This window comes from Microcaecilia unicolor, chromosome 4, assembly GCF_901765095.1.
Source record: "Microcaecilia unicolor chromosome 4, aMicUni1.1, whole genome shotgun sequence".
Lineage (NCBI taxonomy): Eukaryota > Metazoa > Chordata > Amphibia > Gymnophiona > Siphonopidae > Microcaecilia > Microcaecilia unicolor.
Window position 1 is genome coordinate 183,035,583 of NC_044034.1, and position 919,914 is coordinate 183,955,496.

The 919,914-nt window shown below is 44.5% G+C and overlaps 3 protein-coding genes across 7 annotated transcripts; 2 read left to right on the forward strand and 1 right to left on the reverse strand.

Annotated features, from left to right (window-relative positions):
* Positions 1 to 23,192: 23,192 nt before the first annotated feature.
* On the forward strand, positions 23,193 to 592,225 carry PDE3B (phosphodiesterase 3B). The gene is made up of 16 exons (XM_030201042.1): positions 23,193 to 24,323; positions 413,834 to 413,884; positions 430,285 to 430,527; positions 440,365 to 440,507; positions 516,206 to 516,312; positions 517,205 to 517,415; positions 517,629 to 517,717; positions 524,059 to 524,210; positions 527,240 to 527,377; positions 534,586 to 534,697; positions 547,622 to 547,717; positions 558,077 to 558,276; positions 570,375 to 570,578; positions 577,038 to 577,199; positions 581,925 to 582,165; positions 591,750 to 592,225. The coding sequence occupies exons 1-16, from the start codon at positions 23,424 to 23,426 to the stop codon at positions 591,977 to 591,979; spliced, it is 3,279 nt and encodes a 1,092-aa protein (XP_030056902.1). The 5' UTR covers positions 23,193 to 23,423; the 3' UTR covers positions 591,980 to 592,225.
* A 176,225-nt stretch (positions 592,226 to 768,450) lies between these two features.
* LOC115468906 (vitamin D 25-hydroxylase) lies at positions 768,451 to 800,581 on the reverse strand. Of its 5 annotated transcripts, none has more exons than XM_030201045.1 (5): positions 800,512 to 800,581; positions 791,618 to 791,759; positions 780,679 to 781,311; positions 776,456 to 776,785; positions 768,451 to 769,214 (listed from the first exon to the last, which is right to left on the reverse strand). In XM_030201045.1, exons 1-5 carry the CDS (start codon positions 800,518 to 800,520, stop codon positions 769,012 to 769,014), a joined length of 1,317 nt encoding a protein of 438 aa, XP_030056905.1. In that variant the 5' UTR covers positions 800,521 to 800,581; the 3' UTR covers positions 768,451 to 769,011. The 5 variants fall into 5 exon arrangements, with proteins under 5 accessions (XP_030056905.1, XP_030056907.1, XP_030056903.1 ...); XM_030201047.1 differs by lacking the exon at positions 800,512 to 800,581 and adding an exon at positions 799,967 to 800,030; XM_030201043.1 differs by lacking the exon at positions 800,512 to 800,581 and adding an exon at positions 799,662 to 799,876.
* A 30,035-nt stretch (positions 800,582 to 830,616) lies between these two features.
* Positions 830,617 to 833,569, forward strand: CALCA (calcitonin related polypeptide alpha). Its single transcript, XM_030199507.1, has 4 exons — positions 830,617 to 830,721; positions 831,428 to 831,523; positions 831,861 to 831,992; positions 832,996 to 833,569. The coding sequence occupies exons 2-4, from the start codon at positions 831,438 to 831,440 to the stop codon at positions 833,192 to 833,194; spliced, it is 417 nt and encodes a 138-aa protein (XP_030055367.1). The 5' UTR covers positions 830,617 to 830,721; positions 831,428 to 831,437; the 3' UTR covers positions 833,195 to 833,569.
* Positions 833,570 to 919,914: the final 86,345 nt, after the last annotated feature.

A 919,914-nucleotide genomic window follows, 5' to 3' on the forward strand; every position in this document is an offset into this window, starting at 1 on the left:
CACCCTAATCAACCTGCCGCCTAGGAACTCTCACAAATCAGCTCGTTTGTACTTAAATCTCCATTATCCAATATTTTGTGGCCTCAAGTATAAGTTGTGAAGGGGAGGATAAGGGTTTTGCACAGATGGAAGTGGAGGAGGGAGAAGGAAGGAGGCTCAAGAGCCGAGGGAGACAGAGCAGAGCCCTACCTTTAATCATTCCTCAGAGAGAGAGAGAGAGAGAAGGAAAAAGGTAGTGCCCCCTAGAAAATGGAGGTGGGAGAAGGACTACATTTCCCAGCATCCCTGGGGAAAACCCTGGTATAGGGATTATTGGCCCCAGCATTCCCCGGGAGAAGGCTCTGACAAGGCAAGGGAGGGGCACCTGGAACATAATCAAGTAAGAGAGGAACAGCAGACCAGGGTGGAGGAGAATGAGTCCATGGACTGGCAAGCTGCTGGAGAGCAGGAGCAAGAGGCAGGCTCTGGGGAACCTATGGACCTTTCTGCCTGGGCTCATGCCTTGAAAACTAAACTGAAAAACCAGGTGAACTCTTGGTGTCAAAGCTGGGCTGAAAGTGGAAAGGGGAAGGTTCATGCAGGAGGAGGGTCAGTGAAGTAATAGAGTGACCCTGAATGGGGGCGATCTTTTCCTCTTTCCCAAAAGAGTTCAGGCTGTGTTCTTTGAAGAGACTGTGTGTCTGAACTGAGCGCTAAGGCATTAAGCACTGTGGATTTTGAACGGTTGGGAAAACAAACCTTTTGTGTGGGGGAGGGGAAAGTAAGTTGCATTGTTTTTTTTTTCCTTTTTTGTGGGCTGAGGCCCACAGAACTGTGTGTTTTAGACTGTTTGCAGAAACCCCGTGGGGGTGGACAAGATACAGGGATTCTTTTTGGAGTGGGAAGTTGGACCACAGAGGAACCTATCTGTGGGGACTGTTAGCTGGGCTCCAACTGATTTGTGCAGCTGTTGGAAGGGAACTTGTTTTGTGTTTCTCCTGTACCTGGGCCCTGAGAGGAAAACAGGAGCAATTGTTTTGAAGGGCTGCAGGATTCCTTTTGAAAGTTACTGAACTGTGAATCCCTGACAATAAAGGAGCTTGGTGACTTTTACCTTTTTGAAGTTTATTTTCTTTGAGCCCTGCCCAGTGGACTGCAGTGGGCCGGGAAGCTGAGTGGCCAGGGCGGAGGCAAGATCCCGAAGACCCTCGTGCGGAGGGCAGGATCTTTCACAAAGTCCACCTTCTCCTATATTAGCACTCAATTGTGGAATGGGCTGCCTCACTTGGTCAAACTTACTCGTGATCACCTGACCTTCAAGAAGTGCCTCAAGACCTTTCTTTTTGGAAAAGCTTACGCTCCAAACCCACCTGGCACCTCTTACTTCTGAATTACAACTGTCGTAGTGACATACTGCTCATCGCTACTCTTTCCCCTTTTCCCTCCTTAGCTATTAACATCTCTCTGTTACGCTCTTATGACATTGTATGTTTGTTTGCTGAATTGTTGTATGCTTTTGTAGACTGCTGTATGCCACATTGGGCTTGCCCAGGGGTGGGAATATTGTGGGATATAAATGCTATAAATAAATAAATTATTAAATTGGACTTGAGGAAAATCCACTATTTCTGGGATAAGCAGTATAAAATGTTTTGTACTTTTTGGGGATCTTGCCAGGTATTTGTGACCTGGATTAGCCACTGTTGGAAACAGGATGCTGGGTTTGATAGACCTTTGGTCTGTCCCAGTATGGCAATACTTATGTACATAAGCCTTTAGAGCATTCCAGATCACCTGGAGCTCCTGTAGATTGATATGAAGATTCATTTACTGGGTGGACCAAACAACTTGGGTGTGAAGCCCACCTACATGACCCCCCCCCCCCCCCCAGCACAGGAGAGATGCATCCATCGTCAGCAGCTTTGGTGGCTGAGGAATTTGGAATGGAAGTCCCAGAGTCAAATTGGATTGAATGGTCCACCACCGAAGGGAGTGTATGAGCTCTGGGGACACTTGGATGGCATCTTCCAGGCTCCCCATGGCTTGACACCACTGAGAAGCCATGGTCCATTGGGCAGATCTCATGTGAAGGCATGTCATGGGTGTAACGTACACTGTGGAAGCCATGTGGCCCAACAATATCAACATCTGCCAAGCTATGACCTGCTGAGAGGCTTGAACCCTTGAAGCAACTGCAACAAGAGTGTCCGCTCTCATCTCTGGAAGGTAGGCTCTAACCTTCTGTGTGTTGAGCAGGGCTCCTATAAACTCCAATTGCTGGGCAGGGCGAAGATGGGACTTGGGGTAGTTTAAAATGAACTCTAGTAGCTTGAGCACCTGAATAGTCCTCCACATGGACTCCTGAGAGTCCTCGGAGTTGCTCTTTACCAGCCAATCATCAAGATATGGGAACACATTTATTTATCCCACATTTTCCCACCTATTTGCAGGCTCAATGTGGCTTACAGAGTTTTGTTATGACATTATCATTCCAGGATATCAGATACAATTAGTACTGTACAAAGATTGAGTAAGGGAAGAAAGAAGGAAAGTGTTAGGTGGGTAAGTATAGAAGGTGGACTTTCATAACTGGGGTGGGTTGGTGAGGTAGTTTAGTAAGGCTATGGGTTTTCTTTGTAGGCCTTGTTGAAGAGATATGTCTTCAGAGATTTGGGAAAGTTAGATATTTCGTCAATAATTTTTAGGGCTGTAGGTAGTGCATTCTACAACTTCGTGCTCATGTAAGAGAAGGTAGTAGCATGTATCAGCTTGTATTTTAGTCCTTTACAGCTGGGGAAGTGTAGATTGAGAAATTTGCGGGATGATCTTATTGCGTTTCTGGGAGGCAAGTCCACGAGGTTTAGCATGTAGGTTGGGGCGTCTGCGTGAATGATTTTGTGTACAATCATGCAGATCTTGAACGTGATGCATTCCTTAAGTGGAAGCCAGTGAAGTTTCTCTCTTAGGGGTTTTGCACTTTCATATTTAGTTTTTCCAAATATGAGTCTGGCGGCGGTATTCTGTGCTGTTTGGAGTTTTTTGATAGTCTGTTCTTTGCAGCCAGCGTAGAGTGCGTTCCAGTAGTTCAGATGACTTATTACCATTGACTGTACCAGTGTACGGAAGATGTATCTTGGGATGAAAGGTTTTACTCTTTTGAGTTTCCACATGGAGTGGAATATCTTTTTCGTCGTATTCTTCATGTGGGCATCGAGTGTGAGGTTTCGATCAATGGTAACTCCAAGAATTTTCAGATTTTGTGAGACGGGAAGAGAACAGTATGGTGTGGTTATGGTGGAGAAGTTGTTTGTGTTATGTTGTCAGGTGAGTACAAGACATTGTGTTTTTTCTGTGTTAAGTTTTAGCTGGAATGCATCCACCCAGGAGTGCATGATTTGGAGGCTTTGGTTGATCTCGTTGGTGATTTCATTTAGATCATGTTTGAACGGGATGTAGATCGTGACATCATCTGCATATATGTAGGGGTTGAAGTTTTGATTGGCTAGAAGTTTGGCTCAAGGTATCATCATTAGGTTAAAGAGGGTTGGTGAGAGGGGGGATCCTTGGGGGACTCCACATTCAGCGCTCTAGAAATGTTAAGTAGTAGTAGTAGTATCCATGGGGGTGATATGTCCGCGTTCGTTGTTACTTGGTATGATCTTGTGGTCAGGAATCCTTTGAACCATTTGAGAACTGTACCTCCTACTCCGAAGTATTCTAGTATATGTAATAGTATTCTATGATTAACCATGTTGAAGGCACTGGACATGTCGAATTGTAGGAGGAGTATGTTATTACCAGTTGCAATTGCTTGTTTGAATGAATTCATTGCAGACACTAGAACAGTTTCGGTGCTGTGATGGATTCCCAGTCTGTATATGGATTCCCAGTCTGTATATGGATTCCCAGTCTGTATAGCGACACTGCAACTACCGCTAGACATTTTGTGAAGACTCTGGGAACTGATGAGAGGCCAAAAGGCAACATTCTATAACAATGTGCTAACTTAAAGTGATGTGTCTCATTGCCATATAAGGTAGTGACGGCAGCTGGCCTTGCTGAGTTTAAAGGGGGTCTGGACAGATTTCTGAAGGAAAAGTCCATTGATCGTTATTAAATTTGCGTTTTTTTGCCAGGTTCCTGGGGCCTAGATTGGCCGCTGTCGGAGACGGAGTGCTGGGCTTGATGGAGCTTTGGTCTTTTCCCAGCGTGGCAGTGCTTATGTGCTTATGTTCCCAGTCAAAACCGAAGATACTTCAGGGGGCTGGAAATATTGGGATGTGAGTATATGCATCCTTTGTCCAGAGAGCATAGCTAATCTTTTTCCTGAATCATTGGGAGAAGGGTGCCCAGGGAAACCATCCTGAACTTCTCTTGGACTAGAAATTTGTTCAGGGCCCTTAGGTCTAGGATGGGACGCATCCCCCTGTATTCTTTTGCACAAGGAAGTACCTGGAATAGAATCCCTACCCTTCCTCCCCTGGTGGAAAAGGCTCGACTGCATGGGCCTTCAGAAGGGATGAGAGTTCATCTGCAAGTACCTGCCTGTGCTGAAAGCTAAATGAGTGAGCTCTTGGTGTGCAATTTGGAGGATTCTGATACCAGTTGAAGTCGTACCCAACATGGACTATTTGAAGAACCCACCGGTTGAGGTGATAAGGGGACACCATTCTTGAAAACATTTCAGCCTTTCCACAACCAGCAAGTCATCTGGGACAGACCCCAACCAGCAAGTCATCTGGGACAGACACATTTACTGCAGCTATGCTCTGCTAGATCCAGTCAAAACTCATCCCTTGCTTTGCCAGGGGAGCAGCAGGGGCCTTAGGTGCACGCTGTTGATGTGCACTGGGTCTGAGCCTGAGCAGGCTGGCAAGCTGAGGGGTTGTACTTATGTCTTTCATAGTAATAGGGACTCCTCCTTGTTATGCCAAAAGTCCTCCTAGCTGATGAGATAAATGCAGAAGGCACCCGGCGGGAGAGAGAAGAGATGGTATCTGTATGTTTCTTGATTTGGTCTGCGACCTCCTAAACCTTTCTCTCCAAAAAAAAGTTATCCCCCTTGGCATAGGCATTTGCCAACCGCTGTTGAACAGAATGTTCCAAGTCAGAAACATGCAGCCATGAGAGTCTGCGTATTGCTATATTCTGGGCAGAGATCCTGGATGCCACATGAAAAGTGTCATAAGTGCCCCTGGCCAAGTATTTTCGACACACCTTCAGCTGCTTGACCAACTGGCAAAATGACTGAGCCTGCTTTGGAGGGAGCATCTCAGCCAGGTCCATCAACTTGTGCACTGAGCTTTGCAAGTAGACAATCATGAAAAGCTGGTAAGATTGCATTCGGGAGATGAACATTGAGGCCTGGAACATCTTTCTCCCAAAAGAATCCAAGGTTCTAGCTTCTCTACCTGGAGGCGCTAAGGCATAGTCCCTGGAACTCCTGGCTCTTTTGAGAGCAGATTCCACCAACATGGAATTGTGAGTCAACTGAGGCTTATCAAATCCAGGTGTGCAGTACCAGGACCAACAGAGGGGACTCTCAATTCCTAACGAGGACTTCCTGGAGTACCTTGTGGAGAGGAACAGTCACAGCCTCCCTAGGAGGAGACATGTAGTCCAGGACCTCAAGCATCTTGGCCCTGGGCTTATCCTAAAGGAAATGGAATGGCGTCAGTCATTTCCTTTACAAAAGATGGAAATGAAAGGCTCTCCAGGGGAAACTTTCTCCTTTCAGGTGGAGGGGAGGGTTCAGAGGGCATCCCATAGAACTCATCTGAGGAAAAGTACCTGGGATCTTCCTCTGGCTCCCATGAAGGCTCCTCATTGGTGTCAGACAAAACCTCTCTATAGGAGGGTCGAGACCAAGCCTGCCTTGATACAGAGGAGCCAAGCATGACATTGAGGAGTTGGTTCCCATCTCAACTCCAGCGCAGCTTCTTCCACTGACATCGAGGGAGTCCCGGCTTGGGTGGCAGTTGACGTTGGAGGCCGCACCGCAATAGAACAGGGGTACTCAAAAGAGTTCACAGGCCTGTTGTGTTTTTAGGATATCCCTAATGAATATGCATGAGAGACTTGCATATAATGGAGGTGACAAGCATGCTAATCTCTGTTATGTGGAGGAGAAATTAAAAATTCAGATGTAAGAAGAAGATGAACAGTCTTTAAAATCCATAGTAGGGTTACCATATGTCTGGATTTACCCGGACATGTCCTCTTTTTGAGGACATGTCCAGGCAACCGGGCGGGTTTTGCCAATATGCCCATTTGTCCAGATTTCTGGACAAACGGGCAGGCTGGTGGGGGGACAAATGGGCAAACTGAGACACTTGCATAAGAAATTAAAACCATATCTCATTTGGAGATAATTCCTTAACTGTATAAATAAATGACCACATGAAAAAATAGGATAACTAAAAACTATACATAAATAAATGTAACAGTTAAAAAGTAGCTTAACCCCTCCAAAGGGACACCACCTTGTAGTGGTGGAGGGGCTCCTGTGTTTCAATGACTCAGAGGGCTATGCTGAAGGGTTACCCATATCAGACAGACCTCTGAGGAAAAACCAGACAAAGAGTGTCCCAACTAGGGAGAGTGGAAAGATGGCGACCTGAAGCTTGTACACTCAAGCCCAGCTGACCTCTGAAGTTCTGTCTTTGTTTACTTGAAATTTCTTCTCTGCAATTGCAGTTACCTTAACTGAGAGGAAGGGGACAATCGGGGGTCAGCCGCCGATGGCCAGCGTTTTGTCCCCTGTGCAGCAAGTGTGGGACCGCTGCGTGACGAGCTGTCCACAGATGACTGGGTTGGTGAGTCCTTTGATTAGCGCCGGCGAAGGAGAGTCAACGCTCTTGGACCTGGAAACAACTTCATTGCTCCCGAATCATTTAACCACCATGTCCAAAGGAGTGGAGGAGTGAGTTAGGAGTGTATGCTGAAACGGAAGTCGTTTACAGCTGAACCCATGTCGGCGGTGCCACTCCTAAACCCGCAAGAGATATCAGCTTGGAGTTTTTGGCTCGCGTGGAGGTTACATTGAATATCATCTGGAAGGCGCTCCAGGACCTAACGGTGGTAGTAAATAAGTTTGCTTCCGATATAATCTTATTAGTGAGCCACATGAATAATCTAATCGAATCCTTTGAGAATGAAAAATTGATACGGCAAATTAAGTTCTACATGAGTAGGAAATGGTTAAGATTTTGAAGAAGATAATAGACCAGAAAAATTTGAACAAAATGAATATTATTACAGATGATTAATATCGAGATTGTTGTTTTCCCAGAGTTCCGGGTATGACTCCTAAAGTTTTTTCCTCTGAAATGATTCCTCTTAGTATATTTATTCAAAGGGAGTGAAGCCTGTGAAACTGGGATTACCTTAATCAGTGGGAATTGGATTAGAGACTCAAGTGTTTGTATTGTTAAATAATTTCTGGTTTTAAAAGAGAAAACAATGAAATCAGATGTATTATTTCCACTAATATTGGACAATAAGTATGTTTCCAATGAAATAAATTGACTATACACTGTTTTGGGTTTGAAGAAGCCAACCAGACGATCAATGTGGAATAATGATTCAGATAAATAATAACTGGGGATAATCAGGTTAATACCACGTTTTCTTTGTTTACTGTTTAATTGATCTCCTTGTCTTGTTTCACTCTCCCTATTTTGTGGTCTAAGGAAGAGTATAGAATTACCTGATTGAAATAATTCTTGTATTATTTTGTCTGTATTTCTGGCAAGTTATTTTAGTGCTTGTAAAATTAAATTGTTATAAATAAAATACAGCCCATTCACTTTGAAGGGGCTGTGTTGGCATTGCTGCATGGCAGCCACTAGCGCAGCTTAATAAACAGGAGGGTTAGCCCCTGATGCAGCCGTTTCAAGGTGAAACATGGCCATGTCAGGCACAGATGTGTAAATCTCTGGGAGCCTTTGGATTTTAAATAAAGACTATTTACCTTTTTCTTACGTCTGCCTTTTGCTTTTATCCTCCATGGTTTTCAGTATCATCTTTATGCTGATGACTCCCAGATCTACCTCTCCACACCAGAAATCTCAGCTGAAATCCAGGCCAAAGTATCAGCCTGCCAGTCTGACATTGCTGCCTGGATGTCTCAGCGCCATCCGAAACTAAACATGACCAAGACTGAGCTTCTTATCTTTCCCCCTAAACCAACCTCTCCTCCCCCCCCCCCCCCCATTCTCTATTTCTATGGATAACACTCTCACAGTGGAATACCAAGCGGGGGGAGGGGGGGGCGGTCTGCCTCGGGTGCAAGCCGTTGGGGGGGGTGCCGCGGGCCTGTTGGCCGAGTCCGCTCATTCCCTCCCTGCTGCTCCCTCTGCGCAGAACAGGTTACTTCCTATTCCGGGGCAGAGGGAGCAGCAGGGAACGAGCGGACTTGGAGCCGACAGGTGCGCGGCATCCCCCCCAGCAGGTAAAAATGCACCCGGAGGGGGGGTCGCGCTGCACCCAGGGGGGGGGGGTGTAATTTCACCGGGGGGGGGGGGGGGCGCATCGCCGAGCCACCCCGGGTGTCAGCCAGCCTAGGAACACCACTGCACTCTCATCCTTTCTGTCTCATCAGCTCATAACCTTGGGGTCATCTTCGACTCCTCCCTCTCCTTCTCTGCACATATTCAGCAGACTGCTAAAACCTATCGTTTCTTTCTCTATAATATCACCAAAATTCACCCTTTCCTTTCTGAGCACACTACCAGAACCCTCATCCACACTCTTATCACCTCTCGCTTAGACTATTGCAACTTGCTTCTCACAGGTCTCCCACTTAGCCATCTCTCTCCTCTTCAATCTGTTCAAAATTCTGCTGCACGACTAATATTCCGCCAGTGTCGTTATGCTCATATTAGCCCTCTCCTCAATTCACTTCACTGGCTTCCTATCCGTTTCTGCATACAGTTCAAACTCCTCTTATTGATCTATAAGTGCATTCACTCTGTAGCTCCTCAGTACCTCTCCACTCTCATCTCTCCCTACATTTTTCCCCGGGAACTCCATTCACTGGGTAAATCTCTCTTATCTGCACCCTTCTCCTCCACTGCTAACTCCAGACTCCGTTCCTTTTATCTTGCTGCACCATATGCCTGGAATAGACTTCCTGAGCTAGTACATCAAGCTCAATCTCTGGTCGTCTTCAAATCTAAGCTAAAAGCCCACCTTTTTGATGCTGCTTTTAACTCCTAACCCTTATTCACTTGTTCAGAACCCTTATTTTATCATCCTCACTTTAATATTCCCTTATCTCTTGTTTGTCCTGTTTGTCCTAATTAGATTGTAAGCTCTGTCGAGCAGGGACTGTCTCTTCATGTTCAAGTGTACAGCGCTGCGTATGTTTAGTAGCGCTTTAGAAATTATAAGTAGTAGTAGTAGTAGTATGCTGACAGAGACCATCTTCAATCAATGGACAGCCAAAAAGATACTGCATAATTTTCTTGCCATATTAAGATCTGGAGTCTGTTACAGTTCCCTCATTTTGCCAGGTTGACTCTTGGAGATCCTAAGCATTTTATCTGTATTATTTATATGTCTAAGATAAGGAAACAGATATTTCTCTCACTATATGCATAATGTCATATGTTTTTCTTTATTGTAAATGTTTGAGAAGAGACCTTTAATTTTTCAGTGGTGGGGGTCCAAAATCCTTAATCTGGCACTGCAGGAGACACTGCTTCAGCAGCATCCGTTTTTACTCCCCAAATCTGGATCTCCTTTGAGGCATCCTAAGTTTTGCACTTTTAAAACTTTGTTGCCCTTGGGGAAACAAGACTAAAACAAGGTTTGTTCCTTTTACTCTAATGTATAAAACTTCAGAAAGTTCCTAGCACCTTAATTTATTTTGAAAACATGCTTAAATGTTTCCAAATATTATTAAAACAGTTTAAAGAGGATGTGCTGCATTCCTGTAGGAGAATACAGTGTTAGTTAAAAGCAACAAAACCACTGTGGCCTGCTAACTTACTGGTTAGACTATAATCTATAACATGCACAAAATCCTCCTTATCCTAATCATCTGCTTCCGCTTTAAGCACTAGAATAGTTCTGAACTACTTTTGCAGTCTGGCAATTTAATTATTAACAAGTTAACATATGAATCTCTAGTTTAAAAGGTGTAATGCCGACAGAGTCTCTACCCATAGTATCCATCCTGCCTGGCCGTTAAAATAATTTTCCAAAATTAGTCACAAGATTTGATCAGGGGTAACTTAAAATATTGTTTTAGCAGTAGTCTGGACACATTAAGGGGATCCTTTTATAAAAAAGACACCAGTGTGAAAAGCCAAGTTCACTTTAATTTGATATATTGCCTATTAGATAACACAACTATTTGATAAGGACAACATAGGAGCCCATGTGCCATTTTATAAAACAGGCACCCGAAGCCAGCCTAAATAGTGTGCATTCATGTACACAAATGTACATCTACTCTGAAAATGGTATAAGTGCATACATTCTGTATGCATACATACAAATTTTATAAAATACACAAGTATGTCACAATTCCACCTATGCTCCGTCCACACTGTGCCCCTGGTAATACTTATGCACAGTGCTTGTAAAAGTACGCATGAACTTTTGGCACACTTATTTACATACAGATAGCCCCAGATTTTATAAGACCCATTTTCCCTGTGTAAAACATTGTGAAGAAACAGTGTGTTTTAAGCCTGTAAAATGTATTAGATATTTTCCTGTTTTAATTATGTCATGAAGTCTATTTCTCCAATTTGGCCAACAGGTGGTGTTTCTTTGCTGTAAAGCTGTTTCAGGGAACTGAATGTTCTTTTTCTTTAACATAAGCAGGAAGCAAGCAGCAGTATACTTTTAAAACTTGTTGACTGGGCTCTGATAAGCCATGAGTTTGAAAAGTACTGGCTGCTGCTTCAGTCTTAGCCCGGGATAAAAGAGAGACAGATCTCTTTGCGGAGTTTCAGTGAATTATATGTCCTGATTTTTCCAGGTACTATTTAGACAGTATGCAAATGTTTAGTTAATATTATAATTGATCCATATTTCAGTTACCTGTTATTGTTTGCTATTTGCACTATTTTGTTCCAGTGTTTAATATTTTAAAGAGAATAAATAATTGTTTGTTCACCCTGTTTGTCTGGAATCCTGGTAGTTTGTGTGTTGAGTCTGTGAGTGCTTTCTGGGAACTGTGGGACCACTGAAAGTGTGGCCCCAGTAACCTAAATATCACTGGGGATAACTTGAGGGTGGGAGACTCGCCTAGAGGTGGTTGTGACCTAGTCATTGGGAGGAGGGTGCTAGTGTAGAGCACAAGCAGCAGGTGCAGGCAGACCTGAGCTGTGCTGGAGATAGACCCTCTAAGTGGCTGTGGAGTAACCCCAGGTGGGTGGCTAGTCGTTTCATGACAAACATGCTTTATATGTTGAAAATGCTTTATACATTTTTTCTCTAAATGGTTAAACTAATCCTAGAGGACTGTATAAATGGACTGGTGGAAAATGAAAGATAATCAAAATGGGTCCAACTTTTCCTAATAGAGTGAGGCAAGAAAACTAAGTCTTGTGCATCGGTAACTAATTCTGAAGTACTATCAGGTAAGTCCCTTCATAACCTCACCTATCTAGAATATAACTCTACCAGTATAGTTGGCACTGTACTAGTCATTGTATGCACTAATAAGTGAGGAGGGCATGTGGAGCATTGCTCATTGAATTGTTTACAAATCCTCTATTTATGTTTCTGTGTTGTGTTATTCAGTGGCATAGCCAGGAATCTTTTACAGGGGGTGCATCTCCCTCCACCCCCTGCACCACCCCCATACTTTAAAATCATGTTGCTGCAGTTTTTACCCGGGCAGTGGCACTCATAGGCTGCCTGCGACTTGCAGTTGGACTTCCTCTCTGAGCTGTCCTGCCCTTTACAAAACAGGAAGCTGTGTCAGAAGGGGCAGGATGGTTTACAGAGGAAGTCCCGGTGCAGGTCACAGGCAGCCTATCATTGCCGCTACCCAGGTGAAGATGGCAGCAGAGAGGATTTTAAGGTGGGGGCAGGTGGAGAGGGGCTGGGCCTGACAGAGAGTGTGTACACAATAGATACATCTAATTTAAATATGCCACTGGTCTTATGCATGTATTTGACCTGCAGACATAGGCGCCCAGTATAAGAGGCTTGGAGCGGCTAAGCCTCCCCCTGCTGCAGCAGAATGGATCAGCTGTGGAATCCAGCTGCTCTGAGGGGATTAAATTGTTGATTTACCTCCATCCTCACACCAGGAGCTGCAGTGAAAGCCCTCTAGCAGTTGTAGAAATTGGTTTATGGTTTGTTTACCTTACTGCTGGGAAAGCAGGGGGGGTTGGCTGGAGGTGTCCTGGGTTGCCAGGGAGATATATAAGGAGGATGACTTCCTGACCTGCACTGAGGACGGATAGCAGCAGAACGGATACTGGGCCAGCATGATCAGAAAAAGTCACCAGACAACAAAGGTAGAAAAGATCATTTTATTTTCATTATAGTGTTTGGAATATGTCCACTTTGAGAATCAGGTGCTCAACATTAAAGTTTATATTTATTTACTTATTTATGGCATTTTATCCCACATTAAACATGAATTAGGGTGTTTTGTGGCTCTACATGAGAATTGTGATGATATGATCCCTTGTTCATATTGTTGACGGTCTGCATTTTCCGTATGGGTGGTATATTGGTGTATTAGGTCTGCCCAGTATAATATTTATGGTACAGTAAGGTTCTGAGTGTGTTTTTGGACAAAGTAGTGCATAGTGTTTTGCAGTTGAGCGATTGTGATTAGAATATGCTTTGAGCATATTTATTCTTTGACATATGATACATATCTAATATCTAAATTTAATAAAAGGTATTAATTGTGACTTTTATTTTTATTTATTTATGTTTTCTGCGTGTTATCAGACAATTATGGATTTAAGCTCCACTCCTGGCCCCACCCCTAACCCCGCCTCCTTTAGCCTCCCCAAACAGTTGGGCCACCGACCGCCTATGTGGTACAGTAAGGTTCTGAGTGTGTTTTTGGACAAAGTTGTGCATAGTGTTTTGCAGTTGAGCGATTGTGGTTAGAATATGCTTTGAGCAACCACTTTATTCTTTGACATATGATACATACCTAATTTTAATAAAAGGTATTAATTGTGACTTTTATTTGTATTTATTTATTTTTTCTGCGTGTTATCAGACAATTATGGATTTAAGCTCCAACACTGGCCCCACCCCTAACCCCGCCCCCTTTAGCCTCCCCAAACAGTTGGGCCACCGACCGCCTATGCCTGCAGAGGAAAAGTGAGGAGCAGTTAGAATAGAGCAATGCCCAAGCATTCCATTGGTTTTGAAAGAAGAATAAAATAACACAAAACATGACAACATATGTAACCTCTAGATGTCCCTGTCGACAGATTTCAAAAGATGCATTTACAGTTTAACCATGGGATGCCACTGGCCCACATCAACAGGTATTAGTTGGCAGTACATATTGCAACCATTAAGAATGGTTCAGTCACTAGGTTTCATTAAGAGGGAGCCCATCATGGATAGGAGTGCATAGTGGTGAGATCATGGGGAGCATGCCTTATGGAATTATTTCCAATCCCTTTGTGTGTGTGTGTGTTTTTTTTTAATCTATCTGTATTTTTATGTGTGCCTGAGATTGAGTTGAAAAGAGGGGAAAAGCAGTTTGAAAGGTGCAGTTCCCTTACTGTTGTGTTTCAGTGTTTCAGTCAAATTTCTATGCTGCAGGAGCTGGAACTGCTTCTCCCATAGAAAAGCACTGGGTGATATTTTCGGGGAGCTTATTTCTCTGTAACATCCCGTCCAATCTGGCCCATTTTCAAGTTGGATGTAACTTTCCACTGGTTCCTCCTTCCACCTCCCCCACACATACACCAAATTTAGTTCTGTTATGTTATATTGTTGGAGAGTTATTTAACCCCAGGCAGACAGACATTCTCGACCCCATGTGTATAATTTCTTTATAAGATCCATTCGGTTGTAAATAACAAGAAGTGGAGAAAGCATGCAGAGAATGGTTCATGGAATTCTTTCCAACCTTTCTGCCTGTAAATGTGTGTGTGTATGTGTTGGGGGAGGGGTTGGTGTTTGTGTGCTTGTTGGTATATGTCTATGTATGTGCTTTCTTTGTGTCTATGATCAGGAGAGGAGTTTAGAGGGGAAGGCAACTGGAAAGATGCAATTCCTTAATCATTATGGAGTGGAGGAGTGGCCTAGTGGTTAGGGTGGTGGACTTTGGTCCTGGGGAACTGAGGAACTGAGTTCAATTCCCACGTCAGGCACAAGCAGCTCCTTGTGACTCTGGGCAAGTCACTTAACCCTCCATTGCCCCATGTAAGCCGCATTGAGCCTGCCATGAGTGGGAAAGCGCGGGGTACAAATGTAACAAAAATAAATAAATAAAAATTATGTTTAAATTAATCAGTGTATGTATACTGTAGCTATTGGAACTGCATCTCTCATAGACAAGTATTGAAGCATTTTTGGAGGGGGTTAATTTCTATTCCACCCACCCCCACTGCTTTCCCATTGGCTGGATTCCTACCTACAGTCTTAGAAGCTACTTAAAATGGAAGCAGACAGGGCAAGCTCATTCACTCAGAGGATAGAGTAGGGTGGGTGAAACTAGAGAACTGCAGATGCAAGTTTTAAACTCAGCAAAATGTCAGACATATCACCATCCTTCTGGACATTAATGTGAAATAATGCTGACTTCTGAAAAAAGTCATACAGTTAGCAATCTCAAACTCTGGAATCCTAAGTACATCTCAAAGGGCCCACCTAAACATGTGCAAATAGCATATGTGAAAAGTTTGCCAATGGCTTAATCTGGCCCTGGCCACAGCATGTAGGGGTAGTTGTAGGGGGCTAGTCTTAGAGGTAGGACAATTTGTTGGATGATGGGACAGTTTCATGGAGGTAGTTTTTTGGGCTGGGGCAATTTGTAGGTATTGTATCTATTCCAAGTAGGGTAGTTTTTAGGAATGTAATATTTTGCGGGGTGAAGGAGCAATTGTGGAGGGTTTGTCTTTATTGTGGGGAGGGGCTGTGGTTAGGGACATATAAATATGGCCCTTGCCCTAGGACCCCATGCCAGAAAACGTACCAAGTTTGCCCAAAACTACAGGCAGCACAGCCTGCTTGCAGGCTTTGAGGCCCCTTTGCAAATTTCTGCCCTGGGCCCCAGAATATTTAACAGGATATTATTCCCACCCAGGGCTGATATTTTATTCTTTCCAACCCATCAGAATTTGGAAAGAATTATACAGAAAGGGTAGAGGAGGTTTATCTGAGGGCAAAATAGCACTCTGAAAATTTAACAGAATGGAATGAAACTTAGCATGAGGGGAAAAACAGTAAGAAAACATAAGTTTAAAAAAATGGGTCATATCAGACTGGGGGTTCCAGAGAGGGGGAGGTGTTCCAGTTTCTTTACTATTACTACTATAAATCATTTCTATAGCGCTACCAGTTGTACACAGAGGGAAATGTAGCAGTTAGAGAACAAGCCAAAGGCAGTTTATGAAGTGGAATGCCCCTACCATTTTGGAAATGTTCCCCACAGCCCAAAAACTACTCTCCTCATAACTGCCACATCACCCACAGGTTGTCCCATCCCAAAAACTATCCCTTTGCAAATTCTCCACAATTTCACAAATTGCCCTATTCCTAAAAACTGTGTCCTACAACTAACCCATAGCCAAAAACTACTCCCTGTAACAGCAACACCACCCCACATATTGCTCCCACACCCCAAAAAATATCCTGTACATAAGAACATAAGAGTAGCCATACTGGGTCAGACCAATGGTCCATCTAGCACAGTATCCTGTTTTCCAAACAGTGGCCAAGCCAGGTCACAAGTACCTGACAGAAACCCAAATCATGGCAACACTCTAGACTACAAACCCCGGGGCAAACAGTTGCTTCCCATGTCTGTCTCAATAGCAGACTATGGAGGTTTCATCCAGAAATTTGTCCAAACCTTTTTTAAACCCAGATATGCTAACCACTGTTACCACCTCCTCCGGCAAAGAATTCCAGAGCTTAGCTATTCGTTGAGTGAAAAAATATTTCCTAATATTTGTTTTAAAAGTATTTCCATGTAACTTCCTCGAGTATCCCCTAGCCTTTGTACTTTTGGAACGAGTAAAAAAATCGATTTACTTATACTCGTTCTACACCACTCAGGATTTTGTAGACCTCAATCATATCTCCCCTCAGCTGTCTCTTTTCCAAGCTGAAGAGCCCTAACCTCTTTAGCCTTTCCTCATATGAGAAATCAAACAAAATAAAACATGTTTGATTTCTATTGATAACCTTTAAGAGTGGACTAACACGACTAGCACACCTCTCTACTCATATGAGAGGAGTTCCATCCCTTTATTTTAGTTGCTCTTCTTTGAACATTTTCTAATTACACCATCAGGCTCATTTTCGAAAGAGAAGGACGCCCATCTTTTGACACAAATCGGAAGATGGGCATCCTTCTCACAGGGTCGCCCAAATCGGCATAATCGAAAGCCGATTTTGGGCGTCCCCAACTGCTTTCCATCTTGGGGATGACCAAAGTTCACAGGGGCGTGTCAGAGGCATAGCGAAGGCATACCTAACACATGGGCATCCTCGACCCATAATGGAAAAAAAAGGGCGTCCCTGACGAGCACTTGGACGACTTTACCTGGTCCTGTTTTTCTTACGACCAAGCCACAAAAAGGTGCCTGAACTGACCAGATGACCACTGGAGAGAATCGGGGATCACCTCCCCTTACTCCCCCAGTGGTCACTAACTCCTTCCCACCCTCAAAAAAACATCTTAAAAAATATTTTGTGCCAGCCTCAAATGTCACTCAGGTCCATCACAGCAGTATGCAGGTCCCTGGAGCAGTTTTAGTGGGTGCAGTGCACTTCAGGCAGGTGGACCCAGGCCCATCCCCCCTACCTGTTACACATGGTGGTAAATGTGAGCCCTCCAAAACCCACCAGAAACCCACTGTACCCACATCTAGGTGCCCCTCTTCACCTGTAAGGGCTTTGGTAGTGGTGTACAGTTGTAGGTAGTGGGTTTTGGGGGGGGGGGGGTGGTTGAGGGGCTCAGCACACAAGGTAAGGGAGCTATGTACCTGGGAGCAATTTATGAAGTCCACTGCAGTGCCCCCTAGGGTGCCCGGTTGGTGTCCTGGCATGTCAGGGGGACCAGTGCACTACAAATGTTGGCTCCTCCCATGACCAAAGGGCTTGCATTTGGTCGTTTCTGAGATGGGCGTCCTTGGTTTCCATTATCGCCGAAAATCAGAAACGACCAAGTCTAGGGACGACCATCTCTAAGGACGACCTAAATTTCAAGATTTGGGCGTCCCCGACCGTATTATCGAAACAAAAGATGGATGTCCATCTTGTTTCGATAATACGGGTTTCCCCACCCCTCCACCAGGACGTTTTGCAAGGACGTCCTCAGCAAAACTTGGGCGTCCCTTTCGATTATGCCCCTCCACATCTTTTTTGAGATATGGTGACCAGAACTGAACGCAATATTCAAGATGTGGACGTACCATGGAGCGATACAAAGGCATTACAGTATTTTCGGTCTTATTCACCATCCCTTTCCTAATAATTCCTAGCATCCTGTTTGGTTTTTTGGCTGCCATTGCACAATAAACATAAGATTGCAGCGTATTATCTACAACGACACCCAGATCTTTTTCTTGAGTGCTGAGCCCCCCCCCCCCCGCCAAGGTGGACCCTAGCATCAGGAAACTGTGATTCAGATTATTCTTTCCAATGTGCATCACCTTACATTTGTCCACATTAAATTTCATCTGCCATTTGGACGCCCAGTCTTCCAATTTCCTATGGTATTCCTGCAATATTTCACAGTACGCATGTGTTTTAACATCCTTGAATAGTTTTGTATCATTTATTTATTTAGATAATTTATACCCCGCCTACTACCACATAAAGCAGCCCCTAAGTGGCTTACAATGAACTAATGGAGCAGTTACAATGATAGTAGATAGAGACCGGAGGAAGAAGGGAAGGGAAGGGAATATTAATACAATATTTAATCAAATAAGTAGGCAAGGAATAGAAAACAAAAAGAAGAGAAAGTAGGAGTCCAAATCAGATCTTGACTCGCTGAGACACTCAAGGCAGGAAATTAGATCCTGCGAACAGGACAGGAATGCGGGCAGTAGCCAACGGCTGGAATCGGCGAACCAGGAGCAAACAGGGCCCCTTCGATGTGCAAATTTGATCACCTCACTCATCATTCCGATTTCCATATCATTTATAAATATGTTAAATTAAATAGTTCCGGTCCCAGCACAGATCCCTGTGGTACTCCACTGTTCACTCTCCTCCACTGAGAGAAATGACCATTTAATCCTACCCTCTGTTTTCTGTCCAATAACCAATTCCTAATCTACACCAGAACCTTGCCTCCTATCCCATGACTCTTTAATTTTCTCAGGAGTCTCTCATGAGGAACTTTATCTAAAGCTTTCTGAAAATCTAGACACACTACATCAACAGGCTCACCTTTATCCACATGTTTATTCACACCTTCAAAGAAATGAAGCAAATTGGTGAGGCAAGACTTCCCTCGGCTGAACCCATGCTGACTCTGCCCCATTAAACCATGTTTGTCTACGTGTTCTATAGTTTTATTCTTTATAATAGTTTCCACTATTTTGCCCGGCACCGACATCAGGCTTACCGGTCTATAATTTCTGATCACCCCTAGGACCCTTTTTAAACATCAGCGTCACACTGGCCACCCTCCAATCTTCAGATATTACAGATGATTTTAATGACAGGTTACATATTATTTAATTTTTATTTAACACATTTATACCCCACATTTTCCCACCTAGTTGCAGGCTCAATGTGGCTTACATAACATCGTAAAGGCAAGCTCTGGTTTGGTAAGATACAAATACACAAAATAGTAGTAAACCTATAAATAACATGAGTATAAGGCAACAAAGATTTGATAAGAAGTCCAATATGGTCCATAGTTTTGCTGTATCACAGGAAGTAGAAATCAGCAGTTTCATGCTTGAGTTCTTTGAGTATGCTTGGATGTATGCCATCCGGTCCAGGTGATTTTGCTACTCTTTAATTTGTCAATTTGGCTCAGTACATCTTTTAGTTACAACTGCCTTTCTAGCAAACTGCCCCAGCCCTTAAAACTACCCCCTGCAAACTGGCACAGTCCAAAATCTACTCCTTCCTATAAATCTATTCACCACTAAATTGTTGTGCCACCAAAAAATTGCCCTCTGCAATTACCCTTACATAAGCTTTTATTTATATAGCAAATGCAAAACCATTAAACTAAAGTTACATACTTCTTATATACTGAGTTCAGTTCCCTTCAATTCAGGGCCTGCCCAAAGGTATCTGATGCCCTAGGTAGACCTTCAGCTATGCATCTACCCCCAGGACTGATCAAGGCATTCCCCCTTCCCATGTCCAGCATATATCCCTTCCCTACCCACTGTCTCCAGCATATTCCTTTCTCTTTCCTACCCCCCCTCAACTGTTCAGAATTAGGAATGTACATTAATTAGAAATGATATGGCAAATGTTTTCACCACAAAACAACAGGAAAAAAGAAAACCTAAATGCGCACTCTTTATAAAGACGGTGTATACTAGTGGGAAATAGTGTGCACTCTTTATGAAGATGACATTGCCTCTGAAAAAAACAAAAAAAACAAATGTAAATAAAACCAAATTGTCTTGTGAATGACACAGGAAACTATAAACAAAAAATTATAGTCTGCTCATTCCTACCCAGCATCTCCCCTTTCCTCCCGTATAACCCAAATGTCCAGCATTACCCCTTCTCTACACCCCAGGTGTTCTTCATCATCTCTGCTTCCTTTTCCTTCCCTCAAGTATCCAGCATCACCCTTTTCCTTCCCTACTCCCCCCCCCCAATTGTCCAGCATTGCTCCTTCTTTCCCAGGTATCCAGCATCTCTCTTCTTCCATTCCTACCTGTGCCATTGCTGCTGCTGTCACCTTTGGTCCTCCATCAGGCGATCTCTGAAGTAAAGTGAGAGCAGTTAGTGTGAAACCTTGAGTATTTATGCATTTTTTACTTGGAAGATCCAACACACATGAAGAAGCTGAACACTATTCCAACCCACCTCCCAGATTATTCATGAATACACACTGTTTTTCAACAAAGGTTACACATGCATACCTGGATTCCAGGCAATTTTATATAAACAGCTAGAAAGCAGTATGGAAGAAAAGTAGAGGGTGCCGGACTTAACAAACACCTGGGCTAATCCTACATAATAATTCTCACCTCCAACGTTCTAAAGTAGCTGCCTGTGTCTGTGGCTCCTGGAGTTGCTAAGCTAGGCTCCGTAGCCAGGCTGACATCACTCACAGCTGATTCCCAGGCAGGGGGAGGAGTAAGGCAACTTGCTCCACGTGTTTCCCTATGCCTCCCCCTGCCTGGGAATCAGCTGTGAGTACGCCGCTCAAACACCCCCTCCGCGCATCACCCAAGCCCCCCCGGCACATCAAACACCCCCCCTCCCTCCCCGGCACATCAACACCCCCCCGAAAGCACATCAACCCCCTCGCCACCCGCAGCTGTCACTGGTAACGCTGTCCGGCCGCTGCTGCTTCTCCTGTTGAGCAGCAGTGGTCGCCACAAAAAGAAAAAAAAACATAAATGTTTTTAAACCTGAAACGCGGCACCGTAGACAGCCATCAGGCAATGGCTGTCGGCTCTGCAGCCGCTCCTCCTCTCGCCTCCACATCACTGCCCCTGGAGTAAGACCCCGGAGGAGCGCAGCGACGTGAGAGGCGAGAGGAGGAGCGGCTGCAGAGCCGACAGCCAATGCCTGATGGCTGTCTACAGTGCCGCGTTTCAGGTTTAAAAACATGTATTCCTTTTTTTCTTTTGTAGCGGCCGCTGCTGCTCAACAGGAGAAGCAGCGGCAGCAGCCGGACAGCGTTAACAGTGGCAGCTGCAGGTGGTGAGGGGGTTTGATGCCCGGGGGGGGGGGGGGGGGTCGCTGGACATGGGTGGCTGCAGGGGGGACAGGGGAAGAGGAGGATCGCTGGACATGGATGGCTGGAGGAGGGGGGCAGGGGAGAGGGAGGTGGGGAGGGGGTCCTGAGACCAGAGAGGTGGGGGTGGGGTTGGGGACCCTGCGAGGGGGGGTGGGGGCACACACTCACTCACTTTCTCTCACATACACTCTCTGACACACTCTCTGTCTATCACACTCTATATCTGTCACACACACACAGTCTCACACACACAGACACTCTGTCTCTCACACACTCTCTCTCTCAAACATACACACTCCAAGGAAAACCTTGCTAGCGTCCGTTTCATTTGTGTCAGAAACGGGCCTTTTTTTACTAGTGTCTTATAAGTCATACAGTTCTACTGCATGTCAGTTTCTGATCACCTATGTATCTCAACTCCTTTTTGCCCCTTTAGACTATCACTGTAATGCTTTTTATGGTTCACATATTTTCCAGTATTGCTATCTTTTGCTCATTCTGTCCTGACCTGAGGAGTGGGATTTTACATTAATAATCGACTATCTATATAATATCATACTAACTCCCCAGGTGCTACCTCAGTCTTCCCCTCTATACTTCGCCCCTCTCTATTTCATTACCCCAAAAATGCCTGGGTGAACAAAATAGTCTTAAGATTCTAACTATACACTAACAAATCCCTTTCCACCTGTATCCCAGTTGGCAACTCATTCTACTACTGAGGCCTAGTTATGGAAAAGGCATTACTCCTAATCACTTTTGTTTTTGAGGAAGGAAGGGGGAGATGCCAAACCGTAGCTGGGAGGGGGGAGGGAGTTGGGAGAGAAAGAGAGAGTGTGAATGGAGAGATGCTGGATGGGGGGGGGGGGGGGGGGGCTGGGGGCAGCATCTCATCCCTCACCTCAGGTAGCAGGTTGCCTTGGGCCACCACTGGAACAAGAGTAAGTTTCCAGCACAACTATTAGAGAACACTACTCTGCTACTTTCTCCTCTCTCCATCCTTTAGCTGTATTGAAAAAAAAAAATCAGTATTGGAACCAGTTCTGTGGGTGCTGAGCACCTATGTTCTCTCTAATTTTTGCTGGCCCATGTGCATAGCCGCCGAGAGGGGGGGGGGGGGCATGGGGGCAAAATTCCACGGGCTGGGGCGCGCCAGGGTCTCTCTTTCTCTCTCCTGCTCCTGACAGAACCCGAGTGATCGCGTCCTGACAGGAGCAGGAGAGAGAAAACTGTGGCACTGCGGATGGCCCCCCTTTGAGGCTGGAGAGGACACAGTCCAGAAGAGCACCTCCAGCGCTGGTCTTCTGCCCAGCTGAGTGGATACTTTTGCAGCCACTGGGGCAGGTAATTGACAGAATAGCAGCGCTGGGGGAACACATTTTCTGCTGGCGGGGCCTTGGGATCCCCACCAGCAAAGGTAATTGGATTGTGTGGGGCGGGCAACAGCAATCCGGGTTGCAGCAATCCAGGGGGTGGCGGCTCTGCCCATGTGCACATGAAAACATTTGACTCTATATGTACAGTATAGTCTATGTTCACAATAAAGTCAGCAAAACTTTGGTACCAGCAGTTGGTAAGTGTGTGTGGTTCCTTTCTGAGCACTGTGTGTATATGCACATGTACACAGCTTAAAGGGAACACTGCTGAGTACCCCTAATATTTACCAAGATCTTTTACTGTGTCCAGGGAGGGGTAATTTGTATTATGTTATTATTAGGAGCCCCCAGTATTGAGCAAGACCCTTCACTGTGTCCAGGGAGGGGATAACTTGTGTTATATTTGGCACCCCCAATGATTTTAAAAACACTCGTGCCTATCATTGCCCAAGCCACAGACATTAAAAAAAACCCGTAGGGGGGGGGGGGGTCAAAATTATTATAGCTTCCTATGCATGGCCCCAGATCTAGAAGCAAAAACCACCACCCACAGCGACAAAAACTGAAACACCGTCCAACCTCGGGCGCCGAAGCAAGCGCGTGAACCAAAGAAGCGGGGTTCGGAGCTGCTGTGCGTGCGAGTGCACGTGTGCCGAGGACCCCGTGACGGCTGTGAGGTGCGCGCGCTCTGGCGCGCTCGTGTGTGTCTCTCTGAGACTCTCACTCTGACCAATTTAACTGTTAGTAGTAACTGCTGCAGCTGCTGGGAGGCGGCAGAGAGTTTCGAGTTCTGAAAGAAAGACAACAATAAAAGAAAAGGAGAAAGAAAGAGAGGAAGAAGAGAAGAAAAATACGGGCTCACGAATTCACTTTCTTTTTCCGCTTTGCGAGTATGTTCGGCCGCGTTCGGTGACCATGGACCCCGGCTCCCCGAGCAGGTCGGGGGAAAGGGCATGAAAGGATCATGAGAGGCGGAGGGCCGGCTTGAAATCATGGCTCTGCGGGAAGAGCGCGAGGCTCCACATCGGAAAATGAAAGCGTCGGATGGGGTCAGTAGCGCAGGCGGCGCGGAGAGTTTCAGGAACGGTTATGTCAAAAGCTGCGTCACCCCTCTCCGGCAGGACCACAGACTGGGCATGCTGCTCCACCTCTGCAGGCTCTGCAACGTGGACCTCAGCGCGCCCGGGAGTATCCGCTCCTCCGCGCTCTGTGTCGGGGCGTTTGTAGTTGTTCTCATCTCGGTGCTGATCTCCCGGCGCCTGGAAAGTGGAGTGAGTTTGCTGCTTGTGCGGACTTTGCAGGCTTTTCTTCTGGGCTTTTCGCATTCAGTCATCCCTTTATTTAGCATAGGCTGTGCTTTCTTCTTCTTAACCTTTTGTTTGACAAGAACCAAGAGAGAAAATAACACTCTTTGGCTGACCGCTCTGCCGATATGCTGCTATTTGGGAGACTTTTTGGCCGTGCAGTTATTACAATGGGAAGAAGAGCACCACCAGATGCAAATGGTGGGCAGATTACTGTTCGCCTTGAGCTGCGTGGGTTTGCTGACATTAGTGCACACTTTAAAACTTAAATACAGCGTTTTGATTTTAATTTTTGCTAGTATTGTCTGGTTGGTTTCTTTCACTAGTCTCAGCGCTTTGCCCCGTACCATCAGACCACTTTTTGCCTGCCTGGTTGGTGTTGCCGGTTCCCTCTTCGCTCACGGGTTTGATCATTTTTTTAATATAAGGGAAAGTCACCCTAGGATTCCGATTGCGGAGGAGAAAGTGCCTGTGATCAGACCCAGGAGAAGATCCAGCTGCGTGTCTTTAGGAGAAACTTCAAGCAGTTACTACGGCAATATTAAAATGCCAAGGAGACCTTCTTTACCTTGTATATCCCGAGAACAGGTACGTCCTAAAGAGGGGGGAACTATTTCAAACTACTATCTGGTTGCCCATGGTGATTATTTGTTGATCTTTACTTGTGCAATTATAGACCATTGTGGAATACATATAGCAGTTTTAGACCTTTACAAAGTAGCTTAAAGTAAACTTCTAATGTGATACGAGCGACCTCTGGATGGAAGCCTGCTATCTGCATTGTTCTCATAACGAAAATGTGATTTAATTAGAAAAATAAAGTGAGCCAGAAGTAAGTAGTGTAAATTGCCATTCTTTATGGTAAGATTATTTCTGTTTTTAAATGGCCTTTACTATGCTGCACTTCACATCAGAGCTAACCGTCTCCCTAAGGTGGTGTAAGTAGAAATTGGAAGAGCATAAGATTTACAGCGTTGAAGGATTTCAGTTGATTTTCTTTATTATTGATATGGCAAGTTGATTGTAGAGTGCTGGATGCTTACAAAGAAAAAAAAAAAAACCCGACAGAAAGTAGCAGCAGCCGTTTTATGTGTTACTGTTTAATTTGGAAAGAGGATCATGAATAGGTTCTTTAAAAGTAATCACTGAAGCCGGTTTTAAGTATCCCCCAAACCTTAATTTAGAAATTGAACTTTTAAGGCTAAGATTGTGGTCCCTCTCAGATCTTGAAACTGGCTGGAAGTGTAACGCAGCTAAATGCTTCTTATCCCCAAGACATATTTCTACTTTGCATTCCTACTGTGCGAGGGGGGAAATAACAAAAGCTGGTGGTGTTATTAGCTTGCGCAATAATACCTGCTTGCAGTTTAAAGCTACATGTGCACGTCTGATCTTCTACGTCTGAAGTTCGCAACATAATACTTAGTAAGCGATTTGTGCAGGATTGTGTGGACCTGCAGGAACATCCAGGAAGAAGTTTCGTGGGAAAAATACAAACTTATTATTTTTTCTTTTTTTCAGAGTGGCCTTGAATTTGTTTTGTACTTTTATCTTGTATCGTCATTTGTTCCTGGAGCTGCTTTTTTTCACCACTGCATCTCTACTGTAACCAGCTTAAGTACTTTGTATAACCGCATTATTATATATGTAAAAATATTTTAAATTTACTTATAAATTGATAAAATTGCTTTTGTCCCTGCCCCCCCCAACAGCTGTGTAATGTCTTTATATTTTCCTCTCCCATCTTATGGAGAAAGGGGTTTAACTGGTTATTACATTAAAACAGTCAGGTTTTCTCCTGTAAATTCTACATTATTTTTACACATGAAATATTACATATACATTCTCCTGTAAATACCATGTTATTTGTACACATGAAATATTAAATATACAACTGAGTAGGCAACAAAAACTCTTGTGTCAAATGGCTTCTTATAGTTTTTGATATAAAATACATGTATGCAGTTTCTAGGAGTTGGGCCATGTTTTGGTTTTCACTGCATAATTCTTTTTAACATACTGTTAAGGCGGCTAGATAGCTAGTAACACTCAGATTTTTTTTTTTAAGTTACTGTGTGCGTGTTTGAAAATCTGCTTGCTTTTCTTGTTTATCATGTAACATAGTAACATCTAGATTTGTGATAGTTGCCACAGATATGTGTATGTATATGTATATATATATGTATATATATATATACACATACACACATATACTATATATATATATATACTATACTATATATATATAGTGTATGTATGTGTATATATATAATATAACAAAAGAATTATAGGGGCAGAATTTCTGAAGTAGGCTGTGAAAACTGTATGGCTATTCAGCTATTCTGCATGCAGTTCTGGGGGTCTTTTGCTAAGTCATGGTAGGTTTTTAGCTCACGGTAGAATTCAGCTAGTGTTAAATGTAAGATGCACATAGGAGTATAATGGGTGTCTCAGCATTTACCATGTGCTGAAAACACTAAAGTGACTTAGTAAAAGCCTCTGTTCTTTAATTTGTCAGTTTGTATTTTGTATTTCTTATCTTTCATTACTTTTTATTCTTTTGTTTGGGGTTATATTTTGATTAAAATTTGTAATCACGATTAATAGTGTGGTTTAAAGGCATGTTATTTATTTTTTCCCCTACTGCAGCTCCTTGTGACTTGGGGCAAGTCACTTAACCCTCCATTGCCCAGAGTCTTAAGGAGCTGCAGTAGGGGGAAAAAAACAAAACAAATAACCTTTAATTGTAATTACAGTTTTAATCAAAATGCAGTATGTATATATGTGTGTGTATGTATATATATATATATATATATATATATATATATATATATAAAAGTCACTAAGTCACTTTAGTGTAGTGTATATATAAACACTAAGTCACTTTAGTGTTTTCCGCACACGGTAAATGCTGAGACACCCATTATACTCCTATGGGCATCTTACATTTAACACTAGCTGAATTCTACCGTGAGCTAAAAACCTACCATGACTTAGCAAAAGACCCCCAGAACTGCATGCATATACATACATACACACACACACACATTTCTAAAATGTGATGTTTAGGTAGTATGTGGGTTGTTAAATTATGAGCACGAATGTTAAACTAAAATCTAGCAAGTGGCCAGGAATATCAAAATGATTTTTTTTTGCATGTGTGTTTATATGGAATAGGAAAATTTAAGTTTAAGACATTGTAGTCCTTTTTAAAGCTATATACTTGGCCTCCTTGTACACTGCTCCAAATAAAGATCCATAAAGCAGTAACTTGGTTAACAGTAAAGAACATACCTTAGTTGTGAATGTAGTGTAATTGCAATTTATTAATATTTGATATACTGCCTAGCCTATGTGGATTCAGGCAGTTTATAATAAAATATGGCATTATTTAATTAATTTAATGTGATATATATTTAGTGGAAATTCTAATCTCCTAGGGTGCAGTGGCTACAGTCTGTGTTAAATCACTTTGGGGCCCTTATACTAAGCTGCACTAAAAGGGGCCATGTCCTATGATTAGCACGTGGGTTTCCCCATGCACTGAGGTCACTTAGCAAGGCAGTAAAATGGCTGCATTTCCATTTGTTTCCATTAATGGCCATGCGCTAATGTGAGCCCTTACCAACATCTATTTAGTAGGCGTAAAAAGGGCTCAAATACTAACCATGCGCTAATCTATTGGCATGCAGCAATGTAGCTGCGCCATCCGATTAGCACTGGGCATACCTACATCCTCTTTCCCACCCCCAGAAAAAAAAATGCCCTGGTTCTGGGAAAGTATGTGCAGATGCCTGAACTACTGCTAGGTGCCTGAGCACGCCCCACAGTAGTGACCGTCGCTTAGTAAAAGGACCCATCAATGACTAGCACTTTCATTTCTGGGTGTTTATAAATTTATAAATATAGGTGTATATTTTTTAGATAATTACTTTTCTTTGGGAGGGTACAAGAACACCTATTTTAATTTTGTTTACATCGGGAGAGAGGGTGTTCTATAGTTGCATGCCAGTCAAAACCTAAAATCTGAAGCCTGTTATAACCATCCACAGAATAGACTGAATAAAATTCATTTTATGCACTCTTTACTTGGTGAGCTGATTTGTAAAACTGTGAATCAAATAACTGTCATGCTCAACAACAACATATATGATCCTTTGCTATTCTGGACTAGGTATTATTGCTTGTAAACATTAATACAGCTTATTTAAACATTTTAAGGTTATGCATGGTGTAGTCTCATGAAACTGAGTAGCTGCATTAAAAAAAGTTTTCTTATGTTCCTCAGCTTTATGAAAGGTCTTAAAATGTGCTTGGAGTTTAAAGTGGAATTGTAGTTATTGCAGTCTCAATTCTGCTTAGTTTGATTAATAAATCCATTAAAGATGTTGCATTCCATTGTTATGTTTAGCTAACTGCTGGAAAAATTATATTTAGAATATACAGGAGAAAGTGTCTTAGGTACTGTTGATTCATTTTAGTTAACTACCCTTAAAATGGTATAGTAATCTTCACTATTTGTAATAATAGCAATACATTTTTCAGCCACTGAATTTTATAGTAGCAATGTCTGGATTTGTTGGATAGTATAATTTGATATAATCTTGCTAAAATACCAGTATTGATAGATTTTAAACCAAGCACAAACAGACCTGGTGTTGGAAATCTTCATTTGGTTGAACTCCCATCTTCATATTTAATATGACTGGGAGTGAGTCACTTAGAAGTTTTGAGAAGGAGACCAGTTCCATAGAGGATGTACTCTGTAACCTTGTGATTTATTTGGAACTCTATTGAGAGAGTACTAATATATCTTAATATGGATAGAAAGTTGGTGTTCTGTCCAGCAACAGATCCGAGGAGATGAAGGCTAAACAGCCCTCACAACAAAATAGTAATGTTATTATAGAACTAATCATATAGAAAGTTAAGTGGTTAGCAACATAGAATGAAAAAACCATGGATCAGTAACCTTTCATAATAGGTTGTTTTACTTGGCCATAACAATACACTCAGGTGTATTGGGAGCTAAAGTTAAAGTCTTTATGACCCAGGAAGTGCTATGATAAGCAGGTAAGCATAACCTACAGTACTTTCATGTTAAAATGACTGGGAATATTCTTTGATGCCACATCAGTGCTGCTAACTTTGTCTGTGTAATATTGCTTTTACAGTTGGTTTCAGTAATGTTTCTCTCATGCTCAGACTATAGAATAGCAGTGTGGAGTAACTGCATTTGGATTCTTTTTTTTCAGTGTGCTGATTGGGTCTGGTGGTGGTGATGTGCATGAACTTTGACCTGTGTGTATATGTTGGGGAGGGGGGATGCAAAATGTTTCCCATTATAGTTGCAAAGCCTGTTGACCTGCAACTGAGAAAATGTCTTTTAGGAGGTGCCCATCCCTACCTTTGGGCATACACTGTTTGGGAGAAGGGGGTAGGAGAGAGAGAATAGCTGAGCAGAGCTGCGGTGCTTCACAGAAAAGGGCAGGAGAGGCAGTTTTATGTGGGGAGTTGCAATTGACCACTTTTCCAGGTCTCGATGAAGTCTGCACGTATGCAGGTACAGCCTCTGCAAGATTTTTTTCCGGGGGACAGAACCTAAATCAGCCTTGCAAGAGTGGATCTCTGAATTGTCCCCTTAGTTCGTACTGCTTTTACACAAGGTTTTTCTTATGCAGTAGGCACAGGGGTTTCAGGCTTGTCCAGGGCTTGTGGAGTAGTCTAGAGTTTTGGAGGCTCCTTCTCAGGCTAAGGCTGCTAAGAGGCTGCAAATGGCAGTAACTGAGGACAATGAATCCAATTTGATGGCATCTAGAGTTATAGGTTTTGTTCAGTGGTATGGGTAAATAGTCTTTTTTGGCAGACCCTTTGAAAGAAGGTGAACTGTGTGGCTGAAGGTGACGACTCTATAGTAACCTGTCTCTTCAGGTGAGAGGAGCTCATGGGGATATTGGAACCACTAGACAGCACTAAGTATTGCAGAACAGAAGCCTAGAGCTTTTGAAGGTACTATTCTAGAAAGTATTCATAAGCCTACCAGGGCCTTCCTTGGTACAACATGTGATTTCAGGCACTCTGAGTAGGATTCTCCAGAAGCTGGATTTGGGTTGTAAGAGCCATGGGAAAGCTTTACCACTTAGTTTCTGAAGAGAAATAGAGATTGAAGTTACTGCCAAACGGTGAGTGCTTTTGGTGATGAGTCACTAAGAAGATGCCATACCAATGGAAGACAATACCACTATGCGGGACATACAGAATTATAAGCTCAAGTCATTGCTTATGCAGGCTTTTAAGGGGGTGGCTTTTGGCTTCCAGGGAGCAGTGTGCGTGCAGTGTCTGTATGTCTAGGGTATGTTTGTGCTGGATTCAGTGTGCAGAACAGGAAGATTGCCTGTAATCTTGCATGGCATATGTAGCAGATGCCTTATTAATTTCTTTCAACATACCACAACCGGTTCCCAATATCTAGTTCTTATATTGTCCCAGTTCATTAATCAGTTCACTTCAACAATGCTTTCTCTATTTCTTAGTGACCTTAGCAGTGCTCATTGCCAACCATCTTTCATGGCAATGGATCTAGCACCCACCTCTTCATCTGCTCACTATATGTGTATATAGTATTTGCTATAGCCTGCTTGTTCTTATACTTTTAATTGATTCTTTTACATCAAATACTCATCTTTTTTAGATGTGTCAGACCGGGGGGTTGTTGTCCGACATGCATGTTTCACCCATGCCCAGGGCTGTCTCAAGGACTGGCCCCCTCAGCCGTCTTCAGCTTCAGCTTTGCTCTATAATTAAAGGGTTGTTTCCCCACGGGACATTCAATGAAATTACGTGGAAATACTTTCAAAACAAATAGGAGGAAATATTTTTTCACTCCAAAAAAATAGTTAAGCTCTGGAACTCGTGGCCGGAGGATGTGGTAACAGTGCATCTGCGTTTAAAAAAGGTTTGAACAAGTTCCTGGAGGAAAAGTCCATAGTCTGCTATTGAGACTATTTTTCTCACAAAAATGCCCAAATAGGTATTTTCAAAACCAGTTTTTAGACGTTTTTCTATTAAGTCCGTCAGAAGTGCACTCATCACAAGGGGGGCGTGTTGAGGGTGGAATTTGGGCATTCCTAACACTTGGACGTTTTTCAGCCATAATGGAACAGAACAAAACTGTCCAAGACTAACACTGAGACGTTTTGAGCTAGACCTGTTTTTATAATAATGAATAAGGCACAAAAGGGTGCCCTAAATGACCAGATGACCACTGGAGGGAATCAGGGGTGACTTTCCTTTACTCCCCCAGTGGTCAGTAACCCCATCCCACCCCCCCAAAATGTGATTAAAAACATTACTTGCCAGCCTGCATGCCAACCTCAGATGTTATACTCTGGTCCATTAGAACAGCATGCAGGTCCCTGGAGTAGTCCAGTGGTGGGTGCAGTGCACTGCAGACAAGTGGACCCGGGCTCATACCTCTCCCTACCTGTTACAGTTGTGAAGGAAACTGTGAGCCCTCCAAAAACCACTGTACCCACATGTAGGTGCCCCCTTCACCTGGAAGGGCTATGGTAATGGTGTACAGTTGGGGGTAGTGGGTTTTGGGGTCTCAGCAGACAAGATAAAGGAGCAATAGTGAGGTGTGTACCTTGTGGTCTTGTGTGTGTATATATGTATATATATATATATATATGCGCACACACACAAGACCACAATACACTTTTACAATATCAAAGTTGTCATCCTAGGTCTGTTAAGAACAGCTTGCCTTTTTTCCACAGTTTTTAAGGTTTCGCAGGATTTGTACTGAAAGATCACGATTTTAAAACACAAGCCAATGTTTTGGCAACAGATCTTGAAAGACATGGATATTGCAGGAAAATTCTGAAAGAGGCCTACATGACACCAAAGTGTAACGATTGAGCTCTGTTGCTGATCCCTAGAACTAATAGTGTAGAGAATGATGCATGTAAAACATGTGTGTTAAGTTTTTGGGTGGGGAAATGGTGGCTGGAATTATTAGAAAAAACTGTGACATCATACAGTTTCATCCTGTTTTCAAACACAGAGGCTTTGAGTAGCCTTCGCTAAGGGATGAAATTTTATAAGAACTTTTAAATCCCTCAGGGGATCCCTCCTCTTCTCTGCTCTTCTCTTGCGCCCTATGGAATGCCCGCTCTATCTGTAACAAACTCCCCTATATCCAGGACCTCTTTATCTCGCGTCACCTCCATCAGCTCACCATAACGGAAACCTGGCTCTGCCCTGATGACTCTGCTTCAGTCGCAGCCCTCTGCCATGGCGGTTATCTTTTTTCACATACTCCTCGCCCTGCTGGTTGCGGGGGCGGTGTTGGACTACTTCTCTCTCCCTCTTCCAGATTTCAGCCCCTTCTTCCACCTCAATCTCACTGTTTTTCCTCCTTTGAAGTCCACTCTATCTGCCTTTTCTCTCCTCTGTCTCTTCGAATAGCAGTCATTTATCGTCCCCCTGATAAGTCCCTTTCATCCTTTCTCAGTGACTTTGATGCCTGGCTTGCCTTCTTCCATGATCCTTCCTCCCCCTCTCTCATCCTTGGTGACTTTAATATTCCTGCTAATGATCCTTCCAACTCTTATATTTCCAAGTTACTCGCTTTAACATCCTCCTTTAATCTCCAACTATGCTCCACCTCCCCCACTCATCAAAGTGGTCACTGTCTTGATCTCTTCTTCTCCTCCAACTGTTCACTCTCTAGTTTCCTTGCTTCTGACCTTCCCCTCTCTGATCACCATCTTATAACTTTCACACTTAAATCTCCTCCCTCCCAGTCCCGTCCTATCTTATCTAATTTATCTAGGAATCTTCACGATATTGACCCTTCATCTCTATCCTCCCATGTTTCAAACTTCCTCTCTACTGTGGCACCATTCATGTCTGTCAACGAGGCTGTTTCTTCTTACAACAATACTCTATCCTGTGCCTTAGACACACTTACACCTTTGATGACCCGCCCTATAAGGCGTACAAAACCCCAACCTTGGCTGACTTCTAATATCTGCTACCTACGTTCCTGTACCCGCTCCGCCGAACGCCTCTGACGGAAATCTCGGGCCCTTGCTGATTTCTTACACTTCAAGTTCATGCTGACCTCCTTCCACTCTGCTCTTTTACGTGCCAAACAGGATTATTATATCCAACTGACCAACTCTCTTGGCTCTAACCCTCGACTTCTCTTCACCACATTGAACTCTCTCCTCAAGGTGCCCCCTCCCCCAACTCCCCCTTCATTATCTCCTCAGACCCTTGCTGAATTCTTTCATGACAAGGTTCAAAAGATAAACCTTGAATTCTCTACCTCGCCACCTCTCCCTCCACTAGTCGGTTCCCCTCTCTCTCCTTCCCCTCATTCCTTTTCCTCCTTTTCTGAAATTACTATAGAGGAAACTACACTTCTCCTTTCTTCCTCAAAATGTACCACCTGTTTCTCTGATGCCATTCCCACCCACCTTCTTAATGCCATCTCACCTGCTCTTATTCCTTTTATCTGTCACATTCTCAACCTCTCACTTTCCACTGCAACTGTCCCTACTGCCTTTAAACATGCTATGGTCACACATTTCCTTAAGAAGCCTTCACTCGACCCTACTTGTCCCTTTAATTACCGACCCTCCTCCCTTTTCTCTCCAAATTACTTGAGCGTGCTGTTCACCACCGCTGCCTTGATTTTCTCTCCTCACATGCTATTCTTGACCCACTACAATCTGGTTTTTGCCCTCTCCACTCAACCGAAACTGCGCTTACTAAAGTCTCCAATGACCTATTACTGGCCAAATCCAGAGGTCAATATTCGATCCTCATTCTTCTTGATCTTTTCGCTGCTTTTGACACTGTTGATCACAGCATACGTCTCGATACCCTGTCCTCACTTGGATTCCAGGGCTCTGTCCTTTCCTGGTTCTCTTCCTACCGCTCCCTACCTCTCCCTCCGCACCTTTAGTGTTCACTCTGGTGGATCCTCTTCTACTTCTATCCCTCTGCCTGTCGGCGTACCTCAGGGTTCTGTTCTTGGTCCCCTCCTCTTTTCTATCTACACTTCTTCCCTTGGTTCATTAATCTCATCCCATGGCTTTTCCTACCATCTCTGTGCTGATGACTCCCAAATCTACCTTTCTACCCCTGATATCTCACCTTGCATCCAATCCAAAGTTTCAGCGTGCTTGTCTGACATTGCTGTCTGGATGTCTCAACGCCATCTGAAATTAAACATGACCAAAACCAAGCTTCTCATTTTTCCCCCCAAACCCACCTCCCCACTCCCCCCGTTTTCTATTTCTGTTGATGGCTCTCTCATTCTCCCTGTCTCCTCAGCTCGAAACCTTGGGGTCATCTTTGACTCTTCTCTCTCCTTCTTTGCTCATATCCAGCAGATCGCCAAGACCTGTCGTTTCTTTCTTTACAACATCCGTAAAATCCGCCCCTTTCTTTCCGAGCACTCTACCAAAACCCTCATCCACACTCTTGTCACCTCTCATTTAGACTACTGCAATCTGCTTCTTGCTGGCCTCCCACTTACTCACCTCTCCCCTCTCCAATCGGTACAAAACTCTGCTGCCCGTCTCGTCTTCCGCCAGGGTCGCTTTACTTATACTACCCCTCTCCTCAAGTCGCTTCACTGGCTCCCTATCCGTTTTCGCATCCTGTTCAAACTTCTTCTACTAACCTATAAATGTACTCACTCTGCTGCTCCCCAGTATCTCTCCACACTCGTCCTTCCCTACACCCCTTCCCATGCACTCCGCTCCATGGATAAATCCTTCTTCTGTTCCCTTCTCCACTACTGCCAACTCCAGACTTCGCGCCTTCTGTCTCGCTGCACCCTACGCCTGGAATAAACTTCCTGAGCCCATATGTCTTGCCCCATCCTTGACCACCTTTAAATCTAGACTGAAAGCCCACCTCTTTAACATTGCTTTTGACTCGTAACCACTTGTGACCACTCGCCTCCACCTACCCTCCTCTCCTCCTTCCTGTACACAATTGATTTGATTTGCTTACTTTATGTTTTGTCTATTAGATTGTAAGCTCTTTGAGCAGGGACTGTCTTTCTTCTATGTTTGTGCAGCGCTGCGTACGCCTTGTAGCGCTATAGAAATGCTAAATAGTAGTAGTTAAATCCAGCTAGTCTCCCGAAAAAGAACTTCCATGGCGTCCCACAGATCAATCCAGAGACTTGTGGGTTGTGTCCCTCTACCAGCAGGTGGAGATAGACAGAACCTCCGAGGTTTGCTATATGTGGACCTGTGTAGCCAGCTGAACCTCAGTATTCTCTCTATCTAGCAGGTGGAGGGAAATCTCTGTGCAGCTCTGGTTTGATTTGGCTACTGGTGTCCTTTGGGCCTATTTTAGCCCAGACAGGGGTTGAGTGGCTGTTAGCAACTTGCGGTGTACACCTGGTAGTGCCAGGTCCCCCTACCTTTCCTCCGTCACCCGGGGCTGTTGGCCTGATCGGGTGTTTCCTTTCTCTCCTGACTTTGTTTTTGTTTAATCATACAGAGGAACTAGATGTTCTGCCGAGTCAGTTTTGGGGTCGGCATTTGTGGAGCATGTCAGTGCCTTCTGAGGCGGTTAAGCACTGCTCCCGGTGTGGGGGCCGGAGAGCAGCATCGGGGGAGTGTGAGTCCTGCCGCCATCAGCCCGCAGCGGGTGTTCAGCGCGACGGGGGTTCCCCTGAGGCGTCCGGTGAGTTGGAAGCGCAGGGGATAGTTTTGGCGGTTTCCTTGGGGCAGTTAGTGCAGCGTTCATTGGTGGGCACCATTTTTTCTTCTCAGGCGTGACCCGCTTCGCATGTGGCGGTTGATAGACAAGAGGCACAGCGCGCTTCTGTGGCACAGGCTCCGATGGAGGGAAGCGATGTACAGGGAGCAGGGGAGTCCCTTGCAGTTCCTTTTTCCACGGATTTTGTTTTATTAATGCATAATGCCTTTCTTTTGAAGAAGTCAGGAGTTTCTCTTCAGGCAGCCCTGTCTCTTCCTTAGCAAACTTTGGTTACTGCAGCCTCTCAGTCTTTCCTGCCAAAACGTCCCCAGGTGACACAGTTCGCCCGGTTTTGTCTCTGGGCTCTCCCTCAGAATCTTTGGATTTTGCATTTGAGGTCACCCTGCCCTGTGAGGAGGGGAATGATCCGACGGCTGCCTGCCTTTTTTGCAGGGAAGAGCTTCCCTCCCTGATAGGGCTTTTGAGGTTTTGGCCATTTCCCCCCTGAATCGTCAGGGGGAACAGGTCCGGTACCCTCTATTATGTCTGGCATGAAATGCCCACCTCGTTCCTTTCATGAGCATGAAGCCATGAAGATCCAGTGGGATATGCCGGACAGTGGGCTTAAGGTTGCTTAGAGCTATGTCGTGTCTTTACGTGCTACCTGCTCCTGACTTAGACTTGCTGAAGGTCCCTATGGTGGATTCCTTAATCACAGCAGTCACTAAGAAAACCACTCTCCCTGTGGAGGGTGGCACGGTGCTCAAGGACCCTCAGGATCTTTAGTTGGAGACTTTCTTGAAGCTGCCCTTTGACGTAGCAGCCCTTTCCCTGCAGCCCTCAGTTTGTGACTCCTATGCGGCGCGCGCATGCTTATTGTGGGTACAGAAAGCCTCCTCTCTGGAAGATCTTGTGGCTGCTTTGCCGGCCTTGGAGTCCAGTTTAGCCTTCCTTGCGGATCTTCTTTATGATCTTTTGAGGGCTTTGCCGAAGGAGGTTTCCCTAGCGGGCATTGTGCTTCACTGGCTGTGGTTGCAGCATTGGGCTGCAGATGTGGCTAAGTCACATTTAGCAAGTATTCCTTTTAGAGGAAGAGTCAGGTCCATCCCTATCTAGATGACTGGCTTGTGCGGGCGTCTTCTTTCGAGGAGAGGCGGCGGGCAACTGACAAAGTAGTCGGGTTGCTTCAGTCGCTTGGTTGGGTGATCAGCTTCCCGAAGTGCAGCCTAACGCCTTCCCAAATGCTGGAATACTGGGGGTGTGCTTCAATACCCGAACAGGGATAGTTTCTCTTCCTTCAGCTCGAGCACAGCAGTTACAGGCTCAGTTTCGAGCGCTGTTTCAAACTCCGAACCCGCGGGCTTGGGACTATGTACAAGTTCTAGGTTCCATGGCCTCCACCTTGGATGTGGTAAAGTGGGCCAGAGCTCACATGCGCCCCCTCCAGTGGCACCTTCTGAGCCGTTGGTCTCCGCTCTTGGAGGATTATGAGGTTCGGGTGTCATGTTCGGCCTGTCTTCACACAATCATACACTGGTGGTTCATTCAAAAGAATCTGGTGTCAGGCATTCCTCTGACAACCCCGGACTGGAAGATAGTGACTACGGATGTGTCACTGTCTGGCTGGGGGGCTCATTGCCTGCAATAGACAGCCCAGGGCGTTTGGATTTCGACGGAGGCATCATGGTCCATCAACTGCTTGGAGTTACGGGCGATTCATCTGGCCCTTTGGGAATTTGTCTCTTCTCCACGGTTGCCCAGTTTGAGTTCTTTCAGGCAATGCGATGGCAGTCGCCTACGTAAACTGTCACCCCTAGCGTGCGAGGCGGCTCTGATCTGCTGTTGGGCAGAGACTCATCTCTCTTTCTTGACAGTGGCTCATATAGCAGGGTCACAGAATGTGCAAGCGAACTTTCTCAGTCGCTACCAGTTGGAGCCGGGGGAGTGGACGCTGTCCCCTCTGGCCTTCGATCAGATAACTGCCTGTTGGGGGATGCCAGAGATGAGTTCTCTTAATGTGCAGTTGGCAGCTCTGGCATGTCTTAGAGGCCGGCTTCAGGGGTGTCCATTGCCTCCCACCCAGATGTGGTTCATTTCTTGAGGGGTGTAAATTGTTTACGCCCTCCTCACGTGCAAGTTCTGCCATCCTGGAACCTTAATCTAGTTCTCAAAGCACTTCAGCGTCCTCCTTTCGAACCCTTATTGGGAATTACAATTAAGGATCTCACCTTGAAGGCGATTTTCCTAGTAACCATTACTTCAGCTCAGAGAATTTCAGAGTTGCAGGCCCTTTCTTGCAGAGACTCCTTCCTGCGTTTTACTGAGGTGCGGGTATCAATTAGGACAGTTCCTTCGTTTTTGCCCAAGGTGGTTTATCGTTTCCACTTGGACCAGCCCCTGCATTTGCCGGCCTTCCACCTTGAAGATTACCCTGAGCAATTCCAGGCTCTTCGCTGCCTCAATGTGGGACGGGCTCTTCTCAGGTATTTGGAGGTGACGAATGAATTTAGTCTTTCTGACCATCTCTTCGTCCTTTTTGGAGGCAGTAAGAAGGGTCATATGGCGTCCAAGGACACCATAGCCCGTTGGTTGCAGGAGGCCTTCTCTTCGGCATACGTGGCATTGGGTAAGCAAGCCCCTTTGCAAGTTCGTGCTCATTCTACGTAAGCTCAAGCTTCCTCCTATGCAGAGTCCCGTTTTGTTTTCTCTGGAAGGTATCTGCAGAGCAGCTACATGGGCTTCGGTCCAAACATTCACTCGTCATTATCGGGTGGATGTGGCAGCTCATCAAGATGCAGTGTTTGGGTCATCTGTGATTTCTGCTGGATTGGGGTTGTCCCGCCCTACTTGAGGACTGGGTACATCCCACAAGTCTCTGGATTGATCTGTGGGACGCCATGGCAGGAAAAATTAATTCTTACCTGATAATTTTCTTTCCATTAGTCCCAACAGATCAATCCAGAGGCCCCCCTGGGTTTACTATCTGCGATTTTGTTGCGATTGGTTAGTTTTTGTTTTCGGGTTCCATTCTGAATGTTCCTTCGTTTGATTAAAAATAAATAAATATAGAAGTGGTGAAAGTATGTTGGGCAATTGGTCTGACAATGTCAGGAGAGTTTTCTATTGTTTCCATTCCACTGCTTTGTTATCGTTCATACTGAGGTTCAGTTGGCTGCACAGGTCCACATATAGCAAACCTCAGAGGTTCTCTCTATCTCCACCTGTTGGTAGAGGGACACAACCCACAAGTCTCTGGATTGATCTGTTGGGACTAATGGAAAGAAAATTATCAGGTAAAAATTAAATTTTCCATTGAAAATATCCCATTGGATCAAATAGGACATCATAAGTGTGGAAACCTTAGATTTTGCTCAATTAAGCAAGAATGTTGTAGTATTAATGATTTCGATAGTACAGTATATAAATTGAAAAAAAAAAAAAATTGCCATTCAGATCATATGGTATACGTGTTAAAATGTCCTTGTAGATGTTTTTACATCGGGGGGAAAAACTATCAGTATGGTTAAGTGAACATTGTTCCTGTATATCCCACAACAAGAATGGGGCCCTTCTTGTGGTGCACTATTTTTTTTCACCATACATTTGACCAGCTGCATTGTTTTCTGATTATGTGCAAAAAAATATCTATGCATAGATCATGGTAGGAAGCTTTGCAATCCGAGCAATGTTGGATTATTAGACTGAAATCTTATGAACCCTATGGTCTGAATGCTGCAACTGAATGTCCAGCATTTTTGTAATTTTTGAAGATCGCCTCCTGGCTGACTTACTGCTTTCTCATTGGCTGAAAGCATGTCGGCATCCTTGAAAAATGTATTTAGTGTAAGGCCCTGCTGCCTTCAATTGAGACTTCTTAAAATTTTTGTCTGCTTCGTAGTTCCCCAGGATGAACATTAGAAACTGTGGTGAGAAAGGTATGATAAATAAAATCCAAGCAGGGGCGTAGCTACGGGTGGGCCTGGATGGGCCCAGGCCCGCCCACCCAGTGTCCATCCCCGTCCGTCCGTATCTTCGAATCCTCGCCCGCAGCGATGAACTGGCGGGCAGGGCGCCACTCTCCAGTAGTAAAAGCAGCAAGCTGGCAGGTTCGAGTCCTTCCTTCGCTTCCCCGCCCTCTCTGCGTCCCGCCGCCTGAAAGGAAATGACATCACAGGAAGGCAGGACGCAGAGAGGGCAGGGAAGCGAAGGACGGACTTGAACCTGCCAGCTTGCTGCTTTTACTACTGGAGAGTAGCGCCCCGCCCGCCAGTTTGCCGCTGCAACCTCAGGAGTGGAGTGCAAGTGAGCGAGCCTATGAAGTCCACTGTAAGGAAGCCATTTGGTAAATTTCTGTTCCTTGTCATCAAGCAGATGAAGCCATTATGTATGGGTTGTGTCCATCAACCAGCAGGGGGAGATAGAGAGCACTCAACTTTTCACAGTGCCTCATGGCCAGCTAGCTCCACTGTCTCTTCAGTATTCTCTATCTCCACAAGCAGGGTGGTTGCAGCTTCTTCGAGCTCCATCAAAAATCTGCCTGGGGGTGGCTCCTGGCTTGCCAGTTGTTAGCCGGGGTGTTAGAGGTTATAGCAGCTTCACTTTGAAGGCTCATAGGTCAGCCTTTTCCCTGCCTTACCCATGCCCCCTTGGATGTGGACATATTAGCTTGCTTTTCCCTGTCCTTTCCCTCTCAGTGGATGCAGGTACATTGGTTCAACCTTTCCCTGCCTTTCCCATTTATCTGAGCCTCCGGAGTGAATTTATTTACCTCTTTTGCCTCTGCTTTCCTCACAGCGTTAAAAAAAAAAAATAAAAAAGTCGCGTCGCACTTTAGCGCAGCGATCTTGGAAAATAGGTTTTTCTTGAGATTCTTCTGCAGGACCGGAGCTGTAGTGCTCCTGCGGATTTGGCTGCATCCAGGAGAAGTGGTGCTCATCGCCCCGGATTGGCCCAGGAGGCCTTGGTATGCGGACCTCCGACAGATGCTGTTGGAGGCTCCCTTTCCGTTACCTCTGGTTCCGCACCTGTTGTCACAGGGGCCGGTGGCCATGGAGGACGCCTGCCGCTTTGGTCTTATGGCATGGCGATTGAGAGGGCACAATTGAGAGATGAAGGCTACTCAAATAAGGTAATTTCCACTCTCCTGCAGGCCCGTAAGCACTCCACTTCCGTGGCTTATGCCAGGATTTGGCGCCACTTTGAAGTCTGGTGTGTTTCAAGAGCGCTTTCTCCGTTGCGGGCTCCTGTCTTGCCGATTCTGGACTTTTTGCAGGATGGTGTACACAAAGGCTTGGCCTTTAATTCCCTGCGGGTGCAAGTGGCAGCATTGGCCTCCCTGCATGGCAAGGTTGAAGGCGTGTCCTTAGCTGCTCATCCAGATGTGGCACGGTTTCTTGGGTGGTTCGGGTCCGTCCTCCCGTGCGGGCACCTTGTCCAGCTTTGAACCTGGGGTTAGTATTGAAGGCCCTTCAGGGGGCTCCCTTTGAACCGCTTCGGCGTGCTTCAGAGAAAGATTTGACACTGAAGGCCGTCTTTTTAGTGGCCATTACCTCGGCGAGACAGGTGTCAGAGCTCCAGGCGCTGTCCTGTAGAGACCCTTTTCTGCAATTCTCAGAGTCAGGGGTCACGGTTCGGACCGTGCCTTCCTTCATGCCTAAGGTGGGTTCAGCGTTTCACCTAAACCAGCCTGTTTTTCTTCCCTCCTTTGTTGAGGAGGAGTTTCCAGATTCATTTGGGCAGTTGCAACTTTTGGATGTGTGCAAGGCTCTGTTGCAGTATCTGCGAATTACAAATTCTTTCAGGACCTCTGATCATCTTTTTGTGCTGTTTGCAGGTCCTCACAGAGGGTCTTCAGCGTCTAAAGCCACTATTGCCCATTGGCTCAAAGATGCTATCTTTTCAGCATATCTGCTGTCTGGCCGGGCTCCGCCTGAAGCCTTTAAGGCACATTCCACAAGAGCGATTTCCTCTTCCTGGGCGGAAACTGGAGCACTATCTCTGCAGGAGATTTGCAGTGCTGCAACATGGGCTTCTAAGCTCTCTTTTGCCCGACATTACAGGCTGAATGTGGCTGCCATGAGGGATGCGCGTTTTGGAGCACAGGTGCTAGCGCGTGGTGTGACTTGTTCCCACCCTATTTAGGGATTGCTTTGTTACATCCCATACGTAATGGCTTCATCTGCTTGATGACAAGGAAGGGAAAATTAGGTTCTTACCTTGGTAATTTTCTTTCCTTTAGTCATAGCAGATGAAGCCATGAGTCCTCCCTGTATGATTGTCTGTATTGCATTGATTCTGATTTCAGGTGCTGCTGTTGTTTTCTGAAGTTATATTCCTTCCTTGGGGAGTCGGAAAACAGTCTTCAGGATTCTTGTTACAGTTATATTCCCTTCATTTATACAAAGTGGAGGACGAGTTTATTCCCTCCAGGAGGATGAGTTCATTCCCTCCTTTTTTGAGTTCATGCCCTTAAGGGGCCATCGTTCGCTGTGAGGAAAGTTCATGTTATTCCCATTGCGGTTTGCCATATTGCTTTGGAAGCTTCAAATACTGAAGAGGCAGTGGAGCTAGCTGGCCATGAGGCACTGTGAAAAGTTGAGTGCTCTCTATCTCCCCCTGCTGGTTGATGGACACAACCCATACGTAATGGCTTCATCTGCTATGACTAAAGGAAAGAAAATTACCAAGGTAAGAACCTAATTTTCCCTTTCCACTCCCCCGCGCAGCAGTCGTGTCGCCATTCATTCAAAACACAGCAAGCAAACCTGTGAGCTGCTGCATCCACATTGTCGTTCTTTGCCAAGAGAGATGCTGCGAAGGGGGAGGGGGGGATGGAAAGAAACAGGATGGGTGGGGGAAATTCTGGCCACACTGGTCACTGGAGAGGGGGGCAAGATGAAAGAGAGAAGTGACAGGAAGGTGCTGGGAGGGGGTGAAGGGTGGGGAGAAGAGAGGGAGCAGATGCTGGGCTAGAAGGGTGAAGGGAGAGAGACACTGGGAAAGGTGGAACCATGTGGGAGAGGCCAAGGGGGTGGCAAGGAAATAAACGTGAGGAGGATGGTGATTACAGGGGAAAGAAATATGGTAATGGGGAATAGATTGAAGATGGAAGGGAATGGATGGCTGGGGAAGTAGAGAGATGGGGAATAGGAGAACTGGTGTTTGAAAAGGAAATGGAAATCTGACAGGTATCTGAAAGTAAAACAAAGGAATGGGGTTAGGATAAAATTTGGGTGGACAGAGAAAAGAAAAAAAAAAAAGAAGAAAGAGCTAAAATGGAAAGGTCAATATGTCAGAGGCAAGTGAAGTGTGGGAATGGAACAAGAGAGGAGAAAAAGACAAATGGACAGCAGCTGCTTGAAGGAGAAATAGCAGAAAGATTGGAAAGTTCAAAAGAGAAACTGGATCAACATGATGGAAAAAGAAAATGACCAGACAACAAAGGTAGAAAAGGCATTTTATTTTGAATCTTAACTGAAATATGATAGCTTGAGAAATGTGCATAGCGGATGTCACTTTCCTCATGAGCTAAAGTGTTTCTGATTCTATTTTGAGTTGGGAGGTGCTGGGGGAGAGGTGGAGAATAGGGGGAGGAAGGGGGCGGAGCAGAGAATTTTGTGCCCACCCACTTCGGGCTCAGGCCCACCCAAAATTAGCTGTCTGGCTACGCCACTGAAGCCAAGTAAATCTTTGACAGATCATTTTGCATCTGTGAAGGGTATTGAGTTGTAAAGAATAGAGCCTTCTCCATGATGCCCAAGATGGAGTTTTGCTGTAATTGATGTACTATAAATTTTGTAAATGAATGATGAGTGCTTCTTGACCTCTGCATGGCAAGGAAAGGGACTGAGAAGGGTGATGGATGATAGCTGCTGCCTCATGACTCCTCTGTTTTTGTTCATGTGTTGTACAGTTGTTTCATTTTATCACTCATTAATTCTTTCAACTGCTGCTCAATGCAGTATTCTCTATCCTGTTTTTTGTTAGTGTTTTTCTCAATCCCCTTTTCTGTTCTGAAAAAAGGCTTTTTTTTCTCCCCCCCCCCCAAAAAAAAGTTTAAATTTGACCTTGTAAACTACATCTTTATTTTAAAGCGTTATATTCTACCCTTCTGTCACATTTGTGTTTGGAGCATGTCACAGTGTAACATAAGGTTAAATTAACATAGACAGAAAACAAAAACAGTAATATTGGGAGGGGGGGGGGGGAAGATAATTTCTTTTGAAAATCCAAATATCTAGATAGGAGAGAATTCCAAAATTTAGTTCCAGCAACTGAGAGCCCGATCCCACATAGCAGAAGTGGAGCACAGTTCATAGCCGGAACTTTCATAAGATTAGTGTCTGTCGGATCTAAGAGAGAGAACCAAATCTACAAAATTCAAATGGTCTTTCTAATAACCAGGACCAGATTTCAGGACTTCAAAGATTAAAATAACAATTTTAGATAGTGATGACCTTTCAGAGACAGCATAATAGGCTCAAAAGGACCAGATAATAATAACCAGACAGCTGAGTTTTGACCTATTTTAAGAACCTGTTTTAGACACATAGGTGCTCAAAAATAACAAATCACATTAGTCTAAATTTAACACCAAACCTTGGAGAACAGTTTTATAACAATCTTATTGCAATAAAGAGCATAATCAAAGAACAAGCCTATACAGTAACACAGTAAATGATGGCAAAGACCTGCGTAGTCTATCCAGTGTGCCTAACAAGGTGGCCACAGCATTGCCTGCCATTCTCTAAGGCCTCTAGTCACCCATGCTTAAACAACCTATGGAGTGGAGGAGTGGCCTAGTGGTTTGAGCACTGGTCTTGCAATCCAGAGGTGGCCGATTCAGATCCCACTGTTGCTGCTTGTGACCTTGGGCAGGTCATTTAATCCTCCAAACCCTCCATTGCCTCAGGTACAAACTTAGATTGTGAGCCTTCCTGGGACAGAGAAATATCCAGAGTACCTGAATGTAACTCATCTTGAGCTACTACTGAAAAAGGTGTGAGCCAAATATAAATAAATAATAATATGCCTAAAAAAGCCTTGCAACAGCTATCATATGGCTCCTCAATACTAATGAAAGGTCTAAAATAAATCCAAAATTCTTAATTTTGGCTCAGACTGGAATAGATGGTTCATTGTCAAACAACCCATAAAATTCTCTCTTTACTGTATTCAGCAGAAGCATATACAGTTTTTTTTGTACTAGAAGTAATCTAGAGTGTGCTCTAGATTGAACCATTTTTAAGGATAAAAAACAGTAGTTGGATATGAGTATAAAATAAAAATGTTATTCTTAGCTCATGCAATAAAGAACCTAGTGGTTGAAGATGTTAAAAAACAACAACACATTGTTGACAAAACAGAGCTCTTGGGCACTCCCATCCACATCGCCACATTGAGGCATTGTCACCACTTCTGACTTGTTGCATCCTCTCTCACAAATAGAAAGTAAACCACTGAAGCGCTATGTTAGTTTATGTTAGGACTTTCAAACATTACAACAGAAGGTTCAAAAGCTGTAGAGATTTCTTGAAAAGACCATGAACAATTTTTCTCATTATTGTGGTGACGTAAGGAGTCCAGAACAGACAATGTTTCTGTTCTGTACCCCATATAGAAACTGCATTGATGGGATCCAGTACAGCAAATCATCTAAAATATTGTTGCACTGTAAAAGTAGCATTTTCCCCAAAGTTGAAAGCAGTGGCGCGGTCATAACTGATATTTTGGGTAGGCCCACAGTTAACATGGGCCCTTCTAATCCCACCACATATGCAAATAAAAATAGAGAGATGAAGAAAAAAATTTAACTGGGAATCTCAAGAAGTCAAGCTTTTCCAAGCATGGCAGTACTGGAGAAATAAAAACAGAAATGTATTTTTTCATCTGCAATGCATATTTCCCAAAGCTAATGCATCCAGTGAATAAGTTCAAACTAAAACACTTTTTTTTCTCTTTGTTGTCTGGACATTTTATTTGTTCGCCATTTTGGTGCCAGTTTTTCTTTTTTGTTATATTTTCTAACTCTTTTCAGGGTCTGCTGTTCATTTGTAATTTCTTATCTCTCCTTCTGTCTTCCATCCCTCCCTATATCTGTTTCTGACATATTAATGTTTCCCTTGTAGCTCTTTCCTCCCTTTTTTCTTTTCTGCCTCTGTCCATTCCAAATTTCACCCTCTTTCTCATCCAGTCCTTCATTTCCTTTTTTATTTTTCATTTACATATCCACTTCATATCTCCTTCTCACCCCTAGCTCTCCCATATCCATTCTCACTCCTTCCCTTGCTGCCTATTCTTGTCTGTCATCTACTCCCCTTTACCACATTTCTACCCTCACTATTCTCCTCTCGCTCTTCTCTGACAACTGCCCATGGCCTCTCCAACATGGTTCCACTATTCCCTCTCTTTCTCCCCCCCCCCCCACCCTTGTAGCCTGACATTTCCCTGTACCTTCCCCCATATTTCTTCACTCCTTTCCCATCTCTTACTGGGTCCAGAATCAATCAATCCCTCTCTCCCCCCACCTTTGGATCCAAAATTACTCCTCTTCTTCACCTCAGCTCCTGGGTCCAGCATCTCTGTATTTTTCATCCCTTCCTTTGTCCTGCATTTCCATCTTCCTCCCCTCTGCCCTGGATCCAACTTGGCCCCTCTCCCACCCATGGCTTGGCAGCTTCCCCTATCTCTGAAACCTAATCCCTCCTTCTACTTTAGAATACATTCTACCATTTAGTGGTTGTCGCTGGTGACAGCAGCAACTCATTCACACTTGGTGCCGGCCGTACAGGCTTCTCTCTCTTCCACATCCTGCCCTCACTGTTGTCATTGGTACTTATCAGAAGTACTGTCACTGATTGGAACTGGGCCACAATATCCCAGACTGCTCTGCCAGGATCTTATCAAGGAGACAAACAGGTGCATGGAGATACAGAGCCTTCAAGATGAAACACCTGCAGTCCTCTTCTAGCCTCTGTGCCTCGGAGAAAGCACAAGGCAAAGAAAAGTGAGAGAAACACCATGGAGGGAGAAAGATGTTTAGCCCAGTGGAGTTTACCTTGCTAAAGGGCACAGAGAAGTAGCCTGCCAAAGAAAACATTATTCAAATGATGCTAACTCTTCTAAAAAGAGGAAGTGAAATACTACAATGCTATAAGTCTACTCTTGGCATATCTAAAGTTGGTAGTGCAGAAACGTAGTTGACTTACAGCACAGACACTTGTGTGGAAGGACCCAGAACAGAGGTCTCAAGTTGTTTTTATGTTTTGCTAACTGCTTTCATTATTAAAATTATTTAGAATTTTCAAACTTCCATCACGGACAACCATGAACTGAAGTGAAGATACTGAGTATGAATTAAACAATCTGATGTGCATGCTTCCATAAATAACTCAAGACAGCATGCTTGTGCAGTGAAATTCTGTTCATCGTGTTGGAAAGCAGTATGAGGCTGAAGGCTGAGTGCCTCCAGTTTTTTACAGAGAACTGTTATAACACAACTGCTTGTTTTATGTTCTGGAGTGCCTAAGCAACGTTTTCTTCTATTTTCTTGTATAAGTGAATAGAGTTGTAGTGTGCAGGATGAGGAAAGAAGAAACTGAGCTAAAAGAGCATTTTCCCTGCTTGAGGAGCTTTTGTACTTTAGCCAGGTGGCTCATCTGCATCCTGTTAATCTACATTACCCCAGAGACCTATTGTGAGGGAGTCTATAGGAAGCTACCACCCCCCCTTAATGACACTCACAGTTATAGAGCCACATTAAGAAACATACTACACAGGCGGAAGGGGATGACTTAGCAACAGCAGAGTAGGGAAGGTATGGTTCAAGCAGGATAAAAGCCCTTAGCCTAGCTGTCATGGAGGCCCAGAGTGGAGAATAGAACCCGTTCAGCGTACTTCTATCACATAAGTGTAAACTACAGAAGCTCCACTTGGGTAAGCCAAGTTCATCTTGGAACCTTGTTGAAACTGTAACGTTGGAAACTAGGACCCAGCCTGGCCTAATTGTGCTGATCACTGAAAGATCATTAACTCGGGAACCCCAGGCTAGAGACAAGCTGTTTGGGCTGCCTTTTGAGGGACAGTTCTAGTACATGCTATTGTCCTGCAGGAGCACACCATACATAGGAGAGAACTCTTAAGTCCAAGAACTGGTTTTGTGACTTATTTTTTTCCCACCTGTACAAAAAAGTCACCCCTTTCTCTGTACAATAAATAAATTGTTTTTTTTTCTTTAACTTTACAACTGCTGTCTGACTGTAGTTTGTCGAGGCTCTGGATCTGCCTTCAACATTCTGATATGCCTATTAATGAAAAATTGATTTTTGTGTTTAGTGTTAACGGTATAGCTGCCTTTGCAGTTTCTCAAGATGGTATAAACCGTGGTGAGAAGGGTATGATAAATAAAATGGCATAAAATGATACTGACTTGCTTAATGTGTAATGTGACATGAGCTAGTATGATTCATACATGTGTGTGAATTTCTATGACTCCTCTTGCCAGTATGAGGAGGTTACAGAGGAGCATATTCAGAATTTATTTATTTTGTGCATTTTTAAAAAAAACCCAGTTCAGTGTCGGGTCACCAGGACAGATCTGAAGAGAGTTCCAAATAGTTCTGCCTATATGCCATAGCAAAATCACATCTATTCCGTTTACACTAGAAAGTCAGTTGCTACCCCCTTTGCACAGACACTGTCAGACTTTTTTTGTTTTTCTGAGAAAATTAGCACCCTATTGGGCTCATTTTTGAAAGAGAAGGATGCCCATCTTTCGACATAAATCGGAAGATGGACGTCCTTCTCACAGGGTCGTCCAAATTGGCATAATAGCCGATTTTGGACGTTCCCAACTGCTTTCTGTCGCAGGGATGGCCAAAGTTCAAGGGGGCGTATGAGAGGCGGGACATGGGTGTGCCTTAACACTAGGACATCCTCGACCCATAATCGAAAGAAACAAGGATGTCCCTGATGGATGACTTTACCTGGTTGTGTTTTTCTTACGACCAAGGCACAAAAAGGTGCCCGAAATGACCAGATGACCACCGGAGAGAATCGGGGATGATCTCCCCTTACTCCCCCAGTGGTCACTAACCCCCTCCCACCCTCAAAAAACATCTTTAAAAAAATTGATTGCCAACCTCAGATGTCATACTCAGCTCCATCATAGCAGTATGCAGGTCCCTGGAGCAGTTGTAGTGGGTGCAGTGCACTTCAGGCAGGCGGACCCAGGCCCATCCCCCCCACCTGTTACGTTTGTGGGGGAAACAGCGAACCCTCCAAAACCCACCAGAGACCCACTGTACCCACATCTAGGTGCCCCCCTTCACCCATAAGGGCTATGGTAATGGTGTACAGTTGTGGGTTTTGGGGGGGGCTCAGCATACAAGGTAAAGGAGCTATGTTCCTGGGAGCAAAGTCCATTGCAGTGCCCCTAGGGTGCCCGTTTGGTGTCCTGGCATGTCAGGGGTACCAGTGCACTAGAAATGCTGGCTCCTCACATGACCAGAGGGCTTGCATTTGGTTGTTTCTGAGATGGACGTTCTTGGTTTCCATTATCGCCGAAAATCAGAAACGACTAAGTCTAGGGCCGACCATCTCTAAGGATGACCACATTTCAGGATTTGGGCGTCCCTGACCGCGTTATCGAAACGAAAGATGGACATCCATATTGTTTTGAAAATATGGGTTTCCCCGTCCCTGGGTGGGGACGTTTTGCGAGGACGTCCTCATCAAAACTTGGACGTCTCTTTCGATTATGCCCCTCCACGTGATTTATTTCTCCATAATCCACAACATTTAATCTCTACTTCCATAGCGTCTCACAGATCAATCCAGAGACGAGTGGGTTATGTCCCCCTACCAGCAGGTGGAGATAGAGAGAACTTCAGAGTCTTGGTATATGTAGACCCGTGCAGCCATCTTAGTCTCAGTATTCTCTCTATCTCAGCAGGTGGATAGACATATCCTGTGCAGCTCTCTGGATTGAGATGTGGTCCTAGCTTGTTCCCTCAGAATTAGTTGAGCTAGGGGTTCGTGGCCATTTTGAGCCAGTAAAGGGTACACCTGGTGGTGCCAGGTCCCTCCCCTACCCCCTTCCTGTCACTAGGCTTGGTGACACTCCTTGGCACTCAGCTTCTGATTCTCTCTGCAACTCCTGCCTTGAAGAAAAAAAAAAGAGATGAAAAAGAAATAAAGCAGAGCAGAAGGGGATAATGACTTTCAGCTCTTAACACCACGGTGATTAGTAATTTCATTCCTTTTGGGCTCTGGTTTCTCCTTACTATTGAGGTGAGTGTCATTTTCTTCTTTGCCGTTGGAGCGGTTTGTCAGTTTTATGGAGGGGAAACTTGCCTTCGCGTGAACCTCGGCACGGCTGTGTTTTATTTTTCTGTTTGGGCGCTGGCAGGGGAGCATGTTCTTAGGGCTCTGATGCACGGCCATACTGGGCTGTAGTATTGGCGGGATCTCGCCAGCGCAGGCGCCATTTTGTGCTGGGGTTTACTGTTCAGCGCGAGGCATTTGGGCTCCTCTCAGTTCGCGGTTCTTATTTCTTTAGCACGTTTAGGGGCGGGGCGGTAGGATCTTTACTGGCCTGACTTTTCTCGTCGGCTGTTCCTGTTTAAGGGAGGGGAACTGTGAGGCCTTGCTGCCATGGGGTGCTTTGGCGGTGAGAGAGGGCTGACCCTCGTTTCCCTCTTGGGATGGCTTGTGGCGCTGGTAACTTTCCTGAGGCTTTTTGCCTTTTGGGCAGCATGGTGTAGCCGCAAGGGAACTTTATTCGTGGTCCTTCTCTTCTGTTGGGAGGTTTATTTCGACTGTCTGGATTTGCCTGCTCTAGATTATTTGGTATCGGCAGGTGACCGTCCTTTCTTACAGGGTGGTATATGACACCTTTTGCTTGCTTTCATCCGCATGTTTTTTTTGGAGGGGGTGAGGTTTTAATTCCCTCAGCTTTCCTCTCTGGCTAGCATTGCTAGCTGTCATGACTATGACTGTTTTCCTGGTTTGTGCTCCCCTCGCCCTCTGGTGGCCAGTACCAGTGACTGCTATAGACTAGCTGTTGCTGTTTCCCAAGCCTGTGTCAGAGGCCGGTCCGGGCCGGATCTTCCTGTCTGCCAGAATTGCTTGCCTTGTTTGTCCATAAGCAGCACCTGTACTTGTCTTGGGATTCCTGCAGCTTGAGCCTCAGCAGGTGATGGTCTTTATTAAGCACCTGTGGGCTTTGCTACTTTGCCTTTGCATTGCCGAAGGTCTCTGGGTGAGTTGGTGTGCTCTGTTGCACTTCTGCCTAGTTTAGCTTCTTGTCTGAATTCCTTGTCTGGTTCTTGTTCAGTCTGTGTTGGTTAGCTTAAGTTTTATTACTTCCTAGTCTTGTTTCTTGTCTGTTTTTGTCTTGCCTGGTTCCTGTTCAGTCTGTGTGTAGTTTAGCTTTTAGCATATTGATTGTATCTCTCCTAGTGGCTGCTTGACAGCTATCCTCTTTCCTTAGAGTTCTCCTGCTGGCTATGGTGTTCATGGTTGAAATGAGCACATTTCATTTCTCATCTCTCTCTGCTGATTCTGCTTCTTAGTCCTATGTGGGTTGGTATCCCTTTTTTCGATGTTTATGGAACCCTGCTCTTCTCCAGGCACCTAGCCCTTCTAGGTCTCTTTGGCTTTCAGGCTGTTTTGGTGTGGGCTTGTTCAGCCTACGGATGTTATGTTCTGTTCTGTTTCTTTCAGCCTTCTCACTTTTGTGGTGTTCGGTCACTCCAGCCAATTCTTGTCGCTATCTGGTAGTAGTTATCATTGGCATAGGCATCAGATCACAGATGTGGCTTCCAAGTACGTTTGCCTTCCTGCCTTTTTTAGTATTCTTGGCACTGTAGGAGATCTAGGGCAGTTGGGTTTAGACCTGAGAGGCTTCCGAGTTTAGGAGATTGCCAGGGACTGATTGTTACTCCGCTTGGTTTTGTCTTAGGTTTTGGGGACCAGGAAATCCACTTGTCCAAGCGATTTGTCCAGTTCCTCTTTCGGAGCAGAAGCGGGGTCGCTATTCCATTTATTTTGTGGTCCCAAAGAAAGAAGGCTCTTTTAGTCCGATTTTAGATCTCAAAGCTGTCAATCGGGCTCTCAAGGTCACAAGCTTTCGCATGGAGACCCTTCGCTCCGTCATAGTGGCAGTTCGCAAAGGGGAGTATTTAACAGCATTAGATCTCACAGAGGCTTATTTACATATTCCGATATGTCCGGCTCACAAGTTCTTGCGCTTTGCGATCCTAGGACAGCATTACCAGTTTCGTGCTCTGCCCTTTGGTCTCACGACGGCTCCACGCACGTTTACCAAGGTTATGGTTGTGGTGGCAGCGGCTCTCAGGAAAGAGGGAATCCTCGTTCATCCTTACCTAGACGACTGGTTGATCAGAGCAAAGTCTTATCAGGAAAGTTGCCAGGTCACACAGCGAGTGGTAGCATTCTTGCAGTCCCTAGGTTGGGTAGTGAATCTAGCCAAGAGCCGGTTGGTTCCCTCTCAGTCACTAGAGTATTTGGGAGTCACCTTCGATACAGAGAAGGGTCGAGTTTTTCTCCCGCAGGGAAGGGTCTTAAAGCTCCGATCTCAGATTCGGGGGTTACTTCAACAGAAAGCTCCGTCCGCTCGGGATTATCTGCAGGTTCTCTGTTCTATGGCAGCAACAGAGGTAGTGCCCTGGGCCAGGTTTCACATGAGGTCTCTTCAGTGGTCTCTTCTATCCCGGTGGTCTTCTCAGAGGAATCCTCTAACGATGAGGTTGTTTCTCCACCATCCGGAATGCAGCTCTCTATGCTGGTGGCTACGGATGAAGAATCTCTTGGCAGGAATGCCGTTGGAGTCTCCTCGGTGGATACCGTTAACGACAGATGACAGTCTCCGAGGCTGGGGAGCTCATTGCCTAGACAAATGGACCCAGGGTCTCTGGTCTCCGCTGGAAGCGGCTCAATCCATCAACTTCTTGGAGACCAGGGCAATTTGGTTAGCCCTGCAGCACTTCGGTCATCTCCTGATGGGCAAAGCGGTGCGAGTTCTCTCAGACAACGCCTCGGCAGTGGCTTATATCAACCGCCAGGGAGGAACGAGGTGTTCTCTTGTATCAAGAAGCGGAGAGTCTCCTAGCGTGGGCGGAGATTCACCTCTCAGCCATATCAGCCTCATGTAGCAGGAGTAGAAAATGTGCAGGCAGATTATCTCAGTCGCCACACTCTCGATCCCGGGGAATGGGCTCTCAGTGATCGGGCCTTCCAATTCTAGAGCTGTTCACCTCCAATCTCAACTCCAAGGTCCGTCGCTTCTTTAGTTGCCGAAGAGATGCCAGAGCGGCAGGGGTAGACGCCCTGTTGCAGCAGTGGCCCTCCGGCCTTCTTTACGTGTTTCCTCCATGGCCACTAATAGGTCGTCTCCTACACAGGATCGAGGAGCACGGGGGGCTGGTTATTTTGGTGGCTCCAGACGGGCCTCAACGTCCTTGGTACGCGGATCTACAACGTCTGTCGTGGCGGCTCCTCTTTGCCTTCCGGTGCACAAGGCCTTGTTGGTACAAGGGCCAGTACCACATCCAGATCCGGCTTGATTTTGTCTTATGGCTTGGCTCTTGAACGAGCCCGTTTAGCTAAGAGGGGTTTTTCAGCACCAGTGATTTCCACCATGCTTCGGTCTCGTTGTCGTTCCACCTCTCTGAGCTGTAGTCGTACTTGGAGAATTTTTGAGGCTTGGTGTGGAGATGCTGGCATTGTTCCTTTGCGGGCAACTGTGGCTCAGATGTTAGATTTTCTGCAACGAGGTTTTAATAAAGGCCTTTCTCTTTCTTCACTCAAAGTGCAGACGGCAGCTCTCTCCTGTTTCAGAGGTTGGATTCGGGGTAAGTCTGTGGCTAGTCTTCCCGATGTAGTCCGTTTTTTGAAGGGGGTGAGTCTTCTTCGTCCTCCGGTCAGAGCGGTCTTTCCATCTTGGGACCTCAATCTGGTTCTTTCAACTCTAACGAAACCTCCTTTTGAGCCATTACAAGCCTGTTCTTTGAAGGATTTGACGCTTAAGGCAGTGTTCTTGGTGGCTATCGCATCAGCTAGGAGAGTCTCGGAGTTGCAAGCTTTTTCCTGTAGATTTCCATTCCTGGAATTTTCTAAAGAGCGAGTGGTCCTTCGGCCAATCCTTCTTTTTTGCCTAAGGTACTATCTCGTTTTCATCTGTCCCAGTTGGGTTTTCTCCCTGTTCTGGGATCGGCCTCAGGAACACAGGAGCAGCAGAAGTTGCGTACTCTGGATGTTAAGAGAGTCCTTAAACGGTACCTCGTGGTTACTGAAGACTTCCGTCGCTTGGACCATCTCTTTCTTCTTTTTGCTGGTCACCGCAAAGGCTTGGCAGCTTTTAAGCCCACGTTGTCTCGCTGGATCAAGGAGATGATAGCGTCTGCTTATCTTTTGTCCGGCAGACCAGTTCCGGAGGCTGTTAAAGCTCATTCTACACAAGGGCAGGCAGCCTCATAAGTACATAAGTAATGCCATACTGGAAAAAGACCAAGGGTCCATCGAGCCCAGCATCCTGTCCACGACAGCGGCCAATCCAGGTCAAGGGCACCTGGCAAGCTTCCCAAACGTACAAACATTCTATACATGTTATTCCTGGAATTTTGGAGTTTTCCAAGTCCGTTTAGTAGCGGTTTATGGACTTGTCCTTTAGGAAACCGTCCAACCCCTTTTTAAACTCTGCTAAGCTAACCGCCTTCACCACTTTCTCCGGCAACGAATTCCAGAGTTTAATTACACGTTGGGTGAAGAAAAATTTTCTCCGATTTGTTTTAAATTTACTACACTGTAGTTTCATCGCATGCCCCCTAGTCCTCGTATTTTTGGAAAGCGTGAACAGACGCTTCACATCCACCTGTTCCACTCCACTCATTGTTTTATATACCTCTATCATGTCTCCCCTCAGCCGTCTCTTCTCCAAGCTGTATAGCCCTAGCCTCCTTAGTATAGCCTCGTGGGCAGAGTGCTCCTTGGTACCTCCAGCGGAGATCTGTAAGGTGGCGACATGGTCTTCTCTCCATTCTTTCTCTAAGCATTACAGGCTGGATGTTCAGTGTCGTCAGGAGGCCATCTTCGCATCAAGAGTACTCACAGCTGGTTTGCTGGGGTCCCTCCCTTAGGACTACTGCTTTGTTACGTCCCATCAGTCCAATCCTGGGCCAGTCTGGAGGGATGCTAAGGAAGGAGAAATTAGACCTTATCTGCTAATTTGCTTTTCTTTAATCCCTCCGGACTGGCCCAGTCCCCGCCCGTGTTATCGTTCAGACTCTATTCAATATTACTGTGTACAGATATTCAACTGTCGGCTGCAGACCTCTTCTGTATGTTAGACAGTTTTAAGGAAAACTTAAATGTTCTGCAGGTTACAAGGTTATAACTTAAATATTCTGCAAGTTCTAAGGTTAAATCTTATGAAAATAAAACAAATACATAAATCTGTACATAGTTGGCCATACCTTAGCTCTGAAGCGAGTTGTTGGTGAGCCCAGTGTCACGGCTAAGCCGTAGTATAAGCACCTTTTTGTGGTGCTTTCTGGCTGTTTGTATTTCTCACGGCACAGAGTATAGGTCTGTCTTTTCCTTTCTGCTTTGTTATTCAAATACTAGAGTCAGAGTTTTTTTCTCAGTCTCCACCTGCTGTTAGGCGTGCACAACCCATCAGTCCAATCCTGGGCCGGTCCGGAGGGATTAAAGGAAAGCAAATTAGCAGGTAAGGTCTAATTTCTCCTTCAGTGCGGTGGTTAGACCGAAGTCCTGATTGAGAGTCATGAAGTATTGAAAATTTGTTTAAGTAGTTGGTGAGTTGTTTGGTCACTATACCTTCTGTTAGTTTGGTTGTCAGAGATATAGATGCTACTGGGTGGGTAGTTGGTTAAGTCGCTTGTACTTTTCTTTGCATCTTTTGGTATAGGGGTGAGTAGAATCTTTCCTTTATCCTTTGGGAAGAGTCCATTTTGTAGCATATAGTTCACGTGTTTCATGAGGTCTGATATGAATTGTTGAGGGGCAGACTTTATAAGGTTGTTAGGGCATATGTCTAATTTGCAATAGGACTTGGTGAACCTTTTGAGCGTTTGGGAGATCGTGTTGTCCGATAGTGTGTCGAACTTGGTCCAGGTTCTGTCCGCTGGGTATTCACCAGGGTTTGGGTCTAGACAATCAAGGAGTTTTGCGTAGTCGATGGTATTGACAGGTATCATGAGTCGTAATTTTATGATTTTCTCATTAAAGTATTTCGCAAGTTTGTCTGCTGCTGGTGTGTCAGTGCTGTTAGAGGTCGCTTGGTGTAGTGTCTAGTAATTTGTACACGAGTTGGAAAAGTTTATGTGTATCCTTGTAATCTGGTCCAATTTTAGTTTTGTAATATGATCTTTTAGTTTGTTTAATGGTGTATTTGTATTTTCTTTGTAGTTGCTTCCAAGCATTGAGTGTGGAATCATCTTTCTTTTTATTCCATGCTCGTTCTAACCTAACTTGTGTTTTTAGTTTTTCAGTTCTTCATTGAACCATGGTATTGAGTTCCTTCTGTGTGAGATTCTGGTTTGAAGTGGTGCTATGTTGTCTAGTATGCTTCTGCATCTATTGTCCTACTCTTGGAGAAATTGGTTTGAATCTGTCATTGTAGTCCATTCATTATTGTAAAACTGTTGCCAGAATACTAACGGATCTATTTTGCCTCTCGTGGTATAGGTTTTTCGTTTTTGTTTCTGGGGTGAATCGTTTCATTCGCCATTGGAGGGAGAGGTTTGCTTTGTAGTGGTCGGACCACGGTATGGGTGTCCATTTTGTGTCTGTAAATACAAGATTTAAGTCAGGGGAGAATTTGTGTGTAATGATGTCTAGTGTGTGTCCTTTAATATGGGTTGGTTGCGTATTTGGTCTATGAAGATCCCATAGTTCGAGGAATTCTTTGCATTCTTGGGCATTTATTGAGTTAGGATCTTCAAGGTGCAGGTTGATGTCCCCTACTATAAGAAGATTGGAGATGGAGACATGTGTTCGATATAAAGTCCATAAAGTGTGTTTGACAGTCTTGCTAGTTACCTGGCGGTCTGTAGAGCAGGACTACGTTAAGGTGATCTTGCAGGGTTGGATGATTGATTCTAACTGAGGCAATTTCAAGTTGGGGCATAATGGATTCGGCTGTGGTTGTAATGGTGAACTGGGATTTGTAGATTATGGCTATTCCTCCTCCTCTTCTTCCATTCCTTGTCCAGTGGGTAATTCTGTAACCTAGGGGGCATAGATCTAAAATTATGGGGTCTTTAAGGTCATGAATCCAGGTCTTCGTAATGAATAAGAGATCAAGATTGTCTGTAGTGATCCAGTCTGTTGTTGTTATTGTTTTGTTAACTACTGATCTGGCATTTATATAACCTAGTTGGATTGGTTGGTAGGGTTCAGTTTGGGATGAAGATGTGTTAATTTTTATTAGTTGTCTATCCTCTTGGTAACTGCTTTTGTTGTGTCCTTTCTTCCCTTTCTGTTGTTTCCATGTGTGGTTGCTTTTCCTTTTAATTGGTTATTATTCTTTTGGCCTGGTGTATTGGAGTTGAGTTGTCTGTAGGGTTTGTGTGCTGTGGGTAGGTTGTTGTCTGTATGAGGGGTTGTCCATGCGTGGTAGATTAGGGGGAGAAAGTAGATTATTAAAAGCAGATTGTTAATGTTCATATTGGCATTGGTTGGTATAGGGGCTCATTTTCAAAGCACTTAGCCTTCCAAAGTTCCATAGAAACCTATGGAACTTTGGAAGGCTAAGTGCTTTGAAAATATGCCTGATAGTATAGTAAGCTAATTAAAGTTAGTGGCCGGCAGTGCAGAGTGGTGTTGGTTGATGAACTTTTACAATCAGTAGTGCAATATGGTGATGGCAGATGAAATTTTATAGTGGAGGAGTGGCCTAGTGGTTAGGGTGGTGGACTTTGGTCTTGGGGAACTGAGGAACTGAGTTCGATTCCCGGCACAGGCAGCTCCATGTGACTCTGGGCAAGTCACTTAACCCTCCATTGCCCCGTGTAAGCCGCATTGAGCCTGCCATGAGTGGGAAAGCGCAGGGTACAAATGTAACAAAAAAAATAATAAATAGTCAGTAGTGCAATATGGTGTCGTGTAGTAAGGTGCATTTAGAGTGGTCGTTAGTAAGAAGTCATCGGTATAAGTTAGTATTACAATTCAGAATGATTCAATACTACAAATACAGAACAATACAGAAAAAAGCTATAGGATTTGGTACAAGCATTAGAGGTCAGGAGTCGACAAAATAATTTGGACTTTGGTTAGTCTCTGTTTCCACTCTCCTGCGTTGTCGTCAGATCTCTAGTTCAGTTCCTTAGGAGGAGTTCTTTTTTGATTTCATGCAGGTGGTTTACTCACATTTAGATGTGCAGTGGTGTTCTTCTATTCATTAATACTGAGACCTCCTTTTCGTCTGTAGATCTGAATTCAAAGTTTAAGCCCAATAAGTCAATGTTCAGAGATGTTGTTCCAGGGCTCTTTAATTCTGAGGACTGTGCCGTGGTCTGATCTCCGGTGAGGTTGCTGCAGTCCTTAGTTTAGGGAGCGACTTATCAGATTGATAAGGCTTCTGTTCCCTACACCCCAGATCTGGTAGCCCTTTTTTCTGACCTAGACCTCACACAACACGTGACTAGACCAACACATAACACAGGACATACGCTTGACCTTGTCTTCTCCATTTCTTCATTACCACAGCAACCATATTCATTTACATCATCAACATTACCATGGACAGACCATTCACTTATAGCTTTCTCATTTACCCACATAACCAATGCTGACAAGCATTCTACATGTAATATTGAAACTAGAGACTTGAGTAAACTGATTCCCCAAGCCAAAGTAGCTATTTCTTCATTAGATCACAATAAATTTCATCATCTTCAAATCACAGAACAGGTAAGAACATGGAATAAATCTCTCCATACTGCATACAAAACCTTAGCAACTTTAAAGGCAAACGTACTCGGTGACCACAAGCAGCATAGAGAACAATGGTATTCACAATAGCTTCATATACAGAAACATCAATTAAGACAGGCAGAACGTATTTGGAGAATCAATTGCACCTTGCCTATTCTCACCGTTTACAAAGATACAGCACACTCTTATAAATTGGCCGTCCAAGCAGCAAAGAAAACCTAGCTAAAGCACCTAATACAGCCATACTGTACCAGACTTTAAAAACCTTGATAATGCCCCGCCCTCCCCAAGTTGACCATGCGGGGCATTTTCGAAAGAAACGTCTAAATCAGAATTTGGACGTTTTGCAAAGATGTCCAAATTTTGAACAGGAAAGGTCATTTTCGAAAAAGATAGATGTCTATCTTTTGTGTTCGAAAATACTATGGACGTCCTGTGATTTGGATGTTTTGGGATTTGGACTTCCTTTTTTTTTTTTTTGGTCCATTTTCGAACAAAAGACGTCTAAAACAGAGGCGGAGTGGCTTAATTGTTAGTGCAGGGTTTTGATCCTGGCAACATGGGTTCAATTCCCACTGCCGCTCCTGGGGACTTTGGGCAAGTCAAATGCAGAAGGAGCATTTTTGGATAGGACATCTAAGTCTGAATTTGGATGTTTGTTTGTAAAACGTCCAAAATCAGAACAGGAAAGGTCATTTTCTAAAAAAAAAAAAAAAAAAAGTATATCTTTTCCTTTTGAAAATGCTGTTTGGAAAAGTGATTTGGATGTTTTATTTTTTGGTCCACTTTCAAACAAATACATCCAAATGCAAAACGTACAAAATACACAAGAAAATCCATAGTAGTGTTAAACCATTCACATGTTCTAAGTGTGGTAAAAGCTTTGGTTGTAATGTAAATCTCAAAGTGCATCAGAAAGTCCACACGGGACAGAAACCATTTGCATGTACACTACTACTACTACTTATAATTTCTAAAGCGCTACTAGATGTACGCAGCACTGTACACTTGAATATGAAGAGACAGTCCCTGCTCGACAGAGCTTACAATCTAATTAGGACAGACAAACAGGACAAACAAGAGATAAGGGAATATTAAAGTGAGGAGGATAAAATAAGGGTTCTGAACAAGTGGATAAGGGTTAGGAGTTAAAAGCAGCACCAAAAAGGTGGGCTTTTAGCTTAGATTTGAAGATGGCAAGAGATGGAGCTTGACGTACCGGCTCAGGAACTCTATTCCAGGCATAAGTAATGCCACACTTGGAAAAGACCAAGGGTCCATCGAGCCCAGCATCCTGTCCACGACAGTGGCCAATCCAGGCCAAGGCGAAGGGTACCTGGCAAGCTTCCCAAACATACAAACATTTTATACATGTGATTCCTGGAATTGTGGATTTTTCCCAAGTCCATTTAGTAGTGGTTTATGGACTTGGCCATTAGGAAACTGTCTAACCCCTTTTTAAACACTCCCAAGCTAACCGCCTTCACCACGTTCTCCGGCAATGAATTCCAGAGTTTAATTATGCGTTGGGTGAAGAAACATTTTCTCCGATTTGTTTTAATTTTATTACACTGTAGTTTCATCGCATGCCCCCTAGTCCTAGTATTTTTGGAAAGCGTGAACAGACGCTTCACATCCACCTGTTCCACTCCACTCATTATTTTATATACCTCTATCATGTCTCCCCTCAGCCATCTTCTCTCCAAGCTGAAAAGCCCTAGCCTCCTTAGTCTTTCTTCATAGGGAAGTCGTCCCATCCCCGCTATCATTTTAGTCGCCCTTTGCTGTACCTTTTCCAATTCTACTCTATCTTTCTTGAGATGTGGCGACCAGAATTGGACCAATACTCCAGGTGCTGTCGCACCATGGAGCGATACAACGGCATTATAACATCCTCACACCTGTTTTCCATACTTTTCCTAATAATACCCAACATTCTATTCGCTTTCCTAGCCGCAGCAGCACACTGAGCAGAGGGTTTCAGTGTATTATCGACGACGACACCCAGATCCCTTTCTTGGAGGCAGATGCACTAAAGCTTAATGAGCCTTTAATGACCCTCCAACGAGGAAATTTTGATCTGTTGCATGCATCAAAGGGCTTTTACCGAGGAAGCTAGCAGCTAATGAAAACGGAATGGAGATGAGCAATTAGTGTAAAAACCCCATTGAAACGAGATGCACTAACCTTTTCCGATTGCCTTTACGCAGGAAAAGGCAGGAAATCTAACAAGAGGTCTGTATCTCTCGTTAGGGCTGTCAGCTAGAAGTTTAAAAGTGAAATGTATTAAAAAAAATAACTAGGGAGGCGAAAACGCGCGTTAGGGGCGTCCTTTATTGACGCCCCAGGTCGCTGCTGCTCCCCTCTCCCTCAGCACCAAAAGAAAAAAAAAATCGGGAGGGGGCAAAGGCGCTTGTGAGGAGTGTCCTGTATGGCCGTCCTTGCCCCCCCCGCCCGAGGTCGCCGTTTCCCCCCCCCGCACGAAAAAACTCAAATTTTAGCAGCCTCAGCTCTGGGCCGGCCCTCCTCCCTTCCTGTGTCTTCTCCCACACTAGCTCCGCCTCCTGCCATGCTCCGGTCCCGTGACCCGCCCCCGCCGCCCCCCCTTTGGTCGTGGCTGCCGCTCCCCCCCTCCAACGACCCCCCCCTTTGCCTTACCGGCCCGTGTAGCGCCTTTCACCTCTGCTGCATGGACAAGAACAGCTGATCGGCGAGTCAGAGGGCCTCCTCAGACGTCCCTTCTTTCTTCCTCGCCCTCCTCTGACGTAGGTAAATCTCGTAAGGCCCGTCTGTAATTTTTCACAATCCTGTCGCGAATTAACGACTTTGAATAACTTTGTGTCAATAGCAAATTTAATTACCTCGCTAGTTACTCCCGTCCCTAAATCATTTATAAATATATTAAAAAGCAGCGGTCCTAGCACTGACCCCTGAGGAACCCCACTAACTACCCTTCTCCATTTTGAATACTGCCCATTTAACCCCACTCTCTGTTTCCTAACCTTCAACCAGTTTTTAATCCACAATAGGACATTTCCTCCTATCCCATGACCCTCCAATTTCCTCTGTAGCCTTTCATGAGGTACCTTGTCAAACGCCTTTTGAAAATCCAGATACACAATATCAACCGGCTCCCCTTTGTCCACATGTTTGTTTACTCCAAAGAATTGAAGTAAATTGGTCAGGCAAGATTTCCCCACACAAAAGCCGTGCTGACTTGGTCTCATTAATCCATGTCCTTGGATGTGCTCTACATATACCCTTACATATACGCAGATGACGTCACAATCTACATCCTGTTCAAACATGATCTAAATGAAATCACCAACGAGATCAACCAAAGCCTCCAAATAACGCACACTTGGGCAGATGCATTCCAACTAAACATAGAAAAAAAACACAAAAAACTTCTTCACCATAATCACACCATACTGTTCTCTTCCTGTCTCTCAAAACTTGAAAATTCTTGGAGTCACCATTGATCGAAACCTCACTCTTGATACCCAAGTGAAAAACACGATGAAAAAGATGTTCCACTCCGTGGAAACTCAAGAGTAAAATCTTTCTTCTCGAGATCTTCCGTATCCTGGTACAATCAATGGTTATAAGTCATCTGGACTAGTGCAACGCACTATACACGGGCTGCAAAGAATAGACTATCAAAAAACTCCAATCTGCCCAGAATACTGCCGCCAGACTCGTATTTGGAAAAACTAAATATGAAAGTGCAAAACCCTTAAGAGAGAAACTCCACTGGCTCCCACTTAAGGAACGCATTGCGTTCAAGATCTGCATGATTGTACACAAAATCATTCACGCAGATGCCCCAATCTACATGCTAAACCTCGTGGACCTACCTCCAAGAAACGCCACAAGATCATCCCGCAAATTTCTCAACCTACACTTAGCCAGCTGTAAAGGACTAAAATACAAGCTGATGCATGCCACTACCTTCTCGTACATAAGCACGCAATTATGGAATGCATTACCTACAGACCTGAAAACAATCAACGAAACAACTATCTTTCGCAAATCTCTGAAGACATATCTTTTCAACAAGGCCTACAATGAGAACCTATAGCCACACTAATCCTCCTCACCAACCCACTCAGTTAAGAAAGCCCACCTCCTATTATTACCCTAATAACTCCCTTCCTTCTTCTTTTTTTCCCTTACTTAATCTCTGCACAATACTAAATGTATCTGTTATCCTGTAATGACAATGTTAACAAACCTATGTAAGCTACATTGAGCCTGCAAATAGGTGGGAAAATGTGGGATACAAATGCAATAAATAAAATAAAATAAATAAAATAATTTTTATTTTTGATAATAGCCTAGATTAAAAGCATATGGTGTCTAGATTAAAGCTAGATTAAAAGCACCGCAATGAACTAAATGTAAAATAATTTAAGCTTATTGAAGTGTAGATTAGAACTAAAGATTGTTATAATAGTGCAGTAAAAAGGTGAGGTTTAAGAATAATCCTCAGAAAGATGACTATGAAGTTGTAAAATGGGTCAATTTGTATTTAAAGTAGTCTGGCTTGTACTACTGTAATGTAACTCTCTCTTTCAACTCAGTGGGTACACCAGTGGAAGTAGTACAGCAGAGCCGCTCACAAAACAGTGAAGTCTCTATTCATAATACAGTACATACTGTTTCTTATTGGTAAACAAGAAAAGTTATCATGAATTAGATAATAAAAAGTGATGGTAAAAGGACAGGTATAATGTGAGAGAGGGACAGTAAATACTGGGTGGTTTTATGACCAAGGCAGACAGAGAGATCAAGTGGGTTAGCAAAGACAACGATGGCTGGTCACAATTCTGTACATTATATATTAAATCCTGTGGCTGATGAGTTCATGTGGGTTTATGTTCAGGAAGTGTTTCAGCATTGTAGAAGCCAGAATATGAGTTTCTCAATTATAAACATAGTTTTTTACCCTAATCTCGGTTTCCAGGCCTGTATCAATATTTTCTTTTTTTATTCATCTTTGGCTCTTCAGATATCTGAGACTTTTGGGCTGAATGTATGTATTGTCATCTTGTTTATTTTGATGCTGTGTATCCAACAGAAAGAGAATACTGTTATGTACATTACAGGACTCCAATTAAAAAAAAAAAAAAAGAATACAATCACAAACTTACTCTTAATAGTCTGAAAGGCTGTTCTGTATGATAAGCTGTGCAGAGATTTAGAGGTATGGAGAATGTGGCCTGCAGGTACAATCTAGGGAGGAGATTGTCCCATATGTACCTTCCAATTAGTATATTTTTTAAAAAATTTAAGTTTATATTAATACAATTGCAACAAAATATAATTACAAGATTAACCAGTTCACATCATGAGTATCAGAGAGAAAACACTAAAAGAAATGTCTAAACTAAATATAGGATACTAATATTTATCCATAACAATGAATTATTGACCTTGCTTTTTTCTATCTTTTCCTTTTCTTTAACCAAAAGAGAGGATTCTAATTGAGAAGGGTCAGATAGGCATATCTCTGCATTTACCTTTCAACTAGTTCCGGGGAGGGGGATCTCCCCTTTTCCCCATGGATGCCCATTTGCTTTTGGGGACCCATATTTTGAATTCAGCCTTGCACCCAGTTTCAGATAGTGATGACTTTCAGGTACATATATGAATCAATGACCTTGAGCTTGAAATGATTTTTAACTTTTTGTCAGTGTCCTCAGCCAGACAGTAGTTCTGTTCACACAATTTGACAGTAATAGGAAAGGAAGTGGTACAGACCACCAAACCTATTGTGTTCCTGAGGACCTAGCCAAACTAAAGCAGCGGGGCCTGATGAGACCCAAACTACAACCCATGGGCTAGACGTGACCCTTGGAACAAGTGTTTTTGGCTACGTTAGCTAAAAATGTAAGTGGGTAACAGCTTACGTACAGTTTCTTGTAAAACATAAAATCAATACCAGTAAATAAAAGAAGTCATCACTGGACATGGACAATAAAACCATAAGATAAAACTGAGTTAAAAACAATGATGTGCAATTAGAAAAATTGTCATATTAGCTTAAGAAATAGTTTTTTAAAGATTTATTACACTACCTTATCTGCTCGTAAATGGAACAGAATTCAGGGCTAGACTATTACTTATACCAAAATATTAAGGGAAGGCTTGTGTGAACATAGCAATGTGACTCGCTGATGGCATTTCACATAGTTGGACCTATTACTAGAGGTGATCATCAGTGGCGTACCTAGCATCTGGGGCTGACCTTTTTTTTAACACCCTCATGAAAAAATTATTTTTAACAATAATCTTTAAATGAGATAAATGGTCAGAAAAGAAACAGACAGTGAACATTTTCTTTTATTGAAACTTGCATATGTAGTCATCATGCGAGACCAGTAAAAACAAACATAAAATAAATATAAAAATACAAAAACGGAAAAAAGTAATACTTTTTAATTACATTAATGTATTTTTTTGAAAAAAGATGGGAAAAATCCCATACCTACACATTGGTCTGTTGCAGTAACGAATAATAACGTGTTAGTTCTGTTTTTGAGCCTTAACTTCTGCAAATTTGTCAATGACTTCATCAAAATTGATCATCTTTGCATATTCATGTTCCGTGGACAATATAGCCAGATTTGTCAATCTATCTTCACTCATAGTTGATCGAAGTACATTTTTTTATTTAATTTTGAAAAGTTTCTTTCACATGAAGCAACAGATATACAAATACGAAAAGTCTTAAACATAAGGATAAGTTTGGCACAGATTCATTAAATCCCATTTCACAATGAATTCTAGGAATTGCAATACTGTCTATGTCTTTGTTCGGGTTTGATTCCAACAGCTTTTAAATACCTCCGCAGTTGAAAAATTTCTACTAAAATTTCTTCACCAGAAAAATCATCTTAAATTTCAACTATATTGGGTAAAGATTTCTGAAGTTTTTCATCATCTGCAAAAATCAGAGAGAATGGCTGAATGATAGTTAACACTGACATTATTTGATCCATTGCTTTAGAACGAGTCTCCAATTCTTGGTGAAAACGATCAAGGCATTCAAGCATAGCCCTTTTGATTTCTTCTTACAATGTAACACCAGCATTTTTTGTTTTTATCTCCAGGCATTCTTCAAAATTTGACTCTTTTTTTTTTTTTTTTCTATGGCAGTGTCCATTTCCTTACACTTGTTGCATAGTTAATGGCCTTCTCCACAATTTTCACTGTACATTGTTCAAGGCTGATTCCGGCTGTTTGCAATTATTTTTGTGTGATTAACCTCATCTAAAACGTCACACCAGAAAAAAAGATATCTCAGAAAAGAAAAATCACACATAGGGAGCACAATCTGAGCTGATCCTCTTGTATCCACATTTTCTTTTGGATCACACAGTACTTCAAAGGTAAAGATTAACTTTTCAAAAATGTGTCTTTCCCAGACAAGATGGGGAGTGTTTATTATGAAGCTGCATGTGCAGTAAAGGCTTTTTACTGTTATGCATATGTTGTGCATCATTTCCCATTAATGAATTGAGACTGAAAAGAATAAATTTTCCAAAGTTCCAAAAATTTTCTCACATGAAGAAACACTTCCAACAAAGTGAACTGCAAAGGTTGAGAATGATTTGCACAAGGCACAGATAAAGACTTGAGATTAATTTCTTTGCTTTTTGCCTGAACAACACTGTGAATACCAGCCATAGTTGCAGCGTTGTCATATCTTTGACCACGGCAGAGGTTTATGTCCAGTCCTTCACTATCCAGTTGTTTCAAGATCTGTTCTGTGAGTTCAGCAGCAGTCTTCCTGGAAATAGGAAAGAAGTCCAAGAATGATTCCTTTAATTCGACTTTACCATCTTCAATATGGACATATCTGATCACTTCACACATTTGATCAGTGTCGGGCTCATTTTCGAAAGAGAAGAACGCCCATCTTTCGACACAAATCGGAAGATGGACGTCCTCACAGAAACGTCCAAATCGGTATAATCAAAAGCTGATTTTGGACGTCCCCAACTGCACTCCATTGCAGGGACGGCCAAAGTTCAAGGGGGCGTGTTGGAGGTGTAGCGAAGGCGTACTTGGGCGTGCCTTAACACTTGGATGTCCTTCACCCATAATGGAAAAAAAGAAGGATGTCCCTGACGAGCACTTGGACATTTTCACCTGGCCCTGTTTTTCTTACGACTAAGGCACAAAAAGGTGCCCGAAATGACTAGATGACCTCCCGTTACTCCCCCAATGGTCACTAACCCCCTCCTACTCTCAAAAACATCATTAAAAACATTTTGTGCCAGCCTCTATGCCAGCTTCAGATGTCATACTCAGTTCTGTGACAGCAGTATGCAGGTCCCTGGAGCAGTTTTAGTGGGTGCAGTGTACTTCAGGTGGACCAGCCCCATCCCCCCCACCTGTTACATTTGTGGAGGAAACAGCGAGCCCTACAAATCCCACCAGAAACCCACTGTATCCACATCTAGGTGCCCCCTTCACCCGTAAGGGCTATGGTAGTGGTGTACAAATGTGGGTAGTGGGTTTTGGGGTGCTCAGCTCACAAGGTAAGGGAGCTATGTTCCTGGGAGCAATTTCTGAAGTCCACTGCAGTGCCCCCTAGGGTGCCCGTTTGGTGTCCTGGCATTTGAGGGGGACCAGTGCACTACAAATGCTGGCTCCTCCCACGACCAAATGGTCGTTTCTGAGATGGATGTCCTTGGTTTCGAAAATCTCCGAAAATCGGAAATGTACATGTCTAGGGATGACCAAATTTAAAGATTTGGAAGTCCCTGACAGTATTTTCAAAACGAAAGATGGACGCCCATCTTGTTTTGAAAATACGGGTTTCCCCGTCCCTGGATCCGGGACGTTTTGTGAGGACGTCCAAATCAAAACTTGGACGTCCGTTTCAAAAATGGCCCTCCACATGAAACATCAGGAGTGCTATCAATAAGAATTCCAAAGTATTTTGCTTTCTTAATATCTGCCACTATTTTTTCTTTGACATAATTTCCCAGAAGATGAATGAATGAATGAAAATTTTGGAGATAAGTTCCTTTCAGAAGGAACAGTATGATTGATTTGTACAAAATGTTCCTTCAAAATTGGGTCATAATTTTGAGTCATTCTATCGGCTCCAAAAAATGTCCTTTGTTTGCTGATGACATATTCTCTCTCTGACCATGGAAAAGACAGTATAAAATGTCTCTCCAGTTTTTTCTCTCTGTATCCATTTCCACTTGATGAATTTTATCAGTAGCTTTTTGGAGCTGCAGTCCCATTGCCAAGGGGCTTCCATTTTTCTAAACAGGAGAGATATTGCTCAGATATCTCATGTTCAGAGACTTATTTAACTTCCACCAGTTTTTAAAGCCAGTTATAAAAACAGATGTTCCAACTTTTCTCATCTGCAAACAGTCTACAACAAAAACAAAAAACCCCAATTTTAAACATTTTGACTAAACCGTCCACGTTTTCAACACTTGCTATCAAGTCCTTTCTTTTCCTCATTATCAGTGCTTATAGATGATGGTGATGATGATTCATTGTCATCTTTCAGCCCTGTGCCATCTGAATTATCATATGTTGTTTCTAGTATAGATGCTTTGGATGCGCCACCTTGCACTTCTGAATTTTTATTACCTATATGTGATTGTTGAAGGTATTACATATTTCAATATAGATCCAGACATTGCTTCAATTACCTCCTCTTTTGCTTTTTCTTTGTTGTGCTCCACTGAGTCAGTCGTTTCTTGTTGGTATCCCACCTCAAATTTTAAGAAATTCAGAATAAATATCAACCAGTTACTGGTTTCACAATAATGCAGCACTGTAACAGAAATCCTGAGGTTTATTTATGAATCACTACTAGCTTTTCTAGCAGCTTAAAATAGAAATGGAGATTTCTAACCATCTTTTGCTTTCTTATAATTACAAAGATTTTAGAAAGTCTTTATAAAAACTTTACTTTTTCGAAGCTACGTGTTACTTGAATTGTACGTTTCCCCTTTTTAATTTAATGTGTATTTTATGTAATTCTTAGATATATATTCTAGCTTTATTTGTTAACTGCTTAGAAGTGTGAGGTGGCAGTGGTATTTAAGAGTAGCTGTTATGTGTTTTAAGTTAAATTGTAAGCGCTCCAGGAGACAGGAAAATATAGTGTACCAAAATCCAAAATGTAAAATCCAGTACTAGGCCTACTGTCAATTAATACAAAACACAACAAATGTAACACATGACCTATAGAGCAATTCTACCATACCATAAACACTAGAAACTTCTACAAGTCACACAACAAGGATGTACCTAGGAAAAGGCAGCATCTTAAACATTGCAGTGAACAATGTGAAGTTAAACCAGCTAGAATAGTACAGATCGTCGATCCTGCATAGTCAATGCCAACATGTGGATAAAGGTGAGCTGGTTGTATTGTGTATTTTCAAAAGGCATTTGACAAAGTACCTCATAAAAGACTCCAGAGGAAATTGGAGAGTCATGGGATAGGAGTTACTGTCCTATTGTGAACTAAAAACTGGTTAAAAGATAGAAACAGAGAGTAGGGTTAAATGGTCAGTATTTTCAATGGAGAAGGCTAGATAGTAGGGTTCCCCAGGGGTCTGTGCTGGGACCGCTGCTTTTTAACATATTTACAAATGACCTAGAGATGGGAGTAACTAGTGAGGTAATTACATTTGCTGATGACACAAAGTTATTCAAAGTTGAAAAATTACAAGAGGACCTCACGAGACTGGGTGTCTAAATGACAGATGACATTTAATATGAGCAAGTGCAAAGTGATGCATGTGGGAAAGAGGAACCCGAATTATAGCTACGTAATGCAAGGTTCCACGTTGGGAGTCACGACTAAGAAAGGGATCAAGGCTTCGTCGTTGATGATACATTGAACCCTCTGCTCAGTGTGCTGCTGCGGTTAAGAAAGCAAATAGTATGTTAGGTATTATTAGGAAAGGAATGGGAAAACAAAATGAGGATGTTATAATGCCCTTGTATTGCTCCATGGTGCGACCGCACCTCGAATATTGTGTTGCATTCTGGTCGCTGCATCTCAGAAAAGATAATTAGAAATGGTACAGAGAAGGCTCAAGCGGCTAGGGCTCGAAAGCTTGGAGAAAAGATAGCTGAGGGGAGATATGATAGAGGTCTATAAAATAATGAGTGGAGTGGAATGGGTAGACGTGAATCGTTTACTCTTTCCAAAAATACTAGGACTAGGGGGCATGCGATGAAGCTACAAAGTAGTAAATTTAAAATGAATCGCAAAAAATGTTTCTTCATTCATCATGTAAATAAACTCTGGAATTCCTTGCCAGAGAGTGTGGTAAAGGCAGTTAGCTTAGTGGGGTTTAAAAAAGGTTTGGACGGCTTCCTAAAGGAAAATTCCATAGACCTTTATTAAAATGACTTGGGGAAAATCCACTGCTTATTTCTGGGATAAGCAGCTTAAAATGTATTGGACTTTTTTGGGGTCTTGTGAACAACCTTCCTGAGCCCTTACGCCAAGCCCCCTCCCTGCCCGTCTTCAAGTCTTTGCTTAAAGCCCACCTCTTCAATGCTGCGTTCGGCACCTAACCCTTACCGTTCAGTGAATCCAGACTGCCCCAATTTGACTGCCCCTATCGGACCAACCGTTCACTTGTCTATTAGATTGTAAGCTCTTTGAGCAGGGACTGTCTCTCTTTGTTAAATTGTACAGCGCTGCGTAACCCTAGTAGTGCTCTAGAAATGTTAAGTAGTAGTAGTATTTGAGACCTGGATTGGCCACTGTTGGAAACAGGATGCTGGGCTTGATGGACCTTTTGGTCTGTCCCAGTGTGGTCTCCAAAACTTAGTCATAATGTATTAAAATTAGTCTAATAAAAAGATTACCTTATTTCCATTTTCTATTTATAAATGTTTATTAACACAGCTACAATACTCCTTTATTATAAAGTAAAAAAAGAAAAATGAAGTTTTATCTCCCTTTGTTGTCTCGGGTTTCTGCTTTCGTCATCTGCTCTTCACTCTGTCCTTTCCATCCAGCGTCTGCCCCTTTCCATCTAGAATGTGCCCCCTCTTTCTGACCCTTTCCATCCATCTGTGTGTGTGCATCTGCTCTTTGCCTCCCTTCCATCCAGCTTACGCCTCCTCTCTCTCTCTGCTCCTTTCCATCCATCGTCTGCACCCTCTCTCTGCCCATTTCCATCCAGCTGCACGTTTGTGTCTGCCTTTTCTCTCCCTTTCCATCCATGTCTGCCCCCCTCTCTCTGCCTCTTTCCATCCAATGTCTTCCCCTCTCTCTGGCCCTTTTCATCCAGCCACGCGTATATCTGCCCTTTCTCTCCCATTCAGCGTATGCCCCCTCTGCCCCTTTCCATCCAGCGTCTGCACCCTCTTTCCATCTAGCTTCTGCCTCCTCTTGCTCTGCCCCTTTCCATCCAGCACCTGGTCTGCCCTTTCTCTCCCATCAGCGCCATCCGTTCCTCTCTCTATCCTATCCATCCAGCATGCCCTTTTTCTCTCCCATCCAGTGTTCTTGGCTCCCCCCTCAGTTCTTTCCACGTTTTATGACCTCCCCCCCCCCTGCTGCTCCTGCCAAACTAGCAGCAGCAAATGCAATAAAATGTAAAAAAAAAAAAACCCCAATAAAAAAAACGCCAAGGCCACATAATTTAAATAAATATTAAGATTGCACCACAGGGCCTAATTACCTGGCTCTGGTAGTCTGTTCGGGAGCTCGAATGGAAGTGACCTCTAACAAAGGCTCAAAGGGGAGGGGTCGGCACTGCAGCCTTGGGGCAGAGACGGTCGATGATGCGATCCAATCTACCCCCACCCCCCCCCAATAGATTCACTGTTTGCTGCATGCCACCAATGCTACTGGTGGCCCGGTGGGGGTGGAGTGCAGGAAGTGGAAGGCGCAGGCTGACAGCTACACTGAAGATGGTGTTCGTGTGAGCCGGGACAAGCCAGCCACCCAGAGGAGGAGATGTCATGCAGGCTATGCAGCGACAGGATGGAGTACTGGCGCAGGGTGCTGTAGGGGCTGAAGCCAGGAGAAAGACGTTGAGGGAGGGGAGTTACGGGACGGAGAGAGAGAGAAGCCGCTGGGAGGAGACTCATTGTGCGGTGGAGGTGTAGGAAGGCATGCTTCGCTGAACACGTTTTGAAGATGAAGACGGACAAGATATTTATTTAGGGGAAGGCGGGGATGGACGGAGCAGAATACATCCCTCTTTGATTTGCACCCGAGACGGTACGCCACTTGTGATCATACTTGACAAACTTCAGCTGGCTAAGCAAGTTGATAAAGCAGCAGCAAAAACTAGGAGGCTGCTGGAATGCATAGGGAGAAGAATAGCTAGCAGGAAAGGGGAGGTGGTACTGCTCTGTATAAACTATATTGTGTTTACTTCTGGAGATTCCATCTTTTAAAGAATATAAACTGGATAGAGTTGCTCCTGAGGACAGCTATAAAAACAGTCAGCTCTCCTCACCATAAAGCACGTAAGGACAGACTTAAAGATCTAAACATACATATGCCTGAGGAATGGAGGAAAAAGAGAAAGGATAGTGATATTCAGATACCTCCAAGGAATGCATATGTGTTAGGCCCTTTAACTTGCTGTTTATGTTCTTATAATCAATATAGAAGCTCATTTTCAAAGCACATAGACCTACAAAGTTTCATAGGTTACTATCGGGCTCATTTTCAAAAGAGAAAAACGTTTGCATTTGGACGTTTTTTCAGAAAAACGTCCAAATCATTTTCAAAACCTATTTTTAGACGTTTTTCTATGAAGTCAGTCAGTCAGTCAAGTTCGTCCAAATCTCAAGTGGACGTGTTCAGGGCGGGACTTGGGTGTTCCTAAGACTTAATTTTGCAGCCATAATGGAACAAAACAAAAACGTCCAGGACTAAAACTTAGACGTTATGAGCTAGACCTATTTTTATTATGAATAAGGCAGAAAAATGTGCCCTAAATGACCAGATGACCACTGGAGGAAATCAGGAATGCTACTGCTACTACTACTTAACATTTCTAAAGCGCTGCTAGGGTTACGCAGCGCTGTACAGTTTAACATAGAAGGACAGTCCCTGCTGAAGGAGCTTACGACCTCCCCTTATTCTCCCAGTGGTCCCTATCACCCTCCCACCCCCCAAAAGTGTGATGAAAAATATTACTTGCCAGCCTCTGTGCCACCCTTAGATGTTATACTCAGGACCATCAGAATAGCATGCAGGTCCCTGGAGTAGTCTAGTAGTGGGTGCAGTGCACTGCAGACAGGTGAACCCAGCCTCCTACCTCTCCCTACCTGTTAAAATTGTGGAGGAAACTGCGAGCCCTCCAAAATTCACCAGAAACCTACTGTACCCACATATAGGTGCCCCTTTCATCTGTAAGGGCTATGGTAGTGGTGTACAGTTGGGGTAGTGGGTTTTGGGGGGGTCTCAGCAGACAAAGTAAGGGAGCAATGGTCAGATGTGTACCTGTGTGCATTTTATGAAGCCCACTGCAGTACCCCCTAGGGTGCCCTATTGCTGTGCTGGAATGTTAGGGGGACCAGTCTACTAAAAAATGCCGGCTCCTCCTACATCCCAATAGCTTGATTTTGTACGCTTTGCACTTGGACGTTTTTTTTCCAAAATGGACCCAGAAAGAAAAAATCCGTCCAAAAAACAAAACGTCCATGGTATTTTCGAAAAATAGCCGTTTTTCTTTTTTGAAAATGACCTTGCTTTTCAGAATTTGGACATTTTGTGTAAAACGTCCAAATTCAGATTTAGACGTCATATCGAAAATGCCCCTCCATGTAACTTTGTGAGTCTCTTAAGTTCTTTGAAAATACACCTCAATGTAACTTTGGAAGTTTGCGCTTTGTAAATGAGCACCATACCCTAGATCAACTTAGTGAATGTTGGCTGTGATGTCACAACTGACATTATTAAGGACTAGATTTTCCTAAGAACATAAGAGTAGCCATACTGGGTCAGAGCAATGGTCCATTTAGCCCAGTATCCTGTTTTCCAAACAGTGGCCAAGCCAGGTCACAACTACCTGGCAGAAACCCAAATCGTGGCAACACTCCATACTACAAATCCCAGGGCAAGCAGTTGCTTCCCATGTCTGTCTTAATAGTAGACTATGGACTTTTCCTCCAGGAATTTGTCCAAACCTTTTTTAAAAGCAGTTACACTAACTGCTGTTGTTACATCCTCTGGCAAAGAGTTCCAGATCATAACTGTTCGTTGAGGGAAAAAATATTTCCTCCTATTGGTTATAAAAATATTTCTATGTAACTTCCTTGAGTGTTCCCTAGTCTTTGTATTTTTGGAACGAGTAAAAAATCAATTTACATCTACTCGTTCTACACCACTCATGATTTTGTAGACCTTGGTCATATCTCCCCTCATCATCTCTTTTCCAAGCTGAAGAGCCCTAAGCTCTTTAGCCTTTCCTCATATGAGAGGAGTTCCATCCCCTTTATCATTTTGATCGCTCTTCTTTGAACCTTTTCTAATTCCGCTATATATTTGTTTGAGATATGGCAGCCAGAACTGAACACAATACTCAAGGCGCAACACACCATGAAGCGATACACATGCATTAGCAAACAGTATTCACCACAGGTTTCGTTTTATGCAACAGGATCTATTTATTAGCAATGCAAGTTAAAAAGGTAGCACTGTTTAGGGACATCTAGCCCAGTATCCCAGTATTGCAGGAAGACCTTAGGAAATTGGAAGGCTGGGTGTCCAAATGGCAGATGAAATTTAATGTGGACAAATGTAAGGTGATGCACATTGGAAAGAATAATCCGAATCATAATTACCTAATGCTAGGGTCCACCTTGGGGGTCTGCACTCAAGAAAAAGATCTGGGTATTGTTGCAGATAATACGCTGAAATCTTCTGCTCAGTGTGCTACAGCGGCCAAAAAAGCAAATAGTATGCTAGGAATTATTAGGAAAGGGATGGTGAATAAAACCGAAAACACTATAATGCCTTTTTGTGTGTTAGACCACGTCATTAAATCTAACCCTAAAATTGTTTAGGTAGATGTGAAACTATGTTTGTGACTTTTGCCAGCCTGACTTTTTTTTCTTGGAGGGTTGAGGAAGCAGAGATTTAATTTTAACAGACTTTAAAATCTTAATCAATGCTGAAAAATAATCAGTTCACAGCAGACAATTAACATATAGATCCTAATAGCAAAAAATATAATCAGGTTTGATAGTTTTCTCAGAAGTATATTAATATGATATCTGATTAAATGTGCTTAAAATATTGGAGTGAATGAAGGTTTTTCCCATGTTGGGCAATTTTTGTTTCTATATTAGACCAATGAACAACATTGTTCATTGTGTTTACAATTTCTGTTTCTATATATATGTATTAAATGATACAAATGATTTAATAGCAGGGTAAGATGTGTTAATAGCAGGTGCACATGAGTTATATAGCTCAGGGAATTAAGTAAGTATTGCCATACTGGGAATACTTATTACTCAATTATGTGGTTGCAGAATTTTGATAAGAATTTTACACATAATTAGGAAAGACCTGTGTGGAAGATAGCCATTGTAGCAACAAATATGCTGGAAGAATTTGCCCAGCATATAAAATTTACCTGAAAGGAGGAGGTAAGTCTAGGCGGGTAAAAAGTTCAGTTTTCTTCTGCAGTATGTCTCTCTCTCAGTATGTGAATCTCATGATGCAAGTCCTATGCTGTTTTTGCAAGACCTTTTTGAGAACAGGATTGAATTTCAGACACTGACAGAGTTATGCAGGACAAGGGGTATATGTGCTGGAAGGAGAAGTGCTTGCAAGTTCAGGTGATGGGGAAAGACAGAGCAAGGGAGATGGTCTGCTGGGAGAAACTGAGGCGAGACACCTAGCTGGGGATTTGCTGGAGGAGAGAGAGAACATTGAATGGTGGATGGGAAAGAAACAGCCAGACACTGGGGAAGGGCAGAAGGATTTGGGGGGAGGGGTTGTAGATAAATATAAAAAAAAAACATTAAAGGTTATACAAATAAAGGTTAATTTTATAATACGGAAGTAAGTATCTACTTAGGCTTTAATTTATAAAAAAACATGGAGTCACGTGGTGCTATGAGCTAGGCAGCAGTCGGTTGCGCGAGCTCCGGAACCCTCACCCGCAATTTGAGCAAATTAGAGATTGCCGCTGGAATATTTTCTAGCAGCAAAGCGTGTGAACCCCGCATGGATAGATACCTCCGAAGCTCGCCGGCGATAAAAGCACCGAAGCCCAGCAAAAAAGAAAAACTAAAACTGCTGTCGGCGAAAACAAAATGGCGGAAGGCGCACACGAGACCCTGATGGTGTTTTTGGAGGCCCAGCTGAACAACTCACCTCCGCGATGACAAAAGCGTGGGAGCCGAAATGGATGGCACTTGATCGAAAACTGGAAGGGATCCAGACCACGTTGGCAGGTCTACAAACTCGCGTGAGCGATGCGGAGGTGCTTGTGGCGGCAGTAGAGGATGATATACGCGCGTATGGCACGGATATAACCTGCCTGCAGCAGCAGTTGAAGACACATGCCTCCAGGTTGGAAGATCTGGAGAATTATTCCCGTTGGAACAATATACGTCTGGTGGGACTCCCTGAATCGCTCCCGGAGCGTAACTTGGAGGTATGGTTGGAGACGTGGCTATCGAAAGAGCTGGCACTAACAGACTCAATGGGGCCAGTGGTGGTAGAGTGGGCCCACCGAGTGGGGAGAAAAATGGAGGCGCAAGGCAGGCCCCGAGTTGTGGTAGCCAAGCTGTTAAACTATAGACATAAGCAAGAAATCCTGCAAGGTTTTCGCCTGAAGAGGGAGACCTTTAAATACAACGGGAGGAATATCTTAATTTTTCAAGATTTCTCAACAGAGGTGCAAGCAAGGCGTAAACAGTTCCACCCATTGTGCACAACTTTAATCAATAAAAAAATCCGCTTTACATAGTAGTAGATGACGGCAGAAAAAGACCTGCACGGTCCATCCAGTCTGCCCAAGATAAACTCATGTGTATACCTTACTTTGATTTGTACCTGTCTTTCTCAGGGCACAGACCGTATAAGTCTGCCCAGCAGTTTTTCCTGCCTCCTAACCACCTGTCCCGCCTTCCATCACCGGCTCTGGCACAGACCGTATAAAAGTCTGCCCTCCCCTATCCTCGCCTCCCAACCACCAACCCCTCTTCCCCCCACCTGCTCTGCCACCCAATTGTAGCTAAGCTTCTGAAGATCCATTCCTTCTGCACAGGATTCCTTTATGCACATCCCATGCATGTTTGAATTCCGTTACTGTTTTCATCGCCACCACCTCCCGCGGGATGGCATTCCAAGCATCCACCACCCTCTCCGTGAAAAAATACTTCCTGACATCTTTTCTGAGTCTGCCCCCCTTCAATCTCATTTCATGTCCTCTCGTTCTACCGCCTTCCCATCTCCGGAAAAGATTTGTTTGCGGATTAATACCTTTCAAATATTTGAACGTCTGTATCATATCACCCCTGTTCCTCCTTTCCTCCAGGGTATACATGTTCAGGTCAGCAAGTCTCTCTTCATATGTTTTGGAACGCAAATCCCATACCATCCTCGTAGCTTTTCTTTGCACCGCTTCCATTTTTTTGACATCCTTCGCAAGGTACGGCCTCCAAAACTGAACACAGTACTCCAGGTGGGGCCTCACCAACGTCTTATACAGGGGCATTAAAACCTCCCTTCTTCTGCTGGTCACACCTCTCCCTATACAGCCTAGCAATCTTCTAGCTACGGCCACCGCCTTGTCACACTGTTTTGTCGCCTTCAGGTCCTCGGATACTATCACCCCAAGATCCCTCTCCCCGTCCGTGCCAATCAGACTCTCCCCGCCTAACACATACGTCTCCCTTGGATTTCTACTCCCTAAGTGCATCACTTTGCATTTCTTCGCATTGAATTTTAATTGCCAAACGTTAGACCATTCTTCTAGCTTCTTCAGATCTTTTTTCATGTTTTCCACTCCTTCCGGGGTGTCCACTCTGTTGCAAATCTTGGTGTCATCCGCAAAAAGGCAAACTTTACCTCGTAACCCTTTGGCAATGTCACTCACAAATATATTGAACAGAATGGGCCCCAGCACCGATCCCTGAGGCACTCCACTACTCATTGCAATATCCAGCACAACTGAAGGTACTGATGCAGGACCAATGGCACACATTCCACACTGTGGTGGCTGCACAGAAGTATTTCCAGGACAATAACTTTTACGGTCCAGGACAAGAGTAAGACAGCAGACCTTAACATAAAGGGGACATAGAGATTGGACTGTACGTGAGTAAAAGACTAGGGCAATTCACACACATCTGAGTTTTGCGGGTGGGGGTCCAAGCCTGATTGCGTGATTCAGTTCCATAACCAGGTTGGGCCTGGGGGCATGGAAAGGGTAGTAGATAAAGGGAGGTATGTGGGGGTGGTTTTGGGAGGGGAGGTTTCTAGCTGGAGTGAGGGATTACTAAATATCACCAGACTAAGTGCGGAGAAAAGATGGAGTTACACGAAACTAGTTGGTAGCGGTGCACAAGAGGGAGGTAAGCCGCTTATGGAGGGAAGCCAAGTAGCCGGAAAAGGAGATCAAGGGTTGGTCACGGAGGCGGCTGTAGAAGCACTATGCCAGCACGGATAATATCATGGAACGTGGGGGGGATTAGTACCCCCATGAAACGTTATAAGATCTTACAGGCGTTACAAAGGCACAAAGCAGACATTGCGTGCCTGCAGGAAACATGGTTGAGTGACCAGGAACATGCTAAATTGAACAAGACCTGGGTGGGAGAGTGTCATGCAGTGGCAGCACAGGGACGGAAAGGGGGTTTAGCGATCTTGATCCGGAAAGGGTTCTCATGCAAAGTTAATTTATTGGCACAGGGAGGGCAGGGGAGGTATCTTATTTTGAAGATTTGGTTACAGGGAGTAGAGTTCATATTGGTAAATGTATATGGCCCTAACGGATATGTGCCTGGCTTTTATACGGCTTTGGTTAATGCCTGTTTGCAGTACAAAACAGCAAAATTGATAGTCTTGGGGGATTTTAATATGGCCTCAGATCCTGAACTAGATACATCGAGCCCCACCTCCCCACATTACCAAGGAAGAAGGGGTAAAGATTTCTGTGCCTTCCGAAGAATGTTGGGGTTGGTGGATGCCTGGAGAATTTTGCACCCTGGGGATAGGGAGTACACTCACAGATCACGGGCACATGGTACATTGGCTCGTCTAGACTATATATTGGTAGAGTCCACCGTGTTCCTCTGGGTGCAATCCGCAGAAGTGGGTCCTGAGGAAATCTCAGATCACGCCCTTATATGGCTGGATATCACTATCCCGGTGGATAGGGAAAGGGGGAAGGGGATGGCGGTTCCCGGCTTATTTACAGGGAGATGTGCACTTTCAGACATACCTGCGCAAAACGTGGGAAGCATATATCACTCACAGTGGGGTGCACGTAGAGACGCAACCGGTGTTGTGTTGGAACGCGTCCAAGGCAGTGCTAAGGGGAGATATTATTGCATACTGTAGTTCCCGGCGTAAGCGCCAACTAGCTAGTATTTTACATTTAGAGAAGCAATATCAGAAGGCAAGGCGCACACACATGCGTAAATCAACTCCAGAGTCCTTGGAAGCATTGAGGGTGTTTCAGGTAGCGCTGAATACCCTTCTGCATGAACGGGAGACACGGTCTTCCCTATATTACATATACAAATTAAGTAGATTTGGGAGTAAAGCAGGTCCCTTGTTGGTGAGAGTGATTAAGAATTGGGGGGGAGGGGGGGACCCGGGCCATTGTAGTGTTGAAAAATCAGGCTGGGTCATTGGTTAATTCTAGAGAAGAGATTGCGTAGATATTTGACAGGTACTATACCAAGCTATATGCAGCTGGATCAGCAGGAGAAGTACAAATAACGGGGAATTATCTGCGGAAAGCTGGTTTGGATAGGCTGACCGAGGAAGAGAGAGAGGGATTAAATGCTCCTTTAACCTTGGAGGAGTTGAAGGGGGTGATTAAAGGATTAAAGCTCCGTTCGGCCCTGGATCCAGATGGTTACACGGGGGAGTACTATAAAATGCTGTTCCCAGAGGCACTAGTTTCCCTGTTGGAATATTACGAGGGTGTAATAGACGCAGGCCAGTTTCCTCCATACGCAAACCAGGCACTGATCACATTAATTCCTAAACCTGGCAGGTCACCAGACAGGGCAGATGCTTATAGGCCAATATCACTTCTCAATGTAGATACTAAGATACTAGCCAAGGTGATGGCCGAGAGATTGGCAGACTGCCTGCCCCGATTAATAGGTAAAGAGCAGATAGGGTTTGTGAGAGGCCGGCAAACTACCCAAACCGTTTGCAGGTTACTTTTGGCAATGGCAGTTTGCATAGAAAAGGCTGAGCCGGCCTGGGTACTCAGCTTAGACGCTGAAAAAGCGTTTGGTCGGGTGCAATGGGGTTACCTGTTTCAGACGCTTGAGCACATGGGCTTTAATGGCAGGTTCTTGAATATAATTAAGGTCCTTTACTGCCACCCCACGGCGAGAGTGTTGGTAAATGGCCTGCGGGGTAGTGAATTTGAAATAGAGCGGGGCACTAGGCAGGGCTGCCCCCTCTCTCCCTTGCTGTTTATCCTGGCGTTGGAGCCTCTGTTGCGCACATTGAAAGCAGAAAAAAGTGTTGAGGGGGTCCGGGTGGGGGGGACAGTTAACAAAAGTGCTGGCATATGCTGACGATTTGCTGTTAACGGTGACCAACCCACAAAGATCTACTGAGATTATGTTAGAGCACATTAGGCAATATGGGCACATATCAGGGTTTCAGTTAAACCTGTCAAAATTGGTGGCATTACAGATAGGACACGTGGGGGGGGGGGGGGGGATCTGGGGGAGGGCAGATACCTTTCCAGATAGCCCAGGGCATATTCAAATACTTAGGAGTCCTGGTTTCAGCAGAGATGGAGTTATATGATCTTAACATACAGAGATTGTTAACGGACATTAGAAACAGCCTACAAGCATGGATGAAAGTGCCCCTCACTCTGTTGGGCCGAATAGCCTTATACAATATGATTATTGCCCCAAAGTGGTTATACGTCCTGCAGACTTTACCATTGTATCTGAATAAGAAGGATGAGAAAGAGTTGGATAGAACAATACAAAAATATCTTTGGTGTGGTAAAAGAGCTCGACTGCCTGTGAAGGTACTATGTACGCCAGTGGAATATGGAGGCTTAGGACTGCTGTGTGTGAGGTACTTTAACGTGGCCAGTGGAATGAGAAATGTGAATGATTGGTTACGAGGAACAAGTGACTTTTCAGATACCTCTGTGGAACTGGGCCTTACCTTGGGGACTCATTTCAGCAATTACTTGCACTCGACTGGCGCGCCCATTCCGCAGGTCTCACGGCAATCCCTGATCATGGGAACAGCGGTGGCGACTTGGAAATGGGTTTGTAAGATGCATCATTTTTCCACAAAGGTTTCGCCATACTTGCCCATCTGTGACAACATGGCCTTTGAACCGGGCCGTATGTACGGGACATTTAGGAGATGGAAAAAGTGTGGATTAGAGTACCTGCTGCAGGTGTTGACCCGGGAGGGGCGCATGAAATCATTCGAGGTTTTGAAAAAAGAGTATGGCCTTCTCGATGGAGAACGGTTTTATTACGAGCAATTAAAACATTATGTAGCATCCCTGCCCTGGGAGCACCTGGCGGAGGATACTCAGGAGGAACTTGTGTTGGCTTTCTCCTTAGAGGCCCAGCAAAAAGTGCCACTCTCCCACCATCACAGGCACATAAAAGATACCATGTCGGAACTGGATTATGCAACCTTATCTCAGCAGTGGACAACAGACCTGAGGACAGATATTGCGCCAACATTGATACAGTCTCATGTACTATCACTTCGGCGAGTGACATACCAATCCACACATTGGGAGTTACAGTATAAATTTGTTTTTCGAATGCACATACCCCCTAGAAGAGTGTTTTATATGGGTCTGTCATCTTGGGGGGAGTGCCCGAAGTGTGGAGCAGAGGGTGCCACCTTAGGGCACATGTTTTGGACATGCAAACCCATAGAAGGAATCTGGAAGGCCATCATAAGCTATATCAATACAATCTGGTGCCAGCGTTGGAGTTACAGTCCGGCTCTACTGTTTGGCCAACCCCAGCTGCAGCAGCCTTTGGCGAAAGGCTTTACGGCTTTCGTTGCCAGAGCCGTGATAGTTGGCAAGCAAATTATACTAGTGGAGTGGCTGTCGCCTAACGCTCCCACCCTCCAACAGTGGCGGTCGAGAATGTTGTTAATGATGCGGATAGAGAGGGTGGGGATTGTTGACTTTGAATCACAGGCAGGGGGAAAATTTCAGCAACTGTGGACACCTTTTTGGAATATGTTAACTCCATCGGCACGAAGTCATTTATTGAATTTATAAATAATGTGATGTTAGTAATAGGAAAAATGGGGGAAGGGGGAGGAGGGGTAAAAATTTAAAAATTTTACCTGTTACATGAGCAGTTTTGTTATTGTTGTATTGTTTGAATAAAAATGATTTAAACATAAAAAACATATCGGTGCCTCTATTGTGCAAGGATGCACCTAAATTACTGTATAAGAACAGTAGAAGTGACCAACACAACAGAAGTAGTCCACACCAAAGTTGCTGCAAGATCTTTATCGATCTTTAATAGGCTTGACACAAATCATGTTTCGGCCACAACGGCCCTGCATCTTTATTGATGTTGTGATTCTGATTACTAGTAAGATTGTTACTCTCTTGTGGTAGTGGTCATGTTACACAGAAGAAATAATCCTGCTTGAAATCTCCCAGTGCCTCCAGATTCTTCTTTTTGTACTTTCACTTGCAATTCACAGCGGCCAAGGTCATGCACCAGGATTCTGGCAAGAATTCTAGAGATTTTTGTCCAGGATAGTGGCACAGAGAGAGCCTCTACCATTTTTTTCTTAGGACACCAGAAGAATTTGGAGGCACTGTAGAAGTCCACCCAGTACTGTCTCTTCATGTCCAGTGTACAGTGCTGCGTAATTCTAGTAGTGCTATAGAAAGGATATGTAGTCGTAGTAGTATTACTGGAATTGCCATCTAAGCACCGACAGGTTTTTTTTAAAATTTATTTTGATTCTATCCTTCTTCCGTATAAGGGTCGTATGTTTTTTTTTTTTTTAATTATGTCACTGTTTACGTCTCCACCACTTCCCGTGGGAGGGCATTCCAGGCATCTACCACCCTTTCACTGAAAAAGTACTTCCAGATGTTGCTCCTAAGTCTACTACCCTGTAATCTCAATCCATGTCCTGTAGTTCTACCGCTTCTCCATCTCTGGAAAAAAAATGTGTATGCATACCTTTCAAATATTTAAACATCTGCATCATCTCCCCTATCTTGCTCTCTTTTATGGTGTACATATTCACATCCTCAGATCTCTTCTCGAACTGCTTTTGTCCAAACTCCATACCATTTCAGTCACTTATGTCCTTAGCTTGCTAAACTGCCATTCACATTTGGTACAGAATTTTCACTCAGTGCAACACAAGATTTTATTCTTGTGTTTCAGTGATAGGGTTGAAGGCACCATGTGAGGGCTGATCAGAGTATAAGTGGCCTAAGGTGCACCCAGAAATATTTGGAATTATATAAGCTTTACTAAACTTTTTAAAATATCTGTACATTTTGAAAAATATTGAAATACTGGTCTATTTAATATATTGAAAAGTCAATTATAGCAATTGTTTTTGCTTATTTTTTTGTAAATTATTTCCTGGGGTGTAGCAAATGATGTAAAACAAAGAAATCTGAGTACAATAAATCTTTTTTTGTTTTGAGCTATGTAATAGTTTTCTTAACAACCAGAAGCACAACTCTGTTCTCCTATCATTCTTTTACCAGTCCCTTCTTCCTCTTCCTCCCTTGTCCAGCAGCTCTCCAGCCCCTTCCTCCTCTCCCTCCCATGTCCAGCAGCTCTCAGCCACTTTCCCTCTAGGCCTGCCGATCCAACATCCTTCGCTCGCTGTATTTTCTCCTGCAGCTCTGGGTACGGCCGTCCGGGAGGCAGCGTTCAGTATTGCCTGCCTGCCTGCCCTGAAATAATTCTTCTCCCTAGGCTCCGCTGCATCGGTCCCTGCATTATCTTTTTCGCCCATCGCACAGCGCTGCCATTCACACAAGCAGCTCCGCTCCCCTTTGCCGCGTCCATCTGGCCCTACTTAAACAGGCAGTGCATCAGAGAGGGCCAGATGGACGCGGCAAAGGGGAGTGGAGCTGCCTGTGTGAATGGCTGCGCTGTGCGACGGGCGAAAAAGAGAATGCAGGGACGGATGCAGTGGAGCCTGGGGAGAAGAATTATTTCAGGGCAGGCAGGCAACGCTGAACGCTGCCTCCCAGATGGCTGTACCCGTAGCGGTGGGAGAAAAGACAGCGAGCAAAGGATGTTGGATCGGTGGGCCTGTAGGGAAAGTGGCTGGGCCTGAGCCCGTCCAGGCCCGCATGTGGCTACGCCCCTGCCATATACTAGATTAAGCTTGGGGCGATATACAGCAAATTATTACATCATCATAGGGACTAGGAACATAATACAGTTCTGATCTAATTGTTCATTCATATTCTGTAGATGATGGTAGGTAGACTGAAAGGGACTATACAACAAGGTGGCTAGAGTTGGATCTAGCACTCTGCACAGGTTCCACTTCTTGATTAAATTGCTGCATCAGAAAAAAATATAACATTGAGCGCAGTAGTAATTAAGTAAAAAAATTATAAATGCTAACTAAAATTGACTATATTTTTGACCAGGGCATTGTAAATGCTTCACTACTAAAATACTACAATGTGTAGCCATTTCTGATTGACAGATAATTAAGTCAGTAACTGAACCTTCCTTGTCATCTATACCAGACCAGTCCAGACTAATGGGTTATGTCCATCTACCAGCAGAAGGAGACATAGTTCCAATTAAACCACCCCTTAAGGGTATCGTGCAGCCTGGAATGTTCTGTATTTTCTCTGTCTCCTAGCGGATGGTGGACGGATCATGCAGCTGCTCTGGATTGCTGGCTGGTAGTTCCTGTCCCAGATTCTTCTGGTGACAGTGGAGCCAGGAGTGTGCTGGTAGCCGTGTTGGGGCCAATTTTAGATGATACTCAGTGGTCCTGAGTTCCTCATCTGCCAGCTAGGATGATATCCAGTGACCCTGGTTCCCTCTCCTCCCTTACCTCCCATGGCTGTCTTTCAAGCAAGGGTGATGGTTGATTGTAGCATGGAGTAACTTGTCTCCCCTGTGGGGTTCTTCTCTTCTGTGGTGGTAGGTATATCTGAATTTCTGCCTCTGAGATAAGCCTTTATTAAAGAAAAAAAGGAAACTTTGTTTTTTCCCTCCTTTTCTGCATCTGAGGTAAACCTATATTTCTTGTCATCAGCAGCAGATGAATCCATTAACTGATGGATTGTATCCGCCTACCAGCAGGTGGAGATAGAGAACATTGAAAGACCATAGTGCCTCTAGGACAGCTAGCCCCAACTGCCTTCAGTATTTCTCTATCTTCCAGCAGGTGTGGACGTAGCTTGATCAGCTCCTGGATTTCAGACTGCCTGGGGTGGCTCCTGTGCTTTGCCAGTTAAGCAGGGGTGTTGTGGCTGGTGGTGCCTACTTTAAAGGCATCCCTTTCCCTGCCTTACCCATTCCCCCCCCCCCCCCCCCCCCCGCCTCCCGGAGTCCCTTTGTTGCTGTCTGCCTCCAACTTTCCTCACAGTGTTAAAAAAAAAAAAAAAAAAAAAAGCGCGCTTTTACGGTGTGGCTGTTCTGAGGCTTTTTCCAGGGATCCTGATTCTGTGCAGCTTGACCGGAGCTCGTTGACTCGGTCTTCTGAGGTGAGTGGTGCCCAGCTCCTCTGGGGGAGGTCCCGCGGACGCCGTTCCGATAAGGGTAAGTTTTGGCGCAGAGCCGCCATTTTATTGCTATATTCCTGTCCTGTGAAAAAAACGGACGATGGCTGCTGAAGGAGTTAAGCGCTGCTCCTGTTGTGGTAAACGCAGATCAGCAGCGGGGCTGTGTAAAAACGTGCTCCTTAGACGCTCACTCTAGTTTGAGCATGCCGAACGATGTTTCTTCCTGTTCGATGGAGCTGGCAGCGGGCGCCATTTTGGAAGCGCCGCATGCCTTGACCCTCGCGGTTGTGGAGGAGTCTGAGTGCAGGGGGACGCCTTGTTTAGAGGCTGCCAGAGGAGCTCCTACATCCGTTTCTCCTAATTCGGAGGCGGAGGGTCAGGGTGAGTTTTTTCTCCCCTGAGTTTGTGCTTTTAATGCATAAGGCTTTTATGCTGAAAAGAGCTCTGCTGCAGTTGTCTGACACTGCGTTGCTTCCTGGCTTCCCTCCGGGTGTTGATGCCACGGGGATGACTTCAGAGGTTATTTCCTCCCCCGAGCGTTGGAAACACTGAAAGTGGTGCATATCCCTCCCCCCCCCCCCGTGGTCGGGCTGTGGAGAGTCTGAGGGATCTGGCAGACCCTCAGGGACGGATGATCCAGAGGAGGGTGCCTGTTTGCCACTGGATTTGGATGATCCCATTGCGGTCTGGATTTTCCACCGCGACGAGCTGCCAGCTCTCATTATTGACGCCTTGCAGGCTCTCATGATTGATGATCCTGCTGAAGGCGACGCCTCCTCTGTTAATCTTAGGATGGTGAGTACCAAGAAGCCTACTCGGGCCTTTCCTGTGCATGACTCCATCCAAGAGCTTATTTCTGCTCAATGGTCTGACCCCGATGGGCCTTTCCTGTGCATGACTCCATCCAAGAGCTTATTTCTGCTCAATGGTCTGACCCCGATGGGCCTTTGAAAGTGGCCAGGGCTATGGGTCAGCTTTACCCTTTGTGTGAAGAGCACTTGGCCCCTTTGGGGATGCATAAAGTGGATGCATTGGTCACGGCGGTGACAAAAAAAAAAGACCACTCTCCCAGTAGAGGGAGGAGTCGCTTTGAAAGACATGCAGGACCGGCGGCTGGAGTCCGCGCTGAAGCGGTCCTTTGAAATTGCGGGCCTTGCCTTGAGGGCGTCTATTTGCAGTTCCTATGCAGCACGGGCATGTCTTTCCTGGTTACAGCAGGCGGTGGAACAGCCTGCCGATGGTGCAGACCCCCTTTCGGAGGTTGCCCCGCGGATGGAGTCGGCCCTGTCATTTTTGGCTGACGCCCTGTATGATCTGCTTCAGCTAAACCGATGTCTGTGGCGTTGTCCGTCCGCCCGCCGCCTCCTTTGACTGCGGCATTGGGTGGCTGACATGGCTTCTAAGCAAAGACTGGTGAGGCTACCCTTTCGGGGCCTCCTGTTATTTGGAGAGGAATTGGAGAAGATTGTGAAAGACCTGGGGGAATCTAAACCCCAGAGGTTACCTGAGGATAGACCGAGGCCTTCTTCCAAGGGTTCTGTGTTTCCCTCCTCTTCCAGACCTTGCTTCCGTGAAGCTCGAAGGTATCGCCTGGGGCGCTGTGCTGGGTTTTCTCAACGTGCCCGTTTTCAACAGAGGAACTCTGCAGGGGCCGATTCAAGGCCAGGAGTTCAGGGGCGTCCTCCACAATGATGGGACGCCGGTCCACTCTTCCTTGCCTGCTATAGGAGGATGTCTTTCCCTCTTTCTAGAGGCGTGGACCAAGATTACCTCAGATCAGTGGGTCCTGGACCTGATCGGAGAAGGTTACTGACTGGAATTTGGTGCCCCGGTGAGAGACGTGTTTGTGGAGTCCCGATGCTGCACTGCCGTAAAACGGGCGGCGGTAGAGGAGACCTTATAAGTCTTGCTGCACTTCGGAGTGGTGATCCCCTATTCCATTAATTTTGTCATGCCTCGAAAAGGCGGGTCTTTCAGGCCGATCTTCGACTTACGAAGAGTAAGCGAGGCTCTCAGATTACGACATTTTCGCATGGAAACCCTGCGCTCCGTCATTGCGGCGGTTCAGCCAGGAGAGTTTCTCACGTCTCTGGACCTAAAAGAAGCTTATTTGCACATTCCTATCTGGCCTCCGCACCAGTGGTTCCTCCGCTTTGCAGTGTTGGGAAAGCATTTCCAGTTTCAGGCCTTGCCTTTCTGCCTAGCCACAGCTCCCCGTACCTTTTCCAAGGCAATAGTGGTAGTAGCTGCCTGTTTCAGGCGAGATGATATCAGAGTTCACCCTTATCTCGACGACTGGATCATCAGAGCGGACTCGGCAGCCGAGAGTCGTCTTGCCACAGCCAGAGTGGTGGCGGTCCGGCAGGCACTAGGCTGGGTGGTCAATATACCCAAAAGTCACCTGACCCCCTCTGTCTCTGGAGTATTTGGGGGTCCGGTTCGACACGGCATCGGGGTTGGTCTTCCTCCCCGACCAAAGGCGGTGCAAGCTTCAGAATCAGGTTTGTCTGCTCCTGCGGATGCCTCGCCCTCGAGCTTGGGACTTTGTCCAGCTGCTGGGGTCAATGACGGCCACCTTGGAGGTGGTGCCTTGGGCAAGAGCGCGTATGAGGCCTCTGCAGATTGCCCTGCTTCAACAATGGTCTCCGATGTCCCAGGAATATCAACGCAGACTAACGTAGCCCGGCTCAGTATGGAGTGGTGGCTCTCCGACAGGATGCTGCGCCAAGGAATGCCTCTGGCGCTTCTTCCTGGTGCCTGGTGATAACAGATGCCAGCCTTCTAGGCTGGGGAGCGCATTGCCAAGGAAGCTGTGCTCAGGGTCTGTGGACACCCGTGGAAGCGGGGTGGTCCATCAATCGCTTGGAACTGAGAGCGATATTCCAGGCTCATGGCCTTTCAAAAGACTGAAGGGGCTTGCTGTCCGTGTTCTGTCAGACAACACGACAGCGGTGGCCTACATAAATTGTCAGGGCGGCACTCAGTGCAGGGCCCTGGCCACGAAGGCCGCTCAGATTTGCCACTGGGCCAAGCTCCACCTGCAGCTTCTGTCGGCTGCTCACATAGCAGGTCAGAGCAACGTGCAAGCCGATTTTCTCAGCAGGCATTAAATCGACCCAGCGGAATGGGAACTGGCAGAAGAAGCTTTTCTTCAGATTTGTGTCAAATGGGGGACACCCGGAATGGATCTAATGGCGTCAAGTGCAAACGCCAAAGTACCTCGCTTTTTCAGCAGAAGGAGAGATCCTCACTTGGCGGGGTTGGATGCTCTGGCTCAACCCTGGCCCTCGGACCTCCTGTATGTGTTCCCTCCTTGGCCCTTGATAGAGCGAGTCCTACTGCGGATTCGACAGCACCGAGGTCTGGTGATTCTCATAGCTCCAGATTGGCCAAGGCGTCCGTGGTATGTGGATCTCCGCCAGATGTTGGTGGATGCGCCGGTGCATTTGCCCCTGGTGCCGAACCTGTTGGTTCAGGGTCCGGTGACTATGAAGGATCCCTGCCAATTTGGTCTTACGGCCTGGCTATTGAGAGGGCGCAATTGAGAGACAAGGGCTACTCTAATAAGGTCATCTCCACTCTCCACTCTCTTGCAGGTCCGCAAGCGGTCCACCTCGGCAGCTTATGCTCGGATCTGGCACAAATTTGAGGCGTGGGGTGTTTCAAAGGCGATCACACCCACAGGAGCTACAGTCTCAACATTGCCAGATTTCTCAGAGGGGTGCTTAGGCTCCGTCCTCCTGTCCGGCCTGGAACCTGGGGTTAGTGTTGAAGGCTCTTCAGTGTTCGCCCTTCGAGCCGCTTAGGCGAGCTTTGGAGAAGGATGTGACTCTTAAGACAGTCTTTTGGTGGCTATCACATCGGCTAGACGCGTGTCTGAGCTGCAGGCGATGTCCTGTGAGGACCCTTTTCTGCAGTTCTCGGAGTCCGGAGTAACGGTACGTACAGTGTCTTCCTTCCTGCCTAAGGTGGTTTCCACGGTTCACCTGAACCAGCCCATTTTTCTTCCTTCCTATTCTAGGGAAGAGTTCCCGGACTCCTTTGGGCAGTTACATCTTCTGGATGTCCGCAGGGTGCTGTTGCAGTATTTTCAGATGTCAAATGACTTCAAGACTTCTGATTACCTTTTTGTCTTGTTGTCAGGTCCTCGGCGGGGAGGTCCAGTGTCTAAGGCCACTATAGCCCGTTGGCTCAAGGAAGTCATTTTTGCTGTGTATCTGCTTTCAGGTTGGTCTCCGCCTGAAGCGTTTAAGGCGCATTCCACGAGAGCCATCTCCTCCTCATGGGCTGAAACGGGTGCACTCTCTTGTGAAGAGATCTGTAGTGCGGCTACTTGGGCTTCTCATCTCTCTTTTGTCTGGCATTACAGGCTGGATGTTGCAGCGAAGCAGGACGCTGTTTTTGGAGCTCAGGTATTGGCTCGTGGTGTGGCCTGTTCCCACCCTAAGTAGGGAGTGCTTTTCTACATCCCATCAGTTCATGGATTCATCTGCTGCTGATGACAAGGAAGGGAAAATTAGGTTCTTACCTTGGTAATTTTCTTTCCTTTAGTCACAGCAGATGAATCCATGATCTCTCCCTGTCTGACTTTGTGTTTTGTTCAGATTTTCATGCTGATATAAATCTCATTGGGAGAAGTTGGAAAACAGTTATCAGAATTTATACATGATGTTCTACTACAGGAGGTTGAGATCGTCCCTCCTTTGATGCTCCTGTTCTGGGGCGATTGCTCGCTGTGAGGAAAGTTTGTTACTATACCTTTATGGTTCACTCTGCTTTGGAAATCTCAAATACTGAAGGTAGTTGGGGCTAGCCGTCCTAGAGGCACTATGGTCTTTCAGTGTTCTCTATCTCCACCTGCTGGTAGGCGGATACAACCCATCAGTTAATGGATTCATCTGCTGTGACTAAAGGAAAGAAAATTACCAAGGTAAGAACCTAATTTTCCCTTAATTTCTGTCACTAGTGAAGAAGGTTGTCTATAAAAGAAAAAAAAGGAAACTTTGTTTTTTCCCTCTTTTTCTCCCTCTGAGGTAAACCTTTTTTAATTCATGTTACCTGATTTATTTTCCTGCCTTTGGCAATGTATTCTAGGGGGCCGCTTGCTTAGTTTCTTTGAATTTTACTGGCCGGCATCTGATTCTGATCTTGGATCCTTCTGAGCTGGTACCAGTTGCTTTGATTTTTTTTGTGGGTCATGGCTCATGTCTGGATCACGAAACTCAGTTGTTTTTTTTCCTCTTCACGGTCCTAGATGACGGCTGGTTCAGAGAGTGGCCACATTGCTGGAACTTGTACCTTTGCAGTTCGGAGGTCTTAGTCTGCCATTTCTAAAGTGGGGGAAGTTTCTCACTGGCTACGTTTGGCTGCAGGCTCAGTCTTTTTAGTCCAGGGCTATTTTTTCATTCCTGTCAGCCTTATGCGGCTGTTGGTCAGTTCTTTTTCAGACCGTCTGGTCTCTGCTGCTTCTGGCATATTGCTTGAGACGCCCCTGCTATTTGATTCTTGTTTTGGCAGCAGTTTTTCTTCCCTTCCGTAGGGAGGTTCTGGTTTCTCTTGGCCCCGTGGATCCCTCCTGTGTGCTCTAGTTTGTCTGCAGGGTACTTTCCTTCTGGTAGGGTTCCGAGTTGCCCTTGGCATGTAACTGCTAGCTGAAGTCCCTCTTCTGAGTACCCTCGGGAGCGCCATTCTTGCCAGTCTTTTGCTTGGACTCAGTTCAGTGTCTCTTTACGGGAATGTGCCTTTTTAGGACTAGTTTGCCACAGCTCTTCCTTGCTTCCCTTGCTTTCGGGCAGGAGTTTTAGCCTGGCACAGGTGGATTTTGCCTTTTTTAGTTTCAGGCGCCTCTCTCCTGGCACATTTGGCACTCCTTCCTTTTTCTGTAAGGGATGCAGTCCTTTCCTGCTTAGCAGATCTATTGCTGTGCATCTGGATTATCACCTCTTAGCTGTGCGCTTTTCTCTACTTTTCTGCAGGGAAGTGGATCTCTTCTAGGTCTGGAGTTTGACTCTCCCTTTAGCTGTTTTTTCCTCAGTTTGGTGTTAGTTGCCAGCTTCCTCTTTGTTCCTGGCCTGGCGAGAGTTGTTTCTTCCTCACTGCCTTACGGCTGCATTTTGCTCCCTATGGTCTCAGGATTCCAGCTCCGTGATGCTTACCTCCCTCTTGGCGGGAGTTCTTTCTCTACGTTGACTGCTGCTCCATATCGGTTGCCTAGGAGGGTGGTCATTGTGGCTCAGAGACCACTTGAGGGCCGTGAGTGTCTCTTGGAGCATGGGGCTTTTTCTTCTTGTAGTTTTAGTCCCTCTGGACTAGGGGAGTGCAGCGCTGGTTCTGCATTTCCACAAGTTGTGCTCCTTTCCTGTTAGCCTCCTGGCAGCACCTTCTTCTCTGGCTGTTCCCCGGGACTCCATCTGTGCATTTTGCGTGTTGAGCGCGGCTCCATCGCTGCGTGTTGAGTGCGGCTCCATTATTCTATGCAGTTCCACCGTTCCATGTTGGGCACGGCAACATCCGCTGCATTCTGGGCACAGTTCCGCAGTTCCAGGTTAGCTTTAGCTCCATCGCTGTATGTTGAGGACAGCTCTATCATGGCATGTTGAGTGAAGTTCCTTCGCTGCTTATTCTGCAACCTTTCATCTCTGCATGTCGAACGCAGCTCCATTCTCACGTGTTGAGTGTAGTTCTTTCTCTGCAGGTCTCAGTGTGGGGCACAGTCCTGTGTCTGCGTTTAGAACACAGCTCTGTGTCTGCCTATGGAACGCAGCTCCTTGTCTGTGTGTGGCATGCAGCTCTCTCTTTGCGTATGGAACGCAGCTCCCTGTCTGCGTGCAGAGCGCAGCTCCACCACCTGTTGAGTGTAGCTCCATCTCTGTATGTTTAGCACAACTCTTCTCTGCAAATTGGATTAAGTGGAGCACAGCTCTGTGACTGCTGGTGCTACACAGCTTCATGTCTGCGTAGGAAGCATAGCTCGTTGCCAGTGTGTGGAGCGCAGCTCGTTGCCGGTGTGTGGAGCGCAACTCCTTGCCTGCGTTATATACACAGTTCCATCACTACCGCAGCTTCAGTTCTGCAGGTACCTCTAACATCCAGCTCTTTCAGTGGGGCAGTGCTCATCTTCTGTTTGTTACTCTGCTTGTTCAGTGCATTTCTATCTTTGCTAGAGGTGTGCAGCTCTTTCTCTGCCCATGGTGTGTGGCTTAGTTTGTGTGCATTGAGTGCAAATCCGTTTGTTCTCGTTGAGCACGGATCATACTCTGCCTGATGAGCGCAGCTTCTTTTCTGTCCCTTGAGCACAGTTCAGTCTCTGACTGTGGAGCATATTTTCAACTTTGCCTGTTGGGCACTGTTTCACCTTGTCAGTCAACCCCAGCTTTTTTTCTGTGGGTTGGATACAGTAACTTCTCAGCAGCTGTGGCATACCACAGTTTAGACTGCTAGACAAGGCTGTCTTGTCTCCTGTTAGCCACCATTCCTGTGGCACCTTTTCTTGCCGTAGCCTCTTGGTGGCTGGCGAGAAGCTTCTCCATTGCTGGAGTTTGAATTAGTCTCTGCTCCTTTTGTGGCTTCTTGGCACCTTGGGGGTCTTTTCTCCACAGTGTGGCTTTCGACTCTCTTTTTTTTGTCTCCTTTTGTTCTCTTGGCTCTGTTCTTTCATTCCTAAGTCCAGAGCGAGCTGGTTGAGGAGTACTCTTTCTACGGTTGTACCCTGGTATGCTGCCGCCCTTTTTCTTCATGGTTCTGGAGAGACTAGCACTCCAGTTAGTTGGTTCTCTCCACTCTGGAGTCTCTTCTTGTTCTGTGGAGTTTGATTCTCTCACTTAAGCACGGGTCTGGGTGGTTCCTGGGCCTTCCTTTCTTCTATGAAGTGTGGCGCACTGTTTGGGGTTTTGTACTCCTAGTACTTGTTAGGGTTGCTTCATTTGACCATCTTGCACTCAAGGCAGACCGACAGGTTTGGGAGTTAGTCTTTGTCCTGCCAGGGTTCGGAGAAGTGGATCCTGGTCTAGGAGAGACAGTTCTTCTCCTTGTTGCTCTGATACGACTGTTGCCTTCCTTCCAAAGGGGGTCCTTTAGCATGAGTATCTTTTGCTGCTTCTTTTACTACTCTTGGGACAGGGGTATGTAATTTTTCTTTTGCTCAGGACATTTGTTTTACGTCCTACGACTTCAGTTCCTTTTCTAGTATCTAACTCTGATCCATTTTGGTAGCCTGGTGGTTTGGATATTCGAATCCTTTTCTGATCAGGTTTTTTTTTTTTTTTTTGCTGTGTGTATAGCTTTGTTGATTTTTCAACCTTCTGCATTCTTCTTTTCTCCCCCCCCCCCCCCCTTTAGGAAACTGCCTTGCTACATCCCATTAGTCTGGACTGGTCTGGTATAGATGACAAGGAAGGAAAACTGATGTTCTTACCTGATAATTTTCTTTCATTTAATCATACCAGACCAGTCCAGATGCCCTCCCTGGCTAAAGTCTTTCAGAGTGTTGTTTCCTTTAGGTATCCCTGGCTGTTCCACGACGCTTCAATACAGTGGGATGTCCTACAGCACTGCCTACTTCATCTTCTCTATTCAGTCTCCTGCCACTTGTGGTTGTGCCAGCTCTGTATGACTCCTGTTACTTGGCATCACGGAGTTCTTTCCCCGGATTCAGGGGTAGATCTCTATGTGCTTGAGCAAGCTCAGTATGAACCATTCCCTCCCGCTTACTTTACTTAAATTTGCCTTTGGCCAAGCAGGAACAGTGAGATTCTGCATATTGGCTCCAAGAGTTTGCCTGTTTGGTATTAACAGTATTTTCTTCTAGACTTCAGAGCACCATTGCTTGGCTATTCGAAATACTAACATTCCAGGCTGCACCCTTAAGGGGCGATTTACTTGGAACTATTTTCTCTGTCTCCTTCCGCTGGTAGATGGACATAACCCATTAGTCTGGACTGGTCTGGTATGATTCAAGGAAAAAAAATTATCAGGTAAGAACATAATTTTTCCTTCTCACAGAGCTAGCAATCTGGCTGTTTCATACTTGCTCAAGTCACACTTACACACTTCCATACAATATTTTTCAGATATATGCGCTGTATTTTTACTTTGGATGTTAAAATGACTGAACTTTCTGAAACCTGATAGCCATTTGGTACTCATCTCATGTAATGAAATTTAGCAACTAAACAAGCTATCCAACACTAGTCTGAATGTTAAAATCAGATATGATAAATCTGTATGAGAGAATTTGTGTAAGAACTTATTTTAAGGCACATAACCGCCTACCTTTATAAAAACAAATGCCATTGTGGATGTCTCACCACATTATAGGCACCCCATTATAAAACTAGCCTCCACATGATTCAAATACCTTAGATCCCCACACCATATGCAAAATTACAAGGAAACCATGAAATAGGGGAGGATTCTACTTGCTTTGTTTGATTTACCTGCTGCTTAAATGAAACAAGAACTGCTATAAAGTACTGTTGCTTTAAGGGCAAATAATCAGACATTTTTCCATGTGCAGGACCATGTTCACCTAAAGAAAAAAAATTGGTCTAATGATTGATCCCCCCTTCCCCCCATAGCTAATGCTAAAAAGTGCAAGCATGTTTTCTGGGAAAAAAAGAGTTGTGCACCATAAAATAATTTACCCTAAATCAATATTTGTCAAATTACAAAGTACTAATAAACATTTTTGCCTAAGTTTGGGTTTTAGATATAATTACTTTTAATTTTTTTATTCCCAGTTTTCATATGTATTCATGCATATAAACACACATAACTGGTTTAGATTCATACACATACAGCGGTCTAAGAGATTTTTATATTATTGCCACACTAGTAAAAAAATGCCCGTTTCTGTGAGAAATGAAACGGGCGCTAGCAAGGTTTTGCTGTCCAGCGACTCTCCTCTCCCCCGGCCCCCCCGCAGCGACCCTGCTCTCCCCCTGCCCCCCCTGTGGCCACCCATGTCGTGCGACCGTCCTCTCTCCCTGCCCCCTTACATCCACCCATGTCCTGCAACCCTCCTATCCCCCTGCCCCCTTGCAGGCACCTATGTGTAGTGGCGAGTCTCCTCTCCCCCTGCCCCGTTGCAGCCACCTATGTGCAGCGACGACCCTCATCTCCCCCTGTCCTCCCCTGTAGCCACCCATGCCAGCGACCCTGCTCTTGCCCTGCCCCCGCAGCAGACACCCATGTCTAGCGACCCTGCTGTCTCACCTGCCCCTCCATCCACTGGTTGTTTTTTAGGAAATGTTCGTGGCAGGCAGGAAAGATCCACGTTCCTGCCTGGCCGCGGCTGGTGCTCCGTGATGCCGGTTGCCTGTTGAAAATGGCCGCCGAGGGGCAGGGGGAGATCGCGATTCGTTGAGTGTCATTGCTCCACCCTCGACATCATCACGTTGTGACGCGAGGGCGGGGCAGACACTCATGGGGAAACCGGATATCTGGACAGCTTCAAACTTCCGGCTGAGGCTTCATTAGAACGTTGGAGGTGCCTTTTATATATAGAGATGATTTAAAAATGAACAACTTTAAGGGCTTTGCTTTAATATTTTAAGAACACGTGTGTTCATAATTGGCTTTGTTACCTGATTGTTGCAGTTGTCTGGGTCTTGCCATATCTGAGTAAGTGGGACCGATATTTCAACCTTTCTTCTGAAGAAAGCCACAGCACGATGACTGAACATCGGTTCCACTTAGACATAGCAAGACCCAGACAACCATAACAATCATGATGCCAACCGTGGAAGCATAAGAGAACATAAAACCCAGCTTGTACATATTTGTCAAAGTTTACACATGTGTAATTCTTTCATTTTTATTTCCTTATCCTGCTTGAGCAGTCCAGACCTACGTGTTATATCCTCCTATAAGTAGATGGAAGCAGAGATATGAAAATTCAGATGACATCAGTATAACAGATGGAACATTCCAGTATTTTCTCTATTTCAAGCAGATGGTGCAGGTAGCCTAGTACAACCGTTTTCTTTTGTCGTTTTTCAGATTTTGGGCCAGAATCCCTGGGCATTAGGCTGCGGCCCTTGGTTTGTGTTTGGAGTTTTGCTGGGGGGCTCTCAGGGATCTGAGCCACAGCTAGACCAGTGGTTGAGGTAGAAGAGGAATGTTAACTCCTCCTTGGTGGCCCATAGGTTCAACTTAGGGCCTTTGTTCTTTGTCTGGGCTGCGTTGGGGCCTGTAGGGCCATGCAACCTGCGTAAGTAAATGACTGCAGATAAATACCTGCAATGTCCATCCAGTCTGCCGAACAAGGCAGCCAGAGCTGCGCCCACCATTCTGTAGGGCCCCAGTCACCCATTCTTAAATGCTGGTCATCAATCTCCATCATGCCAACCATATAGGTAGCCAAACATGATGGAGTCTTGGTTATAACTACATATTATCCCTAAGTATTGCTGGCAGTAGTCAACTTGCCAGTCAAGATATCTTCTTCCCCCCCCCCCCCCCCCCCCCCCAAAGCTGCACAGCACCATCACTTTTTTTTAGGTTTAAACAGTTTTTATTGAACGTGCAATAAAACATTACAACCAGCACCATCACTTTTAGCATGTGACAGTAAGTGATCTACAACACTGGAGTTGCCATTTGTGGGACATAGACTGTAGAAGCTTGGCATTGACCTTGGTTTCCCCATGCTGGACTTGACTAACCTTCTTTAAGTCTTCCCTCCCCCACCCCAAGGTGTTTGGGAAAAAAAAAAGCATTTATGGTTGATGCTGTTTCTTCCCTGACAGTTAAAAAAAAAAAAATAAAAATAAAAAAATTGGTGATGGGAGGGGGAGGGGTGCAGAATGGTAGGCTGAGGCACAGCAGACGTTCCCAGCTGCGTTCCTGGAACAGTTGTAGTTGGACCTAGGACAGCCAATTCTGCTTCTTTGGGGGCTGGGGGAGGGCTGAGCCTGTACAGAGCTGCTGCAGCTTCTGTCATGCTGGCTGGTGCCACGGGGCTTGTGGGTCCACAGCTCACAAGCACAACGGCTGGTTCCTTTTTGCCTCATGTCTAATGGGGATGGCAGTGCATTGTATGGGGAAGCTACAGGGTGCACCCAGGGTTCTAGAGTCCAAAGTTGTTACATTTCCTGAGGTGGCAGGAACTGTTGGCCAATTCAGAATGTTACTATCATCCTTAGTAGAGGATGTTTGGAGGGCGGATAACTTTTCCCATGATGAGTTCTTCTCTGGGGGGAAGGTTCTCTTCAGAGTCTGGCAAAGTCTCTCCAGATGAGGACTCTGCATCCTCATAGACTAGGTATTGGCGGTCCTTGCAATTCCCTTGGTGGTGGTACAATTTGATTCAGAGGGAGACCTAATTCTGGAGGGCCTGAAGGGGCCTCCATAAGGCTCTGTAGAGGCTGGTGCTGGTAGTGGGAGGTTCCAGACCTGGTTTTTGAGGGGATGAGATTGATGAACACGCTTTATCCCCTTTGAGAGATTGTTCTAAGTCCCTAAGGTGGATGCTGTGGTGATGACATCACCAAGAAGATCACAATTCCAGAGGAGTGTGCTAAGACCCTTAAGGAAGCTCATAACCATAAGCTTGTTGCTTCTTTATTATCTCTTCACCTCTTTGGCATTCAAGGTACAGTGGCGGTCATGTGGCCCAGATGGTTTTACATTGGATTCAGTGGCTCCGCCCCCCCCATCACCAGATGTTGTATGATCTTATTTGTATGATCTATTCATGTTTCCTAGCCTTGAGTGTGGTAGCTTGTAGACGGCTGTGTTCTTAGAAATTGGTTGGCTATTGTTGCCTCTAAGGTATGCCTTAGTAAACTCTCACTCCATGGCCATCTGATCTTTGAGGATCTGGAGCACATTAAGAACCTGTGGAAAGCCAGACCTCGGTGACATTTGGAGAACGGGGTGCAGTTTTCTAGTGTGTCTACGGGAGGACTCAGCCTAGAGACTTGTACTATCCCTGTTCCAGTAAGAAGAGTTTCATTCATGCCTTGTCAGATGTTCATAAAGGCCAGATAGCATGGGCTTGTTCCCTGTGTGAGCGCTGGAGAGCTCAACGCCACTCAGTGAGATTCAGAGGAGTCCATCTGTGGTAGAAGGTTTTTTGGAGGTGGTTCAGTTGGGCTATGTGTTCAAATGTGCAGAACTCATTTTGGAACACATACCACTCTAGGACCCACTACAGAAGACAGAAAATTTGTAAATTCCTGGGTCCTAGGTCTGCCACCAAATACATATATGGATGAAGCATCAAGCAGTTTCTTTTGTATGAACTGAATTTGAAGCAAAGCTCTAAAGAAGAAAAAGTTTGCCATTTTGTGGATGACACAAGATTTTCAACAGAGTGGGTACCCCAGAGGGATTAGACAACTTGAGAAATGATATACAAAAATTATAAGCATAGGCTAAATCTAGGCAATTAAGTTTAATGCAAAGAAATGCAGAGTGACATATTTTGGGTGTAGAAATCCAAACAAGCTGTATATGATTAGTACATAAGTATTGCCGTAGTGGGACAGACCAAAGGTCCATCAAGCCCAGCATGTTGTTTTCAACGGTGGCCAGTCCAGGTCACAAATACCTGGCAAGATCCCAAAAAAGTACAAAGCACTTTATTTTGCTTATCCCAGAAATAAGCAGTGGATTTTCTCCAAGTCCATTTTAATAATGGTCTATAGACATTTCCTTTAGGAAGCCGTCCAAACCTTTTTAAAACTCTGCTAAGCTGCCTTTACCACATCCTCTGGCAATGAATTCCAGAGCTTAATTACACATTGAGTGAAGAAACATTTTCTCCGATTAATTTTAAATTTACTATTTTGTAGCTAGTCCTAGTATTTTTGGAAAGAGTAAACAGATGAGATGCTTCACGTCTACCCGTTCCACTCCACTCATTATTTTATAGACCTCCATCATATCTCCCTTCAGCTATGTTTTCTCCATGCTGAAGAGCCCTAGCCGCTTTAACCTTTCCTCATAGGGAAGTCGTCCCATCCCCTTTATCATTTTTGTTGTTCTTCTCTGTACCTTTTCTAATTCCACCGTATCTTTTTTTTTTTTTTTTTTGAGATGTGGTGACCAGAACTGCACACAGTATTTGAGGTGCGGTCTACAGCTTTTAAGAAACAAACCCCAAGTCCATATGCCGGGATAGCTCGATACAAGAAGCCTCACACCACTTTATTAAAAGCTTTTTCAGCATCAGAGCTAATAAGCGTGGGGGTTTTCCTGGACCGAGCAGATTCCAAAGCTGCCAATATTTTCCTCACTAGTGATAACTTGGCCACTCACAAACCCAACCTGCGGCTCTCTGATTAAAGAAGGTAACACTCGGGAGAGATGGTTAGCCAAAATCTTAGCCAACAATTTAGCTTCATAATTTAACAAAGAAATTGGCCGATAGGATTCCTTCTTTTAAGGGTTTTTCCTGTCTTCAAAAGAACAATAATTGTGCTGTTAAGCATAGCAGGCAAGGAGCCCGGGTCAGTGATAACATTGAAGACAGAGGTCAAGGTAGGCACTACATTGTCCTTCAAGAGTTTGCAAAATTCCCCTCAGAACCCATCTGGACCTGAAGCCTTCCCCAAAGGACTCTGTCTAATCACCCACTCCACCTCCTTAGGGCTAATATGGGCATTCAATATTTTGGCACCAGACTCTGAAGCCCAGGGCAAGTCCTGGCTAGACAGATAAATTTTGCTATCCATAGGTGGGTCCACAGGCTCAGAGTTCAGGACAGAGAAGAGTGACATCTATAGAGTATGCCAGGGTGTGGTGCACCTTTGAACCGTGGTGTGCATGCCAGGCATGAGATCCCTTATGGACCTCCTTGAGTCAGTTGTTTGTTTTTTTCTAGAGGACAGTCTTCAGAAGGGCTAGACCTACAATTTGCTCTGGGTTTAGGGAACAGCTCTTTCCTGTTATCGAGGGTGAGTGGTGGGCTCTTTTCTGGCAGCCTATCCGGATGTAGTGCATGTCTTAAAGGGGATGAATCATCTTCAGCCTCCACTTACACGCCCATGTTTGGACTGGAGCCTTAATCTAGTTCTTAAAGCTCTGCAGTGCAAGCTGTTTGAGCTGTTGCATGGGACTTCTGAAAAAATCTTACACTGAAGGCGGCGTTTCTCATCTTGATGGTGTCTGTCCGCCGGGTCTTGGAGATTCAGGCGTTGTCCTGCAGAGACCTGTTCCTTCAGTGTTCTGACAGGTGTGACTATCTGTATAGTCCCTTCTTTATTTACCTAAGGTTGTTTCGGCCTTTTCATTTTAATCAGCTGCTTTTCCTGCCATCTTGTCAGTGGGAGGACTATCCGGCAGGCTTTGCCAGCTTGAGTTCCTTGGATGTATGGAGGATGCTCCTCCGGTATCTTCAGATGACTAATGACTTCCACAGGACAGGCCATCTTTGTCCTTATGCGTACAAATAGGGGCACTGTGGCGTCCAAAGCGACCATTGCTTGATGGATTAAGGAGGCAATTTCATCCCCCTACCTGTTGGCAGGGCATGCACTTCCGTCGGCTTTGTGGGCTCATTCTACTCAGGCTCAGGCAACCTCATGGGCAGAGACGTGTTTTTGCTGGAAATCTGTCAAATGGCTACATGGGCCTCCTGTCATACTTTTTCACAATATTAATGGTTAGATGTGGCTGTTTTTTTCCAGGGGAGCAGTGGCGGCAGCTTCCCACCTATATAGGGAGCACTTTTTCATATTCCACAGTTTCTGGATTCGTCTGCTGCAGAGGCTAAGGAAGGAAAAATAATATTCTTACCTGATAAGTTTTATTTCCTTTAGTCGCAGCAGACTAATCTAGAATTCCGCCCTAGCATTGTGCTCCCGGGTGTGCTCGTGGATGAGGGTCTTTGTTGTGGGGGATTCTGCATTGTGCTTCTCTTTTTCTTTAGGCACATGATCTTTCCTTCGTGGGATAGGTTACTTTCTCATAGGCATGTTTGACTGGCGTTGAACGCCAGAAGGGTTTGCCTAGTTCTGATTTGTCTGACTTGTGAAAAAGGTTCTTCTGTGTTTTCGTTTTTCTTCTGCTTTGTGATGAGACATACTGACTGACTAAGGAACTGGCTGTCCGATGTCACTGTTTTGAGTACAGTAATCTGTCTCTGCCTGCTGGTAGATGGACACAACCCACCAATTTCTGGATTCATCTACTTCAACTAAAGGAAAGAAAATGATCAGGTAAGATTTTTCCATATAAAGCACATACAGCCAATACAGTCTGCCCATCCACACCAACATATAGGATTTTTAGTCCTTCCTTTCCCTCAGAGGATCTCTGTGCTTGTCTCATGCTTCTTTGAATTTGGATACCATCCTTATCTTCACCACTTCCACTGGGAGGCTGTTCCACATATCCACCACTATTCCTTAAAGAAATATTTCCTTAGGTTACTTCAGAATCTACTCTTTCACTGTTTCTATGACCCCTCATTCCAGAGCTTCATTTCAATTGAATGAAGCCTGCCTTCAGTTCATTTATATCATGGAAGTGTTTAAATATGTTTACAATATCTTCTCTGCTCTTGCCTTTCTTCCAAAGTATACTGTTTAGGCCTATCCCAACTTGCTTTATGATGATGGCCACCCTCTTAACTAAGCTTGTCCAGGTTCTGTACTCAAAGGCCACAAATAAGCCAGGTTTTCAGGATATCCCTATTAAAAGCCTACTCTAGACTAATTCCAACCTATTTTATATCCTTTTGAAGTTGAAATCTCCAGCATTGCACATGGTACTCCAAGTAAGGTCTTACCAGAGACTTATACAAAGACATTATCATCTCCTTTTCCCTGCTGGTTGTTTCTCTGTCTGTGCACTCATTCTGGCTTTTGCAGTTACTTTTCTACTTGGCTGGTCAACTTTAAAATAATCAGATATGATCCTCTCCAGATTTCATTAGTCCTTCATAGACAGAATTACTCAATCTTATATACAGTGCCGCTTCTTTTTAAAAGTTTTTTTTTGCATATGCATTACCCTACATTTTTAGCATTAAATCTTATCTTCAAAATTAATCTTTCCTCATGTTCACACTTTGATGTCTACCCTGTTGCGTATTTTTGTATCTTTCAAAAAGAGACAAGCCTTTCCTGAGAGCTCTTTTTTGCAATATCATTTACAAAAACATTGGAAGGAAATGGGCCAAGGACCAATCCTCCTCAGAGTGAACTTTTGTTTACTACCACCCTTTTATTGCCTCCCACTTGACCAGTTTCTTACTTGTCAGCCACTTTAGGGCCCATATCAGTGATACTTCGTTAATTTATGTTACATATGCAAAACTGGTTCAAAACCCTTACTGAAATCTAATCATACCACATCTAGTGCTCTCCTCTAATCCAACCTTTTGATGACCCAGTTAAAGAACTTGATCAGGCTTGTCTGATAAGACCTACCTCTAATAGAACCATACTGTGTCAGATCCTGCAGTTTATTCTATCCTCTGTTTTAGCAGCATTCCCATTAATTTATTCACCACAGAGGTCAGATTGATGATTTTATAGTTCTCATCTTCCTCCCTACTTCTGCTTTTGTGGAGAGAAACCATATCCACCTGTGTCCAGTCCTCAAGCACCACTCTAGACTAAATCATTGAAAAGCTGGAGTCTGTCCAAGATGGCTGCATGCTCAGATTAAGATGGGGGAGCTTTGATTTGAAATTTTCGTTGTTGCCTATTTCCTATGACATGCCTACATGGAAGGGGAAAGTGTGAGGGCTTCAGCTGAAGACTTCAACCCTCATAATGACCTGCCAGTTGTTCATTCAAGGGTTCATCCAGACCTCACTAACCATGGATGTATTCATTGAAGTGGAGATAGGAGGGACTGCAGCCACTGCCTCCTGGGGAGGAAGGAATTCCATTTCGGGGTTCAATAGAGCATAGCCATGGAGCTTTGCTGTGTGATGCAGAGACTTCAGTCATGAGAATTTAGCAGTGCAAGATTTGGAATGGAGTACCTCCATAGGAGAGTATAGGAGTGGAGAGGCATATCAGCAGTACTGCAAGTGGAGGAGCTGCAGGGTTTAGCTAGGGGACTGGGGCTGGTTCCCTATACTCTTTGTGTTTGTAACCATTATCAGCTTTCCTGATGTCGGCAGGTACTGGATGTCATTACTCTAGAGACCATCTGTTCTGACAATGTTTGTCCATCAGGCTCTTCTGTTGCAAATGTACCTTCACACTTAGTGATTAGAGTAAAATCCCATTGGGAAAATTCTCTTCCACACATCTTGAAGCTGGGGAAGCTATCTGCCTGAGTGTATTTAGTCTCCAAAGTTCACTTAACATTGGTTCAGGATGGTGACTGGCAGGAAAGTGAAGAACTCTGAGACTTACATTAAAGACCTTAACTTATGGCTGCTAAATTTTCCACAGGTTAATATGTTCCAACCTTAGTTTATTTAGAATTCACTTAGGGGGAGGTGTTGAAGGTGCCCGGAATATTCCATGTTCCACTGGTTAACAAAGTTGACTTCCTGACTTCAAGAGGATTGGACCTGACAGCCTTTTGAGACCAATCTGGAGGGCAAGTAGGTAAGTGTGCTACTTTGCTGGTCAAGTTTGCATTTAAGTATGATTAAGACACCATTTTGTACTTACGTTTTCATTATCATAATGTTTTGTTTATGGGGAAGCATTTTTTAGGAAAAGCCACTAGCATAGGAAACAATTTCTGATTATATGAGTGGAGGTGTTTGGCTCTTGGAGAGTCGATATCCATATAAATTCATTCAATATCCATATAAATTCATTGTTTAAAATACTGAATTATATATCGCTGAACCTTCCTGATTGAAAAGAAAATGGGTGGTGGAGCAGACTTCAGTGTAGTAGTGGGTTTGGTGCATGTTGGATTATGGTAAGGGTACTTGTCTCAGCATGGTTTATGTTCTCCTCTTTTTTTTATTTTTATTTTTTATTATTCCTTATTCCTTATATTTTGGGTTCTTGGATTTCTCTACTAAATTATGGGCTGTATTAGAGATGGAGGTATTGTTTTCTTTATATGTAGTATGTTTAACTGGTTTTCATTTTGTCCTCATTCCTTATACCAAGTGTCAAGTTTCACTTGATATTAGGGTTGCATATTTAAAATGTTAAATTTTGTAATGTAATTAATGGCAGGTCTCGCTCCCCCCCCCACCCGCAACCATCTAGCATTGCTTTGTCTCCCTCCCACCCATATCCTGCTTTTCCCCATCCTTTCCCCTCTCCCTCCCACAGGCTCTTTCATTTACCTGGTCTCCTGCTCCTCTGCCGGGCACACTGCTTCTCCGGGTATGAACAATGACTGTGACATCAGTGGCAAGCAGAAGGTAGGCCTGGGGACATTCCCCTGTGTGTGCTGCCATTGAATCTGTTGGACCCAGAAACAGGAAGTGACTTTATGTTCATGCCATTCCCAATTCCAAAATGGTGGCACAACATCCCGTGTCAGTCTTGTGAGGTTGCTGCTACCATTTTCAGATGCAGCCAACAGGGGCAGGAGCAACTCAAGAAGCTTCTGCCCCAAAGAGGCCACTAGGGCTTTTAGGGCCTATGAAGGGGGAAAGAGGGCAGAATTAATAGGCAGCGGGGGGGGGGGGGGGGGGCTGGCTCAGGGGGATGGGCTTGTGGCAGTAGTGGGGGGTTGGGCCATGATTTTGGTTTCTGGTGAAAATACATAGGCATTTTCAGCTGTAACCTGAACCTGGATTTTGGGTCTGTTTTGGTGCCCAAACCAGAATTCAGTCAGCCTCTAATAGGGTCTCCTGTGTTTGTTCCCCTATCTGTGCCTGTTGTCCCCTCAGACTTCCTCCCCTGAGTGCCCTTATTCCCCTTCTCATCTGGAAGTTGGGCTCCAAAAAAAAAAACCAAAACCCAAAACTAGCAGTGGTGTAACTTAAAGGGAGTTGCAATGTAATATCTATATTCAGTACCTCAGCTTCTGAACATGAAACGTTCAGAGACATAATCTTTTTTTTTTTATTTTATTTTATTTTATTCAATTTAATCAAATTTACAAGAAACATCTTGGTTGGAAAAGTATCATAGAAATAAAAATACAACAAAAGAAATCATCTTTCAATTAGGTAAACAATGATACTCAAGTCCATAAATTGGGGATCCAAAATTCAGGAATTCAAGGGGAGCAAAAAAATAAGGAAAATAATAACAGACTCTACTGAGAAGAGTTAATTATTCCATTAGCGCTTATCCTTTTTCACGGAGGCTATAAGAGCAGACATATGAATTGGTTCTGTAAATACATATTTCTTCTCATCAAGTCTCACTATGCACTTGCAGGGGTATCTTAAAAAAAAAGGTACCCCCCAGTGCAATATTTCTGGCTTAAGGAGCAAAAATTGTTTCCTCCGTCTACGTGTCTCCTTAGAGACATCAGGAAATAGCAAAATTTTATAACCTAAAAAGGGTTTATCTTTATTACGGAAAAATAGGCGGAAGATCCAATCTTTATCTGGCAGAAGTGCAACGGTCGCAACCAAGGTTGCGGCCGTTGCTAATTTGGAGTCAGAAGTTTCAAGCAAAAGAGATACATCCAATGGACTTTCAAACTTTTGATATGATTCTTTTCCTGGGACATAATAAGCCAAAGTAAACGGTGGTAAATTCTGCTCTGGTATGTTCAAAATATCTCGCAGATAGCGTTTTAACATATCAAGAGGAGCAACAGTCTTTATCATAGGAAAGTTAACAAATCTTAGATTATGATTTTTCGTGTAATTGTCAAACATTTCCATTTTTTTTCTAAGATTTGTCAAATCATTTGTCATTAAGGGTTGAATCGTTTCCAATTTCACCATTCTTTGATCCATTTTTTCAATTTTGTCATCCACAATTTTAATCTTTTCCTCTGTTTTTTGTAAGTCATTCTCTAATGTGTCTATTTTAGGTGCCATTTCATTAGTCTGTTTCAAAAAGATTTGACCAAGGGTAGAAACTAAGTCCCATAGCTTGTCCAATGTGACCTCCCTTGGTTTAACTAGTAACTCCTTAGGTAATTCAAACCTTTCAGAAGCCTTCATCTGTTTGCTCTGCCCCTCGGCTCCTCTCCCCTCAGTGCACGGCGGCGTCTCTCCCTTCTCAGATGGAAAAGAGACCTCATCTCAACGTTCTTCCGGGTCCACAATACCCTCGAAGGGAGACCCTGTCGGATCAACGAGAAAGGAGCTTGCGCCTACCGGCTGGGGGGGTGCAGTGCACATGGCGGGGCTTAAGGTGACATCGAGGCCAGGGGAGCCCGATTCTCCCAAATCGCCGGGTCTTCCTACTGGCTGCATTCCGCTAGCATGAGAAACTCCCTGCGGTCTCCAAAGACGTTCAAGTGGACTAGGTAAAGAGGGGGTTGGCGGTGAGGTCCTAACCGCTAACTTCCCTCGTCGTTTAGGCATCGTACTAACAGGATCGAGACTCGCAGCGTCTCAGTAGAGTACGGCCATATTGGATCCTCCCAAAGGTGAGAGACATAATCTTTCTATCTATCTTTGGTCTGTGAGCTTTGGAATGTCTTGCTCATTTGGACTGTTGTGCCAGGATCTGAGAGGCCCTTATGTAGCTTCCTGTGAGTGGATTTATGAAGACAGTTAATGGAGTCTGGTAGAGTGGGTGGATATGTTCCTGCAGTGTCTTATGCTGCTAGCTTAGAACTATTTAACAGTGTGTTATAGTGGCCTTGTAAGGCTATAAGGTGGGGTGGTGCTCTATCACTCTGCTTTAAGGCTGAGCTATGGTGCTGTGTCCTGCATTGCACTTTGAGACTTTGCTGGTGTGCTGTGCCTTGGTGCTGGGCTTTAGAGACTTCATCTGCAAATGGTAAAGGCTGCACTCAAGACTGTGATAATACTGCACTTTAGGCTGCATAGTAGTAGCATTGCATCTCAAGTTGATATTGAGACACTGCTGTGTGGTGATGCTGCATGTCCAGGAGGTGCAGCTATGTTACATGGTAAAGTTTTCTAAGTCTGCTCTTCAGGTGCTTGCTTTGTCACTACACATTGAGCTGGACCATGTTGTGATGCCTTTGACCTGGGCTGTGATGGGGCTTATAGACCAGTGTGGTAGACGCAGCTGAAATGTAACACAGTTTCCAAGGCTAGACTATTTTGTATCACATTACTCTAGATTCTTGTGCTCTTTCATTGAGAGATACCTTTCCTTGTACTCTGGCATCGACTTACTACTGTTCAGGTGTTAAAGATCTGCTTTGTCAGTAGTATACTGGCAAGTTCCAGGGCTGCACTGCACCTTATACACAGATGACATCGCTGATTTGTCTGTGTTCTCTGCCTCCATCTGCTGGTATGGGACATAACTCAATTGGCTGGATTGGTATAGCAGGACTCAAGGAAAGGAAATTATCAGGTAAGACCAAATTTCACCATTTTTGATATATATCCCAAACTACAGACAATGAAATGACGTCATATTCTTAGTAAGTCTTGTAAGTAGTGAACCCTACATTATATCTGTAGTTGTCTTAAAGTGGTAGGCATGTTTACGAAGTAAGGATTTGGTGTTGTCTTATAGTCTTTTGTCGTTGAATCACATCACTCGGGTGAACTGGTGTCTTGCTGTCCTCAGAGAACACCTATGACAGATAAGCAACTTAATTTTATTTTGCGAGACCTTTTATTGGCAGACTTCTGGAAACATATTTGTTCTCGGAGGACAAGCAAGCTGAGTAGTATCACTGATGGGTTGTCGTCCGCCCAGGAGACCGGAGCTTAAAAAGCTTAAAAAACTTCTAGAAGAAGTGCGACGCGAGTGACTTCCTGCCCGCGCGCTTCCCTCAGTTCTCTTTTTTCCGCGATCGAGAGAGTTGGATTTTTTCCTGTGCTCTTCGTCGTCCAGGAGACTGTGAGTCACGTTTACGCGTTTTTTATTTTTCTTTTTTCTTTTATTCGATCTTTTATTTACAATAATAATAAAAAAACCCTACCTCCTTTAGTTTCTTATTTTTGTCCCTTTTTCAAGTTTCCTTTCTTTTTCGCTTGCAGCCGCCCTTAGGCTGCTCGGCTGCGTTTCCTTTTCCTTTTTGTGCCTTTTTTCAGTAGGCACCGTCCATGTCCTTGAGGCCTCCCAACGGCTTCAAGCGCTGTTCTCGCTGTAACCGGGCCATCTCGTGTACTGACCCTCATGCATGGTGTATCCAGTGCCTGGGCCCGATCATCTTCCAACTGCTTGCAAGTTGTGTAAGTTGATGAAGAAAAGGACCCAGGTGGCTCGAGAGGCTCAGCACGAGAAGCTTTTCTCAGATCGGCCCGGTCCTTCGGCATCGGTACCGAGGGCGTCGACATCGAGGGAAACAGCATCGAGAGATAAGGTAATGGCTGCCGAAAGACCTTCTACAGCTGGGAGCAGTGAGGCATCGAGCGAGTCTCTGCCCGTCTCGAGACCTCCTGCTAGGCAGGTCCCCCGGGTCCACCCTTTGTTGGACTCGGCCCTGAGGAGGCGTGAGTGTCAGGTTCTCAGGTTCAGAGCCCGCGGGGCTGGGCTCTGGAGCAAACGTGAGCCCTTGGGCTGCTGACGAGGAGCGACAGCAGCAGGCAAAACCCACCAACCAACACTGGGTAAGCACACCGGCAGGGACTGCAGGCACTGCCCAGCGATCCGGAACACATGGACTGGAATCCCCCGGACTGGAGGACACAGGACTGGAACACTGGACTGCAATCCCCCGGACTGGAGCACACACCGGACCGGAACACACTGGACTGGAGTGCACCAGACTGGAACACACACCGGACCGGAACACACTGGACTGGAGCACCCCAGACTGGAACACACACCGGACCGGAACACACTGGACTGGAGCACACTGGACTGGTCCCCCGGACTGGAGGACACAGGACTGGAACACGGGACTGGAGCACACTGGACTGGTCCACACAGCTTCACCTGCACTTAGCTACTAAGCCCCCCAGGAGTTGAGCTCATGGGTTCGAGTAGCCGGCCGGACTTACTGGACGACACAGGGACCAGGACTAGAACAAGCTGTAACTGAAGTGCACCTAACTCCTAAAGTGACCAAAAGTGTTCCTAAGCCCAGCACCAACAGAAAAGCTCCTAAGCTCTCCACTAACAGCAGTGCTTCTAACAGAAGCTAACAGGGGTGCCCCTACGCCCTACACTAACAGAAGTGCAGGGAAACCACAAGGGAAAAGGAAGGGAAGACAAATGCCAGACCTAACACTGGTACTTCCTAAGCACCAAGCTGCAGCAGCTAAACATGGGTTCACACCCTGGTGCTTCCTAAGCACCCAGCTACAGCAGCTAAACACAGGTCACGAGGAAAAGTGGGGAAAGCACAAGAAAACAAGCAGGAAAGCCAAATACCCAAACAACAAAAGGTGCTTCCTAAGCACTATTCTGGCAAGCAACCAGAAGAGCTCCTAGCACTAAAAGGGAAGACAGGGGAGCCACAAGGAAAAAGCAGGGAAGCTAACACATAAGCCAAAAGTGATTCTAAACACCAAACACCAACAGCAAAGACTGCAATGCTCCCAAAAGCACAAACACCAGAAGTACTTCTAACAGCAAACTCTGCAGTGTTCCTTACAACATCGAACCCTGAAGTACTTCTATCAACAACAGAGCTTCCAAAGCCCTACACACAGCAATGCTTCCAAAACCAAAAGGGAAAAGCAGGAAAGCTAAACACACAAGTCACAAGTGCACACTGCACTAAACTAACCTGGACCTAAAGCAAGTAGCCAGAAGCAAACGTTGCGAAGGCCCTGAAGGAAAGAACCCACTTCCTTATCAAGGCCCTCCCAGATGATGTCACACTCCCTAGACCCAGGCAACAGCACACTAACCCAGAGAGCACACTGAAAACCATAGAGGCTCAACCCACACTAATGCAACACCGTGAAACACTTGAAGCTAGTACACCCAAAGAGAGTTAGAGCAACTGAGACTACCCACACAGGTGCAGTATAGTGAAACAATTAGAGCCCTGCTGCTGGAAGCTGCCAGCACAGAGAGACAGAGCCAGCTCAGAAAGGACAGAGAAAGAAACAGAAGCCAGCTAAGAAGCTGACTCCCAGAAAAGAGGTAAGTTTGAGAGGGGTTCAGACCCCAATCATAACAGTGAGGATTCCATGTCCTCCTCATCGGTACTGAGGAGTGTCGGCGATGCTTCTTCGCCTTCGCTCGACGCCCGTCATCATCGATCTCCTTCAAGACATGGTACCGAGAGCTCCAGGGAGCCGAGGGAGTCGGCACCCGAGCAGCGTCGGCGCCGGGAGGATCGCTCACCCTCCATTCAGGAGGTGCCAATACGTAGGTCGTCAGGCAGCCCGTTACCGGCTCTTGAGCCCCAACGACTCCTGTACTGACTCCACAACCTTTCCCAATGGAAGCTATCGATGAACGTCTCCGGGCCCTTCTTCCAGATCTTCTGGATGAATGGCTCCGTCGTTCTGCTTCGGTGCCTGAGGTGCTTGCGCCTCCCGTGCCTACTGCTGAGATGTTGCCTGGACCATCCCCTGTGAGGAGGTCCCCACCCTCGGTACCGCTTGCGGCACCAGAGCAGGCTACCACCCGGGTTGACTCCCCCTTGACGTCGGTGGAGGAAGCTTCGCCGGAGTCCAGGCAGGGGTTGACTCCTCAACACCCCCCACGAGGACGTCGATCCTCCAAGTCGAGACAGGATCGGGTTCGGGCTGCTCTTCGTGAGCTTCTGTCCAACACCAAGGAGGAACGGCCATGGGAAGAGGAGGAAGACCCCAGGTATTTTTCGGAGGAAGATTCCCAGGGGCTTCCTTCTGATCCTACTCCGCCTATTGAAGTCAGACAATCTCAACCTGAGAGTCTTACTTTTTCATCTTTTGTGCGGGAAATGTCTAAGGACATTCCATTTCCCATGGAGGCTGTGGATGAGCCCAGGGCTGAGATGTTCAAGGTCCTGGACTATCCTTCTCCACCTACAGAGGTTACAATGGCCCCCCTGCACAATACACTCAAGGAAGTGATGTTGCGGAATTGGTCTCATCCTCTCTCTAAGTTGTCAACAAGAAGTCCGAGTCCCAGTACAGAGTCCATGGTGAGCCTGTGATGGTGAAGGGCCAGCTTCCTCACGATTCTATGGTGGTCGACTCTGCTCTCAGAAGATCCAAGAGTACTAGGGGACTATGCTTCGGCGCCCCCTGGCAGAGAGTCTAGGACCTTGGATTCTTTTGGGAGGCATATGTATCAGGCTGCAATGCTCGCCGCCAAAATTCAGACATACCAGCTCTACACGAGCATTCATTTACGGAACTCGGTGAAGCAACTGTCCAGTTTAGTTGACGCTCTTCCTCCTTAGCTTGCTGAACCTTTTCACAAGGTGGTCAGGCTGCAGAAGGCGTGTCACAAATTCTTGGCCAGGGGAGCTTACGATACTTTTGATGCCGCATCCCGACTAGCTGCTCAGGGTATCGTGATGCGCAGGCTCTCATGGCTGCGTTTCTCTGACCTGGATCAGAAGACCCAGCAGCGAATGGCGGATGTTCCGTGCTGGGGGGATAACCTTTTTGGAGAGAAGGTTGAGGATATGGTTGATACCTTCAAGAAGCATCACGATGCTATGGATTCTCTCTCCCGCCGGACGCCTTCTGCTACTACCTCCTCCTCTAGGAGGTATTTTGGAGGGAGGAGGAGTGCTCCCTATTCCTATAACAGGCGTAGGTACATTCCTACCTCTCGACAGCCTGTTCAGGCTTGTTCCCAGCAGGTCCGCTCCCATCAGCAGCGTGCACCGAAGGCCCCCCCGGCTCCCCAGCAAAAACTGGGGACGCATTTTTTACTGGCTCCAGAGCAGCATAGCCAAGGTAAAAGTACTTGTGCCGGACGATCTACCTGTTGGGGGGAGGTAAATATTTTTTCGCCACTCATAACATCCGACAGGTGGGTTCTTCAAATAGTCCGGTTTGGGTACGCTCTCAATCTGGAATCAAAACCTCCAAATTGCCCACCGGGAGCTCAGTCCCACAGCTTCCAGCACAGGCAGGTACTTGCAGAGGAACTCTCTGCTCTTCTCAGCGCCAATGCGGTTGAGCCCGTACCACCCGGGCAAAAAGGGCTGGGATTCTATTCTAGGTACTTCCTTGTGGAAAAGAAAATGGGGGATGCGTCCCATCCTAGACCTCAGGGCCCTGAACAAATACCTGGTTCGAGAAAAGTTCAGGATGCTTTCCCTTGGCACCCTTATTCCAATGATTCAGGAAAACGATTGGCTGTGCTCTCTGGATTTAAAGGACGCCTATACTCACATCTCGGTGCTTCCAGCTCACAGGAAGTACCTTCGATTCCGTCTGGGGACCCAGCACTTTCAGTACTGCGTACTGCCCTTTGGGCTAGCATCTGCGCTCAGGGTCTTTACAAAGTGCTTGGCAGTTGTCGCAGCATCGCTATGCAGACTGGGAGTGCATGTGTTTCCTTATTTCGACGATTGGCTGATGAACACCTCAGAGGCAAGTGCTTTACAGTCCATGTGCATGACTATTCACCTGCTCGAGCTACTGGGGTTTGTAATAAATTATCCCAAGTCCCATCTTGTCCCAATGCAGAAACTGGAATTCATAGGAGCTCTGTTGGACACAAGGATGGCTCGAGCTTATCTTCCCCAGGCAAGGGCAGACAATCTTCTGTCACTAGTCACCTCTGCTCGAACATCTCAACGGATCACAGCTCGGCAGATGTTGAGACTTCTCGGTTACATGGCTTCCACAGTTCTTGTGATTCCCATGGCATGCCTACACATGAGATCAGCTCAATGGACCCTAGCTTCCCAGTGGTGTCAGGCTACGGGGGATCTAGAGGATGTCATTCATCTTTCCACTGATTTTTGCAATTCTCTACAATGGTGGACCATTCGCACCAATCTGACCTTGGGACGTCGATTCCAAATTCCTCAGCCACAAAAAGTGCTGACGACAGATGCATCCCTCCTTGGGTGGGGAGCTCATGTAGATGGGCTGCATACTCAAGGAGCTTGGTCCATCCAGGAATCAGGTCTTCAGATCAACCTTCTGGAGTTACGAGCGATCTGGAATGTTCTAAAGACTTTCAGAGACCAGCTATCCAATCAGATTATCCAAATTCAGACAGACAATCAGGTTGCAATGTATTACACTAACAAGCAGGGGGACACAGGATCTTGCCCTCTGTGTCAGGAAGCCGTCAGGACGTGGCTTTGGGCACAGCAGCACGGCAGGTTTCTCCAAGCCACGTATCTAGCAGGCGTAAACAACAGTCTGGCAGACAGATTGAGCAGGATCATGCAACCTCACGAGTGGTCTCTGAACATGGATGTTGTCCGCAAGATCTTCTGAGAGTGGGGCACCCCCTCGGTGGATCTTTTTGCCACTCAAATCAATCACAAGGTCCCTCAGTTCTGCTCCAGACTTCAGGCCCATGACAGACTAGCATTGGATGCTTTTCTCCTGCATTGGGGAACAGGTCTTCTGTATGCGTATCCTCCCATACCCTTAGTAGGAAAGGCTTGAGTTTCAGCAGAGTCTTTCCTACTAAGGGTATGGGAGGATACGCATAGTGGAACCATGATTCTGATAGTGCCTTTCTGGCCCTGTCAGATATGGTTCCCTCTTCTTCTGGACTTGTCCTCCGAAGAACCGTGGAGATTGGAGTGTTTTCCGACCCTCATCACTCAGAACGAGGGGTCTCTTCTACATCCCAATCTCCAGTCTCTGGCTCTCAGGGCCTGGATGTTGAGAACTTAGAAGTTGTCTCTTTTTCCCCACCCTCCTAGGCCCATTTCTATTCTGTTCCAGGGTTTGGGCAGTCGGTGTTACAGAATCTGTTTGGGGATTAGAATCCAACTCCACCCTCCTAGGCCCATTTCTATTCTGTTCCAGGCTGCACTCTCACTTAGTTGTGTTTGTTTTCAGGTAAATCTCAGTTATGTGGCTATTGCGAGGCCCAATTGACCAGTGTTCATTGTTTTGAGAGAGCCTGGGTGCTAGGGATACCCCATCAGTGATACTACTCAGCCTGCTTGTCCTCGGAGAAAATGAAGATACATACCTGTAGCAGGTATTCTCCGAGGACAGCAGGCTGAGTAGTATCACAACCCACTCTTTTCCCTGTAGGAGTTATTTTCTTGTTTGCTTTTTATATAACTGAGGGAAGCGCGCTGGCGTCGCAGGCGGGAAGTCACTCGTGCATGCATGGTGCGTTGTCCCCGTGCGCGTTGCGCTCCTTATAGAAGTTTTTTGAGCTTTTTAAGCTCCGGCCTCCTGGGCCGTCACGGACGACGACCCATCAGTGATACTACTCAGCCTGCTGTCCTCGGAGAATACCTGCTACAGGTATGTATCTTCATTTTATGCTTGCAGATAACATCAGGTGAACATTAAATTTAATTTGGGGAGCCCAAAGGAGGGGTGACTCTTTAACGATATTAACAGTAGACGCAGAAAAGGCTTTCGACAGGGTTGAGTTGGATTATCTGTGGGAAGTTATGGAGGAAATGGGGTTTGGAAGAGCGTTTGGAAGATGGGTGCAAGGGCTATATAAACTACCGATAGCAAGGATAAAGGTGAACGGGAGCTGTTCTGAACAATTAAGCATCCAAAGGGGGACAAGACAGGGATATGCCCACTGTCGCCTTTATTTTTTGCCATTTCAATCGAACCACTGGCGCAGAGAATTCGTTCCTTTGCAGAAATCAAAGGGGTTAGGATGGGAGGAGGAGAACACAAAGTGGCATTCTTTGCTGATGATATTTTGTTCTATGTGGCGTCCCCGATAAGGACATTACCTGTAATTATTAAGGAACTGAGGGGGTTTGGGGAATTATCAGGTTTTAAAATAAATATAGATAAATCAGAACTGATGGGGGTTACAGCCACGGAGCTAGAGAATCAGCAAATGGGGGAGAGATTTGGGTTTAAGAAGGCCCCTAAAAAATTTCACTACCTGGGGATCCGGATCCCTTTGGCATTAGAGAACCTATATTTATTGAATTATGTGCAATTATTCAAAGCAATACGTAGGGATATGAATAGTTGGAAGAAAGGATGGCTGTCATGGTGGGGGAGGATTGCTGCAGTTAAAATGAACATACTGCCCAGGCTGCTGTTCTTATGGAGTGGAGGAGTGGCCTAGTGGTTAGGGTGGTGGACTTTGGTCCTGGGGAACTGAGGAACTGAGTTCGATTCCCACTTCAGGCACAGGCAGCTCCTTGTGACTCTGGGCAAGTCACTTAACCCTCCATTGCCCCATGTAAGCCGCATTGAGCCTGCCATGAGTGGGAAAGCGCGGGGTACAAATGTAACAAAAAAAAAAACAAAAAAAATTTCAGACTCTGCCCATACCGGTCCCCAAAAGGGAATTGCTTAAGATACAGTCCGAGTTGGGGGGGGGTGGGGGGTTCGTGTGGGAGAGACACCCAGCGTGACTATTGCGGAAGATTATGTGGAGCGCGGTGGAACAAGGGGGAAGAAGTATGCCTAACGTGCTATGGTACTACTGGGCAGCTCAACTAAAACAGATTGGAGAATGGAGCAAGGTGGATCTATCCCCAGTGACACGGCTAGAACAGATTTTTGTACAAGAGGGAAAATTAGATGGGCTATTGTGGGCTTCAATTTCAGTGGATAGCTACAGGAGATTAACATTAAATCCCTTTGTAATGCACCTGTTGGAACTCTGGGAAAATCTCAAAGGGAAACCAAGGAAATCTCAGAAAAGATCAACATATGCTTGGATTACCCAGGAGCCCGGGTTTCCAGCGGGTGGAGAGGGTAAGGTGTTTAAGGAGTGGGCACAGAAAGGACTGATTTGCTTTCGGGTATTAATGGGGGAGGGGGGACTTAAGGAATTTGAAGAGCTTCAGAAAGAATATAATTTGCCAGAGGCGGACCGATTTGCTTACCTTCAGATCAAGCATTATATAATAAAAGAGCAATGGATAAAAGAAAACCCATTAGAAGGGGAGAAATTTGAGAATCTATGGTGGTTGGTAGATGTTGAAGGGAAAGCGATTTCTAGGTTGTATGGGCACTTTAGAGGGGAGGAGTTGATTAAGCTTCCCTTCATGATAGCATGGGGACGGGATTTAGGAACAGCACTTAGTATCTCTGATTGGAAGAGAGTGTGCGTGGAGGTTAAAAAGGCATCAGTATGCGTGTTAATAAAGGAGAACGCTTATAAGATTCTAAGTCGATGGTATTATACCCAGGGGTGTGCTGGTAAATTTTTAACAACAGGCTCTTTCTCCGGACGTAGCCAGCTCTGCAGTTGGAAGGGCCGGGGGGGGGGGGGGGGGGGGGGAGCAACACTTACCTCTCTCTCCTTCCTCCCTTCGTGTGGGCACACTAGGCATACCTTTGCTGGCAGCCAATAAATGGACAGCCACCACTCCCAACATCTTGCTCTGAGCAGCATGCTGAAACTTCTCACACATGCTGGAGAAGTCTCAGCCTGCTGCTCAGAGCTGGAAACAAGGAGCGGGGAGCAGCAGCAGTCTATTTACTTGGCTGGCAGGGCTCAGCATCCCCACCAGCAAAGTAAAAGAGAATTCAGCAGGGGGCCCAAGCCCACATTTTGGGAGCCAGTTGTTAAACTAGCCATGGAGGGCCCTACTTTAACAACCGGCTCCCAAAATTCTTAAAAACTTAACAACTGGCTCTTGCGAGCCTGTGAGAGCCTGCTCCAGCACACCACTGATTATACCCCAGACAGATTAAAAGTAATGTATCCTGAAGCTTCTGATAAATGCTGGAGATGTGAAAAGGCAGTAGGTACATACTAACATATATGATGGGAATGCACACTGTTGCAGAGATTCTGGGGGGAGGTGACATGCTTACTCACTAAGGCATTGGGGGTATTGTTCCCCTGTGACCCCAAGTGGTGCTTATTAGGTTGGGGCAATAGACAGGGGAAGAGATGGCAATGTAGAATTAAACGGATGAGGCTTTCGGCGGCAAAAACTATCATAGCTTTAAATTGGAAACAGAAAGAGGGCCCCACCATACACAATTGGATAATGAAACTAAGAGTGATATCCTCAATGGAAAAGCTGACAGATCGCTGTTGGGGAAAATATAATTCGACAGCAGATGAATGGGCACATCTGAATGTAATCCTGAATCAGTGAAACTAAATAGAGGCTGGGAATGTTAGGAAGGAGTGAGAGGGGGGGGGGGGGGGGATTAGGGGGAAGGGGAGGGGCGGGGGGGGAGGGGGGTTCTACATAAATGTAAAAATATTGATGGAGTGAAGCGTTAAATGTTTATATCTTTGTTATAAGACTGAATGGAGGGGAAGCTGAAATTTTGTTATATTGTTGGTAAAGTTGAATCATCAATAAAAAAAATACAATAAAAAAAAAAAGAAGTGGTTTTATCTCCTCTTGGTTCTTCTTGATAGAAGTTTTAAACTTGTCTGGCAGTAGTTGCAGCCTTGATTGCATTTTAATACAGTGCTTGACTTTTCTATGTGACTATTGGACTTTGAGAAGGTTTTATCTTCTCTTGGCTGTTCTTGAGAATGGTAGTTTTAAACTGTCTGGCGATAGTTACAGCTGGCCTTGGTTGCATTTTAATACAGTACTTGACTTTTCTGTGATGACTATTGAACTTTGAGAAGGTTTTGAGAGAGTACTAACAAGATACTATAATAACAAACTAGCAAAACCTGGCAGTATCCTTGTGATTTTGTTTTCTCCTGAACAGTAAGTTCAGTGTGGTGACGCATTCTTTTGTATTTCTTTTGAAACTTTATGATTAAATATGTGAACTGTAAGTCAATGTAGCACAACTGGTCAGCACACCAGATAATAAGGGAAATGGGACTTGATATATGCCTTTCTATGGTTTTTGCAACTACATTCAAAGTGGTTTACATGTATATACAGGTACTTATTTGTACCTGGGGCAGTGGAGGGTTAAGTGACTTGCCCAGAGTCACAAGGAGCTGCAGTGGGAATTGAACCCAGTTCCCCAGGATCAAGGCCTGCTGCACTAACCACAACCAAATAGAAAAAATGTGCACTACAGTACCAAGTGACAAAGGTAGCAAAGTAAACTATACAGACTAGAATGTATCCTCAAGTACGATATCCCCAGTTTACCTGCTCTTTATCACTTCTTTAGATCCCCCCTCCCACCTTGTAAATGGAGGCAGAGAAGCCAATCTTTCCAGTGATGACATAAGGAGTAGTGCAGTCTGGAAGCTGTCAACATTTCTTTGCCTCCAGTAGATGGTGTGGCAAGATTCTTCTGGCAGGCCTGAATCCTCTGGATGCAGTCTATCACCTATGGCCCAGTGGTGGAGTGCCATGGTCGGTGTCCGCTCCCATGGATCAGACCATGGACCCTTGCCCCTGGTTGAGCTTGGAGGGGCTACTGCCCCTCCATTGTCCCCAAGCCTTAGCCTCTGGGCTTCGCTCAGTGTAACTAGGCTGGCAGAGGTCCCATGTAGAGAATGACACAGGGACCCGCGGTAACTGTGGGGATGTGGACAGAACCTGAGGGACGTGGGGACAGAGCCTGTGAGGATGAGGAAAGCGTGTCAATGAACTGGACTGTTATTTATGTTTGAGTGATGCAGACAACGATATTTTGTGAGTTTTGTTTTTTTTTGGGGGGGGGGGGGGGCGAGCAAACATGCTGGCTACAAGTAGCGAAATTTGCATGGGTGATCCTGTACATTCCTACTAGCAGCACATCTTCTGAGAAGATATCTTCTATTCTCCGAGGACAAGCAGGCTGAATATTATCACTGATGGGTCATCTGTGACGGCCCAGGAGACTGAAACTTATTAAAAAACAAGAAGAAATTTCGAGAATGCGGCTTCACGTGGGACAAGACGCATTGCGCATGTGTGAGCAGGTTCCCGCCCGCAACGTGAGCATGTCATCTTTAGTTCTTTTCAATCCACGACTGAGAAAGTTGTTTTTTCCTCAAGTCCAGCTTTTTTGGCTCAGGAGAACCGTTTTTTGGCGTTTTTAGCCCAATTTATCCCTTTTTTTTCTTTCTCTTTCATCTCGCTTAGTCAAAAATAAAAAAAACCCAAAACAAAACCATTTTTTCCTCTATTTTATTCGTTTTTTTTCTTCCCCTTTAAAGTTTCCTTATTTTTTCGACGCAGCCGCCTTTAGGCTGCTCATTCAGGCTATTATTTCTTTTTTTTTGTGCCTTTCTATTTGGCACCATCGAGCCATTTAATTTCGCTGCCACCATTTTCCCCTCCATGTCATCGAGGACACCCAGCGGCTTCAAGCGTTGTACTCGGTGCAACTGGACCATTTCTGGGACCGACCCCCACGCGTTGGTGTCTTAAGTGCCTGGGACCTGACCACCTACCAGCTGCCTGTAAGCTGTGTAATTTAATGAAAAAACAGACCCAGGTGGCTCGGGAGGCTCAACGCGAGAAACTTTTTCCAGATTGGTCCGGTCCTTTGACATCGGTATCGACATCGGGAGTTCGGTTAATGGCTGCCAAAAGACCACAACGCGCTGGGAGCAGCGAGGCATCGAGCGGGTCTCCACCTGTCTCGAGGCCTATTGCTATGCAGGCCCCCCGGGACTGACCTTCGTCGGACCCGGCCCCGAGGAGGCGTGAGGATTTCACGTCCTCGGTACCGAGGAGTCTCGATGACTGGTGTCGAGCGAAGGCGAAGAAGCACCGTCATCGATCTCCTTCCATTTACGGTACCGAGAGCTCCGGGGAGCCGAGGGTGTCAGCACCCGAGAAGCGTCGGCGCCGGGAGGACCGTTCACCCTCCATACAAGAAGTGCCGATGCGTCAGTCATCTGGCAGCCTGTTTACCGGCTCTCGAGCCCTCTCTGCTTCTGGCACCGACTCCTGCATTGGTCCCCCAGACTTTTCTGATGGAAGCTCTCGACGAGCACATCCGGGCCTTTCTTCCAGAACTCCTGGAGGGGGTGCTTGCGCCTTCCGTACCGACTGCGAGGCGGCATCTGGGCCATCACCTGTGAGGAGGTCCCCAGGCGTCGGCTGCCACCCGGGTCGATTCCCCCATGACATCGGTGGAGGAAGCTTCGCCAGAGTCCAGGCAGGAGTCTACTTCTCAATACCCCCCCCCCCCACGAGATCGTCGTTCCTCGACGTCGAGACAGGCTCGGTTTCAGGCTGCTCTTAGGGAGCTTTTGTCCGATACCGATGAGCGCTCATGGGAAGAGGAGGAAGACCCCAGATACTTTTCAGAGGAAGAGTCATGTGGGGTTTCCTCTGATCCTACTCCGCCAGTTGAGAGTAGAATGTGTCCACCTGAGAGTCTCTCTTTTTCATCTTTTCTTCGGGAAATGTCTAAGGACATTCCATTCCCTATGGAGGTTGTGGATGAGCCCAGGGCCGAGATGTTCGAGGTCTTGGATTATCCTTCTCCACCTGCTGAGGTTGCTATGGCCCCCTTGCATAATACACTGAGGGAAGTGCTTATGCGAAAGTGGTCGTGCCCTCTTTCTAACCCAGTGGTCCCCAAAAAATCTGAGTCCCAGTACGGAGTCCACGGAGAGCCTGTAATGGTGAAGACCCAACTTCCTCACGATTCCATGGTGGTGGACTCTGCTCTCAGAAGAGCCAAGAGTACTAGAGACTATGCCTCGGCGCCCCCAGGCAGAGAGTCTAGGACCTTGGATTCTTTTGGGAGGAGGACGTATTGGGCCACTATGCTCACCGCCAACTTAACAGCTCTACACGAGCATCCACTTGCGGAACTCAGTGAGGCAACTGTCCAGTTTAGTTGAAGCACTTCCTCCATAGCTTGCTGAACTTTTTCACCAGGTGGTCAGGCAGCAAAAGGCGTGTTGCAATTTCCTGGTAAGGGGGTCTTACGACACTTTTGATATGGCATCCCGAGTAGCTGCTCAAGGTATAGTAATGCATACTCTCATGGCTGTATGTCTCTGACCTGGATCAGAAGACCCAGCAGTGAATGGTGGATGTTTCTTGCTGGGGGGATAATCTTTTTGGAGAAAAAGTAGAGGACACGGTCAATCAGATCAAAAAGCATCATGATGCCATGGATTCTCTCTCCCACTGGATGTCTTCTGCTACCGCCTCCACTTCTAGGAGATTTTTTGGCGGGAAGAGAAGTGCTCCCTATTCCTATAACAGGCATAGGTACACTCCTGCTTCTCGGCAGCCGCTTCAGGCTCAGTCCCAGCATGCACATTCCCGTCAATGCCGTGCGCCTAAGGCCCCTAGGGCTCTCCAGCAAAAGCAAGGGACGGGCTTTTGACTGGCTCCAGTGCAGCATAGCCTCTGAAAAAGTGTCCGTGCCGGACGGCTTGCTGGGTGCGGGGGGGGGGGGGGGGGGGGGAGGAAGGGGAGGTTCATATTTTTTTTCACCAAAGGTGGCCTCATATAACCTCCAACCGGTGGGTTCTTCAAATAGTCCGGTTAGGATACACTCTCAATCTGGTGTCCAAGCCTCCAAATTGCCCACCGGGAGCGCAGACCTTCAGCTCCCAGCACAAGCAGGTACTTGCAGAGGAACTCTCCGCCCTTCTAAAGGCCAATGCAGTCGAACTCGTTCCACCAGGGGAAGAAGGGATGGGATTCTATTCCAGGTACTTCCTTGTGCAAAAGAAAATGGGGGATGCGTCCTATCCTAGACATAAGGGCCCTGAACAAATTCCTAGTCTGAGAAAAGTTCAGGATGGTTTCCCTCGGCACCCTTCTTCCCATGATTCAGGAAAATGATTGGCTATGCTCTCTGGACTTAAAGGATGCCTATACTCACATCTCGATACTCCCAACTCACAGGAAGTATCTTCGATTTCGATTGGGAACTCGGCACTTTCAGTACTGCCCTTTGGCCTTGCATCTACGCCCAGAGTCTTCACAAAGTGTCTGGCAGTTGTCGCAGCATCGCTACACAGACTTGGGAGTGCATGTGTTCCCTTATCTCAACGATTGGCTGCTGAAGAGCACCTCAGAGGCAGGAGCTCTACAGTCCATGTGGTTGACTATTCAACTGCTGGAGCTACTGGGGTTTGTAATCAATTATCCCAAGTCCAATCTTGTCTCGGTTCAGAAATTGGAGTTCATTGGAGCTCTGTTGGACACATGCACATCTCAAGCTTATCTTCCCCAGGCAAGGGCAGACAGTCTCCTGGTCCTAGTGTCCTCAGCTCGAGCGTGCCAACAGATGACAGCTCGGCAGATGTTGAGACTTTTAGGCCACATGGCCTCCACGGTTCATGTGACTCCCATGGCACGCCACATATGAGATTAGCTCAATGGACCCTAGCTTCCCAGTGGCGCCAGGTCACAGGGTGTCTAGAGGATGTAATCCATCTCTCCACCGCGTTTTGCAGATCCCTTCAGTGGTGGACCATACTACTACTACTACTATTTAGCATTTCTATAGCGCTACAAGGCATACGCAGCGCTGTACAAACATAGAAGAAAGACAGTCCCTGCTCAAAGAGCTTACAATCTAATTTGACCTTGGGATGTCCATTTCAAATTCTTCAGCCACAGAAAGTGCTGACGACGGACGATGCATCCCTCCTAGGGTGGGGAGCTCATATAGATGGACTTCACACTCAAGGAGTTTGGTCTTTTCAGGAAAAGCATCTTCAGATCAACCTCCTGGAATTACGAGCGATCTGGAATGCTCTCAAGGCTTTCAGAGATCGGCTGTCCAATCAAATCATTTCAATTCAGACAGACAACCAGGTTGCGATGTATTACACCAACAAGCAGGGGGGCACCGGATATCGCCTTCTGTGTCAGGAAGCTGTCCGGATGTGGCTTTGGGGTCACCACCACGGCATGGTTCTCAGCAGTCTGGCCGACAGACTGAGCAGGATAATGCAACCTCACGAGTGGTTTCTAATCATGGATGTTGTCTGCAAGATCTTCCGAGCGTGAGGCACCCCTTCGGTGGATCTTTTTGCCACTCAAATCAATCTCAAGGTCCCTCAGTTCTGTTCCAGACTTCAGGCCCACGACAGGCTAATCAGATGCTTTTCTCCTACATTGGGGGACAGACCTTCTGTATGCGTATCCTCCCATACCTCTAGTAGGGAAAACTCTGCTGAAACTCAAGCAAGACCGTGGAACCATGATTCTGATTGCACCTTTTTTGGCCCCGTCAGATCTGGTTCCCTTTTCTTCTGGACTTGTCCTCCGAAGAACCGTGGAGATTGGAGTGTTTTCCGACCCTCATTACCCAGAACGAGGGGTCACTTCTACTTCCCAACCTCCCGTCTCTGGCTCTCACTGCCTGGATGTTGAGAACTTAGAAGTTGTCTCTTTAGGCCTTTCAGAGGGTGTTTCCCGAATCTTGCTTGCTTCAAGGAAAGATTCCACGAAAAAGTGTTATTCTTTCAAATGGAGGAGGTTTGCCGTCTGGTGTGACAGCAAGGCCCTAGATCCTTTTTCTTGTCCTACACGGACCCTGCTTGAATACCTTCTACACTTTTCAGAGTCTGGTCTCAAGACCAACTCCTTAAGGGTTCACCCTAGTGCGATTAGTGCTTATCATCAGCGTGTAGAGGGTCAGCCTATCTCTGGACAGCCTTTAGTTGTTGTTTCATGAGAGGTTTGCTTTTGTGAAAGGCCCCTGTCAAACCTCCACCAGTGTCATGGGATCTCAACATCGTTCTCACCCAGCTGATGAAAGCTCCTTTTGAGCCACTGAATTCCTGCCATCTGAAGTACTTGACCTGGAAGGTCATTTTCTTGGTGGCTGTTACTTCAGCTCGTAGAGTCAGTGAGCTCCAAGCCCTGGTAGTGCATGCACCTTATATCAAGTTTCACCGTAACAGAGTAGTCCTCCGCACTCACCTTAAGTTCTTGCCGAAGGTGGTGTCGGAGTTCCATCTGAGCCAGTCAGTTGTCTTGCCAACATTTTTTCCCCATCCACATACCCGTCCTGGTGAGGACAAGTTGCACACCTTGGACTGCAAGAGAGCATTGGCCTTTTATGTGGAGCGGGCTAAGCCCTACAGACAGTCTACCCAATTGTTTGTTTCTTTTGATGCCAACAGGAGGGGAGTCGCCATCGGAAAACGCACCATCTCCTATTGGCTACCAGATTGCATTTCCTTCACTTATGCCCAAGCTGGGCTGACTCTAGAGGGCCATGTCACAGCTCATAATGGCTGTGTCAGTGGCTCACTTGAAATCGGCCTCTATTGAAGAGATTTGCAAGGCTGCAACGTGGTCATCAGTCCAGACATTCACATCTCACTACTGCCTTCAGCAGGATACCCGACGCGACAGTTGGTTTGGGCAGTCGGTGCTGCAGAATCTGTTCGGGGTTTAGAATCCAACTCCACCCTCCTAGGCTCATTTCTGTTCTGTTCCAGGCTGCACTCTCACTTAGTTGTGTTTCTTTTTAGGTCAATCTAAGATATATCCTCGCTGTTGCAAGGCCCAATTGACCAACGTTCATTGTTTTGAGTGAGCCTGGGGACTAGGGATACCCCATCAGTGATAATATTCAGCCTGCTTGTCCTCGGAGAAAATGAAGACAAATATATGTTGCAGGTACTCTCCGAGGACAGCAGGCTGAATATTATCACAACCCACCCTCTTCCCCTTTTGGAATTGTTCCTGTTCTATATTTTGCTCTTTATTAAACTAAAGGTGACAGGCTTGCGTTGCGGGTGGGAACCTGCTTGCGCATGCGGGGTGCGTCTTGTCCTGCGCGCTGCATTCGCAAAAGTTCTTTGTTTTTTTAATAGGTTCTGGTCTCCTGGGCCGTTGCGGACGACAACCCATCAGTGATAATATTCAGTCTGCTGTCCTCAGAGAATACCTGCTACAGATATGTATCTTCATTTTGCAGGAAGGACTGTTGAAGACAGGAGATCTAGACTGAATCCTGAGATTGTTGATGACTTATTCATCCACAGATTGAAAAAACACATAACAGTGCTTCATAAAGCATATTTCTCCCCCACTAGGGCGTACAAAGCAGGTTGTATTTTGTACCCCTGGACATTTTAACAAGGTGAATTAGAATTCCATGGTGTCTGCTATTGTTGGGGTTGGGAGGGTAGGGGGTGGTGGTGGAGGGGAGGTTGTTATAGTTGCTTGTTGTTATTCTATTTGTGATTTAAAAGCAACAGCTGCACAGCATATTGTTCCTTTTTATACTTTGCTAAAAAGATTTAAATATGAAATCATAAGTGTTCGAGGCTTCAGCAGATGAGGACAGAGTCGACGGGACAGGGACAAATTTTTTCCCCGTGTCATTCTCTAGTCCCTTGGGCCCTTTGCTATGGTGGGGGAGTGATTTTTGAAGTTCGTCTCTTTCCCTCCTTCCCCCTGCTTTTCTTTTTTCCCCTTAGGTGCCTTCTGCATTAACCGCCATCCCCACTTTCCCCAAAAAATCCAAAAAATAAAAAAGATAAATAAAAGAAGTCTCAGAAGAAAGACTGGTTGGTGCAGGGGCTGTCTGCAGAGCGGGGCAGAGGCAGGGGTACTCCTTGGTAAGTGTGCTGGCATTAAGGATTGTTTTTTTTTTGGGGGGGGGGGGGGCACAGACCATAAGGTAAGGTCTTGATGCCAGGTGCAGACACTACATGATATGTGGGAGCCAGCTCCTGCTGCTATGAATGTGATGGATTGGAGGTTTCTGACTCTGAAAAATTAATTGTTTTTCAATTGGTGCAGTGTTCAGAAGGGTCTGAGATGACGGAGGTGATCGGGTTGTTAGTGGGACTTCCCACAGGAGAGCTAGTTTCAGTGAGAATGAAGGCTATTTTGATGTTAGCCTGCCAGGGGATATGGCATTTTTAATGGAAGGGCTACCAGTTATAATCAAAATTAATTTTGGTATGTTGCCAGTATTCGTTTTTTAAAATTTTCAAATCCGGATTTAATTTTGTTCTGTTTTATATTGGACATTGAGATTTTTAATTGTGAACAGTTTATCTATCTATCTATCTATCTATCTATCTATCTATCTATCTATCTATCTATCTATCTATCTATCTATCTATCTATCTATCTATCTATCTATCTATCTATCTATCTATCTATCTATCTATCTATCTATCTATCTATCTATCTATCTATCTATTTTTGCACTACTGCAGCCTATTGAATTTTCCATAGAGCAGTGCCATAGACTCCCCTTGTTTTGAAGGTTAGTGGGACTCATTTTTAATATTGATTTTATGTTAAGTTCGTTAGCTGTTTGTTTTAATTTTATTGCTATATATAACTTTTAATTGTTGCTTCTTTCATAAGTAAGTATCTGTATATACTATGTAAACCTCTTTGAATGTAGTTTCAAAAACCACAGAAAGGTGGTGTATCGAGTCCCCTTACAGTAATATTGCAAAGGGCTCTGTATTCTGTATGAAGTGGTATTCTTTGAAAGGTAAATACATATTCACTTTCCCTGTGTTTGTATTATGTTCTTATGGTTTTAGTTAACTGCTTCTCTGATTAGTTTTCTTTGCTTAAAATTTTGTTTAGGTTATATTGGTTGTGTGTATGTTTTGTTTTTTTGTTTGCTTTATAGGTGGATATATTATCTGACTCACACAATTAATATATGATTTGCCCCTGATGCAGGTGCTATAGTCACCAAAATGTGTAGGGTTAAGTTATATGTTTTTGTGGAAGCCTGGATAATTTATACCTGGTACCTCCTTTTTATTCTGATAAATTTGAATAAAACACTATTTGAGCCTTTTTAGGCTTCTGCTGGACCCACATGGGGGTGGGGACAATTTTCCACATGTTTAGTGCTGGGGAGGCTCTGATTGTCATTGCTGCTGATTTGAGGAGTTGAGGAGCCCACTATAGTTCTGGGGAGATTTTTGCATGCCCATTCGGATGTCGAGCAGTTTTTTGCAAGGAGTCAAACATATTAAACTCCCAGTGTGAGCAGTGGTTCTGCAGTGGGATTTTAATGTTATTTTGAGGGCTTTACCTCCCTTTGAACTGTTGCAATGTGCATCAATGAAATGTTTCTTTGAAGGCACTGTTTCTGGTAATGATTTGTTCAGCCAGGTCTCAGAATTGCAGGCCCTGTTGTGTTTGGATCCCTAGTTGTCCTTTTCAGTGGATTTGTGGGTACCCACTTTCTTATTAAGGTGATCTCTGATTTTCACTTAAATCAGTCTATCTCCTGACATTTTCCAGGTGAACAAAGAGGAATTCACAAGCTGGACATTCACAGAAAGTTTAATCCATTATCTGGAGAACGTTCTGTAAGTCTTTTTTTTTTTTTAGTTTATTTCGAAGGGAAGATGGTGTCAAAGGGCCTCCTTGGCATGCTGGATTAAGGCTGTGATTGAGTTAGTATACATTTTTAACTGGAGAGTGGTGCCAGAAGGGCTTGGGGCACATTCCAGAAGGGCTCAAGCAGCTACCTGGCCCCAGAAGATAATTTGTAAAACAGATGTATGGTTATCACTACATTTTAATTTTTTTAAATTTGGTTAAGCACTACAAGATTTGATTTCTCGGCCAGAGCTGATAGTGTTTTTGGCAGAGCACTGTTTGAGTGAGCCTCGTCTTCCTTGCACCCTGAAGGATTTGGGACATCCCCTCAATGTGTACTAGTCTAGCAGTGTGAAAAGCAAGATGAAATTTGTTCTTATTTTCTTTCTTCTGTTCCTGCTAGATAGTCCAGTTCCCCACCCTGGAAGTCTATGTGGCATTCTCTCTTGGTGTCTACCTTGCTCATTGATGACTAGGGGCCCAATGTACAAAGTTTACTGTGTAGTTAACATTTGCTTTAGACTGGTGGTTGTAACCAGTCTAAAACGAATGTTTAATCAGTAATGCACAAAGTGGTTTTCCATGGCTCTATTGTGTGCCATTAGCAGCTACCGAAAACCCTATGCAAATGCATTGCAAAAAGCTCAGTATTAAAATGAGCATGCCAAATAATGCACAGACTTTTCTTTGCATGGAGAGCCTACCTTTAAGATGCAAAATTTTATGGCAGGTTGACGTCGTTATGGGTAGCAGTCTGCTTGCACTGTATAGTAGTGCAAGCAGACTGCTCCCCCACCCATAAGGTAGGCACTCAAGTGCACGGACCCCCAAACCCCCCTGAACCTTTTGGCATCTCTGGTGGTCCAGTGGACCCCGATCCCCCTCTTCACCTCCTTCTGGCTCCTCCCCATGTCTCTCTGCACAGCAAAAAAAAAAAAGTCCTTGCTGGTCCCAGTGGACTCTGACCCACCTGCCGCACCCCTCCCAACCTCCTCAAGCAAGAATCGCAAACCATGAACCCCCTCCCGCCCCCTTCCCATCACCTCCCTCCAAAAAGCAACAGTGGTCTTTGTGGTCTAGTGACTCCCTCCCCTCCACTCAGACCCCCAAAACTAGAAAAAGATGGAGACAGGAGAGCGAGATCAACACCTTCCAACCCCTGCACAAAATGGCGGTGCCTAGCCCTGCCCGGTGCATCTTGGGATGCACTGGGCAGGGCTAAGTGCCATATAGGGAAGAAAACTCCTTATCTGGTGCTTAGCCACACCCAGTGCATCTCGGCTGAGCGCTGTCATTTTGTGCAGGACAGGTCTGAAGCAGGAGAGTGGAAGGTGTTGCTTCCATCTTTTTCCAGTTACTGGGAGGGTTTGAGAGGAGGGGAGAGAGTCACTAGACCACTAGCAGGCTCATTTTCGAAAGAGAAGGACGTCCATCTTCCGACCTAAATCGGAAGATGGCCGCCCTTTTCTCGTGGGCGCCCAAGCCGATTTTGGGCGCCCCCAACTGCAGTCCATCGCAAGGACGAACAAAGTTCCCGGGGGCATGTCAGAAGTGTAGCGAAGGCGGGACAGGAGCGTGCTGGGGTGTGCTTAAAAGACGGGCGCCCTCTGCCGATAATGGAAAAAAGAAGGGCGGCCCTCGCGAGAATTTGATCCGTTTTTGTGGACCTTTTTTTTTTTTTTTTTTTTTTTTTAGTTCCAAGTCCCAAAAAAGTGCCCAAACTGCCCAGTTGACCACCGGAGGGAATCGGGGATGACCTCCCCTGACTCCCCCAGTGGTCACTAACCCCCTCCCACCAAAAAAAACGAACTTTAAAAACGTTTTTTTGCCAGCCTCTGTGCCAGCCTGAAATGTCATACCCAGTTCCATGACAGCAGTATGCAGGTCTCTGGAGCAGTTTTTAGTGGGTGCAGGCAGGTGGACCCATGCCCATCCCCCTCCTACCTGTTCCACTTGTGCTGGTAAATGGGAGCCCTCCAACCCCCCCCCCCAAACCACTGCACCCATATCTAGGTGCCCCCCTTCACCCATAAGTGCTATGGTAATGGTGTAGAGTTGTGGGAGTGCGTTTTTTTTTGGGGGGGGGGATTTGGGGGGGCTCAGCACCCAAGGTAAGGGAGCTATGCACCTGGGAAGTATTTTAATGTTTTTAAAAAATTTTTAAAGTTCTCCCTAGGGTGCCCGGTTGGTATCCTGGCCCCTCCCACGACCAAAGGGCTTTGGATTTGCTCGTTTTTGAGATGGCCAGCTTGGGTTTCCATTATCGCCGACCATCTCAAATCCGCCCAAATCCTAGGCATTTGGCCAGCACCAACCGTATTATCGAAACAAAAGATGGCTGCCCACCTTTTTCGATAATACAGTTTGTCCTGCCCCTTCATGCCCCCGTCCTCGGAGATGGGCGTCCCCGTTCGATTATCCCCCTATAGGCCATTGTTGCTTTTTTGAGGGGGGGGGGCAGGGAGCTCAGGGTTACTAGGCCACCATGGCCATTCTTGTCTTGGGGGGGGGGGGTTGGGAGGGGGCTAACCCCACACTACTGTATTACCCCCAACAATGGACTAAAAAAAGATATTAAATAGGGGAAACTCCGCAGGTCTAGGAGCCAACATCTCCAAACCATCAGTTACAGAAAACGTATGACCTGAAAGAAAATGATAAATCAGGTCAATACCATACCAGTAAGGCCTATTTGCCGTAATTGATCCAACAACAAACAATGATCCACAATGTCAAAAGCTGATGCAAGACCAATAGATATCAAAAAAAACAAAATCTCCACCATCCAGAATACATCTCATTAACAAACTCTATCAAAGTTGTCTCTGTACTGTGGCCCAAATGGAAAGCTGACAGCCAAGGATGCAACAAGGCATTATCCTCTAAAAATACCACCAATTGCCTCAAAACAAGCTGATCGACCAACTTTGCTAAAAAAAAAAAAACTCCACAAATTCAAAATTGGCCTATAATGCTCTAGTTTAAGAGGATCCAACATTAAGATTTTTCAAAATTGGCTGCGCTATCACTTGCTTCCACTCTAATGGAATCATGTCCAAGCTTAAACTGATTCATCATCAAAAGAACAAGGGGCAAAAAAAACAAAACGTTGGCAACAACAACCAAACGGGGAATTGAGTCCAAGGGCTCAAACCTTTTTTTTACCTGCTGCACAACCTTCAGTGGTACTAACTTGCCAAAATTCATCCCAAATAGCACCACCAGTTGTACATACCATATCAACAAAGGTACATTGGTCCCAGACGTCATTGCTATGGTCTGATGTAAATGAACAACATTTTCCTCAAAGTGTGCAAGACACTCCACGTGGCTGTATGGAGGACTATACACAATCGTGTTACTACTTTCATCAGCTTTTGAGCTGGGCAATCTACTTTTCCAATCAAGGCCTTAAAATAATCCTGCTTGGCCTTTTTAATCTCTTGCATATAATAATGCTGCACAGTTCTATTTTGTAAATGGTATGCTTCAGTCCTGTACTTCCGCCACAACCACGCAAAGTGCAGTAGAAATCTTTTCAATAAATGCAAACCAGCATGGTACCAGCACAGGCGATTGTTTACCACCACCCCTTTCTGCTGCAGTGGAGCCATAGGCGTAGTTTGACTGTTTCATTTGGGGGGGCAAAGGATGGGGCGGAGCATATTAGCATATTCATTTGCATATATACATATGCAAATTATATGCTAATATGGAGGAAGGAAAGAAGGGAAAAAGAGCTGGCTTTTTTGGGGAATAACCATAATGAATATGTATGAGATATCAAGCTAGCTCTTTCTCCTTTCCTTCCTTCTTTCCTCCTTACCCAGCACTCCCTCTTCCACTCCAGTAGTATTTCCCCACCCCCTTTCCCATACCATGCCAGTGTTGACCTTAGAAATGCATAAGCTCTATATGTAGATCCTTCAAGAGGTAGTGTGTCATGATTTAGGCTCTACACCCTTTCTGATGTTTTGCTGCCACCTCAGTAAAGCCAACACACAATCTCTCCACTGCAATACACTATACACAAACTTGTGCAAAAACACACTCATAACCTTACTAAACCATAACAGCACTAATTCCAAGGACAGGACGAGCTGCAACCTTATGCGTGAAAAGGCAGAACTGTAATTACACCAGGCTCTAAAACACCAATACACTACCTCGTGAAAAACACATGACACAAGGAACTAGAAAGCAAAAAATATGAAGGCAAAATACTGAACTGGAAAGTTAACTAAAGAAGTCAGACTCAGCATGCAGCAATACCAGAAAAATTGAAACTTACATGCAAAATTTCACAGATACACATTTCAAAAAGCTGACATATTCCAATTAATAAATTCTGAATAAAATACTTTTTTCTACCTTTGTTGTCTGATCATTTAGTTTTTCTATTCGCTTTGGTCCCAGTGTCTTCTGTTTTATGCAGTGTCTTCTTTCCATTTGATATTCCATTTAATAGATTCAAAATAAAATACTTTTTTGTACCTTTGTTGTCTGGACATTTTACTGTTCCATCATGCTGGTTCCAGTTTCCTTTTTTCCTGTCTTTCTGCTAATTCTCCTTCAACTGCTTGCTGTCCATTTGTATTTTCTCTTCTCTCCTGTCTTATTCCATTCCTTCACTACACCTACCTTTGACACATTATTTCTTTTTTAGCTGTTTCCTCTGTTTTTTTTTCTTTGCTGCCTCTCTGTTCACTTAAATTTCACCCTCGTCCTCATCCTTCTCCTTTTTAGTTTTCAGCTATCAAATTCCATTTCCTTCTCTCACCCACTAGCTGCCCCATTCCTCTTCTCAGTCCTTCCTCCAACCTTCCATTTCCTTTCATCTTTAATCAACTCTCCATTACCACATTTCTGCCCCCCCCCCCCATCACTATCATCCTCTCATTTGTTTCCTTCCCACCTCCCCTTTGGCCTCTCCCAAATAGTTCCACCATTTGCAGCATCTTCCTCCCTCCAACCTTCTAGCCCAGCACGCCTGCTCCCTTTCTCCCCTTGTAGCCTAATATCTCCCTGTCCCTTCCACACACACATCCACACCCCAGTATCTTCCAGCCCCCCCCTCCCTGTGGTCCAGTATTTCTTCCTCTCTCTCTCCCCTCCCTCCAATTGTCCAGCATTTCTCCCTCACTCCCTTCTGTCCCTGGATCCACAATCTCCCTCTTTTTCTCTTTCCCCTCTAATGTATATCTATCCCTCCCTCTCATCCATCCCCATGTACAACCTCTCTTCCCTCCTTCTTCTCTCCCACTGCCCACATCACTCTCAGTATCTCCCTTCCTTGCACCCTGGGCCCAACATCTATCTCTTTCGTTCTCTTCCTTCCCCTTTTAGCATCCCTCCCATCCCCATACAGCATCTCTCTCTGTCTCCCTCCCTCCCATGTGCCAACATTTCCCCTTTTCTCTTGCTGTCCCTCCCTCCTCCTCCACATCCAGCATTATTTCTCCCTCTCTCCCCCCCCCCCAATGCATCTCCCCCCACCAACATTCCCCACCTCTCTCGCTCACCTCTACCTAGCATTACCCCATCACCCCAACAGTGCTCCTGTGACTGTCTCTCCCTGTCTCCCTGCCACCAGCCAGCATGCTGCCTCGGTTTTCCCCGCCGGTGCTGCCTCGGTCCCTGACTCCCTGCAGCATTTTTGTCTTCACCCGTCCTGTACCCGTCGCCGTCAGCGCTGCCATTCATTCTCTCACAGGCAGCCTCGTTCCCGCTCCCCTTTGCCGCATCCTCCGGCTCTCTCTGATGCACTTCCTGTTAAACAGGAAGTGCATCAGAGAGAGCCGGAGGAGTGGACGCGGCAAAGGGGAGCGGGAACGAGGCTGCCTGTGAGAGAATGAATGGCAGCGCTGACGGTGACGGGTACAGGACGGGTGAAGACAAAAATGCAGGGAGTCAGGGACCGAGGCAGCGCCAGCGGGGAAGACACAATTAAGCCTCGCCAGTTCGCCGGTGCGACTTGTTTGGGGGGGGGCAATGCCCCCCCCAATCTACGCCCATGAGTGGAGCCACATGATCCAGCCCATCTCCCAGAGTCTTATTCCACAAGAAAGCTTTATCCTCCAACTAACAATCTACAAAATTGTTAGGAAAGCACTGAAACAATGGGGGGACAGTTAATGGAGCCACAGCCTTCCAAAATCATGAATAAACGTACCCCAATTGAGACCTCGCCATAATGTTCTGCCCTCTTTCAACAGAAAATAGAAGAGTCCTATGGTTCGTCCAAGAAAGAGCAACAACAGAATCAACAACTGAAAGGTCATACAAACAAAAAAAAAATTAAATCCAAAATATGCCTCCCTAAATGCGTGGATAAATATATCCACTGAATCAAATCCAAATTTTGCAATAATGAATACAAGGTCTTAGAGCGCTGAAAGTTAAATCATCCATAGGGACTTTAAAATCCCTAAAGAATATAATATGGTGTTAAGCTATAGACAAATCAGCAATTGTTTGCAAAACAGCATCCCAATCAGACACAGAAAGATTAGGAGGACAGTAAAAAAGAGCAATGTGGAGAGAATAATCTCCGAGTAAGCGCATAGCAAGAAGCTTCTTGTAAGGAAGCCTATCAACCAACAACTCTACAAATGGACAATTACTTAAAAAACAAAACCCAGCCTACACCTCTACAAGTAACACGCATACTCATAGTGAACGTATAACCTGGAGGCACATATTGTGCCAAATACAGCTCCTCTCCAAGGCATAGCCATGTCTCAGTCATGCAAACCACCCAAGCTTCAAAGTCTCCTGTTAAGACCAATAAAAATTCTGTTGTATTTTTAGCAGATCTGCAATTCAAAAGCAGAAATTTTAACAGTAATTCTTGGGATGATAAAGGAGTGGACCATCTTCGAGGATGCACCAGCGCTAAATAATTATCCACATTACAACCCTGGACAGACAAAAAAAAGGTTACCTATTGCTCTGAACAACTGGAATTTGAGAGCCAGAAATCAAATGTCCTGGCAAGCCATTAGCATCCAAGTTCACTGAAAACCAACCACCACCCACAAAAACAAAATTAAAAAAAAAAAAAAAAAAAAAGCAAAATTGTACCTGGTAACCTTACTAGTGGCGAGCCCCTGTCGCTTGCCCCAAAGAGTAAGCCCAAGGAGCACAACCTGCTCCTTCCGCATATGCTGCCGTAGTGCAGATGCCACTAGTGTCTTTACTTTTAAAGGTCCCAGGCTTACTTTATGGCGGTCATGTTACCACGCTGTCACAGTTCTTATTACTAGGTCCAAAAGAGTAGGGAAGGGGACATAGGACAGCCAATCCAGGCAAGACTTCAGATGCAGAAAGTAATAAAGAATATATTTATTAAAAAAAAAAAAAAAAAAAACCCAACCCCCCCCCCCCCCCAAAAAAAAAAAAAAAAAAACGTATACAATAAACCTTTGTATCTGTGGGTGTATTTTTAGAAAATATGTTCCTTATTCGAGTCTTGCAAGAATTGGTTGTCCTATGTTCCTTTCCTACTCCTTTAGACACTCAGATTCTTCATAGGGAACCCTTCATTGAGCCGTCAATGGTTCCTATTACTTGCAGAATAGGAACATCTTTCCTGAAATTAATATGCGAGGTATAAAAAAAGGTGGTAGTGATTTTAATTCAAAACATGGGTTAGAAAAAAAAATGTGTGTATGTATATATGTGTTAATTTTTAATCTACATTTCGATTGACATGTATTGAGAAAGTAGGAAGCAACAATTTTCCAGTTTTATTTAATTCTAATCCGTATTTTCTGTTTCTCCGAGGACAAGCAGGCTGCTTGTTCTGACATGTGGATCGGTGTCCACGGCGACCCCAGGAATGGAGATTTTCAGCAAAATCTTCAAGGTGTGTGCGCGACAGTCCGTAGAACGCGGGGCGGACGCACTTGCGTGGCCATCTTCCCGCCCGCGCGCGTCCGTTCCCGCCTCATTTTTTTCTTTTCTGTGGTAGAGAGAGGCTGCGTGTCGGTCGCTCTCTCGCAAGTCCCAGGGAAAACCTAGGCGCCCTTTCACAGCGTTAATCACCTTTTTTGTTTTAGGTTGCTCTTTTTCTTCCTTTTCTTCTTTTTCCAGTTATCTTGAAAACAAACAAACTGTTTTTTTCTTAGTTTTTGCCTGGTAAGTTTACTTTCACTTTCCGTGGCGGCCCTTTTGGCCGCCTGTCCGCGGTTCCCTTTTTTGTGCCCGCTGTTGGCAAGATCGAGCCGCTTGGTTTCGCCACCGCGATTTTTCCGCTGATGTCCTCGAAGCCTCCCAGCGGCTTCAAGAACTGTGCTCGGTGCCAACGGTCGATCTCGAGCACTGACCCGCACTCCTGGTGTGTACAGTGACTTGGGCCCGACCATCGCCCAGACGCCTGCAAATTGTGTCTTAGTTTGAAAAAGTGGATGCGGGTATCGAGAAGAGCTGTTCGGGACCATCTTTTTGGAGTTCCGACTGGTTCCTCGGCGTTGACATCGACAACGGTACCGAGGTTGGCGTCGTCGATATTGGCACTGGGGATGGCATCGACATCGGGAGCGCAGGTAACGGCTGTCCGATATTCACTTTTAGCTGGGAGTAGTGAGCCGTCGAGTGGACCCTCCACCTGTCTCGAAGGCTCCTACTGGGCAGGCCCCCCGGGACTGACCCATGTCAGACCCCATTCCGAGGAGGCATGTGGATTCCACGTCCTCGTCGGTACCGAGGAGTTCCGGTGACATGCTTCGAGTGAAGGCGAAGAAGCATCAGCACCGGTCTCCTTCGAGACACGGTACCGGGAGCTCTGGGGCGTCGAGGGATTCAGCACCCGGAAAGTGTCGACGCCAGGAGGACCGCTCACTCTCCATCCAGGAGGTGTCGATGCGTTGATCTCCGGACAGCACGGTACCGCCTCCCAGACCTTCGCAGATTCTGACATCGACTCCGGCCTCCCAGCCTTCCTCGACAGCGACTCTGGAGGAGAGCATCCATGCCATTCTTCCAGGGCTTCTGGAAGGGCTGATGCAGCGCTCGGTTCTGGTACCGGAGGTGCTTGCGCCCTTAGTACCGTCGATCGAAGCGACGGCTGGCTTTGTGCCTGTGGTGAGGTCCCCGACGACGGTACCGCTTGCGGCATCGGCCTCGGCTGCCACCCAGGTTGACTCCCCGTCGACGTCAATGGAGGGAGCTTCATCGCCGCCAGCATGGGAGTCGACCTCTCAACATCGCCATTGAGGACATGGTTCCTCGGCGTCGAGACGGGCCCGGTTTCGGACTGTAGTTCATGAACTCTTGTCCAATACCGAGGAGGACGCCTCCTGGGATGAAGGGGAAGACCCCAGATATTTCTCTTCCGAGGAGTCTTGTGGTCTTCCTTCTGATCCCACTCCTTCACCTGAGAGGAAGCTTTCTCCGCCGGAGAGTCTGTCCTTTTCCTCCTTTGTCCGGGAAATGTCTGTGGGTATTCCCTTCCCCGAGGTAAATGAGGATGAGCCCAGGACTGATATGCTCACGGTTCTGGACTATCCTTCGCCACCTAAAGAGTCATCCACTGCCCCTCTGCATAATGTCCCTAAGGAGACATTGCTGAGGAACTGGATGAAACCTTTATCTAATCCCACTATTCCCAAGAAAGCAGAGTCCCAATATCGGATCCATGGGGAACCCGAGTTGATGAGGTCTCAGTTACCTCACGACTCTGCAGTTGTGGATTCCGCTCTCAAGAGAGCCAGAAGTACTAGAGATTTCGCCTCGGCACCCCCGGGGCGAGAGGCTAGGACTTTAGACTCTTTTGGGAGGAAGGCCTACCAGTCTTCTATGCTCGTGTCCAAAATTCAGTCTTACCAGCTCTACATGAGCATCCACATGCGGAACAATGTTAAGCAACTGGCGGACCTGATTGATAAGCTCCCTCCGGAGCACGCCAGGCCTTTTCAGGAGGTGGTCAGGCAGCTGAAAGCATGTCGTAAATTCATGTCCAGAGGTGCTTATGACACTTTTGATGTTGCATCCAGAGCCGCTGATCAAGGTGTAGTGATGCGCAGACTCTCATGGCTGTGTGTCTCTGACCTGGTCGGACCCTGCAGCGGCTTGTGGATGTCCCTTGCCGGGGGAATAATATTTTTGGTGAGAAGGTTGAGCAGGTGGTAGAGCAACTCCACCAGCCGGGAAACCGCTCTTGACAAGCTGTCCCACCGGGCTCCTTCAGCATCTACCTCAACAGGTAGACGATTTTTCAGGGGAAGGAGGCCTGCTCCCTATGCTTACAGTAAGCGTAGGTACAGTCCACCTTTCCAACAGCCTTCTCAGGCTCAGCCCCAGCGTGCTCATTTGTGTCAACAGCATGCGCCCAGACAGGCCCCTTCAGCTCCCCAGCAAAAGCAAGGGACGGGCTTTTGACTGGCTCAGGTTGAGCATAGCTGCCATCAATGTATCTGTATCGGACGATCTGCCGGCCGCGGGGAGGTTAAAATTTTTTCATCAAAGGTGGCCTCTCATAACCTCCGATCGGTGGGTTCTTCAAATAGTCCGGTCCGGGTACTCCCTCAATTTGATCTTCAAACCTCCAAATTGTCCACCGGGAACTCAGTCCTTCAGCTTCCAACACAGGCAGGTACTTGCAGAGGAACTCTCCGCCCTTCTCATCGCCACCAGGGCAAGAAGGGCTGGGATTCCATTCCAGGTACTTCCTTGTGAAAAAGAAAACAGGGGGGATGCGTCCCATCCTAGACCTAAGGGCCCTGAACAAATATCTGGTTCAGGAAAAAGATTGGCTATGCTCTCTCGACTTAAAGGATGCTTACACTCACATTCCGATACTTCCAGCTCACAGGCAGTATCTTCGATTCCGTCTGGGAACACAGCACTTTCAGTATTGTGTGCTACCCTTTGGTCTCGCATCTGCGCCCAGGGTTTTTACAAAGTGCCTGGCAGTAGTTGCAGCGTCGCTACACAGACTGAGAATGCATGTAACCCTCCATTGCCCCAGGTACAAATAAGGTACCTGTATATGTAAGCCGCATTGAGCCTGCCATAAGTGGGAAAGCGCGGGGTACAAATGTAAAAAAAAAATGTGTTCCCTTATCTCGACGATTGGCTGGTGAAGAACACCTCAGAGGCAGGAGCTCTACAGTCCATGCAGATGACTCTACAACTCCTGGAGCTACTCGGGTTTGTCATAAATTACCCAATGTCCCATCTCCTTCCAGTTCAACAACTAGAATTCATAGGAGCTCTGCTGGATTCACAGACGGCTTGGGCCTATCTCCCCAAGGCGTGAGCAGACAACCTTTTGTCTCTTGTTTCTCTGGCCAGAGCGTCACCGCAGATCACAGCTCGGCAGCTGTTGAGATTGCTAGGCCATATGTCCTCCACAGTTCATGTGACGCCCATGGCACGCCTGCACATGAGATCTGCTCAGTGGACCCTAGCTTCCCAGTGGTATCAAGCTGTGGGGAGTCTGGAAGATGTGATCCAGCTGTCCACCGACTTTCACAATTCCCTTCACTGGTGGACAATTCGATCCAGTTTGACCTTGCGACGTCCTTTCCAAATCCCTCAGCCTCAAAAAGTGCTGACCACGGATGCATCTCTCCTGGGGTAGGGAGCTCATGTGGATGGGTTCCACACTCAGGGAGCTTGGTCCCTTCAGGAATCAGGTCTCCAGATCAATCTCCTGGAGTTGCGAGCGATCTGGAACGCTCTGATGGCTTTCAGAGATCGGCTGCCCAGTCAAATTATCCAAATTCAGACAGACAACCAGGTTGCCATGTACTATGTCAACAAGCAGGGGGGGCACCGGATCTCGCCCCCTGTGTCAGGAAGCCGTCCAGATGTGGCTTTGGGCTCGCCGTCACGGCATGTTTCTCCAGGCCACGTATCTGGCAGGTGTAAACAGTCTGGCCGACAGATTGAGCAGGATCATGCAACCTCAAGAGTGGTCGCTCAACTCGAGCGTGGTTCGCAAGATCTTCTGAGCGTGGGGCACCCCCTCGGTGGATCTTTTTGCCACTCAGCTCAATCACAAGGTCCCTCAGTTCTGTTCCAGACTTCAGGCTCACGACAGACTATTGTCAGATGTCTTTCTCCTGCATTGGGGGACAGGCCTTCTGTATGCATATCCTCCCATACCACTGGTGGGGAAGACTTTGCTGAAACTCAGGCAAGACCGAGGAACCATGATTCTGATTGCACCCTTTTGGCCATGTCAGATTTGATTTCCCCTTCTTCTGGAGTTGTCCTCCGAAGAACCGTGGAGATTGGAGTGTTTTCCAACCTTCATCACTCAGAACGAAGGGGCGCTTCTGCATCTCAGCCTCCAGTCTCTGGCTCTCACAGCCTGGATGTTGAGAGTGTAGACTTCGCCTCCTTAGGTCTTTCTGAGGGTGTCTCCCGAGTCTTGCTTGCTTCCAGGAAAGATTCCACAAAGAGGTGTTACTCTTTTAAATGGAGGAGGTGTGCCGTCTGGTGTGACAGCAAGGCCCTAGATCCTCGTTCTTGTCCTACACAGACCCTGCTTGAATACCTTCTATACTTGTCAGAGTCTGGTCTCAAGACCAACTCAGTAAGAGTTCATCATAGCGCAATTAGTGCTTTCCATTATCGTGTAGACGGTAAGCCTATCTCAGGACAGCCTTTAGTTGTTCGATTTATGAGAGGTTTGCTTTTGTGAAAGTCCCCTGTCAAACCTCCACCAGTGTCATGGGATCTCAACGTTGTCCTCACCCAGCTGATGAAAGCTCCTTTTGAGCCACTGAATTCCTGCCATTTGAAGTACTTGACGTGGAAGGTCATTTTCTTGGTGACGGTTACTTCAGCTCGTAGGGTCAGTGAGCTCCAAGCCCTGGTAGTGCACGCTCCTTATTTAAAATTTCATCATAAAAGAGTAGTCCTCTGCACTCACCCTAAGTTCCTGCCGAAGGTGGTGTCGGAGTTCCATCTGAACCAGTCAATTGTCTTGCCAGCATTTTTTTCCCTGTCCTCATACCCACCCTGCTGAACGTCAGTTGCATATATTGGACTGCAAGAGAGCATTGGCCTTCTATGTGAAGCAGAGAACCCCCTTCAGACAGTCCGCCCGAATGTTTGTTTCTTTTGAGCCCAACAGGAAGGGAGTCGCTGTCGGGAAACGCACCATTTCAAATTGGCTAGCAGATTGCATTTCCTTCACTTATGCCCAAGCTGGACTGACTCTTGAGGGTCATGTCACGGCTCATAGTGTTAGAGCCATGGCATTGTCGGTGGCTCACTTGAAGTCAGCCACTATTGAAGAGATTTGCAAGGCTGCAACGTGGTCATCAGTCGACACATTCACATATCATTACTGCCTTCAGCAGGATACCCGACGTGACAGTCGGTTCGGGCAGTCGGTGCTGCTGAATCTGTTTGGGGTCTAGAATCCAACTCCACCCCCCTAGGCCCATTTTTGTTCTGTTCCAGGCTGCACTCTCAGTTAGCTGTTGCTTTGTAGGTCAATTTCAGTTATGTCCTCGCCGTTGCGAGGCCCAATTGACCTTCTTTGTTGTTTTGAGTGAGCCAGGGGGCTAGGGATACCCCACATGTGAGAACAAGCAGCCTGCTTGTCCTCTGAGAAAGTGAAGATACTTACCTGTAGCAGTTATTCTCCGAAGACAGCAGGCTGATTGTTCTCACCATCCCGCCCTCCTCCCCTTTGGAGTTGTTTTGTTCATTTAACTGAGGCGGGAACGGACGCGCGCGGGAAGATGGCTGCGCATGCGCAGTGTGTCCGCCTCGCGTTCTATGGACTGTCGCAAACACCTTGAAGATTTTGCTGGAAAATCTACGTTCCTGGGGCCGCCGTGGACGCCGACCCACATGTGAGAACAATCAGCCTGCTGTCCTCAGAGAATACCTGCTATATTTTTCTTTATTTTTAGAAAGGCTAGTACTGAGCCTATATTGTAGAAAGGTATTGCAGCTTAATTTAGGCGAAGGAGGTTCGAAAGACAGACTACTGTTTTGTATTTAGGCTATTTTTGTTTAAATCCTAAGGTTACCATTTCAGGATGGTGCTTCGGCAATGACTTAAGCATAATGAAGAACTAGAAGCTTGTCACAGAAAGGCAGTACTTTGACCTTTTATAATTGTTCTGTGACAAACAAATCCTATTACATAGAAAAGTATTACTGTGTTACATGATGCACATTTTCTAATGCCAAAAAGTAATTTTTAAATTAGCCAGTAAGAATATTTGCACAACATTATGAATGTCCTTAGGTGCAAGAATAAACTACAAATATGATTTTTTTGAAAGATATTTTAATGTCTACATGTCAGACCTCATAGACTTACCAACCAGGAACACAAAAAGGTCAGCACGCACATTCCTGAATCTCCACTACCCTAGCTGCAAAGGACTAAAATATAAATCAACATATGCTTCCAGCTTCTCCTACATAAGCACACAACTATGGAATACACTACCAAATACCATAAAAACAATGCACAACCTAACAAACTTCCGAAAATCACTAAAAACCAACCTGTTCAATAGGGCATACCATAATGATCAATCTTAAATACCAGACAACGGAACTTATTAATTACATTTTTTACACGTAGAACATGCATTTGTAATACATTGCAAAACCTGATCAATAAACAAAATAATCATAGTATTATAAATTTCCAAGTACATTCCTCCAAACCAGGTAAGAACAGGCTGTACAATTAATTAGACCACTATTCCAGCAGTAGGGGGGAGTGATTTAGATAATAGGAGATCTCAATAAAGAAAAAAGAAACTAGACTTATATGGCCTGGCCTTATCTACCCATTACATCTATTGATAATCAGATAACATCCATTACTCTGCAGGTTTTATGGCCAATTTTTTCATCTCTAGAAACACTTTAAGATGTTCCGGTTCAAGAAAAGTATATTTTACACCCAAATATTTAACCAGACATTTACATGGGTAGGCAAGTAAATACATTGCCCCCAAGGCTCGGGTCTCTATATGAAAGAAATATCTTTCTCCTATCTTGGGTTGTCTTGCAAACATCCGGATATATCCACACTCTTTGACCATAAAAACGTTTTAAGGCATTTTTAAAGTATAACTTCAGCACAGCATTCAAATCCTGCTAAAAAACAAAGGATATCAACAGAGTTCTACGTTGCTCAATTTCAGATAAAGATGACTCTAATATTAATGAAATGTTCAACTGTGCTTGAGAGTCCAAAGGTGTCTTCACAGAATTAGTTTTCTTACCACTATCACCTCATTCAGCTTGCGAGGAAATAGGCAAATAATATATTCGATTTAAAGGAGGAATAGCTGAATCTGGATACAGTAGAATTTCTTTTAAGTATTTCTTGAACAATTCAATAGGACCCAGTTCTACTGTCCATGGAAAATTTAATATTCTAAGGTTCAACCTTCTACTAAAGTTTTCAAACTGTTCAATTTTCCTATGCGTTACCATTTTGTCTGTTACCAAAGATTCCGTCACAGATTTTAAGGACTTTACTTCTTGCCGAAGTGTTAGACAAGTGTTATACCAGAACTGGACAAAACCAAACTCTCTATACTGGACTGCTTCATTTACTTTGTCACTAATGAACTCTAACACAATACCACTTTGTTTCCCATTCCGGAAATTAATTCTTCATACTTGACTGCTTAATTCACTCTGTCACTTATGAACCTAATGCAATACCACTTTATATTTCTCATTCCGGAAATGGTGATCGCCGTTACGGAATAATGTAAGCCTCATTGAGCCTGCAAATAGGTGGGAAAATGTGGGATACAAATGCAACAAATAAAATGTAAGGATTTAATGGCTGTTAAAACAATGCATGAGTTACATAAGTAATGCTAAGTAATATAGCTGTAATCATGCATGTGATAACATTTTATTTTCTTAAACTATAAATGATGAAGAATGTTTCTTGATGATAGAGTGCATGCACCTCGTAAATGTACTAATTGAAGTGTCAGAATGGGACTGTTATTCCCTGGAGTAGGATAATTAGGGGAAAAGAAGGCATGTTTTAGGAATACTTGACTATAATCAGTATGTAATTGTTAGAAAATATGTCCCATGTAGTACTAGTACAGAAGAAAAACAGTTTCTGGTATCGTCTGTATCAGATCTGTGTGTTCAGATTTCATTTTGGAAATATTTAAAACAACCTGCCATGTACTGAATTGTGGTCATTATTCAGTCTATGTGAAGAGAACAGAACATAAGAATAGCCATACTGGGTCAGACCAATGGTCCATGTAGCCCAGTATCCTGTTTCTAACCGTGTCTAAGCAAAGGTCACAATTAAAATATCAGCCTGTTTGCATGTTTGTAATATATTTGTGTGTGTGTGCTTTATGTGTAAGCCTTTAATGAACAGATCCTAGGCTTATATATGAGCTTTGCTTTATGTACACACTGTTCAGTATTTCAAAAGTTTGTTTAAGTATTTCAAAAGTTCACATTGCAAACTGTAAAACATACTTTCTAATTTTATTAATAAAAATATTTCTTTTTAATTCTATTAGACTAGCCCACACTGATGGGTTGTTGCCCTACCAGCAGATATAGGCAGAGAAAGCTGAAAGCTTCTTCTTTTATCACTGATATAAGGAATGGTGTAGCCTGGATTTTGTCAGCAGGCAGATGGTTCTAGTTGGATTGGTGCAGCAGGCGTGAATCCCCAGGGTGCAGTTCATGGCTTGTACCCCTTGAAGTAGAACCTTTGGCCAGTGTTCACTCTCGGGGATCAAGCCACAAACCTTCCCCTGGTGGAGCACATAGGAATCTGATCATCTATAACCCTGAGCTTTAGTCCATGGGCCCTAGCTTGGTGAGGCTGGCTGGCAGGGGTTCCTTAGGCCTCTGCTGGGTGTGTGTGTGTGACTTCTGTTCTTTTTGTCTCCCTTTTGCCTTACTTCCCACCCTGCAGACTATATATAAAAAGATTTCTGCCTTGGCTTGTCTGTCTAATAAAATTTTGAAAGGTTTAATAGCACTGTTGAGGCAGCAGCTGAGGAGCAGGTCTGAACTGACTAGTCTTTAGTGAGTCATTGGGGTGGTATGTGTGAGAGAGCAGTGGGGGTTTCTGTCTTAATTGGAGGGGGCTCAGTTATATCTAGTGATAGGTCCTACAGGGCATGCAGGAGTCAGCATGTCATTAGTGTGCCGGTTACTGCTGCTCTGTATGCAATGAAGCTGTTCTAATTTCAGAATTAGGACGTCCAGGGTGCTTCCAGGGCCAGTGTTGGACGTCTCCTCAGAGTTTAAACTGGGTTTTGCTTCCTGTCCCAACCACTGTAGAGCATGTTTTGGTGGGAACGGTGGTCATTTTGCCACTAGACTTCCAAAATTCCATGCTGCCTGAGGTGAGATGCCAGCTGATGAGAGGGAATTTGGAAGAGGGGCTGATGCGGGCTCCTCAGGGATCGTAGGGCCCTAGTTGTAGCAGGCACTCTGTGTCTGAAGAAGGCACTGAAAGAGTTTTGAGGTTGAGTCTCTGAGCAGTTAGGGTGACTTCAGAGGCACAGCACATGCTGGGAACCCTGGGGCCTTCCCAGGCCTTGCCCAGGTCAGGCTGCCGAGTGTGGGTTCTGACAGAGACGGGATCCAAATTCTGTCCTTGTCCTTGGAGGAAGTTTGAGGGAGGTTGACTTGGAAGAGGAAGGCTCCCTCCTGTAGTTTGCACCCCTGGACTGAGGTGGGTGCTCTCTGTATGAGGAGGATTCTCTGGTAGTCAGTTATTTCACAGAAGAGTACCTTTTCGGGTACAGGCTTCTGTGTTGCTTTCTACCTGCCAGTTACTTTTCTCAGATTCTTTATGGTAGAGGAGAGGGAACTTGGGAGCTCTACCTGGGGTGGAGGGGGGGGGGGGGAAGCCCACTGATCCTGCCCTAGTGTGGGCAGTTCCTAAAGGGGTATTCCTTGGTTTTATCAAGGCCCTTAACAGTTTTCTTATTTTTCCCTCTATTTCCGCACCTCTAGCCTCGTCTCGTGTTCGGATGGCAGATACTAGGCAGTCGCCTACCTCCTTTCATGAATCCAAGGTGATGCAGGACAGTTTTAAGAGGTCACCCCAGGTGTTACTCTATGGGTTGCAGGGTGAGGTCATAGCCTTACCTATTGCCTGTGGTGAGTTTGGCTTTTCCTTTGAGTTCTACAGTTCATAACCTGCTGTTCCCTTGTGTGGGAGCCAGCAAACGACCTTGAGGCTGGTCACCTTGGGTGGTAGGTCCTATGCTGAGGCCTCTTTCACGGGCCCCTATTTTTCTTCCTTTCCGTTAGAGATCTTTGAGTCCCCTCCGTGTTTGACTGCAGGTCATTATTTAAAAAAACACACTGGCAGTTTCTCTCTCCTTTGGTAATTTCTTTCTTACTGCCCTTGGCAGTGCAGGGGTATCTGGAAGATTGCCGGTGTTCGACCTGTGGGTCACAGATTCCGGACTGGATTGTGCGTGATATTGGACACTGTGGAACTCATTTCTGTTTTCCCCTGGGGTACGGTTTACTTCACCCAGGTTGTTGCTTGGGGGGGAGGCAGTTTCCTTTGCCCTACTGGGTTACAGTTACTTATGTGGCTTTTCCATAGTGCCTCTATTATCTGGTTTTGTTCTCTGACACTAGTCAACACTTTTGCATACAGGCTTCTGCCACCATTGTATCAGCAGCACCTCTAGCTATATCTCGTCATGTTCTTAAATGCTTTTATGTCGGGATTATTATTATTATTTTTTTTTTTTTTTTGCCCCTTTTCCTTGTATATGGCAATTAGCAATTTTACGGAGCTGCTTCTAGCTGAAGGATTAGCTTAATGGTTCAAGCATCCAGTTGAGAGTGTCTCCATGGATCCTGCAGCCACACTAATTATCTCCATTTCACAGACAGTGCCTGCCAGTTATAGTGCACAGCCACACCCACCACTTTTGGATGCTCAACAAGCAGATGTCTTTGGCTTAGGCATTGGGCAGCTGCTGGGGCTTCTAGGTCCCATTTCGCAAGATGCCTTTTACTGGTAGCCTTTGATTTTAGAGCTGATCTTGGGCAGTTGATGCCAGACCTTGGAGTATCCCCAGTCTCCGATTGTAAGGGGATAAGCCTAGGATTCTTTTAAATCCTCTCAACCTCATCTTTGTTTTGGTGTGGCCACTAGTTGTAGACGAGACACTCTACTTTCCAGGTTCACACTTCTGCATTTCAAGCCGCCTTTCATGATGATACTGGACCTCTTGTTCAGTTCTTGTTTTGCCAGTGTCTTCTGCACCACTAATGGGGTTTTGGTTCTCTCCGCGGGTTACCTATTAGCAGCACAGTTATCAAGGTTCTGTGGGGAGTGGACCAGTGTTACCTTGACATCGTAAGGCACGGTTTCGATCTGGAGTTCTCCTTTTCCTTTTTTTGAAAGTATCTTTATTGAATCAAAGGCAGATACTAAATATCACAGTGTGCCACTCACCAAAGACAGAACTGAACAGTGCAACAACCAAATGTGAAGGAACACAACAATAAAGGGGACAACTCCCAAAAGGATACACTGCCTCTGGTCTTTTTTTGTTTTCATATAACCCTTAAACAAATCCCCCAAACAAAACCCCTCCCTCCCCAGGTCTCCACATTCTGTCCAGTAATAGATACCATCCTTCGTTCTAACATGCTCCCCAGGATCTAGCGTATCTTTTCCAAATGTCTCGATAAGGGTGTTGCCTCAATGACGTGGATAAGGTAAATTGGAGAGACAACCATCCTGCTATCTCTTTCATAAGGCTATGCCAGACCACTATAGAGGGTGGATTGGGGGATACCTAGGACTGCAGTATGCACTTTTTAGCCAGTAATGCAGCCAAAAGCACAAACTGACATTGTGCCTCTGTCAGGCCATCACTACGCATTTGATCCCCACTGCCAAGGAGCAAACAATGTAGGATCACTCAAATGTACACTGCAAAACCAGCTCGGGACCCTAGAACCTGTGTTCACAGAGAGGTCAATGCAGGGCATTCCAGAAATGAATAGAGAAGGGAACAGGGGGCAGCCTTGCACATTAAACAAGTATCATCCTCCCAAAGTCCCATGACCTTGCCCCTCTGCCTTGAAATATAACCTCTATGCAAGATTTTATATTGAATATCCTGCAGTGCAGCATTCACAGTGATCCCACAGAGATTTTCAAACACACCCTGCAGGAGCTTCCCCGAAACCTCCTCCCCCAAGTCCTTAGTCCAGCCCTGAATTAATAAATCTAGGTGGAGTGCTTTCCTAGCATCCCTAGCTAGTTGGTACCATTGGGAAAGTGTATTCAGAACAAGCGGTAGCTGGGAAAATAAGAGTCTAGTTTGGTGAATTTTAGAGGAGAACCCAGGCGACGCTCCAGAGAAGTAACATAGTGCTTCACCTGAAAAAAGTGAAAAAGATATGTATTAGGAATGTTCCATGCTCGCTTGACTTGATTAAAAGAAGGGAAATGGTTACCACTTAGCTCACTCCATTGACCCAGATATCTGCAGTCGCCTTTTTGCCACCGTATAAAATCTCCCTGACCCACTCCCGGTGAAAAATCCGGATTATCCAGTAGGGGCGCGAAGAGATTTGTCCCCGGGCTTCTCTGAGAACAACCCGCCACCAACGCCAGGGCTTCCTGAAAGCAATCTGAAAGTTGTTTTTGCCCACGGCTCCCATCCTTTGGCTGGCACGAGGGTACAGAGCAAAGAAGACATTGTATGGGGCACACAAACTTTGCCAAAAGTCTGCAGGGGCAAAATGAGTGGAGTTAGTATGCAATTCATGAACCCATCTCATCAAGGAAACCACATTATAAAAGCAGAGGTTTGGTAATCAATCTTCCCCTTGTTCTTTAATATGGGTCAATTTAGAGAATGTGATGCATGGTCTTTTAGAATGCCATATAAAAGAGCTCACAATGTTGCGATATAATCCCTCCTCTCTCTGTGCCACCTACAAGGGTAACATTTGCAGTGGGTAAAGAAGTTTTGGAAGAATAACCATTTTAATAAGGGCCACTCTGCCTAAAAGGTTCACGGGCAAATCTTTCCAGTGCACACAAAGCTTCTGCACCACGGCCAATTTCTCCATCACACTTTTCGTGTAAAGCCAGTTGTAGTCAGCACTCAAACTCCCAGGTACTTAATCCCAGTTTTTGCCCACGAAAGAGGGAAATCCCTTAATGGCTACATATTCACAAGGGTTCATGATGGGGAGAGCCTCTGATTTCCCAGAGTTAATCCTCATACCAGCAAAAGCACCAAAATCCTGGATGAGTCTCATAATGACTGGAAACGTAGATGTAATACCAAATGTTGAAGACTCCAAAACAAATACTGCCATAATACTTTATCAAATGCCTTCTCTGCAATCAGACTCGCCAGAATCACATCCCCTGACCTACACGCACCCTCCCTGAGTATCCGGCAGGCCTTTAAAATATTGACTGAGGCATATCTGCCAGGCACAAAACCTACTTGATCAGGATGAATAAGCTGAGGGAGGACCCTGCCCAGCTGAGACGCAAGCATCGCTGCCAAAATCTTAAGGTCCTGGTTCAAGAGAGAGAGAGGTCTATAAGACCCAACCAGCTCCAGATCCTTTTCTGGCTTCGGGAGAACTGTTATGTAAACATGATTCAAGGTGGGACCTATAAATTGAGTCTCCTGGATCGAGTCGCACATACTTATTAAAGGGGATATAATGCTATCCTGAAGGATTTTATAAAATTCTGTTCCCACACCATCCAGCCTTAGGGTCTTAGCCAACTTTAGATTCTTAATGACACCCTGAATCTCATTTCCTGTGAATGAGGCATTAAGGACCTGTAACTGTTCAGCAGCGAGCTGTGACAATTTCAGAGAATGAAAAAATTCTGAACAATGAGGTTCAATGAAAGAGCCACTATCATACAGGGATGTATAAAAATGCATGAATTCCCGCTGGATTTCAGGGATTGTAACACAAGGGCTCCCTGTAGCACTCTAAACTTTGTTATAAAACTTTTAGTGGATTGGGGCTTTACCAGGGAAGTTAATAACTTGCCTGTCTTATTACCCCACTGATGTAGTCTGTATCTGTACAGCTTTATATTGTATAGTTCTCTTGAATCCAACAAGACTTGCATTTGCTTCTTAACTTTGAAATGTATAGCCCGATTCTGTTCAGATGGCTGAGCAAGTAAGAGGCGCCTCATCTCCCTCAACCTAGATGCCATTGCTTTCATGTCTCGCTCCCTCTTCTTGTGAAGCATTATTGTAAAAGCAGTGATTTTACTGTGGAGAACCACTTTGGCTGCCTCCAAATAAATTCTAGGCCCCACATCGTCCATTCTGTTATCAGCCATGTAATTCAACCAGGCCTGACACAAGAACGCTCTAAATCTTTAGCCTGGTATATATAGGGTCTGATTCATCAGCCACCACTGGGATCGAGGGAGCTCCCCCCCAAGTAAATTCCACCCTCAGGGCGTGGTTAGAAACATCCGCCATGCCTATGGAGGTGTCCACCACTGAGCGAAACAGGGTTTGAGAAATCAAAATATAGTCCAGGCATGCATAGACCCCATGAGGGTGAGAGAAAAAAAAGTGTAGTCCTGTTCCTCTACATGGCTCTAAATGGAACAATCGCCAAATGTCCATAAGCTCCACTCTCTATTCAAGTAATTGACCCCTTTACGTTCATGTTCCCCCAGTGGTTTTCTGGGTGGCTTGCAGTCTATCAAGGGATCAATGGTGATGTTAACATAGTAACATAGTAGATGACGGCAGAAAAAGACCTGCACGGTCCATCTAGTCTGGCCACGATAAACTCGTATGTGTATACCTTACCTTGATTTGTACCTGTCTTTTTCAGGGCACAGACCGTATAAGTCTGTCCAGCAGTATTTCCCGCCTCCCAACCACCAGTCCCGCCTCCCATCACCGGCTCTGGCACAGACCCCGTATAAGTCTGCCCTCCCCTATCCTAGCCTCTCAACCACCAACCCCTCTTCCCCCCACCACCCAATTTCAGCTAAGCTTCTGTGGATCCATTCCTTCTGCACAGGATTCCTTTATGCCTATCCCACGCATGTTTGAATTCCGTTACCGTTTTCATGTCCACCACCTCCCGCGGGAGGGCATTCCAAGCGTTCACCACCCTTTCTGTGAAGAAATACTTCCTGACATCTTTCCTGAGTCTGCCCCCCTTCAATCTCATTTCATGTCCTCTCGTTCTACCGCCTTCCCATCTCCGAAAAAGATTCGTTTGCGGATTAATTACTTTCAAATATTTGAACGTCTGTATCATATCACCCCTGTTCCTCCTTTCCTCCAGAGTATACATGTTCAGGTCAGCAAGTCTCTCTTCATACGTCTTGGAACACAACTCCCATACCATCCTCGTAGCTTTTCTTTGTACCGCTTCCATTTTTTTAACATCCTTCGCAAGGTACGGCCTCCAAAACTGAACACAATACTCCAGGTGGGGCCTCACCAACGTCTTATACAGGGGCATTAAAACCTCTTTTCTTCTGCTGGTCACACCTCTTTCTATACAGCCTAGCAACCTTCTCGCTACGGCCACCGCCTTGTCGCACTGTTTCATCGCCTTCAGGGCCTCAGATACTATCACCCCAAGATCCCTCTCCCCGTCCGTGTCTATCAGGCTCTCCCCACCTAACACATACGCCTCCCTTGGATTTCTACTCCCTAAGTGCATCACTTTGCATTTCTTTGCATTGAATTTTAATTGCCAAATGTTAGACCATTCTTCCAGCTTCTTCAGATCTTTTTTCATGTTTTCCACTTCCTCCGGGGTGTCCACTCTGTTGCAAATCTTGGTGTCATCCGCAAAAAGGCAAACTTTACCTTGTAACCCTTCGGCAATGTCACTCACAAATATATTGAACAGAATGGGCCCCAACACCGATCCCTGAGGCACTCCACTACTCACCTTTCCCTCCTCCGAGCGAACTCCATTTACCACCACCCTCTGGCGTCTGCCCGTCAACCAGTTCCTAATCAAGTTCACCACTTCGGGTCCTATCTTCAGCCCTTCTAGTTTATTCAAGAGCCTCCTGTGGGGAACCGTGTCAAAAACCTTGCTGAAATCTAAGTAGATGACTTCTATAGCACGTCCTTGATTTAATTCTCCTGTCACCCAGTCAAAGAATTCAATGAGATTCGTTTGGCACGATTTCCCTTTGGTGAAACCATGTTGTCTCGGATCTTGCAACTTATTTGCTTCCAGGAAATTCACTATCCTTTCCTTCAGCATGGCTTCCATTACTTTTCCAATAACCGAAGTGAGGCTTACTGGCCTGTAGTTTCCAGCTTCTTCCTTATCACCACTTTTGTGAAGAGGGACCACCTCCACCGTTCTCCAATCCCTCGGAACCTCTCACGTCTCCAAGGATTTATTAAACAAATCTTTAAGAGGACCCGCCAGAACCTCTCTGAGCTCCCTCAGTATTCTGGGGTGGATCCCGTCCGGCCCCATGGCTTTGTCCACCTTTAGCTTTCCAAGTTGTTCATATACACTCTCTTCCGTGAACGGTGCTCTATCCACTTCATTCTCAGGTGTACTTTTGCCAGTCCCTCTCTGTCCTTCCCCAGGATTTTCTTCAGTGAAAACAGAACAAAAGTATCTATTTAGCAAATTGGCTTTTTCTTCATCATTTTCTACATAGCGTTTTGCTGTATCTTTTAGTCTCACAATCCCCTTTTTAGTCTTTCTCCTTTCACTAATATACCTGAAGAAGTTTTTGTCTCCCCTCCGTACATTTCTAGCCATTTGTTCTTCCGCTTGCGCCTTCGCCAGACGTACCTCTCTCTTGGCTTCTTTCAGTTTCATCCGGTATTCCTCCCCGTGTTCCTCTACTTGAGATTTTTTGTATTTCTGGAATGCTAAATCTTTAGCCTTTATTTTCTCAGCCACTTGCTTTGAAAACCATATTGGTTTCCTTTTTCTCTTGCTTTTATTTACTCTCCTTACATAAAGGTCTGTGGCCCTGTTTATTACTTCTTTCAGCTTGGACCACTGTCCTTCCACATGTTGTGCGTTCTCGCAGCCCATCAGCTCCTTCCTCAGGTATTCCCCCATTTTGTTAAAGTCAGTTCGCTTGAAGTCCAGGACTTTGAGTTTAGAGTGGCTGCTAACCATATGAGCCGTTATATCAAAACAAGCCATTTGATGGTCACTGCTTCCCAGGTGCGCAGCCACTCGGACATTTGACACACTATCTCCATTCGTTTGCACCAGATCCAGCGTCGCTCCCTCCCTTGTGGGTTCCGTCACCATTTGTCTGAGCAGAGCACTTTGGAAAGCATTCACAATCTCTCTACTTCTTTCCGATTTCGCAGAAGGAACCTTCCAATCTACATCCGGCAGATTAAAATCTCCCAACAACAGCACCTCTCTTTTCTTCCCCAACTTATGAATATCAGCGATCAGATCTTTATCCAGTTCCTCCAATTGTGTTGGGGGTCTGTAGACAACACCCACGTGGACCAAGGTTCTATCCTCTCTTGTTAAGGTGATATCGCTTCTTCCTTTCCCCACTTCCCTGTCATTTCAGTTGCTGCGATATCATTTTTCACATACAGAGCTACTCCTCCACCTTTACGTCCCTCTCTATCTTTCCTAAAAAGATTATAGCCTGGTATGTTTACATCCCATAGAATAAGTGGGTAATCATCAAGCATGCCTAGCCAAGCCCGTAGTTGGGGGAAAAACTTATGAGAATATGTATTGGGGGCATAGATGCTACACAGAGCAACACGTATGCCCTGCAAAGCGCCTACTGCAATAACAAATTTTCCCTCTGTGTCATGATAAAGTTTGTGTAGAGAGAACGCAAAAGTCTCTTTAATTTAAAATAGCCCCCCCCCCCCCCATTGTCGATTTATTAAAGGCTGTATAGCAGGGGCGTAGCCAAACTTCGGCGGGAGGGGGGTTCAGAGCCCCAGGTGAGGGGGAACATTTTAGCCCCCCCCACCCCCCCACCATTGCCGACTCCCCCTCCAGCCGCCAACCTGCCGTCGCCCCCTCCCGCCGTTTCCTACCTTTGCTGGCGGGGGACCCCAACCCCCACCAGCCGAGGTCCTCTTCTTTCCGGAAAAGGCTTCCTTCTGTTTCTGACATCCTGCACGGGGGCTCAGGCCCCCGTCCAGGCCCTATGTAGCTGTATAGTAAATCTCCCTGATTCAATCCCCTTCTAACTTCAAATGCACAAATTTATTTAAATGGGTTTCTTGCAGCATTGCTACATCAGTGCGAAATCTCTTCAATGCTTGCAAGAACGTAGTCTTCTTAATAGGGTAATGCATACTCTCCACATTGAGAGACAAAAAACTTTAGACTAGCCATTACTATGGTATTCAGGTATACACTGAAAGGAAAAGATTGTCAGCAAACAGCAAGTCCCAGCCAAGCTCCCCCAACTCCCTGGAATTCTGTGGCTGGAGCCAAGGCATAAGAGCAGTAAGTACCAAAGCCAGACAACGGGCCCAGCACCTGCTAGACCCAGAAATCAAACTCGAGTAAAGCACACGGGGACCCAGGACACCCACATCTGCAAAGAAATAGATACAATCCCCAGAGCAACCAAATGCATATAGCATACCCTTGCCACACCACACTTAACCCTTTCCTGCCCCCCTCCTCAGCACCCTTTGCCTCTTATCACCCCCACCTCCCACTGTAAACTTCACGTTGGCAACCGAAGTAGACAGTAATAGTCTAACAGTATCATCCTGAAAGAAAAAAAGGAAAAACTAGAAAAAAACAGATAAAAATAAAACCAGTAACTGGGAATCAGTGTTCAGTCAACACTGCACAAACACAGGGCTTCGAGCAATCAGTGCATGGTGGCATCAGACCTGGACCTTAATTGGATGTATGTCCCCCCAGGGACCAGGATAACCTTAGGTGTGCCGAAATCAAGGAACGTTACCCATAGGGCAGTTCTCATACTGGTTCTGGTCATGGAGCACAAAAATCCAAAGTCTCGGAGCTCTCTGAAGAGGTGTCCGATACACAGACTTGATTTTATTCCACAACCATGTATATCACAGCAGTGCCAGTACTCATGACACCAGGTCCAAGCTTCCAAGTATGGCCCTAGCAAGTCACTGCAGCTTCTCCACAAATGTTCCGAGATCATTAGCATCAGTAAAAAAAAAAAAAAAAAAAAATGTTGTTGTGTATAATTTATACTTTCGCCAGGCAAAGGAGCGCAAAATGTACCCCCTTTTCAAAATGTTGTTTACAATTCTGGCCCATCCGTTTGCGTTGGTCAGCTATGTATGCCGAATAGTCTTGAAATAGAAGCACTTTAGAACCTTTATATTTCACTTTGCGCCGAGCGCGGTAAGCCTTCATAAGCCGGTCTTTGTCAGCATAGTTTAGCACACATGCCATGACTGGCCTCGGGTGTTTGTCCCCTTATTGGAGGGTGCCCAAATGATGAATCAATTCCACGCACTTGATGGAGTCAGGTAGTGATAAGCCCAAGTGTGCTGGAAGCCATTTTTCGATAAAGTCCCATAATTCTCTAGCTTGCACTGTTTCAGCCAGGCCAGTAATTCAGATATTATTTTGTCTGTCCCTATTCTCCTGATCATTCAACTGAATTAACTGTTGGCACTGGGTCTCCACAGCTGCCAGACGGGCCTCCGTGGAGTCAGAACGATCTTCCTGGCAGGCTATATGCTCCTCCGCCTACTGTAGCTGCATACCTTGGTGCTCTAGATTTTCTTTTATATCATCAGCAGAAACCTGAAGTTTAGAGAGTCGCTCATCAAGAACTGCAGTAAGCTGCTTGGTAATCTCCTGAACTGCCTCTGCCTGCAGGGTGACCACCGGTATGTTAGTTTGAGATGCCATCTTAGGGCTTGCAGTCTTCACTCATTCCCTGGCAGTCCTATGGGTTCTCACTGGCATACCACACTGCAATTAACAAAAGGCTTGGTGAACTACCCTCAGGTTGCCTATGCTGTTAGCATCCAAGCAGTAAACCCCCCCCCCCCCCCCCAAAACTATGGGGAGTTGGAAACATCGATAATATTGCAGAATATCGTGCACTTAGAGTGGAGCAGAGCTGACTGATGTCCGTTCAGCTAGGAAGCATCACGTGACCCCCCGGAGTTCTCCCATTCTTTTGCAGATTTTCTTTGGATTCACTTGCTAGCTCCAGCTCAATTATTAAGCTCTTACTGCCACCTTGCAGGCGTTTCTTCCTCTTCTCACAGGAAAGCCCATACCCAGTGGTGCTTGGAGAACGGTCAGTTATTCTGTTTCCTTCGTAGTTCTGCACATGGAAGATTCCTTCCTCCTGGGATTGAACTTCCAGAGAGTCTGTGTGGTCAAGGTTCAGCATTTCACTGTGGGAACATTAAAGTCTGTACTGGTTGCAGTCCAGCAAGGAGAGCGTCTAACCTCCTTGAAGCTCAAGGAAGCGATTTTTCATGTTCCCAGTGAACATCAGAACATAGGCTTAGCCATCCTGGGTCAGTCCTGTGGTCCATCTGGTCCAGTAGCCTACGTCCAGCAGTGCCCAATCCTGGTCATGGGTTCCCTTTTAGTAGCATCATTCATTGCTACCAATCCTGGGGCAAAGGTGGATTTCCTCATGTACATCTCTGTAGCAGATTGTGGTCCTTTCCTCCAGGATAAGAACATAAAAATAGCCATTGGTCCTCCCTACAGAAGACTTCTGTGATTTGCTATCCTGGGGGCATGTTGTCTCTTGCTGACCATGCTATTCAGCCTTTCCGCCTTGCTGCATCTCCAAGGACATTGTCTTTTTCCAAGATCATTTGGGGGGGGGGGGGGGAAGAGGGTAGTGGCGGCCTTCCTTTGATGGTTTGGGTGGCAGGTTCCTCCCTATGTCGAAGCTTGGATTATTTGTGCCTCTTCCTATCAAGAGAGTCTGTAGGCTTCATCACACCTTGCTACTCTTCTTCAGTCCTTGGCATTGGCGTTTAATTTCACCATGAGTCAGTTGTTTCTAACACAAATCTTGGAGTAGCTGGAAGTGATATTCGGCAAGGGCTTTGAGAAGACAGATGATTCACATTCAAGGTTGCATCTCCTTTTCCTTCCATATCCACGGGTCTGGGTGTCTGTTCACGTTCGAGCACAGTGGCATCTATTTTGCATGTTCATCCTTGGGCCAGTTTCCACATCAAACCATTTCAGTGGTCCCTGCTAAGCTGTTTACCTCCACTTCTTTTAGACCCTCCAATCCTTACACAGACTGTACTGGTGGCTTCGCCGCAGTCTTTGTCTTTACAGAAATGTTTTCTCTCTGTGTGGGTAGCTATCTGCTGCTTGTATGCTGCTTGAACACGCCTTAGTTTAGTTCAACAGATTTTGGTTTTCTTCCTGGAGTCCGACAGTCAGCCTCCTGAGTTGCTGCATGTGGAAACAGGGCTGGCATATTGGGGTGGATTCCTTGTGTAACTTGCTTTGGGCATTAGCCAAGCAGATGTCTTTGGCAGTTGCAGCCCATTGTTTCCTGTGCTTGCACCACTGGGTGGCACATGCAGCTTGCCACAGCAGCTGGTTTGGCTCCCATTTAGAGGCAAGCTGTCATTTGGTGAGGTCTTCATGGTGCTGGGGAACGATCTGGATGTCTCATAGACTCGGCGTTTTTCTGGGACAGGTATAACTGTTCTTTCCAATTTGGTGAGGCTTGCTCTTATCTTCATGATACTTGATGCTATCGTCTGGGACGGCCAAGTTTTCCTTGGAGCTCCAGGTATCAGCCTAAACAAGCTTGCGAATCTCCAGGCTTTGTTCTGTTGAGATTCTTCGGGTTTTTCTCCTGCCGGGGTGACAATTTGCACAGTCCCGTTTTTGCTTCCTAAGTTTGCTTTTACAGGTCTTCTCTACCAGTCTTTGTTTCTCACCACTTGCTTGGTGTTCGTCATGTGTTACTGTGCTGTTTTGATGGGACCACTGTGTTTGGTCAGCTTTTGCTTTGTGCTTTCTTGGGACCTCTGGAAGGTACTGCGGCTTCTGGAACCACACTTTTTCACTGGGTAGAGGAGGGTATCACATCTGCTTATTTATAGCAGGTTTCCTCTTTTGGCCAGATTCCAAGTGATTCTACTCAAGCTGTCTTGACTTCCTGCACAGAAGTCCATCTGTTTGTCCCTGGAAGGCATGTCGGGTGGCAGCATGTCTTCCTTGCATACCTTGTCTGCAACTACTGTTTCTATATCTACACTCCGTAGGTTACATCTTTTGGCAGTGTCAGTGCTGTCCATGGAGGCTTCAGGTTGCCCCCCTCCCCCAACTTAAGGACTGCTTTGCTACATCCCACAAGTTTCTGGATTCACCTGTTTCTGATGCAAGGAATGAAAAATTTTCTTAGCTGATACTTTTCTTGCCTTTACTTACAGCAGATGAATCCAGAAACTTATGAGTTGTGTCCATCTACCAGCAGGTGGAGATAGAATGAGCAGTGAGCACTGAACTGAGCTATCTCCACCTGCTGATTGATGAACACAACCCTGAAATTTCTCAATTAATTTGCTGCGACTAAAGGAAAGAAAGTTATGAGGTAAGACACAATTTCCCCCCCTTTTTTTGGGGTGGTGAGAGGTAAAGTTGGCTTATATTTGGGTGGGCTTATATTCGAGTATATATGGTGTATTGACTGGTCAAAATTATATTTTCCACACTTGAATATAAATTGATCAGGCACCACAGTAGATGACTGAAACACTTTTGTAAACATTGTTGGATAGAATGCGGATGAATTCAGAGGAGCAGCCTGAAAGACTATACAATTTATTTAGGACCCTATTTACCAAATGGGTTATATGGAGGGCCATAATCGAACGGGGACAGCCATCTGTAACGTCAGCCCTGTCAAGCGGCGTACCTGACTGTATTAACGAAACAAGATGGCCGGCCATCTTTCATTTTGATAATACGGTCGGGGCGGCCAAATCTCAACATTTGGCTTGCCCTTAGAGCTCGGCGGCATTAGAGATGGCCGCCATTGGTTTTCGCCGATAATGGAAACTAATGGCGACCATCTCAAATCCGGCCAAATCCAAGGCATTTGGTCATGGGAGGAGCCAGCATTTGTAGTGCACTGGTCCCCCTCACATGCCAGGACACCAACTGGGCACTCTAGGAGGCACTGCAGTGGACTTCACAAATTGATCCCAGGTACATAGCTCCCTTATCTTGTGTGTTGAGCCCCCCAAATCCCCCCCAAAACCCACTCCCCACAACTGTACACCACTACCATAGCCCTTAGGGATGAAGATGGGCACCTACATGTGGGTATGGTGGGTTTGGAGGGCTCCCATTTACCACCACAAGTGTAACAGGTAGGGGGGGATGGGCCTGGATCTGCCTGTCTGAAGTGCACTGCAGTACCCACTAAAACTGCTCCAGGGACCTGCCTAGTGCTGTCATGGAGCTGGGTATGACAATTGAGGCTGGCAAAAAAAATGTTTTTTTAATTTTTTTATTTTTTTGAGTGGGAGGGGGTTGGTGACCACTGGGGCAGTAAAGGGAGGTCATCCTCCATTCCCTCCGGTGGTCATCTGGTCAGTTGGGGCACTTTTTTGAGGCTTGGTCGTGAACAAAAAGGGACCAAGTAAAGTTTGCCAAATGCTCGTCAGGGCCGGCTTTCTTTTTCCACTATCAGCCGAAGCCGGCCTTCTCTTAACCACACTCCCGTCCCGCCTTTGGTACACTGCCAACACGCCCCCTTGAACTTTCACCGGCTCTGCGACGGAAAGCAGTTGAAGCCGGCCAAAATCGGCTTTCGATTATACCATTTTGGCCGGCCTCATTCGAAAATAAGCAGGATGATTGCTCAGTAGCAAACATTTTCTTTCAATTGTTTCTGGAAGAGATAAAAGCCTGCACAAATATCACAAGAAAAATGAAGGGGCAAAATGCACAGTACAGAATGCTAGAGTACGCCCTCTTTGAATGGGGAAGAAGTAAAATCTATTTGGAAAATTTATTTTTGTTGTATAAGACTTGTGATTTTATTATAAATCTCCTCATACTCCCTGCTTGAGATGGCTGATGTTAAAACATTAACTGCTATAGGAGAATACAAACTCTATAGAAAATATGCCAACTTAACAAAAGGAGTTTGATAAATATGTATGTAAAGATAGTTTGGAGGTGTCCCTTTAAATTGGTGGAAAACAAATACTTTCACCCCATATATAATTTAAATCTTAACAAATGGAACCTCAAACCTCCTAACAGGGAACAATACCAAAGTACTACCAATCCCTTGTATAAACAGGAGTAGGTTAATATCATAGGTTCCTATTTAAGGAAGAAAAAGAGAAAAAAAACCCCACGCAAAAACTCATGCTACATGAGAAAACCGTGTGGGATAAAAAACTCTCTTTCCCTCTTAAAGAATATATACAAATTATATTAAACGGACACCAAAAAACCAAACTACCCAAAACTGACCCCAGCCAGTAAAAGACTACCTAAAGAAGCCCCCCAGGGAGGAAAAGAACCTGAAGTTCAATTAAAGGTAAGAAAAAGCCTCAAATATATACTTAAAGGAACCTTCTCTATCCTACCGAAATACATAGCAAACCAAGTTTACTTAACTTAATCCAGGCGTAACAGCTTCAGGAATATTCCAATCAAAAATCCCCCCAAAAGACTCCGGAGCCATACAAATTTTCTGCAACGGCGAAAAAACGCCGACCCGTTGCAGAAAATTTGTAAGGCTCCGGAGTCTTTTGGGGGGATTTTTGATTGGAATATTCCTGAAGCTGTTACGCCTGGATTAAGTTAAGTAAACTTGGTTTGCTATGTATTTCGGTATTTCGGTAGGATAGAGAAGGTTCCTTTAAGTATATATTTGAGGCTTTTTCTTACCTTTAATTGAACTTCAGGTTCTTTTCCTCCCTGGGGGGCTTCTTTAGGTAGTCTTTTACTGGCTGGGGTCAGTTTTGGGTAGTTTGGTTTTTTGGTGTCCGTTTAATATAATTTGTATATATTCTTTAAGAGGGAAAGAGAGTTTTTTATCCCACACGGTTTTCTCATGTAGCATGAGTTTTTGCGTGGGGTTTTTTTTCTCTTTTTCTTCCTTAAATAGGAACCTATGATATTAACCTACTCCTGTTTATACAAGGGATTGGTAGTACTTTGGTATTGTTCCCTGTTAGGAGGTTTGAGGTTCCATTTGTTAAGATTTAAATTATATATGGGGTGAAAGCATTTGTTTTCCACCAATTTAAAGGGACACCTCCAAACTATCTTTACATACATATTTATCAAACTCCTTTTGTTAAGTTGATGTTAAAACATGTCAGCTTCATAGTAGTGTGAAAATCATACTCCTTGCTTGAGATGGCTAATGTTAAAACATGTTGTCAACTTCATAGTAGTGTGAAAACCAACAAAGACCGGATCTCATAACTGATATGAGGAGCCAGTCCATAAAACAAAGGCACTCTTTCTCCAAAAATAAATTTTAAAAAATCTAATTTTTTTAAGCCCCACTTTCAAGAGCCCAAAGCAATATATTATGAACTAGTTTTACTTAGATTTATGAGATGTATTAAAAATTCATACTTTTGTCCACTGATACAGCATTTTCATTTGAACATGTCCTTTGTTGGGGTTGTTCTGCTTGAGGATATCATTTTTTTTATACTTCAGTATTTTCTTCATTTTGATGATACTATGTACAACTCTTAAGGCAAACCTGTTATTGGTTTCTGAGATTCCTGTCTATAAAAAGCTATTAAATTAAATAAAATAAAATATTCATGCAAAGTATGGCCTTCATTGGGACTGTTCTTTATAAAGACAGCTTTGGTTTTGCTTGATTGAATTGTGTATTTGTAAAGAGATGATTGCATTTGGAATCGGGGAGTAATGCATTTGTTTGATGTTCAAACTATTTATGATTTGCAGATTGAAGTACGTTTGATATAGGGGCCCTTGTACTAAAGCTTAGCTTGTGTTAACAGAACTAATGCATGCTAAATGCTAAGAAGCCCATAGGTATAACATAGGCTTCTTAGCAGCGAACGCTAATTCTGGTATGCACTAAGCTTTTTAATAAAAGGTCCCTATAGTGTTTTTGTTTAATAATAAAATTACAATACCTTTTGTGTGTGTGTTTTTAAAAGTTATACATATACATACATATATATATATATATATATATATTTTTTTTTTTTAACTTTGATTCTTTTTCCACTTTCCGTTAAGGGTAAAAGGCTTTTATTGCCCATATGCAGGTTTTTTTTGCTGGTTGATGTGGAGGGGCATAATCGAACGGGGCACCCAAGTTTTCATGAGGGCGTCCTCGCAGGACAGCCCCATAAAGGGGCGGGGCAACCCGTATTATCGAAACAAGATGGGCGTCCATCTTTTGTTTTGATAATACGGTTGGGAACGCCCAAATCATGAAAGTTAGGTCGACCTTACCTCACAACATAATACAAACAATTTCACTACCATAAACACTCCAAAATTATCCCTTCCCGTCTCGGATACCCTGAAAATTCTTGGAGTCACCATCGACCGACATCTTACTCTCGAAACGCATGCGAAAAATACAACGAAGAAGATGTTCTACTCAATGTGGAAACTAAAAAGAGTACGACCTTTCTTCCCAAGAACCATCTTTCGCAAACTGGTACAGTCTACAGTGCTTAGTCACTTAGATTACTGCAATGCACTCTATGCTGGGTGTAAAGAACAAGTCATCAAGAAACTTCAAACCGCCCAGAACACCGCAGCAAGACTCATATTCGGAAAAACAAGATATGAAAGCGCTAAACCCCTAAGGGAAAAATTACACTGGCTACCACTTAAAGAACGCATCGCGTTGAAGGTATGCTCTATAGTTCATAAAATCATTTATGGAGATGCCCCGGCCTGCATGTTAGACCTGTTAGACCTACCACCCAGGAACGCTAAAAGGTCATCCCGCACCTTCCTTAATCTTCATTTCCCCAATTGTAAAGGCCTAAAATACAAACTAACGCACGCATCAAACTTTTCTTACATAAGCACACAGTTATGGACCGCACTGCCCTGCAACATAAAAACTAGTTACGAACCAACTAACTTTCGCAAATCCCTGAAGACTCACCTCTTCAACAAGGTATATGAACTAGATCAGCAACTATAAATGTATTATCTCACCACCTTATCTACTATCTGCACTGTTATTGCTTATATCTGCCTATCTAACTCTCGCTTACGATATTCTTTATGACATTCCCAAATACCTATTATAAGCACTGTTTATTACTTATACCTATTTGTTCTATTTTGATTAAGCTATGCTATATACAACACTAACTGTTTTTCTCTCAATCCATTCTCTACCAATAACGACACATTGTAAGCCACATTGAGCCTGCAAAGAGGTGGGAAAGTGTGGGATACAAATGCAATAAATAAATAAATATACTAAACGTTGATCAAATAAAGTCCCTAAATATCGATGAAGTGACCTCCAAAATGCTTGGATGCCACTGCATTGCCAAAAGGCATGAAAAAAGGAATTGTCACCCCGCTGACATTTGGGACATTGACCAAGAGGCACCGAATCTGTTCTTGCTGCCTGACATTGGGATATATAGACCCTGTGGAGCACTCAATATTGACTCTCCTGCAATTCAGCATTCCCAACCTGCTTTGGGATAGCTTTAATCAATTTTAAAAAGTTCCTTTCAGTTCATATCCAAGATCTGTACTCTGTCTCCTGAAGTGAACCATACTCCCTTGAGGGGGGGGGGGGGGGGGGGGGGGGGGTTGGAAGAGTAACCAAAGCTCTATGTAAACCTGATATGGAAACCTGACCAAAAAATCTCCTTGTAGAAAATCTCAAATTTTGTGGTCTAGCCTTATTTCCAGAGCCTCATGATATAAACTGGAATAATAGTGATGCAACTGTTGATAAGCAAAATAGTAATTATGAGCTACGGAAAGCCTCTGTTGTAGGTCCTGAAAGGGATTACAAGATATCTTCCTCATTGCAAAGCTGTTCAATTACAGTGATACCCATGTTCGACCATCTTTTAAACAGACTGGATTCCAACCCTGGTGGAAAATCAGCATTACCCCTACACGGCAGTGAGTCACTAACATTCGAGTTCTAATGCCAACACTTCAAAAGAACCTTCTAAAGCCTTTCAATGATTGCAGCAGAACACTCCTATGGCAAAAATGAGGCAAGTGTTTGGTTTGGGCATGCAAGAGAGAGTTCAGATGCCAAGGTTCAAACAAAACCCTTTCCCACCATGTAGGAGTAAACTGCTCTGTTCCAAACAACCAATCCCTAAGGTGCCGCATGAGGCAAGCCTGATTATAATGCATAAGACAAGGTAAACCTAAACCTCCCTGCAGCCAGGAATCATAAAGATATTCTAGATGCATTTTCAATTTTCTTCTCCCTACCCCCCCCCCCCCCCCCCCCACAAAAATTGCCTATACAACCTATTTAACAATTGTAAGTCCTTCTGCAAGAGGCGCAATGAATGGTAAAACTTGGAGACCATAGAACCACCGCAGAAAAATAATCATTTTATTTTATTTTTTTTACATTTGTACCCCGCACTTTCCCACTCATGGCAGGCTCAATGCGGCTTACATGGGGCAATGGAGGGTTAAGTGACTTGCCCAGAGTCACAAGAAACTGCCTGTGCCTGAAGTGGGAATCGAACTCAGTTCCTCAGTTCCCCAGGACCAAAGCCCACCACCCTAACCACTAGGCCACTCCTCCACTCTGAGGATTTTAAATAGGTTTATCCTTCCCATCAAAGAAATAGATAAGTGACTCCATTTCTCAAAGTGAAGCTTTGTATCCAGCCTATCAACATTCAAACAATACAGTCGAAGTCTCCATAATTAGCAACGCCCCCAGATAATGAAAAGATTCACCTGCCCATCTTACTGGATAGAGTGTTTGGCAGCCCCTCTCGCTGCAATGCCTCTGATTTATTAAGATGTAACTTAAAACCTGAGAAATCCCCAAATTCAACCATAGATTCTAACAAAGCTTGGCACCCTTGGCACCCTTGGATACTGAGCCTCACCAGCCAAATAAATGGACTGCTGCTGACTCCCGCTATTTGTTTCTGGCTCCGAGCAGCATGCCAGGACTTCTTGCGCAAGTATGCATTTATTCAGCACCTCAAAATCATTTGGAAAAGTTGGCTCCTATGGTTGCTGGGTGGGCAATAGAGTAACATGTATAGGGCAGCAGGAGTAATTTAAGTGGTGTGGATAAGGGTGAAGCAAATTTGTGTTGACTCAGGCAGAATCAAGCTTCAAGGGCTGTAGATCCTTCTCCAGCATGATTGGCAATCAGTTCTGTTAGATTCCCTACTTTTCACCAGCCGAAGATCAATCAGCCCCAGTGCTCTGGCTGCCCACATCTCCTCCAGGGGATCCTGAACTTTCCTAGTTTGATCAAGAAATTTTAGTTTGCTGCATGAATTGCTAGATCTATGGTCAAACACTGGAAAACTTTGTGTTGATATCAAATCAGCTAAGTTAGGCCCCCCTGAAAACTGGTGAAGGGATAACCAGAAGCAATAGAGGAAATCCCTTTTGAACAAGCAGGTCCAATAATCTTACTTCCTCTTTTAGTTTCCTGTGTGGATCAGAAGGTAGGCCAGTCCACAGTTATAAGCAGGTGAAGAAGTTTAGTTAGCTCACATGCTTGAAAAAAGGAGGAGGAACAGTTAACTGTCTGCCCAAAGGGAGAGAGCTGGAATTAACTGGTGTGTGTGTGTGGGGGGGGGGGGGGGGGGGGCATTTAGGGTACTGAAGTCCAAGAAGCAGAAAGGAGGTGGTTACTATGTTGGATCTGGAAAGGAAGGATGGGATTAAGACAGAAATAGTACACTAGAGTGTATGAAAGTGTGAAGGAGTATACAGGAGTGGTCCTTAGTCATCTTGAGAGACACAGTAACCCCTATCCACCTGAACAGGCGCATAGCTGGGGAGCCAAGAAACTAAGCCAAGCCCCAGCCTTTAAAACAAAGCCCAGAGAATATGTACACATGATTTATGTATAGTACTGATGTTGTGCTGTCTCAGGCCTGCAAGGGTAAGTGAGGCACTGTTTATGTTCTCCTGTTTGAAATAAAGCCTTCTTGTGTTCTGAATCTGGGCTTAGCATGTCTGCTGTCTCAAAGTACTCACCACAGGCCCACAACCCCAGTCTGCCCTGCCCACTAAAGCCATCATTTATAAATAGAGGTTTTTTTTTTTGGGGGGGGGGCTGGGGGGAGCATGAACATGTGTACTCCTCTCCCTTCCATTCATTTGCTCACTAATCTATGACAACCTCAAAGTGATCAGAAATAAAAAGTTCCCATGCATGGCTACTATAGTAGACTTGCCCCTTCCAGCCCTTATTAATCTCCACCTGTAGCATCAGTATCATAGATGGACTGAAAACAAAATGTATTTCATTTTATTACCCATGCTAAACAAAGTAACAGAAATAGTACTTAGCTGCTGCATTCCTTGTCTTGCAAAACATTCCTGACTCCAACTTACAGTAAATCCTCGCCTTACAACTAAACACTACCAATTTTTCCTCTGTTTTGTTTTCTAGCCATTTTGCCTTAAGATATTTGCCTTAAAGGTTCTGAAATTGTAAATTTCTTATCAGTGTTTTAAAAATATTAAATCACGACTTCTGGTGGAGCTGATGGCCAAGATGTCTGCTATTCGATGAACTCCAGCAGCCCCAGATTGTAGACCCCACATTTGGCTCTGAAGACATCCCCCCACGGCACTGCTCTGGCTGTTATCCTTGGTCAGATCAAAACCGCCGGGAACAGACTGAGCGCGCTCCTGCCCATCCTTCAGGAGTGCTGAACGTTGCCCTTCGAGGAGAGTACCCGACTCTTCCTCCATCGGGATAACAGCGACAACCCAGATGGGGGGCCCGGTAAAGGAGTACGGCGAGTCGTGGAGGCCAGCCGAGGTGTCTTTGGGGGAAGCTGCGGCATGGAAGAACTTCCTGGCAGCACTTAACTCGAGGAACGTGCAGGAGAAGCTGTGCGGGAGCATCTGACAGTTTGAAGCAGGTTGAGCTTGGAGACGTGTTCAGGCAGAGAGAGGGGAGATCGGCGGCGATATTGAGCCTGCAACCCTCTGGAGATCTGCTCCATGCTTTTGGATTACAACAACAGCCAGGGCCATTGAAAAGATTTTTTTCCTCTCATCTCCCTCTGCCTTCTGGTAGTGTTGGTTTGCTACTCTTTTAGCAGAAAGGCACTGAGGTATTGGACTTCTCTGGAGAGCGCAGTGTTTCTGCATGGCTGCCCGTGGATTCCGGAAGGACTCGGAGAAGAATCGTGGAGGTGGGTTGAAGATGACGGAGAGAAGCGCCACTCTCTCACCTACGGTAGGATCTGCCTGGGTGTCAGAAATAGTTGCTGAGGTCTGCCAAGCAGTAGAACAGGCCATAGGCATGCAGTTGCAACAGATTATTGACAAACTGGATGGCATGGAACACTTCTTTAATACTGTTACCAAATATTTTCAAGAGGTCCAACAGAGAGTTGGAGAGGTGGAAACCTCAACCCAAGCATTTTCTTTGTTAATCAAGAGCCTTCAGGCTAAGGTTGCGTCCTTGGAGGAGAAGGTTGATGACTTGGAAAATTGCTTTCGCAGGAACAATCTGAGGCTGGTTGAATTGCCGGAATCGGTACTTACGCAGAATTACGCAGTTTCCTGGAAGCATGGTTCCCGAGATTCTTGCAACATCAAAGCACAGCTGGCCCTTTGCATATAGAACATACACATCAGCTGGGCCCCTAACAATCAACTATGGACCGCCCCAGGGCAGTCATTATCAGACTACTTCACTATCATCATAAGATGGAGATATTGGCTGCTCTTCGCAGCAGTAAAACCTTGGAATATGAAGGACATAAGATCTTATGTTTTCAGGATTATTCTTCCAGAGTCTCTTCAGTGGACATAGTTCTCCCTGCTTTGTAACCGTTTACACAAGTTGCACTTTCCATTATTATGACCCATTACAGGTGGCCCAGGCCTATGTGGATCAGTTGGAAAGAGAAAGGCCAAGCACTTCTAAATGACTCTTGAGACTCTCAATATTATGTCTGAGACTTTTCTGACTGTGGTTGGAAGGCGGGGGGGGGGGGGGGGGGGGCATTTAAATACCGAGTTTGTGGTCCCCCCCCCCCCCAAAAAAAAAAATTTACAGGTTGAATCTCTGACTCCCACGCTGTAGTATTTGGTGGGGGGAGGAATGGGAACCACTTGCCTTTATCAATCTTAGTTTACGAATGGGGGCCTTAAGCCTGGGTACAGAAGTTGAGCACCTTATGGTGCCCTTTAGGAGAGGAGGAGAGGGGTGGGGAGGTAGGGGAGGTGGGGTTAGGATTATGAGGGTAAGAAGGTTGGATGTACGTAAGGAACTCCAGATTGTTAACTGGAAGGACAAGCACCAGAAGATAGTCATGTTGGAGAGATGGGGGCACTGGCTGGGATGCCCTGATCACCTTTTTAAAATGGTTATTAACTTGTTATATCATTGGTAGCCTTCTCTCCTGTAATGCCATTTAAGACAGTGACCTGGAATGTGGGAGATATCTGTTCCCCAATTAAGCATCAAAAAATACTTCATGCCTTAAACCGACAAAAGGTATCTATCGCCTTTCTTCAAGAAACACACTTAGATGCTAAGGAGCACCAAAAGCTATGCCGACGGTGAGTAGGTTCCTATTTTGAATCCCCGTCACGGGCCAAAAAGGCTGGTGTCCTTATACTAGTTCGGAAAGGGATCTAGCTAGTTACTCATAAAATTATTCATGGTGATGCTGGGTGATTTTGCTGGTTCATGTCACTATTGAGTGCAAATCATTGCTCCTTTGTAATGTTTATGCACCAAATACATATTGTAAAGCCTTCTATAAGCAGCTGCATCATCATCTTCAGAATTTTGAAGGGGTTCCTTTTCTGATACGAGATTTTAATGAAGTGGGAGACCCGAGGTTAGACAGATCTCGTGGGACGGGGGGCAGCTCGTATCGTGAGGCTCGGGGAATTCTAATGGTGTGTGAAGTCATGGACTTGGTGGATGTGTGGTGTACCTTGCACCCAGTTGAAAGGGACTATACTCATTTGTCTCGGGCATACGCCACCATGTTCAGAATTGATTAATTTTTATTGCTCGATGTCTGTTTACAACAGTACAGGGCGCGGAGATTGGCCTTATTAAGATCTCTGATCATGTTATGGTCTCCGCTAGATTGGAGTTCCCTGGGTCATCTTTACGACATCACCAGTGGAAGTTCCCCATACATCTTGTTTTTAATTAGGTTGTACAGACCCATGAAGACCCTCGCTGGTAAGCTGGCAAACTGGCAAACTAGCCATTCACCAGAGAGGTTCCTCTCAAGGCTGTTGTCTATAAAGCGCCTGCGCTTATCTGACTCGCTTCTAATGTCCATGGACATATGTGTATTCTTATTAACCATTTTATCTCTAGATATTTCATAGAAAGGAGTGAGAGAAGTTATAAGGATAATTACCTTTATTATAGCTTACCACAATAATATAACGGGATCAGGAATACAAGCAGATGGGAGGACAGTTGGACAGCACTTTGTGCAGCAAGCCAAAAGGTCTTCTGACATGCCCTAAATCTCCCTGTCTTATATACTTTCCCAGTCTCATTCTAACTAATGGGACCCATTAGTTCCATTGTTATAGTTGTTTACTAAAAACTAGCTAACCACAACAGAAAGTTGCCACCCGTTCTTTCTCAATCATTTCCTTTGCACCTGCAGATACTTCAGAAAAACAATTTTTTCTAACTCAGATACAGACACCAGGGAAACCATTTTGTAGCTCAGTTTCCATTTTGATTTCAGCTCTCTTGACCAAACTATTCCAATTCAGGTCATTCAGGCCTTAGTCCGGGCCAAAAACTAGGCCATGCTTTTCCAGCAAGCTCCTAGCCATACTAGCCATCAGATTTTTGACTTGGCCAGAGTTTCTAACAGCTTGAGCTCCAAGATTTGACTTCTCACCCTTCTGGTGGAGGGGGGGCTCCTAGCTGTACCATAATTATACATTCCCCACTTGTCACTACTTCTGTTGGGGTGACACAAACTCGTTGAGCTTGTCATCATCCATTCCAGAAGGTGGCAAACTATCAAATGAGAGGGCGTGTTTTGATCTTAGGACTTATCGGTACAAAATAGGAAACTTCAGTCTCGGGTGTTGATATATTATTCAGACAATACTCAAAACTCTGGCTAAATTGAAAAATACTATAGATATCAAAAATCAAATAGTTCAAAGCTGTTCAAATGATATCCAGTCAGCAATGTATATTCAAATCAATTCAAGTCGATTGCTTAAATAGACTGCTGTTCTAGTCAGCAGAGGATTCAAAATGTTATTTTTATTAAATCTTATTTTTTATTTCTTTTTTCTATATATATGACCTCAGCGATGTTCGCTGCCAACAAACTATTATATTTTTACAAAACATCTTTTTTTATTAAAACTATTAAATAGTTCACTTCTCTATCGGACCCAGGGGGTAGATGTCTCTATGGGATTCATCATAATGTACAGGTTAAGACCCAGCTCCTAGAGTTGCAGCAAACTCTAAACGAATACATCATGGTACCCAAAAATCACGCAGTTATATTCAGTACCAACTGTATAAACATGCAAATAAGAGTGGTAGGCTGCTAGTCCGCTTGGCTCAACCCCATCAAGGTCCCTTTAAGATTGACGCTCTTTACTCCTCTGCTGGGGTTTTGGAAAATGAATACTATGCCCAGTTGTATTCCTCCCCTGACCCTCCTCTATTGGAGAGCTATATTTAAATCTTTTTTATTGACTGAAAGTTCAATACATATAAACCAAAAACATCAACTTGAACACTAATCTAGTACAAGAACATCAGTCAGCACTTCACAGTCAATGAAATTTCTTTTTATCCCCAGACACCCCAACCCCGTTTCTTATCCCTCTGCTTTAAATCTGTTTATATTTAACTCGTTGTAGTTGATATTAACAGAGACCACACATACTATTTCAGAACGTATAGTAATAAACAATCTTATATCGTGGAATTATCAAGTTTCGCTTCACTTTCCACCATGAACCATAGTGTAACTCTTTAATCCGTAGTTAACCCCTTTCTCCTGCCTTTCCTAGTTATCAAACCCTCCCTCCCTACCCTCCCTTCCCTTCAAAATCTAGGATATTTTCAGACAGTCTGAATACAAGCTGTTGTCACTAGAAGTTCAACAGGTAACTCTTTGAAGCATGTGGTAATGTCTGTATAAATGGGTTCCATTTCTTTAAGAATTGCTGCAAGTCTGATTCTGGCTTGCCTTGACATATCTGTCTTTCCAAACGCATTAAAGCCACCATTTTCATTCTCCACACCTGTACTGAGGGACCATCTGGAGAAAGCCAATCTACAAGAATTGATGCCTTCGCTATGACTATGGCCCGGTTTATGAATGCAATGCAGCCTCCCGGAACCGGGGCTGTCACCTCAGGATTACCAAATAGCAGCAACGGGGAATATCGCCAATCTATAGCCCACAATTTAGAGACTTGTCTCAAAATGATCTTCCAAAATTCCTCCACCTGTGCACAACGCCAGAACATATGCCCCAAAGTCGCTCCCTCCTTCCCACACTTGGGGCATTCTCCATCTGGGGAGGCTCCCATGTGAAACGCTCGCCGTGGGGGAATGTGTAGTCTGAGGGCAAATCGATATTGCATCTCCCAATGTGCTGATAGTAAGGAGGATCGATGGATTGTCAGGACATGTCTTTTGAACATGTCAGACGTTACTGTAATATTCAAGTCAATCTCCCATTCCCCAGCGTATTTATCATAGTCCAATTCCAGTTTATGATCTTTGATGTGTCTGTGATGGTATTTCAAAGGTACTTTCTGTTGAGAGTTGAATGAGAATGCCTCCGCCACTTCCACTTGGACATCTTCTGTTAGGTCTTCCCATTCCAGGCTAGACACATAATGTTGTAACTGCCAATAGTGAAAATAATCTTTCGGAGTTATCAGCTTTGACTTTTGAAGATCTGTAGATGATTTTAGTTTCCCTTCCTCTGTTAGTATTTGTTGAAGATAAATTATTCCTTGGTCTTCCCAGCGTTTAAACATCGTGTATAAATCTCCTGGAGGGAAGTCTGGATTCCCCTTCAATGTCAAGTATGGAGTTGTTTTATAAGAGAATTGATGCATTCTGCAAATCCACTTCCAGGTTTTTTGCGCAGTCTGTAGAATGTTAGTGGCCGTCAAAACTGGGAATGCTCTCTTACCCAAACCATGAAGGGCACTACTAAAGTGAAGGGGTTTTAATAAGTTTTTCTCCATTTGAGTCGCTGAAAAATCTGATGTGTTACGGAACCAGTCATTGATGTGTCTCATTGCACAGGCCACCGTCATATGCCGCATGCTCAGCACTCCCATTCCCCCATATTCTTTTGGTATCTCCATCACTGTCTGAGGCAGTCGCGGTCTTCTCCCCTGCCAGAGGTATTTTCTTAACATTGCATTCAACTGCTTTTCATCTTTACTAGAAAGGTACAATGGCAAAACTTGAAAGATATACAGCCAGCGTGGGACTATCATCATGTTATACAACGCTATGCGTCCTGCGAGAGAGAGAGGTAGCCCCTGCCAATGACCCAGCCTTGTTGCTGTTTCAGTCAGCAGTTTTTGAATATTCAGATTATAGAGTTGGGACAAGTCGCTCGGGATCTGCACCCCCAGATATTTGATGGTTCCTGCCGCTCTGCGTAATGGGAATTTAAATCTCTGCATATCATCGGGGCTGGTCTGGATGTGCATAACACTAGATTTCTCTAGATTGACTTTAAAGCCTGATAGCTTACCAAATTGGGAGACCCTGCTTATCAGCACACTCAGTGACGTTGTTGGATTAGAGGTCATTATCAATAAGTCGTCTGCAAACGCTAACGCTTTCACAGTCTCTCCCCCTACCACTACCCCAGCTATCTCCCTTTCTCGTTTCAGGCTCCTCAGCAGGGGTTCTATCGAAAGGAGGAAGAGGGCCGGAGATAATGGACAGCCCTGCCTCGTGCCCCTTGCTATAGAAAATTGAGTTGTTCTTAAACCATTGATCAGTACTGCAGCTGTGGGGCCCGAGTATAATGATTGAATCGCCTGATATGCCCATCCCTTGACACCTATGTGTTGTAGCACTGCAAACATGTACTCCCATTCCACTCTGTCGAACGCCTTCTCAGCATCCAGACTCACCAAGATTGCCTTTGTTTCTGTACAACTGCATTGTCCCATTGCCATGAGTAGGCGCCTCACATTTACTGCGGAGTGCCTATTTCGTACAAAACCCACTTGCTCTGGTTCTATTAATGTCGGTAACACTCTCTGAATTCTGTTCGCTAGAAGCTTGGCCATGATTTTTGTATCCACATTGATTAGTGATATGGGCCTATAGGAGTCTGCCTGAGTTTCTTTTCTTCCTGGCTTTAAAAGTAATGTGATTAACGCTTCATTAGCATAAATTGGGAATTCTCCCAGTTCCACCACCTCTTCATAATATGAGAGAAGAGGTCTTATTATTTGCTGGTTTAACATTTGGTAGAATGCACTAGAGAACCCATCAGGCCCCGGAGCCGAATGTTTAGGCAACGTTTTAATTATATCCTGTAGTTCCTTCCCTGTTATTGGTGAATTAAGTTCCTCTAACTCTATCTCTCCTAGCTTGGTTAGCCCTGCCCGCTCTAGATATTGATTAATAGAGTCTGTAGAGTGGGGCATTGGCGTAGAGTATAAGTCTTGATAAAAATCTCGAAACACCTTCGCTACCTTGTCTCTTTGGTTTTGAATATGGCCCTCCTTGTCCTTGACCGCCATTATTACTCTGCTTCCTCCCCAAGTTTTTATTACGCGTGCTAACATGCCTCCCGATTTGTTCCAAAAGCGTTGTAACCGATATTTCCTACGTATTAATGCCCTAGAGGCTCGGTCCTGTAGGAGGGAATCTAACGCTATTCTTGCTGACTGCATTTGCTCTTTGAAGAATGTATTGGGATTATTAATGTACCTACGCTTTGCTTTTTGGAGTCTTTTTTCTAGGTTGGTGATTGCTCTAGTGGTTCGCCTTTCTCTTTTAGCTATGAAGGCTATAATTGCCCCTCTTAATACTGCTTTAGCTGCTTGCCAAAACAAGGATGGCTGGCTTTTGTGGGCTGCATTAAATTTTTCATATTCCTCCCAGCTATCTTGTATATATCGTTTAAATTCAGTGTCTGCGGCTAAGTATGTTGGAAAGCGCCAACCCGCCCCGACTCCAGATAATTCTGGATCTGTCAAGTCTATCCATGTCATCGCGTGATCTGAGACCTCTTCTGACCCTATTACTGCGTCTGCTACCATATGAAACATGTTTTGATCTACAAGAATGTAATCTATCCTTGACCAGCTGCCATGTGCCCGTGACAAGTGAGTATAGTCTCGTGAGTCTGGATGAAGAGTCCGCCACGTATCCACCAAATTTAGTGATTGCATGAATTGTGGAAGGGCTCTCGATCTCATACCTCCCCTGTTGGCCCGTCTAGGTGCTGAGCAATCTAATGTTGGATCTGCTACGAGGTTAAAGTCTCCCATTATAATTAGGGGGATAGCTCTGCGAATGAGACATCGCTGAGCCACCCGCTCATAGAATGATTTGTCAAATAGATTTGGCCCATACAGTGCTACCAGCATATATTCTCGATGTTGAATCCATAGATGAATCATCAGATATCTCCCCTGAGAATCTCTTTCTATAACTTCCGATTTGGCCACTAATCCCTTGCGGATCAGAATAGCTATTCCTTTACTCCTCCCCTCAGCTGGAATCTCATGGACTACTCCTACCCACGCCTGCTTCAGTTTCTGATGTTCTTCTGTATTGAGACGGGTTTCCTGCAAGCAGGCTACATCTGCTCTATGTTTTTTAAGGGCTGCTAGAATTTTTGTTCTTTTGATTGGGGATGAAATACCTCCCACATTCCAAGTGAGGAACCTAACTAAATTGTGCTTAGTCATTACTATGTCCAGTTGTCGTGTAGCGGTGAAATTTTTTTTTTAGTAAGGAACCGCGGGGCCCAGCTCCACCCGTGTTCCTTCCTATCTAACCACATGGCTCCAGTGATCTGTTCTGTTACCCTTCCCCTTTCTATGTGTCCAACAGCGTGTTGTTCTCTATTTGTGTCCCAGAAAGTCTTGCACTTTACTTTCCTTCCCATCCCCCCCTCCCCCCCCCTGTCCCCCTTGACTCCAACCTTGCACTCCCCTCTCTTATCTTAGATCAGGTGTGCTGAGTCAACGATGGTAGGGTCTCCTCCCTCCCCCCTCCACACTTGCCATATATAGTAGCTCACATTTCAAACTTGTTCATCTCTCTCTGCAGGAAAAACACAGCGTTGTAAATTACTTCATATAGTACTTACTATTCAACATTTAGCTATTCAACCAACATTCTGGCGTCCAACTTAGACTTAACTTTAAATTACTGAGTTTCTAGCTCTCAAAGAGTTATGTTATGTTCTTCAACTGTTGTTTCCCCCCTGTTCAGAGTTTTTATGATCCTGGAATTGTAGTGCTTCTTGAGCTTCTTTTGGAGAGCCAAAGGATCTCCAAGTGCCGTCCATGTTGATTTTTAATTGCGCTGGATATAGTATCAAAAACCTTTGGTTCCTCTCTGCAAGTTGTCTGCAAATCGGGGTAAAAGCTTTCCTGCGTTCCTGTAACGCCTGAGAGTAGTCTTGGAACACTTTAATACTGACTCCATCCAGATTTAAGGAATCCCATTTTAATCGTGCTCCCCTTAGAATTTCTTCTTTATGTACAAAATTATGTACTTTAACAATCACTGCTCTTGGTCGAGTTCCATTATTAAGTCTTTTCCCCAATCTGTGAGCTCTTTCCAGGCAGAGTGGGCCCATGCTGTCAGAAAGGGCAAATTCTGATTTTAGCCAGCGTTCTAATTGTTCCGCCAGAGACCGATCCGGTATCGACTCCGGGCTACCTATTAGTCTCAAGTTGGATCTTCGAGACCTATTTTCAAGATCATCCATTTTCATTGCCTGTGCTTTCAATTCTTTTTGTATCTCTTGCAACGACGCCACAGCGCTAACTGCGGCGTCCTCCGCTTCCGACACACGTGCTTCGAGTTCGCCCGTTCTTTTTGCTGTTTCACCAAGTTTCGTTTCTACGCTTGTTAGCCTTTCAGCAATCTGGGTTAGTTGCGGTTCCAAAGCGGACTTTACCGCTTCTGTGAGCTGTTCGAGTTGAGCCTGGTGGAACCTTGGCGTCGAGTCTGACGCAGGGCTCGGCGCCATCTTGTTTTCGCCGACCCCTCGCTGCTTCTCTGGCTCTTTTTTTGTTGTTTTCCCCGTCATCGCTCTAGTTTCGCGGATGATATAAGAGTCCATGTGTCTTAATTTTGTTTCCGATTACGTTCCTTCGTTTTTCAGCAAGTCAATCCCGTTTGTGGAGGGTTCGAGGGAGGGAGAACCCGAGAGTGAAAAGGAATGCGACCTCTTCCCTCAGCCCATCACGTGACTCCCCCTATTGGAGAGCTATATGTATCTCTCTGGTTTGGATCTCTCACAGTTGGTGCCAGACAGTCTGGCAATACTAAATGCTCCTTTTACGATAGAGGAGGTATCTTGAGCTATACAGCGGGGACTTCTTGGGAAGACTCCTTGACCTGATGGCTACAAAGGGGAATTTTATAAGAAGCTGAGGGAGGAGACTGTACTTCCGCTGAATTCTATGTTTAATTCTATAGTGGGAGAGGGACAACTGCCAGAATCCATGAGGCTCACCCAGATAATTGTCTTGCCAAAACCGGGTCAAGACCAACAAAAAACAGAATCCTAGCGACCAATATCATTGTTCAATTATGAAACTAAATTGTTTGCAAAAGTCTTGGTGAACCGTTTCTCTCATGTACTTCCTGATTTACTTGAAGATTTTCAAGTGAGTTTTGTGCAAGGCTGTAACATCACAAAGAATGTGAGAAAGATTCTTAATACTCGAGCTAGCAGTGGGTCAGGATGTTTCTTCGGTACTGATCGGTTTTGATGCGGAAAAGGTGTTTGATAAGGTGGTGTGGGATTTCTTATTTGGCTGTTGGATGCCTATGGAATAAGTGGGCTTTTTCAGGAAGCGATTAGGGCTTTGTATTTTCATCCTCAAGCTCAAGTATTGGCAAATGGACTGCTTTCTTCCCCATTTTCAATATATTGAGGTACTAGATAGGGTTGCCTGCTCTCACTGCTTTTGTTTATTCTAATGTTGGATCCCTTAATACGAGATATTCAGAGGAATCCCGATATATAAGGTTTTCTATTAGGAGCAGATACTTTTAAGATAGCAGCATTTGCTGATGACTTATGACCAACCCCCAAGCTCTTCACTCATTATTCAGTACCTGTCTTTGAAATAGTAGTAATAAAAAAGGCAAGTACATTTTTATAATGTACCACTGCAATCCACAAAACAAAAGGAGCAAGTTCCCACATGTTATCTTTTTCTTTTGATGTAGGCACAGGAAAAAAAGATGTTAAGGCTCCCAGGTTTCAATCTAATAGTTTTTTTTTCTTTTAATTGTACTTATAAATGGTAAGTTGGATTGTTAAGTACCTGATTCTCATGTTTTGCTGTTAACATTAATTTTTTTTTAAACAGTGCTAGTATATGACAGCGGGAACAGGCTGCTTCAGCCAATCCCAGGAGTCTTCCTTCAGCCTGTCCCACCCCCAAGGCCTGAAGGAAGGCCCCCGGAATTGGCTGAAGCAGCCTGTTCCTGCTGTCATATACTAGCACTGCTTAAAAAAAAATTAATCACTGCAAGAAGAAGCAGCAAGTACTGGTGCAGGGGGAGGAAAAAGAGCAAGTGTAGAGGAGAGCCAGAGAGGTGCTGTATGGGAGGGGGGGGGGGGGGGGAGGCGGGCAGTGGGGAGAGAAGATGCACAAGCAAGCCACAGGGGGAGGAGGACAATGATGCCAAGAGGAGACCCGAGCCCAAATGTTGGGAGCTGGTTGTTAAAGTAGGTACTATGCCAGCAACTGCAAGACATGTGTGTGTATATATATATATATATATATATATATATATATATATATATATATATATATATATATTATATAATCACTTGGCACTCCTGTAGCATGTATGTGATAGAATTATAAAATACATTCCTTCATTTTTTTTATTTATTAGGATTTATTTACAGCCTTTTTGAAGGATTTCACTCAAGGTGGTGTACAGTAAGAATAGATCAAACATGAGCAATAGGCAATTACAGCAGTAAAATATTCAAATAATACAAAGTATGGCATAGTAAACTACTTATAATTTCAGCACAATACGTAATAGAACATTTTAATTGATAGTGAAAGGTAAAGCAAAGATGGAACCTATAGATTGGTTAAGAGAGTAAAAAGTGTTAGAAAGTAAGTTGACTAATTTAAGAAAGTTGCACATGAGGTCAGAGAGATGGCTAAATATTATCTCAACTAGGGTAGGAGTGGATAAACATGTCCTGCTGCAGTATGTGCAGCCCTTGTCACTCCTTTTCTATTAAAGGCATGGTTGAAGAGCCAAGCTTTCACCTGCTTCCTGAAGTAGAGATAGGTTCGCTTAACGCAAGACTTTCAGGCAGTGCATTCCAGAGTGTGGGGGCTACTCTGGAGAAGGCTCGCGCTGGTGGGTATCACATCGTGTAATGTCTTTTGGAGAGGATGTGTCCTTGATAGGATCTTAGTGTCCTTGGCAGTGTGTAGAGGATCATCCTGTTCTTCAAGCACTCTGTGCCATTTCCTTTAAGGGCCTTGAAGATCAGACATAAAGTTTGCTGGTAGCCAATTAAGTTTTTGAAAAAATGGCATGATGTGGTCACATCGCTTGCAAACTTCTATGAGTCTTGCTCCCGCATTCTGAATCAACTGGAGCTGGTGCTGGCCCTTTGTAGTTGGATCATTGTATAGTGCATTGCAGTAATCCAGTCTTGATGATATCATGGTATGCACAACTGGGATAAGATTTACCTTCTCGATGTAAGGAGCGAGGCAGCGTAGCTGTTGCAGATAGTAGAAGCAGCTCTTGAAGTTTGCTTGGATTTGGGGAATCAGAGTAAGTGTTGAATCTAACTGTATTCCATGGTTCCTGACTTGTGATTTGAGGGGGAGTTTGTACTTCCCAAAAGGGATTTTGGTGTCAGGTGTGTATCCACCCAGAGAATCTTGGTTTTACTTGGGTTCAGGCAAAGTTTAATTTTAATGACAATGGTGGCTCTAGAGTAATATGTTAAGGAAATGAGGATAACCAAATATGGCAGAGGCCAGGGAATGCCTTACTCAGGGCTATAGTGAGGTTTCTTAAATTGAAGGGCAAAATGTAAGCTAGTGTTTCTCTTGGAGCTTCTTTTTACAATAGAATGTTAAAAGTAGGGATTACAGCCCTCATCCACTCCTTGCAAAGCAATCTATTTCTCTCCAAAACTCTAGTGTAAGAGGAGGCTTTTTTCTTCCTTTATTTATTTGGCACTTCTAGCCTGCTTAAAACTAAGTGGGTAACATGAAATACACACAGTAAAAGCAACAAAAAAACTGTACAATAAAATAACATACTGAATCTCAGCTGTCCATCCCTTTTTTAGCTACCTAATATTAAGCTGTGCTGATCTTCTTCCCCTCCCTCCCATTTTCCCAAATGTACCAAGCAGATGGATTCTTCTTTCACGCCATCACCCAGCCATGGCTTCTCCTCTCCACAGGAATGATGTGTTTTACTATTCATACCAGCCCCCTTGCCTCACTCAGTTTGACATTACTCACCCTCCACCCATGCAACATCCCCAATGTAGAGAGGTGGGTCGATGGAGAGTGGATTAATGAGTGGATTATTAAATAAGTGAGGAGGTTAATTATTTGATGATTGGGGAAGATAGGTTTGAAAGGTGGGTGGGGGATTATGAGATTCAGGCTGCCTGATGTGGAGGTCCTTGAATCAGGACCCTTGGACAATCAGTCAGGTGCTTCTGGGTCTTTGGGCTTCCAACTTAGGAATCTAAAGTCTTTTTTGGTAATTATTGATGTCCCATTGAAATTAACTCTAAGTTGAAAACTTAAATTACAGTTTAAGTGCTTCATTAGATGTAAAAAAAAAAAAAAGAAAGAAAAGAAAGTATTCTAACACCTAGCATACTTTCCTGCATTATAAATCTATATGAAGATTAGCTTGTGAAGTATGTTAACATTGCCTCAGACCTTTATTTCCTGTTTATTACATTGAAAATAATTGTAGCTAAAATAGAAGCAATAAGCTGTGCTAAACCTAATGCCCTCTGTATCTCTCTCTCTCTCTCTAGATATATATAGATATATAATGTGTGTGTTTATGGGGAAGGGGGTAGGTATTGAAAAGAAGAAAATTCAAGTCATCTTGAGACACTGAGCCATAATTGCTGCTGGTTTAATGACTATTTATTAAACATATTTAATGGTCCATGGATTTTGAAGCCTTTAATAAAGACAGAAAAACAGACAAAGTATATCATTGGGTTTGGTTAAAATGGGTGGTGGTGGTGGGGAGGTGTCAGCAGCAAGGTATGAAGCTTTTTTGAGGGTCTCAGAGTTTGGGTAGTGGATTGAGTCTAAATAAGTTGATGAAATCCTGCTGAAGAGGACATTTAAATCAATGTCGGCACTGGTTTGAGTCATTGCCTCTTTTGAAAACAAATATTAGTTATTGCAAGCAAAGAATAGCACAACAATCACACTGTGAACAAATTATCCCTGCTCCTATTCCCTTTGATATGCCTGTCTGAGGAGACATCTAGAGGGTCTCTCTACTTGGGTTAATTTTGTTCATACTATGGCAGTGATGACCCCTCTCTTAAGGCAAGGTACATGAGAAAATAAGAATGTCCAGTGGTCCATCTAGCCCAGTTGTTTTCAACAGTGGCCAATCCAGGTTGCAAGTATTTGGCAGAATCCCAAATAGTAGCAACATTCCATGCTACCAATCCCAGGGCAAGCGATGGCTTCCCCATGTCTGTCTCAGTAGCAGGCTTTGGACTGTTCCTCCATGAAGTTGTCCAAACTTTTTTTTTTTTCTAAACCCAGGTATGGCTGTTACCACATCCTTTGGCAACGAGTTCCAGAAGTTAACTATTCATTGAGTGAAAAAATATTTCCTCCTATTTGTTTTAAAAATATTTCCATGTAACTTCATTGTGTCTTTGTACTTTTTGAAAGCATAAAAAAGCGATTCACTTTTTCTCGTTGTACACCACTCAGGATTTTGTAGACCTCAATCTTATCTCCCCTCAGCGATCTCTTTTTCCAAGCTGTTCCTCATATGAGAGGAGTTCATCCCCTTGGTCACTCTTCTTTGAACCTTTTCTAATTCCACTATATCTTTTTTTTGAGATATGGCGACCAGAACTGAACACAATATTCAAAGTGAGATTGCATCATGGAGTGATAGAGGCATTATAGTTTTCTTGATCTTATTACTATCTCTTTCCTAATTATTTCTAGCATTCTGTTTGCGTTTTGGCCACTGCCGCCACACACTGGGCAGAAGATTTCAGCATATTGTGCACAATGACACCTAAATCTTTTCTTGTGTGCTGACCCCTCAAGTTGGATACTAGCATCAGGTAACTATGATACGGGTTGTTCTTCCCAATGTGCATCACTTTGCATTTGTCCACATTAAATTTCATCTTCCATTTAGATGCCCAGTCTTCTAGATTCCTAAGGTGTCTGCAGTTTTTCACAACCTGTATGTGTTTGATCTAATTTTCTTAAATTTACTGTTAATGCTTGCTGTAGTACTTGCTTTGTACCAAAGAGAGCTTTCTTTTGGATTCATAGAAGTGAAATAAATCTATGGGTAGTATGTCTCACATTCAGGTAAGTCTTAGGTCTTAAATTATAAGACGAGGTCAGGGCCCTTAGACCTATTTTGCCATCTCATCTGCCCGCAACCTCGGAGTCATCTTCGACTCCTCCCTCTCTGCCCATATCCAGCAGACAGCCAAGACCTGTCGCTTCTTTCTCTATAACATCAGCAAAATTTGCCCTTTCCTCTCTGAGCACACCACCCAAACTCTCATCCACTCTCTCATCACCTCTCGCCTTGACTACTGCAACCTACTCCTCACTGGCCTCCCACTTAATCATCTATCCCCCCTTCAATCCGTTCAGAACTCTGCTGCGCGTCTTATCTTCCGCCTAGACCGATATGCTCATATCACCCCTCTCTTCAAGTCACTTCACTGGCTTCCGATCAGGTACCGCATACAGTTCAAGCTTCTCCTACTAATCTACAAATGCACTCAATCTGCAGCCTACTACTTCTACTACTATTTAGCATTTCTATAGCGCTACAAGGTGTACGCAGCGCTGCACAAACATAGAAGAAAGACAGTCCCTGCTCAAAGAGCTTACAATCTAATAGACAAAAAATAAAGAAAGGTGGAGGCGAGTGGTTACAAGTGGTTACGAGTCAAAAGCAATGTTAAAGAGGTGGGCTTTCAGTTTAGATTTAAAGGTGGCCAAGGATGGGGCAAGACGTAGGGGCTCAGGAAGTTTATTCCAGGCGTAGGGTGCAGCGAGACAGAAGGCGCGAAGTCTGGAGTTGGCAGTAGTGGAGAAGGGAACAGATAAGAAGGATTTATCCATGGAGCGGAGTGCACGGGAAGGGGTGTAGGGAAGGACGAGTGTGGAGAGATACTGGGGAGCAGCAGAGTGAGTACATTTATAGGTTAGTAGAAGAAGTTTGAACAGGATACAAAAACGGATAGGGAGCCAGCCCCTCATTACCTCTCTACCCTCATCTCCCCTTACGCTCCTACCCGTAACCTCCGCTCACAGGACAAATCCCTCCTCTCAGTATCCTTTTCCACCACCGCCAACTCCAGACTCTGCCCTTTCTGCCTCGCCTAACCCTATGCTTGGAATAAACTCCCTGAACCCATACGCCAAGCCCCCTCCCTGCCCATCTTCAAATCCTTGCTCAAAGCCCACCTCTTCAATGTCGCTTTCGGCACCTAACCATTGTACCTCTATCCAGGAAATCTAGACTGCCCTCAATTTGATTGACTGCACCTTTTTTGTCCTTTAGATTGTAAGCTCCTTTGAGCAGGGACTGTCCTTCTTTGTTAGATTGTACAGCGCTGCGTAACCCTGGTAGCACTTTAGAAATGTTAAATAGTAGTAGTAGTAGTCTTAACTTGAAAACTGACTGAAAAGGAGCTACATTTTCCTTTCCAGATTTGCATGATTTTCTTTAAACTTAGCCTGTATATACACTTTACACTTATAACCAAAAGCAGAATGCAGGAGAGTCCTAATTATCCAACATAACGGGGACTGACAGGTTCTCAGATAACCAAAAATGTTGGATAATCTGGACATGTCAGGGCACCACTGCTGCATTTCTGAACAGTAGCAGCTGTATATCCTGGAATCCCCCCCTTCCACAAGTGACTCCTCTCCCTCCCACCCATGGTCCCCATCTGGGTGTAACTTATAATCACTGGTGGTCTAACAGAAAAGTCGGGACAGGAGCAGTCCCCAGTGGGAGCTCCACTTTCAAAATGCTGGCTGCAACATTCAGCTGTAGTTTTCGTGAGACTGCTGCCAGAGGCCATGGCTGCCATTTTGAGATTGGAGCTGGTATAGGCAGAAGTGACTGGGGATTGCTGCTGTTCAGACTTCACTGCTACACCACCAGTGATTGTAAAGTAGGTCGGGGGAGGGCCACTATGGGTGGGTGAGAAAGGAGGCATTTGGAGGGTGGTCTGGAATGTGTGTAGCTGCTACATCTATTTGGATAGGGCAGGGAAGGAGGCACTTTGTGGGGGAAGTTCCAGAATACGTGGCTGCTAACTGTTTGGGGGACGAGGGGATGCAGTGAGTATGTCCATGGTCAGGAAGGAGAGAGATCGCTGAGCCCAGGTATCCAACAGTTGGATAATCCAAAATATCTGTTAACTAATGTCAGTTAATCAGTATTCTACTGTAGTGGGTATAGAGGAAAGAGAAGAGGAAAGGAAGGTCAAAAGAGGCATAAGGACAGGGATTTTAGCTGTACTGCGGTTTTGTTGTAAAGAGTTTTTTAATTTCTGTATTAGTGGTGAGAATTTCAGCTGTTTCCTATAACATTGTGACTTTTTTTATTAAATCATTTAAATATGTAGACAATTTGCAGATGTTGCTTCTTTATCAGACTAAAGAGGGTAGTTACTTGAGTGAGTTAATATAATAACACTTTCTTTGCCATTTAGCTCAAACAGCAGTAACGTGTGTGATATTATAGTAACACATAGATTAGGTTTCTGCAGCAAACTTAATAAGGAGATGTAAAGCTTGCAAATACATGCAAAACACCTTATTATTATGTAAATCAAATATTATAGCTTGTGACAAAAGCTGACATTATTCCTTGTCATCAAGCAGATGAAGCCATTACGTATGGGTTGTGTCCATCAACCAGCAGGGGGAGATAGAGAGCACTCAGTTTTTCACAGTGCCTCATGGCCAGCTAGCTCCACTGCCTCTTCAGTATTCTCTATCTCCCCAAGCAGGGTGGTTGCAGCTTCTTCGAGCTCCATCAAAAATCTGCCTGGGGGTGGCTGCTGGCTTGCCAGTTGTTAGCCGGGGTGTTAGAGACTATAGCAGCTTCACTTTGAAGGCACATAGGTCAGTCCTTTCCCTGCCTTACCCATGCCCCCATGGATGTGGACATATTAGCTTGCTTTTCCCTGTCCTTTCCCACTGAGTGGATGCAGGCACATTGGTTTGCCTTTCCCTGCCTTTCCCACTTATCCGAGCCTCCGGAGTGTTTTTATTTACCTCTTTTACCTCTGCTTTCCTCACAGCGGTAAAAAAATAAATAAATATTTAACGTCGTGTCGCGCTTTAGCGCAGCGATCTTGGAAAAGAGGTTTTTTTCTTGAGATTCTTCTGCAGGACCGGAGCTGTGATACTTGGTCTAGTGAGGTAAGAGTGTTTTCTGACTCCTCCGGGGTGGGCCCGCGATCGGGACGTTTTTGGCGCGAATCGCCATTTTTGAATTTTACCGCCGTTTTCGGCGATGGCTGCGGAGACTGTAAAGTGCTGTTCTAAATGTGGCAAGCACAAATCAGCAGTGGGACTCTGTAATTCGTGCTGTACAGACGGTAGAGCCGGCCCGAGCATGGCGAGCGTCTATCTTTTGCGCTCTTAGCTGGCAGCAGACGCCATTTTGGATTTTCCACATGGCGTGGCCTCCGTTGCGAAGGAGAGCCCTGAATCTGTGGGAGGGGGTCCTCTGAGTGAGGCTAATGATATAGCTGATAGCCCTGGGCAGGATCCGGCGGTCAGGGAGCGGTTTTCTCCCCTGATTTTGTTTTAATGCTGCATAGGGCGTACATGCTTAAAAGAGCTCTTCCACAGGGTTCTTCGGAACCTCTGCCTGCCCCCCCGGTGGATCCTGGCCTTTTGGAGTTGGCTTTGCCGGTTTCTTATCCTCCTGATAAACGCAGAAGGGCTAATTCCCCTTCTGAGTGTGGCGCACCCCCCTTTTCCCCCCCGTGGTCGGGCTATGAGCATTCTGAGGGGTCTGGCAGAACTTCTTGGCTGAGGAGCCAGAGTCGGGTGCAGAATTGCCACAGGAGCTTGATGATCCGTCTGCGGTGAGGATTTTCCACTGCGAGGAGCTGCCGGTGCTTATTTCATATGCCTTACAAGCCCTCTCGATTGAAGATCCTGGGAGTGGCACAGCCTCCTCTGTTAATCCAAGGTTGGCTAGTACCAGAAAGCCTGCTCGAGCCTTTCCTTTGCATGACTTCATCCAAGAGTTTATTTCGGCTCAATGGGCTGACCCCAAGGGACCTTTGAAGGTTGCCAGGGCTATGGGGCAATTATACCCTCTGAGTGAGGAACATTTGGCTCGCAATGCAATACCTAAAGTGGATGCCCTGGTCACGGCTGTGACAAAGAGAACTACCCTCCCTGTTGGTGTTGCCCTGAAGGATATTCAAGACCGCAGGCTTGATTCAGCTCTGAAGCGGTCCTTTGATTTGGCAGGTCTCACTGTTCGGGCGTCTGCATGCAGTTGTTATGCTGCTAGAGTAACATAGTAAGATAGTAGATGACGGCAGAAAAAGACCTGCACGGTCCATCCAGTCTGCCCAACAAGATAACTCATATGTGCTACTTTTTGTGTATACCCTACTTTGATTTGTACCTGTGCTCTTCAGGGCACAGACCGTATACAGTGGTGGAAATAAGTATTTGATCCCTTGCTGATTTTGTAAGTTTGCCCACTGACAAAGACATGAGCAGCCCATAATTGAAGGGTAGGTTATTGGTAACAGTGAGAGATAGCACATCACAAATTAAATCCGGAAAATCACATTGTGGAAAGTATATGAATTTATTTGCATTCTGCAGAGGGAAATAAGTATTTGATCCCCCACCAACCAGTAAGAGATCTGGCCCCTACAGACCAGGTAGATGCTCCAAATCAACTCGTTACCTGCATGACAGACAGCTGTCGGCAATGGTCACCTGTATGAAAGACACCTGTCCACAGACTCAGTGAATCAGTCAGACTCTAACCTCTACAAAATGGCCAAGAGCAAGGAGCTGTCTAAGGATGTCAGGGACAAGATCATACACCTGCACAAGGCTGGAATGGGCTACAAAACCATCAGTAAGACGCTGGGCGAGAAGGAGACAACTGTTGGTGCCATAGTAAGAAAATGGAAGAAGTACAAAATGACTGTCAATCGACAAAGATCTGGGGCTCCACGCAAAATCTCACCTCGTGGGGTATCCTTGATCATGAGGAAGGTTAGAAATCAGCCTACAACTACAAGGGGGGAACTTGTCAATGATCTCAAGGCAGCTGGGACCACTGTCACCACGAAAACCATTGGTAACACATTACGACATAACGGATTGCAATCCTGCAGTGCCCGCAAGGTCCCCCTGCTCCAGAAGGCACATGTGACGGCCCGTCTGAAGTTTGCCAGTGAACACCTGGATGATGCCGAGAGTGATTGGGAGAAGGTGCTGTGGTCAGATGAGACAAAAATTGAGCTCTTTGGCATGAACTCAACTCGCCGTGTTTGGAGGAAGAGAAATGCTGCCTATGACCCAAAGAACACCGTCCCCACTGTCAAGCATGGAGGTGGAAATGTTATGTTTTGGGGGTGTTTCTCTGCTAAGGGCACAGGACTACTTCACCGCATCAATGGGAGAATGGATGGGGCCATGTACCGTACAATTCTGAGTGACAACCTCCTTCCCTCCGCCAGGGCCTTAAAAATGGGTCGTGGCTGGGTCTTCCAGCACGACAATGACCCAAAACATACAGCCAAGGCAACAAAGGAGTGGCTCAGGAAGAAGCACATTAGGGTCATGGAGTGGCCTAGCCAGTCACCAGACCTTAATCCCATTGAAAACTTATGGAGGGAGCTGAAGCTGCGAGTTGCCAAGCGACAGCCCAGAACTCTTAATGATTTAGAGATGATCTGCAAAGAGGAGTGGACCAAAATTCCTCCTGACATGTGTGCAAACCTCTTCATCAACTACAGAAGACGTCTGACCGCTGTGCTTGCCAACAAGGGTTTTGCCACCAAGTATTAGGTCTTGTTTGCCAGAGGGATTAAATACTTATTTCCCTCTGCAGAATGCAAATAAATTCATATACTTTTCACAATGTGATTTTCCGGATTTAATTTGTGATGTGCTATCTCTCACTGTTACCAATAACCTACCCTTCAATTATGGGCTGCTCATGTCTTTGTCAGTGGGCAAACTTACAAAATCAGCAAGGGATCAAATACTTATTTCCACCACTGTAAGTCTGCCCAGCACTATCCCCGCCTCCCAACCACCGGCCCCGCCTCCCAACCACCAGCCCCTCCTTCCAACCACTGGCTCTGGCACAGACCGTACAAGTCTGCCCAGCACTATCCCCGCCTCCCAACCACCAGTCCCGCTTCCCACCACCGGCTCTGGCAGAGACCGTATAAGTCTTCCCAGCACTATCCCTGCCTCCCGATCTTGACTAAGCTCCTGAGGATCCATTCCTGCCTGGCTTGGTTACAGCAGGCAGTGGAACAGCCCGATGATGGAGCGGAGACCTTATCTGAAGGGGCTCTGCGGATGGAGTCGGCCTTGTCTTTTTTGGCTGACGCCCTTTATGATATGGTCAGAGCTTCGGCTAAACAAATGGCTGTAGCAGTGGCTGCTCGCCGCACTCTTCGGCTACGACATTGGGCAGCGAACATGGCCTCTAAGCAAAGGTTGGTGAAGTTGCCCTTTCAAGGCCTTCTCCTGTTTGGTGAGGAGCTGGAAAACATTGTTAAAGGCCTGGGGGATTCCAAACCTCAGCGCTTGCCCAAAGATAGGCTGAAGCCTTCCTCTAAGGGTCAGGCGGTCCCGCTCCTCTTACAGACCTCGCTTCCGTGAAGCTAGAAGGTACCGCCCGGGGCGTGCTGCTGGGTTCACTTCGCGTGCCCGCTTTCAGCAGAGAAACTCCTTTCGCTCGGACAAACGTTCCGCAGCTGCTGGTTCAAGGCCTGGAGTTCAGGGGCGACCCTCTCAATGATGGTGCGCCGGCCCCCTCCTCGTTTCCTGTCATCGGAGGAAGACTTTCCCTCTTTTTCGAGGAGTGGGCCAAAATCTCTGCAGATCAGTGGGTCTTGGACCTGATCAGAGACGGATACCGAATAGAATTCGATGCCCCGGTGAGAGATGTGTTTGTGGAGTCCCGATGCGGTTCTGCCGCCAAACGGGCGGCGGTAGAGGAGACTTTGCACAGTCTGTGCTGGATAGGGGCTGTGACCCCGGTGCCTCCCGCCGAAGAAGGTCTAGGCCGCTACTCCATTTACTTTGTGGTGCCACGAAAAGGCGGGTCTTTTCGCCCGATCCTGGACTTAAAAGAGCTGAACAAGTCCTTAAGCGTGCGGCATTGTCACATGGAAACCCAGCGCTCCGTCATTGCTGCGGTACAGCCAGGAGAGTTTCTCACGTCTCTGGACCTGAAAGAAGCTTACTTGCACATACCAATTTGGCCCCCGCACCAGACATTTCTGTGGTTTGCGGTGTTGGGAAAACATTTCCAGTTTCGGGCCTTGCCTTTTGGCCTCACCACAGCTCCCCGAACCTTCTCCAAGGTAATGGTGGTAGTAGCTGCCTTTCTCAGGCGAGAGGGTATCCGGGTTCACCCGTACCTAGACGACTGGCTCATCAGAGCAGACTCAGAAAAAGAGTCATCTAGCTACAGCTAGAGTGGTTTCAGTCCTTCAATATCTGGGCTGGGTCGTCAATATGGCCAAAGGTTACCTGACCCCCTCGCAATCTCTAGAATATTTGGGGGCCAGGTTCGACACAGCCTCGGGCTATGTGTTTCTTCCCGAGCAAAGGCGGTGCAAGCTTCAGAATCGGGTCCGTCTGCTCCTGAGGATGCCCCGCCCGCGAGCTTGGGACATTGTCCAGCTGTTGGGATCGATGACGGCCACCTTGGAAGTGGTGCCATGGGCGAGAGCACACCTGAGACCTTTACAGTATTCTCTACTTCAACAATGGTCTCCAGTATCTCAGAATTATCAGTGCAGACTTTCTTGGCTCCCTGCGGCCCGCCTCAGTATGGAGTGGTGGCTCGTGGACAGCACGTTGCGGCGGGGAATGCCGCTGGTGCTCCCCGATTGGTGCCTAGTGGTGACAGATGCCAGCCTGAAGGGCTGGGGCGCACATTGCCAGGGGAAGCATGCCCAGGGTCTGTGGACGCCCGACGAGTCGGAGTGGTCTATCAACCGCCTAGAGTTGAAAGCGGTGTTTCTGGCTCTTCTGGCCTTTCAAGTGACCCTGGAAGGATTGGCTGTCCGAGTGATGTCGGACAACACGACAGCAGTGGCCTACATAAATCGACAAGGCGGCACTCAGTGCAGAGCTCTAGCTGCACAGGCCGAACAAATTTGCCACTGGGCCGAGCTGCATCTACAGTCCCTGTCAGCAGCTTACATTGCAGGTCAGAGCAACATGCAAGCTGACTATCTAAGCAGGCATCAGATCGATCCAGCGGAGTGGGAACTAGCAGACGATGTATTCCTGCAGATATGTGCCAAATGGGGCAAGCCAATGATGGATCTTATGGCGACCAGTTCCAATGCCAAAGTCCCATGCTTCTTCAGCAGACGGAGGGATCCTCGCTCTGCCGGGTTGAATGCCTTGGCTCAACCCTGGCCCCTAGGCTTGCTGTATGTCTTCCCTCCGTGGGCCCTTGATAGGGCGAGTGCTCCTGCGGATTCGGCTGCATCCAGGAGAAGTGGTGCTCATCGCCCCGGATTGGCCCAGGAGGCCTTGGTATGTGGACCTTTTGTGTGTGGAAATCTTGCCTGACCAATTTACTTCAATTCTTTGAAGGAGTGAACAAACACGTGGACAAAGGGGAGTCGGTTGATATTGTGTATCTGGATTTTCAAAAGGCGTTTGATAAGGTACCTCATGAAAGGCTACAGAGGAAATTGGAGGGTCATGGGATAGGAGGAAATGTCCTATTGTGGATTAAAAACTGGTTGAAGGATAGGAAACAGAGAGTGGGGTTAAATGGGCAGTATTCACAATGGAGAAGGGTAGTTAGTGGGGTTCCTCAGGGGTCTGTGCTAGGACCGCTGCTTTTTAATATATTTATAAATGATTTAGAGATGGGAGTAACTAGCGAGGTAATTAAATTTGCTGATGACACAAAGTTATTCAAAGTCGTTAAATCGCAACAGGATTGTGAAAAATTACAAGAGGACCTTACGAGACTGGGAGACTGGGGCGGCTAAAATGGCAGATGATGTTTAATGTGAGCAAGTGCAAGGTGATGCATGTGGGAAAAAAGAACCCGAATTATAGCTACGTCATGCAAGGTTCCACGTTAGGAGTTACGGACCAAGAAAGGGATCTGGGTGTCGTCGTCGATAACACACTGAAACCTTCTGCTCAGTGTGCTGCTGCGGCTAAGAAAGCGAATAGAATGTTGGGTATTATCAGGAAAGGTATGGAAAACAGGTATGAGGATGTTATAATGCCGTTGTATCGCTCCATGGTGCGACCGCACCTTGAGTATTGTGTTCAATTCTGGTCGCCGCATCTTAAGAAAGATATAGTAGAATTGGAAAAGGTGCAGCGAAGGGCGACTAAAATGATAGCGGGGATGGGACGACTTCCCTATGAAGAAAGACTAAGGAGGCTAGGGCTATACAGCTTGGAGAAGAGACGGCTGAGGGGAGACATGATAGAGGTATATAAAATAATGAGTGGAGTGGAACAGGTGGATGTGAAGCGTCTGTTCACGCTTTCCAAAAATACTAGGACTAGGGGGCATGCGATGAAACTACAGTGTAGTAAATTTAAAACAAATCGGAGAAAATTGTTCTTCACCCAACGTGTAATTAAACTCTGGAATTCGTTGCCGGAGAAAGTGGTGAAGGCGGTTAGCTTAGCAGAGTTTAAAAAGGGGTGGACGGTTTCCTAAAGGACAAGTCCATAAACCGCTACTAAACGGACTTGGAAAACTCCAAAATTCCAGGAATAACATGTTTGTACGTTTGGGAAGCTTGCCAGGTGCCCTTGGCCTGGATTGGCCGCTGTCATGAACAGGATGCTGGGCTCGATGGACCCTTGGTCTTTTCCCAGTATGGCATTACTTATGTACTTATGACCTCCGACAGATGCTGTTGGAGCCTCCCTTTCCGTTACCTCTGGTTCCACACCTGTTGTCACAGAGTCCGTTGGCCATGGAGGACGCCTGCCGCTTTGGTCTTATGGCATGGCGATTGAGAGGGCGCAATTGAGAGAGGCTACTCAAATAAGGTAATTTCCACTCTCCTGCAGGCCCGTAAGCGCTCCACTTCCGTGGCTTATGCCAGGATGTGGCGCCAGTTTGGCACACAGTTTTGGTGTGTTTTCAAGAGCGCTTTCCTCCGTTGCGGCTCCTTTCTAGCCGATTCTGGACTTTTTGCAGGATGGTGTACACAAAGGCTTGGCCTATAATTCCCTGCGGGTGCAAGTGGCAGCATTGGCCTCCCTGCATGGCAAGGTTGAAGGCGTGTCCTTAGCTGCTCATCCAGATGTGGCACGGTTTCTTAGAGGGGTGGTTCGGGCCCGTCCTCCCGTGCGGGCACCTTGTCCAGCTTGGAACCTGGGGTTAGTATTGAAGGCCCTTTGAACCGCTTCGGTGTGCTTCAGAGAAAGATTTGACACTGAAGGCCGTCTTTTTAGTGGCCATTACCTCGGCGAGATGGGTGTCAGAGCTCCAGGCGCTGTCCTGTAGAGACCCTTTTCTGCAATTCTCAGAGTCAGGGGTCACGGTCCGGACTGTGCCTTCCTTCATGCCTAAGGTGATTTCAGCGTTTCACCTAAACCAGCCTGTTTTCTTCCCTCCTTTGTTGAGGAGGAGTTTCCAGATTCATTTGGGCAGTTGCACCTTTTGGATGTGCGCAGGACTCTGTTGCAGTATCTGCGAATTACAAATTCTTTCAGGACCTCTGATCATCTTTTTGTGCTGTTTGCAGGTCCTCACAGAGGGTTTCAGCGTCTAAAGCCACTATTGCCCGTTGGCTCAAAGAAGCTATCTTTTCAGCATATCTGCTGTCTGGCCGGGATCCGCCTGAAGCCTTTAAGGCACATTCCACAAGAGCGATTTCCTCTTCCTGGGCGGAAACTGGAGCACTATCTCTTCATGAGATTTGCAGTGCTGCAACATGGACTTCTAAGCTCTCTTTCGCCCGACATTACAGGCTGGATGTGGCTGCTAGGAGGGTTGCGCGTTTTGGAGCACAGGTGCTAGTGCGTGGTGTGGCTTGTTCCCACCCTATTTAGGGATTGCTTTGTTACATTCCATACGTAATGGCTTCATCTGCTTGATGACAAGGAAGGGAAAATTAGGTTCTTACCATGATAATTTTCTTTCCTTTAGTCATAGCAGATGAAGCCATGAGCCCTCCCTGTATGATTGTCTGTATTGCAGTGATTCTGATTTTAGGTGCTGTTCTTGTTTCCTGAAGTTATATTCCTTCCTTGGGGAGTCGGAAAACAGTGTTCAGGATTCTTGTTACAGTTATAGGAGGATGAGTTCATTCCCTCCAGTTCATGTTTTGGGAGGATGAGTTTATTCCCTCCAGGAGGATGCAAGTATTCCCTCCGTTTATACAAAGTGGAGGACGAGTTTATTCCCTCCTTTTTTGGAGTTTATGCCCTTGTTAAGGGGCCATCGTTCGCTGTGAGGAAAGTTCATGTTATTCTCATTACGGTTTGCCATACTGCTTTGGAAGCTTCAAATACTGAAGAGGCAGTGGAGCTAGCTGGCCATGAGGCACTGTGAAAAATTGAGTGCTCTGTATCTCCCCCTGCTGGTTGATGGACACAACCCATACGTAATGGCTTCATCTGCTATGACTAAAGGAAAGAAAATTATCATGGTAAGAACCTAATTTTCCCTTTTCCTGCTCTGGAGTATCAGGCCCCTAACCCACAGCCTGATGCTCCCTGTAGCATTGTAAAGGGGCTAGAGCTGAATTCTGCTTCTCCCACCTCCTTCTGAAGACAGTCTTCATAGAGAGACTCCTTGAAAGCCCTCCCCCTCCCATTGGCCACTCCCTTCAGCTTGCCTTTTCTTCTTCTTGGTGATTTAGGGGATTCTGAGGCAGGAGCAATCCCCAGTTGCTTCTGCTGGTGCTGGGTTCAAAATGACACTGTTGATCTCTAATGGTAGTCCCACTGTCATATAAGGACAAAAGCCCTTATGTGGCACTTGACCCTAGTGATGCTACTGTCAGACGTCTGCTAGGGGTCACTGGTGCCATTTTGAACCCAGCATTGGCAGGGGTAAGTGGAGATCGCTCCTGCACCAGAACTCTCTAGACAATCAAGGGTTGGAAGAGGAAGGTCTGAGGGTAAGGGGCTGTTGGGGAGGGGACCTTCATTCCCTTTAAGAATGCTCCCTGGGGGCATCGGGCCATGGGCTAATGATCTGATGTTCCTGGGAAGAATGAATAATCCATTTGAGGTATTGTAGGTTAGTGACTTGTGCAGTAAAAGGCTAACTTCTACTGCACCTTAGTAACTACCCCTCCCTAACCTGTTTGTGACTTATTTATTTTTATTTATTTGTTACATTTGTATCCCACATTTTCCCACCTATTTGCAGGCTCAGTGTGGCTTACATAGTACTGTAGTGGTGTTCGCTAGTTCCGGAATGAACAAAACAGGTGTTATTGTAGTAAAATAGGTTAATGTAAAGTAGGTATATTAGGGAACTTAGGAAGGAAGAGGGAAGTTGGGGTGTGTCCATTACGATGTTTGGTTTTGCTGTGTTGCAGATGCTCAGGCTTTTGTGTTGGGTTCGTGGGATATGCCTTTCTGAACAGGTTTGTTTTTAGTTCTTTCCAGAAATTTAGGTGGTCGTACGTTTTTACTATTTTTGGCAGTGTTCCATAGTTGTGCGCTTAAATAGGAAAAGCTGGATGCATACGTTAATTTGTATTTGAGACCTTTGCTGCTTGGGTAGTGAAGATTTAGGTATGTTCTTGCTGATCTTGTTGCATTTCTGGTTGGCAGGTCTATGAGGTCTGTCATGTATCCCGGGGCTGCGCCGTAGATAATTTTATGAACCAGGGTGCAGATTTTAAAAGCAATACATTCTTTGATTGGGAGCCAGTGCAGTTTTTCTTGGAGGGGTTTGGTGCTTTCAAAACGTGTTTTTCCAAATATAAGCCTGACTGCTGTGTTTTGAGCGGTTTGAAGTTTCTTTATAATTTGTTCTTTGCAGCCTGCATAGATTCCGTTGCAGTAGTCTACATGGCTCAGTACCATTGATTGTATCAAGTTGCGGAATATTTCCCTCGGGAAGAATGGTTTCACACGTTTAAGTTTCCACATTGAGTATAACATTTTCTTTATGGTAGATTTCGCTTGGTTCACTAGTGAGAGGTTCCAGTCGATTATTACTCCGAGAATTTTCAGGCTGTCTGCGATAGGAAGGGTATAACCAGGGGTGTTTAGGTTTGTGGGCTTGTATGTGTTGTATTGGGATGAGATGATGAGACTGTGTGTTTTTTCTGTGGTTGTTTTAATTGGAATGGCGTTGCCCATGATTCCATGATGTTCAGACTGAGCTTGATTTCGTTGGTGATTTCTGCCAGATCGTGTTTGTAGGGATTATATATTGTGATGTCATCAGCATATATGAATGGGTTGTCAAAGCCAATGCAGAATAATCTTTATTAGATTTATTAATTTTGGATTAAAAAATGTATTGGAGTAGGAAGGAAAAAACATACATTAGTTGCAAGATACTGTGTATCAACTAAGAACAGTGGAACCTATTTCACATTATCCATTTTTCATTAAATAATAAATCAGGATTGAGAAAGAGAACTACGTGCTCTTAAAGGGAAAGAATTCCAAATGGGTGACCATATTTTCTGAAATATTTTGTCTAGTTGGTCTGTTCTCAGAGTATGTATTCAGTTTTAAATTTAAGTCATAAACAGATTTACTGTGAAATGGGAGTTCCAGGTATGCCAGGTTTTCTGGGTCTCCCAGTGATGCAGAACACTTTTAGTCCCAATTGGCTGGTATACCTAAGCAAAAATGTAATTTTGCCCGCTCACCATTTAGGAATTTTAGGGCAAATCATATGAATGCTTTCTATTTTCTTAATTTCAACACTGAATTCTTTATTGCTATAATCCAAAATCAATATTTGTTTTACTTATGAGAGCTGTACTAATTTCAATTTATTAGGTTTCTTTCAAAACTGATCTAAAATTTATTTAACTTTTTGTTTGTAGGAGCAGAGATAAAGAACTCCTGATATACAAAGGCCTTTCTGTTGGCATATAGCTTAGCTTTAGTCTCTGCTGCTGTAAAACCCCTTTACTATCCACAAGCATTTTCAAAATTTGCAGAACTGCACTTTCTGCCTGTGGTGATTTCACAAGAACTTTGACAGCAGTTCTTCCAAGGCATGGCAACACTGCTAATATGTTGCCTTTTTTAGGCACTTGGCCAAAAACGATTGCCAATTCATGTGACCTGGCAGTGTAATATACACCATGCGTGAACACCAATGTGCTGAAAAATGTGCAACATGGACCTTTTGCATTCTGCTTGTTAGAAATGAGATGAACTGTTGTAGTACTGATTATAGAGAAAACTAACTTGTGTAATATATGTCATCCATGCATATCTGAAGAAGCTAGAAGAATGGTCTAATGTTTGGCAATTAAAATTCAATGCAAAGAAATGCAAAGTGATGCACTTAGGGAGTAGAAATCCAAGGGAGACGTATGTGTTAGGCGGAGAGAGTCTGATAGGCACGGACGGGGAGAGGGATCTTGGGGTGATAGTATCTGAGGACCTGAAGGCGACGAAACAGTGCGACAAGGCGGTGGCGGTAGCTAGAAGATTGCTAGGCTGTATAGAGAGAGGAGTGATCAGCAGAAGAAAGGAGGTTTTAATGCCCCTGTATAAGACGTTGGTGAGGCCCCACCTGGAGTATTGTGTTCAGTTTGGAGGCCGTATCTTGCGAAGGATATTAACAAAATGGAAGCGGTGCAAAGGAAAGCTACGAGGATGGTATGGGATTTACGTTCCAAGACTTATGAAGAGAGGCTTGCCGACCTGAACATGTACACCCTGGAGGAAAGGAGGAACAGGGTGATATGATACAGACGTTCAAATATTTGAAAGGTATTAATCCGCAAACGAATCTTTTCCGGAGATGGGAAGGCGGTAGAACGAGAGGGACATGAAATAGATTGAAGGGGGCAGACTCAGGAAAGATGTCAGGAAGTATTTTTTCACGGAGAGGGTGGTGGACGCTTGGAATGCCCTCCCGCGGGAGGTGGTGGAGATGAAAACGGTAACGGAGTTCAAACATGCGTGGATATGCATAGAGGAATCCTGTGCAGAAGGAATGGATCCTCAGAAGCTTAGCTGAAATTGGTGGTGGAGCAGTTGGGGGGAAGAGGGGGGTGGTTGGGAGGCGAGGATAGGGGAGGGCAGACTTATACAGTCTGTACCAGAGCCGGTGATGGGAGGCGGGGACTGGTGGTTGGGAGGCGGGTATACTGCTGGGCAGACTTATATGGTCTGTGCCCTGAAAAGGACAGGTACAAATTCAAGGTAATGTATACACATATGAGTTTGTCTTGGGCAGACTGGAATGGACCATGCAAGGTCTTTTTCTGCCGTCATCTACTAGTTACCTGCCTCATATTTGAATGGCTTTTATGCTAAACTATTATATAGGACTGATCGAAGGCCCTACAGAATACAGCAGGGTGAGAAGTCTTACACATGTGAAGTAGATTTTTCTGCAGCTAACTAAGGTATGCTGTGTTGATGCCTTCGAATGACATTGATATTACTTGTGTGACTCATTATCTTGTCCACCGAGAGAACTCATTATAGGTAAACAACTTATTTCGAGAGGTGTGTGAAATAGCTTTTCTCAGTGTGTTGTAAGAATTAGTGAAAATGACTTTAAAGCATGGGTTGCTAGAACACTTTTAAAATGAGAATGTATAGTACTATAGTAGATGAAGGCAGAAAAGGAATAAATGGATCAGCCATTGTGTCCGGTTATTCCTACTTGAACTGTCAGCTTCCTCATTTGTACTCTACCATCTCCGGCAAATAAGTCAGGAGTGTCACTCAGCAGTTGAACCATTCCCCTCATTTCCTCCCTCTTGTATTATATGTAGAATTTGTGGCTGCCTTCCATAATTGCTCTTTTCTTCCCCTTTCCCTTTTCATCTAGGATGTATTAAACCTCATTGCTGCAACTGACCAAAAGGTGTATAGCAAATCTATCAATAAACTAAACCCCTTACTTAATTCAACTCCCAGCACCCCTCCCTTCCTATGCCTAATCAAGTCCTTCAACAATTCAAATAACCACCATACTAGTTTGCTTACTGCCTGAATATTAGGTCCCTCATGTAGTCTGACAGGTTTGGCTATGTGAGAGCCTAGGGCTTCAAGTTCTGCTGCATGTGCAGCCTGCTAGACAGACTCGGCTTCTTGTAATTCTATCATTACATCACATATATTGCATAGACATGGATGGCTGTCGTTGCTTGAGTTTCCTCTAGGTACATTTTTATTTTCTTTTAGTTCTTTGGTGAGTTTTTGACTGTTTAGAGTGAAGTTATTTTTTAGGTGTAATTTTATTTAAATATATTTGTTTCATGTTTTCTGAATCTGGGAGGATGTATATTTAGCATATGCATAAGGCAGAGTTGTTTCTGTGGGAAATGCTATCTAGCAGCAAGGGCCGGCTTAATCTATGGACCACGGTCCATGGCGCTGGTTCTAACGGGTGCCAAACACCCGAACCCTTGATTTCACTGGCCCACAGGTTAAGTTTAGTTTTTACTAGGGAATCATGTTAATCGTGATTTACGTGGCAATTATTAATCGCAGGGCCGAATATTTTACTGAAGGTGGAAAAAGGTAAACCGGGGTGGGGGAGGGAAGAAAGAGCTGTTGGGAGAGGAAGGAGAGAGAGAGATTGAATCTAACACAGACACCACATCAGAAACTATAGTGTTAACCAGGGTGATACCTCTATAGGACAGCATTTTTGCCAGACCAGAGCACTGCACTAATGGCTTTATGGTGAAAATACTAAAAGAAAGGACAATCACAGAGAGGAGGAATGCAGAAACAGGGAAGTAACATGATCAACACTTCCAAATAACCAAGGAGACGGAGAGTGAAAAAGTGCTTTTTAATGGTAGATGAGACTCGATATGGCACCGTGTTTCGGCAAAGAATGCCTGCCTCAGGATTCTGAAGATTAAATAAAATAAACACATAGATGTAAATGCATGAATTATATAAAATGTATGCGTACATCAGGGGTGTATCTGGACTCTGGCGGTAGGGGGGGCCAGAGCCAGAGAGAGGGGGCACATTTTAGCCCCCCCCCCAATGACCCCCCCCCCCGCCGCCACTGCGTCTATTGCCAGAACCTCCCCACCAACGACTCTCCACCCTCCCCCCCGCCGTCAACCCTCCCCCGCTGCCGTTGTTTACCTTTACTGGCGGGGGACCCCAACCCCCCGCCAGCCAAGGTCCGCTTGCCGCCTTTAAAGATATTTCTTCAGCTGGCGGGGGACCCCAACCCCCGCCAGCCGATCCGACATCTTTAAAGTTCTTCTTCGGCCTACGTGGCCGTGCTGTAGTTAACTTGTTCAATCCAGTTCGGAGTCTGACGTCCCAGCACGTTGTCCTGCACGTACAACGTGCTGGGATGTCAGACTCCGAACTGGATTGAACAGTTAACTATAGCACGGCCACGGAGGCCAAAGAAGAACTCAAAGATGTCGGGTCGGCTGGGGTTGGGGTCCCCCGCCAGCTGAAGAAATATCTTTAAAGGCGGCAAGCGGACCTCGGCTGGCGTGGGGGTTGGGGTCCCCCGCCAGCAAAGGTAAACAACCGGCAGCGGGGAGGGTGATGGCGGTAGGGGGGTCCAGAGCAAAATCTGCGGGGGCCCCGGCCCCTGTGGCCCCATGCAGATACGCCCTGGCGTACATAAATACAAAAGTATAAAATGTAAGATATATATAAAATCAGTACAAACATAGATAAAGTAGCACAGAACATCCCAGAATAGCATATCGAGCTGTGGCATGTTGAATACAAACATATTATTATAAGCAAGATATCACATGATGCTGTTGCTGACCTGTATGTGATAATCACTGCAGGTGAAATTGAAGTGCGAGCAAAACCAAATCAAGCCTAGAATGAGTAGGATGCAGCATTTATGTGTAAAGAGAAACTGAACATATAAATAAATAAAAATAAGAAAATAATGATTAGAAAGCATAAAGAGGGGGAATGCAAAGAAATATTTCTCAATCAGAGGGAGTTGTAAGAATGATTTATTGAGAGAAAAAAATCCAAAAGGTGTAGCGCTGCGTACGTCTAGTAGCGGCTTTAGAAATAAGTAGTAGTAGTGTACAAGATACACTGCAAAAAGTACATACCTTTAAAAAGACTGATGATTGATTGGTACGCATATAGGATTTGACTGCAAGAGCAGAAAGCTGCGGAGACAAGGATATAGAGGTCGGGGAAAGCTGAGAAAAGACATGTCATAATGATTATGAAAAACGGAAATGGGTACATGTGTATAATAGTGCACTCGACCTTACACAGGTTTCCTAACACATAAACTTACAATTATACTGGTTTGTCACCCTCCAATCACCCATCCATCTCCTCCTTTATACATTGTTACCCTACCTTTTCCCTTAGAGAATTTTCAGGTAATCAAAACTCGTAAAAAAGGCCCGTTTCTGACACAAATGAAACGGGCGCTAGCAAGGGTTTTTCCTCGGAGTGTGTATGTTTGAGAGGAGTGTATGTCAGAGTGAGTGTGTGAGAGAGAGTGAATGTGCGAGTGTGTGTGTGACAGAGAGTGAGACAGTGTGGGAGTGTGTGTGTTGTGGTTTGGCCATGGGTGTGTGGCAGTGCTATGGCAAGTTTATGGGGTACACCTGTATACTTTCGATATTCACCCCAGTCCCCTCCCCCAACCGTTCTGTTCTCCCTTGCTTTTGCAGCTGCCTGACCTTCCTCAGAAATTTGAGTTATTACCAAAAGAAAAGAAAGCAATACTGGGCCTTGCTGTGGTGGACTTTCAGTTTCTCAGTGCGTGTACCTTTGTGGGAGAGTGAGCCGGTTGCAGCTTCTGCCTCTTTGCCTTTGCTCCTTCCGTGGTTATATATATTTTTTTGTTTCCCTTCTTTCTCCAATTGCAGCGTCCACTTTTTGTTGTTTTTTTAATGGTGGCAGAATGGTAAAGCATTGCTGTCGCTGTGGGAGGTGGAGAACAGCGTCTGATCTTTGTTTCTCAGTGTGTGTTACCTTTGAGGGGAGTGAGCCGGCTGCAGCTTCGCCTGTTTGCCTTTGCTCCTTCCGTGGTTATATATTTTTTTGTTTCCGTTCTTACTCCGTTGCAGCGTCCGTTTTTTTTTAATGGTGGCAGAATTGGTAAAGCATTGTTGCCGCTGTGGGAGGTGGAGAACAGCGTCTGATCTTTGTCGTGGAGGGTGTTGGAGGCCTGATGTACGTGATGTTGCTGGTGGAGAGGTTGAGGCTGTGTGTTGAAGGACGCAGGAATTGCGCTGTGCACCGATTTCGGAGGAGCTGGCAGCCATGTTGGATGCATCCTCCGCAGTTAGCACACAGTGATGTCGACACCTCGGTTCTCTGAGCCTGTGACTTGTCCCACTGTGCCTGAGGGTGATGTCAGTCGTGGGGGGCTGCTCCTGGCATGGCGTTCCGTTCGTCTGCCTCCTCTGTCGGGTGAGCGATGCGATTGGATGAGTGTCAGTGCTCCGCCCTCGACGTCATAACGTTGTGACGCAAGGGCGGGGCACACACTCATGGGCAAACCGGATATCTATGCCACCTCAAGTTTCCGGCTGAGGCTTCATTAGAACGTTGGAGGTGCGTTTTATATTTAGAGATGTGGTTAAAATACTGGTATAATCTCTGGTTTGTATTATTAGATTGTAACCTCTGTTGAGCAGGGACTGTCTTTTCATGTTCAAGTGTACAGCGCTGCGTACGTAGCTCTATAGAAATAAGTAGTAAATACAGTAAAATGTATTTTTTTACATGTCTATGTCACTTAACCAGCTCTCACTGCCCTAAGAGATATACAGCATTTTAAAATTAAAATTACAATACAACTATGTAAGACATTGTTCTTCCTTATATAAATACCTTTCTGAGGTATCCAGCAACATAGCGCAATCTAACAACATTCCTTAAAATCTTAACTTCCATTTTCCGGTGTTCATTTATATTAATCCTTAGCCCCTACTAATATCTCAGTCTTCAAGTGCAAATTAAGAGCCATGTCTTAAAGGCCTTCCTAAAAACAGTTCTCTAGGAAGCGAATTCCATTTCTCGGCAACCATTGAAAACACTCTTTTATGGTTCTAATGAACTTAACCTCTGCCAGAGAGGATATTTTAAGATATTCCACCTGAGTAAGTCTCTGCCAGATATGCTGGACAGAGCATTCTGACCTTTACAGATTTTAAGAGTTTGTTTGATTCAGAAAGTTACTAGGAGCCAGTGTAATATTTTCAAAGTAGAAGAAATATGATCCCTTGATAGGTCATTTTCAAACAATCCTGAAGCAGCATTCCACACACACTGAAGCTTTCACATGTGCCTCTGATGTAGCTCCACATAGAGAGTGTTGCAGTATTCTATGTGGAAGACAGGACCTGAATTTTAATAATGCTAAATCTTGAATTCTTTAAATAAGTCTGAGTTTTCTTATTATCCTAAGGCTTCCATGATGCTATCTGTGCCTTCATTGGAAGCTTCATGGAGTATAGCTATGTACCTGAATCTCACCTATCACATTACTCCCCAGGGTATGTTCTATTTAATCATCTGAGGGTTCTGATCCACTTAGCCATTAGGGAAGTAGATCTAGTTTGTTTGTTTAAAAACTTGCTATACCACTAATTCTGGCTTGCAGGTCTAAGCGGTTTACAATCTAAATACAATATGCAAATATAAGCAAAGGAATGTCATTTATTAAAAGGACAGGGAGACTCCAGGCACACAAGAACACATACAGTCTGACCAATGCGTCAGTTCTACTGCTTCAACATAGTACTCAGATGGCCCATCCACCTACTGCCCCACTGGTCCCACTAAGGAAAGGGGCAAGGGGGCCAGGGAGAAATGCCATCACAGTGGGACATCCTATATAATAATTCTCACCTCCAACGTTCTAATGTGCCTGGACTGTGGCTCCCTCAGAGGTGGTCTGCTAGGCAGTTTAGAACGTTCAGACGTGAGTGACATCACTGACAGCTGATTCCAAGGCAATGGGAGGAGCTAGGGAAACACGCTCCACGTGTTTCCCTACTCCTCCCCCTGCCTGGGAACAGCTGTCAATGCCCCCCCCCCCCCCTTGGCACACCACCCCAAGCCCCTGCTCTGCAAAACCGCAAGCCAGGCAGGGGGAGGAGTAGGGAAACACGCAGAGCATGTTCCCTACTCCTCCCCGTGCCTACCAATCAGCTCTCAGTGCCACCCCCCCAGGCGCATCACCCAAGACCCTCCCCCCGGTGCATCACCAAAGCCCCCTACCCCCCTCTCTTGGGCACATCAACCCCCTAGCCACCGTAGCGCCAATACAACGCTGTCCGGCCCATGCTGCTTCTCCTGTGAGCAGCAGCGGCCGGTACAAAAAGAAAAAAAGCCAAAAAAAAATTTTTAACCTGAAATGCGGCTCGTAGACAGCCATCTGGCATTGGCTGTCATCTCTGCAGCCACTCCTCCACTCCCCTCCCGTCACTGCCCTGCAGGAAGACCGCGGAGGAGCGCAGCAATGTCAGAGAGGAGAGGAGGAGCGGCTGCAGAGACGACAGCCAATGCCAGATGGCTGTCTACGGAGCCGCATTTCAGGTTATAAATCTTTTTTTGGCTTTTTTCTTTTTGTACCGGCCGCTGCTGCTCAACAGGAGACGCAGCAGCGATAGGACAGCGTTAGTATTGGCGGCTGCGGGTGGCGAGGGGGTTGATGTGCCTGAGGGAGGGGTAGGGGCTTGGGTGATGCGCCGAGGGGGGAGGGGAGAGTCGCTGGACATAGGTAGCTGGAGGGGGCAGGGGGAGGGGAGGGTCGCTGGACATAGGTGGCTGCAGGGGGAGAGGAGGGTCACTGGATATGGATGGCTGCAGGGGGAGAGGAGGGTCACTGAACATGAGTGGCTGCAGGGGGGGCAGGGGAGAGAGGTGGGTCCACTGGACATGGGGTGGCTGCAGGGGGAGAGGAGGGTCACTGGACATGGATGGCTGCGGGGGGGGGGGGCAGGGAAAGAGGGAGGGGAGAGGGGGTCCTGAGACCAGATGGGTGGCTGCAGGGAAGACAGAAGGGACGCTGCAGGGGGGGGGAGGGAGGAGGGTCACTGAACATGAGTGGCTACAGGGGGCAAGGGGGAAAGGAGAGGAGGGTCGTTGGACATGGGTGGCTGCAGGGTGAGAGGAGGGTTGCTGGACATGGGTGGCTGCAGGGGGGGGCAGGGGAGAGAGGAGGGCCGCTGCACATGCGTGGCTGCAGGAGCAGAGGAGGGTTGGTGGGGGAGGGGGTCTTGAGACCAGATGGGTGTCTGCAGGGGGGCAGGGGAGACAGAAGGGACACTGCAGGGGGGGGGGATTACCTGCTAGCACCTTTTATACTAGTTAAAATAATGTTTTAAAAGAGCTTTGAACTAACAGTTGGCTAAAGTTTTGCCAGACTTGCTTGATGATTCTCAGGTTGGCTTTGTTCGAGGTTGTACGGCATCCAGGAATATTAGAGCGATCCTTGCTTCCTTGGAATATGTCCAAACTCATAATTGTCTTCTGTGCTCATTAGTTTTGATGCAAAGATGATTTGGGTCTCCTGGGACTTTTTGTTTACAGTCTTGAACACTTATGGTGTACATGGGTTTTTTTGTAGATGCTATATACGTGTTATATTCCAATCCCCAAGCCTTTACTTTTGCTAATAGGGTCTGCTCTGATCATTTTCCTATATGTAGGGGTACCCGACAGGGCTGCCCCTTGTCCTCCCCCTCTTATTTGTTCTTACCCTGAATTCCCTGATTAGAGATATAAGAACTCACCCTGAGGTGGAGGGAGTGCAAATTGTTGCATCTGTTTTTAAGATCTCAGCTTTTGCCGGCTATTGGCCCATATTGTTAACCCTTGGGTCTCCTTGCCGGTTCTGATGGAAAGTTTTGTAGAATATGGAGATTATTCTAGTTTCAAACTGAACTTAACTAAATATTTGGCATTAGCTTCTCTGGAGAACGTTCAAACACAGTGGCAAGGCAATTTCCCCCTCCAGTGGGCAACACACTCTTTCCCATACCTAGGTGTCCAGCTAGTCACGAGATTTGAGCAACTCTGCAGATTAAATGTGGACTATTTGCTGCACAATGCCTCTCAGATGTTGATGAGTTGGAAAAATCTTCCCCTTAGTTTGCATGGCAGGATTGACTTATTTAGGATGACAGTTTTCAAGCTGGATGTACACCATGCAGATGTTACCTTTAAAAGTTTTACAAAAAGATGTTTGGAGCCTACATAAATTGATCTCTAAGTTTTGCTGGGGAGGGGGGATCTAAACCTAAATTGCCCTCGGTATGAAGGGGGACTTGGTTTGTCAGACATTAAAAAATACAATGAAGCGTGCTTGCTCCATCATCTTGGGGACTGGCTCTTGGATCAGCAGGTCTACACACCTTAACACTAGAAAAAACATTTTTTTTTAGTCCTTGGCACCTGCGTTTTTTTACTTCATGCCACCCGTTGGTACACTGCCCTCGGTGGTGAAGCAGAGTATTTCACTTCATCCCTTATATTTCCTTTGGAGGGATATGATGGGACACTGAAAAATTCCTGCTGATGTTTCTGATATGTTACCCCTTCAGCAGAATTCTTTGTTTATTCCAGAGATGGAGAATGATATTTTTTGCATATGGGGTCGCCAAGGTATTTGTCACAGGTTTTGGGGCCTACTGGTACCTTGAAGCCCTTAGCCTCTTTGGGACGTAGTACTTTATCGGGTGTGCGAGATGTTTTCATACTGACAACTATCGCATTATGTCGTCTATTTAGATCTTGCCGCACTAAAGGCTCAACACTCTGTGTAACTTCAGAATTGGGGGGGGGGGGGGGGGGGGGCGGGGGAGGGGGCTGAGGAATATACTCTGGCTCTCTTTTACATAAACAATTATTACAAATTTGTCCAGTCAGCGACTTGCTGGTTTTAACACATAGATGGTGAACAGATTTACATAGGGCTCCAGACACATTGGGCATTTATCTTTGCTTAAGTGAATTCCTAGTTTGACCATAAATGCAGACCTCTGAGAATAAATTCTGTTTCCTTGTCATCAGCAGCAGATGAATCCATTACGAATGGGTTGTGTCCACCTACCAGCAGGGGGAGATAGAGAACACTACAAAACCATAGTGCCTCCTGGACGTCTAGCTCCATCTGCCTCTCTGTATTCTCTATCTCCCAGCAGGGTTGGACACAGCTTATTCAGCTCCTTAAAGAATCTGCCTGGGGTGGCTCCTGTGCTTTTCCCAGTTGTAGCAGGGGTGTTGTGGCTATTACAGCTCCACTTTAAAGGCACATAGGTTCGCCCTGTCTCTGCCTTTCCCACTCTCTTCTATGTGGATGCAGGCACATTGGTTTGTCCTTTCCCTGCCTTTCCCACTTTTCTGGACCTCCGGAGTGCCTCTGTAGCTGTTGCCTCTAACTTTCCTCACAGCGTAAAAAACAAAACAAAACCGCAACGCGCTTGTTAGCGCTGCGATTCTGAGGCTATCTTCTGTTTGTGCAGTGTGACTGGAGCTCTGGGACTCGGTCTGTTGAGGTAAGAGCGTCTTGTAGCTCCTCCGGGGAGGGCCTGCGATCGTGGCGTTTTTGGCGTGAATCCGCCATTTTGAAATTTTCTGCCGTTTTCGGCGATGGCTGCGGAGGTAGTTAAGCGCTGTTCACGTTGTGGCAAGCGCAGATCAGCAGCGGGGCTCTGTAAATCGTGCTCTTCAGACGTCAGGGCCGGCACGAGCATGGCGAGCGATGTCTCTTCCCGCTCGGTGGAGCTGGCAGTGGGCGCCATCTTGGATGCACCGCATGGTCCGACCCCCGCAGAAGCGGAGGGGTCTGAGGCCGGAGGGGAGTCTCGGATGGAGGCTACCAGAGGAGCTGCTTGCCCCGGATTGGAACCGGGAGACCAGGGTGAGCCTTTCACCCCTGAGTTTGTGTTGCTTTTACATAAAGCATTCATGTTAAAGAGGGCTCTGCCGCAGGTGTCTGACTCTGCATTGCTACCTGGTTCCCCTCTGGTGGAGGGCGGCCCGGGATTGCCGTCAGGCATTTTTTCCCCAGGAGTTGGCCACAGGACAAGCGTAGAAGGGTAAATTCCCCTTCAGAGAGTGGTGCACCTCCCTTTCCCCCCCGTGGTCAGGCTGTGGGGATTCTGAGGGGTCTGGCAGGACTTCGTGGTCTGAGGAGCCAGAGGAAGGTGCCGGATTGCCACCGGATCCAGATGATCCCACCGCGGTTAGGATTTTCCACCGCGAGGAACTGCCAGTGCTTATTTCTGACGCCTTGCAGGCCCTCTGTATTTAAGATCCTGCGCTTGGCGAGGCCTCCTCTGGTAATCCGAGGATGGCAATACTAAGAAGCCTGCTCGAGCCTTTCCTTTGCATGACTCCATCCAAGAGCTTATATTGGCTCAATGGGCTGACCCTGAGGAGCCTTTGAAAGTTGCCAGGGCAATGGGGTACTTATACCCTCTTAGTGAGAAGCACTTGGCACGCTTGGCCGTGACTAAAGTAGATGCCCTAGTCCTGGCTGTGACGAAGAAGACTACCCTGCCAGTAGAGGGAGGGGTCGCCCTGAAGGACATGCAGGACCGACGGCTGGAATCAGCAATGAAAGGGTCCTTTGAAATTTCAGGCATAGCCTTATGAGCATCTGTGTTCAGTTGTTATGCTGCTCGAGCCTGCCTCGCTTGGTTGCAACAGGCAGTGGAACAGCCCGGGGATGGAGCGGAGCCCCTTGTGGAGGTGGCACCGTGGATGGAGTTGGTCTTGTCATTTTTGGCTGACGCCCTTTATGATCTGGTCAGAGCCTCGGCTAAACAGATGTCTGTGGCGGTGGCCGCTCGCTGCCTTCTATGGCTATAGCATTGGGCGGCTGACATGACCTCTAAGCAAAGGTTGGTGAAGTTGCCCTTCCAGGGCCTTCTCCTATTTGGTGAGGAGTTGGAGAAAATTGTCAAGGGCCTGGGGGATGCTAAACCCCAGCGCTTACCCAACGATAGGCCGCGGCCTTCTTCCAAGGGTCAGGCGGTTCCCTCCTCTTCCAGACCTCGCTTCCGTGAAGCTAGAAGGTACCGCCCGGGGCGTTCTGCTGGGTTTACTTCACGTGCCCCTTTTCAGCAGAGGAGCTCCTTTCACTCGGACAAACGCTCCGCAGTGGCCGGTTCAAGGCCTGGAGTTCATGGGCGACTCTCTCAATGATGGTGCGCTGGCCCACTTCTTGATTCCCGCAGTTGGAGGGCGTCTTTCCCTCTTTCTCGAAGAGTGGGTCAAGGTTACCTCAGATCAGTGGGTTTTGGACCTGATCAGAGACGGCTACAGATTGGAATTTACTGCCCCGTTGAGAGGCGTGTTTGTGGAGTCCCGATGCGGCACTGCCATCAAACGGGCGGTGGTAGAGGAGACCTTGCAAGGCTTGTTGCACCAGGGAGCGGTGATCCCCGTGCCTCCTGCTGAACGCGGCTGCGGTCGTTACTCCATTTATTTTGTGGTGCTGCGGAAAGGCGAGTCTTTTCGGCCCATTCTCGACTTGAAGAAAGTCAACGAGTCACTCAAAGTGCGGCATTTCCACATGGAAACCCTGCTCTCCGTCATTGCGGCGGTTCAGCCAGGAGAGTTTCTCACGTCTCTGGACCTGAAAGAAGCTTACTTGCACATCCCTATTTGGCCCCCGCACCAACGGTTTCTCCGGTTTGCGGTGTCGGGAAAACACTTTCAGTTTCGGGCCTTGCCTTTTGGCCTCGCCACAGCTCCCCGAACCTCTTCCAAGGTAATGGTGGTAGTAGCTGCCTTTCTCAGGCGAGAGGGTATCCGGGTTCACCCGTACCTCGACGACTGGTTCATCAGAGCGGACTCTGCGGAAGAGAGTCGTCATGTAACAGCCAGAGTGGTCTCAGTACTGCATTCTCTGGGCTGGGTCGTCAATATACCCAAAAGTCACCTGACCCCCTTTCAATCTCTAGAGTATTTGGGGGTTCGGTTCGACACAGCCTCGGGGGTTGTTGTTTTTTTTACCCGAGCAAAGGAGGTGCAAGCTTCAGACCCAGGTCCGTCTGCTCCTGAGGATGCCTCGCCTGCGAACTTGGGACATTGTCCAGCTCTTGGGGTCGATGACGGCTACCCTAGAAGTGGTGCCTTGGGCGAGAGCGCACATGAGACCGCTGCAGTGTTCCCTGCTACAACGTGTCCCATTTCTCAGGATTATCAGTGCAGATTCAGTTGGCTCCCTGCGGCTTGACTCAGCATGGAGTGGTGGCTCTCAGACAGCAAGCTGCGGTGAGGAATGCCGTTAGCACTCCCCAATTGGTGCCTGGTGGTAACCGATGCCAGCCTGAAGGGCTGGGGAGCTCATTGCCAGGAGAGGCATGCCCAGGGTCTGTGGACACTCGAAGAATCGAAGTGGTCCATCAATCACTTGGAGTTAAAAGCAATTTTCCAGGTGTTGCTGGCCTTTCAATCGACCTTGGAGGGTTTGCCTGTCAGAGTACTGTCGGACAATATGACGGCAGTGGCCTACATAAATCATCAAGGCGGAATGCAGTGCAGAGCACTGGCCGCGCAGGTTGCTCAGATTTGCCACTGGGCCGAGCTGCATTTACAGTTCCTGTCAGCAGCTCATATTGCAGGTCAGAGCAACGTGCAAGCCGATTATCTAAGCAGACACCACATCGACCCAGCAGAGTGGGAGTTGGCAGACGAAGTGTTCCTTCAACTCTGTGCCAAATGGGGAACGCCCGCAGCAGATCTGATGGCGTCAAGCACAAATGCCAAAGTCCCATGTTTTTACAGCAGACGGAGAGATCCTCGCTCGGTGGAATTGGATGCCCTTGGCTCAACCCTGGCCTCTGGGCCTCCTATATGTGTTCCCGCCTTGGCCCTTGATAGGGCGAGTACTCCTGCGAATTCGGCTGCACCAGGGAGTTGTGATTCTGATTACCCCGGATTGGCCCAGGCGGCCCTGGTATTCGGACCTCTGGCGGATGCTGGTGGAGGCTCCTCTTCCTTTGCCTCTGGTACCGAACCTGTTGACGCAGGGCCCGGTAACCATGGAGGATCCCTGCCGCTTTGGTCTTACGGCATGGCTATTGAGAGGGCGCAATTGAGAGACAAGGGCTATTCTAACATGGTCATCTCCACTCTCTTGCAGGCCTGCAAGCGTTCCACTTCCGTTGCCTATGCCCGGATTTCGCGCCAGTTTGAGGCCTGGTGTGTTCTAAAGGCGATCACACCCATGCGGGCTTCTGTCTCGCTGATTCTTGACTTTTTGCAGGATGGTGTACAAAAAGGCTTGGCCTATAATTCCCTGCGGGTGCAAGTGGCAGCATTGTCATGCTTTCGAGGGAAAGCCTTAGCTGCGCATCCAGACATTGCACGGTTTCTTAGAGGGGTGCTTCGGCTCCATCCTCCCGTGCGGGCACCTTGTCCGGCTTGGAAACTGGGGCTGGTATTAAAGGCTCTTCAGTGTTCGCCCTTTGAGCCGCTGCGGCGGGCTTCGGAGAAGGATATGACTTTAAAGGCAATCTTCTTGGTGGCCATTACATTGGTGAGACGATTGTCTGAGCTCCAGGTGTTGTCCTGTCGAGACCCATTTCTGCAATTTTTGGACTCCTGTAGTAACGGTACATACTGTGCCTTCCTTCCTGCCTAAGGTGGTTTCAGCGTTTCACCTAAACCAGCCTATTTTTCTGCCCTCCTTTTCTAGGTTGGAGTTTCCCGAATCCTTTGGGCAGTTGCACCTTTTGGATGTGCGCAGGACTCTGTTGCAGTACCTGCGAATGACTAATGTTTTCAGGACCTCTGATCATCTTTTTGCATTGTTGTCAGGTCCTCGCCGAGGGTCTCCAGTGTCTAAAGCCACTATAGCCCGTTGGCTTAAGGAAGCCATTTTTTCTGCATATCTGCTATTTGGCCGGCCTCAGCCTGACGCCTTTGAGGCACATTCCACAAGAGCGATTTCTTCCTCTTGGGCTGAGACGGGAGCACTCTCTCTTCAAGAGATATGTAGTGCAGCTACTTGGGCTTCTAAGCTCTCTTTTGCCTGTCATTACAGGCTGGATGTGGCTGCCAGGAGGGCCGCGCATTTTGGAGCACAAGTGCTTGCGCGTGGTGTGGCTTGTTCCCGCCCTATCTAAGGATTGCTTTGATACATCCTATTCATAATGGATTCATCTGCTGCTGATGACAAGGAAGGGAAAATTAGGTTCTTACCTTGGTGATTTTCTTTCCTTTAGTCACAGCAGATGAATCCATGATCCCTCCCTGATTGACTCTGTTTTGTGTTCAGTTTTTCCTGCAGACATGTTCTCTCATTGGGAGAAGTTGGAAAACAGTCTTTAGGATTTCTGTTGTACTACAGGAGGTTGAGTTCGTCCCTCCTTTGTATTGTTGCTCCTATTCTGGGGCGTTCGTTCGCTGTGAGGAAAGTTCATGTTATGCTACTTTGCGGTTTAACACTGCTTTGGAAGCTTCAAATACTGAGAGGCAGATGAAGCTAGCCGTCCAGGAGGCACTATGGTTTTCAGTGTTCTCTATCTCCCCTTGCTGGTAGGTGGACACAACCCATTCGTAATGGATTCATCTGCTGTGACTAAAGGAAAGAAATTACCAAGGTAAGAACCTAATTTTCCCTTATTATACTGGGCTATTCTCACACGAGAACAATTGTTCAAGTAGACTCCCCCCCCCTGTCAGAAATGTCACTTAGGCATTTTTTTCATGCATTTTAGATCTGCCTTATAATCCAAAATTTTTGGAGATCTGTAATTAGATATATAGAAACTGTTTTACATTTACTGGTTTCATTTACACCGGTAGGAATACTCTTGGACAGGTTTGAGGTTTTTGTGCTGCAGAATAAGGGCGGCCGACAATTTATCAGGAAAGTGGGCCTTGTTGGTAAAAAGATAATATTGGGAGTTTGGACGGTTCCTTAGGCACCTTCTTTTTGGGCTTGACGTAATAAACTCCACTCCTTGATGTTAATGGAAAGAAGTATGGCCTGATCTTCTGTCAATTGTAAAACACTTTTCATCAATTTAGGAGCCCTATATGCAAACTCTGACAATTCATAGTGGCATTCTCAATTCTCTTTGAGGCCCTGTGATCCTAGTGTGGAATATTTCATTTATTTTTATTTTCCTCCCTTTCCTCTTCCTCATATGTAGCTGCTTGGGGGGGGGGGGGGGGGGTCATAAGAGCACAGGCCTTCTGAGAGTCTTGTTCTGTTACTTTTGTTAAGGTTGCATTTTATTCTTGTGGGGAATCGTTTGGGGAGATGGGGGTGGTTTTTGTGGAAAAAATGGATGACTCTTGAATGCTGTTTTATTCCATGCTTGTAATCGGCTCTTTGTTATCAATAAACATGACTTAACACTAAAAGAGCTTTTGGCAAAAGACTGTTCAGAGCAAATGTTAGGTGAAGGATCATTAAAAGAATGCAGAATGATGAGTAGATTCATAATGAGCAGACTTTGGATTAGGCAGAACAAGACTGTTTAAATCAAGTGAGCACAGATGACTGGAGGGTGTGTATGGGTATAGTGAGAGAAGATAGATAAAATGGTTGCCCTAAATGAAGAGCTTTATGGGTTAAGATAAGAATTTTAAATTTAACACAATAGTTAATGGGTAGCCAGTGCAAATGAATATGAAAAGGAGTGATGTGATCTGACTTTTTGTTACTTTGCAAACAGCAGTCAGATTAGTTTGCAATTGCGTAAGCTGAGAGTTAGAGATGTCTGCATACACTGAATTATAGTAGTGTAGCTTAGAAATAAGAAATGCACGTCAAACTGTGTGCAAAGTTTGAAAATCCAAGAAATTATGGAGAAAGCGAAGAGTACGGAGAGTGCCAAAGAAACAGCTCAGAAATTTCTTTCATAAAGATCAATTGACTATCAAACCAGATACCTAAATACTTAAGTAGTGATGGGGCAATAGGCCGACCAAAAAGAACCAAACCAGAGTTGGAGAAAAGAGTGCACTGGAAACCCTACAGGTGATAGTTTTTATCAGAATGCAAGACAAGTTTGTTAGATGAAAGCGAGAGGTTCAAGATCAATATTAATAGGAGAGGTTGGGAACCAGGGTAGAATGTCATCTACATAGAAGAAGAACTTAATGTTATACTCTTGTGTAAGTGTTGCCAGGGAACCAATGAAGGTATTGAAGAGTAGGGGAGACAGAATTGAGCCCTGAGGTACACCACAGGTAAGGGAGAAGGACTGAGAGCAACCACTATTGGTGTGTACAGAGAAAGACTGAGATGACAGGAAAAAAAGGGAAACCAATTATGAACAGTACTAGATAACACAATATCTGCAAGATGTGGTTAAAAATGAATGATCAGTAAGGTCAAAATCCACAGATAAATCTAAAGACACCACAAGTGCAATGTTACCCTTATCCAAAATTGTGTGAAAATCACTAAGAAAAGTAGTTATGGCAGTCTCTGTACTATGAGCCATATGCAGTGGCGTAGCCAGACAGTGTTTTGGATGGGCCCAGAGTTAACTTAGGGCCAGATGCACTAAACTTAACAAGCCATTAACGAGCAAGTAGTAAATCTAGGCATGCACTAAAGACTTTTTCCGACGACGGTAGCAGCTAATGAAAACGGAATGCAGATGAGCAAATTGTGTAGAAACCCTATTGTAATGAGATGCATTAACCTTTTCCGTTTGCCTTAACGCTGGAAAATCTAACGAGAGGTCTGTACCTCTCGTTGGGCCTGCACGGTATTGAAAAACTGCTACAAAAGTAACAAAAAAAAATAGCACTCTGCTTTAAAAAAGACATCTATTTTGGCCATCACCCCCCCCCCCCCCCAAGACGCCGTGCCACTCACCCTCTCTGATGCGGCTCGACAATGCAGTTGAGGACGCCCATCTAAAAAAAAACCAAAAACGTCCATTTTGGTCATCATTCTCCCCCCGCAATAATAAAAATGTCTTTTTTGGCAGTGCTTCACTCAGCTGAGAGACCTGGAAGTCCCTGAGCCAATCACAACGCGTTTAGCTGAGCTAAGCGCGCTATGATTGGCTCAGAGACTTCCAGGTCTCTCGGCTGAGTGAAGCACTGCCAAAAAAGACATTTTTATTATTGCGGGGGGGGGGGGGGGGGGGGGGGGAATGACAGCCAAAATGGACGTTTTTTTGGGGGGGATAGGCGTCCTCAACTGCACTGTCCTCTGGATCGAGCCGTATCAGAGGGGAGGGAGTGAGCAGCACGGTGTCTTCGGGGGGGGGGGGGGGGGGAATGCCGGCCAAAATGGACTTTTTTTTTTTTTTTAAATGGGCATCCTCAACTGCACTGTCGAGCCGCATCGGAGGGGTTGAGCAGCGCGGCATCTTCGGGCGGCACAGGGAAGCGTATTTGGCATGCGCAGAGCAGCCAGCATAACGCTTGGCTGCTCTGCGCATGCTCAACCGGCTGATTGGCCGACTGTTTAACTATGGAATAGAGAATGCAAGTGAGCTACAACGAGCAGCTCATTTGCATTTCCTTTCCTTATTGCATGCCTGTTCCTTACCGATTCGCTAAGGAAATCGGTAAGGGAAGGGCTCTAACGATTGTTTAGTGCATCTGGCCCTTAGACAGGTCCTTCTGCACCATGCCACACCCTCCCCCCATAGATCTAAAAAACTGTAGGTTTTTTTTTTCCATCTATGTCGTCAACATCTCTCCTCCTGCACGGCATCGTGGGCATCTGCCTGCCTGTCTCTGAACCCCGTCTTTCCCTGGTGTACCTTACAGGTGTCACCGGTGCCTGCAGTGATCCATTATTGCTGCCTGCGCTGGCCCCGCGGTGTCTCAGCATCTGCCCATGCGTCGTTGATTCCCACCCCTCCCTGGTGTACCCTACAGGCATCCCCGGTGCCTGCAGTGATCCATTATTGCTGCCTGCGCCGGCCCCACAGGCTTCCATCAGCTGGATCCGGTCAGACAGGAAGCAGGAAATGACATTGGCAAGGGCGAGACCCAGCCGATGGAAGCCTGCAGGGCCAGCGCAGGCAGCAATAATGGATTACTTCAGGTGCTGGGGATGCCTATAATGTAAACTGGGGAGGGATGAGGTTCAGCTTCGGTCAGGCAGATGCTGGGGTGCCACGGAGGAGGAGAGATGTTGATGTGGAGTTCTGCCGCTGGGTGGGCCTGAGCCAAGAATGGGTGGGCCTGTGCCCACCCAGGCCCACCTGTAGCTACGCCACTGGTCGTATGAAAGCCTGTCTGGCGGGAATGTAGAACCAATGCTTGATTAGTATTTCAAAGGAATTGAGAATAGACTACCTTCTCAGTAATCTTGGAGAGAAAAGGAAGATTGGAGACTGGATGAAATTTATATGGAATAGAAGAGCCAAGATTCAAAAGTAGGTGAACAATGGCAGAGAGGGCAGTGGTGAGAGTTCTCATCATGACCATCTTTCAGCTGTGGCAGCAGTGGAAAGAAGCAGCTGGAAGAAGCAGGATTGAAGCCATACTGTAGTATCTGGGGACTGGTGATTTGAAGAAGTGACTGTTGCTTCCTCATCCTGTATTGCACCTATCCTGGCTAGCTAGAAGGAAGAGGGCAGAGACATTGTAATGCCTTGTGTTGTGCTTTCCTTATTTTCTGCCCAGGTCTGTTGCGTCACTCTTTAAATTATATAGTGCTATGGTATCCAATGTGATTAGAAAGCCTGACACAGTGGGGATGGTCTATAGAGGAGTGGCTGGAGTCACTGCACTGCTACTGTTGGTGTTATAATAAGGAAGGAGGAAAGCATGAGTGAGTAAGTAGGGGGTGGGGGCAAGAGAGGGAATTGGAGGGAATGTGGGGGTGTAGTATAGCGATTGAATGAAGTAGAGAGAGATATGGGGGGAAGAAGGAATATGGCAAGATAGGAAGATAGAGAGTGGGAGGGCAAGAGTGAAGGGATGGAGGTTGCTGGGAGAGGACTGGAAGTGCAGCAGGGTGGATGAGAGTGAGTGAGGGATATCAGAGGTGCTATGGGGTATGAGTGAAGGGATTGGAGGGACTGTGGAGAATGAATGGATCATTCCTCCTGATCCCATATCTCCTTGCCCAGTTATCCTCTTTTTCCTCATTTCCTATCACTTTCCTCCTTTTACCGCTTTGCCTGAGGTCCCTTCCTCTGCAGTTGTTTTTTTTCCATCCTCCGGATGTCTTTCCCTCTCTCCCAAGATGTCTAAATATACAAAATTAAAAACATATAGAAATGTATTGTTGTCCATAAAAATCAATACATTTATATACTCAATAACAACCAATAAAAATGATGTATATATTCTAAAAGCAACATATATAAATTAATGTAGAAATTTTTATATACAATTTTTATAGAATCTTAATAATACGTAAGGCAACCAAAACTAAATTATAAAATATAAATTGTCGCATAAAAAACAACAACGAAATATAGATATCCCACATAAAGAACGAAATAATGACATGTTAATATGATACATTGTTCTCATGAATAATGTTTGTTTCATTTAGTCAACCTGATATTGAATCACATTGTTTTTTGGCTCATTCTTCTGGTATTATAAAAGATCAATTAATTTATATATGTTGCTTTTAGAATATATCATTTTTATTGGTTGTTATTGAGTATATAAATCATTGATTTTTATGGACATCAATACATTTCTATATGTTTTTAATTTTATATATTTAGACACATCTTGTTTGTGATTATACAGGTTTTTAAATGTCATGTCATTTGTTTTGTAGCCCCTGACGCAGCCCTGCTGGGTGAAACACGGCCAGTGTCGGGCTGATTCTGAATATATTTGTCATATTTTTCTCTCTTATCAATCTGCTCTTTTGTTTTTCCATTTTGGAGTTTGCATACCGGTTGCCCTGTTGTTTTCTTGGATTTTCCCTCTCCCCCTACCACCCTCTCCTGCCTTTCCAATACTAATCACTGATATCCCTATCCCCCTTCATCCCCAGAGAAGACCAATATAATTAACTGGGCACAAAAAAGCATTAGAAATGACTTCATTTGTGTATAGAATAGAATAAAAATGTATATACAATTTTAATATGCAAATTTCCCTTAATTTTGGATGTTGAAAATTATTTTAACTTCTCTGCCCTAGATGAGCAAAAGTTTTAAAATGCAACATCTGTAATAGTTTATCACTTCTAAATTGAGCCTATGTGTGTCTGACACTCCCCCATTCACACCCATATCTCGGTCTTTATTAAGTAAGTGTGATTGTTTTGACTGAAAACATTTAACTGATTTTGTAAAAAGTAATTATGAGGCTTGTAGCAAAGCTCAGGACAGTCATAAATGTGTTTATGAATTAGGACATTATAATTTTATACTGTCTCAATTTCACATTACAAATAGATTTCATGGATATTATCCTACAATAGTAAATGCAAAATGTAGATTCTACAACAGTTGCTTGTTATCTTATATGCCCAGAGGGATTCATAGGAAATAAGGGTGCTCACCACAAAAGAATATCTTGTTTCTGTATAACTCAAATATATTTACATTATTTTGAATGCTTTTATGCTTAACTTGTTTGCAATCCCATTCAAATGTGTAAAGAAAGCTGTTTAGCAACTTCAGAATTTTAAGGTTGAAAATTTCTGAAGATGCCTGAGAAGAGTTAAACTGTATTCTGCAGTCAGTATGTTTCATTGGTTGCTGATTGGAACAGGATGCAGTGACTACATTGTCAGACTGTTGGTGTGAGTGCAAACAGATGAGGAAATGCTGGAGCAGACACTCCAGAACTTTGACTGTTGCCTAGACAACGGTTTGCGTCATGCTCGCCAGCAATTAGCTTACAGCTCTTTATTTTTGAAGATAGCAATGCAGGCTGAACTTGACTGTAGCGAAAGAAAAAAAAAAAAAAAAAAAGCCCTACCCAAGTTCAGGCTGTGGTTCATCAGTGAACGCATGCAAAAATGCTTTTTGGGGTAAAGGAGCTTTGCAAGTTCATACTCTTTTTAACTTCTTTATAAAAAAATAGTAATGCAGAAGAAGCTGATACTGAATAAATACAGTTTTAAATGTTTTTAAAAATTTGCACAAATTACTAGTTTTAACATTTTATTTACATTTTATAATTTTGAGGCTACAGTACAAAGCCGTTTGGTGGTGGTGTTTTTTTTAAAATGCATGTTCTTTTAGCAACAAATTGTATGTACAATTCAGTGACTTATGTAAGGAAAAACAGTTATATGCTGTGTTCACAACCATCTTTATGAATTAATATGTCAAAAAACTGAAAAATATTTCATGGTAAGTCATTTACATAAAGCAGTCTCTTATGGCTTAGTTTTCAAAATGCTTTTTGAAGAGTGTTCATTTTTCTAAATAAAAAGAATGCCAGGATTAGACAAGCTGATATCAGGTTGATTTCCCTTAGAGGTATTCTGAAGGCCTCATTAAATCATTGCATGTTTTCTTGTCATATGAAGGTATTGCTTTATAGTGAATAATTTGCATCAGAGTAGATTATTATTATTCATGTCCCATTAAACATTATAGATAACTAAGTCATCTCCTGTTGCTAAATTTGGTTTCATAAACTGTTTTGGGGTTTTTTGAGAGTTTGCTGTCATTGCTGTTTATGTATTTATGGGATACCAGATTTTTTTTTTTAGCATGCACAAACAAAAGAAATATGACTTTTTAAAAAAGCAGTTAGTAAGAACCAAAGAATGTAACTGACAGATATAATAGAATAACACATTAATTTCAGTAGTGGAGTGCTTGCCCTGTGCCATTTTTCTCTGTAATCTTCAGATCTGAAAAGTGATTCTCTCCAAATATTTTGAAATGTTCAAGTTTAACAGCTTGAATGTGCAAAAAAGGCACATTAACTCTGAAAACTGGGCTCATACACATACCTAAGAATTTGAGCTACTACATTTAAAAAGTTTACCTTGCCCTGTTCCTCATATATTGTATGACTCATAAAACCAGAGCATATAAATCTGGCAATTGGCAAACACAGGTTTTCTACTCAGTTCACACTGCATGTCTGAATTGTCGTTAGTACATAGAAAGATCTGTTGAGGAGCCAGTATTAAGCAAATATACATAGCTACATGCAGACAATTTTGTTGCTCATATATGAAAATTTCAATAAGGAATTCAGCTGATGCACATATACAGTATTAAATAGGCAGGTGGGACAGAGTATAGTGTTTCATATATTTGTATATTGTATGACTGTTTCTATTACATAATTTTTAAAAAAATTAAATCTGATTAGTAAATGGTTGTAGATTACACAAAATTAGCTGCATTCAAAAATTACACACTCCAAACTGTATTTGGCAATGGAGCATAGGTGAAGAGGCCCCTGGAGCAACTTAATCTTGAGGCTAGTACAGAGCTACAGAAGTTACTATTTTTAGTTAAAGGAAATTAACAACTTTAAAGAGAAAAGAAGTATGTTTGTGGAAGCATTCACTTTGTTTTAGACAGCACTGCTGACTTCACAGGTTATTATATTACTAGTAAAATCAGTGCAAGGATAACATAGTCCATAAAAATGTGAACTAGCTCTGGATTGAAGTTTTTTTGGGAAATAAGACCTTTTGTTTCCTCCCTTGATTTATGTTTGGTGCTTCAGTTTTGTTAATAATGTATTCATTTCAGTTTAGTATTCAAAAATTATAGAGAGTTATTGTGAATCCCATCTGTTGGCTTTTTTTTTTTTTGGTCCATTATTTTGTAGTGTGAGTGACACACCCAAAGAAGTGTTCTTTAAAAAAAATGTAATAGTGGAGGAGTGGCCTAGTGGTTAGAACACTGGTCTTGCAATCCAGAGGTGGCCAGTTCAAATCCCACTGCTGCTCCTTGTGATCTTGGGCAAGTCACTTAACCCCCCCCCCCCCCCCCCCCCCCCCCATTGCCTCAGGTACAAACTAAGATTGTGAGCCCTTCTGGGACAGAGAAATATCCAGAGTACCTGAATGTAACTCACCTTGAGCAACTACTGAAAAAGGTGTGAGCAAAATCTAAATATGTAATTTAGTATTCTATATTAGTTGGTTCTGAGCTGCTTTGAGCATTTGTAGCCATTAAAAAAAATTATACACACACACACACACATCCACACCCACTTACTTGCCTTACTTTCAGTCTTTTAGGTTGTAGATATATCTATTTTCAAAGCCTTTTGGGCTTCATTTGTTGCCTATTTGGCTTTACCAGTTGCACAGAAGTTACTTCCTTTCTTTCCTGCTTTATGTTAATACTGAATCTTACTATAGCTAGCTATGGCTCTTATTGGCTCTCATGAGAGCCAGAATTCTTACACTCCACCTGCTGGAAGGAGTGCACAACCCATCAGTATTTTGTTCTGGGCCACTTCGGAGGGACTAAAGGAAAGCGAATTAGCAGGTAAGATCTAATTTCTCCTTTGATACTTCCTACCAGTCATGCTGGGCCGGTCCGGAGGGACAATAAGGAAGGAGAAATTAGGTCCTACCTGCTAATATGCTTTCCTTTAGTCCCTCCGGACAGGCCCAGCTCCCTTCTGTGCAGCTGTTGTTTGTGTCGATGGGATTTTTAGGAGGTTGGTTCCTTGTCCTTGTCTCTGTGGAAACAGATTTTCTAATTGAAGAATAAAAAAGATTTTAAAAATTATTTTCTATATGTCTCTATATATGCATATATAACTACACAGTTAGTGTTGGACATAGCCAGCGTGCATTTGCACTGTCAGTGTCTGTGGCTGTACAGTCCAGTGGTGTACAGATGCTCGGTTTATTTCTTCTTGCTTTGTTACTGATGTACTGAGGCTTGAAGGGGCTGAGCTGTGCTCATATTGACTCTCAAGTTTGTGTTCTCAGTCTCCACCTGCTGGAAGGCATGCACAACCCACCAGTCATGCTGGGCAGGTCCAGAGATACTAAAGGAAAGCAAATTAGCAGGTGGGACCTAATTTCTCCTTTGTAGCTCCCACCAAGGGATTCTTGGAGCATGAGGAGGCTTTAGTCTAAGGTCCTAATGTGTCTTCCTTCTTTAAAGGGGGATGACTCGTGTGTGTTTAGATTATTTTGAAAAGATAATCTTACATTTTTTTATTAGCTAGGTCTCGTTGCTTCCCATTGTTTCACGCTGTTACATAGAGAGCCTCCTAGGTGTAAATGTTGCCAGTTTTCAGCACTAAGAAAGAAATTGCATCCCCTTTCCCAGAGAGAAGAGGTTAAGTTGTTTTCATAAGTCCCAACTCTAGTGGTGGGAAGCACAGCCAATCGGGGGTCTTCTAACAGGGGGATGATCTTTGAATCAGGTTTTCCCATTTATCCAATCTCTCTCTCCAGGTCATGGTGTGCAGTGGCTGCATGACTTGAGACCTGTTATATTGGGTGCAGCAACCACAGGGCCACCTTTTTGGGTAGTAGTATGGCTTGACTTTTATGTGTGGGGGACTGACTCCTAAATGGAGCCATGCCAGGTGAATTTGACAAAGTGGAGATAAGTGATACTGAGGAGCTCCTTTCATCAGAGGTCTCGATGAGCCATGAAGATTATGACCAAAGCTCTTGGGAGCTCTCCTGAGCTCAGCCTTGTTGAGCAGTTCCCCTCCAAGTCTAGAGGTATTGGCTTTCTGGGAAAATCCTGGACATCTTAGGCTGTGAATTTTCTGACCAGGTAAACCCCACCCTTCTCTCAGGAAGATGAGCCATGAGAGCTGATTCACTTGTGTTAGCATGCTCCTTGTTGTGGGTGGCTGAGTGTTGGATACTTTTTCTTTCAGGATAATGCCAGGGTCCTTTATTACTGAGTTACCGAGTTATATGACGCTTATGGATGCTTCTCTGTTACTCAAAAGGTTGGTCACAGCAGTGATGGCATTCGAATAATTCAGGTGCAGGTTTGAAACCCTTTTTCTCTTTCAGAACGGGTTCAGAGACATATTACTGTAAAGAAGGGGAAAAATGTGTCACAGACACTAGACGGCGAGCCCTTGGACCACAGCTGGACCTGCGACAGACAAGTCCCCCAGGCTGGCACTAGGTAGGAGTCACAAGGCAAGGTGAATCAGGGTAGGAACTGAGGCTAGACAGAAACCATGGCAGGAGCTGAAGCAAGGCTAGAACTATCTCAGGGATAAGACTAGGCCAGACAGAACTAGATGGGGCAAGGCAGACATGACTAAGCAGTACAAGAGGACAAGGCAAGACAAGAACCAGATCAGGCTAGGCAGGACAAGAAAGGCGAGGCAAGAGCAAGAAAGGCTAGGCAGTACAACTCAGGACAGGAAACTGGATTCAGACAAGGCAAGGGAAAGCAAGGAAACAGGGTTAGAACTGGACCCAGACAGGACAAGGCTAGGCAGGGCAAGAACTGGATCTGGACACGACAAAGCACAACACAAGACAAAGCAGGACTGGAGCTTGGCAGGAACTCACAGTCAAGGCAGGAGCTTGCCAAGGCAGGAACTCGGGGACAAGGCAGGGCTGGAGCTTGACAAGGCAAGGTTGGAGTTTGGCAGGAACTTGGGGACAAGGCATGGTTGGAGCTTGGCAGGAACTCAGAGATGAGGCAGGGTTGGAACAAGGCAAGACAAGGTTCAAGGCTAGGCAGGAATGGCGGGAAGACCTTGCAAGGCAGGAGACCTTGGAAGCAAGGCCCAAGAGGACCCATTCTGAAGGCCCTGAAACACAATCCCGGGGGGGGGGGGGGAGTAGGAGTCAGGAAAGGGCACGATCTGGGCCTAGGCCCCCAGAGCTTTGGCGATGTGCAGTTTTTTGCGCATGCACAGTAGGCACCTAGAGCTCCAGTAGGCCTCATTTGAAGCTGGGATCTTTGATATTCTTGCTTACCCAAAGCCACAGGCAGCCACCTGCATTGGAGGGGGTTGCTCTGGAACATACTGGAGGACAGAGGCAGCCTGAAGAGCATCTTTGAGACCAGAGGTCCCCTTGGTCTCAGATTTTAATTATTTTAATTTTTATGGGCACTTTTATGGGCTAGTATTCACAAGGTTAATTTTTAAACATTCTTTTTGTTTTTGGGGCTCTCCAGGTGTAATCTTTAGATGGATCATGGGGGTCTGATGGCATAACATCAATTTCTAGTGGGTAAATTTGATGGCTTGACTGTGGACAGAAAATAGTGCTCAGTGGCTCATTTGATGGCATGGTCACTTGTGTAAGTCTCAGGGGCTGTGCTTGCTTTTTCTGGAAGGATGTGTTATGGTTTTCAAAATGGAGATTTACAGTAAATGTTTGAGTTCCATGCTTTAGAAAAGCCCTGCAAGTTCCATAGATTTGGGGGGGTAGGGGCATGTGATGCAAGCTTAGTCCTCCTTGGCATTGCAGTGGCTTGAGAACAGTGAGGCAGAGAAGCAGAAGTTCAGAAAGAATGCAGATGTGTGTGAGAGTGGCTCCATGGTAAAAGGGAAAATGTGCAGGATAAAAGTTGTTTGGAAGTGTGAGCATTTTGAAGACAGCATATTTAACAGTACTATGTGACTGAATGACAGTTTGAGGAAAAACTTTTTTTCTAGATCTTAAATTCAAAATTTGCCAGTCTGAGAAGCTACTACTAATACTTTGATTCTGGTTGGTCAGGGCCGGTCTTAGCAAGTGCGGGGCCCTATGCAGACCAATTTGATGGGGCCCCACCCTAGCCCTGCCCCCACCTAACTCCGCCCCCACCTAGCTCCACCCCCACCCTAGCTCCAGGGCCGGCTACCCCTCCCTCCGAGCTCCCGGGCTGCTCCCTCTGAGCTCCAAGGCCCCCAGCTCCAGGGCTTCCCCCACTAGGGCTCCCAGCTCCAAGGCCCCCCTCCCTCCCGGTCATTTTTTAACACCCCCTCCAAAATCCAGTACTAGGTATGCCGAGAATACAAAACACTCAGGACCTATTGAGCAATTCTACCATACCATAAGCAGTCATTTCTACTAGTCACACAAGGAAAAGGAAAGCATCTTAAACACTACAGTGAGCACTAGAACATCAATTCACCTATTGTAAAATAAAACCAGACAGAATAGTACAGATCGTCGATCCTGCACAGTCAATGCCAACTGAAAGCCATGTCTTTTTCACAAACACAGATACACCCTAATCCACTATAGAATAAGTAATCATAAACTTTCTATTTAGACAAGAATTAAACTGAACCCCCAAGATGCCAGACTCTGCATACAATTCAACAATACAGAAACAGAAAATGACCCCTAGTACTGTGCAAAATATAAAGACAGCAGATGTAAATTTGAAAAAACTAACAAATACCAATCACCACTTTACAAATTAACAAATAGAAATAAAACAAATACAGAAAATAAAATACCATTTTATTGGACTAATACATTTGGCTTCCAGAGGCCAAAATCTCCTTCCTCAGGTCAATACAGTATAGTACTGTTACAGTATCCTATCTTGACCTGAGGAAGGGGGTTTTCTTCTCTGAAAGTTAAGTCGAAATGTATTAAAATTAGTCCAATAAAAAGATTACCTTATTTACATGTTCTATTTATAAACATTTATTAACACAGCTACAATACTATATCCTAAAGCAAAAAAATAAAAATATATATTTTATTTACAGTTTGTTGTCTCTGGTTTCTGCTTTCCTCATCTTCTTTTCACTGTCTTCCTTCCATCCAGCATCTGTCATCCAATGTCTGCCCTCTCTGCTGTTCCCTCCATCCAATGTCTGCCCTCTCTCCCTGCGCCTTCCATCCACATCTGCCCTCTATCTCTGCTCCTTCCATGATACATCCACCATCTGCCCCTGTCTACCCTCTCTCTCTCCCCCATCCATTCACTGTCTGCCCTTTCTATCCTTGCCATCCAATGTCTGCCCTTTCTCTTTGCCCCTTCAATCCACAATTTGACCTCCCTCTCCCATCCATCCAGGGTTTGCCCTCCCTCTCGCTACCCCATCCAGGATCTGCCCCTCTCTCCACAACTTTTTCAGTCCCCAGTTCCAGCCCCACTATCCCACCAGTCCCCCATTTCAGCCCCAGCCCTTTTCTCCCACCAGTCCTGAGCTTCAGCCCCCCAGCCACTTCTCCCTATCCCGTTTTCAGCCTCCAGTCCCAGTACTAGCCCCCTTATCCCACCTACCTTCCTTTTCAGCCCCCAGTTCCAGTCCCCTTCATCCACATGCCTTGTATTAGGGCCCCCTTTCCAGAACCATTCTCCCACCTGACCCACGCATGCCCCATTTTCCCACCAGCCCCAGGCATGGCCCCCATTTTCCCATATGGCCCCTTCTCAGACCCCAGTGCCTGCCCCCTTCTCCCATCCGAGAACCCCCTCCCCAGTCCCCTTCTCCTATCCAAGAACACCAGTCCCCTCCCCACCCGTCCCCTTTAACCATCCAAGAACCCCCTCCCCACGCCCTTCTCCCATCTGTGAACCCCCTCCCCACCTCGGTCCCCTTCTCCCATCCAAGAACCCCAGTCCCCTCCCCACCCGTCCCCTTCTCACATCCGAGAACTCCCTCCTCAGTCCCCTTCTCCCATCCAAGAACCCCAGTCCCCTCCCCACCCGTCCCCTTCAACCATCCAAGAACCCCCTCCCCAGTCCCCTTATCCCATCCAAGAACACCAGTCCCCTCCCCACCCGTCCCCTTATCCCATCCAAGAACACCAGTCCCCTCCCCACCCGTCCCCTTTAACCATCCAAGAACCCCCTCCCCACCCCTTCTCCCATCCGTGAACCCCCTCCCCACCTCGGTCCCCTTCTCCCATCCAAGAACCCCAGTCCCCTCCCCACCCGTCCCCTTCTCACATCCGAGAACTCCCTCCTCAGTCCCCTTCTCCCATCCAAGAACTCCAGTCCCCTCCCCCCATCCAAGAACTCCAGTCCCCTCCCCACCCGTCCCCTTCAACCATCCAAGAACCCCCTCCCCACCCCCTTCTCCCATCCGTGAACCCCCTCCCCACCTCAGCTTTAGAAATGTTAAGTAGTAGTCTCCTTCCCATTTGAGAACCCCCTCCCCACCCTTCCCCCACCCCACACACCCTTCTCCCATCTGAGTCCCCCCCCCCCCAACCTACCTACTAGCTTTGTTCTCCTGCCGCCCACCACCCTCACTGGCTTTAAAAAAAGAATTTGGAAGCGCCAGAGGGACAGGCAGTGCCTCGTGTCTGGCCTCCCTGCTACTAAAAATGTCTTCGATGTCGTCATTGGGCCTTCTCACATTGAGTCCCGCCCACCCTCGCAGTAATTGGAAGTTACCTCAGAGAAGGGCGGGACTCAATGTGAGAAGGCCCAACGACGACGTTGAAGACATTTTTAGTAGCAGGGCAGACGGGAGGCGCTGCCTGTCACTCCGGCGCTACCAAATTTTTACGGTCGCTCTGTGCCTCAGGAGAGAGCCCTTGCAATTTATCGTCTTTCTTGTTCTCTCGTTTTTTCGCGAGTCCACTCGCTTGTTCGTCTTAAAAAAAAAAAGTTAGACGACTTCACCTTCCTCTTCTAGTTTGTCGGAAGTTTTTTTTTTTCATTTCGTGTGCGGCCCTGTTGGCCACCCCTACGGGGTTTTGTTTTTTTCCCCTTTTTTGGCGCCATCACGTCTTTTGTTTTCGCCGCCGCCGCAATTTTTCCGTCAATGTCATTGAAGATCACCAGCGGCTTCAAGAAGTGCACTCGGTGCAGCCGGGCAATCTCAGTCACAGATCCACACTCTTCGTGTATTCAGTGTCTTGGGGCGACTCATCGCACCAACGCTTGTACTTTGTGTCATGACCTTAAAAAGTGGACACAAGCATTGAGATTAGCTCAGTGGGAGCGCCTGTTTCACGCTTTACCCGGCTCTTTGGTGTTGGCGGTGTCGATGTCGGCACCGGAGAGTGAATCGACATCTGGAGCGCAGGTAATGGCTGTCCAGAGACCATCTCACGCTGGCAGCAGTGGGCCATCGAGTGGGTCTCCACCTGCCTCGAGGGCTCCTGCGGTGCAGGCCCATCGAGACCGACCATCTTCAGACCTGACCCCGAGAAGACGTTTGGATTCAATGTCTTCCTCGTCGGTACCGGGGGGGGGGGGGGGGGGGTACCGTGCTTTGAGTGAAGGCAAAGAAGCACCGTCATCGGTCGCCCTTCACGGTACCGAGAGCTCTGGGATGCTGAAGGATTCGGCACCCGTGAAGCGTTGACGCCAGGAGGACCGCTCACCCTCCATACAGGAGGTGTCGATGCGCACTTCTCCGGACAGCCCGGTACCGCCTCCGCCTCCTCAGCAGATTCGGGCTTCGACTCCTGCACCAACTCCCCAGATTTTCTCGTCAGCCGCTCTTGACGAGCGCCTCAAAGCCATTCTTCCAGGGATCCTGGAAAGGTTGCTGCGACCATCTGCTCCGGTACCGGGGGTGCTTGCGCCTACGGTACCATTGACAGATGTGGCAGCTGGCTCCCCGTCCATGGTGAGGCTCTCGGCGTCGGTACCGCTTGCGGTGTCGGCGCCGGCTGCCACCCAAGTGGATTCCCCATCGACGTCGGTGGAGGGAGCTTCATCGCTGTCGGCACGGGAGTCCACTTCTCGACACCGTCATCGAGGGCATCGCTCCTCGGCGTTGAGACGGGCCCGGCTTCAGACTGCGGTCAGAGAGATTGTGTCTGATACCGAGGGAGAGGCCTCGTGGGAGGCAGAGGAAGACCCAAGATATTTCTCGGATGAGGAGTCTTGTGGTCTTCTTTCTGATCCTACTCCTTCGCCAGAGAGAAAGCTTTCTCTCCCCGAGAGTTTGACTTTCTCGTCTTTTGTCCGGGAAATGTCTATGGCCATTCCCTTCCCAGTGGTCACTGAGGATGAGCCCAGGGCTGAGATGTTCGAGGTCCTGGACTATCCTTCACCACCTAAGGAGTCATCCACTGTTCCCCTACATAATGTACTTAAGCAGACATTGATGGCGAACTGGATGAAACCATTAACTAATCCCTAAAAAAGCTGAGTCCCAGTATCAGATTCACGGGGGCCCAGAGTTGATGAAGACCCAGTTGCCTCATGACTCTGTGGTTGTGGATTCTGCTGTCAAGAGGGCCAAGAGTTCTAGGGATTACACCTCACTGCCCCTGGGGCGGGAGTCTAGAACTCTGGACTCTTTTGGGAGGAAGGCCTATCATTCCGCTATGCTTGTGGCCAAGATTGTCCTACCAGCTCTACATGAGCATCCATATGCGTAATAATGTGAAGCAACTGGTGGACTTGGTCGATCAGCTCCCTTCGGAGCAGGCCAAGCCTTTTCAGGAGGTGGTCAGGCAGCTGAAGGCGTGTCGTAAATTCCTGTCCAGGGGTGCTTATGACACTTTTGATGTTGCGTCTAGGGCCACTGCTCAAGGTATAGTGATGCGCAGACTCTCATGTCTGCGTGCCTCTGATCTGGAGAATCGAGTCCAGCAGCGGATTGCAGACGCTCCTTACCGGGGGGATAATATTTCTGGTGAGAAGGTTGAGCAGGTGGTAGAACAGCTCCATCAGCAGGAAACCGCACTCGACAAACTCTCCCACCGGACGCCTTCAGCATCTGCCTCTTCAGGTAGACGTTTTTACGGGGGTCGGAAGAATTCTCCCTATGCTTACAATAAGCGCAGGTACAATCCTCGTTCCTGCCAGCCTGCTTAGGCTAAACCCCAGCGCGCTCGTTCACGTCAACAGCGTGTGCCTCAACAGGCCCCTGCAGCTCCCCAGCAAAAGCAAGGGACGGGCTTTTGACTGGCTCCAGGCGAGCATAGCCAACATAAAAGTATCTGTGCCGGATGATCTACCGGTCGGAGGGAGGTTAAATTTTTTTCACCAGTGGTGGCCTCTTGTAACCTCCGATCAGTGGGTTCTCCAAATAGGTCGGCTAGGATACTCCATCAATTTGATGCCCAAACCTCCAAATTGTCCACCGGGAGCTCAGTCCTTCAGCTTTCAGCACAGGCAGGTACTTGCAGAGGAACTCTCCGCCCTTCTCAGTGCCAGTGCGGTGGAGCCCGTTCCACCGGGGCAAAGAAGGGCTGTGACTCTATTCCAGGTAGTTCCTTGTGCAAAAGCAAACAGGAGGGATGCGTCCCATCCTAGACCTAAGGGCCCTGAACAAATATCTGTTCGAGAAAAGTTCAGGATGCTTTCCCTGAGCACCCTTCTTCCCATGATTCAGGAAAACGATTGGCTATGCTTGCTGGACTTGAAGGATGCTTATACATACATCCTGATACTGCCAGCTCACAGGCAGTATCTTCGATTCCGTCTGGGGACACAGCATTTTCAGTATTGTGTACTGCCCTTTGGGCTCGCCTCCGCGTCCCGGGTGTTCACCAAATGCCGGGCGGTAGTGGCAGCATCTATTCTCTACGCAGGCTGGGAGTGCATGTCTTCCCTTATCTTGACGATTGGCTGGTGAAGAGCACTTCTGAGGCAGGAGCTCAGCAGTCCATGCAGATGACTATTCAACTCCTGGAGCTACTTGGGTTTGTCATAAATTACCCAAAGTCCCACCTTCTTCCAGTTCAACAACTAGAATTCATAGGAGCTCTGCTGAACTCAGACTGTTCAGGCCTACCTCCCCGAAGGAAGGGCAGACAATCTTCTGTCCCTTGTTTCTTGGGTCAGAGCGTCTCAGCAGATCGGCAGATGTTGAGATTGCTGGGCCATATGGCCTCTACAGTTCATGTGACTCCCATGGCCCGTCTTCACATGAGATCAGCTCAATGGACCCTAGCTTCCCAGTGGTATCAAGCTGCGGGGGATCTAGAGGATGTTATCCAGCTGTCCACAGTGTTTCTCAATTCTCCCTCTATTGGTGGACAGTTCGATCCAATTTGACCATGGGACGTCCCTTTCAAATTCCTCAGCCACAAAAGGTGCTGACGATGGATGCGTCTCTTGTGGGGTGGGGAGCTCATGTCGATGGGCTCCACACTCAAGGAGTTTGGTCCCTCCAGGAAACCGGTCTTCAGATCAACCTCCTGGAGTTGAGAGTAGTCTGGAATGCGCTAAATGCTTTCAGAGATCGGCTGTCCAATCAAATTATTCAAATTCAGACAGACAATCAGGTTGCCATGTACTACATCAACAAGCAGGGGGGCACTGGATCCCGCCTCCTGTGTCAGGAAGCCGTTCAGATGTGGCTGTGGGCTCGCCGGCACGGCATGTTTCTCCAAGCCACCTATCTGGCAGGCGTAAACAACAGTCTGGCCGACAGGTTGAGCAGGATAATGCAACCTCACGAGTGGTTGCTCAGCTCGGGCGTGGTACGCAAGATCTTCCGAGCATGGATCTTTTTGCCACACAGACCAATCACAAGTTCCCTCAGTTCTGTTCCAGACTTTAGGCCCACAGCAGGCTAGCATCGGATGCCTTTCTCCTACATTGGGGCAAGGGCCTCCTGTATGCATATCCTCCCATACCTTTGGTGGGTAAGACTTTGCTGAAACTCAAGCAGGATCATGGAACCATGATTCTGATCGCTCCCTTCTGGCTGCGTCAAATTTGGTTCCCACATCTTCTGGAGTTGTCCTCCGGAGAACCGTGGAGATTGGAGTGTTTTCCAACCCTCATTACTCAGAACGAGGGGGCGCTTCTGCATCCCAACCTCCGGTCCCTGGCTCTCACGGCCTGGATGTTGAGAGCGTAGACTTTGCCTCCTTGGGTCTGTCGGAGGGTGTCTCCCGGGTCTTGCTTGCTTCCAGCAAAGATTCCACTAAAAATAGTTACTCTTTTAAATGAAGGAGGTTTGCCGTCTGGTGTGATAGCAAGGCTCTAGACCATCGCTCTTGTTCTACACAGACCCTGCTTGAATACCTTCTGCACTTGTCAGAGTCTGGTCTTGACTAACTCCGTAAGAGTTCAACTTAGTGCAATTAGTGCTTATCATTATCGTGTAGAAGGTAAGCCTATCTCTGGACAGCCTTTAGTTCGCTTCATGAGAGGTTTGCTTTTGTCAAAGCCCCCTGCCAAACCTCCGCCAGTGTCATGGGATCTCAACGTCGTTCTCACCCTGCTGATGAAACCTCCTTTTGAGCCACTGAATCCCTGCCATCTGAAGTACTTGACATGGAAGGTCATTTTCTTGGTGGCTGTTACTTCAGCTCGTAGAGTCAGTGAGCTCCAAGCCTTGGTAGCCCATGCTCCATATACTAAATTTCATCACTCACCCTAAGTTTTTGCCTAAGGTGGTGTCAGAATTCCATCTTAACCAGTCAATTGTCTTGCCAATCTTTTTTCCCCGTCCTCATACCCGCCCTGCTGAACGTCAGTTGCACACATTGGACTGCAAAAGAGCATTGGCCTTCTATCTGGAGCGGACAAGCCCATTCAGACAGTCCGCCCAAATGTTTGTTTCTTTTGATCCCAACAGAAGGGGAACTGCTGTCGAGAAACGCACCATTTCAAATTGGCCAGCAGATTGCATATCCTTCACTTACGCCCAAGCTGGGCTGACTCTTGAGGGTCATGTCATGGCTCATAGTGTTCGAGCCATGGCAGCGTCAGTGGCCCACTTGAAGTCAGCCACTATAGCAGGATACCCGACGCAACAATCGGTTTGGGCAGTCGGTGCTGCAGAATCTGTTTTGGGTCTAGAATCCAACTCCACCTCCCTCCCCCCCCCCCCCCCCCGGGCCCATTTTGTTCTGTTCCAGGCTGTTAGTTCTTTATGTTTTCAGGTCAATCTATGTTATGTTCTTGCCGTTGCGAGGCCCAATTGACCCTGTTTGTTGTTTTGAGTGAGCCTGGGGGCTAGGGATACCCCATCAGTGAGAACAAGCAGCCTGCTTGTCCTCGGAGAAAGCGAAAGATACATACCTGTAGCAGGTATTCTCCGAGGATAGCAGGCTGATTGTTCTCACCAACCCGCCCACCTCCCCTTTGGAGTTGTCTCTTTCCTTGTCTTGCTTTGTAAGTTGACTGAGGGACACATTCACGCGACGGGCGGGAAGACAGTTGCGCATGCGCGGTGTGCGCACTCGTGTGCATGAGGGCTCTAGCAAGCTTTGTTGCTAGGAAGATTTCCGGACCTGGGACTGCTGTCAGACGTCAACCCATCAGTGAGAACAATCAGCCTGCTGTCCTCAGAGAATACCTGCTACAGGTATGTATCTTTCACTTTCTCTGTAAACCTTGAGAATGTAATGGGGCAGTTCTACGAACTGAAGAGTAGCAAATCTCCTGGACCGGCTGGTATTCATCCCAGAGTACTGATAGAACTGAAAAATGAGCTTTCGGAGCTATTGTTAGTAATATGTAATTTATCTTTAAAATCGAGCGTGGTACCGGAAGATTGGAGGGTGGCCAATGTAACGTCGATTTTTTAAAAAAGGTTCCAGAGGAGATCCGGGAAATTATAGACCGGTGAGTCTGACGTTGGTGCCGGGCTAAATGGTAGATACTATTATTAAGAACAAAATTACAGAGCATATTCAAAAGCATGGATTAATGAGACAAAGTCAATATGGATTTAGTGAAGGGAAATCTTTACTCACCAATCTACTACATTTCTTGATCAAAAGCTGCAGACCCAGTCAAAACGCATCAGTAATATTGCAACTTGGCCTGATTTGAAGGAACTTTTTATCAGACTGAACAATCCGCTTCCTGCTAATGCAGTTGTTGAACACCTTTTTAGCTGTGCTGGATTAATGACTCACAAGTGCACTCATATGAGTGACAGTTATTTTGGATTAATAACTCACAGATGTAGTCACATGAGTGACAGTTATTTTCAAAAATTTAATTTTACTAAAAGCAAAGTGGATTTAATTGTAGAGCAAGAAAGCTGTTGAAATAAAAATGTTAACAATCGTTGCTTCCATTGTAGTTGTGGTATTTTTACTTTTTACTCAAAAAGAATTACATTAGGCAATACTATTTACTTTCACTTGTTATTTTTTTTGAATGTGTTCACTGGAGCTCTCTTGACACCTAGAGCAGGAGCGGAGGCTGCTGGCTCATCTCCTCCCCCACCAAATTGACCACATATCCTGCATATTTTTCTTGCAAGAAACAAGTAATAAAGTTTCCTTCCCTTTTGCTGTCCTTATTGGCTTGGATTGGTGAATGTTTTGAGTATTTTGCTTTTGCAGTGTCATTGAGATTGACTTGCAGGGCTTCAGAGAAATCACAAGGAGCTGAAGCTAAGATGGTGACTCAATCCGCCCTGCTGAGTCCTGCAGAATGTTCTGAATGATCTAAGGTTTAAAGAGATTGTATCAGAAGTGCGGGCTACTGTGGAAACTGCGTTGGATGCCCAACTTCAGGAGCTGCATGTCAGAATCACGGCTGCTCATGAACATTTGGATAGTATGGACTTGTTTGATGCTGAGCAATATCGCATGGGAACACTGAAAGCTGGGGCGATATGGATCAGCTTCGCCTCAGCATCTAGCAGATGGAGTACAAGATGGACGATATGGAGGGCAGAGCTTGACACAATAACCTGCGCCTGGTGGGCTTTTCTGAGTCTTTGAAAGATGAAGACTTGGTGAAGCCCCTGGAGACTTGGCTACCCCAATCTTTGCACTTGGCATCTCTAAGATCCTTTTAAAATGGAATGGGCCTGTTGGCCAGGCTCTGGGACAGGTGGTCATTCTTGTCCTAGGTAGTTGTTTTTCATATTTTGTATCTGGCGTACAAGCAAGCTATCCTGCAAGCCTTACAAGGTTGGCAGTGTTTGGATTATGATGATAGTAAATTCTTATGTTTCGAGGATTAAGCTTTTACTCCCCCTTTGTACTTGAATTTTGTAAGATTTTGTGTGCCTTACTTTACTCAACGCAACTTCAGATTCTGTATGATGGTCATATCATTTCGTTCTGTTTGGGCCATTTGTTCTTTGCTTTGTTTGGTGTATTTTGCCAGAACACCTTAGGACTTTTATATTGGATTTTACTCATGTTTCTTGTGTAAGCTTGTTTTAGTTTGATCAAGATATATGGTTCAGTATTTTATTTTTATGGTTATTGGGTTGGTCATGGTAAGATGAGGGTGGGCAGGGGTGTTTACATGTCAGATCCTATGATTTATTGGACAGTGTTTTTCTTGGGATTGGAAGGGGGGGGGGTTTGGGAGGTTAGGGGGAAAATGGAAATCTGGGATGAATGGAAATCAAAAACAAATTTTGTGTATGGTTTCACTGATTTTGGTTGTATATACTTTTTCTTGCTTGCTGAATTTATCATTAATAGAAATAAGTTTTAAAAAAGTGTTCACTGTATGTTTACTTAAATACTTTGACCTAGGTCCTTGAATAACACGACCTGTGGGCCTTCTGCGCACTTCTCTCCATCTGTACTGAATATCTAATATCTTCGTTACCAAGGGATTTAAATGTGGTTTGCATACACTTAGCTTATGGGCGGAAATCCTTTACATTGTGCGCCCCCAAAATTATGCACTAATGCCAAGGTAACGAGTGTGCAAAGCCTAGCACACCTTAATGCATTAACCTCTGAAACTCACAATGGTATATTTGAAGAATATCCACATTACAAAATAAGAGTTTCATTTTGGTACTTCTTTCTTAGCCTTTTTAAAATACGTAGAACAGTGGCTCCCAAACCTGATCCTAGAGGCATCCCAACCAGTCAGGTTTTTGGGATATCCACAATGAATATTCATGAGAGATCTGCATGCAGTGGAGGCAGTACTTGTAAATATCTCTCATGAATATTCATTGTGGATATCCCAAAAACCTGACTGGCTGGGGTGCCTCCAGGACCAGGTTTGGGAACCACTGACGTAGAACATTGCTATGTAGTCATTTTATATTTAGAAACCTCGTGTTCTATCCTTGCTTCTGTCCTAAAAGTGGCTGACTTCATCAATATAAAATGCTGCTGTGAGAACCTTGAAGAGTTAAATATATATAAAGGAGAAATGATTTGAAAAATTTTAATTGGGTTCTTAATATTTTTCTCAAAGATATAGGTTTAACATTGTTTAATGGAAAAGTAGTCTATTGGTTAAAGCAGCAGGTTGACAACCAGAGATGCTATGGTTTAAATCTAGTCAGTTGCCTAGTGACCTTGGGCAAGTCCATTTACTCTCTGTTCCCTTGGGTTCAAATTTAGATATAGATTTACTAAGTTGCATTAATGCACTTTATGTGCTTAGCAAATAGGCTCCACTGAGAATAATGGGGCTTGTATTAAATAATTGTGTTAAAATTGCAGTACCACACACAAATCTAGCCTTGAAACTTTAAAATCTGTGAGGGTAGGGAAAAACCCACTGTACTTGAATGTAAAGTGCTTTGAGCAACCAATGAAAAGGTGTGAGCTAAATCCAAAGTAAATATAACAAAATTAGTCTTCTAATAAAGATGTAGTTCTGTTCTTCTAAAGAATGTGGTTGGCAAGGATGGCTGACATTTATAGAAGCTTTACAGAGGATGGTTGGAAGGTTTAACTTACAGCTTTATCTTCTGACACTTAGAACATGAAGCATTGTGCAGCAATGTGTTCTGTTTTTTGTCATGACCTCTGGAAAGTAAACACTCAAGACCAAAGTGTGTTTTCTAAATTCAAGTTAAACTGAATGCACAGTGATGCAGTTTGCAAACATTAAAGTAACCCATTCTGAGCTTATATATGTTCTTGCTGCTGTGAAGGCGGGCATGATGCTGGACCTGGTACTTAGAAATAGTTTAAGTGTTTCTAATATAGTTAGAATCCAAACTATATAGAGAGAAAAGGGTCCCACTTAACTTTTTCTGAGAAGTTCTGAGAGAAGAGGACATTTCTCTGGGTAAATGACATTATGTTGCTCTGTGCTTTGTAACTTAAAGATTGAGTTTAAAAGAGGAATTGTAGGTTGATAAACATAGAATTAAAAAAAACTTTATTAACTAGTCTCTATACCCGTTTCCTCATAGTTTAAAACTTGAATTTTCTGCCATAGCATTAACAGATATACTCTAGAAGGCACAGCAGGGCCTAGTTTAGTCCCCAGCTTCCACTCACCCACCCACCCACTCACTCACCGTCCCCAGGTCCTACCCACTCCTAGCTCAACTCTTCATTTATAGTTAATTATTCTAATTAGGACAACAAAAGTTTTCATTGAGTTTTAATTACATTTAATTAGTTTCTGAGAAGCTAAATAAATTATAGAGAGGAATCCTACAGGGATGTTGTAGAGAAGTCCCACCTCCAGTCTGGCAGCCCCTGTGCTGCCTTGGAAGATGGAGGCCTTATAAAAGTAGACCATGAACTGGAAGTAATCATGTAACCAGGACTAGCCCACCAGGGAATGCAATATCTTTTCACACCGAGGATGTCTCCAGGAGCTCCTGCCCAGGAAGGAAGAGTTAGGATGGTTGTTGTAGCTGGCAGTTTGATTATTAGGCATGTCGATAGCTAGATGGCTGGTGGACGTGAGGATCGCCTGGTGACTTGCCTGCCTGGTGTGGAGGTGGCAGACCTCACATGTCACCTAGATAGGGTTTTAGATGGTGCATGGGTACCCATGACATAGGAAAATGTGGGAGAGAGGTTCTGGAAGCCAAATTTAGGCTCTTAGGTAGAAAGCTCAAATTCAGAACCTCTAAGGTATCATTTTCAGAAGTGCTGTCCATTCCACGTGCAGGGCTGAAGAGACAGGCAGAGCTCCGGAGTCTCAGTGCATGGATGAGGTGATGCTGCAGAGAGGAAGGTTTTAGGTTTGTAAGGAACTGGGCAACATTCTGGGGAAGGGGGAGCCTATTCCGGAATGATGGGTTCCACCTTAACCAGGATGGGACCAGGCCGCTTGCGTTGGCATTTTAAAAGGAGAGAGAGCAACTTTTAAACTAGAAACTAGGGGAAGGCTGGCAGTCCTTGAAAAGCACATGGTTCAGAACAAGGTATCTTTCAAAGATATTGCCAAAACAGGGAAGATAGGGTATCCCGATAGCAAGGTTGCAATAGAGACCATAGTAGACTGGGTGTCTTTAAATAAAAGAAATGAAACAAAAAAGTGAGGAGAATGAATGAGGATACCAAAAAAGGTTTTACTCACATAAAAAATGACCCGACACGGCCGTGTTTTGGCCCAAAGGCCTGCCTCAGGGGTCTTTATAACCTAAACAAAACAATAGAACAAATAAAACAAGGTATTAAAAATAATTAAAACTAATGATAATAGTAATTATATTGTGTATAATAAAATGACACAATCGTTGAGAGCTTAATGTTACATCATAAATAAATATGGAATTGTCAGCAACATAATCTGAAACATGACTTGAATATTAAGTTATTTAAAAGGTATATTAAAATTATATAGGAACAAGTATTTTTTAATTTAACCAGTGTAAATTGTTAAAACGCATGGATTGTACAATAGATAATACATGAATATATATAGAAAAACAAACATTATCGTTTAATTCGAATTAAAAACAAAGAATAATTGAAAGTTAAGAAATAAATAGTAATATATGTAAGGATATACATACATCCATAATTGTCGTATATCAGAGTATGAACCATAAAGATGAAGTATTAAATAATCAATTTCAATGAACCATATCCTTATGTATACTTGTCACTAAAAACTTAATTGCCTATATTACTGATTGCTACATGAACATGGTGACTTAACCAACCATGAGTAAAAATTGTACATGACTCATAATATAAATAAGAATCTAATGAATAAATTTTAATTTTGAAATACCTTGGGTGATTTGATGTGAACGGTGCACTCTGAGAAAAATAATATAGCAGAACCCTCTTGAGTCTATGTATATGATGGGAGTAAACATAAAAAACAGAAACTGTTAAAAATAACCAATGAATGAGTGAAATGCTGAAAGCAAGTGGAAAATCTATTGAAATTCTTGTGTGATATTAATATAGCATAAAGATAATGCATCGATGATGATGCGATATAGAACTGAGCGCTAATTGAAAATGATTGAGTAATTGAGAAATGAGTACTGACGACTCTATACTATAAACGAAATGTAATAAGGAATATATATGTATAAAATCTTATGTGAAGAAATAATAATAATGTTGTATGAAGATATATTTGTGTTGAACCGTATTCAAAAAATAAACTATTGTAAGCCCCCAGGGGTGCTCTCCGATGTGCAGTGGCCCTCTAGTGGCTCCTGCCCAGCCTCACCAGCCCTTTGCTTCAGGGAACCACCTTGAGACCAGTGTTCTCTCTGTCTCCGTTGACTCGGGCCTCTATGTTTGGTCCTCCCCTTTACCTCAGGGTGACCTCTTCATTAACCTGCAGTCCTGGCCCAGCCCCCCCTCTGTATCTCCTGGAAACCGACCCACCTTACCAGTTCTTCTGGTGGGGCCCCCGGGTCACCCTTCTCTGTAAGGTAGCACAGCTTCCTCTGCTTGCAAAAATATGCAAATTAGCTGGTTGCATGTAAATTCAGTTTATTAGAGCTTGGTTACAATCTTTTGGGAACCTGGCTTTCCAACTCTTATTCTTGGACGGCGATTCACCCCCCCTGAGACCATTTACTGGGGGGGACATCTGGGTCTCAGGGTATAACAGCCACCTCCCCTGGATAGGACACACTTTATTCACCTTAACCTTACGGTCCTATCCTCCACCCCACGGCTGTTTGTTCTTTTTAAACTCTTCACAGTTCCAACCACAATATTTTGGGGACTTCTAACCCCAGGCTTTGCAGCCTGCTTTACCTTCTCGGACACACAGTCCTTCCTCCTCAGCCCCGGGACACACAGTTCCGGCCTCCAGGCTCCCATCTCCTCTCCCTCGGGCAAAACTCCTTCCTCTGCTGAGAGGAAGCTATTTATGAGGTGTCCAATAAACCTCCCCCACCTCTTGAGACCTCGCCCCTCTGGTTCCAGAAAGATCTGGCCTAGAAGTCTCGTCTCACTCCCCCAGCTATCTCTCTGGAGCTCCCCCTACTGGCCCATACATGCCAATACTCAGCTAGATCCCCGGAGCTCCCAGTTTCCATGGGAGAGCGCCCTCTGGCGGCCTCCTCAAGTAAGGGCAGACACTGTGGTTTATCACACTATGTAGAATTAAAACTAGCTTACCTCCTCTCTTCTGAAGAAAATTTTTTGTAATGACCAGGAACAAGCCTGTTATACTGCAACAAAGTGAAGAAAAAGTAAAGAAAAAAGGAGAAAAATTTAACGAGAAAAAAATAATAATAAATAAAGCTACTGGTGAAAATAAAGTGCGTCGATATTAAATACGCGTCCTAAGAAAGTTTTTGTGCACGCTTATGAAAAGGCGACTGGCCGAAGTTTTGTGAATTGGATAAGATAAGATTATAGCTATTACTAATTTTATAGTCGCTTAAATATATTAAAACAATATCTACTCTCCAGAAAAAGTTTTTTGAACCCACTACTGGGTGTGTACCTCTATATAAACTTGGTGTTTTATATATATATATATATATATATATATATATATATATATATATATATATATATATATATATATATCTACCCCTTTGGAACCAAGGTTACCGAAGGAAATACCTGTGCTGAACGAACAGAGATGTGCAAACTGAATCAATGAAACGTATATGTGATAGTTAAATGCTGTGAAACAAAGGTTATACTTTGATTCTTGATGCTTACCTTCTCTCATAAGAGATGTTTGTGATTACAAAATGGTATAAAAAATGGCGGTGGCAACAGTGCCACTTAAGTAAATAGAATGAAGGAAATGATGTTTTTTGAAAAATGGAGGGAAGAAACTAACGGCTAAATGTCAAATGATGACAGCTAATTGGAAGACGGAAATTGAAATAGCCCTAAAACAAAACTAATTGTGTAATGTGTGTGAAAGATAAAATATGCGATAAGCCACACCGTATCTGATTAACAAATAAAGAGCTTGCGTTGCATGAACATTACAAAATATTTTTCTCAATAAGCAAATGATGATAAATAAAGTAAACGTAATTTAAAATAAAACACTATCATTATTTAAAAGCAAAAGATGATTTGAACAAAAACGAGTAGACATGATAAATAGATTATGTTTAAGGAGATGGGATATCAAAAATTTCTAATTGAGTAATAGATTGTTGAACTGAGAATTGTCTATTTGAATCAACCTCAAGTGCTTGATGAAATAAGAATTTAACCACAAATCTGAAGATGGTGATGAGCATAAATATTCTTTGAGTTTCGAGAGGAAAATGGAACAGCCCTAAACTAAACTAATTATGTGATGTGTGTGAAGGGAAAATATGCGATAAGGCGCAACTTATCTGATTAGCAAATCAAAAACTTGCATTGATTGAACATTATCTAATGTTTTATCTCAATGGACAAATAATGATAAGTAAAGTGAGCGTGATTTAAAATAAGACACTATCATTATTTAAAAGTAAGAGGTAATTTTAACCGCCATTAAATTTAAATGAAAACGAATAGACATGATGAATGGATTATGTTTGAAGAGATAGAATATCAGAAATTTCTAATTATTGAGTAATAAATTGATGGACTAAGAATTGTATATTTAAATCAACCTCAGATACTTGATGAAATCTGAATTTAACCACAAATCAAAAGATTGTGATGAGCATAAATATTCTTTGAGTACCAAGAAAAATATATATGTTAAATGAGAAGGTGAAGTGATTTAATATTATGTAAACTAGCGCTGTGCTTTGCTGTAACTACGTAGCAAAGTATGTCAAGAGCTCCCAAATAACTCTGCTTGAGAGTAGCGGTAAATAAAAAAAACCTGAACGGAAACCAAACGATAAACTGGAAAAATGGTATTTTGACATGTGAAGAGATGTGATTGCGATCAGATACATAAGTGAAAGAGAGTGTGCTGAAAAGTAATTATTGTTAAATCAACGGTATTATCGTGATGTGTGAAACGATATTATTAAACCAATATGCTCAAAAAGGTGAAAATAAGGAGCGATGAACACGTATATTGCAAATATGATTTGAATGTGTGAAGTGTAAAAGATATGGCCAGAATGCCAAAGGTTCTAAATAAGACGTGCCTAATGGGTGGTGATAGTTTTAATGAGTGTAAAAAATATGTCTATGTCTGTGATTGAGGTGAAGAGTCTTGTTCTGCAAAAATATTGCAGAATATAAAAGTGCAGTTTGTAAAGATTATAGTATGTATTTATGTAATGTATAATTTATGTTGGAATAAAATACGTTAATAAACTAATATTAATAGAAAAAACGTTATTTTAAAATGCAGATGGTATGAGTAATGAATAAATGATTTAAGGATTAGAGTTGAAATGGATGAATGAAAAAAAGCATTATCTAGAGAAATATATGTAAACATGTGGCAAAGCCAAGAATGCAAATATTACAGCAATTATTTGAATAGAGTATTTGTAGAATGAACTGTCACTTATAAAAAGCTGACAAATATTTCAAATTATCACTGTCAACTGCTGAGCAAGATGTAAATAGGAACAACAAAAATAGTTTGAAATGTCTATATGCGAATGCCAGAAGCCAACGAAATAAGATGGTAGAGTTAGAATATATTGCATTAAATGGAAAAATTAGATTTAATAGGCATCTCCGAGACCTAATGGAGGAGGGATAACCAGTGGGACACTGTCATACCAGGGTATAAATTATATCGTAATGATAGAGTGGATCAAATTGGTGTAGGGGTAGCATTATATGTTAAGGAGGGCCTTGAATCAAATAGATTGAAAATTCTGCAGGAAACAAAACACATCAGGACAACAAAACATATTTTGGAATCCCTTTGGATTGAAATTCCATGTGTAAAGGGAAAATGGATAGTGATAGGCGTGTACTACCGTCCACCTGGCCAGGGTGAACAGATAGATGTAAAAATGTTATCAGAAATAGGGATATTGAATGGATAAATTTAACATCAGGTCATGCTAGGGAGGTAAAATTCCTCAATGAAGTCAAGGACTGCTTTATGGAGCAGCTGGTTCAGGAGCCAATAGGAGGAGGAAAAGTTCTAGACCTAGTGAATCGCATGATCTGGTTTAGGAGGCAATGGTGCAGGGCCGCTTGATAAAAGTGATCATAACATGATCAGATTTGATATCAGCTCTGGAGTATGTACGTTGGCATTTAACTTTCAAAAAGGAGACTATGATAAAATGAGAAGAATGGTGAAAAAAAAAAAACTTAGAGGAGCAGCTGTGAATGTCAAAAATTTATATCGGGCGTGGATGCTGTTCAAAAATACCATCCTAGAAGCCCAGGCCAGTTATAGTCCATGTATTAAAAAAAAAGGAGGAAGGAAGACCGAACGACAGCCGGCATTGTTAAAAAGCGAGGTGAAGGAAGCTATTAGAGCTAAAAGAAAATCCTTCACTGGACTTGGACACTGTTTCCAATTGGCAAGGGAGAGGTACAACTTAAGAAATGTGGGCTAGATGTAGCATTTACTCCTCTGAGCACAGTCTGTGTATGGCCCTCTAATGCCCTTCACTTCTCTGAAGCTGTCGTGTTACACTGTTTCTTCACTGCCTCCTCATTTTTTGCTGTCTTACCTCTCCTCTACCCACAACTGCCTTCCTTGAAGGACTTTCTCGTTTGTTGACGATTCTGTATGACTTTTGCCCCCCTTTTCTTCAGTGTCTCACCCTTTAACTCCTCCTTTGACTTTTTATTTCTGTTATTATCTTGGTCTTTCCCAGTATAACTCCACCTGTACTGCTTTTCTCAGTCACACACTAAACTTGGTGTTCATTGAATCTCACGGACTTTTACTTCTTCCAGTATCTCTACTCTCCCCTTGCCTGGACCAATTATTGCCTTGTTCTGTTGCCTCCCCACACCCGGTCAGATCCTATTGCCTTGAAAGAGATCTGTGCAGTATTGACTTGGACAAATTAGGTCAGCATGTAGCCAACTTCCCTCCCCGTCTGTCATGCCCCTCAGCTGTTCTCTGTGGTCTCCAGCAGCATTCCATTCCAAGAAGGATCTGTTTACTTATTGGAAACCAAGCTCTTCCTTTATAGCTCTGCAAGAGGACGCTGGCTGATGTCATCACGTCCTGTTTAGTAGTATTTAAGGAACTTGCTGTCTCACAGGCAGTGCCTTTGCAACAGGTCTCCTAGAGTTGTCTGGTGTGTGTGTTGTAGTCTTGTTCCAGTTTGTCTCATCTTCCTGCCTGTGTCTTTTTCTAGCCCTGCTGCCATGCTCCAGCCCTGTCTTCCAGATTCAGCCTTGCCCAGGTGTCTTGCTAGCCACCAGTCAGGGCCTAACCAGCCCTCGGGTTGGCTGCAGCCCAAGGGCTTACCCCGAGTTGTGACACCATCCTTAGAATCCTCCTTTGATCACAATGTCACTTCCCTTTTTGCATCTGATTTCTGCTCTGAAGAAGCTTGCACCATTGCAAAAGATCTGTGTCTCATCTACACAGTACTCACCCTATTTCCACTCAGACCTTAAACTTTTAAAGAGCCAAGTCCAGCATGTAGAGTGCTTCTGGCTCAAAATTAAATCTGTCCTTTCCTAAACTCCTTACAAAGTAAACATGAGGAATATAGAAAGGAATTTAGGAAAGCAAAAAACTGTATTACTTTAGTCATTTGGCCTGCATCCAATAGACCTAGAACAGGGGTGAGCAACCTTGGTCCTTAAGGACCAGAACTCAGTCGAGTTTTCAGGTTTTCATCATTAAATATGTTTGAGATCTGTTTTCATGCTTTTCTTGTGGAAATTCTGAAAACATCAGATGGTTGCAGCCTTTGAGGTCCAAGTTTTCCCACATTTGCTCTAGAAACTCTGATATTCAATATTATCTTCCTTTCTGAATGTGCTACTGTCATGAAATGCCTAGGCACCTGCCTGGGACTACCTTGCAACCACATAGAGTGTCTATTCCCAGCATAGCTCAGGTCCGCCTGCACCTGTCACTTGTGCTCTAAACTAGCACCCTCCTCCCACCGGCTAGGTCCCAACCGCCTCTGGACGAGTCCTCTGCGCTCAAATTATCCTCAGTGATTTCTGGGTTAATGGGGCCTCACTCACAGTGCTCCCACAGTTCCTAGAAAGCACTCACAGACCCAACACACAAACCTCCAGGACTCTTAATCAGTCCAGACAAGCAGAGTCAATAAACTGTGACGGGGGGGGGGGGGGGGGGGGGGGGTCATCCTTTTCCTCAGAGTTTGTGCTTCTTATGCACAGTGCTTTTTTTGTTAAAATCGTCAGCTTCGGAGGCTCCGTTGCCTGGTCCTCAGAGTCCCCAGCCTGTCATGCCCCAGTCTTCCTAAGAGACCTCGTTTGGAGCTTCCTCTCATGGAAGAGGATTTTTCTGGTCCTTCGGATCCAGAGGAGGGCCAGCTCTCGGGAGACTCCCTGGTAGCTACCCTAAGGGGCTAGAGGAGGGGAGCTGCCGCCGGGTGAAGGAGATGACCCTACGGCGGTTCGGCTATTCCGCAAGGAGGAACTTCCTGCTTTTATAGTGCAGGCTCTAGAAGTGTTAAACATCTCTCCGCCGGTTTCTGCGCCTACTGCGGTCGCTACCCCTTCCATTATGACGGGTACCAGAGGTCCGTCTAAGGCATTTCATATCCACGAGGCCATGAGAGTGCTCATTGCGGCACAGTGGGATACCCCGGAGTCAAGCCTACGGGTGGTGCGGGCCATGTCACGGCTTTTTCTGCTGCACTCGGAGGACTTGGACTCCCTGCATATGCCGATGGTGGATTCCTTAATCAATGCAGTCACGAAAAGACCAACTTACCGGTGGAAGGAGGAATGGCTCTTTGAGACCCCCAGGACCGGAAGCTGGAAGTGGCCCTGAGGTCAGCCTTTGAAGTAGCTTCTTTGGCCCTGCAGTCGTCTGTCTGTGTTTCTTACGCGGCACGGGCTTGTCTGTCCTGGGTCCAGAAGGCTTCCTCTTCGGAGGAACTCATTGATAGCCTACCTGGTAGAGTGTTTCTTCCAGAAGCCCGCAGGCTTCAGTTGCAGAATCAGCTGTCCTCCTTGCTTCAGGCTCCTGCTCCTGCTCCTTGGGATTATGTGCAGGTTCTGGGATCAATGGCAGCAACGTTGGACGTAGTTCCTTGGGCCAGGAGCCATATGCATCCTCTGTAGTGGTCCCTGCTCAGCCAGGTGGTCGCCCCTATCCGAGGATTATGTGATTCGAATCCCGTGGTCTCCAAGGGCACACTTTGCGATGCGCTGGTGGGTGCGACCACAGAGTCTACTAAGGGGAATGCCCCTTGCGACACCGGAGTGGATCGTGGTAACCACAGATGCCAGTCTAATGGGTTGGGGTGCCCATTGTCTTGGCCGACAGCCCAGGATACCTGGTCATCGGTGGAAGTGACACTGACAATCAATCTGGAATTACGGGCCATCTGCCTGGCTCTTCAGGAATTCGAGGCTGTCCTATGGGGGCAGTCGGTCAGGGTGTTATCCGACAATGCGACAGCGGTAGCATATGTCAACAGGCAGTGGGGCACCAGGAGTACCCAGCTGACAAGGGAGGCCTCCTCCCTTTGTCTGTGGGCAGAATCATCTCTCGGTCCTGCTGGCGGTGCACATCGCGGGGGTGTTGAATCTGGAAGTGGACTTCCTCAGCCGGAATCAGCTGGATCCGGGGGAGTGGGAAATCTCCCAACGAGCGTTCGATCAGATTACGTCACTTTGGGGAGTTCCGCTGATCGTTCTGATGGCACGTTCTTCGAATGCTAAAGTTCCATGCTTCAGCAGGGGCAGAGAGGCCTGCTCCGAGGGCATAGACGCGCTTCTCCAGCCATGGCCGGAGGATCTCCTGTACACGTTTCCACTGTGGCCCATGATAGGGCGCGTGATCGGACAGATAGCTCGCTATCCGGGACTGGTAATTCTGGTCGCGCTGGACTGGCCCAGGTGGCCATGGTATGCGGACCTCTTTCGACTGCTTGCTGACAGTCCTCTGTGACTGACAGAACACAGCAATCTTATGGAGCAGGGTCCAATAATGGAGAATCCCGCCCCCTTTGGGCTTACGGTGTGGCTATTGAACAGTTGCTCCTCAGGTGCAAGAGTTATCCCAACAATGTAATTGCCACAATGTTGCAGGCACGGAAATGATCTACGTCTTCAGCTTACGTTAGAGTGTGGCGCACCTTTCTGTCTTGGTGTTCTTTGGCGGGCACTTTGGCAGAGTTGGCGCCGCTGTCGTCTATTCTGGCATTTTTGCAGGAAGGTCTGGATAAGGCACTTTCTTTGAGCACCCTTAAAGTGCAAGTGGCGGCTCTGGCCTGTTTTAGGGGTCGCTTGGGTGGTCGGTCAATATTGGCTCATCCGGACGTGGTACGTTTTTGCGGTGTGTCAACCATATTAGGTCTCCGATGGGGCCGGTGCTTCCAGAATGGAATCTGAACCTGGTTCTCCAAGCAACGCAATGACCTCCTTTTGAGCCCCTGGGTCAGGTTTCCCTGAAGGACCTCACGATGAAGGCTGTGGTTTTTGTGGCTATGGCCTCGGCAAGACGGGTGTCAGAGCTCCAGGCGTTGTCATGCAGGGATCCCTTCCTCCGTTTTACGGAGGCGCGGTTGTGCATTTGGACTGTTCCTTTCTTCTTCCCTAAAGTAGTGTCTCGCTTTCATCTGGGTCAGGACTTGGTGTTGCCAGCTTTTCAATGGGAAGAGTACCCAAGTGAGTTCCGGGCCTTGCATTGTTTAGATGTGTGGCACATTCTTCTACGCTATTGGGAGGCCACAAACTTCTTTCATCGTTCGGATCATCTGTTTGTGCTGTTTGCAGGGCGCAATTTAGGGGCGATGGCTTCTAAGGCCACGGGAAGCGATTAGTTCGGCCTATTTAGCCATGGGAAAGATTCCTCCTCTTCGGGTGAGAGCGCATTCTATTAGGGCTCAAGCTACATCCTTCGCGGAGGCTCGTCTTATGCCTTTGGAAGACATTTGCAGAGCGGATACCTGGGCGTCGGTACATACATTCTCAAAGCATTAACGGTTGGATGTGGCAGCGCATCAGGACGCAGCCTTCGGGGCATCGGTGTTGACCTCGGGGGTGCGTGGAGCCCACCCTACTTGAGGACTGCTTTGGTACATCCCACAAGTCTCTGGATTGATCTGGGGATGCAATGGAAGGTAAAATTAGTCCTTACCTGATAATATTTTTTCCTTTAGTCCCTACAGATCAATCCAGAGGCCCTCCCTGGATTTATTATTTTCTGATTTTATAGTTCTGGTTCTGGAAGTTCTGTTTTGATTGCGTTCAGTTCTTCTGTTGAGTCTATGGGACACTTTTAAAAGAAAAAAATTTTTTTTTCTGCAGGATAGCAGTACAGTGGTTTCTCTCTGAAGATGTTCTCCAGGGAGAGGCAGGAGAGTGTGTTGTGTTGGTTGAAGGGATTCCTTTTACTGCTTTGGGATTGATCATACTGAGATTGAACTGGCTGCACAGGACCACATATAGCAATCTCGGAGTTATCTCTTTCTTCATCTGCTGGTTGAGGAACATAACCCACAAGTCTCTGGATTGATCTGTAGGGACTAACGAAAAGAAAATTATCAGATCAGAACTAATTTTACTGTATTTTACCCTAGGAAGGCAAGCATTCTCTATGACCTTAGTACTGAATCCCTCCTTGGAAGCGTGATTAATGAAATCAGAACTGCCTTAGATCAATATATTTCTATCATGGTACCCTTAGATCTGTTAGCAGCCTTTGACTTAGTGAATTACACCCTTCTGCTCTGTTGACTGCAAAATCGCTACCCTATGCTCCTTCTAGCCATCTACTAGGTGACATGTGCCTGACAGCTCACATAATATATGTCCACAGATTAGTATTTTCCCTTATCCTTTTATTTCCTATGGCTCCATTGCACTTTCTCTTCCTGATGCTCAATCTTCCCAGTCTTATTCCCCATCCCAAACTACTACATATACCTCAAGACCACACTGCTTATTTTCTGCTTTCATTGCCTCGCCGGCCATTTTGTCTTCCACATTCTTTGCTCATAAGCTTCAACATTTTCTTCTTTTCATTCAGCCATCTCCATTCGGTGTGATCACATCTCATCTTTGCACTGTTCATCAGCTGTACACTTCTCCACCATCACCAACTCTAGATTCCATTCTTTCTATCTTGCTACACCATGTGTCTGGAATACGCTTCATGAGTCAGTATGTTATTCTCTAATGCTGGTCCTGTTCAAACACAGGCTAAGTGCCCACCTTTTTGAGGCTGCTTTTAATTCTTAACCTTTTATTTACCTGTTCAATATTTATGTTTTCATCATTCCCATAATAAAAGTAGCTTCCTAATCCCTTATTTGTCCTGTTTGCATGTCTGTCTTGAATAGATTGTAAATTCTGTTAAGCCAGTTCTGTTTGTATACAGTGCTGCATATGTCTAGTAGAACTATAGAAATACGTAGCAGTAGTAGTAATCCTGGGTGATGGATTAGGGTAGTGCAGAAGGTTTGGGGGATTGTGGCCCTTCCCAGTTAGGGTCAATGGTCTCTCTCCCCAGTGGTGCAAATGGGGGTCTTGGACATAATCTGACAGGGCTGTGCCTTAATTTAAAGCACAATTGCTTATATCGGCTTTAGAGCTGATGTAAATGAGTGTGTCTGCAATTTGCAAATGCACATGAACATTTTTTTATATGTACCCTTGCAAACTATGCACAGAAAATTCAAAATTATGCACAAAGTCCAAAAACTTTGCAAAAGTCATCACTATAATTTTTTAGACACAAAGCATTTTTTTTAAACTTATCTCAATTTGTAAATAACAACATTTACAAGAGTAGATAGGATACATATATGAGTAATGCCTTTCCAACAGCTGCTGTTTACAAGAGATGGCTATTAAGTTGAGAAATCAAACATGTTTTGGTAGTGGTTCGAGTGTGCCAAAAAAAAGTATATGTTTATTTCCCATCTTCCAATGGGATTACTTATATATGTAAACAAATTTACTGATCAGGGTCTGCACCATAGAACATTAAAAACTGCTCATCTAGGTCAGGGCTCTACATGATAGATAAATCCCTCCTCTCAGTACCCTTCTCCACCACCGCCAACTCCAGGCTCCGCTCATTCTGCCTCGCCTCACCCTATGCTTGGAACAACCTTCCTGAACCCTTACGCCAAGCCCCCTCCCTGCCCGTCTTCAAGTCTTTGCTTAAAGCCCACCTCTTCAATGCTGCGTTCGGCACCTAACCCTTACCGTTCAGTGAATCCAGAATGCCCCAATTTGACTGCCCCTATCGGACCGACCGTTCACTTGTCTATTAGATTGTAAGCTCTTTGAACAGGGACTGTCTCTTTGTTAAATTGTACAGCGCTGCGTAACCCTAGTAGCGCTCTAGAAATGTTAAGTAGTAGTAGTAGATCGATCTTAATCCCCCAATTTTAAAAATTTTGCCTCACATGTTTAAAAATACACCTTGACTTCTTTGAACGTGTATTGCCAACATTTTGGGGTTAATTCTATAACCAACCATCTAGTTTTAGGTGCCAAGAGTACAAGTAAATGGTGGGATTTGAATCATTTACATGTACAAGGGCCACTTACCCACATAAATGATCTCTTACATAATACCGACCAACATAAAAGTGTGCATGTTAGCATAGTGCATACTTTCAGTGTGAAGATGCACATGGGCAGAATTTGGGCAAGTACGCACGCTGATTATATAAAGATTTAAGCTTTTCTTTATTTTACTGCACCAGCATTGTGTTCTATTGCTCCTTTTGTGTTATACTATGACACAGCTGCCTCATGGGTTTTGAGGGTTTTGGAAATTGGATATGGAGAACTTCCTCTCTTTGTTTTTGCATGTCAAATTATTAAAAAAAGATCTGAAACTTCTAAACTGAAAGGCTAGGATTTTTATTTTTATGGTTTCCAGTTAGTGAAACACACTCCTGCAATGTATGGTTGGTTGTTTTTTTTTTTTCCCCCTTAAAGAACTGAAACATTCCTTGTTTTTTCTCAAGAAAACCTATTCAGGTAGTAAGGGCATACCGAATGAAAACTAAATCTATACTTATTTCTTCATCATTCTCTGAAAAGGATTTATTTATAACTGTGTTCTTTAAAAATCTAGTGATGTATTTATAAGATAGCTGTGAGTATTTTGTAATCTTTCCCTGAATCCCGAGTTAGGTCCTGCATACTGTCATTCTGTTTCAATAGAAAACACTCTGTGGCAGTTCCACCATCACTGCTTTTGCACTAAATGCTGTTACTAAGTGACTGCTGACGTCATTCGGTTCTGCACAAGAAGCTTTGTGTTTATCTGCCTAATGCATGATTTTGCAAAGGGTGAAAAGTATGAGGCTTTATTAATTACTACCATGGAAATCCAAACTTTAGAGGTTTTTGTTAATTGAGTACACAGGCAAGTCCTTTGCCAAGTTTTTTTGTTTTTATTTTATTTGTATTTTTATTTTATGCCACTGCTTTGCAAATAGCACATTTTTTATGTTAAAGGAAAGAGAAATAAAATAGAGAACCCTTCTTCAGTGGCAGTAGCTCATTTAGAGCAATATAAAATGTAAAGGCGTTTTTAGATAGAAATTACATATTGGGAATGCTTCTGATTTGTTTTTGGAAAATTTAATATATACAGTGGGGGAAATAAGTATTTGATCCCTTGCTGATTTTGTAAGTTTGCCCACTGACAAAGACATGAGCAGCCCATAATTGAAGGGTAGGTTATTGGTAACAGTGAGAGATAGCACATCACAAATTAAATCCGGAAAATCACATTGTGGAAAGTATATGAATTTATTTGCATTCTGCAGAGGGAAATAAGTATTTGATCCCTCTGGCAAACAAGACCTAATACTTGGTGGCAAAACCCTTGTTGGCAAGCACAGCGGTCAGACGTCTTCTGTAGTTGATGATGAGGTTTGCACACATGTCAGGAGGAATTTTGGTCCACTCCTCTTTGCAGATCATCTCTAAATCATTAAGAGTTCTGGGCTGTCGCTTGGCAACTCGCAGCTTCAGCTCCCTCCATAAGTTTTCAATGGGATTAAGGTCTGGTGACTGGCTAGGCCACTCCATGACCCTAATGTGCTTCTTCCTGAGCCACTCCTTTGTTGCCTTGGCTGTATGTTTTGGGTCATTGTCGTGCTGGAAGACCCAGCCACGACCCATTTTTAAGGCCCTGGCGGAGGGAAGGAGGTTGTCACTCAGAATTGTACGGTACATGGCCCCATCCATTCTCCCATTGATGCGGTGAAGTAGTCCTGTGCCCTTAGCAGAGAAACACCCCCAAAACATAACATTTCCACCTCCATGCTTGACAGTGGGGACGGTGTTCTTTGGGTCATAGGCAGCATTTCTCTTCCTCCAAACACGGCGAGTTGAGTTCATGCCAAAGAGCTCAATTTTTGTCTCATCTGACCACAGCACCTTCTCCCAATCACTCACGGCATCATCCAGGTGTTCACTGGCAAACTTCAGACGGGCCGTCACATGTGCCTTCCGGAGCAGGGGGACCTTGCGGGCACTGCAGGATTGCAATCCGTTATGTCGTAATGTGTTACCAATGGTTTTCGTGGTGACAGTGGTCCCAGCTGCCTTGAGATCATTGACAAGTTCCCCCCTAGGCTGATTTCTAACCTTCCTCATGATCAAGGATACCCCACGAGGTGAGATTTTGCGTGGAGCCCCAGATCTTTGTCGATTGACAGTCATTTTGTACTTCTTCCATTTTCTTACTATGGCACCAACAGTTGTCTCCTTCTCGCCCAGCGTCTTACTGATGGTTTTGTAGCCCATTCCAGCCTTGTGCAGGTGTATGATCTTGTCCCTGACATCCTTAGACAGCTCCTTGCTCTTGGCCATTTTGTAGAGGTTAGAGTCTGACTGATTCACTGAGTCTGTGGACAGGTGTCTTTCATACAGGTGACCATTGCCGACAGCTGTCTGTCATGCAGGTAACGAGTTGATTTGGAGCATCTACCTGGTCTGTAGGGGCCAGATCTCTTACTGGTTGGTGGGGGATCAAATACTTATTTCCCTCTGCAGAATGCAAATAAATTCATATACTTTCCACAATGTGATTTTCCGGATTTAATTTGTGATGTGCTATCTCTCACTGTTACCAATAACCTACCCTTCAATTATGGGCTGCTCATGTCTTTGTCAGTGGGCAAACTTACAAAATCAGCAAGGGATCAAATACTTATTTCCCCCACTGTAAGTAGACACTAATGTTGTAGGAGATAATAAAAACCCACATGTTTTCTAAGGATTCAGAGTTTGTAGTTTAATGTAATCTAGTCGTGTTTGCTGCCTTAGTTCTAAACATTTTTGCAAGTGTACATAAAACCCATTTTCAATGGGGAAACGTGATCAAGAAAATCAAGTGTTAAGTTTGGCTTTTGCATACTGTGTGGGATCTGTACATTAGTCTGATAATTTGAATCTGATTAAAATGCGCCTGAATTTAGTTATTTTAAATGAGAACTGTTTATTGAGAAGACGTTTATATCACATTGTCCTTATGTTTTTATACAGGCCTTTCCAAGTATATATTTGTAGCACAGATTTATAATTTTTAGATGTTGCATAGTGTGTAAATAATTAACTTATTTTTTTCCTTTGCAGAAGTGTGAGGCTCTCATTTTATTTAATGAGAGATCGTACTTATTACATTCTAGTATTTTTGAAAACATAGATGCAGAGTAGTTGGTGGATAAAATAGCACTCTGCAAATACTTGATTGGTACCCTTATTCCGTTTTGGATTATTCACATGCTTGCAGACTTGAAATTGACTTAAAAGGAATCTGGTATGGTGGTCTTGACTGTTGCCCATTTTGCCCACCCGTGTGTTATTCCTATACCGTAGGCTCATAAAATGCTATTAGATAAATTTATTAAAACGAACTAAGCTTCCTGGTAATGATGACAGTGTCGTGGTTCCCTTGCCGTTTTCCTGCCATGATGAAAAGAAATAGGAAGATTTGTGTTGTTCTTTTTCTACATAGTCATGTGTCAGTAGTGGGTCCAATAGATCAATTCATTGTGCACAATGATCCAGCAGCAGTTTATTCAGGTTCAGAGATATTAAAATAGGCAGTACGGGAAGGTGAGCCACTTCTTTCTTTGGCATTGGTGTCATTGTTAAGCCTGGAGGAGTGCAGCGTTCCCAGAGACTTGGCTGAGGAGAACTGCAAGTTTGCACAGAGCTACAGTCTCATACTGATGATACCAGCTAGAAAGAGGGAGAGCAGGAGGTGCTGTCCAGCATGGTTGGAGAGACTGCATTCAGTGCAGCAATTTTTATTCTTCCTGATCGTCAAATGTGAACTTGGGGTAGTCTGACAGAGCACTCATCTCATGGGCAAGTACCTTCAGCTTATTTTGCTCTTGAGGGCATTAATAGGTCCCTGTCTTGACACATGTTACAAATTTCACAATAGGGTTTAAAGCAGAGAGTTCCTGAATGTGATAGGTAGTATTTTAAATGTAGCATCAAAGTTCCATTACGCTCATTCCCACTATTCCAGGACAGGTGGGTAGTTATGTCCATTGACCAGCAGGTGGAGATAGAGAATACAGAACTGAGCACCTCTACATACCTCCCTGCTAGCAGCTGAGCTCCTCAGTAGCTTCAATTTCCAGCAGGTGGATGGACAGACTTCCTCTGTCTCTGATTCTGAGGCCTTGCTCCTGATCCAGTTGGTTAATTGGTTCCCAGTTGAGCAGACATACCTGGTGGTGCTGGGTTCCTGTCATGTTTTCCCCCTGGAGTGTTCTGCTCCTTTTTCCTGTCTTCCCTCTGTTGCTCAGCAACCAGTGTGCTTAAGAAGATAAGAAACAGTTGCAGGCAGCGCAGTGAGTTTGGCAGGCCGGTGGTGCTGTGCCAGAGGGGTGGCTGTGTCCACTGGGCGCATGAACCTGGGATGATGTAGTCTTCCTGCTGTGCTTTGGGCCTTGGGATGTCCTTGGGAGCGATGTGTGTCTGAGCTATTAAAAAAACAAAAAGCTTTTTTGTTTGATTTGTGCTGCGCTCCAGTTTTAAAAAAAAGAGGAAGGAAAAAAAGCAATTGTGTAGCTCGGTGTGCCACGTGTTTTCCTGTGCTGCGGCAATCTCCAGACATGGCAGCCCCTGCTGGGAGTGCGTAAGGCTGCCCATCTCGCAGCGGGCTGTATTTTTCCTCAGACTGCTGCACGGTGTGCAGCCAATTTCCTGAGTGGAGGGGCTGGTTTGGGGCTCACGCACACAGGGTGCCCTTAGTTGCAGCAGCGCATTTCTCCCGGCTCTGGTCCCCAGTGCAGCGGTCTGGGTTGGTACTCCACCTTTTTTTGGGGTTCCCAGGACAAAGAGACCAGTTTGACCCATTGTGGATCTCAAGGGGTCAACAGGTTTCCGTTTTCAGTTGGCGACCCTGAGGTCTATGTTCGCCTCCATTCGGGAGAGAGAGTTTCTCTCCACTCTCGATCTCAGGGAGGTGTACTTATCTTTCCCGCTGCAGGCTGCCTTGGCAGTTCATTTCCAGTTCCGGATCCTGCCATTTGGTCCTGTCTTTGACCCGAGGACCCTTTTCGAGGTCATGCTCGTAGTAGCGGTCTTTCTGCGGAGACAGAGGTTTCGTGTTCTCCTGTACCTGGACGACTGACTGATTTGGGCCTCTTCTGGCCTAGCCTGAGTGGAGACCCCTTCAGCAATGGTTCACCTCCAGTTTTTGTATGGTTTGGATGTTCAATCTCAACAGAAGCAGGCTGGTGCCAGCTCGCCAACTTTTGTTTCCCAGTGAGCTTGAGTGTTTCTACAGAGGGATTGCGCTTTAAGTTAGCTTGCCAGATTCTTGCTTCTGGTTTGTCCCCAGCCGCAGGCCTGGGATTTTGTTCAGGTCCTTAAATCTATGGTAGCGGCCATGGAAGAGGTTCCTTCTCCACTCATCTGCCGCTTCGGGGGACTCTTAGCTGCTGGTCTCAAGTTTCAGAGGGTGGCGGCATACGGCTCTTTTGCTCTCTGGCGGTCAGACAGAGCATGAGGGAGTTGCTGCTTCCCCAGTCATTGACCCTGGGAAGGTCCTCCCCGAGCCTACTTTGGGAGATGGTGTCTATGGATGCTAGTTTCTCGGGCTGGGGGGGCCCATTGCTGGGGTTTCATGGCACAGGGCTCTTGGGCTACTGAAGGATCTTTTGGACATTGCTGCGGCAGTTGCCCTTTTTCACCTAGCTAGGGGGGACTGTTTGTAATCTGCTAGCATTGGAGTCCAGCTTGTTAATGGCCGGGGCAGAGAGACTTTGGTTGGGCCTTTCGGCTGTTCTTGCGGAGTCCCTCAACGTGAAGGCCAACTTTCTCAGCCGGCATGCTCTGGATTCCAACCAATGGGAGCGGTGGGTCAAGCCATTTCAGCTGGTGGCCTAGTCCTATGTCTAGGTTCTTCGGTGCTTCAGCCATCGCCGGGCATGGGACTGTAGGGATCTGGTCACCCTGCTGCACTTGTGACTGAGCAAGAGTCCTCCATACGGTTTCCTCTGTGCTGATGTTAGCCTGGGTGTGGGGGAGAGTGGCAGACCTTCGGGGCAGGGTGATCCTGGTCTCCAGCCTGGCCACGGCTCTGTGGTATGCAGATCTCGTGAGGTTCCTGGTTGGGGAACTGCTGCGATTCCCTCTGGATCGAGGTCCTTCTGTTGGGGCCTAGTGGCAATGGAGAATTCCTTTACCCTTTCCTTTCGTCTTGTGGCCTGGCCCTGGAGAGGGCTCGGCTGAGGAAGAAGGGTTATTCGGATTCCATCGTGGCTTCCCATCTTTGGGCTGGGAAGCTCTCTTATTTCTCGGCGTCTGCCAGAGTGTGTTTCTAAGGCTGGCGTGCTGGGAGGTTTTGGGACTCCTTTGCTTCCTTTCTGGGCCACTTGCTGGTTTCTTTGCAGGAGGGTTTATCATGGGGATAATGCTGGGTTCCTTGTAGTTCCAGTGGCAGCCCTAGCTTTCAGGAGTCTTCTTTAGCAGCTGTTCCATTTTTTGATTCGTCTTCTGAGAGGTGTGGGTTGACTTTAGCTACCCTTTCGGGTGCCCCTTCCGGAATGAGTTCTTATTCTGGTCCTTTGGGTGTTGCAGCACTTCCCGTTTGTACCCGTTGCTAGGTGAACCTAGTTCTCTCATTGTCCACGGTGCTCTTTGGGGTGTTTCTGTCAACCCATTGCTTCTCACAACTTCAGGCTCTCTCTCTTGGAAGTACCCTTTATCCAATTTTCGTAGGTGGGGGGGGGGGGGGGGAGTTCTCACTTGGGGCAGTACCATGCTTCTTGCCCAAGTGTTGTTGGTCTTTTTCCTTAGTCAGCGGTCTGTTTTTCGGAGGCTTCTGGTTTTAGCAGGGCCCTCTTGTGTTTTTGCGGTTCCCGATGTTCTACGCCATTTGTTTGGACCTCTTGGGCTGTTTGCTAAGCAGCAGGGGGGCCTCATAGCGGCCAAGACTTCCTTTGCCTGATGGGTGAAAGTGGCTGTGGTTTCAGCCTGTATCCTGGGAGGTGCTTCTTCTCCTCAGGTTTGAAGGCTCTCTCTCCTGGATGTGTGACTTCGTCTTGGGTGGAGGCTTTGTCGCCTTCTCTGATGGCTGTTTGTAGGTCAGCAGCATGGGCTTTGCTGTGTATCTTCAGTAAGTATGGTAGAATGGCTGGTGCTGCACAGGCAGCAGCTGCATTTGGGGTGTCGATTCTGCGTGTGGCAGATTCGGCTTCCCACCCTCATAAGGATAGCTTTTGAACATCCCACTTGTCCTGGAATATTGGGAATGAACATAATTGAAGGTGGAATTAGGACTTACCTGATAATTTTCTTTCCATTAGTTCTTCACACTATTCCAGGAGACCTCTTGTGGTTTGACGCCCTGGTTGGTGCTCTATGCACTGTCTTTGTATCCTGTTTTCCCGGGGCCTTATCTTTGAATGGTTCCTGGGGATGGATAGGTTGGTTGCTGACCATGCTCCTGGTGGGCGTGTTTCCTTCCTTGCTTTGAGGACTGATACTGAGGAGCTGAGCTGTTAGCAGGGAGCTATGTAGTGGTGCTCAGTTCTGTATTCTCTATCTCCACCTGCTGGTCGATGGACATAACTACCCACTTGTCCTGGAATAGTGTGAAGAACTAATGGAAAGAAAATTATCCTAATTTCTCCTTTTAACCATGGAGGCTACGACTGTAGAAATTTTAAAATTTCTTAATAGTGAAAGATAATTTCAATATATATTGCTAAATTGGTGAATCTGGAGAATATAGTCAGACAAAGGGTTGTGAAGGTAATAACTTTCTTAAGCCCAATAGAACTCTCCAATGTAAATGTAAAAAAAAAAAATCTTGTGGCTATATTTAAAATTTCTCAAGAGTCTGTTATATACCAGGTCCTAAAAAAGGAGAATTGTAAGATATATTTTCTGATAACCTGGGCTTGATTGCTTTTCTTAACAGCACTGGGATGGGGCAAGTTTACTCTTGCAAACTCAATAGCTAATTTGTTTTAGGTCCTGATAAATCCTATTTGTTTTTTGAATATAGATAAGAGCTTAGTCAGATTTTTTGCTGATATGTAGGTAGAGGCAAATATTGCTTCTGCCTCCTAGGGTATTACAAATTGGTGCTTGGTTGTTTCTGAAGCATACATGAAAGTGTCAAATATTTAAGTGCTAAATGTTTATTTTTGAACCTCTCTGAATGATATGCAAATTCCCTCAATCTGTTGGCAGAGTCACTATATATTTCCCTTGAGTGGTCCATGACTATTAATCCTTAATATGTAAGAGATGCTTTCTAATGGGCTAGGATTTGCACTATTATTTTCCCTTATTGGTTTTTAGTTTTGTGACTAAGTCCATTTACTGTGAAGATGTTTTGCTTGACTTCTCTCATTGTAAATTTAATTTAAAAAAATTAAAAATCTAACACACAAAACAAAATTCATTATTGTGCATGCCATGCCAGGCTGAACGGTTTGGTTTAATACATAAGTGTTGCTATACTGGGACAGACCGAAGGTCCATCAAGCCTAGTATCCTGTTTCCAACAGTGGCCAATCCAAGTTACAAATACCTGGCAAGATCCCTCAGAAATAAGCAGTGGATTTTTCCAAGTCCATTTTTAAACCCCGCTAAGCTAACTGCTTTTACCACATTCTCTGGCAACAAATGTGGTAAAGCAAATGGAGGTAAAGATACCAATTTCTTCTAGTAATTTCACTGGTAATATAGGCTGGTGGTGCTCCTTTGAATGCTCCAGTATTTTCTCTACATCCAGCAGATGGTGTGGTTTTCATCCTGGTGCATCAGGTCCCAGGCCTAGTTCTCCCTTGCGCAGGCTAAGGCCACACTTTGAGGCTGAACCTAAGGGCATTGCCCTGGGGCTTGGGGAGAGGACATGATGAAACACGAAGCACTTGAAGATCTGCAGTAGCCCTCCAGAATGGGGTCCTCATCCACAGGCTCCTCCCGCACAGAAACAGAAATGTGGAGAGCCAAGGGAGACCAGATCACTTAAAGAAGCAATTTCCTCCTTATGGGAAAGCTTCACCACTGGGAATCTTCTGCCTTATTTTGGATACAACTTTGTCCTGTCCAGGGAAACCCCTTGTAGAAGGGAATCCCTATCATCTACATCCTCCTTGCCCAACATGTCCTCCACAGAAGCAGGATTAGATCCTGCTCAGCATGTGAACCAGTACTATGAAGATCTTGAGAATCAGAGTCCAATCCTTGAACTCTTCCAGAGCTCTCTTAAAGCAGTCTGTGCGTGCTTGATACATATGGGTCTTCAGGCACCAAATTGGCAACTCTTTGATTTCCCCCAACTGGTGGAGGGTTGGGGAGGGAGCCCTCGTATTCGTTTTAAAAGTATTACCATGTAAATTCATTGAGTGTCCCCTGTATTTTTTGAAAGAGTAAAAAGATTGATTCACTTTTACACATTCTACACCACTCAGGATTTTGTAGACCTCTATAATATCCCCCTCAGCTGTCTCTTCTCCAAGCTGAAGAGCCCTAATATCTTTTAGCTTTTCCTCATATGAGAGGAGTTCATCCTTCTTTATCATTTTGGCTGCCCTTCTTTTAACCTTTATTTATTTATCTATTACATTTATATCCCACTTTTATCCAAGGTAGGTAACAATATTCACATACATAATTTCACATAGATGTCACATACATAGTCTTCAACAGTCGTCACATACATAGTTTTAGCTGGGTGGCAGTTACAACTATATGGAGAGGACACCTAATTGCCTGTGTCATATATATAGTCTTCACTTATATGGACTTGTAGTCACAGATATAGTCTTCAACGGGTTGCAGTTGTAATTATGTGGCGAGGAAACATGATCAGTAGAATGGGTTTTGGTTGAAAAGAAACACAAAACTAGGAATGGAGTTAAACAGATTCTAATTCTGTTATATCTCTTTTGAGGTACAGTGACCAGAATTGCATGCAATACTGAAGGTGAGGTCACACCATGGAGCGATACAGAGGCATTATAATTTTCTTCATTTTATTTTCCATCCCTTTCCTAGCATCCTGTTTGCTCTTTTGGCAACTGTTGTACACTGGGCAGACGATAAGAGCGTATTTTCTGCAATGATACCTAGATCTTTTTCTTGGGTGTTGACTCCTAAGGTGGACCCTAGCATCAAGTAACTATGATTTGGATTATTCTTCCCAATATGCATCACTTTGCATATGTCCACATTGAATTTCATCTGCCATTTGGATGTCCAATCTTCCAATTTCCTAAGATCTTTATGCAATTTTTCAGAGTCTGCATGTGTTTTAAGAACTTTTTTTGTGTCATCTGCGTAGCCTGCTCAATTTATTTATTGGGATTTATTAACCACCTTTATGAAGGGATTCACCCAAGGCAGTGCATAGCAGTTAGCTTAAGCTGGGGAAATCCCCATTAAAATTACCAGGGCTACTCTTTTTAAGTTTAATCAGGCAGAATGCTGACAGAAGAAGAAGAAGAAGAAGAAAAAAAGACAAAAGAATTGAGGGATTTAGGTGTCTTAAGCCTGAAGGGGGAAAACCTGGGGATAAGAATGGGGAGGGGGGAGGGACGGAAGCTATTTCACCCCCACTGGATGAGGCCTCTTAGAGGTCAAAACCAGATAGCCTCACAAGGGAAGCCCATTAGTTAGATCTTGGGTCCTAGAGGGACAGACACTTCTGAGTTTAGCCATAGGAAGGTCTATGGTGTACAGTCCCTGAAAGCAACACCTAAGCCTAAGACCCTGGAGACAGTCCTATTCAGAAGAAATAGTCTGCAGCAGCAGTCAAACTTGTACCATCTGCTTGAGGCAGAGAAATTTTGGAATGTCCTTAGCTGTACCAGTTGTTTATACTGACATTGATCAAGTCTTTCTATTGATGAAAGCAGTATATCAAATGAATAACTGAAATGAAATCAAAAGCAGAAAGCAGAGCCTCTCTGGAAAATCATCTAAAAAGGAACATAATCCCTGTAGAGAGGGCAGAAAGGAGGGATGCAAGGCAACACTGGTACAACATCATCTGATTACAGCCACTCTTTCCATGTTAAAATTCTCCTATCCTGGAGGAGGTATGTTTTGGCAGCAGTACTAGTAAGTGTGAGCGACTGTGAGGTAGATGGAACAAGCTTTCCCCATTATTCCAACAGGCAGAAGTTGTGACACTGTGATGTCACAAAACTCTTGTAATTCTGGGGCCTTTATAGGACTGCTAACAATGCAACACATGGCCCGAAGGAGCATGCCCCTACAGAGCCCCAGCTCCGTTCCAGGCAATCCAGAGAGGAGAAATAATAAGGACTATTGAGTGTTTGCTTTGTTATAATTTCCATTGGTTTAATGTGAAGAACTGTAGGGTGATGCATTTCAGTTGCATAAATTCAAAGAAGCTATAGATAATAGGAAGTGAGAGGCTGATGTGCACATCCCAGGGAACGAGACTTTGGGATGACAGTGCCTGAGGATTTCAAGGTGATGAAATAATGAGACAAGTTGGTGGCGGTCAAGGTCAGAAGGATATTTGGCTGTATTGAGAGAAGCATAATCTGCAGAAATAAAGGAGGTAATAACACCCCTGTACAAGTTGTCAGCAAGACCTAATTTGGAGTACTATATTCTGTTTTGGAGGTCCTATCTAGCTAGGGACATAAAAAAATCTTGAAGTCGTTCAGAGAGAGTGACCAAAATATGCACAAGAAGATGTATGAGAAGAGATGACACTTGAACACGTATTCCCTGGAGGAGAGAAGGGACAGGGGAAATATGATACAAACATTTAAATTCTTGAAAAGATAATAAGGAGCAAAAAAACTATCCAGAAACAGAAAGGCTATAGAACTAGAGGACATGAAATGAAGTGGCAAGGAGGTAAATTTAAAAGCAACATCAGGAAATAGTTTTTCATAGAGATGGTCATAAACACCTTCTCTCCCTCTTGCTTAGCATACCTTACTAGAAACCTGCAAAGAGGTAATTTTATTCCTATGTTTGTAATAGGCTACTTCCTGTTATGCACCGAAGTATGCTATAAGCCTTCTGAACTGTTTTTGTCACGTACTACAATATGGTATCAGAGGTGTCAACTCCCATGTCTGCCTCTTTTTTGGTGACTGCTAGCTTTTCCCTTGCATTTATAAATCCCCAGTGCATGGTTTTATATTTTATCTTCTTTAATATCTTACCAGCTGCCACTGAATCCATTTAAGGTCAAAAAGTGTATCAGGATTACTGCTCTGGCATAAAAAGTGATGGTATAGGCCACCACTGAATTCAGCTCCTACAGTTGTATAGCTTAAAGATAATCATCTGTGATGCATTAGAATACATCGCTTGTCAATTGTGAAATCTAAATCCTTGTCTGCATTATGTTCAGAGTATGACAAAGGGTCATATGAGACTCCTTGAGATAAATAGCTACCTGTGATATATCTGTAATACCATCCTGATGTCTACAAACCTCGGCCAGTAGAGCTTACTGATTTTATTAGTTTGAAAAGGAAATAGCTTGCACATGTTTCCTAAGTCAGATTTAAGGTGCAAATATAATGTAATAGGTAATAATAATATGTAATAAAACGGGAATGAACTAATATATTTGAATTATTAACCTGCACTGTAAGGTTTAAGGACATGTGCTCTGAACATAAAGACCATATATTTTAACTTTAAAATGTTTATTTACAATACAGGTAATACAATAATGTTAAGAAGAGGCAGTTTTTAGGGATCTTTCACAAGGGAAATGTGCTTTTCATGACAGAAAGTCTGAATTATAAATTAGGCTGGATTAATGGTAACTCACTTTGATGGAGGCTGCTGGTTGGAGTGATGGTCCTTGCTGGAAAAGAAGTCTTTTTGTTGCAGAGTTGTTGCTGGAGCATGGAGAGAGTCTTATCTTGGATGCGTGTGAAGTCCAGCGAGGTCCTTGGAGGTGCAGATCAGGAAGCAGCAGAGAGGCAAGAGGCAGAGCGAAGAGAGCGAACTGAAAATGTTCCAGGCTTTTTATAATTTCTTGTTGGACCATAGTCTGAAGTCAGGTGGGGTGTATTCGATCCAATGAAAACTCAGGGATAGCTGAAAACTAGTTTTCAGATGGAGCATGGTAACTGGTCACATGTTTTAATGACATCATAAGAGTTTCCGTCTGGACATCTGCTGGTAGATACACATCCATATTTGACAGGATTAAAAGAGTCTGGCATAGATGGGTTTCTTTTGTCAGATTAGGTGGGTAGATGGGCTTTCAGTCTCAAAGTCTAGTCTTTTTGATTGCTCTCAATAAATATTCAGATTTTTGTCTTTGGAAATGTGTTGATTGACTTTAAGTATCCACCTGGCTAGCTTTTGTTATCAGTAGTTTCCAGGGGGGGGGGGAGGAGAAAGCCAGATTAGTTTATCTGATACTGTTGTAATAAGTCTTTGCAGCTGTATATTTCATATTCCACAAGATGGCCGCTGACTAGAAGGTCACGGGAGCAGCTAGCTCCAAAGACCCAGGTTGGAAACCAGCTGAGGACGGGACCGTTCGACCCACACACGGACACGGAGGTCAGCAGGCTGACAGTTGCTGCCTGGTCCACAGGGCCGGTCTTAGCAAGTGCGGGGCCCTATGCAGACCAATTTGACGGGGCCCCACCCTAGCCCCGCCCACCCTAGCTCCGCCCCCACCCTAGCTCCAGAGCCGGCCACCCCTCCCTCCGAGCTCCAAGGCCCCCAGCTCCAGGGCTTGTCGATCCTGCACAGTCAATGCCAACTGAAAACCATGTCTTTTTCACAAACACAGATACACCCTAATCCACTATAGAATAAGTAGTAATATTTAAACTTTCTATTTAGACAAAATTTAAACTGAACCCCCAAGATGCCAGACTCTGCATACAATACAACACCACAGAAACAGAAAATGTCCCCTAGTACTGTGCAAAATATAAAGACAACAGATGTAAATTTGAAAAAAAACTAACAAATACCAATCACCACTTTACAAATTAACAAATAGAAATAAAACAAATATAGAAAATAAAATAATACCATTTTATTGGACTAATACATTTAGCTTTCAGAGGCCAAAACCTCCATCCTCAGGTCAATACAGTATAGAGCTGTTACAGTATCCTATCCTGACCTGAGGAAGGGGGCTTTGTTCTCCGAAAGTTTGTCAAAATATATTAAAATTAGTCCAATAAAAAGATTACCTTATTTACATGTTCTATTATAAACATTTATTAACACAGCTACAATACTATATCTTAAAGCAAAAAAATAAAAATATATATTTTATTTACAGTTTGTCGTCTCTGGTTTCTGCTTTCCTCATCTTCTTTTCACTGTCTTCCTTCCATCCAGCATCTGTCTTCGCTCTCTCTCTGCCATCCAGTGTCTGCCCTCTCTGCTGTCCCCTCCATCCAATGTCTGCCCTCTCTCCCTGCCCCTTTCGTGCACATCTGCCCTCTATCTCTGCCCCTTCCATTCACTGTCTGCCCTTTCTATCCCTTCCATCCACTGTCTGCCCTTTCTCTCTGCCCCTTCAATCCACCATTTGCCCTCCCTCTCCCATCCATCCGGGTCTGCCCTCCCTCTCGCTCCCCCTTCCATCCAGGATCTGCCCCTCTCTCTGCCCCTTTTTTTCAGCCCCCAGTTCCAGCCCCACTATCCCACCAGTCCCCCGTTTCAGCCCCAGCCCTTTTCTCCCACCAGTCCCGAGCTTCAGCCCCCCAGCCACTCCTCCCTGTCCCCTTTTCAGCCCCCAGTTTCAACCCCAGTCCCCAGCCCTTTTCTCTCACCAGTCCCAAGCTTCAGCCCCAGCCACTTCTCCCTATCTCCTTTTCAGCCCCCAGTACCCACAGTTTCAGCCCCTGCCCCTTTTCAGCCTCCAGTCCCAGTACTAGCCCCCTTATCCCACCTACCCTCCTTTTCAGCCCCCAGTTCCAGCCCCCTTCATCCACATGCCTTGTATTAGAGCCCCCCTTTTCAGCCCCAGAACCATTCTCCCACCTGACCCACGCATGCCCTATTTTCCCACCAGCCCCATGCATGGCCCCCATTTCCCCTTATGGCCCCTTCTCAAACCCCAGTTCCAGACCCCTTCTCCCATCTGAGAACCCCCATCTCACACCCTTCTCCCATCTGAGTCCCCCTTACCCCCTCCCCCCATCTGAGCACCCACCCTGCAACCATCTCCCATCTGAGTCCCCCTTACCCCTCCCCCATCTGAGAACCCCCACCCTGCAACCTTCTCCCATCTGAGTCCCCCTTACCCCCTCCCCCCAACTGAGAACCCCCATCCCACACCCTTCTCCCATCTGAGTCCCCCTTACCCCCTTCCCCCAACTGAGAACCCCCATCCCACACCGTTCTCCCATCTGAGTCCCCCCCCCCGACCCGACCCACCTACCGACTCCTGCTGCACCCACTAACTTAAAAAAAAAAATTGAGAATTGCTGAGTAGCAGGCAGCGACTCGCGTCTGCCCTGCTAGTAAAAATCTCCTGCACGTCGTCGGGCTGGCCTTCCCGCATTAAGTCCCGCCCTCCTCTGAGGTAATAGCCTCAGCACCTGTCTGCACCTCTGGCATCACTGGCCAGGCAGCGGCGCCCCCAGCCTCCACTGCACACTGAGAGGAGCGCCGACTGACCCCCGAAGCTGCAAAGAGAGGAAGAAAGCAGAGAGCGCTGCACACACAGGTGCAGAGCCGGGGGAGGGCAGACGAGAGGAGCAACTTTCGGCAGCAGCGTTCGAGGCGCGACACGGGGGACCTGAGCAGCTTGTGGCCAATCAGCACTGTCCCACACCGCACACGCCAACTGCAGTTTAGGGAGCAGCCCACGTCCACCAACAGAAAGGGAACTGTGAGTAAATTTCTTGTTTATCCAATAAAGGAAAGTGCAGAGAATGAAGAGACTTTAGGTGTCTGCTGGTGCACCAAGGTAATACTTCAAGATATTGAGACTTTACAGTTAGAGTCTCAAGAGGCCAGACAGCAAAAAAAACAAAGTAAAAACTAAATAGTTACTGAAGGAGATGAAGGCATTTTCAGCAGGAGAAGCATGCCTTTAAAAGAGCCTTCTGCACTGCATTTCATCAAACCACAAAAGTTAAACTTGTGAAGAGGTACATTTGTGTTGGGTTAACTAAACCAGAAAGGAAAAGTGAATCAAGTAACTCTGCTTGTATCATTTGGGATGTTAACTGGTCTGCACACAGGCAAGCTTTTTAGCTAAGAAAAGCAGTGTTTGGGACGGTTAAGTGCATTTATTAGAAGAGCTTTCTGTGAAAAAGCATAGGATTTAGTGGAAGTTTAAAACCAGTGTTTAAGTGCTAGCATTCCGCGATGACCACATTCCAAAGAGCAATTGAGTCAAGTACCTTTCCCTGATCTAGAGCAACCCCAACTTCTGGGTCGACTTTTTAGTAACCAAAGACAGCCAGAGAAATCAGGAGGAGAAACTGTTTTTGTATTGGCAAATCTGTGAACACTTTAACATCTTAAGCAAACATAAGAAAGATTAAGAAATGAAATTAGCTTAAAGCGACTGTTGCAGAATTGATAGTAACATAGTAGTAGATGGCAGAAAAAGACTTGCATGGTCCATCCAGTCTGCCCAACAAGATAGTCATATGTGCTACTTTTTGTGTATACCCTACTTTGATTTGTACCTGTCCTCTTCAGGGCACAGACCATATAAGTCTGCTCAGCACTATCCCCGCCTCCCAACCACCAGCCCCGCCACCCAATCTTGGCTAAGCTCCTGAGGATCCATTCCTTCTGAACAGGATTCCTTTATGTTTATCCCACGCATGTTTGAATTCCGTTACCGTTTTCATTTCCACCACCTCCCATGGGAGGGCATTCCAAGCATCCACTACTCTCTCTGTGAAAAAATACTTCCTGACATTTTTCTTGAGTCTGCCCCCCTTCAACCTCATTTCATGTCCTCTCGTTCTACCGCCTTCGCATCTCCGGAAAAGGTTCGTTTGCGGATTAATACCTTTCAAATATTTGAACGTCTGTATCCTATCACCCCTGTTTCTCCTTTCCTCCAGAGTATACATGTTTAGGTCCGCAAGTCTCTCATACATCTTGTAACGCAACTCCCATACCATTCTCGTAGCTTTTCTTTGCACCGCTTCAATTCTTTTTACATCCTTAGCCAGATACGGCCCCCAAAACTGAACACAATACTCCAGGTGGGGCCTCACCAACGACTTATACAGGGGCATCAACACTCCCTTTCTTCTGCTGGTCACACCTCTCTCTATACAGCCTAACAACCTTCTAGCTACGGCCACCGCCTTGTCACACTGTTTCGTCGCCTTCAAATCCTCAGATACTATCATCTTGGGGTGATAGTATCTGAGGATTTGAAGGCGACGAAACAGTGTGACAAGGCGGTGGCCGTAGCTAGACATACGCCTAACACATACGTCTCCCGTTGATTTCTATTCCCTAAGTGCATCACTTTGCATTTCTTCGCATTGAATTTTAAATTCCAAACCTTAGGCCATTCTTCTAGCTACCTCAGATCCTTTTTCATGTTTTCCACTCCCTCCTGGGTGTCCACTCAGAAACTCTGAAGCAGGATATCAGAGTGAGAAGGAAACTTCCAACCTGAGTTCCTTGTGCTGCATGTATGACACCTCCCTGCTAATTACCTTGAAGGTGCTCTGAAGTAGGAATCTTCCAACTTGAGCTCTCTGTGTTGCATGTGTGATACCTCCCTGCTAATTACCTTGAAGGTGTTCTGAAGTTCCCCCTCCTCCCCTCTGCCTCCAGCCAAAACCAGAAACAGGAGCCCTGAAGATTCTCTGGGCAAGGAGGGAGGGAAGCAATTAGTTGCTAAGAGACCGATTAAAGGAGGACCCTGACTCAGAGCCACCCTTCTCCCCCATCTCTTCTGTTCATTAACCTATCACTGAAACCTAATCCAGCACTGACCTCAACAGCTTGAAAGGCAAGCTGAAATAACACACAAGACCAGAACACCAGACCCCACTCCAAAGAACAAAGTTTTATCACACATCCAGTTATCAGGACACGGTCTTATTAGTAGCCCACAGTGAATAGAAACCAAAATGAATACCTTCAAACTACTCCTAATAATCTACTTCTTAACACTGATCCAATTAACACCAACCACCCCTCTTGCAGAAAGTAACATACGCATACTACGTAATCATCAATGATTGATCAGATACACCACACCTCAACAAACTGACAACAACTTAAAGGAAGACCACCAACATGCGGACAACCACGACAGAATGCAAGAAGGGTCCAAACAAACTCACCTCAACAAAGAAACGACAGCTAATAAAAGTCCACACAACACCAAACATAGAAGACCCATTCCAAACAATCCAAGTGGGCTACATCAATGCCAGATCCGCAGTAAACAAAACAGCAATACTAATAGACTGGATCATGGCAGAATACCTTGACCTACTCTTCATCAATGAAACCTGGATCCATGACCAAAAGGACCCGATAATCACACATTGGACCAGAAAGGAAAAGGGAGGCGGAAGCATAGCACTAATCTATCAATCCCACTTTACCACTGAAACCACTGCTGAGTCCATGACACTTTAACTTGAAATGGCCTCAATCGGAATCCACAATAAAACCCTTCGCGATCATTTGAATTGTGTCTTGTTTTACAGACCTTCAGGTAATTGGAATGAAAGCCAGACTAATTTCATGGACTTCATTTTCCAACACATGTGTAATCAACTCCAATGTACTAGAAATAGGAGACATCAACCTGCACCTAGAAGACACAAACTCTACTAACGCACGAGAATGCAAGGAATTCCTCCAATTATGGGATCTCAAATGGCCAAAAATCCAAGCAACCCACATCAAAGGGCACACACTTTGATCTCATCTCGCACAAGCTTTCAACAGACCAGAACTTAATAATAACAGATATTAAATGGACAGAAACACCCTGGACTGATCACTACAAACTAAACTTATCCCTACACTGGTGGAAGAAGGGAGTACACCAAATACAAGAACACACATCCTACAGAATAAGAGGTCAAGTAGACACGAAAACATTCTGGCAACAGATATATAACAATGAATGGACAGCACAAACAGACTCCATATACTACCTTATGGAATGGGATAAAAGATGCAAATGCACACTAGATGAAATAGCACCCTTAAGAACAAGATCTTCACGTAAGCATAACTTGATACCATGGTTAAACGATGAACTGAAAAAGCTAAAAACACAATCCAGAAAACTCAAACGAGCATGGAAAAAACAAAAGATGAACACACACTCAACACATGGAAACAATCACAAAAAAGGTACAAATACACTATAAGACAGACCAAAAGATCATACTATAAAACTAAAAGAGGGGCAGACTATAAAGACACGAATAAACTATACCAACTCGTGAACAAACTCCTAGACACCAACCTGGTCACGACATCGAATACAGACATCCCATCTGCAGATAAACTTGGTAAGTATTTCAGTGAAAAAATTGTAAACCTACGCAATATGCTACCTCAGGACAACACTGACATCGAAAACTTCCTTAATGAGTTGGACCCAACCACTGAATACCCGTCTGACCGAACCTAGTTAAATTTTGCCCTCCTGCCCCAACTACCTAATGAAATCCACCCCTTACCGCTTCATAGTAGACCTTGCATCCCACCTAACTTACATGCTACAGCAAGGTCTCTTCCCTAAGGAAAATGGCAATATCCTACTCACCCCGATACCAAAAGATACAAAGAAAAAAACAAATTAAATCACCAACTACCGTCCAGTATCATCCATCCCGTTGTCAGTCAAACTGATGGAAAGCATGGTAGCCAAACATCTTACAGATTATATAAACAAATTCTCAATATTACACGAATCACAGTCAGGTTTTTGCCCCCTCAACAGCACGGAAACAGTACTACTCACTCTCCTAGCCAAATTCAAGCAGGAAATAGCAATAGGCAAAAACATTCTCCTCCTCCAATTCGACATGTCTAGTGCATTCGACATGGTAAACCACAATATATTAATAACATTACTAGATAAGTTCGGGATTTGTGGCAACATACTTAGGTGGATCAAGGGTTTCCTAGCCACAAGAACATATCAAGTAAAATCAAACTCAAACATATCATCACCATGGAAAGCAGACTGTGGAGTACTACTACTACTATCTTTTCTATAGCGCTACTGGACGTACGCAGTGCTGTACACTATCACCGATCCTTTTCAACCTAATGATGACCCCACTAGCCAAGTCCTTATCCAACCAAGACCTTAACCCCTTCATCTATGCAAACGATGTCATAATTTACATTCCTTAGAAATCTAAACTGACAGAAATCACCAACGAAATCAAGATCAGCTTGAACATCATGGACTCTTGGGCAAATGCATTTCAACTGAAACTCAACAAAGAAAAAACACACTGTCCTATCCTCTCATCCCAATACAGCGCGGATAGCCCCACAATTAGCAACACCCCAGATTACACCCTCCCTATCTCAGACAGCCTGAAAATCCTCGGCGTTACATTGGACCACAACCTAACACTAGAGAGCCAAGTGGCATCCACAACAAAGAAAATGTTCCACTCAATGTGGAAACTCAAACGCGTGAAACAATTCTTCTCGAGGGAAACATTTTGCAACCTGATACAATCAATGGTACTAAGCCATGTAGACTACTGCAATGGAATTTATGCAGGATGCAAAGAACAAACATTAAAGAAACTTCAGACCTCTCAAAACACTGCAGCTAGGCTTATCTTCGGAAAAATGCGATTTGAAAGCGCAAAACCCCTCCACGAAAAACTACATTGGCTCCCAATCAAAGAACGCATTGCTTTCAAAATCTGCACTGTGGTTCACAAAATTATCTACGGTGAAGCCCCGGGATACATGACAGACCTACCAACTAGAAACACATTAGAATCAACACGAACATACCTAAATCTGCACTACCCAAGCTGCAAAGGACTCAAATACAAATCAACTTACACATCCAGTCTCTCCTATGTAAGCACACAACTGTGGAACGCATTACCAAAAGCCTTGAAAACTCTGTACGACCACCTAAACTTCCAGAAAAAAACTAAAAACTAACCTGTTTAAAAAGGCATACCCTACCAATCCAACATAAATGCCTGATCTCTGCAACACAACAAAACTCAAGTACGTAATGGACATAACGCAGCTCTCCCATTGTACGATTCCCTAATGTGGCTGTGCCACATGAACTTTATCTTACCACAACATCACTTTGTATTTGTTTACACCAGAGTCTCCAAACGCGTCTCCGGTACTATGTAAGCCACATTGAGCCTACAAATTTAATGAGTTGTGATATATAATGTTTGTAATAAGTACATAAGTATTGCCATACTGGGACAGACCAAAGGTCCATCAAGCCTAGTATCTTGTTTCCAACGGTGGCTAATCCAGGTCACAAATACCTGGCAAGATCCCAAAAAAGTACAAAACATTTTATGCTGCATATCCCAGAAATAGTGGATTTTCCCCAAGTCAAATTTAATAATGGTCTATGGACTTTTCCTTTAGGAAGCCGTCCAAACCTTTTTAAAACTCTGCTAAGCTAACCACCTTTACCACATTCTGTGGCAACGAATTCCAGAGTTTAATTACACGTTGAGTGAAGAAACATTTTCTCTGATTCGTTTTAAATTTACTACTTTGTAGCTTCATCGAATGCCCCCCTAATCCTAGTATTTTTGGAAAGCGTAAACAGATGCTTCACATCTACCCGTTCAACTCCAATCATTATTTTATAGACCTCTAAATAAATGTCCCCTCAGCCATCTTTTCTCCAAGCTGAAGAGCCCTAGCAGCTTTAGCCTTTCCTCATAGGGAAATCAGCCCACCCCCTTTATCATTTTCGTTGCCCTTCTCTGCACCTTTTCTAATTCCACTATATCTTTTTTGAGTTTCGGCAACCAGAATTGAACACAATATTCGAGGTGCGGTCACACCATGGAACGATACAAAGGCATTATAATGCCCTCATTTTTGTATTCTATTCTTTTCCTAATAATACCTAACATTCTATTTGCTTTCTTAGCTGCAGCAGCTCAGTGTGCAGAAGGTTTCAACGTATCATCAATGATGACTCCTAGATCCGTTTCTTGGTCGGTGATTCCTGACGTGGAACCTTGCATGACGTAGCTATAATTCTGGTTCCTCTTTCTCATCAATAAACAAGCTTTTTAAGATTCTTGTCTCCAGGATTTGTATTTCCGTGGTCAAACACCCCACTCTCACTTATATTCCTCTTTCCTACATGCATCACTTCTTGCTTACATTAAACATCATGGACTATTTAGATGCCCAGTCTCCCAATCTCGTAAGGTCTTCTTGTAATTTTTCACAATCCTCCCGCAATGTAACGACCTTGAATAACTTTGTGTCATCAGCAAATACCTCACTAGTTACTCCCATCTCTAGGTCATTTATAAATAAATATGTTAAAAAGCAGCGGTCTCAGCACAGATCCCTGGGGAACCCCACTAACTACCCTTCTCCATTGAGAATACCAGGACTTAATGGAGCAGACAGAAAGGCAGGCTTTAGTATGCATGTTCCCAGGGCATGGGAACTATTTTCAGACTACCCTCCTTACCAGGCTATATATAGAGGGAAGATGTCTGAGAGCTACAAATGGTCGTCTGCATTCTGAATGGGCAGATGACTTCATGGTAGGTGTATGCTGAAGTGGGGTAGCTCTGGGAAAACTATAGCTACAGAAGGATAAGAGCCCCCCTCCTATTGCATAGCTCCTTTGTAGAGTGGAAATCATAAGAGGTCACAGAGGATGATAAATATGTCATATTGTAGTTAGGGCTAAGAAAAGGTTTCTTTCTTTCTCTTTTTTTTTTTTTTAACTCCTTAAGCTAAGTCCTTACTGCAACATCTATCAACTGGAATTTTGCATTCCAAGACAGACCATTCTGCTTCAATGAATGCTGGACTATGGAACTTGGGAATCCTTGTTTCTGGAAAGGCATCATGGGGGAATAAATGAAGAAAGAACAACTGCAGGTTGTTGAAATTGAAGCGGTTGTTGTAAAATTGAGAAATTCACTTGCACTGGATCCAAGCCCTTCGCCTGTTGGGTGCTTCGGTGCGGTTCTACAGCTCCTGATACCTGCCCTGCACTTGGGAGTTAGGCCCGACTTTGTGGGGAACATCGGACCTCGGACGGATCGGAGTGGCTGCGGGGATCGATCCGAGTTTGTATGAACTGTGATGGATGCTTCCACCCATTGCAATGCCTGGGATGATGATCCACCCACGAGAATAAGCACGAACTGAAACCGATCAGCTGACTCATGAGTTAACGACAACATCCCATCCAGGCCTAAGATATCGGCCATCCTGTTTGAATGCACCATATCCTAAGATGACATCCTAAGATTGAGGTAGTGCTGTACACCTCTTATACCATTGATTCTAAATGTGGTCCCGTTGAGAGGCTCACTGTGGGATGCTGTTGAGTTTATTCTGCCTTCGTTCAAATGTCGCTGATTGGAATAACGGGGAGGAGCCGCAGTGAGTACCCACTACCGCGTTGCAGATGTGCCAGCCAGATGACCTTCTAATAGTTTCCCTGCCTTGAAAGCAAAAAATCAGCTGCTACTTGACTCTTACACTGCCGATTTTGCCTCCATGAACCAGGCCTTGCTGCCATGTGGTAACCTTTCTTTCTAAGTTGAAGCAAAGCTGTGGCTTTATTTCCAAGTGGTATCTTTTCTTCCTAAAGAAGTTGAAGCCTACAACTATAATCTGGACTATAGAACTAAAGATGCTGTTTTTTTTACAACTTATGGAAACTCGTGGAAACTTTCCAGTCTAAAGGTACTGTAATCCAAAACTATAAATTGAAATAAGCAAAGGCCCACTTACTCCTCACTTATATCGCTACTAACTCTAACAGCCTCCCATGAACTGAAGCCAATTTAGCCTAAATCTACAGCTTGAAATAAAGTTGTTGCTCTTTAACACTTACTTAGCTTTCTGACAATTACTTCCCAGTCTCTCAAGAACTGAAGTCGAGCTAGCACATTGGCACTGGTCGTACAGCAACTATATTGCTTAAAATACCACAGCATATTTTGATGTTATACTACACTATATTTCAATATACTGATGTATATCTGTATGTATTTATATTGATGCTATATTACACAGCCGATTGTCTCTTTATAATAAGTATACTATAATGTGCAGAGTTTGAAGTTATATTGCACAGTCTAATGATCACATATGTTATGTAGGCTGCTGAATTGTTTATATCTTGATACAGTTCCCAACCAGACCAATCAACAACATTGTACTTGAATCTCAGAACTCTAAAACAAGTCATAACTTCTGTTTCGGACGGCGAGTTTATTAATAATTTCCAATTGACACCAAAATGAATATAGTCAAATTTCTCCTAGTAATGTACTTCCCATCTTTGCTTCACCTCACATTTTCCACTCCTTCCACAATTAATATCATACCTATCCTATTGAATAACCAAAGACAGATTAAATACTTCACAGTTCACCTACCTAACAATCACCAAACTAAAGGAAGATGTACCACATGGGGGCCTCATCAACATACTGGAAAGAAAAATCATAACAAACATACATATACTAGGGAGCGACAATTAATGGATATCCACATATCTCCAACTACAGAATCCCAATATCAAAATATCTAAGTGGGTTATATAAATACAAGATCAGTAGTAAACAAAACAACATCTATTACAGACTGGATCACCTCCGGAAATCTAGATTTACTTTTTATCAGCGAAACCTGGATCCATGATCAAAAAGGTCCTATAATCCTTGATCTATGCCCCCCGGGATACAAAATTACTCACTGGACCAGGAATGAGAGGAGAGGGGGAGGTATAGCACTCATATACTGATCCAACTTCACCACCGAAATTATTACCGAATCAATAACAACCCAATTAGAAATTGCTTCAATCAGGATTTACAACAAATCCCTGCACAACCATCTGAACTGTGTCCTGTTCTATAGACCACCCGGTAACTGGATTGAATGCCAATCAAATTTAATGGACTTCATTTCAAACATTAGTATAACCAACTCAAATGTATTAATATTGGGTGATAAAAATCTCCACTTAGAAGACCCAAACTCCGCTCATACACGTGACTTTGTGGAATTCCTACATTCATGTGATCTCATGTGGCCACTAATTTATTTATTTTATTTATTTTATTACATTTGTACCCCGCGCTTTCCCACTCATGGCAGGCTCTATGCAGCGGGCAATGGAAGGTTAAGTGACTTGCCCAGAGTCACAAGGAGCTGCCTGTGCCGGGAATCGAACTCAGTTCCTCAGTTCCCCAGGACCAAAGTCCACCACCCTAACCACTAGGCCACTCCAACCTACCCACATTAAAGGTCATGCACTGGATCTCTTTTCCTACAAATTATCCACAGAAAATAACATATCAGTCACAAACACCAAATGGTCAGAGATTCCATGGTCTGATCACTACCGATTAAACATATCCATGACCTGGAGGAAGAAGGAATCACACCATACATATGAAACTATAACTTACAGCACTAGAGGCCAAATAGACCCAGAAGTATTCTGGCTACAGATATATGACCAGGAGTGGAAGCCACAAATGGACTCCATTCATTTCCTCTATGACTGGGACGTCAGATGCAAACGCGTACTAGATGAAATGGCACCCTTAAGATTAAGAGTAACAAGAAGACAAAATTCGATCCCATGGTTTAATGATGAATTAAAAAAACTCAAAACACAAACCAGGAAAATGGAACGAGCATAGAGAAAACTAAAGGATGAGAACTCACTCAACGCTTGGAAACAAGTACATAAAAAATATAAATATGCAATAAGACAATCCAAAAGATCTTATTACAAATCCAAAATAGGTCCAGGGTACAATGATTCAAAGAAACTATTTCAACTCGTGAATATGCTCTTAAATACCACTCCAATTATAGCCAACAATTCAAACACCCCATCTGCAGATAGTCTCGCTAAATACTTATGTGACAAAATAATAAAATTACGCAATACACTTCCCCAACATAGCAACGACATTGAAAATTTCATCAGTGATATGGAGTCAAACTATGGCTCATGCCCAGCTGACCATATTTGGTTAAAATTTTCTTCTCTCACAATCGACTCAGTAACTGTAGCTCTTCTCAGATTCTCCAACAAACACTGCAAATTGGACACTTGCCCTAGCTACCTTCTCAAATCTGCTCCCAATCGCTTCTTAGTAGACCTCTCATTGTACTTAAACTACATGCTCAAACAAGGCCATTTTCCTGACGAATATGGCAACATATTACTCACCCCTATACCGAAGGACACAAAGGAAAAAAAACAAATGACATCACCAATTATCGCCCAGTTGCATTTATCCCACTTGTAGGCAAATTGATGGAGAGTTTAGCGACCAAGCAGCTCACTGACTATTTGGACAAATTCTCTTTACTACATGAATCTCAGTCTGGTTTCCACCCTTCCCACAGTACCGAAACTGTGCTGGTCACCCTACTGGCCAAATTCAAGAATGAAATCGCCTTAGGAAATAACATACTCCTGCTCCAATTCGACATGTCGAGTGCATTCGATATGGTCAACCATGGTATACTTCTTTGACTTTTAGACCACTTTGGAATTGGTGGAAATATACGTGATTGTTTCAGAGGCTTTCTGACTACCAGGTCATACCAAGTTAAATCTAACACAAATATATCATCAACTTGGAAATCAGACTGTGGAGTTCCTCAGGGTTCGCCTCTATCACCAGTACTATTCAACATGTTAATGATCCCATTGGCCAAGTCCCTATCAGATAATGGTCTCCACCCGTTCATCTATGCTGATGATGTTACAGTCTATATCCCTTTTAAACATGATTTATCAGAAATCTTCAATGCTATCAAAAGTGGATTGAACATTATGCACTCATGGGCAAACTCATTTCAACTGAAGCTGAACACCGATAAAACACATTGCCTTATCCTCTCATCCCAGTTCAACAATTATAAACCCACAACCTTATTAACTCCAGAGCATTCCCTTCCCATCTCTGATAGTCTCAAAATACTAAGTGTTACTATTGATCGAAATCTTACCCTTGAGTCCCAAGTCAATTCCACCGTAAATAAAATGTTTCATTCAATGTGGAAACTCAAGCGTTTGAAACCATTCTTCCCAAGAGATGTTTTCTGTAATTTAATTCAATCAATGGTATTAAGCCACGTTGATTACTGCAATGGAATCTATGCGGGATGTAAGGAACAACTCACAAGGAAACTCCAGACGGCACAAAACACAGCAGCCAGATTGATCTTTGGTAAGACACGATTCCAAAGCGCCACACCACTTTGTGAAAAATTGCACTGGCTTCCTATCAAAGAATGCATCTCTTTCAAAATCTGCACCTTAGTCCACAAGATTATCTATGGTGAAGTCCCAGGTTACATGATCGACCTAATCGATCTCCCAATCGGAAATAGCACCAGTTCATCACGATCTTACCTGAATCTCCACTACCTAAATTGCAAGGGACTAAAGTACAGGACAACCCATGCGTCCAACTTCTCTTACATAGGCACGCGCCTGTGGAACGCATTGCCACAAATGATGAAAACAACTTATGATCACCTAAAATTCAGAAAATTATTACTCACCTATTCAGAAAAGCATATCCGAATGACCCAACTTAAGTGACTCAACCCTGCAACAGTTCATTATCAAGATTGTATTGGACATTGACAAACTCGTTTACCTCAACCCAACTTGATTGAATCTTACCTTCCCTATCCCAATACAACATTTTGTACTAATCCCGTACCGGAATTGGCGAATGCTTTAACGGTATTATGTAAGCCAGATTGAGCCTGCAAATGTGTGGGAAAATGTGGGATACAAATGTAACAAATAAATAAAACATTTCTTTTTTGTGCTACTGTAATGTGAAAAGCCAGGAAAAGAGACAGACATGTTAGAAACAACTTTCTTCTGGGATGTGGTGTTCATGCTTGAAATGTTCTATTGTGGGATAATATTCATTTCTGACGTGCTACATCTGACCTTCCTTCGCTTGGGGCATTTTAGTTTTTTCCGTAAACACGTGTCTGTCATTACGCTGCCCTTTTTTTTAATTTCAGGCAGCTTGCCAAGGAAAGAAATGCATAGCACAAAATCTGGCCTGACATTATTACAGAAAATGAAAAATATTGGTTGTGTTTATTTTACTCTAAGATTTATTTAACATTTGGATAAGCTTTGGGTGACTGTGAAGCTGTTTATTTCCATAGTAAATAAGTTATCACTTTGTCAGAGATGTTTTTAAATTAAAACTGGCTTGATACTATTCTTGCTTATATAATTTCTTATGTCTGTTTATAAAAATGCTGAAGATATTGCAACTTGTATGATTATTTTAATACTTTCAGTGGTTGAAATTAAATCTAATGATTTTTTGCTTAAATAATATATGGGGCCCTTTTACTAAGCCACATAAGCGCTTACGTGCACCCAAAGCATGGCAATTCCAAGTCCGTCCGTCCCCCCCCATCCCCCCACGGCTACCGAGTGGCCCATGCTGTAATTTTGTTTTTTACATACGCCGGAAAATATTTTTATTTTTTGGTGTGCGGGTGATAATCAGCATTTTATGTGTGTAGACCATTACTTCCCGGTTACCACGTGAGACCTTACCGCTAGGTCAATGTCAGACCCAAAATGGACACGCAGCAATTTTCATTTTGCTTCACGTCCATTTTTGGCAAAAATTTAAAAAAGACATTTTTTTACAGGTAAACTGAAAAATGGATCTGCGTGTGCCCAAAACACACGTCTACACCACCGCAGTCCATTTTTCAGCACACCTTAGTAAAAGGGCCCCTATATGTTCTCAGCAAAGGGAAGACTTTTACATTTGTCTCGGGTATGAACTCAGATTATGAGCCTTCCAGGGTTAGAAAAATGCTTACAAAATACTTACAGTACCTGAATGCACACCACTTTGTTAGCTTTTGGGCTTACAGGCAGTTTCTAAGAAAAGTAAATCTATAATTTTATTTGAGCTTACTCTCATTGACATTGAACAGATTTGTATCTGTGAATAAGACTTTGATTTTCTATTTGTAAGAAATGTGCCATGCTAAAAAATAAATATAAGAAAATTATAGTAGATGTGTAAAACTTTTAGGGGCTTATTTTCAAAAGCTCTTACATCTGAGGTTCTCAATCTAATCCTCTGGGCATACCCAGCCAGATGGGGTTTTCAGGATATCCTTGAGGACTGGGTTGAAAACCTCTGCCTTATATGAATAGAACTACTTGCTAGATGCATAAGGCAGTAGTACCCAAACCCCATTTTAGCAGGTTAAAAAATGGTTTATTGAATTTGATATACCACTTTTCTTGATCCACACAGCAAAGAGGTTTACGTAAGTTAATGAGAAAAGGTGAAAGAAAGGCAATAAATGATAGGAAAGGGACTGAATAATAAAGAGGTCAAGGAGACCTTTACACAAGATTGGGTGGACAGGAGGTGGATACACAGACCTTTGAAGATCATGCCTCAGTGCACTGTGGACTAATAGATTGACTGGGGTAGGCCTGTTTAAAAAGATGTCTTAAGTGCTACTTTAAATTTAGAAAGGGAGGGCTCCAATTGAAAATCCCTAAAGAGTGCACCCTATAAAGGTGGTGTGACAAAGTGAAAAGCAGACTGTGGAGTAAAATCAAGACAAGAATGTGAAATGGGAGGAATAAATAGATGGCTGTCATACAGTGAGTGCAAGGCCCTAGCAAGGTATGAAGAACAACCAAAGAAGAAAGGGAGAAATCCCATTATGTAATATTGTATACGTATAAGCATTTTAAATTAGATTCTGTATTGTATTGGAAGCCAGTGTACTGAACACAGAATCTTTATTGTAGTGTTCTCAATGGGTTTTAATTGCTTTAGTAAATAAACAGGAAGTCCAGAATAAATGGTGTTGCAATAATCTAAGCACAGTGCTGTCAAAGTATATGAAACAATCTGTTGAGATAAGAGCATAGCATAAGCATTGACATACTGAGTCAGACCGAAGGCCCATCAAGCCCGGTATCCTGTTTCCAACAGTGGCCAATTCAGGTAACAAGTGCCTGGCAAGATCCCAAAAGAGTAAAAATGGATTTTATGCTGCTTATCCCAGGACTAAGCAGTAGATTTTTCCAAGTCAATTGTAATAATGGTTTATGGACTTTTCTTGTAGGAACTTGTCGAAACCTTTTTTAAAAATCCTGCTATGTTAACTTCTTTTACCACATTTTCTGGCAGTGAATTCCAGAGTTTAATTACATGTTGAGTGAAAAATATTTTCTATGATTTGTTTTAAATTTACTACTTAGTAGCTTGATTGTTTGCCCACCTAGTCCTTTTATTTTTGGAAAGAGTAAATATGCGATTCACATTTACCTATTCTACTCCACTCAGTATTTTATAGACCTTTGTCATATCTCCTCTTGGCCATCTCTTCTTCAAGCTAAAGAGCCCTAGCCTCATTAGCCTTTTCTCATAGGGAAGTCATCCCATCCCCTTTATAATTTTCATTAACCTTCTCTGTACCTTTTCTATTTCTGCGATATCTTTTTTTTTTTTGAGATATGTTGACCGGAATTGCAATAAATTACAGTACAATACAAAGCATATTTACCAGTTCCATAGCGTCCCACAGATCAGTCCAGAGAAGAGTGGTTATGGCCCTCTACCAGCAGGTGGAGATAGAGAGAACGCCAGAGCTCTGCCACAAAGGATATTGTGCAGTGGCCTCTCCTTCAGTATTTTCTCTCTCAGCAGGTGGATGGACATCTCCTGTGCCGCTCTGGTTTGGTGCTTTCTCCTAGCCTGTTCCCTCAGATTTAGTCGAGCTGGGGGCGTTGGCGTGGATATGCCAGTGTCTTGGGGCACACTTGGTGGTGCCAGGTCCCTCCCCCCCCCCATTACCCTTTATCTAGGGTCAGGCCTGTGCTGTTTCATCTGCCTCAAGGTTCCTATCCTCCTGCCTCTGAAAAAAAATGCGCCATTTCCTCTCACTCTCTCTGTTATCTGTGCATTTCACCGGATTGGCAGTTCAGGTCAGTATGGCTGTGTCCTATTTTGTTTCTTTCCTTCTGATGGCAGCTCTGCCCTTCATTTAAAAAAACCCAAACAAACAAAAAAAAAACAGAAAAGAGGGCTGATATCCGAGCGCTTGGTTTTTTATTGCAGTGTCTTCAGGCTCCCCTTTCTCTGTTCCGGCGCAGGGCCTTTCCTGTGATGTGCGTCGGTCCACGCTGCTGGGTCTGTTCTTTTTGGTGGGCTCCGCTCTGGTCACTCGCTATTGGCCTCCATTTTGGAACAGAGCCTATGATAGCCTGCACTTACTGCCGGTTCACTTTCCCGGCACTCCTGAGTCCCTCCTGCATGGTTCTTTCAGTGCTGCGCTAGTCATTATCCTGGCTCCCCTTGCTCCTTGGCGGCTGTTCCGAATCCTGGCTGTGCATGGGGGTTTCTGTTTCAGGTGATTCGCGTTTTTTTCCTCCCGTTGGCGGGAGTTCTTTCCTTTGGGAATCCCAGCCTGACAGGTTCTTGACAGTGTTTCATATGGCGGGAAAGCCGTCATCTGTTTTTTTTTTTAGTGTTTTGAAGAAAAAAAAAAAAAAAAAAAGAAAGTAAACAGCACTAACTTCTATGGAGACTCCAGCTTTACCTTGTTTTAATGTGCATTTCCAGCAATTCTGGGCTGATGGATGTTTAGGGGGAGTTTATTGCTGAGTTGTTTTCACTTTCCTGTGTTCAAGGAACAGTGTGGCTTCCTCCTTTAAGTTGAGGGGGGTCTTTCTATTATTCTGGTCCCTTGTGGCTATTTGAGCCTCCTTAAGTTTGGAGTCCTTTGCAGGGTTGGCCTGTTCCTGATTGGCAACAAGTGAGGTGGCCTTCTCTTTGTTCCTCCCAGGACAGAAGGGTAAGAGCATGATTTCAGGGGAACATTTTTTCTTTCTGGGATCATGCTAGTGAGCCTCTTTGAGTCTGTGGAGGTTCTTCCTTAGCTGGGAATTTACAGCGCTGATCTTACTTTTCGTTGCTAGGTTGAGGTGATGCTGATTATATGGAGCGCATAAACCCTTCTGTTCATCTTCCGGTACTTTTCTCTGGAAGATTGCTAGGGTCCTCAGGGCAGTGGCCCTTGCAGCATATGTTCATTTGAGTTTCCCAGGATTTCTCAGTTGGTTTTAACTCTTGGGCTGCATAGCAGTATGTTCTCTTTGGGCAGACATGTCTCAGTGATACGATATTGTCTTTGGTGGTTTCACTTTGCATCAGTCGTTGGATTGTATGTTTTGGACTTTTCAATTTCTTTGGACTGCAGAATTTTCCTTTTTGATACCCTGCTTCTGGCATGGTGCCTTATCACTCTTGCTCTCTCAGGTTTGCTGAACATCAGTACTGTGGTAGGTTACAGCGTCTTTTGGGTTGTGAACACCAGTTTCTTGCGGAATAGGGTCTAGAGATACCCTTTACGCTATGTTCTGGGTGTCACGTCTGTGGTCGTGACCCCTCTCAGGCTTACCTTATTTCTGGCGTTCAGCTTCTAAGCTGGCTTCTGTCTGGTCTTTCTGAGTTAGTTCTGTCTCTGTCTCTGTGTGCTGGCTGCTTCCAGCATGGTTCTGATGACCCTACTATACTGCATCTGTGTGTGTTAAGCCTCTCTGTGTTTCAGTATGCTTTCTGCCTGTGTTTTGGTTTGTGTTCCTCTTGCCCTCTGGTGGCCAGACCTGGTGGCTGCATTGGATTGTCTGTGTGCTGTTTCCCGTTCCAGACTTCAGCCCAGTCCAGTCCGGATCTTCCGGCCTGCCAGACTTGCTTGTCTTGTTTGAGCCTGCACAGCACCTGTAGCTGCCTGGTGATTGCTGCATCTGAATCTCAGCTGCTGCTGGGCTTATTAGCCATTTGGAAACTCTCTGCTTTGCCTTTGCATCGCCTAAGGCCCTGGTTTGTTGGTGCTTGCTGCACTTCTGCCTAGTCCAGTTTATAGTCTGTATTCTTGCCTGATTCTAGTTTAGTCTTTGTGTACCTTCTTGTACTGTATTGCTTGTTTCCCAGTCTTGTTTCTTGTTTGTATGTCTTTGTGTAGTTCTTAGGTTGTCTATGTTTCTTGTTCAGTGGCTGCCTGGCAGCTTCCAGTTCTGTCTCCTGTCTATCCCCATCACCATCTCTCCTACTGTCACCCCCCCCCCCATCTGTCATATCCTTAACCTCTCTCTCTCTCCACTGCAACCTACCCTTCGTCTCCAAGATACTTGAAGCGCCGTTCACAGCCGCTGCCTTGATTTTCTCTCCTGTCATGCCATCCTCGATCCGCTTCAATCCGGTTTTCGCCCTCTACACTCGACAGAAACGGAACTCACTAAAGTCTGTAATGACCTGTTCCTTGCCAAATCCAAAGGTCACTACTCCATCCTCATCCTCCTCAACCTATCCGCCGTTTTTGACACTGTCAATCATAATTTACTTCTTGCTACACTATCCTCATTTGGGTTCCAGGGCTCTGTCCTCTCCTGGTTCTCCTCTTATCTCTCCCACCGTACCTTCAGAGTACATTCTCATGGATCTTCCTCCACCCCCATCCCGCTCTCTGTTGGAGTTCCTCAGGGATCTGTCCTTGGACCCCTTCTTTTTTCAATCTACACCTCTTCCCTGGGCTCGCTGATCTTATCTCATGGTTTCCATTATCATCTTTATGCTGATGACACCCAGCTTTATCTCTCCACACCAAACATCACTGCGGAAACCTAGGCCAAAGTATTGGCCTGCTTATCCGACATTGCTGCCTGGATGTCCAACCGCCACCTGAAACTGAACATGGCCAAGACTGAGCTCATTGTCTTTCCACCCAAACCCACTTCTCCTCTCCCTCCACTTTCTATTTCAGTCGATAACACCCTCATCCTCCCCGTCTCATCTGCTCGCAACCTCTGAGTCATCTTCGACTCCTCCCTCTCCTTCTCTGCCCATATCCAGCAGACAGCCAAGACCTGTCGCTTCTTTCTCTATAACATCAGCAAAATTCGCCCTTTCCTCTCTGAGCACACCACCCGAACTCTCATCCACTCTCTCATTACCTCCTGCCTTGACTACTGCAACCTACTCCTCACTGGCCTCCCACTTAGCCATCTATCCCCCCTTCAATCCGTTCAGAACTCTGCTGCGCGTCTTATCTTCCGCCTAGACCGATATGCTCATATCACCCCTCTCTTCAAGTCACTTCACTGGCTTCCGATCAGGTACCGCATACAGTTCAAGTTTCTCCTACTAACCTACAAATGCACTCAATCTGCAGCCCCTCACTACCTCTCTACCCTCATCTCCCCTTATGCTCCTACCCGTAACCTCCGCTCACAGGACAAATCCCTCCTCTCAGTACCCTTCTCCACCACCGCCAACTCCATACTCCGCCCTTTCTGTCTCACCTCACCCTATGCTTGGAATAAACTCCCTGAACCCATAAGCCAAGCCCCCTCCCTTTCCATCTTCAAATCCTTGCTCAAAGGCCACCTCTTCAATGTCGCTTTCGGCACCTAACCATTGTACCTCTATCCAGGAAATCTAGACTGCCTCAATCTTGATTGACTGCACTTTTTGTCCTTTAGATTGTAAGCTCCTTTGAGCATGGACTGCCCTTCTTTGTTAATTGTACAGCGCTGCGCAACCCTGGTAGCGCTTTAGAAATGTTAAATAGTAGTAGTAGTAGTATTTCTGTCTGTTTTTGTCCACGTTTACTTAAAAAAAAGGATTTCTATTATTCCTTTAATTCTTTATTCTGTGCAATTGTGTTTAAAAAGAAAAACAGGTTTCTAAGCAGGCTGAGGCCCGCGGGGGTTCTCTTACTGCCTCGGGGGTGTCACACGCAGATGGCCGGGTCCTTCCCCCAGAACTACCTCCCGACTTTGGATTTTAGTGCATTTTAATATTAATTGGGAAGGGCTTCGGTGCTGAGTAGAAAAAAAACACTGCCAAACGAACAAAGCTGCTCACTTTCTGCCTTTGCTGCATCTACTTCGGCTGGTGTTTGTCTCCTGCTTTTTAGGGAGCTCTTTCCTCAGCCGCTTTTATAAAAAAGAAAAAGCAAGCAGACACAGCATGGCTGAAAAGTTGCGGTGTTGCATGCTTTGTCAGTGCAGGGGCCTCATGGCGTCCGGTAGTTGTAAATATTATACAGCCAAAGAGGGCTTCGGTGCTTAGTTCTGACTTGGGTGTGATTCGTGCGCTCTGCTTTCTTCTCCCAAGCAGTCAGCTGTTTTACCTCAAGTGTTGCTTTCAGTGGGAAGTGCCGCCATTAGGCAGTCACAGCCTACTACATCAGAGCTCGGTTCTTTGGCTCCAGAAAAGTCCCCGGAGGTTTCTTTCTTGCCTGGGTCATTGCGGGGTGAGAACTTCAAGGGGGTTTGCCTCCTGAATTTGTGGTGCAAATGTACAGGGCATTTATAATGCATAAGTTGGATCCCTCTAATCAGTGCTTCCTTCTGAAGGGTCAGGGGATCTCGGATCTTCTCCTAGGAAAAGCAGGTTGTATTATACTCACAACTGTCTTAGTCCGCGATGGCCCAGGAGACCGGGAAAAATTTTGCCAAGCAAAAAGAGAGAGACTTCTAGAACGCTGCGTCGCACGGGCCGAACACACCACGCATGTGTGAAAGACTTCCCGCCCGTGACACGAGCGTGCCTTCCTTCAGTTCTTTTGATCCGTGATTGAAGATAGACGTCTTAGTTGGACTGTTTTTCTTTTTTGCTCAGGAGACTCGGGTAAGCGTTTACCGCTTCCCCTTTTTTCTTTTTCTCCTTTAAACTTTTGATCTCTTCAAAATTAAAAAAAAAAAAAAAAAGAAGCCCTTTTTTCCTTTAATTATTAGGTTTTCTTCACCTTTTTAAGTTTTCTTATTTTTCCGTTGCGTCCACCCTTTAGGCTGCTCGGTCGGGTTATTTTTTCCTTTTTTGTGCCTTTTTGTTTGGCACGATCGAGTCGTTTAATTTCGCAGTCGCTGTTTTCCCGTCCATGTCATCGAGGACTCCCAGCGGCTTCAAGCGTTGTACTCGCTGCAACCGGACCATCTCGGGTACCGACCCCCACGCGTGGTGTCTCCAGTGCCTTGCGGTATTGGCGTCGGCTACCACCCGGGTCGATTTCCTCTCGACGTCGGTGGAGGCAGCTTCGCAGGAGTCCAGGCAGGGGACGACATCTTGACACCCCCCCCCCCCACGAGGTCGTTGATCCTCGACATCGAGACAGGCTCGGGTTCGGGCTGCTCTTAGGGAGCTTTTGTCCGATACCGATGAGGAGTGCTCGTGGGAAGAGGAGGAAGACCCCAGATACTTTTCAAAGGAAGAGTCGTGGGATTCCCTCTGATCCTACTCCGCCAATTGAGAGTAGAATGTCTCCACCTGAGAGTCTCTCTTTTTCATCTTTTGTTTGGGAAATGTCTAAGGACATTCCATTCCCTATAGAGGTTGTGGATGAGCCCAGGGCCAAGATGCCTGAGGTCTTGGATTATCCCTCTCCATCTGCTGAGGTTGCAACGGCCCCCTTGCATAATATGCTCAGAGAAGTACTTATGTGAAATTGGTCGTGCCCTCTTTCTAACCCAGTGGTCCCCAAAAAATCCGAGTCCCAATACAGAGTCCATGGAGAGCCTGTAATGGTGAAGGCCCAACTTCCTCACGATTCCATGGTGGTGAACTCTGCTCTCAGAAGAGCCAAGAGTACTAGAGATTATGCCTTGGCACCCTCAGGCAGAGAGTCTAGCACCTTGGATTCTTTTGGGAGGAGAACGTATCAGGCCGCTGTGCTCGCCGCCAAGATCCAAACTTACCAGCTCTACACGAACATCCACTTGCGGAACTCGGTGAGGCAGCTGTCTAGTTTGGTTGAAGCACTTCCTCCGGAGCTCACCGAACCTTTTCACCAGGTAGTCAGGCAGCAGAAGGCGTGTCGCAAATTCCTGGCCAGGGGAACTTACGACACTTTTGATGTAGCATCCCGAGTAGCTGTTCAGGGTATAGTGATGCTCAGACTCTCATGGCTGCGTGTCTCTGACCTGGATCAGAAGACCCAGCAGCGAATGGCGGATGTTCCTTGCCTGGGGGATAATCTTTTTGGAGAGAAAGTAGAGGACATGGTCGATTAGATCAAAAAGCACTATGATGCTATGGATTCTCTCTCCCGCCGGGCATCTTCTGCTACCACCTCCTCATCCAGTAGGTTTTTTGGAGGGAGGAGGAGTGCTCCCTATTCCTATAATAGGCGTAGGTACACTCCTGTATCTCGGCAGCCGGTTCAGGCTCAGTCCCAGCATGGGCGTTCCCTTTAGCGCCGTGCGCCTAAGGCCCCTAGGGCTCCCCAGCAAAAGCAAAGGACAGGCTTTTGACTGGCTCCAGTGCAGCATACCCTCGGAAAAAAAGTCTGTGCTGGACAGCTTGCCGGTCGGGGGGAGGTTGATATTTTTTCATCAAAGGTGGCCTCTTATAACCTCCAACAGGTGGGTTCTTCTAATAGTCCGGTTAGGATACACTCTCAATCTGGTATCCAAGCCTCCAAATTGCCCACCGGGAGCTCAGTCCTTCAGCTCCCTGCACAAGCAGGTACTTGCAGAGGAACTCTCCGCCCTTCTGAAGGCCAATGCGGTCAAACCCGTTACACCAGGGGAAGAAGGGCTGGGATTCTATTCCAGGTACTTCCTTGTGCAAAAGAAAACGGGGGGGGGGGGGGGGGGGGGGATGCGTCCCATCCTAGACCTAAGGGCCCTGAACAAATTCCTAGTCCAAGAAAAGTTCAGGATGGTTTCCCTCGGCACCCTTCTTCCCATGATTCAGGAAAACGATTGGCTATGCTGTCTTGACTTAAAGGATGCCTATACTCACATCTCGATACTCCTAGCTCACAGGAAGTATCTTCGATTTTGGTTGCGAACTCAGCACTTTAAGTACTGTGTACTGCCCTTTGGTCTCGCATCTGCGCCCAGGGTCTTCACAAAGTGTCTGGCAGTTGTCGCAGGGTCACTACACAGACTGGGAGTGCATGTGTTCCATTATCTCAACGATTGGCTGGTGAAGAGCACCTCGGAGGCAGGGGCTCTACAGTTCATGCGGATGACTATTCGACTGCTGGAGCTACTGGGGTTTGTAATCAATTATCCCAATTCCCACCTTGTCCCAGTACAAAGATTGGAGTTCATTGGAGCTCTGTTGGTACACATACGTCTCGAGCTTATCTTCCCCAGGCAAGGGCAGACAATCTCCTGGCCCTAGTGTCCTTGGCTCGAGGGTCTCAACAGATCACAGCTCGGCAGATGTTGAGACTTTTAGGGCACATGACTTCCACAGTTCATATAACTCCCATGGCACGCTTACATATGAGATTAGCTCAGTGGACCCTAGCTTCTCAGTGGTGACAGGCCATAGGGGATCTAGAGGATGTAATCCATTTCTCCACTGAGTTTTACAGATCCCTTCAGTGGTGGACAATTCGATTCAATCTGACCTTGGGACGTCCATTCCAAATTCCTCAGCCGCAGAAAGTGTTGATGACAGATGCATCCTTCCTAGGATGGGGAGCTCATGTAGATGGACTTCACACTCAAGGAGCTTGGTCCTTTCAGGAAAAAGATCTTCAGATGAACCTCCTGGAATTATGAATGATCTGGAACGCTCTCAAGGCTTTCAGAGATTGGTTGTCCAACCAAATCATTCTAATTCAGACAAACAATCAGGTTGCTATGTATTACACCAACAAGCAGGGGGGCACCGGATCTCGCCCTCTGTGTTAGGAAGTTGTCAGGATGTGTCTTTAGGCGCATCATCATGGCAAGCTTCTCCAGGCCATGTATCTGGCAGGCGTAAAAAACAGTCTAGCTGACAGGTTGAGCAGGATCATGCAACCTCACGAGTGGTCTCTGAACATGAATGTTGTCCACAAGATCTTCCGAGAGTGGAGCACCCCCTCGGAGGATCTTTTTGCAACTCAGATCAATCACAAAGTCCCTCAATTCTGTTCCAGACTTTAGGCCCACGACAGACTAGCGTCAGATGCTTTTCTCCTACATTTGGCGATAGGCCTTCTGTATGCGTATCCTCCAACACCTGTAGTAGGGAAGACTTTGCTGAAACTCAAGCAAGACCAGGGAACAGTGATGCTGGTTGCTCCTTTTTGGCCTCATCAGATCTGGTTCCCTCTTCTTCTGGAGTTGTCCTCCGAAGAACCTTGGACATTGGAGTGTTTTCCGACCCTCATCACCCAGAACGAGGGGTCACTTATACATCCCAACCTCCATTCTCTGGCTCTCTCAGCCTGGATGTTAAGAGCTTAGAAGTTGCCTCCTTGGGTCTTTCAGAGGGTATCTCCCGAGTGTTGCTTGCTTCCAGAAAAGATTCCACAAAAAAGTGTTACTCTTTCAAATGGAGGAGGTTTGCCGTCTGGTGTGACAGCAGGGCCCTAGATCCTTTTTCTTGTCCTACACGGACCCTGGTTGAATTCCTTCTGCACTTATCAGAGTCTGGTCTCAAGACCAACTCCGTAAGATTTCACCTTAGTGCAATTAGTGCTTATCATCAACGTGTAGAAGGTCAGCCTATCTGTGGACAGCCTTTAGTAGTTTGATTCATGAGGGGTTTGCTTTTGTCAAAGCCCCCAGTTAGACCTCCACCAGTGTCATAGGATCTCAATGTCCTTCTCACCCAGCTGATGAAAGCTCCTTTTGAGCCACTGAATTCCTGCCATCTGAAGTACTTGACCTGGAAGGTCATTTTCTTGGTGGCTGTTACTTCAGCTCGTAGAGTCAGTGAGCTCCAAGCCCTGGTAGTGCATGCACCTTATATCAATTTTCATCATAACAGAGTAGTCCTCCGCACTTACTCTAAGTTCTTGCCGAAGGAGGTGTCGGAGTTCCATCTGAACCAGTCAATTGTCTTCCAACATTTTTTCCCCGTCCTCATGCCCGCCCTGATGAAGACAAGTTGCACACCTTGGACTGTAAGAGAGCATTGGCCTTTTGCGTGGAGCGGACAAAGCCCTATCGACAGTCCGCCCAGCTGTTTGTTTCTTTTAATCCCAAAAGGAGGGGAGTCGCCATCGGAAAACGCACCATCTCCAATTGGCTAACAGATTGCATTTCCTTACGCCCAAGCTGGGCTGATTCTGGAGGGCCATGTCACAGCTCATAATGTTAGAGCCATGGCTGCGTCAGTGGCTCACTTAAAGTCAGCCTCCATTGAGGAGATTTGCAAGGCTGCAACGTGGTCATCAGTCCACAATTCACATCTCACTACTGCCTTCAGCAGGATACCCGACGCAACAGTCAGTTTGGGCAGTCGGTGCTGCAGAATCTGTTCGGGGTTTAGAATCCAACTCCACCCTCCTAGGCCCATTTCTCTTTTGTTCCAGGCTGCACTCTTATCTAGTTGTGTTTCTTTTCAGGTCAATCTCTGTTATGTCCTCACCGTTGTGAGGCCCAATTGACCAATGTTTTTTGTTGTGAGTGAGCCTGGTTGCTAGGGATACCCCAGTTGTGATTATAATACAGCCTGCTTGTCCTCGGAGAAGATGAAGATACATACCTGTAGCAGGTTTTCTCTTAGGTTCAGGCTGATTATTCTCACAAACCCACCCTCCTCCCCTTTGGATTTGTTTCAGTTCTTTTTGCTTTTTATTCAACTGAAGGAAGGTATGCTCGTGTCGCGGGTGGGAAGCCGTTCGCGTATGCGTGATGTTTCGCCCATGCAGTGTTCTAGAAGTCTCTCTCTTTTTGCTTGGCAAACTTTTTCCCGGTCTCCTGGGCCGTCGCGGACGACAACCCAGTTGTGAGAATAATCAACCTGCTATCCTTGGAGAATACCTGCTACAGGTATGTATCTTCATTTTCTCTCAAAAGACCTGGGGTTTGGAGGCAGATATCCTCAGATATCCTTTCCTTCAGGCCGATCTTGGGATAGGAGAATCAGATTTTTCTTAGGAAGCTATTCCTGCTGATTCGTTATCACGCTCCCTCCTGGGGAAGATCCTTCTGTAGTATGGATTTTTCAAAAGGAGGACTTACACGAGTTCATAGGTTTATTCTCTTCTACATTAAATTTTGAAGACAATTCAGTAATCGTTCAGGAGCTCAAGGTGGATCTTTTGGTTAAAGATATTAGGAAAGCTTGTAAGTCCTTTCCTTTTCATGGCCTCTATGATATACACTATGCATCAAGATACCAGAGATATCCAAGCACAGTATGATATGCCAGATGCTCCATTTTGTATCTCAAGGGCTATGGTTCGACTTTACCCCTTTCCTAATGCAGACAAGGCTATTCTTAAACGTCCAGTAGTTTAATCGGTGTTTTCTGCTGTTACCAAGCGCAATACCGTTTCCGTGGATTGAGGCATAGCACTAAAAGATGTATAAATCAGCAGATGGAATCTTTTTTGACGTCTTCTTTCGATGTCTCTGTTTTGGCAGTCAAGGTAGCTATCTGTGGTTCTCTGGTAGACAGGGATTGTTTTAGATGGTCCGAGCGAGTATTGGATAGGTCTGCAGATTTTACTTCTCTTTAGTGGAGTGAAGTGGCTAAGATAGAGATGGGTTCTGTTTTTTTAGCTGATACCATGTATGATTTATTGCGGGCATCTTCCAAGTCTATGGCCTTAAGCTGTGGCCCATTCTCATTGGCTTCGAGGCTGGTCTGCTGATGCAGCTTCTAAGTTTAAACGTAGTAAGTTTCCCTTTAGAGGATTTTTTCTTTTTGGTGATGAGCTGGATAAATTAGTTAAAAGTTTAGGGGATACTAAAGTTCCTCATTGTCCCAGGCCTGCTGGTTGTGGATCCCTTTCCAGCAGGGGACATGGCAGAGATTTTTGTCAGTTTCGGCCGGGCAGAATGCCTTCCGTCCAAATGTTTCGCTATTTTCAACTGTTCCAGTCCTTTTAAAGTGCCAGTCACGGAAGTAGAGATGCAGGTCCTGCCTTCTAGTCCTCTGCTCATCCAGCACAATGAAGGTTTCTGGACCGAATTTCTGCTTCCAGTTTTATGGGAGGTGGGCCCAAATTACCGCCGATCATTGGGTTCTCGAGGTTATTTGAGATGAGTACACCTTAGAGCTTGCACGGCCGCTGCCAGATGCCTTCCTATAGTCTCCTTGTCATTCTTGTCTAAAAACGGGGACAGTCGGGGTCACTCTGGAAAGGCTTCTCACTTTACAAGCTGTCTGCCCTGTTCCTCCTTCAGAAATAAGAACAGGGCATTATTCCATTTACTTTGTAGTCCCCAAAAAAGAGGGTTCTTTCACCCAATTTTGGATCTCAAGGCAGTCAACCTTACGCTCAAGGTCACCAGTTTTTGTATGGAAACTCTGTGTTCCGTCATTGTTGCAGTTTATTCAGGGGAGTTTCTCACAGCTCTAGATTTGACAGAGGCTTACCTGCATATTCCAATTTGTCCTTTGCATCAGAGGTTTTTACATTTTTGTGCCAGCATTTTCAGTTTCAAGCTCTTCTTTTCGGGCTTGTTATGGTGCCTCGTACCTTTACAAAGGTCATGGTGCTAGTGGCAGCTGCTCTCAGAAAAGAGGGCATTCTAGTCCATCCTTAGTGGAGGAGTAGCCTAGTGGTTAGTGCAGTGGACTTTGATCCTGGGGAACTGAGTTCAGTTCCCACTGCAGGTCCTTGTGACTCTGGGCAAGTCACTTAACCCTCCATTGCCCCTGGTACAAAATAAGTACCTGAATATATGTAAACTGCTTTGAATGTAGTTGCAAAAACCTCAAAGGCAGTATATCAAGTCCCATTTCCCTTTCCCTTATCTGGATGATTGGTTGATAAGAGCAAAATCGTATTGAGAGAGTGTACAAGCCATGGAGTGAGTTGTTCAGTTTCTTCAATGGCATGGTTGGGTAGTAAACCCACTCAAGAGTTGTCTGTTGCTGTCTCAGACTCAAACGTATGTAGTAGTTTCCTTCAACACCCTGCAAGGTTGATTATTTTTGCCTCAGAACATGATTGTCAAACTTCAGGATCCGGTCCTTTCTTTGCAAGCCGGTATCTTGTGCGAGAGATTATCTTCAAGTGTTAGGATCCATGGTGGTGACAATCAAGGTAGTTCCTTAGACCAGAGCATACATGAGACCTCGTCAGAAGTCTCTTTTATCCCTTTGGTCTCTGCAGACAGATTCTTTGACGGTCAAACTGATTCTCAGAACTTGAGAGAGGGAGGCTCTGTTGATGGCTCTGGGCACAAAATCTGGTCAAGGGAGTTCTTTTAGATCCTCCTCAGTGAATCATACTAACAACCAAAGCCAGTCTCAAGGTCTGGGGAGCTCACTGTCTGGGTCAGGTTGCTCAGGGTCTTTGGTCTCAGGAGGAGACAATCTACTTCATCATTCTTTTGGAAACGAGCAATTTGTCTGGCTCTACAGGCATTCTCTCATCTACTCTCACACAGACCCGTGTGAGTTCTATCAGACAATGCGATGGCAGTGGCATACATCAGTCAAGGGGGAAGAAGCGTTCTTCTAGAGCAGGAAGCAGCTCTTCTCATGTCTTGGGCAGAGCTCCACCTCTCCGACCTGTCGGCCTCTCATATAGCAGGGTCTTTGAATATCCAGATGGACTTCCTCAGTCATTCCTTGGACCCGGGAGAATGGGAGCTCAGTGTGCTAGCTTTTCTGGCAATTCTCAGTCAATGAGGATTGCCAGTCATGGATCTGATGGCCACAGCGCACATCTTCAAAGTGCCCCGATTCTTTAGTTGTCGGCAAGATCTCAAAGGGAATAGATGCACTTTTTCAGGTGTGACCAACAGAGCTGCTTTATGTGTTTCCTCCGTGGCCCCTTTTGGGGGCATCTCATTCAAAGGATCGGGAGACACCGAGGTCTATTTGCAGACTATGGAGGATTTCAGACAATCGGATCAACTTTTTCTGCTCATTGAAGGTGCCTGCAAGGGATGGGTGGCCTCTAAGCCTACAATTTCAAGATGGTTAAAAGAAATGATTGCTTCTGCTTACTCTCTATGGTGGGAAACCTATTCCAGAAGGGGTAAGAGCTTATTCTACTAGAGGACAAGTAGCATCATGGGCTGAGTGCTTCTTAGTGCCACTTTCGGATATATGTAAGGCAACAACATGGTCTTCCTTGCATTCTTTTTCTAACCATTATAGATTGGATGTACAATGTTATCAGGATGCAGTTTTTGATGCAAGAGTCCTTACAGTGGGATTACTTGGGTCCCTCCCTTAGGTGTACTGCTTTACTTCCCATCAGTGTCTTTCTGGACTTGTCTGGAGGGACACTAAGGAAGGAAAAAATTTGCTTCCTTTAGTCCCTTTGGACTGGCCCAGAAAGACACTGATGGGTTGTGCACTTCTTCCAGCAGGTGGAGACTGAGAATTCTGAGTCTTGTGAGAGCCAATATGAGTCCTGGGTAGTTATAGTAAGATCCAGTATTAACATAACAGAGCAGGAAAGAAAGGAATTAAGCTCTGTGCAACTGGTAAAGCCAAATAGGCAACAGGTTTAAACAGATATATACATATAGAAATATGCGGGTCTCTTTTTATTTATTTATTTATTTATTGAATAAACAAAGCTGAGGAGCATGTGGATTCATAGTGGGCAGAGTCTGGTGAAGAGAGAGTCAAGTGGTTTGCATCTAGAGACCTGAGATTACGGTTGGGAGTGTAAGGAATGAAAGATAGAGGTAGACCTAGATGAAGAGCTTTATGGGCAAGACATAAATAAAAGGAGTAACAGCTCAGCCCTCATTCTGTCAGAGGAGTGGGTTCAACCACCTCTAATTTCAGCAAGTGCTGTAAGGTAAGTGTAACTGCCCATCGCTTTAGCTCTAAGCCACAAGGGTACACCATGAGGGTGTCTGACATGATGTGAGTGAACTCCAAGTGATATCCATTTCTGACCACCTCCAGAATCCACTGATCCGAGGTGATGTGGGCCCACTCGTGGTGGGAGAGAGCCTGCCCTCTAATTGCACCGCCGAAGAGCCTGGTGTACCCTCATTGGACAAGAGGAGCCTGAGTCACTGGCTTGCTTGGGCCCACGAAAAGGAGCTTGACTTTGAAAGGTGTAGACTAACCTGAAGCCAAGGGCCTCGACTGATAACCCTTCCCTGATTCATGCCCTTTTCCTTTAAATGTATCCCCCATTCTCTGTTGCACCATCACTCTCTGAGAGTGGCAGCCTTGCAGACAGAAATAAAAAACAAGAAGAAGACTTAGAAAACATTTATGGTACAGAAGGCAACTGACTTTGAGGTATGGCTTTCAGGAAAATGATTACTATTACGCTCTGCCTGCCTGCATCACCACTTTAGATAGTAAACCATTACAACGTAAGATGTTTGAAGCAAGGTGAAACTGAATTAAATGTAATACATTTTGAATCATACATTACTGTAAAATAAAGTTCATCTTCAAACATTTCAATTTTCAGTGGGTTCTGTTAGTAATGAGTAGAAATGAAGGTGCAGGCCCTCACAGTAGTGCATATTGTGGGCAAGGATAATATGTAAGTGGACTTCCTCAGTTGTGCTGTCCTGGAGCATTAATAAAAATAAAATTATAAACTTAATATCTAACTGTTTTAACTACTTAAAAAATGATAACTTAGTAAAAAAATATATATTTTTGTTCACAAAAATTGAAGTAGTAATTTCTAGAAGCCACCCAAAAGCTATGGACGGGGAAGACTGGCAGTCCTCGAGAAAAAATACAATACAATGTAAATATTTATCAAATTTATATCATGCTTATCCAATATATTCTAATTACTATGCTAATACATCTGTGTCCATTTATTTCTAGGCTTTTCTGAAAATAAGCACAACCCAGTATTTTTCTCTTTTTGTTTTTTTTCTATTTGATTCACTACTGGAGTACACTTTTGTGACGAGTAATATTTGTTCTTTCTAGTTCATATTTAGCTTTGGTTTGAATTTTTATTAAATGGTTTTGAATTGTCAAATTCTAGTTATCCTTACTATTTTTATCTGTTTTCAAGTGGTTTGTGTTTGGAATTGTAATTTGCAAAACTATAAAAAAAAATGTAAAATTGTTATGGAAAATACAATTTCGGACCCCCCCCCCCCCCCCCCCCCCCCCAGTTTGTTAAGCCACACGGCAATGCCGACCTAGCCCATTCAAAGTGAAACAAGAAGTTCTTGAAAACTGAAGTAGAAAAATGATCTCCCATATAGGACTGATAACAGCTAGGTCCTTGCCATCATGGATCCCAAATGTACTAAATGTACATTAAAAAAAAATCTTGATTTAAAATTGATCAGATGCATCAGGTGCTGATTTCAGCAGTGACTGGTAGAAGACTTTTGCCCATAATTGCAGATAAGATCATGATTCTATAGTGTACAGAGAGAAGACTTTTTATAATTGAATTTTTTTTTTTTTAATGATTATGCCTCTTCTTTATAGAAACAGTGGCAAAGTTCATTGAAGTGAGCATCTTCTTAAACAGTATGGTATTGCTAAGTCTTGTTGTATTCTGCAAACCTTAAGATCTTGGTTATTGTTATATTATCTTAATTTTATTGATTATTAGACTGTTGGGGGAGGGGGCAAGATGGTGGTACATAATTGAAGTGTGGCTGGGACTCTTGCTTGTTGCTTTCGGTTACTTTTTTCCTCTGTCACAATGCCCTGTAAGAGGAAAGCCATCGTTTGGGGCCTTTCTGCAGTCTCCTGTCCCATGCTAGGTCAGCTTCAGATTACTGGCTTCCTTTGAGCATCATCCCAAGTTGAGTCCTTCAGTGGCGCTCTGGCTGCTGCCCTGATAACTGTAGACTTGGTGCTACTTAGAGAATGGGTTTCTTTGTCCCCCTTTTAAGGTGCTAAGGGGGTTGCTGGACTTGTAGCACTGGTACAGAGGTGGTGTGCTGTGATGAGCTAGCTTCACCAGATGTGCTGAGAAGGGTAATGCTGGAAAGTATAATGAACTGGAAGAATTCTGCAATGGTACCTCTTCGAGTAGAAGGAGGTTCTTTGGAGCAGAATGAAGGGGCCTGGAGGATGAAAAGGCAAGAACTGAGGTTCCATGTAGCACAACTACTTCCATAGGCGCCCGGTATAAGAGGCTTGGAGAGGCTAAGCCTCCCCCCTGCTGCAGCAGAATGGATCAGCTGTGGAGTCCAGCTGCTCTGAAGGGATTAAATTGTTGATTTACCTCCATCCTCACAGCAGGAGCTGCAGTGAAAGCCCTCTAGAAGTTGTAGAAATTGGTTTATGGTTTGTTTACCTTACTGCTGGGAAAGCAGGGGGGGGGGGGGTTGGCTGGAGGTGTCCTGGGTTGCCAGGGAGATATTTAAGGAGGACAGATAGCAGCAGAACGGATACTGGGCCAGCATGATCAGAAAAAGTCACCAGACAACAAAGGTAGAAAAGATCATTTTATTTTCATTATAGTGTTTGGAATATATCCACTTTGAGAATCAGGTGCTCAACATTAAAAGTTTATATTTATTTACTTATTTATGGCATTTTATCCCACATTAAATAGGGTGTTTTGTGGCTCTACATGAGAATTGTGATGATATGATCCCTTGTTTCATATTGTTGACGGTGTGCAATTTCCGTATGGGTGGTATATTGGTGTATTAGGTCTGCCCAGTGTAATATTTATGGTACAGTAAGGTTCTGAGTGTGTTTTTGGACAAAGTTGTGCATAGTGTTTTGCAGTTGAGCGATTGTGGTTAGAATATGCTTTGAGCTACCACTTTATTCTTTGACATATGATACATATCTAATATCTAAATTTAATAAAAGGTATTGTGACTTTTTATTTTTTTCTGCGTGTTCTCAGACAATTATGGATTTAAGCTCCACCCCTGGTCCCTCCCCTAACCCCACCCCCTTTAGCCTCCCCAAACAGTTGGGCCACCGACCGCCTATGACTACCTTCTCTGGTCCATTTGGACTGCACTGCAGTGATTGAGTGTGTGTCTAAATCTTTCTGTTAAGGATACTGCTTTCCATGTAAGGCATGGAAAAGCACTCTTTGGCAGAGGAGAGATTTTATGCAATATTAGAAGACTTGAGATATTTGAACTAACTGTAGAGGAGACTAAAAAAGTTCAAGCAGTACTATTAAAGGATAAATTGGTGATCCATCATTGACTGACTGGAACAATGGGAGAACAACTGCTTGAATCTGCATTAAAAAAAAAAGAATCCAACCAGGGTCTGAGAGCTTTATGCAAGTGAGTTCCTCCAGAGCAGTTCCTTTTACAGCTTTTCAAAAGAAGGCCCCTTTCTTTGAATCTACTTAATTTCTCTTCCGTTTCCTGAAACTGAGTTTACCAGGGAAAGTCTATAACTCAGTCTTGAGGCAATAAAGTTACCCAATTCCCTGCTTCCCAAACCATCTCATTACATAAAAATGCTAGTGCAAACAAAAACTATTTCCCATCTTCTGTTAGGCCCCTTTTATAAGCCTAGGGCTTAAACTGCTAGCAGATCCTTCGCACAATCGTTCATAATAAAGAAGGCCTGACATCTATTATGCCCTCCCTTCATCTGCTAAGCAAGCAACTGGATTAATTAGCAACTTATCAATTGTCCAGGAGCAATACAGGGGCCCAATAGTTGGATACAATGCACAAGCCTTTTAGGGGTCAGTTTTCTATTTCCATTTCTTCACATTCTTAAGATGTTATAATGACTGAGCTCTCAATCTCCGTGAGCTCCTCTCTTATTTCATATGGAGTATTAGTGGCTTCAACTTCCATGGGTTCAGGGAAATGTTTCTCCTCCTCCCCCTCCCAGTCTCAAGTTCTAGGATTTTTGAAGCCCTCCCACTTTTCTAGAGGTTCTCTCTCAACTTGTCTGGGTAACCAGTATCTTTCCTGAACCACCTTCACCTTTTCTTGGATGCCTGGCAACCTTTGACTAGAAGAGCCTGGTCGCCCTCTGTTGGCTGCAAGTTTACTTGCAGGTGGTTTTCTTATGTTATCTTTATTCTATAAAGGAGTAGAAAAGCACTGAGCTTCACAGGGCTATTACAGTCTTTCCTCCTTCTTCATCATACCTTATGAGAAGAGGATAACTATCAAAGTCTTATCAAAGATACCTTGATATTGGACTAACTTAATGTATCACTTCCATCTTCCATGCAAGGTTCCACGTTAGGAGTCACTGACCAAGAAAGGGATCTAGGTGTCATCGTTGATACATGGAAACCTTCCACTCAGTGTGCTGCTGCATCTAAGAAAGCAAATAGAATGTTAGGTATTATTAGGAAAGGAAAACAAAAATGAGGACGTTATAATGCCTTTGTATCGCTCCATGGTGCGACCGCACCTCGAATATTGTTTTCAATTCTGGTCGCCGCATCTCAAAAAAGATATAGTGGAATTAGAAAAGGTACAGAGAAGGGCGACGAAAATGATAAAGGGGATGGGACGACTTCCCTATGAGGAAAGGCTAAAGTGGCTAGGGCTCTTCAGCTTGGAAAAAAGGAGGCTGAGGGGAGATATGATAGAGGGCTATAAAATAATGAGTGGAGTTGAACGGGTAGACGTTAAGCGTTTCTTTACACTTTCCAAAAATACTTTTACTAGGGGGCATACAATGAAGCTACAGAGTTGTAAATTTAAAATGAATCTGAGAAATTTTTTCTTCACTCAGCTTGGAATTAAATTCTGGAATTTGTTGCCGGAGAATGTGGTAAAGGCGGTTAGCAGAATTTAAAGAAGGCTTGGACAGCTTTCTAAAGGAAAAGTCCATAGACCATTATTAAATTGGACTTGGGGAAAATCCACTATTTCTGGGATAAGCAGTATAAAATGTTTTGTACTTTTTTGTGATCTTGGTATGTATTTGTGACCTGGATTGGCCACTGTTGGAAACAGGATGCTAGGCTTGATGGAACTTTGGTCTGTCCCAGTATATCAGTACTTATGTACATCTTGGTTGTTGACTAATATTTCCAGAAAACTCTGGAAAAAGGCCATTCATTGTGATGTGATATTGAAATCCTCCTTATATGTGAGGATTTTTCAGAATACAGCTTTTTGAGATCAGCATTTTGCTTTTAATTTAGATAGCTGTAGGTAGGAAGGAGAGGAAGGGGGAGGAGGTATGTGAAGAGAAGAAATCTAGGAAGGCTGAGTATCATAAGTGAGCTCAAACTGTCCATTCAGTGTCAGATAACTCAATGGACACAGAACTATCCGCAAGCAAAATATTCTGTTCTCTCTCTAGGGGAAGGGGGAAAACCTTGGCTATGGCCCTACATGCCACTATTTTGGTCAGAGAGAGAGCTGAGAAATCAGGCTGATATATATATTAGCTTTATTATGGATAATATAAAAAAAGATATACAAAATAGAAATTTGGCAAAGCTTTGGATGAACAAAAATACTGGCAGTAATTCTTACAACTATATTCTCACACTACACACATTTCTTACTGGTTGCTAGGTAAACTTGCACAACTGATTAGAATGCAATAACTATGTTACGAGGTAGTATGGTAATTAGCAGCTTCTTTCCTGACCAAGGTTATGACTAACACCAGCCTTATGCTCAGGTAATCACCACTCACTAACCCAGACTAATAGGAGATAGATCACTGTCCAGCTTATAATCGAACGAGAAAAACGCCCAAGTTCCGACCTAAATCGGGAGATGGGCGTTTATCTCACAAAAACGAATAACGCGGTATAATCAAAAGCCGAATTTGGGACGCTTTCAACTGCACTCCGTCGCGGATGCGGACAAAGTTGACGGGGGCGTGTCGAAGGCGTGTCGAAGGCGGAACTGGGGCGTGGTTATCGGGCGAACAGAGATGGGCGCCCTTTCGCCGATAATGGAAGAAAAATATGCGATTTTAGCGAGAATTTAGGGCACTTTTCCTGGACCCTGTTTTTCCACGAATAAGGCCCCAAAAAGTGCCCTAAATGACCAGATGACCACTGGAGGGAATCGGGGATGACCTCCCCTGACTTCCCCAGTGGTCACAAACCCCCTCCCAGCACAAAATATGACGTTTCACAACTTCTTCTTTTCACCCTCAAATGTCATACCCACCTCCCTGGCAGCAGTATGCAGGTTACTGGAGCACTTATTAGGGGGTGCAGTGGACTTCAGGCAGGTGGACCCAGGCCCATCCCCCCCCTACCTGTTACAATTGTGCTGCTTAATGCGTTAGTCGTCCAACCCCCCCAAACCCACTGTACCCACATGTAGGTGCCCCCCCTTCACCCCTTAGGGCTATAGTAATGGTGTAGACTTGTGGGCAGTGGGTTTTGAGGGGGATTTGGGAGGCTCAACACACAAGGGAAGGGTGCTATGCACCTGGGAGCTCTTTTACCTTTTTTTTTTGTTTTGTAAAAGTGCCCCCTAGGGTGCCCGGTTGGTGTTCTGGCATGTGAGGGGGATTAGTGCACTACGAATCATGGCCCCTCCCACGAACAAATGCCTTGGATGTATTCGTTTTTGAGCTGGGCGCTTTCATTTTCCATTATCACTGAATAACAAAAACGCCCAGCTCACAAAGTAGCGAATAACATATGGGCGTCTATTTTTTTCGAAAATACGGTTGGCTCCGCCCCTTCACGGACCCGTTCTCGGAGATAAACGCCCATGGAGATAGGCGTTTCTGTTCGATTATGCCCCTCCGTGTCTCTCACCAGGCAACCTCCGGGGACGCCTCTCAGGAGTAGCACAGGTTACTTCCCAGACTCAAGCTGAGAGATCAGCGAGTCTTCGTCAGAGCCACGACAGGCACTCTGCAGCAGTCAGCAAAGACACAGGTCACACCTTGTAGATAGCTGAATCACACGGTACTCTTCCAGATACACAGTTCATCAGTTGGTGGACCTTCTTAGGTCACTGGTCTTCTTTCCACCTCCACCTTCTTCCAAGAATTCCGACTCACTAACTCCCCAACTCTTCCCGCTCTTCCAGCGCCTCTCGGTCAGGTGATACCAATTATCCTCTTGTACCATCCTGTGCATGGGCAAGAAGAGTTCTTGTTTTTTTCTTAGTGACCTTGGAAATGGTAACTTCTGGTGCCATGCCTGCCTCCCTTCTCATCATCTCCGAGATAGAAGGGGAATAATTGGAGCACAGAGTGTCTTTGGCTTCAGCAAGCCTGTCAGTGATTTTCCACAAACTGAAGCTGACTCTGACATAGAGATGTGCAGGTCAGAGGTTTGCAGCAGCCATCTTCTAGTAACAAGATGTCATAGGCTTGTATAGGCCAAGACCAGCAAGGGAGACACAGGGACATACCCCTACACTACTACTACTACTTATCATTTCTATAGCTCCCATACGCCAGCCAAAGATGGAGTTTGGGATCGCCCACGGGGTTATACACCCCTTTTCTTCTCTCCTCCTTCCCAGTGGGGTGCCAGTGCATGGCAGGAAGGCTCCCTAGCTACCCTCTTTTGTGCAGGCTCGTTTCATGCACGGATCCATGTTGAAAACGGCACCATGCACCTGAGGGGCACTATGCCTTGGTTATAACACACAGCTGTGACTTGCTTCCTGGTTCTCCATTCCAAGGTGACCATTCCACCTGGAGAGTGACAGTGTACAGCGCTGCGTAACCCTAGTAGCGCTCTAGAAATGTTAAGTAGTAGTAGGTTTCTGCCACTTGCCAGTAAATCTCAGGGGATTTTTTTTTTTTGCAAGTGAAATAACCATTGGTATTGTCGCCTAATTGACAAATATAGCTGATGGATTTACTTATAGCCAGGAAACATAGGCCTCACAAACGGATAAGGTCAAGGAGGTAAATCGCGATACAACCTCAGACCCCCAGTCAAGGCCCACAACTCACTTCTGCCTCTGCCATTTATATCAATGCCAGGTCTGTGGAGAACAAGGCTCGCTTACTAAGGGATCTGCTAGAATCTTCAGATCTGGGCTATCTCAGAAACATGGCTCAAGAAGCTGATAGTCCAATATTGCTGCACGTCTATTATTATTTATTTATTTTACAGTGCTTATATCCCACAATTTCCCACCTCTGGTAGGCTCAATGTGGCTTACAACATTTGAATAAAAAATAGACAGGGTACAGCAAATGGAATGGGTAAGTAGGGCAGAGAGGTAAGAATAAAGAAATGGGTCCATAAATACAGCGTCAGAGCGCAATGGCAGCGTCCTGAGGTTGGTGAGGTTGGCCTGGATCTTTGGGGTATCCAGTTATGGTATTCTTCACTTTTCAAGGCAGGCTAAAAAAGACAACAGACTTTATCTTATATTTAAGAGTTTTTTCCGCATGTTTTTAGTTGCTTCTGGGGTTTTCCCTGAAGGGGAACACATGCTGTGCAAATTCTGTGATGATTCAAAAGAGGCAAATCAAATCACCCTACTCATTTATCATCCTCTGGGAGCTTGGCCCAAGGCAGATTCTCTATTTGTAGAGATTACTTCATCTACCATGTCCCAATTTTCTAGGATTATCTTCCTGGGAGGCTTAAACCTACACTTGGAAAATGATGTGGACACCAATGTCCACAACTTCAAATCATTCCTGAAGGACTGCGAACTAACTACATTCTCCGAGGGTTCTACTCATGAACAAGGCCATATGCTAGACTTCATGACTTCCTATACTGATAGCTTGATCAGTTCATTCAAATGGAAGCCAGAACCATGGTCTGACCACTTCCAACTGGATTTCACCACACCATTGACATCTGTATGTCAAGCTTAACCAGGTACATCTACACCAGAGGTAAAATCAACAAGGTCACTTCAGAAAGCTAACAGATTCCCTCACTACCTCATCTCCAATACATGATTCGATCGATCAAATCCCGCTGGGATACCAAGGTGAAAGCTATACTAGACAAAATTGCATTAAAGGTCAAGATATCCAGATATTCGCCATGGTTTACAGAGGAACTATCCATCCTAAAAAGGGAATGTCGATGCCTTGAAAAGCAACGGAAAAAGAACAAAGATACTATTGATAAATCCAAATGGAAGTCAGCCTTCCGACGCTACAAAAAGAAGGTAGCTGATTCAAAATGTCAGTAATATAGCAGCCTAATGCATCAAGATGATCTTGACACACAAAACTTTTCTCCTTAGTTAAAAAACTAGTTTCCACTATTGAAGGTAAACATTCACAGAAAATATGTCCCAGTGCCCAAGACCTGGCTGATCATTTCACCAATGAGATCTCCAAATTAGGTCTGAACTGTCTAAAGCTGCTCCAACAGAGGAAAATAGTCCAACCCATAGTTCAGCTTCAATCGCCGGAGATCCTACAGTCCAAGGACTCAAAACTGGGAATTTTTTCAACCACTAACAGTTGAGGATGTAAAGTCGCTGCTGTTGAAATGCTCCAAAGCCAACTTCTCCCTGGATCAGTGCCCAAAATACCTACTCAAATCCATCCCTATGGAAGCAGTAAACTGGTTACTTGATCTCAATGAGCTGTTAAAAACTGGCTTTCTTCCTCCTGATATGGGCAAAATTGTTCTCATTCCGCTGTTGAAGGGATCTGGGCTAGATGTAACATCGCCTGCAAACTACCGTCCAGTGGCAAGCATACCTGTTTTTTCTAAAGTATTAGAAACCTACATTAGTAAACAACTCTTTTTATATCTGGAAAAATCTAATATAATAATTTGCTCCTCCAACATTCCAGTGTGTCTCACTGGGATCATAACCACCTGCTGACATCACTCCTCCAACGTTCTCCTCAAACATTCCAATGTGTGTCACTGGGATTGTAACCACTTGCTGACGTCACTCCTCCAACGTCCTCCGTCCCCCCTCCCTCCCAGTTCCATGGGACCCTGAAACTGGGAGGGAGGGGACGGAGGGACAGAGGGAGGGGGACACTGGAACTCGGAGGGGGGCCTGGAACTCGGAGGGAGGTGGAGGGGCAGGGGAGAGATGCTGCACATGGATGGATGGATGGAGGGGGCAGGGCACAGAGGACATTGCCTGCATATGGATCAATGCAGGGGAGGGAGGGGACCCTGAAACTCAGAGGGAGGCAGGGAGGGGACGACCCTGGAACTCGGAGGGAGGGGGACAACAACCTTGGAACTTTGAGGGAGGGGGGGATGACCCTGGAACTCAGAGGGCGGGAGGGAGTGGGGACCCTGGAACTGGGAGGGAGGGCGTGGCCCTGGCACACACTCTCATGCTCAAACACACTCTCTCACAGACACACACACACCCAATCTCACTCTCTCTCTCTGTCACACACACTCGCACATTCACTCTCTGTCACACAGTCACTCTCATACACACTCTCTCAAACATACACACTCCGAGGAAAACCTTACTAGCGCCCGTTTCATTTGTGTCAGAAACGGCTAGTTTTCTATATTACACTGATCACAATTTGGCTTCAGATCGTCACATAGTGCCATGTATCCATCATCCTGCACTGTTCTCACAGTGAGTGGTGCAAAAGTATAGGCTGAAACTGACAGCTACATTGCACTGTAGAGAGGTAGGCATGTTGGAGAGGTGAGAGCATGAGAAATGGGGAAAGGGGTAGGGTGAGTGGTTGATGGAAGGTGACAGATGAATAATGGGAGCTGGGAAAGGGGCAGTGGTAAGTGTGAGCAGTGATGACTAAGTAAGTGGGGTGAGAGAATAAGCAATTGAAGTTTAGTATTTTCCTTCTAGTGAGTCCCAGAAAGAAATTGTTTCTTCTATTCAGGTCCTATGGAAAAGGAAAAACTTGAAAATCACAGATTTTAGATAGTTTTGCTCTATCATGATTTGATGTCGGATTTCTTTTTCCCAAAAGAGGATTTCCCACAATTTGGATGCTTGAATCAAGTTGTTATAGTATTAGTATCATTGTTTGCCTAATTCTGTGCTGGGTTGCTGGGGAAATGTTTATTTGTTCAACTAATGCCTAAGGGTGTCAAACAGATGCTACTGGCAACTGAGAATCATTTCCATTTGATCAATTCAAGACCTTGGATAAACAACAGGAGTAAAGATTCAGTTCAGAACAGCCTATAATAACTGTTCATGTGAATGGGTTTTGAGTTATACACAGTCATGTGAATGGGTTTTGATTATACACAGGTGAAATATTTTTCTCATTTTTATGTATATTTCTCTATTATAATAGTGTTTCGGAGAGAACTGATGTTAGGAAGAACATTTTATTTAATAAAAATTAATTTTTATTTTGGTGGTGTTAGTTGAGAGCCCTTTCAAATGAATGCTATATATGTTTGAAGAATATACAATATTGGTATTATTTGTATAGTACATAATAGATATATGCCATTTTTCCTTTATAACATAGCCTTCCCAAAAGCTCCTGCACAAAGTTGCATGTGCTCTGAGACAGGTATGAGGTTCTGCATATATGTGCCATTATATATGGGTGAATGTGTGCATTTTTTAAAAATATACACAAGTGTTGATCTCACCCTGCTCCACTACTATTCATATTATTATTATTAGCATTTGTATAGCGCTACCAGATGCACGCAGCGCTGAACACCTGACACAAAGAGACAGTCCCTGCTCAAAAGAGCTTACATTCTAAATAATATAAGTACATAAGTACATAAGTAGTGCCATACTGGGAAAGACCAAAGGTCCATCTAGCCCAGCATCCTGTCACCGACAGTGGCCAATCCAGGTCAAGGGCACCTGGCACGCTCCCCAAACGTAAAAACATTCCAGACAAGTTATACCTAAAAATGCGGAATTTTTCCAAGTCCATTTAATAGCGGTCTATGGACTTGTCCTTTAGGAATCTATCTAACCCCTTTTTAAACTCCGTCAAGCTAACCGCCCGTACCACGTTCTCCGGCAACGAATTCCAGAGTCTAATTACACGTTGGGTGAAGAAAAATTTTCTCCGATTCGTTTTAAATTTACCACACTGTAGCTTCAACTCATGCCCTCTAGTCCTAGTATTTTTGGATAGCGTGAACAGTCGCTTCACATCCACCCGATCCATTCCACTCATTATTTTATACACTTCTATCATATCTCCCCTCAGCCGTCTCTTCTCCAAGCTGAAAAGCCCTAGCCTTCTCAGCCTCTCTTCGTAGGAAAGTCGTCCCATCCCCACTATCATTTTCGTCGCCCTTCGCTGTACCTTTTCTAATTCTACTATATCTTTTTTGAGATACGGAGACCAGTACTGAACACAATACTCCAGGTGCGGTCGCACCATGGAGCGATACAACGGCATTATAACATCCGCACACCTGGACTCCATACCCTTCCTAATAACACCCAACATTCTATTCGCTTTCCTAGCCGCAGCAGCACACTGAGCAGAAGGTTTCAGCGTATCATCGACGACGACACCCAGATCCCTTTCTTGATCCGTAACTCCTAACGCGGAACCTTGCAAGACGTAGCTATAATTCGGGTTCCTCTTACCCACATGCATCACTTTGCACTTGTCAACATTGAACTTCATCTGCCACTTGCACGCCCATTCTCCCAGTCTCGCAAGGTCCTCCTGTAATCGTTCACATTCCTCCTGCGACTTGACGACCCTGAATAATTTTGTGTCATCGGCGAATTTAATTACCTCACTAGTTATTCCCATCTCTAGGTCATTTATAAATACATTAAAAAGCAACGGACCCAGCACAGACCCCTGCGGGACCCCACTAACTACCCTCCTCCACTGAGAATACTGGCCACGCAATGCTACTCTCTGCTTCCTATCTTTCAACCAGTTCTTAATCCATAATAATACCCTACCTCCGATTCCATGACTCTGCAATTTCTTCAGGAGTCTTTCGTGCGGCACTTTGTCAAACGCCTTCTGAAAATCCAGATATACAATATCAACCGGCTCCCCATTGTCCACATGTTTGCTTACCCCCTCAAAAAAATGCATTAGATTGGTGAGGCAAGACTTCCCTTCACTAAATCCGTGCTGACTTTGTCTCATCAGTCCATGTTTTTGTATATGCTCTGCAATTTTATTCTTAATAATAGCCTCCACCATCTTGCCCGGCACCGACGTCAGACTCACCGGTCTATAATTTCCCGGATCTCCTCTGGAACCCTTCTTAAAAATCGGAGTAACATTGGCTACCCTCCAGTCTTCCGGTACTACACTCGATTTTAGGGACAGATTGCATATTTCTAACAGTAGCTCCGCAAGTTCATTTTTTAGTTCTATTAATACTCTGGGATGAATACCATCAGGTCCCGGTGATTTACTACTCTTCAGCTTGCTGAACTGACCCATTACATCCTCCAAGGTTACAGAGAATTTGTTTAGTTTCTCCGACTCCCCCGCTTCAAATATTCTTTCCGGGTGAGTGAAGTACAGGGTGAGAAGGAAGGAAGGGACAAGGGAAGGGCAATGGAGTAGTGGCTAGGAGGTAAAAGCAGCAGTGAAAAGGTGGGTTTTCAGCAAAGATTTGAAAACAGGTAGAGATGGAGCTAGACGTATAGGTCAAGGAAGTCATATGTCACATAAAAGGAGGTGCTATGTTTTTGGAACATCTATTTTTATGCATATATACTACATGGGGCAAGCCCTTCCTTGACCATTTAAATTGTCTTCTACATGCTCAAGTCAGTTGTAAAATTACTCCCAGTCATGTGCTAGAGATTCAAGCTATAGCCCATGAAATATTATAAAACATATGAATTAACCAAAAATATCTTCAGTAAATAGTGCCAACTCTAATAATGTAAGAACTTGTGATTTGTGATTTCATCACTCATTCAACACCACTAAAGCAAGTTTCTAATTGTTAATGGAGAAAATATTTGTAACAAGGACCTCAAAACACGCTACATGATCACACTGTCATACCAGCAGCATGGCTGTTTTGTATATACCATGCGCTAATCAATCATCTGTCCAAAAAGCTATTACTTTTTATTTAAATCTTTATCACATATTTTTCTTCTTTAATTTTTTATTTTTATGATCATAAAAGTTTCTTACCTTCATTGCCAACTTTGACTATACACCTACATTAAAAATTATTCCTCTTGGATCTCTTGAAAATTTTATGAAAATCCTTAAAATTCTATTGTTTCTGTGTTGCTAACATTTCTGGCAGAAGCTTAAGCCTTGCGTCAGTTGATACTTATCTCAATCTTAAGAAGATCCTGACAGGCACCCGTTTCACTTGACCAGTTTCATCAGAGGATCTCCCATGGAATTCTGCAACAAAAAATAGTTGTTAAGCTTCTTAGATGTTGGAAAGTTAAACATAAAAGTGCAATATCAATACTACTCACTTCAAAGACACTACACATTTTCACAGCATATAGTGCAAGCCGGTACAAAAATCTAAAATAACGCTGTTGTTGAAAGAGATCACCAAATCATCCACACCCAATCACCATGCAGAGTGGATACGTCAGGGTACTATTGGATCAGACATCACCACATCAGCAAATCGGAATGTAAACAGTCAAAGGTTTTACAAAAAACAGACATATTTAAACCTGTTTGTTCCAGCGATTTCAATCTGTAAATCCTGCGCTGTCCACACTGTAGCAATCTCTGGTCTCTGTCTCCAATCACAAAACATTGAAAGGAATCAAAACCATGCTGTGTCTGTGTGCAATGATTTACTAGAGGTGCCCCAAGTTTCAACCTATGTACACAGTAACTGTATCGAATCATTCAAGCATGTATGTTTCTGGAAGTTTTACCCATATATATCTTGACACTGTAGGACATATACCACAAATTCTTGTCCACAGGATTTAGTAAACATCTGTTTCTTTAGTTATTGAACACGTTCTACACATGCCACATTTTTTATGACCACCCACACTATTTATATCCTTAATTTGTGGAAGTAACGCAGGACTCAATAATTCCTTAAGATCTTTACCTCTGGAGAAAGCTACCCCGAGACTATGTTGTGAAAAAGCCAGTTGTGTTTTCAAAATATCAAAATTAGTCCTAATACTGGTGTCTAGTGTACTGCAGGGGTACTACTTTCCTTGGAAGTAGTGCAGTGTGCCTTTTGCCTCTCTCAACACCCCCATTAACCCCCCCCCCCCAAAAAAAAAAAAATGATGGCCCAGTTGCTCCCTTGAAATCCCTTCCATCCAACAAAAAAATGCCTTAGTGGCCCAGGTAACCCCCCTTTCACCTCCTCTGCTCTCCTCGCCCCCCAGTGAAAAAAAAATCTTTAGTGTCCTAAGTGCCCTTACTGATTGATACCTCTGTACTTCCTGACCCCCTGCCCCATCAATCTCTGAAGATAGGAGTAATGCTGAGTTTTTCCTGCCTCTGGTGATCCTCCCACCTCAGACACTCCCATGCACCTCTTTATGAATTTTCCACTTGTTTTTCCTCATTTTCTGTTCTTGTGTAAATCCAAATAATTGTCAATTAATTAATTATATTGCATGCGCATCTTGGGATCATTTGCAGACTTTGACATAGAATCTGATGGAAAATATTTAAACAGTTTTTCATGAGGCAAATGATTAGAACCTGCTGAAAATGAACTTTTCAGCATGACTGTAGATCTAAGCATTTATGCTTTTTTTTTTTAATTAAAAAGTTCTTGTCTGTTTAATGTAGATGATAGGGGAGGGGTTGATAAAAGATTTTAATATATACCTGTAGATATGAAAAGGGTTACAGTTGTTCTGACTTCATGCTTTCTTAGTTTATCTGTGACAGCATTATACTAAATGTACACGGATGTTAATGAATAACTGACCATCTTGGGTGCATTAAGTAAGAGAGTGATTCTTTTTTTCTATAGTACCAAGTGTAAGAGAACTTGGAAATAACAGTTTCACCTGACTGCTATGAAAGGGTGTGAAAAGATACAAAGAGAATGACTTAACCAGTATGTATAGATAAGTTGTCTCCTTTGTGGACGGCATTGTGAGCTACCATTGCCCATAAAGTAGTACTTCCATAAAAAGTTCACCTGTAGAATTATAGATGAGCCTGAGCATGGTTGTAGTGTCTTGTCTTGGTGGCAAATCTTTAATTCCTGTAATTTAAATCCTTTGAATAAATAACTACTGCATAAAGTGTAGTATTAATGAAGTGGATGACTTCAGAGATGTGTTACATAGACTATACTGATCTTTATCTTCCATCATTTACTATCTTCCTTGTCATCAGCAGCAGATGAATCCATTATGAATGGGTTGTGTCCACCTACCAGCACGGGGAGATAGAGAACACTGAAAACCATAGTGCCTCTAGGACGGCTAGCTCCATCTGCCTCTCAGTATTTCTCTATCTCCCAGCAGGGTAGGACGCAGCTTGTTCAGCTCCTTGAAAATTTCTGCCTGGGGAGGCTCCTGTGCTTGGCCAGTTGAGCTGGGGTGTTGTGGCTGGTGGTGCCCACTTTTAAGGCACATAGGTTCGCCCTTTCCCTGCCTTACCCATTGTGGATGCAGGCACATAGGTTCGCCCTGTCCCTGCCTTTCCCACACTCTACTGCCTCCGGAGTACCTCTGTAGCTGTTTGCCTCCCACTTTCCTCACAGCATAAACAACAAAAAAACCGAGCTTTTTATGCGTTGCTATTCTGAGGCTTTTATTGACATGCAGCGTGACCGGAGCTCTTAGACTTGGTCCTTTGAGGTAAGTGCAGTACTCAGCTCCTCCATGGAGCGCCCACAGACGGCGTTCCGATCGGGGTGATTTTGGCACGAAGCCGCCATTTTATATTTTATTCCGCCGTTTTTTCGGTGATGACTGCTGAGGGAGTTAAGCGCTGTTCCTGTTGTGGCAAGCGCAGATCAGCAGTGGGGCTCTGTAAAACGTGCTGTATAGACGGTAGAGCCAGTATGAGCATGGCGAGCGATGAGTCTTCCTGCTCAATGGAGCTGGCAGCGGGCGCCATCTTGGAAGCGCCGCATGGCTCGACCCTCGTGGTTGCGGAGGAGTCTGTGAGCAGAGGGGCGCCTCGGGCCGAGGCTACCAGAGGAGCTCCGTTCCCCATAGCTCCTAATTCGGAGACGGGAGGTCAGGCTGAGTTTTTCTCCCCTGAGTTTGTGCTTATTATACATAAAGCCTTCATGCTGAAAAGAGCTCTGCCGCAGGTGTCTGACACTGCATTGCTACATGGTCTCCCGCCGACTGATGATGGCCCGGATGATGGCCTGGGGCAGATGTCAGAGGTGGATGCCCCTGAGCGTTGGATGCACGCCAAACATAGACGGGTAAATTCCCCGTCGGAGAGTGGCGCACCTCCCTTCCCCCCCCCCCCCCCCCCGTGGTTGGGCTGTGGGGACTCTGAGGGATCTGTCAGGCCTTCGTGGTCTGAGGAGCCAGAGGAAGGTGCTGGTTTGCCAATGGATCTGGATGATCCCACTGCGGTTCGGATTTTCCACCGGGATGAGCTGCCAGCTCTTATCTCTGATGCCTTACAGACCCTCTCTATTGATGATCCTGTTCAAGGCGAGGCCTCCTCTGGTAATCCGAGGATGGCGAGTACTAAGAAGCCTGCTCGAGCCTTTTCGGCCCATTCTCGACTTGAAGGAAGTCAACAAGTCTCTGAGAGTGCGGCATTTTTCCATGGAAACTATGCGCTCCGTCATTGCGGCGGTACAGCCAGGAGAGTTCCTCACATCTCTGGACCTAAAAGAAGCTTACTTGCACATACCTATTTGGCCCCCGCACCAACGGTTCCTCCGATTTGCGGTGTTGGGAAGACATTTCCATTTTCGGGCCTTGCCTTTTGTCCTCGCCACAGCTCCCCAAACCTTTTCCAAGGTAATGGTGGTAGTAGCTGCCTTTCTCAGGCAAGAGGGTATCCGGGTTCACCCTTACCTCAGTGGCGTAGCCACAGGTGGGCCGGGGCCCATCCACTTAGAGCTCAGGCCCACCCAACAGCAGCACGTATTTAGTGCTAGCTAGTGGGGATCCCAAGCTCCACCAGCTGAAGACCTCCGCCTGATGGTGCTGAAAACACTGCTCTCCACTTCAGTAGTCTAAGCTTCCTAAGCTGCTGATACTGGCCTCATCGCATTGGGGGGGAGGGGGGGGAGGAGAACACTTGGTGCCCACCCACTTCTTGACTAGGGCCACCCAAAATCTGCTGTCTGGCAATGCCCCTGCCGTACCTAGACGACTGGCTCATCAGAGCGGACTCCGCAAAAGAGAATCATCATGTCACAGCCAGAGTGGTCTCAGTACTGCAATCTCTGGGCTGGGTCGTCAATATACCCAAAAGTCATCTGACCCCCTCTCAATCTCTAGAATATTTGGGGGTCCGGTTCGACACGGCCTCGGGGTTTGTTTATCTACCCGACCAAAGGCGGTGCAAGCTTCAGAATCAGGTCCGTCTGCTCCTGAGGATGCCTCGCCCGCGAGCTTGGGACTTTGTCCAACTGTTGGGGTTGATGATAGCCACCTTGGAAGTGGTGCCATGGGCGAGAGCGCATATGAAACCTCTGCAGATTGCCCTGCTTCAACGATGGTCTCCGATGTCCCAGGATTATCAACGCAGAGTCACGTGGCTCCCTGCGGCCCGACTCAGTATGGAGTGGTGGCTCTCAGACAGCATGCTGCGGCGAGGAATGCCGCTGGCGCTTCCCGATTGGTGCCTGGTGGTAACGGATGCCAGCCTGAAGGGCTGGGGAGCACATTACCAGGGAAGCTAAGCCCAGGGTCTATGGACACCCAAGGAAACGGGGTGGTCCATCAATCGCTTAGAACTGAGAGCGATATTTCAGGCGCTGCTGGCGTTTCACAAAACCCTGGAGGGACTGGCTGTCAGAGTTCTGTCAGACAACATGACAGCAGTGGCCTACATAAATCGACAAGGCGGCACTCAGTGCAGAGCACTGGCTGCGGAGGCCGCTCTAATTTGCCACTGGACCGAGCTATATCTGCAGCTTCTGTCAGCAGCTCACATAGGTCAGAGCAACGTGCAAGCCGATTTTCTAAGCAGGTATCAAATTGACCCAGCAGGAGTGGGAACTGGCAGACGAAGTGTTCCTTCAGATCTGTGCCAAATGGGGAAAGCTCGTAATGGATCTTATGGTGTCAAGCACAAATGCCAAAGTCCCATCCTTTCTCAGCAGACGGAGAGATCCTCGCTCTGCGGGGTTGGATGCCTTGGCTCAACCCTGGCCTCCGGGCCTCCTGTATGTGTTCCCTCCTTGGCCCTTAATAGGGCGGCTCCTCCTGCGAATTTGGCTACATCAAGGAGTGGTGATCCTCATTGCCCTGGATTGGCCCAGGCGGCCGTGGTATGCGGACCTCCAGCGGATGCTGGTGGAGGCTCCCCTTCCTTTGCCTCTGGTTCCGAACCTATTGACGCAGGGCCCGGTGACCATGGAGGATCCATGGCGCTTTGGTCTTACATCATGGCTATTGAGAGGGCGCAATTGAGAGACAAGAGCTATTCTAACAAGGTCATCTCCACTCTCTTGCAGGCCCGCAAACGTTACACTTCCGTTGCCTAGGCTTGGTGTGCTTCTAAAGCGATCACACCCATGCGGGCTTCTGTCTCGCCGATACTTGACTTTCTGCAGGATGGTTTACAAAAAGGCTTGGCCTATAATTCCCTGCGTGTTCAAGTGGCAGCATTGTCATGCTTTCGGGGGAAGGTCACTGGCCTCTCCCTGGCTTCACATCTAGACATTGCACGGTTTCTGAGAGGGGTGCTTCGGCTCCGGCCTCCCGTGCGGGCCACTTGCCCGGCCTGGAACCTGGGGCTAGTATTAAAGGCTCTTCAGTGTTCGCCCTTTGAGCCGGTGAAGTGAGCTTCAGAGAAGGATGTGACTCTAAAGACAGTCTTTTTGGTGGCCATTGCATCGGTGAGACGGGTATCTAAGCTCCAGGTGCTGTCCTGTCGAGACCCTTTTCTGCAATTCTCAGAGTCCAGAGTAACGGTACGTACTGTGCCTTCCTTCATGCCTAAGGTGGTTTCAGCGTTTCACCTAAACCAGCCTATCTATTTGCCCTCCTTTACTAGGGAGGAGTTTCCAGAATCCTTTGGGCAGTTGCACCTCCTGGATGTGCGCAGGGCTCTGTTGCAGTATCTGCAGATGTCAAATGCTTTCAGGACCTCTGATCACCTTTTTGTATTGTTGTCATGTCCTCACAGAGGGTCTCCAGCGTCTAAAGCCACTATAGCCCGTTGGCTTAAGGAAGCCATTTTTTCTGCATATCTGCTGTCTGGACGGCCTCCGCCTGACGCCTTTAAGGCTCATTCCACAAGAGCGATTTCTTCCTCTTGGGCTGAAACTGGAGCACTCTCTCTTCAAGAGATATGTAGTGCAGCAACTTGGGCTTCTAAGCTTTTTTTTGCCCGACATTACAGGCTGGATGTGGCTGCCAGGAGGGACGCGCTTTTTGGAGCACAAGTGCTTGCGCGTGGTGTGGCTTGTTCCCGCCCTATCTAGGGATTGCTTTGATACATCCCATTCGTAATGGATTCATCTGCTGCTGATGACAAGGAAGGGAAAATTAGGTTCTTACCTTGGTGATTTTCTTTTCTTTAGTCACAGCAGATGAATCCATGATCCCTCCCTGATTGACTCTGTTTTGTGTTCAGTTATTCCTGCAGACATGTTCCCTCATTGGGAGAAGTTGGAAAACAGTCATCAGGGTTTCTGTTCTTCTACAGGAGGTTGAGTTCGTCCCTCCTTTGTGTTATTGCTCCTGTTCTGGGGCGTTAGTTCGCTGTGAGGAAAGTTCATATTATGCTACTTTGCGGTTTAACACTGCTTTGGAAGCTTCAAAATACTGAGAGGCAGATGGAGCTAGCCGTCCAGGAGGCACTATGGTTTTCAGTGTTCTCTATCTCCCCCTGCTGGTAGATGGCCACAACCCATTCGTAATGAATTCATCTGCTGTGACTGAAGGAAAGAAAATTACCAAGGTAAGAACCTAATTTTCCCTTGTCTGCTCTGTAAGGTGTCTAGATTTGTATCTGCTGCTCTGTGCAAGTTACTGCCTTTTTTGAGGTATGAAAGGCATTAAAGTTTTGCCTTGATCTTGCAATATAGGGTTTCTCTGTGCTTATCCCATTCCTTTTTGAATTGTCACTTTTTTTTCTTTGTCTCCATCACCTCTGCTGGAAAGAAGGGCCACTTAGAGATAAAGCCAGGCCTGGGTCAAACAACATTAAGGGACCCACTGCCAACACCCCTTCCCCCGCTGCCACAGCCCTGGTCCTCTACTTTCCTGGAGTCATGGCAGGCAACAGCAAGAGAGGGATGCAAGATACTCCTGGGCCTGGCCTCTAAGGAGGGCCCAGTGCTGGCAGCCCAGGTGAGATCTAGTATCTTTCCCTCCCTTCTAACCCCACGTCCTCTACTTGCCTAGAGTCACTGAATGGCAGGCGGCAGTGATTGAGAGAGACTGCTCTGCAAGCCACAGGTTCTCCTTCCTACCACACATCCTTCCTATGTAGAAACAGGTTATCAATAGAAATCAAACAAAATAAAACATGGAAAAGAAAATAAGATGATACCTTTTTTATTGGACATAACTTAATACATTTCTTGATTAGCTTTTGAAGGTTGCCCTTCTTCGTCAGATCGGAAATAAGCAAATGTGTTAGCAGATAGTATATATAAGAGAAACATCAAAGCATTACTTTGACAGTCTGACAGAGTGGGAGGGTGGGAGTATGCATTGGGACATCAAAGCATTTCATTGATATTCTAACAGGATGGGTGTTGGTAGGTGAGAGGAGGGTAATAAACAGAGAAATACAGCTTTATGGTTTATAAAGGGTTAGAAAACCCAGATCCTTATTAAGTCCTGTTTGTTGGGTGTCAAAATATTCAATCATTCTTATTTCAAAGGTCTTACGTTTCTGTATTGTTTTAAAATTACCTTTCAATATTCTTACTGTGAAATCACTGATGCAGTGTTCTGGTCTTGTGAAGTGTTGGCCCACAGGGGTGGGGGTTTGACTGGCACGGGCTATTTTCATGTGATGTCTGTGCAGATTGAATCTTGTCTTAAGCATCTGGCCTGTTTCTCCAATATAGCATCCTTCGTTACATTTTTTACACTGAATGATATATACCACATTGGAAGATGAGCATGTAAAATAGTCCTTTATGTTGAATATTTTTCCTTTGTGAATGACTGTGGGGTCTTGTGAAATGTTTTGGCATAGTTTGCAGCTGGCTGTGTTACAGGGAAACGTGCCCTTTTCTTTTTCCGTCTGTGTTGGAAGTTTACTTCTGATCAGCTTGTGTTTTAAATTTGGTGGCTGTCGGAAGGCCAGCACTGGTGGGGATGGGAATATCTCTTTCAGTAATTCATCTTCCTGGAGTAGTGGCTGTAGGTCTCTTATGATTTTCCTCAGTTTCTCCAGCTCTGGGTTGTATGTCACTACAAGGGGAATTCTGTCTGTGGCTTTTTTTTCTTTGTACTGTAGCAGATTTTCCCTGGGTGTTTTGAGGGAGGAGGCATCCTGTTAGAATATCAATGAAATGCTTTGATGTCCCCATGCATACCCCCACCCTCCCACTCTGTCAGACAGTCAAAGTAATGCTTTGATGTTTCTCTTATATATACTATCTGCTAACACATTTGCTTATTTCCGATCTGACGAAGAAGGGCAACCTTCGAAAGCTAATCAAGAAATGTATTAAGTTATGTCCAATAAAAAAAGGTATCATCTTATTTTCTTTTCCATGTTTTATTTTGTTTGATTTCTATTGATAACCTTTAAGAGTGGACTAACACGGCTACCACACCTCTCTATGTAGAAACAGAAAGTTACTTCAAAGGTGGCAGGATACAGCAGGAAGAAGGACCTGTGGCTGGCAAAGCAGTCTCTCTCCGTCACTGTTGATTTCCATTCAATGACTCTAGTCAAGTAGAGGGTGGGGTGTTTGGAAGGGTGAGAAAGACACTGGATCTGTCTGCTGTGTCTGGGCCTGGGGGAATCTCCCCCCTGCTGGCCTTGCTGGGAAGGCATTCCAGGCATCCACCATCCTTTCCATTAAAACATATTTCATGGTGTTGCTCTTAAGTTTACTTTCTTGCTGCTTCATTTCATGCTGTCTAGTTGTATGGCTTCCCCATCTTTAAAAGACATTTTATTTATTGGGATTTATTAACTGTTTTTATGAACAGATTCACCCAAGACAGTGAAGATGTTTATTCATTAATACTTGTCAAGTATTTAAACATCGGTATGTTATGTTCTTGCATATAATGTACCTGTATAATACATGTAAACTACTTTGGTCGTACAACAGAAAAGTGGTATATCAAATGCTTGACCTTTTATCCTTTTGCCCTTTCCTCTAGGGTATACATAGTCCAGTCTTTAAGTCTCTTCTTGTGATTCTGGCACAGACCCCAATGGCATTTTTGTTTCTCTCCTCTGATATACTTCGTCTTTTAATATCCTTAATGAGATAAGACCTCCCAAACTGAACACGGTGCTCCATTTGGTGCATTAACATTCAGTAGCAGATAGTGTCTAGCAGGGGAGGAGGGTCGAATTTGGGAACAGCTAAGTAGTTTGTTTAGAAAAGAAGCAGTAGCAGATAGGGTCGTTACAGGCAGTGTAGGATATAATTTAGTCAGGCATTACTGAGACCTGGTGGAAGGAGGATAACCAGTGGGACACTGTCATACCGGGGTACAAAGTATATTGTAGTTATAGGCTGGACCGGACTGGTGGAGGGGTTGCATTGTATATTAACGAGAGCCTTGACTCAGATTACAAATTCAGCAGGACACAAATCACACCTTTGAATCATTGTTGGTTGAAATTCCATGTATAAAAGGGAAAAGGACGGTGATAGGAGTGTACTACCGTCCACCTTGCCAGGATGAGCAGATAGACACAGAATTGATACAAGAAATCAGAGACGCAAACAAAATGGGCAATGCGATAATAATGGGTGACTTCAATTACCCAAATATAGACTGGGTAAATGTAACATCGGGACACGCTAGAGAGGTACAATTCCTTGATGAAATCAAGGACAGCTTTATGGAGCAGCTGGTGCAGGAGCCGACGAGAGAAGGAAAAATTCTAGACTTGGTCCTTAGTGGAGTGCATGATCTAGTGAGGGATGTTATGGTACTTGGGCCGCTTGATAACAGTGATCATAATATGATCAGTTTTGATATCAACCTTGAAGTAACTATACATAGGAAGTCAAATACGTTAGCGTTTAACTTTAAAAAAGGAGACTATGATAGAATGAGAAGAACGGTAAAAAAAAAAAAAGAGGGGCAACTGAGAGGGTAAAAACTGTACAACAGGCATGGATGCTGTTCAAAAGTACCATCCTAGAGGCCCAGGCCAAACATATTCCGCGAATTAGAAAAGAAAGACGGAAGTCCAAAAGCAGCCGGCGTAGTTGAAAAGTGAGGTGAAGGAAGCTATTAGGGCTAAAAGAAACGCCTTCAGAAAATGGAAGAAGGAACTGTCTGAAAATAACAAGAAGCAACATGAGTGTCAAAGCAAATGCAAGGCACAGATAAGGCCAAGAGGGATTACGAAAAAAAGATAGCATTAGAGGCAAAAAAACATAGTAAAACATTTTTTAGGTATATTAAAAGCAGGAAGCCGGCAAGAGAATCGGTTGGGCCGCTGGACGACTGAGGGGTAAAAGGGGCGATCAAGGATGACAAACACGTAGCGGAGAGATTGAATGAATTCTTTGCTTTGGTCTTCACCGAGGAAGATTTTGGTGGGATACCGGTGTCGGAAATGGTATTTCAAGCGGACGAGTCAGAGAAACTTACTGAATTCACTGTAAACCTGGAGGACATAATGGGGCAGTTCAGCAAACTGAAGAGTAGCAAATCTCCTGGGCAGATGGTATATATCCTAAAGTACTGATAGAACTGAAAAATGAACTTGTGGAGCTACTGTTAATGATATGCAGTTTATCCTTAAAATTGGGCGTGGTATCGGAAGATTGGAGGGTGGCCAATGTAACGCTCATTTTTAAAAAATGTTCCTGGGGAGATCTGGGAAATTAGAGACCTGTGAGCCTGACATCGGTGCCGGGGAAAATGGTAGAGGCTGCTATTAAAAACAAAATTACAGAGCATATCCAAGGACATGGATTACTCAGACCAAGTCAGCACGTCTTTAGTTTGGGGAAATCTTGCCTGACCAATTTACTTCAATTCTTGTGGACAAAGGGGAGCCGGTTGATATTGTGTATCTGGATATTGTGTATCTGATATTGTGTATCTGGATTTTCAAAAGGCGTTTGACAAGGTACCTCATGAAAGGCTACAGAGGAAATTGGAGGGTCATGGGATAGGAGGAAATGTCCTATTGTGGATTAAATACTGGTTTAGGAATAGGAAACAGAGAGTGGGGTTAAATGGGCAGTATTCACAATGGAGAAGGGTAGTTAGTGGGGTTCCTCAGGGGTCAGTGCTAGGACCGCTGCTTTTTAATATATTTATAAATGATTTAGAGATGGGAGTAACCAGCGAGGTAATTAAATTTGCTGATGACACAAAGTTACTCAAAGTCGTTAACTCGCGACAGGATTGTAAAAAGTTACAGAAGGACCTTACAAGACTGGGAGACTGGGCGGCTAAATGGCAGATGACTTTTAATGTGAACAAGTGCAAGGTGATGCATGTGGGAAAAAAGAACCCGAATTATAGCTACGTCATGCAAGGTTCCACGTTAGGAGTTAAGGACCATGAAAGGGATCTGGGTGTCGTCGTTGATAATACACTGAAACCTTCTGCTCAGTGTGCTGCTGCGGCTAGAAGCAAATAGAATGTTGGGTATAATTAGGAAAGGTATGGAGAACAGGTGTGAAGATGTTATAATGCCATTGTATCGCTCCATGGTGCGACCGCACCTTGAGTATTGTGTTCAGTTTTGGTCGCCGCATCTCAAGAAACATATAGTAGAACTGGAAAAGGTGCAGCGAAGGGTGACTAAAATGATAGCGGGGATGGGACGACTTCCCTATGAAGAAAGACTAAGGGGGCTAGGGCTTTTCAACTTGGAGAAAAGGCGGTTGAGGGAAGTTATGATAGAGGAACCACTGCTCTAACCAATGGTTATCGTTTTCATCCACAGCCCACCCTTTTAAGTAACAATCCCGCTAGATTTTTAATCTATTGGGCTCTAGTTTCAACCAAGTGAAGAAATGCTCACTTTCCACTTTTTCATTCCCTAATATTATTTTCATTTTTGATTTTCCATCTATTTTCCATTTTTCATTTCATATTTCTATTTTTCCTTTAGTTACAAAAGGTTGGAATAACAACGTACACCATCTAATTTGTTGGGTGTAGATCACAATATAGGTACGTGTCCTGTTTCTGCTGCTTATAATGACTAAAGTAAACAAAAATGTTCATGCATAGTTTCTGTTCCTCCTTGTTTGTTCAGCATATCTCTATGTAAATTTACATATTCCATGTTTCCATGGTTTACATGGTTTACATATTTTTTATTCAAATGGTTTGTTCAGATTTTATATATATTTTTGGATTGTCCACTGTTTGATTTTATTACCTACATGTCATGGTTTCCTTTTTTAATTATTAATTTTTGAATTTATTATTTACTACTACTACTACTACTACTTAACATTTCTAAAGCGCTACTAGGGTTACGCAGTGCTGTACAATTTAACATGGAAGGACAGTCCCTGCTCAAGGAGCTTACAATCTAAAAGACAGGTGTACAATCTAAAAGACAGGTGTAAATCTAGAGACAAGTGTACAATCTAAAAGACAAGTGTAGAGTCGATCTGATAGGGCTTACTATATTTCTCGAAAGGTTAGGTGCCGAAAGCAGCATTGAAGAGGTGAGTTTTAAGCAGAGATTTGAAGATGGGTAGGGAGGGGGCTTGGCGTAGGGGTTGAGGGAGATTGTTCCAGGCATAGGGTGAGGCAAGGCAGAATGAGTGGAGCCTGGAGTTGGCAGTGGTGGAGAAGGGTACGGAGAGGAGGGATTTGTCCTGTGAGCGGAGGTTACGGGTGGGAACATAGGAGGAGATTTTATTATTTATACATGTATTGCTTTTATCTTTTTATCTATAGTGTTAATTTTTGATTGCTTGCTTATTTATTTATTTATTTATTTTTATCCCCCTGACACAGCCCGTTTAGGCGAAACATGGCCTGTGTCGGGCATTTTATCTGATTGTGATACAACAATAAAGTATGTTTTGGACTGCTCACTGATCATCTTGTTGTTTTTCCACATTGGAGTTTGCGGAACGTCTGCCTTGTTGCTTCCTGGGATTCACTCTGCATTTCTTCATGTTAAAACTTAACTGCCAAACATTATCCCATGCTTCTGATTTTTGTAGATCACATTCTCATGTGTTCCACTCCCTCCAGGGAGTGCAGTCTGTTGTAAATTTTCATGTTATCTCCAAAAAGGCAAACTTTAGCTTCTAGCCCTTTGGCAATATTGCTCATAAAGATACTGAACAATATCTGTCCCAGGATCGATCCCTGAGGCACTCCACTCATTCTTCCTAACTCAGTGAATTCTATTTGCCACCTCCTTCTGTCATTTGTCACTCAACCAGTTTCTAATCCAGTTGACCACCTTGGGATCTCTCACCAGACAGCTGTGTTCATGAATCTCATATGTGGAACTGCATCAAATAAATTGCTGAAAGGTCCTTGATTTAGTGCTCTCGTCTTCTAGTCAATTAATCAGATTTGTTTGGCATGATCTTCTTTTGGTAAAAGCATTTTACCTTGGATCTTACCCCATTGGATTCTAGAAAGTTCACTATCCTTTCCTTCAGTAGCTTACTGCTTGTAGTTTCCCATCTGTTCTCGGCTACTATGTTTTTAATGGAAATGATCCTGTATGATGTGCTGTATAGCTTTTAGGGACACCAGGGCAAGACAAAGTGAGCTTGAGAGATATTGTTGAAGGGTTAGAAGGAAAGGTTTGCCACTTTGCCAATGACACGAAGATAGCCAATAGAGTGGATACCCTGCAGGTAGTAGAAAACATGAGAAGCGATCTCCAAAAATTGGAAGAATGGTCAGTGGTCTGGCAGTTAAAATTTAATGCGAAGAAGTACAGAAATCCAAAGGAGATGTACAGGATATGAGGAGAGCGATTGATAAGCACAGCTCAGGTGAGGGACCTTGATGAAATAATGCGACATGGCAGTGGCCATGGCCAGAAGGATGCTGCTAGGCTGCATGGAGAAGAGTATAACCAGCAGAAGAAAGGAGGTGTTTATGTCCCTGTACAAGTCATTAGTGAGGCCCCACTTGGAGTATTGTGTTCAGTTTTGGAGTCTGCATCTGGCTAAGAATGTAAAAAGACTTGAAGTGATTAAAAAAAAAAGCAACACAAATGGTATGAGGTTTGTGCCACAAGACATATGAGGAGAGACTTGATGACCTGAAGATATATACCCTGGAGGAAAGGAGAGACGGGTGGTATGATACAGACTTTCAAATATTTGAAAGGTATTAATATACAACAAACCTTTTCTAGAGACTGGAAGGTGGTATAACTAGAGGACATGAATTTAGACTGCAAGGGCACTGACTTGGGAATAACATCAGGAAGTGCTTTTTCACGGAGAGAGTGGTAGTTGCCTGGAATGTCCTCCCACGGGAGGTGGTGGAGATGAAAAATAGTAATTGAATTAAAAAATGTTTGGGATAAACACAAAGGAATCCTGTATGGAAGGCTTGAAACCAAACAAGCTTAGTGGTGATCAGATGGCAACGTCAGTAATTGAAAAGCAAAGCCACTGCTGGGCAGACTTCTACAGTCTGTGCCCTGATCTTGACCAGACAGACTTGGATGGGCTGCAGTAGGGCTTCGATGGCATCTTCAGTATTTGAACAAGGCCAGTGCCGGGCAGATTTCTATGGTCTATGACCTGAAAATGGCAAGGACAAATCAAGATCATGTATGCATCCATATGTTGATAAGGTCAGGAGGTCAGCTCTTTATATACAGAAAGGGAAAAAGATTGTCATGAATATCATAATGATACTGAAAATACATTGTGATTCTAAACAGGGTAGTCTAACAAGGCACATAGTAGAGTTTTAAACTTTTTCAAGATGTGTAGGTGCTCAGAGGTATGGTGTTAAGGTGGAAAGATCTATTTGCATTCACTACATTAATTGCATGCTAATAGATCTCATACATAATCATTGTGGAAATCCTATAAACCAGGCTGGGTTGTGGACCTTGAGGACTTGATTTGAAGACCCCTGATCTAGATTATGGTTATTTTTGCTTATTTTTATTTACTGAATTTGAAGAGTTATCTTTTGGCATTAAAATCTTATTAATTCTGAATTTGGGTGAATGGAGTGGTTTTTAAGTGCTGACATTTCTAAATAGATTAAAAGCTTTAAAGTATCTTTTCACTGAAAGGAAAAACAAAATTTGTGCCAATTGTAATGACTAAAAGTTGTCTCCCTATCTTTTATTATCAACACTAAATAATAGTTTTCCTGTTACGTCTTCCTTTGTTCTGGTTTGTATTCAGTCCAAGACACAAAAAACAATATTAATTAGGTACAGATTGTTTATGGAAACATAGAAAATGACAGAAGATAAAGACCACAAGTCTGCCCACTCCTGATGCAGTGCATAAAACCTGCCTGATCTTACTTTTTTTTTATTCTTGTTTCTTCACATTTAAGAATTCTCTGTGCCAGTCCCATATACCACCTTGAATTTTCTTATTGTTTTGACCATCACCACCACCATTTCATATATCTACCACCCTTTCTGTAAAACAGTATTTCTTTGTCTACCACTTAGTTTGGTATGATGGTGTTTTTATACTGCAGAACATTACTTAATTTTCTTTCCAGCCAAAATAAATACATTAAAATAGAAACTCTGGAATTAAATTAAATAGATACATGACTCGTTTGTTAGTCCTCTTCCTATATTAACTGCATAACTTTGAAAACAGGATTATACTTTAATATTCTATTATCATAGCACCTTAGTCAGGGCATACAAATATTTGTTTTAATTTTGTTTATAAACTTTGAAGATTATTATCTTGAGTGCTTTTTTCCCCCATGTGGACAAAAAGGGGGTCAAACCATTATCTTCGTATATGAAGCATCACTGGTTCACACCTAAAATAATTGTGTTCTTTTTCTGGCATCAACTTTGTTTGTTTTGCAGACTAATGTTTATGATTTGTTTCAGTTGGCTTCCAAATAGATTTACATATAAGCTGCCGTCAGAATATCAAAGCATGGAATGAGTGTCCCAGCAATATTTTTAAATTTTTCATTAATTAATGTCAATATATTTGACTCCCTTAGTATATTAATGGTTTTTGTGCTTGCCTTTCTCTGTATGACAGGAGTACCTCAAAGAAGTATGTGTGCTACATGCATTTCTACATCTCCATGTGCCATGATAAAAATATATATATTTTACAATCAAATACAATTACTTGCAACAAAAGTTTAGGAGATAGCTAAAAAGATAAAAGCAGAAACCAATGAAGCCTGTTTTTCCCATGGTCATACCACCCCATTACTAACTGGAGAGATACATGGCTGTCAAAGCTGATATTCAGCAGTGCAGGAGCTTTTCCTCCCCAGTTAAATAGCACTATATATTGACCCCTTAATTTCTTTTAAGTTTGCTGCAGCCCCTGTCATCAAGATTTTTTATAGTGTGGAGTATTTACTTGTAGATGGGAGAATTTTCTAGCTGGATGGGAGTTTTTCCACAGTTTGGGTAATATTGCTCCTTACTAGACCACTGCTTTCCTTGTCTCACGCAGCTTTCTCTGAGTGCTAATATTTGCATATATCTGCCACTGGAAAGCAAAGCAACCTTTGTTGAATTATTGAATTGTACTCAGTCAGAGGCGTAAAAAGTTCTTCTTGTAATTGGATGCATTTCTTTTTGTCCAAAGGTTAAGATGGCCCTCTAGTGAAAAAAATGATGCTGTGGTCTATTCTGATAGTAAATTATTTTCTCTTTTAAACAAATCTGAACATTTTTATTGCTTTGGCTCCCTTGTATTCCAATTTTGTTCTATAAAAACATGTTAGTCTATGGATTCATTTTCTCAAGGCTAAAAGTGGTCTAGAAGATTAAGTTTTCTAATTCAAGGCAGCTTTGTTTTAAGTGAAAATCCTAACAGAACGGAAATAAGATTTTGGTAGGGTCAGGGTTTATTTCAGTTCGTTATGTGTAGGAGTGCCTGTAGTATGCACTCTACTAGAAACATTGGCATCCCTATAGACTTGCAAGATGAGAATGTGTAAGTGTTTTTCAGATGCTCTCCAGAAGTGGTGTCTTCAGATAAGTAGTAGTAAATAAACAGCATGAGCCCATGTCAGCTCATGTTACTTATAAGGCCCAAGATTGGGGGTTACAAAGGGATGGTAAGCCATTTTTGGTGGGTGGCATTTTCCACTCCTATGTACACACCCAGAAGTTACATAGTAATACTTTTAAAACAGGAGAAAATGTTTTGGGTTTTTTTTTTTTCACTCAATGCATAGTTAATCTCTGGAGCTCATTGACATAGTATGTGGTAGAAGCAGTGTTGTTGGGTTTAAAAAAGATTTGGATAAATTCTTGGAGATAAAGTCCATTAACTGTTAAGGTAGACCCGGGGAAAAGCCATTGCTTATCCCTGAGGGGTGGTGCATGGAATCTTGCTACTTTTGGGGATTCTGCCAGGTACTTGTACCCTGGCTTATCCACTGTTGAAAGCAAGATCCTGGACTAGACGAATCTTTGGACTGACCTAGTATGGTAATTTATATTCTTATGTACAAGCCTACGGTTTTGAAAAACTTTACTTCCCCTCCTCCCTGCCCTGGTTAGGGAAGAATCCAGGGAACATGGGGTGCCTGGTTAGTTCAATCACCTGAAATGCCCCTGCATCAGACTAGAGGGTAGAGCAAGGCTTAAATATTTCAAAGCTACCCAGGGTGCCTTACTAAAAGTATATAAATGCTGTGATAAAATCAGTTATTAATAAAGATAGATCAAGCCAAATATTTTAAAATATATGTTTTGTTTTGACCTATGAGGATTGAGAAGAAGCTATGTTGAGTGAGGCTCTAACTTATTTCCTTCTAGGTTCAGAGCTGTTCCTAGCAAAACTTCCTCCCAAAACCACAACTTTCGGTCGTATATCTTTTCATGGTTCTGAGGTGGGGGGAACCACCAGCTTTTCCTGCACCATCTTTCGGGGTGATTGGAGGCACGTAGCAAAGGGGTTTGCACACCTCTGGATTGAAAGATATTTCCCAAGCCACCCTGGTCTAGGTCACAAATTGGGGGTTGAAGAGGTCAGTCTTCCTCTTAATCTTAAATTGAGAAGAGAGCAGTACTCGCAAAGGGCATGTAAGAAGTAAGACCTTTGAATATGTTCTTGCTACACCCACATTTGTTGCTGTTCTTTGTGTTTCTTGACAGGAATAGTTTTTACTACTGGTGTAGCCCTCATGGATTGGTTTATCAAGCCAAAACAGCAACAGAAAGACGATATTGTACTTCCAAGAATGCATGGACCAACAGTTACCACCCTAACTATCTTATTAGGAAGACTTTTATATGCATCATCGACTGTTAATTAAAACTAGTTGGGTAATTTAATAAAATTTTGACAGATCTATATTTCAGGTCAGTTATTTTATATCTCATAAATATTTTGCTAGTTAAGGAAAAATTATTAAATTAGATCACTGGTTAAATTATAAAGAAAATATACAAATTGAAATTTAATATGTTCTTATATTAATACCATAAATCTTGTTTTTTTTAAAAAGTTTTTCCATTTGCTCCTAAACCAAAACAATGAATATTGAAGTTCTTGAAAAGATTCTATTATAAAGGAGGAAAAAAAAAACCCTTATAAAACTGTGGCAGCCTCTCAATGGATATCATGAACTACCTTTTTTGAGTGTTCACTTTTGATAACAGTAATCATAGGTCAAAAACGTCCTGCAAATGAAATAGTATCCCAAAAAAGGCTTCTACAAAAAGTGTCATTCAAATCATCTTCAAATAATTTTTACCAATTCAAAAGCAACACTTACCTTGTTATCACCAGTCAGTGTCATGTCCACCATCAGAAAAATGGAGTTACCTCCCCACTATCTCGTGGCTCTTGTGGTAATTTCATTTTGGCGCGCATCTAAAAAATATTTTCTGTTTTGAGCCTGTTAATCTATTTCTATAGAGAGACTGCAGAATTGATATAGTGGAACCATTTTTGTGTAGGCAGTACTCTTTTATTGAAGGTTTTTCACAGCCAGTGATGAAGAGAGGATCAGTTAGATCCGATTAAGCTGTATAGATACAAGATATCCATGAGCTCTTTGAGGCCATTTTCCTTCTGTAGAAATTCCAGCAGGAGGTATCTGAGATCCTACCATCACTTAGTGGACATCAGGATATATCCAGAACTTTTTCACATAAAACAAAGAATTCATATTCCTAAAATAAATCTCATTAATGAATTCAAGTCCTGTTCATAAACAAATGATATCAGTAGTATAGCTCTTTTGGACTCCTCTGACAATGATGTCTCCAAAACTGCAGAAATATTTACATTTTCCACGTTTTGATCCAAATTCTTCACCCCATTCGATCACCACCCTCTTTAATCAAAGTAGGAATATAATAAATTTTATTTAAATGAGGAATACTTTGAGGGGAATGTTATTTATTTCTAGCATTTGATATACTGCAGACAATCCAATCATTAGTCACTAAGTGGTTAACAACCCAATAAACATCAGTACCCTGTACCGGTAGGGGGAGCAAGAGCAAACATGTTAAGAAGGCTATAAAGAGAGGAAGAGAATAAAAATGTTTTTGAGAGGGTTTTGAAAGTTTGGACAGAGGAGGCCTGTCTAAGGAAGGATGGAAAGAGTTCTATAGGGAGTGACGTAGGTAACCGAATGCAGTTTCATGATAGAGTGAGAGCCTGAAGGGGAGGACACTAAAAAGAGCTAGAGGGAGAGCCTGAAGTGGGGAATGGGACATTAAAAAGAGCTAGAGGAAGAATGAAGGACACGGGAAGGAGAATAGGGGAGCAGACATTTAAGGTAAGCTGGAACAGAAGGGGGGGGGGGGTGACATTTGAAGATTAGCAACAGAATTTTGTAGTTAATGTGGGAGGAGATGAGGAGCTAATATTCAAGATGGAGAAGAGGAATAAGAAAAAGATGTGTACAGTGAATAAGTTTGACTGCAGTAGATTGTATGATTTGAAGACGCTTCAGGGAAGAAAGAGGCAGACCAGAATAAGGAGAGTTGCAGTAATCAATACTTAAGTATTTGCACCAAATATCTCTTGAAGATAGCCAGAAAGGGGATTCCTGTGGATTTTGGAAATGTGAAAATCTTAAGATTGAGCCTCCTGTTATAGTTTTCAATCTGCTCTATTTTATTGTGTGGTACCATCATATCCTTAACTATAGCAGAAGTAAGATCTTGACGAGATTTAACATCATTCTGAATTTCCTTAATTTGAACAGAAAAATCCTTTTTCACAATGTCCAAACTCTGGGATACCAAGAGACATATTTTCAAAGCACTTTGGGAGGCTAAGTTCCATAGGTTTCTATGGAACTTTGGGAGGCTAAGTGCTTTGAAAATGAGCCTGATAGTCAACCTTACTCATGAGTATTGAGAGCTCTTGAGCTGACTTATTGACTGTAGAGTCCATCTTCTGGAGAGCTAACCATATACTCTCCAGTAAAACCACCACAGGTGCTTTAACCTGAGCTGAAAGTTCAAAACAAGCTCCAACGCTGTTAATATCACTGATGAGAATACCAGCATCAACGCCTCTGATTGAGGCACTTCGAACCACTGCTTCCGGCTTGTGTTGCACCTCTGCGGCAACCAGGGTCGAAGGGCATGGTGGGGGGTTGATGACTGGAGGAGATAGGGTGACTTCAAGCCCCCAAGTTTAAATAGATTTACAAAGGCAGATTCGAAGCCCAAGAGGGAGCATATATAAAATTAAAACATGGGACTGAGAAGGAAAAAGAATAGTTTTATAGGAAACCCAAAAAAAAAATGATTTCTAGTTTGCACAAGTTACCCCAATTGGTACCGTGCGAGCCACACCCTTATAAAGTTTACACGGACCACAGACATATGGTGTAGGAGTCGGTAGAGCATCAGAAAGGAGGGCAGGGAGGATTCTTGTGGCAGAAAAGGGGGAATTCAGACAGAGTGCAAAGACACACACAAAGATGCAAAAGGAAAAAGGACGGAATAAGAGATACTACGCAGTTATTCATGCTGCACTATGAGAAAGAGCCAAGGAAAGTGTGGACAGGAGGGGGGCTGTGGGCTGAGTGGTTAGAGAGAAAGCATAGTTCAGAAGACTGAAAGAATACTTAGAGAGATAAAGGGGAAAAACAGCAGTTGGACGACGGCAATCAGCTACAAAGCTGAACACCGTAATTACTGTTTCCAATAGGAAAAAAAAATGAGGAGGAATAGTAAAAGGGACAGTCCCGAGACGTGAAAAGAATCTCGTGGATAACTTGTTACAGCACAAGATACACAGAGTGAAGGCAATAGTAGAGTGATTATAAGGACAGAGAAACCAGAAGGATTTTAAGGGAAAGCAATCTTAAAGCGTGCTGTTCTCCTAGAGTATAGGAAATTCCCCCGATACGGAAACATCAAAGAAACAGTACAGAAAAGAGAAGAGCAGGACTAATAGGGAGAGGTAGGTAAAAGAAGTTAGGATGAAGGAGAACAGGAAAAGGGATTGGGGAGGTCGACAGAAGAAGAAAGAACAGAATACATGATAAGAACAGGGGAACAGGGATTTGAAAAGGAGGGATTAAGACAGAACACAGGGTGGGATTGGAAGCAGAAAATGCGCAATCTCTGAGGATTGTTAAGCGAGAATTGCTAGCATAAAGACCAATCCAAAGATTTTGAACATTGAAATAAGCTTACAGCAAACCCCAAATCGCAGTCGCCTGGATTCGATGGTATGCATCATTCACACCACAAGCACACTCTTGCGCACATCACGCAAATCAAAGAGATGGACAGGATAGGAGAAAGAAAAGAGGGTGAGAAAAAACAGAACAGAATATTGAAAGATAGAAACGCAAATATTTAGTTCAGCGCAGGGCAGTAAGACATTCAGAGAAGAAAATAAAAAGACAGAAGAATAGAAGAGCATTTAAAGTAGGGGGGGAAAACGGACAGAACATTGGTGCCCAATACCCCTCTAATGGGCAATGTCCGTGTGAGGCAGAAGGACAGAAAGTAGCGGTAGGGAGAGGCAGGTGAGTATGAGAGAAAAAAGAGAGAAGGAAAATAAAGTGACAGAGAGAAACAGAGAACATTTGAACGCACAAAATTAAGTATCCCCTCTTGCGTTTAAATGAAGGACAGCGAGTAAGAGCAGCGTTCGGGGTCACCACTGTTTTTAATTGCCTCTTCTAGACCTCTTTCTGACTCTGTCATACGGGGGACTAAAGGTACTTATTTCATATAACAGATTCTGTATAGTTTCTCTGACCTCCATTGTCACCCAATCCCATGGGGATTGAAAACTAATTCCCATAAATACTGCTTTCTGTTCTTCTGGATCTAGGTATACTCTGGGCCATTTATGTTCCCACATAAATCTTATTAAACATCTGTCTAAGTTTCTGCAAAGACTGAGTGTCACTTGTATATGATCTACCTTGTAGGCTAAATGTAAGGTAAAGAGAAGATAGAATCAATAATAATAAAGACAGGGATAGGTTTAGATAGATAGATACATTTTATTTCTTACCCAAACACAAGTCTTCAAGTTGATACAAATACAGACATCAGATTCTGGTTTCAACCGCACAGGGCTTCGCCGTCTGACAGCTTTGGAGAAAAGACTCTCAAACTAAGCCAAAATTTCCCCTCTTTTATACTCTATCTTCTCCATAGAAGTGAATGGTGAGATACCTAGCTCCTAATATTTCTCAACTTCCTGAGATCATACTTTCCCATGCGATCTGCTATCTGATGTACCCACCTCCTTTGGTTCTCAGCTACTGCTAATTATCAACATGTTTTGGGAAGCGTTGAGATAACAGTTTCACATCTTCCGGCTGCAATACGTCTCATACCTTTCTCATGAACTCTGTATTACCTCTGTATCATTGTATACCAAAACTAATAAGCTCCATTTTATTCATCTGATCTTTCATTACAAGTGCTATATTGGATTTAAAAATTGTACCAATTTTGTATCAGGACTCATTGTTCAGACCTGCTTTTTGCAGATTCTCAAATATTAAATCACTTGCTTGCTGTTTGGCCTAGTCAGTATTTTTTTCCAGTTGTTCTAGGCTGCATAGCTCTGGCCATCACTATTCCAGTGGTAGCCTTAAAGCTAGGCCATATATTAACACTTCCAACATCTGTTGTATGAGGGATGATATCAAGGCCATCAGAGGAGCAGTCTTAACAACCCCCTTCTGCTTGGTGTGGGGCATTTTCACTCCAAGGAAAAGAAGAGAAAAACAGCAACGAAGAGACCTGGAGCTGCATGGGAATCATGCTGCCATCTTGGCCACTTCCTTCATGTTCGGCAGCCGCCTTTTATTTCTAAAGTTTCAGAGAAGCAGATTGCCTGTGAACTGTGCTCCTATCTTGAGTCAGTCAGTGCATTACTTCTTACCTACAAATGCACTCAGTCTGCTGCCCCTCACTATCTTTCTACCCTCATCTCCCCTTACGTTCCCGCCCGTAACCTCCGTTCACAGGATAAATCCCTCCTCTCAGTACCCTTCTCCACCACCGCCAACTCCAGGCTCCGCTCATTCTGCCTCGCCTCACCCTATGCTTGGAACAACCTTCCTGAACCCTTACGCCAAGCCCCCTCCCTGCCCGTCTTCAAGTCTTTGCTTAAAGCCCACCTCTTCAATGCTACGTTCGGCACCTAACCCTTACCGTTCAGTGAATCCAGACTGCCCCAATTTTACTGCCCCTATCGGACCGACCGTTCACTTGTCTATTAGATTGTAAGCTCTTTGAGCAGGGACTGTCTCTCTTTGTTAAATTGTACAGCGCTGCGTAACCCTAGTAGCGCTCTAGAAATGTTAAGTAGTAGTAGTAGTAGGCATACTGGATTTTGCACTTATTAGAGCACTAAATCTACTTTTCTCGCACTGACTTCATTAGGTTAAAGTTTGACAAAGGGAAGGATGATGTTTTTTTTTTTCCTTAGACATGTTTGAAATTTTTGATCTGGTCAATTATTCCATTCTCTTTCAACATCTCAACAATCTTCACATTTCTGGAACAGTCCTCTCTTGGTTTAAGTTGTATTTGTCTGATCTTTCCTTTCAGGTCCATTGGTATAGTTCTGTTCCCCCTTTTCCTTCTTTTCTGTTGCATTGGTGCATCCTCATTCTTGGTCCTTTCCTGTTCAATGTTTTTCCTAGCTCCCTTGTTTTTTCTTAATCAATCCCTTGGTTTCATATTCATTATTTATGCTGACAACATCCAGCTTGTTCTTCAGGTTGTCTCACTGCCATCTACATTTATCTCAGATGTTCTTCCAGCCTAAATAAGTTGAATGAATTCCAGTGGGTTAAAATTAAGCACTTCTAAATACCATTGTGTTTTTTTTCTCTTTGCAGTAGTCCCCTTAAAACGTTTGTCTTCTTCCTATATGTGGTATCCCTATTCTTTTATTTATATATTTTGATTTAGCTCATGCCTTTTCAGTAGTAGCTCAAGGTGAGGTTTTTCCCATTCCCCGGAGGACGTATGATCTAAATTTGTACCTGAGGCAATGGAAGGTTAAGTGTCTTGCCCAGGATCACAAAGAGCAGCACTGGGGTAGGAACCAGGTGTACAATAAACGTAGAGTATACAGATTTATTCACTGTGGATATCCTGAAAACTTTACTGACTATGTGTTCACTGAGGACTGGTGTGAGAATGTTGCAGGAATGGATGCATGAATTACCCCTATTGTTAGCAGAATCTGTGGTACTTCAGGAGTCAAGCAGCACACACCAGAATGAGGGAGAAATCTTCTTTATTTGCCAGCAAACAAAGCAGGACATCAGTTCTAGCTCTCTTCTCTCTCTCTCAGCTCTCTGGATGTTATGGCTTCTGTCTCAGCTTCTTCTCTTCTGCTGTCTGTTCCTTCTTCTCTCCTTCTGACGTAAACTGCTTCTACTCCCACTTAAATACAGTGCTATCCCCCTCTCTAGCCCCCCTTACTTTCCAGATGGTAAAGAATAGATTGGTTACCTTGCCTCAGCCAATCATTACTTTAAAAATATCAGTTACATAGGTTTAATATTTCTCAAACTGACCTATGACCTGGGGCCTCTCACGCTAGACAATTTGGCACCAGTCTCTTACATTTTATTATTATTAAATTCTCATATTCCTAGTCAACTCCATACTAACTGCTAACTGAACTCTGGCATTCATTAAGGGGTCAAAGGCCAGTCTTACTTAATAGCATACAGCTATAGTTTGTTATTACTTTCAAGACCATTCCTATACTTAGCTAATCAATCAAGGAGAAGAGAGCTGACTTCTCTGACCTCTTTCACTTATTAGCTTCATACATTGAACCAGCCAGAACTGCAGAAAACTCAAACCATATGCTGACCTTTTCACTGCAGCCCTACTCAGAACGTAAGGCAAAGAGTTGAACAAACATTAGATTTAAAAAGGTATTCTACATATTAACTACACAGAATAAACATATTCTAAAATACACAGAACTCAGAATTCCTTATAACAAAATCTACATATTCTAAATATCAAGAACTTCTAAAATTATTTAACCAGCTTTAAACTACAGTATGTCTGGCTCATGCCTTGTTCATTCATAATAGTATACAGATGTGCCAGCATTTAGCAATCCATCAATCACAAGGGGTGAAAGAAGTTTCTGTCTTTGACCTTTTTAACCTTTAGCTTAGCTAAAGCTAGACTTTCAAAATAATCTGAACCATCTGGCATTCCTTCACTTTACTGTACAGAACTGAGAATTTAACCACCAAACTTTTAAACCCTAAACAGAATTAACACTTAATATAATTTCTTATATATAATTATGCCCATGCTGTCTCAAGAACACCTGTTTTAGGAAATACCTTATTTACACTGATTACAAGAAGACTGGATGGAAAATAACATGGCCTGCAACATTCTCCAACTACATTCTAAATTCTTATACTTCACTTCATAGAATGACTTACTGTGGAGTGGATATGGGGCCAGGGGGTGGAGTTGGGAGGCATTTCTGTGTGCAAGAAAATCTCCTCCTCAAAATTGTCTCCCCCTTGGTGTCATTGGTTTAACTGAAACCTGTTTGAGAGAAGGGGACACTGACCCCTTGGTGCAAACTTGCTCTCCAAGTTATCAGTCATTAATATCAGCTGGACTGCCCCCAATTTCCAACATGGTGGTGGCGGTGAAGTGAGTATGTCATCCTGTGCTTCCCTGGGATCATCTAAGAATTACTGATCCACTAGGAGGATGTAGTTGGTGGTGGAAGCATGGTAACTTTATGTTCAAGAGGTGCCCTCTCTCCTTGGTTGCAGGAAATCCCTGTCAGGTGATTCAGGGGAATGGAGTCTCTGGACCAGAGAGCCTCCATTTTAGCTTCAGTGTTAAAACAGACATTAGCTGTACTTCCTTTTTTAATGCTGAATTGAAAATGATTTTAACACAATATGTATGGGTTAGCATTTTACATCAGAAATAAAGCAAACTTGCCCAAATCTCAAGGAGCCTCACTGGGAAATGTGGGACTTTTACTTTTTGTAAATTCATAGTACCTTATCTACTTGATAACCTCTGCTCTGTAAAAATTATTTTCTCTTTTTTTTTGTGTTCTCATTGTCTTGTACTCACCTGTCACTTTTCTGCAATGATTTTGTCACATAATTTGTTTCTCATTACTATTAGCATATATAGTTATTTTCTGAACTAACCGTTCATAAAGTAACACTTCCCCCTTAATTTGTTGCATATGCTAGTGGAACAGTAACTGAACTGCACATCCAGTACAGTAAAAGGTGTCTGGCTGAGGGCCAAGAGAAGTAGGGGGGGGGGGGGGTTAGAGAAGAGGAAAGGTTACAGCAGATGCTATGTACAGCATATCATTTTCTTTCAAAGTAAAATGAGGAGTATTTTCTTGTTTTTCATATCCAGCAATTCATTTTTTAAATTTAGCATGCACTCAATTTTGAACAAGTTGCAAAGTGTATACTTTATAATGTGTCAAAATGGCATATTCCCACTTCCTCTGATTGCAAACTCAGTCATGTCCTTTCAGGGATATAAAAAAAACATAGTAAAATGTGTCTTGTTAGGGTGACAGGGGATGTATGAGGTGTGTACACCTTTGTATTTTTGTCTTAGCGTGTATGGAGCCTCTCCAATAGGTTCTGTCACTTGGGTGAAATGTGCCTAAAAAGGATGGACGAATGTTTATAGAAATTGATTGTTCTTACAGTGATTGTATGTGCTGTTTGTTTCTACTTTAATTCTGGTTTGTGACAATGTGGCTTGAAAAATTCCTTTTCAATTATTATTATTATTCTCTTCTTGAGTCAGTTGGCACATACAGTGGGGGAAATAAGTATTTGATCCCTTGCTGATTTTGTAAGTTTACCCACTGACAAAGACATGAGCAGCCCATAATTGAAGGGTAGGTTATTGGTAACAGTGAGAGATAGCACATCACAAATTAAATCCGGAAAATCACATTGTGGAAAGTATATGAATTTATTTGCATTCTGCAGAGGGAAATAAGTATTTAATCCCTCTGGCAAACAAGACCTAATACTTGGTGGCAAAACCCTTGTTGGCAAGCACAGCGGTCAGACGTCTTCTGTAGTTGATGATGAGGTTTGCACACATGTCAGGAGGAATTTTGGTCCACTCCTCTTTGCAGATCATCTCTAAATCATTAAGAGTTCTGGGCTGTCGCTTGGCAACTCGCAGCTTCAGCTCCCTCCATAAGTTTTCAATGGGATTAAGGTCTGGTGACTGGCTAGGCCACTCCATGACCCTAATGTGCTTCTTCCTGAGCCACTCCTTTGTTGCCTTGGCTGTATGTTTTGGGTCATTGTCGTGCTGGAAGACCCAGCCACGACCCATTTTTAAGGCCCTGGCGGAGGGAAGGAGGTTGTCACTCAGAATTGTACGGTACATGGCCCCATCCATTCTCCCATTGATGCGGTGAAGTAGTCCTGTGCCCTTAGCAGAGAAACACCCCCAAAACATAACATTTCCACCTCCATGCTTGACAGTGGGGACGGTGTTCTTTGGGTCATAGGCAGCATTTCTCTTCCTCCAAACACGGCGAGTTGAGTTCATGCCAAAGAGCTCAATTTTTGTCTCATCTGACCACAGCACCTTCTCCCAATCACTCTCGGCATCATCCAGGTGTTCACTGGCAAACTTCAGACGGGCCGTCACATGTGCCTTCCGGAGCAGGGGGACCTTGCGGGCACTGCAGGATTGCAATCCGTTATGTCGTAATGTGTTACCAATGGTTTTCGTGGTGACAATGGTCCCAGCTGCCTTGAGATCATTGACAAGTTCCCCCCTTGTAGTTGTAGGCTGATTTCTAACCTTCCTCATGATCAAGGATACCCCACGAGGTGAGATTTTGCGTGGAGCCCCAGATCTTTGTCGATTGACAGTCATTTTGTACTTCTTCCATTTTCTTACTATGGCACCAACAGTTGTCTCCTTCTCGCCCAGCGTCTTACTGATGGTTTTGTAGCCCATTCCAGCCTTGTGCAGGTGTATGATCTTGTCCCTGACATCCTTAGACAGCTCCTTGCTCTTGGCCATTTTGTAGAGGTTAGAGTCTGACTGATTCACTGAGTCTGTGGACAGGTGTCTTTCATACAGGTGACCATTGCCGACAGCTGTCTGTCATGCAGGTAACGAGTTGATTTGGAGCATCTACCTGGTCTGTAGGGGCCAGATCTCTTACTGGTTGGTGGGGGATCAAATACTTATTTCCCTCTGCAGAATGCAAATAAATTCATATACTTTCCACAATGTGATTTTCCGGATTTAATTTGTGATGTGCTATCTCTCACTGTTACCAATAACCTACCCTTCAATTATGGGCTGCTCATGTCTTTGTCAGTGGGCAAACTTACAAAATCAGCAAGGGATCAAATACTTATTTCCCCCACTGTAAGGCAGATGCATCTTCTACACTTGTTGGTCTTGAGTTTTGTCAACTGCTTCTGAACAGTTGATATCCAGCTCAGTGAGGTCAACTGGTTGATGCCATGGCTTCGCTGCCTTTTCCTTTCTGGTTTCCAGTTCATGGCTTTCCTTTGTATGCATTGTACATAGATGGTTTGGGCACTTACAAATGTAAGTCGCCATTGCTTAGTATCCTACTAACTGCAAGCTGTTTAATTTTCTGGTTTATCAGTTTGGTTTTAACCTTATCTTGCCACTTAACGTGTAGGATTCTTGTTAAGCTGTGTGAATCAAAACTGTCTGGCCTATTTTGAAGTGTTTTTGTTACTGCCTAGGTTTCTGCACTATCTAAGAGAGTGGGTATGACAGTACTGTTATATACATGTATCTTCATTTGAGGAGTTAGTTGCTTATTGTCCCAGATTTTACCCAATCTGTTCATGACTGTTGCCGCTTTACCAGTTCTAATTTTTTTCAGTGTTTTCTTTTACCAAACAACCTTGCTTGACTCCAGTTACAATTTTAAATCAATTTGTGTAATCATCTTCCACAGCATTCATTGTTTTCATACAGGGTTTTCATAACTCTGATGAACTTGGCATGTATTCCATATCATTTAATGATACTCAGGCTATCTCTGTTGATGCTATCAAATGCTTTTTCAAAATCCACATAATATATAACTACTGAGTTTTTATACTCAAGAATTTTTTTCCAATACTCTGTACAGTGTGAATATTTGGTCTGCCCAGGATCTGTTAAGCTTGATCTATACTTGTTGTTCTCATAGTAAATTGACCCTTGAGATTTAAACTGGCTAAGAATCATTCAACTTCTTGAGGTGCAGATAACAGAACAATTCCTCTCCAATTACTTTAGTCCTATAAATCTCCTTTCTTTGGCAACTTTACAATTATACCTTTCTTCCAGTCATCTGCTGTCTCCCCCCCCCCCCCCATTTTTGCATTACACATTGATTTGATCCTTTCTTCAAGAGTTACTACTACTACTACTTAACATTTCTAAAGCGCTACTAGGGTTACGCAGCGCTGTACAATTTAACATGGAAGGACAGTCCCTGCTCGAAGAGCTTACAATCTAAAAGACAAATGTACAGATAATCTGAAAGGTCAGACAGGTTGGGGCAACCTATATGTTCGAAAGGTTAGGTTCCGAATGCAGCATTGAAGAGGTGAGCTTTAAGCATGGATTTGAAGATGGGTAGGGAGGGGGCTTGGCGTTGAGATTCAGGAAGATTGTTCCAAACATAGGGTGAGGCAAGGCAAAATGAGCGGAGCCTGGAGTTGGCAATGGTGGAGAAGGGTACTGAGAGGAGGGATTTGTCGTGTGAGCGGAGGTTACGGGCAGGAACGTAGGGGGAGATGAGGGTAGAGAGGTAGTGAGGAGCAGCAGACCGGGTGCACTTGTAAGTAAGGAGGAGAAGCTTGAATTGGATGCGGTATCTGATTGGAAGCCAGTGAAGTGACTTGAGGAGAGGGGTGATATGTGTACATCGGTTCTGGCGGAATATAAGACGTGCGGCAGAGTTCTGAATGGATTGAAGGGGGGATAGATGGCTGAGTGGGAGGCCAGTGAGGAGCAAGTTGCAGTAGTCGAGGCAAAAGGTAATGAGAGCGTGGACGAGAGTTCGGGTGGTGTGCTCAGTGAGGAAAGGGCGAATTTTGTTGATGTTGAAAAGGAAGAAGCGACAGGTTTTGGCAGTCTGCTGGATATGCGCAGAGAAGGAGAGGGAGGAGTCGAAGATGACCCCGAGGTTGCGGGCAGATGAGACGGGGAGGATGAGGGTGCCATCAACTGAGATAGAGAGTGGGGGAAGAGGAGAAGTGGGCTTAGGTGGAAAGACGAGGAGCTCGGTCTTGGACATGTTCAGCTTCAGGTGGCAGTTGGACATCCAGGCAGCAATGTTGGATAGGCAGGCCGATACCTTGGCCTGGGTCTCTGAGGTGATGTCTGGTGTGGAGAGATAGAGCTGGGTGTCATCAGCGTAGAGATGATACTGGAAGCCATGAGATGAGATCAGTGAGCCTAGGGAAGAGGTGTAGATAGAGAAGAGAAGGAGTCCAAGGACAGATCCCTGGGGAACACCAACAGGTAGCGGGATGGGAGTGGAGGAAGATCCATGAGAGTGCACCCTGAATGTGCCGTGGGAGAGATAGGAGGAGAACCAGGAGAGGACAGAGCCCTGGAACCCAAATGAGGCCAGAGTGGTGAGAAGTAGATTGTGATTGACAGTGTCAAAAGCGGCAGAGAGATCGAGGAGGATGAGGATGGAGTAGTGGCCTCTAGATTTGGCCAGGAGCAGGTCATTGCATACTTTAGAGAGTGCTGTTTCTGTCGAGTGGAGAGGGCGGAAGCCGGATTGGAGTGGGTCGAGGATGGCATGAGAGGAGAGAAAATCAAGACAACGGCTATGAACGGCACGTTCAAGTATTTTGGAGAGGAAGGGTAGGAGAGAGATGGGGCGATAGTTGGAGGGGCAGGTAGGGTCAAGTGATGGTTTTTTGAGGAGAGGTGTGACTAGGGCGTGCTTGAAGGTATCAGGGACAGTTGCAGTGGAGAGAGAGAGGTTAAGGATGCGACAGATGGAGGGGTTGACAGTATGGGCGATGGTGTTAAGTAGGTTGGTGGGGATGGGATCAGAGGAGCAGGTGGTGCATTTCGAGGAGGAAAGAAGGCGGGAGGTTTCATCCTCAGTGATCTCTGGAAAGGAGGAGAAGGAGGCCTGGGTTGGTTGGTTGAGGGAGAGGGTTAATGGGTGAAGAGGGGGGGGGGGGTGGGGGGGTGATGGCTTGGTAGTGAACTCAAGGTTGATCTTTTGCACTTTGTCGTGGAAGTAATCAGCCAGTGATTGAGGAGAGAGTGAGGGGGGAGTGGGAGCGGGGGGCACCTTGAGGAGAGAGTTAAGGGTGGCGAAGAGACGACGGGGGTTGGAGCTGAGGAAATTGGTCAATTGGGTATAATAGTCCTGTTTTGCAAGGAATAGGGAGGAGTGGAAGGAGGATAGCATGAATTTATAGTGAAGGAAGTCTGGATGAGTACGAGATTTCCTCCAGAGGCGTTCAGCAGATCGTGCGCAGGAGCGAAGGTAGCGGATGCAAGGGGTCAGCCAAGGCTGGGGATTAGTACGCTTTGTGGGACGGGTGGTGGAAGGTGCGAGGGTGTCAAGGGCAGAGGAGAGAGCGGCATTGTAAGTGGAGACCGCTTTGTCGACAGTCTCGGAGGACATGACGGATGGGAGGAGATTAGAGATACTAGCGGATAAGGTGAGGGGGTCAATGGCCTGGAGATTCCTGGATGTGGTGGTTAAGGTTGGGCGGGGGGGGGGGGGGGTGGAGAAGTGTGAATGTGATCAGGTGGTGATCGGAGAGAGGAAGAGCTGAAGCTTGGAAATTGGAGAGTGAGCCGGATGAGGAGAGGACGAGGTCGAGACAATGGCCGTCACGGTGAGTAGGGGTGGTAGAGCACAGCTGGAGGTTGAAGGAGGATGTTAGGGTGAGGAACTTAGAAGCGTGAGGGTCGGATGGGTCATCAGCATGTATAATGAAGTCTCCGAGAATGAGAGACGGAGATGAGGGTTCAAGAAAAACAGAGAGCCAAGCATCGAAGTCGGTAAGGAAGGAAGAGAAGGATTTATTAGGGGGGCGGTAGATGACTGCCACTCTGAGTGGTAGCGGGTAGAATAGCCGGATGGAGTGGGCTTCAAAGGATGAGAAACAGGAGACTGCGGTAGGAGGAGGGGTTGGAAACTACAGGAGGGCGAGAGTAGTAACCCAACACCTCCACCGCGGCCAACTGGGCGGGGAGTGTGAGAGAAGAGGTAACCACCATGGCAAAGGGCTGCGGCTGAGGTAGAGTCATCCGGGGAGATCCAGGTTTCGGTTAGGGCGAGCAGTTGAAGGGAGTGGGAGATGAAGAGATCGTGGGTGAAGGGCAGTTTGTTGCAAACTGAGTGGGCCATTCCACAAGGCGCAAGAAAAGGGGAGGGAAGAAGGGGGGAGTAGGGGAATAGAGACAAGATTGGAGACGTCTCGGGATCGTCCGCGTGGATAGGACGGGGACAGATGAGGGGGGCCTGGATTAGGGTTAATGTCTCCTGCGGATAGCAGGAGGAGGAGCAGGAGAGAGCGGAGGAGGGAGGGGGAGGATGGGCGATGAAGACGACGAAGACGGGGTGCACTTAGGAGGAATGGGGATGGGTTAATAGCAGGAAGGAAGTGTTGAAGGTTGAGAGCTAGGATGGAGGAGGGGGACGAGGGATGGTGAGGTGGTGAGAAGGGTATTGCCGTGGCGGGCCAGGCGGGAGGGCAACGAGTTCCAATGGTGGACAGTGGGGGTGGGGAGGAGAAGAGATTAGGAAGGGACAGGGCAAGGAAGAGAATGTGGATAGGAGCCATACGTAGTGACTGAGGTGTAGCAGGTGACTAAGGTGTTAGGCAGATAGATAGAGTGGAGAGCTGGATTGGGGGTTTGGAATTGATGGACTGGTAAGTGAGTAGTTGACAAGCTAGCAGCAGGCAGGCCGGTAGGTCAATGGATGAGAGGCTCGCAGGTAGGCAGGCGAGCAGGTAAGTCAATGGTTGACAAGGTAGCAGCAGGCAGGTAGGTAAGTCAATGGATGAGAGGCTTGCAGCGGGTTAGGCGGACTGGAGCACGCTGGAGCAGATGTAATGGAGCAGGCTGGAACAGATGGACAGGCACAAGCTGGAGCAGATGGACTGGAACACGCTGGAAGTAGATGGACTGGAGCAAGTTGGAGCAGACAGCGGCGCAGACAGCGGCGCAGCAGGACTGGAAACGCTGGGACAGACGGACTGGAACAAGCCGGAGCAGAAGACTGCGAAGCAGCAGGACCGGAATAAGCTGGAACAGATGGACTGGAGCCAGTTGGAGCAGAAGACAGCGGCGCAACAGGACTGGAACACGCTGGGACAGACGGACTGGAACAAGGTGGTGCAGGAGACAGTGGAGCGGCAGGACTGGAATAAGCTGGAGCAGACGGATTGGGAGAAGCAGGAGCAGAGGCCGAAGAGAGTGGAGCAACGGACTGATACAAGTCGGATTGGAACAGGCTGGGGCCGCAGGACCAGAGCAAGGCAGATGGACAGGGCGGCAGGGAGGCAAGGGCAGAGCCCACAAGGGTATGGGATATGAAAAGTGGGCCTGGGGAGAGGATCAACACGAGGGCCTAGGGGTCACCTGGCTCCAGGTCACCTGGCTCCCCGAGCTCCCCAGAAGGATCAACACCAGGGCCAGGGGTCAGCTACCCAGGTCTCCTAGCTCTCCACGCCAGAAGGAACGGTGCTGCGATCGGGGAGACAGCCAGCAGCACTCCAGGCACCGACTTCCATGCAGATGGACCCGCTGCCCTGCCACCCTACCTCAATCTCCCACGCTGCACCTGTTTCCTGGCAGCGGAACAAAGAGAGATTGGCTGCCACGTGGATGTGCGGTCCCAGGCCGCACAGCCTCTCGTTGCTCGTACCGCTACCGCTGCTCGCGATCTCCCATCCGCACCTCTCGCCTCTCCGCCCGGTACAACCTCTGTCGACCGAACTGGCCGAGTCCACTGCCTTCAGCCAGCTGATCCGGCCAGTGACACGAAGTAGGAGGCGCCGGGAGCGCCGATCCAGGCCAGTGTCCAGCCGAGACCGATGGAGGGGTCGCGGTTGGACGCCGTCGGACACCGCTCCGACAACGATCCGATGCCCAGAGCTTCCCACAATGCGTGGACGGATGAAGTCGGCAGTGGGACCGGCAGGGAAGGGATCCAGACGGACGGGCTCACGGAGCTGATCACAAAGCAGCCAGTTCGTCGGCCATCTTGTACAGATGTCTAATCTGAGGATTTTCTGTTCCCTAGCCCCTTAACATTCTCATCCATTGTGAGTGATCTGGTGTCCTCCTACAGCTCTGCTGATGTTTCAGTAATCAGCTGGTCTAATGGTGGTTCATTTTCTTTAGCCCATATTCTGTTATCTGTTTCACATGTTATTTTTTAACTTCTTTAGCTTGCTGACTCTTGCTGTAATATAGTTGTTTCTTTTCAGTATCTTCTTGTGATGCAGTTAGTGGCTTAATTTCTTTTTGCTTCCTTAAACATTTCCAAAATCTGCTTTTTTTTTTCCTTTCTTACCTTGCCCAGTGTATTCAGGCAGATGTCACATATTTCCTCTTTGAACAATTTCTATATATTTTCAGCATTTGGTTTTCTGTCTGAATATTTTCTGCTAAAGCTTTGAGCATTATAAATCAAACTTCTTTATCATGTATTTCTCTCACTGGTAAGCATATACAGATGGAAGACACTGCTAGGTATCCCACTGAATGTATCAAAAGTGACTTCATGGCTCTTGGATAGAGAGTGAAGCAGTTAAGTGCACAGGTGATGGTCTCATCAATCCTTCCTGTTAAGGGTAAAGGCGAAATGAGGAAAGCTTGCATCCTGGAGCTGAATGTGTGGCTGCATGTATGGTGTCAGTTGGAGCATTTTGGTTTCCTAGACCATGGGATGATTTTACAAGAACTACTGAGCAGAGATGGTGTCATCTATCAAAATAGGAATGAAGTGTCTTCTGTAATAGACTGGATCATGGGCTGATTTTACAAGAACTACTGAGCAGCGATGGTATCCATCTTAAAGATTTGTTTAATAAATCCTTGGAGACGAGAGATGTTCCGTGGGATTGGAGAAGAGCGGATGTGGTCCCTCTTCACAAAAGTGGTGATAGGGAAGAAGCTGGAAACTACATAACTTCTCACCACTGCCTCAGAGAATAAAACCACAAAGTAACAGATGGCTCACAGTAGGCTCAGGCAGAATTCGTCATGTGACACAGAAGCATCCACCTGCACAAGTGTTGCCACTACAAAATTCTTTTGCTCCACTACAGCACTGTGATGTTTCTGAAACTAAAATTGAAGCAGAAAAAAAAGAAAAAGCAAAGAAGAGGGAACAAAAAGAGGAGAAGGTACCCAAAGACAAAAGACACTCACAAATCACTAAACCCAAAACACATACTAGGAAATGTAGTTGGAAAGCAATGACCACAAATGCTCACAGTCTAAGCAATAAAATTCATGACCTTCAAGCCCTGATGTTGGAGACTGACTTGGACATAGTTGCAGTCACAGAGACATGGCTCCATGGTTCCCATGAATGGGATGTAAACATACCAGGCTATAATCTTTTTAGGAAGGATAGAGAGGGACGTAAAGGTGGAGGAGTAGCTCTGTATGTGAGAGATGATATCGCAGCAACTGAAATGACAGGGAAGTGGGGAAAGGAAGAAGCAATATGGATCACCTTAAAAAGAAAGGATAGAACCTTGGTCCACGTGGGTGTTGTCTATAGACCCCCGACACAATTGGAAGAACTAGATAAAGATCTGATCACTGATATTCAAAAGTTGGGGAAGAAAAGAGAGGTGCTGCTGTTGGGAGATTTTAATCTGCCGGATGTAGATTGGAAGGTTCCGTCTGCAAAATCGGAAAGAAGTAGAGAGATTGTGGATGCTTTCCAAAGTGCTCTGCTCAGACAAATGGTGAACGAACCCACGAGGGAGGGAGCCACGTTGGATCTGGTGCTCACGAATGGGGATAGTGTGTCAAATGTCCGAGTGGCTGCACACCTGGGAAACAGTGACCATCAAACGGTTTGTTTTGATGTAACAGCTCATGTGGATGGCAGCCACTCCAAACTCAAAGTCCTGGATTTCAAGCGAGCTGACTTTAACAAAATGGAAGAATACCTGAGGAAGGAGCTGATGGGCTGGGAGGACATACGAGAAGTGGAAGGACAGTGGTCCAGGCTAAAAGAAGTAATAAACAGGGCCACAGACCTTTATGTAAGGAGGGTAAATAAAAGCAAGAGAAAAAGGAAACCGATATGGTTTTCAAAGCAAGTGGCTGAGAAAATAAAGGCTAAAGAGTTAGCGTTCCAGAAATACAAAAAATCTAAAGTAGAGGAACACGGGGAGGAATACCGGATGAAACTGAAAGAAGCCAAGAGAGAGGTACGTCTGGCGAAGGCGCAAGCGGAAGAACAAATGGCTAGAAATGTACGGAGGGGAGACAAAAACTTCTTCAGGTATATTAGTGAAAGGAGAAAGACTAAAAAGGGGATTGTGAGACTAAAAGATACAGCAAAACGCTATGTAGAAAATGATGAAGAAAAAGCCAAGTTGCTAAATAGATACTTTTGTTCTGTTTTTACTGAAGAAAATCCTGGGGAAGGACCGAGAGGGACTGGCAAAAGTACACCTGAAAACGAAGTGGATAGAGCACCGTTCACGGAAGAGAGTGTATATGAACAACTTGGAAAGCTAAAGGTGGACAAAGCCATGGGGCCGGACGGGATCCACCCCAGAATACTGAGGGAGCTCAGAGAGGTTCTGGCGGGTCCTCTTAAAGATTTGTTTAATAAATCCTTGGAGACAGGAGAGGTTCCGAGGGATTGGAGAATGGCGGAGGTGGTCCCTCTTCACAAAAGTGGGGATAGGGAAGAAGCTGGAAACTACAGGCCGGTAAGCCTCACTTCGGTTATTGGAAAAGTAATGGAAGCCATGCTGAAGGAAAGGATAGTGAATTTCCTGGAAGCCAATAAGTTGCAAGATCCGAGACAACATGGTTTCACCAAAGGGAAGTCGTGCCAAACGAATCTCATTGAATTCTTTGACTGGGTGACGGGAGAATTAAATCAAGGACGTGCTATGGACGTCATCTACTTAGATTTCAGCAAGGCTTTTGACACGGTTCCCCACAGGAGGCTCTTGAATAAACTAGAAGGGCTGAAGATAGGACCCGAAGTGGTGAACTGGATTAGGAACTGGTTGACGGGCAGACGCCAGAGGGTGGTAGTGAATGGAGTTCGCTCGGAGGAGGGAAAGGTGAGTAGTGGAGTGCCTCAGGGATCGGTGCTGGGGCCCATTCTGTTCAATATATTTGTGAGTGACATTGCCGAAGGGTTACAAGGTAAAGTTTGCCTTTTTGCGGATGACACCAAGATTTCCAACAGAGTGGACACCCCGGAGGGAGTGGAAAACATGAAAAAAGATCTGAAGAAGCTGGAAAAATGGTCTCACGTTTGGCAATTAAAATTCAATGCGAAGAAATGCAAAGTGATGCACTTAGGGAGTAGAAATCCAAGGGAGGCGTATGTGTTAGGTGGAGAGAGCCTGATAGTCACGGACGGGGAGAGGGATCTTGGGGTGATAGTATCTGAGGACCTAAAGGCTATGAAACAGTGCGACAAGGCGGTGGCCGTAGCGAGAAGGATGCTAGGCTGTATAGAGAGAGGTGTGACCAGCAGAAGAAAGGAGGTTTTAATGCCCCTGTATAAGACGTTGGTGAGGCCCCACCTGGAGTATTGTGTTCAGTTTTGGAGGCCATACCTTGCGAAGGATGTTAAAAAAAATGGAAGCGGTACAAAGAAAAGCTACGAGGATGATATGGGAGTTGCGTTCCAAGACGTATGAAGAGAGACTTGCTGACCTGAACATGTATACTCTGGAGGAAAGGAGGAATAGGGGTGATATGATACAGACATTCAAATATTTGAAAGGTATTAATCCGCAAACAAATCTTTTCCGGAGAGGGGAAGGCGGTAGAACGAGAGGACATGAAATGAGATTGAAGGGGGGCAGACTCAGGAAAGATGTCAGGAAGTATTTCTTCACGGAGAGGGTGGTGGATACTTGTAATGCCCTCCTTCGGGAGGTGGTAGAGATGAAAACGGTAACGGAATTCAAAAATGCGTGGGATAAACATAAAGGAATCCTGTTCAGAAGGAATGGATCCTCAGAAGCTTAGCAGAGATTGAGTAGCAGCACCGGTGGTTTTGAGGCGAGGCTAGTGCTGGGCAGACTTCTACGGTCTGTGCCCTGAAAATGGTAGATACAAATCAAGGCCTGGTATGCATATAAAGTAGTGCATATGACTTTATCTTGTTTGGCAGACTGGATGGACCGTACAAGTCTTTTTCTGCCGTCACCTACTATGTTACTGTGGTGCTCATTTTCAAAGCACATAGACTTACAAAGTTACATAGCAAGTTATGTAATTTTGTAAGTCTATGTGGTTTGAAAATGGGCCTCCATGTAATTATATTTCTTTTAATAAGCTATGCAGAACTGGAGCATTATATTTTGGGTTATGCTTCTTCCCAAAGAGATCCAGGGTCTGAGACACTTGTCTAGGAGACACCAAGTCATGGATTTTTAAATATTTGACACACTTTAGGGTAGACTGACTACCACACTTTGGTTTAGTAACTGAATTTATTGAATCATTCTATTTCTTGGACATGATACGTTGTGTTGTCATCTTAGCAAATGAAAGTATAATTTATGGGGTCCTCTGTATCTTCTTCCTAGAAGAGTGTTTGAATGGACATTTCCACTGGGCTCCTTAAGGATAGCCAGTTATTTGAAGAAGCAGAATAATAGTGCTGCGGGATTGCCTTCAACCTGCAACTCAAAATGGATGGGCTTAGCTATTATTTCACCAAAGTTATATAAGAAAATATCTTCAGATGCAGACCTAGTTTTGGCCTGTGGCAAAAAGAGCCCTGATGAATGATCAATTGAATATTCCTGTTTGGAACAATACCTTCTAGCAGTTTCCTGAGTCCCAGGATGCCTTAGACTATGACTCAGGTAAAAGTGAATGATAGCTTGAGAATGCATTGACCTTGGAGTCAAAGAAATCTGAGGGTAAAATAGGCTTCCTACTCTTAAAGCCATTTCACTATCTTGATAAAGGTAGCACTGAGTCAGGTACACAGTGCTGGACCTTTGTCAGCATTGACAGGATTGGCATTGAAGAAGCACAACAGAATCACTTGACTCACAAGATAAGTCATTGTATTAAATGATAGGAGCTCAATGCAACTGATCTATCGTGAATATTTCAGTGATGATCTTGTCTAGCTATGCCTAAAGAGTGCTGTTACCAGCCTTATAGGGGAATGAATGTTCCTTGTCATCAAGCAGATGAAGCCATTACGTATCGGTTGTGTCCATCAACCAGCAGGGGGAGATAGCACTCAACTTTTCACAGTGCCTCATGGCCAGCCAGCTCAACTGCCTCTTCAGTATTCTCTATCTCCCCAAGCAGGGTGGCTGCAGCTTCTTCAAGCTCCATCAAAAATCTGCCTGGGGTGACTCCTGGCTTGCCAGTTGTTAGCCAGGGTGTTAGAGGCTATAGCAGCTTCACTTTGAAGGCACAGAAGTTAGCCCTTGTCCCTGCCTTACCCATGCCCCCGTGGATGTGGACATATTAGCTTGCTTTTCCCTGTCCTTTCCCACTCAGTGGATGCAGACACATTGGTTCGCCTTTCCCTGCCTTTCCCACTCATCTGAGCCTCCGGAGTTCTTATTACCTCTGCTTTCCTCACAGCGTAAAAAAAAAAAAAAAAAGGAACAGAGGTTTTCCTTTGATTCTTCTATGGGACCAGAGCTGTGATACTCGGTCCGGTGAGGTAAGAGTGTTTTCTAACTCCTCCGGGGTGGGCCCGCGATCGGGGCGTTTTTGGCGTGAAACCGCCATTTTGAATTTTCCTGCTGTTTTCGGCGATGGCTGCAGAGAATGTTTAGCGCTGTTCCCGGTGTGGCAAGTGCAAATCAGCAGCGGGGCTCTGTAAATTGTGCTGTACAGGTGTAAGAGCTGGCCAGAGCATGGCGAGCGATGATTCTTCCTGCTCAGAGCTGGCAGCAGATGCCATTTTGAATTCTCCGCATGGCGCGGCCTCCGTAGAGACGGAGAGCCCTGAGCCCGGGGGGGGGGGGGGGGGGGGAGACCTTGAATTGAGGCTATTCAGGGAGCGGCTAGCCCCGGACGGAATCTGGGTGCCCAGGGCGAGTTTTTGTCCCCTGATTTTGTGTTATTGCATAAAGCATACATGCTGAAAAGAGCTGTCCCTCAAGGGTTGTCTGAGGCCCCTTCTATTGTCCCCCTCGGTGGATTCCTGCCCGCTGAGGCTATTTTCCCTGATAATTGGCATAAAGAAAAGTGTAGAAGGGCTAATTCCCCTTCAGATTGTGGTGCACCTCCTTCCCCCCCCCCCCCCGTGGTCGGGCTGTGAGGATTCGGAGAGTTGTGGCAGGCCTTCGTGGTCTGAGGAGCCAGAGTCAGGTGCAGAATTACCACAGGATCTGGATGATCCCTCCACGGTGAGGATTTTCCACCGTGACGAGCTGCCAGCACTTATTTCAGATGCCCTACAGGTCCTTTCTATTGAAGAGCCTGACAGTGGCACGGCCTCCTCTGTGAATCCTAGGATGGCTAGTACCAATTATTTCCACTCAGTGGGCTGACCCCGAGGGACCTTTGAAAGTTTCCAGGGCTATGGGGCAATTATACCCTCTGCGTGAGGAGCATTTGGCTCGCTTTGCAATGCCTAAAGTAGATGCCCTAGTCACTGCAGTGACAAAGAGAACTACCCTCCCTGTGGAAGGAGGAGTTGCCCTGAAGGATATACAAGATCGTAAGCTGGAAGCAGCACTTAAACGGTCCGTTGAAATTGCAGGTCTTACTGTTCGGGCGTCTGCATGCAGTTGTTATGCTGCTAGAGCCTGCCTGGCCTGGTTGCAACAGGCAGTGGCAAAAAACAAAACAAAGCAAATAAAACAAATAAAAACACAAAAAATAAAAACACAAAAAAATATAGGGCGTCAATACTGGTTGTTGAAATTCAAAAATAAACTTTATTTGTCAATGGATAGCAAGGAGAAAGGGACTCGACACAGCTGTGTTTTGGCCATACAGGCCTGCGTCAGGAGTCTATACAAATAAAAACACATATATGATTTAGAATGAATAAATCCTATAGATATTGAAGCATGTAATGTTAACATCAAGAGACATTACAAATGGCTAAAGTTTCTATGACAATAGAAATTATCAAACAAAAACAATTTTTCGTAACAAAAGCTGCCAAACTCTGAAACGTATACATAAAGATAAAATATGAAAAAGCTGATCACATATTAATATAACATATCAAAACACCAAAAGCATCCTGTTAAACAAACAAAAGGTTATATATGTATATGTAAATCTCATGGTAATCAAACCCACTGGACGATAACCATCGTACAATGTACTGGTTAGGAACTAACAAAAATAAAATGGAACAGCCCGGAGATGGAGCGGAGCCCTTCTCGGATGTGGCTCCGCGGCTGGAGTTGGCCTTGTCCTTTTTGGCTGATGCCCTTTATGATATTGTCAGAGCTTCGGCTAAACAAATGGCAGTAGCAGTGGCGGCTCGCCGTCTTATTTGGCTACGACATTGGGCAGCGGACATGGCCTCTAAGCAAAGGTTGGTGAAGTTGCTCTTTCAAGGCCTTCTCCTATTTGGTGAGGAGTTAAAAAAAAAAATTGTTAAAGGCCTGGGAGATCCTAAACCCCAACGCTTGCCCGAAGATAGGCCGAGGCCTTCCTCCAAGGGCCAGGCGGTCCACTCCTCTTATAGACCTCGCTTCCGTGAAGCTAGAAGGTACCGCCCGGGGCGTTCTGCTGGGTTCACTTCTCATGCCTGTTCTTCAGCAGAGGAACTCCTTTCGCTCGGACAAGCGTTCCGCAGCCACCGGCTCTAGGCCTGGAGTTCAGGGGCGACCCTCTCAATGATGGTGCGCTGGCCCCCTCCTCGCTTCCTGTCATCGGAGGACGTCTTCCCCTCTTTGTCGAGGAGTGGGCCAATATTTCCTCAGATCAGTGACCTGATCAGAGATGGCTACAGAATAAAATTCAACGCCCCAGTAAGAGACGTGTTTGTGGATTCCCGATACGGTTCTGCCGCCAAACGGGCAAGGTCTGATTCAGTTAGGGGCCGTATCCCCGGTACCTCCCGCTGAACACGGCTACGGCCGATACTCCATCTACTTTGTGGTGCCGCGAAAAGGTGGGTCTTTTTGCCCTATTCTGGACTTAAAAGAATTAAACAAGTCCCTGAGAGTGGGACATTTCCACATAGAAACCCTGCGCTCCGTCATTGCTGCGGTACAGCCAGGAGAGTTTCTCACGTCTCTAGACCTGAAAGAAGCTTACTTGCACATACCAATTTGGCCCCCGCACCAGAAGTTTCTGAGGTTTGCGGTGTTGGGAAAACATTTCCAGTTCTGGGCCTTGCCTTTTGGCCTCGCCACAGCTCCCCGCACCTTTTGGAAGGTAATGGTGGTAGTAGCTGCTTTGCTCAGGCGAGAAGGTATCAGGGTTCACCCGTACCTAGATGACTGGCTCATCAGAGCAGACTCTGTAACAGAGCTATCAAGCTACAGCCAGAGTGGTCTCAGTACTTCAATCTCTAGGCTGGGTCATCAATATGGCCAAAAGTCACCTGACTCCCTCGCAATCTCTAGCATATTTGGGGGCCAGGTTCGACACAGACTCGGGCTATGCATACCTACCCGAGCTAAGGTGGTGCAAGCTTCAGAATCAGGTCCGTCTGCTCCTGAGGATGCCCCGCCCGCGAGCTTGGGACATAGTCCAGCTGCTGGGTTCGATGACAGCCACATTGGAAGTGGTGCCCTGGGCGAGAGCGCACCTGAGACCTCTACAGTATTCCCTACTTCAAAGATGGTCTCCAGTTTCTCAGGATTATCAATGCAGATTTTCTTGGCTCCCTGCGGCCCGACTCAGCATGGAGTGGTGGCTCTCAGACAGCATGCTGCGGCGAGGAATGTCGCTGGTGCTCCCCGATTGGTGTCTAGTAGTGACAGATGCAAGCCTGAAGGGCTGGGGCGCACATTGCAAGGGGAAGCATGCCCAGGGTCTATGGACACCCGAGGAGTCGGAGTGGTCCATCAACCGCCTAGAGTTGAAAGCGGTGTTTCAGGCGCTTCTGGCCTTTCAAGTGACCCTGGAAGGATTGGCTGTCAGTGATGTCGGACAACACGACAGCAGTGGCCTACATAAATCGAGAAGGCGGCACTCAGTGCAGAGCACTGGCCGCGCAGGCCGAACAAATTTGCCACTGGGCCGAGCTGCATCTTCAGTTTCTGTCGGCAGCTCACATTGCAGGTCAGAGCAACGTGCAAGCTGATTATCTAAGCAGGCAGCAGATCGATCCAGCAGAATGGGAACTAGCAGACGAAGTATTCCTGCAGATATGTGCCAAATGGGGCAAGCCTGTGATGGATCTTATGGCGACAAGTTCAAATGCCAAAGTCCCGTGCTTCTTCAGCAGATGGAGAGATCCTCACTCGGCAGGGTTGGATGCCTTGACTCAGCCCTGGCCTCCGAGCCTACTATATGTGTTCCCTCCGTGGCCCTTGATAGGGTGCGTGCTCCTGCGGATTCGGCTGCACCCAGGAGAAGTGGTCCTCATTGCCCCGGAGTGGCCCAGAAGGCCTTGGTATGCGGACCTCCGACAGATGCTAGTGGAGGCTCCCCTTCCTTTACCTCTGGTACCGAACCTGTTGTCACAGGGCCCGGTAGCCATGGAGGACGCCTGCCGCTTTGGTCTTATGGCATGGCGATTGAGAGGGCGCAATTGAGGGACAAAGGCTATTCAAACACAGTCATTTCCACTCTCCTGCAGGCCCGCAAGCGTTCCACTTCCGTGGCTTATGCCAGGATTTGGCACCAGTTTGAGTCTTGGTGTGCTTCAAAAGCGATCATACCCATCCGGGCTCCTGTCTCGCCGATTCTGGACTTTTTGCAGGATGGTGTACAAATAGGCTTGGCCTATAATTCCCTGCGGGTGCAAGTGGCAGCGTTGGCCTCCCTTTGTGGTAAGGTTGAAGACGTGTCTTTAGCTGCTTATCCAGATGTGGCACGGTTTCTTAGTGGGGTGCTTCGGCTCCGGCCTTCCGTGCGAGCACCCTGACCAGCTTGGAACCGGGGACTAGTTTTGAAGGCCCTGGAGGCTTCTCCTTTTGAGCCGCTTCGGCGAGCATCGGAGAAAGATTTGACACTAAAGGCCGTTTTTCTTGTGGCCATTACTTCGGCAAGACTGGTGTCAGAGCTCCAGGCGCTGTCCTGTAGAGACCCATTTCTGCAATTCTCAGAGTCCGGGGTCACGGTTCGGACCGTGCCTTCCTTCATGCCTAAGGTGGTTTCAGCGTTTCACCTAAACCAGCCTATTTTCTTGCCCTCCTTTGATAAGGAGGAGTTTCCAGAATCTTTTGGGCAGTTGCACCTGTTGGATGTGCGCAGGACTCTGCTGCAGTATCTGCGAGTTACTATCTCTTTCAGGATCTATGATCATCTGTTTGTTTTGTTATCAGGTCCTCGCAGAGGGTCTCCAGCGTCTAAAGCCACTATTGCCCGCTGGCTCAGAAAATATCTTTTCAGCTTATCTGCTTGCCCGCCGGTCTCCGCCTGTAGCCTTTAAGGCGCATTCTACCAGAGCGATTTCTTCCTCTTGGGCTGAAACTGGAGCACTCTCTCGTCAAGAGATATGCAGTGCAGCAACATGGGCTTCTAAGCTCTCTTTTGCCCGACATTACAGGCTGGATGTGGCTGCTAGAAGGGATGCGCGTTTTGGAGCACAAGTGCTAGCGCGTGGTGTGAACTGTTCCCTCCCTATATAGGGATTGCTTTGTTACATCCCATACGTAATGGCTTCATCTGCTTGATGACAAGGAAGGGAAAATTAGGTTCTTACCTTGGTAATTTTCTTTCCTTTAGTCATAGCAGATGAAGCCATGAGCCCTCCCTGTATGATTGTGTGTATGCTGTGAATCTGTTTCAGGTTCTGTTCTTGTTTCCTGAAGTTCCTTCCTTGGGAGAAAGTTGGAAAACAGTCTTCAGGATTCATGTTCACTTATAGAAGGATGAGTCCATTCCCTCCAGTTTATGTTTTGGAGGATGAGTTTATTCCCTCCAGGAGGTTATGTGTATCTCCTCCAGTTATACAATAAGGAGGACGAGTTCATTCCCTCCTTTTGAGTTCATGCCCTTGTTAAGGGGCCAACGTTCGCTGTGAGGAAAGTTCATGTTATTCCCATTGCGGTTTGCCATACTGCTTTGGAAGCTTCAAATACTGAAGAGGCAGTGGAGCTGGCTGGCCATGAGGCACTGTGGAAAGTTGAGTGCTCTCTATCTCCCCCTGCTGGTGGTTGGACACAACCCATACGTAATGGCTTCATCTGCTATGACTAAAGGAAAGAAAATTACCAAGGTAAGAACCTAATTTTCCCTTCTCCATGGGTCTCTTAATGCCACTACTGAAGACTTCAAACTGAACCTCTGCTATTTTTTCTCTTGTGTTATATATTTTTGCTATTACCTTTCTTAATGAAAATACTCAGTCTCTTAAAATGTATGACACTATCTTTGAGAAAGAGAGTTCCATTTCCAGACATGACTGTGTCAAGTGATGTAAAACAGTGTACATTTTGTGTCTTTCAGTGCCTTGCATTGAAAAAATGCATCAGTGTCTTGATATTTTCACCCCAGGCATGATGCTGATTCTGTTTGGCTTCTTATTTCAGCACTTAAGAGCCCTGATTTCAGTTCAAGTGAGATTTCTCTGGGGTCACGTGACGGCTGCGACGTGAGTGGATGCCTAGCATCTCCTCTAGTTTACCTCGCTAAATCTTCTCTATTACCTGCATTTTTGAACCATGCTGTTTGCCAGTGTGGTCTAATTGACACCTCTAAGTGTGAACTATCAGCGGGCGCATTTATGTTCGTGGACTGCTATGTGGGGTATGCTCTCCAAGACTCTGCGGCCTGCCAGAGAGTGTGGGGGCAGCCATGCGGCCAATATGGCATTGGAGAGCGGATCACCTAAGGGAGCTCGGGACCCACTTGAGATGGCACTGCAGGAGGCTACAATAAAAGAAATAACAAGGAACATGGCCGGTATCTTGGATGTTACACTTTCTATGTTGCATGTGACTATGGACAGACTTAAGGAAAATATGGATGCACCACAGCGTGCATTCAGCAGGTGGAGCACAGGGTATCCCGGCAAGAGGATATCGCCTCTGAGATGGCTTCCAAACTGACCACCCTGGAGAGCCGCTGCAAGCTGTTAGAGGAGCGGGTTGAGGACCAGGAAAACCAGAGCTTTTTCATTTATATCTGCATTATTGGACTGCCTGAGGGTGTAAAAGGAGCAAGAGTTTTGGAATCTGGTAGTCTTAGCTTTGTTGAGAGCTTGGCTTGGATTTGGAGGGTTAGAGGATGCAGATCGAGTGGGTCCATCATGTTGGTGTGCTTCTTGATCAGATTGTTCAACCATGCCCAGTTGTTGCCCGCATCCTCAATTATGCAGAGAAGGCCCAGCTTCTGCAAAAGTACTGTCAATGCAAGGAGGTGATGATCCAGGGTTCAAGGCTTCTGTTGTTCTAGGGCTTTTCTCCATGAGTATCGGAGCTGCGTAAGCGTCTTTCTTCCCAGCTATTTGATAAAGGGATTACATTTTCCTTGCTGTATCCTGCATGGGTACGTATAGTGCATGACAATAAGACCTTGTTTATAGAGATGCCAGAGGCGCTAAAGCCCTTCCTGGAATGGCAGCCTTGAATGGTCCAGGATAGGCTGTCTAGTCTGTCTACATATGTTTACCAGACACACTTGCTCACTCTCTACTGGAGTGTTGGACCCTGTATTGTTCTTTCCTCGGGTCACTTCCATTACTGGAGCCAGGATGCAAGATGCGTTTGGATGGATGCTGAGGGCCTGAGATTTGGATTCCCTTTTGGAAGCACTCTTCATATCTACCTGGCCCAGGGGGATGGTGTGCCATGGTGTTTCACCTCGGAGCTTCTCCTTCCTCTACTTATCCATTTCCATCTCAGGATAGCGAGACTGGAGCTCACTGTAGGTTCAGAGATAGGATGGATCCTGTTTTCACTCTGTTTTTGTTGTCACTTCCTTGCCTGGTTGTTTTTGCTATTTTTGTATACTGGTTTTGTTCACTTGGGGGGGGGGAGCGGAGGGGAGGGGATGATACAGAGTGTGGGTTGAAGCACTAGATGTTTCTTGGGGCATTCTTGGGGCACATTAGGATCCTCTAGTGTGTGGGTCAGTAGTGTGGAGATGGTTGACTGGTTTTTGGCTGTATGTGTGTTGTTTTATGTATGAGTGTCTTTGTGGGATGGTCAGGACAAGGGGTGGTTGGGTAGGGAGTGGGGAGGCTGAGCTGGGGCGGGTTTTCAGGATGCCTGGGAATTTGCTATGCTTTTGCTTGTACGCCTTGTGTTCTGAGGGGTCTAGTGCAGGTGGTGTGGTTGGGACGCTGCCCTCACCAGTTTTATGCGCTGATCATTTTTTTGGATTGGCTTGGCCTGTTGACTAATGGTAGTCTGAGGTATACATCACTGAAGATGGCATCCATTCCCACGATTAAGTGCATGAAAGTTGTATCTTATTGTTCCATAATGAATGTAGATGTCCTGTTCTTTCAGGAGACCCATCTATCCAATATGGGGCTTTTGAAGTTGTGTTGCACTTGGGTGGATGAGTTGGCCTACTCATCCTTTAATGAAAGACAGAGGGATCTGGCCATTCCGATCCATAAAAAAAATATGGTGGAGCTGCGTAAGCTATTTAGGCGGAAAGATTGCAAGGATCCGGGTAGCTTTGTGTTTTATATATTCTCCCAATGTTTATTCTTATCCTTTTTTTCTCTTCTTTGCTAGCCCAGTTAGCGTCTATGGTTGGGTATCAACTTATTGTTGGAGGGGGATTTTAATATCACAGTAGATCCCTTGATAGATTGCCACCCTCCAAAGCCGCAACCTCTGATCGGGACAGTAAGGGATCCAGTGTTATAATGCATGAGCTTGGGTTGTTGGGTATCTGGTGTGTTCAGCACCCCGAGGACCATGACTATACTTTTTTATTCGCATGTGCACATTATGTGCTTGTGGGCCCATCCTTTCTTCTCAGGTGAAAGCTGCTGGCATTGATGATGGGGCACTTTCAGATCATTGTTTAGTGTAGGTAAACATTAGATGGCACCCTAGTGATAGAGCAGAAGAGTGGCATATGAACCCTACTGTCTATTTGGATTGTCAGTTTTGAGCCTTCCTGCATCAGGCTTGGGATCGTTATTTACTTAACAATGATCCTATAACTTGCTGGGAATCAAGCAAGGTGATGTTGAGAGGGGAAATTTTAGCTTATGCAGCATATGTACGTAGGGACCGGGACATTCGTCTGTTATCTCTGACTGCACAACTGCAGAGGGTGCGTGGTGTTCATATTTTGACTCGGGATGCAGCAGTGAGGCAGGAATATATTAATCTTCGCAGGCAGATCAATGCCCTTCTGAATAGTAGAGTTGCTCAGGACATCCATTTGTATAAGTACAATCTTCATAAATGGGGGAAATAAGGCTGGGAAGTTGCTTTCTGTATTGTTTGGCCACAGGGGGCGGGGGACAGGTGGTAACTCAGGTGCGCGCACTGGTGGGGCACCCGGTTACTATTACGCGAGAGGTGCAGGATGCATTTATGGATTTTTACAAAGCTCTTTATGATAGAGGTGACAATGACCACGCACAGTGGGACTCCTTTTTTTTTCAGGAAATGGGGCTGCCTCAGTTGACCCAGCTTCAAAACGCTCCTATTGAGGCCCTGGAGATATCCCAAACTATTAAACGCCTTAAGCTGGTGAAGGCTCCGGGCCCTGATGGACTCAGAGCTGAGTTTTACAAAATTTTGGGTGGGAAAATTGCACCCCACCTTCCAGGCTCTGTGTTACCACCTTTGCACTACTGGGAAGGCGGGTGTCTGGTTGACTCACGCTCATATTGTAGTGCTACCCAAGCCAGGTAGGGATTAAGAGCAGCTTGGGTCATATCGTCCCATTTCGCTTTTGAAACAAGATATTAAGTTGTTTGTTAATATTATGGCCCAGTGGCTGTGCAGGGTATTGCCCGGCTTAGTGCTTGCAGATCAGGCTGGATTTGTACCTAGTCAATATACCTCCACCAGTATCTTGTGAGCCTTGGCAGGTTTGCAGGCTCGGGGCAGTTATCCTGGAGATGAGATTGTAACTAGTTTAAACACATAGAAATCATTTGACAAGGTCCGCTGTGATTATCTTTTCTGGGTCCTTCCTCAATTTGGCATCCTGGGTAAAATTTTAGGGGGCTGCGGGCGCTGTATAGCCATGCGACAGCCTTGATTAATTGTCAGTTAACTTTGGAGTTTGCTTTGGAACGTGAGACAAGGCAGGGCTGCCCCCTTTCGCCTATGCTATTTGTGCTTTCTTTGGAACTATTGGCTGCCAAAATCAGGCATACTCTTGAGATACGGGGTCTTCTGGTGGGGTCCCAAGAGTACAAGATTAATCTGTTCGCTGCTGATATACTTAGATATTTAGATCAGGCCACTGATATAGTGCCCAGGTTGGTTTCTTTCTATCATGCAGTTTGATTCTTGTTCAGGACTAAAAATTAATTTTGAGAGATTGGAGGCTTTACCCATCTCCTCCCTCTGTGCCTGTCAGCAGCTGTTGACCTTCTCCCTGTCTTGGTCCTCGGGTACCCTGAAATATTTAAGTACATAGGTATTGCCATACTGGGACAGACCAAACGTCCATCAAGCCCAGCATCCTGTTTCCAACAGTGGCCAAACCAGGTCACAAGTACCTAGCAAGATCCCAAAACAGTACAATACATTTTATGCAGCTTTTCCTAGAAATAAGCAGTGGATTGGGGGTTTATCTTCACAGAGACATGTCAGTAGTTTATTGCAAAAATATCTGGGATAAATTGGAGGCATAAAGGCGCTCTGATGCCGTTGGCAAGATCTACCCCTTTGTTAGGACGGGTGGCCGTGGTTAAAATGGTGATGCTCCCTAAAGTGTTACACCCCTTATGAATGCTGCCCCTTTGGATATCCAAGAAAGAGGAGGTTTTCTATAAAGGGATTGCGAGCTCTTTTATTTGGAAGGGGTGCAGTGTGTGGATAAGCTCACTCTTGCCCGGGTGCAGGGTGGGCTCAACTGTGGTGGCTCTGGTCCACTGGATTCATGAACTTCATACCGAGGTTTGTAAGTATGCGCCCAGATATATTTGAGAGGCTTGCTTGCATCCTTATTCAGTTTTTAACCTCCTACAATTGCCTCTGCATGGGGGGGGGGGTGCCTTTTTTGCTCTGTTCCCTCCGCCATACATGGGTGTGGTGGCAATCTCACCTTGGGGGAGCTTCTGGCTCTTCCCCTTTTCTGGAAGTAGTCAATAATCCAAATATTTTGGGCAAGAAAAGGTAGGTAGGTCGCATTTTTGTGTATGGGCAGAATGGAGGCGCTGCTATGTTGGGCAGTTTCTGGACCCTGAGGAGGATGTTTTCCCTTCCTTCGTGCAAATGCAAACTCGGTGGTGGCTCCCTTATTCTGATTTTTTTGTCCTTCCTGAAATTGTGGCACTATTGTGTCTCCCTCACTTCCTCAGGTGTGCATGGTCCATCTTTTACCTTGTTGGACAAGCTTTTCTGTCAGTTACCTTCTCATGTTAATAAATTGGTGACTTGGTATGCCCTAGGATGGGAACAGTGCCCCTGTCTCTCTTCTGCTCACTTAGCCTCCTGGTGGGCTGCATTGCAGGGAGAGGACCTGTCCACAGAGGATCTGGCTGCTTGTTATATAGTAGCTCTTAAGGTCACTCCCAGTGCTGGCCTACATGAGATGCAGTTTAAATTGTTACCAGGGGTGTACATTACATGGTCTAGAGGGAAGCAGATGAGGCTGTGGGTGGATGACACTTGTTCATCAATTTCTGGAATGTGTGCAGTTGTGGGACTTTTGGGCTGGAGTGATTGTATCCTTGGAACAAGTGACAAATCTGTCTCTTGAATGGTCCTACCGAGTGCTGTTGTTGGGGATGGGGCTGCTTTGAGTGTGCAAAGAGTTCATGACTATCAGAGTCAATTTATCAGCTTGGCTTTAGTGTTTGCCAGCAAAACCATGTTAGCTCATTGGATTGCAGAAAGCCTGCTTCCTTTACGGCACTGGCATCTGAGTATGCTTCAGATGGCTCATTGGGAGCAGGAACGGTTTCAGTATACCCAAAAGCTGATGCGACGAGCATACTGTTCACTCTGGCATCATTATGCTGCTTTATTCCAAGGGATTTGGGGAGACTTCTGGATGGTGGGGAGGGGGGATGTAGTGGGAAATTTGTATACTGAAACCATTCCTGCTACCAATGAGCCATCTGAAGCATACCCGCATGCCAGTGCCATAGAGGTGGCAGGCTTTCTGAAACTCAATTAACTAAAATGGTTTTTCTGGCAAACACTAAAGCCAAGCTGATGATTTTTTTTTTTTGTTACATTTGTACCCCGTACTTTCCCACTCATGGCAGGCTCAATGCGGCCCTAATAGTCATGAACTCCTTGTACACTCAAAGCAGCCCCAACCCCAACAACAGCACTCGGTAGGACCATTCAAGAGACAGATTTGTAACTTGTTCCAAAGATGTTCAGCTCGTACAGGATGTTCAGTTGGTGTTTCTTTGGGTTATATTATCTTAATTGCTGCTGCTGGTCAGTTCTCTTTCTTCTTTGCATTGTGCCTTAGATTTGCACCATGTTGTTGTATGGATATTCTGTACGCCAATAAAGATATTTTTAAAAAAGTGGAATTTCTTACAACTCCTGAACTTCATGGATCAAGGAGCCAAAGAGGTTATGAGCTTCTTTGGTGTGGCCTGGGTCCAGTAGTTTGCATGGCTCTGTGTTCCTCATGTCGAGTGTAAAATGCCAGACTGAAGGAGCAGGACGTCTTAGCTCACAGACAAGGAAGGCTCAAAGCCTGAACTACTCTGGATAGCATCTTTGCTAAGATGAATGTCACCACTTGTCATTGTGGCTTTGTTTCAGATGCTTGTGGTAAATCTAGTGGTAGTACATAGTAGACATCACCTATATGCATTTGACATTTAAGCTGTTGGCCTAGCTCTCAGATCTTGTAAAATAAAATTGTACAAGGTGGCATCAAACATTTTTCTTTTGATAGGAGACACTTTAAAGTGAAGAAAAAAAAACTAGGTGGAGGGCTTCTTGATTATCTACTGTAACGTTTAGGGAAATATTAAAAATCCAGGTGTTTCCATCTCAAAGTATACTTTGGGATTATGGTAATTTTGGATTCATCTGTGGAGTGTTTAGCTTTTGTGGGTGTGATAAATTGGGGGGAATTGGCGCATTATTTTTGAAAACCTGATGATCTGTTGGAGATATCTGTTATTGGGATTTTGGGGGGGGGGGAGGGAGGTGTTGGTAATGGGGAATAAATTAGATATATAATAGATCTTATTCTCTACTGTTGAAAGTATTCAGTAGTTTTTATGGTTTATGTATTCTCACATTTATTTTGCATGTATTTTATTATACCACTAGTAAAAAAAGCCCCGTTTCTGATGCAAATGAAACGGGGGCTAGCAATGTTTTCTTCTGTGTGCATGTGGGAGTGTGTGTGTCCCTGCCCTCTGGCCTCTCTCCCCTCCCCCCTCTGAGTCCTTCACTGTTACAGAGCCAGCGATTTGATTTCGTGCTCTGCTGTTTTCCTTCACTGACTGTGTTACAGAGAGGGCGGGGCAGACACTCATAGGGAAACCGGATATCTCGCCCCCTTCACACTTCCGGCTGGAGGCTTCATAGAACGTTGGTTTTGCCTTTTATATAGAGAGATGTTAAGATTTGTTTTTATTGTTGACTTTTTGACTGCTGGTTTAAGAAGCAGTCTTAAAAAAAAAACCCTTTAAAAATAAAAAGACCCTGTTGAAGAGTGGTGATGCTGCAACAGTGTTGAAGAAAGGGAAATGGGACTTGATATACCACCTTTCTGAGGTTTTTGCAACAACATTCAAAGCGGTTTACATATATTCAGGTACTTATTTTGTACCAGGGTCAATGGAGGGTTAAGTGACTTGCTCAGAATCACAAGGAGCTGCAGTGGGAATTGAACCCAGTTCCCCAGGATCAAAGTCCACTGCACTAACCACTAGGCTACTCCTCCAAGAAGAGTGCCAAAAGTGCTGAGAAACCTAATTAAAGCAAAAACTATGGGGGTTAGAAAGAACTTTTCTTCAGCAAGCTTTATGAGGTCACAGCACAGAAAGACCAATCTCAGTTTTAGTAGTAAAAGGGGACAGAAGGGAGCTGTGGGTTCTAGAATGTGGACACTACATGAATCAGACACATTAAAATACACGAGTGAAATATTTTTGCCTTTCCAGAGAGCGGTTTATGAATTTGTCTACTCACCAAGCCCAGTTGTGTGACACATTTATTGATACTACTGAACTGATTGAAGATGCAATTTTGTGATCTTGAAAAAAAATATTCTTACTGTTTGTGGGTAAATAGCAGTATTGATTTTGTTGGTTATCTAACATCTAATTAAGAAGGCATTAAAGCTATGCTAGCAGCAGCATGTAATAGTTTTAAGAAAGATGGGGGATGTTTGGAAAAGGTTTTTTCAAATTAAATTGTTTTATAGAACAGACAGGTTAGAATAGCAAAGTATTGACTAAAAAAAAATATCTAGAGAGGCATCACATTAATCCTTATAAGGCACATTTGTACTCAAGTACAAATGTTCTTTACTGAACGTTCTAGTTATTCTTATGTGCCTAAAAATAATAGTTGTGTGTCGGAATGCAGTATTCCAGCAAAATGCATCAGTAGTATCATATATCCAACTTCATGTATTTTTTTGTGTTTCTTTTTTTCCTGCAGAAGTAAGAGTAAAACAAGTTCAATTGCTTGACGTAATCAGCCCTGATACCATCTTCAGATTGTGCTACTGACGTTTTTCTGTGGTTTTGATGGTTTGGTAACACTGCAGGACATGCAGACTTGCAATTGTATTATACCCGAAACTTCAAATAAATTGTTGCTATAAGCAATGCAACATATTTTCTGTTTTTACTTTAATTTATCACATTAGTCATTGTAGGTTTGTCTTGACTTTCTAAAGTTAAAGCCAGTTTTTAATTTCTGTCTGTAGTTAATCCATCAGGAAAACATTTTTACTTCATTGGTTTGTGATGAGAGGACCAAGTAAAACATTTGAACAACTAAAGCAAAAAAAAAAAACCATTTTAAATAACATTTTAGGTTTTTATTTTCCTGAAATTGGTGGCATGTGCTTCACAGTTGATAGTTCTTTGAGAGGATTTGGAAAATCATCTTTGAACTCCCAAAAGCTATTCTGCACATGCACATTTTGACAACCTGATACCGCTCATGAACATACATATTTAATTTTTTTAAACTTTTGTTTTTTGAAAGGGAGAGGTTATAGTGCTTTTTGGGTAACCATTCATAGTGTTGTTTTTAATATTCAAATTTTTTCCCAGTGTAAGTCTAGGGGGAGTGGGGGGGGGGGGGGGCTCACTGTCTAGTTGTACAGGGGCATTGGTCTCTGCAGGAAGCTGCCTGGAATATCAGTCATCTGGAGGCCACAGCCATTTCCTTAGCACTCCAGTATTTGCCACTTCTATAAGGGATTGTCTCTCTTTGTTAAATTGTACAGCGCTTGTAACCCTAAGTAGTAGTAGTAGTATAAGGAAAGGCAGTGTGATGATGGTGGCATACCTCAATAAGTAAGGCAGGGACAGGAGTGCAGAGTGGCACTGGAGGTCAGCTGGAGTTGCTTCTGTGGTGGAATTTTTTCTGATAGTATTATTGCTGACCTACATGGAGGGGCATAATCGAACGGGGCGCCCAAGTTTTCCTGGGGCCGTCCTCGCAGGATGGCTCTGTGAAGGGGCGGGGAAACCCGTATTACCGGAACAAGATGGGCGTCCATCTTTCTTTTCGATAATATGGTTGGGGACACCCAAATCTCAACATTTAGGTCAACCTTAGAGATTGTCGTCCTTAGGTTCTCCTTAGAGATGGTCGTCCCTGGTTTCCAGTGATAATAGAAACCGAGGACACCCATCTCAGAAACGACCAAATCCAAGCCATTTGGTCATGGGAGGAGCCAGCATTCGTAGTGCACTTGTCCCCGTCACATGCCAGGACACGAACCGGGCACCCTAGTGGGCACTGCAGTGGACTTCAGAAATTGCTCCCAGATGCATAGCTCCCTTACCTTGTGTACTGAGCCCCCCAAGCCCCCCCAAAAAACCTACTACCCACAACTGTATACCACTACCTTAGCCCTAAGGGGTGAAGGGGGGCGCACCTACATGTGGGTACAGTGGGTTTGTGGTGGGTTTTGAAGGGCTCACATTTACCACCACAAGTGTAACAGGTAGGGGGGGATGGGCCTGGGTCCGCCTGCCTGAAGTGCACTGCACCCGCTAAAACTGCTCCAGGGACCTGTATACTGCTGTGAAGGAGCTGGGTATGACATTTGAGGCTGGCAAAAAAAACTTTTAAGTTTTTTTTTTTTTTTTTAAGGGTGGGAGGGGGTTGGTGACCACTGGGGGGAGTAAGGGGAGGTCATCCCCGATTCCCTCCGGTGGTCATCTGGTCAGTTTGGGCACCTTTTTGAGGCTTGGTCGCAAGAAAAAAATGGACCAAGAAAAGTTGCCCAAGTGCTCGTCAGGGATGCCCTTCTTTTTTCCATTACCGGCCGAGGACGCCCATCTCTTAAGCACACCCCAGTCCCTCCTTCGCTACGCTGCCGACACGCTCCCGTGAACTTTGGTCGTCCCTGCGACGAAAAGCAGTTGAGGTCACCCAAAATTGGCTTTCGATTATGCCGATTTAGGCGACTCTGAGAGAAGGACGCCCATCTCCCGATTTGTGTCGAAAGATGGGTGCCCTTCTCTTTCGAAAATAAGCCTGATAGTGAGATTAGACAGTATTCAAGTGGATTTTCTTAGCAAGCAGTCCTGGATTCTGGGAGTGGTGGGTTGAGTCCCTTGGCCTTTCAGATCCTAGTGGATAGCTGGGGGCTTCCTTGTTTGCACCTCATGGCATCCAGCCAAAATGGAAGTTCCCATACTTCTCAGCTGTAGGAAGACATGAGATTCGGTTGGGTTTGGGCCCTTCTGCCCTAATTGGTGGTGGAACCTCTGGATTCAGTGTACATGTTTTTCTGTAGTAACTCAAGAGCAGGTACATATAGGTATACTAGGTATTTCCTGATTCCCAGAGGACTTACAATCGAAGTTTGTACCTGAATCAGTGCGGGTTAAGTGACTTGCCCAAGATCACATGAAGGAATGGCAGGATTTGAACTGACTTTCCCTGGTTGTCAGCCCAGCGCACTAGACTACTATTCTCTCTGTGACATGTGATTGGGGAGATCCTTTGGAAAATGACAAAATATTCATTTCTTGTGATGCTGGTAACATTGGAGTGGGCTCATTATGTAGACCTGGCTCAATTGTTGACAGGATCTCCAGTTCTGCTTCCAAGAAACCTTGGGCTGCTGCAGCAGGGGGCAGTGCTCATGGAGGATCCAGATCCCTTTTGGCTTTTACAGCTTGGCCCATGAGAAACAGTGCCTGACGAGGGACTACTAGCTGTCCGTTGTTAACAACCTTGCTGTGGGCTCGTTGATCTTCCACATATCCGGACTGGGATTCCTGATTACTTGTCTAGCCTTACAATACCTTACTGTCCAAATTGAGCTTTTCAATCTCTTAATGACCACCATCTTGTGGTTCCAAATCCAAAAGCTGCCCATTATGATTCCACCCGATGTACAGCTTTTTATTTCCTGGCTCCTTTTACTTGGAACAATCTACCACTTTCTCTACGTGCGGATTCATCAATTGAAGGTTTTAAGGCTGATCTCTAAACATGGCTATTCAAAGTGTTTAGTGTTCCCTGATTGACTTCTAGGACTGTACGACACTGACCCATTAGACTCATTTCTCCTGTCTCGTTATCAACTTTTGTACTATACCCTGATTTATTTCCATGGTTGTGTTTATATTTCTTTACTATAATTTATAGAGTTCCTTTCTTGCTGTATATTAGATTTGTAAACTACTTTGATCTGATTTCAGTTTCAGCAGCATAGTAAATTTTAATAAACTATATCTGGTGTATGTCCACATCTGGCAGTAAAGCTGTTGTGCAGATGGGGAGCTATCTCTGTGGCATACAGATTTGCCCTTGATAATGGCCTTTTTGCAATGTGATCTTGAGCAGGGCCTAGCTCTTAATTCCCTGAAGGCTGAACTGGTGGCACTCTCTTAGAGGTAGGATTGACAGATTCACTCTGGCTGTATAACCAGATTTGTGATGATCTTTGTGACCGGTCAAGCAAATTTGGCCCACATTGTGATAGGTCATATCTCGTTGGGATTTGAATTTGTTCCTGTGGTCATTTTCTAAGCACCTTTTGAGCCTTTAAAGCATCATTTACTGAAGATTTGTCATTGAAGAATGTCATTTAAAGTAGCCTTCTATTTGGCCAAGAGGGTAGTTGAATTTTGCAGGGATCCTTTCATGGCTTACTGTTCTTTCATGATGGTGCTTTTTTTTTTCTTCTGAAAGTGGTGTTCCCATTTCATCTAAATCAGGTGGTCTCACTTTTGGCATTCTTAGAAAAAGACAAATTGGGTTCCATCCGAAACCTTCATAAGTTGGATGTCCACAGAGTCCTCTTGTGGTACTTGGAAGTCTTTGATTGCTGCTGGATAAAGGAGGTAATAGGAACAAGTTACCTCCTGAATCAGAAGAAAGCCCCGGAGGGCTTGAGAACTCACTTGACTAGAGCTCAGGTGACTTCCTGTGTAGAAGCTTGGTCAGTCAGCCCAGAGAAATATGTGCAGAATGGTAACTTTGTCCTCACTACATTTTTTTTGAAACATTACAAGATTGATATCTAGGTCCAAAAGAAAATGCTGTCATTGAGAGAGCCGTGTTCAGTGGTGTGCTGGTAAATGCTTAACAACAGGCTCTCTCCCCGGCCACCTCTGCGCCCCTCGTCCACCTCTGCGCCCCCCCCCCTAAATTCCAAAGCTGGCTATATCTGGGGAGGGAGCCTGGGGGGGGGGGAGGGGCAATGCATTACTCCAGGAAAAAAAAATTAAATGATCCCAGGTTCCAATCTAATTTATGTTTAATGTGGGATAAAATGCCATAAATAAGTAAATAAATATGAACTTTTAATGTTGAGCACCTGATTCTCAAAGTGGATATATTCCAAACACTATAATGAAAATTAAATGATTTTTTCTACCTTTGTTGTCTGGTGACTGTTTTTCTAATCATGCTTGCTCAGTAGCCGATTCTGCTGCTATCTGTCCTCTTAACTCCGTTTCCAGGGCTTCCTTTCCATTTATTTCTTTACTTTCCACCTTTCTTCTTCATTTCTTGCCCTACATCCATAAGTAAAAGCTGGGTCCTCCGCAGACTTGACTGTCTAGTGGATCCAGCTTCTGCATAATTTCTTCATCCATGTGCAGTTTTTCTCCTCTCTTCCTTTCCCCTCATCTCATCTCCTTCCTCACTCTTACTAGTACTACTACTACTACTACTACTTAGCATTTCTATAGCGCTACTAGGGTTACGCAGCGCTGTACAAGTTAAGACATGGGGAAGGACAGTCCCTGCTCAAGAGAGCTTACAATCTAAAGGTAACAAACTATGTAGTCAGTGTAGTCATCCATGTCCAGCATTTCTTCTCTCTCCCTTCCCTCTCCTCCATTCATGTCCAGCAACCCTCCTCTCCCCTGCCCTCCCCTCCATCCACCCATGTCCAGCAACCCTCCTCTCCCCCCCTGCCATCCCCTCCATCCACCCATGTCCAGCAACTCTTCTCTCCCCCCTGCCCTCCCCAATCCACCCATGTCCAGCAACCCTCCTCTCCCCCTGCCTTCCCCTCCAGCCACTCATGTCCAGCAACTTTCCTCTCCCCTCCCTCCACCCATGTCCACCAACTCTCCATTCCCCTTCCCTCCCTCCATCCATCCATATCAGCGATTCTCTTCTCTCCCCTGCCCCCCTCCAGCCATCCATACCCAGCGATTCTCTTTTCTCCCCTGCCCCCCCCCCCAGCCATCCATACCCAGCGATTCTCGCTCCCCTGATTACCTCCGTCAAAGCGGCCACGTTATTGAAAGCCCTGCCCGTCTATAGCCTTCCCTTCGAGTTCGTTCCTTCAGAGTCCCGCCCTCGCGGAAAGAGGAAATGACATCAGAATGCGGGGCTCTGAGGGAATGAACTTGATTGGAAGGCTAGAGACGGGCAGGGCTTTCAATAACGCGGCCGCTTCGACGGAGGTAATCAGGGGAGCGAGGAGAATTGCTGGGCATGGGTGGCTGGAGGAGGGCAGGGGAGCGAGGAGAATTGCTGGGTATGGGTGGCTGGAGGGGGGGGGGCAGGGGAGCGAGGAGAATCGCTGGATGGCACAGGCAAGCGAGGCCAGTGTTGGGAGGTGAGGTAAATGGGGTAAGCATGGCTTGTGGCGCCCTCCTGCCATGCTTACCTTGTTTATCGGAGCCGGCTCGCCCTGCAGAACAACGGGCTTGCAAGATGTTAAAAAATTTAACAACCGGCTCTTGCGAGCTGGTGCGAACCAGCTCCAGCACATCACTGGCCGTGTTGCAGGGAGCTTTGGTATATCCCATCAGTCTGTACTCATTAAACAGGGTGATAGAAAAAAATGAAATGTACCTTCACCTGATAATTTCATTTTCTTGCCAAGTCCAGGACCCCACCCAGGAAGATGGCTGAATTCTGGTAGGCTATAGTTTTGAGATGGTCATACCTGTATATTATTTATACATTTCTTTAAGGTTCTGAGGGTTCCACAATTGATAATGGGTTCCACCTGAATATATAGGTTTTATAAGTACATAAGTATTGCCACATTGGGACAGACCAAAAGTCCATCAAGCTCAGTTTCCTGTTTCCAACAGTGGCCAATCCAGGTCACAAGTCACAAATACCTGGCAAGATCCCTAAAACGTTCAACACATTTTATGTTGCTTATCCCAGAAATAAGCAGTGGATTTTCTCCAATTCATTTTAATAATGGTCTATGGACTTTTCCTTTCGGAAGCTGTCCAAACCTTTTTTAAACCCTGCTAAGCTAACCGCCTTTACCACATTCTCTGGCAAGAAATTCCAGAGTTTAATTACAAATTTGAGTGAAGAAACATTTTCTCAGATTCGTTTTAAATTTACTACTTTGTAGCTTCATTGATTGCCCCATAGTCCTATATTTTTGGAAAGAGTGAACAAAGGATTCACGTCTACCTGTTTCACTCCACTCATTATTTTATAAGACCTCTACCGGTATCATATCTCCCCACAAACGTCTTTTCTGCAAGCTGAAGAGCCCAAACCACTTTAGCCTTTCCTCATAGGGAAGTCGTCCCATCCCCTTTATCATTTTCGTCACCCTTCTCTGTACCGTTTCTGATTCCACTATATCTTTTTTGAGATGCGGTGACCAGAGTTTAACACAATATTCGAGGTGCGTTCGCACCATGGACCGATACAAAGGCATTATAATGTCCTCATTTTTGTTTCCATTCCTTTCCTAATTATAGCTAACATTCTGTTTGCTTTCTTAGCCGCCGCCGCTGCACACTGAGCAGAGGGTTTCAATGTATCATCAAAGACACCTAGATCCCTTTCCTGGTCGGTGACTCCTAATGTGGAACTTTGCATTACGCAGCTATAATTTGTTTTCCTCTTTCCCACATGCATCACGTTGCACTTGCTCACATTAAACATCATCTGCCATTTAGAAACCCAGTCTCGTAAGGTCCTCTTGTAATTTTTCACAATCCCCTTGCGATTTAACAACTTTGAATATTTTATTTATTTATTTAGATTTTGCTCACACCTTTTTCAGTAGTAACTCAAGGTGAGTTACATTCAGGTACTCTGGATATTTCTCTGTCCCAGGAGGGCTCACAATTTAAGTTTGTACCTGAGGCAATGGAAGGTTAAGTGACTTGCCCAAGATCACAAGGTGCAGCAGTGGCATTTGAACCAGCCACCTCTGGATTGCAAGACCGGTGCTCTAACCACTAGGCCACTCCTCCACTCCTCCTAACTTTGTGTCGTTATCAAATTTAATTACCTCACTAGTTACTCCCATCTTGAAAGCTGCAGTCCCAGCACAGGCCCCTGAGGAACTCTACTATCTACCCTTCTCCATTGACAACACTGACCATTTAACCCTACTCTCTGTTTTCTGTCTTTTAACCAGTTTTTAATACACAATAGGACACTACCTCCTATCCCATGACTCTCCAATTTCTTCTGGAGTCTTTCATGAGGTACTTTGTCAAATGCCTTTATGAAAATCCAGATACACAATATCAACTGACTCACCTTTATCCACATGTTTGTTCACTCCTTCAAAGAAATGTAAATAGATTGGTGAGGCAAGATTTCCTTTCACTAAATCCATGTTGGCTTTGTCTCATTAATCCATGCTTTTGAATATGCTCTGTAATTTTGTTCTTTATAATAGTCTGTACCATTTTGCCCGGCACCGACATGAGGCTCACCGATCTGTAATTTTCTGGATCTCCTCTGGAGCCTTTAAAAAAATATCAGTTTTACATTGGCCATCCTCCAATCTTCCGGTAGCACGTGCGATTTTAAAGATAAATTACATAGTATCAAAAATAGTTCCGCATGTTCATTTTTCAATTCTATCAGTACTCTGGGATGAATACCATCCGATCCAGGAAATTTGCTACTCTTCAGTTCGTCAAATTACGCCATTACATCCTCCAGGTTTATAGAGATTTCATTCAGTTTCTCTGACTCATCAGCTTTGAATAGCATTTCTGGCACCAGTATCTCTCCCAAATCTTCCTCGGTGAAGACCAAAGCAAAAAATGTATTTAATCTCTCCGCTATGGCCTTGTCTTCCCCCATTGCAAGATTTACCCCTATGTCATCTAGCGGTCCAGCCAGTTCTTTTGCTGTCTTCTTGATTTTAATATACCAAAAACATTTTTTACTAATATATGTGTGTTTGCCTCCAACACAATCTTTTTTTCAGAGTCTGTCTTTGCCTTCCTTATCAGCGCTATCTCCCGCACCAGATCATGCGCTTCACTAAGGACTAGGTCTAGAATTTTTCCTTCTCTTGTCTGCTCGTGTACCAGCTTCTCCATAAAGCAGTCCTTGATTTCATCAAGGAATTTTACCTCCCTAGCATGCCCTGATGTTACATTTACCCAGTGAATATCAAGGTAATTGAAATCACCCATTATTATTGTGTTGCCCAGTTTGTTAGCCTCCCTGATTTCTGATAACATTTCTGCATCCATCTGTTCATCCTGGCCTGGCAGACAGTAGTACACTCCTATCACTATCCTTTTCCCCTTTACACATGGAATTTCAATCCATAGGGATTCCAAGATGTGATTTGTTTCCTGCTGAATTTTCAGTCTATTTGATTCAAGGCCCTCCTTAACATACAATGCTACCCCTCCACCAATTTGATCCACCCTATCACTACAATATAATTTGTACCCTGGTATGACAGTGTCCCACTAGTTATCCTCCTTCCACCAGGTCTCAGACAATATATTCTAACATAGTAACATAGTAGATGTCGGCAGAAAAAGACCTGCACAGTCCATCCAGTCTGCTCAACAAGATAACTCATATTTGCTGCTTTTTGTGTATACCCTACTTTGATTTGTACCTGTGCTCTTCAGGACACAGACCGTATAAGTCTGCCCAGCACTATCCCCGCCTCCCAACCACCTGCCCCTCCTCCCAACCACCGGCTCTGGCACAGACCGTATAAGTCTGCCCAGCACTATCCTCACCTCCCAACCACCAGCCCCGCCTCCCAACCACCGGCTCTGGCACAGACCGTACAAGTCTGCCCAGCACTATCCCCGCCTCCCAACCACCAGTCCCGCTGCCCACCACCGGCTCTGGCACAGACCGTATAAGTCTGCCCAGCACTACCCCCACCTCCCAACCACCAGCCCCGCCTCCCGATCTTGACTAAGCTCCTGAAGATCCATTCCTTCGGCACAGGATTCCTTTATGCTTATCCCACGCATGTTTGAATTCCGTTACAGTTTTCATTTCCACCACCTCCTGCGGGAGGGCATTCCAAGCATCCACTACTCTCTCCGTGAAAAAATACTTCCTGACATTTTTCTTGAGTCTGCCCCCCTTCAATCTCATTTCATGTCCTCTCGTTCTACCACCTTCCCATCTCTGGAAAAGGCTCGTTTGCAGATTAATACCTTTCAAATATTTGAACGTCTGTATCATATCACCCCTGTTTCTCCTTTTCTCCAGAGTATACATGTTTAGTTCAGCAAGTCTCTCCTCATACGTCTTGTAACGCAAATCCCATACCATTCTCGTAGCTTTTCTTTGCACCGCTTCAATTCTTTTTACATCCTTCACAAGATACGGCCTCCAAAACTGAACACAATACTCCAGGTGGGGCCTCACCAACGACTTATACAGGGGCATCAACACCCCCTTTCTTCTGCTGGTCACACCTCTCTCTATACAGCCTAACAACCTTCTAGCTACGGCCACCGCCTTGTCACACTGTTTCGTCGCCTTCAAATCCTCAGATACTATCACCCCAAGATCCCTCTCTCCGCCCGTACCTTTCAGACTCTCCCCGCCTAACACATACGTCTCCCGTGGATTTCTATTCCCTAAATGCATCACTTTGCATTTCTTCACATTGAATTTTAATTGCCAAACCTTAGACCATTCTTCTAGCTTCCTCAGATCATTTTTCATGTTTTTCCACTCCCTCCCGGGTGTCCACTCTGTTACAGATCTTAGTATCATCCGCAAATAGGCAAACTTTACCTTCTAACCCTTCGGCAATGTCACTCACAAATATATTGAACAGAATCGGCCCCAGCACCGATCCCTGAGGCACTCCACTACTCACCTTTCCTTTCTCCGAGCGAATTCTATTCACCACCACCCTCTGGCGTCTGTCCGTCAACCAGTTCCTAATCCAGTTCACCACTTCAGGTCCTATCTTCAGCCCCTCCAGTTTATTTAAGAGCCTCCTGTGGGGAATCGTGTCAAAAGCTTTGCTGAAATCTAAGTAGTCCATAGCTCGTCCCTGATTCAATTCTCCTGTCACCCAATCAAAGAACTCAATGAGATTCGTTTGGCACGATTTCCCTTTCACATATAGACATTTCAAACTGTTTGTTCTTATTTACATCATGCTCAGTACTTGACAGTATTAATTTGCAATCTTTTGTCTGATTTTTATTTAAGGACACCTGATCTACTATGGTCTCTTTTGCAACTTCACTATTGGGATAACCTATCTTCCCTGTTTTGGTGATATCTTTGAAAGATACTTTATTCCGAACCATGCGCTTTTGAGTGATTGCCATTCATCCCCCAGCTGCTCTGTCTCCTTTTTAAATGCCGATGCCAGCAGCCTGGTCTTACCCTGGTTACGGTGGAGCCCATCCTTTCAGAATAGCACCCCCTTCCCTAGAATGTTGCCCATTTCCTAACAAATCTAAAACCCTCCTCCCTTCTCCATCGTCTCATCCACGCATTGAGACTCTGGAGCTCTGCCTGTCTCGTGGGCCTTTCACATGGAATGGGTAGCACTTCAGAAAATGCTACCTTAGAGGTTCTGAATTTGAGCTTTCTACCTAAGAGCCTAAATTTCTCTTCCAGAACCTCTCTCCCACATTTTCCTATGTCATTGGTAGCCACATGTACCAAGACAGCCCGCTCCTCCCCAGCACTTTCTAAAATCCTATCTAGGTGATGCGTGAGCTCTGTCACCTTTGTACCAGGCAGGCAAATGACTAGTCTATCCTCACATCCACCAGCCACCCAGCTATCTACGTGCCTAATAATGGAATCACCAGCTACAACAGCCGTACTAACCCTTCCCACTTGGGCAGTAGCTTTTGGAGAGACATCCTCGTTTCGGGAGGATATTGCATTCCCTGGTGTGCTGGTCTTGTCTACAAGATTACTTTCAGTTGCACCAGGGTGATGCTGTCCTTTTAGAAGACACCCCTCCTCCAAGGCAGCACAAGGGGGGGCTGCTAAATTGGAGGTGGGACTTCTCTATAACGTCCCTGTAGGCCTTCTCTATGTACATAGAGCCTTGCATGAGTGGGAAAGCGCGGGGTACAAATGTAACAAAAATAAATAAAATACCTTTTTGTCTCTCTCAGCTTCTCCATGTCTGCTACTCTAGCGTCAAGAGAACAGACTCGTTCTCTGAGAGCTAGGAGCTCTTTGCATCGAGCACACACATATGACATCTTACCAACTGGGAGATAATCATACATGCATACTTAATGCAAAAGAGTGGATAGCATCCCTCTCGCTGCTGGACTACTGTCTGCATATTAGTATTATAGGGTTATTTAATTAAAACGTTTTAAGGTACTAGGGATATCAGATGAATATAATGATCTTTTTGACTGGTGTAAATTGTAATTTATTTAGGGTTTGCTTTTTAGAAACTACATGTAATTAAAACTCTAATGAAAATGGAAAATTCCCCTCTTGTTGTCTTAATTAGAATAATTAACTATAAATGAAGAGTTGAACTAGGGGTAGGTGGGAATGAGGACTGAACTGGGCCCTTCTGTGCCTTCTAGATACTATCTGTTAATACTGTGGCAGAAACTTCGAGTTTTAATACTATGGGGAAAAGGAAACTAGCTAATAAAGTTTGCTTGCCTTTTTTTTTTTTTTTTTAAAGTTCTGACTGTGTTTATCAATATTGTACAATTCCTCTTTTAAACCCTAATCTTTAAGCTATGAATCTTCAAGTTTTAAAACTATGGGGAAAAGTGTGTGGAGACAAGCTAATAGTTTTCTTGCTTTTTTTTTTTTTTAATTCTAACTGTGTTTATCAGTATCCTACAATTCGTCTTTTAAACCCTAATCTTTAAGTTACCAAGCTCAGAATAAAATGATGTCACACCCACAGAGATGTCCTCTCCTCTCAGAACTTGAGAATGAACTTCTTTAGTTAATTCTTGGGTTTTTTTTTATTTATAACAGTTTTACAATTATAATCAAGCATAACTTGTTTGAAAAGCGATACATTTCCCACTTTAAATTTTAGGAATACAATATTAATAAAGAAAAAAATGAAAATCTCACTCAAGTCCACATAAATAGTGCAAGATGTTAAGAAATGGAATATGTATTCATTACAACAATTTTTGAAGTTTGAGCTGAGAGGATTTACAGGTCACATTATACAGTATTATTATTTATCTAATTTACAGGGAAGATAATAATTTATGCCCCCCTATTCTGCCTAGATGCTAGAAATACTGTTAATTGAGCTGGGTCAGTATCTCAAGTAGAAAGTAGCTCCCAACTGAGGGACCCCAGATTTCATCAGCAGAAATTGTTTTCGATGCTTTTGCGAATCTCTAGAAATATCCAGAAATACTTGAATTTTTTGACCAAGAAACAATTTATCTTTATTTTTAAAATACATAGACATTAACCAAGACTTGTCTGGAGCCAATGTGACTGTAACTATTAATGTTGTTAAAGTAACAGGATCAGTATCTGATGATTCAAGTAATTCAGAAATATTTAAAGCTTGTTCTCGTTCCTGCTTTTTTTTGGTCACTCTGGTCTGAAAATGGTAGATAGTAAACCTGAGTAAAGGGCGAAATAATTTCTTCCTTTACTCCAAAAACCTCAATAAGATATTTCTTTAACTTTTCCCTGGGGGGATTTAGTAAGCTTCTTGGGAAAGTTCAGAAAACGAAGATTATTGCTTCTAGCCGAGTTCTGAAGAATTTCAGTTTTTCTTCTCAATGAAACCAAGTCTTTTATCATAATTTCCTGTTGAGTTTGCATTTTTTTTCATTTCCAGTTCCATTTTTACATCTGACTGCTCTAGTTTTTCTACTTTAAGGTCCAAAGTTTTTATATTCTGTTCATGAATCATCATATCTTGATTCAATTTCTGTATTTGTGGAAAAAGTGGTTTCCCTAGGCCCACTATTAGGGTCCAGAGAGAGTCTAATGTCACTTCAGCTGGTTTATTCATATCAAGAAAAAATTGAGCAGGTAGTACCTCTTTTTCCGTTGTTGTCTCCCCGTTCAGAATAGCAGTAGCTCCCACCTTAGTTGTAACTGGTGTTGACGTTCCCATCGAGGCTTCTGGGTCACCAACAGGCTGATCTAATGCCTCCCATCTCTGTTCACTTGCACCACTCTTGGGAAACAAGTTTAGAAGCGAGTCAGCGAGGACGGCGGGAACTACCGGATATTAGACCAACCATTGAACCCAACGAAAGGAACGGCAAAGATGAACAACGTTGCCCAGGGTTAAGAAAAGCAACTAGACCCTTTCCCTCGCTGAGGCCAATGGAAGCTGCAGAGTAACATCAAAGCGAGACGACCAACTCCCCTGTCTCCCAGACAAGATGCCGAAGGTGCTAGATAACACAGTGGGCCAGCTGCTGATCAACGACCGACAACCACATGAGGCCAGACCCTCACGAATGAAAGCAGACAACGGACAAAAATACAACTTGAATGGACGCTGTCCCCCCATGTGCTATCCGATTTTCTCTCCTTAGTAGCACTGCAGCTCGTGAACAAGACCAAAGCAGAGAGGAAGTGCATGCTCCACAGTGGACTTCCGGTACACATATATAAGGATAAGTAACTTTTTGAAATAATGCCCTAGTTGTTTTCTTGTTTAGTTAAGCAGGATATCATCCTAACTTCATGGAGAGGATGCTTTAGCTAGTATCTTGCATAGTCAGGCAGGATAATATCTTAAAGTCATTAAACAGCACTCTAGCCAGTATTATTGTTATGACCTGGTGAATGTGAGCCCTTGTGCCCCGACTGAGCACGGCGAAGATGAAGTGGCACCGCACTCGATCAGGCAGCCAGACAACCCCTAGCTTCACCTGGAGAGCGACCACCGTTCCCTGGGAGTTGAGCCCCCAGGTGCAGGCGGTCACCAGGACTTCTGGAACCGGCGGGGTTGCACAAACGCTGACCAGGCTGGCAGGCCTACATCCAAATATGGGCTTCCTTCCTGATCTCGTTACTCCAAGATGGCTGCCCCCTTCTGAGCTAACCAAGATTGCTGCTGTCCATGATCCAACCCGGATGACGGCTGCTAGGTTAGGAAACAGAAACCAACCCATCCTGGAGAAGTGTAGCAGAGCGTAAAAATTATATCTAGTTGAGTAGGATAACATATGTATAGTTAGCCAGGATAATATTTTAAAGTCAATGTATCATTCTATTGTCTAATGACCTAGTCCTCTAATGCTTCTGAATGCTTTCTATCCTACTATACTACACCATTGACACGCATAACTGAACAATAACTCACACACGATCCCACTGCACTATATAAACTAATACTAACATGAACACCAGCAAATTACTGCTCATCATCTACTGGCTATCACTAATCCATCATGCACTCACATCCCCTCTCACAGACAGTAATATTCCCACACTATAAAAACCTTACACACAACCCAACCACAACACACTTACCCAAAAAATCAAAACGTGGCACGGAAAATCCACTACTCATGGACACTACCAACAGAAAGGAAAGAAGGGACCCAACAAACCCACACACCAAGAAGACAGACAATTGATAGAGATCATTACAACCTCGAACCCAATGGAACCCCACCAACTAATTCAAATGGGCTATATAAATACCAGATCGGTAGTCAACAAAACCATGACAATAACCGACTGGATCACAACTGACAATCTTGATTTCCTACTTATTAACGAAACCTGGATCCACGACACCAAAGATCCCATAATCTTAGAGCTATGCCGTCCAGGATACAAAATTACCCACTGGACTAGGAACGGAAAAAGAGGAGGAGGGATAGCTGTAATATATAACTCCCAATTCACAGTCACAACAACAGCCGAATCCATTCTTCCCCAACTTGAAATAGCCTCAGTCAGAATCAATCACCCAACCCTTTATGACCACCTAGACCTTATCCTGTTTTACAGACCTCCAAACAACTGGCAAGAATCCCAAACGCATTTTATGGATTTCATATCAAATACCTGTGTTTCCACCCAAAACCTTCTCATAGCAGGCGACATCAACCTTCACCTTGAAGACACCAACCTTAGCAACGTATGCGAGTGCAAGGACTTCCTTCAACTATGGGAACTCCACTGGCCAAATATGCAGCCCACCCACAATAAAGGGCACACGCTAGATATCATCACCCACAAATTCTCATCAGAACCAAATCTCACTCTAATAGACACAAAATGGACAGCCACACCATGGTCTGATCACTACAGAGCAAACCTCTCCCTTCACTGGAAAACAAAAAATACTCAACAAAAACACAAACAAACTTATACTACAAGAGGCAAAATAGACCCACCAACATTTTGGCAACAATTCTACAACGACGAATGGACAGTGCTAACAGACTCACCCCTATTTCTTAGCGAATGGGACAATAGCTGCAGAACAGTACTAGACAATATTGCACCGATTAAAACCAGAACCTCGTGCAGAAATAACTCTATACCATGCTTTAACGAAGAATTGAAAGAACTAAAAACACAGGTCAGAAGACTAGAACGAGCGTGGAACAAGAAAAAAGACGAATCCGCACTCAAAGACTGGAAACAACTACACAGAAAATACAAATATACCATCAGAAAAAATAAAAGAACAGTTTACAAAACCAAAATTGGACCAAACTACAAGGATACACACAAACTCTTCTCACTCGTAAACAAACTACTAAACACTACACCGGTTACTTCCAACAGCATAGACACCCCATCTGCTACTAATCTAGCAAACTAAAGAAAAAATTATAAAGTTGCGACTCTTGTTACCCACCAACCCAACCGACTACTCAAACCTCCTTGAATGTTTAGACCCAATACCTGGGGAACACCCAGCAGACCGATCATGGACTAACTTTGAAACGCTCTCACCCAACGACATCTCACAATCGCTTGGAAAATATGCCAAATCCCAATGCAAATTAGACATCTGCCCCGCCAGCCTTATCAGATCTGCGCCTCAACAACTCACAACAGATCTCATGAATCACCTAAACTACATGCTAAAAAATGGACTATTCCCCATGGATAAAGGAAACATTCTACTTACCCTGCTACCTAAAGATGCTAAGAAAAATACAATGGACGTAACCAATTATCGCCCAGTAGCATCCATTCCGCTTATAACCAAACTCATGGAGGGCTTAGTGACGAAACAACTCACCGACTACCTAGATGAACACTCAATTCTACATGAGTCTCAATCAGGATTCCGGTCGAATCACAGCACAGAAACGGTACTAGTGTCTGTAATGAACTCATTCAAACAATCAATTGCAACTGGCAGCAACATACTCCTCTTACAATTTGACATGTCCAGTGCCTTCATGGTCAATCATGAAATACTACTACACATACTAGAATACTTCAGAGTTGGAGGTAACGTTCTGAGCTGGTTCAAAGGATTCCTGACCACAAGATCATACCAAGTAACAACGAACGTGGACGACACAGCCCCATGGACACCCGAATGTGGAGTCCCCCAAGGATCCCCCCTTTCACCCACCCTCTTCAACCTGATGATGATACCCTTAGCTAAATTACTAGCTAATCAAATCCTCAACCCCTACATATATGCAGATGATGTCACGATCTATATCCCGTTTAAACATGATCTAAACGAAATCACCAACAAGATCGACCAAAGCCTCCAAATCATGCTCTCATGGGCGGATGCATTCTAATTAAAACTGAATGCAGAAAAAACACAATGTCTTGTACTCACCTCACAGCATAATACAAACAACTTCACCACCATAACCACTCCAAACTTTTCTCTTCCTGTCTCAAACAATCTGAAAATTCTTGGAGTCACCATAGACCGAAACCTCACACTCGAAACTCATGTGAAGAACACTACGAAAAAGATGTTCCACTCCATGTGGAAACTCAAAAGAGTAAAACCTTTCTTCCAGAGATCCATCTTTCGTATCCTGATACAATCAATGGTACTAAGTCATCTAGATTACTGCAACGCACTGTATGTTGGCTGTAAAGAACAGACCATCAAGAAACTCCAAACAGCCCAAAACACCGCCGCCAGACTCATATTTGGAAAACCAAAATATGGAAGTGCAAAACCCTTAAGAGAGAAACTCCACTGGCTCCCACTTAAGGAAAGGACCACGTTCAAAATCTGCACGATCATACACAAAATCATCTATGGAGACGCCCCGACCTACATGCAAAACCTCGTGGACCTGCCGCCCAGAAATGCCAAAAGATCATCCCGAAAATTTCTTAATCTACACTTCCCCAGCTGTAAAGGTCTAAAATACAAACTTGTACACGTGACCTCCTTCTCCTACATGGGTACGCAGCTGTGGAACGCACTACCAGCTAACCTGAAAACAATCGACGAAATATCCAACTTTCGTAAATCCCTGAAGACGTACCTCTTCAATAAGGCCTACAAAGAGGACCCATAGCTTAACTATACCACCTCAACAATCCACTAGAATCCGTAAATCATCTTTCTATACCTACTTCCTTAACACTTCATTCCATCCTCAATCTCTTTGCATCAACAATTGTATCTGACATCCTGGAATGGCAATGCCATAACAGACCTCTGTAAGCCACATTGAGCCTGCAAATAGGTGGGAAAATGTGGGATACAAATGCGATACATAAATAAATAAATAAATAAAATATATATATATATATTATATATATATACTAGTAAAAAAGGCCCGTTTCTGACATAAATGAAACGGGCGCTAGCAAGGTTTTCCTCGGAGTGTGTATGTTTCGGAGAGTGTATGTGAGAGTGACTGTGTGAGAGACAGTGAAAGTGTGAGTGTGTGTGTGTGAGAGAGAGAGTGTGTTTGTGAGAGAGTGTGTGTGTGAGAATGAGAGTGTGTGCAAGTGTGTATGTGAGACACAATGTGAGAGAGAGTGTGTGTGTGTGTGCGAGAGAGAGAGTGTGTGTGAGGCACAGATTCTCTGTGAGAGTGAGTGTATGAGACCAAGCGAGTGTGTGAGTGACTGTGTGGCACATAGAGAGTGAATGTGATACAGTGTGAGACAGAGTGTGTGAGAGTGAGAGTTAGAAAGACATTGTATATGAGACAGAGAGTGTGAGCCCTGCCCTCCCAATCCATGCCCATCTGTCCCCTGCCCCCTCCATTCATCCTTTTCCAGCAATTCCCCTCTCTCCCTGAGCCCTGCCCTCCCAATCCATGCCCATCCATGCTCCTCTGTCACCTGCCCCCTCCATTCATCCCTATCCAGCAATTCCCCTCTCTCCCTGAGCCCTGCCCTGCAATCCATATCCATCCATGCCCATCTGTCCCCTCCATTCATCCTTATCCAGCAATTCCCCTCTCTCCCTGAGCCCTGCCCTCCCAATCCATGCCCATCCATGCTTCTCTGTCACCTGCCCCCTCCATTCATCCCTTTCCAGCAATTCCCCTCTCTCCCTGAGCCCCTGCCCTGCAATCCATATCCATCCATGCCCATCTGTCCCCTCCATTCATCCCTATCCAGCAATTCCCCTCTCTCCCTGAGCCCTGCCCTCCCAATCCATGCCCATCCATGCTCCTCTGTCCCCTGCCCCCTCCATTCATCCCTTTCCAGCAATTCCCCTCTCTCCCTGAGCCCTGCCCTCCCAATCCATGCCCATCCATGCTCCTCTGTTCCCTGCCCCCTCCATTCATCCCTTTCCAGCAATTCTCCTCTCTCCCTGAGCCCTGCCCTCCCAATCCATGCCCATCCATGCTCCTCTGTCCCCTGCCCCCTCCATTCATCCCTTTCCAGCAATTCCCTCTCTCCCTGAGCCCTGCCCTCCCAATCCATGCCCATCCATGCTCCTCTGTCCCCTGCCCCCTCCATTCATCCCTTTCCAGCAATTCCCCTCTCTCCCTGAGCCCTGCCCTCCCAATCCATGCCCATCCATGCTCCTCTGTCCCCTGCCCCCTCCATTCATCCCTTTCCAGCAATTCTCCTCTCTCCCTGAGCCCTGCCCTCCCAATCCATGCCCATCCATGCTCCTCTGTCCCCTGCCCCCTCCATTCATCCCTTTCCAGCAATTCCCCTCTCTCCCTGAGCCCTGTCCTCCCAATCCATGCCCATCCATGCTCCTCTGTCCCCTGCCCCCTCCATTCATCCCTATCCAGCAATTCCCCTCTCTCCCCCCGAGCCCTGCCCTCCCAATCCATGCCCATCCATGCTCCTCTGTCCCCTGCCCCCTCCATTCATCCCTATCCAGCAATTCCCCTCTCTCCCTGAGCCCTGTCCTCCCAATCCATGCCCATCCATGCACCTCTGTCCCCTGCCTCCTCCATTCATCCCTATCCAGCAATTCCCCTCTCTCCCTGAGCCCTGCCCTCCCAATCCATGCCCATCCATGCTCCTCTGTCCCCTGCCCCCTCCAGTCATCCTTTTCCAGCAATTCCCCTCTCTCCCTTCCATGACCCCCCCCTCGCATCCATGCTCCTCTCTCTCCCATGTCCCAGCCTGGCCCGCCCTCTTCTCCCCCCCCTTCGCATCCATGCTGTCGTTTCTCCCCTCCCCTCCCGCTCCCGTTGTTCAACTTTACTGCCCACCCTCTTTTCTCCCCCCAACATCCCTTTTCTTTTTTTTTTTTCTTTTTAAATTTACCTCCGTGGCGGTTCCGGCAGCGCAGCGTCAGGGAAGGAGGTGGCGCTCCCGACGTCTAGCCTTCCCTGCGCTGTGTTCCGCCTTTTTCTGACGTCATCCTTGACGTCAGAAGAAGGCGGAACACAGCGAAGGGAAGGCTAGAGACGTCGGGAGCGCCGCCTCCTTCCCTGACACTGCGCTGCCGGAACCGCCACCACGGAGGTAAATCTAATATAATAAAACGCACCGTGCGTGGGTGCGATCCGTTTATTCGTTTTTTTTTTCCCGCCCTCGACGTCATGACGTTTGACGCGAGGGCGGGGCAGAGACGGCTGGCTGGCTTCACACCATGAATCCACGAACCCTTCAGGGAGTGTTTGAGTGACTTCAGAACGTTGTCTTCAGAATGTTCACGGTGCGTTTTATTATATTAGATATGTATAAGAAATATTAAAGTGCAGAACTGCAGGACTTAAGAGGTAAGGAGCACTATAGAAAGCATGGGACTTCTGCATATACTGATGTAATTATATGGACTTCCTTTACAGGCAGAAGAATTGGTTAGAGATTTAATGGGAGGCATTTAAAAAAAAGTTGCTGTTAAAGGGGCAGTTCTATTGTTAGAATCGATTAGGACTACAATTTAATTAGAGTAAGAGTAATTTCACTGACCTTAAGAATAACAGAAGGAAAAGGCATTGCAAAACTACCCCCCACCCCAAGACTTCCACTTCCTAAATAGCTTTCCTTTATACACTACTTATCACAAATTAACTCCACCCAAATACAAATCTCTCTGCCTGTGTGGCTGAAGAGTAAAGTAAATCTTGCATACTATTAACCCCATCATAGCATACCTATTCATACCCAATAAATCAGGATGACTCTTATTCTCTGTAATAATTGTGGTGCTTTAGTTTCAAGGCCAATCATCTGGGCACTACAAGCTTGTCCTATATGTTATCAGCTCGCTAGTTTAAAACAGGAGCTCAGTAAACTAAAGGAGGAATTAGATGCACTTAAACCAGCTTCAAAGACTCCACAAAATAATACTGCACAGAATCAAACCAAATTCACACCACTGCCTCAAAGGATAAAACCACCAAAAAATAGATGGTTCACAGTAGGCTCAGGCAGACTTCGTTATGTGACATACAAGCATCCGCCCTCACAAGTGTTGCCCCTATAGAATTCTTTTCCGCCATTACAGCACTGTGATATTCCTGAAAATAGAACGGATGCAGAAGAAAAAGGAATGAAGGTGGAATAAAAAGATAGGAAGGTACCCAAAGGGTTAAGACACCCCCAAATCACTAATGTTAAAACACATACCAGGAAATGTTGATGGAATGCGATGACCACAAATGCTCGCAGTCTAAGCAATAAAGTTCATGACCCTCAAGCCCTGATGGTGGAGGCAGACTTAGACGTTGTTGCAATCACAGAGACGTGGCTAAATGGTTCCCATGAATGGGGTGCAAACATACCAGGCTATAATCTATTTAGGAAGGATAGAGAGGGTCGAAAAGGTGGAGGAGTAGCTCTGTATGTGAGAAATGATATCACAGCGTCTGAAATGACAGGGACCTGGGGAAAAGAAGAAGCGATATGGATCACCTTAAAAAGAGATGATAGAACCTCAGTCCACGTGGGTGTTGTCTACAGACCCCCGACACAACTGGAGGAACTAGATAGGGATCTGATCGCGGATATTCAAAAGTTAGGAAAGAAGAGAGAGGTGCTGTTGCTGGGAGATTTCAATCTGCCAGATGTAGATTGGAAGGTTCCGTTGGCGGAATCGGAGAGAAGTAGAGAGATCGTAGATACTTTCCAAAGTATTTTGCTCAGACAAATGGTGACGGAACCCACGAGGGAGAGAGCGACACTGGATCTGGTGCTCACAAATGGAGATAGCGTGTCAAATATCTGAGTGGGTGCCCACCTGGGCAGCAGTGACCATCAAACGGTTTGGTTAGATATAACGGCTGTAGTGGAGAGCGGCCACTCAAAACTCTCCTGGATTTCAAGCGTGCTGACTTTACTAAAATGGGGGAATACCTGAGGAAGGAGATGATGGGCTGGGAGGAAGTACAAGAAGGTCAAGGCTGAAAGAAGCTATATATGTGGCCACGAACCTTTATGTAAGGAAAGTGAATAAAAGCAAGTGAAAAAGGAAACCGATATGGTTCTCCAAACAAGTGGCTGAGAAAATAAAGGCTAAAGAGTTGGCGTTCCAGAAATACACAAAAACTCAAGAACAGGAACACGGGGAGGAATACAGGATGAAACTGAAAGAAGCCAAGAGAGAGATACGTCTGGCGAAAGCACAAGCGGAAGAACAAATGGCTAGAAATGTAAGGAGGGGTGACAAAAATTTCTTCAGGTTTATTAGTGAAAGGAGAATGACTAAAAAGGGAATTGTGAGACTAAAAGATACTGCAAACCGCTATGTAGATAGTGTTGAAGAAAAAGCAAATTTGCTAAATAGATACTTTTGTTCTGTTTTCACTGAAGAAAATCCTGGAGCAGGACCGTGATGGACTGCAAAAAAAGTACAAATGAAAATGGAGCGAATACAGCATCATTTACAGAAGAGAGTGTGTATGAACAACTTGTAAAGCTAAAGGTGGACAAAGCCATGGGACCGGATGGGATCCACCCCAGGATATTGAGGGAGCTCAGAGAGGTTCTGGCGGGTCCTCTTAAAGATTTGTTTAATAAATCCTTGGAGACGGGAGAGGTTCCGTGGGATTGGAGAACGGCAGAGATGGTCCCTCTTCACAAAAGTGGTGATAGGGAAGAAGCTGGAAACTACAGGCCGGTAAGCCTCACTTTGATTATTGGAAAAGTAATGGAAGCGATGCTGAAGGAAAGGATAGTGAATTTCCTGGAAGCCAATAAGTTGCAAGATACGAGACAACATGGTTTTTACCAAAGGGAAAAAGGGAAATCGTGCCAAACGAATCTCATTGAATTCTTTGGGTGACAGGAGAATTGAATCAGGGACGAGCTATGGACGTAATCTACTTAGATTTCAGCAAACCTTTTGACACGGTTCCCCACAGGAGGCTCATAAATAAACTGGATGGGCTGAAGATAGGACCCGAAGTGGTGAACTGGACTAGGAACTGATTGACGGACAGAAGCCAGAGGGTGGTGGTGAATGGAGTTCGCTCGGAGGAGGGAAAGGTGAATAGTGGAGTGCCTCAAGGATCGGAGCTGGGGCCGATTCTGTTCAATATATTTGTGAGTGACCTTGCCGAAGGGTTAGAAGGTAAAGTTTGCCTATTTGCGGATGATAATAAGATCGGTAACAGAGTGGACACCCCGGAGGGAGTGGAAAACATGAAAAAGGATCTGAAGAAGCTAGAAGAATAGTCTAAGGTTTGGCAATTAAAATTCAATGCGAAGAAATGCAAAGTGATGCACTTAGGGAATAGAAATCCACGGGAGATGTATGTGTTAGGCGGCGAGAGTCTGATAGGTACGGACGGGGAGAGAGATCTTGGGGTGATAGTATCTGAGAATTTGAAGGCGACGAAACAGTGTGACAAGGCGGTGGCTGTATCTAGAAGGTTGTTAGGCTGTATAGAGAGAGGTGTGACCAGCAGAAGAAAGGGAGTGTTGATGCCCCTGTATAAGTCATTGGTGAGGCCCCATCTGGAGTATTGTGTTCAGTTTTGGAGGCCGTATCTTGCTAAGGATGTAAAAAGAATCGAAGCGGAGTAAAGAAAAGCTACGAGAATGGTATGGGATTTGCGTTACAAGACGTACGAGGAGAGACTGGCTGACCTAAACATGTATACTCTGGAGGAAAGAAGAAACAGGATTGATATGATACAGACGTTCAAATATTAGAAAGGTATTAATCCACAAAGGAACCTTTTCCAGAGATACGAAGGCGGTAGAACGAGAGGACATGAAATGAGATTGAAGTGGGGCAGACTCAAGAAAAATGTCAGGAAGTATTTTTTTTTTTAATTTATCATTTTACTTAATTACATTTACATTTATCACCTAAATGTAAGGAAATACAGAAATTAATATAAAAAAGAAAACATTTTCTCTCAACAATATATATTTACATAATTGTCCACAATTGGAAGATCCAAGATCAGGAAAACAATCTTAAAGAAAATAAGAAAAACTCAAAATGGTTAATCTTACACTTCACATTTTCTGAGGGAGGAAGGTTAATCGGTTATTGCAGCCAGTACAGGGGTAACTGAAGGAAGTTGCTGCAGAGGATTCTTCATCTGTTTCCACAAACTCTTATAATTTCTTAGGTTCAAACAAATAAGTAATAAGGAACTAAAACACAAGGAATCGCGCTAGGAAGGTCCCACCTAGGGTAATGATTCCTGGCTTAAAAGCCAAAACCTCACACCTCCCAGTCTGCGATTCCCTTGATGTGTCAGGAAATATATGCATCTTTGAACCCAAAAAACTATCAACCATGTATCGGAAATACAATTTCAAAACATTGTTCCTATCTAAATCAAAGACGAAAGTCACTAATAATAACTCTATCTATAACTTCTGAATTTTCCAAAATGTCAGTTAAACTTACATCTCTTTTCCATGATAAAGAAGAGGAGGGAGGAGGAAGTATTTTTTCACGGAGAGAGTGGTGGATGCTTGGAATGCCCTCCCGCGGGAGGTGGTGGAGATGAAAACGGTAACGGAATTCAAACATGCGTGGGATAAACATAAAGGAATCCTATTCAGAAGAAATGGATCCTCAGGAGCTTAGCCGAAATTGGATAACAGAGCCGGTAGTGGGAGGCGGGGCTGGTGGTTGGGAGGCGGGGATAGTGCTGAGCAGACTTATATGGTCTGTGCCCTGAAAAAGACAGGTACAAATCAAGGTAAGGTATACACAAAAAAGTGGCACATTTCTTGGGCAGACTGGATGGACCGTGCAGGTCTTTTTCTGCCGTCATCTACTATGTTACTATGTTACCCACCCACAGCAACTCTGTTTAGATGTAATCTGGTAATGGCTATCTAGTTAACTACAGGAAAGACATCATTCATAATCTCACAAGGTTTATCTAAAGACACAATTTCAAATTAATTGTCATAATACAGTGCAATCAGCTTAAGTGCAAGGGTCTGGGACCAAAGAAATACATGCAGTTAACTGGAGCGTGCACTTAACCGTTGTTACCCAAAGAAGCTTGACATCTGATAAACATATGTACAGTACTGTTATACATACAGTATACAGTCTCCGTTAACTGACATTATACAGCAGTGGCGTAGCAAGGAGGGCTGCCACCTTGGGCGATTTGCCATTGCACCCCCCCCCCGGGTGCAGCACGATGACACCCCCCCTCAGCGCATCAATAGCCCCTCCCCCCGACCCAGTGCCTACCCTCATCAGCTCCCTCCAACCAGCTAAGCACCCTACCTTTAAAGAAATTTCGGAAGCTGTGTAGAGGCTTGGCGCAGCGCCTCGCGCCTGCAAGTAAAAGAAGTGTGGATTGTCATCCTCATGCTGTCTGTCCTGCCCTTGTGGAAATAGGAAGTTGCGTCAGCGGTGGGCGGGACAGACAACTTGAGGGAAGGCCCGATGACATTCTACGCTTCTTTTACTTGCAGGCGCGAGGCGCTGCGCCTCGCCTCTACACAGCTTCCGAAATTTCTTTAAAGGTAGGGTGCTTAGCTGGTTGGAGGGAGCTGAGGAGGGTAGGCACTGGGTCGGGGGGGGGGCTATTGATGCGCTGAGGGGGGGGTGTCATTGTGCTGCACCCGGGGGGGGGGGGGTGCAATGGCAAACCGCCCAAGGTGGCAGCCCTCCTTGCTACGCCACTGCTGTATAATGTCAGTTAACGGAGACTGTATACTGTATGTATAACAGTACTGTACATATGTTTATCAGATGTCAAGCTTCTTTGGGTAACAACGGTTAAGTGCAGGCTCCAGTTAACTGCATGTATTTCTTTGGTCCCAGACCCTTGCACTTAAGCAGATTGCACTGTATTATGACAATTAATTTGAAATTGTGTCTTTAGATAAACCTTGTGAGATTATGAATGATGTTTTTCCTGTAGTTAACTAGATAGCCATTATCAGATTACATCTAGGGTGCTCAGCTGGTTGGAGAGAGCTGAGGAGGGTAGGCACTGGGTCGGGGGGGGGGGGGGTATCATCGTGCTGCAACCGGGGGGGGGGGGGGCTGGCAGGGAGCACCCCCCCCCCCCCCGAGCTGACACCCAGGGTGGACCGCCCCTCCCGCCCCCCCCTTGCTACGCCACTGTTATACAGTCTCCGTTAACTGATGTTAGGCTTACTTGAAGTAATCAGTCATAGTCTTCTGTACACTCTTGTGTCTGTGAGTTCCATAGACTACGTCTGCCAGACGGTAAAAACTGTCATAGCACTGACATACGTGTGCCAGACGGTAAAAACTGTCATAGCACTGACATCCAGTGGCCTCCAGATAGGCCTGCACGGTGTTGAGACTCTCTAGCACTCTTGCAAGTGTGACAGGAGGTTGTTGAATTTTGTCAGCACGTGTCTCGCTGCTCATTTCATCATCTGTTTCATCTGCACAATGTAATCCATAACCAATCTGTAACAAATTGTATTTCCAACATTTAACTCATATTGTAAGCCACACTGAACCCGCAAAAAGGTGGGAAAATGTGGAATACAAATGCAATAAATAAATAAAAAATAAAAAATCTGTTTCATCATCAGCCGTTGCCTGTGTGTAAGTGCATATCTGGACATCAGTGCTATCGTCAGCTGTTTGTAGATAGTAATCAACAGCTACGTAGTGATGAAACTCCTCTTCAGTAACACTGGCTGAAATGTCAATAGCCTGTTTATCTGACGCGTTTGCAACAGCTGCATCCGTTTTGCCCCTCTCCACATCCCTAACAAAGGTTTCCCGCTTGTAGCAGTTCACAGTGGTTGCCTGTGTAACATGATTCCAGGCTTCTTTCTGCATATGTAGGGAATCCAACAGTGATAGATTACGAGCCAGTTCAACAGCACTTTTATCCTTGCCAGTCTGGTCATCCATAACGCTCATCAGATGACGTAGCACAAGAGCCCGATAATGTTGTTTGAAATTGGCTGTTATGCCCTGATCCATAGGTTGGAGCAGAGAGGTAGTGTTTGGTGGCAGGAAGACCACCTTGACGTTAGACAGCCTGACACCATCAGGAATCGCTCGCCAGTAGAGACCGTTTTCGTCAGCATTGAAAATGTCATGAGGTGCAAACTCGTTCAAGATGGTAGGAAGAACTGAAACAACCCAATTTTCAGCACCAAAGTCATCAGTGTCTTGTTTTTCACCATGCTGTTTCTTGAATTTTATGTTGTTCCCCTCCTTCCATCTTTCCAACCATCCAACAGTGACTTTGAATTCAGTTAAACCAAGACGTTCAGCTAGCTGATTAGCTTTTTCCATAAGCAGTGGACTACTGACAGGAAACTGTCTGCTCCTGACGTGAGAAAACCACTGAAGAAGAACATCTTCTACCTCCTCAGCTTTTCTCGCCCGTTTTCGTTTCCGGTGTGGATTTGTATTGTTTTGCCAGTCTTCCAGAAGCTGGTCTTTCTGCTTCAAGATACATGAAATTTGACTGGGATTGACACCATATTCTTTAGCAATAGATGCTTGACTTTGTTGTCTAATTTTTTAAGAACTTCTATTCGTTTAGCCAGTGTTAAAGTCTTACAGTTGCGCGATGATGACTACTCCAGTGTAGACAATAACAACATTCTTTCGCTTATTCTGCCTATGGCAGTTAACCAACGAGATTTCAAATTTACCGCTGCTTTGTCACGCGCCAGTCGGCTTCCATATTCCGCGTGTTCGCTTATGCAGAGTCTTTCCTGCAGAGGAGCGGTCTTAAACCATGCATATAAGCGAATCTTGCATTATCAGTGGTGCGCTAAACCGAAGTTTGTCCCCATAGAAATTGATGGTGCCAAATACGGGACCAAAGTACGGCATGCAGTTAAACAGAGCATGTGCTTATCCGACGTGCACTTAAATGGAGTGCATTGTAATAATAAATGACAGTATATATTTGATAATGGCTATAAGTGGATGTTTAAAATCTTTGAAAAGAACTGGTGACACGAGAAGACCCTGGCAGACAATGCAGGGGGAGGGTCCATGTACTTGACTTTTAGTTAGCAGTCTTAGGCTGTGTGATCTTTCTTGAATTCAAATAGTGTCTTTCTCCACCATTGCCTACAGAAGGCTATGCCTTGCATCCTCCACTCTTTCTGAAAAGAAATGTCATTAGGTTATTCTTGAGTCTACCCTCTTTCACACTCATCCTATAATCCCTTGTTCTAGAGCTTCATTTCCTCTGAAGAGGTCTCACCTGTTTTTATTTGATTGGCAGTGCAGCACATCACACAGCGCCATGGCTGAGTTATTTTTATTTATTGCATTTGTATCCCACCTCTTTGCAGGCTCAATGTGGCTTACAATACATCATGAGAAGTGGAAATATATTAGAAAATAGACATTTAGTGTTACAGAAGGATCTTGGGCAACATGATAATGATAAAACATGATAGTAGTATAACAAGCAGATATTATAAGACAGTTCTAAATACAAGTGGAGGAGTTGTGTATCATCACATGGGTTGATCTTTGTGGTATGCTTTGTTAAAGAGATGAGTCTTCAGTAGTTTGCGGATATTCGTTAGTTCGTAGGACGTTTTTAAGTTGTGTGGCAGTGCATTCCATAACTGTGTGCTCAGGTATGGAATGCACTGCCCCGCACCTTAAAAACGACCTACGACAAACCTGAATTAAATTTATTTTACCTTACTGTTTAGGGATATAATGTTGTACTGGTAACTTCCATAAAGAAGATAACTACTGTACGTGTGAGTCTATGTGTACCACAATGAATATATGCTTTCTAAACTTTCTCATAGACCTAGAATGACGGAAAAATCTTTGTAAGTCTTCTTTTTATGTAAAGCACAATTCATTAAAATTTGCAGTCTTATTGATTGACAATTCTATATTATTATTGGATCTTATCAACTAGCAATACTGTACACAGACTGCTGTTTTTAGCTTCTGGAAATGACGCACCAGTTTAAATAGCATGAATCAGATGTTTTGGGAGTTCATTAATTTTGTTTTAATAGTTTTTTTTACTAGAAAATGTTTAATAATGTATTATTTGTCATCAGTATTTTTGTTAAATTTATTGTCTGCTTAATTAACAACAACTTAGACATCAATTAATGATTGTAATGTCTATCATAGTAAAAGTATTTGCCGTCCAAATTCTCATACCCATTAACTGTCTCGTATGTATAAATGCACCCTGGTTGCAGCTTGCGGGTTAGGACCCAAAAGCCTATGAAGAGATTTGTAAGTGGGTGTAAAGCTCTCACATCATTACAAAAATCAACAGTGAAGTAGTTAATTACACTTTGCTATGTTTTCTCAACCATAATTTTGCATTCTTAACTCCAGCTGTAGTTTGTGAAACCTGAAGAGTTAAACTTCTCCAACATTGTTAGTATAATTGTAGGAAGAAAACCATTATGCTCGGCAGTGATTTTATTGTGTTTGTTCTTTAGTGGATCTCAGGTGGGTTGAAAACCTGTGATTGATTATACCAGTGATGCTCAACCCAGTCCTCAGTAATTGATTAACTAGTCTAGTTTTCAGGATATCAACGTTAACTATTTATGAGATATATTTGCATAGAGTAAATTGTAAAGGGTATAAAAATGTTAAATTAAATGTGGCCTTCTTTCCGGGGCTTACCTGAACTTCTGAGTGGTCACTGAGGTCTTCAGGCCATGTTGGGGCTGCTCCGGGGTCTGTCTGCCTCTTTGAGGCTCTTCCTGGTACGCCTACAACATTTTTGTGACCCTTTTGGGGTCTGGTGGTTCTTGGGGCCGTTTTTAATTGGTGGCCAGTGTTTTGGAGCTGGCCTGTGCTGGCTGCATGTTTCTTGTGTCCTGTTTCAGGACTGGAGTGAGTTCTGGGGCTAGTGGGGGCTGAAGCTGCTGTAATTGCGGCAGTCATGAGTGGCGCACCACTGCAAATGAGAGGAAAGCAGAGCCAGTGAGAAAATGGCTGGCTCTGGGCCTGGTCCATGTATGTGTACTGTGTCTGGCGGATCTGGTGCATGTGCGTATTAAGTCCGGAAGCTTGGATTGGCTGCATTTGAAGCTGGGGGCCTCAATTTTTGAGACTCCCCGGCAGGCTTCTGCAGCCTATCTCACCAACATACCGCTGGTGCTGGGTGTCTACCGGGACCCCGAAGAAGAATATAGACTATCAGGTAGACGTCTGGGGACTAAGGTACGAGGCCTTTGGACCTTGGATTAATTTAATTTAATTTAGTCTTATTTTAGTTTTTTTTGGAATTTTATTTTTTGAGCCTCCCGTGTTGGTTTTAAAATTTTTCTTTGTGATTTTTGGGAGGGGGGTCTGGAGGGTCCCTTAAGGTGGGCTGGGTCATTGAAAAATTTAATATTAATTTTTAATAGCTATTTTGGGGAATTCTGGTGTGGAGCTCCTTACGCTACTCTGAATGCAGATTTTTGAGATCCGTCGGTGGTGTATGCAAGCATATATTTAATGTAACCTGTGTGGAGAATTTGGTAATGTTTTGTTGAATTTTAGTGGTGATTTTAGGGCAATGTTGTGTAGGCTGGTGACTTTAAATGAGTTTTAAAATTTAAAACGATGATTGGATTCTGTTTGGAGTGACCTGGATAATGATATGGTTTTTATGTAAATACTGTGCAACTTAGGCTGTATTTTGGAAAAATGGGTTTCAAAATGGAGACTGGCATCACATTCCAAACTGTAAAAAAAAAATTAGCATTCTCAGAGGATGTGCCTGATTGGTGGTAACAAGTCAAGTGACCGAAGCTAAAGCTTCGTTGCCTGGGTAATGGAGATTGATAAAGTTAGCAGAGGAACCCAGGACAGCAGTGTGGTTGGTTGTGTGCTGGAGTGTCTAAGACACATGGAGAAAAACAAATGACAGTTTTGTTATTATTATTTGTAGCATTTGTGTCCCACATTTTCCCACCAATTTGCAGGCTCAATGTGACTTACGTTTGCCCTAGTGGCGGATGCCATTTCCGGGTAACAGAATTACAAATGGTAATGCGTTAATGTGCATACATATTTTTTATTATTTTTTTTTATTTTTTGTTTCATTTGTACCCCGCGCTTTCCCACTCATGGCAGGCTCAATGCGGCTTACATATTGTATACAGGTACTTATTTGTACCTGGGGCAGTGGAGGGTTAAGTTACTTGCCCAGAGTCACAAGGAGCTGCCTGTGCCTGAAGTGGGAATCAAACTCAGTTCCTCAGTTCCCCAGGACCAAAGTCCACCACCCTAACCACTAGGCCACTCCTTCACTCCCATGTATGTTACATACATGGTAACATACATGAAACAGAATTACAAATGGTAATGCGTTAATGTGCATACATACATGGTAACATACATGGATCATAGCATATGTGGTACAGATTATGGTGTGTGTGTGTATATATATATATATACACCATGTGCATACATATATTTTAGAGAAGAATGCATTATGATATAGCATGAAGGTTCCTGATTTATACATTGGATTGTAATGTACTCTAGGTTATCGACTAAGGAGAGGCCATGTTCGACATAAGGATAGAAGTGATGTTATTTGTTCATTAGTATCAAAGAGGTTGATCAGTCAAGTGATAAGATTTTGAATTTGTCTAGTTCGTGTGTGGTCTTATTATTTAATGTTTAAGATGGATGTTTGTGATATGCCTTCTTGAACAGATCTGTTTTCAGTAGTTTTCGGAAGATGGTTAGATCTTGCGTTGTTTTTATGGTCTTCGGTAGTGCATTCCATAATTGCGTGCAAATGTATGAGAAACCGGTCGCGTATATGGATTTATATTTTAGTCCTTTACAAGTAGGGTAACGGAGATTGAGGAATGTGTGTGCTGGTCTTTTTGCGTTCCTAGTAGGCAAGTCTATAAGGTCTGACATATAGATCGGGGCTTCTCCGTGAATAATTTTGTGGACCAAGGTGCAGACTTTGAATGCAATTCGTTCTTTTAGTGGGAGCCAGTGTAGTTTTTTTCTTAGGGGTTTGGCGCTTTCGTATTTCGCTTTCCCAAATACGAGTCTGGCTGCTGTGTTTTGAGCGGTTTGAAGCTTTTTAATGATTTGTTCTTTGCATCCGGCATAGATGGCATTGCAGTAATCTAGATGACTTAATACCATTGATTGTACTAGGCTACGGAATACTTCTCTTGGGAAGAAAGGTTGGATCCTTTTAAGTTTTCACATTGAGTAGAACATTTTCTTTGCTGTATTTTTTGCATGATCTTCGAGTGTGAGATTTCGGTCAATTGTTACTCCCAGAATTTTCAGGGTGTCTGAGACCGGAAGGCTGTAATCTGGGGTGTTTATGGGTTTATTTGTGTTGTATTGTGAGGACAAAATGAGACATTGTGTTTTAAAATTTGGTGAAGAAGTGTTTGAAATATTCTGAAATGTGAAAGGGAGCAGTATTATTCTTGAAAAGAAACGTTTTTGTGAGATTTTATATATGTATGCCAGGTATTATCTGGTTGTGCCCAGACACCTATTTAAACTAGGTTATCTCATAACTAAGGAACCACTAAGAAGCAGCGTGAGGCTGGGATAAAAGCATTGCTCTCTTAAAGTAGAAATAAAGCCTGGTTTCATAACTGAAGAACTGGGATTAGTAAACAAACATGTGTTATGGTTAAAAGAAAGAGTGGACCGGAACATCACAACAGCCTGGCTCCTATAGAATAGGGCAACAGTGAAGAATAGGGGACTTCCCAGGGGAAAATAATTAATTTCATTTATTGTTAGTTAAATAGCCACAATAATACTCTGTCCAAGATTTAAGGGGGGAAAAAGTGCAATAGTGTGAGGGAGAAAAGGTATCTCTCCTTTGGAGTTTGTATTAGAGACAGGTGACAAGCGGCAGGGATATGCCCTGAAGACTCCGCCATGGGCCCCTACGCAAGCGAGGTTTTACAAAACTGTTGCAGATAAGTGAACCAAATCACCAACTACACTTTGAGAGTTACATATTTGGATAGTACTAAAAAAATATATATATCCTTTCCTGAGAGGATTAAAAAAATAGTCCTGGTGAATGACAACCTGAAAAATACAAATTAAACACAAAGAATCAATTCTTATGGAGGGGGAAATTGGAAATAACTAAAAAAAAAATGAAAAGTTAATTTAAAGTGTTAAATATAAGAAAAAGTAAATACTTATCTGAACAAGTGGTGTTGAAGAAAACAAATCCTGAGTAAGGAATTGCTTGGTTCTGTTAAAACTTGTGTTATTGAAAATTGAGTGAAATTTAATTTTACACTTAGAAAGCATTGCACTTTAAATTTGTTGTGCTCTTTAAAAACAGTACTTTAAACAGATTTTTAATGTAGGTACGAGTTTTTAAAACCAAATTTTAAAGTTTTAACAGTACTTTAAACAGATTTTTAATGTAGGTACGAGTTTTTAAAACCAAATTTTAAAGTTTTAATATGTTTATATTTTACTTATTTTTTATTACATTTGTACCCCGTGCTTTCCCACTCATGGCAGGCTCACTGCGGCTTACATGGGGCAATGGAGAGTTAAGTGACTTGCCCAGAGTCACAAGGAGCTGCCTGTGCCTGAAGTGAGAATTGAACTCAGTTCCTCAGTTCCCCAGGACCAAAGTCCACCACCCTAACCACTAGGCCACTCCTCCATTTTTATATTTTAAATCACAAACATTTTAAAATAAATTTATTGAATTTTCCTGTGCAATAAAATTTATTATTGTGACTCTTTGTATTGTTTACTGATTTGAAGCTGTGAAAGGTTTAGTTAAATGTTCAACACACTAAACACCTTCTTTGTGTCACCCTTCGGTGGTTGTTGAAAAGAGGAAACCCAACTGTGACTAGAAAATAATTTTAGTAGTAATTACATCCTGCCACCACTGGGGGGGGGTCTACAAAGCATTAATTCATTATGGATATCTTGACAGCTGGGTTGAGTATAACCGTTCCATTTCATTTGCTGTACACCTTTAGTATGACCATTTCGGTATTAAACTGGATGCTTAAATAACCTTTTTTTTTTTTCTTTTTTTTTTTAACATAAGTTAACATTTTTGTAAGTGAAAAATTCAAATTTTAGCATGAGGACACATCGGAATACCCAACTATAATAAAACTAATATGCAAAATACAACATTGTTTGTACTTGAGCCTCCTTGCACACTGTTCAGCTCAACAGAATTAGCAAAATACAATGCCTGAAGTCTAAAAAGCTAAAAAAAAAAGTAAAAATACAACTTACAAAAGCAAAATGTAAAATAATAGCTCTTTGAAACTTTAGTTGTAGTAAGCTAATGTGTCACATATGTAAGATAACGAGAGATTTGACATACACAGAAGCACTGTAGAGTAAATGTACATAATGATGCAGCACCACCCACTGGTATGGGATACTGACAGTGTTACTCTCTGATTTTTATACATTCAAAGTAGGGTGTACTCACTAAATCTTATGTAAAGGTAGGCATGTTTTCTTATGTACAAATATGGGGTGTAAAAAAGCAGTAGAATAGAAGCAAGAACATCATTTTACCTATATTGCTGTCTCTCTCTTAGGCTGTACATGGAATATGATGCACAATTTTAATTCTAGAGAAAAAATTGGCAGCTGGAAGTGATAGTGTAGGACTACTAAAGCAATATAAGTAGTTGACATTGTAATGGATAATAATTGGAGTTAGTTATTGCAAAAGAGATTAAAGAATGGTAAAACATCTAGGCAGATACATAAAAAAAAATAGCCTGATGCATGGACCTCTCACCATCATTACACAAGATGGTTTCTCATCCTGATTTGAAAATGATAAAGCTTGTCTCCATCATATAAAAATTGCAGCTTAATACCAAATTTATGCAGTGTAAATCTTGTGGCTTGATCTGTTTAACAAATTAGTGGTTACCAGCTGCCATTAAGACATACTGTGGGATCTTGCTAGGTATTTGTGACCTGGATTGGCCACTGTTGGAAACAGGATGCTGAGTTTGATGGACCTTTGGTCTGTTTAAGTATGGCAATACTTATCTACTATAATAAAACTCACCCTCAAGGTTCTGAAGACAACGTTCTGAAGTCACTCAGTCACTCACTGAAGGGTTCATGGATTCATGGTGGTGAAGCCACAACACTGACCATGTCTCTCTGCCCCGCCCTCACATGATGGACCAATCAGAAAAAACACCCTCAACATTCTGAAACACAAAGGACCATCACAACACCATTCCCAGGCAACACTAGGCAACGTAAGACGGACCAATCAGAGGAAACTACGTGACAATAAGGGAGGAGCATTCTCCAGCAGAATGGCTCGTTATCTGTGCAGCACGGAGAGCACAGAATCACCGCAAGAACAAGAGAAGAATATTCCTGCTGTGGGTATGTGCAAAAATAGACCGGGGGAGGGGGAGGGAGAAATTTTTAAATGCCTAATGCCAGTACTGAAGAGTGCCAGAGGGCCTATAGCACAGACTATATTTGGGATAGCTTGACATGGAGTCAGAGGAGCCGGAAAACAACGTATCCGTCACCATCTGGGACGTGGGCGAACAGGACAAGCTGCGGCCCAGCTGGAAGGATTACCCGCGACCCAGCCAGCAGCAAACAGCGACCAAGGAAGGGGGAGGAGTACTCCTTCCCTGCCTAGGAATCGCTGGAGACTGGCTGCCAAACTAACGAAACAACCGCACACCGACGCACCACCTCCATCATTCGAAAGGCATCCACTCTTTCTTCAACAGAAATGCAAACTAAAAATACAAAACAAACAAAGAATACATGGTTTCTCAGGCGGCTGCAGGTAACTCCCCACCCCCTTCCTCTTCCCCTATTGCCGAAGCGGCCAAGGACGTGCCCAACCATCCCCAGCCTCAGGCAAGCTGTCTCCCACCTCGGGGATTCCCCAAGCACCCGGAAAAAGACGGCGCTGATTCCTGCAGCGCATAAATGTTCCAGCATTCCCCTGCAGCCGGCCTGAAATGGACCAAACATACCGGATCACCCCCCGACGGCCCGAGACCGTGCTCTTCTCCCTTCCGCCAACTTAAAACAACCATCCCCGTCCTCAGGCAAGCCGTCACCCACCTCCAGGATGCCCAGAACCCCAGCCCAATGGAAAAAGATGGCGCTGCTTCCAACAGCACATTTCGCTTCCAGCATTCCCCTACAGCAGCCCTGAAACGGCCAAAAAATACCGACAAAGAACGTGCTCCTCTACCTTCCGAAATATAGAACAGGAAAAGTTCTCTACGATGACGAATCACAGAAGGCAAAAGTAGAGACTAATAGACGATTCACCACTGGAGACGTGAGTCCAACAGTCTTTATACCTCTACCTTCCGCCCATCTAAAACAACACTGCTGCCTCAGCACAACACAAAAAAAAAACATGGAAAAAAAAAACACTCAACAAAGGCTGACCCCCCTACAACCACATTTACATTTCACCAACAGAAAGACCCCCCTCCACAAACCTCCTTGACAGACAAAACCACACACACACAATACAACAGAAACACACCCTCAAAGCCACACACCAATCCAACCCACTTTGCCAGCACAGCACATCCCCCAACCCCCAAGCAAAAAACAAAACAAAAAAAGACACACATCAACAACCTGCACACACACCGCACCCTCACACACACACACACACACACACACACACAAAATAACTCTGTGACACATACACACACACAAAAACCACATGCTAGCGCCCGTTTCATTGGTTTCGGAAACGGGCCTTTTTTACTAGTGTACTTATGTGCAGTGGCTGTTTTAATGCCAGATTTGGTTTCTAGTTTATTTAGCAAATATGTTCTCCACACATAGGAGCCAACTTTTCAAAATGGACGGGGGTGCTTAATTTTTTTTTTTTTTTTTACAGGTGGTGCATTTCTCCCCCCTCGCCTCCCTCTCCTCAGATTTCCAGGCCCCCCCCTCTCCTCAGAGTTCCAGGCCCCCCCTCTCCTCGAGTTCCAGGCCCCCCTCCCTCTCCTCAGAGTTCCAGACCCCAATCCCTCTCTCCCTCTGAGTTCCAGCCCCTCCCTCCCTCCGACTCGAGTTCTAGCTCGACCTCTTCTCCCACTCCCACAACAGTCCTTCGCCTGGCCCTCGCCTTCCTACATGCTGACCATAACCTAAGTCATCTTACCGGGGTCCTGGTGGCAGCAGTAGTGAAAGGCGACCACGAGCAGGCTCGGCGAGTCGGCACTAAGTTCAGCCTGCCTTCCCTTCTCGTTGCTCTCAGCTTTGTCTCTGGTCCCGCCCTCATTTCCTTTTTCCGCAAGGGCAGGACCAGAGGTAGAGCTGAGAGCAAGGAGAAGGGAAGGCAGGCTGAAGCGCCGAGCCTGCTCGTGTTCACCTTTCCCTACTGCTGTCTCCAGGACCCCAGTAAGATGACTTTTAAGTTATGGGCGGCATGCAGGAAGGTGAGGGGCAGGCGAAGGACTGTTGTGGGAGTGGGAGAAGAGGTCGGGCAGCGGGCTGGCTCTTGGGGAACTTCCGGTTCTGGCGGGGAAATATTAGGGGTGCTCGAGCACCCACGGAGTCGACGCTAATGTTGCAAAAAAACAAAGGCTAAATTTCCAGTAGGGCAAAGTTTAACAGTAATTTCAAACACAAGGTGTCCTCCTAAATTTAATTTGAAAATTAGGCAATTATACAGTTTAACAAATGCACATACAGTTGGACAATGGAAAACAGAGGTGTAAAGTTAAGTGCATTAACCATCAAAAAGCTTACCTTTTGAAAATGTAAGGTATGCATGTATATTTAATAAATGCCCCAAAATGCTGCCTTTTTATGTGAACATGTTTTGCATGTTATGAAAATGTGCATCTTTCAGGTGGTTGAAAATCCACTTACCTGTTCATGACTAACTTATGTGTATTAGCTCTATTTTTACCTGCATAAAAGGGCCCTTTTTATTGAGATGCAGAAAAGTTTAGCACCTACTGTGCAGTAAGTGCCCCAATTATCACACAAAGTGCAAAGCCTGTGCACTAAGGTCCTGATGATCAAAACTCCAGCACTGTTCCAAACAGTGCTGGAAAAATACCACCCAGTCAGCGAGTCTGAATACTCCCTTGTGCTCAACATTAACGAAGTACACATATAGACAAGTTCATATTGTTGAGCATGAGGGAGTTGTTTGGAAGTTAGGGGCAGGATGCTGCCTGGTGAATACACTCAAGAGTTGTTCATTAAGCACATCTGTTCAGCGCATGCCCAGAATGCCAGAGGAGAGGAGGAGAAGTAAGAGATGCTGGTTAAGGGAGCCCTGCATGGCCAGGGGAAGGAGGCACCATGCTTTGCTTTCCTTCCCATCTGGCACTGGTAAAGTTGCTGCTATTTTATCATTAAAAACATAATTATATATATATATATCTGAACACAGAACGGGATGGAGGGAGGCTCTCTCTCTCAAAATTCAGCTGGATGCCTAATCCCTCTCTTGTATGGTCTGTTTTGTTTGGGGGGGTTCCCCCCCTCAGAAATCCTGCTGTGAATTACGGCTTTCTCAGACACCTAATGCCAGCTCTGAGCTGCTGTTAGGTTCCCAGCGGTAAGGGTGCCCTTATTTAGGGCGCTCTTTGTCTCACATCAGAGGGAATAGGAAATCAGCTAATTTAAATTTCATTAGCATGCAATTTGTAGTTTCCTTGGGTGCACTCATTTTTCACTGTGCTAAAGTCCTATGTGCATTTTGTGGTAGCTAATCCGATGCTATTGGCCTCTAGCGCCCGCATTTGTTTCTGAGCTTCGGGGCCTAACTGGAGAAAGCATTCCCAGTATGGTCCCATACAGTTATTTATTTATTTAGATTTTGCTTTTTCAGTAATAGCTCAAGGTGAGTTACATTCAGGTACACTAGCTATTTCTCTGTCCCAGGAGAGCTCACAATCTAAGTTTGCACCCGAGGCAATGGAGGGTTAAGTGACTTGCCTGAGATCACAAGAAGCAGCAGTGGGATTTGAACCGGCCACCTCTGGATTGCAAGACCGGTGCTCTAACCTCTAGGCCACTCCACTCCAGAAAATACACACAGAGAAATACTTTACCATGTGGTAAAAGTTCTTAGGAGGTGCTAAGTATATCTGTGCTATCTGCACCAGTGACAGTATAGACTAAAGTACTGTGGGCTAATGCAAGCACAAGCCCTGGTTTGGAGTGCCCAATACAGGGAGACCTTTTATCAGAGAGCTTGTGATAGTCCTGTGGACTATTAATACTTAGTTGGTTCTTGGAAGCCAATCCAACAGTGTTCTCTTCCTGACACTGCCATCTTGCAATAAGATGGTACCTGATTTCCTAGTGATGCATATGGTCTGCAAGATAAGAGAAGCTCCCTCTTATATGGCAGACTGACCCCTACCAGCACATAAAGATGCACCACTAATGGTCAGGCACTGCCATTTTGGAAGATAGTGGCAGAACAAAGAGAATGCTGCTGGAGGCATTCCCAGGAACTGGTAACTGTTACTGAGATGCTGCAACACTGGAGGCTATTTGATTGAGAGTCTCCCTATGCCGGCTGCCTTGATTCGAGTACACAGGCTAGGGGTGCTCTGGGGCCAGATGGTCCTGGAGGGAGTCATTTTTTTCGCCCACTTAAGACCTAGGGAGCTGGGGAGAGTCAGATGTCCAGGCCAGACAGGGTCATCCAAGGTGAAATGCCACACTTCACCTCAAATGACTCTGTGCACATTTTGGCACCTTTATAGTGCTGAATTTTACGCCAACTCAGGGCTGAAGCAAAGCTACAATGCAGAAGCACAATTTTTTTTTTTTACATCAGAAGTAATTACGGGTTCAACCTTTTATATACTCTTTTCTTGGTTCTGCCCTTCAAGAGGATGAACTCTCACTCTCACTGTGAGCCTGTATTCCCATCAGAACTGCTGAGCTCCCACTCTCACTGTGAGCCTGCACTTACTTTAGAACTGTTAAACTTCCACTTTTATAGCAGTTTACACCCTTATTAGAGCTGCTGAGCTCCAACCTTTATTGTAGCCTGCTCTTGGGGAAGGCTTTCCTCAGCCATCATCTTTCACAACATAATTTCAAACCAGGCAGACGGTTGGTGATACCAGAAAGCACCTCCCACAATAGGCAGTTTGCTTCTGAGGCTCTACTTCTATCAGAACTGCTGAACTCTCATTCGCACTGTGAGCCTGTATTCCCATCAGAACTGCTGAGCTCCCACTCTCACTGTAAGGCTGACTTATAAGTGTCTAGAACTTCACCCGAGCATCTGACTGTGAGTAACCTATATATCCTAAATTGACACCAAAATGAACACAATCAAAATACTTCTGGTAATCTACTCCCTTTCACTGACCAATGTAGCACTATCCATCCCACTCATAGAACATTACTTCATACCCACCCTACAAAATCACCAAAGACTGATCAAACATTCCACACTCCACCAAACTGACTCTCATCACACTAAAGGAAAACTATCTAAACATGGACATCACCAACAAAATGAGAGGAAAGACCACAACATACACACATACACACATCACCCAAGGAACGACAACTAACAAAAATCCACATAACACCAAACCTAGAAGCCCCATACCAAAACATCCAGGTAGGCTATATCAATGCTAGATCCGTAATCAACAAAACAATAACAATATCAGATTGGATCACCTCAGAAAACCTCGATCTCATCTTTATCAATGAAACATGGATTCACAACCAAAACGACCCCATAATCCTTGAACTGTGCTCGCCAGGTTATAAAATCACTCACCGAACCAGATTGGAAAAGAGAGGTGGAGGCATAGCACTAATATACCGAGAAAGATTTCCGCCTCCATAACACCCCAACTAGAAATTGCCTCATTTAGAATCCATAACAACTCCCTGACCGATCACCTGAATTGCGTATTATTCTACAGACCACCCGGCAACTGGAAGGAAAGTCAGCCCACCTTCTTGGACTTCATATCAAACAACTGTGTAAATAACAACAACATACTGCTACTAGGCGACATTAACCTTCACCTAGAAGACCCCAACTCCATAAACGCACTTGAATGTAAAGACTTCCTACAGTCCTGGGATTTTAATGGCCCCACATGCAAACTACCCATATCAAAGGACATACATTGGACCTCCTATCACATAAACTACCTACAGACAATAATCTATTATTCCTTGTCATCAAGCAGATGCAGCCATTACAATGGGTTGTGCCCATCAACCAGCAGAGGGAGATAGAGAGCACACTTTTTTCAGTGCCTCATACCAGCTTGCTCCACTGCCTCTCTTCAGTATTCTCTATCTCCCCTAGCAGAGTGGCTGCAGCTTCTTCGAGCTCCATCTAAAATCTGCCTGGAGGTTGCTCCTGTGCTTTTGCCAGTTGTTAGCAGGGGTGTTGGAGGCTATAGCAGCTTCACTTTAAAGGCACATAGGTTCGCCCTTTTCCTGCCTTACCCATACCTCCGTGGATGTGGACACATTGCTTAGCTTTCCCTGTCCTTCCCCACCAACAGTGGATGCAGGCACATAATCCCTGCCTTTCCCACTCACCTGAGCCTCCAGAGGTCTATTTACCTCTGCTTTCCTCACAGCGTTAAAAAAAAAAAAAAAAACCCTTGCCTTTTTCTGTGGGACCGGAGCTGTGATACTCTGTCCAGTGAGGTAAGAGTGTTTTCTGACTCCTCCGGGGTGGGCCCGTGATCAGGGCGATTTTGGCGCGAACCGCCATTTTGAATTTTACCGCCATTTTTGGCGATGGCTGCGGAGACAGTAAAGCGCTGTTCCAAGTGTGGCAAGTGCAGATCAGCAGCGGGGCTCTGTAAATCGTGCTGTACAGACGTTAGAGCCGGCCCGAGCATGGCGAGCGACGATTCTTCGTGCTCTGAGCTGGCAGCGGGCGCCATTTTGAATTTACCACATGGTGCGACCTCCGCTGAGACGGAGAGTCCTGAGCCCGGGGGGAGGCCTCGGAGTGAGGCTGATATGGGAGCTACTAGCCCCGGCAGAGATCCGGGTGCCCAGGGTGAGTTTTTTTCTCCCCTGATTTTGTCTTATTAATGCATAAAGCATACATGCTTAAAAGAGCTCTCCCACAAAGCCGGCATGGGCCTCTTCTAATGCCCCCCCCCCCCCCCGGTGGATTCTAGCCTGTGTATGCCCTCTGAGGCGTTATTCCCTGATAATTGGCAGAATATGAAGCGCAGAAGGGCTCATTCCCCTTCAGAGAGTGCTGCGCCTCCATTCCCCCCCCCCCCCCCCGTGGTCGGGCTGCGAGGATTCGGAGGACTCTGGCAGGCCTTCATGGTCTGAGGAGCCAGAGTCTGGTGCAGAAGTGACTCAGGATCTGGACGAGCCCTCCGCGGTGAGGATTTTCCACCGTGCTGAGCTGCCAGCGCTTATTTCTGATGCCCTGCAGGCTCTCTCTATTGAGGACCCTGCCAGTGGCACAGCCTCCTCTGTGAATCCTAGGATGGCTAGTACCAAAAAGCCTGCTCGAGCCTTTCCTTTGCATGACTCCATCCAAGAGCTTATTTCGGCTCAATGGGCTGACCCTGAGGGACCTTTGAAAGTTTCCAGGGCTATGGGGCAATTATACCCCTGAGTGAGGAGCATATGGCTTGCTTTGCTATGCCTAAAGTGGATGCCCTAGTCACAGCTGTGACAAAGAGAACTACCCTCCCTGTTGAAGGAGGTGTTGCCCTGAAGGATATTCAAGACCGTAGACTGGAATCAGCACTTAAACGGTCATTTGAAATTGCAGGTCTCACTATTCGGGCGTCTGCATGCAGTTGTTATGCTGCTAGAGCCTGCCTGGCTTGGTTGCAACAGGCAGTGGAACAGGCCGGTGATGGAGCAGAGCCCTTTTCAGATGTGGCTCCGCGGATGGAGTCAGCCTTGTCCTTTCTTTCTGACGCCCTTTATGATATTGTCAGAGCTTCGGCTAAACACATGGCAGTAGCAGTGGCGGCTCGCCGTCTTCTTTGGCTACTACATTGGGCGGCAGACATGGCCTCTAAGCAAAGGTTGGTGAAGTTGCCCTTTCAAGGCCTTCTCCTGTTTGGTGAGGAGTTGGAGAAAATTGTGAAGGGCCTGGGTGAGGCTAAACCCCAGCGCTTGCCCGAAGATAGGCTTCGGCCTTCCTCTAAGGGTGCGGCGGTCCACTCCTCTTACAGACCTGGCTTCCGTGAAGCTCGAAGGTACCGCCCGGGGCGTTCTGCTGGGTTCACTTCTCGTGTCCGTTTTCAGCAGAGGAACTCCTTTCGCTCGGACAAACGTTCCACAGCCACTGGCTCAAGGCCTGGAGTTCAGGGGCGACCCTCTCAATGATGGTGCGCCGGCCCTCTCCTCGAGTCCTGACATCGGAGGATGTCTTTCCCTCTTTGCCGAGGAGTGGGCCAACATTTCCTCAGATCAGTGGGTCTTGGACCTGATCAGAGACGGTTACAGAATAGAATTTGACGCCCCTGTAAGAGACGTGTTTGTGGAGTCCCGATGCAGTTCTGCCGCCAAATGGGTGGCGGTAGAGGAGACTTTACAAGGTCTGATTTAGATAGGGGCCGTGTACCCGGTACCTCCCGCCGAATACGACTGCGGCCGCTATTCCATCTACTTTGTGGTGCTGCGAATAGGAGGGTCTTTTCGCCCTATTCTAGACTTAAAAGAATTAAACAAGTCCCTGAGAGTGCGACATTTTCACATGGAAACCCTGCGCTTTGTCATTGCAGCGGTACAGCCAGGAGAGTTTCTCACGTCTCTGGACCTGAAAGAAGCTTACTTGCACATTCCAATTTGGCCCCCGCACCAGAAGTTTCTGAGGTTTGCGGTGATGGGAAAGCATTTCCAGTTCCGGGCCTTGCCTTTTGGCCTCGCCACAGCTCCCCACACCTTTTCGAAGGTAGCTGCCTTTCTAAGGCGAGAGGGTATTCGGGTTCACCCGTACCTGGACGACTGGCTCATTTGAGCAAATTCTGCTGCAGAGAGTCAGCATGTAACAGCCAGAGTGGTCTCAGTACTTCAATCTCTGGGCTGGGTCGTCAATTTGGCCAAAAGTCACCTGACCCCCTCGCAGTCTCTAGAATATTTTGGGGGCCAGGTTCGACACAGCTTCGAGGGGTATGTGTACCTATCTGAGCAAAGGCGGTGTAAGCTTCAGAATCAAGTCCGTCTGCTCCTTTGGATGCCCCGCCCGCGAGCTTGGGACATTGTCCAGCTGCTTGGATCGATGACCGCCACCATGGAACTGGTGCCCTGGGCGAGAGCACACTTGAGACCTCTACAGTATGTTCTACTCCAAAGATGGTCTCCAGTATCTCAGGATTACCAATGCAGATTCTCTTGGCTCCCTGCGGCCCGACTCAGCATGGAGTGGTGGCTCTCAGACAGCGTGCTGCGGCGAGGAATGCCGCTGGCGCTCCCCGATTGGTGCCTAGTGGTGACAGATGCCAGTCTGAAAGGCTGGGGTACACATTGCAAGGGGAAACATGCCCAGGGTCTATGGACACCCGAGGAGTCGGAGTGGTCCATCAACCGCCTAGAGTTGAAAGCGGTGTTTCAGGTGCTTCTGACCTTTCAAGTGACCCTGGAAGGATTGGCTGTCAGAGTGATGTCGGACAACACGACAGCAGTGGCCTACATAAATCGACAAGGCAGCACTCAGTGCAGAGCTCTAGCCGCGCAGGCCGAACAAATTTGCCACTGGGCTGAGCTGCATCTACAGTTTCTGTCAGCAGCTCACATTGCAGGGCAGAGCAACGTGCAAGCCGATTATCTAAGCAGGCATCAGATCAATCCAGCGGAGTGGGAACTTGCAGACGAAGTGTTCCTGCAGATATGTGCCAAGTGGGGCAAGCCCGTGATGGATCTAATGGCGACAAGCACCAATGCCAAAGTCCTGTGCTTCTTCAGCAGACGGAGAGATCCTCACGTGGCGGGGTTGGATGCCTTGGCTCAACCCTGGCCTCCGGGCCTACTGTATGTGTTCCCTTCGTGGCCCTTGATAGGGCGAGTGCTCCTGCGGATTCGGCTGCATCCAGGAGAAGTGGTTCTCGTCGCCCCGGATTGGCCCAGGAGGCCTTGGTATGCGGACCTCCGACAGATGCTTGTAGAGGATCCCCTTCAGTTACCTCTGGTTCCCAACCTGTTGTCACAGGGTTCGGTGACCATGGAGGACGCCGGCCGATTTGGTCTTATGGCCTGGCGATTGAGAGGGCGCAATTGAGAGGCAGAGGCTATTCCAATAAAGTAATTACCACTCTCCTGCAAGCCCGCAAGCGTTCCACTTCTGTGGCTTATGCCAGGATTTGGCGCCAGTTTGAAGTCTGGTGTGCTTCCAGAGAGATCACACCCCTGCGGGCTCCTGTCTCGCCGATTCTGGACTTTTTGCAGGATGGTGTACAAAAAGGCTTGGCCTATAATTCCCTGCGGGTGCAAGTGGCAAGGTTGAAGGCGTGTCTTTAGCTGCTCATCCAGATGTGGCACGGTTTCTTAGAGGGGTGCTTCGGCTCCGTCCTCCCGTGCGTGTACCTTGTCCAGCTTGGAACCTGGGGCTAGTGCTGAAGGCCCTTCAGGATGCTCCCTTTGAACCGCTTCGACGTGCTTCAGAGAAAGATTTGACACTGAAGGCCGTCTTGTTAGTGGCCATTACTTCGGCGAGACGGGTGTCAGAGCTCCAGGCGCTGTCCTGTAGAGACCCTTTTCTGCAGTTTTCAGAGTCCCGGGTCACGGTTCAGACCGTGCCTTCCTTCTTGCCTAAGGTGGTTTCAGCGTTTCACCTAAACAAACCTATTTTCTTGCCCTCCTTTGTCGATGAGGAGTTTCCAGAATCTTTTGGGCAATTGCACCTGTTGGACGTGCGCAGGACTCTGCTGCAGTATCTGCAAGTTACTAACTCTTTCAGGACCTCTGATCATCTGTTTGTTTTGCTATCAGGTCCTCACAGAGGGTCTCCAGCGTCTAAAGCCACTATTGCCCGCTGGCTTAAAGAATCTATCTTTTCAGCTTATTTGCTTGCCGGCCGGCCGGCCGGCCTCCGCCTGATGCCTTTAAGGCGCATTCCACTAGAGGAATTTCCTCTTCTTGGGCTGAAACTGGAGCACTCTCTCTTCAAGAGATTTGTAGTGCAGCAATATGGGTTTCTAAGCTCTCCTTTGCCCGACATTACAGGCTGGATGTGGCTGCCAGGAGGGACGCACATTTTGGAGCGCAAGTGCTAGCGCGTGGTGTGGCTAGTTCCCACCCTATCTAGGGATTGCTTTGATACATCCCATCTGTAATGGCTGCATCTGCTTGATGACAAGAAAGGGAAAATTAGGTTCTTACCGTGATAATTTTCTTTCCTTTAGTCATAGCAGATGCAGCCATGATCCCTCCCTATCTGATGCTATCTGCTGTAAATCTATTTCAGGTTCTGTTCGTGTTTCCTGGAGATTCCGTCCTTGGGAGAAAGTCGGAAAACAGTCTTCAGGATTCTTGTTCAATTAAAGGAGGATGACTTAATTCCCTCCAGTTTCATGTTTTGGAGGATGAGTTTATTCCCTCCGGGAGGATGAGTTTATTCCCTCCAGTTATGTCTCAGTGGAGGATGAGTTTATGCCCTCCGGGAGGATGTTTCATTCCCTCCATTCTGAGTTAATGCCCTTTGTTGTAGGGCCATCGTTCGCTGTGAGGAAAGCTCATGTTATTCCCATTGCGGTTTGCCATACTGCTTTGGAAGCTTCAAATACTGAAGAGAGGCAGTGGAGCAAGCTGGTATGAGGCACTGAAAAAAGTGTGCTCTCTATCTCCCTCTGCTGGTTGATGGACACAACCTATCTGTAATGGCTACATCTGCTATGACTAAAGGAAAGAAAATTATCACGGTAAGAACCTAATTTTCCCATAACAGACATCAAATGAACAGCAATACCTTGGACTGACCATTACAAACTGAACCCAACTCTAAACTGGCGGAAGAAGGGCTCAATCAGTACACCAGAACCTACTACTTACACTACAAGAGGGCAAATCGATCCACAAATATTCTGGCAACAAATATACGACAACGAATGGACAACACTCACTGATTCCATACTTTATCTCTACCACTGGGATGGCAGTTGCAACAGCATACTAAACAAAATAGCACCCTTAAAAACAAAAATACCAAAAAGACAAAGCACTATACCTTGGTTCAATGACGAACTAAAAAAAACTCAAAACACAATCTTGAAAACTTGAACAAGTATGGAGAAAGACAAAAGATGAACACACACTCAACGCTTGGAAACAAATACATAGAAAATACAAAAACGCAATAAAACAAACCAAAAGGTCCTACTACAAACCAAATTAGGACCGGACTACAAAGATATGAAGAAACTGTTCCAACACCACCCCTATCACCACAACCAACACAGACATCCCACCCGCAGACAAACTTGCTAACTACTTTAACGAAAAAATAATAAAACTACGCAGCACATTTCCTCATCACAATACTGACATTGAAATCTTCTTCAACGATCTGGACCCATCCTCTGAAGGATACCCAATTGACCGCATTTGGACAACATTTAATCTCCTCAGCACCGAATCAGTTACACAAGTGACTCACAGGTTCGCTAAGACCCACTGCAAACTGGATACATGTCCCAGTTATCTACTCAAGTCTGCCCCAGACTGCTTCATAGCAGACCTTACATCCCATCTAAACTTCATGTTACAACAAGGTCTCTTCTGTATGTTCTGAGGAAGATGGCAACATCCTACTCACCCCAATACCAAAAGACTCCAAGAAAAGCACAAACGATATCACCAATTATATCGCCCAGTTGCGTCTATCCCATTAGTAGTAAAAATGATGGAGAGCTTCGTGACTAAACAGTTTACAGAATACTTGGACAAGTTCTCAATACTACAAAATTCACAATCAGGATTCCGATCCCACCATAGCACCGAAACTGTCCTAGTCACCCTCCTGGCCATATTCAAGCAGGAGATTGCCACAGGCAAAAGCATACTCCTCCTCCAGTTCGACATGTCGAGCGCATTCGACATGGTAAACCACAACATACTACTAAGAATACTAGGCCACTTCTGGATTGAAGGAAACATACTTAACTGGATCAAAGGCTTTCTAACTACCAGAACTTATCAAGTAAAATCAAAGTCAAACATATCACCACCGTGGAAAGCAGTCTGCGGAGTACCTCAAGGATCACCATTATCACCAATACTCTTCAACATGATGATGGTTCCCATGGCACAGTCCTTATCCAATCAAGGACTTAACCCATTCATATACGCAGATGATGTTAATATTTACATCCCCTTCAGACATGATCTGACAGAAATAACCAACAAAATCAACGATAGTCTGAACATCATGGACTCCTGGGCAAACTCATTCCAACTGAAACTGAACAACGAAAAAACACATTGCCTCATCCTCTCCTCTCCATATAACAAATACAAACCCACAACCATAAATACTCCAGGACATACCCTCCCTGCCTCAGACAGTTTGAAAATACTGGGTGTCACACTCGATTGCAACCTTACCCTCGAGAGCCAAGTAAACTCTGTAACAAAGAAAATGTTCTATTCAATGTGGAAGCTCAAACGATTGAAACCTTTCTTCCCAAGAGCAACTTTTCGATACGTAATACAATCAATGGCCCTAAGCCATTCAGATTTTTGCAACGGAATCTACGCGGGCTGCAAAGAACAACTCAAAAAAAACTCCAGACCGCCCAAAATACAGCAGCCAGGCTGATATTCAGCAAAACACGCTTCGAAAGTGCCAAGCCCCTCCGATAAAGTTGCGTTGGCTTCCAACCAAAGAATGGATCATCTTCAAAATCTGCACCTTAGTCCACAAAATCATGTACGGCGTAGTCCCAGGATACATGAAAGACCTTATAGACTTACCAATAAGAAACAAAGTCAGATCGTCAAGATCCTACTGAAACCTGCACCCAAATTGCAAAGGACTGAAATACAAAACAACTTACGCAGCCGGCTTCTCCTACATAAGCGCACAACTATGGAATGGGCTCCTAAAAGCTGTGAAAACAATCCACGACCACTTGAACTTCAGGAAATCACTAAAACCCTACCTCTTCAAAAAGGCCTACCCCAACGACCCCACGTAACCCTCTTCATCAGGCCCGTGCCAAGGGTCTAAGCTGCCCCCCCGCAGACGAACTGTTGGCGCCCCCCCCCGCAGAAGACCAGTTGGCGCGCGCCCCTCTCCCCCCCGTGAAGATGATCGCTGCGCACCCTGGGGGCCTTTAAATCTTTTACTTGCAGTCGCAGCAGCGTCTGTGAAAGCGGAGCGCTGCCGACGTCTCCCTTCCCTTCGCGCTCTTGGTTCCCTCAGTGTCCGCCTTCTTCTGACGTCAGAAGAAGGCGGGACACTGAGGGAACCAACGAGTGCAAGGGAAGGGAGACGTCGGCAGCGCTCCGTTTTCACAGACGCTGCTGCGACTGCAAGTAAAAGATTTAAAGGCCTCGGCGGCGCGGGGCGAGGGTAAGCACTGCGGCGTCACCCTCCAGAGGTGGGCGCCCTCCTGCGGTGCTTACCCCGCTTACAGCATCGGCACGGCCCTGCTCTTCACCTACCAACACAGCATGACTATGATCGAACAGTACATCACTCAATCTTCATCCATTACGACCCTCCACTTATACCTTATACGATCACTATACAACTTTGTATTTGTTATCCACCAACTGGGCAAACGCCTTTGACGGTTCTATGTAAACCACATTGAGCCTGCAAATAGGTGGGAAAATGTGGGGTACAAATGTAACAAATAAATAAATAAAAATAATTACAATAAAACACAATAGCAAACAGGTCCGTAAAACAGAATAAATGTATCAAAATCTTGAGAGAACAAATAGCATTTTAAGGCCTTTCTGAACCTATGAAGAGATGTTATATTTTGTATATTATCAGGCAAGCCATTCTACCTCTCTACAGGAAACTGTCTAAAAGCCTTTCCCCTTCACAATTGTTTTCTAAGAAGAAACTTATCTGGAACCTTCAATAACCTTCTCCATGAGGAATGAAGGGCCCGTCCTGGCACATGCACTATATAGGTGAGCATAGTAATTGAGGAACCCGAAGTGTTAAAATTTTAAAAGTCAAGACCGAAATTAAAAAAAAAAAAATCCCGTGCTCCTTTGTAGGAAGCCAATGTAATTGAGCTATAATAACCAGGATTGCCTTGTAATACTTTGCCATGCGTTTTGTATGCCAGCTGTGTTATCCTTTAGCATGGTGGTTTTGCTTTTGATTTATCTGTACTAAAAAAATTCTTACTACATCATGAGTAAGATTACCACAGGAAAATCAGAAATAAACTGCTGTGCTAAAGGATAGCACAAATTATCATAGTGGCATCTCAGTGATTGGAAATATATTTCCCTTGGAAAGTTCTGGAACCATTGCATTAATGATTAGAGGAACACTAGGAAAGTCCTTTGGAATGCTGTTTCTGCAGTGTCTTTTAGGTATTACTTGATGCATTAAACTTTTTGCATGTCTGAAGAATATTTTAACATGTATGTGCATTGTACAGTATTACAGAGTACTAAATTCTGATGTTTTTTTTTCTTTTGCAAAAATAAAGCATCAGGTCTTGGTACTGTAACCATAATCCTATTTACATTGTTCTCTTCTGAGTTAAAACATTTCAATCTAAGATGTAATTTTCAGGAACCCAATGGGTTTTAAGTCTGAAGACTTACTATATAGATCAAAAAGTTATTTTTATTGAAAGAAACAGAGTGGCTTTCTTCAGTTCTACTCCATTTTCTCTCCTTTCTGCCTCCACTTCTACTTTTTTAATTGACTAGTGAATGAAAGGGAGGTATGTAAGAATTCTGAACTTTTAAATGCCAGACCTAAATCTACTGATGGGGAACTGCATAATACCACATTATCTTCCTTTACCAAGTGGTTTTGAATGTATGACCTTTAAGTGTACCTTAACCATGCCAGTCCCAAATCTTCTGACTGGTAGCATATGGTATTGCCATCAATTCACAGGACCAGCTTCACAGCTTACAATTAGGATGTTGTTTCAGTATTGAATTTGAGAAGTATGATACTCACCGCTTGTTTTTTTTTTTTGTTTTTTTTTTTTTAGAATGCATGATTTTTTAACAATTTTTATTTATTTATTTAAGACAGACTAAAATACATCTAGGTCTGGTTAACTGTCATCTGTTGCTCTTTATTTTCTTTTGCAGATGATTCTTTGGGATTGGGACGTGAAGCAGTGGTACAAACCCCAGTATCAGGTAAGTAGCTGGTTAGAGTACACACACACATTTATACCTTCTTTGGAACAAGTGTACATTTGTGCATCAACATTTGCATACTGCTGATTCTGGATCTGGGAGCCTATTTTAACAAAGGCATATAGGTGCCTATTTTGCATTTATAAAATATGCTAAAATAGGTGCCTTTTCAGACTACTCACATAAGCAGCCTATAATAAAAAGCAAACTAAGCCCTATCTAGAATATAGAAACATTAGAAAACATAGGCAGATAAAGACCATATGGCCTATACAGTGTGCCTGTCCATGAAGAAAAAAGAAGAGGTTCACACCTTCCACAAAATCACCAAGGAGAACGAATGCAGAGTGGAAGAAAATCCAATCCAAGAAACCAGTCAAAACTCACAAAATGAAAACTCCAAGTAGACTTTATTAGGACCCTACACGGTCCGTGTTTCAGCTATAGAGTCTTCATCAGGGGTCTAGAGTCTTCATCAGGGGTCTAGTGTATGTACATAATTCAAAGATATCCTAAATTTATAAGGCGGCAAATGGATATTTTATATGGCTAATGTTACATTTTTTAAATATCAGTTTTTATTTTGTTTGAAATATTGTTTCCTATGTCATGTGTAATATACTCTTGTTTAAAGACATTTTTCTCTGTTGTGTTTAATATGATTTAAATTTTTAAATTTTTAATTCTTAATTTTTGATTTTTAATATATATATTATTCTTACTTTGTATGTTATGTTTTTAGACCCCTGATGAAGGCTCTATAGCCGAAACACAGACCATGTAGGGTCCTAATAAAGTCTACTTGGAGTTTTCATTTTGTGAGTTTTGACTGGTTTCTTGGATTGGATTTTCTTCCACTCTGCATTTGTTCTCCTGTCTGCCAGTCCATGCCATCTACTTTCACTATTACACTCCCTTAGGATCCTGTGTACTTGTCCCAAGCTCTTTTGAATTCAGTTACTGTTTTCCTCTCTACCACTTTCACCAGGAGCCGATTCCACAAGTTTACTACCTTTTCCATGAAGAAGTATTTCCTCAGGCTATTTCTGAGTCTATCTCTTTTCACCTTCATCCTATACCTCCTTGTTCCAGAGCTTCCTTTCAATTGAAAAATACTCGTCTCCTGTGCATTTATGCCGCATAGCTGTTTAAATGTGTCTCTCATATCTTCCCTCTCCTGCCTTTCTTCCAAAGTACAGATATCGAGATCTTTAAGTCTGTCTCCATATGCTTTATGACAAAGACCTCTGACTGTTTTAGTAGCCACCCTCTGGACCGACACAATCCTGTTTATCTTTTTGAAAGGGCGGTCTCCAGAATTGTACACATTATTCTAAACTAGTAAAAAAGGCCCGTTTCTGAGACAAATGAAACGGGCGCTAGCAAGGTTTTCCTCAGAGTGTGTGTGTTGGAGAGAGTGTGTGCGAGAGTGACTGTGTGAGAGAGAGAGACAGAGTGAATGTGCGAGTGTGTGTGTGTGTGACATAGAGTGAGACTGTGTGAGAGTGTGTATGTGAGAATGAGAGTGTGTCCTTCCCTACACCCCTTCCCGTGCACTCCACTCCATGGATAAATCCTTCTTATCTGTTCCCTTCTCCACTACTGCCAACTCCAGACTTCGCGCCTTCTGTCTCGCTGCACCCTACGCCTGGAATAAACTTCCTGAGCCCCTACGTCTTGCCCCATCCTTGGCCACCTTTAAATCTAGACTGAAAGCCCACCTCTTTAACATTGCTTTTGACTCGTAACCACTTGTAACCACTCGCCTCCACCTACCCTCCTCTCTTCCTTCCCGTTCACATTAATTGATTTGATTTGCTTACTTTATTTATTTTTTGTCTATTAGATTGTAAGCTCTTTGAGCAGGGACTGTCTTTTTTCTATGTTTGTGCAGCGCTGCGTATGCCTTGTAGCGCTATAGAAATGCTAAATAGTAGTAGTAGTAGTAGTGTGTGTGTGAGAAAGAATGAGTGTGCGCCGCAGGGGCCCCCCCCTCTGTCTCCCGCCCTCCTTCCCCCTCTCCCGTCTTCCCTCCCTCCTTCCTTCCCCTCCCCCCTCCCAGCTTCAGGGTCATGGCCCCCCTCCCTCCGCCTTTCAGGGTCGTGGCCCCCCTCCCTCCCACGTTCATGGTCCCTCCCTCCTACTCCCACGTTCAGGCTGGTTGGCTCCCTCCCACCCTCCCACGTTCAGTTTGCCTGCCTGCCTGGCTCCCTCCCTCCCAAGTTCAGGCTGTCTCCCTCCCTCCCTCCCACGTTCAGGCTGCTTTCCTCCCTCACTTCCTCCCAGTTTCAGTGAAACGTTCCTGTTCGCCATGCACTCTTACCCGGGTTCTTCTATTGTTCGCGAAGCTCTGTTTTTCTTTGAAGCTGCGCCTCTGCCCCTGTGCCCGTACCCGTGTTGTTGTATTGGTCGCGATGCTCTGTTTTTCTGTGTAGCTCCGCCTCCACTCCTGTGCCTTGTCCCTTTCGCCACTCCTCGCACCTCCAGCGTTGTAATGAAGCTTTCAGTGAGTGTCAGTGCTCCGCCCTCGACGTCATCACGTTGTGACGCGAGGGCGGGGCAGACACTCATGGGGAAAAAGTGATCTACACAACTACATCTTCCTGTTTCAGGCGTCCTTCTGGCTTCATTAGAACGTTGGAGGTACGTTTTATATAGAGAGATGAGGTCTCACCAGAGTCTTATACAGGGGCATCATCACCTCCTTTTTCCTAGTGGCCATTCCTCTCCCTATGCAGCCAAGCATCTTTCTAGCTTTTGCTGTCACCTTTTCTACCTGTTCGGCCACCTTAAGATCATCATATGCGATGGTCCTCAAGTCCCACTTGTCTTTCGTACACAAAAGTTCTTCACCCCCTAAACTGTATACCGTTCTCTTGGGTCTTTGTAGCCCAAATTCATGACTCCGCATTTCTTAGCATTAAATCTTAGCTGCCAAATTCCAGACTATTCCTCTAGGTTTGCTAAGTCCTTCTTCATGTTATCTATACCATCAGGGGTGTCTACCTTATTATATAAGTTTGACCTATATATTCAACTTACACAAATACGTTGGCAAGAAAAGCACAAAGATTTCTGGATATCTTTATATGGTGTCTAGCCCACTGAATGTTGATTGCCTTAAGTCTAAAACACTGGGAAATTTCAACTTTCAAGTGAATAAATGCCTCTTTAAATCACCCTATGGAATTTGTTAGGCCAAGGCTTTCCCAATCTGTCCTGAGAACTCCACAGCCAATTGAGTTTTCAGAATATCTATAAGTTTTATCTTTAGATAAATTTACTTAAACTGCAGACTTAGTATCTTCAAACTTATCTCACACAGATTTATTGTGATATTCTGAAAATGTATCTGGCTGTGAGGTTTCTGAGATGGGATTGTGAAGGCCTGAATTAGACAAAAACAGTGCTTTTAAATTAATATCAGTTTTTAAAATAGAAAAAGTCACTGGTGGATGTTTCTAAAGATCTGTTATGGGATTTGTGCTCAGGGTTGGTACAAGGGCATTAGGTGTCACGATTGTGGTCATGACCCCTCTCAGGCTCACCTTATTTCCGGCGGTCAGCTTCTGAGCTGGCTTCTGTCTGTTCTTCCTGAGTTAGTTCTGTCTCTGTGTGCTGGCTGCTTCCAGCATGGCTCTGATTACTCCACTATACTGCACCTGTGTGTGTGTTAAGCCTCTCTGTGCTTCAGTATGCTTTCTGCCTGTGTTTTGGTTTGTGTTCCTCTTGCCCTCTGGTGGCTGCATTGGATTGTCTGTGTGCTGTTTCCCATTCCAGACTTCAGTCCAGTCCGAATCTTCCAGCCTGCCAGACTTGCTTGTCTTGTTTGAGCCTGCACTGCACCCGTAACTGCCTGGTGATTGCTGCATCTGAATCTCAGCTGCTGCTGGGCTTATTAGCCATTTGGAAACTCTCTGCTTTGTACATAAGTACATAAGTACATAAGTAGTGCCATACTGGGAAAGACCAAAGGTCCATCTAGCCCAGCATCCTGTCACCGACAGTGGCCAATCCAGGTCAAGGGCACCTGGCACGCTCCCCAAACGTAAAAACATTCCAGACAAGTTATACCTAAAAATGAGGAATTTTTCCAGTCCATTTAATAGCGGTCTATGGACTTGTCCTTTAGGAATCTATCTAACCCCTTTTTAAACTCCGTCAAGCTAACCGCCCGTACCACGTTCTCCGGCAATGAATTCCAGAGTCTAATTACACGTTGGGTGAAGAAAAATTTTCTCCGATTCGTTTTAAATTTACCACACTGTAGCTTCAACTCATGCCCTCTAGTCCTAGTATTTTTGGATAGCGTGAACAGTCGCTTCACATCCACCCGATCCATTCCACTCATTATTTTATACACTTCTATCATATCTCCCCTCAGCCGTCTCTTCTCCAAGCTGAAAAGCCCTAGCCTTCTCAGCCTCTCTTCATAGGAAAGTCGTCCCATCCCCACTATCATTTTCGTCGCCCTTCGCTGTACCTTTTCCAATTCTACTATATCTTTTTTGAGATACGGAGACCAGTACTGAACACAATACTCCAGGTGCGGTCGCACCATGGAGCGATACAACGGCATTATAACATCCGCACACCTGGACTCCATACCCTTCTTAATAACACCCAACATTCTATTCGCTTTCCTAGCCGCAGCAGCACACTGAGCAGAAGGTTTCAGCGTATCATCGACGACGACACCCAGATCCCTTTCTTGATCCGTAACTCCTAACGCGGAACCTTGCAAGACGTAGCTATAATTCGGGTTCCTCTTACCCACATGCATCACTTTGCACTTGTCAACATTGAACTTCATCTGCCACTTGCACGCCCATTCTCCCAGTCTCGCAAGGTCCTCCTGTAATCGTTCACATTCCTCCTGCGACTTGACGACCCTGAATAATTTTGTGTCATCGGCGAATTTAATTACCTCACTAGTTATTCCCATCTCTAGGTCATTTATAAATACATTAAAAAGCAACGGACCCAGGACATTGCCTTTGCATCGTCTAATGTCCCTGGTATGTTGGGGTGCGCTGTGCACTTCTGCCTAGTCCAGTTCTAGTCTGAGTTTCTTGCTTGTATTCTAGTTAGCTTGTGTGTAGCTTAATTCTAGTTAGTCTGTGTGTAGCTAGTTTTGGTTCTATTGCTTATTTCCTAGTCTTGCCTCTGGTCTGTATTCCTGGTTTGGGTTTCTTTCTTAGTGGCTGCTTGGCAGCTTTCAGTATTGCTCTGCTCCCTGCCTGTATTTCTCAGGTACTGGAGCTCCAGCCATAGCCCTGCTCTCTGCCTGTATTTCTCAGCTACTGGAGCTCCAGCCATAGCCCTGCTCCTTGCCTGTATTTCTCAGCTACTGGAGCCTCTACTACTATTAAACATTTCTATAGCGCTACTAGACTTACGCAGCGCTGTACAAATTAACATGAAAAAGACAGTCTCTGCTCAACAGAGCTTACAATCTAAATTGGACAGACGAACAGACAGCTAGGGGTGGGGAAATTGCAGTGGTAGGGGTGATAAGTGAGGGTGTTGAGTAAGAGAGTCATGGTTAGGAGTCGAAAGCAGTAGCAAAGAGGTGGGCTTTAAGCCTAGACTTGAAGACAACCAGAGACTGAGCCCTGCTCTCTGCCTGTATTTCTCAGCTACTGGAGCTCCAGCCATAGCCCTGCTCCCTGCCTATATTTCTAGCTGCTGGAGCTTCAGCCGTAGCCCTGCTCCCTGCCTGTATTTCTAGCTGCTGGAGCTTCAGCCATAGTCCTGTCCTCTGCCTGTATTTCTCAGCTACTGGAGCTCCAACCATAGCCCTGCTCCCTGCCTGTATTTTTAGCTGCTGGAGTTTCAGCCATAGTCCTGTCCTCTGCCTGTATTTCTCAGCTACTGGAGCTCCAGCCATAGCCCGGCTCCCTGCCTGTATTTCTAGCTACTGGAGCTTCAGCCATAGTCCTGGTCTCTGCCTGTACTTCTCTGCTACTGGAGCTCCAGCCATAGCCCTGCACCCCTGTCTTGATTCCAACCCTGTCTGCTTCTACCTAGTGTGGTATTTGTTTGAGGGTCCTAGTCTAGTATTCTGGCTAGCCTCCCTTGGGTATTCTAGATCCCGTGGGTTTCCTGTTGGTATCCAGTTCCTGCCCTGTCCTGAAAGTCCTGCCGGCCGCCAGCACCTGGGGGCTCAACTCCCGGGGAACGGCGGTCAAGCGCAGGTGAAGTCTAGCTGTTTCTGCTCTGACTGTTCTAGCTTGTTTGCCTCTGCTGCGACTCCAGTCCGGGGTTCCAGTCCTGTTTTGCCTTGTCTCTGGTTTGGAGGTGATTTTGCCAGCCAGTTCCGCTGCACAGCAGAGGTCCAAGGGCTCACAACCTAGTGCTTCCGGGAGCAGCCTTGAATCATCAGCCTTGACCTCCTTTCCCCTCTCAATGACATTTGAGGCCCCTAAATGCCTTCTACCTCTCTGAAAGTTTGATAAACTCAGCAAAACTACCCCTCTCAGAACAACCAGTAAAAACACATAATTGGACATCATACATATTAAATGTAGCTTTGTAGTATTCATATACACCCTGATAATGAAGTTAGTTTCCATAAACCTTTTATCAGGATAAATGGGCTATTTGAGACTTGTTAATCCTTCTTGTACTTTAAAGCAATGTTTCCCAAGTTGGTCCTGGTGTACCCCCTTGCCAGTCAGGTTTTCAGGATATCCGTAATGAATATACATGAAAAGATTTGCATACAATGGAGCAAATCAATCTCGTGCATATCCATGACCTGGAGGAAAAAGGTATCACACCATACACGAGAAACCACAACTTACAGCACAAGAGGCCAAATAGACCCAGAAGCATTCTGGCTACAGATATACAAACAGGAGTGGAAACTACAAACAGACTCCATTCATTTCCTCCATGATTGGGATGTCAGCTGCAAACACGTACTAGATGAAATGGCACCCTTAAGATTAAGAGTAACAAGAAGACACAATTTAGATCCCTTGGTTTAATAATGAACTAAAAAAACTCAAAACACAAACTAGGAAATTGGAACGAGCATGGAGAAAACTAAAGGATGAGATCTCACTCAACGCTTGGAAACTAGCACATAAGAAATATAAATATGCAATAAGACAATCCAAAATAGGCCCAGGATACAATGATTCGAAGAAACTATTTCAACTTGTGAATAAGCTATTAGGTACCACTCCAATTATCGCCAACAATTCAGACACCCCATCTGCAGACAGTCTCGCTAAATACTTCTGTGATAAAATAATAAAATTACGCAATACACTTCCCCAACATAGCAATGACATAGAAAATTTCATCAATGAAATGGACTCTAACTCTGGCTCATGCCCAACTGACCGTAGCTGGACCAAATTTTCTCCTCTCACCACCTACTCAGTAACTCTAGCTCTTCTCAAATTCTCCAACAAACATTGCAAATTGGACACTTGCCCCAGCTACCTTCTCAAATCTGCTCCCAATCAATTCTTAAATGACCTCTCATCGTACTTAAACTGCATTCTTCAACAAGGTCATTTTCCTGAAGAATATGGCAATATCTTACTCACCCCTAAACCGAAGGATGCAAAGAAAAAAAACAAATGACATCACAAACTATCGACCAGTTGCATCTCTCCCACTTGTAGTTAAATTGATGGAGAGTTTAGTGACCAAACAACTTGGACAAATTCTCTTTATTACATGAATCTCAATCTGGTTTCCACCCTTCCCACAGTACCGAAACTGTGCTGGTCTCCCTACTGGCCAAATTCAATAATGAAATAGCCTTAGGAAATAGCATACTCCTACTTCAATTCGACATGTTGAGTGCATTCGATATGGTCAACCACAGCATACTTCTTCGACTTTTAGATCATTTTGGAATTGGTGGAAATGTACTTGACTGGTTTAAAGGCTTTCTGACCACCAGGTCATACCAAGTTAAATCTAATACAAATATATAATCATCATGGAAATCAGACTGTGGAGTTCCCCAAGGTTCACCTCTATCACCAATACTCTTCAACATTTTAATGATCCCATTGGCCAAGTCCCTATCGAATAATGGTCTCCATCCATTCATCTATGCTGATGATGTTAGAATCTATATCCCTTTTAAACATGATTTAACAGAAATCTTCAACGATATAAAAAATGGATTGAACATCATGCACTCTTGGGCCAACTCATTTCAATTGAAGCTGAACACCGATAAAATGCATTGCCTTATCCTCTCATCCCAGTACAACAATTATAAACCCACAACCTTATTCACTCCAGAGCATTCCCTTCCCATCTCTGATAGTCTCAAAATACTAGGTGTCATTATTGATAGAAATCTTACACTTGAGTCCCAAGTCAACTCCACCGTAAAGAAAATGTTTCATTCAATGTGGAAATTCAAGCGTTTAAAACCTTTCTTCCCAAGAGATGTTTTCCGCAATCTAATTCAATCAGTGGTATTAAGCCACGTTGATTACTGTAATGGAATCTATGCAGGATATAAGGAACAACTCACAAGGAAACTTCAAACGGCACAAAGCACAGCAGCCAGATTGATTTTTGGTAAGACACGATTCCAAAGTGCCACACCACTCCGTGAACAATTGCACTGGCTTCCTATCAAAGAACGCATCTCTTTCAAAATCTGCCATCTTAATCCATAAGATTATCAGAAGACGTCCTCCCATCATCAGCCACCACCGAAGGGCACATTCACGAACACCAGGCTCATCTGTGAGTCGGAAAGCGGCGAGTCTCTGCGGGAATCCTGTCTGTAAGGTGAGCAAACGAGCGGACGATTTACAGGGTGAGTGGGCGGACGAAGGAGTGAGGCGGAAGACGATCCTCCCAGCGAGCACACGTTTAGACGGCTCCATCCAGCCCAAAGAAGTGCATGCGACTGGGGAGTGAGAGCGCTGGACGCAGCACCGTCAACCTTGCGAACATCGCCAAGAGCCAAACTAGCCCCACGGAATATGGGAGATGCTAGCTGGACGAAGGCAAGGCAGAGAGAGAGAGAGCAACGCTGTGAGAAGTGCTGCATATGCGACTGCGGAATAAGAACGCCGAACGAAGGGCTGGACAGGGCTCACCATTCCTCCCCAATGATCTGCAAACCCTAACGCCAGCTTGGAGCTGGCTTAGGGTTTGCCACTGCCAGCGACCCAAATTTTGGCGCGCTGGCTGCTGATCATTGGCAATGAATGCGCTGAGCCCTGTTTAGCATGCATTAGCATATTACTTGCGCAAAGAGCCCTCGAGCGCGTTGTTTCACGCGCTCGAGGGCTGTAATCATGGGGCGGTAGCAAACACCAGTGCTAGTATGGCGCTAACAGCCTCTAGCGCTGGCATTTGCTTTTGATCATGAGGGTATGGATTTGGGAGGATAGAATGGAGAAAAAGGTATGGAATTGAAAAGGGAGAACTCAGAATTGGGGAGGTAGAAGACACCAGGTGGGTAAGAAGAGAAGGGAGAGGAATTGGAGCCCCAAGAATACTTTCTTTATTACAGGTCCTGGTGGCTCCAAATTCAAACCAAGGAGCAGAGCAGATAGCTTTGAAGCACCAAAGGCAGCTACAAACTGAAGACTCAAAGTGGCAGCTTCCTGGCACATGTTGCAGCTTCAGTTGTTTTGCTGCTGTTGACAGTGGCGTAGCCAGAAGTCAATTTTTGGGTGGGCCAACAGGTTGGATGGGTGGGCACTAGACAGTGGTGTGCTGGTAAATGTTTAACAACAGGCTCTCTCCCCGGTCCACCTCTGCGCCCGTCCACCTCCCCTCAAAATTGCAGAGCTGGCTATAGCCGGGGAGAGAGCCTGGGGTGGGGGGGGGGGGGGGGGGGGGCAATGCATTACTGTCTCCAGGGAAAAAAAATTAAATGATCCCAGGTTCCAATTTAATTCATGTTTAATGTGGGATAAAATGCCATAAATAAGTAAATAAATATAAACTTTTAATGTTGAGCACCTGATTCTCAAAGTGGACATATTCCAAACACTATAATGAAAATAAAATGATTTTTTTCTACCTTTGTTGTCTGGTGACTGTTTTTCTGATCATGCTGGCCCAGTATCCGATTCTGCTGCTATCTGTCCTCTTAACTCCGTTTTCAGGGCTTCCTTTCCATTTATTTCTTTACTTTCCTCCTTTCTTCTTCATTTCTTGCTCTATATTCATAAGTAAAAGCTGGGTCCTCTGCAGACTTGACTGTCTAGTGGATCCAGCTTCTGCCTATTTTCTTCATCCATGTGCAGTTTTTCTCCTCTCTTCCTTTTCCCTCATCTCATCTCCTTCCTCATTCTTCCATCCCCTCCATCCATGTCCAGCATTTCTTCTCTCTCCCTTCCCTCTCTTCCATCCATGTCCAGCAACCCTCCTCTCCCCTTCTTCCACCATATCCAGCAACCCTCCTCTCCCCTTCCCTCCATCCAGCAACCCTCCTCTCCCCTGCCCTCTCCTCTCCCCTTCTTCCACCATGTCCAGCAACCCTCCTCTCCCCTTCCCTCCATCCAGCAACCCTCCTCTCCTCTTCTTCCACCATGTGCAGCAACCCTCCTCTCCCCTTCTTCCACCATGTCCAGCAACCCTCCTCTCCCCTTCCCTCCATCTAGCAACCCTCCTCTCCCCTTTTTCCACCATATCCAGCAACCCTCCTCTCCCCTTCCCTTCATCCAGCAACCCTCCTCTCCCCTGCCCTCTCCTCTTCTTCCACCATGTCCAGCAACCCTCCTCTCCCCTTCCCTCCATCCAGCAACCCTCCTCTCCCCTTCTTCCACCATGTCCAGCAACCCTCCTCTCCCCTTCCCTCCATCTAGCAACCCTCCTATCCCCTTTTTCCACCATATCCAGCAACCCTCCTCTCCCCTTCCCTCCATCCAGCAACCCTCCTCTCCCCTGCCCTCTCCTCTCCCCTTCTTCCACCATGTCCAGCAACCCTCCTCTCCCCTTCCCTCCATCCAGCAACCCTCCTCTCTCCTGCCCTCTCCTCTCCCCTTCTTCCACCATGTCCAGCAACCCTCCTCTCCCCTTCTTCCACCATGTCCAGCAACCCTCCTCTCCCCTTCTTCCACCATATCCAGCAACCCTCCTCTCCCCTTCTTCCACCATGTCCAGCAACCCTCCTCTCCCCTGCCCTCTCCTCTCCCCTTCTTCCACCATGTCCAGCAACCCTCCTCTCCCCTTCCCTCCATCCAGCAACCCTCCTCTCTCCTGCCCTCTCCTCTCCCCTTCTTCCACCATGTCCAGCAACCCTCCTCTCCCCTTCTTCCACCATGTCCAGCAACCCTCCTCTTCCCTCCATCCAGCAACCCTCCTCTCCCCTTCTTCCACCATGTCCAGCAACCCTCCTCTTCCCTCCATCCAGCAACCCTCCTCTCCCCTTCTTCCACCATGTCCAGCAACCCTCCTCTTCCCTCCATCCAGCAACCCTCCTCTCCCCTTCTTCCACCATGTCCAGCAACCCTCCTCTTCCCTCCATCCAGCAACCTTCCTCTCCCCTTCTTCCACCATGTCCAGCAACCCTCCTCTTCCCTCCATCCAGCAACCCTCCTCTCCCCTTCTTCCACCATGTCCAGCAACCCTCCTCTTCCCTCCATCCAGCAACCCTCCTCTCCCCTTCTTCCACCATGTGCAACAACCCTCCTCTCCCGTCTGCCCTGTTTCCTTCCTGCCCCCCCACCGTACCTTTAAATATTATAGTTTTGCTGGAGTCGCGGGCAGCCGGCATTGAAGACATCGGCAGGCTTACGCCGGTTCCAGCAGCCTTCCCTTTCCCTTCCCTCGTTGCAAGTCGGATGATGGCTCCGCCCTCGTAGAAACAGGAAATACGTCAGAAGAGGGCGGAGCCATCATCCGACTTGCAACGAGGGAAGGGAAAGGGAAGGCTGCTGGAACCGGCGTAAGCCTGCCGATGTCTTCAATGCCGGCTGCCCGCGACTCCAGCAAAACTGTAATATTTAAAGGTACGGCGGGCGGCGGCGGGGGGCGGGGCAGTGGCGGGCTGGGGAGGCAGATGCGGAATCGGAGCTCAGCCTGCTCCCTCCGCTCCGCTGCCTCCACTGCTGGGTGGTCCTGAACCAAAACTGGGTGGGCCTGGGCCCACCCAGGCCCACCCGTGGCTACGCCCCTGGCTGTTGAGTCACTTTTTGGCTATGTCAAATGAGCAGCACTAACTACTCCTTTTCTCCCTTACATATAGCTGTGACTGACAGAGTAGGAGAGCAAATCAGCATCACTGACTCCTCCCATGCCAGTGCTGCTGATTGGCTGTTTTGTTCTGTTAGTACAACTGCTTCTCCTCCCATGAATTTGTAGATCCTGTTCCTGATCTTCCTCTTCTGTGGTGTAGCGATGCTAGCTCTATCAAGTGTCACTCTCATGCCATGATTTATCTGTTTTTTGTCTCTTCCTCTTTTTCCCCTTGCACGTTTGCTGCAACTCCATTTTCTGCAGGACTAAAGGTAAAACCTATACAAGTCTGTGCTAATTCTGCATTATGCAGTTGCATAGAATGCTTCCAGAAGTAAAAGGTTCTTAAAACAGCAGAGGACTATGAGGAGTTGCAGAAGAATCTTGTGATTCAAGGAAACTAGGCAGTTGAAATTTTAATGTGGAGAAGTGCTCTTAAGGAAAAATAATCCCAACTACTAGTACAAAATATGGGTTCTGAGTTAGAAGTTACAACTCAAGAGAATGATCTAAACGTTATTGTGGACAGTTGTTGAAATTTTCAGCCCAGTGTTATGCAGCTACCAAAAAAATTAAAACAGAATATTAGGAATTATTCAAAAACAAATGAGGAACAAGACAGAGAATTTTATGCCTCTGTATAGGCCCATGGTTCAATTGCACTTTAAATATTGTGTGCAGTTCTGGTTGTCCCCTTTTAGCTCAGATAGTGGAACTGGAAAAGGTTCAGGAAAGGCATAAAAAATGATAAAGGTGATTAAACCCCTCACTTATGAAAGGGAAGGGGAAATGGGACTTGATATACCGCCTTTCTGAGGTTTTTGCAACTACACTCAAAGCGGTTTACATATATTCAGGTACTTATTTTGTACCAGGGACAATGGAGGGTTAAGTAACTTGCCCAGAGTCACAAGGAGCTGCAGTGGGAATCAAACTCAGTTCCCCAGGATCAAAGTCCGCTACACTAGGTTACGGATCTTCTGCTTAGAAAAGATATGACTAAGAGGTAATATGATAGATGTTTATAAAATCATGAATGGAATGGTTAAATAGGGAAGAGTTGCAACACATAAGGAAACTATGAAACTAATGACAAGCAGATTGAAAACAAATTGTAGAAAGCATGTTTTCATACAGTTCATAATTAAGCTGTGTTATCTGTTAGACATGGTCAAGATGATTTAACATAGCACAATTTAAAAGGGGTTTGTGTAAAGTCTCCAAAAAATTATTAGCCAGGTAGACTTTGGAAAGCCATTCGCCATATCCCTGGAAATGAACTATGGAATATAGATCTGCTTCTGTTATCTGTCAGGTACTTGCAACCTGGACTGGCCACCATCAGAAACACAAAAGTATTGCCATACTGGAGCAAACCGAAGGTCAGTGAAGCCCAGCATCCTGTTTCCAGCAGTGGCCAATCCAGGTTACAAGTACCCGGCAAGATCCCAAAACAGTACAATACAATACATTTTATGCTGCTTATCCTAGAAATAAGCAATGTATTTTCACCAAGTCTATTTTAATAATGGCTTATGGACTTTTCTTTTAGGAAGCTATCCAAACCTTTTTTAAACCCCACTAAGCTAACTGCTTTTACTACATTCTTTGGCAACAAATTCCAGAGTTTAATTACACGTTGAGTGAAGAAATATTTTCTACAATTTATTTACTGCTTTGTAGCTTCATTGTGTACCCCCTAGTCCTAGTATTTTTGGAAAGAGTAAACAAGCAATTCACATCTACCTGTTCCACTCCACTCATTATTTAAAGACCTCTATCATATCTTCCCTTGGTGTAATTCAACATGACTTGTGTATGTCCTTACTCACGATCTGCTAAAAAATACAATTCAAAATGCATTGAAAGTAAGAATTTGCTTCACTGATCTACACAACATAGTTCATTGAGTAGTGCAGCTGAATTTTGAATATTTTGTTGTGGAGAAAAATGGTTTTGCAAGATACTTGAGAGTAGACTGTTATATTCTGTGGGAAGTAATGACACCAGGCGAGCATTTTAGTAACATGCTCAGAAAGTAAGGGATTGATGTTAGGTATCTTGAAAAGGAAGAAACTACTTACTTTAGCAGCAGTGCATATACATGGGTGGGCCGGGGCTCACCCACTTTGTACTCTGGCAGATCAGCAGCAGTACATCCTTACTCTGGTTTATGAAGATCACCAAGCCCTGCCAGCTAAAGACCACCTTCAGTCCTGTGAAGGTACCTAGTGGCCCACAATGCCATGCTGCCAAGTCCTGTAGCAGTGTTCCTGAGCTGGCATGTAGCACACACTCCTCGCTCATGCTCAAAAACTGAGCATGCATGAGGTGCCATTGTCATATGCCAGAACCTTAAACATGCTCAGATTTTTGCATGTGCATAAGAAATGAGCATGTTAGGTGCCGGTTGAACTCAAGAATTCTGCTACCAAGCCAACTGTGGAGCTTGACAGCATGGCATTCTAGGCTGCTGGCACCTTCAGAGGACTGGAGGAGATTTTCAGCTGGTGGGGCATAAGGATCCCCACCAGCTCAAGTATTTATATTGTAAGTCAGGAAGTAGAGACAAAGAGGACATTTTATGCACACCTATTTTTCCCCTAGGCCCATACGAACTTTGCTATCTGGATGTGTTACTGCATACCAGTATTTTGATTGCGCGTAGAGCATCCCCCCCCCCCCCCCCCGAGTTTATAAAGAGAGGGATTTAGTAGGAGTTCTGTTTAGAGCGACAGAAAAAAATAAGGGAAGGGTAAAGTGGGGAAAGTTAAGGAGTTCCATCTTGCTATGATTAGTTTAATGTGAAAATGGGGCATCCAGGCAGAGTTGTTTGACAAGGCTGAGATTTCAGAGTAGATTCTTGATTAAATTTCTGACATGGAGAGGTAGATCTGAGAAACATCAGCATAAGAGGTACTGAACACTGTGTAAGGTTATTAGAGCACCAAGGGAACAAGAATAGAGAGAGAAGAGAGCCAAGGAGTGAGCCATAATGTACTCCATGAAAACCCCCATATATTTCTCTCACCGAGAAGAAATCCCACATCCCACCCCCCTCCACAACGAAGACCACATAAGAGCTTATTCTATAGAGGAACATAGTTGCCTATGTTCCTTCATAGAGTTTTAGCATAATAGCAAAAATACGTGTCTGAAAGGTGTATACACCTATGCCAGCCATATAGCTGCTGTAAGTGTTCATGCCTAAGTGCCAGAGATACCTTTGTAAACATATAGGCCCCGATGATCAAAGGTAAATGTGGGCGCTAGAAGACACTAGTGCCCGCATTTACCTGCACTTCTATGATCATCGGGCAAACAGCGCCCCAGTGTTGCTGTCCCGGGGGGGGGGGGGGGGCTGCACTTTTCTGGGATGATCATTGCTAATTACGCGTTTAAATTTGTATGTTATTAGCGTTGATCTTTGAGGAGTTAGCACCAGAACAGCACGAGGAATTATGTTTAGTGTGCTGTTTCGGAACAGCATGGGGAATTGATCATTGGGGCCATAGTGTTTTGTAAGTGCGAGTACTGCCCTTGCTTCACCCTGACTTGGTTTCTGTGTACATCTACCATATTTTTACACATTTTATCCATTCTTCAATTATTGCATTGGTTGCCTGTGATTTACCAGATTAAATTCAAAGTGTTAATGCTGACAACTAAAGCATTATATCATGATGCAGCATACTACTATTTGTCTACCATTTTGAAGATTTACAAACCACATAGGGCTTTACACTCAGAAGGCATGCACTAGGTTTAAAACCTAGGCCCCAAATTTGCAGCAGTAAATTATCATGTTTAAGTTTGGATAAGAGACACACATACTTCTAGTGTGACTGTTCTTTTTGTCGATCCTTATATATGTTATTTTGTGATTTGTTTTTAATTATGAATGTTACTTTTGTAATCCACTTAGTGTAGGCAGGCTATAATTATGCAAATAAATACACGCTAATATACACATATATTTGCAGAATAGTGGTTAGACAGAATTTTAGTGATTATGCATATATATTCACTTCTGCCTATATATGCCATTATATTCTAATGAAATATGGTTATAATTGGCACATTACTATTAGCATTTTGCCCAGCAAATGCGAACATGTCTTGGTATGTACTGCATAAGCATCCATGCTTTCTTGAATGGTGAGAAGAATCTCATAGTTTAAACTGTTAATCCTGTGTGATTTTATTTTATTTTCTAGAATGCTGGGAGTGGAAATGATCTTTCTGTTATAAATGAAGCTCGCAACTTGGTATCTGATCTCCTCATCGATCCATCTCTTCCCCCACAAGTGGTTTCTTCACTTCGTAGCATTAACAGCTTGATGGGTGCTTTCTCAGGTTCATGTAAACCCAAAGTAAACCCATTTACACCATTTCCAGGCTTTTATCCTTGTGCTGAAATGGAGGACCCAATAGAAAGAGGAGACAGAAAATCACACAAGGTTAGCCAGAATGCTTATAAACATTTACTGCTGTTCTTCAAATGTGCATTTCTATTTAATAAAAAATTACTTAACGCCAAAGAAAACATTTCCTTTATGTAGTGAGGAATCTTCCCCTAGAAAGATGCAGACATGGTTTTCACTTACTAAATTTACTTACTAAAATTTTTTTGAAAAGTATTCCACATGTATTTTTCTTTCCTTTATATGCTAAGGGATCACACAGTACCACATTATTTTTGACAACTTTTAGTGGGCATTTTGAGTTTGTTTGTTTTTTGTTTTTTTTTGCTGTGTTTATAAATAAGCCTGACATCTGTCTTCAAATTGTAATGTATAATTTCTTATCTTGCTAGACCAGTCCACACCTCTGAGTTATGTCTCCTTAACAGCAGATGGAGGCGCACTGTCAAGATTCCAGTGATGACATTGATGTAAGGTGTGGTGTAGCTAGGAACCTGTCAGTATTTCTCTTCCTCCAGCAGATGGTTCAGGTGGACTGGTTCAGTGGGATTTTTTTTTGTTTGTTTGTTTGTTTGTTTTTATTTTCTATAGGCCTGATTCCCCAGACCTCATACTATAGCCTGTGGTACTGTGGTGCACCAGGGAAATACCTTCCAGACTCTTGAGTGATGACTTGTTTCCTGCTTGAGGTTGGAGGGGTTCCCCACTGCACCCCCATAGCCCAGAGCATCACCATACAGGCTGTGTTGCCATGAGGCTTGCTGTAATGGGACCTGGTTAGCTGGAGTACTCCACCCTGCAGGTCTAACTCTAGAGGGTCATGCCACAGCTCATAAGGTCAGAGCTGTGGTGATTTTGGTAGTCCATTTGAGGTTGGCCTCCATAGAAGTGATTTGCAGGGCTGCAACTTGCTCTTTAGTCCATACATTCACTTCTTACTACAGCCTAGAGTAGAATTCCAGATGTGACAGTAAATTTAGCCAGATGGCCCACTAGAATTTATTTTGGGTTAGAATCCAGCTCCAGCCCCTAGGCCCCTTTCTTTCATTTATTTATTTGTTACATTTGTACCCCACATTTTCCCACCTATTTGCAGGCTCAGTGTGGCTTACATAGCGCCGTGAGGCGAAAGCCTCCTCCGGTTAGGAACAAATATAGATGCTATTATAAATGAAATAGATATGTGCAGACACATTAGGGAACATAGAGAGGGAGGTTATGTAAAGTTCATTAAGTTCATAGCAAGCTTGGGTTTATCTGAGTTGTTGGTCTCAGGCAATTAAGTTGGATCATTAGGATATGCTTTTTCGAACAAGTAAGTCTTTAGTGATTTCCGGAAGTTGAGGTGGTCGTACGTAGTTTTCACGGCCTTTGGGAGTGTATTCCAAAGTTGTGTACTTATATATGAGAAGCTGGATCCATGAACTGATTTGTATTTGAGTCCTTTGCAACTAGGGTGGTAGAGACTTAAATAAGAGCATGATGATCTGATTGAGTTTCTGGTTGATAGGTCTATGAGGTCAGACATATATGCTGGGGCATCACCGTATATAATTTTATGGACCAGGGTACAAATTTTAAAAGTAATACGTTCTCTGATTGTTAACCAGTGTAATTTTTTACGAAGGGGTTTGGCCCTATCAAATCGTGGTCTTCCAAATACAAGTCTGGCTGCCGTATTTTGAGCAGTCTGAAGCTTCTTTATAAGATTTTCTTTGCATCCGGTATAAATTCCGTTAGAGTAGTCGGCATGGCTAAGGACCATTGATTTTACCAGATTGCAAAATATTGCCCTCGGGAAGAACGGTTTCACGCTTTTCATTGTCCACATTGAGTGAAACATTTTCTTGATTGTAGAATTAACTTTGCTTTCAAATGTGAGGTTCCTGTCAATAATAACACAGAGTATTTTCAAATTATCTGAAATAGGAATAGTATAGTCTGGGGTGATTTGATTCGAGGGAATATTCGAGTTGTAGCAGGATGAGAGGATGAGGCAGTGAGTTTTTTCTGCATTTAGTTTGAGCTTGAATGCATTTGCCCATGAGTTCATGGTATGCAAGCCGAGGTTAGTTTTGTTGGTGATTTCTGACAAATCATGTTTGAAGGGGATGAATATTGTAACATCATCAGCATAGATGAAGGGGTTGAGGCCCTGGATGGATAAGGTCTTGGCCAGTGGAGTCATCATTAGGTTGAAAAGGGTTGGTGACAATGGCGATCCTTGAGGTACTCCACAATCTGCTCTCCACGGGGATGATAGATTAGAATTTAATTTCACTTGTTAAGATCTGGTGGTTAGGAAACCCTTGATCCAATTGACTACATTACCACCAATCCCGAAGTAATCCAGGAGTCTTAGTAATATGTTATGATCAACCATGTCAAATGCACTAAACATATCGAATTGGAGAAGAAGTACGTTGTTGCCAATTGCTATTTCCTGTCTGAATCTGGCCTGGAGGGTGGTTAACAATGTTTCGATGCTATGGCGGGGGCGAAATCCTGATTGTGATTCATGTAACATAGAGAATTTGTATATGTAATCGGTAAGCTGTTTGGTTACCATACTTTCCATGAACTTTACTACTGGAATAGATGCTACAGGACGGTAGTTGGTGAGATCACTAGTTTGTTTGTTTTTTAATGTTTTTATTGAGTGGAGAAACACAATACCAAGAGAAAAACAAAGGAAATACAGATTGCCAAGAATTGCAGGCAACAAACTTACCATACATAATATATGTACAAACATGCGTCACTCAAGGCCATGAAGCCTGATCCATTAACTTAACATTGCTAGTATATACTATTCACTTCCTCTGTATTTTGTATATGTAGTAGTAAGTCAACATTTTACTTAAGCAGGTTGTTTCTCTTCCTTTTTTTTCCCCATCCTTCCAATTTGTCCACTCCCCTCTACCCACCTCCCCCCCTCCCCTCCCCACCTCTCCTTCGGAACTGGTGTTAAGCCATTGATGGTGTGCTAATTCCCTCCCTCAGTTGTGAGAGCTTGCAGAATGGCCACCTATGTGACCATTGCCTGCCAATTCCTCCACAGGCCTCTGTATGTGGCGTCTTTTTTACTCAGTGTGTTTATTTCCCCCTGTTCCCACTCCGCCATCTGTGTCATGCTGGCCTGCCATTTGGCCAAGGGAGGCGGCGCTTTATCAATCCAGTGATGCAGGATAACTCTCTTTGCTGACACTAAAGCTAAAAGAACAAATTTACATTGTTGATCGGAGAGCACCTGATCAGCATCAGAGCCTAACAGTAATATGCTATAGGACCATTCTAGTTTAACTTGAAGAACTCTTTCCAACTTCCCAATAACTCCCGTCCAAAATTCCCTCAGCACCCAGCATTCTAAAAAGTGATGTATTATTTTGCCTTTGCCCTGTTGGCACTTCTCGCATCCATCTGATTCCCATAGATCCCACAACTTTCCCTTACATCTAGTGACATAGGCAATATGAAGTATTTTAAATTGAATTTCATGTAGCCCCACATTGGGGGTGATCTTAAAGGCCAAGAAGGAACATCTGGGGAGTTCCTGCTCTGATATCTCCTTCCCTATGAGTGAGCTCCATTGTTCGAGCTGTGCAAAGAATGGCAGTGTGCGCCAAGCCAATCCCAATTTATACCAGTAGGACAACCTATTATGATCTGGTGCCAGTTGCATAAAGGTATTATCAAGTTTAGTAAATGTTGGGTATTTGTTACCTGGTCCTTTCAAAGATTGCAAGTAGTGCGCGAGCTGCAAATAAGAAAAGGAGAGCTTCTGTGGCAATTGCCACTTAGATTGACACATTGCAAAGGACGGGAGTCTGCCTCCTCCTACTTCCATCAACTGCCCTACGTACCGACAACCCATTTGTGCCTATGTTTGCAGATGCGATCTCCCTGCCCCGCAAGAAACTTAGGAATATTCCTCACCTCTACAAATGGGGAAATTCCTCCCGCCCCCCCTCCCCCGCCACCATTGCCAAGCTAAGCTCAGCAGGCGCAGTAGCGGGGACAGCTTAACTGGCGGTCCTGAGTTATGAAGGGCCAAAAATAGTGAAAACGGCTCAGCCTCAGTCTCCCACATATCTACAGGAGCGAACACCCTCGACCCCGTATGTAGTTCATGTATCCATCTTAGTGCTGCTGCAGCATTATATAATCTCAAATCCGGTAGCTTACCCCACCCTCTGTCCTGTCTCTTGCCAACTTATATAGCCAATATGCGCCCTCTGGTTACCCCAAATAAAGGAAGAAATTACTCCCCTAAATGCTTTTTCGTCCCTACCTGTTACCCATATAGGCATCATATGAAGCAGATATAAAACCTTGGGGAATAATACCATCTTCACCAGGGCCACTCTGCCCAAAAAGGAGATGGGATACTCCTTCCATCTACCACAAAGGCCTCGGATGGCCTCCAGCTTCTCGTTGACATTCTTTTTGTACATTACAGTGAAATCCAGGTGCAAGTACACGCCCAGATACTTCAATGTACCTTTTGACCAAGACAAGGGGAAATTCGGAAGCTGCCTGCAAACACAAGTCGGAAGACAGCGCCAATGCCTCTCTGACTTCTCAAAATTAATCTTGAGTCCCGAAAAAGACCCAAATTGCTGAATTAAATCAATAATTAGGGGGATTCCCCTGGATGCGCAACCCAGGAAAATTAACATGTCATCTGCAAATAGGTTGACCTTGTACTCCTGCCTTCTCACTTGTGTCCCCTGAAGCTCTGCCAGCTGACGTATTTTGCAGGCCAGTGGTTCAATGGCTAAAACGAAGAGCAGAGGTGACAAAGAGCAACCCTATCTCGTTCCCCTTTCTAATGCGAATGCATTGGACAGTGTTCCATTTATCAAAATCTGGGCTGTAGGTTTATTGTACAGAGCACGCACCCCTGACAAAAGCTCCCCATATAAACCAAATTGCGGTAAGATCCAAAACAGATGGTCTCAAAGTATTTTGTCAAAGGCTTTTTCCGCGTCTAAGCTAGCAATAATCGCATCCCCCGGCTTTCCCCCCTTGGCTTTCATAGTGCTCAGAGCCTTCAAAATATTTGTAGAGGCATATCTGCCTGGAACAAAGCCAGTCTGATCACCAGGAACCAACGAGGGAAGAACTCGCCCCAACCTAGTGGCCAATATGCTAGCAAACATCTTGATGTCTTGGTTTAATAGGGAAATCAGTCTGTACGAGCCCAATTGCTCCTTGTTTCTTCCTGGCTTTGGCAGCACTACTATGGTAGCATGAGTCAAATGGCCCACTGCCTGACCCGGGGAGAGCAACGCCTGCCCCAGCTCACTAAATGGATCTATCATGTGTGCCCCCAGAAGCTTGTAAAACTCGGGCCCCAGCCCATCCGGTCCAGGCGCCTTCGCTAGTTTAAGTCTTTTGAGGGCAGCCTGTATTTCCTCCCCTGAATAGGCGCATTTAACACCTCCAGCTGTGCTGGGGCCAGTGTCGGGACTTGGAGTCCTTGAAAGAAATTGGTACGCTTCTCCACATCGCAATGCCCTGCGTCATATAGCGTTTGATAGAAATCCACGAACGCTGCCTGAATTTCTGATTCCATCTCACACATCTTTCCTGATCTCATTTTGTTGCGGAAAATCACCTGTTTCACCGGCCTGTTACGTACTAATCTCGCTAACAGTCTCCCCGCCTTATTTCCCCATCTATGGAGTCTGTGTTTGTACAATTGGATATCCCTCAGAGCTCTCTGATTTAAAATGTCATTAACTCTGTCCATAGGTGGTCGGTGGCCCAACTGTTTGGGGAGGCTAAAGGGGGCGGGATTAGGGGTGGGGCCAGGGGTGGAGCTTACATCCATAATTGACAACACAGAAAAAAAATAAGTAAAAATAAAATAGTTACAGTTAATACCTTTTATTACATTTAGATATTAGATATGTATCATATGTCAAAGAATAAAGTGGTTGTTCAAAGCATATACTAACCACAATCGCAACCTTTTTTTTTTTACTTCCACTACTCTAGGCTATTACGATAGTGTACAGTGTGGATTGGATGATATTTTAGATAAAATGAAGCAAATGTAGTGTAATGTAGGCATTGATTAGTAAAAAGAAAACAAAAAAAGGCAATAGTCTACTTGCTATATAAAAATCTATTATAAGAAGTAGACCGATACACACATATAAAACCAAAAAAATTATTTATTCAAATGTCGGGTACTGTTTTTATCTTGGTTTGAATAAATAATTTCTTTGTTTTTATATATATGTATTGGCAATAATTAGTAATACCGCAATCTTGCTACTCATTATAATTCTAAATGGCATAAGAGGAGAACTTGTTTATCTAAAACTCTATAAACTTATACAAAAGGTAATTTGTTTTGTAACAGGTTCTTGTGTCTTGCAAGGCGCAACTGTTAAAGACGCTTGCTCACTTTGCATATATAAATATTTAAATTTAATACTTAAAGCCATAAATCAAAACATTGTATACTGCCAGTATCTGAAAATTTGTTACTATAATATTTCAAAAGCTACCACTGAACAAAGATTAATTTATTTTCTACACAGTAAAACTTGTAGGCGAACCCTTTTACATGCAGCGTGATTCACTAAAACTCGTTTGTGAAGTACTGGGAGCAGAAAATGGAAATTCACCTCATCAGCTTTCCAGAAAGCATTTTCTTCTTGTTTGAATCTTTTTAACTGATTCCTAAATTGTGGAACAATAAAATCCTGCCAGAAAACATTTTCTTTTAAATACACATGTAAATAAAAATTTAAAAATCTTTTCTGGCAGGATTTTATTGTTCCACAATTTAGGAATCAGTTAAAAAGATTCAAACAAGAAGAAAATGCTTTCTGGAAAGCTGATGAGGTGAATTTCCATTCTCTGCTCCCAGTACTTCACAAACGAGTTTTAGTGAATCACTGTCACCTACAAGTTTTACTGTGTAGAAGATAAATTAACAAAATAAAGGAAAGGAATGCCATAACAAAATAGGCTTCCTTACCCTTTGCCCCCTCTCCCCCTTCCACACACCAAGCAAGCAAACTACACCGATGCTTCCCAATCATTTCATAAGTCATGATTTTTATGGAGAGCTTCAACAAAATAGCGAATCACATTTATCAATGTCATAATTATTACCGTCTCACAGTCAGTGCTCGGTACTTGTTACAGATAGGAATTCACAAGGAAACAAAACTATTTGAGTCTCTCCCCTGTCTCTCTCTCTCTCTCTCTCTCTGCTTGTATTTCCTCTTCCCTCTACCGGAACTTCAGTGGCTGCTGCAGGCACGTCTTCTGACTCTGCTGCTCTTAGTCGCTGGGAGAGGAAATGACGTTCAGGAGAGGGAGAGGCTGGCAAAGTCAGCAGATGCGTGAATGCAGGATGCGAGTGTGACCCCGCGGCTCTCTTTTACTATTATTCGTCAGTTGTACTTCTAATCCGGCAGCAGTGGCAGTCAGAGTTAGCAATGGGAGGAAGGTAGAAGTCGTCATGGTTGGGGCAGAATCAGATACTGGGCCAGCATGATCAGAAAAACAAATTCACCAGACAAAGGTAGAAAAAAAATCATTTTATTTTCATTATAGTGTTTGGAATAGGTCCACTTTGAGAATCAGGTGCTCATCATTAAAAGTTTATATTTATTTATTTTAATATTTATGGCATTTTATCCCACATTAAACATGAATTAGATTGGAACCTGGGATCATTTAATTTTTTTTTCCTGTAGTAATGCATTGCCCCCCCCCCCCCAGGCTCTCTCCCCGGCTATAGCCAGCTCTGCAATTTGGGGGGTGCGCAGAGGTGGACCGGGGAGAGAGCCTGTTGTTAAACATTTACCAGCACACCACTGGGTATAACCAGCAGAAGAAAGGAGATGTTGATTAAGGCTGTACTGAAAATTTGCATTGAATTTGATTCGGCCCTGAATAGTGCCCTGAATACATTATTCGTATTCGGCCGAATAGTGATTTAAATTTGAATATGAATAATCCGGGGCTGTGCTAAATCCTATTGAAATAAATACTTGATCTGAGTTCATGTTGCTTCTTTTATTATTTATGTTAAAGCTCCAATGCCCATTATTTGTATTCATATTTGGCTGGATGATAATTTTCATTTTTCGTATTCGGCCGAATAGTAAAATATGCTGTTTGGTACATCTCTAGTGTTAATGCCACTGTACAAGTTGTTGCTGAGGCCCCATTTGGAATATTATGTTCAGTTTTGGAGGCCTATCTTGCTGAGGACATAAAATGACTTGAAACAGTTCAGAGAAAAGCAGCAAAAATGGTATGGGGTTTGTGCCTCAAGATATATGAGGAGAAACTTGATGACCCGAAGATGTATACCTTAGAGAAAAGGAGAAATGGGGTGATATGATAAAGATATTCAAATATTTGAATGGTATTAATATACACATAAACCTTTTCCAGAGACAGGAAGGTGGTAGAACTAGAGGGGACATGAATTTAGGTTGGGAGGGGGAAGGATCGGGAATAACATCAGGCAGTACTTTTTCACAGAAAGGGTGGTAGAAATCTGGAATTCCCCCCCCCTCCCACAGAAGTGGTAGAGAGGTAACAGAATTTAAAAATGCGTGGGATAAGCACCAAGGAATCCTGTATGAATGGAACCAAACAAACTTAGCATTGCTTAGGTGGCCACTCCAGCAATTGGGAAGCAAAGCCATTGCCGAGCATATTTCTACAGTCTGTGCCCTGATTGTGGTTGGACAGATTTGGATGGGGCTGGTGGGGCTTTGATGACAGATTTCAGGAGTTGGTGAACACGGCCAGTTCCGAACACACTTCTATGGTCTGTGCCCTAAAAATGGCAAGGATAAATCAAGATCAATTATACATATGTAGTATTGTATCATATTTTATGCTATGAGTTTTTTAATCTTGTTGAATAGACTTGACAGACCATACAGATTTTATCTGCTATCATCTACTATGTTACTAGAATAGTTCATGAAAGAGGAGAAAATAACAACAAAAAAAGAGCTCACTTCCTTTAATAGAAATCCCATGGTAGTGCTTTTTATTACACATATACCTTCCTTTCAGTGAAAACCAAATTTCTATCTCCCAGACAGCCTCAAAATTGACCTATAATCTACTCATAGTATAGATCTTTGTTAACAAGATTTGAAAACATTGGAAATAACACCTTTTTTTTGGTTGTTTACAGATTGGTCTTCCCTTACTTTCTTTTTGATTACAAACAAATTCTCAGTTCAAGGGTAGAAAACAACTTTATTGATCACTCTTGTTTTTTGCAAGAGTAAACGACAAATTTATTGGTCATGCCTGATACAGATCTGCATTTCAGCGCAAAAGTGCCTGCCTCAGGAGTTGTCAAATCGATCCAGACAAGTATGAATGTCAGTAACCACAACCTGATGTATACAGTGTGCAAAATGCATATGTAAATTGCATACTGGGTAATACAGATATCAGTGAGTTGAATATTATGTACTGCAGCTGATTTGTAGTTAAAACAGCAAAGTACTGGGAATCACTGTGTTGGAATTTGATTGATCTTCATTACTTTCTTTTTTGGATTTGAGTTAGTCTGTAGGGTGGTTTTTTTTTAATTGTACCTGACATCAAATGGACTTCTTTTTCATATTTGGGGGAAAAATCTTTTTTTTTTGGTGATAGATGTTTATAAATTCCTTAAATGTTTACTGTGTCTAGCTGTTTCTTTTATATCATGACTTTGTAAAAGATGATGGTTTACCACTACCAGAATTAGTTTGCTTTTGGTTTCATTCTGTTAAAACATGGGGTTTTTTCCCCAGTAAAATATAATATGAATTAGAATTGTTTATGGCCATTAAAGCAAATTGCCCACTGTTGATTATTTTACAGGGATTAAACAGCAGAAGTAGTTTGCCAACACCCCAGTTAAGACGAAGCTCAGGGGCCTCAGGTCTGCCACCACTAGATCCTTTGCCTTCAAGATGGGATCGTAATAATGGCAAAAGATCTCACCAAGAATATAATGCTGCAAGGTAAAACAAAACTAAATGGCAATGGCTCCTTGAACAGCTCAAATGTTTCATGCATTGACTTGCCTCTCACCATGCCCATGTCATAATGAAATAAGCCTACGAAGAAAAAAAAATAACACTTTTGCCTAGTTTCTTACAGATAGATTATCTTACAGTTATCTTACAGCTAAAATCTATGGGCCCAGTATTCAGCTGGCGATGCTCAGCATTTTGCTGACCGCCACCTGCGTTAAACCTGGAAATTCAGTGTCTTGCCATGTCTGGGCTTCCGGGCTTCGGCATTGAATTTCCAGTTTGCAGAGCTGGCTAACACAGTGTGATATTCAGCACTTAACTTGCTATGGGTTACTGCATAAAGATAGGACTAACTTTAATGCTATTTATGTGGTTAACCTGGCCGGTTAAGTTCTGAATATAATTAGCTAGTCAAGTGTTGACTGTGCCCCCAAAAGTCCCCAAAATAGCCGGTTTTGACTTTGGCGCTAACTGGTTATTTTCAATTATATTAACCAGTTTAGTGCCACTGAAGGTTAGTGGTTAGCCCCAAACAGGCAATTTAACTGGCCAGGAGCCATTTCTGACCAGTTAAATTACTTTGAATATCAACCTGATTGTGTCTGTTTCTCACCTCCTCACCCCAAACCAATAACCTTTTTGAACCATTCATATATTTTCATGTATATAATACAGGTCTCGTAACCCTTGGCTCACCCTTTGCATTTGCCTTCAACACTCATAGAATCCATACATATTTTGTTTCAAATACGAAAATAGGCCATCCAGTTCAGTTTTAAGTCGCTGAATATTTTGAAAGCTGCTCTGTCCATTGCTTACTGTCTGTGGCCAAATAAGGAAAGAAAGTATCATGAGATGTTATTTAAATAATTGTAATCTAGGACTCTGTTGTCTGTTACTTAGCTCTTCTTTTTCTTGAAGTGTGCAACTCCTTTACAGACTCAACAGCAGGTTGCTGCACTACTGGGGAAGGAACAGGAATTTCTTAGGTATGCACTAGAGAGTGACACGGGAACGGGGATCAGCAGTAAAGTGCAGTAATCTGAGGTAAATCTGCGGTTGGCGCAGCAAAATCTTTTACCGCCCTCGGGAGCAGTAAAAAGCTTTGCTCCTGCAGTAAAAAAAAAAAAGCAGTTGTAGTTACTGTTTCTAGTCTGACATCTCTGTGCCTGCCTCCATTCCTCCCTCCCTCCCTCCATAGCTCTATCTTATGCAGCCAGGCAGTGGTGTGCTGGAACTGGCTCGCACAAGCCGTTTGTTAATTTTTTAAGAATTTTGGGAGTTGTTAAATAACAACCGGCTTTCAAAATTTGGGCTCAGATCCCTTCTCGGCATCGTTGTCCTCCCCCTCCTCCTCTATGGTTTGTTCCAGTGGTGTAGCTACAGGGGGCCCAGGCCCTCCCCAACAATAGTGGCCAGCCAGGCAGTTTTTTGCTTCCTCAGGCTCCCTGTTGCCACAGTCAAGCAGCTGAGCTCTCCCTCCTTTCCTTCGTGTCCGGCCGGCTATCTCCTCCCTGTTTCCAGCAGTGAGCTACAGCATGGGCAGCGCTGAAGATAGCTGCTTCCAGCTGCCCTGGTCCCGTTGCTGCTTCATCCTGCTTTTTAACTTCCTGTGAGTGGGACGAAGCAGTGAGATGAACCAGGGCAGCCAAAAGCAGCTGTCTTCAGTGCTGCCCGTGCTGTGGCTCACTGGTGGAGAGAGAGCCAGCTGGACCCAAAGGAAGGGAGGGAGAGTTCTGATACCTCACTGCGGGGACAGGGAGCAGGGACCCTCAAAACAAAGCAACCAAACCATGTTCTCATTCTTTATTGTTAGTACCATTTTTATTTGATCCCACTTATATTTTGAAACATGTCGGCTTGTGCAGCATACGGATGTACACACAGAGGAAGTATAATAACAGAATAGTGGTAATTTGCTGTAAATCGTAATCAGTTCGTCATTTGCAGGGACTAGTTATAGGGACTCACAGAGAGGGGGCACAGGAAATGCAGGAGGTGATTGCTAGAGTGGATCTACAGAAAGGGAGGGGGCTGCTGGACCCAAAGGGGGAGCTGGAGAGAAGGGAGAAAGGCGCTGGACCATTGGGGAGAGGGAGGGCTGGCTGGAGAGGAGAGAGAGGTTCTGGACCCATGGAGGGGTAGGGCTGGAGGGAAGGGAGAGAGGTGCTGAACCTGCAGGGGAGGAAGGGAGGGGAAGGGACACAGAGGGGTAATGCCAGACATGGGAGGAAGGGTATATGGACACAGAGGGAAGATGCTAGACATCAGGGAGAATAGGAATGCAGAAGGAAGATGCAGGACTTATGGGGAGGGCATAGGGACACAGAGGAGTGATGCTGGACATAGGTGGAAGGGATAAGCATAGAGCTGTCTTTGGCTGGAGGCAGATGTCCTAGTTGCACCCCCCACCCCCACCCCCCCAACACCATCTCTGGCATGTGTGATCTTTATATTTTACACCGTATAGGAGGAAATGGATATTTTTCTATTTCTGTGGTGTGTCTTCTTGTGGTTTTAGGTTAATATATGTTTATAATTTTTGGTCAGTAATTATGTAGTTGGCATTTGTGCTTTGTGTGTGTGTGACCAAGGTATTCGTTAGCATGAATTTTCTGTGTAGCATTCTGTAGTAATTTGGCTTGATAAGTTTTCCAGATAATGGAGGGGATATTTGTGAAGGGAGACAGGCATTTTGTTGACCCTTGTTCTGTACTGTTTGTGATTTATAAAAAGACAGTTGTACAGAATATTGTTTCTTTTTATGCTTTAATAAAATGATTTAAATATAAAATGAAAACAAGACTTGTGCAGATGGGATCTGACAAGAGTTCGCAGCGATGGGGACAGAGCTCGTAGGGATGGGGCGGGGACGAGGACAGAGCTCGTGGGAACAGGGCAGGGATGGGAACAAATTTTGTCCCTGCGTCATTCTGTAGCTTGTACCTTATCCCATATAACAGGGAGACTAAGGCGTCCATGTTCAGCAACAGTTATTTGTTGCATTTGTATCCCACATTTTCCCATCTATTTGCAGGCTCAATGTGGCTTACATTGTTCCGTAATGGCGATCGCCAGTTCCGGAATGAGAAATACAAAGTGGTATTGCATTAAAGTTCATAGTGACATAGTAGATTAAGCAATCAAGAATAGAGAATTCATTTTCGTAGTGAGAGATAAAGGGGTAATTACGTTAAAGTTCATTAGTGACAGAGTAATTTGAGCAGTCAGGTATAGAGTTCGGTTTTCTCCAATTCTGGTATAGGTTTTGTTGTCTGGTATTTAGGATGGATCATTGTGGTATGCCTTTTTGAACAGGTTGGTTTTTAGTATTTTTCGGAATTTAGTTATGTCTTGTAGTGTTTTTGTGGCTTTTGGTAGTGCATTCCACAGTTGCGTGCCTATGTAGGAGAAGCTGGATGCATATGTTGTTTTATATTTTAGACCTTTGCAGCTGGGGTAGTGGAGATTCAGGAATGTATGTGCTGATCTTTTGGTATTCCTGGTTGGTAAGTCTATGAGGTCTGACATGTAGACCGGAGCCTCACCGTGGATGATTTTATGAACCACACTGCAGATTTTGAACGTAATACGTTCTTTCAATGGGAGCCAGTGTAATTATTCTCTTAGGAGTTTGGCGCTTTCGTATTTCGTTTTTCCAAATATGAGTCTGGCTGCTGTGTTTTGGGTGGTTTGGAGTTTCTTGATGATTTATTCTTTACATCCGGCGTAGATTGCATTGCAATAATCTAGTTAACTTAGCACCATTGATTGTACCAGGCTGCGGAATATTTCCCTTGGGAAGAAAGGTTTTATTCTTTTGAGTTTCCACATTGAAAATGGAACATTTTCTTTGTTGTATTTTTCGCATGGCTTTCTAATGTGAGATTTTGGTCAAGTATAACTCCTAGAATTTTCAGGCTATCTGAAACAGGAAGGGTAATGTTTGGGGTGCTTATACTGGTGGGTTTGTTCGTGTTGTATTGTGATGAAAGGATGAGACATTGTGTTTTTTTCTGCGTTGAGTTTTAGTTGGAATGTGTCCGCCCATTAATTCATGATTTGGTGGTTGTGATTGATTTCATTTGTAATTTCTGTTGGATCATGTTTGAACAGGATGTAGATCGTGACATCATCTGCTTAGATGAAGGGATTAAGGCCTTGGTTGGATAGCGCTTTGGTTAGAGATGTCATTAGGTTGAAAAAGATCGGTGAAAGCGGTGATCCTTGGGGTACTCCACATTCTTGTTTCCATGGGGATGATATATTCAAATTTGATATCACTTGGTATGTTCTTGGTGTTAGGAAGCCTTTGATCCAATTAAGTACGTTTCCTCCAATCCTGAAATATTATAGGATGTTTAATAGTATACTATGGTTTACCATGTCGAACGCACTGGACATGTCAAAATTGTAGGAGAAGTATACTATTGCCAGTTGCAATTGCTTGCTTGAATTTGGTTAGGAGAGTGAATAGTACTGTTTCGGTGCTGTGGCTGGATCGAAATCCTGATTGCGATTCATGTAATATTGGGAATTTGTTTAAGTAATCGGTAAGCTGCTTGGTTACCATGCTTTCCATTAGTTTGACTGACAGAGGGATAGATGCTACTGGGTGGTAGTTAGTTATGTCATTTGCTTTTTTCTTTGTGTCTTTAGTTAATTGGTGTAAGTAGTATGTTTCCTTTATCCTTAGGGAAGAGTCCTTGTTGTAACATGTAGTTTAGGTTTGTCATAAGGTCTGTTATGAAGCGTTGAGGGGCGGATTTTATTAGTTTGTTGGGGCATATGTCCAATTTGCAGTGGGATTTGGAGAACCTGTTGATCGCTTGGGTGACGGTTTCATCATTAAGTAGGTCGAAGTTTGTTCAGATTCTGTCTGCTGGATATTCATCAGGGATTGGGTCCAGATAGTCAATGAATTTTTCGTGGGCGGTGGTATTAAGTGATAACTTGAATCGTAGCTTTACTATTTTCTCGTTGAAGTATTTAGCAAGGTTGTCTGCTGATGGGGTGTCTGTGTTGGTTGTAGTAACTGGTGTGGTATCTAATAGTTTGCTCACAAGTAAGAAAAGTTTATGCGTGTCTTTGTAGTCTGGCCCTATTTTGGTTTTGTAGTATGATCTTTTGGTTTGTCTTATTGCATATTTGTATTTTCTTTGAACTTGTTTCCAGGCATTAAGTGTGTATTCTTTTGTTTTATTCCATGTTCGTTCAGGCCTCTTAACTTGTATTTTTCGTTTTTTTCAGCTCTTCGTTAAACCATGGTATCGAGTTGTGTCTTCGTGAGGTTCTTGTTTGTAGTGGTGCTATGTTGTTTAATATGCTTCTACATCTGTCATCCCAATCTAGGAGATAGTGTTTCGAGTCTGTTTGTGCTGTCCATTCATTCTTGTAAAACTGTTGCCAGAATATTACAGGGTCTATCTGGCTTCTCGTGGTGTAGGTTGTGCATTCTTGAGTGTGGTATGTGCCTTTTTTTCGCCATTGTAGGGATAGGTTTAGTTTGTGGTGGTCTGACCAAGGTATGTCTGTCCACGTTGTATCTATTAGTATTAGGTTTAAATCTGAGGACAGTTTGTGTGTGGTGAGGTCAAGTGTGTGTCCTTTGACGTGGGTTGCTTGCATATTTGGCTAGTTGAGGCCCCATAGTTGAAGGAAATCCTTACATTCGCGTGCATTGGTTGAGTTAGGGTCTTCTAGATGTAGATTTATGTCCCCTACTATAAGTAGGTTGGAGTTAGATACACATGCGTTGGATATGAAATCCATGAGGTGTGGTTGGCATTCATGCCAGTTACCTGGTGGTCTATAAAACAGGACGGTGTTAAGGTGGTCAAGCAAGGTTGTATGGTGGATTCTAACTGAGGCGATTTCAAGTTGGGGTGTTATGGACTCGGCAATTATTGTTATGGTGAAGTGGGATCTTTGGATTACTGCTATGCCGCCTCCTCTTTTTTCTTTCCTTTTCCAGTGAGTGATTTTGTACCCTGGGGGGGGGGGGGGGCACAGCTCTAGAATCATGGAGTCATTATGATTGTGGATCCAGGTTTCACTGATCAATAGAAGGTCGAGGTTGTCTGTCGTGATCCAGTCTGTTGTTATTGTTGTTTTGTTGACTACTGACCTAGCGTTTATGTATCCCACTTGAATTGTTTGGTAGAGGTCAGTTAGGTTCGAAGTTGTGTTGATTTTTTTTAGTTGTCTGTTCTCTTGCTGTCTGATTAAATGTGACCCCTACCTTAAGTGCTAATGATTTTCAGTGGCATTTTCTGAATAATGCAGCTGAAAATATTTATTGACCAGTCAGCCACTATCTGAATAGTTTCAGGTCAGAGTCAGAAATTATCAGAGTATCATTGATTTTCAGTACTGGTACCTAAATAACTATCTGGTTAAGTTAGAATAGCAGATATTTCCTTAGCATCCCTCCGGACCGGACCAGGATTGGACTGATGGGTTGTGCTCACCTACCAGCAGGTGGAGACTGAGAAAAAACTCTGACTCTAGAGAGCCAATAGGAGCCCTGGCCATGTGACCTTAGCCTCAATATTTTCTCAGTCTCCCAGCAGGTAGGAAGTGAGCCCATTAGTCTCTCTCCTTTTCTCTTTAGATATTACAGATATTTGTGATAATTCTTCTGTGCCTGGAATCTTATTTAGAGGCTTGACAGGGTTTCCTTTCTCTTCTTTCTTTGACAGCCTCGGGGGTGTTAAACTCGGGTGTCTCGAGTCCACCCCCCTTCCTCCCCATCTCCCTGGCTTAGCAGGGAAGGGCCGTCCCTTTCTCTGGAAAGGTGTACCGTCTTTGGGAGAGGCAGCCACTTTTAACAGGTAGCTGCTTTAAAAGAATTAAATCAAATAAAAGTAAATTCAAAGAAGCAGCCTTTCTTTCCCCAGACTTCTAACGAGCAGGCAGCTCCAGTGTTTTATTATGATTGAGGGGTTATAAAAAAAAACAAAAAAACAGAAGAAAATAATTCAGTATCTGTGACTTTAAACAGCGATTTTTCTCGTCAGATTTAATTTCCTCCATTTTCTTGCGTTTTGGCGGCGGCAGTTTAAACAAATGAAAAAAAAAAAAAAAAGAAAGGTGCGAACCGCGTAAGCGCGGCCACCTGTTTTTTCCGATATGGCTTAAAAGTTCAAACAGCTGCTGTCGGTCAGCGTCGCGCAGTTCACGCAGCCGGAACATGTAAATTTTGCTCTCCCTTCAAGGTTTCTTCGGGTCCGGTGCTGCCTCCAGTTTTTTCGGGGCCTTTTTCGCCGGCTGTTGTTTCTTCGCCGTTCCACTGGGCTCTGCTTGTTCGGAGGTGTCGGGCGCGCTGTCGACGATCGCCACAGGGCCAGTGGAGCGAACGGCGGCCATTTTGTTTCTCCCTCCATCTTATCAGTCGGGGATCTCTCTGCTGAAGGTAAGGCTGCAGTTCATAGAGCAGTTCGGCTCCAAGATGTGTACACTTTTGTATGTGCTGAACGGCGTATTCTAAAATGCTCTTCACATCAGCAGGCAATATTTGGTTGAAAGGGGGCTCCTTTCATATATGGATATATAACAAGCTTTTCTTCTTTTAAATTTCTATGTATCACGGGGCTGTTAACACCAGTTTTTTCTGGTGCTCAGTCATTTTTCATTGCCTGGTGGAAAATCTGCATCTTATCATAATATCATAATTCATTTCAAGCATTTTCCTCAATAGCTGTAGTATTATACAGTGTTTTAAGAACTTTAGAAACTTTCTCTATAGGCATAGAGTAAATTTCTGTCTTTCTCATTCCCTGGTGAATAGGACTACATTGTCTAAGAGTCAATTGATTGGTACTTTGCAATTCTGACCATAATATCTTAGTTCCTTTCAAGCATTTTACTCCATGCGTATGATGTTATATAGTGTTTTAAGAACTTAACAGACACTCTCAATGGCTGTAGTGTTATACAGTGTTTTCTTTTTCCGACTTTAAGAAGCCTTCTCTAGAGGCATACAGTATATTGTTCAGATGCCATGGGGATATATCAGCTCTTTCATATTCTCTGAGGGACAGTCCTGTCTACCAAGCTCCCAGTCACTCAGCTGCCTTAGCAGGCATGCTTTATTCATGTCTTCCCTTCTTTTCCAACTGCCTTGAAGCCTCTCATTTTTCATTTTAGCTTTCTTCTGGTTTTTACAGGACATATGGTCACTTAGAGAATAAAGTCATCCTTTCACTTAAAGATAGTGGACGGTCCTCAAACCATCTACTCGTGTTTGTCTCTACTCTATCAGTTCAGCATTGGCAGATTATAAACATCCTGGTTTGGTCCAGTATGCCTATACATACCATCTGCTATGTCTTCCTCTTCCTTAGAGACCTGATGTTATATCAAGCTTTCTTGAATTCAGATACAGTCTTGTCTACACTGCCTTCACCAAGTGGCTGTGGCACAACTTCACTTTTTTCGTTACAGGTAATTTCCAAGTTTGTCCTTTTTCATTTTCATTCTATGCGCCTTCACTCCAGAGTGTTCTTTCAATTGGAAGGGGATTCACTCACTTCCTGTGTATTTATACCATAGGTACATAAGTATGGTTATGCTGGGTAAGGCCTAAAGTCCATCAAGTCCAGCATTCATATCTAATGGGCATAGGTACATAAGTTTTGCCATTCTGGGGAAGCTCAAATGTCCACCTTTCTACAGCCAGAACAGCATTAAAGAAAAGAAAAAAAAAAAAAAAAAAAAAAAACCTCTCACGAGAGTATCGAACAGAAATCTCTGCTCCAAAAGCAAGGCTTTGCAGTAATTCTGCAAACTAACGCATACAATATTTGCCATGGCTGTTCACCACTAGGAACACCGGGGACCCTGGGCCTAGGTTCGGTGTTTTAACCTGAAACAAGCTCAACATTCATATCTAATGGGTGTGAGTCTGGTACTACTACTACTACTTAACATTTCTAGAGCGCTACTAGGGTTACGCAGTGCTGTACAAATTAACAAAGAAGGACGTTCCCTGCTCAAAGGAGCTTACAATCTACCTCTCAGTGAGGGAGGACGCATGACCGTGGTACGTGGATTAGTGGTATGTGGATTAGGGAGATCCAAGAAATTACAGGCCGGTGAATCAGACGTTCATACTGGGACAATTTTTTTCTGTCTGGAGCGTACTACCATAGCTGGTGGACTTCTATATTCAGAACTTTCTATATTCAGAACTTACCCAACTATGGAACGCCATAGAGATAGGGTTGGAGTTTGTAGCCCTATTTAACTGGTGTCCTTGGTCACCCTTCCTCTTCTCCTCAGGATCCAGAGAATGGCTAGTTTTTTGCTTATGCATTAACCGGTCATTTTCAGCAGTACTCTCTCTTCCGTTCTTTTATAGATCTAAGAGGATGTTCATTGCGCTCTTAGGGTCATTTCATTCTTACCTAGACGACTGCCTAATTGGAGAAAGTCTTATCAGCAGAGTTCTCAGGTCACGCACCGGGTGTTGCATTTCTTACAGTCTCTAGGTTGGGTGGTGATTGTAGCCAGGCCTCTCATTTGATCTCTCATTTGATCTCTCATCAGATATCTCTGATTTTCTCTTTGTTTAGTCAGGTTGGCGCACAGTCTTTTGTCTCCTCTGCAAACATCCCAGTTTATATTTTTCTTGGTGACCTTGGGCCTTCGGCCATTTCCTCGCTCTATTCTGCAGAATGCAATTTTACTTTCTAATGCCCAAGAAGGAATTTTCCTTCATCCTATTGCGAATCTCAGGGTCATCAATCGCACTATTTAAGTGTCATCTAGTTATCTCAGGAACCTTAGTTCTGTCATTGGGATGCTTCGTGCAGTACACTTTTTGGCAGAAGCTTGTTTGTATATATTTTTTTTCTGGGGGACCTCAGCAATTCGTTTTACCTTCGGGTGAATTTTGTTTTCCCTACTGACAAACAAGGCGGAGAGAGCTATGTTGGTCCTTGCCATGGCAATGGGTTATGTCATCCGCCAAGGAGGAGTTAAGAGTATACTCTTGAGTTTGTACTCATTTTTTCTTAGTTGTGTCACCCTGCATTTAGGTGAATGGACTCTCATTTTTTCAGCCTTACTTCCTCACTGCGACACTTCAGGGCTATCTCTTTTTGCCTTCAGGCTCACGAACATTTCTTGCTTCTTCCGTTCAGCAACAGTCTTGACGGAGACAGGGACAGATGCCAACGTCCAGCAGGGGTTTTTCAGCCTTCTTTATGCGTTTCTTCCATCATCTCACTAGGTGTTTACGCAGAACCAAGGCACCCTTCTACATCAGGACCCCCAGTCACTCAAACTTATGGCGTGGTTACTGGGTCTGCAACATCTTTGATATTTTCGCAGGAAGTACTTCAAGTTTTAATTGCTTCCAGACAGAAATCTACATTAAAGTCCTATGAATCAAAGTGGCGACGGTTCACTCTGTGGTACTCCTCTCGCCACTTCATTCCACAAACAGTATCCATTTTGCATGTTTTGGAATATCTTCTGCATCTTGCAAAATCTTGTCTGTCTTACTCATCCATTAGAGTTCATTTGGCAGCTCTATCAGTGATGCATGATACTGTTGACAACCGCACGCTTATGCAGCATCCACTGTCAAAGCGGTTTCTTAAAGGAGTCCTGCACCTGTACCTCCCGCTTCGTCCACCAGCTAGGTGAACTAGGTGAACAGACTCTTAAAGTTCTGTTTTCTAGTAGCCATAACTTTTTCTATAAAGTTTTTCTCTTCAAGCAGTGTTTCCCAGTAGCCATTGCAGCAAGTAGATCTATGTGTGGAATACTTCTACGGTTGGTAACTTCTTTTCGGTCTGCTGTAGTTTAAAGTTTTCACCTTTCCCAATCGATTTTTTCTTATTGGTTTTGTCCTTCTAGCCAGTAGGCGTAAAAGTTTTTCATTGTTTCTAACCCGCTATATCGCGAAGGATCAAGGAAATGAGAATGTCTATTTCTCTTCTCGCTGAGAGGGCAGTTCCACAGCGTATTACAACATATTCCACAACTTCAGAAGCGGGCTCTATTCTTACTATGGCGATTTTTGGTGCTCTCGGTGCACATTGGTAAGTTGGCAACTTAGTCCTAGTTTCATTTTATTTTGCTCATTGGGACACACTACATGTTAGTTGTCGCCAGGTGGCCTATGCAGCATGAACATTTCTCTGCAGTTTTCATAGGGTTCCTCCCTTCAGATTACTGCTTTGGTACTTCCCATCAGTCCAATCCTGGTCCGGTCCGGAGGGATGCTAAGGAAGGAGAAATTAGATCTTACCTGCTAATTTGCTTTCCTTTAGTCCCTCCGGACCGGACCAGGCCCCTCCCATGTTCTCTCTACTCTTTAGCTTCTTTTATTAAGTAGGAAGTGTATTCAGTAGGAAGTGTATTCATTCCTTTACGATTCGTGGAACAATACTATATATATATACAGAACTTTACGTGGTCTATACCACTTCTCTGGTGGTTGCTGGTGAGCTCAATTGCTGGAATCTATCTATAAAACCTTAAATACGCCATACCACTTCTCTGGTGAGAGTTGTGGCTGAGCTCAGTTGCTGGAATATCTATAAAACCTTAAATATGATTTACCACTTTTCTGGTGAGAGTTGCTGGTAAGCTCAGTTGATGGAATATATATAAAATCTTAAGTGGGCCATACCACTTCTCTGGTGAGAGTTGCTGGTGAGCTATAAGACAAGTGAGCCATACCACTTCTCTGGTGAGAGTTGCGGGTGAGCTATATTATACGTGAGCCATACCACTTCTCTGGGGAGAGTTGCTGGTGAGCTATATTACATGTGAGCCATATCGCTTCTCTGGTGAGAGTTGCTGGTGAGCTATAGTACAAGTGAGCCATACCACTTCTCTAGTGAGAGTTGCTGGTGAGCTGTAATACATATTGGGCCATACCACTTCTCTGGTGAGAGTTGCTGGTGAGCTCTGATACTTGGCATTGCCGAGTGCTTTGTGGCTGCTAGGATTCCATACGGCACAGAAGGTCTTTCTTTCTTTCCTGCTTTGTTATTCAAATACTGAGGCTAAGGTCACATGGCCAGGGCTCCTATTGGCTCTCTAGAGTCAGAGTTTTTTCTCAGTCTCCACCTGCTGGTAGGCGAGCACAACCCATCAGTCCAATCCTGGTCCGGTCCGGAGGGACTAAAGGAAAGCAAATTAGCAGGTAAGATCTAATTTCTCCTTCCCTGGTTGAGCCTGGAGGGGCCTGAACCTCCATAACCCTGAGATTTAGCCCATGGACTGCTGCTTGGTGAGTTTTTAGCTGGCAGTGGTCCCACGGGGCCCCTCTCCCCAGGGCACCCCTGCAAGTCCAAAGAATACAGTTCATTAAAATACAAACAGACACAGGAGGCAGAGCTTAGAGGAGCAAACAGTCTGGACTTGCCCAGCACTGCTAGTAGGTCATTGGGGGTGATTTTCTCTGTACTGGCACTTGTCAGGGGAGGCTGGAGGAAGGAAGCATGTGGAGTGGCAGATGCAGAGCATGTGAGAGCCAGTGAGTGAGTAGCACCGCTATGGTGGAGGAGGTGAGGGAGGGGGCAAAGAAAAAAATTTGTGCCCGCCCACCCATAATTGACTCTTTTGGCTATGTTACTGCTTAGTAGTGGTTGTCTGCAGGTGTCTTCTGCTTTAACACTGTTCAACAGACTCCTCTTCCAAGTTTTATTTGAGTGAACTTGTTCAGGGATGATTTTGATAAGCTGATTCAGAATCCTTGGGGAGGTGAGGCTGCAGTGGCTCCTGGAGGATAAGGCAAAGACAGCAGGATGCGGTTTGGGAGACAGATCTTGGGCCAAGGATTGGGACCATTACCGTGAAGGCAAGCGGCCTCCATGTGTCTTTTCATCATCAAGAGGGCAGAACGGGCAGAACTTTGTGGAACTATATCAAGAGTTGTTGGTATATCTTCCTCTCCTCTGAGGCTAAGGTGCCCCATTGAAGTTCAGTGATCCCCCTCTTGAGGAAGACACAGGGTGGAGGTTTCTTCAGCCTGATTGATTAGGAGTAGTCTCTCATTACATTTGACCAATTGGTGTTGGATGTGGTTTTGTATGTTTATGCCTTGGAAGGAGCGAGGATGTGGCTGCTATTCCATATAATTTGTGATTCCCAAGAAAGGAGCTATGTTCAGGCCCATTCTGGATTTAAAGGGAGTCAATGTTGCCCTTCAAACCTGCACTGTCACATGGGAACGTTGAGGTTGGTAATATCTTCAGTCAGGCCAGGGAAGTTTTTGACATCTCTGGACCTTATACAGGACTATTTTTAAATTGTAGTGAAGGCCAATTACAAGTGCTTCCTCCATTTTTTGTGTTTTGGGCAAGCATTATCAGTTAAAGGTGCTGCTCTTTGGTCTAGCAATCGTGCCCAGGAGCTTTTCCAAGATGATAGTCACAGCTGACTTCACAAGCAGGGGATCAGAGTTCATCAATATCTGGATGATTGGCTAATCCAAGCAAATACAAAGGAGGATTCATGGGAGGATTCCTTGGAATGCCTAGCTTGGGTAGAGAACTATGCCAGAGTCATCTGGTTCTTTCACAGGTGCTGAGTACCTTTATTGCAAGGAGACAAAATCATGTAGATTACAAAAGAGGAGTTGCATGTCATAGCATTCTGTAGCTTGTAGTGTCTCCCTGTAATAGGGTTAATCTACATGCCATATTGGTCTCACAAAAATTACAAGTCCTACAAGCTGCATGATCCAGAAATATGCAGGCAAGCAAAAATAAACCATTTGGGAGAGAATTGCTGGTAACTCTGAGCTAGAGGAGCAAGATGGAGGAGATGGACTGTTGGTGTTTTGAACCGAGCTCCTCCTAGGCCCAGTAAACTCAGACCAATCACATGTGGCCCTTAGCTCTCTGACTCCACCACTCTGAGACTGCTGTATTACCATGCTGAGATATGTGGCATCCGGGATACCATGTCCAGCAGATACCATGCTGCTAAGCCATTTGCTGCCAGCTCTGTGCAGTAGCTGTGCTGCGCTTTCCTATTTTGCACCATGTTCTACAATCATATACCATATAAATTTATTTAAAATAAGATATCATAAAGTCTTTATTGCAAAAGTTTCCACACCCTTTTCATAACAAATTAGCTCCATGTCCAAAAATAGCTTTACTTATAATCCTGCAGTCCAGCTTTGCCCATGGTGGCTCACCATGAAAACATACACAATCGGTAAATACAAAAACGTAATAAAAGCAAATAATAAATTGAAATAAAGTTAAATAACACCCACTTATATCCAGGCAGAGCAGCTGAGTTGATTTGAATACTCCTAAATCACTGCTTCTCAATCTTTCTGTAGCTGTGACCCCATTCATACTGGCACAGTAAGCTTGCAACCCCTCAGGTGGAGTGGACCAATAGTGCCATATGGAGTGGGCCAATAATGTAATAGGGAGAGCCCACCCAGGTCATGACCCCAAACACAGGGGGGTAAAGATTCAAGGTATATTTGTCGGATAAAGTTGAATTTGAAGTAAAGATCTAAACATTCTGAAAATGGAACTGCCAAAAGAACACCAGGCTTAAGTTCTTCAAAGATATAAATAGGGGGAATATTAAAAGAAACTTTCAGTGTGTTTGAGTATTCCTTTACACCAACCTCTCTAAAATGAATAGCTGTGGCTCACAGAAACTGCTGAGGGAGGTCACTTAAGTCCTAAATTACTTTAAAAGATCTACAGAGGTCTCTGGCTAAGACTAAGGAAAATATTGATTGTTCAACAGTTTCAAGATTACTTCGCAAACATGGCCTATATGTGAGGATGGAGCGAAGGAAGCTACTGCTGAAGAAAAGCCGTACGATATGCCAAATAGTGCTTACAGAGAGACACTTAGGGGACATTGTATTCTTATGGGAGAAGGTTGTTGTGGTCTGATGAGACCGAAGTGGTGCCTTATTTTTCTAAGCTTAGTGATATATGGTATGTATCATTACTTTCTAACACAATCCGTGGCATTACATTGTGGGACTTTGCAGCAGTAGAGTGTGGGAAAGATGGATAGTGCAAAGTACAGGCAGATTCTGGAAGAAAACCTGTTCCCCTGTAACATAGACCTGAAACTAGGGAGAAGATTTCACCTTTCAGCAGAACAATGATCCTAAGCAAAAAGCAAAAACAATAATGAAGTGACTCAGCAAGAAGAAATTCAATATTCTTGAGTGGCCTAATGAAAGTCCAGATCTGAATCTATCTAATAGAAAATATATGACAAAACTTGAAATGCTGTCTTCAGATAATCCCCAGTGTGCTTGAAAGAGCCTGAGCTATTCTGCCGATAACAATGGGCAAAACCTGCATATCCCACTGTTTGTATATGGTTTTCCTAAATAACTTATGGCTGTTATTGCTACAAAAAGAGTTCCCACCAAGGATTGAATAAGAGGTTGTAAAGACTTATGCAACCAAAAATTTTGGGGTTCTTATTCTTAATTACTTTTCAAATATTTCTATAATTGTTCTATTATCTTAAAAGTGTAGTGTGTCTTGGGTGGGTCACTGAAACAAACTCTTACTTTGAAACAATTTGAATTGTGTTTTTAAAACAGCCGGATGTGAAAAAATATACAAATGTGTGAAGTTTTAAGTTTCTCTTTATTATACCACTCAAAGTCAAACCATCCAATTGGTTTACAATGTCTAGCAATAATAAAAGAAATACGCAAGGAAAAGAAATTTAATCAAAACATTGCAGAAAAGAAAGAAAAAACAAAGAAACCATACTGCTTCTGCAGTTGTAGCCACTACATCCCTGACTTCCTTGTCATCAAGCAGATGAATCCATTACGAGTGGGTTGTGTCCACTGAAAAAACCAGAGTGCCTCTTGGCCAGCTAGCTCCATCTGCCTCTTCAGTATTCTCTATCTCCCCAGCAGGGTGGTTGCAGCTTGTTCAAGCTCCTTCAAAAAATCTGCCTGGGGTGGATCCTGTGCTTTTGCCAGTTGTAGCAGGGGTGTTGTGGCTGATGGTGCCCACTTTAAAGGCAAATAGGTTAGCCCTGTCCCTGTCTTTGCCCAGGCTGTGGATGCAGGCACATAGGTTCGCCCTTTCCCACGCTACTGATCCTCTGGAGTTGGAAATTTGCCTCTTTCGCTGTTGCCTCAAACTTTCCTCACAGTGTTAAAAAAAAAAAAAAAAAGAGGTTTTCTTCTGATTGTGCAACGTGACCGGAGCTCGGTGACTCATTCTGGTGAGGTAAGAGCATTTTGTAGCTCCTCCGGGGAGGGCCCGCGATCGGGACGATTTTGGCGCTAATCTGCCATTTTGAATTTCCGCCGCTTTCGGCGATGGCTGCTGAGAAAGTAAAGCGCTGTTCCGTTTGTGGCAAGTGCAAATCTGCAGCAGGGCTCTGTAAAGCGCGCTTTTCAGACGGTAGAGCCGGCACGAGCATGGTGAGCGATGTTCCTTCCCGTTCCGTGGAGCTGGCAGTGGGCGCCATTTTGGAACAGCATGGCGCAACCTCTGCTGAGGCGCAGGGGTTTGAGCCTGGAGGGGCGCCTCGTGTAGAGGCTAATAAAAGAGCTGTTTGCCCCGGACTGGAACCGGGAGGCCAGGGTGAGCCATTTTCCCCTGAATTTGTTTTATTACTGCATAATGCTTACATGTTAAAAAGAGCTCTTCCGCAGGGGTCCTCTGCGGCCCTGCTTTCTGTATCCCCTCCGGTGGAGTCTGGCCTTGGATTACCGTCGGGCATGTTTTCCCCTCACAGATGTGGTCGGGATGTGAGGAATCTGAGGGGTCTGGAGAGCCAGAAGATGGTGCAGGATTGCCATCGGATCCAGATGATCCGTCCGCGGTGAGGATTTTCTACCGCGTGAGCTGCAAACGCTTATTACTGATGCCTTGCATGTCCTCTCTATAGAAGACCCTGGGAGTACTGAGACCTCCTCTGGTAATCCGAGGATGGCAAGTACTAAGAAGCCTGCTCGAGCCTTTCCTTTGCATGACTCCATCCAAGAGCTTATCACGGCTCAATGGGCTGACCCCGAGGGGCCTTTGAAAGTCGCCAGGGCTATGGGGCAATTATACCCTTTAAGTGAGGAGCATTTGACGTGCCTAGCAGTGCCTAAAGTAGATGCCCTAGTCACGGCTGTGACAAAGAAAACTACCCTCCCAGTGGAAGGAGGAGTTGCCCTGAAGGACATGCAGGACCGACGCCTCGAGGCAGCTATGAAACGGCCCTTTGAAATTTCAGGCCTATCCTTACGGGCGTCTGCATGCAGCTGCTATGCTGCCCGAGCCTGCCTCGCTTGGTTACAACAGGCAGTGGAACAACCCGGAGATGGAGCGGAGCCCCTTACGGAGGTGGCACCGTGGATGGAGTCGGCCTTGTCATTTTTGGCTGACGCCCTTTATGATCTGGTCAGAGCTTTGGCTAAACAGATGGCTGTAGCGGTGGCGGCTCGCCGTCTTCTGTGGCTACAGCATTGGGCAGCTGACATGGACTCTAAGCAAAGGTTGGTGAAGTAGCCCTTTCAAGACCTTCTCCTGTTTGGTGAGGAGTTGGAGAAAATTGTGAAAAGCCTGGGGGATGCCAAACCCCAGCGCTTACCCGAGGATAGGCCGCGGCCTTCTTCCAAGGGTCAGGCGGTTCCCTCCTCTTCCAGACCTCGCTTCCGTGAAGCTAGAAGGTACCGCCCGGGGCGGTCTGCTGGGTTCAATTCGCGTGCCCGTTTTCAGCAGAGGAACTTCTTTCGCTCGGACAAACGTTCCGCAGCAGCAGGCTCAAGACCTGGAGTTCAAGGGCGACCCTCTCAATGATGGTGCGCCGGCCCCCTCCTCGATTCCTGTGATAGGAAGACGACTTTCCCTCTTTCTCGAGGAGTGGGCCAAAGTTCGATTCCCACTTCAGGCACAGGCAGCTCCTTGTGACTCTGGGCAAGTCACTTAACCCTCCATTGCCCCATGTAAGCCGCATTGAGCCTGCCATGAGTGGGAAAGCGCGGGGTACACATGTAACAAAAAAAAAAAAAAAAAAAAGATTACCTCAGATCTTGGACCTGATCAGAGAAGGCTACAGAATAGAATTCAATGCCCCGATAAGAGACGTGTTTGTGGAGTCCCGATGCGGTTCTGCCGCCAAACGGGCGGCAGTGGAGACCTTGCAAGGCTTGATTCACATTGGGGCGGTTTCACCCGTGCCTCCTGCCGAATGCAGCTCTGGACGTTACTCCATTTACTTCGTGGTGCAGCGAAAAGGAGGGTCTTTTCGGCCTATCCTAGACTTAAAACAAGTCAACAAGTCTCTGAACGTGCGGCATTTTCACATGGAAACCCTGCGCTCCGTCTTAGCAGCGGTACAGCCAGGAGAGTTTCTCACGTCTCTGGACCTGAAAGAAGCTTACTTGCACATACCAATTTGGCCCCCGCACCAGAGGTTTCTGCATTTTGCGGTGATGGGAAAACATTTCCAGTTTCGGGCCTTGCCTTTTGCCCTCGCCACAGCTCCCCAAACCTTTTCCAAGGTAATGGTGGTAGTAGCTGCTTTTCTCAGGTGAGAGGGTATCCGGGTTCACCCGTACCTAGACGACTGGCTCATCAGAGCAGACTCTGCAGAAGAGAGTCATCAGGTTACATCCAGAGTGGTCTCAGTACTGCAATCTCTGGGCTGGGTCGTCAATAGAGCCAAAAGTCACCTGACCCCCCTCTCAATCTCCAGAATATTTGGGGGTCCGGTTCGACACAGCCTCGGGGATGGTCTTCCTACCCGAGCAAAGGCTGTGCAAGCTTCAGAACCAGGTCCGTCTGCTCCTGAGGATGCCTCGCCCGCGAGCTTGGGACATAGTGCAGCTGTTGGGGTTGATGACGGGTACTTTGGAAGTGATGCCTTGGGCGAGAGCGCACCTGAGACCTCTGCAGTTTTCCCTGCTTCAATGATGGTCTCCAATATCTCAGGATTATCAATGCAGACTCACGTGGCTCCCTGCGGCCCGACTCAGTATGGAGTGGTGGCTCTCAGACAGCATGCTGCGGCGAGGAATGCCGCTAGTGCTCCCCATTGGTGCCTAGTGGTAACAGATGCCAGCCTGAAGGGCTGGGGTGCACATTGCCGGGGAAGGCATGCCCAGGGTCTTTCGACACCCGAGGAGTCGGAGTGGCCCATCAATTGCTTGGAGTTGAAAGCGATTTTCTAGGCGCTTCTGGCCTTTTCAATTGACCCTGGAAGGATTGGCTGTCAGTCGGACAACACGACAGCAGTGGCCTACATAAATCGCCAAGGAGGCACTCAGTGCATAGCAGTGCAGGCCGCGCAGATTTGCCACTGGGCCAAGCTTCATCTGCAGTTTTGTGTCAGCAGCTCATATTGCAGGTCAGAGCAACGTGCAAGCCGATTATCTGAGCAGAAATCAGATCGACCCAGCGGAGTGGGAACTTGCAGACGAAGTATTCCTGCAGATATGTGCCAAATGGGGAAAGCCCGTAATGGATCTTATGGCGTCAAGCACAAATGCCAAAGTCTCGTACTTCTACAGCATACGGAGAGATCCTTGCTCGGCAGAGTTGGATGCCTTGGCTCAACCCTGGCCTCAGGACCTCCTGTATGTGTTCCCTCCGTGGCCCTTGATAGGGCGAGTACTCCTGCGGATTCAGCTCCACCAAGGAGAGGTGGTTCTCATTGCCCCGGATTGGCCCAGGAGGCCATGGTATGCGGACCTCCGGCAGATGCTGGTAGAGGATCCCCTGCCGGTACCTCTGGTACCAAACCTGTTGTCACAGGGCCCGGTGACCATGGAGGACGCCTGCCGCTTTGGTCTTATAGTATGACTATTGAGAGGGTGCAATTGAGAGACAAGAGATATTCCAGTAAAGTAATTTCCACTCTCCTACAGGCCTGCAAGCATTCCACTTCCGTGGCTTATGCCAGGATTTGGTGCCAGGTTGAGGCTTGGTGTGCTTCAAAAGCGATTCCACCCATGCGGGCTTCTGTCTCGCCGATACTTGACTTTTTGCAGGATGGTTTACAAAAAGGCTTGGCCTAAAATTCCCTGCGTGTTCAAGGTCGCTGGCCTCTCTCTGGCTGCTTGCCCGGATGTGACATGGTTTCTTAGAGGGGTGCTTCGGCTCCGTCCTCCCGTGCGGGCTCCGTGTCCGGCCTGGAACCTGGGGTTAGTTTTAAAGGCCCTTTAGTGTTCGCCCTTCAAGCCTCTCAGGCGAGCTTCGGAGAAGGATGTGACCTTAAAGACGGTCTTTTTGATGGCCGTGACATCGGCGAGATGGGTATCTGAGCGCCAGGCGCTGTCCTGTCGAGACCCATTTCTGCAATTCTCAGAGTCCGGAGTAATGGTACGTACGGTGCCTTCCTTCATGCCTAAGGTGGTTTCAGCGTTTCACCTAAACCAGCCTATTTTCCTGCCCTCCTTTTCTAAAGAGGAGTTTCCAGAAGCCTACTACTACTACTTAACACTTCTAAAGCGCTAGTAGGGTTATGCAGCGCTGTACAGTTTAACAAAGAAGGACAGTCCCTGCTCACAGGAGCTTACAATCTAATGGACAAAATGTGCGGTCAATCAAATTGGGGCAGTCTAAATTTCCTGAATAGAGGTAAAATGGTTAGGTGCCAAAGGCGACATTGAAGAGGTGGGCTTTGAGCAAGGATTTGAAGATGGGCAGGGAGGGGGCTTGGCGTATGGGCTCAGGAAGTTTATTCCAAGCATAGGGAGAGGCGAGGCAGAAAGGGCGGAGCCTGGAGTTGGCGGTGGTGGTGGGTCGGCCCACACGACGGAACTTTTGGGAAGGTTCCAGAGCTTTGAAAGGTTTCTTCCGTCTCCTGGGCCGTCGCGGACGACAACCCACATGTAAGAATATTGAGCCTGCTGTCCTCGGAGAATACCTGCTGCAGGTGTGTATCTTCATTTTATCTAATATTCAATCCAAGTGTAGTATATTTGAGCAAAGACCTAGAAAATATCTTTAAGCAGCCAAATTTCCATGGCTAGCAGCTAGGATATATCCTTATAATGTAAAATGGAATAAACAGATTAGGGTCACTTGGTCCTTCTCTCTCATAATTTCCTGTGTTATGATTTCCTAACATTAAATAAATCATTGTTTCATGTTTATACTGAATGTTACTTAATATTTCCCTATTTATAACAGTAGATGGCAGACTTGAGCAATGTTTTTTTTGTTTGTTTTTTAACCAGAGACAATAACAGGACACAGGAAAAATGTATTCATAGCCTAAAGTGAAACTGCTTATTCTGTAAATTCAGTGTGCAATGTAATAACTTGATCATTAATCATATATTATAAATTAGACATGTGGTAAAGGCTCAGCCATTCATTGAATGATAAAAACTCAGGGCAATGTGGTAGTTTGGAAGTATAAATATGCCTTTTTAGATTGTAAACTAGTTTGGATGCAGCTTGTGTGAAAGGTGCTATTTCAAATTTACATAGGTAAAGAGGAAGATCTGTCAGAAGCCTGCTGAAGTCTGACTAATGTAGTGACCCCCTCAGTAGTTGGGACTGAGTGTCATCTCTGATGTGGATACATAAATTAATCTTTCCCTTTCAGCACTTAAACCAGGGTGCACAGACTGTAAAGTTAGTGAGCTGACATCAGTAATTGTAAAGAGTTATACACTGAAAAATATCAAAAGTAAAACAATAGTTATATAGTAATACTTTTTAAATGAATAGGAGGTTAAGCTCTTGAACTTATTGCCAGAGGATGTGATTACAGCGGTTAGCATATATTATCTGGGTTTAAAAAAAGGTTTGGATAAGTTCTTAGAGGAAAAGTCCGTATTCTGATATTGAGATAGACATGGGGGAAGCCACTGCTGTCCTTGGGATTGGTAGCCTGTGATATTGCTTCTATTTGGGATTCCGGAATCTTTCTACTATTTGGGATTCTGCCAGGTACTTGTGACTTGGATTGCCCACTGTTGACAGCAGGATACTGGGCTAGATGGACTACTGGTCTGATCCAGTATGGCTGTTCTTAGGTTCTTATGTTCTAACATTGGAGACAAGAGTGGCTTTAAAATTAAAAGGAAGAAAGGTTAGGTGGGTTTAGGGATTTGGGGTTTTTCAGGAGGGCATTGGATATGTTTTAATTGAGGTAAACTAGGAGGTCTGGCGGGTTTGTATGAGTAGTTATTATTGATGCTATGGTCCTTCATATTGCAATATTTAACATTGGTAGGCTAAACAGCCCCGTCAAGCGTAAGTGGGTGACGAAAGTTATCGCTGTGAGTGTATGAGAAGTGAAGAAGGGCTGGTGTGGAGAAGTGATAATTTTTCTGTTTATTCAACTAGGAAATGTGGGGTGGCTTTTTTTTTATTACATTAAAACCTTCAGTTTGTGAACTATGTGAGAGACATGATAAAGAGGGAAGAGTGGCATGGTTCACAGGAAGAGTGGATCAAAATGAGATTAGTGTGTTCAACCTCTGTGCCCTGAATAGTGGTAAAAGGGCAGTACTTTCTGGAGTGGTTCAGGGTATTTGATAGGGTAGCAAAAGGGTAGTAAATAGTAGGGGGTGGTCTGGATAGATCTGGAGCTACAGGGAAAGACTGGCAGAGGGAAAGGCGGGAACTACCAAGGTATGGAGGCTTATCTGGTGGGTATTTGGAGGACATAGAATCTGAGCTGTAGGGAATACGCATGTTTTTCTCAGGAATTTCAATCTCGCTCCGATTGATTACCTCTTCTTTGCAAGGCCTTCTATTAAAAAGGTACAGGATATGAAAATCTTCCCAGTTTACCTATTGGACCATCCTTTGATTAAGATGAATATATAGAGCTGGGGTCTAGAGGGGTGGTGAGTCTTAAGCCGTGGAGAGTTATGCGAGGCTGCTTTAGAGGAAAGAGGTGTAAGAACAGATGAAAGATAAGTTTTTATAGAATGGAATGGTAAAAGGGATACATTGGCTAAAGTATTGTGGGATGCTGGGAAAGCTTACATGCAAAGGGTTATATTGCAACTTGGGACTCAAAGAAAAAGGCAGAGGGAACAGAATCTTCAGTGGTGGCAACCAGAACATCAGTCCAGAGGTAGGAGAGTGGCATGCTAACAAATAATGGAGGTGAGGTGGAAAATAGGTATTGGAAGTAGAAAAGATGGCGTTCTTGCCGAAAATGTTTAAAAGCATGTTTTGGAGCATGGAGATCAGGCTGGCAGACTATTAGTCTGGCAGTTAAAAAGAAAGAAAAATGCTTGGTTGGTTTGAAAAAAGGGAAGATGGGCTGAGAGTAACAGACGTTGCAGAGGAGTTACAGAAATATTATAAGGAATTATACTCCTCAGAGGGGGGATAAGGGGGAGATGCATAGAAGGGGTGAATTTGCCTAAGGTTGGGGAGGTTTACAGATTGACTTTAAGTAGGCCAGTTAGTATATTGGAGATTGAGGAGGCCATTAATAAACGGACAAGGGGGAAAGCTGCAAGTGATGATGGTTTTCCCGTGGAATACTATTGAGAGATGGTGGGATGGGTGGAAGGGCTGTGGCCAGGAAAATGAACAAGACACTTAAAAGAGAGGGACTCCCAGAAACTGTGTACAAGGCTAATATAGTTGTGTTACTTGAGGAGAGGAAACTGATGGAAAAGTGTGAGAGTTATAGACTCATCGCCCTGTTGAATTGTGATGCAAAGATAGTAGCCAAAGTCTTAGCTGTGAGATTAGAAAGTGTGCTTCCCAAGATATTCCACCCTGATGGGCTTTATGAAGGGATGACTCATTATGGATAATGTGCGGTGGGTGCTTATTTTGATACATTGAGTATAGAAAAAGAGGAATTCTACTCTGTGTGGCTTCAAATGTGCAAAAAAACTTTTGCAGGTTGGAAAGGTGGTTCTTTCATACTCCTGGAATATTTGAGACCTTGCTCATGTCTAGTAGTTAATAGAATTCGGTCAGAAGAATTTGTTCGGATTTGGGATACTAACCAGGGATGGCCATTGTCACCTATATTATTTGGATTGTGCGGGTAATAAATATAGAGCAACTGGTAGCATACATTCAAAAGTATGTGAACATTGAGCCAGCTTGGGTGGGACAGACTTTACATAAATTTATATTATACGCAGATGATACATTGATAGTTGGGCGTAATCTGGGGCGGTCCATCCTTTCCTTGCTTAAAGAGTTTATTTATTTATTTATTACATTTGTACCCCACACTTTCCCACACGTGGCAGGCTCAGTGCGGCTTACGTAGCAACAATATAAATAATTACAAAGTCGTAAGAAGAATATACAGTTTGTGGTAAGTGCAAAACTAATGGGGATAACGGAAAGTAAGTTAAACATAGAAGGAATTAGGTTCAAAAGGAAATGAGCTTTGGGAGGTAGGCGTAGAAAGATGGAAAGGAATGGATATGGGGTAGCAAAAAGGATAATGGGGAACATGGTCAGAATATAACTATTGTCAATAAGAATCATATGGGCAAGTTTTGGTTAGGTTGAATCGTTAGGGTAGGCTATTGTGAAGAGATGGGTCTTTAGTGCTTTTCTGAAGGGCAGAAGGCCATTAGTGGTGCGTATAGATCTTGGCAAAGCTGGCTACCTAAAAAGGAAAAATTGGATGCGTAGAAGGATTTGCAGAGCATATACAAAAACATGGACTGATGAGACAAAGTCAGCACGGATTTAGTGAAGGGAAGTCTTGCCTCACCAATCTAATGCATTTTTTTGAGGGGGTAAGCAAACATGTGGACAATGGGGAGCCGGTTGATATTGTATATCTGGATTTTCAGAAGGCGTTTGACAAAGTGCCGCACGAAAGACTCCTGAAGAAATTGCAGAGTCATGGAATCGGAGGTAGGGTATTATTATGGATTAAGAACTGGTTGAAAGATAGGAAGCAGAGAGTAGGATTGCGTGGCCAGTATTCTCAGTGGAGGAGGGTAGTTAGTGGGGTCCCGCAGGGGTCTGTGCTGGGTCCGTTGCTTTTTAATGTATTTATAAATGACCTAGAGATGGGAATAACTAGTGAGGTAATTAAATTCGCCGATGACACAAAATTATTCAGGGTCGTCAAGTCGCAGGAGGAATGTGAACGATTACAGGAGGACCTTGCGAGACTGGGAGAATGGGCGTGCAAGTGGCAGATGAAGTTCAATGTTGACAAGTGCAAAGTGATGCATGTGGGTAAGAGGAACCCGAATTATAGCTACGTCTTGCAAGGTTCCGCGTTAGGAGTTACGGATCAAGAAAGGGATCTGGGTGTCGTCGTCGATGATACGCTGAAACCTTCTGCTCAGTGTGCTGCTGCGGCTAGGAAAGCGAATAGAATGTTGGGTGTTATTAGGAAGGGTATGGAGTCCAGGTGTGCGGATGTTATAATGCCGTTGTATCGCTCCATGGTGCGACCGCACCTGGAGTATTGTGTTCAGTACTGGTCTCCGTATCTCAAAAAAGATATAGTAGAATTGGAAAAGGTACAGCGAAGGGCGACGAAAATGATAGTGGGGATGGGACGACTTTCCTATGAAGAGAGGCTGAGAAGGCTAGGGCTTTTCAGCTTGGAGAAGAGACGGCTGAGGGGAGATATGATAGAAGTGTATAAAATAATGAGTGGAATGGATCGGGTGGATGTGAAGCGACTGTTCACGCTATCCAAAAATACTAGGACTAGAGGGCATGAGTTGAAGCTACAGTGTGGTAAATTTAAAACGAATCGGAGAAAATGTTTCTTCACCCAACGTGTAATTAGACTCTGGAATTCGTTGCCGGAGAACGTGGTACGGGCGGTTAGCTTGACGGAGTTTAAAAAGGGGTTAGATAGATTCCTAAAGGACAAGTCCATAGACCGCTATTAAATGGACTTGGAAAAATTCCGCATTTTTAGGTATAACTTGTCTGGAATGTTTTTACGTTTGGGGAGCGTGCCAGGTGCCCTTGACCTGGATTGGCCACTGTCGGTGACAGGATGCTGGGCTAGATGGACCTTTGGTCTTTCCCAGTATGGCACTACTTATGTACTTATGTACTTATGTACTTAATACCTTTGCAGTTGTGAGAAAGACTAAAGTTACGGGAATGGATATGAGGCAGAAAGATTAAGTGGGAGAGTTACTATTTAAATGGGTGCAGGGGATTTCCAGTATTTGGACATAATGATCTCTAGTGTGCTTTGTGATTTATTGAAATTGAACTATGTTCCCTGGATTATAAAAAAAAATCAGTGACGAAATGAGGAGTTGGACCTCAGTGTTATGAAACTGGTGAGGAAGAGCCTGTAAAATGAAAAATTAACTTTTTGTTTACAAAGCTTCCCATTCACATTCTGGTGATGCATTTGAATCTTTGGCAAAGAAGTTTACAAAGGTTTGTTTGGGTAGGAGGTAGGGCCTGAATTAGTCATCTACAGGAGAAGACTGAGAGAAGAGAGGTTAAGTTTTCCAGTGTTGCAGAGGGCAACAGTCCTAAAGGCATTAATGTATTATTATGATCAGAAAGTATCATAAATTGTATGTGTGTTGTAGTTAAAGTTGTAGTTTTATGTTTTAATAATAATATTTTTTATTATATATGTATTGTAAATCTGACTAGAATGCAGGATAGAGTGGTATACAAATAATGGATATAAATAAAAAATAAATAAAGATCAGCTTGAGAGGATTCACTAGATGGGGATAAAGAGGAAGGTTATAAGATGTTACTCACTTTTTAGGTAACAGGGGAGAAAAATAGGATGGAGGATATAGGAGAAGAAATAAGACACCCCCTATTGGGAAAATTGATCGCAGTGGGCAACTCTTAAAAGATGGAGTAATGATCTCAAAAAGGTGGGTAGAAGAGAAGGTGAAGGTCCTTTCCCATTTAGTGCCTTTTTGTGGACGAACAATATTTTCCTGGAAGAGAGAAGAGGTGTTTTAGGATAGGATAGGATTAGAAACAATCCTATTTAAAGGGAAAACTTATAAGAAGTTGTTATTGCATATTTATAGGGCAGTGAGAGACTAGGGGACCAGAGAAGAATACCCTCCTGAAGTGCAGAGGAATAAAAATTGAGCAATACCCCTACGTATGAGTGAATGAGAGGAGGTTTGTCAGCCTCTGTGCCCTGAATGGCGCAGTGCCTGTGTTGGTGTTAGCATATGCATAAGCCAATGCATTTACAGCTATTGCAGCTTAGTAAATAGGCTCCTTTGTATTGTGGTTAAGGAAAACGACTCTTAGGCCTATAATATATTGCAAGGGTAAAAGACATGTCTTTATAAACAGAAAATGATGTAGTGATGTACTTACTAAAGAGAGTTGGTGCTCGGCCTTTGTCATTTAATTAGCCTCATAAACATTGAGCTAAATCATAAAGCACCACATTGAATGAACTTTAAGTCCATTCCAAGATATGCTCTATAAAAATATCTGTGTGGTAGAAGAGCTATATGTTAACAATATACATGAACACATGTACAAAATGCTCCTACTTAAAAAATAAAAATAAAAAAAAAAAGAAGAAGAAATAGCATAAGGAATGGCAAGTCAAATGCAAAGCGCTGATAAGGAGGGCAAAGAGAGAAATGGGACTTGATATACCGCCTTTCTGTGGTTTTTGCAACTACAATCAAAGCAATCTACATAGTATATACAGGTACTTATTTGTACCCAGGGCAATGGAGGGTTAAGTGATTTGCCCAGAGAGACAAAGAGCTGCAGAGGAAATCAAACCCAGTTCCCTATGATCAAAGTTCACTGCACTAACCACTAGGCTATTCCTCCTCCTTTGGAAAAAAAAAAAGATTGTGTTGGAGTGTAATTAAACTCTGGAATTCGTTGCCAGAGAATGTGGTAAAGGCAGTTAGCTTAGCAGAGTTTAAAAAAGGTTTGAACAGCTTCTAAAGGAAAAGTCCATAGACCATTATTAAAATGGACTTGGGGAAAATCCTCTGCTTATTTCTAGGATGAGCAGCATAAAATGTATTGTATTGTTTTGGGAACTTGCCAGGTACTTGTAACCTGGTTTGGCCACTGTTGGAAACAGGATGCCCGGCTTGATGGACCTTCAGTCTGTCCCAGTATGGCAATACTTATGTACTTATAATTAAAAATTTTAATTAAAAAAACAGCCCTAGTTAACAGCTTCAAATTGCTTTCCTTGATGTTTGAATACATTGACAATTTGTGAGCTGTTCTAATGATCTCTCTCCACTGACTCTCATTCAGTTCCCTTTTCCAAGTCTTTTCCCCAGTCAATCATATGTTTAAACTTCAGAAATTTGGTCTGGCCCAACTCCCAATACATTATCAATATTAAACCTCTAAATTTCTTTTTCCTTATCCTTAACTACTGTTCTAAAGGATGAATCTCCTTTTTTAATATCTTTATAAAGGTATGTACGGAGACAGTGTACTTACCTGAAGATATGAGAAGAAATCCAAAGATTATAAATTACACTCCTGTTTTAGTTGTTCAGAGGGTAAGAGACACCCTTCCTTGATCAACTGCCAAAACCTTTGTAACTCACTTTTGCCCAACACCCAAACCTACTTCCTTGCTCCTTTTGCTACTGATCCATTACTGAAGTGTTCTTTTAGGCCTACAGTCACTAAACAGATTATGCCATATCTTAGCTATAATCACAATACACAAACTTTAAAGTCATTCTTATTTATCTAGTTAAATTCTTGGCAGAAGGCATTAGAATGTGACAGAGAAAATGTTTCAGGGATTTACATAATACTAAGGTTAGGTAAACACCAAATTCTCATTCTCCTTTGAAGCAATTGCAAAATGTCGTCTTCTAAAGTGTGTTAATCATGCTTCTATGGCTCTATTATTTTCACCGTGAAGGCAATTAACATAAGTACTGCCATATTTGGACAGCTAAGGTCCATCAAGCTCAACATCCTGTTTCCAACAGTGGCCAATCCAGGTTACAAGTACCTGGCAAGATGTCAAAACAGTACAATACATTATATAATGCTTATCCTAGAAATAAGCGGTGGAGTTTCCCCAATTCCATTTTAATAATGGCTTATGGACTTTTCTTTTAGGAAGCTATCCAAACCTCTTTTAAACCCAGCTAAGCTAACTGCTTTTACAATATTCTCTGGCAAAGAATTCCAAAATTTAATTTCACATTGAGTGAAGAAATATTTTCTCCAATATGTTTTAAATTTACTACTTTGTAGCTTCATTGCATGCCCCCTAGTCCTAGTATTTTTGGAAAGAGTAAACATGCAATTCACATCTACCTATTCCACTCCACTCATTATTTTATAGACATCTTTCATATCTCCCCTTAGCCGTCTTTTCTCCAAGCTGAAGAGCCTTATCCGCTTTAGCCTTTACTCATAGGGAAGTCGTCCCACCTGCATCACTTTGCACTTGTTCACATTAAACGTCCTCTGCCATTTGGATGCCCAGTCTCGTAAGGTCCTCTTGTAATTTTTCACAATGCTCTTGCGATCTAACAACTTTGAATAACTTTGTGTCATCAGCAAATTTAATTACCTCACTAGTTACTTCCATCTCTAGGTCATTTATAAATATGTTAAAAAGCAGCAGTCCCAGCACAGACCCCTGGAGAACTCCACTAACTACCCTTCTCCATTAAGAATACTGACCATTTAACCCTACTCTCTGTTTTCTGTCTTTTAACCAGTTTTTAATCCACAATAGCACACTACCTCCTATCCCATGACTGTCCAATTTCCTCTAGAGTCTTTCATGAGGTACTTTGTCAAACGCCTTCTCAAAATCCAGATACACAATATCAACCGGCTCACCTTTATCCACATGTTTGTTCACCCCTTTAAAAAAATGTAGTAGATTGGTGAGGCAAGATTTCCCTTCACTAAATCCATGTTGACGTGTTTGTCTCATTAATCCATGCTTTTGAATATGCTCTGTAATTTTGTTCTTTCCTTGTCATCAAGCAGATGAATCCATTACGAATGGGTTGTGTCCACCTACCAGCAGGGGGAGATAGCACTGAAAACTATAGTGCCTCTTGGCCAGCTAGCTCCATCTGCCTCTCAGTATTCTCTGTCTCCCCAGCAGGGTTGGACACAGCTTATTCAGCTCCTTCAGAAATCTGCCTGGGGTGGCTCCTGTGCTTTTGCCAGTTGTAGCAGGGGTGTTGTGGCTGGTGGTGCCCACTTTAAAGGCACATAGGTTCACCCTTTCCCTGCCTTACCTGGCCCCTGATGTGGATGCAGGCATATAGGTTGCCCTATCCCTGCCTTTCCCACACTTTTCTCTGTGGATGCAGGCATATTGGTTCGTCCTTTCCCTGCCTTTCCCACTCTCCTGAACCTCTGGGGTGCCTCTGTAGCTGTTGCCTCTAACTTTCCTCACAGTGTAACCGGAGCTCTGGGACTCGGTCTGGTGAGGTAAGAGAGTCTTGTAGCTCCTCCGGGGAGGGCCCGCGATCGGGATGTTGTTTTGGCGCAAATTCGCCATTTTGAATTTTCCACGGAGGTTGTTAACTGCTGTTCACATTGTGGCAAGCGCAGATCCGCTGCGGGGCTCTGTAAATCGTGCTCCTCATACATCAGGGCTGGCCCGAGCATGGCGAGCGATGTTTCTTCCCGCTCGGTGGAGCTGGCAGCAGGCGCCATCTTGGATGCGCCGCATGGCTCGACCCCCGCAGGTGTGGAGGGGTCTGAGGCCGGAGGAGAGCCTCGGATGGAGGCTACCAGAGGAGCTGCTTACCCCGGATTGGAACCGGGAGGCCAGGGTGAGCCTTTCTCCCCTGAGTTTGTGTTGCTTTTACATAAAGCCCCAGTTGGCTGCAAGACAATTGCAGAAGGGTCGATTCCACTTCAGAAAGTGGCGCACCCCCTCCCCCCCCCCCCCCCCCCCCCCCCCCCCCCCCCCGTGGTCAGGCTGTGGGGATTCTCAGGGGTCTGGCAGGCCTTCGTGGTCTGAAGAGCCAGAGGAAGGTGTCAGATTGCCACTGGATCCAGATGATCCTACTGCGGTTAGGATTTTCCACCGCAAGGAGCTGTCAGCGCTTATTTCTGATGCCCTGCAGGCCCTCTCTATTGAAGATCCTGTGATTGGTGAAGCCTCCTCCGATAATCCGAGGATGGCAAGTACTAAGAAGCCTGCTCGAGCCTTTCCTTTGCATGACTCCATCCAAGAGCTTATTTCGGCACAATGGGCTGACCCTGAGGGGCCTTTGAAAGTTGCCAGGGCAATGGGGCACTTATACCCTCTTAGTGAGGAGCACTTGGCAAGCTTGGCCGTGCCTAAAGTGGATGCCCTAGTCACGGCTGTGACGAAGAAGACTACCCTCCCAGTAGAGGAAGGGGTCGCCCTGAAGGACATGCAGGACCGGCGTCTGGAATCAGCAATGAAGCGGTCCTTTGAGATTTCAGGCCTAGCCTTACGGGCATCTGTGTGCAGTTGTTATGCTGCTCGAGCCTGCCTCACTTGGTTGCAACAGGCAGTGGAACAGCCCAGAGATGGAGCGGAGCCCCTTGCGGATGTGGCACCGCAGATGGAGTCGGCCTTCTCATTTTTGGCTGACGCCCTCTATGATCTGGTCAGAGCTTCGGCTAAACAGATGGCTGTGGCAGTGGCCACTCGCCGCCTTCTATGGCTATGGCATTGGGTGGCTGACATGGACTCTAAGCAAAGGTTGGTGAAGTTGCGAGACTGGGAGATTGGGCGTGCAAGTGGCAGATGAAGTTCAATGTTGACAAGTGCAAAGTGATGCATGTGGGTAAGAGGAACCCGAATTATAGCTACGTCTTGCAAGGTTCCGCGTTAGGAGTTACGGATCAAGAAAGGGATCTGGGTGTCGTCGTCGATGATACGCTGAAACCTTCTGCTCAGTGTGCTGCTGCGGCTAGGAAAGCGAATAGAATGTTGGGTGTTATTAGGAAGGGTATGGAGTCCAGGTGTGCGGATGTTATAATGCCGTTGTATCGCTCCATGGTGCGACCGCACCTGGAGTATTGTGTTCAGTACTGGTCTCCGTATCTCAAAAAAGATATAGTAGAATTGGAAAAGGTACAGCGAAGGGCAACGAAAATGATAGTGGGGATGGGACGACTTTCCTATGAAGAGAGGCTGAGAAGGCTAGGGCTTTTTAGCTTGGAGAAGAGACGGCTGAGGGGAGATATGATAGAAGTGTATAAAATAATGAGTGGAATGGATCGGGTGGATGTGAAGCGATTGTTCACGCTATCCAAAAATACTAGGACTAGAGGGCATGAGTTGAAGCTACAGTGTGGTAAATTTAAAACGAATCGGAGAAAATTTTTCTTCACCCAACGTGTAATTAGACTCTGGAATTCGTTGCCGGAGAACGTGGTACGGGCGGTTAGCTTGACGGAGTTTAAAAAGGGGTTAGATAGATTCCTAAAGGACAAGTCCATAGACCGCTATTAAATGGACTTGGAAAAATTCCGCATTTTTAGGTATAACTTGTCTGGAATGTTTTTACGTTTGGGGAGCGTGCCAGGTGCCCTTGACCTGGATTGGCCACTGTCGGTGACAGGATGCTGGGCTAGATGGACCTTTGGTCTTTCCCAGTATGGCACTACTTATGTACTTATGTACTTATGTACTTATGCCCTTCCAGGGACTTCTCCTATTTGGTGAGGAGTTGGAGAAAATTGTCAAGGGCCTGGGGGATGCTAAACCCCAGCGCTTACCCGAGGATAGGCCGCGGCCTTCTTCCAAGGGTCAGGCGGTTCCCTCCTCTTCCAGACCCCGCTTCCGTGAAGCTCGAAGGTATCGCCCGGGGCGTTCTGCTGGGTTTACTTCACGTACCCGCTTTCAGCAGAGGAACTTCTTTCGCTCGGATAAACATTCCGCAGCGGCTGGCTCAAAGCCTGGAGTTCATGGGCGACCCTCCCAGTGATGGTACGCCAGGCCACTCCTTGATTCCTGCAGTTGGAGGACGTCTTTCCCTCTTTCTCGAGGAATGGGTCAAGATTACCTCAGATCAGTGGGTTTTGGACCTGATCAGAGTTGGCTACAGATTAGAATTCAATGCCCCGGTGAGAGACGTGTTTGTGGAGTCCCGATGCGGCTCTGCCGTCAAATGGGCGGCGGTAGAGGAGACCTTGCAAGGCTTGTTGCACCTCGGGGTGGTGGTCCCTGTGCCTCCCGCCGAGCTCGGCTACGGTCGTTACTCCATTTACTTTGTGGTGCCGCGAAAAGGAGGGTCTTTTCGGCCCATACTCGACTTAAAGGAAGTCAACAAGTCACTGAGAGTGCGTCATTTTTGCATGGAAACCCTGCACTCCGTCATTGCGGCGGTACAGACAGGAGAGTTTCTCACGTCTCTGGACCTGAAAGAAGCCTACTTGCACATTCCTATTTGGCCCCCGCACCAACGGTTTCTCCGGTTTGCGGTGTTTGGAAAACATTTCCAGTTTCGGGCTTTGCCTTTTGGCCTCGCCACAGCTTCCCAAACCTTTTCCAAGGTAATGGTGGTAGTAGCTGCTTTTCTCAGGCGAGAGGGTATCCGGTTTCACCCGTACCTTGACGACTGGCTCATCAGAGCGGACTCTGCAGAAGAGAGTCATCATGTAACAGCCAGAGTGGTCTCAGTACTTCAATCTCTGGGCTGGGTCATCAATATACCCAAAGGTCACCTGACCTCCTCTCAATCTCTAGAATATTTGGGGGTCCGGTTCGACACAGCCTCGGGATTTGCCTTTCTACCTGAGCAAAGGCGGTGCAATCTTCAGAACCAGGTCCATCTGCTCCTGAGGATGCCTCGCCCGCGAGCTTGGGACTTAGTCCAGCTGTTGGGGTCGATGACGGCCACCTTTGAAGTGGTGCAATGGGCGAGAGCGGACCTGAGACCTCTGCAGTGTTCCCTGCTTCAACGATGGTCTCCAATTTCTCAGGATTACCAGCGCAGATTCACGTGGCTCCCTGCGGCCCGACTCAGTATGGAGTGGTGGCTCTCAGCATGCTGCGGTGAGGAATGCTGCTAGCGCTCCCCGATTGGTGCCTGGTGGTAACAGATGCCAGCCTGAAGGGCTGGGGAGCACATTGCCAGGGAAGGCATGCCCAGGGTCTCTGCACATCCGAGGAGTCGGAGTGGTCCATCAATCGCTTGGAGTTAAAAGCGATATTCCAGGCGCTTCTGGCCTTTCACACGACCCTGGAGGGACTGGCTGTCAGAGTTCTGTCGGACAACACGACAGCGGTGGCCTACATAAATCAATAAGGCGGCACTCAGTGTCAAGCACTGGCCGCAGAGGCCGCTCAGATGTGCCACTGGGCCGAGCTACATCTGCAGTTTCTGTCGGCAGCTCACATTGCAGGTCAGAGCAACGTGCAAGCCGATTATCTAAGCAGGCATCAAATCGACCCAGCGGAGTGGGAACTGGCAGACGAAGTGTTCCTTCAGATCTGTACCAAATGGGGGACGCCCCTAGCGGATCTTATGGCGTCAAACGCAAATGCCAAAGTCCCATGCTTTTACTGCAGACGGAGAGATCCTCGCTCGGCGGGGTTGGATACCTTGGCTCAACCCTGGCCTCCGGGCCTCTTGTATGTGTTCCCTCCTTGGCCCTTGATAGGGCGAGTACTCCTGCAGATTCGGCTTCATCAAAGAGAGGTGGTTCTCATTGCCCTGGATTGGCCCAGACGGCCATGGTATGTGGACTCCGGTGGATGCTGGTGGAGGTTCCCCTTCCTTTGCCTCTGCTACCGAACCTGTTGTCACAGGGGCCGGTAACCATGGAGGACGCCTGCAGCTTTGGTCTTATGGCATGGCTATTGAGAGGGCGCAATTGAGAGACAAGGGCTATTCCAACAAGATCATCTCCACTCTCCTTCAGGCTCGCAAGCGTTCCACTTCCGTTGCCTATGCTCGGATTTGGCGCCAGTTTGAGGCTTGGTGTGCTGCTAAAGCGATTACACCCATGCGGGCTTCTGTCTCGCAGATACTTGACTTTTTGCAGGATGGTTTACAAAAAGGCTTGGCCTATATTTCCCTGCATGTTCAAGTGGCAGCCTTGGCATGTTTTCGGGGGAAGGTGGCTGGCCTCTCCCTGGCTGCTTATCTGGAGGTGGCAAGGTTTCTTAGAGGGGTGCTTCGGCTCCGTCCTCCCGTGCAGGCTCCGCGTCCGGCCTGGAACCTGGGGTTAGTTTTAAAGTCCCTTCAGTGTTCGCCCTTCGAGCCGCTTAGGCGAGCTTCGGAGAAGGATGTGACCCTAAAGACGGTCTTTTTGGTGGCCATTACATCGGCGAGACAGGTTTCTGAGCTCCAGGCGCTGTCCTGTCGAGACCCATTTCTGCAATTCTCAGAGTCCGGAGTTATGGTATGTATGGTGCCTTCCTTTCTGCTTAAGGTGGTTTCAACGTTTCACCTAAACCAGCCTATTTTCCTGCCCTCCTTTTCTAGAGAGGAGTTTCCGGAATCTTTTGGGCAATTGCACATTCTAGATGTGCGAAGGGCTCTGTTGCAATATCTGCGCATGTCAAATGCTTTCAGGACCTCTGATCACCTTTTTGTTTTGTTGTCAGGTCCTCGCAGAGGGTCTCCAGCGTCTAAAGCCACTATAGCCCGTTGGCTCAAAGAAGCTATTTTTTCAGCATATCTGCTGTCTGGCCGGCCTCCGCCTGAAGCCTTTAAGGCACATTCCACAAGAGCGATTTCCTCTTCTTGGGCTGAAACTGGAGCAGTCACTCTTCAAGAGATATGCAGTGCAGTGACATGAGCGTCTAAGCTCTCATTTGCCCGACATTACAGGCTGGATGTGGCTGCCAGGGGGGATGCGCATTTTGGAGCACAAGTGCTGGCACGTGGTGTGGCCTGTTCCCACCCTATCTAGGGATTGCTTTGATACATCCCATTCGTAATGGATTCATCTGCTTGATGACAAGGAAGGGAAAATTAGGTTCTTACCTTGGTAATTTTCTTTCCTTTAGTCATAGTAGATGAATCCATGAGCCCGCCCTGATTGATTGATTGATTGATTGATTGATTGTTTGAGTGATTAATGCTGTTTTGGGTTCAGTTTTTCCTGTAGATATGTTCCCTCATTGGGAGAAGTTGGAAAACAGTCTTCAGGATTCCTGTTCAACTACAGGAGGTTGAGTTCATCCCTCCTTTGTGTTATTGCTCCTGTTCTGGGGCGTTCGTTTGCTGTGAGAAAAGTTCATGTTATTCTGCTTTGCGGTGTAGCACTACTTTGGAAGCTTCAAATACTGAGAGGCAGATGGAGCTAGCTGGCCAAGAGGCACTATGGTTTTCAGTGCTATCTCCCCCTGCTGGTAGGTGGACACAACCCAATCGTAGTGGATTCATCTGCTATGACTAAAGGAAAGAAAATTACCAAGGTAAGAACTTAATTTTCCCTTATAATAGTCTTTACCATTTTGCCTGGCACCGACGTCAGACTCACCAGTGTATAATTTACCGGATCTCCCCTGGAACCTTTTTAAAAAATCGGCGTAACACTTGTCTGAGCAAACAATCATATGAACTTATTAACCAGAATTAAAGACAGAATACAGTCTATAACTCCAACCCTTCTATTAGCAATCAAAAATGTTGTTAACTATGCGGGCTGAAAATCCGTTAAATATGTTTTGTATGTTTAACAATATATTTACAAGGGCTGCTAACCGAAGAACCCCAGGTCGCATCAATAGAAATTCTCTTCTTTTTTGAGTCTCTCATCAGAACAGAGTATATTCTTATTTTATAGCTCAAAAACATTATGTCCCTTTGCTTGAACCTACTGAAGGAGCCAATATCTGACCTCAAAGCAAAATTTACAGTTTAAATTGATGAAGTCATTAACTCAGAGGCAGGTGTTTCCAATTCAGCAGATGTATCTTCAGATCTTCTCTTCAGTGCTGGCAAAAAAATATGCTTGCACTATGGGTGGCATTGTTTCTGATTGTATTTTCAGTACTTCAGATATGTGGTTCACCACTAACTCATGAGAGGATCTCATTAGTACCTTTGGAAAATTAATCATGTGTAAATTCAAAACTCTTTCTTGATTTCCTAAGGCTTCAGTCTTTAATTTCATATTAATATTATCCTTAAATAAAGCAGTGCTGCAATATTAGTTTTATAATTTTCCACTATAGTTTGTGAACTCTTAACCTGCAGCTTCACAGCAGTAATTTTTAAATTATGTTCCTGCAAACTTTTGATTAAGAGCATTAATTGCTGAACACAGTGCTTGTTTCAAGTGTTGTTACGACAGGCCAAAGTGGGGGGGGGGCATGGGAGAGAAGAGAATTGCTGGATATGGATGGATGGAGGGAGGGCAGGGGAGAGGAGAGGAGAGTTGCTGGACATGGGTGGATGGAGGGGAGAAGAGAGTTGCTGGACATGGGTGGATGGAGGGGAGGGCAGGGGGGAGAGGAGGGTTGCTGGACATGGGTGGATGGAGGGGAGGGCAGGGGAGAGGAGGGTTGCTGGACATGGATGGAAGAGAGGGAAGGGAGAGAGAAGAAATGCTGGAAATGGATGGAGGGGAGGTAAGAGTGAGGAAGGAGATGAGGGAAAAGGAGGAGAGGAGAAAAACTGCACATGGATGAAGAAAATAGGCAGAAGCTGGATGCACTGGACAGTCAAGTCTGCGGAGGACCCAGCTTTTACTTACGGATGTAGGGCAAGAAATGAAGAAAGGCGAAAAGTAAAGAAATAAATAGAAAGGAAGCCCTGGAAACGGAGTTAAGAGGACAGATAGCAGCAGAATCAGATACTGGGCCAGCATGATCAGAAAAACAAAGTCACCAGACAACAAAGGTAGAAAAAATAATTTTATTTTCATTATAGTGTTTGGAATATGTCCACTTTGAGACTCAGGTGCTCAGCATGGTGAAGTCCCTGACTACATGATTGACCTAATCAGCCTGCCACCGAGGAATGCATTAAGACTATCCCGTTCATACCTTAACCTTCATTATCCAACCTGCAACGGGGTTAAGTATAAATCCACATATGCTTCATCCTTCTTCTTCATCAGCTCACAATTATGGAATTCCTTGCCAAAAGTTATAAAAACCATTCACAACCATCTAAATTTCAGAAAATCTCTAAAGACTTTGTTATTTGGAAAAGCTTACCCCAAGGACTCAACATATCTCCACTACTTGGTTCATAACAATATAATGACAATTTTGGACACATCCACCCTTCCCTTCCCTTCCCTTCTCTCCCCTGATTTCCCTGTTCCTTTCATTTCATCCCCATCCTCTCCTTTATTTCTTATGTAGGTTTCATGATGTATTAGCTTAATTTACTGCATTGGCGTCCGCCTTTGCAGTGTGTTGTAAGCCACATTTGGCCTGACACAGTTGGGAAAATGTGGGGTATAAATGAGATAATAAATAAATAAAGTTTATATTTATTTACTTATTTGTGGCATTTTATCCCACATTAAACATGAATTAGATTGGAACCTGGGATCATTAAATTTTTTTCCTGGAGAGAGTAATGCATTGCCCCCCCCCCCCCCCCCAGGCTCTCTCCCCGGCTATAGCCAGCTCTGCAGTTGGGGGGGGGGGGGGGGGCGCAGAGGTGGACGGGGGGGCACAGAGGTGGACCATGGAGAGAGCCTGTTGTTAAACATTTACCAGCACACCTCTGGGCCAAACTGACTCTAAAATAAATTGTTCAGGTCTCTGAGGTTGAAATTTAAACTGTGAAAGAACAGACAACTCATCTTTGCCAAAAGTATCTATTCCAAAGTGCAGCAATGAGGATTGCAGTCGAAGAGAAGTAATTCCCAAAGGTTCATCTGTTATAGCTTCCTCACTTGGAAGGCATGATTTACAAGGTCTCCCTCACAAAAGAAGCCAATTTGGGTTCCTCTCTTTGGCTCTGAGCAATGTCAATCACTTTGGTAGTTGATTGCTCTGGTCTCAGACCATTCATAGGGAAAGTTCAAGGATGCCATGGTGGTATTTATTAAGTAGTAGTAGTAGTATTTGCAAAACTGGGCTCAGTTGTTTCAAGCTCTAAAGAGTTCACTGGAGCACCTGATTCTGGTGAAATTCTCAGTGGTGCATTTCCACTGGCTTTCTTAAGCTGCTACCTGTGTGTTACAAAAGTATCCACTGGACTGAGCAACAGAGCTGTGGGGGGCATCTGAGGGATAGACCCTTGCCTTTCCTTTATGTTTACCCATATGAGAACCAAAAGTAAGGAAACACAACAGAATGCCATGATTAGCCTGCCGCTATCTTATCTCCACAGCTGCTCCCCCAAAACATGGTAATGCCCACTTGTACAGCTCATTGAAAAAGAGTTGAAACCTTATTTTTAACTTGAATATAAGGCTACATCCTGAATTATGTTTATTATATATAAGGGATGTTATGAGTGAGGTACTGAGTTTTAAAAGACTATATATATCTGTCTTTCAGGCACAGGCAGCTCCTTGTGACTCTGGGCAAGTCACTTAACCCTCCATTGCCCCATGTAAGCCGCATTGAGCCTGCCATGAGTGGGAAAGTGCGGGGTACAAATGTAACAAAAAAAAAAAAATTTGTGGCAGCGTGCACGTAAATCGTATACCATTGGAAGAACAATGCCCTGCTGGTCTTGACTAAAGGTTGTTGTTTTCATGGACAGAATTATGACCATCCGTGGAAACAGACTGAAAAAGTTTGAAAAAAAAATATGACATATGGTCCAGGAATGAGTGGAAGGTGGGGAGGAATTTGGGTCACGTGTTCATGGTGGTATTTAGAGTTATTTCCTGTTCTTTAAAGCAACTGTGTTGCCATTTCAGCAAACAGTTGTAATGTCTGTAGCTCATAGTTTTAGACTGAATGTATTATGCTATTGAAATTTAATAAAAAATAAAGGAAAAAAACAAAACATGCCTTTGAGAAGAAAATGGATGTGGTAGCTGTTAGTACACAATAACTAGGCCCTGATTTGCTATAATGCATTCTTTGAAGACAAGCAGGCTCAATATTCTCATGTATGGGTCGTTGTCTGCGACGGCCCAGGAGTCTGGAACTTTGAAAACAAAAAGACCTCTCCAGAGCGCGCCATCGCGCGAACCAAATGCACTGCGTATGTGTGAACGGCTTCCCGCGACGTGAGCGTGCCTCAATCAGTTCTTTTTTATCCGCGACTGGGAAAGCTGTTTTTCGCCTCGTTCCCTTCTCGGCTCAGGAGAACCATATTCTGGTGTTTATCGCCTAATTTTCTTCTTCTTCTTCTTTAATTTTCTCTCTGGTTTGTCAAAAAAAAAGAAAAATCTCTTTTCCTTTATTTTCTTAGGTTTCTTCTTCCTCTTTAAAGTTTCCTTATTTTTTTGACACGGCCGTCCTTTAGGCTGCTCGGCAGGGCTGTTTTCCTCTTTTTTGTGCCCTTTTTCTTGGCACCGTTGAGCCTTTTGATTTCACGACCGCCGTTTTTCCCTCCATGTCATCGAGGACACCCAGCGGCTTCAAGCGTTGTACTTGGTGCAGCCGGACCATTTCAAGTACTGACCCCCAAGCATGGTGTCTCCAGTGTCTTGGGCCCGACCATCTCCCAGCTTCGTGTAAGCTGTGTAAGTTGATGAAAAAGCAGACCCAGGTGGCTGGAGAGGCTCAGCGTGAGAAACGTTTTCCAGATTGGTCCGGTCCTTCGACGTCGGCATCGACATCAGTACCGAGGTCGGTGGCATCGAAATAGGCATCGAGGGAAGCATCGACATCGAGAGTTCAGGTAATGGCTGCCAAAAGACCACAACACGCTGGGAGCAGCGAGGCATCGAGCGGGTCTCCACCTGTCTCGAGGCCTACTGACTAGCGTCGGACCCGGCCCTGAAGGAGGCATGAGGATTCCACATCCTCCTCTTCGGTACCAAGGAGTGTCGATGACGGGCGAAGGCGAAGAAGCACCGTCATCAATCTTCTTCCATGCACGGTACCGAGTGCTCCGGGGAGCCGAGGGAGTCGGCACCCGAGAAGCGTCTGCGCCCGGAGGACCACTCACCCTCCATTCAGGAGGTGCCGATGCGTCGGTCATCTGCAGCCTGGTACAGGCTCTCGAGCCCCCTCAGATTCTGCAACCGACTCCTCCACCGGCCCCCCAACCTTTTCCGGTGGCAGCACTTGATGAGCGCATCCAGGCCCTTCTTCCAGATCTCCTGGAAGGGTTGCTGCGCCAATCTGCCTCGGTGTCGGGGGTGCTTGCGCCTTCCGTACCAACTGCAGAAGTGCCATCTGGGCCATCGCCTGTGAGAAGGTCCCCGTCCTCCGGCGTCGGCTGCCACCTGGGTCGATACCCCCTCGACATCGGTGGGGGAAGCTTCGCCGGAGTCTAGGCAGCGGTCAACTCAGCAGCGGTCAACTTCTCGACACCCCCCATGAGGTCATCAATCCTCGACATCGAGACAGGCTCGGGTTTGGGCTGCTCTTAGGCAGCTTTTGTCCGACACCGATGAGTAGCGCTCGTGGGAAGAGGAGGAAGACCCTAGATACTTTTCGGAGAAAGAGTCATGTCGGGTTCCCTCTGATCCTACTCCACCAATTGAGAGTAGAATGTCTCCATCTGAGAGTCTTTCTTTTTCATCTTTTGTTCGGGAAATGTCTAAGGACATTCCATTCCCTATGGAGGTTGTGGATGAGCCCAGGGCTGAGATGCTTGAGGTCTTGGACTATCCTCTGCCTGCTGAGGTTGCTATGGCCCCCTTGCATAATACACTGAGGGAAGTGCTTATGCGAAATTGGTCGTGTCCTCTTTCTAATCCAGTTGTCCTCAAAAAATCCCAGTAAAGAGTCCATGGAGAGCCTGTAATGGTGAAGGCTCAACTTCCTCACGATTCCATGGTGGTGGACTCTGCTCTCAGAAGAGCCCAGAGTACTAGAGACTATGCCTCGGCGCCCCCAGGCAGAGAGTCTAGGACCTTGGATTCTTTTGGGAGGAGAATGTATCAGGCCGATATGCTCGCCGCAAAGATCCAGACGTACCAGCTCTACACGAGCATCCACTTGCAGAACTCGGTGAGGCAACTGTCCAGTTTGTTGAAGCACTTCCTCAGGAGCTTGCTGAACCTTTTCACCAGGAGATCAGGCAGCAGAAGGCGTGTCGCAAATTCCTGGTCAGGGGGTCTTACTACACTTTTGATGTGGCATCCCGACTAGCTGCTCAAGGTATAGTGATACGCAGACTCTCATGGCAGCGTGTCTCTGACCTGGATCAGAAGACCCAGCAGTGAATGGCGGATGTTCCTTGCCGGGGGGGGGGGATAATCTTTTTGGAGAAAAAGTAGAGAGCATGGTCAATCAGATAAAAAAAAAGCATCATGACACCATCGATTCTTTCTCCCGTCGGACATCTTCTGCTACTGCCTCCTCTTCTAGGAGGTTTTTTGGAAGGAAGAGGAGTGCTCCCTATTCCTATAACAGGCCTAGGTACACTCCTGCTTGTCGCCAGCCTGTTCAGGCTCAGTCCCAGCATGTGCGTGCCCGTCAACGCCGTGCGCCTAAGGCCCCTAGGGCTCCCCATCAAAAGCAAGGAATGGGCTTTTGACTGGCTCCACTGCAGCATAACCTCAGAAAAAGTGTCCGTGCCGGGCTGCTTGCCTGTCGGAGGGAGGTTGATATTTTTTCACCAAAGGTGGCCTCTTATAACCTCCGACCGGTGGGTTCTTCAAATAGTCCAGTTAGGATACACTCTCAACCTGGTATCCAAGCCTCCAAATTGCCCACCGGAAGCTCAGTCCTTCAGCTCCCAGCACAAGCAGGTACTTGAAGAGGGAACTCTCCACCCTTCTAAAGACCAATGCGGTTGAACCTGTTGCTCCAGGGGAAGAAGGGCTGGGATTCTATTCCAGGTACTTGCTTGTGCAAAAGAAAACAGGGGGGATGCGTCCCATCCTAGACCTAAGGGCCCTGAACAAATTCCTTCTCCAAGAGGAGTTCAGGATGGTTTCCCTGGGCACCCTTCTTCCCATGATTCAGAAAAGTGAATGGCTATGCTCTCTGGACTTAAAGGATGCCTATACTCACATTTCGATACTTCCAGCTCACAGGAAGTATCTTCGATTTCAGTTGGGAACTCAGCATTTTCAGTATTGTGTACTGCGCTTTGGTCTCGCATCTGTATCCAGGGTATTCACAAAGTGCTTGGCAGTTGTCGCAGCATCGCTATGCAGACTGGGAGTTCATGATTTGCTGGTGAAGAGCACCTCGGAGGCAGGAACTCTACAGTCCATGCGGATGACTATTCAACTGCTGGAGCTACTAGGGTTTGTAATCAATTATACCAAGTCCCACCTTGTCCTGGTTCAGAAATTGGAGTTTATTGGAGCTCTGTTGGATACAAGGACGTCTCGAGCTTATCTTCCCCAAGCAAGGGCAGACAATCTCCTGGCCCTAGTGTCCTTGGCTCGAGCGTCTCAACAGATCACAGCTCGGCAGATGTTGAGACTTTTAGGACACATGGCTTCCACAGTTCATGTGACTCCCATGGCATGCATTCATATGAGATCAGCTCAGTGGACCTTAGCTTCCCAGTGGTGCCAGTCCACAGGGGATCTAGAGGATGTAATCCATCTCTCCACCAAGTTTTGCAGTTCCCTTCAGTGGTGGACCATTCGATCCAATCTGACCTTGGGACGTCCATTTCAAATTCCTCAGCCTCAAAAAGTGCTGTCGATGGATGCATCTCTCCTGGGGTGGGGAGCTCATGTAGATGGGCTTCACACTCAGGGAGCTTGGAGGATCTTCAGATCAACTTCCTGGAATTACGAGCGATCTGGTATGCTCTCAAGGCTTTCAGAGATCGGCTGTCCAATCAAGTCATTCTAATTCAGACAGACAATCAGGTTGCTATGTATTACACCAACAAGCAGGGGGGCACCGGATCTCGCACTCTGTGTCAGAACGCCGTCCAGATGTGGCTTTGGGTACGCTGTCACGGCTTGTTTCTCCAAGCCACTTATCTGCCAGGCATAAACAACAGTCTGGCCGACAGACTGAGCAGGATAATGCAATCTCACGAGTGGTCACTCAACATGGACATTGTCCGCAAGATCTTCCGAGTGTGGGGCACCCCCCTGGTGGATCTTTTTGCCACTCAAATCAATTGCAAGGTCCCTCAGTTCTGTTCCAGACTTCAGGCCCACAACAGACTAGCGTCAGATGCTTTTCTCCTTCATTGGGGGACAGGCCTTCTTTAGGCATATCCTCCCATACCTCTAGTAGGGAAGACTTTGCTGAAACTCAAGCAAGACCGTGGAACCATGATTCTGATTGCACCTTTTTGGACCCGTCAGATCTGGTTCCCTCTTCTTCTGGAGTTGTCCTCCAAAGAACCGTGGAGATTGGACTGTTTTCCGACCCTCATCACTCAGAACGAGGGGTCGCTTCTACATCCAAACCTTCAGTCTCTGGCTCTCACGGCCTGGATGTTGAGAACTTAGTTCCTTCTTTAGGCCTGTTGGAGGGTGTCTCCCGAGTCTTGATTCCAGGAAAGATTCCATGAAAAAGTGTTATTCTTTCAAATGGAGGAGGTTTGCCGTCTGTGACAGCAAAGCCCTAGATCCCTTTTCTTGTCCTACACGGACCCTGCTTGTATACCTTCTACACTTATCAGAGTCTGGTCTCAAGACCAACTCCGTAAGGTTTCACCTTAGTGCAATTAGTGCTTATCAGCGTGTAGAGGGTCAGCCTATCTCTGGACAGCCTTTAGTTGTTTGTTTTATGAGAGGTTTGCTTTTGTCTAAGCCCCCTGTCAAACCTCCACCAGTGTCGTGGGATCTCAACATCGTTCTCACCCAGCTGATGAAAGCTCCTTTTGAGCTACTGAATTCCTACCATCTGAAGTACTTGACCTGGAAGGTCATTTTCTTGGTGGCTGTTACTTCAGGTTGTAGAGTCAGTGAGCTCCAAGCCCTGGTATTGCATGCACCTTATATTAAATTTCATCACAACAGGGTAGCCCTCCACACTCACCCTAAGTTCTTGCTAAAGGTGGTATCGGAGTTCCATCTGAACCAGTCAATTGTCTTGCCAACATTTTTTCCCCGTCCTGGTGAGTACAAGTTGCACACCCTGGACTGTTACAGAGCATTGGCCTTTTACGTGGAGCGGACAAAGCCCTATCGACAGTCCGCCCAGCTGTTTGTTTCTTTTAATCCCAACAGGATGGGAGTTGCCATCGGAAAACGCACAGTCTCCAATTGGCTAGCAGATTGCATTTCCTTCACTTATGCCCAAGCTGGGCTGACTTTAGAGGGCCATGTCACGGCTCATAATGTTAGAGCCATGGCTGCGTCAGTGGCTCACTTAAAGTCAGCCTCCATTGAGGAGATTTGCAAGGCTGCAACGTGGTCATCAGTCCACACATTCACATCTCACTACTGCCTTCAGCAGGATACCCGATGTGACATTTGGTTTGGGCAGTCGGTGCTGCAGAATCTGTTCGGGGTTTAGAATCCAACTCCACCCTCCTAGGCCCATTTGTGTTTTATTCCAGGCTGCACTTTCACCTACTTTAATTTATTTTCAGGCCAGTCTCTGTTACGTCCTTGCCATTGTGAGGCCCAATTGAGTGAGCCTGGGGGCTAGGGGTACCCCATACATAAGAATATTGAGCCTGCTTGTCCTCGGAGAAAATGAAGATACATACCTGTAGCAGATATTCTCCGAGGACAGCAGGCTCAATATTCTCACAAACCTTACTCCTCCCTGTTGGAGTTGTTACAGTTCTATACTTTGCTTTTTACTATCTGATTGGGGCACGCTCGCGTCGTGGGCGGGAAGCCATTCGCACATGCGCAATGCGTTCGGTCCGCGCGATGGCGCTTTCTAGAGAGTTCCGGACTCCTGGGCCGTCGCGGACGACGATCCATACGTGAGAATATCGAGCCTGCTGTCCTCAGAGAATACCTGCTACAGGTATGTATCTTCATTTTGTTGTAAGGTCTTGCAGTTATCTTGCAGAAACTACAAAAATTAACATACAGTAACCGCAAAATCACTGTGATGTGTTGGGAACATTTTCAGTAGTTTTGGGAGGACTGCCATGCCAGTTAATGCATGGCAGTGACTTTCTCTGTATTAACATGGCAATTAAAGTACGGTGCAGATAGCTTTATTTTTATAGGCTTGTGTTAATTGCTGTGAGACAACATCCAGACTATGACATATACAATTTTAGATGTCACCAATTAGCTGGACAACCATAGACAAAAACTTAACCTGTCTAAATCACTCTCAGAATTTCCCAGCAGGCTATGGGGCTCATTTTCATAGCACTTAGATTTAAAAGTTCTATAGGTTCCAATGTAACTTTGTAAGTCTAAGTGCTTTTAAAATAGGCCTTTATATAACTTTGTAAGTCCAAGCGCTTTGAAAATGCACTTCTGTATCTCCAGTCATCTGTTCTTTTATGTTGGACAATCTGCTAGCCCTCTGGGACACAATTCACTCTCTGGGAGTCTGCCTGGGTGCACAGTAGAGAATGATACTTGGACTGGGACCTGCGGTAACTATGGGGACCCCGTGCCACTTTCTACTTTGAAGCCTGTCAATGAACTGGACTTTATTTATTTGTTACATTTTTATCCCACATTTTCCCACCTATTTGCAGGCTCAATGTGGCTTACATAGTACCGGAAAGGCGTTTGCAGATTCTGGTGTGAACAAATACAATGTGATGATGTGGAAAGATGAAGTTTTTATGGCAGAGCCACAATAAGAATCGTAGAGTGGAGGAGTAGAATTGTGTTAATTACGTGCTTTACTTTTCTTATGTAGCCGAGGTCAGGCATTTAGGTTGGATTGGGAGGGGGTATACCTTTTTAAACAGGGTGGTTTTTAGTATTTTCTGGAAGTTTAGGTGGTCGTACGTCAGGGACTGTCTTTCTTCTATGTTTGTGCAGCGCTGCATACGCCTTGTAGCGCTATAGAAATGCTAAATAGTAGTAGTAGTACGTCATTTTCAAGGCTTTTGGTAGCGAGTTCCACAGTTGTGTGCTTTATGTAGGAAAAGCTGGATGCATAGGTAGATTTGTATTTAAGACCTTTACAGCTGATGGTAACTACAGCTTGGGTAGTGTAGATTTAGATATGTTCGTGTTAACTCAGATGCGTTTCTGGTTGGTAAGTCAATTAAGTCTGTCATGTATCCAGGCGCTTCGCAGTAGAAAACTTTGTGAACCATGGTGCAGATTTTAAAGGCAATGTGTTCTTTGATTGGGAGCCAGTATAGTTTTTTGTGGAGGGGTTTTGCACTTTCAATTCACGTTTTTCCAAATATAAGCCTAGCTGCTGTGTTTTGAGCTGTCTGACGGTTCTTTAAGGTTTGTTCTTTGCATCCTGCATAGATTCCATTGCAGTAATCTAGGTGGCTTATTACCATTGATTGTATCAGGTTGCAAAATATTTCCCTCGGGAAGAATTGTTTCACGCATTTGAATTTCCACATTGAGTGGAACATTTTCTTTGTAGTGAATTTTACTTGGCTCGCCAGTGTTAGGTTATGGTCCATTATAACGCCGAGGATTTTCAGGCTGTCTGAAATAGGGAGGGTGTGATCTGGGGTGTCGATGCTTGTGGGGTTGTCCGTGCTGTGCTGGGATGAGAGGATAAGATTGTGTTTTTTATTTATTGAGTTTTAGTTGAAATGCATTAGCCCATGAGTCCATGATGTTGAAGCTTAGCTTGATTTCATTGGTGATTTCTGTCAGTTTGGTTTTGTAAAGAATGTATATTATGACATTGTCTACGTAGATGAAAGGGATAAGGACTTGGCTAGTGGGGCCATCATTAGCTTGAAGAGGGTCGGTGATAGAGGTGATCCTTGTGGTACTCCACAGTCTGCTTTCCACGGTGATGATATGTTTCAGTTTGGCTTTACTTCATATGTTCTTGTGGTTAGGAAACCCTTGATCCAACTGAGTATGTTTCCACTAATCCCGAACTTGTCTAGTAGTCTTATTAATATATTGTGGTTTACCATGTCGAAAGCACTCGACATGTCGAATTGGAGGAGGAGGATGCATTTGCTTATTCCTATTTCTTGTTTGAGTTTGGCTAGGAGAGTGAGTAGTACTGTTTCGTTGCTATGGAGGGGGTGAAATCCTGACTGTGATTCGTGTAATATTGATAATTTGCTTATATAGTCTGTAAGTTGTTTGGTTACCATCAGTTTGACTACCAATGGAATGGACGCCACTGGTCGGTAGTTGGTGATATCATCTGTTTTTTTCTTGGAATCTTTTGGTATTGGGGTGAGTAGAATATTGCCTTTTTCCTTGGGGAAGAGACCTTGTTGTAGCATGTAATTTAGGTGGGATGTGAGGTCTGTTATGAAGCGATCCGGGGTGGATTTCAGTAGGTAGCTGGGACAGGTATCTAGTTTGCAGTGTGAGTTGGAGAACTTCCTGATCGCCTGGGTAACTGTTTCGGTGGTCAGGAGGGCAAAGTTCGACCAGGTTCGGTCAGCCGGGTATTCACCAGAGGTTGTGTCCAGCTCGTTAAGGAAGTTTTCGATGTCAGTATTAACTTGAGTTGGCATGTTGCGTAGGTTTATGATTTTTTTCATTAAAATATTTGGCGAGTTTATCTGCAGGTGAGATGTCTGTATTCGTTGTAGCGACCAAGTTGGTATCTAGGAGTTTATTCACGAGTTGGTATAGTTTTTTCGTATCTTTGTGATCAGTCCCTATTTTGGGTTTATAGTATAATCTTCTGGTCCGTCTTATTGCGTATTTGTATTTTCTTTGTATTTGTTTCCAAGCGTTGCGTGTAAGATCATCATTTGTTTTTTTCCATGCTCGTTTGAGTTTCCTGTATTGTGTTTTAAGTTTTTTCAGTTCTTTGTTGAACCATGGTATCACGTTGTGTTTGTGCGAGGTTCTTGTTTGTAAGTGTGCTATTTCATCTAATATTCTTTTGCATCTTCTATCCCAATCTATGAGGTAGTATATGCAGTCCGTTTGTGCTGTCCATTTTTTATTGTACATCATTTGCCAAAATGTTTTCATGTCTATTTGACCTCTTGTGCTGTAGGATGTGTGTTCTTGTATTTGTTGTAGTCCTTTCTTCTGTAGGGATAAGTTTAGTTTGTAATGGTCGGTCCAGGGTGTTTCTGTCCAATTAATGTCTGTTATTCGGTTCTGGACTGTTGAGAGTTTGTGTAAGATGAGATCGAGTGTGTGTCCTTTGATGTGGGTCACTTGCATTTGTGGCCAGTTGAGTTCCCATAGGTGGAGGAATTCCTTACATTCTCGTGCGTTAGTAGAGTTTGTGTCTTCTAGGTGCAGGTTGATGTCTCCTAATACTAATATGTTGGAGTTAGTTACACATGTGTTTGAAATGAAATCCTTGAAGTTTGTCTGGCTTACGTTCCAATTACCTGGAGGTCTGTAAAACAAGACACAATTCAAATGATCGCTTAGGGTTTTGTTGTGGATTCTGATTGAGGCAATTTCAAGTTGAGGTGTTATGGACTTGGCAGTGGTTTTGGTGGGAAAGTGGGATCGATAGATTAGTGCTGTGCCACCACCTTTCTTTTCCTTTCTGGTCCAGTGCGTGATTTTATATCCCGGTGGGCACAGGTCTAGAATTATGGGGTCCTTTGGTCATGGATCCAGGTTTCGGTGATGAAGAGTAGGTCAAGGTTTTCTGACATGATCCAGTCTGTGAGTATTTCTGTTTTATTTACAGCGGATCTGGCGTTAATGTAGCCCACTTGGATTGTTTGGAATGGGTCTTCTGTGTTTGGTGTGGTATGGACTTTTATTAGTTGTCTTGTCTTTGTTAAGGTGGGTTTGTTAGGACCTTTCCTTTCTGTTGTGTTTGTCCGCATGTTGGTGTTCTTCGTTTGTTAGAGCTGTTGTCGGTATGATGAGGTGAGGTGTATCTAGTCAAACTTTGATGATTGTGTAATATTGGTATAATGTTGCTTTCTGATAATGGGGTGGTTGCTATTAGGTGGATCAGTGTTAAGGAGTAGACTGTTAGGAGTAGTTTTAGGGTATTCATATTGGTTTCTGCTCACTGTGACCTACTGATAGGACCGTGTTGTGGTGATTGGGTGCGTGTTAGATCTTAGGATGAATATTAAGATGGATATTAAGAAGAACATGGGAAAATCCGCTGCTAGTATCTGGGATAGTCAACATAAAATCTGTTTTACTCCCTTAAGGTGTTGTCATGTATTCGTGGCCTGGATTGGCCACTACTGGAAGCAGGATCCTGGCCTCGATCTTCAATGGGACTACAGTCTATCCCATTGTGGCCATTCTTATGTTTAAAGTTTTGGGTTTTTTTTTCCTTTTCAATCCCGACTCTTTTAATCAGATTCTCTTCAATTGGGTGGACAATGTCGCAGGAGAGGTTAGATCTGGTTCACAGCTCCTCCGGTTTTAGACAGATACAGTGCAGGAGGCTATAGCTTTAAGGCATGCTTCTCCTGCCGAGAAAGCCCCCGTCTCCCTCGCGTATTACCCAGTCCTAACCTGGTGCTCCGTTGTCTGGTCTCTCGTGGCGCCTCAGCTGCGAGGTCCTAGTCTCCTGGGGTCCCACCCGCAGTTTCTCAACTCTCCGCCGAAGGACAGGCACTGGCGATCCGCTCACAGTTCACCTCCTGTCCGTGGATTTGGGCGGGCTGCTTCCAGCACGGCCGCTGGTTCGTGTGGAGGGGAAGAGGTCTGACTGGGCCCAATCCTCTCGGTCCCTCGCGGCGTGGTTTGAGCGTTGCGGCTGAGGGCTCACCTGCTCTCCACCGTCTCTGCCGCCGCATGCACGGCACTCACTGCGTTTTTCATTTCCTCACAGCTTGGGTGGGCAGCCGACCGACCGGTGATCCTCTCAGCATACAGCGGAGGTCAGAGCCGCTGCTACCTGTCCAGCGATGAACCGAGGTAGGGATGGATGCCGCCGGTGTTTCCACGATGTGCTGCAGGGTTTGGGGGCACCGCTGCCTGTTCGGCAATGCCAAGGGGAGTGCGGGTGAAGTGGTCCTATTCCAGGGCTAGGGCAATGCTATGGACGTGAGGCAGCAGGAGGCCGTGGTCGGCTCTCAGGGGTGGTCCGGCCCGGACTGTTATTTATGTTTGAGTGATGCATACAACGGTATTTTGATTTTTTGGAAAAACAAGAAAACATGTTGGCCACAACTAGCAAAATTTGCATTGAAGATTCTGTACATCCTGCTACCTTCACATCTTCTAAGGTGACATCTTCTATTGCAGGAAGGACTGTGGAAGACAGCTTGACTGAATCCTGAGTTTGTTGATGATTTCTTATTCATTCATAGACTAAAAAATCATAGCAGTGCTTCATAGGGCATATTTCTCCCTTCCATGCCAAGAAACAGCAAGACAAACGATCCGCAAACTCCAAGATGGGAACCAGAAAAGCAGATCAGTAGTAGATATATATGAACGTTATTGGTGGTGTTTCATACAAGAATATTGCCTGACACAGGCCGTGTTTCGCCCAGCAGGGCTGCATCAGGGGCTATAAACTAATAAAACTCATAAAATAACAAATATAAGGAATTGATATATAAAATGATATAAAAGAAACTAGTCGTAACAGCTAAAAGAACTATGATATAGAACTTAAAATATTAAATATACCCGCAATGTACTATATCAAGAAAATATATATATATATATATATATATATATATATATATATATATATATATAATATAATAAAACGCACCCTCAACGTTCTGAGGACAACGTTCTGAAGCCATCTGACGTCACTCCCAGGCTGAAGGGTTCGTGGATTCATGGTGTGAAGCCTTCAAGCCAGCCAGCCGTCTCTGCCCCGCCCTCGCGTCAAACGTCATGACGTCGAGGGCGGAAAAAAAACCAAACAATTCTGGCAGCGTCAGGGAAGGAGGCGGCGCTCCCAACGTCTCTAGCCTTCCCTTCGCTGTGTTCCACCTTCTTCTGACGTCAAGGATGATGTCAGAAGAAGGCGGAACACAGCGAAGGGAAGGCTAGACGTCGGAAGCGCCACCTCCTTCCCTGACGCTGCACTGCCGGAACCGCTACGGAGGTAAATTTAAAAAGAAGAAAAAAAAAAAAAGTTGGGGGGAGAGAAGAGGGTGGCCAGTAAACTTGAACAATGGGAGCGGAAGGGCAGGGGAGAAACGACAGCATGGATGCGAAGGGGGGGGGAGAAGAGGGCGGGCCAGGCTGGGACATGGGAGAGAGAGGAGAATGGATGCGAGGGGGGTCATGGAAGGGAGAGAGGGGACTTGCTGGAAAAGGTTGAATGGAGGCGGCAGGGGACAGAGGAGCATGGATGGGCATGGATTGGGAGGGCAGGGCTCAGGGAGAGAGTGGAATTGCTGGAAAGGGATGAATGGAGGGGGCAGGGGACAGAGGAGCATGGATGGGCATGGATTGGGAGGGCAGGGCTCAGGGAGAGAGGGGAATTGCTGGAAAGGGATGAATGGAGGGGGCAGGGGACAGAGGAGCATGGATGGGCATGGATTGGGAGGGCAGGGCTCAGGGAGAGAGGGGAATTGCTGGAAAGGGATGAATGGAGGGGGCAGGGGACAGAGGAGCATGGATTGGGAGGGCAGGGCTCAGGGAGAGAGGGGAATTGCTGGAGAGGGATGAATGGAGGGGGCAGGGGACAGAGGAGCATGGATGGGTATGGATTGGGAGGGCAGGGCTCAGGAAGAGAGGGGAATTGCTGGAAAGGGATGAATGGAGGCGGCAGGGGACAGAGGAGCATGGATGGGCATGGATTGGGAGGGCAGGGCTCAGGGAGAGAGGGGAATTGCTGGAAAGAGATGAATGGAGGGGGCAGGGGACAGAGGAGCATGGATTGGGAGGGCAGGGCTCAGGGAGAGAGGGGAATTGCTGGATAGGGATGAATGGAGGGGACAGATGGGCATGGATGGATATGGATTGCAGGGCTCAGGGAGAGAGGGGAATTGCTGGATAGGGATGAATGGAGGGGGCAGGTGACAGAGGAGCATGGATGGGCATGGATTGGGAGGGCAGGGCTCAGGGAGAGAGGGGAATTGCTGAAAAGGATGAATGGAGGGGGCAGGGGACAGATGGGCATGGATTGGGAGGGCAGGGCTCACACTCTCTCTCTCATATACAATGTCTTTCTGACTCTCACTCTCACACACTCTGTCTCACACTGTATCACATTCACTCTCTATGTGCCACACAGTCACTCACACACTCGCTTGGTCTCATACACTCACTCTCACAGAGAATCTGTCTCACACACACTCTCTCTCTCGCCCACACACACACACACACTCTCTCTCACACTGTGTCTCACATACACACTTGCACACACTCTCATTCTCACAAACACACTCACACCCAGACTCACTCTCTCTCTCACACACACACACACACACACTTTCACTCTGACTCTCAAACAGCCACTCTCACATACACTCTCCCAAACATACACACTCCGAGGAAAACCTTGCTAGCGCCCGTTTCATTTGTGTCAGAAACGGGCCTTTTTTACTAGTGTATATATACCGTATTTTTCGGACTATAAGACGCACTTTTTTCCCCAAAAATTTGGGAGGAAAATGGGGGGTGCGTCTTATAGTCCGAAGGTAGCGTTTTTGGACCGCCGTCCCGTACTTACACGATTCCATGTTCCCTGGTGGTCTAGTGACGTCGGGGCAGGAAAGAGCCCCCTCTTTCCTGCCCATCGCGCTGCTCTCCGTGCTCCTCACTGCTTTTCTGACGGTCTCGGCGAGATTCAAAATGGCCGCGAGAATCTCGGCGGCCATTTTGAATATCGCCGAGACCGTCAGAAAGCAGTGAGGAGCACGGAGAGCAGCGCGATGGGCAGGAAAGAGGGGGCTCTTTCCTGCCCCGACGTCACTAGACCACCAGGGAACATGGAATTGTGTAAGTACGGGACGGCGGTCCAAAACTCCGTCAAGACGCACCGGAGCACCTAGGTTTTAGAGGAGGGAAAAAGGAAATTTTTTTTTTTCCTATTTCCCTCCTCTAAAACCTAGGTGCGTCTTATGGTCCGGTGCGTCTTATAGTCCGAAAAATACGGTATATATATATATATATATATATATATATATATATATATATATGTGTGTGTGTATATATACACACACACACATATAAAAGCGAATAAACAAGTCTATAATAAATTATTATTAGTAATAAATAATTATTGAGACACATAAACCAAAACAATATATTTGAACGATACACGTTTAAAAGTTACAAAAACCCTTATGTATAACACAGGTAAAGTTGCATAACCATATAGAAACAACATCCATAAATATCAACAGTAAAGATATAATTAGCAAATATCCAACATATACATAATAAAATAAGGTAATATATTTAAACCGAAATAATTAGACAAAAATAGATGAATCAATTGATGCGTCTATATTACAAACATAAAAAATAAAAAAACATGCATAGACTAAAAACGTTTTCTAAATATATGGAAGATAATACAAATAGGACACATACCTATTGAATGAACTGTATTATAGGATGCTTGTGAAAAAGTTGTTGTATATTCCAGCAATTGATGCTATGTGTCAAAAACAAAATTGAAAATGAAATAAAATCAATACAGCATGACAAATGACACGTCTAAGATTGAAAGGGTAGAGGGTAGTGATGGGGGAGGATTATTATAGCTGCTTGTTGTTGTTATTGTTTTCTATTTGTAATTTATACACAACAGTTGCACAGCATATGGTTCCTTTTTATACTTTAATAAAAAGATTTAAATGTAAAATCATAAGTTTTTGAGGCTTCTGTAGATGGGGACAGAGACAGAACCCATGGAAACAGGGAGACATTCTCTGTTGCATAGTCCACATTCTGTGCTCAAACTTCAGCCAAAGGTAGGTCTTCCTTTATGCACTGTAACAAATTGCTCAATCAAATCAGTTCTTGAACTGAAGGACCTTTGACTCCTTGTCCACATTCTCATGAGTAGGCTGGATTAAACACAGTGGCCTTACCCTGATTTCCTTTGAGTACCTCCAACTCATCCAAAATATGCAGTCTACTTGCTTTATAATGCCCAATGAGCTAATCGTGTTGCCCCCCTTCTGGATGAACAACAATGGCTTTCCAAATTATTGAGTCAAATTTACAGTTCATATCCTACCAGCTTTCTAGTTAGTTTAACAGGTGTATTTACTTTCTATTCTTCACTGTCATTGCCAAATTCAACGCTCATTAGTCATTAGTCATTGCTAGTCATCCCTCCTCCATTCAGACTTCACATGGAGGTTACGTGTTTGCTTATATTGCCCCTCTCTTATGGCACACACTACCCTATGACCTCCGGAACATAACATCCAATTCAAAATGTAAGTCTAGTCTTAAAACTTCCAATTAAGATAGCTTGAGTTGACCCTTTAACCTTTGGGTTTGAAGACTGTCAGGTTTTACTGTTGTTTCTTGGAATTAATGGTCCCCTGCCACCCATATGCTTGTGTTTCTTTTTTCTTGTTATATTGTGTTTTTTTTAATCCTCCTGTTTCTCCTTAGATGCTTTTTTCTTTATTAGCACTGTGAACTGTTTTGTTGTCTGTGATGAAAAGCAGTTAACATGTGAAATAACATACATGACATATTAATGACCATGTTAACTGTAAGGTGCAGTCTACCTCTCCCCCCCCCCCCTTAAACCCTTTACCCCAATACAAATTGGTTATTTTCAAACTGTGCTGTTAGCACATGTTAATTCCCACGTCCTTTAACTGTAGCTAAGATAGCATTGATGAAGCTGATAGACTAAAACCGTTGTTCCCAAACCTGATCCCACTGGGATGGGGACAAAGTCCATGGTAGGCACCTTGGCCAGTCAGGTTTTCAGGATATCCACAATGAATATTCATGAAATAGTTTTGCATGCAGTGGAGGCTGTGCATGCAAATCTGTCATGAATATTCAGTGTGGATATCCTGAAAACCTGACTGGCTTGGGTGCCTCCAGGACCAGGTTTGGGAACTACTGGACTAAAAGTTGTTACTGTTTTGTTTTGTTTTTTTGTTTTCTATTTTGTGTCTATGAAGAAAATACTTAGTACTTAAGCCCTTATTTAGTATCTTCACTGATAACTCTTGGGCAGGTTAGCAATAGAAAGGGATAATATTGGGGAGATAGTTGTATGTCATTCCATGCTGCATACGTTTCATGTATAGGATAAACATATTCATTGTTCTAGTATTTATTTTGGTTATTGTAAACCGCCTTGATCATCTTTATGAAAGGCAGTCTATCAAATAATGAGTATTTAAAATAAATGTGCAGAGAAATTTTTATGAGGTGGAATTAGTTAACCTTTCAGTTGCTGGTTTGAGCTTAATCATTACAGCTTTTCGTAATAATGCTGCTCAAGCCACACAGCTCATAAATAACTCATACATTGTTTAGATGTCATTCCTAGTTTGATAGTTCACAGCATGCATTGCAAAACAGTATTTTTGAAAAATATCATAACGTCCTCATTACAAGATTCAGAAGAGCATAGTTTAATTTCTTCATATAATAAATATGCTTACTCAGCAAATTAAATTCCATGTTGCTTCACTTTTGTTAAAATTATCTGGTTTTGAAGGACTTTCTCCCATTTTTACTGCTAGTAGGAAAGCTTGTGTAATGTTTCCAGACCTACTGTTCCATATTCTAAATTGACTAATCTAGACCATAAAACACCATACACTGATGAAAATTTAGGTTTGAATTGTCATAGAATCTGTCCCTAGCCACAGAATTATGGGAATTAAACTGCCCCCCCCCAAAAAAAAAAAAAAAAAAGTTGCCAGCTTAAACTATGCTACCTGTTTTTGTTTACTGTCAACCTTTACATACATAGGTACCAACTTGATTCCATATTCCAGTATGGCATCACTCCTCTGAGTGCCCTGCAGTCTCAGATCAGTAGCCTGTGTAACTTGACTCCGTTTCTGCTGTGAGAACTGTATAGCCCTGGCCATACTTCTCAAATAACCATGTGTGTGTTTAGTGGAACCTGAAAATTTGTTCTTTGTCCTGTTTGTTTGCCTCCCTCTCTCCTCCCAAACAAGAGTTGCCCCTCCTTCTGGCTTACACTGTACCTCTAGGTCCCCCTGGGCCTATCTTACAATCCCTGGTGGTCTAGGAGTGTAGTTGGGGCAGGAGTTGTTACAGTTACTCCTTCCCATTCTGGCTTTGCTCTCAAAATGGTTACTGTGACTGGCTTGACTGCACCACTAGACCACCAAGCATTCAAAGGTAGTCCTGAAGGGGGCTACTCTTAGTATTCTTTTTCTTTTTTTGTACTGCAGTTACGATCTTGCTCAGTAGTTTGTCAGTGGTTCCCAAACCAGGTCCTGTAGGCACCTCATCCAGTCAAGTTTTCAGGATCTTCGCAATGAATATTCTCCACTGCATATTCATTGTGAATATCCTGAAAACCTGACTGGCTGGGTTGCCTCCAGGACCAGGTTTGGGAACCATTGGTTTATTTAGTAAATAGAGTGCTCCTTATAAATACTTTTGATACAAAATTTTTGCAGGAATTTAAGTCCTGCTAAATTTAATTTAAATTGGGATGATAGGAATTAGCCTCTCTGTGGTGATATTGCATCAGCTGTCACTCTAAATGTGGCACCAAGTCAGCCACTGTAAAAGCCCCATGATTTTTAGTTTGTTTTTATTAGTTGTGGTCCATGTGTGTGGAGGCTATTTTGCTTGATGATAAAATAAAATAGCCAATCTGCGGCACAGTCTTTCAACTGTACCCACACCTGTATATTGTATAGACAATGGATTTGACTTCTCCCTCACAGCTTCTTATAGGATTCTACGTAGTACTATGACTCAGTTTGCTGAGCAATCAAGCAGCTGAACACTACAGCCTATTTAACTGACCCAATCCCTTCAAGCATTTTAAAATGCACTGTAGAGTCATTACTTCCCTTCATTCAATCTCTGATTTCTCTTAGCCTCTCTTTAGGTTCCATTCCAGATTACTGGAAAGCTGCCATCTTAAGATCTCAAATCAAAGATCTGACTACCTCGGGCATGGATCATAAGTACATAAGTATTGCCATACTGGGACAGACCAAAGGTCCATCAAGCCCAGCATCCTGTTTCCAATAGTGGCCAGTCCAGGTTACAAGTTCCTGGCAAGATCCCAAAACAGTACAAAACATTTTATGCTGCTTATCCTAGAAATAAAAAGCGGATTTTCCCCAAATCTATTTAAGACTGGCTTATGGACTTTTCTTTTAGAAAGCTTTCCAAACCTTTTTTTAAACCCAGCTAAGTTAACTGCTTTTACTACATACTCTGGCAAAGAATTCCGGTTTAATTACACGTTGAGTGAAGAAATGTTTTCTCCGATTCATTTTAAATTTACTACTTTCTAGATTCATTGCGTGCTCTCTATTCTTAGTATTTTTGGAAAGAGTAAACAAGCGATTCACGTTTACCTATTTCACTCCCCTCATTATTTTATAGACCTCTACCATATCTTCCCTCAGCTGTCTTTTCTCCAAGCTTAAGAGCCCTAGCCGCTTTAGCCTTTCCTCATAGGGAAGTTGTCCCATTCCCTTTATCATTTACATTTCCCTTCTCTGTATCTTTTCTAATTCCACTATAATCTTTTTTAAGATGCGGTGACCAGAATTGCACACAATCATCTGAGTATTGGATGTAATCTAGCATTTAGACTAGCAGGTTGAAGAACAGTGTTCAAATCCCATTGAAGCTCCTTGTGGCCTTGGGCAAGTCACTTTACTCTCCATTTCCTCAAATACAAACTTGGGGCCCTGTTTACTAACATAAATATTTAATGGGAAACACTATTATCACTAATAATTTCCCTCATAAACATATACCATAAATTAGAAAATACAGTTCACAATAAAATGGTATTTTCTATCCAAACTTTATTCTGTTATCAAAACCCCTGGTATTGTAAAGTATCTCAAACATTTTCTGGGCTATTATTGATGAAAGTGAAAAATGTTATTCACTCTTGAATGCACAGATTAATATTTTCAAAATCTCACTTATCTTATTTAAAATGTTCTTCAGCAATCTTTCCTTAGTAAATCTCAAGTCCATTATCAAAATCCTGTGCCTGTACTTGGCCTAGGGAAACCTTTATATATCACTTTATGCTCAATCCAAATGTGCTCGATCCATCAGTCAAATGAATGAGAAATCTATCAAGTAATGTTCAATCAGTAAATCAGATATTGAATCTACAGCTTGAGAAATCCATGAAATAATGTTCAAACAGTGACTAATCTTCAGTTTATAGCTCGACACAGTGTTGTGTTTCATTTTACAGCATCAACAGGAGCTGGATATCATGCCACAATGTTGCATTTCACAGCACATCACAAGCTGGATGTCTAAACAAAATGAAACTTAACCAAGACTTGCCACAACATTATTTACATCTCACAAATTTTAAATCTAAATATTCTTATTTTAATCATACGTCAAATCATTATATCATACTTTTAAGAAAAGTATAGTGGGTACTGCCTCGGGAACTCTCCCGCTTCTGAATGAAGTGACAATGACACACGCACAGTTATATCAACCATAATACTTGCGCCCTACATCATAATTCATGCCATCCAATATTTTTATGCAGGCCCAACAGGTGGACAGTTTACAAGGATTAAATCATTCTCTGTTCACACATTAATATACTTTGTGATTATATTACCTCTACTAAGATGAATTTGTTTCAGCACGACAAATCTTAAATCTTCTACAGTATGTTGGAACTCCATCCAATGGTGCTTCAGTTTTGTGCAGGTGAATATTACTTAAATGTTCTCCTGTATGCAATTTGATTTTTCTGGTAGATATGCCCTATATACTGTGGGGATATATTAGAAGGATAAACTCCTAATATATAATCGTAGGTACTTTTTATTTATTTATTAGGATTTATTTACCGCCTTTTTGAAGGAATTCACTCAAGGCAGTGTACAGTAAGAATAGATCAAGCATGAGCAATAGGCAATTACAGCAGTCAAAATATTCAAATAACAATACAAAGTATGGCGCAAGAGGGGCATTTTCGAAAGGTTGTCCAAATCTGAATTTGGACGCCGTCACGAAGTCGGCCAAAATCAGACAGGTATAATGGAAGAATAGTATGGACGTCCTTAGACATTCCATTATCGCAGTTGAAAATGCCCAAATCAGGGACGCCCAAAGTATAGGAAAAAGGGCGCCCTTAGACATTCCATTATCGCAGTTGAAAACGCCCAAATCAGGGATGCCCACAAAGTATAGGAAAAATACTGCAAAGACATCCTTAGTACAGGAATAAGGACACGTTTGTCACAGAACTGCCGAACGATGTCCATCTAACTAGGCCGACCTAAGGACGGCGGCCCTGTAACAGGGATGTCCTTCTGCAGTTCTGTGACAAACGTGTCCTCGTTACTGTGCTTCACACTTCTCAATGTTCCTTATATTTTTCCTGTACCTGCATATCCGCAACTATATGCACTGTACTTCCGGAACATGCAGCTATGGGAAATATAAGGAACATACATATTTTATTGTGTGTATATGAATTTCGCACACTTCATAATGATCCATATAAGGAGGGCTCCGCACATAGGCCCCACACGCGTGATGACAGTCCATGAACGTCCATGCGTCACGGCCATCCATGTGTGGAGCCATTATAGATGCCAAGATGTGCACGTACTGACCTGTCCATATATGGGATGGTCATCCATATATGGAGCTGTGCATGTAAGGATGCCCATCATGCATGGGCGTCCATATAAGGCGATGCATGGTTTCCAACAAGTTATTCACTGAGAAACATGACACTCCGTAGAGAACCAAATTTTAGTGAGCAGGAGACTCTGTGCCTAGTGCACCTGTGCTTAAAGCACAGAAGAATTATTTTTCGTCACCACCACCTGCCCTCCAGGACTCTCTCCATCGAAGCCTGGGGTGAGATAAGGGACAGGTTGGAGAGGTAAGTGTTTGCTCACCCCCCCCCCCCCCCCCGGGCTATCAGCGCCCCCTCCTGTAGCTACACATATAAGAGCTCCCTCAGCAATGTAAGCACAAACTGTAGTCTGCATTCAAGGATAATCAGTGATATGTGCACATGCACATTCATTAATAGAATCTATGTACTAGAAAGCAAAAACATTCCCACATCCCTACAATACTGCACACAAACGGTACTCTCTCTCCACCTCAATGACATCATCTGTACCAATGTAATGTCCCCCCCCCACCCCACCCCAATCAGTGTTGTAAGTCTCTCCTATTTGATTTCCAAATGAATTTGTGTACTGAAGGCAAGAAGGGCCATCCCCTGACTTCTGTTGTGCAAACTTATATCTTGCAGAAGATTTGGCATTCGGAGGGACCTCGAGTCCCTCCGGCGGAGGTTCCGAAGAACCAAGAGGGAGAGCCCTGACATAATCAGGGCAGTGAGACGGCGCCTCAGGGCCCGACGTAAGTATTATAAACAGAGCACCTGTACTCATTTGTAAATATATTTATTTAATAATGCAAATGTCCTGTACAATATCAGTTTCCATGTAGCTAATAGGCAACTAGTAAGTCATAACACCTCTGTCCCAGATCAAGGCCTGAGGTTGCAGCTACCCTCCCATGAGTGTGGCTGCAACTTCCAACTAACCTCTGAAATGAATGAGATGACATGCCTCACTTCTATATCCCCCTTTCTGGAGTGGATACTATTTCATGGTATTCCTGCCTTAGGTCCTACTGTTAGTGGATGTCATTGCCTCATATTAAAGTTATGTGCTTCCCCCCCCAAAAAAAACAAAACAAAACCCCAAAATGATCAGCCAACCATAGTCACAAATCATAAAGCAAACATGCTGCTGAGCAATGAGTGTGGTCTGCCTGTGTACTCTGTGTCAGACCAGCATCCAGAGTTCCCTTTCATGTTATGTCATGCATCTCGCACCCCATGGGTATAGCCCAGGGCTCACCACACCTTTCCCCATCTCACGCCTCAGGCCAGCCAGCTCCTGCACTATGCAAGCCATATTGGATGTGCTGATCTCAAAGACAATCCTGTTACATACACAGGGCGGCAGCGGCGGCAGGAGGAGGCCGAGGCGTGGGAAGATATGCCTCCTCTGGAGGAGGAGGAGCACCCACCAGCCCCAGCAACACCAGCAGCTCCACCCACAGCAGCAGCTCCAGACTACAGTGCCGCAGTACTGCAACTCCTGCAGCAACTGGTTACTGTAGTCAACCAGTTGCTGCAGGAGGTGGCAGCACTGCAGCACTCTGTGGGGGAGCGGCAGGAGACACACAGCAGGCTCGTGCTGCTGATTATTGAGCTGCTATGACACCATTTGCAGAGGAGGAGGGATAGGGGAGGGGAGATTGATTTTTTTTTTGGGGGGGGGGGAATTGTAAATAGTTTTTAATTGTATATAGTTTCAATACAATTTGACACTTTTGGCACTGACCAGGGTCTGTGTGTGTACTTTGTGCACTACATATGTATTATTATCAAATGCTGGGGTTGATGTGAGAGGAGGCAGCAATCTGGGTTGCATGATAGGTGAACTATGACAGAGAGACTTTGGTACATGTGGCCATACAGAAGGCCACCTGTTCCTTCCAAACTGCATGGCTGTATGGTAAGTGGGGGGTGGGGGAAGCTGGGTGGGCAATTCTGTTGAGGAACACAGATGCCCATCCAGCCTCTCCCCCCTTACCATAGAGCCCCACAGCACAGAGTTGTGTAAATAATAGGTATGTTGTCTAGCACTAGTGATCTGCCAAGTAGAAACTTGCAGATAACCATAGGTAGCGCATAGACGATGTTTGCTCTCTGATCGCCAGACACCCTTACCCACAAACAAACCTCATTGGTGAGGGCCAGGAAGGAGTAGTAGCAATGGTATATTGTGCCGAGGAGAAAAGGCAAAACAAGAGTAAAAGCTTTAGATGGATGTTTACTTCATCACAGTTGCAATATAATACATCAGGTACAGAAGGGCACAGGCTAGGGGAATTATATAGGCACCAGGCTGTAGCCACCTGCAGGTAATTTAGAATAGGAACTGTAACCAGAACCCCTCTCCCTCACCATGACTTAAGGGCTCAAGGCCGTGGTAGGCACGCACCTGTGGCCACCTTGAAAATAGTTTGCAGGATAGAATTTAGAAATGTTGTTCCATAGCTATGGAGGATTGTAGGAGTGTGTTGAATAATGTGGAAAAGACATTCAATGCATATATGCTTCCCCCCTGCCCACCCCCAACAACCTTGAGAGTGGGTGGGCACTTCATAAAAGGAGACTGGGATTCACCACATAAAGAAGGATGGAACCTAACGGGGAGACGCATGATGTGCAAAGCGGGAGAAAAACTACCTTCTGTGGATACCCATGAACCTGTTGAAAATAGACATAAGATTTGAATGCAAAGAACAGAGACAGAATGGGGAGCCCTTGACCATGAGGGATGCACACATCCATTCTCAGGGCCTCTTCCCCTCCCGCACCCCACAGGCAGCCACAACTGAGTGTGTCCAATAGAGAACAAGACATCTGTACAGTGAATTGGGTAGAAACAATCATGGCTCTTTGAGTCCAGTGTATTACAGTCCACTGCTGCCTCTTGCAGTCCTCTTGACCAGCTGTCCTGCAAGATGCAATAAGTGTTTGTTTAGCACCTACATAGCAGAAAGGGAAGAGGTGGCTGAGAGGTATGAGCTTACCTTGAACTTGTGGTGCAAGAATCTGTTGGCTCCAAGGGACCAGAGGCTGCCTGCTTCAACAAAGGAGAGAGAGAGAATGGGGGGCAATGAGGGAGCACATCACACACAGCAAGGAGCTCCTGGAGGGTAGAGAATGGAGAGTTGGTCACATGTAGAAAATGCAGAGTATATGCTAAAAGAAACCCACAAACAAACAGGTGTACAAAAGCATACAGTGGCAAAAACAAGGGTTACTATAACTGGAGCTAAAACGCTTTGAAATACCACCCCATTAAAAAAAAAAACTTCTACACTGCAAGCACAGACAAAGCCATTTTAAAGAGGCGCCAATAAAGGAAATGCAAACTTCCAAATGGGAAGAGCAGCTGCGGACATTTATCATTATCACCCCTTAATCGAAATGAGGACACCCGAAACACAGTGCAGCTGGGACGCCCATAGTTCCCTACCTATAATAGAAATTAGGACACACAAATCGGCAAAGCAGCTGGAGACGTTCAGGGATTTTATCGATAATCAAAATTAGGGCACCCATCTCAGGGACACCCATCTCATTCTCACATGGGCATTCCTGAGAGCGTATTTAAGCGCCCTTCTCTGTATTTTCGATACTTTGCATCGCATTGATACAATGGCACCAAAGCAACCACCCACCCGCAAGGGTAATTTCACCGACGCAGAAGTTGAACTGCTGGTTCAAGAAATACAGAGGAGGCACATGCATCTCTTTGCTCCGACGGGCCAGAGGCTAGCTGCTACAACGAAGCAGCGAGAATGGGAAGCAGTAAGGGACCGGCTCAACGCGGTCTTCCACTGTGGCAGGGATGTGGAAGACTGCAAACGAAAGTGGCGCCGGCTGAGGCGTGATGTCAGGAGGAAGGCTGGTGCCAACCCCCCAGCAGATGACACCGCTAACTTTACTCCCATCGAGCGCATCATTCATGGGCTCTTGCCCCAGGAGGGGATCCATGGCATTGGGTTCCTTGACACATCAGCACAGCCTAAGGGCTCAGGTAGGTTGACCATTAGGAAGCTGGGGTTTCTGTTGTGCTGTACTACACTCTGTTTTACACAAGTGGGGGACAGTGTGGTGGTCCTAAGTAGGGAAAGGGGGGAAAACACCACATGCAATGCAAATCACTTTTCATTACAGATCGTGACACAGGGAGTAGCAGGGGGTAGGGTTTCCAGCAATGTATATATTATATGTAAATAATATATTTAAAATATAAAATATGAAAAATAAATAAAATGTGTGTAGGTTACCACTGTTTCACAGCTTTGGGGGCCTTCCCCATCACCAAACTCTGCATATCTCCTTCCCAAATCTCTGTGCTGTAGCCCCTGTGTCCTCTGCACTTCTTCCACAGTTCTATGACTACCCACTTGCCTGTGTGGCTCTCTTCCACATCAGTCTCTGTAGTACACTGCGCTCCTTGTCTCCAGCTCTGTACCATCTGTGGCTTGCCTGCCAATCCCATTCCTCACCATCTCTTTGCTGGGTCTTTGCCTGTGGGGCTATGTATATGAATGCTGAAAAACAAAAGTGGGTTATTTTGACTAACACACTTCCTCCCCTTTTGCTATGCAGGTGATGAGCCAGTCGGAGGAAGAAGTTGGCCCTAGTGGCCACCAGCCCCAGCACACAGAGCACCAAAACAGTGAGCCTGGACAAGAAGCCACACAGGACCATGGGGTGGAACCACATGACCCAGCAGCAGCAGTGCCGGCTCTCTCTCCACCACCCGCAGCAGAGGCTCTTCCTCCACCACCCTCAGCCTTTGCTGATGATAGCATTGAAGAAGAAACAGAAGATATAGAAGGGGGACACCTCCCTCAGCAGAGGCCATCCAGCCAGAGGGGGCAGCTACTGTGCCTCGCCACACAATTGCTGGCCCAGAATGTGCACATGGAAGACTACCGGCGCCAGAAATTGGATCTGCACTGGGAAGCACTCCAGGCCCAACAGGAAGCGGTACAGGTGCACTGGGAAGCTCTCCAGGCCCAATGTGAAGCGGTACAGGTGCAACGGGAAGCGGTACAGGCCCAACGTGATGTGATACAGCAGCTCCAACTACTGGAGCACAGCATTGAGGGTCTACACCGTAATCTGAGAGCACCTAATACAGCCCTGATGCAGCAACAACTGGCGTCGACTTCCACCACTGCACAGCAACCACCTGCTAAGAAGTGGAGCTTGAGAAGATCCTCAGCCTCCCCAGCCACTGGTCCAGCAGCCACCACACCAGCTCCCCTTCTGGGTCCTGTGCCCAGGTTGCAGGGCAAGCTACAGAGCACAAGGTGGCTGGACTTCCACAGGGCAGCCGAGGCAGCAGGTGCCTTGTGGACACAGAGGAGGAGAGTGGGAGCTCATCAGAGAACTCTCTACAGAGTTCCCCTGCAGCACCAGCTGCAAAGGAACACGGTGGGAGTGGTAGGAGGGGACGGGTACGGGGCCAGGGGAGGGGGCGAGGAAAGTGATGGGACATGCTGGGGGGTGAGGGTTGGAGAGGGGAATATACACAGAGAGGGTGATGGTGGTGAGAGAGGAGGTGGTGGTGGTGTGTAAATACTGTGTGTGATATAAATAAATGTCAACTTACTCTCACATAAAACTTGTCTCAATCAATCTTTGCCTGGTTCTGAGCCTCAGCTGGTGTGCACTCTGCTCTGCTCTGTGGGAGAGAGGTGGAGGGGGCTCCTCATCCTGTTCCTCTGGGGCCTGCTGCTGTGGTGGCTGTGGCTGTTCTGGGAGGGCCTGTCCTCTGCGCATTGCCAAATTATGTAGCATGCAGCAGGCCAGGAATATCTTTGCCACCTTTTGGGGGCTGTACAGGAGCTCCCCTCCAGAACGGTCCAGACATTGGAACCTGCTCTTCAGTTGTCCAAAGGTGTGCTCGATTATGCCATGGGTGGTCCGATGTCTAATGTTGTAGTTCTCCTCTGACCCTATTTGTGGGTGCACTATGGGGGTCATGAGCCAGCTTCACTGTGGGTAGCCTCTCTCACCTTTGGAGAGAAGCAGGATGAGAAAGATGAGTGTGTATTGTTTGGAGCAGGTACCTTGTGGAGGTGGTGGGGGGAATAGTGGGTTGTGGAGTGAGCTGGAGGGAGACAGTGCTGAGGGCTGCCTGTTGGAGTAGGTATAGTTTGGGCAGATCCATGCTGCACTTACCTAGTTGCCATCCGCCGGTGATCTCCCCTTGGTCAAACCTGCGGAAGATTCCTGAGTGCTGCAATATATAGGCATCATGGGTGGAACCTGGGTATCGGGCACACATGTCTAGAATCTCCCCCTGGGTGTCACACACAACTTGCATATTCATGGAGTAGAATGCTTTCTTGTTCCTATAAGTGGCCTCTCGTGCCCGGGGGGGGGGGGGGGGGGGGGGTTTGAGTGCGACATGTGTGCAGTCAGTGGCGCCTATGACCGAGGGGAAGCGAGCTACGGCGTAGAAGCCAGCCATTTTGTTCTGCAGGGCCTTGGGGGGAGGGTGGGGAAGGTGATGTACTCAGAGGTGTGGGTAAGGAAGGCATCAAGGAACTGGGTGAGGCAGTTAGAAATGGAAGGCTGGGTGAGACCCATGTTCACTTCTAGGACAGACTGGAAACTCCCAGTGGCCAGAAGAGAGAGAGAAGCAGTGATCTTTAGGTGCACAGGGATGGGGTTGTTCCTACAGGTCCTGGGCTGCAGGAGGGGTTGGAGCTGGTCTCAAAGGTGCTGAATGGCAGCCCTAACAAAGTGGTACCTAGTGAGACACTGCAGGTCAGTGAGGTCTAGGAAACTGCTACGGGGCCTGAAAACTCTGGGGCGTGCGTACCTCCTGCGGTGCTTTCCCTCTTCCTCCAACATGTAAACCAACTGTGCATTTTGTGCCTCCATTTCCCCACACTAGAGGTGCAATGCAGTGCCACCAGTGCTCACCTCTCCCTACCAACTTGGTGAAACACAGCAGGAACAAATAGAAGCTGCCACTCACTCTCCCACCACCGACAAACAATGCGGTCACACACAGCAGACAAACAAACAAAAAAAAAAGCAACACTGGGCCTTCAAGACTGTCCCAGTCTTGAAGGCCCAGTGTTGCTTTTTTTGTTTGTATGCTTTCTGTGTATGCTGTATACCCTCTCTTTTTGTTCTGTCACACATAGCAGAGCCACACTGAAAGCACTCCTGCCACACCCTCTAGCCACTCACTCTCCAAGCAGCAAACGACAGTCTTCACAAACACACTGCAGCAGTACACAGGACAAAGAGACAAACAGAGACTACAAACAGGTAAGGGAATGAAATATGAACTTGGGGAGGGAATGCAGAGGGGGAGGGTATGGGGGCGATAGAGGAAGGAATAGTGGTATCTGAGTTTGGGGGCTAGAAGGGGTAGGGAAAGCTGAAAATGTAAAACACAAATGAGGCAGGTGAGGGTGAAAACGTTCTGACTAGGGGACACAGACAAAGGTAACAGGTACTGAACTCAGCTTTCTCTGCAAACAACGATTCAGCTTTCTCTCCCAACAACTCTCTCGCCACTCTCCAACTGCACAAAATCACTAATGGGTCTAAAGACAACTTCCCCCTTACTCTGGTCGCTTTTATTTCAGTTCTAATTAAGAACGCTCATGTTCTGACCCATGTGAAACCATTTTGCAAGCCGTTATACGCTGGGGGCGCACATCACGTAACACCTCCCATAACACGCCCCCTGTGGGGACGACCATAGATGGCGAGACGCCCTTACGGCCCGGTTTTGATTATTGCATTTGGGTGACTTTCTTTCACAGGGACGCCCATGTACCTTTTGTGTCACTTTTTGGGTAACCAAAGATGGAGCATATAGATAGGTGGGGGGAAAGGGAAATGGGACTTGATATACCGCCTTTCTGAGGTTTTTGCAACTACATTCAAAGTGGTTTACATATATTCACAGGGCCGTGCCAACACGGTAAGCGAGGTAAGCATGGCAGGGGGGCGCTTCCCTCTGGGGGGCGCCGCCGCACCATGCTCACCTCGCTCCCATTGTTCAACTGCCCACCCTCTTCTCCCCCCCCCCCCCCCCAACATCCCTTTTCTTTTTTTTTTCCTTTTTAAATTTACCTCCGTGGCGGTTCCGGCAGCGCAGCGTCAGTGAAGGAGGCGGCGCTTCCGACATCTCTAGCCTTCCCTTCGCTGTGTTCCGCCTTCTTCTGACGTCACGGAGGTAAATTTAAAAAGAAAAAAAAAGAAAAGGGATGTTGGGGGGAGAGAAGAGGGCGGGCAGTTGAACAATGGGAGCGGGAGGGCAGGGGAGAGACGAGAGCATGGATGCGAGGGGGGGTCATGGAAGGGAGAGAGGGGAATTGCTGGAATAGGATGAATGGAGGGGGCAGGGGACAGAGGAGCATGGATGGGCATGGATTGGGAGGGCAGGGCTCAGGGAGAGAGGGGAATTGCTGGAAAAGGATGAATGGAGGGGGCAGAGGAGCATGGATTGGGAGGGCAGGGCTCAGGGAGAGAGGGGAATTGCTGGAAAAGGATGAATGGAGGGGGCAGGGGACAGAGGAGCATGGATTGGGAGGGCAGGGCTTAGGGAGGGAGGGGAATTGCTGGAAAAGGATGAATGGAGGGGGCAGGGGACAGAGGAGCATGGATGGGCATGGATTGGGAGGGCAGGGCTCAGGGAGAGAGGGGAATTGCTGGAAAGGGATGAATGGAGGGGGCAGGGGACAGAGGAGCATGGATTGGGAGGGCAGGGCTTAGGGAGGGAGGGGAATTGCTGGAAAAGGATGAATGGAGGGGGCAGGGGACAGAGGAGCATGGATGGGCATGGATTGGGAGGGCAGGGCTCAGGGAGAGAGGGGAATTGCTGGAAAGGGATGAATGGAGGGGGCAGGGGACAGAGGAGCATGGATGGGCATGGATTGGGAGGGCAGGGCTTAGGGAGAGAGGGGAATTGCTGGAAAAGGAATGGAGGGGGCAGGGGACAGAGGAGCATGGATTGGGAGGGCAGGACTCAGGGAGAGAGGGGAATTGCTGGAAAAGGATGAATGGAGGGGGCAGGGGACAGAGGAGCATGGATTGGGAGGACAGGGCTCAGGGAGAGAGGGGAATTGCTGGAAAAGGATGAATGGAGGGGGCAGGGGACAGAGGAGCATGGATTGGGAGGGCAGGGCTCAGGGAGAGAGGGGAATTGCTGGAAAAGGATGAATGGAGGGGGCAGGGGACAGAGGAGCATGGATGGGCATGGATTGGGAGGGCAGGGCTCAGGGAGAGAGGAGAAATTGCTGGACATAGAGGGGAGGGAAGAAAGATGAAGGAGATGAAATGAGGGAAAAGGAAGAGAGGAGAAAAACTGCACATGGATGAAGAAAATAGGCAGAAGCTGAGGACCAGAAATGAAGAAGAAAGGAGGAAAGGAAAGAAATAAATGGAAAGGAAGCCCTGGAAACGGAGTTAAGAGGACAGATAGCAGCAGAATCAGATACTGGGCCAGCATGATCAGAAAAAGAAAGTCACCAGACAACAAAGGTAGAAAAAAATCATTTTATTTTCATTTTAGTGTTTGGAATATGTCCATTTTGAGAATTTACGTCTGCTATCTTATTTTGCAATGTATAGCAATTTGTTTCTAAGAATATTGCTGACAATTCCTGTCAGTGTGGCAAGTGGTGAGCGATCATTTTCACGGGGGGGGGGGGGGGGGGCGGCGCTGCCGCCGCTGCCAACTGATAGTCTGCAGGGGGGCGCCAGAGACCCTAGGCACGGCTCTGTATATTCAGGTACTTATTTTGTACCAGGGGCAATGGAGGGTTAAGTGACTTGCCCAGAGTCACAAGGAGCTGCAATGGGAATTGACCTCAGTTCCCCAGGATCAAAGTCTACTGCACTAACCACTAGGCTACTCCTCCGTAGGTGACTGGTTTAGAGAAAGTTGCACATGAGGTCAGAGAGATGGTTAAATATTATCTCAGCTAGAGTAGGAGTGGATTAACATGTCCTGCTGTAGTATGTGCAGCCCATGTCATTCATTGTGTGTGTGAGTGAGACTAACACTTTAGTTACTTCTTCCATTAAAGGCCTGGTTGAACAGCCAAGCTTTCACCTGCTTCCTGAAATAGAGATAGTCTTGTGTTAAGCAGAGCCTTTCAGACAGCGCATTCCAGAGTGTGGGGGCTACTCCAGAGAACGCTCGCTTGTGGGTATCACATCGTGTAATGTGTTTTGGAGAGGGTGTGGTTAGTGATAATCCTTGGGAGGACCTTAGTGTCCTTGGCTGTGTGTGGAGGATCATCCTATTCTTCAGGCACTCAGGGCCATTTCCTTTCAGATCAGACATAAAGTTTTAAATTTAGTCCTGTACTTTACTGGTAGCCAATGAAGTTTTGGCATTGCTCCACAGCATCTATGATTTCAACTGGTTTATACTCCGAAAACATTTCTGCCAGATTTCTACGTCTTCTTTAAGCAAATTTATGTACCTGTTCAAATATCGAATGAATTTTCAAAATGTCTCGATGTTTTATACTTGCTTTCTGCAAATTCATTGCCTGAGTAGAATATGGAAAAACACAAACTGTCCTCTCTAATATATTTACTATCTTGAAGTAACCATTCTCTAAGTGCATTTTTAGCTCATTTATAAGCTTTATATATTGCTTTAGAAGGGTAGTTCCACTGAGAAAAATGATTTTTTATCAAAGATTCTTGAAAATTAAAATCTTCTCTTTTAGAACATAATCTCTTAATCCTCAAAAATATACTATTCCTTAAATGTTTTGGATGATAGAATAATCTAATAAGGAGTTACGGTCCATTTCTTTTCTATACATTGAAGTTTCAAATCTACCTTTATCCAATGTCATAGAAATATGCAAAAAATATGAGTTGAATCAAACTGCATAGTAAATTTGATATTTGAATCACAATTATTGATACATTGTTAAAATTGCCTTAACATTTGAATACCTCCAAACCACACTAAAAAAAACCATCATCTATAAATCTTTTCCAGATGACAATATGCTACTCATAGAGCGATCCATAAACAAATTTAGATGCAAATTGAGCCATATAAAGGCATGCTACAGTGGAGGCTATCGTGGCTTCCATTGCAACACTCTTGACTTACAAATTATACTTATCTTTAAATTGAAAGTAATTGAGCTATCTTATTCATCAAGTTAATATGTGAATCAAACAATTGTGTTTGTGAAAGATAATCTATATAATAATTTGTACCTCAGCTTCTCTGGATGGCTGGCTGTCTGGGTTCGTAACATGCTCACATCAGCTCGCCTCCAGTGTTCCCTTCCCTTTCAGTGTCCCACCCTCGTGTAAAAACGAAATGAGGAGGAGGGCGGGACACTGAGACGGAAGGCAAGGGAACGCTGGAGGCGATGCGAGCCCAGCCTGCGTGCCGCCGCTCCGACCTGAGGTAAGATGGACGGCTTACAGGGAGGGTGGCAGGAAGGACAGAGTCACTGGCCATGAATGGGAGGGAAGAGTCGCTGGAGATGGATAGGATGGGAGGGCAATGCACAGGACAATTGCTGCACATGGGTGGCATGGAAGGGCAGAAGCGAATCGCTGGATATCGATGGGATGGGAGGCGAGGGGAGAATTGCAGGACACAGATGGGAGGGGAGGGCAGAGCAGAGGAGAATCGCTGGACATGGAGGAGAGGCCAAAATCGTGGGACACGGAGGGCAGGGCAGAGGAGAATCACTGGACATAGATGAGATGGGCGGGGAGGGAAGAATCACTGGACATGCAGGGGAGGGCAGGGGAGAGAAGAGAAGCAGAGGGGACACTCCAACGTACTGTACATCATTCGCTGGACATGGATGGGATGGGAGGGCAGAGCACAGGAGAATCACTGCACATGGATGGGATTGGAGGGCAGGTCAGAAGCGAATCGCTGGATATCGATGGGGTGGGAGGCAAGAGGAGAATCATGGGACACAGATGGGAGGGCAGGGCAGAGGACAATCACTGCACATGGAGGGGAGGGCAAAATCATAGGACGTGGAGGGAAGGGCAGGGCACAGGAGAATCGCTGGAGATAGATGGGAGGGGAGGTAAGAATCGCTGGACATGGGAGGGCAGGAGAGAGGAGAAACTGAAGTACACTCTAACGTACTATACATCTGAAGCGATGGGAGGGCAGGGCACAGGCGAATCGCACTGTACATCACAAGCAATGGGAAGGCAGGGCAGAGGCAAATTGCTGGATATGTATGGCATGGGAGGCGAGGGCAGAATCGCGGGACACGGATGGGAGGGTAGGACAGGGCAGAAGAGAAATCGGTGGATATGGATGGGGTGTGAAGCGAGGGGAGAATTGCGGTTCACTTAAAAACCGTGATAGCCTTGCTAGTGCCCGTTTCATTTTTTAGCGAAATGGGCTTTTTTTTTTTTTTTTTTTGCTTGTAATCAATAAGTTCCTTAGCTTCCTTTTATGAAACATTGGTATACAATGGATTTACATCCATGGTTACTAATACTATAAATTCCATATTAAGCTGTTCCATTTCTTGTAAAGCTTGGATCAAATTAATAGATTCCCTTACATATGATCTTATCTGAGGCACAAAATCTTGTAAATAAAAATTCACATATTCACATAGTGGTTCAAGCAAGAACCCTGTACCCAAGACTATAGGGCATCCTTGGGGGAGGTCGGAACTTAAGATTTATGTATTTTAGGTATGAAATAAATAATAGGGACTTTCAGAAAAAGGTTATGAAGACATCTATATTCCTTATGAATAATGGTTCCATCAGTGTTTGCTTGAGATAACAATTCTGTCACTAATTAGTGTTCCTATGGGTGACTTAGCATTTAGTGTGTCCTAATCATTAGCACTGCTTAGTAAACAGGGCCCTTGGATTGTAAATTCACTGAGGATAAGGAAATATCCAGTGTACCTGAATGTTCCTTTCTTGAGCTAGCAATGAAAAGGCAGGAGAAGAAAAGCAATGCAGTAATCAAAACAGTAAAGTCAAGAAGATGAGATGAAATGTCAGCAATACCAAGGGCTACTCTGTGGTATGAAATGCATTCATCTTGCTCAAATTCATATATTTGTTTTTGAAGGGTAGAAAACTGCTGGTAGAGGTTATGGAGACAAAAATAGTAATGGAACTCAAAAATGTATCAGTTAAGCATATAGGATCCATACATAGAAAGAGAATGAAACTGAATCAAAACAAAATTGAAATGATCTTATGGCTGGATTGAGCTTCAACAGCAACTCCAGTAGTTGGGAAATAAAGCCAGTGCCATTCGGACTTCTACAGTCTGTGTCCTAAAAATAACAGAGACAGAACAGGATGAAGTATGTGTATTTTATATCACATTTGTATCATATGCTATGGTTGTACTTACTGAGGCATATTTTCAAAGCACTTTGTAAGTTTAAGTTCCATAGGTTACTTTGGAGCTCATTTTCAAAAGAGAAAAACGTCCAAAAACTGGCATCTGCATTTGGACATTTTTCTCACAAAAATGTTCAAATTGGTATTTCAGCCATAATGGAACAAAACAAAACCGTCCAGGACTAAAACTAAGATGTTTTGAGCTAGACCTGTTTTCATAATGAATAAGGCACAAAAAGGCGCCCTGAATTACCAGGTGACCACTGGAGGGAATCAGGGATGACCTCTCCTTACTCCCCTAGTGTTCACTAACCCCTTCCCACCCCCACCTCCAAAATGTGATTTTAAAACATTACTTTGCCTGCCTCAGATGTAATACTCAGGTCCATTAGAGTGGCATGCAGGTCCCTGGAGTAGTGTAGTGGTTGGTGCAGTGCACTGCACACAGGTGGACCCAGGCCCATACCTCCCCCTACCTGCTACCCTTTTAGAGGAAACTGTGAGCCCTCCAAAACTCAGCAGAAACCCACTGTACCCACATATAGGTGCCCCCTTCACCTGTAAGGGCTATAGTAGTGGTGTACAGTTGGGGGTAATGGATTTTGGATGGGTTTGAGGGGACTCAGCAGACAAGGGAGCAATGGTGAGATGTGTGCCTGGTACCATTTTATGAAGTCCACTTAAGTGCCCCCTAGGGTGCCCTATTGCTTTCCTGGGATGCCAGGGGGACCAGTGTACTAAAAATGCTGGCTCCTCTTACATCCCAATGGCTTGATGTTGTTTGTTTTGCACTTGGACTTTTTTTTTTTTTTAAATGGACCAAAAAACAAAACATCCAAATCACAAAACCTTGTTCTAAACAGTATTTTTTGAAAAAAAAAAAGAAGACATTTTTCTTTTTTGAAAACAACCTTCTTTCCTTTTCAGATTTTGAACATTTTTTGCAAAATAACGCCCAAAGTCGGACTTAGACATCATATCGAAAATGCCCCTCCACATACGTTTGTAAGTCTAAGTGCTTTGAAAATGAGCCCCACAGTATCTCATGGGAGGGGAAGACATCTTAAGGTTGAAATTAACAGGTGAAGTATTATTAGCAGTGTTGTTGGATTAATCATGTATTGACATATGTATGTGACTATGATGCAGCCATAATAATAAAGAACAACAAAAGAGAGTCCAAAACTCCCACAAAAAAACACAAAAACAACAAATCAAGTGGAAGAAATCCAGAAAGACCAGACTGAAACCACAGATAGTAAGAGCACCAAGGAAATTTTATTGGGACCCTACACGGTCTGTGTCTATGCTCCGTTCAGACAGCACCAGCGATTGTCTCATTTTGTGATTATTTTGGAGGAACATCCGTATACGTCAATTTGAAGACCGCTGAAGAAGGCTTTTTTGGCCGAAACACGGACCTTGTAGGGTCCCAATAAAATTTCCTTGGTGCTCTTACTATCTGTGGTTTCAGTCTGGTCTTTCTGGATTTCTTCCACTTGATTTGCTGTTTTTGCCATAATAATAAAACCACTTTTTGGACTATTGATATGCTGGTGTGGTATTATGTTCCAAGATTGCATCATATATAACCGCTTATATGGGGTTGGTATGGGTATTTTGCTGACTGCTGTGTTTGTGATTCCATGTTTAATCAGTAAAGCCACGCTTCATGTAGAAAAAACTATTATAATGATTGTTTAGTTTTCATTCAATTTTTGTCTATTCTTTTATTTCATTTTATGGTGTAGCCAAGGATCATATCCAAATGGACCTTTCAGTTCAAACCTTCTGACAATTCCAAAGCAAAGGTCATCTTCTGTGACCCTCACCCATCATATGGGCTCTAGACGAACAGGTAAAATGATATTTTGTATCTAGTCAAGACACATCTGAATGTATTTCTGCATGGCTTCAGTATGCACACATTTTAAATTGGGCAGATATAATCTATTTGTCCTAGAGTCACTGCATTAGTAATTGAGTCAACTAACACTGTTTACTTAATTTATCCAGACTGTATATACCGAAGGTGCATTACTTTGTGAATTATATGATTGTTGATTTTGGTTGGTATGTTCTTTGTTTTGCATTTATTATCTCTTGTTTTTATAGAACTTGCTTACTGGGACAAGGTCAGCGTAGCCTGACTTTGAGGCCCCCAATCACTTTGCAGTGTGAACAAGCATCCTATTGTCAAGTTAACATTTTAAACTCAGTTTTAGGGAATGTTAGACCATTGTAGTTAATCTAGTTATGCTGAGTACACTTAGACAACTGCAAAAAAGCTTATTCTTAAACAGGTATAATGGCAAGAAAAGATGGAAGTTATAGTTTAATGTCACCAGTAGCTAATGGGATATTTCAGAGAGCAGCTGGTTCTGTATTAGGTGGTTTACATATATAGGTGTAGAAGTCTGCTTTATCTATCATAATACATGTTTTTTTAAAATTTCATTAATGGTATAAAAGAGCAAATATTCCTGCGTAACTAATTCATGAATAATTGGTTACCTAATGTCTAGATAGAACTTTCAGATCCATTTGTATTAAGAGCATCTTCATACTAAAATTTGTTTTAACCTCCTTAGGAAGATTACAGTTTACTCCAGCTATTGTATAAATAAAATTACAAAAGTGCAGGCTAACTAAAATGGAAAAGGAACAGCCACAGTCTGGCATCTCTCTTCATTATTTTTTTTTAATCTGGCGTCTGTCTTCATAACTGTTTTTTTATGTTTCCATTGTAGGTATGTCTCCTACCCTGAGTCCTATGAACTCTGCCAGTTATGTGCCTAATATTAGTAGTACTCTAGTCAACCGTTCACCTGTAGAATTTCCTGACACTGCTGATTTCCTAACCAAGCCAAGTGTGACCTTACATAAACCTCTGGGATATGCATTTAATTCTCCAGATTTTCAGCAGCCACTCAGAACTTCTACAGGTCATGTTTGTAACAGGTAAACATATGCCTAACAATTTTTTATTTCATTAATTTTAACTTCTACTCCAATTACAAAATGGCATGCATGTGACAAAAATACCTTTTAATTTTGGTTTGCTATCATTACATTTTGTACTTTATTAGCATAGTCATTTTAGAAATGACATAGCAGTCTGTATAAAGAAGCATGAGAAATATTCTAATTTTGTGCCTTAACTTTTACTTAAAGCTGTGGACGTTCAATTTTCAAGCCTTTTCCAGTCTCGGAAACAATAGAGAATGTACAACCAGGTTTAGAATATCAAGGCAAAAAATCAGGTGGGTTTAATATACACTTAACATTTTTGCACTGCTCTTAATTATAATGCTTCAGTTTCTTATCAATATTTTTAGTCTCAGTTAAAATGTTTTAAGGTCCATTTTACATAGAATGTGATGATCAGAATTGAGACATGCATGTCAAGGCATTCTCGGTTCTGGTGGTATTTTAGAAAGTGGTGAATGTGGAGCATTTTGTAAAATACATGAAAGGATGTGTATGAATGCCCATATATTTGCTTGCATGCGCAGGTGAAACTGCCATTTTACAAATATATATATTGAAAAAGTGAACAGCACAAATCTAATAGCTTCTGTGTAGAAGTGGCGATTTGTAACTTCTGTGTGTAAGTGGCACTGTCCTATTTCACAAACTTAGACATGTAAGTACTGCCAATTAAGTAGTGAGGCTGCTTTTTTATATTTTTCTTCTTTATGGAGGCGAAAGTAAACAATTGGGGGATTAAGAAAAATTACTGAATCCCTCGTGTAAAACTTGATACGGAAAATTTTTTTCCCCAAATCCCTTTGTAAAAAGGGGAATATGCATGTAGTTTTTTGTACTGCCTAAGACATGCCAACCAACACCCTCTTGAAATCTCTGTAATGTGAATCTCCACATAATAATTATGGTTTCTGAAATTTCCATTTACATATGTATACAATCTACATGTGTAAATTCCACAATTTATGGAGATTTTTTAAAAAAGAACTTCCTTTGTATATTTATACTTTATGCTTATTTAGTATTCCACAATTTTAAATTATTTGGATATCATGTACTAGTTTGGCTAAACATTCTAAGTGACCCCTTTACTAAGCTGCATTAGGTGCTAATGTGCACCCAACACAACTTAAAATGGCACACTGCAGGACACGCTCAGGTATCCTGCAGTAATTGTCAAATGAGTATGTGCTAACCATGCACTAAAAATATTTTTTGAGGTGGCATGTCAGTGGGCTAAGATTGGGTATTCTTTTTTTTTTTTCTTTCTTCTCTTTTATTTTATTTGAGAATATTTTATAATAGCATCACTTCAATACATCCATGAGTATAAATAAGGAAAAAGAACAATTGATTTCTAAGAAGAAATGGCAAAAACTCATATGCAGCATTCGTCTACAATATTAAGGAAAAAAGATCCCAAGATTAAAGGTAGAAAACAATTCATAAAAAAAAGGAAAATATATTTTACCCCATCCCTCACATCAGCCCAAACCTGACACAAACCTCTTTAGCTTGTAGAAATTCCAAAAGTTGTTTTGGGTCAAAAAACAAAAAAGGCTTATTCTGTAATAAAAACCACACATTGACAAGGTAATTTCAATTTGAAATTCACCCCCAGAGCTACAACTTTGGGGCAGAGGGCCAAGAATTCTTGGTGCCTCTTCTGAGAAATTCTAGACAAATCAGGAAAAATATGAATTTTAGACCCCAAAAAACAGCAATATGTTTAAGATAAAGCCATAGTACATTATTGCAGGCCATCTCAAGGGTAAAGATGACGATCATGGTATTCCTTTGAGTCACAACTTCCAATTAAGATTCCAAAAAGCCAGTAAGATAGGCTGGCCCAAGTATTTATGACCAGCAGATCCCTCTGCCCCTTGAAGAACTAACACCTACTTTCACAAAACTGCATGGCAGTGCCAACACAGCCCATCCACTTTGGACTGTGTTGGCATTACTGCACTGGTAGCGCAGTTTTATAAAAGAGGAGGTAAATGATGCTCAAACAATAGGTGGCAAAGACTCTGGTGGCAATTTCAACACTTCCATAAGATACTTCTTTACCGTGTCTCCTGGAGTGATTAAAGGAGACATAGGAAAGTTTTTAAAAAAAGGCAAATTACTACGTCTCACCAGATTTTCCATGTATTCAACTGTTCTTTGTAAATACATATTATCTCTCACCAAAGTTTAAGATAATTGATTGAACTCTTGAACTTTAGTCTCTACCTTGTCCATTCTGGCATTGTTCTTCTTCAAACCTTAAGAAAGTTCCACAACATTCTAAGAAACAAGCCTAACTTCATGCTGTTTAACAAAAAGTTCCTACACAGATGACTTCAAGTCATGGAAAGAGTCCCCTTACTAGGGTCTTCAGAACAGCACCTGAAGACTCTTGTTCCCCAACAGAGCCCACAATCTCCTCCATAGCTGGTTGTCCTGAAGTGGCTCCCTCCACTTCCTTGTATGCTGGCTCTGTCCTCAGCGTGGAAACTGCCAGCAGCAAGCTCCCCAGCAGAGGCCCTGATCCATTCTCAGGTTGCTATTCTAATGTCATGGCTCCACTTCCAGGTTGGCGAGGCGCAATCCAAAGATCAGGGCTAAACAAAGCCTTGTCCTTGCTACTGCTGGAGTGTAGTGATTCCGGCTGAGCAGAAGATATCAGGGGACAGTGTCCAACTGGTGCCCGAAAATTTACCAATTTTGTCTGGCAAAGTGGTAGTGGTATCCCAGACCTTACAAGAGCTGCCCAGGGTGCACCCTTCCTTTTCACCATCTTCCGGGTAGGAATACAATGTCAAACGCAGAGGTAAGCAAAGAGCATCCAGAAGCAACACCCACTACAGCACCATCTTGGGATCTCCCTTTTGATGTACTGGGCGTTCTGGTGCTAATCAGCACAACTACATTACTACAAGCAATATGCAGTGATAGTGTGTGAGCCCTTAACACCAACAAAATAGGTGGCAGTAAGTACTCATGTGGTAAATTTCTTTTTAATGTCTGCACACTAATGGCTAAAATCAAAATGTGAACCAAACGTTCTTAAAACATTAGGAGGTAAAATGTGGTGGAAGCCTCAGAATGCTGCAATATGCTCAAAAACTGAAAATGTTTCAATATTAGCAATTTTGTGGACACATCCATTAGATTGTAAGCTCTTTTGAGCAGGGACTGTCCTTTTTGTTAAACTGTACAGCGCTGCATAACCCTAGTAGCGCTCTAGAAATGTTAAGTAGTAGTATCTCAATCATTGACCAAAAAAACCTCCAACATCCACCGTTTTGACATGCTGTGTCTTCAGTAGCCAAAAAATCATTTATCTTTGCAGTCAAATCTCAATGGGGACCCGTTTCACCCAAACTTCTGGAGACTGCCTTGTAGCGCTATAGAAATGCTAAATAGTAGTAGTAGTAGACTGAACTGTGTTTGGCAATATTCAACAGCTACACAGTGAAAAACTTCCCTTAATGGTGTGTTTACCTACAAAAGAATAAAAAACAGTGAAAAACAAAATATAAACCCACTGACAAGTTACCTAAGAATGCAACCCATAGGGACTTGCAGCATATCAAAGCAGGCTTCACTTAAGCCACAGTCATCTGTATACAAAATGGCGGCTGAAAAAAAGATGCTAATATTGCAGAGCCAGTCGAGGCCAGGTTTGTGCCATCAAGGGCGGTGTCAAAATGACAAATCACAAAAATGCTGCCCACTCAGTTGAGGAGTTCAAACCAAATGGTTCACAAGTTTTTAATCGGAAAATCCACTAATGTTTTCTTTGAAGCAGTTTCTCATCCATGTCACCACCTCGTTTTGTACTCTCCACTTGATTCCCATTGAGACTTGACTGCAAAGTTAAGTGATTTTTTGGTTACTGAAGATACAGCATATTATGAGCGTTTCATTGAAATGCTTTTTGCATATTGACTGTACATTGATTGCATATAGTTTGCACACATTGAAATTGTGGAGGCTGGAGGTTTTTTGCCAGTGATTTAGATGTGTGCAGGATTGGTAACGCTGAAAAATATTTTCAGTTTTTGAGCATATTGCAGTGTTCTGAGCCTTTTTCTTCCAAATTTTACCTCCTAATATTGTATCTGTTGTAAGAACATTTGGTTCACTTTTTAATGTAGTGTGAACTTAGTCCTTTTGTAATTTTTAGTGATTAGCACATTAGTGGCGACATTAACGCATGGCCATTAATACCAAAAATACAAAAAGGCCATTTTTACTTAGCTTAGTAAAAGTGCCCTAAATAGCTAAGCAGCATCTTCTTCTATTGTAGATTTCACAATGAGAAGTTTAATATAATTATTTCTTTTTAATTATCTCAGATGTGGAAGGTCAGGAGTATTGCCAGAGGCAGAACTGAAGCTTATATATGTGTCATACTTTCAGTTTGTTATTAAATAAAGGTGAAGTACAGATTGCAAGGGATAAACAGCCATACCATTCTAAGGTTAAATGAGTTCCTTTTACAGCTGTTTTTGTTGACTGAATAAGTTAATCAGAGCAGACAGCAAAGAGGTGAAGAGAGATGCTGTACTATATTATTGAATAAGATTTGGAAATTAAAAATCTCTAATAAAAGTAGTGATGTTTTGGTTTTGACACATTGAATTATTCTTATTTTGGTTACTTTATCACATTCTTATATGAGTATATACACTGGGTATTCTTAAAGTCAGTTTCTTATATATGAATATAAGTAAAAATCAGAAACTCCAATTTTAACTCAAAATTTAAGTATACAAACAATGAAGAGATTAAAACATTTTTTATGATATGTGCTCAGTTTTAGGTGTATACACTTAAACTCAGGAACTGAGATGTTATAGCACCTTTCCATACATCATAGCACACCCTGCCTCCTCCTGATAAGTTATAACTCAATCAAATCTTCAAAGTAAACAAAAAAATTTTTTTGTTAATACAGATTATGTAGCACTGTTACTTAGCTTAATCAGTGGGTTTGATGCAGTCAGTGGTGTGTATAAATCGTTTCATACAGATTCCTGGTTAGTGTATAACTTTTTTTATATATAGTGCAAAACTTCTTCATTCAAAACAACACAACTTCCCAGGTTCCCTACATGGGCCATGTTTCGCCAGTCAAATGGCGTCTTCAGGGGAACTCAAGATACAGCAACTTCAGAAGGAAAACACGTTGTCATAATTGAACGTTTTTCACTACCCTTGATTTCAAAACCTGAAATGTATTGATTACCGATTTTCTTCTAATTTACTGTGTATTCTTTATACTCGTAACTGGAACATTACACTCTATTTCTTATTCCGGAAATGGCGATCGCCACTACGGTATTTGTAAGCCACATTGAGCCTGCAAAGAGGTGGGAAAATGTGGGATATAAATGCAGAAAATAAATAAATAAGACATAAAGGATTCAAGAGCATGAGATCTTTAGCAGATGGCATTTTGAAAAATTGTGTTTTCTTACCTTCTTTTATGACTGACTCATCATCATTATCATTCATTTATCATTTATTCATTTTATATACCGTTTCTTATTGCTATTGCAAAACAGAACGGTTTACATTAAAAAAGAGATACTTCTCATACATACATACAAACGAACAAACAAATAAGAACTCCAATCATTGATAGAAAAGCACAGCAACCCAAAAAGACAAAGAAATACATTTCTAGTAAAATCTAATACTCCAAAAAAAAAAAAAAAAAAAGAAACACAATTACCTGTAATAAATATAATTTAACCAATACTTCTACACCTTCTACTCAACTTTCCATGGAAGAATAAGATGGCTGGACTTTATCAAAACAAGGTCCCTACTTGCTATTCAACCTCTTTCAAGGTAGTATTAACTTGTGTGGCTAAGGTTCTGAATATCAACATGTTACAGATAACTGTTGTGTCTGCCCTTTCCTTACCCATGTACCACCCTGGCACAATCCTGGGTAGTGCCAAGTTGGTCTGTAAGGATTTTCAGCAGTGCTATCCATATACAGCTGCTGAAATGGCCAGCACTGTCTAAGTCACTTATCCAGATAATGGTGGCCGTTATCTGGGTAAATTGCTTGAGTATCAACATGAAGATTTTGCCTTTTCTGTTTTGACTTTCTTCTCATTCATAGTGGCCCTGTTTTGGGCTATGGCTTCATAAATCTTCATTTGTAATTGCCTGAAGGTTTTCCAGTTTTTAACCTTCACCCCACCCTTTTCCATCTATCAGGCCATTGGAACAGCACCTCTCAGTGATGACTCTATTTAGAACATTATATGCCTGTACCTGGAGTTTGGCCACAAGGTATTGACAGTGTATGAGGACAGACCCATTCCTGCCTTTCCTATTCCTGTGGAGCATGAAGAATCTCCTGCACTAGGCGGCTGAAGGAACAGGATGGCTAAAATAATATAAAATAATATCTTTAAATGTTCATCATAAATGCTACATTTGTGGTGTTGTATTTTTATGCTAATGTCTTGTAATGTGCATTATGAATGAGTTGCTCCGTTGAAAGGCATGTCCAAATTGATGTTAAATACATTGGCTATTGGAATCTGAAAGAAAATCAAGTTTTAAATGCATAACATATTATAACCTATATTTTTGTTTATAAAAGGGGACGATGGAAGCATTTGTGTTTTGAAACAATCAGTCTGCCTAGCAGAGAAACAGCTAAACAAAAGAACAGAAAACAAAAACAGCAGAGACAAGTTAACAGAAAATGATGACCATCATGCAGATTGGGTAGACAATAAGCAAGACACTGGGGTGAGAGCTTTGGCTTTAACATCATCTACTTGAGCTGTGATTCAGTCCTCTTTGTCCATGTATTTTCCTGTAAATGGGCTTTAAATACCGTGCAGACAGTAGGACAATGCGTAATAAGTTAACCGGGCTTGGGATGGAGCAGCCTAATGGTTAGTTCAGTGGATTGTGGACCTGGGGAACTGGATTCGATTCCCGCTGCTGTCTGATGGTCAGCACTGGGTTGAGATTCTGGGGAACCATGTTCAATTCCTTCTGCAGATATGTGGGACCCTGTAGCCCACCATTGCTCCAGTTACAAATATGTAGCTTAGCTTAGATTGTGAGCCCATTAGGGACAGTACAAAAGTACCTGTAATAGAAATTGTAAACCGCATAGTCACCTCAGGGATCACTTGCAGTATATAAAGTGCTGAAAATAAATAAATAGTTGTCTCTCTTGACTTTGATCAGTTCTGTTGTGCATTAGTTCTATTTCTGTTAATATACTTCAAAGAAAAGAAGCATAATTCCTTGCTTTATGCTTCTATTTTTGTTGAAAAGAAGGGTCACAGTCTTAAATTTTTGCAGAATTTTTAAGAATAGAAACCAAAAGGAGCGAGGGGAGTCAAAGAAAAAAAATAAGAGGAATCAATTTGAGGAGTTATTAGATACAAAATGTTTAATCCAACAGAAGATACACTAAATCATTGCATAAATAACAAAACAAATTAAAATGATAAAAATATATGACCTAAAATGGCTATATTTTGGCTAATCACCTGCATTAAGGGTCCACTTAAAATTGTACAGAATATATAATATCCAAATATATAGATAATCCTTCTTGAAAACAAGCAGGCTGATATTCAGCAGGAGATAACCAGTTAGGAGGGCTTCCAACCAATTTTCTCTTACTGACCCAGTGATTTGAGGATTTTCAACAGCACATAACCACATAATGCTGCTGAAAATCCAGGGAGACTACCACATCACTATCTGCTTAATGCTGGGGTGGTCTAGTGGTAGTCAGGGCAGAGCCAGAGTTTGTCCAGTTAGCAATCCTATTCCGACCGCTAGCGGATAAAGTTAGGGCAGCAAAAAGGCCGTTCTAACTTTATCCGGTTTGTTATCCGAGCACCTGTCTGAATATCAGTTGGCACCTGGATAACTTCCAGCGGTCATGAAATACCTGGATATTCAGTCTAGTACCTAGATTAGGTCAGACATTGAATATCTAGGTCACGTTCTGCCCATGGTGGTCAGGTACATGACAGTTGCTGACCACCGTGGGCTGAATATCAGCCCCAAAGTAGAAACATTTATTAAAAACATGTATAATCAAAATAACTTAAATAAACTGAAAAAGATTTTTTTTAATAGGCTTGTCACATTTCAATTCTGTTTTTAGGGAGGATTGTTTATCTGTATTTTTGAACGTTACATATTCCACATAGTTTTTAATACACTATTTGGCACAAGTAATTAGCCAAAAGATGGCCATTTTGTGTCTTATGACTATATATGTAACCTGCTGAGCGTAAAGGTACTAAAATTGGGATTACAAATAACAGATGCTATAAAAGTTTGGAGGGGCAACTTTCAAAATTTTGTGTACTATAGTGTCAATAGAATGTGGGATTATGCAATTTTTTTTCACAACTTGATGATTTCTGTGTTCTACAGCCTAAATCCTGCAGGTACCCAAAGTGAGGTATGTGATTTCTGGGGTTAATTACTTTTTTACTGATAAAACTTTCTCAGTTTTTAAAGACGTAATTAGTCCATATCTGAGGCTAAAATTTGATGGGATTATGCAATTGATATCCCTCTGTGACTGTGAAAAAAGAAAAACAAACGTATCCAAGGATTCTTTAACAAGAAATAACAAAATAGATTCAGCTCTAATGCACTCCTTAAGAGGTGGAACTAATTGAAATTTACATGCAAAATTTAAAAAAAAAAAAGAAAGAGAAAAAAGAAATGGAGTACTATATTTTTCAGGCTTCATATACTATAAGAGAGATTTTTAACACCAAGTGTGGAGGACAACATATATTTTTATCATTTATTTTTGGTGTTGATGCAGGTTTTTTTTTTTTTTAGAGTCCTTTTACTAAGCTGCAGTAAGCACTAGCGTGTGCTTACCACAACTTAAAAGAACTTACTGTGGGAGGTCCTTCAGTAAGTCTGAGATTAGTGTGCACAAACTGCACACTAAAAATGTTTTTTTTTTATGGCAGAGGGGGAGTGTCATGGGGGTGGAGGGTGGGCGTGCCAGTGCTGATCAGTTGGTGCATGATTACTACTTGAGAGCCCTCACTGCCTTCAAAATTGGTGTCGATAAATGATCACGAGCAAATTTTGTTTCAATGATCGCTCCTGCCCATGCCAGTTCCAATCTCAAAATGACTGCTAGGACCTCCCGTGGCCCCCACTCTCTCTGCTGGGGGGGGGGGGGGAGGGGGTTGAGGGTGGCAGCCCAGATGTACCCGCTCTCTACCATGGAGGAGGTGCCATTTGCGGTTTCATCTGACATCAAGCAGTAAATTTTGGCTGCTGATTCAGTTTTGGTTAAAACTGAGAACCCCGGATTTGGTCGTTCTGTACTTCTTATATATTTAGGGTCCTGTTTACTAATCCATGCTATAAGCATGCTAGTGTTTTTAGTGCGTGCTAAAAGCGCTAGCGCACCTTAGTAAACAGGGTTCTTAATTGCCTCTCTCAGGTTTTTTGACACTTCTCCTTAGCCATTCCTACCATTATGAATCTAATTAATTTGAGAATCCCTTTTTGGGCTGATGTAATGAAAGGTACACATATTTTATGTGGCAAAGGTATTAATAGCTAAAACATTTGGGCAAAAGGAGACCTTGAAATATAACTAAACATGAATGAAGTAAGGGCAAAACATAGGAAAACTGATATTTTGAAAATCTAGATAGCATTGTTGCTTTAGGTGTCTATTGTTTATTGTTGACAATTTGAAATGGATTGGCATGCCTAATTTGTAACTTATTAAATTACAATTAAACTGTCTCATTGCCACACAGGTAGAAGATGATTCTACATTGGAGCTTATGCTAATAGAAGATCACGATTCATTAATGGCAAAATTGGACAATTGGAATTTTCCAATTTTTGATCTCATGGAAAAAACAGGTGGCAAATGTGGGAGGATCCTTAGCCAGGTTTGTTTACACTTGCTATTCACCAGGAGGAGCACATAGACCTTTTTTCTAAATTTATTATTTATAAGTTGTTACAAATTAACTTTCAAGAAACATTTCTTGAAGGAAGGGAAATAGCAGAGGATCAAAAGAAACCCCAAAACAAACTTTAGTATAGTTGATATTCATCTTCTAATTTGTCTCCCAAGAAATAAAAAGAGCCCACTAGGAAAATAAGAGGAAAACTAAATATGTTATAGATAAAGAATCTTATTGAAATATGTCTTAATTTACAGTTATTTATTCCCAGTAACCATTGTACAAATATAATTGCTTGGTGGATTGAAATCTTATGTTTCTGGAAAAGCCATTGTTCATAGCACTGAATATAGATGTCTTGAAAATAGACCGATAGCTTAAAAAGTTTCTTCTATTTGTACGGTAGTTATGGTAGTTATATATTCATAGTAAACATAGTAGATGATGGCAGAAAAAGACCTGCACGGTCCATCCAGTCTGCCCAAGAAGATAAATTCATATGTGCTACTTTTTTATTTGTACTGTCCTCTTCAGGGCACAGACCGTATAAGTCTGGCCAGCCCTATCCCCGCCTCCCAACCACCAACCCCGCCTCCCACCACCAGCTCTGGCACAGACTGTATAAGTCTGCCCAGCACTATCCCCGCCTCTCACCACCGGCTCTGGCACAGACCGTATAGGTCTGCCCAGCACTATCCCCGCCGCCCAAACACTAGCCCCGGCACAGACCGTATAAGTCTGCCCAGCACTAGTCCCGCCTCCCAACAACCAGCCCCGGCACAGACCGTATAAGTCTGCCCAGCACTAGTCCCGCCTCCCAACCACCAGCCCCGGCACAGACCATATAAGTCTGCCCAGCACTAGCCCCACCTCCCAACCACCAGCTCTGTAGTGCTGTTGCAGCCATTGCACCTAGCATACAATGATTTTTGCTGTTAGAGCATGTTAACTGAAAAGAATTAACACATTTTTAGTAAAAGACCCCACAGGTTAAAAATGTTTTAGAAACTATTACATATTGAGGGGCATTTTTGATATGACATCTAAGTCTGACTTTGGACATTTTGCTCAATACGACCAGAATCCGAATAGCGAATATAGCAGTTTTTGAAACAGCTAAACATCTTATCTTTTTTTTTTTTTTTAAATGGCCACTTTCTAGATGTTTTTGTGCTCTGTGTTTCTTTTTGGTACATTTTCTAAAAAATATATAAAACGTCCAGGTGAAAAACACACAAAATCAAGTTATTGGGATATAGGAGGAGCCAGTTTCTTAGTAGATTGGCCACACAGATATCCCAGGAGAGCAGTGGGCCACCCTAGGAAGCAATGCAGTGGACTTCACATAAAAACTCCCAGGTAAAAATCTGTTATCCCTTTATATTGTTTGGGGAACCCTCCAAACCCCAACAAAAACCTACTGTACCCAACTATAGACCACTACAATAGCATTTATGGCTGCAGATGTCACCTATACAGTGGGTTTGGGGGGAGCTGACACTTCCTACCACAAGTGTAACAGTGGATTATGCACCAACAACTAGGCTACTCCAGGGACCTGCTTGCTGCTCTAATAGGACTGTCCATAACATCTGAGGCAGTCATAGAGGCTGGTATATACTGCCTCTGTGGGCATGTCTTTCACATCTCTGGGGGGTGGGAGGGGGTCAGGACCACTGGGGTAATAAAGTGGTCATGCCTTTTTCTCCAGTGGTCATCTGGTCATTTAGGGCACTTTTTTTGAGGCTTTTGTCATTATTAAAACACTAGTGAAAAAAGGCCCGTTTCTGAAACGAATGAAATGGGCACTAGCAAGGTTTTCCTCGGAGTGCGTATGTTTGAGAGAGAGTTTGTGTGAGAGTGACTGTGTGAGAGAGAGAGAGTGAATGTGCAAATGTGTGTGTGACGGAGAGAGAGTGAGACTGGGTGTGAGTGTGTCTGTGAGAGAGAGTGTGTGTGTGTGAATGAGTGTGTGTGCCAGGGGTCCCCACCCCCCTTCCGCCCTCCGAGTTTCAGGGTCCCCTCCCTCCCTCTGAGTTTCAGGGTCCTCCATCCCCCCCACCCTCTGAGTTTCAGGATCCACCCCCCCCCCCCTTCTGAGTTTCAGGGTCCCCTCCCCCCTTCCGCCCTCTGAGTTTCAGGGTTCCCTCCCTCCGAGTTTCAGGGTCCTCCCTCCCTCCCTCCCTCTGAGTTTCAGGGTCCCCTCCCACCCTACCACAGTGCTTCTCCCATCCACCAGCTAAGTCCTGGCCTGACCCACAGCCTGACCCACAGCCAGCAGGAGCTCCCTCATACCATCTCACTCACACACATTGAGAGGCAACGGCGGGGCTGACGCAGCCACGGGCACGCGGCAGGATAAAGTTCACCTCCCAGTCTTGTCTCCGCTTATGCAGCTGTCAGATATTTCCATGCGGCTTTCACCGCCACACCGCCTTTCTTGTTTGCCGATTTCTTCGCTCGCTGCTCAGCTGCCAAAAACCAACGAACGACTACCGCGAGACACAGAGAGGGTAGGCAGTTCGTAGGCGCGCTTACAACTACTTTCGTTGGTTGCCTTGCCTCTCACTGTTCCACCCTCGATGTCATCATGTTTTGACGTGAGAGCGGGACAAAGGTAGATGGTGACAGACTGACGAACCTTACGAACCCTTCACTTCAGTGAAGCCACGGAGTCAGCTTCAGAACGTTGGAGGTGGAAATTATTATAGTAGATGCTTATCTCAAAATGTCTTAGTTTTAGTTCTGGAGGTTTTGGTTTTGTTCCATTATGGCAGAAAAACATCCAAGTGTTAGGAATGCCCTAATTCCACCCCCCCCAAAACGCCCCCTTGTCATTGGGACGTACTGCAGATTGAATGCATAGATAAACATCTGCAAAATAGGTTTCAAAAATAGTGATTTGAACGTTTTGGCAAGCAAAATGTCCAAGTGCTGCTTTTATGCCACTTTTTAGACCTTTTTCTCTTTCGAAAATGAGCCCCGTAGTAATATAAAGTAAATAAAAAATACTCTGACACTTCATCCTGCAGGTGAAAACAAATCATATGATTGCATAATTTGACTTGATCTCAAGCTAATTTCACGTGTTTACCTTTATAAAATAACCATTAGTTTTGAAAGTTTTAGAGAACTCGTAATTTATGAAAAAGAAAATCTCTCATTCTGCTTTTTCAGTAGAGTCTTATAAAGCAAAGGGAACGTCGTGTCCTTGGCATTACAGAAGTCTAGTAATCTTATTGAACCCAGTCGATAACTGGATTTTTTTTATACTGGCCATAATTTTATGATGACACAGGGTTAATTCGTAAATAATGTCCATGGTGTTTTGAGACCATGTACATCACATCTTCATAAACTTATGTGGAAAAATAATCATTACGTTTTTAATTGAATTAATGTAAGAATTATGTGACTGTAAAATAATTGTTTCCTTGTATTTAGATTGTAAGCTCTTTTGAGCAGGGACTGTCTTTCTTCATGTTCAATTGTAAAGCGCTGCGTACGACTGGTAGCGCTATAGAAGTGATTTATAGTAGTAGTTTTTGTAAGGTTGCCTGTGATCAATGCTTTTTATTAAAAAAAAAGTTTTTATATTCTTTCATGGGTCAACAGTGTGGAAAATGACATTTCGTTGCCATCTAATATAATAAATCGCACCCTCAACGTTCTGAGGACATCGTTCTGAAGTCACTCAGACTCCCAGAACGGTTCGTAAGTTCGTGGTGGTGAAGCCACTGAACGACTTGCTGCCCCGCCCTCGCGTCAAACGTCATGACATTGAGGGCGGAAAACGAACAGAAAAATGAAAGAAGGGACCGCATCAAGGAAGGGGGAGGAGTAGGGAAACACGCGGAGCGTGTTTCCCTACTCCTCCCCCTGCCAAGGAAACGCTGGCTACCAACCTAGAAAACCACCCAAAAGCTACATAGATAAAATGGAGCCCCGCCAACAGAATGACCGAGGTCCAACACCCCCTGCCCCCCTCGCGCAATGCCCCCCCCCCCCAAAACAACCAACAAACCTCAACAGAAGAAAACAAATCCCACAAAAAACAGAAGGTGCAACACCCCCCCCCCCCCCCAAGCCACCCACCGTCGCGTACCTTTGCTGGCGGGGGACACGAAACCCCGCCAGCATAAGTCCTGTCTTCAGACTCCGGCGTGATCTTCAGCATTACTAGCCTCTGCAGGCAGGGCTTCTGTGCGTCTGACGTCATGCACGTACAGGACGTCAGACGCACATAACCCCGCCCAGCAGAGGCTAGCAATGCTGAAGAACATGCTGAGTCAGCAGACAACACAGGACTTCTGCTGGCGGGATTTTGGGTCCCCCGCCAGCAAAACTACGCAACGGTGGGTGGGATGGCGGCGGCAGCGGGACTATCGTGGTGGGTGGGATGGCGGCGGCGGGGGAACATCGCGCGGAGGAGGCAGTGACGGCAAAAAACAAACCCCTGCAATCTAGCAGCGCTTCCTTCACTCATCTTCAAAGCACCGCTTCCAGAAACCCCTGCCCCCACACACACACTCACTCACTCACTCATCTGGCAGCGCTACCAGACCCCCCCCCCCACACCCCTCTTCATCCAAGTTGAACACCACAACACACCCCCCACAACCCTCCAACACACACACTCTCTCTCTAAAAGTCTCATCTGCCAGCGCATCCTGAACCCCCCCCCCCCCCCCCCCCCACACACACACTCTGTCTCATATGGCAGCGCTTCCACAAACCACGTACACACACACACATATACACACACACACACACTCACTCTCATCTGGAAGCGCTTCCTAAAACCCCTGCCACACCCACACACAGTCACTCACTAATCTGGCAGCTGTTGCTAAACCCCCCCCCCCCCCCACACACACACACTCACTCACTCACTCTCATTTAGCCACACTTCCTGAACCACCCCACCACCACCACACACACACACTCACTCTCATCTGGCAGCGCTTCCTAAAACCCCTGCTACACCCACACACAGTCACTCACTAATCTGGCAGCTGTTCCTGAACCCCCCCCCCCCCCCCCACACACACACACACAAACACTCACTCACTCACTCTCATTTAGCCACACTTCCTGAACTACCCCACCACCACTACACACACACACACTCTCTCTCTCATCTGGCAGCGCTACCTGAACCCTCCCCCCCCCCACACACAAACTCACTCTCATCTGCAAACGCTTGATAAACCACCACCCCCACACTCATCTGGCAGCGCTTCCAGACCCCCCACACACCCCTCTTCTTCCAAACTGAACCACCCAACACACCCCCCACACCCCTCCAACATACACACTCTCACAAAATCTCATCTGCCAACGCTTCCTGAACCCCCCCTCCACGCACCCCACCCCCACACAATCACTCTGTCTCATCTGGCAGTGCTTCCTGAAACCCCTGCCACCCCCCCCCCCCCCCCCCCACACACAGTCACTCACTAATCTGGCAGCCGTACCTGAAACCCCCCCCCCAACACACACACACACTTACTCACTCTCATTTAGCCCCGCTTCCTGAACCCCCCCCCCCTACACACACACTCAATCACTCTCTCATCTGCCAGTGCTTCCTGAACCACCCACACCCCTCTTTTTCCAAGCTGAACCCCCCCCAACACACCCCCCACACCCCCAAAACACACACACCCCAAACACTCACTATCATCTGGCAAAACTTGAAAAACCGGCCCCCCCCCCCCCCCACACACACACACACTCACTCACTCATCTGGCAGCGCTTCCTGAACCACCCACACCCCTCTTTTTCCAAGCTGAACCCCCCCAACACACCCCCCACACCCCCAAAACACACACACCCACACTCTCATCTGGCAGCGCTTCCAGAAACCCCATACACACACGCACTCACTCTATCTCTCATCTGGCAGCGCTACCTGAACCCCCCCTACCCCCCCCCCCCCCCACACACACACACACTCACTCTCTCTCAACTAGCAGCGCTTCATGAAACCCCATACACACACACTCACTCTCTCATCTGGCAGCGCTTCCTGTACTCCCTGCCCCCCCCCCCCCACACACACACACTCCCTCACTCTGTCATCTGCCATTGCTTCCTGAACCCCCCCCCCCCCCCACACACACACACACACTCACTCTCTCACTTTCATCTGGCAGCGCATCCTGAATCACCCACACCCCTCTTCTTCCTAGCTGAACCCCTCCAACACATCCCCCCCACCCCCCCCCACACACTCTCTCTCTCTCTCTTCCTCTCCTCCAGCACACCAATTGCTTAGGTGCAGTGGCAGCAATCTCAGACACCAGAGAAAGAGGGGGGCCTGACACCATAGAGAGAGAGGGAGGGAGGTATCTCTGTCACACACACACACTCTCTCTCTCTCTCTCACACTCTCTCTCTCACACACTCTCTCTCTCTCTCTCACAGACAATGTGTTTCTGTCTCTCACTCTCATACACTCTATGTCTCACAGTGTATCACATTCACTCTCTATGTGTCACAGTCACTTACATACTCGCTTGGTCTCATACACTCAGTCTCACAGACAATCTGTGCCTCACACACACTCTCATTCTCGCACACACTGTATCTGTGTGAAACACACTCTCTCTCTCTCTATCACACTGTGTCTCCCATACGCAATTGCACACACTCTCATTCTCACACACACACTCTCTCACAGACACACTCACACCCAGACTCACTCTCTCTCTCTCACACACACACACACACTCGCACTTTCACTCTCTCTATCACACACAGTCACTCTCACATACACTCTCCAAAACATACACACTATGAGGAAAACCTTGCTAGCGCCCGTTTTATATGTGTCAGAAACGGGCCTTTTTTACTAGTATATAAATAAAAGATTAGTTATTAAAAAGGAATAATGATAATGGATCTGAAAGGCTTCTTCGTTCAGTGGAGAAGTTTCTGTCCTTTGGTTTCAGAGTGGTAGTAAACAATGTTTCTGATTTGGTAGAAAGTGTTCCAGTAATTTGTAATGAAAACTACATTATCTCAGAGTTGTTTTTAATGGAACATAAGATAAATTTAATAATTTATATACTCTTTCATAAAATGTTTAGACTATACAGCAAAGCATAAATGCCCAGACTTGTTAAACAATGACTCAGGTTTTCTTCCAGTCTTTAAATGGAAAATGCTTTCCAAATGTCTTTAGGTCACATATACCTTGTTTCACGATGCTGGTTTAATGGAAATCTTCAAAATCCCATCTCGAGAATTTATGAACTACTTTCGAGCACTAGAAAATGGCTACCGAGACATTCCATGTAAGTATAATACTATCCATGCAATCATTTCTTCATTTTAACTTGCATGTTTTATTGTTTACATAAATATTTGTTAGATGTTTAACCTAAGGTGTGGATGTCTGTAAGATTTTCCAGATGAACACATATATAGCATTATCAGCTCAACTATTTTAATAGGATGAAATACATTCTTGTGAGGAGCATGATAGTTGGACATCTGCATGTCCTTTGTTGCATTTTGAAAAGAAATCATGAAAGAAAACCTAGAACAGATTCATTTTAGGCTGTAATAATAATTTTCACTGTGATGGAGTTTCTGGTGCAAACTATATAGATGGTAGAGTTGCTAAAAAATAGTGATTATCAGTAAAGTTCATATAATAGTTAAGGGGATAACAACAGGGAAAACACCTGCAAGTAGCACATACCTTTAAAAATGTGTGTGGGGGGGTATGATAAACAGCAGAAATTACTAATACTAAGAAGAGTGATTGCAAAGGTTAAACATTGCCAGGCTGCTTGGTGCTGTTTTAAAACTATTGTGGAGAACTCGGACTATATGCATTAGAAAAGTTAGAAAGATTATTATGTTTAAATGGTGAGGTGAAAGAGGCAACTAAAGCCAAAAGGACATCTGCCAAAGAAATGGAAAGTGGATCACAATGAAGAAAATAGAAAAAGACATACGCAGTGGAAAGTTAATATAAAACTTAACAGCGGGCCAAACGAGAATTTGAAATGGTAGATGCCCGAAAGACAAAAAAATCAAAATTAATTCTTTCCATCGACAAGATTAAGCTATGCACATAAGCTGGTGACATCATCTGACAGCATTGGGGCAGAACTATTTTCCCAGAACATGTATAAAGTTTTGTGCATCTGTGGTCCTACCTGAGTGCTGTGATGTCTTTATTTTTCTGTTCTGCCAAAAAGATATAAAAACAGTTCCTCCGTGATCAAAATTCTTTGCCTCTGTGTGTTTCCAGTATTCATTTTTGTCAGCTCTTTATATACAACGTTTTGTTTTGCTTTTCTTTTTTGATCAAAATGTCCCAGATGAAGCCAGGGTTCCATTTTTCCTCATAGTGTGGGGAAAGCTTGAGAACTTCAATACTTAAAACAAAAATCCTGTGAACACCAATTTAACCTTTGGAGACTCACACAATTTCACTGTTCAATACTTCACTCTCCAATTTCTTAGTTTACAATTTTTTGTCTTATAATTCTCTAATTTTTAATTCTTGATTATTCTTTAAAGGAGGGGAAAAGCCTCAGCAGTCACAGGTTAATGCTGTGGAAACTAGGCATTGTCCATTTTACCCAGTCACTCTCAACATAATAACCACAGCTACCTACTGACTTGGACCAATCATCGGCAAAAATTTAAATGTGCTTTATCCTTGACCTGATCGGGATTGGGTTGAGGCTAAAGCACGTTTAACTTAAGTGCTGTTTTTTTGCTGTGTAATTAGATATCATATACATGAGTTTACTATATGTTTGCTGCAAGGATTGTGAAGAAATTGAAAAAGAAATTTTAAAAGACTATTGTGAGTTTATTGTCAATGATTGTTTCTAGTTAGTAGGTAGCTGTGGTTCTAATGTTGAGATTGACTGGGTAAAATGGACAATGCCTAGTTTCTACAGCATTAACCTGAGACTGCTGAGGCTTTTTACCTCCCTTTTAGAATAATCAATAGTTAGAGAATTGTAAGGCAACAAATTGTATATTAAGAAATTGGAGAGTGAAGAATTGAACAGTGAAATTGTGAGAGTCTTCAAAGGTTAAATTGGTGTCCACAGGATTTTTGTTTTAAGTTGAGCTTTTTTTGGTGGAATCGTTGAGGTTTTTTTTTGTTTAGAACTTCAACACTTGAAATGCTTACTTTGTCTGGGCTCAGACTTTAAACAGTTTGATTTCAAGATGAAGAGCACTTTTCCAAAACTCAGTCCGTTGTTTGTCACTTTTGAGCTCTGTGATTAATTAGTTCATCAAGGCAAGATTTATTTACTGTAGTTTATTCCTGTGCCAAAACTCACTATAGTTCAAAACTTGGAAATGAAATGGACTGATTGAATTTTGGAAAAGTGCTTTTCAGTTGTAGAAGACAGTATCTCCAGTAATCGAGAAGTTAAGCCAGTGCCGGGCAGATTTTTACAATCTGTGTCCCGAAAATGATAGATCCGGATCAAGCACGTCTATTTTTATCTCATTCATATTTGCTATGAGTTCAGGTGCTCCACAATCATCATTAAATGGAGAATAGACTCCCGTTTACTGAAAGATGAGAGAGAGCAGTTGCCTTTGCTGAGATTGGCAAGTTTTGCACATTTTAGCAGGTCCTTCTTGGTGGAACTTGCCTCCAAATCCCTGTACAGTGTCTTTGATACTTCAGCAAAAAAGGAGCCACACTAGGTTTCTCTCAGATCGGCACAGAACTTCTTGGAGGTTTCCATGCCCATAGTGCAGTTGTCTTCTGAACACTCGTACAGGTCGGAAAGGAATTGCATCATCTAAAGTTCCTTCCAAAGTACTGGAAAAGTCCAGACATGTTAGTGCCGACCTCTCTTAAGGTGCTTCTCCTAAGTACAGACCTATGCAGTGGTCCCCTTCAGAAGATTCTTTTTGCACTGACAGCATAGGTCCAGTGCAGATATCATCTTTCTTCAATCATCCTCTGCACAACAGTGATCTGTGTAGCCTCATGTAGCATCAAATCTGGTACTTGTCACAATAGCTGATAAATCTTGTTTCATCTATTTTATAGCCCCTTTTAGAGCAACCTGTTTATTCCTGCAAAAAATGTTCAACAGATTAGTTAAGTGCTGCTCTAAGGATTCTTGCCATCTGTTAAATTACAGCTGCTCAATGTAATGCCATATCAGTCCATTGGCATTGCTCTTGCGCATAGAGACAATTGTTCATTTCAAAATCTGATAGTCCCTTTAACTGTCTGCTTCTGACTCTGAATCACAAGAGGGCAATTCTCTACCCCCTACTCACTGTGCTCAGAGCTCTCCTTAATAACTTTAGAAGACTACCCATTCCCAGATTTTCTTCAATCCTCCATAGAAGCAGTAGACATGATAAGTGTCGCGTCTCTCGCGCTTGCCGCGCTCTCGAGGACCTTGGCATACCTTCAGGCTTCTTCCCCGGAAGCGCGGGGTTTGTGAGTCCTTTAGGCAAAATCACCTTCCAGGTAGAGAGGAGATAAGACTGGACCGGAACTCCGGACTGGAGTTCTACACCGGAACACTCGGAACTGGAACGCACCGGACGGGTGCGCACTGGAGTGGGGCCCACTGGACTGGACACACTGGAGTGGCCCCACTGGACTGAAACATACAGGGGTGAAACCCGCTGGACTGGAACACACTGGAGCGGAACCCGCGGAACTGGAACACCCTGGACCTAGGCTTCACCTACACTTGACTGCCTTCCCCCTCGGGTTGAGCCCTCAGGTTCTGGCAGCCGGTAGGACTTACAGGAACAGCAGGAATGAAGGTCCAGGGGTGCCCCCTGGCCCCTAGGCGAAGGCAAGGCAGACAAGCAGGGTCTGTCCGGGTTCTGGCAGTCGGCAGGATTCAACACTGTCTCTGGAGGTGGCTAGCAGGACGGCTAGCTGAAGTCACTGTCTCCGCAGGAGGGCTAGCAGGACGGCTAGCAGGAGATGCAACACTGTCTCTGGAGGTGGCTAGCAGGACGGCTAGCTTGAAGTCACTGTCTCCGCAGGAGGGCTAGCAGGAGATGCAACACTGTCTCTGGAGGTGGCTAGCAGGACGGCTAGCTTGAAGTCACTGTCTCCGCAGGACGGCTAGCAGGAGATGCAACACTGTCTCTGGAGGTGGCTAGCAGGACGGCTAGCTGAAGTCACTGTCTCCGCAGGAGGGCTAGCAGGACGGCTAGCAGGAGATGCAACACTGTCTCTGGAGGTGGCTAGCAGGACGGCTAGCTGAAGTCACTGTCTCCGCAGGAGGGCTAGCAGGAGATGCAACACTGTCTCTGGAGGTGGCTAGCAGGACGGCTAGCTGAAGTCACTGTCTCCGCAGGAGGGCTAGCAGGACGGCTAGCTGAACGGAACACAGTCTTGGGATAGTGGCTAGCAAGGGCGGCTAGTCTAACACTAGGAACAAACACAGTGAACTAGCAGAGCTATGCACAGGCTACAAGCCACACGGTGCCTAAGCTGGCTAGTCTATCACTGGAAACAAACACAGAGAACTAGCAGAGCTATGCACAGGCTACAAGCCAGACGGTGCCTAAGCTGGCTAGTCTACACTAGGAGCAAACACAGAGAACTAGCAGAGCTATGCACAGGCTACGAGCCAGACGGTGCCTAAGCTGGCTAGTCTACACTAGGAACAAACACAGAGAACTAGCAGAGCTATGCACAGGCTACAAGCCAGACGGTGCCTAAGCTAGCTAGTCAAACACTGGAAACAAACACAGAGAACTAGCAGAGCTATGCACAGGCTACAAGCCAGACGGTGCCTAAGCTAGCTAGTCAAACACTGGAAACAAACACAGCGAACTAGCAGAGCTATGCACAGGCTACAAGCCAGACGGTGCCTAAGCTAGCTAGTCAAACACTGGAAACAAACACAGAGAACTAGCAGAGCTATGCACAGGCTACAAGCCAGACAGTGCCTAAGCTAGCTAGTCTGGACAAACATAGAACACTAGCAAAGCTATACACAGGCTACAAGCCACACGGTGCCTAAGCTAGCTAGTCTGGACAAACATAGAACACTAGCAAAGCTATACACAGGCTACAAGCCACACGGTGCCTAAGCTAGCTAGTATACACAAACATAGAAACTCACTCAGAGCAAACACTGAAACTGTGTACAGGGCACTCTATACACCAGGACCTTTAGATGAGATGAGATGCAAAGGCCAGGACTGTAGTCTCCAAGTGACTAATAAAGCCCATCAACACCAGGGCCACAGCTGCAGCAATCACCTTGTGACCAAACAGAGGCTTGACACTCAGAGCAGGCATCCCATAGGAAGGAACAGCGGGAGCCATCTTGGATACTGGCAAAGAGGAGGAGGCGGCAGCCATCTTGGAAGAGGCAAAGCCCACACAGGTGAGGTTCAGTAAGGCAATCAGCACACAGAGCCAGAGAGAACCTAAGACAGACACAGACACAGAGACAAGCAGAAGCCAGCACAGACACTGACTCCCAGAAACAGGGTAAGTCTGAGGGTTGGCACGGCCACACACGGGACAGTATCCCCTCCTCAAGACCCCCCTCTCGGTCTCCCGGAGACGGTCAGGTATCCAGGGGTAACTATGGTGAAACTTCCTGATAGGTCTCAAAAGCCAGACATAGATCACTGGGCTGGAAGTCACAATGAAGTTCAAAACTGGCAGACAAACGTAGAACTTGTGACCAGGAAGCTCCTTCGAGTCACCACGGGACAACCTCAGGAACATGGATGCATCAAGAGGAACACAATTCAAAAGTAACCCTCCCCTGAGGGAACCCACAATGTCCTGAACCTCTTGGCAAATCCATAAAATGACAGGAACAGGGCTGGAGTCAGTACCCCAGCTGACATCAGAAGCTGGGCTGAGGCTCGAAGTGGCATTCCCATCTTGACAGGAGCTAGAAGTCTGAACAGAAATGGATCTGGAACTAGCCCCCGGGTTGGCATCCAACACGCAGCCGAGATAGGGACCCGGACTGGCCTCAACCCCTTGACTGGAACGGGAACTCAGCATACGGTCCGCCTCCTGACGGACACTGGAACTTAGGGCGACCTCAACCTCTTGGTCGGACCCGGAACTGGACACGGACTCAGCCTCCTGGCTGGAACTGGAACTCGGAACAGACTCAGCATCTTGGTTAGAACTGGAACTTGGAAAAGATTCAGCTGCAGGGCTGGACACACCCCTCTGGCCGGACTGGGACGTCTCTCTAACATTAGCTTCAGGCAGCGTCTGCCGAGCAGGGTTCAAGAGGAGACGGCCCTGGGATCCCCAGAGCATGCTAGCAGGCTGAAATGCAGAAAATGGGTTTCTCCGGGCCCCAAGCCGGTGAACATATCTTCTCTCAGCTCTTGCTTCGGAGGTCTTCTCCCAGGCTGAATCAAAACAAGGTCTATCACAGTCCTCTTGGAACGTCATCTCATCCTCAAGAGCAGACTCAATATCTTGGCTGACCTCTGCACTCGGTGCAGATTCAGCATCTTGACTGGAACTACAACTTGATCCAGACTCAGCATCTTGACTGGACTTGCAACTCGATCCAGACTCAGCATCTTGACTGGACTTGCAACTCGATCCAGACTCAGCATCTTGACTGGAATTGCAACTCGGTCCAGACTCAGCATCTTGACTGGACTTGCAACTCGCGACGCCCTCTGCCTCCTGGCAGGGACGGAACTTTAACTGAGGCTTGGCAGAACACACCCTTTGGACAGGGATCGGCGGCTCGATCTGAAGTGCCCCTCGAACTGGTCTTCGGAGCTTGATTGGAGGTGCCCTCAGGACTGGAAGCGGAGGTGCCACCTGAACCACCCTGTGGACTGGCACCGGAGACTTGGTGAGAAGCCCCCCTCGAACTGGACTCAGTGGCTTGACTGGACGGGTCACTTGAACAAGAACCGGAGACTTGACCCGAAGCGCCACTTGCACAGGAATCTGAGGCTCCATCGAAGGCTTCCCTCGGGCTAGACTCGGAGACTTCAGAGGGCGTACCATTTGGACGAGGACTGGAGGCTCGACCTGGAGCGCCACTTGCATAGGAATCCGAGGCTCCATCAAACGCCTTCCTCGGACTGGCCTCGGAGACTTCAAAGGGCGCACCACTTGGACGAGGACTGGAGGCTCGACCTGGAGCGCCACTTGCATAGGAATCCGAGGCTCCATCAAACGCCTTCCTCGGACTGGCCTCGGAGACTTAAGCTTCCTCATTACTTGGACTGGAATTGGAGGTTCAGTATGAAGCATCCCCTGGACTGGACTCAGGCGCTTAGGAGGCAGCGCTACTTGACCTGAGGTCAGGGGCTTGGTCCGACGCCTCCCTCGGCCCGACCTCAGCGGCTTGGCTGGAGGCTTCACTCGGAAAGGCTTCCAAGGCTCCACCGGAAACCCTCCTCGAACCGGACTCAGCATCGGTGGACTAGGATCCCGACGAAGAGCTACCCCACCATGGTACGGCCGGCTACTCGGCTGAGATGGTCGAAAAGACCCGGGCGGAGAACGTTCCCGGCGTCTTCTTTCGATCTCAGCCTCCGGAGTATCCCACAGAGCTGGGTCTTCCCGAAGTCTGAGGCGGTACTCACGGAGCGTGATGGCCGAATTCATGTCAGAAACTGGGTTATAGTGGTCAGAAACTGGGTTATAGTGGCCCAGACTCCGGTAGACACGCTTTCTCTCCGCTGCTGCTTCAGGAGTAGCCGTAAAGGCTGGATTCGACAGAAGTTCCTCTCGGTATTCCCACAGGCTTAAATAGGGATCCAAAATAGAAACTAGACTGTCCTTGGAATCAAAAAAAAAAATAATCAGAATTTCCCCTCGGATTGTCCATCGGGCACGGACATGGGCATGAAGCCCACCTGGACTGATGATCTCGCCGAACTCATGGCCTTTGCATCCTGTCGCGTCTCTCGCGCTTGCCGCGCTCTCGAGGACCTTGGCATACCTTCAGGCTTCTTCCCCGGAAGCGCGGGGTTTGTGAGTCCTTTAGGCAAAATCACCTTCCAGGTAGAGAGGAGATAAGACTGGACCGGAACTCCGGACTGGAGTTCTACACCGGAACACTCGGAACTGGAACGCACCGGACGGGTGCGCACTGGAGTGGGGCCCACTGGACTGGACACACTGGAGTGGCCCCACTGGACTGAAACATACAGGGGTGAAACCCGCTGGACTGGAACACACTGGAGCGGAACCCGCGGAACTGGAACACCCTGGACCTAGGCTTCACCTACACTTGACTGCCTTCCCCCTCGGGTTGAGCCCTCAGGTTCTGGCAGCCGGTAGGACTTACAGGAACAGCAGGAATGAAGGTCCAGGGGTGCCCCCTGGCCCCTAGGCGAAGGCAAGGCAGACAAGCAGGGTCTGTCCGGGTTCTGGCAGTCGGCAGGATTCAACACTGTCTCTGGAGGTGGCTAGCAGGACGGCTAGCTGAAGTCACTGTCTCCGCAGGAGGGCTAGCAGGAGATGCAACACTGTCTCTGGAGGTGGCTAGCAGGACGGCTAGCTGAAGTCACTGTCTCCGCAGGAGGGCTAGCAGGACGGCTAGCAGGAGATGCAACACTGTCTCTGGAGGTGGCTAGCAGGACGGCTAGCTGAAGTCACTGTCTCCGCAGGAGGGCTAGCAGGACGGCTAGCAGGAGATGCAACACTGTCTCTGGAGGTGGCTAGCAGGACGGCTAGCTGAAGTCACTGTCTCCGCAGGAGGGCTAGCAGGACGGCTAGCTGAACAGAACACAGTCTTGGGATAGTGGCTAGCAAGGGCGGCTAGTCTAACACTAGGAACAAACACAGTGAACTAGCAGAGCTATGCACAGGCTACAAGCCACACGGTGCCTAAGCTGGCTAGTCTATCACTGGAAACAAACACAGAGAACTAGCAGAGCTATGCACAGGCTACAAGCCAGACGGTGCCTAAGCTGGCTAGTCTACACTAGGAGCAAACACAGAGAACTAGCAGAGCTATGCACAGGCTACGAGCCAGACGGTGCCTAAGCTGGCTAGTCTACACTAGGAACAAACACAGAGAACTAGCAGAGCTATGCACAGGCTACAAGCCAGACGGTGCCTAAGCTAATTAGTCATGCACTGGAAACAAACACAGAGAACTAGCAGAGCTATGCACAGGCTACAAGCCAGACGGTGCCTAAGCTAGCTAGTCAAACACTGGAAACAAACACAGCGAACTAGCAGAGCTATGCACAGGCTACAAGCCAGACGGTGCCTAAGCTAGCTAGTCAAACACTGGAAACAAACACAGAGAACTAGCAGAGCTATGCACAGGCTACAAGCCAGACGGTGCCTAAGCTAGCTAGTCTGGACAAACATAGAACAATAGCAAAGCTATACACAGGCTACAAGCCACACGGTGCCTAAGCTAGCTAGTCTGGACAAACATAGAACACTAGCAAAGCTATACACAGGCTACAAGCCACACGGTGCCTAAGCTAGCTAGTATACACAAACATAGAAACTCACTCAGAGCAAACACTGAAACTGTGTACAGGGCACTCTATACACCAGGACCTTTAGATGAGATGAGATGCAAAGGCCAGGACTGTAGTCTCCAAGTGACTAATAAAGCCCATCAACACCAGGGCCACAGCTGCAGCAATCACCTTGTGACCAAACAGAGGCTTGACACTCAGAGCAGGCATCCCATAGGAAGGAACAGCGGGAGCCATCTTGGATACTGGCAAAGAGGAGGAGGCGGCAGCCATCTTGGAAGAGGCAAAGCCCACACAGGTGAGGTTCAGTAAGGCAATCAGCACACAGAGCCAGAGAGAACCTAAGACAGACACAGACACAGAGACAAGCAGAAGCCAGCACAGACACTGACTCCCAGAAACAGGGTAAGTCTGAGGGTTGGCACGGCCACAGACGGGACAATAAGTAGTAGTAGTAGTAGTAGAAGAGTTCAGTACTAGAATTCCTTGTGGCCCTTCTTTTCCTCTTGTGAAAATTATTTCTTGTTGAAGATTCATTCAGCACGTGGCCAGGGAGATCCCCATCCTCCTACTACAGGAAGCAGAACTGTATTCAAATGTTTTTAGGATCATGAAGAACCTGCTTAGATTTTTGGATAATGTGGCCCAAAAATGCAAATAACTAGAGGACCTCAGATCACTATAGCTATATTAATCCTTGGCCCTCTACAAGAGTAACAGCTTCATATGTGGCAGTCCCCACTTACCACTCAGCCTGTTTCAAGAAAATATACATAAAGCATTATATTCAATCAGTACCTTGTTTCAATAAAGCCCAGCCATCTCGTTCTTCAGTGCTAGCTGATCCAGCAACGAAGAAATCAATAAAATGTAGAGTTTTTTCAAAATGCTAGCTGATAAAGACCCTTGGTTGTTGGATAATTTGGACAAGAAAGTATTCCACAGTGCAGTGCTTTCAGCCTGCATTGCAGCTCATCAGCTTTATATTATGCAACATATGCATATCATTTTTTGGAAAGTACAAGATTTTCTATCCAGCCTGTTTCCACTGTCCTATTCTGAACTGGCAGCTATCCTAACCAAAGCAGATGAGTGTAGAACTCATCTTATCTGCTCAGTGTATATGATGTCTTTGATACATTGTCTACAATTTCAGCTTTCACCAGTCTTGCATGGGTGCATGTGTCCAGCCTTCAAGAAGACATTCATACAAGACTATCAGATGCTCCCCTGTAAGAGAGGTTCTCTGTTTAGTAACAAAGTAAAGCAGACTGTGGATATCATTAAGTTCCACTTACCTTGTTTATAATACCTCTCAACACCTCTACATTGTCTTATAGATGAACAAGCGCATCCCAGTACCACAGAATTTCCTACTGCAGTATAAGAGATTTTGTTCCTTTTGCCAGTCAACCACAACAAACTCAGTATCCCAGTTTTCATTAAGCCTCATCAAGGAGGAGGGCAAATTAAGCAAGCCATGCCTGCACAACTAAAGCAGCCGCCTTCTTTTTGAGTGCCCTGTACAGTCACACAGTGTCTTCCAGAATAAACATACTGCCCTATTTGTAGTAAGGTGAGTACATTTCTTTCTTTGGTACTGGGAACAGATTACAAAAGATTTCTAGTAACATCATAAAAGTGGGCTGCTATTCCTTCTGATTTCGATTTCTGCCATCAGATCAATCTTTGGCATGATCACATATGCTTCAAGCCCATTCCCATCCGCTGCAGGAAGAAGTAACTCTTCTCCTACAGTTCAAAGAAGTAGAACCCATTCCTGTTCAAGAAAGGAAATCAGAACTCCTATTCCATGTACTTCCTGATCCCCAAGAAGACAAGGAGTTTGTGCCCTGTATTAGATATTTAGGATGTCAACCGATTCCTTTACATGTAAAAGCTCAAGATGAACATTCTTCACTCCACCTACTTAAACAAGAGATACTGACTCTGTTGAATGGATCTCAGAAATGCTTATACACATATCCCTGTCCATCCATACTGCAATTCATTCTGCACATAATCACTAGCAGTAATAAAGAGCTTCCTTTTGGTCTCCCCCCCCCCCCCCAGTGTCTGAAGAACCAGGCTCCACAAAAATGCAATGCACAGGCAAGGAGCAGAGACAGCAAAGAAAAGAGAGAGATTCTGAATTCAAGGATCCATCAGTTGGGATAAGCCAAAATTTTATTAAATAAAATTGCTCATTTATCTGTGTCTACTGACCTGCCCAGCCCCTATATTTTGGCGAATGTGCTTGCATCAGGGATCCAAAGGATCTATCAACATGTAGACATAGATAAAAACATAAATATACATAAATATATTAAATTAATGTATTATAAAAATAATCTTTAAAATGTATACGCTCACTAAAAAGTATACCATAATTTGTTAAATACCATACACAAACAATTTGGTCAATTAGTAATTAGACATTGTAAATGAAAGTAATGTGTATAAACAAAATAATTTACAAAGGACAACACAAATATTTATCAGTTGTATTTCATATATTAAAAAAGCATACACCAATATTGAATGGTACCAGGGTTGCCCCAATTCTTGTATAAAATGGGTGGCCTATAAAAACTGCAGTTTTCTTATCTAAATAAAAAAAAATGTCCGTATCAAGCATACACAGTATGGTAGTGTCAGTTATGCTATACTAAACCCTATATGTGGAAATGTAAACATATCTCATAAAATAAAATTATTTTAGCTAAATTAAGAGTGGGTAAGCAAGTTCTGCTACAGTATATGCAGCTGGTGTTAGTCCTTGTGTGTGTGACTAGCTAGCTATTTGCTTCTTCCATTAAAAGCTTGGGAGAAAAGCCAAGCTTTTACTTGTTTCCAGAAGTAGAGATAGGCTTAGCTTTATATAAGACTTTCTGGGAGTGTGTTCCAATGTGTGGGTATTAGAACAGAGGAGGCTTGTTGTCCGGCATCACATCATGTGATTGCATTTGAAGAGTGTGCTGTTATAGAAATTCCTTGGGGAGGACAAATGTGTAGAGGAAAATCCTATTGTTTAAGCACTCTGGCCTATTTTCTTAGACACAGAGTTTTAAATTTAGTGCTGTATTGTACTGGTAGCTAGTGAGGTTTTTGCAGGAACGGTGTGATATGATCACATTGCATTCATCCTTCTAGCAGTTGTGCTACAGCATTCTAAGTCTTTTGGAGCTGGTGCAAACTCTTTGTAGAAAGACCATTGCAGAGTGCATTACAGTAATCCAGCTTTGATTTTATCATGGAATGAATGCAATCATACTTTAATCTAAATGTAATCATACTTTAGTCTAAAAAATGAAACATTGTGCTGTGGGGATGCAAAAATCTAAGGGCCAAATGCATTTTTAGAGGGTTGATCTAACACTCAACAAACTGGAGAAAGAACAATATCATTCAAATATCTGCCAGGCTTTAATAACAGACATTATCAAAGAGTAGCATTTTTCATATAATCAGAAGGTCAAGGACAAGGAGTAGAGCTTGAAGCTCCATAGAAATGCAAAATACTACTTTTTAACTTCATTTTTTTAATGAGAGAGTAGTGGGGCACCTAGTCTAAAGGAGGTGATTAGGAGTCAGAGCAATGGCAGAATTCAGATATCCATGGAGTAGAAACAAAGGTACTTCTTACAGGGAGGAAAACCATCTCAGACTTGAGACTAAGGCCTGTGATAGTACATGAGAGAGGCATAAATGGACAAATAATATTTTGTGTGTAAGCCTTTATAGAACCTTATGTAATAATATGCATTTCATGTAAACTTTGATTTTAGATCACAATCGTACACATGCCACAGATGTCCTTCATGCGGTATGGTATCTGACAACACGGCCTATTCCTGGATTTCAACAAGTCCACAGTGATACAGGTGTGGATCTGTACCTTTTCCTCCCTCTATTTGTAAATACACAATTTTATTGCAATATTGCTAGAAAATATTTTTCTGGAATGTATTTAAATTTTAAATAGCCAAGAACGCACAATTAGGAAACTGCACGTGGAAGCTTACAGTTCATAGGCATTGGATCAGTATGGGGATCACCCTGGCCCCACAAAAACATATCTTTGATGTATTAGTTCCCCACCTCCACAGTCTGACATCTCCCTTCCTTCCCTTCCCTGTGGTCCAGCTTCTCTCACTGTCCTCCCCCACGACCCTCCAAACTTGCCTTTGGTGAACAGCAGCAGTGCTAAAGACATGTTGTCTCCAGCAAGCCTGGGGTATTTCCTTTGTCATGTCCTGCCACCTCTGACACACATTCCTGTTTCTGGTAGGGCGGGAGGAAGGCTCCAAGCCCACTAGAGAAAGGGTGTATTTAGCTGCTACTGCTGGCCACAAAAAAACAAGCTTCAAGGACCACCCAGAGGAGTAGAAAGGAGAGAGAGGAGAAGGATGCCAGGACCTGCTATAGAACTAGGAGGAGGGAGAGATAATGAACCTGCAAGAGGTGTAACAGAAGGGAAGAAAGAGAGGGGGAAACTTACTGGATCCTCGGGGACAGGAGCAGGAGAAAGGGAAGAGAGGGGAGAGATGCTGGCTTGGGAAGGAAGGAGGGGACCAGGAGGAAAGGATAAGAAATGGTGAGATGATGACCCAGGGGATGAGGGACAGAAGGGAAGAAAAGGGAGATGGAGTGATGCTTGTCCTGGGGAGGGGAGAGACAAGAGGGAAGAATCAGAGATGCTGGCCCCAAGAGGGAGGAAGGGAAGAGTGAAGGGAAAAACTAGTTATGTGGAGGGGGAGAGATAGGGACACAGAGGGCAATCCTGGAGACTTTTGGGGGGAAGAATAGAGACACAGGGGGGGAAAGCTGAACATGAGGAATTGCCATATTAGGTCAGACAAAAGATTCATCCAGCTCCATATCTTGTTTTTATCAATGGCCAACCCAAGTCATAAGTACCTGGCATAATCCCAGGGATGCAAGGGTAAGGTAACAAATGGGAGGTACTGTCAGATGGGAGAGAGAGGAGAAGGAGCCTGATGCTAGGGCAGAGAGAAAGGAGCTCAGGTTACAAAGGGACTGAGGATAGGGGTTGGAAAAGGAACTTAATGCTGGAGCTAGGGATGGGGTTGGGGCAGAGCTGAGGGTAAGGGCAAAGCTTTGCCCCTCCCCCCCCCCCCCAAACAAAAAGGCTTTCAGCTGCCCTTTGCACAGTTTTAAGGCAGAGCTGCATATATTGGCCTCCAATTTCAATACTTAGCCCTTTTTGGAACAACAATTAATGGTTCCATTTGTTTGGTAAGTAGGTATTACTATATAAGATTAGTACTCAATTCATTTTTGGGTCAGTAAGTTTAACTTCAGTTGCACCAACTAGGGTATGAAGAAAGAACTTGAGCTAGATAGAAATCTAGTTCTTCTGTTTGAGAGTAGGTCATCTGTATTTTGTCACCTACATTGTTATCCAAGTGAAGAGTTGCAATAACTGCTTGATTATTTATTTAAGAAAATTGACTACCTACATTGTGAGTGAACAAAAGGATGATAAGCACATTAGAAAGTAAAGGGAATGGAAGTCATAAAGTCTCATTCTTTAGTATCCTTTGTCTTGGAGCCAGACAAGATCTTGGTAATGAGATTATTTTTTAGGCCAGAAGATGGAGATATTTCTTCATACTTATTTCCCATTTGAGATTCAATAAAGATCATTTTGAGGAAGATGAAATAAGGTGCTGTCTTTGCGGGATGCCTTCAGTTTGTGCTTTCCAGATGGCCAAAAGAGAAAACAGAATGTTAGGAATTATTAGGAAAGAAATAGAAAATAAAGCAAAGGATAGCATTATGCCTCTATCACTCCATGGTGCAACTGCGCCTTGAGAATTAATGTTAATTTAATATATTTGCACATTTATATTCCGCTTAACCAAAAGTATTGATTAAAGGTGGATTACAGTCATTTTAATATTGAAGTCTTATAATAATAGACTGTAAGGGGGAAGTTATCAAGCTCTGCGTTAGGTCTTTAAATCATGTTATTTGCCCCTTAACATAATTCAAAGGGCCCTAATGCAATTTGACTTATTTACCATGGTGATATTTAAGTTGCAACGGGTTACATAGTAATGAGATGCCAAATTTTAAAATGCACATGAAGCAGCTCATTACTATCAGGCTTATTTTCAAAAGAGAAGGGCGCCCATCTTTCGACACAAATCGGGAGATGGGCGTCCTTCTCCCAGGTTTGTCCAAGTCGGCATAATCGAAAGCCGATTTAGGGCATTCCCAACTGCTTTCCGTCATGGGGACGATCAAAGTTCCCAGGGGCGTGTCGGAAGCATAGTGAAGGCGGGACTGGGGCGTGCTTAACACATGGGCGTCATCGGCCGATAATGGAAAAAAGGCGGGAGGGGGCCAGAGCCCGAGGTTGGGGGCATATTTTGAGTGCCACCCCGCCGCCAACCCCCCCCCCCCCCCACCACCACTCCTTGCTTCGCTTTGCTTCACCCCACCACCGCCTCAGGCCTTCTCGCCTCACCTTCTCCCCCCACCGCCTCACACCTTCTTGCACCCCCCTAGCCTCGCAAATACTGAGAAGGAGCGTCAGCGTGCACAGGACAGGAGGAAGAAGAAGAGCAGGGCAGGAACGCGGCTGCGCCGGAGAGGGCGCTGCAGAAGGCTTCGGCTGGTGGGAGTTGGGGACCCCTGCCAGCCAAACCAGGGGCCCAGACATAATTTGCAGGGGCCCAGGCCCCCATGGCCCCCCGTAGCTATACCCCTGCCTCCCGGTCTTCAGAGCTATAGCCTTCCTCACCAGTAAAAAACAAAAACAAAAAAAACAAGAGAACTCCTTTGCCTTCATTCGGTGTTAAAAAAACAAACAAACCAAAAAAACCAAACCAGAAGATTTCTGACAGGACCAGTACAGGGTTTCCCTGTCTTAGTGCTGTGCTTTCAGTCTGTGTGCTGGTTAGGCAGCAGACTGCTGCGTCGGTGGGACTCTGTTTCTCTTCTGGAAACACCTGCTGTTCGGTGAGTCCCTGCCTTTCTCTTTTTGATGCAGGGGTACCGTGCTTTAGTGTGGGCGATGCTGGCATTTGAAAGCTGTCCCCACTGCGGTAGCAGGTGCTCCGCAGCGGGCCTTTGTGTGGTGGCGTGTTTGAATGCTGGGGAGGGAAGTGCTGAAGGTCCCCTTTCCAAGCAGCCTTTTCCCGAGCTAAAATGGCAGGAATGACTGCCTTTTTGCCGGTGCGGCCCCCTCTTTTCTCCTGATATCGGCTCTGATACTTTCCTGCCCTGCGGCCTTGATGGCGGCGGGGGGGGGGGGGGGGGGGTCGGCTTCTCCTAAAGGACCTTGTGTTCCATTAGAGACTGCTGCCTTTGGTTTCCTTTACCAAAATCACTGTTGTCAGAAACTGTTTGCATGTAGCTGGGGCAGTGGCACAAATTCTTCTTAAACTGTCCCCACTATGCAAGGGGATCCAAGGGAAGGACAGAACTACTTTAAGCTGTTTCTATATCTTCTGAGCAGGATCTCCTCTGCTCTGGGACCCTTAATTTGAACCTTTCTTCTTAAGAGAGCTTGGCCTCAGTAGCCCTTTTCGTGATTGGGGAAGTTTTTATGCCCATCTCAGGCAGATGGGTTCTAGATGGCTAAGTTTTCCAGAAGGAATCTGGTGCGCCTGGGTTTTTTTTTTTTTTTTTTGTCAGGATACACATCAGCCACTCTGGGGGCTTCTGACCTTCCCCTGAACTCATTCTACTGCTCTGTATGCCTATATGTTGCAGAAGTCTGGTAGGGGAACTGACAGTTCCCTTTTAGTTCAGCCTTTGGAGTTTTCTGGCTTGTTCCCTGTCTCAGACCCTGCCCTGAAGAGGGGATGTTTTCTCTCCAGCTCAGCAGTAAGGTACATTGCTCCCCTGTCTTCTTTTCTGATGGAGTATTTTTAGGGCAGTCCCTTTCTGCACAAAGGCAGCAAGTATCACCTGAGCTGGAAAGCCATGTTTGCCAAAGTGGGTACATTGATAGCAATAGGCATCATTGTCTGTGGTGAGTTTAGATTTTCTTATAGTTCCTTTGTTGGCTAAGGCTGTTCCTGGTGTGGGAAACAGTGAACAGCATCGGAGCAGGGCTCCTTGTATGTTGGGCCTCTGAAAAGGCCTAGTTAGTATTTTTATTTACAGACTTTTTTGTCCCCTCAGTTTTTCTCTGAGGGCAGTTGCTTGAACAGCTTGGAGGTTTCCTTCCTTCCTTTGTGAAACTCTTTTTATACTGGCAGTACAGGCATTGCCTATGAGCACACCACCCTGATCTCTGATCTTGGAAGCTCAGCAGGGTTGGGCCTGGCTGGTTTCTACCTGGATGGGAGACTGCCTGGGAATACCAGCATCCTCATGATCAAAAGCAAACACCGGTGCTAGAGGCTGTTAGCGCCGTACTAGCGCCAGTGTTTGCTACCGCCTCATGATTAGAGCCCTCGAGTGTGTGAAACAACGCGTTTGAGGGCTCTTTGCGCAAGTAGCATACTAATGCATGCTAAACAGGGCTTAGCGCATTCATCCCCAATGATCAGCAGCCAGCGCACCAAAATTTGGGTCGCTGGCCGCGGAAAACCCTTTGCCAGCTCCAAGCTGGCGTTAGGGTTTGCCGATCTTTGGGGAGGAATGGTGAGCCCTGTCCAGCATGCTGGCAGGCCCCCATTCCCCCTCCCCCCCCCAAAGCAAACTGCAAACGGGGTTGGAGGACCGGTGGACCTCTGGTCCCCCCGATGATCCCACACCCCCCCCCCCCCAGGTTCAGGGAGGGCTGGAGATCCGGTGGGTCTCCAGCCCCCCCCTCCCCAAACCCCCCGAAAAAATGGTCCCTGGTGGTCTAGTGGCCGTCGGCCAAACCCCCTCCCTCACAACGAGTGACAGGGGGGGCTGGAGGTCCGGCGGACTTCCAGCCCACCCCAACTCCCCCACCCAGCGTTGTCTTCAGTGGTGGTCTAGCGTACAAAAAGAAACCCCCTCCCAGCCCCCCTACCTTGGTTGGAGGAGGGAGATAGCCTGCCTCCCTCCTCTTCCTTGAGTCGACGAAGAAACCCCCTCCCAGCCCCCCTACCTTGGTTGGAAGAGGTTGATAGCCTGCCTCCCTCCTCTTCCTTGAGTCGCCGATGACAAAATGGCGGCGACCAGCCCCGCCCAATGCATCCTGGGATGCGCTAGGTGGGGCTACAGACCATATAAGGGACCGATTCCTTTATATGGTCTGTAGCCGCATTGGGCGGGGTTGGGCGCTGCCATTTTGTCGTCGTCGACTCAAAGAAGAGGAGGGAGGCAGGCTATCAACCTCCTCCAACCAAGGTAGGGAGGCTGGGAGGGGGTTTCTTCGTCGACTCAAGGAAGAGGAGGGAGGCAGGCTACCTGCCTCCGCCAGCCAATGTAGGGGGGCTGGGAGGGGGTTTCTTTTTGTACGCTGGACCACCACTGAAGACAACGCTGGGTGGAGGGGGATTGAGGTGGGCTGGAGGTCCGGCGGACCTCCAGCCCCCACCCCCCCCCGTCGCTCGTTGGGAGGGAGGGTGGGAGGGGGTTTGGCCGGCGGCCATTAGACCACCAAGGACCATTTTTTCAGGAGGGGGGGTTAGGGGGGCTGGAGACCCACCTGATCTCCAGCCCTCCCTGAACCTGGGGGGGGCGGGTTAGATCGTCGGGGGGACCGGAGGTCCACTGGACCTCCAGACCCCGTTTTTCCTTACTCGGGGCAGGGGTAGTCAGGGCCTGGTGGTCCCATGGACCTCCAGCCCCTGTGTTTGACAGTTTTGGGCTTTTGACAACCCAGACCTGACAAACAATTCACCCGCACTTCTATCCCAAGATCAGAGATAATTGCGCTGCTTACGTTTGCATGCATTATCTCTGATCATCCGTGTGGTAAAGCCCCGCGCTGTTCCAGCGCTATTCCAGAGCTATTTTTAGAACACTGTTAGGAACAGCGCAGGGCTTTTGATCATCTGCCTGCAGGTGCTTTAGGTTTTCTTTTTTTTCTGCACCTTACAGGGAGTTTCTAGGCTTATAGTATAGTGCCTTTGGCTCCAGTTTCTGTGTGAAATGTTACATATTGTTATTTTCTGGGGCTAGTGCTCTGGTCTCCCTGGTAACCATGTCACCTCAGTGCTGCCATGGGGGCTTTATCTCCAGGTGCGGTAGTTTCAAACAAAATAGTTTTATTTTTCTGGAAGATAGTTGGCTTTCAGCCTGAAGGTCACAGGTTTAAGGCTGGTTTGTGCATCATATTAGAAGCTGTGGCTCTCGGCTCCTTTTCTGTGGAGCATATTTTACTTCCCTTTCTCATATTGCTTGCCTTGACAAGCAGTTCTTTGCATAGCTGAGACAGTTTACACTATGCTACAGGTCCAAAGGTTAGCTGTGGTGCAGCAGCTCTGTTCTTCTAGTTTTGCTGTCTGACACTGATCCGACTATTGCATACCAGCTCCAGCTTCCACTGTATCTGTGGCACCTCTAGCTAGCTGTTTGTTGCAGTGTCTCTAAGGCTTTTATTGCACTTTTGCACTTTTTATTTATATTGGACAGCAAGGTATATTCAGAGCTACTTCAATTTAGCATTCTTCCCTGCATTTCTCCTTTAGGAAGCGTTTTTTCTCTTTCCTCTTTATCCCCCTCATTTGCGGTTTCTCTGTTTGGTCGTTCTGGGCCCTCATGTTCAGTTCCAGGCTTTGCCTTTTGACATGGCTATGGCTTCTTTCACCTTTTCCTAGGTTTGAAAGTTTTGCGGACAGCATCAGAGTGCACCTCGCTCTAGACGAGATCCGAGAGTCTATCTTCCCGGGTCTTTTCAGAATCCTTAGGCTGGGTGGTCACCATTCAAATGAGCCACCTCATCCCATTCCAGACAGTTCTGGTACGATTTATTTTCATGACCAAGGACTGGAGGATCTAGATTCAGACTTGAGTGTGCAGTCTGCCCAGGGCGCTGAGTCATCGGGCCTGGCTATGCATTCATGTCTTGGCTCTATGGCGGACACTTTGGAGGTAGTGCCATGGGCAGTGCTTATAGACAACTTCTACAGCTATTGCTTCTCGATGGGTGGTCTCTTGTGTTCCAGGAGTGTCAGCAGTGTCTTCCGTGGCTGTTCTCGGTACAGCTGCGCATGAACTGGTGGCTCCGCAATTCCTCCCTGTGGAAGGGATGCCTTGGCACCTTCGCATGGAGGGTGGTGGTCACGGATGTGAGTCTCTCGGACTGGAGAGAGACTCTACTGTCCTTCTACTGTCTCCGGGGCGGTGGATGGCACAGGGGACGGTGTAGGCGATCTCCTGCCTGGACCTGCATTTGGTGCTGTTCGTCTTCTAGCCTTTTAGGACACATTGCAGGCCAGGCGGTGCTTGTGCCGTCTCCCCCACCTGGACCTGCTTTTGGTTCTGTTTGTCTTCTAGCACTTCAGGACACATTGCAGGCTAGGCGGTGCTTCTGCCGTCGGAGAAGATGAGGCGGTGGCTGCTTCTTAAACAGAGTGGGACTCGGAGTCAGACTGTGGCCATATAAAGGCGTGTGTCCCCCATGGAGTGGGCAGAGGACCTCGTGTTCCATTTCTACGCGGCCCACTTTAAGGGCTTTTTCTACAGTGAGTTCTCTTTTCTGCCATCTTCTGGTCTCGGCTGAATGGTTATTCCACACCAGTGCTTCTCCAGCTTGGCCTCAGGTTGAGAGCTCTGGAGGTAGATCTGATGGGGTCCCGGCTGGACACCCAGATGCCTGCTTTCTTCTGTCATCGGAGTGATTCGGCAGGGCTGGTTGTTCAGTTGCTTCCTTAGCCGGAGGACGTTCTTCAATAGTGTTTCCTCTGTGGCCTCTCTGCGGCCGAGTTTATTTTGGATAGCTCACCACCAGGGTTGAGTCATTTTGGTAGATCCAGATTAACCACGGCACCCTTGGTATGCAGATATGGTGCAGCTCCTGGTGGCACCTTGGTTTTGGATCCCGCTTGACTTCGGGCACTTCCTTCTGGGTACATTCCTGAGTGGATGATCCCTCTCGCTTTGGTCTTATGGCCTGGTTTTTTGAGAGGCCAACTCTAAGGAACAGAGTTCTTTGGACGTAGTGGTTACTGTTGTGATCTTGTATGTGGTCCACGGTCCAGTTCAACCGCATATCTCGGATGTTGAGGATTTTTTGAGGCTGGTTGCGGCCCATTCTTGGTCTTGATTGCGGCCATCTGTTCCTCAGTGATTGAGTTCTTTCTGCAGGATGGGTTGCAGAAGGGCCTGGCCTGGAGGTGGTGCATTTCTTACAGAGTGCTTTGCTCCTCCGCTGCTGCGACCTTTTTCACCCTGAAACCTCATTCGTATTCTCCGAGACTAGCTTGGGGCTCCCTGTCTACCGAGCATTGCTTCGGACTCCTTTTGTTCCTTTGCAGAATGCTTTGCTTAGGAACTTACAAGCAGTGTTCTTGGTTGCCAATTCTTTGGCACGCAGAGTGTCTGAATTTTTACCGTAGCCATGCCGAGCTGTTTTTTCTGGAATTTGCTGAGTCTGGAGTGACCTTGCTTTCAATTCCTTCTTTCCTTTCTGGCTGTGGTTTGGCTTTTCTTTTTCAGCCTCTCTTTCTTCCCTCCTTTTGGGAGGGCGATTTTCACGCTGAGTACACGGCGCTTCGTCTTCTGGATGTTCAGAGTGTTCTCCAGTATTCACAGATGTTGCATGTTTTTCAGCGTTCAGATCTTCTTTGTCTTTGTTGCTGGTTCTTGCGGTGGGATGGCAGCCTCTGGTCTGATCTGATTTTTTTCTCGTTAGATTGCAGATACTTTGTGGATTTTTTGGAAAGGTTGCGTCCCACCGGTGGCATTTCAGGCTTGTTTCACAAGATTGCTATCTACTTCTTGGCCAGAACGGGTTTGCTTTCAGTATTCAGATGCTGCCTTTGCAGCGGCGGTTCTGTCTCGGGGAGCGGCGACTTCCCACCCTACTTAGGGATTGCTTTGGTACAGCCCACCAGTTCTTGGATTCATCTGCTGCATACGCTAAGGAAGGTAAAATTATGCCTTACGTGCTGATAATTTTCTTTCCTTTAGTAGCAGCAGATGAAGCTAGGATCCCTCCCTTTGTCAGCCGCGCTTATTTTACCTGTCTGTTCTTATCCTGGTCTTTAGTCTCCAAAAAGAAAAGAGGAAAGAGAACAGAAACTACTGAAGAGGACTCCATCGCAGTCATGGTTTCTCTTGTCAGACTGACGAGTTTCTGTTTTGTATGGTTGCCAAGGAAGGCTTCCTGATTTCTTGTCTGATTCTGCTTGGTGATGAGACATGTACTGAAGTGAAGGAGGAGCTGGCCGTCTGGTATCACTGCCTTCAGCTTTGTAATCTCTATCTCCACCTGCTGGTAGATGGACACAATTCACCAGTTCTTGGATTTATCTGCTTCTGCTAAAGGAAAGAAAATTATAAGCAGGTAAGGCATAATTTTACCTTCTTATGTCTCCTAAGAACATGAGAACAGCCATACTGGGTCAGACCAATGGTTCATCTAGCCCAGTTTTCTGCTTCCAACAGTGGCCAAACCTGGCCACAAGTCCCTGGCAGAAACTTTTGATTTTAGGGCATAAGCTATAGTTTTTGTTTGTTTTAAGAATATAAGGAGAATCATGCTGAGTGACACACAAGGTCCATTGAGTGCAGCATTTGGTCTCTGAAAGTAGCCAGTCTGGGTCACAATAAATTTATTTATTTATTTATTGCATTTGTATCCCACATTTTCCCACCTTTTTGCGGGCTCAGTGTGGCTTACAATACATTATGAATGATGGAAATACAGTTTGTTACAATTCGGTTATGGATTACATTGTGAAGAGTTATACGAGACAAAATCAAAGTATCGTTAAGGAATATATCAATGGAAAAGAACATTGAAACATTGGAAGGAAAACAACGGGAAACTAGAGGGTCTGAGGACAATATATAATAACGAAAAACATATGGTATACATTTTCTGTGATTAAAGGTATGAGTGTGGTGAGATTTCAGGATTGAGAATTCATAAGTGGATGTATGTATAACTGAACAGTGAGTGTGGATTTTATATGTTTTGGTTCTTTCCGTAGATTTTATCAAAAAGATGTATTAAAATGTGCTCTAGAATTGTAGTGTTACAGTATATTAACTTTGACCCTGAAATAGACTGGATACGAGGAGCAATGAAAATGTTTTGGTGATGGTTGAATGCTTGAATATTAACTGTTGAATATTTACTGCATTTTAAGTTTTTAACACTTGTTCATTTTTCCTAGATTCAGATAGTGGAATCTCTCCGGGTCAAGTTGCTTATATTTGTTCTAAGAGCTGCAGTATTATTGATGAAAGCTATGGTTGTCTGTCATCAAACATCCCTGCATTAGAATTGATGGCTCTGTATGTAGCTGCTGCTATGCATGATTATGATCATCCAGGACGTACAAATGCATTTCTAGTGGCAACAAATGCACCTCAGGTAGGTATTGCTTTTACCTAGAAAATGAATGCAGGAATGGGGTTTTGCTTGAGTAATAGCTTACTAAGAATTAACTTTATTCTTAAGTTTACAAAGAAAGTAATGTTGTACAGTTTCTGGTAATTAGTTATTAAAATACTAAATCTACAGTTACCACCAACATGCTTGAAGAAGAAAAATTTACTAGGGTTTTTAAAGGCTTCAGTACCAGTTTTATTTTTACAGGTGACAGGACACAGTGTTACAGTAACTACTTCTAGTTAATTCGGTATTAAATGTTTTGTGCATGGCTAAGATTCAACCATGAGAATTCCTGACATTTTACCCACCTGCTGTTTGTTTTCTTTAGATTTAAATGAACAGTTTTGTGTGTATTATGTATAGGGCTTCTATTATTGGATGCTCATAAATTCTAAATTTAGGTGTCCATTTTGTAACTAATTTAGAGGGTCTGTGAGGCTAGAAAAATTGGTGTATGTTGGTGTTTTCTGCCACAAGTACCATTGCTTGGACCCGTTTTTTTTTTGTTTTTTTTTTTGTAGAATCAAATAGGAATGTTTCTGTCACTTAGGAGTCATCAGAACCCGAGTAGAGGGTGCAAGATAAGCCAGGGAAGGGATGAGAGACTTCTAGGGTGGAGTGGAGGAATGGCCTAGTGGTTAGAGTACCGATCTAGCAGTCCAGAGGTGACCTGCAGTCCAGAAGTGGTCAGTTCAAATCCCACTGCTGCTCCTTGTGACCTTGGGCAAGTCACTTAACCCTCCATTGCCTCAGGTACAAACTTAGATTGTGAGCCCTCCTGGGACAGAGAAATATCCAGTGTACCTGAATGTAACTCACCTTGAGCTACTACTGAAAAAGGTGTGAGCAAAATCTAAATAAATAAATAGGGAGAAGTAGTAGTGGTCTGGTGTTTATCTATAAATACCTATTTTAATTTTTTTTTTGCATCATTGTTTTATGGTTAAAATCTAAAATCAAAAGCTCTAATTATGTGTTGATTATTTTTATTTCCTATATTATAAACCACTTAGAATGATAAATAGGTGGTATATCATTATTTAAAATTAATGATAAAGCAAAGGAGTCCCACTAATCGGGCTTATTTCTTCATATAGTGGTAGTCTGTGTTTTCCATAACTATTTTGCTATATTTTTCCTCTAATAAAAATTCCTGCTACAGACTGACCTTCATCCTCCATCTGTTTTTGGGTAACTGAGAAGAAGAAAGAGGGAATATTGGCCTGACATTCTGACAGCACTTCAGAAGTCATACTACTTCCTTGCTGTACTGGATATAGTACAGACTATAAGTATTTAAATTAAAATCTGTTTAGGTCACGTGGTGTGATGCAGGAGTGAAGTCACGTTGGAACTGAGCTCCTGCGATTCCCCCATCATCTAACGCTATTATCAGCCTCAAAGGGGAAAAATGAAGTTTTGTATCGCCAGCCTAACAACTTGGAGACCGGGTGGCATTTGCCCGCTAGCCTTGAGAAGAAGAATGGCGGCGAAAATGCTTAGAAAAGATAAAGATAAAGGCAAGATCCAAGATGGCGCCCGGACAGCAATCGCCGAATTCGAACGTTTGCTCGGTATGGACGGCAGAAATTACTGCGGAGGTGACAGCTGCGGTAGAGGCGGCCCTCGATAAAAAATTGCAAGCGTTGTTTGACTGCGCAGAATCTGCCCATGAACGGCTCAACGGGTTCCACCTCGACCTGGACCACATGCAACAGCGGATCAGTGACCTGGAAGACCGAGCAGTGACATCCGAACAACCTGTGGAGGCCCTACAGAAGAAAATCGCAGAGCTAGAAAACAAACTAGACGACCTAGAGAACAGGTCTCGTCGTAATAATCTACAACTAATTGGGCTCCCGGAACAAATAAAGGACTCAGAGCTGGGAAGTTTTCTAGAAACCTGGCTTCAGAGTACATTAAAACTGAATAATCTACCGGGCCCGCTGCGCATCGAGAGAGCACATCGGCTGGGGCCGAGGCGCCAAGGCGCGGCGAGACTGCGGGCGGTGATAATGAAGATTCTTCACTACGGCCACAAACAGGCGATATTGCAGGCTGTGAGGGCCGGAGGAGAGCTTCGTTGTGAAGGCCAATGGATCCTTTGCTTCCAGGACTATTCAGCACGTGTAGCCGCGGCGCGAAAGGAGTTTGCGCCCGTGTGCGCGGCCTTACATGGGAAAAAAATCAGGTTTGCACTGATTTATCCTGCCAAACTGAAGGTGCAGTACGAGGGAGGAGAGAAACTCTTTGAAGAGGTGTCTGCAGCTAAAGAATTCCTTAAGAGCATTGCACAGGAACCTGCAACCTGATGTCGAAAAGATGGCGTTTAACAGAAGAAAGTCTTTGACGGGACAAGTGAGTTGATAGAGACTTTGAGACATGGGACTGGAAGACTGCTAAGTATGAATAGAGACTAAATCTCCATACCTAAACCTTTGTCCCAAGGGAGTAATTGGACAGGGGGGTACAAGGTAAACACCCGGTCTCAATAAATGGAGACAGGCATAAGTTCTACATGATGGGGTATTCCCCATGGAGCAGATGGCTAACTGAAATAGAGGGGGAAAGGACACTATACGTGATGAGTTCCCTGTTGGAACTCAAGGGATTAAAGATTGGAGGGGGGGGGGAGGTTAGGGGAGTGGGGGAATAGGGGAGGGGGTGGGGAGAAGGTCTGTTCGAACATGGCATGTAAATGGGGTAGGAGAAGACAATTAGGAAGTGCCGAGAGTAAACAAAGAAGCAGAGAGAGGTGTAGGCTGGGACACCTCTCTCTTTACTATAGGTTTAACAACATATGTGAGCCAATTTGGACAGGTTATGCTTAAGCTCATATCTTGGAATGTGGGGGGTATTTCCTCCCCAATCAAAAGAAGTAAGATTTTACAGACTTTAAATAGACAAAAGGCACAGATAGCAATGCTACAGGAGACACACTTAACAGCAATAGAACACAAGAAGTTATGTAAATGGTGGGTGGGAGACTATGTGGAAAGCCCGTCACCAAATAGAAAGGCGGGAGTTATTATTTTATTCCGCAAAGGTCTTCATATCACTAAAAAACGAGTAATTGCGGATCCGCTAGGAAGATATGTTTTCTTAGAAGCCCATGTGAATAATCACCCTTTCTTACTAATTAATGTATATGCACCGAACCAATATGACAAGAGGTTTTACCAGACCCTGGTGAGACATGTGCACTCCTTTGACCAGATGCCTATAATTATGGGGGGGGACTTTAATTCAGTCTATGACCCGTTATTGGATAGCACTGGAGCCTCCAGAATAGGGCCTGTGAATTTGACAAAAGGAGTCCCACGGCTGTGCTCTATGTTAGATCTAGTAGACGCATGGCGCCTGTACCACCCGGGAGAGAGGGACTATACCCACTTATCTAGGGCACATGACACACTATCTCGAATTGACTATATCCTGGTTTCGGCAAATAGGACTCCTTGGCTACAACAGGCAGAGATAGGGCCGACACAGGTATCAGACCACGCTTTTGTGTGGATTACAATTGGGTGTGGAGGGGATAGAACCCAGAGGCCTAGGTGGCGATTTCCCAAAGAACTGTTTTACGACCCACAATTTGCCTCCTATATACAATCCCAATGGAAAGAATACTCAGAGTTTAATGAGAATAGCTATCATTTAGACCCGATACTATTTTGGGAAGCGGCCAAGGCCGTGCTGAGAGGAGCCATAATTTCATATCATTCCTATAAGAAAAGATCCAGAGAGGCAGAGATAGACAGGATGGGGAAGGTAGTGGGGCAGGCATGCCAGAGATTTGGAACTAACCCAACGCCCTTAAATAAATCAAGGCTATTAGAGGCTCAGTCATCTTTGAACCAGTTAATACATGCCAAAGCTAAAAAAATCAAATTTTTATTATCGTTATCAGTTATACAAATAAGCAAATAAGCAAGGGAAATTGATGACACGACTGTTGAAGCAAGCGGGTGGCTCAAGATATGTGTCACAAATCAGAGATACACAGGGGGGTATTCAGCATACTCTGGAGGGTGTGAATGAAGTATTCCGGCAGTTTTATGAGACTTTATATTCCCCTCCAGAGGATCAGGGGCTTCAAGCAGAGTGTTATTTAGCAGGACAGTCATTTCCCCAGATCACAGAGATGTAACAAAGCAGCCTTAATAGATTAATAACAGAAGACGAGGTGAGCTGGGGTATACGTGCCAGCCCATTGCACAAATCTCCAGGAGTGGATGGACTCTCCTCTGAGTTTTATAAGCTCCTTAGCTCGGATATTGTACCTTGCCTGACAGAGGTTTTCAATAAATGTATAGAGATGGGGGGACTACCAGAGTCTTTAAGGAAGGCACAAATCATAGTCTTGTTAAAACCAGGCCGCGACCCACTTCTAGCCAAAACAAAATTACTGGCAAAGATTCTGGCAAACAGACTGGCACGGATCTTGCCGGAGATAGTGGAGGAGTCTCAGGTGGGCTTCGTACGAGAAAGATCAGTAGCTTGCAATATGAGACAGATTTTGGGAGCATTGGAAAGCCTACATGAATCATCAACCCCGGCCTTAATAATTAGTTTTGATGCCGAAAAGGCATTTGATCGGGTTAATTGGGATTTTATGTTTGCCTCCCTGAGGGCATTTGGGATGGAAGGGTTTTTCCTACATGCCATAGAAACTCTGTACCAAGGACCTACTGCGGAGGTATGGGTAAACGGGTAGGCTTCGGAAACATTCAGGATTGCCAGGGGTACCCGACAGGGATGTCCCCTCTCGCCCCTTCTTTTTGTGTTGGTGCTTGACCCTCTTATTAGAGATATCCAGAGTATGGAGGAGGTGAGAGGGGTACAGATACAGCAAACTTCCTTTAAGATCTCGGCTTTCGCTGATGACCTCTTAACTATAATACAGGACCCCCAGGTGTCCTTGCCGTCCCTACTGGACATTTTTGCTGAATTTGGGGATTACTCTGGCTTTCGTCTCAATCTAGACAAATCTGAGATTATGACACTTCACATGAGAGAGGAACAATGGGAAAGTTTGTTGTCCACTTAAAAGAGTGGGGGGTACGTTTATATATTTAAATCTTTTTATTAATAGTAACAGCGCTAATACAGAGTATGCTATGAAAAGAGACCATTACAAATTATCAATGTCATAACTCCAGTCACTATACAAATTTTTCCATTTTTATCCCTCCCCTCCCCCCTCCCTCCCCCCACCCACCCCTCCCCCCCCTAATTACTTTTCAACAAATGTTATTGATGATGTAACAAAGAATGCTTCCCCCAAGTTCAATATACAATGGATCGAAAACCTTAAACCAAGCAGACTAAGCAAAAGCTGACATTAACCACATTGATAAACTTTGTGACGTGCAGGAACAGTCCCTCCCCCCTCCCCCTCCCAATACTTTAATAGCTCAAGGAGCACACAGATTATGATCTATAACCTAATTCTCCTGGCCTTATACACTATAAGACCGCATACCCCTATCGCAAAAAAAAAAAAAACTGGTAGAGGGCCCGTATGAGAAATGTAGAACAAATGAGAGGATTTTGTCTTATCACCTCCCATTCTTCGAGTGGGGGGTACGTTTAAATACCTAGGGATCCAGCTTACCAAAGACCCCAAGCAGCTATATAGTGCTAATGTAGAATACTTGCTAGAAGACACCAAGAGAACATTGGGAAGATGGGCAGGACTACCGATATCGTTGGTGGGCCGCATCTCCTTGTTTAATATGGTGCTTTTCCCTAAGTGGTTATACTTTTTACAGACTATCCCATTGTACCTCAAACACCAGGAAGTGAGATCTTTACAAAAACTGCTCTCCAAATTTTTGTGGGCTGGGAAAAGACCCCAGATAAGATATTCACAATTGGTGAGGCCTTGGAGAAGTGTGGGGGGGGGGGGGGGGGGATGGGAGTGCCGGACATTAAACGCTATAACATAGCATGTTTATTGCGCCATTTAGGGGACTGGTATCTGCAGAGGGAGGATTATACCCCGTTAGAGATAGAAAAAGCGAGGTGTAGCCCCTTAAACCTGATGTATGTCTTACATGGGGCACTGAAGGACCTGCCTACAAGGTTGCGGACTAGTGTTTTGGTGTGGCCCTTAAAAGCCATATGGCAGGACCTGGCTAGGCTGTGGTCCTTCGATCCTAGATGTAGTAGATTACTACCCCTCCAAGGGAATGAGGCGTTTCGCCCAGGAGATGAAAATCCTATATTGAGATCCTGGGGAGAGGGGGGTGATATACTTTTACACTATTGGTTGGAGCCCAGTGGGAACCTTAAAACAATGGCCGAGTTACAGCTAGACGCAACAGATTGGGGGGTATGTTTTGCATACGAGCAGCTTAGACACTATATAGCTTCACTCCCCCGAGCAGCACTTGGTGTTGATCTGACCACTAAGATGGAGGAACTATTCGAGATAGTATCAGAGGATCCTATTTCGATATCCATACTACATAAAAGGCTGTTACTGGCTCGGCCACAGGGAGATCTCACACGAGTGGCAGCAAAGTGGACAGCAGACACACAAAGAGGGATCACCCCGAGAGATTTGTTGAAGGATTGGAGAGGAGTCTTGAAATGGATGCAAAACGCAAACCTTTGAGAATGCCAGGTCAGAATGATATATAGGGCATACACCTCTCAGTCTCGACTGTGTCAAATGGGGTATATAGAATCGGCCCAATGTAGATGTTGTGGTGCGCCAGACAATAACTTCTACCATGCTTTCTGGAAGTGCTCAGCTATAACAGCTTTTTGGACTAGGATAGTTAAGTATTTAGAAAGGATAGGAGGGAAGACGGTTAATCAGCAGCCTACGAGTATTCTGTTGGGCTGCCACGCTCCAGTGGAGGGGGGTACGAGATACCAGAATGTAATGGCCCATAAGGCTTTTTTGGTGGGCATGAAGTGCATACTTGTTAATTGGACACAAGAATGGAGGAATCGCTTACATGACTTACTTATGATGGAGCTCCAGGACTCTCTGCTTAACCTTAAGACACAAAGCAACTTTTTCCTTACCTGGGAAGGATATATTAACACATTGTCTCACAGGGCGAGGAGTCATATTATTAATAAACTTGGAGCATTGTCTAAGCTTCCCTCGGCAACTAATGGAAACTGAATGGGAATAGAGACTTTTCCTACTACCTTTTAGGAATTGGGAAAGAACAGTAGAGTAGACCTAGGAGGGGGGAGGGAGGGTTTAGGAGGGGAGGTAGTAGGGGGGGGAAGTCCATTTGGAGTTATATTAGCCCTTTTCCAGTCTGTTACAGACATCTTCCGGGGAGGGGTAGGAGGGCCATCAGAACACAGGCCCCCTGGCTCTCTCGCGGAGGGGAGTAAGTTCACACATTTTTGTTTGATTTTAATTCAGTGCTTTCGATTGTGAATGTAAAGCTGACACCTGAAAGTGGTTATATTTCGGGGGTTAATGCATTTGAACATATGATGTCAATTGGTAGAAGGGAAGAGATGGGGGGGAAAGGGTTGTTGAAAAATTGCTGTTAATAGATCCTGTTGAATAAATGTTAGCTATTAGTACATAAAAGGGGGGGGGGGGGGATAAAGTTAAAAGATTAATGGAGATGAGTAATATCGCACAATTACCGTACTTAATGTGTGTTGATTGATTGTAGTGATACTTACATTATGTAAACACCATTTTTGTGCTTCATTAATAAAAACTGTTGAAACCTTAAATTAAAATCTGTTTTCAGTTTGCGGACACTACCATGGGTAACGTCACATCCAGTCCTTTGAGAGACAGTACTTATTCCAGCTAGTGCCATGGAATATTGAGACTACGGCTGCTTGGGGTTGACACAAGATGGATTGCCCCATGGAAGGCCTAGAACAGAGCAGGGCAGGTGGCCAGCACTAGTTGCAGCCATAATACTGAACCCCAAGGCCTTTCAGTTCATCTCTTGCTACCTCACTGGCCACCAGAGAAGCATCTTCCTTTTTTTTTTTTTTTTATCTTGTTAAGGATGTAAAAAGAATTGAAGCGGTGCAAAGAAAAGCTACGAGAATGGTATGGGATTTGCATTACAAGACGTATGAGGAGAGACTTGCTGAACTAAACATGTATACTCTGGAGGAAAGGAGAAACAGGGGTGATATGATACAGACGTTCAAATATTTGAAAGGTATTAATCCGCAAACGAACCTTTTCTGGAGATAGGAAGATGGTAGGACGAGAGGACATGAAGTGAGATTGAAGGGGGGCAGACTCAAGAAAAATGTCAGGAAGTATTTTTTCACGGAGAGAGTAGTGGATGCTTGGAATGCCCTCCCTCGGGAGGTGGTGGAAATGAAAACGGTAACGGAATTCAAACATACGTGGGATAAGCATAAAGGAATCCTGTGCCGAAGGAATAGATCCTCAGGAGCTTAGTCAGGATCGGGAGGCGGGGCTGGTGGTTGGGAGGCGGGGATAGTGCTGGACAGACTTGTACGGTCTGTGCCGGAGCCGGGGTTGGGAGGCGGGGCTGGTGGTTGGGAGGTGGGGATGGTGCTGGGCAGACTTGTGCGGTCTGTGCCGGAGCCGGTGGTTGGGAGGAGGGGCGGGTGGTTGGGAGGTGGGGATAGTGCTGGGCAGACTTATACGGTCTGTGCCCTGAAGAGCACAGGTACAAATCAAAGTAGGGTATACACAAAAAGCAGCAAATATGAGTTATCTTGTTGGGCAGACTGGATGGACTGTGCAGGTCTTTTTCTGCCGTCATCTACTATGTTACTATGTTACTTCCTGAGAAGCATCCTGTATATCACTGGTATATGCCCATCTTACAGCTGTAGCAATGGTCACGTCACACAGGAGTCCTGACAATTATTATTTATTTGGATTTTGCTCACAGCTTTTTCAGTAGAAGCTCAAGGTGAGTTACATTCAGGTACACTGGATATTTCTCTGTCCCAGGTGGGCTCACAATCTAAGCTTGTACCTGAGGCAATGGAGGGTTAAGTGACTTTCCCAAGATCACAAGGAGCAGTAGTGGGATTTGAACCAGCCACCTCTGGAGTTCAAGACCGATACTCTAACCACTAGGCCGCTCCTCCACTGTTAACATCTCTCTCAAAACTCAGCATAGGGTGGGGAGGGGGCTACACCTTCTCGCCAGCAGAGGATCTGAATATGTGATGCATGGTGTCGGGATAGGGACCTGGCCACTGACAAAGATTGAAGTGTCAAGTACTCGATCGTATGAACTGTGGTCAGTTAATCCACTCATGCTTGTGAGGCACTTCTGGAGTGGTATAAAGTAAGAAGTGTAGGTACCATAGTTTGAGGAACCTCTTTGTAACCAGAATCCCCTTCAGTGAAGAGAAACCATGTGCTACATTAAACCAAAAATGAGCCTACTAGTTGGCCTCACCAGGTAAGCAATAGGGCAACATTCACCTGCTACGGCCAGAATCCAGTGAGAAGCAGGGCAATGAAGCCAAGCCATTTAAGGCTGAACAAAGGAAATGGAGGTCCTATCTGCAGATCTTAGATTGGAAAAAAAATTGGAAATCCGACAAACATCGACTACTGGAAATGTGCATGCAGAGTACCATCCTGTTTCCAAAAGAATACGCCACAGCTGTCAACTGCCACCGAGATGCTAGGAGCATGGACATGCCAGCAGCCTCTTTTAACTATCTAGAGGCAGTTGTAGAGAGACCTGAAAGGAGCAAACAGGTATGTTGCAGCTTCTTCCTCACATAGATAATGGACATGCAAAATTTGGGGCAGAATAAGACAGGAGTGGTTTTCACATTTGGTTATATTTGGGGGGGGGGGGGGGAGTGCTAGAGGGGAGACTAATGAGTATATGCTCGTGCAAAATTGCTAAATGGAGTTGGAAGCATAATTCAGAAGTCAAAGCCCCCCAGAGATGGAAAGATCAGCAGAAGAGAGCAACCTGATTCATCCTGGACCAGTCAGTCCCATTGGCAAGTGAATTTGATCTTGCTTACCCTTACATGGAAAAAGACCACCCTTCCTTTTTAAGACTACAATGCATGCAGGACTGTTATATGTTTGGGCTCATGACCCAAAGCAGTCCGACAAGGACACAATCTAACCCTGGTGTCCTACCCCGAGAGTGCATAGTAATGATTAATATGCTCTTTCCTAATAATCATTGTGAAGTACAGGCATCTCAGCCTCACAAAAGGTGGCCCGAGTATTTCTATATTACTCTGTGTAGACTATGATAACTAAAAGAAAGAAAGACAGTTGAAGTTGCTGAACTGGATCCACTGCCTTTGCTGAATGGAGTCTGTTCTTCAGTTCAGAGCCGTCTTGACTATAAGACTGGGAGATCTTCAACACTGGTGTAATGATAATAACGCCATCGGAATTGGCAGCAAGTTAGAGGCAGGCTGAAGGAAAGGCTTAAAGCATAACGATGTAGATATTCTCCTAGGACACAATGGGAGGAGATCTGCTCAGTGTGCCCGAGGCCAGAGAGAGAGCCAGCAGAACAGCAAATAATATAATATGATCATGCACCTAGAGTGGGCCAGAGTAGAAGCAGAACTGCAAGTATATGTCTTCCCCCATGGTATACTAGCGGTATTCAGCAAGGATAGACCCAGAAAGTATAAGCCTGGGATGGACCTGGGGGAGGGGGGAAAGAACTGGGAGACACCAGTACAGGATCCTCCATCAATGTCCAGTGGTCTGTGGAGTGACAGAAAAGATCTCACTGTTCTGAACAAGGCCCTTGAAAACACCCCAGATGAAGGAGCAGCTCCATACATGAAACATAGTGGCACAACAGTTCTGGTCAGCATAAACTGCAGCCACCCACCCTATCACATGGGAAGAAACCTCACACCCTGGCACGATGACACACTCCAGCCATGCCACCAACAAGGTGAATCTACATAAAGTCCCAAAATCAGAGAAAACATGCATGCGCAAGACAGTGCCAACAGAAGCCAAAAGCAGAGATCCCCTTCGTGTACAAGAAAGAAGGCCATGGGGGGGGGGGGGGGGGGGGGGGGGATGGCCATCAACACATACCGGGATGTGCTACCTGCCTAATCCAAACTGATCCCCTCCCTTAAAGAGGAACAACAGATGACAACACACCACACAATGCCAGCATCCTGAGGACGATTGCTGCTGAGATGTCCAACTCCCGCATTCTCGAAACCGACATAACACATACATACACACAGATGCTTATCCCAAGACAAAAGCAATGTTAAGCCACCTGGCATGCAGAGCAATCCTGTCTCTGCCAGCCTCACGGAAGGCAAGGGAAAAGCAATCAGGAGCGCAAGAATGAAAGCATCAGTGAAAATGGAAAAGAGAGGGACTGGTGTTGATAACTGGTCTCTCTATGCCGGGGTCCTTGGCTACAATTCTAAGTCCGTCCCCTCTCCCCAGAATCTACCAACCAGCACGGGCATCCCCCTGTCATCATCACAGTGGCCTGAGCAATGCTGCACACTGTGGCAGGCCAGGAAGGCACAAGTGGGGGCGGAGTGAGTTGCGAGCACTGAGCATGGCCGCCATTTATGTTATTGTCCTGTTTTAACTTTCTTCATCAAACAAGTTTGCAACAGGTTTAAAACTTTCAAGTACATGTTTTTTTACATAGTTTACATAGTTTCAAAATACTTTGCAATTGTTTAAACATTTAGTATGATCTTTGAAAATACATTAGTGTAATGGGAGATTTTCTTAGTTAATTCATAATTTGTGATCAAAATGTTCTTCAACCTTGACACATTCACAGAGTCTTTGACGCTACTGAGCTGTTGGCTCAATGAATTGTGGGGTTTCATTATTTAAGAGCTCAAAAGTTTTGTGAGCTCAATGCACTGGAGTGTCATTCTGTTGAAAAATAAAGTACTCATAAATGTCTTGAATTTCAGGCAGATGTTTTGGGGTTATTTGGTCCTGTTTTTGCAGGAGTTTACACACACATTCGAAACAGGTTTGAAATGTATATGGGTGAAATAGTAACGAATATTGTACAGAAATTGTATGTGTTGAGGAATCCTTTTGAATTCAATCACTATATGGTTCTCTTGTGTATTTATTTTCTTTATAGGCTGTCCTTTATAATGACCGATCTGTCCTGGAAAATCATCATGCGGCTTCTGCATGGAACCTCTTCCTGTCCCAGGCAGAATATAACTTTCTCAGTCATTTGGATCATGTTGAATTCAAACGATTTAGATTTTTAGTAATTGAAGCCATCCTTGCCACAGATCTCAAGAAGCATTTTGATTTTCTTGCTGAGTTTAATGCCAAGGTTTGTTTATCTAGTTAATAAATACTGTTTTTTGGTTTTTAATATTGGTTTAGTAGTTTTCACCAGCCCTTTTTGGCCTTCCAGACTAGATCCTGGTGCCAGGAATCTTCATTCACAATTACTAGATATTTTTTTTTCTCTGTTACATCCTCTACATCCTCTCCAACTTCACTCTGCAGTCATTATGTGACAATTATTGTGCACCAGGACTCCATCATGAACCTTGTAATCATGAGCTTAATGTTCAGCCACTAGGTGTCACCCTTGTGCAGTGACTGGGTTCCGTTCCCCCCCCCCCCCCCCCCCCCCCCCCCCCCCCCCCCCGAACACTTCTCCAACAATATCCTCAACCCATACAGCTTGGGGAATGGAAGACCTAAGCTAGGAATCAAATCCGCTTTACATAGCAGTACACAACACTTCCCCTCAGAGCCACCAGGCCAGTGCTGTCTTTTTTTAGAAATTAAATAGTTAAATTTGAAGAATATGTTGCCTTTGATATGTTATATTTAATTAATTTGATTATCTCAGCATTCAGTAGGTCCAGACAATTTGTTTTTAAATATATTCTATGGTAAATAATCCAGAGATACTGTAACCCGTTAAGATAATTTTTTAAAATCTTACTTTAGGCCCAAGTTTTGAGATTTGAACTTCTGTACTTTATACTTATTTAACACCAATACCATTTTCTTGGACAAGAACCATTCAAAACATTTTGCAGCTAAAACACTACATGTAAGCATAAAACCACATCAGCAATCAAAACCCTGATAAAACCATTACTTAAATTAAGCTTATTAACATCAGTGTACATAGGCAATATAAACGGGCTTCTCCATTCCAGAATTGTAACAGTAAAGGCAGGGGCGTAGCCAGGCAGCAGGTTTTGGATGGGCCTAGGCAAGAAGTGGGTGGGCACCAAGTGTTCTCCCTCCCCCCACACTACCACCAAAAAAAATATCCCATCTAGCGGGAAAACCTTCTTTCCACCTTGGCAGTCTACAGCAGGCATGTGCTGAAAACTGAGCATGCACAGGTGCCAGTATCGTGGAGAGTAGTGTTTTCGCTACCATCAGGGGGAAGTCTTCAGCTGATGGAGCATGGGATCCCCACCAGCTACCGCTAAACGTGTACTACTGTTGGGTGGACCTGAGCCCTAAGTGGGTGGCCTCTGGCCCACCTGTGGCTACGCCACTGAGTAAAGGTCCTTCCAGTCCATCACATCTGGTCCATTGGGTAGAAGCAACTCCGCCAAGGAGTAAAATCCTAAAAGTATGACCTGAATGGATTAATATGATTTTCTATGGGGAGCTCGATATCTTTGTTTTGTATCATTATGGCATCACAAAATGCATAGTTCTGTTTACAATGAAAATCTAATACATGGCAATATAAGTTTTGTTAGTTTATTAGGTATTGAGTTTTTAAATCATATTTAATAGCATTAATTTTTATGAAAAAATTATTAAATGATTTGGCCAGATTGCAAGTAAATTACTGTTTTCAAATTTTTGTTAACTTGGCCTCAAACAAATTAATTACATGTTGACTATAGTTTTTAAATAGTTTTAAGGAGTAAGCAATGAAGCAGAACTTGTTTCTAGAAAACTACCTATGTAATGGTTAAAATTTACTACAGTGCAAAATTAGATTGCTGATGGTATTTACCATTATAACACAAGATCTCCTGAGAATAATTAAAATTGCATGGGGCACATAATATTGAGCCTTTCTGAAAGTGAGCAATAAGCATTATTGCTTCTGAACTTGGACTATTGATTAGTGAACATGTTGCCACATCATTATTTCAACTTCATATTTTTATGGGTATAATCTAATAGATTACTATTTACCATTCAAAACTGTTAGAGGTGGGATATTGTCCTGAGTTCTTGCATAGAAGATAGGCCTCAGTTGAAAGGAAAGTCTGAAACGAGGGGGCACAGGATGAAGTTGAAAGGGGCTAGACTCTGGAGTAAGCTAAATAAATATTTCTTTATTGAATGGGTGGAGGATACATGGCATAGCCTCTTACTGGCGGCGGTGGAAATAAGGACCGTTGAATTCAGGAACACATGGCACATGCACAGAGGATCTCTTAAGGAGAGGACAGGGTTGTAGAGCATATTAGTTTCTATAGATGGGTGGTGTGGATAAATCATTATTTTCTCCATTTCTATATGCTCTTAACTGCTTTGTATCGCCTTGATGGGGGTTATTGGGGCCATTCAAAGAACAGTTTGGGGTTTTTTTTATAAACTCAGAAGAGGAATTCCAATCATTGCTATGGATGGAACTTATGGTCCTGATGTGTTTCAAAGTCCATATATATGGGACAAGTAACTGTTTAAAATTAATTGCTGCTTTAAACGATGAGGGCACAGTAAATCCTTTGGAAATTGACCCCCCCCCCCCCCCCCCCCAAACACTTAATCTGTTAAAAGGGGTGGTGCCAGGAGCAGGTTGACAGATAGGAAAATGGCAAAGTACACTAAAGGATTTGATTTTGAGATCTGTGCACCTGCTTTGTCTTGCAGCACCAACCTGCCACCATATTTTGGAAAGAAAGCTACATGGGGAGTTTTCCTTTAAAAATTGGCTTCCAAGTAATGCAAGGTGTTCGAAAATTGAATTTCCTAGATAATAGTAATTGCATCAATTTTGCACTAATTCAACATAGTTAATTTTGGAGGTCAACCATCTTTGAAGTGTTGCCTTTAATGAAAGAACCAACTAGCTAGCTGGTCAATACATAAGGACTAACACCAACTGCACATAGTGTAGCAGAACTTGTTGGTCCACTCCTACTCTAGCTGAGATCATTTTCATGTACCTTTTCTGACTCTGTGTAAAATATTTTTTTTAAGTTAGTCACCCTTATTTTCTGTCTAACTCCTGTTATTCTTTATCTGTCTGTGTGGAGGAGTAGCCTAGTGCTTAGTGCAGTGGACTTTGATCCTGGGGAACTGAGTTTGATTCCCAATACAGCTCCTTGTGACTGTGGACAAGTCACTTAACCCTCCATTTCCCCTGGTACAAAATAAGTACCTGAATATATGTAAACCGCTTTGAATGTAGTTGCAAAAACCTCAGAAAGGCGTTATATCAAGTCCCATTTCCCTTCCATCTCTATTTATACCCTATCCTATGCTATATATTAAGATGTTTTAATATGTATTGTGTTGACATTATAAGTAGTATACTATCTCATAATGTGTACTGTTCGAATATTTTTACTGCTGTAATTGTCTATTGGTTATGCCTGGCTTATACTTGGTCTACACTACTTTGGGTGAATTTCTTCAAATAGGCAGTAAATGCATAAAATACAAGTTTAAAGATTTCAATTTAACATAGTAACTTAGTAGATGACGGCACACCTGCACGGTCCACCCAGTCTGGCCAACAAGATAAACTCACATGTGCCATTTTTTGTGTATACCTTACCTTGATTTGTACCTGTCTTTTTCAGGGCACAGACCGTATAAGTCTGCCCAGCACTATCCCCGCCTCCCAACCACCAGCCCTGCCTCCCACCACCGGCTAAGCTTCTGGGGTTCCCTTCCTTCTGAGCAGGATTCCTTTATGTTTATCCCATGCATGTTTGAATTCCGTTACCGTTTTCCTCTCCACCACCTCCTGCGGGATGGCATTCCAAGCATCCACCACTCTCTCCATGAAAAAATACTTCCTGACATTTTTCTTGAGTCTGCCCCCCTTCAATCTCATTTCATGTCCTTTCGTTCTACCGCCTTTCCATCTCCGGAAAAGGTTCATTTGCGGATTCATATCTTTCAAATATTTGAACGTCTGTATCATATCACCCCTGTTTCTCCTTTCCTCCAGGGTATACATGTTCAGGTCAACAAGTCTCTCCTCATACGTCTTGTAACGCAAATCCCATACCATTCTCGTAGCTTTTCTTTGCACCGCTTCCATTTTTTTAACATCCTTCACAAGGTACGGCCTCCAAAACTGAACACAATACTCCAGGTGGGGCCAACGTCTTATACAGGGGTATTAAAACCTCTTTTCTTCTGCTGGACACACCTCTCTCTATACAGCCTAGCAATCTTCTAGCTACGGCCACCGCCTTGTCACACTGTTTCGTTGCCTTCAGGTCCTCAGATACTATCACCCCAAGATCCCTCTCCCCGTCCGTACCTATCAGACTCTCACCGCCTAACACATACATCTCCCGTGGATTTATATTCCCTAAGTACATCACTTTACATTTCTTCGCATTGAATTTTAATTGCCAAACGTTAGACCATTCTTCTAGCTTCCGCAGATCTTTTTTCATGCTTTCCACTCCCTCCAGAGGGTCCACTCTGTTGCAAATCTTGATGTCATCCACAAAAAGGCAAACTTTACCTTCTAACCCTTCGGCAATATCACTCACAAATATATTGACTAGAATCGGCCCCAGCACCGATCCCTGAGGCACTCCACTACTCACCTTTCTCTCCGAGCGAACTCCATTTACCACCACCCTCTGGCGTCTGCCCGTCAACCAGTTCCTAATCCAGTTCACCACTTTGGGTCCTATCTTCAGCCCGTCTAGTTTATTCAAGAGCCTCCTGTGGGGAACCGTGTCAAAAGCTTTACTGAAATCTAAGTAGATTACGTCCATAGCACGTCCTTGATTTAATTCTCCGGTCACCCAGTCAAAGAATTCAATGAGATTCGTTTGGCACGATTTCCTTTTGGTACGATTTCCCTTTGGTAAAACCATGTTGTGGATCTTGCAACTTATTTGCTTCCAAGAAATTCACTATCCTTTCCTTCAGCATCGCTTCCATTACTTTTCCAGTAATTGAAGTGAGGCTTACCGGCCTGTAGTTTCCATCTTCTTCCCTATCACCACTTTTGTGAAGAGGGACCACCTCCACCGTTCTCCAATCCCACGGAACCTCTCTCATCTGCAAGGATTTATTAAACAAATCTTTAAGAGGACCCGCCAGAACCTTTCTGAGCTCCCTCAATATCCTGGGGTGGATCCCATCCGGTCCCACTGCTTTGTCCATCTTTAGATTTTTAAGTTGTTCATACACACTCTGTTCCATGAACGGTGCTATATCCACTCCATTCTCACATGTACTTTTGCCAGTCCATTGCGGTCCTGCTCCAGGATTTTCTTCTGTGAAAACAGAACAAAAGTATCTATTTAGCAAATTGGCTTTTTCCTCATCATTATCTATATAGTGGTTCTCAGCATCTTTCAGTCTCACAATTCCCTTTTTAGTCTTCCTCCTTTCACTAATATACCTGAAGAAAGTTTTGTCACCCCTCCTTACATTTCTAGCCATTTGTTCTTCCGCTTGCGCTTTCGCCAGATGTATCTCTCTTGGCTTCTTTCAGTTTCCTCTGGTATTCCTCCCTGTGTTCCTCTTCTTGAGTCTTTCTGTATTTCAGGAACGCCAACTGTTTAGCCTTTATTTTCTCAGCCACTTTTTTAGAGAACCATATCGGTTTCCTTTTTCTCTTGCTTTTATTTACTCTCTTTACATAAAGGTTTGTGGCCCTATTTATAGCTTCTTTCAGCTTGGACCACTGTCCTTCCACTTCTCGTTCATCCTCCCATCCCATCAGCTCCTTCCTCAGGTATTCCCCCATTTTACTAAAGTCAGCACGCTTGAAATCCAGGACTTTGATTTTTGAGTGGCCGCCCTCCACTTCGGCCGTCATATCAAACCAAACTGTTTGATGGTCACTGCCGCCCAGGTGGGCACCCACTCGAACATTTGACACACTATCCCCATTTGTGAGCACCAGATCCAGCGTCGCTCCCTCCATCATGGGTTCTGTCACCATTTGTCTGAGCAGAGCACTTTGAAAAGCATCCATGATCTCTCTACTTCTTTCCGATTCTGCAGACGGAACTTTCCAATCTACATCCGGCAGATTGAAATCTCCCAGCAACAGCACCTCTCTCTTCTTTCCCAACTTATGGATATCTGCGACCAGATCTTTATCTAGATCCTCCAATTGCGTCGGAGGTCTGTAGACAACACCGACGTGTATAGAGGTTTTATCATCTCTTTTTAAGGTGATCCATATCGCTTCTTCCTTTCCCCAGGTCCTTGACATTTCAGTTGCCTCGATGTCATTTCTCACATACAGAGCTACTCCTCCACCTTTTTTCGACCCTCTCTATCCTTCCTAAATAGATTATAGCCCAGTATGTTTGCATCCCATTCATGGGAACCATTTAGCCACGTCTCCGTGATTGCAACAATGTCTAAGTCTGCCTCCAACATCAGGGCTTGAAGGTCATGAACTTTATTGCTTAGACTGCGAGCATTTGTGGTCATCGCTTTCCATGTACATTTTCTGGTATGTGTTTCAACATTTGTGATTTAGATAGAAGATATTGCAGTGTGCATGTCTTTGTTGAGGTATTCAACTCGTAAGTCTTAAGAATGTAGCATATAACATTTCAACTCTTCTCAACAGGTTAGTGGTGTAAATGGTCATGGCATTGACTGGAGCAATGAGAATGATCGTCTTCTGGTATGCCAAGTATGTATTAAGCTGGCAGATATCAATGGTCCAGCAAAATGTAGAGATTTGCACTTGAAGTGGACAGAAGGCATTGTTAATGAATTTTATGAACAGGTATGTGCATCATAGAAGATGTGATTTAACATTTTTTCTTTTTTTTTTCTTGGGCTTCCAAGATCTCTCCAGTCCTGTTTGTTTCAAACGTATTCATCAATTTTAGAGCCTGTGAAAGGAACAACCAGCACTGGCTAACAGTATAAGCATCCCAGTTCATATTACCCTTTATAGTTCTGATTATTCATATCTTGGACAAAGGTGATCCATATCATTATGGATTATATAGGAACTGCAAATTTAATTGGCTGATTAAGGAACTGTTCTCCAAAACTCAAATTTTTGCTAGACAGGTGAACATAATTCCATCCTCAAGCTCTTTTCCTAAGCCCCAACCCAAATGAAATGTTAGCACATGGTTATGTGTGTATAAGCAGCTATAAATGCTGATGGTAGATTTTCTGAGATATACATGTATTGCCATTCTAAAATACAGAAAACACATAGTAACATAGTAGATGACGGCAGAAAAAGACCTGCACGGTCCATCTAGTCTGCCCACGATAAACTCATATGTGTATACCTTACCTTGATTTGTACCTGTCTTTTTCAGGGCACAGACCGTATAAGTCTGTCCAGCAGTATTTCCCGCCTCCCAACCACCAGTCCCGCCTCCCATCACCGGCTCTGGCACAGACCCCGTATAAGTCTGCCCTCCCCTATCCTAGCCTCTCAACCACCAACCCCTCTTCCCCCCTCCACCCAATTTCAGCTAAGCTTCTGTGGATCCATTCCTTCTGCACAGGATTCCTTTATGCCTATCCCACGCATGTTTGAATTCCGTTACCGTTTTCATGTCCACCACCTCCCGCGGGAGGGCATTCCAAGCGTTCACCACCCTCTCCATGAAGAAATACTTCCTGACATCTTTCCTGAGTCTGCCCCCCTTCAATCTCATTTCATGTCCTCTCGTTCTACCGCCTTCCCATCTCCGAAAAAGATTTGTTTGCGGATTAATACCTTTCAAATATTTGAACGTCTGTATCATATCACCCCTGTTCCTCCTTTCCTCCAGAGTATACATGTTCAGGTCAGCAAGTCTCTCTTCATACGTCTTGGAACGCAACTCCCATACCATCCTCGTAGCTTTTCTTTGCACCGCTTCCATTTTTTTAACATCCTTCGCAAGGTATGGCCTCCAAAACTGAACACAATACTCCAGGTGGGGCCTCACCAACGTCTTATACAGGGGCATTAAAACCTCCTTTCTTCTGCTGATCACACCTCTCTCTATACAGCCTAGCAACCTTCTCGCTACGGCCACCGCCTTGTCGCACTGTTTCATCGCCTTCAGGTCCTCAGATACTATCACCCCAAGATCCCTCTCCCCGTCCGAGTCTATCAGGCTCTCCACACCTAACACATACACCTCCCTTGGATTTCTACTCCCTAAGTACATCACTTTGCATTTCTTCGCATTGAATTTTAATTGCCAAATGTTAGACCATTCTTCCAGCTTCTTCAGATCTTTTTTCATGTTTTCCACTCCCTCCGGAGTGTCCACTCTGTTGCAAATCTTGGTGTCATCCGCAAAAAGGCAAACTTTACCTTGTAACCCTTCGGCAATGTCACTCACAAATATATTGAACAGAATCAGCCCCAGCACCGATCCCTGAGGCACTCCACTACTCACCTTTCCCTCCGAGTGAACTCCATTTACTACCACCCTCTGGCGTCTGCCCGTCAACCAGTTCCTAATCCAGTTCACCACTTCGGGTCCTATCTTCAGCCCTTCTAGTTTATTCAAGAGCCTCCTGTGGGGAACCGTGTCAAAAGCCTTGCTGAAATCTAAATAGATGACGTCCATAGCATGTTCTTGATTTAATTCTCCTGTCACCCAGTCAAAGAATTCAATGAGATTCGTTTGGCACGATTTCCGTCTGGTGAAACCATGTTGTCTCGGATTTTGCAACTTATTGGCTTCCAGGAAATTCACTATCCTTTCCTTCAGCATGGCTTCCATTACTTTTCCAATAACCGAAGTGAGGCTTACCGGCCTGTAGTTTCCATCTTCTTCCCTATCACCACTTTTGTGAAGAGGGACCACCTCCGCCGTTCTCCAATCCCTCGGAACCTCTCCCGTCTCCAAGGATTTATTAAATCTTTGAGAGGACCCGCCAGAACCTCTCTGAGCTCCCTCAGTATTCTGGGGTGGATCCCGTCCGGCCCCATGGCTTTGTCCACCTTTAGCTTTCCAAGTTGTTCATATACACTCTCTTCCGTGAACGGTGCTCTGTCCACTTCATTCTCAGGTGTACTTTTGCCAGTCCCTCTCGGTCCTTCCCCAGGATTTTCTTCAGTGAAAACAGAACAAAAGTATCTATTTAGCAAATTGGCTTTTTCCTCATCATTTTCTACATAGCGTTTTGCTGTATCTTTTAGTCTCACAATCCCCTTTTTAGTCTTTCTCCTTTCACTAATATACCTGAAGAAGTTTTTGTCTCCCTTCCGTACATTTCTAGCCATTTGTTCTTCCGCTTGCGCCTTCGCCAGACGTACCTCTCTCTTGGCTTCTTTCAGTTTCATCCAGTATTCCTCCCCGTGTTCCTCTACTTGAGTTTTTTTGTATTTCTGGAACACATATATGTTGAAGAGCTACTCAGAACATGGCTCTGTCAAATCTGTGCATGCCATCAGCCTATAGATGTAAGTAGCAGCTTTTCTAAAATTACTTAGGGTATGGTAATTTACATATGCAAATGTTCTTTTTACACATATAATAGGTGCATAACTATTCTGAAATCAACTCCAAGATGTGTCATACTGAGTTAGACCAAGAGGCTATCAGCTATCTTCAACAGCGTTTGATCCAATCACACATAGCAGGACCCTAAAAAAGTATTCCTTACTTTTTATACTTAGAGATAAGTGGTGACTTTCCCAAGCCTACATAATTAATAATGGTTTATAGACTTTTCCTACAGGAATTTGTCTAAACCCCTTTTAAACCCAGCTAAGCTAACTGCCTCGACTACAAATTGCAACAACAAATTTCACAGCTTAATTGTATGTTGATGAAAAAAGAATTCAAATTTGTTTTAAATGAGCTACATATCCATTCATAGTGTCCTTTCATCCATTCTCTATTTATTTATTTATTTATTTATTTATTTATTTATCCATTCCATCCCACAGCTGTCTTTTCTCCAAGTTGAAGAATCCAACCTGTTTAGCCTTCTTCAGTAGTGAAGCCTTTTTATGTACCTTTTCTAGTTCCGCTATATGTTTTTTGTGTTTTAGATGGGACCACCAAAACTGTACATAATAGTCAAAGTGCAGTTGCATTATAGATTGTGACAGAAATGTTATTATATAATCACTACTTGATCCTCCATCTCTTTCTGAACAATTCCAGATCCAATGACCAGATCCTCATATTATACTTTGTTTGTCATTTTTGTATTGCTACTGGTTGTATGCCCTAAAGAATTTACAGTGTAAGTGGGTACTTGCCTGAGGCCATAAGGAGTAGTGTTAGCAGAAGCAGGATTTGAGCCATGGCTTACCTGGATTTCAGTTCATTGTCTTACCACTAAACTAACTAAATTACTACTACTTCCTCGGGGGCAACTCCTAATATGGAGTCTAACAAACCTCCCCCCCCCCACACCACAACAGCTCATAATCTGCTCATGATTTAACAATTTTAAACAATTTTGTATCACCTGCAGATTTATTAACCACACTCCTCATTCCTTTTTCAGGACATTGATAAATATATTTCAAAGGCCTTTTCATGGAGCATGCCACCATTTACTTTTTCCACAAAGAAAACTGACAGTTTGCTTCTGTTCTCTTGTTTCCCAGTCCACAGTAGATCATTACCTCCTGTCTCTGAGGGGTCTCTTATGTGAGGGGCTTTGTCAAATGCTAACTAAAAATCTAGCTGGATAGTATTGACCAGCTCACCCTTACCCTATGTTTATTAACACCTTAAAAAAAAACTAAAATGAATAAAATAAGACTTCTCTTTGCTAATCCCATGTTGGCTGTGTTCCATTAAACCATGCCTATCCACATAGCCGGTGATTTAGTTTTTCAAAATAGTTTCTACCATTTAATTTTATGCTGACATTAGGCTTGTTGGATTTTTTTTCCCAGATCACTTTTGAAGCCCTTTTTAAACATTGGCATTACGTTGTCCACCTTCTAAGCCTCAGTTACCGTAGCTGGTTTTAATGGTAGATTACAAATTCATATTTGAGTTCTTTCAGAGTTCTGATTTGTTACCCTGTACATCTTTCAAGCTCACAGTGATGTGCTTTGGTTTTTCTAAGCCACCATCATCAAATGTCTGGCATGGGTATCTGCTTGATATCCTCTTCAGTAAAAACCAAAGCAAAGATTAACTTCAATTTATTTATTTATTTTGCTATAGCTTTGCCCTCCCTGAGTGTCCCTCATATCTCAGTGATCTAACAGTCTAGCCAAGTCCTCTTACATACTTTTTGCTTCAAATATACTTGAAAAAGTACTTCATAGGGGTTTTTTTTCCCCCCATTGCCTTTATGAAATGCTTGTTTAGGAAAGGGAGATGATGACTTTGAAACTCGTCTAAAAGGATGCAACAGAGAACTGGGTTCTTAAAGTCTTTACTAATTTTAATGTTTTAAGTTACTAGATTGTTCTGAATTAAAGTACAATAGAAATGCTGCCATTTAGTTTCATTCTGGAGCCATAAGTTGGCATGATTTCAATTTTACGTTTTCTTTAAAACATTTGAAGGGAGATGAAGAAGCAAATCTTGGCTTACCTATAAGCCCTTTCATGGATCGTTCTTCTCCTCAACTGGCAAAACTGCAAGAGTCTTTTATTACTCACATAGTGGGTCCCCTGTGTAATTCCTATGATGCAGCTGGTTTGCTTCCGGGTCGTTGGGTTGATGAAGATGAGAATGTTGAAAGTGAAGATGATGGAGAAGAGCTAGACACAGAAGATGAAGAAATGGATGATGACCTGGGTCCAAGTAAGAACACGTTTTTGAAAGAATTATTACATTCAAATGCTTCATGTGTTAAGAAAGAAACTTGAGTTATAAAATGTCAAATTATGAATAATAGTGTTCCAAAACAATTTTTATGTTTTGAAAAGATACTGAAAATAAATCTGTTTTTAGTCATTAAATAAGTGTAGCACTGACTTCTCCGTTGTTCCTTGCACTGCTTGTTGATATATTTTATTAGAGGGATCACCTCTGTCAGTTTTTTTCATTTCACAGACAGGTACTCTCTTGTCTGTAGTTGCTTCTGAATTAAACTATAAGAATAGCCATACTGGGTCAGACCAATGGTCCATCTAGTCCAGTATCCTGTTTCCAACAGTGTCCAATCCAGGTCACAAGTACCTGGCAGAAACCCAAATAGTAGCAACATTCCATGCTACCCAATCCCAGGGCAAGCAGTGACTTCCCCATATCCGTTTCAATAGCAGACTATGGACTTCTTCTCCAGGAGCTTGTCCAAACGTTTTTAAAACCCAGATACGCTAACTGCTGTTACCACATTCTCTGGGAAAAAGTTCCAGAGCTTAACAATTTGTTGAGTGAAAAAATATTTCCTCCTATTTATTTTAAAATCATTTCCATGTAACTTCATTAAGTGTACCCTAGTCTTTTTACTTTTGGAATGAGTAAAAAAATAAATTCACTTCTACTCATTCTACACCACTCAGAATTTTGTAGACCTCAATCTGAAGAGCCCTAACCTCTTTACCTTTCCTCATATGAGAGGAGTTTCATCCCCTGTATCATTTTGGTCGCTCTTTGAAACTTTTCTAATTACTCTATATCTTCTTTTTTTTTTTTTTTTAAATACAGCGACCAGAACTGAAAGCAAAACTCCTAGGTGAGTTCTCACCATGAAGCAATACAGAGGCATTATATTATTCTCAGTCTTATTTTGCATCCCTTTTCTAATAATTCCTAGCATCCCGTTTACTTTTTTGGCCTCCACCACACACTAGGCAGAAGATTTCAGCATATTATCTTGAACGACACCTAGATCTTTTTCTTGGTGCTGTCCCCCAAGGTGGATCCTAGCATCAGGTAACTATGATTCGGTTTGTTGTTCCCAATATGCATCAATCTGCATTTGACCACATTAAATTTCATCTTCCATTTGGATGCCCAGTCTTCCAATTTCCTAAGGTCTTCCTGCAATTTTTCACAGTCAGCATGCGTTTTAACAACCTTGAATAGTTTTGTACCATCTGCAAATTTAATCACCTCACTTGTCATTCCAATTTCCAGATCATTTATAAATGCTAAATAGCACCGGTCCCAGTACAGATCCCCTGTGGCACTCCACCATTGAGAGAAACGGCCATTTTTTTTTAATTTGCCATTTATATACCACTCTAATACAGAGTGGAGCACAAATACAAACACATAATAAAAAGCACATCAATCACAAACATATACAAATACAATCAGTCTTATCACTACACTGTGTCCTTACAATACTGAAGTTGGATCCTAGCCCACATCAAAAAATGCTGTTTTAGCAGTTTCTTAAAAAGTCAATCCTACCCTGTTTTCTGTCAAATAATCAGTTCCTAATCCACAGTAGAACATTGCCTCCTATCCCATGACTTTTTAAAATTTTATCAGGAGAATCTCACGAGGAACTTTGTCAAAAGGTTTCTGAAAATCTAGATACACTACATCAACCGGCTCACCTTTATTGACATGTTTATTCATGCCTTCAAAGAAATGAAGCAAATTGGTGAGGCAAGACTTCCCTTGGCTGAAACCATGTGGATTGTGTCCCATTAAACCATGTTTGTCTATGGGGCTTATTTTCAAAGCACTTAGCCTCCCAAAGTTCCATAGAAACGTATGGAACTTTGGGAGGCTAAGTGCTTTGAAAATATGCCTCTTAGTGTTCCATAATTTTATTTTTTATAATAGTTTCCACTATTTTACCCAGCACTGACGTCAGGCTTACGGTCTGTAATTTTCTGGATCACCCCTGGAATATAAACTCTTTTTAAAAATCGGGGTTATATTCGCCACCCTCCAGTCTTCAGGTACTTTGGACAATTTTAATGATAGGTTATAGATTACTAACAGATCTGCAGTTAAATGTTTGAGTTCTTTCAATATCCCTGGATGCATGCTTTTCAGTCCAGTTGATTTACTACTCTTTAATTTGTTGATTTGGCTCTGTACATCTTCCAAGTTCTCCGAGATTTTTTTTGAGTTCCTCCGCATCATCACACCTGAAAATCATTTCTGGTACAGTTAGATTTCTTACTTCTTCTTCCGTAAATATCGAAGTAAAGAATTCTCTGATGGCAAGTAGCTCCAGTAAGCTACACTGATGAGTCAGGTGATGCTTTTTCAGCGTTTTCTTCACTATCTGCAGACCTGTTATCAGATTTTCAAAGGGGAATTCTCTGTTGGTTTTCATTTTGAAAATTTCATGATAGCTGATGCTGGTAGGGATATTTTCTACACCTGTGTATTCCTGAGGTACAAACTCAGTTTGGGGGAGGTCCCTTTTTAAAATTAGCTTGCAAGCCCATTGGTACAAAGCTTTGAGACACAGAAGTACTGAAAATTGGCACCAGGGGAAGTAATTTTCTCCGAGGACAAGCAGGCTGCTTGTTCTCACATGTGGGTCAACATCCACGGCGGCCCAGGAATCGGAAATTTTGCCAGCAAAATAAACAAAAAGTTTTGCCAGAGAGTTCTGGCACGCGAATCGCACTCACCACGCATGCGCAGATGACTTCCTGCCCGCCGCGCAAGCATGCTACCTCAGTTCTTTTTTCTCTGTGGCAAGGTGCGGCAGTGTTTCCTCTGTGCTCCGTTCAGGCCCAGGAAGAGAACTACTCTACGCGATTTGGTTTCGCTTTATTTCTTCTTTTTACCAATAAATAAATAAATAATAATAATTTGAGTAGTTTCCTTGTTACTTTTTGTCCATCTTTAAAGTTTCCTTTCTTTTTTTATGCGGCCGGCCTTTGATCCGTGCTTTTATTCCCTTTTTGTGCCTCTTCTTTTTGGCACAATCGCATCGTTTGATTTCGCCGAGGATGTTTTTCTTTCCATGTCATCGAAGACACTCAGCAGCTTCAAACGTTGTACTCGGTGCAACCAGACCATCTCAAGTACTGATACCCACACTTGGTGTATCCAGTGCCTCTCGACCATAACCCAGCCGCTTGTAGTCTGTGTCTTCGTATGAAGAAACGGACCCAAGCATCTCGAGAGGCCCAACTAGAAAGACTTTTTGGGGTTCTGTCCGATCCTTCGACATCGACATCAGTACTGAGGTCAGCGGTGTCGACATTGACAGGAGCATCGATGTCGGGAGCAAAGGTAATGGCTGCTCAGAGACCAGTTCGTGCTGGGAGCAGTGAGGCGTCGAGCAGGTCTCCACCTGTCTTGAGGACTCCTGTTATGCAGGCCCCCTGGGACCGGCCTTCGTCAGACCCAGCCCCTAGGAGGTGTGACGATTCCACGTCCTCATCAATACCGAGGAGTCTCGATGACGGGCGTCGAGCAAAGGCAAAGAAGCACCGTCATCGTTGTCCCTCGACACATGGTACCGGGAGCTCTGGGGATCGAGAGATTCGGCATCCGAGAAGCATCGGCGCCGAGAGGATCGCTCCCCCTCGATACAGGAGGTTCCGATGCGTCGGTCTCCTAGCAGCCCGGTACCTGCTCCCGTACCTCCTCAGATTCTGACACCGCCTGTTCCACCGACCCTGCAGCCTTCTCCAATGGTGGCTCTTTACGAGAGCATCCGGGCCTTGTTTCCAGAGCTTCTGGAGAGACTGCTACGTCAATCAGCTTCGGTGTCGGGGGTGCTTGCACCTTCTGTACCATCTGCTGCAGCGGTCTCGGGCCCATCTCCTGTGGTGAGGTCTCCGATTGCGGTGCCGCCTGCGGCATCGGCATCGGCTGCCACCCAGGTCGACCCCCTTTGACGTTGGTGGAGGGAGCTTCGCCACAGTCGGACAGGGCATCAGCCTCTCAATATCGCCATAGAGGACATCGTTCCTCGGCGTTGAGGCAGGTCCAGTGTCAAAGCACCTTAACTCAGGTTTTATCCGACACTGAGCAGGAGCGTTCTTGGGAGTCAGATGAGGATCCCAGGTACTTCTCTTCTGATGAGTCGTTTGGGATTCCATCTGATCCTTCTCCTCCACTAGAAAGGAGACTGTCTTCACCACAGAGTCTGTCCTTTTCCTCTTTTGTCCGGGAAATGGCTATGGCTATTCCCTTTCCTGTGGAGGTTGAGGATGAGCCCAGGACTGAGATGCTCGAGGTTTTGGATTATTCTTCTCCACCTAAAGAGGCTGTGACAGTTCCTCTGCGTAAGGTACTGAAGGAAGTCCTTATGCAAAACTGGTCAGCCCCTCTGTCTGGCCCTGTGGTCCTGAAAAAAGTTGAATCCCCAGTATCAGATCCATGGTGAACATGGGTTGATGAGGTCTCAGTTACCCCACAATTCTATGGTGGTGGACTCCACCCTCAAGAGAGCCAGGAGTATTCAAGACTATGCTTCGGCGCCCCCAGGCAGAGAAGCTAGGACTCTTGATTCTTTTGGGGGGAAGACGTATCAAGCCGCTATGCTCGCTGCCAAGATCCAGTCATACCAGCTCTTCATGAGCATACACTTGTGAGACTCGATACATCAACTGTCCAGCTTGGTTGATGCACTCCCTAAGGAGCTGGCCGAGCCTTTTCGCCAGGTTGTCAGGCAGCAGAAGGCGTGTCGCAAGTTCCTGGCCAGGGGTACTTTTGATGTGGCATCCAGAATCGCTGCTCAAGGTATAGTGATGCTCAGACTCTCATGGCTGCGTGTCTCTGACCTGGATCATTCTGTCCAGCAGCAGATGGCGGATATTCCTTGCCGGGGGGACAATCTTTTTGGAGAAAAAGTAGAGGATCTGGTTGATCAAATCAAGAAGCATGTTATGGATTCTCTCTCCCACCAGGCATCTTTTGCTACTGCTTCCTCATCTAGGAGGTTTTTTGGAGGGAGGAGGAGTGCCCTCTATACCTACTCTAGGCATAGGTACACTCCTGCTTCTCGGCAGCCTGCCAAGGCTCAACCCCAGCATGCTTGTTCTCGTCAACAGCGTGTGACTAAGGCCCATTCTGCTCCCCAGCAAAAGCAAGGGACGGGATTTTGACTGGCTGCAGTTCAGCATAGCCTCAGTAAAAGTGTCCATTCCAGACGACTTGCTGGTAGGGGGGAGGTTGATGTTTTTTGACCAAAGGTGGCCTCTCATAACCTCCGACCGGTGGGTTCTTCAAATAGTCCGGTTAGGATACACTCTCAATCTGGAATCCAAACCTCCAAATTGTCCACCGGGAACTCAATCTTACAGTTCCCAGCACAAGCAGGTACTTGCAGAGGAACTGTGCGCCCTTCTGAAGGCCAGTGCGGTCGAACCCGTTCCTCCAGGGGAAGAAGGGCTGGGATTCTATTTCAGGTACTTCCTTGTGCAAAAGGAAACAGGGTGGATGCATCCCATCCTAGACCTAAGGGGCCTGAACACATTTCTGGTTTGAGAAAATTCAGGATGGTGTCCATAGCTCGAGCGCCTCAACAAGTCATTGCTTGGCAGATGTTGAGGCTTCTGGGCCACATGGCCTCCACAGTTCATGTGACTCCCATGGCATGCCTACACATGAGATAGGCTCATTGGACCCTAGCTTCCCAGTGGTACCAAGTTGCGGGGAGTCTAGAGGATGTAATTCAACTGTCCACCGACTTTCGGAATTCTCTGCAGTGGTGGACGATTCGATCCAATTTGACCTTGGGAGGTCCATTCCAAATTGCTCGGCCACAAAAAGTGCAGACGATGGATGCATCCCTCCTGGGGTGGGGAGCTCATGTAGATGGGCTTCACACTCAAGGAGCCTGGTCCTTTTAGGAAAAAGGTCTTCAGATCAATCTCCTGGAATTGCCAGCAATCTGGAACGCTCTAAAGGCTTTCAGAGACCAGCTGTCCAACCAAATCATATTGATTCAGACAGACAATCAGGTTGCCATGTATTACACCAACAACCAGGGGGGCACCGGATCTCGCCCTCTGTGTCAGGAAGCCGTCCAGATGTGGCTTTGGGCGCGCCGTCATGGCATGTTTCTGCAAGCCACTTATCTAGCAGGCATAAACGACAGTCTGGCCGACAGGCTGAGCAGCATAATGCAACCTCACGAGTGGTCACTGAATATGGGAGCCGCAAGATCTTCTGAGCATGGGGCACCCCCTCGGTGGATCTTTTTGCCACTCAGATCAATCACAAGGTCCCTCAGTTCTGCTGTAGACTTCAGGCCCACGACAGACTAGTGTCAGATGCTTTTCTCCTCCATTGGGGAACGGTCCTTCTGTATACATATCTTCCCATACCTCTAGTAGGAAGTCTTTGCTGAAACTCAAGCAGGACTGCGGGACCATGATTCTGATTGCACCCTTCTGGCCGCATCAGGTTTGGTTCCCTCTTCTTCTGCAGTTGTCCTCTGAGGAACCGTGGAGATTGTGGAGTGTTTTCCAACCCTCATCACGCAGAACGAGGGGTTGCTTCTACATCCCAACTTTGAGCCTCACGGCCTGGATGTTGAGAGCTTAGAATTCGCCTCCTTGGGTCTTTCAGGGGGTGTCTCCCGAGTCTTGCTTGCTTCCAGAAAAGATTCCACGAAGAGGTGTTACTCTTTCAAATGGAGGAGGTTTGCCATCTGGTGTGACAGCAAGGCCCTAGATCCTCTTTCTTGTCCTACATAGACCCTGCTTGAATACCTTCTACACTTTTCTCAAGACCAACTCCGTACGAATTCATCCTAGTGCAATTAGTGCTTTTCATCGCCGTGTAGAGGGTAAGCCTATCTCTGGACAGCCTTTAGTTGTTCCCTTTATGAGAGGTTTGCTTTTGTCAAAGTACCCTTTCAAACCTCCACCAGTGTCATGGGATCTCAATGTCGTTCTCACTCAGCTGATGAAAGCTCCTTTTGAGCCACTGAATTCCTGCCATCTGAAGTATTTGACCTGGAAGGTCATTTTCTTGGTGTCTGTTCTTCATCTCGTAGGGTTAGTGAGCTTCAGGCCCTGGTAGTGCATGCACCTTGTATCAAGTTTCATCACAACAGAGTAGTCCTCCACACGCACCCTTAATTCCTGCCTAAGGTGGTGTCAGAGTTCCATCTGAACCAGTCAATTGTCTTGCCAACGTTCTTTCCCCGTCCTCATACCCGCCCTGGTGAAAGCAGTTTGCATACCTTGGACTGCAAGAGAGCATTGGCCTTTTATGTGGAGCGGACAAAGCCCTTCAGACAGTCCGCCCAGTTGTTTGTTTCTTTCGATCCCAACAGGAGGGGAGTCGCCATCGGAAAATGCACAATCTCCAATTGGCTGGCAGATTGCATTTCCTTCACTTATGCCCAAGCTGGGCTGACTCTAGAGGGCCATGTCACGGCTCATAATGTTAGAACCATGGCTGCGTTGGTGGCTCACTTAAAGTCACTCTCCATTGAGGAGATTTGCAAGGCTGCAACATGGTCATCACACATTCACATCTCACAACTGCCTTCAACAGGTTCCCCAATGCGACAGTTGGTTTGGGCAGTCGGTGCTGTAGAATCTGTTCGGGGTTTAGGATCCAACTCCACACCCCTAGACCCATTTTTGTTCTGTTCCAGGCTTCACTCTGTTAGTTGTTTATGGTTTCAGGTCAATCTATGTTATGTCCTCGTTGTTGCGAGGCCCAGTTGTCCAATGTTCATTGTTTTGAGTGAGCCTTGTTGCTAGGGATACCCCACATGTGAGAACAAGCAGCCTGCTTGGCCTCGGAGAAAGCGAAGATACTTACCTGTAGCAGGTATTCTCCGAGGACAGCAGGCTGATTGTTCTCACAACCCCCTCCCCCCCTTTGGAGTTGTTGTTGTTTGTTTGCTTTTTGATTAAACTGAGGTAGCACGCTCGCCCAGTGGGCGGGAAGTTGACCGCGCATGCATGGTGAGCGCGATTTGTGAGCCAGAACTCCCTGGCAAAACCTTTTGTTTATTCTGCTTGCAAAATTTCCGATTCCTGGGCCGCCGTGGATGTCGACCCACATGTGAGAACAATCAGCCTGCTGTCCTCGGAGAATACCTGCTATATGTAAGTATCTTCGCTTTATAACAGGTCACCTATGAATGAAGGCAATATAGGCACTTATTTTATAGATATATATCTGCCTGTGGATCCTTACAAAATACTAAAGGTAAAATGTCAGAAATTGTGGCTAGATTGACACCATAGACATTTACTCCTGCTCAGAAGCAGGTGTAAAGTACATGTGTAAACTGCAACACCGCCCACACTTCATCCCAGAAACCCCTACATGCGGGTCACATAAAGGTATGTGACTTCTTGTCACCATGTGTACTTTACAAGCAGAGCCCCAGAGTAATTTTATGAAATTCCTTTTACACGCATAAAAAAGCCTTTATGCAGTTGTCATTTATCACCAAGTAGAAGGTAAACCCATCTCTGCTCGGCCTTTAGTTCACTTTATGCAATGCTTCTGTTAAAGCCTCCCATCAAGCCTCCCTGTAAGTGCCATGGGATCTCAATGTCATTTTAATCCAACTGATGAAAGCTCCTTTGAGCCACTAGATACCTGTCACCTGAAGTACTTGACCTAGAAGGTCCTGTTTATGGTAGCAGTCAGTTTAGCCCACATGATCAGTGAGTTCCAGACCCTAGTAGCTAATTCACCTTACATAAAGTTTTTCAACAGTAGAAGGCCTATGTAAACATCCTAAGTTCTTTCCTAAGGTAGTATCAGAATTCCATCTTAACTAGTCAATTGTTCTACCAACATTTTTTCTAGAACTTATGCCCATAAAAGTGAAAGTGCTGTGCATCATTTGGACTGTAAGAGAGCCTTGACCTTCTATCTGAAGTGGACTAAAGCTCGTAGATGACATTAGGTTCAGAACTTTTAGTACAAGAAGAGTGCTGGGCAGACTTATACGGTCTGTGCCCTGAGCATGGTAGAACAAATCAAACTCGGGTATACATAAAAAGTATCGCATATCAAGTAAAATGAGTCTATCTTGTTGGGCAGACTGGATGGACCGTACAGGTCTTTATCTGCCGTCACTTACTATGTTACTATGTTACTATTTTGAATCTATCTTAAAAAGATCCACAGGTGCCTATACGTATTTTTAAAGTAGCCTCATAAAACCTGCCTAATTGTAGCTACAGTGCAGTCTTCATGGGTGAAGTATGCATGTAGGTCACATAAAAATGAATGCTGCCTTGTCACCATGCATATTCCTGTGTAACCCATGGGGTACTTTTGCATGTGTAAAACAGGATTTCCTTTATAAAATTTCCTCCTGTTTCCAAGAAAGGAAGAGATGACTTGGGGAAATACTGTATTGAAATTTCAGAGGTGCTAAAATGTATCTTTTTTTTTTTTTTTGTAGTGTTTTCCTTTCTTTTTCTTTTTACCTATTATATTAGGTCTAATAGCCTAAAATGAGCAGTAATCCTTGAGGGCTTATCAAATCATACTAACACTAGGTTTTATAATTTATATTACAGAAGCCCAGAGAAGGAAAGATAGACAGATGTTTTGCTTGATACTGCATCACCTGAGTGAAAATCATAAAGTATGGAAGAAGGCGATAGAGGAAGAAGAGAAAAGTAAAGCAGAGGCAAGTAAGCAGCAGTCAGAGAACTCATCCTTATCTCAATCAACAGATGAAATTCAGGTCATTGAAGAAGCTGATGAAGAAGAGGAAAGACAGCCAGCAGAGGAAAGAATATGCTGAAAAGGTGTTCTCACTGTTTTGACTTCAGACTGAAATAATAGCTATACTGTAATGCTGAAAGGCCTTAATACTGTGAGAGGATTCTTGCTGCCTTAGTGGTATCCCATTATATGCACTTTCATCATATGGGATCTATAAACTCAGAATATTGTACACTATAATGCAAAGTTCTTCATGCTGTACAGTTATTCTGATGCTGCCTTGCTGAAATCAGAGCGCTTATTTTCCATGAGGTACTTACAACAACAGCAACAACAACAAAATAATCAAGTGACTCTTGTTACCAAAGTGGCCAGAACATTTTGCTTAAACAGGAATGTTGGTGGATCTTGATGTTATTTCCAGACACATCATTTATTTATGCTTTTTTGAACATGAATTTGAGAGGAAGTCTGTGTCTGTTTTCAAAACTAAGCTTGATCATTGCAGTAGAGACTGTGGATGGAGACTGTGTTTGGAAGCTTGCAGTGATCTGCGCTGTGCAAATTTTCCCAACCCCTTGATTTATCTCTTGGGGCTATAAACTGCCATATCTATGGGAGAGGTTGGGGTTCACTGTTTTAATTTAATTTTTTTCTGAAAACTTTCAGGTATATAGATACTAATTGAAGACAGTTTGAGTATAAGCTCCTCCTTTCTCTTTAATTATATTGTGGTTCTGTGGTAGAACACACACAAAAATACCCTGTTCTAGTATTTCAGTAATGAAGGGATTTTATTCTTGATTTTTATTAAGATGATGATGATGAATATATTCACTTACTCAGGATGTAAAATTTAACAGACAGCAAACATTATTCAAGTTAAACCCCACATGCAAATGTTAGATACTATTTTTGCAAATAAAATTAAGAGTACAGTTAATCTTTGTATGTAAAATTTCAGGGTAATTAAAATGAAAACAGTGGGATTTTTTTTCCAAATATGTCCATCACTCTTTTCTCACCATAGAAATGCAAACCCATTACTCTTTAGAGTACTCCTTAAGTACAAACATTTTACAAACTATAGTGTAAAGTGCTCCTGCTAAAGAAATTACAAACTTTTTTTAGTAGTATATATGACATATAAATCCTTTTCTAAACTTGCCATTGTAGTATCACCTTAATTACCAGCATCATGATTTATATTACAGTATTTTAGCACTCTTGATTTGGTATCTAGTTTGTATCCATAATACATACACACAATCATATCTGTATAAGTGTATATGCATTTCACCTAGTGTATACTTTGGCCAGTGCACATGAAATGCTGAACATGACTACTATATCCTTTAATACCCCCCAGAGCTGTATAACTGCTGTTCTACAGTGCCTTGTAAGTGTCTTCCCATTTTTGTATATTTTTCACATTCTGCTGTCTAAAATGTAATTTGAAATTAATTAGTTTTTCACTGATGTACACAACAGTCTACGCTTTCAACATAAAAGAAGAATTGTAGAAATAGTCAAAAAGTATTTAAGAATATGAAATCAGAAAGCCTTGATTGAATAAGACTTTACATCCTAGGAAGCTCTTTTTGGAACAGTAAGAGCCATGAGTCGTTCAGAATAAGTATCTACCAGCTTTGTACTGTCGAATGGTGCAGTTTTAACCTATTCTTTTTGGCAAAATACCTCAAGCTCTTTCAGGTTGGCTGGGGATCTCCTGTGGAGTGCAGTCTTCAAGACTTGGTCGCAAATTCTGCGTTGGATTAGGATCTGGATTTTCACCTAGCACTCAGCTCAAAAAGTTCCTCTTCGATCTCTTGAGACCACAAAATCTTTGCCCATTTAAATGTTCTTTTGCAAACACTATGCATTGTGTCATGTGGATTTTCTTCAGCAGTGGCTTCCTTCTTGCCATTTGCCATTAAGACCATGTTTGTGGAGAAACCTTGAACAATCAGCATTTTCCCCAGTATCAGCAAGAGATCTCTAGTCCTTATAAAGTGATCTTAAAACTCACAGTGACTTCCACAGCAGTTTCCTTAACTCATGGATATTTATGAGGGACAGCCTGATTGAAGCAGTTTCTTGATGGCACCAAACTGTATCTGCTTTACAGTGACCTGAGAGTACCCTAAGTGATATTCAATCACAATAAAATACTCTTATAGCCTTCTCACATTCTCTGCCTTTGCATACATTATCCCACAATTCATTTGGCAGCTCTTTGTTCAGCATGTTCAGACTTTTGCTTCAAATTCACTTAATGTGACCAAAAACAGTTTGATTCTTCATTCAGGAGTATTGCTGCTGTGATTGGACACACATTGCTGCTGTGATTGGACACAAATGGGCTCTATGGGCCTTGTTAAGGTAGTTTTTACATAATCTAATTTGTGTATGTTATGACAAAAAGTATGAAAACTTATGCAAACAAGATTTTTTGGGTTTTTTTTAGGGCTTCCTTTACAAAGCGGCGCTACCTATTAGCGTGTGCTGAATGAGAAGAAGCCTACAGCAGTTGAATGGGCCTCTTCACATTCAGTGTGTCACTAATCGGTAGCGCCACTTTGTAAAAGGAGCCCTTAATTACTACTTGAATATTTCTATAATTGTTCTTTCCTGTTGAAAATGTGGAGTTTGTTGTTGTACTTCAGTGGATTTTGAATATTATAGAAAGCAGAATGTGACAAAATATAGGAGGATATGAAGACTTTAAAAGGCACTGTAATTTCAGTACAAGAGTATGGTGGGCAATCTATAAAATGAGATTTTATTACATTTTTAAGTAGAATATGTAGACATCTTTTGAATCTTATTACTAGAAATGCTACTTTTATAAAATAAGATATTTGCAAGGAAAATGCATGTAAAGATGTTGTATGATGTTTTTAATTTATGATTCACACGTCTAATTTTCTTACTCAAACTGTATAAAGAGCTAATTTAAAAGTGTGCACCTGTTAATACAAAATGAGTGTTTGTTTTAAATTCTGCACCAAAGGATGTCTTTCTGATGTAAAACCAATTCAGCCTAATATATTTTTCATTATTCTTGCAGACTTTGGGCCCCGTTTACAAAGCTGTGGTAAAAAGAGCCCTGTGGCACATGGTTTTGCTGTGTGCTGAGGCCCCCTTTTTACTGCAGTGGGTAAAAAGCTTAAAAAAAAAAAAGGACATGGCCGTGCAATTAACTTGCTGCATGGCCGTTTCCTGGGGGAGTCCTTACCATCATCTATTTAGGAGGCAGTAGGGGCTCCCACGCTAATCCGGTTCTAAAAAAATAGAAAAATATTTTTAAAGTGCCGGAAATGTACTGCCACTTTGTAAAAGGGGCCCTATATCAGGATTGATCTGTTTTTAGTCCTGCAGCTTAACTAACTGATTTTTTTAAAAGTAAACCTTTGAGTTACCAGGGGTTGGAAATCTAATATTGTATCATTGATATATACAATTAGATGGGTAGCTCTGTTCGGTAATTTGAATCTTGTTCTGCACAGCACCTTTGTATGACTCAGTTTATAAATCACTAAAACACCATTTTGTTATTTACTGTACACAGTCAGTGCCAGAGTTTCCATTCGTCCGCCATCATTGCTACCACCATGTTCTTTATAACACTTATGCAGTGTTCCCACAGAATATTTCTATTAGTAATAAAATTAGCAGTTTTAAACAAAATGTATTGATGCTGCATTTATAGACTTCAGTATTTATAGTTTTGTTTTTTGTTTTCTTCAAATAGCAGTGCACATGTCTGAAAGTGTATCCTTCACTTACTGTGTCTACATCTATAATCATGCTTTAGGTTGGAACTGTGAGGTATGATGAATTCTCTGTTTTCCTTAATATTAAAATAACATTTTTTCCCTACTCAGGATACATTATTGTTGACCTTATCCCATGACACTATTATAATCATTTTAATCTCTCTTGAATTTTTCCCAATTTGATCTATTTGCTTCCTTTTCCAAATTTCTTAAAATGTTTATGACAGTCATCTAACATATCAAAGCAAAATTCTCTCTTTCAGATGCTGTAACTCTTTAGTTACTCTTTAACAATTGCAGCTTTCTTCTTGGAAGTATTAATGAAGTAAAAAGGTAACCGGTAAGAAGTTGTACCTGTTTCAGGGAAATATCGTAGGAAAAGAATGGAAAATATACAGCATATAAATATACTGTTAGTTTTATCCCAAAGATGAAACTGGCTTACTTTCAAAAATGTATGTCTGCAAAATTGTAATATAACTTGTTATGAAATAAGAGGAACAGGAGTGATTCTGGTGCTTCTCCGAGAACAAGCAGGCTGGACATCATCACGCATGGGTCGTCTTCCGCGACGGCCCAGGAGACCGGATGTTAAAACAAAAAGTTTTAAAAAGTTCTAGAAGCGACGTAGCGTGCACGGGGACGCACCGCGCATGTGCGAGTGATTTCTCGCCCGCGACGCCCGCATGCTCCCCTCAGTTCTTTTTTAGCCACTACGCGGAGTGGTGTTTTTGCGCTGCTCATCGTGTGTTCAGCCCAGGAGAACGTCTTTGCGTTTATCATGCCCTTTTTCCTCGTGGTAGGTAGTTTTTTTCCTCTAGAAATAAAATTTTTTTTTTTTTTAATTTATACCCTTATTTTTTTAGTTTTTTCCTCATTTTTCAAGTTTCCTTTGTTTTTCGTTGCAGCTGCCCTTAGGCCGCTCGGCCACGTCTTTTTTCCCTCTTTTTGTGCCTTTTTAATTGGCACCATCGAGCCATTTGATTTCGCGGACGCTATCTTCCCGCCCATGTCATCAAGGACTCCCAGCAGCTTAAAGCGCTGTACTCGCTGCAACCAGACCATCTTGTCTACTGACCCTCACGCGTGGTGTCTCCAGTGCCTCGGGGTCGATCATCTTCCAGCTGCTTGCAAGCTGTGTAAATTAATGAAAAAAAGGACCCAGGTGGATCGAGAGGCTCAACGCGAGAGACTTTTTTCGGATCGGTCCGGACCTTCGGCCTCGATGTCGAGAGAAGCAGCACCGAGAGTCCAGGTAATGGCTGCCGAGAGACCACTTCGAGCTGGGAGCAGCGAGGCATCGAGTGGGTCTCCACCTGTCTCGAGACCTACTGCTATGCAGGCCCCCCGGGACCGACCTCAGTTGGACCTGGCCCCGAGGAGGCGTGAGGATTCCACGTCCTCATCGGTACCGAGGAGTGTCGGTGACGGGCGTCGAGCGAAGGTGAAGAAGCATCGCCATCGATCTCCTTCCAGACATGGTACCGAGAGCTCCGGGGAGCCGAGGGAGTCGGCACCCGAGAAGCGTCGGCGCCGGGAGGACCGCTCACCCTCCATTCAGGAGGTGCCGATGCGTCAGTCGTCCAGCAGCCTGGTACCGGTTTTCAAGCCCCCTCAGATTTTGGCACCGACTCCTGCACCGGCCCCACAGTCTTTTCCGATGGCAGCTCTCGATGAGCGTCTCTGGGCCATTCTTCCAGGAATTCTGGAAGGACTGCTTCGTCCATCAGCTTCGGTACCAGGGGTGCTTGCGCCTCCCGTACCTCCTGCTGAGACGACGTCTGGACCATCTCCTGTGAGGAGGTCCCCGCAATCGGTACCGCTTGCCACCCGGGTCGACTCGACGTCGGTGGAGGAAGCTTCACCGGAGTCCAGGCAGGGGTCGACTTCTCGACATCCCCCACGAGGACGTTGATCCTCGATGTCGAGACAGGCTCGGGTTCGGGCTGCTCTTCGAGAGCTTCTGTCCGATACCGAGGAGGAGCGTTCATGGGGAGAAGAGGAAGATTCTAGCTCGTTTCATTCACAGAAACATTTCTTTCTTCGGAGATAAAGCCCTCAGAAACCTCCAACACTTTGTCTCAGGTTTTAAACACTGTTACTAAGTGTATAACAACGTATCCAGTGTTCAGCTTCTATCATTGGGCAAAAATTCCGATAGTAAATTAAAGATCATTGGCTAGTAAATTAGAGATCTTATAAACAATTTGCTATGTTTTCCTCAATATTAGGTAGATGTCTGATATCTGGAAAATAACATCAGATTAAAATTTCGCATGTGGATAATATGTAAGGTATATAAAGATGTACTGGCTAAAACATCAACCCTTGGTACACTTGCTTTTAGTCTCGGAAATATGGTCTCAAAATGGCGTCTACGACGTCACACACCAACAGTCCTCTGGTATTTATACTCCTCCTTCTACAGTCTCTTAAAGGTGACTGACATTTCAATTAAAAAGAAACATGCCAGTCAATTGAGCTATTGAGGCCCCAGGGTTCAACAGATTTGAGTTCAAAAATCCATTGAGCTTCTTTTCTTTGTAGTAGAAGTTTTCTGTTGCCTCCTCTATTCAATGGTTCCACTTTATCAATCGCACAACATTTCAGATCTTCAAAAGAATGTTTCATTTCTAGGCAATGCTCCACTAGTGGTTCCTTAATAACCCTCCGCTTGATGTTGGATTTATGTTCTGACAATCTTATTTTCAGAGCCCTCGTTGTCATCCCAATATATACTTTTTGACATGGGCACGCTATAGAATAGATCACATAATCAGATAAGCAATTGGTAAAGTGATTGAGTTTAAACACTTTGTCTGTCACTTTGTTGTTTTGTTTGTAAAGTATAGCGACATATTGAACAGGTCCCACATCTGTAATGTCCTGTTGTAGTTTTCATTTTTTTACTGGCTCTAATTTCCGCTGGACTTAATAGATCTTTGAGGTTATTGCCTCTAGAGAATGCTATACGTAAAGATTTGTTTTGAAACATCGGATTGCTCTGTACTATTTCCCGTCTGTTTCTAACAATGTGTGCAATAGAAGGACTTGATTTATTATACTTCATGACCATAGTCAAAGTGTTTGCATCTTGTTCTCTTACTATTGGACGATGAAGAAGGAGATCCCTATTATTATATTTTTCTCTTCTAGAGTTTGTTCAGAGTAGCCTCTGTCTATTAGATCTGTTCTTAAAAGTTTTGCTTGTGTTTTAAAGCTAGATGTTTCTTTGCAGATTCTTCTTAATCTTAACATCTGGGAGAAAGGGAGATTATTCTTCAATGCGCACGGGTGACAACTGGTATTATGTAGGAAAGTATTCCTATCAGTTTCTTTTCTGTAGATTCTTGTTATGAATTGCTGATTAATTAGCGAAATTTCTACATCAAGGTAATGAATGACAGTGTGAGAATGTTGTTCCGTGAACTGAATGCTAGGATGACAGCTATTGATCCAGCTCATAAATGCAGATAGTTCTTTTCGTGAGCCCTTCCAGAGCATAACTATATCGTCTATGAATCTCCACCAACATATCATTAATTCTTGGAATGGTGAATTAGAAATCCATTCAGCTTTGAAGTGTGTCATAAAAAGGTTAGCTATGGATGGGGCAAAAGTGGCCCCCATCGCTACTCCACTAACATATACTCTTGGTGCTACCAACTCACAAGGCAGTACCTTCGATTCCGCTTGGGAAATCAGCACTTTCAGTACTGTGTACTACCCTTCGGTCTAGCATCTGCGCCCAGGGTCTTTACAAAGTGCTTGGCAGTTGTCGCAGCATCGCTACGCAGACTGGGAGTGCATGTGTTCCCTTATCTCGATGACTGGCTGGTGAAGAACACCTCGGAGGCAGGAGTTCTACGATCCATGCAGATTACTATTCAACTGCTCGAGCTGCTGGGGTTTGTCATAAATTATCCCAAGTCCCACCTGATTCCAGTACAGAAGTTGGAATTCATACGAGCTCTGTTGAACACATGGACGTCTCGAGCTTATCTCCCCCAGGCAAGGGCAGACAATTTTCTGGCCTTAGTGTCCTCAGCTCGAACATCTCAACAGATCACAGCTTGGCAGATGTTGAGGCTTCTGGGCCACATGACCTCCACAGTTCATGTGACTCCCATGGCATGTCTACATATGAGATCAGCTCAATGGACCCTAGCTTCCCAGTGGTGTCAGGCTACAGGGGATCTAGAGGATGTCATCCGTCTTCCCACCGATTTTTGCAATTCCCTACAGTGGTGGACCATTCACTCCAATCTGACCTTGGGACGTCCATTCCAAATTCCTCAGCCACAAAAAGTGCTGATGACAGATGCATCCCTCCTGGAGTGGGGAACTCATGTAGATGGACTTCATACTCAAGGAATTTGGTCTTTTCAGGAAACAGGTCTTCAGATCAACCTCCTGGAATTACGAGCGATCTGGAATGCTCCAAAGGCTTTCAGAGACTGTCTGTCCAATCAAATTATCCTAATTCAGACAGACAATCAGGTTGCAATGTACTACACCAACAAGCAGGGGGGGCACCGGATGTCGCCCTCTGTGTCAGGAAGCCGTTCAGATGTGGCATTGGGCTCGCCGTCACGGCATGTTTCTCCAAGCCACTTATCTGGCAGGCATAAACAACGGTCTGGCCGACAGGTTGAGCAGGATAATGCAGCCTCATGAGTGGTCACTGAACATGCACGTTGTCCGCAAGATCTTCTGAGCATGGGGCACCTTTGCCACTCAGACCAATCACAAGGTTCCTCAATTCTGTTCCAGGCTTCAGGCCCATGACAGACTAGCGTCAGATGCCTTTCTCCTACATTGGGGGACAGGCCTTCTGTATGCGTATCCTCCCATACCTTTAATAGGGAAGACTCTGCTGAAACTCGGGCAAGACCGCGGAACCATGATTCTGATAGCACCTTTTTGGCCCCGTCAGATCTGGTTTCCTCTTCTTCTGGACTTGTCCTCCGAAGAACCGTGGAGATTGGACTGTTTTCCGACCCTTATTACCCAGAACGAGGGGTCGCTTCTACATCCCAACCTCCAGTCTCTGGCTATCATGGCCTGGATGTTGAGAACCTAGAAGTTGCCTCTTTAGGCTTTCAGAGGTTGTCTCCCGAGTCTTGCTTGCTTCCAGGAAAGATTCCACGAAAAAGAGTTATTCGTTCAAATGGAGGAGGTTTGCCATCTGGTGTTACAGCAAGGCCCTAGATCCTTTGTCTTGGGCTACACGGACCCTGCTTGAGTACCTTCTACACTTGTCAGAGTCTGGACTCAAGACCAACTCGGTAAGGGTTCACCTCAGTGCAATTAGTGCTTATCATCGGCGTGTAAAGAGTAAGCCTATCTCTGGACAGCCTTTAGTTGTTCGATTCATGAGAGGTTTGCTTTTGTCAAAGCCTCCGGTCAAACCTCCACCAGTGTCATGGGATCTCAACGTTGTTCTCACCCAGCTGATGAAACCTCCTTTTGAGCCATTGGATTCCTGCCATCTGAAGTACTTGACCTGGAAGGTCATTTTCTTGGTGGCTGTTACTTCAGCTCGTAGAGTCAGTGAGCTTCAAGCCCTGCTAGTCCATGCTCCTTATATTAAATTTCATCATAACAGAGTAGTCCTCCGCACTCATCCTAAGTTCTTGCCAAAGGTGGTGTCGGAGTTCCATCGAAACCAGTCAATTGTCTTGCCAACATTTTTTCCCTATCCACACACCCGCCCTGGTGAGGACAAGTTGCACACCTTGGACTGTAAGAGAGCATTGGCCTTTTAAGTGGAGCGGACAAAGCCCTATCGACAGTCCGCCCAGCTGTTTGTTTCTTTTGATCCCAACAGGATGGGAGTTGCCATCGGAAAACACACCATTTCTAATTGGTTAGCAGATTGCATTTCCTTCACTTATGCCCAAGCTGGGCTGACTTTGGAGGGCCATGTCACGGCTCATAATATTAGAGCCATGGCTGTGTCAGTGGCTCACTTAAAGTCAGCCTCCATTGAGGAGATTTGCAAGGCTGCAACGTGGTCATCTGTCCACACATTCACATCTCATTACTGCCTTCAGCAGGATACCCGACGCGACAGTCGGTTTGGGCAGTCGATGTTACAGAATCTATTTGGGGTTTAGAATCCAACTCCACCCTTCTAGGCCCTTTTCTGTTCTGTTCCAGGCTGCACTCTCACTTAGTTGTGTTTATTTCAGGTCAATCTCAGTTATGTCCTCACCGTTACGAGGCCCAATTGACCAATGTTCATTGTTTTGAGTGAGCCTTGGTGCTAGGGATACCCCATGTGTGATGATGTCCAGCCTTCTTGTTCTTGGAGAAAATGAAGATACATACCTGTAGCCAGTATTCTCCGAGGACAGCAGGCTGTGATTATTATACTGTGATCATTCAGCTTCCCTTTTTACAACTTCTTACAATGTAGAAAAGCAAAATCAGGATTTTCAAATGGAACAAATTTTGAAGAAGCCTATGGCGCCAGGCACTTCCAGACAGAGTGTTTGGGACAGCAGGAGGAATTGAGGGTACAGGTGATTTTTTTTAAGTAATTGATTCAGTAGTAAATTTATCCAATACAATTATTTCAGTATATGAAAAAATAAATAATGCGCAAAGGCGTATCCTTTGTACCAACATGTGACTATAATGAATGCATTAGATACAAGCGTGGACCTTTTTAAATATATAATATTTTTATTTAGAAACAACCAGCACATTTAGGGGCATTAAGGCGTTAATGCTTGTCTCTGCGCGTGTTACCCAGCACATTAGCTGCCGATGTGTTAAAAGTGGCAGCAGCACATGCTGAAACATGCTTTAATGCCTAATGTGTCTGGGAGGAGAAACAGGCGTTCTGTAGGCATATCTGCAAGAGGGTGGTATCGCAGGCGCATGTTGGTGCGTAACACATTTTACCGCATGAGGGCTTAACAGAAAATAGGTGTAGTTGAGGGATTTTTGCCCATTAACAGGTCAGATTTTTTAGTGTGCAATGGAAACAGCATGACAACTGAATGCCTCTACCTTCATACACCATCAACCTATAAAGATACACAGCCATCAATCATATCCTTCACAATGGTATTGTCTGAAACCGCAGCAGCAGCCTATCTTTTTGGTGGGGATCCTCAGGCTCCAGCCCAGCATTCACCCCAGGTTCCAGCTCAGGCAGCACAGGGGAATACACAAGAACAGCAGCAACAGCTGGCACAGGCAGCGCTGGCTCTGTAGGTGGGAACAACATCCTTGGCACCTACACCTGTTCCCAGCCCGCACCATGCTGCAAGGGCTGTGCGAGGACTGCGTTGTTGCCTGTAATTGCTGAGCTCAGCAACTATTATGGAATTATATGAACACCTAAGGGCGGATCTCGATCCCATCATGGACAAGTCCCATGCCATACCTGGTCTGGGTATGCTGCTAAGCTGCTTACATTGCATGGTCTCTGGCAGTTTCCAACAATCTGTGGCCGCAGTTGGTGGCATGGGCCGCTCCACCGTCTCTCATTATATCCATCAGGTACTGCGTGCCATAATGCAGCGGCTTAGGGATTACACTCAATTCCCTAATACCAGGCAACAGTAAGGAGGCCCTGGGCAGCCAGTTTCAGATCGCAGGGCTACCGCACATGATGGGAGTGATCAATTGCACACAAATGGTGCTCGTACTGCCCAGTGAAAGGGAAGCAATATATATCGAAACCATAAGTGCTTTTATTCCCTAAATGTGCGGGTAGTGTGTGATGCAAATATGCTCCTTCTGAATGCGGTAGCCAGGTTCCCAGGGTCCATCCACGATTCCTATATCTTGCATTACTCTGCATTGATTCTGTTTTCACAACAAGTAGTCCTATTATGGTAAATGTACTCGTGTCATGCCTGTCATGTATTCTCCAACATCATAGCAGAGCTGCCAAGTTACCCATTCCAGGAGGGAGACTTTTTGGCTAGTACTAGATTTCTGCCAACCTCATTCTGGTGCATTATGGGACATGCAACACTGATATCAATGGATAGAATCATGGACTACAAGTCTTGTACTGCTTTGGGATGTAAGTTTAAAACCAGGACTGGCCAAAAAGTCTCCCTCCTGGAATTGGTCACTTGGCAGCTCTGTCATAGTTAGTGAAAGTGGGGGAATGCACCCCTGTCTATGTATATGTTTGGAATGCTGAGATTTATTTATTTATTTATTTAATTGTTACATTTGTACCCCACATTTTCCCACCTATTTGCAGGCTCAATGTGGCTTACATAGTACCGTCAAAGGCGCGTGCCCAGTCGGTTGATAGCAAATACAAGGTTGTATAGTGATCGAATGAGGTATATGTGGAGGGTCGGAAGGGGTGAAGATTGTGTGTTGTCCAGTACAATCATTAATCATGCTGTGTTTCTAGTTGAAGAGGTTTACGTAGGGTCGTTGGGTTAGGCCTTTTTGAAGAGGTTGGTTTTTAGTGCTGGGCAGACTTATATGGTCTGTGCCCTGAAGAGGACAGATACAAATCAAAGTAGGGTATACACAAAAAGTAGCACATATGAGTTTATCTTGTTGGGCAGACTGGATGGACCATGCAGGTCTTTTTCTGCTGTCATCTACTATGTTACTATGTTTAGTGATTTCCTGAAGTTCAGGTGGTCATGGATTGTTTTCACAGCTTTTGGGAAGCCATTCCATAGTTGTGCGCTTATGTAGGAGAAGCCGGATGCATAAGTTGTTTTGTATTTCAGCCCTTTGCAATTTGGGTAGTGTAGGTTTAGGTTACGCAAAAGGCCTCCAAAATCACAGGCAGCTCCAACTGTTCTTCTTTGGCTGATCTTAGAACTTCAAATATGGGCTAAACCTATTTGTCAGATATAATGGCTGGCCCCTAAATAAGGCACAATACACCAGGCTGAAAACATGGAGAACTGTATTCAGTTTTGGAGGCCATCTCTTGCTATGGATCATAGGCACCCACTTCAACACCTCCCTCTCATTGCCACTGCTGTTGCTTCTTCCGAACAGCAGTGGCGGCAGCGGCAGCAAAACAAGAAGTAGGCGAAGGGCTGTAGTCCTTAGGCTTGCGCTGTTGACTCTGCCCCCTCCTGTTCCAGGGCAGATGACTGAACTGTGGCATAAGTACTGGAATAAGAAATATTTTATGCTTTATCCGTTACTTGGGAACAGCACTGTGCAAGTCTCTCCCACATCTCTCAAACAGTTCAGGGTCCATCTAAAATTTTAAATGAAAATTGTACATGTTGCATACTAGATCATAACACTGCCTGGTGGACCAGTTCCCAGACCCAGTCCTGGAGGCACCCCCAGCCAGTCAAGGTTGCAGAATATGTCCGATGAGCATTCATGAGAGAGATTTGCATGGAGCGGAGGCAGTGCCTGCAAATCTCTCTCATTAATATTCTTGCACATATCCTGAAAACTGGCCGGAGTGCCTCTGGGACCAGGTCTGGGAAACACTGGTGTAATTGTCTGTCATATGCCTTGTGGCCTGTGTGTGAGTCCTAATCCACTCCAGGTGTTGTTCCTTGACCCCCCTTCATATCTGTGATAACACTTAGCTGTCATACGGGGTAGGAATAGCAGCCAGGTTCCCATTAATCGCCCACTGCTCTGATAGCACCCAGCTGCTATTGAATTCAGGAGGGTCAGCGGATCCAGATGCAGGCCACACTGCTGATCCAGTCGGGTGACCCCCCCCCCACCTTATCCTCTAGTATCTCTGATCTCCTCCCGTCCATCATGTCCTCCGAGTCTGTCGACAAGGCTGTTTCCACTTACAATGCCACTCTCTCCTCTGCCCTAGACACCCTTGCACCGTCCGTTTCCCGTCCCACAAGGCGCACTAATCCCCAGCCCTGGCTTAACCCTTGCACCCGTTACCTTCGCTCCTGCACCCGATCGGCTGAACGCCTATGGAGGAAAACTCGCACCCATACTGACTTCATTCACTACAAATTCATGCTATCCTCCTTCCAGTCCTCCCTATTCCTCGCCAAACAGGACTATTACACCCAATTGACTAATTCCCTCCGCTCTAACCCTCGTCGTCTCTTCACCACCCTCAACTCCCTCCTCAAAGTGCCCTCCGCTCCCACCCCCCCCCCCCTCACTCTCTCCTCAATCACTGGCTGACTACTTCCGCGACAAGGTCCAGAAGATCAACCTCGAATTCACTACTAAACCTTCTCCTCCTCTTCATCCTATCACCCACTCCCTCAACCAACCAACCCAGGCCTCCTTCTCCTCTTTTCCTAATACCACCGAAGAGGAAACCGCCCATCTTCTCTCCTCCTCGAAATGTACCACCTGTTCCTCAGACCCCATCCCCACCAACTTACCTCAATAAACATCTTTATTATTATATATCCTTTCAGTCTTTGGAATCCTTGGTTGTCCTCCCACTTTTATTTCATTGCTTCTTCCTCTATAACATTAGCAAAATTCACCCTTTCCTCTCTGAGCACACCACCCGAACTCTCATCCACTCTCTCATTACCTCTCGCCTTGACTACTGCAACCTACTCCTCACTGGTTTCCCACTTAGCCACCTATCCCCCCTTCAGTCCGTTCAGAACTCTGCTGTACGTCTTATCTTCCGCCTGAACCGATACACTTATATCACCCCTCTCCTCAAGTCACTTCATTTGCTTCCGATCAGGTACCGCATTCAGTTCAAGCTTCTGCTACTAACCTACAAATGCACTCGATCTGCAGCCCCTCCTTACCTCTCAACCCTCATCTCCCCTTACGTTCCTACCCGTAACCTCCGCTCTCAAGACAAATCCCTCCTTTCAGTACTCTTCTCCACCACCGCCAACTCCAGGCTCTGCCCTTTCTGCCTCGCCTCACCCCATGCATGGAACAAACTCCCCCCATACGCCAGGCCCCCTCCCTGCCCATCTTCAAATCACTGCTTAAAGCCCACCTCTTCAATGTTGCCTTCGGCACCTAACCACTACACCTCTACTCAGGAAATCTAGACTGCCCCAACTTGACATTTCGTTATTTAGATTGTAAGCTCTTTCGAGCAGGGACCGTCCTTCTTTGTTAATTTGTACAGCGCTGCATAACCCTAGTAGCGCTCTAGAAATGTTAAGCAGTAGTAGTAGTAATGTGATATCCATTGTCTGACCAGTAGCGACTGGGATGCCACACTTGGTGGGCCATCTAGTAAATTTTGTTGAGTTTTGGCTTTGCTTATACTGCATTGTAGCATTACATGCCTGGAATGTACCTGGATTTCCAGAAGGGGATTGCAAGGTTACTTATTCGGGTACAGCATTGGTCCCGAAGCTGTCTATATCTAGACCTCATTGAGTGGTGCACCTGTCGCTCCCAAGTCCAACGCATGCATGATGTGTCTATGTATATTTCATGTTCTCGATCAGCTTCTGCCAAACGAGATCCTGGAGGCAGCTAAGCCAGTTTGGATATCAGGATGCATACAATAATGAATCATGATAGCCAATTGCAGGCAGTGTAGGCAGCGCGTGGAAATTGTTCTAATTGAATATGTATTTTTCATATCCTGCAACCCTGACTACCTGACCCGCTTCCAGCACCAGTTGTGGACCACACATGCCTATTCAGTTTGTGAGCTGTAGGTGGTGGAGATGAAAACAGTAATGATAAATCCTGTTTAGAAGGAATGGATCTACGGAATCTTAGCGGAGATTGGGTGGTGACGCCAGTAGTTGGGAAGCAAAACAGGTGCTGGGTAGATTTCTACGGTCTACGCCCTGATCGTAACTGAATAGATATGGAAAGTTCAAGAACAGTGCTGGGCAGACTTTTACGGTCTGTGCCCTGAGAAAGGCAAGGACAAATCAAACTCAAGTATACATATAAAGTATCACATACCGTGTAAAATGAGTTTATCTTGCTGGGAAGACTGGATGGGCCATACAGGTCTTTATCTGCCATCATTTACTATCAGGCTCATTTTCGAAAGAGAAGGACGCCCATCTTTCCACACAAATCAGAAGATGGGCGTCCTTCTCACAGGGTCGCCCAAATCGACATAATCGAAAGCCGGCGTCCCCAAATGCTTTCCATCGCGGGGACAACCAAAGTTCACGGGGGGGGGGGGGGGGGTGTCAGAGGCATAGTGAAGGCGGGACTTGGGCGTGCCTAACACATGGGCGTCCTCGACCCATACCCGAAAAAAAAGGGCGTCCCTGCCAAGCACTTGGACAACTTTACCTGGTCCTGTTTTTCTTACGACCAAGCCACAAAAAGGTGCCTGAACTGACCAGATGACCACCAGAGAGAATCGGGGATCACCTCCCCTTACTCCCCCAGTGGTCACTAACCCCCTCCCACCCTCAAAAACAATGCCTCAAATGTCATACTTAGGTCCATCACAGCAGTATGCAGGTCCCTGGAGCAGTTTTAGTGGTTGCAGTGCATGTCAGGCAGTCGGACCCAGGCCCATCCCCCCCTACCTGTTACACTTGTGGTGGTAAATGTGAGCCCTCCAAAACCCACCACAAACCCACTGTACCCACATCTAGGTGCCCTCTTCCCCCATAAGGGCTATGGTAGTGATGTACAGTTGTGGGTAGTGGGTTTTGGGGGGCTCAGCACACAAGGTAAGGGAGCTATGTACCTAGGAGCAATTTATGAAGTCCACTGCAGTGCCCCCTAGGGTGCCCGGTTGGTGTCCTGGCATGAGAGGGGGACCAGTGCACTGCGAATGCTGGCTCCTTCCACAACCAAATGGCTTGCATTTGGTCATTTCTGAGATGGGCGTCCTTGGTTTCCATTATCGCTGAAAATCAGAAACGACCAAGTCTAGGGATGACCATCTCTAAGGACGACCTAAATTTCAAGATTTGAGTGTCCCCGACCGTATTATCGAAACGAAAGATGGACGTCCATCTTGTTTTGATAACACGGGTTTCCCAGCCCCTCCATCGGGATGTTTTGCAAGGACATCTTCAGCAAAACCTGGGCGTCCCTTTCGATTATGCCCCTCTATGTTTGTATCTCCCACACCTCAGGTGGGACACAGTCAACTGGTGTGGGACACTAGACATGAGTGTCTGATTGTCTCATAGGTGGAGTGTGTATCAGAACGTCTACATGCCAAACATCTGTCTATCGCATGTCGCATTACTGTTATTTGTTCAATTGAGCATATCTGTATTTCTCTCCAGTGTTGTGTGAAGAGCTTTTACCTGCAAAGCTATGTGGTCTGTTTGGTGTTTGGGGATGTAGTTATGTGTACGTAGGATGATTGTAAATATCATGTTGTCCGGCCCTAGGATTCTATACCGCTTTCTCTATAATGGGTATCATTGACCATATTTACGTTGGCAGGGTTGTTTGGCAGCTCATGATGTGTTTACTTACGTGAGGTGGTATAAGCCCATAACATGCCTAGCGCTTCCAGTTTAGCACACCATTCCAGGACACATACTTTTTCAATGTGCCTGCATACATAATGGTTCACAGATTGCAGATCAGTCAACTGGTGCTTGTTGTCCCAGACATGATGGAAGCCTATCTGTAGGCAATGATGAGATCACATATGCCACAGATTGTGATTATGGAGCTGATGGAGTTCTGAGCATTTGGTTATCTCTTCCTCTCTATGATGGTGACTTTAGACTCCAATGTGACCCAGTCCTCTTTGTCAGACTAGTGACCTAACTTGTTATGTCTGTGGACATCCATATATATAGAAGGGCGGACAAATGTCCCAAGCTATATAGCCATCCCCAAAGGCCCATATCTAGCTCAATATATGTCTCTCTAGAATCATCTGGCATAACATATCCATATACATGTGAATATGGAGTGAATTGCAGACATAGCTCTATTTGCTCTTCATTCCTCTTCTCTCAGTTCCACCCTCTCTTACTCAATCTTTCTCTATCTGTTGACATACGCAGACAGACTTGGGGGACTGGTGCAGTGAGGCCTGATGTGGAGGAGTGGCCTAAATGTTAGTGCAGTGGCTTTTGATTCTGGCAACCTGGGTTTGATTCCCACTGCAGTTCTTTGTGACCTTGGCTAAGTTACTTAACCCACCATTGCACCAGGTACAAAAACTTAGATTGTGAGCCCTCTAGGGACAGAGAAAGTACCAGCCTATAATGTGTACATCACTGTATACATCTAGTAGCACTATAGAAATGATTAGTAGTAGTAGTAGCTGCTACATTTTGTGTATATCATTTTAACAAGGTAGATATTGTACCATTTTTTCTCACTGCAGGCAGATAATTACTTTGAGTGCAGCACTTCAGCATCTTACTGGTATTGTATGGCAGAATCTAGCCTAACACAAATGTTTGACATGCGGTTTCTGTCTGTGACATGATCAGTGCTTGGTGTAGGTCCTATTTGAGAGCTTCCTCATATGGTCTCATACAGGTTGTACGTCTTTACGGATGGTGCTTGCAAATATCTTGAATGTGGTTTGTTTGCACATTGAGGAGATTGGCCTTCACACTGTATATCTGTCCATCCTCGCGGTATGTTCATATGTATACCAAGGCCCATGTTCCAATACAGAAAAGCATGTGAGTCTGACCTCAATTCTCTTGGAAGGTTGTTTCTTAGTTGTTTACCCACTTGGGGCGACGTATCCTGACATGATATCCTCTGTAACACCATTGAAGGTATGTGTAGAGATTCCTCATTGAGGTAAGACAATGTGCAGCTTCCCCAGATAACTTTCTCAGGTTTGCGAACACCACAAATGGAGTAGTCAGTGCACACTTGCTGGGGGAAGAAAGCAGTGCATGCATCGAGTGCGCCCTGGATTCTTGTCTTTGGACACTCTGATCCCTGTTTGGCTAATGTCCCAAATTGAGGACAGGGATATGCTTCATCTGTTAGGGTGTGAGAAGGCCATCAGATGCCTTGGGAGGAGTCTCATGAAAGAGGGATGTGAACGAGAACTCCAATTTCCCTCATAATCCAATAATATGTGGCTGATGTCTTCTAGCTGGCCTGAACACTTAACAGCTGCCATGACCACTCCCAGGAATACAGTGTACTATCTATTACTGGCATGACATATTTTCTGTCCTGTCCTGGTCTGCACACATCATCACCTAGCCTGCACACGTAGCCTGACTGCAATCCAGCTGTCCTCCTATGTTAGGGAAGGATAAGTTATCATGTGGAGGCCTCTGCCACATGTGTGATTGGTAGGTCCCAACCTCTGCCCCATTATCTGATTCCTAACTCTGTGGCCTGTAAGTTGACATCCACAGTCTCTGGTTATGATCTTATTATAAACGTACAAATGTTCATACTGTGATGTCTGTAGACATGGTGCTTATCCTGGGCTTTCGTGTTTGTGTTCCAAATGTGCAAGTGATGCCATTAGTCGAGTAAGCTAACAGTATATCTCATTAAATATGACGTGGTGTTGGTGTTGTGGGGTCATTCCTGGGGAGTGTTATGGTAGCCGATGGGGATCTCCCTCCACAGACACCTGAATGTATTCACCACATCTGGAAGGTTTAGAGGTGCAGCTGCAGGATGTCCTCCCTGTAAAATGTCTTATTTTTATTTGGGTTTTGCTCACACCTTTTTCAGTGTGAGTGAAAGTTCAAGGTGAATTACATTCGGGTACACAGGATATTGCTCTGTCCCTAGAGGGCTCACAATCATATTTTGTACCAGAGGAAATGGAGGGTTGAGTGACTTGGCCAAAATCACAAGGAGCAGCTGTGGGATTTGAACCAGCCACTTCAGGATATCAAGACTGGTACTCTAACCACTAGGCTACGCCTCCACTTCAAAATATGGTTCTCCAAGCCATGGAGCAGATGCAGCACAGCATGTGTCAGCAAGAGCTGTATCATGTGAGCAGAGTGTGACATTGGTAAACCCTGCGTCTGCGTATGGCTCACCTCTCCCACCCCTCTCTGCTATCTGTAAATGGTCTGACCTCATCTGCATCCCTCCATTACTTATTTCCTGCTGTACAGTAAATTTCCTTTGCAATTTTGTCTGCTGATGTTTGTGTCAGATTCTGGCCATTGTACTGTTGGAGGTGAGGTTTGCCTTAACTGAGCAGAAATGCTATTCTCAAGTCTGGATCAAGCCTACCCTGCAGCTTCTGTGTGAGGTATCACGTATTTAAAGGGATGCTATGTAGGCTGTTTGAGGAGTTGGTGGTAATGTCCTACTGCACCTGTATTATTCTTACTTTCTCTTGAAACATGGTGAGGCTTGCAATTGTTTTCTGTCCTTTCTTATAAACAAAGTTCATTTTCAAAGTCTACTAGTGGAAGGGTGCAACACTGTTCCATACAGGTGAGGGGAAACTTTATTTGGATGAGGTGTATGGAAAGGGTTCTGCCTTTGTTTGTAAGTGGTTATGGTGGCTCTAGCCTGACCACTCTCTATGTCAAGGAGCAGAAATGTTGATGCCAATATAAAAAATAAAATAGGATACTGTAACATGTTAAGGACAGCTCTGAGTCTGCAGTGCAGTTCCCACCTTGTGGTGTGATTCCTTGACTTTCACACTGCACCACTCCTGCAAGGTCCCAAAAGTTTGTCATTGTAGCATTGCCTAAATGCTACTCAACTAGCAGCAGTGCAACCTGCCTGACAACATTAAAAGGGCTGGTTCGAGTGGTGGCATGGTTAGTGCACTGTTCATGCCATCCTGGAGTGGTGGGTTCAAATCCACATCTCCCTCTGATGTTGGCTGTCTGACTTCAATGCAACCCCATCTTGCATCATATACATTCCCAACACATCCCTAGGAAACATCTGGCTACTGTCCAAGCTCTCTGCATGTTCTCTGCTGTGCAGATAGTTGATGTGGATTGCCACAGCCAAAGGTAGGTGTTTACAAACCATGCTTCCTTTTCAGCCAAACAACTTAATAGTGTTGCATGGTCTGGACCTGATAGTTGTCTGCTGTGACTAGGCATGACAGTACTGTAGTTCTGTGAGCATCTCTTTTAACTGTCTCTAGGACTATGGACTTGTGTAATCAGTACAATATAGAAATGACCTGCCTTTGGCAGAGACTACCTAACACTACCATGTACATATCGGCCTCACTCTGAGGTGAGACATCATGAATCTTGTTTTGGGGGCAGCCTAAGGATGAATTTGGCGGTCAGGCTCTGACTAAGAGATTTGCCTTTGATAGGTATGGTTTGGCTCTGTCATTTTGCCACTAATGTTGAACATCCATGCTGTGGTTGTCAAGAGATGTCCAGAGCACAGAAAGCACCAAGAGCCTTCACAACTCCACTGTATATGGTCAGAGAAGATTGACAGTGCAGAGGTTCCCAAACAAGACCCTGGAGGCACCCCAGGCAGTCAGGTTTTCAAGATATCCATAATGAATATTCATGAGAGATGTGCATGCACTGGCTCCACTGCAGGAAAATCTGTCATGAATATTCATTGTGGATATCCTGCAAACCTGAGGTTCCTCTAGGACCTGGTCTGGGAAACACTGACAGTGTGAAACAGAACATCAGCAAGAAGAACATATTGCACTTTAGATAGTGTGCTCATACATACATTTTTACTGTGTGATGAAAAATTAACAAAGGTTAACTTCACCATTAAAAAAAAAACAACAAAGCATAAACATAACGGAAACAAATGAAAACAATCCCTACAGATCCCTTAAGGATCCATCTTTGGGTATTTCCTGGGCTGTCCACGGCACCGGAGGGAGGGGGGAGCGTGTTGTGGTGGCGATGCTGCCTGTGCTACTGCAGTCCTCACTAGGTATTCTACTATGACTGTGGGTAAAGGTGAGCTGGTTGATATTGTGTATCTGGATTTTCAGAAGGCGTTTGACAAAGTACCTCATGAAAGACTCCAGAGGAAATTGGAGAGTCATGGGATAGCAAGTGTGTTCTTTTGTGGATTAAAAACTGGTTAAAAGATAGAAAACAGAGAGTAGGGTTAAATGGTCAGTATTCTCAATGGAGAAGGTTATATAGTGGGGCTCCCCAGGGGTCTGTGCTGGGACCTCTGCTTTTTAACATATTTTTAAATGACCTAGAGATGGGAGTAACTACTGAGGTAATTAAATTTGCCGATGACACAGTTATTCAATCGCGGGAGGATTGTGAAAAATTACAAGAGCACCTTACGAGACTGGGAGACTGGGCGTCTAAATGGCAGATGAGGTTTAATGTGAGCAAGTGCAAAGTGATGCATGTGGGAAAGAGGAACCTGAATTATAGCTACGTCATGCAAGGTTCCATGTTAGGAATCACAGACTAAGAAAGGGATCTAGTTGTTGTCGTCGTCGTCATCGATGATACATTGAAAACTTCTGCTCAGTGTGCTGCTGCGGCTGAGAAAGCAAATAGAATGTTAGGTATTATTAGGAAAGGAATGAAAAACAAAAATGAGGATGTTATAATGCCTTTGTATCACATCATGGTGCGACTGCACCTCGAATCTTGTGTTCAATTCTGGTCGCTGTATCTCAAAAAGATATAGTGGAATTAGAAAAGGTGCAGAGTAGGGCGATAAAAATGATAAAGGGGATGGGTCGACTTCCCTACGAAGAAAGGCTAAAGTGGCTAGGGCTCTTCAGCTTGGAGAAAAGGCAGCTGAGGGGAGCTATGATAGAGGTCTATAAAATAATGAGTGGAGTGGAATGGGTAGATGTGAAGCGTCTGTTTACGCTTTCCAAAAATACTAGGACTAGGGGGCATGTGATGAAGCTACAATGTAGTAAATTTAAAACAAATCGGAGAAAATCTTTCTTCATTCAACGTGTAATTAAACTCTGGAATTCGTTGCCAGAGAATGTGGTAAAGGCAGTTAGCTTAGCGGAGTTTAAAAAAGGTTTGGGACTTGTCCAAGCTCTATGAACAGAACGTGTTGCGGCTCTTGCAGGATACTAACAAACAGTTGCTAGCTTGGGGGCCGCTACCGCTTTCCCTAATGGGGCGGATTGCTCTGGTCAACATGGTCATAGTCCCCAGGTGGTTATACACATTTCAAACCCTCCGCTATCCTTAAAGAAGGCTGACGAGCGAAAACTGATAAAGATAGTACAAACCTTCCTATGGAAAGGGAAAAAGCCTTGCCTTCCTTATTCTGCATTGTGTATTCCGACAGAGTATGGCGGTCTGGGACTTCTAAGCATTAAGTACATGACTGTGGCCAGTGGCATGCACCACGTAAATGATTGGTTTAGGGGAACCCAAGACTACACGAACACGTCAATTGAGCTGCAGCTACATCCTGGAACTCACTTTAGTAGCTACCTTTTTGTTGTTACATTTGTACACCGCGCTTTCCCACTCATGGCAGGCTCAATGCGGCTTACATGGGGCAATGGAGGGTTAAGTGACTTGCCCTGAGTCACAAGGAGCTGCCTGTGCCTGAAGTGGGAATCGAACTCCGTTCCTCAGTTCCCCAGGACCAAAGTTCACCACCCTAACCACTAGGCCACTCCTCCACTACACCTACACGCAATGGGGCCCCCAATACCTAACATTTTGAGAAGAACAGGAATAATGGGTTCAGCAAGAATGGTGTGGAAATGGATTTGCAAGCTTCATAACTTCTCGGCAAAAACCACCCCGTACCTATCGATATGTGGAAACCCAGCTTTCAAGCCCAGCCTACTATACCCAGCTTTTCAGCGATGGAGGCGGAATGGGATGGTGTATTTATCACATGCCATTACCCTTGAGGGGAAGCTCAAATCTTTCCAAGAACTACAGAAGGTGTTCGCATTGCTTCCATCGGATAAATTCCACTACCTCCAGTTGAAACATTACATACAGGCCTTGCCCTGGGAAGATCTGGCTGAGGATGTTCAAGAGGAACTGGCTTCGGCTTTTTCTCTGGCAGCACAACAAAGGGTCCCACTCAAATATCATCACAGGCATATCAGAGACACTGCTGAGGAACTAGATTATGCTAAATTGCTGAGCATGTGGCAGCAGGATATACCAATAGATCTGACAGTATCTCAGTTTAAAACATACATGCTAACGATGCGTAAACAGTCTGCCATAATTTCGCATTGGGAGATACAATATAAAGTGGCGCTCTGTTTATACATTTCCCCAAGAAGAGCCTTCCACATGGGGCTCTCTCCATTGGGAGAGTGCCCTAAGTGTGGAGAAGTTGGAGCCACACTGGGACATATGCTCTGGGTTTGCAATGGCATAATTCAATATTGGACAAACTTGATACAATACACCTCAGAAATCTGGAAGGCAAAGTGGAAATATGATTCAGGGCTGCTACTGGGACACCTGATACTTATCCACCCTGTCCCAACGGGATTCACAGCTTTTGTTCATAAGACCATTATAGTTGCCAAGCAAATGATATTGACTGAGTGGATATCCCGGCACTATCCCACTTACTCCCAGTGGCGGACACGTATGATAACACTATTGCGGTTTGAAAGAATGGGAGTAGTAGACTTTAAATCCAAAGCCGGATTACAATTCCAGAACACCTGGAGCCCGTTCCTCAACACATTGACCCCGACTGCTAGGAGCAGACTCTTGAACTATTAATGGTACCCTAAAAGCTGAGCAAGAAGAGTGGGAAGGGAGGGGGGTAGAGAGATGAGAAGGAGGGGTAGGGGGAGGGCGTTGGTTGGGAGGGATGTTGATAAAAATAAGTTTGTGATTACTGCGTTATTGTAATGACGTATTCTCTTTATTCAATAAAAATGATTAAACATAAAAAAGGTTTGGACGGCTTCCTAAAGAAAAAGTCCATAGACCATTATTAAATGGACTTGGGGAAAATCCACTATTTCTGGAATAAGCAGTATAGAATGTTTTGTACTTTTTTGGGATCTTGCCAGGTATTTGTGACCTGGATTGGCCACTGTTGGAAACAGGATGCTGGGCTTGATGGGCCTTTGGTCTTTCCCAGTATGGCAATACTTACAGTGGTGGAAATAAGTATTTGATCCCTTGCTGATTTTGTAAGTTTGCCCACTGACAAAGACATGAGCAGCCCATAATTGAAGGGTAGGTTATTGGTAACAGTGAGAGATAGCACATCACAAATTAAATCCGGAAAATCACATTGTGGAAAGTATATGAATTTATTTGCATTCTGCAGAGGGAAATAAGTATTTGATCCCCTACCAACCAGTAAGAGATCTGGCCCCTACAGACCAGGTAGATGCTCCAAATCAACTCGTTACCTGCATGACAGACAGCTGTCGGCAATGGTCACCTGTATGAAAGACACCTGTCCACAGACTCAGTGAATCAGTCAGACTCTAACCTCTACAAAATGGCCAAGAGCAAGGAGCTGTCTAAGGATGTCAGGGACAAGATCATACACCTGCACAAGGCTGGAATGGGCTACAAAACCATCAGTAAGACGCTGGGCGAGAAGGAGACAACTGTTGGTGCCATAGTAAGAAAATGGAAGAAGTACAAAATGACTGTCAATCGACAAAGATCTGGGGCTCCACGCAAAATCTCACCTCGTGGGGTATCCTTGATCATGAGGAAGGTTAGAAATCAGCCTACAACTACAAGGGGGGAACTTGTCAATGATCTCAAGGCAGCTGGGACCACTGTCACCACGAAAACCATTGGTAACACATTACGACATAACGGATTGCAATCCTGCAGTGCCCGCAAGGTCCCCCTGCTCCGGAAGGCACATGTGACGGCCCGTCTGAAGTTTGCCAGTGAACACCTGGATGATGCCGAGAGTGATTGGGAGAAGGTGCTGTGGTCAGATGAGACAAAAATTGAGCTCTTTGGCATGAACTCAACTCGCCGTGTTTGGAGGAAGAGAAATGCTGCCTATGACCCAAAGAACACCGTCCCCACTGTCAAGCATGGAGGTGGAAATGTTATGTTTTGGGGGTGTTTCTCTGCTAAGGGCACAGGACTACTTCACCGCATCAATGGGAGAATGGATGGGGCCATGTACCGTACAATTCTGAGTGACAACCTCCTTCCCTCCGCCAGGGCCTTAAAAATGGGTCGTGGCTGGGTCTTCCAGCACGACAATGACCCAAAACATACAGCCAAGGCAACAAAGGAGTGGCTCAGGAAGAAGCACATTAGGGTCATGGAGTGGCCTAGCCAGTCACCAGACCTTAATCCCATTGAAAACTTATGGAGGGAGCTGAAGCTGCGAGTTGCCAAGCGACAGCCCAGAACTCTTAATGATTTAGAGATGATCTGCAAAGAGGAGTGGACCAAAATTCCTCCTGACATGTGTGCAAACCTCATCATCAACTACAGAAGACGTCTGACCGCTGTGCTTGCCAACAAGGGTTTTGCCACCAAGTATTAGGTCTTGTTTGCCAGAGGGATTAAATACTTATTTCCCTCTGCAGAATGCAAATAAATTCATATACTTTCCACAATGTGATTTTCCGGATTTAATTTGTGATGTGCTATCTCTCACTGTTACCAATAACCTACCCTTCAATTATGGGCTGCTCATGTCTTTGTCAGTGGGCAAACTTACAAAATCAGCAAGGGATCAAATACTTATTTCCACCACTGTAGTTGGATTTAAGGTGGGGGACTTGTTTGTATATATTTGGTTTGGGGTTATATGTTTCTGTATGGCTTTGCGTTTCTTTTTTTAATAAAAGAGTTCTCCAAGCATCCACTACTCTCTCCGTGAAAAAATACTTCCTGACATTTTTCTTGAGTCTGCCCCCCTTCAATCTCATTTCATGTCCTCTCGTTCTACCATCTTCCCATCTCCGGAAAAGGTTCGTTTGCGGATTAATACCTTTCAAATATTTGAACGTCTGTATCATATCACCCCTGTTTCTCCTTTCCTCCAGAGTATACATGTTTAGTTCAGCAAGTCTCTCCTCATATGTCTTGTAACGCAAATCCCATACCATTCTCGTAGCTTTTCTTTGCACCGCTTCAATTCTTTTTACATCCTTAACAAGATACGGCCTCCAAAACTGAACACAATACTCCAGGTGGGGCCTCACCAAAGACTTATACAGTGGCATCAACACCCCCTTTCTTTTGCTGGTCACACCTCTCTCTATACAGCCTAACAAACTTCTAGCTACGGCCACCGCCTTGTCACACTGTTTCGTCGCCTTCAAATCCTCAGATACTATCACCCCAAGATCCCTCTCTCCGCCCGTACCTATCAGACTCTCCCCGCCTAACACATACGTCTCCCGTGGATTTCTATTCCCTAAGTGCATCACTTTGCATTTCTTCGCATTGAATTTTAATTGCCAAACCTTAGACCATTCTTCTAGCTTCCTCAGATCCTTTTTCATGTTTTCCACTCCCTCCCGGGTGTCCACTCTGTTACGGATCTTAGTATCATCCGCAAATAGGCAAACTTTACCTTCTAACCCTTCGGCAATGTCACTCACAAATATATTGAACAGAATCGGCCCCAGCACCGATCCCTGAGGCACTCCACTACTCACCTTTCCCTCTTCCGAGCGAATTCCATTCACCACCACCCTCTGGCGTCTGTCCGTCATCCAGTTCCTAATCCAGTTCACCACTTCAGGTCCTATCTTCAGCCCCTCCAGTTTATTTAAGAGCCTCCTGTGGGGAACCGTGTCAAAAGCTTTGCTGAAATCTAAGTAGATTACGTCCATAGCTCGTCCCTGATTCAATTCTGCTGTCACCCAATCAAAGAACTCAATGAGATTCGTTTGGCACGATTTCCCTTTCGTAAAACCATGTTGTCTCGGATCTTGCAACTTATTGGCTCCCAGGAAATTCACTATCCTTTCCTTCAGCATCGCTTCCATTACTTTTCCAATAACCGAAGTGAGGCTTACCGGCCTGTAGTTTCCAGCTTCTTCCGTATCACCACTTTTGTGAAGAGGGACCACCTCTGCCGTTCTCCAATCCCTCGGAACCTTTCCCGTCTGCAAGGATATATTAAACAAATCTTTAAGAGGACCTGCCAAAACCTCTCTGAGCTCCCTCAATATCCTGGGGTGGATCCCGTCCGGTCCCATGGCTTTGTCCACCTTTAGCTTTTCAAGTTGTTGATACACACTTTCTTCCGTGAACAGTGTTCTATCCACTTCATTCTCAACTGTACTATTTCCAGTCCGTCGCGGTCCTTCTCCAGGATTTTCCTCTGTGAAAACAGAACAAAAGTATCTATTTAGCAAATTTGCTTTTTCTTCATCATTTTCCACATAGCGGTCCGCAGTATCTTTTAGTCTCACAATTCTCTTTTTAGTCATTCTCCTTTCACTAATATACCTGAAGAAAGTTTTGTCACCCCTCCTTACATTTCTAGCCATTTGTTCTTCTGCTTGCGCTTTTGCCAGTCGTATCTCTCTCTTGGCTTCTTTCATTTTCATCCGGTATTTCTGGAACGCCAACTCTTTAGCCTTTATTTTCTCAACCACTTGCTTGGAGAACCATATCGGTTTCCTTTTTCTCTTGCTTTTATTTACTTTCCTTACATAAAGGTCTGTGGCCCTATTTATTACTTCTTTCAGCCTGGACCACTGCCCTTCCACTTCATGTACGTCCTCCCAGCCCATCAGCTCCTTCCTCAGGTATTCCCCCATTTTACTAAAGTCAGCACGCTTGAAATCCAGGACTTTGAGTTTTGAGTGGCCGCTCTCCACTTTAGCTGTTATATCAAACCAAACCGTTTGATGGTCACTGCTGCCCAGGTGGGCACCCACTTGGATATTTGACATGCTATCCCCATTTGTGAGCACCAGATCCAGTGTCGCTCCCTCCCTCGTGGGTTCCATCACCATTTGTCTGAGCAAAACACTTTGGAAAGCATCCACGATCCCTCTACATCTTTCCGATTCCGCAGACGGAACCTTCCAATCTACATCCAGCAGATTGAAATCTCCCAGCAACAGCACCTCTCTCTTGCTTCCCAACTTTTGAATATCTGCGATCAGGTCTTTATCTAATTCCTCCAATTGTGTCGGAGGTCTGTAGACAACACCCACGTGGACAGAGGTTCTATCGTCTCTTTTTAAGGTGATCCATATCGCTTCTTCCTTTCTCCAGGTCCCTGTCATTTCAGTCACAGTGATATCATTCCTCACAATCAGAGCTACTCTGCCACCTTTACAACCCTCTCTATCCTTCCTAAATAGATTATAGCCTGGTATGTTTGCATCCCATTCATGGGAACCATTTAGCCACGTCTCTGTGATTGCAACAATATCCAAGTCTGCCTCCAACATCAGGGCCTGAAGGTCATGAACTTTATTGCTTAGACTGCGAGCATTTGTGGTCATCGCTTTCCATCTACATTTCCTGGTATGCGTTTCAACATTAGTGATTTGGGGGTTTCTTTTCTCTTTGGGTACCTTCATATCTTTTTGTTCCACTTTTATTATTTTTTCTTTGGCTTCCGTTCTGTTTTCAAGAACATCACAGTGCTGTAATGGAGTAAAAGAATTTTGTAGGGATAACACTTGTGAGGTCGGATGTTTTCTTGTCACATAACGATGTCTGCCTGAGCCTACAGTGATCCATCTATTTTTAGGTGGTTTTATCCTTTGTGGTAGTGGTGATAATTTGGTATGATTTTGTGCAGTATGATATTGTGCGGTCCTAGATGCTGCTTTAAGTGCATCTAGTTCCTGTTTTACTTTACTGAGCTTGTGTTTTAATCTAGTGAGTTGCAGACAGATAGGACAAGCCTTAAGTCTCCAGATAATTGGTCTTGAAACTAAAGCACCACAATTATTACAGAGAATAAACAGGAAAGATATAAAGATATAAATGCAGAATTAAGCCAGAATCCTTCCTGTCCGTCAGAAAGGATACTTTCTCCACCGGAGAGTCTGTCCTTCTCCTCTTTTGTCCATGAAATGGTTACATCTATTCCCTTCCCTGTGGAGGTTGAGCATGAGCCTTAGGACTGAGATGCTCGAGGTCCTTGATTATTCTTCTCCACCTAAAGAGGCAGTGACAGTTCCTCTGCATAAGGTACTGAAGGAAGTCCTTATGCGAAACTGCTCAGCCCCTCTGTCTGGCCTCGTGATCCCGAAAAAAGCTGAGTCCCAGTATCGGATCCATGGTGAACCTGGGTTGATGAGGTCTCAGTTACCCCACAATTCCATGGTGGTGGACTCCGCCCTCAACAGAGCCAGGAATTCTAGAGACTATGCTTCGGCGCCCCCAGGCAGAGAGGCTAAGACTCTTGACTCATTTGGGAGGAAGACGTATCAGGCCGCTATGCTCACCACCAAGATTCAATCATACCAGCTCTTCACAAGCGTGCACTTGCGAGACTCGATATGTCAACTGTCGGGCTTGGTTGAGGCACTCCCTTCACAGTTGGCCGAGCCTTTTCGCCAGGTGGTAAGGCAGCAGAAGGCGTGTCGAAAGTTCCTGGCCAGGGGTACTTTTGACGTGGCATCCAGGATCGCTGCTCAAGGTATAGTGTTGCGCAGACTCTCATGGCTGCGCGTGTCTGACCTGGATCATTCTGTCCAGCAGCGAATGGCAGATGTTCCTTGCCAGGGGGACAATCGAGGATCTAGTTGACCAGATCAAGAAGCACAATGATGCTATGAATTCTCTCTCTCACCAGGCGCCTTCTACTGCCTCCTCATCTAGGAGGTTTTTTAGCAGAATGAGGAGTGCTCCCTACTCCTAGGCATAGGTACACTCCTGCTTCTCGGCAGCCTGCCCAGGCTCATTCCCAGCGCGCTTGTTCTCGTTCTCGTCAGCAGCGTGCATCTGCTGCCCATTCTGCTCCCCTGCAAAAGCAAGTGACGGGCTTTTGACTGGCTCCAGTATAGCCTCAGTAAAAGTGTCCGTTCCGGATGACTTGCCGGTTGGTGGGAGGTTGATCTTTTTTCACCTAAGGTGGCCTCTCATAACCTCCGACCGGTGGGTTCTTCAAATAGTCCGTTTAGGATACGCCCTCAATCTGGAAACCAAACCTCCAAATTGCCCACCGGGAGCTCAATCTTACAGCGCCCAGCACAAGCAGGTACTTGCAGAGGAACTGTCCGCCCTTCTAAAGGCCAATGCGATCAAACCCGTTCCACCAGGGGAAGAAGGGCTGGGATTCTATTCCAGGTACTTGTGCTAATAAAATAGGGGGGGGGGGGGGGATGCATCCCATCCTAGACCTAAGGGCCCTGAACAAATTTCTAGTCCGGGAAAAGTTCAGGATGGTTTCCCTAGGCACCCTTCTTCCCATGATTCAAGAAGGTGACTGGCTATGCTCCCTGGACTTAAAGGATGCTTACACATACATCTTGATACTCCCAGCACACAGAAAGTATTCGATTTCGGCTGGGAACTCAGCACTTTCAGTACTGTATTCTGGCCTTTGGTCTGGCGTCTGTGCCCAGAGTGTTCACAAAGTGCCTGGCGGTAGTCGCAGCGTTGCTTTGCAGACTGGGAGTGCATGTGTTCCCTTATCGCGACGATTGGCTGGTCAAGAGCACCTCGGAGGCAGGCGCTCTACAGTCCATGTGGATGACTATTCAGGTGCTAGAGCTACTGGGGTTCGTGATCAATTACTCCAAGTCCCATCTCACCCCAATTCAAAAGTTGGAATTCATTGGAGCTCTGTTGAACACAAAGACAGCTCAAGCATCTTCCTGAGGCACGGACAGACAACCTCCTGTCCCTAGTGTCTTTAGTGCGAGCGTCTCAGCAGATCATGGTTCGGCAGATGTTGACACTCCTGGGGCATATGGCCTCCACAGTTCATGTAACTCCCATGGTACGCCTTCACATGAGATCAGCTCAATGGACCCTAGCCTCCCAGTGGTTTCAAGCTACGGGAGGTCTAGAGGATGTGATCCAACTGTCCACCCACTTTCGGAGTTCTCTCCAGTGGTGGACGTTTCGATCCAATTTGACCTTGGGACGTCCATTCCAAATTCCTCAGCCACAAAAAGTGCTGATGATGGTTGCATCCCTCCTGGGGTGGGGAGCCCATGTAGATGGGCTTCACATTCAAGGAGCCTGGTCCTTTCAGGAAACAGGTCTTCAGATCAATCTCCTGGAATTGCAAGCGATCTGGAACGCTCTAAAGGCTTTCAGAGACCGGCTGTCCAACCAAACACTGCTTCAAGTAATTAATGATATGACACCTTAGGTTAATCATTTGGAAGCTAGACTGCAATCACAGGAAGAAAAGATTACTAAGCTAAAATCTGAGAATGGAAATCATGAAGTAGCAAAATCTGATATAAAGTAGGTACAATCGGTTCAAACTATTTTAGTAACTGATGTGGCTACTTGCCTCTCTGGTTTGATGGGTTACAGAGTAATAGGGGAATTTGAAAGTACTGGATCTTTTCTTAATATTTTTCCTTTATTCTCCTTTGTTATGAGAATTGGAACTACTAATTGTAGTGGACTTGAACTGAATAATTTCTGGGGAGGGGGGTTTCATGATAGCATTGTGCTTATTATTTCAATCAGTTTTTTTGTACAAGTTTAGCTTCATTTGTCTTTATTTGAAATTTCATAAATAAAAAAAGTTCTAAAAATGGAATAATCTTAATGGGGTGGAGCTAGGGTGGGGCAGGGCTAGGGTGGGGCCCCACCAAATTGGTCTGCATAGGGCCCCGCACTTGCTAAGACCAGTCCTGGTGTCGGGGAGGGGGGGGACCGGAGGTCCTCCGGACCTCCGGCCCCCTGTCACTGGTGGTGGTGGTGGGGGGGGGGGGGGGTTGGGTCAGCTTGGATCAGTCTTTCGGGGCTGCTGAACCTGTCAAGGAGGGAGTAGTTGGGGTCTGGTGGTCCCATGAATCTCCAGCCCTTGTGTTTGACAGGTCTGGGCTTTTGACAGCCCAGACCTGTCAAACAAGTGCGGGAGGATTTTGAATGAGTGCATGCTCAGGCACAAATCCACCTGCACTTCTGCCCCATGATCAGAGAGAATTGCATGCTTAAATTTGCATGCAATTATCTCTGATCATAGGTCTGGAAAATACCTGCGTTGTTCCAGCGCTATTTTTAGAGCGCCGTATGGAAAAGCGCAGGGCTTTTGATCATCTGCCTGTAAGTGCTGTGGAGGAGTAGCCTGGGGGTCAGTGCAGAGGACTTTGATCCTGGGGAACTGGGTTCAATTCTTACTGCAGCTCAGTGTGACTCTCTAGGCAAGTCACCTGACCGTCCATTTCCCCAGGAATGAACCAAACACCTGTATCTAATATGGAAACTGGGGTCCCCCAGGGTGCTATATCAAATCCTGTCCCCTATCCCTTTCTTAGCCCTTTGAAGCAGGGCTGGCGCAACCTAGTGAGCATGGTAAGCATAGCAGGGAGGCACTGACCTCGAGGGCACCACAAGCCATGCTTACCGGCAGCTCATAGTTCCAGCCACAGCCCCCAGGCCCCACTTGCCCGCCCTCAGCTCCTGTGACAGCCCCCTTTTTGTTTCTGCTGCCCTGAGTTTAAATCTATTTTACCTCAAAGCAGCAGCATCAGTGAAAGAAGCAGGCTGCCATGGGGGCTCCCTCACCATGTCCCGTCCTCACTCTGATGTAATTTCCTGTTTCCACGAGGGCGGGACACAGTGAGGGAAAGCCCGAGGCAACCTGTTTCTTTCACTGACACTGATGCTTTGAAGTAAAAGACATTTAAATGCAGGGCAACAGGAACAAGAAGGGGCTGTTGTGGGAGCTGAGGTCGAGCAAGTAGGGACTAGGGGCTGAGGCTGGAACTAGCAACAGCTGAGAAGGGGGCTAAGGCTGGAACTCAGGGGCTGAAAGTAGGGGCAGGTGAGAGAAGGGGGCTGGGGTTGAAAAGGGTAGGGCAGGTGAGAAAAGGGGGCTGGGGATGAAAAGAGGGCAGGTGTCTGGTAGTTGAGGAGTTTATGTTGCTCTCACTGAGGGGAGAGGTTAGGAAGAGGAAGAGAGAGGAAATGCTCAGGGCTGGTGCTAGGATCTCCCCTGCAAACTATTAGTTTGTGCCCCCCGCCCCCCAGGTCCAGCATCTCCTTTCTCTCTTCTCCCTCCCCCTTCTCTCACCCCGCCTCCTTTTTTTTAGCCCAGGTGAATTTTGTTTTTTACTTGACAGCTTTTTAATTTATTTGAAAGCTTCCCATATGAAGATATAAATACCATGAAATAAAATTGAGTATCACTAAAACTGCTTAAAAATTATTGTAGCTGGTGGAAACAGCACTAATAAAGGCTATATTTTATGCTCCTTTTTCTACACTGTTCTATACAATACAGTAATACATGGCCAAATTTCAGTGATGGATTCATCTTAACAGGGCCGTGTCTAGGGTCTCTGCCCCCCCCCCCCCCCCGGTGAAAATGATCGCTCACCACTTGCTACACTGACAGGAATTGTCAGCAATATTCTTAGAAACAAATTGCTATACATTGCAAAATAAGATAGCAGATGTAAATTCTCAAAGTGGACATATTCCAAACGCTAAAATGAAAATAAAATGATTTTTATCTACCTTTGTTGTCTGGTGACTTTCTTTTTCCGATCATGCTGGCCCAGTATCTGAGTCTGCTGCTATCTGTCCTCTTAACTCCATTTCCAGGGCTTCCTTTCCATTTATTTCTTTACTTTCCTCCTTTCTTCTTCATTTCTTGCTCTATATCCATTTCCGGCAATTTCTTCTCTCTACCTGGGTCGTGTCCTCCCATCCATGTCCATCCTTGTTCCTCTCTGCCCTTCCCTCCTCCATCCATAGCCAGCAATCCTCCTCTCTCCCCAGGGCAGGTCTTAGCAAGTGCGGGGCCCTATGCAGACCAATTTGGTGGGGCCCCATCCTATCCCCACCCCCACCATAGCCCCGCCCCACCGTAGCCCCATCCCCACCCTAGCTCCACCCCATTGATAAAATTATTCCATTTTTAGAACATTTTTTTATTTATGAAATTTCAAATAAAGACAAATGAAGCTAAACTTGTACAAAAAACTGATTGAAATAATAAGCACAATGCGATCATGAAACCTCCCCTCCCCAGAAATTATTCAGTTCAAGTCCACTACAATTAGTAGTTCCAATTCTCATAACAAAGGAGAATAAAGGAAAAATATTAAGAAAAGATTCAGTACTTTCAAATTCCCCTATTACTCTGTAACCCATATATGTAATAAAATAAAAATGAAATGAAAAGATATACAATAAAATTAAGTGATATGTAAAATATAATGTACAATATAAAAACATATAGACCACCAAGGTATTAAAATTGTTTTAAAATATATACCACAACTCTCTGACTCAAGAAGACTCCGACTCTGTCATCCATAATTTTCTGACAACACACAGAAAAAAATAAGTAAAAAAAAAAAAAAGTCACAATTAATACCTTATACACCAATATACCAGCCATACGGAAAATGCAGATTATCAACAATATGAAGCTAGCAAGGGATCATAATATCACAATTCTCATGTAGAGCCACAAAACACCCTTTTAGAGAGAGTGTGTCATGATTTAGGCTCTACACCCTTTCCGATGTTTGGTGCCACCTTAGTAAGGCCAACACACAATCTCTCCACTGCAAAACACTATACACAAACGTGTGCAAAAACACACTCATAACCTTAACAAACCATAAACAGCACTAATTCCAAGGACAGAACGAGCTACAACCTTATGCGTGGCGTGGAAAGGCAACTGTAATTACACCTGGCTCTAAAACACCAGTGCACAACCTAGTGAAAAAAACAAACAAACAAAAAGGGCTGCAAACTATACGCTAGCAGAATACTGCACCTTCCTTGATCACACCTGAAAAACACATGAAGGCAAAATACTGAACTGGAAAGTTACCTCAAGAAGTCAGACTCAGCATGCAACAATACTACAAAAATTGAAACTTACATGAAAAATATCACAGATGCACATTTCCAAAAACTGACATATTCCAATTAATAAATCCTGAATAAAATAGTTTTTTCTACCTTTGTTGTCTGGTGACTTTGCTTTTCTGATCATGCTGGCTCAGTATCCGATTGTGCTGCTATCTGTCCTCTTAACTCCGTTTCCAGGGCTTCCTTTCCATTTATTTCTTTACTTTCCGCCTTTCTTCTTCATTTCTTGCCCTACATCCGTAAGTAAAAGCTGGGTCCTCTGCAGACTTGACTGTCCAGTGGATCCAGCTTCTGCCTATTTTCTATATCCATGTGCACTTTTTCTCATCTCTTCCTTTTCCCTCACCTCATCTCCTTCCTCACTCTTCCCTCGCCTCCATCCATGTCCAGCATTTCTTCTCTCTCCTCCATCCACCCATGTCCAGCGACCCTCCTGTCCCCCTGCCATCCATCTATGTCCAGCAACCCCCCGTCCCCTCTGCCCTCCCCTGCCATCCACCTATGTCCAGAAACCCCACTCCCATGCCATCTACCCATGTCCAGAAACCCCCCTCCCCTGCCATCCACTCATGTCCAGAAACCCCCCTCCCCTGCCATCCACCCATGTCCAGCGACCCTCCTGTGCACCCTGCCCTCCACCTATGTACAGAAACCCCCTCCCCTGCCATCCATCCATGTCCAGCGACCCTCCTGTGCCCCCTGCCCTTCTCTGCCATCCACCTATGTCCAGAAACCCCCCTCCCCTGCCATCCACCTATGTCCAGAAACCCCCTCCCCTGCCATCTACCCATGTCCAGCGACCCTCCTGTCCCCTCTGCCATCCATGTCCAGCAACCCCCCGTCCTCTATGCCCTCCCCTGCCATCCACCCATGTCCAGCGACCCTCCTGTGCCCTCTGCCCTCCCCTGCCATCCACCTATGTCCAGAAACCCCCCTCCCCTGCCATCCACCCATGTCCAGCGACCCTCCTGTGCCCCCTGCCCTCCACCTATGTCCAGAACCCCCCTCCCCTGCCATCCACCCATGTCCAGCGACCCTCCTGTCCCCCCTGCCGTCCATGTCCAGCAACCCCCCTGTCCCCTATGCCCTCCCCTGCCATCCACCCATGTCCAGTGACCCTCCTGTGCCCCCTGCCCTCCCCCTATGTCCAGAAGCCCTCCTCCCCTCCATCCACCCCATGTCCAGCGACCCTCCTGCCCCCCTTGCCAACTGCCATCCACCTATGTCCAGTAACCCCCCCGTCCCCCCTGCCCTCCACCCATGTCCCGCGACGCGAGTCTCCTCGTTCCCCTGCTGCTCCCCCTCCCTCCAGCCACCTGAGACATCTCCCGTCTGACCCCCCCCCTCCCCGACCCGCCAAACGACCCTCTTCTGTCGCCCGCACCTCACCTGACCCGACCCAGCATTTAAAAAAAACCTCCAAGCGGCGGTGCCGGTGCCTCGCGTCTGAGGGAAGAAAACTCGCTTCGTCGTTGGCTGGCCTTCCCTCAAGTCCCGCCCTTGCGGAAGTTACATCAGAGGGCGGGACTTGAGGGAAGGCCGGCCAATGACGAAGTGAGTTTTCTTCCCTCAGACGCGAGGCACCGGCACCGCCGCATGGAGGTTTTTTTTAAATGCTGGGTCGGGTCGGGTCAGGTGAGGTGCGGGCGACAGAAGAGGGTCGTTTGGCGGGTCGGGGAGGGGGGGGTCAGACGGGAGATGTCTCAGGTGGCTGGAGGGTGGGGGAGCAGCAGGGGAATGAGGAGACTCGCGTCGCGGGACATGGGTGGAGGGCAGACGAGCGTGGTCGGCGAGGCAGAGGCGAGGCACGCCGCGCGGGGCCCTATGCGGCCTCCTCTGCCTAAGACCGGCCCTGTCTCTCCCCTCCCCTCCATTTCCAGCAATTTGTCCTCTCCCTGGGCCTCCATGTCCCTCCTTGTCCCTCTCTGCCTTTCCCTCCTCCATCCATAGCCAGCAATCCTCCTCCCCTCCCCTCCATTTCCAGCAATTTGTCCTCTCCCTGGGCCCCCATGTCCATCCTTGTCCCTCTCTGCCCTTCCCTCCTCCATCCATAGCTTGCAATCCTCCTCTCTCCCCTCCCCTTCCAGCAATTTGTCCTCTCCCTGGGCCCTGCTGCTGCTGCCCTCCCATCCATGCCTCTCTGCCCTCCCATCCATGCCCTCCCATCCATGCCTGTCTCTCTGCCCTCCCATCCATGCCTCTCTGCTCTTTCCTCCGCGCCCTGGGGCCTTTAAATCTTTTACTTCCGGTCGCAGCAGCGTCAGTGAAAGCGGAGCGCTGCTGACGTCTCCCTTCCCTTCGCGCTCTTGGTTCCCTCAGTGTCCGCCTTCTTCTGACGTCAGAAGAAGGCGGGACACTGAGGGAACCAATGAGTGCAAGGGAAGGGAGACGTTGGCAGCGCTTTCACTGACGCTGCTGCGACCAGGTAAAAGATTTAAAGGCCTCGGCGGCGCGGGGCAAGGGTAAGCACTGCGGCGGTGCCCTCCAGAGGTGGGCGCCCCCCTGCGGCGCTTACCCCGCTTACCGCATCGGCACGGCCCTGCATCTTAACTGTTGCTATAATCTTACTTGGGAAGCCTGATGTGTTAAAGATTGGGGAAAAAAATCTCCTTTCATTAGCGCCCATGGAATCACATCTTCACCTCATCTCTTTTGTACAAATGGGTTATTCTGTTTTGAGCATGTTTCTGGGACAAGTGGTTTTCAGAAGTCAAAATAATAAAAATAAATATTTTCTTTCATGCAGGTCTCTCATTTGTTTAAACATGAGGTATAAGCCCCTAATGCAGTCCATTGGTTTTCTTATATTTTGTATTTGTGATTACTTATACTGTGCCAAAACCTGCTCTGCCCCCCTCCCCACTGCCGCAGTAATACCACCATCCCCTCCCGCATACTACAATCCCCCTGTCCCACACATTATAGTCCTACCTTGAAGGGCCTGACCAACTTGGTGGTGTAGTGGCCTTTGCGGCTGCGGGGGCAGGAAAGAATGCCACTCTTTCCTGCCCTCTGCTGCTACCTCTGTCTCTGCTTTGCTCTTCTGTGCTGTGGGCGCTACCGCCTTATTTTCAAAATGGCTGCCAAGATTTCACATCAAAGGCATAACTTTCCATACACTTATATCCCCTCCCTGGCGGGGGTGGGGAGGGTAAGTAGATGGAGACTGATTGGTGTCTTGGCAAACTTGGCAGCTGAATGCAGCTGCAGCACCTGCATTTTGTAAACAGAGCATTAGCACTGGTGATGTGTCCTCTACATAGTGGAGACTATATCAACCTTCCAGCTAGCATTACAGTGACTATGGAGCTAGATGAGATATGGATGGTTGTCTTCACTGTCTGCAGTGATCACTGGTTTAGTGGCCAGGCCCTGAGCCCCTATGCAAGGAGTATCATGGCATCATCCACCCTCCCATAGCTCTCCCTCCATTCCCCAGCCCCTCCAAACCTAACAATTTCCTATTCTACTTCCTGACCTCAAGCCTCTTCCTTCCCCTTACACACATCATTATTTCTTCCTCATATTTGGGGGTCCCCCAGGGGCAAACATCTCAATTTCCCCTCCCCCTAGAAGCACAAGCTCTTTTTCAATGCCTTCCCGAGGTCAAACATATTCCTCTCATTCTCACCTCCCTGTGGATATGCCATGTCTGTTCCTCCCAAGTGTTCCAGCATGATTCACACATGGAAATGGTGTGTGTGGGGGGGGGAGTGCAAGTGACATATTACTACTGGCTTGCCATGCAACATGTAGAGCACTGTCAGTAATATGATTGTAGATTCTGGGCATTCACACAGACACTTGGATAATGTCTACATGCATTGACACTGTATCTCCCCATGAAATGGAGCTGTTTGGAGAGAAGAAACAAAGCGTGATCATGTACAAAGAGAGAACCATGTGGACCACATTTTAAGAAAGAGAAATATGTGTATTGTCGGGGGAGGAGGGATATGCAGGGAGACAGTGCATGCTGTGTACATGTCAAGGTTGTATCCCATGCCTGTGGACATAGGTGACAAGCTCATTTTCAAAAGGGAAAAACGTCCAAAAAGTGACATAAGTCTGCATTTGGATTTTTTTCTCACAAAAATGTCCAAATCAGAATTTTCAAAACCTCTTTTTAGACATTTTTCTCTGAAGTCCATCAGAAGTGCATCTGAATCTCAAGGGGGTGTGCCAAGGGCGTGTTCAAGGCAGGACTTGGGCGTTCCTAAGACTTTTTCAGTCATAAAGGAACAAAACAAAAACATCCAGGACTAAAATTTAGACTTTTTGAGCTAGACCTGTTTTTATAAAAAAATAGCTGCAGTGGGAATTGAACCTACTACCCCAGGATCAAAGTCCACTTCACTTAACCACCAGGCTACTCCTCTACGCCACACAAAAAGGTGCCCTAAATGACCAGATGACCACTGGAGAGAATCAGGGATCATCTCTCCTTACTCCCCCAGTGGTCACTAACCCCATTCCACCCCCAAAAATGTGATTAAAAATATTACTTGCCAGCCTCAGATGTTATACTCAGGTCCATGGAGTAGTTTAGTAGTGGTGCAGTGCACTACAAACAGTTGGACCCAGGCTTCTACCTCCCCCTACTTGTTACATTTGTGGAGGAAACTGTGAGTCCTGGCCCCCCTCACCAACTATTATCCCAACTCTACAGATCTCACCGCGATCTCTCTAACCTCATCTCTATTTCTCTACTCCTCTCCTCTTCTCTGCCCTTCTCTTGCGCCCTATGGAATGCCCGCTCTATCTGTAACAAACTCGCCTATATCCAGGACCTCTTTATCTCGCATCACCTCCATCTGCTCGCCATAACAGAAACCTGGCTCTGCCCTGATGACTCTGCTTCAGTCGCAGCCCTGTGCTATGGCGGTTATCTATTTTCACATACTCCTCGCCCTGCTGGCCGTGGGGGCGGTGTTGGACTACTTCTCTCTCCCTCCTCCAGATTTCAACCCCTTCTTCCACCTCAATCTCACTGTTTTTCCTCCTTTGAAGTCCACTCTATCCGCCTTTTCTCTCCTCTGCCTCTTCGAATAGCGGTCATTTATCATCCCCCTGATAAGTCCCTTTCATCCTTTCTCAGTGACTTTGACGCCTGGCTTGCCTTCTTCCATGATCCTTCCTCCCCCTCTCTCATCCTTGGTGACTTTAATATTCCTGCTAATGATCCTTCCAACTCTTATATTTCCAAGTTACTCGCTTTAACGTCCTCCTTTAATCTCCAACTATGCTCCACCTCCCCCACTCATCAAAATGGTCACTGTCTTGATCTCATCTTCTCCTCCAACTGTTCACCCTCTAGTTTCCTTGCCTCTGATCTTCCCTCCTCTGATCACCATCTTATAACTTTCACATTTAAATCTCCTCCCTCCCAGTCCCGTCCTATCTTATCTAATTTATCTAGGAATCTTCACGATATTGACCCTTCATCTCTATCCTCCCATGTTTCAAACCTCCTCTCTACTGTGGCACCATCCACGTCTGTCAACGAGGCTGTTTCTTCTTACAACAATACTCTATCCTCTGCCTTAGACACTCTTGCACCTTTGATGACCTGCCCTGTAAGGCGTACAAAACCCCAACCTTGGCTGACTTCTAATATCCGCTACCTACATTCCTGTATCCGCTCCGCCGAACGTCTCTGGCGGAAATCTCGGGCCCTTGCTGATTTCTTACACTTTAAGTTCATGCTGACCTCCTTCCAATCTGCTCTTTTACGTGCCAAACAGGATTATTATATCCAACTGACCAACTCTCTTGGCTCTAATCCTCGACCTCTCTTCACCACATTGAACTCTCTCCTCAAGGTGCCCCCTCCCCCAACTCCCCCTTCATTATCTCCTCAGACCCTTGCTGAATTCTTTCACAACAAGGTTCAAAAGATAAACCTTGCTTTCTCTACCTCACCACCTCTCCCTCCACTAGTCCGTTCCCCTCTCTCTCCTTCTCCTCATTCCCTTTCCTCCTTTCCTGAAGTTACTATTGAGGAAACTACACTTCTCCTTTCTTCCTCAAAATGTACCACCTGTTCCTCTGATCCCATTCCCACCCACCTTCTTAATGCCATCTCTCCTGCTCTTATTCCTTTTATGTGTCACATTCTCAACCTCTCACTTTCCACTGCGACTGTCCCTGCTGCCTTTAAACATGCTGTGGTCACACCTCTCCTTAAGAAGCCTTCACTCGACCCTACTTGTCCCTCTAATTACCGACCCATCTCCCTCCTTCCTTTTCTCTCCAAATTACTTGAGCGTGCTGTTCACCGCCGCTGCCTTGATTTTCTCTCCTCACATGCTATTCTTGACCCACTACAATCTGGTTTTTGCCCTCTCCACTCAACCGAAACTGCGCTTACTAAAGTCTCCAATAACCTATTATTGGCTAAATCCAGAGGTCAATATTCCATCCTCATTCTTCTTGATCTTTCCGCTGCTTTTGACACTGTCGATCACAGCATACTTCTCGATACCCTGTCCTCACTTGGATTCCAGGGCTCTGTCCTTTCCTGGTTCTCTTCCTACCTCTCCCTCCGCACCTTTAGTGTTCACTCTGATGGATCCTCTTCTACTTCTATCCCTCTGCCTGTCGGCGTACCTCAGGGTTCTGTTCTTGGTCCCCTCCTCTTTTCTGTCTACACTTCTTCCCTTGGTTCATTATTCTCATCCCATGGCTTTTCCTACCATCACTATGCTGATGACTCCCAAATCTACCTTTCTACCCCTGATATCTCACCTTGCATCCAAACCAAAGTTTCAGCGTGCTTGTCTGACATTGCTGTCTGGATGTCTCAACGCCACCTGAAATTAAATATGACCAAAACCGAGCTTCTCATTTTCCCCCCCAAACCCACCTCCCCGCTCCCCCCGTTTTCTATTTCTGTTGATGGCTCTCTCATTCTCCCTGTCTTCTCAGCTCAAAACCTTGGGGTCATCTTTGACTCTTCTCTCTCCTTCTCTGCTCATATCCAGCAGATTGCCAAGACCTGTCGTTTTTTTCTTTACAACATCCGTAAAATCCGCCCCTTTCTTTCCGAGCACTCTACCAAAACCCTCATCCACAACCTTGTCACCTCTCGTTTAGACTACTGCAATCTGCTTCTTGCTGGCCTCCCACTTAGTCACCTCTCCCCTCTCCAGTCGGTTCAAAACTCTGCTGCCCGTCTCGTCTTCCGCCAGGGTCGCTTTACTCATACTACCCCTCTCCTCAAGACCCTTCACTGGCTCCCTATCCATTTTTGCATCCTGTTCAAACTTCTTCTACTAACCTATAAATGTACTCACTCTGCTGCTCCCCAGTATCTCTCCACACTCGTCCTTCCCTACACCCCTTCCTGTGCACTCCGCTCCATGGATAAATCCTTCTTATCTGTTCCCTTCTCCACTACTGCCAACTCCAGACATCGCGCCTTCTGTCTCGCTGCACCCTACGCCTGGAATAAACTTCCTGAGCCCCTACGTCTTGCCCCATCCTTGGCCACCTTTAAATCTAGACTGAAAGCCCACCTCTTTAACATTGCTTTTGACTCGTAACCACTTGTAACCACTTGCCTCCACCTACCCTCCTCTCTTCCTTCCCGTTCACATTAATTGATTTGATTTGCTTACTTTATTTATTTATTTTTTGTCTATTAGATTGTAAGCTCTTTGAGCAGGGACTGTCTTTCTTCTATGTTTGTGCAGCGCTGCGTACGCCTTGTAGCGCTATAGAAATGCTAAATAGTAGTAGTAGTAGTCCTCCAAAACCCACCAGAAACCCACTATACCCACATATTATTGGTGCTTCCTTCACCCGTAAGGGCTATAGTAGTGGTGTACAGTTGGGGGTAGTGGGTTTTGGGGGGGTTCAGCAGACAAGGGAGCAATGGTGAGATGTGTACCTGGGAGCATTTTATAAAGTCCACGGCAGTGCCCCCAAGGATGCCCTATTGCTTTTCTGGGATGTCACTTTTCCACTATTCCGATGCCAAGCTTTCTATTTTTTTTTATAACGTCTGAGCCTTGTGTCTATGAGTAGATTTGGGCTTTGAATTCAGATCTATAAATAAAAAGGAGGTCTCATTACATATTTCCTTGTCATCAGCAGCAGATGAATCCATTAACTGATGGGTTGTATCCGCCTACCAGCAGGTGGAGATAGAGAACACTGAAGAACCACAGTGACCCTTGGACGGCTAGCCCTAACTGCCTTCAGTATATCTCTATCTCCCAGCAGGTGTGGATGTAGCTTGATCAGCTCCTGGATTTCTGCCTGGGGTGGCTCCTGTGCTTTGCCAGGTGAGCAGGGGTGTTGTGGCTGGTGGTGCCCACTTTAAAGGCATATAGGTTTGCCCTTTCCCTGCCTTACCCATTCCCCCCTCCTCCCAGAGTCCCTCTGTTGCTGCCTGCCTCCAACTTTCCTCACAGCGTTAAAAAAAAAAAAGTGCGCGCTTGTACAGCGTTGCTATTCCTGAGGCTTTTTCCAGAGATTCTGGTTCTGTGCAGCTTGACCGGAGCTCATTGACTCGGTCTTCTGAGGTGAGAGTGGTGCCCAGCTCCTCCGGGGAGGTCCCGTGGACGCCGTTCCAAACAGGGTAAGTTTTGGAGCGAAGCCGCCTTATTGCTATATTTCCATCCAGTCAGGCAATGGCTGCTGAGGGAGTTAACGCTGCTCCCGTTGTGGTAAGTGCAGATCAGCAGCGGGGCTGTGCAAAACGTGCTCCTTAGACGCTCACGCTAGTACGAGCATGCCAAGCGATGTTCCTTCCCGCTCGATGGAGCTGGCAGCGGGCGCCATTTTGGAAGCACCGCATGTCTTGACCCTCGCGGTTGCGGAGGAGTCTGGATGTAGGGGACGCCTCGCTTAGAGGCTGCCAGAGGAGCTCCAACATCCGTTTCTCCTAATTTGAAGGCGGAGGGTCAGGGTGAGTTTTTCTCCCCATGAGTTTTTGCTTTTAATGCATAAAGCCTTCATGCTGAAAAGAGGTCTGCCGCAAGTGTCTGACACTGCGTTGCATTCTGGCTCCCCCCCCCCCCCCCCCCGGGTGTTGATAGCCCGGGGCTGGCTACAGAGGTTATTTCTTCCTCCGAGTGTTAGAAGGACGCTAAACGTAGACGGGTAAATTCCCCATCTGGAAGTGGCGCACCTCCTTTCCCCCCCCCTGTGGTCAGGCTGTGGGGAGTCTGAGGGATCTGGCAGGCCCTCATGGACGGATGATCCAGATGAGGGTGCCTGTTTGCCACTGGATTCAGATGATCCCAATGCGGTTTGGATTTTCCACTGCGACAAGCTGCCAGCTCTCATTAATAATGCCTTGCAGGCCCTCTCGATTGATGACCCTGTGTAGGGCGCTGCCTCCTCTGTTAATCTTAGGATGGCGAGTACTAAGAAGCCTACTCGGGCCCTTCCTGTGCATGACTCCATCCAAGAGCTTATTTCAGCTCAATGGTCTGGCCCCGATGGGCCTTTGAAAGTGGCCAGGGCTATGGGTCAGCTTTACCCTCTGAGTGAGGAGCACTTGGCCTCTTTGGGGATGCCTAAAGTGGATGCGTTGGTCATGGCGGTGTCTAAAAAGACCACTCTCCCAGTAGAGGGCAGGGTCTCTGAAAGACTGGCGGCTGGAATCCGCGCTGAAGTGGTCCTTTGAAATTGCGGGCCTTGCCTTAAGGGCGTCTATGTGCAGTTCCTATGCAGCCCGGGCATGCCTTTCCTGGTTACAACAGGCGGTGGAACAGCCCGCGGATGGTGCGGGGTCCCTCTCTGAGTTTGCCCCGTGGATGGAGTCGGCCCTGTCATTTTTGGCTGATGCCCTTTATGATCTGGTCATAGCTTCGGCTAAACAGATGTCTCTGGCGGTTTCTGCCCGCTGCCTTCTTTGGCTGCAGCATTGGGCGGCTGACATGGCTTCTAAGCAAAGGCTGGTGAGGTTACCCTTTTGGGGCCTCCTGTTATTTGGAGAGGATTTGGAGAAGATTGTTAAAGACCTAGGGGAGTCTAAGCCCCAGCGGTTACCTGAGGATAGGCTGAGGCCTTCTTCCAAGGGTTCTGTGTTTCCCTCCTCCGCTAGACCTCACTTCCGTGAAGCTTGTAGGTATCGCCTGGGGCGCTGTGCTGGATTTTCTCAACGTGCCCGTTTTCAGCAGAGGAACTCCTTTCGCTCGGACAAACGTTCCGCAGCGGCCGGGTCTCAGCCTGGAGTTCAGGGGCGTCCTCCACAATGATGGGACGCCGGTCCACTCCTCGATTCCTGCAGTAGGAGGATGGCTTTCCCTCTTTCTAGAGGAGTGGACCAAGATTACCTCGGATAAGTGGGTCCTGGACCTGATCAGAGAAGGTTACCGATTGGAATTTGGTGCCCCGGTGAGAGTCGTGTTTGTGGAGTCTCGATGCGGCACTGCCATAAAACGGGCAGCGATAGAGGAGACCTTGCAAGTCTTGCTGCACCTCGGAGCGGTGACCCCGTGCCGGCCGCCGAACGCGGCTGCGGCCGCTATTCCATATATTTTGTCGTGCCTCGAAAAGGCGGGTCTTTCAGACCAATCCTCGACTTGCAAAGAGTCAACGAGGCCCTAAGAGTACGACACTTTCGCATGGAAACCCTGCGCTCCGTCATTGGTTACAGCCAAGAGAGTTTCTCATGTTTCTGGACCTAAAAGAAGCGTATTTGCACATTCCTATTTGGCCCCCGCATCAGCGGTTTCTCTGGTTTGTGGTGTTGGGACAACATTTCTAGTTTCAGGCCTTGCCTTTCGGCCTAGCCACAGCTCCCCATACCTTTTCCAAGGTAATGGTGGTCGTAGCTGCCTGGCGAGAGGGTTTCAGAGTTCACCCTTATCTCGACGACTGGCTCATCAGAGTGGATTCGGCAGCCGAAAGTTGTCTTGCCACAGCCAGAGTGGCTACAGTCCTGCAGGCGCTAGGCTGGGTCGTCAATATACCCAAAAGTCACCTGACCTCCTCTGTCTCTCGAGTATTTGGGGATCCGGTTCGACACGGCCTCGGGGCTTGTCTTTCTCCCCGACCAAAGGCAGTGCAAGCTTCAAAATCAGGTCCGTCTGCTCCTGCGGATGCCTCGCCCGCGAGCTTGGGACGTGGTCCAGCTGCTGGGGTCGATGATGGCCATCTTGGAGGTGGTTCCATGGGTGAGAGCGCATATATGAGGCCTCCGCAGATTGCCCTGCTTCAACAATGGTTTCCAATTTCCCAGGAATATCAACGCAGACTAATGTGGCTCCCTGCGGCCCGGCTCAGTATGGAGTGGTGGCTCTCTGACAGGATGCTGCGCCAAGGAATGCCGCTTGTGCTTCCTTCTTGGTGCCTGGTGATAACAGATGCCAGCCTTTTGGGTTGGGAAGTGCATTGCCAGGGAAGCTATGCTCAGGGTCAGTGGACAACCGTGGAAGCAGGATGGTCCATAAATCGCTTGGAACTGAGAGCGATATTTCAGGCTCTTATGGCCTTACAAAAGACTCTGAAGGGGCTTGCGGTCCGGATTCTGTCAGACAATGCAATAGCGGTGGCCTACATAAATCGTCAGGGCGGCACTCAGTGCAGGGCCCTGGCCGCAGAGGCCGCTCAGATTTGCCACTGGGCCGAGCTCCACCTGCAGCTTTTGTCAGCAGGTCACATTGCAGGTCAGAACAACGTGCAAGCCGATTTTCTCAGCAGGCACCAAATCGACCTGTCGGAATGGGAACTGGCAGAAGAAGTTTTTCAGATTTGTGCCAATTGGGGGACACCCGGAATGGATCTAATGATGTCAAGTGCAAACGCCAAACTCCCTCGCTTTTTCAGCAGAAGGAGAGATCCTCACTCGGTGGGGTTGGATGCACTGGCTCAACCCTGGCCCTTGGGCCTCCTGTATGTGTTCCCTCCTTGGCCCTTGATAGGGCGAGTCCTCCTTCGGATTCAACTACACCGGGGCTTGGTGATTCTTATCGCTCCGGACTGGCCAAGGCGTCCGTGGTATACAGATCTCCATCGGATGATGGTGGAGGCTCCATTTCTTTTGCCTCTGGTGCCGAACCTGTTGATTCAAGGTCCGGTGTCTATGGAGGATCCCTGCCGATTTGGTCTTACGGTCTGGCTCTTGAGAGGGCGCAATTGAGAGATAAGGGCTACTCTAACAAGGTCATTTCCACTCTCTTGCAGGCCCGCAAGCGGTCCACCTCCGCAACTTATGCTCGGATCTGGCGCAAGTTTGAGGCGTGGTGTGTTTCAAAGGCGATCACTCCCACACGGGCTACTGTCTTGCCGGTGCTGGACTTTTTGTAGGATGGCTTACAATTCCCTGCGGGTTCAAATGGCAGCATTGGCATGCTACCGAGGGAAAGTCTCTGGCTTATCCCTTGCTGCTCACCGGGACATTGCCTGATTTCTCAGAGGGGTGCTGCGGCTCCGCTCTCCAGTGCGGTCGCCTTGTCCGGCCTGGAACCTGGGGCTGGTGTTGAAGGCTCTCCAGCGTTCACCTTTCGAGCCGCTTATGCAAGCTTCGAAGGATGTGACTCTCAAGACAGTCTTTTTGGTGGCAATGACATCGGCTAGATGCATGTCTGAGCTGCAGGCGCTGTCCTGTTGGGACTCTTTTCTACAATTCTCGGAGTCCGGAGTAACGGTATGTACGGTGCCTTCCTTTCTGCCTAAAGTGGTTTCAGCGTTTCACCTGAACCAGCCCATTTTTCTTCCTTCATTTTCTAGGGAAGATTTCCCGGACTCCTTTGGGCAATTACATCTTTTGGATGTCCGCAGGGCTCTGTTGCAGTATCTACAGATGTCAAATGTCTTCAGGACTTCTGATCTCCTTTTTGTATTGTTGACAGGTCCTCGACGCGGGTGCCCGGCGTCTAAGGCCACTATAGCTTGTTGGCTCAAGGAAGTCATCTTTTCTGCATATCTGCTTTCAGGCCGGTCTCCGCCTGCAGTGTTTAAGGCGCATTCCATGAGGGCGATCTCCTCGTGGGCTGAAACGGGTGCACTCTCTCTTCAAGAGATCTGTAGTGCGGCTACTTGGGCTTCTCAGCTCTCATTTGTCCGGCATTACAGGCTGGATGTTGCAGCGAAGCAGGACGCGATTTTTGGAGCACAAGTGCTTGCTCACGGAGTTGCCTGTTCCCACCCTACTTAGGGAGTGCTTTGGTACATCCCATCAGTTAATGGATTCATCTGCTGCTGATGACAAGGAAGGGAAAATTAGGTTCTTTCTTTGGTAATTTTCTTTCCTTTAGTCACAGCAGATGAACCCCATGATCCCTCCCTCCCTGTCTGACTTTGTTTTTTGTTCAGATCTTTCATGCAGATATATATCTCATTGGGAGAAGTTGGAAACCAGTTCTCAGAATTTCTACATGATGTTCTATTACAGGAGGTTGAGATCATCCCTCCTTTGTATGGTTATTGCTCCGGTTCTGGGGCATTTGTTCGCTGTGAGGAAAGTTTATATGTTGTTACCTTTCTTATTCACTTTGCTTTGGAAATTTCAAATACTGAAGGCAGTTGGGGCTAGCCGTCCAAGGGTCACTGTGGTTCTTCAGTGTTACATAGTAACATAATAGATGACGGCAGAAAAAGACCTGCACGGTCCATCCAGTCTGCCCAACAAAATAAACTCACATGTGCCATATTTTGTGTATACCTTACCTTGATTTGTACCTGTCTTTTTCAGGGCACAGACCGTATAAGTCTGCCCAGCACTATCGCCGCCCCCCAACCACCCGCTCCACCTCCCACCACCGACTCTGGCATAGACCGTATAAGTCTGCCCAGCACTATCCCTACCCATCTTCAAATCCTTGCTCAAAGCCCACCTCTTCAAAGTTGCTTTCGGCACCTAACCTTTATACCTTTCAGGAAATCTAGACTGCCCCTATTTGACTGACTGTACATTTGTCCTTTAGATTGTAAGCTCCTTTGAACAGGGACTGTCCTACTATGTTAAATTGTACAGCGCTGCGTATTCCTAGTAGCGCTTTAGAAATGTCAAGTAGTAGTAGTAGTATCCCCGCCTCCCAACCGCCAGCCCCACCTCCCACCACCGGCTCTGGCACAGACCGTATAAGTCTGCCCAGCACTATCCCCACCTCCCAACCACCAGCCCTGTCTCCCACCACCGGCTAAGCTTCTTTCCAATAAGGTTGAATCAAACTGCACCTCCACCAAACATGAAAAAAAGTTCCCGTCTCCCTTATCTCCAACAGCTATCAGATGCCTCAGAATTCTTTTAATTCTATCAGGGGTATAATACCATCTGCTCAGCACTTTATATGCATTTTCTTTAATGAGCACACAAACCGAGGCTTTCTTGACTTCCAAGCATACCCTCCTCCATTCTGCCTCCGAAACATCCTTCTCCACCTGCTGGTAGGTGGATATAACCCATCAGTTAATGGATTCATCTGCTGTGACTAAAGGAAAGAAAATTACCAAGGTAAGAACCTAATTTTCCCATCTAAATACCAGAGTGCTATTTTTCCATACTGCATAGCAAGAGTGTACATTCCCTATCTGTCCCAATGCAACTGAAGCTTTTATCTCCTCAGTGCATGTAAATGGTTTCATCCCTGTGTGGATTCTCTGATACCGTGTGTGGCTTTCTTTCCAACCAAAGCTTTTACCACATTCAGACCATGTAAATGGTTTTACTCCTGTGTGTAATCTCTGGTGCATTGCGAGGTTTACCTTCTGACCAAAGCTTTTACCACACTGTATACATGCAAATGGTTTCTCTCCTGTGTGGACTCTGCACTTTGAGATTTACATTACAATCAAAGCTTTAACCACACTTAGAACATGTGAATGGTTTCACTCTATTGTGGATTTTCTTGTGTATTTTGTACGTTTTGCATTTGGACGTTTTTTGTTTGGAAATGGACCAAAGAATAAAAGTCCAATTCACAAAACGTTTTTCCAAATAGTATTTTCAAAAGGAAAAGATAGACGTTTTTGTTTGTTGAAAATGGCCTTCTTTCCTGTTCAGATTTTGGGTGTTTTTGTAAAACGTCCAATTTCAGACTTAGATGTCATATCGAAAATGCCCCTCAATGTGTCACTGTGTTTCCTAACCACCTGCAGTTGTCAACTTACACAGTTGCTAGACTTGCTGTAATTTATCAGAAGTAGCTGTTTGAGGGGTGTGAGGATGGAAGATGTATGGCACAGGATGTGCATACATCCTGAGTCAGGATCAGTAACATTATACAGTGACCACTGTGCATAAATAGTGCAATCACTTTTGGTACGTGCACATTCCAAGATGATGTCCTGAGGCTGTTGAACATTGTGGAGATGAAAATGCAGCTTCGGGGGGAGGGGGTCCAAAGAGCTTCTGTTCCACTTTTTCATATCAGCAAAGGTCACCTTGGGAATTGAACCCACAAAGTTTGGATAAAAAAGTGGATTCCTTTAACCCCTAGGCTACCACATGGTGTAGCTGCTTGATTGTTTCCCACACCTTACCAGGCCCTCACTGAAACATTACAAATCTCTACATGTGGAACTGTGGTGCCATGATGTTGAAAGCTTCAAACAGTGAGTACCATGGTGGAACTAAACAAGCTCATCAGTTATGAAGGCAGAACAGCTTCATGTTGTGGTTCTAGATTACAGACTGTATTGTGCAGAGGTGGATGTCTGACTTAGGTACTGTGTTGTTGTGATCATGACATGGAGTTCAGAAACATTCTGGCTGTGGACCCAGAATATTCCAAAATGACAGTAAAATGGAGGCTCATGGACTGTACACTTGCCTGCTGCCCCCACACACCTCTAGGTATTGTGATTGCAGTCAGGCATTAGCAAACACACAGTATTCCTGTGGAATACTTCAACTGGACCCGAAAGTCATGGTATGTGGTAAATGTGCCTCAAATAATTACGAATAATATGGAACAGCCACAATGGGCATACTGTGGAAAGGATTAGTATGTGATGACATTTCTTAAGTGTGTTCTCCTAGCAATATCAGCTTTCTGGAAACACTTATCTAATGGGTGTCTATGAGTGCAGGCATTCTTCTATCTGCCTTAACACATCAGCACTGTCAGTTCAGATAAAAGTGGTGTTTTTGCATTGTTTGAGCAGAGTAAAAGGCATTCCCCACCCCTCTCTCCTCCAACGATGGCATTACTTCCTAAAGGACATCATGGGCCCTGATGTGACTGTCATGCCAACCCTGTTGACAGCTCATTTCTATTTACCTTAGCTGGGGGTGGCTAGGATGACCTGTTCAACTATGAATGGGTATTGTACATTGTCTTTCAGCTACCCAACCACAACAGACCCTCACTTCATACTCTGAGACCCATATACACATATGCATAGTAACTGCCAGAGAGGGGTGGCACATGCCTGCTAGCCATATATGCATTTCCAGAGATCTGTAGGCCATTGCAACCTGTAGTCCATTTTCATCCTGGGATATTATAGCACATGACACATCGCATAGGCATAAACACAGTATTGGATAGCATTATGTGATGTCATTCTCATGCACCCACATGCTATTGGAGGAGGCACAGTGCTAAATGTGTTCTTTGCCTGAATGTGCCAACATGTGGGTGTCTGCTGTTGTGTTACTTTAAGTGCAGAGGTGAAGGTGAGTGTGCATCACATATATCTTGTAATTATCTGTTGCCTGACCCTCACTTGTGCTACTACTGTGTTGTCTTTATGAGATGTTAGGTAGATGTTTTGTCTGCTAGACACTAGTCTCTGATGTGCAAGGGAGTGTGTTTTGTGTGACTTTTGGGAGTGTTTGGTTCAATAGATAACACCATGGAGGGATCCCTCTATATGTGAGTGTGGTGATCCTGAATTATACTCTATCTTGTCATATGTTACAGTGGCTAATGGTGCTGTTTGGACAAAGATGGTATTGGCCCTTCCTACACCAAGGTTATTAGGCATGGTGAAAGATCTCCACAAAGGTAAGTGTGATGTGTGCAGAGCAGTATGATAAAATGGAAATGCTTAAAGTGAGGTCTCTGAACTGTGCGGTAGTATTAGTAATTAGTACTGTCAGCCTATTGAGTTATTATAACTGTTAATGATGCGAGGTGTACCATACAGCTGAGTGTTAAGGGAGGTGCTCAGGTGACATGTGGACTTGGAAAGACTAATGCGCCATATTTGTACACCCGCCTCATCCCACAAACACTGTGTTGAAAGAATCTGTACATATGGTGATTTTCTGTACTTACTAAATGCATGTGCCAGTGTGGCTGTTGAGACCTCTGTGTCAGTCTAGATAGAACTGTTTCCTAGGGCAGTGTTTCCCATGTCAAGTCCAAGAGTACCCCTTGCCAGTCTGTTTTCCCAGATATCCACAATGAATATCCATAAACCTGATTTGCATACACTTTTTCCGTTATATGACAATCTCTTTCTTGCATTTGAATTATACCTGACTGGCAAGGAGTACTCCTGGACCAGACTTTTTAAACACTGTTCAAGGACTGCTGAGGTTCTGGTTGTGTGTCTAACAGTCCTTTGGTAAAACTCATCACAATGCTGTCTTGTGTGGTCTCCAACTGCTACATGTGAGTAACACTCATCAGGTTGTGTGGTGTGGGTTGTTTTACTTGTTCACTGGCACTACTTGAAATTAATCTTTTAAGGTGATCCGTAGATATTGTCCTACATCCTCAATGTTCTTCTGTTACAATGGGTGCGCTATAATAACATTGTACACTGTGAGGGACTGCGTTGACTATAAAACTGTGTTTTGGACCTGTATCCAGATCTGTGGGAATACTGTTAATCCTTCCAGTAGTACACTCCATCTCAGGCCTCCTGGGTTCATAAATGGATTCTGTCTGTAGTCTGTTTTTTGTGCCCCATCCCCCTGATTGTGAGTCAACGGGTCAGAGCACTCATCTTGGCTTTCCAGCTTCAGGTTATCCAGAGAATAAGAAGGTTTACCTTAGAGCAACATTGTTTCTTAGCCTAAAAGACTTCCCCAGAATAAGTTCCTCCATCCAGATTTATGTATTTAAGTATTTATTGTTCAAAATTTTCATGTTTTTTTTCTGGGTACTGGAGGTTGTGTTCCTCCTTTGTTGTATTGTACTCGTTTAAGTAGCCGTTTGTGGCTTGATGTTTTTCTGTTATGTCTCTCAGTAATTAATAAAGACTTCTATAAATTAAAAAATTTATACCACTTAATTCTAAGCAGTTGACAAAATACAAACAAAATCTATGTTAAATACAAATTACAATAAACAGCACACACACAAAAAAATGATCTCAGTCTCTCAACTGTAATGCTGCAGTGTGGATCTTTTGGAGTTTTCAGGCCTGAAACCTGAGTGAAGCTTTTATTACATACTAACATATACATAGTTTCTCTCCGTTGTGGCTCATTTGGTGTCTTTTTAGTTCCAAAACATGAGTGAGGCTTTTCTTATCCTCTTTCAATGTAAATCATTTCTCTTTTGTACGGAACATTTGGTGGCTTTTTAGATGTGAAAACCCAGAAAAGCATTTATTGTATTCTGTACATGTAAATGGTTTCTCACCAGAGTGGATCATTTGATATCCAATTAACTCTGAAAGCTGAGTGAAGCTTTTATTACACTCTAAACAAGTAAATCATTTCTCTTAGGCGTAGGTCATTTGATGGCTTTTTAGTTCTGAAAGCTGAGCAAAGCTTTTATTACACTCAGTACGTGCAACTGATTGAGGCCTTTGGGGACCTGGAAGCACACTATATAGTTGTTTTAGATGATGCAGCATATGGATGTTTACCTGGTAAGCCAATATGTGTGAAGGCCTAGTGGTGGTTTACATATTCCACTGTCCTTTAATATCAAAGAGGATAGCAATGCCCCTTTGTTGAAAGTGACCGGGGATACTCCACTACACCTTGCTAATGAGGTCTGTTTCTGGTCTTTCTGACAGAAGAAAGCTAATATGGCACACCAGGAATGAGAGGATGAGCTCATTCCATTGGGGACAACTTGCCTCGATACCTAAGTGTCCACTGTGGCTGATAAGCACCCCTTGTGTCACCACAACAACATCACTTAACAGGGTTTTAGTAGTGCACAAAAAAGGAATAAGGTCAGGAACAATCTTGACTTCTTGAAGGCAGTATTTGATATTTCGCTTGTTTGGCTAACAGACTGGGAGCTGCATGCTAGTAGGAGAGTATGGACAGTTAGGCTCAGTCACAGTACCTGATACCATGTTCTGCATGCTTCATTAGCTCAAGGAAAAGAATGTGTTTAAATGTACTTTGTGAACCTGTGGAGTGTAGATAGAGTAGATTAGCTCACTTTGTTCTACACCTGTAACTCTATCCTTCACTTGTGACCTACTTAATTGCACGTTCATTTTCCCATATTCAAATATATTGTACACAGCATTTTCAACCTGTCCTGAGCAGGGCTGCCGAGAGATTGGGCCAGGCCCGCCTCGCTGCCCCACCCCCCTGAGGTCGCTGCCACTGCTCCCCCCTCTACCCCCCCCCCCCGAGGTCACCGGCACTCCCCACCTCCATCCGCCACCGGGCCGGGTCCCCTGCATTGAAATCGCAGTCTCACCTACGTGAAAGCAGCACTGCAGGCAGCAGAACGCCTTCCTTCGGCCCTCCTTCCCTCCTTGTGTCCCGCCCTCGCGGAAGTTACGTCAGACAAGGGCGGGACACAGGGAGGGCAGGGAGGCGTTCTGCTGCCTGCAACACTGCTTTCACGGGGTGAGACTGCGATTTCAATGCAGGGGGCAGACGGTCGACGACAGAGGGCGGGTGGGACTGCAGCGCCGGGCCCCCCTTGGAGGGCCGGGCCCGGGGAATTTTGTCCCCCCTGCCCCCCCCCCCCCCTCAGCGGCTATGGTCATGAGGAAACTCCAGTTATTTGGATATCAGCATATTAAGTACTCATCACTTCAATGTTTATGTAATGGCTCCTAGGCATACAAATATAACTCATAGATGTTCATGTAGCCAATCGTGACAACCCAACTGCATGGATCTTTCCTAGTACAGGTTTGGGATCTTGTGATCTGCTAGAACATCAAGTTCAATTTCCAGATCAAACAAATAGGTGTGCATTTCTGACAGGTCCCAGTTGAGAAGAGTAGGAAGAGGTTATTGAAACTCCCTAGAGCCTTTTTCAGCCAAGTAGTGTTAACAGCAGAATGCAAGATGTGCATAGAGATGTGATGACTGTTGTGTTGCTATCTTGATGCATTATTCTGTCTCTTGGAATATACTCATAAGAGTCATTTGCAATACATGTGACAGTTTGGTACAACCAAGTATGCAAAGTGCAGAGAGAGCAGATTTAAGTTCAGTCATAAACAGTGTGTCTTCCACTTCAGTTGGTATTTATTGGCAACAATAGCAGTATTCTATGCCTCTCCTGTCCATCGGTTGAGGTGACACAAACATTTTATCAGCATACTTATTGGGTGGATGTCTTGTGGCTCCTTAATCTGAGCAATAGTAGCTGGGGTGCCCGAATAGGTCAAACAGGAACTCCTTTGTTTGGCACATTGTAATGACACATTCCACAGGTAGTTTGTTAGCATAGTTATCCACACTGAATGTAAGTTTTAGGTTAATGATTATTTATGGTAATCACCTCTGCTGTTTAACATAAATATCTGTCCTCTTGTCCAATCCTCCAACAATGACCATCCAAGGGAACAGCGGCAACACTTCAATTTTGAGTAACATTGACTTTCCCCAGCAAAGGGGGGAGGGCCTTGCTTGACCGTGGCCTGCAGACACACCTAGACATTCACTCTTGTGAACCTACTGATGGAATGGCCATCAGGTGTACTTGATGACTGTACAGATGGGCCATGTGTCTGACTCAGGCATATTGATGGTAAATGGACAAAAAACAAGGCCTACTGGAAATCTCTCCAGGCTTGACAAGAGTTTCAGGCTTTAGGGATTGTAGTCACATCTATTAGCAGTGCTGAGCTCTGTGTTTTTTCCAGTACAGCTTGGCAAGTCCCTTTTACTGCTTGATCTTTTTATTTGTCCTGTACACACAGGGCGGGTCGTAGGCCGAGGTGGCCGCATAGGGCCTCGTGCTTAAGAGGGCCCCGCGCGGTGCGCCTCAACTCTGCCTCCAGGCCTGCCCATCCAAGCCTGTCGCTGCCTTTTCTCCCGCGACTCTGGGTACGGCCGTTCGGGAGGCAGCGATCAGCGTTGCCTGCCAGTGCCTGCCCTGAAATTGTGCTTCTCCCCAGGCTCCGCCCTGCTCTTTTTTCCACTCGTCGCGCAGCACTGCCATTCACACAGGCAGCTCCGCTCCCCTCCCCTCTGCCGCGTCCATCTGGCCCTACTAAACAGGAAGTGCATCAGAGAGGGCCGGATGGACGCGGCAGAGGGGAGGGGAGCGGAGCTGCCTGTGTGAATGGCAGTGCTGCGTGACAAGTGGAAAAAAGAGCAGGGCGGAGCTTGGGGAGAAGCACAATTTCAGGGCAGGCACTGGCAGGCAATGCTGATCGCTGCCTCCCAGACGGAGAGTAAAAGGGTTAAATGCGTGGGGTGGGGGCAGGAAGGAACAGAGAAGAAGGGCTGTCGGGGAGCTGAGGGAGGGCAGGGAGAATCGCTGGACATGGATGGGAGGGGAGGGCAGGGGTACAGAAGAGATAGCTGGACATGGAGAGGAGGGAAGGGAGGGGAAGGGAGGGCAGGGGGAGAGAAGAGATCGCTGGGCAGGGGAGAGAGGAGAATTGCTGGACATGGATGGAGGGGGCAGGGGAGAGTGGAAATTTGCTGAAGATGGATGGAGGAGAGGGCAGGGGAGAATGGAGAGTTGCTGTACATGGATGGATGGAGGGGAGGGCAGGGAGGAGAGAGGAGAGTTCCTGGACATGGATGGGGGCAGGGCAGGGGAGAGAGGAGAATTGCTGGACATGGATGGATGGAGGAGAGGGCAAGGGAGAATGGAGAGTTGTTGGGCATGGATGGATGGAGGGGAGGGAAGTCAGGAAGGAGATGCACATGGATGGAGGGGAGGGAAGAGGAGAAATGCTGGAAATGGATGGAGTGGAGGGCAGGGAAGAGAGGAGAAATGTTGGACAAGGATGGAGGGAAGGAAAGACAAAGGAAGGAGATGCACACGGATGGAGTGGAAGGGAGAGAGGAGAAATGCTGGACATGGGTGGAGGGGAGGGAAGACAGGAAGTAGATGCACATGGATGGGAGGGAAGGGGAGGGGAGTGAGGAGAAATGCTAGATATGGATGGAGGGGAAGTTGCTGAATTTAAGGGCTGGATTGGAACACCTTGAGGGCAGATGTTGAAACTAGAGAAAGGATAGGGACAGGGCTACAGATGGTAGACAGGGCCAGTGGTGTGCTGGAGCCGGCTCGCACCGGCTCGCAAGAGCCGCTTGTTAAATTTTGACAGCTCTTGTGAGCCGGTTGTTGTAGGGGACGAGCCGGCTCCACTGCACGAGGTAAGCATGGCAGGAGGGCGCCATGCTTACCTCCCCTCCCGCTTCCATCCATGTGTAGCGATGTCCTTCGCCCCCCATCCTCCCCTGCTGCTCCCATCCATCCGTTTCAATTACCTGCCTCGAAGCGCCGCATTATCTAAACCCTGCCTGCTGCCCGTCTCCAGCTGCCTGCCTTCCCTGCTTGCTTCTCAGGAGTTGGTTCGCGCACTTAGTCCCGCCGCGGGAAAAGGAAATGACGTCAGAATGACATCAGAAGGCGGGACTAAGGGTGCGAACCAACTCCTGAGAAGCAAGCAGGGAAGGCAGGCAGCTGGAGACGGGCAGCAGGCAGGCTTTAGATAATGCGGCGCTTCGAGGCAGGTAATTGAAATGGACGGATGGGAGCGGCAGGGGAGGATGGGGGGGCGAAGGACATCGCTAGACCTGGATGGGAGCGGGAGGGCAGGGGAGGGAGGAGAACTGCTGGGCATGGATGGGCAGAGGGGGCAGGGGAGAGAACTGCTGGGCATGGATGGGCAGAGGGCAGCAGGGGAGAGAATTGCTGGGCATGGGTGGGCAGAGGGAGGCAGGGGAGAGAATTGCTGGGCATGGATGGGCAGAGGGAGGCAGGGGAGAGAATTGCTGGGCATGGATGGGCAGAGGGGGGCAGGGGAGAGAATTGCTGGGCATGGATGGACAGAGGGAAGCAGGGGAGAGAATTGCTGGGCATGGATGGGCAGAGGGGGCAGGGGAGAGAAGAGAATTGCTGGGTATGGATGGATAGAGAGGGGCAGGGGAGAGAGGAGAGTTTCAGGACATGGATGGAGGGGAGAGCAAGAGAAATTCTGGACATGGATGGAGGGGAGGGAAGGGAGAGAGAAGAAATGCTGGACATTTTCTTGGTTGAGAGGTGCCCAGCTCTCCCACCGGTTGCCTTCTCAGGTGCCGTGGAGGACTTGCAGCTCATCTGCATATCCTCGGAGCCTTCGCCAGAGTGACTCCCAGGTCCGTTCCGATCCACTCGGGGCCTCTGCTCAAGGTGCCGCGCGCCGAACGGCGCGCGAAAGCTTTCCTTCTAATAAGTTCTGGGAGAAGAGGATATTTCTCTGGTAAGTGAACAAATTTTGCTTGTGCTTTCGGAACTTGAAGATTGGGGTTTAAAGGAGGAACTGTAAGTTAGTGATAGGCTGATATCCTTAATACTTTAGCAAGTTTTAAATTACGGAAAAACTCAAAAAACACTAAGATGGAGTCAGCAGTCCAGCAGCGAGAGGGGTGCTATCCAGTCTTTTGCATTGAGTGTCACATGTATGATTATCTCCCAATTGGTGAGGTGTCATATGTGTGTGCCCGATGCAAAGAGCTCCTAGCTCTCAGAGAACGTGTCCGTTCCCTTGAGGCTAGAGTAGCAGACTTGATGGAGCTGAGGGAGACAGAGAGGTACATAGAGGAGACCTACAGGGATGTTGTAGAGAAGTCCCACCTCCAGTCAGGTAGCCCCTGTGCTACCTTGGAGGAGGGAGGTCTCCTAGAAGGAGAGCATCACCCTGGTGAAGTAGGAAGTACTCCTGTAGCCAGGACCTGCCCACCAGGGGATGTATTATCCTTTCGCACCGAGGATATATCTCCAAATGTTGCCCGGGAGGGAAAGGTTAGGACAGCTGTTGTACTTGGTGATTCGATCATTAGGCATATAGATAGCTGGGTGGCTGGTGGACGTGAGGATCGCCTGGTGACTTGCCTGCCTGGTGCGAAGGTGGCGGACCTCACGTGTCACCTAGATAGGATTCTAGATAGTGCTGGGGAGGAGTCCGCTGTCTTGGTACATGTGGGTACCAATGACATAGGAAAATGTGGGAGAGAGGTTCTGGAAGCAAAATTTAGGCTCTTAGGTAGAAAGCTGAAATCCAGATCCTCCAGGGTAGCATTTTCTGAAATGCTACCTGTGCCACGCGCAGGGCCCAAGAGACAGGCAGAGCTCCAGAGTCTCAATGCGTGGATGAGACGATGGTGCAGGGAGGAGGGCTTTAGATTTGTTAGGAACTGGGCAACATTCTGGGGAAGGGGGAGCCTATTCCGAAAGGATGGGCTCCATCTTAACCAGAGTGGGACCAGGCTGCTGGCATCGGCGTTTAAGAAGGAGATAGAGCAGCTTTTAAACTAGAAATGGGGGGAAGGCCGACAGTCGCTCAAAAGAGCATGGTTCGGGATAAGGTATCTTTCAAAGATATCACCATAACAGGGAAGATAGAGTATCCTGATAGTGAGGTTGCAAAAGAGATTGTAGTAGATCGGGTATCTTTAAATAACAATAAAAATCAGACAAAAGATTGCCAATTAATACTGTCAAGTACTAAGCATGATGTACTTAGGAACAACAAACATAGTTTGAAATGTCTATATGCGAATGCCAGGAGCCTAAGAAATAAGATGGGGGAGTTAGAATATATTGCACTAAATGAAAAATTAGATATAATAGGCATCTCTGAGACCTGGTGGAAGGAGGATAACCAGTGGGACACTGTCATACCGGGGTACAAATTATATCGTAGTGATAGGGTGAATCGGATTGGTGGAGGGGTAGCATTGTATATTAACGAGAGCCTTGAATCAAATAGATTGAAAATTCTGCAGGAAGCAAAACACTCCTTGGAATCACTGTGGATTGAAATTCCATGTGCAAAGGGGAAAAGGATAGTGATAGGAGTGTACTACCGTCCGCCTGGCCAGGACGAACAGACGGATGCGGAAATGTTAAAGGAAATCAAGGACGCAAACAAACTGGGCAACACAATAATAATGGGGGATTTCAATTACCCGCATATAGACTGGGGTAATGTAACATCTGTACACGCAAGGGACATAAGATTTCTTGATGAAATCAAGGACAGCTTCATAGAACAGCTAGTTCAGGAGCCGACAAGAGAAGGAAAAATACTAGACTTAGTCCTTAGTGGTGCTCATGATCTAGTGCAGGGGGTAACGATACGAGGGCCGCTTGATAACAGTGATCATAATATGATCGGTTTTGATATTGGCATTGAAGGAAGTGAAACTAGGAAATCAAGTACGCTAGCGCTTAACTATAGAAAAGGTGATTACGACAAAATTAGAAAAATGGTGAAAAAAAGACTGAAAGGAGCAGCTCGCAGAGTAAAAAACTTGCATCAGGCGTGGATGCTGTTTAAAAACACCATCCTGGAGGTTCAGGACAAATATATTCCACGTATTAGAAAAAAGGGAAAAAAGACTAAACGTCAGCCGGCGTGGCTAAACAGTAAGATAAAGGAAATCATTAGAGCCAAAAAACAATCCTTCAGAAAGTGGAGAAGAGAACCAACTGAAAGTAACAGGATAGATCATAAGGAATGCCAAGCCAAATGCAAAGCGGAGATAAGGAGGGCAAAAAAGGACTTTGAGAAGAAATTAGCGTTGGAAGCAAAAATACATAGTAAAAACTTTTTTAGATACATTAAAAGCAGGAAACCGGCCAAAGAGTCGGTTGGGCCGCTGGACGAAAATGGTGTTAAAGGGGCGATCAAGGAGGACAAAGCCGTAGCGGAGAAATTAAATGAATTCTTTGCTTCGGTCTTCACCGAGGAGGATTTGGGGGGGACACCGGTGCCGGAAAGAATATTTGAAGCGGGGGAGTCGGAGAAACTAAACAAATTCTCTGTAACCTTGGAGGATGTAATGGGTCAGTTCAGCAAGCTGAAGAGTAGTAAATCACCGGGACCTGATGGTATTCATCCCAGAGTATTAATAGAACTAAAAAATGAACTTGCGGAGCTACTGTTAGAAATATGCAATCTGTCCCTAAAATCGAGTGTAATACCGGAAGACTGGAGGGTAGCCAATGTTACTCCGATTTTTAAGAAAGGTTCCAGAGGAGATCCGGGAAATTATAGACCGGTGAGTCTGACGTCGGTGCCGGGCAAGATGGTGGAGGCTATTATTAAGAATAAAATTGCAGAGCATATACAAAACATGGACTGATGAGACAAAGTCAGCACGGATTTAGTGAAGGGAAGTCTTGCCTCACCAATCTAATGCATTTTTTTGAGGGGGTAAGCAAACATGTGGACAATGGGGAGCCGGTTGATATTGTATATCTGGATTTTCAGAAGGCGTTTGACAAAGTGCCGCACGAAAGACTCCTGAAGAAATTGCAGAGTCATGGAATCGGAGGTAGGGTATTATTATGGATTAAGAACTGGTTGAAAGATAGGAAGCAGAGAGTAGGATTGCGTGGCCAGTATTCTCAGTGGAGGAGGGTAGTTAGTGGGGTCCCGCAGGGGTCTGTGCTGGGTCCGTTGCTTTTTAATGTATTTATAAATGACCTAGAGATGGGAATAACTAGTGAGGTAATTAAATTCGCCGATGACACAAAATTATTCAGGGTCGTCAAGTCGCAGGAGGAATGTGAACGATTACAGGAGGACCTTGCGAGACTGGGAGAATGGGCGTGCAAGTGGCAGATGAAGTTCAATGTTGACAAGTGCAAAGTGATGCATGTGGGTAAGAGGAACCCGAATTATAGCTACGTCTTGCAAGGTTCCGCGTTAGGAGTTACGGATCAAGAAAGGGATCTGGGTGTCGTCGTCGATGATATGCTGAAACCTTCTGCTCAGTGTGCTGCTGCGGCTAGGAAAGCGAATAGAATGTTGGGTGTTATTAAGAAGGGTATGGAGTCCAGGTGTGCGGATGTTATAATGCCGTTGTATCGCTCCATGGTGCGACCGCACCTGGAGTATTGTGTTCAGTACTGGTCTCCGTATCTCAAAAAAGATATAGTAGAATTGGAAAAGGTACAGCGAAGGGCGACGAAAATGATAGTGGGGATGGGACGACTTTCCTATGAAGAGAGGCTGAGAAGGCTAGGGCTTTTCAGCTTGGAGAAGAGACGGCTGAGGGGAGATATGATAGAAGTGTATAAAATAATGAGTGGAATGGATCGGGTGGATGTGAAGCGACTGTTCACGCTATCCAAAAATACTAGGACTAGAGGGCATGAGTTGAAGCTACAGTGTGGTAAATTTAAAACGAATCGGAGAAAATTTTTCTTCACCCAACGTGTAATTAGACTCTGGAATTCATTGCCGGAGAACGTGGTACGGGCGGTTAGCTTGACGGAGTTTAAAAAGGGGTTAGATAGATTCCTAAAGGACAAGTCCATAGACCGCTATTAAATGGACTGGAAAAATTCCTCATTTTTAGGTATAACTTGTCTGGAATGTTTTTACGTTTGGGGAGCGTGCCAGGTGCCCTTGACCTGGATTGGCCACTGTCGGTGACAGGATGCTGGGCTAGATGGACCTTTGGTCTTTCCCAGTATGGCACTACTTATGTACTTATGTACTTATGACATGGAGGGAAGATAGAGGAAGGAGATTAGATGAGGGAAAAGGAAGTGAGGAGAGAAACTGCACATGGATGGAGAAAATAGGCAGAAGCTGGATCCACTGTACAGTCAAGTATGCGGAGGACCAGAAGTGAAGAAGAAAGGAGGAAAGAAAAGAAATAAATGGAAAGGAAGCCCTGGAAACGGAGTCAAGGGAACAGATAGAGAGCAGCAGAATCAGATACTGGACCTGCATGATCAGAGAAACAAAGTCACCAGACAACAAAGGTAGAAAAAAAAATAATGTTATTTTCATTATAGTGTTTAGAGTATGTCCACTTTGAGAATCGGGTGCTGAACATTAAAAGTTTATGTTTATTTACTTATTTATGGCATTTTATCCCATATTAAACATGAATTAGATTGGAACCTGGGATCATTTAATTTTTTTTCCTAGAGAGAGTAATGTGTTGGCTGCCGCCCCCCCCCCCCCCCCGGGTATAGCCAGTTCTGCAAATTGTTTTTTGGGGGGGGGGGGGCGCAGAGGTGGATGTGGGGGCGGGCGCCGAGGTGGACCGGGGAGAGAGCCTGTTGTTAAAAATTTACCAGCACACCACTGGACAGGACGCATAAGGACACAGGAGGATGGTGGACATGGTGAAAGAAAAAATATCAAATGGAAAGAAGACTGCATAAAACAGAAGACACTGGGACCAAAGCTAATAGAAAAACTAAATGCTCAGACAGCAAAGGTAGAAAATATTTTTTTATTCAGAATTTATTAATTGGAATATGTCAGCTTTTGGAAATGTGCATCTGTGATATTTTGCATGTAAGTTTCAATTTTTCGAGTATTGCTGCATGCTGAGTCTGAATTCTTGAGGTAACTTTCCAGTTCAGTATTTTGCTTTCATATCTGTTGTGTCTTGTGTTTTTCATGTGTGATCAAGGTGCAGTATTCTGCTAGTGTGTAGTATTTGCAGCCCTTTTTGTTTTGGTTTTTTTTTTTTCATTAGGTAGTGTATTGAGTCTGAATTCTTGAGGTAACTTTCCACTTCAGTATTTTGCTTTCATATCTGTTGTGTCATGTGTTTTTCATGTGTGATCAAGGTGCAGTATTCTGCTAGTGTGTAGTATTTGCAGCCCTTTTTGTTTTTGGGTTTTTTTTTCATTAGGTAGTGTATTGGTGTTTTAGAGCCCGGTGTAATTATAGTGCTGCCTTTCCACGCATAAGGTTATAGCTCGTCCTGTCCTTGGAATTAGTGCTGTTGTGGTTTGGTAAGGTTATGAGTGTGTTTTTGCACAAGTTTGTGTATAGTGTTTTGCAGTGGAGAAATTGTGTGTTGGCCTTACTGAAGTGGCACCAAAACATCAGAAAGGGTGTAGAGCCTAAATCATGACACACTACCTCTTGAAGGATCTACATATGGTCGTTAATAAAAGGAGCTCATTTGTTGTTTGTATCATATATTTTAAAACAATTTTAATACCTTGGGGTGGAGCTAGGGTGGGTGGGGGGATGGGGCTAGGATGGGGCCCCACCAAGTTGGTCTGCACAGGGCCCTGCACTTGCTAAGACCGGCCCTGTGTACATATGTATCTTTCACACCTAAAATGGTGCTCTGTGGATGTGCATGGGGCGCATCGCACACCTCGGAGGGCTCTGGAGATTTTTTGCTTTGCTGTCTGTCTGATCCACTTGTGGGAATGGTAAGCCTGCTTGTTCTTGGAGAATGTATTATATCCTTATTCCAATAGTAGCCAATCCAGGTCATAAGTGCTTGGCAAGATCCCAAAATGTAGTGAACAACAAAGTGAAGAGGACACGAGGAGGATGTCAAAAACTCTTTAATACTAACAAACATAGAAATGTCCTATGGCTGTGTTTCGGCACAAAAGGCCTGCCTTAGGGGTCAAATGGATCTCTTATATTGTTGACCACAAAAGCATACAAGAGAAGAAGTCAAGGTCCTGGCTGTCAAACCGCTTTGTAGTCATTAGTAGAAAACCGCTGTGATACAACTGCCATCCAACCGGCAACTGTCACTGATGTTTGCTGCTCACGCTTTAGTGAGGGACTTTTCCTCCTCTTTTTTTTTTTTTTTTTTGCAAGATCCCAAAAAGTACAATACATTTTTTGCTGCTTATCCTAGAAATAAGCAGTGGATTCTCACCTAGTCCATTTTAATAATGATCTATGAACTTGTCCTTTAGGAAGCCAACCAAACCTTTTTTTAAACCCACTAAGCTAACTGCTTTTACTACTCAAGTCACTTCACTGGCTCCCTGTCCGCTTCCGTATTCAGTTCAAACTCCTCTTGCTGACCTTTAAATGCATCCACTCTATGACCCCTCACCAGGGCCGTGCCTAGGGTCTCTGGTGCCCCCCTGCAGACTATCAGTTGGCGCCCCCCTCCGTCTAGCAGAGCAGGAACAGAAGGGAGCAGGCAAGTAAGCCGGACCTCAGGAAAAAATAGCACTGTATGTATCCCTCATTGATAAGTCTCTGACTCTAAAGTTTAGCAATTTCATTAAAGCAAAATGTATTTTCATAACACTTCAAAGATTTCCAACTCAAAATAGGAATGCTAATTCAAAATGTGAGCAAAGTCCTCTTAGTTTCCAAAGGTTCTTTTTCTAATCTCCTTTGCACCAAAGGATATAATTCAGATCAAACATTTATCTCTGATCAACTATCTCAGATCAAATATTTATTTCAGATCAAATATTAAGGTTTCCTTGCTTACAGTCACTTAAATCTACCTAGCCTTTATATAGTTTATAGGATTTAAACACTCTTAAACTGAAATTCACCCTTTTCTATTCTTCATAAACTTCAAGTAATCCTGAAATATTCAGATCCTTTTCTCACTAGACAAACCTCAAACTTCAATCTCCACCAACCTCTTTTCATTCATATTTTCTCATTTACCACATAATCAGGCACTCTTTTATAATTTCAGTCAACACACACAGGAACTCACAGCTGCATGTCTCTCTTGGCCAAACCGACGGTCAGTTGCTGTCTCACTCTGTTCCCTTCCCCGCAGATTTCTAACAGAAGCTGATCATCCAATCAGAGAGCTCTATTTGAATGCAGATTAACATACAGACACTCATGGGAATTTTTAGTGAAAAACACTAGATAAACCCTTCGTTTTTGGATCAAACTTAACACTTTTGATCAGAGCCATGACCTAACATTAAGGCTGTAAACATTTTCATCATTTTTTATTCATAAATATGCAAATGAGAACCTCCCAAAAACAGACTAATTTGCATATGTTTTAAACAAATCTGAGCATATGACAACCAAGTACAGACTCCCAGCACCTGAATTCTGCAATTAGATTTAATGCAAATACTTTTAAAACTTATTTTTAGCACTTTTAAAATTTCAGGTTCTCTTTAATTTGAATGCTGTTCAAGCTCTGAAGCTCACCCTGAGTGAGGAGTTATCCCAAAACCAGTGGCGTAGCCAGACAGCCAATTTTGGGTGGGCCTGAGCCCAAAGTGGGTGGGCACAAAATTTTCTTTCTGCCCCGCCCCCCTTCCTCCCCCTATTCTCCACCTCTCCCCCAGCACCTCCCAACTCAAAATAGAAACAGAAACACTTTAGCTCATGAGGAAAGTGACATCCGCTATGCATATTTCTCAAGCTATCATATTTCAGTTAAGATTCAAAATAAAATGCCTTTTCTACCTTTGTCGTCTGGTCATTTTCTTTTTCCATCATGTTGATCCAGTTTCTCTTTTGAACTTTCCAATCTTTCTGCTATTTCTCCTTCAAGCAGCTGCTGTCCATTTGTCTTTTTCTCCTCTCCTGTTCCATTCCCTCACTTCACTTGCCTCTGACATATTGACCTTTCCATTTTAGTTCTTTCCTTCCTTTTTTTTTCTTTTCTCTGTCCACCCAAATTTTATCCTAACCCCTTTTCCTTTGTTTTACTTTTCAGATACCTGTCAGATTTCCATTTCCTTTTCACACACTAGTTCTCCTATTCCCCATCTCTCTACTTCCCCAGCCATCCATTCCCTTCCATCTTCAATCTATTCCCCATTACCATATTTCTTTCCCCTGTAATCACCATCTTCCTTGCATTTATTTCCTTGCCACCCCCTTGGCCTCTCCCTTCATGGTTCCACCTTTCCCAGTGTCTCTTTCCCTCCACCCTTCTAGCCCAGCATCTGATTCCTCTCTTCACCCCACCCTTCACCCCCTCCCAGCATCTTCCTGTCACTTCTCTCTTTCGTCTTGCCCCCCTCTCCTGTGATCCAGTGTGGCCAGGATTTCCCCCACTTCTTCCCTCATGCCCAGCACACCCTCTCTGTGACCTGTCCCTCCCCATGGCAAGGATCTCTTCCATTCCTTCTCTCATACCCAGCACCCCCTCTCTGTGACCTGCCCCTCCCTGTGGCCAGAATTCTACCCCCCCCCCCCTACGAGCATGCCCTCTCTGTCCAGTCTCTCCCTGTGTGTAGATTAGAATCCTCTCTCATTCTTTTCTTAAAGTCTAACATTCCTTCTCTATAAGCTTTTTCTTCCCCCCTCCAAATCTAGAATCTCCTCTTTATTTCTCTCCACCCTCTGATGTCTTTATTCCCCAACTCTGGTGTCCTTCCATGATCTAGCCATCCCCCTTCCCCCTCTCTCCCTTCAGCCCTCTTCTTAATCTTATGATCATCCTGACCTGTTTACTCACTGCAGCAGCTCCTTTCCCCTGCAACCCTGCTGGACCCGACTTTCATTGGTGCTTGCCTCCGGATCACCGAAGATTCGTGGGCAGATGTCATCCATTCCTCAGACTGCAGCGCAGGACCAGCCACATGCCCGCTAACAGCTCTGCGCAGCGTTCCACCTCCGAGTCCCGCCCCTTAGGATACAAACTTCCTGTTTCCGTGTCGGAAACAGGACGTTTTCTACTGGGTGGGCCTGAGATGAAAATGAGTGGGCCCGGGCCCACCCAGGCCCACCCGTGGCTACGCCCCTGCCCCAAACCAAAGCATATATAGCAATCTGGTTGCATTCTCTCAAATAACTTGAAGAGCCTGCCTGCCTCAGTGAATACTGCTGCATTGCTTTCACTTCCGGTTTGCCATGAAAAGGAGGGCAGGGGAGATAGAAAAATCGCAACTTCAGGTAAAAGGTTTTGCAAGTGAGCGGAAGGCAGGGACGGCAGGGCAGCGGCGCCCCTCGAAGGCAGGCGCCCCCCCTGCCTTGCTTACCCCGCTTACCGCATTGGCACGGCCCTGCCCCTCACTACCTCTCATCTCTCATTTCTCCCTACATTCCTCCCCGAGAACTCCACTCTCTGAACAAATCTCTCTTATCGTCCCCCTTCTCCTCCACCGCTAACTCCAGACTTCGTTCCTTTTGTCTTGTGGCACCTTATACCTGGAACCGACTTCCTGAGCCCATACATCTAGCTCCATCTCTACTTGTTTTTAAATCTATGCTGAAAACCCACCTTTTCACTACTGCCTTTGGCTCCTAACCCTACTCATTTGCCCTCCTTCTCTCCTGTTCCTCTTTACCAGTAATTCCCTTGCCCGTAAATGTCTTGTCTGTCTGTTTTTACCTAGATTGTAAGCTCTTTGAGCAGGGACTGTCTCTGTGTGTCTCATGTTCAGCGCTGCGTACGCCTGGTAGCGCTATACAAATGTTATTAGTAGTAGTAGTAGTACTACATTCTGTGGCAACAAATTCCGGAGTCTAATTACATGTTGAATGAAGAAAACTTTTCTCCAATTTGTTTTAAATTTACTACTTCATAGCTTTATTGCGTGCCCCCTAGTCCTAGTATTTTTGGAAAGAGTAAACAAGCGATTCATGTCTACTCGTTCCACTCCACCCAGTATTTCATAGACCTCTATCATATCTCCGCTCAGCTGTCTTTTCTCCAAGCTGAAGACCCCTAGATGCTTTAGCCTTTCCTCATAGGGACGTTGTCCCATCCCCTTTATCATTTTCGTTGCCTTTCTCTGTACCCTTTCTAATTTCACTGTATCTTTTTTGAGATGTGGTGACCCAAATTGAACACTATATTCAAGGTGCGGTTATACCATGGAGCAATACAAAGGCATTATAACATCCTCATTTCTGTTTTCTGTTCCTTTCCTAATAATACCTAACATTCTATTTGCTTTCTTAGCCACCACCGCACACTGAGCAGAAGGTTTCAACATATCATCAATGATGACACATAGATCCCTTTCCTAGTCATTGACTCCTAATGTGGAACCTTGCATTACATAGCTATATTTCGGGTTCCTCTTTCCCACATGCATCACTTTGCACTTGCTCACATTAAACGTCATCTGCCATTTAGATGCCCAGTGTCCCAGTCTTGTGAGGTCCTCTTGTAATTTTTCACAATCCTCTCGTGATTTAACAACTTTGAATAACTTTGTGTTGTCAGCAAATTTAATTACCTCACTAGTTATTCCCATCTCTAGATCATTTATAAATATGTTAAAAAGCAGCGGTCCCAGCACAGACCCCCGGGGAACCCCACTATCTACCCTTCTCCATTGAAAATGCTGACCATTTAATCCTATTCTCTGTTTTCCAGTTTTTAATCCACAATAGAACACTACCTCCTATCCCATGACTCTCAAATTTCCTCTGGAGTCTTTCATGAGGTACTTTGTCAAATGCCTTCTGAAAATCCAGATACACAATATTGACCAGCTTACCTTTATCCACATGTCTGTTCATCCCTTCAAAGAAATGTAGTAGATTGGTGAGGGAAGATTTCCCTTCACTGAATCCATGTTTGCTTTGTCTCATTAATCCATGCTTTTGAATATGCTCTGTAATTTTGTTCTTTATAATAGTCTCTACCATTTTGCCCTTCAACCAACGTCAGGCTCACCAGTCTATAATTTCCCAGATCTCACCTGGAACTTTTTTTAAAAATCAGCATTACGTGGAGGGGCATATCAAACGCGAACGCCTATCTCCATGGGCGTCTATGTCCGAAAATGGGTATGTAAAGAGGCGGGACAGACCGTATTTTCGAAAAAATGGACGTTTTTCAGCTGGGCGTTTTTTTTTTTTTTTTTTTTGCGATAATGGAAACTAAAAATGCCCAGCTCAAAAACATCCTAATCCGAGCTATTTGGTCGTGAGAGGGGCCACGATTCGTAGTGCCCTCGCCCCCCTGACATGCCAGGACAACAACTGGGCACCCTAGAGGTCAGTGCGGTGGACTTCAGACAACGCTCCCACATGCATAGCTCCCTTACCACAGGTGCTGAGTACCCAACCCCCCTCCCCCAAAACCCACTACCCACAAATGTACAACACTACCATAGCTCTTTGGGGTGAAGGGGCACCTACAAGTGGGTACAGTGGGTTTTGGAGGCCTCCCATTTACCAGTACAAGTATTACAGGTGGGGGGGGGGGATGGGCCTGGGTCCACCTGGCTGAAGTGCACTGTGGTACCCACTAAAAGTGCTCCAGGGACCTGCATACACGCAGGCCTCTAGGACTTGTTGCTGCTATATAACAATGGCACACCAGTTGACACCTGAAGTCTAATCTCTCCGAAAACGTCCTTTATTGGAATAACCGCGTTTACTCACAGTTAACTGCAGATCAGAGGTTGTGCCCCACTGGCAAAGAGTTCCCTGGTACTGAGATTAGCAGTAGGTCAGAGCTGGCAGAATGGTGTACAATGCCCTCTTTCAGCCACATTCAAGGTAAGAACTAAGTTCTGTAACGTGGCTAACATGTGAAAGGGATCTAAAACTGGCTTACAAAAATGGCCACTACCTCATGGACTACCGGAAACAAAACAGGGCACACTCTGACCCAGTAAGCAGGGGGAAAAGCACCATGGGAGTAGAGCCTACCAACTACCAACATCGTGAGCATTTGCCACAAGCTAGTGGAATCACGGAGCCTAATACCCTACACCCACCACAATGCATTGCTGATGTGACTTTGCAGTGCGCATAACAGAAAGGGTGTCACACTCACCCGAGAGCCACATCAGAACCAGGGAAAGGCTGACACAGGATAGAACACATTCTGCTGTCATGGAGGTGGGTACGGCATTTGAGGCTGGCATAGAGGCTGGAAAAAAAGTTTTTAAAGTGGGGTTTTTTTGGTGGGAGGGTGTTAGTGACCACTGGGGGAGTCCGGGGAGGTCATCCCAAATTCCCTCCAGTGGTCATCTGGTCAGTTTGGGGCACTTTTTTGGGACCTGTTCGTGAAAAAAAGGGTAAAAAAAGAAGTGACCTAAAATCGCGGTAAAACGCCTTTTTTTTCCATTATCAGCTAAAGACGCCCATCTCTCCTCAGCCGATAACACGCCCCAGTTCCGCCTTCACCATGCCTCCGACATGCCCCCGTCAACTTTACCCGTTTCCGCGACGGATTGCAGTTGGAAACGCCCAAAATCGGCGTTCGATTATACCGATTTGGGCGCCCACGGGAGAAAGATGCCCATCTCCCGATTTGGGTCACAATATAGGCGTTTTTCTCTTTCGATTATAAGCAGGATTGTCTACCTTCCAATCTTCCAGTACCATGTTTGATTGTAAAGATAACGTACATATTACTAACAATAGTTCTGCAAGTTCATTTTTCAATTCTATCAGTACTCTGGGAAGAATACCATCTAGTCTAGGAAATTTGCTACTCTTCAGTTTGTCAAATTGCACCATTACATCCTCCAGGTTTATAGAGATTTCATTCAGTTTCTCTGACTTGTCAGCTTTGAATACCATTTCTTGCACTTGTATGTTTCCCAAATCTTCCTCAGTGAAGACCGAAGCAAAAGAATTCATTTAATCTCTCCACTATGGCTTTGTCTTCCCTGAGTGCCTCTTTTATGCCCTCGATCATCTAGTGATCCAACCGGATTCTTTTGCCGGCTTCTTGCTTTTAATATACCTAAACAAATTTTTACTATGTGTTTTTGCTTCCAGCGCAATCTTTTTTCAAAGTCCCTTTTTGCCTTTGACTCGCAGTTCCTTATTCTGCTTCTTATTATTTTCAGTCGGATCTTTTCATTTTCTGAAGGATTTTCTTTTAGCTGTAATAGCTTCCTTTACCTCACTTTTTAACCATGCCAGCTGTTGTTTGGCCTTCCTTCCTCCTTTTTTAATACATGGAATATATTAGGCCTGGGCTTCCAGGATAGTATTTTTGAACAGCATCCATGCCTGATGTAAATTTTTGACCTTCGCAGCTGCTCCTCTTAAGTTTTTTTTTTTTTTTTTTTAATGTTCTTCTCATTTTATCATAGTCTCCTTTTTTGAAAGTTAAATGCTAACGTATTGGATTTCCTGTGTGTACTTATTCCAAAGCCAATATCAATTACAGAGGACAACCTAGAGCTACGTTTCATCAAAGAAACCTGGATCCACAACAACGATAACCCCATAATCCTCGACCTCTTCCCCCCCAGGTTACAAAATTCTACACTGGACCAGAAATGGAAAAAATGGAGGAAGTATCGCAGTAATTCACAGAGCCCACTTCAAAACAGAAATGATTGCTAAATCCATCACACAACTCGAAATAGCCACAGTCAGGATAAAAGACAAATCCTTATTCAACCACCTCTGCTGCATCACTTTCTATAGACCCCCAGGAAAATGGAGTGAAGCTCAATCAGCCATCACAGACTTCATATCAAATACATGTGTAGCAAATTCATCTACATCTAGAAGATCAAAACACAAAAGGCACAAAATAGTGCATCAAATTTCTTCAATTGTGGGATTTTCAATGGCCACAGGTACACCCAACACACATAAAAGGTCATGCCAGAGGAAATCTTTATTCCACTAGCCACAAATGGTCAGTGACACCCTGGTCTGCCTATTTCAAACTAAACATGACCCTCCACTGGAAGAAGTTGAGACCTCGCCACATACAAAGCCGCATGACATACAGATCAAGAGGGAAAGTTAACATCCAAAAATTCTTACAATCCCTACATGAAAACCAATGGTCAATGCCCATAAACTCCACTGAGTACATAACAGAATGGGACAAAATGTACCATGATTCTAGATGAAATATTACCCATAAGAACCAAAACCACACAAAACCGGAACATAGCCCCATGGCTCAATGAGGAACTGAAAGAACTAAATGCACAATGCAGAAGACAAGAACAGGCCTGGATAAAAAATAAAAATGACAAAACGAAAACCACATGGAAGGAAACACAAAAAAGGTACAAACACAAAATACGACAGGCCAAAAGCAAATTGGAGTGGAGGAGTAGCCTAGTGGTTAGTGCAGTCGACTTTGATCCTGGGGAACTGAGTTCGATTCCCACTGCAGCTCCTTGTGACTCTGGGCAAGTCACTTAACCCTCCATTGCCCCTGGTACAAAATAAGTACCTGAATATATGTAAACCGCTTTGAATGTAGTTGCAAAAACCTCAGAAACGCGGTATATCAAGTCCCATTTCCCCCTTTAAAGACAAAATAGGCCCTGACTATAAAGACGTGAAGAAACTATTCAAACTAGTGAACCAACTAATAGACACCAAATCAGTGACATCAATAAATGAAGATCTCCCTCCTGTGGATGGACTAGCCAAATACTTTGAGGATAAAATCACCAACCTACACAAAAAAACTCCCCCATGAGACCACCAAATTAGACACTTTTTTAGATGAATTTGACCCACATCCAGGAGAAACACCTGTGGACCGGACCTGGACAAACTTCACTCACCTCTCCACTGAGACAGTAGCCCTAATAATAAAAATGTTCTTAGCCCACTGCCCACTAGACACATGCCTTAACTATATTATGAAAACACCTCCCCATCCAATGTATTGAAGACCTCACATCCCACCTTAAATTCATGTTTGGCAAAGGATAATTCCCAATGGAAAAAGAAACATCCTACTTACACCTATTCCAAAAGACCCTAATAAAAAAAACAATGATACTTCAAACTACAGACCAATTGCATAAATACCATTAACGACCAAGATAATGGAAGGTAGCAGCCAAACTACTAACAGACTACATCAACCACTTGTCAATACTACATGAATCTCAATCAGGCTTTAGAACAAACCACAGTATTGAAATGGTCCTAATCACATTACTAGCCGAATTCAAATAGGAAATCACAAGAGGCAACAACATCCTATTATTCCAGTTCGATATGTCCATGCGCCTGCGACACCAAAATCACCAAATTTTTCTAAGAATACTAGACAAGGTAACGCTCTCCTGGATTAAAGGATTCCTGACCACCAGATCATACCAAATCAAGGCAAACTCTGAAATCTCCTCCCCTTGGAAAATGGAATATGGAGTCCTACAAGGTTCACCACTCTCTCCCATTTTATTCAACCTAATGATGATCCCACTAGCCAAGTCCCTATCAAACCAAAAACTCAACCTATTCCTAAACTCCAATGACATCACAATCTACATCCCTTTTAAAAACAACCCATCAGAAATTGACTCCAAAATCACAACCAGCGTGAACATCATGGAAAGTTGGGCATCTTCCTCCAAACTAAAACTCAACAGGGAAAGATCATATTACCTTGTACTCTCGTCCCCTTACAACACTACACAATTTAAACCAATCAATGCTCTGGGCTCATTGCTCCCAATCTCAGACAACCTGAAAATCCTAGGCATCACCATAGACCGGGACTTATCCCTTGAAAAACAAGCCTAGGCCACCACAAAGAAAATGTTCCACTCAATGTAGAAACTCAAATGCATAAAACAATACTTCCCACGAGACATTTTCCGCAACCTGATTCAGACCATGATCCTAGCTCATGTGGACTACTGTAATGGAATTTACGCAGGGTGCAAAGAGCAAATCCTAAAAAAAAGTTACAAACAACACAAAACACAGCAGTGAGACTTATCTTTGGAAAAACAAGATTCGTCAGCACCACACCCCTCCTCCTGAAACTATACTGGTTACAGATTAAAAACCACATAACCTTCAAGATCTGTTCGCTGGTATACAGAATAATCTTCAGCCTCTCAATAGGCTACATGACCAACCTAATAGATTTACCAATTCGGAACACAAACAAATCAGCAAGATCTTACCTTATCCTCCACTTCCCATCATTTAAAAACATCAAATACAAATCATCTCTCGCAGCTAGTTTTTCTTATCTGCACTAAAATTTGGAATACACTCCAAAGGACCTAAAAATGAAAGACAATTATCTAACCTTCCAAAAACACCTAAAGGCCCACCTATTCAGGAAACACATCCCCGCTGAACCAACCTAACCATCCAGTGGACCAATCAAATTCCACCCATAAATTCGGCAGTTTAAATGGAAAAGGCAGAAGCTCACAATGACCAACCCGAGCTAAACATTCAACACACCCTTCCAAGATTCACAATCTAAATAACCTACGTACTACATATCTACTGTACACCGGATCTGGAACCCTGCCTGACCAATGATGCAATCCCTATTTGACAATGTAGTGTTCTTTTTTGACTCTTTTCCTATAACATTCTAATTATAGTCAAGTAGTCCCCATAGAATCTCCTGTGTACTTAACTTGGCTCAATACTCTCTGCGAGAAAGCTCTACAGATTCTCACTGTCTCTATCAAACTGTTAACCCCGCTCAATACCTTGTAACCGCCTCCTTTGTTCCATGTAAGCCCCATTGAACCTACCAATAGGTGGGAAAATATGGGATACAAATGCAATAAATAAATAAATCTTATCATATTATGATCACTGTTATCAAACGACCCCAGCACCACTACCACCTGCACCAGATCATATGCTCCACTAAGGACTAGGTCTAGAAATTTTCCTTCTGTTGTTGGCTCCTGTATCAGCTGTTCTTAAAGCAGTCCTTAATTTCATCAAGGAATTTTACCTCCCTAGCATGCCCTGATGTTACATTTACCCAGTCAATATTGAGGTGGGGGAAGAGTGACTGCTGGATGACTCCTTCAAGATGGTGGTGACTGCTGGTGGCTGGTGGTGGCAGGTTCTGAGGGCAGAGTGGTGGTGCTGGGCCTGGATCCAGTTTTAGCAGGCTACAACAAAGTGGTGATGGTGGAGGCAGGCTCCGCCTCATTGGTGGGAGTGGGCACAGCCGTCTCCTCCAGGGCCTCGTTGTTGTCCTTATCCCCCTCAGATGCTTGAGCTGCATAAGAAAAGACTTAGGCACAGCTGGGGCCAACCGGGGATCCAGGGGTCTCTTGGTTGCATACTTGATGCAAACAAACCTGCATGCAATGATGACAGTACTGACAGGGCATATTCAGGAATCTTTCTGGGACATAGTATGTCTGCAGCACTAACCTCATTGCATCACACCACCATTGCCTCCCATAATGGAGACATATGAGCTGCTCAGTTCTACACTCTCATTATTTGTTTCCACAGTAGGTGAGTAATGGCTTTCTCTCCTACACACCTCCCTCAACAGCATTCATTCTGATGCCATAATTATTACAACATCATAGTCAAATTTGAGGCTTCTTTGTAATATGGACATTGAATATTTCCTACACAGCCTGGTGGTACATAGTATATCAGTAAAATCCCAAGGAAGGGCTATGTGGCAGGTATGCAACTGGTTTCTGGGGACACATTCAACATGACAAATATTAATAGCCTCACCTTCCAACTGCTCCTGCTCCCACCACACCTGATCCAGCAGCTCAGGCTGCTTCAGCTGAATCTCCCTCCCTCCCTCCCGTTTTTTTTTTTTTTTTTAGGTCTTCCAGCTGCCACTGAAAAAAATCACAGTATATAAAAACACACGCTGCGTCCATCAGACGTGTCTCATGTCATCAGTGACCTAACTAGCCCCCTCATTACTAAAATCTCTTCTGTGGCTCCATGTTTCTCATCACCCTGCATCAAATGCACATAAACCATTGTCTCCCCCCCCCCCCCCCCACACACACACACATTCAATTTGACCATAGGCGCCGACTCCGTGGATGCTGTGGGTGCTCGAGCACTCCCAATATTTTGGGCCCCCTGCTGCAGCCACCACTGCTGCTGCGGTTTTAGCAATGGCGACAATAACAGAGAAAAAGTTCATGGGGCCGCATGGTTTCTGCTCACAGCTGCCGGTCCCACCTTCCTCTGAGACTGACATAATTTCCTGTTCCGGGGCACAGCCAGTCAGCCTCGAGCAGGAATAGTGCGGCCCTGCAATCTTTCTCTGTTTTTTTTCCGCTACTGCTGAAACAGCAGCAGCAGTGGTGGTGGCCGCAGCAGAAGAGTATTGGGTGTAGGTGGGAGTGAGGAGAGCCTGGTGTGCAGTGACAGTGGGGGTGTCTGGTGGGGGAGGGGAGAGCGGAGTTAGATGCTGGATGTTTGGGGTGCTGAAAAAAGGACACACTGGATGGAGGGGGGTGGGGCAGATGCTGGATGCAGAATGGAGAGGAGAGGAGGAACACATGCGGGATGGAAGGGAGGAGAGATGGGACTGATGCTAGATGGAGGGTTGAGGGGGGACAGACCCTGGATGGAAGTGAGGCGAGAAGTGGCAGATGCTAGATGTAGCGAGAAGAGGAGGGCCAGAGGCTGGATGAGGGCTGGGTAGAGAGGGGTCAGAAGCTGTATAGAAAGGGAGAGAGAGGTGGCAGACATAGGATGTAGGGAGAAAAGGAGGGCGAGATGCTGGATGAGGGGGGAGAGGAGTCAGATGCTGGATGTAGTGGGGAGAGGAGGGACAGACACTGAATGAGTGGGAGAGTGGATATAGATGTCAGATGGAAGAGGGAGAGAGGTGACAGAGGCTGGATATAGGGGGAGAGGAGGGACAGACAGACAGACATGACGAGGGGGAGAGAGGGGATAGATGTCATATGGAAGGGGGAGAGAAGATACAGATGCAGGATGGAACTGGGGAGAGCGAGGAGCCTGAGTGGATGGAAATGAGGGGAGAGAGGGGCCAGATGCTGGATGGAAGAGAGAGAAAAAGAGGAGAGACCCTGTATGGAAGTGAGGAGAGAGAAGAGTCAGATGCTAAATGGAAAGAGGAGAGGGGGGGGGGGCAGACTCTGGATGGAAAGGAGGGAGAGTTAAGAAGAGATTGAGGAAAGAAGAAACGAGACTGGGACCAACACAATTACAAACAGTAAATGGCCAGACAATAAAGGTAGGAAAAAATGAATTTTATTTTTAGTTTAGCTGTGTTAATAAATACAGAAAATGGAAATAAGGTGATATCTTTATTGGACTAATTTTAATACATTTTTGACTAACGTTTGGAGACCAAACCCTCCTTTCTCATGTCAGAGCAGAATACCATAATAGCAGTATACTGTCCTGACCTGAAGAAAGAGGTTTTGACCTCTGAAAGCTAATTGAAAAATGTATTTAGTCCAGTAAAATGATATATTTTCCATTTTTTTGTTTTATTTGTATTTGTTAACCTATAGTATAGTGATTGAAATATGTCAGTTTTCTATCAGCAACTTTTTTTTTTTTAAAGCTGTTGTAGTGGTATTCAATTTTTATTTCATATAATGGGCTAGATAGGCTCACCCTGTCTTCATTCAACTTCTTTGGCTGATACCAACTCCAGTTCTCATTTTAACCTCCTTGTAGCTCCCCTTCCATCCCTCAAATCTGCTTTTCTTTAGCAGCCCCTGCAGCAATAACAGGCTGCCTGTGCCGAGTCCCCACCCTCACGTACACAGGAAGTTGTTGTGTCAGAGAGGCAGAGCAGAAGGAAGCATTTGGCACCGGCTCAGGCAGCCTGTCAGCGCTACAGAGCAGCAAGGACGAGCAGCTAAAGAAATCAGGTTTGAGGGACCGAGGGGGAGGGGGAAAGAGAAAGCGAAAACGGTGTTAGTCTCCATAGTGCAGGGGCAGCTGGCCAATGACAGACAAACATAGTTTAGGCCTCAGTCTGTGATACCAGACATATACAGATATCTATCTCGCAGTGGGTTGGTGGTTCCTACAGTGCACCAACAATTGGTTTCTTCCACTGCCACAGCCATGCTTATCCTCATTTATATGCTAAGTCTCACCCACTGTAGGTGTTCTGTCCTCCGACAGCCTTGTGTTAGTTTATAGTGTGACCCTAAAATGTGTTTAATGCTTTTACTGTTATTCTCACTTCTAAGGATTTTTACTGCTGCAGTCCTCACTGCAAAGAGATGTGAGCAATGCATTGTGTGTAATGTAATCTCACAGGTAATGCAGCCACACCTTCCTGTCTGTATAAGGACTATTACTATTGGTCTGTTCTGCTGCCTAGACCTCTTCTCTTTCTCAGCAAAGCTTGGCTTCTTTGTCTACCTGCTATCATTTCCTGGTCATTCTTACTATCTCTGTCCTGAGAGGTCAGCCAGGTATGACCTTTCACTCTAATCGAGGGCTGTCCTCTAGGACCACCCTTGCTACCTGATGGCAGGCTCTGTCCGTATTGGTCTCTTTACCTCCTCCTCCCTGGGCCTCTGTGAGCCCTTCTTGGCCTCTCTTTCTCTCCATGAGGCATTCTCCATCTTGCTTCAGACAGCACTTGTCCTGCTAAACTCCTTGGAATGACCTCTGTTTTTTACCTTGCAAACATATCTTCCTAATAAGATATTGCACTTTCCAGCCACCCAGCTCTGAGCTACTTGTACCTGTTCACCTGTTTTCCCACCTCTGCAATAAAGCTGCCTTTCTCCAGATTTCTATCGCCAACCACTGATACAGCTCTCAGAATTATGGAGTCTCTGTGCCGTGGGGCAACATTTCTGAACATCTGGCTGTGAGTAAATTATCTATATTTATTCAATAAAGGAAATTTTAGAAAACGTAGAGACTTCAGGTGTGTGCTGGTGTGCCAAGGTTATACTTCAAGATATTGAGACTTTACAGTAACAAGTCTTAAGAGGCCTGACAGTGGGTGAGAGTTAACTTGTGGGACTTTCTGCAATTCAATGAAACACTCTATCCAGTGTGGCATGAGCCTCATGGGGCCAATGCCCTTCTGAAAGGTTCTGCTCTCTCTTACAGCCATGTTTCGCATATGTAGCAGCGCCAGCCCTGTTAAGCTTACCTGCAACTCTTTTGTGTCAGTGTGAGTTGGGATTTTCTCTACAACTCACACTGACACAAATGAATTGCAGGTGAGCTTGACAGGTCTGGCAATGCATATGCGAAACATAGCTGTATGTGAAAGCAAACCCTATTGGAATGGCATTGGCCCCATGAGGCTGATGACACACTGGATAGAGTGTTTCCCTGATGTGCATAAAGGGCCACAAAAAGCTAACTTTTCCCCACAGTGGATGACACTTAGCAGCAGTGATGATCCTAGGTTGGCTGCCACCCGGAGCGGATCGCCGATGCGCACCCCCCCCCCGGGTGCAGCATGACCCCCCTCCCGTCCTGGAGCAATGACACCCCCCCCCCCCCCGGGTGCATTCTTGCCTGCTGGGAGCAGCTGCACGGCTCTTGGCTCCCTGCTCTGGAACAGGAAGTAACCTGTTCCGGGGCAGAGGGAGCAGGGAACCAGAGGAGCCGACAGGCGTGCGGCTGCTCTCTGCACCCCTCCAGCGACGTGCACCCTGGGTGAACTGCCCCCACCACCCCACCCTTGGTATGCCGCTGCTTAGCAGTCACTTCTGTGAGTGCCATTGTGCACATGTACTAAAAGAGCCAGAGTTGAGGATACGCTGTTACATCCCACTGTACTTTTCCATGCAGCAGTTGGCAGTCCTACATTCAGATCTGTATTTTGGTGATAAAACTGAACCTGTGTCTGGGGATGACAATAGGCATGTGCACTTAACCATTCACTAACCAATGAGGGCAGCATACAGGATTCACGGCTGCTGTTACCACCTCAATGATATGTGGCAGTCAGGGCTTCTGCTGCTAATGGCTACTAGCACATGTGCATATAGGCACACAGCTAAACCAATATGCCTCCCACAGCCATTTGTATGCAATGTGACAGTGTTCTAGAGCAATACACTCATCTGAACAAAAGGCAGCCTGTAGGTCACCTTATGGAAAGAACGTATGTTTAGTGCCATCTGGTGGTCATAGTAAGATTATGGCAATGTGTGAAGTAACTGATGTCCAATGTAATTTTTGTGAACACACTAACAAGGACTGTATTCACAGGCTAGTACTGTGTGGTACACAACCCAGAATCTATCCATGATGTTGGCTTTTAGAGAAGCCCGATCCATTCTTGAGCCCATTTTAATTGTCTGCTTATTAGACATTACATCACTATTATGCATGCAGCGTATTCTAATGGCAGATATTTGTCAGTGCTGTAAAATGTATCTAATGTTTCTCCGGGTTCATGCTAGTCCTATGATAAGGTTTCAATCTGCTGTTAGCACCTATTCCTCTTTAATTGTATTGATGATTATACTAGTTCATGTTACTATTATTTGGCTATTAACAAGGTAATTCATTTTTTATGCTAAAAGGTAGCTATTGTACACCACCTTGGCTGGATCTCCTCAGAAAGGGGGGGGGGGGGGGGAAATAAATCCCACAAAAAGAGAGAACATATTTAATAGACCTGGTCCAAAAGGCCACTCACTCCTATCACTAAGTCACTCACTAGTGCATGGACCCTGTAATGGTCTGCAGTTACCCAAAGGATACACATTCACAGTAGTACAGCTCAACCTACCTCACGCTCCTGGTCAGCCCTTTTATTAAAGCAATGCCTGAACCCCCTCCACCTCTGGTTATATTGCTTCTTGTTGTAGGTGATGGAGGACCCAGGGAATAAGCTGTCCCCATGTTTGAAGACAAGTTCAGCTAGGAGGTGGAGGTCGTGCTGAGAGAAGCGGCGCATCCTGCTGCTCTTCTTGCAGCCATTTTTGTGTTGTAAAAATGAGTTGCATGCAAGTCTTGTATGCAGGGGCGTAGCTACAGGTGGGCCTGGCTGGGCCCAGACCCACCCAATTTCAGCCCAGGCCCGCCCAGCGCCAGCGCCAGCCCCAGCACCCATCGCCGGCCACTGCTGCTTTTCCTGTTGAGCAGCAGGGCCGGCGCTACAAAAAGAAGAAGCGCTAATGGCGCTAAGGACCGTAGGACGAGAAATGTTTAAAAAAAAAAAGCGCGGCACTGGCAGGCACTGTCTAGGCAGCCTTGAGGCATTGGCTGCTGGCTCGCAGGCTCCTCCCATCTCCTACGAAACTGCAGTGACGTAGGAGACGGGAGGAGCCTGCGAGCCAGCAGCCAATGCCTCAAGGCTGCCTAGACAGTGCCTGCCGGTGCCGCGCTTCTTTTTTTTTTTTTTAAACATTTTTCATCCTTAGCGCCGTTAGCGCTTCTTCTTTTTGTAGAGTGCCGGCCCTGCTGCTCAACAGGAAAAGCAGCAGTGGCCGGCGATGGGAGCTGGGGCTGGCTGGCGCTGGCATGCAGGGTGGGCCTCGTCGAAGAAAAGAGGGAAAACAGATGGAAGGATGGGGAGAAAAAGAGGGAAAACAGATGGAAGGATGGCAGAGAATGAGGGAAAATATGGAAGGATGGGGAGAAAGAGGGAAAACATGGAAGGATGGCAGAGAAAGAGGGAAAACATGGAAGGATGGGGAGAAAGAGGGAAAACTGATGGAAGGATGGCAGAGAATGAGGGAAAACATGGAAGGATGGGGAGAAAGAGGGAAAACATGGAAGGATGGGGAGAAAAGAGGGAAAACAGATGGAAGGATGGCAGAGAAAGAGGGAAAACATGGAAGGATGGCAGATAAAGAGGGAAAACATGGAAGGATGGGGAGAAAGAGGGAAAATAGATGGAAGGATGGGGAGAAAAGATAGAAAACAGATGGAAGGATGGGGAGAAAAGATAGAAAACAGATGGAAGGATGGCAGAGAAAGAGGGAAAACAGATGGAAGGATGGGGATAGAAAGAGGGAAAACTGATGGATGGGGAGAGAGACTGGATGGAAGGGATGGGGAGAGAAAGGGGAGAGACTGGAAGGATGCAGAGAGAAAGGGGAGAGACTGGAAGGATGTGGAGAGAGAAGGGACACTGAACAGAAAAGGGTAGAGTGATACAGAGACACTGGTTAGAAAGAGGGAGAGAGAGACATTAGATGGAAGGATCAGGAGAGAGGGTAGATGGATGGAAGGGTAGGGAGAAAGAGGTGACACTGGACGGAAGGCTGCAGAAAGAAAGAGAGGAGACTACTGGAAGGATGGGGCGAGAGAGGGGAGACTGGAAGGATGGGGAGAGAAAGAAGAGAGCTGCTGGATGGAAAAGGAGAGTAGTGAAAGACTGGAGAATAAGAGGAAGGGGCATGGGGAGAACAAGGGAGAGAAAAAGATGAAAAGCCATAAGTAGATGAAGGAAATTAAAGAATGGATAGTAAGAATGAATTAAATCAGGACAGAGAGAGAGAGGCAGAAAAATATTGAAGAAAGCAAAGAAAAAGGAGAGAAAAATGAGAAATGGCCAGGAAACCTTGGCAGAAGAGTTAAGTGAAAACGAAGGAAAACAGAATCTAGAGACTGGGAGCGACACAATGAGAAAAAGTAAATGGCCATACAAGAAAGGTAAAGAAAATAATTTTATTTTTAATTTAGGATAAAGTAATATGTACCTGTGTTAATGAAGTTTCAGAGACCAATACTTCCTTCCTTAGGTCAGGCGAGGATACCGTAACAGCATTATACTGACCTGAGGCAGGAGGTTTTGAGACAGCATGGGCATAATTATACATATATAAGAAATTATATTAAGTGTTAATTCTGTTTAGGGTTTAAAAGTTTGGTGGTTAAATTCTCAGTTCTGTACAGTAAAGTGAAGGAATGCCAGATGGTTCAGATTATTTTGAAAGTCTAGCTTTAGCTAAGCTAAAGGTTAGCAAGGTCAGCGACAGAAATTTCTTTCACCCCTTGTGAGTGATGGATTGCTAATGCTAGCTAGCACAGCTGTATACTATTATGAATGAACAAGGCATGAGCCAGACATACGGTAGTTTAAAAGATTAAGCTGGTTAAATAATTCTAGATGTTCTTGATATTTAGAATATGTCTTATAAGGAATACTGATTCTGTGTATTTTAGAATATGTGTATTTTGTGTAGTTAATATGTAGAATACCTTTTTAAATTTAATGTTTGTTCAACTCTTTGCCTTACGTTCTGAGTAGGGCTGCAGTGAAAAGGTCAGCATATGGTTTGAGTTTTCTGCAGTCCTGGCTGGTTTAATGTATGGAGCTGGTGGGTGAAAAGGGTCAAGAAAAAGTCTTGATTAATTATAGGTAAATGTAGGAATGGTCCTGAAAGTAATAACAAACTATAGCTGTATGCTATTAAGTAAGACTGGCCCTTGACCCCTTAATGAATGCCAGAGTTCAGTTAGCAGTTAGTATGGAGTTGACTAGGAATATGAGAAATTAATCATAATAAAATGTAAGAGACTGGTGCCAAATTGTCTAGCGTGAGGGGCCCCAGGTCATAGGTCAGTTTGAGAAATATCAAACCTATGTAACTGATATTTTTAAAGTAATGATTGGCTGAGGCAAGGTAACCAATCTATTCTTTACCATCTGGAAAGTAAGGGGGGCTAGAGAGGGGGATAGCACTGTATATAAGTGGGAGTAGAAGCAGCTTACGTCAGAAGGAACAGACAGGAGAAGGAGAGCTGAAGGAAGACAGACAGCAGAAGAAGAGAAGCAGCTGAGACAGAAGCCATAACATCCAGAGAGCTGAGAGAGAGAGAAGAGAGCTAGAACTGATGTCCTGCTTTGTTTGCTGGCAAATAAAGAAGATTTCTCCCTCATTCTGGTGTGTGCTGCTTGACTCCTGAAGTACCACAGATTCTGCTAACAATAGGGGTAATTCATGCATCCATTCCTGCAACAATTCTTGGTGTCAGAAGTGGGATCCTGAACCGGCACCCAACTGACTGAGGAACATTCGCCGGGTATGTATTCTGTATTCTGTATTGTAATCCTAGCTAGGAAACTGTAAACCAGCCCCTCACAAATTGAGGGAAGGGGAGTCTGATCAACTCTCAGCGAAGGCCTTAGTAGTTTTTAGTCTAGTGGAGATTAGAAGCGAAACCGCTTGAGCTTATCTGTATCTGAGAAATCTGAAATTGTTGGGTGGGATTTTCTGTATGGAATGTGTGATGCTTGAATGTTAAAAGAGTGGGGACCCCTTACTGCACTCTCAAAAATTCCCTCCCTCTTTGTGTGTTGTAACTGTAAGCATTATGGGAGGGAAATCGTCTAGACAAATTGATACTCCCCTAGATTGTATGCTTAAGAATTTCAAGAAAGGATTTTTAATTAATGATTATGGACAGACTTTAAGCTCAAGTACTCTAAGAACCTTGTGTGAAGTTGAGTGGCCATCTATGGGAGTGGGGTGGCCCTCTAGTGGCAGCTTAGATATTGAAGTAATCCGGAAGTAATTGTAGGAGAACCAGAATATTCTGAACAACTCCCCTATATAGATTCCTGGGACAGCCTTGTGACTGACCCTCCCTCTTGTTTGAAAACTTATATGGGATCCCCAGTAAAGTTCATGTTGGGCCGCGTTCAAAGAAAGATTAGAAAATCTAAATTGGAAGAGGGAAAGAGCCCTAGGAAGCCTACCACCCAATCGGTGGCTTCCGCCCCTACCCTGTCCGAAAAACCCATACTCTCTGATGACCCCTCAGATCTTGAGCCACCACCTTATGGCCCATTGTTGGGGTTCCGTGCCACCCCCAGAGATCCACGCCGCCCAGCCCAAGCTTCTCCAGCACAGGCTTCTCCGGATAGCTCCTCTTCTGTGCAAACCCCGTCACATCCTAGGGTGGACCTTTCAGCCAGCCTCTACCCTTCTGTGCCACATCCTTCCCTGCTAACCTCCGAAGACCCACTTTGGGCTCCACTCCCTGACTCCTCAACTCCCGACAGCCCAGCCTTTCCCTCTAGTACCCCTACCCACTCATTAGGGGCCCGGCATCCCTTTCAATGGACTGAATCACCTGTGACCACCTCTCAGTCTATGAGTACCCCTCCCCATCCCTCAGGGGTTCAACACACCTCCACTGAATGGGTTAGACCTGTTGCAATCACCTTTGAGCATGATAGGAGGGTAGCTCCTAGCTCTGCCTCAGGTTCCATTCCCACCTCCTCGAGAGTTCTGCCCCTGCGTCAGGTAACCACCACTCGACCGGATCCTAATAATGAGGGTCAGGTTATGCAGGCACAGGCCTACCAGTATGTACCCTTCACAACCACCGATCTCCTGAATTGGAAGACGCATTACCCCTCTTATACTGAAAAGCCTCAGGCAGTGGTGGACCTAGTGGCTAGTATTATGGCCACCCATAACCCAACCTGGACTGATTGTCAACAACTTCTCCTGACCCTCTTCACAACTGAGGAGAGGCGGAAGATTTTGCAAAATGCTGAGGCTATCACGCGAGCGCGTGCCCCCGAGGGGACACAGAACCTAGAGGAATGGGTTAGAGCTCGGTTCCCTCGTGTAGCTCCAGCTTGGGATCCAAATAATGAGCAGCATTATGAACTGTTGTCTGGCTATTGCCGGGACTTGCTGGAAGGTATGAGGAAAGGCATAAAGAGGCCCATTAATCTGGCAAAGGTCTCTGAAATTCTCCAAGGGGCAACTGAATCCCCTGGGGTCTTTTTAGAGCGACTAATTGAAGCCTACAGAACATACACCCCCTTTGACCCTGAAGCACTAGAAAACCAGAGAATGGTGAATAGTGCATTGGTGGCCCAGAGTATGCCAGATATCCGGAAGAAGTTGCAGCGTCAGGAGGGATTCGCAGGGATGAATACCACCCAGCTAATTGAGATCGCAACCAAGGTTTTCATTAATAGGGATCAGGAGGTGCGCCGAGAGGCTGACCGGAAGATGCAGAAGAAGGCCGACCTTTTAGCGGCAGCCATTACTAACTCCACCCTTAACCGAGGTCGACCTCTAGCTAATGGGAAGCCAAAGTGGGACCCCGGACCGCCAGCCAGGCCCCGAGATTCCTTCAATCAATCCCGGCCAAGGGGGGAGAATCCCAGACCAAGATTGGAGAGGGATCAGTGTGCCTACTGTAAGGAAAGAGGGCACTGGAAAGATGAATGCCCCCAGAGGCGCCAGGGACTGAGAAGGGGACCAGGAGATCGAGGAAGCCGAGTTCGAGAGGGAAGGTATGAGCCTCCTGAATCTGACATCATTGGGATAGCCGAGATGGCAGAATGGGACGAATAGGACAGACCGGGTTCCTACAAACTGGGCTCCCAGGAACCTATGGTCAAGTTAACTATAGGGAGCCGCTCAATTCCATTCATGATTGATACAGGAGCTGAACATTCTGTTGTGACGGAGCGATTAGCGCCTGTGTCTGGAAAAACTGTCCGAGTGGTGGGAGCCACGGGGGTGCAGAACCGGAGGCCCTTTCTGACGACCCGTAGATGCCAATTAGGCTCACACACAGTCACTCATGAATTCCTGTATATGCCAGACTGTCCAATCCCTTTGTTAGGTCGAGACCTGCTGTCCAAGCTTAGGGCCCAAATTTCCTTTGACTCTGATGGCCAGACTTCAGTCTCCTTTCGGCCCCCGATATCTAGCCCTAAGGGTATATTGAGTTTCTGCTGCCCCCTTGAAGAAGAATGGCGGCTGCATCAGTCGCATGGCCAAGTTGACCTACCCCTGGTAGACAGCTTTCAGGTCAGTGGGGTATGGGCAGAAGATAATCCCCCAGGGTTGGCCCGAAATATTCCTCCTGTCCATGTAGATTTACTTCCAAGTGCCCGGCCAATCCATCTTCGCCAATACCCAATTCCCCGAAAGGCTCTGGAAGGGATTCAAGCACATCTGAATCGTTTGTTATCCCATGGAATTATTCGACCTTGTCAGTCTCCATGGAATACGCCACTATTGCCAGTCCAGAAGCCAGGGACTGAGGACTACCGGCCAGTCCAAGACTTACGAGTGGTCAACAAATCCACTATTTCATTACACCCTGTAGTGCCTAATCCATATGTCTTGCTGGGATTGATACCTTCTGGAGCTACCCATTTCACGACACTAGACCTAAAAGATGCCTTCTTTTGTATTCGGGTGGCCCCCGCCAGTCAACTGCTTTTTGCCTTTCAATGGGAAAACCCAGTAACAGGAAGGAAGCTTCAGTATACATGGACCCGCCTGCCACAGGGGTTCAAGAACTCCCCCACCATTTTTTGGACAGCCCTAGGGCAAGACCTTAAGACTTTTAAATCTGAGCCTTCCAGGCGAGTTTTACTCCAGTATGTAGATGACCTCCTGATTGCAGCAGTGACTCAGGAAGAGTGTTTTGAGGCTACCAGAGAATTGCTGGAGCTACTCTTGGATGCAGGCTATAAGGTCTCACGCTCAAAGGCCCAACTTTGTCAGTCAGAAGTGAAGTATCTGGGCTTTTGCATTTCCCAGGGAAGTCGGAGACTGGATGTCAGTAGGAAGCAAGCAGTTGCTGCAATTCCCCAACCCAAGTCCAGAAGGGAAGTTAGAGAATTTCTGGGAGCAGCCGGATTCTGCAGAATTTGGATTCCAAATTTTGCATTGATGGCGAAACCCCTTTACCAGGCCACAAAGGGGGGTGAAAAGGAACCATTTGAATGGGGACCTACTGCTCAACAATCTTTCATTGCTATAAAGAAAGCCCTACTCCAAGCCCCTGCGTTAGGCCTTCCTGATGTGGAGAAACCTTTCTCATTGTATGTCCACGAGCGACAGGGGGTTGCTCTGGGTGTGCTAACCCAGATGATGGGATCCTGGCAGAGGCCTGTTGCATACCTGTCTAAACAGCTGGATGGAGTGGCTAAAGGATGGCCAGCCTGCATGAGGGCCATTGCAGCAACAGCCTTACTGGTCCAGGAAGCTGACAAGTTGACCTTGGGGCAAGAACTGGTTGTTAAAGTCCCCCACGCAGTTCTCACCCTCATGGAGTATAAGGGCAACCACTGGTTTACAAATAACCGTATGGTTAAGTACCAAGCCAGCTTGTGTGAGAATCCACGGATACACCTGGAAACAGTGGCTACATTCAATCCTGCCACTCTTTTGCCAGCATCTGAGGGACCACCGGATCATGACTGTATCCAAACCATGGATGAAGTGTACTCCAGTCGACCAGATCTTAAAGATGTTCCTTGGAGGGACCCAGATGTAATTTATTTCACAGATGGAAGCAGTTATGTGGAGAACTCCAAGCGATTGGCAGGCTATGCTGTGGTGACAGAGGACAAGGTGATAGAAGCAAGAGCCCTGCCCCAAGGAACTTCAGCCCAGAAAGCAGAACTTGTGGCCCTCATACGAGCTCTGGAGCTAGCAGCAGGACTGGTAACCAACATTTATACTGATTCCAAGTATGCCTTCACAACTCTACATGCTCATGGAGCTTTGTATAAGGAAAAGGGACTCATAAATGCCGCAGGCCAACCTGTTAAGTATGGACCTGAAATACTTCAGTTGCTAGAGGCTGTTTGGGCCCCTAAGAAGGTAGCTGTCATTCACTGCAGGGGACACCAAAGGATAGATACTCCAGTGGCCCGAGGGAACTGCCATGCTGATCGGGTGGCCAAGGAAGCTGCTCGAGGACCCTCAGCAAGTACTGTGACCCCCCTGTTCCAAATTCGACTGCAAGAATGGACGCCTATGTACACCCAAATGGAAGAGAAATGGGCTCAAGAGGAAGGTGCAGTAAGGAGACCTGATGGTTGGTTACATCTCCCTGATACCAGAGTTCTGGTGCCACACCACCTAGCTTGGCCTGTAGTGTCTCAAGCTCATGACCTATCACACTTAGGGAAAACAGCACTAGCTCGCCTACTCAGTCGAGTAGTGGTGCTGGAAGGATTGGATAGTCTGGTTGCCACTGCCTCTGCCCGATGTACTCTCTGTGCCCAGAATAATGCTCGTCAGGGACCCCGTATTCCACCAGGAGTTCAGTCCAGGGGACTAACACCCTTTGAGTCCCTAGTTATAGACTTCACAGAAATGCCCAGGAGCGGTAGGCTCCGATACCTCTTGGTCATGGTCTGTACCTTTTCTGGGTGGGTGGAAGCATATCCTACAGTCACTGAGAAAGCCACAGAAGTAGCTCGAGCCCTCCTTAGGGATGTCATCCCCAGGTATGGACTGCCCCTTGCCATAGGTTCAGATAATGGTCCCGCCTTTGTTGAAGCTACACTTCAGGCCCTGTCCTGCGCATTGCACATTACTTGGAAATTGCATTGTGCCTACCGTCCCCAGAGTTCAGGGCAGGTTGAGCGGGCAAACAGAACTTTGAAAAATAGCCTAGCAAAGATTTGTCAGGAAACCCAACTGAAATGGCCACAGGCACTGCCACTAGCCCTCTTCCGCCTCCGATGCACCCCAACTAAAGGAACAGCCCTCTCTCCCTTTGAAATTGTGTATGGGAAGCCCCCAGCCATTTTGCAGGGAATTAAGGGAGACATAGGGATTTTAGGGTCTGCCCAGGTACAGGAGCAGGTAGCCCTCTTGGGCAAGATAATTTCTGAGCTTCAGTCTTATGTGAGAGAAATAAACCCTGTCCCCTTCCAGGCTCAGGTACATTCCTTCCTGCCAGGGGATAGAGTTTGGGTGAAAGACTGGAGGCTCCAGCCTTTGGGGCCCCGATGGAAAGGACCTTTTACTGTTTTGCTTTCTACCCCTACAGCTGTGAAGGTCGCAGGGATAACTCCATGGGTCCATTGGTCTCGAATTAAGTCTGCTGACCAGACTGAGCCCAGCACGGATCAGACAGAGCCTAGACAGTGGAGAGCAGAAAGTGATCCAGCGGAGCCATTGAAGTTGCGCTTGACCCGAACCAAAGAATCTACTAGCTGAAAAGAAGGGTCAACTGCATACTGCAGGAGCTGCTGAACTTCGGCTTCACACTGAGACTCTTTCTGTCCAGATTCTGGCTTTCTTGGAATTTGAGAGCTTGATCCTTGTCAGTTGAGGGTCTATCCCAACTGGTATAAGAACTCAAAGACTGAGAACATTATATTAGAGTAATCTGTGATTAGCACAGACTGTTGAAATATTATTGCTTAATTAGTTTGCTGTATTTGTTTTAGATTAGGAAGAAAGAAAATGTTAGTAGTTTGGATGCTTTTGTTGTTTTCTACTCCTTGCCTCCTTTTTCCTAGTACCCCAACTCGCTCCAATCTTTGGTTACACTCTGTCCAGGAACTAATTAGCCAGGCAAAGATTACTTCCCCTTGTATTGTGTGTTCCCGATTTTCTCCTTATACTACAGATGTCCCAGCTGTACCTGTCCCTGTACAGCTCCCAGCTCTTATACCTCCCTACTTTTCGAGTTCAGGCCCTTGGAGCCAGGATTATACTTGGTGGTCCTTTTATAATGCTACTTCCCCCTCTGAATCTTCTCTAAGGCCAGTCTTTACGTCTCCCTATCCAGCTTCTGGAGTGTTTTGTTTAACAAGAAACATCTCAACTGTTCTTCCCATTCCCTGTAACTATACTAATGTTCTCCCAGAAAAAGGGGAATCTGTGTGGGTAGTCTCTCCAGGTACTCCTATGTGCCCTACTACCATACCTGCAGATTATGACCAGGGTGATTATCTGGCTCCTAACCGTACTACTGAGAAGACTATAGTGTCCCGGCCTATTTTCTACTTTCATAAGTCCCCGGGGTATGAAAGGGTTTGCACCATATGAGCAGCCTGTCACAATTGGGGATTGGCACCTATGGTGTACAAAGTCTCCATTTCTTCTTAGTTCCCCCTGGGATAGGGGCTCGCATTATGGGCATCCTAGTGTCCATCCTGTGCCAACATTTATTGGGAACTTTCCTCGCCCTCTCCTTGGTCATTACTGGCTTTGTGATAATGTCCTCCACATGATTCTTCCCCCCACATATGATTTTTGTGTATTGGTAACCTTGAATTATTTTCCTAAAGTTATTCCTCTCAGGTCACCATCCCCGCACCGCTCTAAGCGAGAGGCCTTGTCCTTACCTTCCTCCGTTGCCACAGAGGATGAGGCGATTGAATTAGCCCTCCAGTATATTAACTCTACTTATCCTCTGACTAAAAAGAGACTTGTAGCCCTTTCTGCCACGGCCTGGATTCCAATTGGGGGTCCGGTAGCGGGTATTACTGAATTGGGCATGGCTACCCGGAGACTTCAGTCTCTACTCCATGTTTTAGTTCATGAGCTGAACGTGGTAGTCAATGCATTGCAGGATCAAATTAATGAATTAAGTATAGTTTCTCGGTATAACCGTATGGGTCTTGACTATCTCTTTGCAGCCCAGGGTGGCCTCTGCACAGTGCTAAATTCTTCAGAGTGCTGTACTATTGTCATAAATAGGACGCATGTAGTTAGGCATGCTATGGATAAAGTCCTACAGTTGGCCAGCCTTAATGTGGAGGATTACCGAGGAGGATTAGACCTTACCTCCTGGTGGTGGTCATTGACCTCCTGGATACGTCCTTTGTTTATTTCCCTAATAGTCTTAGTTTTAGCAGGGTTGTTGTTTTGTTTCCTGGCCTCATGTGCTTCGGCAGTATGCCGTCGGACCTTAACAAGTAGGGTAATGGTGATTCACAAGCCTATTCTTAGTTAGGATCACTATAATCTCCAGAATTTGAGTTGTGAGACTTATCTCTGCATAAGCTGATTTTAGTCTCAAAGGGGGGAATGAGACAGCATGGGCATAATTATACATATATAAGAAATTATATTAAGTGTTAATTCTGTTTAGGGTTTAAAAGTTTGGTGGTTAAATTCTCAGTTCTGTACAGTAAAGTGAAGGAATGCCAGATGGTTCAGATTATTTTGAAAGTCTAGCTTTAGCTAAGCTAAAGGTTAGCAAGGTCAGCGACAGAAATTTCTTTCACCCCTTGTGAGTGATGGATTGCTAATGCTAGCTAGCACATCTGTATACTATTATGAATGAACAAGGCATGAGCCAGACATACGGTAGTTTAAAAGATTAAGCTGGTTAAATAATTCTAGATGTTCTTGATATTTAGAATATGTCTTATAAGGAATACTGATTCTGTGTATTTTAGAATATGTGTATTTTGTGTAGTTAATATGTAGAATACCTTTTTAAATTTAATGTTTGTTCAACTCTTTGCCTTACGTTCTGAGTAGGGCTACAGTGAAAAGGTCAGCATATGGTTTGAGTTTTCTGCAGTCCTGGCTGGTTTAATGTATGGAGCTGGTGGGTGAAAAGGGTCAAGAAAAAGTCTTGATTAATTATAGGTAAATGTAGGAATGGTCCTGAAAGTAATAACAAACTATAGCTGTATGCTATTAAGTAAGACTGGCCCTTGACCCCTTAATGAATGCCAGAGTTCAGTTAGCAGTTAGTATGGAGTTGACTAGGAATATGAGAAATTAATCATAATAAAATGTAAGAGACTGGTGCCAAATTGTCTAGCGTGAGGGGCCCCAGGTCATAGGTCAGTTTGAGAAATATCAAACCTATGTAACTGATATTTTTAAAGTAATGATTGGCTGAGGCAAGGTAACCAATCTATTCTTTACCATCTGGAAAGTAAGGGGGGCTAGAGAGGGGGATAGCACTGTATATAAGTGGGAGTAGAAGCAGCTTACGTCAGAAGGAACAGACAGGAGAAGGAGAGCTGAAGGAAGACAGACAGCAGAAGAAGAGAAGCAGCTGAGACAGAAGCCATAACATCCAGAGAGCTGAGAGAGAGAGAAGAGAGCTAGAACTGATGTCCTGCTTTGTTTGCTGGCAAATAAAGAAGATTTCTCCCTCATTCTGGTGTGTGCTGCTTGACTCCTGAAGTACCACAGATTCTGCTAACAATAGGGGTAATTCATGCATCCATTCCTGCAACAGTTTTGGCCTCTGAAAGCTCACTGAAAAGGGTGTTAGGCTATTAAATAAATTTTCTGAAATCTGATGCACTGAAAAGCAGCACTTTACCCTGTGTGACAAATGCATCTGATTAGCGTGACTAAATTTTGCTGGGGGAGGGGGGTAGAGAGAAAATTTTGTGCCCACCCACTTTGGGTTCAGGCTCATCCAAAATTGGCAGTCTGGCTACGCCACTGCTTGTATATGCATACATATATGCTTCATGTACATGTGTACCTATAATTCCTGCCTGCCTATACACTCACATGCATACCTTGAGATGACTCTCTTTACCTTCTTCCTGGTTTCATCCACTGAGCCACCGCTGTCAAGGCAGAGCACCAAGGAGCTGGTCTCAGAGAGCAATGCGTTACCTATTAAGCAACTGTAGCGGTACAAAGTTGCCCTTCCTGGAGGTATATGCACCACTGCTGAATGTTGAGCAAACAGTAGAGGGTCATGGGACTTGAATCATTGAATTGCACAGCCATGTTCATTCACATACAGTCTCACTGTGCATTCCCAGAATCTGCTATCCAAAAGCCAATATCATAATACACCAGCACACACAGAACACTGAGCTTCACAATACTTATCTCTCCGCGTTGGCTATGTATCATCAAGATATCACAAACTGATATTTCCAGGTGTGTACCATTCATCTAAGTGTTATTAGTGGCCCCTTTTATTACTGTGAAGATGTGCTGATTTCCTAGTTTCCCACTGTATTTTCTTGGCATTCTGCTGAGGGTCAGCAGCTTTCCTTTTCAAAAAGAGTGCACCCCCCAACCCCCTCAAACAGTACCTGTATATTATATGGACAGTACTGCACATGCTGATTATGTTGCAAATCATTTTTATTAAAGCAGTAATGTAGCATTCAAACAACAAATGGAGGTTAGAATCAAATACTACATATAAACTCTCAACTCCCACTTCTCAAAGTCCCCAAATTCCTATTGCTGGGATAAATTATCAACACTCTTGGCCTTCCAACAGTAACTATAAATTCAACAATCGTCCTCATGTAGCAGGTGTAATGGTCTCCCAAAAGGGGAAGCATCTTTGCTGGAATTGCAGAGCTTCAGCTGGTGAGGAGGTATATACTGCAAACCTTTCAAGCCTTAGTAACAAAATCTGGGCTCGCCAACATTGAATTGTCAGGGTATGTGTTATGATTCTGCCAGTTTGGCTGAGGGGGAGGGGGGGACGTCTCTTCTGATTGGCTGCCAGGGGTTGTGCTGACGTCAGTGGATAGTACTTTAGCCTGCAGCTGAAGAGTTTCTCTGCTTTTGCGTTACTTACTTGGTGGTAACAGGAAAGCCTGATAGTTTTCTCTCAGAACGTGTTCTAGGTTCTGACAGGGATCTGTGTTGTATTAGAGTTTTCTTTTCCTTCCCTCTGGGTTAGCTGCTGCTGTGTGTGTGTGCATAGCTCTGTAATCAGGGTCAGCTGCTTGTTTGTTTAGTGGGGGCTGGGCATTGCTCAGCCTCCGGGGGGGGGGGGGGGGGGAGGGAGGGAGGGAGGGGGCTCTGGGCTGAGTGAGAGCGTTCTCCTTTGTTTGTTTGTTTTTAAGGATTTCTCTTCCCAGTGTCCCAGCCTGCTGGCTCAGTGAGTGTAACCCTTTGTGTACTGTGTGTATTGTATTCCTGCCTCTGCCAGTGTGTTTGTTGGATGGGCCCCCGTTCTCTCTGATTGTTTGTTGATTTATGGCACTCTCTCTCTGCTGGCTTTACAAGCTTAACCCTTTGTGTTCTGTGTGCCTCTGTCTACAGTGGGTTTGAGGCAAAGGCTTTCTGCCTTCCTTTTGTGTCTGGTTCCTCTGGCTTCTGCCTGGGGCTCCTACCCTGGGGGGGGAGGGGTTGCTGTGTTAGTTCCCCTGTCCTGCACTAGTCCCCTGGGTGGGCATGGCCCGCTCTGGTCCTTTGTTTCCCCCTCTGCCCTATTGCTGGTGTTCAGCGCGTGTCTGGCATCTTGGGGCCCTCTGGGTTCTTTCACCCCTCCCTGTGTGTGATTGGGTTCCAGTTCAGCCGTGAGGCTCGCACGAGTGGCTCTGTGTACGCATGCGGGTTCCGGTTCGGTCGCGAGGCCCGCCTGTATGCCTATTTCCCTTCTTCCTGAGGGACTGTGGGGAGGGGTAGCTTAGGGGGTATTGTGTAGCTGGGGTGTGCGGTGGTGGGTCGGTCTCCCCTTGGCCTGGGTCGGCGCCCTGCCGAGGCCAGGGCCCAAGGGCTCACGACCAACCCAACGGATTACAGAACGCAAAAGCCATGAGCTCGACCGATCCATCCCCCATGCAGCTGCTCCAGCAATTGCATGCTTAGCTACAACAGGTATCGGGAGTCGTGAACGCACTGTCTCAACGGGTAGACACGCTGACTGTCACGGGGGCTGTGGAGGGCCCGCCAGCTTCTACTCCGCCGGGTTCCCACGCATGCGGCTGAGGGATTCGGGTGGCTACGCCCCCGAGGTACGAGGGCGACAGTAAGACCTGCCAGGGGTTCCTCAATCAATGCCAAATTGTCTTCGTGTTGCAGGCCCGGGATTTTCCTTCGGATTGGGCGAAGGTGGCTTATATTATCTCTCTACTGGCAGGCCCCGCTCTGGCCTGGGCCTCGCCCTTATGGGAGAAGAAGGATCCCCTCCTGGATAATTTGGCAGAGTTCTTGAAACAATTTCGGCTCATCTTTGAGGAACCCGGGAAGCCCTCTTCGGCGGCGACTCAGCTGTTGAACCTACATCAGGGGTGACTCTCTCTGGGTGAGTACACCATCCAGTTTTGGACCTTGGCCGCGGAGCTAGGTTGGGATAACCCAAGCCTGACTGCGGTATTCTGGCATGGGGTCTCAGCCAACATTAAGGATGAACTCACAGGCCGGGAGCTGCCCTCAGATCTGAACGACCTCATCCGTCTCTGCACCCAGGTGGACATCCGGTTCAGGGAGCGGGCCTGTGAACGTCGCGCTGGTCAGCAGGTTGCAGGGGCTAACTCGAGGAGCTCGCACAAGAGCCCTGCTTCCCTGTCGCTGGGTGCGCCCAACGGGTCTGAACCTATGCAGGTTGACCGGGCGGCCCAGGAGAGACAGCGGCTTGGGGACTGGTTCGGGGAGTTCTCCGCTCCAGGACCGTGCCTATGACCATACGGGTAGGAGTCTTACACAAAGAAGTTATCTCCTTCTACGTCCTTCCGTCGGCCACTGAGGCCATAATCCTGGGATTACCCTTGCATTGATTGGGCCCGGGGTGAATGGACGGTGTGGGGTCCAGGCTGCCAGAAGGTCTGTTTGGATAAGGTCTCGCCAGCCCCAGTGACGCTTCCTTTGGATCGAGCCAATGTTATGTTACCGGGGCCCTACAGATCCTTTGGAGATGTTTTTTCCAAACAGCAAGCAGAGATTCTACCTCCCCATCGCTCCTATGACTGTGCCATAGAGCTACTACCTGGCACTGAACCTCCCCGTGGCCGCGTATACCCCCATCCCAGCCAGAGACGGAAGCCATGTCCCAGTATATTCGAGAGAACCTAGCTCAAGGCTTCATCCGGCCCTCTAAATTGCCCGCGGGGGCTGGATTCTTCTTCGTGGAGAAGAAGGATGGGGGGTTGCGCCCCTGTATTGACTACAGGGGACTCAATGCCATCACGCGGAAGGACAAATACCCCCTTCCCTTGATTTCTGAGATGTTTGACCGCCTCCAGGGGGCCCAGATCTTCTCCAAGCTCGATCTCAGGGGGGCCTACAACCTTGTGCGGATCAAGGAGGGGGATGAGTGGAAGACGGCGTTTAACACCCGCGACGGGCATTACGAATATCTGGTAATGCCGTTTGGACTTGCTAATGCTCCAGCCGTCTTCCAAGCCTTCATGAATGACATCTTCAGGGATCTCCTGTATAAGTTTGTGATGGTCTACTTGGACGACATTTTGATTATTTCAGGGGCTGAGGAAGAGCACCAGGAGCATGTGAAGACCGTATTGCAGCGGTTGAGGTAGAACCCACCTCTATGTGAAATTGGAAAAATGTGAATTCCATCGCTCCGAACTGCTCTTCCTGGGGTACATCATTTCTAACCACGGGCTGCGTATGAACCCCAGTAAGCTGACAGCCATCCTGCACTGGCAGCAACCTACGGGGCGTAAGGCTCTACAGCGCTTCTTAGGTTTTGCAAACTACTATAGGCAGTTTATTTGGAATTACTCGTCCCTGACTGCCCCTCTTACTGCCTTGACTAAGAAGAACGCTGACGCTCGCAACTGGTCGCCTGAGGCATGTCAGGCCTTTGAGAATCTGAAACAGGCATTTGTTGGAGCTCTAGTGTTGCGCCATCCCAACCCGACAAATACATTTTTCGTGGAAGTGGACGCATCATCGGTTGGCGTAGCAGCAGTGCTGTCCCAGGCCCACCCCAGTGGGAAACTTCTCCCATGTGCATTCTTCTCTAAAAAGTATACCCCTGCTGAGAAGAATTATGCCATCGGGGATCAGGAGCTATTAGCCATTAAATTGGCCCTGGAAGAATGGCGTCATCTGCTGGAAGGGGCGCAGGAGCCCTTCACGGTGTTCACGGACCATAAAAACCTGACTTATTTACGAGAAGCGAGAAGGCTGAATCCTCGCCAGGCCCGGTGGGCACTATTCTTCTCCCGCTTTGATTTCATTCTGACTTATCGTCCAGCGGAGAAGAACATCAAGGCAGACGCCCTCTCCAGGTCCATGGAGGCTGACCTGGAGGAAGAACCCCTGCAGTATGTAATTAAATCTGATCTCATTGTGCCCGCGATGACGCTAGCAGTACCTGCAGGTATGACCTTTGTGCCACCCCGCCTGAGAGAAAAGACACTCCAATGGGGGCATGCCTCTCGAATGGCAGGACATCCCGGGATCTTGGGAACCAAGCGGTTCATCTCCCAGCAGTATTGGTGGCCTTCACTTGATCGGGATGTACAGGAGTTCGTGGCTGCTTGTCCTGAGTGCGCCCAGCATAAAGCTGACTGTCGGAGACCCCAGGGGTTGCTGATGTGTTTACCGGTACCTGAGAGACCGTGGACCCACATTGCCATGGACTTTGTTACGGATCTGCCCAACTCTGAAGGGCACACAGTTGTCTTGGTAGTGGTGGACCAGTTTTCTAAAATGGCCCACTTCATACCCATGCCTACCCTTCCTTCGGCGGTGAAGCTGGCACAGTATTTTATCAGCGCTATTTTTTGTCTCCATGGTCTGCCAGAATCTATTACCTCTGATCGAGGAGTACAGTTTGTCTCAAAGTTCTGGAGAGCCCTGAATAGGGCCCTTGAAATAAAGCTGAACTTTTCGTCGGGATATCACCCACCATTCAATGGCCAAACAGAACGAGTGAACCAATGCTTGAAGCAGTTCCTGCGGATGTATGTCAATGAGCACCACAATAACTGGAGTCAGCTGCTGCCTTGGGCAGAATTCGCTGATAACAACCGAGTGAGCTCGGCCACGGGCGCTTCGCCCTTTTACATCGTATATGGACGACATCCGCGGATACCAGCCCCCTTGAAAACCACCTCGGATGTCCCGGCAGCGGCCGATGCGGTGACCTCGCTCCAAGCAATTTGGTCGTCAGTTCAGAAAGCGCTGCAAGTGACCTCCGCTTGTATGAAACGCCAAGCAGATCGGTCTCGCAGAGTGGAACTGCGCTTCCAGCCTGGCGACTTGGTGTGGTTGTCCACGCGTAATCTTCGTCTGAAGATTCCCTCCTCCCGCTTTGCACCTCGATTTGTAGGCCCGTATCCCATTGTGAGGCAAGTGAATCGGGTCTGTTATCAGCTAAAGTTACCACCTACATTACGGGTACATAACACCTTTCATGTGTCCTTGCTGAAGCCTCTGATTCTGAGAAAAGGGGCTTTGCCCGCGTTGCCTGCTAGTCCAGCCATCTCAGCCTCCCAGGGGGAATACGAAGTCCGGGATGTCTTGGATGCAAGGCGCTTCCGGGGACATCTCCAGTATCTCATTGCGTGGAAGGGATATGGACCGGCAGACAACTCCTGGGAGGACGCTACTCATGTCCACGCGCCAGTCCTAGTCAGACGGTTCCATCGCCTTTTCCCTCACAAACCTAAACCTCGTGAACGGGGTAGGGGGCCCTTGAAGGGGGGGTGATGTTATGATTCTGCCAGTTTGGCTGAGGGGGAGGGGGGGACGTCTCTTCTGATTGGCTACCAGGGGTTGTGCTGACGTCAGTGGATAGTACTTTGGCCTGCAGCTGAAGAGTTTCTCTGCTTTTGCGTTACTTACTTGGTGGTAACAGGAAAGCCTGATAGTTTTCTCTCAGAACGTGCTCTAGGTTCTGACAGGGATCTGTGTTGTATTAGAGTTTTCTTTTCCTTCCCTCTGGGTTAGCTGCTGCTGTGTGTGTGTGCGTAGCTCTGTAATCAGGGTCAGCTGCTCGTTTGTTTAGTGGGGGCTGGGCATTGCTCAGCCTCCGGGGGGGGGGGGGGGGGGAGGGAGGGGGCTCTGGGCTGAGTGAGAGCGTTCTCCTTTGTTTGTTTGTTTTTAAGGATTTCTCTTCCCAGTGTCCCGGCCTGCTGGCTCAGTGAGTTTAACCCTTTGTGTACTGTGTGTATTGTATTCCTGCCTCTGCCAGTGTGTTTGTTGGATGGGCCCCGCTCCCTCTCGCGTTCTCTCTGATTGTTTGTTGATTTATGGCACTCTCTCTCTGCTGGCTTTACAAGCTTAACCCTTTGTGTTCTGTGTGCCTCTGTCTACAGTGGGTTTGAGGCAAAGGCTTTCTGCCTTCCTTTTGTGTCTGGTTCCTCTGGCTTCTGCCTGGGGCTCCTATCCTGGGGGGGTTGCTGTGTTAGTTCCCCTGTCCTGCACTAGTCCCCTGGGTGGGCGTGGCCCGCTCTGGTCCTTTGTTTCCCCCTCTGCCCTATTGCTGGTGTTCAGCGCATGTCTGGCATCTTGGGGCCCTCTGGGTTCTTTCACCCCTCCCTGTGTGTGATTGGGTTCCAGTTCAGCCGTGAGGCTCGCACGAGTGGCTCTGTGTGCGTGGGTTCCGGTTCGGCCGCGAGGCCCGCCTGTATGCCTATTTCCCTTCTTCCTGAGAGACTGTGGGGAGTGGTAGCTTAGGGGGTATTGTGTAGCTGGGGTGTGCGGTGGTGGGTTGGTCTCCCCTTGGCCTGGGTCGGCGCCCTGCTGGCCTCGGCCAGGGCCCAAGGGCTCACGACCAACCCAACGGATTACAGTATGCCTTTTTAACCACTCTGATAATATCGCTTTCTTAGCAATTATAGTAGCCCGCAGGGTAAAAGTTCTGAAGCCCTGAGATGCTGGCGGGCTCAGTCTAGGCTGCCTAAACAATAACAAGGGATCATAATGCCATCCAGTTGACCAAAGAGAAGAAATCTGCCTCAAAGGGGCTTTCCAAAAAATGGAAATTCTTGGGCAGGTCCAAAACATGTGTCCCAAGGTTGCACCTTCCTCACCACGTTTCGGACAAGCTTCGTCTGATGACAGGCCCATATAAAAGGCTCTTCGTGGAAAAATAAACGGGCGTAGAGCAAATTTATATTGTAGCTCCCAAAGATGCCCTGCACAATGATAATACATGAGTTCGAAACAGTGCTGGTGAAAGCGAAACACTTAAATCTGTACTCCACATTGCAGCATATCTGGCATAATCTAATTCAAGAGCAGTATCTCTAATATGCCTATGGTGAATTTTTTTAAAATTTTTTTATTTTTGTTACATTTGTACCCCGTGCTTTCCCACTCATAGCAGGCTCAATGCGGCTTACATATTATATACAGGTACTTATTTGTACCTGGGGCAATGGAGGGTTAAGTGACTTGCCCAGAGTCACAAGGAGCTGCCTGTGCTTGAAGTGGGAATTGAACTCAGTTCCTCAGTTCCCCAGGACCAGAGTCCAACCACCCTAACCACTAGGCCACTCCTTCAACTCAAGTGTTGGTTCTTTGGCATTTCTTTTCTTTACACTATAGTGTTTAAAGTTTTGTTTAAAAAATATCTTAATGTTGGATTTTCTATATCCCCCCCCTTATTTCACAGATAATTATTTTTCCAGGTTAAAAAAAAAAGGATAGCAGGGAAAATTTGTGATAAAGTGAAATGACAACTTTTCTCCATTGCTCTGATCCTTTGGAAAGGAGTAACTGAATGGACATGGCAAGAGAATGAACAGAATGTCTATACCGTTGTCCCTGGTGTTCAAGGTGTCACAGCACAAGCGACCCAGTATATAAATATCTTGTTTCCAGTTAGTTACTTGAATTCTTTAACCTGAGCTGTAGCACTTTCATTCTATTATTAGGGCCGAGAGAAATGACAGCACATACAGTAATGGTACAGTAATGGTACCTTCTGTTGTGCTCCAAGAGAAAAGGTGGCGGACAGTTCCTCTTGTACATCCTCAGTTAATGACTCCCAAGGCAGACTGGCAGTATAATGCTTTAACTGGAAATAATGGACGAGAGCTGTCGGTAACAAAGAATATTGTTGTTATAAATCAGTCCTTTTTGTTCCCATCTATGAAATACTTTTATAAAGAGCCAGGAGGAAAGGCTGGATTATCACAAATGGCAATATATGGAGTAGTTTTTGAGGAGAAATGGTGATGTTGACAGACCCATTGCCAAACTGCATTAGCTGTGGGAAAAATAGAGGAGATAGGCAGTGAAGCGGGCACACTCCCGCTTGCTGCATGCAACAAACAATTGAAGTGTGTTTTTTGTGTCATTGTAAGTTCGAGTAGTGGCTGAAAAGTCATGTGTGGAGCGAAACCAGTCTGTGATGTATCTCATGCCACTCAGAATAGTTAAATGCCGCAGGCTTAAGAGACCTAATCCACCATATTCCACAGGCATCTGCAAAGTGGACAGCGATAACCTTGACCTCTTCCCCCTCCATAAAAATCTTTGCATCAAACTGTTCAACTTTCTTTCATCTTTGTGAGTAAGGTACAATGGTAAAACTTGAAAAATATACAGACAGCGTGGCCAAGACCTGTCGTTTCTTTCTTTACAACATCCGTAAAATCCGCCCCTTTCTTTCCGAGCACTCTACCAAAACCCTCATCCACACCCTTGTCACCTCTCGTTTAGACTACTGCAATCTGCTTCTTGCTGGCCTCCCACTTAGTCACCTCTCCCCTCTCCAGTCGGTTCAAAACTCTGCTGCCCGTCTCATCTTCCGCCAGGGTCGCTTTACTCATACTACCCCTCTCCTCAAGTCGCTTCACTGGCTCCCTATCCGTTTTCGCATCCTGTTCAAACTTCTTCTACTAACCTATAAATGTACTCACTCTGCTGCTCCCCAGTATCTCTCCACACTCATCCTTCCCTACACCCCTTCCCGTGCACTCCGCTCCATGGATAAATCCTTCTTATCTGTTCCCTTCTCCACTACTGCCAACTCCAGACTTTGCGCCTTCTGTCTCGCTGCACCCTACGCCTGGAATAAACTTCCTGAGCCCCTACGTCTTGCCCCATCCTTGGCCACCTTTAAATCTAGACTGAAAGCCCACCTCTTTAACATTGCTTTTGACTCGTAACCACTTGTAACCACTCGCCTCCACCTACCCTCCTCTCTTCCTTCCCGTTCACATTAATTGATTTGATTTGCTTACTTTATTTATTTTTTGTCTATTAGATTGTAAGCTCTTTGAGCAGGGACTGTCTTTCTTCTATGTTTGTGCAGCGCTGCGTACGCCTTGTAGCGCTATAGAAATGCTAAATAGTAGTAGTAGTAATAAGCAACATATTATACAATGCAATGCAACCCAAGAGTGATACCGGGTACCCCTGCCACATTTGCAGTTTGGTATATGTATCAGAAAACAGTTTAGTAACATTAATGGTATACTGCTTAGATAGATCCTGTGGAATATATACCCCTAAGTCCCCTAAGTATCTAACAACATCCCCCACCCATGTTAAAGGAAAGGCATCGTTCCAAAGTAAATCATCCCCTTGTATAATTGGTAGAGCTTGAGATTTCTGAAGGTTCAACTTAAAACCAACCAAATGTTCTATTGTTTACAATAACTCAGGGAGTGAACGAGCAGGATCACCAGTCACCACCAGTAAATCATCAGCAAATGCTAAAGCTTTAACCAGTCCCCCCCCCCCCCCCCCCATCACCACCTCCACTCCTGAAACCTCCTTCGCCATCTTTAGGGCACGCAGCAGGGGCTCCACAGAAAGAACAAATAACAGTGGACAAAGTGGACACCCCTGATACGTGCCCCTATGTATCGGGAAGGAAACAGCTCTCACCCCATTAATAATCAAAGAAGCTTCAGGGTCTGTATGCAGTGCCTCTACAGCAGCATAAAACCAACCATAAAATCCCATGAAGCACAGTGTCCCAAACAAATACTCCCATCCCACACTGTCAAAAGCTTTTTCAGTGTCTAGGCTGATCACTAGGCCTGATGTTTTAGTCTGCTGACAATGTGCCATAGCCACCAACAAGCGTTGAACATTAGTAACCGCTTGATGGTGTCTGACAAATCCAACCTGCTCTGCGCCTATTAATCCTGGAAGAAATCTTGCCAACCTATCTGCTAATACCTTTGCTAGAATCTTAAGATCTACATTAAGAAGTGAAATAGGGCGATAAGAGTCAGCTTGATCACCTGGCCTTCCCGGCTTAGGTATCAGAGAAATCAAGGCAGCATTAGAGTAATGTGGAAATTTCTTTTCTTCTATTACTTGATTATAAAAAGCGTGAAGCGGTCCCAAAAACGAGGGAGGCAACAACTTATAAAATTCCCCTGTAAATCCATCTGGGCTTGGAGCGGAGTAACAAGCAATGATTTTATTACAGCCTGTAACTCCTGTCCAGTTATAGGAGCATTCAGTTCCTGCAAGTCCCGGGGGGGGGGGGGGGGGGGCTAATTGTGGAAGTCCTACCCATTTCAAATAATTATTTAATGATGGTTGATTGATAGATGAAGCTGCTTCATATAGCTTAGCAAAGTATTGAGTAACAACTTGCGCTATTTCCTTTCTATTACACACACAAACACGGGGGTCTGTAACAGCAGTTATCATTCTACGGGCCCCCTAGGGCTTGACCAGATGCGCTAGCAGAAGGCCATCCCTGTCCCCAAAGCACTGAAGATTATATTTACAATAAAACAAAGATTGTGTTGCGTACTCATGTAGCAGAGAATTAAGAGCTACCTGTGTAACATGTAACTGCTCCCTGGTAACAGAGTTTGGCATACGGATATACAACTTTTTAGCTTTTCGCAATTGCTGTTCTAAATGAAGTATGGCTTTGGAAAGCCTTTTATTGCGGGCATGAACATAAGCTATAATATCGCCTCTCAGCACTGCCTTAGCTGTCAACCAGAACAGGGTAGGGCGCCCCAAATGCTGATTATTAAATTTTGCAAAATCCTCCCATTTTTGTTGAAGGTAGTTAGTAAAATCCGTGTTCTGATATAAATAAGCTGGAAATAGTAATATCTGGGGATAAACAGGTTAATACCATGTGTTTTTTTCTATTTATTGTTTAATTGATCTCCTTGTCTTGTTTCACTCTCCCTATTTAGTGGTCTAAGGAAGAGAATAGAATTGCCTGATTGAAATAATTCCTATATATTACCTTCTCTGTATTTCTGGCAAGTTGTTTTATCGCTTGTAAAAATTTAAATGGTTATAAATAAAATAAAATAAAAAAAGCTGGAAAGCGCCACCCAGGCTTAGTTTGATAATACTCTGGGGCCTCCATATCTCTCCAGACTAAGGCATGATCAGAGACCTCTTCGGGGCCTATACCCGCAGATAACACCCAGGGAAAAACCACCCGGTCTAACAATATATAGTCTATGCACGAAAAAGTGCCATGAACCCTAGATAAAAGCGTAAAGTCTGTCTTGCCTGGGTGAAGAGCTCGCCAGGTGTCCATGAGGTTAAGCAAATGCATGAAGGAGGAGAGAGCTCTAGATCTGGGCCCGCCTTGAGAGGCTACCCTAGGAACCGAGCAATCTATGGCTGGGTCTGAGACTAAGTTAAAATCTCCCAAAACCAGCATCTTTAGGGATGTATAGGGGGAGCAGAGTTGAATTAAGGTTTGATAAAACAAGGGATCATAGTGATTAGAACCATATAGAGCCAAAACCAAAAATTCCTTGTTTTGCAGCCATAGATGAAGTAAAACATATCTGCCATGTGAATCTTTCGCTAGCAACTCTGCCTTAGCTGCAATTCCTTTTCTAAGTAAAATAGCCACTCCACTTTTGCAGCCCACGGAGGAGGCCGAGAAAACCTCCCCCACCCATGACGGCTTCACTTCTGATGCTTCTCCTCTGAGAGACGAGTCTCCTGGAGACACACAATATCTGCTTCATGTCTTTGTATAGCTGCCAATATTTTTGTTTGTTTCACTGGGCTGGTAATACCTCCAACATTCCAGGTAATAAAACGCGTGGATTTAACACTCATAACTCATTCGAACGTTTTGTAAAACGCAGGATACACCACCTTGTAACTGGATCCCGGGTGCCACCCAGGATCCATCCCTGCCACATTAAAACCCCAATATATAGTTGCAACTCCCCTTCTACACACGCCAATAGTTTCATCCCAGCAAGTAGCATAGAATTCTTCCATATTACATACCCACCCCCCCAAATCAAATAACCCCACCTTCCTTCTCCCCTCCCATAGCACCCCTATACCCCTCTTGAACCCAACAGATCAGGAGACCGGAGATCTTAGTATGACAGGCCCTTCCCCCACCCATACCGCATCCAACCACAAATGTCAATATAGTTGCACACCACAAGCTCATGCATAAATAACATCTTATACTGATGTTACGTCCCTCACCTGCTGTGCAGCCCGCACAGCCAGCTCAGCTTCGGTCCCGGTAGCGGTGGCCAGCCATGTTTGGTCCAGTCATGATGGCCGGCTATGCTTCAGAATTGTGGTGTCCGGGCTTGATGGCCGGTCTTTCCGGTCGCTGGCCATTGGAGCAGTCTTGCCAGTCGGGGTCTTCCCGGCCTTGTAGGCCAGCCATTCTGATTTGGTCCTGAAGGCCGGCCATGCGGACTGGCGACGTTCTGGAAGTGGGGCTTGCTTCCGGCGTGGTTCTTTTGCCGCGTCTGAGTGTGCAGGATTGGCTGCCTTTCACTGCTGCTCCTCCTCTCTCCAGCAGCCACCTATCCAGATCGCTCTCTTCAGCTGCTTGGAGTTACTGCTAATGAGAGGGCTATTTAAGAGCCGCAGTCTCCCTCATACCTTGCTTCGGCTTCTATTGCTATAGAGGTTTGGTGCTTGATATCGTGTGCTTTGCTTTTCTGCTTTACCTGACTTCCGGATTGACCCTTGGACTGAACTTGACTACCCGCTGTGTTGCTACCTGCCTAGACCCTTGGACTGAGCCTGACTACCCGCTGTGTTGCTGCCTGCCTAGACCCTTGGACTGAGCCTGACTACCCGCTGTGTTGCTGCCTGCCTAGACCCTTGGACTGAACCTGACTACCCGCTGTGTTGCTGCCTGCCTAGACCCTTGGGCTGTACTCGACTACCCGCCAGCCAGGTCAGTGGCTGTCAAACCCCGTCCGTCCTCAAAGTCCTGGTGGCCACCTGCACCTGGGGGCTCAACCCCAGGGGAACGGTGGTCATTTCCCAGGTGAAGCTAGGGATTGTCCGGCTGCCTGACTGAGTACGGCGCTGCTCTTCTTCTACCGTGCTCAGTCGTGGCACAAGGGCTCACCACCCTGGTCTTAACAACTGATGCATAATAGGCTCTAACAATGTTGTGTTCTGCTTCAACTTTCATAGCATTTAAACTACCCAAACTTTAGTTTTAAAAAAACATATACAGTGAGCATGTAGGCACAATCGATTGTATAAGATATTATTAGTGCTACTATTCACGATTGTATAACTAGTGCAGAATTATAAAGCTATTATGGTATCCTGAAGCTAAAAATAACTTGGAGATCAAATCCAACCACGTGTAGCCTCAGGTGCAATGTTTCTTTAAACAGAAAACCAAGTATATCAGTATTTTTATGCAGCATCATGCAATGTAAGCTGATTATCCTTCACAAAAGTTGCAGCTCCCTGCTGAGTTCCAAAAACATGCCAACTACTTCCGTGGAGGATTTTTAGCTGAGCTGGATAAACAAGCATAAGTCGCTGTTGAGAATCTGCCAAGGTCTTACAAACAGGGCCAACCAGGCGCCTGCGCTCCTGAAGCACCATCAAATAGTCTTGAAAGATTTTGATTGGTGTTCCTTCGTAAAACAATTCATTCCGCTTTTGTCTCGAGCCCCGTAGGATTTTTATTTTATGACTAAAATTATACACTTTTACTATTACAGCCCATGGCCAATTTCCTTGACTCTGTTTACAGCCAAGCCTGTGAGCTCTCTCCAAGCACAAGGGACCCACACTATCAGAGAGAGCAAATTCCGCAGCCAGCCAACACTCCAGCACGGTGGGTAAGTTTTGTTCCAGTAGTGTTTCAGGAAGCCCTATGATCCGGAGGTTTGATCTTCAAGACCTATTTTCCAAGTCATCAAGGTGCTGCGCCTGTTCTTTAACTTGTTTAAGAAGCGCTTGTAGTTGGTTACTCTTATCTCCTTCTGTGTCCTCCACCGCTGACACTCGCTGCTCCAGCTCTCCTGTCCGATGAGTTGTTGCTTCTAAGCTAGCAAGTTGCTCCGAGAGGTGAGTTAATTGCGGTTCCAGCGCGTTCTTGACCGCTTTGGTTAGTTGGTGTAATTGGGGTAATGTAAATAGTGGTGGAGCTGCCACTGGGCTTGACGCCATATTGGAATTGCCAGCCCCTTGGATTTTCTCCAACTCTTACTTGGAAGTTTCCCCCGGCATCACCGTGTCAGTTCACACCACAAATAGGTCCATACACCGTGACCAACGGTGGCCAGCATTTCGTTTGCCTGCATCTCTAAAGACCCTATTATTTGGGAAAGCTTACGCTACAGACCCGCCTAGCATCTTTAACTTCTGAACTGCTGCAGTTGCTACGACATATTGAACTCTATTACTCTTTCTCCTTTTCCTCTCCTTTGCTGTTACTCGCTAATCATTGATTTTGATTGTTTGCTGAATTGATGTATGTTTTTGCAGACTGATGTAAGCCACATTGAGTCTGCCCATGGGTGGGAAAATGTAGGTTATAAATGCTATAAATAAATAAATAATATGTTTGGTTCATCAAAAATACTTATTTTCGAAAATCAAATTCAGCCAGATGTGGCCGGGCAGGTAGAAGGGCCTTAGAGAAGAGCTCCCACACAGGGCCGGTCTTAGGCCGAGGCGACAGAGGCGGCCGCATAGGGCCTCACGCTTAAGAGGGCCCCGTGCGGCGCGCCTGAGCCTCCTCCACTCTTTACCTCGCTCCGAGTCCGACATCGTAGCAGCTCAGCTGCGCAGCATCAGTGAAAGCACTGTCTGACGTCTCTCTCTCCACCAGCCTTCCCTTTGCTTCGCTCGTTCGTTCCCTCTGTGTCCCACTCTCGCAAGGAAATGACGTCAGAAGAAGGCGGGGCACTGAGGGAATGAACGAGCGCAAAGCGAAGGTTGATGGAGAGACATCAGACAGTGCTTTCACTGAGGCTGCGCAGCTGCTGCAACAGAGGTAAATTTTAAAAGTAGAAGATTTGAACCAGAGAGGGCAGGCAGGTGGACTTGGGAGCGGGAGGGATGGAGAAAGAGGAGAGCATTGATGGATGGACATGGATGGGAGGGCAGGGCCCAGGGAGAGAGGATTAATTGCTGGACATGGAGGGGAGGGAGGAGAATTGCTGGATATGGATAGATGGAGGGGGACAGGGGAGAGAGGAGCATCGATGGACATGGATGGGAGGGCAGGGCCCAGGGAGAGAGGAGAAATTACTGGACATGGAGGGGAGGAAGGAGAATTGCTGGACATGGATGGATGGAGGAGGGAAGGGGAGAGAGGAGCATTGATGGACATGGATGGGAGGGCAGGGCCCAGGGAGAGAGGAGAAATTGCTGGACATAGAGGGGAGGGCAGGGGAGAGAGGAGAAATGTTGGGCAGGAATGGAGGGAAGGAAAGACAAAGGAAGGAGATGCACATGGATGGAGGGGAAGGGGAAGGGAGAGAGGAGAAATGCTGGACATGGATGTAGGGGAGGGGAGGAAAGTAGATGCACATGGATGGAGGGAAGTGAGAAGAAATGCTGGATATGGATGGAGGGAAAATTACTGAATTTAAGGGCTGGATCGGAACACTTTGAAGGCAGATGCTGAAACTGGAGAAAGGATAGGGACAGGGCTACAGATGGTAGACAGGACACAGGAGGATGGCGGACATGGTGAGAGAAAAAATATCAAAAGGAAAGAAGACACTGCATAAAACAGAAGACACTGAGACCAAAGCGAATAGAAAAACTAAATGATCAGACAACAAAGGTAGAAAAAAGTATTTTATTCAGAATTTATTAATTGGAATATGTCAGCTTTTGGAAATGTGCATCTGTGATACTTTGCATGTAAGTTTCAATTTTTCTAGTATTGCTGCATGTTGAGTCTGACTTCTTGAGGAACTTTCCAGTTCAGTATTTTGCCTTCATATCTGTTGTGTCATGTGTTTTTCATGTGTGATCAAGGTGCAGTATCCTGCTAGCGTGTAGCATTTGCAGCCCTTTTTGTTTTTTGTATTTTTTTCACGAGGTAGTGTATTGGTGTTTTAGAGCCTGGTGTAATTACAGTTTTGCCTTTCCACACATAAGGTTGTGCTCGTCCTGTCCTTGGAATTAGTGCTGTTATGGTTTGGTAAGGTTATGAGTGTGTTTTTGCACAAGTTTGTGTATAGTGTTTTGCAGTTGAGAGATTGTGTGTCCGCACCTCTGACCGCCCCCCCCCCCCCCGGGGTTATGAGAATTGGAACTACTAATTGTAGTGGACTTGAACTGAATAATTTCTGGGGAGGAGGGGTTTCATGATAGCATTGTGCTTATTATTTCAATCAGTTTTTCTGTACAAGTTTAGCTTCATTTGTCGTTGTTTGAAATTTAATAAAACATTTTCTAAAAATTGAATAATATTATCAATGGGGTGGAGCTGGGGTGGGGGCAGGGCTAGGATGGGGCCCCACCAAATTGGTCTGCACAGGGCCCTGCACTTGCTAAGACCGGCCCTGCTCCACATGTCCACTCTCCTCAACTCATCACATGATCTTGCACATGTTGATTGCTGCTGAGGGGATGAGGTAGTACTAGGGTACACATGCTGATTAAGAAATGACCCGTTGTAAAGGTTGTAGGTTTATCTTTCTGCAGACATTGGGATTACAGAATGGTCTTTGGCCTTTTCTGTTAAGATAATCTGTCAACCGCATACAACTGATTTGACAGAGGTAGTAATAATCCATTCTGCATAAAGCGGCTGTGCTTGAGAGATGATTTCATTCCAAGTAGAATTTCTGTAGACCTTGAGATCTTATTTTCTATCCTTAAAGCTGGAAAGTTGAAAACACATTAGTACAACCTTCCTAGAGATAAAAACTCATGAGGCAGGAATAACACAGATGCCCTGACCGCTAGCCTCGTGCAAGGTATACATTTTAGCTAGGCCTCAGCTCACAGAAACATTAGAGAGGTGCACTTTTGGGGCTTTGGGGGGGGGGGGGGGGGGCTCAGGAAATACAAGCAGTGGCTACAGGGTGGCTTATGCTAGTCTTTCAAATCTGAGCCGAGAATAGGTCTGTGGACTAAGTACATGCTACTTGAAGTTGTGGTTGTGGTTTCAAGACTGCTGTGTGTGGGCCTACAGTGAAGTTGTGGTTGTGGGTTCAAGACTGCCATATCTGGGCTACAGGTATCACAAGGTGATTGTGTTGTAATCATTATGTGGATTTTGGTGTCATTTTTGATGCCAGTGTGTAGCACCTCACCTACTCCCAAGGGTGGAACTTATGTAGCTGGTTGTTTGTGTCCAAATCTGATGGAGTTTGCACCAACCCATGGGCCAAGTGCAGTTACGATACGTCTGAGAATTGTGTATTACTCTAGAGTGACCTTGACCAACGGTGGCCAGCATTTTGTTTGCCTGCATCAGGGTCTAACGGTCAAAATATTTTTCTTTTTTTATAGATTTTTGACCTTTAGACCCTGATGCAGGCAAACAAAATGCTGGCCACCGTTGGTCACAGTCTGTTTTTTGAGAAAGGAGAGGAAGAACTGCATAAGCTAAGTACTATTTGCACATAGCAAAAATGTTTACAAACCTATGATATAATATTTAAGAGATATTGTTGAAGATATTCTGTAATAGCTGTTCTATTCCACAAGGAGGTTTTTTTGTGCCAATGATGAAGCATTCCTGCTCCTGTTGCCTATTTTAGCCGGGAGCTTCTTGAGGCTTTTTTCTCCTTGTAATTCAGTGGCGTGGCTATGTGGGCCCCCGCAGATTCGCCCCAGGCCCCCTGCCGACGACCCCCCCTCCCGCCACCAACCCTCCCCCGCCATCGCCGCCCGCCCCTGCATGATTTACCTTGTTTGCTGGCGGGGATCCCCAAACCTCGCCAGCCAAGAGTGTTCTTCAGCGCCGGAGTTAGTAGACTCCGGCGCCTTCATTCAAGGAAGTTCGTCTGAAGGATCAACTGGTTTTGACGCCTTACGTCCTGCATCGTGCATGTAGCCCCGTGCAGGACGTAAAGGCGTCAAAACCAGCTGATCCTTCAGACGAACTTCCTTGGATGAAGGTGCCAGAGTCTACTAACTCCGGCGCTGAAGAACACTCTTGGCTGGCAGGGTTTGGGGATCCCCGCCAGCAAACAAGGTACTTCATGGGGCGGGCGGTGACGGCGGGGGAGGGTTGGTAGTGGGAGGGGGGTTTAAGAGTGTCGGCGCGATCGAGCGGGGGGGAGGGGGCTTAACAGTGCCCCCCCCCACCTCGGGCTCTGGCCCCCCTCCTGGCAAGGTCTGGCTACGCTCCTGTTGTAATATCACACTGTTTATTAGTTGAGTTCTATAGGAGAACACCTGCATATATTTCTGTAAAAACTATACTATTTCTGTTGGGTTCTCCCCCTCATTTATTGGTTTAGTTTGTAACTTACCACAAGGCCATTTCCCTTTAAAAAAAAAAAAAAAGAAAAGCCTTTTTACCTGCTGCAGTAAAAGGGAGTCTTGGCACATGTCGAACGATGCTACTGTAGGGCCCCTTTTACCACAGCTTGGTAAAAGGAGCTCTAAGTGCCAATACCACCCTCCCAAATCCCCCTCCCCCAGCCTCACAACCTATCCTTTCCACCCCACCCCTATCTGGAAGTGCCATCATAAAACCACATTACAAATTCAACAAATAACTACAGGCTTTGGAGAAAGACATTCCGAAATGGGGAACCAAGTTTGCTGGAAAACTCTACAAGCCTTAGGTGATATTCTCTTCGCATCTAATCTTTCCAGTTTCGATAAATTTCGTTTCTCCATTCAGTCAAAGAGGGAGGTTGTGATTGCCTCCAATTCCTCAAAATACACTTACTAGCTAAAGCACAAGCTTTTTTCAATAAAGAGTTTGCTCCTCTTCACAATCCCAAATTCACAAAATTAGAAAACTCATGGATCCTTTTTAGTTAGGAAGTTAAAGACAATTATTTTTCCAGCTAGTTGTGTTGATAACCTCATTACTCAAGAGATTCCAGATGGATACCTCCTGGTCTCCCTAATCCTATGATCTACACATACAAAAATGTAGGATTGAGAAAGATTGAACAATTAGCAAAAACAAAAGCCAGAGTGGATTACAATTTAAGCTGAAGCATGACCACATTGGGCAATGCTTATATTCAGGGATTTATTTCATCTTTAATAAAAGGAATATTGCCATACTGCTGCAATTTGGTTTTTTTTTCCAACTTTACAGCGATCTGTGGATTGTTTTGATATTCTGCCTCTAAGACTGTCTATACTAGCTGTTGTAATAGAGGTTTCAAGACAAACCTTCCACTGATTCAGTTTCTCTGATTAACGAGCTATGTTCTAAAATGGATGACTATAAAGATCAGGCCAAGATCATGCAAAAGGCTGTAACTGAGCTAAAAAGCCAGTAAGAGAGGATCTCTTAAGGGACACTAAAAGAGATGACAGTGATAAGCTAGTTTGTACTTGTGCATTTATCTAGAGATTACTAAGAAATGAAGAATAAACCATTATCCCTTTATACAGCTTTTATATTCATAAATTCTAGTTTTGAATTTTCTTTTGTTTTTTCCTATATAGATTAATTTACATGGGCACATGGTAGCATAAATAACATGCTTCATATTTCAATTTGAATATTGCTCAAGGTTATTTTATTTTTAAGTAACTGAATAGATAAAAACTTTCATGATCAATGTTACTTCACAAATCAAGCATGTGCAGCATTTTTTTTTCTTATATCCTCCATGTATGTCACACAGCAAGGCAGAGGGAGCTATAATATCCCTGATGTTCCTACCTCTAGTAAATGCAACTGTGGTGGTCTTGGTGACGAGGCATTCTAAGCCTTGCAAAGTCTGCCAGATAAACTCCTTGTAGGACATTCAGTATGAATGAGAAAGATTTTTATTTTGGATATCTTACATGCCTCTTGGATAGATGGGGATATAGATCTTGAAATGTTAAAAAAAAAATTACTTAATTTTGGAATTTAATACTGTTACCCCCTATGGTTTAAATCAGGAGACTGGAATTTTTCTGTGATATTTGTGTTCATAAACTGACATTTTGAGATACCATTAGATCAAAATGTGATTAGTCATGGCATTAGAATAAGTAATTTTTAAGAATAGAAAAATGTGATTAACATTACTATTAAAAATAAGGAAATGGTTATAGATGGACATTGGTGTGCATGAATTATGTATACAGATTAAACTGGAATCACTGTTTTTTTTGTGGATGTTAGGAAGAATTTAGAAAAACTGATTCAATTTGAGTTTTCATTAAAATTTATTCTAGTTCAAAAATGAATTAGAATGAATCATCTGCTATAAATGGAGATATTATATGTATCACAAAATTGAAACGCATTTCTGTAAAGAAGATTTTATGGGCTGGAATCAAATCAACCGTAACTAGCTGAGAACATCTATACTCAGATTTTAAGATACATATGCTTAATATTATGTATTTCATTATAGGAATGTTTGAGATTTATCATAGATGAGCTTGCATTGAGATTTTAAACAAATACATTTATGTGTGGCGGAGCAGGTGGGGGGAAGAGGGGTTGGTGGTTGGGAGGCGAGGATAGTGGAAGGCAGACTTATACGGTCTGTGCCAAAGCTGGTGATGGGAGGTGGGACTGGTGGTTGGGAGGCGGGAAGTACTGCTGCACAGACTTGTACGGTCTGTGCCCTGAATAAGGCAGGTACAAATCAAGGTAAGGTTTACACATATGTTTGTCTTGTTGGGCAGACTGGATGGACCGTGCAGGTCTTTTTCTGCCATCATCTACTATGTTACTATGTTATGGTAGAGTTTATTATAGAAAGGTTTCAGAGGATCTGATATTGTAGTATTATGGATGAAGGTTTAAAAAGTGCTCAACTTTTTAGGCACAGTTCCCAGTTTAGTTTCATTTTAAAGTAGTTTACAGTAAGTTTGAGAGAGAAGCGAGTTAAAGCATTGCTGCCATAGTTACAAGATGTTGCCACATTAAAAGACTCACTGCCACTTCCCAAATGGTTTTCTAAGCTAACCAGTGATGTGCTGCGGATGGTGTATTTGTAAGTGATTGAAAACTTTTAAAGAAATTACATTGTTTAATTCAAAATAAATTAGCTGGCAAAGTAGATAAGATAGATAAGTGATAGCCTCAATCAGTTTTTGTTGGTCACAGAAATTAGATAATCTTTTTCAATAATAGCACCTAAACAATGTGTGAGAGAGATTTATGTAATTGAAAAATAATGTAAGGTAAGAGTGTGAGGAGTTGTTACTATGATGAACTTTCTAAGATTATGAAGACTGGATGGTGTTTTTGGAACTGTATATATTTGATGTGATGTTTCATGGTGCCTATAATTGTATCAGTAATTAATGTTAATATGCATTTTAAGGCACTACCGTTCTGAGCTAACTCAGAGTTGAATGATTACCAGTTTGCCGAAGACATTCTTTTGTATGGGACTAGACTATTCTTCAGGTATGATCTATTTACTTAAATTGAGAACTTAATAGTATGAAATGGGATATTTAATGCACATAAAATTGTTATAGTATTTTTATGATTTTAATTAAGAATGTTTTAGTGTGTGGTCTAGCAATAGTTATATGGTCATTTAATAGATGGAGTCTCACATCAAAAAGAGTACTTTTGAATATTCATTTGGAGATTTTCATTAGAAATATTTTTATTCCTATTTAATATTTAGACATAATTCTTTGTACATGCTTGTTTACAGTTTGCAGATTGTTTGCAGTTTGTATGTCTAGAGGAATCAGAACAAAGGAGTTCTTTTACTAAGCTGTTGTAAAAAGTGGCCTTATTGTGCCCTTATATGGGTTTTTTCTGCATGCTAAGGCCATTTTTACTGCAGCCAGAAAGTGGCTGATATTCCTATTAAATGAACTAAAATATTCAGAGGAAGAGATTCCCAAATTGTCAATATAACATCAGAATATAGGGGATTCTCTTTATAAATCGTAAGCAATCTACAGGGGTCTCAATATTAGAAGAAGGAAAAAGCCTCAAGAAGCTCCCAACTTTATGTTATATACTACAGGAGCAGGACTTCATCATTGGCAAAAAAACTCCTTTCTTTTAACCTGAAAACAGCCGACTCTATAGGGATAATTGAAAATTAATCAAACATCAAAACAAAGAATCATAAAAACTTAGCTCTGGCTGTACAGTCTCTTCTCTTCTTCTGGAAAAATACTAGCGACCGTGATCAATGGTGGCCATAGTTTCGCAAGGCTGCATCAGGATCACGGGCCAAGGAAATCTGTTGAAGAAAAAGATATCAATAAAGACACTTCATTTCTCACCTTCAATTCTAACCCTTCTAGGTTTACTTGAAAACTATTCAAAAAAATGCCGATGGTGGCTGCTGAGGCAACTTCCTGAAAATGGCGTTTGTTTACATAAGCTCAGATGATGTCACATGCTCTCACAGAGGTGATCAATAGGGAAAGGAAAAAACAGCACCTCCCAATTGTCTAGTATTACCGTATCACCTCACAAATACTGTTGTTCCACTTTATTACTAAGAAGTCTGTGGTTTCTACAAACATCTTAAGTGAAAAGACTTCTACAAAAAATGATTCCATTCCAGTTTAGCATTCAACCCTGCCAGGGTCAAAGTCCCCAGTCTAAAAATCCATTGCTGCTCTTTCTGCAGAAGGAGTCTACATCTGTCATCTCCTCTCTTAGTGGCACTGATCTGTTGCAGAACTAAACAACGTAGTGTTTCAAATTCATGTTTAAATAAAGCGCAGTGATTAGCTAGAGGTGAAGTGATTTTCTGCATCTTAATTGCACTCTTGTATTCCACCCTGCTAACATGCAGTTGCTGTGACTACCAGGACCCACTGCGGGGATGCCATAGGCATTCCCTTCCGAAGATTGGGGGATGCAGCCACTAGGTCATGCTGTCCCTTGCCATAAGAAGCCAAGGTAGAAGACGTTGGTTGTAATGAAAGACTGGATACCATCAAAGTAACAGGGCGCGCTGGAGAGAGCGCATGTGAGCCCTCGCCCATGGAACCACCTCCAGGGTGGCTGTTATTGACCCAAGAATTTGGACATAATCCCAAGCTCGAGGGGAGGGAGTTCGTAAAAGACAGCGAAACTGAAAACAAAGTTTGAGTCTCCTGGCTGAACAAAGTTTGAGTCTCCTGGCTAAGAAAAGTCCTTGAGCTGTGTCAAAAACCACTCCCAGATACTTCAATAACTGGGAAGGGACCAAACGACTCTTGGGCAGGTTGATTATCCAACCTAGAGACTGCAGGAACTGCAAAACTCGAGAGGTGGCTGACCGACTCTCTTGTTCCAAGTCTGCCCAGATCAACCAATCATCTAGATAAGGGTGGACTTTGATCCCCTCTTTTCAAAGAAAGGCCGCAGCGACTACCATGACCTTGGAAAGCCGTAGCCAGCCCAAATGGCAGCGCGCGAACTGAAAATGACGGCCTATTAGATTGTAAGTTCTTTGAGCAGGGACTGTCTTTCTTCTATGTTTGTGCAGCGCTGCGTACGCCTTATAGCGCTATAGAAATGCTAAATAGTAGTAGTAGTAGTAGCATGGCAAACTGAAGAATCCTCTGATGAGGAAGCCAAATGGGGTCATGCAAGTATGCCTCTATCAAATCCACAGCCGTGAGAAACTCTCCTGGCTAGACAGACGCAATCACCAACCGAACGGTCTCCATGCAGAAATGGCTAACCCGGAGATACTTGTTCACAAGTCTGAAGTCAAGAATAGGCCTGAAGGAACCTCCTTTTCGAGGAACCACAAAGTAAATGGAATAACGACCAGTACGTACCTTGGTTTGCGGTACAGGGACTACTGCTCCAAGGACCAGCAACGCCTGCAAAGCAGCTTCTCTGCCTCTCTTCTGGCTTTTGTGGCACATCGAGATTCCAAAAAGAAGTCTGCGATGGGCAAGGAAAATTCTAATCTGTAGCCGTCTCTGATAAGATCCAAGACCCACTGGTCTGAAGTAATCTTGGTCCACTTCATAAAATAGGGTCAGCCGACCTCCGATGGAAAGAACCGAAGAGCAGACCTGCGCCCCATCATTGTGTAGATCGACCTTGAGCTTGAGGTCTGGCAGCCACTGCCGACCAACGCTTGTCATTCTTAAAGGAAGACCTCTGCTGGAATCTAGAACGCTGAAAGGACGAACTACGACCAGGGCGATAGCGGTGGGAATCACAGAAACGAGGTTTAGAAGAGGCTGACCTTGCATTAGTCTTGGGCTTATCTTCCGGGAGCCACTGGGACTTCAAATCTCCCAAGTCTTTCACAATTCTTCAAGATCCTCACCAAAAAGAAGATTCCCCCTAAAGGGAAATCTGGTAAGGCGCTGCTTAGGAGCCATGTCTGCCGATCAGTGGCGCAGCCACAAGAGACGGCGAGCCGAAACCACTAAAGCCATCTACTTAGCAGACACCCTGACCAAATCATAAAGGGCGTCTGCCAAATAAGCAAGAACAGACGCCATAGGAGCACCAGCAAGCGAGGTGGAAGCAGGATCTGGAACCTGTTCTATACCCTACTGAAACCAAGAAAGGCACATAAGCACTGCAAATGGAGGCCTTTAAGGCCAAGGCTGCCACCTCAAAGGAACTTTTAAGGGAAGCTTCAAGATGTCTATCCTGAATGTCTTTAAGCGCAACCCCACCTTCCACCAGAAGAGTGGTTTTCTTGGTGACTGCAGTAACTAAAGCGTCCACTCTAGGTAACAAAAAGGTGTCTAGAGTAGGAGCAGACATCGGATGAAGTTGGGCCATAGCCCTAGCCACTTTGAATGCACTCTCAGGGTCAGATCACTGAGCGGATATCAGTTCTTGAATGGATTCATGCATAGGGAAAGCCTTAGAGGGTTTCCGAGTGCTCACCATTTTGAAAATGACAGAGGTTGACGCCTGTATCTTTGGATCTGAAATATTCACGGCTTCCAAAGTCTGTGAGATCAGGGAAGGTCATCCTGTTCAGCAGGAAGAAGTTCAGTCTTTTCCAGGTCCTCCAGCCTAGGATGGCCAGATGCCGCCAAAATGGAAAGAGGAGGAGCATGGGGTCCCAAGGACCCTTCCTCAGGCGAAGAAGTTAACCTCCTAAGCTTAGCCACAGGATCTTCAAGATGCGAGAGAGAACCAAAATCCCCCTGAGAAAGAGATGCCTCTCTGCCTCTGGGGGGGGGGGCACCGGGGACCCTTTCTTCATTAAATAAGCCTGATGCAGTAGTAGGATAAATCCGGAGAAAATTCTGTACCTGAAGAGGCAGCAGCAGAAACATTACAAAGCCCCTCAGAAAGTGCTCCAGGGGGCCGAGAGGTAGTCAAACTGGATAGGTGGGAAGGATCAGAAGCAGAAAATGGTGCCGGCACCACAACTGCCTCCGACGTGGCTAAACCATCGTCCGCCGCAGAGACAGGCGGGAAGAATCCCCCACCGTCTCCAAGGGCTAAGAAAGCGCCCACTGTGGAACGGCAACTGCCACAGCGGGAACAACGTTTAACACCTTCCACCTCCATAGCGCAATCCGCCGCCCCCCCCCCCCCGGAGCCGAAGTGAAACGCCGCCAAACAGAAGAGTACTCACCGAGGCTCAAAACCTGCTTCAAGCGGCAGCAGCAGCTCTCACAAGGAGTTTCAACGCACTCCCGCTCCCTACAGCCTGGCAGTCGCTCACTAAAGAGGTCAGAAGACTAGACGGGCCCCTCTTTTTTTTTTTGCTGGCTGTGAGCTGCAGTGTTGTGAGGAGAGGAAAGGTTTGGGTTTTGGGGGGGGGGGGGGGGGGTTGCAGCACAGGGAGCTAAAGAGAGCAGAGGAGACGGGGTAGGACAGGGACCTGCCAAACAAGTATGTCCTTAAGCTGGGCACCGTTCAGTCACACGCCCCCAAGCTCAACTGGCAGACTAGCCTCTTCAAGAAGAACCCAGGAGCTGGAAGGAATCCGTCCACCACCTGCTAGAGATAGAGATATACTGAATTGATAAGGACTAGGAGCTGGACGTCCAGGGTCACTGCTTTCTCTTCAGTGTTCTCTATCTCTACCTGCTGGTAGGCGGATACAACCCACCAGTTCCTGGATTCATCTGCTGCTGAGGCTAAGGAAGAGAAGGATTTTGACAATCTGCAAGAAGAATACATCTTTACTGTCAGCAAGCAAAAACTCTAAGCAAGTGGCTCCTGGACAGGGGATACCTGAGTAAAGTTGTCACAAGGGCTTACTCCTGCAACCCTGCCCCAAGATCTGAAGAAGATGATGAGCAGATTCACACCTATGTATTGAAACATACTGTGCAAGCTAGGAATGTGGTATGCATTATCAGAAAACATTGGAATATTCTACAGACGTTATCGGTCTTTGCCCAATCAAGAGTGTTATGTACTTAGTGCTTTTTCTGCTTGTTGTGCTATTTTCACATATTTTATAGGCAATTTCTAACAGAACAGCCAAATAATCACAGTCAGAACTACATTAGTGAAATAAACTTAGGAGATACAGTGCTAAAAAAACACTTATCTTTCAGCACTGACTGCTACCGGCACTTTGGGAGTCATCTGCTGGAACTAGTTTCTTCACACCCTCACCCCAAGCCGACGATGGCCAACATTTCATACTGCTGCTTCAGGGTCTTGGTGGCGGGGCTGCTTCTGAAGGTGAAAGCAAAAACAACAATTACTCACAGTTTTCACTCCGGTGTTACTTAATTCTAAAGTTTCCATAACTACAGTACTTGAAACTGTCACAGGTTTGCTCCTCAGTGCCTCTGTCAGCAATGGACTGAATCAAAATGGCTCCCGAGTTATATGCTCTATGACGTCAGACGCAAATGTATTTTCTTCCAGTCAAGAAAAATGTTTACAAAATCAGGTCAAAGTCTTTAAAAAAGTGGCACCATTCGATACGGGAATTGAGACCATTAGGCTCTAACGAGCACAGTCAGAAAATCCATTTCTGCTCTTGTTGTAAAAGAGTGCGCCGATGGTCTCCTCCTCTGGGAGAACAGTAAACAAGCCTGTAAGATGACACATTTCAGGTCAGACAAATTATGTTGCAGCTGTTTATAGTGTGTTACTAAAGGCAAACCGATCTTGCCCGTACGTAGAGCACTCTTATGTTCAGTTAAACGGGCTGTTAATCTAGGAGCTCTGTGAGGCCTTTTTCCTTCCAGAATTGAACAGGACCTTACATTGTTTTGTCTTTGACAAAAATGAAGGAAACTGACAGATAAGACTTGTTCTGGCTTTATTTCTGGCTATCCCTACCTTAGACCTGTGGTTTTGGACATCTCTCCCCTCAATCCTTGTCTGTCCTTGTCACTGCATTTATATCTTTCAAAAAAAAACCCCAACTATTTTATATCTTTCATTTATATCTTTCCAAAAAAACCCCTGTTTTTTCTGCTCTGCTAATATTTTAATCTGCTTGCTGTGTTCTAACTGGTTTATTGATATCTGTTAATCTGAGAACTAGATTTTAAAAAACTGCCAGAAAGTATTAGATCTCTTTCCTTCCTAAAAGTGTGCTGCAGGGGCGTAGCCAGACACCCAATTTTGGGTGGGCCTGGGCCAAAGATGGGTGGGCAGAACTCCGCCTTGTCCCACAAGTGATATGGTCTCGTCCTCTCTCTCCTGCATGCCATGTGGTCTCTCAAACATCCCCCCCCCCCCGCATACCTTTTAAATAGTAGATTTTCATTGGCAGTGAGCAGCAACTAGTATACACTGCTCATGTTGGCCCCACAGCATGTATCAGTTGCTCATTGCTGCAGGTGAAGATCTGCTATTTACATGGTATGCAGTTGTTGAGAGTTTTTGGCTGGTGGGGCTTGGGATCCCTGTTACCCACATCATAGGTGTGCTGCTACTGAGTGGGCCTGAGCTCAAAGTGGGTGGGCCTGGGCCCACCCTTGGCTACGCCACGTGTGCTGAGCCCTCCCCCTCCCCTACCTGTTTTTTTTTGTAAGACAAATTGTATGCTTAGGTGTGGCTAAAGCTTCTGTTGAGTGAGCTGCAAGCAATCCCATTTTCGAGGTCTGACTCCTGCCTGAAGGAAACTCACAGATAAGACTTGTTCTGGCTTTATTTCTGGCTATCCCTACCTTAGAGCTGTGGTTTTGGGCAATTCTGGTGTATTTCTTAACCTTGTCTTCCCCTAATCCCAACCAGCGGTGTAGATAAGGGGCTTAATACAGTTCTAGAGAGAGGTTTTACAGCAAACACATTCCACAGGTTTTAGTCCCACAAGATCAATCCTCCAACTCCACCTTCTATTCAGCTAAAGAATCTGTTCACAGCCCTGGAGGTAGAAGAGCTAGAAACATCTAAAAAAACAGGAGGAAACAATGATCAAAAATGCCATCACAGCCCGACAATTGGCCCAAAGAAAGTGAAAGGTAGTGGTGGTTGGAGATTCACTTCTAAGGGGTACCGAAGCACCCATCTGCTGGCCAGATATGTTGTCCAGAGAGGTGTGCTGTCTGCCGGGTGCCAAGATTCATGATATTGTGGAAAGATTCCCTAGACTCATCAAGCCTGTGGACCACGTTCCTATGCTACTCATCCATGTTGGCACAAATGATACAACTAAGTATCCTACTGAATGTATTGTACGAGACTTCATGGCTTTGGGTCAGAAGGTGAAGCATCTAGGTGCGCAGGCGGTGTTCTCATCGATCCTCCCTGTCAAAGGTAAAGGTCGAATGAGAGAAGCTCGCATCTTGGAGATAAATGCGTGGCTGCGTGGTTGGTGCTGACGAGAGGGCTTTGGTTTCGTAGACCATGGGATGATTTTCCAAGAGGCACTGAGCGGTGATGGTGTCCATCTGTCAAGGAAGGGAAGGAGTGTCTTCAGCAACAGGCTGGCTAAAGTACTAAAGAGGGCTTTAAACTAAAATTGATGGGGATGGGTATAAAAGGCCGCGAAGCCATAATTAACCTCAAGAAAGGTAGGACATCTAATGCCTCTATAGAAGGGAATAAAAAGAGTAAAATCTGGAAAGCCTTGTATACCAATGCCTGTAGTTTGGGAAACAAACTTCTAGAACATGAGGCCACAATGATGGAAGCGGACTTGGATTTAGTGGCAGTCACGGAAACGTGGTTCACAGAGAACCATGACTGGGATGTTGCTATACCTGGCTATAATCTATTCAGGAAGGACAGAGTAGGAAAAAAGGGTGGAGGTGTGGCATTATATGCTAAGAATGATATCCAAGTGACAGAACTGCAGGACATGTGGGGTAGGGAAGAAGCGCTGTGGGTTAAACTGGAAAGAGGGAAAGGAAAATGTATCTATATCGAAGTGATATACAGATCTCCCTCACAGTCGGAGGAACTGGACAGGGACTTAATTGAAGACATCCGCAAGATAGCTAGGAAAAGGGAAGTACTACTGATAGGTGACTTCAATATGCCGGATGTTGATTGGGGTGTCCCGGCTATGGGGTCATCTAGAAGCAAAGAGATCTTAGATTCCCTACATGAAGAATTGTTCCGGCAGTGGGTGACGGAACCGACGCGGGATGGAGCTGTTCTGGACCTGGTGCTTAAGAATGGAGAGTACGTTTCTGACGTCAAGGTGGCGGACCATTTGGCATCTAGTGATCATCGTATGATATGGTTCAATATTAAAACAGAAGAGAGGGCTCACTCGAGATTGAAGGTCCTGGATTTCAAAGGAACTAACTTTGCCAAGATGGGGGAATTTTTCAAGGAACAGTTAGCAGGATGGGAACAGTTGAAGGATGTAGAACAGCAATGGACGAGACTGAAAGGAACTATATTAAAGGCGACTAATCTTTATGTTAGAAAAGTACTTAAAAGTAAGAAGAAAAGAAGGCCTCTCTGGTACTCGAATGTAGTAGCTGAAAAGATAAGGGAAAGGAGGCTAGCCTTTGCACATTATAAGACGACTCAGAAAGATGAAGACAGGAGAGAATACCTAAATAAGCGAAGAGAAGCTGGAAAAGCTATCAGGAAAGCGAAGCGGCAAATGGAGGAAAAGACCTTTTTCAGATATGTAAGTGACAAGAGGAAGTGGGGAGGAGTGGCCTAGTGGTTAGGGTGGTGGACTTTGGTCCTGGGGTACTGAAGAACTGAGTTTGATTCCCGGCACAGGCAACTCCTTGTGACTCTGGGCAAGTCACTTAACCCTCCATTGCCCGCCGCATTGAGCCTGCCATGAGTCGGAAAGCACGGGGTACAAATGTAACAAAAATAAAATAAATAATAGCATTGTGAGGCTCAAAGCTGAGGGAGAGAAATATGTGGAAGATGATAAGGATAAAGCTGAACTGCTTAACGATTATTTTAGCTCTGTGTTCACGAATGAAAAACCGGGGGTAGGGCTGCAGAAAGCAAAGGCTAAAGGGGATGGAGGTATGGTAGACCAAGACCCATTTACGGAGGACTGTGTTCGTGAGGAGCTCGCCAAACTAAAAGTAGACAGAGCAATGGGGCCTGATTGGATACACCCGAGGGTGCTTAAGGAACTTGGAGAAGTTCTGTCGGCTCCGCTGACGGACCTCTTCAATGCTTCCTTAGAAACTGGAGTGGTCCCGGTGGACTGGAGAAGGGCAGATGTTGTTCCTTTGCACAAGAAGTAAGGAGGAGGCAGGGAATTACAGACCTGTCAGTCTGACCTCGGTGGTGAGTAAGCTAATGGAAACGCTTCTAAAGAAGAGGATTTTGACATTTCTTGAACTACATGGATTGCAGGACCCGAGACATCGTGGCTTCACTAGCGGCAGGTCGTGTCAGACGAATCTGACTGTCTTCTTCGACTGGGTGACCAAACAGTTGGATATGGGAGGGGCGCTTGATGTGGTATACTTGGATTTCAGCAAAGCCTTTGACACAGTTCCGCACAGGCGACTGATAAATAAATTGAGTGCCCTCGGTGTGGGACCTAGAGTAACGGATTGGGTAAAAAATTGGTTGAATGGTAGGAGACATAGGGTGGTGGTAAATGGAGCTTGCTCTGAAGAAACGGATGTCGTCGGAGGAGTCCCGCAGGGATCGATCCTAGGGCCGGCTCTTTTTAACGTCTTTGTGAGCGATATTGCAGAAGGGCTGTCTGGTAAGGTTTATCGCTTTGCGGATGATACTAAACTCTGCAACAGGGTGAACACCCTGGAGGGTGTGAATGACATGAGGAAGGACCTAGCGAAGCTAGAAGAATGGACCGATATTTGGCAACTAAGGTTTAATCCCAAAAAATGCAGGGTCATGCACTTGGGTCGCAAAAATCTGAGGGAACGGTACAGTATAGGGGGTGTAGTGCTTCAGTGTGCAAAGTAAGAGCGGGACTTGGGGGTGATTGTGTTGGACGACCTTAAAGCTTTCAAACAGGTAGAAAAAGCGATGGCCAAAGCCAGAAGGATGCTTTGGTGCATAAAGAGAGGCATGACCAGCAGGAAAAAGGAGGTGATAGTGCCGTTGTATAAGTCTCTGGTGAGGCCTCATTTGGAGTACTGCGTGCAGTTCTGGAGACCGCACCTACAGAAAGATATAAACAGGATGGAGTCGGTCCAGAGGGCGGCTACAAAATTAGTAAGCGGTCTTGAATGCAAAAATTATAGGGGCAGGCTTATGAACCTCAACATGTATACGCTGGAAGAGAGGACGGAGAGAGGAGACATGATAGAGATGTTTAAATATCTCAAGGGCATTTATGTACAGGAAGAGAGCCTTTTTGAAATGAAGGAGAGCTTTGGAATGAGGGAGCATATGACAAAGATAAGAGGGAATAGGCTTAGGAGTAACCTAAGGAAGTATTATTTCACAGAAAGGGTGGTGGAGGCGTGGAATGGCCTCCCGGTGGAGATGGTGGAGTCGAGGACTGTTCCAGAATTTTAAAAGGCATGGGATAAGCATGTGGGATCGCTTAGGAACAGGAAGAATTAGGGGTTACAGAGGATGGGCAGACTAGATGGGTCATATGGCCTTTATCTGCCGTCATGTTTCTATGTAGACCTACATTTATATTTATATATAAGCCATTTCCATCCAGTGGCAATTCTATGTGATAGTGTAGAATCTAGCGATTTTGTATTTCCACACCCTACAATAACTTCATTACTTTAGTGGTTACAATTTATAAAGAAATTCCTATTAAATGGCCATGCACTAATGTTATAAACTAAAAATTATGTGAGGAAGAGAATGAAAATCTTCTAACTGAAATCATAAATCAACAAGATTCTCTATAAGGTGCTAAGTGAGTGGAGAGTAAATTGTATTCAAAAATACAGGGGAAAAAGCCTCAAGAAGTTCCCGGCTAAATGCCACAGGAGCAGGGCTGCTTCATCATCGGCAACCCCCCCCCCCCCCCCATTGGATAAGAATACAAAATTACAAAGCTGCTCAAAATTAACTTTTAAACAATCCATTTAGAAAGTATTCAAATTTAAAGCAGCTCATGGTGCTTAGCTGAACACTTTTCGTCCTCCATACGCTGATCGATCTTGAGACTTTTTCCCACGTATTTTTGCATACAATTTACTCTCCACTCACTTAGAACCTTAAAGAGCATGCGCTAATGTTGCCATTAGTATGCAGCCATTTAAAAAATTACCACTTTTAGAGACACCTAGGTGGTAATAGCTTATTCAGTAGTCCTGCGCTGACCAGCTAGTGCACAGTAATGCAGATCCGCTAACTGAGTAGCGGAGTAATGCCCACTCTGCCTCAGACACACCACCTTCAACAAAAATTCTAAAATAAATTTTAGCACATGGTTAGCGTGTGCCAATATGGAGCTTACCACAGGAAACCTGAGTGCATCCTACTGTAAGCCATTTTACCTGGGGCAGTGGAGGGTTAAGTGACTTCCCCAGCGTCACGAGGAACTGCAGTGGGAATCGAACCCAGTTCCCCGGGGTCAAAGTCCGCTGCACTAACCACTAGGCTACTCCTCCAGAAAATACAAGTCAATGGGCAGTTAGTGGTGGACAACAGCATTAAGCTTCCTAAAGGCTGAGGAGCCTTATGGAGCAGCCTTTGTACAACTTTAAGATTAGCTGTAAGTCTCTGCAGTAGGCTCCCATGAAAGCTTGAGTACCAGCCATATAGCAGCCATGATTATAACCCTAAGATAAATATTGAAAGTAGTAGTGGAGAGGCAAATGGAAGGCAGGCCAAAGGTAGACATCTCTGTTTATTGAGAGACAAAACTTCTTGCAAAGAAGCATAAGGGCCTATGCACATCCAGCATGCACCAAATTGGCATTATCGCCTGGCTGCTGCATGCCCCGGGCGGTAATTCTGAATTGGTGTGTGCCGAAAATACACAGTATTTTCTATTTTCTACCATGTGGCACTTACCCAGTGGTAAAAGGCAGTGGGCCTGCACTGCATGCCTACTGCCCGGGTAGCAAGTGAGACCTTACTGCTAAGTGAATGGGTGGCGGTAATGTCTCAGGCTGAAAATGGACACGTGCTGGTTTTTAGTTTGCCACACGTCCATTTTCCGGCCCCTTAAAAAAAAAAGGTCCCTTTAACAGTATGCGGTAAAAACTGGCTCGGCATGCTCCCAAAAGACTCACACTGCCGCAGGCCACTTTTTGCCACAGCTTAGTAAAAGGGCCTCCTAGTAACTATCAGAGCTATGGAATCCTCATATTCCACATTCAAAAAGTAGGTTAAAAGCTGGTTATTTCACCGTACTTTCAAAATCAGATATAGCCATAACTTTCTTTCCTTTTTTACCTCTGTTCTCTACTTTCTTTTTCTTTTCTGTTACTCTGTTACTCTTACTGTTCTTTATCCTGTCCCCCCCACCCCCCCCCGGATTTCTTTCCTATAGAATTTAAGTGGTAATTGTAAACCATTTAGCTGCATTATCAATGCGATTGGTGGAAATTTCAAGTCTGTCTGAATACAAATAAAATATTAGGTTTTGAGCAATAATAATGAACTCATTCATTGAAGAAGATATTCATTTCTTCCCTGAGTTTCAGAAATATTTATATAGTTCTAAGGCAAGAAAAAAGCATCACCTTACTAATAGGGTTTCAATGCTTTTTGTCTAAACAGAATATTGAGACTTCAGTGTATAAAATTTGATCCAGGTCAAGCTTGGTAAGTTGATGATCATCTTAAATTCCATTTCACTGCATTCTCATACTTAGAGCTCCAAGTGCAAAATGTGTTGACCTCAGAAAGGTCTTCCAGGGTGACCTGGGTCAGGATAGTACAACATTAACTGGCCATAATTGAAATAAATAAATGAAAGGCAGTTGTGTAAGGAAAATAAGGATTTGCATGACTCATGAAACTTATGTTCTTCTTTTGCTTTATTCTGACTTTTTAATTCCATTATTGCTTCTTGGCCTGTGTGTGCTGCAGTAGGAAATGACTGGAAATTAGTTGATATAATGCTTTTTTTCAAGCTTCCTGTTAGTCCGTTTTATGCATTTGGGACCACTTAGTGGGCAGCTTTTATTTCTATATGGCTTTCATTTTCTACTTCTTCCACTTCTTTTTCATTTTAAGTGTTTTATGTAGTCTGAGGTTTCTAACGAATAATTCTGAAAGCTGAGGTTTTTATATATTTTTTTTCCATTAAAATCATATTTACATTTCTAGAAGTTCCATGAGAGCAGATGCAATGGGATGAAGGTTAGTGATAAAGAACTATTCTTCTAGCTCATGCTAATTGTAAACTTAATTTAAACTCAATAGTGCATGTCTCTGAGTTGGATGGTTTTACACAGGAAATGGTTGTGCTGGTTAATTGGACTGGCTTATTCTAACATCCTTTGTGAATGAATATTTAAATTTGAATCTGAAAAAGGTGAATAAGTAAAATGAAAATTACAAATATGCCATATATCATGTATTTGCATATAATTCATCAAGAACATGGTGTAGGATTATCAGGAGTATAAATGCTTTTAAATAAATATATATCCACAGTATCCATAACAGTAGTAGAATAGTCCACAATGGTACGTAGGATAGAAAATCCACCATCCAGTAAGAACAACTTTTGAATGATATCGTATGCCATGATATATTAGTAGAAGAATTTGCCTTAGGAGCCATCTGACTCCCATGTAAAAAGGGAAGGTCAAAATTTGGGATGCACTTGGGCACCCAACCAACAGCAGGCCCAATCCAGCATTAGCCAGTCACCCTGACTCCCAACCATATTAGCTTGTTCAGGTGGATTTGTGAGAAGGGATGAATAATTGCTGTTGATGGGTACAGACTTAAATTGGTTCCCAATCTGCAGGCAGGATTTTCCCCATCCTATCCATGCATAATGAATCAACTTAAGGGTGAGAGGGGGGGGGGGGGGGAGGGAGCTGAAGTGCTAGACACAACAGCTACTTTGCTCCTCCATTCTCGTGGGTTTTACATTATTCTGTATTAGGTGGTGCCTCCATAGTGATTGATCAGGTTGTGCTTTTTCATCAGTACTTTACCAAGAGAAATTAAATGCTTGCTCTTCACGTTAGAAATGATGATCTATTCAGAATATTTCCTTTATGCTCATGTAGCTTTTCATAGAGGAGAAAGTACAAATGTCAGATCACTGAATCAGAGAAGAGTATAAGGCAAATTGAGTTGAACTGTCTTGATGTACAGCATTCTCTAGAGACTATTTCTCTAATTAATAATTGCATCAGAGAAGCTGCTCAGGTGGCTTGTAAAGATGATTTCTTCTCTTCAGAGCTTAATACCACTTGTTTCTTTGTCTATAGTATATATCATTGTAAAGAACTAAAAAAATGAAATTTCAGATCTATTATTAATAATCCATAACTTGTTGTTAAAAACATCCACAGTACCTGAAGACTGGAAAGTGGCCAATATAACATCAATTTTTGAAAAGGGTCCTGGGATGATCCAGGAATCTACAGACTGGTAAGACTGATGTCAGTGCTGGACAAAATGGTAGAAACTGTTATAAAGAAAAAACATTTCTGAACATATAGACAAACATGGTTAATGGGACAGTCAGCATGGATTTAGCTAAGGGAAGTCTTGACTCAGCAATGTACTACATTTTTTTTGGGGGGGGCGTGAATAAACATGGATAAAGGTGAAACAGTTGATATAGTGCAGGCGTGTCAATATGTGGCCTGTGTTGTGGTATCTAATTTGCACATAATGTACATTTGGCTCTTAAGTAATTGTAATGGGGAGAATAGGGTAGACAAATATTTTAGTGTGGCCCATTGATGAATGAGTGTGCATCATTAGTCATGATTTCGACAAACCTGATGTAGTGTATATAGATTTTCAGAAAGATTTTATAACAAAATCCCTCAGGAGAGACTCCTGAGAAAAGTAAAAAGCCATAGGATAGGAGGCAATGTTCTGCTGTGGATCAGGAACTAGTTAAAAAAAACAGAGTAGGTTTAAATGGTCATCTCTCTAAATGGAGGAAAGTGAATAATGGAGTGCCACAGCAATCTATATTGGGACTGGTGCTTTTTAAAATATTTACAAATAATCTGGAAATGAGAATGACCAGTAAGGTGACATTTGCATCTATTCAAGGTTGATAGATCACCTATAAATTGTGAGAAATTGCAGAAGAACTTTATGAGACTGGAAGGCTGGGCATCCAAGTAGCAGATGAAATTTAATGTGGACAAGTGCAAAGTGATGCCCATTGGGAAGAATAACCCAAATTATAGTTAAGTGATACTAGGTTACACATTACAAGTCACCACCTAGGAAACATATCTAGGTGTTGTCATGCAGGGCTGGTGCAAGAGTTTCTGGCACCCTCTGCAGCTTATAAATCAGTACCCTCTTTCCAAGTTCCAAGTTTATTAAGCAGTTTAGTATACCACCCTAGGGACAAGCCACCAGAGTGGTTTACATTACAAACCTATAAGGAATATTAAAAGCAGGAAAGAACTCCATATACAATAGGAGAGAGATAGGTACAAAGCAGGAAGAAAAGAGAAGAGGACATCTAAGTGGGTAGCAGAAAAAAATAATCTGGTGGTAACCATGGAATCAGTGGTCCACGAAGTGTGGCTAAGGTTAAAGGCAGCAACGAATAGGTCTTAAGGTGAGCCTTAAAAGCAGGCAAAGAAGTTTCCAACAGATTGTTATGGGAGCAGCGTTCTAGAGCTGTGGACCCATAATAATAAATATTCACTTACTCGTTGGGGAAAGACAGACATATTAATTTTAATAGCAGGTAATTCACACCCCTTTTCCCAAAACTCTGTACCAACTCTTGTTTGTTCACATGATGCTACTTTTGAATTAAAGGTTTTACAAAAGGTTACAGCCACTTAGGACCCTGATTACTAAGATACACTAGCGTTTTTAGCACTAGCTAATGCTAGAGACACCCATAGGAATATATGGGTTTCTCTAGCATTAGCGTGTACTAAAAATGCTAGTGTGTCTACACTGCAGATTAGTAAACAGGGCCCTTAGCTTTTTGTGCTTTCCTGTTTATGAAATTAGCAATTAATTCAGTGACTCACTGGACACATAGTATCATTCTCAAGTGTCAGTAATAGTCTTAGAAATACTCATCACATCATACACCTCACACAAATATATCTCCATCTATATGCTTTCCATTCCCCCCCACCACACACACACACATCCACATAGATACACACACATACCAACTTACCAATTTCTCCCCACTAATACCACTCTTACTCCTCACGATTCTCATACACTCCCATCCCTCACCACATCCCTGCAACACATGCTTGCTAATTCTACATCCCACTAGACCAGTCGTCTTGTTAATTTTTAAGTCAAGGCTGCTTTGGGTCCAAAAAGAGTGAAGAAGAGTCAACAAATATTGAAGAGTAGCAAATCGCTAGGACCAGTTGATATATGTCCCAGAGTACTGATAGAATTGAAAAATGAACTTGCAGAACTATTGTTAGTAATATGTAATTTATCTTTAAAATCAAGCATGATATTGGAAGATTAGAGGGTGGCCAATGTAACATCGATTTTCATAAAGGGTTCTAGAGGCGATCTGGGAAATTACAGACCGGTGAGCCTGATGTTGGATGCCGGGCAAAATGGTAGAAACTACCATAAAGAAGAAAATTACAGAGCATATTCAAAAGCATGGATTAATGAGACAAAACCAACATGGATTTAGTGAAGAGAAGTCTTGCGCCAATCTATTGCATTTCTTTGAAGGGGTGAATAAACATGGTTAGAGGTGAGCTGGTTGGTATTGTATATTTGGATTTTCAAAAAGCATTTGACAAAGTACCTCATGAAAGACTCCAGAGGAAATTGGAGAGTCTTGGGATAGGAGGTAGTGTTCTATTGTGGATTAAAAACTGGTTAAAAGATAGAAAACAGAGAGCAGGGTTAAATGGTCAGTATTCTCAGCGGAGAAGGGTAGATAGTGGGGTTCCGCAGGAGTCTGTACTGGGACCGCTACTTTTTAACATATTTATAAATGATCTATAGATGGGAGTAACAAGTGAGGTAATTAAATTTGCTGATGACACAAAGTTATTCAAAGTTGTTAAATCGCAAGAGGATTGTGAAAAAAATGCAAGATGACCTTACGAGACTGGGCATCTAAATGGTATATGATGTTTAATGTGAGCAAGTGCAAAATGATGCATGTGGGAAAGAGGAACCCGATCTATAGATACATCATGCAATGTTCCATGTTAGGAGTCACCGACCAGGAAAAGGATCTAGGAGTCATCATTGATGATACTTTGAAACCATCTGCTGAGTGTGCTGCGGCGGCAAAGAAAGCAAATAGAATGGTAGGTATTATTAGGAAAGGAATAAAAAATAAAAACAAGGATATTATAATGCATTTGTATCACTCCATGGTATAACCGCACCTTGAATACTGTGTGCAATTCTGGTCACCACATCTCAAAAAAGATATAGTGGAATTAGAAAAGGTACAGAGAAGGGCAATGAAAATGATAAAGGGAATGGGATGACTTCTGTTTTAAATTACTAGTATTTTTACTACCTCCCCAAATTAGTACTTGCCAGCCACCCGCAATTTAAAGAGATAAAAGACTAGGAAGGCCACGCGTATGAGAAAAGCAATTCTTTAATTACGTACCAAGATACAGATACAAATCAGTATTTTCTCATATGGGAAAGCAGCACTGTTACATAGAAATGTAATCTGTGACTGTCTCTTCCAACGTACTGCTCTGGTACTGCTGTTTTTATACCTTTTGTGTTAAGCAATGCTTCACATTACTTACCATCTATTTTCCCTTAAGTTGCTAAATCACATTCTGTTTTCCCTTAATTTGTTAAATCACATTCTTCTGTCCATCCATAATTGCACCTTTCCCATGCCAGCTTGCCCGTAAGGGTATCATAATAGATCATCAATTCCTGAGTTTTCACAGGCTCATGTTCTTTAATAAATTACAGGCTTCTCAATCTCTGATAGATTCCAGAGTCGCACCGGCTTGTTAGCCTCTGCCCTTTTTGACCTGTGCTGGGGTGCTGACCTGTGCTCATGATTCTACATCTCCCCCCTTGAAGGCCTTGAGAAGGACTTCACATACTTTGAACCTTTGTATCAGGTTCCCTCAAGGTTCTGTTAGTGTCCCGCCCATAGGCTGTCTTAGGTTGCAGGCTGTCCTATCTTACCCGTCGTTGCCATATGACCTCATGAGCACTAATGGGTGATCTTTCATTTTTCCATTTAATGGAAAGCCCCTCATAGGTGCCTGTGAATTCAGGTAAGGTGATTGTAGGTGTGAGTCACAATGTCAAACCCTTTTTACAGGTATTGGGCTATAGGTAACAAAAGAATGTGGTTATAGTGAGATGTAAGTTACCCCTCTTTAACCTTCCCCGGGCCTTATGTTACTTACAATACCTTACTATCTAAATGATCCTAGAGGAAGATAATAATGCAAAACTAAAAGTATCACAAAGAAATTAAACATTATCTTCAACATTTTCAATTTCTGCGCTAATGCGTAGTCTTTCATACAGTACATATGCATGTTCTATAGGTTCTCTTTTACTTAAAGCAGTTTCAATCAACTGTTGCACTAAGCTTCTAATACAGGATGTTATACAGCAACTAAGAAGTACAAATACAGCAATAATGATTATCAATGTGGAAACCAGATAATATGAAGGTTTTCCATAGCATGGCGAACATTGTATAAGTAATTAACATTAGCAGTGCATAAAACAGCTTGTGATGTAAGGAGATAATTCAGTAAGAAAAATAGAATCTTTGGAAAAGTCCATAATGTGTGGTTTTAAAATGTAAGCAGGTAGAAATCAGGTAATTCAAAGTCACTTAAAATTTTGTTGATCTGATAAGTAGACAATCTTGTCATCAGAGAAATTTATAAGTCAGTGTAGGTTCTGTTATTGTGAAACAGCAGTCTGTATACTGTTGGGAGGCTCACAAGGACAGGCATCCAGAAAACTTCCACTTAGAGCATCTCATGATTTCCAGCAAGTTAAATAGTCCATATAGTTGTCCAATTCATTAGCAACATGTCATTAACTTAAGGGTGTTCTCAGATTTAATTCTTTGCACAATTCAAGGTTTATGTAAAATATAATAAAAATCTTATTAGGTGAACAAAAGCATTATCAAACATGAAACAATCAGTTGCTTTAGTAATATTAAAGCTGATTGTTTTAACTGAATAAAGGAATTAACATATGAGTTTACACCTAGTAAACAGAAAGGACTTAGGGTCAGAAGAAGAGAACCAAAGAAAGAAATCATCATAACTCAAAATGTAACAATTAAAGATTATACAAAAATGAGTAATATTCCGTCAAGTCAAACCAACAGTTTAAATGCTGGAGTTTAACAATTCACCCAATAAATAGAGTAGGTCTTTTAAATCACACAAATGAGTCCAACTAAAAGTCTCCTTCCAGCAATGCAGCTGTAGGTGTCACTGTTTGATACTATACAGTCCCATATAGATTGGGTCTTGCCACATTTTATGGGTGAAATTCTTCTTTTATACCAGCTGGTCAGGCTGATATTTGTAAACAGGATAACATGATGCTTCTGAAAGATGTCAACTTTAAAGTAAATAAGGGGGCTTTGAATAAAAACAATTAAACAGAGCAATGTACTTAATGTCTGCCCAGTACAAAATGCCATTAGCTCAATGCTGTTTTCAGGTTTTATACTTTATGCAATTCTGGTTATAGTTAATTTAGAATAAAATCAATTGCCATTCTGGTCTTAACTAAAAGAATATATCATAATTCATATACATATCCCTGTTGAAAGACTTCCATATATATTTAAGTTTCTCATTCTTTCTATGTAACTTGCAATATCTTTTCTATACATGCTCTTCTACTAGCCTGCACTCCTTCCATGTGACTTCACAGTATGTACTGTTAAACAGTTCACACAACTTGCCTATTTTTAGCTCATTACAAATAGACCTTCTCATTTGTTTAAACATTTCTGTAACTTTCTACACAAAATTTTCCAAAACTGATTGGGAAATTGCTTCCAACTTCTTCACAAGGTTTCTCCATTCAATTCAAAACATAATATTAAATCTTTACCATTGTGGTTTTCTGGGTAATCAGGTCTGCTACAAACAAGCCTCTGCTTTAAAATCATTATACAGGCACATGTCAGTAATAGAAAACAAATTAGAGAAAAATAAAATTACATCAGTATCCAATTATTAACAGTGGAAATTAGAGAAAATAAAGTTCTATATGTGTAGTAAGAAAACTAATTCATAGCTTGCATAACAAGGAAGATCAGGGCATCAAGTAGTTAGGAGCACAATTTCTCCATTTAAACTAAACAAAGGTCATAAAGAATACAGGAAAATAGTTTAACATGACAGCTCATTAGGGGCAACCTAGGCAATCAATTAGAAAGACACTGTCTTTGTTCTGGGGCAGTATGAAACATTTTCTTTCAAGGCACATAAAATATCTTAACTTCTTCTTAATCTAAACATTCATCTAGATTTACTTTTCCTGTGAGGCAGTTTCTCTAGAATCTCAGCTACCTGAGGTACAGTGAGACAGATATTAATGAACTAAACACATTAAGTAAAACAGGATACAAATCTTACCTTGCATTATTAGCAAAACAAAATGTTTCAGCAGGACTGTTGTAATCCTGTGTTGATGAATCTCACGTGCAAAATAAGTACGTAGCATGTAGAAACAATAGAAAAATACAGGCAGGAACCTTACAGTAAACCTCACAGTTAATGTAACATTTATCCTTGTAAATCAAAATCCAAAAGTGAATATTAAGTTTTGAAACCAATCTAAGAAAAATCAGCTTTAAGAAAAGTCCTGATGAGGCAGACAAAAAGCTGTATCCTTGACTGACCTTTACAAAGATTCACATAATCAAGTTGGATCAAAAATATCTTCAAAATAAAAGTTATCTTTAAGGAAAAGTGTATTCGTAAAGAAAGGGAGGCTGTAATTCTGTACGGAATGTGAAAACATTACACTTTAGCTGTAACTAATACATTAAAAATGATTAACAATGTTGATAAGAGATGTTGCTAAGAGACGGAATATAAGTAGTTAACAGGATTAAGTCTCCTGTAGGTCTCCTATTTACAATGCTTTGCTACCTTCCCCCCTTCTGTCCGACGTTTTCCTGGGAAAAGCAAGACAGAGACGATAAAAGGTTGTAAATTAGATCATGTTATTGAAGTGCAGTACTGGGCATATCCTTTAAATAAACATGGTGTTATTCACAAGTATGCATGAGAAATTACCAAAACAGTGTCCTAGGGCTAGAAGTACTTATATGCATGAATTAATATGAGATAGCTACTCCAGAAGGAAGGAAACAAAATGTACAACAGTACTGTTTAAATGATCCATGGAGTTTCTTTATTTCTGCAGGTAATAACGAAAGTCTCTGTAGAGTATATTACAAATAATATTTATTTATATTTCACTGGTCTAGCTATATCATTTTTCACATGCACATGTTTCATAAAAAGAAGCAGGGAAAAATACCATAAATTTTTATAATGAAATGTAGACCAAATAGTTCTAATAGTTTAAATATCCTGAAAATAAAATTGTAAAATTCGTAGCAAAAAAACAAAATTGTAATCTAGAATACACAAAATAAAACAGTGAAATAGAATTATATATAAAAGAAAACATTGATTAGATTTAAGCCAAAAGAAATAAAACTGTAAGTCAAACTTAGGAAACTGGTCTTTTACTGTTTTTTTTTTTTTTTGGGGGGGGGGGGGGGGGTTCCTTGATGAGGCAGAAATAGTGCCAGGCCAGCAGGTAACTGCATCTGGCTAAGAACAAAAGGTAATCTAATCCTTATCAGTAGTGCTGGATTTCAGAGCTCACACAAAGAGATAGCCAAACTATCATTTAACTGAAGACAAAGTAATTTACAAAGGAATGTTGCTACGTAAACATAAGTACATAAGTAATGCCACACTGGGAGAAGACCAAGGGTCCATCGAGCCCAGCATCCTGTCCACAACAGCGGCCAATCCAGGCCAAGGGCACCTGGTGAGCTTCCCAAACGTACATACATTCTATACATGTTATTCCTGGAATTGTGGATTTTTCCCAAGTCCATTTAGTAGTGGTTTATGGACTTCTCCTTTAGGAAACCGTCTAACCCCTTTTTAAACTCTGTTAAGCTGACCGCCTTCACCACGTTCTCTGGCAACGAATTCCAGAGTTTAATTACGCATTGGGTGAAGAACAATTTTCTCCGATTTGTTTTAAATTTACTGCACTGTATTTCATTGCAATGCCCCCTAGTCCTAGTATTTTTTGAAAGCGTAAATAGACGCTTCACATCCACTCCACTCATTATTTTATATACCTCTATCATGTCTCCCCTCCAAGCTGAAAAGCCCTAGCCTCCTTAGTCTTTCTTCATAGGGAAGTCGTCCCATCCCCGCTATCATTTTAGTCGCCCTTCTCTGCACCTTTTCCAATTCTACTATATCTTTCTTGAGATGCGGCAACCAGAATTGAACACAATACTCAAGGTGCGGTCGCACCATGGAGTGATACAATGGCATTATACCATCCTCACACCTGTTTTCCATATCTTTTCTAATAATACCCAACATTCTATTCGCTTTCCTAGCCGCAGCAGTACACTGAGCAGAAGGTTTCAATGTATTATCGACGACGACGACACCCAGATCCCTTTCTTGGTCTGTAACTCCTAACGTGGAACCTTGCGTGACGTAGCTATAATTCGGGTTCTTTTTTCCCACATGCATCACCTTGCACTTGCTCACATTAAACGTCATCTGCCATTTAGCCGCCCAGTCTCCCAGTCTCGTAAGGTCCTTCTGTAATTTTTCACAATTTATTTATTTATTGGCTACTTATATCCCACATTTTCCCACTCATGCAGGCGCAATGTGGCTTACAGAGAATTAAATAGAAGTACAAAGTTAAAACTTAGACAAGTATACAAGAAGCAAATAGGGGAGGAAAATCTAACAGCGTGAGCTAGACAGGGTAAGGGACAGGGGATGCATCAATCAGCAGAGTAAGTTGGGGAATAGGTCTTGGCAAAGAGGTATGTCTTTAACAACTTCTTGAAAAGGGCATGGTCCACTTGAGTTTTAAGATGGCGAGGTAGTGTGTTCTACTGCTTGGGACTCCAATAGCAGAAGGACGAGGCGAAGATCGTCTTGTACTTGACACCCTTACAATTCGGAAAGTGGAGGTGGAGATAGGACCGAGCAGCAGGGTTGGCATTTCTTGGCGGAAGGTCGATCAAGGGGAGCATGTAATCCGGGGCAACCCCATAGATGATTTTATGAGTTAAGGAGCAGATCTTGAAAGCAATGCGCTCCTGTACAGGTAGCCAATGAAGTTTAAAGCACAGTGGTTCAGCGTGAGCAAAGTGCCTTTCTCTAAGGATGAGTCTCGCCGCAGTGTTCTGAGCCGTTTGGAACTTTTTCAATAAGTAGGCCGGGCAACCCACATAAATTCTGCTACAGTAATCCAGATGGGATAGTACAAGCCAGTGGACAAGGGTACGGAACAAGTCTCTGGTAAGAAGGCATCTGATGCGACGAAGCCTCCACATTGCCTGGAACATTTTTTTGGAGACCAAATGTACGTGATCAGCCAGCTGGAGATGCGAGTCCAGATGCACTCCTAAAAGCCGCAGGCTGTTGGCAATCGGGAGGACGGAGCTCAATACTGGAAGCATTGTGTCAGATACATGGGCGTGAGTGGACGAGAGGATGAGACAATGAGTTTTTTCCCTATTTAATTTGAAGCGGAACACCCTGGCCCAATGATCTAAGGCGGAGAAACAGGCATCAATGAGGTTGACAACTTCAGATACGGTGGAGTGAAATGGGATGTAGACTGTAATATCGTCCGCGTAGATGAAAGGGTTGAGGCCCAATTTTGCAAGTGCTGAGGCTAAAGGCATCATCATAATATTAAATAGGGTAGGTGAAAGGGGGAGAGCCCTGTGGGACCCCACAGGAGGCCTTCCACGGTTCAGAAGTGTTGGAGTTCACCCTGACTTGGTATGACCTGGAAGTCAAGAAACCCTTGAACCAAAGCAAAACTGGCCCTCCTATACCAAAAGAGTCCAGTAGGTGAAGCAGGAGGTAATGATCCACCATGTCGAAAGTGCTAGACATGTCAAATTGCAGCAGAAGAATCTTCCGTCCGACAGATAGCTCTCGTCGAAAGTTAGATAAAAGGGTGACCAGGACAGTCCCTGGGCTATATTGAGCTTGAAAACCGGATTGCAAATTGTGGAGGATATCAAAATCAGCCAGAAATTTCTTGAGCTAAACATTGACCAGACTGTCCATCAGCTTGATAACTAGACAATCCTGTCACGAGTTAAAGAGTTTCAATAATTTTGTGTCATCAGCAAATTTTATTACCTCACTAGTTACTCCCATTTCTAAATCATTTATAAATATATTAAAAAGCAGCGGTCCTAGCACAGACCCCTGAGGAACACCACTAACTACCCTTCTCCATTGTGAATACTGCCCATTTAACCTCACTCTCTGTTTCCTATCCTTCAACCAGTTTTTAATCCACAATAGGACATTTCCTCCTATCCCAGGACCCTCCAAATTCCTTTGTAGCCTTTCATGAGGTACCTTGTCAAGCGCCTTTTGAAAATCCAGATACACAATATCAACCGGCTCCCCTTTGTCCACATGTTTGTTTACTCCTTCAAAGAATTGAAGTAAATTGGTCAGGCAAGATTTCCCCACACAAAAGCCGTGCTGACTTGGTCTCAGTAATCCATGCCGTCAGATGTGCTCTGTAATTTTGTTTTTGATAATAGCCTCTACCATTTTCCCCGGCACCAACGTCAGACTCACTGGTCTATAATTTCCTGGATCTCTCCTGGAACCTTTTTTAAAAATGAGCGTTACATTGGCCACCCTCCAATCTTCCGGTACCACGCTCAATTTTAAGGATAAATTGCATATCACTAACAGTAGCTCCGCAAGCTCATTTTTCAGTTCTATCAGTATTCTAGGATGAATACCATCCGGTCCAGGAGATTTGCTACTCTTCAGTTTGCTGAACTTGCCCCATTACATCTTCCAGGTTTACCGTGAAGCCAGTAAGTTTCTCTGACTCGTCCGCTTGAAATACCATTTCCGACACCGGTATCCCACCAAAATCTTCCTTGGTGAAGACCGAAGCAAAGAATTCAATCTCTCCGCTATGTCTTTATCTTCCATGATTGCCCCTTTTACCCCTCGGTCATCCAGCGGCCCAACCGATTCTTTTGCCGGCTTCCTGCTTTTAATATACTGCAAAAAAATTTTGCTCTGTTTTTTTTTGCCTCTAATGCTATCTTTTTTTCGTAATCCCTCTTGGCCTTCTTTATCTGCGCCTTGCATTTGCTTTGACACTCCTTATGCTGCTTCTTGTTATTTTCAGACGGTTCCTTCTTCCATGTTCTGAAGGCGTTTCTTTTAGCCCTAATAGCTTCCTTCACCTCACTTTTCATCCACGCCAGCTGTCTTTTGGACTTCCGTCTTGCTTTTCTAATTCGCAGAATATGTTTGGCCTGGGCCTCCAGGATGGTATTTTTGAACAGCGTCCATGCCTGTTGTACAGTTTTTACCCTCTCAGTTGCCCCCCTAAGTTTTTTTTTAACCATTCTTCTCATTTTATCATAGTCTCCTTTTTTAAAGTTAAACGCTAACGTATTTGACTTCCTGTGTATAGTTACTTCAAGGTTGATATCAAAACTGATCATATTATGATCACTGTTATCAAGCGGCCCCAGTACCATAATGTCCCTCACCAGATCATGTGCTCCACTAAGGACCAAGTCTAGAATTTTTCCTTCTCTCGTCGGCTCCTGCACCAGCTGCTCCATAAAGCTGTCCTTGATTTCATCAAGGAATTGTACCTCTCTAGCGTGTCCCAATGTTACATTTACCCAGACTATATTTGGATAATTGAAGTCTCCCATTATTATCACATTGCCCATTTTGTTTGCGTCTCTGATTTCTTTTATCATTTCTGCGTCTACCTGCTCATCCTGGCGAGGCGGACGGTAGTACACTCCTATCACCGTCCTTTGCCCTTTTATACATGGAATTTCAACCCACAATGATTCAAAGGTGTGATTTGTGTCCTGCTGAATTTGTAATCTATCTGAGTCAAGGCTCTCGTTAATATACAATGCTACCCCTTCACCAGTCCGGTCCACCCTATCACTACAATATACTTTGTACCCCGGTATGACAGTGTCCCACTGGTTATCCTCCTTCCACCAGGTCTCAGTTATGCCTATTATATCCAATTTTTCATTTAGTGCAATATATTCCAGCTCTCCAATCTTATTTCTTAGACTCCTAGCATTTGCATATAGAAATTTCAGAGTATGTTTGTTGTTCCTATTTGCATGATGTTTAGTACTCAACACTAATGATTTGCCATCTTTTGTCTGAACTTTGGTTGTATTTAAGGGCACCTGGCCTACCACGGTCTGTTGTGCAACCTCACTATCCAGAAACCCTATCTTCCCTGTTTGTGAGGTATCCTTGCAAGATACCTTAACCCCAACCATGCGCTGTTGAGTGACAGAGACACAAACCATTCATCCCAGACAAAAGAAACAATTCATCTATAATCTCAGAAATATTCCCTCTAAGCAGGAAAAGAAAAAAATGTGTTTATAAAAAAAGGAGCTGCCCCACAATGAAAATCAAACACATCCCCAGTCACAGTGCTTTAGAGCCATGAAATCGAACAGAAAAAGAAGAAGATTTGAACAGAAGTCAAGCTACATAAAAATATATTTAGCAAGATTTATTACAACAAACATCAAAGAGTTATTCTGTGTTGGCTTTGGGATGTCAAAATGAATTTAAAAGTTAAATTGTGTCAATAAATCTCTGCCTAGTAAATTTACGGGGCACAGTAGGGCAGACAATAAAAGAACTATGACTTCTTATCCATAGAAATGAATTTTAACAAATCCATTTTGGTAACATGTTCATGGGATAACTTTAATTCTTTTTAGTAATTTCATAGGGGCATTGGGCAAAACTAAACTGTATGGGGCTGAAAATAATTATTATGGGAACTCCCTCGTGTCTGGGAGCTGCTTCTACACTCCGAAACATAATGACCAATATTATTGCATTGCCAACATTGAATATTGGGTTGGCAAGATGAACTAGGTCAGTGATGGCGAACCTTTCAGAGACCGAGTGCCCAAACAGCAACCCAAAATCTAATTATTTATCGCAAAGTGCCATTCCCCCTCCTCCCTCCCCCTTCCCTCTCTCCCTTCCCCCTTGTCCCCCCTCCACCTCCCCCCAAGTTCCAGGGTCCCCCTCCCTCCCAGTTCAACAGGATCCCCCCTCCCTCTGAGTTCCACAGGGTCCCCTCTCCCTCCCAGTTCCAGGGCCAAGATCCCCCTCCCCTCTCCCTCCCAGTTCCAATGGAGTCAAAGACAAAAGCTTTTCCTGAGCAGCCCGCCCTCCCTCCTTCCGAGTACCAGGGCCCCCCTCCGAAATTTAAAAGTCATACCTAGTCGGGGTTAAGGCGGCATCGGCGACAGCAGCAGCAGTGAAAAGCGTGCTGACTCGGCGCGCCTTCAGCCTTCCCTTCTGTCTCTCAAGCTCTGTGGTCCCGCCCTTGCGGAAACAGGAAATAAGGGCGGGACAAGAGCTTGAGAGACAGAAGGGAAGGCTGAAGGTGCGCCGAGTCAGCACGCTTTTCAGTACTGCTGCTGCTGCTGCCGACGCCGCCTTAACCCCAACCAGGTATGATTTAAAATTTCGGAGGGGAGCCCTGGTGCTCGAAGGGTGGGGTGGGGGGGGGGGGCTGGAACTGGCTGAGGCGACGGCGCGCATGCCAACAGAGAGGGCTCTGCATGCCCTCTCTGGCATGCGTGCCTTAGGTTCGCCATCACTGAACTAGGTTGTCCAGCTCTGCCATGGCCAGAGAAACCAAAGCCTCTCTGTTTCCTACGAAAATTACCTTTAGGTGGGCTCTCATATGGTGGAGGCTCTGGCGAAGCCTTAGCTTCAGGTGGAGGAGGTGGGAATTTACTGACCAAAACCCATGTATCTCTGCATTCAGAGGCAAAATGTCCAAAGTTGTTACATTGCCAGCACTGAATATTATGGTGGTGGGACGGACTAGGTCCATCTCTGCCATTCATATAAAAAACAAAATTGTGGTCTTTTTCGCCCTCGTCAAGATGAGAACAATTTTGATCTTGGTGGTGTTTGACAAGAGATTTGCCCTTCTTATGTTTTTCATTATAATCAATTAATGCTTTTAAAGTAGGCGGATCATAAGTACATAAGCCCTGCCACGCTGGGAAAAGACCAAAGGTCCATCAAGCCCAGCACTCCGTCTCCAACAGCGGCCAATCCAGGCCCCAAGAACCTGGCAAAACCCCAAAATTTAAGGATCAATGGACTTTTCCTTCAGGAATCTGTCCAGACCCCCTTTAAACTCAGCAAGGCCAGCTGCCGTCACTACCTTCTCTGGCAATGAGTTCCAGAGTCTAACCACGCGCTGAGTAAAGAAAACTTTCTATAAGTACATAATCAATCAAAATATCCGTGCACTGGCCAACAAAAATCAGTTTGTTTATGGTTCCATTTATGCACTTTAGTACGGGTCTTAATAAAATCTTTTTTTTCTAGTGGAAAGTATTTAATTACTATCTCACAAGACATGGCCCTCTTACACTCAATACTGTGAACAAAATATAATAAAAATAAATGTTCTACTTACCACTCTTCGTCCTACCATGAACTAACAGGATTCCAGAAGTCCTGCAGCTTGAAAACTGAAGACTATTTTTACTTGTCACGTAGTCAGCTAGTCGGATGACCTCGTCCATCGGCCCAGATAGAGGTTCTATCCAACTCTATCCAAGTATAAAACTTGAATCCACTTTTTATTGTCTTTTTCCTATTTTTTTTTTAAATTTTTTATGGTCTTTATTGTTTATATATATATGTACCTTGACCTCTCAGGGGAGTCAAATATCCCTCCTATCGATATCGGGGGATACCAATGTTTTAACTTACTAGTCTTTTTACCACCTTCCCAAATTAGTACTCTCCAGCCACCTGCAATTTAGAGAGATAAAAGACCAGGAAGGCCACGCGTATGAGAAAAGCAATTCTTTAATTACTTACCAAGATACAGATACAAATCAGTATTTTCTCATATGGGAAAGCAGCACTGTTACATAGAAATGTAATCTGTGACTATCTGTTCCAATGTACTGCTCTGGTACAGCTGTTTTTATACCTTTTGTGTTAAGGAATGCTTCACATTACTTCAGCACTTATCTTTCTCAGAGATCATTCTGTTAGCTGTTCTCACCATTTATTTTCCCTTAAGTTGCTAAATCACATTGTTCTGTCCATCCATAATTGCACCTTTCCCACACCAGCTTGCCCGTAAGGGTATAATAGATCATAAATTCCTGAGTTTTCACAGGCTCATGTTCTTTTATAAATTACAGGCTTCTCAATCTCTTATAGATTCCAGAGTCACACCAGCTTGTTAGCCTTTGCCCTTTTTGACCTGTGCTGGGGTGCTGACCTGTGCTCATGATTCTACACTTCCTTATTAGGAAAGGCTGAAATGGCTTGGGCTGTTCAGCTTGGAGAAAAGATGGCTGAGGGGAGATATGATAGAGGTCTATAAAATGACGTGAATTGCTTGTTTATTCTTTCCAGAAATACTAGGACTAGGGGGCATGCAATGGATCTGCAAAGTAGTAAATTTAAAACGAATCAGAGAAAATATTTCTTCACTTAACTTGTAATTAAACTCTGGAATTCATTGCCAGACAATGTGGTAAAAGCAGTTAGTTTAGTGGTGTTTAAAAAGATTTGGATAACTTCCTAAAAGAAAAGTCCATATGCCATTATTAAAATGGACTTGGGAAAATCCACTGCTTATTTCTGGAATAAGCAGCATAAAATGTATTGTACTGGGATCTTGCCAGGTATTTGTGACCTGAATTGGCCACTGTTGGAAACAGGATACTGGGCTTGATGGACCTTCGGTCTGTCCCAGGATGGCAATAATTATGTACTTATGTACATACAAATTTTATTCATTGTAGGCATTCTGATAACCTAACTGACTTGGTTTGTCCCAAGGACTAGGTTGAGAACCTCTGCTCTATTCTAATACAGGGTACGATATGTGCATTGCGTGCACACTTAGTTCTCCCTCCCTCTCACCTTTCAGTTCCAGCGTTTCTCCCCCTCTCCTGAAGTTCCAGCTTCTCTCCCTCCCTCTTGCTCCTTGCAGTCTGAAGATGCTTGCTAACCTGCCTCAATTGCTTCCAGCAGGTGCACTGCCGCATTTGAAAGCAGCTGCCTGGGTGCTTGCATTTTTCCTGTGATGTTGTCTGCCTTCTCTGATGTAATTTCCTAGTCTGAGTGGGCAGGACACATCACAGGGAAGATGGAGGCATCTAGGCAGCTCCTTTGAATCACTTCAGTGCCCTTGCCAGCAGCAATTGAGAGAGCGGGAGGGAGGGAGGGAGGAAAGCTGCCAGCAGTGAGAGAGGAAAGCTACCGGCAGCTCAGGACAGGAGGTGGAGGTCGCATTGGGGAGTCTAAGCCTCCCACCCCAAGCCTCTTATATGGAGTGCATATGATTTGAATGTATTCTGAAAATGGTATGTTTTTAGCCCTATTTCAAACATCTGCAATGGTGTCAATAGTTGTAGGTAGAGCGGAAGGGCATTCTGAAACATGAGACCAGTTGTGTTTAGAAGACTTGGGCTCTTGAGAGGAGGAATAAGGAGCTTAAGAGAGGAATAGTGGAGTTGAAGAGTAGCCTAATGGTTTGTCAGTGGGTTAAGAACCAGGGAAACCAGGTTTGATTCCCCACTGTGGCTGCTTATCCTTGGACAACTCATTTTAACCCTCCATTGCCCCAGATGCAAAACTTAGATTGGGAGCCCACTAGGGACAGGGAAAATACCTTCTGTGTTTGTATATTTATTTATTTATTTGTTGCATTTGTATCCCACATTTCCCCACCTATTTGCAGGCTCAATGTGGCGATCGCCATTCCGGAGTGAGAGATACAAGTGGTATTACATTAAAGATCACGATTGACATAGTAGTTTAAGCAGTCAAGTATAAAGAGTTCATATTCGGAATAAGAGATAAAGTGGTATTGCGTTAGAGTTCATTCGTGGTAGAGTAGGCTTTGGTAGTTGAGTATAGCGAGTTAGGTTTTATTCAGTTCAGGCTTGAAATGTCATTGTCTGGTAATTAGGATGGATCGTTGCAGTATGCCTTATTGAACAGGCAGGTCTTCAATGATTTCTGAAAGTTAGTAAGGTCGCGCATTTGTTTCACGGCGAGTGGTAGTGCTTTCCATAGCTGCGTGCTTATATAGGAAAGGCTGGATGCATATGTTGATTTGTATTTTAGTCCTTTGCAGCTGGGGTAATGGAGGTTCAGGAATGTGCTTGCTGATCTTTTAGTGTTCCTGGGTGGCAAGTCTATTAGGTCTGACATATAGATCGGGGCCTCACCGTAAATGATTTTATGAACCAGAGTGCAGATTTTGAACGTAATGCGTTCTTTAAGTGGGAGCCAGTGTAGTTTTTCTCTTAGGGGTTTGGCACTTTTGTATATTGTTTTACCAAATATGAGTCTGGCTGCAGTGTTTTGGGCTGTTTGGAGCTTCTTGATGATTTGTTCTTGACATCTGGCATAGAGTGCATTGCAGTAGTCTAGGTAACTTAGCACCATTGATTGTACCAAGCTGCAAAATATTTCCCTTGGGAAGAAAGGTTTTACTCTTTTGAGTTTCCACATTGATTGGAACATTTTCTTTGTTTTATTTTTCACATGGGCTTTCTAGTGTGAGATTTTGGTCAATAGTAACTCCAAGTATTTACAGGCTATCTGAAACAGGAAGAGTATAGTTTGGGGTGTTTATAGTGGTGGGTTTGCTCGTGTTATGTTGTGATGAGAGGATGAGACATTGTAGTTTTTCTGCGTTAAGTTTTAATTGAAATGCATCCGCCCATGAGTTCATGATTTGGAGGCTGTGATTGATTTCATTAGTGATTTCTTTTAGATCATGTTTGAATGGGATATAGATCGTGACATCATCTGCGTAGATGTATGGATTGAGGCCTTGGTTGGATAATATGGATATAATATGTTATCCTATTTTGGTTATACCATAGACAGGTGGTATATCAAGAAACATAAACATCAAAGATAAACATAGTGGAAGACCTGAGTAGTGAATTTTGTGGACAAGAATCAGGATTGAGACTGCTAAAAAGATTAATCATAAGATGGAAATTATGAACTGCATTATGTTTCTCTACAAAATAAGGATGGACAGATTTTAAGATGAATTCTGATAACATAAAATTTAGAAATTTACCAGAAACAAGAATGATTATAGCTGAGGGGAATGTATATCCATGGATGTGGGATGATCCACACAGAGGTAGTAAAACCAACTTGGTTTCTTTTGACATCACTTCTGACAGTTCATCTGGAAGTGACAAGGTGTTTTGCATTCAGATACATTACGGAGCTCATTTACAAGGCACTTAGACTTACAAAGTTCCATAGGTTACTATGAGGTATGTTTTCAAAGCATTTAAAGTTCCATAGATTACTATGGAACTTTGTAAGTCTAAGTGCTTTGAAAATATGCCTCTGAGTATTTTTCTCATCCATGTAGGGCTTACAATCTGAGAGGCCCTTTTAACAAAAGGCACTAAAATTTGGGCTTAATGGGTTGTGATGCAGGCTTTTATTATGCACTAAGCCTAGATTTAATGTGTGTGTGGGGGTGTTCCCTCTATTTTTTATTGCAGGATGTGTTAATTTAACCATTAGTGTGTGGTATCTGCAGGATATTAATGTGAGAACACTTACCACCATCTATTTAGGAGGCATGAAGTGCTCACATGGTACCTCTGAATTAGCCAGTTAGCGCATGCTACGTACAATGCGCTAGCTAGCTAATGCTACCATACCACGCCCCCTCTGAGAAGAATTCAGAAAAATACAGTAACAAACTACCGCACAACTCCTTAACATGTTTGTGCAGTAGCCTTTTACCACATGCTAACCATGAGTTTAAGTGATTAATGCCCTGTAGTAAAAGGGCCCCTAAATTTGTATGCAAGGCAATGAAGCGTTAAGCTATTCTGATGATTCTTCCACACAATAGACAAGACCCTACAATGCCAAAGCAGGAGAGGTGTTGGAGGTTTCAGGGAGCAGAGGATAAACAAGGACGAACAGCAGAAGTGCCTATGCACTGTATTGGCGTCATTTGTTCTTCTCGATGTCAAGGAAACAGTTTTGAGACTCTGTTTTAAAACAAGTATTATTTTCATGGGAGAAAGTGTCTGTTTTCCCAGATGTCTCTAGATGGTCACAACTTAAACAGAGGAAATTTTTGTTCATGTCTTTGTCTATGGGAACTACCTGTCAACTGAGATTTCCATGTAAATGTTATGTTTCTTATTAAAATATGTCATGTTTTCTTTGAGCCTTCACTACTGCAGCTATTTCTTCAGAGTAAAGGGGTTCTTTCCACCAAGGACCAGACTGCTGCTTAGTTTCTCTTTAGGGCCTGTTAAAGTGTACAAGGGTTTTTTTCCCGCCCTTTTTAAAAAACTTTTATTTCCTTTAATTCCATCTTCCTATGGATTCTGCATTTGACCGCTGTTCTTATTTATGGAAAATATATATAGGGAGAGACATAAGTTTGGTAGTTAAATTTATTTCTTTTAATGATTTTCTATATTTATGTATAAAAGTTTAGATGCTTTGATGTATAATGGAAACAGTAAATAAATAAGTGCCCAGGCACTACATCATTGCATAACTTAAAAATTAGAAATACATTAGCATGGCAAGACATGCAGTTATGCATTTGCTATTATAAGAGTGTCCTGTGGATATATCTCCTTTGATGTGATTACTTTTCAACTTCAGTGTGATCAGAATCATACCAGGCTTGCAAAGTCTTTTTCTCCAGTCTCTACCACTTGAGTTACCTCTGTACAACAGCTTATGGCATTTGTTTTTGTCTTGGGAACTGAGGGCTCGAATTTCCAAAAACTTCAGATGTGAGGGTCTTGGGGTTCATGTCCAAATCAGATGGTGATAAAAAGTTATTTTAATAATGCAGTTTATCATTTTCTCACTTGGAGAAAATGCTATAGGGATCTATGCCACAAAATATATGAGAAGACAGAGGCTTTTGAAGACTTGAATATGTAAATCCTGGAGGAGGGGAGGGACACGGAAGATATGATACAGACATTTAAATACTTGTAAGATATTAATGAACAAACAAACCTTTTCCAAAAATGGAGAGAATGTAGAATTAGCAGGCATGAAATAAAAGTGCAAGCAGGAAAACCACAGAGAAGATGGTGGATGCCTGGAATGCTCTTCTTCGATGGAGGGTGGTGGGAATGAAAGAGGTGATGGAATTCAAAAAGACATGGGATATACACAGAGGGATCCCTATATGAGAAGAGGATGGAATAAAATAGAGCATTTCCACGCAAATCAAAATGGATTAGATAGCTAAAACTTTGCCCAGCCATAAAGTGCTTTTCTATTTTGGAAGTAATCTGGCATCATTTTCCTCAGTTGCATTTTGTAATAACATTCCAGTTCCATCAATTCCCTACTGTAGACTCGGCAAGAAGAATCAATGACTCAGTGAAAATTTGTGTAGTTGCAGAAATTCTGTCTTGTGCTGACCAATTATTCTAATGGAAATATGTTGAAATATAGTTTTGTCCCTTATTACAAAAAAAAAAAAAAAAGGCCGGTTCCTTATAGCATTTTATTTTCTATTTATTAGTTTCAGTTCCAGGGTGAAGAAGCTAATCATTAACCTAGTGCAAAAAGCTAAACATTTAATATGGAAAGATAAGTTTAGCAAGCCAAAGTATTTGTACACAGTTCTATGGATTAGTAGCAATACTTTTTTTGCAACAGCATGTGTGTGTGTTTTTTTTAAAATCAGAGGTAGATCAGAATCTGATCAATTTCTTTCACAGGGTGATCAGAGTCAGATTGGAAAAGACTGCTAGATGTGACGTGCATGAATTTCAGCAAGGCCTTTGACACAGTTCCACCTAGGGCAGTGCTTCTCAAGGCAGTCTTTGAGGCACACCTAGTCCCATCAGGTTTTCAGGATATCCACAATGAATATCCATGAGATAGATATACATACTAAGGAGGCAATGCATGCAAATCTGTCATGCATATTCATTGTGGATATCCTGAAAATCTGAACTAGGTGTGCCTCAAGGACTGACTTGAGAAGCACTGACCTAAAAGATTTATCAACTAAGTGCTATTGATCTGGGCTGTAAAGGAACTGACTGCATTAGAAATGTCACATAGTAAATGATGACAGATAAAGACCAGAATAGTCCATCTAGTCTGCCCAACAGTCACACTCATTAATTCATGATTTAGCAAACATGTCTCTGCTGGAGACTGTGATAGATTTAAGGAACACTGACATTTTTGTTAATATTTTTGACCTATGATGTGCTGGCTTGCTTGTAGTATTTCCAGAAGTTTGAATGAGCTTGGAATGTAGCAAGATTACTGAGGTTTTTTTCTCCACCATGCTTTGTCTATTATTGAGCAGTGTTGCTTTATCTTCACATTCTGTAGAATTGGGAAGCAGTCTTTAGAGTTTTGCATTTTTTAACATTGGCGCATGGTCATTAATAGGGAAAATGGAAAATTGGTCATTTTCCGGCTGTGGAAAATAATGTCTTTAGCATATGGGAAAAATCTGCATGTGTGCACTAAGGCTGCTTTCTACCACAGCTTCATAAAAGGATCACATACTGTATTAATTGGAAGCCATTTTTGAAGCTTGTAAGCCCAATATTATGCATGGTGCATAACAGCCAATGGCTAAAAACAACTTTAAGTAGGTTCAATAGCCTTATTGACTAGCGGACAGAAATAGACTAACAATCGTTATGGTATTTATATATAATGCTCATTTGGAGTAGAGTTTTGTTGCCTATTATCTGGTGAGCATTTATAGCTTACTCTGCATTGATAGCGAAACCTTCTTACACTTGAGCTGCTCCTTTGCTTAGTGCTGGTTTCTGTTTTGGGAGCCAAGGCCTGCAAAAGTAGTCTGCAGCACTCATGGAACCATCTCAGTACTTTTAAACCACTCAAGAAATAAGATAAGATTTTCCTAAAGTACACCTCAAGGTGTCTTCTTTCATGAAATGTCTCATTTTAGCATGGAATTAAATGCACAATGCTAGGGGGTGTGGTAGAAATAGCTGATCATATAAAATGACTAATTTGATTACATGGTCACATGATTTCAGTTAATGGCAGCCCATTTTAAGTGTTATACCATAAAGATCCCTTCTCAAAGCAAGAGGTCATGTTAGCCAGAATTTCTGTTAACTAATATAGTTGGTCTTCTATGCTGGATAGTGCTGCTATGTGTTTTACATAAAAATAAATAGGAAATGGCACTGTGTAAAATTTAAAATGTTTTATATTATCCATTCCTGGGGCACTGGATCATTGGTAGGTTGACAGAAGATAAATTATTTTCCCCCTAGGTCAGTGCATCTCAACTCGGTTCTCAGGGCATACCCAGCCAGTAAGGTTTTCAAGATATCCACAGTGAATATGCATGAGAGAGAATTTCCTGCACTGTCTCCTCAGTATGTAAAACTCTGTCATGCATATTCACTTTGGATATCCAGAAAATCTGACTAACTGGGTGTAACTCAAGGACTGGGTAGAGAAGCACTGCTCTAGGTCACTGGATGAAATTTGGCCCAAGAATAACTAAAAATAATTGACATCTAGAAGTCATTGAGCAGTTGACTGGAAAAAAAAACAAAAATGAGGACGTTATAATGCCTTTGTATTGCTCCATGGTGCGACTGCACCTCGAATATTGTGTTCAATTCTGGTCGCCACATCTCAAAAAAGATAACCAGTTTTTAATCCACAATAGGACACTACCTCCTATCCCATGACTCTCTGGAGTTTTTCATGAGGTACTTTGTCAAACTCCTTCTGAAAATCCAAATACACAATATCAACTGGCTCACCTTTATCCACATGTTTGTTTACCCCTTCAAAGAAATGTTGTAGATTGGTGAGGCAAGATTTCCCTTCACTAAATCCATGTTGACTTTGTCTCATTAATCCATACTTGTGAATATGCTCTGTAATTTTGTTCTTTATCCCTCCAATCTTCCGGTACCATGCTCGATTTTAAGGATAAATTACATACTACTAACAATAGCTCCGCAAGTTCATTTTTCAGTTCTATCAGTACTCTGGGATGTGTTCTATTCTAGGCAGTGGCATTCCTAGGGGGGCTGACATCCGGGGCGGATCGCCGATGCGCCCCACCCCACGGGTGCAACGCCCCCCCCGGTACAGCGCAACGCCCCCCCCCAGTGAAAGAACCCCTTAGAATCAGTGGCGTACCAAGGGGGGGGGCGGTAGGGGTGGTCCACCCTGGGTGCACGCCGCTGGGGGGGGGGGGGGGGGTGCCGCGCGCCTGCCGGCTCGTCGTTTTCATGCTCCCTCTGCCCCGGAACAGGAAGTAACCTGTTCTGGGGCAAAGGGAGCATGAAAACGAAGAGCCGACAGGCGCGCGGCACCCCCCCCCCAGCGGCATGCACCCGGGGTGGACCGCCCCCACCGCCCCCCCCCTTGGTACGCCACTGATTCTAGGTATACACTCAATAATTGGTTGTAGTCTGTATAACATACAGTTTCTCCAACAGCTGTTGTCTATTAATTATCAATCTTTATTAAATGCTTAACTCATTAATCAATATCATTGCTGTTTACATATTTTAAAACTTTACACACAAACCAGCAATCACAACTCACTCTTACTCTCACTCACACCTACCAACAGACTCACTTCTTATGCTAATACAAATATTAAAATTACTAGTACAAATATCACTTTCATGTTCCTCAGAAGTCATTTCCAAAGATTACTAAAGTTCAGTGATTTCTTCTCTTAAAGGAACAGTTTGTTTCTCAAGGAATAGTTTACTTCAACGTGTAATCCACATTACTCTATTGTTTAGTGCTTTCATAACTCATAGTAATGAAACCGCTCCTTTCCATCTACTTGTCTTCAATATTTAAGGACTTTAACAAATCATCATCATCCACAAATGACTCGAGGATCACATGACTGTTCTCAGCATTTACAATCTCACTCTCATGTTCCTCAAAAATTTTATCCAAAAAATAAAGTTCATTAATTTCTCCTCTTAAAGAAACCGTCTGTTTCCCAGGAAATAATTCTCTTCAACTTGGAATCTGCATTGTTCTGTTGTTTAATGCTCTCATAAGTCAGAGCAATAAAACCACTCGTGTCCATCTAATTGTCTTCAGTATTCAAGAACTTCAACAAATCTTCATAATCCATAAATGACCCGAGGATCACATGACTATTCTCACCACTTCAACTAATGGTGACTAACTTCATACTGGTTTCTTCTTATTGTAGCGATTACCCATATCTGCTCCAAGACCCTACACGCATGTGTTTCACTCCATAGAGCATCTTCAGGGGTCATATATTCAGCTACTAAAGGTTGTTGAGCATTCGGCAAATCAGTTGCTCGTGACGACGCCAAAGAGGACGCCCACGCATCCGGTCCAGGAGATTTGCTACTCTTCAGTTTGTAGAACTGCCCCATTACATCCTCCAGGTTTACAGAGAATTCATTAAGTTTCTCGGACTCAGCTTCGAATACCATTTCTGGCACCGGTATCCCACCCAAGTCTTCGGTGAAAACCGAAGCAAAGAATTCACTTAATCTCTCCGCTACAGCTTTGTCTTCCCTGATCGCCCCTTTTACTCCTCGGTCATCTAGCAGTCCAACCGATTCTTTTGCTGGCTTCCTGGCTTTAATATACCTAAAACAATTCTACTATGTTTTTGCCTCCAACGCAGTCTTTTTTTCGAAGTCCCTCTTAGTCTATCAGCACTTTGCATTTGACTTGACATTCCTTATGCTGTTTCTTATTATTTTCAGTTGGTTCCTTCTTCCATTTTCTGAAAGATTTTCTTTTAGCTCTAATAGCTTCCTTCACCTCACTTTTTAACCATGCTGGCTGTCGTTTGGTCTTCCGTCCTCCTTTTTTAATACGCGGAATATATTTGTCCTGGGCTTCCAGGATGGTGTTTTTGAACAGCATCCAAACCTGATGTAAATTTTTGACCCTCGCAGCCGCTCCTCTAAGATTTTTTTTTTTCATCGTTCTTCTCATTTTATCATAGTCTCCTTTTTTAAAGTTAAACGCTAACGTATTTGATTTCCTATGTGTACTTACTTCAAATCTAACATCAAATCTGATCATATTATGATCACTGTTATCACCATTACCTCCCGCACCAGATTATGTGCTCCACTAAGGACTAGGTCAAGAATTTTTCCTTCTCTCATCGGCTCCTGTACCAGCTGCTCCCGCCCGTGTCCTGATGTTACATTTACCCAGTCAATATTAGGGTGATTGAAATCACCCGTTATTGTGTTGCCCAGTTTGTTTGCATCCCTAATTTCCTTTAACATTTCTGCATCCATCTGTTCATCCTGATCAGGCGGATGATAGTACACTCCTATCACTATCCTTTTGGAGAAGTAGCCTAGTGGATAGTGCAGTGGACTTTGATCCTGGGGAACTGAGTTCGATTCCCACTGCAACTCCTTGTGACTCTGGGCAAGTAACTTAACCCTCCATTGCCCTGGTACAAAATAAGTACCTGAATATATGTAAACCGCTTCGAATGTAGTTGCAAAAACCTCAGAAAAGCGGTATATCAAGTCCCATTTCCCTTTCCCTTCCCTTTACATGTGGAATTTCATTCCACAGTGATTCCAAGAAGTGTTTTGTTTCCTGTGGAATTTTCAATCTCAGAAAGAAATTTTGGTGGGACCTTTCCTCTTTATATAGTTTTGAATCTAAGGGGCCTTTTTAAAACAGGCTCTTTGAAGCTAACTCAGCAACATATGCAAATATTCTACTTCCCCACACCTTAGTTAACACCTAATTGAGGTCGCTGGATGTGCTACCTCTTCAGCAGCCAAAGAACAGAAAATAACTGCCTTTTAGAACAAGAGTTTTTGGCTGTTAAGTTTCTACCTCTAGAAAAGTTTTCAGTTTAAAACTATGGGAAAAGGGTTGTACGCTATGGCAACTAGTTAATAATGCTTGCTTTTCTCTCTCTCTCTCTCTTTCTTTATCTCTTTATTCCCCCCTTAATTATAAACTAGGTCCTGCTTGCTTTTCCCTCGCTCTCTCTTTTTATTCCCCCTTAATACTAAACTAGATCCTGCAGTGCCTGCTAGAGTCTGTTAAGCTGTGGTACAAAGTTTTTAAAACTAAGGGGAAAAGACTATGGAGATTAGTTGATAAAATTTGCTTTTTATATTTTTATTCTGCCTATCACTAACCTACAATTCCTCTTTTAAACCTCAATCTTTAAGTTCCCAAAGCACAAAGCAAAATAGTGTTCACTTACCAGAGAAATGTCCTCTTCGCTCAGAATTTCTCAGAAAGAAAGTTCAGTGGGACCTTTCCTCTTTATATAGTTTTGAATCTAAGGGGCCTTTTTAAAACAGGCTCTTTGAAGCTAACTCAGCAACATATGCAAATATTCTACTTCCCCACACCTTAGTTAACACCTAATTGAGGTCGCTGGATGTGCTACCTCTTCAGCAGCCAAAGAACAGAATATACTGTAACTGCCTTTTGGAACAAGAGTTTTTGGCTGTTAAGTTTCTACCTCTAGAAAAGGTTTCAGTTTAAAACTATGGGAAAAATGCCTATTTCTAGAGAAAATTTCAGTTTAAAACTATGGGGAAAGGGTTGTACACTATGGCAACTAGTTAATAATGCTTGCTTTTCTCTCTCTCTCTTTTTATTCCCCCCTTAATTATAAACTAGGTCCTGCTTGCTTTTCCCTCTCTCTCTCTTTTTATTCCCCCTTAATAGTAAACTAGATCCTGCAGTGCCTGCTAGAGTCTACATGTTAATGCTGTGGTACAAAGTTTTTAAAATACAGTTACAGTGGTGGAAATAAGTATTTGATCCCTTGCTGATTTTGTAAGTGTGCCCACTGACAAAGACATGAGCAGCCCATAATTGAAGGGTAGGTTATTGGTAACAGTGAGAGATAGCACATCACAAATTAAATCCGGAAAATCACATTGTGGAAAGTATATGAATTTATTTGCATTCTGCAGAGGGAAATAAGTATTTGATCCCCCACCAACCAGTAAGAGATCTGGCACCTACAGACCAGGTAGATGCTCCAAATCAACTCGTTACCTGCATGACAGACAGCTGTCGGCAATGGTCACCTGTATGAAAGACACCTGTCCACAGACTCAGTGAATCAGTCAGACTCTAACCTCTACAAAATGGCCAAGAGCAAGGAGCTGTCTAAGGATGTCAGGGACAAGATCATACACCTGCACAAGGCTGGAATGGGCTACAAAACCATCAGTAAGACGCTGGGCGAGAAGGAGACAACTGTTGGTGCCATAGTAAGAAAATGGAAGAAGTACAAAATGACTGTCAATCGACAAAGATCTGGGGCTCCACGCAAAATCTCACCTCGTGGGGTATCCTTGATCATGAGGAAGGTTAGAAATCAGCCTACAACTACAAGGGGGGAACTTGTCAATGATCTCAAGGCAGCTGGGACCACTGTCACCACGAAAACCATTGGTAACACATTACGACATAACGGATTGCAATCCTGCAGTGCCCGCAAGGTCCCCCTGCTCCGGAAGGCACATGTGACGGCCCGTCTGAAGTTTGCCAGTGAACACCTGGATGATGCCGAGAGTGATTGGGAGAAGGTGCTGTGGTCAGATGAGACAAAAATTGAGCTCTTTGGCATGAACTCAACTCGCCGTGTTTGGAGGAAGAGAAATGCTGCCTATGACCCAAAGAACACCGTCCCCACTGTCAAGCATGGAGGTGGAAATGTTATGTTTTGGGGGTGTTTCTCTGCTAAGGGCACAGGACTACTTCACCGCATCAATGGGAGAATGGATGGGGCCATGTACCGTACAATTCTGAGTGACAACCTCCTTCCCTCCGCCAGGGCCTTAAAAATGGGTCGTGGCTGGGTCTTCCAGCACGACAATGACCCAAAACATACAGCCAAGGCAACAAAGGAGTGGCTCAGGAAGAAGCACATTAGGGTCATGGAGTGGCCTAGCCAGTCACCAGACCTTAATCCCATTGAAAACTTATGGAGGGAGCTGAAGCTGCGAGTTGCCAAGCGACAGCCCAGAACTCTTAATGATTTAGAGATGATCTGCAAAGAGGAGTGGACCAAAATTCCTCCTGACATGTGTGCAAACCTCATCATCAACTACAGAAGACGTCTGACCGCTGTGCTTGCCAACAAGGGTTTTGCCACCAAGTATTAGGTCTTGTTTGCCAGAGGGATTAAATACTTATTTCCCTCTGCAGAATGCAAATAAATTCATATACTTTCCACAATGTGATTTTCCGGATTTAATTTGTGATGTGCTATCTCTCACTGTTACCAATAACCTACCCTTCAATTATGGGCTGCTCATGTCTTTGTCAGTGGGCACACTTACAAAATCAGCAAGGGATCAAATACTTATTTCCACCACTGTATATCAAGTACAAACTTGGTGTAAGTGCCAACACCTAAATTTGGCATGAACCAGGTGTATTCTACAACAACGGGCATAGATTTTAGAAATGGCCACACCCCTTTTCAACTATGCGACTTATTTACATGCATCACGTTATACAATACACTTAGTTGTGCATGTAAATTCTAATTAATGCCAATTAGTGTCAATAATTAAATGGCAATTATTGGAGCTGATTGGCTTGTTAACTTAATTGTGCATGCAATATAAGTCACACTATATAGAATCCGGGGGTTAATGTGTATCATTCCATCTACAGCCCTTATATGGTGTTTACTTCTGGACCTTGGGCACTTACAGTTCATTTTGGACTTTTCCTAGAGGTACTTTCTAGCCCGGTATTGCAGTTAGAGAGTTTGCTGATTTCAGTGATGTATATAGTAAGGGTACCATCTTTCTGTGGTATAACCAAAGTGGTTTATATTATTATATACAGGTACAAAGCCTGTGGTCTACCTTCATTACATAGACCAAAAGTAGAAATAATACAAAGAGAATTATTGAAGTGCTTGGCTACATAAAGCAAAGATATTTGTTTTGTTTCAAAGAAAATGACAACAGGTATTAGGGCAATATTGTTTAATCTTTGTGACACAAATTGTATTAATCTTTGTGATCACCATGTTATAAAGGCCAGAAATGTATGCTATGTTTAGACATTTAAACCCCTGTTTGGCATAGGAATGTCTAGGTTGGAAATGACATGTCAAGTAGGGATGTTTATAATTTCCTACCTATGTTACAAAAAGCCTAATGCAGCTTAAAAGGGATTATCATGGGACATACTCGGGCATGCTGTGATAAGTTTGGCGTTCACATGTGCAAACCATGTGCTACAGAATTCTTCAAAATTTTTCTGTGGAGAGGGTGTGTGTGTGTGTGGGGGGGGGGGGGGGAAGACAGTGGTTATTTCTGTTCTAATCAGTGCAGGATTAGTGCATGAGACCTTACCCGCATAGAGAACGGGGGTGGGGGAGCAATAAGTGCTCATGTGCTAATTTTTGTTAATGACCATTCATTAATGGCAACATTAGTGCATGAAAAACCACCATAAACTAACTGGGGTAAAGTTCTTTCAGCAAAAAACAATAACAAATAATTCACTATATATATATATATATATATATATATATATACTACTACTACTACTACTACTACTACTACTTAACATTTCTAGAGCGCTACTAGGGTTACGCAGCGCTGTACAAATTAACAAATAAGGACAGTCCCTGCTCAGAAGAGCTTACAATCTAAAGGACGAAATGTCAAGTTAGGGTAGTTTAGATTTCCTGAGAGGAGGTGTAGTGATTAGGTGCCGAAGGCGACATTGAAGAGGTGGGATTTGAGCAATGATTTGAAGATGGGTAGGGAGGGGGCCCGGCGTATGGGCTCAGGGAGTTTGTTCCAAGCATGGGGTGAAGCGAGGTAGAAAGGGCGAAGCCTAGAGTTGGCGGTGGTGGAGAAGGGTACTGAAAGGAGGGATTTGTCAAGAGAGTGGAGGTTACGGGTGGGGACATAAGGGGAGATGAGAGTAGAGAGATAAGGAGGGGCTGCAGATCGAGTGCATTTGATAGTATACTATCAAAAATTCAAAAATCTGCTCAAGAGCAATTCAATAAGAAACTAAATCTACGCTGTTTGCTCTTAGTACTCAATATTAGCCTCGCACCTCTCTATATATATATCTCCTAATGATAGCCCATTAAGGGGTTGTCCAGTTGTAGTGGTACCATGGGCGTATGAGGCTTCAGTTTCAAATTATTATAATTTGAATAGTGAAAGTCCTCTCAGAGGTGTGAGGCTAATATTGAGTACTAAGAGCAAACAGCGTAGATTTAGTTTCTTATTGAATTGCTCTTGAGCAGATTTTTGAATTTTTGATAGTATACTACTTAAAATGTCAACATAATACATACTAGAACATTTTAATTGACAGTAAAAGGTATAAGCAAAGATGGAACATATAGATAGGTAAGAGAGTAAAAAGAGTTAGACAGTAAGGTGACTAATTTAAAGAAAGTTGCACATGAGGTCAGAGAGATGGTTAAATATATCTCAGCTAGGGTAGGAGTGGATAAACATGTCCTGCTGCAGTATGTGCAGCCCGTGTCACTCCTTGTATGTGTGAGTGAGACTGACAAGTTAGTTAATTCTTCCATTAAAGGCCTGGTTGAGGAGCCAAGCTTTCACCTACTTCCTGAAGTAGAGATAGTCTTGTGTTAAGCAGAGCCTTTCAGGCAGTGCATTCCACTTTGGGGGCTACTCCGGAGAAGGCTTGCTTGCGGGTATCAAATCGTGTAATGTCTTTTGGAGAGGGTGTGGTTAGTGATAGTCCTTGAGAGGACCTTAGTGTCCTTGGTGGTGTGTAGAGGGTCATCCTGTTATTCAAGTACTCTGGGCCATATCCTTTAAGGGCCTTGAAGATCAGAGATATTTTAAATTTAGCCCTGTACTGTGCTGGTAGCCAATGAAGTTTTTGTAAAAATGATGTGATGTGGTCACGTCGCTTGCAACCTTCTACGAGTCTTACTGCAGCATTCTGAATCAATTGAAGCTGGTGCAGGCCCTTTGTAGTCAGACCATTGTATAGTGCATTGCAGTAATCCAGTCTTGATGTTATCATGGCATACACAACTGGGCTAAGATTTACCTTCTCGATGTAAGGAGCGAGGCAGCGTAGCTGTTGCAAATAGTAGAAGCAGCTCTTGAAGGTTGCTTGGATTTGAGGAATCAGAGTAAGTGTTGAATCTAATTGTATTCCAAGGTTCCTGACTTGTGATTTGAGGGGGAGTTTGTACTTCCCAAAAGAGATTTTGATGTCAGGTATGTATCCAGTTGTGGTTTGAAGATGTGCTCATGTGTTTCTAGAGGACAGTCACACACTCATTGGTCTTACACTATGTCCAGGAACATAATCATAGCACTACTCTTCAGTAAATTAATGCACACCAGTGCCAATTAACAATTCATGTAAAATAATATATTTAAATTTGTACTTAACTTGCTAAGTGAAAGCAGTATTTTGGGTCCTGACATGGTCCATGTTTCGCTAAGGCTGTCTGAAGGCACCTACTATTAAATCTTTAAATGTGAAGGCATCCCTCACGCTCAGAACCTCTAACTGAAGCATCCGGCTGCAGGAAAAATGGGCTTAGCATGCGGGAAAAGCTTGCCTAAGGGCATGCTAAGGCTACTTGTTACTGCAGCTTAGTAAAAGGACCCCTAAATGAGAAGCCTTTAACAAAATCCATCTAGGTCTGTGGGAAATACAAGCAAATACGTCCAAAAAAGAGCAGCATTTCACTGAAGCTTTTACATACAAGTGCTGGTGTGTATAAACGTGGGTGCCGATTTTTGCAACCTCACTTGTAAGTACTGGCACTTATATGTATAAACATCAAAATGCCTAACAGATTCTCTGCTGACTGTACTAGATAATCTCAATGACTATAAAGCAGATATTGAGTTGCACATGAGGGAAAAGTCTCAACTACTATGGCTATTATTGCACATGAGTGTTCATTGTATAGCACATAGAAAAAGTCATCATAGACTTGAAAAACCCTCTAGTGTATAATAATTTATTTTCTCAAATGTCCTTGCGAAAAACTATATATTGGCAAGACAGATAGAAGTTTAAAAACGAGATTGAGTGAACACAAGTCCTGTATTAATTCTTTAAAATGGGGAGCCCCTTTAGTTTCTCACTGCAAAGAATTCAAGCATAATTTTGAACATCTTCAATGTACAGTGATAGATCATGTGGCGGCACACATCAGAGGTGGAGATCGAAGCAAACTGTTACTTCAGGCGGAACAAAGATGGATCCACAGATTACAGACTTTGGAACCTGGCGGTTTGAATTCAATCATACAATGGGGTGCATTTCTATAAATACAAATATATTTCTTTGAAACAGATTGGGATGATACTATCTATGATGATTCACGATTTTTATGTTATCTATCACATATTTTGACAGCAGAGGGCAGTTAATGGCCCTTTAAATTCATTACCGATGTGGCAGTCTATGATAGGACCAAGTTATCTTCGCGTCATATGACGCTCTAGTCATTGATTGGGTAAAGTTTTCTTTAATTTCCCATTGAAGTCAGGTGAGGACGCCAACAATTCTTTCCAGAAGACACGAGTTTCGTGGAAATTTCATTGCTAATATAGGTAAATGACATGATGTTGCTTTTAAGGGATCATGAGAATTTTGAATTCACCACTTGTTTTAATGGATTTGTTCTTGTTCAGTTATACCTTCTTTCGTTCTGATTTATTGACAGCTATCACGGTGCGGGGTTCTATGAAATAGCGGGTTCCCTGATGAAGATTTACGAAACGGGACCGTAGGAACCTATGCATTCATATATTTGTTCGGATCCACCGCCTCATTAGAACGACATCGTTCTAATATTCTGGATAAGATAAGTGATGGTGTTCGGATATATTTGTGATATCACCATTTTTTTGATATATTTTGATATGATCACAGAGTTTTAAGTCTAAGTAGACACACACACATATTGATATATAAAATCTAAAAAAATTTTTTTATTATACACTAGAGGGTTTTTCAAGTCTATGATGACTTTTTCTATGTGCTATACAATGAACACTCATGTGCAATAATAGCCATAGTAGTTGAGACTTTTCCCTCATGTGCAACTCAATATCTGCTTTATAGTCACTTATATGTATAAACACCATATTCCAGAACATTCCATATATAACAGTAGTCAAATAAGGAACTAAGCTCTTGAAGTCAAGTTTTTACATTTTTAGGGTCACGGAAAAAATACCAGAAGGTAAATCACAATTGCCCCCTCGATCACCCCTAGTCAAAACAAGGAATTACATGACACTTATGTGATATTTGGAGGCGATGCTAAAGCAGATGAGGACATTTTAAAAATGCATGTATTTCTGTGCAAAATCAGGAATACATGTATCACTTTTTGGACTGCTCAGAACACATCCCCTTTCAATTAGAGCCTCCCACAGCCTTTACATCTGTGTATGCCAAGCAAGGCTTCTAAAATACCCCCACAATTGTGGGTATCCTGTAATATCCATTTTGAAGGGAGTCACGAGTCATAACATGCTAAATTAGAGATTCACAATATCTTAGGAGAGTGGCAGACTACCCCATCCCTTTACTCACAATATTTTATTAATTATGTCAAATGTTACTTGTATCATAACAGTTTATGGAGGCAACCAGTGGGGTTTGCCAGAGCACAATGCTTGGATCATCGCTCTTTTAACATATTTATAAATGACTTGGAGCAGGAATAGTGAGTGAGGTGTTCAAATTTGCTAGTGGCAAGAAGTTATTCAAAGTTGATAAATTAGATATGGATTGTAAAAAATTAGAGGGAGGACCTTGAGAGACTGGGAATCCAAATGGCAGATGAAATTAATGTGAACAAGTACAAAGTGATGCACAATGGGAACAGTAACTCACACTATAGCTATACAATGCTAGGCTACACATTAGGCATCACCACCCAGAAAAAGATCTAGGTATCATTGTTGAAATCTGCTCAGTGTGAGATAGCAGACAAAAAGCACACAGAATGCTAGGAATTACTGGGAAAAGAACAGAGAATAACACAAAGAATAATACCTCTGTATTCCTTCATGGTGCAAACACCTTGAGTACTGTATGTAATTCTGATTGCCACATCTAAAAAAATATATAGCAGAATTAGAAAATTTACGGAGAAGAGCAACTAAAATGATTAAGGGGGTGAAACAAATCTCATGTGAGGAAAGGCTAAAGACGTTAGGGGCTGTTCAGCTTGGTGAAATGACGGATGAGGGGAGATATGGTAGAGGTCTATAAGGTCCTGAATGGAGTGGAACAAGTAAACACAAATCAATTGTTTACTCTTTCAAAAACTACAAAGGCTAAGAGACACTCCATGAAGTTACAAGATAGCACATTTAAAACAAGATAAAATATTTATTCACTCCATCCATAGCAGGTGAAAGCCTGGCTTTTCTCCCAAGCCTTTAATACATAGAGTGACTAACTATACACTCATTCTGCACCTGGACTAGTTTGCTACACACACTGTAACTTAGATCATTTCCTTATCTTTACATCCTTAGCTATACATCCTTAGCTATACATCAAACTTGCCTTGAGTTTAGCTAACCATCAAATTATCCCACCTGGCTCTGTACCATGCATCTTGTTCCCATTATATATCTGCTCTTGGTCACTCATCTATATGATAAGCCATATTGTAGAAAATTTTTAGCATCATATCTATGTTAGTTGAATGTTCTAATGCATTCTTATTAGGTGCATCATTAGTACTATGCTAACATTCTATTATATCTCTGGTATTTGAATTCCAGTGCTGTTAAATGTGTATATTTTTGATACTGTTTCATGGTAATTCTATTAAGTTTCAATTTACTGTTTTCAAGTTTACCTCATTTAGGGCTCCTTTTACTAAGTGGCGGTAACAGAAAGAACCGCTGTTAATATATATTCTATTCTCCACCAATTACATATAAGGTAATATGATAAAAATAAGAATATGTAAGAAAAGGGGGATTTAAATACTATATTTGTTGAATTACATTAACCTGCACTGCAAGGTTTAAGGACATGTGCTCAGAACATAAAGACCATATATTTAACTTTAAAAGGTTTATTTACAATACAGGTAATTTAATAATGTTACAAGAGAGAGGCAGTTTTTTCAGAATCTTTCACAAGGGAAATGTGCTTTTCAAGATATCAAGTCTGAATTATAAATTATGCTGGATAATGGTAACTTACTTCGATAGAGGCTGCTGGGTGGAGTGATGGTGATCCTTGCTGAAACAGGAGTCTTTTGTTGCAAAATTGTAGTAGGAACCTGGAACCTGGAGCTTGGAGAGTCTTATCAAGGTGTGTGTGAAGTCCAGCAGAGAGGCAGGAGGCAGATCCCAGGCATTTTCCAGGCTTTTTATATTTTCTTGCTGGACCCTAGGCTGAAGTCAGGTGGGGTGTCTGAGAACTGGTTTCATCTAGTTTTGAGATGAAGCATGGTAACTGGTCACATGTTTAATGACATCATAAGACTTTCTGTCTGGACATCTGCTTGCAGATACACATCCATAAGGCATCTGATAGGATTACAAGAGTCTTAGGTGGGCTTCTTTTGCCAGATAGCTAGATGGACTTTTCAGTCTGAGTCATTGTCTGAAAATAGGTGGAGTTTCACTGTCTTTGGTTAACTCCAGTCTTTGTGATTGCTGTCCATCTTCAGAGTTTTGTTCTTTGGAGATGTGCTGATGGGCTTAGGTATCCACCCAGCTAGTTTTTGTTATCCCAGGGGGGAAGGTGAAAGTAAAGTCTTTGCAGCTGTATATATATACATTTGTATCTGATCCAGCAAAATCTAGAACTCTGACAATTAAACTCATATCATGCTACATACATTTCCCTCTCTTGATTCTTAGAGACAATATTTACACAATATTGGAATGGAGAATCACAAATAACTATAAAAAGTTACAAACTTAACACAGAAGCAGAATTCAAATAAAACAATAGCAAAGATATTGGACTATTCACATGGGTATATTGGGAGAAGTGAGTCTTGAATAGTGGATATTGAACCTTGGAACATGTCACCTAATAGGAATTGTGACTATTATCATCATTATTAATTTTGTTTGTTTCTGCTCATGTCTTACATTTAGGTTGCTAGGTGTTCACAATTGATCAAGTTTTCTGTAGTCATCTGGCATCAGTTCCATTCGGCTTCTATTCAGTTAGGCAGTTTTGGGCAGAGTCTGGCTTTGCTCTAGTTTTAGCAGGCGTGCAATCACACTCCCGTGCCTTTAATCACACAAGTATCATATGCACCACCCCCAGAAACCAGCTTCTTTTTGCAACCGCTCAGGGACATAGGTTGCTCCCAAGTTGATGCCACACGGTATCTTCATAGTATGGCACTGTAGATCTGGTTGTAAGAGGTGATCTTCTGGATCTGGTGAAACTTTCTCTTAACCCAGCATGCTAGCCAAATCATTAGCATAAGAGTGAGCAACTGACCAACCAATACCACTACAATGGGATGGAACAATCTATTCAGTACATTATTCCCAGTATTTGACTTTCCAAGGAAAATATCCCACCATGAATGTTTCCCTATGTTTTCTATTTCAGAGGCTAACTGATGTATTAATTTAGTATCCTTGGTGATTTTCTCAGTCACTATCTTGTTTTCTGTTTTGAGTCGCTCTAAGGATCTCTGTATAATAGGGTGCTCCCATACGGACTGTAAGTGGGTTACATTAAAACCTAAGGGAATAGGTAGTAGTTCAGGAGTGGGTATGGATAGGTCATTGGAAACATACTGCATCATTGGTCTGGAATAACTAAAATCACATCCTGTAATTTTAGTGACATCACAAAGACATAGACTTAAACCTTCAATTACTATGAACAGCATACCATTAACAATAATAAAAGGACAGATAGTCCTAATAGATAAACAAGAATGGGAATATGGAACTACTGTACTACTGTTATCATTAGAAAGATGAAAGGCACAGGTACCATTAAGCATGCAATTATCATAATAACTTCCTAAATTACTATCACATACAAAATAATTATTCCTATCTACGGGAATACATAAATCCCGTAAAATACTATCTAATTGATCATTGACCGAATAAGTGAAAACAGGGTCATGGTATGGTACCATGAGATATCTTTCAGAGAGAAACTATGTATGTGTACTGAGTGTAGTAAAATGACTATAATATTCATCTACTGTATTTAATGTAGTAAATTAATAGACAATACTCATGTGTTTAGTGTTTTTTGTAAAGAATTTAGAAGAGATATATCAACTGTGCTGTGCACACAACTAATATTTCATTCTGGAGAGAGACAATGTGTATGTACTGATTGTAGTACAGAATAAACTAAAAAGTCAGATACATTCCCTAAACAGATTGTATCAGGAGGGTCATATAGAGAACTTTTTTTTCATGGTTTGAATATATATACTCATATAAATACATGACATTAAATAGCAATTTGTAGAACTTAATAAATAAACCATAGCTTGAATAGTAGTGAACATGTTTTATATATGGTACAATTTGGACTAATGAAAGGGCTGAGTGGGATGGTCTAGGAATATCTGTTTATAGTTTCTTGGGTATCCCATAAGATAAAACAAACAGATAAAAAAGGAGACCACATGACAGACAAAACACAGAGTTCTAATAGGCCTTGTGTATATCACATTGATCGATTCAGGATTCAGGACTTGGCTTAACCTGCAAATAAACACACTATTATATAAAAAAAAACAGCATATGTGGTATCCAATTGGATTACTCAAGTAGTTCCATTAAGCGAGAAGTACTTCTTATGTGTACAAATAAGCAAAAATTATACATGGCATAACTATCCCATAAATAAAAAAGGATTTGCTTATATTAAAAATGTTTCTGGGATAGCCATGCATGTATCAAATCCTGGCCCCATAAAAATCCTAAATTTAAAGCTTGAACTCTGAAAGAGAGAGAAAAAAGACACGTTCACATTAATTTACAAGGTCACATGGCTCCACTGTTCTTGCTGTTTTATTAGGACACTCCCTCATTCACATTCCCTTCATCTTGATTACACCATGGAATGCAAGCAGGGTGTAGACAAGCTTTAGTTTCATTCTACAAAAATAAGCACATCTTGTTAATTCAATCAAGATACAATAGTTTTAGTTTCAGCTCAAGTGGGAGTTACTTATTACAAAGAGACATTTTAAATCCTTAACAATGTTACAAAGGTACTTCAATGCAAAACCTTTTTCCTATATTCCTGTCCAACCTATACTAAAAATCAGCCACCTGGATCCCACTGCCATCAGCAGAGTGGGTCATGCTGTGGAGAAGTCCAGTCCAGGCTGGATGCGTCTCCTCATGTTCCATAGAAATCAAACATTGCAGGAAGGGCTGAGAGAATGTCAGATTCTGGTACTGTAGGACATGCAGTTATAAGTTCCTGCTTATCTGGTGGCAAATTTTTCTTTTTATGAGATTTCTGGGTAGCTATCTGTAAGGCTCTTGCTGTAAGGACACTGGTGGGTTTGTTCTCCCAATATGAAATATTCTCACCATGAGAATTCAAAATGCTACATGCTTGCTTGTGGGTTTCAGTATCTTTATATTGAGGAACTGATATTTTAGTTAAAGATTTAATTTTATGGGAGCTTGGGTCAGAATGCAGAACAGGTTGTGCATATATGTGCTGGGGTTTTGGATGCTGTGTTGGGGCCTGTTCCTGGTATGGTGTTAAATCAGGGTATAAAACTGGTCCAGCTGCTGTCACTGGGTGTGAAGCATAAGGCTGATATTTTTGGACATTCATTGCCTTCATACACAAATCTCTAGCAGAAGCAGGCTCACCTGGTGCCCAAGAACATAAAGCTCTTGCTATAGCAGGATGCATGCCCTGACAAATTTCCGTGAGATCTTCAGTACCTATGTGCACATAAGTACATAAGTAGTGCCATACTGGGAAAGACCAAAGGTCCATCTAGCCCAGCATCCTGTCACCGACAGTGGCCAATCCAGGTCAAGGGCACCTGGCACGCTCCCCAAACGTAAAAACATTCCAGACAAGTTTTACCTAAAAATGAGGAATTTTTCCAGTCCATTTAATAGCGGTCTATGGACTTGTCCTTTAGGAATCTATCTAACCCCTTTTTAAACTCCGTCAAGCTAACCGCCCGCTTTTGGTAGCTGCCCTCTTGAATCTCTCCCATCAGCTAGTCCAGTCATCACCAGTAATAGTACTGCTTTTCTAACATAATCTTCAGTACTCTCATTCTTATCCTGTTGGATAACTGCACTTTGAGCCTTAAACCTTCTCATGCCAAAAAAGACACAAGCAGCGGTTGCCAAATTGAGTAAGGAAAAGCCTATCTGCTTAGCCAAACTAATAGCTTTTTCCATTTGCTCTGCATATTCAGGTTTAATACAGAGGTGAACAATCTTAATCAATTCCTCTGTGAGGAATCTTGGGGTGATAGTATCTGAGGATTTGAAGGCGACAAAACAGTGTGACAAGGCGGTGGCCGTAGCTAGAAGGTTGTTAGGCTGTATAGAGAGAGGTGTGACCAGCAGAAGAAAGGGGGTGTTGATGCCCCTGTATAAGTCATTGGTGAGGCCCCACCTGGAGTATTGTGTTCAGTTTTGGAGGCTGTATCTTGTTAAGGATGTAAAAAGAATTGAAGCGGTGCAAAGAAAAGCTACGAGAATGGTATGGGATGTGCGTTACAAGACGTATGAGGAGAGACTTGCTGAACTAAACATGTATACTCTGGAGGAAAGGAGAAACAGGGGTGATATGATACAGACGTTCAAATATTTGAAAGGTATTAATCCGCAAATGAACCTTTTCCGGAGATAGGAAGATGGTAGGACGAGAGGACATGAAATGAGATTGAAGGGGGGCAGACTCAAGAAAAATGTCAGGAAGTATTTTTTCACGGAGAGAGTAGTGGATGCTTGGAATGCCCTCCTGCGGGAGGTGGTGGAAATGAAAACGGTAACGGAATTCAAACATGCATGGGAAAAGCATAAAGGAATCCTGTGCCGAAGGAATGGATCCTCAGGAGCTTAGTCAAGATCGGGAGGCGGGGCTGGTGTTTGGGAGGCGGGGATAGTCCTGGGCAGACTTGTACAGTCTGTGCCAGAGTCGGTAGTGGGAAGCGGGACTGGTGGTTGGGAGGCTAGGATAGTGCTGGGCAGACTTATACGGTCTGTGCCAGAGCCGGTGGTTGGGAGGCGGGGATAGTGCTGGGCAGACTTATACGGTCTGTGCCCTGAAGAGCACAGGTACAAATCAAAGTAGGGTATACACAAAAAGTAGCAAATATGAGTTATCTTGTTGGGCAGACTGGATGGACCGTGCCGGTCTTTTTCTGCCGTCATCTACTATGTTACTATATTAAGCTTCTCTTCCTGCTCTGCCTTCCATAGCACAACACAAGCATGGAGAAAATTATTGAGGTCTATCTTGCCTACCTGCTTAGCTATCACTTCCATATCTGTCTGTGATAAGGGTTGGGAGCTAATAGTTTGAGTGAAACCTTCTTCTGTAGGTTGAGACTGTGATACCTGTATCACAGCTGACACAGGCTTAGCTGTGGCTGTCTTTGGGTCTGGAGGGGTATATTGAAAGCCTGTAATTGCTGAGACCTGCAAGCGAGAATCATGCAGCTTTTGTTTTAAGGTTTGTAAGAGTCCAAGGGTTAGGGCCAGAGGATACTACACATTGCTTAAACAAAGTGGGATTATCTACACCTAGAATAGTGTGTGTATGTGTGGCACCCTCAGAATAAGCTGAAAAAAAATCAGTTTTCTTTTTATGCCAAAACATGGTTATGCAGTAAAATTGAAGAATATATTTAACTTTCCACAAGTTGGTATAGGGAGAAGCCGGGGTAGGCTTTGTGTGTTAGAAATGCTCTCTTTTATGGAATGATAGCTGGAATGGCATAAATTTCATGGGAGTTCAGTAACGCTTACTGGCATGAAGACCACCCTTGAAAATATGCCTGAACAAGTGGTTACCAACCTCAAAAGGATGGAAGTTTAGGAATGGATATATAATAGAGAAGAGGGTTAGAAGATTAAAGATTTGCTAGGCACATTAGAGTGTCTTCACCAAGGTACATGCTAGCAGAAAATGAAAAAATAAAGCCACAGGGACAGTAAACTAGATTGAGCTACCAGGAAAGACATGTGGTGAGTGTTTTCACTTTTACCAACAGGAATTTTATTAATGAAGCACAATACTCAATTCTCTATAAAGCAGCAAAATAAAATTTCAGTAACAATTTAACTTTTAGGAGGACACTGTTATCTTGTGCACAATTTTCCTTGCCCACATTCTCCACAATTTAAAAAATGTTAAATAATATATATTCTATTCTCCACCAATTACATATAAGGTAATATGATAAGAATATGTAGAAAAGGGGGAATTAAATACTATATTTGTTGAATTACATTAACCTGCACTGCAAGGTTTATGGACATGTGCTCAGAACATAAAGACCATATATTTAACTTTAAAAGGTTTATTTACAATACAGGTAGTTTTTCAGAATCTTTCACAAGGGAAATGTGCTTTTCAAGATATCAAGTCTGAATTATAAATTATGCTGGATAATGGTAACTTACTTCGATAGAGGCTGCTGGGTGGAGTGATGGAGATTCTTGCTGAAACAGGAGTCTTTTGTTGCAAAATTGTAGTAGGAACCTGGAGTTTGGAGAAAGTCTTATCAAGGTGTGTGTGAAGTCCAGAAGAGAGGCAGGAGGCAGATCCCAGGCATTTTCCAGGCTTTTTTATATTTTCTTGCTGGACCCTAGTCTGAAGTCAGGTGGGGTGTCTGAGAACTGGTTTCATCTAGTTTTGAGTTGGAGCATGGTAACTGGTCACATGCTTAATGACATCATAAGACTTTCTGTCTGGACATCTGCTGGTAGATACACATCCATAGAGCATCTGACAGGATTACAAGAGTCTTAGGTGGGCTTCTTTTGTCAGATTAGATAGCTAGATGGGCTTTTCAGTCTGTCATTGTCTGAGAATAGGTGGAGTTTCACTGTCTTTGGTTAACTCCAGTCTTTGGTATTGCTGTCCATCTTCAGAGTTTTGTTCTTTGGAGATGTGTTGATGGGCTTAGGTATCCACCCAACTAGTTTTTGTTATCAGTAGTTTCCGGGGGGGGGGGGGGGGGGGGGGGGAGGTGGAGGTGAAAATAAAGTCTTTGCAGCTGTATATATTTTATATATACATTTGTATCTGATCCAGCAAAATCTAGAACTCTGACAATTAAACTCATATCATGCTACACCGCCAGGCTACTGCAGAAGCCCGGTGGTACTTCCCACTCCTAGCACACCATCATTGAAGTGTACCTGGGGGTAATCGGGCAGTGTTGTATGGTACCCAGTTACCACCGAGTTAACGCCGGAGCCCTTACTGCCACCTCAGTGGATGGTGGTAAGGGCTCCTCCCCCCCGAAATGGCCACGCAGCAAGTGCTTTACTTGCCCATTTCCTGTAGGAAAGCAAGACTTCCCTTTTACTAGCTGCAGTAAAAAGGGGGCTTGGCACGCATGTAAAACACTAGTTTTGGGAGAATTTTGTCTGCTAGAGATGAAGTGTTCTGGACTGAAGACAACATTTTACTTAAAGTGCACAATGTCAAAGACGAAAAACCAGATGAAGAGAACAGAAATATTCCTATGAGTTCCTCAAGGGGTCCTTTTACTAAACTGTGGGAAAAAGGGCCTGCGGTAGTGGCAGGGGCTGTTTTTCCTGTGTGCCAGGACCCTTTTTACCCCAGTGGGTAAAAATCCCCTTAAAAATGGACGTGAGGTAATTTAACACTTACTGCATGGCCAGGGCTCCCGTGGTAACCCTGCAGTAACCGGGCAGCACACAGCAATGCCTGATTACTGTCGGGCTAGTGTCATGCTATAAACCCTACAGTAACCAGGCAGCACACGGCGATGCCCAATTACCGCCATGCTATAAAAATGTTTTTCTGGAGCCCCAGAAATGGTGTGCACTCAAGTCGGAACTACCGCTGGTGGCCATGTTGGGCCAGTGTACTTCTGTGATACCATGTGGTAAGTCCGCTTTGGGCTTACCGACATTTTGTAAAAGGGCCCATAAGTTCTATGAAAGAACAAAGGGACAGAAAAGCTCTTAGGAACTATCTGAGAAATAAATCTTCTTTTATTACAGATTAGTTGAAACTATAGCTTACACAACATACTGATATATTTCTGTACAAAACTTACTTTCTAGACATGTACAAACATATATACATTATTCATTCATACATGTTAAGAAATAAAAGAATTGTTCATGCATGTGTTTATTTACATTTGTTTCAGTTTTCTTAATACAAAGACTTATTATCCATTCATTACAATATCAGTTCAAGGTGCATTACAAAAGATTTATAATTAGGCATTCCTATGATATTACAACACGCATAAAAAAATCAATTAAAATTCTAAATTCTTAGAATTTTTTTTTATGTAAGTGTCTTCAATTTATGCTAGAAAGATAAATAATTGAATTCTTCAAAGCATTGGGAAGAGTATTCCAAATCTGAGCTGCTTGATATTCAGACAGTAAAACTTTTCAAATCTAAGTTCTGGAAAATTAAGATGACTTGGAATGTTAAAAGACCTATTTAAAGAAGGTAAAGTAAGAGTCATAAGAAGGAACCAGACTATATAAAATTTTACAAACAAAACAACAAATTTGAAATTTGAGTTTAGGCTTTTACTGGAAGATAATGAAGCTCACAGTAAACAGGGATGACAGGAAGGCATGTTCCAGGAAGCATAAAAGCCCAGGGCATAGTTAGGTTAATAAGACCCAGAGGGAAGCAGCGATGCACCACAGCATATGTTGCAACCATCTATATATGAATTGCAACCACTACAGTCCGGTAGGCCAAGTTTAACTTGGAGCCTTGCATTTCTGTATTTTTGACCCTAGTAATTGCTAGAGACTGCACTAGTAACTCTGGGGAACTAGGCCAAAGTGTGCTGCTATGCTGAAAGCCAGTAATATGTGCAGTACCCTGAAGAACATTATGTCTAAGGAACTGTCTTGTGTTTTTTTCCTCTCTACCTGACTCTTAATATTAGGCTGGATATTCAAAATGATCTAAATGGCCAGGAGAGGCTCCTGGCCATTTGTCCAGTGCTAAACAGGCATATTCAGCGGCACTTAAACAGTTAAGATAACCACATAAACAGGACTGCATAACAATCCTATCTTTATGCGTTTTTTTTATAGTTAAGTACTGAATGTTGCACTTCCTAAATTTTGCCAGGACCTGATACCTGGAACTTCAATGCTGGAGCCCGGACATGACCTGGCACAGAATTTCCAGGTTTAACACTTGCAGCAGTCAGCAAAACGCTGATTGTTACTAGCTGAATTATTCTCAATCATTTTAACCTTGCTGTGTGGCTTATTATATCTGGGCTCTGGTTCCACCGTCATTCACATTAGTACAAACATTGATTTTACTTTTTAACATGTTAAGAGGAAAGCGTTATGCATTATTTCCTTAGCACATGTTAGTACCTGTCCCCCTAAGTTCTTCACTACCAGGGCAGGTGTCCTGGGCCCCGCAGTCCAGGCATCTCTTCTCCTACGCCCTAACACAGTTCATCTCTTCCCTTACCAATATTTTAAAAATATATATTTCCCTTCTCGCAGGGGCTTCGGGGCAGCAGCCATTCTCGCAAGCTGCCTGCGGCTGCCCAGAATCTTTTCTTGTCTGCCTCAATCTGCCCCCTGACACAATTTCCTGTTTCTGCCTGCATGGATTGAAGCAGACAGGAAAGCTTTGGGACAGCCAGAGGCAGCTTGTGAGGCTGGCTGCCGTGCCGGGGTCCCTCTGTGAAGTAAAAATTTTAAAGAAAACCATAAGATGAGGGGAAGGGAGGGACACGGACTGTGTGGGGAGAAGGGGAAAGATGCCCAGACCACATAGCAGCAATGTAGGTGCGGGGAGAGGGGGAAGGGGATCAGGGGCCCCATCCTTAATTTCTGCCCTGGGTCCCACCATGTCTAAAACTGGCTCTGTTCACTACACCATGCAAAGTATTTTGGGTTCATCCAAATCATGCCTGAGCTATACAAGCAGTGATGGAGAACCCTCTCTTGCACTACAGATTCATTGAAAACATAACATATATAACCTTTAGTCTACTGCTGGTTCTGTGTTAGCCAAGTCAGCACAGGCCACCCCTGAGCTGGAGGTAGTTAGTGTTTATTGTATGGGGACTGTGCATATCTGGCTAAATTTATCTTCAAAATAATCTTTTTTTTTTAACCTTCAAGCAAAATATTTCTTCTTTTGATATTTTTTCATTTCAATGTAAGATGGGAATTATAGAACTATTTTGAATTTTTTTTCCTCTGTTAATCATCTTTGCCAAACAAGATGTATTCTTGAAATTATTGTAAAAATAAGATTAAAAAAATATATATATTTTCCCACTCATTATCCCTGTTCAGATTTTCTGAAAAATTTAAGATTGTAAGAGGTAGCATGAATTTTTAGTTGTGTATGAACACTGCCAAAAGATTAAGTGAGAAAGGTGTTCCCCGTAGCTACCACTGAGTAAAAAAGTTGGGGGAAAAGACCTCAGACGCCTGTGACAGCTCCTGTGCTGTTGTATTATTCAATTTCAGCTTCTCAGTCGCAGTGCTGGCTTCGATCATAGGTCATAAAACCCCCAGCAATTTATTTTCATAAGTGCAAAAACATTTTCAAAATGTGACAGTGATGAAAAAAGTCTAACTTAGCTTTCAAGTGGCAGTGTGAGGCAGTGGAAAAAACACCGTTTCACCATGTGGCTTCCTCAGGGGACTCGATGCTGCCTTTCTTCTGTAATACTGCCAGTTCAACTCAGCTGTCGATATTGAGTTGAACTGGCAGTATTACAGAAGAAAGGCAGCATCGAGTCCCCCTGAGGAAGCTGCATGGTGAAATGGGTCTCTGTAGGGATGTTTTTTCCTCTGCCTCCCACTGCCACTTGAAAGCTAAGTTAGACTTTTTTCATCACTGTCACATTTTCAAAATGTTTTTGCACTTATGAAAATAAATTGCTGGGGGTTTTATGACCTATGATCGAAGCCAGCACTGCGACTGAGAAGCTGAAATTGAATAATACAACAGCACAGGAGCTGTCATAGGTGCCTGAGGTCTTTTCCCCCAACTTTTTTACACAGTGGTAGCTACAGAGAACACCTTTCTCACTTGATCTTTTGGATTGTGGTTATTATTTGTGAGTGAGTTTCCAGTGTGCTTTCATATTTTGGTATTTTGTCTGAACACTGCTAAATAACAATTATTGTCTCTTCTTTGTGGGAATGGAGTGCTGCTGTTCTTCATGCTTCAGCCCCAGACAGTGTTTACAAACTGAGCTCTGCCAGCGATAAGTCCTAATGAATGCTTTTGGACCTCCTACACTATAAAACGCATACCTACATTTACATGTCAGCATCTTTTTAGACACACAACCTTTCTTGTATGTCATGAAAAGGAAACCACCACATACTTACAATGTTTATGCACAAATACACAGGCCTATGCTATGCATGTTTTAAAAAAATCCTCTTAACGTTCAGTTTGGAATTAGAATTGTTCTTAACAGTGGGCCCTGCTTTGTCCACTTTGGCGCCTTTCAGCACAGATGGGGTATGGGTATGGCTGTAGAGTCATGCCGAGTTTTGGCTTGAGGTTTGGAACTGCTCCATGTGGGAAGTGCAGGTGAAACCGCTGGAGCAATGCGGAAAAGAAGAGAAACATTTCCATTCGAGCCAACTGTTCTCCAAGACAGTGTCTTCGCCCTGGTGATTTCAAAAACACAACAGGAACAAATGAATGAATGCTGTACTTATCACCAGGGCAGTGCGCGAGGGCCCAGAGGCTCTGGGGGACCCAGTACCTCTCCCCCTCCTGCACACTACAGCTGCCAGGCCTGGTGGTCTAGTGGCCTCTTCAGGGGCACAAAAGAATCCCAATCTTTCCTGCCCGCTGCTGCTCTGTCTGGCACCGCCCCATCTTCAAAATGGCTGCCCAGACTTCCTGTGGCAGTCTTGTGAGACAGCTATATGAAGTCTTGGTAGCCATTAAGAAGTGGTGGTGTGCAGGAAAGAGTGGGGTTCTTTCCTGCCTCCGAAGAGGCCACTAGACCACCAGGGCTCTTCAAGGTAGGCCTGCGCAACTGTACTATGCAGGGGGTAGCAGTGGGGGTCCAGGTACCCAGCTCACTGCCAGTCTACTACTTCTTACCACCTATCGTACATACACTCTGAGTCAAAACCCAACACGCACATCTGAATGAATGCTGTACTTACCACCTCTTGTAATATAATTTAATGAGTCAAAACCACAAAAGTACGTAAGTATGGCCATACTGGGACAGACCAAAGGTCCATCAAGCCCAGCATCCTGTTTCCAACAGTGGCCAATTAAGGTTACAAGTATCTGGCAAGATCCCAAAACAGTACAATACATTTTATGCTGCTTATCCTAGAAATAAACAATTGTGCCTGTGCTCTGTCGAGCATCAAAATATAACAAAATATTTAAACACACATGAATACAAGTGTATTGCTTCTTCAGCTTATTGAGAGTGGAGTAGTCTCATATATATCACACGATAAAGATTATTTGATTTTTCACCCAATGACTGGGTGTATTATCTGTGTGTATTGTCTAATCATTGACTTAACCTCCACCACCCTTTGCTAATCTTATATATGAAAATATATTTCTGTTTATCAATATGCTATCATCTAATTTTATGCAGCACTTAGCTTGAACAAGTTGGTGCTCTTAAAACCCCGACAGGTCCCCGACAGATAATACACCCAGTCATTGGGTGAAAAATCAAATAATCTTTATCGTGTGTTATATATGAGACTACTCCACTCTCAATAAGCTGAAGAAGCAATACACTTGTATTCATGTGTGTTTAAATATCCTAGAAATAAGCAGTGAATTTTCCCAAGTCCATTTTAATAATGGCTTATAGACTTTTCTTTTAGGAAGCTATCCAAACCTTTTTTTAAATGTCGCTAAGCTAACTGCTTTTACTACATTCTCTGGCAATGAATTCCAGAGTTTAATTACACAGTGAGTGAAGAAATATTTTCTCCAATCCGTTTTAAATGTACTACTTTGTAGCTTCATTGTGTGCCCTTAGTCCTAGTATTTTTGGAAAGAGTGAACAATGTCTGCCCATTCCACTCCACTCATTATTTTATAGACCCCTGTCATCTCCCTTCAGTCGTTTTTTTTGTTAAATCTGAAGAGCCCTAGCCACTTTAGCCTTTCCTTTTTGGGAAGTCATCCTATTCCCATTATCATTTTCATTGCCCTTCTCTGTAGCTTTTCTAATTCCTTTACATTTTTTTTGAGATGCAGTGACCAGAATTGCACACAATATTCGAGGTGTAGTTGCACCATGGAGCATTATAACATCCTCATTTTTATTTTCTATTCCTTTCCTAATTATATCTAACATTTTATTTGCTTTCTTAGCCGCCACCACACACTGAGCAAAAGGTTTTAACACATCATAAGCGATGACACCTAAATCCCTTTCCTGGTCGATGACTCATAATATGGAACCTTGCATTATGTAGCTATATTTCGGGTTCCTCTTTCCCACATGCATCACTTGCTCTCATTAAAAGCCATTTAGAAGCCCAGTTTCCCAGCTTCATAAGGTCCTCTTGTAATTTTTCACAATCCTCTTGTGATTTAACAACTTTAAATAACTTTGTGTCATCAGCAAATTTAATTATTCCCATCTCTTGATCAGTTATAAGTATGTTAAAAAGCAGCAGACCCAGCACAGACCCCTGGGGACCCCCACTACCTACCCTTGTCCATTACGAATACTGATCATTTAACTCTACTCTCTATTTTCTATCTTTTAACCAGTTTTTAATCCACAATGGAACTCTACCTCCTATCCCATGATTCTCCAATTTCCTCTGGAATCTTTCATGAGGTACTTGTCAAATGCCTTTTGAAAATTTTGTTCTTTATAGTAGTCTCTACAATTTTGCCCAGCACCAATGTCAGGCTCACTGGTCTATAATTTCCTGGATCATCTCTGGAATCGTTGTAAAAATCGGCATTACATTGGCCACCCTCCAATCTTCTGGTACCTGCTTGATTATTCCTAACAATAGTTCTGCAAGTTCATTTTGCAATTCTATCAGTACTCTGGGATAAATACCATCCAGTCCAGTTGATTTGCTACTCAGAAGATATGTTTGCTTCTGCTTAGAACCAACACAGCAACAGATTAAATTCCAATAGCATGGCAAGTTCTACCTCAGCTTCGAGAAAATGGGCTTTGTGGTAGCTGTCATCTCTCTATATGTATATATTCATTGTATTTCGACACCAGGAAAGTCTACAGGTATTTGTCTTAAAGAGACACCATCTGTTTCATCTTCACAATAATTCTCTTCACATAAAAAGCCATTTTAATAGGAAACAAAACCCCTTTGAATACAGATACATCAGGTGAACCTGTGAATAAAATAAAGCTTTGTCTACAGCCACACCTCCTTCCTTTCACAGCACATCAGAGACAATTGGTTTTTTTTTCAGTAAATCTTCCATATCTACAACTTAATTTTCATATGCAAATTGATGCACTCTTTACAACAAGAATAATACTAATAATAATTTACCATTGAAATTGAAATATAATAGATTTAATTTTGTTACCCAACAGACAGCCAGAGACTATTAATTTTGGGGCCCTCATAATGGCTTTTTATATAAGCCCATGATTTTTAAAATGGTACATTAGCAGCTGGGATTAACAGTAATACTCAAAAACCACCAGATGAATACTATTGCCAAGGAGTTATCTGCCTATAAAATGCCATTATTAATCAACGGGACCACAGAGTATAGCCTTTGTGACATTAACAGGCTCATTTTCAAAAGAGAAAAATGTACACAAATGGCATATTTTCAAAGCACTTAGCCTTCCAAAGCTCCATAGGTTTCTATGGAACTTTGGAAGGCTAAGTGCTTTGAAAATATGCCAGTAGTGACATAAGTCTGCATTTGGACATTTTCCTCACAAAAACATCCAAATCAGTATTTTCAAAACCACTTTTTAGACATTTTTCTCTGAAGTCTGTCAGAAGTGCATCTAAATCTCAAGGGGGCATGCCAGGGGTGTGTTCAAAGTGGGACTTGGGCGTTCCTAAGACTTAGATGTTTTTCAGCCATAATGGAACAAAACAAAAAAACATCCAGGACTAAAACTTAGGTGTTTTGAGCTAGACCTGTTTTTATAACGAATAGCTCTGGTGGGACTTGAACCCACTACCCCAGCATCAAAGTCCACAGCACTAACCACTAGGCTTATTCCTCCATGCCGCCGCACAAAAAGGTGCTCTTACTCCTCCAGTGGTCACTAACCCCCACCCACCAAAAATGTGATTAAAAATATTACTTGCTAGCCTCAGCTGTTGTACTCAGGTCCATCAGAATAGCATGCAGGTCTCTTGAGTAGTCTAGTAGTGGTGCAGTGCAGTGCAGTGCACTGCAAACAGTTGGACCCTGGCTTCTACCTCCCCCTACTTGTTACACTTGTGGAGGAAACTGTGAGCCCTCCAAAACCCACTATACCCACATATTGGTGCTCCCTTCACCCGTAAGGGCTATGGTAGTGGTGTACAGTTGGGGGTAGTGGGTTTGGGGGGGGGGGGGGCTTAGCAGACAAGGGAGCAATGGTGAGATGTGTTCCTGGGAGCATTTTATAAAGTCCACTGCAGTGTCCCCAAGGATGCCCTATTGCTTTCCTGGGATGTCACTTTTCCACTATTCTACCTGATGCCAAGCTTTCTATTTTTTTTTTTTATAACATCTGAGCCTCGTGTCTTGTTTATTAGTAGATTTGGGCTTTGAATTCAGATCTATAGATAAAAAGGAGGTCTCATTACATATATCTAAATACCAGAGTGCTATTTTTCCATACTTCATAGCAAGAGTGTACATTCCCTAATTTTCTGTCCCAATGCAAGTGAAGCTTTTACCTCCTCAGTGCATGTAAATGGTTTCATCCCTGTGTGGATTCATTGATGCTGCGTGAGGCTTTCTTTCAAACCAAAACCTTTACCACACTCAGGACATGTAAATGGTTTCACTCCGTGCGTGGTGCACTGTAAGATTTACCTTCTGACCAAAGCTTTTACCATACTACATACATACAAATGGTTTCTCTCCTGTGTGGACTCTTTGATGCACTTTGAGATTTACATTACAACCAAAGCTTTTACCACACTTAAAACATGTGAATGTTTTCACTCTATTGTGGATTTTCTTGTGTATTTTTTATGTTTTGCATTTGGAAGTTTTTTTTTTTTTAAAGTGGACCAAAGAATAAAACGTCAATCACAAAACGTTTTTTCAAACAGCATTTCAAACTTAGACAAAAACTTTAGATGTCGTATCCAAAAATGCCCTTCATGCACTTGACTTGCCCAAGGTCACAAGGAGCTGCAGTGGGAATTGAACCCATGTTGCCAGGATCAAAGCCCGCTGCACTAACCATTAAGCCACTCCTCGATTTTGGCTATTTTGCATGAAAATGGACCAAAAAAATAAAATGTCCAAATCAAAAAACATTTTTCAAAACAGCATTTTCAAAAGGGAAAGATAGATGGTTTTTTGTTGTTGTTGAAAATAACCTACTTTCCTGTTTTGAATTTGGACATTTTTTGTAAAACGTCCAAATTCAGACTTAGACGTCATATTGAAAATTCCCCTCTAAATGAGCTAGAATCACCGGCTGTACCTGAAGTGCCAGGACACATTAAGGGGTCTAATTACAAAATCTGTAGGAGCAATACAATACTATAACTTCAAATTTTATAATCCAATTAGCAGAGAAAAAGGACCTCTATGAAAATGCAAACAACTCTGAACATATGCAGGGAAAGATTAAAAAAAAAAGCCTCCTACAAAAAGTTATTGTCCACTTGAAATTCCAGACATAATGCAGTGCTCAAAGAAATGGCAAGTTTATATCCCCTGTGGCAGCCTGTCAAGTGCAATTAGATGACCTTGTTGGGATTTTATGCATATATTAATGCATGGGCCTGGAAGAGCAGAAGTTTTCCCCTGCTCTGTACTGACTATTAAGAAGACAGGAATGTTACTTAGGAACACTAAGATAATGTTAGATATGTGAACAAGTAGGTTTTGAATGTTAAGGAAACAATAACATTTTGATGGAGTTTTTCCTAGACCAGCGCTGGTGATTTTTCTCTGCATATGTTCAGGGCTGTTTGTATTTTCAAGCAGGTCCTTTTTCTCCACTAATTGCATTATAAAATTAAAAGGTATAATTTTTTATTGCTCCAAAGGACCCAGTGGAAGATATCTGTGTATCTGTAATTTTATTACGTAGACCATTGTTTAGTCCACAATAACATCCATGTTAACCATCTAATGTGGCAGGGGGTGTGGAATGGGCATGGAATATGTCTACAGGTAGCTACCATGTTAGCACCGCACATAAGGCTTATCTTAAGAAGTGTTCTTAATTGCATCACAATGATTACAAAACTTCCATATAGTAAATGAATGATAAACTACTGGGAATACCTTCAATGGTTAATACACAGTTTTTGCTATTACCATACCTTAATTTTGGTACTTGTCACATCATAATGTCAAAAACCTTAGCACACTTTAGTAAACAGGCCTCTATGTTTAACAGATGAAGGATCACCCACCCCCAGTATCTGATCAGAAGTGCACTTAACATCCACAAAGTTAAGGTATCAGTGAACATTTAATGTTAAACTTTTTATTAAATGAAATTACCAGCAATAACAAATTGAAAACAGCATACTCTAAATATTTTGTAATTGCTCCTCCCCCCCCCCCCCCAACCAACTTCCCCTATTCAGCACTCCCCTATGTACCAGCCAAGATGATTTGGGCTCTTATAGCCTTCCATCACATTCAAATATAGCCTTAAGGTATCAAAACCATCTCACCTCCTCAATCCCTTCCAATGCTGTGTCCTTTACCTCCCCCCCCCCCCATCACTATTGGGAACCCAAACAAAAACTTCACCTCACATAAACCTGGGCTTCCCTTTGCAGGGAGTTCACCATCACACTATGCAGTCTTGGAGATGAGGCCTGAATATAATGATACCAAAAACCGCTTTCTATGTGTAGGAGACCCTAGTACCCCCAGGAGGACAGCAGTAAACATTTAATATGAATTCAATGACTTAGCACCACTGGGAAAAGTTATTAATCAACTGTAGAACTGGGACATGCTGAGAAGCCCAGTGGAAGAATAGTACTATGGAGAGCAACCTGCTAATCTCAGACAGGACCCCTATCTGCAGATCAAACAGCCTTTCTCAGATAGGAAAATTCAATTGATGGGAATCTTGCATGTTTTCAATGAGTTCCCTCTTTATTACAATTACAGCAAAGAATGAATGAGGAGTGCTGTGATCTGCTATGGAAACACCCTTGCAATTTGAGTAGCTGAAAACAAAGAGCTTAAATGTGTTGGAATAATGTATTGTATTTTACATGCATTGTCTGTCAGCTATTATTTCTCTGTGATTACTCTGTGACCTCTGATGTGAATTTCCTAGAGAGGTCACACCGATGCAACTTCCTGTGGGGGTGATTAGGCACAGCACATGGAGCTCATGGTCTCTCCTAACTGAGGATCTATGGTGTGAGCATCCATTACCATCTAAGCACATGGAAAGCGCTGATAATCCAAATGTATAGTATTATGTTTATATAAGCCTGTCTGAATATAAATCTAACTACAAACTGTGAGTAAACAGATGTTTTGTTACTTCAACTTTAAAGTGACTCAGCAGTGAATTATTCTGGGGTGTATGTGAGAGAGATGAAGAAAAGAAATTAACATTTCTAAAGCTGAAGCTGTGTGTATAAAATCTGCTAATTATTTACTACAAATAATCCAACAAAATGTACCTAAATCACAGTAAATCCTGAGTGCTACAGGAGATGGATCTGAGCAAGCAAGTCAAGACACTTACCAAGTGAGAAGGGAATAAATGCTTCTTTCTTGACAAACTGCCCACTGCTATTCAGGAACCTCTCTGGATAAAATATATCAGGGTCATGCCAGTACTTCTCATCGTAGTGCACAGAGTAGAGGTTGGTTATGACTGTGGTGTCCTTGGGAATTGAGTAGCCACGCACCACTGTCTCCTTAGAAGTGGCATGGAAAATCCCAAGTGGCACCACGTTACAGAAGCGCAGGATCTCATGCAGCACGGCCTCCAGGTATGGCATACGGGACTTCTCTTCTAAAGATGGCTGCCTGTTTGGTTCCACCACCAAATCAATCTCTTTTTGGACCTGTCCTGTTACAAAGGATGGGATGGAGGGGGAAAACACCTGTTGTTATGTTTGCTTTTCTGTTCAATAGCTAGCCTACAAGTTCTTGAATTAGTGCTGAGCCAGAGGTCCTCAACCTCATGGGCGCTTCCAACCAAGGTGCTCTTCAGGATTCCCACAATGACCATGCATGAGAAAGATCTGTATATAACAAAGTCAGTGCACCCCCCACTATTGAGGAAGATGCCCTTACTTTGTCCAAGTAGGGGTTATTTGAAATAGGTTTGGCACCCCAATTATTCTTTTAAATTGGCATTGAGTGCATGCAAATCTCATATGTATTGTGAGATCCTGAAAACCAGACGGATTTGAGTACCACTTCCTTGGGTGGGTGGGGGGTGGGGGAGGGAATCATGTCAGCACCTAGACCCCATCACTGTATTCTGGACATATGACATGCTTCCCAACACTTTTTGGTCCTGAGCTTTGGTTTGTCACTTTTAAAAGTTTGCTCATCTTTCTAGGGAGAACTAAAGCAAATGACAGTCAAGAACCAGATATACAAGTGTGTGTGTGCACATAGCTCTTCAGCTATTTTGGTTTCAGATTGCCATATGCAGTAGGACTGTGTAATATATGTTACATTTGGTTCATTAGCATGCCTTTAAAAAATTGTGTGTGCGCTAAGTTGAATCTGCATGTTAAAAAAAAAGTTTATTAAAATGAATGTAAGGGAAAAAAAGGTCTGAAAATGACCTGCACACAAACTGAACATTTTTTCTCATGCAAATGTACCTCCATTAAGGCAACCTGTTCTCAGGATATACCCAGCCAATCAAAATTTCAGGATATCCATGATAAATATGGATGTGATACATTTGCACACAGTAGAGGCATGGTATGTAAATCTCTCTCTTGCCTACTAACTGCAGGTATCCTGAAATCCGGTCTGGTTGAGTGTGTCTCCAAGGCTCCTTTAAGACATTTTGTTATGAAAGGTGGTATGAACGGTCACGGATTTGATGTATCGCCTAAGGTACAACTAAAGCAGTTTACATATATTATACACAGGTACTTTCACTGTCCCTAGTGGGCTCACAATCAAAGTTTTTGCACCTGGGGCAATGGAGGTGGAAAAGTGACTTGCCCAGGGTCACAAGCAGGCTTATTTTCGAAAGTGATCGCCGGCGATCTTCTGACATAAATCGGGAGATGGCCAGCGATCTCACAAAAGCCGTGAAATCGGTATAATAGAAAGCTGTTTTTTTGACACCATCACCGCTTTCCCGTTGACAAGCCTGCGAAAGTTCAAGGGGGCGTGTCGGCGGCGAAGTGAAGGTGGGACATGGGCGGGCATTGGCGTGGCTAGCAGATGGCCGGCTTTTGCAGATAATGAAAAAAAAAGTGGCGTTAATCAGTATTTTGCCGCTTTTACTTGGTCCTTTTATTTTCACAACCAAGCCTCAAAAAGGTGCCCGAACTGACCAGATGACCACCGGAGGGAATGGGGGATGACCTCCCCGTACTCCCCCAGTGGTCACCAACCCCCTCCCACACTAAAACTAAAAACCTTTTTTGCCAGCCTGTATGCCAGCCTCAAATGTCATACCCAGCTCCCTGACAGCAGTATGCCGGTCCCTGGAACAGTTTATGTTGGCTGCAGTGGACTTCAGGCAGGTGGACCCAGGCCCATCCCCCCCCTACCTATTACACATGTAGTGGTAAGTGTTGAGCCCTCCAAACCCCGCCAAAACCCACTGTACCCACATGTAGGTGCCCCCCCTTCACCCATAAGGACTATGGTAGTGGTGTAGAGTTGTGGGGAGTGGATTTTGGGGGGGGATTTGGGGGGCTCAGCACCCAAGGTAAGGGAGCTATGCACCTGGGAGGTATTTGTATATTTAAAAAAATTTTTAGAAGTGCCCCCTAGGGTGCCCTGGCATGTCAGGGGGACCAGTGCACTACAAATGCTGGCTCCTCTCATGACCAAATGCCTTGGATGTCGCCGGGCTGGAGATTGCAGGCATTTTTTTCCATTATCGCTGAAAAACAAAACCGGCCATCTCAAACCCGGCGAACTCTGGCATTTGGCCGGGCTAAACCGTATTATCAAAAAAAAAAGATGGCCGCCGTCTTTTTCGAAAATACGGTTCCGGCCAGCTGTAGCGCCGCCGCCAAAATAGATCGCCAGCGACGTTCGATTATGCCCCTCAAGGTGTTGCAGTGTGAACTGAATCTGGTTCTTTAGGTTCTTAACCCACTGCACTAACCATTAGGCTACTCCTCCACTCCTATGTATAGCAAGTCCAAATAAACATGGTGACAACTGGTATAGCAATATAACAGTCAAAATAGGCAGACAGTCATGATAATGGACACAGCTAAACACCACAGGGAAACTTTCAAAGAATGTTACAATGTGTGTTTGAGTATTCTTTGGGTTTGCAGACTGAGTTTACAGAGGTGCAGATTTATTATCAGTCTGCAGGAGAAACAAGGAGTTAGCAGGGAGCTGCCTCAGCCTCTCACAGATACCTGTGAGCTCGGACCCTTCCACTGCTATGAATATGTCTATTCTAACCATAAAAAAAGATGCATGAGCACCAGCTTGCTACAAGTAACAGTCTAAAACAAAAAAGCAAGCAACTGAAGAGAACTTGGGGGAAGAAATATGAAAGTAGGAAAAAGTGACCATAGGTTTAGGTGTTTTTATAGGGTTGTGGTATGTTGTAATGTTCTTGCTTTTATATTGCTTGTTTTGTTGTGATCCACATAGGATATATATGACCATCTCTGGGAAAAGGGGACTAAAGTCTCAGATCCAGAAAGTGGAGAAATGGCCAGTTTTTCACTTCATGGGACCATAAGCAGTATGAAAAAGTTACACATTTGAACTTTTCTATAACTTTTTTTTTTCCACATAAAAACCTTATTTTTTTTGTTGCTGGTGATTTTAGTCATCTTTTCCCAGAGATAGTCACACATGTGACATATAAAATCCAATAACTAAATGCAGAGTTAAAGGTTCTGTTTGGATCAGCTGTTATTTTTGGGAGGGCTCAGCTGTTTCATCTTGCTTCTTCTGGAGTATGGCCTCCACTAGAAGCCTTCATTTGCAACTAACTGCACTTTTCCCCCTTTATTTATATTTTTGCCCAACTGATGGTCCTGACCATGGAACAATATATTACAGCTTCCTCTGGAATGCGGCAAGTTGGAGCCTAAGTCTGGTTTGGGCACTGAAAGGGGGTTGGGGCTGCCCTCCTGCCCATCCTTCTCCTGGATTGTGAACACCACCTTCACCACATCTCTGGCTCCAGCTGACCTGGGAATAGAATGGATATCTTTCCCATGGCAGCATACGTTTGCCACTGAGTGACTGTCTCTGTATATTAGGAGAATTAGTGTACATAAGTATCACGGTTTTAGGAAGCTCAAATGTTTTCTCCTTTCCCCCATGGGCTGGTACTTTCACAAAGGCCATGTGAGCTATTGCATATTTAAAGAACTCACCCAGCAAAACCTGGGCACTATACAGTGCTGCTTAACATGAATTGCCTCCGAAAAAGTTATTTGATAAATTATGTGCTGCCTGAATGAACAGGGTCTAGAAATACCCTTTAATACCCATTACAGATGTAGGCATTCAAAGCTCAAAAATCCAGCTGCCTGCAAACACAAAATTTTGCTAACTCATGAGTGCAAATCTCTCAAGTGCTATCACTGTTCCACATTAAGAAGAGAGACAAAGGGAGACCGTACGGCTTGTTTCCTTCAATATTTTTACTAAATAATGTGTTAATAGTCTTCCTTAAATCCAATCACCAATAAAATAAATTAGAGAGTTTATGCTGTTTATCTGAGAAAATGCTGCACATGTTATGCTCAAGCCATTATGGCACAGCACATTATTCCTTACCTTGGATGTTGGGATACAGTGCCATGAACAAAACAGCCCATCTTAGAACATTGGTTGTAGTCTCTGTTCCGGCTATGATGAGTTCTCCAACAGAAAAAATTAAATTTTCAGTTGAAAAGCTCGCCCCTGGATCACTTTTGTTCTGCTCCATCTCATCCAGGTATACATCTATGTAGTGGCGAGGGAAGTGGGGTGTCCTGTTTTCAGAGAAACGCTTGATGATGCTCAGCAAGAAATTGTACACTTCGTCCGCATTCCTGAAGAGCTGCTTATGTTTCCCGAAAGGGAGAATGCCAATCATTGGGAAGGAATTATACAGGAACACCCAGGCACTTGTGGCAAGTTCAACGTTTTCACTGAATATTTCAATCATGTGCTGAAAATCAGTGTCGTCATATCTAAAACGCTCCCCAAATAAGATCAGATTAGAAACATTAGACACAGCATTGGTTATCAAGTGCTTTGGGTCAAATGGCTTGCCTTTGTATGTATCAATGGCATCCAGAAAAAACATGCACTCTTCTGATATTTTGTCGTCAAAGGACTTTTGCCCATATCCAAAAGTCCGAAAGCTGCTGGTGGCTAAACGGCGGTGCTCTGTCCAACATCGTCCATACTTTGCATTCAGCAAGCCTGAAAATACCAAATTTTTGAAAATTTAAATGCTTACCCATGGTTCATGGTTTAATACAGCAGTCCCAAAATCTGTCTTACTGACCCCACAGTCAGTTGCTTTTTCAGAATATCCACAATGAACACTTCTGGCTTCACACAGGTACAGACAAATAGCCAACTACAAAACAAGTTCCTGTGTGAACCCAGAGATGATTGGAATTATCAATGGCCCAATGTTGCTTGAGGTAAGAGTGATATAATTATTGAATTGTCTTAGTGTTGAACGTTTGAACTGTTCCTATTTTTGACCTATGATGGAATGATTTAATCCTACTACTTTTGGGGTTCTTAAGTGCTCTGAGGTCTTTTTTTCTCCACTTTTGATAGTAGGTTCTGACATCTATTGATTCTGACTAGTAAGCCAGCCTATGAACATTATTATAAGAAACATTTTGGGTTTATGATATTCTGAATATATATTTCTTCCTCCTGTGGTGATTGGTCTTTAGCTATTTGGCAATTCCTCCTCACCCTGTGTGTTAAAGCTCAGGCTGATGGTTCTTTGGCTGTCGGGAGGATTGCTTTCTTAAGACTACAGCTGTTTCTTTGCTGCTGGCTTTTGCCCTAAGTCAGCGGTTCTCAACCCAGTCCTTGGGGCACACCTAGCCAGTTGGGTTTGTAGGACATCCACAATGAATATGCATGAGATAGATTTACATGCCAGTCTGGCTAATGGTACAGCTCTGTGCACTATTATGATGTCTGCAGTGCTTCCAGGGTTACTTATTAATGTTACTTTGGAAAGGCTAGTTAAGCAAAACTGGCATTAAATTATAATAATTTCAAGCTACTTACCTACATCTCAACCTATTCACCCACTTCTCTTTCCCATCATACCATATTGAAAGCAGATTAACAAGCCAGTTTAAAGATCTTATGAGACGTGCTATCCAGTACCCTTTCTGTACAGTTAATACTTTCTGTTCATTTAATAATAAAGAAGGTAAGGAAAATTTGAGGACTTCTTGAACCATCAACTTTTAGAATGGTAGTCCAGAGTCTGGTATTGGGTCAGTTAGATTACTGCAATGTAGAGTATTTGGTATGTTTGAAGTTTTTATTAAAAAAAAAAATATTACAGACAATCCAAAATGTGGTGGTCCAGATGATATTTTCTGCCCATAAAGGGGCGAGAATGAGGCCTTTGTTGATAAATATTATATTGGTTGCCTGTAGAGGCTTGTATACAGTTCAAATTATGTACAATGGTCTTTAACATTCTTTATGGTAGAGCTGCGTCATACATATTGGATTTAATAGGCTTCCCAAGTACGTATAAGTCTATGATTGCAGTTCCCCAGTCCCGGGGAATTGGTTTTAAAAGTGTTTTCTGCCAGTTTTACATATTTAGCAGCTCATACTTTGAATGCATTTTGAGTTCAGGTTAGGTCTCTCACTGCTTATACTTTGTTTTGTAAGCTTTGGAAAGCTTTGCTTTTTAGAAAACAATTATGTTGATGATTGTTGTTCGAGGGTGAGTTTTTGTAATTCTTCAGGGATTGCCTGAATTTCTCCTAACTGTAATCCACATGGAACTAGCAGTTAGTGTGGAATATAAGAACATTTGTATAACCAACCAAGCAGACTGATGAGAAAAATATTGTGAAGTTTGGTTCTTTTCTTACCTTAGAAACCACCGGGGGGCAGCACCCTCCAAACAGAACACTAAAAGGTTCTTACCCCTCTTGAGATAGATGAGTGGTATGGAGGATATTCACACGGCGACACCCTTACAAAGATTCTGACAAACAGAGACCAGGAAAGTGCCCAAGCTCTTAGGTGCTGGAAGTTTTTAAGACTGCACTTACAGAGGCTTTCTGAGCTATTTTTTTGGTACTTAACTTCACCCATACCACAGTGTGCTTGAGGTGGATTACTTTTATTTCTTTTTTTCATTTCTGGGACAATTGATCCATAACAGGGTTTGATGCTGCCAGTCCAGAAATGGCATTAACACAGGAGTTCTGATGAACACTGGAGTATCTATACATGCTGTTTGAACTTTTTATTTTATATGTTGCAAATAGTAGCCAACAAGACTTACTGCCTTCTCCTTATGACAAAGCTTAAGGAAGTTGGTAACATTACTGAATGTATGATGTTTGGAAGCAAGCTCCAGCTCACAACAGAGGAAGGAGATTGTGAGGCACATCATCTTTGCTATAAAAGGTTAAGGGCCCCTTTTACAAAGCGGCAGTAAGCCCAACCTGGGCTTACCGCTCACTAACAAGGAAGTACCACTGGGCTACCGCAACAGCCCACCAGTACTTCCCACCCCTAGCACGTGCCATATCTGGCGCTAAAAAAATATTTTGATTTTTATAGTGCCGGTGTGTACCCGGCAGTAATCGGGCAATGGGTAGGGGTAAGGGGCTCCCCCCCCCCCCTTGAAATGGCCACACAGCAAGTGCTTCACTTGCCACATAGCTATTTCCTTAAAAAAAAAAAGACCTACCTTTTACTCGCTGCGGTAAAAGGGGGCCTTGGCATGCATCAAAAACACGCCGGCGCAGGCTCCCTTTTGCCTCAGCTTGGTAAAAGTTGGTAAAAGGGGCCCTTGGAACTTAGATACTAAATCAACAAGGCAGAGGTGGAGCATAACCACATATTTTTATACTGCGCCTATTTTCATAACCCTTTGACAATTCAGATGGGAAACTGTTGACATTTAGGGGGAAATTCTATAAATCGTGTTCAAAAGTAGGCATCAGAAAAGATCAACTGTAAGCGTGATTTTATAAAAAGTGCGTGCCCTTTATAAAATTACCCTTGGCGCTGATTCCTGCGCATGAACTTTGGGTGCCAGATTTATGCCTGCTGAAACCTGGTGTAAATGCTGGTGCACAAGTTGGGTTCACTGACCCCCTCTTCTATAAGTATATATGCAATTTCTTTTGGAATGCCCTTGACACACCCATGCCCCTCCCATGGATAGCCTTTTCAGATGCATACTATGGATTTTTAGAGGCCCTACCTTACAGAATAGTGTGCAGTCAGATAAGTGTGCAAATTCTAATGGGTGCCAATTGTCGATAATTGGTTGTTCGCACCAAATTATTGACAGTTCAGAGCTCATTAGCCAATTAAGTTGCGTGCGCACCGCTGGAGCATGTGCAAATTTGGGCACCCAAATGTGAATACTGTATATAAAATACAGGGGTTACTGTCTAATGTGTCATACCCCTCTGCTGTGCTTATTCAAATCTATGGACTGAGCACAGCTTGTGCTGAAACCAGCAGCTGGGCGACATGGCTAGGATTGAGGAAGGGTACACAACAGGGGCATAACCACGGGTGAACTGTATTCATCCCAGGTCCACCCAGCAGCAGTTGGCCTGGCCCGTTTTCAATGGAAGAACTTAGGAAGTCAGTCGAACAGAAAACCAGTCACTGTCAGTCCCTCCTTTGCTGCCACCACTGCAGCAGCAAAGTCATCCTTTGAAGGCAGCTGCGGACCCTCCGAGCTGCGCATGTCAACTGACGAGTCTACAGCATCCAAAGATCTGTAGCTGTCACCCATTCCTCAGACTGCAGTGCAAGACCTCCCAGCCGCATGCCTGCTAACAGCTCTGCAGCATCCCAACTCTTGCCCCTTAGGACACAAACTTCCTGTTTCTGACATACAGAAACAGGAAGTTTGTGGCCTATGGGCAGGAGTCAGGATGCTGCAGAGCTGTTAGCAGGCATGCAGCTGGTCCTACGCTGCAGTCTGAGGAATGGATGACATCTCCCCACTGCTCATCGGGTGATCTGGTGACAAGCACTAATGAAGGTCCAGCAGAGCTGCAGGGAAAGGAGCTGTTGCAGTGAACATGAAGATCTCGAAGAGAGCTGAAGGGAAAGTGGGGTGGCGAGGTGGGTGGCTGGGCAGGCAGGAAATATTATCATGTAAGGGCATCAGGGTAGTAGGAAATAAGGATATAGGAGGGTAGAGAAATAAAGAGGATATGCTTGATGTGGGGGGAAGAGGATGTAGAGAAAGAATAGTAGACCTGAAGCAAGGAATGGGAGAGAATTTTACACACAGGGAGGGGGACTGGACAGAGTGAGGGCATGCTAGCAGGTAGAATTCTGGCCACAGGGAGGGACAGGTTAGAGAGAGGGGGCGCTAGGTATGAGGGAAGGAATAGGGGAGAGTCTGGCTAAGGGAGGGACAGGTCACAGAGAGGGGGTGCTGGGCATGAGGGAGATCCTCGCCACAGGGACGGCAAGGCCACAGGAGATGCTGGGCATGAGGGAAGGAATAGGGGAGATTATGGACACATAGAAGGATAAGGGCAGGACCCGGGGAGGAAACAGATGCTGGATACAGGGGAAGATAAGGACAAGGACACAGAAGGGAGATGGATGTTGGAAATGTCAAATGGACAGGAGATCTTGGAAACTAATTAAATTCAAGCAGGAGACAGCAATAGGCAAAATTCTTCTCCTTCAATTTGACATGTCCAGTGCGTTCGACATGGTTAACCATAACATATTGCTAAGACTCCTAGATTATTTAGGAATTGGTGGTAACACTCTCAACTGGATCAAGGGCTTTCTAACCACTAGAACATACCAAGTGAAATCAAGCACAAAAATATCGTCACCCTGGAAACCAGACTGCAGAGTACCGCAAGGATCACCACTATCACCAATCCTTTGCAACCTCATGATGGTCCCACTAGCCAATGCCTTATCCACCCAAGGCCTTAATCCATTTATTTACGCTGATGACGCTACACTATACATCCCCTACAACTATGATTTAGCAGAAATCAATGCAATCAAGCTCAGCTTAAACATCATGAACTCATGGGCAAACGCATTCCAACTAAAACTCAATACAGAAAACACACATTGTCTCATCCCAATACAACACATACAAACCCACAAACATTAACACCCCAGAATACACCCTCCCTATCTCAGACAGCCTGAAAATTCTCGGAGTAACAATCGACCGAAACCTCTCACTAGAGACCCAAGCTAAAGTCACCATAAAGAAAATGTTTCTCTCAATGTGGAAACTAAAACGGGTGAAACCATTCTTCCCGAGGGAAATATTTCGCAATCTGGTACAGTCAATGGTACTAAGCCACACAGACTACTGTAACGGAATCTATGCGGGTTGCAAAGAACAAATTATAAAGAAACTTCAGACCACCCAAAACACAGCAGCAAGGCTTATATTTGGAAAAACGCGTTTTGACAGCGCCAAACCACTCCAAGAAAAACTGCACTGGCTTCCAATTAAGGAACGTATCACTTTCATAATCTGCACGACAGTTGATAAAATCATTTATGGCGAGGCACCGGGATACATGACAGACGTCATCGACCTGCCACTCAGAAACACCATAAAATCAGCACGATCATACCTAAACCTCCACTACCCAAGTAGCAAAGGACTCAAATACAAATCCACTTATGCATCCAGCTTTTCCTATCTGAGCGCACAACTGTGGAACGCACTACCAAAAGCAATAAAAACTACACTTGACCACTTGAACTTCCGGAAAGCACTAAAAACAGATCTGTTCAGAAGGGCATACCCCTCCGACCCAACATAAAAAACCTGGACATTTGCGACACAACGTAACCAAAGACCTTAATTAACATATCCTAACTCTTCCTCTCTAAGTTCTCCCCAATTGTCTTTACCATACATGTACCTCATTCTACCATATCACTTTGATATTGTTCACACCGGAATCGGTTAACGCTGTTTACGGTACTATGTAAGCCACATTGAGCCTGCAAAGAGGTGGGAAAATGTGGGATACAAATGCAACAAATAAATAAATAAAAGAGTTAAGAGAAGACAGAGGAACATAGAAACCAGAGCCTGAGAAAGTAATTAGAAAAATTAAATGACCAGATAACAAAGGTATAAAGAAGAATTTTATTTTCTATTTAGTGATTGGAATATGTCAGTTTTAGAAATGTATAGAACTGGTGTTAGACATGGCTAGGACCCAAGACAGGAATTTGGGAGGAAACCTCAAAGCCTGTTAACAGGCTGTGCCTTCTTCAGCCTCAGGTAGGCATAGGCCTGGGGACCCAGAGGAAATCCCTGGTTGCAGCTACCGCCCAAGTATGGCCCAGACATCTACTACTACTACTACTACTTATCATTTCTATAGCGCTACTAGACGTACGCAGCGCTGTACACTTGAACATGAAGAGACAGTCCCTGCTCGACAGAGCTTACAATCTAATTAGGACAGACAAACAGGACAAATAAGGGATAAGGACAAAGAGTAACAAGATTCCTACTACTTAACATTTCTAAAGCGCTACTAGGGTTACGCAGCGCTGTACAGTTTATATTTTTTACAGCACCAAGTGGAATATTTTGGGGGGTTTTTAGGTAGTATACTGCATGCAAGAGTCTGGTTTCTTGGGGTTTCAGCTGAATTTTTATCTACGTATTTCAGTTTGTTTATGGTCACTGAGTTTGTATTTGGTGAGGGTATCTCTGCGTTCTGTGTGTTTATTGTGCTGCCTCTCCCTAGGTATGGTCCTCGTTATATGAGTTTTGGAAGTTAAAATGGTATATTTGCTCTAGGTCCTGAGTGAAATTTTGTACAGTTTTGCATTAATTTACAATATGCCTTGTACTGACTGAGTCTGTTGCTGTTATTGGGATTGTATTAGAAACAAATATTTTGTGTACAACATGTTTTATGGGGAAATGTCTTAGCTCTGCTGTACACCAGTTTTTGGGAGAGAGGCCAAGTAGATCTGTGAATACAAAATATGTTTGGATTTAATTGAGGAAGAATATCTGCCCTCCAAAGGGAAAACAACACTCATTCCATCTCACATAAGTACATAAGCACCGCCATACTGGGAAAAGACCAAGGGTCCATCAAGCCCAGCATCCTGTCTCCAACAGCAGCCAATCCAGGCTTCAAGAACTCAGCAACCCCCCCCCCCCCCCCAAAAAAAAAAAAAAAAAACAACAATAATGTTCAATGGACTTTTCCCTCAGGAATCTGTCCAAACCCCCTTTAAATTCCGTCAGGCCAGCTGCTGTCACTACATTCTCCGGCAGCGAGTTCCAGAGTCTAACTACACGCTGAGTAAAGAAAAACTTTCTCCTATTTGTTTTAAATCTACCATATTCTAGCTTCATCTAGTGTCCCCTGGTTTTGTTGTTGTTTGAAAGTGTAAACAAACACTTCACATCTGTCCGCTCTACTCCGCTCATTATCTTGTAGACTTCTATCATATCACCCCTCAGCCGCCTTTTCTCCAAGCTGAAGAACCCTAACCTTTTCAGCCTTTCCTCATAGAGAAGTCGTTCCATTCCCTTTATCATTTTCGTCGCCCTTCTCTGCACCTTTTCTAATTCCTTTATATCTTTTTTGAGATGCGGCGATCAGAATTGGACACAATACTCGAGGTGCGGTCGCACCATGGAGCGAGACAACGGCATTATAACATCCTCGTGTTTGTTTTCCATCCCTTTCCTAATAATACTCAACATTCTGTGCGCTTTCTTAGCCATGGTAGCACACTGGGCAGACATTTTTAAAGTCTTATCCACGATGACTCACAGATCCCTTTCTAGGTCCGTAACTCCTAACGCGGAACCTTCCATGACATAGCTGTAATTCGGGTTCCTCTTACCCACATGCATCACTTTGCACTTGTCAACATTGAACTTCATCTGCCACTTGGACGCCCAATCCCCCAGTCTTGCGAGGTCCTCCTGTAATCTTTCACACTCCTCCTGCGACTTGACAACCCTAAATAATTTTGTGTCATCTGCGAATTTAATTACCTCACTAGTTACTCCCATCTCTAGGTCATTTATAACTATGTTAAAAAGCAGCGGTCCCAAAACAGACCCCTGCGGGACCCTACTAACTACCCTTCTCCACTGAGAATACTGACCATTCAACCCTACTCTTTGCTTCCTATCTTTCAACCAGCTCTTAATCCATAGTAATACCCTACCTCCGATCCCATGACTCTCCAGTTTCCTCAGGAGCCTTTCATGAGGCAGTTTGTCAAACGCCTTTTGAAAATCCAGATACACAATATCCACTGGCTCCCCATTGTCCACATGTTTGTTCACCCCCTCAAAAAAAATGCAGTAGATTGGTGAGGCAAGACTTCCCTTCACTAAATCCATGCTGACTTTGTCTCATCAGCCCATGTTTTTGTACGTGCTCTGTAATTTTATTCTTGATAACAGCCTCTACCATTTTGCCTGGTACCAACATCAGACTCACCGGTCTATAATTTCCCGGATCTCCTCTGGAACCCTTTTTAAAAATCGGCATAACACTGGCTACCCTCCAGTCTTCCGGTACCACACTCGATTTTAGGGATAGATTGCATATTACTAACAGTAGCTCTACAAGTTCATTTTTCAGTTCTATTAATACTCTGGGATGAATACCATCAGGTCCCGGCGATTTACTACTCTTCAGTTTGCAGAACTGACCCATTACATCCTCCAAGTTTACAGAGAATTCGTTTAGTTTCTCCGACTCGCCCTCTTCAAATATGTTTTCCGGCACCGGTGTCCCTCCCAAATCCTCCTCAGTGAAGACCGAAGCAAAGAATTCATTTAATTTCTCCGCTACGGCTCGGTCTTCCCTGATCACCCCTTTAACACCATTTTCGTCCAGCGGCCCAACTGATTCTTTAGCCGGCTTCCTGCTTTTAATGTATCTAAAAACATTTTTACTATGTACTGTATTTTCGCTTCTTACGCTAACTTTTTTTTCAAAGTCCTTTTTTGCCCTCCTTATCTCCGCTTTGCATTTGGCTTGGCATTCCTTATGTTTTATCTTGTTACTTTCAGTCGGTTCTCTTCTCCACTTTCTGAATGATTCTTTTTTGGTTCTAATGACTTCCTTTACCTTACTGTTTAGCCACACCGGCTGACGTTTGGTCTTTTTTCCCCTTTTTCTAATACACGGAATATATTTGTCCTGTACCTCCAGGATGGTGTTTTTAAACAGCATCCACGACTGATGCAAGTTTTTTACCCTGCAAGTTGCACCTTTCAGTCTTTTTCTCACTGTTTTCTCATTTTGTCGTAATCACCTTTTCTAAAGTTAAACGCAAGTGTATTTGATTTCCTAAGTTCACTTACTTCAATGCCAATATCAAAACTGATATTATGATCACTGTTCTCAAGCGGCCCTCACACCGTTACCCCCCGCACCAGATCATGAGCTCCAGTAATGACTACGTCTAGTATTTTTCCTTCTCTTGTGGGCTTCTGAACCAGCTGTTCCATGAAGCCATCCTTGATTTCATCAAGAAATTTCACCTCCCTAGCGTGTACCGATGTTACATTAACCAAGTCTATATGTGGATAATAGAAATCACCCATTAATATTACATTGCCCAATTTATTCGCTTCCCTAATTTCCTTTGACATTGCTGCGTCCGTCTGCTCGTCCTGGCCAGGCGGACGGTAGTACACTCCTATCACCATCCTTTTCCCCCTTTCACATGGAATTTCAATCCACAAAGATTCCAATAGGGCTTTTGACTCCTGCAATATTTGCAGCCTATCCGAGTCAAGGTTCTGATTTACATACAGTGCTACCCCTACCCATAATGAGGAGTTAATACATTTTGCGTTTTGGAAGGCAGATAAGTATGTTGAGGGACTATGGAGAGAGCTGTGTCTCACTGGGGGTTAAAGAGAGCAACCTTTCGTACAAACCCCTCCCAGCCCTCAATTTGGCCTGCAGATGCTCAATCCTGTACTGCTACCCTCATTCTTGGGAGCAGAACGGGGTGCAGCAAGGGGCAGAACAGTAGTGGAGCAGGCCAGTGGCAAATGTCAAGTTTTTAACTTTCAAAAACTTGGCAACTCTAGGTGTACCCAAGCCCCATCAGCGAAAGGCAGCTGCAGCCCACTGAACCCTCCATCAAAAACCTGTGGCAGTCAGTGGTGCTGCTCCAAACTGCTGACACTGGCATCATGGGCACACTCAATTCTCATGCCTGTTCAATTCATGCATGAGAACTGAGTGTGCCTGGGATGCTGATGTCAGTGGCTCAGAGCACTGCCTTTGACTGCTGCACATTTCTAAACATGGGTTGGTGGGTTCTGAATGTCTTTAGTTGGCAAGGCTGGGAATCTCCACTAGCTAAGGTATTTAATTTTTGAAGTTCGGGGGTGGAGGAGGAAAGAGGAAATGCATGCCCACCCAACTTTGGCCCACCCAAAAATTGCCTTTTGGTTACACCATTGGCACACAAGCAAAAGTGATGGAAAATGTTGGATTGAGGGCACATCACATACCTCCCATTTTTGTCATCTTCTCAAACAGCGGAAGAGAGGGCCTGTCTGCAAAGACATCACTCTGATGGACCAGACACTCCTTCACAACATCATAGCCATTGAGAACCACAGCTGATATTCCACCAAGATCCAGGCTAAATATCTGAAGTGGGGTAAAGATGTTAACATGTAAATACGAGATATTAAAAAAACGTGTGTGACAGAGGAGCATAATTGAACGGTGCCGGCGAAATCGATGGTCGGAGCAAGTGGCAGGGAGCGGGGCAACACAGACCCCCACACCCGACAAACATCAACACCCCGTGTTCCCTCATGCACCTCCCACCGACTTCCACACTCCGCCCTCCCTCTGATTTCAACACCCCCCCCGGGTTACGGCCCCCTGGACCCCCCTTCAGCTACGCTGTCAACCCCCCCCCCCCCCGAAAACAGTCCCCCAACCCCCGTCATGTTCTGGCCTCCGCGGCGTTCCTTCCTCAATGATCTTCTGTTCAAGTTACTTTACGTGCGTCTGACGTCAGACGCACACACAGAAACTTGAACAGATCATTGAGGAAGCAACGCCGCGAAGGCCAGAACATGACTTCAGCTGACGGGGGTTGGGGTCCCCCATCAGCACAGGTACTCGACGGCAGCAGGGGACGGTTTTCGGCAAGAAGGGGGATCGACAGGGTCGCGGAAGGGGGGGTACAGGGGTCCGTAACGCGGGGGGGGGGGTTACAAATGGAGGGAGGAGTCAGGAACTCGGTGGGAGGGGCGTGAGGGGGCCTTGAACTGGATGGGTGGCAGGCCAGGGAGGCTGGGAGGGGACAGAGCGACACAGCGAGGGAAGGTGGGGGATTGCCTTGCTAGCGCCTGTTTCCTTGCCTTAAGAAACGGGCCTTTTTTTACTAGTATCCTATATAATAAAACGCACTTCCAACGTTCTGAAGCTGAGAAAGTGAAGCCTTGAAGCATTCGTGCTCTCTTTAAAGCTGTATCTATCTCCTGAAGTGACGTCAGCGTACTTCCGGGTACGTCACACGCAGCACTGACCAACCACAGGTGGGAGGGCGGGTGCACGGCAGCGATTGGCTCTACCGTTCAGTGGCCGTGCCCGCTGAGCTATGCATGGCAGCGGAGGTTGGGCGGTTGGCGGAGGGGCAGAGATTTGGGCGGTGTGGTGCTGTAAGGGGAAGGAGAATCACTGGGTGGCTGGAGGGGAGGCAGGGGAGAGAGCAGAATCACTGGGTGCCCGGAGGGGAGGCAGGGGACATAGGAGAATCGCTGGCTGGCTGGAGGGGGGCAGGGGAGAGAGGAGATTCGCTGGGTGGCTGGAGGGGGGACAGAGACACACTCACACCCAGCAGTCTCACCCTCTGCCACACACACTCGCACATTCACTCTCTCTCTCTTACACACAGTCAATCTCAATCTCAAACATACACACTCCGAGGAAAACTTTGCTAGTGCCTGTTTCATGTGTGTGAGAAATGGGCTTGTTTTACTAGTGTATATATATATATATTTATTTTATTTATTTATAACATTTGTATCCCACATTTTCCCACCTATTTGCAGGCTCAATGTGGCTTACATAATTCCGCAAGTGGTGATTACCAGTTCCGGATAGGAGAAATACATAGTTGGGACAAAGGGACAGATTAGGTTAGGTTACAAGAGGAAAGTTCGTCCTATGATAAGAGCTAAAGGTAATAGGTTAAACTTCAATCATGACAAAAAATAGCTTGAACAATTAGGATCATTAAACTGGAAATCAAGATAATTAGCAAAACAGTTGAGATATAGAGAATACATGTTGTTTTGTTAATTTGAATTTATGAGGAGTTATTGTATGCTTTCTTAAATAAATAAGTTTTCAATAGTTTACGGAAGGTCATGATGTCGTGTGTTATTTTTATGGATTTTGGTAATTCATTCCAAATTTGCGTGTGTGTGTATATATATATATATATACACACACATACATACATACATACACACACAGTGCAATCCACTTAAGTGCAAGGTCTGGGACCAAAGAAATGCATGCAGTTAACCAGAGCGTGCACTTAACCATTCTGACCCAAAGAAGCTTGACATCTGATAAACATATGTACAGTACTGTTTATTATTATACGTACAGTATACAGTCTCAGTTAACTGACATTAGGCTGGCTTGAAGTAATCAGTTATAGTCCTCTGTACACTTTTAGGTCTGGGAGTTCCATAGACTACATATGCCAGGCGGTAAAAACTGTCATAGCACTGACATCCAGTGACCTCCAGATAGGCCTGCACGGTGTTGAGACTCTTCAGAGCTCTTGCAAAAGTGACAGGAGGAGGTTGTTGAATTTCATCAGCATGTGCCTCGCTGCTCATTTCTTCAGCTGTTCCATCATCAGCCCTTGTTGCCTGCATATAGGAGCATATCTCAACATCAGTGCTGTCTTCAGCTGTTTCTAGATCGTAATCAACAGCTATGTAACGATGGAACTCCTCTTCAATAAAACCAGCTGAGATGTCAATAACCTCTTCATCTGATGCGTTTGCAACAGCTGCACCTGTTTTGTCCCTCTCCACATCCTTAACAAAGCTTGCCCGCTTGTAGCAGTTCATAATGGTTGCCTGTGTAACATGATTCCAGGCTTATTTATGCATATGTAGGGAATCCAACAGTGATAGATTACGAGCCAGTTCAACAGCACGTTTATCCTTCCCAGTCTGGTCATCCATAACGCTCATCAGATGACGTAGCACAAGAGCCCGATAATGTTTTTTGAAATTGGCTAGTGTTTGGTGGCAGGAAGACCACCTTGACGTTAGACAGCCTGACATCATCCCTGTGTGCAGCACAGTTATCACAAAGCATCAAAATCTGACGCTTTTGTGCCCGCATTCTAGTGTCTAACTTCTTTAGCCACTGCTTCCAAATTTCCCCAGTCATCCATGAATTTGCGTTAGCCTCGTATGACACAGGAAGTCGCTTAACTTTCTTGAAGCAACGGGGCTGTTTGCTCTTTCCAATGACGAGGGATTCCAACTTCTCACTCCCATCCATATTGCAGCGAAGGAGGATTGTCAGTCGGTCCTTCAATGTTTTACCTCCAGTAGTTTCAGCATGTTTGAATGCAAGTGTTCCATCAGGAATCGCTCGCCAGTAGAGACCATTTTCGTCAGCATTGAAAATGTCACGAGGTGCAAACTCGTTCAAGATGGTAGGAAGAACTGAAACAACCCAATTTTCAGCATCAATGTCATCAGCATCTTGTTTCTCACCATGCTGTTTCTTGAATTTTATGTTGTTCCTCTCCTTCCATCTTTCCAACCATCCAACAGTGGCTTTGAATTCAGTCAGTCCAAGACTTTCTGCTAGCTGGTTAGCTTTCTCCATAAGCAGTGAACCATTGACAGGAAACTGTCTGCTCCTGACTCGAGAAAACCACCGAAGAAGAGCATCTTCTACTTCCTCAGCTTTTCCTGCCCGTTTTCATTTCCGTTGTGGATTTGTATTGTTTTGCCAGTCTTCCAGAAGCTGGTCTTTCTGCTTCAAAACACATGAAATTTGACTGGGATTGACGCCATATTCTTTAGCAATAGATGCTTGACTTTGTTTGTTTTCTAATTTTTTAAGAACTTCTATTCGTTTAGCCAGTGTTAAAGTCTTACAGTTCTGCTGCAATGATGACCCCAGTGTACGCCCTAACAACATTCTTTCACTTATTCTGCCTGTGGCAGTTAAAGAGGCAATAAATTTGAAATCTCGTTGGTTGTCACGCGCCAATCGGCTTCCATATTACATGCGTGCGCTTATGCGGAGTCTTTCCTGCAGAGGAGCGGTCTTGAACCATGCACATAAGTGAATCTTGCACTTATCAGTGGTGCGCTAAAAAAAAGTTTGTCCCCATAGAAATTAATGGTGCCAAAAATGGGACTGAAGTACGGCATGCAGGTAAACAGAGCATGCTCTCATCTGACGTGCACTTAATGGAGTGCACTGTATATATATATATATGCACAATAAAACAGTAAGACAGTCATCATCTCAGATAATGCTTATGTGATTTTGGAAGGGGGAGCTTCCAAAAACACATAAGCATTATCTGAGATGAGGTGTCTTACTGCTAGAAAGTGTAAGTTAAAGATAGATATAATCATTGAATTGGTGCTTTATCACATAAAATGAACTTTTCAATTCAATTCATTTCTTGTATACCGCTAATATCCCCTTTCCAGGGTTCAGTGCGGTTTACATTCTAGGTGAGACAAAAGCAGATAGTGTTAGTGTGAGGTATGAGAAACAGAGACCATTGATGTAATAACTGAGACTAAAAACATTACAGGAAAGGATAATGGAAGTAGAAGTCATGAAGCAGTCTTATACGGTCTGTGCACTGAAGAGGACAGTACAAATAAAAAAGTAGCACATATGAATTTATCATCTTGGGCAGAGTGGATGGACCGTGCAGGTCTTTTTCTGCCGTCATCTACTATGTTTACTATGTTCCATAATTTGACTCCAAGTACGGGGATTTGAGAGCTGAAAATCTTCTGATTTTGGATTGTCTTTTGAAATGGTGATGCTAGCGTTAGTTGTTATTTCAGTCTGTTAGACCGGACCAGATGTAGCGAAGCGGTCATAGCAGTTCGGAGGTGAAGTCCTGTAAGATTTGAAAAACTAAACAAGCAGCTTTGAACCTTAGTCTTTCTGCTATGGGAAGCCAGTGTAGTTTGTTTAGATGAGTTGACTCCTGACCTGACCATTGTAAATGTATTTCAGTGGTATAAAACATGTTTTTTATTGAAACCACAGAAAGGTGGTATATCAAGTCCCAGTCTCTTTCCATTTAACATCTACAAAATAATACTCCATCATTTTACTTCTGTTTATCACCTATCAGTGATCTTTTTTTTTTTTTGCTCTCAAATGACATCACAACTTGCTAAGAACACTGACAAAAATCTTCAAAATCTGGCCAGTACTAAAATGCGACATAGCTAGCTCTAAGCAAGACTGCACTTCATGAATCTGCCACAGGTCGTATTTCTGTATGACTATTATACTACTACTACTTATCATTTCTATAGCGCTACTAGACATACACAGCGCTGTACACTTGAACATGAAGAGACAGTCCCTGCTCGACAGAGCTTACAATCTAATTAGGACAGACAAACAGGACAAACAAGAGATAAGGGAATATTAAAGTGAGGATGATAAAATAAAGGTTAGGAGTTAAAAGCAGCACTTATGTGGTCCTTGAGTGGAGGAGTAGTCTAGTGGTTAGTACAGTGGCCTGACAGCCAGAGGAACTGGGTTTGATTCCCACTGCAGCAACATGTGACTCTGGGTAAGTCACTTAACTCTCTATTGCCTCAGGTACAAAATAAGTACCTCTATATATTATGCAAACTGCTTTGATTGTAACCACAGAAAGTTGGTATATCAAATCTCATCCCCTTCTGCCATGTCTATGGCTAGTGTAAATGGGAACACTTAAATGCTGCAGCTGCATGCACAAATGGGAGTATTATATAAAGCACGCATTAAATTAATAAGAATGACCGTGCCCCTCCCCATGGAAACACCCCCTTTGCAGTTACGCATGAGGATGTTTAGGTGCCCAGTTATAGAATAGTGCCTACATGCACTTATGTGCGTATCTGCCATTTACCCCTGTTTTGGTGCTCAACTACCATTATTTCTCATCTGTACGCCTATAGTTGGGTTCCTAAATGGCACTCAAGATAGGATGCCTTATAAAGCATTACCCTCATGGTGCATATATGTTTGTACTAGTAAAAAAGGCCCGTTTCTGGAACGAATGAAACGGGCGCTAGCAAGGTTTTCCTGGGAGTGTGTATGTTTGAGAGAGAGAGCCAGAGTGAATGTGCGGGTGTGTTTACCTATGTCAGAGGAGGGCGGGCCCAGGAAGAAAGAAGGGACGTCTGAGGAGGCCTTCTGACTCGCCGATCAGCTGTTCTTGCCCGTGCAGCAGAGGTGAGAGGCGCTGCACGGGCCGGTAAGGCAAAGGGGGGGGGGGTCGTTGGACGGGAGGAGCGGCAGCCACGACCAAAGGGGGGAGGGCGGCGGGGGCGGGGCACGGGACCGGAGCATGGCAGGAGGCGGAGCTAGTGTGGGAGAATACAGGAAGGAAGGAGGGCAGGCCCAGGGCTGCTAAAATTGGAGATTTTTCGTGCGGGTGGGGGGGGGGGGGGCAAGGCGTCCATACGGGACGCTCATGACGAGTGCCTTTGCCCCCTCCCGAAACACACGTGTTTGTGGGGTTTTTTTTTTGTTTTGACAGCTGGGCCTTTGTGGCATGCGCAGAGCAGCCAGCATAACGCTTGGGCTGCTCTGCGCATGCTTTAGGCGCTGATTAACGACGGGTTTAACGATTCTGCGATACATCCTACTTTGCAATACCGATCTGAACATTTCTGGAGTGTTTTTGTAGTGCATGCCTCGTTTTTTAAAAATCATTAAGCACTTTTACGATTCTTATTTTTTAACGTTTGGTTGATGCATCTGGGCCTCAGTCTTTTAAAACTCTCCTATGTACCCTGTATGCTAATGCCCAGCATTGAGACTGTTTTCCTGTCCCAAATTTGCAAGTCTTTCAGTCATTCACAACTCCCCCCCCCCCTTCTCCAGTTTAACACTTTTGTTTCCTTCAGTCTTTTAAAACTCTCCTATCTACCCTGTGTCCTAATGGCCAGCATTCAGATTGCTTTCCTTTCCCAAATGTTCATGTCTTTCAGTGGTTCAGAACTCCCCCCTCCCCCCATTTAACACTTTCGGTTCCTTCAGTCTTTTAAAACTCTCCTACCATATCAACCCTGTGTCCTAATAGCCAGCACTCAGATTGTTTTGCTTTGTCAAATTGTCTGTCACTGATGTCAGTGCGTGCCTGCCTAGCAGACCACTTCCGGCAGGCACATCCTGTTGGAGGTGAGAATTATATAGGATTTGTTCTTACCCTGCAAAATTGAACCAGTTCAGCACTCTGACTACTAGTCTCAGGACTGGGTGTTCCATGAAAGGTCATCAGCAGCTCTACCAAAATATCTGGCAAGTTACTGAAGAATAAATTATCAATTTGCTGTTTTCCTAGGCATATCAAGGAGAGGAGTGTGGTAGCCGTGTTAGTCCACTCTTAAGGTTATCAATAGAAATCAAACAAAATAAAACATGGAAAAGAAAATAAGATGATACCTTTTTTATTGGACATAACTTAATACATTTCTTGATTAGCTTTCAAAGGTTGCCCTTCTTCCTCAGATCGGAAATAAGCAAATGTGCTAGCTGACAGTGTATATAAGTGTATATAAGAAAGGACTTAACAAGGATCTGGGGTTCCTAGCCCATTATAAACCATAAAGCTGTATGTCTCTGTTGATCACCCTCCCCTCACCTAGCCACACCCATCCTGTTAGAATATCAATGATATGCTTTGATGTCCCCATGCATACCTCCTACCCACCCCCATCCTCCCACCCTGTCAGACTGTCATAGTAATGCTTGAATGTTTTCACTTATATACACTGTCAGCTAGCTGCTTATTTCCGATCTGAGGAAGAAGGACAACCTTTGAAAGCTAATCAAGAAATGTATTAAGTTATGTCCAATAAAAAAAGGTATCATCTTATTTTCTTTTCCATGTTTTATTTCTATTGATAACCTAGGCATATCAAAAAGTTTATTGTATAAAAGTGCTCACCACAGGCATGTAGCAACAACGAAAGGAGCTTTAGGAGAGTTACCTATTGCATGTTTGTGTACATTCCGTTAACAACTGTACTTCTAGTTAAATAGTTAACGATGTGTGAACGAAGTCCTCCATGGGTACAGCTAAGTATCTATTGCGCTCCAAAGTACTACCAACTCTTCCGCTCGACACACTTTGTAACAGCTGTATGGAGTAAAAATAACTTTAGTGCCATAGAAGTTTAATTCAGTGATCGTATAAGATTTGTGTCGTCTTAGCTTTTTAGCAATGCCTCGTTGCATAACGTCATCTGCTAAGGAGCTGTTGCCACCATATTCCCAAGCCGCATCAAATACCTGGCCATGGATCTTACTTTGCTTCTTCATGTAGACATGCGGCTCAGACGCCAGTGCCAGGATATTGCCAACAAGGGGTAAGCCGGTCGGTCCCGGGGGAAAGCCCTTGGGGTGCCTCTGCTTCAGCAGTTGCAAGACCATTATAAAGAAAAGTAGCAGCAGAGCGCAGCAGCCCAGCGCCGCACACGCCTGCCCCACAGTCCACATCCCTCTGCTCCGTCTGCACCCCACGGGCGCTCCCCCACCACACACTCCGACCAGTCTCTATTTGATCGCCCCCACTGTAAGACCCTCGTGTGAATTACCTACGCCAGCGCGCTTCCTGAACAGCTCTCATTGATCGCCAAAGCATGGTGTCACCCACTGCGGCTGCTGATTGGTGAAGCTGCCGGTCAGTTCCACGCCCCTGGTAGCATTTTGACGCAGCAGGAGTAAGGTGGGCGGGGTTTGAGGTGTGGGCGGGAAGCGAGTTTCGCGAGAATCTGACGCCGGCTGAAAGCAACTGTACTGTGAACCAGATATACTAACTAGTTTTCCCCCGTCCTCTGAAAATTGGAAGCTTGCTGTAAGAGCAAAGGTTTGACAAAGTGCCCAGCTTCCAGGCCCTTTCTGCAGTGTAAATATACGTCAGGTTTCGCTGTCCAAAAAGGGAGATTTTAGGCCACTCTGATTTCTAACAACCTAATCAATTGACTCATTTCAAATGTTTATGTCTACCTGCTATACCACCTTTGGAAAACATACACCAAAAAAAGTGTATAATTTATTGCAAAGAGAAGCTAGAAAAGAACACCCAGTAATCAAGAGGACAGGGATAGTAAAGAGATGAAAAGAAAAACAAGGCGCCTACCAACTCCATCTCCCATGACTCCGCATACCCGCAGCTCCTTTCGCCAGAAAAAGCGACCTCAAAAAGTGAGTCTTCAAGCCAAGGCCTCTGATTTATTTTAAGAGGAGTTGCTTTGCATAGCAGATGGAAGGAAGTTCCACAAGAAAGGTGCCAAGTAGAAGAAGGCTGATAAACAGGTTGAATCAAGATGAGTGTGGGTCACGTCTTATCCAAAGATTTTCACATTGGGAATGAAATATTTCTCAAGGGTATATATAGGGAAAGATAGAAAGGAAACATTATATGGAACAAATTATGGCAATTAAGAGTATTTTGAAACGAATTGTGGAAGACACTGGTAGCCAATCAGGTAAAAGATCAAAAATTTGGATTACTGAACAGTGCATAGGTGTATAAATTTGTGTGTGTTTTTAAAACATTTTCATTTTGTTATATATTATAGTTTCTCCTATTCATCATAATTCTAAATTATTTAGAACAGCAGGCTGAAAACCAGAAAAACAAAGGTTCAAATCCAGTTTCTCCTACTGATATACCTTATGACCTTGATCATGTTATCAGATCTTCATCCTCCATTGCTTCAGGTGGAGACTTGGATTACAAACCCTCTGGGCCACAGAAATGTAACTCAGGTTGGATTTAGAAAGAAAAATAAATCCATTTCTCATAATATCTTTTACCTTCCCTCCTCACCTACTTGCTCAACTGCAGCCCCCCCCCCCCCCCGGGTCAGTTAAGAAGCCTTGGTGGTCCAAAAGGCAAGGCTGGAGAAGCAGCAATCCCTGGTTATTCCTGGATAAATCCTTGCTCAGCTTTAAAAATGTCTACTGTGAACGCTGGTCAGTGCCTGATAGCCCTCTTGCATTAAGGAATATTAATATCAGAAAGTTGTTGATTTCCTTGGGGATAAGGTGGTGATAGGCAGCTTGTTGTACACATCATACAAGAATTATTACATTATCTTATGTCAGTTGTGAATCGTTTGTGTGTTTATATATATATATATATATATATATATATATTGTAAAGGGGTCCGCTTCCTCCCCTCTGGGTTGGGGCCGGCAGCCCTGTTAGGCTCACAGATTTCCAGCAAAGAACCAGACTGCCATATGGACTTAAGACCAAAGTGCTTTATTCTCAATTCAGTTCCACTCTCAAAATTAAGTAAAGAGGTGTGTTAGCCGTGTTAGTCCACTCTTAAAGGTAATCAATAGAAATCAAACAAAATTAAAACATGGAAAAGAAAATAAGATGATACCTATTTATTGGACATAACTTAATACATTTCTTGATTAGCTTTCGAAGGTTGCCCTTCTTCATCAGATCAGAAATAAGCAAATGTGTTAGCTGACAGTGTATATAACAGTCCCTCATAGATGGTCTAGCAGGGTGGGTAGGAGATGTGCATGGGGACTTCAAAGCATTCCATAGTCTAGCAGGATGTTTGTGGGGAGGGGAGGGGAGGAGAGGAGAGGGTGATAAGCAGTGAAATACAACTTATGGTTTATAGTGGGCTAGAAAACTCAGATCACCGTACCAGTGATTTCACAGTGAGAATACTGAAAGGTAACTTTAAAACAATACAGGAACGTAAAACCTTTGAAATCAGAATGATTGAATGTTTTGACACCCAATGGACAGGACTTAACAAGGATCTGGGTTTTCTAGCTGGTCAGGGCTACATTTACATTCTCCCACTCCATGGCAGCTTAGTCTCCCCCCCCTCCCCCCCAGGGAAGCTCCAGTGGCAGGCCCTTTCCATCCTCCACCTACTCCATGGCATCTTCTCTCTCCATCAGTTTCCTCTCCTTCTTGGTGGCTGGGAGCCACCCAGAAATCTCTCTCCCCTCTTACAGCTGGAGGGAATTATATACCGGTGATGCAGCTAAGGGACTGAGCGTCTCCCTCTAGTGGGGAAGGGAGTAACTTGCTCCCCTAGCACTGAGCCACTGCTCCCCCTGCTGGGGTTGGAAATCCATTCCACCCTTTTGGGGCTACCCTCCTCTCTCCTGCTTGCAAGGGCTTCTGGGAACCGTAGTTCAGAGATTAGCTGCTTCTCTGTGGGGCCCCGAGTGCTAGCTTTGTCACAATATATATATATTTTACACACAGCTGAGAGAAATATATTGCTTTTTCATTTAACATAATTGCAGAAATAACTTATGCCCTGGTAGAAAGGAACTCTTTTAGGGATGGAAGTATAACTACTTCTGCAGGCCCTTCCTAACAGAAACCACCATATTATAGCTTTTTAAAATCATTAACAAAAGAAACTCTGTTAGTTTAAAGTAATGTGTGCAAAGTGATAGCAGGGAGAGAGAGAAGAAAGGAGGGGTAAGAAGCCCCCCCCCCCCCCCCCAGATAAGCTTACCAGCCAAGGTCACATCTGCAAGATAACTATGAACAGAAACTACAAGAAACTACAGAGAGGAAGGAAAGGAGGGGGGAAGGGGGGGAGAAGTTTAGAGCTGTTGTTACACAGAACTGTAGCAGACAGACGACCAACAGCCAATGAGAAAACTTAGGGGCAGACACTTAAATGTAACTATAAAATCTGTGGAATCTTATAGAAATCTGTGTCTGTGTGTAGAGGCAAGCTCCAAGTTCAGAGATGGCAGAACCCCCCCCCCCCCCCCCCCCATTCTTGCAAGAGTGATTTATTTATTAAAAATTAATTTGCTTAATTGAGCTTTGATTCATCAATCTGATTTTATGAGTCTTATTTTTGTACAGGTTCTCAGGTTATCTTGGGGCTGTTTATAAATCAGGTACACTGGGCATTTATATGCAGAGAGAGAGAGAGTCTTTGACTTACCTTATAGGCATTTTGAATTGCTTATACTTTATGAGGTCAATTTTCCAAGGATGTTATCAGCAGTTGGTAAATATATAACTTCCTTATCTGTAGATTTTCAGCCTAACCATTCTGTTGCTATCCAGGTGATGAAGATGTAGTGCCTCCTAGGTTTCAGCGCTGCTTCATTTCACTACAGTAACAAAACTTGCTATTGGTCACAGCACCGGGGGTAAGATGGTTCCTCTGAAATGAAGCACACTTCCACCCTTGACACCACTGTTTCTAAAGATAACCAGTGTTAATTGTCAGAGTGAGAGTAACATCACCCTTCAGGAATCAAACAATAAGCCACAGCTTATTAAGTTAGCAATATTTGGTTTTATTGCACAATTATTTCTAAAAAGATAATCTTAGAGCATTCTCAAAACTGTTGCATCAGTAAAGTGCTTCTCAAGTTTAAAAAAATAACATTTCTTAAATAGTTTAAAAAAAACACAGCTTATAAACCTTAGCTAAGTTACACTAAAGTGCAATTTCAATTAAAACTTTTCCTCCCTTTTACAGATAATGTCTTAATTTAACAGGTAAGTTTTACTCTTGTATCACTAATTCAGTTTTCCTTCCCAAATTGTACTTGTTTCTGAACCGTGGGTTTTTTTCTTTCAGATTCCCTAAGTACTTAGGTAAATTTTACAATTTTCCTTCCAATACTTTCTTAATGTTGCTGTCACTCTAGTATTTGTAGCTTGAATTTTCAATTTTACCTCCCCTTTACAGGTGATCTTCCTACTTCCTTTAATTACTGGTATCACTATAACCCAGGTAAGTATTTCCCAGTGTCTGTTTTCACTTAAAAGAAATGCATCAAAATGATTAAAATTTGAAAATAAATCAGTGTGCACACCCTAAAAAAAAAAACATAAACCTCTTCGCTGGCTCTGCCGCTTTCTTCTGTTGGGTATCATTCAGCAGATGTTCTTCAACCAGGAACCAGGTGATGTCTCTCTCTAGGCCAGGAACCAGAAGACAGGACAGGAACTCAGGAATACCTACTGATTTCTCTTTAATAAAATCATCAAAGCAAAATCTTATGCCTTCCTGATGTAAGTTTACTATAGTCAGTGCCTTCTTAGACAAGGCGGGCCATGTATTTAGCTATTTTTGAAAATAAAGAAAATTCAGTAAACCCTGTACGAAACCTTCCACAATTATATTGGCTCAGGCTCACTCTCTCTTTCAGCCCCACTCAAACTCAAAGGCGGTATTCAGTTTCACCTCCAGGTGCCTTACTGTACACAATTTGGCTTTGCACCCTAATCTCCAGTGCAGCACCTCAGTTCAGTCTCAATATGCAGGCTGCACTTCGCTCTGCTTTGCTTCTGCAGACTTCCAAAAATCTAGTTTCTCTTCAGTGCCGCTACAGAGCACACTACAGCACTGCTTCCCAAAGTTCTGAAGCAGCTTCTCAAAGTTCTAAAGCAGCTCTACTTTTAAAACAGTAATCTCTTTACCAAAGTTCTAATTTCTAAAACTTAAGCTATAAGTTTCTCAAATCTTACACATTTAATCACAAATCTTTCCCTTTTACACCTTTTTTCAGAGACTTGCCCCAAACTCAACTTGAGAGAATTTATTTTTCTGTTGAGACCACTCTAGTCATTTAAAATAATTAAATTCTACAGATTTCTTTTAAAAACCCATCAGAACCAGGTTTACCTGAGATATCCTAGCTACTTCTGTCAAATAATAAGCTCCATCATCAATCTGAGCTTCTTGAGCCAACCAAACGTTTTTTATCTGAAATAATTTAAAAGCTTTCTGCCTCTAAATAACCAGATAGCATATCCCAGCCTCTTAAACATTAAAACCTCCCAAATAAATGTACTTTCACACATCTAGCCTTTACCTTAACTTGTTTCCAACTGCCAAAACATTTTTACTTAGCCAGTGACCTCACACCATTCCAAATCCAGGTTTCACCAGCACAAGATTCCATTTACATACATTTCTTCAGAATTCAAATAAAAACTCTCTCTATACAGTCTTCATAACATACGCACACAAACACACATGCAGAGCTCTGCCATTCATCCCAACATTCATAAATGCACAGCAGTCGGGGCAGAGTTTCAAGATGGCGGCACGAAATGCTCACGGTTAACATACCTCGAGGAGAAGCGTCTTAAAAATTTACTCCGAGATACCACACACTAAGTGTAAAGGTTCAGTCAGAGGTGTAGCCTCCGCGCCCAGGACTTCCTCTCCTATGCAACAATCCATCGAGCAGTTTCTCATGAGTACGCCAGACAAAGACTCTGGGAGGGGTCCTGCAGCTTCGGAGGGAGGAGAACTCCGAGACTTAGGACTGAATGTCACTCTTTCTCCCCCGGAGCTCAATCCACTGCCTCCACCCGTTGGCCCCTTCTCTCAGGCGGGAACCCCCCTTGTGGAAGTCGAAGGAAGAGGAACTCAGGAAGGAGGCGCTGAGGGAAGTCGAGCCAGCGGAGGTTTGAGACGAATTGTATGGCAAACACAGCCACGAGCTCTGTTATCAAAACCTGAGTGGATTACACTTGAGAGCATATGGGAAGCTCTCCAACATCTCGACGTTAAGCTCACTGGTTCCACTGGAGAAATTGGTGCCTTAGTGAGTACTATTGATTCACGTTCCAAATCTTTAGACGGAGTTAAGAAAGATTCTGATAATCAAATGTTAGAGATCAAGAACGAAGTTAAAAAAAACTACAATAATTTTCCACCATGACTATAAAAGATAAACAGTTTATTCATAGGAAAATAGAGCAAATGGAAAATTATAATCGCAGACTGAACTTGCGTCTCTTAAACTTTCCTAAATCCTTGGGGATTTCTCCCCTGGATGCGTTCAAGAAATACCTGATTGAAGTTCTGAAATATTCTCCTGAACATATTCCACCAATTAATAGAATTTATTACATCCAAAAAGGGAAAAAAAAAGGATACAGATCTTGAAGGAGAAATTCAAGATGGAAGAAAAGAGCATTTGAATTTGGATGTTACTCAATTGTTAGAATCATCTATGTCAGAGGTTTCTGAACGTATGACTTTAATAGTTTCTTTTATATTCGAACAAGATTTAGAAACGGTTAAACGTTTATTATTCAGGAATTCTCAATCCTTATTTTATGATGAAAAGATTTGGATATATATGGACGTAACTAAACAAACACAGGAAAGAAGAAGAGCTTTTCTTGCAATTAGGAAGGATGTTTTGGCACTAGGTGCCGCATTCTTCCTAAATTATCCATGTAAATGTATTATAATGTAGGAATCAAATATATCTTCTTCAATCCTGATCAATTAGGAATCTTTGTAGAATCTAAGAAACTGGTGACAACTTGACATCAGAGATTGAGATTATAAATTAAGGTCTGGACAGTTTGTGCAAAGCTATATATGCTTAAATATGTTTAAATCTTTTTTATTAATAGTAACAAAGCTTGTACAAAATATACAAGGTATCCAACCAATACAAACTAATGGTGCTATAACTCAAATCATCATACAAAACTTTTCATTTTATCCCCCCTTCTTCCCTCCCTCCCCTTACCCATCTCTCCCCTTAATTATGTGTAACTCGTTTTTTTGTTTTTTTTAAATTCTTTATTTATAATTTTAATTACAATACTCAAGGATAACCTTGTTCAGAAATACAGGGTCAAAACAATATCAGAGGTATTCTGAACACTTTCCATATCTTATTATATCATCATTTATCCTTCAAAAATCAAATTAAAGTGTTTATAAAGTCAATCATAATAATTTGAAACCTTTCTTAGACCACAAATCATGTACGAGGGGGAAAAAGAGTTAGAGAAGTAATACAGGAAAAATTATCAAATTTATAGGAAAAAGCTGCATTATTCCAGGATATATTTCATTTCACTTGTTTCAGTTCCAAAAACGATTTAAGTTGGTCCGGTGAAAAGAAAGTGTATTTTGTTTGACCAAGTTTAACTATACACTTGCATGGATATGCAAGAAAAAAGGAGGCTCCTATATCTATTGTCCTCTGCTTCATAGCCAGAAACTGTTTCCTTTTTTGTTGAGTCATCTTAGTGACGTCTGGATAAATCCAAACCTTGGAGCCATAGAATTGAGCTTTGAGATTTTTAAAATAAAGCCTCAAAATAGTATTATAATCCTGCTCAAAAACCATTGATACTATCATTGTAGCTCTGTTCATTATAATATCCGAAGATTGTTCCAAGATATCAGAAATATCTTGTAAATCCGGAATATCTTTGTCAGGGCCATGTTCTCCACTTCTAGACCTAGGAATTAAATATATTTTATTTAGGGGGGGTATTGCCTCTGGAGGAATTTTCAAAATTTCTATCATATATTTCCAAAAAGTATCTATCAGAGTTTCCCCCGCTACTATGGGGAAATTCAGGAAGCGGAGATTTAGGCGCCTGTTAAAATTTTCAATTTGTTCAATTTTACGTCTAATGTCCAAAGAATCTTTAGCAACCACACTTTTAAAGTCTTTTAAAGTATCCACTTCTTTTTGTAATATTTGAACTTGCATTGTTAAATCATTTTTAACAGAGTCTACAGTTTTATGCAATTCTTCAAATTTAGTATTAAGGTTAAGTACATCACCAGACGTCTTTTGCAGTGTTATAGTAATCTGGTCCAACATTACCTTAAGCGTTTTTAGAGTCACCTCCGAGGTCTGCGCTGTGGAAGAGGCACTTCCTTCAGCCCCCCGAGTCGTCGCTTGCATGCCTGGGTCCTCACTAGATTCCCCTATCGACACATCTCCAGAGTCGACGGGGTTTCCCGCCAGGGCTGCCCTCGACGCCGGGCTAGGAGGGATCAGTGAAACGGATGGTGGAGATAGGGAGACTTTCTCTCCCGGCGGGGAGTCCGCTTCTCCAAACAAACCCGCTATGGGATCTGCTCCCCGTAAAAGCCTGGAAGCCCCGGGGAAGAAACGTTCCAGAGATGTTTGGGCCGGTGAGGAGGTTGAGGTAGGTGCAGGCGCTAATCTCAACACTCCTTTACGCTTAGAATGAGGCATTTCAAAAACAGGAAAAAAGTTCAGCTCAAATTCTCACGGAGCGTCTCAACAACTGACCGGTGCGGCAGCCATCTTGGTTTTCCCCCCCATGTGTAACTCATTTTTATATTTGTTGAAAAACATATTACAGCAAACATTATACCTTTTAAGAACAGGCAACAATTTCCCCCCCATTTCCCCCCCCCCGTCCCCCCGCTCTCTTCCCCTTACTACCCCTAGTGCCCCTCGTCCCCCCCACTCCCCTTATCTCTTCTCCATCCCACTCCCCGAATCCCCACTGCCCCCCCTCCCATCCCTATCAATTATTTAACATTACATATTTAGCAAGTGACTCCGTGCCGATGGAGTTAAAGTATTCCAGAAAGGTGTCCATTGCTGTTGAAACTTTTCCCCTAAGGGGGTCTGAAAGTCAGAGATCCCCACTCTCTCTATCCGCATCATGTACAACATTCTCGTTCGCCACTGTTGCAATGTGGGGGCCCTAGGCCACTCGGTCAGGATGACTTGTTTTCCAACTATCACGGCTCGCATTAAAAAGCCATAAATCCTTTGGCCAAGGGCCGCTGTATCTGTGGTTGCCCAAACAGGAGAGTTGGAGTGCGGATCCACCGTTGGCGCCAAATTGTGTTAACATATTTTACAATTGTCCTCCAAATTTCCACAATTTTCCCACAGGTCCAAAACGTGCCCCAAAGTAGCGCCTTCCGCTCCACATTTCGGGCACTCTCCCCAAGATGACAGGCCCATGTAGAATGCCCACCGAGGAGGAATGTGTGTCCGGAGTACAAATTTATATTGCAGTTCCCAATGCGCGGACTGGTAAGTTACCCGTCTAAGTGATAGCACATGTGACTGCACCAGCGCCGGTGTAATTTCTGTCTGGAAGTCCACTGTCCACTGTTGCGACAGTGTTCTATAGTCTATCTCTGGCATGGTATCCTTTATGTGACGATGATGATGCGATAGTGGCACCTTCTGTTGGGCCTCCAAAGAAAAGGCCAACGTAAGTTCCTCCTGCACATCCTCTGCCAAATCCTCCCAAGGGAGTGATGCCACATAATGTTTCAACTTCCATAATGAAACAAGTCACCATCTTTCAAACCAAATTCTTTCTGTAACTCCACAAAAGGTTTCATACGTCCCTCTTCTGTCACCACCTGTAGCAGATATTCCACACCTTGTTTCCTCCACCTCTGAAATGCCCCATACATACGGCCTGGTTCAAAGGCCACATTGTCACATACAGGCAAGTAGGGTGTAATTTTCACCGAAAAGTGGTGCATTTTGCAAACCCACTTCCAGGTTGCCATTGCTGATCCCATGATCCATTATTGCTGCAGTATCCGTGGGACGGGCACTCCCGCAGTATGCAGATAATTGCTAAAGTGGATCCCCGGAGTAAGGTCCAATTCCACTCTGGTAGCAGAAAAGTCACTTGTTCCTCGAAACCAATCATTCACATTTCTCATTCCACTGGCCACATTGAAATATTTCATGTTTAGTAATCCTAGGCCTCCATATTCCACTGGTATACAGAGTACTCTCATAGATAAACGGGCCTTCCTGCCTCTCCAAAGATACTTTTGTATTACTCTGTCCAGTTCTTTCTCCTCTTTCTTTTTCAAATATAATGGCAAAGTCTGTAGGACATATAGCCATCTAGGGGCCATGATCATGTTAAATAATGCTATTCGACCAAGCAAGGAGAGGGGCAACTTTGTCCATGCGTTTAGGCTGTTTGCTGTATCTTTTAAGAGTTTCTGGATATTGATCTTGTACAGCTCACTTAACTCTGCTGTGATCATAACTCCTAGATACTTAATTTTACCCGGGGCCATCTGAAAGGGAATCCCCCCTCCCAAACTCCCCCTACCCGTAGCCCCCACCGGGAGTACTGCTGACTTCGATAAATTTAACTTAAACCCTGACATATGCCTATAGTGTTTAATCTGTTCTAACAAGGCCTCTGTTGATCTCTCTGGATTAGTAACTGTTAATAGTAAGTCGTCAGCATATGCCAGTACTTTTATAGTTTGGTTCCCCAATGATACACCCTCGATGTGTCTTGCGGCTTTCAATGTGCGCAACAAGGGCTCCAGGGCTAAAACGAACAACAATGGGGACAGGGGACACCCCTGCCTAGTGCCCCTCCCAATTTCAAACTCCCCCCCCCCTCGTAAACCATTAACAAGTACACTTGCCATTGGATGACAATAGAGAACTTTGATTGTATTCAGGAACCATCTTCTAAAACCCATATGTTCTAGTGTATGGAAAAGATATTCCCACTGTACTTGATCAAACGCCTTTTCGGCATCTAAACTAATTACCCAGGCTGGTTCCGCGTTCTCTATGCATGCCGCCATTGCCAACAGCAGTCTACGGACATTCTGCGTGGCTTGCCGGTGTCTCACGAATCCAACTTGCTCCTGACCTATCAATCGCGGCAAGCACTCTGCCAATCGTTCTGCCATCATTTTAGCCAGTAATTTGGTATCAATGTTAAGGAGTGAGATTGGCCTATATGAGGCTGCCCTGTCAGGGGATCTTCCGGGTTTTGGAATCAACATTATCAGTGCTGTATTGGCGTATTTTGGGAAGTGTCCTACCTCTATTATTCCCTCATAGTAGTCTAACAGGGAAATTAATGCCTCCGGGGGTAGCAACTTATAATACTCTCCCGAAAATCCGTCTGGTCCCGGGGCCGTGCGGGGCTTTAGCCCTTTAATTGCACCCTGCAATTCCACCAACGTTATTGGAGCATTTAACTTGTTTCTATCTTCCCCTGTTAACTTTTCTAGTCCGGCCTTTAACAAATATTCGTGCACCTCACGCACATCGCTTGCTGGCTCAGTAGTATATAAGTTTGAGTAATATTGTTCAAAAATCTTTCCTGTCTCTTCCCTAGAATTGACCAGCACCCCCGCTTGATTCTTCAAAACTGTGATGGCGCGAGGCCCTCCCCAATTTTTAATCACCTTCACTAGCATCGGGCCTGTCTTATTCCCACATCTACTCAATTTATATCTGTAATATAACGAGGACCGGACTTCCCGTTCATGTAACAAGGTGTTTAACGCTACCTGAACTACCTTTAATGCCTCCAATGTTTCTGAGGGGGGGCGTCGCATATGCAGCCGCCTGGCCTTCTGAAATTGTTTTTCTAGATGTATAATACTAGCTGCCTGACGTTTGTGTCTAATACTGCAATATGCTATGATGTCTCCCCTGAGCACTGCTTTGGACGCACTCCAATATAATACTGGTTGCGCCTCAGCGTGCTTTCCATTATATTCCGCGTAGGATTCCCATTTTTTTGCTAAATAAGCTTTGAACTGCGTGTCTCCATGTAAATAGGCTGGAAATCTCCATCCTTTCCCTCCCCCTCTGTCTGCTGGAACCGTTACATCTATCCATATAAGGGCATGGTCCGATATCTCTTCTGGACCCACCTCCGCGGACCGTATCATAGGGAACATGGTGGATTCTACCAGTATATAGTCTAAGCGAGCCAAAGTTCCATGCGCCTGCGATCTATGGGTGTATTCCCTGTCCCCAGGGTGCAAAACTCTCCAGGCGTCAACCAACCCCAGCATCCTCCGGAAAGCAGAAAACTCCTTAAATCTTTGTCCATGATAATGTGGGGAGGTTGGGCTTGAGGTATCCATCTCTGGTCTGAGGCCATATTAAAGTCTCCCAAAACCACCAATTTTGTTATTTTTCCTCTTTAACATCAGCAAAATTCGCCCTTTCCTCTCTGAACACACCACCCGAACTCTCATCCACGCTCTCTTTACCTCTCGCCTTGACTACTGCAACTTACTCCTCACTGGCCTCCCACTTAGCCATCTATCCCCCCTTCAATCTGTTCAGAACTCTGCTGCACGTCTCATATTCCGCCCGATATACTCATATCACCCCTCTCCTCAAGTCACTTCACTGGCTTCCAATCAGATACCGCATTCAATTGAAGCTTCTCCTTCTTACCTACAAATGCACTCAGTCTGCTGCCCCTCACTACCTTTCTACCCTCATCTCCCCTTATGTTCCCGCCTGTAACCTCCGTTCACAGGACAAATCCCTCCTCTGTGTACCCTTCTCCATCACCGCTAACTCCAGGCTCTGCTCATTCTGCCTCGCCTCACCCTATGCTTGGAACAAAGTTCCTGAGCCCTTTCGCCAAGCCCCCTCCCTGCCCATCTTCAAGTCTTTGCTTAAAACCCACCTCTTCAATGCTGCATTCGGTACCTAACTCTTACCGTTCAGTAAATCCAGACTGCCGCATTTTGACCGCCCCTATCGGACTGACCGTTCATTTGTCTTTTAGATTGTAAGCTCTTTGAGCAGGGACCGTCCCTCTATGTTAAATTGTACAGCGCTGCGAAACTCTAGTAGCGCTTTAGAAATGTTAAGTAGTAGTAGTAGTATTTTGTGTTGAAGGCAGCTATTGACTAAGGCTGTATAAAATCCAGGTACATACCCATTAGGGCCATAAACATTCACCAACAAAAACTCCACGCCCTGCAACCAGACCTTCAGTATTACATAACGCCCCTGCCCCCCCTGTGTCACTGGCGTGACTGTGCATGAGAGCCCCCGCCGGATCAGTATGGCCAGGCCCCCCTTTCGTCCCTGTGCTGCTACTGTGTGGCTTTCTCCCACCCAGAACCTCTGCAACTTAGCATGTTCCTGATCACTCAATCTGGTTTCTTGGAGGCAGGCAATGTCAGCCTTGTGCCTACGCAATGCTTGTAGTATCTTTGAACGTTTTGTGGGTGTGTTAATGCCCCCCACATTCCATGAAACTATCCGTACTGGCATAGCGTTTCTACCTCCGTCTCTATGATCAACCCATAAACCTGGTTCCCCACTCTCCCCCCTTTCCCCTCATAGTCAATAGGTGTTCCGTACTCGCCTATCTCTTGTAAGTTTAACGGGCTCCACCTTCTATTGGCACTTAGTCTAAATGTACTGTATGTAATGTTCTTCTTTCCATTCTCCTCTGCATCCCCCCCAAACCCTCCCTTCCCTCTCCCCCCCTGTCTTCCACCCACTCCATTCCCCAGCTACTCTCAGGTTATGGAGCCTAGTCACGGAATCGTGCTTGGAGCCCCCACCCACTCCACCATATACTTAATATATATCTCAGTCTTTTACTTATTTACTTCTCGTCTCTATGGTCCTCTTGTTATCTGAATCCTGGTGACTCACTTTTATGCCAGGTCAAGTATACTGTTGTCTCGCAGGTATTTCTGAGCTTCTGCCACAGTGCGAAATGTGTGCCATGTGTCCTGTATGAACACCCGCAACTGTGCTGGATATTGAAGCGCAAAGCGGATCTTTGTAGCAGCCAGACTTGCACACACTGGATGGAATTGCTTTCTCTGTACTTGGACCTCCGTGGAAAAATCTTGAAAAATCAGGACATTCCTCCTGTTATACTTTAAAGAGTCCCTCTTGAGACAAAACCCTTGGAGGATTTCTTGCTTATGTCTGTAATTCAACAGCTTAGCCACTATCACTCGTGGCCTGCTTTGCGTCTCCATTTTCCTCCCAACACGGTGGGCCCGCTCTATCACCACTAGCCCCATAGAATCTGTCAAGGCCAATTCTTTAGATAACCATGTCTCTAGCCATACCTCCAAATTGCGTTCCGGGAGCGATTCAGTTAGACCCACGATGCGCATATTGTTCCTACGGGAACGATTCTCAAGATCTTCCAGCTTAATAGCTTGCGTTTTCAATTGTTGTAGTCCCGCTATATCTGGGCCATAGACGCGCATATCATCTTCCACCGCTGCGACTCTAACTTCTACATCACTTACGCGGGTCTGTAATCCGTCCAGCGTGGTCTGGTACCCTTCTAGCTTCCGATCTAGGGCTATCCACTTTGGCTCCCACGCTTTCATGATAGCAGAGGTAAGCTGCTCCAATTGAGCTTCTGTGAATGTTACTGGCACTTCGGACATGCTGTCGGCCATTTTGTTTTCGCCGGCGCTGGTTTTCAGTTTTTCTTTTTTATTCGGTTTCTGCACCGTTACTGCTGGCGAACTTCTCAAATATCTGTCCATGCAGGCTGCAGATGTCTCGCCAGGGAACAGGAATTCGTGGTAAGCTCTGTTTTTAATGGTTTTGCGAGCGAGGGCTCCGGAGCTCGTGCAGTCTGCTGCTGCCTAGCTCATAGCACCACGTGACCCCCCATATATGCTTAAATATATTCTTGGTGGTTTATCTTCTGAATATTTGTTAAACTCCACCCCCATTTTTGTGGTCTAAAGAAGACTGTTAATGCTTTTCTTTTGTTAATTTTTTTTATTCCACTAACAACTGTTTAAATACAGAAATATATGTCTGTTTTGCTTTAAGTATTCACTTGTATACTAATGAAAAAATTTTGCAAAATAAAAAATTTAAAATAAAAAAAAATGCACAGCACTCACCTCGGCAACCTCCTCACAGCAGCCACCCTGGTACCAGAACTTCCAGTCAGTCCAGCCAGCACACTCTGCAGCCAGCTAGCCAGCCTCACTTTAGATCCAGTAGCCATAGTAATGCTCTGGGGACTTCTAAAAATTCAGCCATGGGCAAACGCTACTGCAAAGTAGCCTGCGCTCTCTTCTCCTATCCCGGGCCCTCGCTCCAGCACCCCCCCCCCCCCCCATTGCTGGGTGCTCATGCGCCAATCAGGAGCCATTTTCTACTGGCACTTTTTGCGCCACTGTCATCCGGGCATTTCCCCTGAAACCACTTTGTTGCTGGGTCCATCTAGCCAATTGGAATGCTTCCACTTTCGTACCTTTTACATCTGGGCAATTGTGCCCGATCCTGCTCCTCACCCCCCCTCAGAGGTACAGTGTACATACGTACTGATTGCGCATGCACGAATGACGCACACAGCCAGCCCTCGACACCCGGGATCACCATGGCACCACATCGGCAACTTCCCTGGCTCCCCTGCCTCTGCCCCATGCCGGCATAGACACTTCCAGTGCTGCCTATCTCCCGGAGCTCAGGTGAGCTCTTAAATTTTTAACCCCCTCACAAAGACATGGAGTGGCAGTATTATCTGGATAGCAGCGATTTTCAGCCACTGTTCGAATAAGCTGTGTATTTTAGCTTAGCCTCGCTGAAGAGTGGACCTAAACTAAATGGATAGTGGCAGTGAATTTATATATTCAGCACATGTAACAGCACTGAATGTACATATTAATTTAAATGCCACAGTAGTTGCTTAAATTAATACACCAGAAAACCACTGCTGAAGACCCAGCCATTTTATCATTATAGAGTAGTGGCCCCCATAAAGTGACACAATATTCTACCTGAAGCTTCATTAATAATTTTTTTCAGACTCATTACTACATCATTTTTGTAAGGGGTAATACCTCTTCCAATACACCTTAGTGTTCTTGAGTTCCTGTCTTTGTCATAGTGTTTTGCAACCTTTAGATCATGAGTTGTGGTCACCTGAAGATCTCTGTCCTGCTTAATATACACCAGTATTCATACTACTCCTCAAACGTTTTTGCCTTGGCTTTTGGTATCCCAAAAGGGGCAGCTGTCTCGCATCATAAATCTTCTCTTCTGAAAGTAGGCTAAAAAAATAAAATAAAATCCTGATTTGATAAATGCTTCAGTTTTTTGCAACTGTACATCTTCTGTAGGGGGGGCATTCATATCTGGCTTCCATCCATTAATGTGATGCAGCATATATTAGGATAATTATTTGTTCCTGTTAAACTTTATGGTCTCATTCAATCCTCCCCCTCATTCATGTGTATAGTGATGTTACTGAGCTGGCCACTTGGACTTTTAGTGGCCACTTCTTGTTTTTCCAAATGACCCTGGGAAAAGCGCCCTACCAAGGGCTGTGTGAGTGGTGTGGCCACACAGAGTGCAACTATGGAAGGGCAGAAAAAGTGCTGCCAGCTCACATCTTGTCTCATGGGCTGTGGTGAAGCAGGCAGGGTGCACCAGTGAGTGAGTCAGACAGAACACAGCTCTAGTACAGTACAGTCCTGCATGGGATACAAACACTCCAAAGCTTCTTCTTGGAAATATTTAACAAAAAAATGGCTAACTATAGCAAATTTAAATCAATAAGGGGGGGGGGGGGGGTGAAATTCTATAAATGGTGCTAAAAGTTAGGTGCCAAAAAACTGGGCGCTAAGCTAGTATTCTATAACGGCAGAGCTGCATAACAAACTTTAAATGCAACTAGTTACACCTGTCTGTGCTGGTGAGTAAAAGCAGCAGTGAGCGCGTAAATGCAATTATTACATAAACCCCCAGATTCTATATAGCATGATTGAAACTGCACGTGCAAATCTGGCCATATTCTGGATTTGCGTGCACAATTTAATTAACAAGCCAATCAGTGCTGAAAATTGCCACTTAACAAGCAATTATTGATACTAATTGGCATTAATTAGAATTTATGGGCACAACTTGCTAGGCTTATTCTGCAAAGTGATGCACATAAAGTCTAATGCACTTCCAAAAAGGGGATGTGGCCATGAGCATAGAATGGGCAAACTGTGGGCATTCCAAAAATTTACACAAGGTTATAGAATACACCTGCTCTGCATCTAACTTAAGCACCGGTATTTACACCAAGTTTTACTTGTATAAATGGACGTAGAGTTAGGTGCAGGCATGGCCAGTAGGCACATTCCATAAAATGTGCCTAAACCTAGACATGGTTTATAGACTATGCCTAGGCAGAAATATTTTTGGTGCTGATTTTTCAGGTGCCATATATAGAATTTAGTCCAAAGTGCACACGGGAGTAGTTGGAGCGCCCCTGACATGATCATTCCCTTCCCATGGTAACGTCCCCTTTGCAGTTGCACACTACAGAACTTAGACACTCAGTATACAGAATAGTGGTATAAATGATTTACATGTGCAACTAATTAGTGCCAATTAGTGCTTATTAATGCCAATTGTAATTATCTCCAATTGTGTACCAATTTAATGCCAATTAGCTAATTATGTTACACATATAACACCTTATTCTTTAACTGGGCACGCTATTGCACGCCTAACTTTAGGCACCATTTATAGAATTGGGGGATAAGTCTATAATTTAGGAAAAAGTGTATTTGAACTGAATCAGCACACGTATTTAAAGACACTGGGGAAGTATAAATCATAGAAAAAGGTAGGTTTGTATGAGTCTGATCCCTTTGATTCTGAAAAACTGATGCACAAGCACTCTTGCAGAATGCAACCAACAAAAGATAATGTATTAATTCTTGTATGATGTGCACAAAAAGCTGCCTATCACCAATTTATTCGATAAGGAGATCAACTACTCTCCGATATTAAAGTTCCTTAATAGAAGAGGGCTATCAGGGCAAAAGAAATCAGAGTAACACATAATAAAGCATTTCCAGAGTCCAAAATAAGCAGTTTAGTGGCCCTTTTACTAAGCGGTGGTAAAAAGTGGCCTTAGCGCACTCATACGTGGATCTTTCCTATGTGCTAAGGCCATTTTTACTGCTAATGTTGCCATTAGCAAGCAGCTATTAAAAAAAATTAGTGCATGAGCACTTACCAACACCTGTTTTGTAGGCAGTAAGGGTTCACGCTCTAATCTTGCACTAATCAGCATGCAATAAATGTGCTATCTGATTAGTAAAGACATGCCGCCTCTGTGGAAAAACTATTTTTTTAGTATGCGGTTTGCGTCAGGGGCGTAGCCAGATTTTGGCAGGAGGGGGTCCAGAGCCCGAGGTGAGGGGGCACATTTTAGCCCCCCCCCCAGTGACACCGACCTCCCCGCCACTTTTGACGCAGGTCAATTGATGTCCTGCATGTTCCTACATGCAGGATGTCAGGACTCACAGAAACAGAATCCAGATCAGCAACGCGCCGCAGACCGGCGCTGAAGACGACTTCAGCTGGTGGGGGTTGGGGACCCCCATCAGCAAAGGTACCTGATGGCAGCGGTGGCAGGGGAGGGTTGGCAGTGGTGGGAGGGGGGGTTGAATGTGGCGGAGGTGGGGGGTGAAAGCAGGGGGGCCAGGGCTAAATCTGTGGGGGCCCATACCCCCGTGGCCCCACCTAGCTACGCCCCTGGTTTGTGTGCACAGATTGGAATCTTACTGCAGGGCACCTGAGCATGTCCTGCAGTAAACCCTTTTAAACTGCAGTAATGCACTAGTGCTTACCATAGCTTAGTAAAAGGGCCCATTAGTGATTTTTTGTGTTTTGTTTTGGAATTGCAAAGGATTTCCACCAACTAGTTCAGTGGTAATGGAAAACCTGAACTGGAAATTAGATTGCAAAAAGGTTGCTTATTTTTCTTAGAATACTCCACAATTCCAGTGGAAATAAAAAGATCACATTGGGTAACTGTGGATTTATATATTTATTGCCAATCGCAGAGACAGATATTAGGTGCCTGTCAAGTCTTTCTATAGGTTCATGTACCGCTTTATTCATTGTCCATATTTCCTGTTGTCAGAAAATACTAGCGAACTAGTGTAGCCTGGTAGATTTCAAACAAAATCATCTCTATTATTTTACCTTTTAATGACGTCCAGGGTGGTCAGCTCTAATCATCCATTTGCAGAATATAGACTGGACCGCATTCAGTGCTTGACTGTAATCATCTCAGGGGTATCATAAAAAAGCTCTTCTGCTTCAGAGCTGAGAGGTAAACAGGCTGATTTATCACTCCCCACTACCTTCCAAAGGCTCACAGCAGCCCATTAAATGAGGGAATTTCAGTTTCAAACTGAACTGTAACCAGCTCAAACAAAACTGCAATGGAAATCAGACACATGGACAGCTATCCATCCAGAGGGATTGGCAAGCTACAGACACACTAATTGTGAATTTTATAGGGTGAAGGTATCTAATGGTTGTAAGGAATACAGAAGCCAACTTTTCAAATCGATTAGGAGTGTTCAGTGTAACACAAATGACTCTTGGACATAGTGACCTGTCGGGGATGCTGCTCCACCCACAGAGCTGGCACCTATGACAAAAGGATTTTTGAGCTAGAAGGACTAGCTGCTAGAGCCCTAATGAACAGATCGTTAGGCTAGGAGCATTGAAAGGGGGCAGAAGGAGGCGAATACAGCCCGGCCAGGTTCCCTCTCATCTGAAACCAGTACAAAAGCTGCTGGTGACTGGCAGCCAAGGATTTGCAGGGAGAAGAGCATCACCAGTACCCACGTGCTATGAACCAGACGCCACAGCACAAGTGCTTGCGGTTTGCTTGAAATTGTGTTTGCTCACATTTAAGTCTGTTGCACGGAACACAGGCTTTTAATATCAGGAAGAGAGCTGGCTATTTCCTTCCTGTCTAAACATCACTCAGCCACTCCACTCTAGCATTTATTATTATGACCCCGAAAAGAAAACTCCACCTAATCCAACTTTGTTGAAAGAGCTCTTTCACACGACATCTAAATGAGAGCGACATTAAAAAACTACTTTGTTCTAAGCTCCCTTTCTGGCTGAATTCTTGCAAAGAGGAGTCTCTTTAAATAAAGCATATTCCCAGCCCTGGATACGGAGCAGGTGTGCAAACTCCATCCTGGGCTGTGCTAATATGGAGCCCCCTTTCCCCTCTCAAAAGTGATTGCCCTTGCAGACAAAGATTTATTATGGATGGGTCTATTAGCACCTCCTGGTTCGGGGAAAGATACTCCAACCTTTTTTTCTCTCAGTGGTTACAAGTGGGCTGGCAGCTACACTGCTTTTATGTAAGTGTCCACCCCCCCCCCCCAATAACTAAGTGGCTCTTAAAGCACTCTGACGCAGCCTCTGTAAAATTAGGCTCCCTGTAAAAAGTGACTTTTTTTTTATCCTGATGTTTGCTGATTTTCTTTAGGCTAATTCCTGCTTTTAGAAAGGTGGAGATGAAACTTTTCCATAGCTTTTTATACAATTGCAAACATCTACAAGGTATGTTTATGCTGAGAAACAAATTTTCAGAGGCTTACCTTGTTTATTTTTTTCTAATTGGTCATCAGGTCAACTCTAATTACCTTCATATTGGAATAACAAAATTTGAGATAACCAGGTGAACATAATATAACTGGCCGAGAAGCAATTAGGAAAACTGCTATTACAACTTATCATAGACTTAGGCAGCGCTGTACACTGAACATGTAAAAGACAGTCAGAAGCGGAGCTAGGATGACGACGAGGGGGGAGCGAGAGCTGCGTGAGAGCAGACTTCCGCCGGCGCTGGAGCACATTTTCAATGCAATACATTGAGAAAAAAATAGGCGCTGGAGCTGGCAGAACTCCATTTGGGGGAGCAGCCACTCCCCTGGCACCCCCCTGGCTACGCCACTGAAGACAGTCCCTGCTTGACAGAGCTTACAATCTAATCAGGACAAATACGGATAAGGGAATTACTTAAGGTGGAAATGACACAACTGACATGGGTACTGAACAAGTGAATAGGAGTTACAAGCAGCCTGAAAAAGGCTGTAGCTTGAAGTACTGATTCAGGACGTCTATTCCAGGCATTCTGTGCGGCAAGATAAAAGGAACAGAGTCTGAAGTTTGCAGTGTAGGAGAAGGGTACAGATAAGAGAGATTTACCCTATGAACAGAGTTCCTCAGGAGGAGTGTAGGGAGAGATAAGAGTAGAGAGGTAATAAGGAGTGAATGCACTTGTAAGTCAATAAGAGGAGTTTGAATTATGCAGAAATGGATAGGATAGGGAGCCAATGAAGTGACTTGAGGAGAGGGCTAATATGAGCACAGTGACACTGGTGGAATATAAGTTGTGCAACAGAATTTTGAACAAATTGAAGGGGAGAGAGATGGCTTAGTGGGAGACCTGTGAGAAGCAAGTTGCAGTAGTCTAAGCGAGAGGTGATAAAGAAAGTCAGGATCAGAAAGAGCTGAACCAGATAATTTGTAATTATTTATTTATTTATTTACAAGCCGTTAACCCCATTAAAACGGGCAATATATTTTTATTTCTGACATATAATGTAAAATTTGATGAACGTAATGTGTAGTGCTTGAAAGGGTGCGTGGAAAAGTTGGGGGTACAGAGAGAGTGACAGTGTGTATATGTGTGTGAGAGAGAGAGAGAGCTGCTAGGAGTCCCTGTGACAGTAGAGGGTCATTTGCTCCTTAGCCAGTTGTTTGAGGTAGCAAAGCAGGGCTCGTTTTTGAGTACCCTGCCCCTCTCCCCCATACATCTTCCTTTAACCTATATGGGGTATGGTGCGGTATTGTTGGACTTCAGTGAGTTCACTGTATGTGTGGTGTGTGTGAGCGACATGCCTGGGATACATTCCCGGCATCGCTGTCCCGTTGTGTGTGTGTATGAGAGAGAGAGAGAGAGAGTGTGTGTGTGTGTGAGAGAGAGAGAGAGACAAAGTGTGTGTGTGTCTGTGTGAAAGAGAGAGAAGAGAGTGTGTGAGAGTGAGTTCAGAGAGAGAGAGAGACAGAGTTGTTTGAGGCAGCAAAGCAGGGCTCGTTTTTTGAGTCGCCTGCCCCCTCCCCCATACATCTTCATATGGGGTATGGTGCGGTATTGTTGGACTTCAATGAGTTCACTGTATGTGTGATGTGTGTGAGCGATGTGCCTGGGATCCATTCCCGGCGTCGCTGTCCCGCTCTGTGTGTGTGTGTGTGTGAGAGAGAGAGAGAGAGAGAGAGTGTCTGTGTGAAAGAGAGAGAGTGTGAAAGTGAGTTCAGAGAGAGATAGAGACAAAGTGTGTATGTGTGTGTGTGTGTGTGTGAAAGAGAGAGAAGAGAGTGTGTGAGAGTGAGTTCAGAGAGAGAGAGACAGAGTTGTTTGAGGCAGCAAAGCAGGGCTCCTTTTTGAGTTGCCTGCCCCCCTCCCCCATATATCTTCCTGTAACCTATATGGGATATGGTGCGTTATTGTTGGACTTCAGTGAGTTCACTGTATGTGTGGCGTGTGTGAGCGACGTGCCTGGGATCCATTCCCGGTGTCATTGTGCCACTATTTGTGTGTGTGTGTGTGAGAGAGAGAGAGACTGTGAAAGTGAGTTCAGAGAGAGATAGAGACAAAGTGTGTGTGTGTCTGTGTGAAAGAGAGAGAGAGTGAGAGTGAATTGTGAGAGAGAGAGAGAGAGAGCCTCCGAGTTCCTGGCCCTCCTCCCTCCCTCCCTCCGAGTTCCAGGCCCCTCCCTCCGTCCCTTGGTCCAGGTCCCCCCTCCCTCCGATTTCCAGGCCCCCTCTCTCCCTCCTAGTTCCAGGCCCCTCCGACCCTGTTCCAGACCCCCCTCCCTCCGATTTCCAGGCCCCCCTCCCTCCCTCCTAGTTCCAGGCCCCTCCCTCTGAGTTCCAGGGCCCCCCTCCCTTCCTCCAACCCACCCAGTTTCAGGCCCCTTCTCTCCCTCCCTCCCAGTTCCAGAGCGTCTCCCTCCCTCCAAGTTTGCCACCACCCAACCCCCCGAGGTCGCTGCCGCCGCTTCCCCCCCCCCCCCCGAGGTCACCGCCGGCCCTCTCCATTGACCTCACAGCGCCTCACCTCCGAAAGCGCAGCAGACAGCAGCAGCTCACCTCCCTTCGGGCTTCCTTCCCTCCCTGTGTGCTGCCCTCGTGTGATGTAACTTCGGCGAGGGCGGGACACAGGGAGGGAAGGAAGGCCGAAGGGAGGCGATCTGCTGTTGTCTGCTGTGCTTTCGGAGGTGAAGCACTGTAAGTTCGACAGAGAGGGCCCAGGTGGAGGGGGGCCGGCGGCGACCTCGGGGGGGGGGGGGAGCGGTAGCGACCTCAGCGGGGCAGGGGCGGGCGGGGCAGCGATGTGTGACGTGCCGCACATGGGCGGGAGCAGGAGGTGGGTGTGTTCAGCAGTTGTGATTGTTTTTAAGGGGCGGGTGGAGGAGGTGGGTGTGGGTTGGTCTGAAGTGTTGTGTGACATGCCGCACATGCGCAGAATAGCTGTGCTGTTCTGCGCATGTGCGACTCATCGGTCACTCTTCATTTATATAGTAGGATTTTTAGTACATTTATACCCTACATTATCCCACAAGAGCGGGCTCAATGTGGCTTACACTATTACAAACGGTTGCAATTCAGGGAGGGTACAGATAATGAATGTGTATATTGTCTTAAAACAGTATTTAACATTTAGTGCCAAATTTGTTTCGATTTGGGGTTAATATCTTGGTTTAATAATCTGAAACCACAGGCATTAAACCTCTTTTTAGTTTTATAACCTCAGGAAGATCATACTTGAGTGCCTTAAAAGCCTTGTCTTCTATCCTCTGTGCTAAAATAACCCGACTTGTGATAAAATAATTAAACTTAACAGTAGCCCATGTTGATAACTCCCCCCCGCCTTAGGGAGGAAGTTGGGTTAGCATTATGATGGGTTATTTTCCCACAGGTCATGATATTTTAACATAGGGTCTCATTGCATAAAATGGGACCTTGTGCTTAAATAGCACATCTTGTGGTAATATAACCCATGTTAACAGTAGCCCAGGTTGATAACTTCCCCTTTAGGGCTAGATTCTATATATGGTGCCTCAAAAATCGGTGCTGAAAAAAGCGCTATTCTATAAACTGCACTTAAAGTTAGGTGTGATTTTTAGAATAGTGCCTAACTTTAGGTGTGACCATTTGCACCAACTGAAACATGGTGTAAATGTACATGCCTAAATTAGGTGCATATCCCTGTATTTATACAAAGCATATAAACGCTAGGAACACCCACATTCTGCCCATGACCTCCCATTTCCATAACCCATTTTTTTACTCATGTGTAAAATTTAGGTGTGAATCCCATGCCTAAATTTATGCAGGTAGGTTCCAATTAAATCTAATTAGCGCCAATAATTGATTGTTAAAATACCAATTATTGGCACTAATTAGCTCGTTATACTATTAAATTGTGTGCACAAATTGGGTGCATACCCAAATTTGCTCATGCAGTTTTTGGCAACAGTTTTAGAATTAGGGAGTTGGTGTCTATGGATGGATGTGAGGATGAGGTGGGGGAGGGGTGCTTAAGGCCTCTTTTACAAAGCCGCGCTAACGATTCCCATGCGGCAAATGAGAGGAAGCCCATAGGATTTGAATGGGCTTTCTCTCATTTGCCATGCAGGAATAGAAGTTTAAATAGATAATTATGTGAAAAACATATCCCTATGTTAGTTGTTCTGGCCCTCTGTTTTACTTGCAGGCAGATGATCAAAAGCCCAGCGCTGTTCCAAACAGCGCTCTAAAATAGCGCTGGAACAGCATGGGGCGCTATTAGATCTATGATGAGAGATAATGCATGCAAATTTAAGCAGCGCAATTATCTCTGATCATTGGGTAGAAGTGTGGGCGAATTGTGCCTGAGCATGCACTCAGCACAATCCTCCCCCACTTGTTTGACAGGTCTGGGCTGTCAAAAGCCCAAACCTGTCAAACACAGGGGTTGGAGGTCCATGGGACCACCAGGCCCTGACTATCCTTGCCCTGAGCAATGGGGGCTGGAGGTCCGACGGACTTTGGGTCCCCCTGACGATCCCCCCCCCCCAGGTTCAGGGAGGGCTGGAGATCCGGTGAGTCTCCAGCTCACCCAACCCCCCAGAAAATGGTCCCTGGTGGTCCAGTGGCCGCCGACCAAACCCCCCCTCCTAGTGAGCGACGGGGGTGGCTGGAGGTCTGGCGGACCTCTTGCCCACCCCAAATCCCCTCCCCAGCATTGTCTGCCGAATCCCTGGTGGTCCAGCATGAAAAAGAACCCCCTCACAGCCCCCCTACCTTAGTTGGAGGAGGAAGGGAGCCTGCCTCCCTCCTCTTCCTTGGGTTGACGCCGCTGCAAAATGGCAGTGCCCAGCCCCGCCCAGTACATCCTGGGATGCGCTGGGCGGGGCTACAGACCATATAAGGGAGTAATTTCCTTATATGGTCTGTAGCCCCGCCCATCGCATCCCAGGGACCATTTTCTGGGAGTTTAGGGGGGGGGGGCTGGAGACCCACCGGATCGCCAGCCCTCCCTGAACCTGTTGGCAGGTTTGCTTTGGGGGGGAACAGGGGCCTGCCAGCATGCAACTGCATGCTGGATAGGGCTCACCATTCCTTCCCAATGATCTGCAAACCCTAACGCCAGCTCAGAGCTGGCATAGGGTTTGCCACGTCCAGCGCCCCAAATTTTGGCGCGCTGACCGCTTTTAATTGGCGATGAATGCGCTAAGCCCTGTTTAGCATGCATTTGCATACTACTTTCGCAAAGAGCCCTTGAGCGCGTTGTTTCACGCGCTCGAGGGCTGTGATCATGGGGCGGTAGCAAACGCCAGTGCTAGTATGGCGCTAACAGCCTCTAGTGCCAGTGTTTGCTTTTGATCATCTGCCCCTTGGTGCACAAATTACTTGCACCATCAAAACAGCAAACATTTACAATTGGATGGATATTGAAAACAATTGCTTTTCATGGAGGGGGGCAACCTACTTCACTGCATGTGTCTTCCTTGTTCAGGCCCTGATGCTCAAAAGCAAATGCAGGCAGCAGAGGCCCTTAGTGCCAAACTTGTGAATGCATTTTCTACCACAGAATGCTGAGAGCCAATGAGCATGTGAAACAACGAGTTCACCAGCTCACAGTGCAATCAGCATGCTAATATATTCAAAAGCATGCTGATGAGGTACTTTTCTATTCATCTCTAATGTTCAGAGAACTGTGTACCTCAGGAGCGTAGCCAGACCGGCGGGAGGGGGGGTCCAGAGCTCGAGGTGAGGGGGCACATTTTAGCCCCCCCAGTGCCTCCGACCCCCCGCCACCATTTTTGACCCCCTCCCACTGTCACAACCACCACCTTTGACCCCCCCCCCAGCGCCAACCCTTTTGACCCCCTCTTCCCACCGCCGCCAACCCTTCCCTGCTGCCGGCACCATCGGGTACTTTTGCTGGCGGGGGTCTTTTCTCTTAAGAAAGCAGAAAGAATTACACCATATTTTATTAAGCTGCACTGGCTTCCCATAGAAGCTAGGGTGCAGTTTAAATTGGGATGTTTGTTATTCAAGATTGTATTTGGCCTGATTCCTCAATATATGATTTCTCTTGTATGCCAACCAACATCAGGACAACACTATAATGTTCGAAATTCACTCATTTTCTTTCCCCAGTCCTCGGAGGATTATCTTGAAGAAACTGTTTACTTCTTTATTTGCATATCAAGCAGTTGGATTATGAAATTCCCTTCCACTTAAACTAAGGCATATGTCTAATTATGATATCTTTAAGAAGGGATTAAAGACAATGCTGTTTTACAAATATGTGATAAGGAAGTAGTGTGTCATAGTATCTTGATGAAGGTGTGCTTTTATAAGGTTAATGTGATAATTTTGGATTATTTTGTTGCACCCTAGATTTATTTTTGATCTAGTATCTTACATACGGATGATCAGATGCAAACACAGGCACTAGAGGCTGTTAGCGCCATACTAGCACCTGCATTTGCTGCTGCCCCATGATCAGAGTCCCCGAGCATGTGAAACAACATGCTCGCGGGCTCTGAACACAACTAGCATGCAAATGCATGCAAAACAGGGCTCTTAGCGCAAATAGCATGCAAATGCATGTAAAATCTATTCATCCCCAATGATCAGCAACCAGCGCACCAAAAATTGGCTCGCTGGCCGTGGCAAACCCTACACCAGCTCCGAGCTGGCGTTAGGGTTTGCAGACCATTGGGGAGGAATGGTGAGCCTTGTCCAGCATGCATTTGCATGCTAGCAGGCCCCCATTTCCCCCAACGAAGCAACCCCTCCCAGGAACCGACGACCTCCCCAGCGACAGGGGCTGGAGGTCTGGCTGACCTCCAGTCCCCCCGACACCCCCCGACACAGGTTCAGGGAGGGCTGGAGATCTGGTGGTTCTCCTGCCCCCCTAACCCCCCCAGCATTTCTAAAAAGTTCCTGGTGGCCCAGTGGGCAACCGATGAATCCCCCCCCCCCAGTGACAGGGGGCTGGAGGTCCGGAAGACCTTCGGTCCCCCCAACCCCCCACCCGCCACACAGTTCAGGGAGGGCTGGAGATCCGGTGGGTCTCCAGCCCCCCTAACCCCCCCAGCATTAGCAAGAGGTCCCTCGTGGTCTAGTGGGCCACTGTCAATCCCCCTACCCCCCCTACCTTGAGTAAGAGGAAGGAGGTAGCCTGCCTCCCTCCTCTTCCTGTCAATCCCCCCATCCCCACTACCACCCTACCTTGAGTTGGAGGAGGGAGGTGGCCTCCCTCCTCTGACACTGCCTGCAAAATGGCGGCACCAAGCCCTGCCCAGTGTATCCTGGGAAACGCTGGGTGGGGCTTCACACCATAAATCTTATGCACACAAATGGGGGGAAGATTCTATATATGGCACCTAAAAGATCTGCATGGAAAACGTTGCTAAGTGCATTCTATAAGTGGAACCTAGATTTAGGTGTGGTATATAGAATATGCTTAATTGATATCCCAGCACCTAAAACTACATGCCTCCATTTACACCACCAAGAATGTGGCATAAATCCTGGCACATAGATTTACACACACTGGCCCATCTTCTATATATATAAAAGGCAACCCCAACGTTCTATGAAGCCTCCAGCCGGAAGTGTGAAGCGCCAGAGATATCCGGTTTCCCCATGAGTGAAGGAAAACAGCACAGCACGAAATCCCTCTCTCTGTAACAGTGAAGGACTCAGAGGGGGGAGGGGAGAGAGATGCCCTCACTCTCTCTGTAACACAAACACAGCACAGCAGGAAACTTACCATTGAAGGACTGGACTCGGAGGGGGGAGGGGGAGGGAGAGGGAGAGAGGGCAGAGGGCAGGGGCACTCCCACATGCACACTCTGAAGAAAACCTTGCTAGCCCCCATTTCATTTGCATCAGAAACGGGGCTTTTTTACTAGTATTCTATAACTATGCATGTAAATTTCAGAACACCCATGAAACACCTATTTCTGCCCATAACCACTCCTCTTTTTGCCTGCATGTGTTAGAAGTTAAGCACACTGCGTTACAGAATACACTTAGCAAGTTGTGCTCATAAATTATAATTATTGCCAATTAGTGCTCATTATTGTTTGATAAGTGCTGTTATCAATGCTAATTAGCTTGTTAAGCCAATTAAGTTACGCATGTTGTTATAGAATACACCTGGATTTTGGCGCAGATCTCTAGGTGTGCTATATAGAATATGGGAGATAGGCACCAATATATAGACGTGCCCTTCACATTTTGGCAAAACATTTTCTTCTTTTTCCAAGTTTACTGCAACTATGGATGTAGAGCGACAGGAGGTGTTCTAGGTGAGCACAGATATAGGATAAGTTGCCAGAATTATGGTGGTTGACAGTCTAATCCCTATGGATCTTAGTCACTAAAAGAGATCACATAAGTACATAAGTAATGCCACACTGGGAAAAGACCAAGGGTCCATCGAGCCCAGCATCCTGTTCACGGCAGCGGCCAATCCAGACCAAGGGCACCTGGCAAGCTTCCCAAACGTACAAACATTCTATACATGTTATTCCCGGAATTGTGGATTTTTCCCAAGTCCATTTAGTAGCAGTTTATGGACTTGTCCTTTAGGAAACCATCTAACCCCTTTTTAAACTCTGCCAAGCTAACCGCCTTCACCACGTTCTCCGGCAACGAATTCCAGAGTTTAATTATGCGTTGGGTGAAGAAAACTTTCTCAGATTTGTTTTAAATTTACTACACTGTAGTTTCATCACATGCCCCCTAGTCTTAGTATTTTTGGAAAGCGTGAACAGACGCTTCACATCCACCTGTTCCACTCCACTCATTATTTTATATACCTCTATCACCAGAGAAGCTAAGGCTGTTCTGTTTTCTTCTGCAATGCAGTATGGCATTGGCAGCAGATGCAACTCACCCTTTATGTCACCAGACCTAACAGCTTTTCCATGGTTTGCAGCCAGGAGCTAGGCTGCTCCTCAGGCTAGAAGGTCTTCTTTAACTCCCTGAGGGCAAATTCTCTTGTAGTCATATGGAAATTGGTTCAGTGATTATACAACACTCTTGGTTGAATGCAGTTTAGAGAGATCTAAAGATATCCCCAGCATCAATAGAGCTACACGTATGAAACATATAGAGCACTGCACTTTAGATAACTTTAATGGAAGACAAACTGAAATGAACAGAGTAGGCACGTTGCATAATGTATTGTAATGTATTGTAATGTATTGTAAGCCACACTGAACCCGCAAAAAGGTGGGAAAATGTGGGATACAAATGCAATAAATAAATAAATAAATAAAATGTAACCAAGTACTAATAGAGAGCACCTACTTAAATATACTATTGTTTTCGAGTTATCGCAGACCTTCAGCTCCGAAGGAGTAACAGACTGAAAGATTATTTTCTTTTGTGTGAAGAGCAGGTTCTGCTTCCCACTGAGGCTCTCCACCGCTTCCAATGCACTCAATGATCTTCTGGTATTAATACCCCCCCCCCCCCCACCCCGCACAAAACAAACATGTATCCCCAGGTTTTCGGGAGTCCAACTCAGCCTAGGGTGTCTCATCCCAGGGGTGCACACTTTACATAATCCTTTGGTTTCAGCCACTAACAGGAGCGACAGCATGTGATCGCTGTTTACCCTATATACTTCAGGCACACAGCTTTCTGCACAAGACATAAGGTTGTATTGTGTGAAGAGTCTAATTTCACAGCAGTTCTTCACGTCTCCTTCCAATGAAGAAGTTATATTTAATTTTCTTATCACTACTGCACCCATACAATGGAACTGCTTACCTTTCTGTATTAAAGAAAAATAAATAATACCCATTTTCCTAGGACAAAAAGAAGTCTTCCCAAACTGGGACTGGTCTAGGGAGATGAGTGCAGCTGTGCATACGAAATCACCAACCAAATTTACAGTTTGCGGATGCAGTAGGGCTGACCTGAGTTAATGGATCACTAAGGGAACAGGAAGATGCCCCTTCTAATCAGTACATAAACTACATTTTGAGTATGTGATCTGAAAAGTGACAGTTCCTTTTTGAAAAGAAAGCACGGTATAAATTACTAATGACTCAAGCGCTTACTTTTCATTAATTAATGTGATTCTTTTTACTCAATGACATCAATGCAAATAAACCTATCAGATGGTCAAATGACTGTCACATTTTTGTGAATGGAAATACTCAGGGACTGAAAATGATGTAATTGGGACGCTGTGGCTTCATGCTCCCTTGCGGATTGGCTACTGAGTGCCACTGGCGTGCCTTCATAGGCTGGAGCCTACTAGTCAAAAACCTACACACTCTCACCCTGGTGGCAGATATAAAAGGCTGGGTTTCAGCATTGTACTGCTGCACCGTTTAGAAATACAAGGTGAGAGAATTCTCCACCACATCTCACTGTCATCCAAAAAGCACTTCAATTCAAGGTAAGCATTTGCTAAATTTTGAAACCTGCATTTGCATGTATTTCTAACCTTTTTTTAATAGTTTTATTTTTTTTTGCTTGAAACTGTATTCATTTATTTAGAAATGTCCTATATTGAAGCCAGATCCAGTTCTACTTTTGTATTGTGTGTTGAGCCCAAAGTTCTGTACATAACTTAGATAAGTCATTGGCAAATACATGATTCATCAATCACATCCTAGCCAAAGGCTTATAAAACCAAGTTAGTATACTTCAGTAACAAGAACCAAAGTGTGGTTAATAATTTTAAAGGAAGCTGTGTTATATTTCATTAACTTAAACTTTTTATTTGAAAATCTTTGGTTTGTTTTCTAAGAGGCATGCCGGCCCTTGGTTGAATACATTTTGGCTTTAGATACCAGTTACCGTTAGTGCTGATTCTTCATTTGCTGGTGAGCACTCATGTTTTAAAGCCTCCAGTGCCAAATCCCTAGAGGTTTTATTACCTCTTCCAAATGACAGATCTCCTTTCTTTTACTAAGTAGTTAGAAAGAATTGTTGTCTTGACCCTATTTGAAATGCATGGTTTCCAGCAGTTTTTCAAAGCTTGTTCTTTTCTTGGCCAGTAGCCAAGAATGAAGAGTTAAGTGGAGGGTCTATGTTATTGAGAGCAGGAGTAAGGGACATTGGAAGACGACCAGTACTTTCTCTCTATCATTTTCTTGCAGGGCGGGCATTATGGTTGTACTGAAGATCTCGTCTTTACTTGCTGTCTGTGCCTTGGTTGCCTGCCAGATGCATAGCTCACAGGCAACACCCGTCAGGTAAGAGCTACACTTCCTAGCAGGTCCCTGCATTTTCATCTGCATTATCTGGATGTATTTGCAATGGTTCTACTAATTTGAAGAAGACCTGAATTGTGTTTACAAAAAAGCCAAATAGCAAATCATCTGATTACCACTATTAAGATATGTTTATAGCCTCTGAACTGAGTATCTGTGTTTAGCAATAGGATTTGTTTCGCCAACAATATAATCTATATTAATCTAACTAGTTAGCATTCCTATATGTTGATTTGCAACAGCGCTGTTTTAAATTGGCAACCTAGCTGATCCGCAGCATCTCTTCAGATTTTTTTTTTTTGCTTTTGTGGCCACACAGACCCGGGTCAGACTCATTAGCAGACAGGGTGACACTCAACGACTACCAAACTGGACGAATACTGAACGCTGTGGTGAAAGAATTAGTACAGATGACAGCGGAGGAGCTCGAACAAGCGGGCCAGGGCAACAGGTAAGCGCAGAGCGGCCAGTTCACAGGGAGTGCGGGTAGGTGCGAGGACCGCTGACAGCTTTTCAGTAGCAATTGAAACAAAAACCTTGATCATTTATTTTATTCATTGCCGAGAACCAGGTCACATTTCATTTTAGGGAGCCGCGCATTTCTTAGATGGTGGTGCTTCAAAAGAAATCTAACTTTTAAAGGCGGGGTTATTGCATTTGTACATAAAGGGGAAAATGGTGTTTAGACAATCTGCTCGTCTCTTTCTACAATTCCTAAGGGAAAAGGAAATACCTGTGGAGGTTGGGCTTGAGAAGGGGTGTTAAAAATGATAGGAATGACAGGTATGTTTTCCAGTTTAAGTACTGAGGGTCTTAGTGACCTGAATTCGGTGTCGATTTTGCATGTTTCTAGCAGTAAGGCATGTCTGTACAGCGTTATGCAGCTGTTTTGCCTGCAGTGAAAGACCATTAATAATGACAGGCGGTTACCTAATGCACTTAGCAATGACTTCATCCACATAGCAGTCCGATCATTGGAACCATGCATGTTCTGCATCTGAATTTTCTGTACTGAAATCCATTGGCACAGCATGAGACAGTAAAGTAATAATAACAATAAACCCTCCAGAAGCATGTTAATGGAGACGTAGCATTTTAAACCGCAGAACACTTATGCCCGATCCTGCTTCACCTTCCTTTGCCTGATCTATGTTTTCAGTTACGGTGCCCTGAATGCATTTGGGTAGCAGTATTGTCTTCATTTAACTTTTCTTATTCAATGCATACGGAAACTGGTTTCGGATTTGGTCATAAACTGGTTCGAAACCATCGACCATGCATTGCTAGAAATGTTAAATGAAGACTGTGTTATGCAGGAATGTCAGAGCATGAATCCTAAAGAAAAAAAAATTGTTTGCAGAAATCGATCGTTGACTTATGGTTGTGCACGCCTATGCATGCAATTTCCTTTTAGTTTTTTTTTTCCCGGCATGGTTTCTTTTCCCCTCTTGCAGCTTGGATAGACCTATTTCCAAACGTTGCTCCAACCTGAGTACTTGTGTGCTGGGAAGACTGTCTCAAGACCTGCACAAGCTGCAGAGTTCCCCTTCTACAGATGTTGGGGCTGGATCTCCTGGCAAGAAAAGAAATGTGCTGAACGCTATGGAAAACGAACACTATTCAAACTATGGGGAACTCCTCCCAAACAACTAGACACGCTATTTTTAAAAATCATTTTGTTTCTTTTCTTTTCTTTTTTACTTGATGCATGTGGATCTAGCCTTGATTGCATTTGATAAGCTCTTTTGATTCAGTTTTCGACAAACAATGTTTGAGGCGGATTTAAGATTATAGGATAACATAGCACAATACTGAGTTAGAAAAACATACAACATAAAAAGAAAATAAAAATAAACAGCATTACCTTGAGATTTCATCTGACTTTCTTAGCATTTTATTTACAAGTAAATCTTATGAGAACTTTACATTTCTGTCTATAACATGTATAAATAAAATAGCTTCTTTCATGCCTGGTCATGTGCATATTCAATAAAAGTATTTTTCTACAGGGACCAGGTCTTTTGTTTTACTTATTTTTATTAAAGAAGCACAGAGAACAGATATGCAAATCTAAACTGTGAATCTTGTGCTACCTTAAGTCAAAATATAGAATTCTATTTAAATTTAAAAAAAAATCATAAATCTGAATAAGATATATACTCTACATATTAGCTTATAGATACACAGACAAATTAGTGTCATTTGTTAATGATTTCCATATGGTAAGGCCACCTTCAAGACATCTTTTAGTGGAAAAAGAATCAAGCAATACATATATTACATGATTTGGAAAAATATGTTAACAGTTCACTGAAAGCATTCAGGTAAGGGTTTTGAACTTATTCCTTATCTGTTGCTTGTTGTAGAAATAGTTGCATGATTATGTTTTTGTGAATTCTTTTTTGTTTTTACTGTATGCATTAATAGGTGGATTAGCTCTTACCTTTATGTGTGTGTGTGTGTGACAGAGAGAGAGAGAGAGAGAGAGAGAGAGTTTGTTTAGTGGTTTTACAAGCATTTGCAAAATGTTCCATGCCCAAATGTTTAAAACCATTCCTAAAGAAAAACCTCTCATTTCTTAAACATGCTAAATTTACCTTCTTCAGTTTTAAGGTGTTTTCACAATTTTATCTCTTTAGGCTGGAATGCATAAAGGTGTTTTGGCCACTCAGTCCCCCATTCTGTGATTAAACTTTAGATGAATCAGGTGTCTAGGACTCTATATTGTGTAAAACATTATGCACAATAGTAAGTCATAAGAACATAAGTGTTGTCATACTGGGACAGACCGAAGGTCCATCAAACCCAGTATCCTGTTTCCAACAGTGGCCAATCCAGATCACAAGTACCTGGCAAATTCCCAGGAGAGTAAAACAGATTTTATGCTGCTTATCCTAGAATTAAGCAGTGGATTTTCCCAAATCCATCTTTAATAATGGCTTATGGATTTTTTTTAGGTAATTATCCAAATCTTTTTAAAACCCTGCTAAGCTAACTGCTTTTACCACATTCTCTGGCAATGAATTCCAGAGATTAATTACACATTCAGTGAAAACATATTTTCTTCAGTTTGTTTAAAATTTACTACTTAGTAGCTTCATTGATTGCCCCCTAGTCCTAGTATTTTTGGAAAGAGTCTCCAGGGCATATAAGCTAAGACCTTTAATTCCGCTTAAGCAAACACATAGCACAAGGTGAATGCCACCTTCAGATACTTTGCCCATTTTGTATATAAATAGGGCACTTATATATGACATTATAGTCACAGTTTTGAACAATACTTGTTTATTAAGTGTTTATGAGAAACAAATACCTGTCAGCTGGACATACAGTCCTAGGAGAACCACGAAACTCTTAAAGTAAATCTCCTCAAAATGTTCTGTGGTTTATTGTAACTGTGCTTTTCAACTTACTGAATGTAATTTATCAGTGCTTTCCATTAGTGGTGCACCCCTGCTCCCCAATAGAAAATGTTAGTTTTGAGTCAGTTGTAATTTTATGATATACCTGGTTAAAACATTGCATTTTCTTTTGTTTCTTGTATATCATAACTACCTTTTATAGTTCTATGCAGGTTACATTTCAAGAGCTAGGCATATATAGGAATTACAATTCTATTAAAAAAACTTTCTTGACTTAAAAAGTGGGGCAGTGAAATAAGGAATGAGTGTGAACCTACTGATGGCTCTTTTTTTTTAACTACAGGAAGTTGGGGGAGAGAGTTCTGAATTTTTACTTAAACACGGTTTTAAATGTCATCCATGCACTATTTGCTTCCATTCACAAGAGGAGAGAAAGATATGTAGTAACAGACACAGGGAATTTCCCATGGCTGTTAATTTATTAAATATAGGGTTTATTCTCAGTGGGTCACATACTAAGCATTTTCCCCATACAGGCAAAATGAGAAAAAAAGCTTTTCACACATCTATTCTATTGAAAGGAATTTCCAATAATCAAGAGTAGTAAAGTGGCAAGAATACAAGTTTCAAATTAATATAATTCAAGCTGCCTTCGTTTACTTTTTATTAAAAATAAATCTCTAAACAGGCCACTGTTGTTGAAACTGTATCAACCCAACCTCTGCCTTTTCATTTTTGATCTGCTTAGTTCAACTCAAACTTGGTGTCCCTTTAACTGAGCTTAGATAGTTCTCTTTTTGTTCCAAAGCTTCTAAGTAGGTTTAGTTTTGGTAAATTGATGTACAAAGTACTGACATCCTTTCTCTTCCTCTTGGCTTCGTGCAAGTAGTGTTACAGCCCAGAAAAGATCATGTAAGACGGCAACGTGTGTGACCCAACGCTTGGCAGGCTTTCTGAGTAGGTCAGGAGGGATTGGCAAGAACACCTTTGTGCCAACTGATGTGGGATCCACAGCCTTTGGCAGGCGAAGACGAAGCATTCAGAATTAAACTCTTGAATGACCTTAGGAATATGGTAAGCAAATATACCCAGATGCTAAATGTACGTACCTAATATTTTGGTTGTTAATACATTTTTTGTTATAGGTACATCATTATAATAAAATGTTTTTTTGTATTTAAAGTTTTTTTAAAGACATTTTTTGGAAGATGATTTCAATCTAAAGGTTATCAATAGAAATCAAACAAAATAAAACATGGAAAAGAAAATAAGATGATACTTTTTTTATTGGACATAACTTAATACATTTCTTGATTAGCTTTCGAAGGTTGCCCTTCTTCCTCAGATCGGAAATAAGCAATCTGAAAAAGCAATCTGAAGGTTAGAAGGCAAGCATAAGAATAGATTAGAACCTGTAGTAATTTCACACTCACACAAGCAATGTATTCTAAAACAAAACTTAGGGGTCTGTTTACTAAGCCATGCTAGTGATTTTAGCGCATGCTAAACGCTAGAGACACCCATATATCCATATGGGTGTTTTTGTTAATGTTTAGCATACACTAAAACCACTAGCGCATTCTTAGAACTGCTTAGTAAACAGGGGTGTTAGGGCCCTGTTTACTAAGGTGTGCTAGCATTTTTAGCGTGTGCTAAATGCTGAGGATACCCATGTCTCTAGCATTTAGTGTGTGCTAAAACGCTAGCATGCTTATAGTGTGGCTTAGTAAACAGGGACTTTAGGGACCCTTAACACATGGTTAATGCTTGGAAATAAGCCACCGCACAACTGCCTTAAGGGGTTTTGAAGTAGTTTGTCCATTTCTACACATTAAACGGTGTGTTACAAAATTTTTTTTTAAGGAGGTATGGTTTACCCTCTCTTATTCTTTTGTAAGCCATGCTGAACCATGTAGGGTATGTGCAGCCTATAAGCCTTAACAGTGACTGTAATATAATGTATGAGTGGCGAGTAGGCAAGGAAGTGTTATCCAATTAGGGCTAGATTCTATGTATGGCACCTGAAAAATCTGCGTGGAAAAAAAATACATGTAGTTGTATTCTCTAAAGTACACCTAAATTAGGTGCAGAGCACGTGTATTCTTTAATAATGCGCTTATATTTTTGAAAAGCCCAAAAACTGCCCATAACCATGCCTCCTTTTCAACTATGTGACTTGGAATTTATGTGCACCACATTAATACACTTAGCGAATTGTGCATGTAAATCATAATGCCAATTAGTGCTGATAATTTGTTAACACCCAATTAACAGTGCTGATTAGCTAGTTAACCAATTAAGTTATGCGCATTGTTGTAGAATATGCTTCAATTTCAGTGCGGAAATTAAGGCGCGATATATAGAATTTGGGGGTTAGTGTGTGACACATACTGCACTCTAACTGGCTAACACACAGTTAATGCGGGAGCAATTAGTGCCTCCTGAATAGGAAGTGGTAAATGCTCCCACATTAACTGTAGCCAGATGTTTTAACATGGGACCAGCATTAGAAAATGCTGTTTCCACCCCCAATGGGTGCTGCATAAAATTTGCAGCTACTGTGTGGTATATTCCCATGTTAAACTGTGGTAACTATGAATTTTAAGACAGTTTAGTAAAAGGGCCCCTAACAGTGGCAGCCCTATTATTAGGCCAACTGAGGCAGAGACCTCAAGCGGCACTCTTCTGAGGCGGCATTACCCCCGCCCTTCCTGCCCCAATCCCCTCCCTCAAACTTATCTTTTCTTGATTATAAAAGGTGGCGGCAAGAGCGATTCCCATAGGCTGCCCTGCCGCCGGCCCTGGCCCCTTCTCTCTATTGTGGCCCACTTCTCTGATGTAATTTCCTGTTTCCTCAGAGTCGGTCCATGGCAGTAGAGAGAAGGGGCCAGGAACGGTGGCAGGGCAGCCTATGGGAATTGCTGCCACCACCTCTGCCATTTGAAAAAGAAGAAAAAAAAAAAGGTAAATTTGGGGAAGGGGGTTGGGGAAGGAAAGGGAGAGATGTCAGATCATGGCAGGGGCGATGGAGGAAGAACCGCGGTGGGGTAGGGGGATCCAGGCGGGGGCAAATTATCTTGGGTCACCCCTGGCCCCTAAGGTTTGGCATGGGCTCTGAGAGTAAAAGGTTTTAGTGTTGTTAAAAAAGCAGTCACTCAAGCATGTAATCATCACTTCCTTGGCATGACAATGCAGAATGAGGCCCAGTGGGTGAGAAACCCCAGCTGTTGTCTATACTAATCTAAAGCAAACTCTTATTGATCTCCCCATGAACAGATATAAAATAGTCATCCAGTGCTTTATATGGGTATTCAGTGCTGCCATAATAATAATAGACTTTGGTTAAGACAAATTAGCATCCTAATTTTCAGAATAAATATGGGCCAGCATTTATTTACTATGGCAAATTTTGTAATATGAAATTTGTAGAGCAAGGAAGTTGTTGGCCTAGTTGTAAAGGAAGTACTACTATATTTCACCTTGTTTGGCTCACTAAGAGTTGGCTAATTTTGATTAGTTTGTATGTAGATTGACATAGGGTCCTCTTGCACAATGCATGATATGTTTGAAGTCTAGACAAGCAAGCAGGTGTAGCATGGTTAGTAGAATGTAAAACATTCTCACAGTGCTATATCAATGTGTCTCAGACCTCTTCTGGTAGTTCTACTCTTCTTGGGATATAGGATATTTTTTTGCTATGCCCATTCAGTTTTTTGTGTCTTTACTAATAATGGACCTCATTTATAAAGCTGTTCTAGCGATTCCTGCGCAGTAAATGAGCGGAAACCCATTCAATTCCTATGGGCTTCCTCTTATTTGCCACACAGGAATTACTAGTACAGCTTTGTAAAAGAAACCCAATGTGAATTAAGGTGACAACATCTCTTGGGGTAATGTCTCCAAATGGATTGGTTTTGTGCATACCATGACAGAAGCAAACCTCAGTTGTAAATCAGAATATGTTGGGTGTAATCTCAATCTCTTGAATTTGCTGCTAGTGCCCATCTTAGTATTGCATTGATTCAAAGAGTGCCTCTTTCAGAGGTGATGTGCATACTTGTTCATTACCACAGGTCCCATTTTATACATTGAGACCTAGTTATTAATAACCCTGGTTAAGAGTAAAATAATCTGTCTTAACGGTAGCTAACATTGATAACTACCCTCCCCCCCCCCCCCAAATGTTAATTCCTCATAGGACCTTTTTGTGGCCATCAGATGGTGAGACTTTTTGAATATCCCAATTTCAACATTCTCTTAGTGCTTTGCTAATTAAGCCTTTCTTTATGGTGAATGCTAGTTCAGTTTGATTTCTAAACACGTGGCAAGCCTACCGTGGGCTTGCTGCATGCTAATCCAGCACTGTTGCTGGCCTACCACAAGAGCCGGCATTGTGCTGCCCCCACCACATGTCATTTCCAGCATGGAAAAATATTATAATTCTTTTGGCACTGGAGACTTACCCAGCGGTAATCAGTTAGCACTGCGGGTTAGAGCCCTTACTGCCTCCTAAAAGGGCTCTCCCAGGAAATGGCTGCATGGCAAGTGTGTACTTACTGCACAGCCATTTTCTTTTTCAAAGAAAATACCTACTGCAGTAAAAGGAGCCTTGGTGCATGGCAAATCCACACGCTGATGCCACTGCAGGACCCCTTTTACCACAGCATGGTAAAAGGACCCCAAAGTAAATTAGATCTTTTTAGGTCATGATTCACTAGGATTTTTCCCCATGGATGGAGAATGGGGGGGGGGGGGGGGGGGATCTTAGTAAATCAGGTCCCTAATTAAAGTTTTATGTAATGTCAATTAACCTTAGTGCCATGAGGGTTTCATACATGGAATGGTTCCGCGGAATCTTAGCGGAGATTGGGTGGCGATGCTGGTAATTGGGAAACAAAACGGGAGATGGGCAGACTTCTACTGTCTATGCCCTGATTGTGACTGAATAGATAGGGATGGACTGGAGTGTAAATTTTAAGGGGCTTCAATGTTAGCTCCAGAACTTAGTACAAGAACAGTGCTGGGTAGACTTCTATGGTCTGTGCCCTGAGAAAGGCAGGGACAAATCAAACTCGGGTATACATATAAAGTATCATATACCACGTAAATGAGTTATTTTGTTGGGCAGACTGGATGGACCGTACAGGTCTTTATCTGTCATCATTTACTATGTTACTATCCAGCTCATTTTCGAAAGAGATCCCCGGCCATCTCCTGACGCAAATCGGGAGATGGCCGGTGATCTCCTGATATAATTGAAAGCTAATTTTGGCCGGGTTCAACTGCTTTCCGTCGCGGAGCTGGTGAAACTTCAAGGGGGTGTGTCAGTAGGGTATTGAAGGCAGGACGGGGGCAGGACGGGGGCATGCTCACGAGATGGCCAGCTTCGCCTGATAATGGAAAAAAAAGCCAGGCTTGACGAGCATTTCGCCGGCTTTACTTGGTCCCTTTTTTTCCACGACCAAACTGTAAAAAGGAGCCCCAACTGACCAGAGGACCACCGGAGGAAATCGGGGATGACCTCCCCTTACTCCCCCAGTGGTCACCAACCCCCTCCCACCCAAAAAAAACAAAAAAACCCCTTTTTTGCCAGCCTCTATGCCAGCCTCAAATGTCATACCCAGCTCCCTGACAACGGTATGCAGGTCCTGGAGCAGTTTTTAGTGGGTGCAGTGCACTTCAGGCAGGTGGACCCAGGCCCATCCCCCCCCACCTGTTACACTTGTGGTGGTAAATGTGAGCCCTCCAACCCCCCTAAAACCCACTCTACCCACATGTAGGTGCCCCCTTCATCCCTAAGGGCTATGGTAGTGTTGTACAGTTGTGGGGAGTGGGTTTTGGGGGGGATTTGGGGGTCTCAGTACCCAAAGTAAGGGAGCTATGTACCTGGGAGCTACTTTTATTTTATTTTTTTTATTTCTAGAAGTGCCCCCTAGGGTGCCCGCTTGGTGTACTGGCATGTGAGGGGGGCCAGTGCACTACAAATGCTGGCTCCTCCCATGACCAAATGCCTTGCATTTCACCGGGTTTGAGATGGCCGGGCCCGGTTTCCATTATGGCTGAAAAACGAAGCTGGCCATCTCCTCTACACCCGGCGATTGATTTAGCCGGCCTCAACCGTATTTCGAAAATACGGTTGGCTCCGCCCCTTGCGGAGCCGGCCCCGAAGATGGCCGGTGCCGTTCGATTATGCCCCTCTATGTTACTATGTATGTTACTATCCAGCTCATAATCGAAAGTGATCGCCGGCCATTTCCCAACACAAATCGGGAGATGGCCGCCGATCTCGGAAAAGCGGCGAAATCGGTATAATCGAAAGCTGCTTTTTTTAACAGCATCGCAGCTTTCCCGTCGCCTCGCCGGTGAAAGTTCAAAGGGGCGTGTTGGCGGCGAAACGAAGGCGGGACATGGGCGGGTATGGGCGTGGCTACTAGATAGCCGGCTTTCGCCGATAATGGAAAAAAAATGGTGTTAAGCAGTATTTCACTGGGTTTACTTGGTCCTTTTATTTTCACAACCAAGCCTCAAAAAGGTGACCACTGGAGGGAATGGGGGGTGACCTCCCCATACTCCCCCAGTGGTCACCAACCCCCTCCCATACTAAAAAAATAAAAATAAAAACCTTTTTTGCCAGCCTGTATGCCAGCCTCAAATGCCGTATCCACCTCCATGACAGCAGAATGTGTTCTATCCTCTGACAGCCTTTCCCTGGTTGTGATTTGGCTCTCGGGTGAGTGTGACACCTTTTCTGTTAGGTGCACTGCAGAGTCACATCAGCAATGCATTGTGGTGGGTGTAGGGTAGTGGGCTCTACTCTCATGGTGCTTTTCCCCCTGCTAACTGGGTCAGAGTGTGCCCCTGTTGTGTTTCCAGTAGTCCATGAGGTAGTGGCCATTTTTGTAAGGCAGTTTTAGATCCCTTTCATGTGTTACCCACGTTAGAGAACTTAGTTCTTACCTTGAATGTGGCTGAAAGAGGGCTTTGTACACCATTCTACCAGCTCTGACCTACTGCTAATCTCAGTACCAGGGAGACTCTTTGCCAGTGGGGCACAACCTCTGATCTGCAGTTAACTGTGAGTAAACGTGCTTATTCAAATAAAGGACTTTTTCAAAGAGATTAGTCTTCAGGTGTGAACTGCTGTGCCAAGGTTATACAGCAGCAACAAGCCCTAGAGGCCTGTGTGTATGTAGGTCCCTGGAGCACGTTTAGTGGGTACCGCAGTGCACTTAAGGCAGGCGGACCCAGGCCCATCCCCCTACCTGTAACACTTGTGCTGGTAATGGGAGCCCTCCAAAACGCACTGTACCCACATGTAGTTGCCCCCTTCATCCCTAAGAGGTAGTGTTGTACATTTGTGGGTAGTAGGTTTTAGGAGGGGTGGTTGGAGGGCTCAGCACCCAAAGTAAAGGAGCTATGCATGTGGGAGGTTTTTCTGGGTGCCCAGTTGGTGTCCTGGCATATGAGGGGGACCAGTGCACTACAAATGCTGGCTCCTCCCATGACCAAATGCCTTGGATTTCGCCGGGTTGGAGATGGCCGGCATTTTATTCCATTATCTCTGAAAAACAAATCCGGCCATCTCCAACCCGGCGACATCCAAGGCATTTAGCCGGGCTAAACCATATTATCGAACAAAAAGATGGCCGGCCATTTTTTTCGATAATGCGGTTCCGGCCAGTTGTAGCGCTGCTGCCAAAATAGATCGCCGGCGATCTATTTGGCTGGCGACGTTCGATTATGCCCCTCCACGTTACACTGTGAGTTCATTTGTAAAATATATTTTCAGAAAATAACTCTCACTGATTTGCATGAAAATATATGTTTAATGAGTGTGTACCTGATGGCAGGTAATGGTATTTATGGCTAAATATTTCCTGTTTTCAGATCGCCATGAAAGATAGACGTCAACAGCTTTTGATTTTCATTAACAGTGGACTTCTCAAAGAACAAAGACTAAACCGAAGGCAAATTTGCATTCTTCCAATAGCCGCAATTATTTTCTTTTGTTAAGAAAACAAAAAAAGAATGGAATTCAAAGCACTGCTGTTATGTAGCCTACCAAAAAAGAGTGATATTATTCCAATGAAATCATGGTATATTCTTTTAATATGCAATTCTTTGTCAAATAAAATGTGACGGCATCTATTTATTTATCTTCTAGCATATATGTGCAATGGGAACCATGCTAGTTATACCATGGCAACACTGCCAAATCTCGGGGATTACACTTAACCACTGCCTGTCAAGGCTTCTCTGTAAAATATGGTGTGCTGTGCCTTTATGTAAGACATTTACCTAACATGATTGTACAGTATATTACAAGAATTCAATATTGTATCAATTGTGAATTTCCACAAAATTAAAAAAGTATTTTAGATACATTTGGTCTAAGACACTTTTCTTTTATGCATATTTTAGTTATAGTTTTTTAATGTTCTTCAGAGCTACAAGTATGATGAAGTCATACCATATAACAGAGTGCAGACTGGCATAACCAAGTTATAAAAGTACCTTCAACCATTCAAGATGGAGAATGGCTATGCACTGAGTGACTGAGATGGATTGAGAGCAGCTAAAAAACAATTTTATAAACAAAAAGGACTTTAAAGCTCAAAGAGCATAGTGCTGACCAACTAGGCTCAGCATCTCCATTCAGAGTCCCAAGTTATTATCATTGGTCCTATACTTGAAACTCCAGAAAAAGAGAGTAATCGAAAAAACACCACTAAAAAATTGTAGAAAAACAATTGCTTTAAAAAGAAAAAAAACTACAAAAAACAAACAAAAAACCCCAGAGAAAGATAGCAAAATGGCTCACAACCCAAATCAGACATCAAAAATATAAAAACTATTAAACAGTTTCATATCCTACAAAGTTCCAAACTATACTGGTGATCTTCAATACTCAAAACATAACAGTTCTACAGTTACTTAGCTTTAACTGAAGAGAATCAATGCCATCATGCCAGAACTAAAAGGCTCTTCAGAAACGCCAAGAATCCAATGTTGTGACTCCCAAATGTTGTCTCTTCAGATCTTTATCTGCAAAGTCCCCAGTACTCCAACACTCCAGGGCCACTTATTTCGCGAACCACTCACTGCATCAGGAGGTGGAACCAATACTGTTAATGTTCCAAAATAATAAACCAGCTTTTCAAACAAACGCTCACATGGACAGCCAATCTGCAGATTGCTACTTCTTAAAGTGTCCGTCTTCAATAAAAGGCTTGCCATAGTGTGCAGAGACTGATTTTTTATCTTTAAATTGTGGCACTTAAGGGCTTAAATGTGTCTGTAGAATGGCAAACCTTTTGTTGAAAGTGGGCACTTTAAGAAGTAGTGATTCCAGATCCATATGTAAATTAATTAGCCAATGAACCATTAGCAATCAATAATTGGTGTTCATTGGAACTTATTTGGAGATAAGCAAGGATCTGCCCTGTGCCCTATTCTATAACACGTATGCCTAAATTTTATATACACAACTCAAATGGGGGTGTGGCCATGGGAAGTGAGTCAAGGGCATTCTTGGAATTTAGGTGTGATGTTATAGAATAGTGTCATTTACACGCCCAACAGCCATTAGTTGTGTGCCAACATTTACATTTGGTTTTAGCAGGTATAAGGACTCATGCTTAAAGTTAGGTGCATGATCCATGCTAAGCTGCAAAGGGCATTCTGGGATAGATTCTATATATGGTTCCTAAAAATCGATGCCAAAATGTAGACATGTAAGCAGTATTCTATAAGCCATGCCTAAAATTTGGCATAGTTTATAGAATAAACACTTAAGCAGAGAGGGCACACTTAGGCACCACCATTTCCATGAACAAAAATGTGGTGCAAATACCCACACCTAAATTTACACGCAGAGCACCCATATTCTGTAATTATGCACATAACTCAGAACTACACTCCTGTTCTACCCTATTTGCACACTGTACTTGTTGCTCTTTGTCTTGTTACTTGTGTTGGAATTTTCAGTAAACTTTTTCCACAAATAAAAAAAAATGTAGGTTGGATCTGCGCCTAACTTTATGTACGTTAGTCCCAATATATGCTGTAGTGCCAGATTATATGCAGCCTTTGATAAATCTCCCTTTTCGTAATTTTCGCTTTGGCACTAGAAATGTTCTCTGACTTCATCTCCCCAATTACAGGAAAATCACTTATAAATCAGTTCTTTCTGTTGATTTCTCTTTTCAAGGTACCAAATGGTGGAACTCTCTATCGAATACCATCAAATATCAAGATAATTACTTACTATTCTGCAAATTGTTGAAGTCATTCCTCTTTAGGAAATTTCTTTCCGCAGGGGAACTTCACCAGGCTTAGTTTAGGATTACAGTTCTACACAAATTTGTGTTATCTTGGTGGTGTTTATCTTTGGAATGGGTTTGTACTTTTGATATTAAGTGAAATTTATTATACATTGTTTTCCTTATATGCTTGATTTCACTGTGCTTTGTAAGCCACATTGAACCTGAGGTTGCTTGGGATAATGTGGGGTAATAAGTAAATAAACAAATAAATCTGATTAGTGCCAATAATTGCTTATTAAAAAGCCAATTATTGGCACTAATTATTGGCAATAATTGGCTCATTATTCTATAAAATTGTGCGCACAAATTGGGAATGCGCCTAAATTTGAGCATGCAATTTTTGGAAACCTTTATAGAATCAAGGGGTCTGTGCCGAGCGCCCCTTGCAGATTACTAGTTTAGCACTGATCTTTCTATTGCCTAACTTTGGGTGTCATTTACTGAATTTGCCCAAGGGTGCATAAAGCTTCTTGCTGGATGAAAATAAGGGGAATGAAGTCTTGCTTATTGGCACTTGATGACAAATAAAGGCCGCAATGCCTTTGTTTGTTGGTCTTGTTTAGTAATACCATGGAACCTCTTTGATCTCTGGCTTGTGTTTCATTTCCTTCTCTGGTCCCATTTATATGAAATCTGTGTAAAAATTGTAACCCAATAATTTTTGTTTCCAGTAATTAAAGGAAAATGTGCATACAGTATGTTGTGCACAAAGTTGTCCTTTTACTAAGCTGCAGCAAAAAGGAGCCTGCACTAGCAACAGCTCATGTGTTTGGCACACGCTGAGACCCCATTTTACCGCAGTGGGTAAAAAGCTGTCTTTTTTTGCTGGAAAAGAAATGGCTGTATGGTAAGTGAACCACTTTCCAAGCAGCCATTTTTTTTTGGGGGGGGGGGGGGGGGCACTTACTGCCACCTCAATGGCTCCCATGCTAACCCAGTGCTAACTGGGTAAGCACCAGCACTATAAAAATAGAAATATTTTTGCAGTGCCAGAAATGTTGCACACTGGGGGTGGGAACTACTGCCGGGCTCATGTGGTAGTTCCAGATTGGTGCACGGCTGCGCACCAACTCTTTAGTAAAAGGGCCCCAAAGTGACATATAAAAACAATATGATTTGAAGCTTGTGATCGGAAGGATTAAACATCATCGCTTCAGTCTTAGCTAGTGACCAGATCTGTATCAAAAAATTCACATACATCTTTCATTCACACCTGAAGCTAAGACTGGTAAAATAGGCTGGAGACTGCTAGCTCTGTTTTTAAGTACCACACTAAGAAACTTTAGGAAATTATATAGAAACAAAATAAGGATTATAGTAGGGATCAGTAGCAATCTGTGATTTCTCCCACATTTTTGTATTTTCAGCACCTTTCTCAAAGACAGATTCCTAGCTACTTAAAAAAATGTTGTTCCCCAGACCCCTCCATTCTCTTTCCAAATCTGCTTTTCCCCTGACCCCATCCTCCATATTCTGGGTTACTATCCTTTCTTACATACTCCTTCCCTATGGACATTTCCATTTTCTTGTTAACCCTTAAAAAGCATGAAGAAAAAGAATGAAATATTGATATCTTTTTAAGGGAATGGAAAGTGTAATTAAAAAAATTCTCCATGAAACTATAAATTAAAAATTTGTCTGGTGTACATAATGGGGGTAATTGTATAAAAAAAAAGCACCAAGAATGCATGTAAGCAACCAGAATACTTGCATAAACATACATATATGTGCATATAAATATATAAAACTAATATTCTGGCTACATGCTGATCTATAAAGCAGAACCTAAATGCGATGGCACGCAGTTCAGGATGAGCATACACAAAGGCAAAACATGACTGGGCACACAAATGTCTGCATAAATGATACAGTATTATACTTTAGCACGTTTTTTTTTGCTATCCAAGTGCAAGCATTATACCAGCTCTATGGTTTGTATAAGTGGTTGTCCCTAAAATATATATGCCTGATTCACTAGGTAAGTAATCACCTTTATAGAAATGGCTCCAAATAGGCACCTTCTTGGCACCTAAATAAGAACATAGAACATAAGAACAGCCACATTGGGGCAGACCGACAGTCCATCTCCCAGTATCCTGCTTCTAACAGTGGCTAATTCAGGTCACAAGTACCTGACAGAATCCCAAATAGTAGCACGATTCCAGAATTCCAAACAGTACCAAGATTCCGGAATCCCAAAGAGTAGCAGGATTCTAGAATCCCAAAGTGTAGCAAGATTCCAGGCCACCAATCCCAGGATAAGCAGTGGCACCCCTTTATATAATTGCCTTCAATGTGGGTACAAATGTGCCCACTGCACCTGCATAGGAGTAGGTGTTAAGTGTGTATGTGAAAGTGTATATGGATTATTCAAAATTAAATATCTATCTGTGCCCTGAAGAGGACAGGTACAAATCAAAGTAGGGTATACACAAAAAGTAGCACATATGAGTTTATCTTGTTGGGCAGACTGGATGGACCATGCAGGTCTTTTTCTGCCGTCATTTACTATGTTACTATGTTACTATGTATATGTAGTTTCACTCCCTTATTCATTTAAAATGTGGTTAAATTTCTGGTCTCTAGAATTATGAATGTTTATGAAAGATTAAGAACAGTAGCAATGGCTGAGCTCTAATCATTGATGCTTTTTAGCCATGCTCCCAGTGTCAGGTAACATAATTGGATTAAGCCCTGGATTGGCTTAAAAGACAGACACTTGTGGGAAAACAGCTGACCACCTTACAAGTGACTTGCTCACAATTTTGCACCTACCATGATGCCCAGGGCCGGTGAGAGATTGAGCTGGGCCCGGGGCAGGGCTACCGCCGCTGGGCCCAGGGCAGAATCGTCATCGCCGCCACCGCCCCCCCCCAAATCATCGCTGCCACCTTCCCGCCCTCCCACCCACCAGAAGTGCCTTGACTGGCCCCGCCAGCAGCAGGCAGTGCGGCTCCTTCCTCTGCCCAGCATTGCCTGCCCCTGTGGTTGCTTTCTTCAGATTGCACATGCTCAGTCTCAAAACTGAGCATGAGTGGCCTGAGGGCCCAGCAGCTGCTAGGCAGGCAATGCAAGGGGGGGGGGGGGGGGGGCGGCGGCACCGGAGGTTTCTCTCTCCTGCTCCTGTTGGGACGCGATCACCTGGGTCACGTCAGAAGCAGGAGAGACAGAGACCCCTGCACTGGGCTCCCCCTGGAGGCCCGGGCCCAGGGAATTTTATCCTCCTTGCCCCCCCTCGGCAGCTATGATGATACCTGTGCACTGTGTGTGTTGCTGAGATTCTAATTCAGGTCCTAGAAGAAGTCCAGGGTAATTTGTGCTCCCAAAGTCCTTTTTAGTCATGCCTCCAACATTAAATCACATAACCAGAATGAGCCCTTACTTGGTCTAAAAGGCAATTGCTTAGTTGGGTCATTGCCTGGTGTGTCCAGTCTAAGGGGCTGTTTATGGGATGTGCTCCTTAGCATTCCCTATGACATACAGCTGGAGCCACAGGGTCATACTTAGGGTCATATCCTATATAATAATTCTCACCTCCAACGTTCTAAAGTAGCTGCCTGTGACCATGGCTCCTGGAGTTGCTGAGCTAGACTCCGTAGCCAGGCTGACGTCACTCACAGCTGATTCCCAGGCAGGGGGAGGAGTAGGGAAACACGCAGAGCAACTTGCTCCGCGTGTTTCCCTACTTCTCCCCGTGCCTGGGAATCAGCTGTGAGTGCGCCACTCAAACACCCCTTCTGTGCATCACCTAAGCCCCCCCCGGCACACCAAACACCCCCCTCCCTCCCGAAGGACATCAACCCCCTCGCCACCTGCAGCTGCCACTGGTAACGCTGTCCGGCCGCTGCTGCTTTTCCTGTTGAGCAGCAGCGGCCACTACAAAAAGAAAAAAAGCAATAAATGTTTTTAAACCTGAAACGCGGCACCGTAGACAGCCATCAGGCATAGGCTGTCAGCTCTGCAGCTGCTTCTCCTCTCGCCTCATGTCACTGCCCCTGGAGTAAGACCCCGGAGGAGCTCAGCGACGTGAGAGGCAAGAGGAGAAGCGGCTGCAGAGCTGACAGCCAATGCCTGATGGCTGTCTACGGTGCCGTGTTTGAGGTTTGAAAACATTTATTGCTTTTTTTTCTTTTCGTAGTGGCCGCTGCTGCTCAACAGGAGATGCAGCAGAGGCCGGCCAGCATTACCAGTGGCAGCTGCGGGTGGCGAGGGGGTTTGATGTGCCAAGGGGGAAGGGGAGGGTCTCTGGACATGGGTGCCTGGAGGGGGGCAGGGGGGAGGGGAGGGCCGCTGGACATGGGTGGCTGGAGGGGGGGCAGGGGGAGAGGAGGGTCGCTGGACATGGGTGGCTGGAGGGGGGAGGAGGAGGAGGGGAGGGTCGCGGGACATGGGTGGCTGGAGGGGGGAGGGGAGGGTCACTGGACATGGATGGCTGGAGGGGGCAGGAGAGAGGGAGGTGGGGAGGGGGTCCTGAGACCAGAGAGGTGGGGTGGGGAGGGGGCCCTGTGAGAGGGGGGCACACACTCACTCACTGTCTCTCACATACACTCTCTGTCTATCACACTCTATCTCTCTGTCACACACACACAGTCTCACACACACAGACACTCTGTCTCTCACACACTCTCTCTCTCACACACACAAACACACACACACTCTGTCTCTCTCTCTCTCTCTCATTCTCTCTCTGACACACACACTCCATCTCTCACACACACTCTCTCTCAAACATACACAGTCCGAGGAAAACCTTGCTAGCGTCCGTTTCATTTCTGTCAGAAACAGGCCTTTTTTACTAGTTGTATATAATAGTATACTGTGATCTCTTCTTCGTCTTTTCATTTTAGTATAGTATTTGTTGCCAGACAAGAACCTCTTGGCCCAGCTAGTCTTCACGGTTAAATTTGCTGAGAGACCCTATTCACACTCTGGCCACTTCCTTTCATTGCTGTTACTACCATCTCCTGTATTCTCCCCAAGTTTGTTTGAATTCTGTCAATGTTGAATTTACAGTTTCTTCCATTGATGGTAGAGGAGTGTGATGGACAATTCTTGACTTCAACTCATTTGTCCGATTGTTCACATTATTTTTCTTTATTTTTAATGCCTAGTTAATTGCAGCAAGGACTTACTGTTCCTGAATTCAAAAAATACTGTAAGCTACCTTGAAAGTTATTTGGAGATGCAGGGAAAAAAAATGAGAATTATTGTTAATGCTAATTTAGAGGTCTTTTGCCAAAGAGCACTGAAATCTAGGCTTGGCACATTCTAATGCAGGACTTTCCTACATGCTAAACCCAGAATTAACATGGAACAGGTGGATGTGAAGCGTCTGTTCACGCTTTCCAAAAATACTAGGACTAGGGGGCATGCGATGAAACTACAGTGTAGTAAATTTAAAACAAATCGGAGAAAATATTTCTTCACCCAACGCATAATTAAACTCTGGAATTCGTTGCCGGAGAACATGGTGAAGGCGGCTAGCTTAGCAGAGTTTAAAAAGGGGTTAGATGGTTTCCTAAAGGACAAGTCCATAAACCACTACTAAATGGACTTGGGAAAAATCCACAATTCCAGGAATAACATGTATAGAATGTTTGTACATTTGGGAAGCTCGCCAGGTGCCCTTGGCCTGGATTGGCCGCTGTCGTGGACAGGGTGCTGGGCTCGATGGACACTTGGTCTTTTCCCAGTGTGGCATTACTTATGTACTTATGAATGTTCCTGATGCCTTCAAACATGCCGTAGTCACACCACTCCTTAAAAAACCTTCATTGGACCCTACCTGTTTGGGAAGCTTGCCAGGTGCCCTTGGCCTGGATTGGCTGCTGTCGTGGACAGAATGCTGGGCTTGATGTACCCTTGGTCTTTCCCAGTGTGGCATTACTTATGTAGTTATGTACTTTTTAGAGGTTTTTTTTTTCTTTGCAGGCCATGTGCTAATTTTGTCAGTAGTGTGTGAGACCTGCAAAAAATTAAGATGAGAACATCACCACCTATTAAGAAGGTGTTAAGTGTTCCCACGTTCAATCTGTGTTATTCAGTTAGGGCCAAATTCTATAAATGGTGCCTTAAAAATTGGCGCCAAAAAACCATGCACTTACTGTGATTCTATAAACTAAGCCTAACGTTAGGTGAAGTTTATAGAATATGCTCATGCGCCATTCTTACGACTAAAATTTAGGCCACCTGAAACATGGCCTAAATACCTATGCATAACTTAGGCACAGATCAGGTGTATTCCATAATAGTGCCCATAGCTTTTTGAAATGCCCACAACCCACCCATTCCATGACCATGGCCATGCCCCCTTTTTTGGCTGCGTGCATTAGAATTTACACACACCACATTATAGAATACGTCTAGAAAGTTGTGCATGTAAATTCAAATTAAAGTCAATTAATGCCACTAATTGGTTATTAAATTGTTAATCAATTAAGCTGTGTGAGCAATTTGGCTGTGCAGCCAAATTAGTGTGCACAACTTAAGGTGCCATTTATAGAATTTGGGGGATAGTGAATGCTAAACAGAACACGCTAGCTAAAGAATACAGGAATGCCCACTCTCAGCTCAAGACATGCTCCCTCTACAAACATTATTTAAAAAAATAGTTAATGCATGTTTAGCGTGCGAAAACAGGCGAAATATTGCAAAATTAGTTAACATGTTTTGCAGTAGCCTGTTTTTTAAAGCTCTAACATCCCATTAAGGGCTTAGGAGGAGATTCTATATATGGCATCTAAAAACTCCACACTGAAATCAGTGCCGACTAAGTGTATTCTATAATCGGCACCTAGATTTAGGCGCTGATTATAGAATATGTTTAGTTGATATTTCAGTGCCGATATCTGCATGCATCCATTTACGCCAATGAAAACCTGGTGTAAATCTCAGCATGTAGATTTAGGCGCACTGGACCATATTTATAACTAGGTGCCTAAATTTTGGAACGTCCATGAAAACCCCATTTCCCTGTCCATAACCATGCCCCTTTTTGCCTCCATGCATTGGAAGATTGGTGCACATCGTGACAGAATATGGTTAGAGTGAGCTGTATGCCTAAATTCTAATCAGTGCCAATTAGTGCTCATTATTGCTTCTTAAGAGCTGTTTCCAGTGCTCATTATTTGTTAAGCCAATTAAGTTATGCACAGTGTTATATAATCAATGCTGATTTCAGCGCATAAATCTAAGCGCACTATATAGAATCTGGGGGCTAATGCCCTTTAGTAAAAGAATCCCTTAACTTTTCCCTAATTTCTCTACTAAATCCCCAAACAATTCTATGGCTCATTCCATTGTACATGTATATTTAATTAAATGTATTTTTAACAGGGAATTTTCTATCCAGTGTCATTTCTGGACAATATTAATTATTTTTCCAGCCTCTATGCCAGCCTCAAATATCATACCCAGCCCCATGACAGCAGTATGCAGGTCCCTGGAGCAGTTTTAGTGGGTGCAGTGCACTTCAGGCAGGCAGACCCAGGCTCATCCCTCCCACCTGTTACACTTGAGGTGGTAAATGTGAGCCCTTCAAAACCCACCAGAAACCCACTGTACCTACATCTAGGTGCCCCCCTTCACCCATAAGGGCTATGCTAGTGGTGTACAGTTGTGGGGAGTGGATTTTTTGGGCAGGGGGTTGGGGGGCTCAGCACACAAGATAAGGGAGATATGCACCTGGGCGCAATTTCTGAAGTCTACTGCAGTGCCCCCTAGGGTGCCCGGTTGGTGTCCTGGCATGTCAGGGGGACCAGTGCACTACGAATGCTGGCTCCTCCCACAACCAAAGGGCTTGGATTTGGTCGTTTCTGAGATGGGCATCCTCGGTTTCCATTATCGCCGAAAATTGGAAATGCCCCTCTCTAAGGTCGACCTAAATTTCACAATTTGGGCATCCCCGACCGTATTATCGAAACAAAAGATGGACGCCCATCTTGTTTCGATAATACGGGTTTCCTCGCGCCTTCGCCGGGTCGTCCTGCAAGGATGTCCTCATGAAAACTTGGGCGCCCCTTTCGATTATGCCCCTCTGTATGCTATAGACACTATTCTATAAGGTATTACTAAGAACTGTAGTGCCTAACTGCAAGGGGGTTATACAGGTGGGCAGAGCATGGGCGGGCCATTGGCATGTCTCACAGTTACCCATATAGGGCTAGATTCCATGCAGAAGAAAATATGCCTAGGTGTATTATCTGAAGTACACCTACATTTTATAGAATAGGCTTAAATTTCCATGCAGTATATAGAGTACTCTGAGCACCTCTCCGTGTGACCAAATGTAGTTGCAGCCATTTACGCCATGTTTTACTTGGCATAAATCCTGCTGCCTAAATTAGGTGTAGAGCAGGTGTATTCTATAACAACATGCATAGATTTTAGAAATGTCCATGCCCCACCCATGGCCACACCCCCTTTTCAACTATGCGACTTAGAATTTACATGCACCATGTTACAGAATACACTTAGCGAGTTGTGTGCATTCAATTATTGGTACTGATTGTCTTGCTACCTAATTAAGTTTCATGCACAAATCAGCTATGTTTGCTGATTTGCGCAAAGCTCTAGTCGCCATATATAGAATCTGGGATAGTTTATGGAATACTATAAATTATGCACATTGCTTGATGCACCTTGCTACACCAACTTATACCTGCCATTGGTATGGCATAAGAGGGCACACCTAGATATGGGCACACTACCAAAAGTTCTAAAGCGCATGAATGAATACATAACCTTCTGGAAACACCTGAAAGCCACTTCTTCAGAAAATTCTTCTTTGACCAACCTGTAAAGCATACATGAACACCAATCAACAAAAACGCAATGCTCAACCTTTAACACCTTCTAAGCACAGATCACATCAACGCCAAACAGCATTGTAAGCCACATTGAACCGATAACTAGATTGGAAAATGTGGGGTACAAATGCAGAAATAAATAAATAAACATAAAATTAAATATATATTAATGCTGACTTACACTGGTACTCTATAAATGGAATCTTGGCACCAAAATGCCATTATAGAATTGGCGCTAAGTGCATGGCATTGTGGCGCCTAAATTGAGGCACCAATTTATGGAATTTCCCCATTTGTTTGAAGACATTTTTTTTTTATCAGGACTAAATCTAAAACATCATGGTCATATGTACATGCTATCAGTAGACATTTTCCATCAGGATCTTTGATCTGTCACTTCAGTTGACACCAAACGATAATTCTAGCATGTTATTGAAAAAAAAAAAATGAGATGGCACTAGAAGAACTTATGTAGGTGAGGATAGAAGGGAAAAGTTCCAAGAAGGAGCCACAGGAGGGATGGATAAGAAGAAGAAGAGCTAGGAAATAGCCATGGTGTGTGTGTGTGTGTGGGGGGGGGGGGGATAGGAAGGAGGGAATGTGGGAAGGACCATGAGATGATAGGAGGACCATCTGTAGAAACTTGCATATGAGGCCCATGTCCTGATTGTATGTGTCAGTGCCCCAAATGACGTGTCCTTGTGCTGAACCACATGCCCCTATGTCTTTAAGATTGTGAGATGGAGTTCTTCTGCTTTAACAGATGTAGGGATTTGCCCACCAAATGCAAACACTAATGAGTAGAGTGAATCTTCTGAGGGGCATCTCCCCAACTTCCTAGGAAGGGGTCCTGAGATGAGCCTCTCCAAAATCTTTGCTTAAAAGCCTAGAATTTGAACTTACACCACTGGAATTGGACCAATCTGAAACAAAAAAATAATTTGGGGATCACACAAATATCTCTGGAAATCACTGAAGGGACTGTGAAGGGAGGATGGATGATAGTGGGAGGCAAAGACAAGGAGGACAAGGCGGACCATTTTTTGGCAAGATACTGGAAGCTGAGTCTTCCTTGGTGGTGGATTTGACCCTGCTTAGTATAAAGATCTGTTTATAAAACAACCTTGGAAAGTCATCATAACTTTGGTGACTTCTAATCACAGAACACCAGGATGACCAGACAAAATGTTCTTATAAGTATACTGATAGTCAAAGTTCTTTTAGATCAAATTCACTGCCGTTGAGATTAGCAGGATCTTTTATGGCCTTTATGACTGGCTCTGTGAGCTAAACTGAGCTTGCTATAAATGAGAACCTTATTTTACGTCAATGAGCCTGTCTGAGCATATTGGGAATAATGCATTACTCTTGATGAGTAATGGGTGTATTACAGTTCCAAGGAGTTCTGTTGACGTCAGTCACCTGACAAAGCTTAATCAGCTTCGCAATGACAGCAAAAACAAAAAATCAAAGGTACTTTAGAGGAGGTCAATTACACACAAGTGTGTATGTCTGTGTGAAAATCTATTGTCTATTGCAATGGGTGGAATCTTTCCTCACCTTCTCAATGTAAACTTATGGCGGCACAAGTTGTCATAACCCTGCAATTTCTCATGACTCAAGCATCCCAACCAGGTCTCATTTTTGTTGCCTCAATGGATTGGTTGCCTAGGTGACTGCTTATTTAGGTAGATATTACTAGGGCAGGAAGGTAAACAACATGGCCTTGGTTAAGAAGCAGTAACAAAGGATGAATATGCCCATCTTTGAACTGCAATGACATGTCTGGTCTGTAGTCATTATATAACAAATAACTGATAGCTCGACATCTGACATTGAAAAATTTTGTCAGAGAGGGTTGTTGTGGAAACAAAGAATGAATATTTTTCAATTGTAGCAGAATTCCAAGACGATGTTGTAACTTATAAATGCAGTATCTGACGACCACGTATTTTTTAGAGAACAAAATTTGTTCCATTATCTGTAAAAAGACTAGCTAACTCCATGTTCCTTGATCCAGTCATGTTCATAAATGACCCCTATCTGTCAGGATTCTAGGATCTATAGCTCTCAGTGTAGTTTAGTTTTATTTCATATAAGTGGAATATGTGTGGCTAAGTTTGTCCACTGCTTCACTGTTGTAAGATAAATGACTTCCTTGCAATAGAAATACCACAGAAGATCTAGAGCTGACTTGTTTAAGAAAACTATGTCTGCCTCTTTTGCTCCCCATACTCACTACTGGATCCCAGCACATAAGCTATTCCATTGTTTCTTTCTGAAAATTAGCAGCAGCAAAGTATGCATACATGATCCTGTGTATGCAGAGCATAGTTAGACACCCAATTTTGGGCGGACCTGAGCCCAAAGTGGGTGGGCACAACAACCCTGCCCGGCATAGTTCTCTTCTTCCCACCAGGCAATCAAGGGGTCACTTAACTCCACTCCCCCAGCCCCCTTGGTACCTTTAAATCCTTTAAGTCTTCACCGGCAGCGAGCAGCAACTCATTCCCCTTGTTCATGCTGGCTCTGAGTCTTCCCTCTGATGCAACTTCCAAGTCCTGTGAACAGGAAATTGCATCAGAGGGAAGGCTTGGCCAGGGGCGTAGCCAGATATGAGATTTTGGGTAGGCCTAGGCAAGAAGTGGATGGGGAACCAAATGTTCTCCCCCACCAAAAGACATCTCAGCTGGCAGGAAAATGCATCTTTCCACCTTGGCAGTCTGCAGCAGGCATGCGCTGAAAAGTGAACATGCACAGGTGCCAGTATCGTGGAGAGTAGCATTTTCATTACCATCAGGAGGAAGTCTTTAGCTGGTAGAGCTTGGGATCTCCACCAGCTACCGCTAAACATGTGCTGCTGTTAGGTGGGCCTGAGCCCTAAGTGGATGGGCCTTGGCCCACCTAGGCCCACCTGTGGCTACGCCACTGCTTGGGCCAGCTCGAGAAAGGGGAATGTGTTGCTGCTGCAGGCAAAGAATTAAAGGATTTAACGATACCAGGGGGTCAGGGAAGTGGAGTTAAGTGACCCCCTGATCTCCTGGAGGAAGAGATGCTAGGAGTATTCAGCTGGTGAGGATCACTGCTGTGCTGCTGCTGGGTGGGCCTGAGCCCACCCAGGCCCACCCATGGATATGCCATTGTTTGAGAGTGGACAAACAGGGAAATAGTAGCAAACATACAGTTGAAAGTGTTCCTGCCTTAAGTAAACATGTCCACAGGAACATCTTTTTAATGTGGCTAGAAGTGTGTATGACCCTTGTCATGAATCACCCTAAAATTCTAAATATTAGCCTCAGTATCAGTTTCTAGTGCTGATGGCTTATATCGGTAATATATTTATGCAGTGGTACAACTTGCCTTAGTATAAGTATAATGAAATAGTATGTGAGTGATTGTGCAGGTTGCTGTCCTTACTCAGAACGGCTATGGTAGGACTTAGTGATGTCACTAAAACTATAAAGGGAAACGTTTTGCATTGTTTCCTCTTTTCTGCCACCTAGAAGCAAGCAGAGTAAAACAGCTTGTAGTCTCAGGACTTGCGTGAGGTTGGGCTATGAAGTACCAAACCAATCTTGAGGTCAAAGAAAAAGAGAAGCACTATCCCCCGGATTCTATATAGTACGACTTGAGTTGCGCGTGCAAATCCGGTCGTATTCTGGATTTACACATGCACCTTAATTGGTTTTAACAAGCCAATGAGCACTGATATTTGCCACTTAACAAGCAATTATTGACACTAATTGGCTTTAATTAGAATTTACACACATTACTTGCTAAACATATTCTGTAACGTGAAGCACGTAAATTCTAATGTCTGCTGCTGAAAAGGGGGCATGGCCATAGGCATGGAATGGGTGGGTTGTGGGCATTTTAAAAAACTATACACATTGGAATATACCTAGTCTGCACCTAATTTAGGTGTGGGAATTTATACCAGCCATGCTGAGAACAAACACTCCTAGACATATTCTAGATCTGTAAACCATGCCTAACTTTAGGCATAGATATAGAATACACCTAGCCGTATTTTTTTTCAGTGTTAATTTTTTAGGTGTGATATGTAGAATCTAGCCCTATCTGCCTTTTGTCATATTTCTTCCAAGCTGCCAAGAAGGAGTACAGTCCTCCTGAGGATACTAGGACCTAAGTGCTTGTCTAGGCTCAGAGAGAGGAAAAGAATATGAGTTGTGGTCCTTTGCTTCCTTTTTACCCTGAAGAAAGGTAAAGGGCTTCCTTGAGTTCAATGACCAGTAATGGTTTGAGTCCATTGGTAGAAAGACATGAAGCATGGTTTTCCTGGATCCATGGCTAGAAGTGTCTGGAAGGAATAAGTCCTGGATTGGGAAGTGCCTTAAATCCCAGAAGGTAGAATTCTTGATAATAAATTGAAAGAGGAGTTGGAGATTGCTTATTCCAGTGTTCTTCAATGCAAAGCTCATAAGTCAATGGGGGCACTTGCAGATTTCTAGGGCAGCCCACCATCAGTTTTACTGGTTGCTCTGGACATCCTTTTGATTCTCCCTGGACAGTCCCCTGTCCAGCCTGGACATCTCCCTGATGCACTCCAACACCCCTACCCTCTAGCTATCTTTAAAGGCAGATGGTAGAAACAATGGCCAATTACTCCTGTTTCTGGTGCCATCTTCGTTCAAAATGCTGTTACTTGATCCCTAGCTGTGAATTCTGTTACATTGCTAGGGGTCAGTCTGCCAAATAAGTTGCCTTGTCTCTTTGAACCCTTTTGAATTCAATGTAGCACTGGCTTGAAAATTGACAAGGACAACTGGCCTATTCAAAATCCCCTAGTGGTTCAAAGAAACTTGAAAGGGAAAGAGAGAAAATTGGTGTAGCATTTTGAAGCTTCCAGAAGGAATTGCCTAATGCCTAGCAGAAAAGGGTGGAATAGAGAAGAATCCTGGCAGAGAATCTAAGAATTTAAGAACATACTGACTAATATTCAAAGTGAATTAACTGGCTGGAAATGGCCACCAAACATTTAACTCGCTTGGTTGCAGCTATCTGGACTTTTTCAGGGCATTTTCGTCCTTGCTGAAAATAACCACTTAGCACTGAACATAAAGCCAGCCTTGTCGGGGGCATTCCAGGGGCTGAGTCTGGTTAGGTCCTGATATTCAGACCTAACCAGCCAGGTTTAGCACATAAATAAGACTGCATAAATAGCTGTCCTCTCTTTATACACTAACCTATGGCTGGTTAAGTCTGAATATTAACTGGTCATGCGCTAGCTGGCTTTAAAAAAACAGGATAGCTGATATTCAGCTGGATGCTGTCGCTAAAACTGCAAATTCAATGTCAGGCCCTGAGTGGCATTGAATTTCTATTTTTTTAAAAGCTGTATAGCTTATGACCAGTTAAGTTAATATTCAGACAACTGGCCATAGGTTAGTGCATAAAGATAGGGCAGCTATGTATGTGGTTTATTTATGTGCTAAACATGGCTGGTTAAGTCTGAATATTGGGACCTAACCAGACTTCGCCCCCAGAATGCAGAAAATGACTGGATAGCTATGACCAAGCGAGTTAACCAGTCGACGGCCATTTCCAGCCAGTGAGCTCACTGTGGAAATTCAATGCTGAAGCCCAGCGGTCAACAAAAAAACACTAGCCACTGCCAGCTGAATATTGGCTAGATAATGATTTGGATTTGGATGTAGAAGAGAGGAAGAGTAGAAGAATAAACATCCCCAATGTCTACATTTATGTCTTTGGGTTTTGTTCGTGCTTGTGAAAAAAACATTAATAATCCTGATTTTGATTAATCAGTGAATTATATATTTTTATGTGTACAGCCAGACTGGTTATTTATTCACTATTATGGCATTTAGTGTAGGTATTTAGTAGATAGGCATCAGTCGTAATCTGGGTTTTATGGGTGGGCTAGCTGTCATAATTGTTATTTTATTTTAATGTTATTTTGTAATTATTCTTATATATTTATTTGTTAACTTTGTATTCATATGCGGATTGTAAACCCAATCAAAGCTAATTCTATAATTTAGGTGCCCACATTTACATATGCCTTGTGTGACTCTAGCACTTACATGCATAAGCATATTGCAAAAGTGCCATCAGGGCACCAACTTTTGTAAGCGCTATTATGAAGCAGCATGCTGAAGTGACATAGTGCATAAATGCAAGAGGGGCATACACGGGGGCAAAGCTTGGGTGGGGCTCCCATTTATATATGTAAATTACAGAATACTATGTGCTACATGTGTCCCTGCTGCATTTACACAACCACAGTCACACCAGGTCTATGGCTGGGATAAAGCGTGCCGATAGTGGGTGCCATGCCAGTACTCTAAAACAGAATCAAGGCTCCCAGATGCCATTATGGAACAGGTTCTCACTGCACAGCATCAGGACACCTATATGGAGGTGCCCACTTATAAAATTGCCCCCCTAATGCTTATTGTTAGGTCTGGTATATCAAATAAATAAATGGAATGGAATACACTTGACACTATTTTTTGAGGTGGTGTTAACTACTCTGCACTATTGGCTATGTTAACAGTTAATGTGCAGTACCATGTACACATTCCCCCGGATTCTATAAAGTTGCACACTCAAATTTCCAAATTGCATGCAACCTTGTGTATGCAAGTTATCAAATAATGCCAGTTGTATGCCTAACTTAATTGTTAAATTAGGTGCTGAATGGTCTTAAGTACCATTAATAGCTCTTAAGTGCATGTAACTGCACTTAAGCATCTTACTAAGAACTTACCCCCAGATTCTAAATATGGCACCCAGATTTGCACATGGAAATCTGCACACACTTCTGAAATGTGTGAGTAAATTAATTGAATAACAAGCTCAGAATCATCAATAATTGGGTGCTAACAACCAATTATTGAAGTTAAATGGCACCCATTAGACTTAGCGCACTCATCTTAAGGCAGTGCGCCTAACTCCCATAGTGGGGAATGACCATGGGCAAGTCAGGAGCATTCCAAAGACATAATTATACACATAATTATAGAATACTGGGTCAGTGCACTCAACTCGGGCACCAGCATTTACACCAGATTTAAGCAGAACTATGGTGCTTAAAGTTTGGGCAAAGGAATCGGTGCTAAGTTCAGTTCTATAAAGGGCACACACTCTTCATAGAATCACGCTTTGCACAAATCTTTTCTGGTGCCCATTTTTGAGCATGATTTATACAATCCAGCCCTTAGTGCTTAATGGGCTGATGATCAGAAGCAAACACAGGTGCTAGAGGCTGTTAGCGCCATACTAGCGCCTGCGTTTGCTGCCGCCCCATGATCAGAGCCCCCTAGCATGTTTCTCCCTTATATGGTGTGAAGCCCTGCCCAGTGCATCCCACGATACACTGGGCAGGGCCTTGTGCCACCATTTTCAAGGTGACGCCATTGGAAGAGGAGGGAGACCACCTCTCTCCTCCACCGATGGTAGGGGTGGGGAAGGGCTGGTAAACCTCCAGGGGTGGGGTGGAGAGGGGATTGACTTGCGGCCCACTGGACCACCACAGCTCCATTCATGTGAGGGGATGCCAGGTGGGGTTAGGGGGGTTGGAGACCCACCGGATCTCTGGCCCCCCTGAACCTGTGTTGGGGAGGTCGGGGGACTGTGGGGGGGGGGGGGGGGGGTTGATTTACGGCTCATTGGGCCACCAGGGCTCCATTTGAGGGGACACTAAGAGGAGTAAGGGGGTGCTGGAGACTCACCGAATCTCCAGCCCCTCGTATTTGTGTCGAGGGTGGAAGTCAGGGGGACTGGAGCCCCCCGTGTTGTTTGATGGGGTGAAGGTACTTGTGGTCTGGTGGTCCCATGGACCTCCAGTCCCTGTGTGACAGGTCTGGGCTTTTGACAACCTAGACCTGTCAAACAAGTGCGGGAGAATTGTGCCTGAGCATCCTCCTGCATGTTTACACTATGATCAGAGAGAATAGCGTGCTTAAATTTGCATGTTATTATCTCTGATCATAGGGGTGGTAAAACCCCATGCTGTTCCAGCACTATTTTTAGAGCAATGTTTGGAACAGTGTGGGGCTTTTGATCATATGCCCATAAATACTGTAGCATGCAATTACAAAAGGGATGTGCTCATGATCAGGTCAGAGGCATGTATTGCAGTTGCATGTGTAAAGTTATAGAATACTATGACTTATGTGCACAACTGCCAAATTTAAGCACAAACATTTACACCATCTTTTGACATGGCCAATTTGCACATTTAACTTAATTAAACTAATTCACACCAATAATTGTCATTTTAACAAGCAATTATTGGTACTAACCAAATTTCATTGAACTTTGTGAATATAAATTTAGGAATAAGATTCTGCCTAAATTTTATTCATGATCTGAAAAAGGAGGCACAGAAATGGGAGGGTCATATATGTAACGGGGGAATTCCTAAAATTAACACATGCTGTTATAGATTAGTGGTGATATGCACCTAATGTAGGTTTGCACGTTTCAGTTGGTGCAAAGGCCTCATCTAAAGCTAGGCGTGATTCCTGGGACAGAAACGGCACTATCTAAAGTCTGCAATGACCTGTTCCTTGCCAAATCCAAAGGTCACTACTCCATCCTCATCCTCCTCGACCTATCCGCCGCTTTTGACACTGTCAATCACAATTTACTTCTTGCCACACTGTCCTCATTTGGGTTCCAGGGCTCTGTCCTCTCCTGGTTCTCCTCTTATCTCTCCCACCGTACCTTCAGAGTACATTCTCATGGTTCTTCCTCTACCCCCATCCCGCTCTCTGTTGGAGTTCCTCAGGGATCTGTCCTTGGACCCCTTCTCTTTTCAATCTACACCTCTTCCCTGGGCTCCCTGATCTCATCTCATGGTTTCCAATATCATCTTTATGCTGACGACACCCAGCTTTATCTCTCCACACTAGATATCACTGCAGAAACCCAGGCCAAAGTATCGTCCTGCTTATCCGACATTGCTGCCTGGATGTCCAACCGCCACCTGAAACTGAACATGGCCAAGACCGAGCTTATTGTCTTCCCACCCAAACCCACTTCTCCTCTCCCTCCACTCTCTATCTCAGTTGATAACACCCTCATCGTCCCCGTCTCATCTGCCCGCAACCTCGGAGTCATCTTCGACTCCTCCCTCTCTTTCTCTGCGCATATCCAGCAGATAGCCAAGACCTGTCGCTTCTTCCTCTATAACATTAGCAAGATTCGCCCTTTCCTCTCTGAGCACACCACCCGAACTCTCATCCACTCTCTCATTACCTCTCGCCTTGACTACTGCAACCTACTCCTCACTGGCCTCCCACTTAGCCATCTATCCCCCTTTCAGTCCGATCAGAACTCTGCTGCACGTCTTATCTTCCACCTGGACCGATATACTCATATCACCCCTCTCCTCAAGTCACTTCACTGGCTTCCAATCAGGTATCGCATACAGTTCAAGCTTTTCCTACTAACCTACAAATGCACTCGATCTACAGCCCCTCCTTACCTCTCTACCTCATCTCCCCTTACGTTCCTACCCGTAACCTCCGCTCTCAAGACAAATCCCTCCTTTCAGTACCCTTCTCCACCACCGCCAACCATAGGCTCCGCCCTTTCTGCCTCGCCTCACCCAATGCTTGGAATAAACTCCCTGAGCCCATACGCCAGGCCCCCTCCTTGACCATCTTCAAATCCTTACTCAAAGCCCACCTCTTCAATGTCGCCTTCGGCACCTAACCACTATACCTCTCTTCAGGAAATCTAGACTGCCCCAACTTGACATTTCGTCCTTTAGATTGTAAGCTCCTTGAGCAGGGACTGTCCTTCTTTGTTAAACTGTTAAGCGCTGCGTAACCCTTGTAGCGCTTTAGAAATGTTAAGTAGTAGTAGTAGTAGTTCTATAAACCATGCCTAACTTTAAGTGTGGCTTATAGAATAGTGCTTTTTTCGGTGCTGGTTTTTTTGGTGGCATATATATAATCTAGCCCTTAGTGCTTATTTATTTATTTATTTATTTAATGGTATTTATTACTGCCTTTTTGAAGAGATTCACCCAAGGTGGTATACAGCAGGTACAGATTAACATAAAACTTACAATTTTGTTAACAGCATAACAGTAGTAAAATAACCAAGAATAAACATAAATACAATAAGTGAGGTAAACTTGAAAACAGTAAATTGAAACCTAATAATAGAACTACTGTGAAACAGTATAAAAATATACACATTTAACAGCACTGGAATATTTTTCACACCTAATTTTTGGCACTCTTTCTTGATTCTACCTCATTAAGTCTAAGGTGGAACCTACCAAGAGCTTGTTCAAACTGTGGACCAGATGAGGCGCTGGCCCTGGGAGCCAGTGATACACGACACCAAAATCCTAGTTTGGTCTACCTTTACACTCATAGAGGGATGGATGCTGGACTGGGATTTAGGCATAATTTATCACCAGTGTTCTGAGCCAGTGCCTCACCTGATCCATAGGAGGGGGGGGGGGGGGGACTTGAAATAGAGGGGGAATAGAAGGAGAGATACCAGATTTCTCAGGGGAGAGGGCGAACCAATGCAAACGTTGGCTTAGAGCACTACAGTCTCTTGAGCTGACCATGAACCTACCCATTCCCTGCCCCTTTCTTGCCTCATTCCACATTCCACATTCGTCATTTAATATATGTATCAGCATAATTCAAGTGTCAAGCTGCTGCATTAACTGTTAGTGTGGAAATGCATTAACAGTGCTCAGTAATTCACATAAACTACTCAACGTACTTTAATGAAAGGGGCTTTTAGCACTGAACATTTTTTGAAAATTGACCCATAGTAGGTAGGTATAAATGGGCAGAATAAAGGAGACCAAATGGTCCTTATATGTGTTCATCTTCTATGTTCTGTTCCTACTTCTAAAGGAAGAATTTACGTATCTTGAATGTGAAAGGCATCAGAGCCTACAAAATTTCCATATTTCTAATGCAAGATGCACTTACATGCATTAGCGCATCAGAGAACTTTGTGCTGTCTCATTCACTCTGTGGTTGCATATGCCAGTTCATCTTGTTCTGTTTACAATGTACTCTCATATACTGGAATAACAGCTGATCTGCGCAGTTAAAAAAAAATTAGCAAGCAATTCTTTCTTGTCTAAAGAAATAAACAGTTTAAAAAAGGTTTGGACGGCTTCCTAAAGGAAAAGTCCATAGACCGTTATTAAACGGACTTGGGGAAAATTCACTATTTCTGGGATAAGCAGTTTAAAATGTTTTGTACATTTTTGGGATCTTGCCGGGTATTTGTGACCTGGATTGGCCACTGTTGGAAACAGGATGCTGGGCTCGATGGACCTTTGGTCTTTCCCAGTATGGCAATACTTATGTACTTATGTACTTATTATGAAAGGTTAGCCCAAAACCTGAATTATATTCCAGAGCTTTTCCTATAATGTGGGTGATAAAGCTGCTGTTTCTAAACTTTAGACCAAAAAGGGAGGAGATACAGACCTCACGGGTATGCAACAGTGAAAAGAAAAAAGAAATGAGGCCCCCAAAACAAGGATTCTAATGGGGACTGTCTTTCTTGTGTATGGTGTACAGCGCTGCGTATGCCTTGTAGCGCTATAGAAATGATAAGTAGTAGTAGTAGTCTAAGGTTAAAAAGTTTATTGAAAAGTAACACAGCCATGTTTCGGCAACTATGCCTGCATCAGGAGTCTTTCAACCTTTGAAGTGAATCAAAAACAATTCTGCTATGTCGATAGTAAACTCAGGTCAACCACTTTATTGAGTTCCCGAGTGGTTGATCCTCTCAACACCTGGAATTGATACTTTTCAATAGACTTTTTAACTTTAGACCATTGGAATCCTTGTTTGGGGCCTAACTTCTTTTATCTTTTTGTTGTTTTTAAACTTTATCCATTATAGGGCTTTATTGAGGAGTACAGTGAGTGGGTTAACCAGATCTATATCTTGGCAAATTTGCTTGTATATTGTGCAGCGCTTATGAACGACTGAAGATAATTGGATAAAGAAAGCCAATTAATTTTAGGATATCTGTCAAACCCAATCAGGCCTGCCTGGATAATTTTAGCTGGATGGCGTTGAGTATCGGTGCTGTCTGGCTAAAATTGAATCATGTCTCTGCAATGCCTCCTGCACACCTTGCAGTAGCTGCTTTTTCTTTGGCTCACTAATTCACTGGACAAAATTTAAAGTTTGAGAGGGAAGATTTTAAAATCACACAGATTTGTCAGGGTTACTGCAGATGTTAACTGGACTGTTTTTCACGGACAAATATTTTAAGGAGAACTGCCCTCTGCTTGTTCCATCTTAACATAGTAACATAGTAAGTGACGGCAGATAAAGACCTGAACAGTCCATTCAGTCTACCCAACAGTCACACTCATTATCAATTCATGATTAAATCAACAAAGAATGTGATATTATATACCTTATCACAAGTCTTTCTTTGGCATTTCTTGGACATAGACCGTAGAAGTCCGCCCGGCTCTATCCTTATGTTCCACCTACTGGAGTTGCCATCCAAGCCCACTCCAGTCTATCCAAATCCATCTTGTCATTTGCAGGACCCAGACCATAAAAGTTTGCCCAGCACTGTCCTTGGTTTCAGATACTGAAGTTGCCATTGAAGCCCTTTACAGCTTATCCTAAACCAGATTGCCATATATAGACACAGACCTATAAAGACTGCCTGGCACCAGCTTTAGTTCATTACAGCCAGAGTAGCCATCCAAGCGTCACTCACACATCCACCCCCTGCAGCCATTTAAGTTTTATTTTAAATTTGTTTTTGTTTTCTACCATCTATTTTCTAAATAGAGTTCCTCTATATTCATCCCACGTCTTTTTGAATTATATCATTGTTTTTGTCTCTACCACCTTCATTGGGAGGGCATTCCAGGTATCGACCACCCTCTCCGTGAAAAAGATATGTTTGAGCTGGTATTTAATTCTATAGCAGAGCTCGACTATTTAGGTTCCATAAGAACACAGGGAATGAGTCTTTTCTATAAGGACATGCGCATAAGTGCCCTCTGGAGAGCTAGTGTAACTTGGCATCAGCCAAAGCCAGTCAAATTGCCTGTTTTGGGGCTACCCTATCATTTTCAGAAGCACCTACCCGGTTAGTGTGCTGAAAATGTTTGGTTAGCACCTTATGTAAAGCTGACAAGTTGGGGGGCATTTGGGGGCAGAGTCAGCACTTGGTTGTTTAAGTGCTGATATTCAGCTCTTAAATGGCCAAGGTCACCACATAAATAGGACCACGTAAAAGTCAGTTCTATCTTAATCCAGTGCCTCATTGTCCATTAAGGGGAGGATTCTATATATGGCGCCTAAAAAATCAGAGCGGAAATCGGTGCCAACTAAGCGTATTCTATAAGCGGTGTCTAGATTTAGGCATGGTATATAGAATATGCATAGTGGATATTTCAGCGCCTAAAACTACACACCTCCATTTACACCAATGAAAACATGGTATAAACTCCAGCGTGTAGATTTAGGCGCACTAGGCCATATTCTATAAGTATGCGCATAAATTTCAGAATGCCCCACCCATAACCATACTCTGCATGTGTTAGAAGTTAGGCCCACTGCATTACAGAATGTACTTAGTGAGTTGTGCGCATAAATTATAATTATTGTCAATTAGTGCTCATTAGTGCTTATTAAGAGGTCAGCTGCCTGGAGCCAGAGAATAATGCCAGAGGACCTCAGAACAGAAAGGTTGCAGGAGGTCTGTTGGCAGGGAAGACCCCAGGGGCCAGCCAGAGGCTATCTGGCTTAATCGTTGCTGGGGAAGTCAGCAAGTTTGGAGGACTCCCCCACCCCCCCCCCCACAGCTTAACAAAATATAATTACCTGAGCTGAAGACCTCTCCCCAGAGCTCTGTAGCTCAGCTTGGCAGTCAGTTGCAGCTCCATGAGCCTGATGTCAGTACCTACATGTAGTTCAGTTTTCAGGGCATGTGCGGGTTTTTTTGCGACTGCACGGGTATTGGTTTCGGAGCTCATGGAGCTGCTGTGGACTGTCGAACTGGGTTGCAGAGTTTTGAGTTATGATGGGAGGGAGGGGTATTTAGCTGGCTGGGTTTGGGGATCCCCACCAGCTACCACAAAGGTGCACTGCTGCTGGGCGAGACTGAGCCCAAAGTAAGTGAACCCCTACCCACCTGGGCCCATCCTTGGCTATGCTACTGAACTACAAAGGCAAGTATCACATTAATCTATTGGTCACTCTGAAATCCTTCATTACTGATGGAGTCACTTAAGGACCCTGCAGTGTGGCCTGAGAACCTGGGGAACTGGGCTCAGTTCCCACTGCAGCTCCTTGTGACTCTGGGCACGTCACTTAACCTTCCATTGCTTAGGTATAAAATAAGTACCTGTATATAATATGCAAACCACCTTGATTGTAACCACAGAAAGTCAGTATATCAAATCCCATCTGCTTCCCCCATTTTTGCACTTTAACAGCAAAAATAATGCACAGTAAGTGCAAAGACTGTGTAATACTATTTGGGGGTGTATCCAGCATGCTCTGTGCAGTTACCATACTGAAATGTTCTTTACCACACATTGACTGTTTGTAATTAGCATTGATACACTAATTGCAAAAATGACAGCTCACAGTAAGTACCGCGTGCTGTCCCCTGTGTGCAGCCCACACCCATTCTCTGCCCATAAGCTATCCTGTTTCCACTCCTTAACTGTTAGATATGCGTGTCACTGCACCTGAAGCTTGTGAATATGGTAATACACAGACTAATTTATCCATTTAAACCGAGGGTTTGTATTGCAGTAGTAGGGATCTATTCGCATAACGGGCGTGTAAATATGCCTTTCTGACTAATTTCTTTGGATATCCATGTTGTAAGAAACGTTGAGTCAGGTCAACAGTCTGTCGTTTAAATTCATCTCTCATACATATTCGTTATGGTTATTCCCATTAAATTGTTTTATATATGGTGACAGGGTTCATACCCTTCTCGTCATAGGTCACAAATATGTTTTTTTTAATATATATAAATAAGCTATATTTTTTATAATTTTCAAAAACTCTAAACATCAATATCCATAAGGATATGATAGAAAATTCTTTTACTTAGCTTTTATAGATTCATGTCAGCTGAAAAATAGGGCTGCACGACAGCTTATGTAGGTTCTTATGAAGCTGAAAATATAGGGCTACACACCGACACGTGTTTCGCCAGCAAAGCTTTTTCAAGGTATGTCCCTGTAAAAAAACAAGACAGTCAGACCTTGATTTGGAAAGTAGTTTCTCTATACAATTATGACTATATCTTAGTGATCTGTTACCTTTATGTCTCAAAACGAGTATCCACTGTTCAAAACCCCAGGTGCCAACATGGCCGCGGCGTTTATTTAGTGCTATTTAAAGGTATGATCACATGACTCACCCAGCCAATAGCAGAACCTGTCAAATCAAGGATTGCCATTCAATTTCTCTGTTGAGTCCGTTAGGCTCAACTGCATTCAGTCTAAAGATCCAGTTTGCTCCTTGTAATTTAAGACCAGATCAATATTACCTCCCTGCATGTTTTTAGTAACAGTATCAATAATTCTCTAACGTAAGTCAGCTGTAGTGTGGTGCATTTGTGTCCAATGTTGGACTAAAGGCGCTTCATCCGCTTGCGTGGTGATCTTAGATTTGTGCTCAGTGAGCTGGACTTTCACCGGTCTACTGCTTCTACCCACATATATTTTATCGCAGGGACATGTATTGCAATCAGTGTTCCTGTATGCCTGGATTTTAAGATTGTTATACGGGGCAGTCCAACTATTCCCTTCTATCGATAGGGTGCACCAGTGACAGGAACTGCAGTGACTATGTTTAGCATCTGTTATTTTTGTCATTTTATCAGATTTGTATTTAATCAGTTCACCTACATTTTTTCCACGTTGTAGGGCTGTAATAGGATGTTCAGAGAAACATGCATCCAATTGGAGAATGAGCCAATGTTTATGAATAGCGCGTGTCACTGCATCTGAAGCTTGTGAATATGGTAATACACAAACTAATTTATCCATTTTAACTGAGCGTTTGTATTGCAATAGTAGGGATCTACTCGCATAACGGGCGTGTAAATATGCCTTTCTGACTAATTTCTTTGGAAATCCACGTTGTAAGAAACATTGAGTCAGGTCAACAGCCTGTCGTTTAAATTCATCTATCGTGGAGCATATTCTGCGAAGACACAGAAATTGGCTAATGGGTAAATCTGGTGGGATGATAACTATGAAATTTCAAATAATTATTGCAATCAATCTTCTTTCTATATAGAGTTATAAAAAAACTGTCCGATGTTATCTTGATCTGAAGATCCAAAAAGATAATAGAAGTACAGGAATAATGTAATTCAAATGACAAGTTATGATCTAATTGATTTAGCCATTGATGAAATAACAAAACTTGCCCTTCAGACCCTGTCCATAAGAAAAAAATATCATCCAAATAACGCTTCCATAGTCCCACCTGCTCAAAAAAAGTTGTTCCATATACAGTAGGAAATTCTCCTTAAATTCAGCAGCACACTTGTACAACATGTGAAGAAATCTATGATACCAAGAGGACTACGGATGATTACAGAACCAAAAATCTTTTTATCTAATAAAGATTTTATTGATAAATGGATTGGAATTTTGAACCGTTATAGTAGAGATTTGATGTTGTTGATTATTGAAACCACAGCGATAGTAGAAACCCATTCATAACCTTACCAAACCATAACAGCACTAATTCCAAGGACAGGACAAGCTACAACCTTATGCGTGGAAAGGCAGCACTGGGCTCTAAAATACCAGTAAACTATCTAGTGACAAAAACAAAACAAAACAAAAAGGGCTGCAAATACTATACACTAGCACCTTGATCACACATGAAAAACACATGACAACAGATATGACACAAGGAACTAGAAATAAAAAAAATATGAAGGCAAAATACTGAACTGGAAAGTTACCTCAAGAAGTCAGACTCAGCATGCAGCAATACTAGAGAAATTGAAACTTACATGCAAAATATCACAGATGCATGTTTCCAAAAACTGACATATTCCAAGTAATAAATTCTGAATAAAATACTTTTTCTACCTTTGTTGTCTGATCATTTAGTTTTTCTATTCTCTTTGGTCCCAGTGTCTTCTGTTTTATGCAGTGTCTTCTTTCCATTTGATATTTTTTCACTCACTATGTCCACCATCCTCCTGTGTCCTTATGTGTCCTGTCTACCATCTGTAGCCCTGCCCCTATCCTTCCTCGAGTTTCAGTATCTGCCCTCAAAGTGTTCCAATCCAGCCCTTAAATTCAGCAGTTTTCCTTCCATCCATATCCAGCATATCTCCTCACTCCCCTCCCCTCTATCCATGTGCATCTACTTCCTCTGTCTTCCCTCCCCTCCATCCATGTCCAGCATTTTTCCTCTCTCCCTTCCCCTCCATCCGTGTGCATCTCCTTCCTTTGTCTTTCCTCCCCTCCATCCTTGTCCAACATTTCTCCTCTCTTCCCTGGCCTCCACTCCATCCATTTCCAGCATTTTTTCTCTCTTCTCTCCCCTCCATCCATGTGCATCTCCTTCCTGACTTCCCTCCCCTCCATCCATCCATGTCCAACAACTCTCCATTCTCCCCTGCCCTCTCCTCTATCCATCCATATCCAGCAAATTTCCTCTTTCCCCTGCTCCCTCCATCCATCCATCCATCCACGTCCAGCAATTCTCCTCTCCCCTCCCCTCCATGTCTCTTCTTTCCCCCTGCCCTCCCCTCCATCCATGTGCATCTCTCTCCTGTCTTCCCTTCCCTCCATCCATGTCCAGCAATTCTCCTCACTCCTCTGCCCTCCCCTCCATGTCCAGTGATTCTCCTCTGCTCCTTCCCTTCATGTCCAGCGATTCTTCTCTGCCATGCCCTCCCCTCCATGTCCAGTGATTTTGCCTCTCTCCCCTGCCCTCTCCTCCCATCCATGTCCAGTGATTCTCCTCTGCTCTCCCCCGTATCCATGTGCAATGATTCTCCTTTGACCCCCTCCCCTCCCATCCATGTCCAGTAACTTCCCCTTTTCAGTTCCAACCCAGCCCCACCTGCCCCCCTCAGCTCCCCAACAGCCCTCCTCTTCGTTTCTTCCTGCCCTCCATGTTTAAACCTTTTATTTCAGTCACAGTGATGGCAGTGAAGAAAACTGTACAGCTGTCCTGTTTCTGTTATTGGTGAGCTCTTATGTTCCCTGAGGCCCCGCAAGACCTCAGAGGACAGCCGCGCACCCCAAATCTTCACCCGCGGCGACCGCCGTTCACCAAGGGTTGAGCCCCCAGCTGCAGGCGGCCAGCAGGACTGCTGGAACCGCGGGGTGACGGCCGGCCTGGCTGGTAGTCAGCAACTCAGTCTCTGAAGGGCAGCTAGCAAGGACGGCTAGCACTGAAGAGGAACACAGTCTCTGAAAAAGCTAGCAAGGACGGCTAGCACTGAATAGGAACACAGTCTCTGAAAAAGCTAGCAAGGGCGGCTAGCACTGAATAGGAACACAGTCTCTGAAGGTGGCTAGCAAGGACGGCTAGCACTGAAGATGGACCCAGTCTCTGGAGGTGGCTAGCAAGGACGGCTAGCCCTGAAGATGGACCCAGTCTCTGGAGGTGACTAGCAAGGACGGCTAGCACTGAAGATGGACCCAGTCTCTGGAGGTGGCTAGCAAGGACGGCTAGCACTGAAGATGGACCCAGTCTCTGGAGGTGGCTAACAAGGACGGCTAGCCCTGAAGATGGACCCAGTCTCTGGAGGTGACTAGCAAGGACGGCTAGCACTGAAGACGGACCCAGTCTCTGGAGGTGGCTAGCAAGGACGGCTAGCCCTGCAAAGGAACACAGTCTCTAAAGAGCAACACTCCGAGATCCACTGTGTCGGCTTCTGACATCTGAAACGGAAGCACTGGACCCTTCCCGTTCCGTTGTTTAAATTTCCCGCCAGTCCGTCCCCTCCCAGGAAGAGGAGTCAATCCCCCCGGTCCTGGCAGGCAAGGAGCGCCTGGATTGGCCAGCCTGCCTATCAGGCGGAGACTCTACTTCAGTGCGCCAATCCGGCGCGAGTAGGCGTGGCTTGCTCGCTGGTCCGCTCCGGCCCAGGGAGACGATGACGCCGGCGCCGCCATCTTGGCCAGCGTGTTCCCTTCTCCGAGGCCGGCGTTCGCTTCAGCGGGTCGCCGGCCTCGGGCCGACCCGCGGCAACGCCGGCCCCGACGGCGGCTCGTTTCCGCCGCCCTAGACCCCGCGAGCCCCGCCGACCATTGCTCCCCCCCGCTGGAGCGCAGGTAAGGGCCCGGAACGGGACACAGCAAGCAGGCTCAACTCCAGCCTTTCCCTTCCCTCACAGACAATGTCCCGCCTTCGCAGAAACAGGAAATACATCATCATAGGAAGACGGGATACTGTCTGAGAGGGAAGGGAAAGGCTGGAGGCGAGCCTGCTTGCTGTGCAGTTTTCTTCACTGCCATCGCTGCGACTGAAATAAAAGGTTTAAATGCGGGGGAGGGGGGGCAGGAAGGAATGAAGAGGAGGGCTGTCAGGGAGCTGAGGGCAGGAAGAAGGGACCAGAGCTGCCTTTTGCATTGTGCCGGCCCTGCGTTTGGGGGGCTAATGCTCCCCCTCACCCCCTCCAAACTACACCCATGGTTGACATGTGTTATGATTCTACTGAGAGGCAGAGGAATGACTGGGACTCACTTCTGATTGGCCTGTCAGGGATTGAGCTGACGTCTGAAGCAGCAGACGTCAGAAGTCAGACCTTATTTAAACTTACCTCCCTACTGTGGGCACTCTAACGTTAATTCCTGTCAGCTGAGCTCTGGTTCTCTTACTTTGTCTGTGCTTGTGGCACAGTGTGTATTTGGAGGAGTTTTGCTTGCTCTCCTTTTGTTTGTGTCTCCATGTGTGTGTGTGTGTGTGTGCTAGTTGTAACAAACCGTGCCCTTGATTGCTTCTCTGCAGTCAGCTGGGTCTGTCTTCTGCCTCATTTCTCCTTGCTTTTGTTAGGCAGTTTTTCTGTCCCTGGTAAGGTCATTCCTACTTTGTTTGTTTAAGTTTCCCTTTACTCAGTGTTAACCCTTTATGTACAGAGCTTGACATTTGCCTTCTGTGAATCCTGTTTCTATTAGGCAGCCTTTCTCTGGTGTCTGCCTTATCCCTTTTTGTACTCTTGTGTGCAGGGCTGCCAAGAGACTGGGTTAGGCGCGGGGCAAGGCCGCCCCCAGGGCCTCGCCCCTGCTGCCCTTGCCATCCTGCCCCCACCCCCGAGGTCGCCACCGCTCCCCCCGAGATCGCCGCAGCCACTGCTCCCCCCTCCATCCCTCCCGAGGTCACCACTGCCGCTCCCCCCCTCTGTCCGCCACCAGGCCGGGCCCCCTGCATTGAAATCGCAGTCTCACCTCCGTGAAAGCAGTGCTGCAGGCAGCAGAACGCCTCCCTTCGACCCTCCTTCCCTCCTTGTGTCCTGCCCTCGCGGACGTTATGTCAGACGAGGGCGGGACACAGGGAGGGAAGGAGGGCCAAAGGGAGGCATTCTGCTGCCTGCAGCGCTGCTTTCATGGAGGTGAGACTGCGATTTCAATGCAGGGGGCAGACGGTCGACGACGGAGGGAGGGTGGGACTGCGGCACCGGGCCCCCCTTGGAGGCCCAAGCCCGGGGAATTTTGTCCCCCCTGCCCCCCCTCTCGGCGGCTATGCTTGTGTGCCTGCTTCTTTCCTGTCCTTATTTGAAAGCAGCCTTTTCCTTCAGTCTGTTTTTCCCTGTTTAGCCATTCATGTGGAGCTTCGCTGTTGTAGATTCCGTGTCTATAGTATCCCATTCTGTCTCTGGCTTTCCCTTTTTCCCCATGGGCTTTGCCCTCCGCTACCTGAGTTTTAGTGTAGCCTTTCTTTGTATTCTCTCCCTCTGGTCGTAGGCTGTATTCGCCAGTTTTGTCTGTTGCCCTTCCCTTTGTGTCTGGCTGACGCTGTGTGCGTTGCTTGAGCTCCAGTCCCTTCGGGGACCCCTCGTTGTTCTTTTCCCTTCCCTAGTGTATGATTCAGTTCCAGTTCAGCTGTGAGGCCCGTACTCTTGGACTTTGTACGAGTGGGTTCCAGATCGGCCTTGCGGCCTGCCTGAGTAGTCTATCTCCCTTTTATGGTGGTGCTTGTTGATTGTCCTGAGTGTGCGGGGCTTTGTGGCCCGTGGTATTGCTTAGCACCTGTTTGGTCTACCCTAGGCCTTGGCCAAGGTCCTTCCTAGCGTTGGCCTAGGCACAACGGCTCACGATCAGATTAACAACATGACAACACGAAAGTGTCTTGCGGAAGCCAAATTCTGACAACTGTTTGAGCAGTTTTATTTGTGAATCAACATAGTACATATTCTGGAAGGCCTAAAGATACTAAAACAAGTGACGATACACTTTACTGAGTTTGGTTCCTTGGACATAGTCAGGGCTGGTCAGATTACTAGACTTATTAGGCATCTGGCTAAGGTGGTACAATTTGGGGGACAGTAGTTGGTGTGTCTGTTGAGAACTCATGTTGACTGGCATGGGGTCAAGAATATATGCGAATGCTGAAGGCCCTGCACCAGCTGCAATGAGTCTTCTGTAGATTCATTGACTGCCATGCTGGTGCTACCCCCCAGAGGTGGTAAGGAAGTGAAGGAAAGGGAACCTGATGAACATTTTGGGGAAGGAAGATGCTGGACATCTCAGGGTAGGAAAAGAGAGATGCTGGACATAGTATGGGGCAGGGAGGGCCGTAAGCCACCCTTGGTGGAGATGGTGGGGGGGGGGGGGCACTGATGAAAGATGCCCTTGGGCTGACCCCAGATACACTGACCTGAATATTGATTGGTTATGGAGAGGAGGGCTCCCTTAATTGAAACCATAAAATGAGATTTTACGGTACTAGCCCAGATATTTTCTACAACTAATCTCCAATTTCCATCCAAAGAAATTTGCAATTGCATAAATTCTGGCAGAATTAATACAGCCTTATCATGTGAAGAAGAGTAAAGTCAGCAAACATGGCATTAGAGTAGCTGGCAAGGCAAGTCAGTCCCCATTCTGAAATTAAATATTCCTGGCCCAGGCGCCACAAGTTGATAGGGGTGCTCTTAATTATTCATCCACAGGATATCTTTGGAATCTTTTTATGTGATCTAATTTCCCATTTTTAGTAGGTTTCAAAAGCTCAGCCAAAGACATTCATCTGATTTCTCTTGGCTGGTTTTCCCAGGACAGTAAATCATGATGGGGCCTTATGTAAGCAGTGGCAAAGCTACTTACATGAGGAAATCTCTCTGAGGATCCCAGAAACTATGAAAGATTAAGTAGAGAAATATTTAGAGACCAAAAGCAAAAGCTGGAAAAGGAGGCTGGACTGCCAACAGCAGCAGGGTTGAACCTCAAACTGATCATATCCATAGCATACCAACATATAGTACAAATTAAATTGTCTTCATTTAATTTACATAAACATGCCAAAAGATTTTTTTCATTTAATAAGGTCTTTTATTGAAGTAATGTGCAACACAATACAATAAATATCAACAGTGCAACAGAATAGCCACATCAAAATAGTAATGGCCATACAGAATTGGCCCACTTATAAAAGAATAAGCCATAATATAGCAAAAGGTGGAACTGAAGTACAATCTCATTTTTAAAGATTTTTAGGATATAACCCCCTCTGAAACGAACTGATCATCAGTACCACACAAAATCCTCCCCCCCACCCCAGAATAACACCACTATGTCTCCGCGGAGAAGGCTGCCCAAATCCACACACTTAAGACACAAGAAAAATAGAGGCAAAAAAAAAAAAAAAGGATTGATAAAGCTGTGGGCCAGCATTGTCTGCCTCCTAGGACACCAAGGAAACATGGTGATCACTGTTACTTGTAAACTGAGCGGGAGTCCTCCAGCTATAATCCTGCCAGTGTGTGTGTTTGTGTGTGGGGGTGGGGGGGGGGGATGCTGCTATTTCACTATCACATTTTCAATAGTGAGGGATAGGCAAGCTCTACAGGATTCCAGGGAACCTGCCTCTCCTTAGTGGTTGAAAACACAATATTGAAGAACACCCCCCCCCCCCCCCCACTGGCAGCAATGCAGTTGGAAGACTCCTGCTCAGCTTAGAGGGAACAGTGCTGGTGATGTTCTGGTGGGTTTTCTAAAGGATCTGTTTGATAGATCTTTGGAGATGGGAGTGGCTCCACAGGACTGCAGAAGGGTAGTTGTGGTTCCTCTTTAGAAAAGTGGCAGTAATGAGGAGGTTGGAAACCACAGACTAGTTAGTCTTACCTCAGTTGTAGGAAAGTTTACAGAAACTCTTTACTGAAGGGAAAGGGACTTCATATACCACCTTTCTGTGGTTTTTGCAACTACATTCAAAGTGGTTTACATAGTACATATATTTGTATCTGGGGCAATGGAGGGTTAAGTGACTTGCCCAGAGTCACAAGGAGCAACGGAGGGTTAGGTGACTTGCTCAGAGTCACAGGGAGCTGTAGTGGGAATTGAACCCAGTTCCCCAAGATCAAAGTCTGCTGCACTACCCACTAGGCTACTCCTCTAATGTGACTGAATGGGATGCAGGATCCGAGGCATCATGGGTTTACCAGAGGCAGGTTACGTCAAACAAATCTGATTGATTTTTTTCAATTGAGTTACTATACAATTAGATCAAGGGCATGCACTGGGAGTGGTTTACCTGCATTTCAGCAGAGCTATTGATACTACATATACAACCGGCTCAGTCACAGATTAAGCAGACCAAGGGTATGTACTAAGAGAGGAATAAACCAGAAACTGGTTTAGTGATAGGCAACAAAGAGTAATGGTAAATAGAATCCATTCTGAGGAGAGAAAGACAGCGCCAATGCTTTTATTTGGAAACTGAGAGAGTCACCTAGATTGCTGAGATTCTGGGGACAGCAAAAGGCAGCAGGCAGATAATTTATATTTCTTCTCTTCCAGTTCCTGCTCTCCTGAAGGACCTACCCCAATACTTACTCTGGCAGCTCAGCTCCTATAGACAGCAGGAAGGGGGACAAAAATAATGCTGTTTCATCTTCTACGCAGGGTTGATGTCATGGTATGAGCCACCATGAAATACCATAACCTCACAGCTCATACCATGAGACTGGCCCTGAGTGAAAGATAAAGTTTCCATACTATTAAGCACCTTTCTCCTGTTGGCCAGGGTGGAGCAGCCAGAGGGTTAGGGCCTCCGGGGCAGCTAAGGTGACTTAGTAGATTGCAAGAGGGGCTTGATAGAAGGGCACAGCACTGGTGTGGGTGCAGCAGGGATGCACAATTAAAGGTTCATCTAAAGTGCCAAATAGCTTTGTGAAATTCCTGGAGAAAACTAATTAGTGGAGAGCCTCAGGGACTGGTCTTGTGGCCAGTTCTGTTCAATATCTTTCTGGACAATTTTTCAGAAGCGTAAGAAGATGACACAAATATTTGTAACAGAATGGACACCTTGAAACTGTAGCCAAAATGAGAAGTGATCTAAGAATGCTTGAGGAATGGTGAACGGTTGGCAGTTAAGATTTAATAGAAAGAAGTGCAGTGTCATGCATTTGGGCTGCAGGAAATGAGGGGAGTGAGAAACTGATATGCACTGACAAACAGAGACCTAGTAGGTGATTTAACTCATGATCTCAAGGTAGCCAGACAGTGAGATAATACAGTGGCCACAGTGAGAGGTATGCTGGAGTGCATAAAAAAGACATAAGTAGTAGAAAAATATTATAATAATTATTCATCTGTACAACTTGCTAGTGAGACCTCACTTAAAAATACTGTGTTCAGTTCTAGAGACTGTACCTCAGAAAAGATAGAAATAGACTAGAAGCAGTGCAGAGTAGAGACCTGAATGGGAACGGGGCTCCCGCAGGGATGGAAGCAGCTCTGCAGGGTTCCCGTAGGGACGGAATCAGTTCCTACGGGGTTCCTGTGGGGATGGAAACAATTCCTGCAGGGTTCCCTTGAAAGTGTAAACTGCACCTGTGCCAGCCTCTCATCTACCGAGTATCAAGTTCTTTGAGTCCTGTCTCCTCCTCCTTGCTTTAACAGCACAAATGTGGAAAGTATTCCATTAAGGAGGTGGTAGAGACACAAATGAAGATGGAATCAAAAAGGCATGGGGTCGAACACAGAGGATCTCTCATTAGAAAATGGAAGTTATAAGAAACCTAAACTTAAATGGCTGCATGTGTGTGGATGTGTCGAGTGACGCTTAGATGGCAACTCTGGCTATGATGAACTAGGGCCGATACCAGGCAGACTTGTATTGTCTGTGTCTCAGATATGGCAATCTGGTTTAGGATGGGCTGGGAAGGGCTTAGACAGCAACTTCAGTGACTGGATCATGAGGAAAGTGCTGGACAGACTTTTATGGTCTGTGTCCCTCAAATGAGAAGACACATAGACTGGAGTGGGGTTTCGACAGCAACTCTTGCAGTTGGAACATAAGGATAGGGCCGGATACACTTCTATGGTCTATGTCCCAAAAACACCAAAGAAAGACCATAATCAAGTACATAATATCACACTCGTTGATTTAATCTTGAATTGATAATGAGTGTGACTACTGGGTAGACTGGATGGACCGTTCAGGCCTTTATTTGCCGTCGCTTACTATATTACTATTAATTCTCTTTGCTTCTGGACTGATGCGCAGAACTCAGCTCTGACACAGGAATGAGCATCAGATGTCACCTGACCTACTGGCGCGTGCATGTGGTAACCTCTCGGCATAGACTACCAGTGAATCAGAGACAAGTCTTACATGTGTACACCAGAGTGTTCCAAGTTCCAAAGTCCATTCCTTCCTTGCCTGCAGTGCTGTGTCTCAAATCCAGAGAGAGACTGAGAGAGCTGACTGGAATTTTCTTTCATGTACCATTAAATTCTTGCAGGGATGGGTGGGGACGGGTTAAATTTTTGCGGGGACAGGTGGGGACGGGTTAAATTCTTGCGGGGATAGGTGGGGATGGGTAAGATTCCAGTAGGGACGGGCGGGGATGGGTAAGATGGGTAAGATTTCTGTCCCCATGTTTTGTTTTGTATTCCATTGCATTTTGTTTCCTTTGTTATGTTGTTTATGTTGTTTATTTAAAACTCCTGCCTTGTTTTCACCTTTGGCTGAGGTAAGTTTATATTTTAGTGGTGGTGGTGGTGGTAGTGTAACATGATGTCAGTTCAATTGTCAAAATTAAATATGCAGCAGAATTATTGAAATGTGTAGCATAATATTGATTATGCTGAATCAGATACAAAAATACAGCTTTAAAAATATATTTGAAACTGCAGCAGAAACTGGCTTTGATAGCAGGGCTAGTCAATTACAAACACTTAACAGAGACAAAAGGTACTGGAATATAGCTTCCTTCTCCTCCCACCTAACAAGAAGCCATAAACCACTTGCCACAGAGGACTCAGTGCTCCCCCTTTAACAAAAGACTAAGAGACTGTTTCAAAGTTTTAAATTGACTCTCTTCCTCTGATCAAAAAAAGCCTGGCTGATCAAAGATCAAAGGTAACCAGCAGAGGCAAGGAGACAGGCAGGCGGGAAAGTACATAAGTACATAAGTACATAAGTAGTGCCATACTGGGAAAGACCAAAGGTCCATCTAGCCCAGCATCCTGTCACCGACAGTGGCCAATCCAGGTCAAGGGCACCTGGCACGCTCCCCAAACGTAAAAACATTCCAGACAAGTTATACCTAAAAATGCAGAATTTTTCCAAGTCCATTTAATAGCGGTCTATGGACTTGTCCTTTAGGAATCTATCTAACCCCTTTTTAAACTCCGTCAAGCTAACCGCCCGTACCACGTTCTCCGGCAATGAATTCCAGAGTCTAATTACACGTTGGGTGAAGAAAAATTTTCTCCGATTCGTTTTAAATTTACCACACTGTAGCTTCAACTCATGCCCTCTAGTCCTAGTATTTTTGGATAGCGTGAACAGTCGCTTCACATCCACCCGATCCATTCCACTCATTATTTTATACACTTCTATCATATCTCCCCTCAGCCGTCTCTTCTCCAAGCTGAAAAGCCCTAGCCTTCTCAGCCTCTCTTCATAGGAAAGTCGTCCCATCCCCACTATCATTTTCGTCGCCCTTCGCTGTACCTTTTCCAATTCTACTATATCTTTTTTGAGATACGGAGACCAGTACTGAACACAATACTCCAGGTGCGGTCGCACCATGGAGCGATACAACGGCATTATAACATCCGCACACCTGGACTCCATACCCTTCCTAATAACACCCAACATTCTATTCGCTTTCCTAGCCGCAGCAGCACACTGAGCAGAAGGTTTCAGCCTATCATCGACGACGACACCCAGATCCCTTTCTTGATCCGTAACTCCTAACGCGGAACCTTGCAAGACGTAGCTATAATTCGGGTTCCTCTTACCCACATGCATCACTTTGCACTTGTCAACATTGAACTTCATCTGCCACTTGCACGCCCATTCTCCCAGTCTCGCAAGGTCCTCCTGTAATCGTTCACATTCCTCCTGCGACTTGACGACCCTGAATAATTTTGTGTCATCGGCGAATTTAATTACCTCACTAGTTATTCCCATCTCTAGGTCATTTATAAATACATTAAAAAGCAACGGACCCAGCACAGACCCCTGCGGGACCCCACTAACTACCCTCCTCCACTGAGAATACTGGCCACGCAATCCTACTCTCTGCTTCCTATCTTTCAACCAGTTCTTAATCCATAATAATACCCTACCTCCGATTCCATGACTCTGCAATTTCTTCAGGAGTCTTTCGTGCGGCACTTTGTCAAACGCCTTCTGAAAATCCAGATATACAATATCAACCGGCTCCCCATTGTCCACATGTTTGCTTACCCCCTCAAAAAAATGCATTAGATTGGTGAGGCAAGACTTCCCTTTACTAAATCCGTGCTGACTTTGTCTCATCAGTCCATGTTTTTGTATATGCTCTGCAATTTTATTCTTAATAATAGCCTCCACCATCTTGCCCGGCACCGACGTCAGACTCACCGGTCTATAATTTCCCGGATCTCCTCTGGAATCCTTCTTAAAAATCGGAGTAACATTGGCTACCCTCCAGTCTTCCGGTATTACACTCGATTTTAGGGACAGATTGCATATTTCTAACAGTAGCTCCGCAAGTTCATTTTTTAGTTCTATTAATACTCTGGGATGAATACCATCAGGTCCCGGTGATTTACTACTCTTCAGCTACTAAAGACAAAGGACACCTGCTGGCCGCCCCAGACAAATCTTATCAGAGGAGTATCTATCACAGAGATTCAAGCAGGAAGCCTTGCACTTCAATAAACCATTTGTCAGCAAGTCTTGTGATGTCATAAGACATGAGACCAAGATACCACAATGCTTTGCAACTACTCAGGGTCGTGTGCAAACCAGGAAGAAAATGCACATAGGACATGCACTCATTCTTCCCTGCAAACTTATGAGTATAAAAGCAAAAGCTGTTTCCCCACGACACAGATTCTTCTCTTCAGCTGCAATCCAGATCCATCTCTGCTGACCATGTACTCATCAATCAGCTGGACCACAGCATGCTTTGTAACAAAGACTCTCCTGTAAGTTAAATTATAACCTTAACTTTTAAACTGGCTACCTTACTTTAAGCACAGATTCTCTGTAAAGATCTCTTAAAAGAACTATCTCTCGCTTGTAACCTTATTTATATGATTGTATTAATCATATTGTAACTTAATAAATCCTTTTGGAGCTAAATATATATATGGTCTGTTCTTTCTTAAACCTGGTAATGCAGGTTAATGCAATCCAATAAACATATTTAATTCCTTTCATTCAGTGTAATTGTAGATCTTGTTGCTTTAATCAGCAACTGGTGGAGAATTTAAAATAAATATATATATATTAAAAATTATAAATATTAGTGAGTGCTCTAGCTATCCCCAAGTAAATTATTTCTTGTAACATATTAATTTGTGGAGAATGTGGAAAACGATCCCGCTACCTCTCGAAGGGTGTTGTTTGTTTCAATTATGTGTTGGGTGTGTTGTTTCTTTGAGAGAACCCAGTTGGCCAGCAGGGCTGCTTTTTTTTTGTTTTCATTTTTTTTGTTTGTTAATGAAACAAGACATAAAAGAGCAAAAATGTGTTTTTCTCTCATTTCAACAATGATATGAAATTAAATAGGAAATGTCATCAAGATTTCCTGTTTTGTTTCAAATGAAAGCACATCTCTACCGTTTATTTCTTTCGGTGTCATAACTGGGCTCCAAGTGTCATTATAAAGAAGGGTTGTGCAGTTCTCCCATTTTCAATTTTTAAAAATGTGTTTGACTTATTTTTTTTGTTGTTAATTTTTTAAATTTCATTTACACACATAAATATATTTCTTGCATGTATAAAATTGGCTTACACATATCTCAAAAAGCACAGAGTAAAAATGAAAGTAGGGGAGGACCAATACACCTAACAACCTTACTCAAAGGGAAATGTCCAAATAACTGCTGCATATTTCCTTAAGCTGCTGCTGGCTCTGGATATTCAGTGACACTACCCACACAGGGGGGTATTCTATAAATGATGCTGAGATTTTGGTGCCAGAAAAAATTGTTGTGGAGCACTATTCTATAAACAGAGCTCTGGGGGTCCTTTTACCAAGCTGCAGTAAAAAAAGGGCAGGGGACATTTTTGCCATACGCTTTGGCCCTTTTTACCGCAATGGGTAAAAAAGGCTGTAAAAGCCATGACCATGCAGTAAGATTGATCTTACCTCATGGCCATATGAGGGGAAGCACTTACCGCTACCCACTGAGGTGGTGGTAAGGGCTCTTGCGCTAATGTGGCGGTAACCGGGTAGCATGCGGCACTGCCCAATTACCACTGGGTTAGCACCGCGCTACAAAATACGGGCTGTTTTCCCTAACATAGGCTGGCGGTAGCTCCAGATTATCATGTGGTAAGCTCACATTGGGCTTACGGCCAGTTTGAAAAAGGGCCCTGGGTTAAGTGCCACATTTCCACACCAAAAATTAGGCACTGGTATTTATGCCACTTAAAATCTAGTATAGATGCCAGTGCCTAACTTTGGGCATTTTGGTGTGGAAATGGGCACTACTCTATAACCCTGCATGCAACTTTTAGGAATGCCCCACCACTCCCCTGACCATGCCTCATTTTGACTCACGACGTTATAGAATAAGGCGCAGGGAGATGTGTGTTCAAATTTCAATTATTGTCAATTAACTGCAAAAATTGATTGTTAACATTAATAAACTGCAATTTTGATCAATTTCAGCACCATATATAGAATCCAGGGGAAAGTTGCAGTGAATATTTTTCCATCCTGCAGCAGAACTATTCAGATAAAGGGCAGTTCTAGAACGGAGCACATGCAGTTACATGCATTTTAACAACAGAAAAAAGAGCAGATCACGTAAAAAGTAAAGTGATATTTATTTCCAAGTCATCAAAACAGCAAACAGTTGCCCTTAATTGCCCAACATGGCCATATTTCGTCCTACAAGGGTTGCATCAGGGACTAAACAAATAAACATGCAGTCTGTTTGCATTTGAAGGCAGCCTGTATGTCAGCTTGCTGTAGCTGTTGTAACTACTGCTTGTAAAAGCAAACATCCTGCTAGTTTCTAGAGCTGTATTGCAGTAACCAGACATGGAAAACATTGTTTAGCCCCTGATGCAGCCCTTGTAGGGCAAAACATGGCCATGTTGGGCAATTAAAGGAAATTGTTTGCTGTTTTGATGACTTGGAAATAAATATCACTTTACTTTTTACGTGATCAGCTCTTTTTTCTGTTGTTCTGGATCTTGCAGATCGTTTGCCTGTTTGTTTTTTGTTACATGTGAACTTTATACACATAAGTGCACAGAAAAGCACTCCTTATTGGCATATATGCACATGACAGCAAAGGGAGCATACTGTGCTTTGCACGGCACTCTTAGGAATGTCCATTTACACCTGGCATAAATGGCTGCATCTAAATTTAAGCATGCCAATTTGGGTTTATGCCAGTGTTCTATAACTCCTTTATATGGTATCAGAGTTACACTTATTAGAGGGGGCTTCTCATATATCAATCTTCTAAAAATGCCCAACTCTCAGACTATTTTACAGCTCCTTTATACAGATTTAAGAGGTATTTTTGTATAGGATCTGTCAGATAACCATATCACCACCATTCAGGCTATACTGTGAGCCAGGCACTTTTTATGGTGGGCAGGCATTCCTCATTGATCCTTACTTTTATTTCTTAAACTTTTCAATCATTAACTTATTTAATCCATTATTCAAATTAGCACTTAGCTTTCAACGCAGTGTTTTCTTCCTTCGTTTTCTATTTTTCTAAAAAGCAATCAGTCATCTCGGAGACCTCTTAATCTATAACAGCATCTTGTTGCACAAGCTCTTAAAGCATTGGCATATGGAACATGGCATGGGTGCACCTAACTGGAGGAGCCAAGTTACAGAGTTTGCCCTTATAGTGTCTGGACGATGTGTTGGCACAGATAGGCAGAGCCAATAGTTACTGGAAAATGGTGACATTCAGACCACTATCCAGATAACTATGGGGGAAATATGTATTTCCTGGCACTGAATATCCAGGTTTGTGTGCTGACTCAGAAGCTAACCAGGCACCAGTTGATATTCAGACTTAGCCAGTTAGTGGACTGAATATTGCCTCTAATTTGTTTCCTTGAGTTCGATTCCCGGCACAGGCAGCTCCTTGTGACTCTGGGCAAGTCACTTAACCCTCCATTGCCTACCGCATTGAGCCTGCCATGAGTGGGAAAGCGCGGTGTACAAATGTAACAACAAAAAAAAGTACTGGTTCTCACTGCTCCCTCTAAGCTGAGCAGGAGTCCTTCACCTACAGTCCTGCCAATGGTGGGCGCTGTTTCACTATCACATTTTCAATAGTGAGGGACAGACAAGCTCTGCAGGACTCCTGGGAACTTGCTGTCCCTAGTGTTTAAAAACAAAATATTGAAGCACCACCCCCACTGACAGCAATGTAGCTGGAAGACTCCTGCTCAGCTTAGAGGGTGCAGTGCTAGCTCTGCCCATGTTCAGCCCCTGGGTCACCCCTAACCTAGCCAGTTAAGGAATGGCCAGTTAGCAAAGATAATCAGTGGCAGTACCCGGTTAAGTGCTGTTGAATATCAGAGGCCAGTCAGCTCAGCAGGGTTTAACCAGGCAGGGGCCTCTTCTGCTCTTTTAAACCCTTTTGAATATCAACCCCTACATGAATAAAGTTAGGTCAGAAAAATTGCTTTCTGATTATATCAGGTTAGCTGTACAGAACGTGGTTTGATTACCTCTGCCATAGGAGCCAGCGCCGTGGATGCTGTGGGTGTTTGAGCACCCTTATTATTGAGCAAACTCCTGGACTAGGTCCAGGTAGGGTTAATTTCCATTAAGTTTTGCACCCCAATCGCTTTGAAGAGTTGGCTCCTATGACCTCTGCTGTCCAATTAGTGCCGACACTGACTGCACTACATAGATATTCAGCGTCAGCTGCAATTCAGATACCTGCGCTGTATATCCAGATTTTTAAAATGGACACAGCCAATATTATAAACAACCCTCACCGTGGTGACTGAATATGGTCTCATGTAAACATAGCTCACTGTGCCAGATGAAGAGCACTTTGATGGCCTGGGAACAGTACCAGCCCTAGAAAGCTCTGGACAGTTTCACACAGTGCGCTGTGAAAGGGGAAGTTTGGGGAATGCAGCTTGCAGAAGCAAGAGGGCGCAGGAACCACAGACTGCATGCTCCTGGAGTTTGTTTTGGAAGGAATTCCTGAAAATTCAGTCAACTCATTAGCTTTGCATTACATATGAACTTCCCACAAAAGTAGCTTGAAGGGGATTTCAGTCACCTTGGGGCTTTATTTATAATAAAGGCAGTTTTTACGTTCTGTCTTTCAGGGGAAGAAGCTTATTAAATTGGGCCTATTCTGAGACACATGTATGGCAATATAGTCTGTTCATGCACTGTTGTACTCCCTCAGACTAAATTTGTCCTTAGGAAGGTTTCTTTATAAACTAGCTCAAAGTATACACACCCTGGAAGCCTGATCATACTCTTATGGGCTGAGGTTCAGAACCACCATGGTAAGCCAACAACACAGAAATCATCTTGCTGGAACAGCACAGAAACCTAGCTCACCAATGCCCAAAGGAAATGGTATTCATATTATATGCGTACTGTAAAAGTGAAAGCAAGGGTGGGGGGATGTGCTTGGTACGTAGGAAAATGAGTTTTGCAGTCATGCACTTTGTGCATGTGCCTGGCAAACCTGAAAGAGAAGCACACATTGGGATCTGTTTTCTGTGCCTTTAAATATATGCATTTGAATTTTTTTCTTTTTAACCTGGAAGGCTTATATTTAAATGCAGGAATCAGGCACCAATGTGTGCTTTCACTTTTGGGTTTGCTCTGACTCGTATACATTGGTCTCTCACTACCAGTGCTTAGGGGCTTGCACGGACTTCCTTCTGCTTCCAAATTTTATAAAAACAGTCAGATTTAGGGTTATCATATGTCCGGGTTTTCCCTGGACATGTCCTCTTTTTGAGGGCACTGTCTGGGCAGGTTTCCCACTTTTCATTATTTGTCCGGGTTTCCCAGGTCGGTCACAGCAGCAGCACAGCTCCAGCTCTAGCTGCAGGCAGCTCTCGGTCCTCACCTGCCCACCCTCAGCTTCCCGACAGCTCTCCTTTCCTTCCTGCCACCCTGCATTTACAACTTTTATTTTACATCAAGTTGCGGCGGCAGCAGCGGCGGCTGTGAAAGCAGCAGGCTCGCATCCAGCATTCCCTTCCCTCTAAGTGTCCCGACCTTCTCTGATGTAATTTCCTGTTTCTGCGAGGGCGGGACACTGAAAGGGAAGGGAAGACTGGAGGCGAGCCGCTGCTGCAACATGAGGTAAAATAAAAGTTCTAACAACAGGGTGGCAGGAAGGAAAGAAGGGCTGTCGGGAAGCTGAGGGCAGGCAGGTGAGGACCGAGAGCTGCCTGCAGCTGGGACTGGTACTGTGCTGCTGCTGTGCAGGTCCTGTGACCGAACTGGGGAACCCGGACAAATAATAAAAAGTGGGAAACCCACCCGGACTCCTGGCAGCAGGAAGAAAAAGGGGGATACTGTGGGAGAAGAGGACGGGCATGTGGGGCTTGGGTTGGAACTGGAATTCAGGGACTGAAAAGGGGGACAGGTGGGGGTTGAGGCAAGTCACTGGACATGGATGGGGGAGTGAGCAGGGAAGATAGGAGAAATCGCTGGACATGGATGGGAGGGGAGGGCAGAGAAGAATCGCTGGACTTGGGTAGGAGAGGAGAGAGGAGAAATCGCTGGACATAGAGGGGAGGACAGGGGAGAGAGGAGAATTGCTGGACATGGATGGATGGAGGGGGCAGGGGAGAGAGGAGGATTGCTGGATATGGATGGAGGAGAGGGCAGGGGAGAGAGGAGAGTTGCACATGGATGGAGGGGAAGGGAGAGAGTTGAAATGCTGGACATGGATGGAGGGAAGGGAAGACAGAGGAAGTAGCACATGAATAAAGGGGAAAGGAGAGAGGAGAAATGCTGGACATGGATGCAGGGCAAGGAAGACAGAGGAGATGCATATGGATGGAGGGGAGACAGGAGAAATTCTGGACATGAATTGAGGGGAGGGAAGACAGAGGAAGGAGATGCACATGGATGGAGGGGAGAGAGGAGAAATGCTGGACATGGATGGAGGAGAGAGAAGAGAAAGGAAGGAGATGCATATTGATGGAGATGAGGGAAAGGGAAAAGAAGAGAAAAACTGCACTTGGATGGAGGGGAGAGAGAGGAGAAATTCTGGACATGGATAGAGGGGAGAGCAGACAGGAAGGATATGCACATGGATGGAGGGGAGGAGAGAGGAGAAATCCTGGACATGGGTGGAGGGGGGAGAGATGCACACTGATGGAGATGAGGGAAAGGGAAAGAGGAGAAAAACTACACATGGATGGAGAAAATAGGCAAAAGCTGGATCCACTCTATACCTTCTCCAGTCAAGTCCGCGGAGGACCCAGCTTTTACCTATGGATGTAGGGCAAGAAATGAAGAAGAAAGGAGGAAAGTAAAGAAATAAATGGAACGGAAGCCCTGGAAATGGAGTTAAGAGAACAGCAGAATAAGAGACTGGGACTAAAATGATCAGAAAAACAAAGTCACCAGACAACAAAGGTAGAAAAAAAATCATTTTATTTTCATTTTAGTGTTTGGAATATGTCCAATTTGAGAATTTACATCTGCTGTCTTCTTTTGCAATATATAGCCATGTGTTTCTTTCTGTTTTTCTGGTATTGTTCTGCATGCAGAGTCTAGCTTCTTAGGATTTCAGGTTAGTTTTTGAAGAATTTGAAGATGGGCTATCCCTGTTCTGCATGTGTGACTGCAAGGCCAAGTGTCTGAATAGGGATCTGTTTGTTAGGTTCTGAGATTTTGATAACATTGTTTCAGGTTTGGCAAGGCTGTTCTCCTAATTCCTGGTCTGTATGCTAATTTGGTTTGTGTCATTTTGGATATACTGGAGCTGTAATAGCTTACAGAAATTATTTATAATGAAAAAAAAAAACAAGTTGTTTTTCTTCTCCTTTACCTTAGGGTGGTACCCTGGTGATCTAGTGACCTCTTCGGTGCAGTAAAGAGCCCCTCTTTCCACCCGGCACGTCTGCAGACTGTCTTGCTCCCGGCGCCACTTTAAAATGGCTGCTAAGAGTTCAAGCGGCGGCCTCACAAGACTTCTGTAGAAGTCTTGCACAGGGGGCGGGGTAGGGTGTGATGGGTGGGGCAGGGTGTAACAGGGGGCGGGGCATGTGCTCTCTTTTTTGTTAGGGCAAATATGGTAACCCTAGTCAGATTTAAAGAAAGAATCATTAGAAATCCTCTCTTCAAATGCCTGCTTCAAGCTGGTGTTATTTTTTTTCAACAGTAGGTCTGCTTTGTTTTTTTACACTATTCTCTGAGCATCAGGAAGGAATAGGTAATGACCTCTTTAACATCTGTTTGACTATATTAGCATGCTATTTGCACTAATCTTTGGCACACACATTATCTCCAGTGCTACAGTCTCTGAGCATTCTGTGCTCACTAATACAGGCACTAATCACCTCTAGCACCTGCATTTAGTTTTGAGCATCGGCCCCTTAGAGCTGGGAAGAGGAATGCAGTTTTCATATATAGTTTTAAAAATTACCCTTCCCATGAATGGATTAATTGTTCTTTGGTCATGGTTGGTCTACAAGAGAAAGATCATTGGAGCCCTGTTTGTGAAAGGGATTCCCCAAATCTTCCTCTGGCAAAATTCTTTGAAAAGCAAGACCCTCAGAGTTTCCTGCTCATGCTGTATGCACGTTGTCAAATTATTCTTTTGAAATGTTACATATGTAGAAATGTTACATCTGTAGAGAAAATAATCATCCTCATTATTTTGTTGCTATAGGCGTTTAAAAAAAACATCCAACCGTTAACAACAGGATTACTTACAGATGCTCCATTATTTTTAATTAGCCCTGCTAATCTTTTCAGAGACAGAGGTGCTCAGATCTTTAACATTGAGTGATTAACTGTGGCTAAATATTGTATTTAAATAAAGACAAGAGAGGTGTGGTAGCCGTGTTAGTCCACTTTTAAAGGTAATCAATAAAAATAAAACATGGAAAAGAAAATAATATGGTACCTTTTTTATTTGACATAGCTTAATACATTTCTGAATACATACCAGACCAAACCCATAAAATACTACCGATACATCGATGACATTTTTATGATTTGGACTGAGGGGGAAGAAATTCTGAAACAATTTTACAATTCCTTCAATACATACCATCCTACAATCAGATTCAAAATTGACTACTCCCCAGAAAAAGTCAATTCAGCGATGGTTATATACAAACATCCATACACAAGAAACCCACAGACAAATGCAGCTACCTCCACAACTCCAGCTTCCACCCTTCACATACAAAAAGATCCATTATTTACAGCCAAGCCACAAGGTATCACCGTATGTGCTCTAACCCAGGGGACAGAGACAGACACCTTGAAATGCTGACTGCATCCTTTGAACAGAAAGGCTACAATCCCAAAATAATCTCCAGGAATATTGCCTCCACCTTCAAAACACCCAGAGAAAATCAGCTACAGAGCAAAAAAAAAAAAAAAAAAGCCACAGACAGAATCCCCCTTATAGTGACATACAACCCAGAGCCTGAAAAATTAAGAAAAATCATAAAGGAACTGCAGCCTCTACTCCAGGAGGATGAATTAATGAAAGAGATATTCCTATCCCCACCAGTGTTGGCCTTCCGACAGCCACCCAACTTAAAACACAAGCTAATTAGAAGTAAGCTCCCAACACAGACCAAAAAAAAGAGAATGGCACACATCCTTGCAATATATCCAGCTGTAAACTATGCCAAAACATTTCACAGGACCCCACGGTCATTCAGAAAGGAAAAATATTCAACATTATGGAATCTTTCACGTGCTCATCTTCCAATGTGGTATATATCCAGTGGTGTGCTGGTAAATGTTTAACAACAGGCTCTCTCCCCGGTCCCTCTCTGCGCCCCCCGTCCCCCTCCACCCATACCCAGCGACCCTTCTCTCCCCCTGCCCTGCCCTCCATCCACCCATACCCAGCGACCATTCTCTGCCCCTGCCCTCCCCTCCATCCACCCATACTCAGTGACCTTTCTCTCCCCTGCCCTCCGCTCCATCCACCCATGTCCAGCGACCCTCCTCTCCCCTGCCCTCCCCTCCATCCACCCACCCATGTCCAGCAACCCTCCTCTCTCCCCTGCCCCCTCCAGCCACCCTTGCCCAGCGACTCTCCTCTCTCCCCTGCTCCCCTCCAGCCACCAATGCCCAGTGACTCTCCTCTTCCCTGCCCCCCTCCAGCCACCTATGCCCAGTGCCTCCCTTCTATCCCCTGCCCTCCCCTCCATCCACCCATGTCCAGCGACCCTCCTCTTCCCTGCCCTCCCTTCCATCCACCCATGTCCAGCGACCCTCCTCTCCGCTGCCCTCCATCCACCCATACCCAGTGACCCTTCTCTCCCCCTGCCCTCCCCTCCATCCACCTATGTCCAGTGACCCTCCTCTTCCCTGCCCTCCCCGCCATCCACCCATGTCCAGCGACCCTCCTCTCCCCTGCCCTCCATCCACCCATGTCCAGTGACCCTTCTCTCCCCCTGCCTTGCCCTCCATCCACCCATACCCAGTGACCCTTCTCTCCCCCTGCCCTCCCCTCCATCCACCTATGTCCAGCGACCCTCCTCTCCCCTGCCCTCCCCTCCATCCACCCACCCATGTCCAGCAACCCTCCTCTCTCTCCTGCCCCCCCTCCAGCCACCCATGCCCAGTGACTCCCCTTTCTCCCCTGCACCCCCTCCAGCCACTGAGGTTGTCCAGCGGATGCTTTGGGGCAGGCAGGAAAGATCCCCAGTCTTCCCTGCCCGCAGCCGGCACTGACTCTCCCCCGCTGCTGGATCGCTCTTCAAAATGGCAGCCGAGACTTACAAGGGCAGCCTCCAAGACTTCAGCAGAAGTCTCACGAGGCTGCCGCTGGAAGTCTTGGCGGCCATTTTTAAAGAGCGATCCGGCAGCAGGGGAGGGTCAGCGCCGGCAGTGGGCAGGCAAGCCTGCCTGCCCCAAAGAATTCGCTGGACTAGGGAAGGGAGGGACCGGACCCTTTAGGAGGGAGGGAGGGAGGAAGGAAGGAGAGCTGGCTCGCCCTCAAGAACAACCAGCTCGCAAGTTGGTAAAAAATTTAACAACTGGCTCTTGCGAGCTGGTGCGATCCGGCTCCAGCACACCACTGTATATATCATTCAGTGTAAAAACTGCAAGGAAGGCTGCTACATTGGAGAAACAAGTCAGATGCTAAAGAAAAGATTTAATTTACATAGACACCATATGAAAAATGCTAGTACCAATCAGGATGTCACCTCTGTGGGGCACCACTTTACAAAACCAGAACATTGTACCAGTGATTACATGGTAAGAATCCTGAAAGGGAACTTGAAAACAATACAGGAATGTAAGATCTTTGAAGTCAGAATGATTAAATATTTTGACACACACCAGACAGGACTTAACAAAGATCTGGGTTTTCTAGCCCATTATAAACCATAAAATTGTACTGCTTTGTCACTCTCCTATCTCCATGCATATCTCCCTGCCCCTCATCCACCTGACTCTTCCTGTCTCTCACCTATCCACCCTCATCCTGTTAGACAGTCACTGAAATGCTTTGATGTTTCACTTATATATACTGTCAAATAAAGACAAAAGATTGAATCCATTATAAGCAGAGGCAGTTCTAAAACTGGGCATTGTGCATGGTAGGAGCCTAATCAGTAAAAGAACCTAGCTTCTCAATATTCATAACCATTTAACCAACCAGGAATGGCACCTGGCCGGCAATATTCAGTGGGAGATAGGCAGCTGTCTCCCGCTGAATATTGCTGGTTAGCGCCTAGCTATAATCAGCTATCTGCCAATTTTCAATGTGTGAATAGCAGGTATACCTTTGGCCAGGTCCAACTTAACTAGGCAGCATTGAATATCGGCTTGGTTGGTTAAGTTGAAACCAGCTAAAAATAAACCAGATGTTCAATGCCGGTCTCTAGAAACAGACCAGCATTAAATATCTGGACTCAGTGCTGTCTGTGGGAGGCAGCTTGGCTACCTGCCACAGTCTGAATATCAGGTCCTAGGTGCCTAGTTTTCATTACTGAATACTAACTTAACTGGCTATCAATAAGCCTACAATTTAGGTGCTTGCACTCCTGTCAGTCATACAGCTGAGCCTAAATGCAGCAGAATTGTGTTAACTAGGAGCCCCACCCATGTCCAGCCTCTTCTCTGCCCCAGTATACCCCCCCCTGCAAATATGCGCTAGTTAAACTAAGTGGATATTTGCAGAATACTACTTAGGTGTTCTCTTAAACCAGGCACCCTGTTATAAAATTACTTCCATGAAGGGCAGTTCTAGAATCTAGGTGCTCATATTTACCTGTTTAGAAGGAATGGATCTCCTGTTTAGAAGGGATGGATGTACGGAATCTTAGCGGAGATTGGGTGGCAACGCCGGTAATTGGGAAACAAAACCAGTGCTGGGCAGACTTCTGTGGTCTATGCCCTGATCATAACTAAATAGATATGGATGGACTGGAGTGTAAATTTTAAGGGGCTTCGATGTTAGCTTCAGAACTTTTAGTACAAGAACAGTGCTGGGCAGACTTTTATGGTCTGTGCCCTGAGTATGGCAAGGACAAATCAAACTCAGGTATATATATATATAAAGTATCACATACCATGTAAAATGAGTTTATCTTGTTGGGCAGACTGGATGGACCATTCAGGTCTTTATCTGCCGTCATTTACTATATTAGTATGTTACATGCATGTTAAACATATACATGTTTAGAATATTTGCACTTATGCACATATGCAATGAAGACCTACTTAGGCACTATTTTATAAAGACACATAGAGGGGCATAATCGAATGAAAACGTCTATCTCCATGGGCGTTTATCTCCAAGAATGGGTCCGTGAAGGGGCGAACCGTATTTTCGCAAAAAATAGACATCCATGTTTTATTCGACAATTTGTGAGCTGGGCGTTTTTGTTATTCAGCGATAATGGAAAATGAAAGCGCCCAGCTCAAAAATGAATAAATCCAAGGCATTTGTTCATGGGAGGGGCCAGTATTCGTAGTGCACTGGTCCACCTCACATGCCAGGACACCAACCGGGCACCCTAGGGGGCACTTTTACAAAAACAAAAAAAAAGGTAAAAAAGCTCCCAGGTGCATAGCACCCTTCCCTTGTGTGTTGAGCCCCCCAAATCCCCCTCAAAACCCACTGCCCACAAGTCTACACCATTATTATAGCCCTAAGGGATGAAGGGGGGCACCTACATGTGGGTACAGTGGGGTTGGGGGGGTTGGACAACCTATAAGCATTAAGCAGCACAATTGTAACAGGTAGGGGGGGATGGGCCTGGGTTCACCTGCCTGAAGTCCACTGCACCCTCTAACAACTGCTCCAGGGACCTGCATACTGCTGCCAGGGAGGTGGGTATGACATTTGATGGTGAAAATAAAAAGTTGTGAAACATCATTTTTTTGTGGTGGGAGGGGGTTAGTGACCACTGGGGGAGTCAGGGGAGGTCATCCCCGATTCTCTCTGATGGTCATCTGGTCATTTAGAGCACTTTCTTGGGACCTGTTCGTGTGAAAAAAGGGTCCAACAAAAGTGTCCTAAATGTTCGCTAAAAACGCCTTTATTTTTTTGATTATCGCCCTAACGCGTACATCTCTCCTCGGCCGATAACCACGCCCCAGTTCCACCTTCGCCACACCTCTGACACGCCCCCATCAACTTTGTCTGCATCCGCGACGGTGTGCAGTTGAAAACGTCCAAAATCGGCTTTCGATTATACTGATTTATTCGTTTTTGTGAGATAAACGTCTATCTCCCGATTTGGGTCGAAATCTAGGCGTTTTTCTCTTTCGATAATAAGGTGGATAGGTCCCTATATATCTTTATAGAAATATAAAAAATGATGGCTCCCTATTCAGTCTTCCCATCCATAACATCTACTATCTCTTCCTATAGCTGAGAGATTCAACGTACTTGTCCCATGCGTTCTTGAAATCAGATACAGTCTTCATCTTCATCACCTCCACCATAAAGAAGTATTTCCTTGGGTTACTCCTGAGTCTATCCCCTTTTAACTTCATCCTATACCCTCTCATTCCAGAGCTTCCTTTTAGCTGAAAGAGACTTATCTCCTGTACATTTATGCCATGGAGGTATTTAAATATCTCTATTATATCTCCTCTCTCCTGCCTTTCTTCCAAAGTATATGTATTGAGGTCTTTAAGTCTGTCTCCATATGTTTTGTGATGAAGACCACTGACCATTTTAGTTGCCACTTTCTGGACCAACTCCATCCTGTTTATATCTTATTGAAAGCGCAGCTCCATAATTGTACACAGTACTCAAAACGGCGCTTCCCCAGAGACTTATACAGAGGCACTATCACCTTCTTTTTTTTTCTGGCCATTCCTCTCCCCATTCCTCTCCCTACATATCCTTCTGAATTTGCCATCACCTTTTCTATTTGATTAGCCACCTTAAGTTCATCACATATGATCACATCCAAGTCTCGCTCCTCTTTCATACACAGAAGTACTTCACCCCTTAGCCTGTACCAGTCTCTTGGGTTTTTCAAGCCCAAATGCATGACTCTTCATTTATTAGCATTAAATCTTAGCTTTCAACCTCTGGACCATTCTTCAAGCTTCAGTAGATCCCTCCTCATACTATCCACACCATTAAGGGTAGATTTATCTTGTATGTGTGTACTTGCTAACTCCATCTATGCTCCATTTAAACTCAACATCTGTACACGCTAGATAATGTGTACCTTTTAAACTGTTTGATTGCCCTTATAGATCAGAATGATCCCCTGCAGTAGTACTGCAAGACTACCACTAGGCATCATAGGTGCTATTTTGAATTCCAATGGCTCCAGGGCACGTAGGGAGGGAGAATGCTAGACTACCAATAAATGGAAGTCAGGGGAGGGGGCAGGATTTAAGTATGGGCCTAGTGGTGATTGTTTAGGGGGAGGGGGTTCTGGATTAGGGACATGTGCCTGTTGGGGAACCGGGTTGAACCACTTCAGCAGTGTAGATTTTTTGGATTGTGCCAGGGCCTGTATTACATGCACCCTTACTATCAGGGCATTTAATGTGGGCATGTGCAGTACATGTCTGCCCTGTGCAGATGCTTCCCATACCTCCACACAGGCTTTGCACTTATCCCATCCTTTTGCTCTTAAGCTGTGGTAAGTGTCAAAACATACCACACTTTAGTAAACACATCCCTTAATTATTCTGCAGACAAAAAAGTAATGTTTATTTTTTAGCTTACAAATTATTTTATCCCAGGTTTCCAAGAAAGGCTCAGATACACAAATCAAGGTCAGGTATACACATAAAGTAGCACAAATGAGCTTATCTTGTTGGGCAGACTGGATGGACCGTAGAGGTCTTTCTCTGCCGTCACCTACTATGTTACTCACATTACTATGTTACTATATTCGTCGGTGTGGAATTGTCCACCTAAAATATCCTTTTGTATTATAATTTGCATATCTCAAAGTTTCTCTGAATCAATGTCTCAGTGTCACATTTATGCAGAAGCAATAGGACACATGGCTTACCCGATTTTTTCTGTAGCCACAATTTATTCTGTCCCTTTCTGACAAAGCACAGTTGTCTAACTTAGACTTCTGTCTAGATCAGGTCTTATGTATAATGCTTCTATATGTTACCATAAATAACATGGGATACCTGGGTTCTGTTTAGAAATCCTATTAAACATTCTGCATCTGTGTTAAAAAAACAATCCTTACTGATAGACAGACATAGGCATAGTTTGGAGAGCAACGTCTCCCCAGATGTTCTGGATGGCAGTACTGAACTGGCTCCCACCTCCCTATTTGATTTCCCTGCCCTGTGTGATTAGGTCTGTATCTGCAATAATTGCATATTGGTGGGAAAAAAAAACTGCAAATGTGCTAACCCGTTAATAAACGTCACTAATGTTAGCATACTCAAAGCACAGAAAGCTTGTAATGGTCTTTTCAATTTCATAATTTCACTGGGTTGATTAAACCATTTCCCCCCTCTCTACAGCTGAATCCTTCTCCATTATGTGAAAATGGCTCCTTCATTCTCATGAGTTGATACAGGGGCAATGCTACAATTTGCATTTTGAGATTAAACCTTTGAAGGTAATATAATTTAGTACAATGTTAAAATACTAGGAAGTTCTCGCCACTATGTACTGCATTTCTATTTGAGTTTAAGAAGAAAAAGCTGCTTACACATTTTATTTAGCAGGGAGATTACCAGACTATAGCTTACAGCCTGAAATCACCACTGCTTGGTTAACAGCATTTCTGTTCTGTCTCCAAATCCAAGTGGTTTCCTGTTGCAAAGGTCCAATCCAGGAAATAAAACACAGAAGCAACCAGAGTTCACAGAAAGCACTGAACAAAGTTAAAGAGGAATGTTTGCAAATGGTCAAGTGATAGGGTTGACAGCTAAGCATAGGAGCCGACTCTGTGGGTGCTGTGGGTGCTTGAGCACCCCCAATATTGAGAAAAGTCCTTGTATGTGTCCAGGGAGGGGTTATTTCCCATGGGGGTTAGCACCCCCAATAATTTTGAAAAGTTGGCTCCTATGCAGCTAAGAGATCTGCTTTGTACGGAAGGCAATGACCAGGGTGAACGCAAGAGAGCAGAAATAGTGCAGGCTAAAAAACGTCTGGTAGGCCAAATCGTCCTTGTCTGCCTCATCTATTATCTTGCAGTGTATATTAACATCCGTAGTGTGGGAAATAAGTTTCTGGATCTAGAGGCTGTGTTGAAAGAGGCTAACCTGGATGTAGTTGCACTGAGAATCATGACTGTGATATAATTATACCAGAAAGATAGAAAGCAACAAAGAGAAAATATCCCCAGAGAAGTCAAGATGAAAAGGATGTAGTAGAGATGACCAAGGAAAGTGATGATGCAAGATTCAGTCACCCACAAATAAGAATACTTATTGCAATTTCACACCTAATGGAGTACACTAGTGGTTCCCAAACCTGGTCCTGGAGGCACCCCAACCAGTCAAGTTTTCAGGATATTATGATTCTGCTAAACAGACAGGGGAATGGCTGGAACTCGCCTCTCATTAACTTGTTAGGATTTGAGCTGACGTCTGTAGCTGCAGACATCTGAAGCCAAGATCTACTTAACCTTACTTTTCCCTACAACCTTTGCTTTAGCGTTGATTGCTCAGCTGAAGCCTGCTTGTGCTAGGGCACTTTGCGTATACGTTGGAGTTTTGCTTCTCTCCTTGTTGTTTGTTGATTCTGTGTGTGTGTGTGTGTGTGTGTGTGCTGGGTATTCCCAGCATGAGCTTGATTTCCTCACTTCACTACATCTGGTCTGTTCCCTGCTTCTCTGGTTTTGTGCTGTATGTGGTAAGCTTGTGCTGTGTATCGTTCTTGTTTGTTTGATTTAGTTCCCTTTTTCTCTGTGTACCTTTTTGTGCTAGCTTAGGCTCTGCTCCATGTGGTTTTGCCTCTGTTTGGCAGCCTCCCTGTCCTTGTATTTGCTCCTGTTTGTTTGTTTTCATTTCCCTTTGTTTGCCTTACCTTTGTCTGCCGTGTAGCCCTGCTTCCTGCAGTTCGGTGTTTCAGGAGTAGCCTTTCCTTTAGCCTGTTTTCCCTTTGCTTGCTGAGTCTGTCTCCTGATTCTGGTGAGCAGTGCTCCTTATCTGATCTGTGTATGTTAAGACAACTTTCTCTGTTTGCTTTCTCTTCCCTTTACCTTGAGTGCTGTGTGGCACAGCCTTGTATATTCCTATAGCAGTTCCCTTTATCCTTGTGTGTTGTGGGGCCAGCTGTGTGTATTCTTATAGGTGGTTTCCCTTTACCTTTGTGTGCTGTATGGTACAGCCTAGTGTGTTCCCTTGTGGGGCTTCCTGCATCCTTGTCTGCCCTGTGGCAGTGCCTTGTGTGTTCCTGTAGAAGCTTTTGTCTCTCGCCTTTTCCCTTGTGTCTCTTGCCAGCGCTGTGTGCGCTGCTTGTGCTCTGCTTGTGCTCTAGTCCCTTGGGGGACCCTCCGTTGTTCTTTCTCCCTTCTCAGTGTATGAGTGGGTTCCTGTTTGGCCGTGAGGCCCGCATGCTTGAACTCTGTACGATTGGGTTCCCGTTCGGCCTGCCTGAATGCTCTATCTCCCATTTTCTGGTGGTGCTAGTTGTTTGTCCTGTGTGTGCAAGGCTTGGTGGCTGGGGTTATGTGTAGGGCCTGTGTTGGTCTACCCTAGGCCTTGGCCAAGATCTTATGCTAGGCCTCGGCCTGGGCTCAAGGGCTCATGACCAGATTAACACAGTATATTCACAACGAATATTCATGAGATAGATTTGCATGCAGTAGAGGCAGTGCATGTAACCTGACTGAAAACCCTTATTGACTGGGGTGCCTCCTGTATGACGTTTGAATACACTGGAGTGCACAGAGGACCATGTACACTATTAGATTTGGATTTTCAATAAATGTTCTTAACTACTCAGAAAACAAATAGGCAAATGGTATGCTAATCATAGGAGTAGACATGGTGGGTAGGAGAAGAGAAATTTATTAGTTGATTGAATAAAATTATGCCCAACAGTGACTTGGAGGTATTTGGAGGTATTGCTATGCCTAATGCTGAACCACGTTTATAACACCATAAGGTAATATTTTGCTCCTGATGCAGCCCATGCAGGATGAAACACTAACATGTCGAGTGCAATTTTATTTGATCAACTAATACATTTCTCTTCTATGCACTGTGTCTGCTCCTACGATTAATTCCCCTACTGCAATAACTACAGCATTGTTGCTCTGAATCTGATTTTATAACACTATATGAGATGTTCAGTTCTATATTAGACATATTTTATCAAAGCAACACAGGTGAAAACCCCTTTCAAACAGTGAATATGAATGGAGACTATTTGTATTTATTAAGTTTGTATTTCCCAAGAGATAGCACCTACTGGGGAGGCTCCATTTCTCTGTTTATCTCATCTGCACAGGCACAAAGACACAGACATATGCCCACAGATGCCATGGATTATATATATGGTGCCCAGATTTGCATGTTCAAATTGGGATGTATGCCCAAGATGTGTGTGCAAATTAATTGAGTAATGAGCCCTCAGCTACCAATAATTGGGTGCTAACAACCAATTATTGAAGTTAATTGGCACCACTTAGGATTTGTACACACATCTGGCTGCACACTACTCTGTAAGGCACGCAGCCTAACTTTACTAGTGCATAACTCAAAAGAGGGCATGGCCATGGGTATCTCATGGGCGTTCTGAAAAGTTGTGTGTGTTGTTACAGAATATTGCCTCAGCATGCCTAACTTGGGGGCCCTTTTACTAAGCTGCTGTAAAAGGTGGCCTGTGCTAGTATGGACGCCTGAAATTAGCACATGCTGAGCCATGGTTTACTTGGGAAAAAGGTCTTTTTTAAATGGGGAAGTAAATGTCTATGCATTCATATGAAATGTAATGGGCAGCTATTTACTGCCTGAGCCCTTACTGCCACCCATTGACTTGGCAGAAAGGGCTCAAGTGCTACTTGTGCAGTAAGCAGGCTGTGTGCGCCAATGTGGCTGTGCTGCCAATTACCACTGGAAACACCCCACGCTAGAAAATAGAAACATTTTCTACCATTGGAAACAGCACATGTCAGAGTCAAAATTACCACCAGGTGCCTGCGCTACCCGGTGGTAGTGTCAATTTGGCACATGCTACCCATGCGGTAGCTCTACCACACATTAGTAAAAGGGCCCCTTGGGCACCATCCTTAATACCAGGTTTCAGCAGACATAACTCTGGTGCCTAAATGTAGACATGGGAATGGACACTGTGCACTATACTCTGAAGAGTGTGTGTCCTTTAAGGAATGCCATTCAGCGCCCAATTTTTTTGGTGCCCATTTTTTAGCACCGTTTATAGAATTCTCCCCATGGAGTACACTCCTTCTCATACAGCCCCTATAACCCTAATGCAAGTTTGCAACTAGAGGAAGGAGAAATGCATCATTTTGACATTTGTGTACACTTTTCAACTTGTAGTTATGCCTAGGCATGTATTGTAATCCACTTTGGGCCAAATTCTATAAATGGCACCTTCAAAATTGGTGCTGAAAAACCATGCAGTTAGCAAGATTCTATAAACTATGCTTAAAGTTAGGTGTATATTACAGAATATGCCAACGCGTCGTTCTTGCATCTAAATTTCAGGTACATCCATTTAGGCCACCTAAAACCAGGCTTAAATACCTGTGCCTAAATTAGGTGCAGATTGGGTATATTCCCCTAATAGTGTGCATAGTTTTTTGAAATGCCCACAACTCGCCCATTCCAATCCCTTGGCCACGCCTCTTTTTTGACAGCATGCATTAGAATTTACATGCACTGCATTATAGAATATGCCTAGAAAGTTGTGCATGTAAATTCTAATTCATGCCAATTAGTGCCGCTAATTGGTTATTAAGTACCAATTATTGGCACTGATGGGCTTGTTAATCAATTAAGTTGTACATGCAGTTTGGATATGCTGCCAGATTAGTGCACACAACTTAAAATGCCATATATAGAATTTGGGAGTTTGTGAACTTCTGGAAGATAAATTTTAAATGAAATAAAATTCAATTTCTGTTTAATCTGGATAAACTAGTGTGGTTGCCCTATTAGTCCACTTGGACATTTAAAAGTAAATGAAGAAAATATATTATAAACTACAACTGATAAGACAAATTAAGTATCACTTCTCATTGGAGAACTTGTAACAAGTGATTGAGGGAATGATCCTGCCTTTATTGGATTACTGCAACATCTGTTATCAGGGGTTAAACAGAGCGCTTACTGAAGAACTTGCAGACATTTCAAAATCTAGCTGCTAAACTAATAAATATTGATGGGGTGGGAGAAAAGAGAGGGAAATCACGGGAAAGGGTTAGACTTTTTTTAGTGGAGTTTCATTGAATACTGATGAAATGTTCATTTTTACTTTTAAGAAGGCTCCTGTATAAATGGTAAATCTAATACCACCAAATATGTGGAATTAGATCGAGTAGGATGGCTCATCAAAAAAACCCTATGTTTCCTTTATTCAAGAGATTCAAAGTTAAAACACAAATTGAAAGTTTGATGCACTTTAAAAAAAATGGAATGACCTCCCTTATGAGATTAGAGAAGAACAGAATTATATTGTATGGCCTTCAGAAGCCAATAAAGGTTAATGTTACAGATTTTAATAGGAAAAAGGGTTTGCCTTTTTTGAAAACTGAAAGGTAGCAAAATATGGTCCCTAGTTTGTTAGGAATTATTGGTATGGTATGATTTTACTTGGGCTAAATCCATTATGCTTTGTGGTTTTAATATTTTGTGTTAATTATGTGTGTTGTATTAATATGTAGAATTGATAAGCTATTGTGTTAATACTTTTTAGTGCAATTTTGTGATCCAATGAGAACCTTGTGATCAGACTAGAAATGCTGGAAATAAATTGTAAAATTAAATTAAGCTAGTAAGTTGCAGGCAATTATGGACTAAATGTATTGGTGATGACCTTCTGAGAGCTATGTTCCCTTTTTCTCAAATCAAATGAAAATAAATTTAGGCTGTGGCATTATGTTTAGTTCAGTTTGCTTAAAATTGTATTTATTTTAAAGCTAAGGTTATTTGTTTTCAGAAAACAACCAATTGTTTAATAAATGAAAGCATGACAGTTCCATAGTCATCAAAATTAACTAGTTTCTGATAGAATTAGATGATGAACTCATGTAGAAGTGAAAGGACCTCATATAATAATATTTAGAAACATGGGTCCTGTTTACTAAAGTGCATTAAGCATTTAGGGCTGGATTCAGTAAATGGCGCTCAAAATTTGATGCCACCCCCCCCCCCCCAATCAGTGCTGAATTGTATTCATTAATGGGCATTCTGGGATCGGTGCCTTTTACAGAATAGCACACAGCGCTGGGATCTGTGCTCAACTTTGGGTACCAGGAGTTACATCAACTGAAAACAGGTGTAAATTACAGTGTGCAAATTGGACACAGATCTGTGCTATTCTATAACACTGTGCACATTTTAAGGGAACACCCCTGACCTGCCTATGCCCCTCTCATGGTTACACCCCCTTGGTAGATCCGCACAGAAACACTTAGGTGCTATTCTGTAAATGGGTATGTTAGTTTGTTTTCATACGGATCTGCTGTTTCTACCCCATTTCGATGCCTTGCATATGTTAGAACTCCTTTCCGCACCAAAATTCAGCACAGAAGTAGCACCTAATGTTCAGTGCCATATATAGAATTCTCCAATTAAATATGCAGTAATCTTTACTGTATGGCTGTGACACTTACCCGTGCACAATTTCCTGCAATAAGCTCTTGCTGTACTGGGGGGGAGGGGTTATGGTCATGGACATTGCTTGCAGTTAGCTCATGGTAACTTACCATTCAATAACTGTCACAGCTGCAGATAGCATGGGTGCACTTATTGCTTTCTAAAGAGGAGGTAATAAGTGCACCCATGTTATCATCATGCAGTTACCATAATACCTTCAAAACTACAGACCCCCTAATCAGCATCCCAACTCCAATCTCTCCCTCCCTTCAAGATCGGTATCCAGACCCTCTACCTACTGCTCAGCTTTCAGACCCTTATTTGGGGCATCTAGTTCTTATTTGGCAGCTTGACTCTAGTGGTATTGCTGAGAGACTATCACTAGGGGTCAGATCTACCATTTCGAACTAAGGCCAGTGACAAGGGCAGTTACATCTGGGGATTATTCTTGTCTTTCCACTAACCAACCATGGACACCATGGTGGGTGCCAAGGAAGATGAAAGGGTTGGGACATTTGGAAGATGGTGAGTAGGGTTGGGGGCAAAGCCCTAGATTAATCATTAAGTAAAAAAAACCCCACATTCTTAGGGCGCCAAGGGAAGGGGGCACCACATAGTTATTTTTCCCTAGCCTGCCCTTAACTCTTTCGCTGCTGTCTGCCACACCTATCATGAATTTCACTGTTTTTCTAACCATTATAAGTATACTAGTGGAACCAAGCCCATTTCGTCAACAATGAAACGGGCACTAGGAAGGCTCTCGTGTAAGCGTTTTTTCTCTCGCCCCCTGCCCTCCCCTCCATGTCCATCTCCCCTCCCATCCCATCCAATGCCCTCCATGTCCAGAGATTCTCCTCTTCCCTGCCCTCCCATCAGTGTCCCGTGATTCTCTCCTCTCCTCCAATCCCATCCATGTCCATTGATTGTCCTCTGCCCTGCCCTGCCCTCCCCTCCTTTCTCCTCGATGTCCCGCGATTCTCTCCTCCCCTCCATGTCCAGCAATTTGTACCTGAACATTCTCTGGCTGATTGGCTTCCGTTCCGTTCTTAACATCCTGACATCAGCTCGACTCCAGCGTTCCCTTCCCTCTCACTGTTCCGCCCTCCTCTGACATCATTATGTTGTTACGCAAGGGCGGGACAGTGAGAGGGAAGGGAATGCTGGAGGCTTGCTGATGTCCTGACCGGATGGTATTTATCCCAGGGTACTGATAGAACTAAAAAATGAGTTAGCAGAGCTACTGTTAGTGATTTGTAATTTATCCTTAAGATCGAGCGTGATACCGGAAGATTGGAGGGTGGCCAATGTCATGCCGATTTTTAAAAAAGGTTCCAGAGGAGATCCGGGAAATTATAGACCGGTGAGTCTGACGTCGGTGCCGGGGAAAATGGTAGAGGCTATTATCAAAAACAAAATTACAGAGCACATCCAAGGACATGGATTACTGAGACCAAGTCAGCATGGCTTTTGTGTGGGGAAATCTTGCCTGACCAATTTACTTCAATTCTTTGAAGGAGTAAACAAATATGTGGACAAAGTGGAGCCGGTTGATATTGTGTATCTGGATTTTCAAAAGCCATTTGACAAGGTACCTCATGAGGAGTGGAGGAGTGGCCTAGTGGTTAGGGTGGTGACTTTGGTCCTGGGGAACTGAGGAACTGAGTTCGATTCCCAGCACAAGCAGCTCCTTGTGACTCTGGGCAAGTCACTTAACCCTCCATTGCCTGCCACATTGAGCCTGCCATGAGTGGGAAAGCATGGGATACAAATGTAACAAAAAAAAAAAAAGCTACAGAGGAAATTGGAGGATCATGGGATAGGAGAAAATGTCCTATTACTACTACTACTACTATTTAGCATTTCTATAGTGCTACAAGGCATACACAGCGCTGCACAAACATAGAAGAAAGACAGTCCCTGCTCAAAGAGCTTACAATCTAATAGACAAAAAATAAATAAAGTAAGCAAATCAAATCAATTAATGTGGACGGGAAGGAAGAGAGGAGGGTAGGTGGAGGCGAGTGGTTACAAGTGGTTATGAGTTAAAAGCAATGTTAAAGAGGTGGGCTTTCAGTCTAGATTTAAAGGTGGCCAAGGATGGGGCAAGACGTAGGGGCTCAGGAAGTTTATTCCAGGCGTAGGGTGCAGCGAGACAGAAGGCGCGAAGTCTGGAGTTGGCAGTAGTGGAGAAGGGAACAGATAAGAAGGATTTATCCATGGAGCGGAGTGCACGGGAAGGGGTGTAGGGAAGGACGAGTGTGGAGAGATACTGGGGAGCAGCAGAGTGAGTACATTTATAGGTTAGTAGAAGAAGTTTGAACAGGATGCGAAAACGGATAGGGAGCCAGTGAAGGGTCTTGAGGAGAGGGGTAGTATGAGTAAAGCGACCCTGGCGGAAGATGAGACGGGCAGCAGAGTTTTGAACCGACTGGAGAGGGGAGAGGTGACTAAGTGGGAGGCCAGCAAAAAGCAGATTGCAGTAGTCTAAACGAGAGGTGACAAGGGTGTGGATGAGGGTTTTGGTAGAGTGCTCGGAAAGAAAGGGGTGGATTTTACGGATGTTGTAAAGAAAGAAATGACAGGTCTTGGCAATCTGCTGGATATGAGCAGAGAAGGAGAGAGAAGAGTCAAAGATGACCCCAAGGTTTCGAGCTGAGGAGACAGGGAGAATGAGAGAGCCATCAACAGAAATAGAAAACGGGGGGGAAAATGAGAAGCTCGGTTTTGGTCATATTTAATTTCAGGTGGCGTTGAGACATCCAGACAGCAATGTCAGACAAGCACGCTGAAACTTTGGTTTGGATGCAAGGTGAGATATCAGGGGTAGAAAGGTAGATTTGGGAGTCATCAGCATAGAGATGGTAGGAAAAGCCATGGGATGAGATTAATGAACCAAGGGAAGAAGTGTAGATAGAAAAGAGGAGGGGACCAAGAACAGAACCCTGAGGTACGCCGACAGGCAGAGGGATAGAAGTAGAAGAGGATCCACCAGAATGAACACTAAAGGTGCGGAGGGAGAGGTAGGAAGATTAAAAACTGGTTGAAGGACAGGAAACAGAGAGTGGGGTTAAATGGGCAGTATTCACAATGGAGAAGGGTAGTTAGTGGGGCTCCTCAGGGGTCTGTGTTAGGACTGCTGCTTTTTAATATATTTATAAATGATTTAGAGATGGGAGTAACTAGCGAGGTAATCAAATTTGCTGATGACACAAAGTTATTCAAAGTCGTTAACTTGCGAGAGGACTGTGAAAAATTACAAAAGGACCTTACGAGACTGGGAGACTGGGCGGCCAAATGGCAGATGACGTTTAATGTGAGCAAGTGCAAGGTGATGCATGTGGGGAAAAAAGAACCCGAATTATAGCTACATCATGCAAGGTTCCACGTTAGGAGTTACGGACCAAGAAAGGGATCTGGGTGTCGTCGTCGATAATACACTGAAACCTTCTGCTCAGTGTGCTGCTGCGGCTAGGAAAGCGAATAGAATGTTGGGTATTATTAGGAAAGATATGGAAAACAGGTGTGAGGATGTTATAATGCCGTTGTATCGCTCCATGGTGCGACCGCACCTTGAGTATTGTGTTCAATTCTGGTCGCCGCATCTCAAGAAAGATATAGTAGAATTGGAAAAGGTGCAGCGAAGAGTGACTAAAATGATAGCGGGGATGGGACGACTTCCCTATGAAGAAAGACTAACGAGGCTTGGGCTTTTCAGCTTGGAGAGGAGATGGCTGAGGGGAGACATGATAGAGGTATATAAAATAATGAGTGGAGTGGAACAGGTGGATGTGATGCGTCTGTTCATGCTTTCCAAAAATACTAGGACTAGGGGGCATGCGATGAAACTACAGTGTAGTAAATTTAAAACAAAGAGGAGAAAATGTTTCTTCACCCAATGCATAATTAAACTCTGGAATTCATTGCCGGAGAACGTAGTGAAGGCGGTTAGCTTGGCAGAGTTTAAAAAGGGGTTAGACGGTTTCCTAAAGGACAAATCCATAAACCACTACTAAATGGACCTGGGAAAAATCCACAATTCCAGGAATAACATACATAGAATGTTTGTACGTTTTGGAAGCTCAGCAGTTGCCCTTGGTCTGGACTGGCCGCTGTCGTGGACAGGATGCTGGGCTCGATGGACCCTTGGTCTTTTCCCAGTGTGGCATTACTTATGTACTGTTATCCCTTTTATCTGTCATATCCTCAATCTTTCACTTTCCACTGTGACTGCTCCTGATGCCTTCAAACATGCCGTAGTCACACCATTCCTTAAAAAACCTTCATTGGACCCTACCTGTCCTTCCAACTATCGCCCCATCTCCCTCCTCCCTTTCCTATCCAAGATACTTGAACGTGCTGTTCATCGCCGTTGCCTTGACTTTCTTTCATCTCAAGCTATTCTTGATCAACTTCAATCTGGCTTTCGCCCCTTCATTCAACTGAAACAGCGCTTGCTAAAGTCTCCAATGATCTGTTCCTGGCCAGATCCAAAGGTCTCTATTCTATCCTCATCCTTCTCGATCTATCTGCTGCTTTTGACACTGTTGATCACAGCCTACTCCTTGATACGCTGTCCTCACTTGGATTTCAGGGCTTTGTTCTTTCCTGGTTTTATTCTTATCTCTCCCAGCGTACCTTTAGTGTATACTCTAGTGGAACCTCCTCTACTTCTATTCCACTGTCAGTTGGTGTACCTCAGGGATCTGTCCTGGGCAGTGGTGTTCCTAGCCTGGATGGCACCCGGGGCGGATCGCCGATGCGCCCCCCCCCGCCTGCAAAATGACACCTCCCCCCCCGGCGAAATGACCCCCCCCCCGGGTGCATGCCGCTGGGGGGGGGGGGGGTGCCGTGGTGCACGCCTGTGGGCTCCGACTTCGGTAACTTTGCTCGTTCACTGCAGCTCCCTTTGCCCCGGAACAGGAAGTAACCTGTTCCGGGGCAGAGGGAGCTGCAGCGAACGAGCGAAGTTACCGAAGTCGGAGCCCACAGGCGCGCGCCGCGGCACCCCCCAGCGGCACCCCCCAGCGGCGTGCACCCTGGGCGGACCACCCCCACTGCCCCCCCTTGGTACGCCACTGGTCCTGGGACCTCTTCTTTTCTCCATCTATACTTCTTCCCTTGGTACTCTGATCTCATTCCATGGTTTTCAGTATCGCTGATGACTCACAGATCTACCTTTCCACACCAGAAATCTCAGCCGAAATCCAGGCCAAAGTATCAGTCTGCCTGTCTGACATTGCTGCCTGGATGTCTCAGTGCCATCTGAAACTAAACATGACCAAGACTGAGCTTCTTATCTTTTCCCCTAAACCAACCTCTCCTCCTCCCCCATTTTCTATTTCTGTGGATAACACTCTCATCCTTCCTGTCTCATCAGCTCATAACCTTGGGGTCATCTTCGACTCCTCCCTCTCCTCTGCACATGTTCAGCAGACTGCTAAAACCTGTCGTTTCTTTCTCTATAATATCACCAAAATTCGCCCTTTCCTTTCTGAGCACACTACTAGAGCCCTCATCCACACTCTTATCACCTCTCGCTTAGACTATTGCAACTTGCTTCTCATAGGTCTCCCACTTAGCCATCTCTCTCCCTCTTCAATCTGTTCAAAATTCTGCTGCACGACTAATATTCCGCCAGTGTCGTTATGCTCATATTAGCCCTCTCCTCAATTCACTTCACTGGCTTCCTATCCATTTCCGCATACAGTTCAAACTCCTCTTATTGACCTATAAGTACATTCACTCTGCAGCTCCTCAGTACCTCTCCACTCTCATCTCTCCCTACATTCCTTCCCGGAAACTCCGCTCACTGGGTAAATCTCTCTTATCTGCACCCGTCTCCTCCACTGCTAACTCCATTCCTTTTATTTTGCTGCACCATATGCCTGGAATAGACTTCCTGAGCCAGTACATCAAGCTCCATCTCTGGCTGTCTTTAAATCTAAGCTAAAAGCCCACCTTTTTGATGCTGCTTTTAACTCCTAACCCATATTCACTTGTTCAGAACCCTTATTTTATCATCCTCACTTTAATATTCCCTTATCTCTTGTTTGTCCTGTTTGTCTGTCCTAATTAGATTGTAAGCTCTGTCGAGCAGGGACTGTCTCTTCATGTTCAAGTGTACAGCACTGCGTACATCTAGTAGCGCTTTAGAAATGATAAGTAGTAGTAGCAGGGCGCCTAGGTGCTATTCTGGAAATCCCTGCTTAACTTACAAGAGGGGCTTACACAGGGGCAGAGCATGAGTGCAACATAGGTGGGGCTCCCATTTACATCCATAATTTAGAGAGTACTGGAGCTTGCGCGTTTCCCTGTGGCATTTAGTTGCCTGCACTTATGCTAGCTCCATGGCTGGTGTAACTCTGGGGGCCTAAATGTTAGGTGAGCCGATACCAGGTTACACTAGTGTTGTATAATTTTACTGTGTGGCCTTAGGGCATCTACATGGAGGCTTCTGCTTAGAGACTTGCCTTCCAGATGCTGAGTCATGCCCCTAACAGTTACCACACAGGCTCTGCAATTGCCATACATGCAGTTTTTCAGCTAATGCATTTTACATGCTAGACTTTGCTGCACTTTTAGTAAACAGGCTCCAGTGGTAAATGGTAGTAGATAAAGGCTGAAATGGCCCTTCTATTGTACCCAATAAAATGGTTAGGGTCATATTTTCCTATTAAAATAAGTCTGAATATTCTGTCTTTATCTTCTATAGCACAGAGCCCTACAATCAGTTTCACAACCAGAAGAATAGCTAAACTACTTTTGAGATCTTTGAAAAGGAAATTCAGCCTCAAAACAAAACACGATAAAAATTATTCCTGTCTTCCTGTGACTTATCTCAAACTAAAAAAAGCTTTAGTGACATATTCTCTATCAACTGTGTGATTGGAAATAAGCAAATGTTGGTAGATGACAGTATATATAAGTGAAACATCAAAGCATTTCAGTGACAGTCTAACAAGACTGGATAGGTGAGAGACAGGAAGAGTCGGGTGGATGAGGGACAGGGAGATATGCATGGAGATAGGAGGGTGACAAAGCAGTACAATTTTATGGTTTATAATAGGCTAGAGAACCCAGATCTTTGTTAAGTCCTGTCTGGTGGGTGTCAAAATATTTAATCATTCTGACTTCAAAGGTCTTACATTCCTGTATTGTTTTAAAGTTCCCTTACAGGATTCTTACCATGAAATCACTGGTACAATGTTCTGGTTTTGTAAAGTGCTGCCCCACAGAGGTGACATCCTGATTGGTACTAGCATTTTTCATATGGTGTCTATGTAAATTAAATCTCTTCTTTAGCATCTGACTTGTTTCTCCAATGTAGCAGCCTTCCTTGCAGTTTTTACACGAATGATATATATACCAAATTGGAAGATGAGCACGTGAAAGATTCCATAATGTTGAATATTTTTCCCTTGTGAATGATTGTGGGGTCCTGTGAAATGTTTTGGCATGGTTTTCAGCTGGATATATTGCAAGGATGTATGTCATTCTCTTCTTTTTGGGTCTGTGTTGGGAGCTTACTTCTAATTAGCTTGTGTTTTAAGTTGGGTGGCTGTCTAAAAGCCAGCACTGGTGGGGATGGGAATATCTCTTTCAGTAATTCATCCTCCTGGAGTAGAGGCTGCAAATCTTTTATGATTTTTCTTAATTTTTCCAGCTCTGGGTTGTATGCCACTATAAGGGGGATTCTGTCTGTGGCTTTTTTTCTTTGTACTGTAGCAGATTTTCCCTGGGTGTTTTGAGGGAGGAGGCAATATTCTTGGAGATTATTTTGTGGTTGTAGCCTTTCTGTTCGAAGGATGCAGTCAGGATTTCAAGGTGTCTGTCTCTGTCCCCTGGGTCAGAGCAGATACGGTGGTATCTTGTGGCTTGGCTGTAAATAATGGATCTTTTTGTATGTGAAGGGTGGAAGCTGGAGTTGTGGAGGTAGCTGCATTTGTCTGTGGGTTTTTTGTATATGGATGCTTGTATATAGCCATTGCTGATTGAGACTGTGGTGTCCAAAAATTGTGACTTTTTCTGGGGAGTAGTCAATTTTGAATTTGATTGTAGGATGGTATGTATTGAAGGAATTGTAAAAATGTTTCAGAGTTTCTTCCCCCTCAGTCCAAATCATAAAAATGTCATACCGGTAGTATTTTAGTGGTTTGGTCTGGTATGTATTCAGAAATGTCTCTTCCAGCTCAGCCATAAAGAGGTTGGCATATTGGGGTGCTGTCCTGGTGCCCATCACAGTGCCCATTATTTGTAGATAGATATCATTGTTAAAGTGGAAATAGTTGTGAGTTAAATGTGATTAATTTTGTAATAGTTTCTGGTGAGTATTGATGGTCCAGTGTGGATATTTTTAGGAGCTTCTCACATGCAACTATGCCATCCGCATGGGGAATGTTGCTGTATAGTGATTCTACATCCATCGTGACCAGAAGGGTACTTGGAGGTAATTGGAGATTCGAGAAACAAGTCAGATGCTAAAGAAGAGATTTAATTTACATAGACACCATATGAAAAATGCTAGTACCAATCAGGAATGCACCTCTGTGGGGCAGCACTTTACAAAACCAGAACACTGTATCAGTGATTTCATGGTAAGAATTCTGAAAGGGAACTTTAAAACAATACAGCAACTTAAGACCTTTGAAGTCAGAATGATTAAATATTTTGACACCCACCAGACAGGACTTAACAAAGATCTGGGTTTTCTAGCCCATTATAAACCATAAAATTGTACTGCTTTGTCACCCTCCTATCTCCATGCATATCTCCCTGTCCCTCATCCACCCGACTCTTCCTGTCTCTCACCTATCCACTCTCATCTTGTTAGACTGTCACTGAAATGCTTTGATGTTTCACTTATATATTTTGTCATCTACCAACATTTGCTTATTTCCGATCTGACGAAGAAGGGCAACATGTATTAAGTTATGCCCAGTAAAAAAGGTATCATCTTTATTTCTGTTGATTACCTTTAAATGTGGACTAACACGGCTACCACACCTCTCTACTCAAGAAATTCATAGATATTTGGCTACCATTGTACCAAATATATAAAACAGTAATATTTGTGAATTTGAAAGTATAATTGCTTTTCCAATGTACTCATCTCTTTGTTATTGTTGAATGGTTTTGTTTGATTTTATTATGTGCTTGTAATTGGATTTTTAATAATCTCAATAAAAATGTTAAGTCTAAAAAAAAGCCTTCCTAGTGAACTTTTCATATTAGATTTATGCATGGGTCACTGTTCTATGTTGATTATGAAGTTAAACAAAGGAGCACTGAGACCAACCAGATCTATTGTAGTGAGAGTTGTGAGCTTTTGAAAACTTTTAGTGCATTTTTCTCTTTAAAAATAAAAAATATGAATGAAAAGAGGTACTAAATATATTTTGTTTGTTTTAACTCCTGGCTGAATTACAAAAGCAAAATGAGAAGAAATGCTCCTAGCAGTACTTCATTTTAAGTTTCTGCACTGGATATCATGGTCAGGATTGTTCTTGAAAGTCTGTACTTTACTAAAGATCAGTTGAAAATCTAAATTATAGCAGACAGATCCTGTCATAAACCCTCATCTGGAACAGTATTAAAAGAATCAGACTATAATTGTAATTCTGCACCAAAGGAAATGACTGGGTCTATACCAAAAGCTACAAACCTACTGTTCAGTAGATTAATGGTTTGTAGTGCATGCTCGGTAAACTCAGAAGAATACAAAATTTGACTTGGTAAACACTGAGCTAAATATAACCGGCATACAGCTATATTTTTTTCAAACCTTGGCTGCTTTTAAGGAACAACTTTAGGTGTGTCCAGACCTTAGCCCATTTTTGGAAACATGAACCTTAATACATGTGTTATCGTTTAGTTCTTTCAAAGGCAGCAAGAATGTGTTAATGCTCTTTGAAACCCGTGGCAGGAAACAAACCCCAGAGTCAGGAGAGGAAACTTTTATCTACAGGTAAGTGAGGAGTCTTACGATCATTTTATTTCTTCCTGTTCATGCTCTGGGAGATTGAAGGCTTTTTCTACTTTATATTTGGTACATTTTCTAACTTTATTTGCACAGGATGGCTATATCATTCCATGACAAAAAGAAAACATGGATCCAGTGTTAGTTTTACTAAGGTCAGTATTTAGTCAGTAGGTTTTAAAAAAAAAAACTGACTGAACGGCCCAGCTGCCCTCTGAAGTTTCGTCTTCTTTACATAAATTTCCTCTCTGCAATTGCAGTTACCTTAACTGAGAGGAAGGGGACAGCTGGCGGTCAGCTGCCAATGGCCAGCATTTTGTCCCCTGAGCAGCAAGTGTGGGACCGCTGCGCGACAAACTGCCCACAGATGAAAGGGTTGGCGAGTCCTTTGATTAGCGCCGGCGAAGGAGCGTCGACGCTCTTGGACTTGGAAAAAACAACTCCATCACTCCTGAATTATTCAACCACCATGTTCAAAGGAGTGGAGGAGTGAGTTAGAGGCATATGCTGGAACGGAGGGCGTTTACAGCAGAACCCAAATCGGCGGAACCACTCCTAAACACCTAGGAGAAATCAACTTGGAGTTTTTGGCTCCCATGGAGGTTACATTGAATACCATCTGGAAGGCGCTTCGGGACCTAATGGTGGCAGTAAATAATTTTGTTTCAGATATAATTTTATTAGAGAGTTACATGGACAATGTAACTGAACCCTTTGAGAGTGAAAAATTGATATAACAAATGATTGTACACGAGCAAGAAGTGGTTATGATCTTGAAAATGATAATAGACCAGAAACTTTGAATAATAAAGTGAACATTATTAAAGATGATTAATATCGAGATTATTGTTTTTCCCAGAGTTCCGGGTATGACTTCTAAAGTTTTCCTCAGAAATATTTCCTCAATTATTACTTTAAAAGGAGTGAAGCCTGTGAAAACTGGGATTACTTTAATCAATGGGATCTGATTTAGAAACTTAAGTATATGTATTGTTAAATTATTATTATTATTCATTGCATTTGTATCCCACATTTTCCCACCTTTTTGCGGGCTCAGTGTGGCTTACAATATGACATGAATGATGGAAGTACAATTTGTTACAACTTGGTTATGGATTACATTGTGAAGAGTTATGCGAGACAATCAAAGTATTGTTGCAGAATATAACAATGGATCAAAGCTTTGAAACATTGGAAGGAGACAGCGGGAAGCTAGAAGGGCATTATGTGTGGTATACATATTTCTGTGGATAAAGGTATGAGTGAGGTTAGAATACGGGGATGAGAGTTCAGAAATGGATGTATTGATGCATTAGTGAACAGTGAGTGTGGACTTTATGTGTTTTGGTTCTTTCCGTAAATTTTATCAAAAAGATGGGTTTTTAATAATTTGCGGAAGGAGGCTTGCTCCTAGATCGTTCTCAGAATGCGCGGCAGTGTGTTCCAGAACTGCGTGCTCATGTGAGAAAAGGTTGATGCGTGTAGCGTCTTGTATTTTACGCCCTTGCAATTAGGGAAGTGGAGGTTGAGGAAGGTTCGGGATGATCTTCTAGCGTTTCTGGGTGGTAAGTCTATTAACTCAGACATGTAGGCTGGAGCTTCGCCGTGAATGATTTTGTGGATTAATGTGCATACTTTAAACGTAATGCGTTCCTTGAGTGGAAGCCAGTGTAGCTTCTCTCATAAGGGTTTTGCACTTTCATATTTTGGTTTTCCGAAGATGAGTCTGGCTGCTGTGTTCTGGGCTGTTTGAAGTTTCCTCAATATTTGCTCTTTGCAACCTGCGTACAGTGAGTTTTTAAAAGAGAAAGAATGTAATCAGATGCATTATTTCTAACTAATATTGGACAGTAAGTATGTTTTCAATGAAATGATTTGACTATACACGTATTGGCCTTGAAGAAGCCAACCAGATGATCAATGTGGAATAATGAATTAGACTAGTACTATCTGGGGATCAGGTTAATACCACATTTTTTTCTGTTTACTGCTTAATTGATCTCCTTGTCTTGTTTCACTCTCCCTATTTAGTGGTCTAAGGAAGAGAATAGAATTACCTGACTGAAATAATTCCTATATATTACTTTCTCTGTATTTCTGGCAAGTTGTTTTATCGCTTGTAAAAATTTAAATGGTTATAAATAAAAAACTGACTGAATATATATAGGGGGATGTTTACTAAGCTTCCCAGGATGAAAAGCTACTGTCAGTCTGCTCTACTGTTGGCTCTGCTGTCCCATCCCTCAGAGAGAGGAATATCAGAAAGGGGTGGGACCAGTAGAGCCATCAGTGGCACTGACTGGCTGTGACTTCATACCTTCATGCCACTTTTTATCCCTAGAAAGCAACTACACCATGGGAGGGGAAGGAAGGGAAAGAAGATGCTGAACCAGAGTGTGTCCTGCTTTATTTAGGGCACCCTTTTAAGCTGGGCTGGGGCAGCTGCCCCCTTTGCTCATTGGTTACAGCTGCCTTGTGGGTTTTAGCATGTGGAAGCCATTGGTGTGGACCCGTTCTAACAGCTATTGCATGCTAAAACCAGTGAGCACAGTAAATGGACAACATACAACCTTCATTCCCTTCGACCCTCATGATGCCTGATACACATCTACCTCATCCGACCACATTATAACCTTGTATTTGTTATCAACCAACTTGGCGATTGCCTTGATGGCACTATGTAAGCCTGCAAATAGGTGGGAAAATGTGGGGTACAAATGTAATAAATAAAAAAATAAAATAAATAAAGGTACTTAGTGTGGGTAGGGGCGAGATCTGGTTTGGTCATGGGCTGTCTCATTGCAATGGCGAAGCCCCTCTGATTCCCTCGATTAGCACCCCCTGATCCATTTCCTCCCTGACCAGTCCCATTCCCTTGATCAACAACCTATGATCAAGATCCCCTCAATATAGGGTCTCACACTGGAAAGTAACATCGCCACACTCATCTTCCAATCAATCTCCCCTCCCTAAGATTAACACCATCCCTATAGGCAATTCCCCAAAGTCCAGGCTCTCCCTGAAAGAAACACCTCCCCGAGCCAAAACTTTCATACCCTGACAATCCCCCACCTCTGACCCCACCAGGACTTCTCTCTCTGCTTCTGCCTCAGTGCTATTTCAGCTTAGAAAATAGCACCTATGATCACTAGTGATAATCTCAGGGAATGCTGCTAGAGTTCATAGTAACATAGTAGATGACGGCAGATAAAATCGTGCACGGTCCATCTAGTCTGCCCAATAAGATAAACTCATAGCATGTGTTGCAATATAACACATATATTTTTGATTTTGATCAGTCATTACCATTTTCAGGGCACAGACCGTAGAAGTCTGCCCAGCACTGGACATACTCCCCAGCTACTGGAGTTGCTGAAGCCCACTCCAGCCTACCCAGATATGTCTAGTCATAATCAGGCACAGACTGTAGAAGTCTGTGGGGCATTGGCCTTATCTCTTAGTTATTGGAGTTACCATCTAAGCTGCCATATATGGAGTGATTGCATCCACACTCTCTGCCAGGGCACGTAAAGTAGCCCCAAGTAGTAGACTGCCCTGTGGAGTACATGGGGGCAGAAGCTTATCACAATCCTTCATGTACTACACAAGCTTTGCACTTACCACACCTTAAGTTGTGCACTATCCCCCGAATTCTATAAAAAGTGCTAAAAATTGTGCACATAAATTTGAGGCTGTGCCCAATTTGTGTGCACAAATTAAATGAATAATGAGCTAATTAGTGCCAATAATTGGCATGAGTTTAATGAATTCTAATTAGTGCCATTAATTGCTTATTGGCACTACTTAGAATTAATTAAACCCATGCCTAAATTTTACATGTGAATCACAAAAAGGGGTGTGTAAATGGGAGGGTCATGTGCGGGCCTTGGGCCTTTAAGTTATGCACATAGCTATAGAATAAAGGCATCTGTGCCTACATTTATGTACGGGCATTTGCACCACGTTTCAGTTGGAGCAAATGGCTGCATCTAAAGTTAGGTACAGTTCCCAGGCATAAGCACTATTCTATAAACTGTGCCTAACTTTAAGTTCAACTTATAGAATAGCTCATTTATTCAGCACTGATTTTTTAGGCACCATATATTTAGTCCTATATGTATAGGGAGCAATTCTATAACTGGGTGCCACAATTTAGGTGCCCAACTAACAAGGGTAGTGAGCCTATTCTATGAGAACAGTCACATGATAAAAGTTCTTACAGTATACTAGTATAAGTCAGCTTCAACACGCCTACATTTAGGCTAGCTCACTTACACCATATCTACGCCTGGTGTATATGCGGCAAGTTAATGTAAAGTTAAGTAACTGTAACAAAAATATGGAAAACTGTGCATATCACAACCTGGATGTCCCATTTCCTACCTAGATGCCCTGTTCAAAATCAGACCAATAGCTGGTAATTGATAAAACTGGGTCATTTTATTCTTATTTATCCATATGTTCCATATTGTATTCATATTTTCAGTTGTATCTAAGGTGGCGGTGGTGGTGGTGGTGCTGGGGGAGTTATCACTGTGGGTTACAATTACGGCATTTTATTTTACCGTTAATCCCAGTTATCCCAGTTATTATTAACGAGGTATCATTGCATTAAATGGAATTCATGCTAAAATAGAATGAGTTAGTGGTAAAATAGCACATCTTAATGCCAGCTTATGTTGATAGCAGTGTCCCTAATTACTAGGGGGCCATTTTACTAAGCCATGGTAGGCCTAGCGTGTGGCTACCGCATTCTAAAAAGCACTGCCGTGGAATGCACTGAGGAGTTCCTCGGTAGCATGCCGTTCAGTGCAGGCTAATCCCGCGCTGGAAAATAATTTTTATTTTTTAGTGCAGGAGGTGTGCCCATGAGTAGAGAGTAGGCATGCTCTGTGCTAATCAGCTAGCACAGGCACATTACCGCATGCTGCCTTATTAGCACGGGAGTCCTTACTGCCTTCTAAATAGGTGGTGGTAAGGGCTTCCGCGGTAATGGTCACACGCTAATTGGGAAATTAGTATGTGGCCATTAATGGAAAAGATTGAAAACCAGCCATTTCACTGCCATGCTAAAAATGGCCAAGGTGCATGGAAAACTCACGTGCCACTTTTTAGTGCGGCTTAGTAAAATGACCTCTTAATTGGTTAGCCATTTGTGTAAACTCAGCTGTACATTCAAATTTAGCAGTCAGTGACAAAAATCTATGCCAACCTCCTAAATAAGAAACCCACCCCAGGAAAACCTTTGACAGGAGCCTTTTTCTGATGGATTAAACTAGTGCATCTTGTGATCTGAGAAGAACATACTTAGCATGGTGGGGCAAAATTTTTACTGCTTAGAGTTATATAGGTAACTACCAATATTTTCTGGATAAATCTTTTAAAAATATCCCAATATCCTGCTTAGTTCTTAGGCGGAATAGAAATTTTTAACATAAATAAATGTCCTAGACACCCAGACCCTGTTGCTCCTTTCTACATCACCTTTCAGTGGTAATCACTGTTTGAAATAGATTTTTGTATACATGAGAAGTTTAAGAAATCCCTGAATTTTTGATTGTTTATAACCAAAGTTAAAAGTAGGCAGACTTAGAATTGCTAAAGGAAATACTACTGTTAGAATCAAAACAGTAGCATTCCAGACATAGTATGTTTCTATAATACAAATGTTTAAGTTTCTTACTTAAACATACAAGAAATGCTTAACAACCGTAGGAAACAGCCCCACATTCAATCCAGAATGCTTCTGTAACACTGCACATGCTACTGTAGTCAGAGAAGCGTTTCTCTAGAAGACACATCTGGATCTGAACCTTTCCTTAATAATTTGTTTTTCTGTTTCCATTTC

Bases quoted from the DNA above. Each gene is read 5' to 3' on its own strand.
- PDE3B (XM_030201042.1), top strand. From the start codon at position 23,424: ATGGCTCTGCGGGAAGAGCGCGAGGCTCCACATCGGAAAATGAAAGCG. The intron at 516,313-517,204 runs GTAAAATGATAT...TTTCCATTGTAG, and splicing joins TATGGGCTCTAGACGAACAG to GTATGTCTCCTACCCTGAGT. The intron at 527,378-534,585 runs GTTTGTTTACAC...AAATGTCTTTAG, and splicing joins GTGGGAGGATCCTTAGCCAG to GTCACATATACCTTGTTTCA.
- LOC115468906 (XM_030201043.1), bottom strand. From the start codon at position 799,868: ATGTGGACTGTGGGGCAGGCGTGTGCGGCGCTGGGCTGCTGCGCTCTG. The intron at 791,760-799,661 runs GTATTTGATGCG...ACCCCACTTCAG, and splicing joins AAAGTAAGATCCATGGCCAG to ATATTTAGCCTGGATCTTGG. The intron at 769,215-776,455 runs GTAAGTGTCTTG...TGAAATCACCAG, and splicing joins ATTTATTCCCTTCTCACTTG to GGCGAAGACACTGTCTTGGA.
- CALCA (XM_030199507.1), top strand. From the start codon at position 831,438: ATGGTTGTACTGAAGATCTCGTCTTTACTTGCTGTCTGTGCCTTGGTT. The intron at 831,524-831,860 runs GTAAGAGCTACA...GTGGCCACACAG, and splicing joins TCACAGGCAACACCCGTCAG to ACCCGGGTCAGACTCATTAG. The intron at 831,993-832,995 runs GTAAGCGCAGAG...CCCCTCTTGCAG, and splicing joins CAAGCGGGCCAGGGCAACAG to CTTGGATAGACCTATTTCCA.